This window comes from Dermacentor andersoni, chromosome 1 (assembly GCF_023375885.2).
Source record: "Dermacentor andersoni chromosome 1, qqDerAnde1_hic_scaffold, whole genome shotgun sequence".
NCBI classification, from domain to species: domain Eukaryota; kingdom Metazoa; phylum Arthropoda; class Arachnida; order Ixodida; family Ixodidae; genus Dermacentor; species Dermacentor andersoni.
The window spans coordinates 388,833,404-389,986,836 of NC_092814.1; the positions used below are offsets into that span (position 1 = coordinate 388,833,404).

Consider the following 1,153,433-nt stretch of genomic DNA (forward strand, 5'->3'; position numbering starts at 1 on the left):
GCTTTTAGTTGAACAATATAAAATGCTATATAACTTTTTAATTAAGTTAGTACATCATTTACCTGCACAGTGAATTACTGTTTTAAACTGATTATATTTTGCAGGAAGCTTCTCAGACTTGTTTGACAGGTTGATAAGTGGCTTTTTAGCCACAAAACACCATACAATAATTTAAAGGCTGACTTTGACTCTGCTATGCAACTTAATGACTATATGCCAGGAACAAGCTAGGTCTCTGAGTTGTGGCGCTGGCTAACACTCCCAGGGTACTGCTAGGACGCATAAATACCCAAGAAAGTGGATGGGAAAACGACACCGCTGTAGCTCAATTGGTAGAGCATAGCACGCAAAATGCGAAGGTTGTGGGTTCGGTTCCCACCTGCGGCAAGGTGTTTTTTCATCCGCTTTAATTTCCATTGATTTATCGTTTCTTTATTTAATTTATTAAGCACAAGTAATTTCCCCTATGTTGTCCTTGGTGTCAGTGTTTGTTGGCTTCTTATAATAGGAAATATTCTAGTCATCTTAAACATCATCGCATACATACCTTAATATACCCGTAATTTAAGAGAAAGGAGTGCCTAAATTTATTTTTGATGTGAGCCAAACTTCTTACTTAGCACATATTGCTAATTGAAGTTCCAATTTCAACATTCCCATTTCCTCCCTTGCCCTTTTTTTCCTATTCTGTGCAGGTATTGCTTGCCTATGTCTACAAGAACCGTCACGTGTGGCCTGTGACAGCAAGCTTTTGTGGGCAGCCAGTGCTCTCCTACGAAGGCTGGCCTACTCTGGCAGCGGCGGCAATCATCTTCAAGATTTATCCATGATCACCTTTACTGCTATTTGTCACTCTTTTTAATTACACTTTCTGCATCTTTTCTAATTTATTAGGTAATAAAGTACGAGTATGTGACATGGTGTGAAGTTGATGTCTTGCTGCATTTTCGCTTGCAATCACCTTTTATGCATGAAAAGCTCATCGTACAGTTTATGAAAAAAAAATAACAGCATATTATGATTTATCTTTCAGTTCTGGTAACATGCAACGTACAAGGAATTCACTAATGGATGGTATGCCGAAGAACTGGCCATTATTTCTGCGTGATGCTGTGCGAGCATGTGGAGTTACCTTACAAGAGGCACCCAGAAAGTAAGTTACAATTTACTTTTAAATGAAGCATGGACATCAGAAAAATATTTATATTGCTAGTTAGAGTGGTTCGCAGTGTTTTTCCAGATGTGTACTATCCTTTATTTCTTAACTCATTGCAGCACAGTGGCTATTGTGCCCCCTGTAGCTGAAACCAGGATGTAATTTTTGCCTGAACTGCAGCATCACTGACAAAATTTTTCTTTGCTAGAAACTATTTGAATTTGGTGGAGACCCAGCAGGGCGAAGTTTTGTCAATAATGACGTTTTTCACGCAGAGATGTTCTTGTTTAGGTCAATGAGTGAACATTGGAATTAAATCAGCATACAATACAGATCTTGTTTTATTTGCAAAATAATTCTGACAGGCGGCATTCAATTGATTGGTCTAATTAAAAAGCACAATTTGACCATTGAGGCTGTACTGCACTATTCCCATGGTTCACATCTGGAAAAACTACCTCTGCATCACTCTATCCGACAATATAAACTTTTTTTCCGATGTCCATGCATCGTTTAAAATAAATTGTAACTGTGGGCAAACGTCGTGTTACTGTAACAGCTGCCGCAAAAATTTGAGGGAATGTCTAACAAAAGTCTTCAGTTGTTCTTGTCAAGCTGTTCATTAGCCAACGTTTAGCGTAACGTTAGCAGGGCTTACTGAAGTACTTCTAGACGTCCACGGCTACGAAATGCCTTTATCAAGACAGCTACTAGGCTTTTGAATTAGCCGTTCAAGACATCTTTTAGATATCAAATAGCTGCTTGCGTGTTTCGTGGGATGCCATACTGCATTCTTGCGATCTTTAACGAAGCAAGTGCCTTCTTTCGAGAGATGGCACTGCGCATGCGCTACCACTAAGGTCATTTCTTGCCAGCCTGATATTGAAATTGCGATGATTGCAGAAGATTAATTACGCTAGGAGAGCGGTGTCTGTTCCGCCAGATTGTCATGTGTGACAATGCACTGCATACCCTGATGTCCGAGAACGACACTGCTCCTCCTAGCGTAATCTTCTGCAATCATCGCAATACCGACAGCATGCTGGCAAGAAATGGGCCTAGCGGTAGGCACGCCAGCATGAAAGGGCACGCATGCGCCAAGCCGTGTCTCCAATTGCTTCGTTAATGGTCGCAAGAATGCGGTGTGGCACGTGTTCGCCGATCCCGCATTATTTTGTCTGCGACTGTAGAGCATGTCCCAAAAAATGCTCCACAAGTGGATGACTCAATTACATTGCCTTTGTTCTAGCCTAGTATAAACAGCAAGCTGCTTCATAAAGGTAGTTGGATTCGCAGTGCTCGCTTGCACCGAACCGCGTGTAGTATCCTGTGGTTTGGGAAATTTGTCCCCTATCTCGACATCAAATGTGCCATTAAATGTGATATAAGACAAACTCTAATGCACATGCACTCAGCCAGTTCTTCCAAATTCAGAAAGGACTAAAAGACCAGAGGAGAACTTCGACTTAACAAAGTAAGCGCACTGACATTACACAAACTGAAACTAAAACTGAAATAATAAACACGACTTCCATAAATAGGTGAAGGCAGTGCTGCTCACCTCAAAACATTGTTCTAATCTGTTGCTCTCATGTTCGCCATATAAGCACGGCATATTACAACTCGATGTTTAGTGTCTAATATGAATACAGTACAAGAAAGCAGCAGGCAGCGTGTCTCTACAAGAGCAGCTCAGGCAATCTCGAGCTCGCGCCTCCCCGACGACTGGCGATGTGGCTGCAGCGCCGGGTATTCCTCTTCACTACCACGGCCGCTCGAGCGGCCGTGTCACTACAATCGCCCCCCATAAGAAAAGGAGCCATCCTGGCGACTCATGGTGAAAATAAAATCATGCGGTCGTAATACGGCTTCAGACGTTGTACGTGGACGGTTTCACAACCACGACAGTGTTGGTCCGTAGGTGGCGTGACAGGCTCGACAATATAGTTCACAGGCGATGTCTGCGCTACAACACGGTAGGGTGTTTGATATTTGGAGACAAGCTTGGATGAGAGTCCAGCAGGAACGGCAGGAACCCAAAGCCACACAAGGGAGTCCGGAAGAAAGTGACAATGCGGGTGATCATCGTCACGTCGAGACTTTTCTTGCCATTGGTCGATGGCTGTAAAGGAACGGGCGAGCTGACGGCATCCCTCTGCGCGGCGGGCAGCTTCAGAGATGGGCGTACATTCGGATGAATCGGGTCTGTACGGAAGAATGGTGTCGAGGGTAGTCGAAGGTTCGCCGTCAGACAAGAGGAAGAATGTGGAGAAGTTTGTGGTCGCCTGTGGTGCATTGTTGTAGGCGAATGTGATGAATGGCAAAATGAGGTTCCAATCAGCGTGATCAGAGGCGACGTATTTGGAGAGCATGTCGCCAAGGGTGCGGTTAAATTTTTCCGTCAGATCATTAGTTTGAGGATCGTAGGCGGTGGTGGTGCGATGAACGATGCGACATTCAGAAAGGAGCGCGTTTACGACTTCGGAGAGGAAGACACGTCCTGTATAACTCAAAAGTTCGCGAAGTGCACCGTGACGGAGAATAAAGTTTTTCAGGAGGAAGGATGCTATATCACGAGTGGTGGCAGCAGGCAGAGCGGCTGTTTCTGCGCATCGTGTGAAATGGTCGAAGGCGACGACTATCCAGCGGTTTCCGGAAGCCGTGCTCGGAAAGGGTCCATACAGGCCAGTGCGATCGAACGGCCTGGCAGGACACGGGATTGGCTGGAGTGGACCAGAGACATGCTGAGCAGTAACCTTGCGGCGTTGGCACTGAGGGCACAACCGAATGTACTTGCACACAAAGGTGTACATGCCACGCCAATAAAACCTGGAGCGAAGCCGGGTGTACGTCTTGAAGACACCCGCATGAGCACACTGCGGGTCAGTATAGAAGACAGAACATATTTCACCACGAAGATGTCGAGGTATGACCAGCGATCACTTTCGGACGTCAGAGACGTAATTCCGGCGATAGAGAAGTCCATCCCGAATTTCGAAGTGAGATGCTTGACGGCGCAAAGCTCGAGAAGGTGAAGGAACAGTCGACGGGTTTGAAAGGAAGCGGATAGGAGCACTAATGCAGGCATCCTTGCGTTGCTGCAAAGCCATGTCGCAGCCTGCTGGGAACGAAAGTACTTGGTCAATGGCAGAGAGGCAGGCATCGCTTACGGTTGACACGGGTGAACGGGAAAGCGCGTCGGCATCGGTGTGGCTGCGGCCAGACCTGTGGACAACGCGCACGTTGAAATCTTGCAACCGCAAAGCCTAGCGAGCTAATCGACCTGAGGGGTCCTTCAACGTGGACAGCCAACAAAGTGCATGGTGGTCTGTAATCACGTCGAAGGGGCGGCCATAGAGGTAGGGTCGAAATTTACCAAGTGCCCAGATTATGGCCAAACATTCCTTCTCTGTAACGGAATAATTATTCTCGGCTTTGGTGAGGGTGCGGTTTGCGTGTGCAACGACGTACTCGTCGAATCCATATTTGCGCTGCGCGAGCACAGCGCCGAGTCCAACACTGCTGGCGTCGGTGTGTACTTCGGTCGGAGCTGTCGGGTCGAAGTGACGCAGTATAGGCGGCGAGGTCAGTAGACGACGCAACTCTTGGAAGGCATCGTCACAAGCGGACGACCAGGCGTAGTCATTCAAGTCGCTCCGTAGAAGCTGATTCAAGGGAGCGGTGATGAACGCAAAATTTCGAATGAAGCGGCGAAAGTAAGAACACAGGCCAAGGAAGCTGCGAAGTTCTCTTACGGAGGAAGGTTTGGGAAAATCAGCAACTGCACGGAGCTTGGCGGCGTCAGGAAGAATACTGTGTTTAGATACTACATGGCCAAGGATGGTGAGCTGACTGGCGCCAAAGTGGCATTTCTTCAGGTTGAGCTGAAGGCCGGCGGCAGTTAGGCACTGCAACATTTCCTCCAGCCTGCAGAGATGGGTGGGAAAATGGGGCGAAAAAATAGCCACATCATCTAAGTAGCACAAGCACGTTTTCCACTTGAGACCACGCAAAATATTGTCCATCATACGCTCAAATGTTGCGGGGGCGTTGCAAAGCCCGAAAGACATGATACGAAATTCATATAGGCCATCTGGTGTTACAAAGGCCGTTTTAGGTTAGTCTTCAGGTGCCATGGGGACTTGGCAATAGCCGCTGCGTAAGTCGATAGAAGGGAACTCCGCGCCTTGGAGACAGTCAAGGGCGTCATCAATTCTCGGAAGAGGGTAAACGTCTTTACGAGTTATTTTGTTAAGACGACGGTAATCGACACAAAATCGTATCTATCCATCCTTCTTCTTAACAAGAACAACGGGAGATGCCCAGGGGCTGTCCGAACGCTGACAGGCGCCGCGCTTCAGCATGTCAACTACTTGGTCGTCGATAACAAGGCGCTCTGTTGCGGATACGCGATATGGTCTTTGTCGCAGTGGCGCACTGGTACCCGTGTCGATGCGATGACAAACAGTTGACGTGCGGCCTAAGGGAACATGCTGGCAGTCGAAAGACGAACGGAACTTGTCGAGAAGGCGTAGAAGCTGGGCGAGTTGAGAAACAGTTGTGTCGGCGATGGAGCTATGCAAAACATCGGGCGAAGTCGGCTCCTGCGCGGGGTTACAGGTCACTCCGGCGACCTCATGAGTGGCGATGGGACCAGTTGGCATGTCAATGACGGCAGCAGGGTCGACACACTGGGCACGGCCAACGCACTCCCTAAGAAGCAAAGTGAGAGGACAGGATAATCGCTTGGCGACGAGCAATCTGCTGACGCCGGCATGAACGTCCAAAAGAGCGAAAGGCAGCGGGGAACATTTGCGACGAGCGAAAATTGCAGATGGCGTAAAAAGTGTGCTGGCATCAGCAACAACGTTGCATGACACTGTGGCAAGGGCAGATGAGTGCGGTGGAATTGTAACATCTTCTGCAACAAATACTTTATCTTCAGGTTCACGAGCGTCAAGGAGTGGGGCACTACACAGCGTTTGAAATTCCACTTCAGCACGAGAACAGTTGATGATGGCCTTATTAGCGGAAAGGAAGTCCAAGCCCAAAATAAGATCGTGGGAACAAGAACACAGCACCAAAAATTCGACGATGTAGAGGAGGCCGTTGATCACAACGCGAGCAGTACACGCAGCTGCAGGCGTGATACGGTCTGCTCTGGCAGTACGAAGTGACACGTTGGACAGTGACGTCGTGACTTTTCTGAGCGAACGGCAGTTTGGCACTAATAACTGAAACTGCGGCACCAGTGTCAACGAGGGTGAGTGCAGCGACGCCGTCCACATATACGTCAATAACATTAGTCGGAGAAGGGATATGGCTTGGTCTGTTCGTGAGTGACGCAGTTCTTGCCTCTGGAACTGCGACGATAAGTTTTCCCGTTGCGGCGAAGAAGGACGACGGCGCATCGGCGAAAGCGAGCGGCGTCGAGGCGATGGCGAACGGCGGTCAACGACAGCGCGGTGGTCCGAGTCGGAAGACATCTGGCCGGCGTTCTGAGACGCGGAAGATGACGGGTATGGGGAAACGTATGGTGCGGCGTCGAAGCTACGGCGGTAGGACGTTGCGCGGCGACGACAAAATCGTGCAACGTGGCCAGGTACACCACACGCAAAACATATTGGCCGGTTGTCAGGAGTGTGCCATTGTCCACTGCTTTACTGCGGCTGAACGAAGTGAGGAGGTGGACGCAGTGGCACGACCGATGGGGATGGCGCAAAAGTTGGAGGTGGTGGCCGCGCGAGAGCCTCGGCATAGCTGAGAGGTGCAGTCACCTCGGGAAAAGCAACGGGAATCGGCACCGGCGGAGTCTCGCGGGCAGAAGGGAGAGCTGCGCACACTTGCTCGTGGATGACCTGGCGAAGGTTGGCCGGCAAATGCGAAGGTGGTGGCGTGGCTCAGGACAGCAACGAAAGCTGACGAGCGATCTCAGCACAGACGAACTCTTTTATCTGGCCAAGCAGAGAGTCCATCTCAGGAGCCGCGGTCATGCTCGCGAGGGTTTCGTCGGACGCAGGGGGGCGCCGCGCGAGAAAGCGCTGTCTGCAGAGCTCGTCGAAACTCTGGCAAAGCTCAGTGACCTGAGAATCAGTGCCTGGGTTTTTGGAGAGCAGCGTATGAAAGGCATCGTCGGAAATGCCCTTAATGATCTGACGTACCTTGTCCGCCTCCGCCATCGTCGGGTTGACACGCCGGCAGTGGTCGACGATGTCCTCTATGTAGCTGGTGAAAGTTTCACCAGTTTGCTGGGATCGGCTTCGTAGGCGTTGTTCCGCGCGAAGTTCGCGCATGCCAGGGCGGCCGAAAACTTCTCCGATGCTGGTTTTGAAGCTAGCCCACGTGCAGAGATCGGCTTCGTGGTTTTTGAACCACAGCTTGGCGACGCCCGATGAATAGAAGATCGCGTTGCCGAGCTTGAGGGGATCGTCCCATTTGTTGGTGTTGCTGGCGCGTTCATACGATTCCAGCCAATCTTCAATGTCTTTCTCATCGGTGCCGCTGAAGATATCAGGATCCCGCTAACGCTGGGCACCGGCACCTACGATGGCTGGAGTAACCGGTGGGGATGTCGGGCTGGGGTCGTCAGGCATGACGGAAGGCAGAGTTCGGGTGCGTAATTCCAGGATTAGGGAAAACTGCAGCACATCCGCCAGAATATAATATGAATACAGTATAAGAGAGCAGCAGGCAGCGTGTCTCAACCAGAGCAGCTCAGGCAATCTCGAGCTCGCGCCTCCCGGACGACTGGCGATGTGGCTGCAGGGACGGGCATTCCTCTTCACTACAAGTGCAATGCTTTTGTCACTGGCTAAGCACAAATTAAGCACTGCGGTGTACATATCAGCATTGTAGTGTTCCTTCCGCTCCTACTTTGTGACTCATGAGCCGGCTGTGTTTCCATAAGACCAAATTCAGTTCCATAGAGTCACCACTGAACTGGAGTTTCTTACAGGAGCATGGACACCTACATAAATAAAGTTTTCTTTTACGCACTGCAAGTACCCAGGGTTTTTATCAACCCTTTAACTCACGGACACAATCGTACGTTATCTTTTTCATTCAATAAAGAGGTGTAAAGGTCGACGAAAAGCTCTTGAAAGTATGCTTTCTATCTAGCCACTGAGAAGGCTCAAGCGCCGCAAAAAGCTGATTTCGCACTGTCAGCTTCGCGGCAATGCAGCAATGTTACGCGGTCAAGCACATGCAATGTATTGCGGTGAAGCGTACCAAGCGCATAAAGGGGCCGCTGCCACGGTTGATACTCGCGGCGCTCGCCTGCCTCCTGTCACAGGGCAAACACAGAGACGCCTAATAAATGTGCTGGCAGGCCTTCAGAGATATTTCGGACGTGGCTGTGGGGATTTGAGCGCTTGTCTCACCCACCTATAAAAGATACCCGCCGTATCAAATATTGCATGCAACGGCCAAATAGGTACCCGCGTTCCTTAATTAAATAAAAGCGCGCACGCGCCTCAGAATGCTTACGAATCTGTACCACGTAGTCGATCAGTGTCGCTGTACACCTTTCACAAGGATCCATATACGGGTATGAAATATTGCATGACCACGTTCACTTTTCTTACTTTAATATACAGGACGCAATGTGTTTCGATTCATCGAAGCCTTTTCGTAAATATTGGCGCAGCGTAACTGCTTTGACAGTGTTCTTTACTGCTGTCACAATGATCTACGGCTAATAAAGTGCTTAGCGACGTTCGGTCTTCTTAATTTCACATATAAACAGTTCGATTCATAAAATGTTTCCGTTCCCGCGCGAATCTCCTGAAGTGTACGTGCGGTATGCTCAAGGACACTAATGAACAATGAATCAGCACGATGTAATGCTTTGCCATTCATTTGACGTTCATTTGAGGGATCGCCAACCGTTTGTGCGCAGGCGCGAGTAAGACCGCACGCGAGAGAGAAATTTGGGGGCTTTTGCTCCTCGAATATATGACTCTGCCTAGGCGCTACGGAATAAAGTTTGTAAACAGGGATGAAGTGCCTCAGCCCAGGTAGCACACAAAGTCTTGAAAACGTCGTATTAAGGGATTCAACGTCTGAAATGGATTTTTGACCAAAATCGACGCATCAAAGACGTTCCAAACAAGATAGCTTAAAAACGAGGGGTGAATACGTTTTGATAACGTTGGAAGCCAGGCAGCTTAAAAACGAGGGGTGAATACGTTCTGAAAACGACTCAAGGCGCCACCGCCACGCCACGGCGCGTCAGCCTCTTTAGCGGCTTCTACAATATTCAACAAACCATCAACGCGATCCAACCTTGCGCAAGGTGGCGATACCGTCGTCAAATCATGTGACCAAGGTGGCCACGTGATTCGTGATGCCGGGCGAGCCGGGCATAGTCGCGTCGTCATGGCGTCGTCGCGTCACCGCACTCGTATTGCGCTGTGGTGTGTTTGCGGCTGTTCTGAATGTGCTGCCGCTGCCCTTTGCTATGTAAGTGTTGCAGTGTTTTGCTGTCAAGAAAACGATATTCTGTGATCAGTTTGGGTTGTGCGATATGTTTGTGTGGTTTTAATTTGGAAATCAGTAGTGTTTTCAATTGTTATGTGACCAAGGCGGCCATGTTATTCGTGAAGCCGGGCATAGTTGCGTTATCGCACTCGCATGGCACTATGGTCTGTTTGCGACTGTTCTGAATGTGCTGCCGCTGCCCTTTGTCATGTAAGTGTTGCAGTGCTTTGCTGTCAAGAAAACGACATTCTGTGATTAGTTTGGGTTGTGCGATCTATTTGAGCCGGGCATAATAGCGTTATCGCACTTGCATTGCGCTGTGGTATGATAGCGGCTGTTCTGAATGTGCTGCCGCTGCCCTTTGTCATGTAAGTGTTGCAGGGTTTTGCCGTCAAGAAAACGCCGTTCTGTGATTAGTTTGGGCTGTGCGATCTGTTTGTGTAGTTTAATTTCGAAATCAGTAGTGTTTTCAATTGGAGGGCGCGGAGTGGAGGGCACTAATCAGCTCTTCAAGTTCATTGTCATGTTATGTGAGGCGCCTTTTCACTGACGCTGTAATTAAGGCGTTAAGGGCAGTATAAGGACGAAAGTTAGAGGGACGAAATCGTGCCTGTGTGTCCCTAGCGTCGGGATCGGCCGCTATGCGTGATCCTAACAAGAAAGCATTTTGCAGAATGCGAAGAAAGGCGGCAAAATTTCTGCCTGTGCGCACCTTGCCGATCTCCGCAATATAGAGCCGTCATCGTGGTATTTTAGTCTCCCGTTTAGCAAGACTGTTGCAGACAAGGGAACTGGTTCAAACAGGCTTTTTTTTTAATGATTCAGTACTAGTGCGGTATCCCAAAAGGTGAGGTCAAGTGCTCGCCCTATTTTCTTCCCTCGCGCTACAGCGCACTGACAGAATTTTGCGTGCACCATACCGTGCTTTTATCGTTTGCGCTTCAGGTTCTCGATTGTGTTTTCGCCCCCTTTACCCACGTGATGGGTATTTCATGGTATTACCGGGTACCACATGTGTCCATATATTGTGTCCAATATATGAAACGGCCAAATTCGATTTTATTTGACGCCTCAAATGGTAGTAATGTATTGAGTCCCTTGTAGCTTTGTGCTCGTTATCAATTTTACTATTTGGCGAATGGATACAGCATGTACGCTGCATAACTCGCTTGTGGATACTGCATACATGAGTCGAGTATGCCCTTGGTATAAAATAACTTGTATGCTTTAGGTAGTACGATTGTTTGCAGTTTGGGACGTGTGTCGGAATGTACGCTGTGCGCCCTTCGCGCTTTCGGCGGCCTGGCGAGTTCGTGCGGGTGCCATGTGTGCGCATGGAGTTCGCGAAGCGCTCTCGCAGTTTTTTTTTTTATATATATATACATGTGTTCTGTTCGCGCGCTTCGCACAACAGGGCATGTCGCAGTTCTTTGTCCTTGTGCAACACATTTTCCTAGCGTACGTCTGTGCAATATTTGATACCGGTTTCACACGGGGCTCTTTTAGCCGCTATCCAGTCCGTTACAAATCGAATTTCTCGGTCGTGATTGGCTCCTCTGCGCAAGCTACGAGAGTGAGCCAGTCGCATCGATAATTTCGATCCGGATCGGGCGTGATCGCGATCGAGAGTGGTCGTGTGACACCGGTTTTACACATGGCTCCCACATAGGGAACATTTTAAGTTCAATGCTACTGAGTGAAGAGCAAGTGCATATATATATATGCCAGTGGTGGTATGTGGGCAAATCTCTCTGGTGAAGCCAATACTTGTGCATTCAATACATTTTAATTACCAGCGTAGTGCATCAATGTGTCTACTTCGACAAAACGGAGCACCAGTGCAGATATCTGAGCATACCTGTCCAGGGCAGCTAGTGTGTCTACATTGAAACCACTACCAGCATATGCGGCAGTTCTATTTCCAGCAGCGGGACTGCACAATAATCAGTAGGGTGCTCTCAAGCTGTTTATCTATGAAGCTCTGCCTGGACTGTGTGCCAAATATTTTTGGACGTGAAAGTGGGGGTGAATTGGTAAACATCAGTGGAACTGTGCCTGGACTTTGTGGCAAATGTTTTTGGATGTGAAAGTGTGAGTGAACTGGCAAAGAACTTGCTCTGCATGGGCTACATGCGTTAAACGTTTTTCTCATTCAGAGTGCTTTTTTTTTTACTTTAGGAGACTGGAGATGTGCGCAAAGTGTGACATGTCAGTGTGCTAATTAATGTATTTGCTGGTTTGCAAATTATTCGTTGCAACTTTGTTTTTGCCAGAGAGGTACAACTTTGCCTCTTGTAAAGGGCTTTTTAGATAAAACACATACTATTTATTATGACCATTGCTTCCTTTGTTACACAAATGCAGCTTCCAGTGCATTCCAGTTTATTTCCATGTTTATGTAAGTTTCTAATATGAGGCTTGCATATTCATTTCTCACGTTCTGGAGTGGCAAGATGCAGCATTACTGTCTCATCGTTCGCTGTACTACAGTAGTGTTCACTTGTTACACTGAATCCCCCGTTTAAGTATTCTGTACTAATTTCACTTTTTGCTTTTTTGTTGTATGGTTATTTTTTCTCGCCATTACCTTCTTTGATATATCCTAAAGGCAATATTTCCAATTTTGCATTGTTCCCATTTTTTTTATTTCTGTCACAGGAATGGTATGCGGTGGTACTTCTTTTTATGCTCTTTTCAAGCTTCTAGCTGATAGGTAACATTGCTTGGAGGCAGTTACCATCCGATTCATACTCTTGCATTTTTCAGTCTACTTCTTCCATTCGCTCCGATGTCACTTCTGCATAACTCTAGTCCATCTAATAGCACATGCACTTTACTATGATAAATTAGGCACTTTAGTACACTCCAGGTTTTTCTGTTCAATTTTGTATGTGTACTTGGAATTTTGTTTATGTGCTAGTGAATGTTCACTTTCGAGTTCATTACGAATCCTTTCTGCGACTTCTGTCATTGTTGATGTACCTTTACTTCTATTTGCATTTCTCACACAGTTTGTTCGAACCTTGCATAAGCATTACATTTTAATAAAGTGTTTTTGCTTTGTCACAATGTTCTCATTTCATGCACTCTTGGCATGAAGGGCTTGGTCTGGCCACCTGCCAAGACGTGGCCATTTATTCTTTGCAGGATGTCATTCCCATTGTGGTTGTAAGCATCGTAGCTTACTAAAGGCGGTATTAAGGATTTATTATTCCTAACAGGCTCATTTTCGTGCCACTTGGTAGAGGATGCGCCGGCCATGCGGGGAACAGTGCTTGGCACTGCGCCGTGGCTCTTACAGTCAACACCGACGCTTCGACTCATCTGGGGCGCGATTGGAGATCGTTGTTCGAAACGCCCGATCAGTTTCACCTCACGCGATTGGCCTAGGCCGTGTCAACGGGTGCCGCTGACGACGTCTGCGCGGCATAGGCCAGTCGCGTGAGGCGAAACTAAACGCGTGTTTTGAACAACGATGTCTGATCGCGCCCGTCACCCGCGAAAATTAGCTTCAGGTGATCGTAAACCTTTCAAGACCGCTTCTAGACCAGCTTTTTGTTAACGTCCTAAAAACGTTTAGAAATTGGTTACGAATAGTTTTGCCAAAGGGATTACTTGTGTCTTTCCCAATCCTATTTCTAGACCAGCTTTTCAAATACGTCTTGCAGACCTGTTCTAGATCGTCTCACGAAAGTAATTAAGCCGGACATTAGCAGAGATATACGACGTTTTCCCGCCGAAGTTCTCTCATTCGTGTCTTCTTTAACCCGTTTTTATCGTCTTGGATAAACGCTACGAAAACGTTACGTATCTCTTTTGTGCTACCTGGGAGACAGGCTGGCCAACGTTTCGATAGGAGGACCTATCTTCGTCAAAGGCGGCCTCGTCATCCTCCTACACCCGACAGGAATTAATTTGGCACGCGGCAACTTAGAATCTTTAAAAGCTGTAACTTAAATCTGAAACTCTCATATCATCAACCAATACACAAAACACATTAGGCCACCAGCCAACTTTAATTCTTAACCTCACCTACTCTTCCATTTCGAAAAAAATTTTTCCTGCCTACTATTCAATTTAATGTACTCTTTCAGGTTTTTACGTCTATACCAACTGTACGATCCCCTTCTTCCATGTACACTTGCCCCCTTCTGCGCGCGTCACCCTCCTGTTTGTTATACCGGTTCCGGCCCCCCTCCCCCACTCCCTTCCCCCCCCCTTTTTTTTTAATCCTTTTTTTTTTCTTCTTGAAATCCCCTCGACAATACATTCCGAAGCCAATATGCCTTTTTCGGCGCCTCAACCCAGAGTATCGACATCTCTGGATGCCGCCGTAACGACACCTACGTTAAGCGCGTGGGGCAGTGCCCCTTGAAAGACCATGCCGCTGCCTTTCAGTCACCCCATACATTGCACCGCAGACTCCTCGTCGCCACCTTAACTATTTCAAAATTAGTCGACGTATTACTACTATGCTACTCAAGTCACTTTCAACTCATGTTTTTTTTTTTTTGTGTGTGTCTGGGTTTTCTCCTTTCTCTTATTTTTTTTCTTTTGTGTTACTCGCGCGCTGACCGCTTGACCGGCCGTTTTAATGCCGCAAAAACATGCCGCCAACGACTCCCCCTGAATACCTCCTAACCTTTCGCATCCCCAACACGCTCCCAAGCCCCCGTATTTCTTAGATTTCACTTTTCTCCTTCTTTTTCTTTCACTCCCCCCCTTTTTTGTCTGTCTTGGTGCCGCCCTGGCTTTCCCCACACCCCCCCCCCCCTTTTTTTTCTTTTTTTTCTTTTTTTCTGCTTCTATTCCTTTTCTTTTCGCCCCGCGTGCCCACTCTCACGCTCTTGTCCCCTCGTCTTGAGAATGAAGCTCACAGACGTCGGACGACAGCGCTTGTTTCCTCTTGTAATCTCTCTCTTTAAAACCAGCCGCCAGCGACAACACCCGCACGTGACGTCACTGCACTAACCCTTTAAAACTAACACGCCGAGGATGACGAGGCCGCCTTTGACGAAGATAGGTCCTCCTATCGAAACGTTGGCCAGCCTGTCTGAGGCACTTCATCCCTGTTTACAAACTTTATACCACAGTGTGCTATTCCATCTGTCAGCCCCTTTCTTGTTTTTAGGCGCTACGGAGGAGGTTTCTCAGCGCGTGTTGTATGCGTTTGTTCCCTAGACATACCGGCATTGCAAAGTGGGGTCAAGTTTCTTTATGCTCCGACGCTGACTGCCTGCGCAGTGAGGCAGTGGGCACGGACGCCCCATTTTGTGATCGCGGTGTCTGAAGGCACGTCGGGCAGACATTCTCGCGCCTGCGGCGCTTGTGCTGAGTCAGTCATTGTCAACGGCGGCCATTCAGCCACTTGCGTTCAACCGCAATAGCGAATGCGCTCTGCCTTGTAGATTTTCAATATATGCGGCCCGGGCTCTACTACGGTCGCAAGCTATTATCCGCCACGACTGACTTAGCACGAGCGCCGCAGGTGCGAGGCAGTCTGTCCCATAGAATAAAGAACCAACGTCTGTCCGACACAGCGATCGCCAAATCGGGCGACAGTGGCCGCTGCTTCACCTATTTTACCGCGCCGGCAGCCAGCGTCCGAGCGTAAACAAGCTCCACCCCACTCCACAGTCCCCGCACACCCTCAAGTTCAACAAATGGCCACAGATGGCGAAAAAAATCGACCGCGCGCCGCTGCTAACAAAACCAGCATAGTAGAATCGCTTCAGGATGCTTACGTTAGTTCCAATATTTCCCGCTATAGGCGCCGTAAAAAGCGCAATTTTATTGCTTGAGATTGAGATTTTTTTGCTTGAAAATATTGCTTGAGATTTTGTGGCGAATGGACGTGCTTTTTGGGGCTCTGTGGCGGCGACGAAATCATAAGCTTTTGTGCATGCTTTGACCTTGATACTGTTTCTTATTTGCCGTTTTTTTTGCCTTTAAATAGTAATTGGGTTGCTTTCGTTTTTCCTGTTTTTGTCTCGTATTTCATGTGCGCGGGTGTATTTCGTGTACATTTGGTCTTGCAAGATGGTTAAAGCGCCATTTCGTCACATGCTTCAACACGTGCAGCCGGGTGGGATGTTGAGTTATTAGAGAGACTAATAGCTATTAGTAATAGTCTAGACTACTAATAGTTGAGTTGACTGCTAATAGTTCACTAATAGGTGAGACTAATAGCTATTAGTGGTTTTACTGTGCGTCTTTTGGTAGGAAAGTGAGAGCGTGGGCGCGTGGTTGAGTGCGTGCGAGAGCGTGTCATATCTTGGGTCTCCGCAGCATCGATTGCTTTTGAAACAGTGGTGAGAGTTGCTTTGCGACATTTTGAGGATTTGGATCCTGTGCGTATCGGTTTTTGCTAAAAGGCACGCGCTGATGATGATGATGATGTATAGGGTTTTGTGGCGCAAGGGCCAGTCATGGCCAAAGAGCGCCAAGCAATGGTGTTATGTACTCGGTGAGAAAAATAACAACAAAGGGTATGGTGGCTGTCTATGACGAGATAGTGTGGCTGTATAGAGGCATAAGACAAGACGCAGGATATGAAGATGTTAACATAATGACAATGGCTTGTGAGGTGTGCTGTTTACCTAAAAGTTATACAATAAAGGTGTGAGGTACTAAAAATGTGTATATGTCAGTAGCACTACTGCCTCAACGAGGTCCTTAAGTGAAAGGGCCCGGAGGTAAGTGCTATACAAAGCGCTATTTTCGCAGCAGGAGCCTCTGATTAGAGGCCGTGCTACGAAACTTGTGGGCCTAGTATTTGTAATGCGTCAACATCCTGTAAAAAGTTAAAAACTGTTTTTGGGTTAAAAAGTGGGTCAGCACGAAGGAACATACATGGGTGTAAAGGGATCTGCTGTCGGTACGCTAGAGGGAAGTGCTTTTTCCTTTGAGATTCCGCTTCCCGATACTCCAGTAGGACATGGAGGACGGTCAGTGTCTCTCCACATTTACAACAGGTTGGAGCTTCGCTACCGGTCAATAGATAAGAGTGTGTGCCTTAGGTATGGGCTATCCTAAGGCGGTAGAAAATGACTTCAGTTCACCTTGTTTTTGTTATTGGTGCGTAATTTCCTAAGTGTGGCTTAATTAAATGGATTTTACTGGAAGTTTCAGTATCCCACATCTGTTGCCAATGCCTTCTAATTTTTTTGCGCAAAAATAGTTTTAGGTCTGAAGGTGCGATACCTATGGAAGAGTTGCCAGCTTTTTGTGTAATTGATTTGGCAATTTCATCAGCGAGCGTGTTGCCCTCAATGCCCCTAAGCCCAGGCACCCAACATACTATGACGTGTTTATTACACGAATATAATTTGCACAGGAGTGAATATAGATTAATGAGTATGGGATTCTTGAGCTTCTTGAGTGACATCAGAGATTTTACGACAGATAGGGAGTCTGTAAATACAATGGCTTTCTGTAGCTTTGTTTTCTTGATTTGTTTAACAGCAGACAGTATTGCGTAAGCCTCTGCGGTGAAGATGCTCGTTTCCGGGTGCATAACGTTGGATTCGGAGAACGATGGGCCGACAGCTGCATAGGAAACGCCAGCGTGCGACTTCGAAGCGTCAGTGTAAAATTCTGTGTACGGGTACTTGTGCTGGAGTTCTAAGAAATGCATTCTTATGTGTGCCTCTGGAGCGTGTTTTGTAACCCCTACGAAGGATGTATCGCATTCTATGTGCTGCCACTGCCACGGCGGCAGTGGCTTTGCTGGGTCCATAAGGTTTTGCTCAAGAGTCGGAACTTCCATTTCCTCAGAAAGTTTTCTAACGCGCAGAGAAAATGGTTCTCTAGCTGCAGGTCGATTATCAAACAGCGTTGCAGATGCGAGGTCGTTTATGGTTTCGTAACACGGATGGTCGCGGTTCGCGTTAACTTTCAGAGAGTAAAGGAAACTGCACTACGACCTCTGAAGATGAAGCGACCACTGGTTGGCTTCAACGTAGAGACTCTCTACAGGACTCGTCCTGAACGCACCGGTAGCCAGGCGGATACCTAAGTGATGAATAGGGTCAAGAATCTTTAAGGTGCTTAAAGTGGCAGACTGGTAAACCACGGCCCCGTAATCTAGGCGTGTACGTATAAGGCTTTCGTAGACATTCAGGAGGCATTTCCCGTCACTGCCCCATGTTGCATGCGATAAGATTTCCAGAATGTTCATTGTTTTTAGGCATTTGTGCCTAAAGGGAAGTGCTTTTTCCTTTGAGATTCCGCTTCCCGATACGCCAGCAGGACATGGAGGACGGTCAGTGTCTCTCCACATTTGCAACAGGTTGGAGCTTCGCTACCGGTCAATAGATAAGAGTGTGTGCCTTAGGTATGGCCTATCCTAAGGCGGTAGAAAATGACTTCAGTTCACCTTGTTTTTGTTATTGGTGCGTAATTTCCTAAGTGTGGCTTAATTAAATGGATTTTACTGGAAATTTCAGTATCCCACATCTGTTTCCAATGCCTTCTAAGTTTTTTGCGCAAAAATAGTTTTAGGTCTGAAGGTGCGATACCTATGGAAGAGTTGCCAGCTTTTTGTGTAATTGATTTGGCAATTTCATCAGCGAGCGTGTTGCCCTCAATGCCTCAATGCATCTTAGGTGCGGAATGAAAGTTAATTTTTTATCCAGAATAATGCCCAGGAATTTGTGTTCTGTGTTTAAAGGTATGCGCTGTCCATTTAAGTCTATATTGGGATCTGCGGTCAGTTGGCTTCAACGTAGAGACTCTCTACAGGACTCGTCCTGAACGCACCGGTAGCCAGGCGGATACCTAAGTGATGAATAGGGTCAAGAATCTTTAAGGTGCTTAAAGTGGCAGACTGGTAAACCACGGCCCCGTAATCTAGGCGTGTACGTATAAGGCTTTCGTAGACATTCAGGAGGCATTTCCCGTCACTGCCCCATGTTGCATGCGATAAGATTTCCAGAATGTTCATTGTTTTTAGGCATTTGTGCTTAAGATATCTTAGGTGCGGAATGAAAGTTAATTTTTTATCCAGAATAATGCCCAGGAATTTGTGTTCTGTGTTTAAAGGTATGCGCTGTCCATTTAAGTCTATATTGGGATCTGCGGTCAGTCCTCTCTTTTGTGTGAATAACACACATGAGCTTTTATTGGGATTGATTTTAAAGCCATTTTCTCTGGCCCATTTAGAGACATTGTTCAGTCAAATTTGGATGTGTCGTTCACAGATTGCGAGGTTACATGACTTGAAACCGATCTGTATATCATCTACATATAGGGAGTAGAACACGCCGTGCGGTATTGCTGAACGTAAGGAGTTCATTTTTATGATGAAAAGCGTACAGCTGAGTACGCCTCCCTGCAGCACCCCAGTTTCCTGTGTATATGGTCTGGACAGAGCATTCCCAACTCAAACGCGGAACGTGCGATTTGATAAGTAGCTTTCAATTATGTTAAGCATATTCCCGCGGATACCAATTTCTGAAAGATCTCGTAATATTCCAAACCACCATGTTGTATCATATGCTTTTTCCATGTCGAGGAAGACAGACAGAAAAAACTGTATAAAGCGTCGCGGATATTTGCTTCTACGCGAACAAGACTCTCTGTTGTAGAACAACCTTCTCTAAAGCCGCACTGATAAGGCTCGAGCAGTTTGTTTTCTTCAAAGGAAGTGTAAGAGCCCTCGGTTTATCATTTTTTCATAAAGTTTGCAAAGATGACTTGTTAAAGCTATGGGATGGTAACTTTCCACTGAGGATGCATCTTTACCTTGCTTTAGAATGGGTACTACGATGGTTTCTCTTCATGTCAGTGGAAGGAACCCAGTTGCCCAAATAGTGTTAAAGAGGGACAGCAGAGCCATTTGAGCATCAGAGTCCAGATGCTTGATCATCTCTTACATAATACGGTCGGCTCCGGGAGCAGAGCTTCGACAGGTGCTTAATGATGCTCTGAATTCCATAACACTGAAGGGACGGTTGTAAGGTTCGTTTTCACCACACTTTCTATTGAACGGCTTGTTTTCTGCAGATTGTTTTAGTTTATGGAAAGACTCCGAATAATGTTCGGAGCTGGACACATGCTCGAAATGCTGTCCAAGGGCGTTAGCCTGGTCTTCAAGGTTATTGCCTTGGACATAGACCAAAGGCAGAATGTAAGGTTGGTGGCCTACAAGTTTTTTTCAACCGACTCATTACTTTTCCTTCTTGTTTGTAGGAGTTAATGCCGAAGACGTATTTTGCCCAGCTTTCCCTTTCAGCAATGCGCCGTGTTCGTCTTACTTGGGACTTTATATGTTTGAATTTAATAAGGTTCTCAGTTGTTGGAGAGTGGCGCAGCATGTCCCAAGCCTTATTCTGTTTTTTTCGTACATTCCTGCAATCCTCGTTCCACCAGGGCACTCGCCTTTTCTTTGGGGTCCCGTTCGTTTGTGGGATGCACTCAAATGCGGCGTCAATCATAAGAGCGGTAAAATAAGCAACAGCGTCGTTTATATTAAAATCGTTAAGAGCCTTTCGAGGCATATACGTCAGCGTCTTAAATTTTTCCCAGTCTGCAGATGCAATCTTCCATCGAGGGGCGTGTGGGGAAGGATCATGTTCTTTTGTAGATTAGAGGATCACAGGAAAATGGTCACTGCCATAAGGGTTCTGAATAACTTTCCAATCTAAACAGGGTACTAAGGTCGGGAATGCTATGCTTAAGTCTATGGAACTGTATGTGTTATGGGGGGGGGGTGCAAGGCTGTAAAATGTTGGTTGTTTCTTATTTAGCACGCAGGCGCCTGAAGAAAACAGGATTTGTCCTGTTATTCGACCTCTTGTATCGCATCGGGAATCCCCCCAAAGAGTATTGTGTGCATTGAAATCCCCAACCAGTATGTATGGGTCTGGTAGGGCATCTATTAATCCCTCGAGTTCTGTTCGATGGAGCCGAAAGTTAGGCGGTATGTAGATAGAACAAATGCTAATTAGTCTTCCAAACAATAAGGCCCGAACCGCAACTGCCTCGAGGTGTTTGAAGTTCTAGAGCACGGCATGCAGCGGACTTATCAGCTATTATTGCTACACCGCCGGACGAGGTGTTGGCATCATCACGGTCCTTGCGAAAAATAGCGAATTGCGTCAGAAACCCTGACTGTGTTGGTTTTAGATGTGTTTCCTGTAAACACAGCACTTTTGTATTGTGTTTGTGGATGAGTGCTTGCACATCATCGAAGTTTCTAAGGAGACCTCTGACGTTCCATTGAATGATTTGTGTATCCACATTGGAAGTAAATAGGTGCTGTGTGTACAGAAATGGAAGTGATGCCTTAGAATACAGAGCTCTTTCGAGGCCCTGTAATCGGGGTTTTGCCCTTTCTGAGGCGTTCGAGGGAGCCTCGCCGCTCCTTAGGCGTTTGGTGCGCCTTAAGGACAGGTGTAGTGTCCATTGCCTCTAGTGAGGCTCGGGACACGTGCTCTTGCGAGCGAGAAGTTACCAGAGAGGGTCCCGCCTTGGAGGGCAAGACCCCTGCGCCCACCAGCTCGGAGGTCGATGGGGCTCCCTGGGGGATTTTGGCTGCGCCGGCTGTTGCCAGCGCTGGAAGGGGCCGGGGAGGTTGGGGCAGCCTCGGCTGCGCCCACCTTCGGGGTCGATGGTTCCTTCTGCTCGGTTGGCGGAGCAGCGCTAGCTGCAACCATCGTGGGGGCAGATGGCGTAACTGCCGACTCACTGCTTGTGGGTCGGACAGCCGCCGGAGGCCGTTGTGACGTTGCCCCCTGACGCGCCACTTCGGCAAAGCTTTTCTTTGGCAGGTATGCTACCCGCCTGCGTGCCTCTTTCAACGATATGTTTTCCTTAACTTTCATTGTGACTATTTCTTTTTCTTTTTCCATGATGGACAGGACCGCGAGTACGCGGCGTGTTCCCCATCACAGTTCATGCAGTGGAGAGAGTTCTCACAAGCTTCAGAGGTGTGTTCTTGGGCACTGCATTTTGCACAGGTTTGGCGGCCTCGGCAGCTCTGCGAGCTGTGGCCGAAACGTTGGCATTTGAAACATCTCAGGGGGTTTGCACGTATGGCCTAGCACGGAGCTTAATATACCCTGCCTCGATTGACTCGGGCAGGATACTTGAACCGAAGGTAATTATCAAGTGCTTGGTTTGGATTTCTTTGCCATCTCGCCTCATCTGAATTCTTTTAACATTGATGGCATTCTGTTCACTGAAGCCCTCCAAGAGTTCCGCTTCAGTTAACTCCAAGAGATCATCATCTGAAACTACGCCACGGGTGGTATTCATAGTACGGTGTGGGGTTACGATTACTTGGGTTTCCCCAAATGACACTAGTTTTGGCAGTTTCTCATACTGCTTCTGATCGCGGAGCTCCAAGAGGAGATCACCGCTTGCCATCCTCGACGCCTTATATCCTGTACCAAAAATTTCTGTTAACGACTTTGAAACAAGAAATGGTGAGACGGTTAGCACTGGTTTGCCTGGTTTTTCAGAGTGTACAACAGGAAAACGGGGGAAAGTGTGGACTTGGCGTCCGAAAAATTGGAAAACATCTTCGGTGCGCCCTCTTTTCTGAGGGCGATTAGGTAGTGAAGGGAAGGAAGTAGCCATGTGTAGTCGTGTAGTTTTCGGCAGCAACGCTAGCCACCCACCATGGAGTCGAACAAGGGGACGCTGCAGGGCCTGCAAAAACAGGACCTGCAAACGCCAGCTGTACGTTCCCACTATACCAAATATGACATAACCAAGGTTGGCTACTCACACAAGGTTAACCCTTGCTGCCAGGAAGCTCGGAAGTAATAAAGAAATGAGAAGGAGACATGAAAGATGGAAAGTGAGAGAAAGACGAAGGTGACGTAGACGTGCAGCCACTAACTCCCCCGTTCTTATTGTAGTTCGGGCGCATGCACTGAAACAAAAAGTAGTTCATGGCACATAGCGGTCTGGAGGGCGCCGCTGCCTTGCAGGATAACGCCGCTCTGCCGTGGCTGGAAGAGAAGACGAAGCTGGCTGCACCGGGTCGCGGCTGTCGGGTCGCGGCTGCTCGGGGTCGTCTCGCTGTTCAGGGATGTACGGAAAGTCCATATCCCTGGCTTGAATTATAGGGTTCTGGTGGCGCTTCCAGGCAAACACAGCTCGACCGGTTTCCACACGAACTCTGTATGAAACAGGACCCGTCTGACCTAACAGAATTCCAGGCAACCACTTTGCACCGCGTCTGAAATTTCGCACGAGAACACTTTCACCCACAGCGAATTCACGTGCGCGCTGCTTGCGACGCACTGTCTGGACGAACTGCCGCGTCGAAACCTTCTGCTGCAGCGAGGGCTTGACGGCATCTAGACGGGTGCGGAGTCTACGCTGTAGCAGGAGAGTGGCCGGCGCCTCGCCCGTGGTGGCATGTGGAGTGTTCCTGTAAGACAACAAAAACTCTCCCAACGTGGTGCTTAAGCTCGCGGCAGTACTTTTCCGTAGTGCCGCTTTCAAAGTTTGGACAAATCGTTCAGCTTGTCCATTACTGCTCGGATGGTAGGCTGACGTCCTTACATGGCGCGTGCCAATGCTCTTAAGGTAGTTTGAAAACACAGCTGAGATGAACTGCGGTCCATTGTCATATACCACAACTTCAGGGTAACCAAAGCAGAAGATTTCGTGGAGACGGTTTACTGTGTTTTCCGCGGACGTGTCTCGCATTTGGCACACCTCCGGCCACTTGGAGTGAGCGTCGACCACAACCAGGAACATGGAGCCGTTGAAAGGTCCTGAAAAATCGATATGCAGACGTTCCCATGGTCTGGTTGGCCATGCCCACGGGTGCAAAGGAGCCGGGCAAGGCATCGCGCGTTGAGTTGAACAGGGGTTGCAAGAACGCACTTGGGTCTCAATGTCGCGATCGATGCCTGGCCACCACACGTAACTACGTGCTAGTTCTTTCATCCGAACAATTCCAGGATGTCCCTGGTGCAATTCTTCGAGCATCTGCGACTGGTGTTTCCGAGGAATAACGACACGCATTCCAAGAAGAAGACACCCTGGCTGTGCAGAAAGTTCACAGCGTCTGTGAAAAAACGGCTTCATTTCTTCACTCACGATGGTCTCAGGCCAACCGTTCATTACGTGCTGCATGACTATCTTTAGAATCGGATCTCGGGCCGTTTCGCGTGGCACATCACGACAGTTAATTGGCAAGGACTGCATGCGTAGGAGATAAAACTGGTCATCCGAGCATTCTTCACTTTCACTTGGCAGAGGCAATCGAGATAAGCAATCTGCTTTGGCGTTTTGACTCGATGGCTTATACTTCAAAGTAAAATTGTAAGCAGACAGAACTAAAGCCCAGCGTTGCAGTCTAGCTGCGGCAACAGTTGGTATTCCCGTCTTGGGACCGAAAATTGTCTGCAAGGGTTTGTGGTCAGTAACGAGAACAAATGAACGCCCGAAAAGATAGTAGTGGAAACGTTTGACGCCGAAAACTAGAGCGAGCGCCTCTTTTTCCAGTTGACTATAGTTGACCTCCGCTGAAGATAAGGTACGTGATGCGTACGCAACCGGATGGCACTGACCATTTGGCTCCACATGAGAGATGACAGCTCCTATACCGTATGCCGATGCATCACACGACAGTTGCAGGGGCGCACTGGGGTCGTAGTGAGCGAGAACCGGTGGCTGCGACAGCAGCTGCTTGATATGCGAGAAGGCTGCTTCGCACTCGTCACTCCAGGCCCAGGGAACATCGAGTCGCAGCAATCTGTTTAGGGGTAAAACGACGTTTGACAGGTTAGGAACAAACTTGCCATAGTAGTTTATCAAGCCCAACAGTGAATGCAATTGCTGCTTGTCCGTGGGACGCGGAGCCTTTCCGATGGCTTCTAGCTTGTCAGTTGCCGCTTCAATTCCGTGCGCGCTAATGACATGTCCCAAGTACTGCAACTTGTCTTTGAAAAACTCGCATTTTTCTTTCTTTACCCTGATGCCTCTGTCTGATAACCGTCTCAATACCGCCTCCAAATTCTTTAGGTGCTCCTGTTCAGTCTTTCCGGTGACCATGATGTCCTCGACGTAACAAGTAACTCTGTCAAGGCCCTTCAGAATATTATCCATGATCTTCTGAAAGATCGCCGGCGCTCAGGCGATGCCAAAAGGCAAGCGGTTAACAACATATGAGCTCTTGGACGTGTTCAAGGTCAGGTAGGCTTTGGATTCCTCGTCCATCTCGACTTGCTGATAAGCCAGACTTAAATCAATTTTGGAGAATTTCTGACCGCCAGCTAATGCTGCCAAAAGCTCATCCAGCTTTGGAAGCGGGTACGTTTCTACATCTAGGATTGGGTTCAGCGTGAGTTTGTAATCTCTACAGATTCTAATCGACCCGTCGCTCTTTACTACGGGAACAATTGGCGTAGCATACTTGCTACTGGCGACACGAGAAATGATTCTCAACTTCTCGAGCTTGTCCAATTCAGCCTCTACCCTTTTCACAAGAGCGAAAGGCACACTCCGTGCTTTTAGAAAACGAGGCACTTGGTCATCCTTAAACAGGTCTTCGTTTTTCCGTAGCAGCGTTTCTAGTGCTGCAGGTGGACTGCCTGACGCAGTGGACACCTTGCAAAGACCTCGAATGCCACCCCAGTCTAGCCTGAAATGCTGTAGCCAGTTGCGACCTAAGAGAGGTATGCCGCCTTGCGGAACAATGTAAAGCGGCAATCGTGCCTCTTGGTTATTGTGGCGGACCAGCACATCAATTACTCCTATAGGCTTTACGGGATCCCCTGTGTACGTCTTCAGTTGCATCTTTGTTGGTTGCAAACGAACACCAGGAAAGTACACTTTAGCCTGATGGTGCGACATGACCGATACTGCTGCTCCAGTGTCCAGCTCCATGTTTACGGTAGTTCCTTCTACATTTACGCCTACCATTATGGGTGCCGTTCGTGACACGTCGACACTGTTGAGCTTAGTGAAGTCGTGCTGGGTCTTGCACTCAAGCGTGCGCATACACTGCTTCTGGTTTTTTGGTTCCGCTCTTGCTCTGCACATTCTGCGTATGTGCCCCTGCCGGTTACATTCGAAGCAAGTAGCTCGTACGTGCGGACACGCTTGCGCATCGTGCTTAAAAGAACCACAGCGATAACACTGCTGGGATTTGGCACGTTTACTTGCGTACTTATTCTTCTGCTTTCCGCTCTGCATTCGGTGAACTAGGCCACCGCTATCTGATAAATCATGGGCTGTCACTGCATTGTTCATTGCGGCCTCGGACGCCAGAGCACGGTCAACTGCCTTCTGGAAAATTAAGTGCTTGTCCTCGACGAACAGCTGTCTCTGGATATCTATTCGCCGCATGCCACACACAAACTTGTCGCGAAGCGCATCGTCGAGAAAAGAACCGAAGTCGCAGGTTTGAGCTAGCCTGCGTATCTCTTCTACAAACTGAGCTATCGTCTGCGTTTCGCCCTGCACAGCACGATAAAACTTGGCTCTCTCGGCAATAACGGATGGCTTTGGCGACAGGTGTTTGCTCAAAACTTCCCTCAACTCGCTTAACGACTTCGATGTAGGTGTATCGGGAGCAGTCAAAGACTTTAACAGTTGGTAGGTTTTCGGACCGATGAGACTCACGAAAACGTCGACTTGAAGGTCGGCTGGAACCTTGTTTGCCCTCAGATACAATGAGAGTCGCTCGTCGTACGACGTCCAGTCACTGGTCGAATCGTCAAAAGGTTCCATCTGTCCCAGCTGCGAGGCCATTTCGCAGTATTGTCGGTTCCGAAGAAGAGACTGTCAACTTAGCTGCAGGGTCCCGCTGTCGATGCGTTGATCCTCGTCGCCATTATGTGGTGTTCTTCCAGGCAGGCAGGAACCAGGCGGTTGCAGGGACAGTACGCAAAGGGAATTGCTTTATTCCATTGACAAAGTGACTGGCGAGCACCAGCACAGCTGGGCCGCCGACTGTGATAGCTGGGAAGAAGTGCGCCGGCTACGCTCGGCGCCGCGGTATATAAGCTCTTATCAAAGGGGCGTGTCGCAGTAGCGCACGTGTAGGTTATCGGTAGACGTGCAGCCACTACAGGTTGGAGGGAGCAAGAGACAGGAAAAGGCAACTACCGATTTCCCCCGGCTGGGTCAGTCCGGGAGCGCCGTCTACGTGAAGCCGAGGCCAAAGGGGTGTGTTGCCGCCGCCGAGGGGCTGTAAAGGTCCAAACACCCGGCATTGGCTCAACCCCCAAGATCCCCTTTTCCCTGGACACGGCTAAGCCGCGCATGGTTAGACGCGGGAGGTTCCAACCCTCGTGTGCTCGGGTACGTGGTGTCGCAACACACCAAACTCCTGCTGACGCAGACGCCCCTGCAGGGAAGGCACGTGCTCTGTATTATTATATTATTATAGTATTTGCATCAGAAAAAGCCGTGCAATACATGGCAAGCCGGGAAAGCAGGCAGTGCGCGGGTGGTCCCTCAAGGCAGATGAGGCCACGGATGAGAATGGAGAGGGAATCGAGTCAACCAGCACACACTGGGATGTTGATACTAGGCTGCAGAAAATGGAGGCCTCCCAGGAAGCGCTTGTCAAACAGGTGGAACAGCTCAACAATGAGCTAAACAGGGAGCGTGAAGCACGGAAGGTAGTTGAAATGAAACTTGAAGCAGCCGAAGAAAAGCTGAACAGGGCCGCCACTGTGAACGAGAATGAGCGTGCCAATGGAACTCAATCCCCCGACGTGACAGGAGAGGGAGTGCTAGAAAACTACGTGGAATGCGTGTAACGTGGTGAAGGGTTAGCTGGAAAGAGCGGCGCCTACCTTGAGGCTGCCACGCGGAAAAAGCAGGGGCACAGGGGACAATGCCCCTTGTCGAGTCCAAATCACGCGGAAAAGGACAAGCGAAGCAGGGAGAGGTAGGAGAGAGTGAAAGGGTGATTATCGCCGGCGACTCAAACCTGGCTGGGTGCTCAGAAGCAATTGTGGAGAGGGTGAAAGGCGATAAAAGAGTGGCGGTAGGGACATTTCCAAGGCGGACACTGGATTCTGTCACGGAGCGAGCAAAAGAAAAGCTCACGGAATATACCCACGTGTGCAACCTTGTCATAATAGCAGGTGGGATAAATGACATCCTAAACAGGAAAGGGACAGGACTGGCCCAGCGCTGGGCGAAGGGGGTAGACGACTTGCGCGAGCTATCCCCTCAGGTGCAGATCGTGGTGTGCACGGTACCGGAGGTGCCTGTATGTGACAGTTACGTACAAAGAGCCGTAGTGGCTGCTAATGAGGCGATATGGAAAATGAACCGAGAGAAAGGCTTCGAGGTTGTTGAAGTAAACAGGGTAGTGAGAAGGTGTGGAGGTTTTAAACGAGACGGGATCCACTTCAATTACAGGCAGGCACGAGAAGTGGGCTGGCGACTTGGTGGTCGTGCTGTTGCTTTTTTAGGGGGCCACGGGCGCTAAGGTGGCCAGAATAGGTAGTAATGAAGAAGGTCCCCTAGGGAACATCAGAAGAGCATCGCCGTCGATAACAGAAAAAGGAGGAAAGCAAGAAAAAGAGCTCGCCATGCAATACAGCATAACATAAGGCTACATAAGGATAACATACAGGCTACATAAACATGCAGGGCAGCAGAAGAAAAGAAAAGTGGGCAGATATTGAGGAGCAGTTACATAGAGAACAAATAGGGGTGTATGCGGTTACAGAAACGCACCTTAGAGACTCAGAAGAGTCGTCAGTGATTGAGAATTATGTTTGGGAAGGGTGCAACAGAACTAAGTCGGAAAGAAAGGGAGGGGGAGTCGGAATGCTTATCCATCAGGGAGCCAAATGGAAAAGAGTAAATTCAAAATGTCAAGAGCATCTTTAGTTATCAAATACAATGAGTGGGGAAAGAACTTTGCTGGGCGTTACGTATTTGTGGACCGAAAATAATTGCACAGAGAAGAATAAAGAGTTAGTGGAATGCATAAGAGCTAAAGTTAAGGTTTTCGGGAATGGGGCTGAAGTCGTCCTATTAGGTGACATGAATGCCCACATACTGATTTAGATGGCTATACTGACAACAACAGGAAGTCAATGCTAGACCTTTGTGAGCAACATAACCTCGTTATTGTGAATACAGGGCCTAAGTGTAAAGGTCAGATCATGTGGGAAGTGGGAAACCGGCAATCAACCATTTATTACTGTCTGATGACAGAAGGAATTATTGATAAGTTGAGAGAAATGGTCATTGATGAGGAAGGGTATAGCAGCATAGGGAGTGACCATAAGCGCATCATTTTGAAAATGGGATATGTAGTTGGGAAAGAGAGCAAGGAGTCAGTCCAAATTTGAACTCTGAAGAAATAATAAGTATAGTCACTTGAGTCGAGGAAGAACTTGGCAAATGGGCAAGTATACAGTGGGAATACGGTGAGCTTTTAAGTGTAATAACGACAGAAATATGGAAACAGAAAGAACATGTTCGTTGGAAAGGAAGAAAAAAACCGAAAAGCTGGTGGAACAGGGAGATACGTGAAGCGATCGCCGAACGACAGAAAGCATCTCGAGAGCACAGGCAGGCAAAGAATGCGCAGTTGCCGCAGGTTGAAGTAACCAGTAAATGGGAAATATACTGGGAAAGAAGTCCATGGTTCAAATACTGGTGCAAGCAAGATTAAAAGGTGAAAGTGAACGTTGGTTATCAGAAATACGTGAGAAAAAGAATGCCGCACCTAGAATATTTTGGAACCCCATAATATTCTTAGGCAGGAAGTCATGAACAATACAACAACATATCGTAGACGAAGATGAAAGCAGACTGGAAGAAGAAGCGGCAATAAATTACATCCGAAAAATAACAGCCGAATCTTTACAAGGCAATGCCGAGGTTGTATTTGAAGGAAAAAAGAGCATAAAAGAGACCCAGGTGGAAAAGGAGCTGGTGATGACAAATTTCAAGTGGAAGAAAGCTGAAGAGAAAATTCCTAAGCGCACAGCCACAGTGCTAGACGAGGTTCCCGTTAGGCTGATTAATGAACTAGGACCAAAAAGCAAGGAAGCTCTGGTGAAAGCAATGGAAAAAAAATTTAAAAGATAGACGAATACTAGACAGTTGGCGACAAATTAGAATGAATTTAATTTATAAAGGTAAGGGGGAGAAAGAATTCCCTCGTATAGACCGTTGACCATTGCATCGGTAATATCCCAATGGACCACAAATAATCCACAGTACATCCGATGGACGTTTAGCGCCGGACGTTTGGACATCCACCGGATATCCCCACAAATCCAGATGACATACGGCGGATATCTGAGGGACCGTCCCGTGAAAAAAAAAGGCGTTCAATCGGACGTCCCGTGTATGCCCTTATCGGACATTCGGAAATCCGTCGGACCTTAAAAATGGACGTTTTTAAAACTAAATATCCGAACAATGTCCGCTGGATAAAACAATCTGGACATGGACATCCCAGGGACATTTGTGGGATTTTAAATGTGGATATTGATTACAGAAACGTCCACGAGATGTACAGAGGACATCCATGATAAATCCGGTATTTATCCATTGTTCGGTTTTGTTGGGGTGTCACCTTGCTGGTACTGCGGCTTTTTCAATGCTTTAGAAGCTGTGCTATACCCAAGAACCAATGTACCAGTTACAGGGATATGCTGCACTTCCTTTACTGTGAAAATTGCATCCACAAATAATTAAGTGCCGCTAAAGGAACTGGGACCATCTTACTGGTGCAGGTTGCAAAGGTGAAAATGTACGTGGACACAACATCCACGGCAGAAGCACATGTTGCAAACTGGCACATTCAACATATTTAATGTAAGTTCCATTGGTACACAGGCATCAGAAATGTATATGTGCAGCTTCCAAATGCACAGAATAAGCCAGAATATGCATTATGTATCAACTCCAATAGTCATCAAAGTTGTAGATATTAAGCTGCATGAATGTGAAATCAAATGATGTAATAAGCCTTTTAATGAAACTTGCTCAGCTTTTTAGGATGGCCTAACTGAGGCATAGACTTGCGCATAAACTGCAGAAACATTGGATCTTTATTTAAAAAGCATACTGTAAGAACATGCCTGTGTGCTTGGCACAGCAAAACATAACCTGTGCCTGAACACATTAAAGAAATGCCCATAAGGACCCACAAGAAATTGAAAATCACAAAAGATGCCAGCAGGAGTATATGTTAACATTGACAAGATCAGTACAGGGGCACAGAAGAGAACTAAAGATTCTTGAAGTGACCTTAACACAGAAAAATTCTAATTGTCAACTTAATGCAGTGATGTACATACACTTTATAAAGGAAAAAGACTAGAATAAACTGACTGCATTGGTACCTGAACTGTGATATCACAAATATAACTAAACAAACAGTACAAGAGAACAAGAAATATCTGGCACAATGACTATGCACACATTTTCTTGCAAAAAGGCACATAATGGCATCTTCGCAACAACAGCAATGCACATGATGCAAAAACAAACTGGCTGTTTCATTGGCTCAATGACTAGATGTTAAACTTGCATATAGACTGTGGTAGCACTTCTACCTTGTAAAACTGTAGACGTACCCATCAGACTTCACAGAAAAGTTCTTTTGTACAAAGAACAATGACACTTCACTGGAAGCAACTTACATATGCACGAAAGTGACTAGAATCCTCCCATAATACAAAATATATCATAAAAGTATCTTGCACAAAAGTTCTGTACTAAAACACACTAAGAGCACTTCAATAAAGCGCATCCTTGCTTTTATAAGCAAGATGCTCATAGTATAGGACACAGATGACCAAAACATTAAAAAAAAATTTTGTCTTGCTAAAAGTATCTTGCACAAAAGTCTATACATATGCGCAACAATAGTCCCACAAGTATGGCTTTACAGCAGCAGCAATATAAAAGGAATCTTCCATGACATAAAAATTATATAAAGTAAAAAGCTCTCACAAGTTATTTTACACAGGCACAATATTGGTCTCACGAAGGGGTAGCTTTGCAGAGGCAGCAACATGCATAATAAAGGCAGAGGTTAGAAAAACCCTCAAGATCCAGTGACAAAAAGTGCTTTGGACAAAGGAAAAATAATAGCATCTTACAAAAGCATGTCTTTGCAATGGAGGCGATTCTCAGCCCATCAAGCACACAAAAAGACAAGAGGGAAAGGCCTGTCCAGCATTTTTTGCAATGAGTGGCTGGCCTTTACTATTTCCAGTAAGGTCCAAGGGTTAGCCCACTGGTAGCATGAACACACCAGCATGTGTTTCCACAATAGTACACCACAGTGACGTTATCACACAATAGGCCAGTATGTGTTCATTTCACAGATAGAGCACGTTAGAACACGACACTAGCATAATGCAACAGGAGCAGCTTGTTTGCTATACTTATGCACAGCATGCTTCAGTGATGCCCGTATATGTCGGGGTCAGTCCAAGCTGCAATTGCAGGATAAAAAAGCTAACATATTTATTTGGTCTTTTGAGGGTTCCTCTAAATTGCCACTAAGGCATGCGTCGCAGTTTTTTCATTCCTTGCGCTCAGAAACAGGAAATGGCTGGGATTCTCACAGCCATGCAAAGATGACAGATTGTGGACACTTCACAGCAGGGCTACAGTAAGCGTGGCATTTATGCAACAGTGAATGTGCCACTTACGACGGTGGCCTACAGATACAAGCAAAGGATTCAGGATCCTCCTTGCGAGCATAGGTCTCAGGCAGATGAGCAAGACTGCAAAACAGTCGAATTTATTCCTGGCAAGCCAACCGCTTCTGTGCAGAGAAACCTGGGCAATGATCCCACGGAATACACTGCCTTAGCGTTTCACACATGCATGTGGTTTTTGCCGCTTGTGCACTGCATTGTGCACGAACCATGCACTGGTGTGTTTATGCTAACAATGGGTGGACATGTAGATGCACATACAGAACAAACAGAAATACTCTGAAATATTGAGGTAAAAAAGATCTTGCGTCTAATGTAAGTATTTCGCACGCAAGTTTTGTACAGTAGCAGAATAACAGCTTTTCAGAAAACCATGGCTTTGCAATGGTAGCAATTTCACTAACACAGAAGACTGCCATGACATTAAAAACAAGAACAATAAAAAGTTCTCGCACACAAATTCTGCACAAAACCATATTGATGGAGCCTAGCAAGAGCATGACTTTGCAAGTGATTTGACAATGCAGATGACAGGCAGAATCCTTCCAATGCATGAAAAAAAAATTCTGCAATTGCACTGTGCAAAGTTAAAAAAAAATCCCTGAGTAGCTGCCTCTAGTCCACGAAACATGCCTTGGCGTAGCCCAGCAGATCCCCAAAGTTCCACCAGATGCACACGCCCACAACCAAGCAGCCTCCGATGCCTGTGCAGTCTTCAGGTCATAGCTGCAGTGCTTTACAATGGAATGGCCTCCACTTATTCTGCATGAAAGTAAAAGAGCAGAATGATAAAAAAATGTGAGGTTTGGGGAAACAAACGAGTACAAGCCTCCTTTGTGGATAATGATCAAGCCATTGCAAAATCAACATCCTGCTCATATGAGTGGCGACCTGAAGGGGCCAGCCATGCTGTAGACAGCTGGTTTTAGCTTTCAAAGGGCACTTTTGCAGTCAAATCAGATGCAAAAATGCAGTGGCACTCATAGGAAACGTGCATGCATACAGCATTATAATGCATCGCACTGGTCTCCCACTCTGTTCTAATCTAGTGTACGTCCCTACATTCACTTCATTCAGGTACACCTGTGCTATGAAGATTGTTACTCATGGGAGAGCTTCCTGTTTATACAGCAGAAGTGGTACCCATATTTGTAGAGATCAAACCTGCATGCCAAATCTCTGTGGTGCATCATCTAAGCTGCTGTATTCATGTACACTTGGGATAGCAGTTGGCAAGGGCATACTTAAGAAGTATGGTCAACATAATCCCTCTCCCAATCCCTTTTTGATAAACCTGTTAGTGCTGCGAGTGTTCGTCCCACCCACACAGCAAGTTAGGCTTATGTGCTACGAGTATGACTGCAGCATGATCCTAGGTAATACGCAACTATTAGGTCTTTTTCTTTTCATTCTTAATGCAAAAAATGCACAGGCATGACTTTAATACACCGTTTATCACTTCTAACCTAAAATCACAGCTGATGCATGCTGAACTAGAGCTGTCTTTTATACCAGCTACATTCATGGAAGGCTCCTCTAAAAGCAGAGACTCAACTACGTACACATACATAAATGAAGTACAGGCAACAGTAAATTTTTAATTCAGAAATCCAGTTAACTACTAGCAGTGTAGTCATACTGGCCTACATTTAGGCTGCTTTAAAATATCAGTCTTGATCACAATGCAGAAGCTTGAGCTAAGTATTAAACAGTTCCAACTGAGCCATGCAACTCAGTTGGAGAAACCCATGTCCATTTCTAGTGGAAAGCCACTGTGGCCACTATTATGATGTGAATTCATGTTGCTAAGTGGTAATTTAATTTACTTATTTCCTTTTTTAAGTTTTTTTTCTAAAAGTGCCCAAGAACAGCTATTATGCCTTAATATTGTTGCATTTCTGTTACACAAAGAACACAAAACCAAAAAACAAAACATCTCAAACAACAGCGGTACAAAGTGCAACAAAAAATTGAATTAATCAAATACACGAGCCAGATAATGAGCAAATAGTAGAGCTAATATATCAAGATCACGATGCAAGGTACTTTGTTGTGTTACAAGAGATTGTTATAGCGTTAGAGGTGCATAAGGAATTCACATATAAAATGCTAGGATTAAGCAATTTAGGGCGAGGCATGCATAACGTTGCAGCTCACAGTAACTGCGGACAGGAGAAGTGTTTGTGAATTAGTTTATACAAGAATAAGTAATCACGGTATTTCCGCCTTATTTGTAGGGGTCTAATATTATACATGCGCAGTACACACTCGTAGGCATAAGATACACGGCGTCCAAGAAATGGATTGTACAGGACACAAATGAAACATCACTGAACACATCCAATTTTTGCAACATTAGTCAGTCAAATTACCGTATTTACCCGCGTATAACCCGCGTATAATACAGTTCCATACAACAGAACTAAACTTTAGCTTCGAGCGGACAAACAAAGAATACGAGAGAATAACACAGCTCACATTCGTAAACTCTTTACTCTATTTACTCGCATAATGATCGCACCCCTGAATTTTGTTGTCAAAATTTGATTTTTTTTCTTTCCCGTGTAATGATCGCACCCTGAACTTGTCACAGCGATATGTTGTGTGCCAAGTCTAGCTAACGATGATCGCGCTTACCATCTGTCGAATGCTATGTGAACAACTCTTGAAGACATACCAAGTGATCTGCACACACCCAACTTTCTCTTTCTTAACAGATGCCTCATTTCATTCCTTTCATCACTTTCCACACTTCCATGAAAAAAAAGAAAGCTACAACCAAACTTGTCTCGGCTTTATTATTTGTAGGCTTTATAATGGTTTTGGTCAACAACAACACAAAGGGCGCCTTTCGATTCTTCTCGTATGCACTCGTAGGCACGCAACAAATCGCGAGTGGCAACGATAGTGGTCACGTTTGCACTGATACGTTAGAAGTGTACCCTATTAATACGCCGACGCTCGTAACGCAGCTAAGATATTCGCCCACCCTTAGCGGAAACGTGCCGTATTAGGATAGCAGTGAAGACAAATGCCGCAGTTTCCACAGCGTGCCCAACATGTGTTTCTATGTCACTGGCAGCTAAGCGTGCCCCTCTCTGTTTCTGTCCTCTCAAATTGGACATGGCTACGCTACTGTCGCAAACTTGCCGATATTAACGATATTATTCATTACTGATACGGAAGAAACTGTTTCAATGCACGTTAATGTACTCACAAGAAGAAAAATAATCGCGTCCAGCTTGCTCTGCCGGCCACCATTTTTGTTTTGGTGTCCCGCACTGACAGCAGCAGCTGCCTGCTTGTCATCCCGCAGCAAATGCGGGATGAAAAAAGAATTCTTTTCGTGGGAAATTTAACCTGAATTGCACCCCTGAATTTGCATAAATTTTTTTGACAAAAAAGTGCGATCATTATATAAGTACGGTCATCTTTGATATAAGGCCTAACTTTCTGTAGAATGCATTAACGATGCTTGAAGCATGTTCTTCGAAAGTTAGCCGGAAGTCAACCAATATTTTTGAGTCGCGCTTACAACTCGCTCTTCTCAAAGGAATGTTATCAAGTGAGTATTCGGATAGTAAAGGGTACATTCTGCGATTAAAGAAATCAACAAGCGGCACCGCCTCTCAAGCTGCTGAAAATCGGTGGGGTAAAAACATACCTTGAGGCAGGCAGACCTCAGCGCTTGGCTTCTTATGGCTGCCGGCCCTTTCTGGAGCATGCCTTAGCCACGATTTGATGGTGTCTTCAATATCGTTAGTGCTGCCTTCTGTCATCCGTCTTGCAGCAACTGAAATAAGCAAGTTCCCACTAATGGTGAGAATAGCAAATATACCTTGGGATGTTAAGATGAAGCTTTACTTCACTAAGGTATCGTATGCGCCTTGTACGTCCCATTGTTTTTTTTTGTGTGTGTCCGTGTCCTTTATGCACAACTGTACATACGAAGCTATAGCTCGGGCCCAACTCTAATGCTGTGAAGAAACACCTATGAAGCAGCACCTAGACTGTTTTGTATGGGATTTATTGAATTTACGAGAGAAAATTAAGGTCTAGTCACTGCTGGAAGCAAAATTTTGATTTAGGGTGTAATTTTTTACAAAGATTTAAAAAAAGCTTTACAAATATATAACTCTGCATCAGACATATCGCATTTCAGTAAATTTTATTTTATATAGATCACCTAAAGCAGACAAAGTTGAGGGAGAAATTTGCTGCAGCTTACATGAGCTTGTTAGAACGTCTACACGGGTTTTGGAAATGTCCTATTCACTAATAGGTAGTATATTTGAGATCGATGTGAAATGTATCAATTTTGTCTGATTTAGGCGTACTGTTAGGTCCAGCTTACAGAATTGCAATAAAATGAATTGCTGAGATACAGTTATGAACTTCACAGTTTAGTTCAAATTTTGTAAAATTTAGGGATCTTGTAAAACATTTGACGCCATGAATAAAAATCTGTTTGCTACAGTCACTAGATTTTAACTTTTTCCTTTAAAAGTAACTTCATGAATTTCATTGCAGTGACTGCGAGAAAAATGATTTCTGCTTTTCCATGTAGTTAGATAGCAGCACCCGAGCGAAAGCTTCCCTTTAAGAAAAATGCATAAAAAGAACAAAACACATAAAAGGCAGACTTCACTGTGTAAGAAATGGAACTTGAAAAGCTCTAATGAAATCCCAACAAGCAACGCTGGTGATATCTTTTAGACTTACTGACAACTATACACCAGGTAGCAAAATAGAGAGGAGAATGCAACTAATCCTTACTAATATACCTCATGCTAGACACTATTATTTTCATCAGCCACCACCAGGTGATCGACAACACACCCAAAAGCTATCATTACAATAGCTCAGTGCACTGGAATAAAAGGACTTGTGTGGCAGCAAAGGTGATTGCTCAACACCACCAGCCTTCGCTAACATCGTGTCCACTCATATGAATCGCTTCCCAGTAGCCAGCGATATACGAGGACCTGGTGCAGCAGCAGTGATGCTGTAGATGACCCAAAGCCACACTGCGCTTGGTGTGTACTATATTGAACTGTTTGCACTAAACCACTGTGTAATAAAAGGCTTAATAGCTGTCTATCGAAAGCATAAATTAAGTTCATCCTAGTGCTCGTACTCATTAAAAGATATAAAGAGAAGTTTCAACTCACCAATAATTGCAGCTGTAGTCTTCAGACTAGAGAAACTAAGTTTCCCCTTTCGGCCAACCCACGAAAAAAGTGTGGCCAGGTCATCATGATGGGTGTATGCAAGAATACGCTTTGTAGCTGCACTGGCATTTCTCCCTCCAAGGTCTGTGAACTCGCGAACCTGCAAAAAACAGATTTCGAGTAAATGTGTGCGATGACAGAAAATGAAAACTAAATGTATGGCTATGCCAGTTGGAAAACGCCTGCTGCATGGCATCGTTGGCAAACATGTTCACAAAAGAAGCTGTCATGCAGCACTCTCATGCCATAGAAACAGCAAGTCTTAGTGTTATTTTCTTAAGCATACAGCAACTCCAAGCAAAGAGACCTATAAGAAGTTACGTATTCATTAACATGGCCTTGTGGTGCAGAAGACTAGGTGTGTCTTCTTTGCACTCTGCCAAGAATAGCTGCTGAAACCATTCCACTGCACAATCAGGCTATTACACAACTGCCACAGTGGCAGAGACTGGTCAGCGGCTTCCTGTTTGCTACTTTCCACTAATGTAGCCACATTTCTATGCAGAGCATTATGCATATGCATCAGCTCACACCTAATCAACAATACCATGCCATAGGTAGGATGACACAGTTGATGCAGCTAAGCGACATGTCAGGGCTTAAGGTCTGCATATTCCCCAGGCAATTTTTCAAGAAAAATTGCCAATTGGAAGATGCAACTCTAAAGCCACAGGGGTAAAAAATAACTAAATTCTGGAGTGTTATGTGCCAAAACCACGATGATTATATGGCACACCGTAGTGGGGGACTCCAGGTTAATTTTGACCATCTGGGGTCCTTTAATGTGCACCTAGCATAAGGTACATGAATGTTTTTGCACTTCTTCCCCTTTGAAACCACCTGGATAAGGTCAATCAGACCACCTGTGATCAGTTCACTGTGTGGCTGTGTTCCAAGACATCAGCTTTACAGAGTAGATGGTAGAATAATGCAATGAAGAATACCAGCGCTGTAATGGAGGGGTGTGACAGATTTTAATTTCAGATATGTAGAGATGTTCTTCCTTTGCTGGTAGAAATTTTAGCAATCCAACATAGCTCATAATTATGAATTCAGTGTATCTAAGCTCAGAAGTTGCTGGAAGATGTTTTTAAAATGCAACCTTGCCAGTAAGTATTCTGTGCATTGGGCTTATCTCAAGTAGGGTTTATGTTGGCGCATACTGTCGTGCATACTTTAAGTCATTCAGCATACATGAGTCGTAACTGCAAATGGTTTTCAGTACAGACACAGAAATCTCATTCTTAAGCATACATTCAGCAACTGCAGCTGCAGCGTGCATTGTCCCTGTGCAAGTTATGTTCGCAAGATTATTTCTGTACAGCTACGCTAACCTCATATGCACTGACCTGTTTCATGCAACAGCATGCAGTTGTAACTACAAGCAACAGGGGCGTACACCACTGAATATTTTTTTTTTGCATTCAAGTGCTCCCTATTGTCTATGCTAAATTCAGGAAAACTACGTACCAAACTCGCAGTCTTCTCTTTGTCCAGGCTTTCATCAAAAGCCATAAAATCTTCCAAGCTGCGGAAGGGGCACTCGATGAGTGGATCAGTTCCACCAAGAGGCTGCTTTACATACATGTTGCACAACTTTTCAAGCAAATCCCCATGGTGTTGTTGCGTAAAACGCACGATGTTGAGCAGTCGGAGCACATGCTTCTTGAAGCCTTCAAACACAAAAGGAAGGAAATGTGGCAGTCAGGAACCAAACCAGGTAGGCATTTCATAGGCCATTTTTTTTCTCATCACAGATTACAGGCAATTATTTTTGCAAGATATGTTGGAATGTAAGAGTGTCTTTGATTAGTACACTTTAGGTAAAGAAATGTCCTTTCATAAAAACATTTTGATGTGCTACTAAAATATCAGACAATTTTCTAACTGCTAGCAATTTATTCTGAAACAAAGAACATTGCATTGTCCCAGAAACTGGCAACGTCTCACACATCAGCAATACAAAATAAGGCACAATCAAGTTGCAACATATAACGAATTCATAATGCTTTGCACCATGCCTGCTACATTGAACCTAATGAGACAGATGCACCCTTCCTTGGAATGGCTTGAGGCCATGGAACAACATAGATTTGAAACAGGGGTCTCAATAAATAGCCTCTGTACAACAGTCTGAACACGAACACATTGCCTTTGAAGCTTTTGTGACTGCACGTATGCGCTACTACACGAACTTCAGTGCAAGACACAATGCAACAAAACAGTGTTGATGCAATGGGTGTTTAGGCACACAGTGAAAAAAAACTGCGTATTTGAAAGTTTATGTAAGTAATGCCATCACACGTTAAAGTACATTCACAACTTTAAAAAATTTTGTAGTGAAGTATTATAGTACAATGAAAGCTTACTATTGTTTGAAAGTTCGTCACGGGAACCTGAGGGTACACAAGTCCGTTGGTCACCTGCACAGTAAAGAATAGTGAGCATTTAATGCATCCCGCTCCAAATCATATTGCAGCTCAAAATTGAACCTGCAACCTCATGCCCAGAACAGTTTCTTTTTTACATTCTAAAGACTAATGTGTCTGTGTAATTTCACACCTGCACACAGCTATGCAAATCTCTCCTCTAATACATCAAGACAGTTTGCAAATGAATTGTAAGAAGGTAACCTCAAGCTTTAGCATTAAAACATTCAATATACATAATAAATAATGAAGCAAGTCAGCTAACTATATGACATGACCCATTATCCAATTCAAAACTAAATCAGGCTGGTTTATCAACATAGCTGCCAAGAGCCTACTTCTCACTTGAACAGAAGTTTAGCACCCTAACAGCATAAACTGAAATTCAAACAGGAAATAACTGGCCAGAACGCTTGCTTTACATTGCTATATAGATGTGTCATGTACAATGGCTTGCAAGTCTGTTTATGAGCAAACAGTAGCCACAAGTGTACGTTCTTTAATGCGGGTGAACCTAGAAATGAAATAATACACTGCTGTCACAAGTGCTTAGGTTTGAATTTATGCCAAAAGTAGACGTTAGGTGGCCATGCAAAATGAAACACAAACCAAAATCAACAAGGAAACGTATGACCATTCCTTGATTTGTCAGCCCATATGTTGAAGCCCTCACAGGTGACAACAAGAACAATTCAATTAATGGCTTATATTACACAATGGGGAAGCACTTTATTCTTTGTGGATTAGGAAGCTCAAGCTAAAATAGATTTGCGCTGTATTACCATTGAGGCACTATCTATAAAATGTCAGTCACATACCTTCAGACTCTTCACAGCTGTCTTGCTGCACTGAAGAAGCAGAAGAGAGGCCTGGGAAATAATAACTCACCAGTAAGCGAAATATATTAAATTGACTTTTTAACTGCTAAGTGTCAGGATACCATAAGTAGTAGAAACAAGTATTTTGAATTCACCTAGTGGGAAGTTGCTTGGTGGAGCTGGAATTTGCTTGCTGGAGCTTTGCTTGGCCTTCTTGGGTGGCGGTGGTGTGTCAGGCTCATCCGAGTCAGACCACTGAGCTGGTGGCCTCCTTGTCCTTTTTCCTTGAGACATTTCCGATCCTGTGCCCAGGTCTGATGTATACTGGCTGTCATTAAGTTTGGCCCTTGCTTGTTCATATGTTGCTAAAACAAAAATTCCACATTCAACTGATTTGTATAGAACAAAAAAGGCTTTTATGTACACGATACATACCAAATACCCCTTTCACTGCTACGCTGTAGCACTTCCAGAAGGTGTCTGGTGGTACAGATTTCTTTACTAAGGATGTCACTCTGTTGCCTTTGAGGTTGTCTGGCCACGCACACTTGTCACCCTCCACCCAGGTCACTGGCACCACCTCCACCTGTTTGTCCTCAACGAACTCAGCGATCACATAAGCCATCTGAAAAATGAAGCGTCAGAAGTATTCAATGGTGGCGAAACAAGGGAAGCCTCTGCCTGGAACCAGTGAAAAAGCATTTTCCCAAGGGACTTGCCTTCACCATAATGACGTCTTCTTTAAATGTTGGCTGCAGCCAAGGACAGCCGTTTTACTAAAGTTCAAGTATTTCAAGCCCTTTGGCTTGTTTGAATGTCGGCTGTAATAAGCCACGTTATGGATCGTTGCACCTATGGACCAACTATCCCAGCAGCAAGTTGTGATGGGAGCGGTATGTGTCACCAAGCCATTTAATCTTAGTGCCAGTCAAAGGCCATTCCCAATGAAATCCGATTATCCTTGCCCAACATGATCTGGCTCTCCATCCTATGCCTGCGAATTTTCTAGTGGCATCCTACTACTTTGTCGAAGTGCCCTGCCCTTGGCACTCATTTTGCTACTCTTATAGACCAGCTATCTGCGCCAAGCATTAATCAGCCACCAGGCTCAAGACCACAAACCACATATGACAGGCATTTGTCACGAACAGCCAATAAATAACCTTGAAAATAAAGGCATAACATGGCAGCATTCTGCCAATACTAACCTGTGGAAATATGGTTGAGCAGAATAGGACTGTGCGGTGAACTGCCCTACAGTGAGTGTGCATGGGTTAATTACAGGATTATTTGAGGCTTATTTCTTTCATTGCTCACTGTTACCCTCCTTTTCACTGCATGTTTCACAAATAACTAAACGTTACGTAAGGTAAGCCACTAAGGGCTGCAAAAACTCCGGGATTATGAAAATGCACTACACTAACCTCTATAAATTTGCAGATATTATTTGAAGTTTCCGCGAATGCTAGCTAAATCTAGGCCTTTAAATTGTGTGAAGCTCTGGAATAACCAGAAACTTTCCATTCAGTGGCAGCTTCACCATTTTTTGGAGGTTGTGCAGGGGCCAAGGCTTCAGGCCCGATAGCCCTGATACAACATAAATGCCCATTCTGGAAGACTCAAAGGGTAAAGAATAGAAATCTTCCTTGATGAGAAACTCTTGGCCAATTATGCATGGCTGCTTAGACCCTCTGATATAGGCTATGTTTTTTGCCAGAACAACATGGCCATCCTGTGCAAAGCAGTTGTCTCTTTTAGACAATGCAATTGTATATGCATCCCATGACAGCCTTTCATATTCAGGAGGGCAGCATTCCGGCAGCAGTTCTCCTCGACTGTGAGGACGGCTAAAATGTACAGGAATTTCATCCCATGTCTGTCTGCGTGTCCAAGACTGGCTCTCTACCATCCTGTTGCGCAGCTGCTCCAAGGGTTTTCCATGCTTGCGCAACTGCCTCTTGAGCACCTGCATGTTGTTCTCAAATGGGAAGGCACTGAAGGAGTCTAGCTCTCCATGTATTTTAACATCAGAAGCAAGATGTATGAGGCTGTGCACGTTGAAAGAAACATGCTCGTCACCATACAATTCGCGGAAATGTGAAACAAAGCATCTCAAGAGCTCATCGGCATAACCAGCATGCTCACGACACAGCTCCTTGTTTGCAAGTATAGATAATGACGCATGGAGCAGCAAAAAGTGCTGGTATAGATCATCTCGAAGGCAGAACTTGAGAAGCAACGGGCCTGTGTAGAATACAAAAAGTCGGAACTCGACTGCCTTCCAGCGGTCGAGCTCATCGAGTCCACGTGGCCTACGGGGAAATTCACTAGGGATGTGAGGATTTAGCAGCTTGCTCTTTTCATTGAATGTGTGCCTATCGAGAGGTCCCAAACGAACCCGCAGTGGTCCAGAAATCCACAACTGGAGCAATTTCCGCATGACACCCAGTAATGCAAGATGCATGTAATCAAGAGGGAGGTCATTTACAATGTCAATGGGCAGGTCCAACAGGCCAGATTCTCCCTTGTGATGTTCAACATCATGCTGCTCCCTGAAACTCTCATCCGTTCGTAATGGACAGTCCATGTCGCAAAATACTACTTTTCCATTGATGTAAGATCCCTCGACTGTACACTTTGCGCAACCACTGTACCCTCCATGGCCTTTTGTCATAGTAACGAAAGCTCGCGCTGGAGCATCACAGATGACCGAGCCAACTGTCACCTGAACAGTGTCGCCATTGATATTCACACCTTGCACAAGCAAAGTTTGCAGCTCTCGAACAAAAGGCCTCAGGAAATCATTAGACGAGGATGGCTTAGACTGTCCAGCAAACGCACCCACAACAAATGGGGGCACATTGCCGCAACCACGGGGTAAGCACTGTATGGGCCACAGTTGCATTTTGGAGCTCTTTGACAAGGGGAGGCCATCTACATTAAATGAGAGTGGAATTACAGCTGGCAGCTTTTCTACATGAGACAATGAACGCTGAAGACCCACAGCAAGTCCGAAATGACAATACTTTCCTGGCGCCAAAGCACAAATGGGAAAATCATCCAGGTTCTTTCGAGGGGTCTGCATAAGTGTACGACCATCCTCCGGTAACTGATGAAGTCCCCCCTGTGTCCTTAGCGTCTTCAGCAAAGCTGTTAACGCCCTTCTTTTGATACCATATTCGTTTGCCCATTCACGCAAGGAATCCTGCAGTCCGTCATGTACGCTTGTGCGCTCTTCACTATCACTGTCACTACTACTGCAAGCACCAAAGTGAGCAGACTCAAGATTGACTTCTGCCCACTGTTCCCTTTCATCTGCGTCTACGGACGTGAGGTCTTCGCAACAATGCTCTTCAAATCCCGCGATTGAGCGATTTAAGTTTTCTAAGCTGTTCCCACCGCTGTCATGTGGTGCTTCGAGAGGTTGAACAAATGCTATTTGCTCCGAGTCATGCCGGCTACTTTCACAACCCCCCTGAACTCCTTCTTTCGCAAAAACATTAATAACTTTCCTTGTCTCCCTGCTTGCCTTCTCGCAAGCACGCCTGTCGGGTGGTCGCGACATTCAGTGCGTAGGAAGCGAGAACAAAGCAGTTTCACTTGTACGCATAGGCCTACTAACAATAGCCCTAACCGCACTTTTGTGAAGAGAGTCGGTACAACCCGCGCAGAAACTGGCCCTCGGATCACACGCACGGTACAAAAGATATCTTACCGCGTTTCCAAAGTGCAAGGTCGCAGTGCGTCAGTTAAAAGGCGCGCGAGAAAGGCACCATTCAATAATATAAAACGCGCCACGGCACCCGCAGAAGCCAGCGAATCGGCGCGCACGTTCGTCGCTTTTCACACACATTGATGACTATGACGATTGAAGGTGCATATTACAAAAGAGTAACGTAAACTACTGAAACCGAAATGCCACAAAGCCTATTAAACATTCAAAATACCATCAAAAAATTTTAATAGTTTGAGCAGAATACAAATGCGCATAATTCATGTTGCTGAAAAAAAAAATGAAAAACAGTTCTAGTACGACGGTACGGCTTGGTGAATCGATGCCCTAATACACAGAACAGGAACATCGGTTTTGTTAACAATACAAACATTCATTTGCTCAGAACAGAACAGAATAAACGCGTGGACTATAGCATACTATTTTTTATAGAATGATGCCCTTGTACTCCACACTGTGGACTGTGGCCGGTGCGCGAGGCCGCACATAAAGGTAAAAATCCGCACGCAAGTGCTAGGTCAGATTTTCTTTAGCCCGTGTTCAAAGTCCGGGTTCTTAAATAAAATATAAGTGAATCAGCGAATTTCGTCTTTTCCCGAGTGTTCTACCTAGGATATTAATATTATGGTGGCGGTATATATATATAGCTCGATTTGGGAGATATAAATATTGAATTAAATCATCGTAACCATCGCCTGTAGCTTCGCATCTGTGCATGCTTATGTCCAGGGCATAAATCAATGGACGTTGCAAGGCATTCCTAGGCGGACATCCGGGGGACGTACACCGCTGGTCAATCCATAAACAAACATCCTCTGGACGTCCACCGTATCAAAGTATGCGGACATTATGTTACGTCCCAAGAACTAGGTCCCCTGTTCGTACCACGGATATTGTTTCCCGGACGTGGACGTTCGGATCTAAATCGGATATCCACTGGATATCTGTGGTCCATTGGGATACAGGCTAGCAATACAGGCAATCAAATTAAAGCTTCAAGCATGGGCAGAGAATGATGGTATTTTGTGAGAACTTCAGAATGGCTTCAGAATAGGCAGGCATTTAGATGATAACTTATTTGTTCTTAATCAGTGTATTGAAATATCAAAAGTAGAAAGCAGACCGTTATATGTGGCCTTTTTAGACATTACAGGAGCCTATGACAACGTAGAACGCAACATTTAGTGGGATATTCTGGAAGGGGAAAGCTTCGGTGACGATTGTCCACAGATTTCGAGAGCGATTTACCTAGAAAATACCGTTTGCGTTGAATGGGAAGGGATGAGGAGCTAGGAGTTCATATCAACAAGGGACTGAGGCAGGGGTGCCCTTTATCCCAAGTGCTGTTTATGATGTACATGGTGAGGATGGAGAGGGCGCTAGAAGGAAGTAATATCGGTTTTAATCTCTCATACAAACAGGCGGGTACAGTAGTAGAGCAACAGCTTCCAGGTTTATTTTATGCGGACGATATTGTGTTACTAGCTAACAAACAAAGTGATTTGCAACGTCTGGCTAATATCTGTGGACAGGAAGGTAACAATTTAGGTTTAAAATTTAGTGTTAGAAAATCAGGTGTTATGGTATTCAATGAAAACAGTGCACAGACAGTGGTGATACAGGGCCAGAAAATACCTGGGGTAACAGAAGATAAATACCTTGGTATATGGATAAACGAAGGCAATAGATATATGGAAACACAGGAAAAAATATTAAGAGTGAAGGGGAAGAGAAATGCAGCCATAAGGAAGCACATAGCGCTATGGGGATACAATAGGTACGAGGTCCTCCGAGGTATGTGGAAAGGTGTAATGGTTCCAGGATTTACTTTTGGAAATGCGTTTGTTTGCTTTAAATCAGGGTTACAATCATGACTCGACGGGAACCAAAGGTCAGTGGGTCGCCTCGCATTGGGCGCTTACGGGCAGACTACAAATGAAGCTGTGCAGGGTGATATGGTCTGGACTAGTTTTGAAGTGAGTGAAGCTCGCAGTAAAATTGAATATGAAGAACGCCTGAGGAATATGGAAGAAAGCAAATGGGCTGGGAGAGTGTTCAGGTATCCGTACAGGAAAAACATTGATTCACAGTGGAGGAAAAGAACTAGGAAACTTACCAGCAAGTATGTGGCCTGTAAGGTGGACAACACAACAACAAAGACGGCCAAGCGGAAAGTCGGAGAGGCTGAAATAATCTCATGGGTGGCGGCAATGGAAAGGAAACCTGCCATGAGTAACTACTTAAGAGGAAAAAAAATGCAATCAGGAAAGAAGCATATTATGATAACTCAAAGGGAACCTCATTAATTTCCAAGCCAGATCGGGATGCCTTAGAACACGCACCTATAAAGCGAGATATAAGAAGGAAGAAGAAGCATGTGCTTGATGCGGTAAAGGTAGGGAAACTATGGAAATTGTTTTATTAGAATGTGAAGACGTCTATGCAGCGGTTGATTTAGGCACCACTGGCCTCCTTGAAGCCCTTGGGTTCAGCGAGAGCAGTGGAAAAGTAAACATGTCCGCAATATGGATGAGTAAGAGGCGATTGGAGGATTGGTGGAATGAAAGTAAAGAAACGACAAAAAACGGAGACGTACAAAAGCCCAGTTCGCAATAGGGGATCAGAAAAATTGGTTGTGGGAGTTCATAGTGCTTTCTTTCTTCGCTAGAGCAGTGCGGCATTGCGCTGACTGGTGTGCTTCTAAAGGCATGAACCGGGAGAATCCAACTGTCTAAATAAAAAAAGAACATTGCGTTTTCCGTTGATCATGCTGACGCAATGTGATTTCTGCTCAGTGCTCTAGATGTCAACGTGAGGAAATTCAACAAGGTACGTGTAAACGGCAGGAGTGAATATGACTCCCTTGAGGTATGGCTAGAGCAGTGTGGCTTTGCGCGGTCCGGTGTGCTTCAACTGGCATGGACCGGGACAATCCGACTCTCCATTTAAAACAAAGCATTGCGAGGGCCTTTGACCATGGCTAGAACTTTAGGTCTACAATAGTCTTTCTAAACGGTACACGAATTATGTGACTATATAAACATCTACACTCTATGTTGCTTTCACGTCCCTACATTTTTTCAGCCGCTGCATCGTTTTTCTTGGTCAAATACCTTCTATATTTCCGGCCACTTAGCTGGTCCCATCGGGTAGAAACGAATGTGCACAATGCCTCGCCGGTGCTCTGCCATCTGCGCAATAGCATCGTCCCGGTGTTAGTCCCCTCGGCTCGTCTTTTCCACTTTTTTTCAGCATGCTTAACTTTGTTGTGCCTTTTGTCTTTTAACTCTTTTTGATTTCTTGTAAACCGAGGAATTCTTTTTGTGAGCCTGTTGAGGCCAACAGTGGACGACAGCAAGAAACACATAACAACTGCAAGTGAAGGTGACTTGGAAAATTCCAAGCATCCTTCTAGAAGTGGCCAACCTCGGCCTGCTCTATTGTTCCTGGCTTCAACACGGCTACCCCTGTAACATCAAAGGGGAAGAGAATAAAGAGTATCTATGGCTAGAGCAGTGTGGCTTTGCACGGTCCTGTGTGCTTCAACTGGCATGGACCGGGGGAATCCGTTTCTCCATTTAAAACAAAGCATTGCAAGGGCCGTTGACCATGGCTAGAGCAGTGCAGCTTTGCGCTCTCCGGTGTGCTTCTACAGGCATGAACCGGGGGAATCCAACTGTCTAAATAAAAAGAGCATTGCGTTGGCCGTTGTTCATGCTGACGCAATGTGACTTCTGCCCAGTGCTCTAAATGTCAACGTGAGGAAATTCAACAAGGTACGTGTAAACGGCAGAAGTGAATATGACTCCCTTGAGGTATGGCTAGAGCAGTACTGCTTTGCGTAGTCCGGTGTGCTTCAACTGGCATGGACCAGGGGAATCCGACTCTCCATTTAAAACAAAGCATTGCAAGGGCCGTTGACCATGCCTAGAGCAGTGCAGCTTTGCGCTCTCCGGTGTGCTTCTACAGGCATGAACCGCGGGGATCCGACTGTCTAAGTAAAAAAAAGAGCATTGCGTTGGCCGTTGATCACGCTGACGCAATGTGATTTCTGCCAATTGCTCTAAATGTCCACTTGAGGAAATTCTACAAGGTATAGGTAAACGGCAGCAGTGACTACGACTCCGTTCCCCAGGTGTGTCCTTCCGTCCATGAGCCGCGCTGCTCTCGGCATAACTTCATTTCTCAGGCAATCATCAGTAAACTGCGGGAAAAGCACAAGGATGCTGAGATTTCGAGCGAGCGCCTCCTTGTGACCAAGGACGGTGTCAGGCATAGGCCTGACATTGTTCTCGAGCTCAAGGAAAAAGCATTCATTTTCGATGTGGCAATCGCTTGGGATGCCAGAACAGAAACACTGGAAGGCATGTGTGCTGCTAAACGCCAAAAGTACCAGGGCTTGGTGCCGGTACTTCAGGCCAAGTGCCCTGGAAAGGAGGTGAAGGTCCTAGGGCTAGCGTTGGGCGCACGCGGTCTCCTTTGTCCCAGCACCAAGAGGACTGCCAAAGAAATTGGCTTAAAGAGTGGGAATTGGCCTCGCTTGCGGCACGCACTTTGGTTGGCAGTCTCATCTGCCTCAACCGTTTTTCCAAAAAAGTGATCACCTGATCTTGTGAAATGGCAGCACTCTTGAGGCCATCCTTGTGTTTCAACCAGCGTATCATTTTTTTTATATCATCTAATCCTGACTAGTTTTTTTAGGATCCCACCCTAACTTACTAAAAATTCGTTCAGCTCCTGTGCTATTTAACGGTAATAGGTAATGGTAATAGGCATAGCTAGTGGTAATAGGTATGCAGTATAGGTATTGATAATAGGTAATGTAATTTAATAGGTAATTCTAGGTAATAATGTTACATGTAACGACAACAGGCACAGCTTTATGGCGTCATAGATAAACATAGCTTTATAGGTCTCCTGGTGATCTTTAAGTCTACAACTTAGGGATCGCGGTTAAATCAGTATGATCCTTACTCGCAATTTACATAACTTTAGGTCTACAATGGTCTTTCTAAACGGTACAAGAATTATGTGCCAATATAAACATGTACACTCTATGTTGCTTTCACGTCCCTACATTTTTTCAGCGGCTGCATCGTTTTTCTTGGTCAAATACCTTCTATATTTCTGGCCACTAAGCTGGTCCCATCGGGTAGAAACGAATGTGCACAATGCTTCTGTGGTGCTCTGCCATCTGTGCGAGAGCATCGTCCCGATGTTAGTCCCCTTGGCTCGTCTTTTCCACTTTTTTTCAGCATGCTTAACTTTTTTGTGCCTTTTGTCTTTTAACTCTTTTTTTTATTTTTAGTAAACCGAGGAAGGCTTTTTGTGAGCCTGTTGAGGCCAACAGTGGACGACAGCAAGAAACACATACCAACTGTAAGTTAAGGTGACTTGGAAAATTCCAAGAAGCCTTCTGGAAGTGGGCAACTTCGGCCTGCTCTATTGTTCCTGGCTTCAACACGGCAACCCCTGTAACATCAAAGGGGAAGAGAATAAAGAGTATCTATGGCTAGAGCAGTGCGGCTTTGCACGGTCCTGTGTGCTTCAACTGGCATGGACCGGGGGAATCCGACTCTCCATTTAAAACAAAGCATTGCGAGGGCCGTTGACTATGACTAGACCAGTGCGGCTTTGCGCTCTCTGGTGGGCTTCTACAGGTATCAACCGCGGGAATTCGACTGTCTAAATAAAAAAGAGCATTGCGTTGGCCGTTGTTCATGCTGACGCAATGTGACTTCTACCCAGTGCTCTAAATGTCAACGTGAGGAAATTCAACAAGGTACGTGTAAACGGCAGGAGTGACTGTGACTCCCGTGAGGTATGGCTAGAGCAGTGCGGCTTTGCAGGCTCCGGTGTGCTTCAGCTGCCATGGACCGGGGGAATCCGACTATCCATTTAAAACAAAGCATTGCGAGGGCCGTTGACCATGACTAGAGCAGTGCAGCTTTGCGCTCTTCGGTGTGCTTCTACATACATGAACCGGGGCAATCCGACTGTCTAAAGAAAAGAAGAGCATTGCGTTGGCCGTTGATGATGCTGACGCAATGTGATTTCTGCCCAGTGCTCTAAATGTCAACGTGAGGAAATTCAACAAGGTACGGGTAAACGGCAGGAGGGATTATGACTCCCTTGATGGGGTGCCCGGCCCTGACCGAACCGTGTACGGTCGGGGGGATACTGTTTGGCGGGCCAATGCTTCTTGGGGGCGAGGTTGCGATCTGGTCTGGTTACGGCTTGACAAAAGACTCAACCTCAAGCAGGCACGCCTCCACGTGGCACCCCTGGGTACTTGGTGGCAACACCTTGTAGCTGAGTGCCTGCTGACCCGACACAAGGGTGATACCGGAGCGAAACTAGAGTACATTAGAAATTCTTCGGGCCTCTGGCTAATAGCCAAAGAGGACCCGACTCTCCGGGCGACACTGCTTTTAACCGGGATTTGACTTTTGTACTGTAGGCCACAGGCCACACTTGAACGTGACAAATAGCAGTCTCGAACTGCGAGTGGTGGATGGAGCGTGGGTCTCTCCACTGCGCCCCATATTCGGACTCAATCCGGAGTTGACGGAGCGGGTGGTACCGCGAGTGGGGGGTTGAGGGCCTCAGAAGCTGATTTTTGCGATCAGTGAGGAGAGGTCCTCCCCTCTGCGTTACCTCGTGAAGAGGGTCTGGCCGTAGCAGCAGTGCTGCGAGTGGGTTTGAGCCGTGCTCACCTGCGCACTTAGGCCTGGGGTTAACCCTGACGGGTCACAGGGGGTCACTACTTCCCGGATGACATAACTAAAGGCACACTACCGCCTTCTCAAGGTAGTGCCCGCTTTAAAGCGGCAGGGAGCTCGCTCCAGAGGTTCGCTACACCTCCAGTCAAGTAGTGCCTGCCCTCGGGCAGTAGGGAGCTTCGCTCCAGGAGGTTCGCTACACCTCTCTCCAAGTAGTGCCTGCCCTTGGGCAGCAGGGAGCTTGCTCCAGGAGGTTCGCTACACCTCAATAAAGTAGCGCCTGCCCTTGGGCAGCAGGGAGCGTGCTCCAAGAGGTCCGCTACACCTCGCCCAAGTAGCGCCTGCCCTCGGGCAGCAGGGAGCGTGCTCCAAGAGGTTCGCTGCGCCTCACTCAAGCAGCGCCTGCCCTCGGGCAGCAGGGAGCGTGCTCCAAGAGGTCCGTTACACCTCACCCAAGTAACGCCTGCCCTCGGGCAGCAGGGAGCGTGCTCCAAGAGGTTCGCTGCGCCTCACTCACGCAGTGCCTGCCCTCGGGCAGCAGGGAGCTGGCTGTCCCAGGCCGCTCTGGTTAACAGAGACTTGCTCACCTCTGTCTGTCATTTGGTGCATGATGTTCTCTCCACTTTGGTCGTAGGTTTGGGTTTCAAAGTTAGTTCCAAGTTCTTGTCCGTTGGTGTTAGCGGCTATCTGGTAGTTTGGTAGTTTATGGTTTGGAGGGTTGTGATCGGTGGTTCGTCGGTACGGCTATTTCTTTCTCTCTCTCTCTTTTTTTTTGTTCCTGTTTTGTGAGCGGGTTTCCGAGTGTGTTTTTTCGCCCGCCCCGGGTGACGTGGTTGTGCGTCGACTGCATACAGTATGTCTTCTACATACACAAGAGATTTCGTAACAGGCCACTCGACGGCATTTAGGGATACACTTACATGTCACGTATGTGAATTCAGAGCTTCTTCTCGGGTCAAACTTGAGGAGCATTACGTTACTCATGGTTTACAGCTTCTGTGGCGGTGCCTCTCATGCGGGCGTGAATACATTTCTTCACAGAAAGCATCTTCGCATTGCTCAAAATGTGTTCGGCGTGTCAAGTCACGTACCACAAATTCTGCAAGGTCTTCCTCCGTTCCTAGACAGCAAAATGCTGCTGAGCAAGATACAGGTTGCACAAACACGCCACGGCTTGCACCTGATCCTACAGGGGGGACTTCAATTGAGGATTCAGACGTGCCAAGTGCGTCGATTGGTGCGACGGATGCTAACAGTATGGATGCTTCAACGCTACCGGGCTCAGACGAGGGTCTACATACACCGCTGGTGCATGTGTATCAGGATGAACCTCGAGAAGCCATTTCACATGCTACCCATGGGACGTACCAGTCAACTGGTGAAGGCAGGTGGACTGCTGAAGACATTACAACAATGGCTGCAGCGGAAATACGTCTCCCGGCGGGATCAAGGGTACTCAGATCACTAGCCAGGCTCTTTCCAGGCCGTACAGAAAATGCAATTGATCATATAAGAAGGACAACACGCTATAAGACTGCCGTCGAATTGCTAAAAGAGAAGGTTGAGAGAGACGAGGATGAGGAACCGACGTCACCGATCCCCACAACACCAAGTTATTCCCACTGTCGGTGGACAGACTCGGATATAGCAGCGCTGGCAATGGCTGAGGCTGCACTACCGGGTAGTCGCACCATAAACGAAGATCTAAACAAACAGATTCGCACGAGAACGGTACAAGCGATATCTCAGGTTCGACACACAGCCCGGTATAGGGATGCGCTTGACTTAGCGAAGCAATGTGTACTAAATCCTCCTCCACTTCGTAGATTTGAAAATGTAGAAATCTCGCCACTTAAAGTCGATTCCAGTGATATTCGTCTTTCTCTAACAAATGTGGGTATTAAAGATGAGGGCCTCGTTTCTGCACTCAGTGTCGGTCCGATATCAATGCAAGATATCTACCATTTACTAGATTATTACAAAATCAAACGATCTCCTCCAAAACCGCGTCCTCCTAGGCCACAGATATCTCAGAGTTGCCAAGGAAAAATCGCCGCCGAGCACTGTATGCCGAGCATCAGCGTTTATATGACCTAGGACCTGCAGCCCTTGGTGACTCCCTCCTACTTGGTGGATCTCAAATGGGGTGTGCTATACAGGATTTGCATAATGAATACGACCCAATATTTGGGGCAGAATCCACTCCAGTGAGAGGGGGTCTCCAATGTCAGGCTCGAACAGAGGTTGATGAGAGTCTATTTGTGGCTGACGAGGTCAGTCGTGCCTTCAAATCATTCCCCAATAAGTCCGCTGCAGGACCAGATGGTGTTAGAGTAGCTGAACTGAAAAAAATTCCCTCAGATGTACTGGTACATCTTTTCAACAATTGGTTTGCCTTTGGATCCATTCCGATTGAAATGAAACTGTCGCGCACCGTCTTCATACCGAAATGTTCGCATCCTTCTGGCCCCGGCGATTTCAGACCTATAACAGTCTCTCCAGTTCTTTACCGCTTTTATTCAAAAATGCTTTTGTCGCGTCTCACAGAAGACAATCTATTCCATAAATTCCAGGCGGGATTTCAAGATGACAAATCTACATCATCTAACGTTCTTTTGCTACAAGCTTTAATTCGAACACTAAAGAAGAAACACCGTCCTTTCTATGCGATGGGCCTAGATCTCAGAAAGGCGTTTGATTCAGTATCCCATAATGCTCTGTTTATGGCTCTATCAGAGCGGGGGATCCCTGAACGCATGGAACACATATTAAAGGATATGTATAAGCACTGCTCGACCACATTTTGGTGTGGGGGGTTAACAGATTCGAAAAGGGTTCCGGTTCAGCGGGGTATTAAACAGGGTGACCCACTATCGCCTTTCCTATTCAACTGCGTTTTAGACCCTCTGCTAGAGAGACTGAACAAGCTGAAATTAGGCGTTCAGCTTAACGGTACTTACATGTCAGCAATGGCATTTGCTGATGACATAATTCTGGTCTCGGACACATATGAGGGACTCTCTTCACTGATTAATCAGACTGAAACATTCATTACTAATGTTGGTCTTGCAATTAACCCTCGGAAATCTCAGTACTTCGGTTGGCGGGTAAACCATACAATGAAGGGATTCGACTACAGTATTGATTCTATGTCTGTAGCAGGGGCAGACGTCCTTCCTGTTCAGAAAGATCAACAGATCAAATATCTTGGGCTACATTTCTTTATCAACAAAGCACCCTCAGTCGAGTCGGAGAAAGCAAACAAGCTCTTGGAGCTCATTGGTTCTGCCAAACCCAAACCGTTCCAGAAGATCCACTGTTGGCGACAGTTGGTTCAACCGGCGTACTTGTATGGGGCTTCAAATTCACTACAGGTGCAGGCAGAGGCTGGGCGCCTTGATAGGCGAATTGCTAAAGAGGTAAAAACGGCACTGCATCTACCCCAGGGCTTCCCAAACAGTCACATATGGATGCCCACTCGCAGTGGCGGATTGGGGATGCTGCAACTTCAAAGAGTTGCCTTAATCACACACTATAAGGCACTGTGCCGTCTAGTTCGTCTTGGTGATGAGTTTGTGGATGAACTCTTCAGGGAAGTATTGTCCGCTTGCAGACAACGCATAGCACAGATCTTCGAAACACCCATTGAGATTACAGATGCTGCCCACGTTAAAGCCGCTTTAAAGAGAGGCTCTGCGGTTTGGTGGAAAAAGCAGATGGCGAAGTATGGCAACCAGGACTTGTTTGCCCACAAGGCGCAAGTCACGGCAAACTCCTGGTTGGCCTACGATTCAAAGCAGCTCAAAGATGGAGATCGGATCAAGGCATTGCGTCTGCGTACAAACACATTTCCTACCCGAACTTTGTCAAACAGGCACGCCTCTGACCCAAGTTCGCGTCTGTGTCGCAGATGCAACCAGAAACCAGAAACGACCTTTCACATTCTGCAGGAATGCCCAAGTGTCCACCTACCTAGAGTTGAACGCCACAATTTTATCACTAAGAACGTAGTTCGGTTGATAAAAGAGCGCAACCCTCGAGCGAATGTCCAAACCGAAAGACTCCTGGTTACAAAGGACAACGTTCGCCTAAGACCCGACCTCGTAGTTGAAGATGGTAACCAGGTGACAATAGTGGACTTCGCAGTCACCTGGGACGCCAATGAAGACATACTTCTCCGTATGTGTGCGTCTAAGAAAAGGAAATATGCGGCGTTGCGGGAGATCTTTCCGGATAAGACAGTGGGCATTTATGGCATGGCTTTCGGAGCCAGATCCATGATTTGCAGGGAAACGGTAAGGGCCGGGGTATGCCTGGGTTTGTCAAGAAGGGACGTGGGTTGGCTGTCTGTGCGAACTTTGCTAGGGAGCATAATCGTTTTAAGTCGATTTGCTACACTCGTTCGCTAATCTTTATTGTCTTTTTGAGTTTTATTCCATTTCCTTTATATACACAGTGTCGCTAAATAATAATCCTAACTTTCCCTAATTGCTTTCCCCAGTACATAACACTTGAACAACCACACGAGGCGTCACTTAAGCTTAGGCTACTTGGCGTCAGGTATAAGGGTACTGACTCTAATACAGGAAGGGCTTTGGCCCTACCCAAATGCGGACGTCAAGACCCGGAAAACAGGGGGGCTTTTTGGGGACATTTCCTTAACTCTGTTGAAACAGGGAAAGATTTGTAACTATGGCTAGAGCAGTGCGGCTTTGCACGGTCCGGTGTGCTTAAACTGGCATGGACCGGGGGAATCCGACTCTCCATTTAAAACAAAGCATTGCGAGGGCCGTTGACCACGACTAGAGCAGTGCGGCTTTGCGCTCATCGGTGTGTTTCTACATATATGACCCGGGGGAATCCGACTGTCTAAATAAAAGAAGAGCATTGCGTTGGCCATTGATCATGCTGATGCAATGTGATTTCTCCCAAGTGCTCTAATTGTCAACGTGAGGAAATTCTACAAGGTATGGGTATACTGCAGGGTTGACTATGACTCCCTTGAGGTATGGCTAGAGCAGTGCGGCTTTGCACGGTCCAGTGTGCTTCAACTGGCATGGACCACGGGAATCCGACTCTCCATTTAAAACAAAGCAATTTGAGGGCCGTTGACCATGGCTAGAGCAGTGCGGCTTTGCACTCTCCGGTGTGCTTCTACAGGCATGAACCGCGGGAATCCGACTGTCTAAATAAAAAAAGAGCATTGCGTTGGCCGTTGATCATGCTGACGCAATGTGATTTCTGTTCAGTGCTCTAAATGTCAAGGTAAGGAAATTCACCAAGGTACGGGTATACTGCAGGGTTGACTATGACTCCTTTGAAGTATGGCTAGAGCAGGGCGGCTTTGCACGGTCCGGTGTGCTTCAACTGGCATGGACAGGAAGAATCCGACTCTCCATTTAAAACAAAGCATTGCGAGAGCCATTGACCATGGCTAGAGCAGTGCGGCTTTGCACTCTCCGGTGTGCTTCTACAGGCATGGACAGGGGGAATCCAACTGTTTAAATAAAAAAAGAGCATTGCGTTGGCCGTTGATCATGCTAACGCGATGTAATTTCTGCCCAGTGCTCTAAATGTGAACGTGAGGAAATTCAAAAAGCTGCGGGTAGACGGCAGGAGTGACTATGACTCATTTGAGTCATTGCTAGAGGAGTGCGGCTTTGCACGGTCCGTTGTGCTTCAACTGGCGTGGATAGGGGGAATCTGAACCTCTATTTAAAGCGAAGCATTGCGAGAGCCGTGGACCATAGCTAGAGCAGTGCGGCTTTGCGCTCTCGGGTGTGCTTCTACAGGCATGGACCGGGCGAATCCGACTGCCTAAATAAAAAAGAGCATTGCGTTGGCCGTTGTTCATGCTGACGCAATGTGATTTCTGCCCAGTGGTCTAGATGTCTACGTGAGGAAATTCAATAAGGCACGCGTAAACGGCAGGAGTGAATATGACTCCCTTGAGGTATGGCTAGAGCAGTGCGGCTTTGCACGGTCCGGTGTGCTTCTGCAGGCATGAACCGGGGGAATCCGACTGTCTAAAAAAAAGAAGAGGGTTGCGTTGGCCGTTGATCATGCTGACGCAATCTGATTTCTGCCCAATGCTCTAGATGTCAACGTGAGGAAATTCAACAAGTTGCGGGTAAACGGCAGGAGTGATTATGACTCCCTTGAGGCATGGCTAGAGCAGTGCGGCTTTACACGGTTCGGTGTGCTTCAACAGGCATGTACCTGGTGAATCCGACTCTACATATATAACAAAGCATTGCGAGGGCCGTTGACCATGACTAGAGCAGTGCGGCTTTGCGCTCTCCGGTGTGCTTCTACATACATGAACCAGGGCAATCCGACTGTCTAAAGAAAAGAAGAGCATTGCGTTGGCCGTTGATGATGCTGACGCAATGTCATTTCTGCCCAGTGCTCTAAATGTCAACGTCAGGAAATTCATCAAGGTACGGGTAAACTGCAGGAGTGACTATGACTCGTTTGACCCATCGGCTATGACCCATCGGCTCAAGTGGTTTGACTACGACATTCCCCAGCTTCTGCTGGGGGATGCCGTGGTCAGCCCAAGAGCCGAAACGAACCTATCAGGTATCTAGGTCTCGACCTCTTTTTTAATAAACCTCCGAAGGCTTCAATTACACTAATTGAGAAAGAATTGGCATTTATTATTTCGGCCAAATTGAAGCCTCTTTAGAAATTACATTGCATTTCGACCTTATTGGTCCCGAAATTGTTATATGCCACGTCCAGCTCCCTCTCAGTTCTACCTATCTCTGCAAATATTGATAGGTCTGTCCGGCAGGCAATCAAGCAAATTTTGCACCTGCCGGCATCATTTCCAGATTTCATGGTTCATGCCCCGCATTGAATAGGTGGCCTGGGCGTTTTGGAGCGCTCTCGCGTATCGGCCGAATCTCAAGTTAAGTCCTTCGCGAGGCTCCAGCGTCTAGGCTCTCCGATCGTGGATGCCGTTCTGGATGGCGCACTTGACGGCTTCCGGCGGCAGCTAGAGGAGAAGATGGGCGTACCATCGGGGATCGTTGAGTCTGCGTCTCTGGATAGGGCACTGCGTACAGCCCGAAAATCGCACTTTTAGGAGGTCAAGAAAAGATACACCAACAAAAGCCTTTTTACGTTTGAGAGTGATCCAATTGGGAATAGGTGGCTCAGTCCGAATACAAAGTTTATGAGTGACGGGGACCGCATCAAGGCCCTTCGACTGAGGTCTAACCTATTCCCTACGCGGACACTCTCTAATCGGCATAGTGGTGATGATTTGGCAAAACTATGCAGACGATGCCATAAGGCTCAAGAAAGAACCTATCATATCCTCCAGGTGTGTGAGACCTCCCACGAGCCGCGTTGCTCACGGCATAACTTCATTGCGAAAGCCATAACTAACAAACTTCAGGCACGTCACCCAGATGCTGACATCTCAAGTGAACGCCTCCTTGTGGCCCATGACGGTGTCAGGCTTCGGCCTGACATCGTGGTTGGTCTCAAGGATAAAACATTCATATTGGATGTGGCGGCTGCTTGGGATGCCAGGACGGACACCCTTGAGGCCATGTGCACCCACAAGAAGCGCAAATATTTGCCCCTTGTGTCACTTTTTCGAGAGCGTCAGCCTCAGAAGGAGGTGAAGGTCCTGGGCCTGGCGTTCGGTGCACGTGGTTTAATTTGTCCAAGCAACAAACGGGCTGCCAAGGAAATTGGACTTCGGGAAGGGGAACTGGCTTGGTTGGCAGCCAGAACAATGGTGGGCAGTTTAATCTGCCTTAACCGGTTTTCAAAACAAGTCGTCGCTTGATGACCGGGGAATTGGCAGCCCGTTTACGTGCTTGCATCTGATCATCCATAATCGCACATCTCCATTCGATGTTTTTCTTGTAATTTCATTTTCACGCCATAATTTTATGTATTTTATCTTTATACATGTACTCTATATTCTTCTTAACGCTTTTATCTTTCTTGTTTTTTTATCACTTTTTATCTTTACCCTTCCTTTTTTTTATCGCTTTTATCTTTATTATTCTTGCAGTACAATGATGCATATATTTTCTGCCCATTTCTTATGGCCTACTGGCGCAATATCTGGTATAAGTACATGTTTACAGAGGCTTTCAGCTAACACAGCGTGCAAGTCGACCCCAGCCCTCAAAGCCGCTTGAGCGATGTCTATTTAACTTTTTTTGCATGCTTTTCTTTTCGGTGCCTTTTGTCTTTTCTCTTTACCTTTTTGTTTTTTATAGAGCATGTCCTCCTAAAGCGGCTGTTTGTGCCGTCTGTCCGGTATATTGGTCCCCGCCACCAAGACCTCAAGAAAAAAGAAGAAATGGTGGCTTCAGGATCCCTGCAGCCCCAAGTGACGTTGGCTTTCTGCCACGATTTGCCTACCGGTAGACGGATGCTACCCCTTCACCACCTTAAAGGGGAAAATGAATAAAAATCGTTTCTATGGCTAGAGCAGTACGGCTTTGCACGGTCCGGTGTAATTCAACTGGCATAGACAGAGGGAATCCGACCCTCCATTTAAAACAAAGCATTGCGAGGACCGTTGACCATGGCTAGGCCAGTGCGGCTTTGCGCCCTCCGGTGTGCTTCTACAGGCATGAACCGGGGGAATCCGACTGTCTAAATAAAAAAAGAGCATTGCGTTGGCCGTTGATCATGCTAACGCAATGTAATTTCTGCCCAGTGCTCTAAATGTCAACGTCAGGAAATTCATCAAGGTACGGGAAACTGCAGGAGTGACTATGACTCGTTCGACCCATCGGCTATGACCCATCGGCTCAAGTGGTTTGACTACGACATTCCCCAGCTTCTGCTGGGGGATGCCGTGGTCAACCCAAGAGCCGAAACGAACCTATCAGGTATCTAGGTCTCGACCTCTTTTTTAATAAACCTCCGAAGGCTTCAATTACACTAATTGACAAAGAATTGGCATTTATTATTTCGGCCAAATTGAAGCCTCTTTAGAAATTACATTGCATTTCGACCTTATTGGTCCCGAAATTGTTATATGCCACGTCCAGCTCCCTCTCAGTTCTACCTATCTCTGCAAATATTGATAGGTCTGTCCGGCAGGCAATCAAGCAAATTTTGCACCTGCCGGCATCATTTCCAGATTTCATGGTTCATGCCCCGCATTGAATAGGTGGCCTGGGCGTTTTGGAGCGCTCTCGCGTATCGGCCGAATCTCAAGTTAAGTCCTTCGCGAGGCTCCAGCGTCTAGGCTCTCCGATCGTGGATGCCGTTCTGGATGGCGCACTTGACGGCTTCCGGCGGCAGCTAGAGGAGAAGATGGGCGTGCCATCGGGGATCGTTGAGTCTGCGTCTCTGGATAGGGCACTGCGTACAGCCCGAAAATCGCACTTGGAGGAGGTCAAGAAAAGATACACCAACAAAAGCCTTTTTTCGTTTGAGAGTGATCCAATTGGGAATAGGTGGCTCAGTCCGAATACAAAGTTTATGAGTGACGGGGACCGCATCAAGGCCCTTCGACTGAGGTCTAACCTATTCCCTACGCGGACACTCTCTAATCGGCATAGTAGTGATGATTTGGCAAAACTATGCAGACGATGCCATAAGGCTCAAGAAAGAACCTATCATATCCTCCAGGTGTGTGAGACCGCCCACGAGCCGCGTTGCTCACGGCATAACTTCATTGCGAAAGCCATAACTAACAAACTTCAGGCACGTCACCCAGATGCTGACATCTCAAGTGAACGCCTCCTTGTGGCCCATGACGGTGTCAGGCTTCGGCCTGACATCGTGGTTGATCTCAAGGATAAAACATTCATATTGGATGTGGCGGTTGCTTGGGATGCCAGGACAGACACCCTTGAGGCCATGTGCACCCACAAGAAGCGCAAATATTTGCCCCTTGTGTCACTTTTTCGAGAGCGTCAGCCTCAGAAGGAGGTGAAGGTCCTGGGCCTGGCGTTCGGTGCACGTGGTTTAATTTGTCCAAGCACCAAACGGGCTGCCAAGGAAATTGGACTTCGGGAAGGGGAACTGGCTTGGTTGGCAGCCAGAACAATGGTGGGCAGTTTAATCTGCCTTAACCGGTTTTCAAAACAAGTCGTCGCTTGATGACCGGGGAATTGGCAGCCCGTTTACGTGCTTGCATCTGATCATCCATAATCGCACATCTCCATTCGATGTTTTTCTTGTAATTTCATTTTCACGCCATAATTTTATGTATTTTATCTTTATACATGTACTCTATATTCTTCTTAACGCTTTTATCTTTCTTGTTTTTTTATCACTTTTTATCTTTACCCTTCCTTTTTTTTATCGCTTTTATCTTTATTATTCTTGCAGTACAATGATGCATATATTTTCTGCCCATTTCTTATGGCCTACTGGCGCAAGATCTGGTATAAGTACATGTTTACAGAGGCTTTCAGCTAACACAGCGTGCAAGTCGACCCCAGCCCTCAAAGCCGCTTGAGCGATGTCTATTTAACTTTTTTTGCATGCTTTTCTTTTCGGTGCCTTTTGTCTTTTCTCTTTACCTTTTTGTTTTTTATAGAGCATGTCCTCCTAAAGCGGCTGTTTGTGCCGTCTGTCCGGTATATTGGTCCCCGCCACCAAGACCTCAAGAAAAAAGAAGAAATGGTGGCTTCAGGATCCCTGCAGCCCCAAGTGACGTTGGCTTTCTGCCACGATTTGCCTACCGGTAGACGGATGCTACCCCTTCACCACCTTAAAGGGGAAAATGAATAAAAATCGTTTCTATGGCTAGAGCAGTACGGCTTTGCACGGTCCGGTGTAATTCAACTGGCATAGCCAGAGGGAATCCGACCCTCCATTTAAAACAAAGCATTGCGAGGACCGTTGACCATGGCTAGGCCAGTGCGGCTTTGCGCCCTCCGGTGTGCTTCTACAGGCATGAACCGGGGGAATCCGACTGTCTAAATAAAAAAAGAGCATTGCGTTGGCCGTTGATCATGCTAACGCAATGTAATTTCTGCCCAGTGCTCTAAATGTCAAAGTGAGGAAATTCAACAAGGTGCGGGTAAACGGTAGGAGTGACCATGACTCTCTTGAGGTATGGCTAGAGCAGTGCGGCTTTGCACGGTCCGGTGTGCTTCAACTGGCATAGACCGGGGGAATCCGACTCTCCAGTTAAAACAAAGCATTGCGAGGGCCGTTGACCATGGCTAGAGCAGTGCGGCTTTGCGCTCTCCGGTGTGCTTCTACAGGCATGGACCGGGCGAATCCGAATGCCTAAATAAAAGAGCATTGCGTTGGCCGTTGTTCATGCTGACGCAGTGTGATTTGTGCCCAATGCTCTAAATGTCAACGTGAAAAAATTCAACAAGGTACGTGTAAACGGCAGGAGTGAATATGACTCCCTTCTCCAGGTGTGTCCATCCGCACACGAGCCGCGCTGCTCTCGGCATAACTCCAATTCTCAGGCAATCATCAGTAAACTGCGGGAAAAGCACAAGGATGCTGAGATTTCGAGCGAGCGCCTCCTTGTGACCGGGGACGGTGTCAGGCTTAGGCCTGACATTGTTCTCGAGCTCAAGGAAAAAGCATTCATTTTGGATGTGGCAATCGCTTGGGATGCCAGAACAGAAACACTGGAAGGCATGTGTGCTGCTAAACGCCAAAAGTACCAGGCCTTGGTGCCGGTACTTCAGGCCAAGTGCCCTGGAAAGGAGATGAAGGTCCTAGGGCTGGAGTTTGGCGCAGGCGGTCTCCTTTGTCCCAGCACCAAGAGGGCTGCCAAAGGAATTGGCTTAAATGAGTGGGAATTGGCCTGGCTCGCGGCACGCACTTTGGTTGGCAGTCTCATCTGCCTCAACCGTTTTTCCAAAAAAGTGATCGCCTGATCTGGTGAACTGGCAGCACTCTTGAGGCCATCCTTGTGTTTCAACCAGCGTATCAATATTTTTTAGATCACCTAATACTGACTAGTTTTTTTAGAACCCCACCCTAACTTACTAAAGATTCGTTCAGCTCCTGTGCTAGGTAACGGTAATAGGTAATGGTAATGGGCATAGCTAATGGTAATAGGTATGCAGTATAGGTATTGATAATAGGTAATGTAATTTAATAGGTAATTCTAGGTAATAATGTTACAGGTAACGACAAAAGGCACAGCTTTATGGCGTCATAGATAAACATAGCTTTATAGGACTTCTGGTGATCATTAAGTCTAGAACTTAGGGATCACGGTTAAATCAGTAGGATCCTTACTCGCAATTTACATAACTTTAGGTCTACAATAGTCTTTCTAAACGGTACACGAATTATGTGCCTATATAAACATGTACACTCTATGTTGCTTTCACGTTCCTACATTTTTTCAGCTGCTGCATCGTTTTTCTTGGTCAAGTGCCTTCTATATTTCCGGCCACTTAGCTGGTCCCATCGGGTAGAAACGAATGTGCACAATGCCTCTCCGGTGCTATGCCATCTGCGCGAGAGCATCGCCCCGATGTTAGTCCCCTCGGCTCGTCCTTTTTCACTTTTTTTCAGCATGCTTAACTTTTTTGTGCCTTTTGTCTTTTAACACTTCTTTATTTATAGTAAAACGAGGAAGGCTTTTTGTGAGCCTGTTGAGGCCAACAGTGGACGACAGCAAGAAACACATACCAACTGTAAGTTAAGGTGACTTGGAAAATTCCAAGAAGCCTTCTGGAAGTGGCCAACTTCGGCCTGCTCTATTGTTCCTGGCTTCAACACGGCTACCCCTGTAACATCAAAGGGGAAGAGAATAAAGAGTTTCTATGGCTAGAGCAGTGCGGCTTTGCACGGTCCGGTGTTATTCAACTGGCATGGGCCGGGGGAATCCGACTCTTCATTTAAACAAAGCATTGCGAGGGCCGTTGACCAAGGCTAGAGCAGTGCGGCTTTGCGCTTACCGGTGTGCTTCTACAGGCATGAACCGCGGGAATCCGACTGTAAATAAAATAAAGAGCATTGCTTTGGCTGTTGATCATGCTGACGCAATGTGATTTCTGCCCAGTGCTCTAAATATCAAGGTGAGGAAATTCAGTAAGATACGCGTAAACGGCCCGAGTGACTATGACACCCTTGAGGTATGGCTAGAGCAGTGCGGCTTTGCACGGTCTGGTGCGCTTCAACTGCCATGGACCGGGGGAATCCGACTCTCCATTTAAAAGAAACAGTGCGAGGGCTGTTGACCATGGTTAGAGCAGTGCTGCTTTGCGCTTTCTGGTGTGCTTCTACAGGCTTGAACCGCGGGAATCCGACTGTCTAAATAAAATAAAGAGCATTGCTTTGGCTGTTGATCATGCTGACGCAATGTGATTTCTGCCCAGTGCTCTAAATATCAAGGTGAGGAAATTCAGCAAGATACGCGTAAACGGCACGAGTGACTATGACACCCTTGAGGTATGGCTAGAGCAGTGCGGCTTTGCACGGTCTGGTGCGCTTCAACTGCCATGGACCGGGGGAATCCGACTCTCCATTTAAAAGAAACAGTGCGAGGGCTGTTGACCATGGTTAGAGCAGTGCTGCTTTGCGCTTTCTGGTGTGCTTCTACAGGCTTGAACCGGGGGAATCCGACTGTCTAAATAAACAAAGAGCATTGCTTTGGCCGTTGATCATGCTGACGCGTTGTGATTTCTCCCCAGTGGTCTTAATATCAACGTGAAGAAATTCAACAAGGTACGGGTAAACGGCAGGAGTGACTATGACTACGGTAACATTTAGCTGCGATCTATCCATAGAGATCCCGGGACGCAATTAAGGGTCTCCGGAAGAGCAACCGCTATCGAGAGATTCTGGCCAGAGAGTCTGAGCTGTGCCAGAATCACGACGACAATGAGCCTAGCCCCTTGCCCCTCGAGGAGAACCATGATGATGAAATGCCCCCCACGGTAGACTCATTGAATGTAGAGGACGTCACTCAGATCCTGTTAGACTATAATTGGCAGAAAACATATCTAACACTCCCATAACAATGCCGGATCTAGCCATTATTTATAATCATTTTGGAATAAAACCACGCAAATCGAAGCAGGCGAAGCACGCCAAAACCCGCTTGACTCGACATAAAAACGAAAAGGCTAGACATTTCAAACGGCGACAGTATAAAGAGCATCAGCGCTTATACAGCCTTGGGCCGAAAGTTCTTTTAGAGGAATTAATATGTCAGCAGGGGGAGTTGGGGGTAATTGAACTGAATGACGTCCACAACGTCTTTGACGACATCCTGGGAACAGAGTCTATTCCTGTAGATAAAGTTGGTATAGCAGAGCATTCCTTGCCTCATGAGGCCAACCTCTTTTCAGAGGACGAAATCCAGACAGTACTTAAGAACATGGCCGGAGGCACGGCACCAGGACCGGATGGCCTAACCGTCCGGGAAATGAGAAAAATTCCGAACGCCATTTGGACAATCATTTTTAATAATTTTCTGTGCTTCCGACGTCTGCCGAATGATTTCCGTCTATCTCGAACAATTTTCATTCCTAAAACTTGTGATGCAGCCTCTGCGGCTGAGCTTCGTCCGATAACCATTTCTTCGGTAATTGTTCGGACCTTCTCCAGACTGATTCTCTTAAGATTGCAGGATTCCTACAACTTCAATAAACTGCAAAGTGGTTTTTCACCAGACAGGGCTGCACAATCTAATCTTCTCCTCTTACAGGGCGTGATGAAGCATGCGAAGAAATTTCACAGGCCTCTCTTTGCTGCTTCTCTCGATCTTCGAAAGGCATTCGATTCAATCAGTCACCACGCACTCTTTGCGGCTCTGGAAGAAGGCGGCTGCCATACTGCATACTTAGACAGTATCAAGGACATGTATACCTCGCAGGCTACTACATTCGCCTACAGGGGAACAAGCGACAATATTAGGGTGTACGCCCAAAGGGGAATTAAACAGGGGGACCCTTTGTCTCCATTTCTTTTTAATTTAACACTGGACCCTCTATTAAACCAGCTAAACTCCTCGGCTTTTGGCTATGCCATCAACGGTCAGACGATCGCTGCGATGGCCTATGCGGATGACTTACTATTTGTAGCCTCATCATACGAAGAACTGAAGAGAAACCTGGAGGCTGCAGAAAGTCACTTCAAAATAATCGGATTGGCCTTAAACCCACTAAAAACCCAATATTTTGGTTGGCGGTTCGACTCCCACAGACTAAAATGGTTCGATTATGGCATTCCTGACCTAACAGTTGGGGATGCCGTGATCGTCCCAAAGGTTCGCAACGAACCCATTCGATACCTGGGAGTCGACCTTTTCGTAAACAAACACCCTACGGCTTCAATTGACACTATTCGTTGTGATCTTAATCTGATTAATTCGGCCCAGTTGAAGCCATTTCAAAAACTTAACTGTATCTCGACCTTATTGGTTCCGAAATTGATGTACGCAGCCTCCAGCTCTCTCACAGTTCTACCGTTAACCAGAAGACTAGACCGTGACATACGTCAGGAGATCAAAAGCATCCTACATCTCCCGGCATCCTTTCCCGACATTCTCATTCATACTCCTCATCGAGCAGGAGGCCTTCGCGTACTGGAGCTTTCGCGAGTGGCGGCCGAATGCCAGGTGAAAGCATTCGCTCGGCTCCAACGTCTAGGGTCTCCAATCGTGGATGCGGTGTTAGAAGGACCGCTACGTGGAGACCGGGAGGCAATCGAGGAGAAGATGGGCGTTGCAACCGGCCTCGTAGAGCCTAAATCTCTACAAAAAGCTCTACAGCAGGCACGTAAAACACACTTGGAGGACTGGAAGAAAAATTATACAAACAAAAGCCTATTTGCTTTTGAGAGCGATCCAGTTGGAAATGGGTGGCTTCGGCCAGACACCAGGTACATGGGAGATGGCGATCGCATCCGCTCCCTGCGCCTGCGTAGTAACCTATTTCCAACAAGGACGCTCTCCAATCGGCACTCAACTAATGATTCGGCCAAGCTTTGTAGAAGGTGCCATCAGGCACAGGAAACCACATACCACATCCTCCAGGTGTGTCCATCCGTCCACGAGCCGCGTTGCTCACGGCATAACTTCATTTCTCAAGCCATAATTACTAAACTGCGGGAAAAGCACAAGGATGCTGAGATTTCGAGCGAGCGCCTCCTGGTGACCGAGGACAACATAAGGCTTAGGCCCGACATTGTCCTCGAGCTCAAGGAAAAAGCATTCATTTTGGATGTGGCGATCGCTTGGGATGCCAGAACGGAAACATTGGAAGGCATGTGTGCTGCTAAGCGCCAAAAGTACCAGGCCTTGGTGCCGGTACTTCAGGCCAAGTGCCCTGGAAAGGAGGTGAAGGTCTTAGGGCTGGCGTTTGGCGCACGCGGTCTCCTTTGTCCAAGCACCAAGAGAGCTGCCAAAGAAATTGGCTTAAAAGAGTGGGAACTAGCCTGGCTTGCGGCACGTACACTGGTTGGCAGCCTTATCTGCCTCAACCGTTTTTCTAAAAAAGTGATCGCTTGATCCGGGGAAAGAGCAGCCCTCTTGATGCCATCCTTGTAGCACAGCCCGCATATCAAATTTTTTTTATTATTACTTATTTTTTTATTCTTTTATTTATTTATTGTTTTTTTCGTAATCATCTAATACTTCACTTCTTTTCTTGTTTCTCTTTCTTCTTTTTTTCTTTTTTTTCCGCATTACTCCAGTAACTCACTAAAATCAATTGAACTCCTGTACGTAAACGTAATGATAAATATAAGTTAAAGGCATAAGGTAATAGGTGTCAGACATTTGTTTGGGTAATGTAATAGGTTAAATATGCATCCGCAATTAATAAGCTTAGAGGGTACCTATAATACATCCCTTCGGGTCTTATAGCCTCGACTTAGGAATATCGAGGCTTCATAGCAAGGGTTCTTAATACCCTCAACTTCGGCATAGAGAAACTTTTACCTTTTTTTTTTAGAGCCTCGTTCTCGGTGTGTTTAGGGGTACTTAATAAACATGTACACTTCATGTCACTTTTTACATTCCTACTTTTTTTCCAACTGCTGCATTGTTTTCATGGTTAAATAACATAAATATTTTTCTGGCCACTCAGCTGGTCCCATCGGGAAACCACCGTGCACAATTGCCTCTCCGGTGCTCTGCTAACTGTGCGAGAGCATCGCCCCGATGCATAGTCTCTTCGGCATGTCCCTTAACCCTTTTTTAGCATGCTTTACTTTTTGTGTCTTTTGTCTTTACTACTATCTTTTTTATATATAGTAATCCGAGGAAGACTTTTTTGAAGCCTGTTGGAGCCAACAGCGGACCAAACGCAACAACCAATCCCTACCACAAAGGCGAACTGGAACCCCACGAAGCCTTCAAACTCCGAACAACTTCGGACGTCCTTCGGTTCCCGGCTCTAGCACGGCTACCCCTGCCCACCAAAGGGGAAGGAAATAAAGAGTTTATGGCTAGAGCAGTGCGGCTTTGCACGGTCTGGTGTGCTTCAACTGCCATGGACCGGGGGAATCCGACTCTCCATTTAAAACAAAGCATTGCGAGGGCAGTTGACCATAGCTAGAGCAGTGCTGCTTTGCGCTTTCCGGTGTGCTTCTACAGACTTGAATCGGGGGAATCCGACTGTCTAAATAAACAAAGAGCATTGCTTTGGCCGTTGATCATGCTGATGCAATGTGATTTCTGCCCCGTGCTCTAAATGTCAACGTGAGGAAATTCAACAAGGTACAGGTAAACGGCACGAGTGACTATGACTCCCTTGAGGTATGGCTAGAGCAGTGCGGCTTGGCACGGTCCGGTGTGCTTCAACTGCCATGGACCGGGGGAATCCGACTCTCCATTTAAAACAAAGCATTGCGAGGGCCGTTGACCATGGCTAGAGCAGTGCTGCTTTGCGCTTTCCGGTGTGCTTCTACAGGCATGAACCGGGGGAATCCGACTTTCTAAATAAAAAAGAGCATTGCGTTGGCCGTTGTTCATGCTGACGCAATGTGATTTCTGCCCAGTGCTCTAAATGTCAAGGTGAGGAAATTCAACAAGGTACGGGTAAACAGCATGAGTGACCATGACACCCTCGAGGTATGGCTAGAGCAGTGTGGCTTTGCACGAATTTCTGTGCTTCAACTGCCATGGACCGGGGGAATCCGACTCTCCATTTAAAACAAAGCATTGCAAGGGCAGTTGACCATGGTTAGAGCAGTGCTGCTTTGCGCTTTCCGGTGTGCTTCTACAGGCTTGAATCGGGGGAATCCGAATGTCTAAATAAACAAAGAGCATTGCTTTGGCCGTTGATCATGCTGACGCATTGTGATTTTTACCCAGTGCTTTTAATGTCGAGGTGAGGAAATTCTACAAGGTACGGGTAAACGGCACGAGAGACTATGACTCCCTTGAGGTATGCTAGAGCAGTGCGGCTTTGCACGGTCCGGTATTCTTCAACTGGCATGGACCGGGGGAATCCGCCTCTCCATTTAAAACAAAGCATTGCGAGAGCCGTTGACCCTGGCTAGAGCAGTGCTGCTTTGTGCCCTCCGGTGTGCTTCTACAGGCATGAACCGGGGGAATCCGACTGTCTAAATAAAAAAGAGCATTGGGTTGGCCTTTGTTCATGCTGACACAATGTTATTTCTCCCCAGTGCTCTAAATGTCAACATGAGGAAATTCTACAAGGTATGGCTAAACGGCACGAGTGACTATGACTCCCTTGAGGTATGGCTAGAGCAGTGCGGCTTTGCACGGTCCTGTGTGCTTCAACTGGCATGGGCCGGGGGAATCCGACTCCATTTAAAACAAAGCATTGTGAGGGCCGTTGACCATCGCTAGAATAGTGCTGCTTTGCCCCCTCCGGTGTGCTTCTACAGGCATGAACCGGGGGAATCCCACTGTCAGAATAAAAAAGAGCATTGCGTTGGCCGTTGATCATGCTGACGCAATGTGATTTCTGCCCAGTGCTCTAAATGTCAACGTGAGGAAATTCTACTAGGTATGGCTAAACGGCAGGAGTGACTATGACTCCCTTGAGGTATGGCTAGAGCAGCGCGGCTTTGCACGGTCCGGTGTGCTTCAACTGGCATGGGTCGCGGGAATCCGACTCTCCATTTAAGACAAAGCATTGTGAGGGCCGTTGACCATGGCTAGAACAGTGCTGCTTTGTGCCCTCCGGTGTGCTTCTACAGGCATGAACCGGGGGAATCCGACTGTCTAAATAAAAAAGAGCATTGCGTTGGCCGTTGTTCATGCTGACGCAATGTGATTTCTGCCCAGTGCTCTAAATGTCAAGGTGAGGAAATTCAACAAGGTACGGGTAAACAGCATAAGTGACTATGACTCCCTTGAGGTATGGCTAGAGCAGTGTGGCTTTGCACGGGCTTCTGTGCTTCAACTGCCATGGACCGGGGGAATCCGACTCTCCATTTAAAACACAGCATTGCAAGGGCAGTTGACCATGGCTAGAGCAGTGGTGCTTTGCACTTTCCGGTGTGCTTCTACAGACTTGAACCGGGGGAATCCGACTGTCTAAATAAACAAAGAGCATTGCGTTGGCCGTTGTTCATGCTGACGCAATGTGATTTCTGCCCAGTGCTCTAAAGGTCAAGGTGAGGAAATTCAACAGGGTGCGGGTAAACGGCACGAGTGACTATGGCTCCCTTGAGGTATGGCTAGAGCAGTGCGGCTTGGCACGGTCCGGTGTGCTTCAACTGCCATGGACCGGGGGAATCTAACTCTCCATTTAAAACAAAGCATTGCAAGGGCAGTTGACCATGGCTAGAGCAGTGGTGCTTTGCGCTTTCCGGTGTGCTTCTACAGACTTGAACCGGGGGAATCCGACTGTCTAAATAAACAAAGAGCATTGCTTTGGCCGTTGATCATGCTGACGCATTGTCATTTCTCCCCAGTGCTCTTAATATCAACGTGAGGAAATTCTACAAGGTATGGCTAAACGGCAGGAGTGACTATGACTCCCTTGAGGTATGGCTAGAGCAGCGCGGCTTTGCACGGTCCGGTGTGCTTCAACTGGCATGGGTCGCGGGAATCCGACTCTCCATTTAAAACAAAGCATTGTGAGGGCCGTTGACCATGGCTAGAACAGTGCTGCTTTGTGCCCTCCGGTGTGCTTCTACAGGCATGAACCGGGGGAATCCCACGGTCTAAATAAAAAAGAGCATTGCGTTGGCCGTTGATCATGCTGACGCAATGTGATTTCTGCCCAGTGGTCTAAATGTCAACGTGAGGAAATTCTACAAGGTATGGCTAAACGGCAGGAGTGACTATGACTCCCTTGAGGTATGGCTAGAGCAGCGCGGCTTTGCACGGTCCGGTGTGCTTCAACTGGCATGGGTCGCGGGAATCCGACTCTCCATTTAAAACAAAGCATTGTGAGGGCCGTTGACCATGGCTAGAACAGTGCTGCTTTGTGCCCTCCGGTGTGCTTCTACAGGCATGAACCGGGGGAATCCGACTGTCTAAATAAAAAAGAGCATTGGGTTGGCCTTTGTTCATGCTGACACAATGTTATTTCTCCCCAGTGCTCTAACGTCGACATGAGGAAATTCTACAAGGTATTGGCAAACGGCAGGAGTGACTATGACTCCCTTGAGGTATGGCTAGAGCAGTGCGGCTTTGCACGGTCCGGTGTGCTCCAACTGGCATGGGCCGGGGGAATCCGACTCCATTTAAAACAAAGCATTGTGAGGGCCGTTGACCATCGCTAGAATAGTGCTGCTTTGCGCCCTCCGGTGTGCTTCTAGAGGCATGAACCGGGGGAATCCCACTGTCAAAATAAAAAAGAGCATTGGGTTGGCTGTTGATCATGCTGATGCAATGTGATTTCTGCCCCGTGCTCTAAATGTCAACGTGAGGATATTCTACAAGGTACGGACAAACCACAGGAGTGACTATGACTCCCTTGAGGTATGGCTAGAGCAGTGTGGCTTTGCTCGGTCCGGTGTGCTTCAACTTCCATGGAACGGGGAATCCGACCCCCCATTTAAAACAAAGCATTGCGAGGGCTGTTGACCATGGCTAGAGCAGTGCTGCTTTGCACTCTCCGGTGTGCTTCTACAGGCTTGAACCGGGGGAATCCGACTGTCTAAATAAAAAAAGAGCATTGCTTTGGCCGTTGATCATGCTGACGCGTTGTGATTCTTCCCCAGTGCTCTAAATGTCAAGGTGAGGAAATTCAACAAGGTACGGGTATACGGCATGAGTGACTATGACTCCCTTGAGGTATGGCTAGAGCAGTGCGGCTTGTCACGGTCCGGTGTGCTTGAACTGGCATGGGCCGCGGGAATCCGACTCTCCATTTAAAACAAAGCATTGGGAGGGCCGTTGACCATCGCTAGAGTAGTGCTGCTTTGCGCCCTCCGGTGTGCTTCTACAGGCATGAACCGGGGGAATTCGACTGTCTAAATAAAAAAGAGCATTGGGTTGGCCGTTGTTGCTGACGCAATGTGATTTCTGTTAAGTGCTCTAAATGTCAACGTGAGGAAATTCAACAGGGTACGGGTAAACGGCACGAGTGACTATGACTCCCTTGAGGTATGGCTAGAGCAGTGCGGCTTGGCACGGTCCGGTGTGCTTCAACTGCCATGGACCGGGGGAATCTAACTCTCCATTTAAAACAGCATTGCAAGGGCAGTTTACCATGGCTAGAGCAGTGGTGCTTTGCGCTTTCCGGTGTGCTTCTACAGACTTGAACCGGGGGAATCCGACTGTCTAAATAAACAAAGAGCATTGCGTTGGCCGTTGTTCATGCTGACGCAATGTGATTTCTGCCCAGTGCTCTAATGGTCAAGGTGAGGAAATTCAACAGGGTACGGGTAAACGGCACGAGTGACTATGACTCCCGTGAGGTATGTCTAGAGCAGTGCGGCTTGGCACGGTCCGGTGTGCTTCAACTGCCATGGACCGGGGGAATCTAACTCTCCATTTAAAACAAAGCATTGCAAGGGCAGTTGACCATGGCTAGAGCAGTGGTGCTTTGCGCTTTCCGGTGTGCTTCTACAGACTTGAACCGGGGGAATCCGACGGTCTAAATAAAAAAGAGCATTGCGTTGGCCGTTGATCATGCTGACGCAATGTGATTTCTGCCCAGTGCTCTAAATCTCAACGTGAGGAAATTCTACAAGGTATGGCTAAACGGCAGGAGTGACTATGACTCCCTTGAGGTATGGCTAGAGCAGCGCGGCTTTGCACGGTCCGGTGTGCTTCAACTGGCATGGGTCGCGGGAATCCGACTCTCCATTTAAAACAAAGCATTGTGAGGGCCGTTGACCATGGCTAGAACAGTGCTGCTTTGTGCCCTCCGGTGTGCTTCTACAGGCATGAACCGGGGGAATACGACTGTCTAAATAAAAAAGAGCATTGGGTTGGCCTTTGTTCATGCTGACACAATGTTATTTCTCCCCAGTGCTCTAACTGTCGACATGAGGAAATTCTACAAGGTATGCGTAAACGGCAGGAGTGACTATGACTCCCTTGAGGTATGGCTAGAGCAGTGCGGCTTTGCACGGTCCGGTGTGCTTCAACTGGCATGGGCCGGGGGAATCCGACTCCATTTAAAACAAAGCATTGTGAGGGCCGTTGACCATCGCTAGAATAGTGCTGCTTTGCGCCCTCCGGTGCGCTTCTAGAGGCATGAACCGGGGGAATCCCACTGTCAAAATAAAAAAGAGCATTGGGTTGGCTGTTGATCATGCTGATGCAATGTGATTTCTGCCCCGTGCTCTAAATGTCAACGTGAGGATATTCTACAAGGTACGGACAAACCACAGGAGTGACTATGACTCCCTTGAGGTATGGCTAGAGCAGTGTGGCTTTGCTCGGTCCGGTGTGCTTCAACTTCCATGGAACGGTGAATCCGACGCCCCATTTAAAACAAAGCATTGCGAGGGCTGTTGACCATGGCTAGAGCAGTTGCTGTTTGCACTCTCCGGTGTGCATCTACAGGCTTGAACCGGGGGAATCCGACTGTCTAAATAAAAAAAGAGCATTGCTTTGGCCGTTGATCATGCTGACGCATTGTGATTCTTCCCCAGTGCTCTAAATGTCAAGGTGAGGAAATACAACAAGGTGCGGGTAAACGGCACGAGTGACGATGACTCCCTTGAGGTATGGCTAGAGCAGTGCGGCTTGGCACGGTCCGGTGTGCTTCAACTGCCATGGACCGGGGGAATCCGAATCTCCATTTAAAACAAAGCATTGCAAGGGCAGTTGACCATGGTTAGAGCAGTGCTGCTTTGCGCTTTCCGGTGTGCTTCTACATGCTTGAATCGGGGGAATCCGAATGTCTAAATAAACAAAGAGCATTGCTTTGGTCGTTGATCATGCTGACGCATTGTGATTTCTACCCAGTGCTTCTAATGTCAAGGTGAGGAAATTCTACAAGGTACGGGTGAACGGCACGAGTGCCTATGACTCCCTTGAGGTATGGCTAGAGCAGTGCTGTTTTGCACGGTCCGGTGTGCTTGAACTGCCACGGACCGGGGAAATCCGACTCTCCATTTAAAACAAAGCATTGCGAGAGCCGTTGACCCTGGCTAGAGCAGCGCGGCTTTGCGCTCTCCGGTATGCTTCTACAGGCATGAACCGGGGGAATTCGACTGTCTAAATAAAAAAGAGCATTGGGTTGGCTGTTGTTGCTGACGCAATGTGATTTCTGTTAAGTGCTCTAAATGTCAACGTGAGGAAATTCAAAAGGGTACGGGTAAACGGCACGAGTGACTATGACTCCCTTAGGGTATGGCTAGAGCAGTGCGGCTTTGCACGGTCCGGTGTGCTTGAACTGGCATGGGCCGCGGGAATCCGACTCTCCATTTAAAACAAAAGCATTGGGAGGGCCGTTGACCATCGCTAGAGTAGTGCTGCTTTGCGCCCTCCGGTGTGCTTCTACAGGCATGAACCGGGGGAATCCGACTGTCTAAATAAACAAAGAGCATTGCGTTGGCCGTTGTTCATGCTGACGCAATGTGATTTCTGCCCAGTGCTCTAAAGGTCAAGGTGAGGAAATTCTACAAGGTATGGGTAAATGGCAGGAGAGACGCCACGTCTCGCTTAGGGCGAGACGTGGCGCAACTTTCTCACTTTAATGGTCCGAATTCCTGCCTTGCTATACCCTTTGCTGCAAAGTATGGCTTGCGACCCCTCGCGCCTTCTGTTTTTTTTTTTTTGTTTGTTAGTTCTTTTTCCCCTTAAGGTGCTGAACACTTGGTTAAAATGCTTCTGCTGCCACTGCTATTAGAGCAAAAAGGAAAAAAAAAAAAACAATAGGGGGGGATAATAAGAACTAAACAGTCATGCACAGTTGCCTCTTACACGTAGTCTAAAATCATTTCTTTTCTTTCATGTCACTTATCGCCCATTTCTGGCTACGTTTAAACAGGCCCGTTTTCCTCAAACCGCCTCGCAATGGCTACTTGCATAAAATAATTACAGCTTAACCTTGCCCTTATCTGTTTTCCTTTTTTTTAAGATATCAGGGCATAGAATTCGCGTGCACTGACGCGTCGTGGGGCGGAGCTAGGGGGCATACATAAGCCAGACATTTGCGGTGGCAGTCTCAGTCTACTGTGTTTTGCCACACGCCGGAGTCGTCTGCACCGATGTGCGGCTGAAGCCTGCTGGTCATGCCCAGGGCCTGGTATCCGCTCCCGATGTCGTGAGAGACAGCACTTTTTCTTTCTTTTTTTTTTTTTGGTAATATAGTTATGGGTTAAACAACTTTGATTAATTCCTGTTGACCGGCTGTTCTTTTTTTTTTTTTTCTCAGCCGTGTCGTTTGTTCAAGGTTCCCAAATAAGTTTAAACAAATAATTTTAATTCAAGGCAACTCACATCCCGTCAGAATGCTAAGGCATCTGCTTTCTATGGCTCGTGGCAGCTTTAATTTTACAGGATCCAGGATCTGCGTCCAGTTGCGCATAAAAGTATGCGACTGCATTAAATAAACACAGCACTGGCGGCTCGGTGGCGGGCATTCATGCGTTCATATGTTCTTGAACGTTTTCTGCCGAGTCGCCATGTTGCTGTGTAACAATTCTTCTGCTTTACACTCCCTCGTAATTTTCAATTTGACTGTTAGTGTGTAAAGAGCGCTACCTGGTGTCTGAAGGACGCCAAAGCCACACCAGAAGGTGTCGTAGTGCTCGCTTAGGGCGAGACGTGGCGCAACTTTCTCACTTTAATGGTCCGAATTCCTGCCTTGCTATACCCTTTGCTGCAAAGTATGGCTTGCGACCCCTCGCGCCTTCTGTTTTTTTTTTTTGTTTGTTAGTTCTTTTTCCCCTTAAGGTGCTGAACACTTGGTTAAAATGCTTCTGCTGCCACTGCTATTAGAGCAAAAAGGAAAAAAAAAAAAAAACAATAGGGGGGGATAATAAGAACTAAACAGTCATGCACAGTTGCCTCTTACACGTAGCCTAAAATCATTTCTTTTCTTTCATGTCACTTATCGCCCATTTCTGGCTACGTTTAAACAGGCCCGTTTTCCTCAAACCGCCTCGCAATGGCTACTTGCATAAAATAATTACAGCTTAACCTTGCCCTTATCTGTTTTCCTTTTTTTTAAGATATCAGGGCATAGAATTCGCGTGCACTGACGCGTCGTGGGGCGGAGCTAGGGGGCATACATACCGGACAACCTGACGTTCGCAGTTTCGTTTGAAACATCCCCAGATAAAAGAAAAAGCAATTTGAAGGTGCTGCCGACGTATGGCTTCAACTAACTAGGCTACCATTTCCCCGTTACACCTTGAGTTTACAGGTTCGATCCCCACTTACAAACCCCGCCCCCCCCCCCCCCCCCCCCGTTTTTTTTTTGCTCACTTGTCCTGTCCCTTGCTTTTTTTCCCAGTAATGCATATTTCTTCTTCTCCGCCTCCACGTTTAACTTATAACCCACTAATCGGGGGCGGATATGGAGCGCTGGGCTTACGTTGTTTTCACTTTTCTACTTTAACAGTTAAAATGGCCTCTAACGTCCACATACTAATATACCCCCTTTCCCATTTGGACTGCCACCTATGCCACTTTAACGAACGCAGAATGGCACCACTGGAGAGGCACTACACAGGTATTCATGGATTAATCATTAAATGGCAATGCAGCCTATGTACTTTCCAGGGGTCATCACGTTCAGTTGCTGCTCATTATAGTTATTGCTCTCAGAATAAAGAATCCTCCCTAACCGATACAAGTTCAAGTGCGGAAAGTATGGTAAGCCAGAGCAAATCGCAAGTCGATTCGGCAGAGATGAAGGATGCTTCTTCACAGGCTAAAACAAAAAATAAGGAACTTACACTTAGTTATCCACCTTCCCGCAATATTTGTCCTAAATGCTCTGCGCAATTTTCCTCAAGATTTAAAGTTGAGGAGCATGTCTTCATTAAGCACGGGCTATCTATAATTTGGCAATGCAGCAGTTGTAATACATTCAGCTACAAAACCTCACAGTCGGCATCCGCCCACTTTTCCAAATGTCGTAAAAAAAATTCTTCGCAGCCCTCGTCTGGGGGAAACCACAGCATCAGTAGATTATCTCAGAATAAAAACACTTCGTCAAACTCCGGGCACACGGCTTCGGGAAGCTCGAGGGACAGGGGTAGCGGGGCTCAAAAAGTCGGTGGCCAAAATAAACCTAGGGATAATTTGGGGAGAGGGACTCCGGTTGGGGGAGATCAGTCGGCCTGGACTGAGCGGGAGATGCGTGCTGTTGTCGCCTCTAGGGCACAGATGGGTTCGCTTGCCAGCGCCTACCAATTAAGTTTTAACCTACCGGCTCTTTCGGCAGCGGACGTGGCATGCTTGATTCGGTCGACAGAATTTTTGCAATTTGAATCCAGCATTCCAGAATCAGAAAGAATTAAAATACCTTTGCGTGGCGAGCCGGGGAGGCGGCGCTACAATCTTTCAGTGGGAGCAAATGCACATAAGAAGTCAGACATCCCTGTGGACTTGTCAATTTCTCTATCCTCTACCTCTAGTGGGGACATGTCGTCGTCGGCCCCTGGGCCAAGTGGAGACAATGTCCCACAACCATTGCCCCCTGCCGGCGATGCCGGTGTGCCCCCAGGGTGCGCAAACAATGAAGAGGCTCGCGACCTAGAGTTCGCTGGAGCGGCCCAGGGGCTTCTGGCCGAGTATTCCTCCGAAATACCGCAAAGCCATGCAGACGACGAACGGGCGTGCCAGCTAGCCGGGGACAGCGCTGCTGGCATCTCTCGCCCACTCTGGCCGGAGGGGGGCTCGATGAGGACCCGGCTCAGCTGAGTACGCCCGCTCCCCACCCTCTGACCTCACAAGCCGGCCGAAATGATGGTCTCAGGAATGGGGCACTGCCTAAGGAGAGGGATAGAGACGACACTTCATTCCACGAGCATGGCCTAGGGTCAGTATCTGCTTCTATTCCCAACGATGGGCTCTCCTCCCAGGATGGATGCGGCCCTACGTCACCGGCTCCTACAACCTCTAAAGCAAGTAATCCTTCTAGTTTGAATAATGATAACTCATCTTATAACTTAAATATAATTCAGTCGCCCGGGTCAGATGCAGGTTCACCTTTGAATCCGGGCTCGAACGGGCAGGGTAGGGCAAGGTCGGCAGCGGTACCGGCTGTAAGCTCCTATTGTAGGTGGACGACACCGCAGGTCCGTATTCTAGCCAGAGCCGAGCTGTCCCTTCCCCCCGGTGGAAAATATGTAAATCAACAGTTAGCTGCGATCTATCCATATAGATCGCTGGACGCAATTAAAGGTTCCGGAAGAGCACCCGGTATCGAGAGATTCTCGCCACAGAGTCTGAGCTGTGCCAGAGTCACGACAACAATGAGCCTAGCCCTTTGCCCCTCGAGGAAAACCATGATGATGAAATGCCCCCCACGATAGACTCATTGAATATGGAGGACGTCACTCAGATCCTGTCAGACTATAACATTAATTTTCCAGGATTGGCAGAAAACATATGTACCACTCCCATAACAATGCCGGATCTAGCCATTATTTATAATCACTTTGGAATAAAACCACGCAAGTCGAAGCAGGCGAAGCATGCCAAAATCCGCTTGACTAGACATAAAAACGAAAAGGCTAGAGATTTCAAACGGCGACAATATAAAGAGCATCAGCGCTTATACAGCCTTGGACCGAAAGTTCTTTTAGAGGAATTAATATGTCAGCAGGGGGAGTTAGCGGTAATTGAACTGAGTGACGTCCACAGCATCTTTGACGACATCCTGGGAACAGAATCTATTCCTGTAGATAACGTTGGTATAGCAGAGCATTCCTTGCCTCATGAGGCCAACCTCTTTTCAGAGGACGAAATCCAGACAGTACTTAAGAACATGGCCGGAGGCACGGCACCAGGACCGGATGGCCTAACCGTCCGGGAAATGAGAAAAATTCCGAATGCTATTTGGACAATAATTTTTAATAATTTTCTATGCTTCCGACGTCTGCCGGATGATTTCCGGCTTTCTCGAACAATTTTCATTCCCAAAACTTGTAATGCAGCCTCTGCCGCTGAGCTTCGTCCGATAACAATTTCGTCGGTAATTGTTCGGACCTTTTCCAGACTAATTCTCTTAAGATTGCAGGATTCCTATAACTTTAATAAACTGCAAAGTGGTTTTTCACCAGACAGGGCCGCACAATCTAATCTTCTCATCTTACAGGGTGTGATGAAGCATGCCAAGAAATTTCACAGGCCCCTCTTTGCTGCTTCTCTCGATCTTCGAAAGGCATTTGATTCAATCAGTCACCACGCACTCTTTACGGCTCTGGAGGAAGGCGGCTGCCATACTGCATACTTGGACAGTATCAGGGACATGTATACCGCAAAGGCCACCACTTTCGCCTACAGAGGAACAAGCGATAACATTAGGATGTACGTCCAAAGGGGAATTAAACAGGGGGACCCTTTGTCTCCATTTCTTTTTAATTTAACACTGGACCCTCTATTAAACCAGCTAAACTCCTCGACTTTTGGCTATGCCATAAACGGTCAAACGATCGCAGCGATGGCCTATGCAGATGACTTACTATTTGTAGCCTCATCATACGAAGAACTGAAGAGAAACCTGGAGGTTGCAGAAAGTCACTTCAAAAAAATCGGATTGGCCTTAAACCCACTAAAAACCCAATATTTTGGTTGGCGGTTCGACTCCCACAGACTAAAATGGTTCGACTACGGCATTCCTGACCTAACAGTTGGGGATGCCGTGATCGTCCCAAAGGTTCGCAACGAACCCATTCGATACCTGGGAGTCGACCTTTTCGTAAACAAACACCCGACGGCTTCAATTGACACTATTCGACGTGATCTTAATCTGATTAATTCGGCCCAGTTGAAGCCATTTCAAAAACTTAACTGTATCTCGACCTTATTGGTTCCGAAATTGATGTACGCAGCCTCCAGCTCTCTCACAGTTCTACCTTTAACCAGAAAACTAGACCGTGACATACGTCAGGAGATCAAACGCATCCTACATCTCCCTGCATCCTTTCCCGACATTCTCATACATACTCCTCATCGAGCAGGAGGCCTTGGCGTACTGGAGCTTTCGCGAGTGGCGGCCGAGTGCCAGGTGAAAGCATTCGCTCGGCTCCAACGTCTAGGGTCTCCAATCGTGGATGCGGTATTAGAAGGACCGCTACGTAGAGACCGGGAAGCAATCGAGGAGAAGATGGGCGTTGCAACCGGCCTCGTAGAGCCTAAGTCTCTACAAAAAGCTGTACAGCAGGCACGTAAAACACACTTGGAGGACTGGAAGAAAAATTATACAAACAAAAGCCTATTTGCTTTTGAGAGCGATCCAGTTGGAAATGGGTGGCTTCGGCCAGACACCAGGTACATGGGAGATGGCGATCGCATCCGCTCCCTGCGCCTGCGTAGTAACCTATTTCCAACAAGGACACTCTCCAATCGGCACTCCGCGGATGATTCGGCCAAGCTTTGTAGAAGGTGTCATCAGGCACAGGAAACCACATACCACATCCTCCAGGTGTGTCCATCCGTCCACGAGCCGCGTTGCTCACGGCATAACTTCATTTCTCAGGCCATAATTACTAAACTGCGGGAAAAGCACAAGGATGCTGAGATTTCGAGCGAGCGCCTCCTGGTGACCGAGGACAACATAAGGCTTAGGCCCGACATTGTCCTCGAGCTCAAGGAAAAAGCATTCATTTTGGATGTGGCGATCGCTTGGGATGCCAGAACGGAAACATTGGAAGGCATGTGTGCTGCTAAGCGCCAAAAGTACCAGGCCTTGGTGCCGGTACTTCAGGCCAAGTGCCCTGGAAAGGAGGTGAAGGTATTAGGGCTGGCGTTTGGCGCACGCGGTCTCCTTTGTCCCAGCACCAAGAGAGCTGCCAAAGAAATTGGCTTAAAAGAGTGGGAACTAGCCTGGCTTGCGGCACGTACACTGGTTGGCAGCCTTATCTGCCTAAACCGTTTTTCTAAAAAAGTGATCGCTTGATCCGGGGAAACAGCAGCCCTCTTGATGTCATCCTTGTAGCTCAGCCCGCATATCACATTTTTTTTTCTTATTTATTTATTTATTTCTTTTCTCTCTTTTTTTTTTCTTTAGGGTTCTTTTATTTATGTATTGTTTTTTTGTAATCACTTAATACTTAACTTTCTTTTTTTTTTTTTCGCATTCCCCCAGTAACTCACTAAAATCAATCGAACTCCTGTGCGTAAACGTAATGATAAATATAAGGTAAAAGCATAAGGTATTAGGTGTCGCACATTTGTTTGGGTAATATGATAGGTTAAAATTGCATCCGCAAATTATAAACTTAGAGGGTCCTATATTACTTCCCTTTGGGTCTTATATCCTCGACTGAAGAATATCGAGGCTTCATAGTAAGGGTTCTTAACACCCTCTACTTCGGCATAGGGAATTTTTGGGGGTACTCAGTAAAACATACACATTTCATGTCACTATTACATTTCTACTTTTCTCCAACTGCTGCATTTTTTTTTTTGGTTAAATACCATAAATATTTCCTTCTGGCCACTCAGCTGGTCCCATCGGGTAACGTCAGTACACAATTGCCTCTCCGGTGCTCTGCCAACTGTGCGAGAGCATCGCCCCGATGCAGAAGTCTCTTCGGCATGTCCTTTTTTTTAACCCTTCTTCTTGCATGCTTTACTTTTTGTGTCTTGTGTCTACTACCTTTTTTTATTTTAGTAATCCGAGGTAGACTTCTCAAGGCTGTTGGAGCCAACAGCGGACGAAGCGAAACAGCAAATAACTACCACAGAGGTGAACTGGAACCCCACGAAGCCTTCAAAGCGGACCTATTACGGCCGTCCTTCAAGTTCCCGGCTCCAGCAAGGCTACCCCTGTCCACCAAAGGGGAAATCAATAAAGAGTTTATAGCTAGAGCAGTGCGGCTTTGCACGGTCCGGTGTGCTTGAACTGCCACGGACCGGGGAAATCCGACTCTCCATTTAAAACAAAGCATTGCGAGAGCCGTTGACCCTGGCTAGAGCAGCGCGGCTTTGCGCTCTCCGGTATGCTTCTACAGGCATGAACCGGGGGAATTCGACTGTCTAAATAAAAAAGAGCATTGGGTTGGCCGTTGTTGCTGACGCAATGTGATTTCTGTTAAGTGCTCTAAATGTCAACGTGAGGAAATTCAACAGGGTACGGGTAAACGGCACGAGTGACTATGACTCCCTTGAGGTATGGCTAGAGCAGTGCGGCTTGGCACGGTCCGGTGTGCTTCAACTGCCATGGACCGGGGGAATCTAACTCTCCATTTAAAACAGCATTGCAAGGGCAGTTGACCATGGCTAGAGCAGTGGTGCTTTGCGCTTTCCCGTGTGCTTCTACAGACTTGAACCGGGGGAATCCGACTGTCTAAATAAACAAAGAGCATTGCGTTGGCCGTTGTTCGTGCTGACGCAATGTGATTTCTGCCCAGTGCTCTAAAGGTCAAGGTGAGGAAATTCAACAGGCTACGGGTAATCGGCACGAGTGACTATGACTCCCGTGAGGTATGTCTAGAGCAGTGCGGCTTGGCACGGTCCGGTGTGCTTCAACTGCCATGGACCGGGGGAATCTAACTCTCCATTTAAAACAAAGCATTGCAAGGGCAGTTGACCATGGCTAGAGCAGTGGTGCTTTGCGCTTTCCGGTGTGCTTCTACAGACTTGAACCGGGGGAATCCGACGGTCTAAATAAAAAAGAGCATTGCGTTGGCCGTTGATCATGCTGACGCAATGTGATTTCTGCCCAGTGCTCTAAATGTCAACGTGAGGAAATTCTACAAGGTATGGGTAAACGGCAGGAGTGACTATGACTCCCTGTCCCCTGTATGTTAGTCCCGTCGGCTCGTCCTTTCTCACTTTTTTTCACCATGCTTAACTTTTTTGTGCCTTTTGTGTTTTAACTCTTCTTTATTTTTAGTAAACCGAGGAAGGCTTTTTGTGCGCCTGTTGAGGCCAACAGTGGACGACAGCAAGAAACACATACCAACTGCAAGTTAAGGTTACTTGGAAAATTCCATGAAGCCTTCTGGAAGTGGCCAACTTCGGCCTGCTCTATTGTTTGAGGTCTATTCGTCGGGCTCAATTTATCTTGTTTATGGCCCAGCTTTCGACACAAGAGTGTTCGAGTGAAATAGCTATATGAAGTGGCAAATGTATATTGTACAGAAGCGCATTGTTCGCGATGCCCAGTGCGGAAATGGGCCGCTTGTTGTAGGTTAAGTCATTCTTTTTCTGGCTTTCTCCAAGATTGGTACATTCATGTTCGCGACTTTGCGTATTTACTGTCACCGAGTGCCGCTAAAGGCATGTGCGTGTTTGCGTACGCGCCTTTTAAAACAAAAAAATTCTGTGCTCGGTTTCTCATTATTTCGCAGGACATATTTGTGGATCTATATCTTCGCACTGAATCTTATACTAGTGCATGTTGACCTGCAAAGTAGCGCCAGTGAGCAAACCACCGTTGTGTGTAGTAAACACTGTATCACAACATAATGCTTCTGCATTTAATATAGCCTCGAAAGCATCTGTAAAATACAGGCGTCCTATTGGAACAAGGCTTAACGCTGAACAACTTACTTGATTTTGACAATTTGGGTTACTCCATTCTTAAAAACTGTGCAAGTAGTTGCTCTGGTTTTTGTAGCATTGAATAGTGACCAAGGGGGTAGTGTTCTGTGTTTTCAAAGACTAAGCAACTAGACACAGTTGTACATAAAACATGAAAGTATAACGTCGGCTCATAGGTATTTTTAAAGTGCACAGATATCTTATCTCTTTCATTAGAGAGAAATCGATCAACTTGATTGACAGTTTTTCAAAACGCTGTTATACATTGCCATTAGAAATGTTCCATGAGCAATGTCATGCAACGCATGAAGTGATGACTGCGCTTTAACTATTGATCAGATTTGACAGCGTTCAGTAGACTGAGGAGTCAGAAAAAAACTTCGACAGGGGGCATCGTAAAAACTAGCCTTTTACTGCTCCTAGCACTCCCACAAACAACCAACACCAAATTAGCGCTTTAATCGGCTATGCAACATAATTTTTTAATTACAGCAGCAGGGAATACACACAAGCTTCTGTCAGGCTGTCTAATTTTTCGGAGCAGATGTTTACGCAACTTTTAACAATGTCACAAACAGTACATGCTGAGCAGTGCATTGTTTTGATTATTGTGTTAGCCTAATATGAAGCGCTATTTTATTTTTGCCCCTGTGGACTGCTTTTAACCATCAACATTTCAGCAGCATATGTTAAACTTAGTATGAGCAATCCTTCCCATTGTGTCAAGTATTTCGTCGCACAAGAGCACAGAGTCCATTTCAGATCGACCTTTTGCAGCTTTACTAGCCGTGTAATTTCTTACTTTCAGAAAATTAGCCGTGCAGATGCCCTAATTTATTACTGTACAGTACTGTGCAACCTTGTACATAACTGTACAGTGCAGTACTATTGCTGCACACAGAATGGGAAGGCTCCAGCACTAGTTCTTGGGGCATGATTAGACCAAGTTGTGCACAAAAAAGCTGATTGAACACAATAATCAAATACGAGGAGGCTTGTGCAAGCTCCCAAATCTGCGAACCATTGCTTCGAGAGACTAGGCAAATGCTCCCTGCACCAGAGGTGCTTGCCCCTTTTCATACCTGCAAAGAAACAGCTTTCCTGCAAAACATGTACTTCGTTCACTATGGCTGATATTCGCGCCACCTAATACGACTTTCTTTCCCCCATGGTTTAACTTGCAAAAGTGGAGAACTAGGAGCAAGGCGCATATTTTGTGCATTTCAGATTTTTCAGATTTTTACTTTTTGTGCATATACTGAAAATATCAATTTATTACTTGCATTCACGCTTATTGAGGTGCTTCTTTGAAGTTTTACATAACAATTGTCAAAAAGTATCTGAGCAAATATTTCTGCTTTACTACCATTCAAAGCATGAATGATCAGCATAAAATTTAATTTGACACTGTACGTTGCAAGTATATGTTTTGAAATAAAACTTCACAACACAGAAGCACCAGAATTGAGCACATTTCTAACAAAACAGTTAGTTGCGCATGTTTTACATTGCCTGCTTTGCTTCTTTTATATTTAACCTCCCCCATTCCTGTGCGACAGGGTATGTGCTTCACTTTTCGTAACCTCTCCCAACCATTCTTCCCTCAACAAACATCAAGCATTGTCTTTGTCCTGATTACATTTTTGTGTCAACGACTCGCATTGGGCATGTGCATGAACTACTTCTGGCAGTTTTCCATAGCTTGTAAACTTTCATTAATCACCATTGCATTAATCACCATATATTTTTTACTTACAGATGCGTCGGATGAGAGAGGGGGACCATGAATTTTTTTTAAGTTCTATAGAATGACCCCAGAAATGTTCGACACATTACTTTCATTTGTGGTCGAGGACCTCAAACGCAAGTATGTTGTGAGGGAGCCCCTTGAACCCGGTGAACGGCTTGCAATAACCTTAAGGTTGGTATAAGTTCAGTTTATTTGTATTTAATTTGGAACACTAGAATAATCAGTTAGAAGGAAGCTGGTGATAGGACGTGTAAGTCAGTTTTACAAGTACATTTTGCTGTAGGTAAAGAGCCAAGCTACGTGTGTAGTTTGCACTGTTCTGGTAATTTGAGTGGCTCTATCACTGCCTATAAATAACCTACTGGTACAACTTGATTTCCTGTACAACAAGCCAAGGTGTTGCAAAAATCATTACCATCTTTCAGTAAGCTGTCAGATTTGCATTTGTTGATTGGTGGTTAACTGATGTCTGTGTACTATAACTTCCTATTTATGCAACAGCAATTAATGCAATGAAACATGTGCTTAGTATCTTATTCAAGATTATGAGTAATAAACAGGAACTCCCAAGCTGTCGGAGCATCTGTGTAACGAGTACTTCATCCCTGACATTATCAATACTGTCAAATAATGGTAATAGTATTGCTAATAAACCTGTAGATAACCATGCATACATTTACTGGCCTTCCATCTTTTGTTGCAGCTACCTTGCATCTGGCCAGGAAATTAAGGACGTGGCACTGGCTTATAGAGTGGGCATAGAGACGGCTAGGCTATGCATTCATTTATGCTGTCGAAGCATTTGGGCGCGACTAAAAGATCACTTCATGAAGGTAGGGAGCACATAATAACATTAAAGGATTTTGAGTTCATTTGCCAATCATTATTTGGCATTTACACATGCAGGATGGCTTTCAGCTGACCTTATTTGTGTGCCTATGTTATTATTATTAGCTTATTTACCTTGATGTATGTAGTGCATTAGTCCTTGCAGTTCCCTTTCTGAAAGTATCATTCTGCTGATGATTGTGTTAGTGTGGATGCACTTATTTTAATTCCATGCTGTTCAGCATATTTCACAATATTCTGACATACCTTTTTGCATGTTAAATGCAGGCATACATAATGTAACTGCCTTTTACCACTGCTGGCACTTTTGTACTTGTTTCATTGAGCAGTGATGGCAGTGCATAAAGGAGGCATGTGACATGTATTCATCTTGCTTGTTTGAAACAGCTGTTCTTCAGCATAGGGTGGCAGTAATGTGCATGAAATGTTAATTGTGATACATGCACTCATGTACACTTATTTTGAAACCATTAAGTGGTGTCCTGGCCAAACAGCCATTCTTTCATTTAAATCAGTGTGCAGTTCTGAGTACAAAATGATTTGCAATATTGTCACCCTAACTTAAGATTTTTTAGCACAGCCTAGCACACTAAACCTATTCTTTAACAATCTACACCAGTACACTTAGTGGATACTCCTATACTTCACCATAATATTATTAGTCTTGTCAGTGTTGATCATAGTATATACTGCATCAATAAAAACCATCTAGTAGTATTAAGCCCTGCACTGTAATCATATGCACTGCCTGTGTAATGGCTTCTGAAAAACATTTTATTAAATTCAGGTGCCCTCTGAGACAGACTGGACAGAAATTGCTCAAGGCTTTGCCTCCCAGTGGCAGTTTCCCAACTGTTTGGGAGCTGTGGATGGAAAGCATGTCGCCATCACTGCACCTCCAAATTCCGGCAGCCTATATTTCAACTACAAGGTAAGCTTGCTCACTAGGCACATTTAAGCACACAATTTTTGCCATCTGTCACATATTAAAGAGTACATCAGTAAACCGTACATCTGATCAGTTACACAAGATGTGAAATTATTCCAGCAAATCACTTTCTTGGTTCTGGCATTCTTTTGTTGTATATGCATATTCACTATATTTTATGTTTCACTTAGTTTTATGTGCACATTAATGCTCTCTGTTTATCAGCTATTGTCTTCTCCACTGCAGAGAATATCTGCTTATGTTGGCATTGTCTGCTTACCTTACCTTACTTTGGCAGTGTTATGTCCCCTTCGAATACTGAGTTGACATTAAGCCAGCAGACATCAAATAAACCTAGTGTTCTCTGCTCGGTGCAAAATTTCAAAATTGTAGACTCCAATATAAACATCGAATACGGCCGCAATGTTCTGCTAGTCGCAATACCAAATTCACCATGTGCACTTCTGATGTCGTCCATGAAATTCGTTGAAGCTGCAGAAATGTGTACATTGTATAGAATGGGCAATGGTCTGTGATAGAGCGAGAGAGCACTATAACAATGTTAAAGATTGGTATAGTAGCCATCTAGCTGCCAATAGTAAGAAACGTGCATGCACTGCACTCTTTGGTGGTAGCAGGTTCCTGAAATTTGCAAAGACCAATAGAAGAAAAATTGTGAAGGTGTACTGCATAACAATAGCAAAAGTGTCTATCATTCGAACAGACATTTCTTTGGCTAAATACCTGTATGTGTGATGCCGCCCTCCCCCCTCTCCCGTGCGTGCTGTCAATCCGGGTGATTCTTGTTATTCTATAGATAATAAAAGGCTGGTGCTGCTTTGAATGAAGTTCGGGTGACAGTAAGCATCCTATTGCACTGCTTCAGCATACATTGAAGATAAACCAACTTGCCTAAATCAAATTGTTGCTCGCACAAGGTGGCGGATGTGCATGTGGTTTCTAGGTAAATGCAGATGATTGCTGCAAATTGCAATTGATTAAATACTACAGATGCTGCTTTTCACAAGTCGTGAGTGACTTGGAGCAGTCAAAACTGTTTCATTTGAAATGTAGGTATTTCATGCTTAAATGTGAGGCATCTCACTACTCTGTAGAATTGATGCATTTCTTCTTAATGTATATTTCCAAGGTCATAAAGAATGTCATTTGAGTGCGGTTTTCATGTGTGCTATTACATCTACAAAGATGGTGTACCAATATGGTGACTGATAACCTATTTCAGAGCACCTTTTCCATTGTGCTGATGGCTGCCGTCGACAGCAATTATCAGTACACCATAACTGACGTTGGTGCTCAAGGTCGGCAGAGTGATGGAGGAATATTGAAAAGCTCGGAATTCGGGAAGGCACTGGCCAGTGGGACTCTCGGTACACCTTCTGCAAGCTGCCTGCCTTGTACAAGAACTGTCGCACCCTATGCCTTTGTTGGGGATGAAGCTAGTTCAATTACGCGAGGATTTCATGAGACCCTTCCCGGCAAAGCAGCTCACTGATGAAAGGAGGGTCTTCAATTACAGGCTGAGCAGAGCAAGGTAAAGCATGGGAAATACTTTCAGTATTGTGGGTCACTGCGATGATGTTGAAGAAGCCTATACTGCACGTGTATGCACAGCATGTGGTATGTTTCTTTTTCTACGTCCTTCGTGTTTTTAGCACTCTGAGCTTTTATTAATTATTCAAAAGTGCAGAAGTATTAATTTATCTGATATTCTTGTTGCATGGACAGCAGATTATCTTTCTGGTTGCATGCAGTTTGTTTCAATTGATGGTAACAACTCTAGCTATCTCCCCGTTACATCCGGTATATGGCCATTGCTGTTTCTATTGTACATTAATGATATTGTACACCTGATGCAAAAATTCGACTCTTTGCAGATGCCTGCATTTTTTGTGAAATATCTTTCAGTGCATGAGCAAACTGAACTTGATTTAAACCTACAATATATAGTGTGATGAGTGGGGCACGGCTTTGAACAAAGGCAGAACGGTCCGTCTTTGCAAAACACCTAAGAACCTGCTAAAGTAAGAGTACACACTGGCCTCTGTCCCGCTAAAGGAAGTTAAAAACTACAAATACCTAGGTGTAACATTCACTAATACCCCTTCTTGGAAATCACATCTTAACAATATTTTCCCTTGTGTTTTCCGAAAAACTTGTTTTAATGACACAAGCTCAGAAATTGAACTGCCAGTGTTAAATTACTTAGCAATGTTACTTTTATTAGACGCAAGCTATAATATGCTATTACTATATGGGACCCGTACACTAAACATAACAGAAAAATTGAAAAAATGAAGAGAAAGGCTATTCATTTTATCCACTGCAAGTTTAAATGTACCGATGGTTAATGCACCGAGTGCTTTAACAATAATTTTTTATTTGCTGACAGCGTCCTGCATGTTTGCCTTGCAGAAGGTGTGCCGAGAATGCCTTTGGGATTACAGCAGCAAGGTGGAGGGTGCTCCTACGCACAATAAACCTCCATCCGACTAACGTCGATTATATCATCAAAGCAGCCTGCATCCTGCACAACTTCATAATGAAGTTAAATGCACAGAGGCATGGGTACGTGGACAGAGAAGATAGCTTTGGAAATGTGATACCAGGCCACTGGCGGCAAAGTGTGGGAGGAGAAGCTCAGGATGGATCACAACCAAATTATTTTTCGCTTGCTTCTACACATGCTCGAAATTTCCACACGCAGGCAGCAGATGCGCGAAACATCTTCACTGCCTACTTCTGCAGCACATTTGGGGAAGTTGCTCGGCAGTGGCAACAGCCGGGCGTGTCAAAAGATGTTGCTTTAAAGCATCTACAGGAGCAACAGCTTTTGCCACTTGCAAGGAAGTAAATTTCATTGAATGTATTTATTCAAATATAGGTCACATGCCTTCCCATGAGTTTTCGATGTTCAAAATCTGTCAGGTAGCAGCAGGATTCCTCACCTTTGAGAGGCTCTCTGATGAAGCTGATGTTCTCTATGTAGTATTGGTTGCTTTCATCTCAAACAGGCACAACCACTTGTCCACAGAAGCATCATCTTTGGTGTACTTGGTCAGGTCGATCTTCTTAGATGTGCTCATGGTGCTGTTGAGGTAGATCTTATCGACTTATGCGATGAATCAGTCATGGCGTCAGTCAGAACACCAGTTTATTGACAATCGGCACCCATCCTCATCTTCATTCCCTATCCACCCGTGAACCGTCACATGCAAACATAAATCCTGGGGCAATTTCATATTGTAACGCACAGTTGAGTGACGGTACTTAAATCACTTTACCTTGGGCGAACTTGTGCCTGAAAAACAGCGAAACGAGAGCCTCACTAGAACGTCCAGTCTTTTCACAAGAGACCCGCACCTCTTTTTCTCTTGTGCCACTATCTTTCGCAGGTAGCAGTAAACAACTGGACGGACGCAGGAGGCGGCTGGCGTGCGTAATTTCAAATCATCTTGTCATTGTCCCCCTTCCAAGAGTGCATCGTCCCGATGCTCATACAGAGGGCGGCGTTTTCTAGACTGTCATGAATTCGCAGTGCTTGTAGGCGGAAGCAGTTATTGCCTGTCGTAGTACGGCTTCATTCGGACGACATGGACGATTTCTGTTCGATGCCGCTGTTGTGATGAGGTTACTTGACCTTCTGGAGCAACCTCGTAGTTCAAGGGACTAATTTGGCGAATTATCCTATACGGGCCAAAATAACAATGAAGAAGCTTCTCGGATAGGCCGCGCATCCGTACGGGAGTCCAGGTGCATACTTTACGTCTCTTCGTCGCAAGTTGTATCGCTCCGCGTCGGTTTGCTGTTGCTGCTGAATGCGGTGTTGCGCCAGCTGCCGTGCTTCTTCAGCTCTTTGTGTGAAGTCACTGACGTCATTGTCAATTTCGGAGGTCATATCTACTGGTAGCATTGCATCTAAGGTCGTGGTGACGGTCCGGCCAAAAACGAGTTGGAAAGGTGTCATTTGAGTCGTCTTTTGCACAGCGGTATTGTACGCGAACGTTGCGTATGGTAGTATCCTGTCCCATGTTCGGTGCTCCGTGTCCATGTATACTGACAACATATCAGTCAGCGTTCTGTTAAGTCGTTCAGTCAGTACATTTGTCTGGGGATGATATGAGGTGGTTTTTCGGTGACTGGTGTGCGTCAATTTCATAATGGACTGTGTCAAGTGGGCAGTAAATATGGTTCCTCGATCCATGATGAGAACTTTAGGAGCGCTATGCCGTAGTACTATGTTAGTGACAAAAAAAAATCGGCTACTTCACTGGCCGCTCCCTTGACAAGAGACCCTTTGTCGGCATATCGAGTTAGGTAGTCAGTTGCAACTACAATCCAACACTTTTCTGATGACGATGTGGGATAGGGGCCAAGTAAGTCCATTCCCACTTGTGCGAATGGAGTTTTCGGTTGCTGTATCGGTTGTAGGAGACCTGCTGGCTTGAATGGTGGTATTTTACGTCTTTGGCAGTCCCGGCAGGTTCTTACGTAGTGTTGCACAGAAGTCAATAACTTTGGCCAGTAATACTTCATGCGGATGTGTACGAATGTTCTGCTCACTCCTAAATGTCCTGCTGATGGGTCGTCGTGGCATGCTTCAAAAATCTCGAGTCGTAACTTGGAAGGTACGACGAGCAGAAATGTCTCTGCACTATGTTAAAGATTTCTTTTGTACAGGACATTATTTCTCAGGACGAATGACAACAAGCTGCGGACAAAAGCTCGTGGAATGTCGACAGGGTGTCCTTCTAGGTAATCAATGAGCAGGCGTAAGTACGGTTCAGATTGCTGATGCTGAGCCATTTGCGATGTTGTCACAGCTCCTAAGAACGGGCAATCCTGTCCATTTTCCCTAAGCGTAGATTCCGTGTATTCAATCGGTGCACGTGACAAGCAATCAGCATCACTGTGCTTGTGACCGGACTTGTATACGACCGTTATATCGTATTCCTGCAGCCATAAATTCCATCTTGCCAGCCGTCCAGATGGGTCTTTGAGATTCGCCAGCCAGCACAATGAATGATGGTCGCCGATAGCTCGGAATGGTCAGCCATATTAGTATGGTCTAAACTTGCTGATGGCCCATATCACCGCAAGGCATTCTTTTTCTGTTGCCGAGTAGTACCCCTCAGCCTTGGAAAGTGTTGGACTAGCATACGCAATGACTCGTTCCTCTTCGTTTTGCCACTGAATGAGGACGGCACCGAGGCCTAAATTGCTTGCGTCTGTGTGAATATGAGTTTTGGCTTCCTCATGGAAATTAGCAAGCACCGGGTGGTTCTGAAGACGCTTTCGGAGCTCATTGAAAGCGTTCTTCTGCTCATTGAACCAGCCGAAAGGCATGTCTTCCTTTGTTAGCTGCGTTAGTGGTTCAGCGATCCTTGAAAAATTTTTGACGAAGCATCTGGAGTAGGCGCAAAAGTCCTAAGAATCGCCTGACAGCCTTTTTGTCGGTTGGTTTTGGAAATTTCTCCACTGCTGCAGTCTTCTCAGGGTCTGGGCGAATGCCTCCTGAACTGACGACATGGCCGAGGAAAAGAAGCTCGCGAAAGCCGAAATGATATTTCTGCGGTTTTATCGTCAGACCTGCTAATCTAATAGCTTTCATCACAGCCCGCAGTCGTTCTACATGCTGCTCACAAATAGCACTGAAAGTGAAAAAAATAATGGAAATTGTGCCATGCTGTGCCAAATCAGCTGTGGCTCCTCCAGGCATTGGCAAAAATTCGCCAGCGCAGTGTGGGCCGTAACTTTCATGTTCTGGCCACTAGTGCGTGTGAACAGGTGTACACATTCACTTAGTGTGAACTCCAGATGTTGCAGTGCCTCAAGCGCGAGTCTAGTAAGAGGCAAAGCAAAGTCAGTCATGAGCAGAAGCGAGCTTTGAGCTAGTTGAAGTGTAACAGCCCAGAAATTTCATGGCACTAGCTAGACATGGACAGGGAACACGTACAATATGGCGTCCATTCCTGTGTGTTCTCTGTTCACATCTATTTGCGCTGCAGAGCTTTTTGATTCAGTCACGTGAGTTTATACACCTTCTGTGTGGTTTTATAGCTGTTCAGCTGTCACATTGTTAGCACCGTCTCCATATAAGATGCATTTGTTGCCCGCATAGGGCACCTCTCATGTAGTCCTGCTAACAGTTTTGTTTTTCACTGATCATGCATATGGACCATCCTACAGTGACGGAGAACATGACAAAAAAGCTTATTGGTGTTATTCTAATGATGCCTTTAGTGTGCTATAAGTTGATGCAGATTGTACACGTTTGCTTATTGTGCTTTCTGCAAGCTGGACAAAGTGCAGTCAATAATTTTTTGGAAGACTTCTAGTTTGATATTAACTGAGCTGTTACTTTGTGTGCATGTTTTTTCCATGTTTTGTTCTGTTATGTGCATGCTGTTTTAATTGCACAGTGCACCTCATGGCTGTCTGCATGCGTGCAGCAGTGACTATTATAGATTGTTTCGCGAGGAGAAATCTCACTCTGCATTTTTTCACAGTTCCAACATCTGAGCTTGCGGGCTACACAGTCTCATTTCACATACACTGGTCGTGCTGGCTGATTTTTGCATATTACAAACAAATAAAGATATGGCTAAGTTCAGAGAGACCACCTACTTCTAGCAAAGGGAAACTTGAGCCTTGAGGTTGCAATTGGAAATGCAACTGCAATTCTTTCGAGACCTGAAGAGACAGGTATCTAATCATAATAAAGTATTTGAGGTGCTTCTATGCCATGCTGTTGCATTACTTAAAAATGTCTATGGTGTTCGTTTTCTTTTTCACATCATTTGTTGAGAAGCACCTCTTGTCACTTCACCACCACCTAATACAAAAATAGTATGAAAAATGTCTTTAGGCTGCTCAACACTTTTTTAACACGTTCACTGCGTAGCCCGTTATCATAGTTTTGATCTCTGTGCGTTGTGGCCCACCGGTGGGCCACCCGATGCTTTCCGCGGGTGTGGCGTGACACACCGGTGGGGCACACTTCTGAGGCTGTTTTTTCCGCCTGCTGAAAGATGGCTCTACTGGCATGTTCGGTCGCAGCTTGCGCGGGCTACTTCAATCATGCATGCTAGCGCAGAAAATCATCACGTGGTTCACTTGGCCCGTGCATTTCCAGGAAGTTGCTTCCCCTGGGGCCGCATTTTATAAGAATCCATTGTCCATTTTCCGCTCCATTTCGCGTGACGTAAGCCTGACGGAATCATCAGACGAAAGCAGCAGTCGACCAATCACAGAAGTGAAAAGCAGCAGACACCTGCGTTGACGATAGCATTTGCCATTCGTTGCGGGCTGTGGTTCAATATGGGCTGCAAGGTGCATCCAATAGTGAGGTCCGGTCGCCAATGAGCCATTAGTCAGGTCACTTCCCACGGACGTTTGAACGGCACGGCTATGTCATCAAACAATAATGACCTGACGTCAAGGACCAAACGGACCATAAAAACAAAATGGATAATGGATTTTGTAGCATACGGCATCTGGAGAACGGGCCGTTTATCCAACCACTGCAGCACCTATACGCCGTTGTGGGATTCAAGACCAACGACTTCCCCCTTTTTTACTACTACTTCTTCGGCATGCCCCATGCCCGCTATGGCATTAGATTTTCCGGCATATATTTGCATTTTCAATGTATAACCCTCCTTCGTGCAGGCCTTCTATAGATTGACTCCATATTTGTGGGTTTTACCAGGGATGTATTGCCTAAAGGCGAGGTGCCCACCCCACGGAATCATCGTTTCGTCAATGACAATCTGTTTGCCTGGCTCCAACACTGAGCATAAATTGCGATTCATTTTTTCCATCAAGTGTTGAATACGATAGAGACGACCCTGCTGTGCGCTCGGTTCCTCGTTATCTGCGAAATGCCAGAACCTTAGTAGCAGGAGAAACCGGTCGCGGGCCATGTTCTGGCGAATGCAGTTTACGCCATACAGATCGCTTCTTGCCCAATAGTACTGCAGATTAGGAAGCCTTACTAGACCCATGCAGATCAGTAGACCAATGAACACTCATTATTTGCACGTTTGTCTCAGTCCATTTCTTCATGCGCGATTTCTCTTGTAGGACGTTCGAGTCTATGTACTGCTTCCCATACCTGTTTGTCTCATGTCGATCATGTCCCAAATGTCATCAGTCAAAAAAAGAGAAAACAAGCTGAGAGCATCGTTGCTAGTCGGGAGGCTGATTAGCACAGGAGGGCTCGAATACGACATCGCTCCAACTCTAGTCGTTATCGCATTCCAGCTTTCGGCAGGTAATGCAGCCTGAACATCACTATTTTCCGAATCCTCAGATACCGCTTCACCGCAAACGCTTGACTCACCATCCCACAGTTCAGAATTTTCCAATAACTGCTCGAGGCTGTCATCGTCGCTGTTTGAACACTCAACATTCGCTGGAACAGAAGTTGTGCCGCACGAAGTGGATGGCTGCGTATTTGGGCTGCCGTGTGTCCCGGCAGATCCGCTTCCACCGCAGGGTCTTTTCTTCTGGTTTTCTGTACCTCCGTCGAATTTTTGACAGTCCACGATTTTTGAATGCTCGTAAAAAATGGAAAGCACAAGGATGTAGACCACTAGGCTTGGCACTGAGAGTAAGCCAAGTTATTGCGAAGAGGACGGACTAATTCTTCAGCTGAGCTCTTGAACACATTGTGAGCGCTTTTCAAAAGTATGTTGCGCATATGGAAAGCGCCCGAACAAAAGGCTGGAGCGGGTAGCTGGAACATTTTCTGCGCCGCTTCCTGATAGCCGTCAGCTTTATCATCAGACGCATTGCAAGCGCCAATGTCAATAAATATAGGCGCGCTTTATATCTCTACCGCCATCTGTGATATCATAGTGAAAACGCATTTTCATGCATTTGTGGAAGCATATCGCCGCACTGCAAGAAACGCCTCGTTGTTTGCGCCAGCATGGCTGGACTGCGTTGCGTGACCCACCGGTGGGCCAAGACGCAGTGAACGTGTTAATGCTGCAGGTGCAGAACGCAAGGTGTAGCAATTGTAACCCCACTTTGCAGGCTTGCATAAACAAGACTGCTCCAGAATCATTTTTACCTGCTTGAAAAATCACTGCAGGATCACCTTTCACATTCCCAACCCCTGTATGTGCATCAACTGTACTGTTTCTGTCAAAATGGAGTGACAATAAAAAATTCAGTTGTGGTGAGAGTCTGGTTTGTTTTCGGGTCATCGGTGTAGCACATCTCAGCACAGCAGGTAATTTACATTGTCCACGTTACACACATGAACACTAATTTCATGAAAAGTTAACTAGGTATATACTGCTACTTTCTGTCACGATTGTGTTCAGAAGAGAGTGGCTGTATTCATCATTTTTACTAAGCTAACATCAACAGGTGTTGCGAAACTTGTCATACTCAATGCCAGCAATAGTGGCACTGTGTGCACAGATGCTCACTCTCTGCTCGCAGTTTTCATGTACAGCTGGTTATTTATTTTACACATACACACACACACACACACATACATACACATAGGGGCTGCAGTATGTGTAAAATAAATAACCAGCTGTACTGGCCTTTGCGAGAAAACAGAATTCTCCGACATTATCACATTACATCAGAAGGCCATGCAAGCATTACTGTGCTTCTTGATTTTCATTGGCCTGTGTAAATGCCTTTTTCCACTACCTCCTAGTACAGGGCAGCAAAGTCATAACCGATTAGGTGAATGGAAGTGAACCTTTAAAATTCTTTGTTTATGTAGTCCTACAATGCAAATGATATTTATTCTGGAAGACAAAATCAAGTTTCATATCTCCATTTATTTTCACTAGTCTTTAAATTCTTTTACAACCTGCAGCAGCTTCAGCTGCAGGTCAATCTTCTTTTCCGGCCTTACAGTTCGCATGTGTTCCAACAACGCGAGGGCGAAATGTTCGTCCATATCTCTTGGTTTGTAATTATTGAGTTTGTTAGCGAGATTCTGTAGCTCCTTTTCATACATGTCCCTATTTCGTTTTTTTTGTGGCTGGATGGGTGTACAGGTTGACTCGTTCGGTGTGCTCTCGTCCGAGATAGTGTCCTCTGCTGTGCCGGATGCCGGTGTCAGTGGCACATCTTGTGTGCACTCGGATGTCACTGACACAGCATCTATATCGCTGCAGCTGCCTTGGCTGCTGATGTCAAGCAGCAGTTGTTCGGCCGTTTTCATGTTGCCAGATGTTCTGAAAATGTATACATGATCACATTCAACACCAGTAAAAAAGACTAACAAGCATCCACATTTCTCCGAGTTGCCAAATGATGTTTGCGACATTTGATAAGTTGGGCTGCCAGCCTTTTTAAGGGAGCTATTTTAAGATGAACGCCCTTTCTCCAGAGTTTACAAGAATTGCTCAGCCATCTGACCAATCTGTTTATCATAAAGAAAAAGCTGCTGAAAGCACTGTAGCTTCTGCTATGAACAAGCTATCCTACCTGCCTGAGTGTAAATGAGTCAAAGGTACTTTTATTTCTCCATGAGAAATATTGTGGTAGTGGGGAAAGAAAGCTGCATATTGCAGCTTGACAAGGCACGAGCCCCCTACAGAATTCAACAGCAAGTGAGCCGTGGTTTACGTCTAAATTATGCATGTGCAGGAGCAAAAACTAAGTTCTGCACACCCAATAAACATAGCAAAAGGTATCAGTTGAGATGCATTCTTACAAAAAGCTGTGCAAAGCATTAAAAACCAAAACTATGACCGAAATAGAATAACACTTGGCTTATTAAACCCCAGGGTGTGCACTGAAGACAGGTTAGAATGCTAGCCATCCCGAATCTGCTATCTACTTGCGTCCCTCATTCTTGCACGAGAGCCTGTGACTGGTAATAACAATTGGCAATGAATTTTTAAATGTTTATCACAACAACCAGTTGCACCATTCCACACCATGTATAAATGAAGGCCCCCAGTGATGCAAAGCCGAGATAAAACTGTGAAAATACTTTAGAAGTGCAATGAACTGCAGTCCGACTATACACAGCATGAAGGAAGCGAGATTGATCTACCGATAATTGGTTCGTTAAAAGTGAACTTACAACTAATGTGTGCAGCAGCAATGTGTCGCTATTTTTTTCTTTAGCTGAGCTGTAATGCTAAAGTTTATTTTAAGCCTGCACTAAATCTGGAAATTTAAGTTTTTTTTTCTTGCTTTCAACACAGTTTATGGGTGTTCTTTCTGCAATACAGGTTTTACAAACTGGGCACTGCTGCCTAAACAGGTTCACCGATGAAAACATGACTGGTTCTAGAAGGTCACAAAATGTACACCAAAAAACTTACGGCCTTCCTTCAACACTGTCTTATAAGAACATTAGCAGTTCGAAATATGGCCAAGCCACGTGCTCTGTTGCATCCGTCTCCTCCGCACCGGCTCCACTCTTTCGTTCTTTCTTCATTGCCATAAGCAAGCGGCGGAACTTATCCCGCAGGGATTTCCATCGGGTCTGCACAATATTCTCTGCAAAAATCATAACACCTGTTAGCTTCGCAACTCCACACCTGGCAACCATGAACCTCAACTGCCCCGGACACTACACCTGCGTGTTCGGGGGGGGGGGGGGGGGCACAATGGCATGTATCTTTTTCTAGCCATGAACACTATTTGACGCATACATTTACCTTTTATTTAAGATCATTCACCTTCGGATGCAGCACATGCTGGGAAATAAAATTGGCACGGCACCCACTGACAAGAAACAGTCTTTAGTTTGCAGTTACTGTTTCAGTGGCTTCAACATTGTCAACTTTGCCTGCTTAAAGAACTTGTCTCTTGAAGTGTGTAAAAATTGGAAGCTTTCCAATAACGAGAAGAATATGGTCCTACTGCAATCAATCATCGAATCAAATAGTCATATTTTGAAATAAAATGCTGCGAATACTTTGTTGCGAGTACTCTGTGGCCGACAGTACATGATGAAACATTGCAGTTAAGCAAAAATGCGATATTAATCCAATCCACAATGGCCATAACACGCTGGAGCACGAAGCATTGCTCAGTTGGCCACACTTTCTCGGCTAAACATTATCACATGCAATAAATTGTTTAATCGCGGAATTCAGCAATGGGTAAAGTTTGCCACCATTTACAGATTCAGCACCTGTGTCCACTCATCGCAGCATACTTTATACCATAGTAGTAGCATCAGCTGTGACAATTCAAAGAGAAAAAACAGCTTTCGGTTACAGCGAAGCTGTACATGACACCCGGGATTGTCTCCGTCGACACATCAATCTGCGAATTGAAGCGAAAAATGCACACCCCAGTGTTCGTTCAAATAAAAAACACGCAAGAGGTGTCAAAACTACATGCGCGTTCGAACAATGCAAAGCACATGGGGTCATTGCATGAGTTTCCCGGGAAGCAGCACTGTAGCCGTCACAGTGTGGATTGGTGCTGTTTTTTTTTTCACTAACCATAATTTTTTTTTTTTCACTCTGCCATCGCCGCAGACTAGCATATCTGGTCGCGATGGTATACTGCGATATTAGGTTGATACGACATTCGTAAAATATTGTTAAACGATCCTACATTCGTAAACGTTGAGACACATTTCAGAGAGTTGGAAGGCATGCAATTCAAACGCAGAAATCTTACCAGCATTTGGTACACCCGGCAGGACGATGGCGGCGACTTCAATCCACAAAACGTTTTTTTTAACACGATTTTTGTGTTCCTTGTATTTGGTCTGCCACAATATCGGCCTTGCTTCTACAATGGCTATAAGAAGCTCGTTATCGATGTTCGCCGGTAGCATGATTGAAGCAACCAAACAAACAGCAATGGCGGCGCGAACTGCGAATCTGCGGAAGTCTCTTACAAGAGTTGCCAGCAGCGCGGCCACGCCCTGCCACACGCTGATTGGTCGGCGCTGTCGAGCCGCTTCCGACGGTGGCGGCGAGATCTGGTGTCCCTTGAGCACGACGTTTTGGCTTGGCGCCAGCCTCAGCGTCGACGCCGAGCGCCGCCGGGTGACAAAACGCCAGAAAACGCCGGGAAAACGCTGAATGTGGTAGCGTCCTCGATCACCCGCACCGGTGCGCACCGGTGCGCCTTGGTGCGCACTTTCATCCTCATTCAACCGCACCGGTGCGCACTGACCATCCTCGACCACCGGAAGCGCACCCTGTTGGAGCGGTTTTCCGTTGCCTCGTCTCGCACCGAGAAAATCGGCGGTGCGCCGGAGTGCAATCCCAGCAAGCACTGCGGGACGCGCGACGTGCGCGCGTACTGCCGACTGCAGAACCGCGGACGCTCTGGCCCGATAGCTGCGGTACGTTGCAACGGAGTTGACGGAGTTAGCTAGTGGATTTGTCGGCAATGAGAAAGGGAGCGCTGCTAGTTGCCGCAATCGATGAGCATTTTTCAAGTTCGTCTGACAGCGAAGACGACATGCTGCTCGACCTCGTCCAAAAACAGTGTGGTGAAGAGCGGCCGAAAGTAGACAGGTTCATTGAACGGGTCGTCAGGATTAATTATAAAATCCATTGGTGTTTGCTTGCAACCAGGTATGTCGGAGCACGCAGTTTGACAAGGTTCGAGCGCTTGCCGCAGATGCTCAGCATCTGCAAATAAAATATGCGCGCGCGCGTGTGTTCGCGCACGTTTTGCGCGCCAGGGGCAAAGTAGCGCTGCATGCAAGCACCCTAAATTAAAATTAAATTATGGAGTTTTACGTTCCAAAACCACTTTCTGATTATGAGGCACGCCGTAGTGGAGGACTCCGGAAATTTCGACCACCTGGGGTTCTTTAACGTGCACCAAAATCTAAGTACACGGGTGTTTTCGCATTTCGCCCCCATCGAAATGCGGCCGCCATGGCCGGGATTCGATCCCGCGACCTCGTGCTCAGCAGCCCAACACCATAGCCACTGAGTAACCACGGCGGGTATGCAAGCACCCTGCACAGGGTGCAGTTTCGTCCTCGATGTTGACCCTCCGCAGTGCGGCACCACTGCGGGGCAAAGCGCACCATGGCAACCCCGGGGCAAGGTGATCGAGGACGCTATAAGCAATCGTTAGCATGATTCCACGAAAGAGGAATCAAAGAGAAAAACATTTCCCGCGGAAATTCGTTTGTCCGTAGCTATTGCCGTGGCGCGGTGCATTGCGTACAGCATTGCATGCGCGTTCATTTCACGAACTTTAGTTCCTCCTGTCCCACCTGGCCACAGCAACATCCGGTAGAGCACGGTCCAGATAGCACAGTGCAACAAAACACGGAGACCAACGCGAACCTGCCCGCACGGCGCCTTTGCCACGGTACGAAACCTACGGAGTAACACGTGTGAGCGCACAGAACAGAACCATAATAAAGCCGCCATTGTGGCCCGAAAGGCGTGGCCGCTGCAGCAAAGAAATAAAAAAACAGCAAGAGGAGAACCTACTACGTCATTTCCTCCACACTTTTCTCCTAGCGCGCGGAGGGGGTATACGTGCTCGCCGATCCCGTAATATTGTTACGTAGGAACAGAAGGATCAGAACAGAAGGAACAGAAGGCAGAAGGATCGAAATGGGCCAGAACGGGAGGCGTTGTGAGAATGTCGATTAGATGTGAGAATGCAGAGGCCTCGTTATCGCCCCACTGGAAAGGGGCGTCTTTTTTCAAAAGCTCGGTTAGTGGTCGTGCTACAGCGGCGAAATTTCTCACGAAACGGCGGAAGTACGAACAAAGACCGATGAAGCTGCGGACAGCCTTGACACACTTCGGAACAGGGAAGTGCGCAACAGCATGGATCTTGCCTGGGTCCGGTTGCACTCCGTTCGCGTCAACGAGATGTCCAAGGACGGTAATCTGGCGACGGCCGAATTGACACTTCGATGCGTTGAGTTGCAGACCGGCTCGACGAAAAACGTCCAGGACTGCTGAGAGGCGCTCGAGGTGCGTAGCGAACGTTGGGGAGAATACGATAGCGTCGTCCAAGTAGCACAGGCACGTGGACCATTTGAAACCGTGAAGGGAGTTCATCATGCGTTCAAAAGTGGCAGGGGCGTTACATAGACCGAACGGCATCACTTTGAATTGATAAAGACCGTCAGGTGTTACAAAAGCAGTCTTCTCGCGGTCGAGATCGTCCACGGCAATCTGCCAGTAGCCGGAGCGAAGGTCAATAGAGGAGAAATAGCGAGCACCGTGGAGGCAGTCAAGGGGGTCATCAATCCAAGGTAGGGGATACACGTCCTTTTTGGTAACCCTGTTAAGGTGCCGATAATCCACGCAAAAGCGCCATGAGCCATCCTTCTTTTTTACCAGTACAACAGGTGACGCCCATGGACTACATGACGGTTCTATGATGTTCTTGGCAAGCATTTTACGAACTTCTGCGTGAATAACTTGACGCTCAGCTGGTGACACTCGATACGGGCGGCGATGAATAGGAGGGGCATCGCCGGTATTAATGCGATGTTTGACAGCTGTAGTTTGGGCCAAAGGACGATCGTTAAAGTCAAAAATATCTTGGTAGGAAAACAGAACGCGGTAGAGTTCACGAGCGTGCTCGGACGGCAAGTCGGGCGCAATCATTTTCTGTAAGTCAGCGATGGTACAATTTGCCGACTGCGATGGTAGAGGAGTATCGGATGAAGTGTCGTCACTGCAATGGATGCTACTGAGTGATCCTCGAATGAGCAAAGCTGGGCCAGAGACATCCTGCGTGGCAGCACTTGTGTCGTCAAGCCAAAGTTGACCACTGGCAGGCAGACGCAATTCGCCGTAATAGATAAAACTGTATGAGGTACTGTGATCCCGTGTGTAAGGAGGACGTCTTGCATAGGAGCCGCGATGTAGTGACCGTCGGGGACTGGTGGGGATGACACTAGGTCAACGTAGGTCAGTGCCGAAGGTGGCAAGCGAACGAAGTCGACGGAACTGAGGCGACTGGGGTGTGGTTCAGCAGGATCCAGAACAGGCAGGTCAAGGCGGAGAGTACTGGCGGAACAATCGATGAGAGCAGAATGTGCAGAGAGGAAGTCTAAGCCGAGGATGATGTCGAGGGGACAGTGGGCGATGACTGTGAATAGCACGATTGTTGAGCGATCGGCGAAGGAGACGCGGGCGGTACACATACCAATTACCGGGGCTGTTCCGCCATCGGCGACACAGATAACAGGCGTCGTGGCGGGCGTGATAATTTTATTGAGCCGGTCACGAAGGTCAGCGCTCATTACGGACAAATGCGCCACAGTGTCTATGAGTGCAGACACAGAAACACCGTCGACTTGCACGTCAAGAAGATTCAGATGAGTGGGCAACGTCAGTAGAGGATTTGGCGGCGTAGGGAGCAATGCAGCGTCACCTCGAGGCGCTGCATCGTCTAGTTTTCCGGCTGGCAGTGGCGTCCGATGGGAGTCGGCGAATAGGAGCGACGGGGCTGGGGAGAGCGAGATTGTCGTCGTTGGGGCGAAGGCGAACGAGAATAGGAGCGGTTCGGTGCAGGAGATTCAGCGGCGGCGTTATCGGAGCGTGCGGCATAGGGACGAGAAGGGCCACCTGGGGGGCGAGAGTAGACAGTATAAGTAGACCGGGTCGGGGAACTCCAGTGACTGCGACAGTGCCGAGAAATGTGCCCGATTCGATGGCAATGGAAACAAATGGGCTTGTCGTCAGCAGTGCGCCATTCAGATGGGTTGCGGAAACGTGGTGGGTAAGAAGATGCGGGACGGGGCGGAATCGAAGAAGCCGGGCGGGTCTCAGGACGATGGGCCGAGCAGATGGTGTGAAGACCCATGTTTTCGAACTCTTGGCGGACAACTGCCTGGATCAGTGAGACCGTGACTGCAGATGTGTTAGTGGGACTGGAGTCGAAGGCAGCCGGATAGGCGGCCTCGATCTCACGCCGGACGATCCTGGTAACATCGGCAGTGTTGTTGGGACGAGGAGTGTCGGCACAGGAAGATGTCGCTGGGGTGTTGGGCAGACGGGCAAACTGCTGGACAATACGTCGGCTTTTAGCGAATTCCAGGCGGCGGCACTCTTTTATAACAGCATCCACCGTCGCTACGTTGTTGCAAACGCGCAAGTTGAAGGCGTCATCGGCAATGCCTTTGAGGATGTGGGCAACCTTGTCTGACTCAGTCATGTGGGTGTCAACTTTGCGGCACAGAGCCAAGACGTCCTGAATGTACGTGACATAGGGCTCTGTTGACGTCTGCACACGGCCGGAATGCGCCTTCTGCGCGGCAAGTTGGTGACCGTAGGGGTTGCCGAAGAAGTCTCGAAGCTGTGTCTTAAGTGAATCCCAACTGGTGAGCTCATCTTCGTGTGTGCGATACCAAACTCTAGGTGTGCCACCGAGGTAAAAGACTACGTTGGCGAGCATAATAGTAGGGTCCCACCGGTTATTGCGGCTGACGTGTTCATACAGGCTGATCCAGTCATCGACGTCTTCCCCATCTTTGCCCGAGAATACGCCAGGATCACGGGGAGCGGGGAGAGTGATGTAGGTCGTCGAAGTGGCAGCAGGTGTCGGAGCCGGCGGAGTCGGGTTGTCGTCGCCGGGAGCCATGAAGGAAGGCTCGACGTACCGTCCACTGCGAAGCTCCGTGACGAGGTACAGGGAACGTCCACCTCCACCAGATATGTTACGTAGGAAGACGCAGACGAAAAGCTATGTACAAGTATATTTACAAGAAAATACGCTGCGCTTGGCCAAGAGGCAACAGCCCGCGCTAGCTTCTAGTCGTCGTCGTCGTCTTCGCACTGCTCGCCTTTTCGTGATCGCACATATTGTTCCGTAGCAATATTTTGTCCGCGACTGTAGAGTGCCAAGGCCTGTGCAAACAGTTAAAGAAGCTACAACCTCTTGTCTGGCATACATGACCGTGTGTCCATAATTTTTTCTTCGTGTTTCTTTTTCATGCTTTGCCACCACACCCATCTTTTCTTGTTTTCTTTTTTGTTTTTGTTTTTTTGTTCGTGTAAGAGCCTGCCATTGCTATTTCTTGTGCTTTCTCATTTTCTGTTGCAGTCACAGGCATGAAGTCTCTCTTGCCTAGGTGTACATCCCGATGACTTGGTAGAGCTGCCATAGACAATTTAATCACAAGATATTTCAATCTCGAGCTTATCAAAATTAAGGGAGGAAGGCCTCTAACCCTGTTTGATGAAATTTCACTTTGGTACCAATCAACTGATCATATTTGAGAAGTCGTTGACAGTCACTATATTTTTTTTACGTCAAAAGTTCACCCAATTGCCAAGTTACAAAGCGCACACATGCCCCAAATAACTTCACAGCTTTATATGTTTTGTTTCATACTTTTGCCGCCACTTAATTTGGTATTTTATGTCTAGTGTTGATCTTTTTGACCTGGAAGCTTTTTGGCAATACCGAAGTTACGACTTAGTACTCAGCATGAAACAATGCTTCATGTTCTGGGCTTGATCTGTTGTTCGTAAGCATCCTATTTCAAAATAAGATATTAAACGTTGAAAACGGCATTTCGGACCATAAAATGATTGTATTCTCCTGCCCAATTTTAGGAAACCGTGAACGCGTTAAGCCCTCGATTGCTATTATCACGGATTACTCAAGAGTGGATGACAATGCTATCTCAACATTTGAACACCTGCTTTCTGCAGTTTTCATTACTTCGTGACTTAAATGAATTATGGTTACGTTTTAAGCATATTGTACATTCTTGTGAAGAAAACTACATTCCCTCCAGAAAGAAACGAGTGAACAATAAATTATGGGGTTTTACGCGCCAAAACAACTTTCTGATTATGAGGCACGCCGTAGTGGAGGACTCCGGAAATTTCGACCACCTGGGGTTCTTTAACATGCACCTAAATCTAAGTACACAGGTGTTTTCGCATTTCGCCCCCATCGCAATGCGGGCGCCATGGCCGGGATTCGATCCCGCGACCTTGTGCTCAGCAGCGCAACACCATAGCCACTGAGCAACCACGGCGGGCAAACGAGTGAACAGAGAACATCCTTGGGTATCGCGCGAAATAAAACTTTTAAAACGAGAAATTAAAAGGAAGCGCAGAAAGAAAACAACACGTGACCTTCAAGATCTTGTACGCTTGCTACAAGGTAAGATCCAAACGGCCAAGGAGCGTTTTTTCACTGCTACTCTGCCTGCTTACATGACGAATGAAGCACAAACATTCTGGCGCTACCTATCGAGGGAGCGGCACACCGTATCGCAGATTACTGTTTCAAACGAGACTGTTGTTCAGCCTGACGACATAGCAAGCAAAGTTTATGAATTCTTTCAATCTGTATTTAACAGAACTACCTTTAACGGTCCCTCTCCACGGTATCAGTTCGACAATCGAATGCCTGAAATAGATATCGACCAAGAAGGAATTTTTCGACTCTTGCAAGAACTGGATGTAAAGAAACCCTCTGGCCCTAATCTTATATCAAACGTATTTTTGCAAAAACATGCAGTTTGGACGTCAAAATACTTATACGTAATTTTCAGGCGATCTTTGGAAACTTCAGTGATACCTGACGACTGGCGAATACCTGTGCACAAATCTGGCTCTAAACTCGGCGTAAGTAACTATAGACCTGCTTCATTAACATGTGCATCCTGTAAATTGTTTAAACATATTATTTATAAGGCCATAATATTGCAGTTAGAGAATAATAACCTACTATACAGCGGGCAACATGGATTCCGTTCAGGTCTAAATACTATTTTAAAATTACGGGGTTTTACGTGCCAAAACCACTTTCTGATTATGAGGCACGCCTATGTGGAGGACTCCGGAAATTTTGACCACCTGGGGTTCTTTACCGTGCACCTAAATCTAAATACAAGGGTGTTTTCGCATTTCGCCCCCACCGAAATGCGGCCGCCGTGGCCGGGATTCGGTCCCCCGACCATAGCCACAGCCAACCACGGCGGGTCTAAGTACTACTACTCAATTAGCTGAGATAACCCATGATATAGCTACCGCAATAAATAACAGAAGCCAAATAGGCGCCATTTTTTAGATTTTTCAAAGGCTTTTGATGTTGTTCCTCGTCCTGATCCTCATCCTCATCCTTCCTCATCCAACTGACCACCATCGGTATACACGAGAAAAGAGTATCATGGATTAAGAACTATCTCAAAAACAGAAAGCAATGCGTAGCTATGAATGATATTATGTCTGATTACATCAACGTTTTTTTTGGTGTACCACAAGGCTCGGTTCTTGCGCCCCTCCTATTTCTGATTTACATCAATGATATTCGTTCATGCGTTCAGCCGCCTATTCAAATGCGCCTATTCGTCGATGATTGCGTAGTGTACACAACAGTGGATACGAGAGAGGATCAGGTAAAACTAAACGATTCGTTAGCTGCAGTACAAATTTGGTGCAACAAATGGGGGATGAAAGTGAATGCAACAAAAACTACCAGTATCTCCTTCACACACAAGAAAAATGCGCTTCAGTTTACATACACAATAAACAATATACCACTAAGAAAATTCGATGAGGTCACATATCTCGGGGTCACTCTTACAACGAAATTAAATTGGGAAGCTCATATAAATAACACATATGACAAGGCGCTAGGTAAACTACATTTATTGAGAAGACAACTTAGAAACACACCTCATAGTGTTAAATTAAATGCATACAGAACCCTCATTAGACCCGCTTTCGAGTATGCTGACATTATTTGGGCCCCGCACCAGAAGTATTTAACCGACAAACTAGAACGCATACAGAACTTAGCATTGAGATTTATATATTCACAATATTCGCGTCAAACAAGCATTAGGAACCTGCGCGTCAAGGCTAACGTTCAACGAGTGGCTCAACGTAGAATGATTTCCAGATAAAAATTTCTATACTTGCTTTATCGCGGCTCCTATTGAATACCACAAACAACATACAGTCAAGCGCCATTCAGACTTTCTGCCCTAACGAGTTATAATAAATCAATACGGCATTATCCCTGCCATAATAACACTCACAAGTACTATTTATTCCCACACGCCATTTCCCATTGGAACATGCTACCCTATAGAGCCGTAAACTGCCCACCTGCCAACGCATTTATTGACAGTATTGAGAATCTCGAATTCGAATGGTGATAAGTAAGTGAAATTACCGGTATTTCATATGCTGCAGGCTCTTGCCGATGCATACTTATGGTAAACGTTGTTTTTCCTGCTTCACGAACCGCTCATTTAGGCAGAGTGTATGTATTTATTGAGTATGTTCAGTTTTGTGCGTGCTAATGCTCTTTGTTTTGGATACAGTAGTTTCACTTTTTTCATTTTTTTTTGTTGTACTGTATTCCATGTTGTAACCACTCCTGCATGGGCCTGACGAGGGCCTGCAGTATTGTGAAATAAATCAATAATAATAAATAAAATCCTTGTGTGTTCACTTGCCTCATCATGCCACTGTGTCATTTTAATGTGACTTGTCTGTCGAAAGTACAGTGTTCACCCAATACAAATTTAGATATGATGAGGTCATAGCCGCACAGACAAGCCATGCAAAGTTGATAGCTCAGTCACTTGATCAAAATAACTGCTTCTGCCTCCAGCTTTTTTACACTTCTTAGTCTCTTTAAAGGCCTCAGCAAATACTGTGGTTGTTTCAGTTTATTATTCGTTCATAACAATTTGTTACAAAAAATGGTATACAGACAAGGGTCCCAAAGTCAGAGACTGCACCGGGGCCCTTGGATTAGAAGTTATATAAAAAATAAAGCGGAATACAGAGCAGAGAAATAAATTATGAAATAAGCAAAATATAACCGAAAACTGAGTGACAACACACATAAACGACAAAAGGAAGAGGAAAGATGCACAATCAATGGTATATACACAGCTTCTAAATAGCAAAATAACATTGTAGGAAATTAATCAGACAGCAAATAATTCTTGAGTTCATATTTGAAAGAGTACAAGGTAGATGACAACTTAATGGAATATGGTAGACTGTTCCAAAGTTTAAGCGCGCAAAAAGAGGAAGCCATCTTTCCATAGTTAGTATGACATAAAGGCAACAAGAAATTTCCTTGTGCGGCAAATCTTGTGTTATTGGGATTAAAAAGGAGATCAGAGCTAACAAAGTTGTAAGAAACTTGTTGAGTTAGTAATCTGAAAAATAATATCGCTAAATGATAGTTAAACAAATCAGGAACTTCAAGAATGCGGTTTGTACGTAGTTGTGAAGAGGCGTTAGAGAAAAAATGACTTCGCGTTATAATGCGGACAGCCTGATTTTGAATGTGCTGAATAGAGGAAAGATGACAATGATACGTATTGCCCCAAGAAGTGATACCATAAATGATATGACTATGAATGAAAGCGATAATGCTTCTTTGGAAAAAAATGCACGTGATTTGAGTAGTGCTCTAATGTCAAATGCTGTTTTTTGTTTGATGTGTGCAATGTGGTTAGTAAACTTAAGGTGGGGATCTAATTTGATGCCGAGGAAAGAAACACAGGTGGAGGCAGGAATGTCATGCCCATTGAGAGTTATGGTCGAATAGCAAGGTAAATGTCTCTGTGATGACTTAAATAACATGAATTGCGTTTTCGTATGGTTTATAACTAGAAAATTGGCGTTACACCATTCAGTAATTTTTGACAGATCACTGTTTAGTTTCATAGTTAGCGAAAGTAATGATTTATTCAAGAGGGCAACAGTGGTATCGTCTGCGTATAAATAGGTGGGGTATAATTAAGGCAGTCAGGTAAATCATTTATATAAATGGAAAATAATAGTGGACCTAAAATCGAGCCCTGAGGCACTCCTTGGTTAATAATATTGCTTTCAGAGAAAGCCCCGCCTGCGTACACTGTTAATTCACGATTAAATAGATAACTTTTTAATAAATTAAGAGCTGGACCAGAAATGCCAACAGACTCCAGTTTAGTAAACAAAACTTTGTGGTTTATTGTATCAAAGGCTTTAGTAAAGTCTAAAAAGACCGAGCCAACAAAGTATCCGAGATCGAGTGAATGTCGAATATAATCAGTTAATGCTAGCAAAGCCAAGTTAGTCGAGCTTCCTGAACGAAAACCGAATTGACAGGGTTTCAGCAAGCTAAATTTGTTAAGGTAAATATTAATACGACGAAGTATTAATTTTCTACAACTTTACTAATTGAAGGTAAAATACATATAGGACGATAGTTCGCGACTTGAGCTTTGTCACCCTTTTTATGAACAGGAATGACTTTAGCTTTTTTCAAACTTCTAGTGAGTATACCGGTTTTGAACATAAGGTTAATTAAGCTACTGAGAGCATCAGAAATAGTCGGTGAAACAAGCTTTAATTGAAATGCGGAAATTCCATCAAAACCAGGACTTGTGTCCTTTAAGTTGTAAATCTCAGTAAGAACTTCTTCAGATGTTACAGGAAACAAAAAGAAAGATTGGTCACATCGGCTCGTATGATAAACAGAAGGAACATAGGTAGTATTATAAATTTCATAAAAGTGATTACTGAACGCACGAGCAATGCTCGGCGGGTCAGTAATAGTCACATTATTGTAAATTACTTTTTCAATGGAACTGCCAGAACGCGGTACATTCAAAAACTCGTTGATAAGTTGTAATTGTTTTTTTTGATGAAACTTACTTTTCATGAATTCATTTTCGTAATATTGCCTTTTTGATTTCTTCAATAAATTACTCAACATGTTGCAATATTTCTTATAGCGTAATGCTAAATTAACATCGAAAGGCTGTTTTTTAGTCTTCCTATAAATGTTTTCTTTTTTCCTCGTGCTCACAAGTAGCCCATTAGTGATCCAAGGATTATGCGGAAATTTAAATTTCTTTTTGCACTTAATAGTGACAGTGTTAGCATGAACAGCTTTTAAAAGAAAAGAGGAAAATTACTGAAGCACTTCTTCTGCATTTAGTTTGGTAGCTATAACTGTCCAGTCAATTTTGTCAATTGCATCTACAAAATTTATATTATCAAGACGAGACGTAAGATAACAGGCATTTGACCTAGGCGGGTTAGATTTGAAAGTGACGAATACAGGGTAATGATCTGATATGTCTATGTCAATTACACCAGACTCTGGTGATGGCGAAATATTAGTGAGGGCATGGTCTAAGAGGGAGCTGCTTCCTTGAGTGGAAATCCTGGTGCCCGAAGTTATTAATTGTTCAAGCCCAAAGCCAGAAAAACAGTCCGAATAAGCGCATACAGTACTATTGTCGACATCGAGCAAGTTAATATTTATATCACCTACAATTAGGACAGGCTTGTTGTCACTAGTAATTGTTTGAAGAACTAAGCTAAGATGACGAAGGAAATCAGGCATGGAAGAAGATGGAGAACGGTAAATACAGGTATGGAAGAAGATGGAGAACGGTAAATACACCCAATAATAATTCCGCCACAATAATTTGGAAAAGACACGGCATCGGTTTCGATCCAAACAGTTTCGCAGTGAAATAGATCTATGGAAAGGTCCAGTCTACGTTTATATTTAATGTGGGGTGCGACAAAAATCGCGCTACCACCATGTTGATATGCAACACGGTTACAATAGTCAGCCTGATAGGCGTGGAACCCGTATAAATTGCTATCAGAAGGGCCAAACCATGTCTCAGTTATGCAGATGAATGAAAAAGTGTGGGAAAAAGAGTCGATGAATGAAGATGTGTTATCATGATTCTTACGCAAACTTAATGCATTGAAGTGAAGCAATGACCAACCAGCAGATTTAAGAAGTGATGTAGCTTCAGAAGGTGAAAACAAAGACATGTTTGAGGGAATGACTGAATGATTAAAACACAGACTAATCGCAAATCGGGTTAAGTGATGACGCTTAGGTCAGACTCAGAGCTTATGAAAAACACTTTGTTATTTTCAGTCTTGCGTGATTTTCAGTCTTGCGGTTGTTAACATGTCGGAAAATGTTCGCTGTCAGATGACCTGAGTTGTTGATCTCAGACAGCGTACTAGCCTGAAGCTGCTACAATGGTGTCCGGACCTCTTGCGTTGCCAGGATGGCCAATTTTCCCGGAAACCATAGTAGTAGTCAGGGTGATGCTGTTGACATCATGTGTCTACGTCGCCTATACCTGATTATGTACTTAAAAAGCGAGCAATTAAGAGGTAGTTCAGTTTCCCATGTTGCTCCGTCGTCTTGTTTAACTCGTCGCTTTTCGGCAGCGTGGCAGGGCTAGGCTGAGCAGTTTAGATTTCCGGCGTCGCCCCCTGCTTGGCAAAGCACACTCTGCAGTCAACGCTTCGCCAGCGATGGACGCTTTTGCATTGACAGCGTGTTGAAATGCCGCCAACTGATGCGAAAAATAATTTCCGTTTCGGTTTTCTGCTCCTCGAAGCGCCTTTTCCTGCATAAAAGTTGTCGTGACGTATTCCTGTTTGACTTTCAAAGTTGAAGTAGCGGAGCCTCGAAACTTTCTTGTGCTGTTATTCACAATGCAGTGTTAATAAATATATATGTGTCTACTCTACAAGTATATGCACATCATGCACATCCTCCTGTATTTTCCCCTCAGATTTGCTGTGTTCATGTTTGTGCTAATGGTGGCGTTTTGCAATTTTCAACTTTTTTGTGCGTGATTTAGCGTTTCTTGGAAATTGTATAATTTTGAACTCGCTTCATGTTCCGGGTTGTGAATTATGTATTTGTTCCGGTATATATATGTTTTATATATATGCGTTGTCTCCTTTTGTAGAAATTTATTGCAATGTGTGTACCACTCCCCTCAATAATGCCCTGTGGGCCGTGAGGGTATTTGAAATAAATAAATAAATAAATAAATAAATATTTATTTATTTATTTCTTCATACTGTCAACCATCTGCTGAGGGTCCTTACAAGGAGGGTTTAAATACAGGCAGACCATAGATACAGGTGCATCAAGTGGCAGCGGAATCACAAAAATACATGTTTAACAATTTTCAAATTCACAAACATCACTGGCATTTGCCACAAAGCTTGGTATCGTGTTCCAGAGTTAAATCATGGCAGGGAAAAAAGAAAAGCGGAACACATCACTGTGAGCAAAGTATGGGCGTAAAACATATTGATGATTAACACGACTGCTTCGTTTTCCTGGAAGCTGCACATACTCATCTTTGTTGATTTTTAAATGTCCATGTAGCATTCTAAAGAAACACTTTCAGACGATTTTCTTGCCTTCGTACCTCTAGTGTTTCCAGTTCACACGACTGCAACATCAGTGTGACGGAATCTAAACGGCGGTATTTTGAGCATATGAAGCGCGCGGCACGACGTTGAACTTTTTCTAACCTTGTAGTCATTTCTTTCTGATAAAGGCTCCAGATGACTGAGGCATATTCAAGTAAAGGTCTAAGAAAAGTTTTATAAGCTATCAGCTTTACATCTCGCGAAGCTTGACCTAGTATTTTCCTTAAGAAACCTAGTCTCTGATTCGCGTTCGAGCACACATGTTCTATGTGCGTATGCCATGTCAGATTATGCGTGACTGTAACACCTGAATATTTAAAATGGTTACCACGAACTAAAAAATTACCATCAATGTAATAGTTAAAAGGCAGAACGTTTACTTTCCTAGTCATATGTGTGTATGTTGATTTAATGTAGTTTATATTCATACCCCATAATTTACACCATCGGCTAAAATTTTCTAAACAACGACTAATTCTGAGTTGATCCTGTTGATCCTTTTGGGAACCTCTAGAAAGTCGTGCATGAATACTTGCGCGAATCTTTGTATGCGCGTCATACTGGGAGGTAAGCAAACTGTCGCAGTCTCCTGCGCCCACTTGCCCTGACCTTTGTGGCAAGGTCAATAGGTATTGTTAATCTTAATTAACGACATGCTTTATCGGCACGCGGCTGCATATAATCAACATTGTCCTTCCCTTCAGATGCCGTATTCTGAAACAATCCACTTCGGCAAAACTATGACCTCGGCGATAGTTCGCCGTCAGGTGCGCGCTGATTGGCCGGTTGAGCAAAGTCAGATGACGTAGCTCATCCGATTTTGCTAAAACAACCAATCAGCGCGCGTCTAACGGCGAACTATCGCCGAGGTCATAGTTTCGCCGAAGTGGATCGTTTTAGAATACGGCCCCAGTTCTCATTTGATTTCACTTCGCATCGTTAGTTATTTACTAAGCATGTTGACTTTGCCTGATTCGCACATAAAAAAAAGATCACTGTCTAACGCACACCTCGCCATTACAGAAGCTTGCAGGTGCGTGTGCTGTTTTCGTTGCCTGCTGAAAGTCTGCGTGCACAACGCAGATAACGGCGCCAAGTGTGTTTAGTTGAATAAGGGGACATAAAAAATGCAGTATTGCTGCGAAATTTTGGTGAAAGGAAATTAGAGACACGCGCAAAATGTTCTGCAAAGTATTCGTGCACATGCGCGTGGACTTAGCGTCGATGTAGTTTCTTCCATAAAATTGTCACCTCTATTCGTTAGACAGTACAAGCTTGATACAGAAGCACTGTAAGATGCCTAGTTATTCTATGGCACAGTCACGCTGCAGGTACGGTTTGGTTGTCGGTTACAGTTGGCAGAAGGTTCTGGTTCTCAGAGAAAAATACTATTTGCGCATGTAAAATCAGTGGTTACACAGCTACAGAAAGCAGGTGCTGACATATTAGATAGCAGCAGGTTGGTTTAAGGTAAACAATGTCTGAAGTGCTGGAGCTGGTGCTAGTGGCTAAAACAGCCGATGGGCTTCTATCTGGTGTTAGTAAGATGTATGTAGCGATGCTCTCGACCAATAATTGTGCGATGATAGTACATGAAGACAAATTGGATGTACTATATCGGCAGCAGTACTCAGACTTGCTGATGTTTCTAGCTTTAAGGGCAGGCACTGTTTAACAACCACCACTTCCCTATTCCTTAGAATTTCTGGAAGGGTGCGCATGTGTGAGCACAATCCATGATAAGAAATGATCACTCAAGGGCTAGTAGTGTCTATGAGCCCTCATGTCTGCTGTAGTAACAGTGCCGACGCCACATAAGAAGGAAAAAAAACCACAGGCAAGATGAAGCAATCTATTCTGTGAGAGCCTTTTTTTTCTCCGACGTAAACACCAGAAAGCTCTCTTACAATGCTAGAAAACTGAACTGCATATTGTTCTTTTCACATTTGCCTGCTCTAGGAGCTGCCATGAATGTGAATTTTATTTTTCACACTGCGTAAACCACAAACTTTGAGGAACAAATGCGTATTTTACTAGTATTGCCCAAAATTGTCAGTAGATTGCCAGCAGGGATGCAAAATAGCAAGAAGGGTAGTTTTCAAGTGTGTAAATTAGTTTTAGAAAGGTGAATCTGTGAAGCAGTCTACTACATTTAATTTCCTTCTAATCTTGCAAAATACAGTATTCAAAAGCATGTACACTTTGTTTTCCCATACAGATTTTGTGGTGGAAGAGCCACATGTCACGAATCCAATTTTAAATTAATGAGGCTGCACATAGTGCTTACTTACTACCTCTGGGTTGCCTTGCACTGACACATTCTTTGCTGGCTGAATAAAACTAGTGAGTGTACATGGCAGCGTATAGTGCAGCACTGTTGAAGACAGCTGAACGCTCCGCTGATTGTGAGCTTGCGTTACTTCACAGGTCGTAACTACACTTTAGTTCCTTTATATCAGTGGCTAGTGTATAAGGCAGTGGGCCACACAGTGCAACAGCGATCTCTTGTTTTGAACTTTTCAACTGTAAGCCTAACTTTCACGGCCAAGTTCGAAATTGAAGGTTGCCCGTAGTTCTCCCATATAAGCAGACTTGCACATAACAAATTACATGTAATGAATTATTGTAATCTATTAAACAATTTGGTAATTTTGTAATTTAATGGTTGAATTTTTGCTCTGTAACACACATTGTAATTCAATTACTTTTTTAGTAACCTTTTACATGTAATTTGTTACTTTATCGGCACGACAAGCTGTAGCAGTTGACGCAGTTTTGGAGATCTGAATTTAATGGGTGCTACAGTAAAACATCCGAGATCGTGTCACGCAGCAACCAGTTCAGACAGGTTAACCCTGGAGCGCAGGATTTGTTTCTTCATGTTAACACTCCACCAGATGTTAGCCGGTGAATTAAACTGGTGCTGGTATGTCTCGATAGCAACGGCCACTTGGAACAATAATGCCAGGATGTCACCTACGGAGGATTTTGAGAGGTTTTCATTGGCCCAACCAGGAGTGCTTTCAAGTCCTAGCAGCAGTAAAGCACCGCGCTTCACAGAGGACACAGATGCTGAGTAATGACAATCTTGTGTGCAAGATGTTCGTACGTTACTACACCGCCTTACTCCTCGGAGCACACATCGAGCAAGTTTTCAATGTCACTGGTGCTGTCCTAACGACAAAAACTAGGGAATATGACTGCTTAAATTTTTTAAAGCCATTGTTAGTAAAGATGTAATGTGCCAGGCCAGCTCGTTGTGAATAGGGTATCGAGCAATGTCATTAAATTTCAGAGGACAGTAGCCTCCAGATAATTGATTACTTTTGAGTAATTCCTCAGTTACTTTCATGGGGCAGTAATTCGTAACTCTAATCAATTACACTGTTGTGTGAGGTAATTGTAATTGGTTGCATTTTTTTTCTGTAACGTGCACAAGTCTGCATATAAGCCTATGATTTAAAGAGCTACTGAAACACTTCCTAAAGGGTCCCTGAAACGCTTTTTGAACATAAGAAAACTGTCTATCTGTCTCTTGAGGACATGTGAGCCAAATATTGCACTGCATGCAGAAGGAAAGTTACAATCTTCTGTCAAAAATTGTTAAAAAAATCGCTTGCTTTCGCTTCGGAAATGTCATCATGCATTGTCATCGCAAGCAGCTGCACCAACAACAGCTATTGGCTGATTTTGTAATCATGAGAACATTCTCAGTACACAACACAACTATTGCTTATTTGAGTTAAAATAATGAAAAATATGTCTGTAATGTCAAAAAGTCAGTAAAGCCAGTTCATCTTTGCATAGTCAATCTACACATGACAGTTGCATGTGTCTGTGTCTTCTACATGTGGCATTTGAGATGAAAAGCGTAGCACAGATACTGCAGCCGCCATGAGCCGTCTCACCACCGCGACGTTCAACCTTTGGGTGCAGCATTGCTCTCTTGCGTCACCTTGCTGTCTCCCCCGCGTAGCTTCCAGCATGCTAGTGAAAATGAAAGGATAGGGCAAGCCGCTCATAAAGAAGATAACCATGTCTAACTTCAGTTGTGCTTGAAGGATACAAAAAGCTTTTTCTGCAGGAGATTCATGAGGTGACGCAATTTAATAATGGTGTCATTTTATGATCAGTCAGAAAAGTGTTTCAGAGCCTCTTTGAACACTGTAAGATACGTGTTTTGTGAAAAATGTTGCCGTCAACATACAAGCCAATTATTATTGCATTGCTTGCAGCAGGAAACCTGCAATATCGCATAAGCGCTCTCTCTGTCCTGCAGCTTTGGAAGCCGCTGCTTTGTTTCTATTCCATTGAGGTGGTTGACAATTTACCCTTACATGACTCTTCTGTCGCCTTGCGGCCTTCTGCAGAACTGATCTGCCATATTATATGTGCCTGTACTTCAAGTTGTCGATTAATTCGGCCTTGCTCTGTACTTTCCTACTCTCCTGGTTAGCTGAGATGGAAAAGCGACCGCCCTAGAAAAGCGTTGGTTCCAAGTTCAAACCCAGGACCAGAATGTATGCTTCTTCAACTGTGAAGCATTCTTTTTATAGAAACCTGCACGAGTTTCCTTTTTTGCTAGATGTTAGTCGAGTGCATGGCAATTTCTCCCTTTCATGAATTACTTGCGAGTACAAGCTCATACATATGTGCGCACCCTTTCAGATCATCTATAAAAAATATTTCCCTTTGAAAAGGTATGGGTAGGGCCTGCTTCAGATGTTACGAAAATGGCCAAATGAACAGATGCAATATATTAAATGATGCTATCTAAACACAAGATATCTGCGTTGTTGTGCCTGGCAGTCCCTCGGGACAAAGGATGCTTCACCAGCAGACGTGCAACTGTGGAGCTCCATTCACGCTTTGCTGTTTTCTCAAGGCCAGGACGCCGGTAACTAAATCAGGGTCACCTGAGACTAATGGTCAAGCAATTATGTTTGTACCTTTGGCTGTTCGACCACCCGGGACTGATAAGCTGACCGTCGTGGTGAGCCCACTAATTGATGAAAGGAACCAACGTCGAAGACTTACGTGAGAACTGCGTCGTCTTGAGGTTTCCAAATTGCCACGTGGTTGCCTCGTATGTGGGTGCGATCGCGCAACGTTGGAGGCTGAGTCCGACGGAATGGTTCAACATCATGGGCGGGATTTTGAAACGGTTCCACGATTGTGATTGGCCGAGAAGAAGAACAGTGAATACCTTTGGTGAGTAAAAGGGGGAAATTAACTGGATAAAAGGTGGAGCTGGAGTATTGTGGGAAAGGCTTGGACATTAAAAAACTTTGACACATGTAGTGGGACATAGAGCTGCTCTTGTGATTCATCTAAATTTGTATATAAAGCATTTCGTCTCATCTCTTGGGCGCCACTATACACCTCACTTTCTCCTTGCAGGGCACGAACCATGGCACCTTTGTGGCCGCTCGGACCGCCTGACTTCAAAACAGCGTACAACACTGACATCGTCCCGATGCTTCAAAATCAGACTTCCACTTAAACTCTATGCATTTTGTAGATTTTATCATGCACTAAAAACTGCATTCTTCTTTTTTGGAGACTTATGCATGAAAAGACTAGCTCTCTATTTGACCGTGCTTGCAACAGTTGAGCGGGCCCTACATATCCCTATTCAAAGAGACAAAGCTTGCCAACCTAAAGGGTCCCTGAAATGGTTTTTGCTGTACATAAGAGTGTTGCCTGAATATACATAAAGAGTGTATCACCTGGCGTGCTTTCTCACAAACATTTTGTGGCAGCGCATTATAATAAAACGGCTACAAAACGATTTGCCCACCTCTCAAGCCATGGCATTCCCCCGCCAGTTTTGTACCTTGAGACCATGGCCATGTCCTGCCTCCTTAGACACATGTCATGCATCTAATTTGAACTTTGCGTTCCCGCATCTCTCTCTCTCTGGCACATTTCATCTCGTTACTGTGGTGATGGCAGCCTCAACAAGTTTATATGGATGCACTCACGTTTCCCATATCGTGCAGTCGCTGCAGCTTACTCCTTGTACGTGTCTGTAATGAATGACGATGAGCACAGCACAGTGCTGATACCATTCATGTTTGCGCTAGCAAAAAGATATTACTACAGGTACATGTATTTTTCATGTGCGAGGTCTTCCACAACCCATAAGCTGCTATCACCCCTGTACTATTGTTAACCTTTGTGGCATTCTTTGTCCTCCTTGCCTGCTGCTTCACACTTCTATAACAGAGCAAACCTTTTTAAAGAAACTCGTTATTTTCCTCCTTCCCTAGCATGCAGGCGCAAACGCACTTGTATAGACACCCGCAGCTTTAACAGATGATTTGCATCCCCAGGCAGAAATGTGCCATTGGTCTCAAGAAACATCTACATGTCTAACTTAGTTATATTTATTTATTTTACTATATCTATCTTTGTATTTATTTTTACAAGTGAGCAAGTATGCCATTAAATATAAGCTTAATGGCGCTGCTTGTTGAAAGCATTCCTGATGATGTCGTGTGGGGAGGCCATTTGCTTTCTCGCTTGAGTGACATCACTCACCCGTTCTACTTAAAATGAGCAAAGCCAGCCGAAAACACAGGAAGAGGTGATAACAATGCAGATGTTCAAAACCTAATAGTAAGTTATCCACTCTACGCAGATAACTTAAATCAGTCTCTTGACGATCAGAAGGACCTACTCTACGTACTCGATGTATTTGTACACAACTTCAAAATTTGTTTAATCCCGTGGGGATGAAACACACAAACAAGTGCGGATGCATAGAACTGAATGAATCAAAAAAGGACATAATACTTTGCTAGTGTGCCCTTTTTACAATAAAATTATTAGGTGATAATGGCCAAGAATCCAGGACATGCTCCTTCCTCAAAGCTCACCTCTCTCCCTCTCTGCTTAAAAAAAATAAGGGGGGGCTATGTTGGCGAGTAGGCATCATCAGGCATGTAATGCACACAGCTCAAAAAGCTGGTGTGAGGGCTATTGTAGTCCGTGACATAAGGCATGCCTGAATGCGGTGTTGGGAGGATAAGAAATCTTTACGTTGAGCAGGCTAAATAAACATACATGCCTAAATAAGTTGAAAGTGCACAATGAACAGCTCCATACTTCAAGGTTTCACAACCCCTGCACAAAAGAAAAAAGAATCGCGGATGTATGCCACTTTTAGCAACTTGTGCACCAAATATATCGAAGCTTATAAAAGAGTTCTCACAGCCTTTGGAAGTCCTAAGGATCTTCTCTTGCAACTGTTTGAAATATACCCAAGTCTGCAAATGATTCGCTCTATGTAGAGCAATTCCTTCACTAAGCCTCATCCTTTTCATAGGCTTCAGCATATTCTAGCTTTGTACAGCTTTGTAAGTGGTGCTTCTTACGGGGCAACAGCAGCAGAGGTCTCAGCACCATTCTCTCTGGAGCCTTGGGAGGGCTGACAATGATGGGCTGAGGCCCCCTAGATTAGCAGCAAGGGAGTTCCCCTGCAGGCCCATGGACGCCAAAGCCATCGCTGATAAGACGATAGTTGTTCATTGACGCTAGTAGTGCAATTTTAGCCAAAACTGAAATTGATTTCAGCCAAAAGGCCTATATGGGATATGTGCAATACGTTTGTCGATTTGGGTCCCTCCTAGCTGACCACCAAACTGGAGCTGTTTAAATAGGATGTGAGAAACGAACCGAGACATATGCTGAGATAACTCTGTTCAAGTGAGGCATATGCAAGGTAACTTTTATTCTATGACTCTTAAGAATTGCATTTCAAAGGAAATTCAGGGATTCTAACGCAAGCTGCATTGCCGGTTCTTTTATATTCAATACCGGGCACGCCGCCACATGCTGTCTGCCTTCGCTACCGTCAAGTCCCCCTTGGCAGCTTTGTTGCCAAAACTAATGAGGCTGCAAAGATGGTGTAGTTGCAAGAGAAAAAAGTGTAGATGCTCTAGGAGAGAGAAGACTGACTGTGATTGACTGCCATTTAACAACGCAATACAGGCATGAGAAATAAGTCTACCAGTTGGCGACAGCGAATAGTTTGAAGCCAATGCATCATCTTGTCTTTTCCCGTCCATTTGTTTGTACTGTTTTATTTCAAGTAACTGGCTCTAGCCTGTTGAAATATCTACCAAGCATTATGCCTACCAAGCATGCTACAACAGGACTTGAGGTGGCATGGTTGCTTCGCTTAAACTGGGAAAACAGCTTTTTACATAACGAGGCAGTGCTGCAACAGGAAAACTTGGACAAGTTTGTGAATGTTCCTTGCACAGAAAATTGCACTAAATAAGACAAGCAATAAGTAAAGTATAAATGCAAGCACTCACTAATAAATATAAGTTTATAATAAAAGAAGTATATAAATACACAGAACAAATTGAAAAACCGAACTGGTGATACTAAAAATTGTACACGCATGATGACCACTTCCAGGTACATCAAAGAAGATAGGCAAAACCTTGCCACTTCAAAAGTAGAAAACCCGCACATGGTGTCAAGAACTAGAATTATTATAAATGTTATTTATCTTGGTGGGTTTAAGTGGTGGGTGGGTCCCTCAGTCCAGGGCTCCACTGGTCTCTGCAGATCGCTGGGCTTGATCGAGAAGAGCTCTCTGGCTCTCTAGATCTTCGCTAGCAAGCGAAACCTCCCACTGCCTGTTACTTGGCAATTGCATCATAAGGGGTGATTTGAAATTTAGAGGCCGTAGTTTGCACGTCCACATTACGTGGGCAAGAGTTGGCCGCTCTCTATATCAAGGACATGTATATTCACAGAGTGCAGGATATATTTTACTGACTATTTGGAGGTGTTGATATGTGTTAGTATGTATTCTCCCGCAAGGTCGGGGTGTGGGCGGCTGTATTTTGTATCTCTGGTTTTCGAGGATGTTGTGGGGGTGGATGGGGGAGGCCCTCGAAAAGACTGACTGGAGCTCGGATGCTTATTCCTCGAGCAGTTCGGGCCGCCCTCGAGTCCAGGGTGCGCCAGGCACCACATTATTGTATGGTGCAATTCTAGGGTGGTGCCTAGCATTCTGCGAATTTTGTGTGGGATGGTACCCATCATGACCAAACGGTATGCTGCCGAGAAATCCGTCATGATCAATTCAGATTGTCCTTTTGCCTCTGCATCTCGAAGATGTCAGTGCTATGGCTGCTGCCTCCACAGTACAAGTTGAAGAGGTGCGAATGGAGGCCGTTATTGCTGTGGACCAATGGAGGGCCACTGTTGTGAATTTGTCTGTTGCCACTCTACACGCATCCGTGTAGTATATATCTGGATTTCTTCTGTATTTGTTTTCTAAAGTCTTTGACCCTGCTTTTCTTCTCCTGTGGTGATGTTATATGCTTATATTAATTGGGACTGGTGAAACGAGAATTGTCTCTCTTGTTTGTCTGAGTAGTAAAACTGTTTCTTTCCCACCTTAATGCACTCTCAGGGTATAACCCCACCTTTTGCAGCAGGGCCCTTCCTTGTTCTGTCGAATTAAAACGTTCTCTTTGCGCCACAACCACAGCCGTGGCATGTTCTTCATATGTGTTGTAAATACCAAGAGCCTCTAGCCTCTCGGTGCTCGTATTTTTGGGAGCACCAGGGCAGCCTTTTATGCTGCCCAGATGATGGTGTTCACTTTGGTTGTTTCGGCCTTATTTAGTTTCTGAAAGGGTAGGCTATAGGTGACCCTGCCTATAACGAATGCTTGCACGAGTCTGGCCATCTCTGCTTCTTTGAAGCCTGTGTTATTTTTGGACTCTGTGGATCATTCGTGCCACATTCGTTGTAGTTTGTTTTATTGTTTCGAGCATGTGTGGTACCTTGCAGTTGTCTTGTGTGCACATGCCTAGTATTCTGAGTTCTTGTACCTTGCTGTCTTTACAGTATTAAGCTTATGTCTGGGTGCTCACTCCTCCTCGAGTATTTGGCTCTCACTCGTATATAGTGGTTTTTCTGGTGCGCATTTCATACCTGCCTTTCGAGAAAAGTGTTCCACTTTCTCAGTCGCCTTCTGCAGTGTCTCCTGTTTTTCCCCGTATGAGCCTCTGGTTGCCCAATTGCGTGATGTCGTCTGCGTATGTGGTGAGCCCCAGGTCTTGGTCCTCCCCGAGAGCTACTGCCAATTTCTATATTCCTAACTGAAGAGGAATGGGGATAGAATAGCGCCTTGTGAAGTTCCTTTGTTGGTTAGTGTGACGTGTGCAGATCTCGTTGACCCTATACCTACTGCTGTTCTGTTCTATAAGAAAGATTGTACGCTCATTCTCCACATCCACTTTTCTCAAGTTCCTCGAGAATTGTGGTAGGATTGTACTATCCTCGCCTTTGTTTGGTGGGTTGAGTGCCTTCGCTTTTACGAGTAGGAAGACGACTTGTACTAAAATGTGTGGTGAAAAGCCGAACATGGAGTGTGGAAAGACCCCTGAATCTTCTATACGCTTGTTAAGGCGCGTTTGGACTACGTTCTAGAAAAGCTTTCCTATGCACAAAGTTTGTAATACAGGTACTAGATTTTTGATGTTTTTGGGTTTTACTGGCTTCAGTATAAGAAATAAATTAGCTTCCTTTCATTACCGTGGCTTCCATACGTTGTTAAAAAATTCCGTCTGTTGATCTAATGTGTTGTGATTTAAGTTGAGTATCATAGCCTCTGCCACCGTTATGGGGCTATCAAGTTTGTTATTTTTGATGCCTCAGTATGTCCACGACATGACTTCTATATGTGATGTCCGTATGTGATGTAGGTTCTGTGTTAAGTGTTCTTGAGGTGTTCTACGAGTTCATCGTCTGTTCTCTCGAAATGATTGCTCATTTGCTGGAGGGTGGTGTTCCCTACCATTTTCGTGTTTCCGGGGTACACCATGCTTCTCAAGAGAGCCCATGTTTTTTTGGTGCGGAGGGTACCTTGTAAAGAGTAACAGATCAGAATCAAAAGAACTAGTAAATCGAGAAATATCTCGAGAGGAATCCAAGCTAAAGAAAAGTGTGCCTTTCGTATAAATCGCAATTCATTTCCACAAAATGCAGCTGGTAGCCTGCTAGTGCAACAAAACAGACTGGTGGGCTGGTTGATATTGCGTGTTAATAGTTTTTAGCCCAAAGATATGCACGACACGAGAGAAGGCACACAGGGCAGAGCGCTACAAACAACTGATGCGTTATTGCACTTAGTCACAGGATATATATATATATATATATATATATATATATATATATATATATATATATATATATAGCACCGTACAATAAAAGACAGAAAGGGAGTGTAAAGTTATCACAGCATCACGGATCACCTAACAGCGTAACAATCCACCGCTACTGTGACAAGAACAGTATCTCCTTCCCTGACATCGCGACAGATGGGCAGCTCACGCAATCTTTGTTTCTGCTAATTTCAAACGCCTCTACGATTTCCCTTGTCAGTTGATCATATTACCTGCCATCACTCTAGTCTTTTTAAACAAATGTTTGCAGCCCCAGCGCATGCAGTGTGCAGCAAGGTGACCGGTTAGTGCCAGTTTCTCAACATATTTTGAGTGCTCTCGTAAGCGATCGCTGAGACATCTGCCAGTTTGTCCCAAATATTCTTTCCCGCATGACAATATAATGCAGTAAACTACGCCTTCCACACATGGGACAATAAACGGTTCGCGATAATTTGTAACACAAGCATTGGGTATTCTTAACTTTTTATCGCACAAGTTTGAAAGTTTAAGTGGGGCAGGAAAAAACAACGTCCACTCCAACTCTTGCTGCAATCTTCTTGAGATTGTGGCCGACGGCACCACGACCGCATTTTTACTTCTGCATGGTTGCAAGGCGGCACTAGGATTATTAGTTCTGCTTTTCCTTAACGTGCTGTCAGCCACCGCAATCAGCAACTGCAAAGGGTAGCCAGCTGCGAAGAGTTGCGAATTCTGGTTATCGAAACTTTTTTGCACAAGATGCTGGCAGGATTTCAGAAGTGCATTTTTAACACATAGGTTGATGAATTTCTAGGTTGCAGGTGCGCATGGAAGAAGGGGCTTCTTTCCTTTTGGCTCATAACACCAACATGTATGGGTGCTTAAAACATGAAGGGTGAGGTCTAAGAACCTAATGCGTCCGTCAGACTTCAAATGTTAAGGTGAGAGGTTTTAGGCATTCGCAGAAAACAGAGCAGATTGTTGATGTGGCAATCGCGGTGCAATCAATCACGTTTTAAAATCACCAAATAGTCGTCCACGTATCTGAATACTTTTGTAAGCGCTGTTGTTTCCAAGCGAGAGCACAAAATTCTGTCATAATGTGCAAGAAAAATGTCACTGAAAGTTAGGGCGAGGCAAGACTGTGCAAACGCCTTCTTTCTCTATGAACATTGAATCACTCCACGCGGCAGAGATGACATATAAAAGTTCAAAAGTTCTAAGAACTTATTAGCAATTAGACCAGCTTCATTCTGAAATCTCACCACACTGTGATTTTAAATGGCGTCCTCCACACATTCAAACAGCTCTTTATGTTATAAGAAGTAAAATAGATCCTTAATGTCAAGCGAAAAGGCACTGAAGTTCCCATGAGTGTTGTCTTTCAAAAATCTCATTACCTCGTCGGAACTACTAATCCTGAAAGGATCGTCAATTGTTAAAATCTTGAGTTTTGCCTGCAAGAAACATGCAACAGATTTCTGCAAACAGCCTTTCTCTGAAATAATCACGTAGAACGGACAATACTCCTTGTGCGTTTTTGCAGACAAGAACATTTGCAGACAGAGTCCCTTAGTCTTATTTAGATCATGACAGAGAGCTCCTAGATTAAAGTTCTCACAGAGCCTACGGGCCTCTCTCTTGACCTTTTCGAGACTAACGTCATTTTGTTTGACGAACACAGAATGTATGGCTGCTAATGCTTTGGTATTGTATGCGCCTTTATCCACTCAGGTGAAAACCTGCAGCTGGGAATGGAATTGGTTCCAGCTCAACTGGTTTATGGAACAATTCCCGGTTCGGTCCCCATTGCAACTGCTCCCAGTTGGTCACCATTGCAACTGGTTCCAATTTGTCCCCATGGTAACTGGTCCCAGTTGGTCCCCATTGCAAGTGGTCCCAGTTGGTCACCATTGCAACTAGTTCCAGTCGGTCCCCTTTGCAAGTGGTCCCAGTTGGTCCCCACCAGAACAGGTTCTAGTTCCTATTGCTACAGGTATCGATTGTGCAATCGGCATAATGAGCCATGGCCAGCAGGAACCACAAGTAAACGTTTAAATATAAATGCGATTCAAGCTGGCCATAGCTTGTATGCATCTTTGCGGTTGCCATCGCATGTCGCAAAGAACCAGCCGAAGCAGCTTGGTGTTGAAACTTGACATTTATTGGAACACTTGCAGCTTGTGTTTAGAGATGAAACATCTTGAATGCTCCCTTGAAGACGTGGCACACGTTTACACATTTCGTAGCTCTTGAACATCACCGTCTGAAATATCTATATGCAATCAGTAAAAAAGCAATCACTACCTCATACAAGGAATTCTACCAAAAGTTTACTTCTACATCACACAGATACTGGTGTATCAGTAGTTATGATACACATAATACAGGGTGACCTGATGTAAAGCCAAAACTGCCCTGGAGCAGAAGCTATTCGCCACATAAAGAGTATGCAATGACAAATAACTCCTGTTTAGCAATAACTGCGGCTTTTAGTATGAGTAGATCATGACACAATTGACCACTCAAATAGCAGTGTTATATATCAAAAAACCTCGCAAGAGACATTTTTCTGATCAAGTATTCAGAAGTGTGAGATCCTTTTTCATGAGCCCTTGTATGCGACCAATGTTTTGTGCAAATTTGAATGCCTCCGTAAGAAGAAACAAGTTTCATCATGAGCACGCCTGTAACAGTGGGTGGAGGTGCATGTACAGACAAGTGTTCATTGCGCCGGCTATGGCGGGTGGACTTGGGGCCCTGTGCCCGTCCGTCCGTTGCCACTACAGGTGGATCACGGCGGTGACGTCAGTGGCATGAAGACAAGTGTTCATTAATTGTCATATTTACAACTGAAGCAAAAGTCTTGGACTACAATCTTTTTAATTGAGATCGTGTTTTATCCGAAGCTCATTCTTCTGATTTCTGCATCACTAGCACTATCAGCAGAGTTTATGCTCTGACCTTTTCTAACAAAAAATTCAGACGTATAACCTATGAGCTGCCTCATATTTTGTAGCTCTTGTACATCACCGTCTCATATTTATGCCTACATATCATATGGCTCTAATATGCCAGAACTTTTTTATCTTATTTTCATGCTTTAATATAGCCTACATACGGAACAATTTTGGAATACGCACTTGCAGTGCAAGCACGCCCTTTATGCGCTTATGTTACACTCTAGACAGAGCTACAGATGCGCGCTTGTATACGCTTCATACTTCTATGTGCTATTCAAAGCACAAGTTTTGCACGACACTGGTTCATATTGACACGTGGACTCGTTTAACCTTTTCTCGGGGACTGCACTCACCCGCTAGCAGCTTAAATTTATCACTCAGTGTAAGACAGGCTTCCATGATTGGAACTTACTCGAATGTTATCGTCGATTCTATTTGTTGTGTACATATGTTCTCGCCGAACCTAGAATAATCAGATTGTATATGCGACATTAATTGTGGAGCACTTTCTGGAAGTAATGCGGCCACCATTAATTGCGCTGTAACCTTCGGCAAGTGATGTCAGAAAGCGACTCATTTGACTCGTAGATAATGGAGCTCAAAAACAAGCCCCAAACTCCCGAGCATTGTACGTGTACAAACGTCGCGTAGTACAACACTTGAGTCAATGACACTGTGCTGCTGTATTTACATCTTTGTGATTAAGAACCACTTGCACTCGAAATCTCAATAAGTGAAATATATAATTGCCTCCAAATGGCAGAATCAAGGCCAGGGAAAACTGCGCACGTCAATCCACACAGGATGTGTCCACAAAGCCGCGTAGTCCGTGTTAAAAACAGGTGCTATCCGTTGGCGTGTAGTAATACCACCTTCAAAAGGCGAAAATGTCCAAGACTAATGCTGCATAAATGAGGTTACGCAGGCAATGACACCACAGGTTCCTCGTGAAAAATCTTCACAACCGCGCAGGCGTCGCTCCATGTCTCGCTCGACTAGCTTGCTGTCAATATGGTTGCCGAACTACGCCGTCACGTTTCCGCAGTTTCGTCTCTGTGGTGCACTTTCTCACTAATAATAAAAATAACGCTGTTTATGTGACGTAACATTTTTATTTTACTTTTGTTTGACCTAATTTCAATAATTTGCTATATTATTATTGTTGTGTGAGCCAGAGAGGTTTGAGCCGATCCAATTGGTCGATCATGAAAGATGCGCAACTACAGTTTCTTTTTTTTCCAACATACCAGCTGTTGTGGTCATCGGCGCGTAAAAAAATAGGCGTGCGTTATGTAGCTCTATGCGTTGCGGAACATTTTGTTTTCTTTTTTGTCGTAGGGAAGTAATCGCTGCGCTGCAAACACCAATTGATTGTTTCCACAAAATACCATCCAGCTCATTAGCGCTAACCTAACAACGACGTCAGCGGAACAAAGTTGGTGCAACATTACCGTAACACCGTGGTCCCCGCAGGCGTTTGGTGCGTTGCGACACCACGTACCCGAGCACATGAGGGTTGGACCCTCCCGCATGTAGCCGTGCACGGCTTAGCCGTGTCTGGGGAAAGGGGGATCCTGGGGGTTGATACGATGCCGGATGTTCGGACCTTTAAGGCCCCCTGGCGGAGGCAACACACCTCTTGGGCCTCTGCTTCACGTAGACGGCACCCCTGGTCTGACCCACCCGGGGGAAATCAGCAGTCGGCTTTTCCTGTCTCTCTCTTCTAATCTCCGCCTTTCTCTCTCACCTTTTTGACCTTCCCTGTCTTCTTCTCTTTTCCATTTACTTCCTTCCTCCTTGGCGGCAAGGGTTAACCTGGTGTGGCTATCCTACTTTGGGTACACCATATTTGGTTATAGTGACGGCGTACGGCTGGCGTCGTGCAGGCCTGTACACAAGCTCTGCCGCGTCCCCACGTTGGGCTCCATGGTGGGCGGTCGGCGCTGTTGCCGAATAAACACATTTTCTTACGGCAACGCAAAGTTCTGTCATCTGTGATTGGCGTCCGAAAAAATGCCGCACCGAAGCACCGTTCCAGTTCCCTTTTCGGAGCAACGCCCCATCACTTCCCAAGTACAATGTAGTCCACAGTGAAAACAGCATACCAGTAATCCTTAATTAACATACCAGTAAGAAAGCTCTCCTCATTCCTGGTGGCGAAGTGCCTGAAAGACAATATCGGGCTGACATACAAAGCCTCAAAAATGCCTAGCCGGGACGTCTTCCTAGAACTAAATGACAAAGATCAAGCGCAAAAGCTCTCGGAACTTACTAGCATTGGCGACGCGACAGTGACAACTTCACCACACAAAACACTAAATACAAACCACGGTGTAATATCAGAGGAAGACTTTATTGGCCTGAGCGATGAGGAACTACTGGAATGTTTCCTGGAACAAAATGTTACCAAAGTACAAAGAATTATCATCCGCAGAAACGACCAAGAAATCCCGACAAAACATGTTATACTTACCTTTGGAACAAGTGTAATGCCTACCTCGCTGGATGCAGCGTATGTAAAAGTAAACGTCAGACCATATATCCGGAACCCCAGACGATGTTTCAAGTGCCAAAGGTTTGGACATGCTTCACGTGCTTGCCGAGGTCAAACAACCTGCGCTAAATGCAGCTCCAATGATCACCAATCTGACAACTGCACTTCTTCCCCACATTGCATCAACTGCAAAGGAGACCCTCCAGCTTACTTGTGGTGTTGCCCTTGCTGGAAAAAGGAAAAAGAAATAATTGCACTAACCGTGAAAGAAAAAATCTCGTTCTTTGAACCCAGAAAGCCACTATTGTACCTTTCGCGACGTAGTTAGGCCGGTGTGACGAAGGTGGGGGCAGCGTCACAGAGGCCCCAGGAGTCCTCCGAGCCCACGCACAATGGTCCCGTAGTGACGCCTCCTGCCCCCGTGGTGGAAGCAACCAGTGCTGCTCCATCATCTTCAAAGGTCCTGCAGACACCAGTCCCGCAGGGCCCGAAGACCAAACAAACCGCAAGGCTCGAGACACGCGTTTCGACGCCCAGCTCTCGGTCCTCCAGCGCCTCAGAGAGAGCGAGGGAGGTCGGCACAAAAACCCCGGTGTCATTGACATCGAAGGACAAGCGCTCTCTCGAGCCCGGAAAGAGGGACAAAGTCGCAATAACCACCTTAAATAAGAAAGCGCTAACGTAAAGGTTATCGCTCCTTTGTATTAGCCTTCTTTAAATCTGTCACATAACCCCTTATATATTAATTTTTCGCAATTGCATTGTTTACCTTGCACTTTCATAATGGCTTTTATTCACTGGAACTGTAAACGTCGCTTACACAACTTGGGTGACATCAAAGACATGTTAACTTCTCTCCAGTGGCCCTGTGCTTACAGGAAACAAACCTTAGCGAAAAACACAAAAACATTTTAAAAGGTTTCACTGTTGTACGGCGCGACCGTACTCAGGCGAACCGGCTTTCGAGTGGTGTAGCCATTGTTCTGCAGGGTGGTATTGCAGCTAGAGAAGTTCCCATTACCAGTCACATAGAAGCCGTTGCTGTCACTGTTTTAGCTCACGAAACCATCACCATTTGTTTAATATACACTCCGCTGCATTCACATTTTACTGTAAGGGATCTAGAGTAATATTAAACCAGCTCCCTGAACCTTTTTATAGGGGGTGATTTTAATGCACATAACACGTTATGGTGTAGTAGAACAACTGACACCAGGGGTCAAACACTTGAAGATCTTATCCTAAGAAACGTCGTATGCTTTTAAACACCGGTGCGGCAACCTACTGCTCCCCCAGCACAGGAGCTATGAGTTGCATAGATTTGGCACTGTGCTCTCCATCTCTCTTTGGCGATTTTCCATGGAGTGCTATTGACAACCTTTATGGTAGTGACCATATGCCTGCTATCATTAAAAAACATCTCCTTTTCCTACCATACCATTAAAATCAGCCCGTTGGAAACTCCATCTAGCAGACTGGCCTCTCTTTACTGAAAAGGCCACACTGGATAGCATATCAGATGAGCTAATCATAGACAAAATGAATGATAAGATTACCGCCTGTATACTTGCCGCAGCAGAATAGACAATCCCACAATCCTCTGGCTTACTAAGAAAAAAACCTAAAACCCTGGTGGACGAAGGAATGTACACAAACAAAAAACTACAAAACCAAGCGTTAGGTATTTTTCAGCGATATCAAACACAAGATAATCTACTCTCTTTCAAAAAACCAAAAGCGAAAGCCAGGTACACATGCAGACAAGCCGAAAGACAGTCGTGGAAAAATTATGCCTCGCCCATAAATAGCTCAACAACACCCAAAAGAATGTGAGATCAGCTTCGTAAGTTTAGAGGGGACCATGGTTTAGGCGACCACTATCTCCATGCTCTCACCCCCCGGCACGCAAACAAATTTAGAAAAACAAGCATACATATTACGGCAGCATTTCAATGATATATCAAGCTCAGTAAATTATTGTGCTATATTTCTAAAACATAAGCAATCAGCAAAAAAAACTAAAGCTTCCGACCACAGGAAGATCAGAGCAGTCGTATAATGCCCCCTTAACACTTCCAGAACTCAACAGAGTATTCACTACTGGAAAAAAAAGAGCACCTGGTCCGGACAGCGTACATAATGCAATGCTAGCTCACCTATCCCCTAAAGCAGTTGAGACCTTGCTTCATTTCTTCAACATAATCTGGGAAACGGGGAAAATGCCCAATGAGTGGAAGAAAGCCATCCTAATCCCTTTCTTGAAAGCTGGAAAAGCTCCCACAACAGCAACCAGCTACAGACCTACAGCACTTACATGTTGTCTTGCAAAGTCTTATGAAGCCATCATAAACATAAGATTGATAAACGTCCTGGAAACCGAGAACTGGGGCCGTATGCTGTAGCGGTTCGCTTTGGAACCGGTTCGGTCTGGCTGTTATGTCTGGATTACGTCACTCGGAGAAAGAGTGGAACGGGGCGGCCTGAGGGGAACCAATCAACGAGCGGCGGTCTGCCGGAAGATCACGTCATCATTTTTGTTTGTACTTGGGGGATGGTATAGCAATTGAAGGATGTTGCTGGTCTGATAAAAAAAAACATTGGTTTGTATAGAACACTTGCAAATATAATTTTCAGTAATAAATGTGAGCTTGCGGCGCAAAAGGCTACTGGGAGTTTTTTATTTGTGTTGTTTTCTTATTCAGTCGCTGGATGGTGTGCCATACGTTATACTTGCCTCGCTTTGTTTACGTTTTGGACTTGTTCGCGCGCCGAAACCGAAACGATGTCGTCGCACAAGGGCAGGCGGCTGGGTCCTCATGTTTCAGGAAGGCAGCGCGAAATACTCGTTTCATTTGTCGAGCAGCACCCCTACCTAGCAAAGGCGTCGTGTGTGTTCGGCCAGCAGCTGACGGCGGCTTTCTGTTGCGCCGTGGATGAGAATCTAACCCATCCTTTTTCTTTGCCCACAACCGTAATGGCCTTGGCGACGGCTGTAATGATCCGGCTGACCGAAGGCTGCGACAGTGCAATCGCTTCTTCATTTCCGACGCACTGTTGAAAGCTCCCGGTGGCAAAAAAACCGCAGCGCGCACAGCACTTTCATCGTAGTGTCGACACCACGAAATCTTTGAGGTCCGAGATCTTCTTCCAGCTAATCGCAAAGACGTCGCACTATGTCTTTGGAGAGCCTAAAATGCCTTCGAAACTCTTCTTCGGCCATGCCGACCGCGTCGCGTCGTTGCCTCTCGTCGCTTCGTTGTCTTTCGGCGCTCGCCAGCAGCACAGACAAAGGAGCCGCCATTGCCGTCTCTGTCTCGTCTCGTCTAGGTGCCGGCTCGTCAGCTGGCGCGAGACTAGCCGGCAGCCACGGTTGCCCTAGCAACCCTCGACATCATGCTCGCCACCGCGCGCGACCCTCGAGCGAACCACTTCTCTGCGGTGCCTCTCGTAACAGGGAACCGGTTCCTTTCCAGATGATTGACAACCTGTGTGACGCCAACAAAATTTGTCGTCCCGCCCACCAGGGATGACGACAACGAAGCGCCGACCAATGGCAACAGCCAGACCGAACGGGTTCCAAAGCGAACCGCTACAGCTGCTAGATAACCATCAGTGTGGGTACAAGAAAGGTTGCTCTACAACAGATCACCTAGTCCGGCTAGAACACGAGATACGCGCGGCGTTTCTGCACAAGCAATAATGTCTGACTGCTTTCTTTGACCTAGAAAAGGCGTACGACACAACATGAAGGTTTGGTATTCTAAGGGACTTAGCGGATTTAGGGATGCGCTGTAGAATGCTCAGATGTATTGCCGATTTCATGTCTGACCAAACATTTCAAGTTTGAAAGGCGCCCTGTCCCGTTCTCTTCTCTTGTGTGTGTCCGTTTATTTGGCGTCTTCATATTTTATAATGAACAGCTACCAACTAGCCCAACAAGAAGCGCTTTTAAGATATATTTCAAGTTCGTTTAGGAACGATGCTGTCACGCGTATTCATCCAGGAAAATGGTGTGCCACAGGAATGTGTATTAAGCACTACACTGTTTGTGGTGAAAATTAATTTAGTCAGTAATGTAATTTCATCCTCTGTAATGCACTCATTATATGTTGATGATCTACAAATCGCGTGTCGTGCATCTAACTTGGCAACCTGCGAACGGCAAATCCAAATTACGTTAAACAAATTCACGCAGTGGGCATCTCACAACGGTTTTCGCTTCTCAACTGAAAGAACTATTAGTGTTGTCTTTTCACAAAAAAGAGGACTACAACCATATCCCATCGTTAAGCTACATGAAGCCACACTACCGGTAAAACAAGAACACAAGTTTCTGGGTGTTCTATTTGATAAAACGTTGAACTTTCTCGCGCACAAAATAGCCTTGAAATTAAATCGAACAATGCACTTAACATACTCAAAGTCCTGTCCCGGAAGCGCTGGGGCTGTGACCGTAAATGCCTGCTACGCATCTACCACACTTTGATACGTAGCATGTTAGACTGTGGCAGCATCATCTATGGTTCACCCAGACAGTCTTACATCCGACGACTTGATCCAGTTCATAACCTATTACTACGACTGGCAAGTGGGGCTCACAGAACATCACCTGTCGAGAGCTTACACGTTGAATGGTAAGTGGTATACTCTTATGTCATCACGACACCAATCAACTGCCTTAAGTCTTGAACACATGGACAAATATCACGCAGCCATAAACGTGCTGCGCTTGGCGTCTGAGGCAATTCGGGCAACAAACATGGGGAGCACCTCCCAATGGAAGCCTTCACAGGCTATTTTCTTGATAGCCACAGCCGTGATCATTTGCCTGCAGGATGTCCTTCTAAGAAGTGAAGGCTACTAGTTCTTCCTCACGAGCCGATGGCTCCAGGACTGCCTGGAAAATATGTTTTCGCTTATACGTCTCAGGAAGCCTGTTCCAAGCGCCTACGATATGAAGTGTGCGTTGAAGCTTGTTTGTGTCAGCCAATTCTTCCACACACCGTCAACGACTAGTTACGATATGGATGACGCACAGTCTGATCGACCTGCTGTCGACAGCTATGCAAGAAGCGGCATCCGAGACTGAAGCCATCGACGACTCGGAGATCACGTTTGTCGAAGAGCTAACGTCAGCTGAGTGCGAGATTTCGTTCCACATTGGTGGGTTTCTTATAAAAGAGATCTTCAAATCTATTGGCCACTGTGAGCAGTGCAAGCCTGCATTGTTAGGCTCACGCAGCAGTGAGCATGCGTACTTGACGTCCCTCAAGGAATACGTCTCTGAAGGCAGCAACCTTCATTACCCAAGCGATGTAGTCATGCTAGTTCTCAAATCTTGTGACGAACATTTTAATGGTATCACCACCTGGACTGAAAGCATTTTCACCATGAAATCTCCTTTAAAGGCTGTAACCTCATACGTGACAGAGATGTTGCGGTGGGGTGTAACGGACGCCTGTCAGGAACACAAAGAAACAGTGGAAAAGCTCCTTGTGTCAAAGTACGTACGCGAGGCTGAGGCTGTGTGTGCAACTGCATGTGTCAACTCGCGGTAACGAGACTTGATGGGCATGCAAGCAAGACGTGTGCAGGAGTGAGCCAACCGTGAATACCGAAATTAAATTTTAATGCATATCACCAGAATTCACGAAGTTTCGTTTCATTTGTGTTACGCCTTTAATATAGTTTTCATTCATATGTTTATTCTTACTTTGCTGTGCTTGCCGATTTTTCACCTTGTGTCTATACAAGTTTTCCGCTTTTGTTTTCCAACTTATCGAGCTGAGCTACAAGCTAACATTCAAATTTTTTTGTTCAAGGTAATTCAAGGCTTCTGTCTGTAGTGTGTGGTGTGAGGATTGGGAGGTCAATCCCACCGTTCGTAACCAGTTGTCAAGATTGGAGTCGGGCATGAAGTAGATGGTAGCTGGCCCATGGCGTCGTCCATCTTATCCACGCTGAAGACGTTGTTGAAGGGAAGGACTGCTTCTCATCGAGAACGAGGAATATAGGTTTAGTTACAGTATCTACATAAGGACGTTGCAGTTCATCAGTTTAGCATGACTGCGAGAGAAAGTACACTGAGCAGCCGCACAACAGCGGTTTATAAATACTCGGTCCTCCCTCGATCCCTAGGTGAGGGAAACGTTCGACCATTAGACGAGCCGCCTTTCAGCGGCAGGGCTTCCGCACCGGTTTCACGGTCCGGAACACGCTTCCGCACCGGGTTCACGGACCCCGCCGAGGACAGACGGTCTTCGCAGAACTCGGGGCTTACGTCAGCAACGGTGCGTGGGAAGGGGCCTCCAACTACGTTCCCTCGGGGACTCCCTTGCTCACAGCAGGCCGGGTTGGCGGTGGCGTGTTCCGCCACAAAGCCTGGTTCGTCGAACTCATCTCGGCTCCTGCGACGGAGAGTCGAGGACGCGGGTATTGTTCTCCGCACACAGTAGACTTAGTGACGCCGTGGCTAGAGGGTTGCGGTGGCTCTCCAGGAAAAGTCGACGCCGCTCTCGCATCTGGCTGGCAAAACTTGCACCTCAGCGGGCCGTTCTTGACAGCGCCTCCATGGCCCGGAAAATCTTGAATGTCCAGCGCTGACAACCGCTGGGCAGGGAGAGAACGGCTGGTGGCCAGGGGGTGATGCCTTGGCTCGCAGCGACCACTTGTGTAATGATGTCACCGCCCCAAAACATCCAACAAGGACAGACAACTGCAAAACGAACCCCACAACACGGCTCTGCGCCGAGATGACGTACCTTGGATCTCACTTTAGACCCGCTAGGCTTCAAAGAAAACATAAACGCAGAAACAAAAAAAAAATGCTGCATATCGCTATGCCACTTTTTGAAGCAATTTCGTGCTGACAAATTCAGCAATCATGGAGGGAATCCTGCTAAATGAGAGGAGATCTTCTTGGCTTAACAAATTTAACAATAATAACCCTAAAATTTAGGCGGGACCCTTAAACGCATTATTCAAATTAGCGTGCTCAAACCATCCGCATTGCTATGCAACTTTCCCTTCTTATATCTAACGGAGAAGTTGTACTCTTGAAGAGTGAGACTTCATCGGAGCAAGCGGCCATTTTTGTGTGACAGTTGATTGAGCCACGTCAGAGGACAGTGGTCGGTCTCGAAGATGAACTTCGCTCCGTACAAGTAACACAACAACTTCTGGGCAGCCCAAACTAAACAAGCGCATTCCTTCTCTGAATCGCTGTATGCATCCTCTCTTACAGTTAGTTTACGGCTGGCATAGAGGATAGGATGCTCCTCGTTATCGTCGCCTACCTGACTAAGTACCACGCCCATACCTCTGTCGCTTGCGTCGCATTGAACTATGAATTCCTTTGTGTAGTCTGGCGCGCGAAGCACAGGACGAGAAACCAATAGCGTTTTCAAACTTTGGAAAGCGTTCTCTTTGTCCTTATCCCAGTGTACGCTACTCGGTGCTCCCTTTCGGAGGGCGTCCGTTAATGGACTTGCCATTTGCGAGTAATTCGGAATGTACCGTTGATAGTACCCCACAAGCCCCAAAATGAACGAAGGTCTGTTTTCGTGCGCGGCTGAGAAAATTCTCCAATCGTAGCTATTTTCATCTCGGCCGGCCCTCTCGTGCCCTGGCCGACAACTTGGCCCAGATAAGTAACCTGCGAACAACCAAATCTACACTTTTCCGCTTTCATCGTTAAGCCGGCTTCCCTCAACCGTGAGAACACCTGTTTGAGGTGCGATGCGTGTTGTTCCCAGCTGTCCGAAAATATTGCTACATCATCAAGATATGGCAAGGCGAACTCCTGCAAGTCTCTTAGGACAATATCCATTAATTTAGAGAAGCTAAACGGCGCGTTCTTCTGCCCGAAGCTGAGTGCGAGAGGGCGAAAAGTGCCTACAGGCGAGATGAATGCGGCATAGCGGCTGGCACTTTCTGAAAGGGGAACTTGCCAGTACCCCCGCACGAGATCTATAGTTGAAATGTATTTAGCAGCGCTAACTCTTTCAATTAGTTCCTCAATGTTGGGTATCAGGTACAGCTGATCCCTAGTGATGGCATTTAACTTCCTGTAGTCAACAGACAAACAAGGGTCCTTGTTAGGGGTTTCTTCCAGTATTAGCGGTGACGTGTAGTCACTCTCAGCGGGCTCAATAACTCCCAACTCTAGCATGCGCTGTATCTCTGCGTCCATAATTTCTCTCTGTCTTGGAGACACCCTGTAAGGCTTTGATCTTACGGGTTCGGTTGATGTCAGCTCTATTTCATGCGTTATTAGTTCGGTTCTACCTGGCCGATCGCTGAATCTGTCGAGATATTCCCCTAACACCCCTTTTAGCTCATCTAGCTGCTCGGATCTTAGAGCGTGCGAGCTTACCGAATGTTTTACTACTTCTTCTGGGCCGATTTCAGAGTTAGAGGTCGTCTTATACTCCTTAAACTTGGTACTAGTGCCATCATGCTCTTTGATGGTATAGTGAACAACTCCGCTCCGCTCTACATACGGCTTCATCAAATTGCAGTGATGTATCCTCACCTCCTTCCTGCGACGGGGCATTTTCAGAGCATAGTTAGTATCTGAAAGTTTGTGCAACACTTTAACGGGCCCGTCCCAGTGAACTTCAAGCTTGTTCTTCCTTGGAGGTTTGAGGATCATTACCTGGTTTCCGGCGTTAAACGTACGAAGCCCCGCATTCCTGTCGCAATAGAATTTGGCGTTCTTTTGAGCTGCTCCCATGTTCTTTTCGACTAGTTCTTGGGTTGCGCTTAGCCGTTCCAGCAGATTTAGCACGTATTCAACCACTGTTGGACTCTCTACTCTTTCCTCCCACATATCTCTTAACATTCTCAGTGGAGAACGGAGTGTCCTCCCATACACTAGTTCTGCTGGCGAGAACACTGTAGCCTCATGTGGAACCGTTCGCAAAGCAAACAAACTTGCCGGCAGACAGTTCTCCCGGTCCTCCTTGTGCTCGTAACAGAGCGCACGCAAAACTCGCTTAAGCACTGAATGCCACCTCTCTACACCGTTTGACTGAGGGTGATAGACGGAACTGTGTATCAACTTTACCCCGCACTTTTGCAAGAATGTGGAAGTCAGTGCGCTGGTAAATACTGAGCCTTGATCAGCCTTAATTTCGGCTGGAAACCCAACTCGTGCAAACACTGTCAAAAGCGCGTCTACTACTTCGGTGAAGCTGAGCTCTTTCAGAGGGATTGCTTCTGGAAACTTTGTAGCCGCACAGAGCATGGTAAACAAGTACCTGTAACCCGATATTCTTTTTGGTAGAGGCCCTACTATGGCTATCACAAGTCGTCTGAAAGGTTCTGTTATTAAGGGCACTACCTTTAGTGGAGCTTTCCATGTCTCTCTTGGTTTACCCGAGCGCTGGCAGGCGTCGCATGATCTTACAAAGCTTTCTACGTCTTTGAAACAGCCAGGCCAGTAGTATTCCATAAGCAATCTTTCCTTTGATTTGTTTATGCTTTGGTGGCCAGACCACCCATTTCCATGACAGAGACTCAAAAGGTCCTCCCTGTACTTAGTAGGTACGACTAATTGATCTAGAATCCTACCCTTTCGATCTCTGTAGTGCCGATACAACAATCCTCCTCTCTATTGTATCGTCACGTTGCGACTAGCAATGCCTTCTTTAGCTGTTTAGTGTAATAAAGCTAAGCTGTCATCATTTTTTTGCTCCGCTGCCAGTGACTCTCTGTCCACACGTAAGAGCTGATCAAAGTTCTTTGAGGCCGGTGATATTAATGACCGTGTCTCGCTTGCGAGTGCATCACCGGGCTCTTCCTGCAGGGGTGAACTTTGACACCCTAGCGATACGCTCTCATTTAGCTGGTCAGCTGGCGGGCTTTCCTCGACCGTTTTTTCATCCCTCCAGCCTAGCTCGGATTCGGTTATTGAAGTTATCTCTTTTGCTGCTTCCGCTGGAGCAGCTGGTGCATTTTCAGCCGAAAGCGACGCGATTTTACGAGTTTGGCCTCGCGTCAATGCCTGTACTACGCCCTCTCCCAGTTTAAGCCCTTTTTCACGCAGTAACCGATTGGAACGATTCGAAAAAATGTAAGGGTACTGCAGTGACAAAAATTTGGAAACTGCAGCCTCGGTCACTAGCTCCCCGAATGGTCCAATGATTTTGACTTTGGCCATGGGCAGACATACTCTGTGTTCTTCTACAACCTGTTTGATCCATGCTACTTCTCCAGTGAAGTCGTCTGCCGTCACGTAAGACGGATGGACAATGTCCATCGTGGCAGCACTGTCTCTTAGCACCCGGCATGGTTTGCCATTAACTTGCAGGTCGTGAAGATGTGCGCTTAAAAGTTCCATGTTCTCGTCTTTTTCATTTACGTAGAAAAAAACTACGCTAGGCTTTCCGCAGTTCACAGCGATATGTCCCAGTTTGTGGCACTTATAGCAGCGGATCGGTCTAAAAGATTCAAATTTTCTTTTCTGCTCTTTTTGTACGGTTTCCCCGTGAGGTTTCTCCTCGCTCTTTTCTGCGGGCTTTTCCTCCACGTCTACAGGCTCCGATCGTCTAGTCTGCGAACCCCTTTTGAACGGAAATGGTTTCCGCGGTCCATTTCGACCGTCCCAATTACCGTCCTCGGCGTTCAGCTTTCTACGCGTGGCGTACTCTTCGGCTGATTGCGCCGCCCTTTCCACAGTGTTTACATTTGCTCTGTCTTGCACCCACAGCTTCACAGATGGTGGGATGCTTTTGTAAAACGGCTCTAGACGCATGTATTTAATGATCCTGTCTCTGCTCTCGTACGCTTCCGCGCTTTCCAGCCACTCGACTAGGTTTGCCTTTAAGCTATATGCAAACTCCGTATACCCTTCGCTATCTTTCTTGCCTGTGCTCCTAAACCTTTGCCGAAAAGCTTCGGCTGAAAGGCAGCATTTCTTCAGGAGACTAGCCTTAACTTTCGCATAATCATATGCATCCTGTGCACTGAGTCTGGCGATTACTTCCGCCGCGTCACACGGCAACATAGACAGCAACCGCTGTGGCCATGTACTCGGACCGAAGTTCATCTTCTCGCAAGTCCTTTCAAAATTGCTTAGGAACAAGGCTATGTCAGTGCCGACCTCAAATGGCTTTAATAGCCTGTCCATGCGGTATGATTCTGTCTCACTTGATCGTCCCAGAGCCCCTTCACTTCCTTGAGACAACTCCAAACGTTTGCTTTCAAGTTCAAGTTGCATTTTTCTTAACTTGCGATCTTTATCGCGTTCCTCTCTCTCTCGTTCTTCACTCTTTTTCAAAAGTTCCAACCCCATTTCAATTTCTTCCTCACTGGTATGTTCGGAAATTAGCTGCAATAATTCCGATTTTAGCATTTCCTTGCGTACATCTAGGCCCAGTTGCTCACCAACAATCAACAATTCGTCTCTCAGCAGTGTCCTTAACTCCATGATTGCTGCTTTCTGCCTTGGTCCTGCTCGCTAAACCTATCTAGGAAAACACAACCTAGCTAACACTCAACAATCTAGCTTCCCTACTGTCCTAAACAGAACAACCACAAAATGAAGCCTAGAGAGTCAAAGCAAGAACCAAGCACTCACCGCAGACACAGCACCACGTCGCAAAGTTCGTCTCACCGCTGTCAGCCAGTTGTGAGGATTGGGAGGTCAATCCCACCGTTCGTAACCAGTCGTCAAGATTGGAGTCGGGCATGAATTAGATGGCAGCTTACCCATGCCGTCATCCAACTTATCCACGCTGAGGACGTTGTTGAAGGGAAGGACTGCTTCTCATCGAGAACGAGGAATATGGGTTTATTTACAGTATCTACATAAGGACGTTGCAGTTCATCAGTCTAGCATGACTGCGAGAGAAAGTACACTGAGCAGCCGCACAACAGCAGTTTATAAACACTCGGTCCTCCCTCGATCCCTAGGTGAGGGAAACGTTCGACCAGTAGACGAGCCGCCTTTCAGCGGGAGGGCTTCCGCACCGGTTTCACGGTCCGGGACACGCTTCCACACCGGGTTCACGGACCCCGCCGAGGACAGACGGTCTTCGCAGAACTCAGGGCTTACATCAGGAACGGTGCGCGGGAAGGGGCCTCCAACTACGTTTCCTCGGGGACTCCCTTGCTCACAGCAGACGGGGTCGGCGGTGGCGTGTTCCGTCACAAAGCCTGGTTCGTCGAACTCATCTCGGCTCCTGCGACGGAGAGTCGAGGACGCGCGTGTTGTTCTCCCCACACAGTACACTTAGTGACGCCGTGGCTAGAGGGTTGCGGTGGCTCTCCAGGAAAAGTCGACGCCGCCCTCGCACCTGGCTGGCAAAACTTGCACCTCAGCGGGCCGTTCTTGAGAGTGGTCGTTGGTCTGAGATCTACGAAAGACCTGTGGGAATTGACGCCTCCTGACAGCTGACATAATAAAATCCTGCATGGCGACCGAGACGTCGTGACCGAAATCACGTGTCTACTCGTCACTTATTAACCTCTTTTCTTTACCACCGGCACCTTCTTATGCAATAGGAAACTCCAGGGCTGCAGACCAACAAGCTCACAAGCAATACAGGTTCACCGCGTAACTCTGCCCAAAGAATAGCAATGCTGGCAGCATAGCAATTTTTGCGTTCCTCTACGAACGCTCGTGTTAAACGCATTATTTCCCACTGTGAAAAAAGTCAGTGATTGCCGCGCAACCTAATTTCTGTATTTACAGTTCGTAAACAATACACGCCACGCTGATGAGCGGTCGCAACGCGTTTTACGAGGGTACTTCCGGACGACAGCATTAAAGCGACACTAAATAGAAACAGGAAGTTGAGCTAGAATAAAAGAGGGGCCTTACGGAATGCGCACAGCTTTTGTTCGGTGCAAAAAGATGTCTTATTAGTCGAGAAATTCGTACACGAAGTCAAAATATCTCTTAATTTTTCTCGCCCCTGATACGGGATTGAAGGATCCTTCAGTTCCTCGCTCTCAACTTGCTTATTAAAGCTCTGTTCGCAGTAAGAATGACACGACTGTAGTCGTAACAGGACTGGAATAAACCAGTATACAGCTCAACTTCCGGTTTCTCTTTGGTGTCCCTTTAAATAACGTGAGGAAGAAAATTTAGCTGTTCCGTTAAATCGGATGCCACAAAAATATTGCTATTCCACTGTTGTGACGCGTTAGTGCCTTTTCAAGTGCAATCGTCGGCAAAAAAAACGCATTGCTTCCGTCAAACCGCTCATCCACACGCGCGCCTACAACACGCCGCTCGCAGCGGGCAAGAACATGGCGGACGCCGTAGCAGACGACGCACTTGTCTCCACCCTGTACAGAGCGTCGGGCGAGGAGGACATCGAGGTACCCAATCCCCAACGGTGATAAGTTCCATCTATCGAGCATATGGGGAGACTCAAGAATGCGCGATGCATGTGTTAGGGTGTCGCAAACTCACCTTGAGGTGTGCTCAAGGTGAGTTGGCGACTCTTCCACAAGCTTCGACGGCCACGACAGCGTCGCGACGCCCACGGTAGAGGCAACAACCATAGAGAGACTACGCCAGTGGTGGTGACTGACACGGTGGCAGCCCAGCCTCGGAAGCGCGAGAGACGAGAGTGCGGTCCCGTCTCATTGACTGATAGGGCGCTCAGTGATCCGCGTTGAGAGCGTGCCGCGTGTCATTCCCTTATTCACTCGAATTTCTTGTTTCTTCAGTTTGCCTTTTTCTCTCCTTTTTGATGTACCGGCTAGAGTGCAAGACTTGCGCCCACCCGATACAAAGGGGAAAGTCACATCATCATCATCATCAACAAAGGCGGATTAAATACTCCGTTATGAACGTAAATGAAGCGACCACGAATATAACGTGAGAGGGGACAAATGTCGGTCTCAGAAATATATATATATTGTTACGAAGAGTTGCGAAGAAATGGTTTTATTTGCAGGGGGACGATGATCGTAGCGTGATCGTAGCGCAGCCCGGCCTCTCAAACTCCGCGTTCTCTTTGTCTTCTCTTTCTTCTTGTCCGTGCCTTTCGTTTCTGTTACATTTCCCCGCAAGCAGACGAAGCCCGTGGGGCGAGTCAGGATGGACAAGCAGGGTAGAAAGGCTTCAGGCGAGCAATATAAGTCAGCTGAGTTCTGCTTGATCGCCGACCATTGCACAGTAGGTGAGCTATGACGTGAGTTCGCTCAGGCGGTCCACAACTACAAATGGGCCTGAATATTGTGACAAGAACTTTTGGCACAATGCACGCTTGTGTTGTGGTGTCCAAAGAAGGACCAAGTCACTTTTTCCAATGACACTTGTACGTGACGGTCGTCGTATCGCTCTTTCGAACGACATTGCGAGGCCAGAGTACGAAGACGAACTATTCGACGGGCTTCTTCGGGGAGACACAAAGTCTTCGATACAGAATCGTCACTTTGCAGAACGAAGGGTAAGAAAGTGTACGCAGGGGCTTCGCGGTAACCTTGCATACAGGAGATAAAATGGGCTATAGTTCGTGGTTTCGTGCTTCGCCATGTTGTATGCGTAAGTGATGAAGGGCAGCACGTCGTCCCAGTTCTTATGATTGGAGGAGACGTACATGGCAAGCATGTTGGTCAGCGTTCTGTTTGTCCTTTCAACGAGGCCATTGGTCTGTGGATGATACGGCGTGGAATGACGGAACTGTGAAGTGCACAAACGAAGTAACTCGTCAATGTAATCAGCCGTGAACTGGCGACCACGGTCGCTGATGATGACACGTGGTGGGCCATGACGAAGGACCACGGAACGCAGCAAGAAGACCGCCACGCAAGCGGCGGTGGAAGACGGTATGGCTGCACTTTCTGCATACCGTGTAAGATTGTCTACGCAGACAATTATCCAACGGTTCTTGTTGTTAGATAACGGGAATGGACCCAAAAGGTCAATGCCTACTTGCTCGAACGGCGCACTGGGCGGTGTCAATGGCCGTAGGGGACCCGGGGCTGCAGTGGTCGGTCACTTGTGACGTTGGCACGTTTCACAACTAGTGACATAGCGCTTGGTCGTTTCGTACACCTTGGGCCAGTAAAAGCGCTCCTGGGTGCAGTGTAGCATTCGTACGAAGCCGAAATGGCCGGATGTCACATCGTCATGCATGGCGCGTAGAACGTCGGAGCGGAGACTCTCGGGGACAACTAGCAGAAAACGCGCTCCATGCCCGGAGTGATTAGTTTTGTAGAGTAATTTATCACGGACAGTAAAGCGACCGCTGCCTTGAGAAGTACGGGCGGCGACAAAAAGCGGATCGAGGGTAACATCACTCCGTTGTTCTCACTGAAAATCTGCCGCGTCAGGTAACGTAGAAGTAACAGCAGCGAGACAGTCGCCAAAATTCTCAGCATCGCAGTCGGTAGCCGCAAGAGGAATCCGAGAGAGGCAGTCTGCGTCAGCGTGACGACGGCCACTCTTGTACGACACCACAAAGTCGTATTCCTGGAGGCGCAGCACCCAACGTGCGAGGCGACCAGAGGGATCACGCAAACCGACCAGCCAGCATAAAGAATGATGGTCGGTGATAACCTTGAATGGTCTACCGTAAAGATAAGACCGAAACTTCTGTATGGCGAAAACAGCTGCCAGGCATTCCTGTTCCGTAACCGTATATGGTATGGTATGAAGAACTTTATTTAGGTCCTGACGGATCAGTCTGGGACTGATGCGGGCCGCTCCCACGTCGGTACAGAGAGGCCGAGCCCCTCTGCCGTCGCACGGGCCCTCTGGACAGCCCTGAGTTGGTCCGCCAGCACTTCACTGTGCAGCATCCGCTGCCACCACTGTTCACCTCGAGAACCATCACCGGCCAACGCCAAGCAGCGCCACAGCATGTGTTCTAAATCGAGCAAACCCCCACACTTACTACAATAGACTGAAACCCCGCAGTCCAGAATAATTTTATTCATGATGACCGGGTTAGGGTACGTTCGTGTCTGCAGAAGCCTTAATGTAACCGCCTGCGGCCTATTTAATTTAGGATGTGGCAGCGGGAATGCCCTGCGCCCTAAGTAATAGTGCTTGGTGATTTCGTTGTAGGTTAACAGTTGGTCCCTGTACTCAGAAGCGGCAGATCCAGCCCCTTCAGGGAGCACACGGCACACTAATCCTCGTGCCTCCCTGTGCGCCACCTCGTTGAGGTTACGCGAGGAACCTCCACGGTCCCCATGTGCGCCGGGAACCAAGTAACTGTATGCGAAGTGATATCCCTACCCTGTAGCAGTCTGTTAGTCGGTTCCGCAACAAGTCCCCTCGAGAAGGCTTTAATCACAGATCGCGAGTCACTAAACACCAAAACTCTTCTTGAATCAGTTAATCCTAGAGCAATAGCCACCTGTTCAGCAACCCCCGGATCTTTGGTATAAATGGAAGCAGCATTTCTAACGCTCCCTTTGCCATCTACCACCACCACCGAATAAGCATTTTTACCATTAATCCATGCGGCGTCAACAAACGCAGACTGCTCCTCCTGATCCTTTGCCTCGCAAGAAAGCCCTAGCTCTCGCGACCCGCCTCCCTACATTGTGCACGGGGTGCACATTCCGCGGAAACGGACGAACCATGATATTTGCCCTAAGGTTCACGTTCAACTCGTGTAGGGGCGCCCTATCGTGCGACACAGCCACCGATTCTTCAATTGACTCTAAAATATGCCTACCTGCTGGTGTACCTAGCAACCGCTCCCTCTGTGCGGTACGTTGAGCCTCGGCAATTTCATCTAAAGTATTATGCTAACCCAGTCGTAACAACATATCATTTGACGTAGTCATAGGCAGACCAAGCGCAGCCTTGATGGCTTTTCTGATTAATGCTTCCAATTTATTTTTCTCCCCCCTATTCCAATTTAGCATAGTTGCCACATACGAGAAATGACACATAATAAATGCGTGAACTAAGCGCATCGCACCTTCTTCTCCTAAACCCCTATGCCTATTAGAGATCCTTCTTATAAGCCTTATGGCCTCCTCCGTCTTCTTGGTAATACGCTGAATGGTTCTAATGTTCTATCCGTTTGCTTCAAGTACAAAACCCAGGACCCTGATTGCTTCAACTTTGGGTATCACCGACCCTTCCCTAGTATGAATTCTAATGCAAGGCTCTACTTCCGGTACCCAAACCTTCGGCCTACGACCTAGCTTCTTAGATTTGAAGATCAACAACTCCGACTTTTTAGTGGAGCACTTGAGCCCCATGAGACCCAGATACTCCTCCGTAAGCGTTACCACCTGCTGCAGCCTAGCCTCAAGCTCTCCATCACTACCACCGACACTCCATATAATAATGTCATCCGCGTAGATAGAATAGCCAATATCCTGGACAGTGTCCAGTTTATTAGCCAACTTCGACATCGCCAGATTGAATAACATAGGCGAGAGTACGGATCCCTGCGGAGTACCACAGCAACCCAATTTAAAGACTTCCGACTTTATCTCCCCAAACCTGAGACATGTCCTTCTATCCATAAGGAAAGCCTTGACAAAATGGAAAAGCCGCTGCCCCATATTCAAGTCCGATAGCACCCGTAGAATGAAAGAATGTCGGATTTTATGGAAAGCTTTTTCCACATCAAGTCCAATTAGTGCCTTAGTATCCCTTGTCCGCCGGTCAAGGATCTGATGCTTTATCCTGATCATAGCATCCTGAGTCGAGAGGCCGGGCCGAAATCCTATCATCGAGTGCGGAAAGACCCCATTGCCCTCAACATAACGCGTTAGCCTATTTAAAATGGCATGCTCAGCGACTTTCCCCAAACACGATGTCAGGGAAATGGGTCTGAGATTTTCAAGCCCTATGGCCTTCCCCGGTTTGGGTATCAGAACAGTAGTTGCAAGTTTCCACTCTTCCGGGAAAGCGCCTTCCTTCCATCGGCAATTGATCTCCCGCGTAAGGAACTCAATTGACCCATCGTCTAAATTCCGTAGCATTTTATTCGCAATGCCATCCGGCCCTGATGCCGATCGACCATTAAGATTCTCCAGCGCCATCCTTATATCACTTTCAGTAAATTCCGCATCCATAGCTGCATTTTCGTCCCCACTATATTCCAAGATCACGTCAGGTGTATCGTGCCAGGTCTCCAACGGAAGGTATCTCTCAGCCAAATCCTTCAGCAACTCCTGCTCCGTGGAGTCCTGACACGCCTGATGGACCAGCTTACCTATCACAGTCCTCTGATTAGACTTAGTGTTTGTCTCATCTAGTAAATGTCTGAGCAAACTCCAGGCGCCTCCCCTCTTAATGCGACCATCAATAGAATTGCACACTTCATCCCATTGCTGCTTGCACAGTACCCGACAATGGTCTTCAATTTCCTGATTAACCACTGATATACGCTTTCTAAGCCTTCTATTCAATCTCTGACCCTTCCATCTCGCCAACATCGACTGCTTGGCTTCCAACAAATGTGCCAGGCGACTATCCATGTGTTCCGTGTCAATATCGGTCTGAACCTCTTTAGTGGACGCCTCAACGTCACTTAAGCTGACTAGTCCACTGTTCCAAGGTCAACTCATTTCACTCATCTTCGATTCTCTGCGCTCTTCGTTTCCTAAATGCATCCCAGTCAACCATCCTGAATGTGCGCTCCTTTTAATTAGCCACTACCAAAGTAATCATAAGTATGTAATGATCGCTACCAAAATTTATATTAGAATTGGACCAAGACGAATCCACCACCCCCCGAACAAAAGTGAGATCAGGTGTCGAATCTCTACATGTCGACGTGCCACATCTGGTGGGATACGAGGGGTCTGTAATCAGAGTTAAATTCAAGTCTAGTGCATGCTGCCATAGTCTCTCCCCCTTAATAGTGCTATAAACATACTTCCACACATGATATGGGGCATTGAAGTCCCCTCCAATAAGCAACGGTGCATCCTTAGCCAGATTGGTTGCCTTGGTCAAGAGAGATTTGAAACTCTGCTTCGTGTCCCGGGGGCTACTGTACAGGTTAAGCAGGTAAACGCTCCTCTTACATGACCTTTGCCGACCTAAGATTACTTCCACCATAATATATTCAATCTTGCAATCTGCCATGTGAAAATCATGTCTAATATTCGCCAACCTCCTATTAATGAGAGTAGCGAGTCCTCTGCCCTGTTCATTATCCTTAACTTCCGCTTTGAAATCCGTTAAGGTCACGTTAGACGTCAGTGTTTCCTGTAACATGATAACTTGAGGTTTAACACCATGCGTTCTAACAAACTGCTGCAGAGACGCCTTCTTATGATTGAACCCCCTACAATTCCACTGCCAAATACTAAATGAACTATTTAATAGAGCCATCTTGACCACGGAAATTTGGTGAACTAGTCTTGAGCTCAAGTCCACTCGGCGACTTACCCTGCTGGGCTAGCGGCCGAGTGCGCTCCCGCTCCATAACAGGGACCACTGTCTCGTTTAGATATATTTCAATTTTGCCTAATCTCTGATCCGTGATTTTTTTCCCGTTCTTCTATCCCCTCCAGTCTACTAATGATCTGATTTACACTTTCTTGCTATGTGGCCATCATTGCTTTAAGCTCGGAACCGACTTAGCCCTGAATCCGTACGGTCGAGGATAGGGCCCTCTTTTTCGGAGCAGGCGTCTCTTCGTCCGCCATGTTCTCTTCTGCGACCTCCACAGACCTTGGTTCCTCAACCGAGTAAGTAACCGTATAATTGCGTTCAAATTTGCTCAGACAACGGCTGGCATATGCGACAACATGTTCTGCGCCACTGCGACGTTGTACAAGCACCGCTCCTATCTCAATTCCACTAGCATCAGTGTGAAGTTCAGTCGGGCAAGATGGATCGAAGTGACGCAAGATGGGTGCTGACGTTAGTATAAACTTCAGTTGAGAGAATGATGCGTCGCACTCTGGTGTTCAATTGAAGGATGCATTTTGTCGCGAAATACTTGTCAACGGGTAAACGATGTCGGTAAACCGGGGAACAAAACGACGAAAATACGAACATAGGCCAATGAATGAGCGAAGTTCTCGTGCTGATTGCGGTGGCTTGAAGGAGCTCACCGCTTCAATCTTACGAGGATCGGGTCTGACGCCATCCTTGTCGACTAAGTGTCCCAGGACCAGTGTTTGACGTTCGCCAAACTGGCATTTTTTTTAGTTTAGAACCAGTCCAGCTTTCTCGATGCAGTCGAGAACAAGGCTGAGGCGTTCGTTATGTTCTTCAAACGTGCGGCCAAAGATTACAACATCATCGAGGTAACACATGCATATCTCCCACTTTAGACCTACGTAGTACTGTGTCCATAAACCTTTCGAAGGTGGCAGGAGCATTGCAAAGGCCAAAATGCATAACATTAAGAATAGGCCATCTGGAGTCACGAAAGCGGTCTTTTCCTTGTCGGCAGGGCCCATAGGTATTTGCTAATACCCCGATCGCAAATCAAGTGTTGAGAAGTAAGAAGCAGCGTGTAAGTAATCAATGACGTCATCGATTCGTGGTAGTGGATAGACATCCTTCTTCGTCACTGCGTTTAGATGTCTGTAATCCACGCAGAATCTCCAGGAGCCATCTTTTTTTCGGACCAGGATTACTGGGGCTGCCCATGGACTAGATGACTCTTGAACGACACCTTTGTTCATCATCTCCCTGACTTGCTCTGCAATAACTTTGCGCTCGGAGGATGACACTCGGTAAGGCTTCTGGCGGATGGGGTGTGCGGAGCCGGCATCTATTCTGTGACGAGCGCAGGACGACGGTATATGAAGGGGTGCATCTCCATGCGTGAAGTCGAATGCAGCCTCATGCCTGGCAAGGACATGTACCAGTGCTTGCCGTTCCGATGTACCGAGAGCCTTGCTGATCATGCCAAGCATTAGCTCTTCAAAATGGCCATTATCGCAAGAAGAGCAAGCTGTAGAGACGTCCGTAGTTAGTGTCGCTATTGAGCTACATGCGGCTTCATCGATGAGAGCGATTTTCATACCGCGAGGAAGGACAACCGGCGTGGCGGAACAGTTCAGCGCCCACAATGTGGCGGCTCCTTTCGTCATGCACACGACAGAGCAGGGCACAAGTATATCTTTTTTAGCACAGTTTATGAGGAGAGGCGTAACTACAAGGTCAACACAATCAGCATCAACAGTTGTTGCAGAAACACGAACGGGCGTCAGGCACCACGATGGTGCAATCACGTCATCAAGAACACTGAGTTTGTCTGTGTCTCTGTCTTCGCCACGCTAGCTTTGTTCGGAATGTGCTGATATAATTAACTTGTTTAATGATATTTCGCCACAACCACTGTCCACGGAAGCGCCGCACTGTTCAAGAAAATCGATACCAAGAATAACATCGTGCGAACAACGAGAAAGAACAAGGAATTCCGACACAAAAACTTTCCCAGCCAACAAAACACTCACAGCACAGACACCAAGGGGATGAAGCCACTCGCCGCCTACTCCACGAAAGGTAATACCATCGTTCCAAGAAAACATAACTTTGTGGCCTAGACGGTTTTTGAAAGCGAGGCTCATCAGAGACAGTCGCCTCAGTATCAACTAACGCCATGGTCGGCATTCCGTCAATCGAGACATTCACTTTGTTTTTGAGCATCACAACAGGCAGAGGTATTTCTTGCAAAGACCCTCCGGCGACCTCACCTCCATTAGCCGCGGATGCTAGTTTCCCGGCGGCGGTGACGAAGAACGGCGCCGAGGGGACGGAGAGCGACGGGGACGGTTATCTGGTGGCGTAAATTTGGAGGACGATCTCGCCGCTGCCACCAGTTGAAGGGGTTGTAGGTCGTAGGGAGGAACTTGGGGGACAGGGCGTACAGGGTTTATTTACAGTATTTACATTTTAAACAAGAGATACATTCGACAGTCTAGCGTGGCTCCCAAATGGAGCACGCAAGACGAGCATACAGCATGCGAGCACGAAGCTCCAAACACTCAGCACAGAGCACACTGACGAGCACGCAGCTCACGAGCACGCACTAGTAGCGACAAACAGCTGCTTATAAACACTCCGTGTTCCCTAGATCCCTAGGTGAAGGAAACGTTCGACCAGTCAGCGTAGAAGGTCCTCGTAGCCGGCCCGCCTTTGAGGGAAGGGGGTAGGGGGTTTACACACACACATTCCGTACAGGTTTCACTGCCTCCTCCGAGGTGAGACGAGCTTCGCAGAACTCGGGGCTTACGTCTTGAAAGGCGCGTTGGTTCCCCGAGCTGACCCCCGCAGCGTGGCCGCAGGTTGTCCATTGTCTTGCGTCCTGTAGTCGCCACGAGTGTCAGCAGACTGTGACGAATCCTGGGGCCCACGTACCGCAAAGCGCCCTTTTGTTAGGGAAGCTCTTCTTGCTGCAGAGAGACCATATCGGCGGTGGCGGGTTCAGTAACAATAGTTGGTCCGCCGATCGCGTTTAGTCACAACGGCGCCGAGGGGGTATTGAAGCGGCACCTCGAGGTCCCTACGAAATGAGCCATCGCAGCAATAGTGATAGGCTTCTATGGTTCTCTTCGGGGAAGCTTGCAACGCTCGCAGCTGCAGCTGGCTGAGAAAACTTGCATGTTGCCACCTCGGCAGGCCATTCCTAACAGTGGCGTCAAACTCCGCTCAGAAGCTGGCAAATCGCTGCGTCTGGTCTCGTGTGAGAAGTGGTCCATTGGAAGCAAATCGGTCGTCCGCAAGTCATATGAAGTACGGGTTCTGGGTGGCGAGGACATCGGTGGTGTCCTTCGTGATTGACGGCCTTGGCGACAATACAGAGCTATATGGTCTGTGGAACCGCAATTGTAGCATACGGGAGGGTCGCGGTTCACAGCATCTTCCTCGAAACGAATGCTAGGCTGCTGCGGACGGCGAGAAAGTTCGTTGTCATGTGGATGACGTGTCTCTGCTGCTCGCTGAAATCCGTTATATCGTTCATAAGTCACGTCGTGGTAGTAGTGTCGGTGCTGTTCTAGTCGCTGCCTGACAGAAGTCACAGGGCCTCGGGGGTAAAAACGCGGCTGCTCTCGTGTGGCCGAGCGTCATAAGTAGGGCCTCTGTCGTAGAGACGTGGCTGCTGTCGGGGCGCGAGTTCATAATCCTCAGTGCCCCTCGACGCAGTACACGGCGAGAAGGATGCCACGTTTGGCTCGAAATTCGGTGGTAGGCGGAAGCTATGAGTGCCTGGATGTGTCACTTGCGCGTGCAGGCTGAGCTCTTCCCGAACTATTCGTCGGATCGTTGATGCCAGATCGAGGGGCTGGTTGCTGTCCACGCTTGCAACTGTCGTCACATTGGCTAGCCTGCCAAACTTCGCCGTGATGCGCCTCGTCTTCAGTTGCTCGAAAGTACGACAGTGCCGAATGATGTCAGCGACGGAAGCCAGGTTGTCTTTTGCGATGACGAAATTATAAACATCTTCGGCAATTCCTTTCAGGATGTGCCCGACTTTGTCTTCCTCAGACATTCCAGAGTCCACGATTCTACACAGTTTTATTACCGCCTCAATGTAGGTCGTGCAGGTTTCGCTTGGCACTTGCGCACGCTGCAGTAGCGTCTGTTCTGCCCTTTTCTTTTTCGTCGCGTAGTCGCCGAATCGCTCTTTGATTTCCGAATCAAGTCTTCCCCGTGTTGCGAACGTTTCCTCGTGATTGTCGAACCACAACAACGCAGTATCCGTTAGAAAGAACACGACGTTCAAAAGCTGAGAAGCGCTGTTCCACTTGTTGGCGGCACTCACCCGGTGATAGTGGATGAGCCATTCCTCGACGTCTTCGTCTGATCTTCCGGCGAAGGGACGCGCATCTCTCAGTTGTAGAACGGAACTTGTCGGCGCAGCAGTTGGAATGGGCCGTTGTTCGTCTGCGTCGTGGGACATATTCAACTCCGCTAGATTCGGTGGGAGTCCAGCAAGGCGACGGCTCCGTCGAAGAGCTTCTGGTTCAGCCTCCGTCTTCGGGTGTCGATTACCCCGCACCTCCACCACAACTGTTGCGAAGAGTTGCGAAGAAATGGTTTTATTTACAGGAGATGGACGATGATCGTAGCGCAGCCCGGCCACTCAAATTCCTCGTTCTCTTCGTCTTCTCTTCGTTCTTCTTGTCCGTGCTTTGCGTATCTGTTACATCATATATATATATATATATATATATATATATATATATATATATATATATATATACCAGAACGATTAAATGAAGCTTGCGTTTTACTTTTTTCTGTGCAAAATTTTTACTGATGTGAAACCTTGTTTTCTACTGAGAAAAAAGTTTTCCATAAGGAAAAATGCAATAAACAGCTGTAATATACAAAAAAATATGTTTTATTTGAGATCTGAGCATTCACAGTTACGGAGTTACAAATGACTGCAAAAGTTTCAAGTAGTAGTAGTTAGGCGTGGTCTTCTGTATGCCCATGAGAGAATACTTAAATCGTTATTACATTGCATTGTTGGAAACGACTGTACCCTACATTGCCGCGCATTTTGGGTGTGACGGAAGAACAGCTAAGTGGTCGAGTGGTCAGGCTACAGCATAAAAAGAGAGACGTGAAGCTTCGAATAAAGGGCGGGTTAGTGATTGCATGTTCGGGGAACACTGCTCATAGCAATGCTGTGAATGACGAAACTAACTTTTATTGGGCGAACCTGTGCCCACAAAAACCGGTTACACTCAAAGCACAACGATAGCGGCAAACACAATCGGCGATGGTCGAACTCTGATCTGCCGGTTAACCGCGTCGGCTTTTATACGCGAGTTATCGAAGGTTCCAGAGTAATCGATGGTGCCCGCGCGCCTTCTAGAAAGTTCTACACAATTTGCTCCGCACATGCAATCGGATTACAGAAGCTTCGCTTACAACAGAACCATCGATAACATTCGAGAAACTTCCGATACATGCAGGAGCGTCCCGCGCTGAGCGATATACCATTAGTGGGACGGAGAAAAGCACTCACCCGAAAAAGATAAACAAGTCCACGTGTGAATATATATAGATATATATATTGTGACGAAGAAGATCGGCAGGCTGAAAAGCCCCGTTGCCATCGCGTGGCTCGTACCCAGTTCGTTCGCTGGCTGCGCCCTACCTGCTGTTGCCGCGTTGGCCGCTGCTTCTCTACGACCTGAATACAATTGGTGGAGGTGCTGGGTACAACCGGAATTCTGGAACTTCGCAACCGGACACTGCAGCCTGTCTTCATTATGCCGGAAGAAGGACCACCGCAACCACAACCCGCTGCCCCGGTGACTATACCGTGGTCTGCCCCGGCCCGTTGCGTCAAAGCGACCCACCCACCTTCAGCGGTACCGAAGACCATGACGTAGAAGACTGGCTCGCTGACTACGACCGGGTGAGCATCCACAACCACTGGGACGACACCAAAAAACTGAATTACGTATCGTTTTATTTGAGCGGTGTCGCCAGCGTGTGGCACCGCAACCATGAACGTGATCTCACGACGTGGCCAGCCTTCAAAACTAACGTGACGGAGGTATTCGGGCGCCCCGCCGTTCGCAAGCTTCGCGCCGAGCAACGTTTGCGCAGTCGTGCGCAACAGTGCGGGGAGACATTTACAAGTTATATAGAAGATGTTGTCGACCTCTGCAACGGCGTTGACGTCACAATGGCTGATGCCGGGAAGATCCGCCATATCTTAAAAGGCATTGAAGACGACGCCTTCCAGATGCTGTTGGCGAAAAATCTGGCGACAGTCTCTGTACTCGTCAGTCTCTGCCAAAGCTTCGACAAACTCCGCAAACAACGCATAGCCACCCGCCAATCTCCTCCTCAGGCGACTTCAATGTCGAGCTTGGCTGTTTCCCCGGATAACACGTCGCTATTGCTACAGATCAAGGAGTTCGTCCGTGAAGAGGTGGCTCGTCAGCTTTCTCTGATTCCCCTTACACACGGCTAGTCGAATTCTCTGTTGGCGCCCGCTCTCCAATCTGTCATCAAGGAGCAGGTAGCCGACCACATTCCACCTTCTCTCCAGCAGACTCCGGTTGCCGCTCCCCTGACGTACGCCGAAGTCGCTTCGAGGCCTGCACCACAGACCTACGGTCCCCTTCGCCCGCCTTTGCGCCCGCCCGTATCCGCTCCAGTCCGGCCACTGGTGCAGTATGCACGACCTCAAGATCATTGGCGCACGGAAGACAATCGCCCGATTTGTTTTTATTGTGGCCGTGCTGGACACGTAGCACGTCACTGTCGCCTCCTTACACCAAACGTCCCCAAAAATGTGCGTCCATATGCGCCACGTTTCCAACAACACCGCAACTATTCAGACACCTTTGAATCTCCTCCTGCCGTCGACACCGCATTCTCAGCCGCTCGCCGTTCACCTTCTCCTCGCCGCCGCTCGCTTTCCCCCATGCACCGGCGTCGGAGCCCTTTGCGCCAGGAAAACTAAATATCGCAGCTCAGGAGGCGAGAACTGCGGTACCAGAGAAATGTATAAGGCCTCACACTTCCCCGAAGAACGTTATTGAAGTCACACTAGAAGGAACATTGACACTAGCACTTGTCGACACCGGCGCTGCACTTTCCGCGATAGATGCCCGTATTTGCCGCAAGATAGGAAAAGTGACGACGCCGCTTTCTGGACTGTCTCTTCGAACTGCCAACGCGCAGCACGTCGAGCCATCCGGCGCCTGCGCTGCTCGTGTCGTAATTCAGGAGGTCCTCTATATCATAGAATTCATCGTGTTGCCATCATGTTCACACGACGTCATATTAGGTTGGGACTTTCTCTTCACACATCATGCGATCATTGACTGCGCCCGCGCCGAAATCGAGCTGTTTCAGTTTTCGACCGATATTAGCACTGACCATAAGGACCATTGTCGCAAAATCTCTGTTTCAGAAGACACCGTTATACCTGCCTGCTCTTCCACTCTTGTCAGTATCTCTTGTGACTATGTAGATGACGGCACAGTACTCTTCGCTCCGTCTGAACTCTTAGTTCGCCGCCGTTTACTACCACTGCCGTTCGCCATCCTCGAGTTCAAAGCTGGCGCTTCTCTCATGTGCGTCTCAAACCCATCGGCTGAACCAGTTACTTTGCGCCGCCGTGAAAGCCTTGGCAGAGCAGAGCCACTGACCTCATCTTCAATATTTGACACGATGGACGACTCCACTTAAATTGCTGCTCTCGAGGCATCGCGTCCTCAGTCACTGCCGCGTTCTTTTACGCCAGCTATTGCCAGTGACCTTACCACGACGCAGCGCGACGAACTTCTTCGCTTGCTCCAAGGCTTCTCTTTCTCTTTTGATTGCCAAGCAACATCACTCGGCCGCACAACGACTGTTTCGCACACTATCGACACTGGGAGCCATGCACCAATTCGACAGCGTCCCTACCAAGTATCGGCGACTGAAAGACGCGTTATCAATGACCAGGTGAACGATATGCTCAATTGCGGTGTCATCCAGCCTTCTAGTAGTCCTTGGGCATCACCAGTCGTCCTAGTTTAAAAAAAAAGACGGCGCCATACGATTTTGCGTCGACTATCGAAGGCTTAACAAGATTACCCGAAAGGATGTATACCCGTTGCCACGTATTGACAACGCACTGGACTGTTTGCAAGGAGCGGAGTTTTTTTCCTCCTTAGATCTCCGCTCTGGCTACTGGCAGGTGCCGATGGCTGTCGCTGACTGTTCTAAAACCGCGTTTGTAACACCAGATGGCTTGTATGAATTCACTGCAATGCCGTTCGGTCTGTGCAATGCGCCGGCCACCTTCGAACGCATGATGGACGGCATCCTACGCGGCCTGAAGTGGCATACTTGCCTCTGCTACCTCGACGACGTTGTCGTCTTTTTCCCTGATTATCCGACCCATCTTCGGCGTTTACATCAAGTTTTGACCTGTCTCCGGAATGCTGGTCTCCAGCTTAACTTAAGAAAGTGCCGATTTGCAGCTCGAAAACTGACTATGTTAGGCTACGTTGTCTCCAAAGAAGGCATTCTTCCTGATCCTGATAAACTTCGCGCCGTATCCGAATTTCCGAAGCCGAAACTTGAAAGCACTACGCAGCTTCATTGGCCTATGCTCCTATTTTCGACGTTTCGTTCGCAATTTCGCTACTGTGATCGCACCACTTAACCAACTTCTCCAAGGCGGCAATGAACTTTCTGCTTGGTCGGAAGCCTCTGATGATGCCTTTACGACTCTTCGTCACCTACTCACGTCTCCGCCAGTCTTGCGCCATTTTGATCCAAGCGCACCTACAGAACTTCACACTGACGCCAGTGGTGTCGGCCTTGGTGCCGTGCTCGCACAACGCAAGAACACTAATGCCGAATACGTAGTCGCTTATGCCAGTCGTGCCCTCACGAAACCCGAGGCCAATTACTCAGTCACAGAAAAAGAGTGCCTGGCTATCGTATGGGCTCTTCAAAAATTTCGTCCATATCTCTACGGTCGACGCTTTGACGTGGTGACGGATCATCACGCTCTTTGCTGGTTGTCCAACCTAAAAGACCCGTCGGGCCGCCTCGCTCGGTGGGCCCTCCGAATCCAGCAATATGATATCCGTGTCGTCTATCGTTCTGGACGCAAACACTCTGACGCCGATGCCCTCTCGCGCTCCCCAGTTACTTCAGACAGCAGCACTTCTACCTACAGACATGACATCTCACCATTTGACATCCTGGAGATGGCAACGGAGCAACGAAAAGACCCATAGATCGTCATGATATTGGACGTTTTGTCAAATCCTCCGGCAACTTCGGCAGCTCGAGCGTTACGCCGACAGGCGCAGCATTTCACAATCCGCGACGGACTTTTATACCGCCGCAACTACCACAATGACGGCCGCAACTGGCTCTTAGTAGTGCCTCGCCACCTACGACAAGATTTATGCTCCGCTTTTCATTCTGACCCGCAGTGTGGTCACGGCGGAGCGTCAAAAACCTACACACGGCTTCGCCTACGATATTATTGGCGAGGGATGTACACCTTCGTCCACAAATACGTACGCTCCTGCATTGCCTGCCAGCGACGCAAATGTGTCCCGCATCTCTCCACCGCACCTCTCCAACCACTTCCTTGCCCAGCTCAGCCATTTGACCGTGTCGGCATTGATATATACGGGCCTCTTCCATCTACTGGCACTGGCAACCCATGGATTGTTGTCGCCGTAGATCATTTGACACGGTATGCTGAAACCACCGCCTTGCCTGCCGCATCAGCAAAAGACATCGCATCGTTCATTCTAAACAACTTCGTTCTTCGCCATGGCGCCCCTCGTGAACTGTTGAGCGATCGGGGCCGCGTATTCCTCTCGGACTTTCTGCAGTCACTCCTATCTGAATGCCAAATTATTCACCGCACTACTACTGCTTATCATCCACAGACCAATGGCTTAACAGAACGATTCAACAGAACTATTGGTGACATGCTATCAATGTATGTTGCATCTGACCACTCCAACTGGGATCATTTACTTCCGTTCGTCACTTACGCATACAACACTGTCTCTCAAGCCACTACCGGATTCTCACCATTCTTTCTGCTTTACGGCTGCCATCCCTCCAGCACCATTGATACTGTTCTCCCGTACCGGCCGGACCCTGCTGAATGCTCACCTGTTTCTGCGATTGCTCAGCACGCCGAGAAATGCCGACAACTGGCCCGTTCCTTGACGTCCGCTCAACAGTGCCGCCAAAAAGAACGTCACGACCCCGATCCTCCCCCTCACCGCTTCCCCGTCGACTGACTGGTGTGGCTTTCGGTCCCGCCTGTTGCTGCTCCTGGCCTTTCGTCCAAGCTCCTCCCGAAGTACCACGGGCCCTACCGCGTGGTTGCACAAACATCACCAGTGAACTACGTGGTCGAACCCGTATCGCCATCTCCCAATCTGCGTCGTCGGGGGCGAGAGACTGTGCACATTGACCGGCTGAAGCAGTATTACGATCCGCCCACCTCTTCCTAGGTCGCCAGGATGGCTACTCTTCAATTCCGGGGGTGATTGTGACGAAGATGGGCAGGCTGAAAAGCCTTGTTGCCATCGCGTGGCTCGTACCCAGTTCGTTCGCTGGCTGCGCCCTACGTGCTGTTGCCGCGTTGGTCGCTGCTTCTCTACGACCCGAATAAACCCCCTTTACAATATATATATATATATATATATATATATATATATATATATATATATATATATATATATATGTTTAGCCAAGCGAGCGACCTCGAAGGCCGCTCGCTTGGCGCGCCTGCACATCATCGCCGATCACCTTGCACAAGATTGCGACGCCGTAAGCACATTGATAAGAGCGTTTTAAGTCAGGAGAATAAAGACGGCGCGAAATGCATAGTGGCAAGTCCCAGCTCGTGCCCTGTTGCGCATGGTGAAGTGCCGGCGCTAGGTAACACGGCTAGGTCAGCTGGTATGCCCCCCAGGTAAACGGGAATTATGTCACGAGCGCCAGTTTCTCCCCTGGTGCTTGGTAGGCCAAACTCCGGGAGAGAAAAAAAAGACACAAGCTCAAGCACCGTGCCATGGCAACGGTTTTGTTGATGCGCAAGGGGGAAACGCCATTCCGCTTGTCTGCTCTGCGCTCGACGAGCACACGTTTTGATCTGCAGGCCCCATCGGAAATCAACACCGCTTGCATGATTCTTATCAGATTATTTTCCTCTTTTAAACTTTCTCTTCGGCACCCTTCGGCTTCTCATTTTCTTTTCTTACAACATATGTCCAACGCATCTTTGTGAAAACCTACATTTTTCTGTTCAAGATGCGCGAGCCAGCATGCCATGCCACGCGGCTATTTTTTTTTTTCGGCGAAACATAAGGAGGCAGAAAAATTTGGTTTATTCACTGTTTTTATTAGCAACCTATCGCAGAGCAAGGCATTCAATACACAACACAATAATGTAGAGCTGCGTATAGTACAAATAGGAGTATTCTGTAATACAATCATACATACGTAAGACAGCTTCCTACAATTTCTCATAGACAGAAAATTGCTACAGAGGCCATGTTTGTTTGCTGTGAACAACACAACTCCACCAAAGCAACTTTTGCCGCAACAGTTATTTGTGAATAATAGAAAGATTATCAAGAGCAGCGGATCCACATTTTTCGCATACCAGTAACAAAAACTTCCTTTTTTATTCCATACAACGGGTATACTTACTAGTCCAAATAACATGCTATACCTAGTCAATTTTCTGCATAGCTCTCCTTGTGCTAATGTGCCAACAAATATCCAGCAAATCATATTGAAAATGTTTACAGTCCTTTTTTCATATGTCGTTTTGTCTCGCAATACAACATGTAAGACCACTACAGTTTCATTCAGATCTGTAACATTGCGAACAAGCTATCAATATGAAATTCCTCGTGAGTATATTGCAGATATTTCTTAAAATTTGTAATGCACTTCGCTTGTTCTACGTCATCAATAGGCATGAATGGCAAAGTTCCAAGACAATAACAACAATAGAGTTGTTGCTAGTGAAGGGTAAAACGGACGCCGACCAAGAACATTAAAAGAAACCAAGACGTTTCGGCTCCCATACGGGGGCCTTGTTCACAATGAAAGTAAAGAGGGGAGATGATTACGTACGTGTGAATAGATGGCGAAAAAGCGCGCATAAACGCAGGGAAGGCTGCCGTCATTGCGGTTCAGCGTAGTATCAGTAGTTTGGATTAGTAATGACTCGAGATGAAACGCGAGGTTAGATTACTTTCAGTGGCTAGCACATGCGCCCTGCCCCAGTCAATATTATGTCCTTCGGTTACAGTATGCTCGGCAAGAGCGTTAGAAGAAACGATTTTTTTCACATCATGACAGTGTTCCTTGATGCGCCTTTGAAGATTGCCCGCCTCGCCGATGTAGACGTAACTACAGTCTGCACAAGGAATGTTATACACAACACCTGGGTACCTTTCTTTCGGAAGCGTGTCTTTCACTATTACAAGCACGTTTTTCAGCTTTTTCGCTGGAACGTACTTCGTTTTCCAAGGCTGCTTCTACAAGCAACTTCAAGGAACGCCGGTGGGTGCCTCCCTGTCGGTCACCGCTGCAAACCTATAGCGATGGAAGCAGTAGGAAGCCGGGCTCTAGCGACATTCGTGCCACAACCTAGAACATTTTTTAGATATGTGGACGACTGCTTTTGTGTGATAAAGAAGGATGCCCTGGATGCTTTTTCGTCGCAATTAAATTCGATAGAACACGCCATAAATTTTACCGTTAAATTGGAGAAGTATCACCGCTTGCCTTTTCTGGATGTGATGGTGCAACGCGAAGGAACAGGACTTCGTTTTAGTGTGTCCCGAAAACCTATGCACACGGGACGCTACTTGAACTTCATGTCAATTCATCCTGCTTGCCACAAACTTTCCGTCGCCGCATCGCTTATACAACGTTCGCAACAAACCTGCAGTTCTCCTAAAGACCTAGAAAAAGATTTGGAAGCTATTCATCTTGAACATTCACGGAACAGCTACCCTACTTAATTTGTGGCTTCAGTGCAGCGCCACCTATCCCGCCCGCCTAGTGTTTCCTCGGCCACGTTTGCTCCTCGCAAGCGTGCTGCGATACCTTATGCTCCCGGCACCTTGCGAGGCCTTAGCCCGTATACTTCGTTCTTTTCATGTGCACACTGCACATTTGCCAGCGAAAAAGCTGAACAACGTGCTTGTAAATGTGAAAGACAAGCTTCCAAAAGAAAGGTATCCTGGTGTTGTGTATAACATTCCTTCGACAGACTGTAGTTACGTCTACATCGGCGAGGCGGGCAATCTTCAAAGGCGCATCAAGGAACACTGTCATGATGTGAAAAAAGAAAACGTTTCTTCTAACGCTCTTGTCGAGCATTCTGTAATAGAAGGACATGATATTGACTGGTGCAGGGCGCATATGCTAGCCACTGAAAGTAATCTAACCTCGCGTTTGCATCTCGAGTCATTACTAATCCAAACTACTGATACTACGCTGAATCGCAATGACGGCAGCCTTCCTTCCGTTTATGCCCGGTGTTTGCGCCATCTATTCACACGTACGTAATCATCTCCCTTTTTTACTTTCATTGGGAGCCGAAACATCTTGGTTTCTTTTATTTTAATGTTTTTGGTCGGCGTCCGTTTTACCCTTGACTATGAGCAATCCCGACCAGAGGAGTTTTCGTCGAACTCTTGATTTCATAGTATTTACTATATAGAGTTGACGAGTTGACTATATAGAGTTGACGGAAGTGGGCTACATTCAATGCATCAGGGCTACCTGCTCAGAACAATTCTCTTTTGAATTGTTTTTCAAGACGTTCCTCTAATACCCGAATGTACATTAAGCACTTTCTTTAACAGAGCCTATAGGCTAAGTTTTGTGCGACTTGTTAGAAGCATAGGACAGGTGTTAGAGCTATGTTACGAGTTTCATCATTGGCTGGAGGTCATCCCTCATGAGACTTTCGGTGTCGACACAATAGGCAGGCGAAAACATTTGAACTTTTCTAGAACACCCGTTTCTGGCACAGCATGCTTTCTTTGCTTAAGATTATTCATGACATTGCCAAAGGAGACTCCCCCCTCTCCCACTTTTGCTGTAATAATGAAACAGAAGAGTGCTGAGCAACATTAGCACTTGCACAACATTATTGAAGTAAGCTCAAGAAGATTCTAGCATCCCAAGATCCGTGCATGGTAGCTATGTAATAATCTTTGGAGAGGAGGGTTCAAGTGTGGGAGCAATGACTGTCTGCAGAAAGAATGCGTTGCACAATGTTTATGCAAATATTGAAATATGCCGGAATATTTATAAAAATATGCTAATCACGAGACCGCCCTCAGAGCTATCGGAATCGCAAAAAGAATAAAATATCAGTAAGAAATTTTTTTCCTAATTTTTCAGACTTTTGGAGCTTTCTTTTTAAGCGGGTTTTCTCTCGCGCTGTATTTTGAGATCCAGATTGATGTCATTTATGTGCAGCATAAGTCACGCATACCAGAACTACTGCAGCACGTCTGTACGACACTTATTAGAGCAAAAGATTTCTTATATTATACTGCTGTTTAGATTATCTTTCAGTACACTGAACACACCGCACAACTCAGCGACCGCACCAACGTGCTCCGGAAAACATTTATCCATGTCCTTCCCTTCCTCTTGCAATAATGGAGCGTCACCTGGCACTGCAAGAGTTGGAGAACTCTGGGCTCACATGATAGATCAACTCCTCTAGTGCTTCCCTCTGGTAATCTCTCGGCAGCTCTTTCACTTCGCTGACTTGCGATACCTTTGCGTACCATCTCTCAGTCGGTTGATGACGCTTGCGGTCGTTGGTGAGTATATTTTCCGCTGTTGGCCTCCCTGTGGCAATGTAGAACCTGTAGAGACAGATACATCATGAGAACATCTTGTCAGGCTAGTTAACAAATTTTCGCAAACGTTGCACGATGTGTCAACGAACACACCGGACAAGCGCAGCGCCCTGTCTATGCTTGAGTGTCAAGTTCCACCGTAAAGAGAATTCCATAGGCAACACATGCGTGCCATATGACATCACGTTTATGGAAACACGACACGACAATCCCGTTCATTAGCAAATTTCTAGTACACGTGACAAAAAACGAAACTGTTTTTGTAAAATAATACTATTAATCCATGGAGGGTAATTAGTTCTGCTTATATTTGGTTGAGGGATTTCAAGTAGAAATATACCTCAAAAATTTTATAAGTTCCAAATTTGAGTACTGCTATATATTCATGTGACACGTTAAGCATTGCTGGTTTAGCAAAAGCTGGCTAACAATACGGGGCGTCAGTATTTAGAGCTAGCTTTCTTGATGGATGAACGTTTTGATTCATCTTGCTAAGGATTAGGCAATTGCGCGTTATATTTACTTTGGCTTGATTTTTCTGCGAAATACCCATAAGAGCAAAATTAACTTCCAATAGTTTAAAGCCGCTGGGCAACTGAGCATTGGAATTTTTGCTCCGGAAGAATTTCTGCTATAAAGCAGCAAACCCAGCTTAGAACTGGCTTCGCCTTGTCGCATGCTGTAGCGCCAAGCGCGGTGCGACTTTTGACGAACGTGAATCCGCTCATTGTAAGCGAGAACTGTTCGGCTTTTTAGTTTAGCCTGTTATCGGGAAGATCGCGCACCGCAGACGAGCAAGCGATAACGAGAACCTGACAAGCACGCGGTTTCTTGGCGCACGCGGAGCAAATTTCGCTGCGTAACGTCACAGGGCGCCCGGCACCGCAGCAAACGACGAGGAAAAGACAGCGCTCGCCGTGCTCATGACCCTTGCGCCGTCCCCAGTCAAGCGGGTTTTGTATACGAAAAATAACTAACTACAGAAGCGCAGATTAGTAACCTCTGATAACTTGTTTTCCTTACCTTCATCGATAAGGAATCGCTCTTCCACTCTTAGAATCGGCACAGCCTTCCACCATGACAAGGTCGCCATAGTCTCTTCCTTAGAAGTGGTCCGAGCAGAGGCGGTAGCCTTTCAAAATCTGCTCCCATGTCAACCCCGCCAGTATTCCCCATTTAGCGTCATTTCGCCGTAGGTCACATCTGAAGAAATGGACAAAATACCGCGTGGTCATGATTAAAGAACACTTAAAAGCGAAACCACAGTTGAGATTACGAAGAAGCGACTAAAACATTCTGCCCTTCTAGGTACAGGTTGAAAAGTGAATCGAACCTATGCCGTCACACAGTTAACTCGAACTTGTAATTCAAAACGCGAACGGTGACTGCTATGTAATTTAATTTCTTTTTATTCTGCCGTGTTGATGACCATTCAAAGCTGGCAATGTAATAAAAAAAATAATCTGCTCACCGGAATGCTCTCCAGCGCAACCACTTTGTGCAGCAAGCATTCAAATACTTTCGGCAGATATAAATTGCAAGTTTTCTACTCGCGGAAGAAATGAAGAGCAACCACTAACACATACCGAAGCGAAATTTCCGTCGGCGCGTCAGCTAGCATCAATCGGCCAAGTACCTTCAGTTTCTTACAACACCGCAGAAAAAGGCGCCGCGTCAAACCAAAAAAGATATTCACTTAAAAACAAGCGCAGAATATATTTCGTTTCGTCCTACAGCAATTTTGATAAGCACAGCGCTTGTTTCTTCATAACGACTGCAGAAAAAGTGAGCTTACCTCTCTTGCGTTGGGAAACGGAGAAATTTCGCCGTTATGTTGCTCCCCGATTTGCCACATCACCAGGGCCGGATTAAGAAAAATGTGTGCCCTGGGCTAATGCGCATGCAGGCCCCCTTTCCCTATACTGAGCCCCCCCCCCCCCCCTGTCGCCTGCTACGCTACTGGAAATATGCCATGTTTTATTTTAATTCCACCAAATTAAAGAGAACAACGTGCGATCAACTGGATTATTATTATTGTTATTATTATAAGGAAAACTAGAAAGCTTGCTTGAAACGCGTGCTGTTGTAAACACCAACACATATGTTCACTTTGTGATTAATCTGCATTCTGTTTTCAGCAAAAGCTAGGCTTTAAGGAAAAGTTTAGTGCACTCAAGACGAACAAGAACGTAGAAAAGACAACACAGCTCAGATGTCGATCCTTCTGAAGCTAGGCTTTGTTTGCATCACTAAGTTTAATCCCGTGAGGAGACGCATGGTTGTATACAAAACATTCTTTATTAAAATTGAAGCATCAGACTGCAGTAATCGTTATACACGTTACTCTATAAATATGCAATAGATAAATACAGTACTTAAGGCAATACAAACACCATAAAAATGCACTAGAATACAGATGAAAATTACCAACTGTAATTACAAAAGATTATATGAAAATATTTTCGTTAAAGGTAAGACAAGCTAGGACGTGCACTATACGTATAACGTATAATTATATTCGAGTGCTGATTGCCGTGCTATCGTTTGTTAACGAAGCTTTCCCTCAAGTCTAAATATTTTAAGGCAGTTTGTCGTGTGCGTATCATGGCCACGCACGCTTATATCGCCTTCCGTTTCTCTACCACGGGTGCGCTTTAACACCACGGCGCTGCAATTTTGCTTTCCTTTCCTTCCTTCTTCTCCGCCCTTAAACTGGCTCTCTTAACTACTACACGCAGAGACAAAGCAACAGCGCGCGCATGCGATCCCATAGATGAGATGACTATATATATATATATATATATATATATATATATATATATATATATATATATATATATAGAAAATTATCAGTCATAGCTCGCGTAGTATAGCCCTCTGGGCCGTTTCCTTTTTTTCTTTCGAAAGTAGTCCTATTAGGGTTATTATAATTACACGAAGGTATTTCGCCCTCGTCAGCAGCAGTCCTTGAGATAGTTATTCTGGCGGCTAGCTTCCCACGCTATGCGTGCCGCCCTCGCACCTGGCTAAGCTTTTCCTAGACGCTAGAGTTATACTATGTCCGCGCAACCTTGAGCGTTCGGAAAGCGCGTTTTCCCCTCTTGGCCGACGGAGAAGGGAGGCTTTGTTCCGGCCGCAGAGCCCTCCACGTCTCAGTAAGGTGCCTAGTGGTGGTCTCGTGCGGACGATGCCCTCTCGGTGAGCGCATATTCCCCCTCATCTTTTAAGAAGTTCAATACTTACAAGCATTTGTCCCGCAAACCATATTTATTTCAAGGGAATTTTCCACGTCTCAATAATTTCTCTCGTCGTATTCTAGTGCTGATTGCCGTGTTATAGTTTGTTAACGAAGCTTTCCGTCAAGTCTAAATATTTTAAGGCAGTTTTCCTAGTCTCTAAAGCCGCTCGAGTTCGCTCTTCTCCTCGGGCGGCCATTTTTCCAAAAAAGTATGCCTTCCAACCACTCGGAATAGCAAAAACCGACTATCGCGCACAACATCAGTCCCTTTCCACGTAAGTATGAGGCTTGGAGCAGGAGCTATGGCGCTTGAAAGTAACCTGGGGCCTGACGAACCAACCGACTGAGCTATCTTTCCGGGCAACATCCAAGGGTCACGAGTTCAAATCAGCTATTATGTTCCCTTTTTTTTCCCCTTTTTCTTTCTTTCTTTTTCTTTCTTTCTAATGTATTTTCCTTTATTTTATCACTGTACGGGAACCCTCCTAAAATAAAAAAAGAAAGATATATATCTTCAATTATGTATGGCCACACATGGGCAGGTCATGAATACCAGGTTCTCTAGCCGAGTGTCATGCGTGCGGTATAACCGAGCTCAGATTGGTCCACCTTGACTGATCAAATAGGGCACCACTGTAGGTTAAATGAGGCGTACAACTCCTGCGGGACCCGCCGTGGTTACTCAGTGGCTGTGGTGTTGGGCTGCTGAGCACGAGGTCGCGGGATCGGATCCCGGCCACGGCGGCCGCATTTCGATGGGGGCGAAATGCGAAAACACCCGTGTACTTAGATTTAGGTGCACGTTAAAGAACCCCAGGTGGTCGAAATTTCCGGAGTCCTCCACTACGGCGTGCCTCATAATCAGAAAGTGGTTTTGTCACGTAAAACCCCATAATTTAATTTTTAGTTTAACTCCTGCGGAGACGGTAGAGTATCCGCCTCCCGTGCAAGAGGACCGTGATTCAAATCCCGGTGCCGCACAATTCTCCACCGGAAAATACAAAAAACGTGTGTTGAGAAAATTGCACAAACAAGCCTGGAGTGCGGCCTGATCCCGGGGACCAGAACCGGTAACGCACTCTCTCACCAGAGCAGGATTGGCCACCCTGGTGCAGTACTTGGCCACAACCTCCTATATGAACACAACAATCAAACCCCGGCCCTCAGTCCCCAGCAGCTGCGAAGCAACTGACCACGGCGGCGGTCAGACCTGCGGCGCTGCAGAGGGTGCTAAGAATCCCTGGCTCCGGACAGGCCGCCATTGGAATATGAACCTGGCAACGTTTAACGCTAGAACGTTATCTAGTGAGGCGAGTCTAGCAGTGCTATTGGAGGAATTAGAGGGCAGTAAATGGGATATAATAGGGCTCAGTGAAGTTAGGAGGCCAAAAGAAGCATATACAGTGCTAAAAAGCGGGCACGTCCTGTGCTACCGGGGCTTAGCAGAGAGACGAGAACTAGGAGTCGGATTCCTGATTAATAAGAACATAGCTGGTAACATACAGGAATTCTATAGCATTAACGAGAGGGTGGCATGTCTTGTTGTGAAACTTAATAAGAGGTACAAAATGAAGGTTGTACAGGTCTACGCCCCTACATCTAGTCATGATGACCAGGAAGTCGAAAGCTTCTATGAAGACGTGGAATCGACGATGGGTAAAGTCAAAACCAAATACAGTATACTGATGGGCGATTTCAGTGCCAGGGTAGGCAAGAAGCAGGCCGGAGACAAGTCAGTGGGGGAATATGGCATAGGCTCTAGGAATAGCAGAGGAGAGTTATTAGTAGAGTTTGCAGAACAGAATAATATGCGGATAATGAATACCTTTTTCCGCAAGTGGGTTAGCCGAAAGTGGACGTGGAGGAGCCCGAATGGTGAGACTAGAAATGAAATCGACTTCATACTCTGCGCGAACCCTGGCATCATACAAGATGTAGACGTGCTCGGCAAGGTGCGCTGCAGTGACCATAGGATGGTAAGAACTCGAATTAGCCTTGACTTGAGGAGGGAACGGAAGAAACTGGTACATAAGAAGCCAATCAATGAGTTAGCGGTAAGAGGGAAACTAGAGGAATTCCAGATCAAGCTACAGAACAGGTATTCGGCTTTAACTCATGAAGAGGACCTTAGTGTTCAAGCAAAGAACGACAATCTTGTGGGCATCATTAAGGAGTGTACAATAGAAATCGGTGGTAACTCCGTTAGACAGGATACCAGTAAGCTATTGCAGGAGACGAAAGATCTGATCAAGAAACGCCAGTTTATGAAAGCCTCTAACCCTACAGCTAGAATAGAACTGGCGGAACTTTCTAAGTTAATCAACAAGCGTAAGACAGCGGACATAAGGAACTATAATATGGATAGAATTGAACAGGCTCTCAGGAACGAAGGAAGCCTAAAAGCAGTGAAGAAGAAACTAGGAATAGGCAAGAATCAGATGTGTGCGTTAAGAGACAAAGCCGGCAATATCGTTACTAATATGGATGAGATAGTTCAAGTGGCTGAAGAGTTTTATAGAGATTTATACAGTACCAGTAACACCCACGACGATAAGGTGAGAGAGAATAGACTAGAGGAACTTGAAATCCCACAGGTAACACCGGAAGAGGTAAAGAACGCCTTGGGAACTATGCAAAGGGGGAAGGCAGCTGGGGAGTATCAGGTAACAGCAGATTTGTTGAAGGATGGTGGGAAGATCGTTCTAGAAAGATTGGCCGCCCTATATACACAATGCCTCATGACCTCGAACGTACCGGAATCTTGGAAGAACGCTAACATAATACTAATCCATAAGAAAGGGGACGCCAGAAACTTGAAAAATTATAGACCGATCAGCTTACTGTCCGTTGCCTACAAAGTATTTACTAAGGTAATCGCAAATAGAATCAGGAATACCTTAGACTTCTGTCAACCAAAGGACCAGGCAGGATTCCGTAAAGGCTACTCAACAATAGACCATATTCACACTATCAATCAGGTGATAGAGAAATGTGCGGAATATAACCAACCCTTATATATAGCCTTCATTGATTACGAAAAAGCATTTGATTCAGTCGAAACCTCAGCAGTCATGAAGGCACTACGGAATCAGGGTGTAGATGAGCTATATGTAAAGATACTGGAAGATATCTATAGCGGTTCCACAGCCACCGTAATCCTCCACAAAAAAAGCAACAACATCCCAATAAAGAAAGGCGTCAGACAGGGAGATACGATATCTCCAATGCTATTCACAGCATGTTTACAGGAGGTATTCAGAGACCTGGAGTGGGAAGAATTGGGGATAAAAGTTGATGGAGAATACCTTAGCAACTTGCGATTCGCTGATGATGTTGCCTTGCTTAGTAACTCAGGAGACCAATTGCAATGCATACTCACTGACCTGGAGAGGCAAGGCAGAAAGGTGGGTCTGAAAATTAATCTACAGAAAACTAAAGTAATGTTTAACAGTCTCGGAAGAGAACAGCAGTTTACGATAGGTAGCGAGGCACTGGAAGTGGTAAGGGAATACATCTACTTAGGGCAGGTAGTGACCGCGGATCCGGATCATGAGACTGAAATAACCAGAAGAATAAGAATGGGCTGGGGTGTGTTTGGCAGGCATTCTCAAATCATGAACAGCAGGTTGCCACTATCCCTCAAGAGGAAAGTGTATAACAGCTGTGTCTTACCAGTACTCACCTACGGGGCAGAAACCTGGAGGCTTACGAAAAGGGTTCTGCTGAAATTGAGGACGACGCAACGAGCTATGGAAAGAAGAATGATAGGTGTAACGTTAAGGGATAAGAAAAGAGCAGATTGGGTGAGGGAACAAACGCGGGTAAATGACATCTTAGTTGAAATCAAGAAAAAGAAATTGGCATGGGCCGGACATGTAATGAGGAGGGAAGATAACCGATGGTCATTAAGGGTTACGGACTGGATTCCAAGGGAAGGGAAGCGTAGTAGGGGGCGGCAGAAAGTTAGGTGGGCGGATGACATTAAGACGTTTGCAGGGACAACATGGCCACAATTAGTACATGACCGGGGTAGTTGGAGAAGTATGGGAGAGGCCTTTGCCCTGCAGTGGGCGTAACTAGGCTGATGATGATGATGATGATGATGATTATGATGAAGCTAGGACGTCACCAAATAAACGTGGCACTATCAAAAACAACAAAAGTACAGCTCCTTATAAGCACCCTAAATATCACAAGAAGAACAATTAAACAAGAGACGAACAACGAAGATTTCCATAACTTGAATTACACTGTCCAGGCGTTTCATTGGCAACGTGGAGGCTGGGAGGCGACACAACAAACTTATTGGAACTATTCATGCAGAGCGCAAATAGTCCTCTTTTAAAATGGCATCTTTCGCGCCTCCACTTTGGCGAAATCAGATATAGTCTGTTCGAAGGATAGATCGCGGAGGAGGTCACTTTCAATGGACATGATAGCGAGTTCACCTTGTCGTCAAGGAGGCTCGAACGAAGGCGATTTTTTATCAGCGTCAACTTGGAAAACGATCGTTCGGTCTCACAGTTTGCCACGGGTATGCTTAAGCACATTGGCAAAGCAATATAAAGGTTCAGAAACACATCAATAAGCTTTCTTTCGTGCAACAACTTCATTATTCCCAGGGGACTCGTGTCCTGGCGCACAGAGTTGTGCAGAAAGTTCGCAAACTGAACGATTTCAGCGGAAAATGCTGGCTCCAAATCATTTTCGTAGGTTTTCACCAACTTCTCAGCCTGCTGGGCCAGAGAGGCCTCGCTCCCAACTTCTGTCAGCAATTTTAAGAATCCGAACCTTTCGCAGAGTTCAGTGTAGGCAGCCTTTCGCACTCGCAAAGCAGAGACTAGACTGTCAGGTACAACATTGTAGGTCTCTACGATAAGCTTTTTTCTACCTTGTAGCGCACTATCGCTTTTTCCGTCCGGGTGCTAGCTTACTCAAAACGATGCGTTTGCCCTCATCCTGATAACATTGATTGGTACTTAGCGTGCGTGCTCTCTCTTCGAAGGTATCAAAAAGAGGTCGCAAAGAATTAACAAAGCCTTCTAGAGAGCTCAGTAGGTCTACAGCAGTTGAAATGTCTAGGCCTGGTTTCTGAAGTGCTACGCTCGTTTTGTCAAAACGCTCCAAGATTTCACTCCAGAAAATCGCCATGAATGCTCTCTCTAATTTTGTCATTTTCTTGAAGAGAGAGTGGGCTTCGTTCCTAGTGTCACCGTTTTCTTCCTCGTTCTTTGATATAGCTTCAAGGCAACACACGACTGCATTGAAATTTTTCAGAATGGGCTTACATGATTCAGCGTGCCTTGACCACCTGGTCTCAGAGAGACTTTTCAAAACAAGCGCTGGCCAGTTCCGTCCATGCTGTCCAAAAGATACCTTCATCGCTTAGGTGAGGCAACAAAGAACACATACAGTCTCTGAATTACAGTGAAAATTTTGACTGCCTCAAGGCAACTGTCAACGCTACACGCGCCAACTAAGTTCAGTGAATGACCAGCACACGGGACGTAGACTGCCAATTCGTTCAGGTGCTTGATTTGAGCTTGCAGTCCTTTGTATTTTCCTGACATATTACTCGCATTATCATAAGCTGGACCCCTGCAATCATCAATTGAGCTTCCATCGGTCGTCAAGAGGTACATCACGTCATCGAAAAGATACAAGCCGGTATGCAATTCAATTGGAACAAATCCAAGAAAGCGTTCGTACACTTTCCCATTTAAATAGTATCGTAAAACAACTGACAGCTGATCAACGTGAGTAAGGTCTGGAGTCGAATCAACAATTAAAGAGAAGTATTTTGCGCGTTTCACTTCGTAAACGAGACGTTCCTTGACAGCCTTTGCCATATCCCAGGTAGCACACAAAGTCTTGAAAACGTCGTATGAAGGGATTCAACGTCTGAAACGGATTTTTGACCAAAATCGACGCATCAAAGACGTTCCAAACAAGATAGCTTAAAAACGAGGGGTGAATACGTTTTGATAACGTTGGAAGCCAGGCAGCTTAAAAACGAGGGGTGAATACGTTTTGAAAACGACTCAAGGCGCCACCGCCACGCCACGGCGCGTCAGCCTCTTTAGCGGCTTCTACAATATTCAACAACCAATCAACGCGATCCAACCTTGCGCAAGGTGGCGATACCGTCGTCAAATCATGTGACCAAGGTGGCCACGTGATTCGTGATGCCGGGCAGCCGGGCGAGCCGGGCATAGTCGCGTCGTCATGGCGTCGTCGCGTCACCGCACTCGCATTGCGCTGTGGTGTGTTTGCGGCTGTTCTGAATGTGCTGCCGCTGCCCTTTGCTATGTAAGTGTTGCAGTGTTTTGCTGTCAAGAAAACGATATTCTGTTATCAGTTTGGGTTATGCGATATGTTTGTGTGGTTTTAATTTGGAAATCAGTAGTGTTTTCAATTGTTATGTGACCAAGGCGGCCACGTTATTCGTGAAGCCGGGCATAGTTGCGTTATCGCACTCGCATGGCACTATGGTCTGTTTGGGACTGTTCTGAATGTGCTGCCGCTGCCCTTTTTCATGTAAGTGTTGCAGTGCTTTGCTGTCAAGAAAACGACATTCTGTGATTAGTTTGGGTTGTGCGATCTGTTTGAGCCGGGCATAATAGCGTTATCGCACTTGCATTGCGCTGTGGTATGATAGCGGCTGTTCTGAATGTGCTGCCGCTGCCCTTTGTCATGTAAGTGTTGCAGGGTTTTGCCGTCAAGAAACGTTCTGTGATTAGTTTGGGTTGTGCGATCTGTTTGTGTAGTTTAATTTGGAAATCAGTAGTGTTTTCAATTGGAGGGCGCGGAGTGGAGGGCACTAATCAGCTCTTCAAGTTCATTGTCATGTTATGTGAGGCGCCTTTTCACTGACGCTGTAATTAAGGCGTTAAGGGCAGTATAAGGACGAAAGTTAGAGGGACGAAATCGTGGCTGTGTGTCCCTAGCGTCGGGATCGGCCGCTATGCGTGATCCTAACAAGAAAGCATTTTGCAGAATGCGAAGAAAGGCGGCAAAATTTCTGTCTGTGCGCACCTTGCCGATCTCAGCAATAGAGCCGTCATCGTGGTATTTTAGTCTCCCGTTTAGCAAGAGTGTTGCAGACAAGGGAACTGGTTCGAACAGGCTTTTTTTTTAATGATTCAGTACTAGTGCGGTATCCCAAAAGGTGAGGTCAAGTGCTCGCCCTATTTTCTTCCCTCGCGCTACAGCGCACTGACAGAATTTTGCGTGCACCATACCGTGCTTTTATCGTTTGCGCTTCAGGTTCTCGATTGTGTTTTCGCCCCCTTTACCCACGTGATGGGTATTTCATGGTATTACCGGGTACCACATGTGTCCATATATTGTGTGCAATATATGAAACGGCCAAATTCAATTTTATTTGACGCCTCAAATGGTAGTAATGTATTGAGTCCCTTGTAGCTTTGTGCTTGTTATCAATTTTACTATATGGCGAATGGATACAGCATGTACGCTGCATAACTCGCTTGTGGATACTGCATACGTGAGTCGAGTATGACCTTGGTATAAAATAACTTGTATGCTTTAGGTAGTACGATTGTTTGCAGTTTGGGACATGTGTCGGAATGTACGCTGTGCGCCCTTCGCGCTTTACGGCGGCCTGCCGAGTTCGTGCGGGTGCCATGTGTGCGCATGGAGTTCGCGAAGCGCTCTCGCAGTTTATATATATATATATATATACATGTGTTCTGTTCGCGCGCTTCGCACAACAGGGCATGTCGCAGTTCTTTGTCCTTGTGCAACACATTTTCCTAGCGTACGTCTGTGCATTATTTGATACCGGTTTCACACGGGGCTCTTTTAGCCGCTATCCAGTCCGTTACAAATCGAATTTCTCGGTCGTGATTGGCTCCTCTGCGCAAGCTACGAGAGTGAGCCAGTCGCATCGATAATTTCGATCCGGATCGGGCTTGATCGCGATCGAGAGTGGTCGTGTGACACCGGTTTTACACATGGCTCCCACATAGGGAACACTTCAAGTTCAATGCTACTAAGTGAAGAGCAAGTGCATATATATGCCAGTGGTGGTATGTGGGCAAGTCTTTCTGGTGAAGCCAATACGTAATTGTGCATTCAAAACATTTCAATTACCAGCGTAGTGCATCAATGTGTCTACTTCGACAAAATGGAGCACCAGTGCAGATATCTGAGCATACCTGTCCCGGGCAGCAAGTGTGCCTACATTGAAACCACTACCAGCATGTGCGGCAGTTCTATTTCCAGCAGCGGGACTGCACGATAATCAGTAGGGTGCCCTCAAGCTGTTTCTTCGATATTCCTTCAAGTTTTATTGCTTCATTCATTAGTAGTACATATATGCAGTAGAAGTTATACAGAAAGAGGTCCCACAGTTCCTCCTGCTATCGAACTGCAGCGGGACCTCTTGTTCTTAATTACATAATAATATATAAATAAAAAGGCGTCAGTTGCGGTTATAAACAAAGAATTGATTACACAATTTATACAGTGTTAAAGTAATAAAACCTATGGCAACACATCACAACATAAAAGAAATTACATAATAAGCAACATAAACATACTTCAAAGAATAGATGCAGTTTACAGGGTATTAATATAAGCTCTCAGTGAACGTTGGTATGACGATAATGTAGGTGAGGATTTCACGTGAGTAGGTAAATTATTCCACATTTTCACACTAGCAAAACCAACAGTTAGTTTGCCATAGTTGCTGCGTGATTTTGGAAGTAAAAGGTTATTTTGTAAAGAGAACCTGGTAGTGTTAGGATTAGCAAGACTATTCCTGCCAATGACATAATGTAATTGTGGGTTTTGAAGAAGGCGGTAAATAACGATGCTGTGGTTGTACCAGATAATTTTATTTATAGTGAGGATACTTAACTCAGTGAAGATGGGGGTAACATGAGCGTTATAAGGAGCTGAAGCGATGATACGGACAGCGTTATTTTGGATGTGCTGCAAGGGAGCTATATGACAGCGATATGTAAGACCCCAAGAACTGATACAGTAATTTAAATGGCTATAAATGAAGGCATAATACAATGTTAGGAGAGTGTGCTTTTGAAAGTACTGTCTGGCCTTTAAAAGCACCCTGATACCATAGGCAGCTTTCTTTTTTATGAAGCTGACATGCAAATTAAACTTTAGAAAGGGGTCTAATTGAACACCTAAAAATGAGCACTCATTAGATGGTAATATTGGGTGAGAAGCTATGTACAGTGGTAGAAGGTTATGTCGAGGTTTACTGTGTGAACTAAAAACCACAAACTTTGTTTTCTGAGGGTTAATCAGCAATTTATTTTTTTGCACCAACTACTGACATTATGTAGTTCATCATTTAAAAGCTCGGTTAGCGTAAAGATGTCGTTATATGAGGTGTAAATAGTGGTGTCGTCCGCGTACAAAAGACATTCTGTAGAAGTTAGGCAGTTGGGGAAATCATTAATGAAGATTAGAAATAAGAGGGGACCGAGTATGGACCCCTGTGGAACGCCAGTGTTAATTATTTTTGTGTCAGACAGCACTCCTGAAATGCAAACCTGTTGCTGTCTGTCGTATAAATAGCTCCGCAGTAGTTCCAAAGATGGACCTGTTATGCCATATGCGCTGAGTTTAGTAAAGAGAATGTTGTGATTAATGGAATCGAATGCCTTCAAGTAATCGATAAATACAGATCCTACGAATCTGCCCCCATCAATTTCCGCTTTTATCTTGTCAGTGAGGGTGATTAAAGCTAGGTTAGTAGAATATCCAGCACGAAAACCAAACTGTCTTGGTGTTAATAATTGGAACTTGTCCAAGTAATTAGATAGGCGCTGTGCTAATAGTTTTTCTATCACTTTACTGAAACACGGCAAGATAGATATGGGCCTGTAGTTTGCTAGTAAGGTGATGTCTCCTTTTTTGTGCACAGGAATTATTTTTGACTTTTTCAAGTCACTAGGAAAAACGGCAGTTTTAAAGATTAAATTGACAACGTGACTGCAAGCTTCACATATGCTGTCAACAATTTCTTTGATATGATACGAGCATATGGAATCTAAACCAGGACTGCAATTTTTAAGATTCATAATTGTTGCTCGAACTTCACTGGGTGTAGTTGGCAACAGATAAAATGATTGTTGTGTCAAGCGTGGCATGTGAGTGTCATTGCCCCCAGGGATATCAGGCACAGTACCAAAAAAGTTGCTGAATGCGCATGCAATATCTTCAGGGTTTGTAAGTGTGCAGTCTTTTTCTTTAATTTTCGTTATTCTATTCCTAGTAGGATTCTTATTCAGAAACGCATTAAGTATCTGCCATTGTTTCCGAGAATCGTTCCCGGTTTCATTTATTACATTTTCATAGTAAGTTTTCTTTGCTTGTTTAAGTAGATATGTCAGTAAGGTGCAAAACTTCTTGTACCGAAGCTTAAGGGATTGGTTAAATGGTCTATGTTTGCATTTACGATAGAGGTTTTCTTTCTTGCGCATGCTCTTCAACAATCCTGGTGTAAGCCAAGGGTTTGATGGGGAGGCAAAATGTTTACGGCACTTAACTAATGTTGTTGCTGAGGATATACAAGCTTTAATTGTGCCAGATAACTCAGTATAAGAGGCTTCAGCGTCATTTAATGATGTTACGCGCGACCAATCTGAACTGTTAACTAGCTCTATGAAATGTTCTTTGTCAAACCTGGGTTTAGTGTACAGAGTTTCCATGGCGTGATTAAGACGTGGAAAAGAGAGCACAATTGGAAAGTGGTGGGTTATGTTGCTTCGTACGATAAAAGCTTTAGGGGGATAAAGCAGGTTTGTTAGTGCATGATCGATGAGAGTAGCCGAGTTATAATAATAATAATAATATTTGGGGTTTTACGTGCCAAAACCACTTTCTGAAGAGAGTAGTCGAGTTAGAGACGCACCTAGTGGGTAGTTGTAACAACGACTCGATACCGTATCCATGACAGATGCTAATGTATTCTCTGCTGTAAGCGCAGTTCTCATCCAGAAGATTGATGTTTATGTCTCCCATGATAACCATGTTCTTGTTTTCATTCGAAACAGTGTGCAAGATTTCATCTAGAGCGCAGCAAAACGTGTTTATACTAGAGCTCGGTGATCGGTAGATGCAGCCAAATACAGTGCTTTTTTCACCGGTATTGAAACATGAATTATTGATTTCAATCCATACTGCTTCGCAATCGGGCATACTAAGATTTAAATCTATCCGGCGTTTATACTCTATATCTTGTGAAATAAAGATTGCGGAACCGCCGTGGTTGGATGACACGCGATGACAATATTCCGGAGTTTATGATGGAAATGAAAACAAATTCTTATCGCTATCGCTTAACCATGTCTCTGTTACACAAACCAGTGAAAACTAAATATTGATCGATGATAACAGCAGGTGAAACTCATCATAGTGTTTTTTCAGACTTCTTGCATTGAAATGAATAGCTGAGCAGCTGGGAATTGACAACAACGATGCCAGTTCGTTTGATTCAACGTAAGCCATGTTGGAAGAAGAGAAGTGCTATTACGCATGGTTAGTGAAAATCGCGAGATCTGCCTCGTTTCGAATTCGAAAAACCCTGCTGTCAGTGTTCTTCCTTGCCTTGATTAGGCAGTCGTCAGTCCATAGGAACTGCCAGTGATTTTCATTTTCAAAGATAGAGCTTTCGAAAATATCTTTTTGTTTTCCTGTGTCAGATGGTCGTTGACGTAAATCGGCTTAGACTCAGTTCCATGAAAGCCTATGTCTCGAGTCTGTAGACGCGCCTTACGCGCCTTGCTTACGAATTCTGCTTTCTTTGCCCTCGAGGTGAACCTTGCGATTAAATTTTTCGTGCTAGAGACAGATGGCACTCGATGGGCGATTTCGATGTCGTCCCTCGATACCGGGCAGTCAATTTTACTTCCAACAGCCTGAAGAATCGCCACACAGTCTTCGCCTTGAGTGCAGGGTACACCCTTTAGTTCAACATTATTTTTGCGTGAGTATTGCTCTAGCTCACTTACTTTCTGTTCCAAGGCTGCGTTTCTAGTTGTAAGTGCCACGTTTGTAATCTTCAGTTTCTCGTTCTCAGACTTCAGTTCCTCAACAGTTTCATTTAAGTAAGCCAGGCTTCCCTGCAATTCCTCCAAGTCTTTCTTGAAGTTACCATCAAACGTTTCTGGTTCAGTGGCCATCTTCGATTTAACGCTCGCCAGAACTTGTTGAGCCACCGTAGCCAGTTTTCCCTGCAGAACACTTTCTAGCGCATCAAGACGCTTCGCGAGTTCAGCATTTGAGGGCATGATGGATACAAAGCACAGAGACAAAAACTGTAATAGTGGCAGCAGTTGCGATATGCAAGAGTTAGGAAAAAATGAGAACCAAAGCCCACCTGTGTAGGGAATAGCAGACGCTTATTAGCAGGAATGCCAGAGGCTCCCTCGTGCACGCTCGCAACTGCTGCCACCAGTGTCGATGGCCTGGGCGCGTTGCGTATATATAGGCTCAGAAGTAGACGGTGCTGCCGCTGACGGAAGTGACGGTGCCTCACTGCGCAGAGGTTGGCGATCAGGCCTTAGTCCGCTGGGCCATGCGCAGAAGCAAACTTCAGTTCGGTGATCAGGCCCGAGTCCTCTGGACCATGCGCAGAAGCAAACCGCAGGACGCAGTGTCGCAGATCCGCGCTCCTTGTGAAGCTATGAAGCTCTGCCTGGACTGTGTGCCAAATATTTTTGGACGTGAAAGTGGGGGTAAATTGGTAAACATCAGTGGAACTGTGCCTGGACTTTGTGGCAAATGTTTTTGGATGTGAAAGTGTGAGTGAACTGGCAAAGAATTTGCTCTGGGCTACATGTGTTAAACGTTTTTCTCATTCAGAGTGCTTTTTTTTACTTTAGGAGACTGGAGATGTGCGCAAAGTGTGACATGTCAGTGTGCTAATTAATGTATTTGCTGGTTTGCAAATTATTCGTTGCAACTTTGTTTTTGCCACAGAGGTACAACTTTGTCTCTTGTAAAGGGCTTTTTAGATAAAACACTTACTATTTATTATGACCATTGCTTCCTTTGTTACACAAATGCAGCGTCCAGTGCATTCCAGTTTATTTCCATGTTTATGTAAGTTTCTAATATGAGGCTTGCATATTTATTTCTCACGTTCTGGAGTGGCAAGATGCAGCATTACTGTCTCATCGTTCGCTGTACTACAGTAGTGTTCACTTGTTACACTGAATCCCCCGTTTAAGTATTCTGTACTAATTTCACTTTTTGCTTTTTTGTTGTATGGTTATTTTTTCTCGCCGTTACCTTCTTTGATATATCCTAAAGATAATATTTTCAATTTTGCATTGTTCCCATTTTTTTATTTCTGTCACAGGATTGTTTTATGATGGTATGCGGTGGTATTTCTTTTTGTGCTCTTTTCAAGCTTCTAGCTGATTGGTAACATTGCTTGGAGGCAGTTACCATCCGATTCATACTCTTGCATTTTTCAGTCTACTTCTTCCATTAGCTCCGATGTCACTTCTGCATAACTCTAGTCCATCTAATAGCACGTGCACTTTACTATGATAAATTAGACACTTTAGTACACTCCAGGTTTTTCTGTTCATTTTTGTATGTGTACTTGGAATTTTGTTTATGTGCTAGTGAATGTTCACTTTCGAGTTCATTACGAATCCTTTCTGCAACTTTTGTCATTGCTGATGTACTTTTACTTCTATTTGCATTTCTCACACAGTTTGTTCGAACCTTGCATAAGCATTACATTTTAATACAGTGTTTTTGCTTTGTCACAATGTTCTCATTTCATGCACTCTTGGCATAAAGGGCTTGGTCTGGCCACCTGCCAAGACGTGGCCATTTGTTCTTTGCAGGATGTCATTCCCATTGTGGTTGTGAGCATCGTAGCTTACTAAAGGCGGTATTAAGGATTTATTATTCCTAACAGGCTCCTTTTCGTGCGACTTGGTAGAAGATGCGCCGGCCATGCGGGGAACAGTGCTTGGCACTGCGCCATGGCTCTTACAGTCAACACCGACGCTTCTACTCATCTGGGGCGCGATTGGAGATCGTTGTTCGAAACGCCCGATCAGTTTTGCCTCACGCGATTGGCCTAGGCCGTGCCAATGGGTGCGGCTGACGACGTCTGCGCGGCATAGGCGAGTCGCGTGAGGCGAAACTAAACGCGTATTTTGAACAACGATGTCTGATCGCGCCCGTCACCCGCGAAAATTAGCTTCAGATGATCGTAAACCTTTCAAGACCGCTTCTAGACCAGCTTTTTGATAACGTCCTAAAAACGTTTAGAAATTGGTTACGAATAGTTTTGGCAAAGGGATTACTTGTGTCTTTCCCAATCCTATTTCTAGACCAGCTTTTCGAATACGTCTTGCAGACCTGCTCTAGATCGTCTTAAGAAAGTAATTAAGCCGGACATTAGCAGAGATATACGACGTTTTCCCGCCGAAGTTCCCTCATTCGTGTCTTCTTTAACCCGTTTTTATCGTCTTGGATAAACGCTACGAAAACGTTACGTATCTCTTTTGTGCTACCTGGGATGCTCGATAAGTTCATCACAAATGGTTTTTGACAGATGCGATGGGTGACCTTTTCCTTTGTTCCCGTAGCGTTTCATGTGCTCCTCTAGAAAGGGATCAAACTTGGCAATGGCCTCAAGCACTCCCATATAATTGCCATTTCTCGGTGAACCAAAAATCTCCTCACTGCCCCTAAACGCTAGGTTGCGCTCAGCTAGAAGCTTAACTACAACGACTACGCGCTTCAACACCTCTGTCCAGTAAGCGGTCTCAGTGACAAGATGTTTAACCAGCTCCTTGTCAAATGTGCTGCTGGAGTTAGAGCAGGCGAGCCATGCTGCCACGTAGTTGCGGTGCTCGACGCTATTTTCATGTGCGCAAACCTTTTCTTCTCCTCTTTTCCAATCAGAAAAGCCGCGCGTAGTGAAAGCACTGGGGTTGCTTGAAATAGAAAATAGTTTGCACACGAAACAGTAAATGGAACCTTTGGACTCCGAGTACATTAACCAGTGTCGCTCATACGCCTCCCCATTTACAGCCTTTCGCAAGAAAAGATGAGGTCACATATAGCGTTTCTGAGTTTTGTGTTGCCTTTCGGGAGACGGAAAACTTTCTCCCCGATTTTGAAAATACAGTGACCTTTTCTCAAGGCATACACTGCGAAAGCTGTCAGTAATAACGTCCGGCCACTTAGCAGGGTCACTTCGGAGAATCTCGCAACGTACCTCTTGCTGAGGGAGGTGTCTGTACTTCTCTGTTGCCGTAACGAGAAGCCGTCTCATTCGCCCTCTCGAGGCACACTTTGTGGATGGGAACATCATTATTTGAAGCCAAACTAACAGGAAACAAGTGAGTCGGTTCTTGGAGTGTTGTGTCCTGGCGCTAGTCAGTAGACGGAGGCTCATCGGTGAGGTTTGGCACGTGTTGATCAGCAGTAGTAGAAATCGGGCGTGGCGGACCGGACATTTGGAGCTCTGTGGCAGGGGCCCAGCCGAGTAGCATAAACGATGCTGACTCAGGAACAGGACAGGGCTCGGTTAGCGTCGGTTGCTCAGAAATATGGACGACCGAGGTTGGCACCGTTTTCACAGGATCCAGACAACCAAGATGAGTCAAACCTTGCTTCTTGCCAGGGAACCGTGGTGATGGAGTTGGCAAGTGCTCCACAGAAGCACAGTCGATACTATAGGGAGTTTGACACGGGCTCGGGGTAGAGCGATCATACTGCTCCGCGGAAGCTCCATTCAGTAGGTACTCTGTCATCTTTGATAGCTTCTTTTCACTCTCTTCTCTTTCTAACTTCGCCTTTCGTTTAGACGCACCACTTTGATGCTTCTGACAGAGCATTTCCGCATGAATAGATGCTAATTGTTCACCAGGAACTTCGTCCGCCCGACGCGACCGCAGGTGTCCAACGCTGGCCGTCCCGATGACTGCCGCACGCTGCCTGGATGGTCCGTGGCTGGCCGAGAGTGGTGCGTCCCCCGGGAGCTCCTCAGCGGGCGGGCTTATGCGAGCTTAACCGGCGGCTCGGGGCTGAATCGCAGCGCGCAATGAGTTTCCTTTTATAGACGCGCGCCGCGTCTGTCCGTTACTAGCGCCAAAGCAAGCGTTCACATACGCATAGAGTTCCTTGTACAAATTCCCTCCGTCTCCGTACAAGCTCACTCCTCTCGTTCCGGTCTCGTCTTCCTATTGGCTAGGAGCAATCGTCTGTTCTGGGAGGTTCTCGATTTTTCTTTCGCCCCGTCGACGCCGAGCGCGAGAACGAAGGGGAGAGGGCGACTCTTAGCGCGGGAGAAGTTACGCGCGATCCGTCGCCTCTGAGTCATCTTTTCCTACTTCTTTCTAGAAAGTTCGGCGGCAAGTCTGACCTACGTTTTCCGTCGAGCGCGCGCGAGGGTGCGTAGCCACTAGGCAGGAATTGGCCCTGGAGACAGGCCTTTGTGTCCAGCTCTCCAACTTCCCCCTTCGCTCGTCCACAACCTTAGCCCGAACAGTGAACCTTACATGCCCCACGGCACGCGGACAAAAGCACGTGTGACGTCTTCTTTCCTTTCCTGCCTAGACTCTGCCATCAGACTCATCTTCATCTGATATCGGACTCATCCTCCCCCACCCAAATTACCATCACGGTAAAGAAGAGTCGAATCGGTACGAAAAGTCGAGTCGAATCGGAAAGAAAAGTCGAGTCGGTACTGCAGCACATCCTTTCTAGGAGAAGGACAGCGGCGGAACTATTTGAGAGGTGAAGGGTGGCGTGGCGGTGACGAGGGGCAAGGGAGATTTAGGTCTTCGTGATTTGGGAGAGGGAAAGTACGCTCAATTCTGCAGGCCATATGGGAGCACGGCGCAGATTTAGGTCCTCATCCCACATTACATGTTTGAGGTGTTTCCCTCTTGCCCCTCCTCCCCAGACAGCACTGGACAGACGGACTGACAGGAAACCACGAAAACTCTTTCAAGCAAACGCACCTCGCTTCGAAAGAAAGAAATCCCCCGCTGGGGTGGCGGGGGATTCCTGTTTTTGCAGCTCGACAAGCTCTCCCCAAATGATTAAGCTAAACGCATGCTGTTACATTAGGCGGGGGGCCCCACCTGCTCGTTCTGGTTTTCTCGCTTCATACATGTCACTCGAAGTTCCGTTGCCCATGGTTCCATATACCAAGCAGATTAGAATAAATGGGCCCCCTCCTCCTACTGTCCGAGGTGAGGCCCTGGGCTGCATCCCCCTTAGCCCCCCCCCCCCCCCCCTTAATCCAGCGGTGCACATCACACATCCGTGCAGCAAGCTTTGTATCCTTTCCTCAGTTTTTCCGACATTGCCGGAACATTCGCACGCTCAGAAAGAAAGTTCTAAACTGCAGAGCATTTGAAAACACGTGCAGGTGCATAGAGAGCAGCAGGAGCAGACGAAGAGAATGGCAGTCGAAGCGGCAGGAGTGAGAGCGCCGCCTGTTGGCGCAGCAAATGAAGCGACCTAATAAAGATATAATTCATCGAAAAAGAAAATAGCTAAAAGCACATTATATTTCTACTCATGCTTACATCACTTCACTTTATCGTTATGTAGTTTGAAAAGATAGAGCCACATATGCAAAAGTTACCGAATTTTCCTTTGGCTACCAGTGTCATGGCGACGCTTTATTGCCAATACCGAAACTAGCCCCACTGTCCACCCACTGATAAAGTCGCGGCGTCAGGCACGGCGCTCTCGCGCCCTCTGTGCAAAACGAGCGCGGCGCGCTATCCGAAAAGGCTTCAAGGTAGTTTGGTGGTGATTCACATAGAGTTAGTTGAACAACTCTAGAGGAAAAGCTGGGCCGGAAAAGTGGGAACCTCTAGGGCGCCGCCCTGTTGCTACTGGTCAATGTGGCCAGCGCAATTACTAATGAAAGAGCTGAAAACAAGTACAGGTCACCCTATGCTTTGTCATCTAAAAACGCATACCTGATGGCTTTATGAAGGTGGTGCGTTAATATTAAGTTTACAGAAATCGATCGCTAAGTCAGTGACTAATGTAAATCACGATGTACGCATTCATGCAATAAAGGATGACGCGAATTTCGGTTTCGAATCTGTTTTTTGGATGCGTAGTAGTTTCGTACAGTTTAGGTTTGAGGCGTTGGTTTGACATGCGATCGCGCGTCGACATCGGACGCTATGGCGCACTCGTGCCTTATGTGCCACCGAAGCCCCGAAGTGCTCTGGCATATACCTTCAAATGTAAGTAAACGAATGTATCTATTGTTGAGAACATCACGCGAGTAGGCAGCTCTTGTCACGCGAGTAGGCAGCTCTTGTGGTGCATCACAATCGTTTGAGAAGCGTCACAGTAGAGCATTTTTCTACATGCGGAGCGGAGTTTTTATTTACTGGTTTCCATTCAGTAGGAAATTGCTGGACAGGCGGACCAGCGCACCGGAATTGTACTGGCGAAGCCACAAGCAACTCAAAGAATCTGTTTAATTGTTGCACTTTGAACAATCATGCTTCTACAAAGGCCACAGCAGAAAAACAGCCTGATGCCGGGTATTTTTGTGCCACGAAGTAATCAAGAGGCGAATGCCTAATGCGGACGACATCGAGTGCATCGAGACTTAGAACGACAGAAAGCTGAGCTAGTTGGTAAGGATTCATTATGCAAAACAGAGGTGAGGCGTGCAGACAGGACACAAGAGTAGAGAAGTGGGCGGCGCTCATGTTGTTTGCTTGTAAATACTCTACTCTTGTGTCCTGTCTGCACGCCTCACCTCCGTTTTGCATAACGAGTGCATCAACCCACATATTAATAGCGTAAGCGTTTTATTAACTGTGCAATATTTTCAACGCTTCCTTGCATGCCATCTCATGTGGAATATCTTTCTTGGTCACAAATTTGTGCAGCGAATCTATTTGCATGATCGACTCCGGGCCTGTGGGACCGTTCACTTGCACTTGATGCCGAGTCTTTTACATGTATCCATAAACTGCAGATATGCACATCAGATCCCTCCGAGCATTTTCAAAATTCAATTATTTTAGACAACAGGCACATATGCAATACTGACATAATCTCAAACACCATTAAGCAGCTGGGACACATTTTTGTTGACCATACTCGCAGGTAAAATAAGTACATCGTGTGGACAGCTCCAGCTCATTTTCCTTTACTCAGTGTGTACAAGCTAGGGGTATGCAAAAATAATTTTTTTCTCGCTCATCGATTATTTTGCTGTATAAGCAAGAGAACCCACCACGTTAGTGAACATATCTTGTACATCACACTAATATGTGCTTTAATTTACCAAGTGAGATGAGTTACTTTTATGGCTCATTAAGTCATATCACACTGCAAGCTGCATTCATCAATCTTCAATTGGATTTTGCAAATGTTTAATGAAACATGTTTCCCTTTTATGCAGATATGCAATGGCAAGCCCTTCCGTATGTTCCAAAGGTAAAATTTAAGCTCTAAATTAAAGAAGACATTTCTAGACAGAAACAAGCAAAAATGGTGAATGCAGAGTATCAGAAGCCCAAGGTACAGAAATTATGAGAAGTGTCGAATAACATTAAGGAAAGAGTCGTATTAGAAAACGCAAGACTCTTTAGTGGAGGTCAAGCAAGTCAATATAGGTAGAATACTCTGCAAAATTATGCGAGTGAGGGGATGTCAAACAATGGGTCAGGAAATGCGTTGTTTTTCTGCAAAACAAAAGCTGATTGTCATTACATAAGTCACTTTAGCATCATGAGACTGCTGCTTGATAAATTCAGAAATAAACCAAAAAACAAGACACGCAGAAATAAAGAAACAATTTAATGATGCTCTCTCTCCACACTGGGATAAATAAAAACAAACACATCACATCTAATGTGGACATATCGGACGCCTTGTGAAGCACTAAAGGAAAAATTCAGTTTTGAGCTATGGCACTTGCCACATAGATGTGGGGGGCCTTGCACTAATAGTGATAGTTACCACTGCATTTAGAAATTGAAAGCATTCATGCAGACAAGGATGATTCTTTATATTTTTGGCTAACACTTCAAATGCCTCCACCAAGTGTTACAATGCTGCACGCAGCCATACTAAGGATCTCGCAGCAACACCTGCTGGTAAAAAGCAGAAGCAGTCAAAGTGCTGATGTGTACTGGACACTATGTTTGAAAACTTTTAGGCAAGAAGAGTGCAAGAAGCAGACGTAACAACTGCATATATTTCCATAATTCCTCATTTGAATGGCCTTTTCTTTTTGCTTAGACAATGCCTACGCCTAGCCACAGCAGCTCCCTCATACAGACTCCGCAAGCCAAGAGGCCGTGGAGGCAAATGCAGCTAAGAGGCAAGAAGCAATAGCACTGGTATCGACATTCATCTAATTTCTTTCTTTTTCTTTCGTTTAGGCAGCCAGCACACCTCGAACAGCCATCTTGACTGCGGGTGTGTCACCCTAGTCGCCAAGGGAACATTTGAGGGAAAGTGACAGGCAATGTGAACAGCCACTTCTCCATGTAAACGATACTCTTTCTCTCGGATGACTCCTACGCCTCACCACGCCAGCTCACTTGTGCACAAAGATGCAGCCGAGGCACATGCAGGTCAGAGGCAAGAAGCAGTAGCACTGATGTCGACATTCACCCAATTTCTTTCTTTTTCTTACACTGAGGCAGCCAGCACACCTCGAACAGCCACCTTCACTCCGGGTGTGTCAGTAGATTCCTGTTGTACATATGCTCATAATAAACTTCAGTAAACTTGAACTTGGTAATAAACTTGAAGGCAAATGGGACATTGATGCATTGTTTTTTGAACAGTTATTGCACACATACAATATATGTTATAGTTTGCAGTGCTACAGAGCGTATATTGAAGCTTCCCCCTATATTTTGCACCTTTAATTACGTATGTGTTGTGTGGCCCTCAATGCAGTTCATGTTGTAGCAGCTGCTTTGTCTGTGTATCGCACATTGGCTTAAGCTCGTGATATCCACATACTTCTCTCACATATACAAAATAAAGTTCTATGTAGTCCTCAGTGTTACAACAAAAAATGAAAGTAAACAAACCGATCGTGGAATTGTGTTTATTACAGTGATTCCTATGACAGTTACTGACACGTTGACAACTTGAACTAGTCAATCCGTCCATAGCCTCCTCTTTTTTTCAAAAATAAAGGAGGCTATGATCCGCTATGGCAAGGAATTGTATGTATAAATTAAAAAAAGGGGGGTATAGGATTAGGGCGGTACGAAAAAATGTACCAACACCGTCCTCTAGACCCATTCCGTTAAGGTACCGTAACAAAGCGTATTATGCATAAAGTTCATACAACCAACTCTGATGATATTACTACACACGCCAGGCGACGCGAGCTACATTTGCCATGACGCATTCGCGACTGCACCAACTGCACCGGATGCCCTCCATATTATTTTCGTTAATCGTGCTCACTGCACCGAGGCAAAAGAAAGATCATGGGCGCAGGTGCCTTTAAAGTATCTCGACCTTGCGAGGCACTGCTGCGCGTGCCAGGGGAGCTGTCCGTGCGAACACTCCCTGGCACACACCTGCCTCGGCGGCCCCAACCTACATACCGTTCTGCTTCGAGCTTAGATCCCCCCAGTGTCCCTTGGGTGCCCTGGAGTTCCTGCGCCGCCTGCTTTATTATAATCTCAGGTGCTCTCCTGAGACTTCCGTTTGTCGGTTACATGTGCCCTACAGCTGGATCAGTAGTTATAATAATAAAAAAACCCGATCTATCATCGCGACGATAGATCGCGAAAGCGGGTTTCGCAACATACCGCGCCCGTGCGAAGAGAATTACGGAACGCCAACGAGGAATCTGACTACAGCTTCGAGCTCGTAACCTCGTCGAGTGACACTCCTGCAACAGGCGTGACCGCTGAAAACCGCATACCACCGGAAACTTCCAACAGGATCATCCCTCGGTTGCATAACTGCCACCTGTACGCCCAACATGGACCATGTTGGGCGTACGTATGTTGTACGTACGTACGTACAACATACGTACGTACGTATGTTGCGGGACGATGTGGACCGTCCCGCAACATAGAATAAAGAACGAACTTATAAAGCCCAAACACACGGCGGCACGCACACATCAAAACACTACAAGCGAGACGCCATGCTGCTACGCTGCTACGGTTGCCGGATTAAAACTGACTACTGTCACCAAGTCTAGCAAGCGTCTCAGGAGCTGGCAACCTCGGCGCGTAGCAACATGGCGGCGCTCTTGCGGTTCCCGATTTCAATGCATGGGCCCTATGGGTAGCTTGTCCTCTAGAGTCAGTATAGTAACTCTATGGTGATTCACCACTAGCGCTTTAGACACAAATTGATGTGTTTCCTGCGCCTCTTCGCCGGCTCCAAATGCCTTGAAATATTAATGCAAGAAATGCGTCACTTACAGAGCAATTACCTGCGTGATGTACTTTTTTAGAACGTTAAATCTGTAAAGCATGTTTTTGTTCCCCTTTTTTAACGCGAGATGGAAAGCGATGGCAAACGTTGGAGGTGACAGGACATGCCGTCTCATTTTTCTCGCCCAAGCAGTGTGTATGTTCGTTCCTTCAACAACCGAAGCATGCTTTGGCATGCTTTGCGCACTTCACGACAGATCCAGTTGGCTTTCTATTTTTGCGAACAGATGACAAGTAGCTGGCACAGGGCGGCAATATTGAGGCCACGGCGTCTGGTAACAGGACAGACCGTTCAGGTTTGTCTAGAAGTATATACTTCGCCACCAAGCTCTCCGTAATACCGCCGCCTCTCTACGTCGCTCTCCGAGAATTCTCGCATACATAGTCGCGAGACGCGAGCTCTCGATCCTTCCTTAGAATTGCATGAGCCCACAATTCCAACCGTACCGGTTGAATCGGAACTTTCAATGTAATTACCGTTTCCTTGGAGGATGCGTAGCCATGGCTGCAGTTCGGCACGACACATTTCCGCCTCGTCCTAGAAAAAATGGCTGTGGCTTAGCTAAGGTTAAGCCCAGGATGCGAAGCATACTAGCCTTTATTTTAGTTGTTGAACCACTGTTTAGCCTGGTGAACTGCTGTTGCTTGGCTATATTTGGTTCGGCTAGACGAAGAAACAACTCATGCGTTACTCTGCTTCGCCTTCAAGAGTGGAACGTGACAGCGTTCCCGTCGACCCGCCAAGGGGTGTAAGACAATGGGCTACGGCGCAGCGACTACGCGCCCCGCATTGGACGCGGTGAGCGTCGAGCAACGCAGCGTTCGGCGCGGCAACGAAATGTGCGCCTGAGCAAGCGACGCACGCCTGAGCCTTAGAAACAGCTCGTTTCTAAGGCAACACCGCATTCACTAGAGGCGCTTTTGTACCGCTTTGAAGCATCGTACTCGTGGCTCAGTGGTAGCGTCTCCGTCTCACACTCCGGAGACCCTGGTTCGATTCCCACCCAGCCCATCTTGCAAGAGTTGAGCCAAAGCCACCTAAAAACAAGCGCAGCTGCTTATATTGGCCTCGAGCTCCACCACTGGAAAAGCTGGCGCCACCGTCGGCGTGACGTCCTATTAGGGATCACGTGGACATAGCGGCCGCGTCGGCTGCTTCGGGAGCGCCGAAGCGAGCTGAAAACGAGAGTTTAAATTCCCTCTTACGCTGCGGTCCTCATTTAGTGGCGAGATTTTCCCGCTTAATGTGTCTCCTTTACAACGCTTGAAAGCACTACAGTAGGTAGTGGCTGCCTTTGAATCCCTCATACTACGCCAGCGAGGCACTTCCGATAGATGGCGACTCCGTAACTCCTCGCCGCCAATACCGCCGCGACGCCGCGAGCGACGGCGCGAGTTGGAGCCTCGTTTCTCCTCTGTCGTGACGTCACGGTGTCACGTGGTATTGAAGGCTACACCGCCGCGCCTGAGGAGCTGGGTTGAGCTCTAGTAATGCTTCGCATAAAAGCACGGATTGAAATCGCTTGCCTTTGTTGCAACGTGGAAAGAGCGCCCCAAGTCTGTGAAGAGAGCGCCGCCGACGCACTGCGGAAGCTCGCGAGAGCTCAGACGATGCAGACCGCAAGCGCGGCAGCTTGCATGCCCAAACTGGGAGCTTGTCCTCCCAAGGTCACCTACGCATGCACTCACTGTGGCGGCGTTGGCAGACGTCGTCTGCTCCGGGAGTAGCTTGTTTCAAACGCAGTGCGGCATGTAATTAGGACAGTGTTGATTAATAGATGGTGCTAAAATGTCCGCCACTTCTATTTATTGACGTCACAGAATGAAATCTGGGGAAACTAACAATATATGAGATTATACCGAGATTTCTGTGCGTCGCGTCCATGGGCGTCTTGCGCTGGAGTTTGAGGTATAGTAGCGGCGCCTGGTGGCGGCGCGGGAAACGACATCTGGGTCGTACCAGCTTGGGTCGTATTGAGCCCTGGCTGTGGCGCAGCACGTTTCTAGGCCGAGTTTTGCGTCGATTCGCACTTTTTTCTGTCCTGTTGCGAGTGCGAAAAGGCTCGTCACTTCTCACAGACCACGTCGACCACGCTGCGAGCTGGTCGCAGCCTATAGTTTAACGAAAACGGACTCTCCGTGTGCCGTGGGACGTAATGCTGGAAGCAGAAGGAATCGGCGACGCCGATCCGGAGGGACCTAGCTCAGCATCGAAAAAGCGTCACCGTCGATACTGCTGCGTCGTGGGCTCCCATGAGCAAGAAGACCTGAATCCCAACATCCGATTCTATCGTTTCCCTTCAAGGCCTCACGAAGCGGAGCATCGGGCGCGCTGTATAACTGCAGTTCGTCGCGCTGGGTAAGCGAAACTTCGCGCCATGCTGACTGCTTCACCTGTCTTGAAGCTTGCTTGATTATAGATCTGCGTTCTAAAATTCGGTCTTTTGCACCTACAGTCCCGACGGCAGACCGACACAAACGCGAGGCAGACATCATGTGTACGGAACTGCTCGAGCACACGACGGTACGCGCCGCGACGGCAGCGGTCTTTCAGCATGCCGCGATGTACGAACTGCTCGAGCGCACGATCGTACGCGCCGCGACGGCAGCGGTCTTTCGACATGCCGCGAAACGGCGGGTCTCCTGCAATCTTTGTTGACTGCATGCCGCTAAACAAGTAGTTAGGCCTGCGTTGTAGTAGCGGTCATCTGTCCCTTTTAGTAACTGGTAATAACTGATGCAATGCATATGAGCTCGCACGTACGTGCGAATAGCGCAGCGCTAGCTCGTGCGCTGCTCGCTTGATGTAGCTTTTAATGACAACGCTCGAAAATCGATCTGCTGTAATCAATACTATCTTGCTGCGCTGCTCAACATGCTGGCTTGAGGTCAAGTATGAGCACGGCACGGCGTCAACGCCATCGGCACGGCGTTGACGATCGTTCGCGGTCGCGGAGGAAGGAAACTAAGGAGAGGCCCTACCCCCTCCGCGCGCTAGGAGAAAAGTGTGGCGGAAATGACGTATAGGTTCTCATTTCTTTTGCTGCTTTTTTATTTTTTTTGCTGCATGGCCACGCCTTTTGGGCAACAATGGCGGCGTTGTTCTGATTTTTTGAGCGCGCACACGTGTTGCTCTGGTAGGTTTCGTGCCGTGGCAAAGGCGCTGTGTGGGCGGGTTTGCGTTAGTCACCGTGTCTTGTTGCGTTGTGTTACCTGCACCGTGCTCTGCCGGATGTTGCGCGAGCGCGCGCGCTCCGCGTGCGAAACCACGCGCAGCGCGGCGTGGTTTCGCGAAAGATGTAAACAAGAGAGGAGGGTGGCACAAAAGGCGGAGCATCGCCATGAGCAACGCCAACTTCCGGCTTCACTTTTGCTTCACAAAGAGTGACGTCAGGGCCTCTCCTTAGTTTCCTTCCTCCGTGTTCGCGGTTCTGCCAGTGTTGCCAGGTCGGACAACGTGGCGTAGCCCAAAACTAGAGAAACTGTAGCCCAAATGTAGCCAAACACAAAAAAGAGCAAAACAAATTTGTAGCCAAATATAGCCATTGTTATTTTCAGTTTTATATGTATATACATTTTCACATTCGACTACGGTAATCGCTTTTTGTACAACCCGTCGTAAAAAAATGTCCGTGATGCCGTGACGGTCGAGCCTTGACATCTACAACAGCTACACATCTTGAAGGGGCCGCGCAGTATGACGAAGACAGAAGGCAGGAACACACCGGACAGCGCTGATCTCACAACTAACTTCATTCGAAGGCATGCACAAACTTATGTACACAACCCACAGCCACGTCCTCTCCCATCGATGGCGTCATTAACAGTGCGCAGGCAAAAAACGCAAAACCCTGTAATCTAATGCTACACTATGAGGCGGCTTAAAAATTCAAATTCACTGTCATGCAAATTTAACGATGGCGTGCTTACACAACGCGACCCTTGTTTCCTGATATAGTAGGCCTCCATAATCTCCCTCGTGGTTTGATTTCTATGCGCGGAAAGTAGTGTGGTGTTTGCTCAGAGCAATGCCGCGCGACATGTGAGTAGGCATTACCCGTTAGCGAGCGCCTATGCTCAGACACTCTAACGTTCAGGCAACAACCTGTTTCGCCGATATAGATGTGATCGCAGGAAAATGGAAGCTCGGAAACAACTCCCATTCTACAGTGGACAAACAGGGAAGTATGCTTAACAGTACAGCCTTTCCCAAAATGAGTGAAGGCAGCCTGGGCCTAGAAATCCGCGCATAGAAATCAGACCACCAGGGATATTATTGAGGCCTGCTATATCAGGAAAAAAGGGTCGCGTTGTGTAAGCATGCCATCGTTAAATTTGCATGGCAGTGAATTTGAATTTTTAAGCCGTCTCATAGCGTAGCATTAGATTAGAGGTTCTTGCGTTTTTTTGCCTGCGCACTGATAATGACACTATCGATGGGAGAGCACGTGGCCATAGGTTGTGTACATAAGTTTGTGAATGCCTTCGAATGAAGTTAGTTGTGAGATCAGCGCTGTCTTGTGTGTTTCTGCCTTCTGTCTTCGTCATATTGCGCTGCCCCTTCAAAATGTTCAGCCAGTACCAACTCGCCCAAATGTCGATCCTTCCACAACAGCTACATGATGCTTGCACACAGAACATTTTTTTGTTGGCCCCGGAAACTCAAGTTCCAGCGAATCGCTGCTGAGGGAGAACCTATCGAAATGAATGTCGAATGGAAGCACGCACAAAAACAACTTGGAGGACGCTTGGAGGACAACTGGTCAGAAAGTGTTGTCGGACGTTGATGGAAATGAACTTATCATGATTTATGCCGACAGAAACAGGCACGCTGTTCGGGATTGAAGTAGGGATTATAGTTTTAAATTGGCAAAGAATATCTAAAATGCCAGTAAGTGGCGAGGCCTGGCAGTGAAATCTTGGTACTTCGAATGTAGTCTATGCGATTACTGTAAGTCGGCTGTTATTTAGTACAACATAATTATTGCTTAAAATTGCAGTTGCTATAGTATTAGACACTTGCGCTTTATTCTATGCTTCGGAAATCAAAAGCGCACGCATGGCTACGGCAACACGCTGAACTGCGTATCACGCGTAAAATCGTCGTTTCGTTTTCAATCCGATTGGTTTCACTTTTACTGTTTAAATACCAAAGCAGTTGGGCAGGAAACAATGGAAACACGTAGCTATTACCGCAAAAGTACTTGACACTTCGGAAAACATGAATCGCAGGAACGTCAAATTGTTAGACAAACTACTTTGTCACACTTACGGCCGCACTTGTCGTCTGCCTCCCACTAATGCCGGCGTATAATCACTATCGCGCTGACCTACCACCGCTGCCAACAACCTGCCAGTGAAACACTACATCTTCACTGCAGATCAAAAAATTCTGATAAAAAAATGTTCCACGGCGTTTTCCGCGTTACCACTTCATGATTACACACTCTGACTAGCAAACTTTCCATTGCATTAAAAATAGGTACCATGAAAATTGCCTCTCAGCTCTTTAATATTCACAATTAAGAGTGGAATGTGATAGCATTCAAAGATCCCTGACTGCTTCTCACGCTTCCCGGCAACTGCAGCGTATGCAACCATGTTTACCTGCAAACGCTGGAGGCGAACAATATGCATGAAGGCGAGCTTTCTGGTTCTTTTTTTTTTCATTCCAGTCGCATGGCAGGCGCCGCCGCTGCTGCGGAGGCGAGTGCCATCTGGATGGTGTTGCATGGAACCGAGCGGGGCGCGCCGCTCCTACTTGACAGCAACCGCTTGTCCTCGTTTTTTTTCCTGTGTCCCTGTCCTGCTTCCCGCTGCACCACTCAGTCTCATGGAAAACCAACTAGCCCAAACCATTGCCCCCCCTACTAAGATGTCGAACAGCAGCTGGAAAAGGGGTTTGTGTTCGAGGTTCCGCGTAACAAACGTATGTTTTCTCGTATAATCAAATTACAATTCGACGCTACCATGTCTATAGAGTGAGTGTAAGTCGTATTTTACGAATTTTCTGAGGCGTTTTACTTTGAGAAAATCAATTACTTCAGTAATGCATATGCGCCAGCCGAAGGGCCTACGTGGTTCAGGATCATTTTTTCACACGGCAACGGCATTTACGCCGGATTTTCTGCGACACGGGGCCCTTAACGCCTGTCGCATTACAGTTCATTTCACACGCAAAGGAAAATGGCAATAAAAAGCTTACGGTGGGAAACGCGGATTATGTCGAAAACTGCCCAGCGCGATACTTCAACCAGACACCTTCGCCTTGGACACACTGGAGCGTGTCATTTACCCAGGCTTCCCTTCTTTCATGTCGGCGCCACGATGGCACAACCATATTTCTCTCTGTTTCTCAGCATAGCCATGTTGGTTCAGTGCACTGTGAAACACCCTCCACTCCCAGGCTCATCCCGATGCCCGGTGATTGGGTGTGGGGATAAGACGAAGATGAGACAACATTGCTGGAGCAAATGTTAGCACGGTGAAGCGCGGTGTAAATTGAAGTTCGTCAAGGCTAAAATCATCGGCTCAAAGAATGATGCACTGAGGGGGAGTGGGAGGGGGGGGGGCATTTCGCGCACACACGCACAGCCGCGCTGCTGGCTCAGGCAGCTAAAACATAGCCTTCATGTTTTGTTTCTACTCTATGAGAGTCACCTCTGGAGCGTGGATTAAAGTGCCACTCATAACCCAAACAAAGCCAAGTCGCAGATTTTCAGTAGCCCAAATATAGCCACGTAGCCAACTCACCCAAGTCGACGCCAAACATTTTTTTCTGTAGCCCAATTTGGCTATATATAGCCAAACCTGGCAACACTGGGTTCTGCTAGCGGCGTTGCAGATCGAAAGTTCCTGCTCCTAAGGGACGTGTGGCCTACCCATTTCGGAGCCGGAGAGAAAGTGCTGCGTGTGCGCTCGGCTGCGACGGAGAGCAACGACGTCACTACTCGCGCAGCTAATTCTAGATAGCACAATGCCTTTTACTCCGATCCATGACATCATGTTACCTGGACCCACTGCCATAGAATCTAATGGGGATGCTCCCTTGACGTCACCGCTTTCATCACGCCAGCCTTGTCTATTGAAATTTCGGGCCAGGTAGCGTGACGTCATGGATTGGAGTAAACAGAGATTGTGCTGTCTAGGTGGTGCTGGCTGCCCGCGCGCCTCTCTTTCTCTCTTTTTTTTTTTTCGCGCATGCCCATGGGGTAGCGCCGGCGGAGTTTTCGGCGTAACAGGTGACCGACAGACGGACGGACGCACGAATCGGCTAGCCATATACATATTCGCTGTAATAAACAACCGCCTCGCACAGTTACCAACGGTGTCAGCGATGGCATCCGCGTTTTCGCAAGAAAACTGCATGGCCTATGAATGAGTGCTTATGCCGAGCACAGTTTCTCTAATAATACTTTATGGAACACGCAAAACCGTTAAGTATGATGAAGTTAAACAAATAAAAGCGTGAAACACCAATAACAAACCGTGATATGTGTGTCTGGATGACAGTTGCCGGTGTTTCAATGGCTGGGTTGTTCATATTGACACGTGTACTTATATTTAACGGGCGACCACATTCGCCGGCTAACAAATGTTATCGCACAGCGCTGGACGCGTCTGCATGTATCCGAAGTTTCTGGAAAGTTATCGATGCTTCTATCCGCTGTTTGTTGTCGCCGAACCTTGTGTTATCTGATTTCATCGCGTGACTCGAATGTTGTAGAACTTTGTGGAAGGCATGCGGGTCCCAGCGATTAGTCTGGAACATTCGATGGCTGCTGTATAAAAACCGACGCACTTGACCCGCTGAGCAGGTTTCGACGATCGCCGACCGTGTTCGCCGCTATCGTTGTGCTGTAAGTGTAGCCTCTTTTGTGGGCAGAGGTTCGCCCAATAAAAGTTAGTTTTGTGTTCCACAGTATTGCTACTGTGTTCTTTGACGTCACGACCACGTGACATCTGGTGGAGGTGCTTTACCTTCATGTACCGGACGCCCCCGACAAGCCGTAACTCAAGCCCGGACCGCAAAGACAACACCAGCGCCGTCCCGGAACATCGAGCAAGCCGCCGTCTTCAACAGCTGCCCCCGGAGCACGGACTGTTACCTGAGACCAAGAAGTTTGTGCCCAAGGCAACTCCAATGGCAGCCCCAGCGTCCCCCATCGTGCTGCAGCAGCCCAGGGAACCACCGACGTTCCGCGGTTCCACATTTGAGGACCCGGAAAGCTGGCTGGAAACCTATGAGAGGGTCGCTAAATTTAACATCTGGGCAAACGAGGACAAGCTGCGACATGTTTATTTCGCATTGGAGGACGCCGCCAGGACGTGGTTCGAGAATCGAGAAGCCACCTTGACGACGTGGGACCTGTTCCGAAGCGGCTTTCTGCAAACATTTACAAGCGTCGTGCGAAAAGAGCGAGCCCAAGCACTACTGGAGACCAGAGCGCAGCTGCCGAATGAGACGATCGCGATCTTCTCTGAGGAAATGAACCGTCTGTTCCGCCACGCCGACCCGGAAATGTCCGAGGAGAAGAAAGTCCGCCTGCTGATGCGTGGTGTAAAGGAGGAACTTTTCGGCGCAATGATACGAAGCCCACCGACGACCGTAGAAGAGTTCCTTCGCGAGGCCACGAGCATTGAGAAGACACTCGAAATGCAGAACCGGCAATTCAACCGGCGCACGAGCTCGACAAACCACGCCGGAGTTCAGTCACTGGCCACCGACGACCTGCGCGAGATCATCAGGGCAGTCGTACGAGAGGAGCTTCAAAGAATCTTCCCTTCATCGCAAACTCAAGTGGCCACAGTCGCCGAAATTGTCAAAGAAGAAGTTCAGCGATCGCTCGGAGTTCCCGAGTTACAACCACAATCATCGCAGCCCCTACCAGAAGCGATGACCTACGCCGCCGTCGCCCGCCGTCAAGGTCCCCCTCCACGACCGTGGCAGGGCCCTGTAACGCCGCAGTTCCGTCGACCACCGCCGCCGCCGCCAGCACGCCCACCCGTCGCGCAGCGCAGCTACCCGAGGAAGACAGACGTTTGGCGCGCTCCTGACCACCGCCCGCTCTGCTACCACTGCGGGGAAGCCGGCCATGTGTACCGCCGTTGCCCATACCGCGACCTGGGATTGCGAGGGTTCGCCGTCAACGCACCGCGCCCTCGGGAAGGTGAACGCCCTCGTGACATCGCCGACTACCTCGCCGCTACTCAGTGGAGCCCTCGACGACCGTCCCGTTCGCCGTCACCAGGCCGCTACCTGTCGCTGCAGCGCCGTCCATACACTGGCCCAGCCCGGGGCCGCTCTGCGAGCCCGTATCCAGAAAACTAAAAGCAGCAAACGATGGAGGTGCGGTTGCTGTTCGTCGAACTGACGAAGATCCTCCGCCGCCGACGAAGACGACGAAGAAACCATCTCGACGACCTAATGACGACACGCCGCCGTCCCGAAGAAGTCGGGAAGCCAAGACTACACCGACGAAAGACGACTTGACGACGCGACGTTCCAGCTTCAGTTCAACACGACGCAGCCGTGATCCGACGCCAAGACCCAACTGCAACGCCAGACAAAGAACCACCGACCTCGACGTGCTTCTCGACGGCCACGCAGTCACCGCCTTAGTCGACACAGGGGCCGATTACTCCGTCATGAGTGGACACATCGCCACCCAGTTGAAGAAGGTTAAGACTGCATAGGAAGGCCCTCAAATTCGGACCGCTGGAGGACACCTGATTACGCCGACTGGAATCTGCACGGCAAGAATTACCGTTCATGACCGGACTTACCCTGCCACCTTCGTTATCCTCCAACAATGTTCACGCGACGTCATTCTCGGCATGGACTTCCTAAACCAACACGGCGCAGTCATCGACCTGAAGTCGAAGTCGATAACCCTGTCTGAAGATCAAGCGATACCACCGGAGAGCTCTCGTCGTCACTATGCCTTAAGCGTGCTCAAAACTCGAGTCAGCATCCCGCCTCGCTCCAGCATTGTCATTTCCGTCGGCGCCAAAACAACTGCCGACGTAGAAGGCGTCATCGAGGGTGACCAACGTCTACTACTAGACCGTGAAATTCGCGTCGCAAGAGGCATCGCTCGACTGCATGGAGGGAAAACTGAAGTGTTGCTGACAAACTTCAGCCAGGAGTTCAAGCACAACAACAAGGGCACGACGATCGCATACATCGAGGAAATTCTGGAAACCAGCAATGCGTTTGTCCTCTCGGATTCTGCCGCATCTACCCCGATGACCGCAGTCCCCGAACCACACTTCGACATTAATCCAAGCCTCCCCACGCTTAAGCAACAACAGCTCAGAAGTCTACTTCGACGATACAAAGGGTGCTTCTCGACGTCATCAAGGATTCGACAAACACCAGTCGCAAAGCATCGCATTATAACCGAAGAGTGTGCTCGACCACTCCGCCAGAGCCCTTATCGAGTTTCTACGCGAGAACGTGAAGCTATACGACACCAAGTCGACGAAATGCTGCGCGACGCCATCATCCAGCCGTCAAAAAGCCCGTGGGCATCTCCTGTAGTCTTGGTAAAGAAAAAGGACGGAACCCTACGTTTTTGCGTTGATTATCGTCGTCTGAACAAGATCACGAAGAAGGACGTATACCCCCTCCCACGGATAGACGACGCATTGGATCGGCTCTGCAACGCTAAATACTTCTCGTCGATGGACCTCAAGTCTGGCTATTGGCAAATAGAAGTCGACGAAAGAGATCGCGAAAAGACTGCCTTCATCACGCCAGACGGCCTCTACGAGTTCAAGGTCATGCCATTCGGACTGTGCTCGGCGCCTGCAACGTTTCAGCGCGTCATGGACACGGTGTTAGCCGGACTGAAGTGGCAGACGTGCCTTGTTTACGTGGATGACGTCGTTGTCTTCGCCAAAAATTTCGACGATCACCTTAGGCGGCTTGTGACAGTGTTAGAAGCCATCAAGTCATCAGGGCTCACTCTGAAGCCGGAAAAGTGCCGCTTCGCTTACGATGAGCTTTTGTTCCTAGGCCACGTGATCAGCAAATCAGGAGTACGCCCCGACCCACAGAAGACAGCTGCCATCGCAAAGTTCCCGCAGCCCATCGACAAGAAGGCAGTGCGTAGATTCCTTGGCATGTGTGCCTACTACAGGCGCTTTGTCAAGGATTTTTCACGCATCGCGGAGCCGCTTACGCATCTAACCAAAGGTGATGTCGAGTTCAAGTAGGAAACGCCGCAGGCCGATGCATTTCAAGAACTCAAACGACGCATGCAGTCGCCGCCGGTACTTGCACACTTCGACGAGAACGCCGATACCGAAATCCACACTAACGCCAGTAGCCTAGGCCTCGGTGCCGTCCTAGTCCAGAGGAAAGACGGACTTGAACGGGTGATATCGTATGCTAGCCGGTCGCTGTCAAAAGCGGAAGGCAATTATTCTACGACTGAAAAGGAATGCCTCGCCATCATTTGGGCTACAGGAAAGTTCAGCCCTTACCTATATGGGAGACCATTCAAAGTGGTCAGCGACCATCACGCGTTGTGTTGGCTAGCTAACTTAAAGGACCCTTCAGGACGGCTGGCGCGGTGGAGCCTCAGACTGCAGGAATATGACGTCACCGTAATATACAAGTCCGGAAGAAAACACTCTGACGCCGACTGCCTGTCACGCGCCCCCATCGATCCCCCGCCGCAAGACGACGAGGACGACGACGCCTTCCTTGGAATAATAAGCGCGGAAGACTTCGCCGAACAGCAACGAGCAGACCCGGAGCTAAAAGGCCTCATCGAGTATTTGGAAGGGAACACCGACGTTGCCCCTAAGGCATTTAGGCGTGGGTTGTCTTCGTTCACACTACAAAACAACCTGCTCGTGAAGAAGAACTTCTCACCAGTCCGCGCCAGTTACCTTCTTGTTGTACCGTCAGCGCTGCGTCCAGAAGTACTACACGACGATCCAACCGCTGGACACCTCGGATTCTCCCGGACAGGCACGTACCCAGGATTTTTTTTCGGGGGGGGGCCCACAACCACCTCCATCATCATCATCATCATCATCATCATCATCAGCCTGTTTTATGTGCACTGCAGGACGAAGGCCTCTCCCTGCGATCTCCAATAACCCCTGTGCTGCGCCAACCGATTCCAACTAGCGCCCGCGAATTTCCTAATTTCATCGCTCCACCTAGTGTTTTGTCGTCCTCGATTGCGTTTTCCTTCTCTTGGTACCCATTCTGTAACCCTAATGGTCCAACGGTTATCTAACCGGCGCATTACATGACCTGCCCAGCTCCATTTTTTCCTCTTGATGTCAATTAGAATATCGTCTATACCCGTTCGCTCTCTGATCCAAACCGCTATCTTTCTCTCTCTTAACGTTGTGCCTAGCAATCTTCGTTCGATCGCTCTTTGCGCTGTCCTTAACTTGCTCTCAAGTCTCTGCCTCATATGTCAGCACTGGCAAAATGCACTGATTGCACACCTTACTTTTGAATAATAATGGTAAGCTTCCAGTCAGGAGCTGGCAATGTCTGCCGTATGCGATCCAACCTATTTTTATTCTTCTGCGAATTTCCTTCTCATGATCAGGGTTCCCTGTGATTAATTGACCTAGGTAAACGTACTCCTTCACAGTCTCTAGTGGCCAACTGGCGATCCTGATCTCTTGTTCCTTTGTCCGGCTATTTATCATTAACTTCATCTTCTGCATAATAATAGTCAACCCCACTCTTACACTCTCTCTGTTAAGGTCTCCAATCATTTGTTTTAACTCGTCTGCATTGTTGTTGAATAAAACAATGTCATCGGCAAACCGAAGGTTGCTGAGATGTTTGCCGTCGATCTTTACTCCTAAGCCTTCCCAGTTTAATAGCTTGAATTCTTCTAAGCACGCAGTGAATAGCTTTGGAGAAATTGTGTCTCGCTGTCTGACCCCTTTCTCTACAGGTATCTCCCTGCTTTTCTTGTGTAGAATTAAGGTAGCTGTAGAACCTCTGTAGATATTCTTACGCGAAGGACGAGTCAGTAAGACGAGAAACTATTTACAGATTATATTTACAACAGCGGTTGCAGCGCTGACCGGTTAGATTCACAGCGCGAGCCCAGTTCGTTCTTCCTCCTCTTTTCTGGAGTGATGGCGCCCACGCGCATCGGTCAAACAAATGAATACCAGACGCATGTAGCAATACGTTCCAAGCTTTTTACGTAAGCGCTCTGTACTCCTTGATTACGTAGTGCCTCTATGACTGCTGGTATCTCTACTGAATCAAATGCATTTTTGTAATCTATATAAGCCACATAGAGGGGCTTATTGTACTCTGCAGATTTCGCGATAACCTGATTGATGACATGGATGTGATCCATTGTAAAGTATCTTTTCCTGAAGCCAGCCTGTTCCCTTGGTTGACAAAATCCAGTGTTGCCCTTATCATATTGGATATTATTTTGGTAAATATTTTATATAATACTGGGAGCAAGCTAATGGTCCTATAATTTCTCAATTCTTTAACGTCTCCTTTTTTGTGGATTAGTATAATGTCTGCATTCTTCCAGTTTTCTGGGACCCTTGCAGTCGATAGACACTTCGTATAAAGAGCCGCCAGTTTTCCAAGCATTATGTCTCCTCCATCTTTGATTAAATCGACTGTTATTACACCTTCTCCTCCCGCTCTTCATCGTTTCATGTCTTGCAGGGCCCTTCTGACCTCATAGCTAGTTATAGGAGAGTTTCTGTGTCCTGTTCATTACTGTTTCTAAGTGAGATATCGTGACTCTTCTGGGTACTGTATACAGGTCAGCTTAGAATTTTTCCGCTGCTTTTACTATATCTTCGAGATTTCTGATGATACTATCCTTCTTATCTTTTAGTGCATACATCATGGTTTGTCCTATGCCAGGTTTCTTTTTTACTGATTTCAGGCTGCGTTCATTTTTTACGGCTTCTTCAGTCTTTCTCATGTTATAGTTTCGAATATCAGTTATTTTCGCCTTGTTGATCAGTTTTGACAGTTCCGCGAATTGCGTAACGCTGTGCGGCCGCCAGTCCCATACTACCGCGTAGAGCCCAGGACTCTGCGATTCTAGACGTTCTGCGCTCACCACGAAAGGTTAGAAAAACAGCCACATAAGCACAGCACAGAAGTGGCTACGTGAGGCGGTTCGACCGATAACTGTAGAAGCGCCATTCAAAACAAGTAATTGTTCTCCACTTCCGGCGGCGTTTTCTCTACTTCCTTTTTTAAATAAAAAGATGTTGATCCATAAATATTCTCATAAACAACGGTTAACTTTCTTATTATTCGCTTTTGCTTGCAGTTTGGTTGTTGCCTTGGCTCTCTCCCTTAGTAGATCGCTTAATTTCTCAACTCCTTGCGATTTTTTGTTTCCAGTTGCCAATTTTGCACGAAAAGTGCTATACAATTAGGGAAAAACAGACGAGGTAACGGACGACAGTCATCTTGCTCATGGGTTTAAGGGTTATTGCAGGGTTTCATGATGGGCGCTCTTTCACATTATTTTATTTCCCACCTTATCTAACCTATATCACGTGTATATGGTTCCGGGCATCTGCCAGCGTCGCGGCGAGCCGTAACTCAAGGAAATAATGAAGCAAAAGGAAAAGTTAAACGCAATTGGCATTTTCTCCGGCCGCAACTCGTTCCATGAGAGTGCAGACCAGCTGAGTAACAGCCGCATCGCTCTCCTAGTCCCAGGATCAGCCTAAACAAAGAAGATTGAACTAACAAAAGCAACAGCTATGCGCGTGACGGTTGAATAGATGGTGACAACTGAACGCATCTCGAGTTAATCGCGCGGGTGCGGAATCTATGAGAAAAGTGTCCTTCACATTACAAGAGATGCCGATAACTACCGCCATCTAAAAGGAGTGAAAAAGGCAGCATAATGCTGACCGATGAACAGCTGCCAAGTCTCAACATTGATCTGGCGGCGCTTTAGGAATGTGTGAGGAGTGGTGGCGTGGGTGGGGAGGGTGGGGGGGGGGGGTATGCCACTTCATTTCGGGGGGGGGGGGCCCGGGCCCCCCCGGGCCCCCCCCTGGGTACGTGCCTGCTCCCGGACGCTGTCGAGGATACAGGAAAGGTATTACTGGCCGCGTCTGACCGCCGACGTTGCCAGTTACGTCAAGACATGTCGAGACTGTCAGCGACGCAAGACACCACCAACAAGGCCAGCAGGATTACTACAGCCAATCGAACCTCCTCGCCGACCATTCCAGCAGATTGGGATGGATTTGTTGGGGCCGTTTCCGACGTCAACATCCGGGAATAAGTGGATCGTCGTCGCGACGGACTATCTCACCCGCTTCGCTGAAACTAAAGCTCTACCAAAAGGCAGCGCAGCCGAAGTGGCGAAATTTTTTGTCGAGACCATCCTACTGCGACATGGTGCCCCAGAAGTCCTCATCACTGATAGAGGAACGGCTTTTACAGCAGAGCTCACACAAGCCATTCTGCAATACAGCCAGACAAGCCACAGGAGGACAACTGCCTACCATCCGCAAACGAATGGTCTCACGGAGCGCCTGAACAAGACCCTCGCCGACATGCTAGCAATGTACGTCGACGTCGAGCACAAGACGTGGGACGCGGTCCTGCCGTATGTAACCTTCGCTTACAACACGGCGGTGCAAGAAACGACACAGCTCACGCCGTTTAAGCTGGTTTACGGCAGGAACCCGACGACGACGCTCGACGCCATGCTGCCGCACGTCACTGACGAGGAGAATCTTGACGTCGCTACCTATCTCCAGCGCGCCGAAGAAGCCCGACAGCTCGCCCGCCTACGGATCAAGAACCAGCAGAGGACCGACAGCCGACACTACAACCTCCGACGACGCTTCGTCGAGTACCAGCCCGGCGACTGTGTTTGGGTGTGGACCCCGATACGCCGACGAGGACTCAGTGAAAAACTACTGCGACGATATTTCGGACCCTACAAGGTCATCCGACGTATTGGCGCGCTGGACTATGAGGTCGTGCCAGACGGCATTTCGCATTCACAGCGACGCCGCGCACGATCTGAAGTGGTCCACGTGGTGCGTCTTAAACCCTTTTACGGACGCTGACGAACTTCCTTATTTTGTTGTTTTCTTTGCTAGGAGTGCTTTTCTTTTATTACTTTCGTTTGTTTGCGGCATCGGGTCGATGCTTTTTAAGAGGGGGGTATTGACACGTGTACTTATATTTAACGGGCGACCACATTCGCCGGCTAACAAATGTTATCGCACAGCGCTGGACGCGTCTGCATGTATCCGAAGTTTCTGGAAAGTTATCGATGCTTCTATCCGCTGTTTGTTGTCGCCGAACCTTGTGTTATCTGATTTCATCGCGTGACTCGAATGTTGTAAAACTTTGTGGAAGGCATGCGGGTCCCAGCGATTAGTCTGGAACATTCGATGGCTGCTGTATAAAAACCGACGCACTTGACCCGCTGAGCAGATTTCGACGATCGCCGACCGTGTTCGCCGCTATCGTTGTGCTGTAAGTGTAGCCTCTTTTGTGGGCAGAGGTTCGCCCAATAAAAGTTAGTTTTGTGTTCCACAGTATTGCTACTGTGTTCTTTGACGTCACGACCACGTGACAATATTGACTCGCCTCAGGGTGGAAAAACGTGGCTCATATATGAGCAGATACGTATGTTTTGCTACGTTTTGGCATTATTTCATATCGGCTATCGGATATGGGACGAATATGGAAAATGTCTAACGAATGTGTAGAAGGAATACAAAAAGCGAGATGCCAAGAGCAGACATCAACGACAACAAACTCCAAAGTAGCCACGTCGGCAGAGGGAACTCAGCGTGTCTTTATCAGCCGCAGTGTTAGCACAACAGCGCATTCAGGCCTGCTCACCTAGTAGTCGGTGAGTGCTACATGGCTTCCAGGAACAACATGCTGCCCCAGAGAAGCCATTAATAATTAATTGAGACCCACGAAACGCACTACCAACGAGGACTCAACATGGCACAGGTACACAAATCAGCCGGAGAAAGCCCTGGCACCCTTCCAAAAAGTTTCCAGCTGTGTGCGGTAGAGGGCAGCAAAGGAGCATGATAAAGGCGGATTCCCATCTACCTGGAGGGGGGGGGGGGGTGTTGTACCGCTGTATAGCCGTGCTCCTAGTTCGCGTTGAAGCGAGAGGTAGCACCAAAGGGAATTCGGTCGTCGCTGCTGCTGCTCTTTATCACGCCAGCGTTCTGCCAGCGAGTTTCTGCAGTCATCGACTTAGATGTGTTCACGCATGCCCCGAATGACACCGTGCTTCTTAAGTTAGTTAGTAAGCGAATTCTAACAGTAGTTGATACGGTCAATCAAAATAATACCCTTACCTCGTATAGCAGTCTAATATTTTGCAATTGCAATCAATGATTCGCCTTTCAGTGGAACTGCGAATTCTTTTATTCATTATTACTAATTTAAATGACGCGCTGCTATGCCTCAATGTCGGTGTCAGGCTCCCTGGCCGTGGGGTCACTCGCGGTATTGCACGAAGGTAAAATCAGTATCCCTGTCGCGGGCCCCATTTGGCCATAGTGTCGAACACCAGCCCGTAATTACTTTATGTAAAAAATCCGCTTTACGCTAATAAGAGCTTCCACTGCGTGGATCTCGTGCAACTTGTGTTAGCATAAGTGATGACGCAATTAAGCCACCATGTGAAAAACAGTGCGCAAACAGATTTGCTGCCCTATAGCTCCGGGAGTTGTCTGCACCGGTGTAAAGCAGCCGTTAGACTTGATCTCAACAACCAGGAGACATATATAGCGGCTGCCAGGGGTCTGTAAGGAAGATGGATTAAGTAAGCATTCAAGGTGTCCAACCCCCTCCGCAGGATAAGCGAAAAAGTATGACGGTATAAGTATGGTCTGTATGGGTGGCAACACGGTCGTCACCTCTCCCATTAATAAAACAGGAGGCCAATGATTGGAGAAGCAGTCGTCGTTCGACTCTCTTGACATAACACTAGCGGGGAAGAAACAGGCGGCCCAGGTAGTCGAGCCCTGCCCGTTGACTGCCATTTCTGACGGTGAGCCCTTGCGCACTCGCAACCAGTTTCTTGTGGCCCATCCGGACGCTTAAGAACTTTGTCGGATCGGGACTAACGATGGTCTTGAAGCAGGGCCCGGTCACCGACACAGTTCCCGCAGAGGGCGACGTCCAGATCATCCCACTGTCCGCCTCGCGAGTCACCTGGACGTCACCCCACGGCGTCTGCCTTATCCTCACGTCGTCGACGAACCAGATGCGGTCGCCGTTTGGCGCCGCTATCTCGACCGCCTTGCTGGCCATCTCGAAGCACTGCTCCATAGTCTCCATGTCTGGCTCCGACTCAGGATAGAAAACATGCAAGGCCACGTCGTAACAAAGGTTGTGAAACCTCTCCGTAGTCGACTTGGTGCCCGCTGCGTCCACCAGATACACGAGTCCATGGTTGAAAGCAGAGAAAGTGACACCGCGATACGAGATCTTGCCCAACCTGCTTCCGATGGCCAAGTCGACGTTGCTGCCACGCTGGAGCACTCGACCGCAGGGATGGCAGACGCAGCGGCGGGCGCCCGACCAGTTCATGGCGGCTGTATAGTTGCCGTTCATGTTGACAAGTCTGATGGCACGGTCTGCCGAGATGTCGACGCAGACGGAGTGCCTCAGCAACACGGTCATCGTGCCGTAGCTCGTTACCATCACTCCAAGGAGGCCGTCCTGGAGCCCGTAGTGCGCGTCTTGGTCGATGGGCGCCGGCTCGCCACGCCTCCCACCCTGGCTGCGTTCTTCCAAGTTGCGCTGTACCTCCCAGTGGCCAAGATCTTGGAGCGCGTCGCTCACCACTGAGCCCTGCTGCAGGTGAACGGTGGCCCAGCAGGGGATGTCGCCCGGATCGTCGATGCCGTTCGCGGCGCCCGCAGGCTGGAGCAGGCCCGTGTTCGGTGGTTGGTTGCGCGGCTCCATGGCTGGGCGATCTACGACGCCGTCTGGGCGCGCTTGTACATCGGGGCGTCCAGGTGGCTGACTGCGCTGTGTTCCCAGTCGGCGATGGCGGCAGCGTTTGGCCATCGCAGAGTAGTCTCTACCCGTACGACGGCTCTAGAAGAAGCGCGAGCAGTCAGGAACGCAGCAATAACGCGCTATGGCACGTGGTACTGAATAACGTGCACGAACAAGACTCGCTCATAAGGAAGAAGAAAAGCGATCGAGTAGAGACGCCAATCAGCGAAACAGCACAGCTGGCTGATCCGCCATGAATAGGGCGCTACGATCAAGAAAATAAAAATGCTGGGGAAAATATAATACTGAATCGAAATAAGTAATTGAACTTTGTGAAATTAAAAGTTAACTGGCGTATATGAAACCCGGGGTAACTAAATATTACAGTAACTAAATATGCGAGTGTAAAAAAATGAAAAAAGAAAATTTTCAGCATGCTAATCTTTTTCTCTTGCACAGATCGCATAGGGCATCACGAACGTTCCAGCTCACAATTCAGTAGCGCCAAAAGACAGTATACCACAGCAAGAGTCAAGTTGTCGTCAAGCTTTCGGAATTGTTCTTCCAAAACATTTTCCTTTGACTGGTAAAGCGGTAGCAGGCTGAAAAAAAAGTATTCAAGAGATTCACTGTCATTGTAGAAATGATATAAAGGCGTCATGCGTATGGCCAGTCCAACCTGTGAACGTAATGTTTGAGTGTGGGACTCGGCAACATGGTATCGTAAGCGATGCTTTTACTTTCTAGTGTAGCACCATCTATTGTTCCGACAAAAAATGTAGATGCGGAAATTCAAAGGCGAACAATAGAGATTTGGCAAAATTATTTGCAGTAGCAAATTTTTTATTTTTTAACACGCCGCAGGGATGAACGCGGACCTTCGTAAAATACTGATTACAGGGCAATCATGGGATGCTACTGCGAACGCATCAGTACATTCATTTAGGACTGAACCTTTGAGGCCTGGCACTCGCACTAAACGAGCGAGGCGTATATTTTCTGCTACGAAACAACTGAACGCTTCTAAGGCATTTTACAAAACTAGACGCGGGTAAAAGGGAACAGACAGATAAAGAATCGGTTAAAATTACGACTGATGAAAACGCTGAAAGTAATTTACGGGAAGCTAAAACAAAGCCGCAAAGGTACGCGTCAAGTCAGGTAGGCCCACCTGCCTTCTCTTCACAGAGGGAAGCTCTGTCACAATCACGGTTTTTTAAGGCGTCATAAGTAGGAGTGTCAAACAGACAGACAGACAAAGAACTTCATTTACAAGGTCCTGAGAAGCTTTGCCCTTGGGCAGAGCTGCGGGCCGCTCCCACGTGTGGAGTGGTAGGCCGACCATAACCGCCGCATTGTAGGCTCTCTGCACAGCCCAAGTTTGCCATGAAAGTTCTGAGCAAAAATTGCGGTATAGAAGTCATCTCAAGATGGCTGTCGATGGTAACACGAATAGCAATCGATCAATGCAGCGACAGACCACATTCCTGAAGTAACGTTTATTTCACACGTGCAGTGGTAATTCTGAGACTCTCGTTACTTGATCCATATGCCACATACTCGGATATCGTCCCTCTTTGCTGTGACACTCGCTTGGCCAGGTCGCCCGTGAGCATGGAAGCAGGACAACGACTGTATCACTCCGACGCAGTGACGATGAAATGACGAAGAGGAATGATATCAATGCAACGACAGAGGCGTATAACGACGACGGCACGACGACAAACTATGACGACGGCATAGCGACGACAATGTGACGACGACACGAGGACAATGAAATGACGGCGACTGTGTGACGACGTCGGTTTGACGATAACCGCGTGAAGAAGCGGGAATGACGATGACGGCGTGTCAGCGACGGTATGACAACGGATGCAGGATAGTTTCTGTGTGACCACTACAAAATGACGGCGATAGCACGACAACGGTGACATCTATAATCACGATTGAATGGCGACAGCATGGTTACGATAAAATGATGAGCAAGGAATGACGTCTATCGATCGACGAAGGTGTCACGACGACATGGGATGACAATAGTGAAACGATAACGACGGTAAAACGACGATGGCATGACGAGCGTGACAACGATGACATGACGACAACACAACGGCATGACGAAAATCGGATGTAGAAGTTACAATGATCAACGCGACAGCATTCCGATGACGACAGACAGACAGCGAATGCATCACGACGATGCAGTGACGGCATGACGATGAATGTATGGCGATGATGGCGTGACGACGACGCCATGACGAGTGTAGGATGACAAAGTTGGAGTCTGACAATGGAGGCATGACAGCGACTGGGACGACATGACCAGGCTGGCATAATCACGACTGAATAACAACGGTATGATTAAAATACAATGACGAATAAATATTGGCGTCGATGGAACGACCAAGGCGGTATGACGACGACGGCATGACGACAATGGGATGGCGTTACTCAAGCGGTGACAATTACAGAACGACCGCATGACGCCGATGGCACAACGACGACTGTGTGATGACGATGGCGTAATGACGATGGCGTGACGAGAGTCGGATGACAAAGCTGGAATGAAGACAACGCAAAACCCACAACGGCATCACAACCTCGAATACATACCTAATGGCCCACGCTACTAGACAACTTGCACCACTGGGTCGGAGTAGAAGGCGTGACGACGACAGCATGGCAAGAGTCAGATCACGAAGTTGGAGTGACGACTACTAAACGACCACGACAACGTCAATATGTCAGTGCGACAACGAACGCGTGACGACGACAGCATGGTGAGTGTCGTATGACGAAGCTGGAATGACAACAATGCAAAGAACACGACGGCATCACGACCACGAGCCCGTACCTAGTGGCCCAAGCAGGTAGACAACTTGGGCGATGGGGTCTGCGTAAGAGCATACATAGATCATGATTGTATTGTGCTTAGTGTTACACTGACGAAAAAAGTTTTGGCGTGTTATTAACCCTTCCAAAGATAATTCGGCCACGCTGATTGATTCCAGTGGTTCACCGTTACCCAAAGATGTATGTCCCCATTTCCTTAATTCTGTGTTCTGTAACAACTTTGTCGTATGCAATGACCCCGTGCTTCCAATTCGAGTGTTGCAATTACCCACCTATGCACTTTATCATTGAATCTCTTGGGGTCGAAAAATGTAATTAAAGATCTAAAGTTTTCATCAAGTCCCGGTACTGATTTGGTTAACGCGAAATTTTTGAAAAATAGTATTGTTTATTCATTTGTTCTGCTTTCAAAAAAATTTTCAGCAATCCTTAGATACCCATCAGCTACCTGCAGATTAGAAGGTCGGGAAGGTGGTCCCACTTCACAAGTCCGGTAGCAAACATTCGCCCCTCAACTACTGCCCCATTTCCCTCACGAGCATTCCTTGCAAGGTTCTTGAGCGTATTCTGTACTCACATTTAGCAAAGCACTTAGACAATAATTTATTTTTCACAAAAGCACAACATGGTTTCCGAAAAAAAACTTCTCTTGTGAAACTCAACTTTTCTTTTACTCACAGCCTTCATCTTATTCTCGGCAAAGGTTCATTCGCAGACTGTATTTTCTTTGATTTCGCCAAGGACTTCGACAAAGTGTGTCATAAATTGCTTCTATTTAAACTTAGTAAACTTAATCTTGATCCTAACCTGCTTGCATGGCTTGAGCAGTTTCTCCTTAATCGGTCACAGTATGTTGTGTCAAACAATCATATGCCCCCATTTAATCCCGTAGACTCTGGTGTGCCCCAACGTCCAATTATAGGCCCTCTTCTTTTCTTAATTTACATTAACGATTTACCCAATGACGTTTTTTCTAATATTTGATTTTCGCAGATGACTGTGTTATCCTCCGTGAAATCTCGGACAAATCTGATAACAAATTCTTAAAAGACGATATAAGCGCTATCTCTAACTGGTGTGACGTATAGTTAATGCAACTTAACGTAGATAAATGTAAATGTATGCGTGTAAGTCGCAACAATATTCCTCCGCCGAACTATTACCTTAATGATATTCCCCTAGAGGTCGTAACCTCCTATAAATACCTATGGTCCCTCTATAACTTTCAAGGTAGCGACATGAAAACCCCTCAATTTTTCAAAAGTAGCGCCATTCTTAGATCTTTCCGCCACCCCGCTCACCCTGGCGCGTCCTCCTCCACACCTTCTGTCGCCCCAGCCTCCTCCGCTCCCCCATTGGCCAATCTGTGTCACGTGGAAGCAGGCGCCGCGCTTTTGTATATTTTTTCTTTCCAGCGCGGAGCAGGCGCCGCGCTTTTGTATATTTTTTTCTTTCCAGCGCGCGCCGACCTCCATTGTTGGGCCTGCGCGACGAAAGTACGGCAGGCGGACTGACGGAGTGCGTTAATGCTGGAAGCAGAAGGAATCGGCGACGCCGATCCGGAGGGACCTAGCTCAGCATCGAAAAAGCGTCACCGTCGATACTGCTGCGTCGTGGGCTCCCATGAACAAGAAGACCTGCCAAATCCCAACATCCGATCCTATCGTTTCCCTTCAAGGCCTCACGAAGCGGAGCGTCGGGCGCGCTGTATAACTGCAGTTCGTCGCGCTGGGTAAGCGAAACTTTGCGCCATGCTGACTGCTTCACCTGTCTTGAAGCTTGCTTGATTATAGATCTGCGTTCTAAAATTCGGTCTTTTGCACCTACAGTCCCGACGGCAGACCGAATAGCAGCAGGCATGGCTGGTGATTCACGATTCGAAACCCGGCCACAGCGGCAATTAACAATTCGACCGGTGCGAAGTGGTGAAGTGCCCAGGTGTGTGCAAATGACCACAAATGGCCGGGTTGATTCGGTGATAATTCACTACCCCACTACGAGCAGCACAGGTTAGAGAGTTAAATGTGCTCATACTTGACCTCAAGCCAGCATGTTGAGCAGCGCAGCAAGATAGTATTGATTACAGCAGATCGATTTTCGAGCGTTGTCATTAAAAGCTACATCAAGCGAGCAGCGCACGAGCTAGCGCTGCGCTATTCGCACGTACGTGCGAGCTCATATGCATTGCATCAGTTATTACCAGTTACTAAAAGGGACAGATGACCGCTACTACAACGCAGGCCTAACTACTTGTTTAGCGGCATGCAGTCAACAAAGATTGCAGGAGACCCGCCGTTTCGCGGCATGTCGAAAGACCGCTGCCGTCGCGGCGCGTACGATCGTGCGCTCGAGCAGTTCGTACATCGCGGCATGCTGAAAGACCGCTGCCGTCGCGGCGCGTACCGTCGTGTGCTCGAGCAGTTCCGTACACATGATGTCTGCCTCGCGTTTGTGCGCCTGAATCTAGCAGCGTGCAAACCTTACCTGAAGTTCCACTTCGTACGCGACTCGCTTCACTTGCGATTGACACCGCGCTAAAACTTCGCCGCTTAATTCTTGAACAGCATACACGTATTCGGCACTGCATAATTTCTTGCCTTTACGCAGCGCGCCACTCCTGAAAAAATCTTCGGCGCCCGCTATTCGTTGCAGGCCGTGATACAACACAACCGAAAGTGGCGGGTCCATATTGTAAACGTGCTTTCCGAAGCAGACAACCGAGCTTGGTACGACCCATTTTAGGACAGAGGGCGCTTTTAGCACCTTTAAATTTAAACTGGAAGAAAGCGGAAGAGAAAATTCCTAAGCGCACAGCCACAGGGCTAGACGAAGTTCCCGTTAGGCTGATAAATGAACTGGGACCAAAAAGTAAGGAAGCTCTCGTGAAAGCAGTTGAAAAAACTTTAAAAGATAGACGAATACCAGACAGTTGGCGACAAAGTAGGATGAATTTAATTTATAAAGGTAGGGGGAGAAAGACAGAATTCGCTCCTATAGACCGTTGACCATTACATCGGTAATATACAGGCTAGCAATGCAGGCAATCAAATTAAAGCTTCAAGCATGGGCAGAAAATAATGGCATTTTGGGAGAGCTTCAGAATGGCTTTAGAATAGGTAGGCGTTTGGATGATAACTTGTTTGTTCTTACTCAGTGTATTGAAATATCAAAAGCAGAAAGCAGACCGTTGTATGTGGCCTTTTTGGACATTACAGGAGCATACGACAACGTAGACCGCAGCATTTTGTGGGATATTCAGGAAGGGGAAGGCTTAGGTAACGATTGTATACAGCTTTTGAGAGAGATTTACCTAGAAAATACTGTTTGCGTTGAATGGGAAGGGATGAGGAGCGCGGAGAAAGTTCATATCAACAAGGGACTGAGGCAGGGGTGCCCTTTATCCCCGCTGCTGTTTATGATGTACATGGTGAGGATGGAGAGGGCGCTAGAAGGAAGTAATATCGGGTTTAATCTCTCATACAAACAGGCAGGTACAGTAATAGAGCAGCAACTCCCACGTTTATTTTATGCGGACGACATTGTGTTGCTCGCAAACAAGCAAAGTGATTTGCAACGTCTGGCTAATATCTGTGGACAGGAAGGCAACAATTTAGGTTTGAATTTTAGTGTTAGAAAATCAGGTGTTATTGTATTCAATGAAAACAGTGAACAGACAGTGGAGATACAGGGCCAAGAAATACCTCGGGTAACAGAATATAAATACCTTGGTATATGGATAAACGAAGGCAACGGATACATGGAAACACAGGAAAAAACCATAACAGTCAAGGGGAAGAGAAATGCAGCCATAATGAAGCACAGAGCGCTATGGGGATACAATAGGTACGAGGTCCTCCGAGGTATGTGGAAAGGGGTAACGGTTCCACGACTTACTTTTGGAAATGCGGTTGTTTGCTTTAAATCAGAACAATCAGGACTTGACGGGAACCACAGGTCAGTGGGTCGCCTCGCATTGGGCGCTCACGGGAAGACTACAAATGAAGCTGTGCAAGGGGATATGGGCTGGACTAGTTTTGAAGTGAGGGAAGCTCGCAGTAAAATTGAGTATGAAGAACGGCTGAGGAATATGGAGGAAAGTTAATGGGCTGGGAGAGTGTTCAGGTATCTGTACAGGCAAAACATTGATTCACAGTGGAGGAAAAGAACTAGGAAGCTTACCAGCAAGTATGCGGCCTGTGGGGTGGGCAACACAGCAACAAAGAAGGTCAAGCGGAAAGTCAGAGAGGCTGAATTAATCTCATGGGTGGCGGCAATGGAAAAGAAACCTGCCATGAGTAACTACTTAAGGGGAAAAAACGAAATCAGGAAAGAAACCATTTATGATAACTCAAAGGGAAGCTCATTACTTTTCGAAGCGAGATCGGGATGCCTTAGAACACGCACCTATAAAGCGAGATATAAGAAGGAAGAAGAAGCATGTGCTTGCTGCGGTAAAGCTAGGGAAACGACGGAGCATATTTTATTAGAATGTGAAGACGTCTATCCAGCGGTCGATTTAGGCACCACTGGCCTCCTTGAAGCCCTTGGGTTCAGCGGGAGCAGTGGTAAAGCAAACAGGTCCGCAATAGACATCAGTAAGAGGCGATTGGAGGATTGGTGGAAGAAAAGTAGGGAAACGACAAAAGACGGAGACGTACAAAAGCACAATTCGCAATAGGGGATCAGAAAGTTTGGACGCGGTAGTACATAGTGTTTTTTCTTTTTTCATTGGTTAACCTAGGTAGGATATTAGGCAGCATAGTAGCAACACTCTAAGAACAGTTTACACCCTTTGGCTTGCCCCTTCTGCCACACAAAAATAATCGTCATCTGCCTTGATGCGTTTCCTTTCTTTATCGCTGCAAGCCCGGATCCAGTGACGAACGGCACGCGCGTTATCAGAAGCGGCACTCCAAAGGGTGTAAACTGTTCTATGCTGATAACGCGCGTGCCGTTCGTTACTGGAAAGTTCCGGGCTCGCAGCGATAAAGAAAGGAAACGCATCAAGGCAGATGACGATTATTTTTGTGTGGCAGAAGGGGCAAGCCAAAGGGTGTAAACTGTTCTTAGAGTGAAGGGCTTGGTGGCGCAACCCACCGCCCCGTTCCAAAGGGGATGCTCATAACATCCATCCATCCATTCGCAGCGCCCCCTGGGCAATGCAAGAGCCCCCTACGCGCGGTCCAGAGAACGATCACGCCGAGGACGAACACGCCACGGCGTCGTTCGGCGCCAGCATCGCGCCTTCTCAAAAATCCCTAAACGATGCTGTCCCTAAGCACCTAGGATCAGGTCACGTGAGGGATTTTTCTACGACAAATAGACGCACGCAGTCAGAAGTGGAAAATCGAAGAAGCCCAGTAACTCTATGCGGCAAACCCCCTGACCGACTGCTTTCTGTAGCTGCACAAGTTTACGCTAGCGTAGTCGCGGCAGCAGCTTGAATCCCCATAAGTGAAGGCAAATTCGCATTATATTCCTTAAAAAAAGTAGGCAATTAACTGTGGTAAGTGTTATACTAAACGACGTAGACTCCAAGACCCGATCTTTCAGCAAATTTTGAGCAAGAACAGTGCAGCGAAATATGCCGAACCTTGCATGTCTCCTAACGACGCTGACGAAATCCGCGATATTTCGGTGTAAAATTGTCGTCACATCTGTTTGTTACTGAATTAAGCGTCAGTACCCGAGCCAGTTGGTAGTTGGCATGGAGGAAGGAAAGAAAAATGTTTTCCTTCCTCCATGGTAGTTGGAGTTAGCGTTTGTTTTTATTTTTCTTTCCCTGTCCGCTCCTGGCCTCCTCTTTCGACCTCTGTGTGCGCCGAAAATCTTCCGCCGTGGCCTAGGGCACTCTAGTTAAATGAGCCCACAAATACTAACCAATCTCTTGATTGCCTGATATAGTGCCTTAATTAACTTAAGCTGTTAAAAATTTCTTAGTATGGACCGTATGCGAAACTGCGGTTGTTGGCCGTATTAGCAATCTTGGAAAGCAGACGCGGGAAGGCAAGGGAAGCGCGTCGGTGTTGTATTTCTCACAGGCGCAAAGATGTATGTTGTGTGCCGGTGATCTTTCTTCCTTGCGGACTGCGTAGTCGCCGTGACCGCAAGCTCTACCCTCATGGCTCGATTTGCTGAGCCGCCGGTTAAGGTAATGCCTTAGCAGATCGGATATGAGCATCGGGAGATGCTTTGTGGCCCCCATGTGACAGTGCATGTTTTGTACGGAGTAACTCGGAAATCCGCTAAAGAATCTACCACGTTCAGCCAGGGACCGTAGTTGCGGCCTGCTAGTGCTGCACTCGCATCGCTGTAATCGTTGAGAGCGCAGGCCTCGACAGTGTTGTATGCCTTGGAACGTTACACTAATGTGTGGCTGGTTTGAGTCGCTGCTGGCTTATTCGAATGACAGTCCCCTACAGAAAGCCATTAGACGAACGTCTCGCACCAGTCGCACACCTCAGAAGCTTGTGGCCCACGGATTTTTGGAATACTTAACTCTTTCGTTACAGCTATAAATGTGCTTTTTTTGGTGCTTCTATGATTTAACATTTTATTTCGAGACATAGTAGTCGCAACGTATAATGCGATGCATAAAATTATAGCCATAATCACTTGTATTTTGTATGAATGTAAAGCTGGTAATAATTGTTGATACAGTTTTTCAGAATTATTATGTGAAACTTCAATGAACACGAATGAAAGTAATAACTTTCTATTGTAAGTACTGAGAGTAAAAAAAAAAAAATGGAAGTATACAACATGTGCGCCTGGTTCCCAATTCCTGTAAGACAAATCACGCAAGAAATTATTATGAATATTTTTTTTGTGTCAATACTAGCCATCTTTATGCCCATGCTATGCCGGAAAGCAGTAGCTTTGCAAATGTGAAAACGGGTAAGTTCAGGGAGCATTTGTTTTTTACTCAATGCAGCAGTCACCTGGTTTGTTTTTGTTTTTCTCCCTTCCTTAGCTTCACAAAGCAACAGTTGTCAGGTCAGGGAGCATGCAGTAGCCTCCTCATACTTGATTATTGTGTTCGATGAGCTTTTCTGTCCAAGCAAGGTGGTCAAGTGTGAGTTCAACTGGCACCACGTGCTTTGTTCAGACCCTGTAAAGTGGTGTGCAGTAATGTGGAATGTTGCGCAACATTGTACAGTAATGAATAAGGGCACTTGCACCGGCGGTGTTCCAAGTGGAAGAGATTAGACTAAGGTCTGTCTGAAATTGACTCCATCCTCTTGTGTGAATGAAAGCCCCAACACGATGGGAAGGATTCCTCGTAATAATTTGTACGTCTGCTGTTGAAATGCTTATGGATAAAACCAACCCACGGTGCAAAAATTAAGGTTGCACTTGACGTTAGTCTAACACATTTATCAAGATAACATGCAGCCACGAGCAGACATCATTAAAACGTCCTGTATGTCCGATTGGAAAATTGTCAACCTGAGAGAAGCTTCTGTGTCTTTGCTGCTGCTGTCATTTAAAAGTGCAAATTTTGTGTTTTTTTATTGGGGAAGCGCTAGGAACACTGGAGGCTAGTTTCAACAATACCTCCAGACGGAGTTTTATACTTCCAGACTCTCCCCAATCTGCCGAAAATTGTCAAATCTGACAAATAGTTTAAAGTTCAGTCATCATTTCTGACAATGCAGTAGTGTTCTTGGTAGACAATTCCAACAGAAATGTTAAAGTTTTCCATCGAATTGATTGATTTCTATAGGTGTGGTAACGAAAGAGCTAATTCTGCTTGATTTAGCAGGAAATGAAAATCCTAGTTGGAGGAAATCTTCATGGTTTGTTTATTTAACTGTTGTTTCACCTGAATGTGCCGTGTTGCAAGTGTGAGATCCTTTCACAACAAAGTCGCACTAAGGGGATCTCCTTTCTAATAAAATGTATGATCATAAAATTTGAAGTAATTACAGCTTTCTACAACTCATTCGTTTTCAGTGCTATGAGAAAGTAGTGGAGTCTAGTGTGTGCATTTTCATGTAACTTTTGTGATCATAGCGATGCATTCAGTAATTTTGCTTCCTATTTAAGACTAATTAAGCAGCTGTATTGAAACAAAAATTTTTTTCTAAATATGCTTGCTGATATTTCTGCACTGTATTCCAGAGCCCATTGGTGGGAAATTAAGGTATAAATGTGCGCAAGTTGATTAATCATGTCAAGCAGTTTCCAGCACTGACAAACAAGCGTGTGTTGTACTCTTGTCTGTCAGTACTGAAAGGCATTAAACTTGGTCTAATGTTTTCTTGTTTTGTTTTTTCCTAGAGGTATGTCAGAACTTGTGTACCAAGGTGCAAATTATAGGATGCCAGGTGGTCAAACCTAATTCACTGTGGCATCTCTCATAGCCCCTATGGGGATTTTAATTCTGAAAATCAATCAATCAGTCACTGATATGCATGTACAGAGGTATTGCAAAAGTGCATAAGCTGTTGCAATCTGTGCACATAGAAGGGTGTTGTGCACATTGAAGGGTGTTATTGCAAACCTTCATCATAATATGGAAGACCATACACAAAATGCACTTTGATTTTTTGGTGCGGACAAGACAGCATGTCTTGCTTTGTTTTAGAGCATTAAATCAGCAGCCTTCCAATCCATTTGTTGTGGTCCACACATGCGGGGTTTTCATGTGCAATGTGCCTGCTATTAAACAGCATTTGTTCACAAATCTTTCCAACAAAAAGCTTTTTACTGGATTTGTTATGAATAGAGTTAGCAGCAACCAGAAGCTGCTGACTGCTTTTTGTTCCTACTCAGAGAGCTTCTGAAGACTTGCAACTTGGGCTGGTTAGAAAACAGGATTAGCGCAGCGCAAAAACAGAGTCAGGGGTCACACACATGCAGCGCTGCTTAACTGTCCTCATGTGTTGTCATGCTGTACTAGCGCTCTTTCGACGCGAAAAGCTGTGCCACATACAATAATGCCCACCATGTTCTGCATTTCGTTTCACTGACTTTGTGTGTTGGCATGACCAGAAAATTATTGCAAACCTCCATTGCACATCTCTTGATGCCATTGTATTGGTGGTTATCATTCCGTGCCACCAAATGGTGCCATCAGTGATGACGCTTCTCCACTTTTGCTCAAGGCACTGCTTAATTCTGACATCTGAGAGACTTCACAACTTGCCTACTCTTGTTTGGCACATGGGCACGGTACATGGGCATTTCTTCATTTGGGCGCATTTCGATGGGACCGAAATACAAACACGCCTGGGTGCACATTAAAGAGCCCCAGGGGGTCAAAATTAATCCCAAGTCCCCCACTATGCCATACCTCATAATGGTATCCTAGTTTTGGGGGTTTTAACTCGTGAAAACCGTAATCTAATTAATTTAATTGGCTTACTCTTGCGTAAGAGAAGAAACTGGCAGAGGTTTCACAAGCTGGAAGATGGGCAGCCTTTCGAGTGCAATGGCATTCTCCCAACTGCATCTACAACAACAATACTTGCCTTGTTTGTTCATGGCACTGTTGCTGAGCAACTATGAAAGTTTATTTACCCCATTCAGTAGTGTTGTGAGGCACTTTGAGCAGGGTTGCCGGATTGTCTCAACAAAAAGTAGCCAAATAATCTAAAAATGTAGCCCAAAAGTAGCCCGACCCAAATTTTTCGTGAGCAAAAAGTAGCCGAAAACATGGCCAAAATGTTTGATGATGGTGGTCTTATAGGTGGTGTAGACAGTGTCCAAACATCACTGCATATTTTCCTGCTCAAAATTACTTCCACTCCATGCAACCAGCACAACACTGGCCTCAATATCTGCATCAAGAATTCTAGTGAGAGCTGCCACTCAGACGTGGATTTCGACACAACTTATTGTTACAATGAACCGAAGGATTTCTTTTCCGATTTACTCATGACGTTGTTGGTATTTACTGAGCCACGTTCTGAGCTCACGTTAGTTCACGCGATTGCTGTGCCTGAAGCATTTTTCTATAAGAGTCAGGCAAATTATTGCCAGCTCCAAGCTCAAGGATCAGCTTCGGCTCTTCAAGATTGTGTGCCCATTAGGCAGCCCGAGTGCAAGGCACTTAAATAGGAATGCCTTTCCTAAGCTTGATTCATAAAATAAATGTTATTTCTCTCCTGCTTTCTCTCATTCTTTTTCAATTTACTCAAAAGCAGCTCGACGCTGAGTTAGCAGATGCTGTCACTTGGAGGCACACTGGACTCTAGAGAAAATTTGAAATTTTCTCTCATTTTCCTCATGTGAAAAAGCGGCAGTTGTGACTGCAATTTGCCTTTGAGTGGGAACAAAGAACGACCCGCTGGCCCATAATGGAAGAGGTGAATTAAAGTTTATAGTTTTAATTGCCACTAGGATTATGGTGCTGGCAATAATTCAGGTGGTATTGCCCCGTGTTGTGAAAAATCCGGCGTCCCATGTCCAACGTCGGACGTCGCTTCGGCAAAAAGAATTTCAAACGAAATTTCTAACGAACTTTCGAACCATGCTTGCCCAATCACTCTTCTACCACCAAATTTCCTCATGCCTTGTCTTTCATTCTTTACAAAGTTATTCCTCGGAATTTTGAAAACAGCAGCCCACAGACAAATTTAATGGAAAACAGCACCGACAGCGCATATCTTTTATGTTAGCTCTTCTCAGACTGAAATATTCAAAGTGTGAAACATTAACAGGAGATCGACCCACGCAAGAGGCTGCATTTATACCAGAAAGCTTCCCTTCATGCATAGCGTTTGCTGCCAGTGTTTCCCGGTAAACATTACGGTTATAAAGCTGCAGTTGCCGGGAAGCATGAAAAGCAGTTGGGGATCTTCGAATGCTATCACGTTCCGCTCTTAAAGGACCCCTCACCAGGCCCCATATCAAATTTTGGTTATACGCTGGAAGCTGTTACGTGTCCTCTAGGGAGCGTTCTGCCGCAATAATGTTTCAAGTCGGCTCATTAATAGCCGAGATAGAAATATTTCAGTGCCAGAAACCCATGATTTCAGGAGGCGAACCTCCACTGCACAGCGAGACACTCTCTACAGTCTAGCCTCTGCGAGCGAAATTTCTTCCCTGCGTTCTCCCATACTGGACCTCAAGGATCGTGTGACGCATACGCCACGGCCTTCATTCTTTTTTTCCTCCTCGCGTTTTTTGTTTGTTTTTTTTTTTTCGCTGCGCACCAGCTGTTAGATTGTCTGGTTTTCCGCAGCGCACGATTTTGCGCGATGTGCACAAGGACACATGACTAGCGGTATAATTCAGTGCTACACAACTACTGAGGTAGAACAAGCGGATCGCAGAGCGTGATCACGCGCTGCAACACGGTAGAAAATGGCATAGTTTTGGTACCTGCGCACATGACTGCACGACCGTGTGAACAAGCAGACGAAGCGGAAGTACATCTGGCTTCCTTCGGTGCGAAGTAAAACAAAAAACACGCAGACATTCCGTTTCTGTGTTTTATTATTTCTTTAAACTTCCATTTGTCAATTCGAACAACAGATCATACAAATAGCAGATGGTGCCTTGAATAATTCTTCAAGTCACATGTCACCACGAGCAACATCACACTGCGGACTCGAGTACATAGGCGCAGGGACGCGAGTACGTCACCGTCCGGCTTGGAGCGCAGCGGCCATGAGGAGAAGGGAAAACGGCGTTGGGATTGAAATTTTAGACCTTTCTGTGGCGAGTAGCGATGTAATACTTTGCAGACACGATCGTTGGCGCACATTGTATGCGCGTCAGCTCAAAATGGCCAGACTTGGTGAGGGGCCCTTTAAAGGCAAAACTTGAGCGTTTAAACAGGGATTCTTTGGTAAGATTCGTGCAATATAAAAACATGTACGTAAGTTTCTGTGAATGCAGGCACGAATGCGTGTGCTGCCAAATCTCCGACAGAGGCTGTGTACCTTACTTTCAGTGCGACATAAAAAAAAATGTAATTGTCCTAGGGAACACACAAAACCAATTTATATGGCTAATGCACTGCTGTCATGAAGTTAAGTACAAAGTAAATCCCTTTGTCTAACAAATTCAAGCACTATACATAAGAATGGAAAGTCAGTACAACACTGCACCTTTACAAACTGGCAAGAACTCTTTTCCCAACCACCACTGCGATGTGTGAAAAAATAATAAAGTATGGACGTAACAGTACCGCAACCACCTATTATGCATATTGAATGCAGATTTTTTTCTCTCATCACAGCTGGAAAATATACGGGAGCAAAGTACAGTGTAATGACCAGCAAGACGAAGGAAGAGGAATTACAATGATAATAAAGTATGTGCATATAAAAAATAAGCCATAATCGCAATTACTCGTATGCACAAAGTTTAAAGCGAAAAAAATTGTTGGAAGAGTGCAGTAGGAAAATAGACGAGTTATCATCCTGATGTTGGCAAAGCAATCACTCCCTGACCTTTGGTGAGCAATTGCCTTGCCATCTTCACTGTGGACGAACATCGTTTTCATATATTTACAGAGCTTATCATCGTAATAATATGCAATGTTCAAGCAGTATGATGAAACAGTCACAACTTTCACGTAACATGTAGCTGCTTGACTGAAACAAATAATAAAATAAAAAAATGTAAAACATTGTGTAGAGTCCCAGTTGATACTTCCCACACTGGGGATTAATGCAAATGGATTAAATATACAATCTAGCCCCATTCCAATGAACTTCCACTGCCAGTTGGACCATATAAAACTGCAGAGTTGAAACACGACAGTAACTGTTCATCTTGCTGGAAATCTTTGCGACATTCCCCACTCTGCCAGACTAATGTGAAGGAGAGCTCGCTGTGTCTCATTCGATATGCAGTTTCTGAAATCATTTTGTGCCAACGAAACCTGGATGAACACTTGTTCGACGAGTGCATTCAAAAGAGGCAGCACAAGTGGGGACAAAGCAAGCTCAGACAGCAGGGGGTATATTGGATTTCCGGCACAGTTTTTTGCATTCCTGATACTTGGTGATACTAGAGCAGAATATTTCGTTTTGATTGTCAGTGGAGACTACTGTGCTTCGCTGAGCATGTACATAAAGACTGTAACCATCGTGTTTCTTGTTTAAAGTGACTTGCGGATTTTTTCATAATGTTACTGGGTAAATAAATAACACGGTGATTTGCAGGAAAACCAAGCAATAGGCTTTGAAGAACCCTTGATAGACAGTAAAGGACCACGGGCAAAAACGACTCGCCACGACATGCGTGCAATTACTTGAGCTGTTATGTAAATTGACATAATAGTTTGCTGTATTGTAGCTGGCACGGAACATGTACTTGACAGCTCTCGGCCCCACTGTTTTTCTTACTGAACCATGCGTGAATTGGCAGCAGATGATGCCGAAACAAAAAGGAGAGAGCTTAGCACTGGAATGGTGCATAAATATGGCAGCCATGACTTAATGCCATCCTCTCAGCGCCGACATTGCCTAAAAACCCAGCCTTTGAGATTGCCTACATGTCTTTGTAGCAGCAACGAGCTTTGGGTTTTCATAAACTGGCGTTCTCGAATTTTGTCAATGTTGACGTGTCCTTGGGACTCGGAAGTCCTTAAGCCTAAAATAGGCCAAATGTAGCCATGTAGCCAACTTAGAATTTTCGATGCCAATCCACAGAAAATGTAGCCCAATTTGGCTATTAATAGCCCAATCTGGCAACCATACCTCTAAGTGCGCAAACCCTAACAGCATAGAATTTCATACAATAATTACTGGAAGGAATTGTGCTGCTAGTGTATATGGGAGCTGCAACGGGGGTGGTTCAGCCAACATGGGAATGATGGGCAATGCATGGATTGGCCTGAACTTCATTCTTCTGGCTTCAAACGCCTTCATGGCTTTGTAATGGCGGCATTTTCAACAAAGTACTGTGTAATAAATAATTAACGAAGTATTATTAAAATTGCCCGATAGCAGGATTCAAACGCAGGACCTCTAGCATAGAAGCCGGATGTTGAAACCATTATGCCACGGATGCATGCATCGACAAGTGACATAAAACGCCTTTCTGAATTTATCGCGGGCAAGCCAATGCCTTGAGAAGCTTGGCACGTTTCGATTTGGCCACCTTGACAAGCTGAATTGTCGCAATTAGGAGCGATTGTGCGTGTTCGCAGTGTCTTCTGCACTTTGAAAAGTATAGATTTCTCTGAAAATTGTGACAATGAAGGCATATAAAGCATAATAAACAAAGCCACAAGAATGTCTCCAGCTGCAAGCACGAAGATCAGACAAACCCATAATTCCCATTGAATGATTGCAGCACCAGAGTAGTGATTGATGGGGGTGAAATGCGAAAACACCCGTGTACTTAGATTTAGGTGCGCGTTAAAGAACCCCAGGTGGTCGAAATTTTCGGAGTCCTCCACTACGGCGTGCCTCATGATCAGAAAGTGGTTTTGGCACGTAAAACCCCATTAAAAAAGAACAGTAGTGGTTGTTGTAGGAAACACTATGCCTAACAGTACGAGCAGAAAGCTTTGGCATGTGAGTGACAAGAGCTGTTTCTAGGCACCATTGGAGGGAATTCCTGGCATTCTGATGCTTGAGACACTTGGGAGAAGCATTTCCCACAGCCTCTCGTGTTTCAGAACACTGACCGCCATGTTCCCAAGTGGGTCTTGAAGCTCTTTCTCAACTTCACTGCATAGAGTGCAATGCCAACCCTTGACTGGAGAAGACGCTGCTGCTCAGTAACGCTCTTTGGTTCCCCAGGATTAACTGTTAAGTGTCGGTGTGGCTACGTTAGTTTAGCGTTAGTGTTGGAAATGCTACGTGGAAGTTCATATTTAAGGAAGAGACGAGATGTGTCTCCACATCATTGTCTACTTCTATGTTATTTAAATCAGTGTGGAAGGTAACAGCAACAGAAAGAGAAGTTCACAGGACGAGCATTGTCTAACAACTGAAGTTTGTTAAGAACAACACACAAAAAGAAAATAGCAGCTGCATGCCGTTAAGTGACATGCAAGCAGTTGCATGTCATGCTCTTAACAAAGAGGGACAAGTTCCCAATATGCAATCATCGTGCAACATTTGTATATAAAAGGCCCACTTGTCTTTGTGCTTGACAGTGATGTTATGCTTCCTATCCTGCATTCTCTTCGTATTGCTGTCGCCTTCTGTGGTTATTAAGGTATTTCATCATTCCAACTCCTTTCTCAAATACAACTTATTCCAATACCTTTGTGTATATTGTACATGAATCCTTGTTAACTTGCTCACGTGACTCATCTAACCAGTTGAGGAAGGGCACTATCATCCTTTCTTGAGTGAAGGAATGTTTCAGAACTTCGGGGTGAAAGTTGTGCAGGGGTGCCAGTACTTGACTGACCTGTGGTCGTGTGTCCAGTGTATTGCAAGGTACAAAATGTGCACATGCATTCTAATAGAAAAGAGCCACAAAAATGCACTGTCGTGATGCTGCAAGCAAATCTATCTTGCAATCTAAAAGCTAGAGGTGAAACTTGTTTCTCATTAATTTCTATTTCATTATGTGTTTAACAATTTTCTACCTAAACCGCTTTGCTTTACAATATGTTTCTTGAACCTGTAGGACTGTGTTGGGGGTATAAAAATGAAAACCCCCCTGAAATGGCTGATGAGAAAACAGTGCAGGGAGCAGTGCAGTGCAGGGACATAAAAAGTGTGCTGACTTTAAATTCACCATTTATTTGCGTGCAAAAGTATATGAAGCTTACAACATGTGCTTGCCTCTGGATAAGAATGCCCGTGATCATTGAGATATGAAATTTTTTTTGCCAACAGTTTCACCAATTGTAAGCTTGCACATTTGTAGCATTTTTTATGCATTATGCATGCCCGTACAGTTTCCTTTGTCAGTGTGTCACAATAATGTTTGCCTCTTAAATGGTGTCATACAGCCATAGTGCTCACAGTGCAATGCTGTTGCTTGGATCTCCAGATAGTGTAAGTGTTATTATTAAACTGTCACTAAACAGTCATGCTAACCTAAGCTGTGTTGATAAATTATGCTTCTGAAAACACCAGCTTCACCAGTCTTGTGTAAAGATGCTAAAGTGAAGACTGGCTTGAAGTTCCTGCGATAGCTTCTCGTTATTGTAGACAGCATCTGCTTGGTGCTAGTCTCTCAAAAGAAAAGGACTACATTGTATTTTGACAGAACCAAAGACTGCTTCTAATGCACCTTGAAAACTTTATCTGCCCAGAAACAGCGAAAACATGCAGAAATGCTTTCATTCTGTGACATTGTATGATTATAATAATGCCAAGGTTTGGGTGTCAAGTTCAAAGTCAGAGACTTCATCTGTCATTTTCTCTGCTAATGACAAACATTCTTCTGCCAAATACTAAATGTAAATTGAGTCTTGGAAACGTTCTTCACCAGATTAATTAACTTGGTGTTGCTCTTTCATCATCATCAGCCTATTTTTATCTCCACTGCAGAACGAAGACCTCTCCCAGCTAGCTGATGCCAACCTCCGCTTGCAAATTTCCTACTTTCATCATCCCACTTAATTTTCTGCCGCCCTCGACTGCGCTTCCCTTCTCTTGGCACCCATTCTGTAACTCTAATGGTCCGCCAGTTATCTGCCTTACACATTGCAGGGCCTGCCCAGCTCCATTTTTTTATCTGTATGTCAACTAGAATATTGGCTATCCCCATTTGCTCTCTTATCCACACCACTCTTCCTGTCTCATAATGTTGCACCTAACATTTTTCATTCCATAGCTCTTTGCGCGGTCCTTAACTTGCTCTTGAGCTTCTTTGTTAACCTCCAAGTTTCTGCCCCATACGTTAGCGCTGGTAGAATGCAATTATTGTGCACTTTTCTTTTCAACGACAGTGGTAAGCTTCCAATCATGATTTGGTAAGGCCTGCCGTATGCACTCCAACCCATTTTTATTCTTCTGTAAATTTCCTTCTCATAGTCCGGGGCCCCTATGAGTAATTGACCTAGATAAAAATACTTCTGAGCAGACTTTAGGGGCTCACTGGCAATACTGGTCCTCAATCATTTATTGCAATTCAGGCCCAGTATTGCTGATTAGGACAAATTCATTGGCAGACCAAAGGTTGTTGAGATATTCGCCGTTGATCATCACTCCTCAGCCTTCCCATTCTAATAGCTTGAATACTTCTAAGCATGCAGTGAATAGCATTGGAGAGATTCTGTCTCGTTGCCTGACCCTTTTCTTGATAGGTAATTCTCTACTTTTTTTCTGGAGAACCAAGGCAGCCGTGGAATCTTTGTAGTGTCACGAAACACTTTGGGCAGTAAGCCTTCACAGCTAGAACAATAGAGCAGCGAGAGGTAGTACAGCCGATCGAGCACCAAAACAAGGTTTTTCTCTCTCGTCGTCGTTGTCTCTCTCCTAGCCACAGCCCCACTGCTCCTATTTTACAGTACAGTTATCTCCCCCGCAGAAAAGGAAGCCGTCCCAGTGACCTACGGGTAGGACAACGCAGGTGGATCATAGTACGGCTTGAGACACTGGACATGCGAAGTTTCGTGTCCTCGACGGTGATGATCCAAAGGTAGCTCGAGGGGTTCCACAATATAGTTGACTGGAGACATTTGTTTGATCACGCGGTATGGGCCCTGGTACTTTGACGCGAGTTTCGGTGACAGTCCAGAGGTAGGGGCTGGAACCCAAAGCCACACCAGCGAGCCAGGAGCATAGGATACAGGAGCATGGGAAGTTTCTCGATGGTGCTTCTGGCATTGCTGGTCTTCTGACGTAAATATACGGGATAGGTCGCGACACTCTTCTACGTGTGCAGCAGGTTCGGATAAGTTTCCGGGGTGTCACGGCGGTACGGAAGGATAGTATCCATTGTGAAAAAAAAGTTCGCGTCCGTACAGGAGAAAGAAGGGCGAAAATCTCGTGGTAGTCTGCGTGGCGGTATTGTAAGCGTAGGGCAGAAATAGTAGAACATGGTCCCATTTGCTTTGGTCGGATGCAACGTACATGGCCAGCATGTCACCAAAAGTGCTATTAAAGTGCTCAGTCATGCCATTAGTCTGCGGATGATATGCAGTAGTGGTGCGATGAATGTTGCGGCATTCCTTGAGGAGAGCCTCGATGACATCAGAGAGGAAGTTGCGGCCTCTGTCACTGAGTAATTCCCTGGGAGCTCCTTGGTGAAGGTTGATGTGGCGCAGGAGAAACCAGGCGATGTCACGTGCAGAAGCGTTGGACAAAGGGGAAGTTGCCACATAGCGTGTAAGATGGTCGATGGCCACAATTACCCAGCGATTGCTGTCGGATGTGGTTGGCAGAGGTCCGTAAATGTCGATGCCTACTTGATCAAAAGCACGTGCTGGGCAAGGCAAAGGCTGTAATGGGGTGGTTGGACGACGAGGGGGATCTTTGCAGTGTTGGCAAACGAGACAGGAGTGGACATAATGACGGATGAATCGATACATCCCCCGCCAGTAGTAACGAAGACGTAGACATGCATATGTCTTCAGTACACCTGCATGCGTGCACTGGGGTTTGTCGTGGAACGCTGCACAAATATTCGAACGCAGATGCCGAGGGATGACAGGCAACCTTTTGCGGCTGTCCGGGAGGTAGTTACGACGGTACAACAGCCCATCGCGAATGGAGAAGTGATGTGCTTGGGCTTGATGTGATGTGTGATGCGCGATTGATAGTGGGTGACGATGGGGTGGACAAGAAACTCAGCATGGACACAATCCATAGGTCTTTCTCTGTGTCTGGGTCAATCCATGGGTGATGGACAACAGTGGAAGTACGGCCTAAGCGAGATTGTTGTAGGTCGAATGATGTGCGAAAGCGGTCAAGGAGATCGACGATCTGGGCTTGCTGACCTGGAGTGAGGTTCGGATCAATACACCGGGAAAATGTTGGGTCACACGGCGGCATTGGAGCAGAAACTTGAAGGGCCAGTGCGTCAGCCGAAGGAGAATCCGGGTTGTCAGGCACATCGTAAAGGAAGCTTGGTTCGATTTCGTCAGCATAACCAAGATACTCATCGTGGAGCAGGATAGCAGGGCAAGGAAACAGGTTCGATACATAAAGTGCGCTGGAACCTTGTCGAATGGCAAGGGCAAAAGGAAGCAAGAAGGGATGATGGCGAGCAACAAGCTTAGACGGTGTGAAAAAAACTGTGGGGTCAGAAAACCAATGCAGGAAACGGGTACAAGTGCGGCAAAGTATGGAGGAATCTCAGTGTCGGCAGTGACGAACACACGACCAGAAGCGTCATCAGTATCTTCAAAAATGTTGTTGCCAAATGGTGACAGCACGAGTTCAGCATGGGCACAATCTATAACGGCATGATGAGAGGACAGAAAGTCCCATGCTAAAATCATGGCAAGGGAGTAACGAGGCAGAACAACGAACTCAACATGGCATAAAGTGCCGCATATAACACCACGCACAGTACACTTCCCTAAGGGTTCAATCAGCGCAGCGCTTGCTGTACATAATGAAATGGCAGAATATGGCGTTGCGACTTTTCTAAGGTTAAGACGAAGCTGGTCCAAAATCACTGATATTGCTGCTCCCGTGTCTACAAGCGCATGAATGGCAATGTCTTCTGCATAAACTTCAAGGACATTTGCAGGAAATAAATGAGGTCTTGAGGAGTTTGTTGAGACCGCAGTTCTTGCCTCCGGAACTGCGGTCCTTAGTTTTCCTCTCGGATAGCTTCAGGACAACGGATAAGCGGCAACAGAGAACGCCGACGGGGAGACTGAGACCAATGGGCATTGAAGGTTCGGGAAGCAGGAGGCAAGGCTACGAAGGGCTGAGCGGCAGTAGCGCAATGGGACGGAGAGTCGAAACCGTTGCTTTGGGCCTTCAGAGAATCTGTAGGATACCATACGCGCCGGCGGCAAAGCCGCGCTACATGCCCAGGTAGGCCGCACGAATAACAGATAGGCCGGTTGTCATGGGTGCGCCGTGGATTGAGGACAGTGGGCGGAGACTGATGGAAATATTGGTGAAGTGGGCGCACAGGCTGCTGTAGCTGCTTGTAGGTGCATATGTTTCAGCTGCTTGTGGACGTGAGGGAAAGGTGCTGCTAAGTCTGCATTGAATAGCTGCAGATGGAGGCCTTGGATTCGCAACAACGGCAGCATACGTAAGTGAAATAGGCCTAGGTGGCTGTTGATGAGCAAGTGGGTACGGCGTTAGCGACTTGTTCTTTTATCACCTGATGGAGGTCGGGATACAAGGGCGACTCTGATGCTGGACTGACTGGCAGAAGAGAGAGTTGGCGGGCCACTTCTTCTCGTACAAATTGCTTGATCTGGTCAGAAATCGCTGAACTGCAAGGAGTAACACTGACACCATCACTCGGAGCTAAAAACGCGACGTCCGGAGCGAGAGCTTGGCGCGTGGAAAGCCATTGTTTTCGTAGCTCCTCATAGCTCTGGCAAAGCGTTGTGAGGTCGTTGACCATCTGAGCATTCTTTGCCAAGAGCATTTGGAAGGTGTCATCGTCTATGCCTTTCAAGATGTTCTTGACCTTGTCATCTTCAGTCATACCTGGGTTGATACGCCGGCAAATGTCAACTACATCTTCAATGTAGCTGGTAAAGGTTTCGCCCTTTTGTTGGGCACAACAGCGAAGCTGTTGTTCAGCCCGAAGTTTGGCACAGCAGGGCAACCGAAGACTGCTTGAAGTGTCGTTCGGAGTGCTGTCCAGATGGAAAAGTCAGCCTCATGGTTTCGGAATCAAAGATGGGCGACCCCGGAAAGGTAGAATGGTACTTAACCAAGCTTGTCAGCTTCAGTCCATTTGTTGTGGGCACTCGGTTGTACGATGACAGCCAGTCCTCTACGTCATGATCATTAGTGCCATTGAATATGGGAGGATCCCGTTGGCGTGGCACACCAGGACAGACGATCGGAGGCGGTGCCTGGGGTGGATCGGTAGGTCTAGTCTCCTCAGGCATGGGAGATGCGACAGGGATCGTCCGGCTTTGAAGTTCCGGGTTTGCAAAAGGTCCAGCACCTCCACCAAATGTCGCGAAACACTTTGGGCAGTAAGCGTCCGCGACAAGAACTATTGAGCAGCGAGAGGTAGTACAGCCGATCGAGCACCGAAACAAGGTTTCTTTCTCTCGTCGTCATTGTCTCTCTCCTAGCCAGAGCCCCACTGCTCCTTATTTTACAGTACACTAGATATTTCTCAAGATATTATTACGATATTATCAGGAGATACTGAAGAGACGAGCTGCCGTGAGAACGAGGAAGTTGGTCTGTGCCTTGGCGCAGGCGAGTGTCGGCCTGGCTGTCTGGCTCCAGTGTAAATAGCCTGTAAATAGCCTCTTTCATCTGTTTCTTTGTACACGTAACATTCTGGTGGAGGTGGAGGAGCTATTTCTCTTCTATTGATCTTCGTTCTGGATACTGGCAGATTGCTGTTAACGATATGGACAGAGAAAAAACCACGTTCATCACACCTGATGGCCTATACCAATTTAAAGTAATGCCGTTTGGATTATGCGACGCTCCTGCCACCTTTGAGTGTATGATGGACTCCTTACCCCAAGGTTTCAAATGGTCCACATTGCTTCTGCTACCCCGACGACGTCATCGTCTTCTCACCAACGTTCGACACTCACATTGAGCGTCTAACAACTATACTTGATGTATTTCGAAAGGCAAAGCTTCAACTTAACTCGTCCAAATGTCGTTTTGGCCACCGTCAAATTACTCTTCTGGGCCATCTCGTTGACGCTTCCGGAGTACAGCCTGATCCCGACAAAACTCGCGCTGTCCGAGACTTTCCGGTTCCGAAGACAGCCGCCGACGTCCAAAGTTTTGTAGGACTATGCTCGTACTTTCGTTGTTTTGTTCCAGATTTTGCGACAATTGCTAGACCCCTCACTAATCTTTTGAAGAAAGGCGTACAATTCTCGTGGGTCACTTCAGAAGCCGCCGCCTTCTCTCGTCTCGTCACTCTTCTAACCTCACCACCCATTCTCGCCCACTTCGACCCTGATGCCCCTACAGAATTGCGTACAGATGCCAGCGGTCATGGCGTAGGTGCCGTCTTAGCCCAGCATCAACGTGACCAGGATGCTTATGCCAGGATTGCCAGGATTGCTTATGCGAGCCGCCTCCTAGCACCATTGGAGCGCAACTACTCCATTACAGAACAAGAATGCCTTGCTATTGTCTGGGTGGTTGCGAAGTTCCGTCCTTACCTTTACGGTCGCCCTTTTTCCGTAGTCACTGACCATCATACTCTCTGCTGGCTCTCATCGCTAAAAGATCCTATAGGCCGGCTTAATCAGTGGGCTTTGAGGCTACAAGAATTTTCATATTCCGTGGTCTGGCCGCCTGCACCAAGACGCTGACAGCTGGTCGCGTTACCTTGTTGACGGCTCTGATCCTCCAATATTGCCAGTGCTGCTTGTGTGTTCTCTGTATCACAGCTGCTTCATTTCACAGACGAGCAACATTGTGATGCCTACATCAGAGCACTCATCGACTGTTTTGAACACTCTCCAGCCGATGCCACTCTACGCCTCTTCATCCTCCGCGACGGTACTCTGTACCGTCGTAACCTTCATCCGGATGGGTCCAAGTTCCTACTTGTCATACCTAAACACCTCCGCTCAACCGTTCTGCAAAAGCTTCACGACGCACCAACGGCAGGACACCTCGGCGTATCTCAAACCTATGACCGTGTACGTCACCGTTTCTTCTGGCCGGGCCTTGCCCGTTCCGTACGACGTTACATCGCCGCTTGTGAACTTTGCCAACGATGCAAGAAGCCTTCCCAGCTCCCCGCTGGTTACCTGCAGCCGCTCGAGATCCCTCCCGAGCCCTTCCATTGTGTTGGCTTAGACCTTCTCGGCCCATTTCCTGAATCTACATCAGGAAACAAGTGGGTTGCAGTCGCGGCTGACTACGCGACCCGCTACGCCGTGATTCGCGCTCTTCCGACCAGTTGCGCAACTGATGTTGCCGACTTCCTTCTACATGATATCATTATGATGCATGGTGCTCCGCGTCAATTGCTACCAGACCGTGGCCCTACGTTTCTGGCCAAAGTCATTGACGACATCATGCTTGCCTGCTCAATACAGCATAAATTTACCACCTCCTACCACCCTCAAACGAACGGCCTCACTGAGCGTTTTAACTGCGCCCTTACAGACATGCTATTGAAATACGTTTCAGACGACCACCGTGACTGGGACCTGGCTCTACCTTACATTACCTTTGCGTACAACTCTTCCCGTCTTGAAACTGCTGGCTTTTCCCCGTTTTACCTCTTGTATGGCCGAGAACCGACGCTACTACTAGACGCTGTGCTTCCGTCCACGACAGCTTCAACTAGCGCTTATGCCCGTGATGCAATCGCCCGTGCTGACCATGCTCGCCAACTTGCGCGCGTTCGTCTACAAGTGTCTCAAGACAAATAGAAGCAACGCTACGACCTCCGTCACCGTGATGTCCATTTTGTGCCCGGCACCCTCATGTTGCTTTGGTCACCTTCACATAAAGTTGGCCTTTGTAAGAAACTGCTCTCCTGTTATACAGGCTCATATCGCGTGCTCCGCCAAGTGACCGATGTCACCTATGAAATCGTTCTAGCCACGCCCACTACGTCCTCCGGTGTGCCAACCAGTGACATTGTCCACGTCGCCCGCCTCAAGCCCTACAACTCTCCACGTGCCCTGGATATTTAACAGCACCGTGACGGCGCTTTTGCCGCCGGGGGGGGGGGGGGGGGGGGGGGGGGATAGTATTACAATATTATCAGGAGATATTCAAGAGACGAGCCGCCGCGAGAACGACAATGAAGTTGGTCTGTGCCTTGGCGCGGGCGAGTGTCGGCCTGGCTGTCTGGCTCCAGTGTAAATAGCCTGTAAATAGCCTTTTTCATCTGTGTCTTTTTACACGTGACAATATTAACATATGGCTTCTGTACTGCTTGATTACACTATAGCTCCATGTGTTGCTCTTTAGCGTGCTTTTAATGCCTCTGATGCTATTGAACACCTGTTTAATATCTGCGATTTCTTCTCTCTTGTGAGAGAGCCTAACAGCATGCTTTCTTGCATATGTGTTTGCCTTTGTTTTGTTGAGCTGCATACGGGGATTAACTTTTCTGCACCTCGTTGGTCTTCCTCCTGTGTGGTGTCACACATGGTCCTCTCAACCTCGGATGGTGTGATGCACCTCACCATTCTGCCTCCTTGGCAGAACTTGGTTCTCAAATTCATACTTGAAGCAAAAACTGTATCGCAAACACAAGGCCAAAGGACATGTGTCTGACCCCATGTGTTAGTAGTGCCAATGAACTTCCAGAGTGGGCAATCTGTAGGAGCAGCTAGGCAATAGTGTGGGAATGAAATGGATGCAGTACAACGAAAAGTCACTTTCACTTCACTTGGAACAAAGTTTTCAGGTGAACCAAGTGATTTCCTGCAGACATTACATTTGACCCTACGTGTAACTGTTTCAGTTGTACAAACTCAGTACGAGGCAGCTTTCAGCTCTACGAATGTTCTTATGGCGCACCAGTGCCTCTACGGTGTCAGCGAGCCCGATTTATCAAGCTGTCTGGTGGTGATGCTGCTCAGCAACACCAGCTCTTACACTGTCCTACTTTTCTCCAGCAAGTCTTTCTGGGCAGGACAGAGAAATGCATCATGTTAAAAGCATGAGGGCAGTATGAGAATAACTTAGTGTTGTGCAGGCCTGAAATTTTCTCAAGTTGCATTGAAACAGTCAGTCGTTTCGTTTGACTGTTTTACCATTGCCTCCAATATAGCTTCTGTGATGCTCCTCTCCTGGCCTTCTTGCCCATAGAGTCGACTTGGTAGAGTACAAAATACAGCATGCGAAGAATGCCTTAGCTCGTGGACAAAGTCTGACTCTTTGGTGCCATCAAATTCTCTGACTAGGCATCAGGACAGAGGAAGACGGTTGTGCCTGTCTGACCGGCTTGTTGGGCTTAACACTCTGAAGAATTATGTCAAAATTGTTCTCGCCAAGTGAAGAAATTCCAAGCGGCCAGTGAGGGAGGTCATTGTGAACGCCATCAAGTGTTGCAACAGTGTGATATCTTTGAGTGCTCAGCTCCAGATCAGCAAGAACACTTGGAAATGTTGCTAATGTTGCCCATCCTATGTTCGCTAACTTTGCCCTAAAGATAATGTACAAAAATGACCTCGCCAAGGTTTCTCCACAAAAGCCACTGTCGTGGAATTTCCACTAGCTTTAGGTTGTAAATATTAGCAATCACTGTGTATTTGTCGCATTATTCAAGTGTTATAAGTTTTTAGGCTAGTGTGCAGCATATTGTACATATGAAACAGAAGTGGCTTTAATAGAATGGTGGAGTGCAGTCTTCGAGCCTTGTCATTTTCTCGTGCGTGTATTTGTTGTGCAGTGTTCTAATCTTTAAATTTAATTTGTGGCCAACTTTCATTTGGGCAATTGTAGTTACTGCACAAGTAATTTAATGACATAAATAAGACTTCAAGAATAGCAACATTTTTTCATACAAGATTCAATATATTTGTTAAAAATTTTTTACATTACTTCTTTTGCCAGTGTTTTTTAAGGCTATTGAATAAAACTATCTTCATTGAAGCTACTATGAATGCATGAATAATAATAATTTAAAAATATAATGTTAACATTCAAAACCTTGGAAATATTCAAAAGAAACCCGAGTGAGAAGTTTACCCTCTTTTAGTATTTGCTTGAATGCAAAGCATATTCTGAGATAAAGAAAGTCTCTTGAAAACCAGGGCTGTGTGGGACGGTAGAACAATAGCGACCCTTGCTGCATAGTGATGCATTTAAGTGACTCTGCATGTTTATGTTAGGTGCTTGCCAAAGATGCTCTGAAGTTCATGTTACAAGTCCAATAATGCAGTCACATTGTTTTGTTTTCAAAAGCTTGGGTAGTAAAGTAAGAGTGTAGGGAAAATCAATTGGTGACAACCTAAGAATGCACTGGTGAACACACCGTTATCGAACTCAAAGGAAGTTTGTAGAGATGTGCCAGCCAATTACGTTTGCTAATTTCTGGGACATCACAGCAAACGCCAACTCTTTTAATTATACTGGCATCTCTCAGGAGCTGTGTTATTGAGTGTGGAGGCACAGAGGATAGGTGAAGTGTGTTTTTATATGCATTGAATTCTTAGATTGTCACCCAGTGTAGTGCATTCAAGGTTGGAATGTGCTTCTTCTTTTTTATGTGTACGATCCTCGTGCACTGAGCCTCAAGAAATTATTGTCTGGCATCCCCTTTGAAACAGGGCAGTGACAAATAGTCACCTCGCCTACTTGAGTTACTCAGGTATCCTATACAAAAGTACCTACAGAAGTACGCTGCGTACTTAATTTTGGGTAATTACTGCTCTCATCTTGATAGTGTTTGTGATGCAAAGTAAACATTGAACCTTTTTTAATTACATCATTCTTGCCTGTGCACCTCTACAAAATGTACCACAAGGACAAGCATCTACAAGGCCTCCTCCTTTTACCTACTCGCGTCCTCATCTCCTGTTTACCAAAGTTGTCATAGTACTCAACTAAATGCCATTGAAAGGTTGTCATTCTCCAACGAAGCTGTGAAGACCACTCGTGTTGAGTTCCTTTTTCTTCTACTTTCTGCACTACTCGTTTGCCATATTCCTAAAAATTATTGACCCTTGGCATGTTTCAATCAGCATTGCACTAGCTTGTGTGTCCTCTTGCATAAACACATACATTTCTTTTTACCTACTTGTTCTATTGCCGAGTTGTACTGAAAATGGATAAACAATATGAAATAACAAAAGCCCATGTGTACAGCCCAAAAATAGTTTAAATGTTCTGATGGCAAAGTCGGGACAGCTGTCTCTATAAAATACAGAAATGGTGTGTTCCCATTCTCGGCATAGATGGGTACGTTGCTAGACAGCCACTATGCTAACTCCTCTTGTGACTCTTACGTACATGGCAAAGAAGTCTGCTTCGAGGAGTCTACAGCAGTGTAAGCTATATTTGCTATCTAGTGAGCAGACAGCACAAACAGAATCTGGTGATATACAATATGGGTTTTTGAAGGCATTCACTCTGAGTAAGCTTAAGGTTGGCATCGGAGACCTGGGGAAGAATGTTGTCAAGGCATTGCAATAGGCAGCAAGCTGTCTTCTTGGACCAGCTTGACTAGCTGCAATGAAAGTGGCCAGAGAGGACCTTTCCCTAGTATATCCGCTTCTGTTTGTCCCATCTTTATCTTATCCTTGGTCACACCAAGCTGAGCTGTGCTCCTATTTTGAATTTTTTCATTCTGTAATCTCTGACGAGATTAGCAATAAAAAATAAATGTACATCTTCTGCAGGCCTCTCGGCCCGGGCGGTCACAACCTGCATCTCGGAGGGGTACCGGAGGCTTGTTGCAGTATTTCACCAATCGCCAGGTGATGCCTACTCAACAGTTGCTAAGACAGCTGTGTGGAGCCTGCTGTGCTTACCAGCCTCCTGAAGCCAATTTTTTCCCAAGTTGTAATTTAAAAATTTCTTAGATATTTTTTAACGTGTTATTCTTTTTCCTATATACAAATACTTGCAATGATTAGTACAAGGATTTTAGCAGGGTGGTATGTGCGTAAACAAACTACAGTTAAACCTTAATATAACAAAATTCTTGATATAACAATTTAACTCTTTATAACTTCTTGTCCACAGAACACCATGTATTTAGAACCTCAACATAACCAAGTGTGTCAATACACGATGATCGACCTTGTCAGTGCCAGGAGCCGCCACTCTGTGCATGCAACAACGTTGGACAAGCTTTTCTTAGCCCTACCATGCCACTGTTTACAACAAGAAAGGTGCCGTATAGTTGCCCAACTAACATGGCTACCAATTGTTTCGTTTTGTCTCGTATAGTGGACGACAGAACACTGGACTTTTGTTAACGGAGGTTAACTGGGTTTATTAAGCATGGAGAGCACAGGAATGGGTGTGGTTACATGGAGGTACAGTTTTTGAGACGGGGCGGCCAACCAGCAGGAGAGGAGCGGGAGTACCAGACGCAACTTAGTATGTCGTCTGCTCAGAGTTCACAGAGGAGGAGGGCTGCTGCGACGGTGGGAGTGGAGGTCTCAGAAGGGGCGCGTGGCCAGTGTGTAACATGCACGTGCAGGATGGTGGCGCCATCTCTTGAGCCTTCTTGTAACATCCTTCCTTTTTTGGCTATAACCTTTCAACTGACGACGAAATCCTCGAGCCTCCTTGGAAGTCTTGTGGTTCTTTGAGGTCTGACGGCAGTGCGGTTTGCCTGATTTGTCGCGCTGGTATCCTCTTCTGGTTGCATTGTAGTGTCGGGCTGTTCGTGTTGGCTTTTATCGGCAGTCGCAGAAGGTCTTGGTCTGATAAATACTCGGTTCCTTCGCAGCACGCTTTCACCAACTTGAACTTCATACAATCTGTCATCAATTCTCCTAGTTATTGTCCCTTTGACCCATGTCCCGCCTTTCAGTGGTCGAACTGTGACACTTTGACCTTCGCTTAGGCTCAGCAAATCCTTGGCTTGTCTGTCATAGTACAGGGTTGGCTTTTGCCTTTTCGCCTTTCTTTTCTCGCTCACGTCGACTGCTTTGGGTTGCAGTAGCTCCGATGGTGTTGGCAAAGTTGTTCTTGTGCGGCGACTCGTGAGTAATTGCGCTGGACTAGTGTTGAGTCCTTGCAGCGGAGTGTTTCTGTAATCAAGAAATGCCATTTGTGGATTTGTAGCTGTCTTCTGCTTTCTTAAGCAGCATTTTTGCCGTCTTTACGGCTGATTCAGCCATTCCATTGGAACGCGGGTAGACTGGGCTTCACATTTTATGCTCGAAGTTCCAGCTTTTTGAAAAGTTGTTGTATTCGTCGCTGGGGAATTGTGGTCCATTCATTGGCTTATCAGAATTCTTGGTATTCCGTGTCTTGCAAAGTGAGACTTTAGTTTGAGTATTACTTGATTGGAGGTCATTGATTTCAATTGGTCCACTTCCCAAAAGTTGCTGTAGTAATCCACTGTGATCAAGAAGTTATTTCCGTTCAATTCGAAAATGTCGCATCCAACTTGCTCCCATGGATAGCTGGGTTCTGGGTTAGGAGAGAGAGTTTCTTGTTGCTGGGTGTGTGCGTGCTTTTGACACACTTCGTGTCCTGCGATGAGGTCTTTTAATTCTGCATTCATTCCTGGCCAAAAGACACATTCACCGAGCGCGTCTTAGACAGCTCTCAATCCCAAGATGTGATGAGTGAAGCGTTGCTTTGATCTCACCTCTCAGAGAAATCAGGACGATTAGACGTAATCCCTTGAAAATGAGGTTGTCTTCAACTGTAAGCTCATCTCTGTATGTGAAGTACACGCGCTTGTCTTGGGGTAGTTGACGCTTATCTTGTGGCCAACCTGACAAGATGATGGCTTTCAACCTTTGCAGTGATCATTACTCTCTGTTGCAGACCGAATCTTTTTCAGGGTTTCTTTTCTCACATGAAGGTAGTGTAAGAGGTTCATGTTTTCAAGTTCTTGTTCATTGCTTTCGTTGGGAAGGAACGCACGTGACATCATATCAGCCTGAAGTAATTCTTTGCCTGGTCTGTGCTCGATGACAATGTTGTATCTTTGCATCTTGTATTCTTTGCATCCTTGTAGTCGTCTTGGAACTTGATCCAATCGTTTCTTCATGATCACTTGCAGTGGCTTGTAATCGCTGATGATCTTTGTTTCTCTTCCGAATGTGTACTGGTGGAACTTGTTTAATGCGAAGACGATAGCCAACATTTCCTTTTCAATTTGTGCATAGCGCATTTCTGTCGGTGTAAGTGCTCTGCTGGTGAACGAGATTGGCTGTCCGTCTTGAAAAAGAGCTGTTCCGAGTCCAAGATCGCTTGCATCACACTGAATTTTCTGACTGCTTTCGTGAGTCGAAGTAGGCCAGAATTGGAGCTCTTGTCACAGCGTCTTTTGCCTTTTGAAATGCTTCTTCTTGCGGTTTTCCCCAGTGCCATGGTGTATCCTTGACAGTGAGCTTTCTCAATAGCTCTAATACACGCGAAATTTTCAGCAGGAATCTGGAGAGATAGTTGATCATTCCGCAGAAGCGTTGTATTCCTTGGACGTCGACTGGCTTTGGCATTTGTTCAATTGCCTTGACTTTATTTGGATCAACTTTTAGTCCTTCTTTTGTCAGCACGTGTCCCAGAAAGGCAGTTGATGAGGCTCTGAGCTGAGTTTTTTCTTTGTTGAGACGAATTCCAATTTGTTGGCATCTCTGGAGTAGACTCTCTGATTTCTTGTCATGATCTTCGACAGCATCTTTTTCATTTTCGCCCACTCCATAGACAAGAATGTCGTCTGCAACGCAGAGAACTCTTCCAAGTCCTTGAAGTGCCACTTGAAGTCTTTTCTGAAAAATTTCGCTGCTTACCACAAGTCCAAACGGCAGGCGGAGCCATCGATAACGACCTTTTGGTGTTTGAAATGCGGTTATAAAGCTTGACTCATTATTGAGAGAACATTGCCAGTAGCCTTCTCGCAAGTCTAGTTTTGAGAAGATTTTTGCTTTGGCAAGATCGGGTAGCACACCATCGAAAATGGGCAATGTGTGACAATCTCGTTCAAGAGCCTCGTTCAGTGTTTGTGGGTCAATGCATATTCGCATTTCACCATTTTTCTTGGTTGCCACAACCAATCTGCTCACCCACTGCTTTGGCTCTGTTACACTTTTAATGATGCCTCTTTTTTCCAAGCTTGCCAATGTTTGTTCTAATTGCAGTTTGATGCTGACAGGCACTCTGCAACTTGTTATTGCTTTCGGAAGCGTATCTGGCTTAATAACCAATTGTAATTTTCCCAGGAGTGTTTCTAGAGTTACTCCAAAAACATCTGGATATTTTTCCACTATGTGATGAGTCAAATTTTCTTCTAAAATTTCGTCGATTCAAGCCACAAGGTTATGGTCTACGGTTATCAGACCCATTTTCTCAGCTGTCGATCTTCCGATGAGAGGAGTGAAGTCATCTTTAACTACTATGAATTCCACAGAATTTCTCTGTCCGTTTGTGGTTGTAACTTCTAGTTGCGCCTTGCCTGAACTGTGAACTTTGCTTCCATTCCATGTTTGCATTGTTGTTGTGCACGGTTGTATTTGCTGTTGCTTGACGTGTCTACACGGGATGACGTCAACAGCTGCACCGCTGTCCACTTGAAACTTTACTTGTGTTCTGTTCACTCTCAGAAATGTGTGGACTGAGCTTAGTTTGTGGCTTTGAACTGCCAGTATGTTTTCATCCTCGCTATCTACTGCCAGGCCAGCAATTACTTTGCTGCTTTTACAAAGTGCCACAAAGTGCTTTCATTTTTTGTAATTGCGGCATGTTTGTTTCTAAGCTGGGCATCTTTCTTTTGTGCTCGTGGTTACCACCGCAATACCTGCATTATGGTACGTTCGGTTTTTGTGGTTTTCCTTTCGTGCTTTTCAAGTTGGCATTCGTGCAATGGATGAATTTCTTCATTGTGTGCATGCACTCGCTGCTTGATGGAGTACCCTCTTTAAATGCCTTCATTTGAATTTTCGTTGCTTCATGTGCTTGACACACCTTTTCAACCTTCTCTAGGGTCGGATCTTCTAACTTGAGAATATCTGCACAGGTTTTTTCGTCATAGATACCACAGACGATCTGGTCGCGGATCATTTTTTCTCTTTCGTTTCCGAATCCACAATCGGCTGCTTTGAGCTTCAAATCTGTTACGAAGCTGTCGAACTGCTCTTGCTCCCGTTGCATGCGAGTTCGAAAGATGTATTGCGAGTACAGCTCGTTGTGCTTTGGTAAGAAATGCGCGTCGAGGAGGCTGATGACATACGCATAGTTAAATTCTGGATTTGGTCTTTCCTCAGTCGGTCCCCCGAAGTCCAAAGTGTTGTAGATATCAAGCAGTGAAGAACCACCGACGGTCAAAAGAAGTGCTACTTGCCGGTCAGATGGTGCTCTCGCTGTGTTAGTTACTTTGAGGTACAGCATGAAGCTTTGCTTGAAGGCTCGCCGTTGTTCCGCAGCGTTTCCTCTGGAGTTGAACTTTGCAGGTGCAGGAATCTTCTCCATTGCTGATGTGCTGACATTAGAACTAGTTCACTTCTGACACCATGTTTCGTTATGTCTCGTATAGTGGACGATAGAACACTGGACTTTTGTTAACGGAAGTTAACTGGGTTTATTAAGCGTGGAGTACGAGGGAATGGTTGTGGTTACATGGTGGTACAGAGAGTAGAGTGTTTTTGAGACGGCAGCCCACGAGCAGGAGAGGAGCGGGAGTGCCAGACGTAACTTGATATGTCGTCTGCTCAGAGTTCACAGAGGAGGAGGGCTGCTGCGACGGTGGACGGTGGGAGCGGAGGTCTCAGAAGGGGCGCGTGGCCAGTGTGTAACATGCACGTGCAGGATGGTGGTGCCATCTCTTGAGCCTTCTTGTAACACCAATGGCACTGTAGAGGGTTCATGCTTACAAGGGAACTAGAACCATCACAGGCACAAAACTGCCTTTACATTTATTAGAATGCAACAGAACACAAAAACGAATGTGCAAATGAGCTGTTGGGTGTTATAAAAAGGAAATCTGGTCTATTTCTTGTTATACAGTATAAAAAAGGCAGAAGTTGGAACATTTGGCCATCCCGACTGGGTCAAGTCGAGAGACGGGACATTTACTAAGAAGTTGGCACTGTCCTGCTAAATTCAAGATGGTTGGCAACCCTACGTAGCAGCATAACAGGCAACCGAGCAAGCTGAAGCGGTTGCCAAAACCTCGCATTGTTGCGCTTCCATGCGACCGCTTCCTGTGTCCAGACACCTCCTGGAAAATGAAACCTTAAGTGATTGGAAAAAGGACACAGCACAAAAAAGACAGGGACACGAGAGAGTGACATGCATACAGCGCTATTTGTATAAATGCTATTATAGTAAATTATTTATGACGCTCTAACCTCCGCATTCAGAAATGCATTTTAACTAGAAACCCATGCTTGACTTGATCTAAATGATGCCTGGCGTGAATGTGCCCAGGACACTCATTGTGTTTCCTTCAGTGCGTTCTTGACAAGCTTCATTTAGATGAAATGAATCATGGTCTTCAAGTTAAGATGCATTTCTAAACACGGAGGTAAGGCTTGCTTGCCAGTATTTCTTATGTGGTATTGCGGTCAAGGACCTTCATGTAAAGCAAAAGAAAAATGGAAAATTGAAAATGTCATGTAAGCAGCCCTTTAAAAACACGCTAACGCTACATTTCTGACATCAAACCCTCTAAACCTTAGAAATAATGCTGGAAGGCATCAGAGAACCCTAAACAATTTACACTGATACATATTTCTATGAATCAGTCTTGGTTCCCAGGAAGTGTATGCACATACGTGGGCTCAGACAGAAAGAATGTCTTTCTTCTTTTTACGAGCAACATTGTCACTCCTGGCCTAATTGGTACACAATGTCGGCAACTATTGCTCTGTGTCAGGACGGCATGATGGTAGAAGGTACGGCATTTTGACACCAACTTTGGTATCACATTAAAATACTGGCTTGTTTACCATCCTTAATACTTACTCGGTGTTTTATGTGAGAGAAGCATGGGGTAGTGTTTCCACTGAGGTGTGCGAATAGTAATTTTTGAGACAGAATTGTGCAAGCAGCAGACCAAATGTTAAATACTTTTTAAACAGTTTTTGAATAATCAACAGCCATTTTCACCACTAACATAGAAATTACCTTCACATCCAAGTATAATCACAGTTCGAGTGATTCTTGATAATTACATTGCACATTTAATAAAAAGTTGTTTGTTAAAAGCATAATGGAGCATTAGGAGCATATGAGCAGTTTATTTGATTACTAGGGACTCATTAGGGAGTGCCAGGCTAGAAAAGTATCGTGCTCCACTCTGAAACTTGTCACATTTTATGTGCACTAAGGCTGCCAAGATGAAATTTATCGCACTTTTGCCCCAATGTTATGCTTGATCACGCACAGTTGGGGGTTTGAAGTATCTAAAGACTGTACTTAACCAATGTTGACTATTTGGCTTAAAGTCCGAATCGAATACTTGATTTGATATTGAAAACTTTGCAAATATGTACTGCTACCCATTTTGCTGCTTGGGTTGCACCGTTGGTTGATGCGCAGCTGTGGGGTGACCAGCGGCAGCTGCTCCCTCTGGCTTCCCGGCTTTTCCCCCTGGCACACCTGGTTTCTCAGGAGGTGCTTCGAAGTGGGTGAGTGCTGACCTCCTGTTGCCTCGAAGGTGATGGCCACAGCTGGGCAAATAAAGCTAGCTTCTTCCGTTCGCTCACACAAGGCACAAGAAAATGCGGCACAGTGTAGAACTCATCTTGGCTCCACCTACCATGCTGTTTATGTTTGATATAACTGTGCAGCCCCCGTTATACTTAACCTGAACACGTCTTAGGCACCTTTTCGTTTCTGCTGCCGATGGTACTGGGTATTTCTGATTGGGGTGCCTTGAAGGTCATAGCCTAATGCGTCTTCCTTCCAGAGCATTTAATGTTTGCTCCTTATAGCCAGCATTTGTCACTATTATGCTGCTAGGGAGGTTCTTGATTTTGTGGGTCAAGTCTAACGGGGGCCATCCTTCGTAGCATGAGTGCTAGTGTTTTTTCAGTTATTCTTGTAGTGAAGAAAATAGCGTATTCTTGTACAATATGTTTCCGCAGCCACCACAACATGCCTGGAGCACATGAGTACGCAACTGGGCTCCAGGGTGGCTGTGCCCAAATAAAGCTCGGTCGCCATTTCCACTCACTGCCTGCCTTTCCTGATGGTGAATGTGTAAAGGTCGTGCCATCTAACCAGAATTTGATTAAACTGAAATTGCGTATCAGCTTTTGTCTGTACATAACAGCTGGCACCATAAAGCTTATCGATCGGTGTCATTGGGCTGCGTCCCCGTGCTCGCATCTCTAGTTTCCTGACATGGCACATCTATGTAAAAGGTGGTCCTTCAATATTGCAAAAATTCGAGAGCTTCTGATAAACTTTGATCCACACTCTGATACCATGTACTGTGAGGTGTGTTTGAGTTACTGTGACAAAGAAGCAAAATAATCAGTTAGTCTAGCTGTACATTTTTGTACATTTAGATCCAAAACTTCGTAACATGTTCAACAACATATTGCCGATAAATGGCATTTCAATTTAAAGGCTGCTAAGGTACATTGCTTAGTAACTGAATTTTATGCGCTCTGGGGAAACCTTGTGCAAATTGTGTGTGCGGAAATGCGGGGTATACACTATTTTTCTAGCTAACCTTACGCTGGTGTACTCACACTGAAATTTTGCTGTGGTATTGTTTTGCATTGCATCCAGTTTGATCCCACACTTTGGTGCATTACTTGCTTGTTTTGTCAAGAATAAATCTATAGCGTCCATTGTTTGGGGCAGTGCCAGACAAAAAGGATTAATTTTTTATGGGAGCACAATGGTCTGCCACTGTCACAGCACTCGCTGTCGCGCTCTACTTGTGGCTGCGGTGGTTCAGTCGAGCACAATGTTCACATCTGGACCACAGCAGCCACCTCCTTATGGGGCCTAAACACGGCCACACGTTAAAAGGGGGTCCAAATATGTCCCCACATTGCTTTCGCACATGAAATCCCACAGACTTAACGTATTTAGCCCAGTCACTTCTTCAGGGAATGCTGTTAGTACTTTCCAGTAAAGTGCCATATGAGTGATTTATTTATTGTTGCAGCTTCACTTGCCACCCATAAGGGACAGCTGCAGAGTGGCAATTGGGACTAATTATCATTTAGGATCATAAGTAGGGCTTAAATAAAGAATTGATCAGCAACATATCATGAGTTCATCACCTGTGTGGCTGAAACTGGGAATAAAATTAAGAGACCTGACAAGTCTCCATGCATTCAAGGCATTGAGCCATAAACGAAAAATGTTAGGTGTAGCAAGGAGACTACAGTACGGCTCAGAGGTGTAATGATTAGGGCAAGCAACCAGTGTCCTGTTAGAGTAACAAAATGTGTGCCAAGGAAAGGAAAACAGTCAATGATGGCACAGGATTAGCTGATGTGATCAGTACAAATATAAGGAGTGCAAGCGTATATGCATCACATACATCACATACTCTGTCGGTTATTCTCTACCCTTCTTAAGTTTATTACATTAATGTCACATTTTGTGATGCCAAATTATTCACTACTCTTTTTATTATATTGTTCCTACGCGATTTCGTCTTGGGGTTTTGAAATGTGTTATAGCAGGTGCAGTGGTGGAACTGCACCATTTGCGCCATACTGCACCAAGAGCGACCTTTGCACCACCTTGCACCAAAACAGCATTTTAGCACAAAATTCTGCCGAGCCTGCACGAAAGCATGCATAAGAGCAAAACCGTCCTTCTGTCATATCTTCGCAGCTAGCAAAACTGAAATCAAAACCAACACCATGCTGTCATCATCATCATCATAGAAGGAAGCAAAGACCCGTCCATAAAATTTCTCACTATATACTGAGAAACTCTATGGGCCCGTCTTAGTTGTTCGGTTCGTCATTCGCACATTTTTTCTCTGATGAACGTGCAGTGTAGTGCCGCTTAACCTTCTTGCTGGCGCTTTATTTCGGTGTTCATCCAACCTGCATGGTACCGTGGAATTTGCTGAAGGAGGATGCCACATTATAGGATTAAATGTAAGCTTTTCGAATGTTTATGAGTGATAGCGGGGCTTTGCAAAAGAGCCTCTGCGATCAGAATCGCACATGGTGCATAGTTAAGAATGGTATTAGCAAATGAGGTCGAATGTGGTACACAGCGAGAGCTGCCGCTTCCCTGGGTTCCACCATGTTCGTTGATGCAAAGCTTTTGCATCAAGTTCGGGTCACTGCTCTATTTCGGTGGAATAGCATTGCCGACGCAAACACAAAAACTCTCTTTGTGTCTCGTGCATGCGTACTGGCAGTGGCCCTATATATATTGTCACACGCTAAGGCAAGAGCAAGCAACAGTACCAGCAGCCAGACATGAAAAATGCTAGGCACGAAGGGACGGTTCTCCAGCTGGTGCGGGATCTTTTCTGACTTCGTCGTCGTCTTCGTCGTTTTTGCTAGGCACGCAATGCTGACCGTTTGCTGGCTCTAAACACCAGGTGGCATATAGGTGGCATACAAAAATGAGGTAAGACAAAAAAAAAAAAAAAGGAAACGCGCTAGCACACATACTGACATGCACACGAGGCAAAAAATGTGTTCTGTGGTCGGGAACAAAGAAAAAGACGCTTTGCAGTTCTTTGGAGGACGACACGACTACAGCAAAAAAAAGTTTGTTTCACTAGTACACTATATTAACATCACCGTGTAAAATATGGCTTGAGGCGGACGACATGTACAATCTCTGCATGTGGTAATCGGTGCTTGGGCGATGGCAGGTCTCCATCTGGAATCACTGCATAGTTCACATCACTTACACGTCTTAGTACTGTGTATAGTCCAAAGTACTTGCTCAGGAGTTTCTTGCTGAGGCCTCGCAGTCTGATGGGGGTCCAAACCTAAACTTGGTCACCAGGCTCATAGGTAACTTTTCGATGGTGGAGATTGTACCTTATTGCATCTGTACACTGCTGCTGTCTTATGTGCACACGGGCCAGTTGACGTGCTTCCTCGGCGCGCTGAATGTACTCCTTGACGTCAGAAGCTAACTGGTTGAGCTGATCGATGTCTTCATACAGAATCCTGGCGTCTAGCATGGTTTGGACATCTCGACCATAAACAAGGCGGAATGGCGTTAATCGTGTAGGTCGTTTCCTGCGTGGCAGTGTTGCACGCAAACGTTACGTACGGCAGGATTTCGTCCCACGTTTTGTGCTGCACAACCACGTACATAGAGATCATGTCTGCCAGTGTTTTGTTTAGTCTTTCTGTCAAGCCATTAGTCTGAGGGTGGTATGCAGTGGCCTTTCAATGAATCGTGTAGCTCAACCTGAAGATGTCGTCCAGAAGCTTCGCCATAAATGCCGTCCCTCGGTCAGTGATGATGAATGATGGTGTGCCATGCCGAAGCACTGTACGATGCATAAAAAACCGGGTAACTTCAGATGCTGTCCCACGTGGTAGTGCCTTCGTCTCAGCGTAACACGTCAAGTAATCAGTTGCGACAAATGATCCACTTATTGCCGGAGGAAGACAAGGTAAATGGTCCAAGAAGGGCCATTCCAACTTGATCAAACGGCGTACGCGGAGGGTCAATGGGTTGTAGAAGGACTGCAGGCTTAAAGGGTGGTGACTTGCGACGCTGGCATTCATGGCATCCTTTCACGTAGCGTTTGACGCAAGCAGTCAGTCTAGGCCAGCAGTACAGTTGTCGTACCCTGTCCAGAGTCACTGAGTAGCCCAAGTCACCAGATGTCGGCTCGTCATGGCAGGCTAATAGGATGCAGTCGCGAAGGGCTTTAGGCACTACTAGAAGATGTAGTTTGTCGCCGGCACCTGTGTTTCTTTTGTATAAGATGCCCTCTTGTAGGCAAAATGACGACAACTGTCGCGAAATGGGGCGAGGAATGGACGGGATGCCTCCATAAGTGATCAATGATCGGCCTTAACTCGGTGTCTGATCGCTGTTTAGCGAGCAGATCTGGCCCGCTGAGGGCTCCCAGGAAGGTGCTGTCGTCTTCCTCGTCAGGATTCTGAGATTCAACAGGTGCTCGTGATAGCGTGTCAGCATCTTCATGTTTTCTGCCTGACTTGTATACGATCGTGATGTTAAATTCCTGGAGTCGCAGACTGCAACGTGCCAATCGTCCGAAAAGGTCTCGGAGGCTGGTCAACCAGCACAAAGCGTGATGATCGGTCACAACATTAAATGGCCGCCCATAGAGATACGGCCTAAACTTTGTAGTAGCCCAAATAAATCGCAAGGCACTCCTCTGTGTTGGAATAATTGGACTCGGCGTGTAACAGAGTGTGGCTCGCGTAGGCGGTAACTCATTCAGTCCCGTCTTGCTGTTGCACCAAGATAGCTCCGAGATTGATATTGCTGGCGTCAGTGCGTACTTCTGTGTCAGCATCCTCATTAATATGACCGAGCACGGGAAGAGAAGACAATCGACGTTGTAGCTCCGCAAAGGCGGTCTGTTCTTCATCAATCCTGAGGAATGGCGTGTCGTCACACGTAAGGCGAAATAGCGGCTCTGCAATCTTCGAAAAATTTTCAATGAAGCGTCGATAATATGCACACAAGCCCAAAAATCGTCAGACACTTTTTTTGTTGGTTGGAGCTGGAAAAGCAGCTACGACTGCAGTCTTCTCGGGATCGGGCCGAACACCTGCCGCGCTCACGACGTGACCAAGGAAGTTCAGTTCCTCGTAACTGAAATGGCATTTCTCTGGCTTGAGTGTAAGATCAGCCGATCGAATGGCTTCGAGTACATTTTGAAGGCGTCGAAGGTGCCCGTCAAAAGTTTATGAAAAGACAACGACACCATCGATAGACGAGGCAGCTTTTCCATTTTAGGTCTGCGAGAACAGTATCCATCATTCGCTGGAATGTGGCTGGAGCAGAACAGAGGCTGAAAGGGAGTACTCTAAATTCGTAAAGGCCATCCGGAGTCACAAAAGCAGTTTTCTCGCGGTCCCGCTCATCTACTCCAATTTGCCAGTAGCCACTTTTCAGATCGATAGAGGAGAAATACTTCGCGTGCCTCAGCCTGTCCAGAGAATCGTCGACACGAGGCAACGGGTACATGTGTTTCTTTGTGATGTTGTTTAGCTTCCGGTAGTCAACACAAAACCTTCATCTTTCTCTTTAACAAGAACGACTGGCGATGACCAGGGACTGCATGAAGGCTGTATTACGCCGTCTGGAAGCATTTCCTTCACCTGCATTTGAATCGCATGTCGTTCAGTCGGGGAAACACGATAAGGCTGTTGCCGTATTGGGGGCTCGTCGTAGGTGATGATACGGTGTTTCGTAATCGATGTTTGACGTATCTTCGACGACCGTGCAGAGCAAGAGTGGAACTCGAGCAACAGCTCGCCCAGGGGTTGTTTGTTCTCTTCAGGAAGCGTTGGACTAATGTCGACGTTGCATAGAGGTACTTCAGCAGTGCCGATTGCCTCGGAAACAAAATACTCAGTGACATCAGCGATCGGGCTGGCGTAGGCGATGACAGCACCGGGGAAAAGGTGTCGGTGTTCGTAGCTGAAGTTCGTGATAAGTACCTCACAGTGGCCATCATGGAGATCAATAAGGCTTCTTGCTACACAAACACCTTGAGAAAGCAGGAGAGAGCGATTGCTTTCTGCGACCGCTTCACCGTGTAAGGGTCTGTTACATGCCACTTGAACCACAACACTTGCACACGGTGGTAACATGACAGCGACGTCGATGACACGAAGACATGCTCAAGGGTGGATGGTGTTGGTCGTCGCTCGACGCTTTTTATCGAGAAAGTGATGAGGCGTTGTCGAATGTCGATGATAGGTCTGTGCTCCCTGAGAAAGTCCATGCCGATGATTGGGTCTCAAGAACACTGTGGGAGAATGCTCAAGCTGGCAACAAACTTAGAGCCGCGAATCTGTGTTTGTGCCGTGCACATGCCGTGTGGTGTGACGATGTGCCCGCCAGCTGTACGAACTGGCGTTTGATTCCAAGGTGTTGCCACTTTCTTCAGAAAGGTGGCAAGTTTTTCACTGATTATAGAATAATCCGCTCCAGTATCCACTAATGCAGTCAATTCACGACCGTCGAGCAGTACAGGAATGTCCAAGGAAATCCTTCTTCCGTAATCAGCAGGTACTGTTGTCGTTGATGTATCATCGGTCCGTGTACGCGTCAGTAGGGTTCCTTGAGCAAGTCCAGACTGAGCGGCCTCGTCCCCGAAAGCTGCTGTGGTTAGTTTTCCCGGCGCAGGCTGGGCGACTGACCCTGCACCACGCTCGAATATGTACGGCAAGTCGGAGAAAACCGTCGTGGCGAAGGGGAGCGTGACTGGTGTCGAGCTGATGGGGATCCGCGTTGCTGGGCAACGTATTCTTCAATTTCAGGAGGATGCTGGCTGAACCTAGGTCACGGCAAGTTTGCTGAGAATCCGCGTAGTCCGAGCTCTCGATAGGAGCACTGTCGGTAGACATGCCCCGCTTCGCCACAGTGAAAGCAAAGGGGACGGCGATCAGGTGTCCACCACACGTCTGATTTACTTGGAGCCTGTCGAGGGTCCTGGTAATATGAGGCCGCTTGGACGGGCCGTAGAATGGCTGGGCACACGGTGCGAAGCGGGGAGGAAGTTAGGGCAGGTTGCCTCAAAGCTTGCAAATATGAGATACAGTAGCTGTCAGTTCTTAGCAGTCGAGCTTCTGTGTTGAAAGGTGGTTCTCTTAGCGCATGCTGGACTTCGTCACGGAGAACGCTGGACAAAGAGCTGAGCGTCGGCTGTGGGGGTACTGACAGTTTCCGGAGTTCTTCGCAAATTACTGAACGAGTGAGCTCTTGAAAGAAATCGACATGGTCCCCGAGAGCTCCGAAGAAGTCCGTAGATGAGGCAGCGTTCTCTTGGCGTTCGTATGATGGTGCCCGATGCCAAAGAGTCTGTTCCATGGTGGTGGCCTCGGAAATCAATTCTGACACAGTGTTGGGAGGACTGCGCACGAAACTGCCGAACAGCTGCTCTTTCACTCCGAGCATCAGGTACCGCATCTTCTTTTCTTCCGTCATGCTGGGGTCGGCTCATCGAAAAAGATGCGTCATGTCCTCGACATACCTTGCAACACCTTCGTTCGGCATTTGTATACGGGACTGGAGATCATGCTCAGCTTGCTCTCGGCGATCAGGGCTCGCATACGCCTCAAGATGGCGGCATTTGAATTCTGCTCATGAAGTTAGGGCATCTGCACGGTTCTCATAGCAAACATGTGCGCCATTTTTAAGGCTGAAATATACGTTTTTCAGTTTGTCTGCGTCACCTCACTTGTTGAACGCGGCAACACGTTCATAGTGCACCAGCCAATCTTCAGCATCCCCATGTATGGCGCCGTGGAAGGGATTCAGCGTTCGTGGATTGAATAGCGTACAATGAATCAGCGTTGTGCCTTCCATACCGGTTTGGGTGGTCAGAGCTGCCATTTTCTCTGGGAGGAGTCCAAACTCGGGGGCTTGTCCACGGATCCTTCTGCAGGCGCGGTGTACAGGCGTAACCACCGGTACAGGGCTAGCGCTCCTGCTGCTCGGAGGGGTTTGATGCGTAAATTAGATTACCCAGCACCTCCACCAGTTTGTCACGTGCTAAGGCAAGAGCAAGCAACAGTACCAGCAGCCAGACACGAAAAATGCCAGACACGAAGGGACAGTTCTCCAACTGGCACGTCGTCGTCTTCTTTGCCGTTTTTGCTGGGCTCGCAATGCTGACCGTTTGCTGGCTCAAAACACCAGGTGGCAATATATATACACACACACAGTCAAACCTCGATATATCGAACATGGATATATCGAATTATTGCGTATATCGAACACTTTCTATATCGGCTGGAAAATCACATGCATTTTTAATTTTTTATTTCGAACGGGGTCGGACATAAAATGAATATATCGAACTCCGCCACCCCAGACCACATGTGCTCTTTTGGCAGGCAGTGAACTTTCCCGCAACACCCTCGAAGATAGCGGTGGTGCGATAGGCGTTCCCGACTGCTGCACACTATAGCAGCACACATCAATCACGCTGAGGGCGCCATTTGAATGTAGCGGCGTACACACGCGGTGGCTTGGCTAATTCGACAATGTCAATGGTGCATTGCATTTGCCGCACTGACTCGTCCTCGGTGCCGCACCCTGCGCCTGCCGCACCTCGCGAGGACTGATGGTTTGCATCCATAAAGACTCGCGACAGCAAGCATTCACTGGGCTCACTCATAGACGCCTTGGCAGATGCCATTTATACTTTGTTATTGACAGTGTTTCAAAATGCTTCGATTGGCGGACATGGAGATCGCAGCAGAAGTAGCGGCCAAATAAAAATGCTGCCGAGGTTGATCCTGCAAGCGCTGATGTTGCCCTGCTCCAAACTTCAACTGGGGCTGTAGCTGCTTTGGCCCTTCTACACCGCTACTGCGGCACACTACAGGGCACCGACCTATCACTTGTGGATTGTTTCGACTAAGTTGAGGACTCCGTGTTTAAACATGCGGCTGTCAATAAGAAGCATGCTACACTGTCACAGTACTTTCAGCCAAATAAATAAATACTTTGTGGGAAGCTTCAAGTCAGTATTGACTGTGCCACGATTGGGGCGCGATAGGGGATCGTTGTTCGGAGCGTACGTTCAATTGCACTGCTCGCGATCGGCCTAGGCCACGCCGACTTTGTGCGGCTGACGAAGTCGACGTGGCCTAGGCTAATTGTGTGCGGTGCAATCGACTGCGCGCTCACGGCTGACGAAGTCAGCGCAGCCTAGGCCAATTGCACGCAGCTCAACCGAATGCGTGCTCCGAACAACGATCCCCGATCACGCCCTTGGCTCATTGATTGATTTCCAGAAGTTTTTGACGCGTTATTAATGTGATTTTATATATCGAATTCTGGCTATATCAAACTATTTCGCAATCATAGCGCTGTTCGATAAATAGAGGTTCGACTGTATATATTGACATGTGTACTTGTCTTTATTGGGCAACACGTTTCACCGCCTAACAAATGTTATCGCACAGCGCAGGACGCGCCTGCATGTATCGGAAGTTTCTGGAATGTTATCGATGGTTCCATCCACTGTCCGTGACCGAACCTTGTGAAAACTGATTGCATGTGTGCGCGACGCGAATAATGTAGAACTTTGTGGAAGACACGTGGGTCCCAGCAATTAGTCTGGAACATTCAACGATTGATGTATAAAAGCCGACGCGCTTGACCCGTTGATCAGATTTTCGACGATTGCCGACCGTGTTCGCCGCTATTGTTGTGCTATAATTGTAGCCTGTTTTTTTGGGCACAGGTTCGCCCAATAAAAGTTAGTCTTGTCGTTCACAGTATTGCTACTGTGTTCTTCAGCGTCACCACCATGTGACAATATATATTTTTTGTGGCTGGATAAGCTTTGCGGTCCCTATTTGACAACCCCCTAATGTGCGCATGGAATGATATGATTATATTGCATGACGTCATGTTCAATGCATGTGCCCATAATCGATCGGTCTTGCAGCCTTTGCCCTCAAGCTGGGACTGTTGCATTGTGTTCAATCATGGGTTAATAAACACGCTTGTTGACGATCTGTTTCTGGTGCCTTCTCTGTGCCATATTGACAAAGCCGGCAGTAGCATCGTTTGTGTGCCGTGCTAAGCAGGAGCGTCGAGTCCTTGCCTGACTGCGGTTGCAGGGTAAGCGTCACGCAAACCTGTCCGTAATATATCCACTATATCAGTTAAAGTTTGTATGGTATAAGGTAAGCATACGTGCGTTGGACCCTGCACCAAAAAGGCTTGCTGCTGCGCCAAATTGGCATTTTGCCTGTGCCAGGACCTGCGCAGAAAGGTGAAATGGCTGTTCCACCACTGTAGATGCAGTTATGTTACAAATGTTTGCATGCTGCTGGCCTGTGTGCTGCTGGGTATTTGGAACAAAAGCCTTTGTCGGGCTACTCAGCCTTTTGTTCCTGTTCCTGTAGAGAAAGAAAAAGTTGACAGCCACTTTAAGCATACACTAAAGAGGATGAAGGCGAAAGCCTGCGTGTTCACAAAAATTAAATTATGGGGTTTTACGTGCAAAACCACTTCCTGATTATGAGGCACGCTATAGTGGAGGACTCCGGAAATTTTGACCACCTGGGGTTCTTTAACGTGTACCTAAATCTAAGTACATGGGTGTTTTCGCATTTCCCCTCCATCGAAATGCGGCCGCCGTAGCCGGGATTCGATCCCGCGACCTTGTGCTCAGCAGCCCAACACCATAACCACTGAGCAACCACAGTGGGTCCGTGCTCACAAGACATTCATTACATTACTTGACATTTGTATTCGAATACATTACGTTCTTATTAGTTGTATACTTCCACCAAGGGTTGTGGGTTTATGTGCCTTAATTAACTCTACCTTAATTAACTGTACAGTAAATAACTTCACCCTAATTAACACCTAAGGTCATAGGTTTGCCTCCCACCAAAAGTCGTGGGTTCAAGTGCCTTAATTATTTGTGCCTTGATTCACTTCGCCTTAACACCAAAGGTAGTGGGTTTGACTCTCGATCTTCATGATGTCCATTGGAATACAACTTGGAGATATGGCTGGTTCGCCCATACCTTGATGTTTAGTCGTGGGTTCAAGTGTCTTAATTAACTTTGTTTTAATTAACACCATAAGTTGTGGGTACGACTCCCACCAAAGGTTGTGGGTTCCAGTGCCTTAATTAAATGTGTCTTAATTGTCTCTTAATTCACTTTGCCCTAATGAACACCAAAGGTAGTGGGTTCGGCTCTCAACCTTCACAATCTCAATTGGAATCCAGCTTTGCCCATGTCTCCAAGTGGGTTCGATTCACACCAAAGGTCGATGGTTCGACTTTCAAGTTTGTGATGGCAATTGGAATACAACTTAGAGATATGGCCGGTTCGTCCATATCTTCAAGCGGGTTCTACTCACACTAAAGGTCATAGGTTCGGATCTTAACCTTCACGATGTCAATTGGTATCCAACTTGGAGATATGGCCAGCACACCAATATCTCCAAGTGGTTTCCACTCACACCAAAGGTCGAGGGTTCGACTCAATGTTTGCGATGGCGATTGAAATACAACTTGGAGATATGGCCGGTTCATCCATATCTTCAAGTGGGTTTGACTCGCACCAAAAGTTGAGGGTTCGGCTATCGACCTTCACAATGTCAATTGGAATCCAACTTGGAGATATGGCCAGTTCGCCCATATCTCCAAGTGGGTGTGACTCACACCATACGTCGAGGGTTCGACTCCCATCAAAAGTCATAGGTTCAACTCTACATTCACAATGGCAATTGGAATCCAACTTGGAGATATGGCCAGCTCGCCCATATCTCCAAGTGGGTTCTACTCACACCAAAGGTCGAGGGTTCGACTCCCACATGGGTTCGACTCTCGACCTTCACAATGTCAATTGGAATCCAACTTGGAGATATGGCCAGTTCGCCCATATTTCCAAGTGGGTTTGACTCACAGCATACGTGAAGGGTTCGACTCCCACCAGAGTTCATAGATTCAACTCTCAACGTCCGTGATGGCAATTGGAATACAACTTGGAGATATGGCCAGTTCGCCGATATCTCCAAATGGTTTCGACTCACCATAGGTCGAGGGTTCGATTCCCACCAAAGTTCATAGGTTCAACTCTCGACGTTCGCGATGGCAATTGAAACACAACTTGGAGATATGGCTGGTTCGCCCATATCTCCAAGTGAGTTTGACTCCTACCAAAGGTCGAGGGTTCGACTCCCTATGAATTTTGGTGCCATAACGCCGGACATGGGATTTTTCGCCCCCATGGGTCGTCTAAGGCTTTTGCCTTAAAGGACCCCTCACCAGCTCTGGCCATTTTGAGCTGACAAGCGCAAAGCATACATTGCATGCTAACGATCGTGTCTGCAAAGTATTACATCACTACACGCCGCGGAAAGATCCAAAATTTCAAACTGGACGACATTTTTCCTTCTCCTCGCGGCTACTGCGCTCCAAGCTTGAGGATGACGTACTCGCGTCCCTCCGCCTACGTACTCGAGTCCGCAGTGTGACGTCACTCGTAGTGACACGTGACTTCGAGAATTATTCAAGGCATCATCTGTTATTTGTGTGATCTGTTGCTTGAATTGTCGAATTGAAGTTTAGAGAAATAATAAAACACACAAACGGAATGTCTGCATGTTTTTTGCTTTAGTTCACACCGAAGCAAGAGAGATGTACTTCCGCTTCGTCTACTTGTTCCCATGGTCGTGCGGTCACATGCGTAGGTACCCAAACTATGCCATTTTCTACCGTGCTCCAGCGCATGATCATGCTCTGCGATCCGCTTGTTCTGCCTCAGTATTCGTGTAGCACTGAATTATACAGCTATCATGTTTCGTTGTGCACAACACGTAAAATCTTGCACTGCGCGAACGAGACAACAGCTCACGTGCGATGCCGTCAGGGGAAGTGCGTAGTGCCGAAAAAAAAAAAAAAGCGAGGAGCAAAACAAAATATGAAGGCGGGGCCCGTGACGTATGCGTCACGCGATCCTCGAGGTCCGGTATGGGAGAACGCAGGAAAGGAATTTTGCTTGCACAGGCTAGACGGGGCGAGTGGAGAGAGCGTCTTGCTTGGTAGTGGAGCCTGCCTGCTGAAATCATGGGTTCGCGGCACTGAAATATTTCTATCTCGACTATTAATGAGCTGACTTGAAAAATGTTTGCGGCAGAACGCTCTCTAGAGGACACGTAACGACTTCCAGCGTATAATCAAAATTTGGTACGGGGCTTGGTGAGGGGCCTTTTAATAAAGAAAGGTGAGGAAATTTGCAGGAGGGAGCCAGCCAACACAACACGGGGCCAATATACCTCTCCTGGGGTACGTCACACCACACCGGTGACGTCACAGCCTGACGTCCCTGGCGCATGGGCTGTGACCTTGGTTGGCAAAACAGCTGCTGCCGGCTTTCTGCGTGGCGCATTTGTGCAGTGCTTGGGATAGGTAGGCGCCATGTGGGAACGTTTTCCTTTTTTTTTATGAACCTCCACAATTCTCAGCATTTGTCATGGCAAAGTGGCCACCGAAAAACGGTGACGATAGCGGCTCATCTCTTCGTAGAGTAACAGGTCACATTGTGTGTGTGTGTGTTGTTGTGGTAAAGTGTACGGTAAAGTGTACCACAGAATTTGTCATGGCAAAGTGTGCAGCGAAAAATGGCGATGATAGCAGCTCATACTTGTGTAGGGAAACGGACCACATTGTGTGCATGTTCTTTGTTGTAGTAAAGTGTGCAGCAAAAAAATGGCAACGATAGCGGCTCATCTTTGCATAGGGAAAAGAACCGCATTGTGTGTGTGCATGTGTGTTTGTTGTGGTAAAGTGTGTGGTAAAGTGTACCACAGCATTTGTTGTGGTAAAGCATGTGGCGAAAAACAGCAACGGTAGTGGCTCATCTTTGCTAGGGAAATAGACCACATTCTCTGTGTGTGTGAGAGAGAGAGAGAACTTCACGACCTGTACTTGAACAGGTGAGAATGAATGAGACGCGATGATTAGTGAGCACATGTATCTCAGTGCCATTTGCGCTGTGTGCAGTAAAAAAGAAAAGAAAAAAATCTTCGTTTTAACATAATCTATCGAATGAAAGGTATAACAGTTGAAACTCGATTTAACGCAGTGATGACCATGCTTTAATTATTTCGTTAAATCGGGAAGTTCGTAAAATTGAGAAAGGAATTTTTCAGTCCTTCGAAATCTAAAATTGTAAGGTAGCTAAATGCAAAGGCTACCGTGGCATTTTGTTTGCCGCTAATCTAGCCATCTGTCATAAACCATGGCTGGATTTCATGGCATAAACCATGAAATAACGAAGGCAACCACCACCGCCCCTACCGAGCTGGTGTTGAGTCGGTTGTTCCGTGCATGGCCGTGGCGTGCAGCCTCGTCAAAATAAAGCTAGGAATGTGACCACGGCGCCTAGATGTTTTAACGCAATAGCTTTAGAGCACACGCTCATAGACCCTGTCTGTGTCAAAATTACAAAGAAATCTATTTTTTTACTCATTTATTTCAGGAAAAACTTAGTTAAATCGAGTTCGCCTAAGTTTGTTTTGTTAATTCGGGTTGATGATAACATTGAACCCTCTGGGTACCTGCCGGAGAATGTAAATTTCTTCGTTAGATCGAGAACTTCGTAAAGCCAGGTGTTGTTAGATCGAGTTTTAACTGTACTATAAGTGAGATCCTAGCATGTTTTGACACTGCCAAAACTGCATGTATACATTTCACCATGGGGAATGCCCAAAAGGCAAACCACTTAAATTATTGTGTTTTAATGCAGATCTTACAGGTCGTAAGTAAAACTGAACTTCTTTTTTTCTTTATTGTTATACTCCGTTTTACTGCACGGACTTCATGCTGTCATAATGCACATAAACTTGCAAAGGTTGGGTCTTATAAAGTTGAGAGCAGCAAAGGAAGGCAGCAGACAGAGCTAAGTTACCATGCAATGGATTATGTACTTATGTATGCTTTTGCTTTATACATTCACACGACCGTGACGAATAATTAAAATAAAGTTATGGTGCTAAATTATACGCTCCACAGCGGCTTATGGGGGACACTGTAAGGAAAGGCTCCGGATTAGTTTTGACCGCCTGGGGTATACTTAGGTGCACGGTAAAATACCACAAGGGGTATCTTGTATATTGTTTAAAGCTGCAGTGTAAATGGGGCACAAATGAGTACTTTCTCTACAATGCAATACAAATTTTTGTCCGAGGACTAGTCATAGTGAAGTATCATTTCGGCACTGTGAAAATGTGCATTATCTGTGATAAAATGTTCGCTTTCGAAGAGTAATACATTTTTGTGGCTATTTGATCTACGGAAGAGGCACCCTTACGAAATCACTACATGTTGATTTAAAGGGGTACTGAACCACCCCTCGGGCTTGATGAAAAAACATAGTCTGCGGATAGCATACGCTGCTGTGAACATCTCAGCCAAGTTTTGGAGTTATACACAGCATGTGGAGCTTGCAAGCGGAGCGCGGTGTCACCTTTCTCTCAAACGCTCTTCTTTCAACAGAAGCCTACTCCTCACTCTTTTCTGGATGCTTTATTTCATCGTAAAGCAGATTCCCGTACGTGGCTGCTATTAGTCAATAGCTGATGGCCAGTAGCTGACATCAATCAAGAAGGTTGTTTCAATCAGTGCACGTCATCGTACTGTTACTGTGTGCCTTCACTGACGAGTTCAATAAACAGGATGAAGTAGGCGAAAATGTGCTCTCAAATTTCTATAAAAATTACGTACTTCCAGAAGAAGCCGACTATCGTCTGTTGATGCTCGGGTGCGGCCGTCCGCATAGGAATTAAACTTTGGCCACCCTACTTATCGATGTCGTAGCTGTCGGGTCTCACTAATTTTGACTAGTTTTGAACGCTCAACTAGCTTTGAACCACGTGAAACTTAAGGTTAGACCACATGCACGCTTGCCAGCAAGCACTCACTCTTGGTCGGTCTTGGTTAGATGCCTTGGCAGACTCATTGATAGTGCTTAAAAAATGCGCACGTTGGATGTGGCCACTATCCGTCAGTCAAGCTGGTGAAGGACAAAGCCGGTCCGCACTACATAGCACTGCCAGGCTGTAGCATATGAGCGCAAGTGCGCACTCAAGCTTTGTCGCGCACAAATAAAACGCTGCGCATGTGCACTGCAGTTGCATGCAGCTACAGTCTTCTACGTGGCATAGATACTGCGGCCACCGCGGTGTGTCGCCACGAGTCCACTAGCTAGGTGCACTGCGGCTCACTGAGGACAACCGCGTTTGGTTTACGTTTGGCGCATCGTAGGTGCCAAAATCGAAAGTAGTAGCATCTACGTGAACATCCAAAAGCAAATTTGAGCTGCTCACCACGGTCTCATTTAGAAGGCGGAGCATTGTGGGCATGCCCTGCTCCACTGTAGCCTTCACAGTGCAAGGCATTGAAGAAAGAACAGGAGCACAGCGAAGAGGGTGTTTGATTGCCAGTAACTTCGCTTCTGCTGAATGCATTGAAGTACTTTTTGCGTCAGACCATTTCTGAAATAGCCTATTTTAAATTCAAATGCATTTCTCCTCTTCCATAAAAAGTGGTTCAGGGCTCATTTAAGGGAACGATGCACTCGGCAACAACGCTATGTTGTTGTGCCGGTAAAATGGGGATGGTTATGCTTTCTAAGCACAGTCCATAGATGCAGTCCTTCAAAACATAGCAATATGCCAGAATTACGATGGCGCCAGTTTATACAGACAAGAACAGCACTGCCAAGCGGCGCTGGCGTGAGAGCACCACATGCGGGGTAAAATTCAACTACCGAGTGTACATCTCTCCCATCTCTCATTCGCACCACCTTGATTGCCTCTTGCACTGCGTGTGTTTGGGCACGTTTCGTAACGCGCGCGGTGTGTGCCTGCGTGTGTGTGTGGACGTTTTGTTCAAAGGACGATGTACACGCTTCTATTTGCCTTTAAGAAGATACAGTGCGCTTGACGATTATTTTCATAGTTGCAATGCGGTGAAAGGGCAGCGCCTGCTTAGCCATGTAAGTGTCCAAACCGTCCATTGAAAACGACGTTGTATGTGCCGCCGGAAAAATCGCACAAATACGACATGCGCACACAACTTTAACTAGTACGTCCCCTACAATATAGAATAAAGGCAGCAGCGTCAATACCTTGGCCATTTTTCAACAGTGGTCAAGAGACGGAAGTTGAAAGTATTAGTAATCATTTCTGCTTCAGCAATGCTGGTGCGACGAAGACGGGGGCGTGTATCGTCCAGTAACTCGATCGATCGGTGCAGTGGTGATGCAGGAATGGACTCCGGTGATGTTCAGTGCATCGTGCACATATTAAATTTCTCAGCACGCGTGAACTCCGGCCACTGCTAGCGCATGCAACAGAAGTGGTTTCCATTCTTGGGCAGCACACACACAAACGAAACTTGAGAAAGAAGACGGGACAAGCGCTGGTCTAACGACTGAACATTTTTATTTTGATAAAAGAATTATGTGCCCAGTAATCATGAAATTCATGTGGATTACATGTAAAAACCGTCGTACATTCACGAGTGATCAATGATTGAGATCGCTTTGTTTGCCGGTTGTTTACTTACCTTGTTCAGCGCACCGCAGTAATCCATGTCTGTCTGCTTTTTTTTTGTACCATTTTCTTGTGAATCGGCAGAATTTCTCTGGTGACCTCAACCCTTTCATGTTTGCATTGCTGTTGTGACAGTTAACAACACAATAATAAGTTCCAGTCATCTGAAGAGGCGCTGTCGTAAACAAGAGATGTTTCATGTGCAGCTAGAACTATGCACAAGCGCAACTTTGAAGGAAAGCGGCGGAAACGTACACCCGTGGGAGGCGAAATTGTTCCGCCAGGAGAGCAACGAGCGCTGGCATCTAGGATGAAACTTGGCGTGCAGACGTCTATACAAGCAGCGCTCTTCTGCATAGAGAACAGGTCTCGTGAAAATTTTTTTGCCAACCAGCACCCACTTCGAAGGTGCGGCAGATGGGCACTTGTAGGGATGTCACGCTGTTTCCAAACAGGGAGAGGTCTATTGGGGATTAGTTTTCGTCTTGGAGTGGACACAAGAGATGTTGATGAAGTGCCTGATGCTGTCTGCAGGACCGTGTTCCTAGGCTTCCTGTCTGGGGCACAGTGGCTGCTGTCTTATGTGGCTGAGCCTGATCGACTGCGTGAACTCCCTCCCCTGTGCTTCTACCGGCTGCAGTGGTGGTTCTTTGTCCCTGGCCGACCCTTGCGCCTAGTGAGTGGATAGTGAGCCAATCCCACGGTGTGCATGTTTGGCCAGTCCAGCATTCAGAGCTGTGTAGGGTGGCCCATAATGGGTGGCATTTGTCCTTGAGAACAAGAGAGCTCGGGGACAGAATGGCTTTTCGAGTATATTTTGTATTGTGGAACGGTACGGGATAAATGTCAGAAACCCATTTTTTGTCTGAATACCCATGCTATACTCTGTTTCAGTAGTTCCATGCAGCAAAGCCAAGGCTACGTGGCCCACAAGCACAGATTCTTGTGCAGCGAGATGCATTGCACCAGTTCAGAACTGATTAGACAACTAAATGGCCTTGACAAGTGGTCCCGTTGGCAGGTGTTTACTTGGAAGCTTCTCTGCAGGTCGCAGGGCAGTTCATTGCATGAGTTTTCTACGTTTTTTATTAAAGTACTTATTGAGGCTCTATGATACTGGAAATAGAGTTCTCCACTTGTTCGAATGAAAAAGTGCAGAGAACAAAAAAAAGAATTATGCAATGCTGCCATACAGGCATTAATTTGTATTTAAAAATTACAAACAATTAATTGATTTGACAGTCACTAAATTCATATGTGTAGTCTGCACAGTCACAACACTGCAAAGGACTTCCTCCTGGGTAATGCTTCGTTCTTTGGAAAAATGGCATCCACAGACTTGCTTGTGTGGTATCGTTCCAAGCTGCTCTCTTACGAGAAAGGAACAAATAAGTTGGCGTTGAACATGCTTCAAAGAGTGCGGTAAACCTGCATGAATTCTAATTAAGAAAACGGCTCCCCTTACAAATGTCAACAAGCGCACTGCATATAAGTGGATGTTGCAAGAGGGATCAAAAGATGGGCGCCACCATCCTGTGCGACACACTGGCCGAGTGTTCCTTCTGAACCCTCCTCCTCTGTATCTCAAAATATCTTTAACACACGCCCCTTTTTGGTTGGAGCTAATATTGAACGAATTTTCTACTGCTGCTATCACAACAGCTGATCTCAATGCGCAGTGGAAGTCTTAGTAGATTCTGCCGCCACCTGTGCTGCAGCGCTCACTGCTAGCAGATGACAGGGCGCGTAAGAGCACTTTTAGGATTTGTTGGCCTCCCTGATTGTTCGAAGAAGCTTGTAGCTTTCACATTGCTGCATGGAACTACTGAAACAGTGTAGATGCGTAAAGGGCCCTTGAGACACTTTTCTAACTAATCATAGAATGGCTTCACTAATAAAGTACATTGTCCCACAAATCTCATGCAGCAAAACATTTTTCGAATTCTTTAACTATAAGTCGAGTTATCGCACGGATACTCGGCTTTCTCTCACTTTTCATCTTCGCTAGCGCGCTGGAAGCTACACGGCGGAGAAGCCATGAAAGCAAAGCTCCGGCAAAGGTTATCCTGTGGTGGCTACAGTAGACTACACACACAGTGCAAAGTTGAAATGGTTTTTCTGTCTTTTTGAGATTGCAGACATATATTTTTCATTCATGTAACTCAAGATTGGCAATTACATATTAGTGAGAATATTCTCGTGATGACGAAATGAGCCATTAGCATTGGTGGACCAGCTGCTTTTGATGCCTTTGATGACATGTCACTTGCGAGAGCAAGTGATGGTTCACTGCTTTTGACACGAGATTGTAAATTCCCTGCTGCATGCAGTGCAATAATATTTGGCTCACATGTTCTCAGGAGCCTTGTTAACAGATCGGCAACATTTTTTGACTATGTTCAAAAAGTGTTTCAGAGCCTGTCCAATGCAGCACCTCCAGTAAACATAGAGAAAGTAACTGTCTGTTTATATTTGCTGTTATAAGAAACACTTTTCTCTGCTTAAACACAGTGACAAAGATGTGAAATTGTGTGGTGTGTTAGCATATTGATAATAGTACATCTTTGATTTTCATGCCATCTTGCAGTATAGTAGATCTTCGTTGATACATTCTATTTTTTACCTGCTCATACGCTCCCAGCGAATGCTATCTTTTGGCACCAACGTTCGATAGATCGCCAAACTGCGATCGTATGCTATGTTTTCTGGCTGCTAGAACCCATGTAAACAAGAAAAGGTATGAGGCGTGCGTGATCGCGAACAGTAGCCGCCTGTCGCAGCTGCTCTGCTATACTTGCCCCCCCATCTCACATGAAAATGCTGGTGTGCACCAAGTTTCTTATTGTGGTACCAGCAACTTTCCTCCCAGATCATCGTGCAACACATTCACAGCTATCGCCGTCACTGCTACTGCAATAAGCATCTTCACTTATCTGTTTCACAGCGGGTGGGCCGTAGTGCCATTGGAACCGTACTGCACGCTTTAATAGGTGATAACCCAAATGCGCTGTGTAAGCGGCGCAAAGAGAGCATTGTGTACAGTCAAATCTCGTAACTACGAACCCCATATTAACGAATTTCTCAAATTTAAGAATATTTTTAATATACCTGCCAGATTGCCTGTATTTTCAAGGTAAAAATATTTCAGAACTACTAAATTTCAATACAGCGCATATTTCAGAATAATGCACATAGTTTATTTTCCCCTTTATAACCGAGGAACATCAGTATTACGAATTCGGCTAAAAGTAACAGTGCCGCAACTCTTGCGTGAAACAGAAACTGCGAGTGCAGTAGCTATCATCATCACCATGTCGAGTGCCAACTGCTTCACCACAGACTTCACCAAAAACTTCACGACAAAAGTTTGGCGATGTTCGCACGAGATCCAACGATAAATGCAGCTAGCGACAGCGCCAAGAAGCAAAAGCAGGTTTCACTGCAGGACAAATTGGATGTGTTGCAGGAATGATGTAGGGAAAAAGCAAATTGACGTGTGCAGACAGCGTGGCATTGCCTCATCGACCGTCGCGACCATTTTGAAAGACCGAGACAAGATTGTCAAGCTTCACCGGGAATCGCAACTCGCTCCTACGAGGAAACGGCTGCAACTGGGAAACTTTCAAAATGTAGACCAAGCTGTTCTCACGTGGTTCAAAGATGCCAGACTGCAAAACGTTCCCATGTCTGGCCCAATGCTCCAAGAAGAAGCCCGCAAATTTGCCGATGCACATGAAATAACTGGGTTCGACGCCAGTGTGGGTTGCCTTTTCGTTTCCGCCAAAGGAACGGAATAACTTGGCAGGTAGTCTCAGGTAAGGAAAAGGTTGCCGACAGAGAAGGTGCGGATTTCTGGTGCAATGATCGTTTTCTAGAGGTGGCTGAATCATACTCTGAAGACGATATTTTCAATGCGGATGAGACCGCATGTTTTTATTGCCAGACCGGACGATGCACTTCAAAGGGCAGCAGTGCAAAGGAGGGAAGAAGTCACATCTTCGCATGACAGTCCTGCTCTGCTGCAATGCAACAGGCACGAGGAAACTTAAACCGCTTGCCATCGGCAAGTACGCGAAGCCTCGCTGCATGAAAAACGTCATGTTGTTACCATACGACTACCGTGCCAACAATCGAGCCTGGACGACCAGAGAACTCTTTTCCGAGTGGCTCATCAAACTCGACGACCAAATGAGGAGGGATGACCGAAGAATTCTACTGGTTGTCAACAACTGCTCTGCTCACATTGGGAATGTTCGCTTGACACACGTTCACTTGGAGTTTCTGCTGCCAAACAACACATCCTTGCTGCAACCCCTAGACCAGGGTATTATAAAGAGCGTGAAAGCAGAATTTCATAAGTGCCTTGTGCAGCGGTTGATTATCAACCTCCACCTAAACCAGCTGACTGCAATCAATGTACGTCAGGCAGCGGAAATGGTTACAGAAGCTTGAGGGAACTTGAAGGCGTCAACCATTAGCAACTGCTGGCAAAACGCAGGGCTTGTCAAAGCGCCTGTGCAGCTTGAAGATGACCTGGGGGTGTCCGACAACAACCCAGGAGACCTGTGGACCAAGGTAGCGGAACTGCTGCCCGCCGTCTCTTCCTTCGACGACTACATGGAGAGCGACAGCGCAGCACTAACAGCGGCGGACCTGACAACCGAAGAGATTGTTAACTGCATTCGTGACATCTCCAGTGACCATGACGACCTGAAGGAAGGCGACTGTGGGTCACTGAACACAGAAGATGAGATCATGTCGAACATTGATGTTTTAGTGCGCATGAACTAAGTCCGTACTTTTATCGCTCGGTGCAATGACAAACCCGATGAGGTATTGCGCAAAGTGGAAGATGTAGACGCATTCCTAATCGGTTGTGCGTGCTGCACGCACCAGAAGGAAATCACTGATTCTTCAAATAAAGGAGCTTTGAAGTGAGTTAAACATTTTGATTTGAGAGTATGCTTGTCTGCACATGCATATACTGCCAAGGTACGTCATTTGCATTCCCAGGTTTGTCCACTGGCTTATAACTACAAGTTTTTCATTACAACGATATTTCATAATAACGATTGATTTTCGGCGGTCCCACGTGATTCACTATATATTGAGATTTGACTCTATCGCTTTGGCAGCATCATAGGCATTGTATTCTGCTGTTGCCTACTAGCTCGATTGCATTTATATTTCCTTTCCCAGTCTTAAGATGTTGTTATGATTGGCCAGCCTGTGAAAGTGACCTTCTAGCCTCTCCTGCCCTACTGCACGAAGCTAACAATGCGTTCCCTCAGACAGACCAGTGGCAACACCAAGGTGAGACACATTTGACGAATAGAGTGTTGATGGATGCCGCACTGCTGCCGACCCCAACGCTGGGAGCAAGAAACTCCTGGAAAAGGGCATTCTATGCCGTTTCCTCATGGCCACTGCTAGCTGCCAACGCCGTTTGACAGATGCAGCAGCTAATTGCTGGGCCATCCCAGGAACCAAGACGTGCCGATTGAGTCAAGCGTGACAACCCCTGTACGAGCATTCCCCCCCCCCCCCCCCCCCTCCTTTCTCTGGTGCGGTGACCCGGGTGCCCTGGGAGTATTTCTCCACTTGTGTTCCGTGAACAAAGGTGCCAGAGTGATTGTGCGCACCCTCGCCCTCAAGGCGGATCCTTCAGCAACATTGGGACGCTCTGATTGGACAAAGGTGTGACAGCAGATTTCCCTGACCTAAGGATCTAGGGAAGACAGGGGATTTAGGCGGACTTTTTGGGCTACTCAGGGGTGATTCAGTGCGGTCATGCTAGGCTGTTGCAACATAACATTCTCTACTCCTCATGTAGATACTGTAAATGCCATGGCAGCCGTATTTTGATGGGGGCTAAATGCGAAAATACCCATGTGCTACTTAGATTTAGGTGCACATTAAAGAACCCTAGGTGGTCTAAATTTCTGGAGTTCCCACTACGGTGTGCCTCATAATCAAATCATGGTTTTGGCACATAAAACCCCATAATTTAATTTTTAATTTAGGTGTTGTAAATAAACCCAGTACTCTTCGTTCTCGATGAGAACCTGTTCCTCCCTTCAGCAATGTCCTCAGCGTGGATGAGTTAGACGACGGTTTGGGCCTGCTACCCCTTTTGACATGCCCAATCCCAACTCTTACAACACTATGCAGTAGGAAAGCGACAACATGCGTCTCGTGTCTCTTAGGCCCTACCAGCTCAGTGCGTCTGGTGCTGCGATTATTGAGTGGAAACGTGAAAACTTCCTGCCAAAGGGCCCTGCACGAAAAAGCTGCTGACCCAGGCCAAATTCTAGGAGCACAGACGTAACCTTGCTGAAGCCGTATAAACGACAATGGGCTCTCAGGCTGCTGGAGCCCCACCAGCTCGGTTCGTGTAGGCGTCTCATGCCGCAACAATTCGTTCAATGCTTTGCATTACGTAAATATCAACTACAGTTGAGTCTGTTAATGTTTTAGTAGCTTCTGATGTACGTTTTCTTAGTTAGTATGCTTTCTTGGTTAGTCTTGCTATTTTATCGCATTTTTCCCCAAAATCTATGAACGAGGTTCTACCGTATTCAAAGTGCACTTCAGTAATGCTTTTCGCTGTCTGTGATGACACAATGATCTAGGTCAAATTCATATTGATATTATTGAAAGCTGATGGCAAGAACATGATTCAACCGCATTTATACAGTTCTGCGTGCATCTGGCTTCATATCCAGGTTGAATATTTTTGCTTCAATGCTTCCAAGTCAATTTTCAAAATTATTGAAGGCTATGTTTAGTACGGGGTGCTCTTCTTCAAGCTATAGAGATTTTTTATAAAAATCCTATGAACATAGTGAATGTGGAATTTTTGCAGAGTTCCTAGGCAAGATAGACATACAGTGCAGCTTCGTTATAATGAAGTAAACATTAAAAGACTTTGATATAAGTAGATGTGCTATAATAGCTTTGGCAACAGTGCCTCAGCTGTTGGGTAACATTGCAGAAGTAAAGAAAAAGATGCCGAGGCTTTCCCACCTCAGTCACAGCCATGCTTGTCTCTTTATTCCATTGAAGAAAAGAAGGTCTATTTAGTCTGCTGCAAGTTTTTGCCGGGCACAAGCAATGCCACTTCCGACTTATTCAAGTATTGTGTAAGTTTGTATTCAATTCTGTTGCAAAGTAGACGAAGGCACTCTGCATCTGCGCCATTGCTTCTATCTCCAGAGGTTCTTCATCTCATCTGTTGCCAGTTCTTTATCGGGACAACCCAATGCTGCATCTACGATCACGGGTGTTGGGGAAAGGGGCAGTAATAGGAACAGCTGTGTCAGCGAGCACAGACAAGCTGACAAAAGGGTGACACAAGTGGAAACAACATCTGCAACAAAGCTGCCTGCTATGAGTGTATGCTGAGCAGTGCCGAGAGGACCATCTCTGTGGCACTTTTCGGCATAAACTCTTAACAAGTGGCAACGACGAAAAAGCAGTCAAACTTCTTCAAGTGTGTCGTCCTTCCGCCCACTTCTATGCACATGAGTTTGTTGTTCGTCTGGTGAGTTCGACGCAACGGAAGTTTGTCATGCCAATGTTCGGCAATCTCGAAGCATTCGATGAAAGCGAGGGAAATGCATGGCCCTGCAACGTTGAATGTCTTGAAGCTTTCTTTGTCACCAATGTTGCAGCAGAAAAAAATTAATCAGTTTTCTTCAGTTGCTGTGGGCAGAAGAGTATGCTGTCTTGTGAGATCTCATTAAGCCTGCCCAGCCACAAGGCAAAACCTTGCAAGAAGTTCCTCCCGTTCTGAGTGACCATTACTGCCCCAAGCTATCTGCTGTTGTTCAGCGTTTTAGGTTCAACACGTGTGTTCGTGCAGAGGGCGAGTCCATCAGCAACTTCCTGGCATTACTCAAAAGTCTTGGAACACTGCTTTGCAAGTGAGCTTGGCAATATGTTTAGGGACCATAATGTGTGCAACATCAACGACACAGCTGTGCAGATGAGGCTGCTCGAGACAATAGACCTTATGTACGAAGACACCATGAAAACTGCACTTGCCATGGAAGCTGTGAAGAAAGATGCCAATGAGATAGCCAGTTCCATGAGAATTTTGCTTCCTACACATAATGTTGTGGCATCAAAGGGGCGTGTCTCATGCTACCGCTGTGGGGAGGAACACCCCGTGTCCGAATGCAAGCACATCAGCACCACATGCACTTGCTACTGGAAGCAGGGACACATTGCTCGAGTGTGCAACTCTAAGAAAAAAACCCGCAGTTTTGCCCGAAAGCCGAAGCATCGATTGCAATAGCAAATTAGTGGACAGCTATATGAAGTAAGTATAGTAGTAGTTTTATCGGCTATGTAAACTTGTAAATATAGGCATAATAACTAACTGAACAAGCATGATGTCATGCACGCACAAGCAAACACGAACACATCTCACACGATGACCGTAGAAACTCGCTGTCAAAATGCTGTAGTGAGGAAGCGTGACAGCAGCAGCAAGTGACTTGACCTTCGGGCTGTGTCTCGCATCAACGCTAACTAAGCCTCGAAAACACAGTGCACGAGTGGCCTCTGTCCCCGTTGCAGATGTCTTTCAACATACAGCGGCCTGGTTGGGTTCAAGATACAACTGCCCGAGCCACCCAGAGTAGAATGCTACCCCCTTCCTTACCCTTCCCCCTGGAGCCTTGCACTCTACGGAAGATGGCATGCTTCCTCCTCGTTTTCCTCGCTTGCGCACGCGAAATTGAGCCGTGATCGCCAGCTCACCCTTGCACACACAGCATGCTTCGCCGCAGAAAGGCAAGGCTATAAAACAACATGGTTCGGTGCCTCCCACTTGCAAAACTTCAAGTGGAACGGACCAAGTCAACACTTTTAACAACAGCGCACCTGCTGATGTGTTTGACATGTGACCAGTTGACTTCATTGCGCCATTGCCACCCTTCACTGTGACTGTCAACATTTGCAGCAAGCTGCTCTGTATGGAGCTGGACACCGGTGCGAGAGTTTCTGTCATTGCAAAAAAATGTCTTCAGGAGCTACTACCATTGGTGACTGTCATACCATCTGATGTGCTCCTACAAAGCTACTCGGGCGAGCTCGCATAAGTTTAATGCAAAGCAGATGTCACAGTACAGTTCCACGACAGAAAAGCTGTCCTACCTTTGGTTCCTGACTGGGGAAGGTTCATCAACACTTCTAGGTCGGAATTGTATTCAAGAACTGTATTCAAGAACTGGGCATTGGCATTTCTGTCTGGGAAGCAGATGTTCATGCTGTTTCTGATGTTAAGGGCATTAATCAAGCTTTTCCTGAGGCATTTGAGCAGAGCCTCGAAACTTTCGAGAGCCCAAAGCCACAATCCATGTTCTGCAAGATGTGGTACCCAATTTTTCAAGCCACGTTTCCTGCCCTTTGCCCTAAAGGATGGGGTGTCAAGAGCCTACATAGGGAGGGCATCCTGGAGCCTCTTCAGCTGGGGCTGCACCCATTGTTCCAGTGGCTAAGAAGGATGGACGTTCCAGAACTTGCGGAGGTTTCAAGATTACTGTTAATCCAGTGGCTACGTTGAAAAAGTACCCAATTTCGAGAATTGAGTACCTGTGGGCCATGCTGCCAGGGGGTGAAAAGTTCACCAAATTGGATTTGAGTGATGCCTACCAGCAAATAGTTCTTGATGAAGACTCTAGGAAGTATGTTACTATTTCCACACATATGGGACTATTTCAGTATACGTACACGTCTTCCTTTTGGTGTTTCATCGGCATCAGCCTTGTTCCAAAGAGAAATGGAGAACTTTCTTTGAGGACTGCCGCATGTTGCAGTACATTTTGATGACATCCTTGTCACTGGCCTGAATGATTCAGAGCACCTTCGCAACCTCAGTGGTGTTCTGTCTCAACTTCGTGATTTTGGACTCAAGTTGGAAGTTCGACAAGTGTCACTGTTTGTTGCCACAGGTCATGCACCTAAGGCACATCATAAGCAAAGAAGGGTGCCATCTCCAGGCTTGAGCAAGGTATCTGCGGTTCTTCGTACACCTGCATGCCGTGACGTCAAGGAGCTCCAAAGCATTTTGGGGCTTGTGAAGTTCTACAGGTGTTTTCTTCCAGGCATTTCTGGACGCCTCCGCCCTCTGCATTTGCTTCTCATGAACGAGAAAAAATGGGTGTGGGGAAAAGAGAGCATGAAGATGCATTCACTATAGTGAAGCAGTTGGTAACATCAGCTCTAGTCTTAGTACATTTTGATCCTGAGAAACCGCTGTATCTCAGTTCTGATGCATCTCCATATGGGACCGGTGCAGTTTTGGCACATTGAAAAGCTGACAGTTGCAAACTGGTCATTGCCTTTGCCTCCAGAAGTTGTCTTGTGCAGAGCAAAAGTATAGCCAAATTGAAAAAGAGGCACCAGACTTCATATTTGGTATTCAAAAATTTCACCAGGGCCTGTGAGGCATTACTTTCACTGTTTATACAGATCATAAACCACTACAGTCGAACCCGCCTATAACAATATTCAAGTGCCACGAAAATTCCATTGTTTTAACCGGTAATTGTTGTAACTGGGTTGCATGAAAAATTCAAAATAGGGGGATGGCAGAGCTGTTGTGAGAAAACTATAATACCATCCTCTGTCCATTTCCTCCATCCGGCTGCCGATTGTGTTCACTTGTTTAACTGCGTCCTGGGCGCTCCAATCGCATGTAACAAGCCGCGGTTATCGGAATTAAAGAATGGCACTGCTATAACAACTGCAAAGAGGTGTCACGGGTAGCAAGTGATATGCGAGCACCGCCGAGGCATCGCGTTGGTGGCCTCAAAAGGGGCTTTTTAAAAATTGTGAGAAGGCTGCTGCAGCAGCCTGTCAGCTTGAGAAATCCAGAAGAAACGCTGAGGAGAGATCGCCACAAGCATCTTGCCACATGCTTCTCACTGGCTTGCACGAGAAAGTCTTAGGTCCATCAGCCCTGCACATTATATGCGAAGCTTGCCGACGTCCTTCTCCAAGGCATCCAAGTGAAGAGGAACCTTCCCCTGCACGCAGTTCGTCGCGAAAATGAAGCCCCGGAGGGACTGAATCATCTGCCGGGCCTCCTCTGAGGACAACGTTGAGGCAGCCTGCCCTACCTCATTATTGTTGCTGTCGTTGCCGTCACTATCTGATGTAAGCAGTCAAGCATGATGTAAGCAGGCAAGTCAAGCGAGGCTGAGAAACCGCTTGGCCAGGAACGACTTCGATGCAACCAACTATGACGAACGCAAGCGATCACAACGAACACAAGCGAACGCAAGCTGTTCGTAGAACTGCGCTGAATAAGGAGAGAAGTGGTTCTTGAGGGAAGGAGGAAAGACTAGCACTATCTTCTGCAACCCTTGCGGGAGCATGGCTCGGCGCCAGCAGGGAGGCGGAGGCGGGAGTACAGGATGAATGAGGAGCCAGTGAGCAGCATGCGAGCGATCTGCTTGCGGCGCAGTTGGCGTGGTCCATTCGTGTTTCGGAGGGGTGGAAGGGCGACGGGAGAGAGCCGCGCGGAGATGGCTGGAAAATGAGCGCACGGCTGCTGTTGGAGCAGCAGCCCATCGTGCAGCAGCTCGAATTTCTCGTTTTCTTTTTTTCTTTTCAAGGATTTCGCATTTCACTACCTTTCGGCTCGGACACTCAACAGCCAGACTTCATCGTTATAACCGATAATGCCGCATCGAGGCATTGTAGTAAGTGGATTATTTCACCATGGGAAACAGGCAAAAGTTGACGGTGCAGCATCTTCTCATTGTTATAACGATATATTGTTAAAACTGGTATCGTTATAAGTGGGTTCGACTGTGCTGGGATTGTTGAGTGCTGACTAGCTCTTCCCAATGCAAGCATCACCACGACTAGTCAAATGGGCACTGAGACTTTCTGGTTACAAGTACAAGCTTGTGTACAAGCCTGGTCTGAGCTCAGGTTATGCTGATGCCCCCCAGTGTAGGTTACCGCTGCCAACAAAGTGTTCATCTGCCTGCACCTGCTGAAATGTTCATACTTGAACAAGCATACCTGGGACTCTTTTCACCAGCTGTTGTGGCACAGGCTACAAAAAATGATCTACTCCTGGGCCATGCAGTTCTTGCTCTCCTGCAGGAAGAAAGGCTTCCAGTCAGACCAGAGGGCAATCCATTCACAGAAAGGAGCAGTGAACTCGGCCTCCATGTAGGTTGCTTGCTGTGGGGTTTCAGAGTTGTTATTCCAAAATCCTGGCATTGAAAAAAGCAAGTCGGTTTCCAGAAGCTACGTCTGGTGGCCAGGAATTGATGGTGCCATCGCTCAGAGTGTAAAGGGTTGTGCTACATGCCAAGCTTACCACCTCAAATCATTCAGCACACACTCTGGCCATTTCCACAGAGGCCTTGGTCAAGGCTGCATGTTCACTTTGGGGGCCTGTTCTTGGGACATACATTTCTCGTCATTGTTGACACTTACTCAAAATGGGTCGAAGTGTGTCCAGTGGCATCAACGTCAGCAGATGCTGTCATCACAACATTGTGGATACCATTTGATCAGCATGGACTGCCAGATCTCATCGTGTCCAATAATGGGCCCGCCTTTGCAAGTGAGCATTACTTGGAATTCCTGACACGTACAAGAATACATTGCATGCTTGTACTGCCTTACCATCCAGCTTCAAGTGGCGTGGAAGATTGTGTCATACAGACTGTCGAGAACGAGATCAAAAAGAGCGGATGTGGATCCTTTCAAACCCCAGATTTCAAGGTTCTTGTTTCACTACAATACCACATCACTTGAGGTCACTGGCAGAGCAGCATCTGAAATTCTCATGGGAATGATGTTCAAGACACCTTTGGATATTCTTCGCCCAAGTTTACACACTTCAGTGCTGCTGATGCAGCTTAAGCAGCTTAAGCAGAAGCTGCATGCCGACAGAGGGTGCCGCTCTTTTTTACTGCCAAATGTGGGAGACAACATACTTGCATAGAACTTCTGTCAAGGCCCACAGTGGGTACCTGCACATGTCATGTGCAACAAATGTCAATCAGCAGCTAAAGTCTGTCCCAGTAATGGCACTGTCTGGCATAGGCATGGCGACCACCTACATCCTCAACTCAAAGAAGTCTCAGCGTCATTGCTGGACCATTGCAGCCTGAACGTCCTACCAGGTGTAGATAACCATCCAGCAACTGTGTGTAACACTCATCTGGCTGTTTCTGCAAACTCTGAGCCAGCCAAAAATGTGACTTTGCCCCAACTGAGTATGCAGCATGCCTTAGTTGCAAAGCATCAGAAGCTGCAAGCCAGTACAGCACTACTCCCCATAATGCTTTTCTTAAATGATCTAAGTGGGGAGGACTGTCACGGGTTTGTTTTGAATGGCTGTCAGTTGTGTGGCGCCACTTATGCCACGCTCTAAAGGCTGAGAATAAAAACACAGGATCAGTGCGATCCCCAGTTGCACGGTCGTGCTGTAGTACATGTCGTTGGTGCCTTGGGTGTAACCGTTGACGGTAACCACAGAGTTGGACCTCCTCTTAGCGCTGCTCGGCACACACTCGTAGGTCTCACTCGTCGACACTCTCGTTGTCAGATTTGACTGTATACGCCAATCTGCTCAAATTCACAGGCACATGAGGACACCTGCAAAAACTTGATTATGAACCTTTTAACGTTCAGCACAGTTCTCTTAGTAGAACTTAAGGCTCGAGCGCGAAAGCTCACCTTCGAAAACCAATTCTATGTCTTTCCTGGTTACTTCACTTGCTTTAGATTGAATACTTTTCTTTGCCTCTTTACACGTGTTCATGGACTTGCTCGATGTGAAAGGTGCGTGCTCTGGCACAGCCGAGTTGCAAGGCGCATTCGTCGCCCGACGACAATGCTATAGCTCTTTCATATGCAAGTAAGCTTTATAGTACCTACAGTCGCCAACGGCTTTTCGGGCCCCTGAAAAGTCGGACTTTGTGCATATTCTGGTCTTTATAAATGCACCGTCAGGGTTCCCATAGAGCTAGTGCATTTTCGCAACCCATATCTCGGACGAATTTAGACCCCAAAGTTCAATTTGCCGGACTAAGTTGCTCGTTCCGAGCCATGCTACCCAATCTAGGGGGACGCCATGTTGGATTTTCTGCAGGCTTGACTTCCACGTGTGCTTCTAAATGTTGTACAAAAACCCCTCATGTGGCTTGATCCTAGGTGCCTAGGGACAGGATCGTTTATGGACTTTTGAGAAAGGGTGATGGTGGCGCCAAGCGACACTGCAACGTCTTCATTCTCGGCGTGGTTGCTCTCTGGCCCGCGCCCCTCATCGACCGTGCATTGTTCAACGTTGCTTGTGTGATTTTGCTTGTGTTGCTTGTGTGTTGGTTGTAGGTTTTGTGTTACTTGGTGGGAATCTGCAAGTAGTGGTGGTGTGGTAGTACAGCATCTGCGTTGTGTGACCCGTGTTCCTTGAGAATCCGGCGGTGGTGACGATAGAAATACCCAAGTGGCCTAGTGCCTCGGCAGTGCAGTTCAGTGACCTGCGATGTCGCATCGCCATGTCCGCCTTTGCTTAATCAACATCGAAAGATGTTCTGCTCTCTACAAGTCACGTAAACGTGACTGCCTCAATCGCCCACTGTTCAGCACTGACTATGTGGTTTGTGTACTGTGCTTGAAACGAGTGATGCAGCCATGCAACGGGGGTGGTAGAGGAGCAGGGTTGCCTTGGGGGCTCCAGTTGTGCGTTCACAGACATGTGTTCTTGTTTTCGTCTCATTAGCAGCTGTCGCGGGATTGTGGTGTGTTCTTTGCCTAGTATGAAGTTTATGATGCTAACACACAGCTTGTTCACGTTCTTCCGTGCTAGATGTGATTTGCACGACGTTCGAGTTTGAAAACAAGGCATATGTCTGTGTTCTTTGCGTTTGTGTGTTTTAAATTATTTTTTATTGTGGAAGTTCTGGCAGTCCTATTACGAAGGGAGTAGGAATGTAAATATATAAACATATTGCTGTGTATGTCTCAAACTTGGATTACACATAATACCACCTGTATTATGTGTAATCCAAATTTGAGACCCTTTATGACTGATAAGTGGGCTACGCAGCCTGTGAAACAGCTACGTTTTGTTGCAACACTCTTCCGTGTTCTAGGCTGATGCATGGTGCGCATTTATTTCTGTATTGTTGTAAAATATATTTATTATGTTTATTCACTCGGTACAAATGTACTACAGCTTTGCCGCAGCTTTGCAGAGGACACGGCATCTGGCACGTGGTTTGTCACACGCCGTGTCTTTGGGGCAAGTTGAGTTTACTCGCATATAAAGGGAGAACCAAGCTTGTTGGATATCAGTTAAACTGCCTGTACACTCAGTGGCCTTCTTCATTTTGTGTGACCTACGCGGTTATAGCGACCCTTACTTCATGCACTTCTTATCCGGCAGCAGTCTTTTGCTTCTGAAGCTCAGCCAGGGTAGCTTTCAGCAAGACGGATAGGAATAACTCTGAAAAACCAGCAGATGTTATCATTACACTTATGATAAGCTTCATACAGTATGACGAGGGCATAAATAAACTAGGGTGTTCCTCAAGGCCTTATAGGACATGTCACGAGTTTGGAGCAAAATTATGTATAGCACTTTTTTTGATCGCATAGGTTCAGCAGGTGTGGCCATGCTTGAAGTGCAGCGTGAGGTCAAGAAAACGTAGATATCTATGAGCAGCACCCTGGTAAAGGAGAGGCTTGGGAAACTAATGGGAATACTGTTCAGCATCTGGTTAACCCTGTTGCTGGCTTCATCAAGCAGAGTAGGAAACAAGAGAAGAAAGTCATCAATGCGTCAGAAGTTTTTGACATACAGACTCCATGCTAAGCTTCTCAGGCAGATATCTGTCATAACACTCTAACAGGTCTTAGTAGTACGTAGGCTATGCACAATGAAATATGTATGCCTTCTGTTTGGACAAAGAACTGCTCATTGTAACTGACGAGGATGGAGTGGACAAAAAAAAAACAGCAGTTCTATTAATCTGGTTTCACTGCTGGCAACAGTGTCTCGTAAGTGTGCATTGCCATACTCCCCGATGCCTTCTTGGGTGACATGAGCAAGGACGAGCTTCAGGCAATGCTTAATAGACGTCTTTACGAGCTAAAGATGCATGCATGCATGGAGAGCACATTGCATCTAAAAAGTGGGTACTTCACAGGGGCCCTGAAGAAGGAACAGATTGTTGACAGTGGGCAAAGACAAGCTTCTCTGCTGCTAAACATCCAACACTGTTGCCACGTAACAACCTCTTAAACAATCCCCTCAAAGGGGAAATCACCTTCAGTGATGCTGCCAGCTTCAAAAGGCCCACTTCACACATCCTGAATGCTTCCTTCTTAGCCTTTGCTGGATGCAAGCCTTCTGCCGTCCAAAAGTTGTCATTGAGAGTAGTGTTAGTTTAGTGGCAATACAGTTCAGAAGCGATTGCAACAAACCTCCCTTCCTAGTTGGTCTGGAGGCTCATGTGTTTCCTTGGAGTAACACCTTGCAACAAGCAAGGTCACTGGATGCTTCCAAGCCCTTGTCCGTTTTTCATGCTGTTATGTTATTAACAACCATGAGACCTGATACCAACAAGCTCAACTTTGGCACTCATGCGGTCACTCTGCAGCATGCGTAATAAAAATACGCACAAAAATAGAAAACAAGAGAGGATAAAGCACCATTTAACATCTAGTATTGCTGCAGCCTGCCCCTTTCTTTTATTTTGTCTGGTCGTGCTATATTTTTTTTTTACTGTAGATAGGGCATGAACTTCTCTTGTGAGCAACTTACTGCAGAAGCGTAGGTGATATTCCCAAGCTCAGTCAGTGTCTGCTTTTTACGTACTTTATGTGCTGGCTGAAAGAGGCTCGAAACACTCCAATGAAAGCTTCTAGCAGAGCAGGTGCCTGGAAGAAAAAAAAAAAGCTGTGCTGCAACCATCTTATCACCCTCTTGTCCCCTTAATAAAAATTGTGCTTCCATATAAACTTCAGCCCTCCAGTTTAGAGTAACGTACCGGTGCACCACAATCAACGAATCAATTCTTAAACAGCATGTGTAGTCCAGCCAAAAGCATGGGCATGAATCGGCATTGTGCTTCTGCATTAAAGGCAAATGATGTGTTCCATAATTGCAAATGTGCTTTAGTAAGCTTCGCCGTGGTACGAATTTGTAGTGTGGTTTTCCCCACTGAATAACATAGAAATAAAAGGTGTCCCTGCAACCAAAGGTCAAAGCTGTCTTGTGGTTGTTCAGTCTATGGGTGATGCTATAGGATGCAAAATCGCACATGAGGATGTCGATACTGCACATTGTGTACGAGCCAAAAAAAAGAAACAAATATTATTGCACGCTTTTGCTCTTGAGAAAAATAAAACAGAGTTCGTGAAAAAGACACGCAAGGCTCGTTTGACCACTGTGACCCTTGGGTTTCCACAAAAGGATCAGAAGCCCTTATATGTAAACGAACATCTCACACAAGAAAGAAAGTGACTGTTCGCACAAGCTCTTGAACTGAAAAAAGCAAGAGGCTGGAAACACTTCTGGACAGAGCACTGCGTAATCAAGGCGAGAAAGACAGAGGACAGCCATGTCTGCCGTATCTAGTGCAGGTGATCTTGCTGTTTTCACCTAGCTTACTAGTGTTTTCGGCTGCATATCTTAAACCTGCTCAAGAATGTTTTCTTTTCAGGATCTTAAACAATTTTTCAGGGGTGAAACTCCCAAGTTATCGCTGATACATTTTAATATTCATAGTCTACGAAAAAACTATGACAGCCTCATAGCATTTCTTTCTATAACTAATCACGATTCTCTTTTATCTGTCTATCTGACACATGGTTGTCTTTGGACGATAGAAATTTATATGCGCTACCAGAGTACAATGCAGAGTACTGCTATCGTGCTACGCCACGTGGCGGCGGATCTGCAATATTTATTAAATCGTCATTGCCATACAAACACTGCAATGATCTTGCCTTTTCTAATTTGCTCTGCGAGTCTATATGGTTAGAATTTGATTAGAGTGTTTTTTTTAATTGATGGCCAGAACACAGTGTTAGCGTGCATGTATCGTTCACCATCATCATCATACTCTGAATTTTGTCTACAGTTTGAAAAGCTGTTGCACACTGTTACGAATGAAAACAAAAATGTTATTATCTGTGGAGACGTCAACATAAACATTATCAACCCTAATATTCCATCATGTTCTGATTATCTTAGGTGTTTTCTTAGCTACGGCCCTGCTTCTTTAATTACTTCTCCAACTAGATGTGACATGGCAGGATCTAATATGTTAATGGATCACATATTAACCAACTTTACTACAGATTGTACATTAGGAGTCATCGAGCACAGCATAACCGACCACTACCCTATATTTTTGACTTAAGGTACAGAAAGTTCTAAATTGACTGAAAAGAAAGAAAAAGTATATTTTGACTCTCAAAAATTTATCTCTATGATACAGTCAAATGACTGTACTGCCGTGCTCTGTGAATCTTGCGCTGAAGAGGCTTATCAGTTGTTCTTGGCTGAAGTTACACGCTGCATTCATGAATGCGCTATACATCTATCATAACTCGTTTTTTTAGTTCCCGTCGAAAACCTTGGGTCATGAGAGCGTTACTTCGATGTATCTTGAAGAAAAATCGGCTCCACAAAAGGGTAGTTTGGGAGCCACTTAACTGTGAACTTAAATCTCGTTTCAAGAAATATTCTAACACACTTGCAGCCGCACTTAAATGTGCCAAACAAAATTACTTTCAGAACAACATTTTGAATAATGGCAATAATACGAGGCCTAACTGGCAAGTCATCAACGAATTCTTAAATAATAAATGTCGTGAGCATTTAACAAAAATAAAAACTGAGACACAAACATACTGCCACCCAGCTGATATCGCGGATGCCTTCAGTGAGTATTTTAGCAGTATTTGCGGTTCTCAAACAGATCCCCCATTGTGGACATTGCCTCGTGATCTTCATTCTTTCTACTTGCAACCTACGAATGCAAAGGAAGTTCATGTTATAGCTTCGCTTAGGTCTACTAGACCTGGCCTAGACTCTGTTCACCCATCTCATATCAAGTTAGTTTCTAATGGACTCTCTCCTATCATAGCAGATATTGTTAACAAAATGTTTAAAGCAGGCATATTTCCCAGTTCTCTGAAAGTTGGTAATATAACACCTGTTTACAAAAAAGGCAATCGTGAACTTCTGAATAACTACAAGCCTATTTGTATTCTTTCATTTTTCAGTAAAATAATTGAACGACTAGTTCATGCACATTTATCATCCTACCTAGCAAAATTTAATCTACTATCACCTAAACAGTATGGCTTTCGGCAGGGTTGCTCAACCGAGCTTGTGCTTTTAACCTTCACCAATAAAGTGAAGAAGGCAATCAACCAAAGCTTGCTGGTTGGAAGTGTATTTATAGATTTAACAAAAGCTTTTCACACCATTAATCACAAAATTCTAATACATAAACTTGAATCTTGCGGCATAACTGGCCCGCCACTTCAGTTTATTTCTAGCTACCTAACCAATCGTACTCAAGTTGTTCAGATTGACGGCAAACTCTTATCTACTAAGAACATATATCAAGGTGTTCCTCAGGGCTTGATCCTTGGCCCACTGCTGTTTCTACTATTTATTAACGACCTACCTAATGTTCTGACCACTACCGACTTTATATTATATGCTGTTGGAAACGGCCTGCAGAGGTGCCGACATGCAAAGTTTTCTCAGCCAGCTGCAGCTGCAAGTGTGGCGAGCTTCCCCGAAGCGACCATGGAAGCCTTCACCATTTGCCGCGGTGACTCGTTTCGTAGTTTCGTAGGGATGACGATGTGCCGCGTCAACACCCCCTCGGCGCCGCTATGACTAAACGCGATCGGCGGACCAAGCATTGTTCGTGGATTCGCCGCATCCGCTGTTTGAAGTAGGGGAGCCCCTGGAAGATATTTTGCGCGGCCGTCTCACGGGGCTTAGAAGTCATGGACGGGCACAGTGGCCATTGTCTGCGGGGTCAACACTGGGATGAAGAGGCGCCTGCCCGGGCCAAGCCCCGTGTCTCCAAGAACCCACTCACCTCGGCATGGTCAGTAAAATCTGTGTGAAAGTGTGTGTAACCTTCCCCCTAAAAGGCAGGTCGACTACGATGACGTTGGACGCTACGAATTGGCGGTGAACTGCCGTTTTTCCCTCACCTAGGGATCTAGGGAGGACAGAGTGATTATAAGCAGCTGTTGTGCGGCTGCTGAGAGTGCTTTCTCTCGCAGTCATGCTAGGCTGATGAACTGCAACGTCCTTACGTAGATTCTGTTCCACATACCATTAAATCATCCCCCATAGAGTATATATTCAAGAACCAAGTTAAGAAATATTTTCTGCAGCAACTCTCTTCATCCTAACAACTGACTTTTGTGATTGTAATAATAATTGACTTAGCTATAATACTACATGTTATATTTTTTTCAACTTCAACTTTATTAATTCTTCTAGTGTACATTAGAAACGTCCTCTTGGGCTAAAAGCTGCCATAAGCAGCTTGACTGGACCGAAGAGACATTGTTGTATATAGTAGGGCGATAACAGAGCGTACTTTACAACATCAAGCAGTTCAACCCGCACAAGAACAATTATAACATTTTCAAGTATAAGCCTATTGACAGGAATTATTGTCTTGCGATACAGAAACAAACATTCAAAGATATTTGATAAGATTAGGAAAAAAATCATCAAAGGGCACCACACAATTAGAATCATTATAATGAAATATATATGTTTACATGTAAACAAAACACATCTTCAATTCTCTGCGTGAAAAATTCGCAGTGTGAGCGTGATTATTAAGGATTTTTGGTAAATTGTGTTTAATAGATTGTAATTTGTATTCAGTGCGAAAACGGGGTACATACCAAGGATCAGGGTTTCTGAGATGTACAGGTATTTTATGGTGCTGCAAGGCTGCTATGGATCTAAGCCAATTCCGTAACTGTTCTTATGCAAAATAAAACATATGTAAAACGCGATATTCGTAATAGCGGTCTACCCATATAACTTCGTATTTCTCTGACAGTTTTTGTTGTCGATAGGGGATTGGTACTGGCAAAGTGCCAGAGGAGCGCCTTTTGTAATGTATTTTATTCATATTTGTGTTGTGGTCCCCCATAATAAACTACAATAATTAAATTGGTAGGTAAACAATGCATGATAAATTTGTAACTTGGTTTTTACCAGCATGAGAGCTCTACAGTGAGCCAGCACCCTGGCTACTGCGGAAAATTTACTGTGAAGCTGATTAAAATGAGCATCCCAATTTAGATGACATGAAAAAGTTATACCAAGTATCTTATGTTGGTTAACTAGCTCAATATTTTTATCTAAATAAGTTATTGAATGTTGAAGTTCAAAAATTTTGTTTCTTGCTCTAAAAAGAACAGCTTTCATCTTAGCAGGATTAATTCCGATTCCATTTAACTGTGACCATTCAGACAGATTACATAGCAGTGCATTACACCTAATAATTAGTTCGTTTGCATCCTTTCCAGTAAAGACCAAAGTGCTATCATCTGCATATATAAAGAAATCAACTGTAGCATCAATATTTACTAAGTCATTAGCGTATAAGGTCAATAATAGTGGGCCCAAAACACTTCCTTGTGGCACCCCGTTTTTAATTGACAAGAAAGAAGATTGGACATTATCAATACATACACATTGAGTCCTACTTTAAGTATGACTTCATCAAGGCAAGGGGACCGCCGCGAACTCCATACGTAGAAAGTTTAGATATAAGAATGTCATGATTGAGGCAATCAGACGCCTTGCTGAAGTCAGTGAAATTCCAGAGGGCGAAATTCCCATCGTCTATAGCTAACACAATATTTTCTTTCAAGGATAAAAGAGCTGTTTCCGTAGATCTTCCCTTTCTAAAGCCAAATTGCGAATTTGTTATTTCATGTTTGTCAATAATGTTATAATGTTTGTTATATTACTCCTATTTTTATTGTATTGTAAACTTGCATTGCTTGTTCACTACAGAAGTTTTCCTTGCAATTTTTGTCTTACTAAACAGCTTTATATTTTCTTGTTTTTTCGCACTGTTCCTTATCTTTATCAAATTGTCTGTAAAGTCACCGTAACCAATGCTTGATCTGTATCTCGTTTTTTTTTTTGTCCATGTATGGGAGTCCCCCTGACAGTTTCTAACTTTGGGGCTCTCTGTGTTGTGCTAATTTTGTCTCCAATTCTTTGTAAAACTATCATAGATGAATAACCTTGAACTTGAACATGACAACAAAGAATGGCCATGCAGTGAAGCTTACCATGAGTGCAGATGCACTTGCAAATTATGCACCTCAAGATAATGAGCACAGCGTAACCTTATGTCCCCTTTCCACTCTTAACATGCTTTACTGCACAATGTTTAGTTCCACCCCCCCATCTACTGTCAATGCGCTTCACTGCATCACACACCTGTATTGCGTTGTAGCAAGCTACGTAAGTAAAAAAGTTGCATAATTATGCTTTTATAATTATGCTTTTTAAATTAGCTTTCCCACTATACAACGATGTTCCACGGTGAAGCCTAAGCAATGTACTGCGGTGAAGCATACTAAAAGTGGAACGGGGCCACTGTCACTGGACATAATGTGTTCTTTAATTATACATTCGCGCACCCGCCGTCTTCTGCCACATTGTGCACACCGGGACGCCTAATAAGTGGACATACTGTGCCGGGTGAAAGCCACTTTCAGTATGCTTCACCGCAATACATTCGCTGGCTTCACTGCCTGACTAAAATGTAATGCGGCAAAGGTGCAGTAGAGAATAAACATAGTAAATTGCTCTTACAACAGTACAGAAACAAACGTGCACTATGCATCAGTCTACGACATTGAAGAGCATTGCAACAAAAAGCTGTTTCACACAGGCCGCGTAGCCCACTTATCAGTCATAAAGGGTCTCAAATTTGGATTACACATAATACAGGCCGTATTATGTGTAATTATGTGTATTATGTGTAAAATTCGTGTCCTTGTGGTAAGCAAAAAACTCCCCATACGTGGGCTGATCCCAGAGATAGTGAAATGACGGCCCAACCTGCAGCGGACGTGAAGCAAGCGGTAATCACTCCCCATACGTGAGCCGATCCCCGAAGATAGTGCAGTGCCGCGCCGACCTGCGGCGGAGGTGAAGCAGGCGTTAAGCACTCCCCATACGTGGGCCGATCCCGGAGATAGTGAAATGCCGGGCCGTGTTTTTACAATTGCTAGTAGGTACAGCGGGGCGGGGCGCTTTTGACGACGCTCGACGTTTCTGCGCAGGCGCGAGTAAGAGCGGGTGCGAGAGAGAAAATCTGGGGGCATTTGCTCCTTGAATATGTGAGTCTGCCTAGGCACAACGGAGGAGGTTTCTTTACCCGTGTTGTATGCGTTTGTCCCCTAGGCATGCCGGTATTGCAGAGTGCGGTCCAGTTTGTTTACACTCCGCCGCTGGCTGCCCGTGCGGTGAGGCAGTGGGCACGGACGCCCCATTTGGTGATCGCTGTGTCTGAAGGGGCAAGGTTCTGACTGGTGTTGTATAAGTCGCATGTCGCTTTCTTAGTCGCGACAATGGATTGCAGTTTTTACAAGCACTGCTCCAGGAGGGCACATGTAAGCGGCAAACGGACGCCTCAGGAGAGCACCTGATGTTATATTAAAGCAGGCGGCGCAGAATCTCCAGGGCACCCAAGCGGTAGCGGGGAGGATCAAAGCTGGAAGCAGGGCGGCCCGTGGGTTGGGGCCGCGGAGGCCGAAGAGTGCCAGGGGGTGTTCGCATAAAAAATTGGCTGTCTGGGATAGCGGACAGCCGATCTTATACTCCCATGGCACGGACAGGCCTCTGCAAGCCCCAACCCCCGGACCGGTCCGGGTTCTAGCTTTGATGTCCCCATTGCCGCTTTGGTGTCCTGGAGGCGCCGCCAATAATGCGAAATAATGACACTTTGTTTTCATTAGTAAAAAAGACGATTGAATAAATATAATTGCGTCGAGTCGCCAACTTGCGAGGCCAAGTTTAGCATGAGTGAAATACACAATCTTTTAGCATATCTGCTTGCTAGTCAAATTTTTACGGTGAAGCTGTATACCTCTACTGTCCAATGAAATTTTCGTGTTCTTGTGGTAAGCAAAAAACCCCATACGTGGGCTGATGCCAGAGATAGTGAAATGCCGGCCCAACCTGCAGCGGAGGTGAAGCAGACATTAAGCACTCCCCATACGTGGGCCGATCCCGAAGATAGTGTAATGCCGGGCCGACCCGCGGCGGGCGTGAAGCAGGCATTAAGCACTCCCCATACGTGGGCCGATCCCGAAGATAGTGCTATGCCGGGCCGACCCGCAGCGGAGGTGAAGCAAGTGTTAAGGGGGGACGTGGCTTTGAAAATCAACTTCCTTATTTCTTCCTGGATTTTGATGCAAATTGGCACAAATGTTTAGAATGTCTCCCTGATGCTTCCATAAAAGTTTCAGAGCGATATCTTGAGAGCATTTTATTCAATTTTATTGATCAGAATATTTCTCCCTCTTACTTTCTGGAGAGCCTGGGGAACTTAAAAAACGTGATAGAAGGCTTGTTGAGTATTGACTGCATAGCTAAATGCTTGCTGAAGGTCGTGACATTCTTGCATTTTTTTTTTTCGCAACTTTCAAGGTAGACGAATAACCATATCGTAAACTTACAAAGTGTCAAGATAAGAAAGCGAGAATGTCACGACCTGCACTGCAGCCCAAGGAACGTGACAAAAAAAAAAAAAAAAGACGAGTTAATATATTTAAACGGTAACAAAGAAATCAGCTCCAGAAACTGAGCAGAAAGGCAGAAAAACAGTTTTGAGAAAACGGCTCTCAAAATTTCACCTTCTCTTCAGTTCTCTAAAAGGCACCAAATTTGTAGTGTTTGGGGTGTTTTGTGAAGTGGGGCTTCTTGCACATGTGGCCTCTGGTCTGGTGTGCTTCCCCCCCCCCTTTTTTTTTTCTTTTTATATGGCATTCTTTGCTGCTGCTGCTCTACAAAGAGCATGGTGCCTAGGTTTCAAACCAAGTGACGTGCAGAACTCTGTGTGGGCATGAATATAGTTCCAGTGTACATTCAGGCAGCCTGTACCCGCAGGCTGCCCGATTGATAGCAATTTCCGGTACAATCAGTGAGGCATTTTTTTGTTGGTAGAATTGACCATGTTACTGAATGAAGGCTCTGAGTGTCAGCAGCCTCCCAAGTCATCTTTACTTAGCAATGGCTGTAGAACTTAGGATCAGGGAGGCAGTGATAGATACGCAGCTGCTAGGTGCTTTCCAGAATTTTACTTTTGTATGATGCCTAAATCACTTCTGCAGCCAGGTGTCTGTGCCAGCCCAAGGAGCCTAGTGAACAGAGCTCATGATGACGTTCTCTTTATGAAGGGGTGGTATGATAGATATTGTTACGAGCTATCGATCGTGACAATATGATAATAGAGTGAACGCGCAATACGCTTGTTTGCGGGTCCGAGGTGCCGATGTGCGAAATGCCTAGCCGCAGATACAAGGAACCGACGCGCGATGTGCTTAGTCGCGCAATTCGAGGTGCCGACGCGCGAAGTACCTAGCCGGGCAGTCCGAGGTGCCGACGCGCGAAATTCCTAGCCGCGGGCTCGAGGAGTCGACCCTCGACGCGCTTATTCGCGCAGTCCGATGCGCCGATGCACAAAATGCTTAGGTGAAGGTCCGAGAAGTCCGCGCGCGATGTGCATGATCGCAGTCTGAGACTCCCTATGCGCGAAATGTTTAGCCGCGTGCCCGAGGATTGCGTGCACGATGTGCTTCGTCACGAATTCCGAAACACCGAGTGCTGAAAGGCTTAGCCGCGTGTCCGAGGATTCCGCGCGTGAATCTTGGTCGCGAAGTCCGCGTCGCCGATGCTCGGAATGCTTAGCCGCAAGTCTGAAACGTCCACAAGCGTAGGGATCGGCCACGCTACTGCGATGTCCGCGTAGCGCCTGTTTTGACACGTCGTGATTACGGCGAGTGGAGATGACCAGACTCGCGAGGTGCAAAGAGCCGAGCAGACCACGCGAGCGCCGGACCAATGGCGAACTGCGCTGGAGTCACGTGGCGGGCGCGGCCAGTTGCAGACTCCGGCATGACCTTCAATCATTTGCTTTTTGTGCGCTTGTTTCTGTATGGAGGAGATCGCTGAAGCGGGAAATTTGAAGACGGAGAAATGCGCTTTCCAACGAGACCAAGATGGCGGCGCTCGGTCGCGCCATTCCGGAGATATCGTGGCTTGAAAAACGCTGTTCTTTCTTGATTTCCGGGAGATTTTCCGCCACCCTGGCTGATAAAACCAATTTTTTAGAGCACTTCTAAGTGGTTTACAGTGATGATATTTGGGTATCAGATAAAAAAAAAGGGTTATAGAAACTGAAAATGTGATTTTCAAAAACTCGATTTTTGGCAATTTTTCGCGATGCGAGAGCCACGTCCACCCTTAAGCACTCCCCATACGTGGGCCGATCCCGAAGATAGTGCAATGCCTGGCCTACCGGCGGCGGAGGTGAAGTAGGCGTTAAACGCTCCCCATACGTGGGCCGATACCGAAGATAGTGCAATGCCGGGCCGACCCGCGGTGGAGGTGAAGCAGGCATTAAGCACTCCCCATACGTGGGCCGATCCCGAAAATAGTGCAATGCCGGGCCTACCCGCATCGTAGGTGAAGAAGGCGTTAAGCACTCCCCATTCATAGGCCGATCCCAAAGTTACTGCAATACCGGCCCGACCCGCGGCGGAGGTGCAGTTCGCCATTAAGGGGCCCACATACATGCCTTTGCTGGTCATCCTTCTTCACAGAGTGGAAGGGAACTGAGATTTTTTTACCGTCAACAATGCACTTATGATGTTGAACTATGTTGAGGTCGCGAGACTTGCTAATAAATGCATGTGCGTATCATTATTCGATATATTGAAGCTATTTATTCTTATTCCATTAATATTTGAACATTTTGATATTCGCACACCTTTACTATCATTTGTTACGGAGTGATCTATACATGTATGAACACGAGGTTGGCGGGTTTCCGCAGAACTACTACGTCAAACTCTTGCCTTTGCTTCGTGTTGTCGACAAATTCGACTTCGCCCTGCCATCTGCTAGCCGCCTGGTTAGCTCAGATGGTAGAGCGGCTGCCCCGGAAAGGCGGTGGTCCCGGGTTCGAGTCCCGGACCAGGACGAATTTTTCTTCAACTATGAGGCTTTTCTTTCGAGGAACCCGTATGGGTTTCCTTTGTAGCAATTGCTACGAACGGGTGGATGTCTGATTTTCCCTTTATTCATTATTTCTCTCCACCTTGCGGGTTTCCGCAGAACTACTACGTCAAACTCTTGCCTTTGCTTCGTGTTGTCGACAAATTCGACTTCGCCCTGCCATCTGCTAGCCGCCTGGTTAGCTCAGATGGTAGAGCGGCTGCCCCGGAAAGGCGGTGGTCCCGGGTTCGAGTCCCGGACCAGGACGAATTTTTCTTCAACTATGAGGCTTTTCTTTCGAGGAACCCGTATGGGTTTCCTTTGTAGCAATTGCTACGAACAGGTGGATGTCTGATTTTCCCTTTATTCATTATTTCTCTCCACCTTGCGGGTTTCCGCAGAACTACTACGTCAAACTCTTGCCTTTGCTTCGTGTTGTCGACAAATTCGACTTCGCCCTGCCATCTGCTAGCCGCCTGGTTAGCTCAGATGGTAAGCGGCTGCCCCGGAAAGGCGGTGGTCCCGGGTTCGAGTCCCGGACCAGGACGAATGTTTCTTCAACTATGAGGCTTTTCTTTCGAGGAACCCGTATGGGTTTCCTTTGTAGCAATTGCTACGAACGGGTGGATGTCTGATTTTCCCTTTATTCATGATTATGGTATGTTCACTCGTTGCAGAGGTGTTTGTCAAGAAATGTCTGTTGCCATCATTCTGCCCTTGAATTGTATAATTTCTAGTGTCTGATTTTCTAGCGTTTGTTTCTTGTACCTGTGCATGAATCACGTTCTTCCTAGTACCTGCATTGGACTTGCTTTGACAACTTTTTCTGTTGCGCTTCGAGATTTGTTTCTCTTTGTTTTCAAATGTTTTTGTGTTATAACCCACTCCTGCCTAAGGCCCCATATGAGAGGTCGGCAGTACTCCTGAAATAAATAAATAAATAAAGATCAAGCAGAGAAGCTCTCTGAACTTACCAGTATTGGCGACGCAACAATGACAGTTTCAGCCCACAGAACCCTTCATACAAGCAGGGGAGTCATATCTGAAGAAGACTTTATTGGCTTAAGCGATGAGGAACTGCTGGAAGGTTTCCAGGAACAAAATGTTACTAAAGTACAAAGAATAGTAATCTGCAGAAACAACCAAGAAATCCCCACCAAACATGCTATACTCACCTTCGGAACAAGCGTAATGCCTACTTCGCTCAATGCAGGTTATTTTAAAGTCAATGTCAGACCATATATCCCGAACCCCAGACAATGTTTCAAGTGCCAAAATTTTGTTCATGCTTCACATGCATGCCGAGGACAAACAACTTGTGCTAAATGCGGCTCCAACGATCACGAATCCGAGAATTGCACCTCTTCCCTACATTGTGTTAACTGCAAAGGAGATCATCCCGCCTGCTCGCAGTCTTGCCCTAACTGGAAGAAAAAAAGAAGTAATTGCACTAACCGTGAAAGAAAAAATCTTGTTCTTTGAAGCCAGAGAGCAACTGTCATACCTTTCATGACGTAGTTATGCCGAAGTGACGAAGGTGGGGGCATCGTCACAGAGGCCTGAGGAGTCCTGCGAGCCCATGCACAGTGGTCCCGTAGTGACGCCTCCTGCCCCCGTGGTGGAAGCAACCAGTGCTGCTCCATCATCTTCAAAGGCCCTGCAGACACCAGTCCCGCAGGGCCCTAAGATCAAACAAACCACAAGGCCCGAGACACGTGTTTCGGCGCCCAACTCTCGGTCCTCCAGCACTTCAGAGAGAGCGATGGAGGTCGATCCAAGAACCCCGGTGTCATCGACGCCGAAGGACAAGCGCTCTCTCTAGCGCGGAAGGAGGGACAAAGTCCCAATAACCACCTTAACTAGGAAAGTGATAACCTAAAGGTTATCGCTCCTTTGTATCAGCCTTCTTTTGATCTATGTCACCTAACATCTTTCTTATCTCCCATTCACTCGCTAATGCCACTTTTTACCTTTTAGTTTCATAATGGCTTTTATTATCTAGTGGAATTGTAGAGGTCTCTTACACAGCTTGGGTGACATAAAGACATGTTAATAAACTTCTCTCCTGTGGCCCTGTGCTTACAGGAAACAAACCTAGGCGAAAAACACAAAAACATTTTAAAAGGTTTCACTGTTGTACGGCGCGACCATACCCAGGCGAACCGGCTGGCAGGTGGTGTAGCCATTATTCTGACAGGTAGTATAGCAGCCTGAAAAGTTCCCATTAACACTCACACAGAAGCCATTGCTGTCACCGTTTTAGCTCACAAAACCATCACCATTATTTCAGTATACATTCCGCCACATTCACATTTTGCTGTAAGAGATCTAGAGTTAATTTTAAACCAGCTACCTGAACCATTTTTAATGGGCGGTGATTTTAATGCACATAACAGCGTATAACAGCACATAACACATTATGGGGTAGTAAAACAACTGACACCAGGGGTCAAACACTCGAAGATTTTATCCTAACAAATGACATATGCCTTTTAAACACCAGTGCGGCAACTTACTACTCGCCAAGCACAGGAGCTACGAGTTGCCTAGATCTGGCATTGTGCTCTCCATCTCTCTTTGGCGATTTTCAATGGAGTGTTATTGACAACCCCTATGGTAGTGACCATATGCCTGCTATTATTAAAAGAACACCTCCTTTTCCTACCATACCATTAGGACCACTTGGTTGGAAACTCCATCTAGCAGACTGGCCTCTCTTTATTGAAAAGGCCACTCTGGATAACATATCAAAAGAGTTAACCATAGACGAAATGAATGACAAGATTACCGCCTGCATACTTGCTGCAGCAGAACAGACAATCCTCTGGTTTCCTAAGAAAAAACCTGAAACCCTGGTGGACAAAGGAATGTACACAAACAAAAAAACTACAAAACAAAGCATGGGGTATCTTTCGGCAATACCCAACGCTAGAAAACCTACTCTCTTTCAAAAATCAAAAGCGAAAGCCAGGTACACACGCAGACAAGCCGAAAGACAGTCCTGGAAAAATTATGTCTCGTCTATAAATAGCTAAATAACATCCAAACGAATGTGGAATCAGCTTCCAAAGTTTAGAGGCGACTACGCATCTTACACTATCCCCATATTCTCACCTCCAGGCACACAAACAAATATAGAAGAACAAGCAGACATATTACGGCAACATTTCCATGATATATCAAGCTCAGAAAACTACTCTGCTGCATTTCTAAAACATCAGCAATTAGCAGAAAAACTAAAGCTTCTGACCACAGGAAGTTCAGAAAGACCGTATAATGCCACTTTAACACTTCCAGAAATCAACAGAATACTCACTACTGGCAAAAAAACAGCACCCGGTCCGGACAGGGTACATTACGCAATGCTAGCTCACCTATCCTCTAAAGCAGTTGAGACGTTGCTTCATTTCTTCAACATAATCTGGGAAATGGGAAAAATGCCCAAAGAGTAGAAGAAAGCCATCATAATCCCTTTCTTGAAAGCTCGAAAACCTCCCACAACAGCAACCAGCTATAGGCACAAGTCTTGCAAAGTCCTATGAAGCCATCATCAACATAAGTTTGACATACATCCTTGAAACAGAGAACCTGCTAAAGAAAGGGTACAAGAAAGGTTGCTCCACAACAGATCATCTAGTCCGGCTAGAAGACGAGATACATGCAGCCTTTCTGCATAAGCAATATTGTCTCACTGTTTTCTTTGACCTAGAAAAAGTGTACGACACAACATGGAGGTTTGGTATTTAAGGGACTTAGCGAATTTAGGGATGTGCGATAGAATGCTCAGATGTCTTGCCGATTTCATGTCCGACCAAACATTTCAAGTTCGTTTAGGAACGATGCTGTCACGTGTATTCATCCAGGAAAAAGGCATGCCCCAGGGATGTGCATTAAGCACAACACTGTTTGTGGTGAAAATGAACTGTCAGTAATGTAATTCCATCCTCTGTAATGCACTCATTATATGTTGGATGATCTACAAATCTCATGTCGTGCATCAAACTTGGCAACCTGTGAACGACAAATTCAAATTACGTTAAACAAACTCACACAGTGGGCATCTGAGAACGGTTTTCACTTCTCAACTGAAAAAACTATTAGTGTTGTCTTTTCACAAAAAAAAGGCCTACAACCAGATCCCATTCTTAAGCTACAAGAAGCCACACTACCGGTAAAACAAGAACACAAGTTTCTGGGTGTTCTATTTGATAAAAAGTTAAACTTTCTGGCACACATAAATAGCCTTAAAATTAAAGCGAACATTGCTCTTAACATCCTCAAAGTCCTGTCCCGGAAGCGCTGGGGCTGTGACCGTAAATGCCTACTACGCATCTACCGTACTTTGGTGCCTAGCATATTAGGCTACGGTAGCATCATATATGGTTCAGCCAGACTATCTTACGTCCAGTGACTTGATCCAGTTCATAACCTAGGACTACGACTGGCATGCGGTGCTTAGAGAACATCACCTATCCAGAGCTTACACGTTGAATGTAATGAGCCTCCTTTACAGCATCGCAGAGCACTACTAACTTTTTCCTACATACTCAGAATCCATTCCTCACCACAACACATATGCTACAACATCATCACACAATTCAACTCACGATTACACTACACAAATAAACCGAATTTGATTAGACCTCTTCTTCTACGATATGAGGAATACTGTCGTGATTACGACATTCCCAATGAGCTCCTTCAGGTTGCTAAACGGCAACGACGACTACACCCCTTGGGGTGAATTCATACAATTATGTGAGTGGGCATTGGTACCTCTAAAGAAAATTGACATCCCGCACGAACACATCATACAAGAATTCCGCGCTCTTCATGACACATATAAAAATTACATGGAATATTACACTGATGGCTCAAAAACAAAAAAATATGTGGGCCTGAGGGCCGTGACAAAAAACTGGGAAAGAAGTATTCGTTTGCCACAGCACGCCTCTGTCTACACAGCTGAAGTCTATGCAATATGGACTGTGGTTAAAAAGATCATCGCTGAAAAACACGAAAACACGATCATATACACTGATTCATTAAGTGCATTGAAAGCTCTTCACGTGAAATCCAAATGTGAACCCTTGATAGGGGATATTTTAAACATGGTAACATTAAACAAATCATCATCATCATCATCAGCCTGGTTATGCCCACTGCAGGGCAAAGGCCTCTCCCATACTTCTCCAACTACCCCGGTCATGTACTAATTGTGGCCATGTTGTCCCTGCAAACTTCTTAATCTCATCCGCCCACCTAACTTTCTGCCGCCCTCTACTACGCTTTCCTTCCCTTGGAATCCATTCCGTAACTCTTAATGACCATCGGTTATCTTCCCTCCTCATTACGTGTCCTGCCCATGCCCATTTCTTTTTCTTGATTTCAACTAAGATATCATTAACTCGCGTTTGTTCCCTCACCCAATCTGCTCTTTTCTTATCCCTTAACGTTACACCTATCATTCTTCTTTCCATAGCTCGTTGCGTCGTCCTTAATTTAAGTAGAACCCTTTTCGTAAGCCTCCAGGTTTCTGCCCCGTACATGAGTACTGGTAAGACACAGCTGTTATAAACTTTTCTCTTGAGGGATAATGGCAACCTGCTGTTCATGATCTGAGAATGCCTGCCAAACGCACCTCAGCCCATTCTTATTCTTCTGATTATTTCAGTCTCATGATCCGGATCCGCAGTCACTACCTGTCCTAAGTAGATGTATTCCCTTACCACTTCCAGTGCCTCACTACCTATTTTAAACTGCTGTTCCCTTCCAAGACTGTTAAACATTACTTTAGTTTTCTGCAGATTAATTTTTAGACCCACCCTTCGGCTTTGCCTCTCCAGGTCAGTGAGCATGCATTGCAGTTGGTCCCCTGAGTTACTAAGCAAGGCAATATCATCAGCGAATCGCAAGTTACTAAGGTATTCTCCATTAACTCTTATCCCCAATTCTTTCCAATCCAGGTCTCTGAATACCTCCTGTAAACATGCTGTGAATAGCATTGGAGAGATCGTATCTCCCTGCCTGACGCCTTTCTTTATTGGGATTTTGTTGCTTTCTTTATGAAGGACTACGGTGGCTGTGGAGCCTCTATAGATATCTTTCAGTATATTTACATACGGCTCGTCTACACCCTGATTCCGCAATGCCTCCATGACTGCTGAAGTTTCGACTGAATCAAACGCTTTCTCGTAATAAATGAAAGCTATATATAAAGGTTGGTTATATTCCGCACATTTTTCTATCACCTGATTGATAGTGTGAATATGGTCTATTGTTGAGTAGCCTTTACGGAATCCTGCCTGGTCCTTTGGTTGACGGAAGTCTAAGGTGTTCCTGATTCTATTTGCAATTACCTTAGTAAATACTTTGTAGGCAATGGACAGTAAACTGATCGGTCTATAATTTTTCAAGTCTTTGGCGTCCCCTTTCTTATGGATTAAGATTATGTTAGCGTTTTTCCAAGATTCCGGTACGCTCGAAGTCCTGAGGCATTGCGTATACAGGGTGGCCAGTTTCTCTAGAACAATCTGCCCACCATCCTTCAACAAATCTGCTGTTACCTGATCCTCCCCAGCTGCCTTCCCCCTTTGCATAGCTCCCAAGGCTTTGTTTACTTCTTCCGGTGTTACCCGTGGGATTTCGAATTCCTCTAGACTATTCTCTCTTCCATGATCGTCGTGGGTGCCACTGGTACTGTATAAATCTCTATAGAACTCCTCAGCCACTCAAACCTCAGCCACTTCTCAAAGCAAACCCCGGCCCTCAGTCCCCAGCAGCTGCGTAGCAACTGACCACGGCGGCAGTCAGACCTGCGACGCTGCAGAGGGTGCTAAGAATTAAACAAATACGGCAGGTCAATTAGGTTTTGCTGGGTACCAAGCCATGTTGGTATACCGGGTAATGAAGCAGCAGATAGGTGTGCATGGATGGCAGCGCACAAATACATAAAAAACACAACGCTTCCATATAAGGATAGTATCACTGCGATTGGAAAAGCCTTGATGTCAAAATGGCAACAAGAATGGGACCATTGTACAAGCAACAAGCTACATCTTACAAAACTCGTAATTAGTGAGTGAAAGTCGTGCACTCATCAGCAACGGTTCTATAAGGTGATCCTGTGTCGACTTCGGATTGGACACACACATCTAACACACAACTTTCTCCTCTGAAAAGAAAACCCGCCAACTTGCGAAAAATGCAATGAACCTCTTACAGTAATACATATCCTTATAACATGTCCACACCTTGAAACACACCAACGGAAGCTTTTACACAACCTGTATAATTTACATATACCTTTACACCCTGCCCTATTACTGGCAGATGACCCACTAGTGCCACTTACTAAGCTGTTCCACTTTTTAGAGACAACTGGTTATCTACACGAACTATAATGCAATGCAGGTTTACCTGCTCTAACATTGCGTTCGCTTTTGTCTTGTGAGTGGCGCAGCATGGTGTTAGTTGCCTTTGTGCCATTAAACCCAAATTAACTAACTAGCATGGCAAGGAACATGTAATCGCCTGTGCCAGTCGCCTTCTTTCATCGTCCAAACGGAACTTTTCCATCACTGAACGTGAGTGCCTGGATTTAGTGTGGTCTGTCACCAAATTAAGACCTTGCTTGTTTGGCCAAACTTCTGTGATTACAGACCATCATGCCCTGTGCTGGCTCTCATCACTCAAGGATCCGTCTGGACGTCTCGGCCGCTGGGCACTACGGCTTCAAGAATACTCTTGTTGTGCACTACAAATCTGGACGAGTGCACCAAGAAACAGATTGCTTGTCATGCCACCCTGTCGATGCTCCCGACCTCATTGACCCTGACTCAGACGCCTGCATACTGTCTATCCTTGCTTCAAGTGACATCCCCACTGAATAGCGTCTTTACAGCTCATGATCGACCATCTAGCCGCTCCATCACCAGACTATTCTGTTCGCCTGTTTGACCTACATGACAACGTTCTGTATCGTCGTAATTTTAGCTCAGATGATCCGGAGCTTCTGTCTGTCCTACCTCGCCATCTACGCTCCAATGTTCTTCACCAGCTTCACAACATACCAACTGCCGGTCACCTAGGCGTCTCACGAACATATGCCCGCATCCGGCATTGGCTTTTCTGGCCTGGCATGTACCGTTCTGTGCACTCCTACGTCACTACTTGTAAATGCTGCCAACGCTGCAAGCGTCCTTCTGCACTGCCTGCAGGCCAGCTACAACCAATTGATATCCCTGCAGAGCCATTCTTCCGCATCGGCCTTGACCTTCTAGGCCCTTTTCCTCCGTCTATCTTGGGAAATAAATGGGTTGTGGTTGCGACTTACTATGCCATGCGCTTTGCAATCACCAGGGCATTGCCAACAAGCTGTTACTTCCTCTCATGAGTGGTAGATGACATCCTTCGTGCCTGCTGCACTGAACATAAGCTCACCACCGCTTATCATCCACAGACGAATTAATTGACTGAGTGCCTGAACTGTACGCTGAGATGCTGGCCATGTATGTTCCACCTGATCACCATGACTGGGACAGCAAGTTACCATTTGTTACCTTCGCGTACAATTCGTCATGGCATGACACTGCTGGATATTCATCGTTTTATTTACTGTTTGGCCAACATCCTGCATTGCCATTCGAGACTCTCCTTCCGTCGGCTCCTCACTCGCCTGCTGAATATGCCAGTGACGACGTTGCTCGAGCCTGTGCAGCTCGTCAGCTTGCCCATGACCGACTGTGTGCTTCACAAGAATTCCAAAAGTCCCATCACGACAGCCAACACAGAAGTGTGCACTTCAGACCTGGCTCTCTGGTCCTCCTATGGTCGCCATGCTGCCGTCTTGGCCTGTCAGAGAAGCTCCTCCCATGTTACACCGGGCTCTGCAAGGTTCTGCGTCAGCACGGTAACATCAATTACTAGATTATACCCCTAGGTCCTGATGTTCTTCATGTTTGCCAGCTGAAGCCTTATTGCCCTTCTAAGTCCTCACCTTCGTAGCAAGCACCAGGGTGGCACTTCTGCTGCCGCAGGGTGATGTTACGGAGTGATCAATACATGGATGAATGCGAGGTTTGGCAGAGCGATGAAGACGACGATGAGGACGCTTGCACGTTAGCCAGATCAGACATGTTCTCTTGCCCTAGCTTTCTTTGTAAATATTTTGTAAATTTATCCTTCGCCTACATCTCACCTCCTTCACAATATTTTTTATTTAAGAAAAGCTATGAGCGAAGTAAACGTAGCATTTGTGCAGGAGTTTTTAAGTGAGGTGGACGCAGTTTCTGAAAGTAATTAACAAACATGTTCTAGTTGAACTGTTTATTAGAATTTTGGGTGCGGTTGTTTATATGGCAGATCTCTGGGCGCCGGCTGTGGGCACTCAGTGCATTCAGCCGTGACGTCCAAGATTTATGCCGCCACATGATGCAGTGCACGCAAATCTTGTACCCCGTGAGCCACGTCAATGCATTGCTCTTGGTGCTCATAGCCTCGCTATTATGGCCTGACCTTCTTGCAATTCATTTATAAGTCCTTACTAACGAGATACTATCCACCAGGATTGTTCTGGGAATTTGCGAAGTTGTTTTTAATGTTGAAAGTTTAAAACCTCAAATTCACGAAATTCGCAATATAACCAAGTTTTTTGCTGCAAGTACGACTTCGTTATATTGAGGTTCGACTGTGTGCAGTTAAGCGCACACACAGAGCAGGGCCACGTAGTGTTGATAGAAACAAAGCACACGTCACACAGGAGCTGTGTAAAAATGTGCCGAGAAATGGCAACATGCTCAACGAACTGTGGCATGATATTTATGAAGTTATAGTGCACACAAAATTGCACAAGCCTCAACACATACTATTACTATGAGCGACTCGCAACTTGCATTGCAAACTCGCATCGAGGATGTTGGTCTGAAGTTCTCCATGCCATTTTGGTGAATCCTTGTCTTTCTACTTAAGAAATAGCACTTGCTGGACGGTATAGCGAATCTTGCCTTCACTCAATCAATTTCAGCACTCAAAGGCGCAGCAGCTCATAATGATAAGAAATGCCGTGAAGCCACAGCGCTCTTGTCATAAAATTTTAGTTCATGGTGTGCACAAAGAACCGACATTACATGCATATAGGGGCAACTGCACTAACATGTGCTCCTCGCCAGTTCGTCGACGCTAATGAAGCAGAAATGGCAGCGGAGCGCTACTATAAGCAAGTGAACTCTACGCACGGTCCCACGTGATGCCGGCAGGCTAGTAGGAACGCTGCGGCGGCCTCTGTGTGGACGGATGAAGAGAAAAGGAGAGGAGTCCTCACCGAGGCGGCATTCTTCAAAGTGTGTAGCTACTTTGAAAAATTGTTGCGGTAGAACACTCCTTAGATGGCACGTAACAACTTCCAACATATATAAAAGATTTCCTATGTGGCCTGGTGAGGGGCCTTTTAAGGGGATTTATTGCTACTTAGAGGTTAGCTTTCCCACACAGCTTAGGCTGTCCAGTGGCTGATTGTGCTTTGCAGGTGAATTTTCGCGAGCAGCACAAAATGATGACAAAATTAAAACATGAGACGCATATTCTTAGATTAGATAAAAACAAAAGCTGAGAACCGAATTCGCTCCCCCATAGCCATCAATATATTTGAAGATTTGCGAATACCTAGTTCTCAAATGAAATACAAATGTAAAAAATATAACATTTGATGGTATATTTGCACACCGCTACTGCATAGTTGACTGCCACTCCCGTGATAACTCGGATACTCACCCTATCCATAGCCACTCCCGAATGTACTTTTTTTGTGTTTTCAATGTGCTTCGACAGAAGCAAATTGTGAAAAAAATAGAATTTTTGTGTTGCCGAGCTGGGGGTCTTGCCAGCGAACAGGCGGGCTTGGCGAGGTGAAATGCGCTGCAGCCGCTGAGGCATGACTGAAGGAGCACGACAAGGCAATGGTCATGACGGCACTCACTCCCTTTGTTTCATGCTACGCATAAGTACTTTTTACACTTGTACACATGACATCGGCACATGACGTAATCAGGCAGGTCTTAACTAGCTTAGTGCCACATGGTCGAGAAGGCGCACACTTCACGACACAACATCCACTTTCCGCTTAAAAAGGTGATGTAGGTTTGTTATCTCAGTTTCAACAGCAGATAGTGATACAAAAATAGAGGCTATATTTCATACCCTTGAAACAACAAAGCAAGATTCCTTGAGTCAAATTAAACTCAAACCACATCTAATGCATACATGAACAGAATAGGGTGTTAACTACAAAGTACAGCTTTTTTTTTTTTTTTACAAGAACAGCAGTGTACACATTGGGCAATGGGTAATGACAAAATATCACGTCTAAAGAGTACTCACTGAAAACATGTTCATGGTTTAGCTGCAAATGGACAATGTTACAATATGCACTTAAAATACAGTTTAAGCGATCCTATGCTACATAGTTGTTCAACCACTTGTGTGGCCTACGGCTTCGACTAGGGCAACCTGCAAACTAACAATTCAAAGTTGTTTCTTTCTAAAGATCCAATCAACCAGTGGCCGGGGAACTGAAAAGCACTGACAAGCTTTGATCACTGGCTCCGGTGGTTTCCTGCTAACCTGGTTCATTAGTAGTCTTGGTACTGTTTCCCTTAGCCCTGTTCACATGGCACCTCGGAAGAAACATTTACATAAGGTTCACTCTTTGCAGCAGTACAAGGTTCACTGCTTTCTAATTCCTCAGCTGCATCAACAAACTCTCCTTCCTCCTTCTCAGAGGAAGTTGCTGCATCCTGGTGTGTAGATACAGGGACAAATGCTAGGCTAGGACTGGATGGAAAGTGATGCCATGACCTGGGTGGAAGACTCTGGAACCTCACTGCATCGAGGTGACTGTGCATAAAGAACATTGCAAAGAACTAGCTTGAATGCATTCTGCTTTCTACCATCATCTAACACAAAAGTAGATGGAACAGTATAGTGATCGATGTGGAAAGGTGCTATGTACTTTGGGGAACCTTTGCCAGGCGTATGAACTTTTACCCATTCTCGTCAGAGAAACGTTGGATGTTGAGCACCATGACACTTCACAGCATACTGCTTGCTGATGAACTGCTTATATTTTACCCTAATCTCTATTTAGTGCTTGGCCTGCAAGAAAGGACTGAAAGGCATTGGTGCCTGAATCTCGGCAGTGTAAAGCCTAGTTCTCGGCTGCCTGCCATGTAGAAACATAGCTGGTGAAAACCCAGTAGTTGCCCCTCTTGTATGCAACAGTAAATATACAAATACAGTCAAACCTCGACATAACCGAGTCGGTAAAATCTGCCATTTGCTTCTTTATATCGAAATTATGTACAGTCTGCTATGTATTTTTCTTACATAGAAGTGGCTGCAAAATTTTCCTACCTATCTGGCATTGAGAAAGTGCATATTTGAATAAGAAAAGAATTTTTGTTAAATTTGCCACATCAGTAATTTTTGAATATACAGAAACAAACATAGCTGTCCCTCCTACAGACCTAAAGCCTTTCCTGCACTACGAGTTGTGTAAATATTGGAAAAGGCAGTGGGATACTGAAGTGTGAAATAAGCTACAGGTGATCAAACCTAGAATAGGGAAATGGATATCCGAGAAAACAGCGAGACGCAAGGAAGTGCTTCTTTGCAGACTAAGGATAGGACATACCTATGGAATACACTCTTGCCTCCTTACTTACAGTGATCCTCTGACATGTTATTGGGGTGGTGACATTCTTAGTCCTCCATGTTCTTGTCCAGTGTCCCGAAATAGAAGCCCAATGTAAAAAGTGCTTTTATCCCCCATATCATGAGCACATCCCTCTTCACCCAGGATTTTTTCTGAACCATGAGCCGATTTCCTATATTAAAACACTCTTAAGTTTCTAGCAGATGTGAACACCTTGTAAATCATCTGGCCAAGGTATCTGTAGCACAGCCTTGTCTTGCTGGCTGCAGCTGCAGTGCAAAATGTTTTCACAGCGCATGCCTCTCAGCCCTTGATTTCAAGGACCTCTTGAGACACTAGTGCTATTGCATACGTTTTATTATGTCATTGCTTCTTAACAGAACCTTTATGGTCATAGCTCACTTCATTACTCATTATTATTTTAATACTCATATATTTTATGCAATCTACAGCATCTTGTTTTAGGCCTTTTTACAGCCATGTTACATCTACCATTTGCAACTCACTGTCCACTCCATTCGTAATTCATTGAGGATCTATCACCATATGTTATGGTGCTTTTTAGCCGTATCTGGCCTTTGCGCAAATAAAGACCACATATTATTATTGCTCAATTTGAGAGTTGGTGATAAAATATACCGTTTCATGCCATATCGATGATATCTTCACATCAGCACTATGAAGCTAAGTTAGCCATGCTTTCACGTCCACTTTGCCCCTGCAGCTGATAGTATCGCCTGCAGTGGGACGACGCTATCATAAAAATCGCTAGCCACCAACAGGGAATGCTTTGTCGGGCTCTTGCTTCAATGTGTCTCTAAAACTTGAGATTACGCAACCTCCAGTACTAAGCACACAGGAAGACAGCTCACATGATGCCACGCTATTTTAGCCCACCCACTCTCTGCAGATGTAGCAGATTACCTCTAAAACAGGGCGCGTGGGCTGCATATGGGATCAGCCACGCTCACAGCCATGTGCAACCACGGCTGTGCTAGAAAAGGAGATGCATGCGAACCTGATTCCCACTTCCTTATCCCCCCCCCCCTTATCTCCCCTCACACACACTTGATTGTGTAACCATGAGCTCGCTCCTTCCCCCTTTCCCCTTACTTGCACGAGAAGGCAGCATTCATCAAGCCACCATTCTTCTCAGCTCACCCTCACAAGCTTTCACTTGCACCCAAAGCATACAGCACATCAAGCATGATAGGATGGTATAGCACTTGGAGTTTATGCAAAACATCAGGCTGCTCTGCTGTGGTGGTCACTCTTGGTCACGCGGCGCGCGATTTTAGGGGTGTGTCCGCGAGCAGTGACTTGTAACTCAACCATTTGACCATCTGTATCTGCGGAAGTTTCTATTGTCTTGGTATTTCTGTCACAGCGGCTGAAAACTTGCCACAGAAATGTGGTAATTGTTTCAGTAGTTACAGAAGGTGAAGAGTACACTTCCGGCCACTGCATGCCTGCAGTCACAAGTGGCAACATGAAAAGGCCCTATTATCCATTCCCACTTTTTCCCATGGATGGTTAGGTAGTGGAACTGGCTGCATTGGTGCAAATGCAGGCTTAGATGATTTGTCAGCCTCTTGACATACATAACAATGACCTACAACATATGCAACCTGTTGATCTAGCTTTGGCCACCAGCAACATGCACGCTGGTATTGCTTCATTCTTACGATCCCTCGGTGAGCGTCATATGCCAACTGTGCCACTTTGTCCCTTAATGCCTCGAGAGCCACTATTCTGCTTCCTTTTAGCAATACCCCATCAATACAAGAGAGTTCTTCACAAACTTGGCACACAGTAAGCCAATGTGTATCAGGATCTGCCCGGGTTCGTGAATGAGGGAGGGCTCGAGGCACCCTCTGTTAGACGGACGCTCTGCAGCTTGGTGGTGACGAACGATGACTGACTGCTGCGCAGCTGTGCTCGTCGGTGTTTATTGCGGGGCGGTGACCAATGTTGCCTACTGAGCCTGGCGGGCCAATGAAGATTATGTCCGAGGGGGCGGCACATGCTTGCTACACCCCCTTACCCCCAGTTTGTTTAACTAAAATAAACAAACGTCCAAGTTCAGAGCATAAGGCTCTGCCGCTGTCCTAGCCAGGTCGACGGTGCCTGCTATCCAGGCAAGTAATGGTCTGGTGGCCTCCGCCGTCGAGTACTCCGCCTGGGCACCGGTGTTGACGGGCCGGGTGTCGCAACGCTGGGTGCTGCCCGATACAGCCTCGCTCCATCCAGAGGATCCGCAGTGGTCGGCCTTATGAGTGGTGACGGGCTCGACACCGGCCCAACGGGCGGTGCTGGAAGTGACTGGTGCTGCCGCTAGTCCTCCTGCGGGCTAGAACTCGGATGTGGCAGTCGAGGGTGTTGGCCAGGTCCTGAGGCAAGGCCTGACATGGTCGGCGTGTCTGTGCCACGTGGCCCCGTCTGGAATGTGGACGAGCAGCGATGAAGCGCTGGCAGGAGGCACCACCTGTCCAGCGGACCAGGACGAAAGTTCCTGGTGAAAACTGGAGCTCCCGACTCTGGCAAAGGCCCGGGATGGCACCCTCGGTCAGCAGCCAGCTTCTGCTTTAGCTGCTTCAAGAGCACTGTGGATCGGAGGTCCGGATGCAAGATGTCCAAGGCTGTCTTCACCATCTGACCCAGCAGGAGCTCACAGGGGCGCGGCCAGTGACATCGTGGGGCGTGGTCCGGTATTGGAACAGTATCTGGGCAATCTGCGTCCGGAAATCCCCAGTCTGGCTCTTCTTGAGCTTGTCCTTGATGGTTTGCACCACCCACTCGGCTGCACCGTTTGAAGCAGGGTGATACAGCGGAACCATCATCCGGCAGATCCAGTTCTTCGTCATCCAGGCCAAGTACTCGGTGCTGGCGAAAGCAGGACCATTGTCAGACACGATGACGTCCGGCAACCCCTGGGCGGTGAAGACCTGTCGTAGCGTTGCAATGGTCGCGCCTGCTGATGGAGTGGTGACAGGTAGAACCTCCACCGACTTTGAAAAGGCATCCACTACCACCAGGAAGTAATGGCCCTTGAAAGGTCCCCCAAGATCCACATGTAGGCGGGACCAGGGTCTCTGTGGGAACGGCCAGGGGGTGATTTTCACATGACGTGAGGCCCGCTGATGCTCCTGGCAGATTTAGCAGCTCTGCACCATGTGAGTGATGTCCTGGTCCAGGCCAGGCCACCAAACATGGGACCGCGCCACCATCTTGGTCTTTTCCACACCAGGATAACCCGTGTGCAGCAGCTGGCTCTGCTCTGCTCTGCAGCAGAGCAGAGCAGAGCCAGTTGGAGCAGAGACTTTGTGGGATCACCACCCTGGGACTCCACAGTAGGCAGCCCTGTTGCAAGCTCAGCTCGGCGGCCTTGTGGCTATAGGCCTGTTGAACCAATTCCTCCCCACGGGACACCACCTTGACCACCTGAGACAGGACTGGGTCCCGGCAGGTCGCTTGCGATACCGCAGATCTGGAAAGCACCTCTGGGTGCGTGTGCTCCAGCATGAACACTTCAGCAGGTTCTGGAACAGCATCAGGCACCTCTGGCAGGGGCAGGCGGCTCAGGGCATCAGCAGGTCCCAGGTCCTTTCCCAGGTGGTAAACCAGCTGGTAACTAAGCTGCCAGCCTAAAGGCCCAGCATACCACTCGAGGTGATGCCTGCACAGGAACTGCCTTGTCAGGCCCCAGCAGCCACAACAGCGGCTTGTGGTCCGTGAGCGCCTCGAACTTCCGGCCTCACAGATACTGGTGGAAGCGTTCAACACCGAACATGAGGGCCAGGCCTTCCTTCTCCAGCTGGCTGTAGCGTTGCTCTGTAACATGAAGCCAATGAAAAGCAAACGACAGTGTTCCTGGCCATCCTTGTCCTGGTGCGCCAGGACGGCTCCCACACCGTATGGCGACGCATCTACAATCAGGACGACAGGCTTGGCAAGATCGAAATGTACCAGCACTGGAGCCTTGGTGATTAGCTGCTTGCTGCACTGGAAGGCCCGGTCCTGCTCCTTCTTCCAGACCCATTGCTGGCAATCTCGAAGCAGAAGATGAAGCAGCTGTAGATGCTCCGACAGGTTTGGCAGGAAACTCCTGTTGAAGTTGATGAGGCCGAGGTAGCTCTGAAGCTCCTTGTTCTGGGGCTTAGGCACCTTGAGCACAGCATCAACTTTGTGGGGAGCCGGGGCTAGGCCAGCCTGGGAAATGACGTGTCCCAAGCACTCAACACTGGGGGCCAGGAAAATGCACTTTTCCAGCTTGAGCTTGAGGCCGGCGTCCTGCAGTCATGCCAGGACGTTGTGCAGGTTCTGCAGGTGGTCCCCGTCGTCGCTGCCAGTAACCAGGATGTCGTCCAAGTACACTGCCACGTGCCTCATGCCCCTTAAGAGGTAGTCCATCTCCCTCTGAAATATGGCTGGGGCTGAGGCCACACCAAAAGGTATGCGCGTGTACTGGAAGAGCCCAAAAAGTTGTCGATATTGTGACATACTTCCGGGAGGCATCCTGGAGCATCAGCTGCTGGTAAGCATCTCCGAGGTCGAGCTTGGTGAACTTCTGTCCACCGGACAACGCTGATCAGAGATCTTCAATCCGGGGCAATGGGTAATTCTCGACTGTAGCGACGAGGTTGATGGTAACCTTGAAATCCCTGCAGATCCTGACACTGCCGTCTCGCTTGAGGACTGGTACGATGGAAGCTGCCCATTCAGACGTCTTGACGGGCACCAGGATGCCCTCTCGCTGTAACCGTTGCAGTTCCTGGGTGACCCCGTCCTTTAGGGCGAACGACAATGGGCAAGGATTGAAAAAACATGGCCGGGCTCCCTCAGGTACATAGATGCCAGCCGTCGTGCCGGCGAATGTGCTCACCCCTGGCTGGAACAGGGACTTGAACTCGGTTAGGAGGCTGGAGACGTCTTTCACCGCAAGCAGGCTGGTTTCCTGGTGCTCTGGCAGACGAACGCCCAGTGCATGAATACAGTTTCGGCCCAGCAGCATCGGTGACGACCCCTTGGTTAAGTAAAGGGGAAGGGTTGTCTCCCTGTCACCAAAGCGATCGCTAACCTGTGCCTGACCCTGGACCTGGGAGAGCTGCCCGGAGTAGCTGCGCAGCATCATGCCCGAAGCCTTGACGGACACGCTAGGGGAAGTACGCTTGAACTGTTTTCCGGCCATGACAGACACGCTGGCCCCTGTGTCCAGCTCCATGGAAATGGGGTGCCTGAAGATTTCAACGGTCAGCATGTACGGCGGCACAGACGACGGTACAAGGCCTGTGTGCCGCCTGTCGAAAATAGGCGGGTCCTCGGCCACGACATGGAGTCTGGCCACGGAAGAACTTGAGCCTGCTGACGCACGCCCCCGCCGCGTACCTTTGCGACGGCTACCCTGGCTGTGGGCTTGTGTGGTGCCTGGGCTTGAACCAGGCTGCTGCTGCTGTTCGTCCTCCCCCTTCGGCATACCCGTGCCAGGTGCCCAGTTTTCCCGCACGTGAAGCATTGTGCTTGAAAGACATGGCACTTTGAGGGGGAGTGGGCACCACCACAGCGACTGTAGGTACTGCCCTTTGTCACCAACTTGTTGACCGCCGCTTCTGCCGACAGTGAGCCAGTCGCACGGGCAATCTCGTCGGCGTTCTTGGTGGCAGGTTCCATTGCCAGCGAGGGGTCAGTTATTGAGAATTATGTTTGGGAAGGGTGCAACAGAACTAAGTCGGAAAGAAAGGGAGGGGGAGTCGGAATGCTCATCCATCAGGGAGCCAAATAGAAAAGAGTAAATTCACAATGTCAAGGGCATCTTTGGTTATCAGGTACAATGAGTGGGAAAAAGCTTGGCTGGGCGTTACGTATTTGTGGACCGAAAATAATTGCACATAGAAGAATAAAGAGTTAGTGGAATGCATAAGCGCTGATATTGAGGGTTTCGTGAGTGGTGCTGAAATTATCCTGTTAGGTGACATGAATGCCCACATACAGGATTTGTATGGCTATACTGACAACAGCGGGAAGTCAATGCTAGACCTTTGTGATCAACATAACCTCGTTATCGTGAATACAGGGCCTAAGTGTGAAGGGCAGATCACGTGGGAAGTGGGAAACTGGCAATCGACCATTGATTACTGTCTGATGACAGAAGGAATTCATGATAAGTTGAGAGAAATGGTCATTGATGAGGAAGGGTATAGCAGCATAGGGAGTCACCATAAACGCTTCATTTTGAAAATGGGATATGTAGTTTGGAAAGAGAGCAAGGAGAGCAAAATGGCCAGTCCAAATTTGAACGCTGAACAAATAGCAAATATAGTCACTAGAGTCGAGGAAGAACTTGGCAAATGGCCAAGTAATGAGTGGGAATATGGTGAGCTTCTAAGTGTGATAACGACAGAAGTACGGAAAGAGAAACAACATGTTCGTTGGAAAGGGAGAAAGAAACCGAAAAGCTGGTGGAACAGGGAGATACAAGAAGCGATCGCCGAACGACAGAAAGCATCTCGAGAGCACAGGCAGGCAAAGAAGGCGCAGTTGCCGCAGGATGAAGTAACCAGTAAATGGGAAATATACCGGGAGAAAAAGTCTGTGGTTCAAATACTGCTGCAAGCAAAGATAAAAGGCGAAAGTGAACGTTGGTTGTCAGAAATACGTGAGAAAAAGAAGGCCGCACCTAGAATATTTTGGAACCACATAAAATTATTAGGCAGGAAGTAAACAACAATACAACAACATATCCTAGACGAAGATGTAAACAGACGAAGGAGAAGCGGCAATAAATTACATCCGAAAAGTAACCTCCGAATCTTTCCAAGGCAATGACGAGGTTGTATTTGAGGAAAAAAAGAGCATGAAAGAGACCCAAGTGGAAAAGGAGCTGGTGGTGACAAATTTCAACTGGAAGAAAGCGGGAGAAAATTCCTAAGCGCACAGCCACAGGGCTAGACGAGGTTCCCGTTAGGCTGATAAATGAACTAGGACCAAAAAGTAAGGAAGCTCTGGTTAAAACAGTGGAAAAAACTTTAAAAGATAGACGAATACCAAACAGTTGGCGATAAAGTAGAATGAACTTAATTTATAAAGCTAAGGGGGAGAAAAATAGAATTCACTCGTATACACCGTTGACCATTACATTGGTAATATACAGGCTAGCAATGCAGGCAATCAAATTAAAGCTTCAAGCATGGGCAGAGAATAATGGCATTTTGGGAGAGCTTCAGAATGGCTTCAGAATAGGTAGGCGGTTGGATGATAACCTGTTTGTTCTTACTCAGTGTATTGAAATATCAAAAGCAGAAAGCAGACCGTTGTATGTGGCCTTTTTAGACATTACAGGAGCCTATGACAACATAAACCGCAACATTTTGTGGGATATTCAGGAAGGGGAAGGCTTAGGTGATGATTGTCTACAGATTTTGAGAGATTTACTTAGAAAATACTGTTTGCGTTGAATGGGAAGAGATGAGGAGCGAGGAGAAAGTTCATATCAACAAGGGACTGAGGCAGGTATGCCCTTTATCACCACTTCTGTTTATGATGTACATGGTGAGGATGAAGAGGGCGCTAGAAGGAAGTAATATCGGGTTTAATCTCTCACACAAACAGGCGGGTACAGTAGTAGAGCAGCAGCTCCCAGGTTTATTTTATGCGGACGACATTGTGTTGCTAGCTAACAAGCAAAGTGATTTGCAACGTCTAGCTAATATCTGTGAACAGGAAGGCAACAATTTAGGTTTGAAATTTAGTGTTAGAAACTCAGGTGTTATGGTATCCAGTGAAAACAGTGAACAGGCAGTGGAGATACAGGGCCAGGAAATACCTCGGGTAACAGAATATAAATACCTTGGTATATGGATAAACGAAGGCAACAGATATATGGAAACACAGGAAAAAACAATTAACAGTGAAGGGGAAGAGAAATGCAGCCATAATGAAGGACAGAGCGCTATGGGGATACAATAGGTATGAGGTCCTCCGAGGTATGTGGAAAGGTGTAATGGTTCCAGGACTTACTTTTGGAAATGCAGTTCTTTGCTTTAAATCAGGCGTACAATCAGGACTCGACGGGAACCAAAGGTCAGTGGGTCGCCTCGCATTGGGCGCTAACGGGAAGACTACAAATGAAGCTGTGCAGGGTGATATGGGCTGGACCAGTTTTGAAGTGAGGGAAGCTCGCAGTAAAATTGAGTATGAAGAACGGCTGAGGAATACGGAAGAAAGTAAATGGGCTGGGAGAGTGTTCAGGTAACTGTACAGGTGAAACATTGATTCACAGTGGAGGAGAAGAACTAGGAAGCTTACCAGCAAGTGTGCGGCCTGTAGGGTGGGCAACACAGCAACAAAGAAGGTGAAGCGGAAAGTCAGAGAGGCTGAAATAATCTCATGGGAGGCGGCAATGGAAAAGAAACCTGCCATGAGTAACTACTTAAGAGGCAAAAAGGAAATCAGGAAATAAACCATTTATGATAACTGAAAGGGAAGCTCATTACTTTTTGAAGCGAGATCGGGATGCCTTAGAACATGCATCTGTAAAGTGAGATATAAGAAGAAAGAAGAAGCATGTGCTTGCTGCGGTAAAGCTAGAGAAACTATGGAGCATGTTTTATTAGAATGTGAAGACGTCTACCCAGCGTTCGATTTAGGCACCACTGGCCTCCTTGAAGCCCTTGGGTTCAGCGGGAGCAGTGGTAAAGTAAACATGTGTGCAATAGGCATTAGTAAGAGGAGATTGGAGGATTGGTGGAAGAAAAGTAGGAAAACGACAAAAGACTGAGACGTACAAAAGCACAGTTCGCAATAGGGGATCAGAAAATTTGGGTGTGGTAGTGCATAGTGTTTTTTTTTTTTTCTTCCTTTTTTATTGTTTAACCTAGGTAGGACATTAGGCAGTATAATAGCAAGAGCTTGATGGCGCAACCCACTGCCCCGTTCCAAAGGGGACGCTCATAACATCCATCCATCCATCCATCTGACCACCGAGCAGCTGTGCTTGTCGGTGTTTATTGCTGACCAATGTTGCCTACTGAACCTCGCAGGCCACCGAGCCTGGCGGGCCAACAAAGATTATGCCCGAGGGGGCGTCACATGCTTGCTATAATGTGCTTTCAGGACACCATCCTTTTGAAACATACTGCATCACAGTTTGCATGGTGGCACCTGCAGTAACTGCTTCGCAACAGCCGCATTTCGATGAAGGCAAACTGCAAAAATGCCCGTGCGCCATGCATTGGGTGCATGTTAAAGAAACCCAGGTCGTCAAAATTAATCCACAGTCCTTCACTACGGTGTGCCTCATAATTTCATCATGGCTTTGGCACATAAAACACCAGAAATTATTATTATTATGATTATTATTATTATTTTATATTATTATTATTATTATTATTATTATTATTATTATTATTATTTTTTATTATTATTATTTTTTATTATTATTATTATTACTATGTATTTTTTTTTCTTGTGGTGCATAAATAAATATTATTATTATTATTATTATTATTATTATTATTATTATTATTATTATTATTATTATAACTGCCTCTTGAAGCTCATTGTTGGTCACAGCAGACAGTATTACTTGAGGCACAATCTCTTCCTCAATTCCTTGAGCTCAGCAAGTGTGGAGGCAGTCGGGACAAGGCATCAGCAGTGTTATTCATACCTCTGCAATACTGCATTTAAAAATTATGGTACAGGATATGCGTGGCATGTGATGGCCTGCAGCACCTGATGACATTAGTGAAACCAAAGCTTGATGGTCAATTCTTAACAAGGACTTCCTTCCCCAGAGTTAGACGTGTTAGTGCTCACATGCAAACAGGCAGGCCGTTCCATGACTGAGTAACGGTGCTCCGTTGGAGGCAAAGTGCGCAATGTAAATGTGGCACTTTTTAACTGGTCACCACAACTTTGCTGGACAACAGCACCTAGACCCTTATCTGAGGCATCAGTAGTTACAATAGTGGGCAGGTTAGGTCTGAATACCTGCATGACTGGGCATGTGGCTAAAGCTTTCTTCAGCTGTGCAAAAGTCTGCTGAGTTGGCTCTCAGATGGCTCTCCTTTCCTAAGCAGTTTCCTCAAGCACTCTACAAAATCTGCATAATGTGAAATAAATTTTGTATAATACCCAGTCACCCAAGGAATGATTGCAGTTCTGTTTTGTCCTCGGGTGGAGGAGCTTTCCCCATTGCTTGAAGTTTATGTTCCATGTGCGCCAATCCCTTGGCACTGACGTGATGGCCCAGGAAAGTTTGTTTGTTTACTGCAATGGGGCACTTACCGTTGTGTTTTTCCTGTAGCACTGATGCGCAATAGGAAATTACGCAAATTTTAGTCATGCTCTTGGCGTGAGCAACACCATACGAAAATGTCGTCAATTTAGCACAATACACCTGCACATCCCTTTAAAACATCGGACGTCAACTTCTGAAATGCCGCTGGAGCTGATGTCAACTCAAAACAGACATGTTTTAAACTAAACAACCATTCATGGGTAATGAACGTAGTCAACTCTCGACTACCTTGCCCTAGTTCCAGTGGGCGATATGCTGACATCAGGTCCAGCTTTGAGAAGCACACCGCACCTGCCAAATGGTGCAAGAGTTTGTCGGTATGTGGTAGCGGGAGCTCATCAATGGAGATGGCTTGGTTAGCCTTATAAAGATCCATGCAGACGCGTAGACTATAGCTCTTCTTGAGAACTACAAGTGGGGAGACCCACTCTTCAATGATTCCGGCTTTTTTAAAATGCACAAGTTGTTCTAAAACTTGTTCTCGAAGAATTAGCAGCAGACAATGCAATTTCGAGCTGATTGACTGTACAACTGGTCGTAACTGAACTTCGGGCACGTATCCACGGATGAGACTGGGCTCCTTGGAGAACAGGTGCTTGAACTGTGCAGGAACGACTGCTTGAGGCTGCACATTGACTTGCGTCGCTTGCTAATGCATTATTCCATCGATGCCAATATTGGAACTTTGCATGGCATCAAGGCCCAGAAGTGACGTTCCGTTGCTGGTTACAAAGCAGTGGATGCTGGCTCAAGTTGTCTTGTACTGAACATTGGTTACAGAGGGGTGAAAGTTCACCATTTCTTCTTCTTGAAAGTAACTCTGGAATTGAATGGTTGATACGTGAAGCGGAAATTCTTCACTGGAACACCTCTGATGACCGTCAACGCAAACATCAGATGGTTGGTTGTTTTCCAACCCAATTATCAGGCCTATGCTGTTTTGCTGTGGTTCTTCTACTATACCGATACTCGAACTTGGCAGGTCGATAACTTGCCAGATATCTTGCCATGAAAATATTCTACAGCGGTGGCAAACAGCTACAATGTGCCCTCAGTTTTGGCACTTGTGGCAAATTTTCCCCTTAGCTGGGCAGTTTCTGAAGGCCGCATGGTGACTGCGAGCCACATTTGGAGCAAAAGCCTTTTTGGCTACTTGCATATACTTCTGGCATGTGGGCGTCAAATTGCCTGTCCCGGTGTATATGTGTAGTGTGCTGCCTATAAGGTGCCACTGACAGCCTCCTAGTGGGTGCTTCTGAAAGTACTCTCGAGATGCAGTGACAGATGACAACACTTGGCAGCAGGTATGGCTGAAGTTCACAATTGCAATTTTCCCTATGTTTGGGTGCCAGACCGCTACTTGAGTGGTCACAGCTCCAGGAAAAGCAGAGGCCTCTATATGGGAGCAGACATGCGCACAATGTTACCGGATTTTGAGACAAACCAGTCTGCATATGTGCTGGGTGTGTCCCACAGACAAGTGCAACAAAGCGCACTTATATGAAGTGGAGCTCATGTTAAGTAGCCGCTTCGTTTTGTTGAAGAATGTGATGTCTCAATCGCTTTCTTTTTAATTCTACCTTTGCAGTAATGCTGTTTCTGTACCTTAATAATAAGGGCATGTCGTTGGTTCAAATGACTCCGCACGGCACGATGTCGGCACACATTGTAGTGATCTTGCTACCGATGAATGCATATGACATCACTGAATGAGTGCCGTCAAAGTCACCTCAAGAAGATTAATTACAAATTTATTAAGGAAGTGCGTACAGCTAGTCAATGAAGTCACCAAATGCATGGGTGAACAAAAGTGCGAGTTAGTGCTGCACCACCAATACTGTTCCACTGCGTACATCGACTAACTGCCCTTCCTGCTGCAGTTCTCGCAAACTGAAATTCCCTTAGTGGCCTGCTTGAAAACGTACAAAGCTAAAGTCTTAACAACTGTTGAGTATTTTTTCTTTTCGATTGTTACAGAAGAAAGAAGCCACACAATATATTTAAAGGCGAAGCAGGGTCTAGTCCTTTGCTGCATAGACATTGCACTCCTATGCCTCAAAAAATAATAAGAAAAAAAATGAGTGCAAAACATGCACACAAAAAGGCATTCTGTGTCTGCTCAAACAGCATCAAGCTGTAAAGACTTCACAAAAATGATGCCAGTTTTTCAGCAAAAGTCAAACACCAATACCATATGCAGCAGCTAACAGTAATCCTCGCCCTGAGCTGCCATTTTTCTAACATATTTTGCAAACAACCACAGTATCGAAGGTGTCCTTGGGAGAAAAGAATAAAGCTGTTAAAGGAGCACTTGCCTGTAATCATTCTGATAGAACACAGCATGACTTAAGCCCCACAAAAACGAGATGAGGCAAAGATATCGGACTTAAAAAAAAATCAACAGTGTTGCATGAAGCAACTAAGCAACAGTACAACATACGTACGCGAAGCCACGCATAGAATACATTGAAAAATTAAAACTGCATGACAGCTTGTGTGACAACTTAACAGGCTTCATAAAACCAACAAAATCAATCCTTACAAGCATCAGCAGCTTTAACACATTACACAATGCACTTGTACGGTCATGCACCCTAGTAAGAGCAACATGGTAAAGAAGTGGCACACAGTAGAGGATGCAAGCAGTATTCATGGCCGAAGTGAAATACCTTTGTCCCACATGCTGCACTGCGGACAAAACCAAATCAAAATATGTGCAGGCCGTGATTAACATCATCGCTTACACATGTAAACATGATCAAGTGCAACAAACACCAAGATGACAAAAGAAAATGGGATAGCCAGAAATTTCCCACTGAACGGCAGCAATCTATCGCTGCCGTTGTGCCGGCTCATGAGGCCTTGCCAGAATGACTAGAATCCTGTCACAGGCAAGTTTTTTCAGGCATATGAGCGCCCCACCATGCAACAATTGTTCTTCATCATGCCTTGAAGCTTTTGCTGCTACACACTTGCGACAGGTGTTGCTTATTTCACTCCAAAAACATGAATTAAACAAGGAAGCATGAGCAACGATGCAGAAAATTACAGCGAACAGCTGCCTCCTTTCCCAAATGCACTTGGTAAGGCCACCACCCGTGGCGTGTTCGTTGGTGCGCACTACACGTATTGGTGAGTTTTCACTGCGGTGCCGTTGTCCACCGCCTACTCCATGGACTCTGATCCGACAGCATTGACCTCCCCTTTCCCAGCTGTCATGATGATGGTCGCAGACTCTATTGCTGAAACAATTAAATGTGGCATCATGTCCACCTCCGTACAACATTTGTGTACTCATGTCGCGATACACATTGTTTTGGCCCCGGAAAATCTTCATCTGAGTTGGCACCCGTTCCGTGCCTTCCAAGATTTTTTCCCGCTGTCTGCAATGTTAAACTCAGGCCCTTCATGAAGTAGTCGCTTGCACAGTTGCAGTACCGAAGCACCCAGAAGAAATCGGTCGCAAATTAATTTTTTTATTTGCTTCAAACTCGCATGTTGACGCCAGCTGCCAAAGGTGCGCAAAGTACTGTTGGATCTCATTGATACAATTCTGCATAACATATTTTGCGAGATATGTTTTCTTTTCCCAGCCAACATCCCATGGGAGCAACGTATTTTCATGTGGTTATTCCGATCGTGCCCTCAAAACCAGCGCAGCACTAGATGATAATGAAACTACTGAAACATGAAAGCACGGGCAGTGCAAAGTTGAGCAAAAATGAAATCTCTTGGCTGTCCGCGTTGTTGACAAGGGTAACGTCAATGAGTTCTTTTGTCTATGCATCAAATAGAACTGGACAAGTAGCATTTTGTTCGATATTATAATGCAATCTGTAATCTTTTTATTACGAGAGGTTGAGTACTGGTGACAAAATTAAAATGAGGAGTGCCTACATCATCGGGCTTGTACTTGAATGTCTCTGGTGAGTTGCAAATCGTGTCCTGCATTTAACTCAATTTCTCGATTACTAAAACATTGTTCACGATAATATTGATGCATCAGGCATTCTCAAGCATTAATCTATCACTTTAGCTTGACTTAATACTGGCCTTTAGTGCCCTTTTAAGTACCTTGCTGGCTTGTACATGTGACATCGGCACATGACGTAACCAGCCAGGTCATGATGATGATTATTTATGTGTGTCCCTTTTGAAATGGGATTGTAACAGTCACCTGGCCTGCTTGATTTAATCAGGTATGCTATACATGATTTTCATTTTAACATTTTGTATGCATCTCCTTAATCATTTTTTTTTCTTGCTCAGAACTTCTATATCTACCTTGTACCACTACCTATGCCTGTAATGGATCCGGTCATATCAATCTCATCTTATCCTTGTCACCTTTGCCTTTGTAAATGAGGTTCATATTGCTTTGTCACCATCCAACTGGAATTGTCTTCGTTCTGATCACTTGCTCTATGGCATTAGTCAGCAGTGCCTTGCTCTTTGGATCTTTTTCTTTTTGGTGCACCTTTGTCTCTCTTGCGAATGTTATGCACCCAACGTTAACTTGTGCATTTAATTTTCTTTTGCACGAGTTCACTTGCTGCCCTTTTCTTTTCTCTGTATTTGTTCAATCTAAGGAGCACCCATTCTTCGTGTAATCCCTATTTTTTGGCTTCTTGATGACCCCTAGATGCCTTTTTACGCTTTCCTATAGCTTGCTTTATTTCCTTGTTCCACAGCTTGCGGGGTTTCCTCTTCCAAGTCCCACAATGTTTTGCTGTGTCCTTTTTATCTCCTTCTGTATAATGTCCACGAGTTCCTTATATTCCCAAATTGTTGTTGTAAACACCTCCATTTTCTTCTCCGTGTTTTAGCAATGTCTGTTATTTACTTTTCATTAATTTTTAGAAATTCTGATGCTATTGGTTTGTGTTTTGTGTTAGTATAGCTCCCAAATTTTAAGGTGAAGCATTTATGATTGATACCCAGGCTATTTTTTCCATGTTTGTCTATCATCATTTGGTTTAGTCATTCGTAGACCGTTTGAGAGACTAAGGCATACTCTATACATGCCAGTTTCTGCATTGCCACGTTACCTGTCGATGACACTTATTCTCTCTGTTTACTATCATAAGGTTCTGTTCATCGCACAGATCCAGCACTAGAGAACCGTTGTAATCAGTATATGCATCTAAATCATCCATGCGCGCGATCATATCTCCCAGTAATACCACCTGGCCCAATTTTTTGAACTCATTAATATCGCTTCTAATGCAATCAATCAATTCTTTATTTGTTATCTCTGGTATCACTATTTGTCCATGGGTAAGTTACTCCAAGCCACGTCTTTTTGCCTTCCCATGTGCTGCTAATCCATAAATGCTCCTTATATGTCTCTTTTATCCTTTGCCACTTCATACCTTGCCTAATTAGCGTGCTGATGCCTACTCCGTTCCTTTACCCAGTCATTCATTCTGTTGCACCTGTCTCATACAAAATTGTCAATAAGAGGCGGCTGCTCCAAATCTCATAGATGTGTTTCAATCAAGGCGTACACGCCAGTAGCTTCATCATCCAGCTGCGTTTGAATTTCCAGCCATTTTTCCTGCTTACGACCACCTAACACATTTACGTAACAAATTTTACAGTCTCTATGCTTACCCTTTGTGCATCTTTTCTTAACTCGTTGTGGTCTAATTCTGCTCCTTGCTGGTTTGTTGCTACATTCAATACCTAAGCTTCTTTCCTGATTGCCTAGGGCCCACCTAAGAATGCTACTGCCCGTACTGCGAATCGAAATCCAATCAGTGTTGCTACACTATCATTAAAATTGCTACACTATCACACACAAAAGTGCCTTCATGGCTTGCTCGGTACACTTCTCGGTTGATGTCAGCGACTAAAATTCATTGCCATAGCTAGTGTCCAAATGTCCCTGTTTACTGCAAGCACTGCACTTTCAATTGCATACCCCTGCTTTTCAACCTCTGGCACTGTGCACACTGTGATTTGCACTTGTTTTGAGACATTCCACAGGTCGGTAACCCCTTTGGCTATTTGCTTCACGATCCTTGTCCTCCGTTCTTACAGAATTGTCACTCAATCTGCCCATTATCACCACTAGGTGCCTCTCCTCCATTGTATCCCACATGTCCACATGTGTTGCTTGGCTTTCGCTATCACTTCCCTAATTGGTTTCCCTGGAAGTGCGCTAATCTGGACTCGCTCGCCTGCGCCTACCCTTTCTGTTATCACCAGTTCTACTCTACGCATGTTTGAATCCTTAACAATGACAACTCCATGCTTTTCCTCCTCCTCACCTCCGAAATCTGCATCTGAGGCCACGATGCACCCCCCCTCCACCCCTCGTCTCATCCTCACCCTTTCTTTGCTTTGTTGTTTCCCGCGGCCCGCACGTCAGTGGTAGCCTGACTTGTCTGCTACTACTTTCCAGTGAGGTGGTTTCGCCTTCCTTACCTGTTCTCGCTTTGGAGCCAGCCCCGTTTGCAGTGCTCGCATGGAAGCTTTCACCATTTCTTTGTGGAATGGTGGCCCTCAGCTTCATTTCTACATTGGCTAGCTTCTACCACCTTCCTCTGCTCACTCTTGAGTTCTTTTCCTGGCTTCCCAACCCGCTTAGCTAGCTTTTCTTTGTCCGACTCTAGACGGTGTAGACGCAGCCCTAGCGCACACATCGTACAGATAAAAACTCCCCTCTGTGCGTCGCATACTGACTCGAACCATGTTTCTTCCAATGTGTGGGAATGCTCGCACTCAGAACAATGCATGCCTGAGTTCCTCCTAGTACCAGCCATTATCTTGTATACTAACAAGGCGTCATACAAAAGTAACCCTGTGTTGGGCTGCTGAGCACAAGGTCGCGGGATCGAATCCCGGCCACAGCAGCTGCATTTCGATGGGGGCTAAATGCGAAAACACCCGTGTACTTAGATTGAGGTGCACGTTAAAGAACCCCAGGTGGTCGAAATTTCCGGAGCCCTCCACTACAGCGTGCCTCATAATCAGAAAGTGGTTTTGGCATGTAAAACCCCATAATTTAATTTTTTAAAAGTAACCCTACTTGTGGGGGGAAAAAATGGGGAAAAAAAGAAACCTCCCTAGATTGTGCACAGGAAGGGGAGTTCTGGCCATCACTGCCGTGGCATGTCCTTACGTCTGGACTATGAAAGACCAAAGAATTTATGAAATGTTCACAAAGGCTGAAATGAGAGAAAACGGTGACAAAAAGCCAGCTTCGATGTATCATGATATGTCCAATGAACCAACACACAATGAAAACCCGGCAGGGGCTGTCCAACAATTGGAAAAGAACTTGCTAGTCAAAGGGTTAAAAAAAAAAAACTGTATAATGTACAAAGGGGTCTACGAAGGATACACTGCAACCCTCTTCCTTGCATCCCTGCAACAGCTCCCTCAGAGTAATGGAAGCCTATGTGACCTACTCCTGTATTCATAAATGCAGTCACCTGCTTTCAACCATGCTAGGGTAACCGTGTTTTCAAGGCATGTCTCCAGCGTGCTTCAAAGCGAAGCACTACAGTGGCTGTGGCCTCCGATCTCGGAGGATACGATGGCGGCACCTAGTGCGCAGTTCTCTGTGCGGCACCAGTCTCGGAAATTACGGTGGCAGCTCTCTTGTTTAGTGCAGTTCTCCGTGTGGCACCACGTGCACTACATTATGTACTAGTGTGTGTCAAAGCGGTCGCCTGTTGCTCATACTGAGCTCGATAGTACGCTCTTTGGGCCAATTTGAAATAGCGGCCACTTATTAAGCGTTGCTATAGATATTCATGAGACCAGAGTCAGCGTGAAGCCGGCACGATGTGCTGCTGCCACGCAGCGTTGCAAAGAGTTGGCAGTTACGGTTCGTCGAAGTTTCGTTTACATCAATGCTGATAACTGCTCAGGATGGCATTCTATCTTTCGAACTTGGAACTTTTTCGGCTGAAGTGGCATTAAAGAAAATGCAACTTGGCGGCTCTCGGCGCACGTGTTGTCGATGCTGCCGCTGTAACATCAAGTCCTTTCTGGCATGCCGCAGTAGTTCCCTCTTCCAGCCAACTACAGAATGCTTCGCTGTCGTATGCAGAATCCACTCGTCTCGCTGATAGTAAAATATACTACACTCTCGAAGGAGAAATGGCATAGTTTCAAAATGGCGACTGATCAGAACTGGCTACAGGCACCGTTTCATAGGGCCTACGATGCCGCATTTCGCTATTTAGATGGCGTTTTTAAAGGGCAACTCCTGTGAGATATGACTGCAAGTCATTTTGTTTTCCTGAAAGTGAACTTTAAAGATTGGTTACGTGTTTCCGACTCCTGCCCACAAACGCATGACATTTTAGTGACCATCCTGTGTTTGTGACGTCAGAGACTATACCGCCACTTGCCCAGAAACGACGAAGCTGGCTCCTTTTTCTATGAGACAACGGCCGACAATGATCATTTTTACAAACGTGATAACCGGTGCTTCTCTTCGTCTTGCCGCAGCACAATGTGTTGAACTTGGGCACGTCAGCTGCCTCATGCAGGCGGCGGGTCAAAAGCAAACGGCAATCCTTCAGCGCTCACATCATTGCTGAAATCTTTGCTGAAATCGCCACTGTCTAATTCAAAAGAGCTGGAAAAGCTCCCCGTGTCATCAGAAAACATTGTCAGCTTCGCCTTTTTGGCATTAGCGCCATGCGTACTGTGTTTTAGCACATGTTCTACGGGTTTACATTACGGTGGTGTAGGATCTGACATCATCGACTCATCGTGATGTCACACAATGCAGCTACCTGTTTTGCTTTGGGTACCTCATTTATTTATTTAAAGTTATTGATGAGTTTCCAAGCCAATTGAACCACCCTACCGGCCAGAGGACTGTCAGGGCCATTTGAAGATGACAATATCCTAATATGATTAAAAAAACGCCGGAGTTGCCCTTTAACAGAAACTTGCAGTTAGATGTGGAGGAGTGCTAGGAACAAAATGATGGTGCTGAAAGTTCTATTTTTGGACCAAAGTGGCATCGAATCCTAGCTGCTGACGCCAGCTTCAGTGTCGTTAATTTTTGTGCATTTTGGAGAGCGAGTCTGCATATAATGAAGTACTGATACAACGACCACTTCTTGCAAAACTATCAAGTTCGTTATAAGCTGGTTCAACTGTAGTATATAAAAAACAGTTAAGAGGCGCATACACAGATTGGCTATGGGCTTATCAAGATGGTGGTCTCCAGAAACACTGTACAACGAAATGTGGCGTGTGCTTTGGACATCACCCATAATTTTCCATTAATCTTGCATGCATTTCCTTAAGGGGTGCCTGAAACAGTTTTTTGTTGTACGCCTAGACAAAGAGGGTATCTCTTAAGAAATACTTTCTCGCTAGAACTTTGTACCAGTGCGCTGTAACAACACAGGTACGAGTGGTTAAGAAATACACTCCCCTCCGCAGCATTCCCCCCTCAACATTTATACCATGCCGCCATCGCTATGTCCTGCCTCCTTCATGTGGTGATGCAAGTGTTCTCTACCTCCGGCTGATGTGAACTGAATGTGTTCGCACATCTCGTTCCTGTGCAGTTTACTCTTTAAATGTGGGCTACTTTGAGCGAAATTTCAAGGTGAACTTCTTGCGATGGATGGATATGTGGTGGCACTATGTTCTCCAGTTTATGCTACACGAAGCAAGAAGAGATGGATGCCACCGCAGGGGCATTCGCCACATTGCTGCGGGTGTATATGCAGTGTACAAACTACAGTGTTGCTTAAGATTGTTTTAAGTTCATTGATGACGTGGACAAGCGAGTGAACATACACAAGTGCTACCTTCAATAAATCCTTTATTAGATATATTTATAGGCATACAAATCACGCTTATGTGCAGGCAAAAGTGCCGTGCACATTCTGGCATGTGTGAGCATACCTTCATTTGCTTTGTCAAGAAAAGAACTGTCTTTTCTGAACGTGGTGTGCCCATTAAATCTCAGGGTCCCTTTAATGCTGTTTGCTTGTTACTTTCCTGTCAGGATTGCCATGTGTGTGTCTCAGCAAGACATAAGATTTCTGACAAGAAAGTGTGGGTGCTGAACGGTATGCTCGCTTTGAGTGTGGTGTAGGTGTCCTCTGGTGAAGCGCAGTCTACTAAAGGAGCACGGTGTGCAGGTGCGCGAGACGCCGCTGTTTGGTGGTCACGGCCTGGAAGCCCAGCTGATGCTTAGTGTGACCCAGTGGCCATGCGACCCCACTTGCATCCTTGTGGCCGGATGCTCCAGGTGAGCACTATCCATACATTCCAACGACTGGTCGATCATCTGGCCCATCTTCTGGCACATATTGTTGCAGTTGTGTGCTGGCTTAGAGTCATGCCTTTAGCTGCAATGAAATTTTAAATTGCATGAGAATTCAGATAGTGCACACACAGAGCAACCTCTGCACACAATTTTGCATTTGAAGCGCAAGTACACTTGAACAGGCAGGATTTAACAAAATAATGGATATAACAAAATAAGTGCAATTTCTTTGCAAATCCCCATAGAGACCCATGTATTTAAAACCTCGTTTTAACCAAGTAAAATTGTTCTGCCAACTTATTTTTATTTATTTATTGCAATACCCTCAGGGCCTGAAGGGTATTATAGAGAGGGCAGGTACATTGTGTTCATACAATGTGAATAACATAAACAACAACATTGTTAAATGTGAAAGTAAATATGAAAACTATCAATTAATAGAGTAGGTTATTCTAACAGAGGTCAGTACCAGAGGCCTTGAATGACAATGCCGTAAGCAACATTATTCTACATGTGAAGTACAAAAATTATTAAACTAATAAATAGCAGTGCAAGTTATTCTGAGAAGTGGTCAACAGCAATGGCCTTTAATGATTGCATCTTCAACGCTGGCGATGGCACTGGGAAGGTGGTTCCATTCTGAGCTAGTCTTGGGTATAAATGAATCATGAAACAGGTTAGTGTGGCAAGAAGGAAAGGCGACTTTATGCTGGTGATCAGTGCAGGATGACAAGTATGTTGGTTCTGATAAATGTTTGCATTTCAGTAACTGGTTCAAGAAAAACGTTTTATGAAAGCGACAAAAATGTGAAATTTTTCTTCTTAAGAGCAAGTTTGGAAGGCCAAGATTAGATTTTATAGGTGGAACACTGGCAGTACGGAAGTAGTTTGATAAACTAAAGCGAGCTGAACAATTTTGAACAGACTCTACTGTACCTGCAAGGTTACTTAAGCCCGTATCCAAGATAGCAAACGCATACAGTGAAGCCTCATTATTATGAACACCACTTTAACGAACTTTTCCGATTAACAAACTTTTCAAAAATCCCCTGCTGACTTCTTATAGTTTCAATATAAAAATATTTCACTACTACGAACTTCAGAATACTGAACTTTTCAGAATAATGATCATAATTCAGTTTCCCTGTAATATTAACAGTGCCTCAGTACTATGAACTAATATTCTGAAATCTACGGTTCTTATATTTCCGTGTATCCTTCATGGAAGCCAAAATGGTAGGCTAGCAGATGACAAGGCACAGAGGGCAGATGTCATGGTGCATGAGTTCGGAAAACCTGAGACGGCGCCAGAGAAAGAAAGAATGCGGGTGAGTGTAGGCGAGAATGCATCAGGTTTTGCGAGCACATGCTGCACGCAGAAAAGTGTCACCTAGCAACTGAGGCGCATCCTTCCTTCTTTCAGCCTTCTTTCTGCGCCCATCTCTTTTTTTTTTTTTCGTTTATTTCTGTGGCCGTACTAGCTATGCGTGTGGTGGAATGTAACCTCCATACTCGCAGGGATGCCACACGGTCGCACTTTCCAGACGGTGCCGTTTACGCACGCTTGCGCTTTGACGTAGTTCAGGTGTCTGCCTCAAGCGAGACAGTTGCGGTGTCCACAGCAAGAAATGCAAAAAATAGAGAAGCAAGAAACATTTAGCTTTGGAGGCAACATGAAGCTACTTTTCTGTTGGTAGTTTTCTCGGCATCAGCGTCTGTTTTGCGTGCGTCACTCTTACTATACAGGGCTTCAGTGGTGCGTGGCGGCAGAATCTATGGAAAATAGCAGCAGCGCATGCCGAGAGCCAACAGTGACGTTTTCGTGGATAGCCCATATGGCGACAGTTTATCAACTGATGGGTTGATGGGTGGAATGGTGAATTTTGGGGCTTTCACTATATTGATATTTCAGAATAACGAACAATTTACCATGGTCCCCTAGAGTTAATTATATCAAGATTTCACTGTACTTGAGTTTAGATTTAATTAGCATTTGATATATAGTAATAATTTTAAATGGCTTAGTGCTTCAGCAATATTGTGGCATAAGGGTTGACATCTGGGCCAGTAGGTACATAGTTGAAGGAAAAAAAAGTCACAAGAAACAAAGGACAAGAAGATATATTAGCATTTTCAGCATTTTTAATGACCCAATTAACATGAGTATGCCATGAAAGATCATCTGTTATGGGCACACCAAAATATTTATAGAAGGTTATGTGCTCTAGTAATGTTCCATTGATTTCATGAGCGAGGAATTCAGCAGGATTAGAACGATGAGAGTCTGTCATGCTCTTACATTTGTTAGTATTGAGAGTCTTAGACCATTTGCTGCACCAGTAAGAAATATTGTCCAAGTCAGACTGGAGGACCGAGTGGTCAGATTCGTTTGGTGTTTCATGGTAAACAATGCAGTCATCATCAGATAACTTTATATTAGAAGTAACTGTGTCAGGAAAGTCATTTATATAAATTAGGAAAACAGATGGCCCAAAATGGACCCTAGCGGAATGCCAGATGTTACTTTGGAAGAATTCGAGTCACAGTCATTGGTGGTTACGTATTGTGTGCGATTAGTCAAAAAGAACTCAATCCATTTGAAAATGTTAGGGTTGTAAAGGCGTTTATTAGTCACTGGAGTTTGGGACCGACCTGTAGAGCAGAGCACGGACTCGCAGCACGAGCGGCATTCACGAGCAAAAGCTCTGAAGAGGACAACCCACTAGAAAGTGCTAGAGTGGACAACCCACTATATTTTTCCAATCCTTCTCTACAGTTACCCCCGGGAAAGAAAAGGGAGCCACCCGATGACCTAACAGCTCGGCGCTATGAGTTGGTCATAGTAGGTCTTGAGGCAGTCGACGTTGACAATGTCTCATCCACGACGGCACATGTCCGAAAATGGTTCAACAGGCTCGACCACATAGTTGACTGTAGATGTGTGTTCGACGACGCAGTAGGGGCTTTCATACTTTGGCAGTAGTTTCGACAAGAGCCCAGGTTCAGTGGAAGGGACCAAGAGCCACAAAAGTGCTCCGGGGAGGAACGTGGGTGCAGAAGTGGTGCCACCGCGAATGCTCTTCTGGCGCTTTTGGTCATTCGAAGCAAAGGCCCGCGCGAGATCGCGACACTTTTCGGCATGTCTGACTGGGGCAGAAATAGGCGCAGACTCAGATGCATCCGGCTTGTGTCGATTATGTGCGACGGGTGTCGGCCGTGCAATAAGAAAAAGGGTGAAAAGCCAGTGGTGGTATTGTAGGCAGTATTGTCTGAGTAGTGGTATTGTAGGTGTAGGTTGCGAAGGGCAGAATGGCATCCAAAAATCACCTATGATTGTGACTCGAATTCTTCCGAAGTAAAATCTGGCATTCTCCAAGGGCCCTGCTTGCAGAATGCCAGATTTTACTTCGCAAGAACTTGAGTCACAGTCATTGGAGTCACAGTCAAAAAGCACTCACTCCATTTTAAGATATTAGGGTTGTAAAGGCGGTTATTAGTTGCTGGCGTTTGGGACCGACCGTTAGAGCAGGGGACGGACTCCCAGCGCGAGCGGCATTCACAAGCAAAAGCGCTGAAGAGGACGACCCACTATATTGTTCCAATCCTTCTCTACAAGGTTGATATTTAGAATGCTCATTTTGTAAAGAAGTACCGCATCTACTCGCATAATGGTCGCACTTCTTTGTCAGAAAAATTGCCGCAAATTCAGGGGTGCGATCATTGCGCAGGTTAAATGTCTCCGTGTAAACTAGTGCCTCCAATTCTCTCTCTCACTGCGGCGTGCAGCGCTGTGCTGACACCGCTAGGCACACCCTCTAGGATTGTAATATCGTAGGCCAAGCTTAGCTGCACCGCACCACATATCTATGATGATGCTTGCACGGGGCGTGCTAAAAACTAGTGCCTCCAGTTCTCTCTCTCACTGCGGCGTGCAGCGCTGTGCTGACGCAGCTAGGCGTGACCTCTAAGATTGCATGAAACTGGCATTGGCCGGCCAAGCCAAGCCGGAGCACAAGAAAGCAGCGGATCAGATAGGTTTGCTTTCAGGTTTCGCTTTTGAAGGACGTCCATGTTTCTGGCACTGGACCAAACTCTGTCGGTTGTGGACTTTGATGGGTTTGAGAAATATTGCAACAGTAAAACTGTTTCCGGAAGTCACGGAGGTTGCCAGAGAATACCGCCCCAACTGCGTGCACAATGTTGTGCGCCACATTCTGCTTGAACACAACAGGCTTCATTTGCATCGCAGTAGACTTGCTGTTTCCTTTGACCGTGTCACTGTTTCACCAGTTTCACGACAATGTGAGGGAGCCAGGTGAAAAGTGGAAGCGAAATTAAGACCATCACATCGAAGCATAAGTATGCTATCGTAATGGCTGTCCCGTCAGGCACTAAACAGTCGCGTGTTGCACACATCCGAGCGAAGGGGTCTATGGTTGTTTTGTTAAATGGTCATCGCATACGCGGCTGCATAGTGATTCGGCAGGCTGCAGAGCTGTAGTCTTCTTTGCGTGTTTAAAGTTGTGCATACCATTGTGCATATACTGCAGTAAGGGGAATAGTTGGTATAAAGAAGTAATTTTGGCTTCCCCTTCAACTTCGTTATAATGGGGTTCAAATGTAGGTGCATCACGAAAGCTAGCAGAAACAGATGTTCTTGAAGCTGTGAAAAAATGCGGTTATTACCGCTCGTCAGAAGTGACCCAGAATGTTGAGAACCAGTACGGCTCTTTGGCATGACCTCTGACAGTGCCTGCAGCCAACTGGAAAATCTGGGGGCTGGGACTTTTGTCATATACTACAACCAGACGTATGCTTTGTCCACTTAGGTGTTATTTAAAGGCAGCTAATAAGAAAATTAGACAATTATCAGCCTGCCCAAGATTGCTTAAGCATGTGTACTACTCACTTCAGACAATCCCAGATATATGAGTCTTGCATATATTGATTTACAATCTACATTGAGCAGTAGTAACATCCCCTTGGAAACTCCATGCAGAAGTATAGTGCTGTACCACACGTGGATCCAGCTGCCATTCACCATCACATTCAATGCAGTTAAACCTTGATGTAACAAAGTCGGTAAAATAGGCAAATTGCTTCGTTATATCGAAAGTTCGTTGTATTGAAATTTGACCTTTTATGCAAATAAGTACAGTTGCCGATCTATTTTTCTTACACGGAATGGAGCCGCAGAATTTTCCAAATTATTGGGCAATCGAAAAAAGTAAATCAGAATGAGAAAACAATTCGTCTTGATAAATTTGGGAGTTGGCAACGAATGATACGGTTTCATGCGACGTATGTTGGCGATATCTTCACATCGGTGGTACAAATTAAGTAAAGCCAGCCACGCTTTCGCGTACACTCCGCCCCCGTGGCTGGTAGTGTCTCCTGCACTGGGACAACTCTATCAGGATAAGTGCCGGCAGCGCGGAGGGAATGCTTCGTCTGTCTCTCGCTCCAACGAGTCACTGAAACTCGTAATTACGCAACTTGCAATACTAAACGCGTGGGAAGCCAGCTTACATGGTTCCACGCCATCTCAACACGCCCACTCTTTGTACATGCAGCTGATTACCTCTAAAAGCAGGGTGCGCGGCTGCATATGCGCGCCACCTTACCCCCCCCCCCACCCCCCCCCCCCCCCGCCCTCCTCGCGAGCGCTTGATTGCCTTACCGCAAGCTTGGTCTCCTCCCTTTTTTCCTTTGCTTGTGCGGGAAGGTGTCACACGTGAAGCCACCATCTTTCTTGTCTCACCCCGCACGCTTTCACTTGCACCTAAAGCACACAGTGCATGGGACGCAATAGGATCTATCTCTCTTGGACTTTATACGAAAAATGATGCGGCTCCACTTCGGAGGCTGCTCTTGTTGCTCAGCGGCCTGCGAGATTTGAAAGGTGCGTTTGCAAGCAGTCGCTTGTAATTCAGTCATTTGACCTTCTGTGTATGTGGAAGTTTACATTTATTGTCTCGGCATTCCTTTGCAGCAGCAGTGAAATTTCGTTATATTAAAATGGCATACAAACACACTTCGTTATAGTGAGGTGCTAAATTCATGGTGTTCTATGAGCAAGAGCTTATGAAAAGTTTAATATTTTGTTATATTGAGAATTTCGTTATGAAGTTTATTATATCGCGGTTTAACTGTATATCAAACACTGCTCCGATTCACGCTTCGGCAAGTGTGCTTCTCTTAACCCTTTGACGGTCAATGACGTAAATATATGGCGCCGCGAACAAGTCAGAAAATGGTCGATGCCGTATATTTACAGTGCCGTCTGTACATTTAAAAAGCACGCCAATTTCCTAACTTTTTCTTTTCTTTGATGTGCTGCCACTATGTGGGGATACAGGGAATTTTTTTCGCACGCCTTCCTCTCTCAGTTTTCGTTGCATGGTTCGTTTTAGCGATAGTTTGCTCCAGCCTGTCTATATACTACCGCTCGCGCATTGGCGCGTGCGCATGTAGGCGGCCGTTTGGATTTTGTCGTGCGGGCGGTTTCGGCTTTTTGCGCTTGCAGAACTGATGGCTATCTCGTTACTAATCACTTAAAGGGTGACCGCTTGTTTCTCGCTCGTTTAGTGCTCACAGGGGTGCGCATAGGAAGGATGCCACCGTGCATGCGTTTCCGTTTCTTTTCTCTTTTTTTTATGACCTGCGAAAACTAATTGCCCTAGCTGGTTGGCGATAAGATGAAGATTAGCGGAAGTTTGTCACATGTGTTGCTTTTTTTGATGGGCACACAACCAAACAGTTTTCCTGAGTGCGCGCACCTACGCAGTTCGATTACGCTATGGACGTACGTATTAGGGTAAGAGCAGGAACATTTGAGACTTGCAAAATATTCTCGTGTGCGAATTTTCAAAGCCTTGAACTATGTGCATAAAAATGCATCAAATTTTTAATTCTGATAAGTTTATTTCCATTTTTATTGTTGTTATTCATGAATGAAAAGTGCATATATACCAACGCAAAAGATTTTTTTCTCACTTTATGGTCACTCTAGAAAAGGTACGGTAAATTTTTTTCGAAATAAGTCCCTAAGAAGAATTGGAATCTGCAACAAAAAAAAATCGACCCTGGGCGGTCGCATATGGCGAAAAAAATCGACCCTCAAAGGGTTAAGATGGAATGCAATCACTTCTTACACCATTGGATATATTTAACCCTTTGAGAGTAAATTTTTTGGCCAAATGCCACCCCGCAGGGTCATTTTCTTTATTGCAGATTTAAAATCTTCAGAGTGTCCTGTTCGAAAAAATAATTATCACAATTTTTTAGAGTGACCATAAAGTAAAAAAAAATATTTTCCATTAGTAAACGTGCATTGTTTATTCATGAGTACAGATGGGCTCGCACAAATACTTACAATAAAAATAAATAAGTAGATATACTGTAATATATACAGTGGACTCCAGATAAACAAACTCGCTTAAACAGAAATGCCAGATAATTTAAACAGTGACATCAGTTTTGGTTGTCTGCCCATGGGCTCAATGTTGGCAAACTTTGATTGCAGTTGCAACTGACTTGCAGTCAGGCTACCACTGCTGCTTCGTTCAAACCACCAGGAATAAGAGACGGCAGGTAATTCCCTTGTTACCTGCTTTATAGAGACAGTTGAAATATTATCGGTCAAGTTCGTGGCAAAGACTATTGATTCTATTGACAAAGGCATAGGTATTGCTGTTCCAGTGCACCTTACTGTTTCAGACCTGATGGCAAGAGATGCAGTTGAAAGTATGTTGCGCTATTTTGAATGTGAGGACTGCACAGAATTTTAGCGCTAATGGATATATCCTTGCACAAATAAAGCTCCATTATTTAAAGCAGGATTCAGTAAAGTCTTTGTTTTTTACCACAGTAATATAAAAACCCTCCGACGCTTCTTGAATAAATCAGTTTCGGTGATTTTTAGGTCTCTTGCCTAAATGAAACTTCGGATAAATGAAACACATTCTTCAGTACCTTCAAATTCCGTTTAAGCGAAGCCTACTGTATTTCTATTCGCATCGAAAGAATCGCCGCTCGACTCACTTGCAGAACAACAACCGGTGCACACGTCCATAGCATAATCGAACCATGTATGTGAAGAAAACTTGATAGTTGTGCACCAGTCATAAAAACCCAACAAGTCAGAAACTTGCAGTAATCCTTCATCCCATTGCCAACAGAAGAAGTCAGTTTTCACGAGTCTCAGGAAAAGATACGCAGGCATGGCAGTGTAATTCGTATATGGCAGCATCGTTTGTATATATACCAGCACCCACCTGTGAACAGATGTAATTGCACCGCTGTGAGCAATAAACGAGAGCGTCTAGCGCTGACCCTTTGAGAAATTAGAAACCAGATATATATCAGATTTTGTGAGTAAAACAAACGAAAACAGCCTGTGAGACAAAACCAAGGCTTTGCAAGACATGTCCTGGAGGAAGAGCAGCAGGAGAAGATGCAATAACAGTGGATTTAATCAATGATGGAGGAGATATTCTACTCCAAAGGCTTGTGGACCTTTATTCGCATTGCCTCAAGGCTTCAGGTGTACCAGAGAGTTAGAAGAATGCCCACATTATACTTGGAATTATGGGTCCATTAGCTTGCTTTCAGTATTGTATAAAATATTCACCAAGGTAATTTTTTCTATATAATCCTGGCAACACTTGTTTAGTCAACCAAGAGAATAGGCTAGCTTCAGAAAGTGGTATTCTACGATGAATCACAGCCAGGTAATTGGGAACTCTGTGAAATGCAACCAAGCTCTTCATGTGGCTTTCATAGATTAAGAAAATATGTTTGATTCAGTAGATATACCAGCAGTCGTGGAGGCGTTGCAGAGTCAAGGAGTACTGTAAGCATACCTGTATATCCCAGCAAATACTATCTATGAAACATTCCACAGCCACCCTAATTATGTATCCACAAGAAAAGCGGAAAAAAATACACAATCAAGAGAAGAGTCAGGCACTCTCTCCAATGTTATTCAGTACGTGCTTGGGAGAAGTCTGTTCAATTTTTTGTATTCACTCACACTGAGATGGCAGTTCGATGGGACATATTCTTGGGCGAGTTGGTTTACTGTGTTTAGGAAATTAAAAGAGCAAACATAAAGCATTTACAAGACAGTGCTGTCTCTTTTGAATTCTCAAGTAATGTTGTATATAGACATAGTAGCATACTATAGTAGGGAGGCTGTAGTCGCCTTGTCAAGGAAATCCCGACATGCATGCAGGCTGGACGAGGAGTTGTGGCATGTGACTCTGGTGAGCATGCCTGGGGTGAAGGGTGGCGAGGTGCTGCACGCCTGCTACCAGTGCTCATCGGGGGGCTCAGGCCAGCCACGGCTGCTGGGCAGGGGCCACCTCTTGCTCCCCATGGGCCAGGAGCTGGTGCTGCTCGAAACACACCAGGTAGTGTGCTTTCTCACCATTTGTGACAGCTGGTCTTGTCGGCAGTCAGTGCAGACCTCCTGCTATTTCCTTCAAATTTTAGGAACTCAACAGCGGTACCACAGGCTTGATAATCCTACACCCTAGCACAAGTGCTTACATTTTGAGAGGAAAAAGTCGTGCATAGTATACCTGACAACAACTTACTGTGGCAGCACAGCCAACGCTATGCGCACTCGCCTGCAGGTGCAGAGCTTCTGCTCGTGTCTTACTAAGCTAAGTAGTGCCAAAATTTTGCTGGCAGTTTATAAGACCAGGAAAACCAGACATGGAGACCAGAAAGCCAGAAAACTAAGAACAGCAAGAAGCAGAAATATTTTTCCTAAGTTATTTGCTATGAAATAAAGCTTAAATAAAGAATAAACATAAGTGGTATGGTTTGTTTTACAGTACGTAGCTTACAGTTGCTTATATTTGCGGACTACGTGCAGATGCGCAGTAAAAGAAGTGTGTGCTTCAGCTCCATAGCTTTCACTGCACTGCCGCAGAACATTTTCACCAGGTATAATGCAGTTGACTTCCGTTAATTAGACCCTGATGGGACTGACGAAATTCGTGAATTATCCGACGAGTCAAATTGAGCAAGGTACAGAAAAGACACTAAAACAAACTGCAGACTCATTTGGCAGTATTTTCCTGATTTTGATATGCATCGGACAAAAATTGGGTGCCGCTTTCTGTGTGTCCAAAGTAGAAAACCAATGTAGAAATGAAATTAAAGCTCCTAAAAAAATCTGAAAAATGGACAAGAGTCTAATAGTGTTGCACATGCTGGCTGGTTTCCTGCAGTCATACCCACCGTGGTGGTTTGGTAGTTGCTATGGCGTAAGAGCTGCTAAGCACGAGGCTGTGAAATCAAATCTCAGCTATGCGGCTACAGCGCCTGCCTTTCGATGGAGACAAAATGCAAAAATGCCCGTGCATTAGGTACAGTTAACGAAACCCAGGTGGTCAAACTTAATCCGCAGTCCCCTAATACAGCATGCCTCATAATCATATCATGGCTTTTGTAGTCAGCTTTGCTGCTACATTTGTGTTATGCGGTGAAGTATACAAATGTCGCAAAGGCAGTTTTTTGGTCGTGTCCAATTGTACCACACAGGCACTTTCCTGGCCAATTTTCTTGAAAAAAAAAAGGAAAAGAAAAAAATCTGCAAGTTGAAATTGGGTAAATACCGTAATCAGACATTGTGAGATATGGCTGTTGCTTTAAAATCCTCCTGCGACTGGCCGAAAATAGGCGCTTTCGATGAGAGATATGTGTTCAACGCATTCCTGGTCTCCTAAGCTCCGCCAAGGCACACACTGCCACTGAAGGGGTTGCTATTGGGGTCACCATAGGGGTCAGGCACATGTGTGCCGACTGGTAAAGCTTGAATTATATGCCAAAGGCCAATTTTAGGGTCGAAATAAGAAAAGTTTGGTTCCATGGGTGCCAGCTGGGACCTTCAGCTTGGATCGAATTAACCAGAGTTGAATTAAAAGTCTACTGTACTAACAATATTATATGGAAATCTAATGTTGCAATTGTTCAGCCACTACTACATAGTTTTTTTATTGTATGCGTTTGTTGACAAAGCACCTTGGGGGTGGCTTCTTTCATTGTTTTGTTTTTGTGTACTTCAGGTGTGTTGCTTTCTACTGTCAACTTTTTCTTTAGTCCAGTCGAGTGCTTTTCATTCACTATAAGTTAATTTTATTGCAGAATTTCCAGTACATCAATAATAAATGTAGCATGAGGAAACTCTTAAAATTTAAGAGAATGAAGTGTTTAGTGTCCCTTTAAAGCAAGTGTGTGTGCCATTTTCAAATTGTTGAAGGAAAGAGAAATTGGCTGGGCATCATGACAAGAGTCATGTGGCTCAAACACTGCCAGAATTGGCTTTCAGCATCTGCAACTGTCTACACTCGACTCGTATAGTGCAACATGGTATCGTCTGCTCTTTCACCTAGTGCAGGCTTCATGCAGCGTGAGTTCACAGTATTTCCTGCACTTGCATGAAAGGTGGTGTAGTGCAAATTGAATGTACCTTGTGCTTTCAACGATTTCGAGGTTCTTGCCCAATGTTTTCAATTGCATTAATAAGAAAAATGTACCCTTGTATGTTGGTTTTGGAATTTTATCATGACATTTCATTTCATTCAATTCGTTTACCCTAAGGGTCCAAGTGAGGGCACTATATTTGGGGGGAGTGGAGGGCATACAATCTGTATAAAACCAACAGTAAGAACACACGAAATCAACAGGAGACACATTTTAAAAAAGCAAAAAGAACAGCGGGAACTACATAACCCGAGAGCAAAGCTAAGATGATTATTCAGTTTACTTCCAATAACTCGACCCTGACGGGACAGACAAAATTGATAGAATTATCGAGTAGGTCAAATTTAACAAGATCCAGAAAAAATTCAAAAGCATACTGCTGATTCATTTGGCAGTATTTATCCAATTATGATGCCCCCGAATGAAACGCTCGCCGGCTTTCGTGTCCTAAGTCGAAAGCTAATGTAGAAGTGACATTGAAAGCAGAAATCTAACGCATAACTAGTTTTTTAGCAAGAAAAATTGGCAAAAGTCTAACATGTGATGCACAATGGCGGCTGGTTTCCTGAAGCCAGCTTTGCCGCAATACAGCCATGTTATGCAGTAAAACATACGAACACGCTTTTAGTTTCGTATTTGGTGGCACCACGCAAGTGATACTTGGCCCAATTTTCTTAAAGGGACACTAAAGGCAAATACTAAATTGGCGTGGACTGTTTACATACCATTCCAGAAACATGGCAATGCTTGTTTCGTGCCAGGAAAATACTTAGTTTACAAGAAAATTGCATCTGAAGGGTCCGAATACCTTCTTCGAAATTCAAATCTCCCGCCACCCAACTGGGGGAGTGGTGATGGCGTAGGTAACATCACCACTCCTTTGCTGCCGTCGGTGAGTAAAACAGCGCCCAACAGATGGTGGTACCGAGCCAAGAAAAAGAGGTGGATTCGCCACTGCAGCTGCTTTTTCGTCAAGTGCCGTGGACCGTCCGGGCATCCCACAACATCACATGGAGGTGCGATTCTCCGCTACTTGCAGTTTGTGCAAGGTTCGCGAGGCAGCAAAACCAGCGCAGCACTACGTGATCAGGAAAGTAGTGAAACACGAGAGCGTGGGTGGCACAGAGTTGAGCGAAAACAAAACCTTTCGACCGCCTGCGTCATTGTCAACGATAATTTCAATGAGTCCTTTTTTCTGAAAATTAAATAAGACTGGACAAGTAGCATATTATTAAATCTTATAATACAATACAAGGATGTTTTTTGCAATGAGTACTTGAGTATTAGTGACATAATTTAACTGTGCGGTGCTTTCGTCATCAGGCAAGTGCTTGAATGTCCTGAGAGAGTCTCTAATCATGTCCTGCATTTAGCTCAATTTCTCGATTAGTAAGGCTCTGTTCACGATAATATTGACATCTGAGAGATCCTCGAACACTAACCTATCACTTTAGCTTGACTTAGTATTTGCCTTCAGTGTCCCTTTAATAAAGAAAACAAAAGGTACACGTTAGAATTGGATGAATAATTAATTAACATTTTTGGGTTTTACGTGCCAACACCACAACATGATTATGGGGCATGCCATAGTGGGGGACTCCGGAATAATTTTGACCACCTTAGATTTTTTTAACGTGCACCCAATGCGTGGTACGGGGGCGTTTTTGCATTCTGCCCCCATTGGAAGGTGGCTGCCATAGCAGTAATTTGATCCCGCGCCCACTGGCATGGCAGCGCAATGCCAAAGCCATCACATTGGGCTGATAAATGTTGTCATTGTGAGCTGGCCTTATTGTTCTGAGGGCAGTAGGCATTTTCAACTGGAGATGAGGTGTGTTCAACTGTCCACCAAGATAGACTAAGGGGCTCATTATTGGTGTCACCATAGGAGTCAGGCACATGCATGCTGACTGGTCAAGTTGGAATTATCTGGGGAAAGCCTTTTAGGATATAAACGGCAAAAGTTTGGGCTCGCATGGGTGGCGGCCGGCACCTTGGGTCGTAATCAAATTAATTGGAGTGGAAGTAACGTAAGTTTATTACTGTGGTATGTGAAAAGGCTGGCTGTAAAAGAATTTTGGACTGTGTAAAAAGCCTTGCTTCAGATGTAGAGCAGCCTGTGTACAAAATTTTGTATTTAGAATACGAGTGGATGCATCGCGAAAAGCTTGCAAAAGTAGACATTTTGGATGCCCAAGAAATGCCGCCACTACCACCACTTGCCAGAAATTACGCAAAATCATGAATATTGAAGGTAGCATGCATAGAGTTTGCAGCAAAAATTATCTCTCTCTCTTACTCTGGTGCTGCAATTAATTGTTCAGCTATACCATGGGTCTGGTCTTTGCGCTTGAGACATTCTTCTGGCATTTATTTCCTTATCTTTCTTTGTGAGGCATTCATAGTTTTTTTCTACACTCAGCAAGGCACACATGCATAATCATCGCAAATTTATAATGCAATACTATCAAACCTCAATATAGCCAAGTTAGCCAAATCAGCAATTTGCTTCATTATATTGAAATTGAACCTTTTGTGCAAACAAGTACAATCACCAATGGATTTTTCTTACACGGAAGGGGCTGCAATATTTTCAAAGTTATCAGGCAATCGGAAAAAGCAAATTAGATTGAGAAAAAAGTGCATTTTGTTGAATTTGAGAGTCGGCGATGAAAGATATGGTTTCATGCTGTGTTGGCAATGCGTGTACTTATTTATCTTTCTTCTGTGACAGCTTTTCATTGGCTAACAAATGATAAACGTTATCACTCAGCGCAGGGCGCACTTGCATGTATATAGGAAGTTTCTTGAATGTTATCGATGGTTCTATCCGTTGTCACTGAACCTTGTGTAAACTGGTTGCATGCGTGACGTGACACGAATTGTGTAGCGCTTTCTGGAAGGCATGCGGGCACCAGCGATTATGTTGGAACCTTCAACGAGTCACGTATAAAAGCTGACACGCTTGACCTGCAGATAAGATTTTCGCGATCGCTGACAGTGGTCACCGCTATCCTTGTGTTTTGAATATCACTTGCTTTTAGGGGCACACGTTCGCCTGATAAAGAGTTAGTTTTGTCAGTCACAGTTTTGCTACTGTGTTCTTTACCATCACTACAATCTGACAATATCTTCATATCGGCACACCCGGTCCCTTCGGCTGACAGCGTCACCTGCAGTGGGACAACGTTATCATGGAAAGCACTGGCAGCGCAGAGAGAGTGCCTTGTCTGCCTCTCGCTTCAACATGTGTCTTAAACTTGAGATTATGCAACCTCCAATATCATTCGTTCATTTTATTCACCAGATAGCACTGCATGGCTACCTGGACTAAAAGCTGTAAGACAGCTTGAAAAATGCCTAGGTAGCTGTTACAAGGCAGATACAGCAGCAAGGCAAGAAGCAAATGCAAACAGAAGCTGATATAGTAACGTAAATGTGCTGCTAACAGAGTCAGCATCAGTAAAAAATTGAAATAAAGCAAGAATATGAAAACGAAGCATAAGAAACAGATACAAGTGAAACCTTGTTACCACAAACACCACATTAATGAATTTTTCACATTAACAAACTCTTCAGAAATTCCCTGCTGACTTCCTATAGTTTCAATGTAAAAATATTTCAATACTACAAACTTCAGACTACCAAAATTTTCAGAATAACTGTCGTTATTCAGTTTCCCTGTGATGTTAACAATGCCTCAGTACTGCGAACTAATATTCCGAAATCTGGGGACTCTTAGATTTCCGTGGCTGCCAAAACGGTAGCCTAGCAGATGACAAGGCGCAGAGAGTGGACGTTGCGTCGTGGCGCGTGGGTTCGGAAAACCTGTGACGGCGCCCGAGAGAAAAAAGAATGCGGGTGAGCGTAGGCGACAATGCATCAGATTTTGCGAGCACATGCTCCGCCCCGAAAAGTGTTGGCTAGGAATGGAGGCGCGTCTCTTCTTTCACCCTTCTTTCTGCGCATGCCTCTTTCTTTCTGCGGCTGTACTACCTACGCACGCTTTGAAATGTAACCTCTGGACTCACGGGGATGCCACATGGTCTGTCGCACTTCGCACTTTCCGGACGGTGTCGTTTACACACGCTTGCACTTTGGCATAGTTCAGGTGCCCGCCTCGAGCAAAACACTTGCGGTGTCAACGGAAAGAAATTAGAAAAACAAAAAAGCAAAAAGCATTGCACTTTGGAGGCATCGACATGGAGCTACATTTTTTTTTGGTAGTTTTCTACTCTTACTATACTTATATATATAATCTATGGAACATAGCAACAGCGTGTGCCGAGAGCCAACAGCGACATTTTCATGGATAGCCCATATGGCGACAACTTCTCAACTGATGGGTTGATGGGCAGAATGGTTAATTTTGGGGCCTTTGCCATAGCGATCTTTCAGAACAACGAACAATTTGCCACGGTCCCCTTAAGTTCGTTATATCGAGATTTCACTGTATAATTGACATACAGCATTTTCAGAAAAAGTGCTTGCAATTGAGGTTTCGACGTGTACTGTTTGCTTGTATTTATTTAGGATTGAAGGAACATTGGTGCTGTAGCATTTGTAGTGTGTATGAAAACATGATAGACACCACATGTCTATGCTGCGCGTATTTATAAGAGGCCTATGTTCACTTAAGGCTGCCATTCTTTCCAAAAACTGTCTTGAATAATAAAAAGAGGATAGAACACCATAGTCATACATACAGGGTGTCTACGAACCGGGAAAACTGGGAATTCTCAGGGATTTTGAGTAGTCTGGAAAAACTCAGGGAAAACTCAGGAAATTTATGCCTCTATCAGGGAAAATTAGCTGTAATTTTATTCAAAAGGGTCGAAAGCCGCGGTAATGTTGGCTCGAGTAACAGACAGGAGTCGTAATGAATCGTCTGTAATGTCCTGTCGTGGGCTGGAGGAGTTGCCAGTGTACAGTCAACGACCGACTTTCCGGATTCCCAATAATTTGAACGGCTTCACGGCATCACCACGTACCCCGTAGAGTCAATGTATCAAAACGTCTGAAATTTCGGACGCAAGAACTCTTTGCCATCCAATTTTCCGGACGTTTTGCCATGACCGAAGCTCCGAAACGGCATTATTCAAAGCCACCACGGCAACGCTAGACCTATAGCTGCTTCTACGTTCACTATGAAGCTTCTTGCCATTGGGTGCCGCATTTTTTATTGAAAGAATTCGCTGCTGTCAGCAATGGCACGGACTCCGCCTTTGTGGCCCTCGCGATTAGCTTAGAAGCTTGGAAAGCGTGGTGCGTTGCATAATGCCGGTTCCCGAAAGTCAGCTTCGCCTTCGTGCGGAAATATTTGGTGAAGCATACGCAAAAGTATTGCAGTAAAGCATAACAAGCATGGGAAGGGGCTATTGCCTTGGGACACAGTATGTATTCCTTAACCCTTTGAGGGTCGATTTCTTTCGCCAGATGCGACCGCCCAGGGTCGATATTTTTTTATTGCAGATTCCAATTCTTCTTAGGGAGTTATTTCGAAAAAAAATTACCGTAATTTTCCTAGGGTGACCATAAATGGAGAAAAAAAATATTTTGTGTTGCTATATATGTACTCTTCATTCATGAATAACAACAATAAAAAAGGAAATAAACTTATAAGAATTGAAAATCTTATGCATTGTTATACTTCAAGGCTTTGAAAATGCACACACGAGAATATTTCGCAAGCCTCAAATGTACCTGCTCTTACACTAATATGTACATCCATAGCGTAATCGAACTGTGTAGGTGCGCGCACTCAAGAAAACTGCGTGGTTGTGTGCCCGTAAAAAAACAAAATGTGTGACAAACTTCCGCTAATCTTCATCTTATCGCCAACCAGAGGCAATTAGTTATCGCGAGTCTCAAAAAAAAAAGCAACGAAACGCATGCACGGCGGCATCCTTCCTATGCGCACCCCTGTGAGCACCAAACAAGTAAGAAACGAGCGGTTGTCCTTTGAGCAATTAGTAACGAAATAGCCATCAGTTTTGCAAGTGCAAGAAGCCAAAACCGCCCGCGGAACAAAACCCAAGCCGCTGCCCGCCCGCGCGCCAATGCGCGAGCGGTAGTATATCGACGCGTGGGAGCGACCTAGCGCTAAAACAAACCATGCAATGAAAAGTGAGAGAGGGAGGCGCGCGAAAAAAATTTCCTGTATTGCCACATAGTGGCAGCACATGACAGAAAAGAAAAGGTTAGGAAATCGGCGCGCTTTTTAAGTATACAGACGGCGCCGTAAACATACGGCATCGACCATTTTGGAGTTCGTTCACGGCGCCGTATATTTACGTCATTGACCCTCAAAAGGTTAGTTATGCACACATGCACCTGGTATTTCCTCTCACGGTACAAGCACCGATATGCCTAATACGTGTACCGACAGACCTTCAAAGCGTTTTCAAATGTATCTGTGGCAGTTTGAGCCCTTAAGGGCAGTAAATGACATGCATTTATTTTTTCCAACTGGCCGATTTTTCGGACGTTTTCGCGGCCCCTAAGGAGTTCGAAAAATCAGACGTGGACTGTGCAGCTGACCAAGAAGATGCTTCAAATGGTCCGTGGGGCGAACGAGTGGCAGGAGGAGGACAAGGACAGAAAGGACCTACACATTGAGGAATGAATGGGAAAGGAAATGTGCTGCCGCTGTTTTGAAGGAGCTTGAGCTCAAAAAACAAGGTGTTGGCTGATGCCGAGATGCAGGTGTCCCTCATCCAAACCAAAATAAACTCTTTAAAGCAGTGAAACACAACACTGAGGCGTCATGCGCGGGCTGAGAGTATGTCAGGACAGTTGAGGTTGACTTACGAGCTGTTGAGAGAGAATCTCAATTGTGACAAAGTTCGGGCCTCATACCACTGAGCTTGCTATCAGTTGATAGAAATAGCTCATATTCGAAAATATTTGCTTCTGTATGCATCTCCTTTTTATTCGTGTTTGAGAATGTCTGACTCGATTTGCAATTTTTTTCGAAGACGTCTTATATGCTGTGCATTTTACTAACCCCTCCCTTCTGTTCTCTTTTTGAATAACATAAGCACTACTCCTTAGTATTCAAATTGAATTAAGTAGTTTCTTTTATAATTTTTTTCATATGTTTACTAGAGAGTGACAGCATTGGGCATTTATTAAGCACAAGTAATTTCCTCTACGTTGTCCTTGGTGTCAGTGTTTGTCGGCTTCTTATGATATGACTAATAAAGATCGGGCCCCTCGGTTAACCCTTTTCCTTCTCGTTTATAGTCATCCATCTTGTTTATGTTAATTATGTTACATTTTTGAAAAGCAGTCACAGTAGATTCATAATATTCGGGGAAGGCAGTATTTTAAAGAACTTTTTTTTTGCATTGCTAGAACACTTTGTATGTTTGATTTTGTTGTTGTTAGCCAGACTAAGCTACAATAATTAATTTGAGAAATTAACAATGCATGATGTATTTGAATTTTAACATTTGAAGGAAGAAACCCACGGTAGCATGACATTGCACCCCTGACTAGCTCCAGCTTTTGCACAGCTGTGAAATATTTGAATGCCACGTAAGACTCGAAGAATATGTTACACCAATCAATGTATGTTTCTCAACAAATTCAATTTCATCGTCACCACATTTAATGACATGTTCTGTCCTCACTGCCTTGTTTCTGGCTTGAAGAAAACATAACTTTTGCTTTTAAGGGAATCATTCTAAATGAGTTAAACAGGGACCAGTTCACAAGTTACATTCAGTTGGAGTTTTCTTGGCGTCAGGACCAGAAATAAGCCATCTCGGCACGCCCACTTTTTGCACATGCGGCAGGTTACCTCTAATACAGGGTGTGCAGGCTGTGTGTGCGTTTAGCCACGCTGACAACCATGTGGAACTATGGCGGCGCTAAAAATGAAAACGCACGGCAACCTGCACTCCCCCCTGTCCTACTCCCTCTTTCTCGCATGCACTTGATCGTTTCAACCATGAGCTCGCTCCCCTCCTCCTTTTCCCTTGCTCACATGGGAATACAGTGCTCATCAAGCCACCATCTTTTTTGGCTCACCCTCGCAACCTTTCATTCACACCAAAAACATACAGCGCACAGGGCGTGATGGGATCTTATTACAATTGCTTCGTGTAAGAGTCTTAGGTAAACCTGTATGAGCTAGATCTTTCCCTGCGACTGCGTGCAACATGCAAAACATAGAAAATAACTTTATTGTATTCATATCAATCGTGGTAAGCTAAGAGCACATGACTATCAAGATGACAAAGCAGGGTAAAAATGCAGCACAATGTATTGTGGTAACGCGCAGTACAAATATTATACTCACCTTAAAAAAAAATAAGTATAGCATCAGAGTGGCAGTATAGCATACTAAATGTTGTCTAGTCTCTTTCATACAGTGCATCAAGTCCCCCAAAAAATGTGCATTATTAAGCAGGTCTCGCAGAAGGAAGCTTGGCCAACTGCACGACATGCATTGTAGTTGCCGTGAAGCAGAAGACGCTTCAGCTCTGTTGAAGTGAATGGCGCCACAGGGTGCTCTCGCTAAATTATCTACATGGAATATTTCTTTCTTGTGAAATGTGATCGCAATAAAGAAGGTACATTTATCGGCATTCAGAGACAAGACGGCCGCACCGCAATTGGAACCAGCCATCGCAGGCAACTGGCAAATGCAAATGCGCTGTGGCCCGCGCTGTTTCTGCAGTCTCCTCACAATCATCACAATCATAACAAAAACATGGCGGCCACCTACAAGCACTGGAAATTCCAGTCTAATAGGAAATGAAATAGCAGATCAGAATCTGACAAAAGCTGCCTTACGTAGAGTGGCAGATGAAAACCAGGCTTCAAGTCAGGATACGAAGAGATTTATCCACCAGAGGCTCTGAAACCACTGGCAGAGTGAGTGGGATATGGAAACGGAAAACAAATTGCAATCATTAAGAGCACAATTGTGGAAGAGTCCTCCACTGAAACTTCCTAGGCTATCAGAAGTGGCACTTTGTAGATTGTGAATATGACACACACACGGAACACATGTGCATCTTGAGGAGACTTGCCAACCTGGGAGAAATGTGGAGAGCAGCTAACCATTCTGCACATTTTAATTGAATGTCCTCATGTTCATTGTGAAAAAGCATGCTATTTAAATGCATCTTTTATGCATCATATACCTTCTCGCTCTGCCCCATTTTTTATCAGGGGAAGCAATGTTTCCTTTTAAAGCTGTTTTTTTTAATACTTTGAAGAAGTGAACTTTCTTAACCGTATCATTTATCATCCTAGTCACTAGTCTCAGTCTCACAGGTGAGCAAGCACTGCAACCACGTTTTAAAAGTGAAGCCTTCTTTGCCTCTTCCTTCAACTTTCCCACTGCTGCTGCTGCTGCTGCTGTCCGACACACTGCATCGGTGGGTGGTTGGGCGAGTCAGAGAGGAAAGGCGACCCACTTGTTTTCACCCCAGCACGTCGAATGTGCACATTGCCCTCTGAGCTCTCTGGGCGTTGCCCCATTAGCCTCTTGACAGCTGTAATTATCCGCGACTCCCCTCAGAAGCATTGCAGAAACTACAGCTCTTCCATTTCTGCTAACATGCTGCGAGTCCAGAGTGGACATAGATAGAACTGTAGAGAGGAGGGAGGAGGAGATGCAGTTCCCATACAAGGGGGGTTGACGTGAGAAGGCAAGAAAACTCTACTAGTATATGACAGCGGTTGCGGGGAAATTGGATAAGCTTAAGTTCAAGGTACGGTACAGTACGCTGCTGCTATTTCTGAAAAATAAACACCATGTAAATATGTCAAGCAGACAAATTATGCAGGGCGTGCAGAAGCAGAGCCGTATTAATTAAAGCGCAGCGCAGGGTCCAGGCGACATTACGGAAGTGGTCGACCATCAAATCAACGCTTTTGTGCCTGCCGCAGTAGCTTTGTGGCTATGGCATTGCTAGAGGTCACGGATTTGATCCCGACTGCAGGAGCCGCATTTCGTCGGGGGCGAAATAGAAAACACATGTGCAGTTCGATTTTTAGACATGTTAAAGGACATCACGGTGTCAAAATTAATCCGGAGTCCGCCACTACTGTGTGCCTCATAATCTGAGTGTGGTTTTGGCACGTGCAGCCCCATAATCTAATTCAAGTATAATACTTCTGCCCTGGTGGGATGTGCCATGTGATGCAATGGCAATGCTCAACCCTCTCAGAGGTCAAGAAATATGTTGCACAACAATGCCTCAAGCAAACACCTCTCTCTTTGTGTTCTTTGTACTACACAGAGAAGCAGCAGTTGTGCACGCAAGGTAACATTTAACATCAACTCACCACTCTCGTGTTAGACAAAATGTAGAAGAAATTAAGCTTTAGCTGTCAGCATCACCGCTAATTATCGTGAATCACAACATCCAGCACAGAAAACGTCGCTTGCATTGATTCCCACAGTACGTGGGATCTGCATAATTTTTTTAGTGTCGCTTTATACACCACTATTTTACATTTATACCATTTGAGAGCCATTATTGTCTTAAATCAGCATATGTGTAGCATGTTCTTTTCTTTTTTGTTATGTCCAACTAAATATCATTGTTATCGCACTCTTTGGCCTAAGATTCCCTTACGCCACTAAGCCCCATTGAAAAAAAACGAACCTCTCTGATGACAACTTGGGTCACTGGGTATGTGCCAGTAGGTGGGTGCCGCTCTTCAATGACAAAAAAGATCCCTTAAATTTCTCTGATGCTGGGCAGAATTGAACACCTACGTTACACGGGTTCCTCAAGGATAGCAACCCGACGCTTTACAAGGCTGCGCCACAAATGCACTGGGTGAGTGCCACTCTTCAGTGAACCTCTCGCCAACTTGGGTCACTGTCTATGTGCCACTGGGTGTGCAGCGAGTGAGGGAACAGATCTCAGCTTTTGCACCCACCGGGGCGCTTCTCGTCTTGAAGGCCACACGTGGACTGCTCGGTAGCGCCACTTGATGGCTCAGCTTGTCCAGACAAAAGCGCGAGAGAGGAGCCCGGCTGCCACATGATGCACTTCTGAGCATTTGTACGCACCGGCGTGTCATGCATTTCAGAGGCTGCGCATGGGCTTCACGGTGCCTCTGCTAGATGGTGCCGAATGTTCCTAGAGCAGCACGAAAGAGGAGTTCCACTGTGGTACATGCCTCATACATAACTTGTTTCGATGGTGGAGATGTGTCACTATATTGATTCAATGCTAAGTGCATTACTGTCAATAGTCATCACGAGGTGGGTTCTGCCGAATTTTTTTATTGTTTGTATTTGCCTTTAAAAAAATGCATGAGGCAAAGGTTGTCAGCACAAACAATATCAGGACAAAAAAATGTTCATAAAAATGGTACCAGTGTGCTTGAAATCCTTTGTTCATGATGGGCCTTTTCGAAGATTCTTTTGCCTCGAAAATTTTATATATTTGCACAGCCCAAGGTGCTACTATTCTGAGCACACATTTCACCGTGTTGTCTTTCTGAGTGAGTCAGAGCTGGCCAGATAGTGAATTTGAAGATATTGTGGACAGTGTCCAGAGAATAATGCCCACAGTTGAGGGCAGTGTTTTTGCAGCAGCTTCAACGACTGTACTTGGATCCTAAGTAGTGCAAAAAATGACTGGCAGACATAAGAACGACAACACAGAGTGCTAACTTCTAACTTTTTATGTCAAGAAACGTGTTTTTATTAGACCTCTTGCAAGCGGGCATGTCAAATAGGGTGATGTCATGTTATGACCATTTGAATAAGCCAGTTTATTTTGCAACAGTGATAGTAAAGCAGTGCTCACACACCTGTCTGCCAAATTTGGAATATTAATGGCTTTGATTCACTCATGTGTCCGCTGTTCTATGGCTCTGCCCATGACACTTGACTGGTCAAACTCTTTACCATGACCGACCAACTAACCTTAATTACCAGCTTGTTCAATGCCTCTGTTTCAGAATCGGGGCCCGGCAGAGAGCAGCTTCTGTCCAAGTGCTGGCTGGTCTGCCACTGGGCTGCAGCGGCAGGCTGAACTGGGCGCGGCTTTGCTCTTCCTCAGCGTGGTCCCACCTCCACGGGTGAGCATGCCATGCTTGGGCAGTGTCTGGTGGCCGTGGGTGACAGTTTTGGGGCCTCTCCGACTCTTTGGAAATAGGCCTTATTATTTCTAAGCCGTATTATTTGGTCTGTGGTAGTGATGCCATCATCATGATCAGCCTCTGCTCTCCCCCACACTGTCTGCGCCTTCAGTGCCCATCATAGGGCACTCCCTTTATATTTTATTGCGATAGCAATTATACGAGCACTCCAAGCGTATTTCTGGCATCGGCGTCGTCATGAGGTTCTGTATAAAGTGCAAAGGGGATAAAATCGTTGCCACGCACCATATGCTGTATGTGCGAGTGAAAGCATGCGAGGGTGAGCCGGCCATCGCGGCTCAATCTTTCGCACGAAAGTGGGGACAGCAGGGAGGAAGCGCGCCATCTTCCGTCACCCGCAAGGCTCAGGGGGAGGGAAGCGGGTGCGTGTTCTCCTCTTTGTGGCCTGTGCGCGCCCACCCAAGCCGCTGCATCTTGAAAGGCATCTGCAGCGAGGACAAGGTCTGCCATGGGTAGGGAAGGGGGGCGCGTTCTACTCTGGGCGGTCTGGTCGGCCATGCACGCCCGCCCAGGCCGCTGCATCTTGAAAGCCATCTGCGACGTGTACAGAGTCCGCCAAGCGCTGTGTTTTCATGGCTTAGTTCACATTGATGCGAACAGCAGCACGAAGGTCAATTTGCTCGCTGCTGCTGCCACACTTGCTTCCCTCCAGCGTTACTCACTCCAACAAGCTTCTGCAGTCATTGAGTAAGATGTGTTCATGTTTGCTTGTGCGCACCTGACGCCACGCTTGTTACTTTTGTTAATATGCCTATGTTTACAACTTTATGCTGCCGATAAAACTACTAGCCTTACATACTAAAGCAGTCCACTACAAATTGCTATCGCAATCAATGCTTCGCCTTTCGGGTGAAACTGCGACTTTTTTTGATGACTAGGCTTCAATATACAGCGCTGTCTCCTTGTGTCTTCATATTCTATGCTGGAACACTCTGAGGTAATTGAGAGCCTTCTGAATGGCAGGCTGGCATGGGGCGCACTTTGCAGTAGTGGCTACACAATTTGCCAGCTAAAGTGATTACAGCCATGCGTATTCTGACCCCACCAGATTGATGTCATAAGAGACACTGCTTAGAATCTGCGCTTCGCGAATTGTGCCCGCATCAGATGCAGTTTTGTTTTGACGTTCAAGTTGGCCATCTTTTGGCAGTGGGCTTGCGAAAGTCAGTTGTAGTAGCTGTGGCTGAATCTCTCCTACAGGAAGGTAAAAAACAGAGCTGGAAGGGAAAGAGCTGAACTCCGGTGACTGATGGTGAGATCGTTGGTTATGCCTTACATGCGCAAGATCTCACACAACCTCATGAAGGTCACGAACAGACATCGTGTTCCTGTGGTATTCTCGACCCCTGACATGTTCTCTGTCCTCGGATTTGCAATGGCAGTAAACAAGGGAGCCTAACGAGGCGTCAATGCCCTTTTGTTAAATGCTTGTCTACTCCATTCCTATGACGTTTGCGAAGATAGCCAGATCGAACGGTGTGTAAACAACTGATTTGGGTAGCATGTTCTCAAAGTGAAAAAAAAAGACGCATTTGGTTGCCCATATTACTGGGTTAGATAGTAATTCTCAGTGGATCTGCAATTGGCATGGCTCGTTTGGCTTTGGAGGCCTTCTTCATTACCAAGCATTCTGCATAAGTCTACTGTTTTGCACAAGGCCAAGCTTGATTTTCTGAGGGATTGCTTTTCACTTGAAGTAGCGTGACACATGCACTCGAAAGAGCGTATAAATCGGTGGGTTGTTGACAGGAATAAACAGTTGGTAGTAGCGCTTGTCCTCATCTGTTCCATGTGTATTTGTGCAATTAGTTTGTGCTTAACTTCCCAGTCAGCATGTCAGACCACCTAGCCCCACTAAAGGCATGTTTATAGGGAAGAAAGGTTGTAGTTACGTTTACTCTGTTCTCTTTAAGGTGATGTCGAGAATCCAGTTACAAGAAAAATTCAGGGCTGTTTTTTGCACCGAAGGAAAAAGTAAAATAGCACATGTTTCACATCTGCCTAATGTGTGTCATTTGTACGAGCTATAGCATACTTGAGGGGCACAACAAGCACAATTCACAGTTGGCAGTGCTGAACTTTTAAAATACTAGTTGATTGATTACTACACAGTTCAGTGTTTGCTCCAGCTGAAATTTTATTATTTGGAAGGTTTTCAACATGAGTGCATGCCAAAATCAAAAGGAATTTACCGTAACGTTCATTTAAATAGCATTTTGCATTGATTGAAGTTTAATTGAAGGCCTGCATGTACTGCATAGGGTGCATGCACAGCATGCACCCTATGCCTACTTCAGTGTTATACAGTCAAACCTTGATATAAGTCTTAGTTGGAACGAAAAACTTAATTAAAGCGCAAATTTCGTTATGTAGAGGTTTTAAAGTTTCAGCAGTAAAAAATAATTCCGCAGGTCCCCAAAACATTCCTCGTGGGTAGTATCTTGTCACTAAGCACTTATAAACAAATTATTGCAAAAAGGTGCAGATCACGCCAAAAACAATGCATTGATGTGGCTCATGGTGTCTGAAATTGGCATGTAGTGCATCACACAGCACCGTAAATCTTGGATGCCATGGTTGACCACACTTAGTGCCCACAGCCATCATTAGATTGCACCGAGAAATTAAAACATAAGGAAATTCATCCTTCCTGAGAGAAAAAAAAGTTGCAGTTTTGCATAAAAGGCGAAGCGTTCACAGCAATAGCGAAGTATTAGACAACTACACAATGCAAAGTTCCTAGTTCTATCGGCCATATAAATTGCAGTAAACATTCGGTTACTAATTAGACAAATGTGGTGTCGCATTCACGCAGGCAAACATCAACAGATCTCACGTGACAACCACAAACGCTAGCTGTCACAAAGCGCCGACAGTGGAAAGTGACCACTTTTTTTGCTGCCTCTCGCTCCAGCGCCTCAGAAAGATGAGATTATGTGAGTTCCAACACTAGGCGCACGGGAACACAGCATGAACAAAGCTACCATCCATCTTGGCTTTGACCTTTGCACCCACCGTAGATTACATACAGTAAAACCTTTTAGATACATAGTTGGCGGGGAACATGGATCAGGTTCGCACTAAGCGATGCACCAATTAATCGACAATGGCAGCTGAGCAGCTATAGACTTAGTGGCCAATAAAATGTGTTAATTCTCACTCAAGCACACACGCAGACAAGTTTTATTTGCGAGCAGGCAGCAAAAAATCTACGATTTTCACTTGCCGCCATGGTGGCCATGCAGCGACGATGGCATCCTCAAACTCAGCAAGGCTGCAAGCCAGTTTCTCCATCAAGCCCCATTTCTCTGTGAATGGCCTCGTGACAGTCAACGCGCTAGTCGTGTCAGGTACGGAAGGGCCATCATCTCTGTCGTCGTCATCCATGATGACTACGCGAAAGCTCTAGAAGCTATGGAAGCAGGAAACACGTCATGGCTACCATATTTTGACGTCATGATCGGTGGCAACTGCAGTCCGGGAGAGGTCGATGTGACACAATGTCGCTATGTATTGTCTGCCCGCACAACGTTTCGCTGATTCCATGCTTGTACACACTGAAAAATAAAGTAAATACTATGCACTAACTGTTTGGCATGCATTAAGCGATTACGTCTTAAGCTGTCAGCCAGTACATTAGGTTCAATAGCGACAGGGTGGGGGATCCATCACGACTATATTTAAACCGTAATTACCTATTAAGCGGGTATATAATAACGAGGCTTTACTGCACCTACAAGATACAGCGCCTGGCCAGTGTATGCGCACAGGCATGTGCAGCAACAGCAGGGGAGGAAGAGACGTGTCACTTAATCACGTTATTGTGCGTTCACCTCCATGCCTCCCCTTGCACTGGAGGAACCGTCAGCTGGGGAGGGGGGCATGGCTGACACGACTTGTTTCCAGCTCTAAAAATTTTATTTTTTATTTATTTTATTTTATTTGAAAATACCTTACAGGCCTCAAAGTGAGGCATTGAGTAAGGGGGCAGTACATAGAAAATACTTAGAATACAAGGCACTATAAACCGTATCTGTTAACAACCTATAACAGCAAGTGCAACCGAGATGAAAAAAGAATTATTTAGTGCACGATTCACTAGGGAAAAGAAGGAAAAATCATATAATAACAAGGAATAAATCACACAGATTGTTTTCAGTGCAGTTGTGTAATTAACATGAGACTGTTAAACAGTAATAATGAAAAAAAAATGACAGGAAAGTTACGGACGCGACATTCCAACGGAACAGTAAACATAGCGACATAACGGTAATAACGCGACAATAAGCTGTAAAAGATAGTGCAAGTATAGAAAACATTGTGCGACAAACGTAAAACTTCACATTTCTTTAGTCATGCGTTCAGTCAAGGCACCACGGAATGAATCGTAGTTGGACTGGCATGCAATGCCGTCCGGGAGCGAATTCCATATTCTGATAGCACGAGGAAGGGCAGAGTAATGGAATGCTGTTGTAGAACCGTAAAGGCGGGCATAGCTGAAATGATTATGAAGCCTATGTGATGTGGAGTAGGGTCATTTCAAGCATGCGGGTGTTCGAGTGGAGTGAAGGAATTTGTGGAACAGTGATAAAAGGGCAATGTCTCGATGAGTGTTCAAGGATTGTAATGAAAGCTGAAGTTTTATTTGTGTTACACTAGACTGGTAGCTGTAATAGTTTATGATGAAGCGGCTTGCTCTGTACTGGATCCATTCTAGCGTTTCAATGAGGTATTTCTGGTGAGGGGACCAAATGGGAGATGCATACTCGAGCTTGGGACGAACGAGAGTTAGGTAAGCTAGCTTGCGAACATTTGAAGGAACATTTCTTAAGTTGCGTCGCAAGTTCCCCAACGATTGGGAGGTATTAGCTGAAATGGACGTGATATGCTTTGTCCAAGAAAGATTCGATGTGAATAGAACTCCTAGATACTTATATTGTGTAGCTGTTGTAACAGTGTAATTGTTAATATGGTAGTGATACGGTGAGGTTGCCGACTTCCAGGTAAACGACATTACTTCCCCGCAGGGGCGTCTGCGTCAGCAGGCATTTGGTGTGTTGCGACACCACGTACCCGAGCACACGAGGGTTGGACTCTCCCGCGTCTAACCGTGCGTGGCTTAGCCGTGTGTGAAGAAAAGGGGATCCTGGGGGTTGAGCCAATGCCAGGTGTTTGGACCTTTACGGCCCCTCGGCGGCGGCAACACACCCCTTTGGCCTCGGTTTCACGTAGACTGCACCCCCAGACTGACCCACCCGCGGGAAATCGGCAGTTGCCTTTTCCTGTCTCTCTCTCCCTCCACCCTTCGTCTTTCTCTGACTTTTAATCTTTCCTGTCTTCTCCTAGCTTCCGCTTACTTCCAATTTTTCCAGGCAGCAAGGGTTAACCTTGTGTGAATAGCCAACCTAGGTTATTTCATATTCGGTTATAGTAATTACGTACAGCTGGCATTTGCAGGACCTGTTTTTACAGTTTCTGCAGCGTCCCCTTGTAGGGCTCCACGGTGGGTGGCTGGCGTTATTGCCGAAAACTACACATTCCTCTATGGATAATTCCTTCCCTCAACTGCCTGATCGCCCTCAGAAAAGAGGGCGCACCGATGAAGTTTTCCAGTTTTTTGGCCGCCAAAAAGAATCCTTCCCGCGTTTCCATGTCATTCATTCTGCAGAACCAGATAAACCAGTACGAACAATCTCACCCTTCCTTGTTTCCAAGTCATTGACTGAAGTCTTTGGTCCTGGTTATAAGGCGTCGAGGATGGCAAGCGGTGATCTCCTCTTGAAGCTCCACAATCAGAAACAATATGAAAAATTGTCAAAACTAGTGTCATTTGGAGAAACCCAATTAATTATAACCCCGCACCGCACGATGAACACCACCCGTGGTGTTGTCTCCGACGATGACTTGATGGAGCTCACTGAGGCTGAACTCTTGGAGGGCTTCAGTGACCAGAATGTTATCAATGCTAAACGAATTAAGATGAGGCGAGATGGTAAAGAGATCAAGACGAAACACCTGATACTCACCTTCGACTCAAGTGTCCTTCCCGAGTCCATCGAGGCCGGTTATATCAAACTTCGTGTTCGGCCATACGTGCCCACTCCTCTCAGATGCTTTAAGTGCCAACGTTTCGGCCACAGTTCACAGAACTGTCGAGGCCGGCTTACTTGTGCCAAGTGCAGTGACAATGAACATTCCTCCGAAACGTGCCAGAACACTCCACATTGTGTCAACTGTGATGGCGAGCATGCCGCATACTCGCGGTCATGCCCGTCTTGGAAAAGAGAAAAAGAAATTATTACAATCAAAGTCAAGGAAAACATAAGTTTCAAGGAGGCACGCAGGCGGGTTTCATACCTGCCCAAGGAAAGTTTTGCCGATGTGACGTGTCAGGGGGCAGCGACACAACGGCCTCCGGCGGCTCTCCTACCCACAAGCAGTGAGTCGGCAGCTACGCCATCTGCCCCTGCGGCGGTTGCAGCTAGCGCTGCTCCGTCAACCCAGAATGAGGGACCATTGACCCCGAAGGTGGGCGCAGCCGAGGCTGCCCCAACCTCCCCGGCCCCTTCCAGTGCTGGCAACAGCCGGCGCAGCTAAATCCCTCAGGGAGCCCCATCGACCTCCGGGCTGGTAGGCGCAGGGGTCTTGCCCTCCGAGGCGGGACCCTCTCTGGTAACTTCTCGCTCGCAAGAGCACGTGTCCGGCGCCTCACAAGAGGCAATGGACACTACACCTATCCTCAAGGCGCACCAAGCGCCTAAGGGGCGGCGAGGTTCTCTCGAACGCTCCAAAAAGGGTCACACGCCCGTTACAGGGCCTGGAAAGAGCTCTGTAAACTAAGCATCACTTCCGTTTCCGTACACACAGCACCAATTTACTTTAAATATGGATACACAAATTATTCAATGGAAAGTCAGAGGTCTTCTTAGAAACCTTGATGACGTACAAGAACTCATCCACAAACACAATCCAAAAGTGCTGTGTTTACAGGAAACACACCTAAAATCAAAGCACACAAACTTTCTCCGACAGTATATAACTTTTCACAAAGATCGCGATGATGCTGTCGCATCATCGGGAGGTGTAGCCATTGTTATCCACAAAAGCATTGCGTGTCAACTTTTACAGCTACAAACGCCTCTTTAAGCAGCGGCGGTTCGAGCTGTTCTCCTAAACAAACTCATCACCATTAGCTCGCTTTACATACCCCCACATTACAAATGAAACAAACATGATTTTCAGTCCTATATAGATCAATTGCCAGAACCTTATGTTGTTCTGGGCGATTTCAATGCGCACAGCTCCCTGTGGGGCGACTCTCGTATAGATGCGCGAGGTCGTCTTGTTGAACAGTTCCTTTTCTCCCGTGCCTTCTGAATAAGAAGAAACCCACATATTACTGTCTTGCAAACAAAACTTTTTCTTCAATTGATTTCAGCATAGTTTCCCCATCTATACTACCTGAACTCGAATGGGAAGTTGCGAACAACCCTTACGGAAGCGACCACTTCCCCATACTATTAAGAACACTTAAAGAAAATGAATATCTACCACAGGCTCCTAGGTGGCAGATTGACACAGCCGACTGGGAGAAATTCCGAACCCTAACTAGTATATCATGGGATGACATGTCCTCGGTAGGAATTGATGCGGCTGTGGAGTATTTTACAGCCTTCATAATAGATGTCGCATCTAAATGCATACGTGAAGTGGCTCGGCATGCAAACGGCGTGTCCCGTGGTGGAAAGATAAATGTAGAATCGCACGTAGGAATCGGAACAAAGCGTGGGGGTTGCTACGCGCTTCGCTCACTGCAGAAAATCTTGTCAACTTTAAAAAAGTAAAGTCCCAAGGCAGGAGAACCCACCAACAGGCCAGAAGAGAAAGTTGGCAGAAGTTTTTATCGAGTATTAACTTGTTTACAGATGAGGCGAAAGTCTGGAACAGGGTAAATAGAATTAGAGGGCGACAAACATATTCACTCCCTCTGGTACACACACAGGGCGATACGCTGCAAGATCAGGCAGACTCACTTGGGGAGCACTTTGAGAGTGTGTCAAGTTCAAAACATTATTCGAAATCCTTTCTGAAATATAAACAAATAGAAGAATGTAAGCCACTCATAAGAAAATGTCCACAGAATGAATCGTACAACTGCCCTTTTAGTATTGCCGAGTTGAGAGCTGCCTTGAGCTCATGCAAGAGCTCTGCACTGGGATCTGACGGAATCATGTATGAAATGATCAATAACCTACACAATGACACCCAAATTACACTACTCACAATTTTCAACACCATTTGGGCTGCAGGATACCTTCCAACTGCATGGAAAGAAGCCATTGTGGTTCCTGTTTTGAAACAAGGCAAAGATCCTTCCTCAGTGGCAAGTTACCGCCCGATCGCCCTCACAAGTTGCCTTTGTGAGGTATTTGAAAAAATGATTAATCCGCTACTCATCCATTTCCTTGAAATGAGCAGAATGTTTGGTCCTTATCAGTGCGGCTTCTGAGAAGGGCGCTCCACAACCAATCATCTCGTACGTGTTGAAGGAAATATCCGGGACGCATTTATACATAAACAGTTCTTCCTATCGATATTTCTCGATATGGAAAAGGCGTATGACACAACGTGGCGTTACGTAATCTTAAGAGACTTGTTAGAAATGGGCATCTATGGTAATATGCTTAACCTAATAGAAAGCTATCTGTCCAATCGTACCTTCCGGGTAAAAGTCGGCAATATACTTTCCCGTCCTTTTACGCAAGAAACGGGTGTACCCCAAGGAGGCGTGCTCAGCTGTACGCTCTTTATTGTGAAGATGAACACGCTTCGTGCTTCATTACCACTGGCTATCTTTTACTCTGTCTACGTGGACGACATTCGAATAGCTTTCAAATCTTGTAACCTCGCAGTGTGCGAGACAGGTACTGCATGGCCTGAACAAAGTGTCAATGTGGGCAGACAAAAATGGATTTAAGATCAATCCTAGCAAAAGTTCTTGTGTTCTTTTTACAAGAAAGAGAGGCCTGATCCCAGATCCTTGCTTAGAACTGTGTGGACAACAGATACCTGTAAACAAAGAACACAAATTTCTAGGTGTTATACTTGACTATAGACTCACTTTCGTCCCCCACATTAAACAGCTTAAAGAAAAATGTCTGAAAACAATGAACCTAATGAAACTTCTATTCCAGACTACGTGGGGAAGTGACAGGAAGTGCTTAATGAATCTCTATAAGAGCCTGATTCGTTCACGATTAGGTTATGGTGCCGTGATCTATCATTCTGCCGCCCCGAGCGCACTAAAGATGCTAGACCCTGTTCACCATCTAGGTATCCGTTTAGCCATGGGTGCTTTCAGGACACGTCCCGTTGAAAGTTTATATGCAGAATCGAATGAGTGGTCACTTCATCTGCAGAGAACATACATCAGCCAAACATATTTTCTGAAACATCCGTGATTTAATACCGTTAACGACATGACATATGCTACACTCTTTCGCAATCGTCCCTCCGTAAGACAGCCTTTCTCGCTGCGTGTGAGAGAGCTTAGTGAAGAAATGCATGTTCCACTCCTCGAGCTTCGCCTAATGCATCCAGCCAAGCTGCTACCTCCTTGGGAGTGGCAGCTGATACAATGCGATACATCTTTCACTCAAGTTACAAAGCACGCTCCAGAGATTGAAATCCAAATGCATTTCCGGGAACTCCAGTATAAACACTCTGCACGGAGTTCTACACAGACGCATCGAAGTCACGACGGGGTGTCCTATGCAGCCGTTGGTCCATCCTTCTCGGAAACCGATGTGCTGCATCCGGAAACTAGTATCTTTACAGCTGAGGCCTACGCACTGTTGTCGGCTGTAAAGCATCTAAAGAAATCAGAACTCCAGAAATCAGTTATTTATACGGACTCCCTTAGTGTTGTGAAGGCCTTGATGTCTTTCGTAAACCACAAAAATCCGGTAATTAATGTACTCTACTCCGTGCTATGTAAAGCATATATATCTAATCAACATGTGATTATATGCTGGGTGCCTGGACATAGGGGCATCGAGGGTAACGTTCTAGCGGACCAGATGGCCACATCAATTTCATTGCGTGCAGTTAATCGTACTGCTTTGGTTCCTGTCACAGACCTGAAGCCGTTCTTAAGAAGGAAACTGCGAAACTACTGGCAACGCTTGTGGGACCTGGAAACAAATAATAAGCTGCATGTAATAAAGCCACAATGAGGTTTCTGGCCTCCTGTAACAAAATCACGCCGGACAGATGTCCTATTCTGTCGTCTAAGAATAGGACACACATTTGGCACACAACTTTTTACTCACCAGAAACGAGCCTCCAACCTCTGGTAGATGTGGGGAGAGGCTGACCGTCCTCCACGTTCTTCTGGAGTGTCGGGAAGCTGAATCTGAAAGAATAAAAAACGTTTTCCCTTAGCATACCGGCAGCACATCCCCCTTTATACTGTTATGTTACTCGGTGCAGAACCACTCTTTGATACCGACGCTGTCCTAGGTTTCCTGAAAGAAGTTGTGCTACATGTTATTAGCCTCATATGTTCGTAGCGCCTCCTCTCTTCAGAGGATGCCGCTGTGATAATTATTTTGAATAGCACACGCCTCTAGGCCCTTGTGTTTCAAGGGCTCTGGCGAGGCATTAGTGCTCTGAGCAATTTAGCATCTCGCATATTTTATATAATGCATCATTCTTTCTTAATGCATTTTAGTGATCATAGTACACGTCATTAATCATTCCCATAATTTTATTACGTATACATTTTATGCAATTTACACCAACTGTTTTAGGCCTCTTTACAGCCACGTAACATTAAATTCACAGAACCCATCAGACCACTACATATTCATTACCACTAGCATGGCGCTCTTTGGCCATACCTGGCCCTTGCGCCATTAAACCACAAACATCATTATCATTAAACGACATTACTTTGCATTTTGTGGCATTTAAAGTCATTAGCCATTTATTGCACCAGCTAATTATTTGTTGAAGGTCTTGCTGAAGAACGAGATGATCATCTGAGTTTTTAATTGGGCGATAAATTATGCAGTCGTCGGCGAATATTTTGATGGTGGAGGACAAATTTTGAGGTAGGTCGTTAATAAAAATGAGAAAAAGCAAGGGACCGAGGACGCTGCCCTGTGGTACACCAGAAGAAATGTCTGTTATGGTGGAAGAGCAGTTATTTGCAATAGTAAACTGCTGACGATGAGACAGAAAATTTCGGAGCCATGATAAGGTAAGACAGTCCAATTTAAGTGCGGAGAGTTTTGATATTAGGCGACAATGTGCGACACGGTCAAATGCCTTCGAAAAATCAAGGAACAAGCAATCAATTTGTAAGTTATAATTTAAGTTAGTGTGTAGGTCTGTTGTAAATTCAAATAACTGTGTCTTGCACGAGAGGCCCTTCCTAACGCCATGCTGATTATGAAAAAGGAATTTGTTAGTCTCAAGATGTCTGTAAATCTGCGAAGCGATAATGTGTTCAAGCAACTTGCAGGGAATGCATGTCAATGAAATGGGACGATAATTCTCACAGGTATAACTTTTGCCATCTTCCAATCTACGGGAAGGTGGCCAGTCGCAAGTGACTGTCTGAATATGTGAAAAAGAATTTTGCTTGATATTTATACCATATTCTTTAAAATCTTTGAGTTTATACCATCTATGCCACATGAAGAAGACATCTTAAGGATATTCATGAGAGAAGAGAGGCCCTCCAAAGTGACTTCGATAGGTTCCATGTATTGGTAGCCTAATTCCGAAACAAAAGGTATATTTGAAGTGTTCTCCTGTGTAAATACAGAGCTGAAGAATGAATTAAAGACCTCCGAACATTTGCTGTCTGGAATAGGAATATTGCTGCTGTTTTGTAATGACAATTCATCTGATTCATTGTTAGGCTTTATTATTTTCCAAAACTTGGCAGGATTGTTCTTAAGCAGCTCAGGAAGATCATTAGAGAAATATTTATCTTTAGCTTCACCTAAAGCTGAGCAGTATGATTTAAGGTACGTTTTGTAATTCTGCCACGCTGCTGATGTGCGATCTCGCTTAGCGATATTATACAAGCGTTTTTTCTTGTTCCTCATGCGCTGAAGCTTTTTAGTAAACCAAGGGTTCAACTTATCGTTAGATATATTAACTAGTGGAACATACTTGTCTACTAATGCGCACAGTGTATTTTTAAACATGAGCCAGTTTTCTTCAATGGATCTATCGTAAAATCATGGCCACATTGTGTTTTCGAAGAAAGTTTCAAATTCTGAGATTATTGTTTTATAATTGCCTTTATTGTAATCATGAATTTGTTTTCTCGTTTTACCCGTAACCGGTGGCGTTGTGTTTATCGTTATTTGGAGCAAATGGTGGTCGCTGAAACCACCCAAATATTCTATGTGACCTATTGTTTCAGGTGCTGTACTAAGAATAAGATCTAGAACATTGGCACCACGTGTCGGTTTCGTGACAGCTTGAAAGAGATTAAAGTCTAAAGACAAGTTGATGAATTCAGATGATATATGACAAGGAGTTGATAAATTCATCCAATCGATTAGTGGATAATTGAAATCCCCAAGAAGATAAATTAAATCGGCCAGGAAGAGTTCAATGGCTTTGTTGATAGTGTCGCGGAGAGCATTGATGAAAGAACGGTTAGAATCTGGTGCACGGTAACAATTACCTATTAGTATCCTAGAAGATGAGAGCGTACAAGCCACCCAAACAATTTCTAGATCAGAATTAGTGTTGACCAAAAATGATGTAATGATTTTCTTTACACCAATCAAGACACCGCCTCCTCTTTTAATAGAGCGGTCACACCTATATATGTCGTACATGTTTGAAGATGAAAAGATTTCATCATTCGTTATTGCAGAATGCAGCCATGTCTCTGTGAAAGCGATAATGTTCGATTTACTGTCTTCTAAGAAGGAAGAGATGAGATCGCGCTTTGATAATATGCTTCGTATGTTCGCATACGATACTGATAGCGAGGGTGAAGTCGGGGTTAGCTTTAGTACTTGGTGACTCTGTGCGCATGCTCCCAACCGTAGCTATCTATTCAGCGGGACAACTGCACTTGCAGAACCATCGTAGATATAACTTCTTGATTCAATACGCAGCTTGTCCACTGAAAGCTTGAAAGCTTTATTCTGGGTTTTCGCAAATTCAATTAGCTTTTGTCTAGCACGTCGAGTTTCCGATGAAAAATCTTCGTGAATGGAATATGATGTTCCCTTCAGTTGGTGTGCCGAAGAGAGAATGCGATCTTTGTCCTTAAAGATGGTCAGCTTGGCTATGATTGGTCTCCATTTGTCCTCGCTATATCTTCCCAACCGATGCACCCGCTCAAATTGTTGTTCACTTATTTTGATGCCAAGCTTATCCGCACAGAAGTCAATTATTTTTTGCTTCGACTTTGTCCAGTGTTCTCTAACGTTATCTTCCAAACCAAAGAAAAGCAGATTTCGAACGTCGCAGCCTATTCTCGGAGTCGTTACTGCGTGCCTTAATAACTGCCACCTGCTCAGACACCAGGCGTACAGCGTCGGAATCTGTCCCAGCTTTAAACATGCAATTTAACTCCATTGCTTTTTCCAAGGACACAATCTTGTCACTTAAAATTTTAATTTCGTTGTCAGCTTCCACTTGCTTCTCCCTGGCAGACTTCAAATCAGCTATCAGGGAAGCTTGACCCTCTTCAAGCCGGCAGATAGCATCTATAGCCTGCGGAAGTGAATCTGTTTCACCTTTTGTCATAGGGCCAGGATTAGATTCTATATCTCCCGAAAGCAATAGTAAAATAGCAGAAAAGGTACGATATTTGCAAGTAAACAGAGCCATCAAAAACTTCAATTTTTCAATAGACTGTGGTGGGCACGACACCACCAGCAAAGAGTAATTACTACTTCTAAAACAATGCGCAGCTTTCAGGTAACTAACCTGTAATAACAACCAGCGTGAGTGGGACATCTTGGATGCGATGTCGTGCCTTAAGTGGGAGTCAGCCAGCTGTCCTTTATATCCTGCCTCGGCCACCTCGGCCGCCGTGAACGCACATGAAGTAATCCTAGGTTGCCAGGTGAACTACTTGGATTCATCTGTAACTGGCGGGTGATGAGCTGAAGTCAGCAATCGTCGATGCAGATTGGCAGGCGGCAGCAGCAGGTCGGCAGGCGGTTGTCGATCCGGGCGAAGACACATGGACGATACCATCAGCGTTATCGTAGCCTATAATAACAACCAGCATGAGTGCGACATCTTGGATGCGATGTCGTGCCCGAAGTGGGAGCCAGCCAGCTGTCCTTTATATCCTGCCTCGGCCACCTCGGCCGCCGTGAACACACATGAAGTAATCCTAGGTTGCCAGGTGAACTACTTGGATTCATCTGTAACTGGCGGGTGATGAGCTGAAGTCAGCAATCGTCGATGCGGATTGGCAGGCGGCAGCAGCAGGTCGGCGGGCGGTTGTCGATCCGGACGAAGACACATGGACAATACCATCAGCGTTATCGTAGCCTGTAATAACAACCAGCGTGAGTGCGACATCTTGGATGCGATGTCGTGCCCCTTTTAACACACAGAAGCATGGCCTTTGAGATTGGCTACTGTTAACCTGAGCTGCCAACTGCCCTGCGGCCTCCGCAAGTTTTTCACCAACACAATAGATGGCGCAGCGGTGTTTCCTGCGTACCATACTCCTGTGTGCGCGCTTTCAGAAACCTGATAATCCTGTTTGCACATTGACGTTTTGCCACTTATTATGTGGAAGGAAGTGTGCAAATTATGAAGTATGCCTCAGCCGACATTTTCATAGTTTTATTTTTGCTTTATTTACTAGCCGTAGGAGCTCCAAGTACATGCTTGAAATGGCCAAAAATTTTCTTCAATCGAAACCATGGGATGAAATTACTTTGTTAAAATGCAAACAAAACTACAAGATTTTCAATGGAATTAAGATCGCTAAATGAAAAATAGTTGGAAATAACGGGTTTCGTTAAAGGGACCCTGAAGCGATTTTGACGATTTTGTACAAATGTACTGAGTCATTAGGGTAGGTCCTTCTGATCATAAATTGATCCATCTAAGTGCTCCGTGTAAAGCCTGTAATTTATCATAAGGTTTTAAAAATGTACATCGCTACCGATCACGGCACACCACTCGGCTGAATTTTCAGCTGCCCCTGACCATTTGACGCAAATTGCCCTAATGACGCTAGTAGGGCGAGCTATCTGATTGGCTCCTCAGGGTGCGTCATTGCTAATTTTTCCAACTTTATGGCTAACAAATGTTGCTCGTAATAGTTGGAAGGTTAGTTAATTTGTTTCTATTTCTCACTAAAACACTTCCGGCACAAAGCAAGTGTCGTCTGCTTGTGTTACATGCTCCGTGTTGACGAGAGATCTGCCGTCAGTGTTGATCGCAATCTTTTCGAGATCACCATGGTTTACCCTTGTTACCTTGTGGGCCACAAACGCAGTAACTGGCAGTATGTCAAGCTGCAACATCGCGTCCCTCTGCGAAGCAGCAGACGGGCGGAGTGGCTGTAGCGTGTCGCACTGTCGCTATCCGATCGGCGCCAGGATTTGCACGTTTGCGGCTGTCACTTTACACCGGAAGATTACCAACGCAATAGCGTCTCATGTGTCCGGTATTTGGGTAAACGCAAGCGCAAGGGGACTGGGCCTGGCAGTTTGACCATGCCGTTCCACGGGATGAGCAGAGGCGCAAACATGAATGGTGTGCATGGTGCAGCCACCTGGTGGCATAGAGCTCAACCAAACACAGTGGCAGTAACAAAGTGCATTGTTCTTTGCTGTTGTACATTTTTCGCAGGAGTCAAATCGTGAGCACATTGCTTTTGTAAATGTTTACAATGTTTTGCACTTGGTTAGAGCAATATTAGCTCTGTTTGGCTGGTTAAGCTCTGCGCCAACAGGTGGCTGGACTGTGCAGACCTATCAGGCTGCTCACGTTCGTCTGCGCTGATGCTCCATCGTCAGCTTCAGTTTATGCCTCCACCCATCCGTTGAAACGCCTAGCTCGCCTGTGGTTACTGGAATACCGGGCACATTCGGCGTTGCGACAGAATGCTTGCAACGCGCGCTGCTTCGATAGCTCTCGTTTGGGGCCGACTGCTAAGCGGCTGGCGGCGAGGTTGGAGAAGCTTCGCACACTCGCTCCTATAGATCCGGAAGTAGACGAAACGACTTGCCATCATGAAGCAGAGCCAGTGAAGGTGGAGCTTAGCCCCGATCACTCGGCGAACGAGTGTAGGAGAAAATGCATGGCTGTGGAGGAGGGTAACTTGTTATCACTCATAGCTCTCTTAATATGAGACGCTTCGCACAAATTATGGTGCGAATGATTAACTTTAGCTGTACTCTACGCGTCTACGAAATTTGTCCTAACCATTTCAGGAGCCGTATAAATTGAGCTTTGTTATATCAAGGTTTCACTGTATTTGTACATTGGTGGGGCCCGGTGTGGTATCCTGTGTTGGCTTCTGGTTTCAGTTTTGGGTCGTTTACGTCAGGGCGCCACTCAGCGCCAAATGCTGTAAGTTGCCTGCAGCAGCCCCATGGTGAGTGAGAGTCATTGGATTTTCAAAATTACTAACTACCTTTCACTAATGGCATCCTAGTCTGACTTCTCTCAATGTATATACAATTGAACCTCGATAGTTCGAACTCAAAGGGGCCCGAAAATTTGTTCGAATTACAAGAAGTTTGAATTAAAAGCAGGACTTATTTTGGAAGTATTTGTGCACCATAGCACAATGCACGAACGGTGTGAGTCATGAAATATCACGGCGCACAAGTGCACAGCGAGCGAGGACCACTAAACTGTGCGCACAGGCCAACGCTCGCTTCCAGATAAGGGCAGAAAACGAAACTTCAGGTAGCAGGCTAAACTGGCACCGGCGGGGTTGGCAGTGCCAGCGCTGACGCAGAGGTGGGCGCACACAGAGTCCGTCGAAGATGAGGTAGTTATGAGGGAGTTGAGAGGGAGGGCGAAAGGAGCGTAGTTGTGAGGAAGGGTGGGAGGGAAGCGGATTTGCTTTCCCGCCAGCTTTTTGGATGGCGCTAATTACCTCTGCCACCTACTGCCACCAAGCAGCGGAGTTGCCGAGGCCAGGACCGGGCCTCCGCTGCTGCTTCCCTCTGCACGCTCGTGTGTATTTTCCTTCATCTGCTGACAGGTCGGTGCTGTGTTTACCTTCTTCGTCCTGCGATTTTAATACGAGTCATGTCTTATCAAATTGATGAAGTCGTTGCCACTGATCATAATCATGTTGGTGAGATCCCTTCTGTTGCGGCGTCACCGTGTTCAAAACACAAGGAGAACGAGGTACTGGGTGTCGCCTTCGCGTCCTTGTATTCAGGGTCTGTCTTGTCATTGGTTATGGTGCACTGTTTCCAACAACCTTTCCATCGGGACATCTCGGTTTAGACGTGTCATTGTGACACGTCTAAACGTCTAAACGTGACAAGCACGAACGAGACCAACCAAGCCAACCAAAACAAGCACGAGAGAGAGCTGATGTGAGCAGATGGTAGTGCGAAACAAGCGGTCAGGCCGGTCTGCATGATAACCAGCTTCCTGCGCGTATGTCGCTGTAGGGACCACTCTTATTGGTCTCCTCCGCTTGCGGCTCGCTTGCTGCCATGGCGAGCCACGAAAAATCGGCCCAGGACCCATTCCCCCCGCGGTGCACGTTTTGCCACTAGTGTGGCTGTGGCATTACGGTGCAACGCAGAAATGGTGACCTTGCCATTTAAGAAAGGGTAAAATTTCCGCCACTTTTTTTTTTTCTTTTTTTTTATGCGCGGCATTGAGGAGCTTCTCCTAAGCCTTTCCTCTATGGCAGGGTCAGAGCAATGCTGGTCGGAAGTGCCGCCACGTGATTTGGCACACTGCTGAGAGCATTGTCGGAGCACGCTATGTTCGAATCAGGGCTTGGCAAAGATACTTTGCAATTGTATCATGATACTGGGGCAACAAGTATTTGAGATACAGATACAACGTACTACCGCAACTATTGTATTTGATGCGATACTTTCCATTTGTATCTTACGATACTTCAATACATTTGCTAATTTCTTATTATAGGTCTCTATAGTGTAGCAGCAAATGTGTATGCACAAAAATGTTTGCTTGGAAATTTCTTAACTCCAACCAACCTTATTTCATTTGAATTAAATGCCTGTTAGTATCTCAAAATTTATAGGAGTCGCTGTTCTGCTTGCCGACCAGCTAGCGGGCCGCCATTTAATTACAATGTCAATAACAAGCCTCTGCACGATGGGGCAAATTTTGCTGTGGAGTTTTACCTTGTCCGTAAACGTATTGCTGTTTATGCTATACCGGATCACCAGACAGGTGCATGGCAGCAACAGCACTGGTAGCGACATTTTTACACCAAAGCTGTATACTTCTACCCCCAATGCACCTTTCGTGTCCGTGGGCAAAGATGTGGGCTGATGCCGGAGACAGTGCAACACCGTGCCGACCCGCGGCGTAGATGAAGCAGGCTTCAAGCACTTCACCCCTAATAATAATAATAATAATAATAATAATAATAATAATAATAATAATAATAATAATAATAAATCACAATAGATGAAATAAATAAATCGACTTCCATGTATTTTGCATGTTTGTGCATCAACAATGAAAAAAGGTGAACGTGGGCCAATCCCGGAGATTGTGCAATACCGGGCCAACCCGCAGCTAGGGTGAAGCAGGCTTCAAGCACTTTGCCCTTAATAATAACAATAAATAATAATAACTAAAACAAATCAACCAGGATGCGTTACTTAAAGTCAGTGGGTATAATGCAATCGCTTGTGAACAGCACATGGACTGACGAGCAGGAGGCATTATCCTATACACAAAAGACAAAATATATGTACAACCATACACCCTTGACTCGCAAGAGGACAATGTCACCTACTGTGGGGATGTCTCTGCCGTAAGAACGAAAGACAGAATTGTGATATTATATATGCCCAAGCACACCCAAGTGTGATATCAAGAAGTTCATGACCACCCACTTTGCATGTGTTAGCCGTGATAACACTACCCCTGTGATCATCGTTCGAGATTTCAGTGTGGACATTTCAAAACTAGACAAGAAATGGTTCTAAGCTTGTGCTAGATGAGTTTGGTTTGAAGCGCCACACCAATCCACACCACTCAACTACTCAACAACAGTTGTGTATAGGTTTAACTTTGGCCAGGATTCTGTCCAAGGTTCTAACCAAAACAATCATTGTATATCACAGTAATCACAAAGCTATCATCACTACCATTACCAAATGATGAAAATACATACATGTACCCTTGTCTAACCCTGTGTGATGTGCTACATCTTTTTGTGACTCATCGTGTATACAGAGAGCACATAAAGCTGCAATGACCTTTCATATTCAACTTATCTGCTGACGTAAAGGGTTCGTTAGCAACATATTCATTAACGTGCAATCATTTTACTATGTTTCTTCTACAAGAAAATTTGTGCAGCCCAAGAACGTTTCATAGATATTGTAGTGACACAAAGCGTTGCAGGATACCACCGCTATTACCGTATTTACTCGAATCTAACACGCACTTTTTTTCCGATAAAATGGGTCCAAAAATTGCGTGCACATTAAAATTGAGTACGACCATAAACCATAAATTGAAACTGAACCAGTGGCGATAACTGCTGCCATATACTGGCGTGATGTCATCCCGATTTAGCATCTCATTCACCCTATGGTACATAGCGGTCTGGGGGTTTTTGTGTCCAGCCAGACCGGCGCAGCGCTGGCATCGAGGTGCACGGGGCAGCCTCACGTATTCCTGGCCCCTGCCCTGGTGTCCCAACTACTTGGGGGCTGGTGGTTCCTTCTTGGCGCTCAGGGTCACAGGCTCCATCATCCAGGTCATGCTCCCCCACTCGTGGCTTGATCTGGTCGCACTGTCGACGAATGTTCACCCCCTGTCGACTATCGGTGTTCACCATGCCATCCGATGACGTGATTCAGGCTGGGATCCATGGTTCGCCTCGCTCGAAGTTCTTTACCCAGACAGGTTCCCCCAGCTGCAACACACTAGAAACGTGGTGGTCAACTGGAGACTGCGGGGCGAGAGGCCCCGGGCCGGTGGTGCTACTGCGTTGTCCAGTCTGGAACGGAGCTCATAGCTCATAGGGAGCTTCGCTTGGGTACTGTGGCATCCTTCGGTACCTGTGCAGAATCCTTGCCAAACGTGTTTTCAAAGACCCGTGGACATTCTTCTTCAAAAACTCTTTTAACAGTTCGCATGGCGCGTTCCACAAGCCTGTTGGACTACGGATGATACAGTGCTGTCCGGAGATGTGTTATGTTATTCAGCTTCATAAACTCCCGAAATTCAGCACGTGTAAATTGTGGGCCATTACCAGATGGGCCGACGCACCCCGTCCCCGACATCGTGAGAAAGCACTGTACCGATCCCATCTGGGGAGGCATCGCATTCCAGAACAAGAGGCTTGCGTGGATCAAAATGCGCCAGGAAATCAGCAGACTTGAGGAAGTCCTTCGCCTTTCTGAATGCCCGTTGTTGACTGGGACGCCGCTCCCACTTAGCTTCCTTGTGGAGCAGTTGATAGAGTGACGCCATGGCTGTAGATGCATTGGGAAGAAACTTGTGGTAGTATGTTACCATGCCCAGAGACAACCTTAATTCTGTGAGGTTCCGCAGCACCTGCATCTGAAAAATGGCATCTACGTTTTCCGACTTTGGTTGACGTTCCTGAGCACTAATTCGATGTCCCAGGAAATCCACCTGTGCTTGACAGAACTTGCACTTGTCCGCATATAGGCACACATCATTTTCCTGAAACCGCTGCAATACTTAGTGCAGTGTGGTGCAGTCATTGTGTTTCTCTGCAATGATGATGTCGTCTAAGTATACCTGAACCCCAGGAAGTCCTTGCAAGATGGTCTCTATGCGACGTTGGAATACTGCTGGTGCGGAAGCCACTCAAAATGGCAGGTGAGTGAAGCCAAACAGTCCCTTATGCGTGTTTATGGTTGTAAGTAGCATGGCTTTCTCATCCAGTGGTAGCTGATCGTAAGCCTCCCTCAAATCTATCATGGTGAAAACCTGACCGCCGTTCAACGTTGCCAGGATATCTTCCGCCCGGGGCAACGGATATTGCTCCGTGTGGCAAGCTTTGTTTACCGTGAGTTTAAAATCACCGCAGAGGCAAATGCGGCTGTTACGCTTTACCACAGGCACCACGGGTGCGGCCCACTTAGAATGAGGCACAGGGACAAGAATGCCCGCGGCCAAAAGGCACTCAAGCTCAGCGTCTACCCTTGCACGAAAGGTGTACGGAACTTCTCATGCTTTCCTGAATTTCGATACCTCGTTGTCCCGCTAGTGTACCGGCGGACCCCTGATGAGACCTAGGCCTGGCGCGAACACGTCAGCGAATTCTGTTACCAAACAGTGCACGTTAACATCGTCCGTCCCGATGAAAGGCATTCATTCACCTGTTGTGTTCACATTCATTACTGCCACCTCGAGCATGTTGAACGCCTGGATCAGGTCGCCTCCGCACAGGTTGGGGCCGGAGCAACCGAGGACTCTCAGGGATCCATCCGTCGACCGGTTTCCGCACGAAACCTTGAGCTTGAGTTGTCCACAAACAGGAAGCCTTCCCAGGAAGCAAGTCAGTTTCAATGGCGAACCACGAAGCTTGGGCCACACTGTTTTGTTTTGCTCATAGGTGGGCCACGTGACGACCGCCACCGGTGATCCTGTATCGACCTGCATGTCCACTGGAACGCCCCCGTAATTCAATGTGCGCACAATGGGTTGCGTGATGCCGATGTTGGTGACATGACTGTCCGCTGCTTCCAATGAGAATATACCGTCCATGCCCACAGCTGTACCCTCCTCCCTAGACGATAGGGTATGTAGCTGACGTGACAGCCCTGGTGGCCCTTCAATGAACTCTCTTCCAACGGAAACAGTCTTGGGCGATATGACCCAGCTTTTGACACTTGAAGCACGTTGCCGAACAGGACCAGCAATCCTCTGGTTAGTGCCCTTTCGCTCTGCAGCGGTTGCATGAAATAATCCGTAGCCGGTTTCTTGGGCGATAAGACTGTCCTCGCATTGCATGTGCGCTTCCTTCAGTGGCATGGCTCATTATCTGCTGCGCGCTCACTTCTGCCATTTCGGCTGATAGCACGATTTCTTCTGCTTCACTCCTCGTCAGCTGTGGCTTCGCAAGCAACTGTCGACGCACTCCTGCGCTTTGCAGCCCACAGACGATGCAATCTCTCAGCATTCAATCCAACGTTGCGCCAAAATTGCATGTGTCTGCTATCTGACGAATGGCAACTATGAAATCTTTGACAGGTTCGCCTGGCAGCTGGTCACAGGTAAAGAACTTGTAAAACTGTGCTATCTCGTTTAGTTGCGGAGAAAAGTGCTGCTGCAACAACGCTACGACTTGGGCGTAGGAAAGTTTGTTCACCTTGTCTGGCGCGCATTGACCATTAAGTACATCCACAGTGTAGGTCGTCAGTGCTGCAACCAACAGGGCCCACTTCTTCTTGTCATCCGTGACGCCATTGCCTTCAAAGAAGGCCTCCAGTCGAACTTGGTAAGCTGGCCACTTGTGGCTCGTTTTTATCAAATTGCAGCGGGCTGGCGTATCCTCCCATGGTGGCGAAGGCTGCGGCGTCCTAAGAGGGCAGCCCGTTGTCAACCCATGCTTGTCACCATTGAATAATACCAACCATACACAGCGGTGGCTGGGCCAAGACAACGTATATTGCTTTTATGCGTGTTAATATAGGGGTTGTGCGAGACGGTTAGAGAGGGAGTATGAGGAGGAGGAACAGCGGCGATAACTGCTGCCGTATGCTGGTGTGACGTCATCCTGATGTAGCAATCACAATGCTGCAATTAAAAGGAAAGCGATCACATGTGTGGAGACGATCGGAAATCGGGCCGCATCATGAGCGTTCGGAGTTTTCAAAACTTGCGTGCGGGAATGGCGCAAACAGGAGAAGCGTTCTGAACCAGCGGCTGCTATGTACGGCCCGGCCGCGCAGCCCTTATCTTGAAAGCAATCTGCGGCGGAGACGAGAGTCTACGTATCTAGGCGCACCGCGCTGAGTTCTCGTCGCTTACTTCACGTCGAAGCAAAAGGCCGCACAAAGGTCAATTCCCTCGCTCCTGCAACTGCACTTCTTCACTCCAGCATTTAAAGAGTTTCCGCGGTCATTGAGTGAGACGTGTTCATGCTTGCGTGCGCGTGACACCATGCTTGTTAATTTAGTCAGTAAGCAAAGGTTTAAGAGTTTATGCGGCCGATAAAACTACTACCCTTACTTTTCGTATAGCTGTATACTAATTTGCTATCATAATCGATGCTTTGCCTTTCGCACGAAACTGCAACTTATTTTATTTATCACAACTTTAGTGCATTGGGAGTAAATGTTTGTTTTTTCCAAATGAGAGAAAGTTGTATTTCTGTATGAAAGAATGAGGTGCGCGGTACTGCAAAGGAGTTTTCTTTCTATAGGTCAAGGCAAACGAGTGTGCATTACAATTGAGGGCGTGTTATAATCGAGCAAATACGGTAACACAACTGCCACCTATAGCTCCGATTACCTAGTGATTTGTAACAGTATGGCATTTTGAGGGTGAGCTAAACAGCAGAAAGTATATCTAAGTAAAATAGAAAGGTGGTTCCATATCAGACAATCACATTTAATACATAGAAACACGATACAGGTGGTACCACTCATAGGTATGAAATTTAAGCAAGAAATATTGTCAACTTACCTGTTAAGGTCAGACAATACCTGTGGTACCTGTGGAAAATAGCTTCAAACGACTTGTGTGGACGCTCATGCGAAAAGTGGAGTATTTGGTGTTATAATGTTTCTCGAATCCCCTTCCTAAAATCTAGCATTCTTCAGACTTCGTAACAAAGTACCACGCAAGAAAAGCTTGGATAGCGGTATCAGAATTTACGTGAAAGATGCCGCACGTATTGGTGCATTCAGCACAATACGGTGGCTACGAGCAAGCTTCCTGATACCGACGCAACTAAACACAAAAAATCAAGAAAACAAAAGGTCGGCTGCGCGCAGACGTTCGCGCGCTTGTTTTTCTCGAGACAGCGCGAGCGCCCCCACGTGACTCTGTTCTGCCAATAGGGACGTGCAGACCTCATCACCTGCCCTCGCTGGAGGGCTCTAGCGGAAAGATAAGGAATGTTGCTGCCTTTAGTTTTATTCAGGGGGCTTAGTGGCAGCAGTATCAGCTCGAGAAGCAGAGTTTAGCCACCATTTATAGTTTAGCATGGTTATGTTGCGATAACAGCATCTTGTATCTTAAGATACACAATACATTCTTGCATGTATCGGAAATACAGATACTGATACATGTCTTGCCAGACGTATCATGATAAAGATACAAGATACCAAAGGAATACCTAAGATAGTGTCTAAGGCACATGTATCTTCAATACTACCCAGCACCGGTTCGAAATAACCGTCGTAAATTCTTGCGCGTTCGAATTGCTGGGCTTTTTCGCCCATTGGAATACACAAAACTTTGACGTGACCACGGCGTCAGTTTGAATAAACCGGAAGTTTTAATTAAACCTGTTCGAATTAACGAGATTCGACTGTATATCGTACTCTGACTTGTTAAAGTAATGTTTTTTCGGCATTATTTGACATTCATAGCTACTAAATACTATATTTGCTTTCTAAAAAGTTGACAACTGCACACCACTAACATAACCTTACCAATTCATTTTGACGTATAGGCACATTCAAGAACAAGATATGGGGATCGAGTGCTAGCCACTCACTTAGCTGACCATGATCTTGTTAGAATCCTGTATAGAAATGGGAGCATTAAAAGAACATGGCAGTATGTTATTGGAGTACGAGACTTACCATGTGTTGACGATCGTCCTTGTGCAGCATGCCATTTAGTCACAAAGTGGCAGCTACATTCCTGTTTAGAATGGACTACTGCGTTGGTGCTCCCCTTGTGCAGTGCATGGTGTTTTTACTATGTGCCAGTCACTGTGACCGTCGTGTGCACAGCATGCCACGGTGCTGGACCTGGAGCTGGTGGCTGACACCCTGGCCCAACAGTTGTGTGCCGAGCACAGCCTTGTCTATGAGGGACTGCTGGACTACGACGCGTGCGCAGCGGCTGGGGCATCCCATGGGGCGCAGGCTACCCTGCTTCTGGCCTTTCTGCTGGAAGCCTCAAGGTGGGTTTGCAGGCAGTTCGTCACAATTGCACTTGTCCCGTCAGGCATGTGCATTACTTAATAGCATCACGCTCTCGTTAATTTGAATGTATTTGGTCACACACCAGTTAAGTCACACGACCATGGGTAGGACTCCTGTGCCAATTGCACCATTTTGATACAAACGCAAATTCGTGTGCTAAACTGTGCTACATACGTAATATTGCTCCGGCAATGGCCGCGAACAGAGAGTGGATTCATTTTCTGAAAAAAAGTGCAGCCATTCACACTGCGCAACGGTGCCTCCTGCGCAGTTTCTCCTCATTTTCGTGCTCGCTGGACTTATCGGCGCATCCGGCAAGCGGTCAGCGCACGTGGGTCCTCTCCCGGCTGTTGTTGCTGTGGCCGGAATGACCACTGTATTAAAGTGCGCTACAATATGATTGAGAAGCTGCGCAACTAGATTCAGTAAAAGCATGTTAATTCGCAACTCCTTAATTTGAAATTTCAAATAATTCGAAGTAACCACCGCGGCCCATTCAACAATGTATTGAAAGCAATGTGTAACCCATCCCACTAATTCACACTGAAATCCGCACCACCACCACCGATAATTCGAACTCTGTGCCATCGTCGGTGGGGAGCGTGCTAGTGCGCGGGAGCATGCTGGCGACACTGGCATCACCGTACTGGCCGTGCCACTTTGCTCTTTCCATCTGCGGCCCTTTGTTTAGGCCTGACTGGAGAGAGATGCATTCGTGCCTGGCCAGCCATAGCCAATGCCTCTGTTGCAGGTCAAGTCTCTCCCTCTCTCAAGACCTTAAAGATAAAAACGCGGACATGGTCCTGCATGTTCATGCATGTACAGATGGCTGACATCTAAGCCATGGTGAGGTTACCTTTTTGGAAGAACACTAAAGGAAGAAAAAATTGTGTAATAAAAAATGTTTGTTAGGGCTGCAAGAAATACGATAGGATTGCACACCTTGATAGATAGGTGCCATATCTTTGACGCCCGAGTATGCGCGGGCAAATGATTTGAAAAAATGCCTTTAATCTTGCCTTGATTATCTTTGACGCCTGAGGGTGCGCAGGTATATAAATATGAAGTACGTATGTGTTCTGAAATAGAATAGTTGCGAGTGTAGCGAGTGTCGTCTTTTCTTGTGTGTCTTCACTGTGTCCATGTCACTGCGTTGCTTCACCAGCAAGGTATGATGACCAAAAAGCATAGCCTTTGAGATTCGTGGCTATTACACGTATCCCAGCATCGCTGGGATACATGTGTGGCTGCTGCCTGTAGTACGTATAATGGAACTCAGCAGTGTGCAGCTGGTGCAGCGACGAAAGTACGACGGAGACCAACGTCGCTGCTTGTGGTGTGTTTTGAGAGTACATTCTATAGCACAACTCTTGTTCCTGTGGCGCAAAGGCGCATTTATAGCCCGACGTTTTCGGTGCGCATCGCTTGTGGCCAGTCATGCTGCGCCAGCTGAAATGCCGTCCCCTCTAGACTTCGCCGCGCGCGCAGTCGGCTGCTCTCTTCGGAGCATGCGCACAACAATCCCTAACCCGTGCACCACTTTGCAGACTTTGAATGGCCATCTGCGACTGTCGGCGAAGCGGCGTGGGCACCACAATGGCCACATGCGGTTACGTTGGCTGGGCCAGTGCTTTGAACTATAGACATTGTTCTCGCCAACGTGACGTAGTGAGTGTGCGCGCGCGCTCATGCTACATCGGACTATATATGTGCCTTACCCAGGCGATTTTTTTCTCTGGCTTTCATTAGTTCGAATTTTGTATAATTTAAATTTTCCTAGCATCCCCATGGAATTCGAATTAACGAGCTTGCGCTGCAGTGGGTGCAGCAGGCTGGCGTTCCCTGGGGTAATTGCGGCTGTGAAGTCTGCAGTGGCATATGGTGACCCATAAGTTATGTTGTCGATTGGACCGCATAATTCGAGAACATTTTCCACTATCGTCATGAGCGTCAGCACGGGAATATGTTGTTCAATCGTAGCGCCACCAATGTTTTTGGCTTTACAGGAAATGCTGGCCACTTTACCCACTCTTCCATATTCTACAGAAGAACTTCAGTTTGGCCTAGTTGGTGTTTACTGCATATCATATTGACCACAAATAAAGACAGGTCCCCGTCTTTATTTGTGGTCAATATGATATCCATATTTTAGTACGCTATAGCCACAAAGAATGCTCCACCTAGACAAGTGTCGCCTAGCAATGGAGGCGTGTCTCTTCCTTCTTTCGCCCTTTTTTTCTCCCTTCTTTCTGTGCACGCCTCTTTATTTCTGCAGCCGTACCAGCTATGTGCATGGAGAAATGTTACCTCAATGCTCGCGGGGATACCACGTGGTCGCACTTTCCGGACGGTGTAGTTTACATGTGCTCGCACTTTGGAATAGTTTAGGTGTCCACTTTGAGTGAGACAGTTGCATTGTCCACAGCAAGGAATGTGAAAAACAAACAAACAAGCAAAAAGAAGCATTACACTTTATAAACGACATAAAGCTTTTTCTTTGTCGGTGGTTTTCTCACGCTCCGCTTTCTTTTATGCAGCCACTCCATATACAAGGGTGCGGGGTGGCTGAATCTATGGAAAATAGTAACAGCGCAGGCCAAGAGCCAACAGTGCCGTTTTCATTGATAGCTCGTACTGTGGCAATTGATAAGCTGATAGGTTGATGGGTGAAATGTTTAATTTGGGGGATTTCAATATAACGACCTCTCAAAATAAAGAACAGTTTGTCACGGTCCCCTGAAGTTTATGTTGAGATTTCACTGCACTACCGCCCCGTGTTTTGATTGCCTTGGGCAAGGTGCAACTTTGCAGTGGCAGTCAGAGTGATGCGTGCTAGTCGAGATACAGTCCTCACTCTGGAGTCTTGTTAGCACAGAAGCCTCTTTGTTCGATTGGTGCACGTGTCATGGTGCTTGTATTGTCTTCTCTGGTTGCGCATGTGCAGGTGCACACTCTGCTTTTAGAGGTTACCTGCTGCGTATGCACGCCGTGGCACCATGTAAGCGTGTTACCGTGCCTTTAGTATTGGAAGTTGCATAATCTCGAGTTTCATTGACCCATTGGAGTTAGAGGAAAACGAAGCATTCGCTCTCCACTGCCGGCGCTTTTCCTGATAGCATCGCCCACACTACACTATCACTACGCACTGTTTAGGTCAGGTTATGCGATGATCTGGCCTAACAGAATTGCTGTTTTAAAGTTTCTCTTCTTTCATGTCATTTACTTATATGTCAACACACAAGATCTCTCGCCTTTACCACAAGCTCTCTCATACTTCACGTGGTACTTAATTGTCTCTCATTGCAGCTCTAAGTGCATAAATCATCATCAAGCTGTTTACCGAACGCCAGCACGCTCCTCGTCGCTCTTCACCTCATTCTTCATCCAAACAGCACGAGACTGGAACGCATTATACCCGTCAATGCCAGAGATTGCATCGTAAGCATGGAATTCAAGCTCACCATTGTTCATCTCAAGTAATTTTGCCCACACCTCATGTAATACCCTCTTCCGGGGCATTTGACAAAATAAAGAAATAAATACAGTCAAACCTCGATATAACGAACCTCGATTTAACGAAATTTGCAATGAAGCAAACAATTTTCTTTTCTCAATCTTAGTTGCTTTGAAAACCGTGGATCTTTTTTCTCCATATAACAAATAATTTTGCGACCCAATTTTGATTTAACAAAGTTTTCGGACATCTCAAGCATGTACTTCGAGCCTGTATGGCTAGTAAATCTAGCAAAAAGTTCTAAAATTGTCGGCCAAGGCAGCAGTTTTTTCAAGCATCCTTCTGCATGAAAAGTTTGAGCGGTAAAACCACCATCAAAGCACACAGATTGGGATGCAGTAGGCAAGAAACACCACTGTGCCCTTTGTCATGTTGGTAAACAACTTGCAGAGGCCGCAGGTTGCACGGCAGCTCGCAGCGCTCGGAGAAACACGAGAGCTGACGATTCATTCTGCGCAAGGAGGGTGGGAAGGGACAGCACACTATGGTTCCCGCACGTCTAGTGTTGGCAGTCGCTTAATTGCAAGTTTCAAGACATGGTGCACTTGCTCGTATTGTGACTGCGAGTTCGTGGTCATCGAGTGGGATCTCTTGTGGGGTTCTCACACCCGCTCTTGGGACAGAGGAACAACCACACAGTAGTGCAAACAATCGCAAGGGCATTTATTGCACCTTTCATAGATCAGTGCCTGCTAGCCGAGTTGCTATCCCCAAAACATGCCGATGGGCGCGCGACAAATCTAGAAGTCCGACTCACCATGACCGGATAGCGAGCGAATATGTTCGCTCCATGCTGGATCCCAACACCTGGTCGTTCGCATGTATGGTCACGCGAACGGTGGCGCGTTCCAAGGCGGCCACGCGTAACGGTCTCGCAGAAGCATGGATCGGCGCACGCGCGGCACGGCACGTCCGTACTGCTTGCTGTCCCGAACCAAAGAGGAAGCGCCTTCTCTTTCGGCACCCAAGCAACCCGCCTGTCGGCGGCGTTAGCAGCGCAACACTCGCGCCATCTCTCGTACAGTGCCTCAAGCACTCCGACCGCCGTGGGCGCCAGGCCACGCGAGCCGTGCGGGAAAACAACATATCAGGGGATGCGTGAGAGTCACGCATCCCCACATCCCCCCAACCTTAAATCACTACATATTCCGGCGAAACATGTCACATGCTCTAACATCAACGCGTGCTTCGCGAACAAGATAGTACATGCAACATTGGCCGCGCCGAGGAAATGTCCACACGCTGTCCATAACATGCGAGCCGACATTGTCCCTGGGTACACCACTGGCGTCCGCCGGTCACAGCAGCAGCTTTGCAGACTCGACGGCACGATTCCAGGCCAGGACTCCGGAAACGACGACGCAGTAGTCGGTACAAGCAAGCGTCGCTCGCGCCGACGCGCCCTGCTGGCAAGAGCCACCGTAGCTGTCGGTGACCGCCGGCTCTTTTTTCCGCCGTCGAGGGTTGTGAGCTGGATACAGGAGGCCCCCGAAGTCGCTGCGCCGAACTGGCCACAGCATCACTATCGCCCGGGGTGGCTCGATCGTAGTCCGGGGCAGCAGCGCAGACGATGTGCAGGTGACGGCAAACCAGGGGTGACTCCAATGACGCTGCGTACACTCAACACACTCGGCAAACACTACAGTAGTGCAAGGGAGAGGAATTCTGCATGCGCATCGCCCACGTGGTACGATGTTCAACTCGGCTAGCAAAAGATCGGGCAGCTACTCAGATGCTAAGTTCATGTGAACGAAGCTCGCTTCCTTGAGTCGAACGAGTAATTTCAATTCGTGCGAGGCTAAATAGAATGAGGGAAGCAAATTGCAACACCTCAACGCCACGGTCCACCAGGTTGTGTCCCTCCACGTGCGACAGGCAGCATTGTAAAGCATTAGGCCTAAAGCGTCACTGAGCGCAATACAGGCAGCCGCGAGGAGACGTCAGCTCTGTGAGGTGGTCCTACTCCGCTCGGTGCACACAGCATCCGAGTTGACGGCGGCCACCGTCCCAGACGGTGTCGGAGCGCCCGGTGCCAGGCCGCAATACTAGTCAGCCCGTAGTGGCACCCGTGGCCCGCAGCCACCCGGCTCCCAGAGCCGCGACTTCATCCGAGTCAAAGAGATAGAAGAAGCTATTTACATAAGAAATTCGAACCACCCATGAGGCTTCTGTACTCACTCGCTTCAGGCTTGGCAATGCTCCGCGGGCTCTAAGCCTCGCTCTCCCAGGATGCAGACCACGTGGCTCTCGTACCGACGAATGCCATTAAAAAAAACATATGCGAAAAGGCTTAGCATGTTGACATGTTCAAACACACTACAGCCACCGTCGCCTCGCTCAAGAAAGCACGCCGCCAACGCTAGCGATCAAAATCCGCGCTAGCCCTACGCTTCGGTTCTAACAAAGGTCTCGAACGAAGTGAAACTGTTAAAACTAGCTATCATCTGATGCCCCAAGACGCCCACGTTGGGCAGCCAGATGTGGGGCTCGACGGCACGAGCGTTAGCAGCGCAACACTCGCGCCATCTCTCGTACAGCGCCTCAACCACTCCGACCGCCGCGGGCGCCAGGCCACGCGAGCCGTGCGGGAAAACAACACATCAGGGGATGCGTGAGAGTCGCGCATCCCCACACTCTAAATGTTTGCCTGAGTGCACGTGACACCAATAAAACTACAAACCTTGCTTCGTGTAGTTGTCTCTCTATTGCCATTAATACTCTGCCTTTCTGGCGAAACTGTGACTTTTCTTTTTTTTGTTCTTTCCTTCTTTTTATTTTTTTGCTTAGGATGAGTATCTGTATCTTTTTACACATTTGTTTTTAATTAGCGTGGTCAGCCATGGTGTTGGAAGATTTATGGTGCCATGCGACACAGCACAAGAAAATCTCGGACGGCGTGAGCCACATCAATGCATTGCTCTCGGCGGAATCTGCACTGGCACTCATAACCGTGCTATTATGGCCCACCCTTCTTGCGATTTGTTCACAAGTGCTTACGAACAAGATACCAGGAATTTGTGAAGTTGTTTTTAATGCTGAAGCTCTAAAACCTCGAATTAACTCAATTAACGATTTAATGCAGTTTTTCACTGGAAGTACAACTTGGTAATATTGAGGTTGGACTGTAGTTTTGTCCAAATGCATTCTTCTGACCTGCCTTCCAGACAGTGAATGTAGCTCATATGCCATGATAATGAGGCCTAACTGAATTGCTTTTTTCTTCATCAAATCAAGCGGTGCTCATGATAGATGCGCCACTAGGCCAACACCAAGGTCGGAGATGACTTAACAGGCAGGGCTGCTCTTGTCAACCACAGCGCAGGACGAGCAGGATGTCACCTTGTGTGCTGCACCCTTGGTGTCAGTCTTCTCATGGCTCTCAAAGTGAACTGCTTGGCAACGTGGTGCACAATTGTGGCGCAACTCTAGCACTCTTGCGTGCAGGCCAGTGAAGACAGAGGCTCCACACTTTACGCGACAGACTCGATTCTAACATGCTTTCATCTGTAAGGCACCCAGTTTTCATGATCTGACTTAATTGACTTGCAAAACTGTGTTCTTTGCATTTGTGCAACTCATGTGTGAGTGTGGTGTATTTTTGCATGTGAATTTATTGCTTGATGGGCAACATTAAGAGGAAGCTTTACCTTTATCTAAATACACAAGAATGGAGAAATTGTTTTGCTCAGTAGCCATGGTACCAAATTCAGTAAGGTTTGTTTCGTTCAGAAGAAAAGTTTATAATTTACCACCTGTAGGAAGCAGACCTTTTGCTTAAGCCATCAATTTTCTTTTTTTTTGCAAAAGATAGTATATTGTAAAATTTTAACAAACTAAGATATCAAGTTTACAACTGTATATGACTCTGAGATAAAAACAATATCACAATTCTGCAAGCTGCACCTGCTGAGACATCTAATCAGAGAACATTGGTTCTGGAATATGCTACACAGATTTTGAAGTAGGACTCTTGCGAAATGCTCATAAATGTTGCAGAAATGTCATGCACGCTCTAAACTTCTATCACATTTGTCTGTTTGAGATGCTCGTTACAGGTGCAGCTTACATAACTGCGAAATTTGTTTTTGGTGCAGAGTTGGAAGTGCAGAGTTTGTGCTTCTTTTGTAATTTTTTTACAAAAAGCATGAGGCCCTAAATAAAAATTATGATTGCTGCACTTTATAGAATGTGGGTTTCTCTCTAAAATGCGACAAATTTAATTGAATTTGGCTGAGTGGTTATCTAATGAGAACATTTCTACATTTGTCATGTCTGTACTTGAATAGGGAAATGGCCCTGATGCGAAGCTTTCTCTTACTAATCCAGAGCCACTATGGCATCTGTTTTAGCCTTGCTTTGAGACATTCCATTCAGTCAATTAAATGACAGTGTATGCCTTTTTATGGCTGCACATTGCCAAAGACTTGCTGTTCTTGGCACCTGTTCATTCTGTAAGCATTGTGCATTCAACCTGTATGCGTCTGTGCAACACTGCAGTTATGTGGCCAACTGCCGAATCTTCCGCCATAAAGTATGCCGAAAGACCACAGAAAGTCGCAAGGCAAGACTGCTGTTGTCTGGATGATTTTGTTCTATCAATTCATTTAAGTTCGCTGTACACTGCATGGTGAGCATTCCTGACTTTGATAATTATGTGAACCACAGGAACACCAAGTTGACAGTGCTAGCATAGATATGCTGTTTGCTGCTGTTTTCGAAATACAAGCGCACATGACACCACTCTCCAAAGGGGCATTATGCACGCTTAATGCCATGTACAAATCCGGTATACTCGACTTTCGTTAATTCGACCCTGATGCGGCCAACGTAATTGACCAAATTATTCGGTGAGTAAGATTAAACACAATGCAGAAAAAGTGCCTATACACACCACTGATTCATGTGGCAGTATTTGCACCGATTTTAACGCGCCCCCGAAACAAATGCACAACCACATTATATGTGTCTAAGAAAACTAATGTATAAATGGCATTAAGGCTCCTAAACAAACTGGAAATCTAACACGCACCCAATCATTGAGCAAGAAAAATGAGTAACATGTGTTGCACAATAACGACCAGTTTCCGAAAGTCAGCTGCACCGCAATACACAAGTCTTCTGTGGCAAAGCATATGAATGTGCTGGTTTTAGTTTTGTATTCGATTGCATCACGCAGGCAATATTTGGCTCAATTTTCCTTTAAAAAAAGTTGCGCGCTGGAATTGGGTAAACAGTGTAGCCAAACATTGTGAGCTGCGGTTATTGCTTGAAAATCTTCCTAGGGCAGGCCGCATTTTTGGTGGGAGATGATGTTCACTGTCCCCTAAGCTCTGCAGAGAGAGAGAGACGCTCCCACTGAAGGGGTCACCATAGGAATCCGGCACGTACGTGCTGGCTGGCCAAGTTCAAATTATCTGGCAAAGGCCAATTTTGGGGTCCAAATAACGAAAATGTTTGGACCCACAGAAATGCATGGACGCCAGCGGGGACCTGTGGTTGGGATCGAATTAATTGAAAAATCAAATTAACGAAAGTCTACTATACACTAGTTGAGCAACAGCTTAGTAGTTGCCTACATTTGATTCCTTTTGTGTATATTTGTGTGCAAGGCCACAAAAAGGGCTTTTGTTGCTTTGGGGACTTCCAAGCCATTTACCGTGAGGCAATGAAGCATGCTGAACCTTGTGTGGTGAGACTAGAGCTCTGAAAGAGACGGACGCTTGTCTGTTTGACCGAAGGGCAAGTATTTACTGGCTCTGATCTGCACCAAAATGTAACGTGAGCCCGATTCCTATAACAAGAAAAAAAATATAGTTGCACCCAATTTGTGCAGTAAGGAAAATAAATGAAACCTGCAGAACTTACTTTCATATAATGGAAATTTATACTTGCACTTAATGTCCATTGTCGTCTCTGTTGGAAAACTTTCGATGAACCACATGTTGTCTTCTGTGTTTCCACTTGATTTGATAATGTGCGATTCTCGAGCAACTCGACCATTGTTGCAAAGGTTTGCTGGTGGCCCTAGCTCTGACCAACCACTTTGCCAATTTGTGCATTGGTGCATGGGAGTCCTTGCCAAAAACATATAGTGTGGCTTTATTGCCATTGGCTTTAGCGAATCAAGCAACTTTCTTTTTTATCAGATTTTATAAAGGAGCGCACCATCATTGCCACCACCAATCTATCATGACGCACATTCTATAATTATCTTGAGAATGTTGACTGCATTGGCATGGTATGGAGGTGCTGTTGTTGTAATGCGCGCATTTTGTGTACCACTTCTCTTTGAGATGTGTAGCCTTTCTGCCGCAGTCTCCCCGTGCTCACTGGTCTCCCTGGTGGTGGGAAGGGTTCCTATTACACGTCTACGGTGCTACTCCACTGGGACCTGGAAACCGGTGAGGAGTGTGCCCAGCTGCTGGGTCGGGTCACTGAACCCGCTTCTTCTTGCAGGGCTCCACCATGTGGCAGCTGTGGGCAGCCTCAGTGCGCCAGGGTAGGTGCACTTTTGGTCGCCGGGTGGCTTTTGAGAAACAGGTTCTCCTCTCAGCTGTGGTGGCCAGGCAGGGGGTTATGCAAAAACGCTTGGGCACATGCTATGAACTGCCGGTAGTCAAAATTGTTTCAGTGTGCTCCACTATGTTGCATAACCCACTATGCTGTTTCAGCAAGTTAAACTACACAACTTGATTTCAATTTTGGTCGGGCCTCCCACCAAGAGGGGCTGTGCCAGGAAGTGGGGGTCTTTCTCGGGACTTGTCGGGCAGCCTATGTTCTGTCCTAATGGATGAGTGCTTAATAACAAAAGCGTGCCAAACAGCTGTCTCTTGCAGTGCAAGAAGATTTTTTTTAACATGAGCATTCGCACTATTGTGTAATCACACCTCAACATAACGACCACATATTATATATGATGAAGCACAGTTGCACCTCGATATAACAAAGTTATTAAAATTGACACTTTATTTTGTTGCATTAAAATATTCTTATATTGAAATTTCACCTTATATGCAAGCAATTCAGTCACTGACCGATTTGTCTTTCACTGAAGGGGCTGTAAACATTTACAGATTATCGGGCGATCAGAAAAAAACTAATTTCAGTGACAAAAGAATTTCATTTTGCTGTCAACAAAACATGTCAACGATATCCTCACGTCGGCGGTAGGAAACTAAGCCTGCGAAGCTTTTGCGTCCACTCTGCTACTGCGGCTGATAGTGTTGCCTGCTGTGGGACGATGTTATGAGTGGACACATTTTTACACAGTCCAATCAGTGCAGCATCAAAACCCGTCGGATGCCACAAAAAAATCTTCAGTTTAAAATCATATGAAATCGAGGTGATGAGTGCAAATCCATTGCTCACGGTGCCATGTTGTAGATTTGCGGCATTACACATATATCTGAGAAATCAAGCAAGCTCCGGTATGGCATTTGAAATTTAAGTAGCCGTATGCATTGTTTCTAGTATTGGTTCTATGAGTAAAATAAATTGCAGTTTCACCCAAAAGGTGAACCATCGATAAGAATAGTAAAGTATTAGACATCTAATGAAGCTTTATAGTTCTATTGGCCATACAGAACAGAATTTTCAGCGCCCGTAGGGGGCTGCCATGTTTTTACTATAATGATGATGATCGCATTAGGACTGCAGGAACGGCATGGGCGACAACAGATCACAAGGAGTTTGCTGTTATCAGTCGCCTCCAGTGGCAGGCTCCGAAGGCACTGCAGCTGCTTTGTCGTCTGGAGGCCAGTTAGTGTGTCTTCTTGAATGCGATTGCATGTCAGATGAGAGAATTATGCCACATAGATGATTTAGTGAGAGCACCGTGCAGATCTTGCACCACAGTTGCAACATTCTGCAGTTGGCCAACCTTTTTTTTTTTCTATGAGGTCTGTATATTTACAATATATGCTTTTCTGGCCTTAGCCAGGAGGTGTCCAAGAGGGACTAGTGTATAGTACTCTGTACTCTGTTATATTTAAATGGCGAGTAACATGTTTGCGCCATGCGCCATACCTTGTGCTGTATTTTGACCCTGCTTTGTCATCTTAATCGTGGCGTGCTCTTGCATGCCACAATTGAGATAATTGCGACGAAGCAACTTTTTGTTTCTGCACACTGCATGTAGTCGCAGAAAAAGCTTAGTGCCTCCATTAGACGTAGACACGCAGCCAACACAAGCAGCATACTCTGGATATCAATTAGTAGGCCAGTGCAGTGTGCACAAGATAGAAGCATTACATTTTATATTGCGTGTGCTGCCAGTTACAGGTTTATTTTTTCTTTCTGTTGCAGCCAATATAGAGAACATGCAGTAATTTACATATCCATGTATGACATTGCTGAACGACGCACTGCCTTTGTTAGGACCAACTGAACATGCTTTTCACGTAGCCAGATGGGAGCATCACAGAATTATACCAATTCAAGCACCTCGACATTGCGCGAAAGAAAAAACATCTCATGAGACATTGATGCGTGCATAGCCTGGCTGTGTGCGAGCCACTCTTATGCTGCTTTCTCTCTTTTGCAATCATGAGTACTCGAATGTGACCGATTCAAGTGCATGAAAAATGTAGGACACAGAAACCGCCCAGTTTCGTGCATAACAGCCATAACAGAAACATAACATAATGTGTAATGCCATAACAGAACAATTGCTGTGGTAGTTACGAAGTCAGCAGATGTCCCAATCACCTTCTGCTCACCTTTCTTTGGTGTCTAAAATGCAGTTTCAATGCGAATTGCGGTAAGGGCCCCGTGTCATAGAAAATCCGGCATTGGCATCCCGTGCCTCGTGTCTACCATCGTTTTGGCAAAAATTTCAAACCACGCATACCTAACTATGCAGGCCCTCCATATAGTGCAAGGAAATTACTGAACTAATTTAATTTCTCAAGGTAAAATACATTAGAAAAATTGTAAAGTATGACACACACAACCTACAGACATGATAGCATCGGATGTAATTTGAATATACGAGAAAACATAATTCTGTTACACAGAAACTCAAAACACAAAACCCCTTTTCCAGTGTTTCTACCATTTGTGCGCGTCGGCGTGCACAAATCTCAAAGTCCATAAAGCAGCGTGCCCAGTTCCTTGCAACACCTCCAGATAATACTCGCCTCCGCTGCATTGTGGCCCAAGCAAGAAGGCGCGTTTCTACCAGAAAGCTCACCTTCGTGCATACCATTCGCCGCCAGCATTTCCCGGTAAACATTACGGTTACATATGCTCCAGTTGCCGGGAAATATGAGAAGCAGTCAGGGATCTTTGAATGCTATCACATTGCACTCTTAAAGGCGCAGCTTAAGTGTCCTTTAAATTTTTAGGTATGGGTTCACCTCTGTGGGCTTTCTGTCCAAAAGTTGAACCGAGCAGACCCAAAATAAAGACGCCGAAAGGCCGTCAACGCCACTGTTATTGCAGGCCCACAGCGTAGGGAGCCAGCACACACATTATCGTGTAATTTACAACATCAACACTGATAGCCACCCGAGCAAACTTGCCGGGCCTAAAGTATTTTTCTGTTTAAAGTCACTATGAGCAGACTTAGTAAGAGCAGAACACAGCACCTGGTGTCGAGGGTAGCAGCGAGGCTGACACACTCGCTCTGAGGCTATAAAAAGTCTGGTCTATAAGTTGCACTAAACATAAGCAGGTCTCGCTCGATGACAACAAAGTAGGGTTGTTCAAATACTTGAATATCAACTAATCGAATCGAATAGTGAATGTTGGAATAATTCTATTCGTGAATCAAATATATACTATTTGATATTCAGAATATTTGGTATATTCAGTGTGCGCACCTTGGCTGCTTAGTGGTTATAATGTTGGGCTGCTAAGCACGAGGTTACGGGATCGAATCCCGGCTACAGCAGCTGCATTTCATCATCATCAGCCTGGTTATGCCCACTGCAGGGCAAAGGCCTCTCCCATACTTCTCCGACTACCCCGGTCATGTACTAATTGTGGCCATGTTGTCCCTGCAAACTTCTTAATCTCGTCCGCCCACCTAACTTTCTGCTGCCCTCTGCTACGCTTCCCTTCCATTGGAATCCATTCCGTAACTCTTAATGGCCATCGGTTATCTTCCCTCCTCATTACGTGTCCTGCCCATGCCCATTTCTTTTTCTTGATTTCAAGTAAGATATCATTAACTCGTGTTTGTTCCCTCGCCCAATCTGCTCTTTTCTTATCCCTTAACGTTACACCTATCATTCTTCTTTCCATAGCTCGTTGCGTCGTCCTCAATTTAAGTAGAACCCTTTTCGTAAGCCTCCAGGTTTCTGCCCCGTACGCGAGTACTGGTGAGACACAGCTGTTATAAACTTTTCTCTTGAGGGATAATGGCAACCTGCTGTTCATGATCTCAGAATGCCTGCCAAACGCACCCCAGCCCATTCTTATTCTTCTGATTATTTCAGTCTCATGATCCGGATCCGCCGTCACTACCTGTCCTAAGTAGACGTATTCCCTTACCACTTCCAGTGCCTCACTACCTATTGTAAACTGCTGTTCTCTTCCGAGACTGTTAAACATTACTTTAGTTTTCTGCAGATTAATTTTTAGACCCACTCTTCTGCTTTGCCTCTCCAGGTCAGTGAGCATGCATTGCAATTGGTCCCCCGAGTTACTAAGCAAGGCAATATCATCAGCGAATCGCAAGTTACGAAGGTATTCTTCATTAACTTTTATCCCCAATTCTTCCCAATCCAGGTCTCTGAATACCTCCTGTAAACACGCTGTGAATAGCATTGGAGAGATCGTATCTCCCTGCCTGACGCCTTTCTTTATTGGGATTTTGTTGCTTTCTTTATGGAGGACTACGGTGGCTGTGGAGCCGCTATAGATATCTTTCAGTATTTTTCAGAACACAGTAGCAGTACTGTGAATGACGAAACTAACTTTTATTGGGCAAACCTGTGCCCACAAAAACAGGCTACACTTAAAGCACGATGATGGCGACGAACACAGTTGGTGTTCATGCAGAAAAGATAAACAAGTCCACGTGTCAATATCGAAGTTCATTATATTGAGGTTTAACTGTATAAGTAAAAAAGTCTGTTTCACCTGAAAGGGGCGAAGTTTTGGTAGCAATAGCAAAGTATAAACAACTACCTGAAGGTTCGTAGTTTTATTGGTCATATAAATTGCAGTAAACATTCGCTTACTAATTAAATTGACAAGCAGTGTGTCACATGTGCACAGGCACACATGAACAGGTCTCACTAGATGACTGCGAACACGCGTCACTATGCTGGCATGATGAAGAGTGCAACCAGAGGGAAGTGAATGCTTCGTCTGCCTCTCATTTAAACATGCCTCCGAAGCGTGAGATTTGCAACCTCCAGCAGTGGACAGACTGTGCACGTGAACCGACCAGCCATCACAGATTGCCTCCATAATAGGGCAGGCAGGCTGCATATGCGCTTAGCCATTAAGCCACGGCCGGCTAGAGGAGGAGACGCATGCTTGTCTGCCCCCTCCACCTTGCACGCATTTGAATACGGAATGTATGAAACCACCATGTTTCTCAGCTAACTCTCACAGCACATGGCATCCACAGCACATGTCACATGAGATGCAATAGAATCTTATCTCACTTGGACTTTATACGAAGCACAATGGCAAGAGAGTGTTGGGTTTAATTCTAGTACCGCTACTCATGTTTTTCACTGTTGTTGCCACTTGAGACAGGGATAATTGGCCACGGCAGAAATACTAAATTGGGCACTGATGCAATGTGCGCTCAGAATACAGAACCATATGTGACGTAGAATGCTTCGATACGAATGCATGATACGCTGCAGCACGCACCGCCAGATTTCGGGGCCATGACCAGGTGAATTCACCTCTACCTCTGAATACACTGCTCCGCCTTGGAAACTGCTCTTTGTTGTGTGATTTAAGAGGTGCATTTGGAAGCAACTACATGTAATTAACTAGTATTCAACCATCTGCATCCGCAGCAGCTTCCATTTATTACCTCGGAATTCCTTCATGCCAGCAGTGAAATTTCATATGTATTGGAATTGCATATAGACACACATTGTTATATTCAGGTTCAAAATACATGGTGTTCTCTGAACAAGAAGTTATAAAAAAGTTATATTGAAATTTGTTATCTCGAGGCTTAACTGTGCTGCATAGAGCAGGCTTGACACCGTTTCAAGAGCTGTCAGCAACTTGGCTGCACACTACAAACTGTGTGAATGCTCTGCTTATTTAGATAGGATAGAGGTACTCATTAGTGCAAATTAGTGAAATGTGGGGTGGGGGGCATTAAATATAGGAAACAAAAAAAAAAGATGGTTGCATAAGCAGAGTGTCCATGAACTGACGTCAAGATGGTTGCTGCGAAAAAAGGGTGCATGTGCTCATGTATCCATGCGAGGGCAGGTAAAGCTGCTGTGTTGGCCTCCTGAAGTTTTGTCTTTTCATTGTCACATTATTTTATCATATGTTTTATTGTTTCCTTGCTCCCTTTTTTTTACTTGTTATTTTAATGCTCTTTCATGCTTCTCTCACCTATCTTCATATATATTGTTACGGATCAGATGGGTTTATTTACAAGATGATTGAGGGGGCGTAGAGACGAGATCGCAGACAGTCAGGTATTCGCTACACTGCGTGCAGTTCTTCAGTTTCTTCTTCTTCGCCTCTGCCGCGCAGTGTAACATCTTCCTCCAGAGCTGATGAAGCTCGCCAAGCGAGTTAGAGAACCACATGATTGGTACTGCTTGGTTTGGGAGCCCTGTGATGGTAGTACTTCAGGCGGGCCATGTGAACCACTTGTGTGTTCTGCGACCGGCGATTATTGGAGGTCAGTTTTGCTATGACATAGTTGACATCACTTAATCGGTTGGGTGTCATGAATGGACCTGTATATGTTGAAATAAACTTGCAATACATGCCCTTCTTCCGTAGAGGTGTCCACAGTAAAACGTCATTGCCTGGAGCAAAAGTGGCAGGTATGTGCCAGGCATTGTAGCGTGCCTTGGTTGAAACATGCAAACACAATTGCACAGACACAATGTCTGCTATGGATGTGTCTTCGTTCAGTGTGAATGGCAAAATAGTGTCCAAGAAAATTTGGGGGCTGCGAGCATACAACAGATAGAAAGGCGCATACCCAGTTACTTTGTACTTGGGCTATATTGTATGCGTATGTGACAAAGAGCAGCACGGCATCTCAATTCTTGTGATCAGCCGAAACGTACAGTGACAACATGTTGGTAAGCGTACGATGAATGCATTCGGTAAGGCAATTTGTTTGTGGATAGTATGGTGTTGAATGGTGATAAGTAGAACTGCAAAAGCATGGCAGGTCTTCAACGATGTCGGTGGGGAATTGCCGTCCATGGTCACATATAACACGTGGAGCACCGTGGTGCAGGATGACAGAATGAAGCAGAAAGCACAACACATCGGTGACAGTAATAGAGGTAAGCGCCACAGTCTCAGTATAGCGCGTCAAGTAGTCAACACATACCCAGCGATGGCCGGTAGAGCTCTTGGGAAAGGGGTCAAGCAAGTCGATGCCAACTTTTTCAAATGTTGAAGTGGGTGGTTTCACTGGTTGCAAAAAGCCTGCAGTAGGCGTCGCTGGCCTCTTATGACAGTGGCAATCTGGACAACTGGCAATGTACTGTCTTGTGCTCTTTCATAGCTTCAGCCAATAAAAGCACTAACGTAATTGATGAAGCATGTGAGCAAAGCACAGGTGGGCCCTCTGTGATGTCGTCATGCATGGCGCGAAGAATCACAGTGCACAGGTGTTTGGGAACAACTAGGAGCAATGAAGCTTCATCAGCAAGTAATTATTTTTTAAAGCAGGCCATCACACAGTGTGAACAGCGTGGTCTGACCTGTAGTGCGGGCAGCCTCCAATAGGGGTATCAGTGTAGGATAAACTCGGTAATGGTGGCAAGATAGTCGTCGAAGTCGTTGTTGTTCGCATTGAAGTGTGGTGACAGGAGACGAGACAAGCAGTCAGCATCGGTATGACACCGGCCTCTCTTGTAGGCGACCGAAAAGTTGTATTCTTGAAGATGTGGCCTGACAGTATTCAAAGGTATGCGAAGGATGCTGGAACTCCGCCATGTCGACGCGAACACGTTCATTATGCAAGGGCCAATTTTCGCGGTTACTTTGCAGTTGGCAAAGTACCGGCTGTTGAGGACAGCATACGTCAAATGTGCATTGGTGGTACTCCCGCCCTGCGTCTCTTCTTCCACCTTGTGCTTGAAAGTGCACCAATTCTTCTTTAACAATTTGACGTACTGAGGCGATGTTGTGGGAAGTGGAGATGTCCACATTTGCGACTGTGGTCATGTTGTGAAGTGTGCCAAATTTTGGGAATACTCGTTGCGTCTTCAGCACCTCAAAAGCACAGCAGTGACGTCTTAGATCAGATAGAGTATGCAGGTCTTCCTTTGATATTAGAAAATTGTAGACATCTTCAGCCATGTCCTTCAGGAGATGCCCAACCTTATCTTCATCTGACGTGCCCATGTTCACAATTCTGCACAGTTTAAATACTTCTTCAATATAAGTTGTGCATGTTTACCCCGGCAACTGTACTCTTCGTGAAAGCATGTGCTCAGCTTTCTTTCTTCTTGAAAGTGAGTCCCCGAAGCAGCCCTTGATTTCCTCAACGAACCTTTCCCACGTTGTCATTGTGCTCTTGTTATTGTCGAACCAGAGAAGTGCGGTTGTGGTGAGAAGGAAAGCAATGTTAGAAATTTGTGCCATTGAGTTCTACCCATTGTGACTGTTTACCCTTTGATAATACTTCAGCCAGTCGTCGACATCCTCATAAGCTTTGCCGGAAAAGGTGCGCAGCTCTTTTTCAGGGATCCAGCAGATGACTTGCCTTGGGTGCTCACTGTCTTCTTGCATGCTTGCGTCATGGCTGCCACCAGTTGCTTGTGGTTCGTTCATTTCCGTGTCTTCAGGCGGTAGTCCGACCAAGCGGTGGCTTCGTCGGAGGGTGTGTAGAAGGCGGTTGTCCAGAGCGATCTCCCAGCACCATCCACCAAAGTTGTTATGGATGAGATGGGTTTATTTACAAGATGATTGAGGGGGCTTAGAAACGAGATCACAGGCAGTCGGGCGTTTTCCACACTGCCCACAGTTCATCAATCTCCTCCCCTTCGGCTCGGCCATGCAGTGTAACAATATGTACATATATGCACGCCTTGGACAGGAATAAAACTCATGATAGTTTGTGCTTTGTTTTTGTTATTAGTGTGGTTTCTGTATTTTTTGTTTTTGCTTTTTTTTGCAATAGTGTGAATGTACAAGCCGTATTCACTGCATTGCCGAAATTTTTCTGTTCACCACTGAAGCGTAGTAGTGAATCAGTGGCATAAAATGCGCATTGCGAGCATCTATATGCAAAACATGAATACATAGTGAGGATGCAGAGACCAAGTTGAGCACAGCAGTCACCGACACAAATAACATGCTATTGACTTTTGTGTGTGTACCATAGAGTGTCCAACAAAATTTACTAGAGGGAACTCTGCGACTATGTTGGTTGGCACATGGATTTGTCTGACCTTTGTGGCTTGGGACGTTCTTGTGGCTTCGTTTACTATGCTTTATCTGCATTTATCAGCCCAAATTTTCAAGTTGTTTCATTTTTCTAAACACACGAAGGCAATTAGTAGAGGTGGGTGAATATCAACTTTTTCGAACTTCAATGGAATATGAATTAGTCAAACACAGACACATATATTTACAGCAAGATTATTTATTTTAGTATAATTAGGTGGCATGCTTACTCTAACTTGTACAAAAAGACAGCTAACTATCAGAGGCAAAGGATCAGTTTTATACATAGGATCCCTGATTGTCACTTAAAAACTTCACGAATAACCTCCTAGCATATTTAAAGCCTGGTTGCAAACTAGCTTTCCAAGAATGAATAGCTGCTATTGACTAGCTTTCCAAAAACGCTAAATGAATGGTAGCCTAAAAATAAAAAAATAAAATTGGGAAAAAAAGCTTCTGAAGGACTTTTATGAACACATGTAAATGGGCCTGTTGCAAGAAAAACACCACTGGTTGTAGCATAAAAGATAAAACTGCTGCATGGGTACGCTTTGAAAAACACTAAATGACAGACTAGAAGCAGAAATCATGGTTGTCATGTCGGCTTTCGCTGCTGAGCTTAAAACAGAGCATTACCCATTTTGTATGAGGATTACTCTGAAAACATTTGGCATTGTTTCATTTCTGATAATTTGCAATACTTTGTTTAGCAGACAGAGAACACTAGCAAGACTTTAACATTAGGTTGTTGCAAAATGTTTGGTTAGTTTCAAGTATCCGAAAATACCAACTAGTTCCTTTTCCAACGAAATTTGAAACTGAATATTCATTCACCCCTTCCAATTAGGTTTCTGTGTATATGCATAATTATTGCAAATTGCTGCTTTCTATAAATTCAGTGTTTTGTTGAAGATGAACACTATACAGTCGCTAGGCCGTTCGAAGCAGGAAGGATGAGGTTTAGGCAAATCAGTGTATACTAACCATTATTTCAATGTTGGCTAAACCAGCCTGCTCACTGCTCCTGTAGACCCTAGTGCCAGAGTTCCCTCTAGTAAATGATTTGTAGGCAACTCTGTGCTCACTATGGGCCTTGGCAGCATGTTTGCCATGTTTTCACTGTGCGACTCTAGGCTGGACATGCGTACGGAATGGCTGCCATCCTGGTGGTCACGGCCGCTGGGTGCCCACTGCTGGATGACCAATGACCCCGTCCTGCGAGGTGGGTGCTGCAATAGTGGATAGAGCACAACCCAGCATGTATCACAAGTGGCTGTGGAGGGTTTCTCTTTTGACCTCACTCCTACTGTTGATGGCCCCATAATTTCTCTAGGCAGCATTTTTGGCCAGCGCTTGTGTCATGGAATGATGGCTTGCAACCAGTTGCACTTGATAAGTAGCAAAGTCTGGTTGTAGTGCTACCGTGTGCCTAATGTTATGCCATCAGTCTGTGCTTTTAAAGGCACACTTTCCATTCTGTTGCCAACTCTATGGCTGCATTGTGGAGGCAAGCCGGCAGCCATTGCTCGTGCAGTGTGCCACAATTCCACAATTTCTATTGAAAAATGTTTGCATGCAATTGGACCTGTGGACCTGTGCAAAAATATTGCCTGATATGCGCAAAGTGTGCTTGTCAGTAATGCTTTACATCGCAAAAATTTCTCAAGTGGCTGGGTGTTTTCCTGAGTGTACTGCACTGCATTTAGAGTAGTTCATTGTGTTCCCATACCTCAGTATGCTCAAGTAGTTGAAGCACCAGAATGGCAACAGTTAAAGCAACAAAATGCACTGAAGAATTTATGATTCTCATCCTCTTAAGGGATTTTCTCTTTCATTTGCAAGTCAAGGCCATCATAATCATCACAATAGTTCTCGAGAGAAGCTTGTGGACTCGCTGCCTTCTGTTGGATGACTTCTGCTCATCGTTGGTGATGTACAAAAGTCAACAGTGTCTGGGGCAAGAATGTGCATAGGACACTTGCAGTGGTGATATTTTTTCACCTCTAGGCTGGTCTGAGGAGCATCAGTATCTGTTTGACCTGAGCCACCCTGTGGATATCAACGGGATAGCTTGAATCTAGCCAATCTGTTGTGCCTCACACCCCTGTCACCCGAGCATGGTTGCCCTCATGTTGACCATTGCTGTGATCCCCCTCGGTAGTGCAGCAAGTGCCCAACTTCCAACCAACTCCTGCACCATAATTCGTGTACTGCACAGAATTTCCAACCCTTCAGGTCATAGGGCACTCAATACCTGCAGGTGCAATTGGATGCAACTTGATGCTACGCAACATGCAGCGATGTTTGAAGATAGCAGCCAGCATTTTCTCATTCGGCAGAGCGGTATGCCAATAGTGAAACTCAATCTAAGGTGGTACTTGAGCATGGGAGTCTTGCATAGAGTCAATTGTTTGCTCATCATGACAAGAAATTTTGTCTCTTTGTCCAGCACGTAATACTGGAGAATCGAATGCACCAAGTTCATTGGCATGATTCTTTGGTGTGTGTCATGCATAGCACGACTAGTTTCCCCCTGGCGACTGAAGTACTGGATGACGGCCCCAGTAGGTGACGCGATTACTGGATGCCAGTTCATGTCTCTTGAAAAAGAATGGACATAAATCTTCATTTGACCCCCTTCTGAGGCCAGCCATCATGGATGTAAGCAGTTACTGTCAACTTGTTTTACCATGGCTGTTACCATGGTCATGCTGAAAGCACTTGGAAAGGCAGCACATTTTATGTGGTAGCAGCAGGAACCAATGTTGCATCTGTGTGGCTGAAAAGTCAGTAGCAGCTTTCTATCATTGTCGTGAGGTGTTTACCTAACCAGGGCAATTGGGGTGTGCGAGTCAAAGCTGACCAGCTTGGCTTTGTTGTCGATTCATTGATGTAAAACAGCACTGATGTCACAAGATCATGTGTCCAGTTCCAAGATAGAGGGCTTTCCCTAATTGCAGTGGGTTAAGAAACTTGGTCCTTCTTTTTAAGAGCTTCATGTCTTCAAATGCTGCTCATCTTAATCTCCATTGTCAGTGTGTGTTTTTCTTTAGTAGCTCGTAGAGTGGGGCAAGAGGCATGGCCAGATTATCCATAAACATGTAACATGAAGGAACACAACTCACATATGACTTGGCATTTTGAATGGCACTTGAGTGTTGCGGGTAAAAGACCATATGCCCGAGGGGAAAGCCGCACATCGAAACCACCTTGCATGGCTTGTTGTTGTGCTCCTCGCCCACAGTGATGTCATCTAAGTAGACCAGAACACCCAGTACAACCTGTACAGCCTGCTTTCTCTAGAAAATGGCAAGACGCCTCAAATGGACGTTGGATAATTAGTAGGGCTGTGCAAATACTCGAGTATTCTATTTCGAATAAAACAGTGAATGTACGAATAATTCAATTCACACATCGAATATCTAATATTCGATATCTCAAATATTCGATTTTTCGAATATCTGTACCTTTGGTGAACGTCCCAGCTATGGTCGGTGCCCCGATGCACGCAGCGTTCCGACAGCGCGTGATACCTATCAGTACAAGGTTCGACCAGGTCGACAATACTGATAGAAACGATTAATGCTACATGAACAGAGGAGCAACAAAAGCAGTGCGTGTGGAAAGCATGGAAGCATGTGCGATGATTGGGCCGATTAGCCACTGGAAGGCATGATAATAACATTGAATATGCGGGTTCAGTGTTCATGCACACATATTTGTGCAGTTCGGAGAATTCTATCCACATGCAAGCCCACAGACCAACTTGGCACGCATGCTTGCGGTAGTTACCGGCTGCTCAACCACGGACCAGAATGCCACTTCAGCGGCTGTCAATCGAACCCATACGCATGATTTGGAGACAGATCACTGATGAGCCACCCATTTGAACGTACTAGCAACAATCTTTGCATGATAGTTTGCGACCCATGATCACATCAGCTGGCAGCGAATTTTCATCACGGCCACTCCACTGGCCACACTGTCCAGCCCGTTAAGCCTAATCAGAGCTGCATTGTCGGGTGTCAATGACTAAAGTTACGGTTATTGAATCAATGCAGATCTATTCACAGTGGTCACACAACCCTCATAAAGCCGACAAACCGCCTCGCCGACGAAAACGAGTGCATGGAATGACCATTACATGTTCACGGCCACACCATATTTGCGATTGCTGTACAGTAGCCTCCCGTTTCGAATGCCATTCGTAGGCGCACAATGGTTTCATTTTGTAGCTTCGAATGACCTGTCAAAGGATTAGCTTTGGAGTTGCATGGCGGGCTCGAAAATATTATTACGTGGGAAGACACAGACGAGAAGCTATATACAATTATATTTAGAAATGAATACGCCGCACATGGCCAAGAGGTAATTGCCCACACTAGCCTCTAATCATTGTTGTCGTCTTCACACTACTGGCCTCTTCGTGTCATCGTAAATACTGGTCCGTAACACTACCCCTGGTGGCAAAAGTGTCATCCCGGAGCAATAAAAGGCCAGGCTTCAAAGCAGTGTAGTGGGCCTTGAGCCTACTGACATGCACGACATCACTGGATGCCAGAGTAGAGGGTGAGGTAGAACTGACAGGAGCACTTTCCGACATGACGAGAGGGTGACTGCAGGAGCATGAGCACGCCATGCGAAAACTGTGCCTCACAGTGGCAGGCATTGTACAGTTGCTGCTGAGTGGTTTGTGAGGCCATCAGTTGAGTACGGCAAGCTGCCGTGCACAGTCCGTCATGGCAGTGGTGTTGTGCACATACTCACTTGTTGGGATCGCAGCAGGAGGAAGTGCAATATCAAGGGGCAAGGTCAGTTCACGGCCATACAATAAATAAAACAAAGAAAATCTGGCATTGTCATGACGAGAAGAATTAGAGGCAGATGTGATGTAAAGAAATGTCCCAGTCATGGTGGTCCTTCGAAACGCACTTGGACAGCATATCCGCGTGTGTACGGTTCAACCGCTCTGCCTGTCCATTGGTTTGAGGATGATATGAGGTGGTCAGCGTGTGTTGAGTGGAGTAGGAACACACAATGTCGGCAATGACTTTCAACAAAAAGTAAGCAGCTGTCACGAGGTGCCATGAAGCAAGATAATGTCATGCAAGAGAAAGTCTTAGATGTCAGTGGCGCAACTGGTCGGGAGAGCCCGTGTGATGGCGCATTGGGTGGCGTAATCAATTGCAGCATCTACCCATTTGTTCCCAGAGGATGACATGGGAAAGCGGCCAAGGAGGTCTAATCCAACCAGGGAGTATGGTTCCACAGGGACGGTGGTCGGCTGGAGATGAAGGCGTTTTTCAATGCTGGCAGGAATTACAGGCAGCAACATGGCATTGGATGGAGCGAGCAAGACTGGGCCAATAGAAGCGGTGGCAGACACGGTCTTGCATGCGAGATACTCCAAAGTGTCCTGCAGTGGGTGCGTCATGGAGCTCAAAGAGCACAGTCCATCGTAGATGTTTGGGTGCAACAAGAAGAAAATCAGGTCTGGCAGGGAGAAAGTTCCTCTGGTACAGAATAGCGGCTTTGGTAGGTGAAGAGTGTAGATGCCCGAAGAGTGCCCAGAGCGATAAGTCCTGGTACTGCTAATCAGCAATGTTAGCAAAGGCAGGCAAAGAAAAGTGCCATTGGTGGTGCTACACTTGGTGGTGTCAAGCTCGTCGACCGGGTAGCGAGACAAGCATTCAGCATCCTTGTGGAGACAGCCAGATTTGTAGATGACAGAATATGAATATTCTTGTAGGCATAATGCCCAGCAACCAAGTCATCCTGTAGGATCTTTCAGTGAGCACAACCAGCAAAGTGCTTGATGGTCTGTGACAACTGAAAGGGGTCAGCCATATACGTATAGGCGGAATTTCATAACCGCCCAAACTAGGGCCGGATACTCATGCTCAATGATGGAATAGTTACGCTCGGAGGTTGAGAGGAGCCTGCTGATGTAAGTGACAACACAGTCGTTGCCGCACTGGCATTGTGCTAGTACTGTGCCGATTCCGTGGCCACTGACATCAGTACGGACTTCGGTAGGTGCAGATTTATCAAAATGGGCCTTAACAGGTGCCATTGTGAGAAGGTGGATTCAATGCAAGAACGCAGAGGCCTCATTATTTCCCCACTTGAAAGAGGCATCTTTCTTCAAAAGGTCAGTTAGTAGTCACATTATGGCCGCAAAATTTTTCATGAAGTGGCGGAAGTACAACCAAAGGCCAATGAAGCTTTACACATCCTTGACACACTTCGGAACAGAGAAGTACTTAAAAGCATGGATTTTGCCTGGGTCCGGTTGCACTCTGTTCACATAGAGATGTCCAAGCACAATAATCTGACAACGGCCAAAGTGGCACTTTGATGTGTTGAGTTGCAGACCAGCTTGAAGGAAAACGTCCCAAACTGCTGAGAGGCGCTCTAGGTGCGTCACCAACATTGGGAAGCATACTATAATGTCGTAGTAGCACAGCCATGTGAACCAATTGAAACTGTGAAGAAGGAAATCTATCATGTACTCAAATGTGGCCGGGGTGTTACATAGACCGAATGGCATCACTTGTAATTGATAAAGACCATCAGGTGTTACAAAGGCGGTCTTCTTGCATTCTAGATCGTCCACAGCCGGAGTGAAGGTCAATAGATGAGAAATAGAATGCACCATGGAGGTAGTCAAGGGTGTCATCAGTGCGAGGTAGGGGATGCACATCCTTTTTTGTAACTTTGTTAAGGTGCCAATAATCCATAGAAAATCGTCATGAGCCATCTTTCTTCATCACCAAGACAGTAGGTGACGCCCATGGACTACACGACGGTTCAATGATGTTCTTGGCTAGCATTTTGCAAACTTTGGCATGAATAACTTGACACTCAGCTGGCGACACTCATTACGGGCGGCAATAAATAGAAGAGGCATCGCTGGTATTTATGCAATGTCTATCAGCGATGGTACAAGTTGCAGACTGCAATAGTAGAGTAGGGTCGGTCGGTTGGATGAACTGTCATCTACTATGATAGATTCTACTGAGTACTGTATTTACTCGAATCTAACGCATACCTTTTTTGTGATAAAACGGGTCCGAAAATTGCATGCACGTTAGAATCGAGTACGACCCTAAATCCGTGTTACCATATCGCCATCGGCATTCGAAAAATGGCCGCCTCGTACGTGCTTCTAGCCTAGCTGCCATAGCTTCCTCCATGTGCATACCTCCATGTTATACGTGTAACCAGGCGCTGGTGTAACCTAGTCTACCGCGTGTCTTCCCATTTTCTGCGTTTATTCAATCAGGATGGAAGCGCCGACTGCGAAGACATGCCAAGTCCACCATGATGCCACATTTAAAAGGAAAGTCATCATGTGCACGGAGACGGATGGAAATCGAGCCGCATCATGGGCGTTCGGAGTTCCCGAAACTTGCATGCGGGACTGGCACAAACAGAAGGAGATTATTTTCGCCAGCGAAGCAACAAGGAAGGGTTTCAGTGGACCGAAGTAGGGCCACTTCGCCAAAATGGAAGAGCTGCTCGCGGAATACGTGCAAGAGCAGCGAGCGGCCTGTGACAACCGATCTGCTCAAAGTACGGGCGATGCAGCTAGCCCTACAGAAAGGGCTAATGCGGAGTGACTTCAAAGCTAGCAGGTGCTGGCTATCAAATTTTATGAAAATAAAAGCCTTTTCTCTTCGAAGGCGGACAGGGATATGCCAAAAATTGCAAAAGACTATGAAGAGAAATTGCATAGTTTTCAGCGGTACGTTTTGAAGTTGCGCCATAAAAACGACTACCACTTCGGACAGATTGGAAATGCCGATCAGACGCCGCTCTACTTTGACATGCCTGCCACCACAACCGTTGAAAAGAAGGGGGCGAAGCAAGTGCGCGTTTTGTCTTCCGGCCACAAAAAATTTGTCACCGCAATGCTTTGTTGCACTGCGGATGGGCACAAGCTGCCCCTGTGTCTTATCTTCAGATGGAAGATGCTCCCAAAAGGAATCGTGTTTCCAAGTGGTGCAATTGTGCATGCAAATGAAAAAGGTTGGACAACCACGGACTTGGTCGCTGACTGGATTGATAACGTTTGGCGGAAGAGACCCGACGGCAGTTTGGGTCTGCGTGGGATGCTTGTGCTCGATGCGTTCATGTATCACCTTGACCAGCGCATCAAGGCCAAGCTGGCTGCATGCAACACCGACCTTGTCGTGATACCAAGCGGTATGACATCGCAGCTCCAGCCGGTCAATGTTCGTTTGAACAAGCCAGTGAAAGATAGAATTCGGGCGCTCTACACCGAATGACTTGTCAGTGGCTGCCACGAATTCACGCCCGCCAATAAAATGAAGCGTGCCTTGCTGCAGGACTTTGCTGAATGGGTGAAAGATGCATGGTGCACGATCCTGTCTGCCATGGTCAACAAGGCCTTTAAAAAGTGTGGGATTTCGAATGCCATGGACGGCACCGGAGATGAAATGCCTTGGTATGTTGATAGCGATAAGGAGTTGTCTGATAGCAATGACGAGTGGTATCTGTTGCCCCACGCGACTCGTACCGGCGCAGTGAAAACCTTGGCGGCAAGGTTCGCCGCTTCCATTTATGTATTTATTCATTGCAACCTTAGTGTATTGGGAATAAATCTGTTTTTTCCAAATGAGAGAAAATAGTACTTCTGTATGAAAGCACGAGGTGCGCGGTATTGTACTCTTTTTTTTTTTTCATGGAAAACGGGTGCGCATTACAATCTAGGGCACGTTAGAATCGAGTAAATAGGATAATCCTTGAATGAGCAAAGCTGGGCCAGAGACGTCCTGCATGGCAGCACTGGGTCGTCAAGCCAAAATTTACCACTGGCAAGCAGATGCAGTTTGCCGTAATAGATAAAACTGTACGAGGTACTGTGATACCGTGCGTTAGGAGAACGTATTGCATGGGAGTCGTGATGTAGTGACCATTGGGCACTGGGGGGAATGACACAAAGTCAACATAAGTCAGTGCTGTAGGTGGCAACCGAACGAAGTCTGCAAAACTGAGGCGACTGGAAGATGGTTCAGTGGAATCAAGAACAGGCAGGTCAAGGCAGAGAGTACTGGCTGAGCAGTCTGTGAGAGCAGAATGCACAGAGAGGAAGTCCAGGCAGAGAATGATGTTGTGGGGACAGTGGGCGATGACGGTGAAGAGAATGATAGTGGAGCGATTGGCAAAGGAGACTCGGTTGGCACTCATACCAATTACAGGAGCTGTTCCGCCGTCAGCGACATGGACAACAAGCATCGTGGCGAGTTATTATTTTCTTGAGGAGGTTCCGAAGGTCAGCGCTCATGAGAGATAAATGCACCCCAGTGTCTGTAAGAGTAAACACAGGAACGCCGTCAACTTGCACTTCAAGAAGGTTCATATGAGTGGGCAGCATCAGTAGAGGATTTGTCTGCGTAGAGAGCAATGCAGCATCACCTCGAGGCACTGCATCATTCAGTTTTCTGGCTGCGAGCATACTAAGGAAGTCTGGAGAATATGAGTGACAGGGCTGGGGGGCAAGCGAGTTTGTCGGCGTAGGGGCAAAGGTGACCGTGAATAGGGGCAGTTCAGTGCAGAAGATTCAGTGGCGGCATTATCGGACCATGCGGTACAGGGACGAGAAGGGCTGCTTGGGCAAGAGTAGCCAGTATAGGTGGCCTCAGCCGGCGCATTACAGCGACTGCGACAGTGGGAAGAAATGTGCCCGATTTGACAGCAGTGAAAACAAATCGGCTTGTTAGCAGTCGGGTTGCAGAAACGTGGTGGCGGTTTATGGAAACGTGGTGAGTAATAAGATGTGGGACAGGGCGGAATCGAAGAATCTGGCGGGGCATCAGGGCAATGGGCCAAGACCCATGTTGGCAAACTCTTGGCGGACAACTGCCTGAATCGGGGAGACCATGACTGCAGGTGTGTTGGAGGAGCTGGATTCAAAGGCAGCCGGATAGGCGGCCTCAGTCTTTTGCCGGACGATCCGAGTAACATCGCCAGTGTTGTTGGGATGGGGAGCGTCGGCACAGGAAGGTGTCACCGCAGTGTTTGATAGACAGGCAAACTGTTGGTCAATACATTGGCTTTTTGTGAGTTTCAGGCAGCAGCACTCTTTCATAACTGCATCCACTGTTGCCACATTGTTGAAGATAAGCAAGTTGAAGGTGTCATCAACAATTCCTTTCAGAATGTGGGAAACCTTGTTGCACGAACATCGCATGAATGTGCCATGGGCGTCCCGATTTGAGAACTCTCGGTGCCAATGACCACATGGAGCGGTGCCGAGTGACGTAATGCGCTTTCCCTGCTTTTATCTGTTGTGCAGATTGGCCTTATAATGAGCTAACGATAACTCACAAAAACCACCTGCCATGAAAGTGAAAAATCCTCCTGTTTTCTGAAAGAAAATGGGAAAGCAATTCTTCCTAAGCAATAGAAGATTGCCATGAGCATAGCATGGCCCACTATTAAACTGAAAACCTCACGAGCATTTTGGAAAACGTTGCTATTTCTTCAGCTTCAGAGGGAAAAAATCACTTAATTCAATTTGACAGTAGTGGTAGCAGTAAACTTTATTTTCAAAAAAAAAAAAAAGCTGATTGTATGCGTCTTTCAGATTGATGCCACTAAAGACTTTTCCTCAACTCATGATCAATTTTAGGCAGTGTAGATCATTCCATACAGCATGTTGCATTGACAGCTAATTTGAAATATTGCACAGTCAAGTGCCGCCCCCGCCCCCCTTTTTTTTCTTAACAATCAATTTTGTTATTTGTGCCAAGTTTTAAGAAAACAGCTATAACTACATCATGCAAGTGAACACGTCTTGTCTAGTAATAGCATCAGTTGCATCAGAAGAACTTCATTTTGGCCTAGTTGCTCTTTACAGCATATCATATTGACCGCAAATAAAGACGGTGGCAGCGGAAAAAAACACAAAAACGATGCGGGCGGTAACTTTCAACTGGTTTCTTCACAGCAACCTGTGGGCATATATAAACAAATAGAACATGCGCAGAAGGCAGCAAACAAGAACACTCATCAGCCTAGCGGGGCAACCAATTATAAAAAAAATCTATCTCCGATTGAAACAACCTAATGGAAGTGTTACTAAGTCTTGGTCTCCCTTTTTTATGTGATATGCCTCCATCAGTTTGCGTGCAGTCTGGTCCTGGCTTCTCCCCAGAATCTTTATCTCCTTAAAAAGTGGTGCACAGGGGCAGGCGTTGCAGTGTGCCAGGTAAGTATGCCAATTCATCTTTCATTAACTTTTGTTCATGTTCTCTGGCTCGATCATTCAGGCACCGTTCTGTCTGCCCTATGTAGGACTTGCCACACGCCAGGGGGATTTCGTACACAACTCCTACATTGCATTTTGCATACGGCTTGGTATGGTTCTTGCCACAGCCTTGTCTTCCTTTAGGATCATTAGAGGTGCGAGGGTAGAGCCGCGCCAGCTTAAAAGGGGCTGAAAAGACAAGGAGGACTCCAAAACTGCCTGCCACCTTCCTTAGGTTGTGAGTGACCCTGTGAATATACGGTACCACTTCAGGTCTTACAGCCCTCCTTCAGAAGGTAAAAGGATCTAGGAGCAAAGTAAGGGTGAGGACGACTACTATGGCCGACTACTACGAAATCCTCCTGGCGTATGGCAAGTTCTACATAGGGCAGACAGGACGGTGCCTGAATGATCGAGCCAGAGAACATGAACAAAAGTTAACGAAAGATGAATTGGCGCACTTGCCTGGCGCACTGCAATGCCTGCCCCTGTGCGCCACTTTTTAAGGAGAAAGATTCTGGGGAGAAGCCAGGACCAGACTGCACGCAAACTGATGGAGGCATATCACATAAAAAAGAAAGGCCAAGACTGTGTTAGTGACACTTCCATTAGGTTGTTTCAATCGGAGATAGATTTTTTTTATAATTGGTTGCCCCACTAGGCTGATGAGTGTTCTTGTTTGCTGCGTTCTGCGCATGTTCTATTTGTCTATATATGCCCACGGGTTGCCGTGAATAAACCAGTTGAAAGTTACCGCCCGTGTCATTTTTGTGTTCTCTTCCACTGTCCCCATCTTTATTTGCGGTCAATATGATATGCGTCAATTGCACAGTGTCAGCTCACCAGCCTTGGCCTTCCCTTGCTGCTATTCAAACACTTTCATGGCCTGAACGCATTTGGTTGAGAGTACCCCAGTAGAGTTAACCTTAATATAGCAGACATAAAAATTGGCATTCAACTTCATTCGATCAAAGTTTTGTTGCATTGAAATACGTCACATTCTTTATAAGGGCTGCATGCTTAAATATTGGAGAAATTATCTGTGCATGCACCACACGCCTCTTTATCTCCACAGGGTATCAATGTGGTGCATCTGCAGTTGCTCGATGGTGTAGACAACACCACAAAATGTATTTGCTGGCACCCTGCAGATTGTCTCACACTGTGCATGCCAAGGCTTTCCACGCTCCCGGTGTAGGTACCAATGCATGTTCCATATGCGGGAAAAAAAAAAGAAAGAAAGGCATTGGTATATGCTTGTGGGGTGTAACAAATACCTCTCCTAGCCAGCTTTCCCTCGTAGTGTGGTAAATTTGCCAGCATTGGTACACATAATAATTGTTAGCAGAATGGAAGGTAAAAATAACGGCAGAATTTCTATCATTTATTGCTGAACATTGAAGTACATAGGTACCCATGTGCAGGCACACTGACTTCATTCAATATTTTTTAAGCTAAAGATGCCATGTGCACATTGTTTAGGCTTTAGAGCTTCAGAATTTTAAAAAAGTGACAGTAATTAAAACATTTATGTCCACTCTCAGTATTAAGAAATGCATAGTTTTGCCTGCAGCAAGGCATGATGGAATACTTGTTCATGCCAGAAGCATTGTATTTTCACTCGTGTTCTTTACAGTTGTTGATGCACATGTGATTACATTTGATAACTGTTGATAAGGTCAGCATAGCAGAGCCTTTGTTCATTCCACTGAAGGCTTTACGTGTCGAGGAAACAAATTTCACCGACACTCACTGACTGCATTGCAGAAACTGATTCTGTTAAGCCACTGCCCAAGTCACCCTACACAGCCACACAAGTAGCACATAAGTGCCGCTAAAAAGACAAAACACAGAGAGGAACAAAAAGCCACCCATGTCATTGTTTTGTTTGTGTTTAGTCTTTTTTAGTGAAACCAATTGCACCAAGAACAAGTTCTCCTGAAGTGCATCCCTTTTAGGTGTCTCACATTACTGCGTGACATTTAGATTTGCTTGGTTTGAGTGCAGCAGATTTTAAATATGTGGTTGCCTTCAAACCAGTTAAACTGCCACTTCACCATAATTAATAGCTGTACTTTGTATAAATGCTCGATTTATCTTTGGGAAGGCAAGAACTGAAAAAAAAAAAATCAAGCTTATTGAATGGCCTTGTGCACCAATGATACGACCAAATGTACATGTGCATCATTCAAAAGAATATAAATAATTAAAAATAAGCAAGACTGTGCATGTTATGCTACAAGGTAGCCAAATACATGTAGAAGTCACGGGATAGATAGAATTTCACAAAATACAACATAGTACAATAGCAAAAAAGAAAAGTGCTCTGAATAAAATGCGCCAGATATTGCCAAAAATTTTTACTTTAATGTGGTGTTAAAAGTCTACGGCTGACATATTTCCCTCATCATTGTGTTGTTTCGTGGAAATTGTTGGCCAAAGCAGAAATGGCTTTGTGCTTGCAGGGCAACCCCTGACTCAATTGCGGGCTGGGCCTTGGCGCATTGCCCTCACCTAGGCGGCAGAGAGGTGAGTTGGGGAGGAGGGGCGGGCTGCCAGTTTCAAAGTTCTCACTGTCTCAGATATGCTGGGTGTGGGATTCTAATGCTTGACATACTTTACTTCAGTGTGCCCACATACAGTCAGGCTCGTTTATATCAAACTGTTATATAATTATTGGTACTATTCAACAGCAAAAGTGTCCCCTTGAAAACGCTGTGTGGTATGCCGATATTTAACTCTATTCACGAGCACATTCAGTATGGTCAATTATGTGCGCCATTGTGCTCTGCTGGCACTGCACCGAGCCTTTGTGATCACTTCTCAATGCGCGAAATTTTTTTTTTTCAGAGGCACTCGGTTGTTCTGCCAACAAATATCGAGTTTCTTTCACTGCTCATTGTGTGTCGACAATTAGCACAGAGAAAAAGTGGCACACAAGCACTCCTCTTTCTGTGTGATTTGTCCTAATGCTGAACCAAGCCTAAGCGTCCAGAATATGAAAACAGATTTCATGTATTATTTCACGAGTCTTTCTTAAGAAGAAGCATTGAACAAACGGATGATCTGCACATGTAACATACTAGTTTCAGTCAATGCAGCAATGACTAGTAGTAGAAACTGTGCTGTGCAGGCGGTGAACTGTAAGATCACATCCAACCTGTAAATTGCTGCTTCCTAGTGATGCAACATTTCCGAATATATCCTAGCCTTTCTTAGCATACAAAATTAAAAATGACAGCAGATGATATTGCATGCAAAGACATGTTTATAAAATTTCTTTCAAGATATGGACATTCTTTAACAAATAATCTGCCTATTTATTAGCTCCGAGATTCTTGGTACCTTTTGGTATTTTTGTCTACCGAACATGAAAGCTGTGCGCTTCTATTATTGTGATAGCAATTATATGGACACTCCAGGCGAGGTTTGGCCATTACCCTGATGCTCCGTATCAAGTCCAAGTGTAATAACATGGTGGCCATATGCTGTCGGTGCAAGTGAAAGCATGCTAGGGTGAGCCAAGGATGGTGGCTCGATCTCGTGCATGCAAGGGAGAAAAGTGGGAACAAAGCGCATCATCTTCCACCGCGCGCAAGGCAAGTGTTTTAAGGGGTTTCTACTCCAGCTTCATATGGCGCGGCTGAGCGCCACCGTGTGGGCCCTATCTTGAAAGCAATCTGCGATGAGTACAGAGTCTAGACGTGCAGAGGGCTGATAGCTTCGTGTGTTCTAGCCGCTTAGTTGACATTGAAGCGAGAAATAGCACGAAGGTCAATTTGCTCACTGCTGCTCTTCCTCACACCAGCATTTTGACAGCTTGTGTCCACTGTCACCAAGTGAGATGTGTTTTTTGCATTTTTCTGCCTTACCAAGCTTCCTACTGTTGGTAAAGGGAGCTCTTTACCATTTGTGAAGTGTAATATTATAACCGGTGCGAAATAGATGCATAACGACCACGGAAGGAAGACAAGAAAGAAAAGCCGTACCAGTCTCCAGTGATGGGAGGTTATACGGTGATCATGTCACCGAATTCCAATTGTGCGCTTCTGTTGGAAACACAGGGCAACCCGCTTTCCCCTCTTGTCTCACCTAGTGTTTGTGGACTAATCTTTCAGCAGCACGATCATAGTGTGCATGTAAGCTTCAGTGGTGTCCAATACCATGAAGCCACCACAGCAGATTTCGGTGACGTGAATAGTCTGCTTTTCCGCACCCGAAACTGCGCTTCACTTGACGCACGTTTTTAACTAGTCGCATCAAAGTTAACATAATTATTTGCTGCATTATTGAGAAATTGAGGCTCCGTAGTGTAATTACTAGCTTAGCAGCTATCCAATAAAGTAAGACAGAGATTTTCTGCCAGTAGGCCTTTAAAAATGACAAATTCTGTGTACCAACAGAGACATCCATGGACAGACTAGACAAGGCATCTGAGAAGCTTTCAAAGCCTTTTCTTTTTTTCTGGATCACTGTGAATGAGTGCATTATCAGGGGCTGACATTTTTGTTATCTGAAAACAGTTCAAGTGCCCCACAATAATTGATGCATATGCTGCTCTGAGCAACAAACAATGGAGATGCAGCACACCACCACCATCAAAAATGTTATACAAACTAGATTGAATAACATGTCACCTAAATTTTTATACTCACAAAATGACACTAATCGAACGTTGGCATAATTTACATCAGTGCAGTCCATTTTACTGGGTAAACTAGGACCTTTCTATTTTTCCCACTTTTTATGCCTGGGAGAAAAACGAGAAAAAAAATTTTTTTTCCCCTGAAATTAACTGCTTTTTTTTTGTTTTTTCTCTAAGCCCTCACGTCTCTACCAGCAGTTCCTAGCTCAGCTTTAATTCAGTTGCTTTAACCCATTGACAGCCAAAGCCAGCTGTGCACAGGAAGAGATGCTGGATTGCTGAAGCCGGCAATCCACCGGGTAGGAGGCATTGTTGATTTAAAAGGCAATTCGTAGGCGGTGGGACAGGCTTAGTAATGTTAATAGATGGCATTATGTGTCCACGTCTAGGGTGGTCTTTCTTTTTTTATATATATATACGTGGGTATATTTCTTGCAACATTTGCGCACATGTTCAAACACCTACAATCACTGAAGTGGATGCACTTTCCATGTTCAGCTGAATTCTGGCACACACAATCCATAGTGGCAAGGATATCAAAACGCCACAACCGGTGGTGCTGCTCTTCACATGCCCAAGTGTCTCAAGCTTTTTCACCAAAAATGAATCTGTGACTGAAATGTGCTGTTTCATATTGCAAAGGAAACTTGATTTTTCAATTTTTTTCAGCATTTATTACCGTGGAGCGTTATTTAACAAATGCAACAGTGTAGTTTGTTTGTGTGGCATGCATGTGAACCACGCAGTGCACGTAATAATTGATAGCCAATGGGTGAAGCAATGTGGGTACTAGATGAAAGCTGGCATAGAAAGAGAAGAAACCTCACCAAAGAACATGCCACTTAGCTGATCCAAGCCAAACTTGTTTTTATCCATCTTTGTCTGGCACGGCATCGCAAAATTTGTAGTGTTCTCTGTGTTGCAGGAAGGTTTGGTGATTGGAGCATTCCGAGTGCCCTGGCCTGGAACAAAAGTGTGGTAAAGGAGCGCCGTGGGATGCAGCCAGCTTCTGTTGTGCCAGTGGTGCCCAAGAGACTAGTGACAGTCATGGTCACCATTGTGTTTGTTGCAGTGTGGCCAACTAGCAAGGACAGCGCTTGTTGGTGCAACAGCATGAATACAAGTAGCCAGAGGCTGGTGTTCATGCACATCTTCACTCATCCCGAGTGTGTCATATTTTTAGCAAGTTTCTTTTTCTCTCTCTCTTATCCAGTTCCTTCTGTTGGAGTGACACCATCATTCAGGGTTTCCGTTACAACTATTGACATTGAGTGACGACAGTGTGGAGTAAATGAAATGCGATCATTTTAGCATGCAGACGTCGGTGCATTTACTGCCCTATTACGGTGAGCTAGGCAGCCTTTTGCTTGGAGCTAGAATTACTGGCTTACTGTGAAGCTCTCATTAATAATCATTTTGAAATTATCCGAAACCATCTGTACAAGCTCCTGGGAATAAACTATTTCATCTAGGTATTGTACACAGCCGACACGCATTATTTTTCTGCAACTTGCTGCAACATATGCAACAATTGTTCAGCACAAAATTTTCACATTTCATTTGTTGATTTTTCATGCCTTCTCAAGTTATGCATTAAACATTCAATTATTTGGACTCGCCATCTGGTTTGACTGGGCAAGTTCATTTTTCTATAATGTCAGATTAAGACATGGTTGGGCTTTTCCCCAGGCAAACTTGGACAAGCACTTCCCCCCCCACAAATTAGCCACCAAGGAGCACTGCAAATGTGTGGGACAAAGGTGGTGCTAGTGTCCAACAAAATTGCATTAGATGGTCTGTATCACTTGCAAAGGAGTGCGGAAATGCTTTGAATTGTTCATTTCATGTACTACCATCACTCAAGCACCCAGGCACTGTAATGGGAGGGAGATTGCATATATGTACAGCACTAGCACTTTGTACGTGGAAAACCACAGTTACTGTGAACATGAGATACAGCTGTCAGAAGAGAGGAAATGATGAAAATGATTTGTAACAGTTTCGTAGCAAAAGAACCGGAAAAAAATTACAATAAAAAATTACGCCCATGATCTCCTGTGGGAGTTATCTAAATGAGGCGTATTTAATACTAATCATGTACTGTTTCATTGTCGTATGCTGCTATGTCTGGTATAATTGTGAGAAACACTGCAAAAGAAATGTGAAACGGAGAAGCGCAGTTGTAACACGAAAATGTTAACAAAGACCTGCATGAGACGAAGAAGAGGCTAGTAGTAGCAGTGTTGACTCATGTTACATGATGGTGCTTTTGGATGATGCTGCTGCTTCATGGAAGATGAGCACTAGCCCATACATGCTGTAGTATGTGACATAATTTAACAGTGTCACGTTTGGTAGACCTCATATGTAGACGTGGTCGATGACGCTGCCTCCTCTCAATGCGAACCGTTGTCCACCGTGATCAGTACTGCAGTGGCGGCTGCGATGGTGCGGCCGCACGGGCCACATCTTGGAAGCGAGTGCGCCGAGCGCTGATAGCTTTGTGGTGTGTTCTCACTGCTTAGTCTGTGTTGAAGCGAGAGGCATTACGAAGGTCAATTCGCCCGCTGCTGTGGGCGCTACCTTGAAAGCGGTCGTCTTGGCAGACGGACGGATTTCCTTGTTGGGTAGGCATATAAATTCTTACGCATTTTAAAAAATGTATGTTTGGCAACAAAAAAAAGAGCATCTCCAGTTGACACACTTGGCCTCTTGGATTGCCCATCCTTGACAGTCCGAGACTGTTCGGGAGACTGCATATGCAACGCTCATTGGCTGAAAGCACCGCCTCAGGCAGTTCAGGACTGTCGTGGACGAGTAATCAAAGAAGCCCACTATCATCAGGAAGGCGATTCCAGTTATGTGCGAGTTTATAAAGTAGTTCATGCATCAAAAAGCACCTTTAACTTTATGGTGATGGTCCACTCGTGTTGATCAATAATAAGCAAACATCAGAATGAGTTGAATATGAATAGTCGAGATAAGCTGTATTTCTTGTGTTTTTGGTTTACAGTTGTACCCACTTCGAACAATATTCAAGTGCCACAAAAATTCCTTTGTTATAACTGGGTTGCATGAAAAAATCAAAATAGGGGAATGGCAGAGCTGTTGTGAGAAATCTCTGGAGAGGCCAATGCCCCTCCCCACCACCTTCCTCCATCTGGCTGCTGATTGTGTTCACTCGTTCTAACTGTTGAACTCTGCTTCCTGGGCGCTCTGATCATGTGTAACAAGCTGTCGGCGTTTAAGAATGGCCCTGCTATAACTGCAAAGGGGTCACAGGCGCCAAGCGATATGCAAGCTCTGCGAGGACTACGTTGAGGCAGCCTGCCCTACCGCATGATTTCTGCTGTTGTCGCCGTCGCTATCTGATGCAAGTATGTTCGTGATGATTGCCTCATCAGTTAGAAGCACTTAGTTTTTAAATCTATAGCTGTGCATTTTCTTTTCACCGGCAACATCGTTCATTGCCAATGATCAGCAGGTGAATCAGCCACCTTCTGTTTCGGCAGCGAGTTGTCAAAGGAGGCTGAGAACGTCCACCACGTGGCCAGGAACGACTTCAACGCTGCCAGCAAATATGAGTGCAAGCAACTTAATTCATTGGCAGAACTGCACGGAATGAGGAGCTAGCGAGCAATCTGAGAGCAGTGTAGTTGGTGTGATCCATTCGTGTTCCCGAGGGTGGCACGGTATAGAGTTACGGGCACAGCCCATTCATGTTCTGAGGGGTGGAAAGGCGACGGGAGAGGTGCACAAGGCTGCCGATGCGGAGAAGGCTGGAAAATGAGCGCATGGTGGGCCATCATGCAGCAGCTCGAATTTCTCACTTCATTACCTTTCAGCATGGACACCCAGTAGCCGGACTTCATCATTATAACTGATAGTGCTGTATGGAGGCATTGTAGTAAGTGGGTTATTTCACCATAGAAAATATACAAAAGTTGACAGTACAGCCGCTTCTCAATGTTAAAACCAGTATTGTTATAAGTGGGTTCGACTGTATTTGTTTACCTCAGAGGCCCGGTGTGTACATTCACAATACCATCGATACAATTCCTGAAAGTGACAGAATGGGAGCGCTGCACAACGTTTGGAGGCAGGTCATTCGCTGTTTGTGTGCAGTGTGACAGGCACTGCCGCAACTGTTGGCAAGGGAAATGAGGGGCCCTTCAATTGTAGCCTGGCGTGGCTTCCAAACCAGACAACATGCAGGACAAGGCACTTTGTCTTGATGCCTCATTGCTTGTCCTTTGTATTCTCTGACGCCAGTTCATAGCTGTTATGTAGCCCAACAATACATTTTAATTACGGTGCAGTAAGACACGAAACAAAGTAAGACCACAACAGGAAAGAGTCGATAGGAAATAATACCTTTTAACCTATGTATGAAACTCACCAAGTGTGTTGTGATGGATATTGGCTTAACTGACAACCAACTGGACCTGCGCTTAGTTGTGAAAAGCATGCTTATTCTAGTGATGGTCAACGCCCTACTGCTGTGCTGCAAACAAGACGCTCGCCATTGCACGCAAGTTCTCTCAACAGGTTCCGAGCTTCCTTGCTGATTCATTTTTTATTTACTGATACTGCAGACCTCCATGTGCACACAGGAGGGGTTGTACAAGTAACAAGGAAGAAAAAAAAATGACAATGAAGATGTAGTAAAAGCAAGCAGGACATGCAATTAACAATCACAGCAGTGGCACTCTAAGTGACATACAAAATCATTTGCATCGTAAAATACTGGAGGGTTACAGCATTCCAGTCTGACAGAGTTTTATGGAAAAAGCTGCATTTATATACACTCATCCTTACCAAAGTTGGAGCAGCAAGTGCCCTTCCATAGGTTTGTCTACATGTCCTAGCAGTGTAGGGCTGTACACATCTTATCATACTTAAGTTTAATCTCCGCAGCTACACAGTTGTGTATGAAAATACAAACGAGGATGACATAATTCGGTCACTCCATAAACACATGCTGGCACACAAAACACTCGTCAGTTTGTAAATTGCACATACATATAATCTGAACATATTTTTTAGCAGCCCTGACTCCCCAACATTCAGCATGTGTCTCCCTCGACATCGCCACCCGCAGAGTGAACAACTCTGTGCAATTGAGGCCACCACAGAAGGAAGTCACTGCATTGGTGTTAGGCACTGCAGATGGTGCATTTATTATTCTCGGGTCATACATTGGAAACATGGCGATTAGCCTAGTTGGTATAGATCTATAAGGTCTCCTAGATTTGATTGTACTTTCTGCACCAGTTCCTGGCAGTACTGTACATGGTGTCGCACAAGCTCACATTATGTGAATCTAGTGCGGCACCTGCACGCCTCATGGTGCACACAAATAGAGGGGAAAGGGCAAGCTAGCTGCGTCGTCTGCTGTGAGAGATTGAGCATATTTCACAAAAGCATGCAAGAAAGCAAAAGCCATTTGCTTTTAATTGTTGCTCTAACCTAAATGGCAGTATTAAGGTGGCAACAAAATGTTAGCCTAAACGTCTTGTGCTCATAAGGAAATGCAGCGTTTGCGAACACTGTGCAAATGAAAAGAAGTTACCATGCTGCAATCCTTTTGCAAACTTGTCTCAACTACCAGTCAGGCGCTGAACTTGGCTCTTTCTATAAACTAGACCAAATGTTTTGACCAAAACATGAAAGGCTGCCATTCCCACACCACTAATCAACTGATGCAGCGCCATGTCGTCTGCTACTAAGTGCTCACATGGCACCTGCACTTCCAAACCAGCCATTGCAAGAGTGCCGAGAATTTGCGCATAAAAAATGGAATCAAATAGAGAAGTGCAGAGCAGGTGGCATTTGCAGCACTGCTGAATCAAGAACAATAGTGCTGCACTTCTAGTCCAGGAAGCATAGCCAAATCGAGACCTATAGCTTTTGAGTGCTGGTGACAGCCATGAGGGACACGTCCAACTGACAATTAAGGAACATGTGACTTAGTATATCTGCTCTCATCCTCACTTGTTATTTAAAGAAAAAGACAAACTGCCCTGCTAGCCTTGCAAATAAAACCAGAAATAGTGCATGAAATGATCAACCACACAACATGTGTCCAGTGACATGAAAACTCTATTCTATTCCTTTCAAGATAATTATGGCATATTTATGCATCTTATGCTATCACACTTCATTTCAGAAGTATGGTTGTTAATGCATGGCCATTCGTCTCTGTTGTTTCGCACTGCCCCTGTCAAGATTTATTTCTACAACTTCAATGATGAACTGAGTTACTTGATTATCCAGAATTGCTAATGTCACTCATACTTTGACACCATTGTTTAATAAGTGATCTAAACGTTATAGATCACACTTTGGGTTCAAGCGGAGGCGCTCCTCAAAAAAACATTTCTTTAATACTTGTACTAGAGATTTGAATATACACATACGTATAGAGCATTTCAAGCAGATTTCAAATATGTCATTAGTTTCTGTGTAGCTGCTATAGTTCTTAAGTTCTACACTATGGCAAAATAGAGTGATTTTGTGGGCAATTTATTGTGTAATAAATTTTCGCTGAACGCTTTGTGCTGTAGCTTATTTAGCTCTTTGTAGACCGCAAAGTGCCGATATCTATTCAAACAGTGGAACTAAGAAAAAAGAATTAGGACACTTCAATTAATTTTTTTCACAATCACATGAAAATAATCTTGTACACCTACAATTGTCTTACACTAACGAAATTTGGCATACATACTCTTGAAGATATGTACATTGCCAACATCTACTTGAAATTGAAATATCTCCAAGCAGTAAGTTGCAAAAGTACATGGTTATATTTCAGAGAATTGAGAAAAAGAATTGGTTGAAATGTTTCTTTTTTTGCATAGTTTCAGTAATTGTACATGCTGTTTGGCTAGATATTGGCACTTTGTGATCTACAAAGAGCTAGACAAGCTACAGCATGATGCTTCTGTCAAAATTTTTTACGTAAAGATGTGCCCGCAAAGATGGCTATATTTTGCTATTGGGCATTGCATAACTCTAAAACTATGATAGCTGCACAAAAACTAGTACCATATTTGAAATTTGCATAGAAAACTCTACACTTGAATGAATTTTGAAACCTCTAATAAAAGTAATAAAAAAATAAGTTGTTTCGAGGTGCGTCTCCCCTTGACCCTCATCTTTTACTGAATGTTGCCAACACTTTATGTTGATGTGTGTAAATGTAGTGCAGTTGATGAAGTCAACATTTCGTAAAATCTCATCTTGTCAATTTTTGAAGAATTTTGAATGTTTTAACCATGGTCGAAGTCTGTCTCATTTAATCATAGTCCAGTTGACCTCCATTAATTCGGCACTTAATAATTAAACTTGGAGATCCCTCCCCAGTCTTTGACTATAGGACCTCCTAGAGTTACTTTTTCTGTAAAACATGAATAAACTGAAACTGAAACTTTGCCGTGTCTGAGGCTCTCACCAGCATCTGTGCACTTTTAGTTGGTGCACACTGGTACAAATTTGAAATTCCAAGTGGCACTTAAATGGAACAAGAGAGGTATTTTACAGATAACACTCGGCATACTGGAAACAAGAGTGTGCTACAAATCGGAGGCAAGCTTCTTGAGATGGCTGATACGTCCTCTTGCTTACCACATTTCTATGCATGTCGCATCTGACTTGTTTGTCCCACGGAGTGCCACAGTTTCATTTCATTTATTTTCACCTTAAAGGCCCGGAGGCATTACATAAGGGAGGGCTTCAATCCTTGTGACAATGTTAGAACAAATGTAGAGAGCAGTAAAGAAACAAACAAGCCAGGAACAATGGCGAAAAAAGAGGAACATAGTGTTGGAGTAAGGGTGGGTGGGATCAGTAATTAAGCAATGTGGTTAACATTTCGCAGAATGTCTTGCGGTCAGTGCATGACACAATATCTTCTGGGAGATGGTTCCAATGGGTTATTGCATTAGGGAAGAATGAAGTGTTGATGGCAGATGATCAGGTGTTAATGTGTGCTATGGGACGACTGTGGCTGAAGCGAGCGGATGTACGTAAGGGTGGATTTAAGACGGAATGCCTGGAGTGTGGATGGTAATAAAAGGTGTGAAGCAAAAGTTGTGGTGGCACTGTCCTTCACTCTTGAGGAGATGCTGTTTGCTAATGTGTAACAAGCTCTCACTTTTGCAAAAATTATAGAAAGGAGCACAACAAGAGGATGAGGTGTTGAACTTGTAGCAGTTGTTTATTCAACCAGTAGAGTACATATACCAGGTTCTTTTTCTTTTAGGCTATACATAATCTTAAGAAATTTCCTGTGGCAGGAAGAAATCAGCAGCAACAGAACACTGTCAGGAAAGGCAATGCAAGCTCAAATGCCTTTGTGTAGCATCAAATTAACAGTAATCATAACATCAACTTTGGATTCTGCTGGCATAATTGAGACAAAGCGTCTGTCATCACGTCTCCTTTTAGATATGATATGGGCCCAATCAGCACGTAATAAACCAGATTCAGGGTAATCTTCAGTGATACACCCCGTGCCACCTAACGCATAAATAGTTGTGGATCCATAGCAGCCCGGAAATGTAAATTGCATGTCTACTTCTGTTTAGTTTAATAGAGTGTTTGTTTTATTATGGCTACACTTTTCCAACAGTAATAAAATGCTGTGTGGCTTCATGTTTGAAACATGCCACATAAATTTTTACTAAGAAGTAGTGAAATTAAATTCATCAGCGCTTATGAGAGCGATTCTAATGTCCTCTGCAGCACTTGGTTTCATATGAAGGATGCCGCAAGAGCCGAGAGTAACAAGGCTTGTGGGAACATTGCTTGTGTTAAAGCTTGGCAGGCACCAGTGATCACTTTCAAGGATGCTAGTGTCTGGCACACACAGCCTGTTCACCAGTTCTAAAAGCAATATCTCTGAAAGTAGTAGGGCCTTCGATTGAAACTGCTTGTTACACATCACCCTATTAGTACGCAGGGCACTGCCAACTGTTTTGTGCCTGTCGTTATGACAGCTGCTTTGTCATGCATGTGTTCCAGTGCCAATTCACAAAGTAGTAAAGCAGCTGCAAGTCATCCAGTCCAACGTCAGCTGTGGAATCAGATTTAACTAAGAACGCGAAATGGTGGCAACAGCTGAATCAAGTGCCTACTAACGGCTAAGAAAATATGCCGCAACAAAAAACAATCTAGCTTAACCATTTTTGAAGGCAAAGCCCAATTACAGCCATGTTACTGTACCTGGAGATGCAAACACATTCTCACAACTGCAGACTGCAAGTGAAATTAAGCATTACGACAATGTGCAGGCCAATCTGATCCAAGTGGACACAGGTGTGTGATGTAACACGCCTGCACAAGTGCCCAGCAAAGTGGGTATTGCCCTATGCAGTCTCTGAAAGCACCACACTGTCTGTACGTAGCCATGCTCCCTCCACAACAACTGTCTGGGCAGTACCTCACTAACAAACTTCTAGAGATAGCAACAGGCCAAAGCAACAGCTGTACTACGTCTTGAAGGCGTAGGAACATGCCAAGGTGGTTGTTCGTTCTGCACATCATGTTAGGCAAGGGGTGGCAGTTTTGGAAGAAAGGAACACTCTCACAGGCTGTGCATGAGTCACGTGAAATGCCGCCAACCTTTCTCTTTGGTCCCTAGTAAGTGATAGTAGATACAGACATCTGTGAAGCCCCTTGCTCCCATTTTTCCACATGTGATCCGCAATATGTCCAGGTCCCGTTTATTAAATCGAAAATCCTTCTTCACCCAGTGAACTCTTGGGGCACAGCTGGCTGGCCTGCTTGAGGTATTAGCTGCAAATGTAATAAATGCATTTTGAGAGTACACACTGTGGTCCAGTGTTTCTTCAAGCTTGAACAGGACTGCATTTTTCAAGCAGCCGTGTGCCACCTACGGTGTGCAGCGTGCTGAAACATCAACAGCCCTGTGCTCCCTACAAATAGTGCTAAGGTAAGAGACTGCAAGATAACATATACGCTTCCAGAGATTAGGTATTTCTTGAGCCCACTGAAATAAAGTCCATCTCCTCTGGAATCAGTCACAAATGCAGGCCCACCAAGACTCACATGTGAATATTAATTTGACAGAGTGAATCTGGTTGTATACTGTCTGGACGTCTAGTCTGCTGGTAAAGAAGTTTTCAATTTTACAGGCCCACCAAGACTTGCATGTGAATATTAATTTGACAGAGTGAATCTGGTTGTATACTGTCTGGACGTCTAGTCTGCTGGTAAAGAAGTTTTCAATTTTACAGGCCCACCAAGACTTGCATGTGAATATTAATTTGACAGAGTAAATCTGGTTGTATACTGTCTGGATGTCTAGTCTGCTGGTAAAGAGGTTTTCAATTACAGGTACCTGGTGCCACAAACTTCTAGTGCTAATTTATTTTAGGTGTCTGCTGAGATCTTTTGTTAAACTAGGGATGTCTCTAGGGCCAATGTTTCGACAAGGGCACTTGTCTTTGTCAGGGTCCTGATGAAGACAGGTCCTCTTGGCATAACATACAGTCTAGAGCATCCCTCGTTCAACCATTTGAATCTTCCTGCAAGCTTTTTCTCTTGTTTTCTCAGATCTGTATGCTTTTTGGAACAAGTCTGGGAAATGTTGTAAATGCTTAGCACTCATTACGGCAACCACATTACAGTAACACAAGAATCACTCTGAAAGAAACTGCTTTATTACAAAGCAATGCGCATACCAAAGCCAAGGGTAATTATTTTATAATGGATATCTGTTCCTGGACTTGTGGCTGCTTGTGCGTGCCATCGCAGTACGGCCTGTTTGCTGTCTGCTTGCAATTGCAGAACCAGTACGAGCGTGTCTCCTCAGCCACAAAGCGAATTGGCTTAAGTGTAATCTTCAGATGTGGATTTCTGTGGCTGCCATCGCAGAATGGCTGAAAAACACAGTAAAGGTAACCACAGTGTAAGCTTCCATGCAAGCTGACCTTGCAGTCCCCATAATTGGGAAGTATGGTACAAAAATTATCAAGCGGAAGAAGCATAAGGTTTGTTCAATTCAGAAAAGGTGCATGGCACCACAAATGAAAAGTTGCAGGTGGTGCCAGTTATGGTGTGCTGGGCTGCACCTATTCACTGCAAGGTTCAAGGGTGCACTGCACAACGGTGGCACCTTGCCTTGCACCGTGCTCAATCGTGCACGGGGGTGCAGGATGCACCGCTGCACCTCAGGTAAACAAAGGTCTAGGTGCAGAGAAACTTGGCTGAATTGAATAAACGTATCGTAACATATGTATTCTTCCTCCACTCCTTGACCCCCATGACTGCTAGCATCTCATATGACTGAATTCAATGACTTTTCGGAAAAGGCCACAAAGAGGAGCTGGTTCACAAAGTCCCAACATGAATACAATTTTCTCCAGAGCCATCTCATTCCCTAGGCTGATTCAAGAGCCACCTGGATTCTATTGAAAATAGACTCGGTGAATTCTTTGTACACGTACACATAGATCATTCAATCTGGAGGCCTGTGCATTGCATCACCAGAAAACTACAGTCAACAACCGATTTTTTGGAAACCTTCGCAGCACTGCCACGCACCACCCCGTGGAGTCAATGTATAAGAACGTATGAAATTTCTGATGCAGAAAATCCTTTGCCTTCTGATTTTTCCCGACTTTTTGCTGCGACCACAGATGTGAAACAGCGTTATTGGAGCCACCACCGCCACCATTTTGATTATCTTGCTGCCTCAACCAGGCGCTCTCACATGCAGATCCGTTGGCAGCCGTAGCCACCATTATTGTATGAAACTCCATGGGCACCCTGCAATGAAGTGTGCCTGTACATGTCGCGCCACCTAGCAGTGGCGGTGAGCACCCACGAGTAGGCCCTCACTGCCATTTCACCATTGTCCGTGGTGCTCTCAGGCCCACCAGCCTGCTTCTCCAATGGATTCACCGCGGCCTCTTGGCAGCTCCTCCGTGACAAGTGTGAACAAGAAGAGCAAGCGCACATACTGCTGCGTTAAGGATTGTCACAACCGTGAAGGGGATGTCAGCATCAAATTGTACCGCTTCCCTTCAAAACCGGATGAAGCAAACCGGCGGCTGAAGTGTATAGTCGTGGTTCATGTCGCTCTGGCGAATCTCTGTTAAACGAACTAAGACGTAAATGCAAAAAAGAAAGAGAAAAGAACCAGCAGCGGAATCCGTAAAAACACACAATAAAGCGACAACTGCATAAAAACGTGAACTGATTCCCACTGTTGTAAATAGGTTTAATAGTTGTTTAGCTCATCGCACTCCAAGACAAATACGCAGTGGTTGCTACTTGTCAAATCTAGCTTCATAAGAACTCCGTGCTGCAGCTTTGTATGTGCTGTGCTTCTTTCTGTGCCAAGATCAAGACACAGCTGCTGGAACCGGGCTTATTTGTGCTGATGTTTTCTCACGCTTAGAACAACAGAACTAAAGTTGGAGTACACCGCAGCACACGTCAAGTATTCACAAATCAGCATTTCTCTCGCACACGTTTCTTCAGTCGTCATGTTGTTTAGTCTCAGCTGATTGCTCTCTATTATGTTTCAGCGGTGATGACCTCTCACATTCGAGCCTGAACGACAATTCTAGAATATGCTCAAGGCACTTTGTCAATGGAGAAAAAAGCACTTACCTTCCAATTCACCAAAACCTCTACGATTGTGAGGTGCAAGGCACGCTCCAAGTAATGAAGCTACAAATGACAGTTGAAAAACGTCCACGGCCGTATTTGCTCACTTAAGTGGCATAAAATAATGATTTGTTAACTTACTTTGACTTGGACGTCTTAAGCCTGCTTGCTTTGTTGTGACAAAGACTTTGCGACCTGCAGTGGTTGCTTAGTGGCTATGGTGTTGGGCTGCTAAGCGAAGGTTGTGGGATCATTCCCCACCTGCGGCAAGCTGTTTTTTCATCCAATTTCCCATTAATTTATCGTTTCTTTATTTCATTTATTAAGCACAAGTAATTTCCCCCATGTTGTCCTTGGTGTCAGTGTTTGTTGGCTTCTTATGATATGACTTATAAAAAATCTGGCCTCTCGGTTAATCCCCTTTCTTCTTGTTTATAATTTAAATTAAGCACTTTGCTGCCATGTCCATGCTGTTTACTTCTTAGACACAATATATATGGTTGTAGTCGTAAATTTGACGTTCTTTCTCAAGCGTCGGTGGTCCAAAATGGGCCTAGATGTCTTCGATTGCCTTAAACCACAATTTAGAAGGATTGACACATTTCAAACGAGCGCTGCAAAAGCGTGCCTCCGTAGCAGTGGCCACCTCAGTGTTTTGTGGAACTTACATGGTGGCACTGACAGCTCAGTCATTTGAAACCTGTCGGTCGTTCTAAATTGCAGTTTTAAGGCAACTGAAAACATTGAACCCATTTTGGACAACCGACGCTTGAGAAAGAACATCAAATTTACGACTACAACCACGTATATTGTGTCAAAGAAGTAAACAGCACGGACATCACAGCGAGGTGCTTAAATGATGGTGTTTTAGGTGCCAAAATCATGATCTGATTAGGAGGCACGCTGTGGTGGGGGACTTCGGAATAATTTGTACCACCTGGGGTTCTTTAACGTGGACCTAATCTAATTACATGGGTGTTTTGGTATTTCAACCCCATCAAAATTCGGCCGCCGTGGCCGGGATTTGATCCCGTGACCTCGTGCTTAGCAGCCCAACACCAGAGCCACTAAGCAACCACCGCAGGTCGCGAAGTATTTGTCACAACAAAGAAAGCATGCTTAAGACGTCAAACTCAAAGTGAGTTAACAAATAATTATATTATGCCACTTAAGTGAGCAAATACGGCCGTGGACGTCTTTCAACTGTCATTTGTCGCTTCATTACTTGGAGTGGGCCTTGCACCTCACAATTGTAGAGGTTCTGGCAAATTGGCAGGTAAGCGCTTTTTTCTTCGTTGACAAAGTGCCTCGAGCATATTCTGGTATTGTCGCTCGGGCTCGAATGTGAGAGGGCATTACCGCTGAAGCATCATAGAGAGCAATCAGCTGAGACTAAACGATGTGAAGACTGAACAAATGTGCCCTAGCGTGCACAAGAGAAATGCTAATTGTCGAATACTCGACATGTGCTGCAGTGTACTCCAACCTTAGCGCGAGAAAATATCAGCACGAATGAGCTCGGTTCCAGCATTTGCGTCTTGCTCTTGGTGCAGGAAGAAGCACAGTGCGTACAAAGCTCCAGCATGGAGTGCTTACGAAGCTAGATTTGACACATAACAAGCACTGCACGTTTGTTTTGGAGCAAGACGAGCTAAACAACTATTTAAACTGATTTACAACAGCGGGAATCAGTTCACTCGTTTTTATGCAGTTGACACTTTATTGTGTTTTTACGGATGCCTATGCTGGTCCTTTATTTTTTTTCTTGTTTTTGGATTTACGTCTTAGTTCATTTAATAGAAATTCGCAAGACCGACAAGAACCACGACAATCCACTTCAGCCACCGGGTTGCTTCCCCCGGTTTTGAAGGGAAGCGGTACAATTTGATGTCGACATACCCTTCGCGATTGTGACAATTTTTAACGCAGCAGTATCTGCACTTGTTCTTCTTGTTCACACTTCTCACAGAGGAGCTGTGAAGAGGCTACGGTGAATCCATTAGAAAATTGGAAAAGCAAGCTTTCAGGCAGGCCTGACCGCAACATGGACAATGGTGAAATGACGGTGAGGGCCTACCTGCGGGTGCTCACCACCGCTGCTAGGTGGCGCGACATGTACAGGCAAATTCCATTGCAGGGTGCCCTATGTAGCCACCACCGCAGCAACGCTAGGCCTAGCTGCTTCGACGTTCGCTTGATGTCCGCTGCTATACAGTCCAACATTTTTTGTTTTCCTCTTTAGCATTTGATCCTGTCCAAAGGTATACAAAGCCTAGAAGTGTTTTCTCCCCCACTACTTTTCCTTTTAGCCATAAATGCTCCTTGCATTCCTGTTTGACCCTTTGCCAATTTGTATTTTTATGGATGAGTGCTCCAATTCCCCCACCCTTTCTGCTACCCTGCACTCTGTTGCAGTATTTACATGCATAATCAGGGTTACAGGCCGGTTGTTCCATGTCCCTAAGATGTGTCTCTACAAACCCATAAACCATTAAGTTCTCCTGCATTAGTTGCTCTTCGATTTCCTCCCATTTTAGCCTATTTCTGCCACCTTGCATGTTAATAAACCCTATGTCCAACTTAATTTGGCTCTGGTGCTTACTTCTGTTACCTCTCCTACAATACCGATGCTTGCTTGTTTGTAGCTCCTGCCTCGAATCACCCCGGCCTACACTGATTCCTTCAGGGCTCTGGGTCCCCCTAAAAAAGCTGTTGCCTGGCGACCCATCCTGCCCCCTATCCTTGTGCCAGTGGCACCACTGTAGTGAATGGCATCCTGTACAAAAGGCCGGGAGCCGGCTCCGTACACATCCCTGTTGACCTCCATCACACCGTACCCAAGTTGTCGGCTCAGACTCCTAATGACCTGATTGGCCTCAACCACCCTCCTTTCTATCTGGTCAGTATGGCCCTGGACCTCTGGAATTGTGCATATGGTCACATGCACCCTCCCGGAGGCCTCTCTAAGATTACACAGCCCAGTCTCAATGTGCCTTTCAAGGCCCTGGCTTCTCCCCTTAAGCACGTCATTGAGCCCAGCATGCATAATGACCAAGCTGTCGCCCTCTGTGCTGTCCCCTACCACTTCCTGCGCCTTGGTCATCGCTTCCACCATGCCCTTTCCCGCTTGCACCTCCACTTGTACTCGCCCGTCCGCCTTCACTCTCGCCATCATGCCTTCTTCAGCCCTCCCCACGTTGGAGTCCCTTATCACTAGGACCCTTCTGCGTGCAAACCGTTCGCCGCCAGCCTGTGTCCGCTGCCCCTCCCTTCGCGTCCGCTGGCGCCCCTGTGGCTGCAGCGTTGCCTCACTCGGGGCATGTTGCACTGCTTCACTATAACTATGCCAATTCACCGGTAGCAAGTCGATGTCTGCTTGCTCTGCCTCCCTGCCTCCCACTTTGCCTGTAGGGTCTACCCTACTTTCCAAGCTTTTGCCACCAGCTTGATGACCTGACCCATCCTTCTCCGCTGCCCGCGTCTCAAGCGCATCGAGCCGCCTTTCCAGTTCGGCACTCTTTTCCCTCTATTCCCCAAGCTCCGCCACGGTCCTCACTAATTGCGAGGCCTGGGCCGCCTCCACCTTGACCAAATCGTCAACTTTCGCCTGCACTGCTACCCACTTCTCTCGCTCCTCCCTCAGGTCTGCTTTAAGCTCTTCGAACTTCGCTACCCAAGTCCCTTCCAGTTTTTGGACTGCTTCCCTGACACCCTTGCATGACCTGCACGTGAAACTAGACCCCTCCGCGTCTGCTAAACTCTGGAATCTAGTCTCATCGACGAAGCGCCGGCGCAGGCACTCGTCGCACTGCACTTGCTCCCATCTCCCACGGCCTTCCCGTTCCTCGGTTTCATTGCTAGGCCTACGTCCCTAGGCCCAACGAGCAAGTCCGCCAAATCACTCGAGCAAAGCCGACCTCGACCGCTATTCCAAACAAAAATTAAAAATTAGCACTACCTACCCCATGTAAGAATCACTTCAAAGAGCTAGCTGAGAGAATTAAATAAGCCTATCAAATAGGTCCCGTCTACCACCTAGGCCTAACGGGGAAGCCGCCATACCTAGACAAAGCCAGTACATTTACTACTCTTACCAAGAATTCAAAATTTGCGCCCCTACTCCATGCAAAAGAAAACACTTCGAAAACACTAGCTAATAAAAATAAAATAGTACTTAGCTACGAACGACGTCGCTGAAGCCTCAAGAAAAAGAGCGTCCGCCACAATCGGAAAAACCATACTGACCAGGCGAGCGCAGCACTCCTCTTAGCCAGGCGCATGGCTAGTCGCATGGTCAGGCGGCGACCCAGCTGTGAAGAGCACATGCACCAAGCCGGCGGCGGTGGTGGAGCTCGGCGCGGAGAGTCACGTGATCGTGTTGCCAGTCAAATGCTGCAGCTACGGTCAAATGAAGGTCAAATTTGCGGCGACAGCGAAACTCGGCTCGACGAGCTTAGTAAAGCTTTCGCTTTAAAAAACACGGCACCAAACGGCAAGCTTAATAGCGAACGTCGAAGCAGCAAGGCCTAGCGTTGCCGCGGTGGTGGCTAACTAGGGTAAAGGCTGCCAGCGGATCTGCGCGCGAGAGCGCCAGTTCGAGGCGGCAACATAATCAAAATGGCAGCGGTGGTAGCTTTGATTAATGCCGTTTCAGACCTGCGGTCACGGCGAGAAGTCCGGAAAATCGGACGGCGAAGGGTACTTATACATTGACTCTGGGGTACGCAGTGGAGCCGCGAAGCCATCCGAATTATTCGGCATGTCCCGAAAATCGGGCGTCCGGAAAATCGGTCGTTGACCAACTCCAACCAACGACACGACGTCAAAGAAGATTCGTTACAATTCCTCTACGTTACTCGAGCCAGCATTAGCACGACTTTCGTTCCCTTTCATTAAAAGTACAGCTAATTTTCCCTGATAGGTGCACAAATTCCCCGAGTTTTTCCTCACTATTCAGACTCCCTGAGAATTCCCGGTTTGCCCATTTGGTAGACACCCTGGTCATTAACGCATTTTCTGAATAATGATACAACACAGAAAAGCCTTTTTTTTTCTTCTCCCGAAAAGCACACAGGATGCTCCACCAGACATTACCTGGGTGTGGCTGAACCCACAGGTGCACCAATGGTATATGCGCCCCTTTTTGCACTCAAATCGGAATGGTTTCTTGTCGTAGATGCGGCCTTTGGTTGGCTGAGTGTAGGCAGAATGGTATGCCTGCTCTGGACGTGGTGACAGTTCAGGAAATGATTCAGCTGGTAGTGTCGATGAGGCACTGTGACAGCCAGCACTGCTGCCCAAGGCGGCTGGCAGGGAACGACAGGTCAGCTGCAGAGAATGCGACACCCTCGTTTCATGTCCACTACAGGACAGAAGTCCCCAATTACCTCTGTCTTGCATCCCTCCATCCTGCGCTGGCAACTCTCGCTACCATCACTTAAACTGACAGAACACTTTTTTTTTATGCGAAAGCATTAAACGACTCACGAGGTGGGAAATCCAGTGTTGTCGGCATGCCCAAAAAGTGGTCCAAAAAGGCTGCGAACCCTCAACCTTTGGTGAGAGTCAAACCCATGACTTTTGGTATTAATTAGGGCAATGTTAATTGAGAGAGTTAAGACACTTTAGCCCACAACCTTTGGTGGGAGTTGAACCCACGACCTTTGGTGTTAATTAATGCAGATTTAATTAAATCATAGTTAATTAAGGTAGAATCAATCAAGGCACTCCAACCCACAACCTTAGTGAGAGTCCAACCTACGACTTTTGGCGTTAATTAAGGCACTCGACCACATGACCTTTGTTGCGACCACATGACCTTTGTGGCATAATGTGTAAGCATTGCGCAGTGGTTGCAATGCTTTCACATTCATCCATGTAAAGATAAGTGCCTCTTGAATTTTTTCTCTACTATAACCCTGCCATATGGGAAGGTTTAATGTCCCTTGTCTCTAATGGCATTTGCAGTTAACATCATTAGTCGGCTCCTACATGGAGATACCGAATGTCATTTGAGGAAAATGACTGCTGCAAACAAATGGGTATCTTGCCGAAGAGTGGCGGCGAACAAATAAAATAATGAAAAGTAAACAGTTAATTACAGCAATTAATATGTTTTAATTTCTAAGTGCATCATTTTTTGGAACAAAACATTCAACTTAATCGTTCCTAAAAGTATGAGTGTTTTCGTTTTCAGCAACGCTGTCAAGAGCACTGTCAGCCATGATTACAGTCATATAATTGCAGTTAGAGTGAGCACGAAAACATGTAATAAGATTTACGAATAAATACCATCAGGACAAAAAAGTTGCTTCTGTTAAATACGCGCACATTTAAGAACATTTTGCTAATACACTAACCTTTTCTGTCGCTCCTTGTCTTCAACACATGAGCGATTGCCATCGTCTGCAAATAACATTATCCTCTATCCTGTTCTCCTCGAGCATTCAAGAAATAATTATAATATCTTATATTTATTTACAGGCATCACTGCGAATCTACCCACTATCAACAAATTCAAGAAGCGCACCAAATTTCTTCGTGTGGGGTTTGTTTACAAGGTCAACCTCTGTACATCATGAAAATTTGTGCGGGCGTAGGGTCATGTAGTATCACGGATGCATGGGTCGGTGCAGTAGTTAAAGCTACATTGTGGATGCCTTGTCAAAAGCTTTGCACGATGTGATAATAGGGTAGAGAAGGACCAAGGGCAGTGTGCATTTTGACAAAAGTGAGAGCATGGAACTAAGCTCATGGACTGATGCAAAGAAGCGCAGAGCAAAAGGATGGCCTATGCGGCATGTGTCCAGCTTTTTGCGAGACACCCACTGGACCAGGCTGAACTGCACCTACATAAGCAGTTTGTGACCACTACCAGAATTTTTGTGACGTGCAAAGAGGACTTGTAAACAAACCGAATGCCGAGAATCTGCACTCCGTTTGGCATGCATTTTTGAAATGGTCAATGTAGAAGAGGTTATAATTGGCAATTATTTACACATTCACGGAACTGTGGCACAACACAGTACTGTAGTTATGAGGTTGACAGCTATCTGATAAAGTAAAAAAAAAAGATAAGCAGGTTTGAGAATGTTTGTGCCAGTAACCATTTACGAGGAAGCTGCTCTCTATACACATGGGTACAGAGAAATCGTTTCTCTCAACATTCACTGCACTTACCTGGATTAAGTTCGTTGCATTTAAAAGGAAAAGCTAAATTTACTAACAGAAGGAAGTGGATGTTCAATTTATGCCACCAATTTGTTGATAAAAATTTCTGAGTATTGCCATATTTCAGAATACTGAAGTTTCAAGTTTACAACACAGCAATAAAAAACAACATGAGTTCTGTAAGCTGCACATAATGATGCATCTAAACAGGACAGAATTGATCTATTAGACACTGCAATGAAATACACGACCTAATTTGTGAGTATCACTCCTGCAAAAACGTTCATAAACATTGGAACAACTTCACGTATGCTGTAAATTTATAATATCGCATTTGTTCACTTCAAATGCTGTCTATAGATGCAGTTTACAGAACTGCAATATCTGCTTTTGGTGCAGAGTTAACAATTTGCTAACTTCGTGCTTCTATTGTTTTCTTAACCCTTTAATGACAACACGCATGAATAACTCCCTCAAATTTTTATTTTCTATCTAAATGTGCAAAACACATCAAGAATGAGCATAATCAACGAAAATTTAAAAATTTTTTGAGAACCTTAATTTTAAAAATAGGGCATACACAAGGCAGAAAACTGGAAGTGGGCTTCACCCCAAGCCACCTAAGGCTTCGTTTTCAATTTGTACAGACAACTCTCGTCATACGTGAACCATAGGTGTACATTTCGTTTGCTCTATATCCCATGTGTGACACCAGTGCAGCTGGAGAGCTTGCATCAGTCCATCTCTTCTGCACTCAAAATAAAGCGAGTCAAGTGCCAGACTTGTTCCTTCTCATCCTGTATTCCTGCTCTAATCTAACAAATGATGCTTGCTGCCTGTCATTCAGTGTTGGCTGAAGGCATTCAGCCAGGAACCTTGCACTCAATACCGAAACACGACAAGAAAATTAAATTTTTTCTGGTATGTTGCCTGTAGGCAACACTCGTCAATAAATAACTACCGATTATTGGCAATTTTTGCAAAAACATCCAAGTCATAAATAAAAATTTTGCTCCCTAGAGACACTATAGTTTACTTTCCTCTCTCAATGCAATGGATGTTGCTCAAGTCGATCCAGTTGTTGCCTCGTAACAGCGTACTTGGAAACGGGAGTTGGCCCTCAGCTTCCTCCTACCACTTCTAGTAACACATGCCATGCCAACAGCCAGGCTATGACTTCCAGCTTCTCATTGAAGTCAACAGCTCTCTTATAACCACACCTGTTCTACACATTACATAATATGCTCAAATCCTCTTAATATTCATGTGCCCCAAGTCATGTCCACTATTTTTCCCAAGCTACAAATGGGTGGAATAGCCTTCCCCACTACACAGCTGTCACTGTGGTGGTCTTTTTCAAGGTTATCATTATACCTACATTGAAAATATCTGACTTTTATCACTCATGGCAACAAGGTAATGGTTATCAAGGTTATGGGATCAACTTTATTTTAGTTTTAGGTCTACACTACAGTAGCCACAAGTAACACAACAGCTGCAGCCTCCGATACCTGTCACATTCAGTGCAATTCATGCAAGGAGAGATTGTGGAGGCAGTCGCTATTGTTGCTAACTGTTGCTATTCCTGCCATAGTACATGGCTAGGGATCAATTATGATTGAACACTTTTTTTTTAAGTGTGCGGTGAACCTTCAGTACACAAATGTCTTCTGCCCCATGGGAATGCGACAGTAACCAGCTGTGAATTGAACCTGCAATCTTGTACTGTTTCAGAATGACGGCACCATTCTGTGCACAAGTTCGAAGCCCACAGAACCATGTTGCAAAAAGATGCTGTGCAACTAATAGTTGCAATTAATTACCAAAATCTGCACAGTGAAGAATGCAGTTTGTTCATGTACTACATCCTGTATGTTTATTCCATAAAGGAGGGTGAGGCGAATTATTTTCTGATGCATGCAGAAACACCTGTCAGCACACTAGTGTTCCAACACTTTGCATGGTAATACCATTTTCCACATGGGCTGCTCATGGCGACAGGTTGATGATAATTTTTGTTAATGTTTCTGCAAGTTACAGCCACATTTGTTTGGATGAACTCCTCGCTTACTTCCCACACTAGCTCACCATGTGCACATCAAGCTAATTCCAAACTTCAGTCACGTGCCGTTTCAACTGCTTCAACCTAATCTCCGATAGGGAAACGTGCTCACACTAAGCAAGATTACTCGCACACAGGTATTATTGCGCTAGGAAGGCCTTACTGCGCCAGCCGGAGCTAGCGTCAGCGAGTCAACCCTAGCGAATTAAAAGGTACGCGGCTATAGTGCATCGCATCAAGGGGGTGAGAAACCTGGCTCTCCTACCCACACAGGCGAGCTCCCTAACAACAGGTGTGGGCGTTTCGGACGTCTCCGTGTGATGGGCCCACGTGTAAACGCTAGCGCGTCGCATTATGACGACTCGCTAGGAAATGTGATACTGTATATCGTCGCCATCTCGTAAACTCGGCATGAAAACACATACACATTCTGGGGTTTTACGTGCCAAAACCACATGATTATGAGGCACGCCGGATGAATTTCGACCACCTAGAGTCTTTTAACGTGCACCTAATAATGCTAATAAACACGTGGGTGTTTTTGGATTTCGCCTCCATCGAAATGCAGCATTTGATCCCGCGCCCTCGGGCTAAGGAGCGCAACGCTTAACCACGCCACCACGGCATGCGCAGTATGAAAGCCGTGGAGGTAAATAGCAAATGCGATAACTGTGCGAGGTGCCCATCTGTATTGCTGTTAAAAAAAAAAAAAAAAAAATACTGTTTCTTTCTCGACAGCAGCCAGTGGATCATGGTTCGCTGGGTTTTACTCGTGCTTTTTGCCTTCACGTTGTACGATGGTAGTCATCTCGATCAATAAACTCTGAGTTGTCCGAGGCTTCATCTTTTCTGCTGTTTTAAGTGTTCCGAGTTATGCACAGACGGCTCAGGAAGGTCTTCTACGCAAGAGCGTCGTTATCGAGAAAAGACGTCTGCAGCAGAGCTTCTAACCAACCGGCGACCATGCTCAGCACTCACCCGCGTCACTGATGCTACGGCGCGGCTCCAGCCGCTAATGTACCATTGGACAAACTTCATGGCAGCTGGAAACGGTCAGAACTGATCAATTTGTGTGAATACGGCAGTTATCTGAGCTCGGTGGGGGCAGAAACGGGCATTTCAGACGTTCCCCCACTTCGTTTCACGAGAGGCCATAGAGTTTCACATACAGTTTCTTTAGAGGGAACTCTGGCGCTAGTGTCTACGGGAGCTGCAATGGAAGCGGTTAAGAAACAATAAATTTACTAATAAATAGTGCTATATTTAATTAGCAATGATAATTTCGACCTCTTTTTTATGTAATAAAAATGCATCGGTAATTGTCACGGTAATTGTAAAAAAAAAGGTTTGTAAAATAAATGAATGGATGGATGTTATGAGAGTCTTCTTTGGAATGGGGTGGTGGGTTGCCCCATAAAGCACTTGCTATCACTCTAAGAACAGTTTACATCCTTTATGCATCCTTTGGCATAGAGCATAGAGTTTCGCATAGAGTTTCTCACTACATTACATATAGTGAGAAAGTCTATGCCCTTTGGAGTGCCCCTTCTGCCACACAACGATAATCGTCATCTGCCTTGATGCGTTTCCTTTCTTTAACGCTGCGAGCCCGGTACTTTCCAGTAACGAACGGCACGCGCGTTATCAGCATAATAGCATTGCCGACAGGCAATGCTATCATGCTGCTATCACTATCATGCTTTAACGCTGCGAGCCCGATACTTTCCAGTAACGAACGGCATGCGTGTTATCAGCATGATAGCATTCCCGAGAGGAAAGTAGCGGGCGCGGCGTTTTCAAGAAAGGAAACGCATCAAGGAAGATGACGATTATCGTTGCACGGCCGCTCAATGGAAACGCGTTCCATTGAGCGGCCGTGATCGTTGTGTGGCAGAAGGGGCACTCCAAAGTGCTCCAAAGCATAGAGTTTCTCACTACATTACCTAGAGGGAAATCTGGCGCTACTGCGCTGTGGTATGGATGGGAATGTCGGTATGGCTAAACGGAATAGTGGAGCAGCCAAGCCAAGCTGAAACAATGGTCGTGGGGCGGTTGCTCTGACGAGTGTCGGCGCCGGAGTTACCCGAGCTGCGTAGCGTCATCGTATCTCGCTGATGCGGTCGCTGTTGCGGCAATTTAAACAGTTTAAACCGCCGAAATTATTTTTCAGGTAGGCCACGCCAGACCTGCCGGAGCAGCGATGCCGGTTTACAGCGTCTACATCGTGAGCAAGTCCGGCGGCCTCATCTTCCACAGCGACTTTCCGAGTCTGCCTCGGGTCGAGGTTGAGAAGACGTTCTCATACCCTCTGGACATGACCCTGTCTTACCAGAACGTGCTCAAGCGGGTGGTGGTGGTGTTCGGGCAGCGTGACGGCGTCTGCGTGGGTCACGCGGTCATGGCTGTCAACGGCGTTGCTGTCACCGGGCGTTTGCTCGAGGACGGTAGAGACGTGCAAGCGGTCGTCGCCGACGAGGCCAAGTATGCGCTCGAAAATTGTGCTAACGCAAGGCTGCTTCACAAGATGACGGGCCAGTAGACTGGCTCGTTTTGCCACTGAACGAGAAACATACGCTGAACCCTAGGCGCCTTACCTGTAGCAGGGTGTCCTTCCGTATTTGCACGAAGTAGCCATTGATTAAGCCCTTTGGCATTATGCAATGGATGTGGCCAGCGTGTGGCCGCTGTGCTTTCTATGTGTGCATGTTTGTAAGGTAGTGTAGCATGTGATGCTCATTTCAGTACAAGTTGGACTACACATTTTGACGGGACACGCGGAAGAGAAACGCACAATGTTGTGTGTGGTTCTCTTCTGCGTGTCCCGTCAGAATGTTGCGCAATCCAACTTCTCGTATGCTATACCAACACGCCCAGTCTTCGACCAGCTCATCTGAGGTCACTGGCACCAAGTGTTCTGGTGCTATCGGCCGAGTTCTTTGGGCTCGAAACCTTAACCTTGCTTCGCTAGCTGTCCGATTTTCCAGAAGAAAACCGGTTCCAACTTTTGTTTGATCAAGCCAGAGTTGGATAATTGCATGAAAAAAAAGCTAGCCTGTGCAAAGAGGAAGCCACAACAAATTGCATTCAAACTACCCTAGCTACAAGCGCACAGCAGATTTTTTAACTTCACTCATCTTCCTCATTGCAGCTACCCCTTGAGCATCCGCTTTGGACGGCCCCGGTTGACTACCAATGAACGTATTGTTCTTGCCAGCACATTCCACTCCTTCTATGCCATTGCCTCACAGCTGTCGCCTGAACCCAAGTCATCGGGCATCGAGGTTCTGGAAGCGGGTGCCTTCCGCCTGCACTGTTACCAGACTGTGACAGGCATCAAGTTCATTGTGCTCGCTGACGCCCGCCAGGCATCTCTGGAACCACTGCTACGTCGTCTGTTCGAGCTGTATGCCGACTATGCACTCAAGAATCCATTCTACTCGCTCGAAATGCCTATACGTTGTGAACTGTTTGATACAAACCTCCAGGCAGCTGTGGAACAGATGGAGCGAACAGGCATCAGCAATGTCTGAGAAGCAAGAAGTCAAGCTTAATCACACTGATTGTGCTGTTTTGTTCTCACAATGTGGGCACATTGAGAAAGGCTTCTTGCAATGTGTTCACATGGACTGCCATCGCTTTGGCCAGTTCATTGGCTGTTGCATGCTTGCACATTCGTTTGAAATCATCTTAGAAGTCATTACAAGCATGTAGAGGGCCTGCAGGCACCACATACAAGTTGTAATGAAAGCAAGTCTCCCAAAAATGTTTGTGTGTAACTGTCAAATTACAGTGGCAAGGACAATTTAAGAGAAAAGATATTAAGTGAAATGTGTTAACCCTGTCATACTAACCTCCTCAGACCCAAGAGATGTCTGGGGTCAAACTTTCACTAACTAGTCTTTTCCTAAGCTGAAACCCTTTTGCTTGAAATCTCTTGTTTACCTAAAGACATCGCAGCTATAAGAGTGCATAGTAACACATTTATTTTTCATGCTTGATTGCAGCACAATCTAGTGGCACTTGAACTTCCCAAGTGTTTTGTGATACAACAATCTTGCACAAAGTAGCACCAATTTTTTTAAAAACCCACTGGTAACAAGATACACCATATGTATATGGTACTGCATACATCTTGCTTTGGTTTTTGGAAAGGATGTATAACTGACTGTTTTGGGACATAGGGTCTGAGGAGGCTGTGGTGTTACTGTTGTAAAAAAAAGGCTGGATCTGCCACCATAGGGAAAATAGTCCATTGTAAGCACTCCATATGCCTTCCTTGTTTGCCTATAAAAATTTTTGGGTTGTGCATGTCAAATGAATGAGCACGCACCAATGTGCTCAAGAAGGAGCGTAGTCTTTATTTACGCAGACACCTCATGGATTCCGACATGAAAACACTCGGCCTCTTAGATTATGCAGTCCCGGACTGTCCACAAACCATCTGCGGCTTCCAGTCTGACTAGCCCTGAAAGACTAGTGCCTCACAGTCACGTGATCCAGCCATCGGGGGGGACTGCAAGAGCTTTCCTTCGAAAGCACTGGACTGGAAGTCGCTCTCCTGGCTGCCATCGTCTGCTCTTAGCTACTCGGAGATAGCCCCGTAACCAGCTAGGGCGCTATCGGCTAGGTGCAGTCTCTGAGGCCACATCGCCGACACAACCATAAAGCTTTCATAGTAGAATCTCAGCTTGAGCGCATAGAATATGCTTGCAAAGTGCAGTTTACGTCACCCTCTGGCTCTTCATGCCCCTTAACCAATGTATTTAAGCTAGCACGTTGCCTTTGCAATTTAACCAGAATTCCCACATGGACATATGCAAAATCGCTGTTGTGCCACGTCGCTGTTCATGCAGAAAACACCCACCGATATCCTCAAAGCTCGTGAGACCGTCTACTAATTAAAGGCCTGATGCGTGTCTAGAAAAGAGCACGTGTACACTGTCTACTAATCCTGCACGTCCAAAAGCAAACGCTCAAACTTTGTAACAGAAGGGTTCAACATATATGTCAACAGCAATCGGTGTAACTCAGATTATTACTACCCCAGCTACCGACCTGAAACAGCCACATACAATATATGATATGCTTCCTCGCACACCTGTTTCACTCACCTGAAAAGCAACATCTACCTGTTCACTACGCATATACCAACGAGCATAACAGATTTCGCAAAACACATCAAGAAAAGTAAGCATGTGCGCCTGATCGCTGTGCTTCCCTCTTTAAAAAAAAAAAAACTCACACCACACTAAAGCTGCAGCAATTAGACCGCTCGTGAAAAACTTGCATGAGGGCACGCAAAGCACCAATGTAACAGATGCAATAGCTGAGTGCACAGTATTTGCCGTCTGGAACGTGCAAAGTACACAGAAGCACATTTCCACAACATGGTGTCGTATACCACGTGCATCTTTTAAAGGCAGCCGTCTTCCGTTAGCTGCTTGCACGTGTCCGAGCAAATATCTGCTGACAGCTCCGAAAGTCTGTTGACAGTCCGTGACTTCTGGTCCATGAAAAATGACGCGATCCTGGAAGCTCTTCGACTGGTGGCAGGAGCTTCTGAATCTGTTAGAGAAAATTAGATTCGGCACAGCAGTCCCAAGCAGTCTGGGACTGTTGGACTAATAATCGAAGAGGCCCATTATTGTGTGAGAGGGGGGAGGGGGATAGACTCGTTTCTACAAAGAGCAGTCAAGAGTACATATAGTACAACAGAAAAAAAAAAAAAAAATTAAACTTGATTGTAAGGGAATGCATAAAAATGTACACACAAATGAAACATTCTACAATGTTAAGGACGATGCATAAAGTACAGTGCATTAGCACGGAAAATGGATGACTTCTGTTTATGATATAGCAGTGCAAATGAAGGACCGATCAGAAGGGACAACACAAGTCAACTGGAGCTGTAACGGAAAGCATGACATACAAAGCAGAATGCACCATATCAAAAAAAATTAGAGCAGTACTAACAGACTTTTGTCTCACTTTATTTCCGCATTAGCTAATGGTCCCGTAATCACAGTACAAGACCTCAATTCCTTGAGTGCGCAATAAATAATGAATTATGCCATCTTTTAAAACAAAATTTAAAATGGGTAGTAAATAAAACGTAGCTTCTTGGCATAGTGTGTGTTTGCAAGAGCTCCTACGCACAAAAAGAATGAGGCTCAAGTCACTGATGTGCAGCTCAGTTCAGTGGTTAAAGCTGCATTGCGACTGTCTTGCCGAAAGTGGGAGAAAGGCACTGCACATTATGAGAGAAGTGACAGCAGAGGACCAAGCTTGTTTTCCCATGCTGAATTAATTCAAATGCAGAGAAGTGCACAGTGAAAAAGGAAAGCATGACTGATACAAAGTGCATCCAGCTTTTGGCGACATGGCCATTGTGTGGTTTGCAACTGCAGTGGACTCTCCTTAAATGGAACCTCAAGGGACCAGAGAAATTGGTTTCATTTATCAGTAGTTCCATTTACCGAGGGACATTGCAGAGAGCATTGCATGAATACAAAACCAACCAACCATGAGAGTGGTCTGTTTTAGCGGCGGTTCCGTTTATCGAGATTTCACTGTATTGCACCAGGCTGACCTGACACGTGCAGCAACAGGTTTTGATACGTGACCATCACCTCCAATTTTCATTATGTATAGAGTAGCGCTTGTCAGCACACCCTACGTCAAGAAGCTGCAATGCATCTGACATGCATCTTTAAGTAGTGATATTACAAGAGCATAGTATAACAATTTCTTGTATGTTTGAGGAATTCTAGCACCATACTGGGGTCAGTAGCTATTTAATAAGAGAAAAAGTGGGATGCAGGATTTGAAAACATGCCTGCGCATGCTCACATGAAGAGTTTCAGCAGCAGCCCTGTGGGTGTTACGACAGGAGATGCATTTGCTGCACAACTTTATGAGCAACACTGATAATGACAGCTGGGTGTGCCTTTTAGCAATGCTTGTTCAGACAAACATTTATGGAATGGCCAATGTGAATTTTACCTGAATTGGCACCTTGTGGACATTATGTACAGCTAGAGGCATGTTAAACTAGACATCTACTGCCCTTTGGCCATTTCTGAATGGCTGCACAAATGTTGCCAAGCTTGTTATTTAAGATGTTGGTGTCATGCCTCCAGTGAATTTTCTGTCGGTCATTCCTGCACATTGGAAGAATCTTAAAGAGGTGGCCAAAATTATTCCACAGTCCCCTACCATGGCATGCCTCATAATCAAATCATGGTTTTGGCCCGTAAAACCCCAGAATTCAATTCAGTCATTCCTGCAGCAGATCATGCCATTGCCTGTAATTGGAATGTACTCGCAGATCTCATCTGCTTTAGGAATAACTGGAATTTCTGTAGAATCACTTGGTGAGCTTTTGTAGTTTTATCTGAACCTTTGATGTGTGGGGGATCAACCTTTGTGTTCAGTATTCAGGTCTCCGTAACAGATCCAAGGTAGTACTAGATTTCAACAGAATGAAAAAAGATGTAGATGACACAAGCTCTACTAACAACTAAAGTAGCACTTGTGTCATCTGCGTCTTTTAATGCAATTAGAGTTCTTAAGATACTTCACAGACTTTTCGGCATGTTTGTTTGTTTGTCCCACCAACTTGGGTCACTGGTAGTCTATAGTCTGATGGATAGAGCTGCTGTGCTGAGGGAAGAGTTTGAAACCAACCACTGGAACAACTTGGGTCACTGCGTATCTGCCAATGGGTATGTGCCGCATTTCACTAAACCTCTTTGACTGGGGGCACTGAGTATGTGCTGCTCTTTAATGACAAAGAAAAATTCTTTAAAATTTCCCCAGTGCTGGGCCGAATCAAGCTTGTACAGACTCTGCGACACTAGATGGTGGAGTGTATCCAGAAAGAGAAGCCCATAAACGCCGTGTAAACGGCACATTTTGGCGGTGACTATGCAGTATATCAGTACAACTTATGTGTGCAGCACTTGTGAAAATAAAAATCATGAGATCAAGAGCCCTCATGAAACTGGTGTGGCCTTAAATCACAAATGTATTGCAAACATGTTCCAAATGAATCGGCAGTGTATTTGCACTTTTTCTGCATCTTGTTTAATTTGACCCATGGATAATTCGATTTTGTCGGTCCCGCCAGGGTTGAATTAACCAAAGTTGACCGTACTAACAAATAAAAAGGTGGACATCAATAATTTGAAAAATCACAGATACAAAGATAATTTTAAATAAAATTGGGTCAACGCTTTGAGCAAAGCAAGAACACTATGGTTTGTGAAAAGGATGTTTAACAATGAATATTCATGTAAATCTTCATGGCATAAGCAATGCCTTCACAGGCATGAAAACATACATTACGAAAGGTATTCAATTCAGCTGAGATACTGGCAGTCGTGGAGGTATTGCATAGTCCGGGAAGCATATATGAATACCATAGAACCTTCAAGCATTTTGGAAATGCGAGAAAAAATGTACTAACCGGACAAACGTAAGACTCGAAGTCACTAAACAATTTGGCAAGCTCAATTGCAGTTATCTACGTAAGGCGAATTTTATACATTCATTGAGGCATGAAATGCTGAAATGCATCGAGATGGTGAGGCCCTAGCAGCCCAAGATGCGCTTTTTCATTTTCCGGTTGCATAGTGCTTTAAAAGGTGATGGGAAACCGAAACGAAATCGACCTGGTGGACAACGCCAGAATACGATGCCACCAGAGCAAAGCATGAAGCTCACTTGACGCCGCTTGCAGCAGGGAACAGCGGCGCGTTTGGGTTATCACCTATTAAAAGCGTGTGGTACGCTTTTAATGGCAGCATGCCAAGACACAGATAGGTGAAGATTCTTATTGCAATGCCCTGCGAGGTGATTTGCTGGTACGGGAAAAAGAAAGTGAGTGGGCGCCGGCATTTTCACATGACACAGCAGGCAAGTACTGCAGGGAAGCAGCTATGGCAGGCACCTACTGTTCTTGATTGCGCATGCCTTGCGCCTTTTCTTTTTCATATGGGATCTATAGTAGCCAGAAAACATCATTTGATCGCAGTTTGGTGATGCTGTAAATGTTCATGCCAAAAGATTGTGTTTTCCAGGAACATATTAACCAAAAAAAAGCGTAACTGTATGGTCTCACTTTTTGCGTTATCGATCACGAATGTTGATGCCAGGAAATCGCACAAAACGGGATTGTATTAATGGTCGAGGTTTTACTGTATCTTAGATATCTACAGACACAGTGAGCATAATGATTCACAAGTGCAACAATCTCTCCTGTGTTATTCATTGCACACTTGCAAGAAATGCAAGAAATTTTACACTGAAGATTGAAGGCACAAGGCTCAATGGCGAAAATTTCAGCAAGTTGGCGAGGGCATGTCCCGAGAGCAGGTTGAGCGGCGTGAATACTCGGGTGCAAAGGGAACGGGCCTTCTCCTTTTCAGCTTGAGGTCGGTCGTGCGTGCGGGCGTTTTGCGCGCCCATGGGCACATTTCGTGAGACCGTCCTGCGAAAGGCTTTGGAGTGGAATACTAGAATGGATGAACATGATCTTTTGAATGCACCACCATTCATGTGACTGTACACTTAAAAGATTAGGCGTCCAGCATGGGAGCAAACATATTTGCTCAGTATCCTGCCCAGGTGAGTCTGACTTGGATTTGTTAGCACCTTTCGGCATGTTCCATTAGTTGAAATTCGGCTAGCTAGCATTAGTGTATAAAAGGTGCAATAAATTACCTTTTTTTTGCACAACTGTGTTGTCGTTCCTTTGTCCCAAGAGAAAATTTGAAACCCCACGGTTCGAAGACATGCAAACGACTGAGGTAATTTTCAATACCCTGGCAAATGAAGGGTTTGTGATTGGCAGTCGGCCTTTTGAAAAGCTGTGCAGGAATGTCTGCCTAGGCCAAGTAGTCGCACAGGAACTCAGATCGTGAGATGGAAACCTCTACACAGCTAAAAATAGATTGAGACACATACAGAAGCCACTCACAAGCCATCTAACGATGCCCCTGAAAAAAAGAAAAATTACCAGTGTATGCAGCCTGTGCTAAACTAATGGGCTGGAAAATAGCGCATAACAAAGAAACTTGAAGCTAAAGACTGCAACAAGCGAGTTGAAAGTGAACAGACGCGTCGTGGTTGTTTAGTGGCTTTGGTGTTGCGCTGCTAAGCACGAGGTTGTGGGATCAAATCCCAGCCACGGCGGCCGCATTTCAATGGGCGCGAAATGCAAAAATGCGAGAAAAGGATATGTGAAATACCTGTGTATTTAGCTTTAAGTGCACGTTAAAGAAGCCCATGTGGTCAAAATTAATCCAGTGTCCCCCACTATGGCGTGCCTCATAATCAGATCGTAGTTTTGGCACGTAAAACCCCATAATTAACAAAAAGAAACGTGAACAAGCAAGTTTGAAACACAGCTGATCATTGAGTATATTACGTGGTAGTGTTGTTCCCGACGAAGTTTTTGCATCCACATTCATGAGGCTGTGGATACCAGCTTATTTGATGGACTGCAGTCATCTCCACTGAGCTCTTTAAGACTGCATTAAAATCGGTTTTTAATGCAGTGGCATCTAACAAGACGCCTCCACTATATGGGCACAAAACTCGCATACTTTGACAGTGCCTAAACTAGGCGAAGCTGTCAAACTGCATTGCTCAAATGTGCCGACTCGGACATATGCACAGAACATAATCAAAATATGTAACAGAGTCCCTTAGAAATGGCACCACAAAACAAAACTAGGAAAATAGAAATCCTATGCTGAAAATGATGCATGCATTGTAGCTGCCTGATAGTGACTATCATGTGTTCCTGACACGTGACTGCTATGCAAGGAGCAAGCGGCTGTTGGCCAGAAAAAGGGTAGAGTGCAAACAATAACTACCAAAAGTGCATGATCATGGCAACTCCTCAGTATTGCTGTCAGGCAGCTTACTTGTAAATGTAGAACTTCGTCTGGAGAATTTTCTACGCATGTTGCAAATATGTGTTCACTTTATAGAAAACATATGCTGGCCAAGTAACTAGCTTAAAAGCTTTTGTTCAGACAACTCCCAACTTTTGGTGCAACATAATTTGCTCTGATTTGAGCCGCACAGTGAACTTACGGTGACTGAGCACAACCTTGCCAGAGACTGCTGCACTGCCTGTGGAAACAATTGGGCTAGATCGCACAGGCAAGCACTGTAAACTACCCACAAGCTATATGGCCAAGGATTGCATGGTGCTCAAAATTTGTTGCCACTCCAAGTTACTTTCTAGTGCTCTAGGTCCACTCAAATGCAGTGTGTGATATTGAAACTGAAACCACATTTACATTAAGTTCACAAGATCTTTTTGATATAAGCAACAAATTTTAGATGCCATATATAAAAAATTCTTATACCATATGCAAGTTATGGTACTAAGAACACGATTCAGATCATCTCTGCTTTACTGTATTTTCACTGGTGCGCCACTGCTAATGCCTCACTGCTACCCATCAGCCACTAATGTGTGGTGTGTTGAAGGCACCTACATAGTTGCATGATTGATTGACACATCAAACCAGCATCAAACCAACGCTCGTGGGAAACTTGCTTTTCAATCGCTGTTTGAACATACTTATGCAACCACCACCTGGTGCTCTGCTGCCGAGATGCCTGGATCTTCTCATGGGTGCCCCCTGGCTCGAGCACAGATGGCACGTGAGAATGAGAGGTGAGAGTTGGATTACAAGGCTGGAATGACAATGCAACGACCATCATGGCATCGCGAACACAAGCATATAGTCATCGGCCCAGGTAGTAGACATCTTGGTCCACTGGGTTGGATCAAGTTCATGTCATAGGTTCTTGTCATGGTAATGTCATGACATGCATGCATGCATGTTATAAATTTATCTCATTCTTGTCATGTATGCCATGACATTCACGGGAATCATTTCATGACTTGACATACAGCCCAACGCATTCATGCCAATCATTTCAGGACATAAATGGCATGACATCATTAACGTCACACATGCAAGTTGTGACACGTATATCCAGAATAAATTCACTTAAATAAATGCATGCCATTCAATCCATTATAGTCATCTCATTTATGACATTCATGACATGTCATCCATGTCATCACACAATTGTCATTCATGTGAGTTCCATTTTATAACAAGTTATATATCCGGATATCCATGACGAATGAAATGACATGACGTAATGGCATCACGGTCATTTCTTTAGCTGGATATGTATCAGGATATGTGTGGCGAGACACATGCATGACATGACAAGAATGACATGCCGATTCATGTCTTGTCATTAACATCATGTCATGACATGCATGTCATTCATGTCTCGTCATGCACGCATGTCATGTCATTCACATTCAGATACACAAGGAAATGATTGCGACAGCATCACGTCATTCATACCATCTATGTCAGTGATACCATCATATGACATGCACTTGTATGTCTTCGTTATTCAAGTCATGATGCACATGACATGTCATGAAATCCATGTCCGGTCATGAATGCATGTTGTTCATATGCTGACATAAACCAAGTTAAAGAAGCCACCACGAAGGCATCATGTCATACATACCATTTATGTTATGACATACATGCCATGACAAATATGTCATTGATGTCATAGGGCAATTCCAGCAGAGATCAAACATGCATGCCCACTTGATATTTTTGTTTTGTCTAGTTTTATTTATATGTCATGTAGGAATATTCAAACTGCATGGAACCGAAAATTTTATTCTCTTAAAAGCATTCCCAGCAAGCCAAAAAATATTTGAAGGTGGTGGTGCAAGCGTTTGTTTATCACTTACCACAATATTTTCCAATTTCACGGCCAAATTAAATGCAAACTAAAAGCGTTGTCGAAAAACTTTTTTGCTCATTTTAATACGCTTCACAGTAAATTAGTTCCATGCATATTTTTATAATGTCTGCAAACAAAAAAATGTAAAAAAATTCCAAACATTGCCGAAACAAGAAAAATTGTGTAACTTCGATGCATCTTGGCACATTTTCTATTTTACACAGGAACTTGAAAAAAGTGTCAAACATAGAAAGTTATCCTTACAACATTTAAGCAAAATGTTATCTCCCTACATGAAACAATAAAAAAATTGTTACATTTTTTTTCTTCAAAAAAGCTAATTTTCAAAAAAGATATCCCTGTTCCATTTTTTGAAAAAGTTTCCGATAGAAGTACACTTATGTTGTGCAAAACGTGGGTGCGATATGCTTCCACATTTGCTTTATTCACAAGATATAACGGGCCAAATTGGCCTATGTTGAACGTGCTGGCTTCAATCAGTTGCATTCTCACATATATAGTTCTAATTTCTTTGCTGCTTCAGAACTTCACTGTGGCAGCTTGTTTCCAACGAAAGTGTATCGTCAGATTTTATTTGTGTCTAGCGTGAACAGGGAAGGGGGGGTCTGGTGCCCTCTAAAGTGCCAACGTGTACCAAGTTTTCAGCCTACAACCTCTGTGGGCATCGCACTTACACCTCCATTATTCGCTTGTCAACAGCATGCGAGACACCGTGAGCGCATGTTATGGCTGACCTTGCCAAAATCCACCTGATGCACACAGTAGGTTACCTGTATGCGGCGCCAAGGCAGGCTGTGCGCCATTAAGGAGGTGATACTTAACTGCCTGCTCCCCATTCCCCACATGCAGTGGATACTGAAACCTTCTTTGCACCACCGCGTGCGACTCAAGCTGTGCCTTTCTAAAAACTTATCTATGTCATTTCCCGAGCCGTTTATCTTGTTTCCCGTTATCACGTTTTCCGTGCTGCTCAACATCTACCTGTCTTACCTTTACCTTCACCTCTGCGTTTCAGCTGTCCGAAAAAGCGCAGTGTGGCATGACTGAACCAAAAGCTGCCGAAGTTGTATAATTTATTATATTTTGTCAGCACCTTGCTGTCATGCTTTCCCACACTGGGAACAGCAGAGGTCACTGGTGGCGCCAGCAGACATTGTCCTTTGATATTGAGCGTGGCCCACACATTTTCACAGTGAAAAGCTTTAGACGGGCTTGTTCATAAAACATGAAACCATGAGACATTCTGGAGGCTCAGTCATGACAGCGGTGCAGAATAAGTGACAGAAAGAGTGCGGTGCTGTTCAGTACAAACGTTTTGACTTGGTCTAACTATTCACTATACACACGATGCATGCGACTCATAGCTTGGTCCGAGTATTCTGTGCCAAATATTTATGCGTTCACAAATAGAAGACTGCTACGAAAAAATTTTTTTGTTGCGTAAACATTTTGGATGTTACCGCCCTGCGGACACTACTTCCAGGGGCTGAAGATATTCACGACACCGACAATGTCTGCCAGCACTGCTTTATGCACCTCAAGGAAATCCTGTCTTCATCTAGTGACACACACAATGAAGAAGACGAGTCATTCCTTCAGGAAGAAGAAGAAGTAATTGACTTGAACAGGTACATCCACCTTTCTTCTGACGTTTCACCACTGAAGCCACCATCTTCCATTCACAAACGCAGCAGACGATCTTACGGAAAGAGAAAAATGGGCTAAGCTTGAAAGCATCGTGGTGACGAAGACACGCTCAACTTCAAGTGCTGCATACGGAAGCGTCACTACACCTGAACCGTCTGTGACAATGTCGTGCATGTATTGGCTGGTTAAATAGCTTGAAGCAAGCGTATGAGGCTTCAAGGTACTATCGAGAGCGCCTCCGTCTCTTAACCATCATGCCACCAGAGTTCAAATCAAATGCGTTCATGAGGCAATCCTAGCTGTCACAACGTATAGCTGTCACAACTAAGACGAGCTCGCCGAAGCTGAACAGCCTTCTTTTAATGATGGCCCACACCCAATAAAACCCCGGGACACAACTGCACCCTTCATCATCTTCTCTCTGGCGATCGGGTCCTTACTTCGCGTCATTACTCCCGATGTGAAAAGCGACCGTCCCGGTCGCTGATCGCAGGGTGACAGAGGGCGCTGGAGAAAGTCTATGAAGTGGACACGTCTTCGCGGGCATAGTACGGTTTGATCCGTACTACGTGGACAAGTTCGACTCATGGCCATTGTCGGCTTGAGCTCATAGTAGTACTCTGAGGGACTACCTCATACTTCACGTCGCTGAGTTGCCCGACGATCTTGTAAAGGCCTACGCAGTAATTTTTCCGACAGCCCCTGATGACGGATGTGTGTCCAGGCCCAAACGTAGTCGCCGGGCTCGTACTGGATGTTCCTTTGGCCACTGTTGTAATGGCGGGCATCAGTACTCTGCTGGAGGCGGTTGCAAGCAAGCTGTCAAGCTTCTTCGGCCTTCTGGATGATGTCATCAGCATTGTTGCTTCTTTTTTCATTGTCGACCGGGAGTATGGCATCTAAAGGTGTTGTTACACAGCGCCCATAAACCAGTTAAAATGGTGAGAATCTGGTCGTTTCCTGAACAGCCGTACTGAATGCGAATGTCACGTACGGTAAAATTTGGTCCCATAACTTGTGCTCTACGTCGACGTACATCGAGATCATGTCGGTGACAGTTCTATTGAGGCGCTTAGTTTGTGTTCTATTGAGTCCATTAGTTTGTGGGTGATAGGCCGTAGTTTTCCGATGATTGGTATGGGTCAGTGTGACGATCTCCTGTATTAAGTCGGCAGTAAATGCAGTCTCTCGATCGGTTATTAAGACGGAAGGGGCCCCGTGATGTAATACGATGTCATGGACAAAGAACATGGCGACTTCTGTAGATGTTCAGCAGGGTATAGCTTTTGTTTCTGCGTACTGCGTTAGGTAGTCCGTTGCGATGGCTATCCATTTGTTGCCTGCGGACGACGTAGGGAATGGACCAAGAAGATCCATTACAATCTGTTGAAACGGTGCTGAAGGAGGGTCCAGGGGTTGCAGAAGACCAGCAGGTTTCAAACGTGGAACCTTGCGCCGCTGACAATCATGGCAGCTCCTCACGTAGCACTGAACGGACGAGAACAGCCGCGGCCAGTAATACTTCTGGCGTATGCGTGCTAAAACTCTGGCGAAGCGTAAGTGTCCGGCACACTGGTCGTCATGACACGCTTGCAACACTTCTTCGCGCAGTGAAACTTGGACGACGAGAAGGAACGTTTTTTGGCTGTTTTCGAAGTTTCTTTTGTAGAGAACTTTGTTGCGGAGGCAGTAAGTCAGCCCTCGTGACATCGGTCGTGCGACAACAACGTCGGCTCCCTGGAGGTATAGGATGAGGGGAAGCAATATACTGTCTGCACGTTGGAGGTCAGCCATCTTGACAATGTCCACTACACCAAGAAACGGGAAGTCTTGCTCCAAGTCACTTGGCTTCAAAGGTATAGGTGCACATGAGAGGCAGTGGGCGTCGCGGTGCCTCTGTGCGGATCGATAAACCACTGTGACGTCGTAATCCTGAAGGCGGAGGCTCCAACAAGCGAGGCGGCCTGAAAGGTCCCTAAGACTCGCAAGCCAGCAGAGTGAGTGGTGGTCACTTACTACTCGAAAATGTCGGCCATACAGGTAGGGTAAGAACTTGCCGATGGCCCAAACGATGGTGATACACTCCTTTTCAGTTGTTGACCTCCACCTTTGTCAGACTACGCCTCGCATAGGCTACTACTCGTTCGGCGCCGTCTTCCCAATGGAAAAGTATGGCACTAAGCCCCACATTACTAGCGTCTGTGTGGATTTCTGTTTCAGCCTTGTCGTCGAAATCTGTGAGTAGGGGGCTGTTTGCAGTCGCTTCCGCAATTCTGTAAATACTGCTTGTTGCTCGTCCGTCCACTCAAAGGGTACATCTTCGCGTGTTAATCTCATTAATGGTTCGGCGATCCTTGAAAATCCTTCGACAAAATGACAGTAGTAAGTGCAGACACCTGAGAAGCATTGAACTGCCTTCTTGTCAGTTGGATGCGGGAGCTCTGCGACGGCAGCCAGCTTCTCGGGGTCTGGCTGAACACTGCGGGGGCTAACTACGTGTCCGAGAAACTTGAGCTCCTGAAAGCCAAAATGACATTTCTCAGGCTTGATAGTCAGATTTGCTTTGCTGATTGCGATGAGTACATGCTTGAGTCCTTCTAGATGTTCATCAAACGTTCTTGAAAACACCACAACATCATTGAAGTAGACTAAGCACGTCTGCTATTTCAGTCCAGAGAGAACAGTGTCCATCATCCACTGAAATGTGGCAGGTGCGGAACAAAGGCTGAATGGGAGGACTTTAATTTCATAAATTCCATCAGGCATCACAAATGCTGTTTTTCCGCGGTCGTGCTCGTCTGCATTGATCTGCCAGTACCCTGACTTAAAATCCGAAGAGGTGAAAAATTGGCTGTGGCGTAGACGGTCCCAGAGCGTCATCAATTTGTGGCAGAGGATAATGCATTTGGTGACACGGTTAAGCCGTTGCTGGTCTACACAGAGGCATAGTGTATTGATGGGGGACGCCCATGGACTTACGGACGGCTGAATCACGTCATCATTGATTATGTCTTGGACCTGGAGCTTTATTACCTCCCTTTTCGTAAGTGAAACGCAATAAGGATGTTAATGAATGAGGCGTGCTGACTCGTCCATAGGAATGCAGTGTTTTGTCACAGAGGTGTGCCGTACTTTAGAATGTAGAGAAGCAGCAGAGAAGTCATTGACAAGGTCGAGTAGTTGCTGTTTTTGTCCTGATAAGCCGGAGTTAATCTGAATACGATCGCTGAGGTTGATCACTTCCAATGAATTAGGCGAAGTAGTTCCGAGCGAGCCGACATCCGTGAAGGCAGCAATTTTATGGAGGAAGGAGACAGCTGTGCCTTGCGGTAAGTGCCGATATTCATTGCTGAAGTTGGTCAGCACGACTAATGAGTGTCCGTTCTGAAGCTGAACGAGGCTCCATGCAATGCAGATATTCTGCTCAAGCATTAATGGAAAGTTTGCCTCAGTGGTGCCCTCATAGTTGTCCAATGCGTCGCACGTTACCAGGGTCAGTAGGCTGCTTCTTGGTGGTACCGTTATGCTGTCATCGATGATGCACAAGGCGTTTCCGGTGCGGTTCTCGTTGCCAGCGTCGCTTGCTATGACTTTCGCCGTAGAGAACGTCACAGTCGATTTTTCCAGGTTGATTATGGCTCCATTTGCCTGTAGAAAGTCCATGCCGAGTATCAAGTCCCTCGAGCAACTGGGTAGAATAATGAAGACCCCGACGTACGTAAATCTGTGAATATTTACTCCAGCAGTGCATCTGCCCACGGGAATTAGTATATGACCTCCAGTAGTATGGATCTGCGACCCAGTCCACTGTGTAAAAGCTTTAACTTTAACACAAGCTCTCTGCTCATACCCGAGCTGTCAGCACCAGTGTCAAAGTCGTGACTTCTTCGTGGTCTATGGTAACCAGTATGTCTAACGTTACAACTTGTCTTTGATTACTGGAATGCGCCTGAATGTTGTTTCGTTGTCATCGTGATGGAGGATATTTGATGCGCTCGGCGTCAGCAGCCTCACCTCCGGAGGTCGCTTGACTCAGTTTTCCGGGTTTGTAGGGCTGGGCGAATGACGCCTACGAGCATCTCGAAGAAACACGGGACTGGGCAATCAGTATCGAGCGGGCGATGAAAAATGGGGCTTGTGCCTTTGCTGCTCGAATGAATTACCACGACGCGTGATGAAGTTCTCTATCTCCACAGGGTGCTCACCAGGTCATGGACGAGGAGCACCTGGTGGGAATCCACGAAGACCCACGAGCCGATGAGGACACATCCTGTAGACGTGGACAGCCTCTCCACAATGAAAGCATACGGGCCTGAGGTCAGGAGCCCACCAGACGTTGCTTTTCCGGGGCCTCGACTCCTCAATGGACGGTGGACTGCGATGCCTGAATGCTACTTCTGTTTGTTCGGTGGGGCAAATGACATTTGAGGGGCCATACAGCGACGGTCGTCGTACAGCGTCCGCATAAGTCATTCGGACTGGCTCCCACTGTTGTGGTACCTCGTAGGAGCTTGGATGACTTGCCTTATCTCGTCACGCACTATCTCTGCCACAGAAATTCGTGCTGTCGCCGTGTTGATTGCCTGCAGTTTCTGGAGCTCTTCTCATACCACAGCCCTGATCATTTCGCGCAGGTCCTTGAGGTGGTTTTCCAAAGTCATGGTAGGGGGGCTCTTTGATAGTTCCATCACGTTACGGTCATATTGTCTGGCACGCTGTCGAAGGTCCCTTTTCATTGCTGTCGCTTCAGCAAGGAAGCCCGCAAGTGTAGTGGGTGGATTTCGAATAAGCCCAGGAAAAATCTCTTGCTTCACGCCTCGCATCAGATATCGGACCTTGTCTTCGGTCATTGAGGCATCCGCAAGCCAAGCCATGTCTTCCGTATACGTGGTGATCGCTCTCGTTTGCGGCTTGGAATCTTGCCTGTATTGCCAACTCCACTCTCCCTTTTTTGTCCGTGTTGGAGTATGTGGTGCTCAGCTGCCGTCGAAATTCATCCAACGAAAATGCCGTTTCATGGTTAGTGTTGGAGCGCAAAGTACACATTGCGCAGCTTGCAGACTTTGTTCCATCCGTTGCATTCAGCGACCCGCTCGAAATGGTCTAGCCAATCTTCAACGTCTTCAGTAGCATCTCTGTGGAATACAATCAGTGCCTGCGGCTGGTTGGTGATGAACTGCGCCGGCAGAAGGCGGTGGGCTCGGGTTCATCGTTCGGATGTGCTCGGGCAAAAAATCGTGCTCAGGTCCTGCTCAGGTCCTGCTCTCCCGGACTCTCCCGGACTACTCAACGGAGACGTGTCAGAGGTACACTGCGTCTCCGGCAATGGTAGAATGTACCCCGCACCTCCACCACTAAAATGTCACGAAGATAACTAAGAGGGGCTCGCCGAAACAGAACAGCCTTTTTTTAATGATGGCCGACACCGAAAAAAACCCCGGGATACAACTGCGCCCTTTGTCGTCTTCTCTCTGGCGATTGGTGCCTGTAGCGGGCAGCTGACTTCTGGTGATCAGGACTCGTAGTGGGCAGCTTACTTCGCCTCAATTTGTTCAGAAATGCCCGAAATTGACACGATAAGCATGGAATGTGGTCAGATATTGAACCGCATACGAGATCAAGGTTAAGCCCACCAGATGTACAAGCTGTGCTCGACTACTTCACGAAGGACGAACTTAGGTGCTCTCGGCAGAGCCCGAACAAGAAGGACGTTGTGTCAGTCGTCAGAAATGGCCAGAGAAAGTACGTCTCAAAGCGGTTTATCACATGTTCTATCAGCGAGACGTTCCAGATTTTCAAAGCAGCTCACCCCGAAAGTGTCATCGCCCTGTCAAAGTTTTACAGCATGCATCCAAAATGGGTGCTGCTTGCACCACAGCAAGAGGTTTGCATTTGCGTTTATTGCACTAATGCCAACCTTTGTGTCTCCCCGCTTGAGAACGTAACCGGCATGGAAATCTCATTGGAAGGCACGAAAGCATTGTGCCTTTGCGACTACCCAACCACAGATTGCACGTTAGGTGAATGCGAGCACTGCCCATGGAGTGAAAGTGTCACTTTGGCCAGTCTGTGAATGGTCGACGAGGTCACATTTGCTCTTTGGGAAAGCGGTGACTTGATCAAGAAGGCATCATCTCCAACTCCTTTTGTGAAAAAGGTCAGTAAATGGGTGACCAAATGGATTCCTCACGAATACATACGCCACAATCAAGCTGTGCTTATTCATGTGGAAAAGAAGTGCGAGCAGCGCAGATGCATTGTTCTGCCTTTTAATTATGCGGAAAACTGGACAGTCCTCTCTCAAATGAAACACAATCGTACCATTGGCACAAGAGAGAAATCTCCATTTTGCCTGTGTCACCACAACAAGAAAAGCAACACACAGCTTTGCTGTCATAAGCAACGATATGCATCACGATATAGCGCATGCCTGCGATGCCTAGGCAAAGTGCGTGAAGCGTTAGATAAAAAAAATGGTGCTGCAAGCCATTTTAAAGATAGGTACCAACTATATGAGTTGTGCCATTCCAAGTATACGTCCGCGAGGTGGGTATTTTCCGCTACCGGGCATGAATAGAATGCCTGCGACGGTGTGGGTGGGTTCCTTAAGCGCCAAGCTTCCCTGCACAACCCGAGGTCTGGAAGCGCTGCCTCCATTCAGTCGGCACATAAGATGGTCTCCCAACTTGGTGGCAACCTCAAGAATGTGGCCCTGCTTCATGCGCCTGTTGCAGCGATCGAGCAGCATCGTCCGCAGAATCAGTGGAGTGGAAGTCAGTGCCTTGCTGCCGGCAATTCAATCATGGTACGTGTGGAGGTGTGCCCACGATCAGTCAAGCGGACATGCACTGTCCGTTGCAAGAATTGCCGCTAGCCAGCTGACGGTGATTAAACCCTTTTAAATACTAACTGCAAAGTACACACAATAAATTTGTTCGAGACCCACAAGTAGTGTCAAGTTTGTTCTCTCTTGCATCCCAGAAAACAAAGCAGAAAACACGTTCTCTGTTTTTGCCACAACAAAAAACCCAGGTAAACCTTCCTTTACTTGTGGCAACCGTTGCCTTTTCTTTTTTTAAGAGGGAGTGAATGTTAAACTGGAACGAGTCATTGCGGCACTACAGCTAGCCCGCTCTACATGGGTCACTTTGGCCCGTTATATTCCGTGAATAAAGCAAATGAGAAAACATATTATCGCACCCACGTTTTACCCAACATAAGCAGACTTCCATCCAAAATTTTTTCGAAAGTTAGAATTAGTTTTCTTTATTTTTGAAAATGAGGTTTCTGAAAAAAATTTGTTTATTTAACTATTTTTTTCTTCTCTTGTGTTTCATGTAGGGAGATATTTTCCATAAATGTTGCAAAGAGAACATTCTATGTCTGACATTTTTTTTTCAAGTTTCTGTGTAAAATAGAAAACGTGCCAAGACACATCAAAGTTACAAAATTTTTCTGATTTGGGCCATGTCCGGAATTCTTTAATGTTTTTCATTTGTGGACAGCATAAAAAATGCACAGAACTAATTTACTGTGAAGCGTATTAAAAATGAGCAGAAAAGTTTTTTGACACATCTTTAGTTTGCATTAAATTCGGCTGTTAAATCGGAAAATATTGCGGTAAGTAGTAAAAGGACGCTCGTGCAGCTACCTTCAAGTATCTTTTTGGCTTGCTGGGAACACTTTTCAGGAATAAAATTTTCGGTTCCGTGCAGTTTGAATATTCCTACATGACATATAAAGAAACCGGACAAAACAAAAATATCAAGCGGACATGCATGTTCCGTTTCTCGTGGAATCACCCCATAAGATGCCAGTCATGTTATGTATGCATGAATGTCATGCCGCTCCATGCCTATTCTGATATATATATCCAGTTGAAGAAACGACCATGACAGCATCACAACATAGGAGGTTAGATAGAGAGATTCAAAACACCTGAAGTTCGCAAACAATGCTTCACATTAAAAGACTGCCGAGTGAAACTGACAATCCCCACAGACAAAACTGCAAGTGACATGTGAGAAAGCCGAGGATGGTATGTTCAGCTCATCAACCCACTCTTCAAGACAGGTGATGAAAGGAATTAGCTAATTCTGATTAGCTGCTTCTATTCACGACCATTTGTGCTGTCCAACACAGATGGTCATGAATGTGAAGCGTTTGAACAGTGCACACGAGTGATTTTCACAATAAAGGCAAACTGTACAAACACAAGACCCAGACGAGGGTGCACCCATGCCCTCTAGGAGTTGTTCTTGGACAATGCAAAAATGGCACGCAACATCTCGCGATGTCCTTTTATTATTCTCCTATGCTCAATAATCACAGGTGGTCAATTAAATTTGCCCAAAGGCATCTACACATTTAAGTTCTAGCTATCACTTTTGCATCATGAAGGAATGGTCGTGGTGTTGATGGCGACCCTTGGATTGGGTGGAAGAGGAAGCTGGCACGAGGCCGCTGGAAATGGGAGCTGCGCCACTCAGACCAGTTGATGCCCTGCTAGGTGTGCCACTCATCAAGGGGGCGCCGAGTCAGGCAGCAGGGCTCCAGCCAGGGCTTGACAGAGACGGTCGTAATGAAGCTGGCTGTTCTGCAGAATGTCCTGCGCTAGGTCATCCACGCTGGAATAGCGGCTGCAGCTTGGGTCAAACATGTCGCACACAAGTGCTTCCACTTCATCCTGCAAAAAATTTGGTATAGAAGAAAGAGCTGCCTACCTGCAAAATTTAAAGACAGCGCACCTAAGCCTGCATCACTGATGGCTAAAAGTCACAGGCTTCATGGTCACCAGACGACTTTCTCCTTGCTAAGGTGGGTCAGCTGCCACACAATATGGTCATTTTGGGCCAGGGCCACACCCTGAGTCAATCACTTCCACAAATACCTCCACATGGCACATTGTGCAAATGTATGTGGCAACAAAAATAATGACAAAAGAAAATGCAAGAAGGCAGTACATGAATGACTTGGAATGACCCTAATGACCATGCTAGATGGAAACAGAGGTAACACACAAGTGCAATTGCGAACTAATTCAATGGAAAAAAATTAATGCATGCAACAATGCCTTCAAAACGCAAGACCACAGTAATGGTTTGCTGTGTCATCTAGAGACTGCAACTAATTTCTGAAAAGTGAAGCGACGCCACACTGACAACTATCATATTTGCTTTGCTTCAATAATTAGATTTGTCTGATGGGACTCCGCTGTCAAAGGCATTGACAGCTGCGTCACTGCTGGAAAGAATAGGTAAATGTCATATCAGACAGAAAATGAAAGACTCATCAGAAACAGCCTGGCCAACTTGTGCGAAAATTGGACACTGCTGACAAGTTCTCAAGAGAAGGAAAAAAAAAAAGAAAAGAAAAGAAAAAAAGGAGGTGGAGGGCATGATATTAACATGTGTAAATGAAAATAATATGCTGTAGCAGTGGTGGTGGCAGCCGACTGTAATGTCACTTTTTGACTTCAAAGTCTTTAGAATCGCTCAGAGTAGGTTGCTTGCTAAAACTGCATGTAATGAAAATGTGTTACAGTGTTATTGCTTATATCTTTGAAACCGTACTACCCGTGCACCTAAATTTGGTATTGTTGTGTAGACAAAAGAAGCCATTACTCGATAATGCATTTGTCGCATGCCCAGATAGTGCCACGGCTATGCCACACATGATGCAATCAGAGCTAAACTTAAACTCATGGTCAGTGTTCAGAGCCATACCTTGGCAGTACACGTGTCGATCCAAGCGGGAGTGGTCGTGGTTGAAAGAGCTTACTCAGCCATAGTAGGTATAATTTATTAAACTCATGCTGGTGCTCCTCAGGAGTTACAATGGCTACAAGTCGCAGTGGTACGAGGAATGAGGCAGCGTTCGGCTAGGCCAGCATGGCCTCATGGTCTTGCTAGCTCGTCGCAGTTTATTAGAAGAATATATACGCTTGCGAAAATGGCCGCTTGGTGGCACAGTCTGGTGGTGTGCTAGTATGGTTAGTTGTGCCACTGTGTTTTAAACAAAGCACACTGCTAAATCCATTTTTTCCAGAATGCATGTCGTCCATTAAGTTACAGGTTGAATCTCTTAGGCGGTACAACCCGCCTTCCAGACCTGTAACACTATGGGGATGTTGTTCGCATCTGGCTTGGAACTTGTCTCTGCCTCACTCGGTGATGGTTGTGCCTGTTTCAGGACCAAAAGTGGTCAGAGCTAATCAGAGCTAATCAGGTCGCAATCAGAGCTAATCAGGTCGCTCCAGTGCCTGGGTAACCAGGGAACAATGACTTCAAACCTAGAGTGGGCTCCTCGGTTCCAAAAGGCATCAGATGCCGGTGGTTCTGCTGTAGAACTCCCCATGTTGTTTGCACGATGTATGGACGTGGTCGCTGGGCCCTGCTGAGAACTTGTGCAGAACACTCGGCACCTGTTACCCAGACCTTGTCTCCTGGGAAAAGGCCACTAAGCTCTTGCACACTGTGGCAATGGTTAAAGTCCTTTGCTTGCTGTTGCTTCGCAGCACTGTCTTTTTGAGCAGAAAATGCTGGGTGGTGGTAGTTCTGGTGACAGCTTGCCCTGGTCCCTGGGTACACTTGTTCGCAACCGCTGACCCATCAGCAGCTGGGACGATATGTAGCCCGTGACGCCTGGTGTGTCACAATACACCGACAGTGCCAAGAAGCAGTCATTGTTCTTGAGAAAAAGATTTTTCACAGTCTTCATCATAAGCTCCACTGAGCTGTTGGACTGGGAATACCCAGGACTGCTAGATACATGTTCAAAATCTTGGCAAAGCTTGCGAACTCGTGCAACAAGAACTGGGATCCATTATCACTTCAGAGCATTTATGGTATGCCGAAGCAGGCCATGACACTCTTGACAGCCAAAACCACCGCCTGGCTGGAAGTGCTGCATAGCATGATAACTTTTGGGTAGCAGAAATATTAGTGCACTAGTATAAGAAAATCTTGACCTTTCATGTGAAACAAATTGGCTCCCACTTGTTGCCATGGCCACTCTGCTGAAGTTGTTGGGAGCAAAGGCTTGAACCGCTGAGTCCTTGTGGTTGCGCAATGTTCACATGACTCCACCGTGGCCTTGATGTACTTGCCAACATGCAGCCACCAAACAGAGTTGCGTGTGTCTGCCTTGCAATGGTGCACGCCCTGGCGGCCCTCATGGATAGAATCCAACACGTCCCGCTGTAGAGCCTCAAGGATCACGAGGCACTCGCCTTTGAGAAGTAGACCGTCGCAGACCATCAGCTCCCCATGATATTTCCAATACTCCCCGACGTTTGCAGGAACTTTAGTCTTGTGAGGACAGCCTTGTTTGCAGTACTTCACAAAGGTGACACACCCGCTGTCGATCATCTGGTGCTAACAAACTCCTTCCAGACTGACTGGCGTGCCTTCTCGGATAGAGTTGATGACTTCACCCATATATAGCTCTACCTGGCTTGCTTCTGCAGCATACACTGGGGCTCTTGAATCTGCCGTTTCCAGCAACTTGACCGTGACGTACAAGTTCTTATACTGTTATCTCATGAGCTTGATTCTGTTATATTTACAAGAGCCTGCCGACCCTGCAGGGGGAGCTGTTTCAGTTGTATTAATAAACATGCTGCGGCCAGCCTAGTCAGTCGGATGCCTTCACTCAACAGCTCAACATTGTTAAGTCGTTCTTTGGATGTGACAACTGGCAGCGAAGAGGGGACCATGTCGTAGTGTGCGGTGTGGCAAGCACGCGTAGTTACAGGCAAAGATGACCATGGGAAGGTGGAACTGTTTGATGCGACACAACTGAGTGGACGGAGTACAAGGAGCACGCTCATCTGTACTTTCCTGCCAACGACGTCGCCGAAGACAAGTGGAAAGCAATATTCCTGATAGTCTGCGGGCCGACAATGTATTCACTACTGTGAAGTTTGCTTGTGCCAATGAAGCATGCGGATGCAATGCTCATGGCAATTTTCGCAGCTTTGAGCATCCACTTTAAGCCGAAGTCGTTGCAAGCTTAAGCTTTTTCTCGGGGCGAAGACAAGAAAAAGAGTCTGTCAACAATTACATTATGGCACTTAACAGGCTTGTGGATGACTAATTTTGGACAGCTATCACGTGACCACATGATGCGGGACCAGATTGTCTGCGGCATAAATGATACAACAATGCAGACACGCCTCCTACCTTGGAATCTGCCAAACAGTTGGTGACTGCCGCTGAAGCAGCAAGGAAGAATGCAAACATATTACGCATGCAAGTAGAATCAACAAGCGAGATAGGGACGGCCAATTTTTTGGGACAACTGCTAACAAGGAATGCGGTTGAGCAGCGGTGCTGTGCACGGCGCGGGGGCAGACACTCGACAATGCAGTGTCAGCACAGTGTTTGCTTCAAGTGCGGACAGAAAGGGCAGCTGGAAAGGGTTTGCAGCGACTCAACGGCGGGCTGGAGAAATAAGATGAAGCTGCATGCAGTGCACAGAATGAACAATGTTTCTGAGCAACATCCGGACGACATGGATACTCAGTTCGACATGTGGACAATACAAGCGGCCAGACCCGAGCCTATGCAGGTCCAAGTCTTTATTGATAATGTAACACTGGTGATGGAATTGGACACTGGTGCTAGCGTCTCCATCAAAGGTGAGGATAAGTTCCACACCATGTTTCCAGGAGCACAGTTGAGGCACTCTTACATTAAGTTGAAAAGTTATTCAGGGCAGCTATCAGCAGTCTTAGGGAAAATCATGGCTGCAGAGAAGTTAGGAACACGCAAGGTAACGCTGCCACTATTTGTCGTGAAAGGACTATGTTCAACCCTGTTGGGGAGTGACTGGATGGAGGCATTTGCAATTACCTTATCGAAACTGAAAGAGCTGAATGCAGTTAGCTCTGTTACAAACTTCGCCAAGGAATTTGGACACGTTTTCTCTGAGACGCTTGGTACATTAAACGGCTTACAGGCTAAGATTTCACTAATGGAAGGGGGCAAGACTAAAGTTTTTTTAAAGCGAGGCAGGTGCCATTTGCACTCCAGGATAGAGTAATAGAAGAAGTGTAAAGCATACACAGGAAAGCAAATGCACGCCCTGTCCGAACGTCGAAGTGGGCCGCGCCTGTGATGCCGGCAGTCAAGCAAGACAGTAGAATATGCCTTTGTGGTGATTTTAAGATCGCCTTCAGTGAAAGCTACTAAATTCCCAAAATTGAACTGTTCACGAAACTTAGCGGTGGAGTCAAGTTAACTAAGCTTGACCTGAGGGACAAGTCCAGTTGGAACCAGAGTCACAGGAGCTGGTCACTATCAATATGCTGAAAGGTCTTTTCCAATTCACCAGACTTCTGTTTGGCGTAGTGTCTGCACCTGCATTGTTTCAGTGGGAAATGGACAACTTGCTGGGTGACCTGCCGCAGGTTATGATTTACTTCGACAACATTTTGGCGACAGGCCTGAATGATGAGAATCACTCGAAGAATATGTGCAGTGTCGTTGAGTGCCTCCAGGAATCAGGGCTCCACCTGAAACATGCCAAGTGTAAGTTCATGAAGGAAACAGTTGAGTACTTGGGCCACGTCATCACATGCAAGGGCCTACAGCCCAGCTCCAAGAATGTTGAAGCAGTCCTATTGGCTCCAAAGCCATGAGATGTCAAAACGCTCCAAAGCTACATCGACCTCATTAACTTTTACAGGAAATTAATTCCCCAGCTTTTGATGATGCTTCACCCATTCAATGGTCTTGTCGAGTCTAAGCACCAGCTCAAGAAGATGCATTCTGCCGAAGTAAGGCATTACTGGCATCAGTATCGATCGATGTTGGCTCATTTCGATCCAGGGAGGCTACAGTGTTGGTCACAGACATGTTGCCTTATGGCCTTGGTGTGATTCTTGTCGAGAGGGAAGCAGGTGGAGAGGAATGACCAGTAGCTTTTGCATCGCGAAGCCTGGTCTTCACGGAAAGGAACTACAGTCAGCTGGACAAGGAGGCACTCGCTGTTGTATTTGGCATTACACGCTTCAAGCAATACCTTTGGGGTCGCCGATTTGAAGCTGTGGCTGATCATAAGCCACTGTTGGGTCTTTTGGCAGCAGACAAGCCGATACCAGAGTCGTATTCTCCACATGTCCTTCCTTAGGCGTTGTTCTTTTAAGGATACAACTATGTCTTGAGGTACAGGCCTGGTGGACAGATTCCTCACACAGATGGCCTCAGTCGTCTGCCCCTGCCAGCGAGCGAAGCTAATGTGGAATGCCCTCCAGAAGTTTTTATGTTCCAGGCTTGCTACCCAAGGGTGCTATCGATGTCAATTGTGGCAGCAGCTACTAACAAAGATCCATGTTTGTTACAATTGCGAGAAGCTCTGTGGGCAGGGAGCGGGCCCCCTTTGGAAGAGCCTTGGAAACATTTTAAGCTTGGTTTGTATCTTGTTAGGGAACGGAGTAGTGATCCCCACATTGGTACAAGCTGAAGTACTGAAGATTCTACATGAAAGTCATCCTGGGGTCTCAAATACGAAGGCAGTTGCCTGCAGCCACGTTTGGTGGCCGGGGCCGCATGGAGACATTACGGCAGCGGTACAGACATGCCGTATTTGTCTGAACCAGTGGATGCCTAAGTCAGCGCCTGTTTGGCCATGGCCCTTCCCCAAGAGGCTGTGGTCTCGTTTGCATGCGGATTTTGCAGGTCCTGTGAGAATTGCATATTTGTTCGCCATGGTGGATGCATTTTCGAAATGGATAGAGGTCCATCAAGTGACGACTACATCTTCAGTAGTTACTATCCAGTGCCTGAGAGATATTTGCAGGTCAAGGCTTGCCAGACATCACAGTGTCGGACAACAGCCCAGCATTTGTGTGTGAGGAGTTCAGGGTATTCTTGAGGTAGAATGGTATCCAACAGTAACCACCAATACCACCCAGTGTCCAATGGCGCAGCAAAGCGGGTGGTGCAGACCACCAAGAAGAAATCTTAGGGCAGCATCGGGAGACATTCACACATGGCTGGCTAGAATCTTACTGACCTACATGAGAACACCACACGAGGTAACTGGCTGCAGTCCTGTTGAGCTTCTGCTGGGTTGGATGTTGAAGACAGCCCTCAAATTAGGCCCAACCTCAGAAAGAATGGTAGTCATGAAAAAGCAGCTCCACGAAAATATTCGCCGTATGTCAATCAAGAGGGCTAACCTAGAGCCAGGAGAACAGATTTTCACACGAATTTTCGACCTGGGCCGAGTTGGGTGCCAGCAACAGTAGAATCGGACTAAGGGTTTGCAGCTGTGCTGAGACTTCTGGATGGCCACGTGTGGACGAGGCACTATGATCATGTCCGAGCAGCACGTGGCCGGCCAGTTCAATGGACAACCAGGGATCACCGCTACGGCTTTCGAGTACTCTGGCTGCTGATCCGGTCGCAGGGGAGGCGGGTAGATTGTCACCTGAGACTACGACTGCTGCTTTTGCTGGGGAGATCGCCGTAGGCCACTCTGATGAGGACACGAGCACACCTCCTGGGTCCTCTGGTGCAGCCACTGACACCTCTGTGTATACAGGAACAATGCAGCACACTCCTGTTTGCCACAGCAGCCAAACCAGGAGGAGGGCTGTGGTGCAATACTCGCCATAGCAAAGAAGGAACACTCTTTGTTGACAGGACTTAGTTCTCACATTCTCGTGTTCTTTATGTGCACGTCTCTTCTACAAAGAGGAGAGGGATGTTATACAGTCAACAACCTATTTTCCAGACGGCCGATTTTTCAGACATGGCCAATAATTCGGACGGCTGCATGGCACCACCACTTACCCCATAGGCACCCTGCAATGAAGTTTGGCTGTACATGTCGTGCCACCTAGTAGTGGTGGTGAGCACCCACGAGTAGGCCCTCGCCGTCATTTCACCATTGCCCGTACTGCACTCAAGCCTACCTGAAAGCTTGCTTTTCCAATTTTTCAATAGATTCACTGCAGCCTCTCGGCAGCTCCTCAGTGAGAAGTGTGAACAAAAAGAACAAGAGCAGATACTGCTGCATTAAGGATTTTCACAATCACGAAGGGGATGTCAGCATCGAATTGTACCGCTTCCCTTCAAAACCGTTGGAAGCAAACCGGCGGCTGAAGTTTACCGTAACAGTTCAGCGCGTCAAGAAAGTGTCCTCTTACGAATTTCTGTTAAACAAACCAAGACGTAAATGCAAAAAGAAAAGGAAAAAAAGAACCAGCAGGTAGCATTCATAAAAATGCACAACAAAGCAACAAATGCATAAAAACGTGTGAACTTAAACCCGCTGTTGTAAATTGGTTTAGATAGTTGTTTAGATCGTCTTGCTCCAAAACAAACGCGCAGTGGTTGTTACATGTTAAATCTAGCTTCGCAAGCGCTGCATGCTGGAACTTTGTACGCACTGTGCTTTTTATTGTGCATTAATAGGCCAACATGCAGCTCGTTTATGTGCCAGGATCAAGACACGACTGCTGGAACCAGGCTCATTCGTGCCGATCTTTTCTTGCACTTAGAACCGAACTAAATCTGGAGTGCACTGAAGTACACGTAGAGCATTCGCAAATTAGCATTTCCCTTGCGCAGGCTAGCACACATTTATTCAGTCTTTGCACTGTTTAATTTCAGCTGATTGTTGTCTATTATGATTAAGCGGTGATGACCTCTCACATTTGAGCCCGAACGACTACACCAGAATACGTGCGAGGCACTTTGTCAATGGAGAAAAAGCACTTACCTGCAAATTTGACAAAACCTCTACAATATTGAGGTGCAAGGCACGCTCCAAGTAATAAAGCTACAAATGACAGTTGAAAAACGTCTAAGGCCGTGTTTGCTCACTTAAGTGGAATAAAATAATGATCTGTTAACTTACTTTGAGTTTTATGTCATAAGCATGCTAGCTTTGTTGTGGCAAACACTTCAAACACTTCGTGACCTGCGGTGGTTGCTAAGTGGCTATGGTATTGGGCTGCTAAGCACAAGGTCGCGGGATCAAATCTCAGCCGCAGCGGCCGCATTTCAATGGTGGCAAAATGCCAAAACATCCATGTACTTTAATTTAGGAGCACGGTAAAGAACCCAGGTAGTCTTCCGGATTCCGGAAGTTATTCCGGATTCCGGAAGTTATTCCGGATTCCCCCACTACGATGTGCCTCAATCAGATTGTAGTTCTGGCACATAAAACCCTATAATTTATTTAACTGAATTTAAGCACTTCGCTGTGATGTCCATGCTGTTTACTTCTTTTACACGATATTCATGGTTATAGTCGCAAAGTTGGATTTTCTCTCAAGAGTCAGAGGCTGAAAATGGGCCTCGATGCTTTTGATTGCCTTAAAACCACAATTTAGAACGACCGACATGTTTCAAACGAGTGCCACAAAAGCATGCCTCCGTAGAAGTGGCCGCCTCGGTGTTTCGCGTAACTGACACGGTGGAACTGACGGCAGAGCTGATCACTGTGCCGCCTGACCATTGAAAGTAGCCTATAGAGCCAATGGACACTTTGCAAAAAAGTGAGCGCCCCCTGCCGTAGGCCCGAGGAAGCATTCGGGGTGCTGGGTGCGAGAGTATTTGAGTGGAAAAGATTCCCCGTTGTCGCCTTGTTGCTACCTGTGCCATCGAGTTTCATGGCGTGAGATTCAGCTTGTGTTGTTTGTTTAGTCTTCTTATGTCGTGTCAAAATGATGGAGGAAGACTGCATTCCGTTTTATTTTTTGGACATGGGATGGACTTGTGACTTTTCGTGACGCTCGAGCGCCAGCGACCAGGTGTGGAGCTCCCTGCACTCAACAACTGCGACCGTGGTTGCCCATCGTGGTTAGGCATTTAAAAAAGAGGGTTACGTGACGAACGTTATGCTCAATCTGAGAATCAGTGACCCACAAGTGCTCCTTGTTCAGGCAGCTTGCACCTACCCCATTGGATTTGATGTCTGTAGGTTCACTCTTGGTTTTCTCTTCCTGCAGTGTTGTAGAAGCTGAACTATATGCATTCCAATGCACATTTAGTTCTGTGCAAACTGTTACATGTACAGGTGCAGTCAAAAGTAAATGGAAGGCGCGAGAGCATGGCAAACCGTGTCGCAGCGCTTTCTAACACAGGCTCTGGTAACTGATTAGCCTGGTCGCCAGCAAGCAGCGCGCGTTATCAGCCGACCCTTATCTGTAGCATACGGCCCTCACTTTTGGAGGCTCAAACGGATGCTTGTTGCTTTTAGCCACCAAGAATTTCTCTGGCGCAACCTGTGACGTGTTTGATGAGCGATTCGCGCTGTTTGATAATACTCAGCAGCGAGCACTACCACGACTGTTTAGTCATGCTTTGCCGTGAGCGGCATGCCGCGGGTCGTTTTTTTTTTCTTGTTCTTAGGTTTACATGGTATATCCTGGCTTCTCCAGTATTCGCTCAAGAAATGAGGACCAGCAATGAACAGCCCTCGCTTTTTTTGCTGCCTTCATTTTGTTTATTGTAAGTTGCGCATATACCCTCACGTATGTAAGAACGAATATGCACACAATAATCAAAAGGACACGATGCTGGTTTAGTCTGTGTTCTATGTAACAGATGACGAGAGGTAAAATACGCAAAATGCACCCATTGAAAATTGGCCAGGTAGTGACGCATGCTCAGGCCGTCGAACGTAACAACAGGATTCTTTATTTTTCTTAGTAGGAAGAATTTCATCGAGTTAGTTTCACAAGAACAAAAAATACAAGGTGCAAAAGCAAATGCGGTTCAGAAGTGCGTGAAACTGCCGTTAACGCGAATGGCTGCTTCCATGCGCCGGGGCAGAGAATCGTACAGAGATTGCACAAACTCGCGGTCTTGCTTAATCCGGTTCTATTTCGCTGCAACAGCAAGCCACAATTCTTCTTTGCTCGTTGCACCCAAGTTCATGTGTGCCAAGTTGGATTTAAGAACTCCCCACACATTTTCTATAATGTTGAAGTCCGCGCCCTTTGGCACCCATTGCAGTTTCCGAACTCCTCGCTCTTCTAACAAGTCTTCGACGACTTTGGCTTTGTGGATGGGGCTGTGGTCCTGCTGAAGTCAGTAAAAGCCATCCTTAAAGGGCCCGTCCAGGGCAAACGGGACGAGGTAGCTGTCAAGGATATCGCAGTAGGACGCCGCGTTAAACTTCGCTGGAAGTTACACAAGCGAACCCAGTCCATCTCTACAGATGGCTCCCCTAACATTCACAGCCGTGCGATCACTGCTGAGCACATTGTGCAAGTACCCGGGCTAAAACCTACATGCAAAAAAAGAAAGAAAAAGAAAAACGCTATCATTAGACATGTGGGCAAGCGCCGTTCTAAAACTCGTTTTGCTGATGTGCAGACGTGATCCTTAGCTGCCAGACAAAGTTAAAGGCCTCTGGAACAAATTCCGAAACGCCCACTCGAGCATTGCACACAGAAAAACAGCATCCGGATTATCACCCTTATCGCTCCTCCGTTGCATTTCCAGCCTGTCTTTATTTCACAAATTCTTCCAGAGCCCGATGCACATTGCACCTTATATTCTTCCCCCAGCACGCATATCTCATCGCACCAGCCATCACCTACAAGTTGCCTGTCCACGGTCCTGCACCGTCACTTTTTCTAATTCCTTCTTTCTTTGTGCAGCCGCAGGCTAGAACGGCCTTCCAAACAACGTTGCCATCATCACTTGCCCAAGTCTTTTCGCTGAAAATGTAAAAACTTTCCTGTTATTGTGAATTTGTGCTTTTAATTCTTGCCACCCCCTATGTAACACTCCTTTTTTGGGGCCTTTAAGGTAATAAAATGAAATGAAATTATTCGCCCACACTGAAAATATAGCACTGGCAATTACAAAGCGTGACATCATTAAGAGAATATATAGTTAAATCTTACCTGCAGTTGTACGGGCACCATACTCGGCACTGTTGATTCCATCTTGAGGTTATAGTCGACTCATCAGTAAAGATGACCTCACCCCAATCACCTACCGACCATTCTTCATGGGCTCGCACAAAGTCCAGTCGAGCGCGCTTCTGCTGATCTGTTAAGTAGGGTTTCTGAGCAGCCACGCATCAGCTCGGTCCAGCTTCACGCAAGCGTCAGCGGATTGTTGCCTCACTGATGTTCAGAGATAAGGCCGCTCGAATTTCTCGCGCACTCTGGAATGGATCAGCCACCACCGCTGCCACGACGAGTTCGTTTACTTCTGTCGACGTGGATCGTGGTCTCCCTAAACGAGGGGCATCTTCAATGCGGCCATCCTCATCTCGATATGCCTGGCGAATCCTATTCACAGTGCCGATCGATCAGCGAACTCGGCGACTTATAGTTTGCTGAGGAACACCTTCAATGTAGAGGCGAATTCTGTTGTGCTGCTCATCTTCAAGTATTCTGGACGGCTTTGTGCTTCGAAGAAACGGTGCAATCAATCCCGCCGACCTGAGCACAAGAAATAAAACAAGTGCTCCACAGCACGCCGCTCACGGCAAAAACATAGCTGAACAGTCATGGCAGTGCTCGCTGCTGAGTATTATCAAACGGCGCGAATTGCTCATCAAACACATCGCAGGTTGCGCCAGAGAAATCCTTGGTGGCGCATTTGAAAAGCAACAAGCATCCGTTCGAGCCTCCAAAAGTGATGGCCGTATGCTACAGATAAGGGTCGGCTGATAGCGCACGCTGCTTGCTGGCGACTGGGCTAATCAGTTAGCAGAGCCGGCGTTAGAAAGCGCTGTGACATGGTTTGCCACGCTCTCGCGCCTTCCATTTACTTTTGAATGCACCTGTATGTATTAAAACAAAGCTAAAATGAAGTTCAGGGATGAACTGGATCGAGTGGCTTGGGTAGACGCTAACACATACAACTTGTCACATCGTCAGCTGTCGAAGCCAGCTGCATTCCGTTGGCTAGCCTTTGCTTGATATAGTTCACTTTTATCGCACTTCGATTGGCAGCATAGAATGATCGCGGACTTTGGGCCCTATTTTCCAACAGACTGCATTTATGTCGTGTAACTCATCGCATCAAGTAGCCAATCTATGTGCTATCAAATGTGTAGCGACGAGCGAGACGGTATACGATTTTCAAAATAATCGTTAGCAAATATGGCGCTTCATTTAATTTCGTCTCACAATAAAAACACATGCGTTTTTGTGCTCTTACATGCCTCTTTATCCATGCAACGACTGTGCCGCTGCGCTGCAGCCTGACCGGAAGTTCGGGTGTATGTGAAAACAGCTGGCACGTAGTCAGGGTGGCTAGGAAAGGTTGAAGGCTGGCCTAAAATTGAAGAAGGGCAGATATTACTACAAAGGACTCATTACAGACCAAAATTCATGAGGTATAGATGTTATAAAGTGCTCGCTGCGAATCTAAATCCTAGAGTTACCAAACTGAGCCGTTCGCATTCAACCGCTTTACGGCGTTCACCTATGATGCTCTTTTTAGCAGGTGTCGCTACTCGGACGGGAACAAAACAACAAAAATTACGTTATTCTTGCCGTAATAATTCGTACATCCATACCCGACGCAGTCCGCTGGCATGGCATTCAGAAACGTGGACACGGGAGCTTGCCTGAGCGTGCCGGAAAGCCCAGCCAGGCAGGGAGTCATCTGCTAGCTTTCCAACCACATAGGGGGCGCTCGCGAGCGGCGCGCTCGCGCATGCGCAGCAGCTTTTTTGCAAAGTGTCCATTTATAAGAATGGACTCTAAAATTTCGGTCGCCAGAACCCTTCACCGCCCGATTTTCCAGACTTTTTAACATGACCGCAGGTCCGAAACGGCATTAACCAAAGCCACGACCACCGCCATTTTGATTATCTCACCGACTCGAACCGGAGCTCTTGCACGCTGATCCGCTAGCAGCCGTAGCCACCACCGCGGGAACGGTTGATACTAAGCTCCCTGCGTTTGGTGATGTGTTTTCCATTGAAAGAATTCACCGCTGTCAGCAATAACACCGACTCTGCCTATGTAATCCACGCTAGTGGCTTCAAAGCTTGGAAAACACGGCGCGTCGCATAATACTGGCTCCCGAAAGTCAGCTTCGCCTCAATACAGAATTCTTACGCAGTTGGAACGCAGTTCTTATGCAGTTCCACTCTTGGAATTCTTTTCAAGAGTGGAAAGGGGGCAACTGTCATGGGACATATGTACTCCTTAACTATACACGCATGCACCCGTCTCCAGTCACAGTATGAGCACCAACATGCATAGTAAGTGTACAGACAGGCCTTCAGAGCTTTTTCAGACGTGCCTGTGGCGATTTGAGCCCTTAGGGGCAGTAAAAGGCATGCATTCATTTTCTCGGACTGCCCAATTTTTTGGACGCTTTCGTGGCCCCTAGAGAGACCGAAAAATCAGACGCTGACTATATGAGAAGCTGCCGACCCGGCAGGGGGCACTGTTTCAGTTGCATTAATACGATACGAGAAGCGATCGGCAGGTACGAGAAACGATCGCTGAACGACAGAAAACATCCCGAGAGCACAGGCAGGCAAAGTAGGCACAGTTGCCACAGGATGAAGTAGCCAGTAATTGGGTAATATACCGGGAGAAAAAGTCTATAGTTCAAACACTGGTTCAAGGAAAGACAAAAGGTGAAAGGGAACGTTGGTTGGCAGAAATACGTGAGAAAAAGAAGGCCGCACCTAGAATATTTTGGAACCACATAAAATTATTAGGCAGGAAGTCAACAACAGTACAACATATCCTAGACAAAGATGGAAACAAAGTGGAAGGGGAAGTGGCATTGGATTGGGTCAAGAAATTTGGTTGTGGGAGTTCGTGTTCTTTTTTTTTCTTTTCCTTTTTTTAACCTAGGTAGGCCATTACCTAGGTAGGACATGGCTCGACACTGTCCCGTAGATTGACCTTGAAGCAAAACAGTGCCCAGACCAAAGGAGTTGGAATTGGCAGATATGATGGTCGGATGCAGTGTGTGATAGTTGGCCATGCAAACATCCTACAAGATCATCTCTTTCAGCTTCAGGAACCCTTGCTTGATGCCCATGTCCACTCGCTTCTCTTGCTGAGCAGCTGACGAATGGGTGCGGTAACCTCAGACCGATGCGCTAGGAACCTGCTCACGAGTTTGACCATGCCTAAATGTATGTGGACACCACCGATGTCAACCGGAATTCCATGTGCTTACAGCTGCGAGCTTTTCTGAGTCAGGCGAAATTCCGTTACCACTGATGATCACTCCTAGAAAGTGGACGCTTGTGATGCCGAACTTGCATTTTGAGTTGTTCAGAGTCAGCCCCGCCTTTTGCAGTCGACCCAGGACTGCTTCTAGCCACCTGTCATACTCAGTATGGTCCTGGCTAAAAACTAAGATGTCAATCATGTAAACGACGCCGTCTTGGCTCTCAAGAATGCAACTCATCTGATGCTGGAAGTACTCAGGGGCAGATGTTATGCCAAACGGCAGCCTGCAGTAGCAATAGCGTCTGAACGGAGTGATGAAGGTCGTCACTTCTTGAGACTCTTCTGCCAGTTTCACTTGATGAAAACTGGATGTCGCGTCAAGCTTCGAGAACATTTGCGCGTTACCAAGTCCCAAAACTTGGTCCACGGTCAGAAAAATGTGATGTTCTCGTAACACGACCTTGTTAAGGGGGGCCTGAACCCCCCCTCCGGCTTGGTGAAAAAACACAGTACGCGGATATCATACGCTGCTGTGAACATCTCAGCCAAGTTTTGCAGTCGTTCGCCACGCGTGCAGCTTGCAAGCACAGCACAAAATCACCTTTCTTTCAAGTACTCTCTTTTCAACAGAAGCCTGCTCCTCACTGTTTTTTGGATGCTTTATTTTGTAACATAGCAGGTTCTCATAAGCGGCTGCTATTGGCCAATAGCCGACATCAATGGAGACGCCATCGTAAGTGATACCCATAGAAAAACCCTTGCTTTAGGTCCTAAGCACTGTTTTAAGCCTAACGTAAAGCCCGTTACCCGCCGCGGTTGCTCAGTGGCTATGGTGTTAGGCTGCTGAGCACAAGGTCGCGGGATCGAATCCCGGCCACGGTGGCCGCATTTCGATGGGAGCGAAATGCGAAAACACCCGTGTACTTAGATTTAGGTGCACGTTAAAGAACCCCAGGTGGTCGAAATTTCCGGAGTCCTCCACTACGGCGTGCCTCATAATCAGAAAGTGGTTTTGGCACGTAAAACCCCATAATTAAATTAATTAATTAAAGCCCGTTGACGTTTTAAGCATACCGCGCAGCATAACCAGGTTCATCTCGGAAGAAGAATGCTCGCGCAGTCAGGTTCTATCAGGAGTGTCTAAAGGTCCGTTGCCCGGCCCTGGGAGATGGTTGCCATTGGAACCGCCCCTACGCCGATTGGAATAGGGTAGCTCTGCAACACGTGGACTTCCTATGGAGGATGAAACTACTGGAGCTTCAACAAAGTAAGAGGAAACACCTTTCTAATAATTCACCGTCAAATAATGTACTGGTTCTTGGATACGCCATCGTAAGTGATACCCATAGAAAAACCCTTGCTTTAGGTCCTAAGCACTGTTTTAAGCCTAACGTAAAGCCCGTTGACGTTTTAAGCATACTGCGCTGCATAACCAGGTTCACCTCGGAAGAAGAACACTCGCGCTGTATTTCAGATTGCATTGCTAGCATTAAACAATCAAATTCTCATTTTGAGACGACCCACCCTGTCCGACCATTAGTTAATTACCTTGTGGAGCATAAACTTAGACCAGTAATATCTGACAAGGAAGGTTATTTCGTAATTATGCCAGATGACATGTTTTCAGAAAAAGCGATTTCAGCCATAGAAAAGAATTTACAGCCAATAAAACTCAAGCCGTCGGCAGTTAAGCAACGTGCGGTTGACCTCCTGTCAAAACATAATCTTGATAGGGTTGTCTCTAATGTCAAGAAAGCAAAATCCCTCACCTTAGAACTGTTTTTCTCGGCAAAGACCCATAAGCAAGAAATTCCTTTTCGTGCTATAGTGTAAGAGAAAGGGATGTGGCAGGTCTGCGTCGCTAGTTACCTACAGAACTGCTTAGCTTCACTAGTTTTTTCAGGCCCCTTTTGTTTGCGTAATTCTCAGGCACTAGTTCAGTATTTGAGAGAGGAAAATCCTGGTGATTGTACAGCTTTTAGTATGGATATCGAAGAGCTGTATTATTCCTTGCCGCATGACGGGTTGCTAAATTCTGTAAATGAGTGCATCAAAGAACAAGTGCAAGAGTTGGCTTTTATTGACAGATGCGGTGTGTTCACGGGAGCTTTTCTAGAAATTCTTTCAATGTACCTGAAGTCGACGCTGATTGGGTGGAGAGATGGCGTTTTTATGCAGAAATCAGGCATTTGTATTGGCTAAATGGTTGCCCCTATTCTTAGCAATATTTACCTGAGTAAGGTTGACAGCTGCTTAAAGAAAGCCTTAGGTGATAGCGTTATCAAGATATTTCATTACGTTGATGATTACCTGATTTTCTGCAATAGGGAAGAATTCGATTCTGCTGCTACCTCAGTAAGTGAGCAATTTAAACTTTATGGAGGAGGATTAAACTTTACCAAGGAATTTCCTCAGCGACACATAATTCAGTTTCTTGATATTTCCTTGGTCTTCGAACAAAATCACGTTTGTTGGCAGTACTCCCCAAGATCTTCCAAGCCGTTGCTAAACTTTCAATCCAAGCATTCCGAAGTAGTAAAAAACGGAATCGCCATGTCGTGCCTCAAGTCTTCCCTCACCAGATCCTGCATGCACAAAATGAGCGCAAGTTTTAATGCGCAGGTCCGGCGCCTATTAGAAGCAGGCTATTCTAGTGTAGCAGTGGCCACTGTGGCTGAGCGCCTAAAGAAGTCAGTGTGGAGGGGGACGGACATGATTACAGAAACCAGTAATAGCAAAAAAAGAGTAGTGGCTATTCCGTACATTCACTCAGTTTCGCACAGGCTTAAAAAAGTTGCAAGTAGATATGATGTTAATGTTGCTTTCACTGCTCCCAATAAGCTAGGTAAGATATGCGCTGCCATACAGAGGAAAAAGGAGCAGGTAAAAGGCAGGAAAAGAACAGATATTTGTCCAGTGAAGCACAATAGGAACAACAGTTTTACTGACTGTCGTATGGGTGTGGTTTATAAAATTCCCCTTAGCTGTGGCCAGTTCTACATAGGGCAAACGGGACGGTGTATCAATCAGAGGCTAATGAAACATAAAAGGTCTTTAACCGGTGGATCGCCTTCTAATCCTTCCCTACATTGCCAAGATTGTAACTGCACGCCAGAGTTAGATGAATGCGCGATATTGTACAGACATAAGAATGAAGATACGCGTCTTATGGTAGAGGCATGGCATATCTATAATGGTGGAAGTGCATGCGTGAGTCCGCCTTCGATTACTTTACATAAGGAAGAGATTAAGTGCCTTAACAGTTATCTCTCACGTATACCAGCACATGTACCCGACTGACACCTGGCGATACCATTCCTGAGCTTGCGTAGATGAGTTTTGTGTCTTCTTTCTTTTTTCGCCTCAGTGCTCCCTTCAGTTGATAGTCGGCGGTTGTGTTGTCCACTTCTCTACTCTTGTGTCCTGTCTGCACGCCTCACCTCTTTTTTTGCATTATCGATATAGAGTGATTCAGGGCCCCTTTAAGTAGATGTTGGCCTTGTGACCAGCCTAATAACATGTTTGGCCTTGAGCTTGTCAAGCTCCCTTTCGACGACACCGTGTAATGGAATCGGCACTCATCTTGGGGCTAGCAGGGAGTAGGGGACAGCATCTGGCGTCAGATGTATGGCATATGCTTCCTGAAGTTGACCCAAGCCACGGAAAAGCTGGTCTGATGTTGCGCCACTCTTTCCCACCTTGTCCACTGGGTCCACAAACTTCACAACACCGAATTCTTGAATCACAGGAAACCCAAGAAATGTTATGACCTGTGAGCGAACGATGTAGAGCCTGTGCTTCGTGAACTTGTTCTTCCATTCCAGAGTGGTGACAAACTTTCCCAGCATGTCTAAGGGTTGGCTCGCCAGTTCTGAAAGCTCTCTCTCTGGCACCTTGAGATGTGCTGAAATCCTAGAAAATGTACTGGGGATGACTGTGACCTCAGCGTCACTATAAACTTTGAAGCACAGAGGCATTCCGTCCATTTGTCATCGACAAACTTCGCCCAGACGTTGCCACTTGAACTGATTTCACTCAATTCCACAGGTGACAATTTCTTGCCCGAACTGCAAATTGCGGCAAAATGACCCTTCTTTCTGCATTTGTTACAGGTCGCTTGAGGTGCAGGACATTCGGTGCGTGGATGAGAAGACCGTGTGCAAAATCCACAAAGTGACAACGTACTTACACTGCCTGCATGTATGGGACCTGCACTGCGTATCTGCTGCTGCCGGTGGTTCCGCATGACCTTTCTTGCATTGGTGTTTATCGCTCCAGGACGCACTATCGGCCCTGGCGAGCACGCTGAAAGATTTGGCCGTTCTTTTTTTTGCGTCTCCAGCCTAGCAAAACAAGAATCAGTGCTTCCTTTAACGTAAGGTTCGGAGTGCGGGAAAGTGTGTCCATCAACTGGGCATCACGAAGGCCTATGATAAAATGGTCGTGGACAAATTTCTCTTCTACATCCTGTGAAGAATAATTGCAGCGCTTCACCCTGTTCCCGAAAGCTGTGAAAAATGCATAAGCTGACTCGCCTGGCCGTTGAACTGCCTGATGGAACCTTGCGCTCTCATACAGCTCATTAGCGGGATGTACAAAGTACCCAGCGAGCTTTCTAACAATGGTGCTGTACTTTGCAAAGTCTTCACTGTGCACTTGCAACCAAGATAAAATGTCTCGTGTCTAGGTTCCCAAGCAGTAGAGCATTATCCTGATGCGGAATTCACCGTCGGCTCCGTGGAGGCCTGTTGCAAAACAGTAGTCGAACTGTTGATGCCATCTTTGCCATGCGGCCGAGTTTTCAACATCAAACTGCGGCGGCGGTTGCAGGTTGGGTGTTGCAACTACCTTGATTTCCCTGCCAGTGGCTGTAATAGCTTGCTGTCTTTACTTTCCTAAGACATTGTCAATTTGAAGCAAGGACCACTTCTGACACCATGTAGCGGTCCGAGGAATGAGGCAGCGTTCAGCTGGGCCAGCAAGGAAGTGCCCAGGGGCATAGCCGGGGGGCCATACAACCATACAACGAGACAAGCCAAATCAACGCACTATCAGACAAGTTGACAAAGCACACAGTGAGGTCCGATGAGACGAAGCGTTGTGATGGTTCATTCGTGCCATCATGTCCCAGAAAAGAATATCAACATATTTTTTCACCTGCACCAAAGCATCCATGTCGAGACACAATATAAAGCCAGCAAAGGTAACTACGTTCTTATTTATTTTTTTTACTTTAACTTTTATTCACAAGGACTCGTTGATCCACTTCAAGTTTCTTGTTCTCAAAAACCGCAGGCTGCCAGAGCCAGCCAGAGGTCATGCGTTTTTCACGTGTTGTCTTGACAACCGCACGGCGCGCTTCGGTGTGCATTCGTTTTTCTCTGGCCGAGTGGATTTTGACCTCACAGAGTTTTAGACGCTTTCTGGCTAGCTGACGAGAAAACAAAGCAATGGTCGTTCACCGCCATCACTGTGGGGACTCGACGGATTGCAACGAGTTCGCTTGAGGGCATCACCTTCATTTCGACGTTATCGCAACCTCTCCGGAAAGTCTTTTGCATCACCACTGTAGGATAACGAGCAGCATGCATATGGTTCTCTGTGGACCAAGCGTCTCACATTTTCTTCGATATTCCTTCGGTAGTCACATTAGGTGCCCAAAGCAGGCATTCGATTGTGGCCAACATGCTTTCCTTTGCGTTTTTTCATTTCGGTGCCCCTGCCCCACAAAAAAAAAAAAAGAAAAAACGTAATGCAGCTAATCGTCGCATGATGAAAGTTCGATTTTGTTATTTCTTCTTTTGCGGAAAGGAATGGGCCACGGCACTCTTCAGTTGTCGGATACTCTTACTATATTGTTGCAATAGCAATTATGTGGACACCACAGGCGCATTCCTGTTGGCAACGTCATGTTCCGTATGAAGTCCAAGGGTGATAACATCGTCACCGCGCGCCACGTGCCTTATGTGGGAGTGAAAGCGTAAGGGGGGGGGGGGGGGGTGAGCCGACAATGGTGGGTCAGTCTTGTGTGCGCAACGGAGAAAAGCGGGGAGGAAGCGCACTGCCTTCCGTCGTGCTCGTTGCATCGGAGCGAGTTAAGGGAGGGGGGCTTAATACTCTGTGATCTGTGAATGTGCGATTACGCAACATGTTTATTTGCCTTGTTTGACGCACTTTACAGGGTGTTTCAGCGAACTTTACCCAGAGTTTAAAAATGTGCCGATGCACTTTAAGACGATGCGACCAAATGCACGTTGCTCCCTTTTGTATGCAGTATATCATGTTATTTTTTATTTTGTTTAATTAGACAATTATTCAAGATTAATTAACCAATTTCTGAAGCAACGAGGCTATAGGAAAGAAGTTCCAATTAGAAAGTTGCAGAGTGGTTTGGAAAACGTTCGACTAAACAGTTTGCTGCAGATGCCCGCGAAATAAAAAAAAAAGAAAAACCACACATGACATGCCCGCTTGCGCGTCGTGATTGCTCTGCTCCCAAGCATTCTGTGCACCGCTAGGCGCGCTGCCGCTTAAAAAGCGACAGGGCCAGTGGCGTAGCTAGGTCGTCTGGCACCCGGGGCCCATAGGTCTTCTGCAGCGGCCAAGGGTGAGCCGGTTCCAAAACATCCTCGAAAGCTTCCTCCTCATGTTTGTCAGGCTTTACGTCCCGTATATGAACGTCTTTCAGACAAGAAACTGCTACAATGTTGCCAGCGTGGTAAAACGCAAAATAACAATGAAAGCCTGCATTCGATGATCTGGGCACTGGCGCCAAAAGACAAGCACGCTTCTTTATTCAAGGTGGAGGCTGCTGTGGCAGAGGCAGTATTAAAGTTCAATGCAGGCAATGCAAGGGCCTCAAAGGACATAATGAAAGAACTATGTCTAAATCCAAGCGAGCAAAGTCGCACCCGCATGGCCGAGAAAGATAGGCGTCGAATGGCAGCATCAGCCAAGAAGCGCAAAGCATCAGAAGATTTGCGCCAGTCCCTCAAAAAGCGGCACGCAGGGGCTGGGAGTCAGCAGGACTACATGCGTGGTGCCTACTGAGCTGTTCCAGTTGTAAATTTGTAAATAAAATAGGGTTTGCACGTTTTCTCACTTTTCTCAAAACATGTTTTTGGGTCACTTCACTAGACTGTCGGAGTGATATCTCATGATCTAGAACAGCTAGAGCACTAATTCTTTCTTTAGCAGAAAGCCTAATCTGTATATTACAAAGCGCTGAGAGCAGAATTTCAAATTTGTGCACATGTATATTTCCATTTTATTAATTTTCTTTTGATATGGTAGCTTTAGGTCAAGGAAAGAATTTTGATCGCCTGCAGAATGGCTAATTAGAATCTCATTTGAAAACTTTTTGCAGCATTGCAGTTATTGCACATTATAGTATCTAGCTATGCAATAATATTCACTTTCTGCTGAGCAGTTTTTTTTTCCATTGTCTCCGGAAACAGTAGAGTGGCAGCACTGTCAATCTCCTGAACTAATGGACCTACAAGAAAAGATTATTGCATATTTGAAATCAGCACAAAAATCTAACTAAGCTTGTTTATTTTCATCAGATTTGGCCATAAGATGCAGAAAATAATCTCCACAACCCATGTCCCCCCTTAAGATACTGTTATTCTACCATTTTCAGCCTTCTGAAAACTCAGATTTTTATTATTTAGGGATGTTCAATTTTTGTACAGCTATCGCGAAATGACGGACTTGTTGTTTCCGGAAGCATAAGCGATAAATGCTGCGTTTGCTTATCACTATAACGAACTGTCACGAGGGGAACACATCGCTGGCGTAAATGGCACAGCCAATGCTTATGTCGCTGTCCTGTCGCCTTTTAGGCAGCAGTGTGCCTATGGCTGTTTGTGCGCAGAACGTTTGGGAGCAGTGCAATCACGATGCGCAAGCGGTCATCTCACGTGGTGTTTTGTATTTCGTGGGCATCATCAGTATGCTGAAATACACTAATACTTAATGAATAGAAAGCCAGAAACTGTTTATTCAGACGTTTTGCAAAGCGCTCTGCAACTTTCGAATTAGAATCTTTTTCCTAGCCTCGTAACTTCAGAAGTTAATTAATCTTGACTAAAAATCTAATTAAGCAAAAATACAAAAAATAGCGTGACACACTACATACAAAAGCAAGCAACATGCATTTAGTCACGTCGTCTTAGAGTGCATGGGCATATTTTTTAACTCTGGCTAAAGGTAGCTGAGACACCCTGTACACAGTGACTTTTGCTTAGATACGTAGATTTCTTGGAGACTTATATGTATATTTAAATATCTTGTTGCGAGTTCTTGTGGATACATGCAGTGAACTTTGTTTCCAGTGACACTTTTTTTGCCCTTTATTAAGCTTTATCATCCCATTTATGTATTCCATTGTATCTTCGCATTTCTAACATATATTTTGCAAATCTCCAGTTTTTTATATTAGATCTCTGTTGTGACTATCATTTCGGTGCAATTACAATACACGACTGGTGACAGCTGTTTCTGCGCAATACATTGAAACAAAGGACAGTGTCATTGAAATTTTTCCCTTGCCGTTGCATATGTAAATAATATAAACAAGGTTACTGAATGAGAAAGTTTCATTAAAATATTTATCCTCAATTCATTCATTTCACGGCCTTATATTTATCATATCAGTGGCATGCACTGCTTTGCTGATTTCGAACTGGTATGGTTTTAAAGTTCGCGTGATATTTTCTTTACTTATTAAATAGATAAAAACGTGGAAGCATTGATATCAGTTCACGGCACAATATTTGGGACATACGAATATATTCTGTAATGAAAAAATACATATTTTACTTGTCTTGACAGTGCGTAGCGTCCAAGAATTCGTTTGCAGCATCTTTGGCAATGGCAATGCAGTTATTATTCATGTATTTGATCCCTCGACAAATTCTGTAAGAAGCAGGCCAAGCTCCAACATCGCACCGAGTGCGGTGAACTTCAGCGGCTTAGGGCAGTCTAGGGTGCCACCAGTTAGGGAGTCATTTGTTTATCCTCGTGCCCAAACACCCTCTGCAAACGAATGGGCCCACTACCCATAAGGTGCAAGCAAGATTGCAAAACCAGACCGTAAGACGTCCACTAGCTGTAATATAAGTTAGGCATTCGGTTACGTCATATCCGTCCCCTAGGGCACCTTTAGCAGCCCACACAAAACGTTTCACAAAGCCTACTGCGTCCCCGATACAGCCTACCCAATTCTGTTTTTTCCCAGCCTAGGGAAAACATTTCCAAGCCAGTTTTAAAGGTGTAGCAGCAAGAAATCTTCGTTTTGTTTTTATTGCTTTAATCAATTAATCTTGACTCTGTGTTCATGGCATAAAACCTCTGTTCACCCAGTAGGCAAAAGATACAAGTTTACCCTTCTTTAAGTCAAAATAGTGGTTTTGTGCCAAAGGCGACATCACAGGGTACCGCAGGTCATTGCTCCAGTCAGCACAGCGAAGGTGGGAAATGCTGGGTCGAGTGCGCACATAGCCACGAAAAAGGGGCGAGAGGGTGAGGAGCTCTCTCATACAGGGCCAAGATCGTTTAAGGCGGCGCAGCAAGTAGCTGCAGAATACCACATAAGGTTGACCCACATTTTATTGTCGTTTACAATAAAATGTGACCACCATCTCTGGCTGCCATCATGTCACCTTCAAAGCCATGTTGCACTAGGCATGCCTCTTGAACTGTTGGTCATATTATTTGTGTGTTCAAAGATTCAAGGCTTGATAATGCGATCACCGAGTCGACAGTTATTAAATGAAGCTAATAAAGTCTTATGATTGTTTGACATTCATTCTCCTTCAAAACTGTAAAACAGCACGGCAGTAATGATGTATAACAATGCACATCTGAAAGGATGCATTAGAGGTCACTTTACAGCACTAGCATTCTACAGCACAATACACCAATAAACTGCAGTTGAAATGAAAAAATAAGCTGACACCGTCACAAATTCAGTAACAAAAGAAAATAAGCCCACCACTTGAGTAAGGTCAGGTGCAGCTAGAAGCTGCCATCGTTGGCTCTGATCCTTTCTTTTTTAGACTGGGTGCTTCAGCTAAGGCGCGCAGAAGTGCTTAAATAAATATATAGAAGTTGAGAGAATTGAATGAATCCTTTGGAACAACTTGAAACACAGCGGTGGGTGTTTAAAATGCTTCACCTTTCCCAACCGAGCCACTCACTAAGAAAATTACATGAATCAACTTTTTAGTTAGAGTAGTTACGTGGTCTGTCGCAACGTGAAGCTCATAGCATGCCCTAAGTGTCACTAAACCACCTCTGACATTTTGAACACATTTTAAACAAATGCGAGTATTTTGCATAAAATACCATAATGATCATCTCCGGTAAACATGGCAGCACTATGCATCACGGGAAGGCGATAAATTCTATAAACAATCTTCGGCGGGCTGTCCCAGTCATTTGTTAGCGCATGGTGACACCAACAGGGTAGTGCGTATAATATCCCCAGGGTTGTTTGGTCGGCCAACGAGAGCACCAACGAAATAATATGGCTGCACATCGCTGATCCTTCCGTCTATCCAGTTGCAACCACAATGGCGGAACCCTCCTACTCTCCACACTGCATTACGAGGAGAGAGCACACCCATGGCAAGGGAGAAAGTGCAGCAGCCTGTGTGCATGCCAGTAAATTTGCCGTTACAGCACCATTTCAAAAAAAATTCTTCCAGCTGTACGTTCGTTTTAGACTGGTACACAGCTGCCACTATATAACAAATTTTCAAGCTCGGTGTGGTTTACAGGCTCACTAAGTGCTGTTCATAACTGTTTTCAGATTTTGAAAAGACACTAAGCATTTATGTGTGGCACTTATGGTTCATTTAACACACCAGACTAAAACTGAGCATGCCAATAGCACAGTTCAGCGATGAGTGCGTTTCAGCTCCATCACCAGGACATTATCTAGCACACTGTCACTGAGGCATGGCGGCAACATAAGGCAAAACTGGCACAACTGGATTCGAACTATGACTTGGGACAAGAACAAAAACAGACAGCTTTTTGGTTGCTTCCCTATACAAAGTCACATTGTCGCACTTTCGATTGTGCAGAACTAGCCAGCCCGACCCTTGACGGTACTTGCTCAACCGGCACACCAACCCAGAATCTCTCAACAGCACTGCACCTGGTTCTCATCATGCGAGTACCTCTTAATGTTCAAGCACACCATCGTGTTCCTGGGGCATAGCAGTCGTTGTCAAGAACATATTTAAATTGATAAGCACATTGAACAGGTCACTTCTCGTAGGGGGAAATCGATGACACTATTTCTGCGAAACGTTTTGGCTTACCTTGAAAAACTTGCACATATCCTTGAGGTCATTATCAGTGCCCAGAAAGCCCCAGGCAAGCACGGGCACAATTTGTTCCATCAGGGCGTAGTAGTGTGAGAAGAAGCCATGAGAGAACTGTACACACCACAAAGAGGTTGTCAGTACCATCATTCACGACACGCATTTCAAATAACGCATGTTGAAACTCGACTCAAATAATGGTTGGGTTCAAAAGACTGATTGGCCATTCCATTCCACTATACTTGTCATCCCGTATTACTTTATATCAAATAATATATTGACGCGAAATAAGTTTGCACGTGATGACACGGGACCCTTAAGGTGAGAACGACGAAGTTCGTGGTTGCGCGCGCGCTCTCCGAGGACCAGCCATCGCTAAACGCAGACGTTTCTTCCCAATCTGTCGGTGGTAAACTGTTTTAGTTCTAATAGCTGGGTGACAATATTTTGCAGCTGTCAAAGCTCTCATACTCTGTGGAAAGGGTGGTACCTTTGTGAGATCGCATGCGCATCCCGCTATATCCGGAACGGCCACGCGGTTATCACGCGATAATCACGTGCTCGCTCGCGGAGGGTAGCGAGGAGAGGGCACGTTCGCCGCTCCCGTTGCTCTTTGCACTTGGCCGCGACGCTGCAGCCAAGGCACCCCGTTCCCTCCTTTCCCTTTCTTATAACCGGGGAGACTCCCTCTCCACAGCTCGGGGAGAAGCGCTATTCCCCCGATGCATCTTTGTCTTTCAGCTGAGGAGCTTGCGACTGGCCGCATCTCAATTCCGCCGCTGAGACTGCCGCACGCCGTCCCCCTGCAGCGCTCGGCCTTTGTGAGCGATTGACCGCCCCAGGGCCAGAGCGCGGATCCACTCTGGGTGAGCTGAACTCTTACCAGCCTCTTTCGTGGTTCCCACATTGTGCGGTTCATTTTGCCCCAGACGTGCGGAACACTCCGCCGCTGTGGTTTTGTGTTGTATTTGTATGTGTGGTTGCTGTTGTCAGTTGGTATACTTGTACTCTAAGGTGAATAAACACCTTAGGTCGAGACTCACCCTGTCCCCCCTGGCCTGAACCCGCCGTGGTCGCAACTCACTGCGAACCGCGGGTTAGGGGTCACAGCTCTGACTGTTAGGGCTGCTACGAAAGTGCTAGCGAGCGACTGCCGCTCCGCCGGCGCTGTGCGATCCAGAGAAGGGTCAGGTGCGCACGCGCGAACTTGGGTAATACCCCTATACCTTGCAACAGCTTTTTACAAAAGTATGGCAGATTTATGCTCTGACTGCTCAAATTAGATTTCATATGGATTACTCGGGTATGCCAAGCAAACCTGGCACACCAAATACAGCCCACATTGAAGATTTCAGCTACTTTTCTTAAAAACAATGCCAATCTGTAAAGTAAAAAAAAAATATAATAGCTAACAGTCTTCCATGCATGATGTATATTTAAAATCTATATGTGGCAAGAAGCCTCCAGCCATATCTGTGAAAAAAAAAAAAAAAACTTCTGTGCACTGCCTTCAAGAAAAAGAAAATGCTTTAAAAAAAAAGATATTTCAAGCTTTAGCTTCGTAACAGTGTTTTAACCTTTTGGCTCAGAGTGTGGGAAACTTCCAACACATTTAAATAACAATTTCATCCTGCCTCCTATGAGAGGCAAAGCAGAAGAAAAAGAAATGCCTGTTAGGCTTTCAACTTACGCTGTGCTGAAAGAAAACAGCGTGAAAACAAGCTCTTAGCCATCACACATCTATGAGAACACCAACATTTATTTCCCTGTGCTGGTTTCAGCCCAGTAAACGAAATGATGCCGTACCAACTGGCCCTAGTTGAAGCCTTAAAGGACCACATGTTTCAGGAAAAGCAGGGTTAACTAGACAGAAGGAAATTAAAGTTGCAAAGGGTAGCAGTTTCGGCATGTTGGTATCCATAAGGATGACGAAAGAAGTGCAAACTGGACACAGACATAAATAAGGCACATACACACACAAGCACTTTTGTGCATGTGTATGTGCCTTATCTATGTCTGTGTCCAGTTGGCACTTCGTTAGACCCTTAAAGAAGGAAATTCTCATATGCTTGAGACATAGCCTCAAGCGTTTTAGCCTGCATAACAGTATGGGACTATATGAACAGTGTTGGCTTGAATCCGTTACACCCCTGTCAAACGGGTGCAAAAAGATTATAATAACGGCCTAACAAGAGGGAGATGCACAGCAAGATGGAGGCTTCAAGTAATTAGCAGTGGCTAAATGAGAAATGTCACTGCAGCCAATGTTTCAACAAGGAGACTTGTCTTTCTCAGGGCCACGACGAAGAGAAGGTCCCTCATTCGACACATTGGCTGCAGCGATATTTCTTGTTAGACCACTGTTGATCACATTAACTACCTAATACAGTAAAACCTAATGAATACGTATGCACTTAATAAGCCATTCTGGTTTAAATATAGTCACGATGAATCCCGCATCCTGTCGCCATTGAACGTAATGTGTTCGCTGACCGCTTAAAGGGATACAGAATAAAAACTGAAGAATATAGAGAAAACCCCACTATTGCATTGCTAAGACACGATTGCTATAGTATATAGTCATTATTCGGGTTACTTTTGAGCGGATGGCTTTATTTTTGACTCTCTATGAGCGGCCACCGCGTCACTCGCAAAGCGCTCCCGACAACAAGCCGGCGGATCTGACGTCACACCTACCCTCAGCAGCCGCGGAGCGAGCTGGCCGGCTGCGCAGTTTTGTTTTCCTCGCGCTGCGCAGTGCAAAATGCAAAGTTCTAGTGAGAGCGATAGCATGAGCGGAACTTGTGACTCCGACTTGGATGAGCGGCCTACTGAACGACCACGAACGATAAAGGAGTATGCCTACGATCCGTCTGCGTCGTCAAGAGAAATTTACGACGACCCGCCGCAGCAGGCCCCCTCCGCGGTGCCGAGAGAGTCTGGACCAGCAAAGTGGTGTTTACACTGTGCATTCCATGTACAAGCGTTCGCCTCGAGAGATCAGGGGCGGCATCATAGGTGGAAACCAGATATAAACGCGGTTCCTGTGGCTCGGATCGCAAGCTCGCACGTGTCACGACTGAGTTAGCATAACAGACGGCTGCCGACTCTCGCGCGGCAGGTGCTTGATGCGCGCAAGTAGCTGTTTTGAGAATAGATGCGATGAAGCAACGGGTGAGGATTGAAGCCAGGCATGTGCAGTGACTGAAATGCGCCTCTGTAACCAGGGAGCGTCTTGTTATTCACGGAGTGAACGAGTACATGCGCAGCGGTTTCAGCGTCCCGTTGTTTGATCGCAGCCGAGCACTCCTTCCCTTGGTGCACACGAGATGGCGCCACCAGTCTCATGTCGGCGATTTTTTTTTTTTTTTTTTTTTTGTCAGCAGTCGCTTCAAACGATGCGGATTTCGATTCATTCTGGCAGAATTGGCCAAACATCTGGCTTAGAACGTCGTACAAACGACAAATTACGGTCAAACGGCACCTGTGCGCAAAACTACAGCGTGAACAAGTACGCGAGAAAAAGACCAGCGCTGCCTGCCGTTTTCACATGCGCACAGCAGACCCTCGGCATTTTGCGGCGTTGACACGGCTGCTCCACACATCAAACCACAAATCCACGAGATGAAAGACGAGGTTTTCGAACAGCTCACACGAGGAAGCGGTACGAATAGGACGGTCGAACAAAGAAAGCGCGTTGCTGCAAACGTCAACTGCCCCTTCGCGCGCTCAGTGTGGACGATCGCTCGCAATGGGCCTCGAGAAGGGTAAGCGTGACGTGATATCCGGTTTTGCCAGAGCTTTCGGAGGAGGCCGGTAGGTGCTGTGATTTGAGAAATATTCACTAAAATAATTACTTTTCGCTCACTTCTCCTCAGAAAGAGTGTTGTTTTGGTCGCTCTCGGTGCGACAGCTATCACTGGAGACAGAAATCTCGGCGACAAATTTTTTATTCACTATCCCTTTAAGCAGTAGTCACTTACCGCACGCCAAATAGTTAATGCGTAGCATTTATACTTCATTTTAAAGCGCGTACAAGCCCAGAATCGAGGAAATGTTGTGAGTGCTGACCACATATAGTGAAATTGCGGCACACAAACTTTTCACGGACAGCAGTCCCCACCAACAGTAATGTCAAAACAGGGTGATCATGACGTGTTCTCTGCTCCCACAGGTTCTGGCACTTACACGCCGTTCACGACAATGTGGAACCGGGTGATGGCCCTTTCATCTCAGATGCGGCATGTGCATTTACCATCAAAGAAGTGCAGCGTAATGGAGAAACTGGCTCCTGGCCTTGCCGAGTTTCAGGCTGCCATCGTCGTTGCGTCAAGTGAAAATCAGTCTTTTTGTGGCCTGCTCGCAAATCAAACTTGTTTTCGTGTGTGCTTAAGAGAGGATTAAGACGTAGTTCTTTTCCTGCCGGTAAGTCTATAGCCACTCATCTGCCACTGTCGGTTAATTAGTACACCTGATTCATTCGTATTCCCCGCCAACTATGTATTAAGGAGCTTTCACTATATCCCAAGTTTATTACACCTGCTACACTGGCACAAGAAATGGAAATAATGGCTTAACAAGAGGGAGATTCCCAGGATGATGGAGGCTTAAAAGGACTGACAACTGGCTGGAATGTGTTATGAGATGTCGATGGAAATGAAATGACCATGATTTATAATGATAAAATCCGCATGCTGTTTGCGTTTTAAGTAGGAATATAATTTTAAATTTGCAAGGAAAGTCTGAAAAACCAGTAAGTTGTGCGGCCTGGCAGAGAAATCTTGGTACTTCAGATGTAGTATAAAAAATTAAATTATGGGGTTTTACATGCCAAAACCACTTTCTGATTATGAGGCACGCCGTAGTGGAGGACTCCGGACACTGAAGAGTGGAGCTCACGTCCACCAATGCATGGCGGTGCATATGCTGTTGTAAGTGCGCGAGTTTGCAAGTACAGTTAAACCTGCCTATAACGAACCTCCACACAATGAATTTCTCAATATTTTGAAGTTTTCCTATTCCCAGCTGTCACTCCATAGAAACACATGTATTTGTGACCTCTATGTAACAAAGTGGCGGCGGGAGACACCCTAGAAATAACAAATTCCCTTCGCCGACCACCTAGTGGACTTTGCCCCCAATTTATTTATTTTAGTGCGAGCAGCAGCCGCATGCATCGCCTGTGGTTGTCCCGCCAACGACCGAGCATGAAGCAGTGTCATCACACTTGGCGCACACGTAGTAGCCCTGGCGACAGCGAGCCTTCCGCAGAGTGCCATTGGCGCAGAGAGTAGGGAGGGACGACGCTTGTCCACACGCGCCTAAACGCGCATTGAGGCACCCCCTGCGTTCTTTGAGCCGGCCGGCAACGCGATTCTTGGTGATAGCGGTCTAAAGAAGGGAAAGACGCTTGATTCTGCAATCCATGACGGAGCACGGCAAAGCATCGCCGTGGCCTTATTGCCGCCTACCTTCAAACGTCCCGCTGCTTGTTCAAAGTAACGGTGCTGCCGCTTGCGGGTTGCCGGCGGCACGGCGGCAGAAGGCTTTGGTAGCTACAGAAGTCTTCGCACTTCACTTTGTTAACCTGACACCCGGTGATGTACACTACTAAGAAGAAAAGAACTGCTTTTCGCATCTCCTGGAGTCAAGGTCACTCTTTGTCTCTTCGTTTTTGATGCCGTTCATGCGTGCGAGTTGGCTCCTGTCTGCACGCATCCAATCACTTCGGTGTATCATTCCAAGGATGAGTGCCTCAAAGAAGAAACGTTAAATATTGATTCTTGAAGACAAAGTGGCCATCTTGGACGCAGTTTCTGGAGGTGAAAAAAAGAAGGATGTAGCTGCCAAATTTGGCCTCCCTGCTACTTCCCTGTCTACAATTCTCAACGCAAAAGATGCGATTCGCAGCGCAGTGGAGTCAGGTACCGACTGCAAGGAGACGAAGATGAAGCCATCAACATACGCCGACGTTGAGAAAGCAGTGTGTATTTGGTTCATGGACATGAGAGCACAAAATGTTCCCCATCAGCAGCGCTGTTTTGCAGCAAAAAGCAAGGGATTATGCTTGTATCTTGGGCTGCAATGATTTAAAAGCAAGTAACGGGTGGCTTCAAGGCTTCAAAAGAAGGTGTGAAATGGTGAGCAAAGTAATTAGTGATGAGTCCTCCTCTGCGGACAGCGATGGTGCCACTTCTTGGATTGAGCACAAGCTACCAGGCAATTTGGAGTGTTACGACGCATGTGATACATACAATGCTGACGAGGCCACCCTTTTTTACGAGTTGCTACCAAACCGCACCCTTAAGCTAAAAGGAGATGTCTGTCACGGTGGCAAGCAGAGTAAACGTCACTTGACTGTTTTGCTCTGTGTAAATTCAGACGGAAGCAACAAGCAAGTCCCACTGGTTATCGGCAAAAGCACCCGACCCAGATGCTTTAAAGGGACCCACAGAATGCCTGTGAAATACATGGCAAATGCGAAAGCATGGATGACATGAGGCATATTTAGTGACTGGTTGAGAGAGTTCGACAAAGATATCAAGAAACAAGGCTGCAGAATTTGTCTATTCGTAGACAACTGTACTGCGCACTATGTTGAAGGCCTCGAGCTGTCTAACATAGAACTCCAGTTTTTACCCTCAAACTGTACCTCGCTCATTCAGCCCCTTGCCAGAGGAATTATTAACAGTGTGAAGTGTTCCTACCGGTGTAGACTAATCCAAAGGCTGCTTCTGAACATTTGTCTTCAGTGGGAAACAAAGTTGGACATTTTTCAAGCAGGTGAGATGCTTGAAGCATCCTGGCGGAAAAGAAGTGCAGACATTATTATGAACTGCTTCAGCAAGGCCCGGATCGCAAAAGAGGTTCAGGCTGCGGTAACTGACAGTGCAAAGGAAAAGCTTTCAGGCCCGCCCTATCTCGCCGAAGCTTAGGTTTTACTGCGCGCGAATGGAGCAGCCCCAGACGATGTGCAGCTTTGCGATTTTTTTTATGCGGATGACCGCACCGTCACTATGGAAGAGATCTCAGATGAGGTGCTGGTGGAAAGTATCCGATATCACAGTGACGACGACGGACCTTTGGAGGTCGATTCATCACGTGCTTTGCCTTCCACGAAGGAAGTGCTGGAGACTAGTGACGTTTCGCGCTGGTTCGCGGGGTCGCTAGACGATGATGGAACAGCGTTGTGTACCTTGGCGTCTTACGTGCGTTCAGTGTTACTGTCCCTCACGAACAAGCAACAGAGCAAAATAACACAGTTTATTGCCGCTAAATAAATGCGTTTGGGTGAGTATCTCCGATTCCCCCTTTGTTTAATTTGTACATTGCTTTCACGAATTTTCATGCTGAAACTGCATATAACGAAAACCTTTTCGTAATGAAAATTTTCGAGCCTTTGTCAATTTCCTTATATCCAGGTTTAACTGCAAATACCCAGAGGTGTGTGGTCTCCCTGAAGCTTGTTTCACATGCAAGCGACGGTGTGGCAACGGTCGCGGTGGCTGAGTGGCAATGCAGCGCACAGATGCAGCTTCGTTTCACATGCTTCATATTGGCGCGACGCGTGCCGCTGTGATGCACAGTGTTGCTTGCGGAAAGTGCCCGTGAGCTGCGGGTTTCAATGGTCTTCAAGAGCTGCACCTTGCTCCACATTTCCATGTTTCGGCACGCTTGAGCTGCGGGTTTGATTGGTGCACTAAGCTGGTGCTCCACTTTCATGCTTGTAAACCTTGCAAAAAATAAAAACACTGTGTATCGAACGGCGAATACAACTTTTTTATTCACATTTATATCTCTTTAAGCTGTTTACAGGCGACTGCTTAAAAGTCTTGCTAAGTACACGCACACAGAATTAGCCACATGGAAGCAAATGTATGGGTTGGTTTGTATTTCCACTATCTGGGCTTGAAGCACGTGAATGTCTGCCAACAGCTCTTGTTTTTGAATACCACAAGGAACACGGGCACCATCTCGGCCACCTGGATGCAAGAAGCCTATGGACAGCTTTCAAAGAAGCTCGCGTCTCTTTTCGCCTCTAGGCATTAAAGAAGAAAGGCGGTGGCCCTTGTAGAGCTCGGGGTACTTCCTGTTTTAACTGAAGAAACATGACCAACCAAACTACGAACACGCTAGCTCGGAGTTGTAAAGAAGAAAAAATAAGCACCTACATGCGCTGCGAACAAAACGTATGGACTGCCGTTTCATTGCGTCAGTCCGGACCCATATGTGGTCACCATTGGGGAAAAAAAGGCAAGAAGAAAAGAGCAGTTGGGGACAATTTGTCTCCAAATAATGGAACTCGAAAACGACAGATGGAAACAAGCGGCAATTCTGAGGCACCAACGGACATGGCTAATTAGAGCGATGCCGACATTTACTTTATGGAAATATGCGTCCCGTGCAACGACGAGTACCTTCGGCCTCAGTTCATAATTTCTTCCCAAAGAACCTCCTCTTTGTTGCGAAAATCCTTCATTTTAGCATCCCAAACAAGTGGACACTGTAAAACTTGAGTGATGAACAGCTCGTTGAAAACTGCGTGAGACATTGCAAACTGGCAGCGGATATCGCCTGCTACAAATGTCATCTGCTAGAACCGTCTGCTCGAGCAGGCAAGTTCCCTGGTTCCCAACACCGCCTGCGCTTCGGCCATGCCCCTGGCACGTGAGCTTGACGTCACTGCACAAGGCACTCCAGCGCCAGTGGTTGCTGCTCTCGCCGCTCACGAATTTTTCCAAATGTTGCGATCGTGATTGCAGCGGTGCCGCTCGGAAAATGGGTATTGGGAAAGAAGGCTTGCTCACGCAATGAGCGCTGTGCCGTTTCTAGGCCAAAATCGCTTGCATGTGAAGCAGGCTTGAGATATCCAAAATGCCATTGACTAGTTCTGCCATAAATGGGTGCCACAATAATGGTACACATGTGGCTACGGCAACATGGTGAACTGCTTACCACGTTAAAGGCATCATTTTACTTTCAAGAAATTAACTTGGCTTTGCTAAAAAACACTCTTGACTGGTTAATGACCAGTGCAATTGGACAAGAAACCACAAAATAATGTAGCTATTACTACAGAAATAATTTAACACTTCATAAAGCATGAATCGCCAGCACATCGGGTTGATAAACAAAATAATACTTTCTGCCAGCTATGGCTGTACTTGCCGTCTGCCTCCTACTAATGCCGGTGTATATAACTGTCACGCTCACCTATCACTGTTTTCAGCATGCTTCCAGTGAACGAATACATCCTCAGTGCAATTCTAAAAATTCAGATACAAATTGTTCCACAGATTTTTCCCCGTTACCACTTCATGAATAGACACTCTGGCCAGTAGACACTCTGGCTGGTAAGCTTCGCTTTGCACTGAAGAAATGGGTACCATGAAAATTGGTTGTCAGTCCCTTTAAAGTAATTAACAGTAGTTGAATGAGAAATGTTGCGGCAGCCAACATGTCAACAAGGTGACTTGTCTTCTTCAGGGCCATGACGAAGAGAAGGCCCCTTTATCGACATGTTGCCTTCAGCGACATTTCTCATTAGACAACTGTTGACCATATTAATTGCCTAATATCACAATTTTATTACCCCTGGCACAAGGGCACAAGAAATGACATTAATGGCCTAACAAGAGGGAGATTCACAGGAAGATGGAGGCTTAAAGTAATTAACAATGGTTGAATGAGAAATGTCGCTGCAGCCAACGTTTTAACAAGGACACTTGTCCTTGTCGGGGCCACGACGAAGAGACTGTCACTCTATCGAAACGTTGGCTGCAGTGACATTTTTCCGTTAGATCACTGTTGACCACATTCACTGCCTAATGATAAGTTTATTACCCCTGCCACACTGGCGAAAAAAAAATGACATTAACTGCTCAATGCATTGAAGTTTAATGCCATCAGCAAGGAGCCACAAGAACATACTTAAACGGTGCCTGAAACAGTTTGGACAAATTTTGTAGATGCACTGGGTACAGCTACAATAAAACATTTGCACCACAATTTAAGTGAAACATCTCATATTAAGAGAGCTATGGACGATTCCAAGTTACCCTCCTCCCTAGCCATGCTTTTCCACCTCAACTCGTTTGCTGAGCAATCAGGGCTAAGCGTTGCCTTCACTGGCTCTGCGCCATGTTGTGATGTCACCTCGTCTATTTCTGATGTCTTGGAGTCAGTGCGCGAAACCTCTCCAACTTCTTTGCTAACCAACTAGCTGTCGATCCGCAGCGAGAGCTATCCAAGGAGCATGCATTGCGACCGTTATGTCACCGCAGCGAGCGTGTCCGGTATTTCCAATAACCGTAGGGAAGCTGGGCATTTTGACGGATGGGCGGAGGCGTAAACTAAAGTCCTTCCATGCTACTACCGCTGTGACAAAGGCTCTTTAGCTTAAACGTGAGTGGCCTGCACACTGCCGCCACATGGTGGTGCAGAGCTTAACCAGCTATACACAGAGCTAATATGACTGTAACCAAGTGCAAAACATTTTATACATTTAAGAAGACATATTCACAATTACACTTCTGCAGAAAATTTACACAAGCAGCAAATTAGAACACACTTGGTTACTGCTATATTAGATCTGTGCCACCAGGTGGCTGCACCGTGCAGGTCATTATTGCATTTTTGCTCGTCGGGTAAAACGTCCAGTCCACTTGAGCTCACCCGAATTCCGGACATGCTGAAACTCTTTATTGTGGTAGTAATCCTACAGCGTGAAGTGATCGCCGCAAATGCGTAGATGCTGGTGCCAATCAGATACCGACAGCCTGATTCATTGCAGCCATTCCCCTTGCACGTTGCCTTGCAGAGGCACACAATGTTGCAGCAAGACATGTCACCAATCGCTAGATTTGCAGCCCATAGCCTAACAAGGGCGATCCATGGGCTCACGAAAAGAAAGCTCGAGACCAACACAGGAGCGGAGCTCGCATCAACACGGAGCACATTGTAACACAAACAGATGACACTTGCTGTGTGCCTGAAGTGCTTGAGTGCAGTGATAAATTGTGGTAGCGCATTGTCTTTGTTAGTTCTTTATAGAAACAACTCAACCAACATTCCAACTATTAGGAACAACATCTGTTCACCATAAAATTGGAAAAATTAGCGATGATGCCACCTTGGTAGCCAATCAGATAGCTCGCCCTACTGATGTCAATTGTGCTATGTCAATTGTAAAGGGGCGGCTGACACTCAGGGAGCAGTGCATCGGTAGTAATGCACATCTTTAAAAATTTATAATCAATCACACGTTTTACGCAGAGTGCTTAAATGTGTCACCTAATGATCAGATAGACCTACCAAAATCACTCAGTATGTTTGTACAAGATTGTTCCAGGGCACCTTTAATGGCATTAAAGCATGGTTCCATTTCAGGTGCAGTGCACTGTCACAACTCAATCGTCCGCCTACTCTCACGCCCAATGTTACGGCTGCTTAACCCTTAAAAAATCACCGTCGTACTATATGTACAGAATTCCAAGTGGTCGTGGTGCCAACCGAACATGTGAAAAGCAAGCTAGCGTCCCTCTGCAGGTACCGCAAATTTTTGTGACTGCTTTGCTCCCCCTCCCCTCTTTCCCCACAGTAGGGTAGCAAACCGGATCTTCCCCTCTGGTTAACCTCCCTGGCTTTCCCCTTTCCTCTGTCTCTCTCTCTCATGACTGCTTTAAGGAATTGCCATTGTGCTATTGCTGAAACTGATTTTGCACTTCGCTCTATGCCGCTGCAGTAGTTATTTCGCTTTGTCTATTTTACTGCCGCGTGCTCATGCCTGCAGTCGTGCTCTTTGCAATCTACACAGCCACAAGCTGTGTAGAATGCAAAGAATGCAGTGAACTGCAATGAATATGCATTTTTTTGGCAGATTATGGAGCTAGATATCTGAAAAATGGCACTAGTTGGGATTTCCACTAAGCTCATTTCACTACTGCTCAGCAGCTTAATTTTTGCAACATAGGTGAATCCTGGAAAACTTACTTCGTGAATCTGCTTAATTAGCCACCTGGACTATGATTCCCACACATCAACAGGCCAAATTGTGCTGTGCACTTTATGTGATTTAAAAAAAATTGACCTAAGTAAAAAAAAAAATAATGTTGCATTGCCGCCAAGCTCATGAGCAGCTGATGCAAGCCTAAGCCTTGGTTCAAGAGCCAGCCATGAGCTTTGGATTAGCTGAAATCTCCCTGGCTGCTGCCAGTGACACGCCAGCTGGCACCAGAGAAACCTTTGCATTGGTTGTGCACCTTTTCCAAGGGACGGATTATACTCACGGGAAGCAGCCCCTTCTTGGCCTTGAAGAGAGACCAAATTGCCGCAGACAGCGCCTGCACAAGACAGCTTGTTAGTGGAGGAGTTCAACAGGTGCAGACACAGCATCGCACTCAAAATGAGGACACCAAGCAAAGACAAGAATGCAGCACCGTCAAAATTTCTTTTGGTACAACTGCGGGTATTTGTAAAGAAAATGTGAACACAAAAAATGACAATGTCGTTGACACAATCGTTATGCTGGTAAAGTGGAACCCCAATTATACAACTTTCTCGGGACCATGCAAAAACGTCATATGATGAGGGCATCATAATTCGACGAACAAAAATTATGCCCATATACACAGTTTCAAGTGACAGAGTTAAGACAAGCTTCAATTTAAACAAGAAACTATAATACTCTGCAGGACTCAGAAACCAAAACCGCAATAAGTAAATGCCAAAAATGTACTGCAGTGCAAGTGCCAATCACATTTTATTGGGAGCCTACTGTGATCCGCACCGCCAGCGTGCTAAAATGTTCTTTTCTCACCAACAGACTAAAAAAAATCGCTCAGCTTTTTATAGACTTACTTTTATAGCCACGCAGCAAAAGCTTTCCTTCTGATGGAAAAAAAGCCACTAGGCCTTTCTTCCGTCACCCCCATATTTCTTGTGGAAAACTAAAAGTTCCCTTGATTTATTGATATGGACTTGTTGGGAGGTCCTCTTGTAATCTGTTGTAGCGCAGGCAGAACGACATTGACATAGAAGGTACACGAGACAACACGGCGCTAAACGACCAGCTGCGAACAGCTGTTTATGTCCGCCATTTCGCCTCGCACTGAACTTCAGGAACTGCTGTTGCACATTTCAAAACAAACTTAAACTTCAAAGTGAATTACAAGACACGCATATTATTTGCTCCTATTAAAGTGAGGTCAATAATATAACGCACAGGTTTTTTCATTATACTTGAAAAATTGTGGTGTATGCCACAAAACCTGACACCAAGCAACCCTGGGTGTTGCACCAGCCGCACTGCTGAAATCGAAATAATGTGAAATGAGCCCTTTAAAAATCGCATTGTGATGCATGCGACTGCATCAACCTTTTTCTCTCCAATCACACCATGTGAAATAGCCTTTACACTGCTAGTCAGGCATTCTCGTGCACAGCGTCCAAAACTATGCACTGCAAAAAACGAGACAAACGCAACAGCTCGCACGCAACACCGTCAGCGGAGCTGCACCGCTCAGTAAAAACGAGAGAGAGAGAGAGAGAGAGAGAGAGAAGCGGGGGCCCATGATGTAGGCGTCACGCAATCCTTCGGCTCCGGCGTGGGAAAACGCAGGGAAGGAATTTTGCTTCAGACACTGAACGGGGGCCAGTGGAGAGAGTTTCTATGTTGGCGGTGAAGCTCACCATCTGAAATCGTGGGTTCGCGGCACTGCAAATATTTCTATTTCTGCTATTAAAGGGCCCTTGAAATGGTTTGGACAAATTTTGTAGACACATAGGGTACAGCTATAGTTAATCATTTGCACCACAATTTGTGCGAAGCATGTCACATTAAGAGAGCTACGGGCGAATACAAGTTACCCTCCTCCACAGCCATGCATTTTCTCCTCAACTCGTTCGCCAAGTGATCGGGGCTAAGCTCTGCCTTCACTGGCTCTGCATCATGATGACACGTCATGCTGTCTACTTTTAGTTCTCTAGGAACGAGTGTGTGAAGCCTCTCCAACTTCTCCGCCAGCTGCTTGGCAGGCGACCACAAGCGAGAGCTAACAAAGCAGCGTGCGTTGCGAGCATTGTCGCAGCGCCGAACGTGTCTGCTATTCCGGTAACCACAGGCAAGGTGGGCGTTTCGACGAATCGGTCGAGGCATTAACTCAAGCTGATGAAAGAGCTTTAGCGTAGACGTACATGAGCGGCCTGATCAGTCTGCACGGTCCAGCCACCTGTTGGCGCAGAGCTGAACCAGCCAAACAAAGAGCTAATATTGCTCTAAACAAGTGTAAAACATTTTAAACATTTACCAAAACAACATGTTAACAATTACGCTCCTGCGAAAAATTTACACCAGCAGCAAAGAAGAATACACTTCGTTACTGCTGCTGTATTTGGTTGAGTTCTGTGCCACCAGGTGGCTGCACCATGCAGACCATTCACGTTTGCACTTCTGCTCATCCCGTGAAACGGCAAGGTGAAACGGCCAGGCCCTTTCCCCTTGCGCTTGCGTTTACCCGAATACCGGACTCGCAAAACGTTGTTGTGGTAGTAATCCTCCGGTGTCAAGTGACGGCCGCAAACGCACAAATCCCGGTGCCGATCGGACAAAGACAGTCCGACACGCTGCAGCCATTCCGCTCGTCTGCTGTCTTGTAGAGCGACACGATATCGCAGCTTGACATATTGCCAGTCGCTACGTTTGCAGCCCACAACTCAACAAAGGCGAATCATGGTGCTCGCGAAAAGACAGACCGACACTGATCGCGGAGCTCTTGTCAACATGGAGCATGTTGTAACGCAAGCAGACGACGCTTGCTGTGTGCCGGAAGTGCTTAAGTGTAGTGAGAAATTGTTCTTGTGCATTCTCTTTCTGTTACATTCTTTTTATAGAAACAAATTAACTAATATTACAACTATTACAAATAACATTTGTTCCCCATAAAATTAGGAAAATGATTGATGACGTGCCCTGGACAGCCAATCGAACAGCTCGCCCTACTAGCGTCATTACGGCAACTTGCTTCAAATGGTTAGGGGCGGCTGAAAATTCAGCTGAGTGGTGTGCTGCGATCTGCAGCAATGTACATTTTTAAAACCTTATAATAAATTACACACTTTATGCGGAGCACTTAAATGCATCAATTAAAGATCAGAAGGACCTATTCTAATGACTCAGTACATTTGTACAAAACTGTCAAAATCCTTTCAGGGTCCCTCCAATTAATAGCTGTCAATTGGGCGTGTTGGTAAACATTCATGATGGAAAAAGCACTCCTAAAACTGAGACGTAGCGATGGGGAGATGTAGTGCCGCTTGTGTATTTACCCAGTAATAGGATTAGGGAGCGTTTTGCATAAGGAATTTCCTGATAAGCCCAATCGAAGAATCAACTGCTCACCCTGTAGGTTAATTTATACTTTACTTGCTGCATGCTCACAAAATGGTGCAACTTGAGCTCTTGTAGCATGCCTAAAATTTTTTTCAGAAAATTTGGCGGGACTTAAGATTATTGTTTTGAGTTTACAGTGCATACCACTGATTGAATGCTAAACACTGAGGCGTTCAATTAGCCGTTAAATATAAAGACGAGATACAGTCGATCCCGGATATATCGAACAGTTGAAAAATCCCCTTGGGAATCGCCGCCCGGACTCTGAGAAAGGGGCGTGTGGGTAAAAGGCACGTGACGAGGAGCACTTGGAGTGCGATTGGGTGTGAAAGGGAAGCGGGAGCTAGAAACCACACTGACCACATGCGCCCGCTTCCTGTATTTTGGCTGGCTGACACAGCTGGCGCAGGGAGACGAACAAGGTCAGTGCAGCTTGGGCTTGTGGTAGTGCGGAGACGTGGAGTGGTGAGTCTTTTGATTCGCTTTTGTTCATTTTATTCACAAGGCCAACGCAAAGGCTTGAGACTCGTGTGGTGCAGTGTGTTTTTCTTTCCGCTTTTGGCATGTGTTCCGGAGCCATGGCCACGAAGAAATGCAAGAATTTGGATTTTTCAACAAAGGCGGACATCATTCGACGGGTGGAGGCTGGCGAGAAAAAGTTGTCGGTCGCCGCGGCGTTCGGAATTCCTCGCAACACCCTGAGTACGATCCTCAAGAACAAAGCCGATGTTAAGCTGAAGGCAGTGCAGTCCAGTCGCCCTGGAGCGTGTCGTGTGCGCGTCCCAACCTTTGACAAGGCCGAGAAGGCATTGTACGCCTGGTTTTTGGAGACACGTGCCAAGAACATACCTGTTGACGGCCCAATGCTCACGGAGAAGGTCAAATGGTTTGCTGTGGCCTTCGGAGAAGAAAGTTTCACTGGTGGCACTGGTTGGCAGCAGCGATTTAAGTCGCTACAGCATAGAACGACAGAAAGCTGAGCTAGTTGGTAAGGATTCATAATGCAAAAAAAGAGAGGTGAGGCATGCAGACAGGACACAAGAGTAGAGAAGTGGACAACACAAAAGCCGACCATAAACTGAAGGGAGCACTGAGGTGAAAAAAAGAAAGAAGACACAAAACTCATCTGCGCAAGCTCAGGAATGGTATCACCACGTGTCAATCGGGTACATGTGCCGGTCTACGTGAGAGATAACTGTTAAGGCACTTAATCTCTTCCTTATCTAAAGTAATCGAAGGCTCACTCACGCATGCACTTCTACCATTATAGATATGCCATGCCTCTACCATAAGACGTGTATCTTCTGTACAATATCTTGTGTCCTGTCTGCACGCCTCATCTCTCTTTTTTTACATTTTGAATCCTTATCAACTAGCTCAGCTTTCTGTCGTTCTAAGCTTCATTTCTAGTACTCTGAGCCCTTTTCCATGTTCCCCTACTTATCTGCACAATTCTGCTTCATTAGCTTTCTTAATTGAGATATGTATGTTCCACGCTAGAACCATGTCGTGGTTTAGTCGTAATTGTGTCGTCCCATTGGAAGTTCAAATGATGTGCGGTTTCCTTCAACCATCAACTGGGCATGCCAGGAGCATTGGAGCTATTCTTTCCGCTGAATCATGGCACCAAGTAAGGTTCTATCAGGAGTGCCTAAAGGTCCGTTGTGCAGCCCTGGGAGATGGTTGCCATTGGAACCGCCCCTACGCCGATTGGAATAGGGTAGCCGTGCAACACGTGGACTTCCTATGGAGGATGAAACTACCGGAGCTTCAACAAAGTAAGAGAAAACACCTTTCTAATAATTCACAGTCAAATAACGCACTGGTTCTTGGAGACGCCATCGTAAGTGATACCCATAGAAAAACCCTTACTTTAGGTCCTAAGCACTGTTTCAAGCCTAACGTAAAGCCTGTTGACATTTTAAGCATACCGCGCTGCATAACCAGGTTCGTCCTGGAAGAATGCTCGCGCTGTGTTTCAGATTGCATTGCTAGCATTAAACAATCAAATTCTCATTTTAAGACGTCTGACCCTGTCCGACCGTTAGTTAATTACCATGTGGAACATAAACTTAGACCAGTAATATCTGACAAGGAAGGTTATTTCGTAATTATGCCAGATGACATGTTTTCAGAAAAAGCGATTTCAGCCATAGAAAAGAATTTACAGCCAATAAAACTCAAGCCGTCGGCAGTTAAGCAACGTGCGGTTGACCTCCTGTCAAAACATAATCTTGATAGGGTTGTCTCTAATGTCAAGAAAGCAAAATCCCTCACCTTAGAACTGTTTTTTTCGGCGAAGACCCATAAGCAAGAAATTCCTTTTCGTGCTATAGTGTAAGAGAAAGGGATGTGGCAGGTCTGCGTCGCTAGTTACCTACAGAACTGCTTAGCTTCACTAGTTTTTTCAGGCCCCTTTTGTTTGCGTAATTCTCAGGCACTAGTTCAGTATTTGAGAGAGGAAAATCCTGGTGATTGTACAGCTTTTAGTATGGATATCGAAGAGCTGTATTATTCCTTGCCGCATGACGGGTTGCTAAATTCCGTAAATGAGTGCATTAAAGAACAAGTGCAAGAGTTGGCTTTTATTGACAGATGCGGTGTGTTCACGGGAGCTTTTCTAGAAATTCGTTCAATGTACCTGAAGTCGACGCTGATTGGGTGGAGTTGATGGCGTTTTTCTGCAGAAATCAGGCATTTGTATTGGCTCAAAGGTTGCCCCTATTCTTAGCAATATTTACCTGAGTAAGGTTGACAGCTGCTTAGAGAAAGTCTTGGGTGATAGCGTTATCAAGATATTTCGTTATGTTGATGATTACCTGATTTTCTGCAATAGGGAAGAATTCGATTCCGCTGCTACCTCAGTAAGTGAGCAATTTAAACTTTATGGAGGAGGATTAAAGTTTACCAAGAAATTTCCTCAGCGACGCGTAATTCATTTTCTTGACATTTCTTTGGTCTTCGAGGTACTCCCCAAGACCTTCGAAGCCGTTGCTAAACTTTCAATCCAAGCATTCCGAAGTAGTAAAAAACGAAATCGCCATGTCGTGCCTCAAGTCTTCCCTCACCAGATCCTGCATGCACAAAATGAGCGCAAGTTTTAATGTGCAGGTCCGGCGCCTATTAGAAGCAGGTTATCCTAGTGTAGCAGTGGCCACTGTGGCTGAGCGCCTAAAGAAGTCAGTGTGGAGGGGGACGGACATGATTACAGAAACCAGTAATAGCAAAAAAAGAGTAGTGGCTATTCCGTACATTCATTCAGTGTCGAACAGGCTTAAAAAGTTGCAAGTAGATATGATATTAATGTTGCTTTCACTGCTCCCAATAAGCTAGGTAAGATATGCGCTGCCGTACAGAGGAAAAAGCAGGTAAAAGGCAAGAAAAGAACATATATTTGTCCAGTGAAGCACAATAATAACAACAATTTTACTGACTGTCGTATGGGTGTGGTTTATAAAATTCCCCTTAGCTGTGGCCAGTTCTACATAGGGCAAACGGGACGGTGTATCAATCAGAGGCTAATGAAACATAAAAGGTCGTTAACCAGTGGATCGCCTTCTAATCTTTCGCTACATTGCCAAGATTGTAACTGCACACCAGAGTTAGATGAATGCGCGACATAAGAATGAAGATACGCGTCTTATGGTAGAGGCATGGCATATCTATAATGGTGGAAGTGCATGCGTGAGTCAGCCTTCGATTACTTTACATAAGGAAGAGTTTAAGTGCCTTAAGAGTTATCTCTCATGTAGACCGGCATATGTACCCGACTGACACGTGGTGATACCATTCCTGAGCTTGCGTAGATGAGTTTTGTGTCTTCTTTCTTTTTTTCACCTCAGTGCTCGCTTCAGCTGATATTCGGCGTTCGTGTTGTCCACTTCTCTACTCTTGTGTCCTGCCTGCGCGCCTCACCTCTCTTTTTTTGCATTACGCTACAGCATCATCGGAAAGACCCTTTCGGGCAAAAGCGAGGCGACTAGCACAAGTCACATAGAGAAGTGGTTGTCCGAAGAGTGGCCAAATATTTCCGACAGCTTTTCGCCGTCGCAAATGAGACGGCACTGTTTTGGCAAATGCTGCCAAACAAGACTCTGCATCTGAAGGGCACTGCATGCCATGGTGGAAAGAACAGCAAAGTGCGCGCATCGATTTTGCTTGCTGCAAATAAGGATGGATCATACAAACTATGGCCATTTGTTATCAGAAAGAGCAGGTCGCCTCGTTGCTTTAAGAATGCTAAAGGCCTCCCGGTTTGATACGCGTCCAATAAGAAAGCTTGTATGACATGCGATTTTTTCGTTGAGTGACTACAGGCACGGGATGCCGAACTGGAGAAGTCTGGCCGCAAAGTTTGTCTTCTTGACAATTGTTCGGCCCATCATGCCGTCTGCCCATTAAAGCAGATCACCCTCAAGTTTCTGCCAGCAAACACAACGGCAAAACTTCAGCCTCTCGACCAAGGCATTGTGAAAGCGTTTAAGGTTGAGTACAAATGACGACTGGTGCAGAGGCTCCTAATCAACCTGTGATTAAGAATCGAACTCAAGGTGGACCTCCTCAGAGTCATTCAAATGCTGGCTGGTGCTTGAAAAGAGGTGAAGAAAAGCACAATGGTGAACTGCTTCCTCAAAGCAGGCTTTGTGGTAGCTGCAGACGACGGATGTCTTGACAGTGGAGACGATGACGCTGGATGCCTGGACAGCGAATTTCGCGAGCTCTCGGCATTCCCAGGTGCCATTCCAGGTGACGTTACAGCACGCGATTTCATCAGCGCTGACGACGGCGTGCAAGCTGTAGCGGATCGCGCTGATGCAGAGATTGTGGCTGACATCATGGGTGACGAGGACGCAGACTCGAGCAGTGGCGAAGGTTCCGATGAAGAGGACCAGCAACCATGCACTGCAGCTGAACTTGCATCAGCTTTCAGCGTCCTTCGCCGTTGTTGTGGCACAATGGAAGGAGCTGGCCTTTCTCATTTGGACACTGTCAACAAGCTTGAGGACAGCTTAATGAACTTGATGGTGCAGAAGAAAAAGCAAGCAAAGGTCACAGATTTTTTTCTTCCGAAATAAAGTGCTCTGGTCATCGCGCTGTGTTTTTGTTTTTTTACGTGCCTTGGAGGCACAGATCGGTAAGTTCTCGTAAGTCACGACATCAGGAAACTGCCTTGAGATGTGTGGAGTTGTTAGACAAGCTTTTGACATGCATATTTTATATTTAGAATTACCGATTTATCGAACTATTTCGCGATCCCCTTCGAGTTCGATATATCCAGGATTGACTGTAGAGTCAAACCCGGCTATATCGAATTCGCAAAAATACGCCTATCAGTTCGATATAGAGCATAATTCGATATAAGCCTGCTAAATAATTGGATGTCATAAAAGCACATACCATTTATAAAATCACTTTATTAACGAAACTAGCTTAGTTCCGCATAAATTAGTCCTGCATTTTCTTCTGCTTGGGCAATTTCGCTGCCAGCGACGCACGCACTTCCCCACGTTGTCTAAGGAGTCGGAGCAGCTGAGGCCGCAACCTTCCGCATTCGCGCAGAAGCGCCGGACTAATGCGAGTGCCCCAAACACTTCGGAGGATGTGGGCAAAGGACCGTAGTTGCTTTTCTCAATGTGCCTACTTTCATTTGTGCTCGGTACGATGTCGGCGATGTAGTCTTCGTTTCCGGGCTCTACCGTGGTCGCGACATCATCATCTGCACTCACAAACTCGTCCACCGTTGATTTGAATGTCCCGGAAATTTTGACAGCTCGCTCCAAACTTCGGCAACACCGGCAACGGCTTCGTCGCATTCATCAGAATTTACAGTCCTCACCGAGCACGCGGAAACCGGCGCGTATGAAGAACCCCTCGTACATGGCCGTGCGTACGCGTCGGGCGCCATGGGCACCAGGTTGCGAGTCTGGCCACTTTAGCCCTAATCGTGCAGAGAGTGCTCCTCGGAATCTTGCACGCTGCGGGGACATCCAACTTCTCATCGCGTTCGACGCGATTTATGATTTCGAGCTTCACGACGAAAGGCGAATTCGGCCGCTTCATCACGGCAACACTGCGGGAGAAGGCCCACAAGGCGCAAACACGATAAACCAGAGAAGCAGCCAGACAACTCGCACTTTCGCCATCTTGCACGAAGCGAGCACAAGAGCCTCTGATTGGCTGTCTGAGCAAGCACTGTAGGCGGGCCAGGACCATTTTTTGCTGGGGAGTGTCGCTAGATAGTGATCTAAAGAAAGGAAGGACGCTTGATTCTGTAACCCGTGAGGGAGCACGGCGAAGTGTCGTCAGGGGAGAGGGGGTGGCAAGTGAAAGATGATAGAGAAAGAGGGAGGATGTGGCCTAATAGACTCCATTATGCGCGAGAGGGGGAGTGTCGACGGCTCGCCCGAACAGCCCGAGGCAGCGCGGTCACGGTAGGCAGAGCGGTTGGATGGAGCCGGGCCGCCAGGTTTCCCCGTTACCGCGAGGGAAAGCCAACTTCTGGGGGCACTTTTCCGCCGCTTGACGTTCGATATATCGGGAGTCACTGCAATATTTATTCGATGTAAGCGTAATTTTTGCTATATATACTCATTGTAACTATACCATGACCAGAAATTGTTCGATATATAGAATAATTCGATGTAAACAGGTTCGATATAGTCGGGTTCGACTGTATACCGTAATAGTTCATTCATAAGCTAATAAATAAAAGTGCTCTGAAGTTCTTGATGCTTACCGTCAGAGGTACATACTTCAGATGCAGAATCACTGGCACATCTATGAAGTCAAGAGTATGATGGAAGCCTGTCTGGCCGGGATGATGCATACTTCAAGGAAGAGGTCCGGACACCGACCAAAATTGTTTAGAATATATTTACGTTTTTATTTACAATGCACTTGTGCAGCGAGAATTGACGGCTTGTGGGTACCCTGAATACTTCATTGACTCAGTAGGGTGCCAACTGGCTCATGCAGTACCCACCCACCCTGGACCCCACAAAAAACGCGCTTCGATACCGTATGTCCCCGGCATAAGCGAGACCCTTGCACGCGTTCTGCAGTCATATGATGTGCAGACTGCGCGCGTGCCTTCCCAGAAACTTAGACACGAGCTCGTGCATGTGAAAGACCCTTTGAAAAAGGACAAGTTCCCAGGCGTGGTATACGTCATTCCATGTGCGAACTGTCGGTATGTTTATGTCGAAGAAACCGGCAACTTCAAAGCAAGACTTAAACAGCGAAGGAATGACGTCCAGAAAAAACACGTCGCATCGAATGCCCTGGCCAAACACTGTGCAACCACGTCGCATACGATTAACTGGGAAAAATCTTGCATGAATGTCAAGGAATGAAATCATTCTTCGCGTCTTTATCTTGAGTCCTTAACCATCCAAACCAAGGCGCACACGCTTAACTGCAACGAAGGCAATCTGCCGTCCACATATGCCAAATGCCTTAATCATGTTTTGAGCCGCACATAAAAAGGGCGCCAGCTCTGCCGCTTGTTTCATTGTGAACAAGGTTCCCGTGGGGGAGCTGAAATGTAAACATATTTTAAACCATTTTGGCCGGTGTCCGGACCTGTTCCTTGAACTGGCACATCCACTAAGATGTCTGTGGTAACTGACACCACCAGGGGGTGCGCGATGTACAATAAACTAGAGTTACTGTATATGCTACCAAAGGTAGCATATACAGTAACTCTACAATAAACAGCAGAGAGCATGACCTGTGTGGTCAGTGTGCCTATGCCCCTCACAGCGGCCACTGTGTCTTCATTGCCATGCGCTATGGCCGCGGGTCTGGTCACTACAATGTCTTTTTTCCATCATATTGGCCACACTAGGAGAATGTACTAGCATCTTCTTGCCTTAAACCATGCATATTCCAAGCTAATAAGACATCCACCCAACTTCTCTCCACGTTGCGGGTTTCCGCAGAACTACTACGTCATATTCCAAGCTAGAATCTTTTTTAAACACACACAGTGAAGAAGTAAACCCCCTGTGCTCTCCCCTCATCCGTGCCACATACGATGCCATCAGCTCAGTAAATGTTAGGTGGCATCGTCCTTCTAGATTGTTATTGATTCCACTTTTTGTTGCACAGCCCAACCTGTTGTCAATATAAGAGCACAGGCGCTCTGTGTAAAATATGACCACACAGCAGTATACTCACACCGTTCACAACGTTCATGTTACATGCCACCTCGATATGCGACTGAAAGACAAACCGTGGATCCCGCGCCCTCTGTTGACAATGCGATCTCCAGAGTAAAGTTCATCTGTGCCAAAGCTGGGTGGAAGAAACTAAAGGGGCACTCGGTTCTGAAGTATGAACTACCAAGTCAAGTTCAAGCGAACAGACTAGAAGCAAAAACTAAGTGTATCCCTAGGGTTTGTTACACACTTTTGCTATAACAATATCTTTCTAAACGAATTGTCTTTCCTTTTCTCTGACACTTACTTCATCGGCGACACTGCGGGAAACCTCAGAATGCGTGCCGAATTGGTACTATCAAGAAGCAGCGCGAGAACAAAAATCAGCACACGATCTTGTCAGTCACATGGCCTCAGCAACTTTCCTTTGCCCCGGAGGAGTGCACGGCGCAGTCAAGCAGTGCCCATGGACAAGGTAGACGGTAAAAAAAAATGTTTTCTGTAGCCTAAGGGCACATTCACACCGGCGACTTGGGGAGGTCCCGCGACCATTTGCGACTCGCAATCAAAAAGCGACCGAAGGCGACTGATGTTCACACCGGCAAGCCCGGCTGAGCGCGACCCGCAAGTCGCAATCCCGGAGATTATCGTTCTCAGCGAGAACTCTCGGAATCTACGCGGAATTTGAACGCGACGCCGGAGGAGGCCGGATGTAGACACATGAAAGATCACTTCCGGTGCGCCGCTGATTGGTTTATCAGTTTTGCGACCACGGTCGCGCGACTGAGAAATCGCGCAGAGAGCGACTGGCCCAAAACGGTCGCTTTTCAAGAAAGGCGACCGTTTGCGACCATTTGCGACTGGTCGCTTTGCGACCATCTTGGTCGCGCGACCACTGTCAGTCGCCGGTGTGAATGTGCCCTAAAACAAAAAGTACCACCATGAAATTTTCATATTAAATCTATTTTGTGTGCCCTTTAAAATGCATTCAGAAATATATTTTTACTTGGACCACGTCCCCAATCTTTATGTGGTTGAAGAAGAGGCATTTTGGACATATTTCGATCTCTGCGCCTCTTCCACTTGGAACTACTCACTTATTGACTTCAATACTATTTTGATACACTTACTGCCAACTATCCGCCAAACTGTGTAGTTGTATTGTGTCTATAAATCTTGCGGAATTTTTGTAAAGAAAGGTCAAACTCGGCTCAGAATCACTATATTGCTTCATCACAAAACACATTGTGGGACAAAGTAGCGGCCACCAATGGGAGGGAATAAGAAAGTGCGATTCCTTTTCTAGCAGACAACAGGTTTGTAAGACGCTCCTTGTGGTACTGTACTTTTGGGACATTTTTTTCGCAATCTAGGTTTCACCCACTGCCGCAGCATTTGAATCGCTGTAAGAGACAGAGAAAAAATTTTTCTTGCAAAAATAGTTTTTAAGTGGAGCAATGCGATTCACCACAACTTTTTAGAATGGAATCGGAGACAGTCAAGAAAAAAGCCTGGGACGCTTGGAGTGGAATGACCCTAACATTAGTGCACTCCCTTCTCTGCTTACATCTCAATTCCAATCCTCAAAGAGATGAATAAACTCCCCCTTTCTTTCACTGCTCACTCCAGAGGCAGGGCGAAGAGCATGTGTGTAGCTTTACACACAAGGTTTCTGATTACAGTAAAACCTAGTTAAACTGTACCCGCTTAAACAGTAGTTTCGTTTTAAAAGTAGTAAAGTCAAATCCCCGACTCAGCGACCATTGAACATAATATGTTTTGTATCCGCATAAACTGTACCAGCTTATTGTGTACGCATTGGTTAAAACGTAGCATTTCCACTTTTCGTCACACAAACACGGTGGTGCATTGTCTCCATTGGGCGGCCCGGCAGGACAACAAGCCTCAGAGATCGGAATGGCCTCCAAGTGCCCTGTGCGTTTGCGTGTGAAGCCACATCAACATCAACATTTCAGCGCCGTGCCAGAGAGTGTTGTGACACCGAGCAAGCGAGGATTCGCGTCATGCCGAAGCTCGGATAAAAAAGACGCCGGGTGCTCAGCATTGAAGCAAAATTAGACCTTGTCCGTGCTGTCAAACGTGACACGAAGAAGTCGGTGCTGGCATGCAACAGGGATCTGCTGTTGACTACTGTGTGTGGCATTTGAAATGCGAAGAAGTCGCTCGGCAGAACTGCTGCGATCGCGAAGAGATGTCGGCTACGAGGTTCGACTTTTCGCCATCGTTGCCTCAGTTGTTGCCAAAGTGTCGACTAGCGACAGTGATGAGCACGACACGGAAGGCGACAGCACGGGCGATTCAGGCCCGACAGTGGCAGAAGCTGTGCGTTACGTCAGCCTCATAAATGCAATCGTTGCGACGAGAACAGCACCCGGCAATGAAAAAGGCACCCCGTTGCCAAGAAGAAGGGGCTGGCTGTAAAGCTGGCACGCAGTTTCAGTAAGTTTGAGGCCGCTGTCGTCGTGCTAGGCTGCCGCGGCATCAAACGAAAATAACAATTTTGTCGCGCGAAGTGAATAAATACTGCATGTTTTTTTCCCTTTCATCGCACTCTCTCCGAGTTCAGTTTTCGACAGGTAAGTGGGCGATCTCATGCTATTTCGGTTAAACAGTACCACCGTTTAGTACACACTTTTTCCGAGCTCCGACCAACTACAGTTTAACGAGATTTAACTGTATAGATGATTTATTGTGAGGCAGCTAGAGACTTCAATGGGCCATAATATTGAAAGTTAAAATAACAAACAGGCTTTTCTTGTCTTCTTCTTTTGCATACCCTGTTGCATCAATTATTTGCTAAAGCAACGACAGACAGAATTTTCTGAATGCTGCTAGCGGTCACGAATAAAGTGTGTCTCAGCAAAATCAACCGCATAGCATGAGGAAAGGGATGTTAGGTTTAAAAAGGACTAAGTTGAAGAAGATGAAAAGTCACAGTCACGGTGATGACAAATCAATTGGATTGCTTTATTTTCAACTGATTTGATTTTTCAATGTCACCCTACTTACAAGGGCACCAAACAACAGCAGCATCTTTAAGATTGGGGCGAATGAGCGACTTGTAGAGGAGTAACTTACTACTTTTTAAGAGCTGATTTGAGTGTGTTGAAGAAACACAAGATTTAGTACAGCTTTGTAAGTAATTGCACTAATATGCTCAGACCAAGATAAATTATGGGTGAGAGTGACACCAAGATATTTATGCTGTTCAACATCGTCTAACAAAAACCACTGAAGCTGTCATCAAAGACGAATGGGGATAAACGTCTGGTGAAAAACATTACAACCACATTGTTAAAGTTAATACAGTGAAACTTTGCTAACTTGGAAAATCAGATAATAAGTACTCATTTTTTTTGGTCTTAGCAGGCGTATGTATTCAATGGCATCAAACTCTCGTTAATCCGGATGTATTTAACTGCACACCGATTAATTCTGACAACCCTGGGAGTGCAGCAAGCATGGAGCACTGCAAATGTGCGACGCAAGAGAGCAAAAGCAGCGCTAGAGCCTAACTGAAATGAACCATATGAGTCTGCATTGCCATAGCAAAAATGACAGGAAATTGGGAACACTTGTATCCGATTTGTGCTTTTAAAATCTTCATTCTTGCATTTATTGACGTGGGTCAATGTGTTGGCAACTCATTTTGTGCTCATGAGGGTTTCGAGAGGAATTTAGGGCACAGGCTCCTTTCGCAAGCACATCAACCTTGAAAAAATCCGAACGCCAGGCTAGGGTACACTTGTCCCCATTTGAACCAGTGGGTGCCCGGAGGAACCAAACCCACAACCTCCCGCAGCCGAGACGGGCGCTCTACAACTAGGACAGGTCTGCATACTCGCCACTCATGATCGCATTGATAGCAACCACAATTTTGTCCACAGCCATGGAGGACAGAAAGCATAGGAGAGGCGTAGGAGAGCATGGACATGTTGGAGAAAGTGTGGCGAAAGTAACATACTGCTTTTCGCAAAAGAGCACTAGGACTGGTACCCCAAACATCAACGCTGGCATAGCAACTGCACTCCTGAAGCTCTCGCTGCAGCTCTTGGCCTCTGAAAAGTAAGATAACACTTTTCGGCCCATGTCTTTCTCGCAGCACATTCCGTTCGCAAGACAAGCTGATTTTGGAGGATGGTGTGTATGCTTGAAAGTTGTGTTTAGGGTCTATGAGTGTGAGTGTCAGCCAGAAACACAGACACTCAAGTAATTATGGTGAGGGTCTTCGTCGTCTCCAACGTGCCATGGAGAAGCACAGGAGTGCATCTGCTTCACTAAACCTGTTACAGAAGTTTTGTAGGCGTTGTTCTGACACGTGTTAGCAGCACACACACTGGCTTCGTCTTACTCGGCACGCTTTGGTCGTGTGCCTTCAGAACTGCGCACCCACCATCCATGATCGCGTCGACAGCTACGGCAAACAGTAGCTTCGTCATGACTCAGCGCGCTATGGCCGCGTGCCTTCAGAACTGTGCACCCACCATCCATGATTGCATCGATAGCAACCGCGGTTGCGGCAAACAGTAGCTTCGTCATGACTCAGCACGCTTTGGCCGCGTGCCTTCAGAACTGTGTGGTCACCATCCGTGATCGCGTCGCTAGCAACCGTGGTTGCGGCAAACAGTAGCTTTGTTATGACTCGGTGCGCTTTGGCCACATGCCTTCACAACTGCGCACCCATCATCCACGATCACGTCGATAGCAACTATCCGTAATCGTGTCGATAGCGGCCGGGGTTTCGTCCGTAGTGGTTTCAGCAAGCAATACTTTTGTTTTTAAGTGTAGCATGCATGGAGTGTCAAAAACAGGGTGGAAGCTGTCGTGTACGAAGAGCAATTTCAACCACCAGTTAGATCGCGATGCATGGACTATCGGTAGCTGACCAGCTCACTGGTGACAAAGCAGGATGTGTGCGTGATAGTGAAAAGCATGTGTCGGATTTAGACGTGGGTTTCGCTACGCAGCGGCACTGCAAAGGAAGTGTGCTGAGAAGTTACGAGATGACCAGAACTACAGCTTCCGCACAGATTTCGTGCAAAATAGAAACAGGATTTGCTGTTTTATTCAGTAAGTGAAAGTGGGTTGGCAAAGTAAGCATTTGTTTATTGTTCTTTTTATGTCTTCGATAATTCAACATTCAGTCAATTGAGGCATTTTTTTTTCTGGTCCCGTCAAATTCAAATTAATGAGGTTTTACTGTATTTATCTTCGATTTCATGCACCATGAAGAGGCAAATGAGTCATGAAGATAGTGGTGGCCTTGAGGTGAATTGATTACAACATAAGTTCCAGTGTGCCAGCTTGAGAATGGTGCAAAAATATAACACTGACATGAAGGAAAGCACACGCGCCTGTGCTGCCCTTAATGTCTTTGAGTTATATTATTGTGCCATTCTTAAGCTTAAATCATGCGCCAACTAGCCCAGCAGTGCATTTTAGTCGTGAATTACTGCTTAGCATATAAAAGACTATGAGATGAAATGTTAGAAGGAAGATTATTATTGTATTAAAGTAAGTAACTTATTTGTTTCTCCTACCATGTAGTTCCCTTTTCTGCCATAAATATTTGTCATTCTTCTATAACCCCCACCCCCCTACTCAATGCTCCTCTGAGCCTGTAGGGTAAAGTGAATAAATAAATAAATAAATAAATAAATTACTAAGTAGATAACAAAATGAGCAGCAGGTGAAGCACAAAGCCTTGTAAGATGCCTGGTGGTACATTAATGACTTTGCAGTCAATGGAGTCAAAGTTAATGAACTGTCAGCAGTGACAAAAAAAAAAAAAAAAAAAAAAAAAACTGGAAACTTAGGCAAAGGGTTATTCAGAATAGCATTTAGTTTCTGCAGCAGTCTATTACAAACAACCATGTCACAAGGTTTTCAAAAGTCAATAAATACGGCATCAGCCTGGTTCCCAGCCTCCATGTTGAAAGCAATGACATTAATGAGCTTGTATGTCTCACTGTGCTAAAGCCATACCTGAACCCATGTTGCCCATTAGATAACAAAACATATATTACTTAAAGAATTTCACAATGTGCTTAAAATTATATGCTCAAGCATTTGGCATCAGCACATGGTTAACAATAATGGCCCGTAGGTAAACAAAAGTTGCTTATTGCTACATTTATAAAGCGGAAGCACTTCAATTTTCCAAGGTAATGGAAAAATATCGGAAGATAACTGAATAAAAAGATTTCGACAACAAAAGAATTTCAAATGCTGTCTGGGCCACAGCATTTTCGTTACAATTTAATACAGAAATGTGTGTGCCCTCAAGAATCATGATGATAACACTTAGTGAGGGGGCAGGATTTGTATAATTAAATCAAGTAACATCTTCGTTATGTGCCAAAAGAGAGTGAATGCAATTGTTGAAACACAGTGGCAATTTTGGCAGGTAATAATCTCATATTCTCATAACCTAAATGCAGCACCATCAGGCAAAACTACATGCTGAAACTAGGGTTCTGAATTTTTGGAGTTCCCTTTGGGGCAAAATGTGAGGGTGTTTCTCACAGTTTATTTATTCAGCAAAAAAAAAAAAAGTTTATCGAAACTTTCTTTTACAGCATACTAAAATTTTGAGTTTTTTTTTTTACTTTTTTAGTGTGACTCACTTTTTAGTTTTGCCCACAACAAAAGGGCAACCTATTTCGCTTAAAACACGCACGCACGCGCACGCACGCACACACACACACACACACACACATCTTCTCTCATCTCTTTTTCTGATGTGTGGAGGATACTGCTTTCGGGGTTTGCTCCACCAGGATGAAGTATTAAGCTTTTTATTTAAAAATACTCAAGAGGTTGCACAACAGTGTGTGACAAAAAAGACCTGGTTTGTAGAAGTCAGGGGAGTGGTTTTTCCACCACGACAGTGCACCAGCTCACACAGCCATCACAGGGCACCAGTTTTTGGCAAAAAATAGCATGACTCCCTTGCTCCAAACCCCTTACTCTCCTGACCTCGCTCTGCACAACTTTCCTTTTTTTGTTTCCTTGAATGAAGAAGAACATGAAAGAATTGCGATTTCACGACGTAGACAAGGTGCAGGAAAAAAATAAGGAAGGAGCTATCAGCCATCAAAACAGACGAGTTTGAAAAATGTTTAGAAGAATGGAATTGCAAATTGCACAAATGTACAGTTAAATCTCAATATAACGAACTTCAATACAGTTAAACCTGCCTATAACGAACCTCTATACAGCAAATTCCTCGATATTCTGAAGTTTTTCTATTCCCCGCGATCACTTCAAGGAAGCACATGTATTTGCAACCTCTATGTAACAAAGTGGCGGCGGGAAACACCTTGTAAATAACGAATTCCCTTTGTCGACCACCTAGTGGATTTTGCCCCAAATTTTATTATTTTAGCGCGAGTAGCTGCATGCATCTCCTGCGGTTGCCCCGCCGCCGATGGAGCGCGAAGTGGCGTCATCATGCTTGGCGCGCACGTAGTAGCCCCAGCGACAGTGAGGCTTCCGCAAAGTGCCGCCTGCGCAACACACAGGGAAGCACAGAACAACATGCACCGGCAACAGTGAGGCTTCCACAGAGTGCAACACGCTGGGAAGCACAGCACAACATTCCCCGGCAACAGTGAGGCTTCCGCAGTGTGCCGTTGGCGCAGAGAGTACGGAGGGACGACACTTGTCCGCACCCCCTGTGTCCCTTGAGCCAGCTGGCAATGAGATTCTTGATGATAGTGATCCAAAGAAGGGAAAGACGCTTGATTCTGCAACCCATGAGGGAGCGCGGCTAAGTGTCACCGCAGCCGTGTCCTTATTGCCTCCTCCCTTCAAACAACCTGCTGCTCATTCTAAGTAACGTTGCTGCCACTTACGGGTTGCCGTCGGCGCGTCGGCAGCGCCACTCTTTGGTAGCTACAGAAGTCTCTGCGCTTCACTTTGTTAACCTGACACCCGCTGTCACTATTAAGAAGAAAAGGACTGCTTTACGTGTCTCGTGGAGTCGTGGTCACTCTTTGTCTCTTCGTTTTTGATGCCATGTGCGTGTGCTAGTCGGCTCCTCTGTCCACACATCCAGTCACTTCGGTGTATCATTCCAAGGATGAGTGCCTCGAAGAAGAAACATTAAATATTGATTCTTGAAGACAAGATGGCCATCTTGGACGCAGTTTCTGGAGGTGAAAAAAAGAAGGATGTAGCTGCTAAATTTGGCCTCCCTGCTACTTCCCCGTCTACAATTCTCAACGCAAAAGATGCGATTCGCAGTACAGTGGAGTCAGGTACCGACTGCAAGGAGACGAAGATGAAGCCATCAACATACGCCGACGTTGAGAAAGCAGTGTGTATTTGGTTCATGGACATGAGAGCACAAAATGTTCCCCATCAGCAGCGCTGTTTTGCAGCAAAAAGCAAGGGATTATGCTTGTATCTTGGGCTGCAATGATTTAAAAGCAAGTAACGGGTGGCTTCAAGGCTTCAAAAGAAGGTGTGAAATGGTGAGCAAAGTAATTAGCGATGAGTCCTCCTCTGCGGACAGCGATGGTGCCACTTCTTGGATTGAGCACAAGCTACCAGGCAATTTGGAGTGTTACGACGCATGTGATACATACAATGCTGACGAGGCCACCCTTTTTTACGAGTTGCTATCAAACCGCACCCTTAAGCTAAAAGGAGATGTCTGTCACGGTGGCAAGCAGAGTAAACGTCACTTGACTGTTTTGCTTTCCGTAAATTTGAATAGAAGCAACAAGCGAGTCCCACTGGTTATCGGCAGAAGCACACAACCCAGATGGTTTAATGGGACCCACAGAATGCCTGTGCAATGCCAGTGAATGCCTGGCTGGAAAGAAGTGCCGACATTATTATGAACTGCTTCAGCAAGGCCCAGATCACAAAAGAGGTTCAGGCTGCGGTAACTGACAGTGCAAAGGAAAAGCTTTCAGGCCCGCCTTATCTCGCCGAAGCTTTGGTTTCACTGCGCGCAAATGGAGCAGCCCCAGACGACGTGCAGCTTTGAGATTTTTTTTATGTGGATGACTGCGCCGTCACTACGGAAGAGATCTCAGATGAGGTGCTGGTGGAAAGTATTCGATATCACAGCGACCACGTCAGACCTTCGGTTGTGGATTTATCACATGCTTTGCCTTCCACAAAGGAAGTGCTGGATGCCATTGACGTTTTGTGCCACTTTGCGGGCTTGCTAGATGATAATGGAACAGCGCTGTGTGCCTCGATCGCCACAAGCCTCTCGCCACATAGTTCTCACTGGCTTGCACGAGAAAGTGCTATGTCAGTCAGCCTTGCATGCTTTACGCAAAGCTTGCCGACATCCTTCTCCAAGGCATCCAGGTGCTTCACGTCGTGCAGCGGAAGGTTCCTCACGAAAACGAAGCCCTGGAGCGACAGAAGGATCTGCCGGGCCTCTGGTGAGCACAACGTTGAGGCAGTCTGCCCTACTGCACCATCGCTCCCATCACTATCTGACGCAAGCACGGTCACGACTATTGCCTCGTCGATTAGGAGCACTTAGTTTCCAAATTTACAGCCGCGCACTTTCTTTTCACTGGCAACATCGTGCATTGCCGATGATCCATGGGCGGATCGGCCATCTTCTGTTTCGGCAAATAGAAACTGCGTGGCCAGGAACGATTTCGACGCAAACAATGAATACCAGGGCGAGCGATTAAGCTGTTTGCAGAACTGCACTGAATGAGGAGCCAACGAGCAACATGCTAGCAACCTGCGAGCAGTGTAGTTGGTGCGGTCCATTTGTGTTTTGGAGGGTGGAGCGGCGTAGAGCTGTGTGCGCAGCCCATTCGTGTACGGAAGGGGGGAAGGGGGACGAGAGAGAGGCGTGCGGAGATGGCTAGAAAATGAGCATGCGGCGACTGTTGGAGCAGCGGCCCTTGTGCAGCGGCTCAAATTTCTCGTTTTCTTTTTGCTTTTCAAGGATTTCACATTTCACTACCTTTCGGCTCGGACACCCAGCAGCCAAACTTCATCGTTATAACCGATAATGCGTCATCGAGACATTGTAGTAAGCGGGTTATTTCACCATGGAAAACATACAAAAGTAGACAGTGCAGCAGCTTCTCATTGTTATAACTGATGTATTGTTAAAACCGGTATCGTTACAAGTGGGTTCGACTGTATTGAAAAAATTAAATTATGGGGTTTTATGTGCCAAAACAACTTTCTGATTATGAGGGACGCCGTAGTGGAGGGCTCCGGAAATTTCGACCACCTGGGGTTCTTTAACGTGCACCTAAATCTAAGTACACGGGTGTTTTCGCATTTCGCCCCCATTGAAATGCGGCCGCCGTGGCCGGGATTCGATCCCGCGACCTCGTGCTCAGCAGCCTAATACCATAGTCACTGAGCAACCACAGTGGGTGTGACTGTATTGTAAAAAATAGATAAATACATAGCTTTTTAAGAAGAATTACGGTTACTTTTGGGTACCTCCTCGTAAACGTCAACATACTTGACTCGCAGATCAGATTCCGACGATCGCTGCCTATGCTTGCCGCTATCGTTGTGCTTTGAGTGTAACCCGTTTTTCTGGGCACGGGTTCGCCCAATAAAGAGTTAGTTTCCCAATACTTTTTGATACTGTCTTACTCTAAAACGACTTACTCATAAAGAAGAACTTCTCACCAATTTGCATTAACTACCTTCTTGTTGTTCCCTCAGCACTGCGTCCAGAAGTGATTCCCGCCCTACATGACGATCCTCGGATTCTCCCGTACACTATCGAGGATACAAGTATTACATTAAATCTCATTACTACAAACACCAGATTAACGAACTTTTCAGATATCATCTGCCGACTTCTTATTGCTTCAATGCAAAAACATTTCAGAACTACGAATTTCTTCATAACGAACTTTTCAGAATAACAATCATTCTTTCATTTCCCTATAATATTAACAACGCCTCAGTACTACGAACTAATATTCCGAAATCTGGGTATTCTTAGATTTCATTTTCTGTGTATACTTCATGGCAGCCGAAACAGTAGGCTAGCAGATGACAAGGCAGAGAGAGCGGACGTTGCATTGCGGCGCATGTGTTCAGAAAACCTGAGACGGCGCACAAGAAAAAAAAAGAATGTGGGCGAGTGGAGGCGATGACGCATCAGGTTTTACGAGCTCATGCTCTGCCCAGAAAAGTGTCACCTAGCAATGGAGATGCGTCTCTTCCTTCTTCAACGCTTATTTCTGCATACGCCTCTTTCTTTCGCATCTTTTTCTGCGGCCGTACTAGCCAGGTGCGTGTGAAATGTCACCTCTGTACTCGCGGGGATGCCAGGTGGTCACACTTTGCACTTTCCAGATGGTGTCGCTTACGCGCGCTTGCGCTTTGACATAGTTCAAGTGTCCGCCTCGAGCGAGACAGTTGTGTCCACGGCAAGAAATGTGAAAAACAAACAAAAAGCAAGAAACATTGCGCTTTGGAGGCAATGTGAAGCAACATTTTTGTCAGTAGTTTTCTTGGAGTCAGCATCCGTTTTGCGCACATCCCTCTTATTATAGGGTGTATGCACTGAGGCTTGGCCGCAACGCAGCGCTGTGGTGCCTCGGCGCAGGTTGCCACATTTGTGGTTGCACCTCAGTAGATGACGTGTTCTGCCCGGTGTTGCTGTGCAAATGCATCTTGTTTTATCGCGTGTGGTTCCCGTTTCGACAAGAAAACTAGCATTAAATGTTTCGCTGAATGTGCTGTGTGAATGTGCAATATAGTGACATTTTTGTCAGTAGTTTTTGTCAGTGTCAGTAAGTGTGAGCTTCGCCTAAATATGTCAATCGATCTCCGAGTATGCACCTGTGGGTAAGGAGCATTAGTTCACAGGCACTTGTTCTAGCAGGTGAAGAAACAAGCATAACAATGTCAACATTCGAGGATGAGTTCCTATGACGTGCTTGGGTAGCCGAATGTGGAAACAAGCATCTGCGTTTACGAGCATACAGTGTATTGAACTTTATTGGACAACATGCAACAGCCCATATTCCTGCTGCGACTTCTTCCTAAATGCACAAAGGTACCCTTTACAGTGGAAGATGAACAGCTTATCACCACGGTATTCCACAGGCTGGTGTAAAAGCATAATCACATGTTAGCGGTTTTGCCGGCATTCATATTGATGCGCAGGCCTGAAACTGTGATGATGAAGCTGGGCATGGGGCTTATTGCTATTCGTTGCCCCGTCGATCAGTTGATTCGAGATGACTAGAACATGTCGCTGATAAAAAGGTGTGCTAGCTAATATGACTAACTTTTTCGCATTTTAGAATGACGATGACGTTATCATCACAAAGAAGTTTCACCTTCTGTGATAAGGGAAGTAATCGAACTCTCGAAGTTACGTGCTTGAATGGTTGTGAATGCAATGTTTTGAATAGAGTGCACCTCAGTGTCGCGCTCCGTTGAGGTTTCACCCCCAGCGAACTACGCTGATTTCGCATTCTTAAAAGGCCATGTCCCAGATGCAGGTTTCACGCGATCAACTTGATTTCAACACGACCACAACAAGGCGCGAACCAGAACCGTTTATTTGTTCCTGTGGCAAAGCGAGGGTTACTTCCCACTGATGGCACAAGCTTTACGTTCTTGCGGCTGCGTACTTAGTAGGGTGCATGGGTTTGAGTTGGGATTACTAAACACGGCATAGATAAAACTCATCTTTCCTCCTCTGTAAAAGCTACCCTCATGCATTTAGGAAGGAGATGACGCAGGCATTCATATGGGCTGTTGCTGAAGCCCGACGGAGCTCAATGCAAGTGCACAGTAGCTGCACAGCCGGAATCGCAGATGCACGTTTACACATTCGGCTCCATAAAGCACGTCATAGGAACTCACCCTCAAATGCTGACATCATTGTGCTTGTTTTTTGACCTGTTATAAGAAGTGCATGAACCACACCATCCACTGCTAATGCATCCGGACCCACGAGCGCATATTCAAAGATCGATTGACATATCTAGGCAAAGCTCACACCTGCACCACCAAGCTAATTATATTGCACGTTCACACAGCACATTCAGTGAAACATTTAATGCTAGTTTTCTTGTCAAAGCAGAACCACATGTGATAAAACAAAATGCCTTTGCTCAGAAACACCGGGCAGAACACGTTGTCTGCTGAGGTGTAACCACAAATGTGGCAACCTGCGCCGAGGCACCGCAGCGCCGCGGCACGGCCGAGCTTACACCCTACACATACACCCTACACAGTACATACATACACCCTACACAGTACTTCAGTGGTGCGTGGCAAAGGAATATATGGGGGAAAAAAAAATAGCAACAGCGAGTGCCGAGAGCCAACAGTGACGTTTTCATGGATAGCTCACGTGGCGACAACTTATGAACTGATGAGCCGATGCACAGAATGGTATTTTGGGGCATTCACAATAACAATCTTTCATAATAACGAACAATTTACTGCGGTCCCCTGAAGCTCGTTATATAGAGACTTCACTGCGCTGGCCCGCACCTGAACGCCAACGTTACCAACTATCTCAGAACATGCCGAAACTGCCAGCGACGCAAGACACCACAAACAATGCTAGCGGGATTGCTGCAGCTGATCGAGCCACCATGCCAACCCTTCCAGCAAATTGGAATAGACTTGTTTGGGCCATTTCCGACATCAACATACGTGTCAACATAAGTAGATCGTGGTGGTTACCAACTATGTTACCCGCTACGTCGAAACGCAAGCCCTACCCAAAGTACTGTGGCTGAAGTGGATAAATTCTTCATTGAGAGCATCCTGTTATGACACTGTGACCCAGAAGTACTGATCACTGCCAGAGGAACTGCTTATACGACAGAGCTTACTCAAGCCATCCTACAATACAGCCAGACAAGTCATAGTAGGACAACTGCCTACCTCCCAGAGTAAAATGGATTTACAGAGCACCTGAATAAGACCCTCATCAACATGTTAGCCAAGTACTTCAACGTCAAACACAAGACCTGGGATGCGGTCCTTCCCTATGCAACCTTCGCTTATAACACGGCGGTGTAAGAAATAACACATATCATGCCATTCAAGCTGGTTTATGGAAGGAAACCGACGATGACTCTCGACGCCATGCTGCCGCACCTCACTGAGGAAAACAACTTCAATGTCACAGCCTATCTCCAGCGCACCGAATAAGCCAGACAGCTCACCCACCTGTGCTGCATCAAGAACCAGCAGAGGACCAACAGCCAGTGCTACAATCTTTGACGATGCTACGTGGAATACTAGCCCAGAGACCATGCTAGGGTTTGGACTCCAACACACTGACGAGGACTTCATGAGAAACTTTTGCGATGCTATTTTGGACTCTACAAGATCATCTGATGTATTGGCGCACTGAACTATGAGGTTGTTCCAGATGGCATTTTGCATTCACAGCGGTGCCGCACACTACCTGAAGTCATCCACGTGGTGCACCTTAAGCTTTCGTACACCCGTTGACGAACTTTAAGACTGATTCTTTCTTGCTTTGTTGTTTTTCTTTACTACGTGCACTTAAGTTTTTTTTGCTCTCATGTTTGTAGCATCAGGACGATGCTTTTGAAAGGGGCCCTGAAACAGTTCAGACAAATTTTGTAGATTTGTAGGGTACAGCTACAGTAAAAGATTCACGCCAAAATTTGTGTGAGGCGTATCATATTGAGAGAGCTACGGATGATTACAAGTTACCCTCTTCCTTAGCCATGCTTTTTCTCATTAACTCGTTTGTCGAGTGATCAGGGCTAAGCTCCGCCTTCATTGGTTCTGTATCATGATGGGACATCGTGTCGTCTACTTCCGGTTGCCTTGGAGCCAGCGCATGAAGCCTCTCCAACCTCTCCGCTAGCCGCCTGGCAGTCGATCCCAAGCAAGAGCTATCAAAACGGCTTGTGTTGCGAGCATTCTGTTGCAGTGTCAAGCGTGTCTGGTATTCTGGTAAATGCAGGCGAGCTGGGCGTTTTGACGGATGGGCAGATGTGTAAACTAAAGCCCCTACATACTACTACCGCTGTGATGAAGGAGCTTTAGCGTAGACGTAAGTGAGCGAACTGATCTGTCTGCATGGTCCAGCCACCTAGTGGAGCAGAGCTTAACCAGCCAAACGAAGAGCTAATATTGCTGTAACCAAGTGTAAAACATTCTAACATTTAGAAAAACAATGTGTTCATGATTACGCTCCTGTCAAAAATTTACACCAGCAGCAAAGTAGAATACTCTTCGTTACTGCTATATTAGTTTCGTCTTTGGTTGCACTCTGTGCCACCAGGTAGCTGCACCATACAGGCCATTCACGTTTGCGCCTCCGCTCATCCCGTAAAATGCCCAGCCCCAGTACGTTTGCGCTTGCATTAACCCGAATGTTGGACATGTGAAACACTATTGTGGTATATGATAATCCTTCGGTGTGAAGTGACGGCCACAAACGCTTATATGCTGCTGCCAATCAGATACTGACAACCAGTGCTGCAGCCACTCCGCTCGCATGTTTGCCTCGCAGAGGGACACGATGTCGCAGCTTGACGTGTCGCCGATCGCTACATTTGCAGCCCAAAATGCAAGGGCAAACTATGGTGTTCGCGAAAAGACAGATCGTGCCCAACACATACCGTGCAGCCCGCGTCAACACGCAGCACATTGTAACACAAGCAGACAGCACTTGCTGTGTGCCAGAAGTGCTTGAGTGTAGTGATAAATTTACCTTGTGGATTATCTTTCTGTTACTTTCTTTTTTATTGAAACAAATTAACCCTTTGAGGGTCGAATTATTTCGAAAAAAACTTTCCCAGGTGGTCAAATTACTTTATTGCGGATCTTGAATGTAAAAAATGTATAAAGTCGGGAATAAATAGTAAAAAATAATTAGGAACACTATTTTGGTGTCGGCATCACTCAGAACTGCAACATGTTCAATAGTATTTCCGAGCGTGGTACTCCTTGAAACACGGGTCGACGCACAGCGCCTTATCGCAATCTGCACACCTAAAATGCGTGTCTGTTCTCTTGGAGCGAGGAGTTGTATTGGCGCACATGGCATCTCTGCGTGCCGCTGCCTTGGGCAGAGGTCTGAGGCACCCTCTCGCGTAAGCGCGTTGCTGCAGAGAGCGAGAATATCTCGTGAGCGGGGGTGATAAACAAGCTAAGAGCAGTGCCAATCAAGATAGAAATCGACTTCCGCCGCCCCTGCGAGAGCGTGCCGACAAAGAGAAAAAGCACGTTTTGCGCGCCAGAACCGAAACCGCGAAAGCGCGTTGCCACTGAGAGCGAGAATACCTCGCGAACGGCGCTGATAAACAAGCTAAGAGCAGCGCCAATCAAGATAGAAATCAACTTCCACCGTCCTGCAAGAGAGTGCCGAGAAAGAAAAAATTAACGTTTCGCGCGCCTCCGTTGCGATCACGCGGCGAAACCAAAACCGCCAAAGGGGCGTTGCCGCAGTCTGAGCAACGCGCTGAAGCTAGCAATCAGTTCTGTTTATCTCCCCAAGAAGGTAGCACCAATTTCAAATGCATCTTGTAAGTGCTAAGAGGTGGCAGCACCTCCCGGTGAGCACGCATCGTCATTATGCCGCGAAATTTCAAACGGAGGGTCGGAACCGTACCCGTACGGCAAAGACCTTGCGGGACAGAAAACCGCCGCCGTACATGTACAACATTCCAACTATTACGAACATTTGTTCACCATAACATTGGAAAACTTATTGATGACGTGCCCCGGGCAGCCAATCGGATAGCTCGTCCTACTGGCGTCATATAGTCACTTCGTGTCACTTGGTCAGGAGTGCCTGAAAACTCAGGGGAGTGGCGTGCTGCGATCAGCAGCGATGTACGTTCTTAAAACGTTATGACAAGTTACACGCTTTAGGCAGAGCACTTAAATGCATCACTTAATGATCAGAAGGGGGGTCAACCCTAACGACTTAACATGTTTGTACAATATCAAAATCATTTCAGGGCCCCTTTAAAAGGGTGCACACGTGTACTTTTTTAAATCCTTTTCTTAGGACTGCATGTCACCTGCTAACAAATTAAAGTTATCACTCAGCGCAAGATGCACCTGCATGATTGGTATTTATGCAAATGTTATCGTTGATTCTATCTGTTTCATATGTTCTCGCAGAACCTTGTGCAATCAGGTTGTGTGCGCAACACGAATCATATAGTACTTTCTGGAAGGCAAACGGGCACCAGCTATCATGCTGGAACCTTCGACAAGTCACATATAAAAGTTGACGCGTTTGACTCGTAGAGCAGATTTTCCAACAATTGCCGACTGTGCTTTGAGTGCAGCCTGTTTTGCTGGGCACAGGTTCACCCAATAAAGAGTTAGTTTTGCAATACACAGTTTTTGCTACTGTGTTTTTCAGTCACGACGTGACAATACGCAGAAGAGTGGACCCAGCTTATACTTGAAAGCAGTTTGTTTGAATTTTTCTTTAGGACAGCGCCTGAGTAGGCCATGTGACGAGTTCATTGTCACAAGGAATGGCTTAATTTTCTCACACTTTTTTCTACAAATGTAGTCACGACACGGTCATGTGACCACAACTGAGCACCCCAAAATTCAGACATTTTTTTATCAGCAAGTGTTTTGCAGATTTTATAATAACCCAAAAATGTGCAAACCTAGCTAAAACTTAGATGAATTTTCTCATTGCAACTTTGGCAATTGCACAGAAAAAAAAAAACTAATGTTTTCTCTGCAAAGAAAAAAAAAAACAGAAAAATTTTTTTTCCTTTTTACATGAATTTATTCATCTAATTTATCTTCTTTTGTTACAGTGAAGTTGAAGTGTATTTCATTACAAAAATAAAATTAATCATCAGCTGAAGAATGGGCTGGTATATCTAAAGGGCATAATAGTTCACTGACTGAGGTAGGCAAAGACCTTGAAGCACTAGTTAGCATGTATAAAATAAATAAATGTGAACATGGCATATGAAACAAAACTTTTAAAGAAATTTCACTGGTACAAGAATGAAATTTCCTTACGGTTTTGCGTGCAAGCTAGCTGGTGGCTAATAGCACAATGAGTTCACAGTGCATGCTTCGTCTGCCATCCTTGTCAATGTTGCCTCGTGAATACGTTGGGAAGAGTTCAAATGCAGCAACCTCAGTGCAGTGACACGATTCCAGACTAGCCAGCCGAACTCACAGTCTTTGCAGTGCTATAGACGGTCTCATTCCCATGCTCTATGCAAAGACTGTTTATAGATCACACCATTGCTATGCACACTCACTGTTTCCTTGAACCCTGCGGTCAGCCACCGGTTCTGGATAACAGCCACAACTGACTGCGGCGGGCTGCTCAGGTCATCAAAGGCATCCAGGAGGACGTAGTCAATCACGACATCATACACTGTTGGGCACACCACCTGCAACACAGCACAACACAGCTTTTTGTTTCAGAGCTCGGGAAAATTTTGCCAAATAGCACCAAGTAAACAAGTATTCCATACTTGGCCCCGTGATAAAAATCACTGAGAAAAGCTTTAAAAACCATTAAAGCTTATGTGTGGTAAAATCAACACACTCAACAAGCTGTCCAGTAATATGCATTAGGACTCTTCTTAAGATGTATACAAAGGATCCTCAAAAATCTGTTGATCATGTTGTACGTTTTACTTTTTGCCGGTAACCATTGGAGTATCACTAGGGTTTCAACTCTCGAGTGGACGAAGTCGGGAAGGAGAGGGTGTGGTTGAGGAGAGGGGCACCTGGCAACCCTGTCAGTGCTAGTAGCCTCCAGTCTGTACATGCAACAAAGACAAACATATTTTTTGAGTCCTACCATGTCGCAATTTAAAAACAAGGTGCAGTATAGACCGTTTCATCGGGCGAGGAGGAAAGGGCGCGCGGAGAGCCTTTCCTCCTCTCTGGCTTGGGCGACCGGCGCGGCGCTGCTTGAAAGTATTGCTGTCGCGTGCTGCGGAACGATTTCGAGATGTTTTAGATCTTACTTTGTGAAATTTACGCCATGTTCGTTGATACAAGGTCGTCAGGGAAGCCTTTCGGTGCATCGGTAACTACTGTAGGCAGAAATATGTCTTGGGGGCGCAAAAATGTGACACGCATAATCAGCAGTGGTGTACGAGCATTATCAGTCGCGGTGCGTGTATGTGTTGTTTACTATTTTGCTTATATCGATTTTAATTCAACAAAGAAAACCGGCGTCTCTGTATTACCAACATTAAATGGTAAATCAGCTCACTGTCTGATGGATTGGCGTAGGCAGTAAAACATAAAACATAAGAGCGCATGCTCGTGCACGGCCAACCTAAGGCAACCACGAAACATCTAAGTGGCAGGCGCTATCAAATATTTTTGATACACTGGCATCGTTCTCACGCATTTCAAGTCTAGTATGCTTGAAATTACCATATGTCTACGCTAGCCTTGCTGCATGAGGCCCATGGCGCTGCTCAACACAGCGACCACTGCGGTTGGTGAGCCAGCACGATACACATATAAGCTGTGTGCTTCGGCATTGCCTTTTTGGCCTGTATACAGCCATAATATATGAGAGGGTTCGCATAAAAAGAATGCGATGGCTATTTTTAAGCGCAAGATTTCCGTAATACGTGTGAGTGCGTCGTAGAGAACTGAACGAACACAACCGAAAAAAAAAAAAAATTCGGTTATCATCCTCTTTCTCTAAAAAGCAAGAGAAAACGGGCTAACGCCGCACAACGTTTGTAAATATATAACCGCTGATGCCGTATGCTTGGACCATGCGCTATACAGGACAAATATATCTGTAATCCAGCACCAACGTTGCTTAGGACGCTCGCGCATTCGTAAACGGTCGCTTTGCTGGACAAGCTTAATTCAGACTGTAAGGTATGCTGCTATTACTAGCCAACACTATTTTATTAATGGGTGGAAACCTCATCCATCCAACCAAGTAGTCACGCAACGTAACTGCAGTGAACAGTTAGAACGCTTGTCAAACAGCACAGCTCCTATCGTAGCAGAACAGTACCCATGCTGTTACGATCGTCGCGTATGTTTTATGGCTCCTAAACCACAGCTTAGAAATAGAGGATAATACTGCGATAAGGTCACATTAGTGATTGGAACATTTAGAAATACACAATTGATCTCCGAGGCTGATTGTAGGCTCAAATATGCGAGCACCTCCCCCCCCCCCCCCCCCCCCATCGCGCTGCGTGTTCCGCACACCTCAACGCCAGCAGAAATTCCGGCCATGACGCCTTAAACCACTCCAGCACGCCTCACAGAACCATTTACCACGTAGAAGACGCACGTCATACTAAATAGACCACACGACCGCGAAAACAAACGCCAGAAGCTACCGCCGAGCGTATACCTGCCATGCAAAAGACCGCTTTCACCCAAGCCAGTATGGCGCTGCTCATAGGCGGCGCCACTGCGTTCACAATATGGCGGCGCCTACGAAAAAACGGTCTATAGCTGCCCCGGCTAACACAGCTACCCATAGAGGTATTATGAATGGTTAAGGCCTACAACATAACTATAACAACAAAAAATTCAACGATTACAATACTCCCTAATGCGAAATTTCAGCGCAGCTCTGTACATGTTTTCATTTCGCAATTTATTAGCTGGCACAGACAATCTGTCACATGCCACTGTCATGCCACATGCCACTCCTCTCATGCAGCGCGTTGTTTCCATACAAATGAAGCGCGCTATTCTGGTGCCATATCGTAGCTATCATCGCCGCACAGCCTGTCTTGCGCAGCACTATGCGTTTCTTCTCACCCTTTCACAATACCCTCCTTCTCCACTTTCCGCCTCGCACTCTGTTCGCTATCACTGTCTTCCATCTCCCGCTGCGTCTGTGTTCGCTTTCATCTTTCACTGTGCTTGTTCGCTTGGTTACGAGGGACAACGCTGACGCTAGTGCTCACCGCAGGAATGGGCGCCTAAGAGCTGCACTTTAAAGCGTAAAAGCTTTTATGTTTGTTATGAGACAGAACACACAAAACAAATTGGTTGATCCTTCTTTCATACGAATCGGTCATAACCCAAAAGTGAAATGTGTCTTCATAGGAGTATTTGCAGCTTTGTCGGAAGTTACGAGATGCAATTGAGAAACAAAAGATGGGTAGGGTGCTCAGAGTATGTGAAGGCGCTGCAACAGGGGCACCTTACCACGACACAGGGATCCACAACAATTGGCACACAGGCAAAAGTTGTCGAATGACTCGCGATCAGGAAACAGTGCTCGGAGACACTGCATTGCAAGCACTGGAGCACTGTGCAAATCCGCCAGAAACCACAGGCGTTCACAAACCGTAAAAGCGAAGCCAAAGGGATTGTCTATAATTCACTTCCCGAACTTGCAATCTGCTGCCACGAAAGGCACAGTATTTATGGGTTGGCAGGTTTCCTGCGGCTTCGCTTGGCATGCAGCCTCCTGTTGTTGAGCAGCTTTGCCAAGGGTAGGAGCATTTTTGTCTGGCTTGGAAGTGTCCTAAGTAGCGTGCTAATTGCCAACACACTCAGCTCCACGAATGCGAGAGACATAGTTCGTAGCACGAATGGGTTGTGTTTCCCGCTGGCATGCCTCTTGCTGGTCCAACGCGGTCAGCTTCACAACATTCCCCGGTCCACATCGCTGTCTTTCTACAGCGCTTAATGCCGCAGCATTGTTATTTGGGGCCATTGCAAGCGAAGCAGTAAGCAGCGTGCAAACACTGCTGCTGCATGTTTAAACTGCACTCTCGAGGTAGTCGGGCATCAAGGGCTAAACTGATGCAGAAGACAATCCATCTGGTGAAACTGTCGTAACCGCACGCCATCGGACAACAAATCTCAGAGAATGGCACCGCCTGGCGCGGATGCTAGAAATCTAGCGTGCTCTTTTAGTGACGTTGTTTCCGTAACGTACATACATGAGAGAATTCTTGGTGGAGCGATGCATAAAACACTTTAGTGTTAAAATATTGTGCTAATGAGCTATCAGGCATTATTGACCCTTTTTGTGGAGCAGTTTGCTCTAGAGAAATGAGATGGCACTTTCGGCGGCGTGCTGAACGTTGCCTCAGCGATAGCGCACGAATACGAAACCATTACCACATCCACCTTGCTTCTGCGCGATCATCTGTCGGAAATGCAATTGAGTTTTCGCTAACGCACTGTGCTCTAATTATGCCGGATTGAATCACGTGGATTGAAGACGTGTGCAGTAGTTGGCTGAAAAAATAGTGACTCGCATATTAAGGAATGGAATGAATCTGTGTAGCCAAGTTTGCGGACCGTTGCTGTAACTGTCTGTACATGTTATTGGCACTTCGAGATGTACGGCTTTTTTCAAGGATACAGAAATTTGCTCATCCATCAGCGTTGTATCGCTAACCTTCAAAGAAAGTGCTTCAGCCTCGGAATGTCGGCAAGAATGAGTACTGTTTGTTAAACAATGACATGGGGAGTAGCGCCGCTTCCTGTCATAGTAGGTTTCGCGCACAGTATCTACACACATCTATCCCAACTGGCACAGAATCTTATGCCCACTCTAACGCCAATGTGTCAATAAGTGAATGGGTGCACACTTGAATATATGCGCACCATATACGCACAATAAATGACAGAATAGACCAATAGTGTATGAATGGTCGAAGCTGAATGTTTCGTGATGGGCCACAAGAGTGAGTGGGTTACTAGTGATAATACATCTTTGCTACAAGGTATTACAATGTACGGCTACGTTTCAAGCCTTGCATGCAGCAAGAACAAATCTATCAGAACTGAGCACACCCGCGAGCGATTAGGCAAAAATAATCAGATAGAAATTTACTGAGTCAGAAATGTGACAAGCCGCTGCTTCAAAATATTTGCCAAATAAAGAATGAAGAGCAAAACACACTAATCCTGATTCAATTCATGAGCGGAAAGTTTGGATAGCTTCGAATACATATTTAGCCTTGCTTTTAGAACAAGCACCATAGACGCTGCTCGCACCGTTTGGGCATAGCTTAATCAGCTTCCAAAGCACTTTTGTATGTTCTCTGAAGCTATGGCCAAAGATTTATCCGCCCAGTCACCGTCTGCGATATCTCCCGAAACAGAGGTTTGCTAAACTGCACTGGTGTCAAACACAGCCATTGTAAATGCGGAGGCAGTTGAGGCAAACAATGGACACGTTACCACGTGATCAAACATGGCAACGCCCACGGGATCGCTGCGAAAAGGGTCAATATAAAGGAAGTCTGGTATATCTATGATTATCTAGTAAAAAGAAAGCAAAATTCGGAACATTTGGGCTACCAACTGGGTCAAGTCGGGACACAGTACATTTATTCGGAAGTCGGGACTGTACCGCTAAATTCCGGACAGTTGGAAACCATACTATTACCAAGTTGTCACTCGGTGCATCTAGTTATGCATCTGAAGTTTCTTCAAAGGGGACCTGTAACACTTTTTTCGACATGGCAAGCAAGTTAAACTAGATGTGAGACAATGCTGGTGTGAACGTCTGAACCAAATATTACTCACTTCTGCACAGCAGTTAACATACAATGTTGGTGTAAATATTGCTCTTGAATTTCTCATGCTTCATCATACCCCCACCATCTAAATTGCACATGATGACACAATAGCACCCTCATAAGACAATATTGGCTGGGCTTGTGGAAATGCCACGGTTGACCATTACTAAAGCATCTGCAAAGGTAACACTGTTCATATTACTTGTTACTTCCAGTATTGACAAAATGACAACATTCCACTGCATCTAAAGTCTGTAAACTTTTTTTTTACTTCCGGTATTGGGCAGCTGTCATTTACTCAAGCTGTGCTGGCTTCTACCCAGCACAAGCTGTTGTGTTGCTAACCTCTCACGCAGTGAGTGTCTCTGTGCTGCAGTCCGTCTTTGTGGGTAGAATTTGTGCACATCTAGACTCACCTGAATGTAAGCAGAACCGCTATCGTTTGTTATTGTACCTTCGTTGCTCCAAGATGTGCAATGCCAATGCTGCATTTGTCAAGTTCAGTTTTTTTTAAGTTGCGTGGAACCCATATTCACAAGCCGCATTGCTCTAAATCAACAGAAAGCTGTGCTGCCACTGAACAGATGTTGGCTGCAAAGGTAGTGACAGTGATACAAATGCACTGCATCAGTTAACCCAAGACATGCAGTGCATCGGACTACCAGTGTCTTTCTGTCTTGTGGTGGTGGTGGCTAGGGAGCGTCACTTTTCAGCATTTTCTCACGCAGTGGTGCGTTAGCGTATGGGCGCCTATATACTGTATTTTCGCACGTATAACCCGCACCAGAAATGAAAAAATTTAACAGTAAAGTCAGGATGCTGATTATATGCAAATTTTGCCTTGAAGTGTGGCTTTATGGCAGCTGCCGTGAAGCCACGCTTCAAGGCAAAATTTTGCGTCATTTAGTTTTGTTATCTCTTAGCGAACCCCACCCTCTCCGCATCCCTGCGTGTTGAAGTGCCTTCTCCCCTCCATGGTCGCCCATTCTCCTTCTCTTTGCATTTAGCAGTTAGTGAATAGCGCATGCGGTTGCCGGCGAACTAGAACTCGGATCATGATGAACTGCACTCAATGGCTGTCGTGGCACAGCAGCAGCTGATGATAAAGCTTTCACACGGTGGAGCTATTTGACCTTTTGGATTGCATATCACATAATTATACATATGTCACTCGTGCCTGCAGCGCTCCCTCAGTCTGCGCGAAGCACGTTGCATTACGGCGGAGAGCCAAATTAAGGCGGAGAGCCAAATCACCATTGAGATTTTCAACTCGGTCAGGCTTGCTCCGTCCTCCATCATTCTTTGTCGTGTGAATGCTAGCTGAGAAGTAATCCGATTCATGTCACATGTCCGCAATCACACCCGCTGTGTGAATCTAGCTTTATCAGTAATGCTGAAGAGGGGGCCGCTGGCAAAAGATACGTCTATGAGTTGTGAATTAGCGAACGGAGACTGTTTTCGCAAAGATTTGAGCATTGTTGTAGCAGTTATTTCTGCAGGTTATATGCATGGATTTTTTTCTTTCCAAGCTGTTGGAATTGTGGGTGTGGTTTATACACAAAGACAAGTTATACACAGTCGTGGGTTATATGCAGAAACATACAGTAACCAACGCTGCAAAGCGAGGTTTCTCATGGCATAGAGAAACAGGATCGAGCCTGCATGGCCCCTGATTAATGCAGCACAATACGCGAGTTGGCCACAGAGGCAAGCTTACGTAGTTTGAAGGCCACAGCTAGAGCAATAGTGCTTCAAGTGAGAGCATATAAATTTAGCTTAGTGAGTCATATGCTCCAAAACTGAAAGTAAGACGATGAGCAAAACGAGAACAAGGTAAAAGTGGGAGCTAACGTTTCAACAAGTGGACTTGCCTTTTTTAAGGTGACATGTGCTTTCCTTGGCACAGTACATATAGCTAGGGGTCTTCTAAAGGAGAGAGGGGGTAAGGTGGATGGTTGAGGCAACGACCGAAGAGGTGTTAGCGGCGAGGGTGTAGAATGGAGAGTAAAGAGGTGCTATGCACACCGCCGGTGATATGGCCTTGTGTCAGCCAGCGTGTCAACGGCCATGTTCATAGGCCCACTGACCTTCAGCAAAGCAGATAATAAAAGGGTGCTATGCACACGGCCATTGACACGGCGGCCGACACATGGCCATTGACATGCCAACCGACACATGGCCGTGTCACCAGCCGTGTGCATAGCACCCCTTTATTCTCAATTCTACACCCTCGCTACTAACACACCTTCGGTCATTGCCTCACCCACCCGCTTTATCTCCTCTCCCCTTTAGAAGAACCCTGCCTATATATGCTGTGCTGAGGAAAGCTATGTCGCCTTCAAAAGGACAAGTCCACTTGTCGAAACATTGCCTCCCACTTTTACCTTGTTCTCGTTTTGCTCAAAACTGAAAGTAGTGGCATTATTGCGAAACACCCGAAACCAAATTTAAACTGTGTGCCACGGTAATGTTCAATGGGTGGAGCATTGTGGGCATGGCCGTAGCCTCCGCTGTGCAAGCAGTTGAAGAACATCAACATGACTGTACAGCGCAAAAGACAAATACAGAAGAAAAGAACAACACAGGTGTTGTGTTGCGTTCGTTCTTCTGTCCTCGTCTTTTGTGCAATGCAGTCACGTCGCTATTGAATCACCAATTCGCCCAAGCTTCCACTTTATCCCGTTGAAGAACAAGCAGGACCACTGCAGAGGGGATGAAGGACAATCTCTGATTGCCAATAACTCTGCTTCTATGGAATGCCTTAAAATACATTTTGCTGCAAAATGTTACTGATAGTGTCCTTTAATGGCAATTACAATTCACAACTTCATTGAAAAGTGTTTTCGATTCTATAGCAAAGTCATATTGCCATAAAAATGAGAATAATGTTTTACCTTCTCTAAAGTACGCCAGTGCCCTGCAGCTTTGTAAGGATTCCTTCAGTAGCACTCAACATCTGATTTTTCTGGCTTCCTAGGGACCATGAGAACGCTCTAAAAAAACAAATGCATGCCCTAAACTGCCCCCAAGGGTTCAAATTGCCCCGGTTGAAATAGCTTTAGGCCTGTCCCTTACTAAGCGTTTATAAGTTGGTGCATCGCTTCCTTCTGTCCTTACCACAAATTCTTTTACAGTCCTACCCTTCATCAAGCACCCTATATCACGCCCGCAGCGCGTATATCATACCGGACCAGTCACTCGCAGCAGGTTTCACGACCACGTTCACGAACATCAACATTTTTAGCCTAGTTTTTTTCTTCGCATGGCGGCAGACTGGAACGACCTCCCCCCCGCCATTGTCGACATAATCTGCCCATCCGTATTATTACAGGTCACTGACCATCTCCAACTAAGTTGTACATGCTTTTTACTTATATATGTTGTTTGTATTTACATGCGTGTATGTATGTGTACATACGTAGGCGTTAATATGTATGTATACATGTGTGAATATACTTGAATATGTATACTATGTATGTATATATATATATATGCGCTTATGTTACTTGAACGAGTGTAAATTCAAACCTTGTACCCACCCCTTATGTAATGCCCCTGAAATCAGGAGTCTTTAAGGAAAATAAACTCAACTGAACTCAACTAAGCATCTCGGTACTTGTCTCGCTAGGGAGTAAGGGTACACTGCAAGAGTCAGTACTCTCGCCCATGCTCTTCAACATTGTGCTCGTCGGACTCCCAGAACGGCTCTCTGTCATTCCCCACCTCCATCAAAGCTTCTATGCGGAGCTCTGGACTGCAGAAGGTAGTGATGGCGAAATTCAAGCAATCCTACAAGCAGCCATCGATACAGTGATAGCGTATGTTGAACCACGCTGTCTTTCTTGCTCTCCGGCTAAATAGAAACTCCTCATACTTGAGCCTGCTCTTCGGCACTACCGGTCATAACCTCACACTCCATCCATTGACCTGGCAGCCTATGGCGTGCCTATCACTCGTGTTCCTATCCTCCGAGTCCTTGGGCTCCACATACAGCAAAACCACAAGAATACTGCAACTCTACATCATCTTAGCAACCATGTTGCACAAGTAGGTCGGCTTATGTAGACGGCGTGCTTCCTCCCCGCATTCCTCCCTGGCGCGCATGATATTCAGCCACGATCGTCAGCTCACCCTCACACGCTTTCACTCACACATACAGCATACGGTGCGCAGCAACGCTGTTATTACCCTCGGACTTTATACGGAACAACACGGCGATGGTGACGGCAAAAATGAACCTGGAGTGTCCATATAATCGCCATCACAATAAAAGTGAGTCACGTAGGACAGAGATGAAATGACAATTTTATGGAAAAGACGGGACAAAATGACAGATCAGGCAAACTGAGAGATCTTTTCATTAGGATGAGACCAACTGTGCATGAAAAGTTCACTAGAATAAAGCATGCAGAGCTATTTTGAATTGCTTCGATAGAAAGAATGAGAGAATTAACATGGGAATCTTAAATAGAAGACGCATACTAGTATTCCAATTTTGGACGCACTAACATTTTATAAAGTAGGAGTTTTAAACTACTAGGGGCAAGTGAGAAATTACCAAATGTGCGTAACCAACTGATTGATTTGCGCTATTGATCGCGCACTTGCCATGAAAGGTTCTCGGCAATGTGGACGCCTAGGTATTTATTTGTAAGAGGAAACTTGAGACAGTGGAGTGTTGTTAAAAGAATGGTTACAAGTAGGAAAATTACTAACATGCTGGAAAATTCTCATTACTTTACATTTGGTTTCATTAAGTTTCATCAGCCAAATATTATACCATGAAGAAACCCTGTGTAGGTCTGCATGAAGGACGATACTATCAGTGGTTGTTAATATTTCATTGTAAATTACACAGTCATTAGCAAACAAGTTTATACAGGAGGAAATATTATTGGGTAGGTCATTTATGTACATAAGGAAGAGTAAAGGGCCTAGAACTGACTCTTGAGGGATGCCGGATGTTACAGGAGAGCTGTTAGTTATAGCCGCTAACTGACACGAACTGCATGGAAGAGGACAAGAAGCATTCAATCCATTGTAAGATATTAGTATTCAAATTAAGTATGCCGAGTTTTAAGAGTAAAAGCTTATGGCAAACAGTCGAAGGCTTTAGCAAAATCGATGAAGACACAGTAGATGAAAGAGCAACAGTCAACTCCTGAAAATAAGTTGTAAATAAAGGAGAGGAGTTATGTTTCACACGAATATGTTTTCCTGAAGCCGTGTTGCATTAAAGCAGGAGTTTTCTTCAAGGAAAGTGATTAGGTGACTGTAGATGACGTGCTCCATTAACTTACAAGTTATGCTTGTCAAGGCCTATAGTTGCCAGGAGAATGTACATTACCTGCCTTATGCAAGGGAACCACTTCTCTGACATTGCAATTGCTCAGAAGTTCACAGGTATCCATTGGCTGGTTGGTTAAATATCAGTAAAGGAAGATGAAAATACGTTGTTTAACAGAGAACAGCAATTTGGTCGTGAAACGTAAATCAGCTCAACTGGTGTGTTGCTCTCGCCCTTGACCCCCCTCCAGAACATGTTCGGATTACACACAAGAGGGAAGTGTTGTTTTAAAAAATAAATCTTTTGCTAGTAACAATGCATACACATAGTCATTGGCCATGAGGTGATAAGCTACCCAACGAGAAGCCCTGCCAGATAACCTAGCCTTCCTGTAAAGACATTTTTTATTATTATTATTATTGAAAAGCCGTCGCAAGAATGGCGTGAACCCGGGTGATTTGTTATTGCTTTTTATCCTCCATAATGATATGTACTTGTTAGTTCCATTATCTTGGACTTGAATAAAACCAAGTTTTCATGAATAAATCGTTCTGAAAATTCCAGAAGGAAGTCAGACAAAAGTTTTAGTTCAGAATTAATAGCGCTATGGTTACCCTGGCTGTACTAATCACCGATTTGCTTTTCTGCTTTCTTTGTTGACTGTTAAAAATTTTTTAATGAGAAGTGCATGGCTGAATGGTCGCTCAGGCCAGGTAACATTTATATAGCAACCTGACCCTTTCTTCTCACAACTTAAAAGAATTGGTCCTTACCATGCCTTCTTTTTGCTCACGTTTGCAAAACAACATCGTATGCATTTTTCTTTTGTCATCATAATGTAAAACAACTAGCACCTTTTCTTACATAGGTTGCCCGGATTTTTAGTTTCTGAAAGGCAGCAAAACATGCCCATGTTACAGCAGAAGCTCACTTTGCCAATTCGTACTACAGTTATGAATAGTCAAACCTTTACTGCCTAAGCATCTCGAACAGGCCTCAGGTTTGCCAACCACTACCAACAACAGAGACAGTATTTCTCACACCAGCTTAAAACTAGCAGTAGGCAGTTCAAGCACGTGACTAGCTGTTCTTGCTCAGTTCTCATTACTGTGCATCATTTCAGACAGTGAACAAACATGGCTGACAAAGCAGCCCCTTGTGCCTGAATATTCGGGCCTGGGGCATGCAACGCTGTGATGGCTGGCTCCAACTGACCCCTTTGTACTGCAGCTCCTTGGCAATTTGGTCGTAGTGGCTGCTGTCCAGCAGGTAGGCAACCAGCTCACGGTACGCGTGCAGCGCATCCTTTGGGTCCTGCACATGGCGTGGCATGGCCTATGTGTATACTATTTGTCAGGCCTGAAAAGTCCTTCAAACACACCAGTTTAAAAAAAAAAAAGAACTAAGCTTTCAATTCTGGGTACTAATCTTAGAGTGTTAATTGACAGACACAGTACCACCGAGTGGCACACTTCAATGTGCCGTCACCTGCTTGCTCAAAATGGCAAATCCAGCAGAAGTGAGGTACTGGCTGTTTATTTGGTTTTGCGTGTTATGCATTCATAGCTTTGTTGTTCATAGGTCGACAAAAATCAGCAGACACAAAAACATTTTGCCAATTAAATTTGTCCAAATTCTGAAACATCGGGCCTATGGCGTGTTTTGTAAACTGGTGTGGCTGAAGAGCTTTGAAGCACCATTCACTGCACCATGCAAGCACACGCTGCACAGGGCTTGCACGAGGTTTTCATACCTTTATAAATTGTGGAAAAGCCAAAGAAAGTGGCATATCAAAGCTGGGAAAGAAAATTGGTTAGAGACATGGCCGTGCTTGTGCAAGGAGTCAAATCAACTTGTCTACTTGGTACCCTCCAATGAGACTACGGCTGCTCTCTTGCATCAAGAAAAAATAAACTTACTCAACAGCAGCGTTCCTCCTTCCGAAACACTGGTAAACCAAAGTAGCCCCACAAAAAGACACAACTAACATAGCTCACACAAACTCATACTGATCTCAAACACAAGCCTGAATATAATTTGAGACAGAGAAGCTCTAGCTCAGGCTGACATTCTCATCATCAGCCTATCACTGAAGGACAAAGGCCTCTTGCAGCAATTACCACTGTCATTAGTCAGCTGACTCTACCTTCACAGTTCCCAATCTCTGCACATCACTTACCTACGCCTCCTTGAGTACATTTCTTTTGACCTGGCACGTCCATTTTGTTACCAGCTCTTATCTTCCCTCATTTGTTATTCCACCTTTCAGTGTTACTGTTTACTAATGCTGAACCTAACACTTTCTATAATAATTCATTTTCACCTGTACAAAAGTTATAATTAGCAACCCTTTCATAGGCAGTGAATTTCTGGTGATGACTGGTCAACAAAACAATGCCTGTATGCACCATGCACATTTAGTAAACGAGATGAGCCAACATTGCTGCTGCTCATTGCACAGCCTACCACATACAATAATGTGTTTGTCCCCTAAGCAAGATGAGCTGACATAACCACTTTTTGTTGCATAGTTCACCATGCCATGACCAGATGTAGCGCACTTAAATCCAAAGAAAACCAATGAGGCCTTCATCACGATTTATCTGCATGGGTGATTTCTATGCTCCTGGCATTTACTGGCCATCACTAAATACAAGAGGTCGTGACGTAGCAATTTGTAATGAATTAATATTTCCTTGTCCTTTGGGCTCACTCAAGTTGTTTCTAGTGCAACTAGGTTAAATTCTATCCTTGACTTGGTTTTCTTAAGCGCTGATCTAGCGAAAAATGACTTCTCTCGTGAAGTAATTGACGGACTCTCAGATCATAAAGGTGTTTTGTGATCGCTCCCTTGTCCAACCTCCAAATGACTCTATACGTTTACTAGTTTCCCTGACTTCACTCGTGCGAACGACAATGCTATTACTGATCTCTTAGCTGATCATTTCGATACGTTTTTCTCTCTGTCAGACAGACAGGATGTAAACTGTCTTGTTAATTACTTTGAGAATCTTGTCAAGTCATGTTTTCAATGATTTGTGCCCATTAAAACTAAGAAAAGTAATGCTAACCTTTCCTCGATGGCTCGCGACATCTTGCATTTATCTCATCGTGTCCTTGGGCTTAGGCATTCTAAACGAACCAACGATCCCATAACCCTGGGCAGGTTTCACGAGGCAAAAAATGAACTTAATTTGAAAATGCAAATGGCCAAAGATTTCTTTTTCGCATTTAACTGCCTCATCTGTTAAAAACTAACCCTCGTAAATTTTGGTCTTTTATTTTACCTCACGACGCTTCACCCACTTCATCCAAAATTGATAATGACGTCATCAGTGATCCGTCAGTAATAGTGGATGCTTTCGACAAGTATTTTGAGTCCGTTTTTGTACCCGATAACAACTTCATTCTTTCTCTTACCAATATAGTTTGTTCTGAAGGAATCACTGACATTGACATAAACAAAGAAGGCATTCTTAACCTTGTATTAAACTTGGATACCAAGAAATGCACCAGTCCGGACAGGATACCCAATGTATTCTTGGTTTGCTATTCCTTGTGGTCAGCAAGGTATCCGACGGTCATATACAACAAATATTTATCATCTGCCACTATTCATTCCTTATGGAAGTTAGCTAATGTGCTTCCTCTTTATAAATCCGGTGATAAGCTTTCTTTATCGAACTACAGACCGATTTCAATAACATCCCAGCAATGCAAAATCTTAGAACATATCATTCATAAACAGTGCTTTTCCTGGAATCTCATAATCGGTTATTATCTAACATACAGCATGGGTTAAGGCGCAGTTTCAGTACGTCAATGCAGTTGAGTTTATACATGACATTTTCCTTTACCTTGATGTTGGCAACCACGTTGATAATATAGATTTCTCAAAAGCATTTGACACAGTATTACATTCTAAACTCCTCGCTAAACTTAATGCTGTGCTAAATAATCCTCAACTAGTTAACTGGATTTCAAGCTTTCTTTCACTTTGTTCCCAGTTCGTCTCTTATAGCTCAACCGAATCTACTGCTATTGATGTGATATCTGGAGTGCCTCAAGGCTCCATTCTAGGGCCACTGCTTTTTTTTTACTTACATAAATGATTTGCCTGTTAACATCTAACATTCATCTCTATGCCAATGACAGTCTTCTATATTGACACGTGTACGTCTTTGTCTTTATCGGGCGACACGTTTCACCACCTGTGAAACGAACCTTGTGTAATCTGATTGCATGTGTGCGCGACGCGAATAATGTAGAATGTTGTGGAAGGCACGCGGGTCTCAGCGAGTACCCTGGAACATTCGATGACTGATGTATAAAAGCTGATGCACTTGACCCGCTGATCAGATTTTCGACCATCACAAACTGTGTTCGCCGCTGTCGTCGTTATTTGAGTGTAGCCTGTTTTTGAGGGCACAAGTTCGCCCAATAAAACGCTAGTTTCGTCTTTCCCAGTTTGGCTGCTTTCTTCACTGTCACTACCACGTGACATCTGGTGGAGGTGGAGGTACTGCCCACTCAGCTATCACTATCGAGAAGCCAGCCATGTGTACCGCCGATGCCCATACCGGGAGGTTTACTGCGAGGTTTCGCCGTTAACGCGCCGCGGCAGAGATTGGCGAACGACCTCGCGATATCACCAACTACCTCGCCACCACTCAGTGGAGTCCTCGACGACCGTCCCGTTCACCATCACCAGGCCGCTACTTGTTGCCGCTGCGCCGACCATACACTGGCCCAGCCCGAGGCCGGTCCATGAGCCCATATCCGGAAAACTAAAAGCAGCAACCGATGGAGGTGCGGTTGCTGTTCGTTGAACTGACGAAGGTCCTCCGGTGCCACCGAAGACGCCGAAGAAACTACCTCGACGTCATAACGACACGCCGCCGTGCCGACAAAGTCTGGAAGCAAAGAATACGTCGATGAAAGACGACTTGACGACGCCACGTACCAGCCACAGGCCAATGCGACGCAGCCATGATCCAACACCAAGACATAATTGTAACGCAAGACAAAGAACCACCGACCTCGACATGCTTCTCGACAGCCATACAGTCACCGCCTTAGTAGGCACAGGAGTCGATTATTCCGTCATGAGTGGGCCCATCGCCGCCCAGTTGAATAAAGTTAAGACTGCATGGGAAGGCCCTCAAATTCGAACCGCTGGACGACACCTCATCACGCCGACTGGAATATACGCAGCAAGAATTACCATTCATGACCGGACTTACCCTGCCACCCTCATTATCCTCCAACAGTGTTCACGAGACGTCATCCTCGGACCAACACGGCGCAATCGTCGACCTGAAGTCGAAGTCAATAACGCTGTCGGAAGATCGAGCGATACCGCCGCAGAGCTCTCGTAGTCACCACGCCTTAAGCGTGCTTGAAAGTCAAGTCAGCATCCCGCCCCGCTCCAGCATTGTTATTTCCGTTGGCACCAAAACACCTGCCGACGTAGAAGGTGTCATCGAGGGTGACCACCGTCTATTGCTAGACCGTGAAATTTGCGTCGCAAGAGGGATCGCTCGACTGCATCGAGGGAAAACTAAAGTGTTGCTGACAAACTTCAGCCAGGAGTTCAAAACACATAAACAAGGGCACTACGATCGCGTACATCAAGAAAATTCTGGAAACCAGTAATGCGTTTGTCCTCTCGGAGTCTGCCGCATCTACCCGACGACCATAGTTCCCAAACCAGACTTCGACATAAATCCAAGTCTCCCCATGATTAAGCAGCAACAGCTCAGAAGTCTGCCCTGACGATACAAATGCTGATTTTTAACGTCATCGAGCATTCGACAAACACCAGTCACAAAGCATCGCATAATAACCAAGAGTGCGCTCAACCACTCCGCCATAGCCCTTATCGAGTTTCTACGCGAGAATGTGAAGCTATAAGGCACCAAGTCGGCGAAATGCTGCGCGACGACATCATCCAGCCGTCAAAAAGCCCGTAGGCATCTCCTGTTGTCTTAGTGAAGAAGCAGGATGAAATCCTACGTTCTTGCGTCGATTATCGTCGACTGAACAAGATCACTAAGAAGGGCGTACACCCCCTCCCACGAATAGACGACGCATTGGATCACCTCTGCAACGCAAAATACTTCTCGTCGGTGGATCTCAAGTCTGGCTACTGACAAATAGAATTCGAGATCGCGAAAAGACCACCTTCATCACGCCAGACGGCCTCTACGAGTTCAAGGTCATGCCATTCGGACTGTGCTCGGCGCCTGCAACGTTCCAGCGCGTCATGGACACTGTGTTGGCAGGATTGAAGTGGCAGACCTGTCTAGTTTACTTGGATGACGTCATCGTCTTCGCCGGAAATTTCGACGATCACCTTAGGCGGCTTGCGACAGTACTAGAGGCCATCAAGTCATCAGGGCTCACTCTGAAGTCAGAGAAGTGCCGCTTCGCTTACGATGAGCTTCTGTTCCTAGGCCACGTCATCAGCAAGTCTGGAGTCCGCCCTGACCCGCAGAAGACTGCTGCCATTGCAAAGTTCCCCACAGCCCATCGACAAGAAGGCAGTGCGTCGATTCCTTGGCATGTGTGCCTACTACAGGCGCTTTGTCAAGGACTTTTCACGCATTGCTGAGCCGCTGACACATCTAACAAAATGTGATGTCGAGTTGAAGTGGGAAACACTGCAGGCCGACGCATTTGAAGAACTCAAATGACGCATTCAAATCAATCGGCAAGTTTGCAGCCATAACATAGCCATGACTACTTTGAGGGGACAGAAATGGAGATGGGCACGCTTAGCTGCCAGTGAAAAGAAACCCATGGCGGGCATGCCGCGGAAACTGCAACATTTGTCTTTACTACTTGATATGGCACGCTTCCACTATGGGTGGGCGAATATCTTAGCTGTGCTACAAGCGTCGGCGTATGAATAGGGTACACTTCTAATGTAATAGTGGCCACTATCGTTGCCACTCGCAATTTCTTGCCTGCCCACGAGTGCAGACAAGAAGAATCGAAAGGCGCCTTTTTTGTTGTTGTTGACCACAACCATTATAAAGCCTACAAATAATATAGCCAAGGGAAGTTTGGTTGTAGCTTTTTTTTTCACGGAAGTGTGAAAAGTGATGAAAGGAATGAAATGGGGCATCTGCTTAAGAATGTTTGGTGTGTGCAGACCGCTTGGTATGTCTTGAAGAGTCGTTTGCGTAGCATTCGACAGCTTTCGACAGATGGCTAGCGCGATCATCATTAGCTAGACTTGACACACGACATATCGCTGTGGCAAGTTTGGGGTGCGATCATTACACGGGAAAGGAAAGAAGTCTAATTTTGAAGACAAAATTCAGGGGTGCGATCATTATGCAAGTAAATACGGTAACGAAGCAAATTTACGAACTTCGTTATATTGAGGTTTAAGTGTACATTGTGGGGATGCGCGACCCTCGCGCCTCCCCTGATGTTTTTCCCGCATAGCGCGCCTCCTGTAGTGCGGCTTCGCCGCGTGGCCTGCGTGATGCCCGCGGCGGTCGATGTGGTTGGGGTGCAGTGCGAGAGATGGCGCTAGTGTTGCGCTGCGGCGGGGTTACTTAGGCGCGGGAAAGAAAGCCTCTTGGTCTTGAGCGGCGGACTGGCAAACGCGCCGGACGTTCCGTGCGCGCGCGCCAATCCATGCTTCTGCGAGACCGTCTCGCGTGGCCGCCTTGGAATGCGCCACCGTCCGCGTGACCGTACACGCGAATGACCAGGCGTTGGGATCCAGCATGGGGCGAACATATTCGCTCGTTTCCCAGTCGCGGTGAGTCGGACTTCTAGATTTGTCGCGCGCCCATCGGCATGTTTTGTGGATACCAACTCGGCTAGCAGGCATTGATCTATGAAAGGTGCAATAAATGCCCTTGTGACTGTTTGCACTACTGTGTTGTCGTTCCTTTGTCCCAAGAGTATGGAGGAGAACCCCATATCTCCCACAACATATATGACCATCAGGAGCCTAAACTATTATTCTGCATGCTACTCTCATCATAGATCACACAGTTAATCATAAATCATCGAACAAGGTACAGAAATGTACTTTTTTTTTCTGAAAAACAAGTTTATTTATATTGGCAAAAAAAGGTTGTTCATTTATACTGCAAACATGTACGGCTCGACACAAATTACCATATATCTTGTTTATAATAGCACCCATACGGGCAAAGAAATAAAGCCAGGGAGTTTAATTGTGTAAATATCAATATTTATTTGATTGGTAGTTTCATCATGCATTTATTTGGTGGTATAAGAATAATTCCTGCGTGAATTTCGTTCGCATACAGCACCTACATACTCATCCATAAAACAAATTTAAACTCTAGCTCACCGTTTAGAAGAACTGATGAAAGGCTATTTCGTCCATGCAGGATTTGTGCTGCTCTTTATAGACTCAATTTTAACGTGTTTACTGAACAAAACAGCGTTAAAAGCTCTATACTTTCGAATCTCAAACCGGGAAACAAACAGTTGATGGACAAGGCAAATACGTTACCTTTGCAAGTGACAGAGCTCCGCTGCATTCAGAAACCTGTAACTGTCTACGGTGTTACAGTGAAGACGGTTTCCCGTTTAAATAAAGTGATGAATATGCCACATTTCCACTGCAATACGGCCGCAGCAGCGCAGAATGTGCGCAGCTTGTGAGAGGCCCCTGACCGCAGCACCACATTTGTCTTCATGAAGCGGAGAAGCCCTGAACTACACATCACGCCCGGCAGCCGGCACACCTACCCATCTAGGCACCGTAACAAAGGTAAGCACTGCTGTTTTGTGGAAGGTCACGGATAATTACACCTCTCTAGAGGGTATTGTAGTGATGCTCAGGAGGCTCCAAAGAGCATTGTAGTGACCCAATGGAAAGGTTCAAATGAATTTCTTTCGTCGCTGTTTATGGCTGCGCACTCCTGCCATGTATATACATGCTTTGAACCACGTCACAATGCGGTGTACAAGACAGTGACAGCAGCATAAGAAAAGTCAAAGGAAGAAGCAAAGAAAGCTTCGCTTCACAAAAGTGAAAGCTGTGGGAAATAAATGCGTCTGCATTTCTTTGATATTCAAAGCTAGGTACTCATAATCAAGAAAAGTTGTAGATGCTTGTATTTGAAAAAGTAGCCTCCCTTGTTTACATGTGCTTATGCCTCATCTGCAACAAGACCACTATACTCGTAAGTATAACATTTTTTTTAAGTACTATGGCCAGCAGCTATTCTGAACTGCCTGCCAAACAGTCCACAATGCTTCCTTTGTTTTGCTGCATTACAGGTTCAGCTTCAAGATGATTGCAAACATTTCAATTGGACAATAATAGTGCTATTGATAGAATCTGCAGTTGGTTCATCCCAGAACATAACCAGGGTCAAATCCAGCCCAGTGTGTTTTCTTTGCCCGTTTACTCTCATGTGCAAATGCTTTCTGCAGATCAATAACAGTAGCGAATCACAGTGCCCACAGTCCAGCAGGTACTGGTGTGCAAATGACACAGATTTTGTTTAAAAAAATTTAACATATTACCCCACAAGGTTCAAATTTTCAGCCAGCTTAATATACCAGTTTCATGCAGTACATGGTAGCATTGCAACATTTGAATAATTGAACCTAGTCCAAAAAATTGGTCAGCCACTGTATTCACAGATTTGCTTTTGCCTGACCAGGCTTTTTCCAGCTCATATATTAACTTCCCAATCTGGGCTAGGCAGTGGCACAGACTCTTGCGGGAGCAAATAAAAAAGTCGCCAGGCTGCGCGGTTACATAGGGGTCTTGTGTACAGGAGTACAGGCTCGGAGATTGTGTCTGCCATGCATTTGTCCACATAAGCCTGCCATTCAGTGCCACAACTTCCTTGAAAACATGAAGGGCCGACATCTGTCCGTGAAATTCTACATATTTCTGGGCAGGTAGTGCAAAAAGAAAGAGGCAAGCATGCACCACTGCTGTTGGCCGAAGTAAGTTGCGCTTATTCGCTTTTGCATTCCAATTGATTCAAAGTTTTCGCACGTGAAATATTTATCGGTGTCACGCAGTCAGTCAAGGAGGCTCTCTCGCATGTAACTGGGGTCTATTATTAACCCTTTGAGGGTCAATGTCGTAAATATACGGCGCCACGAACAAGTCCAAAAATGGTCGATGCCATATATTTACGGCGCCGTCTGTACATTTAAAAAGTGTGCCAATTTTTTAACTTTTTCTTTTCTGTCATGTGATGCTACTTGGGAATACAGGGAATTTTTTGCGCGTGCCTCCCTCTCTCGGTTTTCGTTGCATGGTTTGTTTTTAGAGCTAGTTTGCTCCCGCATGTCTATATACTACCGCTCGCGCATTGGCGCACGAGCGGGCGGGCGGCGGTTTGGTTTTTGTTCCGCGGGCGGTTTCGACTTCTTGCGCTTGCAAAACTGATGGGTATCTCGTTAGTAATTGCTCAAAGGGCGACCCTTTGTTTCTCGCTCATTTAGTGCTCACAGGGGTGCGCATAGGAAGGATGCCGCCGTGCATGCATTCCTTGCTACCACTGCACAGAAATGGCAAAAATAGGTTGCATCTACAAATGTGGACGCCATGACTGAAGGTGATATGAGCTATCTTTACTTTTAGCAACCTCATTGGTGTGAGGCCCGAACTTCGTCACAAATGAGATTCTCAACAGCTGGTGTGTCAAGCTCAACTGTCCTGACATACTATCAGCCCGCGCACAACGTCTCAGTGTTGTGTTCCACTGCTTTAAAGAGTTTATTTCGGTTTGGATGAGGGACACCTGCATTCCAGTGTAAGCCAACACTTTGTTTTTTGAGCGCAAACTCCTTGAAAGAAGCGGCGGCAGGCTTTCTTTCCCATTCGATCCTCAATGTGTAGGTCCCTTCTGTCCTCGTCCTCCTTCTACTGCGTTTTTGCCCCAAGGACCATTCGAAGCATCCTCTTCATCAGCTGTACAGTCAAAGTCCAATTTTTTGGACTACCTAAGGGCCGTGAAAATGTCCGTAAAATCGGGCAGCGCGAAAAAATGAATGCATGTCTTTTACTGCCATTAAAGGCACAAATCGCCACAGAGACATCCAAAAAGGCCTACCAGAAAACTTATTAGGCATATCGGTGCTCGTACTGTGACAGGGGATGGCGGATGGACGCGTGTATAATTAAGGAATTGATACTGCCGTGACATTTGCCCCTTCCTACGCTTATGCTTCACCGTGTAAAGCTTCTGTATTGAGGCGAAGCTGACTTTTGGGTACCGGCATTATGCAACGCGTCGTGCTTTCCAATTTATAGTTCAGGACAACATTCATTTGGGCTAGATGGTGCATACTTAAATTGTGCTTTCCGAGCTTCTAAGCCAATCGCGAGGACTACAAAGACAAAGTCGGTACCATGCCATTGCTTACAGCAGCAAATTCTTTTAATGAAAAACACGGCGCTGAACGGCAAGAAGCTTAATAGCAAAGGTTGCTCTCTGCCAGGAGAAGGAGTGGTGCTGGCGTCTGTCGGCAAATTTGAGGTTGAAGTAGTTTGAAGCAGCAGTCAGAAACTAGTTTTATTTTTTGTTTCCGCGGAGGTTGGTTCACTTAGCTGTTCAAGGGCTTTCAAAAGCAGCCTATGCACAATAAAGATTGTATTGTATTGTAGTGTTCAAGCAGCTAGGCCTAGCGTTTACCACGGCGGCAAGGTAATCAAAACGGTGGCAGTGGTGGCTTTTATTAATGCTGTTTCAGAGCTGCGGTCACGGCAAAAAGTCCGGAAAATCAGACGGCGAAGGGCTCTTGCGTGCGAAATTTCAGACGTTCTTGGACATTGACTCAATGGGGTGCCGCGGAGCCGTCGAGCGTCCGGAAAATCGGCCATTGACTGTACACTGGCAACTCCTGCAGGCGACGACGTGGTGTCAAAAGATGATTCGTTACGATCCCTCTCTGTTACGCGAGCCAGCATTACTGTGACTTTCGTTCCCTTCCAATAAGATTACAGCTAATTTTCCCTGATAGAAGCACAAGTACCCTGAGTTTTCCCTGAGCATTTTCATACTATTCAAAATTCCTGAGAATTCCCGGTTTTCCCATTTGGTAGACACCCTGATAGAACTTCACGGGCAGCTGCATGCCCCAGGTGTTTGTCACAGTTGTGGCAGTTCGCCATGCAAGAGTATCAGGCTCCTTGGCTAGCCAACCACCGAACCATGGCAAACCAACGGCTATGCGAGGAGCAATTCTGCAAAGATTGCAAGCATCACGAGCGCCTTACAGTGCCGGTGACCTGATACATGGTGACGCTGCTCTCTGCCTGGACAAGGAGTGGCGCTGCTGTCTGTCGGCAAATTTGAGGTTGAAGTAGCAGTCAGTTTGAAGCAGCAGTCAGAAACTTGTTTTTTTTTTGTTTCCGCAGAGGTTGGTTCACTTAGCTGTTCAAGGGCTTTCAAAAGCAGCCTTTACTTTTGGTTTAACATTTCAGGCACTGTGTAGGTAACTGTGCAGGGTAAAATATTGCATCAAAAGCAAATACGTTGGTGAACATAAATGATATTTGAAACAAGCTGCATACATTGAAACACTTCCGATTGGACCTGCGCTACCAGTCTGAACAGCATGTGTCAAGTATTCCAGTAAAACGATTTGTAAGGCTGGGTGTTTGCTATAGGTGTCAATATGCTGTCAATGTAGGCGGCTCACTTCTTTCACTGTTTTTCACAATGCTTTACATCACGCATATTTTTTTAAGTGGCTGGATAGGCTCTTTCCAAGCGTGCTAGCCACAAACTAGTAGATGTTCTCATTGCTGACATTCCTGTTGAACGTGTCTGCATGGAGTCCAGATTCTGTAAACTCGACAAAACTCCAGAATATAAATTTTTGCAGCAGTATGCTTGTCATGATATTGAAGATGCTATAAATGTGGTGAAACAAAATATTCTATTCCATGGACAGAATTAATTGGCACCTTACCCTTCCTGCACATGCTCTTTTGATAGCGTATTGAGGAGTAAACGTGCAATCCACAGGACACTGTGTACACTTGGTGGTCCTGTGAATTCTGCTTCCCATTCATGCTTTCCATTCTGAGAAGCTTCTGCTCTGTTCGCAATTGTGAAAGTAGTGCAGCACTTACTTTTCCAGCACACAGCATGAAGCCTCCAAGAATATGATTGGCTGCTTCTATAAGCCACTGGAGAACATCTGGCTGATTTGTTAGGCGCTGTGCAGAAAGAGAAAAGGAAACACAAGTCAGCTGCTGCGCACATGCGTCTGGTTCAATGCGACCGTCCAAGTGAAAGGCTCCGGGTTAACTTGGACCGCATGGGAGTATAGCAGGCAATCATAAAAGCATACAACATGAGCATGTTTGCACTGAATGTGGTTGTCACAGCCAGGAATCAAACCTTATGTTCATCAGCCAAGAGTTTCAAAAGAGAGGCCCACCATATAATGTGAAACAAGCTTATCCATGTTACATGTGTAGCAGGTGTCATGCAGCAACAAAAAAGAAAACAGGGCCAGTTGTGGAAAAAATGTAAAATTTAAAAAAGGAACACAGTGGGCTTCCCTGTGTGGTCCTTAGAAAGTTATTTATTTGGGTTCACATATAGAAATATTGAACCACCACTGTGGACAATGCAAAACAAAAGCTTAATGCGATTAGGACACAGAATTACATAGTCGCTTATAATAGCAATTGCAAAAATAACAGTAAAACACAGTTTGAGCTATAATGCACTCGCAAGTGACCCATTCTGCCCGTACAGCCAATGATACCAGCTCTGTAATTTTGGCTGTTTGGATGCACTTTTGCTTTCAGCATTGCCCTTATTATCAACTGCCTTTTCTACTGTTAAAGGGCCCCTGAAACGGTTCGGACAAATTTTGTAGACGCGTAGGGTACAGCTTAACTAGAACATTCACACCACAATTTAAGTGAAGCGTTACGTATTAATGGAGCTACAAGCGATTAGAAGTTACCCTCCTCCCTAGTCATGCTTTTCCTCCTCAACTCGTTCGCCGAGCGATCGGGGCTAAGCTCCGCCTTCACTGGTTTCGCGTCACGATGCGACGTCACATCGTCCACTTCCGGTTGTTTTGGAGCCCGCCCCCGCCCGCGTGAAACCTCTCCGCTAGCCGCTTGGCCGTCGAACCCAAGCGAGAGCTATCGAAGCAGCGTGCGTTGCGAGCATTCTGTCGTGGCGCCGAACGTGTCTGGTATTCCGGTAACCACAGGCAAGCTGGTCATTTCGGCAAATGACTGGAGGCATAAACTCAAGCTGATGAAGGAACTTTAGCGTAGACGTACGTGCGGCCTGATCGGTCTGCACGGTCCAGCCACTTGTTAGCGCAGCGCTTAACCAGCCTAACAAAGCGCTAATATTGCTCTAACCAAGTGTAAAACATTTTAAACATTTATAAAAACAAAGTGTTGATGATTACACTCCTGCGAAAAATACACACCAGCAGCCAAAGAAGAATACACTTCGTTACTCCTACTGTGTATGGTTGAGCTCTGTGCCACCAGGTGGCTGCACCGTGCAGACCATTCGCATTTGCGATTCTGCTCATCCCATGGCTCATCCCGTTACGGCACAGTCAAGCGGCCAGACCCTGTTCCCTTGCGCTTGCATTTGCCCTAATACCGGACTCGCGAAACGCTATTGCGTTAGTAATCTTCCGGTGTAAAGTGACGGCCACAAACGCGCAAACCCTGGCGCCCTGGCTTGCATTTGCCCTAATACCGGACTCGCGAAACGCTATTGCGTTAGTAATCTTCCGGTGTAAAGTGACGGCCACAAACGCGCAAACCCTGGCGCCGATCGGATAGCGGCAGTCCGATGCGCAGCAGCCAGCTCGCTCGTATGCTGCCTTGCAGAGGGACACGATGTCGCAGCTTGACATATTGCCAGTCGCTACGTTTGCAGTCCACAAAGCAACAAAGTCGAATCGTAGTGCTCGCGAAAAGACTGAGACCACTCTGACCGCGGAGCTCTCGTCAAAATGGAGTACGTTGTAACACAAGCAGACGACACTTGCTGTGTGCCGGAAGTGCTTAATTGTATTGAAAAATCGTTCTTGTGTATTCTCTTTATGTTACTTTCTGTTTATAAAAACAAATGAACTAACATTCCAACTATTACGAAGATCATTTGTTTACCATAAAGTTGGAAAAATTATTGATCACGCGCCCTGGTCAGCCAATCGGATAGCTCGCCCCACTGACGTCATATGGGTGATTTTCGTCATATGGGTAGGGGCGGCTTAAAATTCCGCCGAGCAGCGTGCTCCGATCGGCAGCGATGTGCATTTATAATAAATTACACGCTTTACACGGAGCACTTAGATGTGTCAATTAATGATCAGAAGGACCTACTCTAACGACTCAGTACGTTTGTAGAAAATCGTCAAAATCGTTTCAGGGTCCCTTAACTCTAACGTTACTGCAATTATAGAGATCGATTAATTTGATAGACAGCTTTTCTATGCATTATAAACATTTCCATTGGAATAATTCTACTAGCAACATCATGCATCGCCTAAAATGATGACTGAACATTAAGTATTACCGTAAAATCCAGAGAAATGCCCCATCCACGAAAGAGAGCCCGCCCCTGACTAAGCTCCCGGCTTAAAAAAACAAAGTTACCCACCTGAAAGTTAGCCCGCCTCATATTTCCACTCTATTTTCTCTCAATTTTAGGTGGGTATCTCAGGATTTTACGGTAGTCATATCTGATAATTTTCGGCAGATACTGGAATCCAGAAAAATTGAACTGGAAGTATCTTCAAAACTAGCCTCCAGTACACCTAGCACTTCTGCAATAAAAAGACGCAAAATGTTACACTTTGGTGGACTCTGCAGCAAAGCTTGACTAGCTGTCTAATGTCTTACATTTTGAACCCCACCTGTGCAAGTTCCCTTATTCATTACTGTTCAATATCACGCAACACTCGATACTACTGTACAGCACTGCACGGCAACTGAACAAAGCATGTGGAGGCTACAGTGACAGTTGAACACACACTAAACCACCTTGCTTACACAGAAAAGCTGATCGAACACAATAATCAAGTATAATGACACTTCTAAACTCTCTATTACCTGATAACCATTGCTTTGCGGGCATAAAAAATGCAGTACGAAAGATACCAGGTGCCTGTGGCAATGAGCGAAAACAAATGCTCCCTGTGCAGCAAGAATTCGCTCACTTTCATATATAGCATGGGCAACCTTCATATTAATTTTTTTCGTGATCTGACTTGGGAACTAGGAACCAGGTGCCTATTTTGTACATTTCAGATTTTTTTTACTCGCAGTACTTATAGTAAAAAGAACAAATTATTAGTTTCATTTGTGTTTCTTGAGGTGCTTTTTTGAAGTTTCACAGAAAAATTATCAAAAAATTATCTGAGCAATTATTACTGCTATATATCCATTCAGAACACCAATGACCAAGCTATAATTTTTTGTATCAGAGCATATTGTAAGCACTATTAACGTACTTCGTCGTTTTCATTTGTACATAGCCATCATCATCTTCACTGTTCTTCGATTTCTTCGCGCGTGAGCTGGGGGCGTTGCCTTTGGTGGAATAAACAGCGCTTGACAACTTGATCGGTCTCGGTATTATAAAGTGGTGGAGGTACGTCAAGATCCCGACGTCCTCTCGCGTTCCCGTCCTCCCTGGAGCTCCGTTCCGGTCGCCGCCTGCACCCAACTACCCCTACAACAATGGACACTTCCGACCCCGGCCCATCCGGCGCCTCAAACCCTACCACACAGACGACCCCACCTGCGGCGCCCTCTTGGACTGTGACGAGCCCTCAGCGCGATCCCCCTGTCTTTGCGGGACTCCGCGGTGATGACGTAGACGATTGGATCGACCACTACGACCGCGTGAGTTCTTGTAACAAGTGGAACGACACCCAGAAATTGAGGCACGTCGCCTTCTACTTGACCGGTGTTGCAAAGACGTGGTATTTCAACCACGAAACCGACATCGCGGATTGGACCACGTTTACCTCGAAGCTGCGGCAAATCTTCGCTTCCTCGTCTGGCCGTGCAGAAGTCGCCAAACAGAAGCTGGGAACGCGCCGCCAACTTCCCCAAGAGTCTTACACCTCATACATAGAGGATGTCTTGGCTCTGTGCCGCCGTGCGAATCCTAGCATGACGGAAGCCGAACGCGTTCGCCACATCTTAAAAGGCATTGGGCCTGTCGCGTTCAACGCCTTAATCGTGCAAAATCCGGCTTCTGTCCAAGACATCACTTCAACGTGTCAACGCCTCGACGAGCTGCAGTCTATTCGTCTTCCACATGACAGCAGCGATCCTCAGGTTGCTCATTCTCCAGATCTACGTGCTCTTATCCGCACCATCATCCGCGAGGAGCTTCAACTACAAGACCTAAAGCGTCCCCCTGCTGCCTGCGCACCAACCCCCACCTTCGACTTGCGCGAGGTCGTAAAGCAGGAGTTGACAGCGATGACTACACCCACGACGCATCTTGCTCCGGTAGCGCGCTCCACCCCTACCTACGCGGATGTTGTTTCGCTACCCACCCCTACCGTGACTTCCGTGCCTACTGGCGTTTCCTATGACCATTTGGCTTCGATGGGAACCAGAGCACTTGCTGCGCCATCGTACCCTCAGTGGCGTCCACCTCGTCCGGTTTGTTTTTACTGTGGCATACGCGGCCATATATCTCGCTTCTGCCGCCGGCGCCAGCAGGATGAAAGGCGAGGCTATGCTGAGCACGAAAGAGACCGCACTCGCCGATCAGACGACTACTATCCCGGACCGCACTCATTCCCTCAACAGCGTTCTCCGTCTCCACCAGCTGCTCCCAATCTGCCTCATAGTTCCCGTTCGGCCAGACGTCGTTCTCCATCCCCTTACCGGCGCTCTACATCACCACTTCGTCCCACTTCCCATTTTGTCGACCAGCACTCGGAAAACTAACTGTTGCAGTTTTTGGAGGGGAAACTGCTTCTTATCGGTCTTCAAAAATTCCTCCTGTTCGCCCGGCCAACATGCTTTCTGTGACTGTCGAAGGTGTTCCCGCATCAGCTCTCATCGATACCGGTGCCGCCGTTTCTGTTCTTCGGAGTGATCTGTGTTCCCGGCTCCGTAAAGTAAAAACGCCTTATCTTGGACCTATTTTGCGTGGCGCTAATAATGCATTCATTCACCCTGACGGACAGTGTACTGCTCGTGTTTTCATCGACGGCATACGCCACCACATCGAGTTTATCATCCTTCCAACGTGTATCCATGAACTTATACTTGGTTGGGACTTCCTACATTCTGCTTCAGCCGTCATTTCATGTAGAGAAGAAGTTGTCCACATCACAGATACAGAGCTTGAACCTGTTGCGGACTCTTCACTTTCATGCGTGAACTTGGTCCTCGCTTCAGACTACGTCCTGCGTCCTGGTCACGAAGACGTTGTAGCCGTAACGTCCAGTCAGATCGCCGACGGAGACGCCCTAGTCGCCCCTTCTTCCCGCTGTACTTCTCGCGGAATTCTCATTGCCACCTGTCTCGTCCGGTTTTCACGCGGCCGCGCCCTTCTGTCTGCTTGCAACACGACCCCAGATCCTGTGATGCTGCCCAAAGGGATGACTGTGGCAACCCTCGCCGACACTCAACCAATCTCTCTAGTCACGCTTTGCCCTTCTTCATCGCCAGCACCAACCTCAGGTTTGGATGATTCTTTCCCTCCTCCAGCCGTTCTTGGTTCTGACCTAACAGCCGCGCAGTCCGAAGCCTTAATGGTGGTCTTGGCAAAACACAAAGCCTGTTTCGATAGCTGTTCCTCTGTGTTGAGCCAAACTCCTGCGGCTACACACCGTATCGAAACCGAAGGTTCCGCTATAATACGACGACGCCCCTATCGTGTATCGCCGTCCGAACGAAAGGTCATTGAACAACAGGTCGCTGACATGCTTGCGCGGAAGATAATACGACCTTCATCTAGCCCATGGGCGTCTCCCGTGGTCCTGGTAAAGAAGAAAGATGGCTCAGTTCGCTTTTGCGTGGATTATCGAGCGCTCAATAAGATCACACGCAAGGACGTATATCCAATACCTCGAATTGACGACGCTTTGGACACACTACAAGGGGCGGAGTATTTCTCCAGCATTGATCTTCGATCAGGATATTGGCAAATTCCGATGAACGAGACTGACAAAGAAAAGACCGCATTCGCTACACCGGATGGCCTTTATGAATTTAACGTGATGCCTTTTGGCCTTTGCAATGCTCCTGCCACATTTGAGCGCATGATAGACAACGCACTTCGTGGTCTAAAATGGAAGACATGCCTCTGTTATCTGGACGATATTGTCATCTTTTCGTCTGACTTCAGCCAACATCTTCAACGATTAGACGAAGTTCTCAAGTGCCTTGCGAATGCTGGTCTCCAGATCAATACAAAAAAATGCAAATTTGCAACCAAAACAATAAAAGTATTGGGTCACGTCGTCTCAAAAGATGGCATCCAGCCTGACCCCGACAAGATTAGTGCCGTTCTTCAGTTTCCTCGCCCCCAGCAACAGAAAGATCTACGTAGTTTCCTCGGCTTGGCGTCATATTTTCGTAGGTTTATACGCAACTTCGCAGCAATAGCAGCTCCTCTACACAAGCTACTGGTTACCGGTGCCTCTTTCACGTGGACTAGCGACTGCGAGTCGGCTTTTCAAGCTCTTAAGCGGCATCTTACTTCCGGACCAGTGCTTCGCCACTTCGATAATCGTGCCCCCACCATACTCCATACTGACGCAAGCGCACAAGGTATTGGCGCAGTACTTCTGCAACGTAATACAGCATCTAAAGAGCAAGTCATAGCATATGCCAGCCGAACACTTTCTCCAGCTGAGCGGAACTACACCATTACAGAGCAAGAGTGCCTGGCTATCGTTTGGTCGATTCAGAAATTTCGCCCATACCTTTACGGCCGCCACTTCACCATCGTCACCGACCATCATGCTCTGTGTTGGCTGTCATCAATGAAAAACATGTCAGGACGCTTAGGACGCTGGATACTCCGCTTGCAGGAATATGACTTCACTATAACGTACAAGTCTGGAAAACACCATCATGATGCAGACGCATTGTCTCGCTGCCCACTCTCACTCTCTCCAGGTAACGCGCCGTCGTCTTCCCAACCACGTCGTTCCGATGCTACGCCTGCCTCTCACCAACTCTCGATAACATCCCTGGACCAAGTTACGCTTTCATCACGCTCTGATTTCGTCTCGCTTCAGCGGGCCGACTCCTACTGTCGAGCTCTCATGGATCGCCTTAGTGGGTTCGCCGAACCGCCCAACAGCCGCTTGCGACGCCAACTTCGACAATTCCGCCTTCAAGGTGGCGTGCTACACCGCTACATTTACCACCCAACAGGTCACCGGTGGGTCCCAGTTCTACCTCGCTGCCTTCGTTTGCGGGTATTAGAGGCACTTCACGACGATGTATCGGCTGGCCACTTAGGCTTCCACAAGACTTACGACCGCATAAAGACCCGCTGCTTCTGGCCTGGCCTATCCTCAACGGTGGCCAAATACATTGCCTCTTGTGCGTCATGTCAGCACCGCAAACGCTCGACATCCCCTCCTGCCGGTTTACTACAACCTCTCCCTTGCCCGGACGCACCTTTTGAATTTGTTGGCATTGATTTATATGGTCCCTTGCCGTTGACACCCTCCGGTCACCGTTGGATTGTCACTTCGGTCGACCATTTAACAAGATATGCCGAGACTGCCCCTCTGCGATCCGGCACCGCTTCTGAGGTCGCCGACTTTTTCTTGCGCGCCATCGTCTTGCGCCACGGGGCTCCTCGCGTTCTTCTCAGTGACCGTGGCAAGGCGTTCATTTCACAAGTCCTCGAGGAAGTTCTTCGAGCCACTAATACCGTCCACAAATCTACGTCCACTTATCATCCGCAAACCAATGGCCTTACTGAGCGCTTCCACCGTACGCTGTCTGACATGATTTCCATGTACATCCGTCCTGACCACACTGACTGGGATAAAATTCTTCCTTTTGTGACATTCGCATATAACAGTGCTATTCAACGAACTACCGGCTACAGCCCTTTCTTCCTTGTGTATGGACGATCTCCTTCCACCATATTCGACAGAGAACTACTTTTCGCACCTTCTTCGCCTAACGCGTCGCTTCCGGAAGATTTCGCTGCCCGAGTTGCACATTGCCGTCAAATCGCCCGGCAAAGCACAGAAGCTACCCAAGCTGAGCGCAAGCGTTACTGCGACAACAAACGCCGTGACCTACGTTTTCACCCTGGAGACCAAGTCCTGCTTTGGACTCCAGTCCGCACCCCAGGCCTCTGTGAGAAGTTCCTTCCACGCTACATTGGCCCATACACCGTTGTGCAGCAAACATCTGCAGTGAACTATCTCGTTCGCCCAGTACACTCCGTCACTGACCGGCGCCGCCGGAATGCTGAAATTGTTCACGTCTCGCGGATGAAGCCCTTCACTCCCCGTTTAGATAATCTCTAATCTGCGGCCAGGCTGGCCGCTTCCATGACGGGGGGAAGTTAGTGTAAGCACTATTAACGTACTTCGTCGTTTTCATTTGTACATAGCCATCATCATCTTCACTGTTCTTCGATTTCTTCGCGCGTGAGCTGGGGGCGTTGCCTTTGGTGGAATAAACAGCGCTTGACAACTTGATCGGTCTCGGTATTATAATATACATTGCTAACTACTGCGCACAGTGTAAGAAGAACAGGTGCTCCGATGGAAGCGCACGACGCGTTTCACTAATGTTGGGCCGCCACTAGGAGGTGCGCGCTACTAGGGGGCTGGTGCACCGGGGTCCAGGCATTCCGTGGCCACCATGCTGGGAGTGCGCTTTGCAGCCTGTGTTTTTTAGAGTGCCTGTACTTAGCGACAAGCCTTAAGCCACTGTCTTTATGTTACAAAATATTAAAATGTGGTTTGCAATTACTGAGGTGCTTTAGTACCTTTTCAAAACAAAAGCATATGGTGTTTCTCCCAGTGGGGCAGTCATAGTTCGTCTTTTGCCGAGTCCACTAGAAACCTAATTTACTTTCGTCACTTCTGCTTCAACAAACTGTCGCTACTATTTGTCACAATACACAGCTATCCCGCTTTCATTTCATACGAAGCAGGGTTTGGAGGAGTGCTGCATGCGATTAGTTTCTGAATAAATAGAAGCACCTTCACCTAATAAAGTAAGTTAACGTTCATATCTTTCACTGTTCATACTCAAAGAAAAATTGCGCATAGCACGTTTCGCATACAGACCCTATGCAGAAGTTCCAAATTCTAGAAGCCGCGAATTGAGAGACAGCTAATTCCTTATAAACCATGCTGCCGTGGAATCAGTGATATCAACGTGCATACTTTGAATAAAGTATTCTAAATGTAAAAAAAAAAAAAAAATTCAGAGTTTTTGGTTGCTGACACCACACTCTGATTAAGATGTACACCGTGGTGGGCGACTCCGGTATTATTTATGCCCACCTGGGCTTCTTTAATGTGCATCTTAGCTCAACCATATTTCTCAAATTTGCTCTTCCGGACGTGCTGACAATAAAAAATTTATTGTGCCCTGCTTTATTAAGGGGAAACAGCACAAAAGAAAAAAAGAGAAAAGAAAGACAAACAGGACAGCGCATGTCCTGTCAGTCTTTCTTGTCTTATTTCTTTTGCTCTGTTTCCCCGTCATGAAGCCTTACCAACAAGCTCAAGTTCATACCCTTTTAAATTTTATTGTGCACTGCTGTCCACGAATTTGTAACATACACCGGGTCGAAGTGCTTCTCACACTCGTACTTTCTTGGTCGCAGGGCTTGATCTACACCTTCGAGAGCATCCTACAAAAGATACAGTCGGCTCTTATCACTGAACATGGAAACTCTGTCTTTGCACATGCAAGACCTGCTGTTGCAGTTTGGTGCGAAGCACTTCTTGTTTACAATCCGTCTCCACTAGGCAATGTCGCAGCTTGAGATGCAGACCTGCCTTCCGTCTCTTGCAATTCAGACTGTTGGCATAAATTTTTAAGCGCTTGCCTAAAACAATGATGATAGATTGCTCAATTTTGAAACGAACATTGCTACACTAATTGCGGCGTGACTCAACTGTCGGAGTCATTACCGTCTGTTACGGCACCTAAGAGATTTGAATGATTATAGTGAAGGGCAAAATGAGTGAAAAAATTTGCTTTAATTTATTTCAACGCACTTTGCTTACAGTTACAATTGCTTACACGTTTAAATTTCCCGCTCATTCAGCTTCTTAACATGTGCTGCCATGCAGCGGTGCAGACGTGAAACACCACCAATAGCGAGACGCATTTCTCACCAGTGGCCCCAACGTCGTCGGAGCACCTGTTCTTCTTACACCGTGCTACTGCATCTTGAATAGTTAAAACATAAAAGCAGGGGAAATGAGCACATTTCTAGCGGCAATAAAAGAGTTAATGTTGGTGCGTTTCATTCCAAAGGCATTTTGCTCTGTACCAAACGGTACTGCACTATCTTTCCGAGGGCACGCAAACCTTCTGGTTGAGAACGTAGGGTGCACACGAAGGCATCAGCCCTGAGCAGGTTAAGAAGATGCAGCCACGATGGCCAAGGTTTACACCAGTTTCTGGTGAATTTTTCTATGGCTACTTGCATGGCTGCTATGTTTAGTGAATGAGCACTCTTGTCATATCGCTGGCACAATTTATTCGCACTGAATTTCTATATACAGTTAAATCTAGATATAATGAAGTAGGTAAAATCAGCAATTTGCTTCGTTATATCGAAATTCACCGATCGAAGTCACCAATCTATTTTTCTTAGACAGAAAGGGGCCACACAATTTCCCATATTATCAGGCAGTCGAAAAAAAGCAAATTTGAATGAGAAAACAATTTATTTTGATGAATGTTGGAGCCGGCGACGTATCATACGGTTTTATGCCATGTCGACTATGTCTTCACATTGGCAGTATGAAATAAGCGAAGCGAGCAACTCTTCCGCGTGCACTCCGCCCCCGCAGCTGATAGCATTGCCCGCACTTGGACGCCGCTATCAGGAAAAGCACCAGCAGCGGGGAGTGAATGCTTCATTTGCCTCTTGCTCCAACGAGTCGCTGAAACACGAGATTACACAACCTCCAATACTGAATACGCGGGAAGACCGCTTACATGATGCCACGCCGTCTCGGCACGCCCACTCTTTGCACACGCAGCAGATGACCTCTAAAGCGCGTGTGGATGCGTATGCGCTCAGCCACGCTTACAGCCATGCGCAGCCACGGCCGAGATGCACGCACCAGAAATCGTAATGCACGGCAAATTACCTCCCCTACCCCCGCCCCTCGCGTGCATTTGATCGCGCTGCCGCAAGCTCGCTCACCTCCCGTTCTTTCCCTTTGCTCGAATGGGAAGGCGGTACTCGAGAAGCCACTACCTTTCTTGTCTCACCATCGCACACTCACTCGCACCTAAAGCACAAAGTGTGCGGGGTGCGATAGGATCTTATCACACTTGGTCTTTATACAGAACGTAACGCGGCTCCACTTTGGTGGTCGCTCTTGTCGCGCAACATGCAATTTGAGAGGTGCGTTTGCAAGTAGCTGCTTGTAATTTAACCATTTGACCATCTGTGTCCATGGAAGTTTTCATTTATTGTCTCGGCATTCCTTTGCGCTGGAAGAGAAATTTCGTTCTATTCAAATTGCACACTTCTATAAATACTTTGTTATATCGAGAATTTCGTTATATTGAAGTCCCCTATATCGAGGTTTAACTGTATATTCTTTTGTTTTGTCAGACAAAATTATTAAATGTCTGGAATAATTTTTTTAATTTTAATGAAACTTGGTAATCTGCTTGAGCTTTTCATGCTGATTGCAAAAATGCAATTACCTTTTCTGTAAGTCAATTATTTCCAGAGAGAACTAAAATTAACTATTGTTTGTAGGTACAATACTATAAAAACAACTCAGATCGTTAGTATTGGCACATGCCTAGATACTACAAATCGTAAGGCACACAATGGTAGGAGTACCTTTTTTGCTATGACAATTTTAGTTACTCTATATTGGTTTAAATTTCATGTTGCAAACATGGCCACTTACTTGATGCTCCAGTTTAAGGCAAAATAAAAAATTTTCAGAGGCAGTATAAAAAAAATTAAATCTTACCATTGTGCTTAAGCTACATGCAGCAATGAAAATCACAGCTCTAGCTGCTCTGAAAGCAGAGATATAGTTTTTGAATGTTTGCCATTATAATTTTTTTCTGTTATGTCACAAAGTATTTGTTAGTGCTGCTTGACGGTGCTCTGCATTTCGTGTGCTGTGAGAATATTCACAGGGAAAGGGTTGCATGCTTAAGTGCCGCTTATGTGCGACAAGCTTACATAGCATCACACAGGCAGCGCATGAGATTACCTTTACGGTGAGGCCATAGTCCCGTACACCTTTGCCTACTGTCACATTGCCACCGCATACCTTGCACTTCACACAATACACCAAAGCATTTACAGAATCAAGGCTTAGGATAATGAAGCGCGTCTCCATCACATCTGACCCAGCCACAGCGCCGTCAGCTTGAGCGAGAAAATCTTTTTACTAGTGGCCAGCATTGAAGCAATGTCTTGCTGTTTTCCTTCAACCTCCTTTACTTTCTGCAAATTTGCAGGCTGCAGCAGTTGTGCTGGAATATCTGCCAAACACTGCCACTGTCAAAACTAAGTCTATACCGATGCGTCCCTATACTCACAAGCACACAAAAACAATGCGGCAGCGGTAGTAGTAAATAATCAAGGAGAATTAATCACAGGACTCACGGCCGAGGTGGCTAACATAACCGAGGCGGAGGAAATTGCTGTCGCACTGGCAGCGGAAGAAGGTTATAGAACAGGAATATCCCTCAATATTCTAACAGATTCACGAGAGGCATGCCGGAGCTATATAAGAGGCAGAATTAGTAACACGGCGCTCAAGATCCTCAGCAGAGTTCCAATCGCTGAGGGACAGCCCACACATAACATTATCTGGATACCAAGCCACGCAGGGATCAGGGGCAACGAAGGGGCAGACAGCCTAGCTCGAGGGATGACCAGCCGAGCAGGAACGTCAACCGCTCCAGAGGGGCCACAGATCAACTGCGGGAACAGCTATTCAGAGCTATTAAACCTCTATAAGGGGCTAAGATATCAATATCCCCCACCACATAAAGCATTAAGGCCGCAGGATGGCAGAGACTGCAAACGGGCTCCTTCCCAAACTTACACATACTAAGTAGGATGTTCCCCACGCAGTATAGCGCAACCTGTTCGTGGTGTGGAGCTAAACCAACATTATACCACATTACATGGGAGTGTACAAGAAACCAGGCATTCCACAAACACAAAACACCAAGTGCGGAGCAATGGGAGAGCTGGCTCACCAGCCGCGAGCTGGAGGCTCAAAGAGCTCTAATAGCGCACGCGTGCGAGGCGGCCCGCCTCAGTGGAGCCCTGGACTAGGGGCCCATCCATGGCTGAAGAGGACCCAAGCTTCAAGAATGAAGACTTCGGCCTCGACCCGCTAAAACCTTAAAAGAGTCAATAAAGTTTTCCATTCCATTCCCTTCCCCCTCCTACACCTACTGTGCAGTCACAGGGAGAGGCAGCACTTGGCACGGGTAGCAACAACTGTCAACATCTTCCAACACCTTGAAAAGCTGGACACCCTTCGTTTCTCCTTCCAAATCACCGAATTAATGCTTTGTAGCAAATTGGATCGGCCCATTTCATTTTCCTGTGCTACCTTCGCCGTACACCGCTGGAAACATTTTATTTATTTATGTATAGAACCTTACTGGCCCAAAGGGCATTGTGTAAGGGGGGTTACAAGATCAAAATGAATAACCATGCACAGGGGGCAAACACTAGACATTGCATAATTACAAAACATTACAACACTAATCAGAATTAACAAAATTAACAACATTAAACACAGACAATATGAATAGAAATACATGCAGAGCATACAAAAAATATTAGTACATATAAAAGAGAAGGCTAGCATGGTAACAAAATATGCATGGATTCTCCTAGCAGCACAAGCTAAACATGCTCACAGAAAGAAACAGGATTTGTTAATGATGCAATCGAATCATGAAGATCCTTCCAGAGTGATATGGCGCGCAGGAGTGCAGATGAATTGAAAGCTTTTGTACATCCAAAAATGCGCGATGAACTAACATGATTATGCAAATGTCCAGACGTACACAGTGGATTGCTAAGTGGCAGGGGCAAAGGCTTATCTGTATACTAGTACTTGTGTAACGAACACAGAAGCGAGACTAAGTGGCAATTTTCTAAGGGTGGGAGAGCATTTTATTTATTTATTTTTTTTTTCATTTCAGACACACTGGATTGCCAGTTATAATTGTTGGAGATAAACCTGACAGCTCTGTTTTGTATTGATTCTAATCTTGCGATCAGATAGCTCTGGTGCGGTGACCGTATCGGAGATGCAAATTCAAGTTGGGGGCATAGTACATAAATTAGGTAAGCTAATTTATGGACATGAGCAGGCGATTTACACAGGTTCCGGCGGGAGATATCCAAGTGAGTGGGATGCTTTAGCACAGACGGAAGTAGTATGGTTAGACGAAGAAAGGTTTGGTGTCAAACGAATGCCGAGGTATTTGTAGGACGAAGTTTCGGACACACGCACATTATTTAGAAAGTAAAATTTGGAAGGATTTGGAAGGATGCCTGGGCGTTCACCTGTTAATTTGTATACCTGTGCCCATGTTGAGTGTGCGTTGATCGGGCACTTGATGGATCGTGAATAATTATTAATGGCTTCTCCTGGGTAGCATGTTGCTCCTGGAAGCCATGTAGCACTCGCCGATTACTGGGTGAGCAGGCCTGAGTGCGCTGTTGTGCAAACAGTGCAGCCGATAAAGCCACGTTGGCTTCCGTCTGCCAACACGGTTGCCTTGAAATTTGCTGTTGCTGATTTCTCGCACTTGCAGTTTGCTTTTACCATATTTACTCGCATAATGATTGCACTTCTTTGTCAAAAAAATTGACACAAATTCAGGGGTACAATCTTTACGTGGGTTCAATTTTCCGTGAAAAGAAAAGAAATGTTTCATCCCGCGTTTGCTGCAGGATGACAACAGGTTAACAAATAGGCGGCTGCCGCTGTATGTAGTGCGAGACACCAAAATAAAAATGGCGGCCAGCGGAGCAAGCCGAACGAGATTTTTTTCTTTCTCGTGAGAACATTACGTGCATTGAAACAGTTTCTTCCATATCAGTAATGAATAATCTCTTTTATATCGGCAAACTTGCGGCAATAACATAGCCATGTCCACTTTGAGGGGACAGAAACAGATGGCCGTGCGCGCTTAGCTGCGAGTGACATAGAAACACATGTCGAGCATGCTGCGGAAATTACAGCACGTTTCCGCTATGGGTGGGCGAATATCTTAGCTGTGTTACAAGCGTCGGCGTATGAATAGGGTACACTTCTAACGTATCAGCGTAAACGTGGCTACAATCGTTGCCGCTCGTAATTTGTTGCATGCCCACGAGTGCAGAAAAGAATTGAGACACCTTTGTTGTTGTTGTTGAACACAACCATTATAAAGCCTACACACAATAAAGGCAAGTTTAGTTGTAGCTTTTTTTTGTCAAGAAAGTGTGGAAAAATGATGAAGGGAATGAAATGAGGCATCTGCTTAAGAATGTTTGGTGCGTGCAGACCGCTTGGTTTGTCTTGAAAAGTCATTCGCGTAGCATTTGACAGATGGTAAGCGCGATTATTAGCTGGACTTGGCACACGACATATCGCTGCGACAAGTTTGGGGTGTGATCATTACACGGGAAGTAAAAAATCTAATTTTGACGACAAAATTCAGGGGTGCGATCATTACGCGAGTGCAATCACTATGCGATAAATACGGTATTATTTTTTTGCTTTCACACATTCTTCAGACATTTCGCATATTCAAGAAGCCTTTGAGCGCAGCCTTCTGCATCGGACTTAACAAAGCGGTGCATTGATTTACATAGACATCTACAGCCCCAGATTGTTGTTAGCTTCAAATATTGTGGAACTCGCGTATCACTGATATAAAATAATGTCAAAACGTAAAAAAAAAAAGAAAAAAACCCATACATATCTGTGCATATGAGCCACACTGTTTCACCCTGGGATGAGTCAGTATGAGCAGTCCAGCTCCTTAAATGACAACTGTGAACCAGCTACACATATATTACGGACTGTTATACTGATCCTCGCTTTTCTTTAACTTCATGATACTTCCAGTTTGCGTGTTCCGTAAAGTATTATTAGCAAAAACTGTGCCCACATAAGTGCTAATTTACTGAACCTGTAGCTCTGTCACGAAAATGCGGATGCCATTGCCGACACTGTTAGCAACTGAACGAGCGGTTGTTTATGTTGCTGTACCAAGTGCACCCACCATCTTTTGTTTCCTGTTTGACATAGAGGTAAACAGAGCATCTCTACAATTAAGTGTGTCAGCAGAAAGATACAGATCCACCCATCTACATAGCGAATGTGACTGGCAGCCTTTTGGAACAATGATTTACAGATGACGGCACAGCACGCTGTGTCACCACTTGCCGCTTATTGTGTGCACACCATGCGAAGTGCAGAGCAATTAATTTCAAATCGCTAATGCCAAAATTGAACTATAAAAGCAGTTTCCTTTGTCATAACTGGCCAAAATGTGTTAGGAGACGTTGATGGAAATGAGATAACCATGACTTATAGTGATATGAACCAGCAGGCTGTTCGAGATTTAAATAAGAATTATAATTTTAAATTGGCAAAGAAAGTCTCAAAAACCAGCAAGTGGCGCGGGCCTGGCGGTGAAATCTTAGTACTCCAGATATATTATATGAGATTACTGAACGTAAGTAGGCGGTTATTATGAACAGCGTATTTATTGTTTAAAATTGCAGTTTGTATAATATTAGACGCTTGCGCTTTATACCGGTGTCACACATGCACTTCTTATTCCAATCTGGGCCGATCCGGATCAGATTTCTTGATCACGATCAACAATGGTCGCTGCTACACAGTCTAACTATCTGGACCGAGTTATCGTCTGCTGATTGTCGGCAATTCTCAGAACTGCATAATGCCTTGGCTACAAATTCAGATTTGCAAAATATTGTTAAATTTGTACAGTATTTAATTTTACAGCTTACGACTGCCGTTAAAAAAAGGTTTTTAAACGTTTTTTATTGAGCTGCCTTCACTTCTTGCTTTTAGCGTTTTCAGAATACTGCGCTAGAGGGTGGAGACGTCAGCCTCCGATTGCAATCAAGAGGCCTGATCGCAATGCACAGATCGAATATGTCCGGATCTGGATCCTGCAAGATCGTGATCGCATATTACCATGTAGCAACACTAGATACGAATCAAGCTCAATCGGGATGGGCTTCGATCGCAGTCAGAAGTGTACGTGTGAGGCAGGTGTTATTCTATGTGCATCACGAAGTAAAGAAAGTCCACGCTAACGAGCTGCACATGCGTCCCACAATGCATGACGGCGCATATGCTGTTGTAAATGTGCAAGTTTACGAGTAAGTACCCAGAGTTGTGTGGTCTCCCTGTGAGATACAAAATACCATTGACTGGTTGTACCATAAATGGGTGCCAGCACAACAATATTAGCACACATGTGGCTACGGCAACACGCTGAAGAGCGTATCATGTGTAAGAACTTCACTTGGGAATGGCTGTTGAATGGCTAATGACCAAATCAGTTGGACAGGAAACCACGAAAACACGTAGCTATTACTGTAGAAATAATTTAACGCTTCGGAAAACATGAATCACAGGAACACCAGCTTGATAAGCAAAACAATACTTTCTCACAGCTACAGCAACGCTTGTCGTCTGCCTCCCACCAATGCCGGCGTATAATCGCTACCTCGCTCACCTATCACTGTTTTCAGAAGGCTTCCAGTGAACGACTACATCCTCACTGCCGATAGGAGAATTCTGGTAAGAAATGTCCCACGGCGTTTTTGGCGTTACCACTTCATGATTAGACACTCCGACCGATGAGCACTAAAAAAAAAAAAAAAGGAAGTAAAATGAAAATTGGTTGTCAGTCCCTTAAGCTCACATCTGCCATCAGCGGGCCTAATGCACAAACTCGACGGTGCCAGGCCTAACCTCTGCTGAACAGGAACATCATTGGCTCAAACTTTATGTGTACAGCTTGAGAGGGCTGAAGCTTGTGCATTTCAACTTCAAAGACATGTTCTCACTCATTTTGAGTGCAATTAATTATACATACCAGCCAAGGCGCTTCAGCTATCGTGTTGTCAGTTCGGCAGCCGATCACGCAGGATTTGGTCGAACGATGGTTGGCACGCTGATTTTGTCAGTGCCGTCGATACGAATGCTTGTCTACAACAATGCGCGCTGTCAGTTGTATCATTGTAGGCCTGGTATGATAAAGTGGTCTCAGCAACACATTGTCCCACTGTGCTTAACAGTCGGCTAATCGTTGGAGTCGATGTACTGCTGGTCTCGTATCAGTTTAGTGTCACCATGCCTTAAGCAAGTACGTGAAGCCAAGCGTGCACTGCCACCACCAGCAAGAGAGGGCTGACGCTGCAAGAAGACTTCATCAGCAACGTGATGTTTTCAAACTATTGCCTCCATAGAGATTCGATTAACTAGAGGGAACTCTGGCACTGCGATCATTCAGCCACCATGGGAATGATTTGTCTGATCTTCGTTCTTGGGGCTACAGACCTTCTTGTGGCCTCGTTTATTATGTTTTATCCCTGTTCATTGGCCTACATTTCAAAGTAACCGAATTTTTTTTTTTTTTTTGCAGAAGGTAACCACGCTCTGCAAACACACATATTGCTGTTAATTGCAGTGGTTTCTCTTGTCCATGCATCCGTGGTTCTATATCAGGCTTCTTTCTGTTCAAGAAGTCCTATGTTCAAATTCTGCCGTTGGACAATTTTAGTAATGTCATTGGTGGAGCAGCCATTTCCGGCGCAAGTCCTGGTGCAAGAAAAAAGCCGACTTGGCACAACAGCAAGCACTTCTGCCGTCGAATCTCGATAATTTGAACTTGAAGTGACTCGAAAATTTGTTCGAATTAAATGGAGGACTTGTTTTTGACATACTCGTGCACCATAGCACAATGCACGAATGGTGCGAGTTGTGAACTATTGCGGCGCGCAAGTACACAGCGAGCGAGGGCCACGAAACTGCCCGCGTCGGCCACCACTCGCCCCCTTCCCCCAATAATGGCAGAAAACCTAACTTCAGAGAGTGGGCTAAGCTGGCTCCGGGCCAGTGCGGAGACAATCGAAGGGGAGGGAGTTACGAGGAAGTTGAGAGGCAGGGCGAGGGGCGTGTAGTTGTGAGGTGGGGCAGGAGGAAAGCGGACTTGCTTTCCCGCTAGCTTGATGGATGGTGCTAATTACTTCTGCCACCTAAGACTTCCATAGTGGAGTTGCCGAGGCCGGACTGGGCCTGCCCCGCAGCTTCCCTCTGCGTGCTCGCATGCTTTCTCCTTCGTCTGCTGACAGATCGGTGCTGCGTTTACGTTCTTCGTCCGGCGTTCTTAATGCGTCATGTCTTATGAAGATGACGAAGCCGTTGCCACTGATCCCAATCATATTGGTGTGTTCCCTTCTGTTGCGGCATCGCCATGTACACAAAAAGATGAGGAGAATGATGACACAAGCACGCACAATGCTGCGAGCCGCCAACGCGCCTGGCCTCTGCCCCCATCGCAGATCGCTATCAAGATATGGCCGTGCGATCACGCGCAGCCGCCACATACGCAGTTGCAGCCAGAGCATAATGCCGCCCCTCTCCCCAGCGCCTCATGCACGATGGTAGAGGGCACGCTTCCTCCCCGCTCTGTCCCTTTCGCACGGGCGAGATTGAGCTGCCGATTGTCGGCTCCCCTCGCATGCTTTCACTCGCACATACAGCACAAGGTGCACGGCGATGGTGTTATCGCCCTTCGACTTTATACGGAACCTCACACGCGGTGTTGAGGGGTCTCTCCTAAGCTTTTCCTCTAGGGCAGGGTCAGAGCAATGCTGGTCGGGGGAGCCGCTGTATGATTTGGCATGCTGCTGAGAGCATTGTCAGACCGCCGTATGTTCGAATTACCTATCGCAAATTTTTGCACGTTTGAATTAGCGGCCGTTTTTGCTTATTGGAATACACATAACTTTGACACCACAGCATCAGTTCGAATAAACCGGAAGTTCGAACTAAGCGTGTTTGAATTAATGAGATTCGACTGTACAGTCTTTATGTTATGGCAACGGGTTTGCACGAGGTTTACCTTGCAAGCGCAGCCACGAAAGGACGCGACGCTCCTTCACACTACAATGCACAAAGGGCACTGTGGCTGGGTTTGTCGACTTTCCGATACAGTGCGGAGAAGGCACCGCAGACAGATCGTCAATAAATGCGGGTTTATGAACCGAGGATGCAACACAGTGCGACAGTAATGGCTTGTGGGCCAAGGCTCACCGCAAGACCGATTAAGCATGTGCGCCTGCACTGAACATGGCATCATGCAACATACTCATGTCATGCGAAGCACATTACGGAGTTTTCCAACAAAGAAATAGCATCAGCACAACTGCGAATGCGCGAGACGCAAGGAGGGTTTTGCAGTTGCATCGGCGACGCTATTTCGCCAACAAAGCGCAGCGACTCACACTCGACAGAATAGTTTTTCATCGACAAACGTGTGGCATGCATCAAAGTGCCGGCTCTCACTGTGTAACACATTTGACATCAGTCCTCGCAAATCTGCGACTATCAAAAGCAATAAATGGTGTCGAAGGTTCTCGCTTTCTCTCATTTGATTCAATAAAGTATGGCACAACATAAAGTTGTGCAAACAAATTTTGTTTTTGCACCTTTGCAATTTTTGCTTAACAGCGTTCTTACATCTCTGCCTCATCGATATGCGGCCGCCGCAGTCGCAAGCAAACCCGCGATCTCGAGCTCAGCAGTGCAATGCCATAGCCTTTGTAGAGGCTACCCGACGGGTTCAAGAACTTCGGGGCGCACTGATAGCTAAGTCGCATGTGTGAAATGACGTTGCGAAAACGGTCGCAATACTACCTGGTTATAGCAAATAAGTTCAAGAATACATATTGTGACGCAGCAGTTATCATGACGTTTATTTCGCGTCAAAGATGCGGCGAACCGACCACGCCCACTGCATGGATCAAACTCGAGAGCCAGCCCCACAAGCAATGATGAAGAACCCCATATGAACCCACATGATGATGATCATGTACAGATGACAAAGAATAGCTTATTAATTCCCACACTAATGTCCCCTCGCGTGAGAGCCGCCATCCTGGCCGCAATTCAAAGATGCAGCGAACGCCTCGTGAAAGGCTCCATACGGGAAACGTGGAAAACCTCAGCGGCGCGGCAGCGGCGGTCATTTGGAACAATAACTGGTACCACGCGATAGTTAACCGGAGAAGTCTGCTCCAAGACTTTGTAGGGGCCGATAAACCGAAGCTGAACCATTTCACACAAGCCAGGAGTACGAACTGGTGTCCGGAGGAGCACTTCCTCGCCAGGGCGGAAGCACACGACGTGATGAGAGGCGTCGTAATGCTGCTTGCGGTCCTGTTGCCGTGCTTCGGTGTTGACGCGGGCGAGCTGGCGACAACGCAGAATGCGGGACACATATTCTTCACAGGAAGATGGACATTGATGGACAGTTGGCACGAAGAAAGAGACGTCAAGACAGGAAGAGGGCGAACGACCATAGACAAGATAGAATGGCGAGTAACCGGTCGTGCGTTGAACGGCGGTATTATACGCAAAAGTCACGAATGGCAAAATTGCGCCCCAGTTTCTGTGATCCGGTTCGATGTACATGGCATGTCTACAGCGTACTAGCATGTCTGACAGCGTGCGCTGAAATCGCTCTGTGAGGCTGTTGGTTTGCGGATGGTAACTGGAGGTAGTCTTGTGGGTGGTTCCGGAGGCTCCGAGTACTTTGTCTACTAGTTGCAAGAGGAATGCTTTTCCACGGTCGCTCAGGAGGACGCGAGGAGCACCGTGATGCAGTATTAGGGATTGAAGTATGAATGTAGCAACTTCATAGGCTGAGGCAGAACTCACACATGTTGCTTCGGCGTAGCGTGTCAAGTGATCAACGGCTGTCACAATCCATCATTTACCGGTGAGAGTCACAGGAAGAGGACCATACAGGTCAATGCCAACGACTTCAAATGGTTGTGACGGACAAGGAACCGGTTGAAGTTGTCCGCTTGGAGCTGATGTAGGGAGCTTTCGACACTGACATAGAGCGCAGGAAGCGACATACCTCGCTACACTGGCGGACAGTCCAGGCCAGTAGAAGCAACCTTTGATGCGGTCATAGGTATTCTGGAAACCAAGGTGACCAGCAGTCATGTCGTCGTGAGGAGCCTGCAGGACATGAGCACGTAGAGAGCATGGCAGGACAGGAACCCAGCGTTGACTGTCAGGGTGATAGACATGACGGTACAGGACGCGGTTGTCAATCTTAAATTGCGTCAGCTGTTGACGAAGGCGGGCGTTAAGCGGACGCGAAGCTCCTTGAAGGTGGTCTATGATGCGCCGACAGTAAGAGTTGGCAAGTTGATGAGATTGGAAGAATTTGTTGTCGTTTGGAGGCATCTCGTCGACAGTGGCCAACAAGAAAGCATGTGAGGAGGGATCGTGCGAAAGCTTGTCACAGATGGTAGTTGGAGGTCCATTGCATGGTGTCGTAGGAAGCGGACAGCGAGAAAGCCCGTCTGCATCTTGGTGTTTTTTTCTGCACTTGTAGGTAATAGTAAAGTCGTATTCTCGCAGATGAATAATCCACCGACCAAGTCGTCCACACAAGTTCTTCAGCGTTGAAAGCCAGCATAATGCATGATGGTCTGCAACGATCGTAAAATGGCGGCCGTGAAGATAAGGTTGAAACTTCTGCACAGACCAAATGATAGCTAGGCATTCCTGCTCCGTGATGGTGTAATTCTTTACAGCGTTTGTCGGAATACGACTTGCGTATGTGACGACCCTCTCACCTAAAGTGTCGTCTCGCTGTAGGAGAATACCACCAATGCCGTGACCACTAGCAACCGTATGCAGGAGGGTAGGAGCAGCTTCATCAAAATGGCGTAGTACTGGTTCAGATGTGAGAACGCGCTTCGGATGGGCAAACGCAGATTCACATTCGGGAGACCACACAAAGGGAACATTAGAACCCAGTAATTTGTGTAGAGGCGACGCCTCATATGAATCGGCGAAAATAGGAAGCAAGGCCTAGGAAACTACGCAAATCTTTGGTGTTTTCGGGACGAGGGAAGTGCCGAACTGCCGAAACCTTGTCAGGATCAGGACAAATGCTATCTTTGCTTACAATGTGACCTAGTACCTTGATAGTCTTGCTTGCAAAATGGCATTTCTTGATGTTTAGCTGAAGTCCAGCGTTGGCAAGACATGCGAGAACTTCATCCAGACGTTGCACGTGCTGAGAGAAAGTTGACGAGAAAACAACAATATCGTCCAGATAGCACAAGCAAGTCTTCCACTTCAGGCCACGAAGAACGGTGTCAATCATGGCCTCGAACATTGCGGGCGCATTGCAGAGGCCGAATGGCATGACATCAAACTCGTAGAGCCCATCTGGTGTTGAAAACGCCGTTGTCTCTTTATCGTGCTCATGCATTGGTATCTGCCAGTAGCCGGAACGCAGATCGATGCTGGAGAAGTACTCGGCACCCTGTAGGGAATCCAAGGCATCGTCTATTCGCGGCATAGGGTATACATCCTTGCGTGTGATCTTATTAAGTGCTCGGTAGTCGACAAAAAATCGAACAGAGCCGTCTTTTTTTTAACCAAAACAACGAGGGAAGACCAAGGGCTAGCAGAGGGGCATATTATGTTCCATTGGAGCATGTCGGTGACGTTCTCGTCAATGACTTTCCTCTCGGCTAGCGATACGCTATATGGTCTACGGCGCACGATGGATGCACCATCGGTCTCTATCCGATGCGTCGTAATCGAAGTCTTTCCCAACGAAGCTGAATGCGCGTCAAATGAAGCTTCATGTTTTTGGAGCAAAGCAAGCAATTGTTGTGACTGCGAAAGTGTCAGGTCAGAACTGATGGCAGCTGCAAGAGCTGAAGGAGATGTGGCCCGTCCAGTACAAGGAACTTCAGAGGAAGCTAGTTTAACGGAAACAACAGATATAGACTCCGATTCAGCGGCGCAAGCCAACGTAGTGCCTTTAGGAATGAGAATCTTTTCGGATGTCGGGTTTGTAGCGTAGAGAAGTGCAGAGCCATGATCAAACCGAACCAGCCCTGATGCAAAGGCTATCCCTCTTGCGAGACAGCGTGCAGATGGTAATACAAGCACGTCGCCGCAGTCAATGATGTCAGACATGATGGTAACGATGCCTTCATGGCGAGGAGGTAGCGCGGTGTTTTCTGCAGCAAGCAAGTGGTGCGTCATCTGCATGAAGTGAATGGTCGTGTCGGTCATGTGGAGAACGTGTTGCCCGCAGCAGATGGAGGCGGAGGCCGTAGAAAGAAAATCCCATCCCAATATGAGCTGCTGTGCACACGAACTTAGCACTGCAAATTGTACGTAATGAAGAAGTCCATTGATGGAAATACGAGCAGTGCACATGGCAATAGGGCGAATGGCGGCCCCTTGAGCAGCGAGTAGCGTAGGTCCATCATAGGGGGTTGTAACTTTCCGAAGTCACGAACACAATTCACGGTGAATAACTGAAACACTAGCACCAGTGTCTATCAAAGCTTCTACTTGTACACCTTCTACTACAACCAATATCATATTGCATGGACGCGATGGAGGAATTTGTCCTGTTGTTCGATGCAGCTTTTTCTCCAAAAGCTGCATAATTCAGTTTTCCGGACGACGCTCGGCGAATTGAGACGCAGGTCTCAGTGGGGACGTAGAGCGGCGAAGGGGTGATGGCGAGCGGCGTCTCGCAAGACGGTACGTCTGAGCCGTCTCGGATGCTACAGTAGGCGATGGAGAGCGGCCGCGCGGTGGACCATAAGGACGGCGTTGGTCATGGAAACTCCCTAGACGTTGGAAAGTAGCTCCAGGCGAAAAGTCATCCCGTTCGTAGACGTCATATCCGCGACGCTCGTCTTGGTGGCGCTTGTGGCAAAAGCATGCTATGTGGCCACGATAGCCGCAGTAGTAGCAGATGGGACGAGGAGGACGCCACTGCGGATAGCTGGTTTGGGTAGCTGCGCTGGTAGTCATAGAATCCATGTGGGCCGGTGCTGGTTTTGGAGGCATCGGTGAAGCGATGACTGGAGTAACTGCGGCTACTTGTGCATACATTGGTGGGGCCCTAGGGGTAAGAGGGTCCGTGTACGCTGCACCAGCTATGGACACCAATTCTCCTTGATAACCTCTCGCAGATTGGTAACCGAGGCATGAGAAGGCATAGGCCCTGCGGCTAAGCCAAGATACTGTAGCTCTTTTCGAATTATTGCGCGTATCATTGCTCGTAACTTAGGGTCGTCGGCGGTAGTGTTTGCAGTGGTGTCTGGCTGCAACCGTACTGATTCGAGTTCATCAAGGCGCTGGCAAGTAGCGATGATATCAGCGACGGTAGCAGGGTTCTTGATGGCTAAAGCATTGAAAGCAATAGCTCCGACGCCTTTGAGGATGTGGCAAACCCTGTTTGATTCGGTCATGGCCGTGTTCACGCGTCGACAAAGAGCAAGCACATCCTCGATGTACGATGTACAAGATTCGCCAAGTTGTTGCTTGCGAATGTCGAGCGTCTTTTTTGCGAGGGCGGAACGAACAGCCGGTGTGCCGAATATCTGGCCGAGCTGCTGTTTGAAAGCACCCCAGTTCGTGAAATCAACCTCATGGTTGAAAAACCAAGTCTTCGTTACTCCTGTCAGATAAAAGGCGACGTGACGTAGCTTGGACGCATCGTCCCAATGGTTAGCAGAACTCACTCGGTCGTAGTCGTCCAGCCAATCCTCAACGTCTTCACTGCGAAGTCCAGCAAACAGATGGGGATCACGCTGGTGCCCCGTGACAACCCAATACGGAGAGGCTGGGGTAGACGAGGCCGAGATGGTGGAAGTAGAAGTGCCTGTTGGCTCTTCCTGCGACATGCTGGCGGGCAGCTGGCACAATAGGCGACCCGATCAAAGCTCCAGAAGGTTGAGCGGGGAGTCAGAGGACGGAGGACCGAAGAGCACACTCCACCACTTGCGACGCAGCCCTTGTGACGCAGCAACTGCTGGGTCACAATATAAAATGTGACTGTAGAACACACTTAGGCCAGCGACAAATACTCGCACAGTTCTCTTTTTCTGCTTTCTTTCTCAACGGACCCCATGTGTTCATGCTGAGCACTCATACATTATGCTAAAATTAACCTGGCCCAAATCCAGGCGAGCAGTAAAACTGGTGGTACTATTATAAATCATAATCTATTCACTAACTCAGACATGCAGAAGGCGACATGTGCTCACTAATACTGTTCTAAATTATCCACCACGTACAATTCAGATCACAGCGGTTCTTTTACAAAACACCACTACGCCCATAAACATTGACAAAGCTAACCTTTAATCCTAGAATGTGACCTCCTCCTTCGGCAAACTCCACGGTACCACGCAGATTTGATAAACACCGAAATAAAGTGCCAGCAAGACGGTACAGCGGCACTACATTGTATGTGTTGTATGCTCGTCAGAGAAAAATGCGGGAATGACGAACCAGATGACTCCAACGGGCCTCTGCTTCCTTCTACGACGATGATGATAGCATACTGTTGGTTTTTATTTTAGTTTTGCTAGCTGCGAAGCATCAGCAGAAGGAGGGTTTCGCTCGTTTGCTTGCTTAGCTGCAGGCTTGGCACAATTTTCCGCTAAAATGTCATTTTCACACAAGATGGTGCAAATGGCCTCTCTCAGCACAGTTTGGCACGATTGGCGCAGCAGTTCCACCACTGTAATGTTGACATTATTTATAAAGCGGTACTTTCTTAAATATTATCCCTTTTTTGCAAAGCTATGAGGCCGTTTAAAGCTAGAAGGACAAAGTTCAGGCAAATCCATATACTGCCTATCATTCCTATGCTAGCTGAACCACCCTGCTAGTAGCTCTTGTAGACACTAGTGCCACAGTTCGCTCTAGTAATTTTATAAAACTCTAGGGTCGCCCCAGTATAATGCAGGGGTTTTTCGATAAATTTGCTAGCCATCAATGACAGGCAATTATAGTAGACACCCTTTAAGGGGGGACATGGGGATGAAAGCAAACTTTTTTATTTACCAGCCGATTTTGATGAAATTTTGCACAGGTGTTAATAACATCACATAAACAAAACTGTGAAAATATGGCTGCAATATCTGAAGTACTTTTTTGTTTACAAAATTTTTCTGCTTTCATTTTTGCAAAATGCCTGCACACCTGTATATTGATGGTAGGAGTTCAAGCAAACATTGATAGCACTCCTATATGTATCCTCCACACAGTGACATTCCTGTAATTTTTTTAGCCTAGCAGATTTTTTTTATATTCTCATTCCTTGGTAGCTACTTCAGTTGCATGAAAATCTCGACTGTGAAAACAAAAGATAACAAATTATTGAAGCTACTATTTTGAAAACAAAACATGTCACTGTGTGCAGTGGTGCACAATGAGTGTAACAAAACAAACGGTGTAAAAATATTCATAACAGCGGCTGAGATATTGGCTTTGCAAGTTGACCTTGGTGGTAGAAAAAAGTTTTGAGAAAAAGGTGTTCGAAGTTTTGAGCCATGTTTATTCGAGTAGAAACCACCGGCCTTGTAGGTGCAGGTGTCAGGTTGATCTCTTGGCTTCTTGGATCTTTTATGCTTGCTTTCATGTGCTTTTTGTGCCCTCTTCTTGCTCAAGGCATCTTTCTCAGCCGCTCGACTCGCTTGAGTCCGTCACCACCGAGCATGCTCCTCCCGCCGTAAACCCTATCTTCCGTTCGGTTGCCGGCACAGAACCAAGTGACGCGCGGACAGTGGCGGCGGTCATGTTCAACACCTCCGACAAGATGAATTGTGACTCAAGATGCGACTGTATGGTGCGACCGTTGCTGATGCACGGTTCGTTTTCACGGCCGGCAGACGCACGCGCTTGGACCGCACTTTCGTCGTTCATCTCGGTGACGGCGGTGGCACAATCGGGGTACGTCGCGGAGTATTTACGGGACGTCGCAGGCCCGGAAGCATCGGAAACGGCCGTTATTAGTTCGGTATCATCACCATTGGAGCTCAAGGCTGCAACAGCCTGCGAACTGCCCGGCAATGCGTCGACAGTCTCTCTTGCAAGCTAACGCGCGGACACATCTCTGCTAGGACTACTTATCGTTCGGATGTTCGGCGGCTTGCGCTTGCGGCTGCCGAAGCGGTGCTTGGTCGCGTATTTCGTCGTCCACGTCCGCCCAGTCATGTTCGAAACCACAAAATGAAATAGAAAACTCAAATCGGAATAAAGCGATGAAGCGGCGGTGTACCTCGAATATCTAACACGTAAACAAAGGCGCAGCAGCCAGCGCGCGAAGAAACGGGAGAAGCAGACGCCGCAGCAGCTCGCTTCCAGACCCGGCCAATGGGGCGGCTCATAGAACGCACGTGACGGAGCAAGCCAATCGGCGGCCGTAACAAGCAGCTCCGCGACCTTCAGACTTTTTATGTTTTTATGCTTGCTCTTCTCTCTCTCAGGAAATGAAAGAGGGGCGTCAAAAGGCGAAGAGGCGCGCTTTTCAACGGTACCAGCATGGCCGCGCCGCGTACTGCCGTTCCGGAGCTAGGGGCGCTCGAAAACCGCGACTTTTCCACCGATTTTCACGAAATTTTCGCTGTATTGCCTGGTGTATATATTTATTTATGGTACTTAGCAGTCGTTTTCAGCGGAAATACTTGGAAAACTTATAGAAAAGGGGTCAGAGATTCGGAATCTGCAACTTTCTAAAAAGTGATTTTTGGGTCGTTTTTCCATAGTTGATCCCCGCGTCCCCCCTTAAGATGAACTTGAAGGGACCATGAAAATTCGTTCCGTCTTATAAGAAGTTCGTCTTATCAGAAGAATAATTGGCAACATGACCAGGTGCATCCAAATATCTTACTTCAACAAGGTAAATGAAATAGACTTACAACGGGGGAAAAAATGAAATAAAAAGCATTTATTTAGCTGAACTCAATAGAAAACTGTCTTCAAATGGTACTCTTGCTTGGTTTCATCCAGTCCGTAATGAATGTTTGCCGCTTCTGAGAAAATCGGTGAGCAACCACAAACAATGTCCTCTCACTAATGACCTTAAATATCCTTCTGTGCCTTCGTGCTGCTGGAAAAAGTTCACTAGGAAGTTCAAGCAGGCATCTGCACCTCACAGGTCAGTGGTGCAGGCTCCGAGCTAGCGATAGTACGAAGGAGCGCACTGAGTGTGCAGCAAAGCAACGCAACCCAGAAGAAAGTCTAGGTGATGTTGAGAGAAGTGAGGAAACAGCAACGAGGCAAAGCATCGCAGAGAAGGAAGGTAGGCGGGGGTGTGCTGGGTTGACCTCCTCTAGCAGTTGCTACAGGTTTTGTTTGCGATGCAGACGTACTGGGTTCGTCTTGTGATAGCATTGTCCTTGCGCGCCCTATGCTGTGTGTGCAAGTGAAAGCGTGCGACGGTGAGCCGACGATGGCGGCTCAATCTCATGTGCGCAAAGAAGGAAAGGGGGGGGGGGAAGCGCACAGTCTTTCGTTGCGCACATGGCATCAGGGAAGGGGAGGGAGACGGGCACTGTACTTTGGCCGCGCATGGTCACGTGGCCTTTATCTTGAAAGCAATCTGCTTTGGGGGCACAGTCTAGGTGGGCTGATGGCTTGTAGCTTTGCGTGCACTGTGTTCTCGTCGCTCAGTTTGGATTGAAGCAACAGAGAGCAAGCACAAAGGTCACTTTGCTTCCTGCTACTGCTGTGATTCCTTCAGGCAGCGTTTTGACAGCGAGCGTCCACAGTTATAGAGTGTGATGTGTTCATGTTTGCCTGTGCATGCTGACACCATGCTTGTTGATTTAGTTATTAAGCGAACGTTTGCAAAGGGGCGTTTTAATCCAGCAGCTGCTGCATATACAGCAGCCACGAGAGCCCTGTCTTGAATACGATCTGTGGTGCAGACAGTGTAGGCGCCTAGACGCATTTAAGGCTGATAGCTTTGTGTGCGCTATAGCACCCACACACTTGCGCGTCACCCACGTTCACGAAGTGGAACGTCACTAAATTTTTTTGTTTCTTCCTCTTGTTTTCACCTACGTCCACGGGCGATGTGCACCGCAGTCCTCCAGTAAGGTGTCTCGATGCGCATGCCCCAGGCGCGGCGCAACAAGGCGCCCTAGCCTCCAGGATTGGTAGCGGTGGCGGTCACTCCGAATGTTCGTCTTAACCGAAGAGTACCGAATCAAAAAATAACAATCGCAGCAGTTGGGGCCTCTTGCTATACCATGGTAAAGGATTTTGAGTGCAATGAAGTGCCAGCCAACCATCACATACATTTTTTACATTATCTGCATGCTCACGGAGATGATCATTGAGGCAGCGGCCCATCTGACCTATATAGTACAGCCTACTACACAAAAGTGGTACCTTGTTGTAGATACAGCTAACACACTGCACTTTGTGTCTTTTATTACACGTACTCTTTCCATCAGCAGAGCACCTTCAACGACACAACTTAGTTAGTTTGCACAGTGCAGAGAAGACTAGCTTTGGAACGTTCACTTATCTTTTTGGGATTATGGGACACTTTGTGAAGGTAGGGAATCACTGCAACATTTTTTCCTTTGTCCGAGTCAGGTTGAGCAGAACTTGCACAGGCGCGCATTTTTCTGAGTACTGACTCAGCTATAGCAGTTTGGACATGAATTGGGTAGCCAACATCGGACAACCTTTTTGGCTGCATTTCTAGACTGATAGCCATCTCGTGAGAGCAAGACTTTTCTCAAGTGTGTTGAGGAAACCCTCTTTTACAATCACTGTCTTTTCGATCTTAGAGTGGGCAGATTGAAATGAGAAAATGTATTCGTTAGTACTTGGGTAATAGCGCCAGTAGGTCATGTTAGGGTGAAAACACACAGTTATGTCTAAAAATCTGATTGTGTCCTGTACAGGTAATTCATGCATTAACAAAAGAGGATGACGAGAATCTTTAAAACAGAAAAAATATTATGAACATGTGGGGAGTGTGTCGTCATAGTTAGTAGTTACAATTAAGCATTCATCGATGTATCAAAAGTCTCACCTTGAATGCAAGGCGTATGCAGTGGATCTTGGCCAGGTAGTCTTCCCGTGAGCTGCACCGAACCACTTCCACCCTGCAGGTGCATTGGTGCTAAGAGCATAAGCATATACTGTGGTATGTTAACAGAAAGTACACAGCAGCAGCACATATACACACCTAAAGGAAAACAGAGCACTATGGCACTTATTCAATCGCAAAGGTGGCCATCACCACACTTAGAAGGCCAGATGCACAGCTTACTTTCCGTCCACAAGTGTACACAGATGTACAGTTGCGAGCAAGAGACCGTGGCATCGGAAAATTTTAATTTCTCCGAACATAGCTGTGCAAAGTGGAATTGTCTGAATGTATTGCATTGATTGAACAGGTGCAGGTAGGTTGTAGCAACTGATTTCAGCATGCGTGCCTAGGCTGTGACAAAAAAGATTTTTTTTTTTTAACATCTGTGGAATTCTGGGGTTTTAGTGCCAGACCACGATATGATTATGAGGCACACCGTAGTAGGGGGACTCCGGATTAATTTTGACCACCAGGGGATCTTTGATGTGCCCCCAATGCACGGGACAAGGTAGTTTTTGCATTTCACCCCCATCGAAATGCGGCCACTCTGGTTGGGATCGAACTCGTGGCATCGTGAAACGCACAACACCATAGCCACTAAGCCACCACGGTGGGTAGCATCTGTGGTCCTCAGGCTCTTCCTTGCAAATGTAAAGTACACAAGCAAATGTCTCATAGACACACCTCTTACTATTGAAGTGAACAGGCAGCGAGAATGTTGAGAAAACTTGCTGTGCAAAGTGCAGAGGAGCGTTGCAGTGGAAGCACACCTGCCCATACATGGTGGCATGTGGCTGCGTGCTTTCAAAAGTGGTACAGTTCTCGCCTAATGGCAAGCTGCAGAGTGTGTAGATGCGCACCAGAAGGAAGCAAAGGCAGAAAGCTGATGTACTGCCATCGACTGATATTTTGGGTTTGACAAGGAACGCCTAAAGGTCAGAATAATTAGGAATTCAAATAATAAACTCACCAGAAAATAGATCACATTATTCCACAAATGCTCAAAAAAGAGCATGCCCATTTTCGGGATGACCACTTTTGGGGATACTTTCACTTTCGCATTACTATGTCAGACCCATCGGCGTCTATTCTATGAGCGAAAGCATTCTTGGCACAGTTCCAAGCACAATGTCTTATCACAGTGCCAGGAAAACAGTTGCCTGTTGACGCATACAGTGCTAGTCACACAAAATATAGACAAAATCTTTAAAAGTAATCACCTGAGAATAGGGCCACAGTTTGTCAATGCATTGCTGCACAGATACTATTGCCTGCAACCTGGTCAGTCTACATTTCGCCCATTGTAAATACTGTTGCTACAGACACACAAAAGTACAGTCAAAGTCGGCACGAAATCTTCTTCCCCTGGCCACATAAGTCGACCACGCTGCAATAGCTAAATGATCACAGGTTCTTTTGCAACAACCATTGTCCTCAATTAAGCGTTGCCATTGTTGGCACAGACACTCAGAGCGGATGCCACCTGTGTCTGCTTGAAGAAGTCGCTAAGAGTGTGTCACTATTAAAGGAGCACTGACACAAAAATTTGAAGTCGAGATAACTTGTGAGATCGATTTAGTTGGTCACACACACATCGTCTATAAAATATCAGCGGCGAATATCGCTTAGAACATATTTAAAATCAATTTTAAAGTACGTGCGCGCAGCCAACCACAAAACAGAGTACCTCGCGACATTGACATCAACCGGGATTGTAAATAGCCAAGAAAACGCTACGTCATGTGGCTACGTCATGAATTTTCGTTGGCTGCCATGCGGCTTACATGTGCTCTTCTCCTCTGTTCTTGCTTGTTCTAGCTGTTGTACTTGTAGTGGGATGCTCTCCGTGTCACTGCAGTTTTTGTCGTGTCCATCGGGATATTTCCCACACTATCAGCTTGACTGCGCTGCCACAACGTTCAACGCCGATTTGTTGTGTCTTACCATTGATTGTGGCCGATGCGAGGGTTTTGTTGAGGTTCGTCCTCGCCATCGCCGGCCGCAATATCTGAGTCGCTAAGTGATTGGCCACGTCTAAAGCGCGAGACACATGGCGCGATTTTCCGTGCGATCTGTAGTACGGCGCGTCGTGTGCGACTTGCCGCATGCCGCAGCTCGCAACCGTCTATCCGGGGCCGAGGGTCCTTGCGATGCATCCGCAGCTCGTAATGAAGCGCCTAAATTCGCCAGCACAATCAATGCCTGAACATTTATGTTTCTCTTAAGTGAAAATACGGTTAGTTTTCCCGGTACCGTTAGTAGCGATGAGTAAACAGGCCAGTCAGGCGAGCCGCTTCGTGTACAGACGATTGCTGGCGCGTCTGCGCTTACCGTGTCCGAGTAGAAATCACGCCAACGATTTACTGTTTCGCACAACGTTTTATAAATTGCACTCTTTCGAGGTCACTTTATTCTAGAAGTTATTTCGTGTCAGAAACAAATTGTAGCCCATTTATATGCCGCCGTCAGCGGCGAAAGAGGCCCGCGTTTCGACCAGGGAGAGAAAAAAAACCAGACATGATCGGAGCGGCGAGGTGCCCGCTCGCCGCCCCCACCCTGCCGGGTCTACCACGTGGCCATGACGTTCACGCTACCGGCGCTGTCATTGGCTGCGGTCGTCCGACTGATGCGGCAGTCGCACGACAATATTCAGCAAGTTGGTTGCGCACGCTGGCTGCGTGTCAGAGCATACGTCATGGCTTTTTGTGAACACGTGACCACCTTGTTTACATTCCCGTTGGTCCCGTCTCGTTGCTCTCTGGAACCGAAACTTCGACTGGTCGCTACAAAAAAGACTGCAAATAATTACCTGTCGCGCTCTGAAGTAAATGAGGTTTCGTGCCGTGATTATTGGGTCATTAACTACTTATTAAAGCAGAAAAAACCACGTGGATTTTTTTTGTGTCAGTACTCCTTTAAGCACATAAATAAACAAAATGCTGAAGAACTTGTGCAATAAGTTACAAATGCAGCTTTGGCGCGGCCGATGCTGTATTGCTAGTTCTGGTTTTGAAAAGGTGCTGACAACGTGGCTAATGACCTTGTCGATCGAGGCAAAAACATTGCTTTACCTGTTCGACTCGCTGGTCAAATCAGCATGTGGTCATGCAGGCGGAGTCCGAATTATTGAATGAGGCACTGTAAGGTGTCTGAAAGTTTGGCCATCCTTAAGTCTATGGCGCCAGGGGCAGGCAGTGCCGCGAAGCTGTCCGAATAATCGAGCATGTCCTATATATCAGTCTAACTGTAGCGACAAGCATGCGCAAATGCTTGGAGACAGCAAACTATAAACGATGATCAGGCAGTGTATGACAAAAAAAAAAGGCACTCAAATGACGAGTAAACAAATTACTGGCAAGTTCCCTTTGAGGAGCACCTGCTGCGGCTTTCTTAAGCTATTGACGATATGATAATCATGACTATGGCCCACCATGCCTTCTTTGAAGGAAAACATATCAATGATCTCAGCCGCTTAGCCACTAATCACATTTTAATGGAAAATTAATGCAACTGAACAAGAAGAACCAAAAATAACCCCTCGTAATGTGAGGGAAAACAGGGGGAAGGCAGGAGATGGATATTCAAGACGATGAGCAAAACGACAAGGTGAAAGCGGGAGGCAATGTTTCGACAAGTGGACTTGTCTTTTTCAAGGCCAAGTCCACTTGTCGAAGACCAGTCAAGTTGATGAAACGTTGGCTCCCAATTTCACCTTGTTCTTGTTTTGCTCATCACTCTCATAATGAGAGTATTATAAAGCGGACACTAGTTGACATGCTTCTTAACCGTTTAAGCGCGACTGTCATATATGTATGGTTGTGCTAATCTATCACAAATGGTTGCTGACATAGTACATGTACTATTGGCATAAATTCAAACATGAACAAGTTGAAGACAACTGGAATGCATCCTTGCAGTTTCAGATTCATCCGCATCTGCGACAGTTGCTTAAAGACTGAAACGTACATTTCAGACTATATACCACGTTTAGAAACCAGCTACAGAGTGCTTGCATATCGCACTCCAACATAATTACCATATTTATTCGAATCTAGGCCGACAGTTTCTTTTTTTTCAAATAATCATATGCTAAACTCAGGATCGGCTTGGATTCGAGGATTTTAAAAAACGCACCAGGTTGTAATCTAAAATAATAAATATGGTGCGTAGCTAGCGCCATCTAGAAAATTCAATTATCGCAGCTGCTGTTAGCCGCGCCAGTAGCCAACTAAAGTACACTACTGACATTGCTATTTTGACATGTGTCGTATCGGCATGTGGCATGGCCCATAGCGTGGCGTTATCGTAATGGCACCAAAACAGGCACACCCTAAGTCGCTCTGCACTCGCAAGGTGCACTCTCTCGTGCAATGTGAAGCGTCCAAGAGCGCGTGCTGGTAGTACACGCTGAAGTCACAGGTAAGCAGTCATTTGACTTATTGAATCTGACTATCACCAAGGCGATAGTATCGCCGAAATGTATTGTTTCAGAATACGGCCCAAGCTTCTGCAATGGTTTGTGGCCCGTGACCACATTGGCCGGCAGCAAATTTTTATCACGGCCACACCATTAGCCACACTGTTTAGCCCCTTAGGCCTTATCGGAGAGCTGTGTCGGTGGGTGTCGGCGACTAAGGTTAGGGTTACTGAATCAAGGCAATCTATTCACAGCAGTCATACGACCCTCACAAAGCCGACAAACAGCCTCGGCAACGAAAGCAGGAGCACAAGATGACCACTGCACGTTGTGGAAGTCTCCTCCCGTACTCTTGGGACAAAGGAACGACAACACAGTAGTGCAAACAATCACAAGGGCATTTATTGCACCTTTCATAGATCAATGCCTGCTAGCCGAGTTGGTATCCACAAAACATGCCGATGGGCGCGCGACAAATCTAGAAGTTCGACTCACCGCGACCGGATAGCGAGCGAATATGTTCGCCCCATGCTGGATCCCAACGCCTAGTCGTTCGCGCGTACGGTCACGCGAACGGTGGCGTGCTCGAAGGTGGCCACGCGAGACGGTCTCGCAGACGCATGGATCGGCGCACGCGCGGCACGGCACGTCTGCACTGCTTGCTGGCCGAACCAAAAAGGAAGCGCCTTCTCTTTCGGCGCCCAAGTAACCCCGCCTGTCGGCGGCGTTAGCAGCGCAACACTCGCGCCATCTCTCGTACTGCGCCTCAACCACTCCGACCGCCGCGGGAAAACAACATATCAGGGAACGCGTGAGAGTCGCGCATCCCCAGAACGTTCACGGCTGCCATCTTTGCGAAGTACAGTACAGTGGCCCGAATTTCGAATGCTGTTTGTAGACATACTATGGTCTCTTTTCATAATTTTGAGCGACCCATCACAAGACTAGCTTTGGATTTACATGGCGGGCTCGAAAATGTCATGCGATAGCGCACTGATCCCCGGCTAAAGACGCATTTAACAGATGGTAAATGGACGTGGATGAGGGGGGGGTCAGCGTTGACCGCAGTCGATGCTTGCTGCACCGATGACCGCAGCAGTGCCAAGTGACATGATGCCCATTCCCCCCTATTGTCTGTCATGCAGACTGGCTTTAACGAGCTGACGATAACCCACGGAAACCACCTGCCATAAAGATGGAAAAACCCTCCTGTTTCATGGTAGAAAACTGGAAAGCAATACAGTAAACCCGTTAATTCAACTCAGTAGACCCATTAATTCAACTCCATTAATTCAACTTTTCAGTTAATTCAATCTCGCCCAAAGGTCCCAGGTAGTGCCCAAACATTTCTATAAGGCCAACCTTTGGTTATTTCAAACTCAAAACTGGCCTTCTCTGGATAATTTGAACTGTTTCTGATATTAAAGTGAAGCTTTCTTTGCCTCTTCCTTAGACTGTCCCACTGCTGCTGCTGCTGTATGGCACACCGTATCAGGGGGTAGTTTAGAGTGTGGGTATACATGACAAGAGCGAGGCAGAGAGGAAAAATGACACAACAAACTCGTTTGGACCTTTGCACTGTGTCAAATATGTAAAATGCCCTCTGGAGCTCCCTGCATGTCGCCATATTAGCCTCTTGACAGCTGTAATTGTCATTGTAATGACACTGCTCAAGGTCGTGAATTTGATCCAAGCCGCAGCAGCTGCATTTCGATAGGGGTGAAATAAAAAAATGCTCGTTCACTTCGATTTAAGGACACATTAAAGAATACCACGGTGTCAAAATTAATCCGGAGTCTGCCACTAAGGCGTGCCTCAAAATCCGATCGTGGTTTCTGCATGTACAGTCCCATATTTCAATTAATGTTTAATACTTCTGCCACGATGCGATGTGCCTTGTGAGGCAGTAACAATGCTCAACCCTCTCAGAGGTTATAAAGTATGGCACACAACGCCTCAAGCAAACACTTCCCCTGTGTGTTCTGTGTACTACGCAGACAAACAGCAGTGGTGCACGGAAGGTAACGCTTAATATCAACTTGCCACTTTTGTGTTGGACTAAACATTCCCAGTCAACATCACCACTAATTATCATCAATCAAAGCAAACAGCAAAGCAAGCTTCGCTTACATCGATCGCCACAGTACGTCGGATCCGCATATTTTACTGTGGTGATTTGAGCCTTCGTTTCGCACACCATGCATGTCTCATATACGAGACCATTAATGGGGCCTAGTATGCATTGCTTAACTATACATGCGCACACACGCCATGCACCAAGAAGCAGAGAAAAGCTCTCCGTGTTTCGGGAAAGCTAGCGAAAAGGAAGGCGATAAAATGGGGAAAAAAAAACTCAAGGTCGACGGGATGTTTAAAGCCAACAAGAGAGTGGAGATCTATCCAAAACTGTGAAGGCTTGCCAGTAGCCCGTACTGTGACCGGAGATGGCACAAGTGCGTAAGTAAATTAAGGAACACAGGCTAGGTCAGTTAACACTGGCATCTTTTCCCTGCTTGGTATGCTTCACCACACGAGAGAGCTGTATTGTGTCAAAGCTAACTTCAAATGCAAATACTGCCAATTGAATTAATGGCGTGTTTCAGTGTTTCTTCTGCCTTTTATTTAATTAGACCTGCCAGATAATTTGGCCAGTTTCGTCAGTTCAGTCAGGATCAAATTAATGGAAGTTGACCATACTTTCAGTCGATTTACGGTTTTCTGGTCCTCCCTGTGTAAACTGCTTCCAGAGACAACAAACACTTTTTCAAATTTCCGTATTACTACAACGAATGCTTCGAACACGGGCACGGTAGACAGAGGGCACACGCAGAGTGCCAAAGCACAGAAGTGCAACCAAACTGGGCGCACGGCAGCGCACGCCCCACTCCAGTCCAGCCGCGACGATAATAGGCTTTCGAAATGAGCGAGCAACTGCCTTGCATGGATTTCCGAAGCAGCGAAGACGGTCACCCGTTTTCAAGGCATGCCTCCAGGGCAGAGACCTGCCATGTGCAGCATAAACAGCATGGCACAGGGCATTCACAGGTGCATGCGCCAGTGCGATATTGGGTGCCACGACGCCATCATTCTTGTTCTTGCGCATTGCCGCAGTAGTTTCCCAAGTTTACGCTTCTGGCCCACTAGAACGCCTCACTGTCGTGTACAGAATAGCCATGTCCCACTGGTAGTAAAATACATTGCAAGCTATGAAATAGAAAATGCTGGCTCCGCTTGCAGTTTCGAAATGACAGGTGATTGGAACCAGCCACCATTTTGAAAGAGCTACACAACGCCATATTTCATTCTTTAGATGGAAGTTTCTAATGGAAGTTTGCAGCTACACTAGGTGTGGGAACGCAACGGGAACAAAAATGACACTGAAAATCCAGTTTTCGCACCAAAGTGCTGCCAAATTCTAACTGTTGACGCCAGCTTCAGCGCAGTTATTTTTTTAGCATTTTAAAGGGCGAATCCATATATAATGAACTACTGATATGGCGACCACTTTTTCGCAAAACTATCAAGTTCGTTATAAACAGGTTCGACTCTACAGCAAGTTCCCGTGCAGTCAGTCTCCCGCTGGATGCGATAGGCGTCTGCTTGTCTCCTGGGGCAATGCTGTCGGCATGCCGGTCCCTCAGCATACCCACTCGATCACCCTCAACATGGTATCAGAAGTGGGATGTACCATAGACGGTAGTTCAATGGCTTAATGCTCATCTATAATTTGGACTGGGCTGAATCCGTCTGCGCACCTGCTGGCATCATGACAACTGCTCCCACCATGGCTAACCCTACTGCTGCCGCTCCAGAGCTCGCTCAGCTACATTTGGTCATTTGGCCGTCCCAAGCTCATTTCTTGGCATCCCACCACAGTTTCATGTCCCAGAAGGCAAGCTTAAGGGTTCCAGTAAGCACACAATGCCTGCCCTGGGTACATACCAAGCCATGCTCACGTGGAAAGACAAGTCCATGGAGCAGTAACTATGTTTTGGCTGGCTGCCGAAACAGTTCATCTGCTTGGGTTCTCTGCAATTCAGACCCTGGGTGTATGCAAGTTCCTCGACCATGTCTCAAGCTCCCAGGAGCCACCCAGGGAGCTGCATTTAGAACCTGGCCGGTTCAAAGGACAGAGAACGCTGCCCAAAGCCTACAAGATCCGCTTGAAACCCGGAGAAACGCCATTCTCACTAAGTGCACCTTGATGCCTTCCATTACCTCTTCATAAGCCCATAAAAAACAAACTGGACAAGATGGAAGCACAGGGAGTGATCCGTCACGTCGACATTCTGATTGAGTGGTGTGCCAGACTGGTAGCTGTCCCAAAAGACCGGTGTGATTACAGGATCTGCGTTGATATCTCTCAGCTTAACTCTTTACGTATCACACCTATTGGGCAACGTTAGCTCGTTAACGATGGTTTGAAACACTGCTTTCGAGACCTTCCGTGCCACTCACGGACGCACTGCTCTATTGAACGTGAAGGAGGAGAACTATACTTTTGTTTTCTAAGAAGTTGGCTTTTCCCCTCGAAGCAGTGATTTTCGAACATGCTCCGAAGTTTTCACCATTGTCAAAGTAGAAAGCAAAAAATGGCCACCTACTATCGATGGTTTGAAACGCCACACTGCTTTCGAGACCTTCCGTGCCCCTCACACACTCTGTGCCATAGGACGTGATGGAGAACTATATTTTTGTTATCTAAGCAGTTCGCTTTTATTGCGAAAGCAATACTGCTCAAGGTTTCCGCTCTTGGCCGTTGTCCCGGAGAATCCACCATTGACCTTTAGTGTGACCTATGTGTGACGTCATACCAGCTGTGGAAAAGCAGGGCCCCAACTCGGCTCGTCGCGATCGTCCCAGTGAATCCTCCATGCTGCAGCTGCGCGCCGCTGCCGCGAGGGGCGCTCGCTGTACGTGACGTCATGCCAGCTGTGGAAAAGCGGCCCCCCCAACTCGGCTCGTCGTGATTGTCCCAGCGAATCCTCCGCGCACCGCTGCCATGGGGGAGGCGCTCGCTCTACGTGACGTCATGCCAGCGGTGGAAAAGCAGCCCCCCAACTCGGCTCGTCGCAGTAGTCCCAGCAAATCCTCCCCGGTATGTCGGATGATGTGTATAAGGTGAAGCTGCAACGATGTGCTGCAGCTAAGAAGCGGCGGCGTGCGGAAGAAACGGATGAAGAGCGGGAACAACGTTTAGCTAAACAGCGTGCATATTAAGCAGCCAGGCGAATGCGTTCAACATCTCTTGATCTGGGCGCATCTACAAGTATCATGCATGCTCTCAACGCTGACGCGACTTTGGCGACACCTGATCGTTCGACAGCAAGCCTTATGGATGCTTTAAATGGCGACGAGACTGCATCTACACGTTCGATGAGCAGTATGGAACTCTACAACCTGAACAGAAGATTGCTTTCGCAGTCCACTAGGCTTAGCCAAGCTAAGCCTCTGCCAATTTTTTTGTTGCCAGGTGACAATTTTTTAATGCACTCCGAAGTTTCGTGATCGTCAAAGTAGAAAGCAAAAATGGCCAGCTCCGAGAATGGCGTGCGCGCTTCGAGAGATTGCAGATCTCGCGATTCCGCTGCGTCTGCGGCTGATTTTATCCATGGATCAAGCAGCAGCAAGTATAAGGATGCTGCCTTTTTGTCTGACTTTGACTCTGAGAGCGACGACGATGCAAGCCAGCCCAGAACATCGGCAGCCACAGCCCAGCATACCAAACTGTAGTGCTCGCATTTAACTTTTTGTAGTGGAATACCTGTTCAATGAAAGATATTGATTTTTCTTTTTGGAAATAGTGCCTATTAGACGGCAATACATTTTGTATATCTCACAATTTTTGTTACATTTCTTTCTCAGTAGATACAAGCGTCTTTACAAACCTTGTTCAATTTTATCCCACAATCTTGATTCTGGCAATTTATATCTTTTTTATGACAGACATCTTGTTAATAAAACTTTTATGCCTGGAAAATGCATTCACTCTGCTTTTTGTTTATGCATTACATGAAATATTGAATGCAGTAGTTCCTCAGAAAAAAAAATATACCTGGCGTAACCTACAAAAAAACACTTATTTTCCCCATAGTAGGGAGAGTTAAAAGTAGTTCTTCACGAATGCCACATGCTGCTGACTGTGGAACAATGCCTAGGCTTGCTTGGAGATGTGAAGTTTTTTCCAAAGCTCGATGCTACATCCAGCTTTTATCAAGTCAGGCTGTCTCCAGAAACTCAATTGTACACAACATTTATAACCCCGTTTGGTTGCTACTGATTTCAGCGGCTGCCATTTGACATTACATCGGCACCCGTGTACTTCCTGAAACAAACGTCCCCAATACTTGAAGGCTAGACCGGTGTGGTGAACATGATTGATAATATCCTTGTTTTCAACAAGACTAGTGAAGAGCATGACCAACGCCTCCAGCAAATCCTTGGTCAACTTTCCAATGCAGGTATCAAGCTCAACTGCGACATATGTTCCTTCGGCACCAGTAAGATCAAGTTTATAGGAGTCATTGTGAGTGTTCAAGGCATTTCACCAAACCCAAAGAAGCAGCCATCAAGCGTATGCCACCTCCAGAAGACATCTGTAGTGTTTGTAGTCTACTTGGACTGGTGAATCATGTGGGAAATTTCTTGCCAAATGTCTCTGATGTCAGTGCTCCCATTCAAGCCCTGCTGCTGAAAAACTCTGTGTGGACTTGGGGCCCCGCCCAGCAGTCTGTTTTTGCGAAGCTGGAGGAACTTCTCTACTCTGAGCGGTGCGTTTCAAGGTACAACATGTGTACAAGAGAATGGTTTCTGCAGAAACAAGCTCCTTTGGTGTGGGAGCTGTGCTTCTACAAGAGCAACCATAAGGACAATGTCAAGCAGGTGCCTTCGCTTCAAGAACGCTCACACCGGCAGAAACAAGGTATAGCGAAACCCAAAGGAAACCTTTGCGCAGCCAGTTGGGCTGCGCAGAGGTTCAACCAGTATGTACCCAGTCTGGACGTCACCCTGGAGACCGACCATCAGCCTCTCGCTGCTCTCCTGGGTAACAGGGGGATCATCCTTTTGCCACCACTAATCCAGCACTTCCATCTGAAGCTCATGAGCTACCAGTTCAAGGTACTCTACGTACCCAGCCAACTCTTGGCTATGCAGGCATGCTCTCTCAGGCACCTGGGGATGCTCCTTTGTCACCGCAGGCCGACCAGGTGGAACTCTATGTGCAAGCGCTCGTCCACTCCCTGCCAGGCCTCGTTTCCACACAGCCTGACAGTCTGAGCCTGGTTCAAGCAACCGATGGGGAGCGCGCCCTTCTCATGGAGTACTGCACCAAGGGCTGGCCCAGACACTTGTGGATGCCACTTCACCTGAAAAAGTATTGGCAACATAGGGCCTCAACGTGTGCGATGGTTTGCTCTTGGACACCAGCATCGTTGTTCCCGCCTCTCTCCAGCCTTACATGCTGTAACTGCTTCACGAGTAAGATCTTGATGAGGGCTAGTTTAGCTAGCTTCACGAGAGTCATCATGGGATCAACTGTTGGAAAGCAAGGGCACGAGAGACAGTATGGTGGCCCTCCATCAACAACTCAATTGAGAACATTGTCTCCAGCTGGACCAGGTATGACGAGACACGTGTCCAATGCTCGGAACCCATGATGGCCTCAGTTACCCCCAAGTCTTCCTTGGGAAGATGTCAGGGCCGACCTCTTTCATCTGAACAGTAAGGACTACATTCTTCTGGTCGACTACAGGTCCAGATTCCCCGAGGTAAGCCTTGGCTCAACATCAGAAGCGACAGTTATCTCTGCCATCAAGAGCATTTTTGCACGCCATGGCATCCCCAAGCTACTGCACACAGACATGGAATTTGGTTTGTAGCCGAGGAATTCAGGAACTTGCCTCGATCATGTGGCTTTCGTCATGCCACCAATAGTCCTCGATTCCCACAATAAAATGGCAAGGTCGAACAGATGGTCCGAACTGTCAAAGACCTCCTCGTCAAGTTGGAAGACGCGTACCTGTCCCTGCTGGCCTATTGAGATGCACCAGGCATCAAAGGAGCTAACCCGCTCAGGTTTTGATGGACAGACACCTGCAAGCACGCCTACCCAAGAAAAGCAACCTATTGAAACCAAGTTGGCTGTCTTCAGATCAAGTTGACCACGGAGACCACGCTAACAAGCAGACAGACAAGGGACTTCAACAGAAGGCACGCTGCCTGTGAGCTCCATCCGCTGCTGCCTGGTGAACATGTTTGGGTCAGCGATATTGAGAGTCTGGTGGTCGTCTTGAGCCCTGCACCAATGTCAATCAACCATTAAACATTTCTTTATTTCTAACAGCAGTTGGAAAAAAGCAGCAGGCAAAAAGCAGCAGGCAAAAAGCAATTGCAAACCACTTGAAAGTGCCCTCAGGCACTTTCAAGTGCTCTATGTCCACTTGTATGTCATAGAGACCCCAAGGGTGTGGTCATGCAGCACAACCGCATTCATCTCGTCCCAACATCCCCCAGCAGCTAAGCCGCTCCGACGCTCCAGCCCAGTAACTGTCACGGCACCACTGGGGGCCACTGGAAGGGAGCTAGCAAGCCCTTCGGCATCCCGACCAGAGCCAAGCCTCTCAATGCGGGTTGCCCCATACTCTGGTGTTACCCCACCAACTGTGCATGAGCCCTCAGAGTGCATTTCTTGTTATGGGCGAGCAATTAGTGTGCCGAGGAGGTCGGACTTGTAAGGGGACTCAGAAATGCGGATGTACAGTTGCCGACCAATTTTCTGGACCTCGTGAGGGCCGAAAAATAGTCCGAACAATCTAACTGTCCGAAAAACTCGTTCACCCCCCTCAAAAAATTTATTAGGCTTACAGTGCCTTAAAGAAATCTCTAATAATGCCCTGCCTCGTACTACGCTTGGAGCCGATCAGATTTTCTTGGGTTTGCGCAAGAGTGACATCATCATCATCAGCCTGGTTACGCCCACTGCAGGGCAAAGGCCTCTCTCATACTTCTCCAACAACCCCGGTCATGTACTAATTGTGGCCATGTCGTCCCTGCAAACTTCTTAATCTCATCCGCCCACCTAACTTTCTGCCGCCCCCTGCTACGCTTCCCTTTCCTTGGAATCCAGTCCGTAACCCTTAATGACCATCGGTTATCTTCCCTCCTCATTACATGTCCGGCCCATGCCCATTTCTTTTTCTTGATTTCAACTAACATGTCATTTACCCGCGTTTGTTCCCTCACCCAATCTGCTCTTTTCTTATCCCTTAACGTTACACCTATCATTCTTCTTTCCATAGCTCGCTGCGTCGTCCTCAATTTCAGCAGAACCCTTTTCGTAAGCCTCCAGGTTTCTGCCCCGTAGGTGAGTACTGGTAAGACACAGCTGTTACATGTATACACTTTCCTCTTGAGGGATAGTGGCAACCTGCTGTTCATGATTTGAGAATGCCTGCCAAACGCACCCCAGCCCATTCTTATTCTTCTGGTTATTTCAGTCTCATGATCCGGATCCGTGGTCACTACCTGCCCCAAGTAGATGTATTCCCTTACCACTTCCAGTGCCTCGCTACCTATCGTAAACTGCTGTTCTCTTCCGAGACTGTTAAACATTACTTTAGTTTTCTGTAGATTAATTTTCAGACCCACCCTTCTGCTTTGCCTCTCCAGGTCAGTGAGCATGCATTGCAATTGGTCTCCTGAGTTACTAAGCAAGGCAATATCATCAGCGAATCGCATGTTGCTAAGGTATTCTCCATCAACTTTTATCCCCAATTCTTCCCACTCCAGGTCTCTGAATACCTCCTGTAAACATGCTGTGAATAGCATTGGAGATATCGTATCTCCCTGTCTGAAGCCTTTCTTTATTGGGATTTTGTTGCTTTCTTTGTGGAGGATTACGGTGGCTGTGGAACCGCTTTAGATATCTTCCAGTATCTTTACATATGGCTCATCTACACCCTGATTCCGTAGTGCCTTCATGACTGCTGAGGTTTCGACTGAATCAAATGCTTTTTCGTAATCAATGAAGGCTATATATAAGGGTTGGTTATATTCCGCACATTTCTCTATCACCTGATTGATAGTGTGAATATGGTCTATTGTTGAGTAGCCTTTACGGAATCCTGCCTGGTCCTTTGGTTGACAGAAATCTAAGGTATTCCTGATTCTATTTGCGATTACCTTAGTAAATACTTTGTAGGCAACTGAGAGTAAGCTGATTGGTCTATAATTTTTCAAGTTGTTGGTGTCCCCTTTCTTATGGATTAGGATTATGTTAGTGTTCTTCCAAGATTCCGGTACGCTCGAGGTCATGAGGCATTGCGTATACAGGGTGGCCAGTTTCTCTAGAACAATCTGCCCACCATCCTTCAACAAATCTGCTGTTACCTGATCCTCCCCAGCTGCCTTCCCCCTTTGCATAGCTCCCAAGGCTTTCTTTACTTCTTCCGGCGTTACCTGTGGGATTTCAGATTCCTCTGGGCCATTCTCTCTCCCATTATCGTCGTGGGTGCCACTGGTACTGTATATATCACTATAGAACTCCTCAGCCACTTGAACTATCTCATCCATATTAGTAATGATATTGCCGGCTTTGTCTCTTAACGCGTACATCTGATTCTTGCCAATTCCTAGTTTCTTCTTCACTGCTTTTAGGCTTCCTCCGTTCCTGAGAGCATATTCAATTCTATCCATATTATACTTCCTTATGTCAGCTGTCTTACGCTTGTTGATTAACTTCGAAAGTTATGCCAGTTCTATTCTAGCTGTAGGGTTAGAGGCTTTCATACATTGGCGTTTCTTGATCAGATCTTTCGTCTCTTGCGATAGCTTACTGGTATCCTGTCTAACGGAGTTACCACCGACTTCTATTGCATGCTCCTTAATGATGCCCATAAGATCGTCGTTCATTGCTTCAACATTTCAGTCCTCTTCCTGAGTTAAGGCCGAATACCTGTTCAGTAGCTTGATCTGGAATTCCTCTATTTTCCCTCTTACCGCTAACTCATTGATCGGCTTATTATGCGCCAGTTTCTTCTGTTCCCTCCTCAAGTCTAGGCTAATTCGAGTTCTTACCATCCTATGGTCACCGCAGCGCACTTTGCCGAGCACGTCCACATCTTGTATGATGCCAGGGTCAGCGTAGAGTATAAAGTCTATGTCATTTCTAGTCTCGCCATTCGGGCTCCTCCACGTCCACTTTCGGCCATCCCGCTTGCGGAAGAAGGTGTATTCATTATCCGCATATTATTCTGTTCCGCAAACTCTACTAATAACTCTCCCCTGCTATTCCTAGTGCCTATGCCATATTCCCCCACTACCTTATCTCCAGCCTGCTTCTTGCCTACCTTGGCATTGAAGTAGCCCATCAGTATAGTGTATTTTGTTTTCACTCTACCCATCGCCAGTTCCACGTCTTCATAGAAGCTTTCGACTTCCTGGTCATCATGACTGGATGTAGGGGCGTAGACCTGTACAACCTTCATTTTGTACCTCTTATTAAGTTTCACAACAAGACCTGCCACTCTCTCATTAATGCTATAGAATTCCTGTATGTTAGCAGCTATATTCTTATCAGGAATCCGACTCCTAGTTCTCGTCTCTCCGCTAAGCCCCGGTAGCACAGGACGTGCCCACTTTTTAGCACTGTATATGCTTCTTTTGTCCTCCTAACCTCAACTGAGCACTATTATATCCTATTTACTACCCTCTAATTCCTCCAATAACACTGCTAGACTCGCCTCACTAGATAACGTTCTAGCGTTAAACGTTGCCAGGTTCATATTCCAATGGCGGCCTGCCCGGAGCCAGGGATTCTTAGCACCCTCTGCTGCGTCGCAGGTCTGACCGCCGCCGTGGTCAGTTGCTTCGCAGCTGCTGGGGACTGAGGGCTGGGGTTTGATTGTTGTGTTCATATAGGAGGTTGTGGCCAAGTACTGCACCAGGGTGGCCAATCCTGCTCTGGTGAGGGAGTGCGTTACCGGTTCTGGTCACCGGGATCAGGCCACACTCCAGGCCTGTTTATGCAATTTTATCAGCACGCGGATTTTTTTTTAATCCGGTGGAAATTGCGCGGCACCGGAATTTTCCACCGGATTAGAAAAAAACGATCTGCGTGTTGATAAAATTGCGTAAACAGGCCTGGAGTGTGAACAGGCAAGAGTGACATTGCCTCCCTATCCAGTCGACAAGAGCATCACTGCGTTGGCAATTCCTGCTGGTGGAGATCGCCAAGGAGATAGAAAAAACGAGCCACATTACTTGGCTGACTTGGCTCTCCCGAAGGCACAGGAGGTGGTGCCGATCATACATATGCAAAGCCGCACAAACACACACAAAGATGCGACATCTCCAAGAGATTTGCTCTGTGGGCACACCTCGTGCAAAAAGCAACTGAAACGTGGAGAAAAAAACAGAAAATTAAAATTTGATCCGGCAATAAGAGATTATGACAATAGTACTGACCGAAGTAAATAAAGTGTAAGGTGGTTTACCAAGCCAGAACAAGCTACAACTCCCCCCCAGAAGAGGGCCCCATCCTGGCAACTCAAGGGTAGGAGAGGACGACCGGGTCGTAGTAAGGTTTGAGTCGCTGCACATGCATTGTCTCACTTCCACAGCACCTTAAGTAAGTGGACAGCGTGAAAGGCTCAACAAGGTAGTTGACAGGAGACGTCTGTTGCACGACGCAGTAGGGACCATGGTATTTGGGTAGGAGTTTAGAGGAAAGACTGCAGGTGGCGGAAGGTATCCAGAGCCAGACTAAGGAGTCTGGCTGATATGAGCTGCTGGGTGGGTCTTCATCGTGACGGAACTTTTGCTGCCGTTAGTCTTCAGTCGTAAAAAAGCGGGCTAGCTGGCGGCATTCCTCGGCGTACCTGGAAGCTTCAGAAAGTGGCATGAACTCCGATGGGTTAAGTCAGTAGGGGAGAATCGTGTTGAAGGTGGAGGAAGGTTCACGGCCATATACGAGGAAGAATGGGGAAAAGCCTGTCGTGGCCTGTGAGGCAGTGTTGTATGCGTAGGTCACACATGGTAAAACGAGGTCCTAGTTGGTGTGGTCAGACACAATGTACATGGATAGCATATCGCCCAAAGTGCGATTCAATCGCTCAGTCACGCCGTTAGTCTGCGGGTGATAGGCAGTAGTGGCCCAGAATAAAGAACCAACTTTAGAGAAGGGAAACTGTACCTTCCGCAGTGGTTTGAAAATAAGCAGCAGCAGCGCATGGAACTTACTTAGGTGGACGCCAGATGGCGCTGCTCAACCCGAAAGCGGAAGTCTTTTTTTTTTTTTAGCGCAAAATTCAATATGGCCGCTTTTTGCCGGTAGCCTACGCTGGTACGCGCCGTGCTTGCCTTGCCAGCTATGCAGCATGCGTCAATGCCTTGGCTGCCGCGTAGCTGGTGCGTTCTAATTGCCAGGAGACCAAATAGCCTCTACTGATGCCCATACAAACAAGCCACAAGTGAGTGAACGGAACGTGCGACTTTATTGGCAGAAGACAAGCAGTGTACATTCTCGTGCAATAGCAGAAATAAACTTTGCATGTCAAGATATGCTGGAATCATTGACGCAAGCTCGTAAACGGCTCACCATCGTTGTCGCACATGGCGGTTAGGTAACGAGCGACAACCAGCGGCGCAAGCAGATAGGACAGAGTGTCCCACCTGTTTGCAGCAGCAGTCGCTGTTAAAGATGAGCAACTTGCATTGCAAAGCAATTGGGTGATGCAGGCATCTGCTGCCGCAGCCAACACAGCAATATGGACTCCCGGCATTTTATTGTTAACTCCTTTCCAACCTGCATGTTTCTTTTCTTTCGGGGGCCGCTAATGTGTGGCTCACACTTGGTGTCCCACTTTGTCTTGATATGGACAAGTCGTTTTTGTGGGCATCACCTTCGGCAGCCATTTTTGCGGGCCTTTCCACTCATACGGCTATCAACTTCATACACTTCGAACCATGTAAGCACGTATGCTGGTCTCCGTTCGTGCTTAATCACAGCCGAGAAAGGCCACAGGCACCATTTGCCCATGGCTGCAGCAGGAAAGGATGAACGGGGAGCACCAGTTACGGTGTGTGTATACTGGGAGTCTATGTTGCTGTGCGGACTGCAGGAGCAAATGCTTACCTCGAGAGACTGCTTTCTAATGCAAATGACCAGGCCACATCCGAGAAGCATAACACAGCAACCGTAACTAAGTGAGATGACAGCAAAATTAAACAGCAATCACCGCATAGGGTTCAGACAATACATTATACCTTGGCTACGAACCATATGGGAACAGTAAGCATTCACGTACACGGGCTTCTTACGGTACATTCAGCCACCTACCTACAGGCATAGTGCTTGCCTTCGTCGCATGTGCTGGTCTAGTAACGAGGGACAAGCAGCGGTACAAACAGATTGGACAGAGCGTCACACCTGTTTGAACCGACAGTTGCCGTTGAAGATGAGCAACTTGCATTGCGAAGCAATCGGGTGACGCAGGCATCTGCTGCTGCAACCAACACAGCGACATGGACTACCTGGCATTTTAGCGTTAACTCCTTTCCAACCTGCACGTTTATTTTCTTTCGAGGGCCGCTAAAGTATGGCTCACACTTGGTGTCCTACTTTGTCTCAATATGGACAAGTCGCTTTCGTGGGCATCACCTTCGGCAGCCATTTTTGCGGGCCTTTCCACCCATACGGCTATCAATTTCATACACTTCGAACCATGTAAGCACATATACTGGTCTCCATTTTGAGAAAATCATGGCCGAGGTAGGCCAGAAGCACAATTTGCCCATGGCTGCAGCAGGAAAGAACGAACGGGGAGCACCAGTTACGGTGTGTGTATACTGGGAGTCTATGTCACTGTGCGGACTGCAGGAGCAAATGCTTACCTCGAGAGACTGCTTACCAATGCAACTGACCAGGCGCCCACATCCGAGAGACATAACACGGCTACAACAACCAAGTGGAGCAGCAAAACCAGATTCTGCAATCAATCACTTCAGTGTAGCTTGCACAAAGACCCAGGCTATCGAGGAAGAAGAGCAATCATCAACAAGACTAGGAATATGGAAAATGAGAAAGCTTGCATTCAAGAGAGAAGCCACTCTGCTCTGCAAGCATTGAAGGCTAAAAACATCAAGAAAAGTAAAATGGTGCACAGCACACAGTGCGTATGTTAATGCAAGACACATGCCGATGCTGCATCAGCTATTTCAGGAGGGGAATTGTGCATGACAACATACACTAGAAGATACTGCTACAGATATGGTACACTACCAGACCGTGACTGGTATTAACCCTTTCGCTGTCGGACCTTTCTGGCCGTGACGCACCCCCAGTGTCGGCTTGGTTTCAGGGAACGAGCATAACAGGGAATGAACATAGCAATTTATTTTTGATTATGATTGGTATACAAATAACGTAGTCAATGCTATATGCACATTTCAGTGTTCTGCAGCTGCTGTTAGTAAACATCATCATCATCAGCCTGACTATAATATCCGTTCAACATCCGAATCTGACGATGCGGAACCCTCTTCCTCGCATGCGACTCGGTCCAAGTCCGAATCCGAGCTCGGCTCGTATTCTAAATCGGAATTGAGCCACCGCACCAAGGAGCAGACGAAGGTCCCTCGCGCTCAGCCATCTGAAAGTAACCGCGCGATGGGAGGATGCGCTTTCATTCGCCCGCACAACGGAGAGAAATGGGATGTTGCATGATCAAGAAGACAGAGGGAGATGGAAAAAGGCTAAACAAAGTTCGAAGGGCTTTACGTTTACTGCTGCAAGTCGGAAGCGAGGGTTCGGCGAGAGAGCGAAAGCAGCAATCGAGTCACTCTTTTCGGAGAGGCAACGGCACGTGCGCCTGAACTTGACGCGGCGTAGCAGACACACCAACGGAAGAAAAATAAAAACCTTCAAACCAGCGGAGATGGCAGAACAACCCTTGAACCCATAACAACACGCGCGCGACGCATGATCCAGCCAACGCGGAGCCACCGCGCCACTCAGCAAAGAGAAAGTGGGGAGTGGCAGTCGCACCGTACTCTTCAATACATGGGTTAACACAGGTCGGGGAGAATATATGAACTTGTAGAAAGAGTCAACAGATGGCGTGGCCAATTCAGGAGCGCCAACTTTGCGCTCAGGCGCGAAATTTTGAACGCACGATAGAGAACGTACCGGTACGTCAGTGACACCGTGGGGGGGAAACGCGATGACGTACCGGTACGTCCGTGACAGCGAAAGGGTTAAGTATCAGCGAAGAATCGGTTTACCTTTATGTTTGGATGAGGATGAATGATCTCTAACGAGAATGGGCAGTGAAAAAGCTTGCATTTATAGAAGAAAAATTACACTTGGCACAAATGGAATTGACATGGCCAGGAAGCTGATTAAGGGCAAACTGACGGAACTCTTTTGGCCAGCGTTGTCCGTGCTTGGTCAGAAGTTGCAGGTGCATCTGAAGACGAATTTCTAGAAAGTGCTTTTTGACTTACCTGGATGACTCGGCCAAATGTCCGTCCTGGTGGAATGGTGGCTGAAGCTCTTTTCTGTCTTGACACAGTCCTCTGCAGACTTGATATCTCATCTAAATTCTTCTGCATGCGGTTCTTTGTTCGTGGTGTAAAAGCCTTGCAAATACAGCTCCAGCCCCTTCCTGTTGCTGTAGATAGGAGCTCCTCTGATGACCAAGATGTGCTTGGCATAGACTCTGTTTGGGCAGAACGGTGACACATGAGATACAGCACAGATTAGCCAAACTCATGTGTGTTTTCTTTTGTGTTCGAACCAATTATACTGAACCATAAATATGAACAAACATTCATATCTGCTGCAAACAGCAAGCCAATACAGCATATATCAAGAATATTTATTCAGGGTGTCTACCAAGTTGACATTTCCAAATTCCCTGAGTTTTCCAGGTTTTCCCTGAGTGCCGTTGCACACTTCCCTGAGTGATGCAGAACTATGTTTTATGTCAAGACAGGCTAAAACCATATCGCCTGGTGCTGTCACTCTCTAGTAAGCACATGAAAAAAATAAAAAAGCTACTTAATCCAATTTGAATACTAAGGAGTAGTGTTTATGTTATTCAAAAAGAGAATAGAAGGCAGGGGTTAGTAAAATGCACAGCAAATAAAGTGTCTTTGAAAAAAATTGCAAATGAAGTCGGACATTCACAAATACGAATAAAAAGGAGATGCACATAGAAGCAAATATATTCGAATATGAGCTATTTCTATCAACTGATAGCAAGCTCAGTGGTATGAGGCCCTAACTCTGTCACAATTGAGATTCTCTCTCAACCGCTCGTAAGTCAACCTCAACTGTCCTGACATACTCTCAGCCCGCGCACGACGCCTGAGTGTTGTGTTTCACTGCTTTAAAGAGTTTATTTTGGTTTGGATGAGGGACACCTGCATCTTGGCATCAGCCAAAATTTTGTTTTTTGAGCTCAAACTTCTTCAAAATGGCGGCAGCAAGCTTCCTTTCTCGTTTATTCCTCAATGCATACATCATTTCTTTTCTTGTCCTCCTTCTGCCACTCGTTCACCCCAAGGACCATTTGAAGCATCTTGGTCACTTGCACAGGCCACGACCGATTTTTAGAACTCCCTAGGGGTCGGGAAAACGCTCGAAAAATCGGCCAGTTGGAAACAAATAAATGCGTGTCATTTACTGCCCTTAGGGGCTCAAACCGCGACAGGCACGTTCGAAAACGCTCTGAAGGCCTGTCGGTACACATATTAGGCATATCGGCGCTCGTACTGTGACAGGAAATACAGGGTGCACGCGTGTATAATTAAGGAATGCATACTGTGTTCCGTGGCAATAGCCCCTTCCCACGCTTGTTATGCTTCACTGCAATACTTTTGCGTATGCTTCACCATGTAACATTTCTGTACAGAGGCGAAGCTGACTTTCGGGAACCGGCATCATGCAACGCACCGTGTTTTCTAAGTTCCTAAGCCAATCACGAGGACCACAAATTTGGAGTCCGCGCCATTGCTGACAGCAGCTAATTCTTTAAATAAAAGCTCGGTACCCAACGGCAAGAAGCTTCATAGCGAACGTCGAAGCAGCTAGGTCTAGCGTTGCCGCAGTGGTGGCAACGGCAGCCAGCGGATCTGCGTGCGAGAGTGCCGGTTCTAGGTGGCGAAGTAATCAAAACGGCAGCGGTGGTACCTTTGATTATTGCCGTTTCGGACCCGCGGTCACGGCAAAACGTCCGGAAAATCGGACGGCGAAGAGTTCTTGCGTCCGAATTTTCACACGTTCTGATACGTTGACTCTGTGGGTTACGTGGCGGTGCCGCGAAGCCGTCCAAATTATCGGGAATCCGGAAAGTCGGTCGTTGACTGCACACTGGCAACTCCTCCAGCCGATGACAGCGCGTCAAAGACGATTTATTACGATTCCTGTCTGTTGCTCGAGCCAGCATTACCGCGACTTTCGACCCTTTCAATAAAATTGGCGCTAATTTTCTCTGATAGAGGCCCAAATTCCCTGAGTTTTCCCTGACTTTTTTCCAGACTACTCAATATCCCTGAGAATTCCCGGTTTTCCCGGTTGGTAGACACCCTGTTATTTCTGAACCATGTGTTGTTTACCTTGTAGTAGCAGGCAGCAGCTTCTGTTTAGTGCTTGGAGTGTGTTGCTTTATACTGGTACCGTCCGCATTACTGCATGTCTGGAACAGAAATTTTGACTGAATCAGAAATTGAAAAAGCAAAATATTGCAGTATGAAATGCAACAAGGTGTGACATATATATTGTAATGGTTTGCGAATACAGAACACATTCAAATGTACACTATCTGTTCTAGGGTGTTCTAGGGTCCTAGTATGTAAAATAAATATTGCTATTGTCCATAAAATTGATGTGCGCCTAACTACAACGCATGTCAACAGCTTAAGTATTATTAAGATCACAAATGAGAACATTTGTACGTTCACTTATACACTAGAAGAGATCACACTGCTGGTTCCACAAGCAAATGCATGAAAGTCATGAAGCTATTAGAACTGATGCATTATTTTTCTGCACGAACGTGATGCACCGCTTCACTACTGTAAAAATAAATGCCCTACGGTAAACCAAACTGAACAGCAAGAAAATTTTGAACCACAAAGTACGAAATATGGGTTAATTACCATGCTTGCAACTGTTTAATACATTAAATTCTGTACTTTCACTTCATTTTACCAAAGGATTATTCAGTTTTGTGGACGAAAGAAGTTGCGGGTGGACCCGAAAAAAAGTTTTATATGTATATTGATAAGGCTACTCAGTCATCTATGACCACGGCTACAATAAGATGAAAAATGAGACGCGCATTCTGATATCGCTCTTTCATTCCTGATTGTGTGTGTATAACGACAGCCTCGCAATAAAGGTTGACTAAGGAAACAGCAACTGAGATCCTGACTGCCCATATATAATGCAGGATCTAGTTCGTTAACTTGTCCCCACCTGTAAGTTAATGAGACGGATATTATATAACGATTCAAGCAACTCACCGTTATTGCCGTTGTCAGCCGCAACAGAATCCAGCTCCCGTTTCGATGCAGACGTGTTCCGAATGGCTCACGACCGAAACCAAACTTTCGGGCTTACATGTCCGCTTGCAAACACGTCACTTCACCTCAAGTTCAATAACGCGAGACATCGAAGCGCAATAAACTAGTTTTAGAAACAAAGAAGCAACCAGTCTGAGTGTACAAACGAACGAATCCATGCTGCCGTGCACTCGAAAATACCGGTAAAAATTTAAAATCCAGGCCAGTAGTGACATGAAAGATCGATGACGCTGAACGCTTTTTGCGTTTATAGTGACGAAGAGACAAACTCATTAACAAAGAGTACAATATCTAATTACCAATGATAATTTTGCCCTCTTTTTTATGTAATAATGATGCTTTGGTAATTGTAAGAGAAAGTTTGTAAGACAAAATTGCGCTTATTACGGCGCCTCTAGCGGGAAATTTTGGAACTAACGTAAGCATCCCGAAGTGATTCTACTGTGCTGGTTTTGTTAGCAGCGGCGCGCAGTCGATTTTTTCGCCCTCTGTGGCCATTTGTTGAGTGTGCTACCCCTGGTAGTGGTGCGATGGACAGCACAGCATGCAGTAAGGAGTGCGTTAACTACCTCGGAAAGAAAGACCCCATCCTCTGTCACTGAGAAGTTCCTGGGGCGCACCATGGTGACGTACGAAGTGCTGCAAGAGGAAGGACGCAACGTCGTGGGCTGTGGCAGTTGGTAGGGCAGATGTTTCTGCATGACGCGTAAGGTGATCTATGGCAACAACAATCCAGTGATTCCCAGCAGGTGTGTAGGGTAGAGGGCCGTAGAGGTCGATGCCGACGCGTTTGAATGGTCGAGAGGGGCACTGGATTGGCTGCATGGGACTACAAGGACGACGAGAAGAAGATTTGCGGCGTTGGCATTCTGAACATGAGCGGATGTATATGAACCATGGTCCAGTGTTGGCTGGTATCCTGGTGGGAAACGCGGGCGGACGTGATAGTACAGTGGGCTGTGATGGCGAGAACGCCGGTGGTACAGTCCGCGCTACAACTTCAGCATAAGTTATAGGTGCAGGCACGGGCAGTGGTGCATGCGGGGACTGAATAGCCTCAGATACTTGCTCCTGTATCATTTGTCACAGGTTTAGAGTCAAAGATGGCGTAGAGCTTGGAATGGCAGTGAGTATGGACAGCTGCTGAGAGACTTCGGCGTGGATGAACTCTTTGATCTCACAGAGCAGGGGGCCATGGTCGAGAACTATAGTTAAGCTCAAAACAGAGACATCCTGCATGGAAGAATGCTGGGTCAGGAGACGTTCTCTGCGGAGTTCATCGCAACTCTGACATAGATCAGCAACTTCGACAACGGCCTCCAGGTTTTTCAATAGGAGCATCTGAAAGGCATCATCTTCGATGCCCTTCAAAATGTGACGAATCTTATCGGATTCAATCATTGATATGTTGACGCGCTTGCAAAGGTTGATGACGTCTTCTACATAGTTGGTGAAGTTCTCACCGGGCTGCTGAAAACGGTTGCATAAGCGCTGTTCGGCACGAAGCTTTCGCACTGCAGGCTGGCCAAAAACTTGCGTGAAGCTCATCTTGAAGTCTGACCAGGTGTGAAGGTCAGATTCGTGGTTGCGGAACCACCGTCAGGTAGAAGACCGTGAGGTTCAACTTGTGAGCATCATCCCATTTGTTGTGGGCCCTCACGCATTCATATGGTGTGAGCCAGTCTTCGACATCATTTTCGTCGGAGCCGCTGAAGATGGCTGGATCTCGTTGACGCGGCGAGCCAGAACAGAGAAGGGTGGGCAAGGCAGTGGTGGTGTTTGGCTTCTGTCTTCAGGCACGATGGGCGGCAACTTCCGACTGTGGAGTTCCAGGGTTGAGGAAAACCTAGCAACCAAATGTATAAGGCGGTTGAATTAACAAGCCAGAACAATGCACGATACACAGGCAGGTCTGTTGATCAAGCGTCGGGCACTGAGTGCGCCAGCTCTGTTCTCGAGCGAGACGTTGACGATGCGCCTGACGCACACGCCTGTCTTCTTTACTACAAAAGCAACAATAAAAAGTGCTGCCCCCTTGGGTGATTCGACAGCTAAGGAAGAGTGGGCATGTCCTCAGAGACGAGAGGATGGCTCGTGCCATAGAGTTTCATATTAGTATACCTAGAGGCAAATCTGGCGCTGCGATAGTTCAACCATCACGGGAATGATGGGAAGTACAGGCTATGGATTGGCATTCTGTTGACTGACAAACTCGTCTAAAAGTATTTTTGGCAGTTTTGGTTTCGCTCCAAGCGCAATTGCTATAACCTGCAGTGGGACAGTGTTCCTTTGTTCTGTTGCTCTAAGTGGCGATAACGCACTGGGCCAGCGTCTGGGACGATGTTTGTGTTGCAGTGTGGTGTCGAAACCCTGACGAGAAAGCGACGGCATCGCAAACATTGAAACATGTTTTGACCGTTTGGACCTTGGTTTGTTAAGTGTGTTAGGTTGGCGCTGTAGTGTTACATGCTTTATGAAGCTTCAGAATAGAAAAAGGAAGGCACTACTGATACAAGACAGACAGTTGTACAGTGCAGTCCACTTATAACGATACCACATATAACGATATATCGGTTATAACGATGGGTCGACATGAGAGTGTCATTTTATACATTAGGTCTATGGGGAAAAATACCATTTATAACGATAGGTTATTCACCGCGTATGGGATATAATGATCAAAATTTTGCCGTCTGGACGGCATTTTCCGTGCCAAATAATCGTAACATTTGCATTGCTTAGTTCCCTGAAATGAACGCTGTCGAGAAGAGGCGATCTTTACCTTCGTAAGTTCACCGCGCAGCATGTCCCGCCCCGACCGCGCACCGGAGAGTACCTGAGTAGGCGCCGCGCGCCACAAGATGGCGCTAGCTGCTTTATGCGCGTCGGCCACAGTCGCTCAGAAAGAGAGAGAAAGAAAAAAAAGCGACAAGCAAAGTGGCGAGATGGCGCCCATCCCGCGCATCTTTCTCTATGTCCTGCGTCTCTCTCTCTCGCGATAGCAGGCTGACGCCACCGAAGCAGCGTGCAACCAACGGTTCAACCCAGTTCGAAGATGGCGCCGACAAAGCGCAAAGCTGTGTCGCTTGACACGAAGATAGATATTTTGCAGGACTCTCGATGCGGCTTCAAGGTGAGCGCCCTTGTGAAGAAGCATGAGCTCGCCCAGTTAACTATATCAACCATCTTGAAAACCGGGAGCACCGCGATTGTGAAGGCAGGAGCTATCAGCGGCCATGCCGATCAGCGGAAAAGGGTTAGAGACCCTTTGTACACAGATGTTGAAGAGGCGCTTTACCAGTGGTTCATCACCAATTGCTTCAAAAAGGCGGGCTTTGTGCGTAAGGACGTATTTCCCCAACCCACTGAGACCAACACGGTGGAAGCCGCTGATGTAACCCTGGGAGCTTGTTCCCACTGGTGACACAGGTGGTGCGTCGAAGGAGGAGTTTTTGACTGCAGACAGTGCTGCCTCGTTTTGCGATGAGGTCACCGACGAGGCAATCGCCGAAGATCTGCTGTCTCGACAGACGGCAAAGTTGTGCGACAGTGGCGACGGCAGCAGCGACACTGACGAGACTGACAGTGGCTCCTTGACCCCGACCTCGATGTCCACGCAAAGTGCACTGTCATCGATCGACTCCTTAATTGATTTTGTGCATGCTAAAGGATTGCCGCCAGTGTTCGTGCAGCCGCTGGAATCCATGCACACCGCGGTTGCGAAGCTGAAGCTGCCGCAAAAGCAAGTGCAGATTTCGGATTATTTCGGCGCGCCTAACCCTTGACACAGTCATTGGCGCTAGAAATAAAGTTTGTTTTTCACAGCCTACTTTCTACATCATCTATTCTTTAGAGCAAGTAGCGAATTCGAGTTCGGAGCTGCAAAGGTATGTTCCACGTTTTTTATTTTTTAAAATTTCTTTTAAATAACTGCAGTCCAGATATAGCGATCGGTTATAACGATCATATTTTTCGTCTTTCTCGATATCGTTATAAGTGGACTGCACTGTACTTCTAGTGGCTTGACAATCAAATTTTATCGAGGGCTTCATTATGCATTGCTCATTTGTGCACTCATTGAAATGCGTGTTTTAGGACTTTGAGAACACAAACTTACTTGTGGTAGGAAAGGTTGCTGCTTCCTGGCTGCAGTCTAGTGTCGCAAAACGGGTAAGTGCAAAGCCACGCCGTAACACTTCAGAAGCGGTATGTCAACATAAAATAAAATGAAGCATACTCGTAGGAGGCCTCAAGCATCCCCGCTAGCAGTGCAGCAGATGTGTTAGAAGTACTTGAAGACGTTCAGCAATGGTGACAACCGATGCAGCCTTTCGAAAGGGCGAGAGAGTTTGCAAGTGCCTGTCGTCTACGAGAAAAGTCTCGCGTTTGCAGCGAGCAGGCTTCATAGCAGACGACACTTGGAGCATTCCTCTCAAGGGCGCAACACTTTCTCACAATACAAAATTTTTATTTCCATAAATACTTGAGTATTTTTATATAAGTACATGCACGGTTGTTACTGCTGTTGTAAAAATAAATAAATAATTATTCTCTGGCGTTAAATCGGGAACAGAATGCTGGTGTGTCCTGGTATAAACGATAGTAAACCATGCTTCAATTTCAAAGTCATACAAAGCTTATGTAACCTGTTGCGCATTATACAAGACACTGTAGAAATAAAATTAGATTTTACATGATATTTGAGTATAGCTTAATTTACTGCCCCGCAAGCAAACGCTGCTAGTCTAAAGATCGAAGTCAATCCGAAGCCTGTACTTCCCATCATTCCCACGTAGGTTGACGCAACGCTCAGGAGAACCCCCATGGACACTAGCGCCACATTTCCCTCTAGGGTATTTATTTAGAAACTCGATGGCTCGTGCTCTTTGACAGTGTGTGCCTACCGATCTTCAAGGCTATAGAGTGGGCCACTGGAAGCCAAGCCTGGCCAATCCAACATGGCGGCTTCCATGATAGAGTAGCATTCATGCAGGAAGGAAGAAGTTAAGACGGAGCATCGCGCAACGCAATTGAAGCCGAGTGTGATGGCCCAACACGTGATAGCATGTCAAAGTGCGCGGTTGGTTAGTGTTCCCGTTCTGCAGGCTGAGCCATACCAGGGCAGCCGAACAAGCGCGCACCGAATAAAAACTACTGGCATAGCTAATGGGAACCAAATGTTTCAGCAAATCTCGATTCTTGCTCCGTGATCTCGACAAGAGGTCACGTGTTGGGCCACCACTGTGCAAAGGGCTGGCCTAATGGAGCATTCCTTTGCCAAGGCTGGCTGTGTGACGCAATTCTCTCCCCTAAATTTTCCCTTCCTCCATGGTAGCATTGATCGGAATGAGCAATTTAGTCTGGAAAATCAAACTTTGGGGCCTAAATTTATCTGAAAAATATGTCAAAAAAATGCAAATGCTTTATGGTATAACCATAAAGTCCGAATATTTGGAGATACAGTAGAACCCCGATTATATGACTTTCTCGGGACTGCGAAAAAGCGTCGTAAAATCCGAACATAAATTATGCCTATAAAAATATTACTTATTTCGCATGATGGATCTACGAGAAACTTCAATGTAAACTACTAACATACTCTGCAGGGCTTGGAAGCCCAAATTACCAAAAAAAGTAAATGCGATAAGAAGGAATGCTGCAGTACAGATACCAATCATGCTTTATTCAAACAAACCTTTATAGCACTCCACTGCCCACTGCCGCGATTCCTGCCACCTGGCGCGAACTTTAAAAAAAGTCGGTACGTTTGTTTTGGACCTTGTTTGATCCGTTAACCAAGAGCTTTTGCTCGAGTTGGGCAACGTCCAAAAGGAGGTCCTCTGCAGCGTTGTGTGAACAGATGAATTTGCGGATGCCGTCTATGTGCCGTAGCACCTCGGCGATATCGCAGCGGTGTCGGCACTAGGCAAAGCCTCCTCGATGGTGTCATCCAGCGACACCTCGCCGCAGATCGTAACGTTGTCGTCGGCCTCCACGTACTCAGCGAAGGTCGTGGTGAGGTTTAAACCCTCGAAATCGTCGTCGGCAAAGCCTGCATCGGCCTCGAGTGGCATCGAGGTTGTTGCATCCCCAGCAGAGGAGACAGTCTCTCGCTTAAAGTTCCAGTGCTTGAACGGGTTAGCGAATGTGCTTCGCGACACTGTGTTCCACGAACTGGCAATAAAATGCATGGCGTCGAGCACAGTGATCTTTTTTTCCGACTCACTGCGCTCCATAGCCGCCAGCCGACACTGCACTAACCGCTTCCGGTACCCTTGCTTGACGCACTCAATGATGTCGGCATCCAGCAGCTGCGGCTGGCTTGTGCAGTTCGGAGGGGAAAAAAAAAAAAACCTTTATCACAGACCATTGTGCGTCGCGTTGCTCCACAGAACTCAAAACGTCCGCTGAACGCTGGTCGCTAGGATTACGGTGAAGAACATGTGCAATAAACCTAGGCCTCTCTACGCTACCTTGTCGGGCGATCTGCTGCTGGGAAACTGGAAGTAGAGAAACGCTTCCCCAATGCAAAGAGAGGCGACGCCGTCGAGAAGAGAGGGAGAAAGTGATTGTGGAGAAGAAAAGGAGCTATTTCAGCACAGCGAGCGTTGCGGGCGGCTGCTGGTGGGGAGGAGAGAAACGAACGCGCTTCGCGAGGGTTGCGCGAGGGTTGCGCGAGACCCGCGGCACTTTTCTTTCGTCCCCTGTTTCGTCCCGCACACCGCAAGGGTTGTCGTATAACGCAGGTCAGCCGTAAAATTGCGTCGGTTAACCGGGGTTTTTAATGCATTATGTACTTCTATGGGGACTTCGCCAGGACTACGCTAATCCGTCGTAAAACCCGGTTTATCGCAAAACCGGAGGACGTATAACCGGGATTCCACTGTATTGATTTAGAGATACAATCAATGACCGATTTTTCGGACCATCTAAGGAACGTAAGAACATCCGAAAATTCAGGCAGTCTGAAAAAATGAATGCATGCAAAAAATGCACCTTTTTTCTTTTTTTCTCGGATCTAGAGGTAAAGGGCGAAGTAACAGGCTTCCAGAACCCTGCCACAGCATCAGTGAAGTGGCTATAAGAAGAGGCGTTCAAAAACTCTGTATGCAGCCGACTGCCGGTTTATTATGTACATGTGCATCTTCGGGCATCCGGTGTTATTGCTGCAGTGGCTTGATGAACTTGTTTGTTGTTTGGACGGCGTTCCAGTTGCATGCAATCATATTCGCCTCAATCTGAGCAAGGGTCATGTCAGCACTGTACACCGATGAAAGTGTCAACAGTGCGCGCGTCAACTCAGCGCATGTAGGCAGCGCAGGCATTGACTCCTCATTTTCAACGTCGGAGTCTTCTTAATCCCCCACAACCTGACGGACTATTTCCTCGTCAGTCAGTTCTGCGCAGAAGGCGCGCTCGTTGTCAGCGTCAACAAACTGTTCAAAAGTTATTTCCATGGGTATGGAAACCCCAGTAGAGCGAAGGTTGTTGATCACGTAGTCCGACGGTACTGCTTTCCGCGTTTCGATGCCATCGGCGAGGACGACGAAGACGTGGGGGCCATCGAAGGCAAGCGAAATCCTCAAGTTGCGAACAGTGGAGTTCGCTGACGAGCGTCGAAGCACCTAGGCCTAGCGTCGCAGAGCACACTTGACACAACAGCACAACCATACACCACGCTATCCAAAACGTGGCCTGAGCAAACAAACCAAATGACGCCGGTCCGGAAACTCCGCCGGAGGTGCGGCTACAGTGCGGCGATGAACATAGCCAGCGTGGCCAGACCAAATCAGTGTGTGACGGCTAGATTCGGCTAGTTGTGGTTCAAAGCGGTGATATGCTTCGGCTGCAAGTCGATTTCCTTCGCAAGGGCGCTGCGCGAGGAGCCAAAGGACCGTCCGTTGCGTCAAAAAGTCCGGAAAATTGGACGGCGGGGGGTTCGAGCGTCCAAAACTTCAGATTTCCTTATACATTGATTCTATGGGGCTCGTGGCGGTGCCGCGAAGACGTCCGAAATATCAGGCATGTCCGAAAATTCAGTCGTTGACTGTATTTGAAGATATTGATTGGAGAATATTTGGAGATAGATATTGTAATGAGATATCATAAAAATATGATAAAAAAGTCTGCGCGCAATATGCTTGGTTGTGGGGCCCAAAGTGCTGATGCGTGAAATGACTAGCCGTGGGTTTGAGAAGCCGATGCTTGATATGTGCTTAGTCGCATGCAGTTAGAAATGCCCATGCGTGAAATGCCTAGCCACGGGTCTGAGGAATCAACCTTACATGTGCTTGATCGTTGAGTTGGCGGCCCTGATGTGTGAAATGCTTAATAAGTGCGGCTCTGCAGAGTCTGCACGTGATGTGCTTAGTCACTGAGCCCGAATTACCAATGTGTGAAACGTTTAGTCACCAGTCCAAAGAGTACACCCGCTATGTGCATGGTGGCGGGTCCACAGAGTTTGAGCACAATGTGCTTGATCGATGAGTCCAAAGCGTCGATGTGTGAAATGTTTAGTTGCCGGTTCGAGGTGTCTCCAACCTGCAATGATGTGCTTGATCGGCGAGTCAGAGGTGCTAATGCGCATAATGCTTGGTTGCGAATTCTGAAGCACCGACGCTCAAAAGGTTTAGCGGCATGTACGAGGATTCTGCGCATGAAGCTTGGTTGTGAAGTTTACGTTGCCAATGCTCAGAATGCTTAGCCGAGGGTCTGAGACATTCCGAAATGGAGGGATCAGCCGCACTTCTGCAATGTCAGCGTAGCGCCTGTTTTGAGACTCCTTGAATTTGCGATAGTGAAGACATTGAGAGCTCATGAGGTGCAAAGAGCAGACGCCATGTGACAGACCTGTGTGACAGACGACGTGTGACAGACTTGTATTGCTTTTGTGTTTGTGCAGAGAAGCGAAGAGGCGAAACTTTGAGCTTTCAAAAGATGCCAAGATGGCGGCCCTCTGCGGCAGGAAAGGTAAGAAATGGTACCGTGAACTTCGGTGTTTTGCTCAATTTTGAGCATCTTTCTCACAGTCCGCACTTGCAAAATGTTTTTGGGCACCTAGAGTGCATTTTCAGCCCAATCGCTTTGAATACAGTGTAGATTAGGCATTGCAGGTGCCAAACGCATCGTTTTCAAGAAGTGATTTCCTTCTATATTGTTACAGGGATGTTGGAAGTATAGAAGATTATATTTACAATATATATAGAAGATGAGTCTGAGTAGTTAGGATGGCTGACCACCAACAACCCGCAGCAGCCAGCGTCTCGCGATCTTCTTCTTCCTCTCTTCGTTCATCCTTCCGTAACAGGCGCATGGTAGGCGAAGAACTGCGAGTGAAGTATGGCTTTAGCCGTGAAACGTGCACGACATCAACAGGCGGCGGACTTCACGATGGATCAAACTGTAACGGCGCGATCTCATAATTTACAACATTAACTTGACGTAGGACTTCATAAGGCCCTGTGCAGCGAGAGAGAAGCTTCTGGGAGAGGCCGACCCGACGACATGGTGACCAAAGCAGCACCCACGCACCTGGGGCGAACTGAACATCGCAGTGGCACCTCTCGTAACGCTCTTTTTGCAGATGGTGCGAGGCTAACAAGCGAGATCGGGCAATTTGAAGTGCCATGTGAGCGCGATCGATGACTTCGCGAGCGTACTCAGTGGCAACGCCGGGCACAGAAAGTAGGGTGGTGTCAAAGGGCAATGTGGGGTCGCGACCATACAAAAGATAAAAGGGTGAATATGCTGCGGTGTCATGTGTCACTTGAATCAATGCGAACTAAGCCGTGAGAACACGGCACATGGCCGGATTCTGTCCCTGTCGCAGATGGCTTTCAAGGAGTGTGCGCCTGGACGGCTGTGCCCAGGCGCATACACGCGGCTGCCCGGGCCACCCGCAGTAGAATGCACCCCCCTCTTTCCCACCCTCCCCCAGATCCTTGCATGCAATGGAAGACCGCGAGCTTCCTCCCTGCTTCCCTCACTTGCATGAGCAAGATTGAGCTGTGATTGCCGGCTCACTCTCGCACGCTTTCACTCGCACACACAGCACATGGCGCAGCAATGATTTTATCGCCCTTGGACTTTATATGGAACCGCAGGGCGACGCCAACGGCAGAAATGCACCTGGAGTGTCCATATATTTGCTATCACAATAAAAATAATAAGCAAGGGACTTACTAAAAACGGCACCCATTGTATATTGATAGGTTTTGTTAATCCAAGTCAACGGTTGTTGTTTTTTTTCGTTGTGCACAGGCAACTAATATTTAAGTTTAATCAGCTAACATTAACTACCTCACTTATTGGACAAGGATATAGGATCATTCAAATCCTACGTTCCTTTAAATCCGGTTATCGCTCGTGTTTCAACATCTCCACACGTTTTTTCATCGACATCTTGTTGGTTAGGTAAGTTTATAAAGTTAGCTAATTAGACATATTTGTACACAATGAACAAGAAATACTGACCGTGACAACCATGAAGAACACCCATCCACATACAGGGAACGCCGTTCGCATAATGTCTCGGGTTATTTTTAAATTCTCGGTGGCATTCAGTTGTCATAGCAGAGTACAGCTGAACCTTGCAATAACAAAATTGGAGGGGAACATGAAAAAGTTCGCTTTTGTGTTGAGGGGTTCTCACACCCGTGTTCTTGGAACAAAGGAACGACAACACAGTAGTGCAAACAATCACAAGGGCACTTATTGCACCTTTCATAGATCAATGCCAGCTAGCCGAGTTGCTATCCACAAAACATGCCGACGGGCGCGTGACAAATCTAGAAGTCCGACTCACCGCGACCGGATAGCGAGCGAATATGTTCGCCCATGCTGGATCCCAACGCCTAGTCGTTCGCGTGTACGGTCACGCGAACGGTGGCCCGTTCCAAGGCGGCCACGCGGGACGGTCTCGCAGAAGCATGGATCGGCGCACGCGCGGCACGGCACGTCCGCACTGCTTGCTGTCCCGAACCAAAGAGCCTTGTCTTTTTTGCACCCAAGTAACCCCGCCTGTCGGTGGCGTTAGCAGCGCAACACTCGCGCCCTCTCTCGTACTGCGCCTCAACCACTCCGGCTGCCGCGGGCGCCAGGCCACGCGGCGAAGCCGGATTACAGGAGACGCGCCGTGCGGGAAAACAACATATCAGGGGACGCGTGAGAGTCGCGCATCCCCACAGTGTGAATTTCTTTGTTGCGAAATGAGACAGCACAGACAGCACGAGAAAAGCTGTCTTACAGAGGACGATTATGGAAAATTGTAGCACATGTCATATCATTAACGGTATTCAAACATGGATGTTCATGATTATAGTGTTTTGAAAAAATATGTGAAGCTGATGTAAGTTCTCTGCAGATGGAGTGACCATTCATTTAATTCTGCGTATAAGCTTTCAATAGGGCTTGTTCTGAAAGTGCCAGTGGCTATGCAGATACCTAGACGGTGAGCAGGATCTAGCACTTTAGACCGCTCAGAGCGGCAGAGTTATATACGACAGCGTCATAGTCCGTCTCATAAGTCAAGTCAGGGGGCCCGTCTGTATCACCCGACATGCCAGGAGCTGTGCGGTCTATGACTAAGATTAGCCACTCCAGCATGCGCCGCCAATAAAAAGCCCTAAAGTTGGCTAGCACACCGGTGTCCAACGACTGCAGGCCTGCCGTCGTGTTGGGAGGCAGAAACATCAATTAGACCGATGTCAGCTTTGGGTTAATGCTGTGTACGCTACAGTTGTCCAGTAGCAACACTACTCTTCTTCCTTGACTTTCAATTATGCTGCACAACTCGAGCAGCCACTCCTCGAACAAGCCTCGGGTCATCCACGCCTTCTTATTGCTGCGATAGCGGACAGGGATGTGCTGATTCTTGAAGTATGCTGGCTTCTTGGATCGCCCGATAATGAAAGGCTTGAGGCAATGGCTCCCGTCCATGCTAATGCACAGCAACACAGTCACCCTAAGTTTAGAGTGCTTCCTGCCGGGGCATGTATCTCCTTTAAAAGCGTGCGTCTCCGACGGCAACATTTGAAAAAAGAAAAAAAGAACAAGAAAGAGCAGTTTCATCACAGTTGTAAATATCCTTGCCCGCATAATGCTCCAGCATGCTGGGCAGCTTTGTCAGTAGCCACTGCTGCTTCGACTACCACGCCTACCCCATTCTTATAAACGATGCCATGCCGCTCTTTATTACGCTTAATCCAGCCTCCTCCAGGCTCAAAATTTTGCCGTCCCAGAAGAAAAGTGGTTTTTCGCTTTGGCAGCAAGTAATGGCCCACTGATTGGCACATTATGTGCATGGGTTGTGATAAACAACTTGTAAAGTGACTCTTCCACATCGGCGTTCAAAGGTTGTAAAACTGTTTTCCGCTGATCCGCATGGCCACTCATACTTCCTGCCATTACAATCGTGGTGCTCCCGGTTTTCAGAATTGTAGATATTGTCGACTGAGCGAGCTCATATTTCTTCACGAGGGCACTCACCTTGAAGCTGTGTCGAAAATCCTGCAAAATTTGCATCTTCGTGTCAAGCGACACAGTTTTGCACTTTGTCGCCGCCATCTTCGAACTGGGCTGTCCACTGCTTCAGCGGCTTCAGCTGTGAAGCTACTATCATGCTCGCTGCGAGAGGGACTAAGTTGGGGAATGGGAGCCACCGCACCCCTTTGCTTCTCACCTTTCCTTTTCCTCTCGTTTTCTCTCTCTCCCTTTCGGTGCGATTGTGGGTGGTGCGTGAGGGGCAAAAACGTGAAGCAGCTGGTGCCATCTCGTGGCGCGCCGCGACAAGTCACGATGCTCTCTGGTGTGTGGGCGGTACGGGCGGGGCGGGACACGCTGCGCAGTAATGGCGGCTAATACGAACTCACTTAGGTGAACATTTCCCCGTCTCGGCATCATTCGTTTCAGGGAAACCAACCAATGCAAATGTCAGGATTATTTTGCATGGCAAATGCTGTCCTAACGGCAAAATTTTGATTGTTATATCTTATACACGGTGAATAACATATTGTTATATATGGTTTTTTTCCCCCATAGACCTAATGCATAAAATGACACTGTTACTTTGACCCATCGTTATAACCGATATATTGTTATACAGTAAAACCTCGTTAAACAGTACCCGCTTAAACAGTAGTTTTATTTTAAAAGTAGTAAAGTGAAATCCCCGACTCAGCGGCCATTGAACATAATGTGTTTCGTATCCGCATAAACCGTACCAGCTTATTGCAGACGCATCGGTTAAAACGTAGCGTTTCAACTTTTCGTTGCGCAAACACGGCGCTGCGCCGTCTCCATTGGGTGGCCCGGCAGAACAACACGCCTCAGAGATCGGAACAACGGCCTCCAAGCGCCCTGTGCGTTTGCGCGTGAAGCCACATCAACATCAACATCATTTCGACGCGGTGCCAGAGAGCGTTATGGCGTCGTGCAAGTGAGGACTCGCGTCGTTCCGAAGCTTGGACAAAAAAGACGCCGGGTGCTCAGCATAGAAGAAAAATTAGAAATCATCCGTGCTATCGAACGTCACACGAAGAAGTCGGCGCTGACACGCAACAGGGATCTGCTGTTGACTACAGTGTGTGGCATTTGGAATGCGAAGAAGTTGCTCGGCAGCGCTGCTGCGACCGCGAAGATATGTCGGCTACGAGGTTCGACTTTTCGCCATCGTTGCCTGTGTTGTTGCCGAAGTGTCGACTAGCGACAGTGACGAGGACACGGAAAGCGATAGCGCGGGCGATTCAGGCCCGACATGGCATAAGCCGCGCGTTACGTCAGCCTCATGAGTGCAATCGTCACGACGACAATAGGGGCGCGATAACGTAACTCTATTCCAAATGAAAATTATTCCAAACTCCGGCACCCGGCAATGAAAAAGGCGCCCCCGGGACTTCTGCAGCACTACTGCGCACGTGCACGGTGAATACGTAACACCAACGAGGAATCTGCCATGCGAGTGTTTGCCGAGAAGAGGGGGCTGGCTGAAAAGCTGGCACGCAGCTTCAGTAAATTTGAGGCCACTGTCGTCGTTGTGCTAGGCCGCCGTGGCATCAAACGAAAATAACGCTTTTGTCGCGCAAAGTGAATAAATACTGCATGTTTTTTCCCCTTTCATCGCACACTCTCCGAGTTCCGTTTTCGACAGGTAAGTGGGCGATCTCATGCTATTCGGTTAAACAGTACTACCGTTTAGTACGTACCTTTCCCGAGCTCCGGCCAACTACGGTTTAACGAGGTTTCACTGTATTGGATTGAGAATAATGGATTGAGCTCGACACATGCTCAAAGTGCTCCCGAAGAGAGTCTGCCTGCTCTTGCAAGGTATTCCCTTGGTCGTTCACCAGAGGCAACAGATGGATTTGTTGCCCTTTTAGCTTTCTTAAGCCATTCCACACTTTCGCCTCCTGCGTGTACAAATTAATACCCGAGAGGAACCTCACTCAACTTTCTCTCTTTGCCTGACGTCGTGTCCGCCTTCCCTGTGATTTAATTTGTTTAAATTGAATTACATGTTCGGCATTTGGTTATCTGCGCAATACGCCCCATGCCTTGTTCTGCCTCTTTCACACCTCTATACAGTCTTCGTTCCACCAGGAAACACATCTTGTAAGTGAACCACCATTCGTTTGCAAGATAATCTTTTCGGCTGCATCGATAATAAAAGCCGTAAAATATGCAACAGCATCATCTATAGTAAAATCATTTATAAAATCTCGTGGTAGATGATTCTTTAAAATGCTCCCAGTCTGCCAATGCTAATTTCAAATAGGAACACGGGGAGGGTTGTCGTATTGTGTTATTAAGTTGAAACTTGCAGGGAAGTGGTCACTTTCAAAAGGATTATTGATGACATTCCATTCCAGATGAGGTAGAAGAGAAGCACAGCCCACTGATAGATCTATCGATGAATATGAGTTGTGTTGGATGCTATAATAGGTTGTTTCCTTCTTTAAACAGGCAGGCACCAGATGTAATAACAAAATTTTCAATGAGTCAGCCTTTTGCATTGCATCGCACGTCTCCCCATAACATGTTATGGGCGTTAATATCACCCACAAGTATGTAGCATTCCGGAAGTTGATTTATGAGGTTATATAAATTTGTTTTTTGGAGGTGATAGTTTGGGGGTATATGTATAGATCAAACAGTTACCAACTTATTGATAAGAACCCCTCTAACTGACACTGCCTTAAGGGGTGTCTGTAAGGCTACATGGCGACAAGCTACAGACTTTTCTGCAAGGATTGCTACACCGCCGCATGAGACGTTAGCCATGTCACTGTGCTTTCGGAAGGTGGCGTACTGATGAAGAAAGTTCGTTTGTGCACATTTTAGATGCGTCTCTTGAACATACAGCAACTTTGGATTATATTTGTGTAGGAGTTCATTAATATTGTCAAGGTTATGAATGAGTCCTAACATTCCATTGTAGTATTTGTATCTCCATTATGATGAATGTGTTGTGTGCTGTGTGTTTAAGAGATGAAGATTAGCTCACGGGCCCTTTCCAGGCGGCGTGATGCGAGCTTTGTCTTTTTTGGAGCGATCGCGAGAGTCTTGCCGCTCCTTAGGCACTGGTGGTGCCGTCTGGCTGATCATTGTGTCCATCGCCTCTTGCGAGGTGCTGGACACTGGCTCTTCCGAGCGCTGTGCTTGACCTGAAGGCCTCTACACTTTGGAAGAGACCTTTGAGGCACCAACCCGGAGGTCGATGGCCCCTTCTGCTGGGGTGGCGGAGCAGCATTAGCTGCAGCTGCCAAGAGGGCAGATGGCGTCACCGCCGGCTCACTGTGTGTGGGCCGGACAGCCGCCGGGAGCCTTTGTGGCACCGCCCCCTGATGCACCACTTCGGCAAAGCTGTTTGCTGGCAGGTATGACACCCGCCTGCGAGCCTCCTTAAACGTTATATTTTCCTTTACTTTGATTGTGACGATTTATTTTCCTTTTTTCCAAAACGGGCAGGACGACCACGAGTAAGCGGCATGCTCGCCATCACAGTTGACACAGTGTGGAGTGTTCTGGCAGGTTTCAGGGGAGTGTTCATTGTCACTACACTTGGCACAAGTCAGCCCGCCTCGACAGTTCTGTGAACTGCGGCCGAAACTTCGACACTTTAAGCATCCGAGGGGATTTTACACATATGGCCTAACACAAATCTTGAGGTACCCGGCCTCAATGGTCTCGGGCAAAACACTAGAACCGAAAGTAGTAAGTATTAGGTGTTTGGTCTGAATTTCTTTTCCATCCTGCCTCACCTTAATTCGTTTGACACTGATAACGTTCTGATCACCCCAGCCCTCCAGGAGTTCAACTTCAGATAGCTCTAACAAATCAGCATCAGAGACAATGACGTGGGTGGTATTCTTGGTACGGTGTGGGGCAACTATCACTGGAACATCCCCAAAGGACACTAGATTAGCTAGATTTTCATGCTGTTTCTGATCGCGGAGCTCCAGTAGCAGATCACCACTTGCCATTTCCAATGCTTCGTACACTGGTCCAAAGAGTTCAGTCAGAGATTTTGAGACGAGAAATGGTGAGATCATTCTCACAGTCTTTCCAGCTTGATCACATTTGGACGATGTGACAGCGGGAAAAGTTGTTTGTTCAGCTGCCCGAAAATTGAAAGACTTCGGTGTGCCCTCATTTAAGAGGGCAATCAGGAAGCGGGGGAAAAGTTCCCACGAATAAAGATGAATTCGGCAACAGCGCTAAGCGCCCACCACGGAGCCCAAAGGGGGGACGTGGCAGAGCTTGCATACAAGTCTGCACGACGCCAGTCATATGCCGTCACTATAAGCAAATATGGTGTACAGTCACCGACCGATTTTCCGGACTACAAAAATTCGGACATGCCCGATTATTCGGTCAGCTTCGCGGCACCGCCATTCTCCCCATAGACCATAATGTATAACAACTGCCAAAAGTTCGGACACCTTGCAACCTCTCGTCAGATTTTTCGGACACTCCTTGAGCCAACTCGGTCGAGAGCACCATGCACCGACTCTGACCGGTGCATGATTCGACTTGCTGAACGCCATTTTTGTTTTGAATGAAGCTTCCTTGCTGCCCCACGAAGTGGCGCTACTGGAAATCCCCGCTCATCATCACGACCTACTGAACTCCAGACCTGCACAGATCTCCCTCCTCCAGCACGCCTTGTCTAGTTCGCCCCTTTTGCCGCTAGGGAAAGAACGTACGAGCAGAGTGGCGCTAATTATAACCTGTTCGCTGTCGTCTCCTTCTGCGATCTGTTCAGCGCTTGTCTTGCCATTTCGGCAGGCACAAAGCGCTTATATTGGCGGTAAATGAATAAATTCACAAGAAAACATATTTGCGACTGCTTCGCGCTTGAATAGTGAAACTAGAAGAGGAGGAGCAGTGCAAGAAATGTAAACAACGAGCATAGGTGGCAGCTGCAATGCTAGATCGACGGCATAAATTTGCCTTTCCTAACATCCGTAAGAGACTGGAAAAATTTTTTAAAAAGATTAATAGTATAATCTAGCTTTTTTAGTTGATTACAGATAGCCTAATGTAGATGGCATTAGGATTTACTGCTGTGTGCCGTAGTGAAAGGCAGATGATCTGGTAAAAGTATAGTAAAAGTATTCACGAGTAAGTCCTCCTCCCGATATGTGCAATAGGCTGATCGATTCTGTTTCAAGGGAAGGTGAGCATATCTTGTTTTTAATATCGTTGGATGTCTAGCTCAGTAGAAGGCTTGCAAAAAATTAAGCGATCCCAGTGCTTTAAAACGTGCTGCACTGCAGGCCTTAAATCGTTTCACGGAACTCTTTTCAAACTGTAAAGCTAGCTTTTCTGCGTGGTACGGCGGCAGCATAAGGCGGTGGTGCTTAAGATACGTACGCAGTGAAGCTGTGTGCATAATTCACTTTTTGAACTCGTGACGCATTCACGGACAACTTTTAAGAGTTAAAATGAGTGGTAATCGTTCTGTCGTCGAACATTACGGTGGCTTCAAGTTTCTAAAGAGCGCAGAAGCGAATTTTACAACGTGTACAATGAAACTGTCGTGTACGTTGCGAACTCTATACACAATGTGATTTATAATAATCTGCTTGAAAAAGGCAATAGGAGCGGCTATTTAACGCTATTTTAGAGAGCAGCGGACTACACGCTCCAACATTTTTTAGGTTCGGGCAGTCAACTTTTGGAGCCAAGTGACCGATCAAAGCCTTGTGACATCACTGTCACTGCGGTAGCATAAATCAACAATTAGACAAGCAGTTCGTCTCAACACAACAGCTGCCGTACTAATTACAACGCCGTACAGCCGCCCACCGCGTAGCAGACGAACAGGTTATAAAAGCGCCACCTACGGCCGTTGGTTGAACGAAAGTGGGCGCAAGCTGCTCCCATAGAAGCCGGATATCTGTGCAGGTCTGGAGTTCCAGTAGGTCGTGCTCATCATCATCGTTTCTGCCTGGTTAGATAGAGTGGCTCTGCAGCAGTCCCGGTTTCAGCTTAGTAAGCCACGTCAAGACAATCCAGCAGCTGATTTGTTTCTTCGCGCACGACGCTGCGAGCAGGCCGCGTTTTTCGTTTGTGCGACTAGTGTCGGCACGGTGGTGTTTGCTTTGTGTGCTGTGTCGAGGTTTCGGTGATCCAACGCGGCATACGTAAACATCGCGTCAAGGGTCTAATGGCGCCGACAGTGCCCGCGAAGACTGCGCTGGGGAATGCCGGCAAGCGGGTGTCGGGAGGCCCAAGATTTGTCGCCTTCCGATGTGCTCCCTACTGACGCGGAAAATGTACTGCCGAGACCTGCGCAGTGGTTGCATTGCGATTCCAGACACCGTCTCATTTGGCAGTTTCATAGGTGCTGACACTGCTGTATTGACATGCGCAGAACTCGACGACGGCAAGATCATTCGTCAGGTTTCTGCTGCACCGCCGGACGATGACTCTGAGTCGGAAGATGACGCACCATATGCTACGCTGCCGTCGCATGCGGAGCGTGTACAAGCAGTGACTGTGCTTTCAGCCGCTAATAGTGACCGTACAACCCTCTCCGAGATTCAGGCTTATCTGATTGCGCGTAAACGGAACAGCGTGCAACGGCGCATTCACGATTTCTTCCAAGCCTACTGCCGAGCCCAAATAAGTGCGTGGAAATAAAGGATTTCATTTTTTTTTCTTAATCTGCTTTTTCGGACACCTGTTTATTTGGACATTTTCGCAGTCCCCGTGAGGTCCGAATAAACGGTCGGCGACTGTACCCAAGGTTGGATAGCCACACAAGGTTAACTCTTGCCGCCAAATAGAAAGGAAGTAAATGGAAGAGAGAAGATGACAGGAAAGGCCAAAAAGTGGGACACAGAGACGAAGATTTCAGGAAAGAGAGACAGGAAAAGGCGACGGTCAGTTTTCTCCAGGTGGGTCAATCTGGAGGTGCCATTTATATGAAGTTGAGGACAAAGAGCCTTTGGCCTCTGCCAAAGAGTTGGGGGGCCTTAAATGTCCGAACACCCAGCATCGGCTCAACCCTCGGGATCCCCCTTTCCCCAGATACGACTAAGCCGTGCACGGCTACACGCGAGAAGGTCCAACCCTCATGTGCTCGGGTAAAGGTGTTGCAATGCACCAAACGTGCTGCTGCCTGCTGCAGACATGGGCAGATGTGGGCATCATGTTTTGCTCCAGCGGCATACAGCATTGCCCACCAGCTCAATTTTGTTTTGGTTTCCCATCACCGTCTTAAAACACTACACAATAGAAAAACAGCAAAATGCATCTTAGGCTCCTGAAGCGCCATCAGCTCCATGTACTTAGTGCCTTGTGCCCCAATGATTCACGCAATGCTTAGCATTATGTAGATGTTATTTACAGTTGAATCTGTCAAATTTTCTAGTCACTTCGGATCGCACGTTTTCCCAGCCAGTACGTTTTTCTTTTGCATCTTTTTCCAAAATGTATGAACGAGGTTCTACTGTAGTTAGCAAACACCTAGTCAGTTAAAAATCTTGCCCGATGTAAATCATTACTGTCAAAACAAAGAAAAGATGGGACATGCTTTATATGTGCAGCAGTTGATATTGGTCACACATGGGCAATGAGGGTGACAAAACACCATCTACCAAAGATGAAAAAAATATTTTAGTGCTCTCTTGTATCAGCCGTGTTATGAAAAATCCCTCAGCTGACCATGGGGTGCCTCACAAGCTCATCCCCCTAGACCACCCTCATTCGAGCTTCGTCTCCTCTTTTGACTATTTTCACTAACATCACTGAAGGAAGCAGCCATTTTCTGTAACACGCACACAGTCGAAACAATGTGAACTGCTGGGTAAGGCATTCTATGCTTTGCAAATTAGTGCTGTGCTAAGGAGGACAACACACACTGACAGGTCAAGCGCATGTCCCGTCCCCTTCGCAGCGTTTTCCTCGTCAGCATGACACAAATGTGTAAAGCATGCAGAGCATAGGAGTAATTTTGTGGCAGCAAGACCACAAACCAATGTGTGCTGCAGATACCAGACGGGCTCACCTGTATGTCCGGCAAGGGATGCCTTCTCTCTTGAGCAGCTCCAATGCTTCCATGTACAGAGCTGACTGCTCCACCGGGGGAATTGGGCTGGCCTCCAGATCAGCCACCACTGCTACCTGGGGGATGAAACATCAACATTGCCTACAGAAGGGCTCACCTACCTCAACGGCTTCAGTGCCCCAAGCTATGCAGCATCCAGTCAGCTTAAAATCAAGTGACTGTCAGCTTCTCCCACTCATAGTGACTGCCATCATTTTGATATGTCCAGTGGGTGACAAGACTCATAGATGGGTTCAGGGTAGGTGTGTCCTAGTCCGGTCATGGCTAGGATGCCACAATATATTGACACAACACATAAACACCCATGCTCAAAATTAATAATGGTTGCTGAGACTTGTAAGCAACTGCAGCGGCTGCTTGAGGTGTGTTCAAACCCAGCGCTGACACGACGCAGTTGCCAACAACCAGCAAAGTTTCCAGCTGACAGTTTCACTGCAATACCACTGCTTTGTCATACCACGGACGTAGTAAGTGGAAGTAGTCACAGTTTAAATAGCTTTTATGCTAGTAACATCAACAAATACAGTCTGCCATTCATTACAGGATTCGCCTCTGGAATATCAGCTGCTGGGTGCTACCCTAACACACACACACACAAAAAAAGTTGCAGTTTCGCCCGAAAGGCGAGGCATCAATTAGGATAGCAAATTAGTAGATATCCATACGAAGTAAGGATAGTATTTTTATAGGCAGTATAAATTAGGGAACATTCACTTACTAACTAACTTTGGTGGTACTCGCCAAAGAATGCTTACACGCTAAATGTGGTGCTTAGCTGACAACTTACACGTGCTTTTTCAACCTGGAGCAAAACACGTCGACATATTACATGCTCGACACAAGCCAGGCTTCACACCTCTGCACGAACTTCTGCAGGAGGCAACAAATGCACAGCAACAAAACAACCACACGGAGACGCACCCGCAGTAAAGGCAGCGCACAACCAGAAGCACTGCGAGTAGCACGACTTGATCGCAGTGCCATTTGTTCTCGCGACCACCACAGGGCCCATGTTATCAGCACAACTTTGAAACTGAGTTGGTTCTAGTAACATTGTTTGGGATAGCCCTTCTGTATTTTGGAGAAAAACAGGAAAGAACTTTCTAAGCAATAAATAAAAAATTGCCGTAAAACACATGTCCACAGTCACATACTCATCAACTGTTTCTTAAGCATGAAATACTCAGCGTAACCCAGATATATACTTGTAAACTACAGTTGAACCTCGCAATAACGGAATCGGTGGGCAACACAAAAAAATTCACTTTTGTGAGGATTTGATTGTGGCGAAATGAGACAGTACAGATAGGTAATGCGTCGCAGAACGCAATTTTGCTGTCGCAATTCCGTCAGCCTACTTTGGCAAGCTCTGCTTGAGAATATAGAACCACACTGCCGACAGCACAAAGTGCGCCGCATGCGTTGATCAGCAGTGGCAGCACTGCCGGGGAGCAGCATTCTCGGTCAATGGCTTTTAGAGATACGATCACTTTTGCGAGATTTTGCATAACTTAGTACCGGACGCTTCACGCATGCAGCGGAATTTCTCCAGTGCATGCTGTCACCCGCAGGGGCCGATGCGTCCAGTGCAGAGCACGAAAATGATCATATCTTAAATATTCAAAGGCAATTGATCGAGATTACGGCCCCTTCGTACAAATCTACGTCTGTCGCCGAATCCGCGCGCAATGCCTGTCGGGTGGCACCAAAAACAGCATTGTTGAAGCAAGGGATGCGTATTCCTTCGCTCAATCACGGCCTGATGCGTGGCACTTCATGCTAAGACCACCATTTCAAGTGCCATAAACAATTCCACGTCAATGGGGCGTGGATTTCCTTGCTTTCACTGCATTTTGTTCACCGAGGCGTACATTAAGCATTGCATTAGATGTGCAAAAACCGTCGCAACATGTCGGTAGCATACCTGCCAATCTGAAAATTTGGAACTTCATAAAACTATCACGGTGGAAGGTGCACGGCAGCACTTTCTTTCTTTTTCTTCTTTTAGGGATTTACCTTTCGCGACAAGGTTACTCACGTTTTCACAACCGCAAGTAAAATCCCTGTCTTGGACAGTGAAGAGCAAAAACTCCACTGGGGCACAATTTATTTTTGCAATGATATGGCTGTTGCCAACTTTGCCTGCTTCAGAAACTTCTCCATGTAGGTTCGTTCAAAGCAAGTACCACTCTGGTGTCCCTTGACCATCAGCAGACTTTCAAGTGTTTTCTCACACACAGATGAGCGAAACTACGTGAGTTTTGTTCACAGTGCTGAATATTCTCTCACATTCAGCATTGCTGTGGGAAACGGAGAGAATACCCAGCATAACCATTGAAATTCTGTGGAACCTGAGCGATCCGTCGACACTTCGAATGCTTCCTAATTGCGATCACTGCACGTTGCACCTTGGTTCATTCAATATTTCGGCTGGAATCCAATATGCTTGCAAGTTGGCAAAGTCGACTTCAAAGGCGTCAATTGCTTCTTCTTTTGATTCGCCACTCTGCTGGGGTAGGGTAGCCCGGAACGCCATAATAAAATGACGTACGCTGTTTAATGAAACAGTTTCCAGAGCTTGTACTTGAGCAACTTCAGCAATCTTGAGATTGACGTCTTCTAGCGGGAATTTGTGGCGAATGTAATCGCATGCTACCATTAAGTACAGATGTACTGCAGAGAAGAACTGCTCTCTCTCAATGCAGCTCAGTGTCTCAACTACAGAGTTAGTTGTGCTGCCAATGACTGCCTTCATCAGCTTTCTGGTTCTCTGCAGCTCCATAGTCAACTTCCAGCAATTAATGACACGCCTTGACAACACCTGGGCGCACAAATCTAGACAGAAGATCCTCGAAAAGAGCAGTTCAAGAGGCCCCTCAGTACATGAACCTGAGGAGCCTGTGCCTGAAGAAGGCAGTTTGCCTTTTCAAAAAGCGGTATAACATTTTGGAGAAAAAGACAGCATGCCCTGTTTAGCTCCGATGACAAAAAAATAAAACAGGCGCTCCTCATGGGTAACATGGCTGGCTTCCCAGAATCTTTGGTATTAAGTTTCAATTATTTTGGGGGGGATTAAGGATGAGCTCCTTCCCTCTTAGCGAGAGTTTATTGCCGTCGGTGCTTTTTTTCCCGAGGCCTGCAGCAGTCTTGTGAAGATGTGTAGCAGACTTTGGGGTCAGTGCAGGATTCTTGGGGGTTTGTGAGGAAGTCTTTGGAATTCGGTATGACTCCAAAAACAAGCTCTGCTTGCTGCACTGCTTTGTTTCAGATAAAAAAAAAAAAAAAAAGCCGAGTAGTGGTTACCACTGATCGAGCAGCCTCTTCAAACACTTTCCCAACGACAGCCAACGTGTCGGCAAATGCTTCAACATCTTTCTGACCTTGGCGTCATGCATTTTCTGGAACTCTAAGTCGATCTTTTTGTTTCGAGCTTTTCTCTAGGTAAAAAAAAAATGTCAACCAAAGCCTCATCAACCTTTACAGGAAGACATGAAGCTCCTTTTTGGGCAGCCAAGTTTATGAGATGGCACAGGCAACCAACCCCTATCAAACCTGGTTGAGCCTCTCCTAACACAGTAGAAACACTGTTTTTCTTGCCGATCATTACATTGGCATTGTACAAACACATAACCAACAGGTTTCCAAGAGACAAATTCCAAGAGTTCATGTAGTCCAGAACCAGATTGGCAATATTGTGACCCGTCGCTACCCCTTGGATTGTCCCGAGGCAAAGAAGGCAGCTTTTGACTCTACTCATTTCTTTAATGAAATATGTCGCAACAATAGGGTAAAGTTGTGTATCCCATTGTTACTGCCGTCCACAGCAATCGAAAACACTTGCTGTTTTAGAGCATCCAGCAAAGGAGTCTCCGCGTTGGCAGCCATTTCCCGAACAAGTGACGTCGTTTTTGTTCGTCCACAGGCGTAGAGTTTCGCTTCTTTGCAGTTGGGGAACATCTTCCAGAAAAGTGGTCCCGCATGATCGCTGAAACTCTGTGGGATGCTGTGTTCAACTAAAAACGCCGTGAAGAGGCATTCTGCACGAATCACACCGAGGTTGTTGTCGCTGCGTACAAAACTTGCTGGGCTTGGCTGGCTGTCCGGGGCTCGCACGTATCCCTGATGCTTTTTTGAAGCGACGTGGACCTTGATGTCAGACTTGCTGCCATGCGAGATGTTCTTATCACAGGCACACGTGGTGCAGAATCCGAACTTCTCCCTTTTCTTCGACGGCATGAAGCACGGAAATTCTGCCGTGCACGATTTCAAAAACACTTGGAAGTATGTCGGGGCTTCGAGCCCGCCATTGCACTGCGAAGCTGCTACAGGCCGGAGTCGCACTGCGTCCGACGCAGCAGCTAGTCACACAAAAGGCAAGGCCAACACTGCAGCGACTGAAGCTGACTGAAGTCCAAACTCGCACGCTCGCGCGAGCAAAGGCAACAGCATGGCAACAGGTTTGCGGAGGCGCTAGAGGTGCTATCGGCACTATCGAGCTTTGGATATGGATTCGTGACCCCCCTAGTAGATGACAGAAGTCACTACAACCTTGCAGCTGTTGACGATGATACCACACATACGTATTGCCCTCTCGTGGTGGCGCAAGGTACCAGGGTGTAGTTTTACGACATTTGAACTTTTTTTTTTTTGACAAATAAAATGTTTTCCGTAAGATTTCAAGCAAGAGTCATAAATCATGAGACTGCTTGAAATTCGTACATTTTACGGAAAATTCGGAAGAGTTGGCAAGCATGTGGTAACAACATGCGTGGCCCTTCAAACGGGCAATCAACAACAAGGATGGTGGCCATGACGGGTTTCCAGAGTACACAATTGCTTCCGGCGCTTGGTTGTTTTTGTAAAAAAATATGGTGGCACCCACGCAAGTGTAACAGGGTGGTATTTTACGCAATTGTAGTGCGAAGCAATTACATTTGAGCACATTTTGGAGCCTGCTAGCCTTGCACGAGGAAGCAATAAGCAGGGTTACATTTCGGTAAATTTTGTTGATACAGGATTGTAGTACAGCGACATTTCGTTGTCGATAGGTATGAAATGCATTGAACCCTACAGCCACTCGCAGGGGTTTTGTTATCGCAGGTTTGAAGTCTAATACAGCATATAAAAAAATCAATTATATAGAATTGCATCAATTAAACCTTCACCACAGTATTGCTTGAGGAGAAATTGCAAATTAGAACTAATTATGGTACACAGCATATAAACTACCAAATTCCCAATTTGTTCAATGGAATAGGGCAAAAAATTAACTTTAATCAGTGCATCAATAAAAAGCATATTAGAAGAATAGTGTTAGAATATGGTACTGCGCAAAACTGAGATTTTCTTCTGTGTTTCCATAGAAATTTTACTTTTATTCTTTTATGTGTGTTTTGAAAACTTTCAAGTGTATGCGTGAATGCATTATATGTGAAAATAAACTGTCTCAAATATTTGTGTGAGTTATCTTCCGCGAGATTTATTGTTCTCAGTATTTTTATGTATTACAGTCGAACCCACTTATAACGATTCCGGTTTTAACAATATATCTGTAATAACAATGAGAAGCTGCTTCACCGTCAACTTTTGCATGTTTTCCATAGTGACATAATCCGCTCGCTACAATGCCCTGATGCCTCATTATCGGTTATAGCAATGAAGTTTGGCTGCTGCGTGTCAGAGCCAAAAGGTAGTGAAATGCAAAATCGATGAAAATAAAAAAAAATAAAATGAGGAATTCAAGCCGCTACACAAGGGGCCGCTGCTCCAACAGCTGCAGCGTGCTCATTTTCCAGCCATCTCCGCGCGCCTCTCTCCCGTCGCCCTTCCACTCCTCCGAACACGAATGGGCTGGGTCCACAGCTCTATGCCACCAACTGCGCGGCTCGCTGGCGTAGTTGGCTTCTCATTCAGCACAGTTCCATGGCAGTTCTGCAAACAGCTTTATCGCTCGCGCTCGTCATTGTTGGTTGCGTCGAAATTGTTCCTAGTCACGCGGTTTCTTGCCACCAAAATGGAAGATGGCTAATTTACCCGCTGATCATCAGCAATGCATGACGTTGCCGGTAAAAAGAAAGCGCACGGCTATAGATTTGGAAACTAAGTGCTTCTAACCAATTAGGCGATCATCGCGTACGTGCTTGCATCAGATAGCGATGGCAGCAATGATGCTGTAGTGCAGGCTGCCTCAATGTTGTCCTCACAGGAGGTCTGGCAGATGGTGAAACAAAGCTCCAGGGCTTTGTTTTCGCGAAGAAGCTACCCCTGCACTACGTGGAGCACCTGCATGCCTTGGATAAGGATGTCGGCAAGCTTCGCGTAAAGCATGCAAGGCTGACAGACATAGGGTTTTCTCGTGCAAGCCAGTGAGAAGTTCGTGGTGAGATGCTTGTGGTGATCTCGCTTCAGTGTTGCTTTTGGATTTTCCAAGCTGATAGGCTGCCGCAGCAACATTCTCGCATATTTTAAAAGGCCCCTTTTGGGGCCACCATAGCGATGCCACGGCGGTGCTTGCATATCGCTTGCCACTCGTGACCCCTCTTTGCAGTTGTTATAGCAGTGCCATTCTTTAACACCGACAGCCATGGCTTGTTACACGCGATCGGAGCCCCCAGGACGCAGTTAAACAAGGGAACACAATCAGGAGCCGGATGGAAGAAGGTGGTGAGGAGGGACACTGGCGTCCACGACATTATAGTTTTCTCACAACAGCTCTGCCATCCCCCTATTTTGATTTTTTCATGCAACCCAGTTATAACAATGGAATTTTCATGGCATCTGAATATTCGTGTAAGTGGGTTCAACTGTGCATTTACACTGTGTACGTGAATACTGCTTTATATCTCCGAATTTCCGCAAAACTAACCACCCTTTTATTTTGCATTGCTAGATTGCAGAAAATTGTATACTTTGTGTCTAAATATACGCAATGATATTGCATCACATTTAATTTCTCGTATATGCAATTTCTCCGCTTGAGATGCTGACTGGACCAAGAGCCCTTGTCAGGCTGCATGCCTTTAGCTCTTGCTTCACTTTCTTTTGTGTTTGGAAAGAAAGAATAAACTTATTCAAACCTCAAACAATTGAACTGAAAACCTCATTGGTACAACTAAACATCACTAATTCATTAGTTTCAGAGGGATAAGAAAGCCCTTGATTCCATTCAACAGAAATCGTATCCATAAAAAAAAATATTTTCCAGACTTTCATATACTAGAACTGAGCTGTAATCAGTGCTGGCACACTAATTTGGTGTTCTCATTAATAAGAGTAGACCATACTGTAGATACCAATTCCTATATATCTATATTACTGATCGGTTGCTACATTCTTGTTATGCGATGCTAGGAGATTCTCGAGCATGAGCCGCATTGCGTCGTCCCGCCCAATATCTGTATGCATTAAATTTCGTAAAAAGTTTCCAGAAAGTTGATTTGAAATATATAATTCGATATTCGCGCTCCCCTATGTAAATACTAACAGTGAGGCAAAGGCACAACATCGGCACTTGTGCTGTGTTGCTTGCCGTGGTGTTTAACCCCATAGGGTCAACGATGTAAATATACGGCGCCACGAACAAGTCCAACATGGACAATGCCGTATATTTATGGCGCCGTCTGTACGTTTAAAAAGCGCGCCAATTTCCTAACTTTTTCTTTTGTCATGTGCTGCCACTATGTGGGAACACAGGAAATTTTTTTCACGAGCCTCCCTCTCTCGGTTTTCATTGCATGGTTTGCTTTAGAGCTAGTTTGCTCCCACACGTCTATATACTACTGCCCGCGCATTGGCGAGTGGGCGAGCGGGCGGGCGGGCACGCGGGCGGGTGGCGGTTTGGGTTTTGTTCCGCAGGCGGCAGGCACGTACCGAGGATTTTTTTTTTTTGGGGGGGGGGGGGGGGGCAACCCAAGGTAACTTTTCAATACGAATGGGGGGGGGGGGGTACCTTTACTAGTACAAATGTGAATAACACCCACCATTTGCGATAAGGATGCGTAAACACACAAAAGAGAAATGGAATCAGGTGTATTTTACAGGTACGCCTGTGCGATACCCCTCTCCTTTACTTGGCAAACAAAGAAACACGTCAAATGGACTCGCGCAGGAATGCGCAAGGAGAGCACGGCCAAGAACAAGTAAAGAAGCGAAAGTGTAAAATAAAGATTACTTTAGTAGAACAGAACTTAAAAAAACAGCAGTTGGCAACAAAGGCACACGGACCGTGTGGAGTTGTGTTACTCCGCCAGCCAATCACTGAAGCAAACAAAATCGTCGTCATGCAACCTTTTCAGAATGGTGTCGTACTTGATACCTCCGGAGCATCTGCTGTTCTTGAATCTTTTCATCTGCGGAAGCAGTGAGGTGTACAACAGACATACACAAAATGTATGGAGTCTGAGTATTTCGCTCTTCAAAAGTCTGCGGTGCAGTTCATTTCACTGCTGAACCCGTTTTACTCATAAAACTTCACTGCCAACTGAAGTGAAACTTCACAACAAATAGTTCAGCGAAGCAAGCATGTTATTTCAGTTAAAGAATTAGACATTCGCCATTCCACTATAATAGGCGAGGGAAAAGGTATAAAATTACGCGCTAATAATTTAATTTTTGTTGTTACCACCTTAATTCGGTAACAGAAAAAGTTTGAAGCACAAATTATTTGCAGCTTCACAGAGGAACAGTGGCTGGCAGTTATGAAGGCATGGGCGGGGCTTCATTGCAGACTTAAGTTGTATCAGACTATATTAGCGTTTTTTGAATTAGCTCTGGAAGAATTATACGGAAATATATATTTGTGCAACAATCACAGTTCTTTTGGATCCCTCGTTTATTGCTCTAACAAGTTAAGTGCCACAAGCAACTCGTATTGTTATTTGGGCAGTTACGTAACGATGCATGGCCGCCAGTCGCGTACAACCGCATATGGCGCAGGAAGCTGCGATTCTACACATACTGCACCCACCACCAGAAGGTTAGAAAAACACCTGTACATAAGCACAGCAGACAAGTGGCTACGTTGAGCGGCTCGAATAATAACTGTAGAAGCGTCATTCAGAACACACGGAATTGTTCTTCACTTCCGGCGGCATTTTCTCTACTTCCTTTTTAAATAAAAAGATGTTGATACATAAATATTTTCATAACACTTAAATTTGCTAATTTTCGCCTTTCCTTCCTGTTTCCCTGTTGCCTTGGCTCTCTCACTAGTAGATCGCTTAATTTCTCAAATCCTTGCGACTCTTGCTTCCAGTTGGCAAGTTTGCACAAAAAGAGCTGTGCAATTACAGAAAAACCAGACGAGTTAACAGATGACAGTCATATTGCCTATGAGTTTAAGGGTTATTGCAGGGTTTGATGATGGATGCTGTCTCGCATTATTTTATTTTCCACCTTATGTAACCCATATGACGGGTATATGGTTCCGAGGATCTGTCATCGTCGCAGCGAGCCATCACTCGAGGAAATAATGAAACAAAAAAAAAAGTTAAACGCAATTGGCATTTTCTCTGGCCGCAACTCGTTTCACGTGCATGCAGACCAGCTGACCAAGAGCTGAATCCCTTTCCTGGTCCCTGGATCAGTCTAAACGAAGAAGGTTGAACTAACGAAGCAACAACAATGCGCATGACCATTGAACAGATGGTGGCAACTGAATGCATCTGGAGTTAATCACACGGGCACCGAATTGATGAGGGAACTGGCCTTCACATCCCAGGAGACGCCGATAACTACCGCCATCCAAAAGGAGGGAAACAGGCAGCAAAATGTTGATCACCAAATAGCTGTTAAATCTCAACATTGATTTGGCGGCGCTTTAGGAATGTGTGTGGGAAGTGGTGGCGTGAGTGGGGAGGGGGTATGCGTCTTAATTTCGGGGGGGAGGGGTCCCCCTTGGGTACCTGGCGGGCGGTATCGGCTTCTTGCGCTTGCAAAACTGATGGCTATCTCGTTACTAATCGCTCAAAGGGTGACCGCTTGTTTCTCGTTTGTTTAGTGCTCACAGGGGTATGTACAGGAAGGATGCCACCGGGCATTCAGTTTTTTTTTTTTTCTTTGAGAATCTCGATAACTAATTGCCTCTGGTTGGCGATAAGATGAAGATTAGCAGAAGTTTGCCACACGTTTTGCTTTTTCACGGGCACACAACAACACAGTTTTCTTGCGTGCACGCACCTGCGTAGTTTGATTACGCTATAGACGTACATATTAGTGTATGAGCAGGAGCATTTGAGACTTGCGCAATATTCTTGTGTGCGCATTTTCAAAGCCTTGAACTATGTGTATAACAATGCATCAAATTTTTTATTCTTATACGTTTATTTCCTTTTTTATTGTTGTTATTCATAAATGAAGAGTACGTATACACCAATGCAAAATATTTTTTTCTCACCTTACGGTCACTCAAGAAAAATTACCGTACATTTTTTTCGAAATAGGTCCCTAAAAAGAATCGGAATCTGCAATAAAAAAAATAGACCCTGAAAGGGTTAAGCATAAGCACAGGCACCAACTCGTCCCTTCTACTGATCAACCCCGCAGAAGATTGCTCACATCGGACGTGCCCTCAGCCGAGACGAAACTCTCGGTGTCGGCCAGAGAGGGGGGGTGGGTGAAGTCAGCCAGCTGCGGGTCATCCAGGGCCAGGGGAGGGACTCCTCCTCCCTCGGCGAACAGGCGCCAGTGGGCAGCACCGCGCAGCCGCTGGCCTTCCACAAGCAGGAATTCCAGGCTGGTGGCCAGGCTCTCATTGCCCTAACACAAAGGAACATCACAGCCATGGAACTAGCGACAATCATATAACGCTGACAAATGTTTATGAAGGCACAGTCTGTTCTTAACTTGAAGGCTTCCATCGCAACCACTTCTGAAGTCACTGAATGCAAATACCAAGGCATCACAATTACTCACAGCCTCAGTTTGAACGTGCCCCACACTATCCCATCATCACTGCGTCAGCTTGGTTTTTTCAGGCAGAAACTAAGTTACTAGCTTACACATCCGATTATAAGACTAGGACTTGGGTACACATGCACCATCTTGGACCTCTACACTAAGCGTGACACAGAGGCACTCAAAGAATGCTACACAAGGGTGTTTCACTTCATATTTTCCAGGTATTTTAGAACTGACTCTACAACAAATTTAATAAAAAAAACATGATATCCCAACATTACAACTGTGACAAAAAGTTCAAAGATATAAAATTTTTACTTAATTATAACAAATTTTCCTTTTGACCTGAAGCCTATCTAACACCATCGAGATTACAACTAATAAGAAGTCGCCATGTTAAATTGTTAACCCCTTTCAGCACCAAAACCAATTATTTTAAATAGTAATCACATTTTCCTCACACCATCTCTGAAAGGAACAGTTTACCTCCTACAACCCTATGTAGCACTGACTCTACTGTGCAAAGTAAACCTTACCTTGTTATTGTCAAAAGGCCTTTGAATCAAGCCACAGTGTTTATTTCTTATTTTACAGTGTAAAAATTTTGCCACAGCGTTTATTTCTTATTTTACAGTGTAAAAATTCAGTGTTTGATTCAAGTTTTTATTGTATCTTTGCCTAGTTGTTTAGCTTTGTATAACTATTGAATTTTCATTGTCTATCTTGATTGTCATTGGTTGACGTTTGTCCTACTTTATGCCCTTCCTGCAAGGGCCCTTCAGAGGCCTGCAGTATTCTCGTAAATATAAAAAAAGGAAAGGCTCATAGGAAATAGGCCCTCATCACATGATATGCGAGTGGTAATTTCTAGCCACAGAACACATGAGTTTGGGGGAGAGTAGGACAGAGAGCAGGTGGAGAGGGTCGATCTTGACGAGGGCATCACTAAGAGCTACTGCCAAACAAACAATGCCTTAAAAGGCAACCACGTAACCATGTAGGGTCCAAGAGTCAACGCATGGATGAGCTCCAAAAGAGAGGAGGCTGCCTGACAACATGCTCCCTCCTAGACATGTGCAGGTTATGTCCACATGTCTTTGACCATGCTGACTCAAAGCTATCCTTATGCCCTTGTAGTGAGAGAAACAGAGGTGCAAGTAGCTTTTCTGGTACGTAATCTCCAAATTACAGCTCAAAGCCTAGGGCTATTTCTAAGCTTGTCCCAGTAAATCCTCATCACTTCTACTATTTACCAACAATTTAAAGTAGATGTGACATTTCCTGTCAATGGGATCTCTTCGATTAGGCTGCACTTTCGGAGCCATTTCTTGACAGTACAATGACACGCAAGATGACTCGGTGCAAGTGCAGTGCAGCACCACTTTTGCCATATCAACTCTGCTAGAAGTCTTGATGACGCATGAATGTAAACTTTCTTTTTTGTCATCAGTCTCGTGTCTACAGCCAACTAACAACCATACAGGCTTTGAGTATGCCTCCTTTGCCAGCTAGGTTGACTATTGTGGTCAAACCACTAGAACATTCCTGCGTGTGTGCCACTAACCAAGAAGTGCATCACTTTTGTAATCTGTTACAAAAAGCTTGCACAATGGCTGCACAACCTGTACATTTAAGAAAGCCATGAGTTTGCGCAACGCTGGCTGTGGCACAATGTCAAGCAGAAGAGCAGTGCACATGCTGTCAAACTGGCAACAACACTTTCTGAACCAGCATAGAAAGACATCAGCAGAATGGGCAGCCATGTGATGCCAATGAATGCCCATGGCCGAATTAAGGCACCAAAGCAAAAGTATTGCCAAAAGTCAGCAGTCAAGGATACCAGTGTTGACAATGTCGACAAGTCGACGAGGATGCTTCAGGACTCTTAAGAGTTTGTACATGCTGACAACACATTAGAATCATCAGAACTTCTATCTGATGAGGTAACCATTGCGAACGTGCTTGCATCGGATAACGACGACATTGACGGCGATGACGGCAGCGATGATGCGATAGAGCAGGCTGCCTCAACATTGTCTACACAGGAGGCCCTGCAGAAGATTCAGTCCCTGCAGGGCCTCATTTTCACTAGGGACCTTCCACTGCACTACATAAAGGACCTGGATGCCTTGGAAAAGGATGTCAGCAAGCTTCGCGTAAAGCAAGCAAGGCTGACGGACATGGGGTTTTTCGTGCAAGTCAGTGAGAAGTACAGTACGCGAGATGCTTGTGGCGATCTCACCCCAGCATTTCTTCTGGATTTCTCAAGCTGAAAGGCTGCCGTGGCAACCTTCTCGTTTGTTTTAAAGGTCCCTTTTGGGTCCATCAAAGTGATGCCTCAGCTGAGCTCGCATGCCAATTGCTGTCCGTGATCCCTCTTTGCAGTTGTTACAGCAGTGTCATTCTTCAACACCGACAGCCGCAGCTTGTTACACGTGATCGGAGCACACAGGAAGCAGAGTTAACAGTTAAACAAGTCAACACAATCAGCAGCCGGATGGAGGAAGGTGGTGGGGAGGGGCACTGGCCTCCCTTAAAGCCCCTAAATTAAATAAAAGTAGCGCCTTCTTTTGAAGATCGCCACCGTCGTCCTCCCCTGCGCTTTCCCTCGACGTTCAGCCCTCCCATTGGCCGAATGCCATCACGTGCTCTTCCGCGCTTTTTCCTTGCTTGTTCTTTTTTTTTTTTTTTGCTTCCGCCGACATCACAGTGCCAAGCATTGTGAGCGGCATACGCAGGCACCCCATTTCATGCCTCTTTTGTGCTTCTCTAATGTTCGCGATGCCGTGTTGCTATGCCTTTGGGTGAAGCACACGTGAATCTGATGGCAAGCAAATCTTCTGGATTCCATCTGCTAAGCGAGAAGCACCTGCAGTCGGGTACAACTGAAGAGTGCAGTGCCAAATGCCCTGCGGAGGAAGCCCTTTGACCAATGATGTTGTAGTGGTCAGTGCTCATAGAGCCCCGCGGTGGAAGAAGAAGAGACTGGATTAGCGCCATTAGGCATATAGGCTCAACAATGGTAGCTACGACATCAACGTAGTCATCTGTTTAATAAATGGAAATTCTTTGTGGGTCTTCTGTTCCTGTAAGCTGGTGACCAGAACATGATACCACATCACAAATGTAGTAGTAGTAGTATAAGTAGTAGTATTCAGCCCAAAATTACAGGCCGAGCATATCGACTGCCTGGGTGGCCAGTCGACGCTGTTCTTCTTCACCTTCAGCGCCAAGCCAGTCGAGCCAGGTGGTGATGGAAAGGGAAGGGGGAGGATAGGAAATTGATTGCTGAGCAGCCGGAGAGTAGAATAGGCAATGGGATAGGTCTGCGTAAGTAGAAGGGGAGTTGGGACAGGAGGGGTCAGAGCGATAGTGATAGAGAAAGAGGCGGGAAGGGGTAACCAGTGCATTCATTTGTATGGGCCGCAGAAGGCGAGCCTCCGGCACAGTGAGTGATGGATGAGGGGGAGGGTAGAGGCGCTTGTCGAGATGGAGCTGGAGGTAAACTTCCTTGATAGTGCGGTGCAGGGAGAGTCCCCCCGAATCCTCCGAGGGCCTGGACCAGATGATCAACAGTGCCCGGTTAAAAACGTCACAGGCGAGCTGATGCGCCATGCCGTCAATCCCCGAATGCCCAAGGACCCAGCGAAGGAAAACGATGGAAGTGCGGAGACCGCTCGTTCAACCTCCTGTTGGAGTGAATGGGGTAGGGTGCGGTTTTGTATGTGGTGAATGGCGGCTTGGGAGTCTGTGTATATCGTGTACTCTGTGAGTGAGGGAAGGGAGGGAAATGATTGTAGGGCATGTACAATGGCAAGGACCTCGAGGGTCCGGAGGGTGTAGGTACGGCCCACTCGTGTGAGTTTCAGGTGCTGGGAGTTGGGGATGGTAGATTTCGTAGCCGCTGGAACCTCGAGGAGCTATGAAAGAGGCATCCATAATCCATGTAGGCTACTCCCTGGCTAGTAAAGAGGGGGGAACGATGCTGCGCGGCCGCGTGACGACGGCCGGCATGCAGGACAGGGGATATATTGGACGGGCGGGGGAGGATGCGGAGATTTGGAGCCAGGGTGGATTTTGGAGAGGTAAAGGTGAAAACCGGAATGGGAGAGATACCCGCCTGGGCCAGTAACCACTGACCCTGATGGGTAAGAGAAAGCCAGGCAATCTGGGAGTCACGGTGGAGAGAGAGAAGAGAACGAAGAGGATGGAAGAGGCCTGTGGCAAAGAGCTTAGCAGTAGAGGTGGTGATAGGGAGGTTGAGAGCTGCCTTGTACAGGCCCACAAAGGTGGTCTCGAGGGTGTTAAGCTGAGTGTGGGTGAAGGAAACGTAAGGTACAAAGTACAGGAACTTGTTGAGGGCGAGCGCATGGGCAACTCAGCACGCATGAGCCTCGTGGAGGCCCGAGCGCTGAGTGACCACGCGCCGCAGGAGGCGAGTTACCGAGCGACAGGTCCTGACAGCGTGGTGGAGGGCTTGCACATTCTTGGCTGCATGCAACGGGTAGCCAAGAACTTTGCATTGGGGGACAATAGGAATGGGAGAGCCGGAAAGATGGAGGGAGATTAGGGCGTTGTGGGAGCGCTGGTATGAGTCGTAGTTGAGAAGAAGCTCGGATTTCTCCAGAGCAGGAGACAGGCCAGCAGTGGAAAGAAAGGAGTTAATGAGATCGAGGCCACGTTGCAGGGTGTCCTGTACGTGACCGGGAGAACCAGACGAACACCAGAGGGTGGTGTCGTCGGCATAAAAGATGTGGTGGAGGTCAGGAATTTGGGGTAGTTTGAAGGCGAGAGGGGTCATAGCAAGATTAAGAAGGGTAGGAGAGAGAACACCACCATGAGGAGTGCCACGGGTGAGTGGGTGGGGGTCGGACAGATGTGGTGTCCACTCGAAAGTGAGCCACTCGGTTAGAGAGGAAGGAGCGGAGATAAGAGTACACGCTGTTGCCGCAGTCCAGGGAGGAGAGTTGAGACAGGATGTGGTCGTGGCACACATCGTCGAAGACCTTGCGGACATCAACAGTCACAAGAGCGTGGATCTGGCTGGGGGTGGGCGAGAGAAATGTGCGCTGGAGGATCAAGAACATGTCCTGTGCACAGAGGCGGCGTCGAAAGCAGATAAGAGAATGGGGGAAGAATTCTCTCGCTTCAAGAAAATCAGAGAGGCGAGGCAAAGCCATTCGCTCAAGGATCTTGCCAACACACGACGTCAAGGAGATAAGGCAAAGGTTAGAAAGGGAGGGAGGTTTGCCTGGCTTTGGAATCACAGAAATAAGGGAGGATGTCCAAGAGCTCAGCAAGCAGCCGCTGTCCCAGGCATTATTGAAAGTCTAGAGGAGGAATTCCTTGGCGTGGTCGGGGAGGTTGCGGAGTGTGGTGTATGTGATGGCGTCCTCACTGGGAGCCGAGCGAGTAGCATTAGCAGCCAGGGCAGCTTCAAATCCCGGAGTGAAAGGGCGGTCGAGCTCTGGGTTAGGATTGCCCGAGTAGGCTGGGCAGGAAGGTGTGAGAGGGGGTGGGAGATACAAAGAAGTGAGCTTGTCAAAGACATCGGAGGGAGTCCCCTGAGTGAGGGCTTTTGCTAGAGTGGGAGCAAGGGCAAACTTCGTACCTAAAAAAGATTTAAGAAGGGACCATGTGAATCGCGAGTGCAATGTGGAGTCGAGGCAGTCACAAAGCGCACTCCAACGAGAATGCTCGAGGGACGTGCCATGGGCAACTATCTCGGCCCGCAGAGCAGGAATCCGGGAGGAAAGTTGGGTATTTTGGGGTTGGGAGAGCAAGGAGCGTTGGAGACGTTTCCGCCGATGCCATAAACGGAGAAAGTGAGGATTCGGGTCTGGGATAGGGTGACGTGAGTGAACACGACGGCTACTGGTCGAAAGGGCTGCGGAGATGCATGACGTCCAGTCGTCGTAAGATTCAAAGGATGCGGAAAGGAGATTAGTGCGAAATGTGTGCCAGTCAGTGTGAGTAGTTGAGTGCAATCGAGAGATGTGGAAAAGTGAGGCGCTAATATGAATGAGGAAATGGTCGCTGAGAAGGGTTTCAGCTGTGACCTGCCAGTGAAAGGAAAGGGAGCCCCGAGAGAAAGAGAGGTCGGGTGTCGTGGGACGCTGTGAGACAGTGCCCGCTCGAGTAGGGGAGCCAGGAGTATTAAGAAGGGTGAGGTGGTGTTCCTGAGCAAGACAGTGGAGTAGGTGGCCGGGCTTCAGGGTCTGGCGGTAGCCCCAGAGCGTGTGAGGGGCGTTGAAATCGCCCCCAAGGAGGATATGGGTGGTGGAGGGAAGAGAATGAAGGAACTTGCCCAAGGCAGTGAATAAAGAGGACGTGACAGGGGGATTGTAGAAAGACACAAGGGCGAGTGAAATGTGGGAAGAAAGTTGGTAATACACCACACCAACTAAATACTTAAGGAAGCTGGAGGGGAAGTAAACACACATCCCTCTCTTGACCCCACCTGCCCCTTCCTCCTTGCTAAACAACGCGAGTGTGCCAAAGCAGCGTTTCTCCGTCGCACAACTTTGTGCCGGGCCACGCAGCCCACCCCTTCCTCTAATCATGCATCTCCTTCACCTCAGGCTCCATCACCTCCGGGCTCCTACACCGCTACAGTGAAAGGGCCCTCAGTGTCAGCGTCCCTTTCTTCCACTACTATACCCTCCCCATCTCTGATTGACGAGAACCGCTCATTCGATCTTCGGCTCATAATGCTGGAGCGTCACCAGCATGAACAGCGAATCTCCCAAGATTTACAACAGCAAATCCACGCATTGACACAAACCCTCCAAACAACCACCTCCTCTCTTACATCCCAGCTTACCAAGCTAAATGAACATTTTGCCACGTTCATCACCCCGTCTTCTAATGCCCAGGTCACCCCATTGGCTGACCTGGTAGAAACCACCACCAACGCACACCACACTCGCTTGCTTCAGCTTGAAACTTCGACTGTCCAGATCCTCACCACTCTCCAAGCCCAATCCAACCAATTGGAATCCTTCGCTTCTATGCTGGGCTCCCTCCAGGAGTCACTCCCCCCGGCCAAAAAAGAAGGAACGTGTCCCCGGAAACTCTTCTACCTCTAACCTATCGTAGATGGCGCATAAAAAATACCTCGAGATTGTGCAGTGGAACTGTCGAAACCTTTGCCACAATAAGACTCCCCTCCACCAGTATCTACTCACCCGTCGCTCCATGCCCCATTTTCACAACTGTACACATCTACCAAGTTTCTCCTCAACTCCATATAATCGGCCACTGAACGACATCTAGAAGAAAATGGAACGTCTTCAGTCACCACACTGAAACTTCCCGATTTCTGGCCCTTGGACTGTGAACTCTGGTTTGTCCACATCGAAGCGCAGTTTCGCCGTCACTGAGTCATATCTCAGGCAGCCAAGTACAGTAGACTAATTAATTCAAACTCGAAGGGACCTACATATTTTGTTTGAATAATCAGGAAGTTTGAATAATCAGACATTCTCATATATATGATTCTGGGCTAGATGACAGCGCACATTACGCCTACGCATCCATTTTAATCACATTTTAAAGAATTTCTATGCTTTAACTACAAAAAATAGACCGAGAGCAGAGGTGAAAGGTCCACAACTTGTTTATTGGCCATCTACTGGTAACCAGACATTTGAAAAAACAAAGCTGGGTCCACTATATTACGAGTTGGGTCATTCTCATCCAATACACACCCGTGTACTTAGATTTAGGTGCACGTTAAAGAACCCCAGGTGGTCGAAATTTCCGGAGTCCTCCACTACACTGACTCCACTACGGCGTGCCTCATAATCAGAAAGTGGTTTTGGCATGTAAAACCCCATAATTTAATTTTTTTTTTTTTCATCCTATAGGGTCACGCCAAAAATGACTGTTTCAAAAATTACCAAACTCTGAGTGCAGACCCAGAGGTGAAAAGTCCACAACAATCGCCGTCTGCTGCTGACCAGACCTTTTAAAGAAATCGTGAATGGTTGATTGCTTCCTAGCTACATGTACCTTCAACACAAACCTCTTTATGCCAATAAGAGCAACCAATTCGTTTTGAGTTTTCTGTTGCTGTCAGAAACTTGCAGACCTGAGCAATGTATTGGAAGTTTCTGCTGCAGTGTGGTGGCAGCAGCTCGGCTCCCAAGTCGTCAAGTGTGCCCTCTCTGCACACACACAGGTTGTCATCAGCAGCTGCATAATCACTGAGGTCGGCAGCTATGTTGTGCACTTGCAGAGCAGAAAGCACTACGCTTGCATCGTCATCCTCGCAGCAGTCTTCAGCTTCACTTTGCCGGCACTCGGGCAAAGTGCCAATGATGCAGCTAGGGATGAAGAAGGCATGCTGGAAACAATTCTGTATTGTTGTTGACGTTACAATGTTCCATGCGTCGGCGAGCATCTCCAACGATGACAGCAGTGTTACATTGTATGGCATGGAACTGTCCATACATAGCAACATTCTCCTGAGCAGCAGCTTCCTGTAATTCATCTTCAGGCATTTTATTATGCCTTGATCCAGGGGCTGTAGGACAGCTGTTGTGTTGGGAGGCAAGAATTTGAGGCGAATTGCTTCCAGCTCGTCCACATCGCCATGTGCAGGTAAGTCGTCAACGATGACCAATATTTTCCTTTTTGCCCTCTTCACCTGCCCATCCAGTTTGCAGAGCCAATCCTCAAATAAGGATTGCATTATCCATGCACGCATGTTTCCCGCGTAAGCAACTAGGAGTGTTCGGATGCCTTTTGAAGTTCCTTGGGCGCTTTGCCTTCCCTTCAACAAAAAAGTTCTGGCTTGTGGCTTCCATCCATGTTAGCGTAAACCATGACGGTTAGCCTTTCTTTACTTAGCTTTCCGCCAGTACATCGCTCCCCCTTGCGACACAAGGTTTTATCTGGCAGGCACTTAAAGAACAGCCCCATTTCATCGGCATTATATATATCAGTCCGGGAGCATTCATGTAGCAGGCTCTCAAGTCGCGTCTGCTGCCAGTCGGCAGAAACAGCTTCATCGACCGCTGCCGCTTCACCACTTACTGTTTTGAAGGCGAGGCCGTGTCGTTCTTTGAATCACGAAATCCACCCATTGCTGCACTTTAAAGGGACACTAAAGCGAAACAATAAATAAGTTTAGACTAATGAAGCATTGCTTGAGAACCCTGCAGGCAGTCATTTCAAAAAAATAGTTTGGTTATTAGATGAGCAAATGAAGGTCCAAGTATCAGTACTTGAATTTCGCGCCGAAACCCCAGCGCCGGTACATCAGAGTGACGTCAGGGATTCCAAAGTACGTTTTCGCATTTGGGCCGCATTGGCTGAATAAAGGTTCCCGAAACTTGCCATGTTTAATATTTGGTTCCTTTAGAACACAATGTAGTCAATCTGTACCGCTATATATAATTAGTAGGCCCTAGAAGATGCCATCAAAATCCAAGACGTCACAGGCCCCAGGTGCAGGAACTTCAGTAGGCGTCGCCACCCGTATTTCGTTCTTGCGCTTTTTCTGGCTTACCAAACGTTTTATCGTTGTAAGAGTGGTATTTTTGGTGTTGTAGAACGGTAATTTAGTGATGCAACAGAAATCATTTTTCACTTTAGTGTCCCTTTAATCCTTCAATTCCCAAGTGCACAGACAGTTCTTTGGCTTTCTCCTGCAGAATTGGTCAATTTACTGGAAGGCTGGATCTCCGTGCACGCTTAAGCCAAAGGAGAACTGACTTTTCCAGATCAGGGTGTGCTGCTTCTCCAAGTCTTTTTCGATCCGGGGCGAAACAGTTTGCATTGTTCGTAGCTTGTCCTTGGCTTTAACAATGGTTGTTAGAATACTTTTGGTGATTCCATATTTCTCGGCCAATACAGTTTTCTTAACTCCAGCGTCAACTTCTTCAATAGCAGCCAATTTCTCTTTGAGGAATAGCATTCGGTACTTCCCTCGCGACGACATGGTCGGTCGATCGTGGAATGTGCGGCGTGCTAGGCGTAGCAGCATTTAGCAGGTGGGAAGGCAGGTCCCATGGTTCGGAGTCGGCCAACACACCGGGAAGGCAGAGTAAGCCGAATGCCGCACACGTCACTTTTGTACCATCCAGGGAAGGAGCTTTCTACAGCGTCTTCCAAGCAGAACTGTGGAACTTCCTCTGCGCCATTTCGAAAGGACTCATTTCTCAGAGCGCTTTCGAAGGCGCAGGCACACAAACCACACAAGCGTCCTTACACGACGAATGAAGCGATCATTACCTATAACATAGCGCAGATGGAGCTCTGCTTGGAAGACGTGTGGAAAGCACCTCCCATCTGCCGGCTCCTCCCCCTTTTTTTTTTCGCCACGCCGCAGCATGTTGACACATGATCGTGTGGTGTGGTGCGCGTTGTTTTTGTGTCAGTGGCCCGCATGGTTTCGACCGCTTTGTCAAGTGCAGGCAGGCAATCAGCTTTAGAGTAATTCTGAAGGCTATTCTATCTGCGGATATTTTCGGGTATGAACATGGAAAAAGTATGAATTAACCCAATGGCGGAGTTTGAATTAGGCGGCTTTTAAATACATTGAAAACATAGCGGACCAACCAAAAATTTGAATTTTGTTTGAATGAACCGAAAGTACGAATTATCAGAGTTTGAATAATCGCAAGTCTACTGTATGACAACGTTGTGAGTGGCTTAACCCGACCACTGTAGCTTTGGTCCGCCACATTTTGCTAGCTCCTCCGCCCGATAATCAGTACGATACCCTTAAGCAGGAGTTAGTATGGCGCACCACTGACTCTGAGTCGCAACAGATTCAACAGCTCCTCTCATCGGAGGAACTTGGTGACATAAAAACCGACTGAGCTACTTCGCCACGACACAACTCCTGGGAACCAGTCCATCATCAACAGACTCGAAAATCCTTCGGGAGCTCTTCTTCCAGCGTCTACCGAACCAGGTACGCATGATTTTATGTGCCTCCCCTATTAGGATGTCTGCTGAGGCCTTAGCAATGATGGCAGAACAGATTATGGATTTTTTTCCAACCTGTGATATCCACTATTGACCTTGTAATGCACCCGTCGCAACACAACCCCAGTTACAGCAGCACTTTGACGAACCCAACAGTTCAAGCACGCACCTTGCTGTGCAAGTAGAGGAGCTAACTAACCAGTTGGCTGCCTTACACTTTCTGGCAAATAACCACCAGCAGCGGCATCACTCGCATGACCAAAGCGTGTCACGCCCTCCGTCTCCCCGTCTCCCTCTATTTGTTGGTATCATGTCAGATATGGCCCTCGCGCATGGCAGTGCCGTCCGCTTTGCAACTTTCCGGGAAACGGTCGGGCCAGTCATTGACGATGGCTAGTGCTACCGGCTCTACATCAAGCCGTCGCTGACGCTCTGTCACGGATTCATATAAATGCAAGCCAAGTAAATCATTCCGGCATTGACCTCCTCCACCTCGCTACAGCTCAATGCACAGACCGTGAACTTCAAACACTCCGGACTGCCAACGATTCTCTGTGTTTCGAAGATATCGTACTGCCTGGCTGCAACATCACAGTGATAAGCGACATGTCTACGGGTCACCCTCGACCGTACGTTCCACAACAATTTCAGCAGCAAGTTTTTGACACACTACACTCCTTATCGCACCCTGGAGTATGTGCCACACAATGTCTGGTCACTTCCCACTACCTGTGGCTGCGTATGAACGCTGACGTCCGTTGCGAGGCTCGGGCATGCGTCCAGTGCCAGCGCGAAGGTCAGTCGACACACTATGAGCGCGCCTGATCATTTTCCACCACCAGACGCTCGTTTCGGCCATGTTCACATCGATATTGTTGGTCCACTACCACCGTCCTCGAACCAACGACACATATTCACTTGTATTGAACGCTTCACACGCTGGCCTGAAGCAATGACTCTCTCACATTACTGCAGAGTCCGTAGCCCAGGCCATATTAGATACCTGGATTTCTCGTTACGGTGTACCACACACCATAACGACAGACAGACAAAGACAATTTGACTCGTCCCTCTTTCAAGCTCTCTCCCGTCTTCTGGGTGTAATGCAGGTGTAACACACACACGAACAACAGCTTATCACTGAAGTTCTAATGGCATGGTAGAACGCTTCCATCGTCAACTAAAAGCAGCACTTCATGCCCATGACTCCATCATTCCAAGGACAGAGCGCCTGCCTTTGGTTCTACTAGATCTTCGCACAGCTCTGAAAGCAGATGCACAGTGTTCCTCAGCAAAACTCGTTTTTGGCACTACACTTCGCGCACCCGCTGAATTCTTCACCTCGGAACTGTCATCTGCTGACCTACAATCCTACGCCGACCGCCTTCACATTACAATGGCCAATGTTATACCACCGCCGCTTCGTAACGACCACAGAAATGTTTACATGAGCCCATCTTTACTTTATAGCAGTCACATATTTATCTGTCACAACACTACTTGCACTCCTTTAGAAGCTCCTTACGACGGTCCCTTCAAAGTCCTCCAGCACGAGGCCAAGTTTTTCACACTTCATGTCAACGGACGTGAAGAGACAATTTCCATCGACCACTTGAAGCCAGCTCATCTAGACTCTGGCAGTGCCTTCATCGCTGGAGGGGGGGGGGGGAGTTGAGGGCATGTAGTGGACAGTACTTATAGAGCCTTGCGGTGGAACAAGAGACTGGACTACCGACACAAGGCATATAGGCTCGACGATGGTAGCCGTGACATCAACGTAGTCGTCTGTTTAATAAATGACAATTCTTTGTGGGCCTTCAGTTCCTACAATGTCAATTGTCGTGACGTCGCAGGTAATTTGGCTAATTCGTGGTTAATCCTTTTGCCGCTATCAACTCTCTACAATGTCATGCTAGCAAGTGCAAGGGGATTAAAGGCGATGTACGTCATGAAATGCCGACAAAAGAATCCACTGGCCTCTTGAGGGTCATTTGTCGCTGCATTTTTTAGTTGTATGCGACTGTAAATGTAGAGACAGCATAGAAGTGGTGCGCATGACGTAAGTACACCTGACTGATGTCACAGCTTCCACCAAACGCTCATGTGCATAGATGAAAAAAAAAAAAAAAAATATTGGCTCCACATTCTATATTACCGGGTATCATTATTGTGACAGCTTGCTCCTTCACTTTATATGAATGACAGATCACGTGTTGCGGGTGCATTTATTCAGTTATCCAATTTACGAAAAAAAAAACAATTCCTCAGGAAAATTGCTGGTAACGCTATTTACATTGCAAGGCCCTCGATTCTAGAGTAAACTAATTCCTGCGTGGCTTTGTCAGTGGCCAGGTCAAATTTGGAGGTTAACTCATCATTTTTTACTCTGTGTTCATTTTCATAAGACAGTGGATAGAATATGCAGAGCAGAATTTCTCATGCCCGAGCACAACACATGCAAGCGGCGATATGATCCAAAGTAGCAGCCTTGCACACACCTGTGAGGTGACTGCTGCCGCACTTCTCAAGTCCATAAAAAGGAAAAGAAAATGTGTGGAGTTGTGTAAGGTACCCTGCAAGCAAGTGAAGCCACTTGTGCCTCATTATCGACGGACCACTTCTGCTGATTGATTGGTAGCTCACTAGTCAGTGAAAACTGTAAGACAACTGTCTCTGCCCATCAGGTCATGTTGTTGAAAAGATTTTCCTTTGCTGCTTATTATGCAGTTTACTGTTCAGTGTCTGCTATCTTGTTTGATATTTCTGTTCTGTTCTAAATGCCCACTCCTGCCTAAAGCCTGGTAACAAGGCTGGCAGTACTTGTAAAATAAATAAAATAAGTAAACTACATATATACTGTTGGTATATCATTCGCTCTCGCAGCCTAGTCATGATATTAAAGGCCCGCTGTGTACGTTGGCCACTGGCTGACGAGGGACTGAAGCTGCTGAAGTGCGGAGGCAACAGCGGTAAATCAACCAATGTTTGGGTCGCGCATGGCAAGGCAGTGTCTCACTGCTAATAGTAGAGGCAATCAATAGCAATGACATTCAAACATCCTCTCTTGATATTTTGGCAGCCAGTCATAACATAACGTAAACAAATTTTGACCAAAACATGACCTAAAAAGCGCAAGCGATACGTAGCAACAGCATTTGATTCGGACAGCATCTGCTAGTTCAGCACAGCGTCACGACCGCTCGATCCAAAAGCACAAGGTGCGGCCCGCTGCGTCGCGCCTGAACGGCGTCTCGGGCCTAGTTCTCCGTGTGCCCGCTGTGGCACCACCGCTCAGGGATGGCTGCTGATAGAGAGTGCCTTCACAGCTGCGTCGGCACGCGCGATCTCCACTCCGGTCAAGGCGTAAATCATGCGTTTTATATTTGGAAATTGCAGACAAAATCTTTTAAGTCGTCATTGGAAGTGCCGATTACGCCACAAACGCCAACAGATTGTCACAGGGGTGGAAATCTGTTCTAGAATACGCCTGAACGCTATCCGTGAAGGTTGCCCGTGCGATGCACGACCGGTTGGTGCACTTCCATCGGGAGGTTCTGCTTGAAGCAACCTATCAGTACTTTTACGTATTCCCTTCTCGTGAACACGTACGTAAGGTAAACGCTTTACATAGGGAGAACTTGTACGAGTTTCCCAAGTAATTCAAGCTAACTTAGATGAAATAAAAACGCTTATCATTGCAAATAATCATCAGTAGATTGTTTCTCATGAAAACTAAGCATATTGAGTGATGCTAGAGGTTATCTAAGGAGTGCGTCCCTTTTAACGAAGCTTCAAAAGGCCTCTGCTTCGAACATGCTCATACCCTTTATTTGAGCATGCTTTCCATAAAACACATTCCCGCAGTATTCTTTCATTGTAGGCAGGTTTTTCTTCCCCTGAAGTGGCCACTTGGCTGCTGATAAAAACAGCAGCTTTGTCTCCTTTTTCCGCTCTTTGTAATACCTGAATAAAGGACTGAATTTCGTTGTTGTTTTCATAAACTAAGAGGCGGTTTTTCATTTCGTCCCGTTCGGACTGCAATTTTTTCAACTCTTCTCCTTGACGGGCAACTTTTTTTTTTAATCTCTTGACAGCTTGCTTTGACTGTTCTAGGACGTCCACAATATCTAATGTAGTTTGGCAGGCCTAGTCAACAAAAAAACTACATCCAGAGCATGATTCTAAGGCAGTCTCTGGAACTAGAGCTTCCACCTCGTCGCTGAGAAACTGCAAGGCACTTTCGATGTTGGGGCTTTCTCTTGAGCTGCCGCAATTATCGCTTGCCTCAACTACTGCGTGACCAGTAAAGTTTCCTTGATGGCGTTTTTTGGGCTGCACATTCTCTTTTTGCAGGTACTGTGGATATTTGCAAAACACGGTCGGTGCTGCATTCAGAAGCAGGAGCCTAAGTTCTGTGTTCGTTTTATAGTCATTTTCTGTAAAGTGCAGGGAACATACCAGAGATCTATCACTCAGTTCCCACTTGCTTCCTTTTCCCGACACTCCTTGGCGAGAGATATTTTTTAGCCACGCTTCTCGACGCTCCAAGTCGCATGGAAACTCGTGATGTTTCACAGTCGAGTCCTTTTTGGCATTTGTGTCGCAGAGTGGCACACAACAGTTGCGCGGCATCGCGCCACATGAACGAGGCTGGCTGCGGCACACACGCACACCGAATAGCCTTAATAAAGCACAGCAAGCACAAGCAAACTTGCTCACACACACGCACGCGAAAAAGAACGAGATTAATGCATACCGCACGAGGCTAACACGTACTGACGCGAACCGACTTGCTCACATACACGCACGCGAAAAAGCACGAGATTAATGCATATCGCACGAGGCAAACACGTTCTGACGCGAACCAACTTGCTCACACATACGCACGTGAAAAAGCACGAGATTAGTGCATAGAGCACGATGCAAACACGTTCTGACGCAAGAACCAACGCCCGCTTAGCCCCGGCATGAAGTCGCGAAAGCATCCCCGACCGGTGGCGCCCTCACCAAGAAAAGCGGTCGCAACTGTAAACTTGGCCAAGACGCGCCCGCCTATTGTCCGCGGCGCGACGTAGCTGGCCGCACCTTGCTTTGCATCAAGTGACCGTGACAGCGTAGAGGGAGCCATGGTCGACAGAAGAGGGAGTGAATGCTCCCCGACGAGGAGGAGAGAGATGGCGCTACTTTTATTTCATTTAGGGGCACTAGCCTCCCCGCCATTATAGTTTTCTCGTAACAGCTGTGCCATCCCCTCATTTTTTTTTTTTTTCTACAACCCGGTTATAACAATAGGATTTGTGTGGCACTTGAATATCATTATAAGTGGGTTAAACTGTACTGCGCAATTAAAATGTTTTGATGTTTATCCCTTCCGTTTGTTTTGTGCAAGCCAGTCAGCACAATTATAGGTTATAACAATGAAATTTTCTTGGCACTTGAATGTTAGAAGTGGGCTTGACTGTAAAAATAATACAAGTTCGCAGGTATGCTACTTTTCTTGAATAATGCCAGTAAATTGACTCACAGAAGTGGAGCCGCCTGTTCTGATCCGCTGCAGGGCCTGCTCCCAGTAGCTGATCACTTGGTCCAGGGAGTCCAGACCTGCCTCAGTGAAACACACCCACACACACCATACATGTCCAGCCATTCTACTATGCACCATCCAAGCATCCATGTCCCCTGGAGGCATGGTGGGTGCACAATTGTGCGTTCCAAGATGCAGCATCAAAAGCAAAAGCACTTATGAAAATAATGATGATTTAAAATATGTCGCATACATATTGAAACAGTTCCGACTGGACCTGCACTGCAAGCTTAAATAACATGTGTCAAGTGTTTCAGTAAAACAATTTGTGAGGTAGGCAGTTTGCTCTAGGTGTCAGTATGCTGTAAATATAGGAGGTTCACTTCTTTTACTGTTCTTCAATATGCTTTACATGAGGCATATTTTTTCAAGTGGCTGGATAGGCGCTTTCCAAGCGTGCTACACATGAAATAGATGGTGGTCAGTCATCTGATGTTCCTGCAAGGAGTCCTCGCACGGAGTCCACATTCTTGACAAAACTCATTAAAGAACTTAAAACTCTTAATATGTTCTGCAGCTGTACACCATTCATGATTCCGAGGATGCAATAAATGTGAAATGGACAGAACAAATTGGCACCTGGAAGGGAATTACATATGTGCATATTAAGGCTCCTTTGAAGCAGGGCAGCTTTCATGACAGATGCCATAGTCCGGAATAATTTCAGCAACCTGGCATTGTTTAGAGGGGTCCTGAACCATTCCTCAGGCTTGGTGAAAAAACACAGTAGGCAGATAGCATACGCTGCTGTGAACATCTCCGTCAAATTTTGCAGTCGTGCACATCGCGTGGAGCTCTCAAGTGGAGTGCAAAGTCACCTTTTTCTCAAACGCTCTCTTTTCAAAAGAAGCGTGCTCCTCCCTCTATTCTGGACGCTTTATTTTAGTAATATGGCAGATTTTCATATGCAGATGCTATTGGCCAATAGCTGACATCAATCAAGGAGGATGTTTGAATCAGTGCGCTTCTTCCTACTGTTACTGTGTATGTTTACTGACGCAGTTTAATAAACAGGCTGAAAATAAAAATCTGCTTTTGAATTTTGATAATTACGTACTTCTGGAAGAAGCCGACTATCGTCTATTCACGTTCGGACCCGGCCACCCGCGCAGGGGTTAAACTTTGGCGACCCTGCTTATCGGTGTCATAAACATCGGGTTTCATTAATTTCAACTAGTTTTGAACACTCAACTAGCCTTGAACCAGTCGAAACTTTAGGTCACACCACACGCACGTTAGACAACACATGTGCACTCACTCCTGGCCGCTTTTGGTTAGATGCCTTGGCAGACTTCGCTTTGCACTGAGCTATTGATAGCGATTCGAAATCCGCAAGTTGGATGTGGCTACTCTCCGTCAGTCATGCTGGTGCAGGACAAAGCCGGTCGGCACCAAGTAGCGCAGTCAGACTGGAGCACATGAGCGCAAGCACGCACTCAAGCCCTGTTGTGCACAAAGCAAACGCTGCACATATGCACTACAGTAGCATGTAGCTGCGTTCTGCTACGTAGGGTAGCAGACTGATGAGTCCACTGACTGAGTGCAAAGTGCCTGGCTGAGGAAAACTGTGTTTGAAGCATCGTAGGTGCCAAAATCAGAAGTAGTGGTGCCTATCTGAATATCCAAAATCAAATTTGAACTGCGTGCCATGGTGACATTCAATAGGCGGAGAGTTGTGGGCATGCCCCACTCCGCTGTAGTCTTCACAGTGCAAGTCATTGAAGGAGTGGAAGCACAGCGCAGGGGACGTTTAATTGCCAATAATTCTGCTTCTGATGAGCACACTGAACTACTTTATGCAACAAAGTATTTCTGAAGTAGACTATTATATCTTCAAATGCATTTTGCAACTTTGATATAAAGTGGTTCAGGGCCCCTTTAATGTGCACCTAAATTTAAGCATTCCACTCATCTAAATGAATTGAACCCCCAACCTTGTTTAACAGCAGCAGAATGCATAGCCATACAGTCACCATAAAGCAACCTTGAGAGAAGCATCATATCAAAAGCCTCCCTGTTCATACAACAGAGAACATACAGTTGGCTCCCATCAATTTGACATCAGTTAATTAGACTTTTTGCTTCATTTGAGCCCACTGAAAAGTTCCAGCGAGAAATCATACATGGTATCAGAGGAAAACTCATGTAGTTCAAATGCTGATTCAACTAATTTGACCCCTGCCAATACCCCCTCATGCATGTAACAATTACTGAACTATGGGGTTTTATGTGCCAAATCCACAATATTATTATGAGGCACGCCATAATGGGGGACTCCGGAAATTTGGACCACCTGGGGTTCTTTAATGTGCACCTAAATCTAAGTACACGGGTGTTCTTGCATTTTGTCCCCATGGAAATGCGGCCGCCGTGGCCGGAATTCAAACCCGCGACCTAGTGCTTAGCATCCGAAACTCATAGCCACTAAACAACCACTGCAGGTGCATGCAACAATTACTAAAGCCTTGAAAACACAACATTTACAGTCACTTGAGTGTCCTTACGTGATTTGAATGCGAAAGCATGACTTCTCCAACTGGCTGCGTCCATGATATGTGACGTCATACACTGTCGCGTGTCCTTCACAAGTCTACCTTAACCCACCTTAAACCACCTTGCTCTAATATGTACCAACCTTAATTCACCTTAATCCACTTTAAACCACCTTCATTTTTACCTCAGTTAATTTGCCTTTTCACTTCAATTGTTGAGCAGTTACAGCAAGAAATCATACATTGGTATTGGAGGAAAACTCATGTAGTTCAAATGCTGCTTCAACTAATTCAACCCCTGCCAGTGCCCCCCGATGCACGTAACAATTACTACAGTCTTGAAAACACAGAAATTGACACTTAAGTATCCTTACAAGATTTGAATGCAAAAGCATAACCTCTAATTAATTTGCTATGTTCATGATATGTGACATCATACATTGTCGCATTTCCTTCCCCATTCTACCTTAATCCACCTTGCTCTAATTTGTACCAACCTTAATCCACCTTAATCTGCATTAAACCACCTTCATTCACTTAACTTCGCCTTAATTCACTTTACCTTAAGTCACCTCACTCTAACTTGTTCCAACTTTAATTCTGTATTACTACTAATGCCATACAAGTACAGTGGAATCTCAATAAACTCAATAAAAATCCTTAAACAGAACTGCCTCTTAAACAGAACACCATCCTCATGGTTAGTTGGTTGTGTATTCATGCAATTGTATTCAGCTTTGTCTCTCAGTAAATGAAACTCCTGATAAACGGAACCAATTTCCTTGGTCCCTTGAGGTTCTGTTTAAAGAGAGTCCACTGTATTACTACTGATGTCATACACTGATGACGTCACTGATGACGATGTTTGTTAATGCTCGTTGCGGACATGCTGGCTTTTCTGCCTCATCGGACATATAATGCTTTAGCAATAATAAATTTTGCAGATGGCACTACTGATCTTGTCTCTTTTGAGGATTTTGTCAGCCTTGAAGACAGCGTCGAGATTTGTGGGCCACTCAACCATGACAACGCTCGGCACGTTAAGTTGCTGCAATCCGAACTCCAAGGCAATGCGCTCGAGTGAACTCGGGCACGACGCCTTTGGAGCATAGTTTAACGGCGATGTTAGGCAATGTGCTTGGGAACACCAACGCACTATCTGACAAGTGATATGCCGCTTCCGCATCCGCTATCGGATTTCATTTGCTTTGTAAATATGGCACCACTGACAAGCTGCTGCAGTTCTTGAGTGACGATGATCAGCTTGAGAAACTCAACACGCGGCGTCGTAGGCAGCAACAGCAGTTTAGGTTTGTGATTCAAGCTGCTCGCGCTGCTATCAGAGGTACCGCACCACACGAACTGTTTCTGCCTATTGTAGCAATTCATTGCAGATCGCAGGCAGAGCCTTATGATTCGGCACATTCAGAATTATGTGGTCAACAAATTAAGTGTTCAATAAATAGTCGCCAAAGAATGATTATTTGGTTACGTGCCAGTGCGCCTGAAAAGAAGAGATTGTTTTATTTATTCATTTATTTATTAATTTATTTAGTTAGTTAACTTTTTTATTTAGCATTGGTTCAGACACAGTGAAGGTCTTGGATGGCCAGGCTAAAGGCAGAACATTGTCTAAGCCCTTGTCACCCATACATTGCTCAATGGTGCGGTAGCATAGCGTAAAATATTGTTGCAGGAAGAAAGCAGGCCCACGAGTGTAAAATAATGTATATTTACAACTGAGGTTAATGGCGTTCAGGCAACTGCCAGACTTCGTCTTCCTCTCGTCCAATCCAACTTCTTCCTTCCGTTCACCGTAACATCACCCTCCCGGCGGAGTAGCTCCGTCCTGGTGCAAGTTATAGAGCCTCACTTAATGGGGGGACATAGGGCTTCAGCCTGGCGACGTGAACAACATCGCTGGTGACGTTGGGAGGCACTGAAGGCTGACCGACTGGGGCGATCTCGTATGTCACGTCGGACATTTGGCGTAAGATCTGGTACGGACCAGAATAACGGCAAAGTAGTTTTTCCGACAAGCCGACGCGACGTGAAGGCGTCCGGAGAAGGACAAGGGAACCAGGTGAAAAATGGGAGTCTCGGTGCCGAAGGTCGTAGCGTCACTTTTGAGAAGCTTGCGAGACTGTGAGGCGATGACGGGCGACTTCTCGGGCCTGGGCGGCTAAGTCAATAGCATCGCGAGCGTAACCAGTGCTGGGTGATTGTACTGCGGAAGGTAGCAACGTGTCAAAGTGCAAGGTGGGGTCGCGGCGATACAACAGGTAAAATGGTGAAAATCCGGCAGTATCGTGACGGGACGAGTTGTACGCGAAAGTGATGTATGGCAAAGCGGCGTCCCAGTCGCGGTGATCGTCGGAAACGTACATGGCCAGCATTTCAGTTAGCGTGCGGTTGAGTCACTCGGTGAGGCCGTTCGTTTGAGGGTGGTACGCGGTAGCAAACTGGTGTTCTGTAGAACAGGAGCAGAGCAGATCGTTGACGACCTTCGATAGAAAGTAGCGGCTGCGATCCGTCAGCAACTGGTGAGGGGCGCCGTGGTGCAGGATGACGTCGTATAGTAAGAAGTCGGCGACATCTGTAGCGCAGCTGGTTGGTATCGCTCGTGCGATGGCATATCTCGTGGCATAATCGGTTGCTACAGCAATCCATTTGTTTCCTTTGATGGAAATTGGAAAGGGGCCAAGGAGGTCTAGGCCCACCCGGAAGAAGGGCTCTGTAGGGATATCAATTGGTTGCAGCAAACCAGCGGGAGGCATAGGAGGCGTCTTCCGGCGCTGACACAGGTCGCAAGAAGTGACATAATGGCGCATAGAGTGATAAATGCCGGGCCAGAAGAAGCGTCGCCGCAGGCGGTCGTATGTACGAGTGATGCCCAGATGTCCAGCAGTAGGAGCGTCGTGAAGTTGCTGGAGCACGGCTAGTCGAACGTGCTTGGGAATGACTAGGAGGAGCTCCGGGCCGTCAGGACGAACGCTACGACGGTATAAAGTTCCATTGCACAAGGTGAACATCCGGAGGAACGGGTCATTGGGCAAGGAGCTTAGGCGTTCCATAAGTGTTCGAAGAACAGGATCTTTGCACTGCTCGTCGCCAATATGGAGGAAGCCGGAGAGGGATAGAACACTGATGTCAGAGTCTGCATCGGTATCGTCCGGTTGATCTACGGGATTTCGGGACAGGCAGTCAGCGTCTTTATGCAGGCGCCCTGATTTATACATAATAGAAAATGTATATTCTTGTAGATGCAAGGCCCAATGTGCAAGTCGTCCAGTTGGGTCCTTCAAAGAGGAGAGCCAGCAAAGGGCGTGATAATCGGTTACGACGCAGAAGCTCCGACCAAAAAGGTACGGCCGAAATTTCGCGACCGCCCATACGAGCGCGAGACATTCTCTCTCAGTAATGGAGTAATTTCGCTCGAGCGTGGAAAGAAGGCGGCTAGCGTAAGCGATGACACGGTCTTGGCCCTGTTGACGCTGAGCGAGGACAGCGCCGATGCCATGACTACTCGCGTCAGTTCGTACTTCAGTGGGCGCTGAAGGGTCAAAGTGCGACAGAATTGGGGAAGTTGTAAGCCACTCAATCAAGGTAGAGAACGCTTCCTCCTGCAGTGATCCCCAAGAGAAAGAGACATCTTTCTTAAGAAGGTCAGTGAGAGGGTGAGCTATGTCGGCAAAATTTTTCACAAATCGCCGGAAATAAGAGCATAAGCCCAGAAAACTACAGACATCGTTTGTGGAACAAGGTACAGGAAAATTTCGCACGGCGTGAACTTTCTGTGGATCAGGTTGGATTCTGGCGGCGTTTACGAGATGGCCGAGCATGTTAATTTCACGGCGCCCGAAATGGCACTTGGAGGAGTTTAGCTGAAGGCCAGCCCTGCGAAACACGGAGAGTATGGTTGTGAGGTGCCGCAGGCGGCTCTCAAAGTTCAGCGAAAACACTATCACATCGTCGAGGTAACAGAGGCATGTAGACCACTTCAAGCCGCGCAAGAGAGAGTCCATCATGCGCTCGAATGCAGCTGGTGCATTGCATAATCCAAAGGGCATGACTTTAAATTGGTACAGACCGTCCAGTGTGACGAAGGCAGTTTTCTCGCGGTCCATCACATCGACGCTAATCTGCCAATAACCAGAGCGGAGGTCAATTGATGAAAAGTATTGGGATCCATGAAGGCAGTCAAGAGCGTCATCAATGCGAGGCGGGGGATAAACATCCTTCTTTGTTATCCTGTTGAGGTGACGGTAGTCAACGCAGAAGCGCCACGAGTTGTCTTTTTTCTTTACCAAGACAACTGGTGATGCCCACGGGCTACTTGAAAGTTCAATGATGTCCTTGTCCATGATCCTGTCTACCTCTTTTTGTATGATGGCGCTTTCTGTTGCGGAGACACGATATGGCCGCCTATGAATGGGGCTGGCGTCACCGGTGTTGATGCGATGCGTGACAACAGATGTCTGGCCAAGTGGACGGCCGTCCAGATCAAAGATGTCCCGATAAGATGACAGGAGGTGGCGAAGAGCTGCTGTTTGCTCGGAAGGAAGGTCAGGGGCGATCATCTTAGAAACATCGTCCATAGGCGCCGAGTACAGAGGAGTGGGTGACAATGGTCCGTTGGTACTGAGGAAGGATTCAGAGGTCAAAGAAGAAACCTCAAATTCTTCCAAAGGAGTGATATGCGCTATGGCGATACCGTGTGGCAGCACATGCGATGAAAATCCAAAATTGAGGATGGGCATGCGAGTGCAGTTTTCGCGGATCCGGACTAAGGTTCTCGGCAAGGCAATATTGCGCGACAAAACCACGTCAGTAAGCGGCAACACGACGTACTCGCCATCAGGTACGGGAGGACAGGGCGTCAGGAGGACATTTGTAGCCGCTTGTGGAGACAGCCTTGAACACTCAGCAGAACATAAGCGGTGTGAAGCACAAGTTGTTGTGTCAACTGTACAACACCTGCGGAGCAGTCAATTTGGGCAGAGTGTTTCGAAAGGAAGTCGAGGCCGAGAATTAGGTCGTGCGGACAGTGTTCAAGGACGATAAATAGAACAACGGTATAATGGCCCCCAATGGTCACACGTGCTGTGCACATTCCAAGGACAGGTGAAGTACTCCCATCGGCGACTCGCACAGTACCCAGTACGGCCGGTGTCAGAACCTTCTTGAGCCTTCGGCGGAGAGCAGCACTCATAACTGAAAGCTGCGCTCCTTTGTCAACGAGAGATCTAACAGGAACGCCATCAACTTCAATGTCCAGTAGGTTTCCACATGTAGGCAGGGTCAACAGAGGATTTGTGGGCCGGGTCGTAGTTGCAGCTTCACCTCCGGGAGCTGCACCGCCTAGTTTCCCGAAGCGAAGCGACCAGTTGCAGAAGGGGACGAAGAGCGGTGAACGAGAGGCGAACGGGACCTACGACCTTGCGGAGACGGGGAGCGGCTAGATCTTGGTGAAGCACTGTCGGCGTTGATGTTCCTAGTCGGCGTATAGGGCGAGAAAGTGCGATTGTCTGGTACTTGGCGGTAGTGACTTGGAGACGACCACCGAGGAGGCGACGACCAGTGGTTGCGGCAATGACGGGCGATGTGTCCAATACCAAAACAATTAAAGCAGATGGGTTTATCATCTGCTGTGCGCCAGTCAGCTGGGTTGCGACGGGGTGGCGGAAAGCTTCGCGTCTGGGAGCGAGCGGCCGGAGAAATCTGGCAGGTGTTTGTATGGCGGACCAAGCAGAGAGATGGAATGCCCAAACTTGCTATTTCCTCCCGAACGACCGCTTGTATAAGGGAAATAGCGGGCACGCTTTGCCGACAGTCGGGACAAACTGGAGCCGGAGCCATGGCCTCAAGCTCACGGCGAACGATGTGCGTGATATCTTCCGGTCCTGCGGGCTGAACGAACCGCGGCGGGTCTTTGCAAGAAGATGTCGCGGCGGTATTGGGCAATCGGTCGATAGTTTGAGCGACGTGGCGGCCCTTCGCTTGTTCGAAGCGCCGGCACTCCTTTACAATTGCATCCACGGTGGCACAATCCTTACACATCAGGAGATTGAATGCATCGTCTGCAATACCTTTCAGTATGTGACCAATCTTGTCTGCCTCGGTCATGTTGTCATCAGCCTTGCGACAGAGGGCCAGCACATCCTGTATGTACATGACATAGGATTCTGTGGACGTCTGAGCGTGGCACGCAAGTTCTTTTTTTGCTGCCAGCTGACGACTAACAGGTCTGCCAAACAGGTCCCGCATTTTTCTTTGCAGACATCCCAGCTCGTTAGGTCAGCTTCGTGTGTGTCGTACCATTGCTTCGCAGTTCCTCTTAGATAAAATATCACGTTTGCTAGCATCATTGTTGGATCCCACCAGTTGTTGTCGCACACTTGCTCGTACATCGTAAGCCAGTCCTTGACGTCGGCGTTGTCCGTGCCACAAAATGTCCCTGGGTCCCGCGGATGAGTGAGGATGACCGTTGACACGGGCTGCTGAAGTGTTGTCGCTTGTGTCGGTTGATTTGCCATTGTGGCGGCAGGTAGATGACGTCTGCTGCGAAGTTCCGTGATTGTACCTCGCACCTTCCACCAAAATGTTGCAGGAAGAAAGCAGGCCCACGAGTGTAAAATAATGTATATTTACAACTGAGGTTAATGGCATTCAGGCAACTGCCAGACTTCGTCTTCCTCTCGTCCAATCCAACTTCTTCCTTCCCTTCACCGTAACAATATAGCATAATTATGAATAGCATGGATTATGCATACATGGCGGCATACATTATAAACACATGTGCATTAAATAACTGTCATTATATAACTTTCTAAGAAGGAACAATATAGGTCCAATGGAGTATAAGATGTGTAAGCAAAAAATTGATCAATATATACAAGCACAATATGAAACTGACTTAACAAAAAATAACTACATGTATAGATAAAGCACACAGGAAACTAGTTAGCACAATCTCAATCAGAAAAGGAAAGCAAATATATTTTCATAGCATTTTTAAAGCAGTTCAGTGATTTGAAGTTTTGCGCAATAGTGATCGTGTTAGGATATGCATTAATTAAGAATGGGACCAAGTATGCTAGTTGTTTTGTACCGTAGTTTGTCCTGCTAAAAGGAACACTAAAATGTTTGTGCCTGAAATTGTACTAGGTGATACTTGGAAGGTATTTGCAGCTTGGCCTCCTCCTTATAGAATTCGTTGATGGATCAAGTACATGAATAATAACTGCATTGCCATTGCCAGAGATGCAGCAAACGAATTCTTGAACGCTATGTACTGTCAAGACAAGTAAAATATGTATTTTGTTTTATAAAAGAATATACTCGTACGTCCCCAAAATTGTGCCCAAAATATCTGATATCAATGCTTCCATGTTTTTTGTCTATTTAATAAGTGAAGCAAATATCCCACGAAATTTAGAAATAAATCAGTTCGAAACCAGCAAAGCAGTGCATGCTGCTGATAAGAAAAATGTAAAGGCCATGAAATGAACAAGTTCAGGACAAATATTTTAAATGAAACTTTCTCATTCAAGAACCTTGTTTACATTTTTGTACATATGTAACGGCCAGGGAAAAATGTCAATGACGCTGTTCTTTGTTCCAATGTATTGCGCACGGGCTGTCAGCGGTCATGTATTGTGAGTAATTGCACCGAAATTATAGTCTCAACAGAGAGCATATAAAGAAAGCAGGAGTTCTGCAAAATATACGTGGGTGAGGCAAATGAAAGTGAGCCGATGCGAATATATGACAAACGGTGTGCTTTATTTAAAAGTAGACTCCATGAGCATTTAGACATTTGTCCCACTGACTAATGAGACGTGTGATTTCTGACTCATAAAACTCCTTCAGTTGCTGCTTCAAAAAGTCTGTAACTGACTTTTTCACGACACTGTGCGACACCAATCAGGTTCCCTTGAGCTGTTTCTTCAATTGCCCCAAAATGTGGAAGTCGCAAGGTGACAGGTCTGTGCTGTATGGCGGATGTTGCAGCGTTTCCAAATTGAACTTTGTAAGTTTTGTGTTAACCACATCAGCGACGTGGGAACGGGTATTGTCGTGGAGCAAGATGACCCCATTCGTGAAATCTCCACGTCATTTGTCCTTGATCGCAACATGCAGCCGTTCTGGCGTTTCACAATACAGTATCAGAAACGATTGATAGTCTCTCCAGGTTTAGCAAATTCGATCAGTACTGGCCTTTGACGATTTAAAAAAAGGTCAACACCTTTCCGGTGTAAATGACGGCCTTTGCTTTCTTCGGGGTGGTGAAAATATGTGTTTCCACTGTAAGCTTTGTCGTCATGTTTCAGGCTCGTAGTAATGGCACCATGATTCGTCCCCAGTCACAATTGCAGACAAGAAGTCGTCACCTTCATTGTGATACCGAATCGGATGAGTCAAGGCAGCGCTGAACCTTTCCGTCTTCTGGTAGGGGTTCAAAATCTTGGGCATCCATTGTGCACACAAGAGCCCATAACTGAGATGTTCATGACTTATGATGTGAACCGAACTGTGGCTGATGTTCACACGCTCTGCCAGTTCATCGATGCTTATCCTCCATTCTTGACTAATCAGCTTGTCAACCTTTGGAATTGTGTTGGGGAATCGTGATTGCACGGTGGCTTTGGCCCGGTCTTGAATCGTATTTGCAACTTTCACGTCCTTCTTTGAACCATTTGCTCCAACACTTCACAGTGGCCAAAGAAATACAATGTTCAACGTACACGGCAGCCATACAGCGACTAGTTTCTTTTTGGGAAACACCGTCAGCTGCCAAAAACCTGAAGACACCACGCTGTTCAACTTCTGGAACGTCCATTATGTCAAACAACCATGTTCAACTCAGTGAATAAGAGCATTAAAGAACATTTATCCTCACACCTGCGTGTCATTTTTGTAAATGAAAAAATCTCCGTGTGCTATGTGCATGTCTCACAGATAATGAACCGAACCACTGTTGTGCGGGGTGGGTTGGCTCACTTTCATTTTAATCGCCATCGTACATTAGATATGCGAAGATACAGTTTGATAAAGGGCAAAAGAGTGTGACTGGAAACAAAGTTCACTGCACGTATACACAAAAGCTCGCAACAAGAAAATTGAATATGCGTACAAGTCTCCAATAAATCTAAGTACCTAAGAAAAGATCACTGTATATAATGCGTCAAACAAGGCAAATAAACATGCTTCGCAATGACAGATTCACAGATCGCAGGATCCTAAGTCCCGCCCCCCTTCCCTCCACTCCCCTTGATAAACACACGCGACAGAAGGCAGCGCGCTTCCTCCCCGCTCCCCACGCTTTCACTCGCACACACAGCATGCAGCGCGCAGTCACCATGTTATTGCCGTTAGACTTTATACGGAATATAAGGGAGATTTGCTATCACAATAATATCATAAGTGTATCCGGCAACTGAAGTGTCGCATGGCCTATTACTTTCCGCAAAAGGAGTTACAAAATCGAACTTTCACCATGCGACAATTCACTGAGCTGCAACAATGTCTCTTTTTTCTTTTGCGGCGTGAGGGCACCGAAACAAAGAAAAACACGGAGAAAAGCATGTTGCCCACAATGGAACGCCTAGTATTTTGGGCTCCTACCGAAGGAATATCGAAGAAAACATGAGACGCTTGGTCCACAGAGAACCATACGCACACTGCTCGGTATCCTACACTGGCGAGACAAGACTTTCTGGAGAGGCAGTGCTCAAGCAAACGCATTGCAATCCATCAAGTCCCCACAGTGATGGCGGCGAGCGACCATTGTTTCTTTTTCTTGTCTGCTAGCCAGAAGGCATTCAAAACTCTGCCAGGTGAAAATTCACTCGGCCAGAGAAAAACTAACGCGCACCACAGTGCGCCGCGCGGTGGTCGGGGCAACACGAGATGTACTCTGGCTGGCTCTGGCAGCCCGCGGGTAGTAAGAACAAGACAATTGAAAAGGCTCAATGTGTCCTCGCGAATAAAAGTCAAAGTAGAAAAATAAATAAGAACCTAGTTAACTTTACTGGCTTTAGTGTCTGCACATGTATTCTTTAGCGCAGGTGAAAAACATTGATATTCTTTTCTGTGACATGATGGCACAAATGAACCACCACAGCGCTTCGTCTCATCGGACCTCGCTGCGTGCTTTGTCAACTTTAAAGTAGTACACTCTAGTCAACATGTCTGTTAGTGTGTGTGGGGAGCACATGTGCCTATCTTCCCCCGCATCATCGCGGTCGTGTCGAGAGCTGGCATAGACACGGGAGAGGCGCAACTACTCTCTCTCCCGCTTCTCCCTCGCTCTGGCGACGCGCGCACACCCTTCCTCCCCGACTTGCGGGAAGGTAGCTGACGGGCGAGGACGTCATTTCGCTCGCAAAGGTAAAAAGGTACAAAACAGCGCCACCAGGGGAGACCCTCTCTCTCTGACGTCGGACCCCTAACCTGCCGGACTGGAGTACCTGCCGCAACCCATGAGTGACCGTGTTTGCGTGACTATCACAGGCAACAAGGCCAGCCTATTATTATTATTACAGAGAGGACTTCCCTCTGCCAGTGTTCTTTATTGCTGGTAGCAATAAACGTTACAATTGATGCCGCTGGTTGCCTTATTCGTTCAAACTCGACGTAGCCGCAATTCCCCCGCTAAGGGTTGGGAAGTACCATGGAGCGACTGTGTGGGGCTAGATCCGGAGCTTGCCTTCAGCCCTAGCCGCACGCAGATTGGAACCCCAACATATGTTGATTTGGCTTGTCTGGTTTATGTTCTGAAGTACGACTTTAGAAACGTCAATGCACCTTTGGTATCAAATGTTTATAACAACATTAAGGCCACAAAGTTCCAGTATTGAAAATCTAAAGCACGACTTTGGAAATGTCAGTGCACCTTCGCATCAAAAGTTTATAAGAATAACCATAAAGTTTCGGAATTAAAATTCATGTGCTCCATAGATTCCGCGGCCTCCGCAAGATGCTGTAATGAGTCTGTTCGCCATCGAAACGCCCTTGAAACTTTGTGCTTGGATGGGGCTCGTTGCGTTATGCGACTCCCGGTTCATGGGTGTTGCCACGAAATCCAGCCAGAGTTCGCAATGATTGCGCCGAAGTGTCTTTTCAAGCATCAAAAACACATCCTAGACGAAATCCAGAATGATTTCTGGCGACGGGGGTTAAGTCGGCGGTGCATGACAGCACGAAAAAGTTTCGGGGGGGGGGGGGGCTGAAGCCCCATAAGCCCCCCCCCTAGCTACGCCCCAGCTCGAGCTCCTTAACTTAACACTATCAGCAATACAACAGTCCAATGCTGAGGCAGCATTTAAACATGATGGTGCTTTTCACCACATGTTGGTCAAGTTACAGTTCAAGAGGCATAAGGTCATTACAGACTACTTCGAGCCAAAAAAAAGATTTGAATTAATTAATTTTGCCGCCATTTGTTAATTCACAATTTTGGATGATTCAACCAAATCTTGCGGTTATAAAAGGGTCACATTAATGGGAGTTGACTGTACAGTGACACACAGTTCATTGCCCTCTGGTGGTGAAAAAAAAATAAACTTAAATGTATGCTAAAACTTACTGCAACAGCATTTTTGCAAGCAAAGCTTGCCCTCCTACAATTTGGCATGTTGCAAGAATACTGTGACTGACCAACATGCACCTATAACCTGTGCTGCTTTTGTCATTTATACATCTAAGCAACAATTTTCTGTAGCACGGGGACCAAAACTATGGAGCCAAAGTGCCTCAGTGAGAACACTACTCATTACACAGTCCCAAATTTAATGGTAGTTTTTAAAGTGCTTAATACAGCGTTTATTTCATTAGCTATGTTTCAACACCACTCTCCCATTCTCCTCTGACTCAAACCTGAATGAACGAAAATTGAGTGTTCAAACAAGAGAAAGACCATCAGTAGGAGAAAACATTGTGGCACTCCATTATTGCACCATGAATTTGCCATTATTAAAGCACTGCCAGTCACGCTCCAGAGAAATAAATGGCTCAGAAGGCTTTTGCTCCTGCTTCGGCTGCAAAGTATGAAAGCCAGAGTGCTTCAAGATGTCATCATGATTGACTGCTCGCTAGCTGAGCAGGAATGAGTCATTATGTATCAAACACTTCAGTAGGAGTGGGATATTTAAACAGTATAACTTTTTTACTTCAAAACAGCTAAGATCAATACAGAATTATGTAAAAACGTTTTTCACGATTCATTACTTTATTTTGTAAGCAACGATACAAACAGGAGATAAACAATGCAAACAGCTAGCTTTTTTTTTATCTTGGTGATACTGTTGCAGTAAAGTCGAAATCAATGGTGATGCAAAACTAATCTGGACTACTTGGTGATTTGGTGCTTCACAGCATTCTCGTCAATGGCACAGAAAGCTCTTATGGCCAAGGAGGGCCACCACAAATACACATGCTCGTCAACTATCATAACTCTAACATTTGCTTAATGCTTTCCTTACCGGGCCCAAAGGAATTGATCAATTTGATCGACAGCTTTAGGCGCATTGTAAAACATTGCCGTTGGAATTCTCCCACAAGTAACGCCATTGTACCGTATGAAATCACGGCTGCACTTGAACTATTGGTAAAATAGTTAAGTGTTAAATAGTTAAAATATTGGTTGACTTGGCAACATAATTTTTAAATGACAGCAGCAGTAAAGACACTATCGCAGCAGTGAAGGCTTCTGTCGAGCTGAATAACTTTCTGATCCGACATCTATGCTGTTCTCTTAAACATGATCGGGAGTTATGATTGTGTTGGACTAATGTGAGGTGCACCTTTATTTTTATCCCCTGTGGGTTCCTTTTATTCATCAGCATGTCTGGCAGCGTATGGACAGCTTGTAAAGTGCAATCCTTCCATTTTTCACTCACACAAGAGCACGCAGTCAATTTCAGGCCGACCTTTGGCAGAAGCTTCACTAGCAGTCTAATCCCTCACTTTTGAAATGCTGCCTGTGCAAATACTCCTATTCATTACTGTACAATATTGTGCAACAGTGTCCATTACTGAAGAGTACAAAGCATGCAACTTCTCCGTTCCAGGTACACAACTAGACCAGCTTGTCCACAGAAACGCTGGTCGAACACAATAAAGGCTTGTGCATACTCCCCAATCTGACAAACAAGTGGGGAAAACAATGGGGCAAGACAAGGACCTCATCTTTGTTTCCCACTCCAAAAGCATGAAACACCAGTTAGCACAACATCACGCGCTGCCGCAGTGCTTCAAGAGAATGCAGTAAAGAAGGATTACTCACTGCTTGCTGCAATAAGCAAAAAATAAATGCTCCCGGTACCATAGGCGTTTTCACATTTGGGAAGCCACGGCTTTCTCGCACAGCATGGGCTGGCTAATATTCACTCCATTCATCTTTTTTTTTTTTTTTGCTTTGTACAACTTACAGAAGTTGGGAACTAAGATCAAGGTGCATATTTTGTATATTTCAGATTTTTTTTTATCATCCCAGTACTTATATTAAAATTGGCAAATTATTACTTTATGTTCATGATTTTTGAGGTGGTCATTTGACTACGAATTCTAAAGATCTCTCTAAGCAATTATTTCTGCTTTACTTTCATTCTAAACTCAAATGATCGGGATACAATTAAATGTAACGCAATCTACATTGTGACTAATACGTCTTCAACTAAAATGTTAAAACATAAAATTACCATAAATGACCACATTTCTAAGGTAAGGAAAGAGTTAACTGTCAAAAAATGTTTATCTACATGTAAAATTTAAGTACCACACCAAGATGCAAAAGAACTGTTCCCTGAGGATAAGAGCATATACAGTACTCGGCAAGTGAAGCGCGACACTCAGAGTGCATGGCTTCCGGCACTTTTCATGCAACCAGTGAGCGTTGGGGATACTTTTGTATTGCATCCAGGCGACAGCCTTTAGGACGCATTGCGACTGCATTGGGCTGCTTGGTGATCACCTAGTGCTCACTGGTGCACCATGCGGTCTGAATATCGCACTTCAATCGCTGAGCACTGTGCTTGGTGGTCACAAAGAGCAGAGGTGAGCATGACATTCCTGCACTCAAGACATTTAGTCCAAACTGTTGCCCAAGCCACTAGATTTTTCAAGGTTAGAGTGGTGCTTGAATGAAAAACTAAATAAAAATAGATGAGGCAGGGAGCCAGTGAGGCTTTGAAGGTGACAGTGCTAAAAAAAAAAAACGGGACAAAGACGAGAGTAGACAAACATCAAAGATGTGTTCACCTACTCTTGTCCTGTTTTTAGCACTGTTAACTTGAAGTTCCAAAGTCTACCAACCAGCCCAATTCAACAGCTACTGCAGTGGGGCTATATTATTGCAGGTGCAACCAAATTAGGAAGGTCCACTGAACTATAAAACCAACTTGCCAGAACAAGAACTGGCCTCCCTAGTGCAGTATTTGGCCAAAACCCTCATTACCTCGTGAATAACCGCTGGTCAGACCTGTAATGCAGCAGAAGGTGCTAAGCCACTCTGCATCCGGACAGGCCACTACAGGATACTTAACCTGGCAATGCGAACCCTCTCGAGGGAAGCTAGCTTGGCAGGTGAGGAATTATAAGTCATACAGTGCGATGTCATTGGACTTAGTGAGGTCAAGAGAATTGGTGAGGCATATAGAGTGATGACTAATGGGCACCTCTCCTACAACAGAGGACTTCCAGATAAGAGCTGGATTTCTAATTCATAAGGGTATAGTGGGCAACATTGATAAATTCCACAGCATTAATAGAGGGTAGCAGTCGTCGTTATAAAGCTGAATAGGAGATATAGATTACATGTAGAAGTTCGTGCACCAACAGTCGGTCACGATGATAAAGTACAGGAGTTCTACGAGAATGTTAAATAAGCAATAAGGTGAAAATTCAGTATGCTGTAGTCATGGGTAACCCCAGTACAAAAGTGGGGAGAAAACAGGCAGGGGGATAGGCAATTGGCAACTATTGCATTGACTCGAAAATATTAAAGGAGCTATGTCGGCACAGCTAGTTAGTGCTAGGCAGGGTAAATGGCAGCGATCACAGAGGTTCTGAAGCTCGTATTTGAGGTTGAGCTTCTGTATGAACTTTTCAAAAAGATACTGGGTTATGCAGACCTTGGAGTTTGCCTCATGCCAGACAGGCAATGACTTAACCCCTATAAAGCGTCTCAGATAGTTTGACTTGCCCACAACGAGGAGCAGAAGCTTCACCGTCCCTTGACATGTTGCCTCCCACGACAACTGTCAGACGCCCCTTATTATGCTTTCCCCCGTGGCAGGGCTCCCTGGACAAAGTAAGCATCTTATCGGGCAACATCTTATAAAAGAGGCCCATCTCATCCCCGTTAAAGATGTTGTACAGAAAGTACAGCTTGACAGCGCGGTAGTTTGACACAAGGGTTTGTCAACAGCACCACTCTCGCCACACATTTGTTTGAATGTCAGGTCTTACCTTCTTTGTAAATTCCGCAGCCAGCCATCAACATTCATGCACAGGGCCAGCATTTCCGTTTTTTGTCTGAGCAGATCGCCAGACATGGGTATCCTCCTAGCTACAGTCAAACCTCGTTAATACGTACCCGCTTGATGTGTAATTGCTGTTTATACATAGTCGCGAAGATTCCCCCAGCCAGCCCCCATTGAATCCCGTGTATTGGCTGACTGCTTAATACTATTTTCTTGCTTGTTCTACACGCACAGGCACAAAGTTGGCAGAATCTTATGTGTGCAGACGTTCGATTCTCGAGTTGTGGTACCCGGACGACAGCCGCCAGCGATAGTGACGTTAGAACATGGCCACCATGACGTTCCTGCTCACACAGTTGTCACCGATTACAGTGCACAAAAGCATGGCCTTCGAGATTGGCTTCCTGTAATGTGAAGAAGCTGCCGGTAGGGGTGCAAATTCGCTGTCGCTGCCGAACCTAATCCAATCAAAGTACAGTCAAATCTCGATATAACGAATCACGCGGGACTGCCGAAAATCTTTCGGTATTTTGAAATATTGTTGTAACAAAAACCTGCGGTTATAAGCCAGGGGACAAACCTAGGAATGAAAATGACATACCTTGGCAGTAGACGCATGTGCAGACAAGCATACTCTAGAATAAAAATGGTTCACTCACTTCAAAGCTGCTTTATTTGATGAAATCAGTTATTTTCTTCTGGCACGTGCAGCATGCACGACCGATTAGGAATGAGTCTAGATATTTCCCTTTGCACAATACCTCATTGGGTACGTCATTACATGGAGCAATGAAAGTGCGGACTTTGTTCATGTGCACTAAACATCAATGTTTAACACAATCTCATCATCTGTGTTCGGTGACCCACAGTAGTCTTCCTTTGGGTCATCCTCATCACTGGAGATGTCGCGAACGTAGTTAATCTCTTCGGTTGTCAGGTCGGCCGCCGTTAGTGCTGCGCTGGCTCTCTCCACATAGTTGTCGAAGGAAGAGATGGCGGGCAGCAGTTCCGCAACCTCAGTCCACAGGTCTCCTGGGTTGTTGTCGGTCACCTCCAGGTCATCTTCAAGCTGCACAGGCGATATGACAAGCCCTGCTTTTCGCCAGCAGTTGCTAATGGTGGACGCCTTCAAGTTCCACCAAGCTCCTGTGAGCATTTCCGCTGCCTGACGAATACAGTCGTCAACCGTTTATTCGGACCTCACAGGGACTGCGGAAATGTCCGAATAAACAGGTGTCCGAAAAAGCAGATTAAGAAAAAAAAAAAAAGAAATCCTTGATTTCCACGCACTTATTCTGGCTCGGCAGTAGGCTTGAATGAATCGTGAATGCACCGTTGCACGCTGTTCCGTTTACACGCAATCAGATAAGCCTGAATCTCGGAGAGGGTCGTACGGTCACTATAGGTGGCTGAAAGCACAGTCACTGCTTGTACACACCCTGCATGCGACGGCAGCGTAGCACATGGTGCGTCATCTTCCGACTCATCATCCGGCGGTGCAACAGAAACCTGACGAATGATCTCGCCATTGTCAAGTTCTGCGCATGTCAGTACAGCAGTGTCAGTACCTGTGACTCAAATGAGACGGTGTTCGGAATCGCAATGCAACCACTGCGCAGGTCTCGGCAGAACATTTTCGGCGTCAGTAGGAAGCACATCGGTAGGCGACAAATCCTAGGCCTCCCGGCACCCACTTGCCGGCATTCCCCAGCGCTGTCTGCGCGGGTACTGTCGGCGCCATTAGACACTTGATGCGATGTTTCCGTATGCCGCATTGGATCACCGCAACCTCAACACACGCCGTCACGCCGAAACCAGTCGCACCAACAAAAAACGTGGCCTACTCGCAGCGTCATGCATAAAGAAACAAATCAGCTGCTGGATTGTCTTGACATGCGCTTACTAAGCTGAGCCCAGAACTGCTGTAGCCACGAACCAGGCAGAAACGATGATGATGAGCGGGGATTTGCAGTAGCGCCACTTCGTGGGGCAACAAGGAGGCTCCGTTCAATACAAAAATGGCGTTCAGCAAGTCTAACCATGCAGCGGTCAGAGTCGGTGCAGGGTGCTCTTGATCGAGTTGGCTCAAGGAGTGTCCGAAAAATCAGACGAGAGGTTGCAAGGTGTCCAAACTTTCGGCAGTTGTTACACATTATGGTCTATGGGGAGAATGGCGGTGCCGCGAAGCAGACCGAATAATTGAGCATGTCCGAACTTTTGGAGTCCGAAAAATTAGTCGGCGACTGTACAGTGACACCTCGTTAAAACATAGTTAGCCGGAGCTCAGAAAAAGTACGTACTAAACGGTAGTACTGCTTAACCTAAATAGCATGAGATTTACCTGTCAAAAACGGAACTCAGAGAGAGTGGAATGAAAGGGGAAAAAGACATGCAGTATTTATTCACTTCGCATGACAAAAGTGTTATTTTCGTTTGATGCCGCGGAGACCTAGCAGCGACGACAGCGGCCTCAAATTTACTGAAGCTGCGAGCCAGCTTTTCAGCTAACCCCCTCTTCTCGGCCAACACTCACATGGCAGATTCCTCGTTGGCGTTGCATGTTCTCCATTCACGCAGGCGGTAGCGATGCAGAAGTCGTGGGGTGCCTTTTTCATTGCGGGGTGCTGTTCTCGTAGCGACAATTGCATTCATGAGGCTGACGCAATGCACAGCTTCTGCCACTGTCGGGCCTGAATCGCCCGTGCTGTCGCTTTCCGTGTCATCCTCATCACTGTCGCTAGTCGACACTTCGGCAACAATGGCGAAAAGTCAAACCTCGTAGCTGACATCTCTTCGCGGCCGCAGCAGCGCTGCCGAGCAACTTCTTTGCATTCCAAATGCCACACACCGTAGTCAACAGTAGATCCCTGTCGCATGCCAGCACTGACTTCTTCGCATCACGTTCGATAGCACGAACAATGTCTTTTTCTTCTATGCTGAATACCCGGCATCTTTTTTATCCGAACATCAGCATGACATGAGTCCTTGTTTGCACGACACCAACAACGCTCTCTGGCACGGCGCTGAAATATTGTTTATGTTGATGTGGCTTCACGCGCAAATGCACAGGGCGCTTGGAGGCTGTTGTTCTGATCTCAGAGACTTGTTGTTCTGCCGGGCCGCCCGATGGAGACGACGCACCGCCGGGTTTGTGCAACGAAAAGTGGAAACACTACGTGTTAACTAATACGTATGCAATAAGCAGGTACGGTTTATGCGGATACAAAACACATTATATTCAATGGCCACTGAGTCGGAGATTTGACTTTACTACTTTTAAAATTAAACTGTTTAAGTGTGTACGGTTTAATGAGGTTTTACCATATTGATTGCAGTCGGCTGCTTTAGGCGGAGGTTGATAATCAACCACTGCACAAGGCGCTTACGAAATTCTGCTTTCACACTGTTTATAATGCCCTGGTCTAGGGGTTGCAACAAGGACGTGTTGTTTGGCAGCAAAAACTCCAAGCAAACGTGCGTCAAGCGAATATTCACAATGTGAGCAGAGCAGTTGTCGACAACCAGTAGAATTCTTCTGTCATCCCTCCTCATTTGGTCATCGAGTTTGATGAGCCACTCGGAAAAGAGTTCTATAGTCATCCAGGCTCGTTTGTTGGCCCGGTAGTTGTACGGTAACGACATTATGTTTTTCATGCAGTGAGGCTTCACATACTTGCCGATGGCGAGCGGTTTAATTTTCTTCGTGCCTGATGCATTGCAGCAGAGCAGGACTGGCACGCGAAGATGAGACTTCTTCCCTCCTTTGTAATTCTGCCCTTTGAAGTGCATTGTCCGGTCTCGCAGGAGCTGATAAAAACATGCAGTCTCATCCGCACTGAAAATATAGTCTTCAGCGTACGATTCAGCCACCTCCAGAAAACTATAGTTGCACCAGGAATCCGCTCCTTCTCTGTCAGCAGCCTTTTCCTTGCCCAAGACTACCTGCCAAGTTATTTCGTTCCTTTGGCGGAAGCGAAAAAGCCAACCCGCACTGGCGTCGAACCTAGTTATTTCAAGTGCATCAACAAAATTTGCTGGCTTTTTCTTGGAGTATTGGGCCAGACACGGGAACGTTTTGCAGTCTGGCATCTTTGAACCACGTGAGAACAGCTTGGTCCACATTTTGAAAGTTTCCCAGTTGCAGCCGTTTCCTCATAGGAGTGAGTTGCGATTCCCAGTGAAGCTTGACGTCTGACAATCTTGTCTCGGTCTTTCAAAATGGTTGCGACGGTCGATGGGGCAATGCCACGCTGTCTGCACACATCGATTTGCTGATTTCCTGCAATACTTCCAATTTGTCCTGCAGTGAAAACTGCTTTCACTTCTTGGCCCTATCTAGGATGTCTACCAAGTTGACATTTCCGAATTTCCTGAGCTTTTCGGGTTTTTCCTGAGTGCCTTTGCAAAATTCCCCGAGTGATAAAGAACTACGTTTTATGTCAAGACGGGCTGAAACCATATCGCCCGATGCTGTCACTCTCTAATAAGCATATAAAAAAATTTTTGAAAATACGACTTAATCCAATTTCAATACTAAGGAGTAGTGTTTATGTTATTCAAAAAGAGAATAGAAAGGGGGGGGAGGTAGTAAAATGCACAGCAAATAAAATGTCTTCGAAAAATATTGCAAATGGAGTCGGACATTCTCAGAAACGAATAAAAAGGAGATGCATACAGAAGCAAATATTTTCGAATATGAACTATTTCTATCAACTGATAGCAAGCTCAGTGGTATGAGGCCTGAACTTTGTCACATTTGAGAGTCTCTATCAATAGCTCATAAATCAACCTCAACTGTCCTGACATATATGTCAGGACAGTTGAGGTATACTCTCAGCCCGTGCATGACGCCTCAGTGTTGTGTTTCACTGCTTTAAAAAGTTTTGGTTTGGATGAGGGACACCTGCATCTCGGCATCAGCCAACACTGTTTTTTGAGCTCAAGCTCCTTCAAAACGGCGGCATCACACTTCATTTCCCGTTCATTCCTCAATGCGTAGGTCATTTCTGTTCTTGTCCTCCTTCCGCCACTCGATCGCCATATGAACCATTTGAAGCATTTTCTTGGTCAGTTGCACAGTCCACGTCCGATTTTTCAAACTCCCTCGGGGCTGCGAAAACGTTCGAAAAACCGGACAGTTGGAAAAAATAATTGCATGTCATTTACTGCCATTAGGGGCTCAAACCGCCACATGCACATTCGAAAATGCTCTGAAAGCCTGTTGGTACATGTATTAGGCATATCGGTGCTTGTACTGTGACAGGAAATACCAGGTGCACGCGTGTATAATTAAGCAATACATACTGTGTCCCGTGGCAATAGCCCCTTCCCACGCTTGTTATGCTTCACTGCAATACTTTTGTGTATGCTTCATCAAGTAACACTACTGTACAGAGGCGAAGCTGACTTTCGGGAGCCGGCATTATGCAACGCACCGTGCTTTCCAAGCAATCGCGAGGACCACAAAGGCAGAGTCCGTGCCATTGCTGACAGCAGCGAATTCTTTCAATAAAAAACACGGCACCCAACGGTAAGAAGCTTCACAGCGAACGTCGAAGCAGCTAGGCCTAGCGTTGCCACAGTGGTAGCTACGCCTGCTAGCGGAACTGCGTGCTAGAGCACCGGTTCGAGACGGCGAGGTGATCAAAATGGAAGCGGTGGTGGCTTCGATTAATGCCGTTTCAGACCTGCGGTCGCGGCAAAACGTCCGAAAAATCGGATGGCGAAAAGTTCTTGCGTCAGAAATTTCAGACGTTCTGATACATTGACTCTATGGGGTACGTGGGAGTGCCGCAAAGCCGTCCAAATCATCGGGAATCCGGAGAGTCGGTCGTTGACTGTACACTGGCAACTCCTCCAGCCGACGACAGGGCATCAAAGATGATTCATTATGATTCCTGTCTGCTACTCGAGCCAGCATTACCGCGACTTTCGACCCTTTCAATAAAATTACAGTTAATTTTCCCTGATAGAGGCACAAATTCCCCGAGAATTCCTGGTTTTCCCAGTTTTCCGGTTGGTAGACACCCTGCTATCGCTAGCTGCATCTATTGTTGGATCTTGCACGAACATCGCCAAACCTTTGTCATGAAGTTCTTGGTGAAGTTTGTGCTGAAGCAGTTGGCACTCGACATGGCGATGATGACAGCTACTGCACTCGCCATTTCTGTTTCACACAAGAGTTGTGACGCAGTTACTTGGAGCCGAATTCGCAATACTGATGTTCCTCGATTATAAAGGGGAAAATAAACTGCATGTGTTATTCTGAAATACGCGCTGTATTCAAATTCGTAGTTCTGAAATATTTTTACATTGAAGCAATTTACATGAAGCATTTTACATGAAGCATTTTACATGAAGCATTTTACATGAAGCAAAAGGTAAGCAATCTGGCAGGAATTTCTAAAATATCTATAAATTTGAGAAATTTGTTAATGTGGGGCTCGTAGTAACGAGATTTGACTGTAGTAACTACGCAAAAGCACTTCTTTTCTAAATACCTAGGCATTTCTGTGCTTACCCATTGAGAAAAATGTCCCTCCGTCAGTCCATCCCGTAAGATGACCGCTTTCAAGATCAAACCCGCAGAGCAAGCAACTGTACCTTTACGCTGCTTCAATGCTAACGAGGCGGCGAGAACACAGTGCTCGCAAAGCTCTCTGCACAAGCCCCACCCTGCCCCTTTCAAAGATCGCTTTCAAGATGTGGGGCCGCACATCTCTCTTCAGCACGCAGCGGCAGAAACGCAGCACGCGGAGCTATCAGCAGTCGGCCCTCTCTGTTCGCATCGCAGATTGTTTTCAAGATACGGTCCGCGCAGCCATGCCATATACGCGGGCACCACCAGTGTATGTTTGATCATGGTTCATAATGGTTCGATGTGGATGGATAAGGCACTAATGAGCGACAACGGCTTATAATGATCGGAACGTCATCAGCGCATCGGGCGCAGCCACCTGGAGTACTCTGCTTGCGTTATCAATGCACCTTGCGCCGCCGTCTGCACCATTTCGTGTCGCGGCAGTGCTGTCGTTTGTTTGTACTGGCCGGATCAAGTTTCATAACATTGATAATGACACCGGGCTGCATGGAGATGAGCAAGTGGCACAATGCTTACACATACTTAGACAACGCCCTGAGAAGTTCCTGCGTGAATTTTTTCCCTTCATTCCACCAGCGTGTTTGCGGTCTTGGTGGTGTTGTGGGGTTCAAAGGTCTTTGCTGTGGCGTGTCGTGTTTATGTTATCGAGACATCAATGTTGTTACATTCGCGGAATTCTCAGATAGCGACAGTGTTGCCGTCGCCGCATCTCGCCCATCTTCAAGCAAAAGTGATAACAAAGATGATGTGAAAGTGGACGACGGCCCTTCATTATCTGATACGGCGCGTGCTTTGAGCGTCATGCAAGCTATCCCAAAGAATTGGGGCCTCGTGCACAAACTTGCTCGCGGCCATATGAATTCAAAGGTGTCGTGCCAAGGCCCCCACGGTGGCAAGTGAAGATCGGCGATTTTTTGCTGCCTACCCACAAACAAAACCAGTCTGAGTGTGTGTGTTTGAGAGCATCGTGGCATAGTTATTTTCCAGTCGGTAAGTAGCTTTGAAACTGGCATTGCCGGTTAATTTGTACATCGTTTTGAGCGTACCTAGACATTGTTCCCAGCCAACTATGTATTAACAAGGTTTGACTGTATAATGGCACTCAGCCACATGCTCAGGGCCTCTTCCAACTTCGGATGGCTGCCATCACAGAAGTTATTCTGCCTCCCCACAGAAAATTTTTCTGCTGCCTCCAGGATCTCCTCTTTGTTTTTCAAGTAGTCTGAGACTGTCTGCTTAGAAATCAAAAACTCCCAAGCAACTTTGCACCGAGGTTTGCCACTTTCCATCTGAGGAATAGTATGGGCTTTCTTCACCATGCTGACAGTCTGATAATTGCCAATTTTTTTCGTTGGTCTTGATGGCGCAGATGGCATGGGTGGCATTGGAGCCATGTCATATTACATGATGAGCGGATGAGATCGTGTAGAAGCAGATCAGGCCTAATACACCAAGCAACAAACACTAGAAGAGAAACACTCAAACGTAGCAGTTTATCAGGCGTAGCTCGAGAAACAACTGACAATGCAAACACCGAGCACCAACTTCCAAGCTCAGCAGCTTGGCTTGGCCTGCGGTTTGGCCATGGTAGACAGTCAATGTAAACATCACTCAGTCAGCCTGTCATGGCGTTCGACGTCGCACCTGATCAGGCAGTCAGAGTACGAAAAATTGAACGGCGCTGTAGGGCGTCGAAACCATCAATCGTTCATGGTTATGCATTACTTCAATGGGATGAGTAGCGGTGCCGCGAAGGTGTCCGGATAAACAGTCAACGACTGTACTCGGAAAGTTTACGCCCCTTCGCATGCAAAGTGTATTGTCAAAAAAGATGTAAGGAGCTGTCTTGGTGCTTCAGTACTGCAGTACAACACTATATGCAGAACAATGAATGCCAGTTAGACATGAAGTTAGTTTGCACACCTCTATCACCACAATAATAGACTCCGAATGCAAAACTTTGAAAAGAGCCAGTAGTTTAAAAATACTGCAACAATAATAAAAAGGAATATATAAAAATTGCATCCACCACTGATTGTTCGCAATCTGCGATGGTTTTTGCTCCAGTTTCTAGTGACCGAAAGCTGTCACTGATTTTAGTGAAACAGAGACTCAAGTTAAGGACCTCTGACCTCATGTACCACTGAGGTCAGGTCTCACTGCCAAAGTTCATTTCAAACGCATAAACTGTATCTGGGGCCATATCTTCATTTCGTTATTCATTCTTATTTTCAGATTTCTTCGCACGTCCTCACCAAGACTGGCCACTCGGCGCATGGCATCCGTGATAGTATTTTGGAGCCAATGTAAGAAGAGTGGATAATGAAATGTAATGTTAAAAAAATTCGGCCCCTGGTGCATACTCACAAGTTCAACAATTCTCTGAAATCTTCTGGTTATCTCGTATAACACAGCACAACCTTGTCCCTACGTTTTTTTTGGGGGGGGAGGAGGGGGAATGCGAGAGAAGGCATACTAACTGGGGAAATGTATGATCCAAAAATTTGGCAGACTCAACTGTAGTTGGCGTCTACATAATGCGAATCATTGCAACACAAGATGTCAATGCGCACCGAGCTAGGGCCTAGGCTGCCCGAGGTGCACTTTATCGTTTTTGTGGCTCCAACATGCTTCGTTTGTGCTCCTCGAATTTGACCTGTGTCAGCAGCTTTTTAAAATGGGGCATTTTGATGGGAAGTTTTATTGTGCCCACTTGGCGCGAATCGTTGCCGCCCGAGATGCAGACACACAAGTAGCTGGTGAGGCCCGAGACGAACATTGTTGTTTCCTATTGCATAGTTTTTCAAGCTAGCAATGGGAAGCCAAAACAAAATCGACCTGGCAGGTGACGGCGAAATACGATCCCGCCAGAGTGAAACGTGATGCTCACTTTACCACAACTGCAGGAGGGACTGGTGGTGCGTTCGGGTTATAACCTACTAAAAGCATGCAGTACACTTCCAACGGCACTACGCCCCGTTCAGTGTGACACAGATAGGTGAAGATGCTTATTGCAATAGGGTTGGTGGTGATAGCTGCAAAGGTGGCATGCAATGACCCGTGAGATGATTTGCTGGCACCAAAATAGGAAACTGAGTGCATGCCAGCGTTTTCACGTGACATGGATGGGCGAGTACTGTGGCAGCGTAGCTACGGCAGGTGGCTACTGTTCTCAATAGTGTGCCCTTCGCACCTTCTCTCATTTACACTGAATCTAAGCAATCGGAAAACATATCATACGATCGCAGTTTGGCATTGTACTGAATATTAATGGCAAAACATCATGTTTTCTGGGAACATATCAACCGGTAAAAAAATAAGCAGAACTGTATTGCATACCGTAATTCTTTGTGTTGTCGATGACAAACATTGGCATCGGGATATCTTATAAAATGGGAGCATATCAACAAGGTTCCACTACATTTGCCAAGCAGCTGCTTGAGTGCAGGAACTTCTAACGCACCCTGTGCATCTTCCCCCATTATTACGAGGAAATGAGACGTCCACCCAAACGTAGCTAAGTGCTACAAAGGAAACCCATACGAGTTCCTCGAAAGAAAAGCCTCGCAGTTGAAGAATTCGTCCTGGTCCGGGACTCGAACCCGGGACCACCGTTTTGCCGGGGCAGCCGCTCTATCATTTGAGCTAACCAGGCGGCTAGCAGATGGCAGGGCGAAGACGAACTTGTCAACAACTCGAGGCAAAGGCAAGACTTTGACGTAATAGTTCTGCTGAAACCCGCAAGGTGGAGAGAAGTAATAAGGGGAAATGAGACCTCCACCCAAATATAGCTAAGTGCTACAAAGGAAACCCATACAGGTTCCCCGACAGAAAAGCCTCGCAGTTGAAAAAAAAAAAATTATGTCAAAGTCTTAACTTTGCCTCGAGTTGTTGACAAATTCGTCTTCGCCCTGCCATCTGCTAGCCACCTGGTTAGCTCAGATGGTAGAGTGGCTGCCCCGGAAAGGCAGTGGTCCCAGATTCAAGTCCCGGACCAGGATGAATTTTTCTTCAATTGCGAGGCTTTTCTTTCGAGGAACCTGTATGGGTTTCCTTTGTAACACTTAGCTATGTTTGGGTGGACGTCTCATTTCCCCGTAATAATTACTTCTCTCCACCTTCCGCAGAACTTTTTCGTCAAGCATTTTTCTTGCAAGTTCACACCTAAAAAAATCAAGCCACACTGACCCAAGCTGGCCAGCTGCTGGGGTCCCATGTGTGCCATGGATGCCCGGTCCGCAGCTGTGGGGCCTTGTAGTGCGCGCAGAGACCCACGGGGGCCGCTGGTTCGGCGTCCACATCGACACCGACCGCACCACACCACATTAGCCACCTCTGCACAAAAACTGCACAGTCACTTCTAGCTGTGCATTAAAGCAATCCTGGGGACTTGGCCAGCCTATGGTCGAGCTCATACACTAGTCCACAATAAAGTGAAAAGAGGCAGCAAATGCAGCCTCCTTGCTGTGTCTGGCTCACACTAGAGTTTACAGTACTGGACAATTGATTGCATCAACACTCTTTAACTGCGGGTCATGACCTCCAAATAGGTCACGAGCACTTTTATGGAGGTAATGGATGGTCCAATTATCACTATCGTGCAAAAGGATGGATAGTTGGGTGAGTTGGTACGGTAGCATATTCTTGGTTTGCAGCGCGAAGTGACACAGATGCAGGCTAGAAGAAGACTGGACAAGCCTTCGTCTTGTCTTCTTCTAGTCTGTGTCACTTCGCACTGCAAACCAAGAATATGCTACCACTATCACCAATGATGCCAATGCCTCTTACCGACATTTGATGTCAAGCTTCAAACTATTCACTTCCCATTTCGCACTCCTTTATTTATCGGTACAACATGAAAACATTTCGCATGGGAGGTAGCCAAAAGAAATGTTGCATTTTAAGTCCGAGACTCAAGGGCTGAACTACATCCTTCTCACTGAAGTACACAATTAAATCAATCCTTCTTAAAAAACATTAACAAGTATTTTTGGTAGCAAGCACCTTTTGTAGCTCTCTCTGCTGCAGTTTATATCTTTTAAATAAATTAAGATGCAAATGTATCTGCGCCATTAAAAAGTGCATTTTCAGAAAGCTTATAGAGGTGGAGGCTCATTGTAAGTTTGGTACTACTAAAAGGGGTCACATACTCGAAAAGTTCGAGAAACACTGATATACATGGTCGAAAGGCTCAAGAAATTGAGTCTCCATACTGTAATTAGGGAGACAATCTTATAAAGCCAAGAAAGCAAGACACAGCACTTTTGTGTCACTGCTGATTTGAAAACCTACTTAAAGGGCAACTCCGGCAATTTTTCGAGGTCAACGGATCTCAATGAAATTCGCTGGGTACGTTCCTTTGTCCACTTCTGTCATTTCTTCAAAACAGCAGGCTTGAGAGTTGTGCAGACTTTTACAAATGAATTCCATTAACTGCCATGAACCTTGCCTCCTCCTCAGCTACTGGCCACACTGTGTTATGATGTAAATGGTATGCAGAGTATGTTGGGAATGAGTGGCAGACAACAGCATCGATGGTCGGGATAGCGTTTGGCGTGATAAATTATTGTCGCAAGAAGTTGTGTTCCCTGTGGGTGGGCAACTGATGGGTGGGGCAAATGGTGCTGCATTGTTGGCTCAGCCCTCGCCAGCCACACACAGTTTGATTCAATGTCGCTCGCATTTAGCCGAGGTTAGCATATCACAGTCAGCAAGTTTGTGCATCTTCTACTGGCAGACCTGACCTGAAGTTTAAGCCATCAGCATGAAGAAAATTGGTTTTATAGTTGAGGTTTGACCACATGAATTTGCAATCTACCATTCTGCATTTCGTACAGTGCACACACAGAAAGCTAGGAGCAGTGGCACAGTACAATATCAACATCGGTACATTGCCATCCTCAAAAGCTGCCAGTCACACTTGCTGGCACTTCCCTAAATTAAATATGGCTATATACACTCGTAAGCAAAAGTATACGGACCACAGGGTCGCCGAAAAAACTACATTTCTGTATAATCAACGTGCATAAACTGAAACTGACGAGCACACTGGAAAGTTTGCAATGCCAAGTTTGGACTGCAGTCCTCAATTGCAACTTCCATTCACAGGGAGGGGCAAAAATCGGCTTTATCATGCTTTGCCTGGTCCATATACTTTTGCTCACAGTTGCACATACGTGTATTTGTACCTAATGCTACGGTGACCCATTATTTAACTTCCAATGTGCACTATTTGCCTCTTATCCCAAATGGGCAACAAGCAGACACACCTTCGATACAGCAGCCGAATTGTTCAGCAGCCAATGGTCAGTACTGGCATTGGTGTTTATTCGTCCCGGTTCTCTAAAACTACAAACTACATGTTCTCTAAATAAGCAATCATACATGCATAGTCTTAAGCTGTCTATTTTATGGAACACATAAATTGTGCGCATGAGAAGAGTGCGCATAATGATAGGTAGGCAGTATAATAACAATGTTCTCCCACTCGCTTTTTACGAAGGTGTCTGGTCGTTCATACCAGCGCAACTCTGCAATGGTGCTTACAGGTGCAAAATCTGAGTGTTTTGCTATGCTCTGACATTATTTGACGTCCCCAATGCACAGCTTTCATTATACTTCAAGGAAATGACAAGAGGTCACTGCACCTGCCTGTGTAAACAAATGCACCAGTCGGTGCTTTGGGCTCTAGTGGCTGTGAGTAGAATGCGAAAGGCGATTCATGGCTACTGAATTCATCGGAATCGCAGCTGCCATTGCTGTCAGCTCTGAAGAGCTGGTGCAACTGACATTGTCACCCAAAGACATTGCACCAATGGTCCCGTGTGGTCACAAATTAGCTGAGTGTCTGCACTTCGCTGCTTTCGTTCTTCATGCTGGTGGGACCGGCACGCCTTGCATGCCTGCCGAGCTGGCGTATACCACAATTGACATCCTACCAAAGGATGCGTTCGACTGCTTGGCCAGGTCCAGACTTCATAATTTAAAATTATTTCATAATTCCAGAGAAATTCTATTATCAGATGCATGACAGGAGGGTGTCGGGAACGTGAAACTGGCATTATCCTGGCATGGTCAAAAAATCGCCGTGGTTGCCCTTTTACAGGTAGGGTATGGCTTACACAAACATGCAAGTTGCACACTGGAAATTATAGAAATTAGCGGCAGTTTTTATTTTTTACTGCAGTGAAGCAAAACAGATGGGACCAGCACTGTCATGCTTCACTGTAGTCAAATATGCATCGCCAGCTGGCCCAAAATTCTACTCTCCTGAAGTAGTAGTAGGTAAAAGTATGCTACAGTGCTATTCAACTCGACTCGGATAAAATAGTCGTCATAATGCAATTCAGTTTCTAGATACTGAGACTGCATCCAGCCTTTTGAGTTGCTATGTAGAGTAAAGTAAAGAATGGATAAAGTGTGAAAAAGCTGTCTTTCTTCAAATTAGCTTTGCAAGAGTCATGCATACAAGCATCGGAAAGCTTGTTGGTTGAACGCAACATCAATGTGGCCTACACTCTAGTTTCAAGTGCTCCAAGAAAGTAAGTAAAACAGAAACGCATGATACCAAACAGGTGCCAATGTGTTCACTCGGTCAAATAAAAGGGTGCTGCAAGGTTAAGGCAGTGTTTTCATTTTCCGAAATGCTTTGTCAAGAAGCATGCCCAGTTGTTGACTGAATGTGGCCACTAATGCCTCTTACTAGATTCCCTTAGGGCTATTGTACTGTAAAGTATGATCTGCGTTTTTTTACAGTTTCTTTCTATCATTGCTATCAGCATTATGCCCATGCATGAGACGTGCACACAGCCTCTGTTACAACATAAATGTTGGAGCATTTTCAGGATTACCGGCCTGCGTAGTAAGACTGCATGACACATGCTGCAAGTTGTCAAACTGCCACAATGACCACCGGCTGATGTTGCACTATAAGTATGGGCCAATTGTAAACTGCACCATTCTGCTTGATGAGTGCTGAAAGTGCTGTTATTTCTCGCAGCTGCCATGAACAGTGGTTGAACAAGGGGGATGCCATCTGCAGCAGCGAATGTTTCCACATGGGGATGTCAGGCTGAAGTCCATTTGTTGAAACATTGGCTGCAGAAACTCATTTAACCACTGTTAGTCATGCCTCCATCTTTCTGAGAAACCCTGCCTTGTTCAAATTGCTGCTGCCATGCCACATGCTTTATTTCTGCAAGAAAGAAGTTTTCAGGATTGCTGTCCTAAAAATATGCTTGCTTCCATAACAAGGTAACTTGTCGATTAAGAATAGCTGCAGTCTTCATGCGCTAGTTTTTTTCAAGATACTAGATGACAGGCCCATCTACAACACCACCATTTAAAAAAAATTTGTTTTTTTTCGTTGGCGAATCTAATGGAAAGCACAGGAGGGTGCCTCATGTTTCACTATGTGGCAAAAATGCACGTTAGCTTTTTGGGTGTCGGCAAATGTAAGTGCTCTGTGCTTTACTGCGTCTTTTGTGGTTGAAGGCTAGTCCTTGCCTTCAAGGTTACAGCTTTATTTTTCCGTCTCTACCTTAATTCTTTTTTGTTGCTGTTGCAGACACTGCATTTCTCACCTGTTAAGCCTGCTGATTTTACACCTAGTAGTTTGGCTTATCTCTCAGTTACTCACTTAGCAATGCCCTTTGGTTGGTGTCAGTCAACCTATTGGTAATTTTTCCAGCTTAACTTCTTCTTCTTTCTTTTTTTCCCCTCTTCTGATAAATGTTACATTATTAGAAACATAAAAAGAAAAGTGTCAAGTTTATCGCTAGTCCTCTTTAGTTATTTGTGCTGTTTATAGCTTAGCCACTTGTCTGGTTTTCAATCAACCCAGTCGAATTTTTGTAGGTGTTGCCAGTTCAACCCAGTGACTGCAATGGATTTGCCTGTTTTATCTGAATAAGCAATAAAAAAACTAAACTGCAAGAACAACCATCATTGTATAACAAGGGTTTGACGACCGTCTCCTGATTATTATAATAGGCAACACAATATGAAATTGCATATTTCGGCACTATGGAAACATGCTGACTGGAACAGTAATAAGGATGCACTTCATTGTGCATTCCAAGTCTCTATTTCTCAATACAAGGCACATAGAGTAAGACCTCTGAGTGCACATGGCTATTCTGACCGACTGCAGCTGATGCCGTGGCAGACTTCAGTCCTGCAATTACATGTCCCTAAAGCTAACTACAACGTGAATTGGAGGAATTCTAATTATTGATCACAATCATCAAATCCCTTATTTTTGATCGTCACCTACAGTTGGCACCAAAAGACCTAGTACACAAGAGATAGAAGGCAAAGAAATATGAGTTAGCTGTACTGTGCAAACATCAACTTTGGCAAAAGTACAAAAACCACACATTAATTTTCAGTGCCTTCAATTCGCACATGTGTCGCCCGTAGTCCTGAATGTTATTTTGCAATTCTGCATAAACAAAATTGCAGTCAAGTATTGGTTGAACATGTGACACAAGTCTAGCCCAGTTTCCATTTCGTAAGGTGCAGCAGCAACTGCTCACTGCTGTTCACGAACACTGTCATGTTCTGCCACCATGTGCTGCTCAATCTATGTTACAGCACACAAACTATGATGAAGAAACGGGAAAATGAAGATAGCACCATGAGGAGTTTGCGGTATAACAGAAAACAACCACGATCCTGTCAGTGAGGAAAGTTGTGCACTAGTCTAGCAAAATGTGAACACTAAAACATTACCACAAGCACACCACGGCAGAGGCCACATAGCGTACACACTTTGTAATTACTCAGCGCTAATGATGCTAAAAGCAATAAAATGAGCCTCACTCGCCTCCATTGACAACGGCACTTTTGAAGTCAACAAAACGTCTCCTGAGGTACCTGAAAAGTGAAAGACAAATGTAACCCTCTATTGTTCTTCAGATCTGATCAGATGACACAATGCAAAATAACAAGCACATATATAGCACCAACACTAGCAAACTTATCTGCAACCGAGCCAAGACAACAAGTAAAGTTTGATCATGACAGCCAAGCTTTGCCTTCCATTTTGCTTAGCCATGTGCTATACTGAACAAATGAAGTACAGTTCGTAAAAGCACATAGCATCCAGCATGTTACGCAGCATGTCACTGTAACCCTTTCTGACGGTATGCACACAAGTGTATACATTGAGAACTTGCACCTTTCCCTTCGAGCGTGTTACAGATGCTGCCAATTTCATAGTTCCAGCAAAATTCTCTGCTCTTCCTATTTTGTAACTGCGGGGCTTACTGCGTACCATACAGTGAATGGGGAAAAAAAACTAATATAGACAATATTCAGCATGGCAGCACACGGTTCGGCATCATCAGATAAGCTATCTTTCCAATTTTATCGCTATAGTAATTGTAACGACACTCCAGGCGAATTTCTGCTGTTGTTGTCGCTGTGAGGGTTCTGTATAAAGTCGAAGTGTGATAAGATTGCAATCACATGCCGTATGCTGTGGGTGCAAAGGCAAGTGAGCGAGGGTGAGCCGGGAAGGATGGTGGCTCGATGCAGCGGAGTCTTCTCCGCTGCATCGCTGCAAGGGACGAGAAAGGGGTGGTTGCACATCTCTTATTCTACTCGTTGGCGGTGGATGCAAAAAGCAGGAAGTAATAGCCGATGGCTTCGTGCATGCCGTGGTCACACGTGCACAGTTCACGTTAAAGTGAGACGCAGCACATTCGCTCGCCTCTGCTGCCACTCACACGGACAAGAGTTTATGCGGCCGATAAGACTGCTAACGTCACTCCGTATAGCTGCCTGATAATTTGCTATCGCAATCAATGCTTTGCCTTTCGGGCACTGCGACTTTTTTTCTCCATCTTTGGCACTGTCTATGGCTTTCAAAAAATTACCCGCTGATATAATGATCATGTGAACGTCTCAAGATCAAATTACAACACTTGTACTCCCCGAATGTACACTCAGTGCCAGAGTATGTTCACAAACATGTACAAAGTGTCATGCTGGACATGTTCGGAACGCACTACGTAAAGCGGCACGCACATGCAGCAGTGCTAGATTCGGCCAGCTAGTGAACTGCTTGGATATGAGTTTGCTGCGCTGCCTTCTTCATTGTTTCATGAACTCGACGATGTCAACAAGCTATGTGCACACAAGCTTCACATGAAAATGCATCAAAAACATCTCAGACGTCAAGTCAATTGATGAGGATATTGCTGGAGTTTGTCAGTTCCGCTTGCATTGAAGACATGGATGAAGAGAATCGACAAGACATACAGGTATCTCTGGTACTGCAGAAAATTGTCTTTTCTGCCCCAACCTCAAGCCTCCTGAACATAGACAACACCCAAATGCTGTGAAATTTTTGGGCTGTACTACTTGTCTAAGTTCATCTGAAATGACGTCATGAAGTGACAAATACTTATTGACAAATACTTTCATCGACAATTCACCTTGAAGTGACAAATACTTACAGTGTCTAAACAAAACATGCAAACGAGAATGTGACTTCCGAAGAAGACCGTGACCAGAAGCTCGTGATCCTGCTAGAAGCAGTGCCAGCTCAGGGCTGCCTAACCGTAAATTAGAGAGCTGCACAGACCGATTGAGGAGCTGCCTGACAAAATACCAGAACTGCTTTTACAGTTTCCATGTTTGAGACGCATGGTTGAATTTTGTGACCACCGTGAAGCTATGTACACAACTGTGTACATACCTGTAAAAAATGAACAATGGTAGCTTCTTGTTTGCCACTGATTTCTTTAGTTGCACTAAGACCTAAATTTTACTTAGGAAGCTTATGGTGGGGAAAAAAATGATCTGGAAATGGCAAGCGGCATCTGGAAAGGTTAACTGAAGCCAGATGGAAAATTAGCACGAGAAAGTTGACAATAAATAACGACAAAGCACACATAGCAAGCATAACAGTGAGATGGGATGCACTTGTTTTGCATCTCAAAAGTGCACAAAAGTGTTGTTTGCCACAGTACCTAGAGTGCAATCAGATGTCAAGGCCCGACTCGCACTCAGGCTGACAAAGGAGTTGTAAGGACTAAAACAACAATATGTTTGACATACACCCGAATGCACATATGAAGCTGCAAACAGTTTTCAGTAGTTGAAACACCGAATAAGCTTCTCAGTGTGTCACTCGGAAATGAAAGTACCCCCAAAATTGATGAATCAAGAATGGTGGTGGTGGTGAAAAGCATTTATTGGGCTATATATACAGAGAGGCGCTCAGGGAGAGACCTCTAGTGACCTCTAGTGGGTCGCGCCCCTTGCAATACTGGGTGGAGTCTCTCATTCCGGCACCCCGTTGGTCTTGATCGCTGCGCAGGTCCGCCGAACTAGGGCTTGTTGGGCCTCTAGTTCCTGGCAGCCGAGCAGGGCCACCTCCCAGTGCTCTCGGCAAGGGGAAGGGGCGATTGGGGGGAGAGAACGATTTTGCCTGCATGCCAAAACCATGTGGAAGGTGTTGGCCACCTCCCCACAGAATGAGCAGAGGTCGTCAAAAGAAGGATCAAAGTGCTTGAGAACTGCCGGGCACAGCAGGGTGTTTGTAAAGAGCCTAAGGAGAGTTCGTTCGCCAACTTTACCCAGTCCCTTCATAGGAACCAGGTAACAGCGGTGTTCGGCACGATAGTGCTCAGTAATCTCTTTAAAAGAAAGAAGAGTGCTGTGATCTGGGTCAAGGTCCTCCCAAGTGATGCCTGGTGCCCGGTAAGTGAGTGCATGGGCTGCCTCATGAGCGGCTTCGTTACCTGGCATGCCTTGGTGGCCGGTGACCCATATGATTGAGCGATCAGTTGGATCGCAGTCGCGAATACTGCGGCGAAGAATTTTGTCACCGAGAGGAGTGATCCATCCGAATTGAAAATTACGACAGGCGCCACGGGAGTCTGTGAGGATGAATTTAGAGTTGGGATGGGAGGCTGCAAGGGCGATCGCCACCTCCTCCGCATGCGCTGAGCTGGGTGCTTTGAACAAGAGGCCGTCCACTTGTCTTTCCTCGTGTATGATTGCAGCCATGTACCATCCACCCCTGGAGTGGTTGGGGCCTGCAATATCGACGTAGAAGACGCGTTTCTTAGAGCCATAGTGGCGGTGCAGGGCATCTGCCCGTGCCTGGCGCCGGCCAGTATGGTCCTCCTTGTTCATCTTAGTTGGAAGGGGTCGAACGTAGAGGGCACGTCTCCACAGTTCAAGCACTCGAACCCTTTCCATCGTATGGTGGTCATGTTTAATATGTAACCGGCCTAAGAGGCGGCGACCGGACACGGTCTGGGCGAGACGCGTGTATTGGTTAACGAGATCTGGTGCAACCACAGGAAGGATGAGAACTGATGTTACACTACTTACCACTATCCCCCTATGTAAAAAAACAAAATTTGCCATCAAAGCACTTGCCTGGTGAGCACCCCAAGCAGAATGATGCCAATGCCAGCTGATGCGATGATGATTTTGCTCCGGCGCGGTGCGTCATTCATTGGGAAGCTGACTCGAGGAGTCACCTGCAGCATCACCGGCACTGCAGGTGTGGGCAAAAGACAAGGTGGACACACTGAAGGCTGGCTACTGCCATCAGTAGTGCATGAAAACGCAGTACACTCGAAAGAGCATTTTATACTGCTCAAGCAGACATTAAACTGCTGTGCAAGTGCTTTAACTCAAATGAATCAAAACAGCACAGAAGAAAACCTGGTGAAATAAAATAAACTATTGCCAAAATGTGAAAATAAAATGACTAAAGCTTCATGTTTTACAGCCCATTCCTGTGAAAGATTGCGAATAAGAGATCAGTACGCGCCTTGAAATGTCAAATTTTAGTCACCTTATTTTTATTTTATTTGACCGTGTTTCTCCCTTGCCAGATAGGTTCTTGTCGAGTTCTTCACTATAAGAGAAAATCCGTTTCAAGCACTGCACATCTTTCCAGGCACTTCCCCTTTTCACTAACATTTGCTCATCTGGTGTGGTGCCTTAATAAAGCATAAGAATGTATTTTCCATTCACTCTTAGCAAAGCACAGGTTGCGGCGATGCCTCAGCTGTCATAACAGCAGTGACATCAGAATATTTAATCTGGCTACAAATGCATAGTTCTTGCAGCAGCACGTGGCGGTGATTTGTGGCAGTGGATATGGAGTAGATGTTTGTTGCGAGTGGTTTGGTGTGCAGTCTGCCCATCTTTACTTGATACTCATCAACCAAATGCAAGAAAGCAATACGATGAATTTTTACAACATTTTTATGCAGGTAGCAAATACAAAAATAAATGTTAACATATTCAACGGGTGAAATCATGACATGGAGCAGTTATAAGGGCCAACCACTTGAAATTTATCTCAGGACAATTCCTCTCCTTCTTCCCACACCCCATTTTTTGTCTTCCTTAAGAATTCTGCAACCTAAGGGTGACATGACCCAGCTTGCTTTTCCAGCAGCTGTCCTTCCTTTTATCCTCACAGAGGTGCAAGATGAAATCGGTGTATTAATCAGAGCTCTCGCTAGACCCGAATGTGCCATCAGTACCACTGGTATGTGCAGCCAAAAATGACACCATCAAAAACCACACGCTCTGGTTACAGCCAGAGGCATAGCCAGGGGGTGGAGGGGGCCCCCTGAAATTTTTTCGTGCTGTCATGTACCGCCAACCTAAACAACCCTGGTGCCAGAAATCATTCTGGATTTTGTCTAGAATGTCTTTTTCATGCTCAAAAAGACAGACATTTCAGTGCAAACATTGCAAACTCGGGCTCGATTTCGTGGCAACGCCCATGCACCAGGAGTCACATAACGCCAGGAGCTCCACGAAAAACAGTTTCAAGGGCGTTTTGATGGCGAGCAGGCTCGTTGCGGCATCTCAAGGAGGCCGCGCAACCTACGGAATGCGTGGATTTTAATTCCGAAACTTTATGGGTATAAGGTTCTCAAACATTTGATGTGGAATCTAAAGCACGACATTTCCAAAGTCGTGCTTTAGATTTTCAATTCCAGAACTTTGCAGGTTTAATGTTGTTATAATGATTTGACACCAAAGGTGCATTGAGTTTTCTAAAGTCGTACATTGGACCATGCAACGAGACAAGCGAAATCAACACACTATCAGACAAGTTGACAAAGCACGCAGCCGTCTAATGAGACGAAGCGCTGTGGTCGTTCATTTGTGCCGTCGTGTCACAAAAAAGAATATCAACATTTTTTTCACCTGTGCCAAAGCATCCATGTCAAAACATTAAAACCAGCAAAGGTAACTACGTTCTTCATATTTTTTTTTGTAGTTTGACTTTTGTTCGCGAGGACACATTGAGACTTCAATTTTCTTGTTCTCGCTACCCACAGGCTGCCAGAGCCAGCCAAAGCGCATAGGTGTTTCTCTGGCCGAGTGGATTTTCACCTGGCAGAGTTTTAGACTCTTTCTGGCTAGCAGACGAGAAATAGAAACAATGGTCGCTCGCCGCCATCACTGTGGGGACTCAACGGATTGCAACGCGCTCGCTTGAGTGCAACCTCTCCGAAAAGTCGTCTCGCTGGTGCCGGATACCGAGCAGTATGCGTATGGTTCTCTGTGCACCAAGCACCTCAGGTTTTCTTCAATATTCTTTCGGTAGCCACATTAAGTGCCCCAAGTAGGCATTCGATTGTGGCCAACATGCTTTCCTTGCTGAGGTTTTTCCATTTCAGTGCCACCGCCACACAAAAGGAAAAAAAAAAGACATTGGTGTGGCGCAACGAATTGTCGCATGGTGAAAGTTCGATTTTGTTACTTCTTTTGAGGAAAGTGATGAGCCGCGGGATGTTTCAATTGTTGGATATTCTTATTATATTATTGCAATAGCAATTATATGGCCACTCAACGCCTTCCTGCTGTCGCCGTCACCCTCATGTTCCGTATGAAGTCCAAGGGCGCTAACATCATGAACGAACGCCGCATGTTGAAAGTGCGAGTGAAAGCGTAGTGGGCGGCGGGTGGAACAGGTAAGCCGACGATGGTGGCTCAGCCTTGAGTGCACAAGGGAGAAAAGCGGGGAGGATGCATGCCACCTTCCGTCGCGCGGGATACTTCAGAGGGAACAGAGGGAAGGGAGGGGGCGAGCCTTAGGATTCTGTGATCTTCGAATTTGTGATTGTGCAACATGTTTATTTGCCTTGTTTGACGCATTATACACGGTGACTTTTTCTTAGATACGTAGATTTATTGGAGACTTTTACGTATGTTTAAATATCTTGCTGCGAGGTTTTGTGTATACGTGCAATGAACTTTGTTTCCAGTGACACTTTCTTGCCCTTCATCAAGCTCTATCTTCGCATTTGTATATTTCATCGTATCTTCGCCTTTCTAATGTACGAGGGCGAGTCAAATGAAAGTGAAAATAAAAGCGTCATTTAGATATTTCCCTGGTCGTTGCATTTGTACAAATATGTAAACAAGGTTCTTGAATGACAAAGTTTCCTTAAAATATTTGCCCTCTACACACTGATTTCATGGGCTTTACATTTTTCATATCAGCGGCATGCACTGCTTTGCTGGTTTCGAACTGATATAGTTCTAATGTTCATGTGATATTTCCTTTACTTATTAAATAGGCAAAAAAAACATGGAAGCATTGGTATCAGTTATTTCGGGTGCAATGTTTGAGACATATGAGTATACGCGCCGTGCACGCCGACGGACGCGCCACTGGTGGCGGCCTTGCGCAGAACACGTGGGAGAGGAGCCTGGCGCGCGCCATAGTTTCTTGTGTCGTTGATCGTGCTTCTCTGTCTTATTCACGTTTTCAGAGCAAGAAAGGCAACACCATTCGCACGTGTGGGGTGGCCAAAGCTTCAGGGAATGTCGAAGAAGAATTGTTGCAGGGTGGGGGGCTCAAATATCGGTGAAAATGTGCCGGCGATACGGTTCTAATCATTCCCGGCAAAGCCTCATCAGCGGGAGCAATGGTAACAAAAATGGATCGTCGCTTCGAAGGGAAATTTCTTGTTCTCATCCTTATTTTTGTCTCGTCGGTGTTTTTTTCCCCTCGATCACAGTTAGACGCGTGAGCAACGAAGTTCGTCTGTAGTGCAGCATGAGGTTTAAAGGTATTTCGCTAAAGTTCGAAATGCTGTTTGCCACTTATATTGTTTTCCGCTTCTTTACCACGTTGCGCTAGCTAGGCAGCACGACTGCACGAGTGCATTGCGTTGTATGTTAAAGCTACTGAAGTTTGCAAGAACTGAAATTGTTGGTTTTATGTGGTCCGGTAAATTCTCGCACCAGCTGTCGCGCACTTCATGTTTTTACATCTATTTTATGCGTGGCTTTGCACATGTTTAACTGTTGCTAGTTGCTCCATTCATAACCCTTGTCGATTCTTTTGAGCTGCGAAGTTTTCACCCTGCCTTCTTTGTAAAAGGTATAAATCACGCTGTCTCTTATCGGAATGATACCAACGAAGTACTTCTTTAACAGCTTTATTCTTTTCACCCGAGGGCATCTTAGATATTGTTTGCGTTTTTGGAAATGTGTTTAGAAAATAGGTAGTTCAGGACGAGAATTGCTAATAGCTGCTGCATATGATATTTTTGTTCCATTTCCCACTGAAAAGTTCGCGTCCCGTTTGGAAAGTCATCACACCTCGATGCCGCCTGAGCAAACTTAATACGCCGAGTGATTTGTTTGTTTCACAACGTAGCCCCTTCTTGCATGTGAGTTTTGTACTCAACTGAATTCTTTCTTATACTTACGCTGCAGACGACTAAACCGGGCCTTGCCGCCAGCGTTCATCTACTTTGACTGGCGCTGCTCTGCCTTTCAATATATCATGCGGCACCTCTCTCTAGTAATATAAAAAAGTACTGAAAAGTTAGTCAGTATTTAGCTTTGTACGTTTCCAAGCAGCTCCGTTGGGGAATTTAAAATTGTACAAACTGCAGCGGGAACGGTAGTTCATCGGCGTATGCAGCAGAACTGCATCGGCGGTACAGCACTAACACGCGCTTTTATTAACCCGTGTGTTTGGTGACTTCGTTGGCTAGTGTACGAGTTTCCATCAATAAATTGGCACTTACTCTTCTTGAGGCGACTTCGACTGCACTTATTCGGCGATGTCACATGTATTCATCGGCAGAAAAATCACAATGGCATATGCAGAGATTGCACCGTGCGGATTTGTTTGATATAAGTCTGGACTAACGACAGGTGCTTATTATTCAGGTACAGAAGCAGCATTGCGGCAAGGGTAGAATAAAGAAAACCATCGAGAGATCGCATCACTCAACAAAATTTATCGGCTAGTGAACATGAGTTCCACGTCATGTAAATGGGGTTCATGGCGTTTCTCTGCAGGACACACCTTGTACGTATGTGGACCATGTTGTCTCAAACACTGGTAACATCGTGTTCATACCCGCTCGCACAGAGGTCAGCATCTTCCCTACGGCTGTCACTGCAGAAGAAGCAGCCTGGCACCCGAACAAACGAGAAATCGCAGCCGCGAACTTCAGCCATCCTTGCTGCAAAGGGTTGTCGTCTGCTACTGCTCCCGCGTGTACTGTTGGAAGCATCCGCTAGGTGGCTTTCAGTGGCGCCTCTATAGGCGGTGCACGAGGCGTATATCCCTTCATGAAATACATATTTTACTTGTCTTCACAGTGCATAGCGTTCAAGTTTGTTTGCAGCATATTTGGCAATCCAATGCAGTTATTATTCATATATTTGATCCCTCAACAAATTCCATAACGAGGAGGCCGAGCTGCAACGTGAGCCCCACCCCCCAAACGAAATTTCTGGCTACGCCAGTGGCTATGGCAACAAGGCGGCCACCTTGACATGCGAGCTTTCGGTGTGAAGGTTCACGAAAATGCTGCTCTCATTGGTAGCAGCATAAAGTGCCACTGGACAAATGCAAATGCCTTTCTTTTCATCTGCTTCTCTTCTGAATTCGGAGGTAGGATAACTTTTATTCACACATGATGGTCTTTGCAATTCCTTTCTGAATTTAACTAAGGACTATTGAAAGAATACTTTGGAACGGAATGATTAAAATAAAACTGCCCCATTATGATTATATATTTATTAATCGCATTTCTACTCTGACACAATGTTGATGTCATGTTGTGGATGGATGGATTCTGCCCCAATGCACAGAACATGGGTGTTCTTGCATTTCGCCTCCATCGAAATGCGGCCGCCATGGCCGCGATTTGATCCCGCGTTCTCGTGGTTAGCAGCGCAACACTGTACCTGCTAAGCCACCACGACAGGTTTTATGTCATGTCGTGCAGTGTCTGATCTGAAGCACAACAAACGATTAGGATCGGCCCATTTTCTACACTGCTGTTCGCAGTAAATATGAGTACTACATTTGCTGCTAGAATCATGAGGACAATGCACATGCTGCACTTCAATGCATTTGCCATGCAGTGGCTGGCTCTTAATCTGTTCTTCAAGGATGCAAGTGGAGCAGCGCCTACCTTCTTTCGCTGTAGAGGAGACCAAGCACAAAACATACCACACATGCACCTGATTTTTGCATCAAGCACAAGTCGCCAAGGAGTTTTCCTAGCAGCACAGCTCTTGTACTAAGTTCAAGGCTCTTCTCCCACTTTTAGAAATGCTGGAAGGTAGAATATGCAACAGTGCATGCTTCACCTAGCTCGCATCCCTGCTCCGGAGACAATTAGTAACAATTCAGAAAACAGCTATGGTGCTAAAGCACTCTAGAGCAAAGTGACTACCAGGGTGCTGTGAGCAACTGCCACCAGCGGCGCTGCTCCAATGCACACCAGCCCACTGCTGGGTGTCTACACGAAGCAATTACATCAGTGCAATACGTAATGTGAACTACTGTTCAAAGCATGTAGTGGAGCTTCCACTGCTTGCTTTGCCACACAAGTAAAACATCAACGCACTGATACGGCTCAGTGAACACTGCTGTGATCAAATTTAAACAAACAAGAAGGTAGCAGCAGAACAAGAGAAAGACGAGTCTCGAGCTCCAAAAGGTATAGGATGAGGGGGAGGGGGGCGGGGTCGACTATTGTCACGTGGCCTCACTGCCGGCGATCGCGCATTGAACCGGCGGTTCCTTGTAATGCTGTGACGTTACATGCATAATTGATATCTCCATTTACACTATACTATACGCGACTCTTTGAAGAATGAAGCTAATTAACAAATCTATTATACATAAATTACGTTTGGACGTTGTCCAAGTTTACACTGCGATTTCGCGATTGATTGTTCGCAGTCGACCCCAGCTGAAGGTAAGCAGTTCTCAGTTCCTCAACACTTGCAGAACGCTAGATTCGAAAAACACTTAACACATATTATGCGTTCCACAAGAGTGGCAGTCACGACAGCCTCGCCGAAGTACTTCGTTATTGAATGGTAAAAGAAATAGCGGGGAAATAGCTGCACGTGTTGGCGCACCGCAGAAAGCGACGCCGCTACTCACATTTTGGGCCACCGTCTTTTATGCTACGATGGCTGGCTGCTCTCTCAGCCGACGGCGGCTAGTTGCGAGCTGCTTCCGGCATGACCGTAGTGTCTACAACGAGGCCCGACAAATAGCGGGGACCGCGCGCTTGCAAGCGGGGTCCCTCGCTGTACGTCCTCATTGCTCCTACCGTCGCCGAGAGCGCCGGCGCCATGCGCGCCGCAAGCGCTGCGCTGCCCGAAAACCACCCACGTGACTACACTCAGGTTGCACTTAGATTGAGTGTAGAGTACACCCTTACTACACTATGGCTATTTCGAAATCGAAACTGCACAGAGTAGCTTCCGAATCTCTCACGTTATGCAAAGCGTAGAGTTTCATACAGTACTGCAGAAAACTGGTCGATGGAGTGATCAGGGGGGGGGGAGGGGGGTAGCAAATCGTTATTACACGGCCACAGGCACACAATTAACACAGCGATTTGCCCTCTGCGTGCACGTGAATGTAGGCGCCTACAGTCATTATCGATTTTAAAACGCAGCATTAAATAAAATATTCTATAACTTTAGATGTAGTGTATTTAACAACAAAACGATAATGTTAGTATTTCATATCTGTTACATTAAAGGGACCCTGAAACAACTTTGACGATGTTGTACAAACGTACTGAGTCGTTAGAGTACGTAGGTCGATCCTTCTGACCAATGATTAATTGGCGCATCTAAGTGCTCCGCATAAAGCCTGTAATTTTTATAAGGTTTTAAAAATGTGCATCGCTACCGATCGCAGCACGCAGCACGGAGGCCCTCCACGAGTGGACCGAACGGCGCTCTCCCGCTGAGGCCGAGTGTGCAAAAATTTTGCGAGAGTGCTGCGAGGCGTGGGTCTATTTGTCGTACAAAAATCCCTCACGTGACCTGATCCTAGGCGCCTAAGGACAGCATCGTTTAGGGATTTTTGAGAAGGCGCGATGCTGGCGCCGAGCGACGCCGTGGCGTGTTCGTCCTCGGCGTGATCGTTCTCTGGACCGCGCGTTGTTCAACATTGCTCATGTAATCGTTCGTGCGTTGCTTGTGTGTTGGTCGTAGGTTCTGTGTTACTTGGCGGAAAGCCGTGAGTAGTGGCGGTGCGGCAATGCGGCTTTGGCCTCGATGAGCTCTGGCACTACAGAATCTGCGTTGTGTGACCCGTGCTTTCTTGAGAACCCGGCGGTGGTGACAATTGAAATATCGAAGTGGCCTAGCGCCTCGGCAGCGAAGTTCTGCGAACCGCGATGTGGCGTCGCCGTGTCCGACTTTGCTTAACGGACATCGAGGGATGTGCTGCTCGCTGCAAGTCATGTGAATGCAACTGCGTCGACCGCCCACTGTTCAGCGCTGAATGTGTTTGGTGTGCTGTGCTTGAAACGAGTGGTGCAGCCGTGCAGCGGGGGTGGCGGAGGAGCAGAGTGGCTTAGGGTTTGCGCGTTCACAGACATGTGCTCCCGTCTTGGTCTCATTAGCGGCTGTCGCGGGATTGTGGTGTGCTAGCTCCTTGCCTAGTATGAAGTTTACGACGCTAACACACAGCATGTTCACGTTTTTCCGCGCTATGTCATTTGCATGACGGCTGAGTTGAAAACGAGACATATAGTGTTCTTTGCGTTTGTGTTTTGTAAATTACTTTCTATTGTGGAAGTTCTGGGAGTCTTATTACGCAAGGAGTGCGAACGTAAAGATAAACACATATGTGTGTCAGAAATTTTGAATTACCCATAATACCCTTTACAACTGATAAGTGGGCTACACGGCCTGTGTGAATCAGCTACCGTATATTGCGACGCTCTTCCATGTGGTAGACTGATGCATGGTCGCGTTTATTTCTTACTGTTGTAAAAACCATTTGTTTATTCACTCAATACAAATGTACGGCTTCTTCGCCGCAGTACAGCTTAGTTACGCGGTGAAGCATACTAAAAGTGGGAGGGGGCCGCTATCAGCCAGCATAGTATGTCCACTTAGGTGACCTGAGAGGCGGCGGGTGCGCGAGTGTATAATTAAAGAAGTCTTATTATGTCCAGTGACAGTGGCCCCTTTTCACTTTTAGTATGCTTCACCGCAGTACATTGCTTAGGCTTCACCGCGAAATAATAGTGTATTGCGAGAAGGATAATCGTAACAAGCCTAATTATGCAACATTTCTTTTGTAGCTTGCTACAGCGCAATACAGGGGTGTAAATAAGCATCGTGCAGTAAAGCATACTAAGAGTGGAAAGGGCACATAGGTTTACACTGTGCTCATTACTTTCAATTGTGACATAATTTGCAAGTGCATCTGTGCTCGTGGTAAGCTTCATTGACAATTCTTTGTACATTACAAAAAATAATATTGCAATGAAGCTTACTAAAGCACATTCGCCATTATGGTACGTGTCATTCACCTTCAATGCAGGAGCACAATGCGGATTCTTGCCCCTGCTTTTGGCTGGACTGCACATGCTCTTTGAGAATTGATTCATTGTTCATAAGCGCACTGGTACTTTACTCTAAACTTGAGGGCTCAAGTTGATATGAAAGCACAATTTTTATTAAGGGGACAAGACGTTGCCAAGATGGTTGCAGCACAGCTTTTTTTTTTTTTCTTCCAGGCACCTTTTCTACTTGAAGCTTCCATTGCATTGTTTCGATCATTGAACCAGCACATAGTGTATATAACTATTGGACACTGATTGGGAACATCACCTAAGTTCATGCCTATATATAGTAAAAAGATGTAGCACGACCAGACAAAGTAAAAGAAGGGGGTGGGCTGTAGCAATACTAAGTGTTAAATGGTGCTTTATCCTTTCCCTTGAGTTTTCTGTTTTTGTGCTTTTTATGAATCCTCCGCAGTAACCATGCGAGTGCTGAGCTTGAGCTTGTTGGTTTCAAGTCTCATGGTTGTTACTAACAGAACAGTGTGATAAACGAACAAGGGCTTGGAGGCATCCATTCACCTTGCTTGCCTCGTGGTGCTGCTTCATAAGCACAGTGAGCATCCAGGCCAACTAGGAAGGGAGGTTTGTTGCAATTGCTTCTGAAGTTTATTGCCACCAAACCAACAGTGCTCTCAATGACAGCTTTTGGACAATAGAATGCTTGCACCCAGCAAAGTCTTAAGAAGGAAGCATTCAGGATGTGCAAAATAGGCTTTTGAAGCTGGCAGCATTACTGAAGGGGCTTTGCCCATCTGCCCTCTTTATGGATACACAAAGATGATTTCCTCTTTAAGAGGGATTGTTTCAGAGGTCGTTACATGGAAGCAGTGTTGGGTGTTTAGTAGCTTGTCTTTGCCCACTGTTAATAACCTGTTCCTTCTCCAGTGCCCCTGTGAAGTGCCTACTTTTTGGACACAATGTGCTCTCCATGCATTCATGCATTTTTAGCTTGTAAAGACGTCTATTACCCCTTGCCTCAAGCTGGTCTTTGCTGATGTCACCCAAGAAGGCATTGGGGAGTATGGCAATGTACGCTTACAAAACACTGTCGATACCAGTGAAACTAAATTAATGGAGCTGCTGTTCTTTTTTTGTCCACTCCATCCTTGTTAGTTACAGTGAGCAATATCCGAACAGAAGGCATATGTAGTTGGTCGTGCATAGCCTGCGCACTAAGACTTGTTGGCATGTTATTACCTTAGCACAGTGTTTATATGTAAAAACCTTCTGATGTGTTGATGACTTCTTTCTCTTTATCATACTTTGCCTGGTGGAGCCAGCAAGTGGGTCAACCAGATGTTCAACAGGCTTCCCACTAGTTTTCCCAGAGTAGTCTCCTTACCAGGGTGCTGCTCATAGATATCTGTTTTCTTGACCTTGCACTGCACTTCAACCATGGCCACACCTGCTAAACCTATAGCATGCGATCAAAAAAGTGCTATACATCATGTTGCTCCAAACTCATAACATGTGCTACAAGGCCTTGAGGAACACCCTCATTTATTTACGCCCCCATCATACTGTATGAAGCTTCGCATGATAAGTGCGACAATTAACATCTGCTGGTTTTTCAGTGTTATTCCTGTACAGCTTGCTGAAAGCTATCCGGAGTGTTTCAAAAAGCAAACGACCGCTGCTAGACAAGAAGTGCTTAAAACAATGGTCGCTATAACCACATATGTCACACGAAATGAAGGCCACTGAGTATACAGGCGGTTTACTTCATATCCGTCAAGCTTGGTTCTCCCTTTACTAGTGAGTGAACTCAACTTGCCCCGAATACATGGCCTGTGACAAACTATGTGCCAGATGCTGTGTCCCCTGCAAAGCTGAAGATGTGTATGAGATCCTGACACCCTGCAGCGGCTTCTACACTGGGCAAACAGGCTACTATAAAAACGACTGCCGTTACTAATACTAACATAACATAATAACATGAAAACGGGCAGAAATTTGGCTATTCATTGGACCCAACTGCAGCCGCAAGCCACCCTTCCACCAGATGTGTGTTGTTCACAGAAACTGGAACTATACAAATGCAGATAAAAACAATGATGTTTGAAAGTAGTAGAGCTGCACTATATTCTGCACAAGCAGTGCTATCTGCAGCGCTGGTACCTTATAGCCACAATTCATGGCTGCATCACCATGCAAAGGCACTATTCTTGAATTATTAACTTCTATTATATTTATGGTGGCCATATATTGCAATTACATATCATCCACATTGTGTGCAATATGGTTAAATGTCAATTATGATAGCCATTCCTAATCTGAGATGCAACAAAAGAGCAAATATAGGCAACAAATTGCAATTCAAAGAAACAAAAGGCAACCAGTGCACAGGATAAGTGACAGACTTCCTTTTATTGAAAAAGAAACGTGACATGTGTCATGCCACCACCAGTGGGTAGCAATCTTTCAAGCTTGGGTGACAGAGGCAAAACTTGGCAAAATGCTACAATCACGCTGTAAAACGGCCTTGGACACAAAAAACCGACATCATATTGTACAGAATGAAAGGGCAAGACTTCATCAAAGAACAGTCTATGGCACCACGTACTTGAAATGGTGTAAAAAATGTTGACATGCCCTACCCATAAAGAAAAAGCAACAAACACAGAAAACACGCCTTAAAATGCAATGTGCAGAGTCTGAAACCAAGAAAAAACAACCCGAAAAAGGTTTCGCCAAGTCTTTCAATGATTAAAATTGTCAAACTGTATCATCACTTCTTAATGAACCTGCACAGCTGAAAAGGAAGGAAGGAAGGAAAGCTCAATAGCAGAGCTGCAGAAAATGTCACCGAATAAATATACTTTGCTTACCAAGGATACCTGTGGTTTAGTTGTGGTCTGTGTATAAACTAATTGTGTATAAACTTTTCTTGTTTAGAATGGCTGAGCGGATAGGGAAAAAATGACCATAAGAGCACCAGGTGTATGCATAGTCTACGCACAAAAAGCCACTGCTTTCTTACTTTTTTTTCTCTGTATTACTATTCATGGAGTATTTAGGTGCCTTATTAGCACTGCTAACATCCCACTACAAAACACAAAATTGGGCAAGTTGTGGCATAAAGAAAATTGCAGTTTCACTCATGATGTGAAACAATGATGCAGTAGCTGGTGAAATATGCACAGGAAGCTTACTTCATGCAGTGTTTGCTGAAGTGAACACTTGCCAATGCAAGTCGGTAATCTCCTTAAAAAAGTAAAATAAGTAAGAGTCCTATTTATTTGTGGGAGTTGTGCCTCAGTGTTGAAGTGGAAAGACTCGGCTTTTCTTCCTCCTCTTTCATATCCGGACTTAGCCACTGATCTACACCAAAAAAACCCTTTAGCTTCTTACTGCTGAATTCGTTTTGGTTTTCTCAAATCTATATTTGGGCTACGCATTGCTATGTCTCGCGCTTTGCTTGAGGAAAACAAGACACCAACAGCTCCATCCAGTAAATCTGAGAAGCCAAGCACTAGAAGAAGATTAATGAAGCAGATGCACCCAATCATTGTCATCACATGCAAGAAGAAAACTTAACATAGGACTGCCTTCACAAGTGGGAAGGTGATGTGTAAGAACTTGAAGGTGTGGATGCCAGCTCTATATACAGTATGCAGACATTGAGCAGGTGTTAGCCAATCTAGGCACCTGTTGGCTAGATCACGCTCTCCGGGATCAGTATTCACCACGACTGTACCTTCAGCAGAGTGGCTGAAATGTACAATTGTGGACTGCCACACTTTTGATCGTATGTTTGAATCCTCGCAGCAAAATGAGAACTTTATTTGCAATATTCTAGCGAGAAATTCGGGAATTCCAGTGACAACACCAGTAGACATCAGAACAACCAGGGGAGTTAGCCCATAGCAGCTATTGCTGTAAAAAATAAGACTGGCATAAGCACAAGAATTGAGATTGGCATACTACATGCCTTTGTTCTGGTAGTGGTCCACTACTTTGGTGCTACAGTTAATGATCTCCACTGTCACTGGACATAAGAGTTCTTAAATTATACACTCGCGCACCCGCCGCCTCTCAGGTCACCTAAATGGACATACTATGCTGGCTGATAGCGGCCCCCTCCCACTTCTAGTATGCTTCACCGCGTAACTAAGCTGTACTGCGGCGAAGAAGCCGTACATTTGTGTTGAGTGAATAAACAAATGGTTTTTACAACAGTACAGAAATAAACGCGCACCATGCATCATTATACCACACGAAAGAGCGTCGCAACATACGGTAGCTGATTCACACAGGCCGTGTAGCCCACTTATCAGTCGTAAAGGGTATCATGGATAATTCAAAATTTCAGACACACATATGTGTTTGTTTACGTTCGCACTCCTTGCGTAATAAGACTCCCAGAACTTCCACAATAGAAAGTAATTTACAACACACAAACGCAAACAACACTCTATGTCTCGTTTTCAACTCGGCCGTCAAGCAAACGACATATAGCGCGGAAAAACGTGAACATGCTGTGTGTTAGCGTCGTAAACTTCATACTAGGCAAGGAGCTAGCATACCACAATCCCGGGACAGCCGCTAATGAGACTAAGACGGGAGCACATGTCTGTGAACGCGCAAACCCTAAGCCACTCTGCTCCTCCGCCACCCCCGCTGCACGGCTGCACCACTCGTTTCAAGCACAGCACACCATACACACTTTCAGCGCTGAACAGTGGGCGGTCGACGCAGTTGCATTTACATGACTTGCAGCGAGCAGCACATCCCTCGATGTCCGTTAAGCAAAGTCGGACACGGCGACGCCACATCGCGGTTCGCAGAACTTCGCTGTCGAGGCGCTAGGCCACTTCGACATTTCAATTGTCACCACCGCCGGGTCCTCAAGAACGCACGGGTCACACAACGCAGATTCTGTAGTGCCAGAGCTCATCGAGGCCAAAGCCGCATTGCCGCACCGCCACTACTCACGGCTTTGCGCCAAGTAACACAGAACCTACAACCAACACACAAGCAACGCACGCACGATTACATGAGCAATGTTGAACAACGCGCGGTCCAGAGAACGATCACGCCGAGGACGAACACGCCACGGCGTCGCTCGGCGCCAGCATCGCGCCTTCTCAAAAATCCCTATATGATGTTGTCCCTAGGCGCCTAGGATCAGGTCACGTGAGGGATTTTTGTACGACAAATAGACGCTCGCTGTTGCTACTGGTCAATGTGGCCAGCGCAATTACTAATGAAAGAGCTGAAAACAAGTACAGGTCACCTTATGCTTTGTCATCTAAAAACGCATACCTGATGGCTTTGTGAAGGTGGTGCGTTAATATTAAGTTTACAGAAAGCGATCGCTAAGTCCGTGACTTATGTAAATAACGATGTACGCATTCATGCAATAAAGGATGACGTGAATTTCGGTTTCGAATCTGTTTTTTGGAAGCGTGGTAGTTTCGTACAGTTTAGGTTTGACATGCGATCGCGCGTCAACATCGGACGCTGTGGCACATTCGTGCCTTATGTGCCACCGAAGCCCCGAAGTGCTCTGGCATGTACCTTCACATGTAAGTAAACGAATGCATCTCGTTGTTGAGAATATCACGCGAGTAGGCAGCTCTTGTGGTGCATCACAATCGTTTGAGAAGCGTCACAATAGAGCATTTTTCTACATGCGGAGCGGTGTTTTTATTTGCAGGTTTCCGTTCAGTAGGAAATTGCTGGACAGGCGGACCAGCGCACCGGAATTGTACTGGCGAATCCACAAGCAACTCAAAGAATCTGTTTAATTGTTGCACTTTGAACAATCATGCTTCTACAAAGGCCACAGGAGAAAAACAGCCTGATGCCGAGTATTTCTGTGCCACGAAGTAATCAAGAGGCGAGTGCCTAATGCGGACGAAATCGAGTGCATCGAGAATTAGAACGACAGAAAGCTGAGCTAGTTGGTAAGGATTCATTATGCAAAACAGAGGTGAGGCGTGCAGACAGGACACAAGAGTAGAGAAGTGGGCGGCGCTCGTGTTGTTTGCTTGTAAATACTCTACTCTTGTGTCCTGTCTGCACGCCTCGCCTCCATTTTGCATAACGAGTGCATCAACCCACATATTAATAGCGTAGGCGTTTTATTAAGTGTGCAATATTTTCAACACTCCCTTGCATGCCATTTCATGTGGAATATCTTTTCTCTTCACAAATTTGTGCAGCGAATCTATTTGCATGATCGACTCCGGGCCTGTGTGACCGTTCACTTGCACTTGATGCTGAGTCTTTAACATGTATCCACAAACTGCACATATGCACATCAAATCCCTGCGAGAGTTTTCAAAATTCAATTATTTTAGACAACAGGCACATATGCAATACTGGCATAATCTCAAATACCACAAAGCAGCTGGGACACATTTTTGTTGACCATACTCGCAGGTAAAATAAGTACATCGTGTGGACAGCTCCAGCTCATTTTCCTTTAATCAGTGTGTACAAGGGGTATGCAAAAATATTTTTTTTTCTTGCGCACCGATTATTTTGCTGTATAAGCAAGAGAACCCACCACGTTAGTGTAACGTATCTTGTACATCACACTAATATGGGCTTTAATTTACCAAGTGAGATGAGAGACTTTTATGGCTCATTCAGTCACATCACACTACAAGCTGCATTCATCAATATTCAATTGGATTTTGCAAATGCTTAATGAAACATGTTTCCCTTTTATGCAGATATGCAATGGCAAGCCCTTCCGTGTGTTCCAAAGGTAAAATTTAAGCTGTAAATTAAAGAAGACATTTCTAGTCAGAAACAAGCAAAAATGGTGAATGCAGAGTATCAGAAGCCCAAGGTACAGAAATTATGAGAAGTGTCGAATGATCTTAAGGAAAGAGTCGTATTTGAAAATGCAAGACTCTTTAGTGGAGGTCAAGCAAGTCAATATAGGTAGAATACTCTGCAAAATTATGCGAGTGAGGGGATGTCAAACAATGGGTCAGGAAATGCATTGTTTTTCTGCAAAACAAAAGCTGATTGCCATTGCATAAGTCACTTTAGCATCATGAGACTGCTGCTTGATAAATTCAGAAATAAACCAAAAAACAAGACACGCAAAAATAAAAAAAAACAATTTAATGATGCTCTCTCCACACTGGGATAAATAAAAACAAACACATAACATCTAATGTGGACATATCAGACGCCTTGTGAAACACTAAAGGAAAAATTCAGTTTCGAGCTATGGCACTTGCCGCATAGATGTGGGGGGCCTTGCACTAATAGGGGTAGTTACCACTGCATTTAGAAGTTGAAAGCATTCATGCAGACAAGGATGATTCTTTATATTTTTGGCTACCATTTCAAATGCCTCCACCAAGTGTTACAATGCTGCACGCAGCCATACTAAGGATCTCGCAGCAACACCTGCAGGTAAAAAGCAGAAGCAGTCAAAGTGCTGGTGTGTTCTAGACACTATGTTTGAAAACTTTTAGGCAAGAAGAGTGCAAGAAGCAGACATAACTGCATTTATTTCCATAATTCCCCATTTGAATGGCCTTTTCTTTTTGCTTAGACAATGCCTACGCCTAGCCACAGCAGCTCCCTCATACAGACTCCGCAAGCCAAGAGGCCGTGGAGGCAAATACAGGTAAGAGGCAAGAAGCAATAGCACTGGTATCGACATTCATCTTTCTTTCTTTTTCTTTCGTTTAGGCAGCCAGCACACCTCGAACAGCCACCTTGACTGCGGGTGTGTCACGCTAGTCGCCAAGGAAACATTTGAGGGAAAACGACAGGCAATGTGAACAGCCACTTCTCCATGTAAACGATACTCTTTCTCTCGGATGACTCCTACGCATCGCCACGCCAGCACACTTGTGCACAAAGATGCCGCGGAGGCACGTACAGGTCAGAGGCAAGAAGCAGTGGCACTGATGTCGACATTCACCCAAATTCTTTTTCTTACACTGAGGCAGCCAGCACACCTCGAACAGCCACCTTGACTGCGGGTGTGTCAGTAGATTCCTGTTGTACATATGCTCATAATAAACTTCAGTAAACTTGAACTTGATAATAAACTTGAAGGCAAATGGGACATTGATGCATTGTTTTTTTTTAACATTTATTGTGCACATGCAATATATGTTATACTTTGCAGTGCTACAGAGCGTATTTTGAAGCTTCCCCCTATATTTTGTACCTTTAATTACGTATATGTTGTGTGTCCCTCAATGCAGTTCATGTTGTAGCAGCTGCTTTGTCTGTGTATCGCACATTGGCTTAAGCTCGTGATATCCACATACTTCTCTCACATATACAAAATAAAGTTCTATGCAGTCCTCAGTGTTACAACAAAAAATGAAAGTAAGCAATCCGATCGTGGAATTGTGTTTATTATAGTGATTCCTGACAGTTACTGACAAGTTGACAACTTGAACTGGTCAATCCGTCCATAGCCTCCTCTATCTTTCAAAAATAAAGGAGGCTATGATCCGTCATGGCAAGGAATTGTATGTATACATAAAAAAAGGGGGGTATGTGTGTGTGTTTGTAGTGGGGGGTATAAGATTAGGGCGGTACGAAAAAATGTACCAACACCGTCCTCTAGACCCATTCCGTTAAGGTACCGTAACAAAGCGTATTATGCATAAAGTTCATACAACCAACTCTGATACTACATACGCCAGGCGACGCGAGCTACATTTGCCATGACGCATTCGCGACTGCACCGGATGCCCTCTATATTATTCTCGTTAATCGTGCTCACTGCACCGAGGCAAAAGAAAGATCATGGGCGCAGGTGCCTTTAAAGTATCTCGACCTTGCGAGGCACTGCTGCGCGTGCCAGGGGAGCTGACCGTGCGAACACTCCCTGGCACACACCTGCCTCGGCGGCCCCAACCTACGTACCGTTCTGCTTCGAGCTTTGATCCCCCCCAATGTCCCTTGGGTGCCCTGGAGATCCTGCGCCGCCTGCTTTATTATAATCTCAGGTGCTCTGCTGAGACTTCCGTTTGTCGGTTACATGTGCCCTACAGTTGGATCAGTCCTTATAATAATAAAAAAAAACGATCTATCGTCGTGAAAGCGGCTTTTGCAACATACCGCGCCCGTTATTAGATTCCTCGGACGGTCCTACCGCTGTCGACCAGATGTAGGAGTCGTCGGACTATCTCGCCGCTGCCACCATTTGAAGGAGATGAAGTTCGTAGACAGGAACTCGGTGAACAGGATTTATTTACATATTAACAGTTTAAGCAGGATACATTGGCAGACTAGCGCGACTCCCATATGGAGCCCGCAAAACTAACATACAGCAAACAGTTTACGAGCACACCGCTCACTAGTACATTTCTAGTATGACAGAGCATTCAGCTCCCGACAACGATCACGACACGAGCACTCTCTAGCAGCCGGCAAACGCTGCTTATAAGCTCTCCGCTTGACGTCATAGTTCGACGTCATCGTTCGGTCGTGGACGGAGCACGAATGGTCGGGAAGGTTCGTCCAAGCAATGTAAACTTGCCGCCGCCCCGCACTAGCGTTTACGCCCAAACACACGCAAACACACAGGTGCGAACCCATACACACAAAGGCTCCGGAGTCGACGACCGAGGGCTTCGTAGAACTGTGCTCCGTCTCGGGTGGTGCGGCCAAGTACCACATTCCTGAGCTGACCGCGCGCCACGTGGCCGCCGGTCATCCGCAGTTCTCGGTACCGCCCAGCTTTCAGTGCCGACGTCAGAGGGCTTCGTAGAACTGCTTTGTCCCGGGTGGCTCGGCCAAGTACCAATTTCCGGAGTTGATCGCGCGCCACGTGGCTGCCGGCCGTCCGCAGTTCTCGGAAGGCGCCCCGACTGGTGGGCTTGGAACACGTGCAGCGGGCTGAAAGCTGGCACGTTGCCACCCCGTACGGCCATTCTTAACAGCTCCTCCATGGCCCGGAAAATCTCGCCTGGCCAGTGCTGGCAACCGCTGGGCAGGAAGAGAATGGCTGGCGAGCAAGATGACGGCTTTGCTCTCTGCAACCCCTGCGTACTCGGAATGCCTTCAACCATCTTACAACAACTGGCACAGAAGAGTCGACCCGGCAACACAATACCGCTCAGCGTTCAAACGCCCGGAATTAGCTGCTAACCCACCAGGCCTCCTATCACAATTTCCATGCAAGTCACTCAACTGGGAATTCCAAATTTTGTCCCAAAATTTCGTGCCGCCAAAGCGAGCGTTCACGTTCCTCCTGAGTTCGACCAAACCCGACCGTCGCGCTGCACAAGAGTAAAGGTTTACGCAGAATTAAACCGAAGCCTTTCAAACACCAATACTCAATCATAACTTCAGCAGCATAACTTCGCGAACAGCCTGTTCCTACCCTATCACAGTGGCGTACTTAGCTCATGTACTGCTGCCACTGAACCGTCTGGCCAACTCCACAGGTACGTCATCACAAACGCGCTAAGTTTGGGGTCCCTATTCCGAACACGTGCTTGCATCATACAAAGTTTTCCTCACGCTGACTCACATTTGTTCCTTTAGTCCACACAGGACACGTTCCTTAAACAAACAACCAAACTTGCGTAACTTACGCAACACAGAGGAACCTTCGTACAAATGTGTCTTCTAATAACTAGCTCTACGCACGCGTACTAGAGAAGTCAGAATACGGCTGCCCTCGACACACACGAGCAACCCAGTCATAAACGTTCTGCTTCCTTCCGTCCACACAGGACACGCGCTAATGGACCTAAGAGCTCTTAGTGCAAATCACGCACTTACTGAAAATTCACGCGCTTAACCTTAGAAAATTAAAAAAACACTTAAAAAGAAAGAAGGTTAAATAACACACACGCGCGTTACGATAGGCCTCTCACAGATAACCTTGACACACAGGTTACTTACACACACAAAAAAAAGAAAGCCTATATACTTATTAATGAACACCTCGCGAGACTACAGGTTTACTTTAAACGCGTCTTTCAAATCTCGACCTTCCCAAACAAAACATAAACAGAGCTCATACCTTACACATTGAAAGAAATCCTAGTCTCAAATCGCGAAAATTTGCAAATGTTCAAAAATAAAACAAAACAACACGTTTTCCTACTACGGAAGCTCTCCTGGCCTCCCGTTCCCGATTGCTTACGACTGACTCATACTTTCAGCCGAACCCGAGGTGGTCGCGGTTTAAAAGCTACTCTGGCTACGGAGGAACAACAAAAGGACTGACTCACTATCAGCTCCCCCAAGACGTTACGGTCTCCTGCCAATTTGCGTCCTCGCGCCCCGCTTTGAACATGACCTCGACTGACCGCGTCGCTACTCCCCACCTGGTCTCGTCTTGCCACCTTGCGCTTCTTTGTACTGCACTCTGAGCTTCGAAGAGAACGACGGAACGACGAGGAATTTGACTGCCCCGTGCCCTTTGTCCGCGTCCGTGCAGAACAAGCTTCTCGGTCCCCCTTTGACCGGTGGCTCGAACGTTTTCGATGCGTCAACATCGTCAGTGACGACCGCACCTTTTTCCTCGCGCCCTGCCCTTTTGAGTTTCTCGCCATCTTTGGCGGCGCTACATTAGTTACCGTCTTTCGGTCTTTACCGCGCTTCTTATTTCGGCGCTTTCTCTTTGCACTCGCTTTCATGTCGCCTTCTCGTGCCTCGTGCTGGCCGGTACACATTTCGTCGGCCCGGATCGGTCTCTTACCCGCACAGTCTGAGTGATTTACATTTAAATCTACTCTCACTTTGCCTCGACTGGCGGACAGCCCAACCGACTCTGGAACAATGCAGCAGGCTTTACTCGAGTTAGACAACTCGCACTCTTGCGAACTGCCCTCTACTACATTGCCCAGCTCACGCTGTGCATCTGCACACAGCCCGTCGGTATCGATCGCTGTCTCACGCGCACAGTCCGAATGATTAACAACTGAATCATCCCTCTCTAGGCTACCTAGACTGGCGGAGAGCCGCACCGATCCCTGGACAATGCAGTTGTTCTCTCGTGAGCTACGGAGCTCGCCATCCCGAGAACTACTCTCAACTGCACCGTCCAGCTGGCACTTCACTTCTGCACGCAGATCTGACCTGACATGGGTGCTCGCGTCTGTCAAGTCCGTAGTATTCTGTACCTCGCTAACGACCTCGCTACCATGAGATGCGACGCACACGCGCGGTAACTGTGCCAATTTGTTCGCAGCTGGCCTAGCTGTCTCTACAGTCCTCTGTTGGCACAGCACCTCGTCTCTCTTACTCTGGCATTTAACGGCCTCTGTTCCCACTAGGGCTTCGTTAGCTGCTAGCACTTCGAGTTCACCTATGAACGTGCTGCTACTCTCACAGGTATTACTACTTTTCTCGGCTTTCGACGAAAATCTGCAATCTACTTCTTCACACTTTTGCTGCGTCCAGCCTACAGATTTCTCAAGCCGCTGTTGTCTCTGTGCCAATAACTGATCACAATACTGTATCTCTTTGATCAGTGCTGCCTTCTCTCTCTCATACTTTTGCTCACGCTCACGCTTACGTTCCTGATACTCACGTTCGCGTTCATTCTCACGTTCGTGACGCTCACACTTAAGAGTAAGTCTTGAAGCTCACGCTTCCGTTCATTCTCGCGTTCTTCACGCTTACGCTCACTCTTACGTTCACGACGCTCACGCACCAGTGGTTCCTGTCTTTTACTTAGGATTCGTTTGCCCATTTGTTCTATGAATTTCAAATCATTGTTACTATCTAGAATGGTTTTACGAATCTCTGATTCCTTCAAGTCCTCATCTACGTTTACCTCGATCTCCTCACACAACCACAACAGGTCAGCTCTCGTCAAACACATTAGGACCATGGTCGCTACTTTAAGCTTTGGCTCTGCTGTCACACAATACTTGTTGCGATACCCACGCAAATCAAAATACAAGTAAAAGATCCCAGCGAATCAAATCCAAAAACACAGAGAAATTGAAGCCTGGTAAATCTTACAGCCAAAACCAAACGCTTACCCACTGAAGCAGCACCATATCACCAGTCCTTCCCCGCCGTATCCAGTCAGTTGCAAGAGGTGGTCAATCTCAAGTCGCCTCCAACTTGATCAGGATGCCGGTCGGTCACCATGTGCCAACGTCCGTCAGCTGCCGTTGCTGTGTCCGAGTCGTAGGCCGATTTACGAGTCGCAGGCCGATCCCACCGCTGCCACCAGTTATTAGATTCGTCGGACGGTCCTACCGCTGTCGACCAGATGTAGGAGTCGTCGGACTATCTCGCCGCTGCCACCATTTGAAGGAGATGAAGTTCGTAGACAGGAACTCGGTGAACAGGATTTATTTACATATTAACAGTTTAAGCAGGATACATTGGCAGACTAGCGCGACTCCCATATGGAGCCCGCAAAACTAACATACAGCAAACAGTTTACGAGCACACCGCTCACTAGTACATTTCTAGTATGACAGAGCATTCAGCTCCCGACAACGATCACGACACGAGCACTCTCTAGCAGCCGGCAAACGCTGCTTATAAGCTCTCCGCTTGACGTCATAGTTCGACGTCATCGTTCGGTCGTGGACGGAGCACGAATGGTCGGGAAGGTTCGTCCAAGCATTGTAAACTTGCCGCCGCCCCGCACTAGCGTTTACGCCCAAACACACGCAAACACACAGGTGCGAACCCATACACACAAAGGCTCCGGAGTCGACGACCGAGGGCTTCGTAGAACTGTACTCCGTCTCGGGTGGTGCGGCCAAGTACCACATTCCTGAGCTGACCGCGCGCCACGTGGCCGCCGGTCATCCGCAGTTCTCGGTACCGCCCAGCTTTCAGTGCCGACGTCAGAGGGCTTCGTAGAACTGCTTTGTCCCGGGTGGCTCGGCCAAGTACCAATTTCCGGAGTTGATCGCGCGCCACGTGGCTGCCGGCCGTCCGCAGTTCTCGGAAGGCGCCCCGACTGGTGGGCTTGGAACACGTGCAGCGGGCTGAAAGCTGGCACGTTGCCACCCCGTACGGCCATTCTTAACACCGTGCGAAGAGAATTACGGAACGCCAACGAGGAATCTGACCACAGCTTCGAGCTAGTAACCTCGTCGAGTGGCTCTCCTGCAACAGGCGTGACCGCTGAAAACTGCATACTGCCGGAAACTTCAACAGGATGATCCCTCGGTTGCATAACTGCCACCTGTACGGCCAACATGGACCACACCCACACCGTCCCGCAACAAAGAATAAAGAACCAACTTATAAAGCCCAAACACACGGCTGCACGCACACATCACGACACTACAAGCGAGACGCCATGCTGCTACGCTGCTACGGTTGCCGGATCAAAACTGACTACTGTCACCAAGTCTAGCAAGCGTCTCAGGAGCTGGCAACCTCGGCACGTAGCAACATGGCGGCGCTCTTGCGGTTCCCGATTTCAATGCATGGGCCCTATGGGTAGCTTGTCCTCTAGAGTCAGTATAGTAACTCTATGGTTGGCAGTGCTCGCGCGCGTCCCGCAGTGCTTGCTGGGATTGCACCCCGACGCACTGCCGATTTTCTCGGTGCGAGACGGGGCAACGGAAAACCGCTCCAACAGGGTGCGCTTCCGGTGATCGAGGATGGTCGGTGCGCACCGGTGCGGTTGATCGAGGATGAAAGTGCGCACCAAGGCGCACCGGTGCGGGTGATCGAGGACGCTATTAGACGCACGCTTAGGAAACTCCCAAGACGGTGGCGCCAGATTTCCCTCTAGATGTTATAGTGAGAAACTCTATGCTGCGCGCCATAGAGTTTCCTATAAAAATTACGGTATGAAACTCTATGCTGCGAGCAAACTGGATGGATGGATGGACGTTATGGGGCGTTCTGTATGGAACGGGGCGGTGGGTTGCGCCACCAAGCTTTTACTTTACTGGCCGCGAACTTGCGATTTCGCCGTGGCGGTGCTCCGAGGAGGCAAATGACGTCACAACGCGCGCCAAGCAGCGGATATTCTCTCTCTCTTCCTAGTCACTACTGCGCATGCGCCACTATAGTAGCACGCCACCTGCAGGTGTGGATGGATGGATGGATGTTATGAGCGTCCCCTTTGGAACCGGGTGGTGGGTTGCGCCACCAAGCTCTTGCTATTATACTGTGCAATGTCCTACCTAGGTTAAACAATAAAAAAAGAAAAAAAAAGCTACAAACTCTCACAATCAAACTTTCTGATCCCCTATAGCGAACTGTGCTTTGTACGTCTCCGTTTTTTGTCGTTTCCCTACATTTATTCGACCAATCCTCCAATCGCCTCTACTAATCCCCATTGCGGACATGTTTACTTTTCCACTGCTCTCGCTGAACCCAAGGGCTTCAAGGAGGCCGGCGGTGCCTAAATCGACCGCTGGGTAGACGTCTTCACATTCTAATAACACATGCTCCATAGTTTCCCTAGCTATACCGCAGCAAGCACATGCTTCTTCTTCCTTCTCATATCTCGCTTTATAGGTGCGTGTTCTAAAGCATACCGATCTCGTTTCGAAAAGTAATGAACTTCCCTTTGAATTATCATAAATTGTTCCGCCGCTGCGCAGCACCGCGCCTTTCCGCTTCCGCAGTTTGGTATGACGTCACACCGCGATCCTCGTCGTTGCACTGGCCTCCGCTCGCTTCGCCAGCTGCGCCGCATGCCTGATAACATGTCGGAGGATTGAAAAGGAGAGCTCGCGTGCGCCGCAACCACAGTTGAGGCGGCAGTATGGACGGCGACAATTCTGATCAGCAGGAGGAGGCCTGGAATCGACATCGGAACGAGATGAAAAGGAAACGGATCGCCCAGGAAACAGACGAACAGCGCGCCGAACGACTGGCTAAACGCCGCAAGATAGCTAGATAACCAGACTAACCTGGACTTGCAATCAAGATTAACCAAGGCTAACCATGCTATGCCTTATGTTTCGCTACATGTATCCTGGCATAGCCGAGCTAAGCCACTGCCAATTTTTTGCTATGTCTAATGTTTTACCAAGGTTAAAAAAAACACACACGATGAATTCCCATAACCAAATTTTCTGACCCCCCTATTGTGAACTTTGTTTTTGTAGTACGTCCCCGTTTTTTGTCGTTTCCCTACTTTTCTTCCACCAATCTTCCAATCGTATCTTACTAATCTCTATTGCGGACATGTTTACATTCCCTCTGCTCTATCTGAACTCAAGCACTTCAAGGAGGCCAGATGTGCCTAAATTGATCGCTGGGCAGATATCTTCACATTCTAATAAAACACGCTCAATCGTTTCCCTAGCTTTAACGCAGCCAAGCACATGCTTCGTCTTCCTTCTTATATCTCGCTCTATAGGTGCATGTTATCAGGCATCCCGATCTCGCTTCGAAAAGTAAACAGCTTCTCTCTGTGTTATCGTAAATTGTTTCTTTCCCGAGTTTGTTTTTTCCTCTAAAGTAGTTACTCATACAAGGTTTCTTTTCCATTGCCGCCACCCATGCAGTTATCTCCTCTCTGATCTTATGCTTGACGTTCTTTGTTGCCATGTTGCTCACCATACAGGTCGTATACTTCCTGGTAAGCTTCCTAGTTCTCTTTCTGCACTGTGAATCAATGTTTTTCCTGTACAGATACCTCAACACTCTCCCAACCCATTTACTTTCTTCCATATTCCTCAGTCGTTCTTCATACTCAATTTTACTGCGAGCTTCCCTCACTTCAAAACTTGTCCAGCCCATATCATCATGCACAGCTTCATTTGTAGTCTTCCCGCGTTCGCCCAATGCGAGGCGTCCCACTGATCTTCATCGAGTCCTGATTGTACCCCTGATTTCAAGCAAACAACCGCATGCCCAAAAGTGAGTCCTTGAGCCATATTACACTTTTCCACATACCCAGAAGCACTTCGTACCTATTGTGTCCCAATAGCGCTCTGTGCTTCATTATGGCTGCATTTTGTTTCCTCTTTCCTGTCATTGCTTTTTCCTGTGTTTCCTATATATGTTGCCTTCGTTTATCCATATACCAAGATATTTATATTCTTTTACCCGAGGTATTTCCTGGCCCTGTATTGCCCCTGTCTGTTCATTGTTTTCATTGAATACCATAACATCTGATTTTCTAACGCTATATTTCAAACCTAAATTCACGCCTTCCTCTCCACAGATATTAGCCAGACGTTGCAAATCACTTTGCTTGTTAGCTAGCAACACAATGTCGTCCACATAAAATAAACCTGGAAGCCGCTGCTCTACTATTATACCTGCCTGTTTGTATGAGAGATTAAAGCTAATATTACTTCCTTCCAGCCCCCTCTCCATCCTCACCATGTGCATCATAAACAGCAGTGGGGATAAAGGGCACCCCTGCCTCAGTCACTTGTTGATATCAACTTTCTCCTCGCACCTCATCCCTTCCCATTCAACGCAAACGGTATTTTCTAGGTAAATACCTCTCAAAAACTGTAGACAATCGTCGCCTAAGCCATCCCCTTCCAGAATATCCCACATGTTGCGGTCTACGTTGTCACACGCTCATCTAATGTCTGAAAAGGCCACATATAACGGTCTGCTTTCTACTCTTGATGTTTCAATACACTGAGTAAGAACAAATAAGTTATCAAAATGCAGTCCTTACTGAACTCTATTCCTACCTGTGTAAAGCTTATCTATCTAATCAGCATATCATTATATGCTGGGTGCCTGGCCATAGGAGCATCGAGGGCAACGTTCTGGCAGACGAAATGGCCACGTCAACTGCATCGCATGCTGTTAATCCTATTGCTGCTGTCCCTGCTACAGATCTGAAGCCTTTCTTACGAAAGAAACTTCGAAACCACTGGCAACGCATGTGGGACGCAGAAACAAATAGTAAGCTGCGCGTGATAAAGCCACAGTTAGGTTTTTGGCCCTCCGCAACAAAATCACGGCGAACAGATGTCCTATTCTGTCGTCTGAGAATAGAACACACATTTGGTACTTATAATTTTCTACTTACAGGAAATGAACCTTCAACCTGTGATAGATGTGGTGAAAGGCTGACCGTCCTTCACCTTCTCCTGGAGTGTCGGGAGGCTGAAGCTGAGAGAAAAAAACATTTTCCTCTTGCATACCGCTATTCAGTCCCTCTTCACCCCGCTATGTTTCTTGGCCAAGAACCGGTCTTTACCACTACAGCCGTCCTCAGCTTTTTTAATTATGTTATCCTACATGTTATAAGTCCATTACATTCGTAGTGCATCCTCTTTCCAGAGGATGCCGCTGTGATAATTTTTTTACATAGTACATGCCTCCAGGCCCTTGTGTTTCAAGGGCTCTAATGAGGCAGTAGTGTTCTAGCCAATTTAAGCATCTGACATATTTTGTATACTGTATCATTCTTTCGCAGTGTATTTTAATGCTCATAGAACATATCATTTGTCATCGACATAATCTTATTGCAGATAGATTTTACGCACTTTAAAGCGACTATTTTTAAGACCCGTTTACAGCCAGGTCACATCAACTTCATAGAACTCGTAACTACACTGCGAACTCATCACCACGGACCTGGAGCTCTTTGGCCATACCTGGCCCTTGCGCCAATAAACACCATACATTCCTTCATTGCCTATGATTGCAGCTTTAATTTCATTGCCTGCATTGCTAAACTGTATATTACCCATGTAATGGTCAACAGTCTATACGAGTGAATTCTATCTTTCTCCCCCTTACCTCTATAAATTAAATTAATTCTACTTTGTTGCCAACTGTCTGGTATTCTTCTATCTTTTAAAGTTTCTTCTACTGCTTTCACCAGAGCTTCCTTACTTTTTGGTCCTAGTTCATTAATCAGCCTAACGGGAACCTCGTCTAGCCCTGTGGCTGTGCGCTTAGGAATTTTCTTTGGCTTTCTTCCAGTTGAAATTTGTCAGCACCAGCTCCTTTTCCATCTGGTTCTCCTTCATGCTCTTTTTTTTCTTCAAATGCAACCTCGTCATTGCCTTGGAGAGATTCGGCTGTTACTTTTCGGGTGTAATTTAATGCCACTTCCCCTACCAGTTTGTTTCTATCTTCGTCTAGGATATGTTGTTGTGTCGTTGTTACTTCCTGCCTAATAATTTTATGTGGTTCCAAAATATTCTAGGTGCGGCCTTCTTTTTCGCACGTATTTCTGACAACAAACGTTCACTTTCAGCTTTTCTCTTTGCTTGCACCAGTATTAGAACCATAGACTTTTTACCGGTATATTTCCCATTTACTGACCACTTCATCCTGCGGCAACTGCGCCTTCTTTGCCTGCCTGTGCTCTCGAGATGCTTTCTGTCCTTCGGCGATCCCTTCTCGTATCTCCCTGTTCCACCAGCATTTCGGTTTCTTTTTTTCCTTTCCAGCGAACATGTTTCCGTATTTCTGTCGTTATTACTCTTAGAACCTCACTGTATTCCCACTCTTTACTTGGTCATTTGAAAAGTTCTTCCTCGATTTTTGCGACTATATTTGTTATTTGTTCAGCGTTCAAATTTGGACTGGCCATTTTGCACTCCTTGCTCTCTTTCCCAACTACATAACCCATTTTCAAAATGATGCGTTTATGGTCACTCCCTATGCTGCTGTACCCTTCCTCGTCAATGACCATTTCTCTCAACTTATCATAAATTCCTTCTGTCATCAGACAGTAATCAATGGTTGATTGCCGGTTTCCCACTTCCCACGCGATCTGCCCTTCGCACTTAGGCCCTGTATTCACGATAACGAGGTTATGTTGCTCACAAAGGTCTAGCATTGACTTCCCGTTGTTGCCGGCATAGCCATCTAAATCCTGTATTTGGACATTCATGTCACCTAATAGGATAATTTCGGCATCATTTCCGAAACACTTAATATCAGCACTTATGCATTCCACTAAGTCTTGGTTCTTCTCTGTGCAATTATTTCCGATCCACAAATACGTTACGCCCAGCCACGTTTTTCCCCCCTCATTGTACCTGATAACCAAAGATGCTCTTGACATTTTGAATTTACTCTTTTCCATTTGGTTACCTGATGGATGAGCATTCCGACTCCCCCTCCCTTTCTTTCCGATTTAGTTCTGTTGCACCCTTCCCAAACATAATTCTCAATCACTGGCGGCTCTTCCGAGTCTCTAAGGTGCGTTTGTGAAACCGCATACACCTCTATTTGTTCGCTATTTCACTGCTCCTCAATCTCTGCCCACTTTTCCTTTCTTCTGCTACCCTGCATGTTGAGAGAGAGAGAGAGAGAGAAGGGAAGACAGAAAGGCAGGGAGGTTAACTAGACTGAGTCCAGTTTGCTACCCTACACGTGGGGAGGGGAATGGGGAGTGAAAGAGGGAGAGAGAGAACTTAGGTATAGGATGTCTACAGTCTGGCACTCAAGTCTGTTTCCCTCAGGTAGCGAAAAAGCGCTCGAACTGCTTTCTGGGCCATTGAACTATGAGGCCAGGCCCCCAAGATCTTCGCTTCCGTAAATGGCCTGTCATCCAGTCTATTTAAGGCACACTGGAGAGTCTCGCGTTGATTATCGAAGCGAGAACAGTGGCACAGAAGGTGACTGATGGTCTCTTCACACTTGCACTTCGCGCACATTGGTGAATCCGCCATTCCAATACGATAGCTGTAGGAGTTGGTGAATGCTACTCCTACCCACAGCCGACACAGCAGTGTTGCGTCACGTCGTGGAAGGTTCGCTGGTAATGTAAGTTTCAGTGATGGGTCGAGGCTGTGTAAACGACACTTAGAGTTCTGAGGTGTATGCCAGCAACCTAACGTGATTGTACGAGCGAGACTGCGAAGCTCTCTTGCAGCGTCGACTCGGGATAAAGGTATAAGGAGTGTCGGTGAGCCAGCCTGGGCACGTCGGGCAGCGTCATCGGCGAGGTGATTACCAACGATGCCACAATGTCCCGGCAGCCACTGAAATATGATATTATGTCCTCTTTCAGAAGCGCAATGGCAGGTTTCGTGGATTTGTGACACCAGCTGTTCATAATTGCCACGTCGTAAACTTCTCAAGCTCTGGAGGGCTGCTTTCGAGTCACAAAATATTGCCCATTTGTTGGGCGGTTCTTTTTCAATGTATTCGACAGCAGCGCGAAGAGCGGCCAGTTCAGAGCCTGTAGATGTCGTTACGTGTGATGTCGTAAACTTGATGACGACCGATTGAGATGGTAGAACAACGGCGCCCGTAGAATTTTCCGAGACGGAACCATCCGTGTAAACATGAATTCGGTTAGAGTATGAACAATGCAGAAGTTCCAGTGTGATCTGCTTGAGAGCCGCGGTGGTCAGGCTAGCTTTCTTCACTATTCCTGGAACAGCAAGGTACACAGGAGGCTTCTTCAAGCACCACATAGGGGATGGTGTTCTTGTTGCGGGTGAGTGCCTCAAAGACAAAGAGTGCCGGTTAGCCGCAATTGATCTGGAGAACGCTGCCCTGGGTCTTTTCTCAGGCAATCGAGCGAGATGGTGGTCAGGGACTCGGGATATATGGCGAACATGCACCCGGAGCGCGTCGATATCTATATAGGTCCTTATTGGGTGGTCTCTCGCGGTGGCAATTGTTGCCACGGTTGAAGCATTTCGAGGTAGCCCCAGACATGTTCGAAGGGCTTGGCCTTGAATGCTCTGTAGGACATGGATGTTAGTTTTGTTAGCATTGGACAGCACTGGTGTGCTGTATCGCAAGTATCCCAGGAAGAGCGTCCTGTATAGTTGAAGCATAGATGCCACGGATGTGCCCCACGTTTTACCGGCGAGAAACCTTAGTATGTGGGAGATAGAAGTAAGCCTCTTCTTCAAATATGTGATGTGGGGGCTCCATGAAAGGTCTCTGTCTATAATAACGCCTAGGAATCGGTGAGTTTTTGCGTAGGAAATTGGTTGGTGGTCAATAGAAATGGGGTACCAGGTCATGGGCTTGTGGGTAAAGGCGACTAAGGCGCACTTCTCGGTCGAAATGCTGAGGCCTTGCGCACGCAGGTACGATGATGTTAGGGTCACTGCTTTTTGGAGCCGTGCACGCACCTGGAGACGTGTAACTGCCGAGGCCCATATGCATATGTCGTCAGCATATATAGAAAGGTTTACTGTATGTGGTAGAACGTCGGCAAGGCCAAGGATTGCAAGGTTGAACAAAGTGGGGCTAAGAACCCCACCCTGAGGGACGCCACGGTAAGTGTAATGGTCAGCAGTTCGGCCATCTGCACTGTGCACAAAGAAGGATCTTTTGAATAGATAGCTCCGAATCCACCGAAACATGCGTCCACCTATTCCATTATTTTCCAGGGCATCAAGGATGGCTTCATGCGTTACATTATCATAGGCGCTTTTCACGTCGAGGAATAGTGCAACCGATATACGCTTGTGGTGTTTTTCCTGTTGTACAGACGAGACTAGGTCGATGACGTTGTCAATAGAGGAACGGCCTCTTCTAAAACCAGCCATGGCATCGGGGTATACGTTGTGGCGCTCAAGATACCATTCTAGGCGGGTGAGAATCATTCTTTCCATGACCTTCCCAACACAGCTGGACAGCGCAATGGGTCGGTAGGACGCTAGGTCAAGTGGCGACTTTCCAGGCTTCAGGAGTGGTATCAAGCGGCTGGACTTCCACCGCTCAGGAACGACGCCATCATTCCATGACTGGTTATAACATTCCAGCAGTCTGCTTCGGCCATCTTCACCTAGGTGGCATAAAGCAGCGTAGGTGATGCCATCTGGTCCTGGCGACGATGAGCGCCTGCATGAGGCCAGAGCAGCGTCCAATTCCTCAAGTGAGAAGGACACATTCAATTCTGGGAAGCGTGTCGCAGGAACTTCACCCAGAATTTCACTATTGATGGTGACCACACTGCCCGCAATCTTCACACAGAAATCTTCGGCTATATCGACCTGTGAGCGGCCTTGATGGAGGGCTAGGGCTGAGAATGGGTGTCGTTGCTGTGGAGACGAGCCAAGGCCGCGCACCGTCCTCCATATGATAGACAGAGGCTTGCGGGGGTCAAGTGATTCGCAGAACGTCTTCCACCGTTGTTCCTCCAACCTGTCCATACGACGTTGGATTTTCTTCTGTATACGTCGAGCGACTCTAAGGTCATTAATTGACTTCGTGCGCCTGTATCGCCTCTCGGCTCTTCTGCGAATCGTTCGAAGTCGCTCAAGTTCCATGTCAAAATCCGTACGTTTTTTCGCAGATGTAAATGTGTACTTAGACGATTCCAGTACACTTGTAATAAGGTTTTCAATGGTGCCGGTAAATCCTTCTTTGCATGCCTCTTCCACCTTTGTCTTATACGTTGACCACCTTATATATGCTTGTCGGGAAGTACAAGAGGAGAAGCTTCCAAATCCATTGATAATTAAGTAGGTGGGAATATGGTCACTACCATGAGTCTCGATGTCAGAGAACCATCGAACATTTTGACCAAGTTGCCGTGACACCAAGGTCAAGTCTAGGCAACTGCTATAGTTCGCACCACGCAAGTACGTCGGACTGCCATCGTTCATAATGCAAAGTTCATGGTCGGAAGCAAATTCCACAAGTTTCCGGCCCCTGGAATCTATTCTGGAGCTTCCCCAAGCCAAGTGATGAGCATTAAAATCTCCTGTGATAATCCAGGGTCCAGTAGTTGCCGTCAGGATGTCTCGCAATCGGTCGCCGTCGAACCGACTATATGGGGATATGTAGGCGCCGATAAGGGTGAAGGCCACTTTATTCTTTGTAATGCGGAGACACACGTATTGGTTTCCATCATGAGGCTGCACTGAGTGGGGGATGTAAGTAAGTTCTGTACGGATGTAAACAATTACTTTGCTTGGTTGCCCGCACGTTGACGCCATAAAGGCTTCGTATCCAGAGAGTCTTAGCGCTTTCGACACGTTCGGTTCACATATTACCACTACAGGAAATCGGTTCGTGAAAACGTATTGGCGGAAACATGAAATCCGTGATTTAAGTCCTCTGGCATTCCACTGGAAAATTGTCGCGCTACGCACTTCATCACGGAGTGAAGGCAGTGGAAGAGCCATTGTGCTTATGCAAGATTTGCAAGCACTGGGCTCAGGGCATCCAACACTTGAACTGCGCTTCGAGCTGTTGGCGTATTCGAGTTGCCCACAAGCGTGCGAATCGCATTTATCAAAGACTTGAGCATTGTTACAATTTGGCGGTCATGCTCTGTCAGCTCATCTGGGTGAGGGGTGGAGCATTGTGGTGCCTTTCCTTGTTGGGGTTTTTCCACAGGGCTTATCCTTGGCAGTGGGGGCCATTCCTCATTCACGGCAGTCTTTTCAGATGCTCCGTTATCTATACACGGTTTGGAAACATTCTGCACTGAGGTTGGAGCAGATTCAACAGCAAGAGGCTGTGCGGCACGCGTATTCTTTGTGCGGAGAGCAGAATTCCTTGATGAGCGTCTGCGACGAGAACGACGTCGCCTGACGTCAGCAGCTGCTTCACGATGGGTCGACCGGTCCCTAACCATTTTCTTCAAGATGGAGAGTTCTCGCCTAACTCTAGGACAATCCTTTGATGAGGCATCGTGGGGCCCTTGACAGTTCGGACACTTATAAGTTTTTGCCTGGCAGTTGCCTGCAGAGTGTTGTGCTGCACAGCGGGAACATATAGCAGACTTTCCACAGACGGCGCTCACGTGGCCGAATTTCTGACAGTTTCTGCACTGAAGCGGCTTGGGAACAAAGGGCCGGACAGCATGTCGAAAATGACCTACCTTCACATGCGATGGAAGGCAGTCACCTTTAAAGACAATTTTCACGCATCTGGAAGTTCCGAGACGGGCCACCTGTAGTATGTGGGTCCCATGATTGGCAGGCTTTATCAAAAGTGGTAAATCCTCGCCTGAAATGGCCGCATCAATGTCATATATGACGCCTGTAGTAGTCTCTTTTCCCATCGGGATGATGGTACGGACGTTCATGCCACCGAGAACAGTGACAGCTCGCAGAGAATCTAACGCCGACGCTTGGGCGACGTCTACCGCGACAATATTCTTCCGAGGGTTGACTCGAACGTCCTCAATGCCATTTGGCAACAGTCTCTCGAGTTCAACCGATGCAACTTGCCTGTTGAGGAACCTCATGTTGTCGGTGGGTAGCACAGGTAAGAAAAGGATGGTGTACTTCGGCGAACTTTGCGGAGTCCTCATAGTAGATGTATCCACAGAGGCCCCAAGCATCCGCCGCTTTGCTTTCTTACTCAGGACAGTCACGTAGTCGTCGTCGGAGCTGTCGTCGCTCTCGGTCGAGTCTATCAGGGTAGCCTCGCTGTCGCTCGAGATGCTGTTCCGCTTCCTTGAGGCTGCCGACGCGGGCGCCGCTACATCAGGTCGCAGTGCGGGTGGCTCCACTTCCATTCCCGTCGGGCAGGGAACAGTGTTCCCCGGAAGAAAGCGAGAATTACCACAAAATACTGGTGACGGAGAACAAACACTCAGCAATAGGATCACTTCGTCGTCGTCGTCCCCAAACTTGTTGATGTAGCCTATTGCATGGCGAGCTCTCTTTCTTGTTTTCATCCTTTTTTCTGTTATTGACGGCGATGCTATTCTGAGGTTCCCCTAGGGGGCCTTCTTCATTACTACCTACTCTGGCCTCCTGAGCGCCCGTGGGCCCCCTAAAAAAGAAACAGCACGACCAGCAAGTCGCCAGCCCACTTCTCGTCCAAGCCTGTATTTGAAGTGGATCCCCGTCTCGTTCAAAACCACCACACATTCTCACAACACAACTGACACAACTGGGTTGGGGCTGAGACGCGCGTCGCAGCAGATCCAGCGTAATTCGCCTTTTTTTTTCATAGCGCGACGGCGCATGCGCCCTGCCCTAGCGGATTAGTCGCGATACGTTTTGGAAGGGTGGGGGAGGCCATGGGTGGACGCGTCACCGCGCGCCGGAAAGTCTACAAAAAAAAAAAAAGAAAACGCTCGGACGCGCGCTGCTGCAAACACTCGTGCCATGTCTCCGCGGTAGAAAATGTACTGGTATACCTCGACGTCGTTGCGGTGCCGAAAACGTGTGTTGCCTAAGACTGCAACTCTATTTAAAACAGAAAGCGACCAGGGCTTCGTCCGAGTGGTTCGGACTGCATCTTATTGAACCACGTATATTTGCCGCCTTTCATTAATGGCTAACAAATTTAACGAAAAACCCATGGGTTACACTTGGGCGACACCTAAAAACATCACGTTGCTGATGAAGTCTTCTTGCGGCGTCGGTGCGTTGCTGGTGATGGCAGCGTGTGTCTGACTTCACGTACTTCTCGGTAACGCTGGGTCGCTACGAGACCGACAAGTCGCTCACGTCAGCGATTGACCGAATATTCAGTACAGTGCGTCACAGAAAGAATTTTATCGTACCAGGCCCACACCGACGCAGCCGACGAGCGCGAGTTGCGCACTGCGACGGGCTTTCTTGTCGAAGGCACCGACAAAATCAGCGTGCCTACCATCGTTCGACCGAACCCCGCGCGATCGGCCATAGAACTGACAACGCGATAGCGCCTTCACTTACATATATAATTACTCGTGCTAACAGTGAGTTAAAACATGCCTACGAAACTGAAATGTACAAGCTTCAACCCTATCAAGCCGTGCACATGATGTTTGAGTCAATGTTGATCCTGTTAAGCGAGGGTTAAACCTGGCACCGTCGTGTTCGTGCTCCCGCTACCGGCGGACTTGAACTGAAATGTAAGCAATTAGGACGAAGTAAACTGCTTTGATAGTTCAGTGCTATCCTTAGGGATTTGAAATCAAGTTGACTTCGCACGGAGCGTACACAATAAGCGGCAAGCGTCGACACAGAGCTGTGCCAGAACCACCGTACCCGGCTGCCGGTCGCATTCGCTACACAGATGGGCGGGTCTGTACGTGTTTTTATGCCGACACGACACATTTCTCAATTCCAGAGATGTTCTGTTTACCTCTGCGTCAAGCAGGAAACAAGAGACGGTGCATTTGGTATGCAGCAGCATAAACAACCATCTCGCTCAGTTATACCAACGGTGTCAGTGACGGTATACGCGTTCTCGCGAAAGAACAACCCGACATAAAAATGAGCACTTAATTTATGCGAGCACAGTTTTCTCTAATACTGTTTTATGGCACGCGCAAACTGTAAGTATGATGGAGTTACAGAAAAGCGAGCATGAGAAATAAACAGCCCGTAATATGTTATCTCAATCACAGTTGCCGTTGTTTAGGTGGATCCGCCGCTCATACTGACTCGTCTCAGGGTGGAACAACACGGCACATATGCACAGATATGTATGTTTCGCTACGTTTTGACATTATTTCATATCAGCGATGCATATCTTCCACAATATTTGACGCTAAAAACAATCTGTGGCTGTAGGTGTCAATGTAACCAAGTGCACCGCTTTGATAAATCCGGCGCGGAAGGCTGCGCTCGAAGACTTCTTGAATATGCGAAATGTCTAAATAATGTTTAAAAAGAATACAAAAAACAAGCTCCAAGTGCGGAAATCAGCGACAACAAACTCAAGGCATCCGTGTCGGCAAAGGGAACTCAGCGCGCCTTTATCGGCCGCACTGTTTGCACAACACCGCACTCAGGCCTGCTCACCCAGTAATCAGAGTGCTTCGTGGCTTCTAGGAACGACGTTGTGGCCCAGAGAAGCTATTAATAATGATTCGCAAACCACGAAACGCAAAAGTGACGCGCACTTAACGTGGGCGCATGCACACAAATCAGCCGGCGAAAGCCCCCGCGGCCTTCCAAAACGTTTCCAGCGGCGTGCGGCAGAGGACAGCACAGGAAAATGAAGAAGGCGGCTTTCGCTGCGAACGCTGACACCGATAACGCACGTACGCTTTTACAATGGTGCTTCATTCCAACTGCAAATTTATGTTGGCACCTTGTTGCTACGCATACATATTTGTGACATGGGTTATACAACATGACGTCTCCAATTTTGCTGCCGTTGTCAAGTGCGTCGTCTGCTAGCGAGTGCGCGTTCGTTGGGCGAGCGCTTTTTCTCGCAGAAAGTCTGTGCAGTGAATTTTTGTATGGTTTTACTTGCTTTGGTGCGCCCGTGGCTCTTGTCGGCCGGTACAATTGTAGTTTTAGGCAAGTGAACTGCTATTAAAACGAAGCTTCCTCTTCCTCTTCCTTCGACTTTCCCACTGCTGCTGCTGCTGTCTGGCACACCGCGTCGGAGTGCGAAGAGGTGTGTCAGAGAAGGGACGCATGAAACTCGTTGGGACCGCACCGCATCGAATGTGCACAATGCCCTCTGAAGCTCCCTGGGCGTCGCCACATTAGCCTCTTGACAGCTCAAATTATCCGTGACGCCCCGCAAGCGCTTACATTTCTAGTAACGTGCAAGTCCAGAGGGAAGCTACATAGAATGAAACAAAGGAGGGTGGAGATGAGGCAGAGAATGGGTAGAACCGACGCAGTCGCGAAACGAGGGAAGAACTAACAGCCTTGCCACTCTTCGCTCTCAGCTCCCATGCAAATATAAGGGGGAGGGGGAGGGAAAAGGTGATGTGAGAAGGCAAGGAAACGCTGGATAATCTTAAGTTTGTTAGGTTCTCCAGGGTAGCGTATCCCACCGCTGCCGAGTTGTTGCGACGCCTGTTTCTCGAAGCTCGAGCGGCGCGCAGGTGGCAACCAGCAGGTCCGGGATGGTAGGCGCTTATCCTTTCTTCTAGGCGACGTTGGTTTGCGGTAAGCGTTCTCCCTTAGAGTTGGAAAGTTCGTGGAAAGGCTTCCTCTGAAGTCGCACACACGCGAAGGGGCCTGTAAGTACTGTGGTGCACCTGCCAGACCGGTAACCACTCGAGACAACCACAGTAAATTAGGAATCCACCCTCCGTTTCGATGAGGCATGTGGTGATTGAGCATCCTTTTTGTCCGGGGTGTTACACGCCAACCGTAACAAGTTCAAGGTACGTTACAGTGCGTTTCTGCTATTTCTGAAAAAATAAAACCATGCAAATATGTCTAGCGGACAACTTACGCAGCGCGTGCAGAATCAGAGCTGCCCCCGCAGGGGCGTCTGCGTAAGCAGGCGTTTGGTGCTTTGCGACACCACGTACACGAGCACACGAGGGTTGGACCCTCCCGCGTGTCGCCGTGCGTGGCTCAGCCGTGTCCGGGGAAAAGGGGGATCTTGGGGGTTGAGCCGATGCCGGGTGTTCGGACCTTTAAGGCCCCCCGGCGGAGGCAACACACCTCTTTGGCCTCTGCTTCACGTAGACGGCACCCCCGGACTGACCCACTCGGCGGAAATCGGTAGTTGCCTTTTCCTGTCTCTCTCTCCCTCCAGCCTTCGGTTTTATTTTCACTTTTGATCTTTCCTGTCTTCTCCTAGCTTCCGCTTACTTCCAATTTTTCCAGGCAGCAAGGGTGAACCTTGTGTGAATAACCAACCTAGGTTATCTCATATTTGGTTATAGTAATAACGTACAGCTGGCGTTTGCAGGACCTGTTTTTACAGTCCCTGTAGCGTTCCCTTGTAGCGCTCCACGGTGGGTGGCTGGCGTTATTGCCTAAAACTACAATTCCTTTATTAATAGCTCCTTTCCTCCACTACCTGATCGCCCTCAGAAAAGAGGGCGCACCGATGAAGTCTTCCAGTTTTTCGGACGCCAAGTCCACAACTGCCCACGTTTCCATGTAGTTCATTCGGAAAAACCCGAGAAGCCAGTGCGCATCATTTCACCATTCCTTGTATCAAAGACTTTGACTGATGTTTTTGGTCCCGGCTATAAGGCGACGAGAATGGCAAGCGGTGATCTCCTCCTGGAGCTCCGTGATAAGAAGCAATGCGATGAACTGCCGAAATTAGTGTCATTTGGGGAGGCCCAACTAACAGTAACTCCGCGCCGTACTATGAACACCACCCGCGGCGTTGTGTCGGACGATGACTTGCTGGAGCTCACTGATGCTGAACTCTTGGAGGGCTTCAGTGAACAGAATGTTATCCATGTCAAAGGAATTAAGACGAGGCGAGATGGCAAAGAAATCCAAATCAAGCACTTGATAATTACCTTCGGTTCAAGTGTCCTGCCCGAGTCAATCGAGGCAGGGTACATCAAGCTCCGTGTTAGGCCATACGTGCCCAATCCTCTCAGATGTTTCAAATGCCAACGTTTCGGCCACAGTTCGCAGAGCTGCCGAGTCCGCCAAACTTGTGCGAAATGCAGTGCCCATGAACACACCTCCGAATCTTGCGAGAACACTCTCCACTGTGTAAATTGTGACAGGGAGTACGCCGCGTACTCGCGGTCGTGCCCATCCTGGAAAAAAGAAAAGGAAATTGCGACAGTTAAAGTAAAAGAGAACATAAGTTTCAAGGAGGCACGCAGGTGGGTTTCATACCAGCCCAAGTACACCTTTGCCGATGTGACGCGTCAGGGGGCAGCGACACAACGGCATCCGGCGGCTGTCCGACCCACAAGCAGTGAGTCGGCAGTTACGCCATCTGCCCCCGCGGTGGTTGCAGCTAGCGCCGCTCCGCCAACCCAGAAGAAGGGGCCATCCACCTCCGGGCAGGTGGCCTCAAAGGCCTCGTCCAATGTGCCGAGGCCTTCACATCAAACTAAGCGCTCGGAAGAGCGCGTGTCCAGCGTCTCGCAATAGGCGATGGACACAACGACCAGCCAGACGGCGCCTCCAGCGCCTAAGGAGCGGCGAGCATCAGTCGACCGCTCCAAAAAAGACAAAACTCCCGTCACGGCGCCTCGAAAGGGCCCGTGAGCTAATCCTTATCTCTTAAACACACAGCACCCAACACATTTACCATAATGGAGACACAAATACTACAATGGAACTTTAGAGGTCTTCTTCATAACCTTGACGATATTAGAGAACTTCTACACAAACATAATGCAAGGTTGCTGTGTGTTCAAGAGACACATCTGAAACCTACGGACATAAATTTTCTCCGTCACTACACAATCTATAGTAAAGACCGCAACGAGGCGAACGCCTCGGCTGGTGGTGTAGCAATAGTTGTTGACAAGTCAGTAACATGTCATCATGTCGCCCTTCAGACGCCCCTTGAGGCAGTGTCAGTTCGGGCAATTCTTTTTAATAAATTAATCACAGTATGTTGCATATACATACCCCCAAATTATCATCTCCGAAAAAGCGATTTTTTAACCTAATAGATCAGCTCCCGGACCCCTACGTAATCGTAAGCGATTTTAATGCCCACAACACGATGTGGGGTGATTTGCGATGCGACGCGAGAGGACGATTGATTGAAAATTTTCTGCTGACCTCTAGTGCCTGCCTGTTCAATAAATAGCGCCGACCTATTATAGCACACAACACAATTCATATTCATCGATAGATTTAGCAATAGGCTCTGCTACTGTTCTGCCTCAACTGGAATGGAATGTGATCAATAATTTTTTTGGAAGTGACCACTTCCCTATAACCTTAAACTTAATAACGCAGCATGACAACTGTCCCCGTGTTTCCATTTGGAAATTAACATCGGCTGAATGGGAGCATTTTAAAGAATCAACTCATTTAAGCCCCGATTTTATTAGCAGCTTTAGTACAGATGATGCTATCGCATATTTTACGGCTTTTACTTGTGATGCTGCTGAAAAGTATATCCCGCAAACGAATGGTAGTTCACCTAAAAGACGTGTTCCCTGGTGGAATGAAGACTACAGAGATGCGCGAAAGAGGCAGAATAGGGCATGGGACATATTGTGTAGATCGCCGAATACAGTAAATCTAATTGAATTTAAACACATAAAATCGCAGGGAAGACGGATACGACGTCAAGCGAAGAGAGAAAGCTGGCGAAGGTTCTTCTGAAGTATAAGTTCTTACGCACAGGAGGCGAAAGCTTGGAATGGTGTAAGGAGGCTAAAAGGTCAGCAAGTTAATCCGTTGCCTCTGGTGAACGATCAAGGAAATACCTTAGAAGAGCAGGCAGTCTTTCTTGGGAAGCACTTTGAGCCTGTGTCGAGCTCAATCCACTATTCCCAATCCTTTCTTACATAAAGAAATAGAAGGACGTAAGCCAATCATACGCAAACGCAGACAATGAACCGTATAACCGGCCTTTCAGTATTCCCGAGTTGAGAGCTGCCTTGAACACATGCAAAAGCACTGCACCGGGACCTGACAGAGTCATAATGACATGATCAGAAACTTACATACTGACACACAAGTTACGCTACTCGCACTTTTCAACACTATTTGGGCTGCGGGATACCTCCCATCCACATGGAAAGAAGCGATTGTGGTTCCTGTTCTGAAGCAGGGAAAAGACCCTTCCTTGGCAGCAAGTTATCGTCCGATAGCTCTTACAAATTGTCTGTGTAAGCTTTTTGAAAAAAATGATTAATCGCAAACTCATACATTTCCTTGAACTCAACAATATGCTCGATCCCTATCAGTGTGGCTTAAGACAAGGGCGGTCGACAACCGATCATCTTGTGCACATTGAAGGATATATCCGCGATGCATTTGTACACAAACAGTACTTCCTCTCGATATTCCTCGATATGGAGAAGGCGTATGACACGGCATGGCGTTACGGGATCTTGCGAGACTTGTCGGGAATGGGCATCTGTGGAAATATGTTGAAAATAATTGAAAGCTATTTGTCGAATCGTATCTTCCGCGTGAAAATCAGCAACGTATTATCGCGACCTTTTATACAAGAAATTGGTGTACCCCAGGGAGGCGTACTCAGTTGCACACTCTTTATCGTTAAGATGAACACATTTCGTGCTTCTCTACCACCGGCCATTTTTATTCCGTCTATGTAGACGATATACAAATAGGTTTCAAATCGTGCAACCTTACAGTGTGCTAAGACAGGTACAGCAGGGCTTAAACAAGGTGTCCAAGTGGGCAGACCAAAATGGATTTAAAATCAACCCCCCAAGAAGCTCTTGTTCTCTCTTTACAAGAAAGAGAGGCCCGGTCCCTGATCCTTGTGTTGAACTGGGCGGCAACAAATTCCCTTCAACAAAGAGCGCAAATTTCTAGGTGTTATTCTCGACTCCAGGCTCACTTTGATTTCACACATAACATATCTTAAAGCAAAATGTCTAAAAACTCTGAATTTACTTAAAATCCTATCCCACACAACATGGGATAGTGACAGAAGTGTTTACTGAAACCTTACAGGAGCCTAGTTCGATCACGATTAGATTATGGTCCCCTAGTATATCACTGCTGCACCGAGCGCGATTAAGAAGTTAGGCCCCTTTCATCATCTGGGTATCTGCCTCGCCACTGGCGCATTTAGAATAAGCCCTGTCGAAAGTCTATATGTAGAGTTAGATGAGTGCTCACTCCATCATCAGAGAACATACATCAGCTTCACCTATTTTCTCAAAGTGCGCTTTAATAAATAACATCCGTATTTCACAACCGTTAACGTTAACGACTTGACGTGCGAAACACTGTTTCATAATAGACCCTCTATGAGACTTCCTTTCTCACTGCGTGCAAGAGAGCTTAGCGAAGAAATGGATGTCCCAATTCTCGAACATCGCTTAAGGGGGGACGTAGCTTTGAAAATCAACTTCCTTAAATCTTCATGGATTTTGATGGAAATTGGCACAAATGTTTAGAATGTCTCCCTGATGCTTCCATAAAAGTTTCAGAGCGATATCTTGATAACATTTTATTCAGTTTTATTGAGCAGAATGTTTCTCCCTCTGGCTTTCTGGAGAGCCTGGGGAACTTAGAAAACGTGATAGAAGGCTTGTTAAGTATTGACTGCATAGCTAAATGCTTGCTGAAGGTCGTGACATTCTTGCATTTTTTTCGCAACTTTCAAGGTAGACGAATAGCCATATCGTAAACTTACAAAGTGTCAAGATAAGAAAGCGAGAATGTCACGACCTGCACTGCAGCCCAAGGAGCATGACAAAAAAAAAAACGGAGTTAAAATATGTTAAACGGTAACAAAGAAATCAGCTCCAGAAACTGAGCAGAAAGGCAGAAAAACAGTTTTGAGAAAACGGCTCTCAAAGTTTCACCTTCTCTTCAGTTCTCTAAAAGGCACCAAATTTGTAGTCTTTGGGGTGTTTTGTGATGTGGGGCTTTTTGCACATGTGGCCTCTGGTCTGGTGTGCTTCCCCCCCTTTTTTTCTTTTTATAGGGCATTCTTTGCTGCTGCTGCTGCTTTACAACGAGCATGGTGCCTAGGTTTCAAACCAAGTGACGTGCAGAACTCTGTGTGGGCATGAATATAGTTCCAGTGTACATTCAGGCAGCCTGTACCCGCAGGCTGCCCGATTGATAGCAATCTCCGGTACAATCAGTGAGGCATTTTTTGTTGGTAGAATTGACCATGTTACTGAATGAAGGCTCTGAGTGTCAGCAGCCTCCCAAGTCATCTTTACTTAACAATGGCTGTAGAACTTAGGATCAGAGAGGCAGTGATAGATACGCAGCTGCTAGGTGCTTTCCAGAATTTTACTTTTGTATCATGCCTCGATCACTTCTGCAGCCAGGTGTCTGTGCCAGCCCAAGGAGCCTAGTGAACAGAACTCATGATGACGTTCTCTTTATGAAGGGGTGGTATGATAGATATTGTTACGAGCTATCGATCGTGACAATATGATAATAGAGTGAACGCGCAATACGCTTGTTTGCGGGTCCGAGGTGCCGATGTGCGAAATGCCTAGCCACAGATACAAGGAGCCGACGCGCGATGTGCTTAGTCGCGCAATTCGAGGTGCCGACGCGCGAAGTACCTAGCCGCGCAGTCCGAGGTGCCGACGCGGGAAATTCCTAGCCGCGGGCTCGAGGAGTCGACACTCGTTGCGCTTATTCGCGCAGTCGGAGGCGCCGATGCACAAAATGCTTAGGTGAAGGTCCGAGAAGTCTGCGCGCGATGTGAATGATCGCCGAGTCAGAGACTCCCTATGCGCGAAATGTTTATCCGCGTGCCCGAGCATTGCGTGCGCGATGTGCTTCGTCACGAATTCCGAAACACCGAGTGCTGAAAGGCTTAGCCGCATGTCCGAGGATTCCGCACGTAAATCTTGGTCGCGAAGTCCGCGTCGTCGATGCTCGGAATGCTTAGCCGCAAGTCTGAAACGTCCACAAGCGTAGGGATCGGCTACGCTACTGCGATGTCCGCGTAGCGCCCGTTTTGACACGTCGAGATTACGGCAAGTGGAGACGCGAGGTGCAAAGAGCGGAGCAGACGACGCGAGCGCCGGACTAATGGCGAACCGCGCTGGAGTCACGTGGCGAGCGCGGCCAATCGCAGACTCCGGCACGACCTTCAATCATTTGCTTTTTGTGCGCTTGTTACTGTATGGAGGAGATCGTTGAAGCGGCAAATTTGAAGACGGAGAAATGCGCTTTCCAACGAGACCAAGCTGGTGGCGCTCGATCACGCCGTTCCGGAGATATTGTGGCTTGAAAAACGCTGTCCGTTCTTGATTTCCGGGAGATTTTTCGCCACCTTGGCTGATAAAACAAATTTTATAGAGCACTTCTAAGTGGTTGACAGTGATGATGTTAGGGTATCAGATAGAAAAAAGGGTTATAGAAACTGAAAATGTGACTTTCAAGAAATCGATTTTTTTGTAATCTTTCGCGATGCGAAAGCCGCGTCCCCCCTTAATACCTCCAGCTAAGCTACTACCGCCCTTGGAATGGCAGGTGATAGACTATGATGTATCCTTTGTAGAGGTCACAAAGCACGCTCCTGACCTCGAAATTGCTATACATTTCCGTGAACTTCAACCGAAGTACTGCTGTTCCGAATTCTACACAGACGCGTCAAAATCACATTCTGGTGTATATTATGCTGCTGTTGCCCCTCTTTTTCTAAATATGATGTATTGAACCCCTTAACAAGTATCTTCACTGCAGAAGCCTATATATGCTGTACTGTCTGCAGTAAAACATATAAAGAAATTAAAACTTGACAGAGCAATAATATTCACAGACTCGTTAAGTCTTGTAAAAGCGCTGATCTCTTTACAAAAGTTCACAAATCTTGTTTTCATTGAACTTTACTCACTCTTATGCAGCATTTATTTATCATATAGACATGTAATAATATGCTGGGTACCTGGCCATAGAGGCATCGAGGGCAGTGGCGTAGCAACAGGGGGGGCCGGGGGGCCGCGGGCCCCGGGTGCAAGGGGCCAGAGGGAGGGGGGGCTTCATATACGTCTGAAGACAATCCTCTCTCCACCGGCTACAACCGGGGGGGGGGGGGGGTGACAGAAGACCTAACGGCGCCGGGTGCCAGACGACCTAGCTATGCCACTGATCGAGGGTAATGTACTAGCTGACAAAATGGCCACATCACTCACATCACTAGCTATTAATCCCACGGCTACTGTCTCTGTCACAGATCTGAAGCCTTTCTTACGTAAGAAAGTGCGAAACTACTGGCAACGCACGTGGGAACCGGAAACAAATAATAAGCTCCACGTGATAAAGCCACAGTTAGGATTCTGGCCCTCTGCAACAAAATCACGCCGAACAGATGTCCTATTCTGTCGTCTCAGAATAGGACACACATTTGGTATCCATAATTTTCTACTCACCGGAAATGACCCACCAACCTGTGGTAGATGGGGGAGAGGCTGACCGTTCTCCACTTCCTCTTGAAGTGTCGGGAAGCCGAATGTGAGAGAATGAGACACTTTTCCTCAGCATACCGGCAGCACATTCCTCTTCATCCTGTAATGTTTCTCGGTCCAGAACCGCTTTTTAATACAGACATAGTCCTAGGTTTCCTCAGAGATGTTGTCTTACATGTTATTAGTCCAATACATTCGTAGCGCTTCCGCTCTTCAGAGGATGCCGCTGTGATAGTCATACTGTATAGCACACGCCTCCAGACCCTTGTGTTTCAAGGGGTCTGGTGAGGCAGTTGTGCAGTAGCAAATTTTTGCATCTTTGATGTTCTGTATATCATATCATTCTTCCGCAATGCAGTGTAAGGCTTATAGTACCCGTCATTAGTCATCGCCATAGTCTTACTTCACGTAGATTTTACGCACATTACAGGGACTATTTTTAGGCCCCTTTACAGCCACGTCACAACAACTTCACAGAAATTATCATTTCACCGCGAAATCCCTAACAATGTCATGGCGCTGTTTGGCCATACCTGGCCCTTGGGCCACTACACAACACACATTCATTCATTCAATCAGAGCTGCATTAATTAAAGGGTCTAGGCGACACAACGGAAGCTGTCGCACGTCAGATCAACACTGGTGTGCCCGCCGCTGTAGCTTCGCGGCTACGGCATTGCTCGAGCTCGCGGGTTTGACACCGACCGAGGCAGCCGCATTTCGACGGGGGCCAAATGAAAAAAAAAAAAAACAAAAGAAAAACCGCTCGTGCACTTTGGACACGTTAAAGAACACGACGGTGCCAAAATTAATCTGGAGTGGGTCACTACGGCCAGCCTCATAATCCGATTGTGGTTTTGGCACGTACAGCCCCATAATCCAATTCAAGTTTAATGCTTCTGTCACGATGCGATGTGCCATGTGAGGCAATGACAACGCTCAAGCCTCTCAGAAGTTATGAAACACGGCGCATCACAACGCCTCAAGCAAAACACCTCTCCCTTTGTGTTTTGTGTTCTACGCAGACAAATAGCAGTGGTGCACGCAAGGCAACGTTTAACATCAACTCGCCACACTCGTGTTGGACAAAACGTTAAAGAAATTAAACGTTCGCCGTCAACATCACCGCTGATTATCGTCAATCAAAGCAAACAGCACAGAAAACGTCGCTTGCATTGATTGCTACAGTGCGTGGGATATTTGCATAATTTTTTAACATTGTTTTCTAAAAGTAACACGTAATTTTTGCCACAGAGGCCGTCTATCTGTAACATGAAGCTACGTAAGAAAATTTTATTGACATCGTGTCATTTTACGCGCTCTTCTTATTGATGGAATATCGATCAAGGACAATGATCAAGGATAACAATATTATAGTGAAATAAACGACGTTTAGTAAGTCCGTGGCGCCAAGAAATGCAGATGACCAATGCATGTCTAGGTATATCTAAGGGTACATAGACATATATATCCACGACGTGCATGTAAGAGAAAAATTATCATAAGTGCGCTGATTGAAATAGTGAAAACTTGCACCCGCCGTGGTTGCTTATTGGCTATGCTGTTGGGCTGCTAAGCACGAGGTCGCCGGATCAAATGCAGGCCTCGGCGGCCGCATTTCTTCATTCATCAAAAGACTAGCGCAAATAACAGGGACACAGACAGAGAAGACGACAGGACGAGCGCTGACAGAGAAGACGACAGGACGAGCGCTCGTCCTGTCGTCTTCTCTGTCTGTGTCCCTGTTATTTTGCGCTAGTCTTTTGATTAATGGTGACACACCAACTAGCCCAGCTTTCGGCCTTGGCCGCATTTCGACGGGGGCGAAATGCGAAAACACCCGTGTACTTATATTTAGGTGCACGTTAAATAACCCCAGGTGGTCCAAATTTCCGGAGTCCTCCACTATATACGACATGTCTCATAATCAGAAAGTGGTTTTGGCACGTAAAACCCCATAATTTTTTTTTTTTTTTTACTCTCGACCGGAATAAGCGTGTTTTTTTTTTTAAAGCTGCACCATGCCCAGGTGAACCAATATACTTTCCGAAAAAAGGAACCAAGGCAATTATTGGACTTTAATATGAACAACAGTGTTAGGGAAAAGATATTGTCCATGTGTGCAGATTGAATCGGGGAGACCGGAAAGCCTTTACCAATGTAATCTCCGTGGCTTGTCTAGCCATCTCCTTCAACCTGCCAGCAGGCGAAATGAATAGAAACATGTAGTCTAATCGAAATGTATCTTGTTCGACTTCAAAATTCACCATTAAACATAATCTAATAGCCGTTTCCGTTCGAATGTAAAGAATAACAGCACTTTTGAAGTCTCGAAGGTGAGAGGCTGATGCAAGTGAGGACTGTTATTCGGAACGATTCTGCTGTTGGAGAGCCGTCGCTGTTGCGCAGAGGCGTACCAGTTCCTGCGAGAATTAACGCACGGGTCCCAATGGGTTCTGCTCAACAAGTTCCTAGCTGTCATTCAATATAAACGACCCGTTTTGTGGCAGCCTGCAATCTGCTAACTTGAGTCTGGCAAGGAAAAAAAAATTCCACAGTCTCACCATATATCTGCAACCCATTAAAACTGGGTGCCCGGTATGGTACCATATTTATCTTCTTCAACGAACACAGCAGATCTACGAATATCTCCATGTGTATGTGAGGCATGCCGTTTCCCTTAATTGCTTAATTATTGTCCTTATGATGATACTGCACCGGATAAATGAAAGCAGCGGTATTTAATGCAGAAGCTGTTTAGTTGATCGGACGTATATTTGGGAACGGCATTACATTTACGTATGAAATATGAGCTAAGCGCAACATGTTTTTCTCAGAAATCAAATTCGAGAATAATTTCTTTCGTTCACACCCCTGGAAAAAAGCCGAAGGATTCAGCTACCTTCTGTTTATTTTTAATTAAACAAATCCGGGCGTATTAGGTCTGGCGATATGATTATGAGCCACCTGAGGTTCTTGCTCCTAAACAGAAGTGCACGAGTGTTTTGCCATTTCGTTCCCATCGAATTCCGGGACCTGGTTTGGACCCGTGAGCTCGAGTTTAGCAGAGCAACGCCATATCCACTATGTAGCCAAATTAGGCTACCGCGCCGCTTTTTCTTTTCTTTTCGTTAAGCGTGAATTGGACAAAAAATTTTATGCAGCTTACGAGTCAAAGATTACCATATATAATGGCTTCCTGAAACTGTTTTTGGCGCCCGAGGTCCGACCGCAATAAAAGAACCCGTACCAATTACTCCGCATTCTGTTACGCGATGAAGACGGAAACATGAATGGAATGTTGCACTGCAGCTTTTCTTTTTCTGTAAGAATACTTCCCGTAAACCTGGGTACAGAGCGCCGGATGGGGCACATATGTTTTATTTGTTCGAAGCGGCAAGCAGGAAGCTTACATATGTTTTTTCCGTTTTCGTTTCGCAAGAGCTACTGATGGAGAAGTATAAATTAAATTATTGGGTTTTACGTGCCAAAACCACTTTCTGATTATGAGGCACGCCGTACTGGAAGACTCTGGAAATTTCGACCACCTGGGGTTCCTTAACGTGCGCCTAAATCTGAGTACACGGGTGTTTTCGCCCCCATCGAAATGCGGCCGCCGTGGGTGGGATTCGATCCCGCGACCTTGTGCTCAGCAGCCTAACACCATAGCCACTGAGCAACCACGGCGGGTGGAAAACTATATGAGAGATACATTCTGCTTGAAGAACAAGAAAAATATTTGTTTTCCAACGGGAACCGTACAATAACATAGTAGAATGAAAGCCGACACTGCGGCCGCAATAAGCGAGCGTCATTAAAAAAATAATAAAAGGAAATAAAGAAGAAAACCATCTATGCCTAAGGCATTATTACATGTCATCTGCAATTATAAACATCGTTTTAGCGGTCTTTATTTGACTTTCTAAAGACACTTGCCCCGCGTGAAAGGGCTGCGATGAAGGTTTCGCCGGTACACGGCAAAAGGCTGTTTCACGTGGCGCGATTTTCAGTCAGCGACACAGCGAATTCCGTCGCTCAGCGACCGCCGCGATGTCGTGGGCGCACCGCGACTGGATTGCAACAAGTTGGGCGCCCCGTCGCTGAGCCGCAACGATCGGCGCGACGTGGGAAGGGCAACGAAAGAAAGCGCTGTCAAAATATAGGGGCTTTCGTGTTTTACCACGCGTTGGTAGCTCTGTGGAGCGATGCCGCGCGCCAGTTGTTATGTCTTAATAGGGCGTACCCACCAGCGCCTTAGGAGCTTCATAATGTTTTTTATTGCGAAAGCAATATACTCTTACACTCTTAAAACGGTTGCACCCTTTGGGGTGTATATTTGTCCCACAACAATAATCGTCATCTGACTGGCTTGCGTTTCCTTTCCTGAAAACTCGGCGCTCGCTACTTTCCTGTCGAGAATGCTGCGTCACACTGATAACGCGCATGCCGTTCGTGACTGGGAAGTACCGGGCTCGCAGCGTTAAAGGAAGGAAACGCGGGCAAGACAGATGACGATTATTGTTGTTGGACAAGATAAACCCCAAAGGGTGTAAATTTTTCTAAGAGTGTAGGCAAAGTTACACCCTTTGGAGTGCCCCTTCTGCCACACAACGACAATCGTCATCTGCCGTGATGCGTTTCGTTTCTTTAGCGCTGCGAGCCCGGTACTTTCCAGTAACGAACGGCATGCGCGTTATCAGCATGATAGCATTCCCGACAGGAAAGTAGTGGGCGCGGCGGTTTCAAGAAAGGAAACGCATCAAGGCAGATAACGATTATTGTTGTGTGGCAGAAGGGGCAAGCCAAAGGGTGTAACTTTGCCTAAGAGTGTACACTCTTATGCCGCGTTCAGACTACAGTCGCATCCGCTATAAGTGGCGTATTTATTGCTATTTATGCAACTGCTGGAACGACTGTTTACGCAGCTAGCAACCGCCTATGTTCACATTGAGCCTTTCGATAAGATACTTTTTTTACGACTGGCCAATCACCGTTCTGGGACAGCCGCGTTTCGCATTTGTCAACATGGCGCCGATCAGCAAGCGGCTGTTAGCGCAGATCGAGGCTCTTCAAGCCCTAAGTTTTCAGGCGCTGGTCATAGAGTATCGGCCTCTGTCGCACTTCTTCAATTAGTAATTTATCGCTGCACAGCGAAGAAGCTTCTGCACTTAGCATCATCACTAGGCATGGGCAGTGTACACAACACAATGAGACCGGAAAACCGCACTGCACTCAGGGACACCGCACGCGTTCGGCGCGAACCCGGGAAAACGCGGATGGCGTCTGCAGCAGCAGCAGCAAGGAACAGCGTTGCAACGCCGGATGGCTGGGATGGCGGGCACCGGATGAAAACGCGGAATATGGGGGAGCCGGAAGCTCCGTGACCGGAAGAGGCAAACCGAAACTGCTTCGCGCATTGGCGGCGTCGTAACAGTCGTATCTGAGCCTGTCGTAAATGTAGCGGGTACTCCAACATTTACGCCCAGGCTGGTTGCGATTGTTGCGTAGTTTCCGCTCACTGCAACAGTAGTGTGAACAAACTAGTTGCGCTTTTTGCGTTTACGCTTACGATCCGTGCGAACGATCCGTACGTAGCGCACGTAGTCTGAACGCGGCTTTAGGCAAAGTTACACCCTTTGGCTTGCCCCTTCTGCCACACAACAATAATCGTTATCTGCCTTGATGCGTTTCCTTTCTTTAACGCTGCGAGCCCGGAACTTTCCAGTAACGATCCGCACGAGCGTTATCAGAAGGGGCACTCCAAATGGTGTAAATTGTTCTATGCTGATAACGCGCGTGCCGTTCGTTACTGGAAAGTACCGGGCTCGCAGCTTTAAAGAAAGGAAACGCATCAAGGCAGATAACGATTATTGTTGTGTGGCAGAAGGGGCAAGCTAAAGGGTGTAACTTTGCCTAAGAGTGTACTGCTCGCACTTTCGGCCCATCGGTGGTCGTGGCGCCTCCTTACACAGCTGCGTGTCACGTGACCGTGTGACGTCACGCCAGACCGAGAGACGGGGCCCCTGCTCGCGGCATCGATGGTGGAGGCGAAGCCTTGCGCGCCGCTGGTGCGGCGCTACCGAGAGAGGGCGCTCGCTGGTGTGACGTCACGCTAGGAGGATAAATGGGGCTACAGCTCGGCTCCTCGCAGTGGTCGGCGCGCTGCCTTGCGCTGTGTCGGATGATGTATAGCCATAAGTTTAACAAAGGGCAACCATGTCCACACCATCAGCCGAATCAAGGCGCAGCCAAGGGTATTGCTTTCGCAACCTTCCAGGCTTAACCAAGCTAAGCCTTCAGCCAATTTTTTTTCTTCCGCTTACACAATTCGTCTAAAAGGACACTGCACGCTATCCAGGCCGGGACCAGACGCCGCTTCAACATAAGGCAAGCACCCACTTGATAGCCACTGTCTTCAACCTCTTCATCGCCACAAATTGTGCCAGCTGCTTCTACATGCACACGCAATAGTAGCTTGTTCTTCTGCAAAAGTAAATGCTCCTCCAGGAAGAAGTTGTGGATTCCATAGTAACAACTAAATTCAAGTGTACTAAACGGAACCACCCCACCGACGCCGCACAAGCCGCACGCTCATGCTTGGGGTGTTGTGCAGCGCCTCACTCACCGCATCTGCAAGCTGTCATTAAGTCTCAACGCTTTTAAACGTTAAAAATTATGTAGTGATTATATTACCGAATAATAATAGGAACATTCGAATAGTTGACTAGTTTCCATGTTGTTTTTATTTAACGATGCAGGCATGGATACTCCGTGAGCAGGGGGCAACCTTGCGCACCGCTGCGACGGAAATCGCGCTGCCGCAATCGCACGTGAAAGCTGTCAGCGAAAATCGCTCTGCGACGTGCGCGGCAGAATGATTTTTTCTCTCCAATTGCACCATGTCAAATAGTCTAAAGGCGATGCGCTCGCGTGTGCGCAGCACTATGTAGCTGCCGATTGAACAGCTCGGATGCGTTGGCGCCGCTCAAAGTGCGTACGTGTGTACGTGCGCGTACCCAATCGACTGCCGTGTGTGCGGCTTCATAATTTAATCATCTTAGTACCACGATGACCGAACGCAAGGCGCGTGACATATTCACCTGAATAACGCGAGCGTCATGTAGAAACGTGCGCGATCAACGCATCTCAGCTATTTTCGACGTTTCGTCATGACGCTGTCATACCTTTATGGTAGTGAAACTGGTCCTACGCTTCTATGACAAACTGGTGTCGTTGGCTCACAAGCGTAAACATCACAGTGGAACCTGTACTTAGGGACGAAAGCTACACAAAGCTACACATTGAAATGGTTTCCATCAATGAGCTCCTCCCCCTTTACGCAGTTCCAAGTCAATATGAGCCAACAAACTTGTGAACTAATTCATCCTGCCGAGACGGCGAAGCGGACAAAGCCTACTCACAATAGTAAAAATCATTTGCACTGGTAGTGAACAGCTTGTCCTCGCAAAATATATTTGCAGCGCCTAACAAAAGTATGGAGTGACAAAGCCCCGCACTCAGTACTACAACAATAGCACGTGTTACGTTTCTAGCACGATATATGACAGAACACAACCTACGCACTTCATAGCTTCATACGCTTGTTGACGATATCGCGATCAGGAAATCTGAACCGGCACCGAGAATGGTACCCGTGCTCACCCACGCTTGAGCTCCGTACGCGGTGAACAAAGAAACAAGCTCCGTTCGTACACGCTTGCACCTCCAGTAAAATCATTACCTAACATAAAGCAAACCAAAAAGTGAGTTCTTCAATGACGCGGTTAACCACGAAACGTAGCCAAAACATCCGACATTCCCTGCGAAAGCCCCGCCGCGGAAACTCGACGGCCGACTGTCATGGTGGTCAGTGCATGCGCCGCACATGGAGGAAGGAAACTGAGGAGAGGCCCTACCCCTCCGCGCGCTAGGAGAAAAGTGTGGAGGAAATGACGTAGTAGGTTCTCCTTTGTTTTGCTGTTCTTTTATTTCTTTGCTGTAGTGGCCCCGCCTTTCGGGCCACAATGGCGGCTTTGTTATTGTTCTGTGCGCTCACACGTGTTGCTCCGTAGGTTTCGTACCGTGGCAAAGGCGCCGTGCGGGCAAGTTTGCGTTGGTCTCCGTGATTTGTTGCGCTGCGTTATCTGGACCGTGCTCTACCGGATGTTGCTGTGGCCAGGTGGGACAGGAGGAACTAAAGTTGGTGAAATGAACGCGCGTGCAGCGCTGTACGCAGTGTACCGCGCCATGGCAATGGCTACGGACGAAGGAATATCCGCGGGAAATGTTGCCCTCTTTCGCGGAATCATGCTAACGTGCTAACGATTGCTTAGTATTGCTGCGGAGCGCACGGGTCCGAGCAGCACGGTTGCGCGCAGCGCGGTGTGGTTTCGCGATAAATGTAAACAAGAGAGGAGAGCTGGCCCGATAGGCGGAGCAACGCCAGGAGCAACGGCAACTTCCGGCTTCACTTTAGCTTCACAAAGAGTGACGTCAAGGCCGCTCCTTAGTTTCCTTCCTCCGTGGTCGCGGGACGCGAAAAGAAGAGAAAAGGGCGCGAAGCATACCACGTGACGGCGCTAAACTAATCGGGAGACGCAGAACTTTTCTCCTGCCATGCTCCTCGCAGCAGCGGCGGCGGCAAGATAAAGGCGGGATCGAATCCCGGCCACCGCGGCCGCATTTCGATGGGGGCGAAATACGAAAACACCCGTGTACTTAGATTTAGGTGCACGTTAATGAACCCCAGGTGGTCGAAATTTTCGGAGTCCTCCACTACGGCGTGCCTCATAATCAGAAAGTGGTTTTGGTACGTAAAACCTCCATAATTAAAAAAAAGATAAAAGCATGCCACTACCTTTAAGTTTTACTCAGGGACCTTAGCGCCCGCTTAGGTGACGATTGTCTACAGCTTTTGAGATAGATTTACCGAGAAAATACCGTTTGCGTTGAATGCGAAGGGATGAGGAGCAAGGGGAAAGTTGATATCAACAAGGGACTGAGGCAGGGGGGCCCTTTATCCCCACTGCTGTTTATGATGCACATGGTGAGGATGGAGAGGGCGCTGGAAGGAAATAATATCGGGTTTAATATCTCATACAAACAAGCGGGTACAGTAGTAGAGCAACACCTACGAGGTTTATCTTATGGGGGACGACATTGCGTTGCTAGCTAACAAGCAAAGTGATTTGCAACGTCTGGCTAATATCTGTGGAAAGGAAGGCGACAATTTAGGTTTGAAATTTATTGTTAGAAGATCAGGTGTTATGGTATTCTATGGAAACAGTGAACAGACAGTGGCAATAGAGGGCCAGGAAATACCTCGGGTAAAAGAATATAAATATCTTGGTATATGGATAAACGAAGGCAATATGTATATCGAAACACAGAATAAAACAATGACAGTAAAGGGGACGAGAAATGCAGCCATATAGCACAGATCGCTATAGGGTTACAATAGCTACGAGGTGCACCGGGATATGTGGAAAGGTGTAATATGGTTCCAGAACTTACTTTTGGAAATGTGGTTGTTTGCTTGAAATCAGGGGCACAATCAGGACTCGACGACAACCAATGGTGAGTGGTACGCCTCGCATAGGGCGCTCACGGGGAGACTACTAATGAAGCTGTGCAGGGTGATATGGGCTGGACTAGTTTTGAAGTGAGGGAAGCTCGCAGTAAAATTGGGTATGAAGAACGACTGAGGAATATGGAAAAAACTAAATGGGCTGGGAGAGTGTTGAGGTATCTGTTCAGGAAAAACATCGATTCACAGTGGAGAAAGAGAACTAGGAAGCTTACCAGGAAGTATGCTACCTGCATGGTGAGCAACATGACAGGCCCCGCCTTCATTTTTTTTTGCTCCTCGCCTTCTTTTTCGGCGCTATGCACTTCCGCCGACGGCGTCGCGCGCGAGCTGTTGTCTCATTCGCGCAGCGCACGATTTTGCGCGCTGTGCACAAGGAAACATGACTAGCGATATAATTCAATGCTACACGAATACTGAGGCAGAACAAGCGGATCGCAGAGCGTGATCACGCGCTGGAACACGGTAGAAAATGACATAGTTTTGGTACCTGCGCACGTGGCCGCACGACCGTGGCAACAAGCAGACGAAGCGGAAGTACATCTCTTGCTTCGGTGCGAAGTAAAACAAAAAACACGCAGCCATTCCGTTTGTGTGTTTTATTATTTCTCTAAACTTCAATTCGTCAATTCGAGAAACAGATCGCACAGATAACGTTGTCTGAATAAGTCTCGAAGTCACGTGTCACCACGAGCTACGTCACACTGCGGACACGATTACATCACCGTCCGGCTTGGAGCGCGGCGGCCGCGAGTGAAGAGCTAAATGGCGTTCGGATTGAAATTTCATATCTTTCCGCTGAGCGTAGCGATGTAATACTTTGCAAACACGATTGTTATCTGCGCTTGTCAGCTCAAAATGGTCAGACCTGGTGAGGGGTCCTTTAAGGAAATAAAGTAGTGTGAAGGTGGAACGCCCTTCTGAGATATAAATCCAGCTTTGTTCGGCTCTGGGTAGCTCGTCTGCCGTGAGGGGAACGAAGAGAACGCGTCAAATGGTCGAGGCTTGGCAGATCAATCGTAGTGGAAGCGCATGCATGAGCCAGCCATAAAGAAAAAGAAACATGAAATGCCTAAAGAGTTATCTCTCGCATGGGCCGGCACGTGTGCCTGATGAAGAGGTGGCGCTGCCATATCTGAGCATGCGCAGATAAGTTTTGCGTTTACCTCTTTTTCCGCCACTGCCCGGCTGATCCCTCTGTGTGCGTGTTGCTTGGCCCCTGGAGTTGATCGCCGCCAGAACAATCTGTACGCCTACTGCGATCCATCACGCAGAATTGTGGTTGAAGGTGAAACTTCAACAGCTCCAAGAGGAAAGTTTTTTTACTGCTAAATTACCGCCAAATAACACGCTGGCCCTCGGGGGCGCTATGTTAGATGATAGTCCGCGCAAAACTCTAGATTTCCTCTTTTAAGCCTAACCTGAGACCAGCAGACGTTTCAGACCTGGATCGCTGCATCGCTAGATCTGACCCTGAGAACGAGCGCTAGAGTGCTTTGCAGAATGCGCCGACTTTGGCGAAACTCGGGATCTTCGCACGCCATGGCGACGTCCCAAATGAAAGTGCTAATGGCGAGGGCCTTCTGAGTAGGTCGCGAAGCTTGGAAGAAAACGCGTCCGACTACCTATTGCCGGAGATATCAGTTTGTGGTGCACAATGAAAACGCAACCAATTGAAGGGGGGGGGGGGACAAACACTAAAACAAGCAAACCTATGTGAAAAAACAAGTAATTCGCAAAATTTTATTCAGAATATTGTCATACGAGTAAATATTCCGTTTCAAAATTTTTTTTCTGTACGAAAGCAACAAGAGCAAGTTTTTTCTATTTCCAAATTTATTAGTTCGTTCTGGGTGACCCCTACTAACCAGTGATATTGGCGCAAGACTTGGCAAGACTATACTTACCGGCTATCATGTGATATTATGTCGTGTGGAATGGCATTGCTCACTTTAACCGTGCTGTTTCAACCAAGTCTTTTTGTTTTATTTCCTTGCGTGTTTGTTCAAACTGGCGTGCGCACGAAAAAAAAAATTTTTGACCTAGCGCACGGCATAAATTGGCGAAAGGAGTGAGTGCAGCTTTTTGTTATCGTGCAAGTTCACGCTGAGGCATCCGACGCGCTCTTTCGTCGCGACGATAAATGCGGAACTCTCCGCGAACAAACGTCTGGCTATGTTCGTTCGGTCTCAAGAAAGGCTCCGAGTATCCGACGGACAGTAAAATTCGTAAGGCGAATGTTTTATAAATGATAATATGGGGCAATGTTGTCGTGTTTGAGAACTGTTGGATATAAATACATGGTGGCGCACGGAACTGCGAGTGATTCTGTGAAAAGGTTTCGCATATGTTGCTATACATTACGAATGTATGCTGGCCATATAACTTTTTTTCGTCAATTGAAACATGTTCTATTTGGTCAATTATATTGGTTGCATTATTCTAGACGACTAAAAGTGAAGTTTCCTTTAGAACCTCGGTGGCACTGTCATATATTTCTATCCTATTCGCTCACCTTCCCAAGGACCGTACTGGAATAACTGCCGTCCATAACAGCCTAATTATGGTCACATTAAGGCACACGCCATTCCTATAGTTTAATGACACGCTGGTTCTTCAGCTGAGGCCAAGCTTGCCTCCGCTTACAAAGAAAAATAACTGCTGGCGTAGCGTTTGAAATGACGGACGCTGAAGAAATTCAAATATTCATGCCGAGCAGCATACGTTCTTGACGTCACTGCGATTTCCGGTTATGACGTCACTTTATTTTGCTTGCTGTCAGTTGTACCCCGATACCGAGATGGTGACAGTTGCAATGAGACGCCATTTTGCTGACTTGAAGGCTACTGTGGAAGCTTCGCTACCTGTTTACAAATTCCTTGCAAGCGGTAACAAGACAGTTTGTCCTTTGGCACGCCACTGGTTTCATTTGTTTATCTGGATTCACTCTAGGTGGCTATCATCCCTTGGGCGTTGTTGCTCACGAGATCATACCGTTGGTGCATGGTCGCTCCCTTATTTCACTTACACACGTGCCACACGGGCACAGAAAATGGCATTAACTTCATAATGCCTTATTATTTAATGTCATTTGCGTGGTGCCACGCGAGCAAATCAAATGGCATTCGCCTTAATGTCATTCGTTTAAGCCGTTCCACTGTATGCATAATGTGCGTAAGAATGTTATAAAATGCAATTATTAGAATATTATTAGTCCCTGTAATGTGGGTTATAAGCATTTTAATGTTTACAAGATGCACACAGAATGTGTATAGGACTAATCTGTTATTTATTACGTTTCGCGCTACACTACGAGGGAACGCTCCCCCTCCTCTTTCCTCTGGATTGGATCGGTACGGATCGCTGCGGGCTTTCGCTCGCATTTCCGAGCACAGATTGGTGTGCGCATGTTTTTCCACTCGTCTTTTAACGATCGCTTGTTTCTCCGGATAACGTAGAGCGTACTAGAATACGGTTGAGTGGGACGAGCGGCTGAGGTGGCGCGTGTTTTGCAGCGAGACGCGCGACGACGAAAAAATACTGCGGCGCCGCCACAGAACTTTTCGTCGTCGCGCTGTGATCGCAGCGGATTGGGCCGCACCAAGCTAAAGCCAACGTTACTAGACTATGGCTCTAATCTGTACATTACGCCATTTTCTTGGGCGCGCACGTAGGCGCGACGCATACAAAATGGCGCTTTCGTAACGGGACGCCAACTTGACGTTTTGTCTAAGAAACTGAAATGAAGGCACTAAACGTAAGGTTCTCGGTAAAGCAAAACAGCTTTCCTCCGCAGTAAAAATAAAGCAGCTAGCTCAAAGCGCGTGATCATTCTGTCGAAAACGCTTCTCGATTCCGTCGTCTGCTGCGTACAAGCCGTCGTCCGCTTCATCGTAGGTTGGCGCCAACGCGCTTGTTTTCTAACCTGAGACAACGTACGCGTCCTACCAGTGGTGGTGAGCGCACGTTCTAGGCCACGTTATCGCTATCTCGCGAAACGCAAGTGACTCAGCCCAACTCGGCTGGCTGAGAAACGGCCGAATATCACCGATAGCGTTGCGCGAGCCAGAGGTATCGGCTTGCGCGACGCAAGCGCCGGCGCTTGTTGATTTTGCTGATTACTCGCACCGCGTCAGGAAACTTCAAGATGCCGTCTTACGTACATTCCGTTCTATAAATATAAGAGGCGCCATTGTCACAATTTGTGATGGGGCGAAAAGGCATTAGTCTTGATTACAATACAAACGCAGCAGTGAACAGTGGACAACGTTGCAGCTGTTCAACCAGTATTACTTCATATAGACGCGTTATTTTTAAAAATGATGGTCCAAAACACAAATGCCAACACCACCTGAGAGCGATGCAAATACTGTGAGCACACGTTATGAACAAAATATTTTCACGGCACCAAACGACGGGGAAAATGTGGCGATAAGCATTCCTCTAGGCCGCAATCGCATAGGGCTCCTCATTATCATAATTCGCGCGGCTTGTCGCACCGCAAATTATGGCAGAAAATATCTGCAATGGCGGCCCAGCGCAACGTCAAATTGACGCTTATAAAACGGCCCTTCCTGTGAGGCTCCCCAGGCCATATTCCTTCACCCAATCAGCAAGATGACATGGCGCTTATCTTGGATCGCCACCACATATTCGCGAAATTGCAGATGCATTGCAATGGCTTCTGTACGCTACCACTCACTTTCTTTCTGAAGCGCTAACGTCGCAATATAGCTGCCAAGGACCAAAAAATGTATTAGTCGATAAAATTTGCAGCCCGACGTCACGTGTCGTCACGTTGATGAAAACGCAAAATTTCAAACCTTGCGTTTCCCGGCACAAATTTCAAGGCACGTGAGCTCCCGACAGCCAATCAGAGAGCCGGCATGACGGATAATGGCGGCCGTGCAGCCGCCATGCGTGTCGAGAATAGAGCTTCAGGATCAGTTTTACAACTCTCTTCCTGCTTCATTGTCGCCAGTGTCTCCAGTTCTGGAATTACCGCCAGGTGGCGCCACCGCTCCATCTTGCGCCTCACAGTGGCTTCGTCCCCTTCGCTACGTGCGTCAGGCGCCCCTTTTGCTACGTCTGCTAGGCGTTTCATATTCCAACATAGTCCCCACAGGGGTGGTTGCGTCAGCAGGCGTTTGGTGTGTTGCGACACCACGTACCCGAGCACACGAGGTTTGGACCCTCCCGCGTGTAGCCCTGCGCGGCTTAACCGCGTCTGGGGAAAGGGGGATCCTGGGGCTTGAGCCGATGCCGGGTGTTCGGACTTTAAGGCCCCCCGGCGGAGGCAACGCACCTCTTTGGCCTCTTCTTCACGCAGACGGCACCCCCGGACTGACCCATTCGGGGGAAATCGGCAGTCGCCTCTTCCTGTCTCTTTCTCCTCGAATCTTCGTCTTTCTCTCTCACTTTCTGCCTTTCCTGTCTTCTTCTCCCTTCCATTTACTTCCTTTCTCCACGGCGGGAAGGATTAACCTTGTGTAGCTATCCTACCTTGGGTACACCATATTTGGCTATAGTGACGGCGTACGAGTGGCGTCGTGCAGACTTGTACACAAGCTCTGCCGCGTCCCTACGTTGGGATCCGTGGTGGGCGGTCGGCGCTGTTGCCGAACATACACATTTTTCTAATGGCAGCGCAAGCCTCTATTCTCTATGATCGGCTTCTGAAAAGATGACGCACCGAAGCAACGTTCCAGTTCTCTTTTCGGAGCAACGCTCCATCATTTCCCAAGTTCTATGTACTGCACAGTGAAAACGACGTACCAGTGAGAAAGCTCTCTCCATTCCTAGTGGCCAAGTGTCTAAAAGAAAAAATCGGACCTACATACAAAGCCTCAAAAATGTCTAGCTGGGACCTCCTTCTTGAACTAAATGATAAAGATCAAGCGCAAAAGCTCAGATAACTTACCAGTATTGGTAACGCAACAGTGACAATTTCACCGCACAGAACACTAAATACAAGCAGGGGTGTGATATCAGAGGAAGATTTTATTGCCTTGAGCTACGAAGAACTGCTGGAAGGTTTCCAGGAACAAAATGTTACTAAAGTCAAAAGAATTGTCATCCGCAGGAACGACCAAGAAATCCCCACAAAACATGTTATACTCACCTTCGGAACAAGTGTAATGCCTACCTCGCTGGATGCAGGTTATGTAAAGGTAAATGTTAGACCATATATCCCGAACCACGGACGATGTTTCAAAAGCCAAAGGTTTGGACATACTTCGCATGCATGTCGAGGGCGAACAACTTGTGCTAAATGCAGCTCCAACGATCATCAAACTGACAATTGCACCTCTTCCCCACTTTGTGTTAACTGCAAGGGAGATCATCCAGCTTATTCGCGGTCCTGCCCTTGCTGGAAAAAAGAAAAAGAAGTAATTGCTCTAACTGTCAAAGAAAAGAATCTCGTTCTATGAAGCCAGAAAGCGGCTATCGTACCTTCCGCGAAGAAGTTACGCCGATGTGACGCAGATGGGGGCAGCGTCACAGAGGTCTCAGGAGTCCTCCGAAACCCCGCATAGTGGTCCTGCAGTGACCCCTCCCGCCCCCGTGGCGGAAGCAGCCGGCGCTGCTCCATCCTCTTCAAAGGCCCCGCAGACACCAGTCCCGCAGGGCCCTCAGATCAAGCGAACTCCAAGGCCCGAGACACGTGTCTCGGCGCCAAACTCTCGGTCCTCAAGCGCCTCAGAGAGAGCGAGGGAGGTCGACACAAAAACCCCGGTGTCATCGACACCGAAGGACAAGCGCCTTCTCGAGCGCGGTAAGAGGGACAAAATCCCAATAACCACCCAAAATAAGAAGGCTATAACCTAAGGGTTATAGCTCCGTTGTATCTGCCTTCTTCAGATCCATGTCACGTAACATATTTCTCATCTCCCATTCACTCGTTAATATCATTTCTTACCCCTCAATTTTATAATGGCTTTTATGATCCATTGGAATTGTAGAGGTATCTTGCATAACTTAGGTGACATAAAAGACCTGTTATTTAACTTCTCTCCCGTAGCATTATGCTTACAGGAAACAAACCTAGGTGAAAAGCACAAAAACATTTTAAAAGGCTTCACTGTTGTACGGCGCGGCCGTACTCAGGCCAACCGGCTTTCGGGTGGTGTAGCTATTGTTCTACAGAGAGGCATTGCAGCTAGAGAAGTTGTTATTAATACTTACTTAGAAGCCGTTGCTGTCACGGTTTTATCACACAAAACCATTACCATTTGTTCATATATATTCCACCACATGCACATTTTACTGTAAGAGATCTGGAGGTAATTTTAAACCAGCTACCTAAACCTTTTTTAATAGCGAGTGATTTTAACGCTCATAACATATTATGGGGTAGTAAAACAACTGACACCAGGGGACAAACACTTGAAGATTTTATCATGACAAATGAAATATGCCTTTTAAACACTGGTGCGGCAACTTGCTGCTCCCCAAGCACAGGAGCTATGAGTTGTCTAGATCTGGCGCTGTGCACTCCATCTCTCTTGATCGATTTTAAATGGAGTGTTATTAACAATCCTTATGGCAGTGATCACATGCCCGGCATTATTAAAAGAACATCTCCTTTCCCTACAGTACCATTAAGATCACCCCGTTGGAAACTCCATCTGGCAGACTGGCCTCTCTTCAGCGAGAAGGCCAGTCTGGATGACATATCAGATGATCAAACGATAGACGAAATGAATGAAAAGATTATTGCCTCCATACTTGCTGCAGCAGAACAAACGATCCCGCAATCCTCCGGCTTCCTAAGGAAAAAAACTAAAACCCTGGTGGACGAGTGAATGTACACAAACTAAAAAAGCACAAAACAAAGCGCGGGGTATCTTTCGGTGATACCCAACACAAGATAACCTCCTATATTTCAAAAAAGCAAAGGCGAAAGCCAGGTACACGCGTAGGCAAGCCGAAAGACAGTCTTGGCAAACGTATGTATCCTCCATCAATAGCTCAATAACATCCAAAAGAATGTGGGATCAGCTTCGTAAGTTTAGAAGCGAGTACGCTCCTTATACGATCCTCATACTGTCACCTTCAGGTACACAACCGAATTTAATAGAACAAGCAGACATATTAGGGCAGCATTTCCATAACGTATCAAGCTCACTAAACTACTCCACTGAATTTCAAAAGTATAAACAATCAGCAGAAAAACAAAAGCAGGAAGTTCCGAGAGACCATATAATGCCCCCTTAACATTTCCGGAAATCAACAGAGTACTCACTACTGGCAAAAAAAAACAGCGCCAGGTCCGGACAGAGTACATTACACAATGCTCGCACACCTATCTCCAAAAGCAGTTAAGACATTGCTCCACTCTTTCAACGTAATCTGGGAAACAGGAAAAATGCCGATTGAGTGGAAAAAAGCCATTATAATCCCTTTCTTGAAAGCTGGAAAGCATCCTACAACAGCTACCAGCTACCGACCTATAGCACTCACAAGCTGTCTTGCCAAGTCCTATGAATCCATAATAAACATCAGATTGGCATACGTCCTTAAAACTGAGAACCTGCTCGATAATCATCAGTGTGGGTACAAGAAAGGCTGCTCTACAACAGATCATCTAGTTCGACTAGAACACGAGATACGTGCGGCCTTTCTACACAAACAATATTGTCTCACTGTTTCCTTTGATTTAGAAAAGGCGTACGACACAACATGGAGGTACGGTATTTTAAGGGATTTAGCGGATTTAGGGATCCGCGGTACAATGCTTAAATGTCTTGCTGATTTCATGTCCGATCGGACATTTCAAGTGCGTTTAGGAACGGTGCTGTGCCGCGTATTTAATCAAGAAAACGGTGTACCTCAGAGATGCGTATTAAGCACAACATTGTTTGTCGTGAAAATGAACTCGCTCAATAATGTAATTCCATCCTCTGTAATGCATTCCTTATAAGTGAATGATCTACAAATTGCGTGTCGTGCATCGAATATGGCAACCTGCGAACGACAAATTCAAATTACATTAAACAAGCTAACGCAGTGGGCATCTGAAAACGGCGTTCGCTTCTCAAGTGAAAAAACTATTTGTGTTGTCTTTACACAAAAAAGAGGCCTACAACCAGATCCCATCCTTAAACTACAGGAAGCCACACTACCGGTAAAACAAGAACACAAGTTTCTGGGTGTTCTGTTTGATAAAAAGTTGAACTTTCTCGCACACATCAATAGTATTAAAATCAAAGCGAACAATGCACTTAACATTCTAAAAATCCTCTCCCGGAAACGGTGGGGCTCTGACCGTAAATACCTGCTACACATCTACCGCACTTTGGTGCGCAGCATATTAGACTACGGTAGCATCATATATGGTTCAGCCAGAATATCTTACGTCCGGCGACTTGATCCAGTTCATAACCTAGGACTACGACTGTCATGCGGTGCTTACAGAACATCGCCTGTCCAGAGCTTACATGTTGAATGTAATGAGCCTCCTTTACAGCATCGCAGAGCGCTACTAACTTTTTCCTACATACTCAGAATCCGATCCTCACCACAACACATGTGCTACAACATCGTCGCACAGTGCAGCTCACGCTTACATTATACAAATAAACCAAACATGATTAGGCCGCTTATCCTGCGATACGAGGAATACTGTCGGCATTATGACATCCCTTGCGAAGTCCTCCAGGTAGCCAGAAAGCCAGAACGTTTGCCCCCGTGGTGTGATTTCACGCCGTTAGCTGACTGGACACTAACACATTTAAAGAAAAGAGACACACCACATGAACACATCATACAATAATTCCGCGCTCTTCAAAACAAGTATAAAGATTACATGGAATTTTATACTGATGGCTCTAAAACGAAAAAAAAACACGTGGATGTGGGGGCCGTAACAGAAAATTGGGAAACATGTATTCGATTACCTCAGCATGCCTCTGTCTACACAGCCGAAGTGTACGCAATATGGACGGTAGTTCAAAAAATCATTGCTGACAAACTTGAAAACACTATCATATACACAGATTCATTAAGCGTACTGAAGGCTCTACACATGAAATCCCAAAGTGAACCCTTGTTAGGCGATATTTTGAACGCATTATCGTCAAACAAATATGGCAGATCTGTTAGGTTTTGCTGGGTACCAAGCCATGCTGGGATAGTGGGTAACGAAGCAGCGGATAGATGCGCATCAATGGCAGCTTACAAAAACATTCAAAATACAGCACTTCCATATAAAGACAGTTTCAATTCGATTTGGAAGGCCTTGACGTTAAAATGACAACGTGGTTGGGACAATTGTTTAAGCAATAAGCTACATCTTATTAAACCTATAACTGGCGAGTGGAAATCATCCAGTTACCAGCAACGGTTCTACGAGGTGATCTTGTGTCGATTTCGAATTGGACACTCATCTCACGCACAATTTCCTTCTCCGAAAAGAAAACCCGCCAACTTGCAAAAAATGCCTTGAACCTCTCACAGTCATACACATCCTAATAACATGTCCACACATCGACACACTGATACGGTTTTTATACAGCCTGTATAATTTGCACACTCCATTAAACCCTGCCCTATTACTAGCAGATGACCTCCTATATGCCATTTACGAACCTGTTCGACTTTTTAGAGAAAACTGGTTATTTACACCAAATATAATGTAATGCAGGTTTACCTGCTCTAACGTCCCGTTTTATTTTGTCTTGTGACTGGCGCAGCATGGCCTCAGTTGCCTTTGTGCCATTAAACCCAAACTAACTAACTAACATTCTAACATAGTTTTGTAATAAGTTTATCAGAACTCACCTGCATGCTGTCAAGCGACAGAAAACCATACGAAACAGTAGACTCGGACGGTTGCTGAGCAGCCTCCGCTGCAGATTTGACTACGAGATCTGCGCCATACCCGAGCACTTTCGTCGTCTGAGCTTTAGGCTCATTCTTTTTCTTTACGTAGATATTACATTCCAGCATGCATGCATACAACGATGTCGTCGGCATCAAGTAGTGCCGACAGCAACATCGCATGCAGATTCAGATTAGTTGGCGTAAGCTAGAACCTTACGTTATTTACTATGTGAATATATTGGTTGGCTTGCTGAGAGTATATATATATATATATATATATATATATATATATATATATATATATATATATATATATATATATATATATATATATATATATATATAGCCACTTGCACACAGCTAGCGTAGGCAGCCAAATACGAGTTGACACTAAAAGTGCACTAAAGTGTTAGAAAGACTATTTTATTTGCGACTTCACTATTGCAATTATAGAAGCAGGACTGATGGCCGTTGAGCAGGACCTTATTTTAAACCCGCACACATGGTAGGGTTGAATTTCTTGCACAAAAGGTTGGCGAACTTTACATGGAACTACAGTAGCTTTGTATGTTTTCTCGCCGACTTTACTTGCATGCTACAGCTTTGGTGATGGTGCAAGGATTTCGTATAAAAATGCATTCGTGCCGTTAGATGAAATATAATGATGTGGGCCCTTAAGTCCTTGAAATGCACTACGCACCCAACGCGACTGACGCAGTTGTTGGACAGTTCATTTACTACCTACCAGAACAGGTTTCCAAACACTCTGTTCCACCTTGTTTGTCTTTCCATTACACTCTCGATGACTGAAAGTAAGAGGTACGGGCACTTGACGGATTCTTCAATGCACCAGGCACAAAATTAAGGCTTCAGTTAAGGATGGCGGCTCACCACAGATACTTTTCTTGAATTTCTTTACAGTACAAAACAAAACAGATGTCATCTCTTATGATGAAATGACACGTAAAAAAACAAAAATACAAATACCTCCAGTTGGTCCTGGTTGAGCTTTGCTGAGAGTATGCATCTCACATCATTCTCGTGCAGAAAAGTGATAACGTCCAGAATGGACATACTTGTCACGCTTAGGGATTCGGTGCTCATTTGCGATGCAAAAAGGTTTGCGTTTTTTTCAACACAGTTTCTTTGTGTTGCATTGAACATTTCCAGAACGTTTTTGATGACCTGCCACAATGTAGAATGACATATAATACGTCAACGCACGCACGTACAAATACACAGGATTTGAACAAAGGGATACAATTTCTGCCTCAATATGCGATATGTCCTTGCTTACTTCGGTGGCTAGACATTTTGCATTTATTGCGTCAAAACAGCTTGTTTATCACATTGGTGAGGTTTTCTGTGCCTTCAAAAAGAGCCTTGCGCAGTTCTCTGCAGAATTTCCAGCCAGTGGCAACAATTCTGCTGAACAACTGAAAGTAAAGTAGAAAAATATGGGTTAAGATATTTCACTCCATTAAAAAAAAATAAACAAAAAAAAACTGGTTATTCCTTCTTGGTATGGGATACTCTCTGAATTAAAAGAAATCACACATTTTAATACAGCAAACACAATATTGGTTTTGTACCTGTGTTGCAAGTACCACATTCATCTTCTCCAGATTTCCTGGATTTACATTAGAACCTGTCAACTTCGGCACAACTTTCAGCTGTTGGTCTTTTACGGTCTCTAAAAGGGTTGGAAATGCTTAAAGTTGATGCAGTCAAAGCCTTCCTAAAAGACATTAACGCTTAGTAATATCACAATAATGTACAGGAGTAACACTTATAATGTTAGATGAACACGAGTATTACCTTTCCAGACGTGTGTGACAAGAGATAGATACGCAAGCACTTAAACATGTGTGGCCCATCACATAGGAAGTGCAGAAAGAGTCCTACTTCAAGTGATCGTTGAGGTTTCTTGTTGATGGGCTCTGAAATCTTGCCCGACACTCCCCAGATAAGTCCACATAAATCTGTTGTTGCTTGCACAATCGCTCACGACAGCAACAACAGATGCCTCATGCTTCTTAAACTTCAACGCAAACTCGATTGCTATCTTTCCTAGCACAATGCCTGGCACAAACCTGTAGTCGGAAAACTGGCAATTGGCTGCACCCACATATGGAACAGTGGGATAACGATCATCACGAGAGCGTGGTCAGCTGCAGCAGGTGTCTGTTGCCCTGCAATATTTCGAAACTCCACAAAGGCATCGAATTTCTATGTTCACTCATTGAATCCAATCGACTCCTGGAGCTCAATTCCGTCAAGGACAAGTGTGCCAGACCTTTTAAAATGATGTACATCTTTCAAAAAAGGCCTTCGTTGCTCTTTCAGAGCAATCTAATTGTATCTGTACTCACAGGGCACACCAAAGAGAACTTGATTCAGACGGCTGCAGGTTGGGAGAGGACGCAAGCTCATGTTGCACAGGAGATTGTATGCCTTCGGACTGGCAATGCGAAGAAGCAGGCAATTTGTAACCCACATTCTAGAGTATCTGATGCCTTGAGGGCCTTTCGCTTTCACTTGATGCAAGGATGTTTCAAATGCTAGCTGCTGCACTTTGGTATTTGTGCTTGTGTGATTTCGAGGGTTGGTTCCTTTGTGAGTTGCTGTTTTAGGCTTCGATGTTTCTCGTAAAGGAAGCTCTCCCTGCCGCAGCTCTGATGGCGTTTTTTGCAAGGTTTTGTGTTTATTTTGTTTCATTTGCATCATATTTTGCCTGCGAGTGGTTTGTGCCAGCTGCTTTTTCTTTGAGTGCGGCACGGCAGACATATGTCGGCCCTGTACACAGAACCTTGCATTTATCGGAAATTTGGTTTTTGCCCTTCATTTTTAATCCTTGACAGACGTTAAGCCTGTGTACAGTATTTATGAACGATGTCAGGTAATTGGCGGTGGCAACGCTCACGCTCGAAAATGCCGCGACTGAACAGCCAAAAGCACTTGTCGTAGCCGCTTTCTCGCTTCCTACCTCCACACATTTTTCGATTTTCAGCCGTCTTCGAACAGCTTGAAGTTTGAAAAATGCGATGATGCGTCGTCGCTGCCCTCAACTGTCACTTTGTACCACAATGGTGGTGGCGGGACACACTGTATGTTACTCGATTCTTGCACAGCTTCAGGAATATAATCAGTATCTCGCTCATTTCAGGCATCCGTGCCACCATCTCCACGAAGCGGCACTTCAGCGCGATCAGTAGAATTTGAGATTATCCATCCTTCTTTTTCGCTTCTTTTTTGAAGGTTTAGGCAGGTATGATGGAAGGTTTGGAAACACTTTGGGGACGGCGCCCTCAAGCGAGTGATGACGTATTTTTTTAAATTTTTATTTCATATTACTGTGAGCCTTTCTCAGGCTCTGAGAGGCGTGAAATGAACAATAGGTGGTACAACAGGTTTAGTGTTTCCGGAACATGAATGAGAAGACACATAACATATATAAATAATCGAATCAAAGTGTGCAGAGCTGCAGAATCGTACAATTCATGACTCATAATCAAGAAAGCTATGGCTACAACAGATTTGCAAAAGGGACTGCTCTTCAAAGATAGATTCAACATTCGCAACAAAAACGTCAAGTGACACATGATTCACAATATGGTGGGGTAGGTTATTCCATAGTTCTATGGATCGAGGAAAAAAAGAAAATTTGAATAAATCAGATCTAGCAGCAAATGGTCGTTTGCACATATCGTGATTGATCCTTTTGGAGCGGTGGTGAGGTGGCTTTAGGTACGCATCTTTAGTTATGCTGATGCACTCATGATAACAGGAAAAGAAATTTCATACATGCAGTTAGTCTTTGGCATTCTAACGTCAAGATGCTAGCCCTTTTACGGAGAAGTGTCACGCTATCGTAGCGGGACTAACGGGAATAAATAAAACGGAGTGCTAGGCTTTGAATTCTTTCAAGTTTCGTTTTGAGATAAGACTGATGGGGGTTCCAAACTATGGCGCTGTACTCAAGAATGGGTCTTACTGGAGTCTTATAGGCGTTTAGTTTTACATGCGCGGGTACAGCTGACAATTTTCGTCGGCGTCGGCAGTCGCCTTGCGGCTTGTGAAAGTCTGTCCATTGATAACATGCACGTAGCCCTTCAGAAGGTCTTGCTCGTGAAGATGTAGATTGCATACCTTCGACTTTGAAGATATTTATTTGCACGTTGATTGGCTTTATTCCACGCCTAATGGAGATGCTGATCGCTGGGAGGGCAAAATAAATGACGCATGGACTGGTTCTCGTCCTTCTTCTAGCCGCTTCTGCAGCCGGGAACTCCGCAGAGGCATCTGCGTAAGCAGGCGTTTCATGTGTTGCGACACCACGTACCCGAGCACACGAGGGTCGGACCCTCCCGCGTGTAGCCGTGCGCGGCTTAGCCGTGTCTGGGGAAAAGGGGATTCTGGGGGTTGAGCCGACGCCGAGTGTCTGGATCTTTACGGCCCCTCGGCGGAGGCAACACACCTCTTCGGCCTCGGCTTCGCGTAGACGGCACACCCGGACTGACCCACCCGGGGAAAATCGGTAGTTGCCTATTCCTCCCCCTCTCCGAACTTTTTCTTGCCTGTATACTTTCTTAACTGTGCTGTCTTCTCTGCTCTTCTGTTACTTCTACATTTTCGTATGCGGCTTGGGTATGTTATATTAGGTTATAACAGCAATTCACGGCTGACGTCTGCAGCCTTACACGTAAAGTGCTACAGCGTCCCCTAGTTGGGCTCCGTGGTGGGTGGCCGCCATTGCCACCGAAAATGACCGAAGTATTATGGGAACACCTCATTTTCCACGTCTACTTGATCGTCACCCTCAAAAGAGGGGACGCACCGATGAAATTCTAAGCCTCTTCAAACGGAAAGAAATTTTCCCCTGCTTTCAAGTTGTGCACAGCGAAAAAACTGGACACACAAGACCTGCCATCCTCTCGTTAATGGTATAGAGTTTCTGTATGTTACCAGCTATATTCTTATTAATCAGGAATCCGACTCCTAGTTCGCGTCTCTCCGCTGAGCCCCGGTAGCACAGGACGTGCCCGCTTTTTAGCACTGTATATGCTTCTTTTGGCCTCCTAACTTCATTGAGCCCTATTATATCCCATTTGCTGCCCTCTAATTCCTCCTATAACTGCTAGACTCGCCTCACTAGATAATGTCCTAGCGTTAAACGTTGGCAGGTTCAGATTCCAATGGCGGCCTGTTCGGAACTGTGTATTCTTAGCACCTTCTGCTGCGTCACAGGTCTCACAGGCCTCAGTCCCCAGCAGCTGCTTCGCAGCTGCTGGGGACTGAGGGGCCGGGGTTTGATTGTTGTATTCAATTACGAGGTTGTGGCCAAGTACTGCACCAGGGTGGCCAATCCTGCTCTGTTGAGGGAGTGCGTAACTGGTTCTGGTCACGGGGATCAGACCGTACTCCAGGCCTGTTTATGCAATTTTATCAACACGCGGATTTTTTTTTTAATCCGGTGGAAAATTGCGCGGCACCGGGATTCGAACCACGGTCCTCTTGCACGCGAGGCGGATACTCTACCTCTACGCCACCGCTATGCCGCTGAGTACCCATACACTTCCAATATAGATACATAAATTATTTAATAGAACGTCAGAGGTCTTCTTAGAAACCTTGATGATGTTCACGAACTTATACACGAACACAATCCAAAAGTGCTGTGTTTACAGGAAACACACCTAAAATCAAAACACACACACTTACTCCGACAGTATGTTACGTTTCGCAAAGATCGCGATGATGCTGTCGCATCATCGGGCGGTGTTGCCATTGTTATTCATAATATCATAGCGTGTAAGCGTATACAGCTACAAACGCCCCTTGAAGCAGTGGCGGTTCGAGTTGTTCTCCTAAACAAAATCATCACAATTTGCTAGCTTTACATATCCCCACAATACAAATTAAACAAACATGACTTTCAATCCTTTATAGACCAACTGCCAGAACCTTATGTTGTTCTTGGCGATTTCAATGCACAAAGCAGCCTGTGGGGAGACTCTCGTATCGATGCGCGAGGTCGTCTCGTTGAACAGTTCCTTTTTTGTTCCGGTGCGTGTCTGCTGAATAAGAAGGCACCCACATATTATTCTCTCGCAAACAGAACATTTTCTTCAATTGACCTCAGCCTAGTTTCCCCGTGTATACTGCCTGAACTCGAATGGGAAATTACCAACAATCCTTACGGGAGCGACCACTTCCCCATACTGCTAAGATCACCTAAAGAAAACGAATATCCACCACAAGCTCCTGGGTGGAAGATTGAGATAGCTGATTGGGAGAAATTTCGAACTCTTACTAGTATCTCATGGGTTAACATGTCTTCGTTAGGAATTGATGCTGCAGTGGAGTTTTTTACAGCCTTCATAATAGATGCCGCATCTAAATGCATATCAGAAGTAAATGGTTTGGCGTGCAAACGGCGTGTCCCGTGGTGGAACGACGAATGTAGGATCGCTCGTAAAAAACAGAACAAAACGTGGGGGTTGCTTCGCGCCTCTCCTACTGCGGAGAATCTTGCTAACTTTAAGAAAGTAAAGTCTCAAGCCAGGAGAACGCGCCGACAGGCCAGAAGAGAGAGTTGGCAGAAGTTTTTACCGGGTATCAATTCTTATACAGATGAGGCGAAAGTCTGGAACAGGGTTGATAGGATAAAAGGACGACAAACATATCCACTCCCTCTGGTAAACACTGAAGGCGATACCCTGCTTGAACAGGCGGACTCACTTGGGGAGCACTATGAGAGCGTGTCAAGTTCCACCAAATATTCAAAACTCTTTTTTAAATATAAACAAATAGAAGAATGCAAGCCACTCACAAGAAAGTGTTGGCAGAATGAACCGTTCAACCGTCCTTTTAGTATTGCAGAATTGAGAGCTGCATTGAGCGCATGCAAGAGCTCTGCACTGGGATCTGATAGAATCATGTATGAAATGCTCAAGAACTTACACAATGACACGCAAGTTACATTACTAACACTTTTCAACACTATCTGGGACGCAGGGTACCTTCCAACCGCATGGAAAGAAGCCATTGTGGTCCCTGTTTTGAAACAAGGGAAAGACCCTTCCTCAGTGGCAAGCTACCGCCCGTAGCTCTCACAAGTTGCCTTTGTAAGGTATTTTAAAAAATGATTAATCGGCGACTCATTCACTTCCTTGAACTGGGTGAAATGCTTGATCCCTATCAGTGTGGCTTTAGAGAAGGGCGCTCCACAACTGATCATCTTGTACGTATTGAAGGAAATATCCGGGACGCATTTGTACACAAACAGTTTTTCTTATCCACATTCCTTGATATGGAGAAGGCGTACGACGCAACGTGGCGTTACGGAATCTTAAGAGACTTGTCAGAAATGGGCATCCATGGTAATATGCTAAACCTAATAGAAAGCTATCTGTCCAATCGTACCTTCCGGGTACAAGTCGGCAATGTACTTTCACGTCATTTTACGCAAGAAACGGGTGTACCCCAAGAAGGCGTGCTCAGCTGTACGCTCTTTATCGTGAAGATGAACACGTTTCGTGCTTCATTACCACCGGTCATCTTTTATTCTGTCTACGTGGACGATATTCAAATAGCTTTCAAATCATGTAACCTCGCAGTGTGCGAGAGACAGGTACAGCATGGCCTGAAGAAAGTGTCAAAGTTGGCAGAGGAAAATGGATTTAAGATGAATCCTAACAAAAGTTGTTGTGTTCTTTTTACAAGAAAGAGAGGCCTGGTCCCGGATCCTTACTTAGAACTGTGTGGAAAACAAATACCTGCCAACAAAGAGTAGAAATTCCTAGGTATAATACTTGACTATATACTCACTTTCATACCACACATCAAATATCTTAAAGAAAAATGTCTAAAAACAATGAACTTAAAGAAACTTCTATCCCAGAGTACATGGGGATAGAAGTGGAGCTTTCAGAACAAGCCCGATTGAAAGCTTATATGCCGAATCGAATGAGTGGTCACTCCACCTGCAGAGATCATACATCAGCTTTGCATATTTCCTTAAAGTGCACTCTAATCTTGAACATCCATGTTTTAATACCGTTACCGATATGACGTGTACTACACTTTTCTGCAATCGTCCCTCTACAAGACAGCCTTTCTCGCTGCGTGTGAAGGAGCTTGGTGATGAAATGCGTGTCTCACTCCTCGAGCATCGCTTAATGCACCTGACCAAGCTATTACCTCCTTGGGACTGGCAGGTGATAAAATGTAACATATCCTTTCTAAAAGTTACAAAGCACGCTCCAGAGGTAGAAATCCGAATGCATTTCATAGAACTTCAGTATAAGCACTCGTGCGCAGAGTTCTACACAGATGCTCCCAAGTCACATGCCGGAGTGTCCTATGCAGCCGTTGGTCCATCCTTCTCAGAATCCGATGTACTACATCCAGAAACAAGCGTCTTTACGGCCAAGGCCTAGACACTATTGTCGGTTGTAAAGCATGTAAGAAAATTAGAACTCCAAAAAGCTGTTATATATACAGACTCCCTAAGTGTGGTGAAGGCCTTAATGTCACCCTACAAACATAAAAATCCTGTACTTACCGAGGTCTATTCCGACCTGTGCAAGCTTATCTATCTAACCAGCATATCATCATATTCTGGGTACCTGGCCACAGGGGAATCGAAGGTAACATTCTGGCAGACCAGATGGCTGCGTCAATTGCACCCCCTGCTGTTAATAATACTGCTTTGGTGCCTCTCACAGATCTGAAACCTTACATACGAAAGAAACTTCTAAACCACTGGCAACACATGTAGGACGCAGAAATAAATAATAAACTGCACGTTATAAAGCCACAGTTAGGTTTTTGGCCCTCCCCAACAAAATCTCGGCGAACAGATGTCCTATTCTGTTGCCTCAAAATAGGACACGCATTTGCGACCCATCATTTTCTACTTACTGGAAATGAACCTCCAACCTGTGGTGGATGTGGTGAGAGGCTGATCGTCCTCCACGTGCTCCTGGAGTGTTGGGAAGCCGAAGCGCAGAGAAAGAAACATTTTCCTCTTGCATACCGTTATTACATCCCTCTCCACCCGGCTATGTTTCTTGGTAAGGAACCGCTTTTTAACACCAAAGCAGTCCTCGGCTTCCTAAATGATGTTATCTTACATGTTATAAGTCCATTAAATTCGTAGAGCATCCTAGTTACAGAGAATGCCACTGCGATAATTGTTTTGCATAGCACATGCCTCCAGGCCTTTGTGCTTCAAGGGCTCTAAGGAGGCAATAGTGCTCTAGCCAATCTTACTCTGACATATTTTATACATCGTATCATTCTTTTGAAATGCATCTTAATGTTCATAGTACACGCCATATGTAATCGCCATAATCTTATTATATTATCTAAATTTTACGCACTTTAGAGCGACTATTTTAAGGCCCCTTTATAGCCACGCCACACCTACTTCATAGAACTCATAACTACAATGCGAATTCATTACTACGGGCATGCCGCTCTTTGGCCATACTTTACCCTTGCGCCATTAAACATCAAACGTTCATTAATTCATTGCAGCGGGGAACGCGACACGTCGGCATGGTTTGCTTTGAATGACTGTTAACACGCATGATTAGGTCATCATCGAAATAATCAGCCTGCTGTGCGAGATAGAAGCAAACACTGCCGCCACACACACTTGCATCGCCTTTGTCGCAGTGGCAGCCAGAAAATCTGGAGCTGGGTGCGACGGCAGCGCCACGGATGCACAAATCGGTGGCGGTTCCATGCAACTTCGCCAAATTTTAAAACTGAACGTAGTCTAGTATCGTTGGGCAAAGCCACCTAGATAACTTCAAGGCCCCCACACGACGGCGTGACGTCACGCTAGTGGGATGGGCCTACAAGCCGGTTTCACCACGCCAGGCTCGCACTACGTGCGCAGGAATTCGCGCAGGCAATTTTTGTTCACCGTAATCAGCACGACGCGCAGAGGCGCCGCCAGTGCGGCTCGTAAAAACTGCTTTACAGTGAAAATTATAGTTTTAAAATATTACCACTTCCAGGAAGTAATAGCAACCTAGCCAAGAGAATATTTATTTCCCTTCCACGGCGTAACATGTAGAACTGCCACAGAAATTATTGGCGTTATCTGGTTCTTCGCATTCATAAAGTTCATAAAATAATGAAGGATAAATGAGGCCTCCACACGATCGTAGCAATTGCTACAAAGGAAACCGTTCCTCGAAAGCAAAGCATCGCAATTCAAGAAAAATTCATCCTGGTCTGGGACTTGAACCTGGTACCACTGCCTTTCCGGGGCAGCCACTCTACCATTTGAGCTAACCAGGGGGCTACCAGATGGCAGGGCGAAGTTAAACTTATGAACAACTCGAAGCAAAGGCAGGAGTTTGACGAAATATTTGCAGGTAGTAATTGCGGGTTTCCGCAGAACTATTACTTCTTCGCATTCAACACCACCATGAAGAAGCGATATTCGGTTCGACTCTTTCAGCACTTACATCCATTTATTATATATCCTCAAAAGGACCTGGCTTGCACTCCTATTCTCCTGTATATAATTAGATCATTTTTGTGAAGGTCTGAAGTTCTTTCTGCATAACTGATGGATGGTGTTCATCTTCGCAGCCCCCCTTCTGGGGAGTTGAATAGCAAAAGTACATTTTCGAAGCCCGGAATAAATTTTTCCTAAACAGAAACAAATGTGATGCTCCCAAAAATAGCAATAAACGTACATTTAATAAGTTTTTCTTCGAAATTCATTTCAAGGTTCATTTATTGAAAACAGTATCAAAATCACAGTTGCAATGCACAGGCTATTGTCACAAAACAAGCCTTTACAGTAGTTATTCTTGCTTTCCCATTTCAAGTGATCTGAGATTTCATAAAATGCTGAGAAACTGAAGAAGACACATCCACAAACGAAATATTTGATACACGAATGATAAAAGGTGAGCTAATAAAGTACTGTAGCTTAGAGTGTCCCAAGAAAAAATAAACTTTATGACACACTTAAAAACAGACAGCATAAGCAAAAACAAGTTTTTTTAACACAGGTGCATAAAGAAAATAATATGCGGCACAAATTGTTCAACAGTGTATTCGCTGCAGCACTAACGCCAAGTTCCCTCTCCTCCTCTGTTGTATGGCCAAAATCAAACATGTCTAGGTGTTCAGTATCTCCGAGGGCTGAAAATACAAGGCCCACAAGTGCATCCTCCTGCATAGGAGGGCTGAAAAACTGCGTGGAAGGTCCTGGGGCCCTGAGCCTATTCAGGATAATTTTTGTGAAAAGCAGAGCCTTTACAACAGCGGCTCGTGGGAACTTGAGCCCGCCTCTGGACATTTCCTGCGTTATCTAAGTCTACATCTTGCTGAACAAGGTTTTCACTGCACGATGTGCATGTTAGTTTCTTCAAAGCAGCGCGGGCGCAGTGTTCGGCAACAGAGGTTACCGCTGGCAGCTTAGAAGCTTTTGCCTCAGTGTCAGGATCTGTCACGGGGACCCGAAAGTGATTCTTCAATGAATAAATATCTACCTTTGACACACTTGATGCTTGCAGCATGTTCAGCTTGGGGAAATCTTGAACTCTTTCCAAACACAGCTTTGTCTCTGACTCATATTTGACTGATGGACACATGATGGTTGCCCCCGACAACTGCCGGTATTTTCGAAGCCGATCCTCCAGGTTATCGGTTTGAAATTTCCCCAAGCCAACATAACTGAAATGAGGTTCTTCCAAACAGTACATGGCGAGTTCGTGCAATGCCTGGGTCATCATCATCATCATCAGCCTGATTACGCCCACTGCAGGACAAAGGCCTCTCCCATACTTCTCCAACTACCCCGGTCATGTACTAATTGTGGCCATGTTGACCCTCCAAACTTCCTAATCTCATCTGCCCACCTAACTTTCTGTCGCCCCCTGCTACGCTTCCCTTCCCTCGGAATCCAGTCCGTAACCCTTAATGACCATCGGTTATCTTCCCTCCTCATTACATGTCCTGCCCATGCCCATTTCTTTTTCTTGATTTCAACTAAGATGTCATTAACGCGCGTTTGTTCCCTCACCCAATCTGCTCTTTTCTTATCCCTTAACGTTACACCTATCATTCTTCTTTCCATAGCTCGTTGCGTCGTCCTCAATTTAAGTAGAACCCTTTTCGTAAGCCTCCAGGTTTCTGCCCCGTACGTGAGTACTGGTAAGACACAGCTGTTATAAACTTTTCTCTTGAGGGATAATGGCAACCTGCTGCTCATGATCTGCGAATGCCTGCCAAACGCACCCCAGCCCATTCTTATTCTTCCTGGGTGGTATGGGTGGTATGGGTGGTATGGGTGGTATGGCCTGGGTGCTATGCTGGGTGGTATGGCTCAAAGCAGAGTGTGTTTCACGAGTCAGGCGACCATTATTATGCTTGATGCTTGCCCAGTGGTCGAGCCAGTGAACTATTCTGCTCAGATGTTCGAGCTGAGGACATGAGGATGATGTCATTGGGCGTTGCAGCTTATCTCGAAGCTGCTGTTCTTTTCAAGCGAAGCTTGTGTTGCCACACTCGTGTCGGCGTTGGTGTTACCGAAAGAAAAAACTCAAGCCTTGGAGAAAGTAAAAATTGCGTGTTGGGCTGTGGATTCGAACAACCAACCTCCGGGTTGCGAGACCACCATGCCGATTCAGCCACTGTCGGTTCATCATACATGCCCTCTAAAGCGAGGTTTTATATGCATGAAGAAGTAGATGCAGCGCAAGGCGCGACTAGTCAGGCATCCCCTCCGTCCCGAGGAGAGAAAGGGCATGATCGCGCGTTCGCTCGCCTCGTGCCCGCCAGTTCAGGCTCGGCAGTCAGATGGGGAGGCCGCGTTTGGTTCGTTCTGCCGAAGTGCAGGCTGCATTGAAGGACGGCAGCGAGAGCAGGCCGCGCGTCTTGTGTTTGGCCGAAGAACAGGCGGCGTTTCACGAATGTTGCTGAGAACTCATTCGAGAAAGGGCTCCCCTTCGTTGCGCCGACCTCGCCGTGAGGAAGCGCGAAGCCGAGGCGTTACGATAACGAACAGCCGCGGATCCCGAGCATCGCTTGCACCCCTCTTAACAGTAGTGGAAGGGCGATCAATTTCTTTGGTGTCTTTACATTTACTACATTCCACCACGTCAAAATGGTGTCGATGTATCTGGATGTTTTCGTTTCACGCTGGAATGAAACTGTATCAAGGGCAGCAACAATGGACAAAGTTTTAAAAATGTTCAGGGCAAGCTTATTGTTCTTGCGTTTCATGTTTAAAAGGTTCAGTGCTTTTACGGTAAGCGTTGGCGCTACGTTTAAGAGCTCGTTTTTCTCAGCTTCGTGCAGCTGATGCAGAAATTTAAAGGATACTGTTAATGTCTTTGTTGAGCTTCAGTACTTTTTGCGTTAGGAAAGTACATGCACTTCACAATGTTGTGCCGATTCAGCCAGTTATTCCCATAGCAATTAAGTGAGCTGGGTCTACCACAAAACACGGGGCATGATCGATCGGCAGGATGCTGGTACACAATACTGAGACTGGCTGTCTTAGAAAAGAATGAGATAGCTTTTCTGTTTATGGAGTTATTGTCTGATATGAGTACTATGATTCTTAAACCAGATGCTTCGGGATAATAAGCTTCAGAAGAAAGTCATGCGGCACCCTAGCATCAGTTTGTGCAACAGGTAACATGTGCTCAACATCATTGTTTGAAGAAAGTAGACTCTGGATCATAAAAACATGGGTTGTTTTTGCAGGGTTTGATAAATTAGCAGCAGCGCCAGTCACAAATAGAGCCTTGCAATCAAAATATGCTTTAAGGTGCGCTTCATGTATCATTAAAGTCAGTCCGTCCATGCTCTTTGTAGGTGGTCACAACTCGCTTCGCATAAAAAAGAAAGTCAGATAACTGTTGTTCTCTTGCAGCACTTACATCATATGATGAACAGAGCCTTCTGATTGTGTCTGGGTGCGGTAACTTAAGTTTCATCGAACTTCTCAAAAACATGCACACATGAGGTGAAGTTTTAAACGAAAGGCAGGCAAAAGCAAGAAATATGGTTGATAGTGGCTAGCACTGCTTAAAACAAGGTCAACTTGGCTTTTGAAAAAGTCTAGCACCTCGAAATGCCATTCTTGCAATTTGCATTCAAAATCTTCATCACTCACTTCATCCAGTAAAGTTGCTACCATTTGCAGAAGAGTGTGAATCTTCTGAGAAGGCTCAGCGCAGATACTCCTCTAAAGCTTTTTAATCCTCTGTAGCACTACTTTCAAATCACTCAGGTCACACAGCTTATCAATTGTGTGACCTAAGGCATTACCACACTTGCTCAGGCAGGTTTCACAAAAACACTTCTACGCGAAGGTCCGACGACACAATCACCGACGAACGGACTGCAGGAGCAGAATGAAGGGCCAAATGAAAGAAAACTTTCCCGTCCTTGTTGATAGCACAGAAGTCAGAATTTTGAAGGTTTGGCAAGACGGTCGAGCAAGTCGGAATGAATGAATAAAGCCTTTATTTTAGGGAAGGGGACGGCTCTAGGCCGCTGATGGGGATTAGGAGGGAAGGGAATGTGGGTACCCAGACTGTTGGCTGCAACACTTCTTCATCTCAGTCTGGGATCTTCCGCTTTATGCAGGCTCAGGTGCATGTTCAGGTCCGCCGCTCTCAAATGGGCTGATCGACCCCTTCTACACTACTCGAAACAGGCCACTTTGTCTGCCATATGTCGCAATGGCTTTCTGTGTTTCAGGGTTAGTTTGTATTGCAATTCCTAGTGTTCTAATGTCTCCGTGTAGTAGATGCTGAATGTTGGATCTCCCTTGTGAAAAAGCTGCACAGCTCCAAATGAGGTGTTGCAAGTCTGCTCTGCATGACTCCTGGCAATGTGTACATCGGGTGTGTCTTCGCAATCGTAGCTTGTCTGAGTTGGTGCCACTTTTCAAGTATGCGTGGTGTGTATGCAGCGTTGGCCATAACCTTATTCAAGAAAACCTCTTCCGTGCGGGTAAGCCCGCCCTTGTCGTCAAACACATGTACTGGTGTAGCTTCTAATAATCTCCGTTTACTGTCTGCTTTTATTTTAGTACGAATGTAATGCATCAGTGCTCTGCTAGGAGAGCCTGCGGCCAATATCTTTAGGTATGGATTTTGGTCCGCGGGGTTTGGCGAGAAAATGGACTGTGGGGAGCTGTACGCGTAATCAAGCCCACCCGCTTGCGCGGCAGCTGCGTGAGCGGCTGCGTTTCCCCCATCCGTGCCGGTGTGCCCCGGTGTCCATAGGATTTCAACATTTGTCCCATTGTCCTGTATTCTCTTTAGCTTTTATCTGGTGTCGTTGGCCACCGCATCATCTGTCGTAGGCCCCGTTAATTCGGCCACTGTTTCGTACGAATCAGTAAGGATCCGATAATTATTTCGCACACTCTGCTCTACAATGTCTCCCATGTCAATGGGAATGGTGTTGACCGCTCCCCATATAGCTAAGAGCTCAGCGTGCAAGGTTGCACCCCCAGGAAGCTGACATGTGTGATAGCCATTGTGTTGGGGTGCAGATGTGCTAACCCAGGCCATGCTTGCTATGTCGTTTGTGATTGCAGCGTCCGTGTAGATGTCAGTGGTGTGCTGCGGCGTGCTTAATCCCAATCTCTTTTCAAATAGGCCGCCGTTCCTGCGACCCGGTCGACGGAGTGGAAAGAGGGGGTAAGTGTTATAGTGCCCTGGTCGCTTAGGGCCCGAAAGCGTTAGGTTCACCCAAATAGACGCCAAATAATGGTTTGGCTTGGCTCCGTATATTATTTTTAAATAGGTGGCGCTAAAGCGATGAACGCGACGAGAGCCCTGAATCGGTGCTTCCGTTCTGCCCGTGCGGTATGGTGCGGTCTTCGCTTGTGTCCGTGGCTGTGGAGAAGTGATTTTAGCTGTTTGATGTCGTTAAATGTGAGAGCTTGTGGCGAAGTCATTGAGTATGGCCGTAGTAGTTCTGCCCATGTAGTGTTTTGCGGACTTCACCTGTGCCTGTGACTGATCGTGTTGCCCAATAGCTTTGTGGAAAGCGACGTGGTTTGTGTGGATGTCATCGCAGCGTTTGCCAGCTCCTGGGTGGCCCCTGTGCCAGTTGTTGATGGCGTTGCGCAGTAGCTTTGTGGAAGTTGATGTACCTTGTGTGGATTTCATTGGCGCTTATGACTGCCTTAATTATAGGTGGTCACGCTGCCTTTTGAAGCGCGTCCGAGCGCGAGAAACTTCACCGAATTTTTTGTAAACAACGTGGACGTCTCGAAATGTTAGCTAGAAATCAACCAGCAGCAACAAAGTCTGTATGTTGTGGTTTTTCGAGCTTATGCTCATGCGAGCAGCAGAAGGACAAAAGATCCGTTACATAATGTCAGTTCCAGAAAAGCAGCTTTGCCGCAATACAGTCATGTTATGCGGTGAAGCATACGTAATGTATTGCGGTAAAGTGTATGAAAAAGTAGGCAGCGACCACTGCGTTACTGAGGCGATTTTCTTGTATTATGATCATGGCCGTGCGCAATCAAGAAAGAATCACAGTCGAAGCGCATGGCACAAACCTTGCCAATGCTTCAATTGGAAAAAAAAGAAAACGAATTGGAGTGGGTGATGCCAAAAACAAAGCCTTGACTTTTGTATTATCAAAGCAGTTCCGAGAATAGTCAATCATATTCCAAGCTCCTGCATTATTTATGATTGTTTAAAGTATATGCATATATTGTGCACCAGCCTTAGCACCAATTCTAATGTACTTTAATGATGTAAGTTTAATAACACGTGGCAAATATATAATTTGTGCTGTATGGTGTTGTGCTGTTTATAAGCTGCTGCTTTCATGTGGTAATGTGTACATTGGCTGGAAGAGTTGATGCATCCTCCTTATAGAACTCATTGAAAGGTGAACCACCTGTCAAGCCATCATTGTTCTTGCGGTTGTACACCAGATTTCACAAACATGGGGATAGTTATATAGAAAGAGTAGCTGAGGCTTAACATATCCAGATGCATGCACAGGAGTGCGGGAGTCGACCATCTATCTCTCTAACTCAGGTTGAATGTGCATACTTGAGTAACGTGTAACACTTGTTGGGTGTCAGGTTTCTTTTATTGTTAGCCTAGTTTGTGTTTTTTCTCTCATTTGTAGGTTTTAGTGTGTGTTGCTGTGTATGTATATAATTGCTTCCAGAGTGGCTTTCTTGTTGCTAATAAATTTAGAGAAGGCAGCGCTCTTCATTTTGTGCATCAGACAGCAAGTGAGCATGTTTCAAAGGATGTTGGATTTTGTTGCCATAAGCAACAAAAAGGCATAAGCATATAGACTGCTTGCTGGAGGTACTCTTTATAGCATTAAGGATATTATCATGCTGATAACTCTGTGCACAATAACTAGAAAGATCACATCATGTCTGACATGTCTTCTTGCCACCATGAAATCTTGTCAGATGCAAAACACGGGACATTCACCACAGATCTTGGCCAGCCATTCTCATTTGTGGTCTCGACCTCCTACCACTGAGCAGACTGGTCCAAGAGACAAAACATGCAACTTTTATCTGATTAAATGTAGTGCATGTTGCACAAAATTAGATGTCAGGTGTTATTGTTGACACAGATACATATCTGTGAGCCTCATAAACTAATGTCAAAAGAAAGAGAGTAATACCCATGAAATGCACTCTTGGTAGGATGGCAGGACCATTCTCTTGCAGAGTTAAATAACAACCATGCAGCAGTATCATGATATCAAGCTGAACAATAATTCACTCCAAGAATAGGTTTCTTCATGCAACATTGCACTGATAGTCTTGAAATACAATACCCATTGCTAACAGAAGGCCTTCCAAATTATGCATGACAGGAGGGCATATTTTAGGAAGCAAGAATGAAAACGGAGCCAGTTAACTATGAAAGTTGTGAATGCAACTCTGCAGAAGTTAGAAAAATGAACCAAATGGAATAGTTTAAAAGTAAGTGGTTTAGAGACAAAAGGCCGTTTTATTCCATGCCAGAAAAGCAAGCATAGGTTGAAATGCTTTCCACATACATACCTTCAAGGTGCATATACAGGGTCTGTCCTGAGAGTAGTGTCAGTAAGGCGATTAAAAATCATTTATTGAATTTGTTGTTACAAAAAGTTTAAAAATCTTCAAAATACTCCTCTCCTTTTGCGTCAATACATCGGCTCCAGCGAGACTTGCAGCTCTCGAATGCGTTGCGGTAGTCCTCCTCCAGAATGGCCTTTAATGCTGTGGTGCTAGCTGCTTTGATCACGTCCGCTGTCCCAAAATGATTGCCTTTCAGGGGTGTTTTGAGGCATGGAAACAGAAAAAAGTCGAGGGGGGAGCCAAGCCCGGGCTGTACGGGGGCTGGGGGATCGTTGGCACCCCTGCTTTAACCAGGTAGTCGGTGACGATGAAGGCACTGTGGGCCAGCACATTATCGTGGTGCAACTTCCAGTTGTGTGCAATGTCCGGCCGGATGTTTTGAACCCTGCGTTTCAGTCTTTCGAGGACATCCACATAAAATTTGGAGTTCACAGTGGTTCCAGGTTCTTCAAACTCATGATGAACCAGTCCGTGGATGTAAAAAAAACGATGAGCATGATCTTGATCTTTGATTTGCTCATCCTGGCTTTCTTCTGGGGAGGGGACGAGTGTGTGTGCCACTCAGATGATTGCCTTTTGGTCTCCAGGTCATATTCAAATACCCAAGTCTCGTCTTCTGTAATGACGTCCAAAAATTTTCGCTCACGTTTGCACATGTTGAGATTTTCTTGGCACGTTTCAACACGGCGTGACTTTTCGTTTTCAGTTAGCACTTTTGGAACCATTTTTGTGCACGCCTTCTGCATGCCAATATCGTTTGTAACAATTTCATGAACTTGAGTTTTCGGAACGTTTGACATGTCGGCCATTAAACGAACACTTAATCGTTGGTCTGAGTTCAACAATTCCCTCGCTCGTGTCACATTGTCAGTCGTAGTGGTCGTGGATGGCCATCTAGCGCAGTCCTTGTCGTCGCCCTCTTTCCGGCCTTCCAAAAGGCCTTGTGCCACCGAAACAATTGCCGATCTGACAGAGCATGTTCTTTATAAGCAGTCTTGAGCATAGTAACAGTTTCCGCAGCGGTATTGCCAAGTTTCACACAAAACTTGATCGAAAATCTTTGTTCTAATGAGCGCTGCATTTTCACTTGCACAAGAATAAAAAACAGCTCTCACGGAGAGGCCCGTCCAACACTCTCCGATGTTCGGAGCACAGTGAGTGACTGACCGCTGTGTGATGTGTGGTGCGCGACATGGTGCTTAGATGGATTCTGTCACTGCTAGTTTCAACCAGTTAGACCGCTCTGACATACAGTCACATCACAATAAATTTACTGACATTACTTTCAGGACAGACCCTGTATGTGGTGATAGACAAGTTTTTAGATATAAATGTTGGGAACCTGGATGGAGGTGAGGGACATGTACAGTAAAAACAAGATGTATAAGGTCAAAAATTAATTCTTTTAGTCAGAAATTGGTCAGTGGTGTCTGGCTTCTCTTGTTCCCTGGCCCTGGATGGTGAATACAAAGTATATATATATATATATATATATATATATATATATATATATATATATATATATATATATATAAAATTGTGTACGATCAAGCACAGAATCATTGCCTTCTACCTGTGCTAACGTATGGGGCAGAAACTTGGAGGTTTCTTGGAGACAAAAAAGGGCATTGTGTTGTCATGTTGGAAAGCACTTTTCTGGAGGAGGGTGTGTCAGCCACTGACATAAATTTTAATGAAATTTATACCAATATAGCTGACAAAATGTTGAGCTGTCACAAAGTTGAATCAGTTTAGTTTGACAACAGTCTCAAATGATGTTAAGGTAGAAAAAGGTCTTCTTTTATGCGCCTTCTTCAGTGTAAAACACACAAGCTTAGGGAATCCGTTTCAGAACCATTTTGTCGGAATATAAATCACGGCTTCATGTTTCAGAATTTCTGCAGACACACCTTGACAGGCTGGGAATCAACGACCAATTTCTTGCTGCCAGCTCTCAGACTGTTGTACACTTCCTGCAGGAGCATAATCTGGGAAAATGGACAGGCTTTAGTATAGATGCAGAAGATCTATACAATTCCTTGCCGCAGGTGCATCTCTTGCAGTTTGTTAAGGATTACATACACAATCAAACAGGTTAGCTGGAATTTGCTGAAAGGTGTAAAATTCTTGTTGCAAACTTTCTGGAGCTTCTTGATTTCTATTTAAGGTCAATTTTGGTCTGGTGGGAAGGTAAAATATGTATCCAGAATGCTGGCATCTGCATAGGTTCCGGTGTTGCACCAGTGCTCAGTAATATTTTAAGTTATGTTGACCAGAAAATAATCAAAACCTGAGTGGGCTTACTCTTAAAATTTTCCAATACGTGGATGATTATTTGTTTTTCATGAGCAAATGATAACTTTCGCAGAGCTGTCATCGAAGTACTAAAGCTATTTAGAGAACAATAGCAAAGTTTCAACTTCACTTTAGAAGTTCCAGAAAAAAAATGTGCTGCAACTTCTTATATCAGGCTTACTTTTATGTGGGATCACGTATGCTGGGGATATCAGTCGAGAACTTCTAAGCCCCTTCTTGATTATAGGTCTAGCCATTCAAAACTTATGAAGTACAGTATTGCCACTCACACAATTAGAGATGCCCCAACCAAGAGCTATCCTCACCTTATCCTTGAAAGTGTAAGGAATCTGGTGACAAGGCTTAATGAGGCAGGTTATTCAGTTTCAGTGGTTTTTTTATCTTGAAACACGTTAATTAAGGAACTTAAGGTGCAACCAGTGTGGAAGAAGCTTAAGGAGCAAGAGTGGATCAAAGTTGCCATTATCCCCTCTATTAATTGTCGCACAGGCAGAAAAAGGTGGCTTCCAAGTTCCAGGAGAGGATTGGGTTTTCATTTAAAGATAAGCTGAAGGGAATATGTGAAGCAATAAACAAGCACATTCTTCACAACGGGTGTCTGAGCAGGGAGGTCTGCAAAGTGAAATATAGCATACAGTTTGTCTCTTGCACACGAAATGTTGTTTATTCGATTCCTTTTTCTTGAAGCCTACAAAATATATATCAGTCAGACTGGAAGGTGCTTAAACATTCAACTAAGGAAGTACCATAGCTTTTTTAAGGGTTTTTGCACATCCACACCTTTCTGTGCATTGTTGCAGCATTGGGCATCATGCAGTTTTTGAAAGTACTATTCTGCTGTTCACACACTGAAAAGCTCTCACATGATATAATGGAGGCTTATCACATTAGAAAGAAAGGCTCACTATGTGTTAGCCAGCCATCCATCTCGCTGCAAGATAGCAAGGTTGCCGTGTTAGATCTTAAGTAAAGCCACTGAGTTGCATTGTGCCTTAGTAATTGTTTTTTTACGTTGATTAATCAGCCGTGACGTGTGTTGCCGTCAAAACATGTGCATTCGGTGATGTGAAGGTTGTTTTGGTATGTTTCTGCATATGCTAGGGGTCCGGGTGTTGGTCACGTGATGTGTGTTATATATTGGTTGTTTTCTTTCAGTAAACTTCATTTGATAGTGCTGTATCCTGTCCCGTTCTATTACTTTTGTCGGCATCTGTCATGCAGTAGCTGCCATGAAGCTTCAACAACTTGCCCAATTTTCTATTGTATTTTCTATCATATGGAGCATTAGAGTTACGGAATGGATGCCATGGTGTGTGTGTGTGTGCGTGTGTGTGTGCGTGTGTGTGTGTGTGTGTGTGTGTGTGTGTGTGTGTGTGTGTGTGTGTGTGTGTGTAGAGGTAAAATGGTGGTAAGGTGGGGTGGTAAAAGTAAAATGAAGAGATTTTCACATCATGACTAGTCCTTTTAACACATTTATCTACAAAATTAAACACCCTGCTCTTATTAAGCACCTTGTACATAGGTATTCATATTACTAATAATCTTTCAATGCAAATGCATATCAACTTTTTGAGTAATGCTAATAACTGAACACATGGCTTTTTGCGCTGCAAGTTTTCTTGGACTCCTGCTTCCCTTAAACTTATACTGTATAATATGCTTGTAAGATCAAAACTGGAGTATGCTTCATCAATCCGGGATATACCTACAAAAGATACAACTCTCATATTTAGTTGAAGCCATACAAAACCAACCTGTACATTTTATTGTAGCTGCTTATTTCCATACCACAAGCATATTAACAATTAAATGTTGCCTTGATTGGCTAGGCAACAAGAAAACTTACCTGTTTATTTCACAAATTCTAAATTGAAACATGTTTTTATTACCTCCTTGTAGCTCATTGATATATATGCGTGTGCAGGTGTGTGCATGTGTGTGTTCTGAGGCTGCCTTTTACAGGAATAGTAAAGATTGGTTTGGCAAGTTGGCACCTGTACCTTGAGGTTGTAGTTCATTCTCAATGAGATACAAGGAGGTAATAACATATGTTTCAATTGAGAATTTGTGAAATAAATGGGTAAGTTTTTTTGTTGACAAGCTTGGCCAATCAAGGCAAGTTTTAATTGTTGATATGCTTGCGGTATGGAAATAAGCAGCTACAATAAAATTTACAGGTTGGTTTTGTATGGCTTCAACTAAATAAGAGAGTTGTGTTTTTTGTCGGTGTATCCCGGATTGATGAAGCATACTCCAGTTTTGATCTTGCAAGCATATTATACAGTATAAGTTTAAGGGAAGCAGGAGTCCAAGAAAACTTGCAGCACAAAAAGCCATGTGTTCAGTTATTAGCATTAGTCAAAAAGTTGATATGCATTTACACTGAAAGATCACTAGCAAAAAATCTGATAGGGCAACCTAATAAAAATTATATCAGTTTTTTTTCTATTGCATTATGAAACGATACAACTGATACACTGATAAAATTACTTTTAGTTCTATTCTGGACGTATTTGTGCTATTCTGCTTGTACCAGTCTACTAGTGTATTCTTTTTATTAGTGTAATAATGTATCCATATTAGTTTGCCAGATCTATAGTCTATCAGTATCTATATGTGTTGTATAGGTGTAATGTGCTTCAAGGAGAAGCAAGCTTCCTCATTTGCCCAAAAAATGAGTCAGAAATAATGCATTTATATTATCACAAAAGACAATACATACAAATCAAATATGAAGCCCAGGATTCAGAAAGGAAAGATTGTTGGAACAACTATACACCATACAACAGCTTAAAAAGAATAAAAATGTGATCACATTTAAAAGAGAAAAGATGTTTACATTGGTTCACAACAAAGTTCAGCCTCTTTAAACAGGAGGTTATTGGCAGTCAAGCCACCGAATTGGTTCACACGTACACCACGAAGATTATCAGACTTCACAATCTGGAAAGCTAGTGAATGGAAGTGGTGGGTTCTTCATTATTCATTACCATGCCTTCATGGCTTTTTGCCGGATAAGTATGTCAGACATTCCAGTTTGCTTGTGGAGGGTGTCTATATACTTCTACTGGACACCGTCACTTCAGATGACCATAATGAGATCATCTGATCTTCTCTCGGAGTTTGTTGTGAGAGCACAGTCTTTGTATGGATTGGGTGCAATGACATATAATGTACACCAAATCCTGCATCTTCTTAAATGTGCGGCTAAACTAGGACCTCATTGGTCGCATTCTTCATTTGTATTTGAAGGCGGAAATGAACTTCTTGTGAAATTGGTACGCGGAGCTAATGATGTTCCTTTACAAATATTGGAATGTTATGTACTTGCTCAAAAGTTACAGGCAGCTAAAGCTAGTTTAAATCTTTCACCAGAAGCAGTGAGTTTTTTTGGTGTACAGGAGAGGAGAGCTGGTCAGCAGACAGTTTTGTTAGGCACTGGAAAGCTGTTCTTGAACATGGATGAAAGTGAAAAACAGGCTGTGGTCCACAACCGTGGCGGTGACTCAACAAGTGTCACTGAATATTACCCAATGGTCATCAACCAACAAACATTCCACTCTCTCCAGTACACTTGAACTATAAAGACTAAAAACAGTGCATTTGTCAGCTTCTCAGGTGCGTTTTCTCTCATTTGTAGAATTCTTACTGGAGCGAATTCTTGTATAATTCTGAAATGCAAGAAACTATTTCCTGTTGAAATTCTCCATGCAAAGCACCTTTCAGTCTGCGTCAGAAGAGAGGAGTCACTAGTTTACGTAACACCCAGCGAAGTTATGCGCCTTTATGTGTTTTTAGAAATAGACAACAATATTTTTGAATGAAAAATATGAAACCATTATGAAAGAGACTAATTCCCGTGCTCAAGACATGGCAACGATGAACAGTATGTCTTCAGCCATGGTACATGAATGTCTGGTAATAACAGGTTATAGCTTTAAAAAACAACAGTTGGTAACAGTGCACCACGCTTTATGGCGTTCTGTAATAATTAGCTTTTTGATGTTTGAATATATTACACAAGCCAGAGCCATCAAAATTCTACAGTGTTTATTTTTTCTTGCGATAGCTTCTTGTTTTCCTAATGAACCAGCTAGCCCAATTTGCCACTCTTCATTATTGTACTCTTGTTGATTAAGTGCTTGGGGAATTGCATGGTCTGCATGTTGGCAGTAGTGATGCAGCTGCTGATGAACAGTTGCAGTAGCCAAAACATGACAATATTTTACAGGACATATGCACAGTTTCGGGTCGGTGTCCTTACATGTAGCGAAGGGCCCTACTTAATCACGTGACTGCCTTGAGTGGGTGATCACAGTGAACAAACAGTGCTTCACTAGCAGATGGTGAAGAGGTAAAGCTTCTCAGTCTGTATGCAGAGGCATAGAAAGCAGCTGAATGTTAAGTGAGCAGTTATGCTACTTGATACAACAGCAACATTTTCACACCATGCATCTGTCTTCCTCACTTTATTTTCTCCTTTGACTCAATGTAGCTGGTGCAAGTTAATCCGTTAACTGTGGCGGCATGACTAAGACACTATCTTTTTTCTGAATGAAACAAGCAAACTCTGAAATTTTATTTTAACAGTGTATTACTGTTTGAATCAAAGACTCCAAACACTATATATGAAGCCTGTTCTGATAGTCTTCTTTGCTGTCGCGTGCTGAAAGCTACACAGGTTAAACTACTTTTACACATTTCGACGTGCGGTGGTTGAACTAGCACCCAGTGAAGAATTGTGTCTTCTGATTTTGCAATATGTGCACTGATGTTTAGCTGTTTTTGTTCATGAATATGTGGTTTTAAAAATGGTAAATCCATGTTCTTACTTGAATAAATTCTCAGATCTGTACTCACTTTTGCTTAAATAATATTGCTGTAGATCTTGTACCAATAGCGATGCTTGTCCTGTTTCCTTGCTTCCTGTCAGTGTGCCATGCCAGTTTGTTCTTTTTGCACAAGGTCACTTGTGTTCTGTCACATATCACAACACTTTTGGGATGAATGCAAAAGTGCATAGCTTAAAGAAAATAGCTTCATATGAAGTTGTAATATGATAAAAGCATGTGCCAATTAGACCTGGCGTTCTATCCAGCATCTGTGAGCACAAATGGGCATGGTGAAGTTGGTACTTCAGTCTGTGTTCTTCCTCTTATGTGCTTGTTTAAATGTGGCTAAAGTTGCTTGCTTATTCTTTAGATAATGGAGTGTAAAATAAACCCTAGTCATGTTTGTAGTCATGTTGCTTGTGTCTTGTCCTTGTTCCTTTGTGGATGGATGCATTAGCGTTGTCATAATTTTCAAATCAAGTATGCACCAACTAGCCCAGAAAATAGCTTTAATGAAATCACGTTGGTAGTGTCTAATTTATGGCATTCACAAACTCAGCCTGACATGTTAGAGCTACAGTTAGTATCCACAGTCTTGAAAGTGCTTTGTTTTGCTTTTGTAAATAAACTTTATTACAACAGTAGGAAGATACCTATGAAGAAAGGAGTCAGACAAGTAGACACAATCTCTGCAATGCTATTCACTGCGTGCTTGGAAGAAGTATTCAAGCTATTAAACTGGGAAGGTTTAGGAGTAGGGATCGACGGCGAACACCTCAGCAACATTCGGTTTGCCGATGACATTGTTCTATTCAGCAACACTGCGGACGAGTTACAAGAAATTATTGAGGACCTTAACAGGGAGAGTGTAAGAGTGGGACTGAAGATTAATATGCAGAAGACAAAGATAAGGATAAATAACTGGGCAAAGGAACAAGAGTTCCAGATCGCTAGTCAGCCTCTAGAGTCTGTGAAGGTGTACGTCTACCCAGGTCAACTAATCACAGGAAACCCTGACCATGAGAAGGAAATTCACAGAAGAATAAAAATGGGCTGGATCGCATACGGCAGACATTGTGAGCTCCTGACTGGGAGCTTACCATTATCATTGAAAAGGAAAGTATACAATCAGTGCATTTTACGGGTGCTGACATATGGCGCAGAGATTTGGAGATTGACAAAGAAGCTTGAGGAGAAGTTAAGGACCATGCAAAGAGTGATGGAACGAAGAATGCTAAGTATAACTTTAAGAGACAGAAAGAGAGCAGTTTGGACAAGAGAGCAAACGGGTATAGATGATATTCTAATAGACATTAAGAGAAAAAAATGGCGCTGGGCAGGTCATGTAATGCGCAGATTAGATAACAGCTGGACCATTAAGGTGACAGAATGGGTACCAAGAGAAGGTAAGTGCAGTAGAGGATGGCAGAAGTCTAGATGGTGCGCCAAAATTAGGAAATTTGCGGGTGCTAGTTGGAATCGGTTGGCGCGGGACAGAGGTAATTAGAGATCGAAGGGAGAGGCTTTCGTCCTGCAGTGGACATAAATATGATGATGATGATGATGACAGTAATCCTGTTTTGGATATGCATTAAATGTTGCACATCCGTCTCGCAAAATTTGTAAATGTAATTTTGTATTAAAAGAACTGGAGCACACCTGCTACAAAGATGGACTGGTACTTTTCTCATGCAACTTCCCCAATGTAGTTTTACAGGCTAAGTAACGCTGCTGTGCTTTGAAAACGTGTGCTTTAATTTATGTTGAAACATGTTTACGATAATATATGTGCATACAAGCTGTAAAAAGTTTTGATAATTGCACAGTTTACAAGCTTCATTTTTATTTGATACTCTAATATCCCAACTGTGTTTGTTAATCTGTTCACGTGGCAGGCAATGCATTCAGGGTTGTATATTCATTTCATTTTAAAAACGTCTCTTCAGGCGTGTGGGCACCGGCATGTGTGCTATTTCTAACATGCTTTATCAGTGCCTCAATCAGATTCCTGTATGTCATATGATGATCTCTATCTGGGTTTAAAAGACTGATACATCATGCTATTTGGTCTTGTAGGCAGCACAGTGAGATCTATCTGCTGCCTGCCAGTCTGGTAAAGAGTTCTATGGGTCAGGTAGGAATATATGTCACTCTTAGAAGGACCCATACAACCTATACATATTCCTAAGAGATTTGTAGAAATTTCTATCAGTTTTTTTTTTTTTTTGCTAGGGTACTGATATTAGGTTTTAAACTAGTGATGGCACTCCGAAGAGACATTAGTGGAGACATTGCCCCACTGGGCACGTGCAGCAGCTAAGCCCAGTGGGAGGGGGGGGATATGGACTGGGCGCCGGCTTGCGAGAGCAAGGATGACGTGGCATTGCGGCGGCGCCCTCTCCTCTCACGCAACACCTGGCGCACTAGAGTGATGGCAGATGTACCCTTTCACCCGCTCTGCTCTGTAGAGGCACGCTCGCAATGTGGTCACAACCAATGGGATTTGAAGTTCCATTTCGCTGAGACGACAGACGCTGGCATTTTTACTCAGTGGGCCATTTGTTTAGTCTGTTTGAACAGAAACGGACCTGCCAGAGTTTGGTTGTTTCACGACAAAATACACAGCCATCAACAGAAAGTTTAGTTTTCTACGTTAAGTTCTTTGCGAGATCTAAGATGAGAAAAATCAAGGGCCTAAACACTCAGCATTGTGGCATGCCAGAAGTGACAAAAGACAGATTTGTGAATTGGAGTTGTTAACATACAAATTGTGTTTAGTCATGAAGAAAGCATTCAGTGAATTTTAGTAATTGCATGTGGATCAATATTAAGTTAGCTTATTCAGGGAAGGAGGCAGTGGCACAAAGTAGCAGAATTTAAAACGCTAGAAGCATCCATTCAACGCAAGAACTAAGTTCAATGGAGGAGATCAAGTTAGTGAACATGATAATATAGTTATGTTTTTCATGCGAGACAAGGTCTTATGGCAACCATGTTGACATTTGTTGTAGAAGTTTTGTGACACAATTTAGGATTATTATGGAGATTGAAATAAATGATGTTAGGGAGGCTTGGCGATTGAGGACAGCAATTGTTCCGCCCAAGTGTCTCTCATAATATTACTGCGGCAGATCACCACGTGCATTCTGTTCTAGAAGCTGAAAAGGTAATGCTAATCTGTGTAATGCATCTGTCGAATGCCGACAACAGTATGATGCTGATGCGGTGACAACGATGGCATGATCGACGATGGGATGACAATTCTAGAGTCATCACGATTGAGGCATAACGACTTTGGGATGATGAGTGCATGCATGGCAATGACTGCGTATCTACTACACAGCGTGAAGGCGGCAGCATCCAACGGCGTGATATTACAACTAATTTGAAATGACAATGCAATGATGACGACAGATTGAAGACTGTGAATGGTGAACAATGATGCGTCCACTTGGCAACTAAAGAAAAACATATGAGGACAGCTAAGCATGTCTTATCTGAGTTGTGATTGCGAAAGCATTAATGCCCAATTGAACGCCACTGAGCAGTCCTTCGAGTTTTACGCTGCAAGTGATGCACCCTAGAGCTACATTGGGCCCGAGATAGCAAGCAGCAGCAGCCTGCGGTGCCAACACCGCATGCCACCGACGTGCTGCACGACCAGAGACCAGGAAACAGCAGTGGCCACCAAGGCCGGCAGGTACACGCAGCAGCTAAGCCCAGTGGAGGGGGGAGATACGGACCGGGCGGCGGCTTGCGAGAGCAAGGATGACGTGGCATCGCGGCGATGCCCTCTCCCCTAACGCAACACCTGGTGCACTATAGCGACAGCAGGTGTACCCTTTCACCCGCTCTGTTTCGTCGAGGCGCACTCGTGACGTGGTCGCAGCCAATGGGATTTGAGGCGCTGTTTCGCTGAGACGACAGACGCCGGCTTTTTTGCTCAATGGACCATTTGACGCTTTCGCATAAATAATCGCTACAGAACAATGACGACGTGGTTATGTTGAGCTCGCGTTCACGCTTCATCTGCATGGACCGCCCTACCTGTGTACTTTTGGTACCGGGGCCAATTCTGTACCATGCAATACACTCAGCCATGGAGCACCCGCAACGATGATGCGATAGGCAAAACACGCTGTGCTTTAAACATGCACCCATAGAGTGCCCCAATATTGCAACCAGCCGATCCGCGCATAGTGAAGCGTCCGCATGGCCGCGTTTGCCACGTGGCCGTGCTATGCGATTGTGTGGCTGATATATTAATTGAGTAATCGAAAGACTGGTTCCGAATGCATTTACTAACCAATTTTAGTCCACAGCACCTTTATGTGCTGCTTTGAATAACTGCGTGTGGTACCGCAGTTCCCACAGTTGCCCAATGCATGTGGCGCATACTTTAGCAGCAGCGCTCGGCGTGTTTCGACTAAAGCAATTTCATTTCAATTCTGCTCGCCACTCATGGCGGCTGTAGCTGCTTATACTTATACAGTACTTTGGTTATAAAGTACAGTAAGTCTAGTTAATAAATGTTATTGGGATGTGAGGTTTTATTATGTTAAATCGAGAACTTCGTCAAATTGAAACCACTTGATTAGATCACGCAACATGCCATAAAATTGATGCAAGGGCCAAAAATGTCGTTTTTGCCTACGTTCACACTTATTGTAGCAGTTGAGCATGTACTCTGCCTTAACGGAAGAAACGATTAAACATTCTTAAAAGCTATATGTCAGTGATACTAAAATCCCCAGAACTCAATTAGACCTACTATACCCACATTTTTTTTTTAATTATGACAAATCAGGCAAGATATTAGTTGATTCTAGGTTTTCAGTGCTCATGAATGTGACAGTGAAAGTATTGAATGTCATGTAGTGTAATGCAACGAAAACAAGGACACAAGAAAAAGGAAAACACAGACATAATTAGGCGCTTGTGTCTGTGTTTCATTTCTTCTTGTGCTCTTGTTTTTGTTGCGCTACACTACATGCCGTTCCACGATGATCAACGAACAAGCCCTCATTGCCACCCCCGTGTAGAGAACAGGAAATTTCTTTATACACTTAAACCTTCATATAACAAAGTAGGTAAAATCGGCAATTCGCTTCGTTATATAGAAATTTCCTTGTATTGAAATTCGATCTGTTATGCAAATGTCAGTACAGTCGCCGATCGTTTTTGTTGCACGGAAAGGGGCCATGCAATTTTCCGAATTATTGGGCAATCAAAAAAAGCACGTTTGAATGAGAAAACATTTTATTTTGACGAATATGGGAGTCAGCGATGAATGATACGGTTTCATGCCACGTTGATATCTTTAGATCAGCGGTACGAATTGAGTGACGTCATGCTTTCGCGTGCACTCCGCCCCCAAAGCGTCGCCCGGACGCACTGCGACGACGCTATCATGAAAAGCGCCGGCAGCTGGGAGCGAATGCTTTGTCTGCTTCTCGTTCCAACGGGTCATCAAAACTCGAGATTGCGCAACCTTCAATACTAAACGTGCGGGAAAACATCTTACATGGTGCCACGCCGTCTTGACATGCCCGCTCTTTCCACACGCAGCAGATTACCTCTGGAGCAGGGTGCGCGGCTGCGTATGCACTCAGCCGCGCTTACAGCCGCGCTCAGCCGCGTCTCGGCCAGTCATGGCCGAGACGTGCGCCAACTTACCCCCCCCCCCCCCCCACTCCGCCCCCTCGCGCGCGCTTGATCGCGTTACCGCGAGCTCGCTTTCCTTCCCCACTTTGCCATTGCTCGCGTGGGAAGGCCGCACTTATGAAGCCACCATCTTTCTTGTCTCACCCTCGCACACTTTCACTCGCACCTAAAGCAGTAGTGCGCGGGGCGCGATAGGATCTGATCGCACTTGGACTACGGAACATGATGCGGCTCCAAGCTGTTGTTCTTGTCGCGCTGCACGCAGTTTGAGAGGTGCGTTTGCAAGGAGCCGCTTGTAATTCAGTCATTTGACTATCTGCGTCCGCGGAAGTTACCATTGATTGTCTCAATTGGCACTCCTCTGCGGCAGAAGCGAAATTTCGTTATATTGAAATTGCACACAAACACACTTCTTTATATTGAGGCTCTAAATGCATGGTGTTCTATGGAGAAGAGGTTAAGGGAAGGTAAATTCTTCGTTATATCGAGAATTTCGTTATACTGAGGTTTAACTGTATAGAGATTTGAATTTATATACCTTGTTGTGCAGCTCCTTGGGTCATGGTTTCTATGACTATGACTCATATGACTCTGTATCTGTTGCGTAGGAAACCTCTCTCACCCCGTTTCCCTACGGTTCTCCTTTTGGAGGAGGCCCCCTTTTGATGCTATCCTTGTTCCACTCTTGGCCCACATCATTTCATAATCGAGGCATCTAAGGCCACAGTTCCTTATGCTATGCAGCTCTGACATCATGCGTACCATACTGAATTGTACATGAGCCTGAGCCCATGCATAACCATTCTTCTGATCAAATGTTAATTTTTAGACTGACGTCCTTTCCTCTTGCATGACAGTTATCTCTGCTGTATTGTTGCTGCTCTCTCATGTACGTATACCAATAAATTATCTTAGTCAATTTCTTCTTGAACATTGAGTCCAATCTTTGCCAACTTAAGTGTGTGTTGAATGTTAATTTTTTAAGACCTGTCTTCACAATCTGCCTCCACCTCATCCATTTTAGCATCCTCAATTCAGTCACTTCTCCATCCTGACTTCTACGTGACTTTATTAAACTTGTTTAGGTTCCATACAGTATTGCTGGTCATGTATTGTCTTATAAGTTTATTAGACAGTGAAAATCTTCAACTTGACTGGAACCTGTGTAACATAAATATCATAATGCATCTTTTCAGTTTTTCCAAACTGTGTCAATTCTGCTGATTCTGTGGGCTGTCCAAATTTTCAATGTTGGTGTTTTCAGTTATCATTGAACCAAGGTCTTCTCTATGGTTTACCCTCAAGGCTTCCCTTTCATCTACTCTGAGAAATTGGCATGCGGCTACCAGATGTGGGCAGCTTGCCTCACAACACATGCACATGCTCAGCTACTTTCACCAATCTTTGTGCTAGATGTCAATCACCATGAGCGAAGCAGTGAGAATGGGGAATTATGAAATTAAGGCAGAGGTTCGAGCATTAAGGGAAGTCATACTTATGAGGTGAGTACATGTGAAGAAAAGTATTCAGAAATGTTGGGAATTTGCAGTTTCCTGTTTATTGGTCTATTAAACTCTCCCTAGCTATTTCAGTTATTTCATCATGTGTTGCAATTTTTAGTTGCAATATGTTTTTCTTAAGTGCTGCCACACTTACTACTAGAAGTTTGAGAACCTATATTTCTTATTCACTTGGTTCATTCATACCTACAAGCAGCAGTCTTTTCACTTTACATCAGCTATTGAATGCAATGCCCAGATATGTTCTCAGTCTACTTCAGTGGGAGTCACTAACACAGTGAATGATCATGAAGCATGTGTGTTCTTAGAAAGCGCCTTCACGTGATGCAGCTGTAAGTTAAGGTAGGGGATGCTTTGGAAAGCACGTTATGTGGCTTACATGAGAATTATTTTATGCCAGAAAGCACACAAATATTTGTGTTTATTTCTGGTGTTCTTCCTTAATTACCTTCTTGATTCAGCGCATATATATGAAGCAAGAGATCCTGGCTTGTTCTTTCTTTACATTAGCAAATCACATTAATCATATAATAGCACACTTTACATAACTGAGCACGCTAAAAGTCACTTGGCGAGCAAAACATGTACTTGTCTTTTTGAATATCCCAGCTTAATGTTTTAGTGTGTGCAGTTTGGACGTGATTCTTCAGAAGCACTACATCTGCTTCAAGTATATGAGGTATAATTACTTTTGCTTAAAAATAATCCTAATCTTCCTTGATAGCTGTCCTTTTTTTACTTGACAATATAAGCATGGTGCTTAATTCCAAGATAAATATGCCTGCTGTAACTGTATGCATCAGTGTTTGACTATTCGTTACCTGCTATTCCTATTAGAAAAATGTATTTGCCAACCTCCAATTATTTGCATTGAAGTAGTGAAGAGTTTGATGGCAGCCTGTCTAGTTTGGTCAAAAGAGGCATGGTAAGTAGTTTAAAATTAGATGCCAACCATAAAAATGAAAAATAAGAACTGGTTCAACTGGAGCTTTGTTCACAATCTTTGTGAACAAGGCTTTCAAGTGGGAGCCGAAACATCTATCTTGTATGCCCAATCTTCATTTGCTTATTATTATTATTTGAATTCATCTAGCCCTAAAGAGGTGGCAATTTATTTCGAATACTACTCTTTGCATTTTGTTTCCATTGCTGAGTTGTTGTTTTTTAAAGTAACTTCATGCACCACACAAGTACAACTCAAACATTTTCATTCTTTCAAGGACGTCACAACTAGTGGAAGGTATTCTACACTAACATAATTATTTTGAGATTTCCAGTAAATATGTAGTCCTCATAAAAAGTATCTAAATAATTTTGGCCTAAGCGGTTATACATTAACCATGTAGGCTTCATCAACTTCTGATATGATGTCCATATCCTCTTCTGCTGAAGTGCAAAGTAGCTGGGGGAGCATGTCTCCTTCTCATGCATACGCCAGCCCAGCCAATCAGAACCTCAGGAGCGGATGAAATGGACATTTCTACTAGGTGGACACAGAATACATCCCCTGTTCTCTGTCTAATCTTTCCACCCTTCTCCATGTATTTTACTCAGTAAACTACTGGTTCAGCATGTTGGTCACCTTAATCAATCTTCCAGTAGCTCAGCACTTAAAAGGTATACAATACAAATAAGGCACTGTAAACCCAAGCAGTTAGGCTGGTGATTGCTGCTGTTATGCACCATACAGGCTGAAGCAATGGCTTCACCGTAGCTTTCTAAGTTAACTTCACTGAACTTTGAATTTAGAGAAAACAGAATATAAAAACAGACTAGCATTTCTTTTATGTGCTTCACCACTCTGCTTTTTTGTGTTACTAAAATAAGTATATTGAACCTAAATGAAGTAAAAAGACAAGGAAATTGTGTCACTAATTTCATTTCACTGTCTTTTTAAAAGTATAGCAAGATTTTTTAATTGCATTACGAGTTGTTACTTATGTTTCGATCTTAATGTTCATTTCTCATGCTCCAAATAGGGCTACAACTGTTCCCTCATCCACAGCTATCAAGGCCTTATGGCAACTTTGGAAGCTCTCTGAACTGAGTAAATGCTATGCATTGCATAATTTCTTAATACATTTCCATGGCTGCCTTTAACCTCTATAGTTCCTCATTAAAGCCAGCATCTCTCTTGTGGCCACCTTTAAAGACCTTGTAGTAATGTATGCCTAACAAGAAAGATGGGTGCTTTGTAGTGCTAGTATGCTCTAAGTAAATCGTTTTATGCAAAAATTGCTGACATATTTGTCTGACAAATACTGCATCATGTTTGCTATTTTGTCTTCTGTTTCAATTTCACTGCATCTATACATTTTACCAGTGCATGAGCAGGGTTCAAGGCTGTTCTTTAAAATGCTCATGAGCACTTATGATCAGTTCCCAATATAAGTGGTTTTGCTGAAGAGAATACAGGCATATGAGCAAAATTGACATGGAACCAACATATAGATAACGTCTGCATAACTGCCTATCAAAAGTTATATTTTCTTAGAAAAAAAAAACCGGAACGTGCATCGCGTAATGTAAAACTTATTGCATACACCGCCTTCATTAGGATGATACTAGAATATTCAGCGTTGTTTGGAGTCCCCATCAAGTGACACTTAAGAGGAAGTTGGAAAGAGTCTGGCGGCGCGTTTTATTTGTTCGACATACCGAAGGAAGGAATCGGTCACGCTTATGTTACAGCGTTGCAACTTCGATCTTCTTGAGGTACGTAGGAAAAAATATAGGCTGAAGGTGCTTTATCAAATAATGCAGGATCAACTTAAGATTGATAAGCTCAAATATCTACATGCTCCAGGCAAAAGATACCCGTGAGCTAACCACGACTACGTCATAAAGCCGGACCATACCAACAGTGATACATATCGATACTCATTTTTCCTGGATGCGATAGAAATGTGGAACCAATTGCCAAACGCTATTGTTAGCCTAAAAGATGTCACCGACTTTGAAAATGCTGCTGAGGCATATTTATGGGAGTTTTCGATTTAGTTTTGAAGTGCCAAGTGATATGTGCGACTTGATATTCATTGTACATATTTTGATAAATGTCAGAAGTGTGCTGAACAGCATTCAAGTGAACATCTTATTAACTGTGAATTGACAAGTGTTAAGCAACTTTACGTACATTGACATTGTCCATATTTGATTTATGTAATTGTATTGTCCTCTCTGTTATGACCCTCTATGAGAGTTGACAGTATTAATAAATAAGTAAATAGACGAGGAATGTGGGTAAGAACACTTTACTTTCAGCACACATGTTTTTTTAATGAACTGCTGTTATACTGCTAAAATCTGCACATTTATTAAAAGTACACTGCTCTGCTTCATCACTCCATGCTAAGTGCAAGTATCCTGTACCAGGAAGTCAAACCAAGACGTGGGATGTTCAGTCTGTGAAAATAAAAACGAGTTTGAAACATTAACGTGCAAAAACTAAAGCACACTCAAGAAAATAAACACAGCACAGGAACATATCCAATGAATCAGAATTACCTTTGAGAGCAAACATATAGTTTCTATGGCACAGTGAAGAAACCTTATTCCTCCGGCTTTTTTTGTGCGCGAGAAAATATGAAAGTGCATGCGTTCTCCCCATATTGTGTATCTGTCACCTTTTCACACACAACAAAGATGTTGTCTCAATGTGCCCAACTGTCTTTGCATATCCATTTCTCTGCTCTCATACCATGATACCTACAGTTAAAGGCTGTAGCAATGCTTAGCTTGAATGAACCAACACAAGCTACATGCACTGTGCTATTGAACATGGCATTGTAAGTTAGATTCATGCACAGCACATTCATGTGCCATAAACATTCGATTGTGATTGTAGGCGAGATAAATAAAAAGAAGGTATGTAAATAAGAATATTCCCTAATAAGCTGTGCAGAAGTGCTCTCCCGTTTGGACAGAAGCCGAGCACAGCTGCAGTGAACAAGAAGCCAACTTATACAGCATTTAAAATCTAGGTTCTAAATGTGCTACAGATTTTTCTGAATTCATGGTCGAAAATCTAGGTGTTAAAGGTGACAAACATTTAAACAGGTCTCTATTCGGACTGGTAATGCTATGTGTCCCCTAGTTTGATAAAATATGCCATATCACTGTTCTCCCAAGCTACGGCTGCTGTCCAGTTGCAAGTGCAAATCACTCAATTATGTCTAGGCCACGTTTGAGCAAAAGGCAGCCAAGATTACTGTGCCATTGAGATCTATTTCCTGACATCTGATTTCTTCTCAGAAAGCTACCTCTAAAAAAAAACCTTCACAACAACATAACCCAAACCTTTCTTGAGTAAAGCCATCACACTGGTCCTTGAACACTAATTACACAGTGGCTCTTTGTGATGTAATGTTATGTACGTCAGCACCTAACGCAGTACAGGAAAATTTAATAATGGCAGCGTGACAGGTACACAAAAAAGTAAAGGGATAAAACATCACACAGGCTGCCATCAGTGTTCATATCTCCATTTCGATGTGGATGTTTTTAGCAGTGAATACATGTTCTCATTAAACTGAGTCATATTATTACAAAAGCGAAGGGCAAGGGTCTTTACATTCTAAACTGACAAATGTGCTTTATTACGATTCACCGCAATACAGGAGGTGTTTTGCAGTGAACCATCACATAAGGTATTGGCTAACTACGGCGGGCGTGTCCTGCAGCGGGGCCTCTTGTGTATTGCGGTAAAGCGTGTTATTGTGACAAGAGCTAACCTGGCACGTATGGCTTTAGCCAACAAAAGTTCTCAAGACATCATGCATCCTGCCACGAAAATCTGCTTTGATGAGAGTAGAACATTAGGTTAGTCGCTGACAGAAACCATACATTCCAGATTCACGTAAATTTTTCCCAATATCGGCATGCTTCACCGCAACACACAATTATGTTGCGGTGATAACGGTGGTCGAACAGGCTGGTGCAAATGTTTCGACAGGGGAGCGTGCCTTCATCAGGGCAACTGCTTTCCTTGGCAGTTTTCATATACGTGAGTCCCCCCAACTCCCAACAGGGGAGATTTACCTGGACCTTTGCCAAGAGACGTACCGACAAGCGTTTGGTAGTGGCTGGTAGAGATGCAGGAGTCTAAAAAGCGTTGCGAAATTCGGTTCCGTAAGGTTAGCTTCACCGCAATACAAATATGTTAAGCGGTTAGACATACAAAATATGTTGCGGTGAATCATAGCAAGGGTACCTGGCCTTTGATGCAAAGCAACTTCCCAAGAGGCACGGTAATCCCGTGGCTAGTTATGCAGTTCCCCGCATGCGAGTGAGTTCCCTGCGTTCGGCGGTTTCCCAGTGACATACAAAATTACATTGATTGACTGTGTTGTAAATGGGCGACGGCACTATATGCTGATGCAAAAGCGTCGTTTCGCTTTCGAAAACTGCGCTCGGCTAAAGAGAACAACCTTGACTCGCATATGACCAAAGCAGTTGAACAGGAAACTACGAAATTACGTAGCTATCATGGAAGAAATCAACAGCTCAGAAAAAAATGGCCGTGTAAACATTAACTGGCTTACGAGGTCGACAAACCAACGGTTCAAAGCATCACAGCCACGTCCGAAATAGCGCTGAAGGCCGGCCAGTACACTTAGGCGCCTCGGCGCGCGTAATGTAACAGGAGACGGCAGGTGCACACGTACATCATTAAGGAACACATATTATTTATGTCGGTGAAAGCGGTCACTCTTCAGTTCTGACATGCTTCAGCGCGTAACACTAGTATACTGCGGCGAAGCTGACTTCAGGACGCCGATTTCTTCAACTCATCTAGCGAGGCAGGTCCGTTTATCACGCTTGGCAACGTTTGACATTTTCTGCCGTAATTTCGTTTGTTCTTTTTAATTTTCTTATCACAGTGACCCTGTATCACGCAGTAGCAGAGCTAGTGCCGCGTCTTAACTGCGTTAGGAAAGGTAAGCGTGTATGCAGCAGGCACGGCAGCATTGGCTCTTGTTTGGAAACTTCAAGAGACGCTCTTCCGCGCAGCGATGTCATTTGTATTATTAAAAGAATGCAGGTGATGATTAAATGAGCCGCAGCAAAGCTGTAAAAAAGCAGTAGTAATGCTGTTCTAAGATCCTCTCGCTCGAGCGAGATGGTCTTAAAAGAAAGCGCGATGTAACGCGATCTGACGGAACAGCTCGTCATGCCAGTGTTTTCTTACGTCCTCGTTCTTTCGCGCATCCTCCCCTGAACCAGACTACTGAATGGTTCTGTGCACGCACTGACGATCCTGACGGAGGCAATACCACTCACATGAGCAGCTCCATGTAAGATGCCACGGCCCATTCCACATGCCGGCTGCAATTTGACGCGGCCAGGAGGCAAAATATGCGCACAAGGTACCTAATGGTAACGCATCAAACTGCTCACAGCCCCAATCCTTTATTACACGCATATAGCGTGGAAAGATGAATTACTCACGCTCTAAGTGGGCACGGAATACGGACCGTTTCGCAGCGCAGCCGGCTCCGCAAGACGGCCGCCATGGAAATGAGCGGATGTGACATCATGGGTTATAGCGGACGTGACGTCATGGGTGAACGTAGACATTTCGGGCACCTTTCGTCTGCTGTGCCCCGGGCACAGCAGACACGGCCTTTCAAATATTTTTCTAGCTTCCGCGTTTCGTCTGGCGATAGGGCGTTGTTGCCTCCGTATGCCCAGTGGTGCTTCCCATGGTGGCGTTATGGTCGCTTCCGCGGGCTCTGGCTTCGCATGGACTTGTTTATCCCATGCCATGATCTGTTTTCCTTGGGTCGTGTTTTCCAACCGGGATCGCATTCGAATTCGTGCTTCACTGATTATGTCCCGTATGGGTGGAATCGCTACGAGCTTGAGCAGGTCCTCGTTCCTCGTGTGCTTTGGTAGCCCAGTGATCGTACGGAGGGTGGCCCTGTGTAACTTTTTGATGTCGCCGAGGTCTCGTTCAGAGAATTCGTACAAGGGTGCCCCGTAAAGAATGCTTCCAACCGCGACCGCTTTTGCAAGCGTTTGGCACGCTTTCTGACGCGCTCCGCCATACTTGCTCGATATTCGTCTAACCATGTGCAACAGCGGTCTCCATTTTTGCTTTAGTGTGCGAATCCATAGCTGGGGGCTGTTGCAGCTAGCAATCTGTGCTCCAAGAATCTTAATTTGTCCATTGGCCGACGTAATATCGCTTTGGCCGATGTGTAAAGTGATCTGCTTGTTTACATTGGTTGCTTTCTTTCCGTCTACGCTGATCAATTCTGTCTTCTCTGGCGAGAGTTGCAGTCCGAGGTTATCTAAAGTGTTGCTAAGGCTCAGGATCGCTGCTTGCAGCTCAGTTTGCATGCTCTGTATGTCGGAATAATCCGCCGCTTCCGTCCATATTGTTATATCGTCGGCGTAAATAGTAAAACGGGCTGAAGTGTCTCGCTCAAGACTTTCTGCCACACGTGTCATGGCCAGATTGAATAGCATAGGTCCGAGGATGGAGCCCTGGGGCACGCCCCTATCCAAGTAATAGGTCTTCGGACTCCATCCCGGTGCCTTGCCATGGAGCTGAATTGGTCTGCTTTGGAGGAAGCTACGTATCCAATTGTATGTTCTTTGGCTAGGGTACCTGGTTGCCAGTTCCTGTAAGATGGCCTCTTGTTTCACGTTATCGAATGCTTTACGCATATCGACTGCAAGAATATAGTCAGGCATCTGTTTGCGAGACTTACGGTTGATCACTCTGCGGAGCAACCAGAGGCAGTCATGTGTGCCCATGTTCGGCCGAAAACCTGCCTGCGCAGGATGCAAACCCGGTTGTACATATTCGATGTAGTGCTGCATTCTTGTGTGTAGCATTCTTTCTATCAATTTGCAGACAGTTGACGTTAGAGCTATGGGGCGTAGGTTAGCTGGTTTCGTGTGGTCTTTGCCCGGCTTCGGTATGGGGTAGATGAGAGATAGTTTTAGTGAATCTGGCACTAGTCCGGATTCCCAGGATTCATTGATAATTGTTAAGAGCTGTTCTTGAGCTTCATTGCTGAGGTTTCGAAGTTCTTGCCAAGTCACTCCATCGTGCCCAGGAGCTGATTTCGTTTTGCCTTGTGCAAGGGCTGCTACGAGTTCACCCAGCGTAAAGGGCGTGTCTAGCTCCTCTTTCGCGTTGTCTATCGTTGCAGAAGGCAGCGGTTCAGGAGGCGCCTCGGCAGCATGTGGGAAGAAAGTGTGGATGACGCGGTCCTCCAGCACGGCAGGCTCATCTCGCAAAAAGAGCTCCGCGAGAGGAGGTGCGCCTTTTTTGCTCCCAAGCAGGCTCCTTAAAATCTGCCATAGCCTTTTTAGGCCGGGTTCCCGGCCAAGCTTCGCGCACGTATTGTGCCACGTGTCTGCTTCGAGTTGTTGTTGGTATTCCTTGATGAGTCGGTATTGATGTTTAAGGCGCATTAGATCTTTGTGACGCTTTCCTTTATACCGGTATTGCTGTGTGAGGCGGTTGACCTTCCGCCATAGATTTGCAAGGTGCATATCCATGTGAGTTGCAGTGTCATCGCATGGGATAGTTTCCCTGGCCTCCGGCCGTGCCTCCGCTATCATAGCGCTGAATTGTGCAAAGTCCGCAAAAGAGTCCCCGGTAGCCATTCTAAATTTTTTCCAGTCAAAAAGCACCGTTTCTCTCCTCTCTCGGATCTTTTTGCAATTGAGCGTGATAATTATTGGTAAATGGTCGCTTCCCCATGTCGTCGATTCTACGTTCCATTGCCTTATGAGCCCTGGAGTGGCTAGTGTCAGATCGGGCGTTGTGTCCTGTTGTCGCGCGTGTAGCCCTATGCGGGTTGGTGTTTCTGGTGTGTTGCATATGTCCAGAGTTGACATTTCTATTGCATCGTGCAGTATGCGTCCTCTCGGGTCAGCTTTGGCGTAGCCCCATGTTTGGTGCTTGGCGTTAAAATCTCCCCCCACTAGAATGGGAAGGCCTCCGGCTTGTGCCTGCACCTTACTGAGCCATTGGTAGGAGTCATTCCGGTGCTTGCCCGTTAGGGGTCTGTAGTACGTGGAGACTGCAACCATTGGCCGGTGGCCGCGTGGACATAGCTTTACTGCCACAATTTCTCTAAAATCATTACACAAATCTGGTATCTGCAGTTGGGTTGCGGTGCAGTCATGTCTTACTAAAAGAGCAGCTTGGGCTTGCGCTTGTTGGTTTCGTTTGCCCTGGTGTCGTATCGTAGCCTGCTGAAAGGTTCGGTAACCTCGAATAGTGCATTGTCCCCTTGTCTCCTGTAGAAGCACGACAAGGGGTTTGAATTTTTTAATTTGCTGTCTTAGTGTGGATCCATTCTGCGCAAAACTTCGACAGTTCCATTGGATGCATATAGGCCGTGCCGTCATCTTTCATCTGCTGGCTTGCGCCTTTTAGGTTCGTCATGCTGCTTCTGAATATTTCTCTGAATTTCCGTGAATATCGCCTGCATCTGAGTTTGTATTGCATTCGTTACTGTCTGAAATTCCTCCCGTAGGTTCTTTTCGAGGCACTGGGTCTCAGTGTGTCTTTCCTGCCTTAGGATGCTCAGCATCTGTGCATACGCCGAGTCTTGGGCTGTTAGTGGTTTTGGCACTGACGGTGCCTGGTTCTGCTGGGTCTGTGCAGGTCCTGCGTGTTGCAGCTTTCTAGAGTTTGCCGTGGTTTTCCGACTAATTGATCGCCCGACCCGACTGTTAGAACGCGTGCGTTTTTCTCGGTCTGCCGGCGTCTCTGATTCACGTTGCCGTGGCGTTGGCGGTGGTTGCGTATCTCGTTGCTCTGGTGGTAGTCGTGCGAGTATTTGCTGCAGCATTGCTCTCAACTGCTGATTTTCTTTTCTTAGTTCTTTTATTTGTTGCTCATAGTGAGCGGATAGCGTGGGTTGTGTGGATGTTCCCGCCAGTACTTTTTCAGACCAGGTCACTGTCCTCTGACCTTCTTCTATGTTCTGCACGACTTTCTTAATGTCTTTCGGTGCATGGCTAGGACATGCTGAGTTTAGCGATATGTGGCCCTGTTTCTGGCATGCGACACAGAATAGCTCTTCGTCGCATTCGTTGTCTTCAGGGTGTTTTCTACCACACTGTTTACACACTTCGTCTGAAGGGCAATACTTGGCAATGTGTCCCAAGCCGTGACAATTGTAGCAAGCTATAACCTTCGGTCTGTACTCATGCACCCTTGTGATCTCATAATCGAACACGAGCCTGTTTGGGGGAGATTCCGTATTAAATGTTAGCAGCAGCATGTTTGTCTTCCCGAGCAGACGTGCCTCTAGGATAGTTGCCGTCTCGCATCTCAAGTGATCCTTGATATATTCAATGGTCTGGCCGGGACGCACCTTGATGACCCCCCGACTGTTTCCCACCTTCTGTGTTGGCGTTCTTTCAATTATCACTTCATACGTACGAACGCGACCGCTCATTTTCTCAGCTAATCGTGTCAGCGCCGCAAGCCTCTTCGCGTGTTCTTCATCCCTGACAGTAACCTTTATGCAGTTCGCTGCAGGGTCGTAGCGGAAAATTGATAATTCTGCAAGTTCCCAACTTCTTGCCGTCATCTCTAGTGCTGCTGTTTTAGCCTGCTTAGGTATGTCATGGACATGTACCTTGTTAAGTGGCCTGATCGAGAGTGCAAAATGAGGTCGACTTACTCGCTCGAGGTGAAGCTGTTCGGGCTTGACTTTTCTGTTTGGTTTCCGCTTGCTGAAAAAGGACCATCCGTTGTCCTCCTCGTTGTCTTCGTCATTGCTATCATCGTTGTCGTCCACGCTGTCATCCTGAATATCCATTTGGTCGTTCACTTGCGACTCCCTCCTTCTGGCCTCTTCCATCGAGGGACGCGCCACGGCGTCTTCGGCTGCAGCTCGGCGTTCACCCGGCGTTTCGACGCTCTCTGCGCGCTTCGCTCGCCGCGTTGTCTGTATTTTGGAGGGGCTATTCTTCAACTTTTCGGCGTCTCTAAGCTGAGGTGAGCATGGAGTTCCCGCGCTTGGTCCACTCGAGTGCGAATGTTGCTGTGGTGGCGACATGATGCCGTGCTCACCTGGCCGGCCTCGCCGAGGCCGCACTCGGGCTAGGCCCAGACGTGGTTAGGCTTAGGTCAGCGGGTCGCCGTCGAAAATGTCCTCGTAGCCAGAAAAAACGTCAACTGGAGCCGTGAAAAAGCACACCACACTCACAGAAAGTGCTCCCAGTGTCGTTGCTCAATGTTTTACCACGTAGAATGGTAGTTCCACACAAGCTAAAAAGAAAACATCGAAGAGCCAAAGTGGGACACGTCTTCACACTCTGGCGATCGCAGCCAGCAAGTCGGAGAAACCACTTATTCTGTTTTTGGCCTCCTCTCCTGCTTGAGTCCGCTCTGAAAACAGTTTTCCAGTTGCAAACAAGCGGCCTCCAAGCACATTATTTTCTTTTCTGGTGCTTCTAGATGCTTGTGACCGCGGGATAAATAACGCGACACTTGAGAAACAACATTGGAACTGCAGTTTCTTTCAGGTGAACGGTTTTCAAGGGGAACTTCGAAAACTTTTCCGGTTTTGACATCTGTGTAGGTAGTTCTCACGTAATCCTTTGGCAGGAAATGCCCATCACAGAGCTGAAGTAAAATAAAAAACAAGTGAGCATGAAACTGGACAAAAAATGGCAATAAAAAGCACGCCGAAAGTTCAAGGACCCTGTCTCTCAGCGAAAGAAATACAGATCGTCAGCACGTCCTTTACGATGGTGCCGTGCATAACCAAAATCATGCATTTGCAACCGTCAGCGGATAAATCGCGCGACGAATGCTTTTTTACTGAGAACACAGAGTAGCAATACAGAAAAGGAATGCTTTCAAGAGCGTACTTTGTTGGCAAGAAGACTTTCTGGGGAACATCTCTTGTCCATGCTGCCCGCATCGTCGGGTCGGTAGGAAATCTGTCCGTTGGGACACTTGGACCGCCGTCCTAATTTGGTATCAGTGGGGAGGGGTGCACAGCAAAAGTCAGGCATCGTTGCCTTCGAACGGATCAAGTCTCGCACAGAAACAACCAACCGCAATCTTGTTTATCCATGTTGTCAAAATTATGCTTCTCCTTCAACGTGAACGCGTGGCCCTGAATAAGCGTTGCCAGCAATCGACACAAATTCGCTCAAACTATCGTGCGAAGCGGATATGAAAATTGCATATCTATGTGTTTCTATCTATATTAGAGCGAAGCTGTTAAGAGGTACTTTCCCCACTATGGTGTTCGCGTGTAGAAAATGAATCCCACGATAGTACATTGCCGGGCCGACCTGCGGCGGAGGTGCAGTAGGCATTAGGCACTCCCCATACGTGGGCCGATACTGAAGCTAGTGCAATACCGGGCCGTCCCGCGACGAAGGTGAAGCAGGCGTAAAGCACTCCCCATACGTGGGCCGATCCCGAAGATAGTGCAATGCCTGTCCGATGCGCGGCGGAACTGCAGTATGCCATTAAAGCGCCCACATACACAGCTTCGCTCCTCATCCCTATTCACAGAGCGGAAGGGCACCGATATTTGTATTTCCAACTAAAGGGTTATATGTTTGGTTTGTGCTCTTAATTATGAAGAGTGTAAAAAGGCGATCCCATGTGCCACCATACAATATTTTTTTCATGCCGTAATCACAGTGAAAGTCGCGCTCAGTTAAGCCAAGAACGATAAGCACGTTTGCGGCGCAGCGTCCGGTGCCGCCTGTGCGCGCTGGCTCGGCCCCTTCCGACCCAACCATCTTTCTACCGTGACGTGGCTGCCAAAGAAAGGAGGTCGCGCTGCGGCCTTTTCTCTTCTAGGTGGCCTTGATCAGGGTCGCACCGTTTGAAACTGCTGGTGATACTTCTCGGAAGGGTCGTTCGTACTACTTCGCGCGGTTATATGCGTTCAGACCCCTCAAACGGTCTTTATGATTACACGATGTATTTATGCCTCAGGAATAGATGCGTTTGTTTGTTTTACGTAGTTCATTTTATTTTCTTTATTGCCTCTCTGTTATTGCGCGTGCATTGCGGCCGCAGTGTCGGCTTTCATTCTACTATGTTATTGTACGGTTCCCTTTGGAGAACAAATCTTTTTCTTGCTCATCAAGCATGTATCTCTCGTGTATATTTTTCGCATATATAGTTTGCCATCAGAAGGCCTTAAGAAACGCAGACGGAAAAACTTACGTAAACTATCTGCTTGCCACTTCAAATAAATAAAACATATCTGCCCCATCCGGTAACCTGTTCTCAGATATACTGGACGTATTTTTATAGAAAAAGAAAAAAAAAGATCAGTGGAACATTTAATTCATGGAATGTGGAGTAATCGGTAGGGGTTTTTAATTGCGGTTGGAGGTCGGGCGCCCAAAACAGATTTATATAGCCATCATATAAGCTAATCTTCGGCCCGTACGCCGTGTGAAATTTTTTCCACTCCATGCTTAACAATAACAGAAAAAAAAAAACGCCGTGGTAACCTAATTAGTCGCTACGTAGTAGATATGGCGTTTCGCTGCTAAACTCGAGCTCACGGGTTAAGCCAGGTCGTGGAACTCGATGGGAAGGAAATGAAAAAAAAAAAGAACACTTGTGTGATCCTGTTTAGGTGCACATTAAAGATGCCCAGGTGTTGAGAAATGCCTCATAATCATATCGGCAGACGCAAAATGTCAGAATTTTGTATAATAATAAAAAAGGGTAGTTGCATCCTTCTGGCTTCTTATAGAGGTGTAAACCAAATAAATTGTCGAGTGTGATTCCTGAGAAAAAAATTTTACGCTTATGTTATATTGCGTACCTTAATGTAGTATCGTTCCAAATATCCGTCCACTTAACTAGGACGCTTCTGTATTGTAAACGGCTGCATCCAGTTATCCGGTGCTCTACCACAAGGTCGATACTGGAGCATATAAAGGAACGGCCTGCCTCACATACACGTATAGATTATTGTAGATCTGCTGCGTTCGTCGATGAAAATAAATGTGGCACCACATTGGACACCCAGATTTATTGGGTTGCTGACATGGTGACTGTAAAAGAAATGCTTTACTTGCCTGAATCAAGTTAGCAGATTTCATGCTGGTTCACAAGGTGCGATTTTACACTGCGTTGTACGCGGCTACAATTTCAGCAAATGCGAACTTCGCATTGCCGCGTCACATGCATGCAGTGCGGCAGCTGCCATTTTTGACGTTTTCGAGCACCTAGTGGAGGACTGAATTATCCTTGGCATCAGTCTGCTTTGATAAAAACAAAATAAAACAACTTAGAAACTGTTTTCGTCAAGGTTCTTTGGGTTTGAGTGCGTTGCTTCATCAAAACAAAAATTAAGTAGGAAGGCCACAGTGACATGTCTACGATCCACGTTGTGATTGGTTCCCTGTTCTTGGCGTATGTGTGTTTTTGCAGAGATGTTAAGCACTCCGAACATCGAAAAACCGCACGTACGAAGGGTCCGACGGCCAATTTGCTGCATCTGTGAATTCGCAAGGGCGAAAACGCAGTCAAATGCGCTCCATATGAAACGGGGTTTACAAGCTCCTCCAAAACGAGGCGTTCATATTAAATGACAGCTAGAAACTTGTTCAGGAGAACCCATTGACACCCGCGCGTTGATTCTCCCGGGAACTTGTCAGCCTCTGTGCAACAGCCACGCCTCTCCAACAGCACAATCATTCGGAATAAGAATCCTCACTTGCATCGGCCCTTCACCTTTGAGACTTCAAAAGTGTTGTTATACATTGCATTCGAACGGAAACGGGTATTCGATAATTTTTAAATGTGAATTCTGAATTCAAATACGATCGGAATAGGTAATACCATTCGATTAGACTATATGTTTCTACTTTACTTCGCCTGCTGGTACGTTGAAGGACATCGCCAGACAAGTCCCAGAGATTATATTGGTAAAGACTTCCTGCTATTCATTCTGAATACATAGGAAATATATTTTCCCTAGCACTGTTTTTCATATTAACGTCCAATAATTGCCTTGGATTACGCAGAAGTGGTTTGCCGCGCGCTTACCGTGTAAGCACGCTGGAAAGCAGGAAAACGCTGATACAAGCAAAGGGTCAGAAAACCATGCTTTATTTTTTTTTACTTTCCTGTCTTGTTATCACTTGCGTATTTTGGCCGCAAGGGTTAACCTGGTGTAATTATCCAATCTTGAGTATCTTAGGTTATAGCGGCGATGCATGGCTGGTATCTGCAGTTATTCTTCCAACCTTGTAGTGTCCTCTTGTTGGGCTCGGGGGTGGGTGGCTACCATGGCCGCCAAACTTTCCGATGCTATATGGCAAGCGGCTATCCACCGTTACCTGATCGCTCCTTGAAGAGGGGGTGCACCGATGAAACATTTACGTTTTTCATGCAACCAAAACAACATTTTCCCAAGTACTACGTTGTACACAGTCAGCATTATACCAAAACAGTCAGAGTGATCTCACCATTTGTTGTAGCGAAATGTATCACGGAAGCAATTAGCCCAGGCTATAAAGTAACGAAGATGGGAACTGGCGATCTTCTCGAACTTCACGACAAAGTACAATATGACAAACTCTCCAAATTTGTAGCATTTGGGGAAATTCCCGTCTCAGTGGGCCCACGCAGGTCAAAAGCGTGGCATTTTGGGCAAATTGGTATGTCATGACTTTTTTTTAGGCTTGTAGCGCTGCTCAGAAAGAGCAAAAATGAAGGTGGAAGGGGTAAAGAAAGGGAACTGAGAACAGAGTGAACAGAGAGAACGGGAACCTTCCTTTTTGCTCTTTCTGAGCTGCGCTACAAGCCTAAAAAAACCCACGCAGGTCTATGAACACCGTGCGGAAGGTTGTCTCGGAAGATGACCTTCTCGAACTGAGCGAAAGCGAACTACTAAAAGAACGGCAAGACCAGAACGTACTAAAAGTGCAAAGGATAACATTAAGGCGAGATGACAAGCAAATACCAACCAAACACATAATCATTACTTTTGGAACCAGCAACCTACCTGAAACAATAGAAACCGGCGACTGAAAGGTTCGTGTCGGATCATACATTCCAAATCCGCGTTGATGCTTCAAGTGACAGCGTTTTGAGCATGGATCGCAAAGCTTCAAAGGGCGTGACAATTGTGCTAAGTGTAGCTCAACAGAACACACTTCAGACATCTGCACTACAGCAACACACTGTGCCAACTTTGAAGGAGATCACCCAGCCTACTGGCGATCCTGCCCCTCGTGGAAAAAAGAGAAACAAATCATAGAACGGACAGTCTAACTCAACCTATCCTTTCCAGAGGCACGTAAGCGTTTCGCTCTCCACAATCAGTCCAGTCCTTCCTACACCGATGTGGTGCGCCGGGGGCAGCGCCACATCCTTTGGCGGCCACCGAAGTCGCACGGAGTGTGACGTGGCTACGCCACCAGCCCCCCTGGCAGGAGCAGCCAGTGCTGTTCCGCGCCCAGTCAAGAAGGACCAGCAGACCTCCGGGCCTGTGGGTCCCAGGGCCACTGCCCGTGCAGGCAGACCCGAGAAACTCCAGAGTGTGTCCGCCGAGCGGGCATCATCCACCGCACCTGAAGAGGCGATAGATGCAACCAACACTCCACCAGTGTCCCAGACGCCGAAGGAACGGCGTAGTTCCGTCGAGCGCGCCGGCAAAAAAAGGAAAATCCCGTATTACGGGGCCTGGCCTCGTGAGGTAACTCAACCTACCTCTCTCGACACGCAGCACAAAACACTTCCAATATGGTTACACAAATTATACATGGGAATGCCAGAGGTCTACTCTACAACCTGGATGACATAAATTAACTCTAACACAAATTTAGTCCGAGAGTGCTGTGTTTGTAAAAGACGCACCTCAATTCTACACAGACAAACTTTCTGTGACAATACTCCATCTATACCGCAACGACGCTCTCACCTCATCGGGTGGGGTCACCATAATAGTCAATAAGGGTCTCACCTGCTAGCATTTAGAGCTGCAAACGCCCCTTGAGGCAGTTGCAGTAAGAGCAGTGCTTTTTAGTAAGCCCCTGACAATTACTTCTTTATACATCCCACCCAACTGTCAACTCTCCAGAACTGAATTTGAAAGCTTTATTGCACAACTTCCGGAGCGCTACATTGTCATTGGAGACCTAAATTCTCATCATACCTTGTGGGGTGACTCGATGGGATGCGAGAGGGCGTCTGATGGAAAATTTCCTCTTAAGTGCATGTGCTTGTTTGCTAAATAAGAAGACCAACTTTTTACAGCGTCGCAAACAAAACATTTTCGTCTATCAATTTAACCATTGCATCAAGTACACTCGTGCAGTACTTGAAGTGGAAAGTGCATAAAAATCCATACGGGAGTGACCATTTTCCGCTTCTTTTAAAATTAAGAAAATGGCACGAATGCTCTCCACATGTGCCCCAGTGGAAAGTTGAATCAGCGACCTGGCAGCGATACAGAGAGCCGACATATTTGACCTGGGATGACATTTGTACGCTTAGTATTGACGATGCAGTGTCATATTTACCTGCATTTATTGTCGACGTAGCGTCAATATGTATCCCTCAAACAAATGCACCGCCTATTAAACGACGTGTTCCCTGGTGGAATGATGAATGTAAGGAAACGCGAAAGAAACAAAGTAAAGCTTGGAATCACCTCCGTGACTTTCCGACTACGGAAAACCTTATCAGCTTTAAGAAAATCATAAGGTAGAAGAACGCGCCGCCGTGCCAAAAGAGACAATTTGCAAAAATACATCTCCGGCGCAAATTCTTATACAGACAAAAGAAAAGCCTGGAACAGTGTAAACAAAATAAAAGGCAGTGAAACTCATCCTCTACATTAGTAAACACACAAGCAGATACTCTTGAGTGCCAGGCGGATTGTCTAGGAGCACATTTCGAGCACGTTTCCAGTACATCTCATTACACAGATACATTCCTGAAATACCAGCGACAAGCAGAGCAGCTGACTCTGGGTTGGAAAGGTACATCCAATGAAGTATACAATCGTCCATTTAGAATGGCCGAGTTCCAGGCCTCACTGAACTGTTGCAACAAGTCTGCTCCAGGAAGTGACAGAATAATGTATGAGATGATCAGACACTTATATCCCGAAACGCCCCCCCCCCCCCCAAAAAAAAAAAAAAAAACTACTGTCACTCTTCAACTCCATGTTCTCTGCCGGATACATTCTGTTTGCCTGGAAAGAAGCAATGACAATTCGTATTCTCAGAAAAGAGGGCCAGGACCCTTCCTCACCCAACAGTTAAAGGCCTATAGCTCTGACAAGTTGCCTATGCGAACTATTTGAGAAAATGATTAACCGTCGCCTTATCCATTTTATTAACAGCCACAAGGAACTCAATTCCTTACAGTGCGGTTTCAGGGAGGTTAGATCCACTACAGATCACTTTGTCCGCGTCGAGACAAATATCAGTGATGTCTTTGTCCACAAGCAGCTTTTCTTGTCAGTTTTGTTAGATGTGGAGAAGGCATACAACACAACCTGGCGCTTTGGAATCCTCCGTGATCTGTCTGAAATGGGAGTTCGAGGCAACTTGCTGAACGTTATTCATAGTTACCTCTTTTATCGTGCGTTCCGTGTTAGAGAGGGTAAGGTTCTATCTCGTCCTTTTACGCTGGAGGCTGGTGTTCCACAAGGTGGTGTGCTGAGCTGCAACTTTTTTGTTGTCAAAATGAACTCGATCCAGACTGTCATACCACGTACAATGTTTTATTCTGCATATGTGGATGACATCCAGCTAGGTTACAAATAATGCAATCTAAGTATCTGCGAGCGACAAGTACAGCTTTGCTTAAATAAATTGTCTAAGTGGGCGGACGAAAACGGTTTTAAACTAAATCCTCAAAAAAGTATGTGCGTCCTGTTCTCAAACAAGAGAGGTATGCTGGCGGACCCTGTAGTAGATCTCAATGGAGAACAGCTATCTGAGAGCCGTGAACACAAATTTTTAGGGATCGTTTTAGACAGCAAGCTGACTTTTGTACCACACCTGAAGTATCTTAAGGCAAAATGCCTCAAGGCTATGAATCTTCTGAAGCTTTTGTCACGCACATCTTGGGGAAGTGACAGGAATGCCTTATATAGTTGTACAAGTCTTATACTAATACGCCTTGACTAACGAGCAATAGTCTATAATTATGCTGGATCTAGTATTCTGAAAATGCTACATCCTATCCACCACTTAGGCATCCGCCTTGCTACAGGTGCTTTTAGGACTAGTCCTGTGCAAAACCTTTAAGTTGAATCTAACGAATGGTCTCTATACTACCAAAGGACATATTTAAGCTTTTCGTATGCCTTGAAGGTAAAATCAGCTGTGGGTCACCCATGTCATTCAATTATTCACGACTTCTCCCCGGCCAGGCGGTTCTGTAGCCGCCCAGCTGTGCGGCCTGCTCTGTCCCTCCAATCAGAAGCACTCTCTGAAAAAACAGGAGTCCCTCTTTTAGAGAATGTCCTAATGGCTCCTACTCGGCTTCCACCGCCTTGGGAGTGGCAAACTATCCAATGTGACATCTCTTTCTTAGAAATATCAAAACGAGCACCTGAGGATCACATACAATCGCATTTTCTTGAGCTTAAAGAGAAGTATTCCTGTGATGAATTTCACACAGACGCTTCGAAGTCTCCTGCTGTTGCTGCTTACGCAGCTCTCGGACTATCATTTTCAACATCTGGAGCACTAAACCCACACTTCAGTATCTTTACAGCGGAGGCATACGCTATAGTATCGGCTATTAAACACATAAGGCTCACAAATGTCGCTAAGGCTGTTGTCTTCACAGACTCATTATGTGTCGTGAGAGCCCTAATTAGTTTACGATAACATAACAATTCCGTTTTGAATGAACTGTATAGCTTGTTGTGCTCCACATATATGTGCAACCAAGCCATTGTCTTATGCTGGGTACCAGGCCATAAAGGTATAAAAGGCAACGTAGCTGCCGATGAAAACACTGTCAGCTAGTTTTAGCGACAAAGACGATAATGTCCCCATTCCTGCCACAGACCTAAAGTCTTTTCTACGTACGTCGTAAATTGAGGAGTCATTGTCAAGGAGAGTGGGATACACAAACATTGAATCAGCTACACAGGATAAAACCAGAACTAGCGAACTGGATAAGTGAGAAAACAGCATGGTACAAGGAAGTACTTCTTTGCCGATTAGGAATACAACACACTTACAGTACTCACTTTTACCTCTTGACTGGTGGGGATTCTCCGACTTGTAGTAGGTGCGGCAATAGTCTGACAGTCCTCCATTTTCTTATTTAGTGCCCTGCAATAGAAACAGAGAAAAAAAGTATTTCCCTTCTGCATATCGGGAAAATGGGAAATCAGGAAATTTTCACCCTGAAATTTTTCTTCGCGATGACCCGCTTCTTAATCTGCAAATAGTCTTAGATTTCTTAGCCGAAACAGACACCCTTAAAAAAATTTGGCCAGGTAATTTTAACACGCAATTAACAGCCCGTGTATTCAAGGGCTGTCGTGAAGCTTTAGTGTCACTGTTTTGTTTCCGTATGTTTTTACCATAACACTATTGCCATCACCTACAGCCCCAACTAATCAGTGTCACTATTTTTGTACCCATATATTTTACGCTATTTGCAGCGACAGTTTTTAGGCCCTTTAACAGCCATGTCACACCTACCATGATGAATTCACTGTCAACGCCATTCACAATGCATTCTTAAAATTACCATTTGTCATAGCGCTCTTGGGCCATACCTGGCCCTTGCGCCATTAAACACGACATATATTTTCTTTCACTTTGTGATGCGCCTTCATCTGGGTAGCCCCGAGCGATCCATGGCTTGTAACAAACGCATGAAAGGGTCTTTGCAGCGCACGTGGCCGTTAATTGACTGCCAGCGCATCCATGACAGGTTTGACTTCGGTAGCGGTGCAGTTCATCTGTAGCCGCCACTGATGAGGTGGCGCCTCACTTTTTTTTGACACTCACTTTTTTTTTGCATGTGAGCACCCGTGACCAGGTCCAGATCGCGCTGTGCTTGATTGTCTCCCAATGCAGATTGAGGCTCGCCCCGTGAGCATTTATTAAATTTTGGATACAGTTGTAGGCGTCCCATTCTTCACCGTGAATAATGCTCCCTAGTTGAACATTGGTTGCAGTGATGGGGCCTAGTGTCGCCGCGTCTTGTCGGTCGACCTTCAAATATCGCACGTCCCCTGCGGTTGCGCAAACGATGTCGAAGACCCATGATGCACAATCTGCAACACCGTCGTAATTCCGGTGGCTCGGCGGAACGGTGTCACTCGTTATCAGGTGGCCTCGATTGTACATTCGCTAGCCGCGAAGAAGGCACTCGTCAATTTGCACTATCTTCCCAGGGCCACCAAGTGGCGGTCTCGCCAGCCGCTCGTCCCTCACGACCACACGGGCGTTGTTCCTCCAGTCGGCGATGGCGTGCTCCGACAGAGGGAACAAGTCGCCCGTAATCTCCTACAGTGACATGTCTACGCTTTTGCTCACCCAGTACGTGAGCCAAATCACTTACCCCCTGGTGAGTTACGCACATGTTTGGACGGAAGTACCGGTGCAGTGAAGCGGCACCGTGTAACTGTGACAAACTGCTTTCGGTACCTAATGTGAGCACTTCGCCTTCAAAGGTTGGTTGGTCAGGGTTTAACCCCATGTCCTTGCAGATACCTCAGTTCTCCGATGACGCCGCTGGACCTGACCGGAAACCGGTTCGGAGTGACGAGTTTGGCATGAGTTAGCCTGTCAATCAAAACCACACTTCATGCCCCGCGCGAGGCATGCAACTCTTCAGCGCGCCCTAATCACGGTTGGGTCCCGTCCAAATGATTCATATGCCTCTCAGCTGGGCTGAGAGGAATATCTTGACTATATATATGGTGATTATTAAGGAGGAAAGAGACGCTTAAATTTCTGCAGCCCGTCAGGGAGCACGGCGCAGCGTCATAGGGGAGAGGAGGAGTAGGAGGAAAAGAGGAAAGAAAAGAGATGGTGAGATGGCTCGTCCGCACATGGCAGCAAAAGAGGCAGGGACCGGCAGGGCCAGGTGTGCTCAATGGCATGCTGCTGACCCACTCGCCTCCATGAACTCCACAAGGCTGTGTAGTGCCGGGAGATGGTAGCGGGGTGAGAACAGCAGGTCAGAGAGTAAGCCAGCAGGAAGGCCCTGGAGTCTATAGGCTCGGGTGACCCTCGAACGTTCCTGTGCAAGGGCTGGGCAGGCGCATAGGAGGTGTTCGAGGGTCTCGGGATCGCCGCATCGTCGGCAGGAGGGGGAGGCCAGTCGGCCTTTGGCGTGAAGTCTAGCTGCTGTCCATGTGCAGCCAGTCCGGAGTCGCGGCAGGGCGGCCCTATCTCGCCTGGTGAGGCCAGACTCGGGGAGCAGCTTGGGTCCCTTGCCTTTAGCCACCCTCGGGTCTGGGTGAATTGCCCGTAGAAGCTGCTTCAGTCGTGGCGTCGAGTAGTCTGAGGCCGCCACTGCTCGAGTGAGTGTGGCTCCTGAGTGGTGGGCAGCTTTGGCGAGGGTGTCCGCCTCCTCGTTGCCAACTATGCCCACATGGGAGGGCAGCCAGCGAAAGGAGACGGACACTCCGGAGGAGGCGAGCGCCGAGAACTTCGCGGCCAGGAGAGTCCCCGTCATTCCGGCTCGATGGCAATTGGAGTGGGACTGTAGCGCCGGTTTGCTGTCGCATAGCACAGCGACCGGTTGTGCAGGTGAGTCCTCCGCCAGGAGATCTGCGGCCAGATGAAGCCCCGCCAGTTCCGCCGCGGTCGAACGGCATTGCCTGCTGATGGCTCTGGCAGGGATGACGCACGCCGCTGCTGCTGACCCATCCTGCATCACGGATCCGTCGGTGAACACCTGCAGTCGGCCTTCCAGTTGTTCCTGGAGTTTGCAGGATGCTGCCTGCTGCAGAGCGGCCACAGGTGTCCGATGTTTTGTAGCCCCACCGAGGGAGAGGTGCACCTCTGGTGGCCGGTGGTGAGGCAATCACCACTGGTGGGTGTGTGACGATCTGCTCATAGAGAAGGCAGAGCCCTCTCATCCATGAAGATGGTAGGCTGCGAAGCCGTTCTAGGAGGGCCCTGCCATCAGGTGTCCGGTGCAGCCGGTCCACATGTCCCAGCGCTCGCTGGAGCATTCGTAGAGAGAGAGGCCACTCGTTGGCCTCGGCGAGTGAAGCTGCAACTGGGGAATACTTGGGGAGCCCCAGGATGGCCCTCACGGCACCCCTGTGCAGTCCCTCCAGTTGGCATTTCCTGGCTGGAGACAGGTTCACCAGTGGGAGGGCGTAAAGGAGAGCAGATGTTGCTGCGGCCTGGTTGAGCCGCAGTGCCCACTTCGTGGTGCATCCACGGCCATGCTGCAGTAGCTTGCTGATTGCTCCCTGGACTCGGCGCACTTTGGTCGTGGCCGCCTCGGCAGCTGGAATCCAGGTAAGCCGGTGGTCGATGGTGAGCCCCAGGTACGCGACCACCGGTTTCCATGGTAGTGCTTTGGCGCCAACCTTCAGCTGCTTGAGGTACAGACGGGCCGAGGCCAGCGGGTGAATCAGGAGGGCCTCCGTCTTGGCAGCAGAGACCCTGAGCCCAATGCCTCCTAAGTTCGAGACCACCGCATCCAAGGCCTCCTGCAGCGACCTCCTGATGGCTGGGATCGATCGCCTCGGTCCCCGCACCCATAGTGCCACATCGTCCGCATAAATGGAGCAGCGGGCCGGGAATCGGGCGGCGGCTGGGAGTGAGGCCGGCAATCCTGCCAGTGCCATGTTGAAGAGGAGAGGGCTGAGCACTGATGACTGCCGCCATAAGACACACACAACGCACCGTCATCGGTGATGTACTGAGCACCACTATCAAAAATGAAGCGTCGAGTATCACTGGCTTATGCATACATCTTCTCGATCTATGATGGCGATGCTGAGGAGTCTGTCGTGTACTCCAAAGACAACGTATTGCAACTGTTGTTTGATATGGCTGCTCTGTCATCGGTGATGTATCGGAGCCGCAGTGGGGCAAGCCTGGTCAGCGTCGAGAATCACTCGCTTTTCTAGACGCAGTGCGATAGCATTTCTTCATCCCAAGCACTGCACACTAAACAGTTGCCATACCTCCATCTGCTCGAAGTCTCATTTGTTCAATGCACATCAGAGCCCTCACGTGCCAAAATGCGATCGCTGCGGTGTCGTTACGATATCCGTCTGCTCCAACACCGATCGCAGAGGCAATTGGCAAACACCTTGGAGTTCAGAAGACCCTCAAATACTGCGTACATGCGCACAGACACCTTCACTGGGCATGCGATGAATTGCGTCGCTGGACATCGCGGAGGCTTCGCGCACACAGATAAACTAGAAAATTTTCGCGGTGCTTCGTAACTCCAGACCCTAAAATACCGCACCGCAATTTTGCAACAAGAGCCGTTTCATCCGCCTTCACGGCGAGAGTGCCGTTTTTACTTGGCAAAGTGGCGGTGGATTTAGGAACAATATTTGAAGTCAGAGCAGCACTACATCTATGTTTTCAAGAAACTGCTTTGGAAAAAATTTTTATGGGCTAATTGGGTCCCGTTGAACATCTGCTTTGGTGAAAATATACTAGTGCCTAGTGACAGTCTGGTTGGCTATTTCATTCACAAATTTCTTTCATGTGTGCCTGGAATGTCTGATTGTATAGATAAATCAGCCACAACACAGCATAAGCATAAACACTACCAAAAATAGCTAAACTGGCTCTACAAAACACGACCAAACATACCTACATCTCTCCGCCCGTACCACGCCGGCGTGGCGAAGGAATTAACATCAATATCATGGTCTTCTTTGCCACGACTTAAACCACTTGCAAATTTGTTCGCATACACGAGAGAGGCATATGGCATTCTTTTCATCCACCAACTTCGCCGTGACTGCCGCAGAACCATAGCCGAGCCGTGCACACCCCTCTACCTCGCGAGCGTTGAATGACAACCTTACATTCCTTCTCGGTGAGTAGGTGAAGTGGGACTTTGCGCACGCTTCCCTTTTTAGGGTGCTGCACTTAGAGGGAAGAACGCACGCTATAGCCGGCGTTGAAAAAAAAAATCTGAAAAAGCAGCCGGCCTAATTTTGTTATGCTGTTTGGTGCGGTACTATTTTATTTTTCCAGATAATTATTGTTCTGAAACTGACTGTTTCTGCAGATGTATTAAAAATGGAAAATAAATGTCATATAGGGTAACTTGTGTGGTAAGTCTATTTTTCACTAGAACATCGTTTAGCACTTGCCGCTCTGAAAGACAAAGATTCGCTTCTCGGCGCCCAGCGCAAGCTAACGCTGAAATCTGTTCTTGTCAAGTAGTATTTTAATACCTATATGGACGTCCAAAGCGCGACGGTTATGACGGTTACCGGTCTTCAGGCGCCCGAAGCACGGCAAAACTATGACCTGCAATGTCTTGGCTTTTGGTACCGCGGAATGCAGTAATTACGAATGTCGTAAGGCAACCGCAAAACCTTTATGGAGCTCAGTACTCTATCTCCGTTTTATGAAGCGAAAGCAAAGAATTTTAAAAACCAGCTTTCTCGCAGCAAGCAAAAATCGCCGTAAGGCAAATCAGTTGACATTTTTTTTACTTTTTCGCTTTGATGCAATGTCGTATGTAGTTTTATTTAATCTGGAGGAGTCGCCGGTAGGAGGAAGGGACGAAAGCATGCGAATAGGGGGGCAAACATCATTTTTATTTTTGGCAGAATAATTTCACAGAAGGTTGACGCTTGCAACCAATTCAGCTTTTTTCGGTCTTTGACCTGTGCACTTTCTCAGGTCAATATTCGCTCTCACTAAATAACAGCTCTATTTTGCATCGTTTAGATGTTTGAGAGGAAGCGTTCCAGCACTGTGTTGCTGAGTTTTGGCTCATTCTTTTTAAGAAAGACTGTGATGCTACTGCTCTGACATGTTCCAGCTTAGGGCGTGCTATTTCTATCGCAGAGTCCACGAACCTGATTATCTCGTCAGAAAGCTAGCTGGTGGCCTTTCAATAGCAGGGTGTGGTAAGGGCCGATTTACAATCGCGCCGCATGCCACAACGCTCGCCTGATGCGCGCGTGGTCGGGCTAGAAATTGTACATTTCGCACACTGGTGCACAAATTTTGGTGGGGGCGCACATGCCGTGTACACTGAAATTTGTGCACCAGAGTTACATATGTAGTTTTTAACAAGACCGGACGCTTGCGACAGGCGGGCCGTGCAACTTGCAGCTCGAGCGTAAATCGGCCGTAAGGCCGTGCTTCAGGTGTGTAACTGGCCACGAAAGCGCGCTGCCGGCAGAGCATTATCACGCCGTTCCCTTCGTGTAGCGCAAGCTATTTTCTTTTTTTTTCGAACTGGGCCGACGTCACCACAGGCTCATTTACCGCAGTCGAAACTTTAAAAAAATTCAATTCTGATAACATTTATGAATAGAGTAACCTATTACTTCAAACATTTTAGCAGCACTCCGTCAATAATTCGGGCCCGGCTTGGATTTGCCGCATGTTTATATATACAAAGCAAATAATTTTGGGGCGACCTCTCGGCGAGATGATCCACAGGCTACTCTCGGCGAACGCAGGTGCTTTTTCCGATAGAAGAACACAAAAATAAAAAATGGAAGTGAACCCTGAACACGCACACAAAGCAAGGCAGACCGCCTATATTCAGCTTGGTGACAGAGTAACTTGACACGGAGAGTTGTGACTTGAATACTACTCAGCCAAATTTTGCTCCCGCCACCAAGTTGTCCCACAGCGTGTTAGGCCTATGACCCTCACGACAATTCACCTCGCATCAATAACGGCGGCGACGATGCTTAGGCGTAGTCAGGCATATGCTCGCCTACAGTTAGCCTCCAACTTGCCTGGTCTGCCCGCCTCCCGCACGGTTTGTCGGACAAAAAGCGCCCGCGTTCCATGACTTGTGTTGCATTCGCTAAAGCACACCACCCTACGTACGTGTTGAACTCTTTTCGAGCGTGAGAACTACGCACAGAACTCAAAACATGTCACAAAACGAGCGAGACGCGTGATACTCCATGGGGCGGCGTATTTTCCGTACTGCGCAGCTGACTTCGCTGACCGAAGCCAGGTTGCGCCACGGTGTGTAACGCCAGCGCGTAAGCCCCATTCGGTGTTATTGCGTAGGTAAAATCAGGAGAAAGTGCTTTAAAGAGAGGATCACATAAGTGGTCATTAAAATAAAATATCGATACTCTAACAATGAGTTATTTGCTAACCATGAACAGTCAACAGCTAATGCTTTGTTTGTTGTGCCATGACTCCAAGCTCTTAGAGGACGGCGATCCTATCACGGCTCTCCGTCTTCGGGCAAATCTTCATCCAACAGGGTACGTCACTAACAATCAGAGCTGAGACCCACCATCTCTGCTATGCCGACGATGCAATGTGAAACCGGAAACCGCTATCCATACGTTGCAGGAATGTGCTTCTCTTCATCTGGCGCGCAACTTTGTCACTGACCAAGTAGTTCGTCTGGCACGGCAAAAGAATCACAATGTTCTTGTTCGGGGAGAACCTCGCTTAAAATCTCGCATCGGGACCAGACTGAAACCCGACCTTGACATCGAGACTGGTGGAGATACTATGAAAGCAGACAAAGCTGCTGCGTGGGACTCAATGAAGGGATGTGCTAGCGTCCTTAGAGGTAGTTCAATCAGTTTAAGTAGGTTTAGAAAACGGGTGTAGCCTTGCCAGAAAATCGCGATTACATTCTAGAGATCTTGTATTATTTTTTCTCACGTTGACTTCTCTTTCACTCATTATTGCGTGTTTTCTCTTATGTCTTAAAAGTTAAGCATGTGGCTACAGGAAAAAAGATGCACAAGCACAAGGATACAATAGACTTACCCTAGATAGCGTGTGCATAGGACGTCTTGGTGAGGCTTGCATTGTATAGTAATAGCGAACATACGCTGGGTGCTACCCACCAATTGCTGGTCCTTCTCAAACGTCCACTGCACTAAGTCCTCCTGTGACCACTGGTGGCACTCAAGCCATGCGGTAGTCCATTTTTATGAATCAGACTCATTAAAATAATCGTTATAGGGCATGTATGCTCAGACGATTTCAACCAGAGAGCCGGCAGGTTCACGAAATGTGATTTCACCGTAAAACAACGACAAAAAATCAGTCGAACAGCTCATAGACATAATCAAACAAATTAGGCCTGTTGCCCTTAAGAGACTGCGCAAAAGATAATCCTATACAAAATAGGGCATGCTCAGATTAAGTGATTTTGCCAAAAAGAAATGCTACAAAAGAGCTATCCCGGCAGGTTCACAAAATGTGATTTCGTGGGGATGCCAAGGCACAACTCCCAGAGCAGTCCTTTTAATGAAGGAGACTCATTGAAATAATTGTGCCAGACATGTATGCCCAGGCGATTTCAACGAGAGAGCCGGCAGGTTCACAGAATGTGATTTCGCCGGATAACAGAAAAAAAAAAGAAATCTGTCCAAGAGCCCATAGAGATCTAAAAAAATGTAGGCACGTTCACCTTAAGTGATTGCGCAAAAGATCATCATATGCAAAATAGGGCATGTTCAGATTAGGTGATTTCGCCAAAAAGAAATGCTACAGAAGAGCTATCCCGGCAAGTTCACAAAATGTGATTTCGTCGAGATGCCAAGGCACAACTCCCAGTGTAGTCCCTTTTTAGGAAGGAGACTCATTGAAATAATTGTGCCAGACATGTATGCCCAGGCGATTTCAACCAGAGAGCCGGCAGGTTCACAGAATGTGATTCCGCCAGATAACAGAAAAAACGAAATCTGTCCAAGAGCCAATAGAGATGAGAAAAAAGGTTAAGGCATGTTCACCTTAAATGATTCCGCAAAAAATCATCATATACAAAACAGCACAGGTTCACATTAAGTGATTTCGCCAAAATGAAATGCTACAAAGGTGCTACCCCAGTACGTTCAAAAATGCGATTACTTGCACCATAAACCAATCCACATGAGAAATTCTGCCCATCGAAGCAGCGGTTGAGAACAGCATACCCGGAGGCCTTCTCGCTCATTTATGCTTTAAAGCCCCCTTCATTCAGTCCCAGCAGCAGCTTTGTCTACTTTCATAGTATCTTCACCAGTCTCGATGTCAGGGTCGGGTTTCAGTGCGGTCCCATTGCGAGATGTTAAGCGAGGTTCTTTACGGAAAAGAACATTGGGATTCTTTTCCGGTACAGAGATGTAGGATCTCGTCTCTGATAGTTAGTTACGTACCCTTTTGGACGAAGATTTGCCCGAAGGCAAATAGCCGTGATAGGATGACCGTCCTCAAAGAGCTTGGAGTCATGGCCCAAGAAAGCGAGTGTGAGCGATTAAGTCATTGTTAAAATATTGCTACGAAGCGCTGCACGAGTGAACGATGACGAGAGGACTGACCACTTAGTGATAAGAGGACTGGGTTCAACTGTACGAACGGGTGAGCATCGGCAAGAACTGGGACCCTACTCTCAGGCTAGCGAACATCATATGTTATTTGGCGGGCACAGCTCAAGTGTGGTTTTTGAATCACAAACAGGAACTTATGTGCTGGGAGGTATGTAGGTAAAGGGGGGGGGGGGGGCTCATAGGTTTGTCCGGCAAACCCATCGGACGTCGTCGTGCTGCGCATAAAGGACTTGCATGCCGTGCTCAGACTTGCACCGAGTCCTATGTGAAGAACATGTGGGACGTATACATGCGCTGTGTCGCAAAGTCGATGACACAATGCCGGAAACGGAAGAGGTTGCACATATCCTCAAAGGTATCGCGGATGACGCGCTTACACTTCTGGCTTTTAAGAACTCATCCACAGTGCAAAACGTCATAAAGGAATGCCGACGCTATGAAGAAGCAAGAAGTCGCCGCATTACTCCGAATTTCACACGTTTTCCGAACACGGCTGCGGCGTCAACCTGCGAAGACCTCCGTCTCCCACCCGTTCCTGCTGCATACGACAATATTGAGCGCATTATCCGTCGCGAGATGGAACCTGCCTCCCCGTTCTCCTTCAGGTACGTAACCCCGACGAGTCCCATGCAACCATTTCCCTCATCCATACCGTTGTGCGTCAAGAACTAGCAAGCGCAGGATAACAGAAGCTTTGGCAACTCAACGAACCTGGCAACCGCCCGCCAGTCGCACCCAAGTTATCCAGATGCCCAATGTTTCACCCTCGTTATCAGAATTCCGCAGAATGGCACACTTTCGATGACAGACCCATCTGCTTCTGTTGTGGATGCGTCGGACACATTTCCCACCATTGTCGCAGTCCTTGGAATTCGCAGCATCTACCGAGTTGTCGAGTTCTACACAGACACTTCAAAGTCACATGCCGGAGTGTCCTATGCAGCCGTCGGTCCATCCTTCTCCGAATCCGATGTACTACATCCAGAAACAAGTATCTTTACGGCTGAGGCCTGCGCACTATTGTCGGCAGTGAAGCATATAAGGAAATCAAAACTTAAAAAATCGGTTATATATACGGACTTTCCAAGTGTTGTGAAGGCCTTGATGTCATTCTGTGAGCCCACAAATCCAGTAATTAATGAACTCTATTCCGTCCTGTGTAAAGCATATATATCTAACCAGCATGTGATTATATGCTGGGTGCCTGGCCATAGGGGCATCGAGGGTAACCTTCTAGCGGACCAGATGGCCACATCAATTTCATTGCATGCAGTTAATCCTACTGCTTCGGTCTCTGTCGCAGACCTGAAGCCCTTCTTAAGAAGGAAACTACCGAACCACTGGCAATGCATGTGGGACGCAGAAATAAAGAACAAACTGCATGTGATAAAGCCACAGTTAGGCTCTTGGCCCTCCGCAACAAAATCACGGCGAACAGATGTCCTATTCTGTCGTCTCAGAATAGGACACACATTAGGTACACATAACTTTTTACTCACTGGAAGTGATCCTCCAACCTGTGGTAGATGCGGGGAGAGGCTGACCGTCCTCCACGCCCTCCTGGAGTGTCGGGAAGCCGAGTCTGAGAGAAAGAAACATTTTCCCCTAGCATACAGGCAGCACATCCCCCCTCATCCTGTAATGTTACTCGGCCCAGAACCGCTCTTTGACTCCAACGCAGTCCTAGGTTTCCTGAAAGATGTTTTCTTACATGTTATTAGCCCTACACATTCGTAGCGTCTCCTCTCTTCAGAGGATGCCGCTGTGATAGTTGTTTCGTATAGCACATGCCTCTAGGCTCTTGTGTTTCAAGGGCTCTGGCGAGGCAGTAGTGCTCCAGGTAATTTTACCATCTCACATATTTTCTATATTGCATCATTCTTTCACGATGGATTTTATTGCACATAGAACATGTCATTTGTCATCGACATAATCTTATTACATATAGATTTTAAGCACTTTAGAGCGATTATTTTTAAGGCCCATTTACAGCCCCCTCACAGCAACTTCATAGAACTCATAACTACACTGCGAACTCATCCCCACGGGCCTGGCGCTCTTTGGCCATACCTGGCCCTTGCGCCAATAAACAACATTCATTCATTCATTCATTCATTCATTCATTCATTCATTCATTCATACATACCGAGTTGTCGAAATATCCGACATCCAGGTGGTATTTCCCGAGTACCGGTACACAATGACGACGACAGCGCTTCGCCATCATTGCCAGCACAATCAAACCGCTCCCCTTCGGCATCCCGACACCACCCACACTTACTTCTGTGTCATCACTCGCCTTCTCCCTCATACTCGCACCGCTAATCGGGAAACTGACGGGCGCAGCTCCGACAGGTGAGCCTGCTACGACGACCCGACCCGAAATTCCTCTGCTCACACTGCCTGGACATCCCAACCTCATTAACGCAGACGTGGATGGTATACCTGTCATTGCACTCCCTGAAACCGGCGCGCATATATCGGTCGTGAACTCAAACTTCCGTATTGGTCTGAAGAAAGTTCTTACCCCTGCTCCGATTGCTGTAGTCCATGTAGCCGATGGTGCGACTCGGGCTTTTGCTGGTTTGTGTAGAGCCAGTGTCAATGTTGCCGGACGCCACATTTCAGTATTGTTTTAAGTCTTGGATCAGTGCCCAACTGCAATCATCTTAGGGCTTGTTTTTTTCTCTCAACACATTCGCCTCTTATTGACTGCTCTGCAGGGGTACCTAGCTTGCCTTACTTCATGCCGTTGAGCGTTCTGATCCTGAGCGAAGTCGGCTGTGTACTGCCGATTCCATTTGTCTACCACAACTAGCCGGGACGTACATCGACGTCTTACCTGGTCCCCCTGTGGACGACAGTGATTACATCGTGTCGCCCAACGCTACTGTCCTCTGTTCGCAGAATGTCATATTCCCGCACTCGATCATCAGTATAAAGAGCAGTGGCCGCATGTCTCCTTATTGTGAATTTTGCAAACCTAGATCCAGCCTCCGGCTATCATGTTCCCCTCCTAACTGAACCTGCTCCACCGCCTCCTGTTGCTATTAATTGGAACCCCGGGATGTTAGATAACATAATGAAGATGATCGCCACTGACATTCCGGCAGAACATGCACACGCGCTTCGGGGCCTGCTCATGTCCTACCAGAACATTTTTGATCTCAATTACCGACCACTGGCCAAAACAACAGTTGCCAAGCATCGAATTCACACCAGCGATGCCAAACCCATACACTTACGTCCCTATCGTATCTCCTCTAAGCGCCAAGTTTTACAAAAGGAAGCTGACAAAATGCTTGCAAGTGATATCGAACCTTCTTCAAGCCCATGATCATCTGCTGTCGTGCTCGTTAGAAAGGACAACAGATGGCGCTTCTGTATCGACTACTGGAATCTTAGCCAAGTAAGAAAAAAGACCTGTACCCCTTACCTCGGATAGATGACGCCATTGACTGTCTCAGTGGTTTCAAGTATTTTTCTTTGATGGATTGACCTTCGTTCCAGGTATTGGCAGATTGCAGTTCACGACACGGATCGTGAAAAGATGGCGTTTATTACACCTGATGGGCTCTATCCGCTTAAAAGTTATGACGAAACTGATTTTAAGAAACCGGCCGCCATTATCCAACACATATTAGACCCTTGCCCATTTCTTTTGCTATTAAATTGGGTGCGCATTTGATTTCTACTTTATTTAGAAGTTTACAGTCATTTATACGTTAGTTTTCCACTTTGGACATATAAAAACTGGGTGCGCGCGTGATTCAGGGGTGCGTAGACTCGGGCAAATACTGCCAAATGAACCGATAGTGTGCTCTGCCGTTATTCCTCCATCTTGTTCAATTTGAATCCTTGCATAATTCGGTAAATTTTGTCCCATCAGGGTCGAATTAACCGAAGTCGACTGTATACGCTCTTGCAACAAAATTAACGGAATACCAACTTGATAAATCAGCTATCTTTCCTTGAACGTAACATAGTTGTGTAACCATCTTCTTTGCTGTGATGCAGAGCAATGTCAGCACTACATTAATTTTTACTATTTACACTATTTACATGTATGTTATGCGCGAGGAATGCAATGCAGTACCCCATTGTCATATTCACTTACATGCAGCTACGAAAAAGAACAAAGCTTTTGTTTACTCCACACTGGCAGACGCTGCATACATAATATTTACATACATGATGGGTTTCACTTCAGCCTGAAATAAAAATTAGGCACGTCTGATGATATTCATATATTAGTACTATTAATAATAAGACATTGACACGTGTACTTGTTTATCTTTATCGGGCGGCCAGGTTTCACCCCCTAACAACTGTTATCGCACAGCGCAGGACGCACCTGCATGTATCGGAAGTTTCTTGAATGTTATCGATGGTTCCATCCGCTGTCTGTCACCGCACCTTGTGTCATCTGATCGCACGTATGCGCGACCCGAATGGTGTAGAACTTTGTGGAAGACGCGCGGGTCCCAGCGATTACTCTGGAACATTCGACAACTGCTGTATAAAAGCCGACGCGCTTGACCCGCTGATCAGATTTTCGACTATCGCCGAGTGTGCTCGCCGCTGCCGTAGTTCTTTGAGTGTAGCCTGCTTTTGAGGGCACAAGTTCGCCCAAGAAAACGCTAGTTTCGTTAATCACAGTTTTGCTGCCTTCCTCTTCACAGTCACTACTACGTGACAATATATCTTCACCAATTGTTGAAAAACAGTAGGCAGCATTCATTACTTTTGTAACACACGCATTTTTATTATCATTTACGAAAGGGCAAACTTCAGGGAAAAATCTGCCTTAACGAGACTTTCCTAAATTTTGATTGAGGAGAAAAAACTGGTAATTATCAGGCTTTACGCGAAAATGAAGGACCCCAACCATGTTTAGGTTTGACAGTATTGAATGCCTCTTATATTAAGAACAGCGAAGGCAGTGAAAACGAGTACTCAAAATTAAGGAATTGACACCTACTGCAAAGAATATAAGTACTAGTAAAATAGTACTAGTTACATACATATAGTTATATATATAAGAAATAAATAACAGTATTAGATTGCACACAGAAGTTAGTGATATGAGCAGAAATTATATCTTTAGGGTCAAGAATTCAAGATAAATCAGGATAAGTTAGTATTCTGATCTCAGATTGCTAGAAGAAAGCGCCAATCATTGCCAAGGAGTAGAACACCTGGGCTCCTGTATACCCATCAAGGCTAAGCAGGGCCCCCAGCACACACCTGCATTGAGCTGCTCTCAGTCAGCCTTGAGCAGACTCAGCTGGGTCGCCGGCAGTGGTCACAAGCCGATCCTGCAGTTCCCGCTGCTCTCGCGACACCACTCGGCTTCAGCTGCCAGTTTCTCCTGCAACAGATAGAGGCAGCGGAGTGGCTCACTCGCTCCGCACAGCCTAGAGCGACAGGTTGAGCGCTAGGATGGGACTGCAGCCCAATTGCACGTAGGTGCAGTGATACAGTGACCACATGACACACCTTCGTAACCCCAGTCTGCTTAAGAGTAGTGCGAATACTCGAATACACAAACATGAATCGAATAAAGAATGTTTGAATAAAATTAAATTCCCAAATCAAATATCTACTATTTGACTTATAAAATATTTGGTACATTTGATGAAAGACCCGGCCGTCGTCGGTGCTTTGGTGCGCACAAACTTTTTGCGGCGTACGGTCTCCGTTGGTACAGGTTTGTCCTGGAGGACAGGACCGATCAAAACGGTAATGTGACGCAGGCAGACAGAACAGCAACAAACACAGCTAATATGGAATGCACAAAAGCATGTGGGAAGATCGGGTGATTCGCCACCGGCAGGCACGAATGTAGCGTCGAACACGCATATTCATGGGCACATCTTCGTGCAATTCGGAGATTTCTGTCCCCACGTGAGCAGAGCAGAGACGATCTCACTGCGCATACTCACAGTAGTTGCCGGTTGTTCGCCCACATAGCAACACTGCCTAGCACGTTAGGCCTAATCGGTGCTGATTTGTTGGGTGTCGGCGATTAAAGTGACATTTGGTGTCGAATCGATGCAGATCCATTCGCAACGACTTCACGACACTTGGAAAGCTAACGAACCGCCTTGCCAACGAAAGCGACTGTGCAGGATGGCACCAAAGGCTGCCATCTTTGCAATGCACTGTTACCAGCCTTTCGTTCCCGATACCATTCGTAGACGCACGTTGCAGTCTCTTCTCGTCGCTTCAAGCGACTCATAACAAGACTAGCTTTAGATTTACACGACGGACGTGAAAATGTCATGTGACAAAGGTGCTGATTAACCGGCTACACACACATTTGCACAGATGGCAAATGGATATAGAAAAAGCGAGAGGGGAGAAGTGAGGCAGGCCTCGCACAAACGTGCTGTGGTCCTCCCAATTTCAGAACCTTCGCCAGGTTCGAAACGATGCCAAACCCCACAATGCGCAGATGCCTGCTCTTCACCGTTACTGCAGGCCGCAGTCCAACCATGCTGCGCCAATGATGGCTACATGCAAAGCGGTGTCGAGTCACATACGCAGTCCACACTTACGTCTTTCTCGTGAATTGGTATTAACGAGCAAACGATAACCCGCGCAACCCACCTGCTGTAAATATGGGAGAACTGTTTTCTGGAGCAACGAGAAACTAGAAAGCAACACTCTCTAAGCAATAGAAGATTGCCATGATATACAGTATGGTCAGAGTCCTTCCATGTTTTCTGGTCACGAGACATCTCCATCACGCTACGCTATAGGAGAGGTTCGTATACTGTTGCTGCTCCGATGCGGCGCCACTGTGCTTCATAGGGCATCGTTCTATACCGAAACGCTTGTACTTTGCAAGACCAGCTAGTTGATATGGTGCACTCTGTGCACGAGCTTCGCTATTTTTCCGTACATGAACATTGCGGAAAATTTTTGATGGACAGTCACACTGCTACAGCTGCAGTCAGCTGCAAATCCCACTTTGTAAGCACCACTGCAGAAGTAGTTCAGTTTTTTTTCACAAGACCCGCTTGCATTTTTTCACGAGAGAGGAAAACAAGTAGACGCGAGCAAAAGGGCGAGCTTTATGTCCAGCAGCGGGTGATGGGAAACTAGCCAGCTAAGGGGGCACCAGTTTAAAGGGGCGTATTAGGGAGCACGATTATCGCGTAAGAGCGACCACTTAGGAAAAATTGCAATGCCAACCAAGAACAAGGGTGTTGCAAGGCCTGAGCAGGGCATTGGTGACAAAACACAAACTTGTTTCACGCTTTTATGTGGCCTTTGTTGCAACCTCACCTTGTGTCATAGCAGCGTAGCAAAGTTCACATCACAGCAATAACGCTTTCACCCCTTACAACCGACCGCGACAATCTACAGAAGGGATAGCATTAGAAAGTCTTTAAATACCAGAGTTAGAACCATATGCATTGCTTTACTTTCTATTGTCCTTTTGTCTTGGCTATACGCGTAGTGTGCGCCGATGGACGCGCCACTGGTGGCGTCCTTGCGCAAAACACACGGGAGAGGAGCCAGCCGCGCGCCGTAGTTTGTTGTGTCGTTGATAGCGCTTCTTTGTCTTATTCACGTTTTCAGAGCAAAAGGCAACACCCTTCGCATGTGTGGGTTGGCCAAAGTTCAAGGAATGTCGAAGAATTGTTGCACGGTGGGGGGTTCAAATACCGGCGATACGGTTCTAATCATTCCTCGCGAAGCCTCATCATGGGAGCAACGGTAGCAATGGATCATCGCTTCGGCAGGAACTACCTTGTTCTCATCCTTTCCTTTGTCGCTTCGGTGTTTTTTTCCCCACTCGATCGTAGTTAGACGCGTAAGCGACGAAGTTCGTCTGCAGTGCAGCATGCGGTTTAAAGGCATTTCGCTAAAGTTCAGAATGCCGTTTGCCGCTTATATTGTTTTCTGCTTCTTTACCGCGTTGGGCTAGCTAGGCAGCACGACTGCACGAGCGCATTGCGTTGTATGTTAGAGCTACTGAAGTTTGAAAGAACTGAAATTGTTGGTTTTATGTGGCCTGGTAAATCCTCGCGCCAGCTGTCGCGCACTTCATGTTTTTACATCTATCTTATGCCTGGCTTCGCACATGTTTAACTGTTGCTAATTGCTTCACGCATAACTCTTGCTGATTCTTTTGAGCTGCGAAGTTTTCACCCGCCCCGCAGGGGCGTCTGCGTCAGCAAGCGTTTGGCGTGTTGTGACACCACGTACCCGAGCACACGAGGGTTAAAATTTAAATTATGCGTTTTTACGTGCCAAAACCACTTTCTGATTATGAGGCACGCCGTAGTGGAGGACTCCGGAAATTTTGACCACCTGGGGTTCTTTAACGTGCACCTAAATCTAAGTACACAGTGTTGGAATCTCAGCGCTGACACCCGTTGTTGCAAATGGGTCGCAAGCCCCAAGGGTAGCGTTGGCCTGGCGGCCTGGGGCACAACTGGAAGCATCCGAAGGTCCCGGCAAAGCATGAGTCGACTGCTAACAGAACAACTTGTTTATTCTAGCATCGCAAAAGAGCGGGCGGTCAGGTCGACCGAAGTGGAGAGACGGGAGAGCACGTAACTCAACGGAAGAAATCGGAGCCTCTCTCTTGGCGTCCGGGGGCAGCTGCTTTTATACTCTCGCAGTTGAGGGGAAGGAGGAATGCCTCGTCAGAGGCGCACGTGATGCGGGGCACGGACAGGCTGAGAGACATGTTGAGACGAGTGTAGTGACGCATCCGCCGAGCCGGCGCCGGTTAGACCTCCTCGCTTCACACTTGGGGAGATCCTCTCCCCGGCTGCCGCGCTTTGACAAGCGTGGGCACCACCATGCACACACACACACACACACGCACACTTGAAGACACGTGGCACTGAAACATGCCTGGACGCGCGTGGCGGGGAGGCGTATCGGCGGCGCTGAACGGGCCAAAATGTCCGCCGCTTTGAACGAAGCCCCGGCGTCCGTTGCATCCGCGCCGGCTATACCGCGCGTCGTTGGCGAAACGCAACAGACCGCCCCGCCGGGGGAAGGAGATCCCGATGGTCAGGGGACTGCATCCGCTGTCCGGAGGGATATCGTTCGATGATGCTCATAACCGAAGTCGGGCGTCCTTCGGCGTTTCTTGGGCGCAGCGCACAGAGAAGGCCTCGTTCTCTCGTTCAGGTTCACACAGGACACTGCAAAGTGACTTCGGGAGAGTTGACATTTTTGTTCTCGTTCCCGGCAAGCGTTAGAACTACGCCGAAACTCAACCGCTCAGTCAGCAAGCACGAAACAACCCTCACCAAGTCCTGCCAGGCTCTTTCCCCTTTTATACCACTGCCTAGTTCCTTACAGTAGTCTAGCAGCACTCAGAACGCGTCCACAAATTGGAAAATTGCACTAGAAAGCACGTCATCACTTTGAAACACTACACAAAAGCAATATGTTAAAAATCCTGCCTCAGGAAGAAAAACATCAGTAACAAATAACTTTGAGGCTGATTCTTACGTTAGGGGCTTCGACTTAAGCCATCGGCGTTACCGTTGAGACTCCCCTTTTTGTAACGCACCTCAAAGGAATATTGTTGCAAAGCGAGGCTCCAGCGCAGGAGGTGATCGGACCTGTTCGAAAATAGGTACGGGTACTGGGGGGGCAGCATAGATGACACTGCCGCCTCCGTCTCAAGTGCTCCGAAAGGTCCTTCAATAAGCACTTTTGCTACGGGCAGACACACGCTATGAGCTTCCACGGCTTGCTTGATCCATGCGCACTCGCCCGTGAACATATCGGGTTCTACGTAAGAGGGGTGAACTACATCCATTGTAGCTGCGGAATCGCGAAGCACTCGGCACTCTTTCCCGTTCACGAGGAGGTCTCGCATATAAGGCTCGAGAAGCTTCATGTTCTCGTCAGTGCTGCATAATGACAAAAACACGACTTTTGTTTTTGTTTCTGGACACTGCGCCGAAAAGTGACCCGGCTTCTGGCACGTATAACAAACGCGCGCTTGCCTCGTCTCGAACCGCTTTCTGCGTTCGGCTTCGGCTGCCGCCGTCTCCTTAGGTTCGGTCGGACACTGCGCCGAAAAGTGACCCGGCTTCTGGCACGTATAACAAACACGCGCTTGCCTCGTCTCGAACCGCTTTCTGCGTTCGGCTTCGGCTGCCGCCGTCTCCTTACGTTCGGTCGGACTGCTTTCACTCGCATCCGCACTACGTGTGTCCGCCTTTGCTCTCATGGGCGTGAACTTCGGCCTCTCAAACTTGGAGCCAAATTCACCCTTTTGACCGTCCTTAGCTCCGCGAGCCCGACGCGTCACAAACTCCTCGGCTAGCTCAGCGGCTCTAGCCACCGTACTAACGTCTGGCCTATCCAAGACCCAGTACCGCACGTTCTCAGGTAACCGACTATAAAACTGTTCCAGCCCGAAACACTGCAGAACTTTCTCGTGGTCACCAAACGCTTTCTCTTCTTTGAGCCACTCCTGCATGTTTGACATTAGCCTGTAGGCAAACTCTGTATATGACTCACTTCTGCCTTTCTCATTTTCCCGAAACTTCCGACGGAAAGCCTCCGCTGACAGCCTGTACTTTTTTAGCAGACTCGATTTCACTTGGTCGAAATCCTCTGCCTCCTCTCTCTTCAAGCGAGCGACTACGTCGGCCGCCTCGCCGGGTAGCAAAGTGAGCAAGCGCTGTGGCCAAGTTTCCCGAGAGAACCCCTGCTTCTCGCACGTTCGCTCAAAGTTCACCAGGAACAAACCAATGTCCTCTCCATGCTTAAACGGACGCATTAGGTCAGTCATCTTGAACGATACTCGTTCTCCTGCACCGTGTGCCTCACTTCCATTACGAGCGCGTTCCATCTCTACCTCGAGACGCTTCATTTCCAAAGCGTGTTGACGGTCGCGCTCTTCTTTTTCTTTCTCTTTTTGTTCTTTTCGTTCGCGCTCATCTTTCTCTTTCTGCTCTTTAAGTTCGCGCTCCTGTTTCTCTTTTTGCTCTAAGTTCGCGCTCCTGTTTCTCTTTTTGCTCTTTAAGTTCGCGCTCCTGTTTTTTTGCGCGCTCCTCAATGGTCTCAAGGCATTCCGACAGCTCGTCATCCTCAGCTTCTAACTCAAAAATAGCCCTCAGCAGTTCTGGTTTTCTGAGTTTGTCTGAGACATCCATACCCAACTCTCTTGCAAGCTCCAGCAATTTCGGTTTGCGCAACGACTTCAAATCCATGGCTGCTCTGAATGCTGCTTTCTCTACTGCCTACTATTGTCTTGCCGCAAACTAACCCGGCAGCAACGACAACCACAATTACCAACTCTGTTTCTGACACTAACAAAAGCCTGGCAAAACTCAGAAGAAGAAAGTCCCGCACTCACCAACCTCGCAGCCAAGAATTCAGCGCAGTCGTTCCGCTGCAGGCAACCAGTCATCACACAGGGCTCGTTGCACTGCTCCCGGATGGTCGTTGTGCTGCTCAGCATACAGTCAACCGCATATCTTCGCTGCTGGCCTCCGTTGTCGCGATCTCACCGCTGGCAGACAGTTGTTGGAATCTCAGCGCTGACACCCGTTGTTGCAAATGGGTCGCAAGCCCCAAGGGTAGCGTTGGCCTGGCGGCCTGGGGCACAACTGGAAGCATCCGAAGGTCCCGGCAAAGCATGAGTCGACTGCTAACAGAACAACTTGTTTATTCTAGCATCGCAAAAGAGCGGGCGGTCAGGTCGACCGAAGTGGAGAGACGGGAGAGCACGTAACTCAACGGAAGAAATGGGAGCCTCTCTCGGCGTCCGGGGGCAGCTGCTTTTATACTCTCGCAGTTGAGGGGAAGGAGGAACGCCTCGTCAGAGGCGCACGTGATGCGGGGCACGGACAGGCTGAGAGACAGGTTGAGACGAGTGTAGTGACGCATCCGCCGAGCCGGCGCCGGTTAGACCTCCTCGCTTCACACTTGGGGAGCTCCTCTCCCCGGCTGCCGCGCTTTGACAAGCGTGGGCACCACCATGCACACACACACACACGCACACTTGAAGACACGTGGCACTGAAACATGCCTGGACGCGCGTGGCGGGGAGGCGTATCGGCGGCGCTGAACGGGCCAAAATGTCCGCCGCTTTGAACGAAGCCCCGGCGTCCGTTGCATCCGCGCCGGCATACCGCGCGTCGTAGGCGAAACGTAACAACAGGTGTTTTCGCATTTCGCCCCCATCGAAATGCGGCCGCCGTGGCCGGGATTCGATCCCGCGACCTCGTGCTCAGCAGCCTAACACCATAGCCACTGAGCAACCACGGTGGGTCACACGAGGGTTGGACCCTCCCGCGTGTAACCGTGCGCGGCTTAGCAATGTCCGGGGAAAAGGGGATCCTGGGGGTTGAGCCAATGCCGGGTGTTCAGACCTTTGCGGCCCCTCGGCGGCGGCAACACACCCCTTCGGCCTCGGCTTCACGTAGACGGCACCCCCGGACTGACCCACCCGGGGGAAATCGGTAGTTGCCTTTTCCTGTCTTTCTCTCCCTCCAACCTTTGTCTTTTTCTCACTTTCCATCTTTCCTGTCTTCTCCTAGCTTCCCTTTACTTCCAAGTTTCCAGGCAGCAAGGGTTAACCTTGTGTGAATAGCCAACCTGGGTTATTTCATATTTGGTTATAGTGGTGACGTAAAGCTGGCGTTTACAGGACCTGTTAATACAGTTCCTGTAGCGTCCCCTCGTAGGGCTCCACGGTGGGTGGCTGGCGTTATTGACGAAAACTACATTTTTCTATGGCAAGTTCCTTTCCTTCACTTCCTGATCGCCGTGAAAAAAGAGGGCGCACCGAAGATGTATTCCAGTTCTTTGGTCGTCAAAGACCGATCTTCCCACGGTACCATGTCATCCACTCAGAAAAATCCGCTAAACAAGTACGAAATATCCCCCCTTTTCTAGTTTCCAAGTCATTAACTATGTCCTTGGTCCAGGCTACAAGGTATCAAGGCTGGCAAGTGGTGATCTCCTGTTAGAGCTGCATGATCAGAAACAATACGAAAAGTTGCCAAGTCTAGTTTCATTTGGGGATGTTCCATTGACAGTAACTCCACACCGCACTCTGAACACCACCCGCGGCGTTGTCTCTGATGATGATTTGCTCCATCTGACAGAGGCTGAGCTCTTGGAGGGCTTGAGTGAGCAGAACGTTGTCAATGTCAGAATAATTAAGATGAGAAGGAATGGTAAAGAAATTCAAAAGATGCACCTAATAATCACCTTTGGTTCAAGTGTCCTGCCCGAGTCAATCGGGGCCGGGTACATAAAGCTCCGTGTTAGGCCATACGTGCCAAATGCCCTCCGATGTTTCAAGTGCCAGCGTTTCGGCCACAGTTCGCAGAGCTGCCGAGGCCGTCAGACTTGCGCGAAATGCAGTGCCCATGAACACACCTCTGAAGCTTGTGAGAATTCTCCCCATTGTGTAAACTGTGATGGGGAGCACGCCGCGTACTCGCGGTCGTGCCCATCCTGGAAGAAAGAAAAAGAAATTGCAACAATTAAAGTAAAAGAGAATATATCATTTAAGGAGGCACGCAGGCGGGTTTCATACCTTCCCAAGAAAAGCTTTGCCGATGTGACGCGTCAGGGGGCAGCGACACAAAGGCTTCGAGCGGCTGTCCGACCCACAAACAGTGAGTCGGTAGTTACGCCATCTACCCCCGCGGCGGTTGCAGCTACCGGTGCTCCGTCAACTGAGGAGAAGGGACCATCGACCCCGAAGGTGGGTGCAGCCGAGGCTGCCTCAACCTCCCAGGTCCCTTCCAGCGCTGGCAACAGCCAGCGTACCCCAATCCCACAGGCAGCCCCATCGACATCCGGGCTGGTGGGCGCAGGGGCCTTGCCCTCCGAGGCGAGGCTCTCTCAGGAAAGAGCGCGTGTCCGGCGCTTCCCAAGAGGCAATGGACACTACACCTATCGTCACGGCGCACCAAGCGCCTAAGGGGCGGCGAGGTTCCCTCGAACGCTTCAAAAAGGGCAAAATCCCCGTTACAGGGCCTCGAAAGAGCTCTGGAAGACATCACTTATGTTTCTGTATACACAGCACAAATTTACTTTAAATATGGATACACAAATTATTCAATGGAACGTCAGAGGTCTTCTTAGAAACCTTGATGGTGTGCAAGGACTCATACACAAACACAATCCAAAAGTGCTGTGTTTACAGGAAACACTGAAAATCCAAACACACAAACTTTCTCCGAAAGTATGTTACGTTTCGCAAAGATCGCGATGATGCCGTCGCATCATCGGGTGGTGTTGCCATTGTCACACTTTAGGAATTGAGGCTGCTGTGCAGTATTTTACTGCCTTCATTATAGATGCTGCATCTAAATGCATATCTGAAGTAAGTGGCTCGGCATGCAGACGGCGTGTCCCGTGGTGGAACGACGAATGTAGGATCGCTCGTAAAAAACAGAACAAAGCGTGGGGGCTGCTACGCGCTTCTCCCACTGCAGAGAATCTTGTCAACTTTAAAAAAGTAAAGTCCCAAGGCAGGAGAACCCGCCGACAGGCCAGAAAAGAAAGTTGGCACAAGTTTTTATCGAGTATTAACTCGTTTACAGATGAAGCCAAAGCCTGGTACAGGGTTAATAGGCTTAGAGGGCGGCAAACAAATTCACTCCCTCTGGTAAACACACAGGGCGATACACTGCAAGATCAGGCAGACTCACTTGGGGAGCACTTTGAGAGCGTGTCAAGTTCAAACCATTATTCGCAGTCCTTTCTGAAATATAAACAAATAGAAGAATGTAAGCCCCTCATAAGAAAATGTTCACAGAATGAACCGTACAACCGACCTTTTAGTATTGCCAAGTTGAGAGCTGCCTTGAGCTCATGCAAGAGCTCTGCACCGGGATCTGACAGGATCATGTATGAAATGATCAAAAACCTACACAATGACACCCAAGTTACACTACTCACAATTTTTAACAACATTTGGGCTGCAGGATACCTTCCAACTGCATGGAAAGAAGCCATTGTGGTTCCTGTTTTGAAACAATTAGGCAAAGATCCTTCCTCAGTTGCAAGTTACCGCCCGATCGCCCTCACAAGTTGCCTTTGTAAGGTATTTGAAAAAATGATTAATCGACGACTCATCCATTTCCTTGAAATGAGCAAAATGCTTGATCCTTACCAGTGCGGCTTCCGAGAAGGGCGCTCCACAACCGATCATCTCGTACGTGTTGAAGGAAATGTCCGGGACGCATTTATACATAAACAGTTCTTCTTATCGATATTTCTCGATATGGAAAAGGTGTATGACACAACGTGGCGTTACGGAATATTAAGAGACTTGTCAGAAATGGGCATTCATGGTAAAATGATAAACCTAGTAGAAAGCTATCTGTCCAATCCTACCTTCCGGGTAAAAGTCGGCAATGTACTTTCACGTCCTTTTACGCAACAGACGGGTGTACCCCAAGGAGGCGTGCTCAGCTGCACGCTTTTTATCGCAAAGATGAACACGCTTCGTGCTTCATTACCACCGGCCATCTTTTATTCTGTCTACGTGGACGACATTCAAATAGCTTTCAAATACTGTAACCTCGCAGTGTGCGAGAGACAAGTACAGCATGGCCTGAACAAAGTGTCAAAGTGGGCAGACAAAAATGAATTTAATATCAATCCTAACAAAAGTTCTTGTGTTCTTTTTACAAGAGAGGCTGATATCCCAGATCCTTGCTTAGAACTCTGTGGACAACAGATACCTGTAAACAAAGAACAGAAATTTCTAGGTGTTATACTTGACTATAGACTCACTTTCATCCCCCACATTAAACATCTTACAGAAAAATGTCTAAAAACAATGAACATAATGAAACTTCTACCCCAGACTTCATGGGGTAGTGACAGGAAGTGTTTAATGAATCTCTACAAGAGCCTCATTCGATCACGATTGGACTGTGGTGCCGTGATTTATCACTCTGCCGCCCCGAGTGCGCTAGAGATGCTATACCCAGTCCACCATCTAGGAATCCGACTGGCCACTGATGCTTTCAGAACAAGTCCCATTGAAATTTTATATGTAGAATCAAATGAGTGGTCACTTCATCTCCAGAGAACATACATCAGCCAAACATATTTTCTGAAAGTCCACTCTAATCCTCAACATCCGTATTTTAATACCGTTAACGATATGACATATGCGACACTCTTTCACAATCGCCCCTCCGTAAGACATCCTTTCTCGCTGCGTGTTAGGGAGCTTAGCGCTGAAATGGATATCCCAATCCTTGAACATCGCCTAATGCCTCCAGCTAAGCTGCTACCTCCTTGGGAGTGGCAGATGATACAATGTGATTTAACTTTCATGCAAGTTACAAAGCACGCTCCAGAGGTTGAAATCCAAATGCATTTCCGGGAACTCCAGTACAAACACTCCTGCACGGAGTTCTACACAGATGCATCGAAGTCACACGACGGGGTTTCCTATGCAGCCGTCGGTCAATCCTTCTCGGAAACCGATGTACTGCATCCGGAAACTAGTATCTTTACGGCTGAGGCCTACGCACTGTTGTCAGCTGTAAAGCATATAAAGAAATCAAAACTCCAGAAATCAGTTATTTAGTCGGACTCCCTTAGTGTTGTGAAGGCCTTGATGTCATTTTGTAACCACAAAAATCCGGAAAAAAATCAACTCGATTCCGTCCTGTGTAAAGCATATATATCGAATCAACATGTGATTATGTGCTGGGTGCCTGGACATAGGGGCATCGAGGGTAACGTTCTAGCGGACCAGATGGCCACATCAATTTCATTGCATGCATTTAATCTTACTGCTTCGGTCCCTGTCCCCGACCTGAAGCCTTTCTTAAGAAGGAAACTGCGAAACTACTGGCAACGCTTGTAGGAGCTGGAAACAAGTAATAAGCTGCATGTAATAAAGGCAAAATTATGTTTCTGGCCTCCTGTAACAATATCACGCCGGACAGATGTCCTATTCTGTCGTCTAAGAATAGGACACACATTTGGCACACATAACTTTTTACTCACCGGAAACGAGCCTCCAACCTGTGGTAGATGCGGGGAGAGGCTGACCGTTCTCCACGTCCTTCTGGAGTGTTGGGAAGCCGAATCTGAAAGAAAGAAACATTTTCCTTTAGCATACCGGCAGCACATCCCCCTTCATCCTGTTATGTTACTCGGTGCAGAACCGCTCTTTGATACCGACACTGTCCTAGGTTTCCTAAAAGAAGTTGTGCTACATGTTATGAGCCCCGTTCGTAACGCCTCCTCTCTTCAGAGGATGCCGCTGTGATAATTATTTTGAATAGCACATGCCTCTAGGCCCTTGTGTTTCAAGGGCTCTGGCGAGGCATTAGTGCTCTAAGCAATTTAGCATCTCGCATATTTTATATAATGCATCATTCTTTCTTAATGCATTTTAGTGATCATAGTACACGTGATTAATCATTGCCATAATTTTATCACGTGTACATTTTATGCAATTTACACCAACTCTTTTAGGCCTCTTTACAGGCACGTCACATCAAATTCACAGAACCCACCAGACCCCTACATACTGATTCCCACTAGCATGGCGCTTTTTGGCCATACCTGGCCATTGCGCCATTAAACCTCAAACATCATCAAACGTTTAAACCTGTAGGAAAAATTTATACATAACTTTGAAGTACAATCGGCACTTTTATTAGAAGAAAACTTTTGATTGATATTAAACAATCTTTGAGAACACAAGGATTGTTGCAGCTAGCGAAGCTGCACGAAAGGTTGGCAACCTGTGAAGCAGACGAAAGTCACTTGTGGATGGGCTGTATTTGTTTTGTTGCACGGTAGTCTTTCGTCGTGCGCAGGCCGTTCACGTGCACTCTGTGTTTACGGACTCCGCGTGATAAGACGAACTTCCTCAGGTCAGCGCTGCGACGGTCTCGCTGCGGCAGGCGCCATCTTGTTTCTGGGCTTCGGATTTGACATACGTTGGCCACAATTGCTATGGTCGATTCTAAAAGACAGCAAGAAACTCCAAGCTAACCGCGCCATAACAAGCTTAGTTTTACATTTCACTGTTTATTACGACAGTTTAAACTTGTAAATGCATATTTATTTTTTAATTCATACCATAACATTGCTGACTTCAGAAGACGCTGTCATCCCCGCAGGGGCGTCTGCGTCAGCAGGCATTTGGTGGGTTGCGACACCACGTACCCGAGCACACGAGGGCTGGACCCTCCCGCGTGTAGCCGTACGCGGCTTAGCCGTGTCTGGGGAAAGGGGGATCCTGGGGGTTGAGCCGATGCCGGGTGTTCGGACCTTTAAGGCCCCCCGGCGGAGGCAACACACCTCTTTGGCCTCGGCTTCACGTAGACGGCGCCCCCGGACTGACCCACCCGGGGGAAATCGGTAGTTGCATTTTCCTGTCTCTCTCTCCCTACAGCCTTCGTCTTTCCCTTTCTTTCCACTTTTCCTGTCTTCTTCTGGCTTCCCTTTACTTCCGATTTTTCCAGGCAGCAAGGGTTAATTTTGTGTGAATAGCCAACCTAGGTTATTTCATATTTGGTTATAGTGGTAATGTACAGCTGGCGTTTGCAGGCCGTGTTTCGCAGGTCTTGCAACGTCCCCTTGTAGGACTCCATGGTGGGTGGCTGGTGTTACTGTGGAAATCTCACATATATCTCTATGGGTAGCTCCTTCCCCCCACTCCCTGATCGCCCTCAGAAAAGAGGGCGCACCGATGAAGTATTCCAATTTCGTGGTCGGCAAAAAGAATCTTTTCCTCGTTTCCACGTGATCCATTCTGAAAAACCAGCCAAACCAGTGCGAACAATCTCACCATTCCTTGTATCGAAGTATCTTACCGAAGTTTTTGGTCCAGGCTATAAGGCGTCGAGGATGGCTAGCAGTGACCTCCTCTTGGAGCTCCGCGATCAGAAGCAATTTGAGAAACTGTCCAAACTAGTATCATTTGGGGAGACCCAAGTAGTAGTAACCCCGCACCGCACGATGAATACCACCCGCAGCGTTGTCTCGGACGATGATTTGCTGGAGCTCACTGAGGCTGAACTCTTGGAGGGCTTCAGTGAACAGAATGTTATAAATCTCAAAAGAATTAAGATGAGGCGAGGTGGCGAAGAAATTGCGACCAAACACCTAATACTCACCTTCAGTTCAAGTGTCCTGCCCGAGTCAATCGAGGCCGGGTACATCAAGCTCCGTGTTAGACCGTATGTGCCAAATCCCCTCAGATGTGTCAAATGCCAACGTTTTGGCCACAGCTCGCAGAGCTGCGAAGGCCGCCAAACATGTGCGAAATGCAGTACCCTTGAACACACGTCTGGAGCTTGCGAGAACTCTTTGCATTGTGTAAACTGTGATGGAGAGCACGCCGCGTACTCGCGGTCGTGCCCGTCTTAGAAAAAAGAAAAAGAAATTGTCACGATCAAAGTGAAAGAAAATATATCGTTCAAGGAGGCACGTAGGCGGGTGTCATGCCTAAGAGCAGCTTTGCCGAAGTGGCGAGTCAGGGGGCAGCGCCACAACGGTCTCCGGCGGCTGTCCGACCAACGCGCAGTGAGGCGGCAGTGACGTCATCCCCCCCCCCCCCCCCCGGCGGCTGCAGCTAGCGCTGCTACGCCAACCCAGCAGACGGGGCCATCTGCCTCCAGGCAGGTGGCCTCAAAGGCCTCGTCCAACGTGCCGAGGCCTTCACGCCAAACAAAGCGCTCGGAAGAGCGCGTGTCCAGCGCCTCACAAGAGGCGATGGACACAATGACGAGCCAGACGGCGCCACCAGCGCTTAAGGAGCGGCGAACGTCTTTCGACCGCTCCAAAAAAGACAAAATTTCCGTCACGGGGCCTCGAAAGGGCCCGTGAGCTAATCCTCGTCTTTTAAGCACACAGCACCCAACCCATATAGCATAATGGATACACAAGTACTACAATGGAATGTTAGAGGACTTCTCGATAACCTCGACGACATTCGAGAAATAATACACAAAGACAACCCCAAGCTGCTGTGTGTTCAAGAGACACACCTGAAACCTACCAATAGAAATTTTCTTCGAAACTACACCATCTTCCGCAAAGACCGTGAGGAGTTTAATGCCTCCGGCGGTGTAGAAATAATAGCCGACAAGGCGGTAGCTTGTCGACCCGTCGCGCTTAACACGCCCCTTGAGGCAGTGTCAGTTCAGGCCATCCTTTTTAATAAAATAGTAGCTGTGTGTTCTACTTATATACCGTCGAACCAGCGTCTCGAAAAAACAGACTTTTATAACCTCATTGACCAGCTTCCCGAGCCTTATATACTTGTGGGAGATTTTAACGCTCATAACACAATGTGGGGAGACTCGCGATGCGACGCGAGAGGTCGACTCATTGAAAATTTCATTTTAACCTGCGGTGCGTGTCTCTTTAACAAGAAAGAACCTACGTATTATAATCCCCATCATAACTCGTACTCTTCAATAGACCTGGCGATCGGCTCCGCTTCCATCTCCTGATTTAGAATGGTATGTAATTAAAAACCCATTCGGAAGTGATCACTTCCCAGTAACGCTGAACTTCGTAAACAAACATGACTTGCATCCACACTTCCCGCGCTGGAAACTGGCCTCAGCTGACTGGGAACGTTTTAGGGAATCCACGCACATATCGCGGGATTTTATAGATAATTTTCCTATAGATCATGCTGTTTTATACTTCACCGCTTTTATCCTTGACGCCGCTGAAAAGTCCATTCCTCAAACAAGAGGCACTTCATCCAAAAGACGGGTCCCCTGGTGGAATGACGATTGTAGAGGCGCGGAAGAGACAAAATAAAGCTTGGAGCAAACTACGCGAAAGTCCTACAGCAGAAAACCTAATAGCATTTAAACAGGTTAAATCACAGGGAAGAAGGACGCGACGACAGGCAAAGAGGGCAAGCTGGCAGAGGTTTCTCTCTGGCATAAATTCGTATACTCAAGAATCTAAAGTATGGGATGGGCTGAAAAGGCTTAAGCGGCAAGAAATTCATCCGTTGCCCCTAGTAAACGGTGAAGCAAACCGCTTGGAAGACCGAGCTGACGCCCTTGGCGAACACTTACAGCACGTTTACAGTTCTAACCATTACTCCAAGGCAATTCTAAAACACAAAAAAGTAGCAGAACGCAAGGCTATCGACCGCAAATGCAGACAGAACGAACCCTTCAACACGCCTTTTAACATCGCCGAGTTGAGAGCCTCCCTCACTGCATGTCAGAGCTCCGCACCTGGACCGGATAGGATCATGTACGGCATGATTAAACACCTCCCCAGTGATACTCGAATTACTCTGCTAGCACTTTTTAATGCTATATGGGCTGCGGGATACCTCCCTATAGCATGGAACGAAGCCCTGTTCCGATTCTTAAACAGGGCAAAGACCCCACATTAGTAACAAGTTACCGCCCAATTGCACTCACAAGTTGTATGAGCAACCTTTTTGAAAAAATGATAAGCCGTCGACTTTTACACTTCCTTGACTTAAATAAATTTCTTGATCCATATCAGTGCGGTTTTAGAGTAGGACGATCTACAACCGACAATCTAGTGCGCATGGAAGCAAACATTCGCGACGCTTTCGTGCATAAACAGTCCTTCTTACCAGTGTTTCTCGACATGGAAAAGGTGTACGATACAACCTGGCGCTACGGTATCCTGCGTGACCTATCGACGCTGGGCATCCGCGGCACTATGTTAAACATTATAGAAAGCTACCTGCACAACCGTACATTCCGAGTGAAAATAGGTAATGCGCTGTCGCGTGTATTCATACAGGAAACTGGGGTACCCCAGTTAGGCGTACTGAGCTGCACGCTCTTTGTAGTTAAAATGAACACGCTTCGTAAAACATTACCCCCATCTATTTTTTATTCCGTCTACCTAGACGACATACAAGTAGGTTTCAAACCCTGCAACCTAACAGTCTGTGAGAGACAAGTACAACAGTGCTTGAACAGAGTTTCCAAGTGGGCAGACGAAAACGGGTTTAAAGTTAACCCAAACAAAAGTTCTTGCGTTCTTTTCACCAGGAAAAAAGGGCTTTCTGCACATCCCACTGTTGAAATATATGGGCAACGAATACCTGTTAACAAGGAACACAAATTCCTAGGTGTCATACTTGACTCAAAGCTTACCTTCATTCCGCACATAAATATCTTAAAGCAAAATGTCATAAAACAATGAATCTACTTAAAATCCTATCCCACACAACATGGGGTAGCGACAGGAAGTGTTTGCTGAATCTTTATAGGAGCCTAGTTCGATCACGACTGGACTATGGTGCCCTGGTTTACCACTCTGCCGCCCCGAGTGCGCTAAAGATGTTAGACCCAATCCACCACCTGGGTATCCGCCTGGCCACTGGCGCCTTTAGAACTAGCCCTCTCGAAAGCCTATACGTAGAGTTAGATGAGTGGTCACTCCATTTTCAGACAACATACATCAGCTTCACCTACTTTCTTAAAGTGCGCTCTAATAAGGAACATCCGTGTTTAACGACAGTAAACGACTTGACGTGTGAAACACTTTTCCGTAACAGACCCTCTATGAGACTTCCTTTGTCACTGCGTGTAAGAGAACTTAGTGAAGAAATGGATGTCCCCATACTGAAACCTCGCCTAATGGTCTCAGCTAATCTATTACTGCCCTGGGAGTGGCAGGCGATAGAATGTGACGTATCCTTTGTAGAGGTCTTGAAGCACGCTCCTGAGCTTGAAATTGCTATGCATTTCCGTGATCTTCAATTGAAGTACTCCTGCTCCGAATTTTACACAGATGCGTCAAAGTCACATGCTGGCGTATCCTACGCTGCTGTTGGTCCCTCTTTTACTCAATCTGACGTGTTGAACCCCCTAACAAGTATCTTCACTGCAGAAGTCTATGCAGTACTGTCTGCAGTAAAACATATAAAGAAACTGAAACTTGACAAAGCAATCATATTCACAGACTCGTTAAGTTTTGTAAAAGCACTCACTTCTTCACAAAAGCATACGAATCTTGTCTTCAATGAACTCTGCTCACACTTATGTAATATCTACTTATCACATAGACATGCAGTAATATGCTGGGTTCCTGGCCATAGAGGAATCGAGGGAAATGTGTTTGCTGACGAGATGGCTAAATCAATGGTATCGCAGGGTATTCGTTCTGCTCCAGTCCCTGCCACAGACATGAATCCTTTCCTCAGAAACAAACTGCGAAGCCACTGGCAACGCTTGTGGGACGCAGAAACGAGTAATAAGCTTCACCTAATTAAGCCTAAGCTAGGTTTCTGGCACCCAACAACGAAAACACGAAGAACAGACGTCCTGTTCACTAGACTAAGAATAGGACACACATTCGGCACTCATAACTTTCTCCTGACCGGTAACGAGCCTCCAACCTGTGGTAGATGCGGCGACAGGCTTTCCGTCCTCCACGTCTTCCTGGAGTACCGGGAAGCCGAAATAGACAGGAGGAAACATTTTCCTTTTGCATACAGCCATCACGTCCCTCTGCATCCGGCCATGTTTCTTGGTGTAAAACCGCTTTTTAAGATCAAAGCAGTCCTCGCTTTCTTGAAAGATGTTGTGCTACACGTTACAAGCCCATTAATTCCGTAGTGCATCCTCTTTCAAGAGGATACCTCTACGATAGTTTCCTTTGTATAGCACATGCCTCTAGGTCCTTAGCTTTCAAGGCCTCTGGTGAGGCAGAAGTGCTCTAGACAATTTTAGCATCTCACGTATTTTATATATAATATCATTCTTCCTGAATGCATTCTAATGTTCATAGTACACGTCAATAGTCATTCCCATTATTTTATTACTCGTACATTTTATGGAATTTGGATCAACTCTTTTAGGCCACTTTACAGCCACGGCACATTAATGTCACAGAACCCATCAGTCCACTGCGAACTCATTAACATTAGCATGGCGCTCTTTGGCCACACCTGGCCCTTTTGCGCCGTTAAACATCAAACATCAATTAATCATTCATTTAAGACGCTGTCATCGACATCATCGGGTCATATGTCATTAAATTTGGACGTGGGGCAGTTCCGCCGAAAAAAAAAATAATTCAGGAACGTAAGGCCTTAACTACTGAATGCCATTTTCTGTACCCATGTGGCACGGGTATGAGAAGATTATCAGCACACTGTTGTTAGCTACATTTGCATTATGATTTGTTGAGCAAGTAATGTGGGCATGTTTAGGTAACAGCTGAAGAACTAGAATGGTGGTATCTCTAAAAGATTAATTTAAAAAAAACTGTTTCACTTAAAAAAGAAAAGCTGGTATATTAGTGCTGTGGCTATTTGTGTTCGTTTAAGAGCCTTTTTGCCATGTGGATGTGTTATGAAATGCTCATGCTTTACGCTTTCTTGTGCATAAAAGCAATCGATTATACATTCTATATTTACTGCCATTTGTTTGCTGGTGTTTTCTGCCCCCCAATGCACATCACCATGTTTTCGATGTTCTTTCTTTAGCTTCTTATATCAGTGTTATTATTTTAACAAACTTCTCGCATTGCGAATGGCGGGCCATTCCTGACTGGACGCCTATCTGTGCTGTCTGTATGTCGCTTATTTTACATAAATAAATGAGTGTGCCTGCATGTGGTTTTTTGCACCAACACGTCTTATTTATTTTTACGAATAAATTACAAACTAGGCTTTTTTTCGATTTTTTGACCATGATAAGAATATCAGGACTGGTGATTAGATTATTTTAACCTCTTGTTAACAGTCTCGCATTAAGAACCAAAATACATAGTGTTGTTTTTTGCGTTGAAACCACGAACAGCATGAATAAGTGCTGGGATTACTGACGCTTCTAAACGAGTACTTGCTAAGACAAGACAAAAACTAGGCGGCCTTGTAAAAGTCGCCTTTAGGTATGTAGATGACTAATTGTCTCGCAGCCTTCCTTCTTCAGTAATAGTAGCAACCTGACCAAGCATATTCTAGGTATTTTCAAGGAAAACGGCGGGGGGTTGGACTTTACGTGCGAGGTTCCTCAAGACAATTCGTAGCAATTTTTAGATATTAATATTGGACAACTGTGAGATCATGTTTGCTGGGTATACCAACCACGAAGCGTTAAGCTCTTTCTTAATTACGCCTATAGTCACTCTAAACTGGTAAAGATAGTGATTGCTTCGTCTGTCATTAGCGCCGTGTTAACAAAATCTAGTTCACACATGGCGGAGAACAGCATAAAAGAACATAAAAGCATAAAAGGCTACTTTCGGCGGGATTCCCAAGGTTTGACATTTCGTCAGTTTGCGAAAAAATTGTTGCAAAAAAGTAAAAAATAAGCGTGACCAGGCAATGCCAGAAGCGCAAAGGAGAAAGAAACAAGCAGCAGTTATCCCATATATGCACAAAGTTTCTCATGGTCTAAAAAGAATAGGGTCGCGATATGATGTCGAGGTAGTCCTATCAGCCCCTTGGAAGATTGGACATATTTGCAGGATGACGGACGAACACCTTAGTGGGACATCAAATAAATACAGATGATCACGCGCGGTAAAACATGAAAACAAAAATAAATTTAACTGCTGCGCTGGGGTCGTCTATCGAATACCTTTGTCATGCGGCCGCAGTTACATCGGGCAAACGGGGCGTTGCATGAGCCAAAGACTAGGGGAACACAAAAGTGGCTTAGATAAAGGAAGCACTTCTAACTTGAGTGTTGCACTGCAATAGCTGTGGATGTAAGCCTCAGTTTAAAGACGGATGTATGCTGTATCGCCACCACCATAAGGGAATGCGAGAAATATCAGAGGCGTATGTTATTCAGACATTTGGAGACAGATGCATTAGTCAACCATCACTGGTGTTACACGATAAGGAGTCCGCATTTTTGAAAAATTTATTTATCTTATTTATTCATTTATTTATTTATTTATCATAGCCTCAGGGCGAGAGGCATTAGAGAGGGGAGTGGTACAAAAGAAAATGTGGTACATAGGAAGTAAACGAAACGCAGCGATTAATATGGACAAAACACAATGCTAGAATACAAGAGGTTTCTTTCTATACAATGTTAGCTGCTGTGTAACAAAGAAAGAAATTCCTGGTTATACAATGTTAGCTAAAGTTTCGTGAAAAATGCTGTTATCAGCAGTATTTATGATATCAGCGGGAAGGTGGTTCCAATCTATACAAGTGCGAGGAAAAAAAGACTGGGAAAAATGCTTTGTGTGGCACACATAGGTCCCAACTTTATGACAGTGATCAACATGCTGCGATAGATAGTGGGGTCTTGTGAGCAATTGCGTGTGCAGTGTAGGATGATGATTAATGCTATGAAATAGTGCTAGACGTGCAATACTACGTCGAACCGACAGCAAAGGAAGACGAAGGTTATGTTTTGATGGAAGAAATGCTCGCAGTTCTATTATAGTTAGAAAAGATAAATCGAACTGAGTTATTTTGGACAAGTTCTAAAGCCATTTTCAGTTATCTTGGCCAGGGGGATCCCATACAGAAGTAGCATATTCTAATTTAGGACGTATTAGAGTTTTATAGAGTAGGTGTAGCTCACTTACTAACCTAAAGGTTAGAAGGTGAGCTACCGATGTTACGGTGCAAGTAGCCTAACATACGGTTAGTGTTGTTAATAACGTATTCAGTGTGAATTGACCCTGACAGGTTTGTAGTTACATGGACACCTAAGTACTTGTAAGAGTTAACTGTTTCTAAAGGAACGCTGTGTAATATACATTAATGACCTCCCAAAGTACCTAAAGTCCTCTGACTGTATCCTTTACGCTGACGAATCTACCATCTTCTCCTCAGACAAAAGTCTTGATTCATTGATGTGTAAGCTTAATCACGACGCGGCAGATATTGTAACCTGGTGCCAACTAAACAGACTACACATTAATACTGCCAAATCTAACTTCGTGATCTTCTCAGCTAAACAAAAGCATATCTCAGTGTATCCATCGCTAACCTTTGCTTCTAGTGCACTTTATCCTACTGATAGTGTACTGTTTCTTGGCGTCATATTAGATAAACACCTAAAATTTGACGAGCATGTTTTATCCTTAACAAAGAAGGCAGCATATGGAATTTGAATATTAATTAAAGCTCGCAATTTCTTTAAAATGAAGACACTCATCTCCCTCTACTACACTTTTATTCACACGCATATTAATTATTGCATATCATCATGGGGAAACACGTATCCCACACATTTATCTCCACTACAGCATACACAAAATCAAGCAATTCGCATCATTACACGTAGCAGCTACACATCGGAAGCATCTCCATTGCTCAGATCTAACGGCATTTTATCGTTACAGAAACTAAATAAATACTCACTTGGAATACTTGTTTATAAATCTGTTAACGGAAAGCTCCCATTCCCTATAATTACTACCAGCCAGTATCCATATTCCACGTCTACCCGTTTCGCTTCTACCAACAGCTATTTACTACCAAAACCTAGAACTAATTATGGTAAATTTACTACTAATTTTTCAGCCACACTACTTTGGAACTCATTACCGTGTCATATTAAGATATCCTCTCATTTTTACGCATTCAAATCAAACCTTCGTAAATTTTTGTACTCAATATAACAATTTGATGGTTATCATTTTATTAATAAGTGCTTTGTGTCGTTAAATGTTTTACAGCGTAAGCTAGTGACTAACTTAATATGGTGTCTCTTGTGTTTTCATATAGCTGCTTTGTATTTATATATTGTCACGTGGTGGTGACGTTGAATAACACAGTAGCAATACTGTGAACGACAAAACAAACTTTTATTGGGCGAACCTGTGCCCACAAAACAGGCTACACTTATAGCACAACGATAGCGGCGAACACGCTCGGCGATCGTCGAAAATCTGATCAGCGGGTCAAGCGCGTCGGCTTTTATACAACAGTCGTCGAATGTTCCAGACTAATCGTTGGGACCCGCATGCCTTCCACAAAGTTCTACAACATTCGAGTCACGCAATGAAATCAGATAACACAAGGTTCGGCGACAACAAACAGCGGATAGAAGCATCGATAACTTTCCAGAAACTTCGGATACATGCAGACGCGTCCCGCGCTGTGCGATAACATTTGTTAGGCGGCGAAACGTGGTTGCCTGTTAAATATAAGTACACGTGTCAATATCCTACTCATTTGTAATGGGAGGTCCCCTGTACAGTCTCTTGACTATGGGACCTCCCTCTGTATGTATGTATAATCCCCACTTGTAACCTTATTATGCAAATAAAGAACTCTTAAGTGGCATGCTGGCGAAGAACACGGGATACATGTAGCACTTTACATTTGTTAATATTTAATTATATTAACCACGAGTTACGCCAGTTAGATATTGCGTTAAGGTCGAGTTGCAACCTGTTAATGTCGGTTTCAGTGGTTATTTCGCGAAAAATGACACCGTCATCAGCAAGCAAGTGTACCTTAGAAGACAGTGTTGCGGGAAGGTCGTTAACATAAATGAGAAAAAGGAGAGGGCCAAGAACTGAACCTTGGGGTACCTGAGAATGTACATCGCTGAAAGAAGAATTAAAACCATTAACTGTAACAAACTGAGTGCGGTTAAGTTAGAAAGAGCTTAATCCACTTGAGAAGGTTAGGATCTAGATTTAGTTTATTTAATTTGTACAGAAGTCTCTGGCAAACTTTGTCAAATGCTTTAGAGAAGTCAGAAAATACCGTCGGCAAAAGAAGAACGATCCAAAATCTGATATAGCTCGTGAGTGAATGAAGCCAGTTGCGTTTAACATGAGAAAGATTTGCGAAAGCCGTGCCGAGCTGGGGTGAAAAATGAATTATACTCGAGGAATTTACCAAGGATTAGAAAAAATATGTTCGAGTAGTTTACAACACGTGCTAGTCAACGAAGTGGGACGGTAGTTATTTGGTGAATTTTTGTTACGTGACTTATGTAGGGGAACCACCTTCTCGACCGTCCATTCCTTAGGTAGTGCAGACATATCTAGGGACTGCTGAAAAAAACTTTGTAAGAATAAGTGAACTAACAGCATTAATACCTTTTAGGAATTTTGTGTTGAGTCATAGCCGGGAGAAGAGTTAATATTGAGAGAATTAGTATTAGGACACCAGACATTTCAACAATAATAGGAGGAATTTGTATATAGTCATAGTCACGTGTGGCTTGTAGGACACTTCTACACTTAGTGGAAAAGTTTTTGACGAATGGATTATTTAAGAGAGTAGCACATTGCTCACGTGGAAGATGGGAACGCGAAGAGTCGTCCAAGGCGATGTTGTCACTAGATGGGGAATTGACAGTTTTCCTAAATTTTTTTACGTTACTTGTTAGCAATGATAGAAGAGTGGTAGACAAAAATTTACGCTTAGCAACCTTTAATGCAGTTACGTAGGTATCGAATGCTAATTTGCAAGTAGCCCACCTCATTTCGGTGGGTGAGCTTTTAGCCAGCGAAGAAAAGCAAAACAAAAAAAATGTTTCTTTCGGTTGGCAACCTTACGATGTGACTGGTGTCGCTGAGTCTGTGTTTGATAAATATATCACCTTGTGCATAAATATGTGCGTGTTTTGTGATCAATAAATTCAGTTGGCAGTCAGCGCTCGTGTTGTCCTCTTGCTGTCCTTCTTCCTTTGTCCTTTTTTCTTCTTTTTTCCGCACTTCAGTGCTTCGCGCTACGGAAATTTTACATTATGGACTTAAACCAACTCGCCCACATAGCTATTCTTATTCTTATCCTACCTGAATCGCATTCAGAAATGGCTTCGCTTTTCCGAGAGATCTGAAGCGCATGGAGCAGCTCAGTTTCCTTTCTTTGTCATTTAACGAAGTCGTTCTATGGAAGCAGCCCTTGCAGTAACAGTTTCATTGTTTTGATCTCCTGATAAGATACTGCTCACAGTTTAACAGAAGGTGAACAACTGTGCTCGGCGCTACCGAGACTCGGCACTTACTTACGGGTGAGTCAGGGTGCAACAGCCCAGTTGTTTGCCTCTGTTTACAAGGGACGTCTCACTGGTGCTTTGTTGCGAATGCGTGGTGTTAATTTCAGGCAAATATTAAAAAGCGGAACCTATCAAAGCGTTGAGGCAAACGGCGCTGTGAAAAAAATCTGGACAGACCACCCGGCCACGGCGGCCGCGTTTCGATGGCGGCGAAATGCAGAAAAAAACATTTATTTAGGTTTAGGTCAGCTAGCTAAGGGACCCCAGGTGGTCAAAATTAACCTGGAGTTCCCCACTAAGGCATGTCTCATAATCATATGGTTTTGGCTTGTCAAATCCCAGAATTCTTTTTTTGTACTCTAAGGAGGCAGTAGTGCTCTAGCCAATCTTATAACCTGATATATTTTACACATCGTATCATTCTTCTGAAATAGATCTTAATGTTCATAGTACACGCCATACGTCATCGCCATATTCTTATTATGCAGATTTTACGCACTTTAGAGCGACTATGTTTAAGGCCCCTTTACAGCCACGTCACACCAACTTCATAAAAATCATAATTACACGGCAAACTCATTACCACAGACATGGCGCTCTTTGGTCATACTTGGCCCTTGCGCCATTAAACATCAAACATTCATTCATCATTCATTTTTTGGGGGGGGGGGGGGGGGACATATACCGCCGCTAGCTGCATGTTATCCAGCGGCGACTTTTTTCCCCGTAGGTGGTCATTTCATGGCAGAAGACGCACTCAGGCAGTTATTGATGCGTGCGGAATGCTATAAGTATAGTTGCGTGAAAGTAAAGCAACGGTTGCGGAAGTTTAGAAAGCTATAATACCGTGGCTGCCCCACACACACCCACAGCGGGGTTCGCATGCCCACTCATGCGCAGCTGCACCTCTAGCAGCCGGCGCTGGCTCCATATGAAGCTGAGGTGGCAGTTTAGCGACCAGAAAAAAATGGAAGGACTCTGGTATGGTCCACTACCAAACTGAAGATCCAACTGGTTTTCAGAACAACATAACATTACTATTTTTTCAGCTTGAAAGGAAAGAAAAAGCGCTTCTTTCTATTCAACAGACATTCTATTGAAAATATATTTTTCAGAGCTCATATATGAACTTACCTGTAATTAGTGCTCGCATACTAATTTGGTGTTGCCTTAGTATGAGTTGACCATATTGTGCATCTTCATTCCTAGGTACCCAAGCTACTGATGGCTTGCAACATTTTTCTTATACGAGTCAACTCCCGAGTATGTGGAACACCGTGCTTTCTTGCAGAAAATTTGTAAGAATTAGACTATGTGATGAATTTTCTGGTATTCGATTCAATGTATGGCTTTTTTCCTTGATTCAATTCCATATTCGATTCAATATCTACTATTCGGCATTCACGCACCCCTATTTCAAAGTGGACGGCAAATTGTGAGTGCACAGTCTAGTCGCGCCCTCACATTCCCTGTCCTTCAGCTCCACTCTGACACTCGGGCACCTCATGCCACATACTCGCGAATAAAACCAGCGGCTTCTGGTTGCTGGCCTGATTGGTCACCTATGCATCTTGTATAACCATCCGTACGCTCTTGAGCCATAGGACCTCAGTTTGGTCTCTATACGCAGCACTGGCCCGTACGAGCATGCTCATGAAGAAATTGAAAACAAACTATTCGTTTGGTGAATATGTGCCACAGAAATTACGAGGAGAAGCACCAACTGAAACAAAGAAATCATGTCCTCGCAACTTCCAGGTGCCATTGGTCATTTTTCTGTGCTATGTAGACGATTGCTTTTGTACCCTGCGTAACTAAGACGAGGATCGGTTCCTACAAAGCCTCAACAATGTAGAGCCGGCTAAGCAATTCAGTGTGGAACTAGAACAGGACAACAAACTGCCTTTTCTCGATGTACTTGTGTGTCATTCAATGGTGGCCTGTCCTCCTCCGTTTACTGGAAAATGACCCACGCTGGCCATCACCTCGACTTTGTGTCCAGCAGCCCGATTGGGAACAAGATTTCTGTTAATTGTCTTCCTCATTTCGTCGTCCTATTCGCTTGCGTTCCTGTGAAGATGAAATTCAAGGAGAGCTTCTCAGGATACGGCAAGAGCTGTAAAAAAATGACTACTCCGTGGCTTTGTGCGAAGAATTGAAAAATGGGTGCTGAACCCTCAACGGGGAGAAAGCAAGCTTCTCAGAAACGGGCCAGCATTCCACGTGCCTTGCGTCAGCGAAGGAATGTCAAATTTTTTTTTCGTAAGATGAGCCACGCGTTGCCCACTTGCCATCCAGCAAACTCCGCAACCACATCGTGAAGGTCAAGGATCGCCTAGAAGACAATAAGTTCCCGGGAGTCACCTATATAACTTCTGTTATACTAGCGAAACGGGAAACTTCACACGACAACTGAAAGAGACCAAATGCAATATGAAAAATGATAGCCATGTATCTGACGCACTTACAGAGCATTTGCAGAAAAGTCATCACCTCATCAGTTGGGATAATGCTGCAATCATAGCTAAAGAAAGAAACATGACGACTAGACCCTTTTGGTCAGTGAAGGTGTGGTATCTTCATTTCTAACGTGCTACCTCACCAAATAAGCTTTCTGCTACCTCACCAGATAAGTGGATTTTGCCCCAAATTTTATTATTTTAGCGCGAGCAGCAGCCGCATGCATCTTCTGCGGTTGCCCCGCCGATGACGGAGCGCGAAGTGGCGTCATCTCACGCTTGGCGCGCACGACGCGCACGTAGTATATATAGGCCGCGTGCACCGCCTATAGAGGCGCCACTGATGGCCACCTAGCGGGCGCTTCCAACAATACGCGCGGGAGCAGTAGCAGACGACAACGCTTTGCAGCAAGGGTGACTGAAGTTCGCGGCTGCGATTTGTCCTTTGTTCGGGCGCCAGACTGCTTCTTCTGCGGTGAGAGCTGTAGCGAAGACGCAGACCTTTGTGGGAGCGGGTATGAACAAGATGTTACCGGTGTTTGGGGCAACATGGTCCACATACGCGCCAGGTGCGTCCCGCAGACAAACGCCATGAAGACCATTTACATGAAGTGGAGCTCATGGAAACTAGCCGACAAATTTTGTTGACTAATGCGATGTCTCGACCGTGTCTTTTTTTTTAAATTCTACCCTTGCCGTAATGCTGCTTCTGCACCTCAATAATAAGCACCCGTCGTTAGTGCATACTTAGATAACAAATCCGCACGGTGCGATGTCTGCATATGCCGCGGTGTGATTTTTCTGCCGATGAATACATGTGACGCCGCCGAATAAGTGTAGTGAAAGTCGCCTGAAGAAGAATAATTGCGAATTTATTGATAGAAACGCGTACACTATAGTCAACGAAGCCACCAAACGCACGGGTTAATAAAAGCGCGTGTTAGCGCTGTATACCGCCGATTAACTGCCGTTCGCGCTGCAGTTTTTGCAATAATAAATTCCCTAGGGGAGCTGCTTGGAAACGTACAAAGCTATAGTCTGACTAACTTTGCAGTACTTTTTTAAATGTTACTAGAGAGAGGCGCCACATGATATATTTAAAGGCAGAGCAGCGCCAGTCAAATTAGATCCAGCGCTGGCGGCAAGGCCGGGTTTAGTCCTATGCGGCGTAAGCATAATAAGAAATAATTCAGTGAGTACAAAATTCACTTGCAAGAAGCGACTACGTTGTGAAACAAACAAACCACTCGGCGTGTTAACCCACGAAACACAGAACCTCTTAAAAACTTCTTGAAACGGCTACAAACGGCTATAGACGTCTTGGTCTATGATAAGACTGAAAATAGAATTTCTTCTAAACATAACCTCAGCACTTGGAATATGCTAGTATATATTCTATCTGCGGCAAAACCCACTACTGGTATCACTAGAGTCTGTTTTGGTAAACATTCAGAATGTCTAACTTAAGAACTTTTCTAGATCTTCTTGTCTAAAAGTGCATAAAATGCCAAACGACGTGTTAAAAGTGCGGTTACCGTCGGCCGTCGGCGTTAGCGAATAAAAGACGCCACAGACAAATCGAACTCGTTGGAAGCAACATAAGTTAATTGGCTTTGATATTAAATAATTTCACACCAGAACTTCAACAATCAAGGGCGTGTTATTGTTTTCCATACGGGGCGCGTACACGACGCCTGGAAGCCATTCTATGCTCGCGCAGCAGGTATACTGACAGCAGCAGGAGCGAAACGCCGGCGTTGCACAGCGGTGTCACAGAGCCACCGCGCTGCGATCACTTCGGCGACACAATCCAAATTTGTCGAAAATCTCAATCTGTGCTGGAAACACTGGGAGGCAGGAAGTTTGAAAAAACGGCCACTGCCGCCCGCAATGTCTCGGTCGTGGGCTGGTCGTGGGTTCGTTATGCTATTCCAGCCACTGTAGTTATGCCAGTTGTGCGCCATTCTAAGCCGTTCTGTACATTTATACTGGATATTAATTGGAGTCATTTAGCTGTGCTGATGCTGTTTGCCGTGTGTTTTGCATCGTGCTTCGTGACATCGGCTGTATTGCGTGTTTTCGCCGACGGCTTACTACCACAATGGCGGGATCTGCGTTCGCCGCCTTCGTGTCTCGGTGCGTCTTTGTACGTCGCACGTTCGGATAACACTTTTTCCGGTAAGTGAAATACATTGCACTTCGTTTTTCGTCAACAATGTGAATATTTTTAAGTGTTACCCGCGACAATTCTTGATATATGGGCTCTTCTGCCCTGCGAGTTTTCGTCATTACTTCTATACGAGGGTTCTTGTGTTCAGCCGTTCACACTACCGCGCTCCACGACTTCCGCAACACCAGTCCGAACTTTGCCCTGCTTGTTAGTCTTTGTGGTTGACGTAGCACGAACCAACCGAAAGGAGTGCATTCGAAGACGACGCGCTGGCTGTAATGCTGAACCAGGCTGAACTCGCCCTATTTTGTGTCCTTTTGTTCTTGCGTGTGCGCCCGTGTGTGTCAGTGACTATGCAGTTTGTAGCGTTCCCACTTTACAGCAAAACAAAAATATAACTGCTATGTTTACTTCATCTATAGAATTCCAAATTAAATCGTCTGCTGATGTACAAATTTCACTTGTGTTTTGTTCTAAATAAGCAGCAAAACCGTTAACCTAGTAGGTGCTTCATCTGGGAGTGAAAACACGACAGCTTGGCATTTATTATTGAATGACTGTGACTGGGTCACCTTAGTTGTAATTGCAAATCTGCCTTTCAACTGACTTGATGCTATCTTTTGTTCCTTTCACTCTATAGACGGCTGGACATCCTTCTTGTACCTTGGCGCTAGCTGGATGACGGGACATCATGATCAGTGTAAGCCAATGTACTGTACCCTCTCTGGTCCTCCCAGTGCTTTTTATATGGGTTAAGGCCAGGGAGTGCTTCGTGGTAAAATAGCTAGTTGGTGTCTCACAAACGGGCATTTTTTTTTGCGCTGGTCGATTATAAGCTGCCACTATTATAACCAATTTCTCAGTTACAGTGTACATACACAGTTCTACTAATAATTAGTTTCCCTAAGCCTTACAAAATGTACCTGTAGGTAGTCATCGCTATGTAAGAACTCAAAAATTAACTCTGCTGTGTCATACAAGTGTACCATACATGAGTAAAAATTTGCTACAACAGTGTACATTACACCTTGCTTCCCTAACGCACAAATGTATTCAAGCCAGTATTTGAATAGTTTGATATTCTAAATGTTTTCTGTGTGATTTAGTTTCTTTACAGGAATTTACTGTACAGCATCAGCAAGCAGTGTAATTTAAGATTTATGTGTGCTGTAAAAGGTGTGCTTTGCCGCTAGAATTGATAAAACATGGGCCGAGGCTTCCCCACATGGACAAACTTCAATTTCGCTCTACCACCATCAGCACTTGGCTGGCGCTTGCAAAATGAATCACATCAGGTAGCTTGTGCCAGACTGTTTTTTAACCTTATTGTGAGGAGATCACAAAGTGATGTGTGGAGGCGCCTGCGTCTGAGATGTAGATTGCACTGCAACATATGTGCGTGTAGAACAGGCATGATGCTCAGGGTTCCAGCAGTTTGCAGAGGTGCTTTTAAAATTTTGTCATAACTGCAATTTTACCTGTGCTGTTTTTTATCGCCTATTTCAATAATATCATTGGAGGTGTTATCAGAATTTAGCAATCTATTTGCCCTAGCCCATTAGCCTGCCACATTTGCCTTTTCACTAGGTGGGAAATTATTCAGCATGGACCATTACTTGAATACACCTTTTTGTGTGCAGTGGCTTCTCAACTGCGAGTCAACATAGATTCTCAGAATTACCTGAGGCAATAGGTGCACTGATGAATTTGCTACCTATATGAATCACTTTGCACTTTCTTGCGCAAACAGCATGTTAACACTTCCAAGACAGTGGGCAATGTTATCGTTTGATCACATCATGAGATACTTTCAATTTTGTGTGACGCATCATCCAAGGTGTTGCATCATTTGTGTGAGGCATTGCCCTAAACCAATTGGGGTCACATGAAAATATATCAACAAAAGTGATTGATCCAGCTAGGAGTGTTGCTTTGGAACACTATTTTATCAGCAGTCCTCCTTTGCATGCTACCTGCTTACTCTGTACTGTGTCACGTTTAAGTTAAAAAGAAGGCAACAGCTAGGCAGTGCAAAATGTCAAACTTGCTTTTAGTTTAACAATATAAAATGCTATTTAACTTTTTAATTAAGTTAGTACATCATTTACCTGCAGAGTGAATTACTGTTTTAAACTGATTATATTTTGCAGGAAGCTTCTCAGACTTGTTTCACAGGTTGATAAGTGGCTTTTTAGCCACAAAACACCATATAATAATTTAAAGGCTGACTCTGCTATGCAACTTAATGACTATATGGCAGGAACAAGGTCTCCGAGTTGTGGCGCTGGCTAACACTCTCAGGGTTCTACTAGAACACATAAATACCCAAGAAAGTGGATGGGAAAACAACGCCGCTGTAGCTGAATTGGTAGAGCATAGCACGCGAAATGCGAAGGTTGTGGGTTCGGTTACCACCTGCTGCAAGGTGTTCTTTCATCCACTTTAATTTCCATTAATTTATCGTTTATTTATTTCATTTATTAAGCACAAATAATTTCCCCTATGTTGTCCTTGGTATCAGTGTTTGTTGGCTTCTTATGATAGGAAATATACTAGTCATTTTAACCTTAACCTTTAACCTTTTTACCTTAAGATACCCATAATTTAAGAGAAAGGAGTGCTTAAATTTATTTTTAATGTGAGCAAACTTCTTACTTAGCACATATTACTAATTGAAGTTCCGATTTCAATATTCCCATTTCCTCCCTCGCCTTCTTTTTCCTCTTTTGTGCAGGTATTGCTTGCCTATGTCTACAAGAACCGTCACGCGTGGCCTGTGACAGCAAGCTTTTGTGGGCAGCAAGTGCTCTCCTACGAAGGCTGGCCTACTCTGGCAGCGGCGGCAATCATCTTCAAGATTTATCCATAATCACCTTTGCTGCTTTTTGTCACTCTTGTTGATTACACTTTCTGCGTCTTTTCTAATTTATTAGGTAATAAAGTATGAGTATGTGACATGGTGTGAAGTTGATGTCTTGCTGCATTTTCGCTTGCACTCATCTTTTATGCATGAAAAGCTCATCGTACAGTTTATGAAAAAAAAATAACAGCATATTATGATTTATCTTTCAGTTCTGGTAACATGCAACGTACAAGGAATTCACTAATGGATGATATGCCGAAGAACTGGCCATTATTTCTGCGTGATGCTGTTCAAGCATGTGGCGTTACTTACAAGAGGCACCCACAAAGTAAGTTACAATTTACTTTTAAATGAAGCATGGACATCAGAAAAAATATATTTATATTGCTAGTTAGAGTGGTTCGCCGAGTTTTTCCAGATGTGTACTATCCTTTATTTCTTAACTAATTGCAGCACAGTGTTCTGTTTCGTATACTGGTGTAATGCTATTGTGCCCCCTGTAGCTGAAACCAGGATGTAATTTTTGCCTGAACTGCAGCATCACTGACAATTTTTCTTTGCTAGAGGCTATTCAATTTGGTGGAGACCCAGCAGGGCGAAGTTTTGTCAATAATGACGTGTTTCATGCAGAGATGTTCTTGTTTAGGTCAATGGGTGAACATTGGAATGATATCATCATACAATACAGATCTTGTTTTATTTGCAAAATAATTCTGACAGGCGGCACTCAATTGATTGGTCTAATTAAAGAGCACTAATTGACCAATGAGGTCGTACTACACTATTCCCATGGTTCACATCTGGAAAAACTACCTGTGCATCACTCTATCCGACAATATAAACTTTTTTTTTTTTCTGATGTCCATGCCTCGTTTAAAATAAATTGTAACTGTGGGCAAACGTCGTGTTACTGTAACAGCTGCTGCAAAAATTTGAGGGAATGTCTAATAAAAGTCTTCAGTTGTTCTTGTCAAGCTGTCCATTAGCCAACTTTTAGCGTAACGTTAGCAGGGCTTACTGAAGTATTTCTAGACGTCCATGGCTACAAAATGTCTTGATCAAGACAGCTACTAGGCTTTTGAATTAGCCGTTCAAGACATCTTTTAGACATCAAATAGCTGCTTGCGTGTTTCGTGGGAAGTCTGCTCAGACAGCATCAAGGTGTGATGACTTACCAAACGTGACGCGAACTATTCAGCGAAAAATGGAACAAAAATACCATATGCAGCAACTATTAACAATTCTCGCCCTGAGCTACCTATTTTCTAAACACATTTCCCAAAAAAACCACAATATCTAAGATGCCCTCGGTAGAAATGAATAAAGCTGTTAAAGAAGCACTTGCTTGGTGTCATTCCGATAAGACACAGCGTGATTTATACCCTTTACAAACGAGGCAGGGTGAAAACCTCGCAGCTCAAAAGAATCAAGAGTTATGCATGAAGCAACTAGCAACAGTTAAACATGTGCGAAACCACCCATAAAATAGATGTAAAAACATGAAGTGCGCGACAGCTGGTGCGAGGATTTACCGGGCCACATAAAACTAACAATTTCAGTTCTTGCAAACTTCTGTAGCTTTAACATACAACACAATGCACTCATGCAGTCGTGCTGCCTAGCTAGCCGAACGCGGTAAAGAAGCGGAAAACAATATAAGCGGCAAACGGCATTCCGAACTTTAGCGAAATGCCTTTAAACCGCATGTTGCACTGCAGACGAACTTCGTCGCTTACGCGTCTAACTACAATCGAGTAAATAAATAACAATAAAAAAGAAAAAACACCGAAACGACAAAGGAACGGATGAGAACAAGAAATTTCTCGCCGAAGCGACGATCCATTGCCACCGTTGCTCCTGCAGATGAAGCTTTGCGGGGAATAATTAGAACCGTATCGCCGGCACGTTTTCGCCGGTATTTTAGCCCCCCACCCTGCAACAATTCTTCTTCGACATTCTTCGGAAGCTTTGGCCATCCCACACATGCGAAGGGTGTTGCCTATTTTGCTCTGAAAACACGCATAAGACGGAGAAGCACTATCAGCGACGCAACAAACTACGGCGTGCTACGGCGCGCGGCTCGCTCCTCTCCCGTGCGTTCTGCGCAAGGCCGCCACCAGTGGCGCGGCCATCGGCGTGCACGCCGCGTATAGCCCCGGCGAGGCTTCCGCAGAGTGCCGTTGGCGCAGAGAGTAGGGAGGGGGGACACTTGTCCGCGCGTGTCTACACGCGCATTCAGGCACCCCCTGCGTCCCTTGACCATTCTTGATGATAGTGATTTAAAGATGCGAAAGACGCTTGTTGAAATACCATCCCAGAAACCTCGAAACGCTTGTTTCATGCGAAGAAGAGACTTATTTTAGGAGAAAATGCGTTCTGAAGCGTCCGCGAATCTTTAGCGCAGTTCAAATCACCCGCCCTCCTTTCGAGGAGTGGTGACGTCATGGTCTCATAGTGACGTTGCACCGTCGCTGGCTAAAACGGCGCCCGCAGACGGCGGGCATGTGCATGTGCGGGCTTTTCTGCGCAAAACGCAGACACGTGGCCAGAAACAGCCAAGACAGAGCCGACAGCAGCGCGAAAGCGGAACTATGGTGGCTCGCGGAAGGGAAAGCGCGCGACGATAAGGTGGTTCTTTATTTTATGACGCCAACTTTGACGCTCGTTGCAATGGACGACCCTGACAACGACACATTGGCTCGCTATGCTGGGCTCGACTTCAGCGATTTAAGCACTGATGAACGTGACCTGCTGCTGAGGGCTCGCGCTGCCGGCGTCGTTGCGTACTACTACGACGGCAACTGTATGTCAGGGCTGTACATATTGGCACATTTGTAGCTTTTCCTTCGTGAAAAACAAATGCCACACTCACCGCCCCGTCTTCGACCTGCAGTTGTTCTTGCGCTTCGGAGAATGCAGGCAAGACCGACGGAACAACGCTACGGGAAAGCACTGCTTTGAAAGGCACTCCACACGACTTCAGTAAGTCGGCGTTGAACTCGTAATCGTCTGGACGAAAGTGCAGCGAGCACACTATGCGATTTTTCGGCTCTTTTCCAACGCACTGTGGCAGAGGTACGGCACCTAACCACTTCGAACGGAGAGGTTCACTCGTTGGCACACAGTGATAAGTAACGTTGGATTCGCCGATGCAACTGCCCTTGGCCAAGTTCCGCGGACCGTTCGCGCATCCCACGACATCACATGGACGTGGCATTCTCGCTGCTTGTTCCAAATGCAAGTTTCGCGAGCCAGCAGAACCAGCGCAGCACGACGCGATAACGAAACAACTGAAACTCCAAAGCGCGCGCAGCGCAGAGTCGAGCGGGCAGAGTCGAACGAAAACGAAACCTTTCGACCACCCATACTACTGAAGGGTAACGTCAAAATGTTTTTTTCTCAGAATCGAATAGTAGACAAGTAGCATTCCCTTCCGTCTTATAACCTAATGAAATGATCTTTTTATACGAGTACCCCGCAGGGGCGTCTGCGTCAGCAGGCGTTTGGTGCGTTGCGACACCACGTACCCGAGCACACGAGGGTTGGACCCTCCCGCGGCTAACCGTGCGCGGCTTAGCCGTGTCCGGGGAAAAGGGAATCCTTGGGGTTGAGCCAATGCCGGGTGTTTGGACCTTTACGGCCCCTCGGCGGCGGCAACATACCCCTTCGGCCTCGGCTTCACGTAGACGGCACCCCCGGACTGACCCACCCGGCGGAAATCGGTAGTTGCCCTTTCCTCTCTCTCTCCCTCCAACCTTCGTCTTTTTCTCACTTTCCATCTTTCCTGTCTTCTCCTAGCTTCCCTTTACTTCCAAGTTTCCAGGCAGCAAGGGTTAACCTGTGTGAATAGCCAACCTGGGTTATTTCATATTTGGTTATAGTGATGACGTAAAGCTGGCGTTTACAGGACCTGTTTATACAGTTCCTGTAGCGTCCCCTCGTAGGGCTCCACGGTGGGTGGCTGGCGTTATTGCCGAAAACTACATTTTTCTATGGCAAGTTCCTTTCCTCCACTTCCTGATCGCCCTCAAAAAAGAGGGCGCACCGAAGATGTGTTCCAGTTCTTTGGACGTCAAAGGCATAATCATAGTCATAGTATTATTACACGTAGCTCTTACACATTTTGCAGTGACCATCTTTTAGGCCCCTTTACAGCCCTGTAACATTCATTGATTGTAATTTATCGCTTCACTTTAATTTCATTACAATTGGCTTGGCGCTCTTTGGCCATGCCTGCCCCTTGCGCCATAAAACAACTAACATCATCATCATCATTATCCGTGTCAGACCATATGTGCCAAATCCCCTAAGATGTTTCAAATGCCAGCGTTTCGGCCACAGTTTGCAGAGCTGCCGGGGTCGCCAAACATGTGCGAAATGCAGTGCCCATGAACACGCCACTGAAGCTCTCCACTGTGTAAACTGTGATGGGGAGCACGCCACGTACTCGCGGTCGTGCCCATCCTGGAAAAAAGAAAAGGAAATTGTAGCAATAAAAGTAAGGGAAAATATAAGTTTCAAGAAGGCACGCAGGCAGGTATTTTACCTGCCCAAGAAAACCTTTGCCGATGTGGCGCGTCAGGGGGCAGCGCCACAACGGTCTCCGGCGGCTGTCCGACCCACACCCAGTGAGGCGGCAGTGACGCCATCCGCCGCCCCGGCGGCTGCAGCTAGCGCTGCTACGCCAACCCAGCAGACGGGGCCATCGACCCCGAAGGTGGGCGCAGCCGAGGCTGCCCCAACCTTCCCGGTCCCTTCCAGCGCTGGCAACAGCCGGCGCAGCCATATCCCTCAGGGAGCCCCATTGACCTCTGGGCTGGTGGGCGCAGGGGTCTTGCCCTCCAAGGCGGGACTCTCTCTAGTAACTTCTCGCTCGCAAGAGCACGTGTCCGGCGCCTCACAAGAGGCAATGGACACTACACCTACCCTCACGGCGCGCCAAGCGCCTAAGGAGCAGCGAGACTCCCTCGAACGCTTCAGAAAGGGCAAAACCCCGGTTACAGGGCCTCGAAAGAGCTCGGTAATCTAATCTGTGAAATCTCTGTAATTAATACTTGTTTCTGGACCCACAGCACCTATTTACTTCCAATATGGATGCACAAATAATTCAATGGAACGTCAGAGGTCTTCTTAGGAACCTTGATGATGTACAAGAGCTTATCCCCGAACACAATCCAAAAGTGCTGTGTCTACAGGAAACACACCTAAAACCACAACGCACAAACTTTCTCCGACCGTATGTCACGTTTCGCAAAGATCGCGATGATGCTGTCGTATCATCAGGCGGTGTTGCCATTTTTATCCATAAAAGCATTTCGTGTCAGCGTTTACAGCTACAAACGTCCCTTGAAGCAGTGGCGGTTCGAGTTGTTCTCCTAAATAAACTCGTCACCATTTGCTCGCTTTACGTACCCCCACACTACAAATTAAACAAACATGAATTTCAGTCATTTATAGATTAATTGCCATAACCTTATGTTGTTCTTGGCGATTTCAATGCGCACAGCTGCCTGTGGGGCGACTCTCGTATAGACGCGCGAGGTCGTCTCGTTGAACAGTTCCTTTTTTCTTCTGGTGCGTGTCTGCTGAATAAGAAGGAACCCAGATATTACTCTCATGCAAACAGAACCTCCATCTATACTGCCCGAACTCGAATGGGAAGTTATCAACAACCCTTACGGCAGTGACCACTTCCCTATACTACTAACAACATCTAAAGAAAATGAATATTCTCCACAGGCTCCTAGGTGGAAGATTGATACAGCCGACTGGGAGAAATTTCGAACTCTCACATGTTGCTACGCACCTCTCCCACGACGGAGAATCTTGTTAACTTTAAGAAAGTAAAGTGCCAAGGCAGGAGAACCCGCCGACCGGCCAGAAGAGAAAGTTGGCAGAAGTTTCATCGAGTATAAACTCGTTTACAGATGAGGCCAAAGTCTGGAACAGGGTTAATATGATTAGAGGGCGACAAACATATTCCCTCCCTTTGGTAAACACACAAGGCGATACCCTGCAAGACCAGGCATATTCAGTTGGGGAGCATTTGGAGAGCGTGTCAAGTTCAACGAATTATTCACAATCTTTTCTCAAATATAAACAAACAGAAGAATGTAAGCCAATAATAAGAAAATCAAGACAATATGAACCCTATAACCGGCCTTTCAGTATTGCCGAGTTGAGAGCTGCATTGAACACATGCAAAAGTACTGCACCGGGACCTGACAGAGTCATGTATGACATGATCAGAAACCTACATACTGACACACAAGTTACACTACTCACACTTTTCAACACTATTTGGGCTGCGGGATACCTCCCGTCCACATGGAAAGAAGCGATTGTGGTTCCTGTTCTTAAGCAGGGTAAAGACCCTCCCTTGGCGTCAAGTTACCGTCAGATAGCTCTTACAAACTGTCTATGTAAGCTTTTCGAAAAAAATGTTTAATCGAAGACTCATACATTTCCTTGAACAGAACAAGATGCTTGATCCCTATCAGTGTGGCTTCAGAGAGGGGCGCTCCACAAGTGATCATCTTGTACGCATTGAAGGAAACATTCGTGACGCATTCGTACACAAGTAGTTTTTCCTATCTATATTCCTCGATATGGAGAAGGCATACGACACTACGTGGCGCTACGGAATTTTGGGAGACTTGTCAGAAATGGGCATTCATGGTAATATGCTAAACCTAATAGAAAGCTATTTGTCCAATCGTACATTTCGGGTAAAAGTCGGCGATGTACTGTCACGTCCTTTTACACAAGAAACTGGTGTACCCTAGGGAGGCGTGCTTAGCTGCACGCTCTTTATCGTGAAGATGAACAAGCTTCGTGCTTCATTACTACCGGCCATTTTTTATTCTGTCTATGTGGACGACATTCAAATAGCTTTTAAATCCTGTAACCTCGCAGTGTGCAAGAGACAGGTACAGCATGGCTTAAACAAGGTGTCCAACTGGGCAGACCAAAATGGATTTGAAATCAACCCGCACAAAAGTTCTTGTGTTCGCTTCACAAGAAAGAGAGGCCTGGTGCCTGATCCCTGTGTAGAACTGGGTGGACAACAAATTCCCTTCAACAAAGAGCACAAATTTCTAGGTGTTATTCTCGACTCCAGGCTCACTTTGATTTCAAACATAAAATATCTTAAAGAAAAATGTCTAAAAACCATGAACTTACTTAAAGTTCTATCCCACACTACATTGGGTAGCGACAGGAGGTGCCTGTTTAATCTTCACAGGAGCCTAGTTAGATCACGATTAGATTATGGTGCCGTAGTATATCACTCTGCCGCACCGAGCGCGCCTAAGAAGTTAGGCCCCTTTCATCATCTGGGTATCTGCCTCGCCGCTGGCGCATTTAGAATAAGCCCTGTCGAAAGTCTATATGTAGAGTCAGACGAGTGGTCACTACATTTTCAGAGAACGTACATCAGCTTTACCTATTTTCTCAATGTGCGCTCCAATAAAGAACATCCGTGTTTTCAACACTGTTAACGACTTGACGTGTGAAACACTTTTTCATAATAAACCCTCTATGAGACTTCCTTTCTCACTGCGTGCAAGAGAACTTAGCACGGAAATTGAAGTCCCTGTTCTCGAACATCGCCTAATGCCTCCAGCTAAGCTATTACCGCCCTGGGAGTGGCAGGTGATAGACTGTGACGTATCCTTTGTAGAGGTCACAAAGCACGCACCTGACCTCGAAATCGCTATGCATTTCCGTGAACTGCAATCGAAGTACAGCTGCTCCGAATACTACACAGACGCGTCAAAATCACATGCTGGTGTATCTTATGCTGCTGTTGGTCCCTCTCTTTCTAAATCTGGCTTGTTGAACCCGCAAACAAGTATCTTCACTGCAGAAGCCTATGCAGTACTGTCTGCAGTAAAACATATACAGAAATTAAAACTCGACAGAGCAATTGTATACACAGACTCGCTAAGTCTCGTAAAAGCGTTAATTTCATTACAAAAGCTTAAAAATCCTGTTTTTATTGAACTTTACTCCCTCTTATGTAGTATTTATCTATCACATATACATGTAGTAATATGCTGGTTACCTGGCCATAGAGGTATCGAGGGTAATGTACTGGCTGATAAAATGGCCACATCACTCACATCACTAAACAGTTTTTCTACAGCTGCTGTCCCTGTTACAGGTCTGAAGCCTTTCTTGCGCAAGAAACTGCGACAACACTGGCAACGCATGTGGAACGCAGAAATAAACAACAAACTGCACGTTATAAAGCCACAGTTAGGTTTTGGGTCCTCCCCAACAAAATCACGGCGAACAAATGTCCTATTCGGCCGCCTCAGAATAGGGCACACATTTGGTACTCACAATTTTCTGCTTACTGGAAATGAACCGCCAACCTGTGGTCGATGTGGTGAGAGGCTGACCATCCTCCACGTCCTCTTGGAGTGTCGCAAAGCCGAATCTGAAAGAAAGAAACATTTTCCTCTTGCATATCGTTATTGCGTACCTCTTCACCCAGCTATGTTTCTTGGTAAAGAGCCATTTTTCAACTCCAAAGTAGTCCTCAATTTTTTAAATGAGGTTGTCCTACATGTTATGAGCCCAATAAGTTCGTAGCGCATCCTGTTTCCAGAGGATGCCGCTGTGATAGTTGTTTTATATAGCACATGCCTCCAGGCCCTTGTGTCTCAAGGGCTCTAACGAGGCCATGGTGCTCTAGTGAATTTTAGAAACTTGGATGGATGGATGGATGGATGGATGGATGGATGGATGGATACAACTTTCTTGTACGTCCGGCAAGGTTTAACGCGACCCGGGCTCAGGTCTCCCACGGGGGAACGTCAAGGCTTCGCCTCAACGCCGCCTCACGGGCTTGCTGGACTGCCCACATCTGGATTCTGAGGTCTGAGCTGCGCAGAGCGGCGGCCCACCTCGACGACAGGGTCTCCGGAGTAACTGCCATCCCTCCCATAACTACATTGCACTCCCACAGCATGTGTTTGAGTGTTGCTGGTCCTTCCTGGCACAATTTGCACGTGTCGTCCTGATGCTTATCTGGGAAGATACGTTTCAGACGGAATGGATTAGGGAAGGTGTTCGTCTGGAGTTGTCGCCAGGCGACGGCCTGTCTCCTGTTCAATTTGGGACTCGGCGGTGGGTATATCCTTCTGGCGTTCAAATATGCACTGGTTATGTCGTTTTATCTGGTGAGCATGTCCCCTTCTGCTCGAGAAGCGTTCGCTATCGTGCGAGAGGCGTTGTCCTGTTCGGCGCGGCGGGTCATGTCTCGCGCCGTCCGGTGCGCCGTCGCGTTTAGGTTCGGGAGCGCGTCGCCTTCCGTGATGACGTGCGCGGGGAACCATACGATCCTCGAGCTCGCGGTTTTGGATCTGCCTGCTTTGGCCAGGATGGACAGGGCTTCCTGGGAAATTCGACCTTTGGCATAATTCTTTACTGCCGTTTGCGAGTCATTTAGTAGGACTTCGCATTCCTGTTCTGTGAGGGCCAGCGCAATCGCTACTTCCTCCGCTATTTCCGAGTGTTTGGCGTATACACTGCATGTGGTTCTGATTTTTGACTGCGTCTATGACTACGGCGGTGTATGTTTGGCCGTTCGCATATTCGGCTGCGTCGACAGAGCGCGCGTTTCTCTCCCTGCCGAATGAACGGAGCAGAGCCTCGGCTCTTGCCTTTCTACCTCGGTTGTAATCGGGGTGCACGTTTCTTGGGATGGTTGCCACCGTAATGGTCTCTCTGATTTTGTTGGGGATTTGCATTTTCTGGCCGTGCTGGTTGTGGTACGTTATGCCGAGCGTGTTCATAATGTGCCTTCCCGTCGTGGTGGTCGACAGGCGTTCGAGCTGCGAGATGCGTTGTGCTTCGGCTATTTCTTCTAGGGTGTTGTATATGCCCAGCTGAGCCAGGAGCTCGGTGCTCGTCGATTCCGGGAGGCCCAGGGCTATCTTGTACGTTTTCCTTATGAGCGTGTTGATCTTGTTCTTTTCCGCGACGTACCAGTTGTGGAAGGCGGCTACATAGGCGATGTGGCTGACAACGAATGAGTGGATCAGTCGAATGACGTTTTCTTCCTTCATGCCCGCGTGTCTATTGGTTATTCTCTTTATGAGTCTCGTGGCGCTGGTGACTTTGCCTTCGATCTTCCTCACGGCTTCGCCGTTAGCTCCGTTGGCCTCAATGATCATTCCGGGGATTTTGATCTTGTTTACTTTGGGGATTGCGTTTCCGTCTTGGGTGTACAGGCCGATTTCCCCGTACTCCCGGGGTCCTGTGTAGCTCTTTGGTGGCATGCCTCTGCGCGTGGGCCGGTAAAGGAGTAGTTCGGACTTGCTCGGGGAGCATTTGAGGCCTGTTCCTTGGAGGTACTCTTCCACTTTGTGAATGGCCGTTTGTAGTGCGTGTTCAATTTGCCCGTCACTGCCGCGGTCTGCCCATATCGTTATATCGTCTGCGTATATAGCATAGTGGATTCCTTCGATTTCCCGTAGTTTGCTGGGGAGACCCAGCATGACTAAGTTGAAAAGGAGCGGAGATATAACTGAGCCCTGGGGAGTACCTGCCCTTCCCTGGGTTCGTTCTTCGGATTCGAGGTCGCCAACCGTGAGGGTGGCTTTGTGATCGTTCAGAAAGTCCCTCACGTAGTTGTAGGCCCTTTCCCCCAGGTTCAGATTAGACACTTGTTTAAGGATCGACTCGTGAGCGACGTTGTCGAATGCTTTCTCCAGGTCTAGACCTAGGATGGCTCTGGTGTTTCTTGTCTTGTCGTCAAGGATCTGGTTCTTTAGTTGTAACATGACGTCCTGCGTGGACAGGCGGGATCGGAAGCCTATCATGGTGTGGGGGTAGGCTTCCGTCTCTTCTAGATGGCTGCTGATACGGTTCAGGAAGGCGTGTTCCAAGACCTTACCCACGCACGACGTGAGAGAGATTGGGCGTAGGTTCTCCAAACTCAACGGCTTTCCGTGCTTGGGTATGAGGATAGCCTTGGACCTCGTCCATTGCTCCGGGATGAGGCCTTCTCTCCAGCACTTGTTCATATAGCCCGTGAGTTTGGCGACAGAATTGTCGTCCAGGTTTTTGAGCGTATTGTTGTTAACCCTGTCCGGTCCTGGGGCTGACTTGCTGTTGAGTCCTTGGAGTGCCATTCTGATTTCCGCCTCACTGAAGTCTCCATCTAACTTGGGACTAGGACTGCCAGTGTACCGGCCGTGCTCTACCGTCGGTCGTTGCGGGAGGTACTTGTTGCAGAGTTTCATGACGATTTGCTTCTCGCTCGCCGCTCCTTTTTCTTTGTGCAGAAGTCTCTGCATGTCGGCTCTTTGCTTGGATTTGCATTGGGTTTCGCCCTGCAGGTGTCTCAGCAGTCGCCACGTACTTCCGTTGTGGAGTTGGCCATCCGCGGCATTGCAGACTTCGTCCCACTGTTGCTTGCTCAAGGTTTTGCAGTGCTCTTCGATTTGTTTGTTTAAGTCGGCTATCTTTTTTCTCAGCTATCGATTGAACCGCTGGCCTTGCCATCGGGTTTGTATGGATTTCTTGGCTTCCCAGAGGTGGGCGAGGCGACTGTCCATCTTCTCCGTCAGGAAATCGGGAGTGATGGTTTGCGTGGCCTCCCCGACATCCCTGGTCAAGTCCGCGATCCATCTGTCAATGTGACCGATTGGCTTGTCGTCTTGCCTGATATCCCGGTGCTTGCGGAACTTGTCCCAGTCTGTCCATTTGAAGCTTTTGACTGGGAGGGTGGTTCCCGCTCGGCGGATCGTGATATCGATGATCATGTGGTCGCTACCTAGGTCTTCCAGGGTGTTTCTCCAGGTAGCCCTCTCGATGTTTTTGATCATTGTTAAGTCCGGTGTGGTATCTCTTGCAACCGAATTACCCATACGCGTTGGGGCACTGGAATCCGTGATGAGCGTGTATTCCAAGTCTTGCGAGTCCTGCCATAACTGTTTGCCCTTGGTTGTGGTGTGGCCGTATCCCCAGGCATGGCACGGCGCGTTGAAGTCCCCACCCACTATTAGCGGGTTCAGGCCGGCGAGCTCGGCTGCCTTTTTGAGCAGGGAGAGAAAACGCTGCTGTCTTTTGGATGGGCTACTGTATATGTTCAGTATAAATTTAGATGCTATTCTTTTGCGTTCTGTTAGGAATAATTTCTATCATTATATGCTCGGCCTGCGGGCCTTTAATCTCATGTTCTTTGGGTACTAGGCCCTTTCTGATTAGTGTGGCGATGCCCCTATCGTTTTGGAATTTAGGGGCGAGGGCGTGGTAGCCCGGGATTTTGGCCGATGCGCCCACGGTTTCTTGTAGCATTATCACATCGGGTTTGGGTTGGATGTTTCTTACGTATTGTTGTAGGACAGGTTTTTTCCCGGCTATACCTCTGCAGTTCTACTGCCAGACCAATAGCTCTTTATCGTGTCTGGCCATCCTGGAGTCTTGAATCAGGAGCTGTTGAGAAACTGGAGTGGTGCGCGGGGGGCGGTGCCACCATGGGAACGTCTGAGATTACGGGATTTATATTATGAGTTCCCATGTTTGGCTGTGGTGATTGCGACAGAGACGGTGCCCACATCGCACATTCTTCGAGCTTGACCACCCTGGTAGTGAGGCCGGATATGGCGGAAGACAGATTGCCGATTGCACTTTGTAGTTCGGTAAGCATGGCTTTTATTTCCGATCTCGCCTGTTCGGCGCGGCTGGTGTCTTGGCTTTGTACGGCTCGCTTTTTCGCGGGTGGGGTTGCTTTGTCCTGTTCCTCGCCATTGTTGCTCGGAGCAGGAGTACTGACGGGAGTGGGTCTAGGGATTTGCGAGGGAGGCGCGACCTTTCTCAGTTCGCGTACCTCTTGGGTTAGCTGTTGTACTAGGCTCCTGAGCATGGCGTTCTCACGTTTTATTTCTGCAATAATCTCATTGTCTATGTTCTTTGTGACTTGCGGTTCTGAGGCAGTTACCCTTGACCGCGTCTGCCCAGCTCACCTTTTCTGGGAGGGCCTGGATGGATCTGGACCTGGCTCGGCCCGGTCCTGGGGTGCGACTGCGAGCTCTGCTCCTCGACCGGCTGTGCTGACGGGAACAAGGGGTCCCGGTAGCCGACGTCGATCTGGACCTGGCCTGGCCTCTGGATCTGGATGTTTGCTTTTGCAGGGCGGGGGCTTGATCTCCTCCGGATTCCTTGACCGCCTCGAGTTCTGCTTCCGCTTCGGCTCTTTTTCTTTCCCATCTTCGTTTCTTGACTATATACGGGGTCTTGAACTTTGCTCGGCAGGATTTGTCTGCCGTAGGGTGTTTCCCTCCGCATAAGCGGCAGTTTGGGGTGCACTGGTGATTGGGATCTGGGTTCTTGGCACCGCAGCCCCTGCAGATCTTGTCCTGGGGATTTGGGCAGACGTCCATACGGTGCCCCAGTCTACCGCATTGGTGACAGATGTCGACCTGCTTCCTGTACAGCGAACAGCGAAGCAGAGTGCTTCCGTACCTGACGATAGTGGGCACTTTTAGGCCTTCGAAGGCGATGATGACTGTGGTCGTGTTGCTAAGACGCTTGGCTGCCAGGGCTGTCGGGTTCCTGTCGTTCACGATCTTGGAGTTAATTGTCCTGGAGTCTTCTTCGAGAGGTATGCCTCGGATGACCCCCTTGGCAGTATGATCGGGTGCCGTTTCATACGCGCTGACCTCGTATTGGCGGTCGCCGATCCTGATGACCTCGAGCTTCCTGTATTTTTCTGCGTTGGTGCTGCTGGGTGTGCTAATAACGACGATGTTTTGGTGGGTGTTGGGGCAGACGGTGTCTTCGCTGGCGTCTTGATCGGACACTCCTGCAGCCCGGTATATAGCTGACACAATCCTGACTGCGCCGATCGTTGCGGTGTTGACCCTTGGGTCTAACGACGATCTTGATGTCGTTCCTCGGGAGAGCCGGCATTCTGCTGGCCTTGAGTATTTGTTGTTTTACGTTCCGCGGGCGTCGTGGTGGTTGTCGACCGTCTCCCTCGCCGGTGCGGGAGTAGGCTTCGTTGTTAGGTCTATCCCGCGATGCACTGGGGCCGGACCGGCTTTTGGAGCCGATCATGCACCAGCCGGCATCTTCACCGAATTCTTCGGGAGACATCTCTTCTCCTTCGACCTGGACCTCCATGCTTGGCGAAACATTGATTCGCAGGGCTTGGGTATTATTAGGCCTGGCGGGCGGTAGCTCGCCTAGGCTTGCCTCCAGGCGTGCGCAGCGTCTGAACGCGGCGTCGGCGTTGCTCGGGCGGAAGTGCTTTCTAAAGTAGCGAAAAGTCGTTTCCCACCTTGAAACTTGATACCATCACGCTCCTGGCAGCTTGCTGCATTCGAAAATAGCTGAGCTAGAAAAATAGCGTTCTGGTATGGTATGGTATGGTGGTATGGTATTCCTTATGCGATGGCGCACACCCACTGTGGGGGATTGGCCAAGATTTGGGTGAAATTAGGCTATCTTTATTAAAAGACTAAAATTGGTAAAGCTAACTGGAGGAAATGAACAAAAATAAAATGTTTAAGAATTCAAGACAATCTCTTTGTAGCACTTATAAAATCCTCCACGGTTGAGCAAATATCCCTGTGGCACTTTCCAAGAGAGGAGGCTCCTAGAGAAAGGATATTTGTAATTGAAAAGCTCAAACCAAGCTGTGTAAATCTTGATTCTAGATTTTTTCTTAAAGAAGTGAAACGGCGGCAGAATATGAAAAAATGATCTATTGTTTCATCTTCTCCACAGACTGGGCACAGAGGGGAGGGCACCAGACCAGCCCTGTGACGATAGAAGTTTAATTTTGGTATTTGACAACGTAATCGGGTAAAGATGACTTCAGTTTTTCTGGTGTGAAAGGAATTTTTGGGCCAAGGGAATAGGAGGTGTCGATATTCTGAAAAATTAGATACAGCTGGGTTCAAAAAGTCTTGAGTAATTGTATATCTCCGGAATCTAGTAGTCGTCAGGTAAGCTATTGTAGGAAGTAATGGTAATACAGGGCCACTGAGGGCCTCTCTCGCGAGACTGTCAGCCATTTCGTTCATGACTAATCCTTTATGTCCAGTCACCCAAAGCAATCTAATTAAATTTATGTGGGCAGGCACTAGAAAATGAAATGTACGTAAAAGGTTAGTGACACCATTTGCTGTGAGCGAGGAACATAAGGATAAAGAAACTGTTATTATTACTACTGCCGATATTGACAAATTTAGTTTGCGTAAGGCTAGGACTACAGCTAGAAATTCAGCCAAAAATACGGAATAGAAGTCCGGAATCCTGATTGCAAATGACCAGTCTAGAGCTGGAGAGAAAATGCCAATTCCAGATTTTTCTTCACACTGTGAGGTGTCTGTCGCAATGACCGTACTTATAGATAAACTCAATAAATGGTCCTGTAATAAGCCGTTTAATATATTATAAGGGAGATGTTTGCATTATTTGGGTAGATGTCATCATATATAATTTGTAGGCTCTCTCGCACATCACAAATAGGCGGTACCTCCCAGAGACGTACATTTAAGGGATTTATCAATGTTTGTACGAAGACCACCTGTGGTGTATGAAAACGATGCCAGTGTACTCCGAAGAAAAGTGCAGGCTGGGAAATGAATATGCATTTCAATCTTGTAATAGGGGATTCATACAATTTTAAGACTGTTTGCACCGTCAGTAACCGAAATCTACACAATATTGAGGGCAACCTGACTTCTTGGTGTAATATGTTATTGGCAACATATTTCGGTAATCCGCAACACAGTCGTAGGGCTTCCCGCTCAAGTAGAACAAGGGGACGTAATTTATAAGCTGGAGCACCAGAAAATAAAACACATCCAAATTCTAAAATGGGCCGTACATACATTTTGTATATCATTAAAAGTGGATCTCTCCGCATTCCGGACCGACTGTTGCACAGCTTACGTAGCATACCAACTGCTCGCACTCCTTCTTTAACTATATGGTCAGTATGGCCGAGCCAGCTTAGGGGACCGTCATATACTACACCTAAGTATTTCATCGACTCCACTTGAGGTATAGTCTCGAGGCGATAGGATATCGATATATTAACGGGATTAATTGTTAAGAGGGAAAACCAATATCGAGCATTTTCTAACGTTAAGTGAAAGGCGAATTTTGTTTAACCAAGTTTCTATGGCGTTGAGGTAGTTTTGTAGTCGATAATATAGAGAGTGAATATCACTGTCTGATGCAAAGAAAGCAATGTCATCCGCGTATACGTATGTTTGTACATCTTGATGTACAGGAATGGAACACATCAGAATATTAAATAGTAATGGTGAAGTGACAGCTCCTTGAGGAACACCTCGTGATTGATTATATATACTCGAGGAAACGCCTCTCAGACTGCAGTAAAATCTTCTTCCATTTAAAAATTCACCAATCCAGTTTGAAAAGTAATTTGGAATCACTAGATTTCGCAATATATCTAATAAAATTAAGTGTTCTACACTGTCGTAGGCTTTGGAAATGTCTAATGTCACAAGAGCACCTATTTGCCTCTGTCGCCGTGCTAATTTTGTTCTGCTTTCTAGGTCCACGTGAGCATGCAAAATTGAACATGATGGTCGGAATCCAATTTGGCAGGGGCTAAGCAAGTCCTTGTTCTGTATAAATTTAATCATGCGGGCATATAGAATTCTTTCAATTAATTTAACCAAATTTGAGGTTAGCGCAATTGGCCTAATGTTATCTATTGTATATCCTTCCCCATGATTTTTAAGAATAGGGATGATTTTAGCAATTTTCCACGCAAACGGAATCCATGAGAAGCGAATAGAGTAATTTACAATAGCTAAAAGGTCATCAGGAGCTTCCTTAAATAAAATTCTGATCATAGTAGATGTTACCCCATCCACACCGGGAGCTGAATCTGGAAGTCGCTCCACGATCTCAGCGAATTCTAACATGGAGATTTCTGTAAAATCATCTGATGCCCTTCCTAAGCGAGAACAAGTTGGCAAGACAGAAGAAAATCTAATTTCTAATCCCTTCGCGATTTCTTCTAGTGATTGTTTCATTTCATCACTACTTAAGATTATAGAGTCGATATTAATTTGACGCGGAAGAACTTTTCTACTGCAGAGAAAACGGAACAATGCACGCTTATTTTTATTGTTAGACTAGAAATCAAAATGCTTACAGTCGAATTCGTCTTTGGCTTTAGAAACTGTATGTTTAAAGACAGCTCGAAAAAATTTATAGTCACTCCAATTTTGGGGACTCTGGTTATGCAATAATTTTTTCCAAGCAGCTTTTCTCTTTCTGTAGTCTCGAGTGCATTCTTCATTCCACCAAGGACTGTAAGAATTTCTTTTATTCAATGTAATCTCAAATTGAGCCTTTTTTTGAGAACTTTCCAAAGCGGAACAGATAATCGTGGTTTTTTGTTCTTTAGGTGCATCAGACAGAGATGAAAGAACATTTCGTAAGCATTTTTTAAAAATGTTGTAATTTATGAAAGTTCGAACCTGGTCACTTATAAATGTTACCGGACGTGCAACGTCAAATACTATTGGAAGGTGATCACTGCTTGTCGAACAATCAATAGTCGACCAAGAAGTTACGGAGAGACTCGGGCCAGAGAATGTAAGATCTAGTGAAGAGTAAGATCGGCCTCTAACAAACGTAATAGATCCGGAGTTTGCACACGTGAGTCGATTGTCCAACGACCAGTTCCACAATCGGGTGCCGCACAAATCTGTTCTTTAACCCCATGAGATATGGTGAGAATTGAAATCACCTGAGATTACAATGTCACGTCCACAAGAGTTAATAACACTATCCAGTGTGCTAGTGTCCTGTACGCCAGATGGAAAATATGCATTAACTGCGGTAAAAGGACAACATCCCGGGAGAACCAGTTCTATCGCTAGGATTTCACACTCTGGAGTAGAAACTTGAAATGAAATTTTAGCCTTATGGCAAAATTTAGATGAGATAAGTGTAAGTAATCCGCCACCTCTTGTAGGACGGTCTAATCGGAATGACCTGTAGAATTTCAGTTGAAAAGATTTCTCAGGATTTAGCCACGTTTCTTGTAACATAATTAAATCAGGATTAAATTGATAAGTTAAACAAGCTAAATCTACTGATGCCGAATATAAAGAGCGGCAGTTCCACTGAAGCACTTTTAGTGATCCTATGTTTTGGAAAGTGCCGCAGTCGAAACTGCCTTCTGTAGAATGTTATCCTTTAGCACAACACTGGACAGACTTTTCTTAGCTTTTGAGTGAGGACCGGGGGAGGAGTCTTCACTAATAGAAGACATGGTTCTTTTATATGCTCGAGCATTTTGTTCTACCTCTGTCATCTCCAAATCTGTATTAATCAGATTACAAGTTGTAGGGCCCGCGGAAGAGGGAGTTGAAAGTCCAATATCATTATTGCAAGGACTGGCGTCTGATCTTTCATGGTTAGTTTGGTGCTCAGGATCAACTGTTTGCGTTGGTACAGGAGCTGGGCAGGTAGTTTGCATCAAATGAGATAAATGACTAGAAACGGCTTGTGAGATACATTCACCAAGGCTCATTGCGAACCTTTCCATAGCTTTAGTAACTGCCTTTTCCACAGCGGCCTCTATAGTTGCAGTAAGTGATCGGTCCGTGGTAAGATTTTGTCTGCCTATTGTCCCCGCATAGCCAGATGCCCTTTCTTTCACAATGTTTATGGCCTCCATTCTAGAGCAGCGTCGACGATCAATTATTTCAATCACCTGTAATTCTTGAGCCCTAACAGAACAGTTTAAATAATTGGCTGGATGATTTCCATCACAGAGACAGCATCGCTCTTCTTGGGCATTACAATCACTTTGAGCGTGTTCTCCCCCACATGCGCAACAACGTTGTCTTGATTTACACCCTGCCATACTATGGCCGTATCGCCAGCAATTGCGGCATTGAATCGGACGCGACGCCAGGGGTTCAACTCTGAACACAAGGGGCCACACCTTTAGCTCTGACGGGCAGGAAGTTCCAGCAAAAGTTGGTATCACTGATTCTGTTGGGACCCGCTTATTGTCTACCACTCGACTGCATCGGTAAACAGCGATTACTCCAGTCCCAGACAATCTCTCAAGTGTTTCAGCGGGAGAAAGATCAGCATCGACACCTCTGACTATTCCCTTAGTGCAGGCGAGGTGAGCAGGGATGAAGGCACTCACCGGTAATGACGCGAATGATGAGCACTTTAGCAAATCCGCGACACAGGACTGGTCTGGCGATCGACACACGATACCTCCGCGGCCGAACTGCCTCACTTCCGTGATGGTCTGGTATGAAGAGGTAGCAGCTTGCACAGATTTCTGGATCGCATGGGGGTTGGTCAGACGTATAAAGCCTCCATTTGAAGGAACCAGAGCCACCGGGATGTTGCTCACACCACTGCGGATGAACAAATCTGGAGGCAATTCATCCGTTGGAATAGAGGCCGCCCATGGGGAAAAACCCCTGCCTGGGGAGTTTATGGACATCAGCCTAGGATGAAGGTGGCGCTAGAATTAGTGAGAGCTCAATAAATAAGATTAGTAAAGCCTAATATCACCCAAAACCTGGCCAAGTGACAGAAGCCGCAGCGAACGAGCAGGAACGGCAGGAACGAGCAGGAACCATACCTAGTAGAGCGTTCTGGCTCGCAGTCACTTCGTCTTCTTCCTCCCTTTAGAGTGCCATGAACTTATGCATGAACTTTAGAAACTTATGCATTTCTTTATATTGTATCATTATTTTGAAATGCACCTTATTGCTCATAGTACACGTCATCTGTCATCGCCATAATTTTATTACACGTACATTTTACGCACTTTACAGTGACTATATTTTAGGCCCCTTTACAGCCACGTCACATCAACTTCATAGAACCCATCACTCCACTGCAAAATTACTAACACTTGCATGGCGCTCTTTGGCCATACCTGGCCCTTGCGCCAATAAAAACCACATATTCATAACCTGATATATTTTTACACATCGCATCATTCTTTTTAAATGCATCTTAATGTTCATAGTACACGTCATACGTCATCTACGTAATCTTATTATACAGATTTTGCGCACTTTAGCGCGACTATTTTTTAGGCCCCTTTACAGCCACGTCACACCAATATCATAGAACTCATAATTACACTGCGAACTCATCACCAAGGACATGGCACTCTTTGGCCACACTTGGCCCTTGCGCCATTAAACATCAAACATTCATTCATTTTATACGAGTAGTTGAGTACTAGTGACATCAATTATGATGAGGAGTGCCTTCGTCATCGGGCTATTACCGGAATGTCGCTGGGGGGTCTCAAATCGTGTCGTGCATTTACCTCAATTTCTCGGTTACTAAAGCTCTGTTCACGATTATATTGACGCCTTAGACGTTCTAGATTATTGCTTCATCACTTTAACTTGACTTCATAGTAACCTTCAGTGTCCCTTTAAATAGTGGTCATTTTCTCTATTTCTTTTTGCGCAATTCCAACACGGCATTATTAAGGCCAGTTACCGACTGACGAAGCAAAACCTCGCCTCAAAAACTGCTCCACAGGGCTCGAACGGGCTTGTTCCGTGGTGGAACGAGGAGTGTCGTCGCGCGTAAGAAGCAGAACGAAGCATGGGGGTTTCTCCGCGATTCTCCGACTGCAGAAAACCTTGTTAATTTTAAGCATGTCAAATCTCAGGGAAGGAGAACGCGCCGACACGCTAGAAGAGAGAGTTGACAAAAATATATATCAGGAATTAACTCTTACACGGATGAGACAAAGGTCTGGAATAGAGTGCACAGAATAAAAGGTCGACAACCTTACTCGCTACCCTTATCTTAGTAAGTACACAGGGAGATAGTATGGAAGATCAGGCGAACTTTCTAGGCGCACATTTTGAACGCATATCCAGTTCGTCACATTACTCTGACACATTTCAAAGACAAGAAACACGAATAGAACGGCAGCCATTAGTACGAAAAAGTGCGAAATGTGAGGTATACAATAGACCATTTGGCATAGCACATTTTCAAGCAGCACTAAACGGCTGAAACAAATCTGCCCCAGGCTCTGACCGCATAATATATGAAATGCTAAAGCACTTGCCATCTGAAACACAAAAAACCCTTCTTTTTCTTTACAATGGGATATGGTCTTCCAGCCAGATTCCCTCTGTCTGGAAAGAGGTCATTATAATTCCCATTCTGAAACAGGGTAAGGACCCTTCCTTTGCAAACAGTTATAGGCCGATAGCGTTGACAAGCTGCCTATGCAAACTCTTTGAAAAGATGGTGAATAAACTCTTGCTCCACTATCTTGAAACCAACAAAATATTAGACCCATACCAATGCGGTCTCAGGGAAGGTAGGTCGACGACAGACCAGCTTGTCCGCATGGAAATGTACATCCGTGAAGCCTTTATCCACAAACATCTTGTCGTATCTCTATTCCTTGATATGGAAAAGGCATATGACACTACGTGGCGCTTTGGGATCCTTCGGGTTCTTTCTAGAATGGGTATACGCGGCAACTTGCTGACCATTATTGAAAGCTACCTGTCTGACAGAACATTTCGCGTTAGAGTTGGCAATGTGCAGTCTCGATCATTCTCACAGGAGACAGGTGTACCGCAGGGTGGAGTGCTGAGCTGTACACTCTTTATTGTGAAAATGAACTCTTTACATAATACCTCGCACGCTCTTTTACTCGGTCTATGTGGACGATGTACAGATAGCTTTTAGGTCGTACGATCTTAGCATCTGCGAGAGACAGCTACAGCTTGGCCTAAACAAACTCTCAAAGTGGTCAGAAGAAAATGGTTTTAAATTTAACCCCCAAAAAAGCACATGTCTTCTCTTCTCAAGCAAGAGAGGCATGTTACCGGAACCCGCCATTGACCTCAACGGAGAAGGACTATCGGTCAGCCTTGAACATAAATTTTTAGGTATTATTTTGGGCACAAAACTTAATTTCATTCCCCACCTGAAATATCTTAAAGCGAAGTGCCTGAAGACTATGAACCTGCTGAAGCTACTTTCTCAAACAAACTGGGGCAGTGACAGGAGGTGTTTGCTTAGCCTTTATAAGAGCCTTGTACGATCACGCCTCGACTACGGAGCCGTGGTGCACCAATCCGCATCGGACAGTGCTCTCAAAATTCTCGACCCAGTCCACAATCTAGGTATACGGCTGGCAACAGGCGCATTTAGGACAAGCCCTGTGGAAAGTCTGTATGTCGAAGCAAACGAATAGTCCTTACACCTACGCAGAACATATCTAAGCTCCTGCTACTTTTTAAAATGTAAATCGAATAACGAACATCCGTGTTACTCAACTGTACTTGACTTGTCTTCTGCAAGATTTCATCGTAACCGCCCATCTGTTCGAGCTCCTCTGTCTGTGCGCTTAGAACGACTGACTAATGAAACCGGTATTTAACATCGAGAAACAGCCCAAATGACTCCCACTAACCTTGCACCACCTTGGAAATAGCAGACTATCCAGTGTGATATGTCTTTCGTCGCAATAACAAAATATGCGCCTGAGGTGCACATACATTCACACTTTCTCGAACTCCAGGCGAAGTACTCTTGCGCGGAGTTTTATACAGACGCCTCAAAGTCTACTTATGGTGTATCTTATGCAGCTCTCTGACCGTCATTTTCAACGTCCGGTGCATTAAATCCAAACACCAGCATTTTCACAGCGGAGGCATACGTGATCTTTTCTGCTGTGAAACACATAAAACAAACAGGTATAATGATGTAGTAGTTCTGCGGAAACCCGCAAGGTGGAGAGAAGTAATGAATAAAGGGAAGATCAGACATCTACCCGTTCGTAGCAATTGCTACAAAGGAAACCCACACGGGTTCCTCGAAAGAAGGGGCACTCCAAAGGGTGTAAACTGTTCTGTGCTGATAACGCGCGTGCCGTTCGTTACTGGAAAGTACCGGGCTCGCAGCGTTAAAGAAAGGAAACGCATCAAGGCAGATAACGATTATTGTTGTGTGGCAGAAGGGGCAAGCCAAAGGGTGTAACTTTGTCTAAGAGTGTACTGCTCTGTAGGTTAAGAATTGGGCACACCTATAGCACTCACTCGTATATTCTAACTGGAACTAACCCTCCGACATGCATTAGGTGTGGAAGTAGACTTACAGTCCTTCATGTTCTCGTCGTTCAGTGCCCATTATTAGAAGAGGAGAGAAAAAAGTCCTTCCCTTCCTTATACCGTCATAATATATACCTCTGCACCCAGTCTTCTTTTTGGGCAATGACCCTCTATTTAATTTTAAATCAGTACTCAAGTTCTTAGAATAAACTAATACCATAGAAATCATTTGGCCAGGCTATTTGTAGCACAGCCACTGCTTAGAGGCTGTAGCTGCAATGAAATCACTTACAGAGCACATGCCTCGCAGCCCTTGCGCTGAAGGGCTCTGCAGAGGCACTGGTGTTGTTATAAATTAACATGTTTTAGTATCTAATCCTTCACAACGTACTTTTACAACCATAGGACTCACTTTTCATTGACATTGTTTTAATAGATACATATATTTTACACCATTTACAGCGAATATTTTAGGCCAATATACAGCCACTCGATTACCGCCATATTCAACGATACTCATTGCCATTCATCACCAAATGTCATGGCGCTCTTTGGCCATTTCTGGCCCTTGCGCCAAGAAACAATATCCATCAATCAATCAGGGCTCAAACGAACTTTTCCGCGGATTTCGTCCGGTAGCGTGTTAGCCGTCGTCTGCTACGTCAGGGACAGCATAGGCGGCGCCACTGTCGAGGCCGAGCCGAGCGCGGCTGTGGAACGGAGGAGGAGGGAAGTGGTTGGCGCTACTTTAGGAGATTGAGGGGTTTGGCTTCACAACCTTCCCATTATAACCACTCTAACCTAGGCAAAGGCAAATTACAACACACAAAAATCCCCAAATTTCTTTTTCTCAACTGACGCATGCGCACAAGGGTTGGACACTTTCGACAAAAACGGTCTCGTCTGATTAGGACGGCTCTTACAGAGTAATAAAATCGAATCGAAGAGGCTGACCCACGACCTGTAGGTCGTGGGCTGACCATCCTCCACGTCCTGCTGGAGTGTCGGAAAGTCGAATCTGAAAGAAACACTTTCCCTTATCATACCGGCAGCACAGCCCCCTTCATCCTGAAATGTTACTTGGTGCAGAACCGCTCTTTGACACCAACGCAGTCCTAAGTTTCCTGAAAGATGCTGTGTTACATGTTATTAGCCCCATATGTTCGTAGCGCTTCCTCTCTTCATAGGATGCCGCTGTGATATATTGTTTCGTATAGCACATGCCTCTAGGCCCTTGTGTTTCAAGGGCTTTGGTGAGGCAGTTGTGCTTTAGGCAATTTTAGCATTTCGCAAATTTTATGTACTGCATCAGTCTTTCTTAATGTATTTTAGCGATCATAGTACACGTCACTAATCATTGCCATAATTTTATTACGTGTAGATTTTATGCAATTTACATCGGCTCTTTTAAGCCCCTTTACAGCCACGTCACATTAAATTCACAGAACCCATCAGACCACTACGAACACATTAACACTATAGCATGGCGCTCTTTGGTCTTGGCCCTTGCGCCATTAAACCTCAAACATCAATCAATCAATCAATTAACAAAATCGAATCTCGAAGGCAATGATTTTGTGCTTTGCAGGCGCCAAAGCGATTGCAGTTTCGCGACCATGATTACCCCTTACGGCATTTATAGATGGCGCTACCATACACATTGAATCTAGACGTAACGATGACTTCTGCTTATCCACAATATCTTTCCAGACTCTTCCAACGCTTCTGTTCCATTTAGGTATGTGTTTTCAACTGGCGAACTTTCGTGATACGGTCGCCATTCATTCCCGTGGAAGCTTAAGCCCGTGAGGTGTTAGTCGTGACCCATTTATGCGTCTACCAGTCTGATCACAACCTTTTTTCAATCTCATGATCCCATACGTCGAGGCCACAACCAAGGTGCTGGGAAAGCCGAAGATGCACTTTTAGAAAGGTGAGTGGCTCCAACGGTTCGTGCCGTTTTCCAGCGGTCGCATTTTGGCCTCTAGGAACTGCTTTTCGTACGATTGAGTCTCGGGTGGCGCGAGCGCAGATCGTGTTGGCCTGTAGTTTGTCCACGCTGGTTTCGTGTAGGGTTCGAAAGGGAGTGGCTCGTGCGACGATCGACCAAGCCGAAGCGCTCCCTTCCCGCACACACGGGCGCGACCATAACAGTGGTGAGCTGTCGAACAGCCCAAGGAGGGCGAGGGGTGGCGGCGGATGTCGCAGCTTTCCGCTAACTTTTCGCACGCATGGCAATGAGGCCAGTATAACCGTGGCTATACGAGCCTCCTGTTTTCGTGCAGAAAGCGAGAATCGCGACGTCCCGGTCTCGATCGTACGCCTCGCGCGTTCGGAAGCAACGAGCTTGAGTTCGTGTACTGCTCGGCGAAGTCCATCGCCGAGGATGATTCGAACGGTTGTTCGACCTCAGTCGTGATTTTCAAGTGTGCGATTGTATCACTACCCATGGAGAGCCAGCCGATTGCGACATTCTGACCGTGGAACGCTGATATCCTGGCCATCGGTCGGTTCTCCCATCGGTTGCCAGCCGATTGCAGTAAACTTGGGACGCTGATCCCAGCCAGCGGTTGGTCGCACTGATCGTACTGTGATGCCGGTATACCTAGAATCCGTAGGCATACCTGCCGATGCAGATGGTGAAATGTCATCGTATGCTGCGGGGTTCGTTGCAGCGAGTACGGTGTTGTCGCTGACCAATCACTTTATTGAAGTGTCGGGACAGACGCATTGGCAGTCGGTTAGTGGCATCACGGTGTGGTCAGTAACAACCGACTATTTCGGGCGAAGCGCTACAAAGGTATTCATGCCTGTCTCCGTTGTACTCCTTGTTATCGAAGCTCGTTGCTTAGAGCTCGTCCAGTTAGCGCTGAGGCATTGAGTTGCGATCACATTCTCTAGTTGCGGTCTCACATCCGGCCAGCTACTTTGAATCTCGCGATTTGTGTAGGACTGTGTAGATCATCCCGTTAATGCGGATTCAGTCGCGTGTTCGCGACCTCCTAGTACTGAACATCTCTCGTAGCTGTCACTACGTCCGAGCCATATAAAGGATGATACATTTGTATCGGAATACTACTGCACGCCGTTCAGCAGCTAAAAGGTGTTGCTGACAGCACAATGCTGCCGGCACCATCTTCTAGTGCGCGAACAAGTCGCCGTTCTAGTGTGGCCAGTGCTGGTACTCCTGACTGTGGCACTCCTGCCTGTCACTGGCACTCCTGACTGTCAGTTAACACGTGCCCTGCACACGACCTTATGCTTTTCTGTTGTATTGCCATCGATTTTGTTATTGTTTTTATGACCAGCGGAGCCCAATGTTGATTTGCACACACAATTAAAACCAGAGAACAACTGCGAGAGAGCAGACCTCTACGGTTTATGTCAATCTAACCAAACATGCATATTCGTGAAAGAAGTGTAGCACTTGCGTCAAAGGGCATTGTGCCGCTTCAACTTTTGAGCATGAAGAGATACTGCTGCAAGGCCTAGGCAAGTTTATAGGAAGCATGCATGGTATTTGTGTATGCTACCGCCTTGGGCTGTAACACGAGCACTTCAGTTTTGGGTAATGTGATGCCAAATTATCATGTTCATGAAATGTTTTATGCATATGTGCAACCATTTTTGTGCGCACAAGTCAACAGTGATACTGTATGTTGCAGGATTCATTTGCCCACTGTATTAAGAGTCCATGATGCCAGCGTTACACCTCCATGACATAACTTACATGGAAAAACTATCATTAACATTCACTGGCCCCCGCAGGGGCTTCTGCGTCAGCAGGCGTTTGGTGTGTTGCGACACCACGTACCCGAGCACACGAAGGTTGGCCCCTCCCATGTATATGCGCCGTGCACGCCGACAGACGCGCCACTGGTGGCGGCCTTGCGCAGAACACGTGGGAGAGGAGCCTGGCGCGCGCCGTAGTTTGTTGTGTCGTTGATCGTGCTTCTGTCTTATTCACGTTTTCAGAGCAAGATAGGCAACACCATTCGCACGTGTGGGGTGACCAAAGCTTCAGGGAATGTCGAAGAAGAATTGCTGCAGGGTGGGGGGCTCAAATACTGGTGAAAACGTGCCGGCAATACGGTTCTAATCACTCCCGGCAAAGCCTCATCAGCGGGAGTAATGGTAGCAAAAATGGATCGTCGCTTCGAAGGGAAATTTCTTGTTCTCATCCTTTTCGTTGTCTCGTCGGTGTTTTCTTCCACTCGATCATAGTTAGACGCGTGAGCAACGAAGCTCGTCTGCAGTGCAGCATGAGGTTTAAAGGCATTTCGCTAAAGTTCGGAATGCTGTTTGCCGCTTATATTGTTTTCCGCTTCTTTACCGCGTTGCGCTAGCTAGGCAGCACGACTGCACGAGCGCATTGCGTTGTATGTTAAAGCTACTGAAGTTTGCAAGAACTGAAATTGTTGGTTTCATGTGGCGCGGTAAATCCTCGCACCAGCTGTCACGCACTTCATGTTTTTACATCTATTTTATGCATGGCTTCGCACAAGTTTAACTGTTGCTAGTTACTCCATGCATAACTCTTGTCGATTCTTTTGAACTGCGAAGTTTTCACCCTGCCTTGTTTGTAAAGGGTATAAATCACGCTGTGTCTTAACGGAATGATACCAAGGAAGTGCTTCTTTAACAGCTTTATTCTTTTCGCCCGAGGGCATCTTAGATATTGTTTGCGTTTTTGGAAATGTGTTTAGAAAATAGGTAGTTCAGGGCAAGAATTGCTAATAGCTGCTGCATATGGTATTTTTGTTCCATTTCTCGCCGAAAAGTTCGCTTCCCGTTTGGGAAGTCATCACACCGCTGCCTGAGCAAACTTAAAATGCCAAGTGATTTGTTTGTTTCACATTGTAGTCCCTTCTTGCATGTGAGTTTTGTACTCAACTGAATTCTTTCTTATACTTACGCTGGAGACGACTAAACCGGGCCTTGCCGCCGGTGCTCATCTACTTTGACTGGCGCTGCTCTGCTTTTAGATATATCATGTGGCACCTCTCTCTAGTAATATAAAAAAGTACTGAAAAGTTAGTCAGTCTTTAGCTTTGTACGTTTCCAAGCAGCTCCCTTGGGGAATTTAAAATTGCACAAACTGCAGCGGGAATGGTAGTTCATCGGCGTATGCAGCAGAATTGCATCGGTGGTGCAGCACTAACACGCGCTTTTATTAACTCGTGTGTTTGGTGACTTCGTTGGCTAGTGTACGCGTTTCCATCAATAAATTGGCAATTACTCTTCTTGAGGCGACTTCGACTGCACTTATTCGGCGACGTCACATGTATTCATTGGCAGAAAAATCACAACGGCATATGCAGAGATTGCAGCGTGCGGATTTGTTTCATATAAGTTTGCACTAACGACGGGTACTTATTATTCAGGTACAGAAGCAGCATTGCGGCAAGGGTAGAATAAAAAAAAACCATCGAGAGATCGCATCACTCAACAAAATTTATCGGCTAGTGAATATGAGCTCCTTGTTATGTAAATGGGGTTCATGGCGTTTGTCTGCGGGACACACCTTGCATGTATGTGGACCATGTTGTCCCAAACACCGGTAACATCGTGTTCATACCCGCTCGCGCAGAGGTCAGCATCTTCCCTACAGGTGTCACCGCAGAAGCAGCCTGGCACCCGAACAAAGAAGAAATTGCAGCTGCGAACTTCAGCCATCCTTCCTGCAAAGGGTTGTCGTCTGCTACTGCTCCCGCGTGTACTGTTGGAAGCGTCCGTTAGGTGGCTTTCAGTGGTGCCTCTATAGGCGGTGCACGAGGCGTATAGCTGTGCGTGGCTTAGCCGTGTCCGGTGAAAGGGGGATTCTGGGGGTTGAGCCGATGCTGGGTGTTTGGACCTTTAAGGACCCCCAGCGGAAGCAGCACACCCCTTTGGCCTCTGCTTCACATAGACGGCACCTCCAGAATGACCCACCTGGGGGAAATCGGCAGTCGTCTTTTCCTTTTCCGGCCTCTCTCCTCAAATCATCGTCTTTATCTCTCACTTTTTGACCTTTCCTGTCTTCTTCTCCCTTCCATTTACTTCTATTCTCCACGGCAGCAAGGGTTAACCTTGTGTGGCTATCCTACCTTGGGTACACCATATTTGGTTATAGTGACGGCATACAACTGGGGTCGTGCAGACTTGTACACAAACTCTGCCGCCTCCCCGCGTTGGGCTCCGTGGTGTGCGGTCGGCGCTGTTGCCGAAAATACACATTTTTCTCATGGCAGTGCAAGCCTCTGTTCTCTATGATCGGTGTCTGAAAAGATGCCGCACTGAAGCAACATTCCAATTCTCATTTTGGAGTAATGCTTAATCATTTCCCAAGTTCTATGTACTGCACAGCGAAAACAATGTACCAGTGAGAAAGCTCTCTCCATTCCTAGTGGCCAAGTGTCTAAAAGAAAAAATCGGACCTACATACAAAGCCTCAAAAATGTCTAGCGGGGACCTCCTCCTAGAACTAAATGACAAAGATCAAGCGCAAAAGCTCAGAGAACTTACCAGTATTGGTAACCCAAAAGTGACAATTTCACCGCACAGAACCCCCACGGGGTGTCTGCTTCACCAGGCGCTTGGCATGTTGCGACACCACGTACCCAAGCACACGAGGGTTGGACCCTCCCGCGTGTAGCCATGCGCGGCTTAGCCGTGTCTGGGGAAAGGGGGATCCTGGGGGTTGAGCCGATGCTGGGTGTTGGGACCTTTAAGGCCCCTTGGCGGAGGCAACACACCTCTTTGGCCTCTGCTTCACGTAGACGGCACCTCCAGACTGACCCACCTGGAGGAAATCGGCAGTTCACCTTTTCCTGTCCCTCTATTCAATTCAATCTTTTGCTTTCCTTCTTGCTATCTCTTCTTTCCCGTCTTCTTATCACTTCTCACTTCCGAATTTCTAATCGGCAAGGGTTAACCTGGTGTATGTATCCAACCTTGGGTATTTTATATTAGGTTATAGTGGCTATGTACAGCTGCTGTCTGCGTTTCATCCTGGACTCATGACGTCCCCTTGTTGCGCTCGGTGGGGGGCGGCTGGCGTAGCTACGAAATTAAATGAGTTCTGCATGGCTAAGACATCATGCCCCCCGTTTCTGATCGTCCTCTTTCCAAAAGAGGGCGCACTGAAGAAACTGTCCAGCTATTCAGCCAGCTCAAAGAAACTTTCCCCCGCTTCCATTTCCTCCATGTAATACACAGTCAAGATCCCGAAAAGACAGTCAGAACTATCTCACCTTTCATCGTAGCTAAATGCCTTACTGACACACTAGGTGCTGGCTACAAAGTGACGAAAATGAGCAGTGGCGGCCTTCTGCTTGAGGTCTACGGCACTCTACAGCATGGCAAACTCTCCAATCTCTTAGCATTCCGTAATGTGGCAATCACTGTTACCCCCCGTCGATCATTGAACACATGTAAAGGAGTGATCTCTGATGAAGATCTGTTGAGCCTAAGCGAGGAAGAGCTCCTGGAGGGCTGGAAAGAACACAGTGTTATTCAAGTGCAAAGGATAAAGATGAAGCGAGACAACCAAGATATCCCACCTAAACATCTCAGCCTCACCTTCGCGTCCAGCGTTCTACCAGAAACCTTAGAAACGGGATATACCAAAATTCGAGTCTGGCCTTACATCCCAAACCCCCGGAGATGCTTCAAGTGTCAGAGATATGGCCATGGTTCGCAAAGCTGCCGTGGCCGACTGACCTGTGCAAAGTGGGGCGAACACGAACACGAATCCAACAACTGTAATGGCACACTCCACTGTCCCAACTGTGACGGTGGACACGCAGCATACTCTCGAACCTGCCCCACATGGAAAAAAGAAAAAGACATAATCACAATGAAAATCAAAGAGAACAACTCATTTCAAGAAGCGCGGAAACGTGTTTCCTTTTCTCAGGGTATGCTGGTGCGGCGTGCAAGGGGGCAACGCCGCAGCAGACTCTGGCTCCGGCCGAGCCCACAAAGAGTGTGGTTGCGGCTTTGCCGCCAGCCCCCCTGGCGTCACCAGCCAGCGCTGCTGCGCCGTCCCTGAAGGAGGGCCCATTGACCTCTGGGTTGGTGGCCTCCAAGGCCCTGCTTTTCGAGGCAAGGCGTACAGTGCAAACACCCCGCTCGTGTGAGCGGAAGTCCAGCGGCTCCCAAGAGTCTGTGGACACAACCCTGAGCCAGAAGGCGCATCCAGCGCATCGGGAGCGGCGCGAGTCTCGCGACCCCTCCAAAAAAGACAAAACCCGTATCATAATCACGGGGCCTGAAAAGGCTCCGTAAGTCATTTCTCTAACTTGACTCCTCTTGACACACAGCATAAAAACACGAACACTATGGCTACACAAATAATGCACTGGAACGTTAGAGGTCTTATCCACAACCTCGATGACATTAAAGAACTCTTACACAAATATAACCCAAAGGTGCTGTGTGTTCAGGAGACACATCTTAAACATACACAAACAAACTTTCTTCGTCAGTTCACCCCGCAGGGGCGTCTGCGTCAGCAGGCGTTTGGTGTGTTGCGACACCACGTACCCGAGCACACGAGGGTTGGACCCTCCCGCGTGTTGCCGTGCGCGGCTTAGCCGTGTCTGGGGAAAGGGGGATCCTGCAGGTTGAGCCGATGCTGGGTGTTCGGACCTTTAAGGCCCCCGGGCGGAGGCAACACACCTCTTTGGCCTCGGCTTCACGTAGACGGCGCCCCCGGACTGACCCACCCGGGGGAAATCGGTAGTTGCATTTTCCTGTCTCTCTCCCTACAACCTTCGTCTTTCCCTTTCTTTCCACTTTTCCTGTCTTCTTCTGGCTTCCCTTCCGATTTTTCCAGGCAGCAAGGGTTAACCTTGTGTGAATAGCCAACCTAGGTTATTTCATATTTGGTTATAGTGGTAATGTACAGCTGACGTTTGCAGGCCGTGTTTCACAGGTCCTGCAGCGTCCCCTTGTAGGACTCCACGGTGGGTGGCTGGCGTTACTGCCGAAATATCACATATCTTTATGGATAGCTCCTTTCCTCAACTCCCTGATCGCCCTCAGAAAAGAGGGCGCACCGATGACGTTTTTCAGTTTTTCGGACGCCAAGTCCACAACTTCCCACATTTCCATGTAGTTCACTCAGAAAAACCAGGCAAACCAGTGCGCACCATTTCACCTTTCCTTGTATCGAAGACTTTGACTGATGTTTTTGGAGCCGGTTATAAGGCGACCAGGATGGCAAGCGGGGATCTCCTCCTGGAGCTCCGCGATAAGAAGCAATACGAGAAACTGCCTAAGCTAGTGTCATTTGAGGATAACCAACTAACAGTAACCCCGCACCGTACTATGAACACCACCCGCGGCGTTGTGTCGGACGATGACTTGCTGGAGCTCACTGAGGCTGAACTCTTGGAGGGCTTCAGTGAACAGAATGTAGTCAATGTCAAAAGAATTAAGATGAGGCGAGATGGCAAAGAAATCCAAACCAAGCACTTGATAATCACCTTCGGATCAAGTGTCCTGCCCAAGTCAATCGAGGCAGGGTACATCAAGCTCCGTGTTAGGCCATATGTGCCCAATCCACTCAGATGTTTCAAATGCCAACGTTACGGCCACAGTTCGTAGAGCTGCCGAGGCCGTCAAACCTGTGTGAAGTGCAGTGCCCATGAACATACTTCTGAAGCTTGCAAGAACACTCTCCATTGTGTAAATTGTGAAGAGGAGCACGCCGCATACTCGTGGTCGTGCCCATCCTGGAAAAAAGAAAAAGAAATTGTGACGATAAAAGTAAAGGAAAATATTAGTTTCAAGGAGGCACGCAGGCGGGTATCCTACCTGCCCAAAAACATTTGCCAAAGTTGTGCGTCAGGGGGCAGCGCCACAACGGTCTCTGGCGGCTGTCCGACTCACACCCAGTGATGCGGCAGAAACGCCATCCGCCCCCCAGGCTGCTGCAGCTAGCACTGCTTCGCCAAGCCACCAGAAGGGGCCATCTACCTCCGGGCAAGTGACCTCAAAGACCTTGTCCAACGTGCCGAGGCCTTCATGCCAAACAAAGCGCTCGGAAGAGCGCCTGTCCAGCGCCTCGCAAGAGGCGATGGACACAACCACCAGCAAGACGGCGCCACCAGCGCCTAAAGAGCGGCGAGGCACTCTCGATCGCTCCAAAAGAGACAAAACTCCCGTCACGGCATCTGAAAAAGGCCCGTGAGCTAATCCTTATCTCTTAAACACACAGCACCCAACACATTTGTTATAATGGAAACACAAATACTACAGTGGAATGTGCGAGGACTTTTACGTAACTTCGACGACATTAACGAACTGTTACATAAACATAATCCAAGGTTGCTGTGTTTTCAAGAGACACATCTGAAACCTACAAACACTAATTTCCTTCGTAATTACTCTATCTTTCGGAATGACCGTGATGAGGCTACCACCTCTGGCGGTGTAGCAATAGTAGCCCACAGATCTGTCGCTTGCCGACCCGTCACCCTTAACGCGCCCCTCGAGGCAGTGTCAGTTAGGGCCATTCTTTTTCATAAATTAGTAACAGTGTGTTCCATTTATATACCGCGAAACCAGCGTCTCAAAAAACACTTTTATAACCTCATTGACCAGCTCCCCGAGCCTTACATACTCGTGGGAGATTTTAACGCCCATAACCCGATGTGGGGAGACTCACGATGCGGCGCGAGAGGTCAACTCATTGAAAATTTCCTTTTAAACTCCAGTGCGTGCCTTTTTAATAAGAAAGAACCGACCTACTATAATCCACAGCATAATTCATACTCCTCAATAGACCTGTCTATCGGTTCTGGTTCGATCTTCCCTGATTTAGAGTGGTCTGTAATTAAAAATCTATTTGGAAGTGATCACTTCCCTTTAACTCTAAGCCTAGTAACACAACATGACTCTCCTCCGCCTGTTCCTCACTGGAAACGAACCGAGGCTAATTGGGGATGCTTTAAAGAATCCACCTACATATTACCAGATTTTATAAGTGATTTTAGCATAGATCATGCCGTATCATATTTTACCGCTGTTATCATTGATGTAGCAGAGAAATTCATCCCTCAGACAAATTGCAGTTTATTGAAAAGATGGGCCCCTCGTGGAATAACGATTGTAGAGAGGCACGGGGGAGACAAAATAAAGCTTGGGGCAAACTGCGTGAATGCCCTACTGCTGAAAATTTAGTAGAATATAGACAGATTAAATCCCAGGGAAGACGAACGCGAAGACAGGCAGAGAGGGCAAGCTGGCAGAGGTTCCTTTCAGCTATAAATTCATATACTCAAGAGGCTAAAGTGTGGGACGGGCTTAGAAGGCTAAAGGGACAAGAAATTCATCCGTTGCCCCTAGTAAACAATGAAGGCAATAGCTTAGAAAATCAAGCTGACACACTCGGGGAACATTTTGAGCAGATTTCCAGCTCAAATCATTATTCCAAGGCATTCCTAAAGCATAAACAAATAGCAGAACGTGAGGCCATCAACCGCAAATGCAGACAAAACGAATTATATAACCTGCCTTTTAATATTGCCGAATTGACGGCTGCTTTGGCTGCATGTCAGAGCTCTGCACCTGGACCTGATAGGATCATGTACGACATGCTTAAACATCTCCACAACGATACTCAAATAACGCTACTCGCACTTTTCAATGCTATATGGGCTACCGGGTACCTCCCATCTAAATGGAAAGAAGCTATTGTGATCCCTGTTTTGAAGCACAGTAAAGATACATCACTGCTGACCAGCTACCGTCCTATAGCGCTTACGAGCTGTCTTTGCAAGCTTTTTGAAAAAATGATCAATCGCCGTCTCGTACATCTTCTAGAGTCCAGCAATATGCTTGACCCACTTCAATGTGGCTTCAGGGAAGGGCAACCTACAACCGACCATCTCATGCGCATCGAATCAAACATTCGCGATGCTTTCGTACATAAACAATCCTTCCTATCCGTATTTCTTGACATGGAAAAGGCGTACGATACGACTTGGCAGTACAGAATATTGCGCCAGCTGTCGGCGCTGGGCATCCGCGACAATATGTTAAACATTATCGAAAGCTACCTACAAAACCATACATTCCGGGTGAAAATAGGTAATGCACTGTTGCATACATTCACACAGGAAACTGGTGTACCCCAGGGAGGCGTACTCAGTTGCACTCTCTTTATCATTAAGATGAACACACTCCGCGCTTCATTACCATCAGCTATATTTTATTCCGTCTACGTAGATGACATACAAATAGGTTTTAAATCCTGTAACCTTGCAGTCTGCAAAAGACAAGTACAGCAGGGATTGAACAAGATATATAAGTGGGCAGGCGAAAATGGGTTTAAGGTCAACCCCCACAAAAGTTCGTGTGTTCTCTTTACAAGAAAGAGAGGCCTGGTTCCAGACCTGTGCATGGAACTGTGTGGACAAAAAATACCTGTCAACAAAGAACACAAATTTCTAGGTGTAATACTTGACTCTAAGCTTACTTTTATCCCACACATAAAATATCTCAAAGCTAAATGTCTAAAAACAATGAACTTACTCAAAATACTATCACACACAACATGGGGAAGCGACAGGAAGTGTATAATGAACATTTATAAGAGCCTCATTCAATCAAGGTTAGACTATGGCGCCGTAGTATACAACTCTGCCGCCCCGAGTGCACTAAAGATGCTGGATCCCGTCCACCACCTGGGTATCCGTCTGGCCACAGGCGCATTCAGAACCAGCCCCATTGAAAGCTTGTATGTAGAATCGAATGAGTGGTCACTCAATCTGCAGAGATCTTACACCAACTTTACATATTTCCTTAAAGTACACTCTAATCCTGAACATCCGTGTTGTGAAACTATTAACGATTCGACATGTACTGCACTTTTCCGTAATCGACCCTCTGTGAGACAGCTTTTCTCACTCCGTGTGAGGGAGCTTAGCGTGGAAATGGATGTTCCACTCTTCGAACATTGCTTGATGCCTCCAGCGAAGCTGCTACCACCTCGGGATTGGCAGGTAATAGAGTGTGATATATCTTTTGCAAGGGTTACAAAATACGCACCAGAGCTCGAAATACGAATGCATTTCCATGAACTCCAATTGAAGTACTGTTGTCCGGAATTCTACACCGATGCATCAAAATCGCATGTTGGTGTGTCTTACGCGGCTGTTGGACCTTCTTTCTCTGCAGCAGGTGTACTGAACCCCCATATAAGCATCTTTATTGCAGAAACCTATGCAGTACTGTCTGCGGTAAAACACATAAAGAAATTAAAACTAGAGAAAGCGATAATATTCACGGTCTCGTTAAGTGTTGTAAAAGCACTAATGTCCTTAAGAAAACAAAAATAATGTTTTCATTGAGCTTTACTCTCTCTTGTGCAATATTTATTCGTCTCGTAGACATGTGATAATATGCTGGGTCCCGGGTCATAGATGCATCGAAGGTAATGTGCTGGCTGACCAAATGGCCACATCAGTCACAGCTCAAGCTGGTATAGCCCCACTACTATTCCTGCCACATACCTCAAGCCTATTTTGCGAAGGAAACTGCGAAGCTACTGGCAACGCATGTAGGACAATGAAACAAATAATAAGCTCCATTTGATTAAGCCAAGGATAGGTTTCTGGAACCCCGTTACAAAAACAAGATGGACTGATGTCCTATACTGTAGACTCAGAATAGGACACACATATGGTACTCACAATTTTCTGCTCACTGGCAACGAACCTCCTACCTGTGGTAGATGTGATGAAAGGCTCACCGTCCTGCACGTCCTTGTGGAGTGTCGGGAAGCCGAAAGAGAAAGAAGGAAACATTTTCCTCTAGCATACCGGTATTGTATCCCTCTCCATCCCGGCATGTTTGTTAAGGAACCCCTTTTTACCCATTCAAGAAAGCCCTAGCTTTCTTGAATGATGTGGTTCATCTGATCATCTTCGTCAGTACACCATCTACCGTAAAGACCGCAACGAGGCGAATGCCTTGTCTGGCGGTGTAGCAATAGTTGTGGACAAGTCTGTAGCTTGTCATCATGTCGCCCTTCAGACGCCCCTTGAGGCAGTATCAACTCGGGCAATTCTCTTTAATAAATTGATCACAGTATGTTGCTTATACGTACCCACTAATTATCATCTCGGAAAAAGTGATTTTTATAAACTAATTGATCAGCTTCCGGACCCCTACATACTCGTAGGCGATTTTAATGCCCACAACACCATGTGGGGAGACTCGCGATGTGACGTGAGAGGTCATTTAATTGAAAATTTTCTAGTGAACTCGGGTACATGCCTCTTCAACAAGGAGCCAACATATTATAATATTCATGATAATTCATATTCATCAATAGACTTGTCGATTGGCTCTTCTTCGATTTTCCAAGACTTGCAATGGCATGTAATCAAAAATCCCTATGGAAGCGACCACTTCCCTGTAATTTTAAATTCAATGCGTCAACATGAATGCCCCCTACATACACCCTGGTGGAAACTAGCCTCCTCCGAATGGAATCATTTTAAGGAATCAACTTACTTATTACGGCATGTTATCACTAATTTTAACATAGATGAAGCAGTGCCGTATTTTTCTTTGTTTTATTCCCCGCAGGGGCGTCTGCATCAGCAGGCGTTTGGTGTGTTGCGACACCTCCTCGAATCTTCTTCTGTATCTCTCACTTTTTGATCTTTCCTGTCTTCTTCTCTCTTCCATTTACTTCCTTTCTCCATGGTGGCAAGGGTTAACCTTGTGTGGCTATCCAACCTTGGGTACACCATATTCGGTTATAGTGACGGCGTACGACTGGCATCGTGTAGACTTGTATGCAAGCTCTGCCGCGTCCCCTCGTTGGGCTCTGTGGTGGGAGGTCGGCGCTGTTGCCGAATATATACATTTTTTCATGGAAACTTCTTTCCCCTCCCTTGCTGATCGCCCTCAGAAACGAGGGCACACCGAAGATGTCTTCAAGTTTTTTGGACGCCAAACCCAGAATTTTCCCCGCTTCCACTTTATTCATTCCGAAAAGCCAAACAAAGCAGTGCGAAACATTTCACCATTCCTTGTTTCAAAGTCCCTGACTGATGTTTTTGGTCCAGGATACAAGGTGTTGAGGATGGCAAGCGGCGACCTCCTCTTGGAGCTCCGCGATGTAAAACAATATGAGAAACTACCGCAACTAGTGTCATTTGGAGAGACCCCCATAACAGTAACCCCGCACCATACAATGAACACCACCCGTGGTGTTGTGTCAGATGATGATTTGCTTGAGCTGACTGAAGCGGAACTCCTGGAGGGCTTCAGCGAACAAAATGTGATCAATGTCAGAAGAATTAAGATGAGGCGGGATGGTAAAGAGATTCAGACGAAGCACCTAATAATTACTTTTGGATCAAGTATCTTGCCCGAATCAATCGAGGCCGGGTACATCAAGCTCCGTGTTAGGCCGTACGTGCCCAACCCACTCCGTTGTTTCAAATGCCAGCGCTTTGGCCACAGCTCGCAGAGCTGCCGAGGCCGCCAAACTTGTGCTAAATGTAGTGCCCACGAACACACATCTGAAGCTTGTGAGAATGCTCTCCACTGTGTATACTGTGATGGGGAGCACGCCGCGTACTCGCGGTGGTGCCCATCCTGGAAAAAAGAAAAGGAAATTGTAACAGTTAAAGTAAAGGAAAATTTTAAGTTTCAAGGAGGCACGTAGGCAGGTATCGTACCTGCCCAAGAAAGCCTTTGCCGATGTGGCGCGTCAGGGGGCAGCGTCACAACGGCCTCCGGCGGCTGTCCGACCCACAAGCAGTGAGTCGGCAGCTACGCCATCTGCCCCCGCGGCAGTTGCAGCTAGCGCTGCACCGCCAACCCAGTAGACGGGGCCATCGACCCCGAAGGTGGGTGCAGCCGAGGCTGCCTCAACCTCTGAGGCCCCTTCCAGCGCTGGCAACGGCCAGCACAGCCCAATCCCTCAGGGAGCCCCATCGACCTCCGGGCTGGTGGGCGCAGGGGTCTTGCCTTCTAGGGCAGGACACTCTCGGGAAACCTCTCGCTCGCAAGAGCGCGTGTCCGGCGTCTCACACGAGGCAATGGACACTACACCTGTCCTCAAGGCGCACCAAACGCCTAAGGTGCGTCGACACTCGCTCGAACGCTTCAGAAAGAGCAAAACCCCTATTACAGGGCCTCGAAAGGGCTCTGTAATCTGAGGCATCCCTTCCGTTTTCGTAAACACAGCACCAATTTACGTTAAATATGGATACACATATCATCCAATGGAACATCAGAGGTCTCCTTAGAAACCTTGATGATTTGCAAGAACTCATCCACAAGCATAATCCAAAAGTGCTCTGTTTACAGGAAACACACTTAAAATCCAAACACACAAACTTTCTCCGAACGTATGTGACGTTTCGCAAAGATCGCGATGATGCCGTCGCATCATCGGGTGGTGTTGCGATTGTCACTCATAAAAGTATAGCCTGTCAGCCCTTACAGCTACGAACGCCCCTTGAAGCAGTGGCGGTGCGAGTTGTTCTGGTAAACAAACTCATCAGTATTTGCTCGCTCTACATACCCCCACATTACAAATTAACTAAACATGAATTTCAGTCCTTCATAGATGAATTGCCAGAACCTTATATTGTTCTTGGCGATTTCAATGCACACAATTACCTGTGGGGCGACCCTCGTATAGATGCACGAGGACGACTTGTTGAACAATTCCTTTTCTCTTCTGGTGCGTGCATTCTGAATAAGAAAGAACCCACATATTACTGTCTTGCCAACAAAACCTTTTCTTCAATAGATCTCAGCCTAGTCTCCCCGTCACTACTGCCTGAACTCGAATGGGAAGTTACAAACAATCCTTACGGAAGCGACCACTTCCCCATACTGCTACGAACACCTAAAAAGAACGAATATACACCACAGGCTCCTAAGTGGAAGATTGATACAGCTGACTGTGAGAAATTCCGAACTCTCAGTAGTATTTCATGGGATGACATGTCCTCGTTAGGAATTGATGCTGCTGTGGATTATTTTACAGCCTTCATAATAGATGCCGCAACTAAATGTATATCACAAGTAAATGGCTTGGCATGCAAACGGTGTGTCCCGTGGTGGAACGACGATTGTAGGATCGCTCGTAAGAAACAACAAAGCGTGGGGGTTGCTACGCGCCTCCCCCACTGCGGAGAATCTTATCAATTTTAAAAAAGCAAAATCCCAAGGCAGGCGAACCCGCCGACAGGCCAGAAGAGAGAGTTGGCAGAACTTCTTATCAGGTATCAACTCGTATACAGATGAGGCCAAAGTCTGGAACAGGGTTAATAGAATAAGAGGGCGGCAAACATATTCACTCCCTTTGGTAAACACAGAAGGCGATACCCTGCAAGCTCAGGCAGACTCACTTGGGGAGCACTTTGAGCGTGTGTCAAGCTCAATCAACTATTCCCAATCCTTTTTGAAACTTAAAGAAATAGAAGAACGTAAGCCAATCTTACGAAAATCCAGACAGAATGAACCGTATAACCAACCTTTCAGTATTGCCGAGTTGAGAGCTGCATTGAACACATGCAAAAGCACTGCACCGGCACCTGACCGAGTCATGTATGCCATGATCAGAAACTTACATACTGACACACAACTTACACTTCTCACACTTTTCAACACTATTTGGGCTGCGGGATACCTCCCATCCACATGGAAAGAAGCGATTGTGGTCCCTGTTCTTAAGCAGGGTAAAGACCCATCCTTGGCGGCAAGTTACCGCCCGATAGTTCTTACAAATTGTCTTTGTAAGCTTCTTGAAAAAATGGCTAATCGCAGACTTGTACATTTCCTTGAACTCAACAATATGCTCGATCCCTTCCAGTGTGGCTTTAGACAAGGGCGGTTCACAACCGATCACCTTGTGCGCATTGAGGGAAACATTCGCGACGCCTTTCTACATAAACAATATTTCCTATCTGTATTCCTCGATATGGAGAAGGCGTACGACACTACGTGGCGCTATGGAATCTTGAGAGACTTGTCGGGAATTGGCATCCGTGGCAATATGCTCTTCCTAATAGGGAGCTATTTGTCCAACCGTACATTTCGCGTGAAAGTCGGCAATGTATTGTCGCGACCTTTTATACAGGAAACTGGTGTACCTCAAGGAGGTGTACTTAGCTGCACGCTCTTCGTCGTGAAAATGAACACCCTTCGTGCTTCGTTACCGCCAGCGATTTTTTATTCTGTTTACGTAGACGACATACAGATAGGTTTCAAATCCTGCAACCTTACAGTATGTGAGAGGCAAGTACAACAGGGCTTGAACAAAGTGTCCAAATGGGCAGAAGAAAACGGATTTAAAGTTAACCCCAACAAAAGTTCTTGTGTGCTTTTCACAAGAAAAAGAGGGCTCATTGGAGAACCCAGTATCGAAATGTATGGTCAGCGAATTCCTGTGAACAAAAACACAAGTTCTTAGGCATAACACTTGATTCTAAATTAACTTTTATTCCATACATAAAGAACCTCAAGGTCAAATGCTTAAAAACAATGAACTTACTTGAAGTGTTATCCCACACAACATGGGGCAGCGACAGGAAACGTTTAATGAATCTTTACAAGAGCCTCATTCGATCACGGTTGGACTACGGTGCCGTGATCTATCATTCTGCAGCCCCGAGTGCGCTGAAGATGCTAGATCCGGTCCACCATCTAGGAATCCGACTTGCCACTGGAGCTTTCAGAACAAGTCCCATTGAAAGTTTATATGCAGAATCAAATGAGTGGTCACTTAATCTGCAGAGAACATACATCAGCCAAACATATTTTCTGAAAGTCCACTGTAATCCTCAACATCCGTGTTTTAATACCATTAACGATATGACATATGCTACACTCTTTCATAATCGTCCCTCCGTAAGACAGCCTTTCTCGCTGCATGTGAGGGAGCTTAGTGATGAAATGCATGTCCCACTCCTCGTGCTCCGCCTAATGCATCCAGCCAAGCTGCTACCTCCTTGGGAGTGGCAGCTCATACAATGCGATATATCTTTTGTGCAAGTCACAAAGCATGCTCCGGAGATTGAAATCCAAATGCATTTCCGGGAACTCCAGTACAAATACTCCTGCACGGAGTTCTACACAGATGCATCGAAGTCACACGATGGGGTGTCCTATGCAGCCGTCGGTCTATCCTTCTCGGAATCCGACGTACTGCATCCGGAAACTAGTATCTTTACGGCTGAGGCCTATGCACTGTTCTCAGCTGTAAAACATAACTAGATCAAAACTCCAGAAATCAATTATATATACGGACTCCCTTAGTGTTGTGAAGGCCTTGATGTCATTCTGTAACCACAAAAATCCGGTAATTAATGAACTCTACTCTGTCCTGTGCAAAGCATATATATCTAACCAACACGTGATTATATGCTGGGTGCCTGGACATAGGGGCATCGAGGGTAACGTTCTAGCTGACCAGATGGCCACATCAATTTCACTGCATGCAGTTAATCCCACTTCTTCGGTCCCTGTCACAGACCTGAAGCCTTTCTTAAGAAGGAAACTGCGAAACTACTGGCAAGGCTTGTGGGACCTGGAAACAAATAATAAGCTGCATGTAATAAAGCCACATTTAGGATTCTGGCCTTCCGTAACAAAATCACGCCGGACAGATGTCCTATTCTGTCGTCTAAGAATAGGACACACATTTGGCACACATAACTTTTTACTCACCGGAAACGAGCCTCCAACCTGTGGTAGATGCGGGGAGAGGCTGACCGTCCTCCACGTCCTTCTGGAGTGTCGGAAAGCCGAATCTGAAAGAAAGAAACATTTTCCCTTAGCATACTGCCAGCACATCCCCCTTCATGCAGTAATGTTACTCGGCCCAGAAACGCTGTTTGACACCAGCGCAGTCCTGGGCTTCCTGAAAGATGTATTACATGTTATTAGCCCCAAACACTCGTAGCGTCTCCTCTCTTTAGAGGATGCCGCTGTGATAGCTGTTTCATATAGCACATGCCTCTAGGCCCCTGTGTTTCAAGGGCTCTGGCGAGGCAGTGGTGCTCCAGGTAATTTCACCATCTAATATATTTTCTGTATTGCATCACTCTTTCACGATGGATTTTATTACACATAGAACACATCGTTTGTCATCGACATAATCTTATTACAGATAGATCTTACGCACTCTAGAGCGACTATTTTTAAGGCCCCTATACAGCCACTTCACATTAACCCCATAGAACTCAACTACATTGCGAACTCATCAACACTGCCTTGGCGCTCTTTGGCCACACTTGGCCCTTGTGCCAATAAACACTACATATCATCATCATCATTAGGTGGAAGATTGATACAGCCGACTGGGAGAAATTTCGAACTCTCACATGTTGCTTCGCACCTCTCCCACGACGGAGAATCTTGTTAACCTTAAGAAAGTAAAGTCCCAAGGCAGGAGAACCCGCCGACAGGCCAGAAGAGAAAGTTGGCAGAAGTTTTTATCGAGTATAAACTCGTTTACAGATGAAGCCAAAGTCTGGAACAGGGTTAATAGGATTAGAGGGCGACAAACATATTCCCTCCCTTTGGTAAACCCATACGGCGATACCCTGCAAGACCAGCAGATTCACTTGGGGAGCGTTTTGAGAGCATGTCAAGTTCAACGAATTATTCACAATCTTTTCTCAAATATAAACAAACAGAAGAATGTAAGCCAATAATAAGAAAATCGAGACAGAATGAACCCTATAACCGGCCTTTCAATATTGCCGTGTTGAGAGCTGCATTGAACACATGCAAAAGCACTGCACCGGGACCTGACAGAGTCAAGTATGACATGATCAGAAACCTACATACTGACACACAAGTTACACTACTACCCGCCGAGGTTGCTCAGTCGCTATGGTGTTGGGCTGCTGAGCACGAGGTCGCGGGATCGAATTCCGGCCACGGCGGCCGCATTTCGATGGGGGCGAACTGCGAAAACACCCGTGTACTTAGATTTAGGTGCACGTTAAAGAACCCCAGGTGGTCAAAATTTCCGGAGTCCTCCACTACGGCGTGCCTCATAATCAGAGAGTGGTTTTGGCACGTAAAGCCCCATAATTTAATTTAAGTTACACTACTCATACTTTTCAACACTATTTGGGCTGCGGGATACCTCCCATCCACATGGAAAGAAGCGATTGGGGTTCCTGTTCTTAAGCAGGCTAAAGACCCTTCCTTGGCGGCAAGTTACTGTCCGATAGCTCTTACAAATTGTCTCTGTAAGCTTTTCGAAAAAATGGTTAATTGCAGACTCATCCATTACCTTGAACTGAGCAATATGCTTGATCCCTATCAGTGCGGCTTCCGAGAAGGGTGCTCCACAACCGACCATCTTGTACGTATTGAAGGAAACATCCATGACGCATTTGTACACAAACAGTTTTTCCTATCCATATTCCTCGATATGGAGGAGGCATACGACACAACGTGGCGCTACGGAATTTTGAGAGACTTGTCAGAAATGGGCATTCGTGGAAATATGTTAAATATACTAGAAAGCTATTTGTCCAATCGTACCTTCCGGGTAAAAGTCGGCAATGTACTGTCACGTCCTTTTTCACAAGAAATTGGTGTACCCCAGGGAGGCGTGCTTAGCTGCACGCTCTTTATCGTGAAGATGAACACGCTTCGTGCTTCATTACCACTGGCCATTTTTTATTCTATGTGGACGACATTGAAATAGCTTTTAAATCCTGTAACCTCGCAGTTTGCGAGAGACAGGTACAGCCGGCTTGAACAAAGTATCAAAATGGGCAGAGAAAAATGGATTTAAAATCAATCCTCACAAAAGTTCTTCTGTTCTGTTTACAAGAAAGAGAGGCCTGGTTCTGGATCCTTGCTTAGGACTGTGTGGACAACAGATACCTTTAAACAAAGAGCACAAATTTCTAGGTGTTATACTTGACAGTAGACTCACTTTCGTCCCACACATTAAACATCTTAAAGGAAAATGTCTGAAAACAATGAACATAATGAAACTTCTATCCCAGACTACGTGGGGTAGTGACAGGAAGTGCTTAATAAATCTCTATAAGAGCCTGATTTTGTCACGATTAGATTATGGTGCCTTGGTATATAACTCTGCTGCCCCGAACGCGCTAAAGATGCTAGACCCTGTTCACCATCTAGGTATCCGCTTGGCCACGGGCGCTTTCAGAACAAGCCCGATTGAAAGCTTATATGCCGAATCGAATGAGGGCTCACTCCACCTGCAGAGATCATACATCAGCTTTACCCCGCAGGGGCGTCTGCGTCAGCAGGCGTTTGGTGTGTTGCGACACCATGTATCCGAGCACACGAGGGTTGGCCTCTCCGGTGTGTAGCCGTGCACGGCACAGCTGTGTCTGGGGAAAGGGGGAACCTGGGGGTTGAGCCGATGCTGGGTGTTTGGACCTTTGAGGCCCCCCGGCGGAGGCAACACACCTCTTCTGCCTCTGCTTCACATAGACGGCACCTCCAGGCTGACCCACCTGGAGTAAATCGGCAGTCGCCTTTTCCTGTCCCCCTGTTCAATCTTTTGCTTTCTCTCTCGCTGTTTCTTCTTTCCTGTCTCTTTATCACTTCTTCTCACTTCCGTATTCTGGGCGGCAAGGGTTAACCTGGTGTAATTATCCAAGCTTGGGTATTTTATATTAGGTTATAGCGGCGATGCATGGCTGGCGTCTGCAGGTATTTTCCTTGTAGCGTCCCCTTGTTGGGCTCGGTGGTGGGTGGCCACCATCGCCGCCGAACTTCCAAACTTTGTATGGCAAACGCTTTTCCCCCACTGCCTGATCGCTCCCTGAAGAGGGGGCGCACCGATGAACAATTCAGCTTTTTTATGCAACCAAAAGAGTCCTTTCCGAAATACCACGTTGTTCACAGTCAACACGAAACTAAGACGGTCCGTATGATATCACCTTTTCTTGTAGCCAAATCCCTCACAGAAGCAATAGGCCCAGGTTATAAAATAACAAAGATGGGAAGCGGTGATCTTCATCTCGAAGTTCGCGACAAGCCACAATACGACAGACTCTCAAAACTTGTAGCGTTTGGGGACATTCCCGTCTCAGTAGGCCCACACAGGACGATGAATACAGTGCGCGGGGTCATATCGGAAGATGACCTTCTCGAACTTAGTGAAAGTGAATTACTTGAAGGATGGCAAGAACAGAACGTTGTCAAAGTGCAAAGGATTAAAATAAGACGAGATAACAAAGAAATACCAACTAGGCATATAATCATAACTTTTGGAACCAGCATTCTTCCTGAATCAATCGAGACCGGTTACTGCAAGCTACGTGTCAGGCCATACATTCCAAACCCGCGTCAGTGTTTTAAGTGTCAACGTTTTGGGCACGGGTCCCAAACCTGCAGAGGGCGTGCTACTTGTGCCAAGTGTAGCTCCATCGAACACTCTTCTGACGTTTGCAGTTCAGCAACCCACTGTGCCAACTGTGAAGGAGACCACCCTGCTTACTCGCGATCCTGCCCTTCATGGAAAAAAGAAAAACAACTAATAGAACTCAAGGTGAAACTAAATCTGACTTTCCCAGAGGCACGCAAGCGTTTCTATTCCAACAATCAGACCGGTCCTTCTTACACCGATGTGGCACACCCAGGGGCAGTGCCACATCGTTTGGCGGCCGCCCAAGTCACTCGGAGAGTGGTGGCGGTCACGCCATCTGCCCCCCTGACTGGAACAGCCAGCGCTGTTCCGTCTCCCGCAAATGAGGGCCAGCAGACCTCCGGCCCTGCAGATCGGCCCACCACTTCCGCGAAAGTGCCCGCCGCGCGGGCAGTATCCACCGCCTCAGATGAGGTGATGGATACGAGCACAAATCCGGCGTCGCAGACTCCCAAGGAACGGCGCAGCTTCCTCGAGCGTGTCTGGAAGATAGAGAGATTTCGTTTCACGGGGCCTGGAAAGGTCTCGTGAGATAATCTAATCTATATTTCTTAGACACACAGCACAAAACACATACATTATGGATACACAGATAATACAATGGAATGTCAGGGGTTTACTCCACAACCTAGACGACATTAAGGAAATCTTACGTAAGTACAGTCCAAAAGTGCTGTGTGTCCAAGAAACACATCTTAATCCTTCACGCACTAACTTTCTCTGGCAGTATGCCGTTTATCGAAAAGACCGCAACGACGCCCTCGCCTCGTCTGGCGGTGTGGCAATAATATTAGATAAGGGTGTTGCTTGCCGGCAACTACAGCTTAAAACACCCCTAGAGGCAGTTGCAGTCCGTGCCGTACTTTTTAATAAGTTGATCACAATTACCTCTGTATACATCCCCCCGAACTACCAACTTTCAAAAACAGAATTTCACACCTTTATCTATGAACTGCCCGAACCCTACATTGTCGTTGGAGATTTTAATGCACACAACACCCTTTGGGGAAGCCGTCGTTGTGATGCCAGAGGACGCTTAGTTGAAAACTTCCTCCTCACTACAGATGCTTGCTTGCTAAATGGGAAAGAACCTACATTTTACAGTGTCGCAAACAAAACATTTTCATCTATCGATTTAAGCATCGCATCAAGTTTACTCTTGCCGCATCTGGAGTGGAATGTGATTAAGAATCCCTACAGGAGCGATCATTTCCCCATTGTCATAAAACTAACAAAAGGTGATAAGTGCTCTCCACATGTCTCCTGGTGGAAAGTCGATTGTGTCGACTGGACACGATACAGGGAGCTGACACATTTGACTTGGAATGATATCTGTAATCTTTCTATGGAAGATGCAGTGGCATATTTCACGGCGTTCGTAGTTAATGCGGTGTCAATATGTATCCCCGTAACAAATGGATCGTCCTGTAAGCGACGTGTTCCATGGTGGAACGATGACTGCAAAAAAGCGCGTAGAAATCAAAATAAAGCTTGGAACAACCTTCGAGACTCTCCAACTACGGAGAATTTGATCATTTTCAAGAAAATAAAGTCTGAGGGTAGAAGAACGCGGCGCCGTGCCCGAAGGGAAAGTTGGCAAAGATATATTTCTAGCATTAACTCTTATACTGACGACGAAAAGCCTGGAACAGAGTGAATAAAATCAAAGGTCGGCAAACTCATCCTCTACCATTAGTAAACATGCAAGGAAATACTCTTCGGGACCAAGCTGACTCTCTAGGGGCACATTTTGAAAACATTTCTAGCTCATTGCATTATTCCGATGCATTCCTTAGATACCAGCAACAAGCTGAGAGACTGCCTCTGGACTTAAAAGGAAAGAGCAATGAATCCTACAGCCGTCCTTTTAATATGGCGGAATTTCAAGCTGCACTACATAGTTGTAATAAATCAGCTCCTGGAACCGATCGAATAAGTTACCAGTTGATTCAACACCCAAACCCAGAAGCACACAAAACACTCCTCTCTCTTTTTAACGCCATATTCTCTGCCAGCTACATCCCGTCAGCCTGGAGGCAAGCAGTCATAATCCCTACTCTCAAAGAGGGCAAGGACCCATCTTTGGCCAGCAGCTATAGGCCTATCGCCCTAACAAGCTGCCTATGCAAGTTTTTTGAGACCTAACCCTCGCCTGGTGCATTTTCTTCAAAGTAACAAGATACTAGATCCCTTGCAGTGCGGCTTCGGGGAACATAGATCCACAACAGATCAACTTGTCCGTATTGAGACAAATATCCAGGATGCCTTTGTGCACAAACAGTTTTTCGTATCAGTATTTTTAGACATGGTGAAAGCATATGATACTACTTGGCGTTTCGGAATCCTTCGTGATCTAGCTATGATGGGCGTCCGAGGCAACTTGCTAAAGGTGATTCAAAGTTATCTGTGCAACCGCACATTTCATGTTCAGATTGGTAACGTCCTGTCTCGTCTATTTACTCAGGAAACAGGTGTGCCACAAGGTGGAGTGCTGAGCTGTACTTTATTCCTTGTAAAAATGAATTTGCTCCATACTATCATACCACATACAATGTTTTATTCCGTATGCGTGGATGGTATCCAAATAGGTTACAAGTCATGTAATCTTAGTATCTGCGAGCGACAAGTGCAGCTTGGCCTAAATAAGTTGTCTAAGTGGGCAGAAGAGAACGGCTTTAAACTAAACCCTGAAAAAAGTACATGCATTTTCTTCTCCAATAAGAGAGGCGTAATACCAGAGCCCGTTATTGACCTTAATGGAGAACGGCTATCTGTGAGTCATGAACACAAATTTCTAGGCCTCATTTTAGACTCCAAACTAACTTTTATCCCACTTTAAAATATTTGAAACTGAAGTGCTTGAGCACAATGAATCTACTGAAGCTCTTGTCCCGCATATCTTGGGGAAGTGACAGAAGATGCCTCTTGAGCTTGTACAAAAGTCTTATACGGTCACGCCTTGACTACGGAGCCATTGTGTATAATTCTGCCATGCCTAGTGCTTTGAAGATGCTCGATTCCGTCCACCACTTGGGTATCCGTCTCGCTACTGGTGCGTTCAGGACTAGCCCCGTAGAAAGCCTGTACGTTGAATCTAATGTATGGTCCCTACATCTTCAAAGAACATATTTAAGTCTTTCTTATGCCGTCAAAGTAAAATCAGATTTCCATCATCCATGTCATTCAGTTATTCACGACCTATCAACGGCTAGGCTTTTCCATAACCGCCCAGGCACTAGGCCTCCTCATTCCCTTCGGTTGGAAGCATTGTCTGAAGAAACGGGCGCGTCGATTTTAGATAATGTCATAATGGCAACTACGCGGCTTCCACCGCCTACGGAGTGGAAGACTATCGAATGTGACCTGTCGTTTGCAAAAATATCAAAACGAGCACCTGAGGCACACATACGCTTACATTTTCTTGAGCTTCAGGAGAAGTATTCTTGTGCTGAATTTTACACGGATGCCTTTAAGTCCCCTTCTGGTGTTGCTTACGCAGCACTAGGACCATCATTTTTAATATCCGGTGCATTGAACCCACACATCTATTTTTACAGCAGAAGCGTATGCAATACTCTCTGCAGTAAAGCACATCAAGCAAACGAACCTGACTAGGGCTATTGTGTTCACAGACTCATTGAGTGTAGTCCAAGCCCTAATGAATGTACGTATACATAAAAACACTGTCTTTAATGAACTGTATACATTGCTATGCTCAGCTTATAGTGCTAAACGAATGATCATCCTATGCTGGGTACCTGGCCACTGTGGTATAAAAGGCAACGAAACTGCTGACGAGAAAGCTACTTCAGTAGCTTTTAGTGACACGGACATAAACATACCCATCCCAGCCACAGATCTTAAAGCATACTTGCGTCACAAGCTGAAAGTACACTGGCAGCAACAGTGGAATGCTCAGATATCAAATAAACTGCACTTGATAAAACCCAAATTAGGATATTTGGTATCGGAGAGAACGTCACTATATCATGAAGTGCTCCTTTGCTGATTAAGAATAGGACGCACTTGCGGCACTCACTCTTACCTCTTGACTGGGGGGTATCCTCCGACTTGTAGTAAGTGCAGCCAAAATCTCACAGTCCTGCACGTTCTTATTCAATGCCCTGCAATAGAAGCACAGAGAAAGAGGTATTTCATTTCTGCATATCGCGAAAATATTCCTCTTCAACCGAAATTTTTTCTTAGCAATGAACCGCTTTTTAATCCGAAACTAGTCTTAGAGTTTTTAGCTGAAACAGACACTCTGGAAATCATTTGGCCAGGGAATTTTTAGCGCACGTATAACAGCCCCTGTACTCCAGGCTTTCTTGAAGCTAAAGTGTCAATGTTATGTTTTGTTGCGTCATGCTTTTAACGAAACCCCATTACCATAGCCCACAGCACTACTTAGTCAGTGTCATTATTTTAGCAACTATATATTTTACGCCATCCACAGCAACCGATTTTAGGCCTTTTTACAGCCACGTCACATATACCATGAGAAATTCATTATCTAATTCGTTGTCTACACCATTCACAATACACTGTTAACATCACCTTTGTCATGGCGCTCTTTGGCCATACCTGGCCCTTGCGCCATAAAACACCACACATCATCATCATCATCAGCTTTACATATTTCCTTAAAGTGCGCTGTATCTTGAGCATCCATGTTTTAATACCGTTACCGATATGACGTGCACTACACTTTTCAGCAATCGCCCCTCTATAAGACAGCCTTTCTCACTGCGTGTGAAGGAGCTTAGCAATGAAATGCATGTCCCACTCCTCGAGCATCGTCTACTGCACCTAACCAAGCTCCTAACTCCTTGGGAGTGGCAGGTGATACAATGTGACATATCCTTTATAAAAGTTACAAAGCACGCTGCTGAGGCCGAAATCAGAGTGCATTTCCTAGAACTTCAGTACAAGCACTCCTGCGCAGAGTTCTACACAGACGCTTCGAAGTCAAATGCCGGGGTATCCTATGCAGCCGTCCGCCCATCCTTCTTGGAATCCAATGTACTGCATCCGGAAACAAGCATCTTTACGGCCAAGGCCTACGCATTACTGTCTGCTGTGAAGCATATAAGAAAATCAAAACTTCCAAAAGCAGCGATCTATACAGACTCTCTAAGCGTCGCGAAGGCCTTAATGTCACTCAGCAAACATATAAATCCCGCATTTAATGAACTCTATTCGGTCTTGGGTAAAGCGTACTCATCTAACCAGAATATCATAATATGCTGGGTCCCTGGCGATAGGGGAATCGAAGGTAACGTTCTGGCGGACGAGATGGCCACGTCAATCGCATCGCAAGCTGTTAACCCTACCGCAGATGTGCCTGTCACAGATCTGAGGCCTTTCTTACGAAAGCAACTGCGAAACCTCTGGCAGTGCACGTGGGACACGCAAACAAATAATAAACTGCATGTTATAAAGCCCCAGTTAGGTTTATGGCCCTCCCCAACAAAATCTCGGCGAACAGATGTCCTATTCTGTCGCCTCAGAATAGGACACACATATGGCACCCATAATTTTCTGCTTACTGGAAGTGAACCTCCGACCTGTGGTAGATGCGGCGAGAGGCTGACCATCCTCCATGTGCTCCTGGAGTGTTGGGAAGCCGAAACGGAGAGAAAGAAACATTTTCCGCTTGCATACCATTATTACATCCCTCTACACCCGGCTATGTTTCTTGGTAAGGAACCGCTTTTTGACACCAAGGCAGTCCTCAACTTCATAAATGATGTTGTCCTACATGTTATGACCCCGCAGGGGCGTCTGCGTCAGCAGGCGTTTGGTGCGTTGCGACACCACGTACCCGAGCACACGGGGGTTGGACCCTCCCGCGTGTAGCCGTGCGCGGCTTAGCCGTGTACGGGGAAAGGGGGATCCTGGGGGTTGAGCCAATGCCGGGTGTTTGGACCTTTAAGGCCCCCCGGCAGAGGCAACACACCTCTTTGGCCTCTGGTTCACGCAGACGGCACCCCCGGACTGACCCACCCGAGGGAAATCGGCAGTCGCCTCTTCCTGTCTCTTTCTACTCGAATCTTCGTCTTTCTCTCTCACTTTCTGCCTTTCCTGTCTTTTTCTCCCTTCCATTTACTTCCTTTCTTCACGGCGTCAAGGGTTAACCTTGTGTGGCTATCCTACCTTGGGTACACCATATTTGGCTATAGTGACGGCGTACGACTGGCGTCGTGCAGACTTGTACACAAGCTCTGCCGCGTCCCCGCGTTGGGCTTCATGGTGGGCGGTTGGCGTTGTTGCCGAACGTACACATTTTTCTTATGGCAGCGCAAGCCTCTATTCTCTATGATCGGCATCTGAAAAGATGCCGCACCGAAGCAACGTTCCAGTTCTCTTTTCTCTCCATCATTTCCCAAGTTCTATATACTTCACAGCGAAAACAACGTACCAGTGAGAAAGCTCTCTCCATTCCTAGTGGCCAAGTGTCTAAAAGAAAAAATCGTACCTACATACAAAGCCTCAAAAATGTCTAGCGGGGACCTCCTCCTAGAACTAAATGACAAAGATCAAGCGCAAAAGCTCACAGAACTTACCAGTATTGGTAATGCAACAGTGACAATTTCACCGCACAGAACACTAAATGCAAGCAGGGGTGTGATATCAGAGGAAGATTTTATTGGCTTGAGCGACGAAGAACTCCTGGAAGGTTTCCAGGAAGAAAATGTTACCAAAGTTCAAAGAATTGTCATCCGTAGGAACAACCAAGAAATCCCCACAAAACATGTTATACTCACCTTCAGAACAAGTGTATTGCCTACCTCGCTGGATGCAGGTTATGTAAAGGTAAACGTTAGACCATATATCCCGAACCCCAGACGATGTTTCAAATGCCAAAGGTTTGGACATGCTTCGCATGCATGTCAAGGACGAACAACTTGTGCTAAATGCAGCTCGAACGATCATCAAACTGACAATTGTACCTCTTCCCCACTTTGTGTTAACTGCAAGGGAGATCATCCAGCTTATTCCCGGTCCTGCCCTTGGTGGAAAAAAGAAAAAGAAGTAATTGCTCTGTCAAAGAAAAAATCTCGTTCTTTGAAGCCAGAAAGCGGCTATCGTACCTTCCGCGAAGAAGTTACGCCGATGTGACGCAGATGGGGGCAGCGTCACATCGGGAGTCCTCCGAGACCACGCATAGTGGTCCCGCAGTGACCCCTCCCGCCCCCGTGGCGGAAGCAGCCGGCGCTGCTCCATCCTCTTCAAAGACCCTGCAGACACCAGTCCCGCAGGGCCCTAAGATCAAGCGAACTCCAAGGCCCGAGACACATGTCTCGGCGCCAAACTCTCGGTCCTCCAGCGCCTCAGAGAGAGCGATGGAGGTCGAAACAAAAACCCCGGTGTCATCGACACCGAAGGACAAGCGCCTTCTCGAGTGCGGTAAGAGTCCCAATAACCACCCAAAATAAGAAGGCTATAACCTAAGGGTTATAGCTCCGTTGTATCTGCCTTCTTCAGATCCATGTCACCTAACATATTTCTGATCTCCCATTCACTCGTTAATATCATTTCTTACCCTTCAATTTTATAATGGCTTTTATGATCCATTGGAATTGTAGAGGTCTCTTACATAACTTAGGTGACATAAAAGACCTGTTATTTAACTTCTCTCCCGAAGCATTATGCTTACAGGAAACAAACCTAGGTGAAAAGCACAAAAACATTTTAAAAGGCTTCACTGTTGTACGGCGCGACCGTACTCAGGCCAACCGGCTGTCAGGTGGTGTAGCCATTGTTCTGCCAGGCGGTATAGCAGCCAGAGAAGTTCCCATTAACACTCACATAGAAGCCGTTGCTGTCACTGTTTTAGCTCACAAAACCATCACCATTTGTTCAATGTACATTCCACCACATTCACATTTTACCGTAAGAGATGTAGAGGTAATTTTAGACCAACTATACCTGAACCTTTTTTAATAGGCGGTGATTTTAACGCACATAACATGTTGTGGGGTAGCAAAACAACTGACACCAGGTGTCAAACACTTGAAGATTTTATCCTAACAAACGCATATGCGTTTTAAACACCGGTGCAGCAACTTACTGCTGCCCAAGCACAGGAGCTAGATTTGCCTAGATCTGGCACTGTGCTCGCCTTCTCTTTTTGGAGATATTCAGTGGAGTGTTATTGACAACCCCTATGGCAGTGACCATATGCCTGCTGTCATTAAAAGAACATCTCCTTTTCCTACCATCCCACTGAGGCCACCCTGTTGGAAACTCCATCTAGCAGACTGGCCTCTCTTTACTGAAAAGGCCACTTTGGATAACATATCGGATGAGCTAACCATAGAAAAAATGAATGACGAGATCACCACCTGTATACTTGCCACAGCAGCAGAAACAATCCCACATACGTCTGGCTTCCTAAGAAGAAATCTAATACCCTGGTGGACGAAGGAATGTATGCAAACAAAAAAAGTACAAGAAAAACGTGGGGTATCTTTCGGTGATACCCAACACAAGACAATGTACTCTCCTTCAAAAAAGCAATAGCGAAAGCCAGGTACACACACAGACAAGCTGAAAGACAGTCCTGGAAAAATTATCTCTTCAATAAATAGCTCGATAACTTCCAAAAGAATGTGGGATCAGGTTCGTAAGTTTAGAGGTGACTACGCTCTTTACACGATACCCATACTTTCACCCCCAGACACACAAACAAATTTAGTAGAACAAGCAGACATATTAGGGCAGCATTTTCATGATATATCAAGCTCGGTAAACTATTCTGCTGCATTTCTAAACCCCTCAGGGGCGTCTGCGTCAGCAGACGTTTGGTGTGTTGCGACACCACGTACCCGAGCACACGAGGGTTTGGCCCTCCCGCGTGTAGCCGTGCGCGGCTTAGCCGTGTCTGGGGAAAAGGGGATCCTGGAGGTTGAGCCGATGCTGGGTGTTTGGACCGTTAAGGCCCCCCAGCCTCGGCTTCACGTAGACGGCACCTCCAGACTGACCCACCTGGAGGAAATCGGCAGTTGCCTTTTCCTGTCCTCCTCTCCAATCTTCGTCTTTCTCTCCCACTTTTACATCTTTCCTGTCTTCTTCACTTCTTATTACTTCCGTATTTCCTGGCGGCAAGGGTTAACCGTGTGTAATATATCCTGTCTTGGGTATATATATATATTAGGTTATAGCGGCGATGCATGGCTGGCGTCTGCAGGTATTATTCCCAACCTAGTAGCGTTCCCTAGTTGGGCACTGTGGTGGGTGGCTACCATCGCCGCCGAATTTTCGAGTGTTTACATGGCAAACACTTTCCCCCCCCTCCAAGATCGCCCTAAAAACGAGGGCAGACCGAAGCTACATTTCAGTTCCTATTAAAACCAAACCATGACACCTTCCCAAAGTTCCATGTCCTTCACAGTGAAGGCAACACAACTATTAGAAAACTATCACCTTTCATAGTATCCAAATGCCTATCAAACACGATCGGATCAGGCTACAAAGCATCATAGATGGCAAGCGGAGACCTCCTCCTCGAACTAACAAAGAAAGAACAAGTCGAGAAAGTCAGTGAACTCAAAAGCATCGGTGACACTACCGTCACAATTTCTCCACATCGCTTGCTCGACACCACTAGCAGAGGAGTAATATCAGAAGATTTCTTGAACCTCGGTGACGAAGAGCTCCTTGAGGGATTCCAGGAGCAAAATGTAATCAAGGTACAAAGGATAACACTTAGACGAAACGACCAACAGATCCCCACAAAACATGTAGTACTCACATTTGGTTCTAGTACTGTGCCAAACTCACTCGATGCAGGCTACCTGAAAATCAATGTCCGACCATACATACCGAACCCAAGGTGGTGCTTCAAGTGCCAGAGGTTCGGACATGCATCACAATCATGCAGAGGAAAGGAAACATGCGCGAAGTGTAGTGCCAACAACCATCCATCTGACAACTGCAATGCTCCCGCAAAATGTGTCAATTGCAAGGGCGATCATCCAGCTTACTCGCGGAGCTGCCCTTGCTGGAAAAGAGAAAAAGAAATAATTGCAATAACTGTAAAGGAAAAGATTTCATTCTATGAAGTGAGGAAAAGGCTAGCGCACTTACCTCAAGTAAGCTATGCCAGTGTGACGCGGCAGGGGGCAGCGCCACACTGGTCTCAGGAATCTACAGGGTCCACGTCCGGTACTCCTGTAGAAACCCCAACCGCCCCCTTGTTGGCTGCAGCCAGTGCTGCTCCATCAGAAACGAAGACGGGCCCGCAGACAACAGTGCCGCAGGGCCTGAAGTTGAAGCGTACCCCACGGCCCGAGACGCGCGTCTCAGTGCCTGGCTCTCGATCGTCCAGTGCCTTGGAAAAGGCAATGGAGGTCGATCCGAAAACCCCAGCGTCATCGACGCCAAAAGACCCGCGCTCCTTGGAGCGCTCACAGAAGGAGAAGCATATTATGCCTACGCTGAGAAAGGGAAAGGTAACCTGAACGGTTACCGCCCTTCACAAGAGTAATCAGCTTTTAAATACATGTCACCTACAATTTATAAGCTCACATACATAAGTATTTTTTTTTTTCAATTCCAATAAGATGGCTTTGATCATTCATTGGAATTGCAGAGGACTAATTCACAATCTAGGTGACATCAAAGACATCATAAATAAGTTCTCACCAGTTGCATTCTGCCTTCAAGAAACGAACCTGGGACCCAAACATGCACATTTTCTGAAAGGTTTTACTGTCCTAAGAAAGGACCGCGAGCACTCCAGCCGTCTATCAGGAGGTGTCGCTATTGTCGTCCAAGGCGGCATCCCTACACGGAACGTTTCACTAAATACTGCGTTTGAGGCAGTAGCTGTCACCGGTTTAACTTTTAAGACTGTCACCATCTGTTCGTTGTACATCTCTCCCCATACCCATTTCACAACTCGAGACATGGAAAATTTAATTAGCCAGCTGCCAGAGCCTTTTGTATTAGTTAGAGATTTTAATGCTCATTGCACTCTTTGGGGCAGCGATAAGAATGACCAAAGAGGACAACTTATCAAAGATTTCATTTTGACAAACAACATCTGTCTTTTAAATTTAGGTGCACCAACTCATTTTTCACTGAGTTCACATACTTTTAGCTGCATTGATTTAGCATTTTGCCCTCTGGATATGTTTAGCGATTTTAAATGGGACGTACTGGAGAATCCATATGGCAGTGATCATTTACCTGCTTTAATCCACCTTACATCAACACTACCCATTATATCCCACAAACCATGCCACTGGAAGTTACAAATGGCCGACTGGGCTGTTTTTACGGAAAGTGCCAGGCTGGAGGAACTTATTTTAACAGACCTAAGCATTGAGGAAATTAATGAAAAGTTTACCAATTGCATAATTTCTGCAGCTGAAAAGGCCATTCCGCAATCTTCTGGCGTGGTTCGGAAAAACGTGAATCCTTGGTGGACACGTGAATGCACCGTGGTAAAAAAGCAGCAAAATAAGGCCTGGGGAATTTTACGCAGATACCCAACACAAAACAATTTTCTCAATTTCAAACAAGCCAAAGCGAAAGCTCGATTTATTCGGAGACAGGCGGAAAAATTGTCCTGGCAGAAATATGTATCTACAATTAACAGCACCGTCACATCCAAAAGGATGTGGGACCAGGTCAGGAAGTTAAGGGGGACTACTCACCATACACGATACCCATACTCACACTTTCAGGCACTCAGACAACACTACAAGAACAAGCGAATATACTTGGGGAACATTTCTATAACGTCCCTAGCTCGGCTAATTATACAAACAGGTTCTTAAAATACAAACTGTCAGCAGAAAAAGAGAAACTACCAACTACTTGTATCTCAGGGGACGAATACAACGCTCCATTTGCGTTACAAGAGCTTACAGGGTTCTCTGTGCTGGCAAGAAAACTGCAGTAGGTCCTGACCGGATCCATTATTCCATGCTTGCACACCTGTCCCCAGCATCCGTAGATTCTCTCCTTAAATTTTTCAACAAAGTATTTGAATCGGGAATTATGCCGAAAGGGTGGAAAAACGCAATAGTTGTGCCTTTTTTAAAAACAGGTAAATCCCCCACATCCCCAAGCAGCTTTCGACCCATTGCCCTGACATGCTGTTTGGCGAAATCGTATGAAAGTGTCGTAAATGCCAGATTAACTTTCACGCTTCATATACGAGATTCCATTGATTTTCATCAGTGTGGCTATAAAAAAGGGTGTTCGACAGACCACCTCGTCCAACTTGAACACAAAATACGTGAAGCATTCTTACACAAACAGCACTGCCTGGCAGTGTTCTTCGATTTAGAAAAAGCGTATGACACCACCTGGAGGTTTGGAATCTTACGTGACCTCGCCGCGTTAGGTATCCGTGGCAAAATGCTAAACTGTATCGCAGATTTTATGTCCAACAGAACATTCCAAATCCGTCTAGGCACTGTGCTCTCCCGCACGTTTATCCAGGAAAACGACGTGCCACAGGGTTGCGTACTTAGCACAACACTCTTTATAGTAAAAATGAACTCTGTCAACAAAGTCATATCCACCTCTGTTATGCACTCCATATATGTTGATGATCTGCAAATAGCGTGCCGCGCCTAAAACTTACCAACATGTGAAAGGCAGCTCCAGATAACAATAAATAAACTAATGGAATGGGCTGAGAAAAATGGCTTCCGCTTCTCAGAAAACTGTTACAGTGCTGTTTTCGCAAAAACGAGGGTTGTACTTAGACCCGGATTTAAAATTGAATGATGTTGTGCTGCCGGTAAAACAAGAATATAAATTCCTGGGAGTAATCTTTGACAAAAAACAACTTCCTTGCCCACATTAAAGCACTAAAGATTACGGCAAATAAAGCATTGAATATCCTCAAAGCGTTATCTCATAAGCACTGTGGTTCCGACCGAACGTGTCTTTTACGTATTTACCGATCTCTTGTTCGTAGCCTTTTAGACTACGGCTCCATTGTTTACGGCTCAGCCAGACAGTCCTACATCCAACGACTTGATCCAGTACATAACCTTGGACTGCGACTGGCAAGTGGTGCCTACAGAACTTCACCTGTTCAAAGTTTATACGTCGAGTGTAATGAACCCTCCTTACAGCAGCGCAGAGCATTACTCACTTTTTCCTATGTACTAAGAATTCAGTCATCACCGCAACACATTTGCTACAACATCCTCACACAGTGCAACTCACGCCTACTTTATACAAATAAACCGAACATGATTAAGCCGCTTGTCCTGCGATATGAGGAATATGTCCGGGATTACGACATTCCTCGCGAAGTGCTCCAGCTTGCCAGAAAGCCAAAGCGTTTGCCCCCGTGGCACGACTTTCAACCGTTGTGTGACTGGACATTAACACATTTAAAGAAGAAAGACACCCCACACGAACACATTATATAAGAATTCCGTGCTCTTCAGGACAAATATCAAAATAACATGCAATATTACACTGATGGCTCTAAAACGAAAGAACACATGGGTGTGAGGGTCGTAACGGAAAATTGGGAAAAAAGTATTCGATTGCCACAACTCGCCTCTGTTTTCACGGCCGAAGTTTTCACTATATGGGTTGTAGTTAAAAAGATTATTGCTGATAAACACAAAAATGCAGTCATATACACAGATTTTTTAAGCACACTGAAGGCTCTACATCTGAAACCTGAGTGTGAACCCCTGATTGGAGACATTTTAAACATGATGGCTTTTAACGAATACGGGAGGTCAATTCGTTTCTGCTGGGTCCCAAGCCATGTTGGGATACCGGGTAACGAAGAAGCTGATAGATATGCATTGATGGCAGCGCACAAAGAAATTACAAACACAACACTCCCATATAATGATAGCATCCGTGCAATTAGAAAAGCCTTCACGGTAAAATGGCAGCGCGAATGGGACCGTTGTGCTGACAACAAGCTACATCTCACGAAACCCATAGTTGGCGAGTGGAAGTCATGCTATCATCAGGAGCGGTTCATCAAAGTAGTTTTATGCCGACTACACATTGGGCACACACACCTCACACACAATTACTTACTTACGAAAGAAGACACACCAACATGCGAGAAATGTCGACAGCCACTAACAGTTATGCACATATTACTCCCATGTACGCAGACTGAAACACACAGACGAACACTTTTGCACAAATTATATCAACTACACATACCTTTACACCCTGCTCTAATTTTAGGTGATGATCCGCTAGTCCCATTATGTGATGTCCGTAAATTTCTAGACGACACTGGATTTTTACATAAAATATAGATTACTAACACAGCTTTTTCCTTCATAAACGGGATTTTAAAACACCTCGTGTTTGGCGCAGCATAGCCTTAGCTGCTTTTGCGCCATTAAACCCCATTTAACTAACTAGCATTTCTAAAATATAAGCAATCAGTGGAAAAACTCAAACTTCCGAGCACTGGAAGTTCAGAGAGACCGTATAATGCCCCCTTAACACTACCGGCAATCAATAGGGTAATCACCACTGACAAAAAAACAGCACCTTGTCTGGAAAGAGTACATTACGCAATGCTTGCTCATCTATCTCCTAATGCAGTTGAAACCTTGCTTCATTTTTTTAATATAATCTCGGAAACGGGAAAAATGCCGAAAGAGTGGAAGAAAGCCATCATTATCCCTTTCTTGAAAGCTGGAAAACCTCCAACAACAGCAACCAGCTACAGGCCTATAGCACTCACAAGTTGGCTCGCAAAGTCTTATGAAGCCATTATAAACATAAGATTGACATATGTCCTTCAAACGGAAAACCTTCTGGATAACCATCAGTCTGGGTACAAGAAAGGTTGCTCGACAACGGACCACCTAGTCCGGCTAGAACATGAGATACGTGCGGCCTTTCTACACAAGCAATATTGTCTCACAGTTTTCTTCGATCTTGAAAAGGCGTACGACACAACATGGAGGTTTGGTATCTTAAGGGACTTAGCAGGTTTAGGAATCTGAGGTAGAATGCTCAAATGTCTAGCTGATTTCATGTCGGACCGAACATTCCAGGTGCGTTTAGGAACGGCACTGTCACTTGTATTCATTCAGGAAAATGGTGTGCCACAAGGATGCGTATTAAGCACAACATTGTTTGTGGTCAAAATGAACTCGGTGAATAAGGTGATTCCATCATCTGTAATGCATTCATAATGCATGATGATCTACAAATTGCGTGTCGTGTATCGAACCTTACATCCTGCGAACGGCATATTCAAATTACACTAAACAAACTAACACAGTGGGCGTCTGAAAACGGTTTTCGTTTCTCAAGTGAAAAAACTATTAGTGTTGTCTTAACACAAAAAAGAGGCCTACAACCAGATCCCACCCTTAAGCTACAAGAAGCCACACTACCAGTAAAACAAGAACACAAGTTTCTGGGTGTTCTGTTTGATAAAAAGTTAAACTTCCTGGCACACATAAAGAGCCTTAAAATAAAAGCGAACAATGCACTTAACATCCTCAAAGTCCTCTCCCGGAAGCGCTGGGGCTCTGACCGTGAATGCCTGCTACGCATCTACCATACTTTGGTGCGCAGCATATTAGATTATAGTAGCATCATATACGGTTTAGCCAGACAGTCTTACGTCCGTTGACTTGATCCAGTTCATAACCTTGGACTGCGACTGGCAAGTGGCGCTTACAGAACATCGCCTGTCCAGAGTTTGTATGTTGAGCGTAATGAACCTCCTCTACAGCAGCGCAGAGTGCTACTAACTTTTTCTTACGTACTAAGAATTCAGTCCTCACCACAACACATATGCTTCAACATTGTCACACAGTGTAACTCACACTTACACTATACAAACAAACCAAACATGATTAAGCTGCTTGTCCTACGATATGAGGAATATATTCGGGATTATAACATTCCTCGCGAAGTCCTTGAGGTTGCGAGAAAACCACAGCGTTTGCCCCCGTGGCACGATTTCACACCGTTATGTGATTGGACATTGACACATTTAAAGAAAAAAGACACCCCACACGAACACATTATACAAGAATTCCGCTTTCTACAGGACAAATATCAAAATTACACGGAATTTTACACTGATGGCTCTAAAACAAAAGAACACGTGGGTGTGGGGGCCGTAACAGAACATTGGGAAAGAAGTATTCGTTTGCCACAGCACGCCTCTGTCTACACGGCTGAAGTCTATGCATTATGGACTGTGGTTAAAAAGATAATCGCTGAAAAACACGAAAACACAATCATATACACTGATTCGTTAAGCACGCTGAAGGCTCTTCACATGAAATCCGAATGTGAACCCCTGATTGGGGATATCTTAAACATGATAACAATAAACAAATACGGCAGGTCAATTGGGTTTTGCTGGGTACCAAGCCATGTTGGTATACCGGGTAACGAAGCAGCGGATAGATGCGCATCAATGGCAGCGCACAAAGACATAATAAACACAACACTTCTATATAAAGATAGTATCCGTGCCATTATGAAGGCCTTAACGTCAAAGTGGCAACACGAATGGGACCATTGTACAGAAAACAAGCTACATCTTATTAAACCTGTAATCGAGAGTGGACATCATATAGTCACCAGCAACGGTTCTATGAGGTGATCTTGTGTCGACATCGAATTGGACACACGCATTTGATGCACAATTTCCTCCTCCGAAAAGAAAACCTGCCAACCTGCAAAAAATGCCTTGAACCTCTTACAGTCATACACATCCTAATAACATGTCCACACATCGACACACTGAGACGGAGGTTTTTACACAGCCTATATAATTTGCACACTCCATTACACCCTGCCCTATTACTAGCAGATGACCCCCTAGTGCCATTTGCTAATCCGTTCGATTTTTTAGAAAAATCTGGTGATTTACACCAACTATAATGTAATACAGGTTTACCTACTCTAACGTTGCATTTCATTTTGTCTTGTTTCTGGCGCAGCATGGCCTTAGTTGCCTTTGTGCCATTAAACCCAAACCAACCAACCAACCAACCTACATGTTATAAGCCCATTAACTTCGTAGAGCATCCTCGTTCCAGAGGATGCCGCTGCAATAATTGTTTTGCGTAGCACATGCCTCCAGGCTCTTGTGTTTCAAGGGCTCTAAGGAGGCAGTAGTGCTCTAGCCAATCTTATAACCTGATATATTTTACACATCGTATCATTCTTCTGAAATGGATCTTAATGTTCGTAGTACATGTCATACGTCATCGCCATATTCTTATTATACAGATTTTATGCACTTTAGAGCGACTATTTTTAAGGCCCCTTTACAGCCACGTCACACCAACTTCATAGAAATCATAATTACACCGCAAACTCATTACCACAGACATGGCGCTCTTTGGTCATACTTGGCCCTTGCGCCATTAAACATCAAACATTCATTCATTCATTCCTTGCAGACAAGTCCGTAGCTTGTCGCCAGGTAGCCTTACAGACACCCCTCGAGGCAGTGTCAATTATGGGGATTCTTTTCAATAAGTTGGTAACTGTCTGTACGATATATATATCCCCAAGCTATCACCTCCAAAAAGCAGATTTCTATAATCTCATAAATCAGCTCCCGGAATCCTACATACTTGTGGGCGATTTTAACGCCCACAACACGTTGTGGGGAGATGCGCGTTGCGACGCAAGAGGCCGACTCATTGAAAACTTTATTCTGACCTCTAGTGCCTGGCTGTTTAATAAGAAGGAACCAACATATTACAGCATTCAACACAATTCATATTCATCTATTGACCTAGCAATGGGCTCCGCTTCCCTTCTCCCTCATCTGGAATGGAATGTGATGAATAATCCATTTGGAAGTGATCACTTCCCTATAACTTTAAACTTAATAACGCAGCATGACAGCCCTCCCCGTCCTCCCATTTGGAAATTAGCATCGGCTTACTGGGAGCATTTTAAGGAAGCAACTCATTTATCACCCGATTTTATAAACAATTTTAGTATAGACGATGCTGTCGCATATTTTACTGTTTTTATTTGTGATGCTGCTGAAAAGTTTATCCCGCAAACGAATGGAGGCTCATCTAAAAGACGTGTTCCCTGGTGGAATGATGACTGTAGAAATGCAAGAAAAAGGCAGAATAAGGCATGGAGCATATTGCGCAGATCGCCGAATACAGAAAATCTAATTGAATTTAAACACATAAAATCGCAGGGAAGGCGAATACGACGCCAAGCGAAGAGAGAAAGCTGGGCGAGGTTCCTTTCAGGTATAACTTCGTACACACAGGAGGCGAAAGTTTGGAATGGCGCAAGGAAGTTAAAAGGGCAGCAAATAAATCCGTTGCCTCGGGTGAACTATCAAGGGAATACCTTAGGAGAACAGGCAGACACCCTAGGGGAGCACTTTGAGCATGTGTCAAGCTCAATGCACGACTCCAAATCCTTCAACAAATACAGACAAATAGAAGAACGTAAGGCATTTGAGCGGAAATCCCCACAAAACGCACCATACAACTGTCCTTTCTGCATTGCCGAGCTGAGAGCTGCCTTGATCATATGCAACAGCTCTGCACCGGGACCCGATAGAATAATGTACGACATGATTAAGAATGTACACATTGACACACAACTGTCACTACTTGCACTTCTTAACACTATTTGGGCTGCTGGATATCTTCCACCTGCATGGAAAGAAGCGATTGTGGTCCCAGTTTTGAAGCAAGGTAAAGATCCTTCGTCAGCGGCAAGGTACCGCTTGATAGCTCTCACGAGTTGCCTTTGTGAGCTGCTTGAAAAAATGATTAACCGGCAACTCATACATACCCTTGAAATGAACAAAATACTTGATCCCTACCAGTGTGGCTTCAGAGAGGGTCAGTCCCCAAACGACCATCTCGTGTGCATTGAGGGGAATATTCGTGACGCGTTTGTACACAAACAGTTTTTCTTATCGATATTCCTCGATATGGAGAAGGCGTACGACACAACATGGCGGTACGGGATCTTGCGAGACTTGTCGGGAATGGGCATCCGTGGCAATATGCTAAACCTGATAGAAAGTTATCTGTCCACTCGTACCTTCCGCGTGAAAGTCGGGAATGTAGTCTCACGTCCATTTATACAGGAAACAGGTGTACCCCAGGGAGGTGTGCTCAGCTGCACACTCTTTATAGTTAAGATGACTACACTCCGCGCTTCATTACCACCAGCTATATTTTATTCCGCGTACGTAGATGTGTGTGGACAACAAATACCTGTCAAGAAAGAGCACAAATTTCTAGTTGTAATACTTGACTCTAAGCTTACTTTCATCTCGCACATAAAATTTCTCAAAACTATATGTCTAAAAACAATGAACTTGCTGAAAATGCTGTCTCAGACAACATGGGGTAGCGACAGGAAATGTCTAATGAATATCTACAAGAGCCTCATTCAGTCACGGCTAGACTATGGCGCCACAGTATACAACTCTGCCGCCCCGAGCGCACTAAAGATGCTGGATCCCGTCCACCACCTCGGTATCCGTCTGGCGACAGGCGCATTCAGAACTAGCCCGATTCAAAGCTTGTATGTAGAATCGAATGAGTGGTCACTCCATATGCAGAGATCATACATCAGCTTCACGTATTTTCTTAAAGTGCACTCTAATCTTGAACATCCGTGTTCTAAAACTATTACCGATTTGACGTGCACTGCACTTTACCATAATCGACCCTCTTTGAGACGGCCTTTTTCATTGTGTGTGAAGGAGCTTAGTGTGCAAATGAATGTCCCACTCTTCGAACATTGCTTAATGCCTCCAGCGAAGCAGCTACCTCCGTGGGAGTGGCAGGTCATTCAATGCAATATATCTTTTGTAAGACTTACAAAATATGCACCAGAGCTCGAACTTCGGATGCATTTCCATGAACTGCAGTCAAAGTACTCCTGTTCTGAATTCTACACCGATGCATCGAAATCGCGTGTTGGCGTGTCCTACGCGGCTGTTGGCTCCTCTTTTTCTGAATCGGGTGTATTGAACCCCCATACAAGTATCTTTACCGCAGAAGCGTATGCAGTACTGTCTGCGGTAAAACACATAAAGAAATTAAAACTGGGCAAAGCGATAATATTCACGGATTCGTTAAGTGTCGTAAAAGCACTGATGTCCTTGAGAAAGCACAATAATCCTGTTTTTATTCAACTGTACTCGTACTTGTGCAATATTTATTCATCTCGCAGACATGTAATAGTATGCTGGGTTCCTGGCCATAGATGCATCGAGGGTAATGTGCTGGCAGACCAAAGGGCCACATCAATTACATTGCAAGCTATCAATTCTACCATTGCTATTCCTACCACAGATCTTAAGCCTTTCTTGCGAACTAATCTGCGAAGCCACTGGCAACACTTGTGGGACAGCGAAACAAATAATAAGCTTCACCTGATTAAGCCAAATTTAGGTTTCTGGCCTTCCGTTACAACATCACGAAGAACTGACGTCCTATTCTGTAGACTCGGAATAGGACACACATATGTTACTCACAATTTTCTGCTTACTGGCAACGAACCTCCTACCTGTGGTAGATGTGGTGAAATGCTCACCGTCCTCCACGTCGTGGAGTGTCGGGAAGCCAAAAGAGGAAGAAAGAAACATTTTCCTCTAGCATATCGTTACTGTCTCCCTCTCCATCCTGCTATTTTTATAGGTAAAGAACTCCTTTTTACCACCAAAGCTGTCTTGGATTTCTTGAAAGATGTGGTCTTGCGTGTTAATAGCCCAAAATGTTTCGTAGCGCATCCTCTCTACAGAGGATGGTGCTGTGATATTAGTCCTTGTATAGCACGCGCCTTCAGGTCCTTGCGCTTCAAGGGCTCTGTTACGGCGGTAGCGCTTTTAGGAATTTTTAGCCTGTGACTAATTTTAGTGCAGGCCCTCGGAAAGATCGGCACACTTTTGTTTTTTGTTGGAACTCTGCCTAAACGACGGCAATGTTATTAAAGTGATGGTCGCCAATGCAGTAGTCGACTGGCACCCACAGAGCACAAAGCATTTCATATTGACTTCTGCTTAGATAAGCTTAGTGTTTGCATGCACAGTCATGGTGCTGTTATCGTTTCTGATGCCGCTAGTTAAACTGTGACAGGTAACTTTGGCGACATAAGAGTTTTTCACTCTTTGAAGTAAGCTGATCGTATGTTTACTTGTTGCAGCTGCAGTTGATTGGCTACAACAGCAAAAGTGCACAATCCAGCCACTTAATATTTTGATATCTGAAAGGGTTATCGACACATTCATTTGCTGACTTGACTGCTGTGCTCATTTGGTGCCAGCAGCTATGGAAGGAAGAAACGGGAGTGCCTTGGAAAGCCACAAAGAATAGAGGCGGCTGAGAGCACGGTGCACCACTGGGTGTGTGTTATCGCTGGGACATTAGTTGGCTCCATCGAATGCATTGCAAGATTTCGAGAAGAGCCGGCGCTCCTGTATATTTTACTTCGTGGACTGGAGACACTTTGACAGCCATAGCAATCTTTATTGTGTGCTAGGAATGTAGTTTGTGGACAATTTTTTGGGGGATGTGGGGCAAAGCGTTGCACAGTAGCCAACTGAGAAAAAGGTCCGTTAACAAGGGTGCATTCCTCAGCAACAAAGTGATAGTCAATATGACGTATAAGAAAATTTCTGCTTCCTTATGGTTCAGGGAAAAAAAGTTTCTTGCGAAAAAGAAATTTGGGCCAGTTACTCACAAGCCACTATTTTTTCTCTAAAAAGGCACTGTGAAACTTCATATTTCACTTTGTTTAGAAATGAGAACATATTTGATATTCGAAGGTCATTTTTCTCGAATGTTCATATTCAATTCGAAAATGTCACTTTCGAACACCCCTAGTTAGTATAGATAAGATAGGAAATGGATGTAGCAGTTATTCCAGTTGTCAGTGAAATCGGGCAGGTCATGTAATGCGTTGGGTAGGATGACAGGTGGTTTGTGACGGAATGGTTGCCAAGGGAAGGAAAGTGCAGTCGAAGAGGATGGCTGAAGGGGTGTTTGTAGGCTGACAATTTGCTGGGGCAAGGTGTGCTTAAATTGTGCCTACTGTAAAACCCAGAATATGGGTCGACTCCCCAAACTTTAATTCTAAAAAAATGTAGGGGAAAAAAAAAAAAGAACACGGTATAAGCAGGTAAAAAATGACCGGCATGTAAGAGCAGGGTTGACTTTTTGCCATGTTATTCTAAAAAAAAAGCTCGACCTATATTCTGGTTTTTATGGTACTTGAATACTAATATTCGAGAAATATGACCTTTGAATATTGACTTGAATAATGAGTATTTTCTCATTACTAAACAAAGGGAAATATGAATTTTGCGTTGTAGTCCATCTAGTTAAAAAAAGATGGTTCACATTATTCGTTGTATGCCAGTAATGTTCTTCACAGAAACTGGATGTGTCCAGAACTGTGGAGCTTGTATGTGACCTTTCAGTTATTTGGTGCACCGTAGCAGTGTAATTAAGCATGAGAACAGCATGCTCGCCCATTTTTGTACACTGTCAAGTTTGGTGAAGAATTGAACTGTGCGGTAAATTTCATCAAGTGGTAATTAAAGCTTATACATACTGCACGTCGGTTTAAAGACTAGAATGAGATTGGTCATATAATGCTTTGGCTAAATTGACAACAAATTCATAGGATGCCTAAATGTGAAGCATTCTTATTGTCTGGTTGTACAAAAGTTGCTGCTCCATGTCTTCGCTGAAGACCTCTTGTTGGGATTGGTGGTTGGGGTCACACAGAGGGTTAATCTTAGCATATGCTGCCGGTACGTCTTGAAAACGGGTGGCTGGCCTACGCTGCTGGGGCGTCACATGGAAGCAGGGCAGGGTGCATGACGACAGTTGCCGGCTTGGCAAGGCATATGAGGTTGTAAAGTTGCCCTACTTTCCACTGTGTGATCATGTCCACGTTGTGTTCCTTGTAAAAGCGAATATATAGTCATAGCAAGAACTGCGTTAAAAAATTTCAACGTTTTCCAGCTGAGGGAGAAGCAATCTAGCTATGACATGCCACAGGTAATATCAGATGAGTGACCTTATATGTGTTGGCATTCAGGGGTTGAAAACATTAATTTTCTCAGCTGCATATGCATACATGTCACATACTTTGAAGCATGCTCATAATTGGCACCACCATGATCTGTGCTAGACTGCTGATTGATTGATGTAGTTCCTATAGTGACACAGCCGCAGTTGGGGGCTCCGGGTCAATTTCAACCACCTGGGGTTCTTTGATGCATGCCCAGTGTTTGGTTCGAATCAAAATGCAGCTAGGTATCGAAGTCACAATCTGCTAGCATTTGCAGCTGAATGGTGCGCTCACCCCCGCCTGCTTGTAGCACCTTTGCTGCTGCCGCTAGTCACAGCCCAGTGTGTTATCGTGTGCATGAACATGTTGCAGTAGTAATCGTGTTCCAAAATGCGCCTTTCAGTCTCTAGTTGCAGTGCTTGGCCCAGGTGCCCTCGTGGTTTAGCCATGGAATGCCACGTGCCTGTAGCTGCCCATGTGCGGCAGGAACGTGCCTGTTGGTTGGGAGGACGCAGAGCAGCGCGTGCCATCGCTACTTGTTTCCGTGTAAACTTAGCCTCTCGTATGCTTCCCAAACGTTCATTTGCAGCTGCTTCCGTGTGCCGTCGTATGACACAGGCCATATGCGATCCCATGCTGTGCAATCCAATGCATAACTGTGTAGAGAAAACCACAAATGCAGAAGGCAGACAAATCTGAGACCCTCTATTTATTATTCTGCTCCATGCATGACCTACAAACTTCATCTGCACTCAGGTGATCTTTGTCATTGCCAGCACTGAGTTGTCACCACTGCTCCCCTGCCACTAAAGACTGAGTCATGCCATTGGACACTTTTGGATGATGCTGGCAATGAGAGTTGTTGGGAATGTGCCATTTCCAACTGCTCGTGGAACCGACTTGTACAGGCTGAAATGTAGTTTTCGGTGCCAGGTTCCATAAAGGCAGGTTTGAGATGGTCGATGGAAACAACTCTGTCACAGCTATCGATTTGTAGCATAAAAGTATTTGGTTTAAGCCGTTTGGCACGGACTCGTATGGCCTGTAAACTTTTCCTGTCAACTGTACCTTGCACTGCAAACAATGGCTTTCCAAGGCTTTCAGTGTTCAAGTTCATGAGGCCATGATAGAACATTGGGATCTACAGTATTGCCACTCTTTCAATTTTTGCATTGCAGCCATGCATTTCACAACACATGAAAGATATTCATACTTTGTGAAGACATACTTGAGGTAGCAGCCAAGAACAACAGTTGCATCACCGAAATGTAATAAGCCTGCAATCTTCTGAAAGCAGTGGGATGGTCACATGTTGCTGGCCATATAGGTGCTGAGGGAGCATGCTGCAAGTCTGAGGTATATACATTTCATTTACCTCACACTCTGAACTTGACTCTGAATTTGCAACAGATGATTTATTAATTATATTTATTGTACCTTAAACTTATAGGCGTGCACAGATGGCAGTATTTTGGGGTTCTAAATCTTGAAAAGCGACTGAAAGAATAAAAACTTTTTGAACTGCAGCATAAATTCTGCTTTCAGAGCAGAATATTGCCGTGTGTGCATTGCTCTGTGCACCTAGTATTTCACCACTAGAATGTCTTCTGTGTTGCATGCCAAGGGTGCAACAGCTGCCACTGGTTATGCTATTCATAGCACTGTCTGGTGCCATGTGGGCATGGTGTCTACTTCTATGACTTTCCGAGCAGAGGGTTGCCATGTGTGCATTGATTTATTTCTTTGCCAGTGAATAGATTCACAGAATTATCATTATGTTATTGCACTTGTGTTAAATGCCATTCTTGCACCATAAACTTTGTTCATGTTTCCACCAATTCAATGGTGACACAGGCCTGACTACTTGGACTCTATGAATGACATCACTAGTGTAGTGCAATCTCAAAGCTATGTAAGCACCATCGATTGCTCTAAGATGTATTATTGTGCTCAGTGCGAGCTACAATGCATGACCACTTTGCCAGACGCTTTTGCATTGTAGCTCATACTGATCATGATAGTACAATGATGCATGCATTAATAGCAGACAGGCTCAAGCAGTGGGATTCGATTAGACAATGACTGATCAAGCCTGCCACTATTGTTGTCGCTTAAGTGTTGGTTTGTCTTCATTGCACAAGTTTTCCCAATAAAGAGCTGCATCTCTAATTTATTATTTGTGCTAATGTTTCTGCTCTGGTTATCATTTCAGTGATGTTGTCCTGATAGAGTGGTGCTGTTTATGTCCAGGGGTGCCCCTATGTCTGAAGCCATCCTGGGTCTGGAGTTTGGAAAGCCACAGGCCCCTCCATCCATGAATGGGGGGGACAACCCTGACAACAATGAAGATCAAAGGCCAGAGGAGGCAGATGATGAGGATGGTCCACCCCCGAACAAGCGCAGCAGGCATAGAAAAACCGTCGGCTTTGACAGCGTCACTGTCTACTACTTTCAGCGCATGCAAGGCTTCACATGTGTGCCCAGCCAGGGTGGATCCACATTGGGTGAGCAGCTTAGGTTCTCATGGATGTTTTTGCAGACAGAAAGTCGCTCTGGGTCCAAATATAGTAACGATTTCTTATTCATTGGCCTTTCATTGCTTTCACACCTTTGTGCCATTATCATCACTGGCATGAGACACTCGTTGCTACAGCTGAGAAGAAAATAAGCGAAAATAATTCTTGCAAAATATGGCTCCAGAACATGCTAGTGCCAATGGAAGTGAATCACTGTGCTGTTATTAAGCTTGAAGGGGCACTGCAGTACCTTTCCTTCAACACTGAGAACACACTAGAGTGAGTGAGAAGCTCTGCAGTGAAGATACAGTCATACCTTGTTATAACAAAATAATGGATATAATGACGTAAGTGAAATTCCCCTTGAAATTCTCATATAGGTCCATGCATTTAACGTCTTGTTCTAACAAAATAAAATTGCCCTGCCAATGGATGTAAGTATATATTGAACTAGATTTGTCTGGGAAACCAAAAAATACTCGAGCCTTACACGCCAAATATATCGCTTTCAGCGGGGTTCGGTGCAGAAGTTATAAAAGCTCCAGCGTCCAAGTGTTGAACATGCCGTTGAGCTACGCATAAGCATCAGCTCATTATGGCCATTGCACTTTGCTCTCTCACTGCAGTACTGTGCAGGTTGGTGCAGCTAGGCACGAAGGCTGTCACGTCAGGTGCTATGAAGTCGTATGTTGCGCAGGCCAAATATTATTTTGCTATTTCGTCAAAACTTCATCACATGCATGGTTGTGTAGCAGTTCTGCAGGATGCAAAGCCGTTTTCTGTGAATGTTTGAAGTTGTGCACCCCATTGGGCATATATTGCAGTAAAGGGCAGTAATGAATCTGTACCACCCCCGCAGCCATAAACAACTCCGTGGGGCATCCCGCGGGCCTGCCGTGAACGGATTTTTGTGAGCGCTCACGCCAGGCACACGGACACTATGATCCGACCCGCTGTGCCGAACGTCGTTTAGTGTGTGAGCTCCCTTTTCCCATTACTTTAAATACTGCTTTCCTTCCGCACTAGGTCTGCACACCATACTACTCTCTGCTCCTTTTCCCTCTCCTTTCTCTCTAAAGCTCTTGCCACATGAATTTTCTCCTTTTTGAACAGAAATAAACTAAACCTTGTCGCTGAAAAGACATGTGTCCGTCTTGTTCACCACGACTCCACAGATATAATAATCTTGGCTCCCCCTTCATATTCATTATAACATGGTTTTGCTTTATTCTAAAAGAAAGTTTTGAAAGGGACCCAATATGAATGAAGGTTTAAAGAAGAGTGCAATGTTTGCTTTGCCCCCTCAAAACAGCATTTCCTCTTGGCAGCACAGATGCCCTGCCTCTAGTGTTCCTTGCTTGCTTTCTGCGGTGCACTGATGGTTGGCGTCTGACCAAGGTGCACGAGAGTGACCAAGGAGCAGTGACTGGACCAGTGGCTTTCTGTTTGCCATAGATGTAGAGGATTGGAGGGGGTGTGCATGTCATGGTCACAAACTATTGCCCAGTGCACAGCGGGGGGGGGTCTCGACGTCATAGATGGGAGCGTTAGAGAGGAGATGCCGTGAGCGATCTTTTAATGTGTCTCTGCTGCATGATAATATCTGGCTTTCCATTTTCATGGCAGTATTTACTGTGTTGGAGGCGTGTTGCAGCGCGTTTTCAGTTGTCTGGTTTTGAAACCTCAAAAAAGGGGCACAGGCATACTACTATCATTCTTGATGTAATAGTTCTGCGGAAACCCGTAAGGTGGAGGGAAGTAATTAAAAAGGAAAAATGAGACATCCACCTGAACGTAGCTAAGTGCTACAAAGGACTATTTACTATCATTCTTGCACACACTTGTGTTTCTTGCTTTTCTATGATCTGATGTTTGCCTCACGATTGGGTTTTGAGGACCTGCTTCAGGTGCCTGCTATGATGACTAGCATCTGCTAGTAGAGGGGCTGATGTGTTCAACTGTGGCGAGCACAGAAAATTGAACAGCACAAACCACATGGGACATTGAAAGAAGGTGTAACATGTGCGGCTGCATTTCATGAGTCAGCGCTTGTTGCAGCTATCTGAGTAACCGACACTTATAAGCAGTAGCGCTGTTTCCCATGCAGCATAGTTTGGAGCATAGGTTGCAGGAATTGAGTACAGCCAAACTTTAATTAAACATGGTCAGTAGGAGCTGAAAATTATTTCATTAAGTCGAGAAGTTCAATTAAAAAAAATTTTAAACACTTGTGCGAAGAAAATTTAATTCAAGAGCAAAAAAATTTGTAATTTTTGCCTGTATATGGACTATTGTCAAAGAGCTAAGGTTGGAGCTAGTTGGTTGTTCATGTTGAGTGATTGCAGCATGCTACTGTGAATGATTTGGGCACAGAGAAAGGACTGCACTGGACTGGCACAAACTAACTGTTTATTTCATGCAATCCTTGAGTATATATGAGCTGATATCAGCAAGTCAATACATGCCACACATAAAAAATTACAAGACATTCACTAAAGAACATAGACAGGAGAGGATCCATTCTGCGTCTCTACTCATATGCATGTTACTGATACCTTCTATCGTCTTTTTCCCCGAATAAATGGGACCCCATCCTCAATGAGTTGAATTGATGGCACACTGATGCGCATGTCGTCACCAATCTGCCCCTTTGTGAAGGCTTCAATAATTTCCTTTTCTCGCGTCTTTTGATTGGGAAATTATACTTGTGCACTCAAAATTTGGTTTGCACTTGCACGTGCTGCAATGTATAGCTATGTTTCCGGTATGGCTGATTTGCTTACACTTATGATTGATTATGTTGGCGCAGGCGCGTGTTAACGCATCTGACCGACAGCACAGGCATGGTCAGACCATGGGACAACGCATATGTAAGTGTGTGCGTCCTGGCTCTCTCCTGCGCAAAGTACACCTAAGGTAGAGGTGGAAGGTTAGGAACCTGTGGACATTATGGAAATTTTTGAAATTTTTGGACAGGAAAGTAAAAGCCACGCACGTTGGGAATACGCGACCAGGGGGGATAAATGCTTTTTTAAGCTACAGCTTGGAACACTATAAGTTAATAAAGAGAGTAACATATTCAAGCATGCTGAGCATGCTGAGCAAGCATGCAAAAGGTCCCGTGGCCATGCTGTGGCTTGTAGTTTGATGAACCAGATTGATAGACTGAAAAAAAGTGGGTACCCTGATGCCTTGATTGCGTCCTTGGCTGAAAAGCTCTTGAAAAAGTAAATAACAAACAGAATACAGATAACGTTCCCAAGCAAAAACCAAAAAAGTGGCCTATCAAAATACCATATGCTCATATTAAAGCCAACAGACAATTAAGCCAAGGAAAGCATTGGGGAAGTTAACTGTAGCTGAAATTGAAATGTAGAAAATAATAAAGAGAAATGAAAGTGGACGAAAAGATAATGTGTCGCCGGTGGGAGCCTAACCCATAATTTCCCTGTCTTTATTATTTTCTACATTTCAATTTCAATTACAGCTAATGTCCCCGATGGCTTCCTTGGCTTCAGTGTCTGTTGGCTTTATATGGTCATGATTAACAAAATCGAGCCCCTCGGTTCCCCTTCTTCTCTCGTTTGTTCGATGCCAGGATCTCGAATTTGGCAGCCTTAATGTGATTAGGTAGCATGCGAGGATTTATTCGCCACGCGCCCGCTCTCCTAAGGTCACGTGTTACGTGACGCCATTAGGCAAAAAGGATGTTCGACAACTGCCCACTTTGGCTCTAAGTGGCGCTGGCTAACACTCCTAGGGCTAGATCTACCAAACATAAATACCCAAGTTAGTGGACAAATTCGGGGCCATCGCCATAGCACAATTGGTAGTACAATGCACGTGTAATGTGGAGGTTCTGGGTTTGGCTCCCACTGGCGACGCATTATCTTTTCATACAGTTCGATTTCCCATTTCTTTATTATTTTCTACATTTCAATTTCAACCATAGCTAATTTCCTCAATGCTTTCCTTGATTTCATTGTCTGTTGGCTTTATATGGTCATGATTAACAAAATTGAGCCCCTCAGTTCCCCTTCTTCTCTCGCATATGTTCATAATGTGTCTCATGGGCTAAAAAAGATTGCAAACAGACAGCTATGGTTTTCATGGCACCTAACAAATCAATTGTCCTTTGTCATAGAATTAACAACGGCAACCAGAAATCTAACCATGAAGAGCCCAATGTGAAGCACGCTAAAAGATTTGTGGCATTCAATAAAAAAATTTTGTGTGTACCACTCTCCTGTGGTAAACAATGTATTAGACAAACCGGGAGTTGCATCAACATGTGCCCGTGCCAGCATAATCATAACTGTAAGCACATCAACCATCCTGGAAACGTAGCTACACATTGCAGTGACTGCAGGTCCAAACCAAATTTTGAGTGTGCAAGCATCGTTGCCCGATCAAAAGACACAAGAGAAAGGAAAATTATCAAAGCCTTCACAATATGGCAGATTGGTGACGACATGTGAATCAGTGTGCCATCAATTCAACTGACTGAGGATGGGGTTGCATTTATTCGGGAAAAAGACGATAGAAGGTATTGTAGTGCGGGACGCGGGCGCGGCTGGAAATCAGCAGAAAGAAGTGAGTGATGCGTCCCTGAAGAACAAGCAACAGCTGACTTTATTTTTGTGATCGTTCAGCCTCTACGGCTCGGTTGCACACCCTCGCACCAGTTCCCTTTCCCGCACACTCCACGATAATATTTTATCGAGTCAAAAGGGGAAAGGTTGTCTGGCTGCTGCTGTGCGACCGTGAGGCCGCCACAGTATCAATAACATGCATGTGAATAGAGACATGGAATGGATTCTCTCCTGTCTATGTTCTTGTCTATGTCTGTCTATGGTCTTGTAATTTTTTACATGTGCCATGTATTGACTTGGTGATATCAGCTACAGGGTGTCCCATGTAACTCATGCCAAAATTTAAAAATATGTGAGTGCCACATCATTAGACAGAACCAAGGTAATGTTGCTTGCTGTTGCTTGGAGCAAGTCAGACTATTCCTTGTTTTTTGCCTAATTACATGAATAGTTATTATTACTTAAGAACAACTATGATAATCGGAGCAAAATTGTAAATCAGAAAATTGTAAGCCGCCATGAAAAATTGCCGATCTATCATTCTGGTACTCAATACGTCCTACATAAAAGCTTTTTCCAAGTGTTAAATAAAGCCTGCAAAAGTATGCAAAAAGTGCCTCTAATGAATTAATGATGAATTATGTACTGTGAACTCTTGTTAAGACAAACTTGGTTAAGCTGAATTCTCGTATATAACGAACAACATGGGAACATTTGTTTGGTTTTCCATAGACTCGATGCGAAAGAAATCCGCTTAAGACGAACTGCCTCAGACATACTCTTCGGTTAAGACGAACATTCGGTGTGATTGCCACCGCTACCAATCCTAGAGGCTAGGGTGCCTCAATGCGCCACACCTGAGGGCGCGCGCATTGAGGCATCCTACTGGAGGCCTGCGGTGCACGTCGCCCTTGGACAGAGGCAAAAGCAAGAGGAAGAAACAAAAAAGTTAGTGACGTTTGATTTCATTAACGTGGGTCACGTGCAAGCGTATGTGTGCTATGGCGCACTCGAGGCTATCGGCTTTTGGTGCGCCTAGATACCTACACTGTGCACATCGCAGATCGTATTCAAGACAGGGTTCACGTGACCGCGCCATACCGCGCTGGAGTAGAATGCCCCCTTGTAAACATTCGCTTACTAACTAGACAAGCATGGACACATCAAACTAGATGACCGCGGACACCCTGTCAAAACGCTGCCGTGAGAAATCATGGCAGCAGCCACGAGCGAAGTGACCTTCGGGCTGTCTATCACTTCAGTGCAAACTGAGCGGCGAGAACAAAGTGTGCGCAAAGCTGCGAGCCATCAGCCCACCTAGACTGTGCCCCTTAAGCATATCACTTTCAAATAAAGCCCGGACGACCACGCGCGGCCGAAGTGCAACGCCTCCTTCCCTCTCTTCTGGTGCCATGCGCGCGATGGAAGACAGTGCGCTTCCTCCCCCGTTCCTTTCTTGCGCAAGCGAGATTGTGCTGCTATCATTCGCTCACCGTCGCGCGCTTTCACTCGTACACACAGCGTAGTGCACGTGAGGACGATGTTATCACGAGATGAACCCAGTATGTCCGTCGTGTCGCAAACAAAACCTATAGCAATTGCTAGTGTAGGATCAGAAGGCCCACAAAGAATTGCCATTTATTAAACAGATGACTGCGTTGATGTCGTGGCTACCATCGTTGAGCCTATATGCCTGATGGCGCTAGTCCAGTCTCTTCTCTACCTACCGTGGGGCTCTATGAGTACTGTCCACTACATGCCCCCCCCCCCCCCCCCCTGACGATGAAGGCACTGCCATCGAGTGGTTTAAGTTCTGGTGATGGCACTGCCAGAGTCTAGATGAGCTGGCTTCAAGCGGTCGATGGAATTTGTCTCTTCGCGTCCGTTGACAAGAAGTGTGAAAAACTTGGTAGACATTTGGTAGACATGTCACATATTACTGTCCTGCTGTTAAAGGGACACTAAAGGTTACTATTAAGTCCCCGTGGACTGTTGAAATACCATCCCAGGAACCTCGAAACGCTTGTTTCGTGCAAAGAAGAGACTTATTTTAAGAGAAAATGCGTTCTGAAGCGTCCGCGTACCTCTAGTGCAGTTCAAATCACCCGCCCTCCGATCGAGGAGTCGTGACGTCATGGTCTAATAGTGACGTTGCTCTGTCGGTGAGTAAAACGGTGCCCGCAGATGGCGCTACGTCTTTTCTGCGCAAAACGCAAATGCACGATCAGAAACAGAGCCAAGACAGAGCCGACAGCAGCACGAAAGCGGAACTATGGTGGCGAGCAGGAGGGAAAGCACGCGACGATAAGCTGGTTCTTTATTTTATGACGCCAACTTCGACCCCCGCAGGGGCGTCTGCGTCAGCAGGCGTTTGGTGTGTTGCGACACCATGTACCCGAGTACATGAGGGTTGGACCCTCCCGCGTTTAGCCGTGCGCGGCTTAGCTGTGTCCGGGGAAAAGGGGATCCTGGGGGTTGAGCCAATGCCGGGGTTGGACCTTTACGGCCCCTCGGCGGCAGCAACACACCCCTTTGGCCTCGGCTTCACGTAGACGGCACCCCCGGACTGACCCACCCCGGGAAAATCGGTAGTTGCCGTTTCCTGTCTTTCTCTCCCTCGACCCTTCGTCTTTCTCTCACTTTCCAGCTTTCCTGTCTTCTTCTCACTTCTGAATCTATGATCCTTCTGGCAGCTAGGGTTAACCTTGTGTGTAATAACCAAGCTTGGTTATATCATATTTGGTTATAGTGGTTGTGTACAGCTGGCGATGGCAGGCCTTGTTTATTTACAAGGCCGTCACGTCCCCTTGTTGGGCTCCACGGTGGGTGGCTGACACCACTGCCGAAATTACTCCAATTTTTATGGCTTCTTCTTTCCCCAGGCTTTCTGATCGCCCTCTCACAAAAAGAGGGCGCACTGAAGAATGTTTTAACTTCTTTATTAAGCCCACTGAAATTTTTCCACGTTTCCACGTGATTCACAGCGAAACTCCCAACAAGACCGTAAGAACTGTATCACCTTTCGTTGTCGCGAAATACCTAACTGAGACCCTAGGTGCAGGATACAAAATCACGAAAATGGCCAGTGGTGACATTCTCCTTGAAGTCCGTGATAAAGCTCAGCATGAAAATCTGCAAAAGCTCATCTCGCTTGGTGACACCCAAATCTCTGTAAGTCCTCATCGTTCATTGAATAGTACACGAGGGGTAGTATCAGATCAGGACCTGCTGGAACTGACTGAGACAGAGATCCTAGAAGGCTGGAAAGAGCAATATGTTACGAATGTACAGCGAATTAAGATCCGACGTGACGACAAGGAAATTCCGACAAAACACCTCATACTTACCTTTTGTACGAGCACACTCCCTGAACAAATTGAAGCCGGCTACATGAAAATAAATGTAAGACCGTACATTCCAAACCCCCGACGCTGTTTTAAGTGCCAAAGATTCGGTCATGGCTCTCAGAGCTGCAGGGGCCGTACCACCTGTGCAAAGTGCACATCACATGAGCACCCTGCAGATAGCTGCAATGATCCACCCCACTGTGCAAATTGTGACGGAGAACACCCAGCATACTCCCGCTCTTGTCCCTTATGGAAGATAGAAAAAGAAATTATCACACTCAAAGTAAAAGAAAATATTTCCTTTAAAGAAGCTAGAAAACGCCTCTCATTTGTGGGGCCTTCTTTCTCCGACGTGGCACGGCAGGGGGCAGTGCCACAACGGTTCTCGGCGGCCATTAGGACCACGCAATGTGGACCGACGGTAGCGCCACTCGCCCCCACTGCGGGATCAGCTAGTGCTGTTTTGCAACCCAGCAAGAGCCAGCAGTCCACCGGACCTGCAGGCTCCATGATTTCTAGGGCCTCTGTTCGCACAGAGAAGCCTGAAACACCCGCGAACATACACCGCGAGCGGGCATCCAGCGCCTCTGTGGAGGCGATGGATACATCAAGTGTATCGGTGTCTCAGACACCGAAGGATCGGCGAAGCTCTCAGGAGCTGCCCAAAAAAGACAAATCCCGCATCACAGGGCCTGGCAAGGCTCCTGTGGGATGACATAGTTTTCCTCTCTTGAACACACATCACCATACACTTTCACTATGGATACACAAATATTATATTGGAATGTCAGGGGTCTTCTTCACAATCTAGATGATGTCAAGGAACTCCTACATAAACATAATTCAAAGGTGCTGTGTGTTCAAGAGACTCATCTGAAAAGCACACAAACTTCCTTCGTAACTACGCCATCTTCAGAAAAGACCGTGACGAGGCTAACGCGTCGTGTGGTGGCGTAGCAGTCGTCGTAGACAAGTCTAGTTTGTCATCATGTAGCCCTACAGACACCCCTCGAAGCAGTACCAGTGCGAGGAATTCTTTTTAATAAGTTGATTACTGTTTGCTCCATTTACATACCCCCAAACTATCACCTTCACAAAACAGATTTCTACAACCTCATAAATCAGCTTCCGGAACCCTACATACTCGTGGGTGATTTTAATGCCCACAACACCCTGTGGGGAGATTCCCGTTGTGATGCGAGAGGTCGGCTGATATAACATTTTCTTTTGACATCTGGTGCATGCCTATTTAATAAGAAGGAGCCAACTTATTACAGTGTGCATCACAACACATACTCATCTATAGACTTAGCAATTGGTACTGCTTGTCTTGTCTGACCTGAAGTATAATGTCATCAAGAAACCTTTTGGAAGTGATCACTTCCCAGTCACTCTAAACTTAACAACACAATATGATTCTCCACCGCATGTCCCTCGATGGAAATTAGCCGCAGCTGATTGGAACAGTTTTCAAGAATGTACTTATTTACCGTGGGACTTTTTAGAATATTATAATATAGATGATGCCGTATCATATTTGACTCATTTTATTATCGACGCAGCGCAAAAGTGCATACACAAACAAATGGTCTTTCATTCAAAAGACGTGTACCGTGAAGATTGCAAAAAAGCGCGAAAGCGGCAGAATAGAGCATGGGGCAGGCTTCGTCGATCACCAAATGCGGAGAATCTAATTGAATTCAAGCGTACAAAGTCTCAAGGGAGGCGCACACGACGACAGGCAAAAAGAGAAAGCTGGGTTAGATTTCTATCAGATATCACTTCTTAAACACAAGAGAAAAAAGTATGGGATAGTGTAAGAAGGCTAAAGGGACACCAAATTCATCCATTACCCCTGGTAAATGATAAAGGATATAGCCTGGAAGAGCAGGCCGATGCTCTCGGAGAGCATTTCGAACGAGTTATTTCGAACGAAGTTATTCCTTAAACACAAACAAATAGCAGAAAGTAAGGCACTTGATCGTAAATGTTCACAGAACGAGAGATATAACCGCCCTTTCAGTATTGCCGAGCTGAGAGCTGCCTTAATCACATGCAAGAGCTCTGCACCAGGACCTGATAGAATTATGTACGACATGATTAAGAATGTGCACACTGATACACAACTAACTTTACTTGCACTTTTCAACACTATTTGGGCTGCTGGATATCTTCCACTTGTATGGAGAAAAGCGATTGTGATTCCCATTCTGAAGCAAGGTAAAGATCCTTCGTCGGCGTCAAGTTACCGCCCGATAGCCCTCACAAGTTGCATTTGTAAGCTGTTTGAGAAAATGATTCATCGGCGACTCATACATTTCCTGGAATTAAACCAAATGCTTGATCCCTTTCAGTGTGGCTTCAGAGAAGGGCGGTTCACAACCGATCACCTTGTGCACATTGAGGGAAACATTCGTGACACCTTTCTACATAAACAATATTTCCTATCCGTATTCCTCGATATGGAGAAGGCGTACGACACAACGTGGCGCTACGGAATCTTGAGAGACTTGTCAGGAATGGGCATCCGTGGCAATATGCTCACCCTAATAGAAACCTATTTATCCAACCGTACATCCCGCGTGAAAGTCGGGAATGTACTTTCACGTCCATTTATACAGGAAACTGATGTACGCCAAGGAGGTGTGCTCAGCTGCACCCTCTTTACAGTTAAGATAAACACACTCCGCGCTTCATTACCACCAGCTATATTTTATTCCGTCTACGTAGATGACATACAAATAGGTTTTAAATCCTGTAACCTTGCAGTATGCGAAAGACAAGTACAGCAGGGATTGAACAAGATATCTAAGTGGGCAGACGAAAATGGGTTTAAAATCAACCCCCACAAAAGTTCTTGTGTTCTTTTTACAAGAAAGAGCAGCCTGGTTCCAGACCCGAGCGTGGAACTATGCGGACAACAAATACCTGTCAAGAAAGAGCACAAATTTCTAGGTGTAATACTTGACTGTAAGCTTACTTTCATCTCGCACATAAAATATCTGAAAACTAAATGTCTAAAAACAATGAACTTGCTGAAAATGCTATCTCACACAACATGGGGTAGCGACAGGAAATGTCTAATGAATATTTACAAGGGCCTCGTTCATTCACTGCTAGACTATGGTGCCATAGTATACAACTCTGCCGCCCCGAGCGCACTATGTCCACCACCTTGGTATCCGTCTGGCGACAGACGCATTCAGAACTAGCCCGATTGAAAGCTTATATGTAGAATCGAATGAGTGGTCACTCCATATGCAGAGATCATATATCAGCTTCCCATATTTTCTTAAAATGTACGGTAATCTTGATCATCCGTGTTCTAAAACCATTAGTGATTTGACGTACACTGCCCTTTACCATAATCGACCCTCAGTGAGAAGGCCTTTTTCACTGCGCGTAAGGGAGCTTAGCGTTGAAATGGATGTCCCACTCTTCGAACACCGCTGTATGCCCCCAGCGAAGTATCTACCTCCGTGGGAGTGGCAGGTGATTGAATGTGATACATCTTTTGTAAGGCTTACAAAATATGCACCAGAACTCGAACTTCGGATGCATTTCCATGAACTCCAAACGAAGTATTCTTGTCCTGAATTTTACACTGATGCATAAAAGTCGCATGTTGGCGTGCGTGTCTTACACGGCTGTTGGCTCCTCCTTTTCTGAATCAGGTGTATTGAACCCCCTACCAGTATATTTACCGCAGAAGCCTATGCAGTACTGTCTGCGGTTAAACACATAAAGAAATTAGGACTAGAAAAAACAATTATATTTACGGACTTGTTAAGTGTCGTAAAAGCGCTCATGTCCTTAAGAAAACACAAAAATCCTGTTCTTATTCAGCTTTGCTCGTATTTGTGCAATATTTATTCAGCTCCTAGACATGTAATAATATGCCGGGTTCCTGGCCATAGATGCATCGAAGGTAATGTGCTGGCTGACCAAATGGCCACATCAATTACATCTCAAGCTATCAATCCTACCACTGCTATACCTACCACAGATCTGAAGCCTTTTTTGCAAACTAAACTCCGAAGACACTGGCAACACTCGTGGGACAGCGAAACTAATAATAAGCTCCATCTGATTAAACCAAAGTTAGGTTTCTGGCCCTCCGTTACTAAATCACGAAGAGTTGACGTCCTATTCTGCCGACTCAGAATAAGACACACATATGGTACTCACAATTTTCTATTGACTGGCAATGAACCTCCAACCTGTGGTAGATGTGGTGAGCGGCTCACCGTCCTCCACGCCGTCGTGGAGTGTCGGGAAGCCGAAAGAGAAAGAAGGGAACATTTTCCTCTAGCGTACCGCTATTGTCTCCCTCTCCATCCTGCTATGTTTATTGGTAAAGAACCCCTTTTTACCACCAAAGCTGTCCTAGGTTTTTTAAAAGAGGTGGTCTTGCACGTTTATAGCCCAAAGGTTTCGTAGCACATCCTCTCTACAGAGGATACTGCTGTGATAGTGGTCCTTTTATAGCATGCGCCTTCAGGTCCTTGCGCTTCAAGGACTCTGTTATGGCAGTAGCGCTTTTAGGAATTTTTTAGCCTGCGATCAATTTTAGCACATTGCAATCTTTCACAACGTATCTTTCGCGTCCTTGGCATGCTTCATAGTCATTGTCATAATTTTATTACATGTATTCTAACGTTTTTTACGCCCCTTTACAGCCCTGTCCCATCCTTTGCTCGTAATTTATAGCTCCGCATTGAACACATTCACATTGGCCTGGTGCTTTTTGTTCATATTTGGTCCTTGCGTCACAAAACACTATACTCATCATCAGCCAACTTCAACGCTCGTTGCAATGGACGACCCTGACAACGACACGTTGGCTAGCTATGCTGGGCTCGACTTCAGTGATTTGCACTGATGAACGTGACCTGCTGCTGAGGGCTCGCGTTGCCGGCGTCGTTGCGTACTACTACGATGGCGGCCTGCTTTGAAAGGCACTCCACACAACTTCATAAGTCGGCGTTGAACTCGTAATCGTCTGGACAAAAGTGCAGCGAGCACACTATGCGATTTTTCGGCTCTTTGCCAACACGCTGTGGTAGAGGTATGGCACTTAACCACTTCGAACGGAGAGGTTCACTCATTGGCACACAGTGATAAGTAATGTTGGGTTCGCTGCTGCAACTGTCCTTGGCCAAGTTCCGTGGACTGTTCGCGCATCCCACGACATCACATGGACGTGGCATTCTCGTTGCTTGCTCCAAATGCAAGTTTCGCGAGCCAGCAGGACCAGCGCAGCACGACGCGATAACGAAACAACTGAAACTCAAAGCGCGCGCGGCACAGAGTCAAGCGCGCAGAGTCGAACGAAAACAAAACCTTTCGACCACCCATACTACTGAAGGGTAACATCAAAATGTTTTTTTCTTAGAATCGAATAGAAGTAGACAAGTAGCATTTCCTTCCGTCTTATAACCTAATGAAATGATCTTTTTAATACGTGTAGTTGAGTACTAGTGACATAAATTATGATGAGGAGTGCCTTCGTCATCGGGCTAGTACCGGAATGTCACTGGGGGGTCTCAAATCATGTCATGCGTTTACCTCAATTTCTGGGTTACTAAAGCTCTGTTCGCGATTATTTTGATGCCTTAGACGTTCTAGAGCATTGCTTTATCACTTTAACTTGACTTCATAATAACCTTTAGTGTCCCTTTAACAGCGCGAAACGTAGACTGGACACAAGACGAGAAGACACAACAAGCGCTGTGGTGTCTTCTCGTCTTGTGTCCTGTCTATGTTTTGCGCTGTTAACACCAGGATGGAAAAACAAGCCCTAGCTGCTATTCTAGCATATCACTGTGACATTGCAGCCAGGCAGTACGATATCTTCGAAGCGCAGAGAATCGTTGGCAGTCTGGAGTGTTTGAAGTTCACGGTCTGTGCATTGAGTGGTAGCAAGGCAGACGAAGTCAATGCAGAACGATTTACTTGGCTTGCATTTTCATGAATCCATGACAGAGCGTCAGCAACGGGATTATCAGCACCACTGAAATGCCGAATATATAGTGAATTCGGAGATATATGCAAGCTGGCGAATTTCGTGGGGAGTGTGCGAGGAACTGTTGGAGGTAATAGCATAAATGAGTGGTTTGTGGTCAGTGAGAATGGCTGTAGCGGGTTTCTTGCGGTGTCAGCTTCCTTGAAAAAAAAAAAAAAGATATAGACCGTTTCATCGGGCGAGGAGGATAGGGCGCGCGGAGAGCCTTTCCTCCTCTCTGGCTTGGGTGATCCGGCGCGGCGCTGCTTGAAAGTATTGTTGTCACGTGCTGCGGAACGATTTCGAGATGTTTTAGATCTTACTTTGTGAAATTTACGCCATATTCATTCATATAGGGTCGTCAGGGAAGCCTTTCGGTGCATTGGTAACTACTGTAGGCAGAAGTATGTCTTGGGGGCGCAAAAATGTGACTCGCATGATCAGCCGCGGTGTACGCGCATTATCAGTCGCGGTGCGTGTATGTGTTGTTTACTATTTTGCTTATATCGATTTTAATTCAACAAAGAAAACCAGCGTCTCTGTATTACCAGCATTAAATAGCAAATCAGCTCACTGTCTGATCGATTGGCTTAGGGAGTAAAACATAAAACATAAGAGCGCGTGCTCGTGCACGGCCAACCTAAGGCAACCACGAAACATCTGAGCGGCAGGCGCTATCAAATATTTGTGATACACTGGCATCGTTCTCACGCATTTCAAGTCTAGTATGCTTGAAATTACCATATGTCTACGCTAGCCTTGCTGCATGAGGCCCATGGCGCTGCTCAACACAGCGATCACTGCGGTTGGTGAGCCCGCACGATACATATATAAGCTGCGTGCTTCGGCATTGCCTTTTTGGCCTGTATACAGCCATAATATATGAGAGGGTTCGCATAAAAAGAATGCGATGGCTATTTTTGAGCGCCAAATTTTCGTAATACGTGTGAGTGCGTCGTGGAGAACTGAACGAACACAACCGAAAAAAAAATTCGGTTATCATCCTCTTTCGCTAAAAAGCAAGAGAAAACGGGCTAACGCCGCACAACGTTTATAAATATATAACCGCTGATGCCGTATGCTCGGACCATGCGCTATATAGAACAAAGATATCTGTAATCCAGAACCTACTACTGCTTTGAATGCTCGCGCAGTTCGTAAACGGTCGCTTTGCTGGACAAGCTTAATTCAGACTGTAAGGTATGCTGCTATTACTAGCCAAAACTATTTTATTCATGGGTGGAAGCTTCATCCATCCAACCAAGTAGTCACGCAATGTAACCTGCAGCGAACAGTTTGAACGCTTGTCAAAGTATAACAGCACAGCTCCTATCGTAGCAGAACGGTACCCACGCTGTTACGATCGTCGCGTATGTTTCATGGCCCCTAAACCGCAGCTTAGAAGTAGAGGATAATACCGCAATAGGCCACATTAGTGATTGCAAAATTTGGAAATACACAATTGCTCTCCGAGGCTGATTGTAGGCTCAAATATGCGTGCACCCACGCTGCGTGTTCCGTCCACCTCAACGCCAGCAGAAATTCCGGCCACGGCGCCTTCAGCACTTCAGCACGTCTCACAGAACTGTTTACCACGTAGAAGACGCACGTCATACTAAAGAGACTGCACGACCGCGAAAACAAACGCCAGAACCTACCGCCGAGCGTATACCTGCCATGCCAAAGACCGCTTTCACCCAAGCCAGTATGGCGCTGCTCATAGGCGGCGCCACTGCGTTCACAATATGGCGGCGCCTACGAAAAAACGGTCTATAGGCTGCCATGTCTTGCCAACCAGTTGTTGAAACACCACACCAACAGCTATGTCAGAGGCGCCTACCATAACAGACATTGGAGCGTCCGGTTGTGGGTGTGCTGGTAGAGTAGTGGTAACAAGGGCATTCTCGGCAGAGATAAAATCAGATTCAGCAGCATTAGTCCACGATATAGGCATGCTAGCTCATGGTGTGCCAGAGAGTAGAATGTGCAGAGGCTGCAAAATCGAAGCACAATGAAGAATAAAACGGTGATAGTAATTGATGAGGCCCAAAAATGCTCGTAATTGCTTGGTGGAAGACAGACGGGGGGAAATCTTTAATGGCTTAGCCACGGGTTGGTAAGTGCTGGATGCCATGCTCGTCTACACGACGGCCCAGGAAATCGAGAGAAGCAACGTCAAACTCGCTCTTTGAGATGTGTACAACCAGGCCATATTGACGGAGGCGTTCAAACACCTTACGTAGGTCAGATTCGTGTTCCACAGCAGAGCGACAGAGTACAAGAATGTCGTCTAAATAGACTAAGCAACAAGTCAGGCTGTGGAGTACTTGACTGACGAACCGGTGAAATGTTTGAGTGGAATTACGGAGGCCGAATGGCATGTCCACGTATTCAAACATTCCAAAAGGGGTAATGATTGCATTTTTAGTAATGTTGGAAGTCTCAACAAGATTCTGATGGTAGGCATTTACTCGATCAACCTTGCTGAATATGCAGCACCCATGAAGCGATGCAGTGAAATCGTGTATGTGAGGTATAGGGCACCTGTCGGGAATCATCACTTTGTTTAAAGCACGGTAATCGCCACACGGTTGCCAATCACCCATCTTCTTGGGCACCATGTCTAAAGCAGGTCACCAAGGGCTAGCGTAAGGACAAACGAAGGCCAACTCGAGCATGTGTTCGAGTTCTTTCTTTGCAATTTTCAGACGATCTGGTGCTAAGTGGCGAGGTCGGGCGTATACTGGGGGTCCTTTAGTCACAATGTGCTGCGTGACGTTGTACACTATTGTATGATCTGGCGAGGGTGGTTCGAATAGCTCTGGAAATTTCAGCAGGATAGTGGACCATGGTTTCGGTACCTGGTTGTGTGCTTGTACGAGACGCAAAGGTATTGCAGACGTGGTGATACCTTGTATGGACAGGTTTATTGAGGAGTCAAGAAGGTGGCAGTTGTAAAGGTTGATGAAAAGGTTAAACTTCCACAGAAAATCAGCGCCGATGATCGGCCTGCGGATGTCGGCGATGGTGAATAGCCATCGAAAAGGGCGTCGCAGACCAAGGTCAAGAGTGACAAATTTCTCACAGTATGTACCGTATTTACTCGCATAATGATCGCACTCGCGTAATGATCGCACCCCTGCATTTTGTCGTCAAAATTTGATTTTTTTATTTCCCGTGTAAGGATCGCACCCTGAACTTGCCCCAGCGATATGTCGTGTGCCAAGTCTAGCTAATAATGATCGCGCTTACTATATGTTGAATGCTACGTGAACGACTCTTGAAGACAAGCCAAGCCGTCTGCACACACCAAACATTCTTAAGTAGATGCCTCATTTCATTACTTTCATCACTTTCCGCACTTCCATGACAAAAAGAGGTACAACCAAACTTGCCTTTATTATGGGTAGGTATTATAATGGTTGTGGTCAACAAAAAGAAAGGCGCATTTCGATTCTTTTCATCTGCACTCGTGGGCACGCAAAAAATCGCGAGCGGCAATGATAGTAGCCACGTTTACACTGATACGTTAAAAGTGTACCCTATTCATAAGCGGACGCTTGTAACACAGCTAAGATATTCGCCCACCCTTAGCGGAAACGTGCCGTATTAGATAGTAGTGAAGACAGATGCCACAGTTTCCGCAGCACGCCGGCTATGTGTTTCTATGCGCGCCCATCTGTTTCTGTCCCCTCAAAGTGGACATGGCTGCGTTATGGCCGCAAATTTGCCGATATTAACGATATTATTAATCACTGATATGGAAGAAACTGTTTCAATGCACGTAATATACTCACGAGGAGAAAAAAAAAATGACGTTCGGCTTGCTCCGCCGGCCGCCATTTTTGTTTTGGTGTCCCGCACCCGCATCCCGCAGCAAACGCGGGACGTAAAAAAATTTTGTTTTTCTATTCGCGGGGAATTTAACCTGCGTAATGATCGCACCCCTGAATTTGCATCAATTTTTCTGACGAAAAAGTGCGGTCATTATGTGAGTAAATACGGTAATAATGTTGGAGCCGTTGACGGCAGTGAGGAAAGACGTGTCATGGCGATGTCTTCTGCGGTCTTGAAAAGTAGGGGGAATGACACAAATTTCCGCACCGGTGTCTACAAGATAGTAAACTTTAGTGACACGGTCGGTGACGTAGAAGAGACTGCTTGAGGTAGAGGCGGTAGCACTAGCCGTCATCAGTGACTGGCCCGACCGTTTCCCGGAAAGTTGCAAGGCGGATGGCACTTTCATGCAGAAGTGCCATATCTGGCGTGATACCAACGAATAAAGGGAGACGGAGGGCGTGACACGTTTTGGTCATGCGAGCGATGCCGCTGCTGATGGCTATTTGCCCGAAGGCATATGGCAGCCTACTGGTTAGTTAAGCCCTCTATTTGCACAGCTAGGTGCGTGCTTGAACTGTCAGGTTTGTCAAAGTGCTGCTGTAGCTGGTGTTGTGTCGCAACGGGTGCATTATAATGGTAAACAGTGGATATCACAGAATGGAAAGAATCCATAATCTGGTCTGCCATCGTCGCTAAGGCCTCGACAGACATCATAGTAGGTGAGGCACACAAAATCATGCGTACCTGGTTCGGTAGACAGTGTAAGAAGAGCTCCCGAAGAATTTTCGAATCTGTTAATGATAGACTGGTTCCCAGGAGTTGTGTAATGCGGCGAATCCGCTCAGTCAGTTTTTTGTCACTAAGTTCCTCCGATGAGAGGAGCTGTTGAATCCGTCGCGACTCAGAGTTGGTGGTGTGCTGTAGTAACTACCACTTAAGGGTATCATACTGATCATCGGGCAGAGGAGCTAGCAAAATGTCGCGAGCCGAAGCTGCAGTGGTCGGGGTTAAGCACACTCATGACATTGTCGTACTTGGCTGCCTGAGATGGGATTCGGTGACGACGAAACTGAGGCTCGATGTGAACAAACCAGAGTTCACAGTCCGAGGGCCAGAAATCAGAAAGTTTCAGTGCGGCGACGGAAGACGTTCCATTTTCTTCTAGATGTCGTTGTTTGGTGGCTGGTTCCATGGCGTCGAGAAGAAACTTGGTAGACGTATAGCGTTGCGATGTGGTATCACGTCCAGGTCACCAACTTGTAGGAACAGAAGACCCACAAGGAATTTGCCATTTATTAAACAGATGACGGTGTTGACGTCGCAGCACCATCGTCGAGCCTATATGCCTGATGGCGCTAGTCCAGTCTCTTTTTCTACCGCAGAGCTCTACGAGTACTGTCCACTACACTAGAGGAGGTCAACATCGAGACTTTCCTCCAGGTGGCGTTTCTTTGCCACGTGCAAGCCCCTCAAAGATTAAAAGTAGTGCCACTCCGCCACCCTCCCCTGCTTCGTGCTTGTTTCTCCTCATGCGCTCTTGCCCTTCGATGGTGGCGCCCCCTTGTCCAATACAGCATAGCAGACGATGCCATGCGTTAATGCGAGCGGAATGACAGCTTTTTAGTTTGGCGCTTTTGTTTTAGCTCCTGTTTATTTCCTGTCACACTGAAATTAGATCCGAGAGCCTTATTTCAACCCTGGGAAGAAAAAGCAGTACTAACGAAATTGTAGGGGAAAAACGTAAAAATATGTGTACTTTTGAGTTACAACAGGGATAACATGGGAGCACATGTTCGCGTCTTTGTACAGGTTTTTGCCGAGTACGGTTTGTGAATCGTCGCAAGTAGCTGTGAACCACGGCTGCCTCAACATGTTCATGAGAAGCTACAAATCTGTTTAGGTACTGCTGACAGTAACTGCTCAGTTATAGAGCTACGTTGTTACGCGGACGTAAGTGGTGACTAAAGCCACATCAGCCATTTGGGCATGATTTGACTAGAACCTGGAGCCTTACAATGAAGATTAAAATTTATTACTTTGGCACTGACTGCGCTCTGGCTGATAACCTTAGAGCATGCTGGGTACAGCGTCCGACTCCAGCTTCTTTTTGCCCAAATTGCGCATAATCAAAGGCTCAAATTGGTCATACAAAAATGATCCTAAATATTGTTACGTAAGGAAGGGCAATGTTCCAGTCGTGGTGGTCTTTGGAAACGTACTTGGACAGCATATCGGTAAGAGTACGGTTTAACCGCTCTGTCAGGCCATTGGTTTGAGGATGGTATGAGGTAGTCAGTTTGTGGTGAATGGAGCAGGAACGCACAATGTCAGCGATAACTTTCGAGAGGAAGTTTCGACCACAGTCAGTAAGCAGCTGTCGCGGGGCGCCATGAAGCAAGATAATGTCACGCAAGAGAAAGTCCGCGACGTCAGTGGCGCAACTGGTAGGGAGAGCCCGAGTGATAGCGTATCGGGTGGCGTAATCAGTCGCGACGGCTACCCATTTGTTCCCAGAGGATGACGTGGGAAAGGGACCGAGCAGGTCTAATTCAACATGAAAGAACGGTTCCACAGGGACGGTGATCGGCTGGAGATGACCGGCAGGTAGCACCTGAGGTGTTTTCCGATGCTGGCAGGGATCACAGGCAGCAACATAGCGCCGGATGGAGCGAGCAAGACCAGGCCAATAGAAGCGGCGGCGGACGCGATCGTACGTGCGGGTTACCCCAAGATGTCCTGCCGTGGGTGCGTCATGCATCTCAAAGAGCACAGTCTGTCGTAGATGTTTTGGCACGACAAGAAGATCAGGGCCATCAGGGAGGAAGTTCCTTCAGTACAGAATGCCGCCCTGGAGGACATATCGGCGAACGGATGCGTCGGTAGGTGTAGAGCGCAGACGCTCTATGAGTACTCGCAGCGATAGGTCTCGGTACTGCTCATCGGCGATGTTAGCGAAGGCAGACACTGAGAAAATGCCGTCGGCGGTACTACTGTCGGCGTCGTCAGGCTCGTCTACCGGGTAGCGAGACAGAGGCAGTCAGCGTCCTTGTGTAGTCAGCCAGATTTGTAGGTGACAGAGAACGAATATTCTTGGAGGCTTAAGGCCCAGCGACCAAGTCTTCCTGTAGGGTCTTTCAATGAGTATAACCAGCAAAGCGCGTGATGGTCTGTGACAACGGAAAAGGGTCGGCCATATAAGTATGGGCGGAACTTCGCAACCGCCTAAACTAGGGCCAGACACTCATGCTCAGTGATGGAATAGTTGAGCTCCGCGGGCGAGAGGAGCCTGCTGGCGTAAGCGATAACACGGTCGTGGCCACGCTGGCGTTGTGCCAGTACTGCGCCAATTACGTGACCGCTGGCATCAGTACGGACTTCGGTAGGCGCAGAAGGATCGAAATGGGCCAGAACGGGAGGCGTTGTGAGAAGGTCGATTAGAAGCGAGAATGCAGAGGCCTCGTTATCGCCCCATTGGAAAGGGGCATCTTTTATGCGTTGCATATTGCAATCACTCAGTTCAGCCCTTGGGTGCGGCCGGGCAGCCACCATTGGGGATATGAGCCACCATAGTGGCTCATACCCCTACACTAGAGTTTTATGCGTTGCATATTGCAATCACTCTGTTCAGCCCTTGGGCGCGGCCGGGCAGCCACCATTGACCTTTAGTGCAACCATGTGACGTGACGTCACGACAGCCGGAGGAAAAGCTGGGCCCCAACACAATATGCAACGCATTCTTGGCTAAACCAAGCTAAGCCTGGCCATTTTTTTCAAAAGCTCGGTTAGTGGTCGTGCTATGGCCGCGAAATTTTTCACGAAACGGCGGAAGTACGAGCAAAGGCCGATGAAGCTGCGCACATCCTTGACACACTTTGGAACAGGGAAATGCGTAACAGCATGGATCTTGTCTGGGTCCGGTTGCACTCCGTTCGCGTCAACGAGATGTCCAAGGACGGTAATCTGGCGGCGGCTGAATTGGCACTTCGATGTGTTGAGTTGCAGACCGGCTCGCCGAAATACATCCAGGACTACTGAGAGGTGCACGAGGTGCGTAGCGAACGTTGGGGAGAATTCTATAACGTCGTCCAAGTAGCACAGGCATGTGGACCACTTGAAACCGTGAAGAAGGGAGTCCATTATGCGTTCAAAAGTGGCAGGGGCGTTACATAGACCGAACGGCATCACTTTGAATTGATAAGGACTGTCCGGTGTTACAAAAGCAGTCTTCTCGCGGTCGAGATCGTCCACGGCAATCTGCCAGTAGCCGGAGCGAAGGTCAATAGAGGAGAAATAGTGAGCACCGTGGAGGCAGTCAAGGGCGTCATCAATCTGAGGTAGGGGATACACGTCCTTTTTGGTAACCCTGTTAAGGTAACCCTGTTAATTTTCGGTAGGAGCGTAATTTTGAATGTTTAAACTGTTTTATGCTTGGTTACAGATATAGTAGCCCTGTGTTTGGTTGGTTAAACTCTGTGCCACCAGCTGGCTACACCGTGCAGGCCGCTCAGGCCGCTCATGTTTACGCTAAAGCCCTTGTGCTACGTTTATGTAAAGCCACTATGGTAGTCGTATGGAGTGGTTTTAGTTTATGCCTCCGCCCATCCACCAATACGCCCATCTCGCCTGCAGTTACCAGAATACTGGACATGCCTGGTGATGCGACAGAATGCTCATAACGCACGCTGCTTGGATAGCACTCGCGGGGGACCGACGACCAGGCAGCTAGCGGAGAGGTTGGAGAGGCTGCGCATGCTGGCTTCAAGACAACCGGAACTAGATCATGTGACGTCACGTCGTGGTGCAGAGCCAGCGAAGGCGGAGCTTATCCCTGATCACTCGGTGAAGGAGTCGAGGTGAAAAGGCATGGCTAGGGAGGAGGGTAACTTCTAATCATCCATAGCTCCCTTGATATGAGATGCTTCATTTAAATTGTGGTGCTAATGTTACTGTAGCTGTACCATACACGTCTACAAAATTTGTCCAAACTATTTCAGGGACTCTTTAAGAATGAGGGTTTTAAGGTTTTTGATACATCCTGTTGTTAAACTTGCCAATAAAGTAGTATCGTCTGCGTACCATCAATTGGTTACCTTTGTTCCTCCAATTTTCACTCCTGTATCACTCTTCCAATTTAGTTTGAGTACAAATTTTGTATAAATTAAATAACTATGGAAAGAGAATACAACCTTGCCTGACACCTTTTTGGACCTTGAACCAATCTGTGCTATCAACATTAGTCTTAACAAGCACTTTTTGACCTGTGTAAAGGTTTTAAAATAGAATTACGGGGTGTTCGGGAACTCTAATTTTCCTAAGATATACCCAGAGCTTAGACTGATCAACTGAGTGAAATGCTTTGCTATAGACGATGAAACAAAATACAAAATGTTCTAGTATTCTTTGCAAGCTTCCATCATCCAGCTCATGTTTCTGATGTGGTTCCTGATACCACACCCTTTTCTGAACCCCGCTTGCTCTATTGCCATCCCTCTTTCCATGTTCTCTGTATTATTTTGAGTAGTAGTTTACTTGCGTGGGATATTAAGATAATGGTTTTATAGTTTGATAACTGCATCTCCTTTTTTATGCAGTGAAATAAAAATAGATCTCTTCCAGTCTATTGGCCATCCTTCTGTTTTTAAAATTTGTTGGCATAATTTAGTGATGACTTTTGTTTATTCTAATCCAGTCTTCTTTGACGATTTCAACAGAAATATTGTCTGGACCATTCGCACTCCCTGTGGGTAACTGCTGGAAAGGCCGTCTAACTTTGTTCTCTGAAACAGTTGGTTCTAGCTCATATTCAATATCTACACAAGACTATTTCCCATTTCATTTTTCTTTTCTGTGTATACCTTCCATCTTTATGTCTTCCATCATCGCCAGATGCTTTCTCTGCATGTTAATGATATTATTTTTAGGTTGAAAAACACTTCTAATTTCTTTTTGTTTAAGAGGTCTCTTGTTCCTCCGTTCAAATAGTTTTCCTCTATTTGTTTACACTGTGCCCTCAAAGTCTCTTGTGGGGAATAATAAGTGCAAGCTTCAGACAGGACAGTGAGACACGCAAAGGACAAGTGCACACTGTCCCATCTAAAGTTTGCACTTATTATTCCTCACAAGAATGAGCTGACTAGCCAAGCAACATGTTGTCTATCCTTGTGTTATTGAAACATGGCAGTTAGTGTTCTTGTGTATGTTGCATCACCCTTCACTTTGCCAACCTCTTTCCTTGTGCTATGCCCACTGCTTCCCTTGAGAGCCACAGAGTATTTTCTCTCATTTCCTTTCTAGGAATGTAATTTTCTGCTTCTTCGGTAACAATATTTTTGATATCATTCCCTAAGTTCATATGGTACCCTGTCAACCAGATCCTTAATGTTCAAATTGATTGCTGACAGCTGGTACATACATTATATTCAGAAGGTATAGAATCAAGGTTGTAACGAGCAACCATAGCTCTTTTTATTCTTTCTTAGTCTAATATGAGCCTCTGCGATTAGTAGATGACAGTGTGACTCTCAATCAGCACCAGGGAGTGTATTAATGTTAAATGGACTGACAACTGACCTGAATGTGTTGTGAGACTTTGATGGAAATTAAATGGCCGTGATTTATAGTGATGGAATCCAGCACGCTGTTCGTGATTAAAGTAGGAATTATAATTTTAAATTGGCAAAGAAAGTCTTAAAAGCCAGTAAGTGGCGAGGCCTGACAGTAAAATCTTGGTACTTCGGATGTAGTCTGTGAGATTACTGTACATAAGTTGGATGTTTTAAGTACAACATAATTATTGCCTAAAATAGCAGTTGCTATATTATTAGGCACTTGGGCTTTATTCAATGCTTCTGAAATCAAAACCGCACGCACGGCCATGGCAACACCCTGAACTGCATGCCACATGTAAAAAAATCATTTCGTTTTCGATCCAACTGGTTTCGCTTTGACTGGTTAAATACCAAAGCAGTTGGACAGGAAACCACGAAAACATGTAGCTGTTATCGCAGAAATACTTCAACACTTTGGAAAACATGAATCGCAGGAACATCAACTTAATAAACAAAATAATACTTTCTCACAGTTACGGCCATACTTGTCGTTGCTTCCCACTAATGCTGGCATATAATTGCTATCGCGCTCACCTATCACCGTTTTCAGCATGCTTCCAGTGAACGACTACATCCTCAGTGCAGATAGAAAATTTCTGATAAAAAATGTTCAACGCCGTTTTGTGTGTTACCACTTCATGATTAGACACTCTGACTGGTAAGCTTGCCATTGCATCAAAAAAATAGGTGCCATAAAAATTGGTTGTCAGTCCCTTTAATTAGTGAGCTTCTTTATCTGTTACATGATTGTGTCTAGTCAGTATGATTTCTATACCAACCACCAGCAGGAGAGGTCCATGTGTATAGGTGGCGTTGGTGCTGCTTAAAGAAAGTATTACAGTCAATGACCGATTTTCCGGACGCCCGATTTTTTCGGACATGCCCGATAATCCGGACGCCTTCGCGGCACCTCTATGTACCCCATAGATCGAGTCATTGCGTAAGCCTCGCAGGGGCGTCTGCGTCAGCAGGCGTTTGGTGTGTTGCGACACCACGTACCCGAGCACACAAGAGTTGGACCCTCCTGCGTCTAACCGTGCGTGGCTTAGCCATGTTCGGGGAAAAGGGGATCCTGGGGGTTGAGCCAATGCTGGGTGTTTGGACCTTTACGGCCCCTCGGCGGCGGCAACACACCCCTTTATCCTCGGCTTCACATAGACGGCGCCCCCGGACTGACCCTCCTGGGGGAAAGCGGTAGTTGCCTTTTCCTGTCTCTTTCTCTCTCCAACCTTCGTCTTTCTCTCACTTTCCATCTTTTCTGTCTCCTTCTCATTTCTTTATTACTTCCGAGCTTCATGGCAACAAGGGTTAATCATGTGTGCTGCAATGAACCTTGGTTGTACATATTTGGTTATAGCGGAAACGTACAGTTGGCGTCCGCAGGACCTGTTTCATTATAAGACCTGTGGTGTCCCCTTGTTGGGCTCCATGGTGGGCGGCTGCTGTTACTGCCAAAAACTGAACATCCCTTATGGATTATTCCTTTACAAAACTCCCTGATCGCCCTCAGAAGCGAGGGCACACTGAAGAAGTATTCAAATTTTTTGGCCGACATACTGAAAGCATTCCCCGCTATCAAGTGATTCATTCTGAGAAACCAGGAAAGACAACGAAAATGATCTCGCCTTTCCTCGTATCCAAATGTCTAACTCGAACTATTGGCCCAGGCTATAACGCATCTAGACTAGCAAGTGGCGACCTCCTCTTAGAACTTTATGACAAAAACCAGTACCAAAAACTAAGTAACCTAGTGTCTATTGGGGACACCCCTGTTTCAGTGACCCCACACCACACCATGAACACCATCCGCAGTGTGATCTCTGAGGACGACTTGATGAACCTGACCGAGGCTGAACTTTTAGAAGAGTGAAAGGATCAAAATATTGTGAATGTAAAAAGAATTAAAATCAGGCGCGACGGGAAAGAAATCGATACCAAACACCTTATTCTCACATTTGGCTCCAGTGTACTTGCAGAAACGATAGAAGCAGGTTACATTAAGGTCCGAGTAAGGCAGTACATCCCTAACCCTCTCCGTTGCTTCAAATGCCAAAGGTTCGGCCACAGTTCACAGAACTGTGGAGGCCGGCTGACATGTGCCAAGTGCAGTAACAATGAACATTCCTCTGAAACGTGCCAGAATACTCTACATTGTGTTAACTGTGATGGCGAGCATGCCGCATACTCGCGGCCCTGCCCGCCTTGGAAAAGAGAAAAAGAAATAGTGACAATCAAAGTCAAAGAAAACATATCTTTCAAGGAGGCACGTAGGCAGGTGTCATACCTGTCTAAGAGCAGCTTTGCCGATGTGACACGTCAGGGGGCAACGACACAACGGCCTCCGGCGGCTGTCCGACCCACAAGCAGTGAGTCGGCAGCTACGTCATCTGCCCCCGCGGCGGTTGCAGCTAGCGCTGCTCCGTCAACCCAGAATGAGGGACCATCGACCCCGAAGGTGGGCGCAGCCGAGGCTGCCCCAACCTTCCCAGCGCCTTCCAGCGCTGGCAACAGCTGGCACAGCCAAATCCCTCAGGGAACCCCATCGACCTCCGGGCTGGTGGGCGCAGGGGTCTTGCCCTCCAAGGCGGGACTCTCTCTAGTAACTTCTTGCTTGCAAGAGCATGCGTCCGGCGCCTCACAAGAGGCAATGGACACTACACCTACCCTCACGGCGCGCCAAGCGCCTAAGGAGCAGTGAGGCTCCCTCGAACGCTTCAGAAAGGGCAAAGCTCCGGTTACAGGGCCTCGAAAAAGCTCTGTAATCTAAGGCATCACTTCCGTTTCTGTACACACAGCACCAATTTACTTTAAAAATGGATACACAAAGTATTCAGTGGAACGTCAGAGGTCTTCTTAGAAACCTTGATGACGTACAAGAACTCATCTACAAACACAATCCAAAAGTGCTGTGTTTACAGGAATCACACCTAAAATCAAAACACACAAATTTTCTCCGACAGTATATAACTTTTCGCAAAGATCGCGATGATGCTGTCGCATAATCGGGCGGTGTAGCCATTGTTATCCACAAAAGCATTGCGTGTCAACTTTTACAGCTACAAACGCCTCTTGAAGCAGTGGCGGTTCGAGCTGTTTTCCTAAATAAACTCATCACCATTAGCTCGCTTTACATACCCCCACATTACAAATTAAACAAACATGATTTTCCGTCCTATATAGATCAATTGCCAGAACCTTATGTTGTTCTTGGCGATTTCAATGCGCACAGCTCCCTGTGGGGTGACTCTCGTATAGATGCGCGAGGTCATCTTGTTGAACAGTTCCTTTTTTCTTCTGGTGTGTGCCTTCTGAAAAACAAGAAACCCACATATTACTGTCTTGCAAACAAAACCTTTTCTTCAATTGATGTCAGCATAGTTTCCCCGTCTATACTGCCTGAACTCGAATGGGAAGGTACGAACAATCCTTACGGAAGCGACCACTTCCCCATACTATTAAGATCACTTAAAGAAAACCAATATCCACCACAGGCTCCTAGGTGGAAGATTGACACAGCAGACTGGGAGAAATTCCGAACCCTAACTAGTATATCATGAGATGACATGTCCTCGTTAGGAATTGATGCTGCTGTGGAATATTTTACAGCCTTCATAATAGATGCCGCATCTAAATGCATACGTGAAGTAAGTGGCTCGGCATGCAAACTGCGTGTCCCATGGTGGAACGATGAATGTAGAATCGCACGTAGCAATCAGAACAAAGCGTGGGGGTTGCTACGCGCTTCGCCCACTGCAGAGAATCTCGTCAACTTTAACACAGTAAAGTCTGAAGGCAGGAGAACTTGCCGACAGGCCAGAAGAGAAAGTTGGCATTAATTTTTATCGAGTATTAACTCATTTACAGATGAGGCGAAAGTCTGGACAGGGTAAATAGAATTAGAGGCCGACAAACATATTCACTCCCTCTGGTAAATACACAGGGCGATACACGGCAAGACCAGGCAGATTAACTTGGAGACCACTTTGAGAGCATGTCAAGTCCCAACCATTACTCGCAATCCTTTCTGAAATATAAACAAATAGAAGAATGTAAGCCACTCATAAGAAATTGTCGACAGAATGAACCATACAACTGTCCTTTTAGTATTGCCTAGTTGAGAGCTGCCTTGAGTGCATGCAAGAGCTCTGCACTGGGATCTGACAGAATCAGGTATGAAATGATCAAACACTTACACAATGACACCCAAGTTACACTACTCACAATTTTTAACAACATTTGGGCTGCAGGATACCTTCCAACTGCATGGAAAGAAGCCATTGTGGTTCCTGTTTTGAAACAAGGCAAAGATCCTTCCTCAGAGGCAAATTACCGCCCGATAGCCCTGACAAGTTGCCTTTGTAAGGTATGTTAAAAAATGATTAATCGGCGACTCATTAATTTCCTTGAACTGAGCAAAATGCTTGATCCCTATCAGTGCGGCTTCAGAGAAGGGCTCTCCACAACTGACCATCTTGTACATATAGAAGCAAATATCCGGGACACATTTGTACACAAACAGTTTTTCTTATCCACATTCCTTGATATGGAGAAGGCGTACGACGCAACGTGGCGTTACGGAATCTTAAGAGACTTGTCAGAAATGGGCATCCGTGGTAATACGCTAAACCTAATAGAAAGCTATCTTTCCAATCGTACCTTCCGGGTAAAAGTCGGGAATGTACTTTCATGACCTTTTACACAAGAAACGGGTGTACCCCAAGGAGGTGTGCTCAGCTGCATGCTCTTTATCATGAAGATGAACATGCTTCTTTTACTCTGTCTACGTCGACGACATCCAAATAGCTTTCATATCTTGTAACCTCGCAGTGTGCGAGAGACAGGTACAGCATGGCCTGAACAAAGTTTCAATGTGGGCAGACAAAAATGGATTTAATATCAATCCTAACAAAAGTTCTTGTGTTCTTTTTACAAGAGAGGCCTGATATCCCAGATCCTTGCTTAGAACTCTGTGGACGACAGATACCTGTAAACAAAGAACAGAAATTTCTAGGTGTTATACTTGATTATAGACTCACTTTCCTCCCTCACATTAAACATCTTAAAGAAAAATGTCTAAAAACAATGAACATAATGCAACTTCTATCCCAGACTACATGGGGTAGTGACAGGAAATGTTTAATGAATCGCTACAAGAGCCTCATCCGATCACGATTGGATTATGGTGCCGTGATTGGTCACTCTGCCGCCCCGAGCGCGCTAAAGATGCTAGACCCAGTCCACCATCTAGGAATCCGACATGCCACTGTTGCTTTCAGAAGAAGTCCCATTAAAAGTTTATATGTAGAATCAGATGAGTGGTCACTTCATCTGCAGAGAACATACATCAGCCAAACATATTTTCTGAAAGTCCACTCTAATCCTCAACATCCATGTTTTAATACCGTTAACGATATGACATATGCGACACTCTTTCACAATCGCCCCTCAGTAAGACATCCTTTCTCACTGCGTGTGAGGGAGCTTAGTGATAAAATGCATGTCCCACTCCTCAAGCTTTGCCTAATGCATCCAGCCAAGCTGCTACCTCCTTGGGAGTGGCAGCCGATACAATGTGATATATCATTCCTACAAGTTACAAAGCACGCTTCAGAGATTGAAATCCAAATGCATTTCCGGGAACTCCAGTACAAACAATCCTGCACGGGAGTTCAACACAGACGCATCGAAGTCACACGACGGGGTGTCCTATGCAGCCGTCGGTCCATCCTTCTCAGAAACCGATGTACTGCATCCGGAAACTAGTATCTTTACGGCTGAGGCCTACGCACTGTTGTCGGCTGTAAAGCATATAAAGAAATCAAAACTTCAGAAATCAATTATTTATACCGACTCCCTTGGTGTTGTGAAGGCCTTGATGTCATTCTGTAACCACAAAAATCCAGTAATTAATGAACTCTACTCCGTCCTGTGTAAAGTATATATATCTAACCAACATGTGATTATATGCTGGGTGCCTGGGCATAGGGGCATCGAGGGTAACGTTCTAGCGGGCCAGATGGCCACATCAACTTCATTGCATGCAGTTAATCCTACTGCTTCGGTCCCTGTCACAGACCTGAAGCCTTTCTTAAGAAGGAAACTGCGAAACCACTGGCAACCTATGTGGGACGCAGAAGTAAATAACAAACTGCACGTGATAAAGCCACAGTTAGGTTCTTGGCCCTCCGTAACAAAATCACGGCGAACAGATGTCCTGTTCTGTTGCCTCAGAATAGGACACACATTTGGCACGCATAACTTTTTACTTACTGAAAATGATCCTCCAACCTGCGGTAGATGCGGGGAGAGGCTGACCGTCCTCCACGTCCTCTTAGGGTGTCGGGCAGCCGAATCTGAGAGAAAGAAACATTTTCCCCTAGCATACCGGCAGCACATCCCCCTTCATCCTGTAATGTTACTCGGCCCAGAACCGCTCTTTTACACCAATGCGGTCCTAGGCTTCCTGAAAGATGTTGTATTACATGTTATTAGCCCCACGCCTTCGTAGCGCCTCCTCTCTTCAGAGGATGCCGCTGTGATAGCTGTTTCGTATAGCACATGCCTCCAGGCCCTTGTGTTTCAAGGATTCTAAGGAGGCAGTAGTGCTCTAGCATATCTTATAACCTGATATATTTTTACGCATCGTTTCATACTTTTTAAATGCATCTTAATGTTCATAGTACACGTCATACGTCATCGCCATAATTTTATTATCCAGATTTTACGTACGTTAGATCGACTATCTTTAAGGCCCCTTTACAGCCACGTCACACCAATTTCATTGAAATCATAATTACACTGCAAATTCATTACCACAGACATGGCACTCTTTGGTCCTTGCGCCATTAAACATCAAACATTCATTCATTCATTCTTCAGTGAAAGTCGCAGGGGACGAGGGTGAGCGGTAGCAAACATCGAGGATTATCTTTGTGTGACTGAGAGTTAGGCAAGCCCATGTGGTTTTAAGTTCAGTGTTAATATCTCTATGAAATGATGGAATATTTTTAGAAATTGCGAGAAAGGACGCCTCATCTTCGAAATGCAGATCGTTCACAGCAGTAGATAGCAAAATTACCGGCGTCACAGAAGGTATAATCGTGCACATGTGCAGGAAGCCAAGTTTCTGTCAAGGCAATAATTTTTGCATCGCACATGTAGATTGCCGAAGATAAATGAAATTTATTCACTAGACTTGATATTGTAAAAAGAATAGGCAAGTAAGGTAAAGGTGTTTGGGATGTTCGGCCACTACCCTTTACGCTTCCTTCCTGTGACGCACGCAGTGGAACCATATGATTCTGTAATGTGCCAGATGCATTCTGCGCTTTTTCACGGACGCTATTGATAGATGCGTCATAAATATAACATTTATTGTAGCGGAGTTTAAAGTTGAGGGAACCGGGGTGACTGGTACCAAACTTGATTGACTTCTTTGTGAGCAACACGAGTGGGTACAGAGAAGTCTTCACTAATCATAAGGTTATTTTGTTGGAATTGATCACACAGCGCAGCACTTTCTCCTGTGTTTTGGAATGTGGAAACTTTGCAACTGTGGGACGACACTTGTTAGGTTCGAAAGGGCCGAGGCAATGTGGACGATGGAGTGCGTCATCTGGAAATGCATCGCAGAATTATTTAATCGTTGATATCTTGATATCTATAATCGTTAATCGTCTCGGTTTCTTGCCATGATTCTTTGGTCTCAGAGATACCGTGAAATATTAGGTTATCACGGCATGATTTGTCTTCGAGGTCAATGAGGCTTAAGTGAAGCACTTCCAAACGACAGGTCGTAGTGTTTACCTTGACATGTAAATCTGAGATTTCTTTGGCTGTATGGCCGACGTTTTAAAATTTTTCTTTGAGTACATCTAAGTGATTTTGGCGACCAGTAATTTTTGTTTGAATATTTTTCTGGCCATTTTTGATTGCCTTTAAGTCAACAGCTAATTCGGATAGTGTTTTGGAATTCAAAAGCAATCGAGTGTAAAGATCTTTAAGTAGTTTAAACAAAACATTCATTTGTTCTGAACGATCAACAGGAAACGATTTGATATCAAGCAGAGATTCGGAAAATGCGTTAGGTCCAGGGATAGTCTCGATATCCCCCGAATGTAATAACAGTAGGGCGACAGAAAAATAGTCGTACACTGTGTCAAATAACACCTGTGGATGTGGGAATAACACCTGTGGATTATCAGATTTTTTAGCATGAAGAGAGGCAATTATACGCACCTGCATAGTGAAAGCAAGATGATTAGGAGTGGTGCCTCTAGTACTGTTCCCGTGTCCACTGATGTGTAGGTCGATGGGTCGGCAGCTTAAATCAGCATCTCCTAATGACGGCAGTGTCGACTTGGCTGGGAGGCCGAAAGAAACGTTGAGCGAAAAGGCCGCTATCGTGGCTGGCATATCACTGAGATAGGCCTTGGTCATGCTTGAGACTGGCACAAGTGAATGGAACAGTGCAGGCTCACAGGATAAGCAGGACGACTGTCTGGAGATGATAATAGACAAGACCTGCATAGTGAAAGCAAGAGGATTGAGAGTGGTGCCGCAAGCACCGTTCCCGTGTCCAGTTGCGCCAAGCCAATGCCTGCAAGATTGAAATAGCTTAACACAAGCTTAGTTCGGTTATTTGTCCTGTGATTTATTTATTTATTTATAGATACTGCAATCTTTTACAAGATCTTAGCAGGGATGTAGAAAATCATGTAATTTACAAAGATAATCTTCTGGAGCACCGGGCCTTCTGTAGATATTTTCAATTAGTATAGTAATGTCATTAATCTTTAATGAACTCCATATACCTTCATGATCAGTGATATCCTTCTCTGTGTGAAACGGCAGACTGTGTAACTGCAAGTGCTACTCCACCCCCACGTCCAATGCAAAACTTAGGATGCAGGGGCAACCTCAGAATTATGTATGGAAGCATTCAACCAGCTTTCTATTATCACAGTGATGTCAAGGCTGTGCAGTAGCAGCAAATCCGCTTGTTCATTTTATTTACAGTGCTCCATGCATTGAAACACAATAATGGTAAAGGGGCAGAACTTCTATGTCATGTACTGGAAGGGCTTGCTGCTGCCACATTTCTGTCAGTTCTACGGTCAGCTGATTTTAAGAGCACCTTTTTATTTTCATTCATGAGGCAGCCCAAGCCAGAGGGTTCCTGGAATAAGGAATGCTCCCACCTAGGGTGAACCGGCTACCGATTCAGATTACTGTTTCAGAAAATAAAAGTTCTCTCTCTCGTCCCAAGCATACATATCGCCATTAACTTTCACTTTTTAATTGTCTGAGGAACTGCCATGGAGAAATCTTCAGACATAGATATGCCCGTTCGTTTCAACTTATACCCATTATGCAGCATGGCAATTTTTTCTGTGTTGCAAAATTTGAATACAACAAGGCAAATTCAGTTTACTGTCTTTCTACTGACCCGATGGATGCATTATACTGATTTAACCTTGACTCCAAGCACTGTCTTAAAAACGTCATTAAAAGCCAGCTGTTTCAACCCAGTCAAGTTTTCAGTGTCTGTTTCTTCGAACCTGTAAATGAATAAGTTGTTCCTTCTGTTCCTGTTTTCTAAGTCTTCAGTATTTTTTAGACATCTGTGTGAACTCCCTGTGCATGGCGCAAACCGCTGCTTCACACTTTGCAACTTTTACAGGACACTGCCTTAGTGTAGCAACCTTTGTTTCAATGTCTGAAAGCCTTGGGTGTACGCTTTGAAGTTTGTTTTCTAAAACAGATTGTGTGGACTTAATATGCTAAGAATCTAGTCAAGTATATTGTTATTAGGGCCAGGGTTCTCTTCAATGTCACCGGCAAGTTGCAGTGGCAATAGGATCATGCGCAAGGATTCAGTACAATAACCTGACACACAGTGAGGGCTTGGCAGCACAACTAGAGAGGCATAACTGTACTCCTAAGCGGTGTGTCAGAACGGAATGAAAAAAAAAAAAACAAAAAAAAGACCCTGATATATTTGATCGGAATGAAAACATAACTGAACCATTATCTATTAATTTGTTTCGGAGTCCAAAATCAAGAAAGGGGCTGACCGATGGAATAGCACACTGTGGTATGAAGGTTATAAACAGGGATAAGGTGCCTCAGAAAGGCTGGCCAACGTTTCGATAGGAGGACCTATTTTCGTCGAAGGCGGCCTCGTCATCCTCGTCATGTTAGTTTTAAAGGGTAAGAACAGTAACGTCACATGTGGTTGTTGTCGGTGGCGGCTGGTTGTAAAGGGAGAGACTTCAAAGAGACAGTGCTGTCGCCTGACGTCTGTGAGCATGGTTCCCAAGACGCGGGGGCAAGAGCGGGAGAGTGGGAAGGCGGGGAGAAAAGAAAAGAAAGAAAAGGAGAGAAGAAAAAAAAGAAAGAAGACACCAAGAGGGGAAAAAAAGAACAAGAAAAGAAAAAGAAGGGCATGGGAGGGTGTTGGGCAAGCGAGAGATTAGGGAGCATTCAAGGCTGTCGTTGGCAGCATGTTTTTGTGGCTTTAAAAGAGCCGGTCAGCCGGTCAGTGCTCGAGTAACAAAAAAAGCCCCAAAAGACATCAGTTGAAAGAATGACTTTAGTAAGCGTAGCAGCAATGCGTCGAGTAATTTTAAAGGAGTTAAGATGGTGACAAGGAGTCTGGGGTGCAATGCATGGGGTAACTGGAAGGCAGCGGCATGGTCTTTCAAGGGAGGTTAGGTGCAGTAGCTCAACGTAGGTGTCGTTATGGCGGTATACAGAAGTGGCGATACCCTGTGTGGCTGAGGCACTGAAAAAGGTATCCTGGCATCTGGGACTTTAGAATGTGTTGGTGGTGATGTTTAAAAAATATATATATAATAAAAAACAAAAAAATGTGGGGGGGGGGGGGACCGAAACTGGAATAACAAATAGGAGGGTGACATGAGCAGAAGCAGGCGGGGGATAGGTGTACTTGGGAAAAAGGGGTCGTACAGTTGATGTAAACGTAAAAACATGAAAGAGTATATTAAATTGAGTAGTAGGCAGGGAAAAAAAATTCAGAGACGGAGGAATAGGTGAGGTGAATTAAGGTTAGCTGGTGGCATAATGTGTTTTGTGCTGTGGTTGATGATATGAGAATTTCAGATTTAAGTTACCCCTTTTAAAGATTCTAAGTTGCCGCGTGCCAAATTAATTCCCGTCGGGTGTAGGCAATTAAACTTGTGTATGAGGTATGATTCCATATATTTCCTTTCGTGAGGTGAACTAAAATTTGTCTGTAATATATACAGCCTTGCTTTGTCGAATATGTGACCATGTTCATTAAAGTGGCTGGCTACTGCTTTAGGTCAATTGTGTTTTGTATCCGCGCGGTGACTGTTGAGTCTTGTATGAATTCCTGAGATGACGTTGGTGTATAAGTAGTCTGTCAAGCACAAGTCTACAAGGGTTTCAATTTCTGGTGTAACTCTTGTGGGCATATTTATAACATTTTTACAACAGAAACTAGCAATTTTATCAGTTAAATTCCTGCTGGCTGTACTCTCAGTTTGAATGTCGATGTTGAAGTCACCAAGTATAAACAGGTCTTTGTTTGCATGTACCAGGAACTGCAACGTTTGTTCAACATACCATAGAAAATTGTTCACATCACCCAAAGGTGGTTGGTACACTAAAATATATATGAAATTAGATGATTCAACAGCTAACACTTCATAATTTTCATTCACAACAGAATGCCACTCCAAGACGTTATACAATATATTGTGATGAAAGTATAGAGAAATACCGCCACCTCTATGGTTGTTTCTAAAGAGTGACACATCAGAATACCCATAAAATTTAATTGCATCCTGAGCATCGTGAAACCAAGTTTGTGTGAATGCAAGTTCATCAAATGGGCTTCCAAGGGAACGTAGGTAAATAAAAATGTCACCACTCGCATATCTCAGGCTTCTGGCATCAAGACAAAATACCGAGGTCATTATGGTTGTATTAGTTTCCCTATGGGTGTTTGCAAAAGAACTCAGCACTGTAATAACTTTCTTGGAAAGGTATAAAGTCACTAGCCATCGTTTCAAGTTAACATGGCCATATGCACTATCTATTCATGAGCAACCACCAGAAGCACTGCTCGGCCGCTAATTGTTTAGTCCTCACTTTTGATACGCAGGGCCCGCTCGCCAGGTGATCTGTGTATGAGAACTTTTCCTGCCAAGCAAACCGATACCCTGTTTCTGTTGCCTTAGAACATGCAATGCTTGTTTCTTGGTGTGAGGTTGTCGTAGTTATGAATGGTCTATTTACTTTGTCTGAGCAGCTTTGCCTTGCCAGATTTCTTTCTTTTTGCGCGAGACATACCATATCAGCACAGCAGGTATTCTATCACCTTTCGCTGGCATTTGGCATATTCCATCTAGTTCCTGCTCTGTCAAAGGGGACACACCGAAAGGCGTCGTGAGCTCATTTATCTTGTCCAGCAAGTCCTCATTCTCACTGTACAAAAATTCATGTATTCAGGGTTGTGTCTCCGTCCGTACTGTTCAATGTCATTCAGCTGGTTTTCCAAATCGACTATATTGTTTTCAGCTGTGTAATTTTCCACCATACTTAAGTGTGCCTTAATCTCAGGGATTTCTTGAGACTGGTTGACCAGGTGCTTATTCACTTCGTCATATATATTGATTAGACAAATGTACTGCTGAAGCCTTCAAATCAACTGCTAACTCTTTTAACTGGAGAAGAAAATCAACGTTCTCTGCCAGAGTCATCAATGCAGATAACTTTGCATTCATAGCTTTCATTTCGCTAATGAAGTAATTCTGTTCACCTGAAGGTGCTCCTTCGTCAGTAATGGGCTCATAGGAGTGCCCGCCAGCCTTACATGCTCGACGCACCCACTGCAATAATCTGCCATTAGTTTTCATGGTGTTGAAAGTCCTAGCTTTCAGGCCTGAGCTGTTACCAGTGTGATAGCTAAAATCACATACAGAGCAGACCATTGACAAAACACCAGTAGCAATTTCTTGGTGACAGGCAAGACAGTTGTCAGATTCGTCAGCCATTTTGAGTAAGTGGGTGGAAACACTTGCACTCGGCAGCAGCAACAGTAGTTAGTGAAATAAATTTGAAAGCACCAACCTGGAAAACAGAAGAAATGCTGCTTAGATGCGCTGTATGTGAAGTTGACCATGCTGCTGCTACTGCCAAATGCGACTGTGAAAGTGACGCCCAGCAAACACCGACGAAAGCTTGTAGAAAACGATGACGTTGTTGACAGCCGATAGCGGTCATCTAACCATCCAGCGCAGAGTACAGCTGTCTGGTTTATCTTGATGGGCTTGCTTGTCTGGCCAGAGGAAAGTCATGGCAGCAATGAGATCTAGCGAGCCACATCAACCTCCATAGAACACTGCATTCAGTCCACAGAATCTGTGTGAAAAAACTGCGAAACATGAGAAACGCTGCTTAGATGCACTGTACGTGAAGTTGACCATGCGGCCTTACTGCCTGATGTGGCTGACTTGGAGGACTGAATCGAATAGGACAATACTCGATTTGGTATTTGAAAGTTTTGAATGTTTGCACACCCCTATAAAAATGTAATCTTCCCTCTCCTGAGCTTCTCAGATGAAGTTTTGCTGCAAATCGAAAGTTAATTTTTTCTTTCTTATCTTTAGATGGTCCAAAGCTTGTGAGGTTCCTTGAGGCCTTGCAAGGATCTATGTACTTTCCACTGTTCTCAGGATCTACAGTAATTGATGTTTCTGCAGGTACTGTGGCCACAGCTGCTGTACATAAGGTCGTGGGTTTGGTTCCTGGCTGCTGTGGCCTAATTTTGACAGTGCATGAAATTCCCGTGCACTGGTGGTCAAACAAGTCCCTCGACTGCAGTGAGCCAGGGTTAGCTTGGGGTGTTAATACCCATCACTTACCACAGTGTGTCCTTCTGGTGTTCTTGCCTTAAACAGAGCGTGTCAGTTTACGTACCATGTTATGAATAGTGCATTTCTGGGCTGTGTGCAGGAATGAGCCCCCTGCACGTGGAGAAACGCACATTCAGTTTGCAGCAGCATGCCCACGAGCGCCGCAGGCTGCAGTTTGGCGAGGTTGACTGTAGCAACACATCGTCCTCTAGCTCTCTGTCTCCAGATGATGCTGCTGGGTCTTCAGCCGGGGATGGTGGCAATGCATACCAGGTACGGCCTTTTCTTTCTACTTGCTGGTGGCAGTCAAAGCTGGTTCTCTTGAAGCTCGTGGGTTGTGCACCACAGTGTTGAGCCTTGTGTATAGCAGCATGTCCAACGATGATGTGGACAAGTCAAGGAGAAATTGGCCTTGTTTGGTCATGGTCAAAGGAACTGGACCTTAGCTTTGTATGAGGTTGTCGACCCACCAGAAGCAGATCGGTTGTGTCTGTGTTCAAAGGTATTTGCAGTAGTTCGAAAATATTTCACTGAAAGTGTGCATTTGTGGTACACTGCTGGAAGGCTTGCCAACATAATGGCATGCAGAGAAGGGTGTTAAGAAGAAAGATTGGCTATGCATTTTACTTGTGTATCTGACTGCTGTACTGTGGTGCCCTCCTCAGTTATACAACTTAGTTGGGCAAGCTGGTTTCTGTTCATAATGAAAGTAGCACAAAAGATCTCTCTCTCTCTCTTTCATTTTTGTAATACATCTGGATCCATTCCTCGATTTTGGCATCATTGATTGTTTATGCTGATGATGGCTATGTTGACGAAGGTACTGTTGTTTGAGGCACATACTGCAATTGATTTTTATGGTTACAGTTCTACAAAAAAGAACACTCTGTTAGTGTGTGACCATCTCGCCAGAAGAAGAACAGCAACTAAATTTTGATGCCTGTCTGGGGTCCACATCAGTATCTAGATATACTAAATCTTGTTATAAGTCCCGTTGCACTGGTCTTTTCATAGTCTGGTTGTTATCTATGCTCTGCTGACTCTGTGAGATTAAGCTATATGTGACAAGCTTAATTATTGCCACCATATTGTTTGCTGATGCATTGGCCAGCCACTCCTAGCCCTCTTCTCTCAAGTTGTAAATTATGAGCAGCTGAGAAACTGTCAGGCAAGGGAGGCTCATTCATTCTTTTTGACAGAGCATGTGGTGTCTGTCATGCGGATCGTTGCGGCATGAGACGACGATGCGCATCGACCTGGTGGTGCTCCGGCGGCCCAAGATGCGTTTTGTTGTTTTCCTATTGCATGGTGTTTTAAGAGCGCGACGGGAAACCGAAACGAAATCGAGCTGGTGGGCGCTGCCCGATGCCCCCGAGGCAAATGTGATGCCCACATCGCGCTGCCTGCAGCAGGGAATGGCGATGCGTTTGGATTATCCTCTACCGAAACGGTACGCTGTCAATGGCACTACACACCACGTGTTGTAAAACAGATAGTTAAAGATGCTTATCGCAATAGGTTTGGCGGCGATAGCTGTGCATGCAGCATGCGATGACCGCAACGAAGATTTGCGGGTACCGGAATAAGAAACCGCGCGCGTCGTCGTTTTCACGTGAGACGGGTGGGCAAGTATTGCGCTGAAGCTGCCGCTAAGGGCAGCTGTATACTGTTCTCGATCGCGCGTGCCACATGCATTTTCTTGTTGGATCTAGTGGCCGGAACACGTATCATACAATCGCAATTTGGCGACGTACTCAACGTTGGTGCCGAAAAATCATGTTTTCCAGCTACGTATGAACCAAGAAAAAATGACCGTAAATCTATTGCGTAATTTTTTGTGTTTTCGATTGCGAACGTTGGCGCCAGGAAAATGTACAATACGGGAGCGTATCAACAAGGTTCTACTGTACTGTACTTGTGCGGTGTTTATAATGTTTGGGAAGAGAGTAATGTAAAGGTAATTGTTCAATTTCTGATTAAAGTAATTGTAAACTGGTTACTTGTTTTCTGTAGCATGTACAATCTGATGTGTGCATAGAAATTTATAATGCTTTGGTCATTATGAGCATGTAAAAGAACAGAGGTGCTTACATTATAGTAAATATGGCAGTTCATATCTGAGTTGGCAAGCGTAGCATGCACATCACATCGCATGTCAGTGCTGTGATAGCAGAAAGCTAGCAAATGTGCTCAATGATATTTGACACTTGCAACACAACTCTTCATGGCTTGTTACAAAAACAGCTCAGTGGCCTTGGCATCGTATGGCATACAAAAATTGTCTTTTCATGATCATTATTAAATTGACACTCAAAACACTGTTGACTCCCTGAATATTCCTTGTGCCTCTTCATGATGGGCGTTCTGGTGCTGTTGCTGCTGGAGGAGGAAAAAGAAGTGTATGTGTGCAGAAGTGTGGCAGGATCTCCACTGATAGAGCTGCATTGATGGAAATCTCACGCAGAGGGTTCTGTGGCTGAGAAATCGCCGCGTTTATCAGGACAGTGTGGTTGCTGCACCTTTGAATATGTACTAGTCCGCACACGAGCTTGCAACACATTTTAATGTTCAGTACCAAACATAGTTGCCAGTGAACGTAGAGTTTCTGACTGTATTACCTAGAGGGAAAACTGGCACTATGACGCTGTTGTATGCATGGCAATGTTTGGATGTGATGGCTTCGGTTTGGCATTATTCTTGGAGAGCCAGGACACCTTGAAGCAGGTGCACCTGGCGGGCAGCATGTCATCTGTCACAATGGTTTGTTTTCTACTTGAAACAGCACGCAAAGGGCTGTATTATTTTTATTACTCAAAAACACTTTTTATTTAGTCACAAGTACTTGTGCTTGGATGTACAATTATATGAAATGTAAAAAGTTCCAGTGGGCTGCTAAAGTTGGAGAACAGACGGCAAAGTCTACACTTGCTGTGCGACAGTTTGTCCTCTGTTTATGTTTTTCTCACGCATGCACTACACATGAGTAAAATTTACTGAAAAATGTAATACAGGAGAATGAGAACCTTTCAGCAAGATTTTATTTGAAGAAATTTTCATCATTGCATCCATGATCGTGTTTTAGGCCAAGCCACGCCTGAGACAAAATCTCACACACCCATATACAGTCAAACCCCATGATGACAAAATCCCAAGACAGCGAAATTTTTGCCACAACAAAATATTTTTGTGTTCCTCGCGATAACTAGCAGGATTCAATGCATTTCAAATTTATAGACGAGAAAATGTTACTAAATTGTAAACGCGCATCAACTAAATCTGCTGGAACATTAGTCCCCATATTATCTACCTGTGTAGTGCTAACAGAGGACAAAAAGGGCTCCAATGCATTTTCTTCCCACTTAAATTACGTACAATGCCATCACAGTGCACTTGCAAGGCCTCGCCATTTTCATTTACAAAAAAAAAAAAAAAACACGCAGGACACTTAAGCACTTCTTATGAGTTGTGTATGTGAAAGCAGTAATGTCCAATTGAACACCTCTAGGGGTCTTTCGAGTTATTAACTTCTCGCGGGCAAGTGGCCACATTGAGACACTTGGCCAATGCCTCCTAGATAGCACAAGGTCGGTGCACTTTAATCCATGATGTCATGCTACCTCGCCCGACTGCCACAGAATCCAATGGTGATGTTCCTGAGTAAGCTGCGGTGATGCTGACGTCACCGTTTCTGTCACGCTGGGCAATGGAAATTTCGGTACGTGTAGCATGCTGTCATAAAGCAGAGTGCACTGGCCAGCAGGGGGCACTGGTTTAGCCCAGTGTATAAGACACTCGCCTTCTGAGTGCGGGATTGTAGGTTTGAAACTCACTACCGGCAACAATTTTTATTTCAGATGTATTGTATTTTTATACGATAATTTCTTTATAGCAATTACCGAGGTGAAATTAGAACGTAGGCGTTAGCTTGCACGGACAATGAACACGTGAATAACACGGGCTTCCGAGAGTGAGGGTGACGTGCAACACCCTTATGCAACACCCGGTGTGCCAGCATGGCAGCAGATGTTCCCTTTCGCCCGCTCTGCTCCGTCGAGCCGCGCACGCGACATGGCATTGCTGCCAATGGGAATTTAGGTGCCATTTTGCTGCCACAGATTCCGGCTTTTCTGCTCAATGAGCCATTTGGTGGTTTCACATCAAAACAGTGAAGCAACAGAAGCAATTGCATTTCCCCTGAAACACGTCATGGCCACCATCTTGAGTGTTGATCACTTGTTTCAAGTGGCACAGCTGCATTTACCGACATGTGATCACTGTTTTTGTGTTCCTAGCACGGTAAATAGTCTGCACGGTGAATAGTGAGAAAAGTGCAGCAAAAACAATGAAATCCACATTCCACTGACGTGAACTTGTTTATGTTGCTTGAGATAGTGTCCGCATCATGGGCTGCCACGCCTCCGGTGGTGATTGAGTGGTCGTCCAAGAATGCGCGTTGCCTGCTTAAAGAACGTAAGTTTCAGTACCACCCAACAGGCATCGCATGTGGATTCAGCATCACCGCACATAGATTTGCCTGAAGGAGCAGTATGCTCAGTTGATCGCTTTCGGGTATACGAAATACGATCACTTTCGCTCTCAGAACAGCATGCATCGGCATGTATGGGCGATAGCATGCACTGGAGGAACGCTGTTGCTCCGCTTATGGTCTGGGCCACTATTTTGTAGCGATGCCTTATGCCTTATTCTATGCTATTCTTATCATCCACCACACAGGGCCACCTGATCTCATTGATAATGTGGGCAGACCGTCGCTCTGACCACTGGCCAAGCACGAAAAGCTGGAAAAAGCATAGAATGGGAAAAGGCATCGCTACAAAATACCGGCCCTGGTGCTGAGCTATACATGAAATCTTGCAAAAATGATCGTATCCCTGAAAGTGATTGACCGACAATACCACTTCATGGCAGTGCCGCCATCACTGACTGGTGCATGGGGCGCACTTTTTCCTGTTGGCAATGAAGGTCTATAGTCTCAAGCAAGGCTTTCAAAAATAGGCTAATGGAATTTTGACAGTACAGTTTCATTTTGTGACACATTCCTTCTCCGTGCTGTCTCATTTCGAAACAACAACATTCTCGCAAATGAAAATTTTGTCGCTTTCCCCGCCAATCTTGTTATTGCAGTATTCAACTGTACTGGAATTCCCAAGGTGGCACAGTGCCCATTAGTAAACTCTCACATAGACGGTGGTACCAGATTTCCCTCTGGGTGATATTGTAAGAAGCTCTATGGCAGTGCCGACATTTGCAGGTTTCCTCATATTTCTACGTTGGAGCAAATGAGTGACATGTAGCATGTGATCTATGACAGGGTGGCAGTTCCACTCTAGGAGCTGGCGAGGACACTCCAGAGGAAGACGATGGCGATGATGACGATGGGGAGACGCTGAGTTACTTGCAGCCTGTACCGACACGTCAGCGGAGGGCACTGCTGCGTGCCAGCGGGGTGCGCAAGATTGATGCATTGGAAAAGGAGGAGTGCCGTGACATCCGGGCATCACGGGAGTTCTGTGGCTGTGCCTGCAAGGGTCGTTGCTTGCCAGAAACCTGCTCCTGCTCCATTGCAGGCATCTCCTGTCAGGTGGGGGCAGGGCTGCTTTATGCTTTAGTTGCTCTGTCACTCTGTGCAAATGAAGGGCCTCATTGAATGTATAGACCAAAGGGGGCAAACATTTACTCAACATTTACGAAGCTGAGGATGAGGGCATGGTAGATGGGGGGGGGGGGGTTAGTGGATTGTCACAAAAACAAAAGGTAATATGCTGCCAGTGAGGATTAAGGTTGTGGCCTTCACCCATATTATGCATCACTTCCCCAAACAGGCCTTAAGCCATCACTTCAATATATTCTTGCTGTAAAAACAGCCCAACTTTACTACAAGGATGGAGAAAGAATAGAGACATACTGGCACTGACTCGCTAGTAAACGTTTGTTAGAGACATAGCAACATATATATATATATATATATATATATATATATATATATATATATATTAGTCATATCATAAGAAGCCAACAAACACTGACACGAAGGACAACATATGGAAAATTACTTGTGCCCACAACCTTCACATCCCACAACCTTCGCAACTTGCCACAGGTGGAATCGTTCCCCACCTGGGGCAAGTTGTTTTTTCATCCCCTTTAATTTCCATTAATTTATTGTTTCTTTATTTCATTTATGAAGCACAAGTAATTTTCCCTGTTTTTCAGAGATCATATAGTAGCAGTTTTACATATTTCTTTAAAGTAAATTCTAACCGCGAACGCCCCTCTTATTCATGCATAAATGATATGACCGATGCCATACTCTTCAATAACCGACCTGCAGCGAGAAGACCGTTCTTTTTGCGTGCAAGGAACCTCAGTGAGGAAATGGGTGTTCCGGTGCTTGAACACTGTCTTATGGCTCCAGCGAAACTGTTAGCACCATGGCAGTGGCAGCTGATAGAGTGTGACAAATCCTTTGTAGAGGTCACTAAACATGCGCCAGAGACACATATAAAAATGCATTTCTTGGAGCTCCAGTACAAGTACTCGTACACAGAGTTTTACACAGATGCTTCTAAGTCGCATGCCGGGGTGTCCTATGCAGCCATTGATTCATCCTTCTCGGAATCCGGTGCACTGTACCCTGAAATAAGTATATTTACGGCTGAGGCCCATGCACTATTGTCGGCTGTGAAACATATCAGAAAATCAAATATTCAAAAAACAATTATATTTACAGACTCCCTAAGCGTCGTAAAAGCCTTGAAGTCACTCTGTAAACACAGAAACCCCGTATTTACTGAGCTCTATTCCATTCTCTGTAGAGCGTATATGTCTAACCAGCATGCCATTAAATGCTGGGTACCTGGCCATAGAGGCATCGAGGGGAATGTACTAGCTGACGAAATGGCTACATCAATCACCTCGCAAGCTATTATTCTTACGGCTGCTGTCCCTGTCACAGATCTGAAGCCTCTCTTGCGGAAGAATCTGCGAAGCCACTGGCAACGCTTGTGGGACATGGAAACTACGAATAAGCTTCACTTGATTAAGGCAAAGTTAGGTTTCTGGCCCCCGAAAACGAAAACATGACGAACTGATGTCCTGTTCTGTCGACTCAGGATAGGACACACCTATGACACCCACAATTCTTTACTGACTGGAAATGAGCCTCCAATGTGGGGTAGATGTGGTGAGAGGCTGACCGTTCTCCACGTCCTCCTGGAGTGTCGGGGAGCCGAAGCTGAGAGAAAGAGACATTTTTTCCTTGTATATCGCCAGCATACCCCTCTCCATCCAGCAATGTTTCTTGGTGAAGAACCGTTCTTTGACACCAAAGCAGTTCTGGGTTTCTTGAACGATGTCGACTTGCAAGTTTTTAGCCCCAGAAATTCATAGCACATCTTCTTTCTAGAGGATGCCGCTGTGATGGTAGTCTTGCATAGCACATGCCTACAGGCCCTTGCATCCCAAGGACTCTGTTAAGGCAGTAGTGCTTATTGCAAAAAGTATATCTGTGAGATATTTCACTAAATCATCATTATTTCACAATGTGTACTTCATGTTCATTGTACAGCCCATTAACCATCGGCATAGTTTTATATTGTATAGGTTTTATGCACTTTAGAGCGACTGTTTTTAGGCCCCTTTACAGCCACTGTAACATCTGCCCTTCGTTATTCATAGCTCCATTGCGAACGCATTACCACCGACCTAGCACTCTTTGGCTACGTTTGGCCCTTGCCCCACAAAACACCACATTCATCATCATCATTTCCCTATGTTGTCCTTGGTGTCAGTGTTGGTTGGCCTCTTATGATACGACTAATAAAAAAATCGGGCCCCTCGGTTAACCCCCTTTCTTCTCGTTTATCTATATATATATATATATCAAAGGCAACAACCTATGAAAAGTAATCGAACCTCCTACTGCTGTGTACTGGTATCAACGCTTCCTAAGGTCATGCGTTCACGCTATTAAAATCATTAGTGCTTATCAATGAAAGCTATTTCTTTCTCAGTTGAAGAGATTGGTGGATGACTGATGCATGCACCTTTTGTTTTTTGAATATGATATGCTTCGATCATAAGGCGAGTTACACTGTTCTTATGTTGCACAATGATACTAGTATTGGCATAGTCCAGTGTGCACCCTCATGCGTGGTAGAGCAGGTAGAGGCGAGCAGTGGCGTAGCTAGGTCGTCTGGCACCCAGGGCCCATAGGTCTTCTGTCACCTCCCCCCCCCGGGTATAGTCGAGGAAGTCGAGGATATCAACAATTTCCGGGTGTCTTCAAATGTATATGACACCCCCCCCCCCCCCCACTGGCCCCCCCGGCCCCCCCTGTTGCTACGCCACTGGAGGTGAGCCTACTCATTGTTATTTGTATTTTTTTTCCTTTTACTCTTGCATTGATGCGCCTTTGTGGCTGTCCTTACACAATAAGTGCTGTGGGCTGCGACTTGTGTGCGGCCTTGCAGATTCCCTCACCCTTCACCCTGCTGCTGCAGTAGGGGAATCAACTTGCCCAAATGCCAGCTCCAAAAGGGGTTCACTTTTTGAACATGGTGAGAAAAGGTGCCTGTTAACGAGGCTTCTGTGAACACTTGAGTGCAAATATTGTTGCGCTGCATGCAGCAGGCAATTTACAGTCTAGTGTCAAAAGCAGTGAAAAATTGTTTGCTCTCTTTACTATGTTGTCATGCAGCATCATCACAAGCAGCGAAGCCCACATGCGCTATTGGCTGAATTTCCAGATTGTGAGAACATTCTTAGTTATACAATTATTGCTCATTTGAGTTCAATAAATATAAAATATGTATGTCTGCGATCTCAAGACGACAGGAAAATAATTTCATCTTTGCACTGCCGGTCTACACACTACTGTGCGTAAACTGGCAGTGCAAAGTGGTGTGTTGCTGCATTGGCTGCACGTGGCTCCAGAGATGAAAGGCACTGCTGAGATGTTCAAACTTTTGGCGGGGCCAGCGGGGCATTTCTTCCTTGTGGCTCCTTGCAGTCTTCCCTGTGTAGCTTCCAGTGCGCTAATGGAAACAAAAGGAGAGAGAAAGCCGCTCATTGGTTCAATAGCTTCACTTCACTTTATTACCTTAAAGGCCCCCAGGATTGGGGGTATTACGTAAGGGGTGGGTCGCAAATATAAAAGAAATGAAATACACAAAGAAAATATGTTTAGGTACACATTTGCTCGCTGTTAAATATGGTAATTGTTCAGTTGAAAAACGTGGATGGTGTTGTATTCAGTTTCGTTATTCATTTGAGTTCTTTATTCCCCAGGGGGCGCTTCTGTTCTTCGTTATATACATGGTTGTATGTGTTCAGTAAATGGCTTTTTACATCGGGATGGCTGGAGTCTTGACTCCCTCCTTCGAAAATACCACATTGGCGACGAGGATGTTGTGAACGTACCCCCAGCCCCGCTGCACCATCCGGATCCGCCCACCATGAGCTTCACCGGGCTTGCTCCGCCACCGTTTTTCCTTCTGACGCCCGGCCATCCGTCATTGCCATGGGAGCAGTGGGAGCAGATGTTCAACATGTACTTGCTGGCATCCAGAGCCGCTGCATTCAAGCCGGAGCAACGCAAGGCTATTCTTTTGCATTGTTTGGGGGCGGAGGGCCAGTGCATTTATCAGACGCTACGTGCAGGGACCAGCGCCAGAGCACCGGCAGCGCCAAGTACTACAATACTCGCTGATGACAAGTCTGTCATGGCCCCTCCTGATGAATACGACTCTGCACTCGCCGCATTACGGCACCAGTTTTCGACGTCATGCAACGTTATCATCGAGCGTCATCGCTTTCACCGCCGCAGCCAATACACAGACGAGTCCATTCATGACTTTGTTGCCGCTCTACGGGAGCTAGCATCACATTGTTCATTTGCCTCGCAAGATGATGCTCTGCGAGATCAATTCTTTGCCGGCGTAGCTTCCAATCGCGTACGTGAGCGGTTGGTTGCTGCTCGAGGGTTCCACACTTTCATTCGAGAATTCAGTTCAAATTGCACTTCAGTTTGAGCAGGTGGCTGAAGAGCTAAAGGAACTTTCTGCTTCGGTCGAGGCAATTTCATTTCGGCAGCATCGTAAACCATCCTCGCATTCTTCGAAAAAAAGGAATTCACAACTGGCAGCCACCTTTCAGCAGAATTTAGCGAGGAGCGCAAGTGGCTCATGTGCGCTGCAGCGGAACTGCACCCCTGAGCGGAACTGAGAACAGAGTAGCCGCTCCGGTTCGCCTCATCGTTTCCGATGCGGCTCGCGAGACCACTTGGCATCAGCGTCGCAGTGCCCAGCGCATGGCAAGACTTGTTCGTTTTGCGGTCGCAAGGGCCACTTTCAAAGGGTATGCTACCGCAAACGAACTCAAATGCAAGGCCGAGTTCGTGAAGTTGACTTTCATGAAGATGTTTCGTCATCTAGCAGTGTTGAGCAAGTGTTGACTGTGCAACGTTCCATGCATAGTGGAATTCATATTCAAGTGCAAGTCGTGAATGTCACTTTGACATTCCTTGTCGATTCAGGGTTGTCTGTTTCAATCTTGTCGGAGCAAGAATTCAGTCGATATTTTCAGAGCAATCTGCTCCTGCCTGCTCCGCATGTTACTTTGTATGACTACTCTCAACGGCCGATTTCCATGCTAGGTTGTTTCCAGGTTCGGTTTAAAGGCCGCACAACGTTGCTTCGCTTTTACGTTGTTCGCCGAGGAACTTGTATGATCGGTCTTGACGGCCTAGAATTTTCGCATTGAAGGTTCTGCTCTCAAGTGCTTGTACACGTCCGGTGCTCCGCTTCCGACTGTCACTGACCCGCTATCCTGTTCTGTTTCCACACCGTCAAGCGCGCAGCCCCGTGACAAAGATCTTCCGCCAGCCTTTGCACATGAGTTCAGTTCACTTTTCAGTCCCGAGTTGAGTCTTGCTAAGGGGTTCATGCATTGCATCAAGACGCGGCAAGGCATGCAGCCTGTAACTTCGAAGCTTCGCCATCTGCCATACTCTCTCCGGTCACCAATATCAAATGAGCTTCAGAGTTAGCTGAGCCTTGACATCATTGAGCGCATTGATGCTTCTGAATGGGTGTCCCCCATTGTTGTTGTTGACAAGAAAGATGGCAGCATCAGGATATGTGTAGAGCTTTGAGAGCCGAACAAAGCTATTGTTCCAGACAGTTTCCCGTTGCCCCACACAGAGGAGCTGCTTCACGCTTTGGTAGGCGCTACACACTTCTCAAAACTTGACTTGGCTTCCGCTTACCATCAGGTTCTCTTGCACCCTGACAGCAGGGATCTGACAGCTTTCATCACTCATGACAGCCTTTTCCGTTTTAAAAAAGTTTGCTTTAGGTAGGTTTCTGCCCCAGCGGCAATTCAAAAGATGATGGCGACAATCCTTCACGGCTGCCCTGGTGTGTTGTTCTACATTGATGATGTCATCATTTTGGCAAGACCGCAGAAGAGCGCCTTTCAAACTTGAAGACCGTGCTACAAAAGATCAAAGACGCAGGTCTGAAACTGAACAACAAATGCCTCTTCGACATTCCAGAACTTGTGTGTCTAGAGCACAAGGTCACTGCACGTGGTATCTCGCCACTTCCAGAGAAGGTAGACTCCATAGTTAACGCACCAGTGCCAACTGATGATGCCGCCCTTCGTTCGTTCCTGGGTCTCGTAGAATACTACTCCAAGTTTGTTCCACATTTGGCACAAGTGGTTGAGCCTATGAGAGTCTTACTTGGCAAAAATGAGCCATTCATGTAGTCTGCTGAAGTAGACAGCAGTTTCAGGAGGGTCAAGGAAATGCTTTCGTCGAGTACAGTCCTCCAGATGTTCGATCCGTCACTGCCAGTTATTGGGTCGACCGCCACGTCCGACTGTGGGCTGGGAGCACTCCTGCAGCAACAAAGTGGCCACGAGATCTGCATAGTCGCTTTCGCATCTTGTTCACTGTCGCCTGCGGAGAGAAAATACTCAGTCGGTGAATGAGAAGCTCTTGCATGTATTTGGGTATGTGAGTGATGGCACACATACCTTTGGGGTCGCCATTTCACAATTCAATTCGAACAGACCACCAGGCACTGGTGTCCTTGCTGTCATCACAAGGACATGGAAGACGCCCTCTCCGAATCGCACGCTAGAGTGCACGACTACTTTGCTTCAATTTCACTGTTGAATACCGCAAGGGGTCCACAAACACTGTAGCAGATGCACTTTCTTGGCTGCAAGCACCTACCTCGGAGGCAGAGATTGCCAAGGAGGAAGAAATTGTCTCGTTCATTGAGCCAGCCTGCGTGACAAAGGAGAAGTTCAGGCAGGCCGCCCTCGATGACAGTTGCCTCGAAACCATTAAATCATTTGTGCTGAGTTCCTGGCCGTCAAAGAAATCCATACCAGATGAGAAGAGGCAAAAGCATTCTAAACCATTCAAGAAGAACTTTCTGTTGTCGATAACCTACTACTGCGTGGAGAGCACCTCGTTGTTCCGTCCTCCCTCATGGCTCAGATCGTCAGCACCGCGCACGAGATGCATCCGGGTATCACGCGCACGAAGGCGCGACTGCGTAAGCGGTTCTGGTGGCCACGAATGGATAAGCAAGTGGAAATGGCAGTGCCTGGCAGTGCCAACGTCAGGGCCACAAACTGCAGTGCCACATCTGCCTGGAGGCAGATAAGTCTGTGAAAACATCACCAGCACCGTTGCAACCTGTTGAAGGGCCTGAGCGACCGTGGCAAAAGCTTGGCCTAGACATTGTTGGTCCTTTGGAGCATGCAGCTCACAACAGCAAATTTGCTGTAACGCTTGTTGACTACCATTCTAAATGGCCAGAGATATACTTTTGCAGTGAAGTGTCCACGAGCACCGTGAAAGACTTCTTAACAAGTGTTTTTGCCCATGAAGGCTACCCAGAAGAGATCGTTTGTGACAATGGACCTCAGTTCACTTCGCTTGAATTCATCACTTTCCTGCAAAACAGAGGCATCAGTCTTTCACATTCTTCGGTGTACTACCCTCAAGCCAATGGGCAAATAGAACATTTCAATCGCACTTTGAAAAACTTCATTCAAGTTGCACTCCTCAAAAGATGACCACTCTACGGCAAGCTGTCACAGAATACCTTGCCATTTACCGCTGTACTCCGCACGCCACCACTGGGGTTGCCCCAGCAGTTCTGCTGCATGGCAGAATGCCCCGAACCAGGCTGGATGTCGTCGGTTTCTCAGCATCAGCATTTGCCGATGACCCAGCCAAGGAGTTGGCGTGATTTCGTCAAAGGGTTGGGCATCAACAACAGAGCAGCAAGCACTACACGGACAAAAGGAGAGCTGCCAAGAAGACGAAGGTAGCCGTAGGCGAATTTGTCCTTATCAAAAAACCTTCCGTTCGTTTCAAGGGAGACTGCGGCTTTTCTTCACCAACTAAAGTAATCGAGAGCAGGGGACCAGCCTCTTTCAGACTTGGAGACAGCCGTACGAGGAACGCCTCCAAGCTTTCCAGGGTTCCGGAGAGGGGCACCTGTGAACCAGGCTAATATAGTGGCATACTGCAGCCTGCCACACTGCAGCCACGGTCTCCTGATGTGCTGCAACCTGCCACGCCGCAGCAGTGGTCTCCTGATGCGCTGCAGCCTGCCACACCGCAGCCGCGGTCTCCTGATGTGCTGCAGCCTGCTGTGCTACAGCCGCCTTCCCCCAGGACACAGGCGTGGTCTCCTGGTATACTGCAGCAGCAGTCTACGAGCCCATCGCCAGTGCGACGTCCAAAACGGCCGACCGGAGAGCGCCGGCCGCCGGCCTGGCTCCAAGACTATCAGACCAACTAGTTGGCGGTCTGACGTTATATACATACTCTGTAAATATGTGTAAACAAGTACAGTGTGCATGCCTTGGGGTTTCCTTACTAATACTTACTAACAACTAATCACTAAAAATAAGGGAGGGAGTATGTTGTATTCAGTTTCGTTATTCATTTCAGTTCTTTATTCCCCAGGGGGCGCTTTTGTTCTTCGTTATATATATATATGGTTGTATGTGTTCAATAAACGGCTTTTTACATTGGGACAGCTGGAGTCTTGACTCCCACCTTCGAAAATACCACAGATGGGCAGGTGATTGCAGTGATGTCTTGTGGAAGGTCGTTCCAGTCCGAGGCTGAGCGTGGAAAGAATGATGAGGCAAAAGTGGTAGTGTGCGCACATGGCCGGACGACTTGAAGGGGATGACCAATGCAGAGTAAAATGCATGCACGAGGACTGATGTCGGGTGGATGATAAAGTGAGCTGTAAAAGAACCTATGGAATAAGTACATACTAGTGATACGACGCCGACAAACCAGAGTGGTTAGGCCGGATTCTGATTTTGACGATGACACACTGGCATTATACGAATAGCATGAATGAATTAATCTTGTGGCACGATTTTGTACTGATTCTAGGCAATTTGTTCTATATTTTTGGTTAGGGCTCCAGATGGCAGAGGCATATTCCAGCTTAGAGCGTACGAGTGACTTGTACGACAAGCTTTGCTTGTGCTCAAAGGGTTTGAAAAATTTGTGCGGCAGGAGATTCGTGAGGCGACGTAATTTAATAATGATGTCATTTCTTGATTATTTAGAAAAGTGTTTCAGCACCCCTTTAAATATATTATCTCTGAATACAGTGGTATCATTCTCCACTATCTGATGGTATCACTGCCCAACCAATGATGAGATTTCTTCATTCTTGCTTTTTGCTGGAGGAGCTGCTTAGTTAGGTCATCAAAGAAAATCTGGCCAATTGCTTACAATGCTTAGGAAGATACACAAGATGTGGTGGGGCTCTTGCAAAGTTGAATGAAAGTGCAGGCTTTGTGCTATGAGTACTGGCATAACATTTAACAGTTGTTAATGCAACGTCCAGTTTGGCCGATACATACTTGGCTGCAACTCAGGTATTTCGTAAAAAGTGCCGACGGCACAGTGCAGAAAAGGCCTAGCATGCTTCTTTGCACATGCAGTCTTGGCCCTTCGAGAGGCAATGTGGGCGCAGAGCCTCGACAGCTTATTGAGTGCGGAGGAAACCACAGGCATGTCGTGCTGATTCGCAACCTTTTTTAGGTTGTGCGAGACCTTGTGCATATAGGGCACAACTTGTGGTCTTTTCTTATTTCTCTGCAGCAGACCGGGCCCTCTGCTCACACCCTTCAACCTCTGGAGCAGCATCTCGGACACACTAATTAGGGCAGAAGTAAGGAAGCCGACTGCAACCAGCCGTGATTCTTGTAGTCGCGTGTTCGCATGACTTAATGAGCGCAAATCAAAGACATAGCCTCGTTGTAGCTTTTTTCAGTAGTTTTCAGTTTGTGGATTCGAACGAGAGTAAATTTTTTTGTGCTTGGGGGCTATATTGCCAGCAAACATGTCGCTTGCCTATGGTCAGGCTGACATCTAAAAACAATGTTTGCATATTCGAAGGTAGTTCGTGGGTAAAGGTTAAACCTTATCCATGGTGTCTGAACAAGGACAACACAGAATTTACATCATGAGACATAGTCACAGAGTTTGAACTTTTCAAAACCACAAGGAAATTGTCAACGTATTTAAATACGCATATATTGAGGACTGTGTCCGTGTCCATCACACTCTCTTAAATACAGTCAATAGATGAAAGAAACATGTTGCATAAAACAGGAGCAACGCAGCAACGCATGAGCAGATGCAAATCCACTTTTACAGCGAAGCTTTTTTTTTGCCTCTTCCTTCGACTTTCCCACTGCTGCTGCTGCTGTCTGGCACACCGCACTGGGGGGTGGTTACATGACACGAGCGCGGCAGAGAGGAAAGGCTATGCGAGAAGCTTATTCGGACTTTTGCACCACATCGAATGTGCACAGTGCCCTCAGGAGCTCCCTGGACATTGCCACATTACCCTTATCTGTGAGCCCCCACAAAAGCATTGCAGAAATTGCAGCGCTTACCTTTCTACCAATGCGCAAGTCCAGAGGGAAGCTAGATAGAATGGTAGAGACAACAAGCGTAGCGATGGGGGCTTGTTGGTGAATCATCAGGGACACTTTTGATGCAGCGCGAAACATGACACAGATACAAGAAGGCGCATATAAAAAGACAACACATAGCGCTGTGTGTTCTCTTTATATGTGCCTTGTGTCCGTGTCACATTTCACGCTGCATCAAAAGTGTTCCGAATGGTAGAGAGGAGAGGAGAGAGGATGCAGAGAATGGGTAGAACTGACGCAGTCGCAAAATGGGCAACTAACAGCCTTGCCACTCATCGCTCGCAATTCCCATACAAGGGGAGAGGGAAGGAATAGGGAATAGAGAGAAGGTGACGTTAGAAGGCAAGGAAACGCTACTACTATAGACATGACAGTGGTTGCGGGGAAACTCGATAAACTTAAGTTCTAGGTACATGACGGCACGTTTCATCAATTTCAGAAAAATAAACACCATTCAAATACCGTATTTGCCCGAATGTAACACGAGTTTTTTTACCAAAAATTGTGGGGGTTCCACTCTGCGTGCGGCTAGGGCTGAAGGCGAGCTCCGGATCTAGCCCCACGCAGTCGCTTCGTGGTACTCCCAACCCGTAGCGCGGGAATCGCGGCTACGCCGGGTTTGAACGAATAAGGCAACCAGCGGCGTCAACGATGATAACGTTTATTGCTATTAGCAATAACGAACACTCGCAGAGGGACGTCCTATCAGTAATAGTAATAAATAGGCTTGCCTCGTTGCCTGGGTGGGTCAGGCAAACGAGATCACTCACGGGTTGCGGCAGATGCTTTCGTCCAGGCGGTCCAGGTGTCCGGCGTCCCAAGAGAGAGAGTCTCGCCCGGTGGCGCGCTTTTATGCCTTTTTACCTTTTTGCGAGGGGAAGTCCTCCTCGCCCGCCGGATACGTTTCCCTTTCCTGTGAGCCGTGTGAGGGGAGAGGGGTACGCGCGTCACAAGAGCGACGGAGAAAGGGAGGGCATGTAGTGCCTCTCTCCCTTGTCTACGCGGGCCCAACCCGTCCGCCACGTGCGAACGGGACGACGCGAGTATGCGGGAGGAAATGGGGGCGGGTGCTCCCCACAATATAGAAGTGAAAAGTCACCCCCCCATGTTACATTCGTATACTAGGTATAAAAATGCTAAGATAGGCACCAAACACTCATTATTAAGCTCGCTTAATGTGCTGCATTTACGTGCGTGTCGATTGACGTGCTCCTTCAAAGTCGCGCGCTCTCCAAATTCAGCGGTCAACCAATACGCGAACCACGGCCAGGGTGAGTCGCGAATGCAGTGCAAACGCGAAAAAGGCAGAGCAAACGACACCAACGAGAGAGCGCCAGCGATTAGTCTCCTTGGAGGGACCAAATGCGCCGACGAGCACGTTTCTACGACGAGCACCCCTTGGCGTGCGAAATGGATGTGCCTTTTTCTCACCACTAGGTGATTCTAGTGATGTAGCGATCCGTTTGGGCCACTGGCGGTGCATCCTGGGCACTTGTTTCCACGATAGTACCACGTGACCTACGCCACCGACTCCTCAGGCAGTGCATAGCCGCATTATCTGTTCAGCGCTTCGACACGTTGGTCTGTTCCTGCCTGCTTAATGTGCCTACATCCAAAATGGCATGTTCTCGCACTCCGTATACTGCTGGCTTCAAACGCAACACTATTCTACTCACCGAAAAAGTCGGTAACTCAGCGGCCACAAGAGGCCTGGACATCAACGAATTGACGATAAGAGCGTGGAGGAAGCATCGCCAGGAGTTGTTAAATTGCAACAGTCATAGAAAAGGTTTCCATGGGCCCAAGAAAGGCCGCTTCCCGGATTTGGAGCGTCGTCTTGCAGACTTCGTTGGTGAACAACGCTCCCGGCTTCTTGGTGTGAGCATTGAAATGATTCAGTGCAAAGCACGTGACCTTGCACAAGACGCGGGTTTGGCGCCAAACCAATTCAAGGCATCGCACAGCTGGATACAGAAGTTCATGCTAAGGGCCAGTTTTTCCCTTTGACGCACTACCTCGATTTGTCAGAAACTACCCAAGGACTTCGAGTCGAAACTTCTCGCGTTTCAGCGGTATGTCATTGATCTCCGCCGCTCTACCAACATGCCACTTGGACACATCGGGAATGCGGACCAAACCCCCGTGTACCTTGATATGCCAATGGTTAGGACAGTGCACAAGTCTGGTGAACACGAAGTTCGGATTAGAAGCACTGGAAACGAAAAGAATCGGATAACAGTTATGCTCGCATCTTTGGCTGATGATCGCAAGCTCACTCCCTTCATAATTTTTGCCTGAAGACTATGCCAAAAGAAACATTTCCGAACAATGTTGTCGTACGCTGCCACGAAAAAGGCTGGATGGACTTGGAACTCTTCATAGATTGGATTTCCAGCGTTTGGGACCGAAGGCCAGGTGCATTCCTGCATGCAGAATCAATATTGGTGCTGGATTCTTTTCGAGGTCACCTCATACCCGTCGTGAAAGAAAAGCTGCAGCGTGACCGAACGCATTTGGTTGTTATATCGGGTGGAGTGACGTCCATTATTCAGCCCTTGGATGTTTGCTTGAACAAGCCGTTCAAGGATCGCTTGTGGCAGCTGTATTGGGCGTTTCAGTCTCCCTGCAGGTGTTGAGGTAGATCCACATTCAATCCAGTCCCGAGTGCATCTACTGTTGCCCAGTGGGTTTCAGCTGCTTGGTACGGGCTGTCTCATGAAACAGTCTACTGCGCATTTAAGAAATGTTCTATTTCAAATGCCCTCGACGGAAGTGGAGACGATCTGCTGTGGGAAACAACTAGTGACAAAGAGGAGTCCAGCTGTGATGATGACAGCGACGGCGACATCAGTGGCGAGGATGAAGATTAGGCATAGTTTGCAGGTACTTTAATAAAGCTGCTCTCGACTTTTCCTATGGTTTGTTTCCTGCGTTAAATTTGTGTTCTATAGTTTTGGTTTCTCGCGTTACATTCGCATTTTTGTGTCTTTGATTTTGCGCGTTCGCAAAGTCGACCCTCACGTTACAATCGTGTTCTTTTTTTCCTGGTTTCGCCCTTGCAAAGTCGACCCTCGCGTTACAGTTGGGGTCGCATTACGTGCGGGTAAATATGGTATGTCGAATGAAGAATGCTTGTTCACTTAGATTTAGGGAGAAGTTGTAAAACAACAAGGTGTCAAAATTAACCTGGAGTCAGCCACTACGGCATGCCTCATAATCTGATTGTGGTTTTTGTACGTACGGCCCCAAAATTCAATTAGAGTTTAATACTTCTGCCACAATGCGATGCGTCATGTGAGGCAATGAATGTGCTCATAGTGGCATACCAACTATTTCTCGAGAGGGAGTGGGGAGGGAAAACTGCAAACGATCTGATGACCCTCTGATGACCCCCCGCAGCTAAAGGAGAGACCACACTGAAGAAGGTTTCACTGACTGACGCAGAAATCAAGAGGCACCAGTGTATGTGGCATGTGGCAAGGAGGACGACATGGCGGCCATGAAGAAGCCCCAGCCAAACATGCGTCAGTCTCGCGCCATTTGTGTAGATGAAATTACAAGGACAGTTGAATACGTAATTCAAGGCGTCTAGGGTGCGTTCGCGAGAAACAGATGAGGATTTGCCCTTAAGCAACGCAACAAACGCAATGAGAACCGCAACGACAACAGTCAAGGAGAGATCACAATGGCGACAGGTGGTCCCCGGCAGATGCAACCGAACACCGGGTTCGCACCACCAGCACCATTGGACTTCTGAGACCAGAAGAGTGGACAGCATGGCAACAACGCTTCATGCGGTACAGGCGAGTCTCGCATTTAATGGAGCAGATCAAGCAGACGCTCTGATTTATTGTCTCGGGGGAGATGCGGAGGATATTCTAGCGGCTTTGACACTAAGCAAAGAAGAGCAGGAAGACTTTAATAAAATGATTGACATGCCAGGAAATCATTTCATCAGTAAAAGAAATATCATATATGAAAGAGCAAGATTCAATCAGAGGGGACAAGAACCTGGAGAGACAGTGGAAGCGTTTGTAAGTGCTTTGCACAGACTGGTGCCCACTGCAGATACGGAGCACTAAAAGATGAAATGGTCCGTGACAGACTAGTTGTGGGCTTCCAGGATGCAAAGTTGTTGGAAACTTTGCTAAGCTATCCAGATCTCAAGTTGGAGAAGGCTGTAGAGTAGTGGAATTCCACGAAGGCCGAACAAGCAAAAGTGGTCACCAAAGCAGGGGGAAATGCAGCATGGCTGTGGCAAATGTGGACGACATGAGCACAATGACAAAACAGCTGCCCGGCATCAAAGACGAAATGCCATTCTTGTGGAAAAAGAATGGCACTGGAGAAAAATGTGCCGCACTAAAACACTTGGAGAAGTAAAAGAAGAGGCAACCCCAATGCAGATATGGACTTTGGGAGCCCTGCGTTCGAACAAAATGGCAGAGGCGTGGAGAAAGATTATCTACATCGACGGAGAACAGACGAGCTTCAACATAGACACTGGAGCAGATGTAAATGCACTGCCACCTTGAATAGTAACTACTTTGAAAACTGTATATCCAACCACGATAAAACTGTATGGCGTGGGGGGACAGCCGCTAAAAGTATTAGGCAAGCTAAACGCCGTGTTTAGTTGTTGCGAAACCAGCGTCCATGATGAACTGTATGTAGTGGAAGGCCTAGACGAAGCTCTCCTTGGACGTCGAGCAAGTTTGGTTTTGCAGCTTGTACAACTTCTACAGCCGGTCACTGAAGATCGACGAGAGAAGTATAGAGCCAAGTTCCCTGAACTATTCACTGGTCTTGTAGAAATGCAAGGAGTATACCAGATCAAGCTCAATGCCGAGGCCAGTCCAGTATCCATCAGTGCTTTCCGCAGAGTACCCTTGGCATTGCTTGGCAAAATCGATGTCCAGCTGAAAGACATGGAGGGGAAAGGCATTATCTGAAAAGTGGAAGGGCCAACTCAGCGATGGTAGTAGTTCCCAAATCGAATGGCGATGTCAGAATTTGTGTAGATCTGACTAACCTCAACAAAGCCATCGAAAGGGAGAAACTGATACTTCCTTCAGTGGAAGAAACATTAGGAAGACTGTCAGGAGCAAACTTCTTTTCTAAACTGGATGCAAAAGCCAGATTTTGGCAGGTCAGACTCTGAAGATTCACAATTGCTCACAACATTCATAACTCCCTTTGGAAGGTATTACTTTCAAAGGTTGCCTTTTGGGATATCCTCAGTGCCTGAACACTTCCACAGGAGGATGACTCAGATTCTTGAAGGCATGCCGGGAGTGGTCTGTCACATGGATGACATTTTCGTTACCGGAGCTACACTTACAGAACACGACAGGCAGCTGGAGGAAGTTTTATCAAGTCTGAAAGCTGCAGGGGTGACATTGAATGAAAAATGCGAGTTGGCAAAAACTTCAGTGAAGTTCTTGGGTCATATCCTGAGTGAAAACGGGATTCAACCAGATCCAGGAAGAGTGAAAGCAATAGTAGATTTTCCCATACCATGCACATTAACAGAGGTGCATCAGTTTATTGGCATGACAAACCAAATGGGAAAGTTCATACCGAACCTGTCCGACAAGATGAGACACCTCAGAGAACTCCTCAGAAAGGACATGAAGTGGAGGTGGGATGTGCAACAACAGCAAGCATTTGACCAGGTGAAGAAACACATTCAAGAAGCAGCGGTATTCACTGTGTATGACCCGAAACAACAGCATATATTCTCTGCAGATGCCTCTTCCTATGGTCTTGGTGCTGTATTATTGCAGAAGGACAAGGACGGTCGTGTAAAACCAGTTGCTTTTGCGTCGAAGGGACTGAGTGAAATGGAGTGCAGGTATGCTCAAATTGAGAAAGAGGCATACGCTGTTACATGCTCATGTGAACACTTCGAAAAGTTCCTTATAGGGACGAAGTTCCATGTGCAAACCGACCATAGACCTCCGGTTCCACTGTTAGGAGATTGAGACCTAGACAAGATCCCAGCAAGAATTCAGAGATTCAAGCTTAGACTCGTGTGTTTTGACTACTCCATCGAGCATGTTCCTGGAAAAGAGATGTGGATGCTTGGTGCAGTTTTCAGTTAAAATGGATCTAAAGGGCTTTTCTGGCTTATGCGTTTTAACCATGAAGGACACTTCAAAGCTAGTGCCCCTACATTTGCTAACAGATTTTGCAAGAGGCTGCAAGTTCAGTTTCTTGCACATGGCTACACCTCAACTTTTTACCTTGGATGCAGAGACTGACGTGATGTGAAGACCTTGATGTTCATGTAGTCATTTGTAAATCTGTTAATAAAGGTCAAATCAAGCTGTCTATGCTCAGTGCAGATGCATTCTGAGTACTTTAAAAATATAGTCGTCGATGGGGGGGGGGGGGTATATCCTTTCCAGGAGATATTCTGCCCCCTCCCCCGGATTCCGAATTTGGTTTCTTCGAACTTGGCAGATATGGGTATATCAGGATCTGTTTGGCCTAGGACAAAAATAAGTACATTTTTAGAATCAGCACACCGATATACACACACCGTGCAAATTTGGTTAAGATCTAATCATAAATAAGAAAGTTGGATTTCAGGTGTAGCCTCTGTAACAAGCATGTTACACCCCCTCAGGCATAATTTTGGTTGGCCAGCCAGGCTCGGTAGGCAACATTTGTCACTGCACCTATAAAACGCCCCCTCAGGCATAATTTTGGTTGGCCCGCCAGGCTCGGTAGGCAACATTTGTCACTGCACCAATAAACATCAACGAGCACAGCTGCTCGGCGGTCAGTCATCGTTCATCACCACCACGCTGCGGAGCGTCTGTCTTAACGGAGGGTGCCTCGAGCCCTCCCTCGATCACGAGCCCGGGCCGATCGTGACACTGGCAACGAGTACCCGCGGATCGTCCCACGCCACCTCGACGGCGAAACATCGCCCCCCATTGCTGCCGCCATGCCGCTGTACTGAAGGCATGAGCTGTTAGAGGGAGATGGGTCCGCCTGGCCAATTTACGAGGAGCAAGTCCACTTCTTCTCCTGGGCAAACGACACACTCGGGTGTGTTCTTTGCCTGAGGCCAAACCGAGGCCGTTTTGCCGAGGCCAAGCAGCGGGACATTTTCCTGGCCAGCTGCGGGTCCCGCATCCTCGTCTCCTGCTCGACTGTCTCAAACCAGCCACGCCGCATGTTAAGACGCTGGGTGAGTTGCTCGCCATACTGCGCTCGCATTTCAACCCAGCACCGTCCACACTAATGGAGCGTTTCTGCTTCAACAGCCGGAGCCACCGGGAAGGAGAGCCCCTCGGGCAGTTTGTTGCTGCTCTACGAGGGTTAGCGAGTGCCTGCGCCTTCGGGGACCAGCTGGACTCACTGCTGCAGGACCGTTTCTTCTGCGGCATCAACAACTCTGCCATGCAGACGTGACTCCTGGAGCTTCCCGACCCCATGCTGGACGCCGCTGTTAAGGCAGCGCTGGCAATAGAAGCTGCCACCAAGGACGTCGGCGAGATTGCCCGTGCGACTGGCTCACCGTCAGCGGAAGCGGCAGTCAACAAGTTGGCCACAAAGCGCAGTACCTGCGGTCGCTGTGGTGGTGCCCACTCCCCCTCACAGTGCCAGTTTTCTCAAGCACAATGCTTCACGTGTGAAAAAACTGGGCGCCTGGCACGGGTATGCCGAAGGGGGAGGACGAACAGCAAACAGCAACAGCAGGCTGGTTCAAGCCCAGGTAACACACAAGCCCGTGGCCAGGGTAGTCGTCGCAAGGGTACGCGGCGGGGGCGGGCGGCAGCAGGCTCGAGTTCATCCGAGGCCAGGCTCCACATCGTGGCCGAGGACCTGCCGAATTTAGATATGTGGCACACAGGCTTTGTTCCGTTCTCTGTGCCACTGTACATGCTGACCGTCGAAGTCTGCGGGCACCCTATTTCCATGGAGCTGGACACACAGGCCAGCATGTCAGTAATGGCCGGGAAACTCTTCAAGCTTACTTTGCCCGGCGTATCCGTCGAGGCTTCGGGCTTGATGCTGCACAGCTACTCCAGGCAGCTCTCTCAGGTCCAGGGTCAGGCACAGGTCAACGTTCGCTTTGGCGACAGGGAGGCAACCCTTTCCCTTTACTTAACCAAGGGGGCGTCGCCGACGCTGCTTGGCCGAAACTGGATTCATGCACTGGGCGTTCGTCTGCCAGAATAACAGGAAGCCAGCCTGCATGTGATGAAAGACGTCCCCAGCCTCCTGACCAAGTTCAAGTCCCTGTTCCAGCCAGGGGTGGACACATTCGCCGACATGACTGCTGGCATCTATGTACCTGAGGGAGCCCGGCCACGTTTTTTCAAGCCTCACCCACTGCCGTTCGCCCTGAAGGAAGGGGTCACCCAGGAGCTGCAATTGTTACAGCGAAAGGGCATCCTGGTGCCTGTCAACACGTCTGAACGGGCCGCTCCCATCGTACCAGTCCTCAAGCGAGACGGCAGTGTCAGGATCTGCGGGGATTTCAAGGTTATGATCAACACCGTCGCTACCGTCAAGAAGTACCCGTTGCCCCGGATTGAAGATCTCTGGTCAGCGTTGTCCGGTGGACAGTTCACCAAGCTTGACCTCAGAGATGCTTACTAGCAGCTGGTGCTCCAGGATGCCTCCCAGAAGTATGTCACAATATCAACAACTTTGGGGCTCTTCCAGTACACGCGCTTACCATTTGGCGTAGCCTCAGCCCCAGCCATACTTCAGAGGGAGATGGATAACCTCTTCAGGGGCATGAGGCACGTGGCGGTGTACTTGGATGACATGGTTATTGGCTGCGACAACGAGGGCCATCTGCAGAACCTACATAACGTCCTGGCACGACTGCAGGACGCCGGTCTCAAGCTCAAGCTGGAAAAGTTCATTTTCCTGGCCCCAGTGTTGAGTACTTGGGACGTCATTTCCTAGGCTGGCCTAGCCCCAGCTCCCCGCAGAGTTGATGCTGTGCTCAAGGCGCCTAAGCCCCTGAACAAGAAGGAGCTTCAGAGCTACCTCGGCCTCATCAACTTCTACAGGAGTTTCCTGCTGAACCTGTCGGAGCATCTACAGCCGCTCCATCTTCTGCTTCGAGATGGTCAGCATTGGGTCTGGAAGAAGGAGCAGGACCGGGCATTCCAGCACAGCAAGGAGCTAATCACGAAGGCTACAGTGCTGGGACACTTCGATCCTGCCAAGCCTGATGCCCTGATCGTAGATGCGTAGCCGTACGGCGTGGGAGCCGTCCTGGTGCACCGAGACAAGGATGGCCAGGAACGCCCGTGTCATTCGCTTCTTTTCGGCTTCATGCTGTAGAGCAATGTTACAGCCAGCTTGGACAAGAAAGGCCTGGCCCTCATGTTTGAGGTCAAACGCTTCCACCAGTACCTGTCGAGCGGGAAATTCGAGACGGTCATGGTCCGCAAGCCGCTGTTGGGGTTGCTGGGGCCTGACAAGGCGGTTCTCGTACAGGCATCGCCCCGAGTGGTACGCTGGGCCTTGAGGCTGGCAGCCTACAGCTACCAGCTGGTTTACCGTCCTGGAAAGGACCTGGGACCTGCTGATGCCCTGAGCCGCCTGCCCCTGCCAGAGGTGCCTGATGCTCTTCCAGAACCTGCTGAAGTGTTCATGCTGCAGCACACGTACCCAGAGGTACTCTTCAAATCTGCAGTATCGCAAGCGACCAACCGGGACCTAGTCCTGTCTCAGGTGGTCAAGGCGGTGTCCCGTGGGGAGGAATTGGTCTAGCAGGCCTATAGCCACAAGGCCGCCGAGCTGAGCCCACAAAGTCTCCAGTCCAGGGTCCTGCAGTTGCTGCACGCGGGTCATCCTGGCGTGGAAAAGACCAAGGTGGCGGCCCGATCCCATTTTTGGTGGCCTGGCCTGGACCAGGACATCGCTCACATGGTGCAGAGCTGCCAAATCTGCCAGGAGCATCAGCGGGCCTCACATCATGTGTAAATCACCCCCTGGCCATTCCCACAGAGACCTTTGTCCCGCCTGCATGTGGATTTTAGGGGGCCCTTCAAGGGCCATTATTCCTGGTGGTGGTGGACGCCCTTTGGAAGTGGGTGGAGGTTCTACCTGTCACCACTCTATCAGCAGGCGTGACCATAGCAGAGCTATGACAGGTCTTCGCCACCCAGGGGTTGCGGGACGTCATAGTGTCCGACAATGGTCCTGCTTTCGCCGCCACAGAGTACCTGGCCTGGCTGACGAAGAATGGAATCCGCCGGATGATGGTTCCGCCATACCATCCTGCTTCAAACGGTGCAGCTGAGCGGGTGGGGCAAACCATCAAGGACAAGCTCAAGAAGAGCCAGACTGGGGATTTTTGGATGTAGATTGCTCGGATACTGTTACAGTACTGGACCACGCACCACGATGTCACTGGACGTGCCTCCTGTGAGCTTCTGCTGGGTCGGATGGTCAAGACACCCTTGGACGTCTTGCATCAGGACCTACGATCCACAGTGCTCCTGAAGCAATTGAAGCAGAAGCTGGCTACGGACTGAGGGTGCCGTCCCGGGCCTTTGCCAGAGTTGGGAGCTGCAGTTTTCACCAGAAACTTCTGTCCTGGCCTACCCTGGTCTGCTGGACAGGTGGTGTCTCCTGCCAGCGCCTCATCGCTGCTTGTCCGCATGCCAGATGGGGCCACGTGGCACAGACACGCCGACCATGTTGGGCCTCGCCTCGGGACCTGGCCAGTACCCTCGACTGCCACTTCAGAGTTCCAGCCCGCAGGAGGACTAGCGGCAACGCCAGCCGCTTCCAGTGGAGCACCGCCCACCTCAGAGGCGGGAAGCGTCGCCAGTGGTGCGGCGCTCATTGGGCCAGTGTCAACTCCGGCACCACTCACAAGGCTGACCACTCCGGACCCTCCGGATGGACCGAGGCTGGCTCAGGCAGGACCCGGCATTGCCACACCCCGGCCGTCAACAACGGTGCCCAGGCGGAGTACTTGACCGCGGAGACCGCCAGACCGTTACTCGCCTGGATAACAGGCACCGTCGACTTGGCTGGGACAATGGCGGAGCCTTATGCTCTGAACATGGACGTTTTTTTGTTTTATTTAACAAACAAACTGGGGGTAAGGGGCTGTAACAAGCATGTGACGCCCCCTTGGGCATAATTTTCGTTAGCCCGCCAGGCTCGGTAAGCAATATTCGTCACCACCACGTTGCGGAGCGTCTTGTCTAACGGAGGATGCCTCGAGCCTTCCCTCGTTCACAAACCCGGGCGGATCGTGACAGCCTCCCGCCTTGATGTCGTCTATGAAGAACCACAACATGTCGTCCTTCATATGGTCGGTCCATTGCACATTTGATATTCTGTATTTATCAAAGGGCTCCATAACAATTGCCAAAGCATGGTTGCCCATGCCTAGACTCGCCCTGTAGCAATCCATCGTTGCCATCTTGTGATGGCAATGATGATGACAATCACTAGGCTGGCTCTGGCGTTGTGAACATGGTTTCAGTTTCATTAATCTCAAGTTTCGTATTTGAGTGCGCTGCCCAAGCGATTTCCAGATGAATTTCCGTGGGGAAGAAATAAAGAAAGGTGAACACTAGAATTGGGTAAATACAGTCAACGTATGGGGGGGGGGGGGGGGGGCGGGGTTTCCTTATGGGCTGCGAAAGCATACGAAAGATTGGTCAATCAGAAAAATTGAATGCGTGCCTTTTACTGTTGCTAGGGGCTCAAACCACCACAGACAGGTCCAGCACCACTCTGGAGGCCTGTCAGTGCATTAGGCATATTGGCGCTCATGCTGTTACAGGAGTGTAGGCTTGTATATTTAAAGGGGCCCTGAAATGATTTTGACAATTTTGTACAAACATGCAGTCATTAGGGTAGGTCCTCTTCTGATCATTAAGTGGCGCATCTAAGTGCTCTGCATAAAGCGTGTAATTTATTATAAGGTTTTAAAAATCTACCTCACTACCGATCGCAGCACGCCACTTGGCTGAGTTTTCAGCCACCCCAGACCAGGTGACGCGAGGTGACCATATGACGCCAGTAGGGCAAGCTATCCGATTGGCTGCCCAGGGTGTGTTATAGATAATTTTTCCAACTCGAACAAATGTTATTCGTAATAGTTGAAATGTTGGTTACTTTGTTTCTATAAAAAAAAGAAAGTAACAGAAAGAGTATGCACAAGAACAATTTGTCGCTGCACTCAAGACCTTTGGCACACAGCAAGTGCCGTCTGCTAGGGTTAGAATGTGCTCCATGTTGACGAGAGCTCCATGGTCAATGTTGGTCTCAGTCTTGTGGGATGTTACATTGTTACATTGTTACATGTTACATTGTTGTTACATTGTGGGATGCAAACGTAGGGACTGGCGATATGCCAAACTGCAACATTGTGTCCCTCTGCAAGGCAGCAGATGAGCGGAGTGGCTGTAGCGCATCAGACTGTTGGTGTTCGATCGGCAATGAAATTTGCATGTTTACGGCCATCTCTTTACGCTGGAGGATTACTACCGCAATAGTGTTTCACGAGTCCGGTATTCAGGTAAACGCAAGCGCAAGGGGACTGGATGTGGGCGTTTGACGGGATGAGCAGAGGTGCAGTGTGGTGGTAGCAACATTATTTTTGCAGGAAGAGGAGGAGTGGGGCCAGGCCATAAGAAGGGCCAGGTCAGGGCCCATGGGGCCACAACTTTCGCCACCCACTCTGCCAGCCTGGCTCAAACGTGAACAGTGCAGCTGCTGGGTGTCACAGAGCTCAACCAAACACAGATCTAATACAGCAGTGACAAAGTGTATTCTACTTTGCTGTTGGTGTAATTTTTTGGCAGAAGGGTACTTGCGAACACATTGTTTTTCTAAATGTTTAAAATGTTTTACACTTGGTTAGAGCAATATTAGATCTTTGTTTGGCTGGTTAAGCTCCGTGCCACCAGGTGGCTGGACCGTGCAAACCGATCAGGCCGTTCACATACGTCTACGCTAAAGCTCCTTCATCACAGCAGTAGTAGTATGGAGGGACTTTAGTTTACGCTTCCACCCATTTGTCGAAACACCCAACTCACCTGTGGTTATCGGAATACTGTACACACTTGGCATTGCGACAGAATGCTCACAACGTACACTGCTTCGATAGCTCTCGCTATGGATCGACTGCCAGGTGACTGGCAGAGAGGTTGGAGAGGCTTCGCGCACTAGCTCCAAGACAACAGGAAGTAGATGACATGACGTATCATCATGACGCAGAGCCAGTGAAGATGGAGCTTAGCCCCGATCGCTCGTTGAGGAGAATGAGTTGAGGAGAAAAGGATGGCTATAAAGGAGGGTAACTTGTAATCGTCCTTAGCTCTCTTAATATGAGACGCTTCTTGCAAATTGTGGTGCGAATTATTTACTGCAGCTGTACCCTATGCGTCTACAAAATTTATCCGAACCGTTTCAGGGACCCTTTAAAGAATATATGCGGTGTGCTGTGGCAGTGGCCCCGTTCTGCTCTTGGTGTGCTTCATTGCAATACATTGCTTATGCTTGACTGCGTAACTTCGTTGTAATGCTTGACCATTGCCGTAGTTTCTGTGCTTCAGTGCCATCAGCGAGGATGGCAAAGTCGGTGCCATTGCCAACAGTGGTGAATTGTTTCAAGGAAAACGCATAAAGAAACAGCATCGCTAGGCCTAGCGTTGCTGCGGTGGCCGCAGCTGCTAGCGAATGGGCGTGCAAGAGTGCTCTTCGATGTTGCGAGACAATCAAAATGACAGTTGTGGTGGCTTTGATAATTGTCGTTTCAGACCTGTGGTCATGGCAAAAAGTTCGGAAAGTCGGACAGCAAAGAGTTTCAGCGTGTGATGCTGTGAGATGATCAAAATGGCCATGTTGGTGGCTTTGATAGTTGCCATTTTGCACATGCTGTCACGGCAAAAAGTTGGACGGCAAGGGATTTCAGCGTCCGAAATTTCAAGTGTCCTTATACATTGGCTCTATGGGGTACGTGGCAGTGCCATGAAGGCGTCTGAATTATCAAGCATCTGAAAAATCCGTGGCTGACTGTACTGTAATAATTCATTGTGAGCTACCATTTTTGCTTCCTGAGGCATGCTGAGGCAGGCCAGAAATAGTCTTTTGTTAAAGATGACCCATGTTCAACACATTCCCCGTACCTCCTAAGCACTGCCAAGACGGATGCTGCTGCTATTGGCATCACCATTGAGGTCAGGTGCATGTGTGATGAGTAGCCAAGTATGAATTATCCGGCAACGGCTAACTTTAGCATCGAAATAATAAAACTTTGGTCCCATAGACATGTATTGGCTCTGACCGGGACCTTCGGTTGGGATTGAATTAGCCAAAAAATCAAAATAACCAGAGTTGAATTAACGGAAGTCTACTGTATCAACTAAAATATCAGCTACACCTGTCTACTCTCTAATTCACACCTGTATGTTCCTATCTCTTAATGTTATATCTATAATCTTTCATTCCATCACTGGTTGCACAGTCCTTAACTTCTTCTTAAGCATCATTGTTAATCTTCTGTTCTGTTTGCTCCACTTCATGCGCCAGTGCAAGCAGAAAAGTTTGGCTATTCGCTGTACTAGCCTTCAGTGTCAGAATATTAAACGTGTTGTCTTCAGTATGCGGATTGACGGGAAAAGTGACCTCTCGTCGGCCCAGCAAAGCCCCATAAGGCAATGGCTTGCACAATACAGCTTCTGCCTTTCAAATCTTGCGAGTGAATGCCACGTCATTTTTACATCATGACAATGGGCTACACAGATCCAGTACATAAAACCGGTCATTGTTTGCGAACAGTTTGTAGTGCCCATTTCAGCCCTTAATAGTGCCTAAAATGAAGATATAAGTGCCTGTTTTAGGTGCCTAAAGCCACATTTTTAGTGCCTAAAAATTTGCCCTCTAGTGATAAAAATTTTTTTTACATTTGCAATAGTAATAAAAATTCAAATGGCATTAAGTTTATTCATCGTGAAAAATTTCGTCAAGGTAGGCACATTTGTTCAAACGTAGGCTCTCGGGGTAGCTTCCCCCTTGAAAAGTGCCATTGTGCTAAACCAGCCTGTTTGTGCTAAAGACGTCATCTTAAAGGCCTGCGGGCAGGAAGTTTTTGTCTCATTTTTACGTCGTTTTTGGATAGCTGTTGACTCTGTAAATAAATTTGGAGCCTCAGTTCATCGAGAGCGCAACAAATAATTACTTCAGTTGCCCCTTAATGTGACCAGTTCAAAATGCATGCCAAGCTTGCATTTTTTTTGTGTGTGTGTGTGTGCCAAGCGCACGCACACACACATGCACACACACACGCACACACACACACACACACACACACACACACACACACACACACACACACACACACACACTGTGGCCATGCTCCCAAATGCACTCCACTCCATTCAGCGCTTGACAGCACAAGAGCAGAGAGCAGGTTCCCGTTTTTTTCCAAGAGCACAGAATTGGAAGGGCCGAGTTAGCAGCTTTCGTCAGACTGGTACGCAACAAATTATATGGGATTAGTTGCTTGTCATCAGTTACATTTCTTGGTAATATTGTAATTGATTGATTGGTTTCTTTCCTTGGTAATGCTCACTGTAGTTCAACTACTTTTTTTTGGTGACCAATCTTCTATTTTGCTATTTCTCCACCGATGAGAATTCGGATGCTGCGCTGGAGATGTTGGGCAAGTTGCAGACAATGCTTCTCGAGTCGCGGCGAAGAAAGCGCAAACAAATGCAAATCACCGATTATTTTTCATGTTGATATGCTTCGATCATTATTCTTTTGTTAATAAACATGTTTTTGAAGCATAAATAGTGTCATATTTCATCATTAAGCCTGACGCTCACGTGGGTACATTTATCATTAGTTCCAGGCGCATAAATTGATTGGATATCTTTATTTCCTTTGGTGTTTGGACTCGCATGATTTTAATACCCGCAATCGCCGACCTCAAAGAGTAGTAGTGCGTATTCCTCGATGACGATCCCAGATATGGCTATTTAGGCTTCGGCCCTAGCAGCCAAATGCAATGGCCATCTTTTTTTTTTTTTTTTTTGCCGCCCGCTCGTTAATTCAAACTCCGCTTAATTCGAACAATTTTTCAGTCCCCCACGAGTTCGAATTAACGAGCTTTTACTGTACCATGTAACCAGTTACAGCCAAAACCTGTAGTAACAAAATCACCGGAAAAAGCAAAAAGTTTCGCTTTTATGAGAATTATCTTAGCACGAGAATGAGAAAGAAAAGACTTGCAAGAAAAATGTATTGCCAAAAGTCAGTATGCTGACTTTGCTTAGCCTTGTATTGCAGCAATTTGACAGCTCTGAACTTGCACTGCAAAAAGTAGTCCATTGCCACATCGTCGTTGTGCTTGCTGAAAAACAAACGAATTTTGCCAAAGGTGTTCAACTCATCCCGTGGGTTTGTCATCTTCTCTTGATTTGGCTTTTGGTGGTCATCAGCGTCGTCAGCTTCACACACGTTGCTTATGATGGTGGTCATCTCTTTGTGCACGACGTCTTCATCCGCATGAACAAACTCATACATGCTGAGGCCATCTGGAACTATGTTTGCCACAGCACAAAGTTCACCCCATGCGTTGGTCAGCAATGGCGGCACTGCGCCGTCAGCACTGTCGAGTGCTTCTTCGGGCAAATCGTCCTCCAGTGCTGCTGGATCAGCACATGATGCCTGCTGAGTGGCAATGAAGCCTGCGTGTTTAAAACAATTTTCTATCATGGCTGGACACATCACAACCCATGCAGTGGCTACCATCTCAAGTGCCATGAACATGTCCATGGTGGTGGGTCACTTGAGCTGGAGGTTCAGCAGCAGACATTGAATCAGCTTCTCTCTGTAGGCACACTTGACGCTGCAAATGACACCTTGATCGAGCGGCTGCAGCACGGCAGTGCAGTTTGGTGGGAAAAAAAACCAAGCACATGTTTCCAAGCTCCACATCATCAACATGATGGATGCTACAATTATCAAAAAAAAAAAAAAGGCAGACCAACCTGCCTGTTTTCCGCATGTCAGCATCGAAAGCCTTGAGCCAGCTGTCAAATATGGCCTGGGTCATCCATGACTTCAGGTTCGCGCTGTATTGTATGGGCATGCAGCCTACGATTTTCCTCATTCTCGCCTCTTGCTTCTGCCAATTACAAGCAGTGGCCATTTGTCTGTGCCATCCATGTTAGCGGGCAACAAAATTGTTACATGCTGCTTGCTGTGTTTTCCCCCGAAGCATTTGTGGTCTTGTGAGTCCAGGGTCTTCGACAGAAGCATCTTATAGGATAAGGCTGTCTCATCTGCGTTGTAAATGTCCAAGGGCTTGTACTGATTCAGCACTTCTTTGTTGGTCAGCAACCATGACGATGTCGCCACAGGGTCGACAGCTGCTGCCTCCCGGGAAATGACTTTGGCCGCTGTGTCGTGGTGGGCTTTGAAACAACTCAACTAGCCAGGGATTCCCTTAAAGTTATTGTGCTTGAGCATGCACGCGAAGTATAGCACCTTCCGCTGAAGCACTCTGCCAGACAGTGGCACTTTGTTGGCACGCAATAAACATCAATAAAGGTTGGGAAGAAAGTCATGTAAAAGTAATCAATTACATTTTAGTAATTGCTCAGTTACTTTAATGAGGCAGCAGTTGGTCAATGCAACCTATTGCATTATTTAATGAATTGTAATCAGTTACATTTTTTTCTCTAACGTTTACAAGTCTGGCCTTTGGCAACATGGTCATCGTATGGCTTTCAACCACTGCACCGGGTTGACGGGTGAACTGTTCGAGTTGTTTGTGTGACCACTAACTCCGTTTTCAGTCACAGGAATAGTCTCCTTTTTTTACATCCAAAGCTTTGCTGCACTTAGCAAATGTATTGAACGGGTCGCATAAAGGTGCCGTAATTATTTGTGATGTTGTTGAGGAACTGAGGCTTTGTACTATTATAAAGTCAACAGCTATAAAAAAAAAAGCAAGAAAAGTGGGGCACAAAATAGTTGTCAGCGCTCTCTAATAATACCATCTCCTTGTCTTAATCAGCAGCAATTTGAATAATACTTCCTTCAAGACTGCCGTCTTGAACATGATTTATTAACTTGCCACTCCTCTGTAACATTGTAGTGGAATTGAGAGTATTTCAATAAATGCATCAAAAATCTTTGAAAATGAAAGTATATAATTGTGTTTAATGTGGTAGTACTAGCCCGTATGGCTGAAACTTCAGAAGATGCGGACTGCACTTTGAGGAAAGGAATGAGAAATGATGGTCGCTAAGAGACAGAAGACAGTGGTGTAGATTAAAAAGCAAACATGGGCAGTTGACATTAAGAAGAAGGAGTGGCAGGGCATGCAGTGCATATTGTGTGGTCTACTAGCGTAGCAGCATTGGAAGAATGTCAAGGGAAATGCAGTCAAGGATTAGGAAATTTGTAAGGTGGAGTCATCTGACCTTGAGAGGCCCTGCAGTGGACATAAAATAAGGTTGTGATGATAAATATGTCATGGCAGCTGAAGTTGCTTTCTAATTTGTGGAATTGCTCTCTCTTTTTTTTTTTCTTTAATGTTGACAGGAGGAGCTGTTAGGAGCACTAGGCTCTTTGTAGTGCCAGCACTGCGTCCACTTGTTGCTCCAGATGGTGTTGTGTCAATGATGCGTGGTACCTATTGTGGCAAGTGAAGTACTCTTGGAGATGGTTGGGTGCGTGTGTGACAGAAACATTTGGGCCAATAACTGTGGTGACATTCTCTTATGCTCAGGTGGACCGGCTTTCGTTCCCATGCGGCTGCACCCAGGAGGGCTGTGGCAACACTTCAGGCCGTACTGAGTTCAATCCAGTACGAGTGCGTGCCCACTTCGTGCACACGCTCATGCGGCTTGAATTTGAAAAGCAGCAGGCAGCGGGCAACCTGGCCGCTTACCAATGTGTCGACCCACACCGGCTGATCTACTACAATGCAGCTGCAACGGCGGCTGCAACTGTGAATGGGACTGCAGCACCTGGTGGCATGGCTCTTCCTGCTGCAGCATGCCATTACAGCTCAGAAGAGGAAGACGAAGATGACAGTTCTTACTCGGAGAACTCCGACTACTCTACCGAGGAGGAGGAGGGCGATGGTACTGATCTGGCTGATGGCAGGCCTAGCTCTCCACACCGGGACTACACGGACCTCAGCTGTGCAGTGGCCAGGGGAGGTGGAAGCCCCGCACTGGCATCGCGCGGTGTCGTGCCGGTGGACCCTGTGTTTGTGGGTTGTGGAGACTGTGCCACTGATGGACTGCTGGTGTCCCCAGCAGAAGGGTCTCAGGCAGCCTCTTCAACATCAACCACTGAGGAGGGGTCCTCGTCAACAGCAACTACGGACAGTACATTTGGCGAGATTATCAAGGCGTCACTGGGCGAAGTGGCCACCTTGTGAAAGACGCCAGGACACTTTTCCCGTGTGAGTGCGGGAGGACCACCACGTGATTCCCCATTGAGTCTTCAGAAACTGGGTGTGCTGGACTTGCCATTCGCATGCAGCTTACAGTGCCCATTTACCTCAGGCACGCCCATGAACATTTCTTTTGTTTTCCTGTTTTTGTTTTCCTTAGTGTTTGTGTGGCTTTCCCTAATTACATCCTTATGGTCTAGAAACCGTATCTGCCTTTGGCAGTAGTCAGTCAATAGCTTTTTGTCCAGCAAATGTGCAAGTTGTATGTGAGAGGTCTGTGTGCCAAGTACATGCATTATATGGTGTAGTATAGTTCATGTACTTGCATGTTCAGTGCATGTCTGTAGAGTGTGCACAGTATATATTATACTGTGCACATTGTGGAGTATACAGGGTGCAAGGAATGGTGCGTAGGTGCTTAAAAGAAAGCCACCCAGTATGGAAAGTCAGAGAGTGACGCACAGGCAGCGATGCTGTGCCATTTTTTTGTTTCTTCCATAATGCCCGCAGATGCAGCAATCACAAACGGTTTTCACAAAGAGCAGGATGGTCATTTGTGGTATCGAATGCGGCTAGCATGTACGCCTCTGGCATTACTCACTGCCAATGCTGTGAGCAGAGTGGGCTTAGTAGCATAAGTCTGAAAGCTTGTGATGGCAATGACTGCAGCTCAATCCTCTTGGCGTAAAAATTGATCTCTGTCATGCTAGCTAGCATGTCTTGGCAGTCATAACTGGTGTTACAGTAATGGAACTCTCTTGGACATCACGGTAGTCGCAAAGAGATGCTGAACTTGCCTTCGAGAACAAGTGAAGTTGTTCGGGAAAAGGCAGGTGCCAGGGAACATTGTTGTGGGGGTGGTTTCTTTCCAGCATGCCACAGTTGTTAAAAAGTTAAGTAAATTTATGCGTGGAAGGGCTTATTAATCACAAGTAGCGGAAAGATAACATATAGCTAGGGTTCATAGTTCTCAATGTGTTGTTTGTTGGATGTTTGGCGTACCTTATTTTTAATTTGAAAGAACAATTTTCAGTTTTTGTTTTCTTCAGTGACTAGTACTTTAATTTTCATCAAAGCTTACCTTTTCTTTTTTGCAGCTGTTGATGTTTCCAGATTGGTATTGCTGCAATATTTGCCACCACATATTTAACAGTACCTGGTTTCTTTTTTTTTTTTGTTCAAGTGAGTGGGAAAATGTCTTAATTTGTAAATGTGCCACAAAAAGTGTATTGTTGTGTACAGATGTGCACAGACAGGTGTTCTTTAAAACAGTTTTTTACACCTCGTAGAAATTTCTTTTGTGGTTTTTGGTCCAACTGAAAACTGAACCCTAACTGTAGTAGCAATACTCGCTGTACTGCAGTACACGCTAGGTATGGGTACCTCATGAATGATATACAGAGAAATTAACTCCTCCATCACACTGTGTCAATCTTCAACGCATGAAAGGCTTTCCAACGACGTCCCATAAAAACATGTACTTAGTGCCAGGAAAGAAAAAAAAAATCAAATTTGTGCCTGTCCGTCAGTGGAAGTGATTAGAGTTGCCCTGGACCATAGTTTTCCAGAACTACTTTAGGAAGGCAGCATTGAATTTTCGGATGTTTTTGGTTCGTGGAGATAGAAAGTATCACAAATCGACCAATGCTTGCTGCCAAGCATCTGATAACCCTGCTATTAGACTGCAGCTTGCAACATCATCGATTGCTTTTGTTTGTTGTGGCCTACACTGTGCAGACTGTTTCTCTTCCTTACTGTGTCATCATATTACAGTGCACATAGTCAATGCAGTACAGCTTCCTTTTTTGCCATTAATGCTGTCTGCATCTGTGTGCTAACAGCAGTTTTGCTACTAATGCTATGCACATCTAAGCACACATTACTGAAGAAAGGAAGTGCATGTAAGACGGTGGTTATTGTCATGACACGAGAGTTCATCCACTAAGGGCGCAAAATTTTTTTAGAAAATATTCCCCAGCTCAGTCTTTTGTGTGAGAGTCATAGTTAAGGGGACCGAGAGTACTGCAGTTCAGTGGCAGTAATAATGGTGGGAAGGGAGCATGGGTGCAAGTTCTGTGCATACTTGCGCCATTTTGCAGGTCAAGAATTCAAGCGCACAAATCACAGGCAACCTCAGCCTTGTGTGCAATTGTTTGACTGTTGTTCTAGCTGGACATCACTAAGGCGTAACTATGGTGGCGATGCCCACATATGTGTTGTCAAAGCTTGACTTGGAGAGAAGTCATTTCATGCTTCATACCTACCCTTGACTATGTGGCAATCTGCTGATTTTTTTCCCTTTTCTTTTGTGTCTGTGGTGTTTCATGCTCAAGAATGCTCCAATGTCAAACATGCCAGTCATATTCTATCAGACAAAAATGCCTGGTAGTGCCAGGAAAACCGGATTGACTTTTGCTAGTTCCTTACCATTGTGAGTGTAGTCGGGGATGCTCACAGAATCGAGTGTTGTTCAGGGGATGTACAGTTAACGCTCTTGGACGAGGGCTACTTTTTTGAGCATTACTTTTGCGGAGTGCGTCGCTTCACATGGATAAGTAGTAACCTAGAAAACGAGTGAGTTTGTAATGGCACCATTATGTTGTTGCCTTTATCGTAATTTTCTTGCTTTGCACACTTTTGCCATCTATTGTCATGGAGACCACCTAAAGGTGCACATTCTACCAATGTGCCCTCATTTTGCCATCACAATGTTACGTTCTCAAGATGTGCTTGAGTGCATGTGCTTTGTTAATGCAGACTGACACATCACCAATGTGTCGTTAAGGAAACCTCTTGGCTGGCAACAGGGTTTCACTAGTACCATTACAATGGGTTTTAGTGATGCCCTTGCAGTGGAGGCCAGTGCTGCTTACCGTAATGTCGCATATTTGATGCCTGTCAGATGAGCACTGCCAACCCATCAAGTCAATCCTGCCCATCTTTCAATCCGGAAGCTTCCTGTATGGCCACAGTCCTTTTGAAAAATGTGCTTATTCAGTTACATTGAAACAGTATATTTCTAACTGAAAAAAAAAAAATTCAAATTAACTGCACACAGACCTGTTTAAATTAAGAACAATTATGGGAGACCTCAAGCAAGTTCTCTATACTGCTCAGAAGCTCTCAAACTATATTGTAACACGTTGAGCCTAAAAATTAATGGATATGAAGTTTTACATTTAATTGAACTAATAATGTCTGTGCATGGAACAATCAAATCAGTATAGGCACAGAGAAGGCTTTTCCCCCACTCGCATCTGAAACATTGAGATGATAACAGTGCAAATCAAGTTGGTAGAGTGTACCAATCTGTGCAGATTATTGTTTTGCTAAGAACATTGCCTAATTAGTGCAATGTTCGGCACTTGAGCATCATGTAACTTTAACCCCCTCCCCCCTCAATTCTTAGGACTGTATTTCAAAAGGAAACTTTCACCTAGGCATGCTTTAACCCTTGTTTTCTACCTCAGGCATTGGCTGTTTGGAAGTAAGAAAAGGTTGCTTAGATTTTGCATAGTAGTAGTGTTAATACATAGCATTTACATAGACCACTAACTTGCCATTTGTTGGCATTTATTAGTATCCATCTAAACCATTTTCTGAAAGAACTGCATTGTGTTACAGTAGGTTAAACGCATATGTTATTAATGAGATGCTTTGTTGTTGTTGGTCATGCTCTTTCTTTGTGTACGAGTGATAGCATGCATGGAGCCTTTCATTCTGAGGGCACAGCATCCGTCCATTAGCCACCAACTGTGTAGCATGCCTTAGGGAAGGCCCACTAAGTGTCCCCTCAAACACAAACCTGCCATAGGAAGGCCACACATCCAAGTGGAAGCACCACATATTCACTGAAGGTGTGAGCAGACTCCGTTATTCCAAGCATTGAAACTAGCAGGCCATATTTTGCAACCCATATAGATGTACAGTGTGGATGTACCAAAGTGAAAGTGTATATATATTTGCTTCTTTGAGCTTTCCCATGAAATTTTAGTAAAAATGAAAAAAAAAGAAAATATTGTATTTGTAACATGAATTTGCAGCTCAGAAAGCCTGACACAATCTTCATTTGCCAGGATTGGCAAGTAATTTTTTTATTCGGCAAGAAAAAAGAAATAAAGAAGAGAAAAGTTCACAATTCCTTTGCAACAAACTGAGCACTTGTTGAAGAGATTCAGTGTGTTCACTAGGTTTGACGAACAGAAAGCAAGCATTTGAGATTCCCCAGTTTAGGGGAACAATAGGGTTGGCAGTGCTGCATCAAACGGCCTGTTATTCCTACTCTCTCTCTCATTTTTTCCCATTATGTGTTACCTCGTCTATCTTTTCCGTATCTTTACACCATTGTCTGCCATGTGGAAAGCTTGTTTCGTGACTTCAGTGGTGGTGTGTACACTGCTGGTACTTGAGCAAAACTGTGATGATGGGGCTCCTTTGTGTTGCACTTAGTTTGAGACTTCCAGGGCACACGATAGAAGCCACTGGTTCAAAGTGAAGAGCCATATGATACTGTCTTATGCTGCACTGTGACCAAGCCCCTTCCCCCTCGTACACACAAAAAGGTCCCAATGCTATTGCAGGTATTTGATGTTTGTTTTCCATTCAGGCTTGTGCGTTTTTTCTTTTTTTTCCATAATGACTCTGAAGGAATTGCAGAGCGTTTATTTTGAATATGTGTGCAAGCAGGTTCAGTACAGTGTCCTAAGTGCAGTGACGCTGCTTCTGTACGATTCATTGCATTAAAGATTGCAGAAGAGTTCTGCACTGAGATTTTTCCGAAAACAAAAACAAAAAACAGTGACATTCTTAGCTTTTCGGAATGGAAGAGGCGTAATGGCAATAATCGAGGAGAACCAGTGTTTCCTCTCATAAATGCATTCACACAAGCGCTTTATGATGCATTTGTCATTTACAGTGTGACACAACACTGCAGTGTATATATTGGATGTCTCGGCTAACTTTAGCAAAGGCTTAAAAAATATGTCGAAGCACACTAGGAGTACGCAACCAAGCACATGATGGCTATTGTATCGAGTAAGTTGCACTATTTTTTGCATTCTGTTAAATTGCCTAATTAGTCAAAGAATAATCAACCAACTTCAAAAGTAATAACAGACCAGAACTTTTCAATCAGAAAGTTGTGCAGTGTTCTATGAAGCATCTAATTCAGCAGCTTCAAACTTTCTACTTGTTGCATAATCATTTTTTCTGTACCATAGAGAAAGCCAGCGAAATATAAAAAAAAAAATCTCGGGACATGGCCGCTTGTGCATTGCGACTGCAGTGCTTTCAACCATGCCCCATCGAACAGTGGGTCCATAGCCTGGCACAACCTAAGAAGGCAGTAGCCCCTCAAAGGCCGATGCACACGAGCTTCCACCAATGGGCACACACTCTAGTCAAGCGCCAAACGGCTGGCGACCTCGCTGACGGAGTCCGCGCTTCGAACTGGGCCAAGTCGTGTCAGTGGGACTATTTCTTTAGTTTTTTTTATTGAAACATGAAACATATTTATTCCAGGCAACTAGTGTGCATAGTTGCCTATAGGGGATCAGCATAAAGGCACAGAGCCTGACAGAGCGCCGATCACCCACTTACACACCAGTGATACATAAATATGAACATAGGTTGGAAAAGAAAACACATTGTGATTTTTAAGCAAATCATGCCATTAGACACAAAATATGTATATTGATATGATTTGCACATAAAAAAAAAACTTATACACAGCTAAAGCTAATAAAAAAAAACACACAAGTGTAGCATATGCAAGTTACATAAGGTAAAAAAAGGAATTGAAAGTGGTGTAAAGTTAGCTTTAGATTTTTAAAAGGTAGGCATGCATCTTCTTTTTAAAGATATGAATGGAAAAGCTTTCTTCAAATAATGTCATTACAGTGAAATGTTTGTTAAGGAAGTCAGGAATTTGGTATGTTGATTGTTGTGTGCTGTAGTTAGTACGAAGCATATCTTTCTTGTAGATGATGTGGCGTAAATTGTGGCTGTGATCTTGAGAAATTTCTTTAGAAATTCAGTTGGGTTAGATTTAACTTTGTGGCATACAACCACAGCTAATTTTTTATATCGGATGTTGTTAATTATTAGCAGTCCATGCTTTTTGAAAAGTGGTGCTGTATGTGGCTGAAAGGGCAGCAGTTCAGTTAAGTGCAGAGCTCTTTTTTGTAGCAAATGTTAATAGCTGAGGTTCGTTTTTGTCGTCGTCCCCCATATAAGAAGGCAGTAGTGAAGGTGCAAATGTATGGTTGTGTGGTAAATCTGTGTTTTTAGCCATAGTGGTAATAAGTGACATAACATGCAGAGTGTGCCAACTGCTCGGGAGATGTTTTTTCATAAGTAGTTGATGTGAACAGACCAGTATAAATTTTTGTGAAAAAAGACACCGAGGAATTTGTGTGACGTAATGCAATCAATAGGCTGTGCCTGAACGCTAATAATCTTTTTGCTTGTATATGTCTTATTACGGGGTCTAAATACGATATACTTTATTTTTTTAGTGCTTAAATTTAACCTATTTGCCCTTAGCCAGGTAGATTTTTTAACCACAGATTGGCCTGTGACTTAAGGACATCAATATCTGGCCCAGAGTAAAATACATTGGTGTGGTCTGCGTACGAAATAATGCCAGGTGTTGGGGGTATTTCTGCTCTAGGTCACTAATGTATATCGTAAATAAAAGGATTGACCCTTGCGGCACTCCGCATGCAATTTCACCGAAGTGAGATTTCACATTGGCAATGTTAGTGTATTGTAAAGGCTTTTCTAGGTAACTCCACATTGTCTAAAGCTGTCCCTCTAACACCGTATCTGGATAGTTTGAGCAGTGGAATGTCATGTTTGACAGAATCGAAGGCTTTTCTAAAGTCAAGAAACATTCCTGCAGTAAGTAACTTATTTTCTAGATTGTCAATTTTATCCTTAAAGGAGCACTGACACAAAAATTTGAAGTCGAGATAACTTGTGAGATCGATTTAGTTGGTCACACACACATCGTCTATAAAATATCAGCGGCGAATATCGCTTAGAACATATTTAAAATCCATTTTAAAGTACGTGCGCGCAGCCAACCGCAAAACAGAGCACCTCGCGACATTGACATCAACCGGGATCGTAAATAACCAAGAAAACGCTACGTCATGTGGCTACGTCACGAATTTTCGTTGGCTGCCATGCGGCTTACATGTGCTCTTCTCCTCTGTTGTTGCTTGTTCTAGCTGTTGTAGTGGGACGCTCTCCGTGTCGCTGCAACTGCAGTTTTTGTCGTGTCCATCGGGATATTTCCCACACTATCAGCTTGACTGCGCTGCCACAACGTTCAACGCCGATTTGTTGTGTCTTACCATTGATTGTGGCCGATGCGAGGGTTTTGTTGAGGTTCGTCCTCGCCATCGCCGGCCGCAATGTCTGAGTCGCTAAGTGATTGGCCACGTCTAAAGCGCGAGACACATGGCGCGATTTTCCGTGCGATCTGTAGTACGGCGCGTCGTGTGCGACTTGCCGCATGCGGCGATTCGGGACACATGGTACGAATGAGCGAGCGGCGGCCCAGAACCGGCGCCCCTGCGTGGAAGTTCGGAATGCTGCTTAACTTCGAACAGAAAGTCAAAGCAACCGTATTTGCACAGCTATCTTGTTTGAAACAAACGATGACAATATAAACACGTCCGTGCGAGCACTGCAGACGTGTTTCCGCAAGGCCGCGTTAGCAGTATCGGATCCGTTGACAGCCGCCGATGGCCAAGAGCCGGCAGGCATAGCTCGCTGGGCCATCGAATCCGACATCGGTTGCGCTTGTGACACGATCGCTTGCAACTCGTATAACGAAGCACCTATGTTAGTCGGCACAACGTGTACACAGTTACGTCACACTTAAATTGCAGCACATTTGATTTCATTGGCGCCGACAGAGGCGAACGAGCATGTCAAGCGAGCTTGCGATCGCTGGGAGACGATGTAGGCCTAGCTCGCCGGCCGTCTATCCGGGGACGAGGGTCCTTGCGATGCGTCCGCAGCTCGTAATAAAGCGCCTAAATTCGTCAGCACAATCAATGCCTGAACATTTATGTTTCTCTTAAGTGAAAATCTGCAGAGGGTTTTAAGAATCCCTGGCTCCGGAGAGGCCGCCATTGGAATATGAACCTGGCAACGTTTAACGCTAGAACGTTATCTAGTGAGGCGAGTCTAGCAGTGCTATTGGAGGAATTAGAGGGCACTAAATGGGATACAATAGGGCTCAGTGAAGTTAGGAGGCCAAAAGAAGCATATACAGTGCTAAAAAGCGGGCACGTCCTGTGCTACCGGGGCTTAGCGGAGAGACGAGAACTAGGAGTAGGATTCCTGATTAATAAGAACATAGCTGGTAACATACAGGAATTCTATAGCATTAACGAGAGGGTGGCATGTCTTGTTGTGAAACTTAATAAGAGGTACAAAATGAAGGTTATACAGGTCTACGCCCCTACATCCAGTCATGATGACCAGGAAGTCGAAAGCTTCTATGAAGACGTGGAATCGGCGATGGGTAAAGTCAAAACAAAATACAGTATACTGATGGGCGACTTCAATGCCAAGGTAGGCAAGAAGCAGGCTGGAGACAAGGCAGTAGGGGAATATGGCATAGGCACTAGGAATAGCAGGGGAAAGTTATTAGTAGAGTTTGCGGAACAGAATAATATGCAGATAATGAATACCTTCCTCCGCAAGCGAGATAGCCGAAAGTGGACGTGGAGGAGCCCGAACGGCGAGACTAGAAATGAAATAGACTTCATACTCTGCGCTAACGCTGGCATCATACAAGATGTGGACGTGCTCAACAAGGTGCGCTGCAGTGACCATAGGATGGTAAGAACTCGAATTAGCCTAGATCTGAGGAGGGAACGGAAGCAACTGGTACATAAGAAGTCGATCAATGAGTTAGCGGTAAGAGGGAAAATAGAGGAATTCCAGATCAAGCTACAGAACAGGTATTCGGCTTTGACTCAGGAAGAGGACCTTAGTGTTGAAGCAATGAACGACAATCTTGTGGGCATCATTAAGGAGTGTGCAATAGAAGTCGGTGGTAACTCCGTTAGACAGGATACCAGTAAGCTATCGCAGGAGACGAAAGATCTGATCAAGAAACGCCAATGTATGAAAGCCTTTAACCCTACAGCTAGAATAGAACTGGCAGAACTTTCGAAGTTAATCAGCAAGCGTAAGACAGCTGACATAAGGAAGTATAATATGGATAGAATTGAACATGCTCTCAGGAATGGAGGAAGCCTAAAAGCAGTGAAGGAGAAACTAGGAATTGGCAAGAATCAGATGTATGCGTTAAGAGACAAAGCCGGCAATATCATTACTAATATGGATGAGATAGTTCAAGTGGCTGAGGAGTTCTATAGAGATTTATACAGTACCAGTGGCACCCACGACGATAATGGAAGAGAGAATAGTCTAGTGGAATTCGAAATCCCACATGTGCAGGTAACACCGGAAGAAGTAAAGAAAGCCTTGGGAGCTATGCAAAGGGGGAAGGCAGCTGGGGAGGATCAGGTAACAGCAGATTTGTTGAAGGATGGTGGGCAGATTTTTCTAGAGAAACTGGCCACCCTGTATACGCAATGTCTCGGGACTTCGAGCGTACCGGAATCTTGGAAAAACGCTAATATAATCCTAATCCATAAGAAAGGGGACGCCAAAGACTTGAAAAATTATAGACCGATCAGTGTACTGTCCGTTGCCTACAAAGTATTTACTAAGGTAATTGCAAATAGAATCAGGAACACCTTAGACTTCCGTCAACCAAAGGACCAGGCAGGATTCCGTAAAGGCTACTCAACAATAGACCATATTCACACTATCAATCAGGTGATAGAAAAATGTGCGGAATATAACCAATCTTTGTATATAGCTTTCATTGATTACGAGAAAGCGTTTGATTCAGTCGAAACCTCAGCAGTCATGGAGGCATTGCGGAATCAGGGTGTAGACGAGCCGTATGTAAAAATACTGAAAGATATCTCTAGCGGCTCCACAGCCACCGTAGTCCTCCATAAAGAAAGCAACAAAATCCCAATAAAGAAAGGCGTCAGGCAGGGAGATACGATCTCTCCGATGCTATTCACAGCGTGTTTACAGGAGGTATTCAGAGACCTGGATTGGGAAGAATTGGGGATAAGAGTTAATGGAGAATACCTTAGTAACTTGCGATTCGCTGATGATATTGCCTTGCTTAGTAACTCAGGAGACCAATTGCAATGCATTCTCACTGACCTGGAGAGGCAAAGCCGAAGGGTGGGTCTAAAAATTAATCTGCAAAAAACTAAAGTAGTGTTTAACAGTCTAGGAAGGGAACAGCAGTTTACAATAGGTAGTGAGGCACTGGAAGTGGTAAGGGAATACATCTACTTAGGACAGGTAGTGACTGCGGATCCGGATCATGAGACTGAAATAATCAGAAGAATAAGAATGGGCTGGGGTGCGTTTGGCAGGCATTCTCAGATCATGAACAGCAGGTTGCCATTATCCCTCAAGAGAAAAGTTTATAACAGCTGTGTCTTACCAGTACTCACGTACGGGGCAGAAACCTGGAGGATTACGAAAAGAGTTCTACTTAAATTGAGGACGACGCAACGAGCTATGGAAAGAAGAATGATAGGTGTAACGTTAAGGGATAAGAAGAGAGCAGATTGGGTGAGGGAACAAACGCGAGTTAATGATATCTTAGTTGAATTCAAGAAAAAGAAATGGGCATGGGCAGGACACGTAATGAGGAGGGAAGATAACCGATGGTCATTAAGAGTTATGGAATGGATTCCAAGGGAAGGAAAGCGTAGCAGAGGGCGGCAGAAAGTTAGGTGGGCGGATGAGATTAAGAAGTTTGCAGGGACAACATGGCCACAATTAGTACATGACCGGGGTAGTTGGAGAAGTGTGGGAGAGGCCGTTGCCCTGCAGTGGGCATAACCAGGCTGATGATGATGATGAAGTGAAAATACGTTTAGTTTTCCCGGTGACGTTAGTAGCGATGAGTAAACAGGCCAGTCAGGCGAGCCTCTTCGTATACAGACGATTGCTGGCGCGTCTGCGCTTACCGCGTCCGAGTAGAAATCACGCCAATGATTTACTATTTCGTACAACGTTTTATAACTCGCACTCTTTCGAGGTCACTTTATTCTAGAAGTTATTTCGTGTCAGAAACAAATTGTAGCCCATTTATGTGCCGCCGTCAGCGGCGAAAGAGGCCTGCGTTTCGACCAGGGAGAGAAAAAAAACAGACATGATCGGAGCGGCGAGGCGCCCGCTCGCCGGCCCCGCCCGTGTTGCCCCGCCCCGCCGGGTCTACCACGTGGCCATGACGTTCACGCTACCGGCGCTGTCATTGGCTGCGATCGTCCGACCGATGCGGCAGTCGCACGACCATATTCAGCAAGTTGGTCGCGCACGCTGGCTGCGCGTCAGAGCATACGTCATGGCTTTTTGCGAACACGTGACCACTTTGTTTACATTCCCGTTTGTCCCGTCTCGTTGCTCTCTGGAACCGAAACTTCGACTGGTCGCTAGAAAAAAGACTGCAAATAATTACCTGTCGCGCTGTGAAGTAAATGAGGTTTCGTGCCGTGATTACTGGGTCATTAACTACTTATTAAAGCAGAAAAAACCGCGTGGATTTTTTTTGTGTCAGTACTCCTTTAATGTCGAGTAAAACCATTTCTGTGAATATTTTGTTTTAAAAACCATATTGATTTTTTACGATGTTCTTTTGCTGCAACAAATGAGTAAGTCGTCAGTTTATCATTTCTTCTATAATCTTAGAAAACATAGGTAAAACAGAGATTGGCCTGTAATTACCAAGATCGTTTTTATCTCCTCCTTTGAGAGTGATTGTTACCATCGCGATCTTAAGTTGGTTAGGAAAGGTTCCAGAGCTTAAAATAAGATTGCATATGTGTGACAGAGGTAAACAAATAACATGGGTGACTGCTTAGGAGGCGCTGCCTTAATTTCGTCTACACCGAGGCACTATTATTTTTTCGTTTTTTTATCAGGTCATGTATTTCTTCTGTTGTAGTAGGCGACATCTAGTCTAAACTATTAATGTAAGATGTGCAGCTAATACTATTGGTTGGCGAAGAGGTTCAAACAACTGCCTCTAGGAAATATTCATTGAATTTGTTTGCCAGGGAACTAATTGCCTAAGTATGCTATGCCCTCAATTAATATTTCTGATATTCATTCTCTCTCGTTCTTGTTCCATAGTTCATTTACGCAATTCCATACTTTTGTAGAAGCATTAGAAATACTAGTAAACCTATTCTCGTAATACAAGTTTCCTGTACGTGCAATATCGTATGTTAATTTATTTCTTATTTTTTTGTACTCTGCTACTTGATCAAGATTCCTGGTTTGTATAAATGATGCTTACAGTTTATGATGTGTTTTTATTCTCTTCAGTAAAGTGACATCAATCCATGGTTTCTGGATTTCTTATGCTTTTTCAGCTGTTCTGTGGGAAAAATGCGGTATCATATCGTAGTTCTTTAAATATTTTAAGAAATAAATGATAGGAAACGGTAGGATCATTTATCTGCATTAAAGAGTCCTAGCTAGGTTCTTCAATCAGCCGCCTAAAAAGGTCACTCTTTTCTGCAGATATCCTTCTATGCAGAATAGGCGAGTGTTCTGTACGTTGGTTGCGTTGGGTCATGTAGGGCGTAAAAGAACGGCATGTGATCACTTATGTCTGATATTAGCACTCCGGCATCGGTTTGATCCATTTCATTGTTTGTAAAACATACGTTTCGGACATACTTGTTACTCTTCTTGGTATCTCAATAATACGACCACAGCCAAAAGAAACAAAAACATCAAGTAGGTTTAGAACAGATGATTCCATCGAGAGCAAGTTAATATTCAAGTCACCACTATGGTGGGTAGACCAACGCATAAACTAATATAAAACATGCTCCAAAATTTTGATAAATTGGGTTATAGCACCATTTGGAGGTCTATAAAGAACTACCAACATCGCGTTGAGGCACTTCACAAGCACGCAGTCGTAGTGGACATCTGTGAATGAGTATCCTGAAACCACTTCATAATTGTAGTTACTTTTGACATATATAGCAACGCTACCTCCTCGTGTGTTAGATTGTGACACTGAAATGCAGTTGTACGTACCCTAAAAAGTTTACAACAGAGTATTCATTGGAAAACCAGGTTTCAGTGAATGTTAACACGTCTAATTGATGACCTAAGGTGTCTAAAAAAGGTTAACAGGATCATGGTTGTTTCTTAAACTTTGCATGTTAAGGTGAAGCAAAGAAAGTTGTTTGGCACTGCGCAAGGCCTTAAGATGCCTAAATGAAGCAGCATCATGGTAACTGCATGTTTTATCGTGTGTAGCTATATGCTTATACGGTGCAAGAAAATTCGTGAAATTCCTGGTGCTGTCTTATTTGTTCGAGGTCACTGGTTGCCTTAATCCTCGGTACTCTGTCACGTTTACTGCGCCGAACAAAGAATTTATCATCCTTGACCCTGGCGAACTGGTATTCCATTTCTCTTGCCTTTGTTTTCGTCTGCCAGAACAAGCATTTGTTCTGAGCAGTCAAATTTTCGTTGATGAAAATTTTTTATTGCTTTCTTCTTAGTTCACCTCTTTTGCAAGCTAAGCGTCACGAGTACAGCGGGCTGAAAAGTGCACTATGATAGGCAATGGCTTATCGGTCCCGTCTGTGCCTGCTCTAGGGCGCAGCCAGTGGGCGGCTTCAGTATCTTTTTGAGATAGTCTTGGAAGCTCCAGGTCATCAGCCAAAAGATTAAGCTTTTCTATCACTTTCGCACTAGTTTGTTTAGGAAGTCCATGGATTTCTAGATTACGACATCTGCTATATTGATCAAGGTTATTAACTTCTTGCTTAAGCATTTATACATCTCGTTCATTTGTGTGCACTTCGAGTTTTGCCATGCACTTTCTTAAATTGCTTACATCAGCACTCTGTCTTTTCATTTCGGCAAGCACTTCATCATACTTGCTTGACATTTTCTGTAATGACCTTCCAATGCCACGTCTTCCAGAGCACCTACTTGGGATTTCATTGTAACGACAGTTTTCTCTGAATTTCACCTACTATTTCTTTTGTAACATTTATGCCGTGTTCCACATTTTCCAGTTTGGTGTTCTGACTGCATCGAGCTTTCGACATTTCACATGTTACACAGTTCCACGAGCTCTTCGTTGCTGTAGATTTCTTTTTATATGCTGCTTCTGTAACTCCTGAACATGCACCTACATGATGCCTGTATTTGCACTCTGAACACGACAAATATGTTGTGTCGCCCACAGATTCATGACAAGAAATGCAAGTGTCTGCCATGTTAGTCATTCAGCAGCAGTGGCAAATCGTGTACTCAATTGACATACGCTAAATGTCATATTGTCACGTGGTCGTGACTTCAAAGAACACAGTAGCAATACTGTGAACGACAAAACTAACTTTTATTGGGCGAACCTGTGCACACAAAACAGGCTACACTTAAGCACAACGATAGCGGCGAACACGGTCGGCGATCGTCGAAAATCTGATCAGCGGGTCAAGCGCGTCGGCTTTTATACAGCAGTCATCGAATGTTCCAGACTAATCGTTGGGACCCGCATGCCTTCTACAAAGTTCTACACAATTCGCGTCAAGCGATGAAATCAGATAACGCGAGGTTCGGCGACAACAGACAGCCGGGTAGAAGCATCGATAACTTTCCAGAAACGTCGGATACATGCAGGCGCGTCCCGCGCTGTGCGATTACAGATAGTTAAGCGGCGAAACGTGGTCGCCCGGTAAAGATAAGTACACGTGTCAATACCCCCCTCTTAAAAAGCATCGACCCGATGCTGCAAACAAACGAAAGTATTAAACAAAAGCACTCGTAGCAAAGAAAAGAACAAAAATGAAGTTCGTCAGCGTCCGTAAAAGGGTTTAAGGCGCACCACGTGGACCACTTCAGATCGTGCGCGGCGCCGCTGTGAATGCGAAATGCCGTCTGGCACGACCTCATAGTCCAGAGCGCCAATACGTCGGATGACCTTGTAGGGTCCGAAATAGCGTCGGAGTAGTTTCTCACTGAGTCCTCGTCGGCGTATCGGGGTCCAGACCCAAACACGGTCGCCAGGTTGGTACTCGACGAAGCGTTGTCGGAGGTTGTAGTGTCGGCTGTCGGTCCTCTGCTGGCTCTTGATTCGCAGGCGGGCGAGCTGTCGGGCTTCTTCGGCGCGCTGGAGATAGCTAGCGACGTCAACATTCTCTTCGTCAGTTACGTGCGGCAGCATGGCGTCAAGCGTCGTAGTCGGGTTCCTGCCGTAAACCAGCTTAAACGGCGTGATCTGTGTTGTTTCTTGCACCGCCGTGTTGTACGCAAAGGTTACGTACGGCAGGACCGCGTCCCACGTCTTGTGCTCGACGTCGACGTACATTGCTAGCATGTCGGCGAGGGTCTTGTTCAGGCGCTCCGTGAGACCATTCGTCTGCGGATGGTAGGCAGTTGTCCTCCTGTGGCTTGTCTGGCTGTACTGCAGAATGGCTTGGGTGAGCTCTGCTGTAAAAGCCGTTCCTCTGTCGGTGATGAGGTCTTCTGGGGCACCATGTCGCAGCAGGATGTTCTCGACGAAAAATTTCGCCACTTCGGCTGCGCTGCCTTTTGGTAGAGCTTTAGTTTCAGCAAAGCGGGTGAGATAGTCCGTCGCCACGACGATCCACTTATTCCCGGATGTTGATATCGGAAACGGCCCCAACAAATCCATCCCAATCTGCTGGAATGGTCGGCGAGGAGGTTCGATCGGCTGTAGTAATCCTGCTGGCCTTGTCGGTGGTGTCTTGCGTCGTTGGCAGTCTCGGCATGTCTTGACGTAACGGGCGACGTCGGCGGTCAGACGCGGCCAGTAATACCTTTCCTGTATTCTCGACAGCGTCCGGGAGAATCCGAGGTGCCCAGCGGTTGGATCGTCGTGTAGGGCGTGCAGTATTTCTGGACGCAGCGCTGACGGTACAACAAGAAGGTAGCTGGCGCGGATTGGTGAGAAGTTCTTCTTCACGAGCAGGTTGTTTTGTAGCGTGAACGAAGACAACCCGCGCTTAAATGCCCTAGGGACAACGTCGGTGTTCCCTTCCAAGTACTCGACGAGGCCTTTTAGCTCCGGGTCTGCTCGCTGCTGTTTAGTGAAGTCTTCCGCGCTTATTACTCCAAGGAAGGCGTCGTCGTCCTCGTCGTCTTGCGGCGGCGGATCGATGGGGGCGCGTGATAAGCAGTCGGCGTCAGAGTGTTTTCTTCCGGACTTGTATATTACGGTGACGTCATATTCTTGCAATCTGAGGCTCCACCGCGCCAGCCGTCCTGAAGGGTCCCTTAAGTTAGCTAGCCAACACAATGCGTGATGGTCACTGACGACTTTGAATGGCCTGTCATAGAGGTAAGGGCGGAATTTAGCTGTAGCCCAAATGATGGCGAGGCATTCCTTTTCAGTCGTAGAATAGTTGCTTTCCGCTTTTGACAGTGACCGGCTAGCATACGATATCACCCTTTCAAGTCATTCTTTCCTCTGGACTAGGACGGCACCGAGGCCTAGGCTACTGGCGTCAGTGTGGATTGCGGTATCGGCGTCCTCGTCGAAGTGTGCAAGTACCGGCGGTGACTGCATGCGTCGTTTGAGTTCTTGAAATGCCTTGGCCTGCGGCGTTTCCCACTTGAACGCGACATCACATTTGGTTAGATGTGTTAGCGGCTCCGCGATGCGTGAAAAGTCCTTGACAAAGCGCCTATAGTAGGCACACATGCCAAGGAATCTGCGCACTGCCTTCTTGTCGGTTGGCTGCGGGAACTTTGCGATGGCAGCTGTCTTCTGTGGGTCAGGGCGTACTCCTGATTTGCTGATCACGTGGCCTAGGAACAAAAGCTCATCGTAAGCGAAGCGGCACTTTTCCGGCTTCAGAGTGAGCTCTGATGACTTGATGGCTTCTAACACTGTCGCAAGCCGCCTAAGGTGATCGTCGAAATTTCCGGCGAAGACAACGACGTCATCCACGTAAACAAGGCACGTCTGCCACTTCAGTCCGGCTAACACCGTGTCCATGAGGCGCTGAAACGTTGCAGGCGCCGAGCACAGTCCGAATGGCATGACCTTGAACTCGTAGAGGCCGTCTGTCTGGCGTGATGAAGGCAGTCTTTTCGCGATCTCTCTCGTCGACTTCTATTTGCCAGTAGCCAGACTTGAGGTCCATCGACGAGAAGTATTTAGCGTTGCAGAGCCGATCCAATGCGTCGTCTATCCGTGGAAGGGGGTACACATCCTTCTTCGTAATCTTGTTCAATCGACGATAATCGACGCAGAAGCGTAGGGTTCCGTCCTCTTTCTTCACCAGGACTACAGGAGAGGCCCACGGGCTTTTCGACGGCTGGATGATGTCGTCGCGCAGCATTTCGTCGACTTGTTGCCTAATAGCTTCACGTTCTCGCGTCGAAACTCGGTAAGGGCTCTGGCAGAGTGGTCGAGCGCTCTCTTCGGTTATTATGCGATGCTTTGCAACTGGTGTTTGTCGAATCCTCGTTGACGTCGAAAAGCAGTCTTTGTATCGTCGGAGAAGACTTCTGATCTGTTGCTGCTTACTCATAGGAAGACTTGGATTCACGTCGAAGTCTGGTTCGGGGACAGTGCTCATCGGGGTAGATGCGGCTGAATCCGAGAGGACAAAGGCATTGCTGGTTTGCACAATTTCCTCGATGTATGCGCTTGTCGTGCCCTTGTTGATGTGCTTAAACTCTTGGCTGAAGTTGGTTAGCATAACTTCCACTTGCCCTCCGTGGAGTTGAGCGATCCCTCTTGCGACGCAAATTTCACGGTCGAGCAGTAGATGTTGGTCGCCCTCGATGAGGCCTTCTACGTCAGCGGGTGTTTCAGTGCCGACGGAAATAATAATGCTGGAGCGCGGCGGGATGCTCACTTGATCTTCGAGCACACTCAAGGCGTGGTGACTACGACAGCTCTCCGGCGGTATCGCTTGATCTTGTGACAGCGTTATCGATTTCGAGTTCAGGTCGATGACTGCGCCATGTTGATTCAGGATGTCCATGCCGAGAATGACATCTCGTGAACACTGTTGCAGGATAACGAAGGTGGCAGGGTAAGTCCGGTCATGAATGGTAATTCTTGCCGTGCAGATTCCACTCGGCGTGATGAGGTGTCCTCCAGCGGTCCGAATTAACGGGCCTTCCCATGCAGTCTTAACTTTCTTCATTTGGGCTGCGATGGGTCCACTCATGACAGAGTAATCGGCTCCTGTGTCTACTAAGGCGGTGACTGCGTGGCCGTCGAGAAGCACGTCGAGGTCGGTGGTTCTTTGTCTTGCGTTACAGTTAGGCCTCGGCGTCGGATCGCGGCTGCGTCGCGTTGACCTGTGGTTGGTACGTGGCGTCGTCAGGTGGTCATTCGTCAGCGTGTTCTTTCCTGCCAGACTTCGTCGGGACGGCGGTGTGTCGTCGTTGTTATGTCGTCGAGATAGGCTTTTCGGCGTCTTCGTCGGCGGCGGAGGATCTTCGTCAGTTCGACGAACAGCAACCGCACCTCCATCGGTTGCTGCTTTTAGTTTTCCGGATATGGGCTGACGGACCGGCCCCGGGCTGGGCCAGTGTATGGTCGGCGCTGTGGCGACAGGTAGCGGCCTGGTGACGGCGAACGGGACGGTCGTCGAGGGCTCCACTGAGTAGCGGCGAGGTAGTCGGCGATGTCACGAGGGCGTTCACCTTCCCGAGGGCGCGGTGCATCGACGGCGAACCCTCGCAATCCTAGGTTGCGGTATGGGCATCGGCGGTAAACATGGCCGGCTTCGCCGCAGTGGTAGCAGAGCGGGCGGTGGTCGGGGGCGCGCCAAATGTCCGTCTTCCTCGCGTAGGTGCGCTGGGCGACGGGTGGTCGTACTGGCGGCGGCGGCGGACGACGGAATTGGGGCGTTGCAGGGCCCTGGCGCGGTCGCGGAGGGGGACCTTGACGACGTGCGACGGCGGCGTAAGTCATCGCTTCTGGCTGAGGCGGCGGTACTTGTGGTTGCACCTCAGGAACTCCAAGCGATCGGTGCAGCTCTTCTTTCACGATGTCGGCGATCGAGGCCACTTGAGGCTGCGACGATGGCAAGACCTTGCGCAGTTCTTCGCGCACAATGGCCCTGATGGTCTCGCACAGATCGTCCGTGGCCAGTGATTGATTTCCGGCGTAGCTTGTTGGCTTGGTGCGGCGGTCGAATTGCCGGTTCCGCAATTCCAGTGTCTTCTCGATGCTCGTCGCCTCACGAAGAAACTCGTCGACGGTCTTCGGTGGGCTTCTTACCATTCCGGCGAAAAGTTCCTCCTTTACGCCTCGCATCAAAAAACGCACTTTTTTCTCTTCGGACATTTCCGGGTCGGCGTGCCGGAAAAGACGGGTCATCTCTTCTGTGAAGATGGCGATGGTCTCATTGGGTAGTTGGCCTCGGGTTTCCAGTAGAACTTCGGCCCTTTCTTTTCGGACAACGCTCGTGAACGTCCTCAGGAAGTTACTGCGGAACAGGTCCCATGTTGCTAGGGTGGACTCCCGGTTCTCGAACCAAGTCCTCGCGGCATCTTCCAAGGAGAAGTACACGTGTCGTAGCTTATCCTCAGAGGTCCAGTTATTGAAGGTCGAGATCCTTTCGAAGGTTTCGAGCGAGGTTTCAGGATCCTCTGACGTAGCACCACGGAAGGTAGGGGGCTCCCTGGGTTGTTGAAGTACGATGGGCGACACTGGGGCAGCCATTGTGGTTGTCTTGGCCACAATCTTCTTGGGCTTCTCAGGTAGAAGTCCGTGCTCCGGGGGCAGCTGTTGTAGACGACGGCTTGCTCGATGGTCCAGGACTACGTTGGGGCTCTCTTTGCGGTTCGGGCTTGCATCACGGCTTGTCGGGGGCGTCCGGTACATGGACGAAAAGCACCTCCACCAGATGTCACGTGGTCGTGACTTCAAAGAACACAGTAGCAATACTGTGAACGACAAAACTAACTTTTATTGGGCGAACCTGTGCCCACAAAACAGGCTACACTTAAGCACAACGATAGCGGCGAACACGGTCGGCGATCGTCGAAAATCTGATCAGCGGGTCAAGCGCGTCGGCTTTTATACAGCAGTCATCGAATGTTCCAGACTAATCGTTGGGACCCGCATGCCTTCTACAAAGTTCTACACAATTCGCGTCAAGCGATGAAATCAGATAACGCGAGGTTCGGCGACAACAGACAGCCGGGTAGAAGCATCGATAACTTTCCAGAAACGTCGGATACATGCAGGCGCGTCCCGCGCTGTGCGATTACAGATTATTAAGCGGCGAAACGTGGTCGCCCGATAAAGATAAGTACACGTGTCAATATATAGGTAAGCACCAACCTGGGAAAAGGAAGATGGTTTCTTTTAGGAGCCAGTCGGTGAACCACATGGCTCCACTGCTGCTGAATATTGTCACGAGAGGAAAAGACAAGCAGTCAGTTCCAAGCGAATGGTCGTTTACTGTTCGTTTCTGCAGCAGCTACCACATACTTCTTCATCCTCGGCTTCCAGTGTCACTAGCTAGTGAGTGTCACTAGCTAGTGGCATTACCCCTCCCTCTCCAAAAAACAAAAAGAAAAGAGGCTACTCAATGTGGCTACACAAAAGTTAGGCCAAAAAAAGTTGGGGACGGGTTAAATGCCACAAGGAGAAAATAAAAGAAATAAGAAAGACAACGGACATGAGCAAAGGGACCACACCACAAAGTTTGTAAATGGGAGTCAGCACGAACGGTAGGACTTCATCCTGGTAATGTGAACAATGTCAGAAAAACGTGGTCTACTGGAGTGGTGCAATGTTTCGGATGGAACAACTTTGTAGTTTACAGGACTTAGGTGATGCAAAACTATGTAGGGTCCAAAGTATCTGCGCAATAATTTTTGTAAGTGGCCTCATTGACGTATAGGGGTCCAAACCCATACGAGATCTCCCGGGTTGTATGTTACATCTCGGTGGCGTATGTTTTATCAACAAGCACCTTGACTTTGTCGAGATAGAATTCGTTGCCGTGCAAGGTGCCGTGCTTCTTCGGCAAGCTGAACAAAAGCGCCTGTATTTGGTGTGGTAGGTTGAGACGAAGTTGGTAGGAGCATCACGTTGAGCATAGTGGTGACGTTGCGTCCGTAGACCAGACGAAAAGGACGAAACCCGGTGGTTTCTTGTAGCGCAGTGTTATACGCGAATGCCACATATGGGAGCAGTCCGTCCCAATTTTTACGATCCATGGCAATATACATAGAAAGCGTATCTGCAATCGTTTTCTTGAGACGCTCAGTTAAACCGCTAGTCTGCGGGTGATGCACAGTTGCCTTACAGTGCGCTGTTCCACTCAGCTGCAGAGTATCTCGGACCAATTGCGCGGTGAAGGCCATACCACTGTCTGTGATGACGACAGCGGGAGCACCATGTTGAAGGACAACATTTTTGACAAAGAAGTTGGCTACAGCTGAAGCTGTAGCTCGCTAGACGGCTTGTGTTTCGTAGTATCGAGTGAGGTAATTGGTGGCGACAACGATCCAGTGGTTATCATCCGAAGACGTGGGAAAGAGGCCAAGTAAATCCATCCCGACTTGTTCAAAAGGTGAGCAACGAGGTCGTACAGGCTGAAGCAGGCCGGCTAGTTTAATTGGTGGAACTTTGCGATGTTGGCAATCTCGACAACTTCTGATGTACTGCTTCAGGGTTTTGGCAAGTTTTTGCCAGTAGTACTTCTTCTTGATCCTCTCCAGAGTACGCGTGAAACGAAGATGCCTGGACGTTGGTTTGTCGTGGCGTGCACGTAAAATGTTGTCGCGGAGAGAAGCGGGAACAACGAGCAGTCAAATGGTTTCCATAGAGTGAAAGATGTCACTGCGTAGGCAGAAAGAGGACAAGTGACGCGCGAACCGCCACGGGGTTGTTGGCAGCTTCCTTCAAGGTATTTAGTCAAGGGTTGCAGCTTGGAATCTTGGCATTTGCTGTTGAGCTAGGTTTAAAGACGGCAGAGTACAAGGAAAACCACAGTCGTCGGCATCTAGTGGTGCAGGTTTGACGGGGGCGCGAGAGACACAGACGGTGTCTGTGTGTTTCTGACCAGACTTGTAGACGATTGTCACGTCAAGGGTTCATCTTGCGAGAAGGATCTTTGGGATGCGCCAGCCAGCAGAGAGAGTGGTGGCCGTTGATGACGCGGAAGGGGCGTGCATACCAGTATGGCCGGAACTTCTGAATAGCCCACACGACTGCCAGACATTCTTTTTCAGTTGCTGAGTAGTTTTTTTTCAGCAGCAGACAATGTGCGGCTGGCGTAGGCAATAATGCGTTCAACACCATCTTAAAATTGTATGAATGTCACTCCAAGACCAGCGTTGCTAGCATCAGTATACACTTCTGTGTCGGCCTCTGTGTCAAAGTGACCAAGGATCGGTGCTGTCTGGAGACGTCGCTGAAGGTCATGGAAAGAATCGGATTGTGCAGGGCCCCAAACAAGTGTGGTGTCGTTTTTGATGAGCCGTTGCAAAGGTTCGGCAATCTCACAAAAATTGGGCACACAGCGGCGGTAACACGCACAAAGCCCTGAATTTCGGCAGACATCATGCTTTGTCTTCAGTATCGGGAACAGAGCAACTGCCATAAGGCTTTCACGGTCAGGGTGAACACCGGTGCTGCTGAGAATATGACCGAGAAATTTAAGCTCCTTGTATCCAAAGTGACATTTTTTTGGGCTTCAGAAACAGGCTGGCAGTGCGGATGGCCAGAAGAACCGCCTCAAGCCGCTCGATGTGTCGCTAAAACGGGGTGGAAAAAACAACTACATTGTATAAGTAGACTAAACACGAGTGCCACTTGAGGTCAGATAAAACTGTGTCCATCATGCGTTGAAATGTGGCCGGAGCGGGACACAATCCAAAAGGGAGGACCTTAAATTCATAAAGACCGTTGGGTGTTATAAACACTGTTTTTTATCGGTCCCGTTCGCCAACTTCAATCTGCCAGTACCCACTACGCAGATCCATTAAGAAAAGTAAGGGGCGTCACAGGCGATCCAAAGAGTCGTCAATCCGAAGAAGGGGATAAACACTTGTTCAGTTCGCGTTAATATACACAGAATCGTTGTGAACCGTCTTAACTAGTACAGCAGGTGAAGCCCAAGGACTTGTCAATGGTTGAATGACATCATCATCTAGCATTTGTTTAACTTGATGGTGAATAGCATCCTTTTCTCTCTGTGACACGCGGTAAGCGTGTTGGCGAACAGGTTGGACGGTCGGTTCAGGGATGATTCTGCGTTCGGTTAAAGGAATCTGCGTGACCTTCGACGTGGTGCCACCACGTCGAAGGTCAGTAGCTAAATGATAGTAGATTGAGGAGCCTCTCCTTTTCGGGTTGTTCCAGCTTTGGATTGACGTTGATGTGACTGGTCAAGTCCACATCGCTGTCTTCTTGAATCAAGATTGTTGTTACCGATGCACAGGCGTCGGACTCATCCACTGTTTCAAAGTAGGCCGTGGTGGTATGCCTCACAAAGTACTTGTATTCGCCACTGAAGTTGGTAATTGGGATCGTGATTTGCCTATTTTGGAGGTCTACGAGACCTCGTGCGACGCCGACTTCCAAGATAGAGCGAAATGGTGAGGTTACCTTCGGCGATGCCTATTCTTAGTTGGTCTTGGGGGCATTCAACGACGACGAAGATGCTACTTCGAGGCGGTAATGCCACGCAGTCATCGACCACGCGTAAAGCCGCGCAATGATGTTGATCCTCCACACTCGAATAAAAAAAAAAACAGTTAGAAAAATTCATGAACAAGTCACGCAGATTAATGATCACCCCATATTCCTGAAGAATATCCATGCCCAATAGAACCAGTCGAGAACACTTGGGCAGTACAAGAAAAGACGCTATGAAGGTCGAAGTACAAATTTCATGTCTTGCGGGGCATCGTCCAATGGGTGACACGAGGTGTCCTCCAGCCGGAATCAGATGTCGGCCGTCGCACGCTGGCAGCACCTTGCATAGCCGAGTGGCCAGTGAGGCATTCATAACCGAGCAATCAGCTCCCATATCGACAAGTGCAGTTACCGGATAACTGTCGACGGAAACAGTAATAGCAGCGGAAGTTCTTTTGGCAGTTACGAGGGAAGGCGTCAGCGAGGGGGTGGTGTCCGGGGGGGGGGGGGGGGAGTGATATTTGACGGTTCGCACGACAGCCGGCCTCACCCCCGGAGGTCGCCGTTTTCAGTTCCCCGGCGCGGGCTTTCGCCGTTGACTCCGGTGGAATCAAAGGTGGGTCGAGCGCGGTTTGGTGACGCGTGCCGACGAGGTGATGGCGACCGTGGCTGTCTTCACTGCGAGGCAGGAGGATCACGGTTGCTTTCCAAGTACTTCTCGGTTTCGTGCGGGCGTTCGCCATAGCGCGGATAACGGGCGTTCCGGTGTTGTCCCCGCAGACCAATCCGTCGGTACTGGCAGTCGCGATACAAGTTTCCAGCCTCCCCACAGTGTCAGCACAACGTACTGCTGTCGGGAGCGCGCTATACCGTAGACCTGCACGGACCAGGATGAAAGGCTGCTTGCAGAGTCGTGCGGTGGTTGGACTTGGGAAGCGTCGAGGAATCCCATCAGGTGGCTGTGAGAAACAGGCCGTCGACGACGCAGAAAGCCGAAGAGCGTCGGCGTACGAGAACGCGGGGGGTTCGGTACGTGTTGGTGGCGAGGGATGAACCACCTGCCTGATTTCCTCCTGAATGACGTCCTTAAGAGCCGCGGCACTCGGAGGGGCCGGAACCGATGCACAAGACTTCTGGAGTTTTTCTCGAACAATCTGCCGTATTAGTTCGGTAAGGGACTCCCTGTCATAATTTGCAGGTACAAGCGAGCCTGCAGCAGTCATGGTGGTCTGGCATTCGTACTAAGAGAGGCGCTGCCGAAGCATGCGTTCCATGACTGTTGCCTCACGAACGAACTGAGACACTGTTGTAAGAGGATTGCGCACGAGGCCCGCAAAAAGCTGTGCTTTTACGCCTCGCATTAACAGACGCACGTGGTAAGGGAATTAATACATCTACTTAGGACAGGTAGTGACCGCGGATCCGGATCATGAGACTGAAATAATCAGAAGAATAAGAATGGGCTGGGGTGCGTTTCGCAGGCATTCTCAGATCATGAACAGCAGGTTGCCATTATCCCTTAAGAGAAAAGTGTATAACAGCTGTGTCTTACCAGTACTCACGTACGGGGCAGAAACCTGGAGGCTTACGAAAAGAGTTCTACTCAAATCGAGGACGACGCAACGAGCTATGGAAAGAAGATTGATGGGTGTAACGTTAAGGGATAATAAAAGAGCAGATTAGCTGAGGGAACAAACGCGAGTTGATGGCATGTTTGTTGAAATCAAGAAAAAGAAATGGGCATGGATGGGACATGTAGTGAGGAGGGAAGATAACCGATGGTCATTAAGGGTTACGGACTGGATTCCAAGGGAAGGGAAGCGTAGCAGGGGGCGGCAGAAAGTTAGGTGGGAGGATGACATTAAGGAGTTTGCAGGGACAACATGGCCACAATTAGTATATGGCCGGGGTAGTTGGAGAAGTATGGGAGAGGCCTTTGCTCTGCATGTGGGCGTAACCAGGCTGATGATGATGATGATTAACAGACGCACCTTCTTGTCTTCTGGCATTAGTGGGTCGGCCCGACGAAACAATCGCGTCATGTTTTCGGCGAACATGGCGATGGTTTCGTTCGGCATTTGGAACCTCGAAGACAGTGCGTGCTCGGTTCTTTCTTTCCTTTCGGGGGTGCCGATGGCTTTGCGAAGCAGTCGGTAAAGCTCCTGCCAGCTGGTAAATGAAGCTTCGTGGTTCTCGTACCACACTCTTGCCGCGTCTAAAAGGGAAAAGTAGACGTAGACGACGGAAATAAATGCCCAAAATACACTCAGAATAATATATTTGCAGAACGCCCATCAAAATTTATTTAATTCGAGATTAAGTTGGCTTCACTACACCTACTTGAAGTTGGCTGTTCCGGCGCCAAATAAGTAAAGAAAAAGTTAACGTCCCAAACAACTTCTGTGGCCTTTGAAAGTTGGGACGAAACCGATTGTCATGTAAAATCACATTTAGTCATGTAGGAAGGCCCTAGTACGGTATACTAAAGATAACTTTACTAACGTTTCGGCAGGTGGTCCTGCCTTCGCCAGGGTTGACTTTAAGCATTGCAGCACTTAAAGAGGCAGGAGAGGCCTCGCCTAGATGACCTAAGCACAACAGCCGATTGCCTCCGACACTGCTATCATGCGGTAATATATATATATATATATATATATATATATATATATATATATATATATATATATATATATATATATATATATATATATATATATATATTGACACTGAGGAGGGGTCTTGCGGCGTTGACACGTAGCGCATGAACGGACGTATGGCGAATGAGTGTGTACAGACGGGAGAAGACGGGAGTATGCTTGGAAGACGCCAGCGTGGCCGCATTGGGCGTCATCGTGAAAAGCTGCGCAGACGTGCGAACGCAGGTGACGGAATATAAGGAGGAGCTACTGTCGGCGAGCAATGCCGGCGATATGACAGATATTCGCGGATGGCAAAGTGTTGCGCTTGACGACGAACGATTCGTGAGAGAGACTCAGGTGAGCGGTGAGACTCAGGTGAGCGGTGAGTGAAGAGATCCAGGGAGCTTTACGCTGGTCGGCCGGTACGTCGTTGAAAAGAGCTCACAAATCACAGGTTAGTGAGCAAGCAGGGTCAGAAATCAGCGTAGAACAGGATAGGGCGTCGGCATCTGAGTGTTTGCGTCCAGAACGATAAATGACACGTATGTCATACTCTTGAAGGCGTAAAGCCCAACGAGCAAGGCAGCCAGTGGAGTCTTTCAAGGATGATAAGTTGATAACTAGGATAAGTCATGATTGTCAGTGACAACGTCAAACTGACGGCCATAAAAGTAAGTACGAAATTTACCAATTGTCCATACAATTGCACACATTCTTTTTCAGTCACGGAATAGTTTCATTCTGCCTTCGTTAGAGTACAGCTGGCATATGCGACAACGTACTCGTCAAAGCCGTCTTTGCTTTGAGCGAGAATGGCGCCAAGTCCGACACTGCTATCATCCGTGTGAATCTCGGTAGGAGCCTTGGGATCGATGTGGTGCAGTACTGCAAGGGACGTGAGGAGCCGGCGGAGTCTCGTAAATGAGTCGTCACACTCTGAAACAAGCCGAGAGGTCAGACGTGCCCGTAAGAAGCTGCGTCAAGGGGCCGATGAATGAGGCGAAGTTACGGTCGAAACGCCGAAAATGGGAAAACATACCGAAATACATACGAAATAGGAAATAGGAAAACAAACCGGTGATGTGGCCTAGTATCGCAAGCTTAGGGCACAAAATGACATTTTTTTTAAAGTTTAGTTGCAACCCAGCTGACACGAGACACACAAGAACTTGGTCGAGGCGGGTGAGATGCAATGCGAAATCTGCAGAAACGACCGAAATGTCGTAAAAGTAGCAAAGACGTGTGCCATTTAATGCCCGTAGTGCCGGTATGGGCCTTTAGGGTAGTTGAATAAACAAAAATTTAAGACCGCTGAGAATAGCATCCATCATTCTCTCGAAAGCGGAAAGCGCACTGCAAAGGCCGAAAGGCATTACATTGAACTCGTATAATCCATCAAGTATTACAAAAGCTGTTTTTGGACCGCGCAGACGACAACGGACGAAGAAGGCAACACACTGCACAAGCGCGGAACATAGAAAGGAAGGAAGAACAGGGCCCATTGAACTAGAAATTAGCATATGTAACTGAGAAAGGCGGGCTAGCTGGTGGTCGATATTTCAATGCATAATGTAACCGCGCAAACAACAATGGACGAAGAAGGCAACACACTGCACAAGCACGGATCATAGAAAGGAAGGAAGAACAGGGCCCATTGAACTAGAAAGCAGTATATGTAAGTGAGAAAGGCGGGCTAGCTGGTGGTCGATATTTGAATGCATAATGTAACCATGCAAACGACCACGCACGAAGAAGGCAACACACTGCACAAGCGCGGAACATAGAAAGGAAGGAAGAACAGGGCCCATTGAACTAGAAAGTAGAACATGAAACTGAGAAAGGCGGGCTAGCTGTTGGTCGATATTTGAATGCATAATGTATCCACGCAGACGACAACGGACGAAGAAGGCAACACACTGCACAAGCGCGGAACATAGAAAGGAAGGAAGAACAGGGCCCGTTGAACTAGAAAGTAGCATATGTAACTGAGAAAGGCGGGCTAGCTGGTGGTCGATATTTGAATGCATAATGTAACCCCGCAAACGACAACGCACGAAGAAGGTAGCACACTGCACACGCGCGGAACATAGAAAGGAAAGAACAGGGCCCATTGAACTAGAAAATAGCAAATGTAACTGACAAAGGCGGGCTAGTTGGTGCTCGATATTTGAATGCATAATGTAATCCCGCAAACGACAACGGACGAAGAAGGCAACACACCGCACACGCGTGGAACATAGAAAGGAAATAAGAACAGGGGCCATTGAACTATAATGTAGCATATGTAACTGAGAAAAGCGGGCTAGCTGGTGGTCGATACTTGAATGCATAATGTAATCCCGCAAACGACAACTTACGAAGAAGGCAACACACTGCACAAGCACGGATCATAGAAAGGAAGGAAGAACAGGGCCCATTGAACTAGAAAGCAGTATATGTAAGTGAGAAAGGCGGGCTAGCTGGTGGTCGATATTTGAATGCATAATGTAACCCCGCAAACGACAACGGACGATGAAGGCAACACACTGCATACGCGCGGAACATAGAAAGGAAAGAAGAACAGGGCCCATTGAACTAGAAAATAGCATATGTAACTGACAAAGCCGGGCTAGCTGGTGGTCTATATTTGAATGCATAATGTAACCGCACAGACGACAACGGACGAAGAAGGCAAGACACTGCACACGCACGGAACATAGAAAAGAAGGAAGAACAGGTCCCATTGAACTAGAAAGTAGTGTATGGAACTGAGAAAGGCGGGCTAGCTGGTGGTCGATATTTGAATGCAGAATGTAACCGCACAGACGACAACGGACGAAAAAGGGAACACACTGCACACGCGCGGAAAATAGAAAGGAAGGAAGAACAGGGCCCATTGAACTAGAAAATAGCATATGTAACTGACAAAGCCGGGCTAGCTGGTGGTCTATATTTGAATGCATAATGTAACCGCACAGACGACAACGGACGAAGAAGGCAACACACTGCACAAGCACGGAACATAGAAAGGAAGGAAGAACAGGGCCCATTGAACTAAAAAGTAGTATATGTAACTGAGAAAGGTGGGCTAGCTGGCGGTCGATATTTGAATGCATAATGTAACCGCACAGACGACAACGGACGAAAAAGGCAGCACACTGCACAAGCACGGAACATAGAAAGGAAAGAAGAACAGGTCCCATTGAACTAGAAAGTAGAACATATTACTGAGAAAGGCGGGCTAGCTGGTGGTCGATATTTGAACCCCTAATGTAACCGTGCAAAGGACAACGGAAGAAGAAGGCAACACAGTGCACAAGCGTGGAACATAGAAAGGAAGGAAGAACAGGGCCCATTGAACTAGAAAATAGCATATGTAACTGAGAAAGGCGGGCTAGCTGGTGGTCGATATTTGAATGCATAATGTAACCACGCAAACGACAACGGACGAAGAAGGCAACACACTGTACAATCGCGGAACATAGAAAGGAAAGAAGAACTGGGCCCATTGAACTAGAAAGTAGAACATGTAACTGAGAAAGGCGGGCTAGCTGGTGGTCGATATTTGAATGGATAATGTAACCGCGCAAACGACAATGGACGAAGAAGGCAACACACTGCACACGCGCGGAACATAGAAAGGAAGAAAGAACAGGGCCCATTGAACTAGAAAGTAGCATATGTAACTGAGAAAGGCGGGCTAGCCTGTGGTCGATATTTGAATGCATAATGTAACCGCGCAAAGAACGGACGAAGAAGGCAACACACTGCACAAGCACGGAACATAGAAAGGAAGGAAGAACAGGGCCCATCGAACTAGAAAGTAGAACATGAAACTGGGAAAGGCGGGCTAGCTTGTGGGCGATATTTCAATGCATAATGTAACCCCGCAAACGAGAACGGACGAAGAAGGGAACACACTGAAGGGAACACACGCGGAACATAGAGGGGAAAGAAGAACAGAGCTCATTGAACTAGACAATAGCATATGTTACTGAGAAAGGCGGGCTAGCTGGTGGTCGATATTCGAATGCATAATGTAACCGCACAGACGACAACGGACGAAGAAGGCAACACACTGCACACGCGCGTAACATAGAAAGGAAGGAAGTACAGGGCCCATTGAACTAGAAAGCAATATATGTAACTGAGAAAGGCGGGCTAGCTGGTGGTCGATATTTGAATGCATTATTTAGCCACGCAGACGACAACGGACGAAGAAGGCAACACACTGCACAAGCACGGAACATAGAAAGGAATGAAGAACAGGGCCCATTGAACTAGAAAGTAATATATGTAACTGAGAAAGGCGGGCTAGCTGGTGGCCGATATTTGAATGCCTAATGTAACAGCGCAGACGACAACGGATGAAGAAGGCAACACACTGCACAAGCACGGAACATAGAAAGGAAGGAAGAACAGGGCCCATTGAACTAAAAAGTAGTATATGTAACTGAGAAAGGTGGGCTAGCTGGCGGTCGATATTTGAATGCATACTGTAACCGCACAGACGACAACGGACGAAGAAGGCAGCACACTGCACAAGCACGGAACATAGAAAGGAAAGAAGAACAGGTCCCATTGAACTAGAAAGTAGAACATATTACTGAGAAAGGCGGGCTAGCTGGTGGTCGATATTTGAATGCATAATGTAACCCCGCAAACGACAACGCACGAAGAAGGTAGCACACTGCACACGCGCGGAACATAGAAAGGAAAGAACAGGGCCCATTGAACTAGAAAATAGCAAATGTAACTGACAAAGGCGGGCTAGTTGGTGCTCGATATTTGAATGCATAATGTAATCCCGCAAACGACAACGGACGAAGAAGGCAACACACCGCACACGCGTGGAACATAGGAAGGAAATAAGAACAGGGGCCATTGAACTATAATGTAGCATATGTAACTGAGAAAAGCGGGCTAGCTGGTGGTCGATACTTGAATGCATAATGTAATCCCGCAAACGACAACTTACGAATAAGGCAACACACTGCACAAGCACGGATCATAGAAAGGAAGGAAGAACAGGGCCCATTGAACTAGAAAGCAGTATATGTAAGTGAGAAAGGCGGGCTAGCTGGTGGTCGATATTTGAATGCATAATGTAACCCCGCAAACGACAACGGACGATGAAGGCAACACACTGCATACGCGCGGAACATAGAAAGGAAAGAAGAACAGGGCCCATTGAACTAGAAAATAGCATATGTAACTGAGAAAGCCGGGCTAGCTGGTGGTCTATATTTGAATGCATAATGTAACCGCACAGACGACAACGGACGAAGAAGGCAACACACTGCACACGCACGGAACATAGAAAAGAAGGAAGAACAGGTCCCATTGAACTAGAAAGTAGTGTATGGAACTGAGAAAGGCGGGCTAGCTGGTGGTCGATATTTGAATGCAGAATGTAACCGCACAGACGACAACGGACGAAAAAGGGAACACACTGCACACGCGCGGAAAATAGAAAGGAAGGAAGAACAGGGCCCATTGAACTAGAAAGCAATATATGTAACTGAGAAAGGCGGGCTAGCTGGTGGTCGATATTTGAATGCATTATTTAGCCACGCAGACGACAACGGATGAAGAAGGCAACACACTGCAAAAGCACGGAACATAGAAAGGAAGGAAGAACAGGGCCCATTGAACTAAAAAGTAGTATATGTAACTGAGAAAGGTGGGCTAGCTGGCGGTCGATATTTGAATGCATAATGTAACCGCACAGACGACAACGGACGAAGAAGGCAGCACACTGCACAAGCACGGAACATAGAAAGGAAAGAAGAACAGGTCCCATTGAACTAGAAAGTAGAACATATTACTGAGAAAGGCGGGCTAGCTGGTGGTCGATATTTGAACCCCTAATGTAACCGTGCAAAGGACAACGGAAGAAGAAGGCAACACAGTGCACAAGCGTGGAACATAGAAAGGAAGGAAGAACAGGGCCCATTGAACTAGAAAATAGCATATGTAACTGAGAAAGGCGGGCTAGCTGGTGGTCGATATTTGAATGCATAATGTAACCACGCAAACGACAACGGACGAAGAAGGCAACACACTGTACAATCGCGGAACATAGAAAGGAAAGAAGAACTGGGCCCATTGAACTAGAAAGTAGAACATGTAACTGAGAAAGGCGGGCTAGCTGGTGGTCGATATTTGAATGGATAATGTAACCGCGCAAACGACAATGGACAAAGAAGGCAACACACTGCACACGCGCGGAACATAGAAAGGAAGAAAGAACAGGGCCCATTGAACTAGAAAGTAGCATATGTAACTGAGAGAGGCGGGCTAGCCTGTGGTCGATATTTGAATGCATAATGTAACCGCGCAAAGAACGGACGAAGAAGGCAACACACTGCACAAGCACGGAACATAGAAAGGAAGGAAGAACAGGGCCCATCGAACTAGAAAGTAGAACATGAAACTGGGAAAGGCGGGCTAGCTTGTGGGCGATATTTCAATGCATAATGTAACCCCGCAAACGAGAACGGACGAAGAAGGGAACACACTGGAGGGAACACACGCGGAACATAGAGGGGAAAGAAGAACAGAGCTCATTGAACTAGACAATAGCATATGTTACTGAGAAAGGCGGGCTAGCTGGTGGTCGATATTCGAATGCATAATGTAACCGCACAGACGACAACGGACGAAGAAGGCAACACACTGCACACGCGCGTAACATAGAAAGGAAGGAAGTACAGGGCCCATTGAACTAGAAAGCAATATATGTAACTGAGAAAGGCGGGCTAGCTGGTGGTCGATATTTGAATGCATTATTTAGCCACGCAGACGACAACGGACGAAGAAGGCAACACACTGCACAAGCACGGAACATAGAAAGGAATGAAGAACAGGGCCCATTGAACTAGAAAGTAATATATGTAACTGAGAAAGGCGGGCTAGCTGGTGGCCGATATTTGAATGCCTAATGTAACAGCGCAGACGCCAACGGATGAAGAAGGCAACACACTGCACAAGCACGGAACATAGAAAGGAAGGAAGAACAGGGCCCATTGAACTAAAAAGTAGTATATGTAACTGAGAAAGGTGGGCTAGCTGGCGGTCGATATTTGAATGCATACTGTAACCGCACAGACGACAACGGACGAAGAAGGCAGCACACTGCACAAGCACGGAACATAGAAAGGAAAGAAGAACAGGTCCCATTGAACTAGAAAGTAGAACATATTACTGAGAAAGGCGGGCTAGCTGGTGGTCGATATTTGAATGCATAATGTAACCGCGCAAACGACAATGGACGAAGAAGGCAACACACTGCACACGCGCGGAACATAGAAAGGAAGAAAGAACAGGGCCCATTGAACTAGAAAGTAGCATATGTAACTGAGAAAGGCGGGCTAGCCTGTGGTCGAGATTTGAATGCATAATGTAACCGCGCAAACAACGGACGAAGAAGGCAACATACTACACAAGCACGGAACATAGAAAGGAAGGAAGAACAGGGCCCATTGAACTAGAAAGTAGAACATGAAACTGGGAAAGGCGGGCTAGCTTATGGTCGATATTTCAATGCCTAATGTAACCCCGCAAACGAGAACGGACGGAGAAGGGAACACACTGAAGGGAACACACGCGGAACATAGAGGGGAACGAGGAACAGAGCCCATTGAACTAGACAATAGCATATGTTACTGAGAAAGGCGGGCTAGCTGGTGGTCGATGTTTGAATGCATAATGTGACCCCGCAAACGACAACGGACGAAGAAGGCCACACACTGCACACGCGCGGAACATAGAAAGGAAATAAGAACAGGGCCCATTGAACTAGAAAGTAGCATATGTAACTGAGAAAGGCGGGCTAGCTGGTGGTCGATATTTGAATGCATAATGCAACCCCGCAAACGACAACGCACGAAGAAGGCAGCACACTGCACACGCGCGGAACATAGAAAGGAAAGAACAGGGCCCATTGAACTAGAAAATAGCAAATGTAACTGACAAAGGCGGGCTAGTTGGTGGTCGATATTTTAATGCATAATGTAACCGCACAGACGACAACGGACGAAGAAGGCAACACACTGCACAAGCAGGGAACATAGAAAGGATAGGAGAACAGGGCCCATTGAACTAGGAAGTAGCACATGTAACTGAAAAAGGCGGGCTAGCTGGTGGTCGATATTTGAATGCATAATGTAACCTCGCAAACGACAAAGGACGAAGAAGGCAACACACTACACACGCGCGGAACATAGAAAGGAAGAAAGAACAGGGCCCATTGAACTAGAAAGTAGCATATGTAACTGAGAGAGGCGGGCTAGCCTGTGGTCGATATTTGAATGCATAATGTAACCGCGCAAAGAACGGACGAAGAAGGCAACACACTGCACAAGCACGGAACATAGAAAGGAAGGAAGAACAGGGCCCATCGAACTAGAAAGTAGAACATGAAACTGGGAAAAGCGGGCTAGCTTGTGGGCGATATTTCAATGCATAATGTAACCCCGCAAACGAGAACGGACGAAGAAGGGAACACACTGAAGGGAATACACGCGGAACATAGAGGGGATAGAAGAACAGAGCTCATTGAACTAGACAATAGCATATGTTACTGAGAAAGGCGGGCTAGCTGGTGGTCGATATTCGAATGCATAATGTAACCGCACAGACGACAACGGACGAAGAAGGCAACACACTGCACACGCGCGTAACATAGAAAGGAAGGAAGTACAGGGCCCATTGAACTAGAAAGCAATATATGTAACTGAGAAAGGCGGGCTAGCTGGTGGTCGATATTTGAATGCATTATTTAGCCACGCAGACGACAACGGACGAAGAAGGCAACACACTGCACAAGCACGGAACATAGAAAGGAATGAAGAACAGGGCCCATTGAACTAGAAAGTAATATATGTAACTGAGAAAGGCGGGCTAGCTGGTGGCCGATATTTGAATGCCTAATGTAACAGCGCAGACGACAACGGATGAAGAAGGCAACACACTGCACAAGCACGGAACATAGAAAGGAAGGAAGAACAGGGCCCATTGAACTAAAAAGTAGTATATGTAACTGAGAAAGGTGGGCTAGCTGGCGGTCGATATTTGAATGCATACTGTAACCGCACAGACGACAACGGACGAAGAAGGCAGCACACTGCACAAGCACGGAACATAGAAAGGAAAGAAGAACAGGTCCCATTGAACTAGAAAGTAGAACATATTGCTGAGAAAGGCGGGCTAGCTGGTGGTCGATATTTGAATGCATAATGTAACCGCGCAAACGACAATGGACGAAGAAGGCAACACACTGCACACGCGCGGAACATAGAAAGGAAGAAAGAACAGGGCCCATTGAACTAGAAAGTAGAACATATTACTGAGAAAGGCGGGCTAGCCTGTGGTCGATATTTGAATGCATAATGTAACCACGCAAACAACGGACGAAGAAGGCAACACACTACACAAGCACGGAACATAGAAAGGAATGAAGAACAGGGCCCATTGAACTAGAAAGTAATATATGTAACTGAGAAAGGCGGGCTAGCTGGTGGCCGATATTTGAATGCCTAATGTAACAGCGCAGACGACAACGGATGAAGAAGGCAACACACTGCACAAGCACGGAACATAGAAAGGACGGAAGAACAGGGCCCATTGAACTAAAAAGTAGTATATGTAACTGAGAAAGGTGGGCTAGCTGGCGGTCGATATTTGAATGCATACTGTAACCGCACAGACGACAACGGACGAAGAAGGCAGCACACTGTACAAGCACGGAACATAGAAAGGAAAGAAGAACAGGTCCCATTGAACTAGAAAGTAGAACATATTACTGAGAAAGGCGGGCTAGCCTGTGGTCGATATTTGAATGCATAATGTAACCGCGCAAACAACGGACGAAGAAGGCAACACACTACACAAGCACGGAACATAGAAAGGAAGGAAGAACAGGGCCCATTGAACTAGAAAGTAGAACATGAAACTGGGAAAGGCGGGCTAGCTTATGGTCGATATTTCAATGCATAATGTAACCCCGCAAACGAGAACGGACGGAGAAGGGAACACACTGGAGGGAACACACGCGGAACATAGAGGGGAAAGAAGAACAGAGCCCATTGAACTAGACAATAGCATATGTAACTGAGAAAGGCGGGCTAGCTGGTGGTCGATATTTGAATGCATAATGTAACCGCACAGACGACAACGGACGAAGAAGGCAACACACTGCACACGCGCGTAACATAGAAAGGAAGGAAGAACAGGGCCCATTGAACTAGAAAGCAATATATGTAACTGAGAAAGGCGGGCTAGCTGGTGGTCGATATTTGAATGCATTATTTAGCCACGCAGACGACAACGGACGAAGAAGGCAACACACTGCACAAGCACGGAACATAGAAAGGAAGGAAGAACAGGGCCCATTGAACTAGCAAGCAATATATGTAACTGAGAAAGGCGGGCTAGCTGGTGGTCGATATTTGAATGCATAATGTAACCGCGCAAACGACAACGGACGAAGACGGCAACACACTGCACAAGCACGGAACATAGAAAGGAAAGAAGAACAGGTCCCATTGAACTAGCAAGCAATATATGTAACTGAGAAAGGCGGGCTAGCTGGTGGTCGATATTTGAATGCATAATGTAACCGCGCAAACGACAACGGACGAAGACGGCAACACACTGCACAAGCACGGAACATAGAAAGGAAAGAAGAACAGGGCCCATTGAACTAGCAAGCAATATATGTAACTGAGAAAGGCGGGCTAGCTGGTGGTCGATATTTGAATGCATAATGTAACCGCGCAAACGACAACGGACGAAGACGGCAACACACTGCACAAGCACGGAACATAGAAAGGAAAGAAGAACAGGTCCCATTGAACTAGCAAGCAATATATGTAACTGAGAAAGGCGGGCTAGCTGGTGGTCGATATTTGAATGCATAATGTAACCGCGCAAACGACAACGGACGAAGAAGGCAACACACTGCACAAGCAGGGAACATAGAAAGGATGGGAGAACAGGGCCCATTGAACTAGGAAGTAGCACATGTAACTGAAAAAGGCGGGCTAGCTGGTGGTCGATATTTGAATGCATAATGTAACCGTGCAAAGGACAACGGACGAAGAAGGCAACACACTGCACACGCGCGGAACATAGAAAGTAAAGAAGAGGGCCCATTGAACTAGAAAATAGCAAATGTAACTGACAAATGCGGGCTAGTTCGTGGTCGATATTTGAATGCATAATGTAATCCCACAAACGACAACGGACGAAGAAGGCAACACACCGCACACGCGTGGAACATAGGAAGGAAATAAGAACAGGGGCCATTGAACTAGAAAGTAGCATATGTAACTGAGAAAGGCGGGCTAGCTGGTGGTCGATACTTGAATGCATAATGTAATCCCGCAAACGACAACTTACGAAGAAGGCAAACCACTGCACACGCGCGGAACACGGAAAGGCAAGAAGAACAGGGCCCACTGAACTAGAAAACAACATATGTAACTGAGAAAGGCGGGCTAGTTGGTGGTCGATATTTGAATGCATTATTTAGCCACGCAGACGACAACGGACGAAGAAGGCAACACACTGCACAAGCACGGAACATAGAAAGGAAATATGAACACCGCCCATTGAACTAGAAAGTAGCATATGTAACTGAGAAAGGCGGGCTAGCTGGTGGTCCATATTTGAATGCATAATGTAACCGCACAGATGGCTACGGACGAAGAAGGCAACACACTGCACACGCGCGGAACATAGAAAGGAAGGAAGAACAGGGCCCATTGAACTAGAAAGCAATATATGTAACTGAGAAAGGCGGGCTAGCTGGTTGTCGATATTTGAATGCATTATTTAGCCACGCAGACGACAACGGACGGAGAAGGCAACACACTGCACAAGCACGGAACATAGAAAGGAATGAAGAACAGGGCCCATTGAACTAGAAAGTAATATATGTAACTGAGAAAGGCGGGCTAGCTGGTGGCCGATATTTGAATGCCTAATGAAACAGCGCAGACGACAACGGATGAAGAAGGCAACACACTGCACAAGCACGGAACATAGAAAGGAAGGAAGAACAGGGCCCATTGAACTAAAAAGTAGTATATGTAACTGAGAAAGGTGGGCTAGCTGGCGGTCGATATTTGAATGCATAATGTAACCGCACTGACGACAACGGACGAAGAAGGCAGCACACTGCACAAGCACGGAACATAGAAAGGAAAGAAGAACAGGTCCCATTGAACTAGAAAGTAGAACATATTATTGAGAAAGGCGGGCTAGCTGGTGGTCGATATTTGAACCCCTAATGTAACCGTGGAAAGGACAACGGAAGAAGAAGGCAACACAGTGCACAAGCGTGGAACATAGAAAGGAAGGAAGAACAGGGCCCATTGAACTAGAAAGTAGCATATGTAACTGAGAAAGGCGGGCTAGCTGGTGGTCGATATTTGAGTGCATAATGTAACCACGCAAACGACAACGGACGAAGAAGGCAACACACTGTACAAGCGCGGAACATAGAAAGGAAGGAAGAACAGGGCCCATTGAACTAGAAAGTAATATATGTAACTGAGAAAGGCGGGCTAGCTGGTGGTCGATATTTGAATGCATAATGTAACCGCACAGACGACAACGGACGAAGAAGGCAACGCACTGCACACGCGCGGAACATAGAAAGGAAGAAAGAACAGGGCCCATTGAACTAGAAAGTAACATATGTAACTGAGAAAGGCGGGCTAGCCTGTGGTCGATATTTGAATGCATAATGTAACCGCGCAACGAACGGACGAAGAAGGCAACACACTGCACGAGCACGGAACATAGAAAGGAAGGAAGAACAGGGCCCATTGAACTAGAAAGTAGAACATGAAACTGGGAAAGGCGGGCTAGCTTGTGGGCGATATTTCAATGCATAATGTAACCCCGCAAACGAGAACGGACGAAGAAGGGAACACACTGAAGGGAACACACGCGGAACATAGAGGGGAAAGAAGAACAGAGCTCATTGAACTAGACAATAGCATATGTTACTGAGAAAGGCGGGCTAGCTGGTGGTCGATATTTGAATGCATAATGTAACCGCACAGACGACAACGGACGAAGAAGGCAACACACTGCACACGCGCGTAACATAGAAAGGAAGGAAGAACAGGGCCCATTGAACTAGAAAGCAATATATGTAACTGAGAAAGGCGGGCTAGCTGGTGGTCGATATTTGAATGCATTATTTAGCCACGCAGACGACAACGGACGAAGAAGGCAACACACTGCACAAGCACGGAACATAGAAAGGAAGGAAGAACAGGGCCCATTGAACTAGCAAGCAATATATGTAACTGAGAAAGGCGGGCTAGCTGGTGGTCGATATTTGAATGCATAATGTAACCGCGCAAACGACAACGGACGAAGACGGCAACACACTGCACAAGCACGGAACATAGAAAGGAAAGAAGAACAGGTCCCATTGAACTAGCAAGCAATATATGTAACTGAGAAAGGCGGGCTAGCTGGTGGTCGATATTTGAATGCATAATGTAACCGCGCAAACGACAACGGACGAAGACGGCAACACACTGCACAAGCACGGAACATAGAAAGGAAAGAAGAACAGGTCCCATTGAACTAGCAAGCAATATATGTAACTGAAAAAGGCGGGCTAGCTGGTGGTCGATATTTGAATGCATAATGTAACCGTGCAAAGGACAACGGACGAAGAAGGCAACACACTGCACACGCGCGGAACATAGAAAGGAAGGAAGTACAGGGCCCATTGAACTAGAAAGCAATATATGTAACTGAGAAAGGCGGGCTAGCTGGTGGTCGATATTTGAATGCATAATGTAACCTCGCAAACGACAACGGACGAAGAAGGCAACACACTGCACAAGCAGGGAACATAGAAAGGATGGGAGAACAGGGCCCATTGAACTAGGAAGTAGCACATGTAACTGAAAAAGGCGGGCTAGCTGGTGGTCGATATTTGAATGCACAATGTAACCGTGCAAAGGACAACGGACGAAGAAGGCAACACACTGCACACGCGCGGAACATAGAAAGTAAAGAAGAGGGCCCATTGAACTAGAAAATAGCAAATGTAACTGACAAATGCGGGCTAGTTCGTGGTCGATATTTGAATGCATAATGTAATCCCACAAACGACAACGGACGAAGAAGGCAACACACCGCACACGCGTGGAACATAGGAAGGAAATAAGAACAGGGGCCATTGAACTAGAAAGTAGCATATGTAACTGAGAAAGGCGGGCTAGCTGGTGGTCGATACTTGAATGCATAATGTAATCCCGCAAACGACAACTTACGAAGAAGGCAAACCACTGCACACGCGCGGAACACGGAAAGGCAAGAAGAACAGGGCCCACTGAACTAGAAAACAACATATGTAACTGAGAAAGGCGGGCTAGTTGGTGGTCGATATTTGAATGCATTATTTAGCCACGCAGACGACAACGGACGAAGAAGGCAACACACTGCACAAGCACGGAACATAGAAAGGAAATATGAACACCGCCCATTGAACTAGAAAGTAGCATATGTAACTGAGAAAGGCGGGCTAGCTGGTTGTCGATATTTGAATGCATTATTTAGCCACGCAGACGACAACGGACGGAGAAGGCAACACACTGCACAAGCACGGAACATAGAAAGGAATGAAGAACAGCGCCCATTGAACTAGAAAGTAGCATATGTAACTGAGAAAGGCGGGCTAGCTGGTGGTCGATATTTGAGTGCATAATGTAACCACGCAAACGACAACGGACGAAGAAGGCAACACACTGTACAAGCGCGGAACATAGAAAGGAAGGAAGAACAGGGCCCATTGAACTAGAAAGTAATATATGTAACTGAGAAAGGCGGGCTAGCTGGTGGTCGATATTTGAATGCATAATGTAACCGCACAGACGACAACGGACGAAGAAGGCAACGCACTGCACACGCGCGGAACATAGAAAGGAAGGAAGAACAGGGCCCATTGAACTAGAAAGTAATATATGTAACTGAGAAAGGCGGGCTAGCTGGTGGTCGATATTTGAATGGATAACGTAACCGCGCAAACGACAATGGACGAAGAAGGCAACACACTGCACACGCGCGGAACATAGAAAGGAAGAAAGAACAGGGCCCATTGAACTAGAAAGTAACATATGTAACTGAGAAAGGCGGGCTAGCCTGTGGTCGATATTTGAATGCATAATGTAACCGCGCAACGAACGGACGAAGAAGGCAACACACTGCACAAGCACGGAACATAGAAAGGAAGGAAGAACAGGGCCCATTGAACTAGAAAGTAGAACATGAAACTGGGAAAGGCGGGCTAGCTTGTGGGCGATATTTCAATGCATAATGTAACCCCGCAAACGAGAACGGACGAAGAAGGGAACACACTGAAGGGAACACACGCGGAACATATAGGGGAAAGAAGAACAGAGCTCATTGAACTAGACAATAGCATATGTTACTGAGAAAGGCGGGCTAGCTGGTGGTCGATATTTGAATGCATAATGTAACCACGCAAACGACAACGGACGAAGAAGGCAACACACTGTACAAGCGCGGAACATAGAAAGGAAGGAAGAACAGGGCCCATTGAACTAGAAAGTAATATATGTAACTGAGAAAGGCGGGCTAGCTGGTGGTCGATATTTGAATGCATAATGTAACCGCACAGACGACAACGGACGAAGAAGGCAACGCACTGCACACGCGCGTAACATAGAAAGGAAGGAAGTACAGGGCCCATTGAACTAGAAAGCAATATATGTAACTGAGAAAGGCGGGCTAGCTGGTGGTCGATATTTGAATGAATTATTTAGCCACGCAGACGACAACGGACGAAGAAGGCAACACACTGCACAAGCACGGAACATAGAAAGGAAGGAAGAACAGGGCCCATTGAACTAGCAAGCAATATATGTAACTGAGAAAGGCGGGCTAGCTGGTGGTCGATATTTGAATGCATAATGTAACCGCGCAAACGACAACGGACGAAGACGGCAACACACTGCACAAGCACGGAACATAGAAAGGAAAGAAGAACAGGTCCCATTGAACTAGCAAGCAATATATGTAACTGAGAAAGGCGGGCTAGCTGGTGGTCGATATTTGAATGCATAATGTAACCTCGCAAACGACAACGGACGAAGAAGGCAACACACTGCACAAGCACGGAACATAGAAAGGAAAGAAGAACAGGTCCCATTGAACTAGCAAGCAATATATGTAACTGAGAAAGGCGGGCTAGCTGGTGGTCGATATTTGAATGCATAATGTAACCTCGCAAACGACAATGGACGAAGAAGGCAACACACTGCACACGCGCGGAACATAGAAAGGAAGGAAGAACAGGGCCCATTGAACTAGAAAGTAATATATGTAACTGAGAAAGGCGGGCTAGCTGGTGGTCGATATTTGAATGGATAACGTAACCGCGCAAACGACAATGGACGAAGAAGGCAACACACTGCACAAGCACGGAACATAGAAAGGAAGGAAGAACAGGGCCCATTGAACTAGAAAGTAGCACATGTAACTGAAAAAGGCGGGCTAGCTGGTGGTCGATATTTGAATGCATAATGTAACCTCGCAAACGACAACGGACGAAGAAGGCAACACACTGCACAAGCACGGAACATAGAAAGGAAAGAAGAACAGGTCCCATTGAACTAGCAAGCAATATATGTAACTGAGAAAGGCGGGCTAGCTGGTGGTCGATATTTGAATGCATAATGTAACCGCGCAAACGACAACGGACGAAGAAGGCAACACACTGCACAAGCACGGAACATAGAAAGGAAGGAAGAACAGGGCCCATTGAACTAGGAAGTAGCATATGTAACTGAGAAAGGCGGGCTAGCTGGTGGTCGATATTTGCATGCATAATGTACCGCGCAGACGACAACGGACGAAGAAGGCAACACACTGCACAAGCACGGAAAATAGAAAGGAAGGAAGAACAGGGCCCATTGAACTAGGAATTAGCATATGTAACAGAAAAAGGCGGGCTAGTTGGTGGTCGATACTTGAATGCATAATGTCACCCCGCAAAAGACAACTTACGAAGAAGGCAACACACTGCACACGCGCGGAACATAAAAAGGAAGGAAGAACAGGGCCCATTGAACTAGAAAGTAACATATGTAACTGAGAAAGGCGGGCTAGCTGGTGGTCGATATTTGCATGCATAATGTACCGCGCAGACGACAACGGACGAAGAAGGCAACACACTGCACAAGCACGGAACATAGAAAGGAAGGAAGAACAGGGCCCATTGAACTAGGAAGTAGCATATGTAACAGAAAAAGGCGGGCTAGTTGGTGGTCGATACTTGAATGCATAATGTAACCCCGCAAAAGACAACTTACGAAGAAGGCAACACACTGCACACGCGCGGAACATAACAAGGAAGGTAGAACAGGGCCTATTGAACTAGAAAGTAGCATATGTAATTGAGAAAGGCGGGCTAGCTGGTGGTCGATATTTGGATGCATAATGTACCGCGCAGACGACAACGGACGAAGAAGGCAACACACTGCACAAGCACGCAACATAGAAAGGAAGGAAGAACAGGGCCCATTGAACAAGGAAGTAGCATATGTAACAGAAAAAGGCGGGCTAGTTGGTGGTCGATACTTGAATGCATAATGTAACCCCGCAAAAGACAACTTACGAAGAAGGCAACACACTGCACACGCGCGGAACATAAAAAGGAAGGAAGAACAGGGCCCATTGAACTAGAAAGTAACATATGTAACTGAGAAAGGCGGGCTAGCTGGTGGTCGATATTTGCATGCATAATGTACCGCGCAGACGACAACGGACGAAGAAGGCAACACACTGCACAAGCACGGAACATAGAAAGGAAGGAAGAACAGGGCCCATTGAACTAGGAAGTAGCATATGTAACAGAAAAAGGCGGGCTAGTTGGTGGTCGATACTTGAATGCATAATGTAACCCCGCAAAAGACAACTTACGAAGAAGGCAACACACTGCACACGCGCGGAACATAAAAAGGAAGGAAGAACAGGGCCTATTGAACTAGAAAGTAGCTTATGTAATTGAGAAAGGCGGGCTAGCTGGTGGTCGATATTTGAATGCATAATGTAACCGCACAGACGACAACGGACGAAGAAGGCAACACAGTGCACAAGCACGGAACATAGAAAGGAAAGAAGAACAGTTCCCATTGAACTAGAAAGTAATGTATGTAACTGAGAAAGGTGGGCTAGCTGGTGGTCGATATTTGAATGCATAATGTAACCCCGCAAACGACAACGTACGAAGAAGGCAGCACACTGCACACGCGCGGAACATAGAAAGGAAAGAACAGGGCCCATTGAACTAGAAAGCAGCATATGTAACTGAGAAAGGCGGGCTAGCTGGTGGTCGATACTTTAATGCATAATGTAATCCCGCAAACGACAACTAACGAAGAAGGCAACACAATGCACACGCGCGGAACACAGAAAGGAAATAAGAACAGGGGCCATTGAACTAGAAAGCAGCATATGTAACTGAGAAAGGCGGGCTAGCTGGTGGTCGATACTTGAATGCATAATGTAATCCCGCAAACGACAACTTATGACGAAGGCAACACAATGCACACACGCGGAACACAGAAAGGAAGGAAGAACAGGGCCCATTGAACTAGGAAGTAGCATATGTAACAGAAAAAGGCGGGCTAGTTGGTGGTCGATACTTGAATGCATAATGTAACCCCGCAAAAGACAACTTACGAAGAAGGCAACACACTGCACACGCGCGGAACATAAAAAGGAAGGAAGAACAGGGCCCATTGAACTAGAAAGTAACATATGTAACTGAGAAAGGCGGGCTAGCTGGTGGTCGATATTTGCATGCATAATGTACCGCGCAGACGACAACGGACGAAGAAGGCAACACACTGCACAAGCACGGAACATAGAAAGGAAGGAAGAACAGGGCCCATTGAACTAGGAAGTAGCATATGTAACAGAAAAAGGCGGGCTAGTTGGTGGTCGATACTTGAATGCACAATGTAACCCCGCAAAAGACAACTTACGAAGAAGGCAACACACTGCACACGCGCGGAACATAAAAAGGAAGGAAGAACAGGGCCTATTGAACTAGAAAGTAGCATATGTAATTGAGAAAGGCGGGCTAGCTGGTGGTCGATATTTGCATGCATAATGTACCGCGCAGACGACAACGGACGAAGAAGGCAACACACTGCACAAGCACGGAACATAGAAAGGAAGGAAGAACAGGGCCCATTGAACTAGGAAGTAGCATATGTAACAGAAAAAGGCGGGCTAGTTGGTGGTCGATACTTGAATGCATAATGTAACCCCGCAAAAGACAACTTACGAAGAAGGCAACACACTGCACACGCGCGGAACATAAAAAGGAAGGAAGAACAGGGCCCATTGAACTAGAAAGTAACATATGTAATTGAGAAAGGTGGGCTAGCTGGTGGTCGATATTTGAATGGATAATGTAACCCCGCAAACGACAACGTACGAAGAAGGCAGCACACTGCACACGCGCGGAACATAGAAAGGAAAGAACAGGGCCCATTGAACTAGAAAATAGCAAATGTAACTGACAAAGGCGGGCTAGTTGGTGGTCGATATTTTAATGGATAATGTAACCGCACAGACGACAACGGACGAAGAAGGCAACACAGTGCACAAGCACGGAACATAGAAAGGAAAGAAGAACAGTTCCCATTGAACTAGAAAGTAATATATGTAACTGAGAAAGGTGGGCTAGCTGGTGGTCGATATTTGAATGGATAATGTAACCCCGCAAACGACAACGTACGAAGAAGGCAGCACACTGCACACGCGCGGAACATAGAAAGGAAAGAACAGGGCCCATTGAACTAGAAAATAGCAAATGTAACTGACAAAGGCGGGCTAGTTGGTGGTCGATATTTTAATGGATAATGTAACCGCACAGACGACAACGGACGAAGAAGGCAACACACTGCACAAGCAGGGAACATAGAAAGGATGGGAGAACAGGGCCCATTGAACTAGGAAGTAGCACATGTAACTGAAAAAGGCGGGCTAGCTGGTGGTCGATATTTGAATGCATAATGTAACCGTGCAAAGGACAACGGACGAAGAAGGCAACACACTGCACACGCGCGGAACATAGAAAGTAAAGAAGAGGGCCCATTGAACTAGAAAATAGCAAATGTAACTGACAAATGCGGGCTAGTTCGTGGTCGATATTTGAATGCATAATGTAATCCCACAAACGACAACGGACGAAGAAGGCAACACACCGCACACGCGTGGAACATAGGAAGGAAATAAGAACAGGGGCCATTGAACTAGAAAGTAGCATATGTAACTGAGAAAGGCGGGCTAGCTGGTGGTCGATACTTGAATGCATAATGTAATCCCGCAAACGACAACTTACGAAGAAGGCAAACCACTGCACACGCGCGGAACACGGAAAGGCAAGAAGAACAGGGCCCACTGAACTAGAAAACAACATATGTAACTGAGAAAGGCGGGCTAGTTGGTGGTCGATATTTGAATGCATTATTTAGCCACGCAGACGACAACGGACGAAGAAGGCAACACACTGCACAAGCACGGAACATAGAAAGGAAATATGAACACCGCCCATTGAACTAGAAAGTAGCATATGTAACTGAGAAAGGCGGGCTAGCTGGTGGTCCATATTTGAATGCATAATGTAACCGCACAGATGGCTACGGACGAAGAAGGCAACACACTGCACACGCGCGGAACATAGAAAGGAAGGAAGAACAGGGCCCATTGAACTAGAAAGCAATATATGTAACTGAGAAAGGCGGGCTAGCTGGTTGTCGATATTTGAATGCATTATTTAGCCACGCAGACGACAACGGACGGAGAAGGCAACACACTGCACAAGCACGGAACATAGAAAGGAATGAAGAACAGGGCCCATTGAACTAGAAAGTAATATATGTAACTGAGAAAGGCGGGCTAGCTGGTGGCCGATATTTGAATGCCTAATGAAACAGCGCAGACGACAACGGATGAAGAAGGCAACACACTGCACAAGCACGGAACATAGAAAGGAAGGAAGAACAGGGCCCATTGAACTAAAAAGTAGTATATGTAACTGAGAAAGGTGGGCTAGCTGGCGGTCGATATTTGAATGCATAATGTAACCGCACTGACGACAACGGACGAAGAAGGCAGCACACTGCACAAGCACGGAACATAGAAAGGAAAGAAGAACAGGTCCCATTGAACTAGAAAGTAGAACATATTATTGAGAAAGGCGGGCTAGCTGGTGGTCGATATTTGAACCCCTAATGTAACCGTGGAAAGGACAACGGAAGAAGAAGGCAACACACTGCACAAGCACGGAACATAGAAAGGAAGGAAGAACAGGGCCCATTGAACTAGAAAGTAGCATATGTAACTGAGAAAGGCGGGCTAGCTGGTGGTCGATATTTGAGTGCATAATGTAACCACGCAAACGACAACGGACGAAGAAGGCAACACACTGTACAAGCGCGGAACATAGAAAGGAAGGAAGAACAGGGCCCATTGAACTAGAAAGTAATATATGTAACTGAGAAAGGCGGGCTAGCTGGTGGTCGATATTTGAATGCATAATGTAACCGCACAGACGACAACGGACGAAGAAGGCAACGCACTGCACACGCGCGGAACATAGAAAGGAAGGAAGAACAGGGCCCATTGAACTAGAAAGTAATATATGTAACTGAGAAAGGCGGGCTAGCTGGTGGTCGATATTTGAATGGATAACGTAACCGCGCAAACGACAATGGACGAAGAAGGCAACACACTGCACACGCGCGGAACATAGAAAGGAAGAAAGAACAGGGCCCATTGAACTAGAAAGTAACATATGTAACTGAGAAAGGCGGGCTAGCCTGTGGTCGATATTTGAATGCATAATGTAACCGCGCAACGAACGGACGAAGAAGGCAACACACTGCACAAGCACGGAACATAGAAAGGAAGGAAGAACAGGGCCCATTGAACTAGAAAGTAGAACATGAAACTGGGAAAGGCGGGCTAGCTTGTGGGCGATATTTCAATGCATAATGTAACCCCGCAAACGAGAACGGACGAAGAAGGGAACACACTGAAGGGAACACACGCGGAACATAGAGGGGAAAGAAGAACAGAGCTCATTGAACTAGACAATAGCATATGTTACTGAGAAAGGCGGGCTAGCTGGTGGTCGATATTTGAATGCATAATGTAACCGCACAGACGACAACGGACGAAGAAGGCAACACACTGCACACGCGCGTAACATAGAAAGGAAGGAAGAACAGGGCCCATTGAACTAGAAAGCAATATATGTAACTGAGAAAGGCGGGCTAGCTGGTGGTCGATATTTGAATGCATAATGTAACCGCGCAAACGACAACGGACGAAGACGGCAACACACTGCACAAGCACGGAACATAGAAAGGAAAGAAGAACAGGTCCCATTGAACTAGCAAGCAATATATGTAACTGAGAAAGGCGGGCTAGCTGGTGGTCGATATTTGAATGCATAATGTAACCGCGCAAACGACAACGGACGAAGACGGCAACACACTGCACAAGCACGGAACATAGAAAGGAAAGAAGAACAGGTCCCATTGAACTAGCAAGCAATATATGTAACTGAGAAAGGCGGGCTAGCTGGTGGTCGATATTTGAATGCATAATGTAACCGTGCAAAGGACAACGGACGAAGAAGGCAACACACTGCACACGCGCGGAACATAGAAAGGAAGGAAGTACAGGGCCCATTGAACTAGAAAGCAATATATGTAACTGAGAAAGGCGGGCTAGCTGGTGGTCGATATTTGAATGCATAATGTAACCTCGCAAACGACAACGGACGAAGAAGGCAACACACTGCACAAGCAGGGAACATAGAAAGGATGGGAGAACAGGGCCCATTGAACTAGGAAGTAGCACATGTAACTGAAAAAGGCGGGCTAGCTGGTGGTCGATATTTGAATGCACAATGTAACCGTGCAAAGGACAACGGACGAAGAAGGCAACACACTGCACACGCGCGGAACATAGAAAGTAAAGAAGAGGGCCCATTGAACTAGAAAATAGCAAATGTAACTGACAAATGCGGGCTAGTTCGTGGTCGATATTTGAATGCATAATGTAATCCCACAAACGACAACGGACGAAGAAGGCAACACACCGCACACGCGTGGAACATAGGAAGGAAATAAGAACAGGGGCCATTGAACTAGAAAGTAGCATATGTAACTGAGAAAGGCGGGCTAGCTGGTGGTCGATACTTGAATGCATAATGTAATCCCGCAAACGACAACTTACGAAGAAGGCAAACCACTGCACACGCGCGGAACACGGAAAGGCAACAAGAACAGGGCCCACTGAACTAGAAAACAACATATGTAACTGAGAAAGGCGGGCTAGTTGGTGGTCGATATTTGAATGCATTATTTAGCCACGCAGACGACAACGGACGAAGAAGGCAACACACTGCACAAGCACGGAACATAGAAAGGAAATATGAACACCGCCCATTGAACTAGAAAGTAGCATATGTAACTGAGAAAGGCGGGCTAGCTGGTTGTCGATATTTGAATGCATTATTTAGCCACGCAGACGACAACGGACGGAGAAGGCAACACACTGCACAAGCACGGAACATAGAAAGGAATGAAGAACAGCGCCCATTGAACTAGAAAGTAGCATATGTAACTGAGAAAGGCGGGCTAGCTGGTGGTCGATATTTGAGTGCATAATGTAACCACGCAAACGACAACGGACGAAGAAGGCAACACACTGTACAAGCGCGGAACATAGAAAGGAAGGAAGAACAGGGCCCATTGAACTAGAAAATAATATATGTAACTGAGAAAGGCGGGCTAGCTGGTGGTCGATATTTGAATGCATAATGTAACCGCACAGACGACAACGGACGAAGAAGGCAACGCACTGCACACGCGCGGAACATAGAAAGGAAGGAAGAACAGGGCCCATTGAACTAGAAAGTAATATATGTAACTGAGAAAGGCGGGCTAGCTGGTGGTCGATATTTGAATGGATAACGTAACCGCGCAAACGACAATGGACGAAGAAGGCAACACACTGCACACGCGCGGAACATAGAAAGGAAGAAAGAACAGGGCCCATTGAACTAGAAAGTAACATATGTAACTGAGAAAGGCGGGCTAGCCTGTGGTCGATATTTGAATGCATAATGTAACCGCGCAACGAACGGACGAAGAAGGCAACACACTGCACAAGCACGGAACATAGAAAGGAAGGAAGAACAGGGCCCATTGAACTAGAAAGTAGAACATGAAACTGGGAAAGGCGGGCTAGCTTGTGGGCGATATTTCAATGCATAATGTAACCCCGCAAACGAGAACGGACGAAGAAGGGAACACACTGAAGGGAACACACGCGGAACATAGAGGGGAAAGAAGAACAGAGCTCATTGAACTAGACAATAGCATATGTTACTGAGAAAGGCGGGCTAGCTGGTGGTCGATATTTGAATGCATAATGTAACCACGCAAACGACAACGGACGAAGAAGGCAACACACTGTACAAGCGCGGAACATAGAAAGGAAGGAAGAACAGGGCCCATTGAACTAGAAAGTAATATATGTAACTGAGAAAGGCGGGCTAGCTGGTGGTCGATATTTGAATGCATAATGTAACCGCACAGACGACAACGGACGAAGAAGGCAACGCACTGCACACGCGCGTAACATAGAAAGGAAGGAAGTACAGGGCCCATTGAACTAGAAAGCAATATATGTAACTGAGAAAGGCGGGCTAGCTGGTGGTCGATATTTGAATGAATTATTTAGCCACGCAGACGACAACGGACGAAGAAGGCAACACACTGCACAAGCACGGAACATAGAAAGGAAGGAAGAACAGGGCCCATTGAACTAGCAAGCAATATATGTAACTGAGAAAGGCGGGCTAGCTGGTGGTCGATATTTGAATGCATAATGTAACCGCGCAAACGACAACGGACGAAGACGGCAACACACTGCACAAGCACGGAACATAGAAAGGAAAGAAGAACAGGTCCCATTGAACTAGCAAGCAATATATGTAACTGAGAAAGGCGGGCTAGCTGGTGGTCGATATTTGAATGCATAATGTAACCTCGCAAACGACAACGGACGAAGAAGGCAACACACTGCACAAGCACGGAACATAGAAAGGAAAGAAGAACAGGTCCCATTGAACTAGCAAGCAATATATGTAACTGAGAAAGGCGGGCTAGCTGGTGGTCGATATTTGAATGCATAATGTAACCTCGCAAACGACAATGGACGAAGAAGGCAACACACTGCACACGCGCGGAACATAGAAAGGAAGGAAGAACAGGGCCCATTGAACTAGAAAGTAATATATGTAACTGAGAAAGGCGGGCTAGCTGGTGGTCGATATTTGAATGGATAACGTAACCGCGCAAACGACAATGGACGAAGAAGGCAACACACTGCACAAGCACGGAACATAGAAAGGAAGGAAGAACAGGGCCCATTGAACTAGAAAGTAGCACATGTAACTGAAAAAGGCGGGCTAGCTGGTGGTCGATATTTGAATGCATAATGTAACCTCGCAAACGACAACGGACGAAGAAGGCAACACACTGCACAAGCACGGAACATAGAAAGGAAAGAAGAACAGGTCCCATTGAACTAGCAAGCAATATATGTAACTGAGAAAGGCGGGCTAGCTGGTGGTCGATATTTGAATGCATAATGTAACCGCGCAAACGACAACGGACGAAGAAGGCAACACACTGCACAAGCACGGAACATAGAAAGGAAGGAAGAACAGGGCCCATTGAACTAGGAAGTAGCATATGTAACTGAGAAAGGCGGGCTAGCTGGTGGTCGATATTTGCATGCATAATGTACCGCGCAGACGACAACGGACGAAGAAGGCAACACACTGCACAAGCACGGAACATAGAAAGGAAGGAAGAACAGGGCCCATTGAACTAGGAATTAGCATATGTAACAGAAAAAGGCGGGCTAGTTGGTGGTCGATACTTGAATGCATAATGTCACCCCGCAAAAGACAACTTACGAAGAAGGCAACACACTGCACACGCGCGGAACATAAAAAGGAAGGAAGAACAGGGCCCATTGAACTAGAAAGTAACATATGTAACTGAGAAAGGCGGGCTAGCTGGTGGTCGATATTTGCATGCATAATGTACCGCGCAGACGACAACGGACGAAGAAGGCAACACACTGCACAAGCACGGAACATAGAAAGGAAGGAAGAACAGGGCCCATTGAACTAGGAAGTAGCATATGTAACAGAAAAAGGCGGGCTAGTTGGTGGTCGATACTTGAATGCATAATGTAACCCCGCAAAAGACAACTTACGAAGAAGGCAACACACTGCACACGCGCGGAACATAACAAGGAAGGTAGAACAGGGCCTATTGAACTAGAAAGTAGCATATGTAATTGAGAAAGGCGGGCTAGCTGGTGGTCGATATTTGGATGCATAATGTACCGCGCAGACGACAACGGACGAAGAAGGCAACACACTGCACAAGCACGCAACATAGAAAGGAAGGAAGAACAGGGCCCATTGAATTAGGAAGTAGCATATGTAACAGAAAAAGGCGGGCTAGTTGGTGGTCGATACTTGAATGCATAATGTAACCCCGCAAAAGACAACTTACGAAGAAGGCAACACACTGCACACGCGCGGAACATAAAAAGGAAGGAAGAACAGGGCCCATTGAACTAGAAAGTAACATATGTAACTGAGAAAGGCGGGCTAGCTGGTGGTCGATATTTGCATGCATAATGTACCGCGCAGACGACAACGGACGAAGAAGGCAACACACTGCACAAGCACGGAACATAGAAAGGAAGGAAGAACAGGGCCCATTGAACTAGGAAGTAGCATATGTAACAGAAAAAGGCGGGCTAGTTGGTGGTCGATACTTGAATGCATAATGTAACCCCGCAAAAGACAACTTACGAAGAAGGCAACACACTGCACACGCGCGGAACATAAAAAGGAAGGAAGAACAGGGCCTATTGAACTAGAAAGTAGCATATGTAATTGAGAAAGGCGGGCTAGCTGGTGGTCGATATTTGAATGCATAATGTAACCGCAAAGACGACAACGGACGAAGAAGGCAACACAGTGCACAAGCACGGAACATAGAAAGGAAAGAAGAACAGTTCCCATTGAACTAGAAAGTAAAATATGTAACTGAGAAAGGTGGGCTAGCTGGTGGTCGATATTTGAATGCATAATGTAACCCCGCAAACGACAACGTACGAAGAAGGCAGCACACTGCACACGCGCGGAACATAGAAAGGAAAGAACAGGGCCCATTGAACTAGAAAGCAGCATATGTAACTGAGAAAGGCGGGCTAGCTGGTGGTCGATACTTTAATGCATAATGTAATCCCGCAAACGACAACTAACGAAGAAGGCAACACAATGCACACGCGCGGAACACAGAAAGGAAATAAGAACAGGGGCCATTGAACTAGAAAGCAGCATATGTAACTGAGAAAGGCGGGCTAGCTGGTGGTCGATACTTGAATGCATAATGTAATGCCGCAAACGACAACTTATGACGAAGGCAACACAATGCACACACGCGGAACACAGAAAGGAAGGAAGAACAGGGCCCATTGAACTAGGAAGTAGCATATGTAACAGAAAAAGGCGGGCTAGTTGGTGGTCGATACTTGAATGCATAATGTAACCCCGCAAAAGACAACTTACGAAGAAGGCAACACACTGCACACGCGCGGAACATAAAAAGGAAGGAAGAACAGGGCCCATTGAACTAGAAAGTAACATATGTAACTGAGAAAGGCGGGCTAGCTGGTGGTCGATATTTGCATGCATAATGTACCGCGCAGACGACAACGGACGAAGAAGGCAACACACTGCACAAGCACGGAACATAGAAAGGAAGGAAGAACAGGGCCCATTGAACTAGGAAGTAGCATATGTAACAGAAAAAGGCGGGCTAGTTGGTGGTCGATACTTGAATGCATAATGTAACCCCGCAAAAGACAACTTACGAAGAAGGCAACACACTGCACACGCGCGGAACATAAAAAGGAAGGAAGAACAGGGCCTATTGAACTAGAAAGTAGCATATGTAATTGAGAAAGGCGGGCTAGCTGGTGGTCGATATTTGAATGCATAATGTAACCGCACAGACGACAACGGACGAAGAAGGCAACACAGTGCACAAGCACGGAACATAGAAAGGAAAGAAGAACAGTTCCCATTGAACTAGAAAGTAATATATGTAACTGAGAAAGGTGGGCTAGCTGGTGGTCGATATTTGAATGGATAATGTAACCCCGCAAACGACAACGTACGAAGAAGGCAGCACACTGCACACGCGCGGAACATAGAAAGGAAAGAACAGGGCCCATTGAACTAGAAAGCAGCATATGTAACTGAGAAAGGCGGGCTAGCTGGTGGTCGATACTTTAATGCATAATGTAATCCCGCAAACGACAACTAACGAAGAAGGCAACACAATGCACACGCGCGGAACACAGAAAGGAAATAAGAACAGGGGCCATTGAACTAGAAAGCAGCATATGTAACTGAGAAAGGCGGGCTAGCTGGTGGTCGATACTTGAATGCATAATGTAATCCCGCAAACGACAACTTATGACGAAGGCAACACAATGCACACGCGCGGAACATAAAAAGGAAGGAAGAACAGGGCCTATTGAACTAGAAAATAGCAAATGTAACTGACAAAGGCGGGCTAGTTGGTGGTCGATATTTGAATGCATATTGTAATCCCGCAAACGACAACGGACGAAGAAGGCAACACACTGCACACGCGTGGAACATAGAAAGGAAATAAGAACAGGGGCCATTGAACTAGAAAGCAGCATATGTAACTGAGAAAGGCGCGCTAGCTGGTGGTCGATACTTGAATGCATAATTTAATCCCACAAACGACAACTAACGAAGAAGGCAACACAATGCACACGCGCGGAACACAGAAAGGAAATAAGAACAGGGGCCATTGAACTAGAAAGCAGCATATGTAACTGAGAAAGGCGGGCTAGCTGGTGGTCGATACTTGAATGCATAATGTAATCCCGCAAACGACAACTTACGACGAAGGCAACACAATGCACACGCGCGGAACACAGAAAGGAAAGAAGAACAGGGCCCATTGAACTAGAAAACAGCATATGTAACTGAGAAAGGCGGGTAGTTGGTGGTCGATATTTGAATGCATAATGTAACCGCGCAACCGACAACGGACGAAGAAGGCAACACACTGCACACGCGCGGAACATAGAAAGGAAGGAAGAACAGGGCCCATTGAACTAGAAAGTAGTATATGTAAGTGAGAAAGGCGGGCTAGCTGGTGGTCGATATTTGCATGCATAATGTACCGCGCAGACGACAACGGACGAAGAAGGCAACACACTGCACAAGCACGGAACATAGAAAGGAAGGAAGAACAGGGCCCATTGAACTAGGAAGTAGCATATGTAACAGAAAAAGGCGGGCTAGTTGGTGGTCGATACTTGAATGCATAATGTAACCCCGCAAAAGACAACTTACGAAGAAGGCAACACACTGCACACGCGCGGAACATAAAAAGGAAGGAAGAACAGGGCCCATTGAACTAGAAAGTAACATATGTAACTGAGAAAGGCGGGCTAGCTGGTGGTCGATATTTGCATGCATAATGTACCGCGCAGACGACAACGGACGAAGAAGGCAACACACTGCACAAGCACGGAACATAGAAAGGAAGGAAGAACAGGGCCCATTGAACTAGGAAGTAGCATATGTAACAGAAAAAGGCGGGCTAGTTGGTGGTCGATACTTGAATGCATAATGTAACCTCGCAAAAGACAACTTACGAAGAAGGCAACACACTGCACACGCGCGGAACATAAAAAGGAAGGAAGAACAGGGCCTATTGAACTAGAAAGTAGCATATGTAATTGAGAAAGGCGGGCTAGCTGGTGGTCGATATTTGGATGCATAATGTACCGCGCAGACGACAACGGACGAAGAAGGCAACACACTGCACAAGCACGCAACATAGAAAGGAAGGAAGAACAGGGCCCATTGAACTAGGAAGTAGCATATGTAACAGAAAAAGGCGGGCTAGTTGGTGGTCGATACTTGAATGCATAATGTAACCCCGCAAAAGACAACTTACGAAGAAGGCAACACACTGCACACGCGCGGAACATAAAAAGGAAGGAAGAACAGGGCCCATTGAACTAGAAAGTAACATATGTAACTGAGAAAGGCGGGCTAGCTGGTGGTCGATATTTGCATGCATAATGTACCGCGCAGACGACAACGGACGAAGAAGGCAACACACTGCACAAGCACGGAACATAGAAAGGAAGGAAGAACAGGGCCCATTGAACTAGGAAGTAGCATATGTAACAGAAAAAGGCGGGCTAGTTGGTGGTCGATACTTGAATGCATAATGTAACCCCACAAAAGACAACTTACGAAGAAGGCAACACACTGCACACGCGCGGAACATAAAAAGGAAGGAAGAACAGGGCCTATTGAACTAGAAAGTAGCATATGTAACTGAGAAAGGCGGGCTAGCTGGTGGTCGATACTTGAATGCATAATGTAATCCCACAAACGACAACTAACGAAGAAGGCAACACAATGCACACTCGCGGAACACAGAAAGGAAATAAGAACAGGGGCCATTGAACTAGAAAGCAGCATATGTAACTGAGAAAGGCGGGCTAGCTGGTGGTCGATACTTGAATGCATAATGTAATCCCGCAAACGACAACTTACGACGAAGGCAACACAATGCACACGCGCGGAACACAGAAAGGAAAGAAGAACAGGGCCCATTGAACTAGAAAACAGCATATGTAACTGAGAAAGGCGGGTAGTTGGTGGTCGATATTTGAATGCATAATGTAACCGCGCAACCGACAACGGACGAAGAAGGCAACACACTGCACACGCGCGGAACATAAAAAGGAAGGAAGAACAGGGCCCATTGAACTAGAAAGTAACATATGTAACTGAGAAAGGCGGGCTAGCTGGTGGTCGATATTTGCATGCATAATGTACCGCGCAGACGACAACGGACGAAGAAGGCAACACACTGCACAAGCACGGAACACAGAAAGGAAGGAAGAACAGGGCCCATTGAACTAGGAAGTAGCATATGTAACAGAAAAAGGCGGGCTAGTTGGTGGTCGATACTTGAATGCATAATGTAACCCCGCAAAAGACAACTTACGAAGAAGGCAACACACTGCACACGCGCGGAACATAAAAAGGAAGGAAGAACAGGGCCCATTGAACTAGGAAGTAGCATATGTAACAGAAAAAGGCGGGCTAGCTGGTGGTCGATATTTGCATGCATAATGTACCGCGCAGACGACAACGGACGAAGAAGGCAACACACTGCACAAGCACGGAACATAGAAAGGAAGGAAGAACAGGGCCCATTGAACTAGGAAGTAGCATATGTAACAGAAAAAGGCGGGCTAGTTGGTGGTCGATACTTGAATGCATAATGTAACCCCGCAAAAGACAACTTACGAAGAAGGCAACACACTGCACACGCGCGGAACATAAAAAGGAAGGAAGAACAGGGCCTAGTGAACTAGAAAGTAGCATATGTAATTAAGAAAGGCGGGCTAGCTGGTGGTCGATATTTGGATGCATAATGTACCTCGCAGACGACAACGGACGAAGAAGGCAACACACTGCACAAGCACGCAACATAGAAAGGAAGGAAGAACAGGGCCCATTGAACTAGGAAGTAGCATATGTAACAGAAAAAGGCGGGCTAGTTGGTGGTCGATACTTGAATGCATAATGTAACCCCGCAAAAGACAACTTACGAAGAAGGCAACACACTGCACACGCGCGGAACATAAAAAGGAAGGAAGAACAGGGCCCATTGAACTAGAAAGTAACATATGTAACTGAGAAAGGCGGGCTAGCTGGTGGTCGATATTTGCATGCATAATGTACCGCGCAGACGACAACGGACGAAGAAGGCAACACACTGCACAAGCACGGAACATAGAAAGGAAGGAAGAACAGGGCCCATTGAACTAGGAAGTAGCATATGTAACAGAAAAAGGCGGGCTAGTTGGTGGTCGATACTTGAATGCATAATGTAACCCCGCAAAAGACAACTTACGAAGAAGGCAACACACTGCACACGCGCGGAACATAAAAAGGAAGGAAGAACAGGGCCTATTGAACTAGAAAGTAGCATATGTAATTGAGAAAGGCGGGCTAGCTGGTGGTCGATATTTGAATGCATAATGTAACCGCACAGACGACAACGGACGAAGAAGGCAACACAGTGCACAAGCACGGAACATAGAAAGGAAAGAAGAACAGGTCCCATTGAACTAGAAAGTAATATATGTAACTGAGAAAGGTGGGCTAGCTGGTGGTCGATATTTGAATGCATAATGTAACCCCGCAAACGACAACGTACGAATAAGGCAGCACACTGCACACGCGCGGAACATAGAAAGGAAAGAACAGGGCCCATTGAACTAGAAAGCAGCATATGTAACTGAGAAAGGCGGGCTAGCTGGTGGTCGATACTTGAATGCATAATGTAATCCCGCAAACGACAACTAACGAAGAAAGACACACAATGCACACGCGCGGAACACAGAAAGGAAATAAGAACAGGGGCCATTGAACTAGAAAGTAGTATATGTAAGTGAGAAAGGCGGGCTAGCTGGTGGTCCATATTTGAATGCATAATGTACCGCGCAGACGACAACGGACGAAGAAGGCAACACACTGCACAAGCACGGAACATAGAAAGGAAGGAAGAACGGGGCCCATTGAACTAGGAAGTAGCATATGTAACAGAAAAAGGCGGGCTAGTTGGTGGTCGATACTTGAATGCATAATGTAACCCCGCAAAAGACAACTTACGAAGAAGGCAACACACTGCACACGCGCGGAACATAAAAAGGAAGGAAGAACAGGGCCCATTGAACTAGAAAGTAACATATGTAACTGAGAAAGGCGGGCTAGCTGGTGGTCCATATTTGAATGCATAATGTATCCACGCAGACGACAACGGACGAAGAAGGCAACACACTGCACAAGCACGGAACATAGAAAGGAAGGAAGAACAGGGCCTATTGAACTAGAAAGTAGTATATCTAAGTGAGAAAGGCGGGCTAGCTGGTGGTCGATATTTGAATGCATAATGTAACCGCGGAACCGACAACGGACGAAGAAGGCAACACACTGCACACGCGCGGAAAATAGAAAGGAAGGAATAACAGGGCCCATTGAACTAGAAAGTAGTATGGGTAACTGAGAAAGGCGGGTTTGCTGGTGGTCGATATTTGAATGCATAATGTATCCACGCAGACGACAACGGACGAAGAAGGCAACACACTGCACAAGCGCGGAACATAGAAAGGAAGGAATAACAGGGCCCATTGAACTAGAAAGTAGTATATGTAAGTGAGGAAGGCGGGCTAGCTGGTGGTCGATATTTGAATGCATAATGTAACCGCGAAGACGACAACGGACGAAGAAGGCAACACACTGCACAAGCGCGGAACATAGAAAGGAAGGAAGAACAGGGCCCATTGAACTAGAAAGCAGTATTTGTAATTGAGAAAGGCGGGCTAGCTGGTGGTCGATATTTGAATGCATTATTTAGCCACGCAGACGACAACGGACGAAGAAGGCAACACACTGCACAAGCACGGAACATAGAAAGGAATGAAGAATAGGGCCCATTGAACTAGAAAGTAATATATGTAACTGAGAAAGGCGGTCTAGCTGGTGGTCGATATTTGAATGCATAATGTAACCGCACAGACGACAACGGACGAAGAAGGGAACGCACTGCACACGCGCGGAACATAGAAAGGAAGGAAGAACAGGGCCCATTGAACTAGAAAGTAGCATATGTTACTGAGAAAGGCGGGCTACCTGGTGGTCGAGATTTCAATGCATAATGTAACCGCGCAAACAACAATGGACGAAGAAGGCAACACACTGCACAAGCACGGAACATAGAAAGGAAGGAAGAACAGGGCCCATTGAACTAGAAAGTAGTATATGTAAGTGAGGAAGGCGGGCTAGCTGGTGGTCGATATTTGAATGCAGAATGTAACCGCGCAGACGACAACAGACGAAGAAGGCAACACACTGCACATGCACGGAACATAGAAAGGAAGGAAGAACAGGGCTTATTGAACTAGAAAGTAGTATATCTAAGTGAGAAAGGCGGGCTAGCTGGTGGTCGATATTTTAATGCATAATGTAACCGCGCAGACGACAACGGACGAAGAAGGCAACACACTGCACAAGCGCGGAACATAGAAAGGAAGGAAGGAGGGGGCCCATTGAACTAGAAATTTGCATATGTAACTGAAAAAGGCGGGCTAGCTGGTGGTCGATATTTCAATGCATAATGTAACCGTGCAAACGACAACGGACGAAGAAGGCAACACACTGCACAAGCACGGAACATAGAAAGGAAGGAAGGAGGGGGCCCATTGAACTAGAAATTTGCATATGTAACTGAAAAAGGCGGGCTAGCTGGTGGTCGGTATTTGAATGCACAATGTAACCATGCAAACGACAACGCACGAAGAAGGGAACACAGTGCACAAGCGCGGAACATAGAAAGGAAGGAAGAACAAGGCCCATTGAACTAGAAAGTAGAACATGAAACTGAGAAAGCCGGGCTAGCTGGTGGTCGATATTTGAATGCATAATGTAACCGCACAGACGACAACGGACGAAGAAGGGAACGCACTGCACACGCGCGGAACATAGAAAGGAAGGAAGAACAGGGCCCATTGAACTAGAAAGTAGCATATGTTACTGAGAAAGGCGGGCTACCTGGTGGTCGAGATTTCAATGCATAATGTAACCGCGCAGATGACAACGGACGAAGAAGGCAACACACCGCACACGCGTGGAACATAGGAAGGAAATAAAAACAGGGGCCATTGAACTAGAAAGTAGCATATGTAACTGAGAAAGGCGGGCAAGCTGGTGGTCGATACTTGAATGCATAATGTAATCCCGCAAACGACAACTTATGAAAAAGGCAACACACTGCACACGCGAGGAGCACGGAAAGGAAAGAAGAACAGGGCCCATTGAACTAGAAAGTAGTATATATAAGCGAGAAAGGCGGGCTAGCTGGTGGTCGATATTTGAATACATAATGTAACCGCGCAGACGACAACGGACGAAGAAGGCAACACACTGCACAAGCAGGGAACATAGAAAAGATGGGAGAACAGGGCCCATTGAACTAGAAAACAACATATGTAACTGAGAAAGGCGGGCTAGTTGGTGGTCGATATTTGAATGCATAATGTAACCTCGCAAAGGACAACGGACGAAGAAGGCAACACACTGCACACGCGCGGAAAATAGAAAGGAAATATGAACAGCGCCCATTGGACTAGAAAGTAGCATATGTAACTGAGAAAGGTGGGCTAGCTGGTGGTCCATATTTGAATGCATAATGTAACCCCGCAAACGACAACGGACGAAGAAGGCAACACAATGCACACGTGCGGAACACAGAAAGGACAGAACAGGGCCCATTGAACTAGAAAACAGCATATGTAACTGAGAAAGGCGGGCTAGTTGGTGGTCGATATTTGAATGCATAATGTAATCCCGCAAACGACTACTTACGAAGAAGGCAACACAATGCACACGTGCGGAACACAGAAAGGAAAGAACAGGGCCCATTGAACTAGAAAACAGCATATGTAACTGAGAAAGGCGGCCTAGTTGGTGGTCGATATTTGAATGCATAATGTAACCGCGCAACCGACAACGGACGAAGAAGGCAACACACTGCACACGCGCGGAAAATCGAAAGCAAGGAAGAACAGGGCCCATTGAACTAGAAAGTAGTATGTGTAACTGAGAAAGGCGGGCTAGCTGGTGGTCGATATTTGAATGCATAATGTAACCGCGCAGACGACAACGGACGAAGAAGGCAACACACTGCACAAGCGCGGAACATAGAAAGGAAAGAACAGGGCCCATTGAACTAGAAAATAGCAAATGTAACTGACAAAGGCGGGCTAGTTGGTGGTCGATATTTGAATGCATAATGTAATCCCGCAAACGACAACGGACGAAGAAGGCAACACACCGCACACGCGTGGAACATAGGAAGGAAATAAGAACAGGGGCCATTGAACTAGAAAGTAGTATACATAAGTGAGAAAGGCGGGCTAGCTGGTGGTCGATATTTGAATGCATAATGTAACGGCGCAGACGACAACGGACGATGAAGGCAACACACTGCACAAGCAGGGAACATAGAAAGGATGGGAGAACAGGGCCCATTGAACTAGCAAGTAGCATATGTAACTGAAAAAGGCGGGCTAGCTGGTGGTCGATATTTGAATGCATAATGTAACCTCGCAAAGGACAACGGATTAAGAAGGCAACACACTCCACACGCGCGGAAAATAGAAAGGAAATATGAACACCGCCCATTGAACTAGAAAGTAGCATATGTAACTGAGAAAGGCGGGCTAGCTGGTGGTCCATATTTGAATGCATAATGCAACCCCGCAAACGACAACGCACGAAGAAGGCAGCACACTGCACACGCGCCGAACATAGAAAGGAAAGAACAGGGCCCATTGAACTAGAAAATAGCAAATGTAACTGACAAAGGCGGGCTAGTTGGTGGTCGATATTTGAATGCATAGTGTAATCCCGCAAACGACAACGGACGAAGAAGGCAACACACCGCACACGCGTGGAACATAGGAAGGAAATAAGAACAGGGGCCATTGAACTAGAAAGTAGCATATGTAAATGTGAAAGGCGGGCAAGCTGGTGGTCGATACTTGAATGCATAATGTAATCCCGCAAACGACAACTTACGAAAAAGGCAACACACTGCACACGCGCGGAGCACGGAAAGGAAAGAAGAACAGGGCCCATTGAACTAGAAAGTAGTATATATAAGTGAGAAAGGCGGGCTAGCTGGTGGTCGATATTTGAATGCATAATGTAATCGCGGAGACGACAGCGGACGAAGAAGGCAACACACTGCACAAGCAGGGAACATAGAAAGGATGGGAGAACAGGGCCCATTGAACTAGGAAGTAGCATATGTAACTGAAAAAGGCGGGCTAGCTGGTGGTTGATATTTGAATGCATAATGTAACCCCGCAAACGACAACGGACGATGAAGGCAACACACTGCACACGCGCGGAACATAGAAAGGAAAGAATAACAGGGCCCGTTGAACTAGAAAGCAGTATATGTAACTGAGAAAGGCGGGCTAGTTGGTGGTCGATATTTGAATGCATAATGTAACCGCGCAACCGACAACGGACGAAGAAGGCAACACACTGCACACGCGCGGAAAATAGAAAGGAAGGAAGAACAGGGCCCATTGAACTAGAAAGTAGTATGTGTAACTGAGAAAGGCGGGCTAGCTTGTGGTCGATATTTAAATGCATAATGTAACCGCGCAAACGACAACGGACGAAGAAGGCAACACACTGCGCAAGCACGGAACATAGAAAGGAAGGAAGAACAGGGCCCATTGAACTAGAAAGTAGTATATGTAAGTGAGAAAGGCGGGCTAGCTGGTGGTCCATATTTGAATGCATAATGTAACGGCGCAGACGAAAACGGGCGAAGAAGGCAACACACTCCACAAGCACGGAGCATAGAAACGAAGGAAGAACAGGGCCCATTGAACTAGAAATTTGCATATGTAACTGAAAAGGCGGGCTAGCTGGTGGTCGATATTTGAATGCATAATGTATCCACGCAGACGACAACGGACGAAGAAGGCAACACACTGCACAAGCACGGATCATAGAATGGAAGGAAGAACAGGGCCTATTGAACTAGAAAGTAGTATATGTAACTGAGAAAGGCGGGCTAGTTGGTGGTCGATATTTGAATGCATAATGTAACCGCGCAACCGACAACGGACGAAGAAGGCAACACACTGCACACGCGCGGAAAATAGAAAGGAAGGAAGAACAGGGCCCATTGAACTAGAAAGTAGTATGTGTAACTGAGAAAGGCGGGCTAGCTGGTGGTCGATATTTGAATGCATAATGTATCCACGCAGACGACAACAGACGAAGAAGGCAACACACTGCACAAGCACGGATCATAGAATGGAAGGAAGAACAGGGCCTATTGAACTAGAAAGTAGTATATGTAAGTGAGAAAGGCGGGCTAGCTGGTGGCCTATATTTGAATGCATAATGTAACCGCGCAGACGACAACGGACGAAGAAGGCAACACACTGCACAAGCGCGGAACATAGAAAGAGAGGAAGAACAGGGCGAATTGAACTAGAAATTTGCATATGTAACTGAAAAGGCGGGCTAGCTGGTGGTCGATATTTGAATGCATAATGTAACCGCGCAGACGACAACGGACGAAGAAGGCAACACACTGCACAAGCGCGGAACATAGAAAGGAAGGAAGAACAGGGCCCATTGAACTGGAAATTAGCATATGTAACTGAGAAAGGCGGGCTAGCTGGTGGTCGATATTTGAATGCATAATGTAACCGCACAGACGACAACGGACGAAGAAGGCAACACAGTGCACAAGCACGGAACATAGAAAGGAAAGGAGAACAGGTCCCATTGAACTAGAAAGTAATATATGTAACTTAGAAAGGCGGGCTAGCTGGTGGTCGATATTTGAATGCATAATGTAACCGTGCAAAGGACAACGGACGAAGAAGGCAACACAGTGCACAAGCGTGGAACATAGAAAGGAAAGAAGAACAGGGCCCATTGAACTAGAAAATAGCAAATGTAACTGACAAAGGCGGGCTAGTTGGTGGTCGATATTTGAATGCATAATGTAATCCCGCAAACGACAACGGACGAAGAAGGCAACACACTGCACACGCGTGGAACATAGAAAGGAAATAAGAAAAGGGGCCATTGAACTAGAAAGCAGCATATGTAACTGAGAAAGGCGGGCTAGCTGGTGGTCGATACTTGAATGCATAATGTAATCCCGCAAACGACAACTTACGAAGAAGGCAACACAATGCACACGTGCGGAACACAGAAAGGAAAGAACAGGGCCCATTGAACTAGAAAACAGCATATGTAACTGAGAAAGGCGGGCTAGTTGGTGGTCGATATTTGAATGCATAATGTAACCGCGCAACCGACAACGGACGAAGAAGGCAACACACTGCACACGCGCGGAAAATCGAAAGGAAGGAAGAACAGGGCCCATTGAACTAGAAAGTAGTATGTGTAACTGAGAAAGGCGGGCTAGCTGGTGGTCGATATTTGAATGCATAATGTATCCACGCAGACGACAACGGACGAAGAAGGCAACACACTGCACAAGCACGGAACATAGAAAGGAAGGAAGAACAGGGCCTATTGAACTAGAAAGTAGTATATCTAAGTGAGAAAGGCGGGCTAGCTGGTGGTCGATATTTGAATACATAATGTAACCGCGCGGACGACAACGGACGAAGAAGGCAACACACTGCACAAGCGCGGAACATAGAAAGGAAGGAAGAACAGGGCCCATTGAACTAGAAAGTAACATATGTAACTGAGAAAGGCGGGCTAGCTGGTGGTCGATATTTCAATGCATAATGTAACCGCGCAAACGACAACGGGCGAAGAAGGCAACACACTGCACAAGCACGGAACATAGAAAGGAAGGAAGGAGGGGGCCCATTGAACTAGAAATTTGCATATGTAACTGAAAAAGGCGGGCTAGCTGGTGGTCGGTATTTGAATGCATAATGTAACCGCGCAGACGACAACACACGAAGAAGGCAACACACTGCACAAGCGCGGAACATAGAAAGGAAGGAAGGACAGGGCCCATTGAAATAAAAAGTAGTATATGTAACTGAGAAAGGTGGGCTAGCTGGCGGACGATATTTGAATGCATAATGTAATCCCGCAAACGAACTCTTACGAAGAAGGCAACAGACTGCACACGCGCAGAGCACGGAAAGGAAAGAAGAACAGGGCCCATTGAACTAGAAAACAGCATATGTAACTGAGAAAGGCGGGCTAGCTGGTGGTCTATATTTCAATGCATAATGTAACCGCGGAACCGACAACGGACGAAGAAGGCAACACACTGCACACGCGCGGAAAATAGAAAGGAAATAAGAACAGGGGCCATTGAACTAGAAAGCAGCATATGTAACTGAGGAAGGCGGGCTAGCTGGTGGTCGATACTTGAATGCATAATGTAATCCCGCAAACGACAACTTACGAAGAAGGCAACACAATGCACACGTGCGGAACACAGAAAGGAAAGAACAGGGCCCATTGAACTAGAAAACAGCATATGTAACTGAGAAAGGCGGGCTAGTTGGTGGTCGATATTTGAATGCATAATGTAACCGCGCAACCGACAACGGACGAAGAAGGCAACACACTGCACACGCGCGGAAAATCGAAAGGAAGGAAGAACAGGGCCCATTGAACTAGAAAGTAGTATGTGTAACTGAGAAAGGCGGGCTAGCTGGTGGTCGATATTTGAATGCATAATGTATCCACGCAGACGACAACGGACGAAGAAGGCAACACACTGCACAAGCACGGAACATAGAAAGGAAGGAAGAACAGGGCCCAGTGAACTAGAAATTTGCATATGTAACTGAAAAAGGCGGGCTAGCTGGTGGTCGATATTTGAATGCATAATGTAGCCATGCAAACGAGAACGGACGAAGAAGACAACACACTGCACAAGCACGGAACATAGAAAGGAAGGAAGAACAGGGCCCATTGAACTAGCAAATAGCAAATGTAACTGACAAAGGCGGGCTAGTTGGTGCTCGATATTTGAATGCATAATGTAATCCCGCAAACGACAACGGACGAAGAAGGCAACACACCGCACACGCGTGGAACATAGGAAGGAAATAAGAACAGGGGCCATTGAGCTAGAAAGTAGTATGTGTAACTGAGAAAGGCGGGCTAGCTGGTGGTCGATATTTGAATGCATAATGTAACCGCACAGACGACAACGGACGAAGAAGGCAACACAGTGCACAAGCACGGAACATAGAAAGGAAAGGAGAACAGGTCCCATTGAACTAGAAAGTAATATATGTAACTTAGAAAGGCGGGCTAGCTGGTGGTCGATATTTGAATGCATAATGTAACCGTGCAAAGGACAACGGACGAAGAAGGCAACACAGTGCACAAGCGTGGAACATAGAAAGGAAAGAAGAACAGGGCCCATTGAACTAGAAAATAGCAAATGTAACTGACAAAGGCGGGCTAGTTGGTGGTCGATATTTGAATGCATAATGTAATCCCGCAAACGACAACGGACGAAGAAGGCAACACACTGCACACGCGTGGAACATAGAAAGGAAATAAGAAAAGGGGCCATTGAACTAGAAAGCAGCATATGTAACTGAGAAAGGCGGGCTAGCTGGTGGTCGATACTTGAATGCATAATGTAATCCCGCAAACGACAACTTACGAAGAAGGCAACACAATGCACACGTGCGGAACACAGAAAGGAAAGAACAGGGCCCATTGAACTAGAAAACAGCATATGTAACTGAGAAAGGCGGGCTAGTTGGTGGTCGATATTTGAATGCATAATGTAACCGCGCAACCGACAACGGACGAAGAAGGCAACACACTGCACACGCGCGGAAAATCGAAAGGAAGGAAGAACAGGGCCCATTGAACTAGAAAGTAGTATGTGTAACTGAGAAAGGCGGGCTAGCTGGTGGTCGATATTTGAATGCATAATGTATCCACGCAGACGACAACGGACGAAGAAGGCAACACACTGCACAAGCACGGAACATAGAAAGGAAGGAAGAACAGGGCCTATTGAACTAGAAAGTAGTATATCTAAGTGAGAAAGGCGGGCTAGCTGGTGGTCGATATTTGAATACATAATGTAACCGCGCGGACGACAACGGACGAAGAAGGCAACACACTGCACAAGCGCGGAACATAGAAAGGAAGGAAGAACAGGGCCCATTGAACTAGAAAGTAACATATGTAACTGAGAAAGGCGGGCTAGCTGGTGGTCGATATTTCAATGCATAATGTAACCGCGCAAACGACAACGGGCGAAGAAGGCAACACACTGCACAAGCACGGAACATAGAAAGGAAGGAAGGAGGGGGCCCATTGAACTAGAAATTTGCATATGTAACTGAAAAAGGCGGGCTAGCTGGTGGTCGGTATTTGAATGCATAATGTAACCGCGCAGACGACAACACACGAAGAAGGCAACACACTGCACAAGCGCGGAACATAGAAAGGAAGGAAGGACAGGGCCCATTGAAATAAAAAGTAGTATATGTAACTGAGAAAGGTGGGCTAGCTGGCGGACGATATTTGAATGCATAATGTAATCCCGCAAACGAACTCTTACGAAGAAGGCAACAGACTGCACACGCGCAGAGCACGGAAAGGAAAGAAGAACAGGGCCCATTGAACTAGAAAACAGCATATGTAACTGAGAAAGGCGGGCTAGCTGGTGGTCTATATTTCAATGCATAATGTAACCGCGGAACCGACAACGGACGAAGAAGGCAACACACTGCACACGCGCGGAAAATAGAAAGGAAATAAGAACAGGGGCCATTGAACTAGAAAGCAGCATATGTAACTGAGGAAGGCGGGCTAGCTGGTGGTCGATACTTGAATGCATAATGTAATCCCGCAAACGACAACTTACGAAGAAGGCAACACAATGCACACGTGCGGAACACAGAAAGGAAAGAACAGGGCCCATTGAACTAGAAAACAGCATATGTAACTGAGAAAGGCGGGCTAGTTGGTGGTCGATATTTGAATGCATAATGTAACCGCGCAACCGACAACGGACGAAGAAGGCAACACACTGCACACGCGCGGAAAATCGAAAGGAAGGAAGGAGGGGGCCCATTGAACTAGAAATTTGCATATGTAACTGAAAAAGGCGGGCTAGCTGGTGGTCGGTATTTGAATGCACAATGTAACCATGCAAACGACAACGCACGAAGAAGGGAACACAGTGCACAAGCGCGGAACATAGAAAGGAAGGAAGAACAAGGCCCATTGAACTAGAAAGTAGAACATGAAACTGAGAAAGCCGGGCTAGCTGGTGGTCGATATTTGAATGCATAATGTAACCGCACAGACGACAACGGACGAAGAAGGGAACGCACTGCACACGCGCGGAACATAGAAAGGAAGGAAGAACAGGGCCCATTGAACTAGAAAGTAGCATATGTTACTGAGAAAGGCGGGCTACCTGGTGGTCGAGATTTCAATGCATAATGTAACCGCGCAGATGACAACGGACGAAGAAGGCAACACACCGCACACGCGTGGAACATAGGAAGGAAATAAAAACAGGGGCCATTGAACTAGAAAGTAGCATATGTAACTGAGAAAGGCGGGCAAGCTGGTGGTCGATACTTGAATGCATAATGTAATCCCGCAAACGACAACTTATGAAAAAGGCAACACACTGCACACGCGAGGAGCACGGAAAGGAAAGAAGAACAGGGCCCATTGAACTAGAAAGTAGTATATATAAGCGAGAAAGGCGGGCTAGCTGGTGGTCGATATTTGAATACATAATGTAACCGCGCAGACGACAACGGACGAAGAAGGCAACACACTGCACAAGCAGGGAACATAGAAAAGATGGGAGAACAGGGCCCATTGAACTAGAAAACAACATATGTAACTGAGAAAGGCGGGCTAGTTGGTGGTCGATATTTGAATGCATAATGTAACCTCGCAAAGGACAACGGACGAAGAAGGCAACACACTGCACACGCGCGGAAAATAGAAAGGAAATATGAACAGCGCCCATTGGACTAGAAAGTAGCATATGTAACTGAGAAAGGTGGGCTAGCTGGTGGTCCATATTTGAATGCATAATGTAACCCCGCAAACGACAACGGACGAAGAAGGCAACACAATGCACACGTGCGGAACACAGAAAGGACAGAACAGGGCCCATTGAACTAGAAAACAGCATATGTAACTGAGAAAGGCGGGCTAGTTGGTGGTCGATATTTGAATGCATAATGTAATCCCGCAAACGACTACTTACGAAGAAGGCAACACAATGCACACGTGCGGAACACAGAAAGGAAAGAACAGGGCCCATTGAACTAGAAAACAGCATATGTAACTGAGAAAGGCGGCCTAGTTGGTGGTCGATATTTGAATGCATAATGTAACCGCGCAACCGACAACGGACGAAGAAGGCAACACACTGCACACGCGCGGAAAATCGAAAGCAAGGAAGAACAGGGCCCATTGAACTAGAAAGTAGTATGTGTAACTGAGAAAGGCGGGCTAGCTGGTGGTCGATATTTGAATGCATAATGTAACCGCGCAGACGACAACGGACGAAGAAGGCAACACACTGCACAAGCGCGGAACATAGAAAGGAAAGAACAGGGCCCATTGAACTAGAAAATAGCAAATGTAACTGACAAAGGCGGGCTAGTTGGTGGTCGATATTTGAATGCATAATGTAATCCCGCAAACGACAACGGACGAAGAAGGCAACACACCGCACACGCGTGGAACATAGGAAGGAAATAAGAACAGGGGCCATTGAACTAGAAAGTAGCATATGTAACTGAGAAAGGCGGGCAAGCTGGTGGTCGATACTTGAATGCATAATGTAATCCCGCAAACGACAACTTACGAAAAAGGCAACAGACTGCACACGCGCGGAGCACGGAAAGGAAAGAAGAACAGGGCCCATTGAACTAGAAAGTAGTATACATAAGTGAGAAAGGCGGGCTAGCTGGTGGTCGATATTTGAATGCATAATGTAACGGCGCAGACGACAACGGACGATGAAGGCAACACACTGCACAAGCAGGGAACATAGAAAGGATGGGAGAACAGGGCCCATTGAACTAGCAAGTAGCATATGTAACTGAAAAAGGCGGGCTAGCTGGTGGTCGATATTTGAATGCATAATGTAACCTCGCAAAGGACAACGGATTAAGAAGGCAACACACTCCACACGCGCGGAAAATAGAAAGGAAATATGAACACCGCCCATTGAACTAGAAAGTAGCATATGTAACTGAGAAAGGCGGGCTAGCTGGTGGTCCATATTTGAATGCATAATGCAACCCCGCAAACGACAACGCACGAAGAAGGCAGCACACTGCACACGCGCCGAACATAGAAAGGAAAGAACAGGGCCCATTGAACTAGAAAATAGCAAATGTAACTGACAAAGGCGGGCTAGTTGGTGGTCGATATTTGAATGCATAGTGTAATCCCGCAAACGACAACGGACGAAGAAGGCAACACACCGCACACGCGTGGAACATAGGAAGGAAATAAGAACAGGGGCCATTGAACTAGAAAGTAGCATATGTAAATGTGAAAGGCGGGCAAGCTGGTGGTCGATACTTGAATGCATAATGTAATCCCGCAAACGACAACTTACGAAAAAGGCAACACACTGCACACGCGCGGAGCACGGAAAGGAAAGAAGAACAGGGCCCATTGAACTAGAAAGTAGTATATATAAGTGAGAAAGGCGGGCTAGCTGGTGGTCGATATTTGAATGCATAATGTAATCGCGGAGACGACAGCGGACGAAGAAGGCAACACACTGCACAAGCAGGGAACATAGAAAGGATGGGAGAACAGGGCCCATTGAACTAGGAAGTAGCATATGTAACTGAAAAAGGCGGGCTAGCTGGTGGTTGATATTTGAATGCATAATGTAACCCCGCAAACGACAACGGACGATGAAGGCAACACACTGCACACGCGCGGAACATAGAAAGGAAAGAATAACAGGGCCCGTTGAACTAGAAAGCAGTATATGTAACTGAGAAAGGCGGGCTAGTTGGTGGTCGATATTTGAATGCATAATGTAACCGCGCAACCGACAACGGACGAAGAAGGCAACACACTGCACACGCGCGGAAAATAGAAAGGAAGGAAGAACAGGGCCCATTGAACTAGAAAGTAGTATGTGTAACTGAGAAAGGCGGGCTAGCTTGTGGTCGATATTTAAATGCATAATGTAACCGCGCAAACGACAACGGACGAAGAAGGCAACACACTGCGCAAGCACGGAACATAGAAAGGAAGGAAGAACAGGGCCCATTGAACTAGAAAGTAGTATATGTAAGTGAGAAAGGCGGGCTAGCTGGTGGTCCATATTTGAATGCATAATGTAACGGCGCAGACGAAAACGGGCGAAGAAGGCAACACACTCCACAAGCACGGAGCATAGAAACGAAGGAAGAACAGGGCCCATTGAACTAGAAATTTGCATATGTAACTGAAAAGGCGGGCTAGCTGGTGGTCGATATTTGAATGCATAATGTATCCACGCAGACGACAACGGACGAAGAAGGCAACACACTGCACAAGCACGGATCATAGAATGGAAGGAAGAACAGGGCCTATTGAACTAGAAAGTAGTATATGTAACTGAGAAAGGCGGGCTAGTTGGTGGTCGATATTTGAATGCATAATGTAACCGCGCAACCGACAACGGACGAAGAAGGCAACACACTGCACACGCGCGGAAAATAGAAAGGAAGGAAGAACAGGGCCCATTGAACTAGAAAGTAGTATGTGTAACTGAGAAAGGCGGGCTAGCTGGTGGTCGATATTTGAATGCATAATGTATCCACGCAGACGACAACAGACGAAGAAGGCAACACACTGCACAAGCACGGATCATAGAATGGAAGGAAGAACAGGGCCTATTGAACTAGAAAGTAGTATATGTAAGTGAGAAAGGCGGGCTAGCTGGTGGCCTATATTTGAATGCATAATGTAACCGCGCAGACGACAACGGACGAAGAAGGCAACACACTGCACAAGCGCGGAACATAGAAAGAGAGGAAGAACAGGGCGAATTGAACTAGAAATTTGCATATGTAACTGAAAAGGCGGGCTAGCTGGTGGTCGATATTTGAATGCATAATGTAACCGCGCAGACGACAACGGACGAAGAAGGCAACACACTGCACAAGCGCGGAACATAGAAAGGAAGGAAGAACAGGGCCCATTGAACTGGAAATTAGCATATGTAACTGAGAAAGGCGGGCTAGCTGGTGGTCGATATTTGAATGCATAATGTAACCGCACAGACGACAACGGACGAAGAAGGCAACACAGTGCACAAGCACGGAACATAGAAAGGAAAGGAGAACAGGTCCCATTGAACTAGAAAGTAATATATGTAACTTAGAAAGGCGGGCTAGCTGGTGGTCGATATTTGAATGCATAATGTAACCGTGCAAAGGACAACGGACGAAGAAGGCAACACAGTGCACAAGCGTGGAACATAGAAAGGAAAGAAGAACAGGGCCCATTGAACTAGAAAATAGCAAATGTAACTGACAAAGGCGGGCTAGTTGGTGGTCGATATTTGAATGCATAATGTAATCCCGCAAACGACAACGGACGAAGAAGGCAACACACTGCACACGCGTGGAACATAGAAAGGAAATAAGAAAAGGGGCCATTGAACTAGAAAGCAGCATATGTAACTGAGAAAGGCGGGCTAGCTGGTGGTCGATACTTGAATGCATAATGTAATCCCGCAAACGACAACTTACGAAGAAGGCAACACAATGCACACGTGCGGAACACAGAAAGGAAAGAACAGGGCCCATTGAACTAGAAAACAGCATATGTAACTGAGAAAGGCGGGCTAGTTGGTGGTCGATATTTGAATGCATAATGTAACCGCGCAACCGACAACGGACGAAGAAGGCAACACACTGCACACGCGCGGAAAATCGAAAGGAAGGAAGAACAGGGCCCATTGAACTAGAAAGTAGTATGTGTAACTGAGAAAGGCGGGCTAGCTGGTGGTCGATATTTGAATGCATAATGTATCCACGCAGACGACAACGGACGAAGAAGGCAACACACTGCACAAGCACGGAACATAGAAAGGAAGGAAGAACAGGGCCTATTGAACTAGAAAGTAGTATATCTAAGTGAGAAAGGCGGGCTAGCTGGTGGTCGATATTTGAATACATAATGTAACCGCGCGGACGACAACGGACGAAGAAGGCAACACACTGCACAAGCGCGGAACATAGAAAGGAAGGAAGAACAGGGCCCATTGAACTAGAAAGTAACATATGTAACTGAGAAAGGCGGGCTAGCTGGTGGTCGATATTTCAATGCATAATGTAACCGCGCAAACGACAACGGGCGAAGAAGGCAACACACTGCACAAGCACGGAACATAGAAAGGAAGGAAGGAGGGGGCCCATTGAACTAGAAATTTGCATATGTAACTGAAAAAGGCGGGCTAGCTGGTGGTCGGTATTTGAATGCATAATGTAACCGCGCAGACGACAACACACGAAGAAGGCAACACACTGCACAAGCGCGGAACATAGAAAGGAAGGAAGGACAGGGCCCATTGAAATAAAAAGTAGTATATGTAACTGAGAAAGGTGGGCTAGCTGGCGGACGATATTTGAATGCATAATGTAATCCCGCAAACGAACTCTTACGAAGAAGGCAACAGACTGCACACGCGCAGAGCACGGAAAGGAAAGAAGAACAGGGCCCATTGAACTAGAAAACAGCATATGTAACTGAGAAAGGCGGGCTAGCTGGTGGTCTATATTTCAATGCATAATGTAACCGCGGAACCGACAACGGACGAAGAAGGCAACACACTGCACACGCGCGGAAAATAGAAAGGAAATAAGAACAGGGGCCATTGAACTAGAAAGCAGCATATGTAACTGAGGAAGGCGGGCTAGCTGGTGGTCGATACTTGAATGCATAATGTAATCCCGCAAACGACAACTTACGAAGAAGGCAACACAATGCACACGTGCGGAACACAGAAAGGAAAGAACAGGGCCCATTGAACTAGAAAACAGCATATGTAACTGAGAAAGGCGGGCTAGTTGGTGGTCGATATTTGAATGCATAATGTAACCGCGCAACCGACAACGGACGAAGAAGGCAACACACTGCACACGCGCGGAAAATCGAAAGGAAGGAAGAACAGGGCCCATTGAACTAGAAAGTAGTATGTGTAACTGAGAAAGGCGGGCTAGCTGGTGGTCGATATTTGAATGCATAATGTATCCACGCAGACGACAACGGACGAAGAAGGCAACACACTGCACAAGCACGGAACATAGAAAGGAAGGAAGAACAGGGCCCAGTGAACTAGAAATTTGCATATGTAACTGAAAAAGGCGGGCTAGCTGGTGGTCGATATTTGAATGCATAATGTAGCCATGCAAACGAGAACGGACGAAGAAGACAACACACTGCACAAGCACGGAACATAGAAAGGAAGGAAGAACAGGGCCCATTGAACTAGCAAATAGCAAATGTAACTGACAAAGGCGGGCTAGTTGGTGCTCGATATTTGAATGCATAATGTAATCCCGCAAACGACAACGGACGAAGAAGGCAACACACCGCACACGCGTGGAACATAGGAAGGAAATAAGAACAGGGGCCATTGAACTAGAAAGTAGTATGTGTAACTGAGAAAGGCGGGCTAGCTGGTGGTCGATATTTGAATGCATAATGTAACCGCACAGACGACAACGGACGAAGAAGGCAACACAGTGCACAAGCACGGAACATAGAAAGGAAAGGAGAACAGGTCCCATTGAACTAGAAAGTAATATATGTAACTTAGAAAGGCGGGCTAGCTGGTGGTCGATATTTGAATGCATAATGTAACCGCACAGACGACAACGGACGAAGAAGGCAACACAGTGCACAAGCGTGGAACATAGAAAGGAAAGAAGAACAGGGCCCATTGAACTAGAAAATAGCAAATGTAACTGACAAAGGCGGGCTAGTTGGTGGTCGATATTTGAATGCATAATGTAATCCCGCAAACGACAACGGACGAAGAAGGCAACACACTGCACACGCGTGGAACATAGAAAGGAAATAAGAAAAGGGGCCATTGAACTAGAAAGCAGCATATGTAACTGAGAAAGGCGGGCTAGCTGGTGGTCGATACTTGAATGCATAATGTAATCCCGCAAACGACAACTTACGAAGAAGGCAACACAATGCACACGTGCGGAACACAGAAAGGAAAGAACAGGGCCCATTGAACTAGAAAACAGCATATGTAACTGAGAAAGGCGGGCTAGTTGGTGGTCGATATTTGAATGCATAATGTAACCGCGCAACCGACAACGGACGAAGAAGGCAACACACTGCACACGCGCGGAAAATCGAAAGGAAGGAAGAACAGGGCCCATTGAACTAGAAAGTAGTATGTGTAACTGAGAAAGGCGGGCTAGCTGGTGGTCGATATTTGAATGCATAATGTATCCACGCAGACGACAACGGACGAAGAAGGCAACACACTGCACAAGCACGGAACATAGAAAGGAAGGAAGAACAGGGCCTATTGAACTAGAAAGTAGTATATCTAAGTGAGAAAGGCGGGCTAGCTGGTGGTCGATATTTGAATACATAATGTAACCGCGCGGACGACAACGGACGAAGAAGGCAACACACTGCACAAGCGCGGAACATAGAAAGGAAGGAAGAACAGGGCCCATTGAACTAGAAAGTAACATATGTAACTGAGAAAGGCGGGCTAGCTGGTGGTCGATATTTCAATGCATAATGTAACCGCGCAAACGACAACGGGCGAAGAAGGCAACACACTGCACAAGCACGGAACATAGAAAGGAAGGAAGGAGGGGGCCCATTGAACTAGAAATTTGCATATGTAACTGAAAAAGGCGGGCTAGCTGGTGGTCGGTATTTGAATGCATAATGTAACCGCGCAGACGACAACACACGAAGAAGGCAACACACTGCACAAGCGCGGAACATAGAAAGGAAGGAAGGACAGGGCCCATTGAAATAAAAAGTAGTATATGTAACTGAGAAAGGTGGGCTAGCTGGCGGACGATATTTGAATGCATAATGTAATCCCGCAAACGAACTCTTACGAAGAAGGCAACAGACTGCACACGCGCAGAGCACGGAAAGGAAAGAAGAACAGGGCCCATTGAACTAGAAAACAGCATATGTAACTGAGAAAGGCGGGCTAGCTGGTGGTCTATATTTCAATGCATAATGTAACCGCGGAACCGACAACGGACGAAGAAGGCAACACACTGCACACGCGCGGAAAATAGAAAGGAAATAAGAACAGGGGCCATTGAACTAGAAAGCAGCATATGTAACTGAGGAAGGCGGGCTAGCTGGTGGTCGATACTTGAATGCATAATGTAATCCCGCAAACGACAACTTACGAAGAAGGCAACACAATGCACACGTGCGGAACACAGAAAGGAAAGAACAGGGCCCATTGAACTAGAAAACAGCATATGTAACTGAGAAAGGCGGGCTAGTTGGTGGTCGATATTTGAATGCATAATGTAACCGCGCAACCGACAACGGACGAAGAAGGCAACACACTGCACACGCGCGGAAAATCGAAAGGAAGGAAGAACAGGGCCCATTGAACTAGAAAGTAGTATGTGTAACTGAGAAAGGCGGGCTAGCTGGTGGTCGATATTTGAATGCATAATGTATCCACGCAGACGACAACGGACGAAGAAGGCAACACACTGCACAAGCACGGAACATAGAAAGGAAGGAAGAACAGGGCCCAGTGAACTAGAAATTTGCATATGTAACTGAAAAAGGCGGGCTAGCTGGTGGTCGATATTTGAATGCATAATGTAGCCATGCAAACGAGAACGGACGAAGAAGACAACACACTGCACAAGCACGGAACATAGAAAGGAAGGAAGAACAGGGCCCATTGAACTAGCAAATAGCAAATGTAACTGACAAAGGCGGGCTAGTTGGTGCTCGATATTTGAATGCATAATGTAATCCCGCAAACGACAACGGACGAAGAAGGCAACACACCGCACACGCGTGGAACATAGGAAGGAAATAAGAACAGGGGCCATTGAACTAGAAAGTAGTATGTGTAACTGAGAAAGGCGGGCTAGCTGGTGGTCGATATTTGAATGCATAATGTATCCACGCAGACGACAACGGACGAAGAAGGCAACACACTGCACAAGCACGGAACATAGAAAGGAAGGAAGAACAGGGCCTATTGAACTAGAAAGTAGTATATCTAAGTGAGAAAGGCGGGCTAGCTGGTGGTCGATATTTGAATACATAATGTAACCGCGCGGACGACAACGGACGAAGAAGGCAACACACTGCACAAGCGCGGAACATAGAAAGGAAGGAAGAACAGGGCCCATTGAACTAGAAAGTAGCATATGTAACTGAGAAAGGCGGGCTAGCTGGTGGTCGATATTTCAATGCATAATGTAACCGCGCAAACGACAACGGGCGAAGAAGGCAACACACTGCACAAGCACGGAACATAGAAAGGAAGGAAGGAGGGGGCTCATTGAACTAGAAATTTGCATATGTAACTGAAAAAGGCGGGCTAGCTGGTGGTCGGTATTTGAATGCATAATGTAACCGCGCAGACGACAACAGACGAAGAAGGCAACACACTGCACAAGCGCGGAACATAGAAAGGAAGGAAGGACAGGGCCCATTGAAATAAAAAGTAGTATATGTAACTGAGAAAGGTGGGCTAGCTGGCGGACGATATTTGAATGCATAATGTAATCCCGCAAACGAACTCTTACGAAGAAGGCAACACACTGCACACGCGCAGAGCACGGAAAGGAAAGAAGAACAGGGCCCATTGAACTAGAAAACAGCATATGTAACTGAGAAAGGCGGGCTAGCTGGTGGTCTATATTTCAATGCATAATGTAACCGCGGAACCGACAACGGACGAAGAAGGCAACACACTGCACACGCGCGGAAAATAGAAAGGAAATAAGAACAGGGGCCATTGAACTAGAAAGCAGCATATGTAACTGAGAAAGGCGGGCTAGCTGGTGGTCGATACTTGAATGCATAATGTAATCCCGCAAACGACAACTTACGAAGAAGGCAACACAATGCACACGTGCGGAACACAGAAAGGAAAGAACAGGGCCCATTGAACTAGAAAACAGCATATGTAACTGAGAAAGGCGGGCTAGTTGGTGGTCGATATTTGAATGCATAATGTAACCGCGCAACCGACAACGGACGAAGAAGGCAACACACTGCACACGCGCGGAAAATCGAAAGGAAGGAAGAACAGGGCCCATTGAACTAGAAAGTAGTATGTGTAACTGAGAAAGGCGGGCTAGCTGGTGGTCGATATTTGAATGCATAATGTATCCACGCAGACGACAACGGTCGAAGAAGGCAACACACTGCACAAGCACGGAACATAGAAAGGAAGGAAGAACAGGGCCCAGTGAACTAGAAATTTGCATATGTAACTGAGAAAGGCGGGCTAGTTGGTGGTCGATATTTGAATGCATAATGTAACCGCGCAACCGACAACGGACGAAGAAGGCAACACACTGCACACGCGCGGAAAATCGAAAGGAAGGAAGAACAGGGCCCATTGAACTAGAAAGTAGTATGTGTAACTGAGAAAGGCGGGCTAGCTGGTGGTCGATATTTGAATGCATAATGTATCCACGCAGACGACAACGGACGAAGAAGGCAACACACTGCACAAGCACGGAACATAGAAAGGAAGGAAGAACAGGGCCTATTGAACTAGAAAGTAGTATATCTAAGTGAGAAAGGCAGGCTAGCTGGTGGTCGATATTTGAATACATAATGTAACCGCGCGGACGACAACGGACGAAGAAGGCAACACACTGCACAAGCGCGGAACATAGAAAGGAAGGAAGAACAGGGCCCATTGAACTAGAAAGTAGCATATGTAACTGAGAAAGGCGGGCTAGCTGGTGGTCGATATTTCAATGCATAATGTAACCGCGCAAACGACAACGGGCGAAGAAGGCAACACACTGCACAAGCACGGAACATAGAAAGGAAGGAAGGAGGGGGCCCATTGAACTAGAAATTTGCATATGTAACTGAAAAAGGCGGGCTAGCTGGTGGTCGGTATTTGAATGCATAATGTAACCGCGCAGACGACAACAGACGAAGAAGGCAACACACTGCACAAGCGCGGAACATAGAAAGGAAGGAAGGACAGGGCCCATTGAAATAAAAAGTAGTATATGTAACTGAGAAAGGTGGGCTAGCTGGCGGACGATATTTGAATGCATAATGTAATCCCGCAAACGAACTCTTACGAAGAAGGCAACACACTGCACACGCGCAGAGCACGGAAAGGAAAGAAGAACAGGGCCCATTGAACTAGAAAACAGCATATGTAACTGAGAAAGGCGGGCTAGCTGGTGGTCTATATTTCAATGCATAATGTAACCGCGGAACCGACAACGGACGAAGAAGGCAACACACTGCACACGCGCGGAAAATAGAAAGGAAATAAGAACAGTGGCCATTGAACTAGAAAGCAGCATATGTAACTGAGAAAGGCGGGCTAGCTGGTGGTCGATACTTGAATGCATAATGTAATCCCGCAAACGACAACTTACGAAGAAGGCAACACAATGCACACGTGCGGAACACAGAAAGGAAAGAACAGGGCCCATTGAACTAGAAAACAGCATATGTAACTGAGAAAGGCGGGCTAGTTGGTGGTCGATATTTGAATGCATAATGTAACCGCGCAACCGACAACGGACGAAGAAGGCAACACACTGCACACGCGCGGAAAATCGAAAGGAAGGAAGAACAGGGCCCAGTGAACTAGAAATTTGCATATGTAACTGAAAAAGGCGGGCTAGCTGGTGGTCGATATTTGAATGCATAATGTATCCACGCAGACGACAACGGACGAAGAAGGCAACACACTGCACAAGCACGGAACATAGAAAGGAAGGAAGAACAGGGCCCAGTGAACTAGAAATTTGCATATGTAACTGAAAAAGGCGGGCTAGCTGGTGGTCGATATTTGAATGCATAATGCAGCCATGCAAACGAGAACGGACGAAGAAGACAACACACTGCACAAGCACGGAACATAGAAAGGAAGGAAGAACAGGGCCCATTGAACTAGCAAATAGCAAATGTAACTGACAAAGGCGGGCTAGTTGGTGCTCGATATTTGAATGCATAATGTAATCCCGCAAACGACAACGGACGAAGAAGGCAACACACCGCACACGCGTGGAACATAGGAAGGAAATAAGAACAGGGGCCATTGAACTAGAAAGTAGTATGTGTAACTGAGAAAGGCGGGCTAGCTGGTGGTCGATATTTGAATGCATAATGTATCCACGCAGACGACAACGGACGAAGAAGGCAACACACTGCACAAGCACGGAACATAGAAAGGAAGGAAGAACAGGGCCTATTGAACTAGAAAGTAGTATATCTAAGTGAGAAAGGCGGGCTAGCTGGTGGTCGATATTTGAATACATAATGTAACCGCGCGGACGACAACGGACGAAGAAGGCAACACACTGCACAAGCGCGGAACATAGAAAGGAAGGAAGAACAGGGCCCATTGAACTAGAAAGTAGCATATGTAACTGAGAAAGGCGGGCTAGCTGGTGGTCAATATTTCAATGCATAATGTAACCGCGCAAACGACAACGGGCGAAGAAGGCAACACACTGCACAAGCACGGAACAGAGAAAGGAAGGAAGGAGGGGGCTCATTGAACTAGAAATTTGCATATGTAACTGAAAAAGGCGGGCTAGCTGGTGGTCGGTATTTGAATGCATAATGTAACCGCGCAGACGACAACAGACGAAGAAGGCAACACACTGCACAAGCGCGGAACATAGAAAGGAAGGAAGGACAGGGCCCATTGAAATAAAAAGTAGTATATGTAACTGAGAAAGGTGGGCTAGCTGGCGGACGATATTTGAATGCATAATGTAATCCCGCAAACGAACTCTTACGAAGAAGGCAACACACTGCACACGCGCAGAGCACGGAAAGGAAAGAAGAACAGGGCCCATTGAACTAGAAAACAGCATATGTAACTGAGAAAGGCGGGCTAGCTGGTGGTCTATATTTCAATGCATAATGTAACCGCGGAACCGACAACGGACGAAGAAGGCAACACACTGCACACGCGCGGAAAATAGAAAGGAAATAAGAACAGGGGCCATTGAACTAGAAAGCAGCATATGTAACTGAGAAAGGCGGGCTAGCTGGTGGTCGATACTTGAATGCATAATGTAATCCCGCAAACGACAACTTACGAAGAAGGCAACACAATGCACACGTGCGGAACACAGAAAGGAAAGAACAGGGCCCATTGAACTAGAAAACAGCATATGTAACTGAGAAAGGCGGGCTAGTTGGTGGTCGATATTTGAATGCATAATGTAACCGCGCAACCGACAACGGACGAAGAAGGCAACACACTGCACACGCGCGGAAAATCGAAAGGAAGGAAGAACAGGGCCCATTGAACTAGAAAGTAGTATGTGTAACTGAGAAAGGCGGGCTAGCTGGTGGTCGATATTTGAATGCATAATGTATCCACGCAGACGACAACGGTCGAAGAAGGCAACACACTGCACAAGCACGGAACATAGAAAGGAAGGAAGAACAGGGCCCAGTGAACTAGAAATTTGCATATGTAACTGAAAAAGGCGGGCTAGCTGGTGGTCGATATTTGAATGCATAATGTAGCCATGCAAACGAGAACGGACGAAGAAGACAACACACTGCACAAGCACGGAACATAGAAAGGAAGGAAGAACAGGGCCCATTGAACTAGCAAATAGCAAATGTAACTGACAAAGGCGGGCTAGTTGGTGCTCGATATTTGAATGCATAATGTAATCCCGCAAACGACAACGGACGAAGAAGGCAACACACTGCACAAGCGCGGAACATAGAAAGGAAGGAAGAACAGGGCCCATTGAACTAGAAAGCAGTATTTGTAATTGAGAAAGGCGGGCTAGCTGGTGGTCGATATTTGAATGCATTATTTAGCCACGCAGACGACAACGGACGAAGAAGGCAACACACTGCACAAGCACGGAACATAGAAACGAATGAAGACTAGGGCCCATTGAACTAGAAAGTAATATATGTAACTGAGAAAGGCGGTCTAGCTGGTGGTCGATATTTGAATGCATAATGTAACCGCACAGACGACAACGGACGAAGAAGGGAACGCACTGCACACGCGCGGAACATAGAAAGGAAGGAAGAACAGGGCCCATTGAACTAGAAAGTAGCATATGTTACTGAGAAAGGCGGGCTACCTGGTGGTCGAGATTTCAATCCATAATGTAACCGCGCAAACAACAATGGACGAAGAAGGCAACACACTGCACAAGCACGGAACATAGAAAGGAAGGAAGAACAGGGCCCATTGAACTAGAAAGTAGTATATGTAAGTGAGGAAGGCGGGCTAGCTGGTGGTCGATATTTGAATGCATAATGTAACCGCGCAGACGACAACAGACGAAGAAGGCAACACACTGCACATGCACGGAACATAGAAAGGAAGGAAGAACAGGGCTTATTGAACTAGAAAGTAGTATATCTTAGTGAGAAAGGCGGGCTAGCTGGTGGTCGATATTTTAATGCATAATGTAACCGCGCAGGCGACAACGGACGAAGAAGGCAACACACTGCACAAGCGCGGAACATAGAAAGGAAGGAAGAACAGGGCCCATTGAATTAGAAAGTAGCATATGTAACTGAGAAAGGCGGGCTAGCTGGTGGTCGATATTTCAATGCATAATGTAACCGTGCAAACGACAACGGACGAAGAAGGCAACACACTGCACAAGCACGGAACATAGAAAGGAAGGAAGGAGGGGGCCCATTGAACTAGAAATTTGCATATGTAACTGAAAAAGGCGGGCTAGCTGGTGGTCGGTATTTGAATGCATAATGTAACCATGCAAACGACAACGCACGAAGAAGGGAACACAGTGCACAAGCGCGGAACATAGAAAGGAAGGAAGAACAAGGCCCATTGAACTAGAAAACAGCATATGTAACTGAGAAAGGCGGGCTAGTTGGCGGTCGATATTTGAATGCATAATGTAACCGCGCAAACGACAACGGACGAAGAAGGCAACACACTGCACAAGCACAAAACATAGAAAGGAAGGAAGAACAGGGCCCATTGAACGAGAAAGTAGTATGTGGAAGTGAGAAAGGCGGGCTAGCTGGTGGTCCATATTTGAACGCATAATGTAACCACGCAGACGACAACGGGCGAAGAAGGCAACACACTGCACAAGCAGGGAACATAGAAAAGATGGGAGAACAGGGCCATTGAACTAGAAAGCAGCATATGTAACTGAGAAAGGCGGGCTAGCTGGTGGTCGATACTTGAATGCATAATGTAATCCCGCAAACGACAACTTACGAAGAAGGCAACACAATGCACACGTGCGGAACACAGAAAGGAAAGAACAGGGCCCATTGAACTAGAAAACAGCATATGTAACTGAGAAAGGCGGGCTTGTTGGTGGTCGATATTTGAATGCATAATGTAACCGCGCAACCGACAACGGACGAAGAAGGCAACACACTGCACACGCGCGGAAAATCGAAAGGAAGGAAGAACAGGGCCCATTGAACTAGAAAGTAGTATGTGTAACTGAGAAAGGCGGGCTAGCTGGTGGTCGATATTTGAATGCATAATGTAACCGCGCGGACGACAACGGACGAAGAAGGCAACACACTGCACAAGCGCGGAACATAGAGAGGAAGGAAGAGCAGGGCCCATTGAACTAGAAAGCAGCATATGTAACTGAGAAAGGCGGGCTAGCTGGTGGTCGATATTTCAATGCATAATGTAACCGCGCAAACGACAACGGGCGAAGAAGGCAACACACTGCACAAGCACGGAACATAGAAAGGAAGGAAGGAGGGGGCCCATTGAACTAGAAATTTGCATATGTAACTGAAAAAGGCGGGCTAGCTGGTGGTCGGTATTTGAATGCATAATGTAACCGCGCAGACGACAACGGACGAAGAAGGCAACACACTGCACAAGCGCGGAACATAGAAAGGAAGGAAGGACAGGGCCCATTGAAATAAAAAGTAGTATATGTAACTGAGAAAGGTGGGCTAGCTGGCGGACGATATTTGAATGCATAATGTAATCCCGCAAACGAACTCTTACGAAGAAGGCAACACACTGCACACGCGCAGAGCACGGAAAGGAAAGAAGAACAGGGCCCATTGAACTAGAAAACAGCATATGTAACTGAGAAAGGCGGGCTAGCTGGTGGTCTATATTTCAATGCATAATGTAACCGCGGAACCGACAACGGACGAAGAAGGCAACACACTGCACACGCGCGGAAAATAGAAAGGAAATAAGAACAGGGGCCATTGAACTAGAAAGTAGTATGTGTAACTGAGAAAGGCGGGTTTGCTGGTGGTCGATATTTGAATGCAAAATGTATCCACGCAGACGACAACGGACGAAGAAGGCAACACACTGCACAAGCACGGAACATAAAAAGGAAGGAAGAAAAGGGCCTATTGAACTAGAAAGTAGTATATGTAAGTGAGAAAGGCGGGCTAGCTGGTGGTCGATATTTGAATGCATAATGTAACCGCGCAGACGACAACGGACGAAGAAGGCAACACACTGCTCAAGCGCGGAACATAGAAAGGAAGGAAGAACAGGGCCCATTGAACTAGAAAGTAGTATGTGTAACTGAGAAAGGCGGGCTAGCTGGTGGTCGATATTTGAACGCATAATGTAACCACGCAGACGACAACGGGCGAAGAAGGCAACACACTGCACAAGCAGGGAACATAGAAAAGATGGGAGAACAGGGCCATTGAACTAGAAAGCAGCATATGTAACTGAGAAAGGCGGGCTAGCTGGTGGTCGATACTTGAATGCATAATGTAATCCCGCAAACGACAACTTACGAAGAAGGCAACACAATGCACACGTGCGGAACACAGAAAGGAAAGAACAGGGCCCATTGAACTAGAAAACAGCATATGTAACTGAGAAAGGCGGGCTAGTTGGTGGTCGATATTTGAATGCATAATGTAACCGCGCAACCGACAATGGACGAAGAAGGCAACACACTGCAGACGCGCGGAAAATCGAAAGGAAGGAAGAACAGGGCCCATTGAACGAGAAAGTAGTATGTGTAACTGAGAAAGGCGGGCTAGCTGGTGGTCGATATTTGAATGCATAATGTATCCACGCAGACGACAACGGACGAAGAAGGCAACACACTGCACAAGCACGGAACATAAAAAGGAAGGAAGAACAGGGCCTATTGAACTAGAAAGTAGTATATGTAAGTGAGAAAGGCGGGCTAGCTGGTGGTCGATATTTGAATGCATAATGTAACCGCGCAGACGACAACGGACGAAGAAGGCAACACACTGCACAAGCGCGGAACATAGAAAGGAAGGAATAACAGGGCCCATTGAACTAGAAAGTAGTATATGTAACTGAGAAAGGCGGTCTAGCTGGTGGTCGATATTTGAATGCATAATGTAACCGCACAGACGACAACGGACGAAGAAGGGAACGCACTGCACACGCGCGGAACATAGAAAGGAAGGAAGAACAGGGCCCATTGAACTAGAAAGTAGCATATGTTACTGAGAAAGGCGGGCTACCTGGTGGTCTAGATTTCAATGCATAATGTAACCGCGCAAACAACAATGGACGAAGAAGGCAACACACTGCACAAGCACGGAACATAGAAAGGAAGGAAGAACAGGGCCCATTGAACTAGAAAGTAGTATATGTAAGTGAGGAAGGCGGGCTAGCTGGTGGTCGATATTTGAATGCATAATGTAACCGCGCAGACGACAACGGACGAAGAAGGCAACACACTGCACAAGCGCGGAACATAGAAAGGAATGAAGAATAGGGCCCATTGAACTAGAAAGTAATATATGTAACTGAGAAAGGCGGTCTAGCTGGTGGTCGATATTTGAATGCATAATGAAACCGCACAGACGAGAACGGACGAAGAAGGGAACGCACTGCACACGCGCGGAACATAGAAAGGAAGGAAGAACAGGGCCCATTGAACTAGAAAGTAGCATATGTTACTGAGAAAGGCGGGCTACCTGGTGGTCGAGATTTCAATGCATAATGTAACCGCGCAAACAACAATGGACGAAGAAGGCAACACACTGCACAAGCACGGAACATAGAAAGGAAGGAAGAACAGGGCCCATTGAACTAGAAAGTAGTATATCTAAGTGAGGAAGGCGGGCTAGCTGGTGGTCGATATTTGAATGCATAATGTAACCGCGCAGACGACAACAGACGAAGAAGGCAACACACTGCACATGCACGGAACATAGAAAGGAAGGAAGAACAGGGCTTATTGAACTAGAAAGTAGTATATCTAAGTGAGAAAGGCGGGCTAGCTGGTGGTCGATATTTTAATGCATAATGTAACCGCGCAGACGACAACGGATGAAGAAGGCAACACACTGCACAAGCGCGGAACATAGAAAGGAAGGAAGAACAGGGCCCATTGAATTAGAAAGTAGCATATGTAACTGAGAAAGGCGGGCTAGCTGGTGGTCGATATTTCAATGCATAATGTAACCGTGCAAACGACAACGGACGAAGAAGGCAACACACTGCACAAGCACGGAACATAGAAAGGAAGTAAGGAGGGGGCCCATTGAACTAGAAATTTGCATATGTAACTGAAAAAGGCGGGCTAGCTGGTGGTCGGTATTTGAATGCATAATGTAACCATGCAAACGACAACGCACGAAGAAGGGAACACAGTGCACAAGCGCGGAACATAGAAAGGAAGGAAGAACAAGGCCCATTGAACTAGAAAGTAGAACATGAAACTGAGAAAGGCGGGCTAGCTGGTGGTCGATATTTGAATGCATAATGTATCCACGCAGACGACAACGGACGAAGAAGGCAACACACTGCACAAGCACGGAACATAGAAAGGAAGGAAGAACAGGGCCTATTGATCTAGAAAGTTGTATATGTAAGTGAGAAAGCCGGGCTAGCTGGTGGTCGATATTTGAATGCATAATGTAACCGCGCAGATGACAACGGACCAAGAGGCAACACACTGCACAAGCGCGGAACAGAGAAAGGCGGGCTAGTTGGCGGTCGATATTTGAATGCATAATGTAACCGCGCAAACGACAACGGACGAAGAAGGCAACACACTGCACAAGCACGGAACATAGAAAAGATGGGAGAACAGGGCCATTGAACTAGAAAGTAATATATGTAACTGAGAAAGGACGGCTAGCTGGTGGTCGATATTTGAATGCATAATGCAACCCCGCAAACGACAACGCACGAAGAAGGCAGCACACTGCACACGCGCGGAACATAGAAAGGAAAGAACAGGGCCCATTGAACTAGAAAATAGCAAATGTAACTGACAAAGGCGGGCTAGTTGGTGGTCGATATTTGAATGCATAATGTTATCCCGCAAACGACAACGGACGAAGAAGGCAACACACCGCACACGCGTGGAACATAGGAAGGAAATAAAAACAGGGGCCATTGAACTAGAAAGTAGCATATGTAACTGAGAAAGGCGGGCAAGCTGGTGGTCGATACTTGAATGCATAATGTAATCCCGCAAACGACAACTTATGAAAAAGGCAACACACTGCACACGCGCGGAGCACGGAAAGGAAAGAAGAACAGGGCCCATTGAACTAGAAAGTAGTATATATAAGTGAGAAAGGCGGGCTAGCTGGTGGTCGATATTTGAATACATAATGTAACCGCGCAGACGACAACGGACGAAGAAGGCAACACACTGCACAAGCAGGGAACATAGAAAAGATGGGAGAACAGGGCCCATTGAACTAGGAAGTAGCATATGTAACTGAAAAAGGCGGGCTAGCTGGTGTTCGATATTTGAATGCATAATGTAACCTCGCAAAGGACAACGGACGAAGAAGGCAACACACTGCACACGCGCGGAAAATAGAAAGGACATATGAACAGCGCCCATTGGACTAGAAAGTAGCATATGTAACTGAGAAAGGCGGGCTAGCTGGTGGTCCATATTTGAATGCATAATGTAACCCCGCAAACGACAACGGACGAAGAAGGCAACACAATGCACACGTGCGGAACACAGAAAGGAAAGAACAGGGCCCATTGAACTAGAAAACAGCATATGTAACTGAGAAAGGCGGGCTAGTTGGTGGTCGATATTTGAATGCATAATGTAATCCCGCAAACGACTACTTACGAAGAAGGCAACACAATGCACACGTGCGGAACACAGAAAGGAAAGAACAGGGCCCATTGAACTAGAAAGTAGTATTTGTAACTGAGAAAGGCGGGCTAGCTGGTGGTCGATATTTGAATGCATAATGTATCCACGCAGACGACAACGGACGAAGAAGGCAACACACTGCACAAGCACGGAACATAAAAAGGAAGGAAGAACAGGGCCTATTGAACTAGAAAGTAGTATATGTAAGTGAGAAAGGCGGGCTAGCTGGTGGTCGATATTTGAATGCATAATGTAACCGCGCAGACGACAACGGACGAAGAAGGCAACACACTGCACAAGCGCGGAACATAGAAAGGAAGGAATAACAGGGCCCATTGAACTAGAAAGTAGTATATGTAACTGAGAAAGGCGGTCTAGCTGGTGGTCGATATTTGAATGCATAATGTAACCGCACAGACGACAACGGACGAAGAAGGGAACGCACTGCACACGCGCGGAACATAGAAAGGAAGGAAGAACAGGGCCCATTGAACTAGAAAGTAGCATATGTTACTGAGAAAGGCGGGCTACCTGGTGGTCGAGATTTCAATGCATAATGTAACCGCGCCAACAACAATGGACGAAGAAGGCAACACACTGCACAAGCACGGAACATAGAAAGGAAGGAAGAACAGGGCCCATTGAACTAGAAAGTAGTATATGTAAGTGAGGAAGGCGGGCTAGCTGGTGGTCGATATTTGAATGCATAATGTAACCGCGCAGACGACAACGGACGAAGAAGGCAACACACTGCACAAGCGCGGAACATAGAAAGGAATGAAGAATAGGGCCCATTGAACTAGAAAGTAATATATGTAACTGAGAAAGGCGGTCTAGCTGGTGGTCGATATTTGAATGCATAATGAAACCGCACAGACGAGAACGCACGAAGAAGGGAACACAGTGCACAAGCGCGGAACATAGAAAGGAAGGAAGAACAAGGCCCATTGAACTAGAAAGTAGAACATGAAACTGAGAAAGGCGGGCTAGCTGGTGGTCGATATTTGAATGCATAATGTATCCACGCAGACGACAACGGACGAAGAAGGCAACACACTGCACAAGCACGGAACACAGAAAGGAAGGAAGAACAGGGCCTATTGATCTAGAAAGTTGTATATGTAAGTGAGAAAGCCGGGCTAGCTGGTGGTCGATATTTGAATGCATAATGTAACCGCGCAGATGACAACGGACCAAGAGGCAACACACTGCACAAGCGCGGAACAGAGAAAGGAAGGAAGAACAGGGCCCATTGAACTAGAAAACAGCATATGTAACTGAGAAAGGCGGGCTAGTTGGCGGTCGATATTTGAATGCATAATGTAACCGCGCAAACGACAACGGACGAAGAAGGCAACACACTGCACAAGCACGGAACATAGAAAAGATGGGAGAACAGGGCCATTGAACTAGAAAGTAATATATGTAACTGAGAAAGGCCGGCTAGCTGGTGGTCGATATTTGAATGCATAATGCAACCCCGCAAACGACAACGCACGAAGAAGGCAGCACACTGCACACGCGCGGAACATAGAAAGGAAGGAACAGGGCCCATTGAACTAGAAAATAGCAAATGTAACTGACAAAGGCGGGCTAGTTGGTGGTCGATATTTGAATGCATAATGTTATCCCGCAAACGACAACGGACGAAGAAGGCAACACACCGCACACGCGTGGAACATAGGAAGGAAATAAAAACAGGGGCCATTGAACTAGAAAGTAGCATATGTAACTGAGAAAGGCGGGCAAGCTGGTGGTCGATACTTGAATGCATAATGTAATCCCGCAAACGACAACTTATGAAAAAGGCAACACACTGCACACGCGCGGAGCACGGAAAGGAAAGAAGAACAGGGCCCATTGAACTAGAAAGTAGTATATATAAGTGAGAAAGGCGGGCTAGCTGGTGGTCGATATTTGAATACATAATGTAACCGCGCAGACGACAACGGACGAAGAAGGCAACACACTGCACAAGCAGGGAACATAGAAAAGATGGGAGAACAGGGCCCATTGAACTAGGAAGTAGCATATGTAACTGAAAAAGGCGGGCTAGCTGGTGTTCGATATTTGAATGCATAATGTAACCTCGCAAAGGACAACGGACGAAGAAGGCAACACACTGCACACGCGCGGAAAATAGAAAGGAAATATGAACAGCGCCCATTGGACTAGAAAGTAGCATATGTAACTGAGAAAGGCGGGCTAGCTGGTGGTCCATATTTGAATGCATAATGTAACCCCGCAAACGACAACGGACGAAGAAGGCAACACAATGCACACGTGCGGAACACAGAAAGGAAAGAACAGGGCCCATTGAACTAGAAAACAGCATATGTAACTGAGAAAGGCGGGCTAGTTGGTGGTCGATATTTGAATGCATAATGTAATCCCGCAAACGACTACTTACGAAGAAGGCAACACAATGCACACGTGCGGAACACAGAAAGGAAAGAACAGGGCCCATTGAACTAGAAAATAGCATATGTAACTGAGAAAGGCGGCCTAGTTGGTGGTCGATATTTGAATGCATAATGTAACCGCGCAACCGACAACGGACGAAGAAGGCAACACACTGCACACGCGCGGAAAATCGAAAGCAAGGAAGAACAGGGCCCATTGAACTAGAAAGTAGTATGTGTAACTGAGAAAGGCGGGCTAGCTGGTGGTCGATATTTGAATGCATAAGGTAACCGCGCAGACGACAACGGACGAAGAAGGCAACACACTGCACAAGCGCGGAACAGAGAAAGGAAAGAACAGGGCCCATTGAACTAGAAAATAGCAAATGTAACTGAGAAAGGCGGGCAAGCTGGTGGTCGATACTTGAATGCATAATGTAATCCCGCAAACGACAACTTACGAAAAAGGCAACACACTGCACACGCGCGGAGCACGGAAAGGAAAGAAGAACAGGGCCCACTGAACTAGAAAGTAGTATACATAAGTGAGAAAGGCGGGCTAGCTGGTGGTCGATATTTGAATGCATAATGTAACGGCGCAGACGACAACGGACGAAGAAGGCAACACACTGCACAAGCAGGGAACATAGAAAGGATGGGAGAACAGGGCCCATTGAACTAGGAAGTAGCATATGTAACTGAAAAAGGCGGGCTAGCTGGTGGTCGATATTTGAATGCATAATGTAACCTCGCAAAGGACAACGGACGAAGAAGGCAACACACTCCACACGCGCGGAAAATAGAAAGGAAATATGAACACTGCCCATTGAACTAGAAAGTAGCATATGTAACTGAGAAAGGCCGGCTAGCTGGTGGTCCATATTTGAACGCATAATGCAACCCCGCAAACGACAACGCACGAAGAAGGCAGCACACTGCACACGCGCCGAACATAGAAAGGAAAGAACAAGGCCCATTGAACTAGAAAATAGCAAATGTAACTGACAAAGGCGGGCTAGTTGGTGGTCGATATTTGAATGCATAGTGTAATCCCGCAAACGACAACGGACGAAGAAGGCAACACACCGCACACGCGTGGAACATAGGAAGGAAATAAGAACAGGGGCCATTGAACTAGAAAGTAGCATATGTAACTGTGAAAGGCGGGCAAGGTGGTGGTCGATACTTGAATGCAGAATGTAATCCCGCAAACGACAACTTACGAAAAAGGCAACACACTGCACACGCGCGGAGCACGGAAAGGAAAGAAGAACAGGGCCCATTGAACTAGAAAGTAGTATATATAAGTGAGAAAGGCGGGCTAGCTGGTGGTCGATATTTGAATGCATAATGTAACCGCGGAGACGACAACGGACGAAGAAGGCAACACACTGCACAAGCAGGGAACATAGAAAGGATGGGAGAACAGGGCCCATTGAACTAGGAAGAAGCATATGTAACTGAAAAAAGCGGGCTAGCTGGTGGTCGATATTTGAATGCATAATGTAACCTCGCAAAGGACAACGGACGAAGAAGGCAACACACTGCACACGCGCAGAGCACGGAAAGGAAAGAAGAACAGGGCCCATTGAACTAGAAAACAGCATATGTAACTGAGAAAGGCGGGCTAGCTGGTGGTCTATATTTGAATGCATAATGTAACCGCGCAGACGACAACGGACGAAGAAGGCAACACACTGCACAAGCGCGGGACATAGAAAGGAAGGAAGAACAGGGCCCAGTGAACTAGAAATTTGCATATGTAACTGAAAAAGGCGGGCTAGCTGGTGGTCGATATTTGAATGCATAATGTAGCCATGCAAACGAGAACGGACGAAGAAGACAACACACTGCACAAGCACGGAACATAGAAAGGAAGGAAGAACAGCGCCCATTGAACTAGAAATTTGCATATGTAACTGAAAAAGGCGGGCTAGCTGGTGGTCGATATTTGAATGCATAATGTAACCACGCAGACGACAACGGACGAAGAAGGCAACACACTGCACAAGCACGGAACATAGAAAGGAATGAAGAATAGGGCCCATTGAACTAGAAAGTAATATATGTTACTGAGAAAGGCGGTCTAGCTGGCGGTCGATATTTGAATGCATAATGTAACCGCACAGAAGACAACGGACGAAGAAGGCAACACAGTGCACAAGCACGGAACATAGAAAGGAAAGGAGAACAGGTCCCATTGAACTAGAAAGTAATATATGTAACTGAGAAAGGCGGGCTAGCTGGTGGCCGATATTTGAATGCATAATGTAACCGCGCAGACGACAACGGACGAAGAAGGCAACACACTGCACAAGCGCGGAACATAGAAAGGAAGGAAGGACAGGGCCCATTGAAATAAAAAGTAGCACATGTAACTGAGAAAGGCGGGCTAGCTGGTGGTCGATACTTGAATGCATAATGTAATCCCGCAAACGACAACTTACGAAGAAGGCAACACAATGCACACGTGCGGAACACAGAAAGGAAAGAACAGTGCCCATTGAACTAGAAAACAGCATATGTAACTGAGAAAGGCGGGCTAGTTGGTGGTCGATATTTGAATGCATAATGTAACCGCGCAACCGACAACGGACGAAGAAGGCAACACACTGCACACGCGCGGAACATAGAAACGAAGGAAGGACAGGGCCCATTGAAATAAAAAGTAGAACATGTAACTTAGAAAGGCGGGCTAGCTGGTGGTCGATATTTGAATGCATAATGTAACCGTGCAAAGGACAACGGACGAAGAAGGCAACACAGTGCACAAGCGTGGAACATAGAAAGGAAGGAAGAACAGGGCCCATTGAACTAGAAAATAGCAAATGTAACTGACAAAGGCGGGCTAGTTGGTGGTCGATATTTGAATGCATAATGTGACCCCGCAAACGACAACGTACGAAGAAGGCAGCACACTGCACACGCGCGGAACATAGAAAGGAAAGAACAGGGCCCATTGAACTAGAAAACAGCATATGTAACTGAGAAAGGCGGGCTAGTTGGTGGTCGATATTTGAATGCATAATGTAATCCCGCAAACGACAACTTACGAAGAAGGCAACACAATGCACACGCGCGGAACATAGAAAGGAAGGAAGGACAGGGCCCATTGAAATAAAAAGTAGAACATGTAACTTAGAAAGGCGGGCTAGCTGGTGGTCTATATTTGAATGCATAATGTAACCGCGCAGACGACAACGGACGAAGAAGGCAACACACTGCACAAGCAGGGAACATAGAAAGGATGGGAGAACAGGGCCCATTGAACTAGGAAGTAGCATATGTAACTGAAAAAGGCGGGCTAGCTGGTGGTCGATATTTGAATGCATAATGTAACCTCGCAAAGGACAACGGACGAAGAAGGCAACACACTGCACACGCGCGGAACATAGAAAGGAAAGAATAACAGGGCCCGTTGAACTAGAAAATAGCATATGTAACTGAGAAAGCCGGGCTAGCTGGTGGTCGATATTTGAATGCATAATGTAACCGTGCAAAGGACAACGGACGAAGAAGGCAACACAGTGCACAAGCGTGGAACATAGAAAGGAAGGAAGAACAGGGCCCATTGAACTAGAAAATAGCAAATGTAACTGACAAAGGCGGGCTAGTTGGTGGTCGTTATTTGAATGCATAATGTAATCCCGCAAACGACAACGGACGAAGAAGGCAACACACTGCACACGCGTGGAACATAGAAAGGAAATAAGAACAGGGGCCATTGAACTAGAAAGCAGCATATGTAACTGAGAAAGGCGGGCTAGCTGGTGGTCGATACATGAATGCATAATGTAATCCCGCAAACGACAACGGACGAAGAAGGCAACACACTGCACACGCGTGGAACATAGAAAGGAAATAAGAACAGGGGCCATTGAACTAGAAAGCAGCATATGTAACTGAGAAAGGCGGGCTAGCTGGTGGTCGATACTTGAATGCATAATGTATTCCCGCAAACGACAACTTACGAAGAAGGCAACACAATGCACACGTGCGGAACACAGAAAGGAAAGAACAGGGCCCATTGAACTAGAAAGTAGCATATGTAACTGAGAAAGGCGGGATAGCTGGTGGTCGATATTTCAATGCATAATGTAACCGTGCAAACGACAACGGACGAAGAAGGCAACAAACTGCACAAGCACGGAACATAGAAAGGAAGGAAGGAGGGGGCCCATTGAACTAGAAATTTGCATATGTAACTGAAAAAGGCGGGCTAGCTGGTGGTCGGTATTTGAATGCATAATGTAACCATGCAAACGACAACGGACGAAGAAGGCAACACAGTGCACAAGCACGGAACATAGAAAGGAAAGCAGAAAAGGTCCCATTGAACTAGAAAGTAATATATGTAACTGAGAAAGGCGGGCTAGCTGGTGGTCGATATTTGAATGCATAATGTAACCGTGCAAAGGACAACGGACGAAGAAGGCAACACAGTGCACAAGCGTGGAACATAGAAAGAAAAGAACAGGGCCCATTGAACTAGAATATAGCAAATGTAACTGACAAAGGCGGGCTAGTAGGTGGTCGATATTTGAATGCATTATGTATCCACGCAGATGACAACGGACGAAGAAGGCAACACACTTCACAAGCACGGAACAGAGAAAGGAAGGAAGAACAGGGCCCATTGAACTAGAAAACAGCATATGTAACTGAGAAAGGCGGGCTAGTTGGCGGTCGATATTTGAATGCATAATGTAACCGCGCAAACGACAACGGACGAAGAAGACAACACACTGCACAAGCGCGGAACATAGAAAAGAAGGAAGAACAGGTCCCATTGAACTAGAAAGTAGTGTATGGAACTGAGAAAGGCGGGCTAGCTGGTGGTCGATATTTGAATGCATAATGTATCCACGCAGACGACAACGGACGAAGAAGGCAACACACTGCACAAGCACGGAACATAGAAAGGAAGGAAGAACAGGGCCTATTGAACTAGAAAGTAGTATACCTAAGTGAGAAAGGCGGGCTAGCTGGTGGTCGATATTTGAATGCATAATGTAACCGCGCGGACGGCAACGGACGAAGAAGGCAACACACTGCACAAGCGCGGAACATTAAAAGAAAAAAACAGGGCCAATTGACCTAGAATATAGCAAATGGAACTGACAAAGGCGGGCTAGTAGGTGGTCGATATTTGAATGCATAATGTAATCCCGCAAACGACAAAGGACGAAGAAGGCAACACAATGCACACGTGCGGAACACAGAAAGGAAAGAACAGGGCCCATTGAACTAGAAAACAGCATATGTAATTGAGAAAGGCGGGCTAGTTGGTGGTCGATATTTGAATGCATAATGTAATGCCGCAAACGACAACTTACGAAGAAGGCAACACAATGCACACGTGCGGAACACAGAAAGGAAAGAACAGGGCCCAATAAACTAGAAAGTAGTATGTGTAACTGAGAAAGGCGGGCTAGCTGGTGGTCGATATTTGAATGCATAATGTATCCACGCAGACGACAACGGACGAAGAAGGCAACACACTGCACAAGCACGGAACATAGAAAGGAAGGAAGAACAGGGCCTATTGATCTAGAAAGTAGTATATGTAAGTGAGAAAGGTGGGCTAGCTGGTGGTCGATATTTGAATGCATAATGTAACCGCGCAGACGACAACGGACGAAGAAGGCAACACACTGCACAAGCGCGGAACAGAGAAAGGAAGGAAGAACAGGGCCCATTGAACTAAAAAGTAGCATATGTAACTGAGAAAGGCGGGCTAGCTTGTGGTCGATATTTCAATGCAAATATAACCACGCAAACGACAACGGACGAAGAAGGCAACACACTGCACAAGCACGGAACATAGAAAGGAAGGAAGAACAGGGCCCATTGAATTAGAAAGTAGTATATGGAAGTGAGAAAGGCGGGCTAGCTGGTGGTCCATATTTGAATGCATAACGTAACCGCGCAAACGACAACGGACGAAGAAGGCAACACAGTGCACAAGCGTGTAACATAGAAAGGAAGGAAGAACAGGGCCCATTGAACTAGAAAGTAGTATATATAAGTGAGAAAGGCGGGCTAGCTGGTGGTCGATATTTGAATGCATAATGTAACCGCGGAGACGACAACGGACGAAGAAGGCAACACACTGCACAAGCAGGGAACATAGAAAGGATGGGAGAACAGGGCCCATTGAACTAGGAAGAAGCATATGTAACTGAAAAAGGCGGGCTAGCTGGTGGTCGATATTTGAATGCATAATGTAACCTCGCAAAGGACAACGGACGAAGAAGGCAACACACTGCACACGCGCAGAGCACGGAAAGGAAAGAAGAACAGGGCCCATTGAACTAGAAAACAGCATATGTAACTGAGAAAGGCGGGCTAGCTGGTGGTCTATATTTGAATGCATAATGTAACCGCGCAGACGACAACGGACGAAGAAGGCAACACACTGCACAAGCGCGGGACATAGAAAGGAAGGAAGAACAGGGTCCAGTGAACTAGAAATTTGCATATGTAACTGAAAAAGGCGGGCTAGCTGGTGGTCGATATTTGAATGCATAATGTAGCCATGCAAACGAGAACGGACGAAGAAGACAACACACTGCACAAGCACGGAACATAGAAAGGAAGGAAGAACAGCGCCCATTGAACTAGAAATTTGCATATGTAACTGAAAAAGGCGGGCTAGCTGGTGGTCGATATTTGAATGCATAATGTAACCATGCAAACGACAACGCACGAAGAAGGCAACACACTGCACAAGCGCGCAACATAGAAAGGAAGGAAGAACAGGGCCCATTGAACTAGAAAGTAGTATGTGTAACTGAGAAAGGCGGTCTAGCTGGTGGTCGATATTTGAATGCATAATGTAACCGCACAGAAGACAACGGACGAAGAAGGCAACACAGTGCACAAGCACGGAACATAGAAAGGAAAGGAGAACAGGTCCCATTGAACTAGAAAGTAATATATGTAACTGAGAAAGGCGGGCTAGCTGGTGGCCGATATTTGAATGCATAATGTAACCGCGCAGACGACAACGGACGAAGAAGGCAACACACTGCACAAGCGCGGAACATAGAAAGGAAGGAAGGACAGGGCCCATTGAAATAAAAAGTAGCACATGTAACTGAGAAAGGCGGGCTAGCTGGTGGTCGATACTTGAATGCATAATGTAATCCCGCAAACGACAACTTACGAAGAAGGCAACACAATGCACACGTGCGGAACACAGAAAGGAAAGAACAGTGCCCATTGAACTAGAAAACAGCATATGTAACTGAGAAAGGCGGGCTAGTTGGTGGTCGATATTTGAATGCATAATGTAACCGCGTAACCGACAACGGACGAAGAAGGCAACACACTGCACACGCGCGGAACATAGAAACGAAGGAAGGACAGGGCCCATTGAAATAAAAAGTAGAACATGTAACTTAGAAAGGCGGGCTAGCTGGTGGTCGATATTTGAATGCATAATGTAACCGTGCAAAGGACAACGGACGAAGAAGGCAACACAGTGCACAAGCGTGGAACATAGAAAGGAAGGAAGAACAGGGCCCATTGAACTAGAAAATAGCAAATGTAACTGACAAAGGCGGGCTAGCTGGTGGTCGATATTTGAATGCATAATGTAACCCCGCAAACGACAACGTACGAAGAAGGCAGCACACTGCACACGCGCGGAACATAGAAAGGAAAGAACAGGGCCCATTGAACTAGAAAACAGCATATGTAACTGAGAAAGGCGGGCTAGTTGGTGGTCGGTATTTGAATGCATAATGTAATCCCGCAAACGACAACTTACGAAGAAGGCAACACAATGCACACGTGCGGAACACAGAAAGGAAAGAACAGGGCCCATTGAACTAGAAAACAGCATATGTAACTGAGAAAGGCGGGCTAGTTGGTGGTCGATATTTGAATGCATAATGTAACCGCGCAACCGACAACGGACGAAGAAGGCAACACACTGCACAAGCGCGGAACAGAGAAAGGAAGGAAGAACAGGGCCAATTGAACTAGAAAGTAGCATATGTAACTGAGAAAGGCGGGCTAGCTTGTGGTCGATATTTCAATGCAAATGTAACCACGCAAACGACAACGGACGAAGAAGGCAACACACTGCACAAGCACGGAACATAGAAAGGAAGGAAGAACAGGGCCCATTGAATTAGAAAGTAGTATATGGAAGTGAGAAAGGCGGGCTAGCTGGTGGTCCATATTTGAATGCATAATGTAACCGCGCAGACGACAACGGGCGAAGAAGGCAACGCACTGCACAAGCACGGAGCATAGAAACGAAGGAAGAACAGGGCCCCTTGAACTAGAAATTTGCATATGTAATTGAAAAAGGCGGGCTAGCTGGTGGACGATATTTGAATGCATAATGTAACCATGCAAACGTGAACGGACGAAGAAGACAATACACTGTACAAGCACGGAACATAGAAAGGAAAGAAGAACAGCGCCCATTGAACTAGAAAGTAGCATATGTAACTGAGAAAGGCGGGCTAGCTGGTGGTCGATATTTGAGTGCATAATATAACCGTGCAAAGGACAACGGACGAAGAAGGCAACACAGTGCACAAGCGTGGAACATAGAAAGGAAGGAAGAACAGGGCCCATTGAACTAGAAAGTAATATATGTAACTGAGAAAGGCGGGCTAGCTGGTGGTCGATATTTGAATGCATAATGCAACCCCGCAAACGACAACGCACGAAGAAGGCAGCACACTGCACACGCGCGGAACATAGAAAGGAAAGAACAGGGCCCATTGAACTAGAAAATAGCAAATGTAACTGACAAAGGCGGGCTAGTTGGTGGTCGATATTTGAATGCATAATGTTATCCCGCAAACGACAACGGACGAAGAAGGCAACACACTGCACACGCGCGGAACATAGAAAGGAAAGAATAACAGGGGCCATTGAACTAGAAAGTAGCATATGTAACTGAGAAAGGCGGGCAAGCTGGTGGTCGATACTTGAATGCATAATGTAATCCCGCAAACGACAACTTACGAAAAAGGCAACACACTGCACACGCGCGGAGCACGGAAAGGAAAGAAGAACAGGGCCCATTGAACTAGAAAGTAGTATATATAAGTGAGAAAGGCGGGCTAGCTGGTGGTCGATATTTGAATGCATAATGTAACCGCGCAGACGACAACGGACGAAGAAGGCAACACACTGCACAAGCAGGGAACATAGAAAGGATGGGAGAACAGGGCCCATTGAACTAGGAAGTAGCATATGTAACTGAAAAAGGCGGGCTAGCTGGTGGTCGATATTTGAATGCATAATGTAACCTCGCAAAGGACAACGGACGAAGAAGGCAACACACTGCACACGCGTGGAAAATAGAAAGGAAATATGAACACCGCCCTTTGAACTAGAATGTAGCATATGTAACTGAGAAAGGCGGGCTAGCTGGTGGTCCATATTTGAATGCATAATGTTATCCCGCAAACGACAACGGACGAAGAAGGCAACACACTGCACACGCGCGGAACATAGAAAGGAAAGAATAACAGGGCCCGTTGAATTAGAAAGTAATATATGTAACTGACAAAGGCGGGCTAGCTTGTGGTCGATACTTGAATGCATAATGTAATCCCGCAAACGAACTCTTACGAAGAAGGCAACACACTGCACACGCGCAGAGCACGGAAAGGAAAGAAGAAAAGGCCCATTGAACTAGAAAACAGCATATGTAACTGAGAAAGGCGGGCTAGCTGGTGGTCTATATTTGAATGCATAATGTAACCGCGCAGACGACAACGGACGAAGAAGGCAACACACTGCACAAGCAGGGAACATAGAAAGGATGGGAGAACAGGGCCGATTGAACTAGGAAGTAGCATATGTAACTGAAAAAGGCGGGCTAGCTGGTGGTCGATATTTGAATGCATAATGTAACCTCGCAAAGGACAACGGACGAAGAAGGCAACACACTGCACACGCGCGGAACATAGAAAGGAAAGAATAACAGGGCCCGTTGAACTAGAAAATAGCATATGTAACTGAGAAAGCCGGGCTAGCTGGTGGTCGATATTTGAATGCATAATGTAACCGCACAGACGACAACGGACGAAGAAGGCAACACACTGCACACGCGCGGAACATAGAAAAGAAGGAAGAACAGGTCCCATTGAACTAGAAAGTAGTGTATGGAACTGAGAAAGGCGGGCTAGCTGGTGGTCGATATTTGAATGCATATTGTAACCGCGCAAACGACAAAGGACGAAGAAGGCAACACCCTGCACGAGCACGGAACATAGAAAGGAAGGAAGAACAGGTCCCATTGAACTAGAAAGTAGTGTATGGAACTGAGAAAGGCGGGCTAGCTGGTGGTCGATATTTGAATGCATTATTTAGCCACGCAGACGACAACGGACGAAGAAGGCAACACACTGCACAAGCACGGAACATAGAAAGGAATGAAGAATAGGGCCCATTGAAATAAAAAGTAGAACATGTAACTTAGAAAGGCAGGCTAGCTGGTGGTCGATATTTGAATGCATAATGTAACCGCGCAAAGGACAACGGACGAAGAAGGCAACACAGTGCACAAGCGTGGAACATAGAAAGGAAGGAAGAACAGGATCCATTGAACTAGGAAGTAGTATATGTAACTGAGAAAGGCGGGCTAGCTGGTGGTAGATATTTGAATGCATATTGTAACCGCGCAAACGACAAAGGACGAAGAAGGCAACACCCTGCACGAGCACGGAACATAGAAAGGAAGGAAGAACAGGTCCCATTGAACTAGAAAGTAGTGTATGGAACTGAGAAAGGCGGGCTAGCTGGTGGTCGATATTTGAATGCATTATTTAGCCACGCAGACGACAACGGACGAAGAAGGCAACACACTGCACAAGCACGGAACATAGAAAGGAATGAAGAATAGGGCCCATTGAAATAAAAAGTAGAACATGTAACTTAGAAAGGCAGGCTAGCTGGTGGTCGATATTTGAATGCATAATGTAACCGTGCAAAGGACAACGGACGAAGAAGGCAACACAGTGCACAAGCGTGGAACATAGAAAGGAAGGAAGAACAGGATCCATTGAACTAGGAAGTAGTATATGTAACTGAGAAAGGCGGGCTAGCTGGTGGTAGATATTTGAATGCATAATGTAAACCCGCAAACGACAACGTACGAAGAAGGCAGCCCACTGCACACGTGCGGAACACAGAAAGGAAAGAACAGGGCCCATTGAACTAGAAAACAGCATATGTAATTGAGAAAGGCGGGCTAGTTGGTGGTCGATATTTGAATGCATAATGTAATCCCGCAAACGACAACTTACGAAGAAGGCAACACAATGCACACGTGCGGAACACAGAAAGGAAAGAACAGGGCCCAATAAACTAGAAAGTAGTATGTGTAACTGAGAAAGGCGGGCTAGCTGGTGGTCGATATTTGAATGCATAATGTATCCACGCAGACGACAACGGACGAAGAAGGCAACACACTGCACAAGCACGGAACATAGAAAGGAAGGAAGAACAGGGCCTATTGATCTAGAAAGTAGTATATGTAAGTGAGAAAGGTGGGCTAGCTGGTGGTCGATATTTGAATGCATAATGTAACCGCGCAGACGACAACGGACGAAGAAGGCAACACACTGCACAAGCGCGGAACAGAGAAAGGAAGGAAGAACAGGGCCCATTGAACTAGAAAGTAGCATATGTAACTGAGAAAGGCGGGCTAGCTTGTGGTCCATATTTGAATGCATAATGTAACCGCGCAGACGACAACGGGCGAAGAAGGCAACGCACTGCACAAGCACGGAGCATAGAAAGGAAGGAAGAACAGGGCCCCTTGAACTAGAAATTTGCATATGTAATTGAAAAAGGCGGGCTAGCTGGTGGTCGATATTTGAATGCATAATGTAACCATGCAAACGAGAACGGACGAAGAAGACAATACACTGTACAAGCACGGAACATAGAAAGGAAAGAAGAACAGCGCCCATTGAACTAGAAAGTAGCATATGTAACTGAGAAAGGCGGGCTAGCTGGTGGTCGATATTTGAGTGCATAATATAACCGTGCAAAGGACAACGGACGAAGAAGGCAACACAGTGCACAAGCGTGGAACATAGAAAGGAAGGAAGAACAGGGCCCATTGAACTAGAAAGTAATATATGTAACTGAGAAAGGCGGGCTAGCTGGTGGTCGATATTTGAATGCATAATGCAACCCCGCAAACGACAACGCACGAAGAAGGCAGCACACTGCACACGCGCGGAACATAGAAAGGAAAGAACAGGGCCCATTGAACTAGAAAATAGCAAATGTAACTGACAAAGGCGGGCTAGTTGGTGGTCGATATTTGAATGCATAATGTTATCCCGCAAACGACAACGGACGAAGAAGGCAACACACTGCACACGCGCGGAGCATAGAAAGGAAAGAATAACAGGGGCCATTGAACTATAAAGTAGCATATGTAACTGAGAAAGGCGGGCAAGCTGGTGGTCGATACTTGAATGCATAATGTAATCCCGCAAACGACAACTTACGAAAAAGGCAACACACTGCACACGCGCGGAGCACGGAAAGCAAAGAAGAACAGGGCCCATTGAACTAGAAAGTAGTATATATAAGTGAGAAAGGCGGGCTAGCTGGTGGTCGATATTTGAATGCATAATGTAACCGCGCAGACGACAACGGACGAAGAAGGCAACACACTGCACAAGCAGGGAACATAGAAAGGATGGGAGAACAGGGCCCATTGAACTAGGAAGTAGCATATGTAACTGAAAAAGGCGGGCTAGCTGGTGGTCGATATTTGAATGCATAATGTAACCTCCCAAAGGACAACGGACGAAGAAGGCAACACACTGCACACGCGTGGAAAATAGAAAGGAAATATGAACACCGCCCTTTGAACTAGAATGTAGCATATGTAACTGAGAAAGGCGGGCTAGCTGGTGGTCCATATTTGAATGCATAATGTAACCCCGCAAACGACAACGGACGATGAAGGCAACACACTGCACACGCGCGGAACATAGAAAGGAAAGAATAACAGGGCCCGTTGAATTAGAAAGTAATATATGTAACTGAGAAAGGCGGGCTAGCTGGTGGTCGATACTTGAATGCATAATGTAATCCCGCAAACGACAACTTACGAAGAAGGCAACACAATGCACACGTGCGGAACACAGAAAGGAAAGAACAGGGCCCATTGAACTAGAAAACAGCATATGTAACTGAGAAAGGCGGGCTAGTTGGTGGTCGATATTTGAATGCATAATGTATCCACGCAGACGACAACGGACGAAGAAGGCAACACACTGCACACGCGCGGAACATAGAAAAGAAGGAAGAACAGGTCCCATTGAACTAGAAAGTAGTGTATGGAACTGAGAAAGGCGGGCTAGCTGGTGGTCGATATTTGAATGCATAATGTATCCACGCAGACGACAACGGACGAAGAAGGCAACACACTGCACAAGCACGGAACATAGAAAGGAAGGAAGAACAGGGCCTATTGAACTAGAAAGTAGTATATCTAAGTGAGAAAGGCGGGCTAGCTGGTGGTCGATATTTGAATGCATAATGTAACCGCGCGGACGACAACGGACGAAGAAGGCAACACACTGCACAAGCGCGGAACATTAAAAGAAAAAAACAGGGCCAATTGACCTAGAATATAGCAAATGGAACTGACAAAGGCGGGCTAGTAGGTGGTCGATATTTGAATGCATAATGTAATCCCGCAAACGACAAAGGACGAAGAAGGCAACACAATGCACACGTGCGGAACACAGAAAGGAAAGAACAGGGCCCATTGAACTAGAAAACAGCATATGTAATTGAGAAAGGCGGGCTAGTTGGTGGTCGATATTTGAATGCATAATGTAATCCCGCAAACGACAACTTACGAAGAAGGCAACACAATGCACACGTGCGGAACACAGAAAGGAAAGAACAGGGCCCAATAAACTAGAAAGTAGTATGTGTAACTGAGAAAGGCGGGCTAGCTGGTGGTCGATATTTGAATGCATAATGTATCCACGCAGACGACAACGGACGAAGAAGGCAACACACTGCACAAGCACGGAACATAGAAAGGAAGGAAGAACAGGGCCTATTGATCTAGAAAGTAGTATATGTAAGTGAGAAAGGTGGGCTAGCTGGTGGTCGATATTTGAATGCATAATGTAACCGCGCAGACGACAACGGACGAAGAAGGCAACACACTGCACAAGCGCGGAACAGAGAAAGGAAGGAAGAACAGGGCCGATTGAACTAGAAAGTAGCATATGTAACTGAGAAAGGCGGGCTAGCTTGTGGTCGATATTTCAATGCAAATGTAACCACGCAAACGACAACGGACGAAGAAGGCAACACACTGCACAAGCACGGAACATAGAAAGGAAGGAAGAACAGGGCCCATTGAATTAGAAAGTAGTATATGGAAGTGAGAAAGGCGGGCTAGCTGGTGGTCCATATTTGAATGCATAATGTAACCGCGCAGACGACAACGGGCGAAGAAGGCAACGCACTGCACAAGCACGGAGCATAGAAACGAAGGAAGAACAGGGCCCCTTGAACTAGAAATTTGCATATGTATTTGAAAAAGGCGGGCTAGCTGGTGGTCGATATTTGAATGCATAATGTAACCATGCAAACGAGAACGGACGAAGAAGACAATACACTGTACAAGCACGGAACATAGAAAGGAAAGAAGAACAGCGCCCATTGAACTAGAAAGTAGCATATGTAACTGAGAAAGGCGGGCTAGCTGGTGGTCGATATTTGAGTGCATAATATAACCGTGCAAAGGACAACGGACGAAGAAGGCAACACAGTGCACAAGCGTGGAACATAGAAAGGAAGGAAGAACAGGGCCCATTGAACTAGAAAGTAATATATGTAACTGAGAAAGGCGGGCTAGCTGGTGGTCGATATTTGAATGCGTAATGCAACCCCGCAAACGACAACGCACGAAGAAGGCAGCACACTGCACACGCGCGGAACATAGAAAGGAAAGAACAGGGCCCATTGAACTAGAAAATAGCAAATGTAACTGACAAAGGCGGGCTAGTTGGTGGTCGATATTTGAATGCATAATGTTATCCCGCAAACGACAACGGACGAAGAAGGCAACACACTGCACACGCGCGGAACATAGAAAGGAAAGAATAACAGGGGCCATTGAACTAGAAAGTAGCATATGTAACTGAGAAAGGCGGGCAAGCTGGTGGTCGATACTTGAATGCATAATGTAATCCCGCAAACGACAACTTACGAAAAAGGCAACACACTGCACACGCGCGGAGCACGGAAAGGAAAGAAGAACAGGGCCCATTGAACTAGAAAGTAGTATATATAAGTGAGAAAGGCGGGCTAGCTGGTGGTCGATATTTGAATGCATAATGTAACCGCGCAGACGACAACGGACGAAGAAGGCAACACACTGCACAAGCAGGGAACATAGAAAGGATGGGAGAACAGGGCCCATTGAACTAGGAAGTAGCATATGTAACTGAAAAAGGCGGGCTAGCTGGTGGTCGATATTTGAATGCATAATGTAACCTCGCAAAGGACAACGGACGAAGAAGGCAACACACTGCACACGCGTGGAAAATAGAAAGGAAATATGAACACCGCCCTTTGAACTAGAATGTAGCATATGTAACTGAGAAAGGCGGGCTAGCTGGTGGTCCATATTCGAATGCATAATGTAACCCCGCAAACGACAACGGACGATGAAGGCAACGCACTGCACACGCGCGGAACATAGAAAGGAAAGAATAACAGGGCCCGTTGAATTAGAAAGTAATATATGTAACTGACAAAGGCGGGCTAGCTTGTGGTCGATACTTGAATGCATAATGTAATCCCGCAAACGAACTCTTACGAAGAAGGCAACACACTGCACACGCGCAGAGCACGGAAAGGAAACAAGAAAAGGCCCATTGAACTAGAAAACAGCATATGTAACTGAGAAAGGCGGGCTAGCTGGTGGTCTATATTTGAATGCATAATGTAACCGCGCAGACGACAACGGACGAAGAAGGCAACACACTGTACAAGCAGGGAACATAGAAAGGATGGGAGAACAGGGCCCATTGAACTAGGAAGTAGCATATGTAACTGAAAAAGGCGGGCTAGCTGGTGGTCGATATTTGAATGCATAATGTAACCTCGCAAAGGACAACGGACGAAGAAGGCAACACACTGCACACGCGCGGAACATAGAAAGGAAAAAATAACAGGGCCCGTTGAACTAGAAAATAGCATATGTAACTGAGAAAGCCGGGCTAGCTGGTGGTCGATATTTGAATGCATAATGTAACCGCACAGACGACAACGGACGAAGAAGGCAACACACTGCACACGCGCGGAACATAGAAAAGAAGGAAGAACAGGTCCCATTGAACTAGAAAGTAGTGTATGGAACTGAGAAAGGCGGGCTAGCTGGTGGTCGATATTTGAATGCATATTGTAACCGCGCAAACGACAAAGGACGAAGAAGGCAACACCCTGCACGAGCACGGAACATAGAAAGGAAGGAAGAACAGGTCCCATTGAACTAGAAAGTAGTGTATGGAACTGAGAAAGGCGGGCTAGCTGGTGGTCGATATTTGAATGCATTATTTAGCCACGCAGACGACAACGGACGAAGAAGGCAACACAGTGCACAAGCGTGGAACATAGAAAGGAAGGAAGAACAGGATCCATTGAACTAGGAAGTAGTATATGTAACTGAGAAAGGCGGGCTAGCTGGTGGTAGATATTTGAATGCATAATGTAACCCCGCAAACGACAACGTACGAAGAAGGCAGCCCACTGCACACGCGCGGAACATAGAAATTAAAGAACAGGGCCCATTGAACTAGAATATAGCAAATGTAACTGACAAAGGCGGGCTAGTAGGTGGTCGATATTTGAATGCATAATGTAATCCCGCAAACGACAAAGGACGAAGAAGGCAACACAATGCACACGTGCGGAACACAGAAAGGAAAAAACAGGGCCCATTGAACTAGAAAACAGCATATGTAACTGAGAAAGGCGGGCTAGTTGGTGGTCGATATTTGAATGCATAATGTAATGCCGCAAACGACAACTTACGAAGAAGGCAACACAATGCACACGTGCGGAACACAGAAAGGAAAGAACAGGGCCCAATAAACTAGAAAGTAGTATGTGTAACTGAGAAAGGCGGGCTAGCTGGTGGTCGATATTTGAATGCATAATGTATCCACGCAGACGACAACGGACGAAGAAGGCAACACACTGCACAAGCACGGAACATAGAAAGGAAGGAAGAACAGGGCCTATTGATCTAGAAAGTAGTATATGTAAGTGAGAAAGGTGGGCTAGCTGGTGGTCGATATTTGAATGCATAATGTAACCGCGCAGACGACAACGGACGAAGAAGGCAACACACTGCACAAGCGCGGAACAGAGAAAGGAAGGAAGAACAGGGCCCATTGAACTAAAAAGTAGCATATGTAACTGAGAAAGGCGGGCTAGCTTGTGGTCGATATTTCAATGCAAATATAACCACGCAAACGACAACGGACGAAGAAGGCAACACACTGCACAAGCACGGAACATAGAAAGGAAGGAAGAACAGGGCCCATTGAATTAGAAAGTAGTATATGGAAGTGAGAAAGGCGGGCTAGCTGGTGGTCCATATTTGAATGCATAACGTAACCGCGCAAACGACAACGGACGAAGAAGGCAACACAGTGCACAAGCGTGTAACATAGAAAGGAAGGAAGAACAGGGCCCATTGAACTAGAAAGTAGTATATATAAGTGAGAAAGGCGGGCTAGCTGGTGGTCGATATTTGAATGCATAATGTAACCGCGGAGACGACAACGGACGAAGAAGGCAACACACTGCACAAGCAGGGAACATAGAAAGGATGGGAGAACAGGGCCCATTGAACTAGGAAGAAGCATATGTAACTGAAAAAGGCGGGCTAGCTGGTGGTCGATATTTGAATGCATAATGTAACCTCGCAAAGGACAACGGACGAAGAAGGCAACACACTGCACACGCGCAGAGCACGGAAAGGAAAGAAGAACAGGGCCCATTGAACTAGAAAACAGCATATGTAACTGAGAAAGGCGGGCTAGCTGGTGGTCTATATTTGAATGCATAATGTAACCGCGCAGACGACAACGGACGAAGAAGGCAACACGCTGCACAAGCGCGGGACATAGAAAGGAAGGAAGAACAGGGTCCAGTGAACTAGAAATTTGCATATGTAACTGAAAAAGGCGGACTAGCTGGTGGTCGATATTTGAATGCATAATGTAGCCATGCAAACGAGAACGGACGAAGAAGACAACACACTGCACAAGCACGGAACATAGAAAGGAAGGAAGAACAGCGCCCATTGAACTAGAAATTTGCATATGTAACTGAAAAAGGCGGGCTAGCTGGTGGTCGATATTTGAATGCATAATGTAACCATGCAAACGACAACGCACGAAGAAGGCAACACACTGCACAAGCGCGCAACATAGAAAGGAAGGAAGAACAGGGCCCATTGAACTAGAAAGTAGAACATGAAACTGAGAAAGGTGGGCTAGCTTGTGGTCGATATTTGAATGCATAATGTAACCCCGCAAACGACAACGGACGATGAAGGCAACACACTGCACACGCGCGGAACATAGAAAAGAAGGAAGAACAGGGCCCATTGAACTAGAAAGTAATATATGTTACTGAGAAAGGCGGTCTAGCTGGTGGTCGATATTTGAATGCATAATATAACCGTGCAAAGGACAACGGACGAAGAAGGCAACACAGTGCACAAGCGTGGAACATAGAAAGGAAGGAAGAACAGGGCCCATTGAACTAGAAAGTAATATATGTAACTGAGAAAGGCGGGCTAGCTGGTGGTCGATATTTGAATGCATAATGCAACCCCGCAAACGACAACGCACGAAGAAGGCAGCACACTGCACACGCGCGGAACATAGAAAGGAAAGAACAGGGCCCATTGAACTAGAAAATAGCAAATGTAACTGACAAAGGCGGGCTAGTTGGTGGTCGATATTTGAATGCATAATGTTATCCCGCAAACGACAACGGACGAAGAAGGCAACACACTGCACACGCGCGGAACATAGAAAGGAAAGAATAACAGGGGCCATTGAACTAGAAAGTAGCATATGTAACTGAGAAAGGCGGGCAAGCTGGTGGTCGATACTTGAATGCATAATGTAACCGCGTAACCGACAACGGACGAAGAAGGCAACACACTGCACACGCGCGGAACATAGAAACGAAGGAAGGACAGGGCCCATTGAAATAAAAAGTAGAACATGTAACTTAGAAAGGCGGGCTAGCTGGTGGTCGATATTTGAATGCATAATGTAACCGCGCAGACGACAACGGACGAAGAAGGCAACACACTGCACAAGCAGGGAACATAGAAAGGATGGGAGAACAGGGCCCATTGAACTAGGAAGTAGCATATGTAACTGAAAAAGGCGGGCTAGCTGGTGGTCGATATTTGAATGCATAATGTAACCTCGCAAAGGACAACGGACGAAGAAGGCAACACACTGCACACGCGCGGAACATAGAAAGGAAAGAATAACAGGGCCCGTTGAACTAGAAAATAGCATATGTAACTGAGAAAGCCGGGCTAGCTGGTGGTCGATATTTGAATGCATAATGTAACCGCACAGACGACAACGGACGAAGAAGGCAACACACTGCACACGCGCGGAACATAGAAAAGAAGGAAGAACAGGTCCCATTGAACTAGAAAGTAGTGTATGGAACTGAGAAAGGCGGGCTAGCTGGTGGTCGATATTTGAATGCATATTGTAACCGCGCAAACGACAAAGGACGAAGAAGGCAACACCCTGCACGAGCACGGAACATAGAAAGGAAGGAAGAACAGGTCCCATTGAACTAGAAAGTAGTGTATGGAACTGAGAAAGGCGGGCTAGCTGGTGGTCGATATTTGAATGCATTATTTAGCCACGCAGACGACAACGGACGAAGAAGGCAACACACTGCACAAGCACGGAACATAGAAAGGAATGAAGAATAGGGCCCATTGAAATAAAAAGTAGAACATGTAACTTAGAAAGGCAGGCTAGCTGGTGGTCGATATTTGAATGCATAATGTAACCGTGCAAAGGACAACGGACGAAGAAGGCAACACAGTGCACAAGCGTGGAACATAGAAAGGAAGGAAGAACAGGATCCATTGAACTAGGAAGTAGTATATGTAACTGAGAAAGGCGGGCTAGCTGGTGGTAGATATTTGAATGCATAATGTAAACCCGCAAACGACAACGTACGAAGAAGGCAGCCCACTGCACACGTGCGGAACACAGAAAGGAAAGAACAGGGCCCATTGAACTAGAAAACAGCATATGTAATTGAGAAAGGCGGGCTAGTTGGTGGTCGATATTTGAATGCATAATGTAATCCCGCAAACGACAACTTACGAAGAAGGCAACACAATGCACACGTGCGGAACACAGAAAGGAAAGAACAGGGCCCAATAAACTAGAAAGTAGTATGTGTAACTGAGAAAGGCGGGCTAGCTGGTGGTCGATATTTGAATGCATAATGTATCCACGCAGACGACAACGGACGAAGAAGGCAACACACTGCACAAGCACGGAACATAGAAAGGAAGGAAGAACAGGGCCTATTGATCTAGAAAGTAGTATATGTAAGTGAGAAAGGTGGGCTAGCTGGTGGTCGATATTTGAATGCATAATGTAACCGCGCAGACGACAACGGACGAAGAAGGCAACACACTGCACAAGCGCGGAACAGAGAAAGGAAGGAAGAACAGGGCCCATTGAACTAGAAAGTAGCATATGTAACTGAGAAAGGCGGGCTAGCTTGTGGTCCATATTTGAATGCATAATGTAACCGCGCAGACGACAACGGGCGAAGAAGGCAACGCACTGCACAAGCACGGAGCATAGAAACGAAGGAAGAACAGGGCCCCTTGAACTAGAAATTTGCATATGTAATTGAAAAAGGCGGGCTAGCTGGTGGTCGATATTTGAATGCATAATGTAACCATGCAAACGAGAACGGACGAAGAAGACAATACACTGTACAAGCACGGAACATAGAAAGGAAAGAAGAACAGCGCCCATTGAACTAGAAAGTAGCATATGTAACTGAGAAAGGCGGGCTAGCTGGTGGTCGATATTTGAGTGCATAATATAACCGTGCAAAGGACAACGGACGAAGAAGGCAACACAGTGCACAAGCGTGGAACATAGAAAGGAAGGAAGAACAGGGCCCATTGAACTAGAAAGTAATATATGTAACTGAGAAAGGCGGGCTAGCTGGTGGTCGATATTTGAATGCATAATGCAACCCCGCAAACGACAACGCACGAAGAAGGCAGCACACTGCACACGCGCGGAACATAGAAAGGAAAGAACAGGGCCCATTGAACTAGAAAATAGCAAATGTAACTGACAAAGGCGGGCTAGTTGGTGGTCGATATTTGAATGCATAATGTTATCCCGCAAACGACAACGGACGAAGAAGGCAACACACTGCACACGCGCGGAGCATAGAAAGGAAAGAATAACAGGGGCCATTGAACTATAAAGTAGCATCAGTAACTGAGAAAGGCGGGCAAGCTGGTGGTCGATACTTGAATGCATAATGTAATCCCGCAAACGACAACTTACGAAAAAGGCAACACACTGCACACGCGCGGAACATAGAAAAGAAGGAAGAACAGGTCCCATTGAACTAGAAAGTAGTGTATGGAACTGAGAAAGGCGGGCTAGCTGGTGGTCGATATTTGAATGCATAATGTATCCACGCAGACGACAACGGACGAAGAAGGCAACACACTGCACAAGCACGGAACATAGAAAGGAAGGAAGAACAGGGCCTATTGAACTAGAAAGTAGTATATCTAAGTGAGAAAGGCGGGCTAGCTGGTGGTCGATATTTGAATGCATAATGTAACCGCGCGGACGACAACGGACGAAGAAGGCAACACACTGCACAAGCGCGGAACATTAAAAGAAAAAAACAGGGCCAATTGACCTAGAATATAGCAAATGGAACTGACAAAGGCGGGCTAGTAGGTGGTCGATATTTGAATGCATAATGTAATCCCGCAAACGACAAAGGACGAAGAAGGCAACACAATGCACACGTGCGGAACACAGAAAGGAAAGAACAGGGCCCATTGAACTAGAAAACAGCATATGTAATTGAGAAAGGCGGGCTAGTTGGTGGTCGATATTTGAATGCATAATGTAATCCCGCAAACGACAACTTACGAAGAAGGCAACACAATGCACACGTGCGGAACACAGAAAGGAAAGAACAGGGCCCAATAAACTAGAAAGTAGTATGTGTAACTGAGAAAGGCGGGCTAGCTGGTGGTCGATATTTGAATGCATAATGTATCCACGCAGACGACAACGGACGAAGAAGGCAACACACTGCACAAGCACGGAACATAGAAAGGAAGGAAGAACAGGGCCTATTGATCTAGAAAGTAGTATATGTAAGTGAGAAAGGTGGGCTAGCTGGTGGTCGATATTTGAATGCATAATGTAACCGCGCAGACGACAACGGACGAAGAAGGCAACACACTGCACAAGCGCGGAACAGAGAAAGGAAGGAAGAACAGGGCCGATTGAACTAGAAAGTAGCATATGTAACTGAGAAAGGCGGGCTAGCTTGTGGTCGATATTTCAATGCAAATGTAACCACGCAAACGACAACGGACGAAGAAGGCAACACACTGCACAAGCACGGAACATAGAAAGGAAGGAAGAACAGGGCCCATTGAATTAGAAAGTAGTATATGGAAGTGAGAAAGGCGGGCTAGCTGGTGGTCCATATTTGAATGCATAATGTAACCGCGCAGACGACAACGGGCGAAGAAGGCAACGCACTGCACAAGCACGGAGCATAGAAACGAAGGAAGAACAGGGCCCCTTGAACTAGAAATTTGCATATGTAATTGAAAAAGGCGGGCTAGCTGGTGGTCGATATTTGAATGCATAATGTAACCATGCAAACGAGAACGGACGAAGAAGACAATACACTGTACAAGCACGGAACATAGAAAGGAAAGAAGAACAGCGCCCATTGAACTAGAAAGTAGCATATGTAACTGAGAAAGGCGGGCTAGCTGGTGGTCGATATTTGAGTGCATAATATAACCGTGCAAAGGACAACGGACGAAGAAGGCAACACAGTGCACAAGCGTGGAACATAGAAAGGAAGGAAGAACAGGGCCCATTGAACTAGAAAGTAATATATGTAACTGAGAAAGGCGGGCTAGCTGGTGGTCGATATTTGAATGCATAATGCAACCCCGCAAACGACAACGCACGAAGAAGGCAGCACACTGCACACGCGCGGAACATAGAAAGGAAAGAACAGGGCCCATTGAACTAGAAAATAGCAAATGTAACGGACAAAGGCGGGCTAGTTGGTGGTGGATATTTGAATGCATAATGTTATCCCGCAAACGACAACGGACGAAGAAGGCAACACACTGCACACGCGCGGAACATAGAAAGGAAAGAATAACAGGGGCCATTGAACTAGAAAGTAGCATATGTAACTGAGAAAGGCGGGCAAGCTGGTGGTCGATACTTGAATGCATAATGTAATCCCGCAAACGACAACTTACGAAAAAGGCAACACACTGCACACGCGCGGAGCACGGAAAGGAAAGAAGAACAGGGCCCATTGAACTAGAAAGTAGTATATATAAGTGAGAAAGGCGGGCTAGCTGGTGGTCGATATTTGAATGCATAATGTAACCGCGCAGACGACAACGGACGAAGAAGGCAACACACTGCACAAGCAGGGAACATAGAAAGGATGGGAGAACAGGGCCCATTGAACTAGGAAGTAGCATATGTAACTGAAAAAGGCGGGCTAGCTGGTGGTCGATATTTGAATGCATAATGTAACCTCGCAAAGGACAACGGACGAAGAAGGCAACACACTGCACACGCGTGGAAAATAGAAAGGAAATATGAACACCGCCCTTTGAACTAGAATGTAGCATATGTAACTGAGAAAGGCGGGCTAGCTGGTGGTCCATATTCGAATGCATAATGTAACCCCGCAAACGACAACGGACGATGAAGGCAACGCACTGCACACGCGCGGAACATAGAAAGGAAAGAATAACAGGGCCCGTTGAATTAGAAAGTAATATATGTAACTGACAAAGGCGGGCTAGCTTGTGGTCGATACTTGAATGCATAATGTAATCCCGCAAACGAACTCTTACGAAGAAGGCAACACACTGCACACGCGCGGAACATAGAAAAGAAGGAAGAACAGGTCCCATTGAACTAGAAAGTAGTGTATGGAACTGAGAAAGGCGGGCTAGCTGGTGGTCGATATTTGAATGCATTATTTAGCCACGCAGACGACAACGGACGAAGAAGGCAACACAGTGCACAAGCGTGGAACATAGAAAGGAAGGAAGAACAGGGCCTATTGAACTAGAAAGTAGTATATCTAAGTGAGAAAGGCGGGCTAGCTGGTGGTCGATATTTGAATGCATAATGTAACCGCGCGGACGACAACGGACGAAGAAGGCAACACACTGCACAAGCGCGGAACATTAAAAGAAAAAAACAGGGCCAATTGACCTAGAATATAGCAAATGGAACTGACAAAGGCGGGCTAGTAGGTGGTCGATATTTGAATGCATAATGTAATCCCGCAAACGACAAAGGACGAAGAAGGCAACACAATGCACACGTGCGGAACACAGAAAGGAAAGAACAGGGCCCATTGAACTAGAAAACAGCATATGTAATTGAGAAAGGCGGGCTAGTTGGTGGTCGATATTTGAATGCATAATGTAATCCCGCAAACGACAACTTACGAAGAAGGCAACACAATGCACACGTGCGGAACACAGAAAGGAAAGAACAGGGCCCAATAAACTAGAAAGTAGTATGTGTAACTGAGAAAGGCGGGCTAGCTGGTGGTCGATATTTGAATGCATAATGTATCCACGCAGACGACAACGGACGAAGAAGGCAACACACTGCACAAGCACGGAACATAGAAAGGAAGGAAGAACAGGGCCTATTGATCTAGAAAGTAGTATATGTAAGTGAGAAAGGTGGGCTAGCTGGTGGTCGATATTTGAATGCATAATGTAACCGCGCAGACGACAACGGACGAAGAAGGCAACACACTGCACAAGCGCGGAACAGAGAAAGGAAGGAAGAACAGGGCCGATTGAACTAGAAAGTAGCATATGTAACTGAGAAAGGCGGGCTAGCTTGTGGTCGATATTTCAATGCAAATGTAACCACGCAAACGACAACGGACGAAGAAGGCAACACACTGCACAAGCACGGAACATAGAAAGGAAGGAAGAACAGGGCCCATTGAATTAGAAAGTAGTATATGGAAGTGAGAAAGGCGGGCTAGCTGGTGGTCCATATTTGAATGCATAATGTAACCGCGCAGACGACAACGGGCGAAGAAGGCAACGCACTGCACAAGCACGGAGCATAGAAACGAAGGAAGAACAGGGCCCCTTGAACTAGAAATTTGCATATGTAATTGAAAAAGGCGGGCTAGCTGGTGGTCGATATTTGAATGCATAATGTAACCATGCAAACGAGAACGGACGAAGAAGACAATACACTGTACAAGCACGGAACATAGAAAGGAAAGAAGAACAGCGCCCATTGAACTAGAAAGTAGCATATGTAACTGAGAAAGGCGGGCTAGCTGGTGGTCGATATTTGAGTGCATAATATAACCGTGCAAAGGACAACGGACGAAGAAGGCAACACAGTGCACAAGCGTGGAACATAGAAAGGAAGGAAGAACAGGGCCCATTGAACTAGAAAGTAATATATGTAACTGAGAAAGGCGGGCTAGCTGGTGGTCGATATTTGAATGCATAATGCAACCCCGCAAACGACAACGCACGAAGAAGGCAGCACACTGCACACGCGCGGAACATAGAAAGGAAAGAACAGGGCCCATTGAACTAGAAAATAGCAAATGTAACGGACAAAGGCGGGCTAGTTGGTGGTGGATATTTGAATGCATAATGTTATCCCGCAAACGACAACGGACGAAGAAGGCAACACACTGCACACGCGCGGAACATAGAAAGGAAAGAATAACAGGGGCCATTGAACTAGAAAGTAGCATATGTAACTGAGAAAGGCGGGCAAGCTGGTGGTCGATACTTGAATGCATAATGTAATCCCGCAAACGACAACTTACGAAAAAGGCAACACACTGCACACGCGCGGAGCACGGAAAGGAAAGAAGAACAGGGCCCATTGAACTAGAAAGTAGTATATATAAGTGAGAAAGGCGGGCTAGCTGGTGGTCGATATTTGAATGCATAATGTAACCGCGCAGACGACAACGGACGAAGAAGGCAACACACTGCACAAGCAGGGAACATAGAAAGGATGGGAGAACAGGGCCCATTGAACTAGGAAGTAGCATATGTAACTGAAAAAGGCGGGCTAGCTGGTGGTCGATATTTGAATGCATAATGTAACCTCGCAAAGGACAACGGACGAAGAAGGCAACACACTGCACACGCGTGGAAAATAGAAAGGAAATATGAACACCGCCCTTTGAACTAGAATGTAGCATATGTAACTGAGAAAGGCGGGCTAGCTGGTGGTCCATATTCGAATGCATAATGTAACCCCGCAAACGACAACGGACGATGAAGGCAACGCACTGCACACGCGCGGAACATAGAAAGGAAAGAATAACAGGGCCCGTTGAATTAGAAAGTAATATATGTAACTGACAAAGGCGGGCTAGCTTGTGGTCGATACTTGAATGCATAATGTAATCCCGCAAACGAACTCTTACGAAGAAGGCAACACACTGCACACGCGCGGAACATAGAAAAGAAGGAAGAACAGGTCCCATTGAACTAGAAAGTAGTGTATGGAACTGAGAAAGGCGGGCTAGCTGGTGGTCGATATTTGAATGCATATTGTAACCGCGCAAACGACAAAGGACGAAGAAGGCAACACCCTGCACGAGCACGGAACATAGAAAGGAAGGAAGAACAGGTCCCATTGAACTAGAAAGTAGTGTATGGAACTGAGAAAGGCGGGCTAGCTGGTGGTCGATATTTGAATGCATTATTTAGCCACGCAGACGACAACGGACGAAGAAGGCAACACAGTGCACAAGCGTGGAACATAGAAAGGAAGGAAGAACAGGATCCATTGAACTAGGAAGTAGTATATGTAACTGAGAAAGGCGGGCTAGCTGGTGGTAGATATTTGAATGCATAATGTAACCCCGCAAACGACAACGTACGAAGAAGGCAGCCCACTGCACACGCGCGGAACATAGAAATTAAAGAACAGGGCCCATTGAACTAGAATATAGCAAATGTAACTGACAAAGGCGGGCTAGTAGGTGGTCGATATTTGAATGCATAATGTAATCCCGCAAACGACAAAGGACGAAGAAGGCAACACAATGCACACGTGCGGAACACAGAAAGGAAAAAACAGGGCCCATTGAACTAGAAAACAGCATATGTAACTGAGAAAGGCGGGCTAGTTGGTGGTCGATATTTGAATGCATAATGTAATCCCGCAAACGACAACTTACGAAGAAGGCAACACAATGCACACGTGCGGAACACAGAAAGGAAAGAACAGCGCGCATTAAACTAGAAAGTGGTATGTGTAACTGAGAAAGGCGGGCTAGCTGGTGGTCGATATTTGAATGCATAATGTCTCCACGCAGACGACAACGGACGAAGAAGGCAACACACTGCACAAGCACGGAACATAGAAAGGAAGGAAGAACAGGGCCCATTGATCTAGAAAGTAGTATATGTAAGTGAGAAAGGCGGGCTAGCTGGTGGTCGATATTTGAATGCATAATGTAACCGCGCAGACGACAACGGACGAAGAAGGCAACACACTGCACAAGCACGGAACATAGAAAGGAAGGAAGAACAGGGCCCATTGAATTAGAAAGTAGTATATGGAAGTGAGAAAGGTGGGCTAGTTGGCGGACGATATTTGAATGCATAATGTAACCGCACAGACGACAATGGACGAAGAAGGCAACACACTGCACAAGCACGGAACATAGAAAGGAAATAAGAACAGGGGCCATTGAACTAGAAAGTAGCATATGTAACTGAGAAAGGCGGGCTAGCTTGTGGTCGATACTTGAATGCATAATGTGATCCCGCAAACGAACCCTTACGAAGAAGGCAACACACTGCACACGCGCAGAGCGCGGAAAGGAAAAAAGAACAGGGCCCACTGAACTAGAAAGTAGCATATGTAACTGAGAAAGGCGGGCTAGCTTGTTGTCGATATTTCAATGCATAATGTAACCGCGCAAACGACAACGGACGAAGAAGGCAACACACTGCACAAGCACGGAACCTAGAAAGGAAGGAAGAACAGGGCCCATTGAACTAGAAATTTGCATATGTAACTGAAAAAGGCGGGCTAGCTGGTGGTCGATATTTGAATGCATAATGTAATCCCGCAAACGACAACTTACGAAGAAGGCAACACAATGCACACGTGCGGAACACAGAAAGGAAAGAAGAGGGCCCATTGAACTAGAAAACAGCATATGTAACTGAGAAAGGCGGCCTAGTTGGTGGTCGATATTTGAATGCATAATGTAACCGCGCAACCGACAACGGACGAAGAAGGCAACACACTGCACACGCGCGGAAAATCGAAAGCAAGGAAGAACAGGGCCCAATAAACTAGAAAGTAGTATGTGTAATTGAGAAAGGCGGGCTAGCTGGTGGTCGATATTTGAATGCATAATGTATCCACGCAGACGACAACGGACGAAGAAGGCAACACACTGCACAAGCACGGAACATAGAAAGGAAGGAAGAACAGGGCCTATTGATCTAGAAAGTAGTATATGTAAGTGAGAAAGGCGGGCTAGCTGGTGGTCGATATTAGAATGCATAATGTAACCGCGCAGACGACAACGGACGAAGAAGGCAACACACTGCACAAGCGCGGAACAGAGAAAGGAAGGAAGAACAGGGCCCATTGAACTAGAAAGTAGCATATGTAACTGATAAAGGCGGGCTAGCTTGTGGTCGATATTCGAATGCATAATGTAACCTCGCAAAGGACAACGGACGAAGAAGGCAACACACTGCACACGCGCGGAACATAGAAAGGAAAGAATAACAGGGCCCGTTGAACTAGAAAATAGCATATGTAACTGAGAAAGCCGGGCTAGCTGGTGGTCGATATTTGAATGCATAAAGTAACCGCACAGACGACAACGGACGAAGAAGGCAACACACTGCACACGCGCGGAACATAGAAAAGAAGGAAGAACAGGTCCCATTGAACTAGAAAGTAGTGTATGGAACTGAGAAAGGCGGGCTAGCTGGTGGTCGATATTTGAATGCATATTGTAACCGCGCAAACGACAAAGGACGAAGAAGGCAACACCCTGCACGAGCACGGAACATAGAAAGGAAGGAAGAACAGGTCCCATTGAACTAGAAAGTAGTGTATGGAACTGAGAAAGGCGGGCTAGCTGGTGGTCGATATTTGAATGCATTATTTAGCCACGCAGACGACAACGGACGAAGAAGGCAACACACTGCACAAGCACGGAACATAGAAAGGAATGAAGAATAGGGCCCATTGAAATAAAAAGTAGAACATGTAACTTAGAAAGGCAGGCTAGCTGGTGGTCGATATTTGAATGCATAATGTAACCGTGCAAAGGACAACGGACGAAGAAGGCAACACAGTGCACAAGCGTGGAACATAGAAAGGAAGGAAGAACAGGATCCATTGAACTAGGAAGTAGTATATGTAACTGAGAAAGGCGGGCTAGCTGGTGGTAGATATTTGAATGCATAATGTAAACCCGCAAACGACAACGTACGAAGAAGGCAGCCCACTGCACACGTGCGGAACACAGAAAGGAAAGAACAGGGCCCATTGAACTAGAAAACAGCATATGTAATTGAGAAAGGCGGGCTAGTTGGTGGTCGATATTTGAATGCATAATGTAATCCCGCAAACGACAACTTACGAAGAAGGCAACACAATGCACACGTGCGGAACACAGAAAGGAAAGAACAGGGCCCAATAAACTAGAAAGTAGTATGTGTAACTGAGAAAGGCGGGCTAGCTGGTGGTCGATATTTGAATGCATAATGTATCCACGCAGACGACAACGGACGAAGAAGGCAACACACTGCACAAGCACGGAACATAGAAAGGAAGGAAGAACAGGGCCTATTGATCTAGAAAGTAGTATATGTAAGTGAGAAAGGTGGGCTAGCTGGTGGTCGATATTTGAATGCATAATGTAACCGCGCAGACGACAACGGACGAAGAAGGCAACACACTGCACAAGCGCGGAACAGAGAAAGGAAGGAAGAACAGGGCCCATTGAACTAGAAAGTAGCATATGTAACTGAGAAAGGCGGGCTAGCTTGTGGTCCATATTTGAATGCATAATGTAACCGCGCAGACGACAACGGGCGAAGAAGGCAACGCACTGCACAAGCACGGAGCATAGAAACGAAGGAAGAACAGGGCCCCTTGAACTAGAAATTTGCATATGTAATTGAAAAAGGCGGGCTAGCTGGTGGTCGATATTTGAATGCATAATGTAACCATGCAAACGAGAACGGACGAAGAAGACAATACACTGTACAGGCACGGAACATAGAAAGGAAAGAAGAACAGCGCCCATTGAACTAGAAAGTAGCATATGTAACTGAGAAAGGCGGGCTAGCTGGTGGTCGATATTTGAGTGCATAATATAACCGTGCAAAGGATAACGGACGAAGAAGGCAACACAGTGCACAAGCGTGGAACATAGAAAGGAAGGAAGAACAGGGCCCATTGAACTAGAAAGTAATATATGTAACTGAGAAAGGCGGGCTAGCTGGTGGTCGATATTTGAATGCATAATGCAACCCCGCAAACGACAACGCACGAAGAAGGCAGCACACTGCACACGCGCGGAACATAGAAAGGAAAGAACAGGGCCCATTGAACTAGAAAATAGCAAATGTAACTGACAAAGGCGGGCTAGTTGGTGGTCGATATTTGAATGCATAATGTTATCCCGCAAACGACAACGGACGAAGAAGGCAACACACTGCACACGCGCGGAGCACGGAAAGGAAAGAAGAACAGGGCCCATTGAACTAGAAAGTAGTATATATAAGTGAGAAAGGCGGGCTAGCTGGTGGTCGATATTTGAATGCATAATGTAACCGCGCAGACGACAACGGACGAAGAAGGCAACACACTGCACAAGCAGGGAACATAGAAAGGATGGGAGAACAGGGCCCATTGAACTAGGAAGTAGCATATGTAACTGAAAAAGGCGGGCTAGCTGGTGGTCGATATTTGAATGCATAATGTAACCTCCCAAAGGACAACGGACGAAGAAGGCAACACACTGCACACGCGTGGAAAATAGAAAGGAAATATGAACACCGCCCTTTGAACTAGAATGTAGCATATGTAACTGAGAAAGGCGGGCTAGCTGGTGGTCCATATTTGAATGCATAATGTAACCCCGCAAACGACAACGGACGATGAAGGCAACACACTGCACACGCGCGGAACATAGAAAGGAAAGAATAACAGGGCCCGTTGAATTAGAAAGTAATATATGTAACTGAGAAAGGCGGGCTAGCTGGTGGTCGATACTTGAATGCATAATGTAATCCCGCAAACGACAACTTACGAAGAAGGCAACACAATGCACACGTGCGGAACACAGAAAGGAAAGAACAGGGCCCATTGAACTAGAAAACAGCATATGTAACTGAGAAAGGCGGGCTAGTTGGTGGTCGATATTTGAATGCATAATGTATCCACGCAGACGACAACGGACGAAGAAGGCAACACACTGCACACGCGCGGAACATAGAAAAGAAGGAAGAACAGGTCCCATTGAACTAGAAAGTAGTGTATGGAACTGAGAAAGGCGGGCTAGCTGGTGGTCGATATTTGAATGCATAATGTATCCACGCAGACGACAACGGACGAAGAAGGCAACACACTGCACAAGCACGGAACATAGAAAGGAAGGAAGAACAGGGCCTATTGAACTAGAAAGTAGTATATCTAAGTGAGAAAGGCGGGCTAGCTGGTGGTCGATATTTGAATGCATAATGTAACCGCGCGGACGACAACGGACGAAGAAGGCAACACACTGCACAAGCGCGGAACATTAAAAGAAAAAAACAGGGCCAATTGACCTAGAATATAGCAAATGGAACTGACAAAGGCGGGCTAGTAGGTGGTCGATATTTGAATGCATAATGTAATCCCGCAAACGACAAAGGACGAAGAAGGCAACACAATGCACACGTGCGGAACACAGAAAGGAAAGAACAGGGCCCATTGAACTAGAAAACAGCATATGTAATTGAGAAAGGCGGGCTAGTTGGTGGTCGATATTTGAATGCATAATGTAATCCCGCAAACGACAACTTACGAAGAAGGCAACACAATGCACACGTGCGGAACACAGAAAGGAAAGAACAGGGCCCAATAAACTAGAAAGTAGTATGTGTAACTGAGAAAGGCGGGCTAGCTGGTGGTCGATATTTGAATGCATAATGTATCCACGCAGACGACAACGGACGAAGAAGGCAACACACTGCACAAGCACGGAACATAGAAAGGAAGGAAGAACAGGGCCTATTGATCTAGAAAGTAGTATATGTAAGTGAGAAAGGTGGGCTAGCTGGTGGTCGATATTTGAATGCATAATGTAACCGCGCAGACGACAACGGACGAAGAAGGCAACACACTGCACAGGCGCGGAACAGAGAAAGGAAGGAAGAACAGGGCCGATTGAACTAGAAAGTAGCATATGTAACTGAGAAAGGCGGGCTAGCTTGTGGTCGATATTTCAATGCAAATGTAACCACGCAAACGACAACGGACGAAGAAGGCAACACACTGCACAAGCACGGAACATAGAAAGGAAGGAAGAACAGGGCCCATTGAATTAGAAAGTAGTATATGGAAGTGAGAAAGGCGGGCTAGCTGGTGGTCCATATTTGAATGCATAATGTAACCGCGCAGACGACAACGGGCGAAGAAGGCAACGCACTGCACAAGCACGGAGCATAGAAACGAAGGAAGAACAGGGCCCCTTGAACTAGAAATTTGCATATGTAATTGAAAAAGGCGGGCTAGCTGGTGGTCGATATTTGAATGCATAATGTAACCATGCAAACGAGAACGGACGAAGAAGACAATACACTGTACAAGCACGGAACATAGAAAGGAAAGAAGAACAGCGCCCATTGAACTAGAAAGTAGCATATGTAACTAAGAAAGGCGGGCTAGCTGGTGGTCGATATTTGAGTGCATAATATAACCGTGCAAAGGACAACGGACGAAGAAGGCAACACAGTGCACAAGCGTGGAACATAGAAAGGAAGGAAGAACAGGGCCCATTGAACTAGAAAGTAATATATGTAACTGAGAAAGGCGGGCTAGCTGGTGGTCGATATTTGAATGCATAATGCAACCCCGCAAACGACAACGCACGAAGAAGGCAGCACACTGCACACGCGCGGAACATAGAAAGGAAAGAACAGGGCCCATTGAACTAGAAAATAGCAAATGTAACTGACAAAGGCGGGCTAGTTGGTGGTCGATATTTGAATGCATAATGTTATCCCGCAAACGACAACGGACGAAGAAGGCAACACACTGCACACGCGCGGAACATAGAAAGGAAAGAATAACAGGGGCCATTGAACTAGAAAGTAGCATATGTAACTGAGAAAGGCGGGCAAGCTGGTGGTCGATACTTGAATGCATAATGTAATCCCGCAAACGACAACTTACGAAAAAGGCAACACACTGCACACGCGCGGAGCACGGAAAGGAAAGAAGAACAGGGCCCATTGAACTAGAAAGTAGTATATATAAGTGAGAAAGGCGGGCTAGCTGGTGGTCGATATTTGAATGCATAATGTAACCGCGCAGACGACAACGGACGAAGAAGGCAACACACTGCACAAGCAGGGAACATAGAAAGGATGGGAGAACAGGGCCCATTGAACTAGGAAGTAGCATATGTAACTGAAAAAGGCGGGCTAGCTGGTGGTCGATATTTGAATGCATAATGTAACCTCGCAAAGGACAACGGACGAAGAAGGCAACACACTGCACACGCGTGGAAAATAGAAAGGAAATATGAACACCGCCCTTTGAACTAGAATGTAGCATATGTAACTGAGAAAGGCGGGCTAGCTGGTGGTCCATATTCGAATGCATAATGTAACCCCGCAAACGACAATGGACGATGAAGGCAACGCACTGCAAACGCGCGGAACATAGAAAGGAAAGAATAACAGGGCCCGTTGAATTAGAAAGTAATATATGTAACTGACAAAGGCGGGCTAGCTTGTGGTCGATACTTGAATGCATAATGTAATCCCGCAAACGAACTCTTACGAAGAAGGCAACACACTGCACACGCGCAGAGCACGGAAAGGAAACAAGAAAAGGCCCATTGAACTAGAAAACAGCATATGTAACTGAGAAAGGCGGGCTAGCTGGTGGTCTATATTTGAATGCATAATGTAACCGCGCAGACGACAACGGACGAAGAAGGCAACACACTGTACAAGCAGGGAACATAGAAAGGGTGGGAGAACAGGGCCCATTGAACTAGGAAGTAGCATATGTAACTGAAAAAGGCGGGCTAGCTGGTGGTCGATATTTGAATGCATAATGTAACCTCGCAAAGGACAACGGACGAAGAAGGCAACACACTGCACACGCGCGGAACATAGAAAGGAAAGAATAACAGGGCCCGTTGAACTAGAAAATAGCATATGTAACTGAGAAAGCCGGGCTAGCTGGTGGTCGATATTTGAATGCATAATGTAACCGCACAGACGACAACGGACGAAGAAGGCAACACACTGCACACGCGCGGAACATAGAAAAGAAGGAAGAACAGGTCCCATTGAACTAGAAAGTAGTGTATGGAACTGAGAAAGGCGGGCTAGCTGGTGGTCGATATTTGAATGCATATTGTAACCGCGCAAACGACAAAGGACGAAGAAGGCAACACCCTGCACGAGCACGGAACATAGAAAGGAAGGAAGAACAGGTCCCATTGAACTAGAAAGTAGTGTATGGAACTGAGAAAGGCGGGCTAGCTGGTGGTCGATATTTGAATGCATTATTTAGCCACGCAGACGACAACGGACGAAGAAGGCAACACAGTGCACAAGCGTGGAACATAGAAAGGAAGGAAGAACAGGATCCATTGAACTAGGAAGTAGTATATGTAACTGAGAAAGGCGGGCTAGCTGGTGGTAGATATTTGAATGCATAATGTAACCCCGCAAACGACAACGTACGAAGAAGGCAGCCCACTGCACACGCGCGGAACATAGAAATTAAAGAACAGGGCCCATTGAACTAGAATATAGCAAATGTAACTGACAAAGGCGGGCTAGTAGGTGGTCGATATTTGAATGCATAATGTAATCCCGCAAACGACAAAGGACGAAGAAGGCAACACAATGCACACGTGCGGAACACAGAAAGGAAAAAACAGGGCCCATTGAACTAGAAAACAGCATATGTAACTGAGAAAGGCGGGCTAGTTGGTGGTCGATATTTGAATGCATAATGTAATCCCGCAAACGACAACTTACGAAGAAGGCAACACAATGCACACGTGCGGAACACAGAAAGGAAAGAACAGCGCGCATTAAACTAGAAAGTGGTATGTGTAACTGAGAAAGGCGGGCTAGCTGGTGGTCGATATTTGAATGCATAATGTCTCCACGCAGACGACAACGGACGAAGAAGGCAACACACTGCACAAGCACGGAACATAGAAAGGAAGGAAGAACAGGGCCCATTGATCTAGAAAGTAGTATATGTAAGTGAGAAAGGCGGGCTAGCTGGTGGTCGATATTTGAATGCATAATGTAACCGCGCAGACGACAACGGACGAAGAAGGCAACACACTGCACAAGCACGGAACATAGAAAGGAAGGAAGAACAGGGCCCATTGAATTAGAAAGTAGTATATGGAAGTGAGAAAGGTGGGCTAGTTGGCGGACGATATTTGAATGCATAATGTAACCGCACAGACGACAATGGACGAAGAAGGCAACACACTGCACAAGCACGGAACATAGAAAGGAAATAAGAACAGGGGCCATTGAACTAGAAAGTAGCATATGTAACTGAGAAAGGCGGGCTAGCTTGTGGTCGATACTTGAATGCATAATGTAATCCCGCAAACGAACCCTTACGAAGAAGGCAACACACTGCACACGCGCAGAGCGCGGAAAGGAAAAAAGAACAGGGCCCACTGAACTAGAAAGTAGCATATGTAACTGAGAAAGGCGGGCTAGCTTGTTGTCGATATTTCAATGCATAATGTAACCGCGCAAACGACAACGGACGAAGAAGGCAACACACTGCACAAGCACGGAACCTAGAAAGGAAGGAAGAACAGGGCCCATTGAACTAGAAATTTGCATATGTAACTGAAAAAGGCGGGCTAGCTGGTGGTCGATATTTGAATGCATAATGTAATCCCGCAAACGACAACTTACGAAGAAGGCAACACAATGCACACGTGCGGAACACAGAAAGGAAAGAAGAGGGCCCATTGAACTAGAAAACAGCATATGTAACTGAGAAAGGCGGCCTAGTTGGTGGTCGATATTTGAATGCATAATGTAACCGCGCAACCGACAACGGACGAAGAAGGCAACACACTGCACACGCGCGGAAAATCGAAAGCAAGGAAGAACAGGGCCCAATAAACTAGAAAGTAGTATGTGTAATTGAGAAAGGCGGGCTAGCTGGTGGTCGATATTTGAATGCATAATGTATCCACGCAGACGACAACGGACGAAGAAGGCAACACACTGCACAAGCACGGAACATAGAAAGGAAGGAAGAACAGGGCCTATTGATCTAGAAAGTAGTATATGTAAGTGAGAAAGGCGGGCTAGCTGGTGGTCGATATTAGAATGCATAATGTAACCGCGCAGACGACAACGGACGAAGAAGGCAACACACTGCACAAGCGCGGAACAGAGAAAGGAAGGAAGAACAGGGCCCATTGAACTAGAAAGTAGCATATGTAACTGATAAAGGCGGGCTAGCTTGTGGTCGATATTTCAATGCATAATGTAACCACGCAAACGACAACGCACGAAGAAGGCAACACACTGCACAAGCACGGAACATAGAAAGGAAGGAAGAACAGGGCCCATTGAATTAGAAAGTAGTATATGGAAGTGAGAAAGGCGGGCTAGCTGGTGGTCCATATTTGAATGCATAATGTAACCGCGCAGACGACAACGGGCGAAGAAGGCAACGCACTGCACAAGCACGGAGCATAGAAACGAAGGAAGAACAGGGCCCCTTGAACTAGAAATTTGCATAAGTAATTGAAAAAGGCGGGCTAGCTGGTGGTCGATATTTGAGTGCATAATGTAACCGTGCAAAGGACAACGGACGAAGAAGGCAACACAGTGCACAAGCGTGGAACATAGAAAGGAAGGAAGAACAGGGCCCATTGAACTAGAAAGTAATATATGTAACTGAGAAAGGCCGGCTAGCTGGTGGTCGATATTTGAATGCATAATGCAACCCCGCAAACGACAACGCACGAAGAAGGCAGCACACTGCACACGCGCGGAATATAGAAAGGAAAGAACAGGGCCCATTGAACTAGAAAATAGCAAATGTAACTGACAAAGGCGGGCTAGTTGGTGGTCGATATTTGAATGCATAATGTAATCCCGAAAACGACAACTTACGAAAAAGGCAACACACTGCACACGCGCGGAGCACGGAAAGGAAAGAAGAACAGGGCCCATTGAACTATAAAGTAGTATATATAAGTGAGAAAGGCGGGCTAGCTGGTGGTCGATATTTGAATGCATAATGTAACCGCGCAGACGACAACGGACGAAGAAGGCAACACACTGCACAAGCAGGGAACATAGAAAGGATGGGAGAACAGGGCCCATTGAACTAGGAAGTAGCATATGTAACTGAAAAAGGCGGGCTAGCTGGTGGTCGATATTTGAATGCATAATGTAACCTCGCAAAGGACAACGGACGAAGAAGGCAACACACTGCACACGCGCGGAAAATAGAAAGGAAATATGAACACCGCCCATTGAACTAGAAAGTAACATATGTAACTGAGAAAGGCGGGCTAGCTGGTGGTCCATATTTGAATGCATAATGTAACCCCGCAAACGACAACGGACGATGAAGGCAACACACTGCACACGCGCGGAACATAGAAAGGAAAGAATAACAGGGCCCGTTGAACTAGAAAGTAATATATGTAACTGAGAAAGGCGGGCTAGCTTGTGGTCGATACTTGAATGCATAATGTAATCCCGCAAACGAACTCTTACGAAGAAGGCAACACACTGCACACGCGCAGAGCACGGAAAGGAAAGAAGAAAAGGCCCATTGAACTAGAAAACAGCATATGTAACTGAGAAAGGCGGGCTAGCTGGTGGTCTATATTTGAATGCATAATGTAACCGCGCAGACGACAACGGACGAAGAAGGCAACACACTGCACAAGCAGGGAACATACAAAGGATGGGAGAACAGGGCCCATTGAACAAGGAAGTAGCATATGTAACTGAAAAAGGCGGGCTAGCTGGTGGTCGATATTTGAATGCATAATGTAACCTCGCAAAGGACAACGGACGAAGAAGGCAACACACTGCACACGCGCGGAACATAGAAAGGAAAGAATAACAGGGCCCGTTGAACTAGAAAATAGCATATGTAACTGAGAAAGCCGGGCTAGCTGGTGGTCGATATTTGAATGCATAATGTAACCGCACAGACGACAACGGACGAAGAAGGCAACACACTGCACACGCGCGGAACATAGAAAAGAAGGAAGAACAGGTCCCATTGAACTAGAAAGTAGTGTATGGAACAGAGAAAGACGGGCTAGCTGGTGGTCGATATTTGAATGCATATTGTAACCGCGCAAACGACAAAGGACGAAGAAGGCAACACCCTGCACGAGCACGGAACATAGAAAGGAAGGAAGAACAGGTCCCATTGAACTAGAAAGTAGTGTATGGAACTGAGAAAGACGGGCTAGCTGGTGGTCGATATTTGAATGCATAATGTAACCCCGCAAACGACAACGGACGAAGAAGGACACACGGTACAAGCGCGGAACAGAGAAAGGAAGGAAGAACTGGGCCCATTGAACTAGAAAGTAGAACATGTACCTGAGAAAGGCGGGCTAGCTGGTGGTCTATATTTGAATGCATAATGTAACCGCGCAGACGACAACGGACGAAGAAGGCAACACACTGCACAAGCACGGAACATAGAAAGGAATGAAGAATAGGGCCCATTGAAATAAAAAGTAGAACATGTAACTTAGAAAGGCAGGCTAGCTGGTGGTCGATATTTGAATGCATAATGTATCCAAGCAGACGACAACGGACGAAGAAGGCAACACACTGCACAAGCACGGAACATAGAAAGGAAGGAAGAACAGGGCCCATTGAACTAGAAAACAACATATGTAACTCAGAAAGGCGGGCTAGTTGGTGGTCGATATTTCAATGCATAATGTAACCGCGCAACCAACAACGGACGAAGAAGGCAACACACTGCACACGCGCGGAAAATAGAAAGGAAGGAAGAACAGGGCCCATTGAACTAGAAAGTAGTATGTGTAACTGAGAAAGGCGGGCTAGCTGGTGGTCGATATTTGAATGCATAATGTATCCAAGCAGACGACAACGGACGAAGAAGGCAACACACTGCACAAGCACGGAACATAGAAAGGAAGGAAGAACAGGGCCCATTGAACTAGAAAGTAGTATATGTAAGTGAGAAAGGCGGGCTAGCTGGTGGTCGATATTTGAATGCATAATGTATCCAAGCAGACGACAACGGACGAAGAAGGCAACACAGTGCACACGCGCGGAATATAGAAAGGAAGGAAGAACAGGGCCCATTGAACTAGAAAACAACATATGTAACTCAGAAAGGCGGGCTAGTTGGTGGTCGATATTTCAATGCATAATGTAACCGCGCAACCAACAACGGACGAAGAAGGCAACACACTGCACACGCGCGGAAAATAGAAAGGAAGGAAGAACAGGGCCCATTGAACTAGAAAGTAGTATGTGTAACTGAGAAAGGCGGGCTAGCTGGTGGTCGATATTTGAATGCATAATGTATCCAAGCAGACGACAACGGACGAAGAAGGCAACACACTGCACAAGCACGGAACATAGAAAGGAAGGAAGAACAGGGCCCATTGAACTAGAAAGTAGTATATGTAAGTGAGAAAGGCGGGCTAGCTGGTGGTCGATATTTGAATGCATAATGTAACCCCGCAAACGACAACCCACGAAGAAGGCAGCACACTGCACACGCGCGGAACATAGAAAGAAAAGAACAGGGCCCATTGAACTAGAAAATACCAAACGTATCTGACAAAGGCGGGCTAGTTGGTGGTCGATATTTGAATGCATAATGTAACCGCGCAACCAACAACGGACGAAGAAGGCAACACACTGCACACGCGCGGAAAATAGACAGGAAGGAAGAACAGGGCCCATTGAACTAGAAAGTAGTATGTGTAACTGAGAAAGGCGGGCTAGCTGGTGGTCGATATTTGAATGCATATTGTATCCACGCAGACAACAACGGACGAAGAAGGCAACACAGTGCACAAGCGTGGAACATAGAAAGAAAAGAACAGGGCCCATTGAACTAGAAAATAGCATATGTAACTGAGAAAGGCGGGCTAGCTGGTGGTCGATACTGGAATGCATAATGTAATCCCGCAAACGACAACTTACGAAGAAGGCAACACACTGCACACGCGCGGAACACGGAAAGGAAAGAACAGGGCCCATTGAACTAGAAAACAACATATGTAACTGAGAAAGGCGGGCTAGTTGGTGGTCGATATTTGAATGCATAATGTAACCGCGCAACCAACAACGGACGAAGAAGGCAACACACTGCACACGCGCGGAAAATAGAAAGGAAGGAAGAACAGGGCCCATTGAACTAGAAAGTAGTATGTGTAACTGAGAAAGGCGGGCTAGCTGGTGGTCGATATTTGAATGCATAATGTAACCCCGCAAACGACAACCCACGAAGAAGGCAGCACACTGCACACGCGCGGAACATAGAAAGAAAAGAACAGGGCCCATTGAACTAGAAAATACCAAACGTATCTGACAAAGGCGGGCTAGTTGGTGGTCGATATTTGAATGCATAATGTAACCGCGCAACCAACAACGGACGAAGAAGGCAACACACTGCACACGCGCGGAAAATAGACAGGAAGGAAGAACAGGGCCCATTGAACTAGAAAGTAGTATGTGTAACTGAGAAAGGCGGGCTAGCTGGTGGTCGATATTTGAATGCATAATGTATCCACGCAGACAACAACGGACGAAGAAGGCAACACAGTGCACAAGCGTGGAACATAGAAAGAAAAGAACAGGGCCCATTGAACTAGAAAATAGCATATGTAACTGAGAAAGGCGGGCTAGCTGGTGGTCGATACTGGAATGCATAATGTAACCGCGCAACCAACAACGGACGAAGAAGGCAACACACTGCACAAGCAGGGAACAAAGAAAGGATGGGAGAACAGGGCCCATTGAACTAGGAAGTAGCATATGTATCTGAAAAAGGCGGGCTAGCTGGTGGTCGATACTTGAATGCATAATGCAACCTCGCAAACGACAACGGACGAAGAAGGCAACACACTGCACACGCGCGGAAAATAGAAAGGAAATATGAACAGCGCCCATTGAACTAGAAAGTAGCATATGTAACTGAGAAGGGCGGGCTAGCTGGTGGTCGATATTTGAATGCATAATGTAACCCCGCAAACGACAACGGACGATGAAGGCAACACACTGCACACGCGCGGAACATAGAAAGGAAAGAAGAACAGGGCCCATTGAACTAGAAAATAGCATATGTAACTGAGAAAGGCGGGCTAGCTGGTGGTCGATATTTGAATGCATAATGTAACAGCGCAAACGACAACGGACGAACAAGGCAACACCCTGCACAAGCACCGAACATAGAAAGGAATTAAGAACAGGGCCCAATGAACTAGAAATTAGAACATGTAACTGAGAAAGGCGGGCTAGCTGGTGGCCGATATTTGAATGCATAATGTAACCGCGCAGACGACAACGGACGAAGAAGGCAACACACTGCACAAGCACGGAATATAGAAAGGAAGGAAGAACAGGGCCCATTGAACTAGAATGTAGTATATGCAACTGAGAAAGGCGGGCTAGCTGGTGGTCGATATTTGAATGCATAATGTAACCGCGCAGACGACAACGGACGAAGAAGGCAACACATTGCACACGTGCGGAACATAGAAAGGAAAGAAGAACAGGCCCATTGAACTAGAAAGTAGTATATGTAACTGAGAAAGGCGGGCTAGCTGGGGGTCGATATTTGAATGCATAATGTAACCGCGCAGACGACAACGGACGAAGAAGGCAACACACTGCACAAGCACGGAACATAGAAAGGACGGAAGAACATGGCCCATTGAACTCGAAAGTAGTACATTTAACTGAGAAAGGAGGGCTAGCTGGTGGTGGATATTTGAATGCATAATGTAACCGTGCAAAGGACAACGGACGAAGAAGGCAACACACTGCACAAGCACGGAATATAGAAAGGAAGGAAGAACAGGGCCCATTGAACTAGAATGTAGTATATGCAACTGAGAAAGGCGGGCTAGCTGGTGGTCGATATTTGAATGCATAATGTAACCGCGCAGACGACAACGGACGAAGAAGGCAACACATTGCACACGTGCGGAACATAGAAAGGAAAGAAGAACAGGCCCATTGAACTAGAAAGTAGTATATGTAACTGAGAAAGGCGGGCTAGCTGGGGGTCGATATTTGAATGCATTATGTAACCGCGCAGATGACAACGGACGAAGAAGGCAACACACTGCACAAGCACGGAACATAGAAAGGAAGGAAGAACAGGGCCCATTGAACTAGAAAGTAGTATATGTAACTGAGAAAGGAGGGCTAGCTGGTGGTCGATATTTGAATGCAGAATGTAACCGCACAGACGACAACGGACGAAGAAGGCAACACACTGCACACGCGTGGAAAATAGAAAGGAAGGAAGAACAGGGCCCATTGAACTAGAATGTAGTATATGCAACTGAGAAAGGCGGGCTAGCTGGTGGTCGATATTTGAATGCATAATGTAACCGCGCAGACGACAACGGACGAAGAAGGCAACACATTGCACACGTGCGGAACATAGAAAGGAAAGAAGAACAGGCCCATTGAACTAGAAAGTAGTATATGTAACTGAGAAAGGCGGGCTAGCTGGGGGTCGATATTTGAATGCATTATGTAACCGCGCAGATGACAACGGACGAAGAAGGCAACACACTGCACAAGCACGGAACATAGAAAGGAAGGAAGAACAGGGCCCATTGAACTAGAAAGTAGTATATGTAACTGAGAAAGGAGGGCTAGCTGGTGGTCGATATTTGAATGCAGAATGTAACCGCACAGACGACAACGGACGAAGAAGGCAACACACTGCACACGCGTGGAAAATAGAAAGGAAGGAAGAACAGGGCCCATTGAACTAGAAAGCAGTATATGTAACTGAGGAAGGCGGGCTAGATGGTGGTCGATATTTGAATGCATAATGTAACCGCGCAAACCACAATGGACGAAGAAGGCAACACACTGCAGGGACTGGCACCACCTCTTGAAAAATTACTTGTCGGTGCGACGTTTTAAAGCGATGTTTTTGTTGCCTTTTCCTTCGACTTTCTCACTGCTGCTGCTGTGGGTGCTGCTGTCCGGCACACCGCTTTGGTTGGTGGTTTAGAGCAGGTATGTAAAATTGAAAGAGTTGAAAAAGAAAAAGAAAAACCACCATGAATTCCTATAACTAAATTTCTGACCCCCTATGTTGAACTTTGACTTTGTGTGTCTCCGTTTTTTTGTCGTTTCCCTACTTTCCTTCCACCAACCGTCCAATCGCCTCTTACTGGACATGTTTATTTTTCCCCTGCTCTCACTGAACTCCAGGGCTTCAAAGAGGTCAGTGGTGGCTAAATCGACCACTGGGTAGACGTCTTCACATTCTAATAAAGCATGCTCCAAAGTTTTCCTAGCTTTACCGCAGCAAGCACATGCTTCTTCTTCCGTCTTATATCTCGCTTTATAGGTGCGTGTTCTAAGGGATCCCGATGTCGCTTCGAACAGTAATGAGCTTCCCTTTGAGTTATCGTAAATTGTTTCTTTCCTTATTTTGTTTTTTTCCTGTAAAGTAGTTACTCATGGTAGGTTTCTTTTCCATTGCCGCCACTCATGAGATTATGTCAGCCTCTCTGACTTTCCGCTTGACGTGTTATGTTGCTGTGTTGCCCACCCTACAGGCCGCATACTTGCTGGTAAGCTTCCTAGTTCTTTTGCTCCACGGTGAATCAATGTTTTTTCTGTATAAATACCTCAACACTCTCCCAGCCTATTTAATTTGTTCCGTATTCGTCAGTGGCTCTTCATACTCAATTTTACTGCGAGCTTCCCTCACTTCAAAACTAGTCCAGCCCATATCACCCGGCACATCTTCATTTGTAGTCTTCCCGTGAGCGCCCAATGCGAGGCGACCCACTGACCTTTGGTTCGCATCGAGTCCTGATTGTACCCCTGATTGAAAGCAAACAACCGGATTTCCAAAACTAAATCCTGGAACAATTACACCTTCCCACATACCTCGGATCACCTTGTACCTATTGTATCCCCATAGCGCTCTGTGTTTCATTATGGCTGCATTTCTCATCACCTCTAGTGCTATTGTTTTTCCTGTGTTTACATATATTTATTGCCTTCGTTTATCTATATACCAAGGTATTTATATTCGTCGAATGTGCACAATATCCTCTGGAGATCCCGGGTCGTCGCCACTTTAGCCTTGTGACAGCTGTAATTATCCGTGACCCCCGGAAGCGCTCACCTTTCTACCAACGTGCAAGTCCGGAGCTAAGCTAGATAGAATGTAAGGAAGGAGGGGGGAGAGGAGGCAGGGAATGGGTAGAACCGACGCACTTGCGAAACGAGGGAATGACAACCTTACCTCTCTTTGCTCGCCGTTCCCATAAAAATACAAAGGGGGGGGGGGGGGGGATAGGGAAAAGGTCACGTGAGAAGGCAACGAAACGCTGGATAAACTTAAGTTCAAGGTACGCTACACTGCGTTTGTGCTATTTCTAAAAAATAAAGCCATGCAAATATGTCTAGTGGACAGCTTACGGCGGGCGTGCAGAAGCAGAGACGCATTAATTAAAGCGCACCGCAGGGTCTAGGCGACGCAACGGAAGCTGTCGCACGTCAAATCAACACTTCTGTGCCCGCCGCGCTAGCTTTGCGGCTATGGCATTGCTCGAGGTCGCGGATTTGACCAAGGCAGCCGCATTTCGACGGGGGCGAAATAAAAACGCGCATGCACTTTGATTTTGAGACAATTTAAAGAACAAGACAGTGCCAAAATTAATCCGGAGTGGGTCACTACGGCCAGCCTCATAATCTGATTGTGGTTTTGGCACGTTAAGCCCCATAATGCTATTCCAGTGTAATGCTTTTGCCACGATGCGATCTGCCGCGTGAGGAAATGACAACGCGCAGCCCTCTCAGGGGTTATAAAATAGGGCGCACAACAACGCCTCAAGCAAACACCTCTCCCTTTGTGTTCTGCGTACTACGCAGACAAACAGCAGAGGTGCACGCAAGGTAACGTTTAACATCAACTCACCACTCTGGTGTTAGCCTAAACGTTGAAGAAATTAAGCTTTAGCTGTCAACATCACCGCTAATTAACGTCAATCAAAACATCCAGCACGGAAAGGTTCGCTTACATTGATTCCCACATTGCGTGGGATCTGCATAATATTAAAGTTAAAAACTACTTGTAGTTTTTGTAGGGTACGTGATGTGCACAGCTAGCGTCATATATAGGAGTTTTCTAGGCCATCAATATGAGATGCGCTTGCTAGTGCTTGCGCATTTCTTGCGTATGGTACATTTTTATCGTACACATGATGCACTAAATAGCATGTACGAAAAAAAAAAAGCTCCGGTGTGGCGTAGTGGTAAAGTACTGGGCTTGTGATCTATAGGTCCGAGGATTAAATCCCGATACTGGGAAGCAAGCAAGCTAGTAAGCACGCAAGCTAGCGAGAGCATGCTTGAAAGATAAAGTAAGCTAGCAAACAAGCAATCATGCAAGCAAACGAGCTAACAAGCAGCGCTCTTTGCATTTAGGAACAAGAAAACAGGGGGAAATTGCAGAATGAAAGAAAAACGGCAAAGACGCGCACGCGTAGGTGGACAAGACGGTGACCATCGGGGCTGTTTCCGTTTACACCTTTCCGTTTACCTTTACACCCCCGAGTAAATGCAAGCACGGAGCGGCGCTTACAGCTCTCCGTTTGATTTGACGCATAGTGGTGCGAGTGCAGTGACAGCGCTTTCCACTTGGTAATGCTGGCTCGCGCAGGTACGCCGCTTTAATCTTTTGTCGCGTGCGAACACAAGAGGCTGTACAGGTTGAAGACTGTCGCTGCCAACCTCCACACAAAGGTCACGCTTGTGGGCTCTCGAACAGAAAGTGCGCGCGCGTGCTCGCTAGTTTGTCTACTCTGCGTTCCCAGCGAACTGGCGCAACACGCGTCAGGTAGTGCATCACGCTGTCAGTTTCCATCAGCCCGAAAGAAGCGTTTCTTAATAAAGAACGCTGCCAACATGGCAACGCGCTATTTTGGACTAATACGAGGGGTGGTCGTTCTGCGTCAAAGTACGAACGAAACGACCAAAGACACCCACGTGGTTGCCGTGGGAGAAAGGGAGGCGTTCAAGGTCGGTTTCGGGGTCTCAACTTCGGCGGCTTGAAGGGCGGTTCCGACCAACTCTGCCGCCAGCATGACACTGTCCGAGTTGCGCAATTGTTTCGAAAGGCACAATCTGGCGCTCGCTTCCCTGTTTGCGTCAGCGGCGCGCCGCGAGACCCAGGCACGTGACTGGAGTCGCGGCGCGCCAATCGCCGTGTTTACTGCGAAGTATGAATGACCGGACGATGTCGCTGCGCAGAACCGGGCGTGAAGGGTTGTAAAGACCGACTGTTGGGACAACCGGCGTCGGTACGCCATTTCCCGTGTCCTCCGAACTACCGTCATATGGGGCGGCATTCTCAGTAGTTTCCAAGAAGCCGCTTGAGTTGAACGAGAAGTTTGTTGGACGTAATTTTAGTGGTGAAGCAGGATCTTTCAACTCATTGCGCTTTTCTTTATGCAATTCAGGTGCTTTGCGTTACCGCATTTCCTTTCTTTGCATTTGTCTGACTAATAACCAGATTTAAGTTGTCCGGAGTATTCCGCACTTCGAGGGACGCCCAGCGCATCACTGTCTCGCGTGTAGTAAAAACCCTTCCCTGCCTAAAGTCTGGCATTTAGACTTGCAGTTCTTTCTAAATAAAATAAAAATAAAATAAATAAAATTCCCTTACCGTGCTCAAAAAGTGTGCTAAAAAATTTACCGTGCTAAAAAAAGACAGGCCTTCCTGTCTCTAAGCCTAGGTCTACCGAGTTTGGGGATGCAATTCACGAATACGCTACACTTAACTAAATTTCTTTCACGGTGTCTGCAATCAAGGTCACCTGAAGCTGAGACGCTGGGAACCTGTAGCGTAGCCCCTCAGTAACGAAGTCTCTCATTGCCATCCGCAGATTCCTGGAGCCCAGTGCTTGAAATTGGGAGTTAATGCCAGTATTCAGCGGTTATATTGCGTGGTCCAACTCTCAAGCGTCTTCTCAACCATTTTGACCTCCGAATTGAATTCTGCAAGTCTTGAACGAGTTGCGCTTAAATACGGCCAATATATCTTGTTGCACACGCTTTATGCGGATCGCCCTTTACATCGTTGTCAACATTCTTGTCCTGCTCCTCCATGCCGTGCCTGTAAGGCACAGATATTTGCGCGCTTTAGCCGTCCATTTCTTTTCATGCAAGGTCCTGCGACTTTAAACTAATTTTGCTCTGCTCTTATCTGACTTGAATAGAGGCCCAGTCCTCAGGCCTCATTCCGGGTTTTACCGAGAGCCGCCAATGCCAATGTGCCCATCGACCTTTGCTTACCTTCTAATCTCTACAAGATCCCTGATTTCCAAGCACAGAATGACATTTGAAGACGTTAGCCTCGGCACCATTCCTCCTTTCCAAGTTGCTCACATGGCTTCATATTCATTGTAAAGTGCTCTATGTTTCATTTTGCTCAATTTCGCTTCCCCTTGATCCTCAGATTATCTCGGTGCATAGAGCCCCCCCCCCCCTGGCCCCGTCAAAATCCTCCTCCGCTCACCCCAACTTTCTCATTGTCAGGCTTTGGTCGCCTACATTTGACGTCCACTTTTGAATTCTGCAATATCTAGACTTGGTAAATTTTTGAATTGGCTAAAAGCTCGTTATAGTATTGTGGGAGTGCCCGAGGCTTTTATGAATCCTCATTTTTGCCGAATTTCTGCGGACCTTGATATACGCTCAAAGGTGGCGTATAGTGGCTTCAGCGTGGCGCTACTAAACCCAAGATCGCGGGATCAAATGCCGGTCTCGGCAGCCACACTATGATGGGAGTGAAATGCAAAAACGCCCGTGTACCATGCATTGGGTGCACGGTAATGCACCCCAGATGGTTAAAATTATTCTGAAGTGCCCCTCTACAGCGTGACTCATAATCAAATCACGTCTGACACGTAAAACTCCACATTTTAAAGACAACCTTGGTAATAAATGGAACGGAGAGAAACATTCCTTTTTTTCACGGCCATTGCCCGCTATGTTACATAATAACCCCCCAAAATTCTGGAACACCGTAACCCTAATAGCGCCCGAACATTAGCATTGTGCGACGAACAAAACCATCTAATTCCAGATCACGAGAACGCCGAACAGCTTAACCACTTTTTTTCTTCCATGTTTACCGCCGAACTTGCTAAGAACTTACCCCAATTTCCTTATCTCGACTATACCGTGATGCCCTACATCACATTTTATCCGAATGACATTGTAAAACTAATCGACTCGTTAAATCTCACATCTTCCTGTGGCGTGGATGGTATCACCGCGAAAACGCTCAAAAACATGGAATCGACTACTAGTGTGGCACTATGCCATATTTTACAGCAGTCACTATCAACAGGAGTAGTACCGGTAGACTGGAAAGTGGGAAAGGTTGTTCCAGTACCCTAAAAAGGTCATCCATCTTTGTGCCGTAGTTATCGCCCTATTTCACTTAGTAGCATTTCTTCTAAACTTGGGAACATGTGATCTACTCAAGTATTGTCAGTTTCTTAGACTGCAATAATATTTTTCATTCTAGTCAACACGGCTTTCGCGCAGGACTCTCATGTGATACCTAATTAGGTTTATTTCATAACGATATTAGTTCCAGCCTTGACTTAAACGTATCCGTCGATGCTCTCTTCTTAGACTTTGAAAAAGCATTCGACAAAGTTCCGCGTCAACGACTACTCCTAAAGCTTTCTCGACTAAACGTTAACTTACCTGTATACAATTGGTTTCGCAGTTTTCTCGCCAATAGACAACAATTTGTCTATGCTAACACCCACTCATCAAACCGATATCCAGTAATCTCTGGTGTGCCATAAGGTACAGTACTTAGACCCTTACCTTTTCTCATTTATATTAAGGACCTCCAAACTAGTATCTCTTCTACCATTTGTCTATTCGCACATGCCTGCGTCATGTATCGTTCTATTAGAAACAGCGCTGATATTAATATTCTTCAAAATAACCTCAACCTTATTGAGTCCTGGTGTAACACATGGTTAATGTCCTTAAATATGAAGAAAATTTCTTTCATTAATATCTTTCCACCACAGGCCGTATTACCAGCCAGCACAATATATCATTTCCGGCTCCGCAATATCATCCACTGAATATTATAAATGTCTTGGCGTACTATTTTCAAGCAATCTCTCCTGGTCAACCCACATAACAAACATGGCCAACTCCGTGAATGGCGCTTTGGGCTTTCTTTGTAGGCACTTAAGACTTGCTCCCCCATCAGTGAAACTAATAGCTTATCTGCCATTTGTTCACCCAAACTTAGAATACGCATATGCTGTCTGGGACCCTCATCAATTTAACCTATCTGATATTCTGGAATCAGTCCAAAATCGTGCAGCTCGTATTATTTACTCTGTGTATTCTTACCATTCCAGCATTTCCGAGCTTAGGGCTCGTGGTCATCTTACCAACTCTAAATTGCGACGTCACGTATCTAGACTATGCCTTTACCACAAATATTACAATGCTCCCTTCGAAGTTCCAGCTATTTTGCCAGTTCATGGCTTGCCCAGCCGCACATACCATCCCAGAGTGGTTTACCCTCCCCCAGCGCAAACTACCACTCATCTTGACTCCTTTTTTGTGACGACCGCACGGGACTGGAACTATCTACCTGCAATCGCTGTGCACCACTCCGATCCACATCAATTCAAGGCGGCACTGGAATCACACTTTCACTGTACCTAAAACCCATCCCTCATGTTCTACCCCAACTAGGGCTTTTGAGGTATAATAAATGAAATGAAAGGTGCAGTAGCTGGGCTGGTGCTCGCTGGCTCATCTGTATTTTTATTGGGATAGCACTTAACGGACAATGGAGGAGAATATTTGCGGTCGTCGTGATGTTCCCATTCAAGTTCAAGGAGAATGAGTGGCCCACGCTCGTATGCTGCAGGTGCGAGGGCAAGCGTGCGAGTTCCAGCCTAACATAGCGATGTGCGGTTTTGTGAAAGCAAAAAGCAGAAAAATTTGGAAATAAATGTTTTACCTTTTTTCCAAAGTGAATAAAATACGGTAAAAATCAATAAATCGAAGTTTAACAAATACAACGCAGTGCATTGATGTAAACCCTGCGAAAGTTACTTTTACCATGTGAGTACGAACACTCAAGCGACATATTTTTCGTGCAGTTTCTGTAATATATTTGATGGTGGTGGTGTGCTGCATCTCCATCGTTTGTTGCTAAGAGAGGCAACTATTACATTCGTCGCTTATTGCGGCACAAAAGATCCAACCCCCCGCAGGGGCGTCTTTATCAGCAGGCGTTTGGTGTGTTGCGACACCACGTACCCGAGCTCACGAGGGTTGGACCCACCCGCTTGTAGCCGTGCGCGGCTTAGCCGTGTCTAGGGAAAGGGGGATCCTGGAGGTTGAGCCGATGCCGGGTGTTCGGACCTTTGAGGCCTCCCCGGCGGAGGCAACACGCCTCTTTGGCCTCTGCTTCACATAGACGGCACCTCCAGACAGACCCACCTGGAGGAAACCGGGAGTCGCCCTTTCCTGTCTTTCTCTCCTCCAATCTTGGTCTTTCTCTTCCACTTTTCGTCCTTACCTGTCTTCTTTTCTCTTCCATTTACTTGCTTTCTCCTTGGCGGCGAGGGTTAACCTTGTGTGGCTATCCTACCTTGGGTACACCATATTTGGTTATAGTAGTGTCGTACAGCTGGTGTATGCAAGACCTTCCCTTTTAAGGCCCTGCAGCGTCCCCGTGTTGGGCTCCGTAGTGGGTGGCTGGCAGTGCTGCCAAAATTTATTACGTGTATGTATGGCAGCTTCTTTTTCCCCACTTCCTGATCGGCCTCCTAAACGAGGGCACACCGAAGTATTTCAATTTTCGGGCATGTTATGTAATCGCTAGCGCCCCCTACGTGTCTCTCTGCTAATTACACAATAAACGCCACTCCAAACCAATGATGATGACACACTTCCGTACTTTCATGACACCTCTGATCGCCCTTCAGCATCTGACCTTCTCATCAACGAGGAAGGAGTCCTGAACCTACTCCAGCGCATTAACATTAAGAAATCCCCCGGCCCCGATAGCATCCCGAATGATTTTCTATATAGGCATTCTCCGTGGGTTGCTAAATATCTTACCGTAGTCTTTCAATCTTCGCTCACCCAGGGAACATTTCCTACAGCCTGGAAGAAAGCTAAAATATTTCCAGTTCACAAAAGTGGGAGCACATCTGAGCTAGAAAACTAAGGCCTATTTCTCTTACGAGTACCTGTTCCAAACTGCTTGACATATAGTTTGGAAGGATCTGTCAAATTACCTGGAAGCTTACAATTTATTATCACCAGCACAAGATGGTTTTCGCAAGAGGCTTTCTACAATAACGGAGCTTGTTCAACCCGGTCACGATCTTTCACAAACAATAAATTGCCGAGGACAGGTCGACCGTACTTTTTTAGACTTCGCCAAAGCGTTTGATAAAGTATCGCATCCTAAACTCCTGCTAAAAATGAATGAAATATTTAGAAATACGATTATTGCTAAGTGGTTTACATCCTACCTTCAGACTCCTGAGCAGTGTGCCGAAATAAACAAAATTAAATCCATGTCCAAACCGGTTTTGTCTGGAGTACCCCAAGGCAGTGTCTTGGGTCCTCTTTTATTTCTTATATTTATTAATTATTTGCCTTCTGACATAACTGTTCCGCTAAGGCTGTTTGCAGATGACTGCGTTATTTACAACAGGATCGAATCTTTAACAGACCAGTTAGACCTTAACAACAATTTACAAAGAATATTAAAATGGCGTAATGAATGGGAAATGCCACTGAACCCAGTGAGTTTGTATGACCATAACAAGAAAGAAGGTGACTTTGCGGTACAAATACAGCATCGGTCCACACTAACTAAAGGGGGTAACAGAATATAAATATATAAGACTAACATTTACTGAAAACTTGAGGTGGAATACGCCTATCAATCAGGTGTGTAGCGGGACCAATAAAGCCTTATGGGGTCTCAGGCGAAGACTGTACAGCGCAACTCCTGAAGTGAAAAGCTTGGCATATAAGATATTAGTAAGGCCAATCATTGCATACGCTAAGATTGTATGGGACCCACACATTGTAACCAACCGTCATAAATTGGACAAAGTTCAACGATTCGCCTTCAGATTCATATTTAATAAGTATCAGCGCGTGCACTCTCCTACTGAACTATGCAGACGTGCAAACCTCTCCGCTTTAGAACTAAGGACCAAGTTTGACCAACTGAAATTTTCATACCTAATTATTCATAGCCACGTTAAAATTAATTTAGCCGATTTTTGTGCAATTTCATGAGATCAACGCTCCAGACACAAGCACAGTTTATGCATACAACCGCCAGTTACATGGAATGATATATTCAAGTATAGTTTCTTTCCGAGGGCGATCAAAGAATGGAATGAATTACCCAATCCACTTGTCACATGTTCCTCTGTCAGTGCTTTTACTGATGGTTTGGATAATCTTATTTTCCCGGATATGAATGCGTCATAGCAACTGTTTCTGCTTCTGATGCCCATACTGCGAGTGTTTTGTCATTGATCACCGCATGTTACTTTTTACAGATACTGCGATTGTACTGTTTGTTGTTCTACATGCACCGATATTTTGTATCTGTTTTCTCGTATTTCTATCCACTCCTGTAATGGTCCATTCTTGGACTGACAGTATAACCGACCGACCGACCGGCCAGCCGGCCAGCCAGCCAGCCAGCCAGCCAGCCAGCCAGCCAGCCAGCCAGCCAGCCAGCCAAGATTTCGTTTTGTTTTTCAGTAGTGCTTTTCAAATAGTATATTTTCAGTTTTTCCTTCCTAAAACGTAACAACGTGTTGCCCATTCGTTAACTCATCAGTTTTATAATCAGATTTTATTCCTTGGACAACATAACAACAAACATGCGCATGTCTTTGTGTTACGTTAAAACAAAAACTATCCTGCCTTATAGCATGGACATATTCAAGAATTCTGGAGATCGCACCTTCTCCATTCTGTAGAAATACATGGCAATGTGCATGCGCAACTGAATGGACAAAATTTTAGAAAATTTTATTTGAATGCGTCGGCCGAGTATCAACACGTTTAAAGTGACTGCGCCGAGAGGCTAGTCCCTTCTAACGACATGTGCGTTTATGACGGGCGAAATAGTGGTGGTGCGTAGAAGCAGCGTTTTGGTCGGGGATGGGCGGTGATATCACACGACAGGAGCAAGTGGTTTTGCACCCTCTCATCGGAGGGCACATTGACTTAAGCGCCAAATTTAAACCCTAAAACGATTTATTACAGCTGGAGTTTGAACGGTAACTGCTGAGCGGCTGTCATTCGGTCTCTTTGCACGCGCTTGTTTTTCCGAGGCAGCAGGGAAGGAGAGATATTACTCATGCACCTACGCATGCCTTGAGTGTGTGTGTGTGTGTACTTGTATTTGCGCTTGCGCACGTGTTTGTGTCTACGTGTTTGAATCTGTGTGCGCATGCTGCGTGTATGCGCATGCGTGCATTTTCGTGCGTGTGAGTGCGTCATTCTTGTGCGTGTGTGCATGTGTGGACGCGTGTATATGTGTATGCGGGTGAACATGTCTCTGTGTGTGCGTGTGAGCGAGCGAGCATTTCCCTACACACACCTACTATCCAGGACGAATGGGATGTAGAGTTAATTTAAACCCATATTTAAATATACGAGAGAAGAATGAATCACACAGCATTTATAGCATTATCTCTTTCTGAAAGCGAAATCAATGAAAAAAAGTAGTAGTAGTAGTGATTTTAAGATGAAAGGAAGAGAAAAGTGCAGTGCCGTAACTGTCTCTCAAGGGAGGGCACCTCAACAGCACTGCACGGGGTAAGGGGAGTGGGGAGAAAAAGATTAGAGAGAGAATGAAAGAGAGCGGGAAAAAAAAACAAGAAGGTTAAAAAAGAAGCAAAGCGGGGCTTACAGCCGCGCTCTCAGCTGAGTCTCGTCACAAAAGCCAAGGAGGGCAGCAAGCGCTCTCTTGGCGATGGAGGCGGGGGCTGTGGGAAATAGGAGATCACCCTCCGTGCTGCACGGTAGTCTGACTCGGCGATATGAAGCACAGAGCGCGGTGCGCTCAACGTCGAAGGATGGGCAACGCAGGAGAAGGCACACGCGGGGCTGCCTGTTCCGTGCAGTCTGTGCAATCGGGCGGCCGTGCTGTAGCAGCCGACGCGCAGCCGCAGGAGAAAGGAGCGATCCCAGCGGGAGAGGCCGGCGCGGGGGAGGAGGCGAGGGGGCGTCCCCGCAGCAACATGTGAGTCAGGATGATGCGCGCGGAGGCTGCGCAGTATGGCCGTCTTGGCCACGTCGAAGCGAGTGACGGAGATGGCGAGGGGGAAGCGAGCCGCGAGAGCTTGCTTCGCAAGGGCGTCGGCTGCTTCGTTTCCGGGCAGGCCAATGTGCGCGGGGACCCACTGCAAAACCAAGTCGCAGCCCTGATTTACGACGTGGCGCAGTTTCGATCCCACGCGCTGCACAAGTGGGACACCGGCATAGTCTTTCCGCAGCATGCACAGAGCCGCGCGCGAGTCACTCAGGATCGCAGCAGACGAGACACCGCACTGGTGAAGAAGGTCAGCCGCAAGGTCGATGGCCGCGAGTTCGGCGACTGTCGATGAGGCAGGGAAAAGGAGACGGCACTGCCGGGACGCAGAAATTGAAAAAAAGCACCTGAGCTGTCAGTATCGCTGGCCCAGATTTCGTCACGATGGCACCGTTGCCATCGGCACGACCTAGCCGTTCACTTTCGTTATCTTCCTTGTCTTAGCACAGAGCATTGTCTTGATGTCAGCGACGCGCTAAATCTGCACCATCATTGTGTCATGCATCGCTTCTGCGACCAAGCAACCTTTCAAGGGCACACGTTCACTGCTATATTGACATTAAAACTTTGAACGGCTTGCCTTTGAAAAAACGTGAATAAAAATGGAAAGCGGACGGGCCGCAAGCAACGTGGTCACGGAGCTATACTATTGGTGGCAATATCTCAAAAGGCTAAGTGCGGTCAGGTTGAACTTACAGACGTGTTTTTTCTGCGCCAGTTATGGTTTAAGAGAGAGTTTAGTTGCAAAATGTTTGTTGAGATAGCTGTTACAAAAGCATGTTGAGTCAAAACATCCTCGCTCGGCTAGATTATCTACAGAACTACTCATTTGCTGTAGCTACTTGCGATCAATTATTGAAAAGGTAATTAACGTAGCTTCGTTAATTGCGAACAGAACTTCTCAACTTACTCCGTATCTAGAGGTTACCAATCTGAACAATCAAATGATAAAATGATCTCACCAATATTTGTATTGGTTGAATTGTTCTATTTGGTGCAATTAAAAGCATCCGGCATATTGAAGGTGCATTAGGCTTCTTAAAAAGCAATTGCGAAAGCTTGGACAGGTTTTCTTGGCGAAAATAAAGTCCGGCAACTTAAACGCATTTGCCAAACCATGCATTTCTGCCTTCACAATCGATTTTCCTAGATGATACAAGAAGCAGCTCAGCGCTACGATATATCACACAAGGTGCGCGAGAACACCATACGCGCTCCCGATTAGATGTGTGAGCGTTGCTGGCATCAGACTCGGTTCCCTGGCGTCATTAGGAATAAATACAGCTCCCCGTGGGAACGCATTGGCTAGATTTTCAGTACTTTGTAACATATGGAGCAGCGCGGACATGTACGTTAGAACGAAAAGTACTGAAGTATAAAGATGACGGTTTTGCTGCATATATTTTGGCTGTGTAATGTTGACACCTAAAGAAGGAAATATTGTCGTTTTGTGACAATTCATGCTGACATACGTACAGTCACGTGAAATATGAGCTCCGACACAGTGCCCGTGGTGGAACTGGCCACTGGACTAAATCGCTAGATTGGCACTACCCGTCGTGGTTGCTCAGTGGTTATGGTGTTAAGCTGCTGAGCGCGAGATGGCGAGATCGAATCCCGGCCACGGCGGTCACATTTCGATGGGGGCGAATTGCGGAAACACCCGTGTACTTAGATTTAGGTGCACGTTAAAGAACCCCAGGGGGTCGAATTTTGCGGAGTCCACTACGGCATGCCTCATAATCAGAAAGTGCTTTTGGCACGTGAAATCGCGGAACTTTTGAGATTGGCGCACGAAATGCTGGTTTAATAAATACCAGTAATCGGAAAGTGTTTAGCTGTTGGATTTTCGGTATGTCGACGCCGCTGTGCAGTCCTGGGAGCCCTTTTTACCACGAGCACTATGTTTCCGCTCATATTTAAAGCAACTGTACATCCTTTTTTTTTCTTCTTTTTGGGTGAGCTTTCTTCAGCGACCATTGTTCCAATGTTACCGATTAACTCAACACGCGCCCGCACGTATTTCTAATATCCAGAATGTTGTCACGGATTCAATAGCGAAAGAGCGTTATCTTATCAGATTGCGCGCATGAAACGAATACTGACGTACATTCTCGATGACATTTGAGCTCCCGCGATTGCGCTGCAATGTACGAGCATTACAATTTGATGAACCGATGCCTTAATCCACAGATCAGATTCAGACGAAGCACTACTCTGTGCGCTGCCATGTTTGTGCTTTGAGTGTTATTTTTTTCCACTGTAAGCTCGCCTTATCATGTGTTCTACTCGTGACTCATTCTTTTGGAACTGACGTGTTCTTCACATCAATACAACGAGACAGCATAGACGTGGTACATTTTCATTAAATGAACCCTGAGAAATTCACTAGAACTTTTTTTTTGTGTGGGTGCGTTTGCACATTTAACGCAATAATTTATTATTCATAACATAGTTCTTAATTTAGAAGGCTGTTAGAAGCAGCAACCTTATATTAGCAGGAGGTCTTAAAGATAAAGAAAAGTGAAATGCTTATTAGTGAGCTTTCACCTCACGTCAGGAAAGGAAATTTAAATAAAAATGTAATTATGATAAATAAAAACCCATCCAATTGAAAACGTTACATGTGAGTTTCCACTTTGCATGCTGATACCGACTTGAAGGTGGTTCGTATCATGGGCTCTCGACATATGTGGAACCGTCGAACAAAGGGTTATTCCAAATGTTTAATTTCGGGAAGCCAACAAACACTGACACCAAGGACAACACAGGGGAAATTACTTGTGTTTAATAAATGAAATAAACAAAAGATAAATTAATGGAAATTAAAATGGATGAAAGAACAACTTGCCGCAGGTGGGAACCAAACCCACAACCTTCGCATTTCGCGTGCGATGCTCTACCAATTGAGCTACCCCGGCGCTGTTTCCGCATCCACTTTCTTGGATATTTATGTGCCCTAGTAGAACCCTGGGAGTGTTAGCCAGCGCCATTACTCACAGACCTTGGCGGCGGACGTGGAACGTCCTTTTTGCCGCAGGCGTCACGAGAACGTGATCTTTTTGGGTGAAGGCAACTGGTCAATAAAACCACATATGCTACCTGAAGGCATCAATGTAGCCGGATTCGAGACCCTCGTTATGTAATGAACGAGAGGAAAGGGGGTTAACCGAGGGGCCCGATTTTATTAGTCATATCATGAGAAGCCAACAAACACTGACACCAAGGAAAACACAGGGGAAATTACTTGTCTTTAAAAATGAAATAAAGAAACGATAAAGGTTGTGGGTTCGGTTCCCACCTGCGGCAAGTTGTTTTTTCCTCCACTTTAATTTCCATTAATTTATCGTTTGTTTATATCATTTATTAAACAAGTAATTTCCCCTGTGTTGTCCTTGGTGTCAGTGTTTGTTGGCTTCTCATGATATGACTAGCAAAATCGGGCCCCTCGGTTAACCCGCTTTCTTCTTGTTAATTTCGGGAAGGCGTGTTGTCCTCATGCCCTTCACTCCAGTTCACAACCATGCATAACACGAGCGTGATGCGTAAAGAGTGTCGTTAGTACGAGGTCGCGGATCGAATCCCGGCCATGGCGGCCGCGTTTCGATGAGGGCGAAACGCGAAAACACCCGTGTAGTTAGATTTAGATGCACATTAAAGAACCCCAGGTGGTCCAAATTTTCGGAGTCTGCCACTACGGCTTGCCTAACAATTCAATTGTGGTTTGGCACGTACAGCCCCATAATTCTGCGAACACTTCTGACGCGATGCGATGTGCCATGTGAGGCAATGACAAGGCTCAACCTTCTTATAGGTTGTAAACAATGGCGCACAACAACGCCTGAAGCAAACATGTCTCCCAGTATGTTCTGTGTATTACGCAGACCAACAGCAGTGGTACGCGCAAGGTAACATTTGCCATCAACTCACTACTCTCGTATTGGACCAAACGACAAAGAAATGAAAGATTCGCAGTCACCATCACCGCTAAATATTGCCAATCATACCAAACCGCACAGAGAGTTTCGCTTACATCGATTCCCAGAGTGCGTGGGAACCACATAATTTTCTAGACTTAAGTTATATGCTTAAAAATCACGCTCATTAATGAAATGGTGACTTTCGTAGTGGGAAAAAGCGGCTGTCGTGTCCACGGTAGATTTGGTTTAAACGGCTTCAGCCAAATGGCCGTTCAGTGACTGCCGACTTCCGTGGAAATGTAGTCATCCAAACGGGCTACAATTGATAGTGAATTGAATAAAATAATGAAAGGCAAGAAGGCAGAAGCTTGCAGAGAGCCTTGGAAAAACAAAACGTCTTTTTGAGCTGTGTGGTAAGGTAGCCATGCTATGGTTTCAACGTTTATCAAAATCGCCCAAATATGAACAGAGGCTGACAAATATACAGACATCTCGGAAAAGGTGAAACCGATGCAAATTTCAGGACAGCACTAACTTAAACATAAAGATAACCTAAAGATAAAAAAACATAACGCATGTTGGCAGGATGTTGGCTGTTGAAAGAGTTCATCTGCAACCCGATGGTACGAAATAAGGCGAGGATGTTGGTAAGTGTTGAGGAGAGGTCCAGTAGGTCCTATGGCCGACGCCACCGCCCGCCAACTATCGCGTGACTACACATATAAGCGCTATGCTTAGTCCTCAGTTTTACAGGGTGAGGCAGGGGTCTGAAATTTGGGACACGGACTACATCCCATTATTTACAGTGCACTCTACGGTGCCATTCTTTGAAGGCAGATATCGATTTTCACGTGCCAGCAAATGTAAATGTGAAGTGAATGTGAATGTGAAGCGCAAATGTGAATGGTCTGCACGGTGCAGGCACCTGGTGGCACAGAGCTGAACCACACACAGTAGCAGTAATCAAGTGTATTCTTTGCTGCTGGTGTAAATTTTTCGCAGGAGTGTAATCGTTAACACGTTGTTTTTGTAAATGTTTAAAATGTTTTACACTTGGTTAGAGCAATATTAGCGCTTTGTTTGGCTGGTTAAGCTCTGCGCCGCGGGTGGCCGGACCGTGCAGACCGATCAGGCCGCTCACGTACGTATACGCTGAAGTTGCTTCATCAGTTTGAGTTTATGCCTCCAGCCATCCGTCGAAACACCCACCTCGCCTGTGGTTACCGGAATACCAGAAACGTTCGGCGCTGCGACAGGATGCTCGCAACGTACGCTGCTTCGAAAGCTCTCGCTTGGGGTCGGCTGCCAAGCAGCTGGCAAAGAGTTCGGAGAGGCTTCGCGCGCTCCCTCCTACCGAACCGGAAGTCGACGACACGACGTGCCATCATGACGCAGAGCCAGTCGGCGAACGAGTTGAGGATGTAATGCATAAATATGGAGGAGGGTAACTTGTAATCGTCCGTAGCTCTCTTAATTTGAGACGTTTCACACAAATTCTGGCGCGAATGATGAACTTTAGCTGTACCCGACGCGTGTACAAATCTGTCCGAACCGTTTCAGGGCCCTCTAAGTGTATTTCTTCATTATCGCGATACATGCGACTGTCGTGCGATTATTGTTAGTGCGAAAGTGTCCATTAACTTGCGTTAACAAAATATGTATATATACTCAGTAGAAACGCATACGTGTTGCGACAGTGGGGCGGAAAGTGACCAATATAATATCCAGTGCCACTGAAATTGATGGCCTCAGTGGCTGCGGCGTTTTGCTTATGGTCGCGATTTCGACTCTGGTTCCTGTGGTTGCATTGCGGTGGGAGTATTCATGTAAATAGTAACAGATTTTAATACAGCATATTGAAGTAAGCTGTTTGTGTGGTTTAAAACAAATAAGGCAAAGTGATCTGATTTCTGTTTTTTAATGCATCATGCTTATAATTTTCAGTTTGATGAAGAAACGTTTGTTTACTTTTATAGTGTTATGTGTCTGCATTTGAGAATGACATTTTCACAAGTGAACTTATTTTATTCCTTTTAGAATACATGGCTAACTGGAACAAGCACTAGACTTCAGTGATGTGCACATCACTGAAGTGGAAGTTCAGCACAACAAGAGGCACCACTTAATTGCTTCTAAGCGTGCATGCCCCTGAACAGAAATACGAACACCAGGGCCGTCCAAAAAGCGCACGTTAAAGTTCCTCTGAAGAACTGTGGCTGCAAAATTTTCCGGCGTGTTACATGCTTGTTACAACTCAGTATGGGCGTGTACCAAAAAGTTTTGATCATTAGGTATAATTACCAGAGGTATGTTAATGTTACTAGAGGTATGTTATGTTGCCAGTACAATTATTGACGCCTATGTTCATTACAGTGCAGTTACTGTGTTAATATATCTTCTACGTTTCTGCATCTAATGCTAGAAGCTAGTGTCCTGGAGGGTGGAGAACATTGAGGCTTTTAGTGTTATAAGGTTTCGGCATTTGAAGGGCAAGAGCTTCAAAAAATGAATCATGTAATGAAGAGTCTATTGTGGTGGTTGCCCATCATATGCCAGTGTTATGAGGTAGAAAAGAAAGTTGCGAATTTGTGAGGTATCACTCCTTCAGAAGCCTACAGTTGGATGACCCTCATTAACTGATGCGAAAATACCATGGTATGTTCTTCAAGGGTGTCAATCCTCTCACTGATAATGCACCCACGCACTCATCTGAAGTTGCTGCTGTGAAAGCAAAAGAATGTGGCTACGAAATGTTGCCCCATGTGAGAGCTGCTACAACGAAGGTCTCCGGAGGATTAAACAACGCTAAAAGAAATAAGTGAATTTGAGTCGCATCTATTTAGGCAAGCCTTAGTAACTATAAAGTAAAATAGTTTTCATGTATCTATTTCTTGGCAATGATACGAACCTTTTTATACCCCCTTGTAAATGTACATTTAGTATCTGTATGTTCAAGGAATATTCGAACGTTCACTGCCTAAGCACGCCATCAAGCATGTGCACAAGTAATTGCGGTTTTTGTTGTGTTTGCAGCTTTGTTTTAATATCTTGCAAGAATTACTTGTTTTATGAATTTACATCAACGTTGTTCAATGCCACAATCTTGGTTGCTTAAATGTCTCCATGATTATAGGTAAAAGTGATTTATAATAAAGTGAACCTGCCATGCTGTAATAAAGTGAAGTGTGCTTTTTTGTGCTGTTCTTTCCCCATATTCATTTAAAGTTGATTTCAAACCAAGTCAAACTTAAGATGTGGTCTACCAAACTGGCAAGCTTTACAGGTCAGATGTCACGTGCTCAGATGTCACGAGCATTAAGTGTTATGCATCAAAAATGCTTCCCAGTTGTCCTGAATAAGTTTAAGCAACTCCTTCCAAAATCCCTTCCTACCAGTCCTGATAATTATCTGCTTTACTTTGCTGCACGTCTTTGCGAGCATGTACATAGCTGTGTTATACATCAGTTTCTTGTAATGAATTGACAACAAGCCCGTCAGTTAAGGGTCTATCACCTTTTACTAGCTAATTACATAATGAATAAATCTGCATAATGCATAAGTACTGCCCCAGTATATTATAAAAAAATCGCTCTACAATGATTAAAATGAAAGTAATATGACATAATAAAAAAAGTAATGCAACAAAAGTAGAAACAAATACATGATCAAAAACAGAAGCGCACTACCCAAGCAGAAAACTGTCTTAAGACTGTGGAAGAAATAAGCAGGTGCCTGCAACAGTTGCAATAAGGCGTAACAATAAGAAAAGACTATGGTTATTCCAGAAGCATAACAGAAAAGAAGACGCGAATACTGCTGCACTATTGTGTGCATAGTCAACAAGTAATATGTACAGTGGCATAGTTGCTGTCTGCTAAACAATACATTGTAATCCTGTTATTCTGACTTGCCTTTCAAATAAAATAGAACTACGGTGACCAGTATTCATATACAGGCAATATAGCACATAAAAATTATGCAGATCACACGCACTGTGGGAATCAATGTAAGCGAACCTTTCCGTGCTGGATGTTTTGAGTGACGTTAATTAGGGGAGATGTTGACGGCTAAAGCTTAATTTCTTCAACGTTTAGGCGAACACGAGAGTGGTGAGTTGATGTTAAACGTTACCTTGCGTGCACCTCTGCTGTTTGCCTGCGTAGTACGCAGAACACACAGGGAGAGGTGTTTGCTTGAGGCGTTGTTGTGAGCCCTATTTTATAACCCCTGAGAGGGTTGCGCGTTGTCATTTCCTCACGCGGCACATCGCATCGTGGCACAAGCATTACACTGGAATTGGATTATGGGGCTGAACGTGCCAAAATCCCAATCCGATTATGAGGCTGGCCGTAGTGACCCACTCCGGATTAATTTTGGCACCGTCTTGTTCTTTAACTTGTCCCAAAATCAAAGTGCATGCGCGTTTTTATTTCGCCCCCGTCGAAATGCGGCTGCATTGGTCAAATTCGCGACCTCGAGCAATGCCATAGCCACAAAGCTACCACGGCGGGCAAAGAAGTGTTGATTTGATGATCAACCACTTCCGTATTGTCTCCTGGACCCAGCGGTGTGTTTGAATCAATGCGGCTCTGCTTCTGCAGGCCCTGCGTAAGCTGCCCGCTTGACATATTTGCATGGCGTTTATTTTTCAGAAATAACAGCAACGTACTATACCGTAGCTATAACTTAAAGGGCCCCTAACCACGCCCCATTACAAACTTTGGTTATACGCTGGAAGTTGTTACGTGTCCTCTAGGGAGCGTTCTGCAGAAAAAAATTTTCAGATCGGCTCATAATAGGCGAGATAAAAATATTTCAGTGCCGCGAATCCATG

At 46.3% G+C, this 1,153,433-nt stretch overlaps 10 protein-coding genes, 2 long non-coding RNA genes and 2 pseudogenes across 32 annotated transcripts; 6 read left to right on the top strand and 8 right to left on the bottom strand.

Annotated features, from left to right (window-relative positions):
- Window positions 1-30,624: 30,624 nt before the first annotated feature.
- On the bottom strand, window positions 30,625-39,915 carry LOC126518542 (uncharacterized). The gene is made up of 5 exons (XM_055065052.1): window positions 39,866-39,915; window positions 38,967-39,169; window positions 37,437-37,596; window positions 35,930-36,058; window positions 30,625-33,027 (listed from the first exon to the last, which is right to left on the bottom strand). Exons 2-5 carry the CDS (start codon window positions 39,081-39,083, stop codon window positions 33,023-33,025), a joined length of 411 nt encoding a protein of 136 aa, XP_054921027.1. The 5' UTR covers window positions 39,084-39,169; window positions 39,866-39,915; the 3' UTR covers window positions 30,625-33,022.
- A 715-nt stretch (window positions 39,916-40,630) lies between these two features.
- On the bottom strand, window positions 40,631-41,395 carry LOC129381849 (uncharacterized). The gene is made up of 3 exons (XM_055065046.2): window positions 41,179-41,395; window positions 40,899-41,108; window positions 40,631-40,794 (listed from the first exon to the last, which is right to left on the bottom strand). Exons 1-3 carry the CDS (start codon window positions 41,366-41,368, stop codon window positions 40,736-40,738), a joined length of 459 nt encoding a protein of 152 aa, XP_054921021.2. The 5' UTR covers window positions 41,369-41,395; the 3' UTR covers window positions 40,631-40,735.
- An 829-nt stretch (window positions 41,396-42,224) lies between these two features.
- Window positions 42,225-44,373, bottom strand: LOC129381853 (uncharacterized). The gene has a single exon (XM_055065051.2). It carries the CDS (start codon window positions 44,306-44,308, stop codon window positions 42,227-42,229), a length of 2,082 nt encoding a protein of 693 aa, XP_054921026.1. The 5' UTR covers window positions 44,309-44,373; the 3' UTR covers window positions 42,225-42,226.
- A 44,593-nt stretch (window positions 44,374-88,966) lies between these two features.
- On the top strand, window positions 88,967-90,574 carry LOC126518745 (uncharacterized; annotated as a pseudogene).
- Window positions 90,575-208,387: 117,813 nt separating this feature from the next.
- On the bottom strand, window positions 208,388-209,602 carry LOC126518746 (uncharacterized). The gene has a single exon (XM_050168519.2). The coding sequence runs from the start codon at window positions 209,505-209,507 to the stop codon at window positions 208,419-208,421; it is 1,089 nt and encodes a 362-aa protein (XP_050024476.2). The 5' UTR covers window positions 209,508-209,602; the 3' UTR covers window positions 208,388-208,418.
- An 8,342-nt stretch (window positions 209,603-217,944) lies between these two features.
- LOC126518743 (uncharacterized) lies at window positions 217,945-410,256 on the top strand. Of its 5 annotated transcripts, none has more exons than XM_055064856.1 (15): window positions 217,945-218,442; window positions 239,614-239,691; window positions 246,440-246,528; window positions 259,162-259,230; window positions 264,635-264,776; window positions 324,526-324,635; window positions 333,889-334,066; window positions 348,090-348,209; window positions 373,436-373,608; window positions 376,937-377,068; window positions 383,460-383,545; window positions 383,601-383,643; window positions 393,818-393,939; window positions 406,458-406,521; window positions 409,563-410,256. In XM_055064856.1, the coding sequence occupies exons 1-14, from the start codon at window positions 218,413-218,415 to the stop codon at window positions 406,508-406,510; spliced, it is 1,425 nt and encodes a 474-aa protein (XP_054920831.1). In that variant the 5' UTR covers window positions 217,945-218,412; the 3' UTR covers window positions 406,511-406,521; window positions 409,563-410,256. The 5 variants fall into 5 exon arrangements, with proteins under 5 accessions (XP_054920831.1, XP_054920833.1, XP_054920832.1 ...); XM_055064857.2 differs by having other exon boundaries at window positions 217,948-218,442; window positions 393,851-393,939; XM_055064858.2 differs by lacking the exon at window positions 393,818-393,939 and having other exon boundaries at window positions 217,947-218,442.
- On the bottom strand, window positions 369,837-371,026 carry LOC140215519 (uncharacterized; annotated as a pseudogene).
- Window positions 410,257-419,306: 9,050 nt separating the features above from the next.
- Window positions 419,307-431,703, bottom strand: LOC126518750 (uncharacterized). The gene is made up of 3 exons (XM_050168524.3): window positions 431,487-431,703; window positions 426,371-426,604; window positions 419,307-419,541 (listed from the first exon to the last, which is right to left on the bottom strand). Exons 1-3 carry the CDS (start codon window positions 431,544-431,546, stop codon window positions 419,359-419,361), a joined length of 477 nt encoding a protein of 158 aa, XP_050024481.1. The 5' UTR covers window positions 431,547-431,703; the 3' UTR covers window positions 419,307-419,358.
- LOC140215520 (uncharacterized) lies at window positions 422,906-425,568 on the bottom strand. Its single transcript, XM_072286025.1, has 3 exons — window positions 425,522-425,568; window positions 424,860-424,998; window positions 422,906-424,802 (listed from the first exon to the last, which is right to left on the bottom strand). Exons 1-3 carry the CDS (start codon window positions 425,566-425,568, stop codon window positions 423,945-423,947), a joined length of 1,044 nt encoding a protein of 347 aa, XP_072142126.1. The 3' UTR covers window positions 422,906-423,944.
- Window positions 431,704-432,506: 803 nt separating the features above from the next.
- Trs23 (trafficking protein particle complex subunit 4-like protein Trs23) lies at window positions 432,507-434,823 on the top strand. Its single transcript, XM_050168523.3, has 2 exons — window positions 432,507-432,989; window positions 433,657-434,823. Exons 1-2 carry the CDS (start codon window positions 432,709-432,711, stop codon window positions 434,036-434,038), a joined length of 663 nt encoding a protein of 220 aa, XP_050024480.1. The 5' UTR covers window positions 432,507-432,708; the 3' UTR covers window positions 434,039-434,823.
- Window positions 434,824-434,846: 23 nt separating this feature from the next.
- On the bottom strand, window positions 434,847-693,394 carry Miga (mitoguardin). 14 transcript variants are annotated; one of them, XM_055064974.2, is made up of 16 exons: window positions 693,169-693,393; window positions 686,563-686,625; window positions 686,139-686,259; window positions 682,567-682,616; window positions 676,929-677,075; window positions 648,103-648,179; window positions 631,299-631,499; window positions 620,685-620,800; window positions 576,109-576,181; window positions 544,873-544,959; window positions 532,983-533,081; window positions 521,246-521,380; window positions 491,738-491,791; window positions 479,448-479,564; window positions 466,127-466,243; window positions 453,270-453,669 (listed from the first exon to the last, which is right to left on the bottom strand). In XM_055064974.2, exons 3-16 carry the CDS (start codon window positions 686,249-686,251, stop codon window positions 453,505-453,507), a joined length of 1,551 nt encoding a protein of 516 aa, XP_054920949.1. In that variant the 5' UTR covers window positions 686,252-686,259; window positions 686,563-686,625; window positions 693,169-693,393; the 3' UTR covers window positions 453,270-453,504. The 14 variants fall into 14 exon arrangements, 11 of the variants coding, with proteins under 11 accessions (XP_054920956.1, XP_054920949.1, XP_054920951.1 ...); XM_055064976.1 differs by having other exon boundaries at window positions 682,563-682,616; XR_008609941.2 differs by lacking the exon at window positions 686,563-686,625 and adding an exon at window positions 464,857-465,402 and having other exon boundaries at window positions 453,596-453,669; window positions 693,169-693,394.
- Window positions 693,395-700,662: 7,268 nt separating this feature from the next.
- LOC129381825 (uncharacterized) lies at window positions 700,663-703,649 on the top strand. Its single transcript, XR_008609959.2, has 2 exons — window positions 700,663-703,202; window positions 703,268-703,649. It is a non-coding gene; the product is annotated as an uncharacterized lncRNA (long non-coding RNA).
- A 144,959-nt stretch (window positions 703,650-848,608) lies between these two features.
- On the top strand, window positions 848,609-851,856 carry LOC129381807 (uncharacterized). Its single transcript, XR_008609940.2, has 3 exons — window positions 848,609-848,909; window positions 849,542-849,601; window positions 851,636-851,856. It is a non-coding gene; the product is annotated as an uncharacterized lncRNA (long non-coding RNA).
- Window positions 851,857-876,590: 24,734 nt separating this feature from the next.
- Window positions 876,591-1,002,291, top strand: LOC126518742 (cysteine/serine-rich nuclear protein 2-like). 4 transcript variants are annotated; one of them, XM_050168512.2, is made up of 5 exons: window positions 876,591-876,790; window positions 923,525-923,778; window positions 962,186-962,358; window positions 967,418-967,687; window positions 996,857-1,002,291. In XM_050168512.2, exons 2-5 carry the CDS (start codon window positions 923,535-923,537, stop codon window positions 997,514-997,516), a joined length of 1,347 nt encoding a protein of 448 aa, XP_050024469.1. In that variant the 5' UTR covers window positions 876,591-876,790; window positions 923,525-923,534; the 3' UTR covers window positions 997,517-1,002,291. The 4 variants fall into 4 exon arrangements, with proteins under 4 accessions (XP_050024469.1, XP_054920905.1, XP_054920906.1 ...); XM_055064930.2 differs by lacking the exon at window positions 876,591-876,790 and adding an exon at window positions 922,226-922,630; XM_055064931.1 differs by lacking the exons at window positions 876,591-876,790; window positions 923,525-923,778 and adding an exon at window positions 926,600-926,660.
- The last annotated feature ends 151,142 nt before the right edge of the window (window positions 1,002,292-1,153,433 follow it).

Excerpts from the sequence above, each read along its gene's own strand:
- LOC126518542 (XM_055065052.1), bottom strand. The coding sequence starts at position 39,083 with ATGTATGTAAAGCAGCCTCTTGGTGGAACTGATCCACTCATCGAGTGC. Across the intron at positions 37,597-38,966 it reads AAGAGAAGACTGCGAGTTTG|GTTCGCGAGTTCACAGACCT; the intron begins GTACGTAGTTTT and ends TGTTTTTTGCAG. Across the intron at positions 36,059-37,436 it reads GACTACAGCTGCAATTATTG|TTGCTGCAAGACGGATGACA; the intron begins GTGAGTTGAAAC and ends TGCTTATTTCAG.
- LOC129381849 (XM_055065046.2), bottom strand. The coding sequence starts at position 41,368 with ATGGCTTATGTGATCGCTGAGTTCGTTGAGGACAAACAGGTGGAGGTG. Across the intron at positions 41,109-41,178 it reads AGCAGTGAAAGGGGTATTTG|CAACATATGAACAAGCAAGG; the intron begins GTATGTATCGTG and ends TTTTTGTTTTAG. Across the intron at positions 40,795-40,898 it reads ACCAAGCAACTTCCCACTAG|GCCTCTCTTCTGCTTCTTCA; the intron begins GTGAATTCAAAA and ends ATTATTTCCCAG.
- LOC129381853 (XM_055065051.2), bottom strand. The coding sequence starts at position 44,308 with ATGTCGCGACCACCCGACAGGCGTGCTTGCGAGAAGGCAAGCAGGGAG.
- LOC126518746 (XM_050168519.2), bottom strand. The coding sequence starts at position 209,507 with ATGGCCAAACGCTGCCGCCATCGCCGACTGGGAACACAGCGCAGTCAG.
- LOC126518743 (XM_055064856.1), top strand. The coding sequence starts at position 218,413 with ATGGCTCGATTTGCTGAGCCGCCGGTTAAG. Across the intron at positions 324,636-333,888 it reads CTTGTGGCCGGATGCTCCAG|GCTGGACGAGGAGTTGTGGC; the intron begins GTGAGCACTATC and ends ACATGCATGCAG. Across the intron at positions 348,210-373,435 it reads GCGTGGTCCCACCTCCACGG|CATGCCACGGTGCTGGACCT; the intron begins GTGAGCATGCCA and ends TCGTGTGCACAG.
- LOC140215520 (XM_072286025.1), bottom strand. The coding sequence starts at position 425,568 with ATGCGACTAGCCATGCGCCTGGCTAAGAGGAGTGCTGCGCTCGCCTG. Across the intron at positions 424,999-425,521 it reads AGGAGTGCTGCGCTCGCCTG|GTCATGCAAGGGTGTCAGGG; the intron begins GTCAGTATGGTT and ends TTTCACGTGCAG. Across the intron at positions 424,803-424,859 it reads AAGTTGACGATTTGGTCAAG|AGGGAAAAGAGTGCCGAACT; the intron begins GTGGAGGCGGCC and ends CTTGGGGAATAG.
- LOC126518750 (XM_050168524.3), bottom strand. The coding sequence starts at position 431,546 with ATGAAGTTTGTCCAATGGTACATTAGCGGCTGGAGCCGCGCCGTAGCA. Across the intron at positions 426,605-431,486 it reads CCGTAGCATCAGTGACGCGG|CTGACCTGTCGTTCCCTGCC; the intron begins GTGAGTGCTGAG and ends CATTCTCTGCAG. Across the intron at positions 419,542-426,370 it reads GTGGGTTCAGCCACACCCAG|CCATTCTGCGATGGCAGCCA; the intron begins GTAATGTCTGGT and ends TGTGTTTTTCAG.
- Trs23 (XM_050168523.3), top strand. The coding sequence starts at position 432,709 with ATGCCGGTTTACAGCGTCTACATCGTGAGCAAGTCCGGCGGCCTCATC. Across the intron at positions 432,990-433,656 it reads GTCGTCGCCGACGAGGCCAA|CTACCCCTTGAGCATCCGCT; the intron begins GTATGCGCTCGA and ends TCCTCATTGCAG.
- Miga (XM_055064974.2), bottom strand. The coding sequence starts at position 686,251 with ATGCTGCAGGTGACTCCTCGAGTCAGCTTCCCAATGAATGACGCACCG. Across the intron at positions 682,617-686,138 it reads CTGCTTGGGGTGCTCACCAG|GTACCTCAGGAGACGTTTTG; the intron begins GCAAGTGCTTTG and ends TTCACTTTTCAG. Across the intron at positions 576,182-620,684 it reads ATCCCTTGCCGGACATACAG|GGTGGAAGTGGTTCGGTGCA; the intron begins GTGAGCCCGTCT and ends ATGCACCTGCAG.
- LOC126518742 (XM_050168512.2), top strand. The coding sequence starts at position 923,535 with ATGTCTGAAGCCATCCTGGGTCTGGAGTTTGGAAAGCCACAGGCCCCT. Across the intron at positions 923,779-962,185 it reads CCAGGGTGGATCCACATTGG|GAATGAGCCCCCTGCACGTG; the intron begins GTGAGCAGCTTA and ends GGCTGTGTGCAG. Across the intron at positions 967,688-996,856 it reads TTGCAGGCATCTCCTGTCAG|GTGGACCGGCTTTCGTTCCC; the intron begins GTGGGGGCAGGG and ends TCTTATGCTCAG.